At 41.4% G+C, this 1153433-nt stretch overlaps 46 protein-coding genes, 4 long non-coding RNA genes, 1 other non-coding gene and 1 pseudogene across 84 annotated transcripts; 28 read left to right on the plus strand and 24 right to left on the minus strand.

The window, feature by feature from the left end:
- Positions 1-22625: 22625 nt before the first annotated feature.
- LOC146562248 (uncharacterized) lies at positions 22626-25941 on the minus strand (annotated as a pseudogene).
- A 2545-nt stretch (positions 25942-28486) lies between these two features.
- LOC146562249 (uncharacterized) lies at positions 28487-29384 on the plus strand. The gene is made up of 2 exons (XR_014894537.1): positions 28487-28684; positions 28960-29384. It is a non-coding gene; the product is annotated as an uncharacterized LOC146562249 (long non-coding RNA).
- A 6182-nt stretch (positions 29385-35566) lies between these two features.
- LOC146562250 (general transcription factor II-I repeat domain-containing protein 2A-like) lies at positions 35567-36271 on the plus strand. The gene has a single exon (XM_085295234.1). It carries the CDS (start codon positions 35567-35569, stop codon positions 36269-36271), a length of 705 nt encoding a protein of 234 aa, XP_085151360.1.
- Positions 36272-37295: 1024 nt separating this feature from the next.
- Positions 37296-48587, minus strand: npc1l1 (NPC1-like 1). Its single transcript, XM_085293859.1, has 21 exons — positions 48409-48587; positions 46908-47069; positions 45857-46765; positions 45179-45472; positions 44864-45087; positions 44655-44755; positions 44379-44551; positions 43667-43795; positions 42581-42763; positions 42374-42488; positions 41988-42253; positions 41711-41800; positions 41431-41621; positions 39965-40092; positions 39706-39835; positions 39565-39620; positions 39309-39459; positions 38960-39191; positions 38578-38691; positions 38300-38462; positions 37296-38187 (listed from the first exon to the last, which is right to left on the minus strand). Exons 1-21 carry the CDS (start codon positions 48448-48450, stop codon positions 37988-37990), a joined length of 4053 nt encoding a protein of 1350 aa, XP_085149985.1. The 5' UTR covers positions 48451-48587; the 3' UTR covers positions 37296-37987.
- Positions 48588-55793: 7206 nt separating this feature from the next.
- Positions 55794-57658, minus strand: nono (non-POU domain containing, octamer-binding). The gene has a single exon (XM_085293864.1). It carries the CDS (start codon positions 57408-57410, stop codon positions 56082-56084), a length of 1329 nt encoding a protein of 442 aa, XP_085149990.1. The 5' UTR covers positions 57411-57658; the 3' UTR covers positions 55794-56081.
- A 59-nt stretch (positions 57659-57717) lies between these two features.
- pold2 (polymerase (DNA directed), delta 2, regulatory subunit) lies at positions 57718-62321 on the plus strand. Of its 2 annotated transcripts, none has more exons than XM_085293863.1 (11): positions 57718-57914; positions 58110-58337; positions 58436-58557; positions 58644-58767; positions 58851-58965; positions 59046-59244; positions 59375-59455; positions 60792-60949; positions 61266-61393; positions 61482-61583; positions 61728-62321. In XM_085293863.1, exons 2-11 carry the CDS (start codon positions 58112-58114, stop codon positions 61886-61888), a joined length of 1416 nt encoding a protein of 471 aa, XP_085149989.1. In that variant the 5' UTR covers positions 57718-57914; positions 58110-58111; the 3' UTR covers positions 61889-62321. The 2 variants fall into 2 exon arrangements, with proteins under 2 accessions (XP_085149989.1, XP_085149988.1); XM_085293862.1 differs by having other exon boundaries at positions 57721-57914; positions 58105-58337.
- On the minus strand, positions 62111-75306 carry aebp1b (AE binding protein 1b). 2 transcript variants are annotated; one of them, XM_085293861.1, is made up of 23 exons: positions 75069-75306; positions 74487-74926; positions 73466-73639; positions 73324-73380; positions 71550-71942; positions 69711-69776; positions 69166-69225; positions 68770-68853; positions 67679-67750; positions 67475-67584; positions 67033-67172; positions 66865-66949; positions 66634-66778; positions 66466-66554; positions 66104-66227; positions 65670-65866; positions 65363-65539; positions 65037-65200; positions 64363-64898; positions 64128-64267; positions 63331-63430; positions 63077-63243; positions 62111-62984 (listed from the first exon to the last, which is right to left on the minus strand). In XM_085293861.1, the coding sequence occupies exons 2-23, from the start codon at positions 74716-74718 to the stop codon at positions 62607-62609; spliced, it is 3690 nt and encodes a 1229-aa protein (XP_085149987.1). In that variant the 5' UTR covers positions 74719-74926; positions 75069-75306; the 3' UTR covers positions 62111-62606. The 2 variants fall into 2 exon arrangements, with proteins under 2 accessions (XP_085149987.1, XP_085149986.1); XM_085293860.1 differs by having other exon boundaries at positions 74487-75306.
- Positions 75307-78685: 3379 nt separating this feature from the next.
- On the minus strand, positions 78686-88066 carry elmod3 (ELMO/CED-12 domain containing 3). Of its 2 annotated transcripts, none has more exons than XM_085293865.1 (13): positions 87984-88066; positions 86140-86856; positions 85300-85371; positions 85112-85186; positions 84960-85026; positions 84562-84630; positions 84370-84458; positions 84038-84161; positions 83798-83920; positions 83550-83680; positions 83341-83417; positions 83106-83233; positions 78686-82587 (listed from the first exon to the last, which is right to left on the minus strand). In XM_085293865.1, exons 2-13 carry the CDS (start codon positions 86239-86241, stop codon positions 82337-82339), a joined length of 1308 nt encoding a protein of 435 aa, XP_085149991.1. In that variant the 5' UTR covers positions 86242-86856; positions 87984-88066; the 3' UTR covers positions 78686-82336. The 2 variants fall into 2 exon arrangements, with proteins under 2 accessions (XP_085149991.1, XP_085149993.1); XM_085293867.1 differs by lacking the exon at positions 87984-88066 and adding an exon at positions 87738-87977.
- Positions 88067-92390: 4324 nt separating this feature from the next.
- Positions 92391-95139, minus strand: star (steroidogenic acute regulatory protein). Its single transcript, XM_085293868.1, has 7 exons — positions 94972-95139; positions 94709-94816; positions 94456-94583; positions 94192-94350; positions 93877-94061; positions 93674-93767; positions 92391-93570 (listed from the first exon to the last, which is right to left on the minus strand). Exons 1-7 carry the CDS (start codon positions 95033-95035, stop codon positions 93451-93453), a joined length of 858 nt encoding a protein of 285 aa, XP_085149994.1. The 5' UTR covers positions 95036-95139; the 3' UTR covers positions 92391-93450.
- A 9058-nt stretch (positions 95140-104197) lies between these two features.
- On the minus strand, positions 104198-132030 carry grk5l (G protein-coupled receptor kinase 5 like). Its single transcript, XM_085293869.1, has 16 exons — positions 131505-132030; positions 114999-115094; positions 114759-114871; positions 109019-109096; positions 108636-108733; positions 108398-108490; positions 106700-106763; positions 106466-106606; positions 106199-106389; positions 106003-106040; positions 105722-105811; positions 105431-105639; positions 105208-105345; positions 104798-104935; positions 104555-104686; positions 104198-104467 (listed from the first exon to the last, which is right to left on the minus strand). Exons 1-16 carry the CDS (start codon positions 131554-131556, stop codon positions 104384-104386), a joined length of 1755 nt encoding a protein of 584 aa, XP_085149995.1. The 5' UTR covers positions 131557-132030; the 3' UTR covers positions 104198-104383.
- A 1763-nt stretch (positions 132031-133793) lies between these two features.
- Positions 133794-136224, minus strand: lsm1 (LSM1, U6 small nuclear RNA associated). Its single transcript, XM_085293872.1, has 4 exons — positions 136084-136224; positions 135865-135933; positions 135605-135720; positions 133794-134217 (listed from the first exon to the last, which is right to left on the minus strand). The coding sequence occupies exons 1-4, from the start codon at positions 136127-136129 to the stop codon at positions 134047-134049; spliced, it is 402 nt and encodes a 133-aa protein (XP_085149998.1). The 5' UTR covers positions 136130-136224; the 3' UTR covers positions 133794-134046.
- Positions 135715-140474, plus strand: bag4 (BCL2 associated athanogene 4). Of its 2 annotated transcripts, none has more exons than XM_085293871.1 (5): positions 135715-136116; positions 137555-137674; positions 137847-138077; positions 138262-138531; positions 138817-140474. In XM_085293871.1, exons 3-5 carry the CDS (start codon positions 137850-137852, stop codon positions 139270-139272), a joined length of 954 nt encoding a protein of 317 aa, XP_085149997.1. In that variant the 5' UTR covers positions 135715-136116; positions 137555-137674; positions 137847-137849; the 3' UTR covers positions 139273-140474. The 2 variants fall into 2 exon arrangements, with proteins under 2 accessions (XP_085149997.1, XP_085149996.1); XM_085293870.1 differs by lacking the exon at positions 135715-136116 and adding an exon at positions 136274-137044.
- Positions 140475-140852: 378 nt separating this feature from the next.
- Positions 140853-143819, plus strand: LOC146562260 (dual specificity protein phosphatase 26-like). Of its 2 annotated transcripts, XM_085293102.1 has the most exons (4): positions 140853-141075; positions 141173-141359; positions 141858-142069; positions 142160-143819. In XM_085293102.1, exons 2-4 carry the CDS (start codon positions 141181-141183, stop codon positions 142354-142356), a joined length of 588 nt encoding a protein of 195 aa, XP_085149228.1. In that variant the 5' UTR covers positions 140853-141075; positions 141173-141180; the 3' UTR covers positions 142357-143819. The 2 variants fall into 2 exon arrangements, with proteins under 2 accessions (XP_085149228.1, XP_085149226.1); XM_085293100.1 differs by having other exon boundaries at positions 140995-141359.
- Positions 143820-144182: 363 nt separating this feature from the next.
- Positions 144183-147420, plus strand: LOC146562261 (serine protease inhibitor A3K-like). The gene is made up of 6 exons (XM_085293877.1): positions 144183-144271; positions 144717-145332; positions 145444-145511; positions 145608-145801; positions 146999-147146; positions 147226-147420. Exons 2-6 carry the CDS (start codon positions 144723-144725, stop codon positions 147418-147420), a joined length of 1215 nt encoding a protein of 404 aa, XP_085150003.1. The 5' UTR covers positions 144183-144271; positions 144717-144722.
- A 228-nt stretch (positions 147421-147648) lies between these two features.
- On the plus strand, positions 147649-152794 carry carnmt1 (carnosine N-methyltransferase 1). 3 transcript variants are annotated; one of them, XM_085293875.1, is made up of 9 exons: positions 147649-147958; positions 148239-148380; positions 148727-148922; positions 150260-150429; positions 150611-150751; positions 150864-151042; positions 151398-151511; positions 151896-151999; positions 152092-152794. In XM_085293875.1, exons 2-9 carry the CDS (start codon positions 148241-148243, stop codon positions 152287-152289), a joined length of 1242 nt encoding a protein of 413 aa, XP_085150001.1. In that variant the 5' UTR covers positions 147649-147958; positions 148239-148240; the 3' UTR covers positions 152290-152794. The 3 variants fall into 3 exon arrangements, with proteins under 3 accessions (XP_085150001.1, XP_085149999.1, XP_085150002.1); XM_085293873.1 differs by having other exon boundaries at positions 147649-148380; XM_085293876.1 differs by having other exon boundaries at positions 147649-148380; positions 150263-150429.
- Positions 152795-153921: 1127 nt separating this feature from the next.
- On the plus strand, positions 153922-155419 carry LOC146562263 (uncharacterized). The gene is made up of 2 exons (XM_085293103.1): positions 153922-154398; positions 154646-155419. Exons 1-2 carry the CDS (start codon positions 154030-154032, stop codon positions 154805-154807), a joined length of 531 nt encoding a protein of 176 aa, XP_085149229.1. The 5' UTR covers positions 153922-154029; the 3' UTR covers positions 154808-155419.
- A 1696-nt stretch (positions 155420-157115) lies between these two features.
- Positions 157116-178374, plus strand: trpm6 (transient receptor potential cation channel, subfamily M, member 6). Of its 3 annotated transcripts, none has more exons than XM_085293878.1 (40): positions 157116-157219; positions 157985-158064; positions 158255-158293; positions 158918-159107; positions 159413-159626; positions 159884-160008; positions 160140-160311; positions 160407-160581; positions 161920-162043; positions 162125-162197; positions 162336-162436; positions 163071-163205; positions 163851-163904; positions 164214-164348; positions 164468-164593; positions 164742-165010; positions 166004-166232; positions 167416-167568; positions 167669-167824; positions 167951-168079; positions 168180-168431; positions 168558-168732; positions 169596-169710; positions 169789-169985; positions 170086-170218; positions 171409-171847; positions 172158-172815; positions 173122-173213; positions 173384-173486; positions 173733-173779; positions 173897-173961; positions 174058-174083; positions 174200-174250; positions 174393-174458; positions 174566-174864; positions 174987-175069; positions 175146-175351; positions 175447-175498; positions 175617-175729; positions 176409-178374. In XM_085293878.1, the coding sequence occupies exons 1-40, from the start codon at positions 157202-157204 to the stop codon at positions 176501-176503; spliced, it is 5964 nt and encodes a 1987-aa protein (XP_085150004.1). In that variant the 5' UTR covers positions 157116-157201; the 3' UTR covers positions 176504-178374. The 3 variants fall into 3 exon arrangements, with proteins under 3 accessions (XP_085150004.1, XP_085150005.1, XP_085150006.1); XM_085293879.1 differs by having other exon boundaries at positions 175626-175729; XM_085293880.1 differs by having other exon boundaries at positions 167497-167568.
- Positions 166865-166947, plus strand: trnal-cag (transfer RNA leucine (anticodon CAG)). Its single transcript has one exon. It is a non-coding gene; the product is annotated as a tRNA-Leu (tRNA).
- rorb (RAR-related orphan receptor B) lies at positions 176878-199319 on the minus strand. 3 transcript variants are annotated; one of them, XM_085293883.1, is made up of 10 exons: positions 198995-199319; positions 184652-184737; positions 184400-184541; positions 183775-184206; positions 183197-183318; positions 182682-182814; positions 182426-182533; positions 182183-182293; positions 181823-181935; positions 176878-181579 (listed from the first exon to the last, which is right to left on the minus strand). In XM_085293883.1, the coding sequence occupies exons 1-10, from the start codon at positions 198999-199001 to the stop codon at positions 181415-181417; spliced, it is 1419 nt and encodes a 472-aa protein (XP_085150009.1). In that variant the 5' UTR covers positions 199002-199319; the 3' UTR covers positions 176878-181414. The 3 variants fall into 3 exon arrangements, with proteins under 3 accessions (XP_085150009.1, XP_085150008.1, XP_085150007.1); XM_085293882.1 differs by lacking the exon at positions 198995-199319 and adding an exon at positions 185323-185582; XM_085293881.1 differs by lacking the exon at positions 198995-199319 and having other exon boundaries at positions 184652-184774.
- Positions 199320-273722: 74403 nt separating this feature from the next.
- On the minus strand, positions 273723-299284 carry slc33a2 (solute carrier family 33 member 2). 2 transcript variants are annotated; one of them, XM_085293884.1, is made up of 6 exons: positions 299148-299284; positions 297863-298687; positions 288346-288493; positions 282264-282364; positions 279543-279652; positions 273723-275781 (listed from the first exon to the last, which is right to left on the minus strand). In XM_085293884.1, the coding sequence occupies exons 2-6, from the start codon at positions 298560-298562 to the stop codon at positions 275584-275586; spliced, it is 1257 nt and encodes a 418-aa protein (XP_085150010.1). In that variant the 5' UTR covers positions 298563-298687; positions 299148-299284; the 3' UTR covers positions 273723-275583. The 2 variants fall into 2 exon arrangements, with proteins under 2 accessions (XP_085150010.1, XP_085150011.1); XM_085293885.1 differs by having other exon boundaries at positions 299183-299279.
- Positions 299285-300820: 1536 nt separating this feature from the next.
- Positions 300821-305990, minus strand: anxa1a (annexin A1a). The gene is made up of 12 exons (XM_085293886.1): positions 305919-305990; positions 305220-305296; positions 304433-304523; positions 304094-304188; positions 303875-303988; positions 303533-303623; positions 303342-303421; positions 302775-302919; positions 302583-302678; positions 302415-302473; positions 301483-301605; positions 300821-301331 (listed from the first exon to the last, which is right to left on the minus strand). The coding sequence occupies exons 2-12, from the start codon at positions 305277-305279 to the stop codon at positions 301272-301274; spliced, it is 1014 nt and encodes a 337-aa protein (XP_085150012.1). The 5' UTR covers positions 305280-305296; positions 305919-305990; the 3' UTR covers positions 300821-301271.
- A 3340-nt stretch (positions 305991-309330) lies between these two features.
- On the plus strand, positions 309331-326455 carry LOC146562269 (uncharacterized). The gene is made up of 26 exons (XM_085295235.1): positions 309331-309417; positions 309852-309937; positions 313116-313254; positions 313904-314092; positions 314251-314315; positions 317277-317402; positions 317854-317923; positions 319061-319170; positions 319728-319820; positions 319898-320020; positions 320209-320301; positions 320452-320512; positions 320600-320742; positions 320890-321066; positions 321195-321355; positions 322665-322777; positions 322974-323077; positions 323364-323463; positions 323541-323733; positions 324237-324417; positions 324522-324759; positions 325141-325301; positions 325391-325495; positions 325588-325685; positions 325774-325852; positions 325943-326455. Exons 2-26 carry the CDS (start codon positions 309866-309868, stop codon positions 325991-325993), a joined length of 3045 nt encoding a protein of 1014 aa, XP_085151361.1. The 5' UTR covers positions 309331-309417; positions 309852-309865; the 3' UTR covers positions 325994-326455.
- An 844-nt stretch (positions 326456-327299) lies between these two features.
- On the plus strand, positions 327300-332891 carry LOC146562270 (uncharacterized). The gene is made up of 6 exons (XM_085295255.1): positions 327300-327525; positions 331760-331920; positions 332010-332114; positions 332207-332304; positions 332393-332471; positions 332562-332891. Exons 1-6 carry the CDS (start codon positions 327300-327302, stop codon positions 332610-332612), a joined length of 720 nt encoding a protein of 239 aa, XP_085151381.1. The 3' UTR covers positions 332613-332891.
- Positions 332892-333085: 194 nt separating this feature from the next.
- Positions 333086-341768, minus strand: cyp1d1 (cytochrome P450, family 1, subfamily D, polypeptide 1). Of its 3 annotated transcripts, none has more exons than XM_085293890.1 (8): positions 341578-341768; positions 337670-337801; positions 336973-337578; positions 336198-336321; positions 335998-336087; positions 334774-334897; positions 334592-334678; positions 333086-334478 (listed from the first exon to the last, which is right to left on the minus strand). In XM_085293890.1, exons 1-8 carry the CDS (start codon positions 341587-341589, stop codon positions 334196-334198), a joined length of 1458 nt encoding a protein of 485 aa, XP_085150016.1. In that variant the 5' UTR covers positions 341590-341768; the 3' UTR covers positions 333086-334195. The 3 variants fall into 3 exon arrangements, with proteins under 3 accessions (XP_085150016.1, XP_085150015.1, XP_085150014.1); XM_085293889.1 differs by having other exon boundaries at positions 337670-337976; XM_085293888.1 differs by lacking the exon at positions 341578-341768 and having other exon boundaries at positions 337670-338220.
- Positions 341769-349013: 7245 nt separating this feature from the next.
- LOC146562272 (aldehyde dehydrogenase 1A1-like) lies at positions 349014-354807 on the plus strand. 3 transcript variants are annotated; one of them, XM_085293891.1, is made up of 15 exons: positions 349014-349129; positions 349472-349767; positions 350499-350659; positions 350868-350972; positions 351203-351343; positions 351456-351585; positions 351727-351788; positions 352057-352185; positions 352317-352430; positions 352563-352665; positions 353023-353207; positions 353292-353456; positions 353558-353715; positions 353856-353930; positions 354101-354807. In XM_085293891.1, the coding sequence occupies exons 2-15, from the start codon at positions 349707-349709 to the stop codon at positions 354171-354173; spliced, it is 1662 nt and encodes a 553-aa protein (XP_085150017.1). In that variant the 5' UTR covers positions 349014-349129; positions 349472-349706; the 3' UTR covers positions 354174-354807. The 3 variants fall into 3 exon arrangements, with proteins under 3 accessions (XP_085150017.1, XP_085150019.1, XP_085150018.1); XM_085293892.1 differs by having other exon boundaries at positions 349034-349129; positions 349558-349767; XM_085293893.1 differs by lacking the exons at positions 352057-352185; positions 352317-352430.
- A 47-nt stretch (positions 354808-354854) lies between these two features.
- Positions 354855-367611, minus strand: tmc2b (transmembrane channel-like 2b). The gene is made up of 20 exons (XM_085293887.1): positions 367475-367611; positions 367326-367367; positions 366713-367112; positions 365753-365920; positions 363871-363961; positions 363707-363788; positions 363499-363605; positions 363303-363401; positions 361359-361501; positions 361111-361258; positions 360535-360729; positions 360240-360419; positions 359406-359564; positions 358767-358895; positions 358132-358199; positions 357633-357872; positions 357201-357326; positions 355461-355539; positions 355238-355364; positions 354855-355141 (listed from the first exon to the last, which is right to left on the minus strand). Exons 1-20 carry the CDS (start codon positions 367518-367520, stop codon positions 354924-354926), a joined length of 2847 nt encoding a protein of 948 aa, XP_085150013.1. The 5' UTR covers positions 367521-367611; the 3' UTR covers positions 354855-354923.
- Positions 367612-372200: 4589 nt separating this feature from the next.
- On the minus strand, positions 372201-384681 carry tmc1 (transmembrane channel-like 1). The gene is made up of 19 exons (XM_085293104.1): positions 384626-384681; positions 381628-382099; positions 381350-381538; positions 381166-381256; positions 380997-381078; positions 380718-380824; positions 380522-380620; positions 380286-380428; positions 380055-380199; positions 379763-379957; positions 378235-378414; positions 378009-378161; positions 377324-377452; positions 377142-377209; positions 376756-376995; positions 376550-376675; positions 376348-376426; positions 375741-375867; positions 372201-373092 (listed from the first exon to the last, which is right to left on the minus strand). The coding sequence occupies exons 1-19, from the start codon at positions 384660-384662 to the stop codon at positions 372899-372901; spliced, it is 2856 nt and encodes a 951-aa protein (XP_085149230.1). The 5' UTR covers positions 384663-384681; the 3' UTR covers positions 372201-372898.
- A 15469-nt stretch (positions 384682-400150) lies between these two features.
- Positions 400151-407234, plus strand: zfand5a (zinc finger, AN1-type domain 5a). Of its 2 annotated transcripts, none has more exons than XM_085293894.1 (6): positions 400151-400476; positions 403639-403800; positions 404213-404315; positions 404427-404512; positions 405039-405167; positions 405264-407234. In XM_085293894.1, the coding sequence occupies exons 1-6, from the start codon at positions 400446-400448 to the stop codon at positions 405410-405412; spliced, it is 660 nt and encodes a 219-aa protein (XP_085150020.1). In that variant the 5' UTR covers positions 400151-400445; the 3' UTR covers positions 405413-407234. The 2 variants fall into 2 exon arrangements, with proteins under 2 accessions (XP_085150020.1, XP_085150021.1); XM_085293895.1 differs by having other exon boundaries at positions 400151-400398.
- A 5823-nt stretch (positions 407235-413057) lies between these two features.
- Positions 413058-426905, plus strand: snrnp200 (small nuclear ribonucleoprotein 200 (U5)). Its single transcript, XM_085293896.1, has 44 exons — positions 413058-413362; positions 413581-413744; positions 414614-414785; positions 414875-415067; positions 415164-415219; positions 415301-415399; positions 415508-415660; positions 415751-415850; positions 415938-416074; positions 416155-416232; positions 416351-416524; positions 416657-416794; positions 416880-417035; positions 417127-417297; positions 417384-417577; positions 417680-417803; positions 418603-418752; positions 418853-419095; positions 419190-419378; positions 419473-419670; positions 419762-419914; positions 419998-420078; positions 420242-420325; positions 420473-420579; positions 420663-420781; positions 420870-421024; positions 421225-421414; positions 421505-421678; positions 421806-421966; positions 422081-422308; positions 422412-422603; positions 422727-422905; positions 423009-423160; positions 423282-423390; positions 423501-423609; positions 423688-423877; positions 423964-424128; positions 424233-424354; positions 424454-424597; positions 425327-425503; positions 425594-425754; positions 425870-425951; positions 426045-426137; positions 426219-426905. The coding sequence occupies exons 1-44, from the start codon at positions 413318-413320 to the stop codon at positions 426366-426368; spliced, it is 6411 nt and encodes a 2136-aa protein (XP_085150022.1). The 5' UTR covers positions 413058-413317; the 3' UTR covers positions 426369-426905.
- ciao1 (cytosolic iron-sulfur assembly component 1) lies at positions 426890-429622 on the minus strand. Its single transcript, XM_085293899.1, has 7 exons — positions 429201-429622; positions 428944-429092; positions 428740-428851; positions 428563-428651; positions 428266-428467; positions 428111-428177; positions 426890-427335 (listed from the first exon to the last, which is right to left on the minus strand). The coding sequence occupies exons 1-7, from the start codon at positions 429337-429339 to the stop codon at positions 427101-427103; spliced, it is 993 nt and encodes a 330-aa protein (XP_085150025.1). The 5' UTR covers positions 429340-429622; the 3' UTR covers positions 426890-427100.
- A 383-nt stretch (positions 429623-430005) lies between these two features.
- tmem127 (transmembrane protein 127) lies at positions 430006-432678 on the plus strand. The gene is made up of 3 exons (XM_085293900.1): positions 430006-430768; positions 430867-431031; positions 431125-432678. The coding sequence occupies exons 1-3, from the start codon at positions 430531-430533 to the stop codon at positions 431433-431435; spliced, it is 714 nt and encodes a 237-aa protein (XP_085150026.1). The 5' UTR covers positions 430006-430530; the 3' UTR covers positions 431436-432678.
- Positions 432679-433814: 1136 nt separating this feature from the next.
- gatd3l (glutamine amidotransferase class 1 domain containing 3, like) lies at positions 433815-438444 on the plus strand. 2 transcript variants are annotated; one of them, XM_085293898.1, is made up of 7 exons: positions 433816-434042; positions 434125-434177; positions 434262-434375; positions 434466-434597; positions 434727-434819; positions 437935-438125; positions 438209-438444. In XM_085293898.1, exons 1-7 carry the CDS (start codon positions 433926-433928, stop codon positions 438337-438339), a joined length of 831 nt encoding a protein of 276 aa, XP_085150024.1. In that variant the 5' UTR covers positions 433816-433925; the 3' UTR covers positions 438340-438444. The 2 variants fall into 2 exon arrangements, with proteins under 2 accessions (XP_085150023.1, XP_085150024.1); XM_085293897.1 differs by having other exon boundaries at positions 433815-434042; positions 437935-438444.
- A 1854-nt stretch (positions 438445-440298) lies between these two features.
- igsf9b (immunoglobulin superfamily, member 9b) lies at positions 440299-466652 on the minus strand. Of its 4 annotated transcripts, XM_085293902.1 has the most exons (23): positions 466036-466652; positions 460926-460980; positions 460416-460511; positions 457905-458111; positions 451441-451587; positions 450409-450560; positions 450099-450216; positions 449679-449820; positions 449260-449405; positions 449009-449151; positions 448780-448920; positions 448568-448684; positions 448339-448489; positions 448128-448239; positions 447873-448048; positions 447540-447778; positions 447334-447418; positions 447073-447243; positions 446888-446924; positions 443237-446653; positions 442930-443087; positions 441958-442169; positions 440299-441746 (listed from the first exon to the last, which is right to left on the minus strand). In XM_085293902.1, the coding sequence occupies exons 3-22, from the start codon at positions 460474-460476 to the stop codon at positions 441970-441972; spliced, it is 6120 nt and encodes a 2039-aa protein (XP_085150028.1). In that variant the 5' UTR covers positions 460477-460511; positions 460926-460980; positions 466036-466652; the 3' UTR covers positions 440299-441746; positions 441958-441969. The 4 variants fall into 4 exon arrangements, with proteins under 4 accessions (XP_085150028.1, XP_085150027.1, XP_085150029.1 ...); XM_085293901.1 differs by lacking the exon at positions 460926-460980; XM_085293903.1 differs by lacking the exons at positions 448780-448920; positions 460926-460980.
- A 4088-nt stretch (positions 466653-470740) lies between these two features.
- tmem230b (transmembrane protein 230b) lies at positions 470741-473896 on the minus strand. The gene is made up of 3 exons (XM_085293905.1): positions 473574-473896; positions 471507-471629; positions 470741-471409 (listed from the first exon to the last, which is right to left on the minus strand). Exons 1-3 carry the CDS (start codon positions 473667-473669, stop codon positions 471269-471271), a joined length of 360 nt encoding a protein of 119 aa, XP_085150031.1. The 5' UTR covers positions 473670-473896; the 3' UTR covers positions 470741-471268.
- On the plus strand, positions 473753-474832 carry LOC146562282 (uncharacterized). The gene is made up of 3 exons (XR_014894636.1): positions 473753-473874; positions 474514-474602; positions 474716-474832. It is a non-coding gene; the product is annotated as an uncharacterized LOC146562282 (long non-coding RNA).
- Positions 474833-480145: 5313 nt separating this feature from the next.
- adra1aa (adrenoceptor alpha 1Aa) lies at positions 480146-515127 on the plus strand. Of its 3 annotated transcripts, XM_085293910.1 has the most exons (6): positions 480146-480361; positions 488212-489691; positions 499119-501058; positions 501656-504226; positions 504625-504685; positions 512314-515127. In XM_085293910.1, exons 2-3 carry the CDS (start codon positions 488794-488796, stop codon positions 499658-499660), a joined length of 1440 nt encoding a protein of 479 aa, XP_085150036.1. In that variant the 5' UTR covers positions 480146-480361; positions 488212-488793; the 3' UTR covers positions 499661-501058; positions 501656-504226; positions 504625-504685; positions 512314-515127. The 3 variants fall into 3 exon arrangements, with proteins under 3 accessions (XP_085150036.1, XP_085150034.1, XP_085150035.1); XM_085293908.1 differs by having other exon boundaries at positions 499119-504226; XM_085293909.1 differs by lacking the exon at positions 512314-515127 and adding an exon at positions 504778-506097 and having other exon boundaries at positions 499119-504226.
- dpysl2a (dihydropyrimidinase like 2a) lies at positions 506181-516706 on the minus strand. The gene is made up of 14 exons (XM_085293907.1): positions 516365-516706; positions 513840-513928; positions 513568-513752; positions 513232-513396; positions 512877-512938; positions 512664-512744; positions 512514-512582; positions 512302-512422; positions 512051-512207; positions 511649-511790; positions 511351-511521; positions 508480-508659; positions 508207-508393; positions 506181-508123 (listed from the first exon to the last, which is right to left on the minus strand). Exons 1-14 carry the CDS (start codon positions 516404-516406, stop codon positions 508032-508034), a joined length of 1743 nt encoding a protein of 580 aa, XP_085150033.1. The 5' UTR covers positions 516407-516706; the 3' UTR covers positions 506181-508031.
- Positions 516707-517672: 966 nt separating this feature from the next.
- Positions 517673-521905, minus strand: bnip3la (BCL2 interacting protein 3 like a). Its single transcript, XM_085293918.1, has 6 exons — positions 521752-521905; positions 520405-520675; positions 520230-520311; positions 520038-520144; positions 519780-519929; positions 517673-519481 (listed from the first exon to the last, which is right to left on the minus strand). The coding sequence occupies exons 1-6, from the start codon at positions 521801-521803 to the stop codon at positions 519433-519435; spliced, it is 711 nt and encodes a 236-aa protein (XP_085150044.1). The 5' UTR covers positions 521804-521905; the 3' UTR covers positions 517673-519432.
- A 1863-nt stretch (positions 521906-523768) lies between these two features.
- Positions 523769-534388, minus strand: ppp2r2aa (protein phosphatase 2, regulatory subunit B, alpha a). 2 transcript variants are annotated; one of them, XM_085293915.1, is made up of 10 exons: positions 534062-534388; positions 533605-533682; positions 532257-532354; positions 531895-532060; positions 531646-531758; positions 530721-530898; positions 528971-529135; positions 527984-528153; positions 527709-527800; positions 523769-527373 (listed from the first exon to the last, which is right to left on the minus strand). In XM_085293915.1, exons 1-10 carry the CDS (start codon positions 534066-534068, stop codon positions 527094-527096), a joined length of 1347 nt encoding a protein of 448 aa, XP_085150041.1. In that variant the 5' UTR covers positions 534069-534388; the 3' UTR covers positions 523769-527093. The 2 variants fall into 2 exon arrangements, with proteins under 2 accessions (XP_085150041.1, XP_085150040.1); XM_085293914.1 differs by lacking the exon at positions 534062-534388 and having other exon boundaries at positions 533605-533695.
- LOC146562287 (uncharacterized) lies at positions 534061-611750 on the plus strand. Its single transcript, XR_014894637.1, has 3 exons — positions 534061-534206; positions 537795-537989; positions 611398-611750. It is a non-coding gene; the product is annotated as an uncharacterized LOC146562287 (long non-coding RNA).
- On the minus strand, positions 541364-543250 carry LOC146562288 (uncharacterized). Its single transcript, XR_014894538.1, has 2 exons — positions 542902-543250; positions 541364-542236 (listed from the first exon to the last, which is right to left on the minus strand). It is a non-coding gene; the product is annotated as an uncharacterized LOC146562288 (long non-coding RNA).
- On the minus strand, positions 543624-580682 carry vps33a (VPS33A core subunit of CORVET and HOPS complexes). Of its 3 annotated transcripts, XM_085293912.1 has the most exons (15): positions 580494-580682; positions 580204-580291; positions 579436-579504; positions 550645-550710; positions 549342-549469; positions 549038-549224; positions 548826-548942; positions 548542-548716; positions 547958-548151; positions 547538-547664; positions 547319-547386; positions 545902-546039; positions 545650-545787; positions 545390-545558; positions 543624-544699 (listed from the first exon to the last, which is right to left on the minus strand). In XM_085293912.1, exons 5-15 carry the CDS (start codon positions 549449-549451, stop codon positions 544506-544508), a joined length of 1617 nt encoding a protein of 538 aa, XP_085150038.1. In that variant the 5' UTR covers positions 549452-549469; positions 550645-550710; positions 579436-579504; positions 580204-580291; positions 580494-580682; the 3' UTR covers positions 543624-544505. The 3 variants fall into 3 exon arrangements, with proteins under 3 accessions (XP_085150038.1, XP_085150037.1, XP_085150039.1); XM_085293911.1 differs by lacking the exons at positions 579436-579504; positions 580204-580291; positions 580494-580682 and adding an exon at positions 551007-551240; XM_085293913.1 differs by lacking the exons at positions 579436-579504; positions 580204-580291; positions 580494-580682 and adding an exon at positions 550839-550873.
- Positions 581437-582183, minus strand: LOC146562290 (macrophage mannose receptor 1-like). Its single transcript, XM_085293917.1, has one exon. The coding sequence runs from the start codon at positions 582175-582177 to the stop codon at positions 581437-581439; it is 741 nt and encodes a 246-aa protein (XP_085150043.1). The 5' UTR covers positions 582178-582183.
- LOC146562291 (macrophage mannose receptor 1-like) lies at positions 593761-595389 on the minus strand. Its single transcript, XM_085293106.1, has one exon. It carries the CDS (start codon positions 595371-595373, stop codon positions 594633-594635), a length of 741 nt encoding a protein of 246 aa, XP_085149232.1. The 5' UTR covers positions 595374-595389; the 3' UTR covers positions 593761-594632.
- A 2652-nt stretch (positions 611751-614402) lies between the features above and the next one.
- LOC146562292 (rabphilin-3A-like) lies at positions 614403-633221 on the plus strand. Of its 3 annotated transcripts, XM_085293919.1 has the most exons (19): positions 614403-614633; positions 624713-624802; positions 624922-624933; positions 625095-625220; positions 625329-625458; positions 625591-625674; positions 625766-625934; positions 626140-626184; positions 626965-627147; positions 627237-627419; positions 628818-628897; positions 629041-629115; positions 629338-629447; positions 629589-629715; positions 629806-629862; positions 629970-630124; positions 630204-630285; positions 630847-630943; positions 631037-633221. In XM_085293919.1, the coding sequence occupies exons 2-19, from the start codon at positions 624729-624731 to the stop codon at positions 631165-631167; spliced, it is 1920 nt and encodes a 639-aa protein (XP_085150045.1). In that variant the 5' UTR covers positions 614403-614633; positions 624713-624728; the 3' UTR covers positions 631168-633221. The 3 variants fall into 3 exon arrangements, with proteins under 3 accessions (XP_085150045.1, XP_085150047.1, XP_085150046.1); XM_085293921.1 differs by lacking the exon at positions 626140-626184; XM_085293920.1 differs by lacking the exon at positions 624922-624933.
- Positions 633222-633590: 369 nt separating this feature from the next.
- On the plus strand, positions 633591-646842 carry LOC146562293 (uncharacterized). The gene is made up of 7 exons (XM_085293922.1): positions 633591-634206; positions 641393-641525; positions 642164-642298; positions 642659-643614; positions 644226-644355; positions 646195-646314; positions 646467-646842. The coding sequence occupies exons 1-7, from the start codon at positions 633714-633716 to the stop codon at positions 646642-646644; spliced, it is 2145 nt and encodes a 714-aa protein (XP_085150048.1). The 5' UTR covers positions 633591-633713; the 3' UTR covers positions 646645-646842.
- A 1068-nt stretch (positions 646843-647910) lies between these two features.
- On the plus strand, positions 647911-686913 carry hectd4 (HECT domain containing E3 ubiquitin protein ligase 4). 2 transcript variants are annotated; one of them, XM_085293924.1, is made up of 76 exons: positions 647911-648583; positions 651652-652205; positions 654287-654376; positions 654463-654590; positions 655281-655389; positions 656484-656622; positions 656848-657018; positions 657118-657316; positions 657408-657569; positions 657946-658059; positions 658149-658289; positions 658373-658608; positions 658703-658845; positions 658948-659018; positions 659115-659220; positions 659309-659429; positions 659522-659650; positions 660000-660124; positions 660493-660646; positions 660745-660848; positions 660992-661190; positions 661318-661437; positions 661523-661627; positions 661734-661897; positions 662050-662295; positions 662529-662721; positions 663131-663235; positions 663374-663466; positions 663544-663712; positions 664418-664553; positions 664646-664790; positions 664906-665072; positions 665255-665401; positions 665493-665677; positions 665800-665953; positions 666914-667194; positions 667324-667510; positions 667609-667690; positions 667803-668005; positions 668163-668298; positions 668386-668568; positions 668700-668864; positions 668954-669123; positions 669354-669469; positions 669564-669667; positions 669760-669921; positions 670083-670231; positions 670370-670449; positions 670744-670907; positions 671023-671260; positions 671369-671505; positions 671592-671718; positions 672146-672283; positions 672737-672873; positions 672956-673116; positions 673199-673380; positions 673474-673679; positions 673777-673907; positions 674037-674242; positions 674350-674529; positions 674866-676259; positions 676353-676560; positions 676640-676863; positions 677286-677431; positions 677523-677626; positions 678370-678493; positions 679104-679294; positions 679400-679546; positions 679645-679764; positions 681397-681552; positions 682241-682344; positions 682525-682746; positions 682837-683003; positions 683161-683356; positions 684150-684372; positions 684630-686913. In XM_085293924.1, the coding sequence occupies exons 1-76, from the start codon at positions 648437-648439 to the stop codon at positions 684764-684766; spliced, it is 13359 nt and encodes a 4452-aa protein (XP_085150050.1). In that variant the 5' UTR covers positions 647911-648436; the 3' UTR covers positions 684767-686913. The 2 variants fall into 2 exon arrangements, with proteins under 2 accessions (XP_085150050.1, XP_085150051.1); XM_085293925.1 differs by having other exon boundaries at positions 657118-657310.
- A 2207-nt stretch (positions 686914-689120) lies between these two features.
- On the plus strand, positions 689121-691470 carry LOC146562295 (L-serine dehydratase/L-threonine deaminase-like). Its single transcript, XM_085293107.1, has 8 exons — positions 689121-689194; positions 689313-689469; positions 689611-689650; positions 689737-689876; positions 690088-690179; positions 690568-690795; positions 690889-691013; positions 691097-691470. Exons 1-8 carry the CDS (start codon positions 689181-689183, stop codon positions 691288-691290), a joined length of 990 nt encoding a protein of 329 aa, XP_085149233.1. The 5' UTR covers positions 689121-689180; the 3' UTR covers positions 691291-691470.
- A 2331-nt stretch (positions 691471-693801) lies between these two features.
- On the plus strand, positions 693802-890607 carry LOC146562296 (tetratricopeptide repeat protein 28-like). Of its 3 annotated transcripts, XM_085293926.1 has the most exons (25): positions 693802-694117; positions 696623-696919; positions 811108-811255; positions 818947-819219; positions 820967-821097; positions 848967-849474; positions 861334-862130; positions 862270-862814; positions 864073-864596; positions 870104-870213; positions 873314-873443; positions 873576-873794; positions 875431-875590; positions 878760-878900; positions 882200-882344; positions 882500-882679; positions 882800-883344; positions 883610-883857; positions 883968-884092; positions 884181-884412; positions 886199-886275; positions 886990-887013; positions 887737-887866; positions 887964-888071; positions 888252-890607. In XM_085293926.1, exons 1-25 carry the CDS (start codon positions 694088-694090, stop codon positions 889862-889864), a joined length of 7440 nt encoding a protein of 2479 aa, XP_085150052.1. In that variant the 5' UTR covers positions 693802-694087; the 3' UTR covers positions 889865-890607. The 3 variants fall into 3 exon arrangements, with proteins under 3 accessions (XP_085150052.1, XP_085150053.1, XP_085150054.1); XM_085293927.1 differs by lacking the exon at positions 886990-887013; XM_085293928.1 differs by lacking the exons at positions 693802-694117; positions 696623-696919 and adding an exon at positions 750500-751425.
- A 1567-nt stretch (positions 890608-892174) lies between these two features.
- LOC146562297 (phosphatidylinositol transfer protein beta isoform) lies at positions 892175-909815 on the plus strand. Of its 2 annotated transcripts, XM_085293930.1 has the most exons (11): positions 892175-892276; positions 894418-894448; positions 895767-895912; positions 896147-896238; positions 896361-896368; positions 896474-896548; positions 896628-896711; positions 900563-900640; positions 903027-903137; positions 903513-903635; positions 906757-909815. In XM_085293930.1, the coding sequence occupies exons 1-11, from the start codon at positions 892257-892259 to the stop codon at positions 906802-906804; spliced, it is 816 nt and encodes a 271-aa protein (XP_085150056.1). In that variant the 5' UTR covers positions 892175-892256; the 3' UTR covers positions 906805-909815. The 2 variants fall into 2 exon arrangements, with proteins under 2 accessions (XP_085150056.1, XP_085150055.1); XM_085293929.1 differs by lacking the exons at positions 892175-892276; positions 894418-894448; positions 895767-895912; positions 896147-896238; positions 896361-896368 and adding an exon at positions 905357-905399 and having other exon boundaries at positions 896479-896548; positions 905770-909815.
- Positions 909816-914280: 4465 nt separating this feature from the next.
- On the plus strand, positions 914281-930866 carry mn1b (MN1 proto-oncogene, transcriptional regulator b). Of its 2 annotated transcripts, XM_085293932.1 has the most exons (3): positions 914281-915118; positions 915234-918839; positions 929370-930866. In XM_085293932.1, exons 2-3 carry the CDS (start codon positions 915302-915304, stop codon positions 929579-929581), a joined length of 3750 nt encoding a protein of 1249 aa, XP_085150058.1. In that variant the 5' UTR covers positions 914281-915118; positions 915234-915301; the 3' UTR covers positions 929582-930866. The 2 variants fall into 2 exon arrangements, with proteins under 2 accessions (XP_085150058.1, XP_085150057.1); XM_085293931.1 differs by having other exon boundaries at positions 914281-918839.
- Positions 930867-1067405: 136539 nt separating this feature from the next.
- LOC146562299 (uncharacterized) lies at positions 1067406-1071113 on the plus strand. Its single transcript, XM_085293108.1, has 4 exons — positions 1067406-1068043; positions 1068126-1068287; positions 1069788-1069883; positions 1070170-1071113. Exons 1-4 carry the CDS (start codon positions 1067534-1067536, stop codon positions 1070476-1070478), a joined length of 1077 nt encoding a protein of 358 aa, XP_085149234.1. The 5' UTR covers positions 1067406-1067533; the 3' UTR covers positions 1070479-1071113.
- The last annotated feature ends 82320 nt before the right edge of the window (positions 1071114-1153433 follow it).

The following is a 1153433-nucleotide window of genomic DNA, read 5'->3' on the forward strand; positions in this document are numbered from 1 at the left end:
ACCCATTTTTTTCCAATGCCCGAAAAGCTGCGATTTGATTGGCTGTTTCTCCGTTACACCTATACGCGAGGAGAACAACTGAGATAATCCATCCAAAATACGAGGTTAGTCATTCATATACTGCTGCATGGGCTGGGCTGTAGTTACATCCTAAGGTTTTAAAAACTGAGCTTAAATAAATGATTAGCGGTAATAAAAGCCGAGGGAGGTCAACAGGGATCACTGACAGTCAGTGATCCCTGTTGACCTCCCTTTCTTTTGAGATCAAATAGAAGAAAATACATAACATTAAACATGTTAACAACACAAAAGCCATATTAAACGCAGACTACTTTAGACCCGGAAGTAGGATTCGTGGCGTCATCACTGAACAACCGGATATGAATGGAGCTCACCGCAGTGTAATTTACAGTTAATTTATGGTCATTTACTGTCAGGGGTGGAAGTAATGAATTACAAATACTCACGTTACTGTAATTAAGTAGATTTTTTGGGTACTTGTACTTTTATGAGTAATTTTTCAAGTGTGTAATTTTACTCATACTTGAGTACAACTTACACCATGTAATCTACTGAGTACGCCCACAATTTGAATTAATATTCAAACCTTTCGTCTGCATTTTTGCAGCCAATAAAGCCGTGCAATCCCGACCGGCCAATTTAAGACGTAAGCAAAGAATAAACTCTGATGCAGCAGCAGGCACAGGTGTCTGGAGGTGCTACATGGTGGAGTACAAACTACTTTATAGACGGAAGATGTGGAGACAAAGAAGCCAAAATGGAGACAGAGGACAACTGTCAACCATGAAAACGACGTAGAAAAGACGGAGGACGTGTGCCCGTGGCCATACCTGGAGGAATTTTTCATGTGCAGAGGGAGAAAAGGAGACAGCGTCCAGATGCAGTGCAAACTTTGTTTGACCTCTACAGTCATTTCAGCTTACAAGACTTCAGCGTCTAATCTAAAAAAAAAACAACACATTGAGGTAAGAGGTTTTACAACTATACGTGTACAATATTGCCTTCTTATTTTTCATGTGTGTTAAGGTTATTAGTTTGGCTGAGATATTGTCACCGCCATTGGTTAGCCTGATATTAAAATAAGACGGAGCTAGCTAATGTGCGTGTGTGCATGCATAATTGAGCTAAATTCGTAGGAATGTTTTAGCTTATTATTTGGATAACCACCGTCATTACAATAAATTAAATTTGTAGTCATTTAAAACTCACAGGCCTACAATCAGCTGGCCTATATAAAAAAAACAAAAACAAAATTTGAACACAGTGCTGAGCTGCATCTCAAATTAATCTTCCAGCTCTCAGCTGACATGTACCAGAGCCCGCTTGATGGATCAGTTGATCAGGATCATTGGCCTGATATAGGTCTATCATAGTGACGTGGCTCTTAATCAGTAGGGTTATATGTTTCCCAATATGATATATTTTTTTAAAGAACATAATGTGGATTGTTTTTATTTGTTAGCTGTATGGGCAGCATTTTTGTGTATGTGATCCCTTTCCTTAAATTACATTTGCTATATACACATATTTTGCTCTCTTAGTATTTTTAGAACCTGACTAATACTGAAAACTTTAGGGTGATACTGATAAAAAGGACTTAAAAATTTAGATACTGATACATTGGTCGATACTCTTTTTACAGATAGTATACAGATTACAGAACTTGGAATGTATACAGAAATTCATGTTTTTCGCAATGATCATTCAAAATTGGTTTACATTTGTAAATAAATACAGCAATATATCTGCAAGATTTGACCAAATTCACCACTCTTTTATACTATGCTAAACAATCAAAGATTAGCTCATGTCTAGTTGAATGATGTTTTAAAAATGTTTTCCTGTAGTGTTAATCACAGTGATGTTATGAAGTAATGTATGAACCTGACGTATGATAATATTTATCTCTACAGAGGAAACATCCATCGAAGATTGAGCAGTACAATATCACTGTGGCATCAACATCTCGTCAGCGAAAGGCCACAGCCACACCAAACAAGCTCTCAGCAAATACACAAGCCAAGTTACCAGACCTGATGTTGAGAGCTGCAAACAAACATGTTCCACAAGCAACTGTTGACATGCTTGTCATCAATTTCATATGTGAGGGTCTACAGCCATTTGCAGTGGTAGAACAGCCATCTTTCAAAGAATTGGTTACCACATTACAACCTCAAGCCAAAGTCCTCTCCAGACCCACTGTCCGTGCCAGAATCTGTGAAGCTGCTGATCACATGAAGATGACTTTGGTTGCAGCATTGGATAAAGTCAAATTTGTTGCTACCACTACTGATTGTTGGTCAGCTCATCAGAAAAGTTACCTTGGAGTCACATGCCATTGGAGGAAGAGTCCCTGGAAAGAAGATCTGCAGCACCAGCATGCAAAAGATTGAGAGGGTCTCACACATTTGACATGCTTGCTGGTGCGCTTGATGATATCCATTGCCAATACAAGATTAGAGGCAAAGTTGTAAGAACCACAACTGATATGTGGAAGGCCTTGACAAAGTTGGATCCACTGTTTGGGGCACAAAATGATGCAGATGAAGCTGAAGATGAAACAGACCCAGAAACTATTGACCTGACTGACCATATTGACTACCATGAGGCAAGTGCAATTCTTGATGAAGACTCTGGTTTGGAGTATCAACTCCCGTCTCATCAGCGATGTGCATGTCACCTGCTAAACCTTGTGGCAACATCTGATGCTGCCCTAGCAGAGAGCATGAATGAAACCTACGAGAGGCTCTCCCGTGCATGCTTTGCAAAATGCCAGGCCATTTGGAACAAAACTCATTTGGCTAATGAAGTGGTAGAGGACAAGTGTGAACTACAGATCATTCGTCCCAATGCAACACAATGGAATTCAACCTACCTTGCCATTGAAAGGATAATACGCATCATTGATGAGAAGGGGGAAAATGCCATCAGGAGCATTTGTGAGGAGTTCAAGGTGAAAATGTGAGTAAAATTGGACACCTACCAATATGGTTGCAAATCTTGTGAATTTTCCTTAATGGATGGTTAAAAACGTGAGCAGACTCTTAATATTAAATCAGAAGATCCCTGTTATAGTCATGGTGGGTTTTGTTGTTGTGTCTTACAGGTTGAGTCCTGCAGAAGTTGCATTCCTTAGGGAGTACTGTACCACCATGAAGCCACTGGTGAAAGCTTCAAACATTCTTCAGTCTGAGTCCACTTCCTTTATGGGATGGCTCCTGCCAGTAATCCAACAACTACTGTTCAAACTTAGCAGGCTGGAGACATCAAGCAAGACATGCGTGCCACTCATCAGAGTCCTGCAAAATGGCCTTCAAAAGCGTTTTGGAGCGATGATGGAGGATCCAGAGTTGGCTGCAGCTGCAGTCCTCTTACCCAAGTTCAAGACTTCCTGGACTGACAGAGCAGATGTAACAGAGGCTGGTAAGGATTCATGTGATCCCATTTTTGTGTATTTTTACATTTGAACACATGCTTAAGTGAGTATTTCACCTAATACATTGTAAGTTATTGATGGTCTGTCCCGAATACTAAACAATCCTTTTTGAGAATTTGCCGTTTTTAAATTTGTGTTCAGGAATAATCACTGAAATTTAAATAACAAAATTGTGTTATCTACTTGCAATTACAGCCTTGACATACATCAAACAACATCTTGAAACGACAGAGCATGAGAGTGAGGATCAGCAAAGAGAGTCATCTGATGAAGATGAATTCTTCTCCAGACCAATCTCCAGAAGGCTGCAAAGTGCAGTTGAGCTTGATGGTTACCTTGCTTGTGCCACAGACACCATGGAGCTGCTGCACTCCTTCTCAGGTATCAAAAACCTCTCTCTTAAACTGAACACAGCTCTGCCTGCTTCTGCTGCGTGTGAACGACTTTTTAGCTGTGCTGGTCTACTCTTCACAGCCAAACGAAGTCGGATTGCCTCTGTTAATTTAGAAAACCAGCTCTTGCTGAAACTGAACAAAAGGTTCAGAAAGTAAAGTGTGCTTGAATGTCCAGCTTGAATGAAAAAAAAATACACAAAGCTGGAGTTCTTCTGTGTCTTTACGTGGCCAGCTGCCTCTTCTTCTCCCATTCTCTCTCCCTCTCTCTCCTGTTGCTACTTAAATGATGAAACTGATCAATGATCAGCTGATCGCTTTTCTCTCATTTGTTTATCGCGCATTTCGAGCCAGAAAGAGGAAACCAGCGGTGGTCGCTCTAAACAACAGCAGCAGGTTAAAACTTGATCAGCTGCTATTAGAATTTATTTAATATTACTTTCTAGTATCAGCTGATGTTGGCTGGAGCCACAGCTGTAACAGCTGCTGGTCATGATATCGGTTTGGATATATGGTGAGAGGGAAACGTGAAGATGAAACCAGGAGATGTCCTTACTGAATCATCAGAGCTGAACAGGTGATGGAGAAACAGGTTTACCTTTTAGGTGACATGAATAAGTTGAAGGGAAGTTATGAACTGTTTCTGAGAGACAAATAACATCAGGATCCTTTTTTACTGACAGCTGGTAACTGTGCAGGGACGGGTCTAGCAAAGTTTTGCAAGGGGGCAGGTAACCATATACATGCACTGTTTATAAGATTGGGGAAACCTGCAGTCAGCTGAGACTGAAGAAGTCAATTGGATGAGTGACGAAACGTTTTTCCCACAAAACGTAAAGTCCAGATGAACAGAATCAACTTTTGGAGATACTATATAGCTCATGCTAATATCACATCTTCACATTTTTCTTTTTAGAGGTAACAATAACTTTGCATTCTCGCTACTCACCATGCTCTAAAACAGGTATATGTTAGCAATGACATCATTTAACAAATGTTTTTAAAATTCTAGCCGTGCTAATTAGCCTTAGGATTGGTTGAGGTCTGTGCAAGCCTTTGGAACAAAATCAGTCTTTTAAAGCTCACTATTTTCCAGGTGAGCCTATAGCACATTTGTTAAAGTCAGTCCGGATTGTACAGCTTCTAATCAGAAACAATTAAAGTTTGTTTCTTTTTTTCTGCTCATCAATCTTTTTCTGTAAGTAGTTACCGAAATACAGTCAACCTTTCTTCATTTTCCTGTGTGTGTGTGTGTGTGTATGTATGTGTATATATATATATATATATATATATATATATATATATATATATATATATATATATATATATATATATATATATATATATATATATATATATATATATATATATATATATATATATATATATATATATATATATATATACTGGGTCCACCTGAGAGAGACGTTGGCCTTCTGGTTTTCATGTTCCCAGTAGATCTTAAAAACCAACAATCTGCCTCAGTTCCAGTGACGCAGCAAATAATCCCCTAAAAGGTTTGATCTTACTCTTCGATAAAAGGAAAAGAAAAGAAAGAAAGATGTCGTTTCTGTAGCATCAGTTACTTTTGACCAGATAAAATAAATATATATATATAAATATAAATAAATAACAAAAAAAACAAACCACAACGCCCCCCAGTCCCACACAGATCAACACAACCATCAAACATATTAGAGGAATATAACAGTAACAAAAGTAGATTTAAACAGGCAATACCTCTAGACTAGCAAAATAAGAGATAAAGGGTTGCCACTTGTGAAAAAATTTGGCTGTGCAACCTCTCAACGTATATTTAATTTTTTCAAGTTTAAAAAAAAACATGACATCTTCAAGCCACCGGGAAACAGTAGGATACTTAACAGACTTCCAATGCAACAATATTAGACGTCTCGCTAATAGGGATGTGAAGGCTATAATATCCTTTTGTGTGGAATCAAGTGTAAGTGAGCGAACAGGAATCCCAAATACAGCAATCAGAGGACAAGGATGAAGAGTTACCCCAAGAACAGTTGACATAATAGCAAAATACCCTGTCCAGAAACCTTGTAGTTCAGGACACAGAAAAAACATGTGGCTAAGGTACGACCAGTACTTTTAACATTTTATCAATTATTTACCAAATTAAAAAACAACATGTGGTAACTTATTTTTAATTTTGCTGCATACAAGTTGAATGAATGCTTACTGGATCTAGAACACCATTTAGATCATAACAGCTCCTGATCAGGATGAATTTCATTTTCAAATCAAATTTCATGTCGCAGTTTCACACTTTTGTAACATATTATTTCAAAGCTTGCTTATGGGCTTGTTTTGGAGCAGACCAACAGTCAGGCTCGTCTTCACCCTTACTGTCAGACTCTGAATTGATGGTTCTGCTATATCTCACCTGGCTGAGTGGGGACACATGTACTAAACGTTAGAGTTCCCACTGCAGGAGCTTGGGTTTGAGTCTGCCCTCGACCGTTTCCTGTGTGCCATACCGCCTCAGTCTCTCCCCACCTTCCTGCCTCATGTTCTGAAATCTCTTCCTCTCCATCAACTTTGAGTTTCTTTGAGTGGAGCTTCTTTTGCAGCTGTGACAAAATATAGAACGGTTTCTGCAACCAGGGGAGTAAAATGTGCTGCAGTGTGAGGGCGCACAGGTGTAGGTGTGGAATTTTACATATAAATATTATAGTTTACTTCATGCACAAGAAATGTAAACATTTAATCTAACCCACTTTTCATCAACTACATAACCTTTATTGGAGAGTACATTCATAAATTGTGTGTATCACACACACAAACACACATCCACTAAACTCTCTCGTTTTATATCTCTCCCTCTCTCTTGTGAATGATGGAAGTTTGGTGGACTGTGTGGTTTGTCTGGCTGAAAGTTGTGTTTTTTTTTATGTGTGGTGTGTTGTGAGGCTGATTATGAGTTAGTGTAATTGTGTATGGTGTTGTTAGCGTAGTTTATGTGGCGTTAGTGGTTTTTCCTGGATGCAGAGCAGGTCAGTATGCCGTGGACTTTTACACCACCATGTTAGGGATGGAGTAAAGTAATAAAGCTTGAGTGGAGAAGCTGCTGCAGGGGCTTCCTCAGCTGAGCTCTGAGGACAGAGCTGTCCTGGATGCTAACTTTTCTTTGGAGGAGATTAGTGCTGCTGCTGGTCAGCTGGCTCCTGCACAGGGTGGGCTGCCTGCAGACTTCTGTAAAAGACTGTTACTGGCATCGAGCCATCATGTGGGGCTCTCTCTTCTCCCTAAAAAACAGAGATTTGTCTCTGCTTAGAAATGGAGACGTGGCTCTGTTATGCACAGATTACTAACTTCCTTCAAAAGTACTGGCCACCAGGCCGAAACACTTTGTGAAATGAATCGCTCACAGAGATCAGTCGTACTGTGTACCACACAGCTCTAATGTGAACAAGAGTTTTCTCATGAGAGACTTGGTAGTTATTTGTAAATTGTACAGTTTGATGTTGGAATAATTTCTTTAGATTAAGAGAAAGTGTTTGATAGGATTGACAATCTTTTTTGTTTTTCCATTATGAGAAGTTTTGCTTTTTGGAGGTGGATTTTTGTCACTTTTGGGGCTGTTGTATCAGGCGGCTTTCTGTTTTGTGAAAGTGGATGATGGGCTGAGCTGCCCAGTATAAGTTTGGAGAGGATCTAACTGGAATGTCCTGTTTCTGGAATATATATTTATATTGGTATATTTGTTAGAAATTTAATCTTTGTTGAATGTTTTAAGAGATAAATAAGCAAAGTTATCTAGATTTATGTTGCCAGGTTTATGTCGGAGGCCTCTGCTGGTGTTGTCATTGTTTTTCTGTTTTCATTACAGATCAGAGTGATGTGGACTTTCTCAATAGATGTTTAGATTTGTATGAGAACCTTCAGCAAAGGTGAGCTGGTGAAAAAATATGGTGTAACAGGTTTGTTGGTGGTCATATAGAGACTTTTTTTTTTAGGAAAAGAAGAGTCTCGGAGGTTGCCATGGAGTCAGACTGTCTAAACCAAAAATGGATGCTGTACATACACTGATAAATGTCATTTCAGGAGTGGCCAGATTGAAATCCAGAGAAAACTATGCTAGAGGTGAAAGGTCAAACATTGGTCATCATGTTGAGATTTTTTTTAATACCACAGACTGACAAAGAAAACTGAAATTTGTGAATTTTAAAGGTGTGCAAGATGTGCTGTGTTCAGTCGCAGGGCCTTGCCCTTTTATTTCATTTGTCTTTGGTTTCGAGTTTTTATTTGTGCTCTTGTAATTATTTTGTGATAAAACTTTTTCTATTTTGAGATCAAGATTCAAGTGGAAATCTTTGTGTGTCTGTCTCTCCCTTGGTTTCTGTAGAGGTACAGTGTGGGGGCGCCTGGATAAATGTTAAACAGAAGCTAGATGTAGTGTTCCTCCGCTGTCCGTTAAGGATATGAGGAAAAGAAATGGTCAAGAACAAAGTGTATGGTGTATTTATAAAAGAAAATGGCTTTTAAATTGTATACCAAAACGACCACCAGAAAGTCAACTACAACTTGTTACATAATCATCATGATTGTTGTATCAGTTTAACAGTTTATGGGTTGACTTCTTTCGGTTCATTCACTGTTTACATCATGAAGGAAAAAGAAGGCAACAGGCTGAGAAATGAAGCTGTTGTGTGTCTTTGTGGCCACACGGGGGCAGTGCTGCATAAATAGTAGAATCTCTTCCTGGACACTTTTTCTGGACCTCTTTTTAAATGACTAATAAAGACAACAACAACATGAATTACATCAGGATCTGATATGGTTGTCTTTTTTTGTTGAGCTTTATATATTTCAGAATGCCTAGAGTTTGTTTGTTTCCCATGTTTTGTGATACAGAACATCTCCTCTCAGACGGCTGTTGTCTCATAATGGGTCATTACCTGGTCTGATGGGGTGTTTGTTCCATTTATAAATCAAGTGATTGATTTGTGAAATGAGAGATGGCCTCTGACCTGCTGACTGGTGTCTGATCTTCTCTGCTCCCCTCAAATTTGACAACTACTCGGCTAATGTGATGGTGGACAGGAAGTCACTAAACCTGGGACTCTGGAAACACATTTCTAGGGATAAAAAGTTAATGTAGATCGTTTCAGGAGATAAATATTAAATGATCGATTTGGCGATTATACTAATATAGTAAGAAAAGAATGTATGAAGAAAAGATTTTTTTATCTATACACTTAAGCAACGACCAGAGTCTTAGAATTGCGCTTTCACCAGGTTTTACTTGACTGAACAACAGAACTTCTCTGTCTCCTTTATAAGGGGTCACATCCTGAGTTACACAATGAGTCTTTCAAATGTGTGCGATAACCCACTGCATGTGTAGTCGTGCTGAGACCGCGTGGTCTTATTTTTATTACCCCTTGATTCAGCTGTGACCTGCTTATCAAGTCTTTTTACAAGTACATCATAATTATCTGCTCTCATGCAGACATAAGTTGAGCAATGGTTTAACAAACTTTCCCATCAAAAACATGAAGGTTTAGCTTTAAGCTTATTTGTCCAAACAACAAAGGATAAACTGCCAGCACCTGGACTGAAACAGAACATAGTAGTGTTGGATGTAAGTAAAGGAAATACAAGTATAACTGTGACTATGGAACAAATCTCCTTCAATGTTAAACCTTAATGTTAACCTGATTGTGTTTATTAGAAAAATCAGCCATTACAGTGTCTGTGATTGCTTCACATAGTTAGTTAACTCTGGTTGTCTGTGGGTTTGTGTCAAACTTGGAGTGGAAAAAAAGCATAAAAACTGTGGAAGATGCAGACTGTGAAAGTCTAGTTTATTTCATGAATACAATTATTTTTTTACAGTCGCTAGAACAAAGTAGCGTACATTCATGATAAAGTAAATACCACAACACAACATGGACAGTAAGAAGTAAACTGAATTGTCTTAGAACTTATTATATTCTTTAAGCTTAAAAGCAACACCTAGGATTCGACTGTTTGTGTTTTAAACCTTTTATTCAAAACTAGTATGTGTCAACACTTCTTTCTCCCAGCAGCATTATTGAAGTGACACTTTAACGACACTTTACCTGCTGATGCTTCACATCACAATCTTTATGACGAAAAAGCTCAGATGTCTGTGCTGTCGCTTGTTATGAAAATGGACAGAACCTGGGCTCAGGCTTCCTCTTCTTCTTTCCTTCCTCTTTAATAATAACCTATGGTTATCAGTAAAATAGCCATATTTTTAAACAAATGATTGTGATGAAGAGAATTTTTTTTTCTAGTGTGCATGAACTCAAAATCTTTTAAGTTTAAATCTTTTTTGTTTACCAATAACTGGGGAAATCCAAACTTGATGTACCAGGTCAACTCAGCGAGCTCCTGTCTTGACCGCCCCTCTGCGCGCGCACACACACACACACACACACACACACACACACACACACACACACACACACACACACACACACACACAGTATCATCATAAATGCCATGATATCTTTCTTGTTCAAATAGTTTATTCACTTAACAAAGAGGTAGCTTGGAAACTCAGTAAGGAGGAGGAAAAATAGTTTAAGGACATTTTCTCAAATAAAGAGGATTTCATCATCTTTCTGTTCATAATGGGGCGATTGTGGCTCAAGAGTTGGGAGTTCGCCTTGTAACCGGAAGGTTGCCGGTTCGAGCCCCGGCTTGTACGGCCGCGGTCGTTGTGTCCTTGGGCAAGATACTTCCCCCGTTGCCTACTGGTGGCGCCAGTGTCCGGCAGCCTCGCCTCTGTCAGTGCGCCCCAGGGTGGCTGTGGCTACAATGTAGCTTGCCATCACCAGTGTGTGAATGGGTGGATGACTGGTTGTGTAAAGCGCTTTGGGGACCTTAGGGACTAGAAAAGCACTATACAAATACAGGCTAAATAAAAGAAGAGATACATCAGAAACAAATCAGTAGATCCAGAAATTATAGAGTCAAACTCTTTTCAGCTGTAGAGGTACACTTCATGCACTCCTTAGCGTACAGTTCAAATGCCTGTGTTAGGGTGCATTGTTTCAGTTTCATTAAGTCTTCTTGCAGTTACATGATAATTATTATGCTGGAGTGATCAAAGCTCATAAACATCTGAGTTACACAATGAGTCTTTCAAATGTGTGGAATATCCCAGCTGTAACCTTTGCTTTCAATTTGGTTAAATTTGGCATTCAGATCACAGACTAAACAACAAGTACAGTAGGTCTTCCACTCCACAATTAAAAATAGCAACACTCATGCAAGGCTTTATTCTCCATAGAGTCAACATAAAGCAACATTAAATAATGGATCTTTCATCTGAAAAAATTACAGTTTGTATAAATTTACACTGAAGACCAAAATACACACACACATACATAAAACCCATAAATCACTAAAACCTATTAAAACACATGGAAAATTACCTCATTTGTTGTGCTATTCAAATATGTGTATGTGTGTGTATTCAGGCCAAGTCATAAAGAAAGCAATAGAGGTCAATATACTTTATGTTCTACAGTTGCTGCAGATTAATGAATTATAGTGGAAACTTGAAGATCCTAGGTATAGTAGTTTGTGGGAAATAAATACAGTGAAGTGACCATTTAGCTCTTGTGGCATGAAACTGCTTAGTGCATTATTATTTGCTTTTCTACAATATGATATTTGTTTAATAATTGATTGATTTAGTGCATAAAATAGTTGATAAATAAAATGTTAAATATCTAATCTAAGGGAGTGTCTTTGACACATGCTGACTGCATTCTTCTTATAACCAGAACAGGAAGTGAGATCAGAGGAGAACAAGAGTGAGCAGTTTGGTGAAAGGAACAGGAAGGATGAAGAAGAGGTGAATATCCACACAGTTTAAAAGGAGACATCATGGCACAATAAGAGCACAAGCTCTAAGATGAAGACTGGTAATGATTAAAAACTGCACTAAATAGTATCATTCTGTGACTTCACACTTTAGGTAGTGCATAACATGTACCACTTTATATTAATTTTACTATATGTTTAAATAAATAAAAACAAATAACTTTAAAAGGTGCTGTTATTGAGTGAAAATTCAAAAGACTTCATGGCTGGGGAGAAAAAGGGAGAAAGATGGAGGAACACAGCACACATAAGAAGTATGTCTTCATGTCCACACGTAAGAGTGGACATGAAGTCAAAGTCAGGGACATGTCCGATAATAAAGACCTTCCACCTGGCTACATATATGTCACTTCTGCTTTGCCCACATTCATCTATGGTGATCGCTCATAACTAAGCAGGGTGCTATGCTCTTATCAAACGATGATCCGAAACTGCTCTTAAAATAATTATTACAAGAATATATACATATTTTTTTTGTTATTTTTTTAGTTGAATATAAAATGTTTGTGTGTGATTGTCAGTACAAAGAGGAAGCGCGGACAGAGAGACTGGAACTAACAGAGATCAGGTGGATTTTTCACAACATCTACATGCATTAAATGGATGCGTTGTGTGCTTTTCAGTAGCACTCTGCTATTAATGTGAATAATAGCATTTAGCAACATTCACATCACTGTAAACTTGAACAGGATGAATGCCACTATACTGATGTGACAGACTACAAATCTGTTCTCCACTCTCTGAATTGGTGTACACGAGTCTCTGTGCTGAGTCTGCTCAACAAAGTGTTTGGGTTTGCATGAATTCAAAAGCTGTCATTTAAAACCAGCTCTATTACCAGTTTGCTTCTTGTGCAGGTGGAGTCGCAGGGGGATTTTGAACTGTCTGTATTGTATAATGGTACTTTAAATACTTGATGATTTGGTGGACCTGCCTCTATGTGGTTAAGAGACTGAAACAATGCCGTGCAGGTTTCTCCTCTGATCTGCTTTTTCTTAAACTGTTTTTGAAATTTACTGTCAACATGACTGTGCCATTGCATCGGGTTTTAAACTAAAGTGACCACCGTAAAGCTGATGTATTATATTAAAATCTGTTATTCTTAGACACTGCTGTAGGTCATCCAAAAATTACATTTCTTTTGAAGGCAACACTAAAAGCATGACATTAAGACTGAGCTGAGCCCTCCTAAAGGTTTGATGCTGGAGTCGCCCCTGATTGAGTGCTTCTCACACATTTATGATTTTGAACAATTTACAGAAAATAATATCAACAGTAAGTACTTTTAAAGACTTAATATATAATAATAGTTGCTGAATTCATGCAAGTCAAATAATTGATTGATCAACTACAGAAACAAAATTGTACTTCATGCGTTTCATGAGCACAAATCTTCATCTGTAAAATAACAACTAAAGATGTCAGATAATTGTAGTGAAGTCAAATGTACCAATTTCCACTTAGAAGCAGCGGAGAAGAAGCCACAAATGTGATGGAAAGACCGATGCAATGCCTCTATCACCCACTGTCCTTGCCGACCTGCATTGGCTTCCCGTTAAGTATCGCATTCAATTCAAAATCCTGCTGCTCACCTTCCGAATTATTAACGATATAGCTCCAAGCTACCTCATTGAGCTCCTTAGACATACACCCCTACGGTGTAATTTTACATGTAGTTGTTTTTTTTACTGTGTAATAATATTCAGCATTGCTATCAATACATTTTTTCAAAAAATGCTTCTCTGTGCAAAATGGGATTAAAAACATAAACTGTGGGTGTGGCGGAGGTGTGGTCCGGGGCGCGGCTGCAGGGGAGGAGTGGTGCAGTGAGCTCAACGGGGCGATGCTGGTAAGAACAGCTGATGGCGATTTTGGACTGATGGTGGTTTTCCTTTCCTTTATATAGTGAGGTGGAGAGGAGCGGAGGAGAGAGACGCTGGGGAAACCGACCGCTGTCAGACGGTGTTCTGTTGTAATTCAGTGCACACTCTTAATAAATGTGGGATCTGATGACAACGACCTGTGTGTGGGTGTATCTGTGCCTAGCGTGTGTCACAGTGGGATACTGTTATTCCGTGATTTGAACCGGGGGAACAAATCGTGGCAGGATCAGCCTGATATTTTTTGTATCCCACTCTAACTTTACTGTATAAAGAGCTAACGTCTCCAAAATGTCAGGAGTAGTTAGTCATTACAACAAGTGTTTGTGAACTAAAAATCAAGAATGTGGGATACTGTTTGTCCGTGATTTGAACAGCCCAGCGCTGCTCCCGACGAAGGGAAAACCAATTCTGCAGGGGAGACCTACCTCAGTGCTTGTGCAGGTGAAACCAAAGGGCAGATATGCTTCACCATATTTTCTAGTCTTTGGCTTGGAATAAAGTTGGTTTGGAAACCTATTCAGCGATGCTTCATCTCCTGCTTTGCGTTTGTGTAGGCGCCCCGTGCTAGCAGTGTCCAAGCATTTTGTTTTTGTCCCCTTTTCATACCGCCCCCCCTCCCCCCACCCTGCAATGGCTCTGCGCCCCCCCCAGGAGGCGGGCCCCACACTTTGGGAAGCTCTGGCCTAGCCCCATCTTATCTCTCTGAGCTGCTGCAGCCTTATACACCCACCAGCTCTCTCAGGTCAGCTGATCAGCTGCTCCTAAATGCATCTGACTGAGCGTAAACTTAGAGGAGATCGTGCTTTTGCCGTAGCAGCTCCAAAACTGTGGAACGATCTGCCTTTAGAGATAAGACAGGCCCCTTCTCTGCCTGTTTTTAAATCACTCCTGAAAACCCATCTATTCACCCTGGCCTTTCACTCCTTGTGAGATGTTGGTTTTTAGTTTTACTTCAGTTGTTTTAGTTGATTCAATGTTGTTTTAGCTTGTTTTTAAATATAGGGCTGTTTTAATTTTTATGTACTATGTTTTATTTTTTACTGTTTTGTTTTATTCCATTGTTCTTAACTTATTTACTGTACAGCTCAGTTATTCTCCTGACTGAAGTTTGATCTGTTTAAGGCATCCTGCCATGCGATTGCATTTGTCCCTGACCACCAGAAACCCTCATGCTAACTTTTATCGAGTGGAAAAAAGTTAGCATTCATCCTCCAGCTTCACTGTGTTTCTATGCTAACATAGCTGTGTCGCTAGCGATCATGTAGCAATCAATCAATCTTTATTTATAAAGCACTTTTCATACAAAAAAAAAAAAAAGTAGAACAAAGTGCTTTACATGGTTAAAAGCAGCCCACCCCACCCTCCAACTCACTCCCCACACTGTCATTAACATAAACGATGTGAACACACACACACACACACACACACACACACACACACACACACACACACACACACACACACACACACACACACACAAAGAGTAAAATTGGGCTGGGTACGCATGAGCCAAGTGAGGAAACACTATAACAGGGAGCCGTCTGCACCGGGAGCCGGTCACAGACCGTAGCCTCCAGGCTGGGCACACAGCAGGAGGGAGGCAAAGAAGCCCCCCAGCCAGGCTGAGAGGACCCCAGAGCCCCAGCAACCACGGTCGATCACAGCCCCGGTGCAGGGAGCGCCCTCTGAGGAAACACTGGAGATATGACACAATAGGATATATACAGGGTAAAACGATAAAATAAATGAGAACGGGATACAATATAAATAGAGTAACAAGATTAAAAAATAAATCAATAAATATTAGGTAAAGCCTAAATTAATAATAGAATAACAGGATAGAATAAATAAGCATAAAATAAATAAACGTTAAGTAAAAGCTAAATTAAAAAGGTGGGTCTTGAGCCTGTTCTTAAAAACATGTACGTTCTCTGCGGCCCTGAGCTCCTCCAGCAGGCTGTTCCACAGATGAGGACCATACCACTGAAAAGCTGCCTCTCCGTGAGTATGTGTCCTGACTTTAGGGACAATCAGTAGGCCAGTACCAGAGGACCTCAGGGTCCGCGAGGGTTCATACGGTAAAAGCAGATCTGAGAGATAAGAAGGCCCAAGACCATTAAGACATTTAAAAACCAATAAAAGAACTTTAAAATCGATCCTGAAACACACGGGGAGCCAGTGCAGCGATTCTAAAACCGGTGTAATGTGGGCCCGCCCTCTGGTCTTCGTCAGCACACGAGCTGCCGAGTTTTGTAAAAGTTGTAAAGTTGAAATATTCTTTTTAGGAAGACCAGAGAGCAGGGCATTACAGTAATCAATGCGACTGGTAATAAAAGCATGCATCAGCATCTCCGTGTTTGCCCGAGAGAGAATAGGGCGGACTCTGGCTATATTTTTTAGATGATAAAATCCAATTTTGGTTACATATTTAACATGTGGGATAAAACCAAGCTCAGAGTCAAAAATAACACCCAGGTTTTTCCACTTGTAGCGAAGGACATAGTGAAAATGCCTCTAATTTAGACAAGAGTTTCTCTCTCTGAGCCTCAGGACAGATGATTAAAACTTTAGTTTTGTCCTGGTTAAGCTGTAAAAAGTTTTCTGCCATCCAAGATCTTATATCTAAAATACAGTTAAAAAGGGCATCCATTGGTCTGGTGTCATCAGGAGACACGGAGATGTACAGCTGCGTGTCATCAGCGTAACTGTGGAAGTTCACTCCATGCCTCCTGATGACACCGCCGAGAGGGAGCATATACAAATTAAAAAGTACAGGGCCTAGAACCGACCCTTGAGGCACACCACATGTCATTTTATGGATCTTAGAGGAGCATGTATCCATACTCACCATAAAAGATCTGTCAGAGAGATAGGAAGTGAACCAGTTGTGTACAGCACCAGAGAGGCCCACCATGTGTTTTAGTCTGTTTAAAAGAATAGCGTGGTCTACTGTATCAAAGGCTGCACTTAGATCCAGTAGCACCAGGACTGAGAGCTTTTGGGAGTCCCAGTTACATCTAAGATCATTTAAAACCTTTAGGAGAGCCGTCTCTGTGCTGTGGTTCACCCTAAATCCAGACTGGAATATCTCCAGGATCTGTCTATCTTTCAAAAAGTCATTAATCTGAGTAAAAACAAGTTTTTCTAAGATTTTACTTAAAAATGGTAAGTTGGATACAGGTCTGTAGTTATTAAAATCATTACAATCCAAATTGCTCTTCTTCAGAAGGGGCCTCACCACTGCCGTTTTAAAGGCAGCAGGGAAGACACCCAACTGAAGAGAGCAATTCATCATGTATAAAAGCTCAGCTTCAAAAAATCCATAAAGTGTTTTAAAGAGTGAAGAGGGGATTGGATCTAAAAGACATGTGGTGGGTCTCACTGTGGAGAAAACCTTCTGAAGATTCTCAGCATTAACCAGGGCAAAGCTGTCCAGTGTCTCCTCAGGTACAATCGAGCCCTCAGATGTGTTTACAATCATATTAGATAAAATGTCAGATCTGATGGCGCTGACTTTTCCCCTGAAGTGGTCTGCAAACTGCTCACAGAGTGACTCTGTGGGGGTTCTTTGGGAGCTGTTAAAATCAGGGTTAAATAAATGATCACATCATTATATACCAGCTAGTCCAACTTCAGTAACCCTACAAAAGTTACTGCTGTTTAGTGTTCTGTCTTCATTTCCCATATGGAAAAGAAATAGTAAAAACTAAAAGACTTGCATCAGATTTGGCCTACTTTATATAGTGAGTCATATTCGCCCATCCTTTTCTTCTTTAAATGTGAAGTGGTGTTGGAATTTCCAAGTAAGAAATGCATTCCTGCCCTGCTGCAGGCTCTGTTGTGCTGGCTCCGAGTCCATTGTGTAACTGACGGCATCAACATCAACAGTACATTCGAGCTTCTTTGTTGCGGCTCTTCCAACCAGTGGCCGCGGCAGGCTAAACATGAGGACACCAATGACGCGCAACAATTAACGCACAAAACACTTCTGTATCATTTGCTTCTTTATTTTCACATGCAACTGTCCAAACCACAAATCAGCATATGGGATTAACTATCAAACAAACGCACAGACTGCACAAACAAATAACTGCAACTTACGAATAACTGCACTAGCTACTATGTCAAAATTACAAACTGGTCTATGGCATCAATTAGTGCACAAATATACAAACACCATCAAGTTACAGTCCAAATATATCACAATCATTCAAGCTGCTATCAATTGCGATCACGTTGTGTTCAATTTGCATTCATATTGCGATAATATTACGATCATGTTGCGGTATGTTGCAGTCAACAGAAAGTTTTGCCTCGTGCTCACCTTCTGCTCATCACATTAGGTGCTGTGAACAAGTGAGTGCAACCACATTTATCTTATACCACACCCATGAGACACGCCCCACACCCATGCACCAATACAGTGAGTCCATTTAAACCAACCCACTTAGTCAGACGGAAACAACTCATATGGCTCCTACACTCTTATTACGTGTTTTATTTGGGTTTCCGGCAATGCGTTTAATTACCAAAATTAGAGGTGGGATAGCCTAACATATGAAACAGAAAATGACCGCTGTGTAATCCATTTATTTCAGTAACTGTATTCTAATTATCACCTATTTAAACTGTAACTGTGACGAACTGGTTACTCATATTTTGTACTTTACATACCTAACACCTGTACATGTATTACTCCCCAACACTGCACTCAATAATGTTAATGTGGTTGTGTTGAGTAATACTGCGAGTGCTGATGTAAGAGCTTTGAGATGCATTTGTAGATATTATTACGTGTTTTACAGTCTTTATGGTGCTAGCTTAAAGTTACGGTGTAAAGGTTATCTTATATTGTGGTAAAGCGGTTACTATTTAAATGGTGTCTAGACAGAAATATTAACTCCTGTTATGACTAAGTTGCTAAGTTACTAGTTAATGAAGTTACCAGTAACATGGTTAAACGCATTCACAGATTCACAGTAAATATCCCGATTAGCTTCAATGGATCTATAATAAATTTCTGCTAGTTCTAGCGCTTCATTTAAACCGTATGATACTCATACTTACCCAGAGTCAGTGTAAAATAAAATTCTACCTGTGTGAACAAAGTCTGGCTCCTTTAATCCTGCATGACAAACTTCAGGATGCAGGTTTATTGACCCTCTTTCCTGCTGGCACACCTGTGACACCTGAGAGTCAGCTAGAAACTTACAGGAATGTTTACTTCATGCAAAGACTGATAGACTCTGTAATACTGTAAATGATCAGTAACTTAGGTTAATACTAAACATTTGTGCCTCTCTGTCTGTGCTGAACCATTTAGAATCAGGTTTTGAGTCAGGCTGCATTGAGTGTGGGACTTAAAAGCATTAGGCTTGAGGATGGTATGAAAATCTCTACTTACCTTCTACGCTATATTTTTGTTACTGATTTATTAATACATTTTACATTGTTTCTTTTGTTTATCAGTAGAGAGAACACAGATTTCAGAGGCGCAAAGAGAAGCACTGTTGCTTCATACTTAATACTTTAAAGCTGCATTAGGGGAAGACAAGAAGCAGAAGTACTTCCAGGCACAGCCGCAGTGAGGGAGCAGACACCTTACACTGAGTTCAGAGAAGTCAGAATTTCAAGAAGCGTCTGAAACAGCTCAGGTTTGGAAAGAAGCCTTTTATGTTGGGTGTTATAAAAAATATACACATATTTATAAATACATTTTATAATAACAACTATAATATTATTATAAATAGTAGTTATTCTCTTATTATTATAAATAAATATCAAACATTTCAGTTGATTTTCTATCACATATATTGTGTTAGCCCTGTGATAAACTGGCAGCCTGTCCTGCTTTTGCCCTGTGGCAGCTGGGATAGGCTTCAACCTCCCACTGTCACGATCCTGGGTCTTTTGACCCAGCGTTTTAAGTTTTAGTTTATTTTTGATGTTTATGGTTTATTTTTAAGTTCATTAGGTTATCTAAGCTCATTTGTTTATTTAGATTCCCCTTGTGTCTTCTACCCCTGTGTTTTAGTCTCCCTTTGCCCTTTATGTGTTTCATGCTGCGTGTCTTATGTTATCAAGTTTATATTGTCTTGTCTGCGTCTCATGTTTCCTGTTTTATTTTGAAGGTCTGTGTCCTATGTCAGTGTAGTCAGCTTTGCTTCCTTTGTCTCGTTATGTCAGAGTAGTGTCAGCTGTTTCCCCATGTGTTTCCACTTCCCCCTAATCACCCTTGTGTGTATTTATTCTGTGTGTTTCTGTTCATTCTTTGTCAAGTTGTCTGTTGTTCCATGTCTCCAGGAGTTTCCATGTTTATGTTTTTTGCAACGTTCAAGGTTTTGTTCTTTGCCTTTTGTGTTTAGCATTCAGTTTTCCCAGTTTAGTTCTAGTTAGGTTCTTTCTTGTGTGCATCTGCCTTTTGTTTTTGTACTCTTTTATCAGCCACATTAAACGGCTCGCTTTTAACCTGACCATGTTTTACCCAACAGACATTTATTTCAGTGACTCTTTTGAATTTAACGGACTTTGGATTATTTCCTGTGCAGGAGGAGGAGAAGGAGGCTATTCGGTAGTGATGGGCAGATGAAGCTTCATGAAGCACTGAAGCTTTTCATCCAATTGGTTCATCCCAGCGCAAAGCTTCTTGAAGCTTCATTTGCTCTAGTAGGACACCTACTGGACGTAAAAATATTAGTTGGCATGAATTTGAAGAGTGTGGCCTTTTGCACACAGCCTGTAAATGTCAACAACAAAAGGAGTGTGTAAAACATGTATATTGTAGTGATGGCAGTATACTGTGTATATTTATACTGGCAGTATGGAAAATGATCATTTACTGTGAGGTGAGGTGTGGTTGGGGTGTGGACAGTAGTTGTGCTTTTGTAACGTTGAGGTATGGACAGCTACACACTTCTGCCTGTTCACATTCTGTAAAAACTAAATGTTCACTGCTTTTATGACCTTTTTAGTGGGGAGAACATAGCTAGGATTTAATGATTTAACAAATCTTTTGAATCCTTTGTCCTTCACATTGCTAAATGGCTGGGAGTCCTCGATCACCATTCTAACCAGGTCTTCATCTATTTGAGATTGTTCTCCTGAGGAAAGACAATAAAGACAAAGCACAAATATAAATATCACACACATAACTTATAACAGTTGTATAATATTGTTATATCATTTAGCAACATTACTGCATGCTATATTATCATTGCATTTGATGGCTCACCTGGTCTTGCTCCTCAATCGGCGTTCCCCTTATTCTCATGCAAAGCTCTGTAGTGCCTAAGCATGGATGAGGTGTTGTTGTTATATCCCAGCTCCCTGGCACATAGCAAACACTTCACCTTGTACAAAAGTAAAGACAGCTTAACATAAATTGTATTGCACCATCAGTATTATGGAAATACATCTTCTGTAGAAATTTACATACCTTGTTGGGAGGAATAAGATCAAAATGTTCCCACACAGGTGAGGATATCCTCCTCTTCTTAGCTGGCTCCATTCTCTCCTGACTTTCTCTCATAAACCTCCAAACTGTCTCCAAATTCTCACTAACCGCAACTCTCCATCAAACACCCACATTTTTGAATGAAGTCTGAGGGGTTTATATCGCTGTCGTAGCTCGCGGCAAAGTTCGAACCACTTCCTGAACCAGTCACGTGGTACAGCCGGGCAGCGAGGCTTCAGACGTCATCATTTTCAGCTCCTCCCATAAATGAAGCAAGCCTCGATACGCGCATTGCAGAAACGCTCCCTCAATTACTCGACACAAGCTTTGAAGCCTCGATAGAGAACTTCACATCACTACTATTCGGGCTCAGATGACCCGGATAGCCACGGCTAACCCAAGGTTTCTGGATTTTCTTGCCTGATGATTTAAAGAACTTTGTTACTGCCTCAACCTCAGTAGTAATATAAAGGCACTTTTTTAACTAGTTTAGGAGCACTTTTCTTTTGTGCTCTGAAAGACACAGAGGCTAGTAGTTTTTAAAACAGAGTACCACAAACAACATGTATCCTTTTAGAAATAAACTTTTCTTGTGATACTTCTAAAAACCACATATTCTTAACTAGCCACAATAGCACTGTATCGACCCCCCAATGTTCCTTTAATGCAACCTATAATTGTCTAGTACACTCTTAGAAGGGATGTGTTAAAATTGACACATCATGTGTTAAATTTTAACACATGTGCTGCATCAGATTAGGGACAACACATGATGTGTCAGTTTTAACACAATTAATGTGTCTGCTCCTTTAACACATCTTCTGTGTTAAAAAATGTAAACACAAAGATGTGTTATTTTGACACAAAGATGTGTTAAAATGTGTACATTTCAATTTTTTTTTAAAAAAGGAGAAAAAAGATGGGTATATATTATACACTTATTGAATTCCATTTTTTATTTGGCATATTATAAATCATTACAAACTGAATGAACAACAACTGTCAGAATCTTTTCAATTAAAATGTTTTAAATGCAATTTTAGCCAAAGCTATATCACAATTTTTACTTTACAAAATCAAACAAAATTCATATCTGACTAGCTTTCTATCTCTCTAGATCATTAAAATGTCAAAAAAAATTGAAAAAAGGGCAATCATATATATGATTGCCCTTTTTTCAATTTTTCAATTTTTTCAATATATATATATAATGTTCTGATATAATCCAGACAATACATGAATTAAAAATTTTAAAGGTAACAATTGTCATCTTCAACAAATTGTCAACATTTAACAAATGTGCAGTTGCATGCAAACAGAAAAACATACATTTTGGCGAATATAGCATCCAGGTTATACAATTTTGTACCTTGGGTTTAAATACAAAAATCAAAAATTTCAGCCAATCAGTTCATATTGTCTGACCTTTCCACTGCATAGGCATAAAAATGGTCAGTCCTGATAAGCAGTGTATTTGACAAAGATGCCAAATGAGGTTTCTCACCTCTGTGAACAGAGACTCTCTACATTTTGGACAGGTGAACATTTTACTTGCATCCTTTAATCTGTGCAATCAGCTCCAGTACTTTGGTTTTCCTTTGGGTGGACAGCGGCAGGTCATAGACAAACTCAAAGAAGGTGAAGACGGAGCCAAGTGGTGCTGGATAGGACAAGTTACATACCCAGTACAGTTTGAAAAGCTTATCCACAGCACACGTCAGGCCATCATTCAGAGAAATGGTTACTCTGTCATTCTTAGCAACAATGATGTACTGCCTGGTTGCCCTCTTTAGATCACCGATGCATATCAGCTGGGGTTGGTGTGTTGTGGATGATGCTTCAGGATCACTGCAAAGCGATGCAATACTTGTTCCAGGCTTGGAGATGGGGGAAGATAAAGATAGTATTCAGTGAGGTGTAGACAAATGCTTTCCTCAGGTAAATACCGTGAGAACTTTACTGAATACATACCAGTGCAAAAAAGGCTGCAACGACTGGCACCAACTGTTGGGAGTAGGTGTGTTAACACATGGCGGGGGGGTTCTTGTTTCCAGGGCAGCTACTGATTTGAGCTTCGGAATGATACTGGCTTCCCATTTTCGCAAAAAGAGATCCACCTTTCCTCCTGTAAAATTGCCAAACTCCAAGTCCAGCCTACGGAAATAAAAGAAGTGTTTAAGTTTAAAATGAAGCATTAAATACATTAAATCAAAAGTACATTCTGTCCATTTGGTAGCTGTATGGCTAAAATCAAACTTTACAGTATCACATTTCTGTTACCCATTCCACATCAAGCTTACCTACACAGTGAAACAACAATTTACTTGGAGTGGTATTTGAATACAAGTCCATTATTCCTTAATTTTAGCTATGATTTGGGTCCCATCAGACCCTGAGAAAAAATTAGGACTTTTTAGCTGATGTTCAACTTTCTAGCAGACAATTTCTTATGTTGTCTATCTGCGGTTTGTCCTGTAGAGCTTTTTTGTTGAAAATAGTGCTGCTGAAAGCAGAGTTTCATACAGATTTAGGTGATTTTTTGTAGGGTTTTCACTTCCACGAGCAGCACTTTCTGCATTGTCATTTGATGTCCCTACTATTAGATAGTCATTTGGTGGTACGACTAAGATTTTGGACCATGTGAAAAGTGATGCTCATTGTAATCAGTGCGCAGGGAGTAATGATCAAACTCTGAAGTTATAAAACTTTCAAAATATTCACTAGGAGCTCATAAACATACCTCCAAATGTATCCACTCCTGTTATATACTTTGTATGCAAAACACAACTGAGTGGAGAAGGAGTACATAAACCATTACCAGAGAACCAAGCAACTTACCAGACTTGGCATGTCCAAAAACCGTGGGTACTCTCCGAATATTCCAGGCTCTGAGACTGGTGTATGTTTCCTCCATGCCTGACATGATAATTGGAAGGTTCTCAGCTGAGGGCCGCAATAACTTGGGTGACCCACTCATCTGTGCTGCTGGTATTCCCATCCTCTCGCCTGAGCTTCTTGTCTTCACCACAGTCATCTGTCACTTTTCGCTTCTTATAATGTCTCTGCCCCTGGTCGAGATTCCGTCTAAGGTTGCGCAGTTTAGTCTCTAGGAATCCACAATGAGAGACTGGATCATAATAATGCTCCTGAGGAAGAAAGGACAGAGGTATATGGGTAACAGCTGAGCAATTTTAACTGAGAAAAAAAGCTCTAATAAATAATTAGATAAAGGTTAAACGATACACAGTAAGTGGGAACAAGTGCAATTTACAGTATGTAGTGGAATTTACATTATTAAAATGCTAAATTTACTTACAAATCCTTCCCCCTGTCCTGCCACTTAAGGGTGGAAAAGTGGTGAGGATGCTTTTTGCTACAGTTAGCTTCTCTGCACTAAGAGGGTAACTGGAAAACAAAGGTAAACTTTTTTACTTCTGTGCACTTCAACATTTTTAAAGGAAAACATTCATTGCAAAATTTTAACAAAGTACAGTAAAGTGCGATACTTACTAACCACACCTCTCCACCAAATCCCCAATGCAAGTCTTCACAAGGAGCCTCCTCGATGGCACCGACAGGTTTCATACTCCTTAAGAATCTGTGGGGCTTTCCTGAGTGACTTCAGGGGTTGACTTTGTTCTTCTGTGGTAATGGTAGACTGTGTAAAGGCAACACCAGACACTTTACCTCTCTGCAATAATCTTCAAAGTCATGACAGCAAATTTCCACAGAGCATAAAAGCACGAGTTTACTCAAAAAGCTGCAGCAGAAGAAGGCGGTTTCTTAACTACGTGATTATAACGTAATGACTAAAAGAAATTCTGAATAATAAATAAATTGATTTTATCTTCTAGTTGCTACTTGGTGAATAAATCTGATCCTGACTAATAGTGATGTCTGATGTCTGTGGCACTGCTGACAATAAGAATTTTTTTTTTTTACAAATTTCTTTCTCATCTATAAAAGTGGTTACAAGGACTTTGACAGATTCTAAGTTGTCATATGTGTGCTGAAAAAATGAAACACATGGCTAAATAAGTAAGATAATTTGCATGGTCAAGTTGCTGTTGTTTGGTTTTTTAAATAACACTATTACTTCCTCAGAAGTTCTGCATAAAAAAGAAACTATATCAGAGCATGTTTCCAGCAATAAGCCTTAAAAAAGAATGTGCACATACTTTAGTTAATCATACTAGATGCAAAAACTGCTTTAACTGCTTGAAAAAATAATTATCTCTGTCAATATGAGGTATATTTCATGTTAAAGTTACTCAGTCTTTATTCCTATTCTCTGCTAGTAAACGAATGGTCGCGGTGATAACTACATTTGCTATATTCAGAGCTAACGACAATATTGTCATTTTACTCAACACTGCTACGGTTAGGTGCTGACTCTGGCGTTGCTCATAGACAACATAATGCCTGTCGGAGCCGCTAGCCAACTACCACACTGGTTCTAAGAGCAATTTCTGAATACTCTAATACATAAATAAAGTAAATAGATAAATACATGAATAAAGTAATACATAAAAATACTACCAAAACACATTAACTCTAATGGAGTATGGCACGAAATCCAAGAACTAATAATAAAATTAAGAGTAGGATATGTTAGCAAGACTGTTACATTAAGGTTAGCTAGGTATAGTTAAGCAGTAATTAACTTAAACTCTAAACTCCTTTAATTTATATAAATTCACATTCTTCCAGAAACCCGGCATATTTTCAGTACATTAAGATAAACTGGTAAATGATACTTACTGTAAGGTCTGACAACATACTAGGCGACTTAACCTCCATCTTTGTCTCCTTTGTCTCATTGGCGCGAAAGATAGCGCCCCCTTCCCGCCGCCGGTATGTCATGTTGCTGGGCAGAATTTGTTTCAATTTTAAGCATGTGTGTTCTTACTCATTTCATTTTCTACTTTTGCTTCAATTGTATTCACATGTTACGGTCAAAATTAAGCCTGTTCTTTGTGGATACTTATGCTTATAGTATAGCCATGGCCATTAATTGGTATGCCATACATATTGAGAAATAAAAAATTAATCCTCTTTCAGAATTTTAGTACACCTTGGTCCACATTACATTATAAAATGTTTTATGTGTTGAAAGTAATGAGGAAAGGATTAAGGAAAACAAACAATAACTAAACATTTTATTTATTCAGTTAATATAGTTATAATACATTGTTAATCTACAATTTATTTCACTAAACACAGGGCTAGCATCAAATTACTGAGCTGCTAATTTTAGTTCCTGTTGTTAAATTCTGAAAATAACACACAAAATGTGTTAAACTGTGCAACACATCAAGTGTGTTAAGCGTTTTACACATTTTTTCAATGTTTACACATTTTCTTACACATGTTATGTTAAAATTTACACAAAATGTGTTAATAGTGTAACAACACATTTTTTGTGTCATTTTTTAACACATCCTTTCTAAGAGTGTAGCCACACAAACGCACTGCAACAGTAAGACTTGATGAGACAGAGGGGGTTACAGGTAGGGCCCCAACAGTCAGCAAAACAAGTCATAAAACAATAAAAGCTGCATACTTATCAAGAGCATCCCAGCACACACATCCCAACTGTAGTTCCATAGTTTTTCACCTTTTTTCTTTACAAACTGCTCTTTTCATCTCTCCATGTCAGAGGTCAACTGAAACCAAGTCCACCTATATAAAAACACCCCATCAGACACACAGTATTTTCCTCAGCACTTCACAACTTTCGCAAGGTATATCGTTTTAACTTTTTTTTTCGGACCCCGGACACAGCGCTGTGAGGTAGTTAGCACACAATTTGGCCATGTAGAAAGCATCGTTTGTTTGGAACGCGTCATCACTGTTCATACGAGTTTAATTTAATCAAACCTCATTTTAGGATCTACGTGGCTCCTCATCACTCGCCGATTCATCATTTTATTTAAATATCAGAATTTTCAGAATGGTGATCCAAGCGGGACACAGAGGCTGCTAGTTTTAACGCACCAGAATGCCGCAAATATAAATAAAAGCCTGACTATCGAGTGAGCCTAGCCGCAGCGACACCTTTCTTTCAAATGGATGCCTGCTATGGGGCATAGCCTGCAGGTGCGTTGGAGCCGACTTTGCTACCCGCACAGAGCGTTTCGGACAGTCGGGCACTGCTTATGCAATAAAGAAAAACAACAATACAGCATGTTTCTCTGCTCCAAGACATCCGCGGTCCTTTCACACGGTAAGCATGTCTGTTATACCCAGCGCATAAATGTCTGTATGTCAGCGCTGATTAAACCCTGTTTAAAATGTGACACGTTTGTTGTCCAAAAACATTTCCTCTAAATTTGCAAAGTTACTGATTTAAAATCTGCTCTAAGAAATATTTCCTGTGATCTAAAATTTGGCACATTTATATTTGTGTCTGGTAACAACAGCAGCAAATGTGCTGTACAGCTGATTCTTTTGAGGGTGTAGCGCCTTCAAAGGTTGACGTAGGCACCATGTAGAGTTATAAAACGGGGTTTATTCTGGTCTCGGGAGAACTGCTCAAAGAAGAAAACGATTTTTTTTAAAAACATCACATCAAAATGCATTCTTCTACTTTGTGTAAATCAATCACAACGTAATTAATCACAGAAAATAAAACATTTAAAGAACACAAGCAAAGTAAGTTGACCTCCAGGAGGGGCTAAATAGTCCTTTGTGGCCTTACTGTCTTTTTCTAACTTATTTCTTGCACTTATTTAATTTTGAACATTACTTTTTCCATGTGTGGAGCTAACCATGTGTGCTAGCAAAAAAGGGGTTGGGTGGAGACCCAAAAATGCAACCAACTCTACATTCCACTGTTCATCACCAGATGGTGCAAAAGCGCAAGATCCAGACATAAAGCATCAAATCCAAAAGTCCTTTACAGAGGGTTTTTATCATTATTATTATTATTATTTATTATTTAACTAACTTTTTAAATGTTTCACACATTAAACATTAATGCATGAATGGATGTGTATTTTAAAATGAAATACTTACAGAAGACATTGTTAATTATTAACAGCTTAATTATTGTGCTTTGTATATGCTACATGTATATATAGTACATGCAGTATGACAGGAACACAGAGGTTTAGTGCCAGACTTCACATAAAAAGTAGCAACTATGTTAGGATCCATGATTATCATGTGTGGTGTTAGTTTACATTAGTGGCTCCTCTCATGAAGGTGTGTGGATCTCTCACCTCTCTCCAAATTGTGGTTGTGTGTTTGATGCTGAAACAGATGAAGACTGCTGATTGGCTGAAGTAGGGTACAATATATATTTTTGGTTTTTGGTTTGGGCAGTGCTCACCGCTACATTAAATAAACTGCTGCTCGTGTGTGTTTGTAGGTTCTCAGTCATCCAGCTCATGGTTGTCTAAGGAGCCCGGAAACACTTCAGCCACCTGGAAATACCCAGCCTGCAGAGTACATCATATGATTTATTGATTTATTTTGTGTTCATGTCACATGGATGGATGTGAAATTAATTTATGATTGTTTTGTTTTTTGTCTGTTTCTAGAGGAGACGTCGTTCAGGTTGCAGGACTTGGTGGTTATAGAGTAAATGCCACCGGCCACACACGTAAGACCATATTTTGTTTGATTATTTCACAGTTAATGCTAGAATCTGATTTTGGTTTCTGTGACTGTTTTATACTTACATTTATGTTTTTTGTTTAATACTGAATGAAGAACAAGTTTTTTTCTTTTTGTAAATTTTGGAGTAGATATACTGTGCGCCAAGTTCCTTGTTTAAAAATCATTTGGAAACATAACAAAAGATGAAACATCATTCTACTCACAATTTTAGCTTTTGAAAGATTATGAATAACTTTTGTTCTTTTCCTTTTTCTCTAGTCCCTGATGAACCACCTAATCTTCAGTGTGCAGACATGTGTGTTGCTGACTGTGAGCCTACCAGATACTCTCAGTGTACTGCATATGTGCCATATAACAACAGGCTGTGTCTGGAAGAACATCAAGTAGATGCACGTGGGGTTAGTTAACTGCTAATATTACTGTATATCATCTGTGTATGTTTTAGATATTTTGGGGAGCACAAACTACATTTCTCTTCTCTCAGGGTGATTCTGGTGGTGGAGTGATTTACAACATGATTTATGGTGTAATCAGTTCTGGTTTTGAACGTGTCTGTACTGGACCAGCTGTTACTGTGAATGTTTGTTCTGACATGAACTGGATAAATCAGAAAATTGCTCAAAATAATGGAAAATAACTGAATGAAAATAACATCCAGAATAAACAATCATCTCTACATGAAACTTGTGTGCTGTGTGTTGTTTCTACTCTAGAATATCTTCATGTTAACTGCAAATTGTGAACCTTTTTCTTTGGTCTAAAATATTGTGTCAGATTTGCAGCTTGTGTGTGTTTGAATGTGGTGTCAGGTGTGTAGCAGCTCATCCTGTTGTTCAGAAACTCTCAGACTCACACTGTGAAGATGCAGAAAGGCTTTCTGATCAGACATGCCACCAATCAGCTGCAGGGCCTGAACATGATAGACTTCATAAATCTGAGTTGATTGTTGGGGGTGGAAATGTTTACGTGGAGGCTGTTGGCCTCCGTGCACTGAGGGCATTAAAATAAATACAGTAACCATCAAAATAAGTTTTGTTGATAAAATACATTTCTTGAAACCGTCCATTGTTTTGTCCGAACTCTAAAAACTGAATCCAATTTTCAAACTAAAAGCAGTGCTTTCAAAATTTACACTAAAGCAAAAAACCTACAAGAACAAAAAATAAACAAAATAAAATTATAGTACATAGCGACATATGTGTTTTATTTCTCATAACACATCATTTCCATCTTGTCTTCAGTCCTGCATTTTTATACTTCTAAGACCAAAATGAAAACTAAACTCTTCATATTCACAAACACTATTTGTTTCAGGATTTCATCATGATTCATTTTCCATATGAGGCAGTGCTTTCAAATTACTTTTGAAGTAGTACAGAGAAATTACTCTTCTCCTCGTCTTTTAAATTGCATCAATATTTTCCAACTGAGCAGTAAAAGGACACGGAACTCAAACATGAAGCATCAACGTGATGTTTAGATGTCAATTAATATTACAATAAGAGACTAAAGTAACTCGCTTTGAACACTTCAGTTTTCTCTCTTGATGCTGCTGTTTGTTTCCTCCCCCACTTGTATTTTTCTGCACTTCAGTGAATGTGCATAGCGCCCTCTGTTGTATGTTTGGGAGAACTGCACTACATTGTCATCAAACGAAACTGTGCAGAGGTGGAAAATGAGCAAAGGAAGCACATCAACTGAAGAAGCTTCTTGGATCAGAAGTTAAACATCATCCAGAACCTTAAAGAAGTAAAGTCGCTTTCTTTCCAGGCTCCTTAGACAACCATGACCTGGATGACTGAGAACCTACAAACACACGAGCAGCAGTTTATTTAATGTGGACCTGAGCAGTGCCCAAACCAACAACCAAACAATTTTTACTGAACCCTACTTCAGCCAATCAGCAGTCTTTATCTCTTTCAGCATCAAACACAAACCACACCTTGAAGAGAGGTGACAAATCCACAAACACCTTCAAATGTAAACACACATCACACATGATGAACATGGATCCTAACATAGTTGATACTTTTTTTTGTAAAGCCTGATACTAAATGTATGCAGGCCACCTGAACTGCTTTTTCTCGAGTGCCGCCCACTGGGTTGGTCACTAGAACTGTGTGTTGCCATCACTGGAGCTGTGGTTGGTCTTTTAGATTATTTAGACTGGGACTGTTTTTTGTTGATTAGGCGGCATGGTGTCCTGACGGCTGCCTCTGTTGTTTTTTTTCCCAGGAGGAGGAGAGTGGAGCACAGGTGGACAGCAGCCATGGGAGCAGAGAGCACAGAGTTTTGGGTGAAGACATGACACAGGAGTCGAGGGAGCTCAAGGGATTATTGTGTTGTCTTATTTACTCCACTGTAAATAAAGAGCACTGTCCATCGCACGAGTCCTGCTTTTGGGTCCTCCTTCCCCACTTCACAAACACTGAAACTAATTATACAGGTAATAATAAAGGAACCAGAAGTTCACATCTATAGCTTTAAATTTGGATAAATCTGTCAACACAACCATCAATAATAGAATAAAATACAAACAAACACTGAAACTAATGAAAAATTACACATGATATATGAACTGTGGAAACTAACTGAACAATAAAACTCAGAATAAACAAATTCAAACATTATATGAAAGGTATAAACTGATTTGCATCTTATTGATTTGCAGGCTCACTTTGCTCCAGGACTTGACGACTGGCCCAACCCGTACAGTCTTTGGCTCTTAATACTGAATGTTGAAAACTGATACTCATGGACACCTTATTTCAGCCTCTTTACTTTGCATAAGAGACCCAAAGCATTACATTAACATGATGTTGTCTAGTGGACCAGCACGTCCATTACATGTTTTGCCGTTATTGCTGTTTGTTACGAGTTCAAATATTGAGGGTGAGCACAAAACAATAATGGTCCAGAAGAGCTTCGGTCAAACAATGATTTTAATGAACACGCGCGTGGGGAGATGAACACTGCCCACAGACAGCATCGATCTCCGCCCAATGATACACAAGCAGTTGTTTTATACCATCAGGGTTTACGTTTATGACGCCCCCTCATGCGTCAAGCAGATACAATACATGCATAAGTTTCAAAACCACAAATGTTCTGTTGACGACTTTGGACACATTTAAAAGGACATCTTCTCCGTCTCGAGGCCAGGTGCTTCCTATTAATCTTCTAACTCTCGCTTATCTCCTGGAAAAAACTGTCCCTTAGGCAGACACAATTTTGCAGTCACAAGCTTTTGCAAACTATTATTTGAACTCTTACCTAAATATGAGTCTAACTACTGTTTGTGTGTGTGTGTCTCGACCTCCAACGCACTCGGCCTCACCCCGCCCGTTGATGCTTCTAACCTTTTACCAGACAGCTCTCTGTGATAGGTGTAATAATCTTAACTAAGAACATGTGTAATCTATTGAATAAATGCTTTGATGAAATGATAATTAATGTAATGGTAATGATGATGGTTATGAATAGTAGCAGTAAAATATTTCCCTGATCTCCACACTCCCGCTTTTGACCTCTTGACCACAAGAGGTCACCATACGTTGCTTGTGTCACTCCTCGGCCCACTCAGCTGCTTCCATGTCCATTAATGGCATCATGGGCCCGGGTCACCGTTCCCTCTCTAGCCGTCCTCTGGCCCAGGGAATGAGACAACACCCTCTGAGACATTAGACAAAAACAAACACCTTTCCCTACTACGCCTCCCACACTCATCTCCTCAATTGGTCTCTTAATTCTTCAAACTTGGTTCAAGCTATCATGTTTGGGACTCTCTAATCAAAAGCGAGTCTGACTTATGGCCTTGGGTCCCTATTTCGTCTACCTTTAACAACGGTGGGAGTGAAGCTCCCGTGGAATGTGCTCTCTGTCTCCTCTATTATCAGAAAAAGCAAGGTCCTGACTCTCTGAAAACAGTATTTCTTATAACTCAGCAGTATAATGCATCATAAAACAATATCATTCATTCACAATAAATCAGCAGCCTAATGTAATACAAATCAGTTTAACAAATGTAATAGTTATCACCTTCTTCTAATTCAGGAGAATAATGCAAACTAAAACTACATAATAATTTCACAATCATTAATCAGGGGCATAACGTGGCATAAGATAATATAATAATCTCACAGTCCCCCTTTGATCTCTTTTAAAAGAGATCACTTACACCCTAGAATCCAGGTTTGCGAGGTCCATTTCTTCTTCTTAGTCCTGAGGCCCTGTGTCCCCGTTTAACGAGTGGACCATATTGGATGACCTCTGTGTTTGCACAGTTCAGATGCAAGAAAAACTATGATTACAACAACAATAGTAGTTACAGATGACACTCCCATCGCTCTCCAGTTCTCCCACAGCTTTATCTTGGTGCTCCAGTTTCCCCAACCTCATTTTGGTGCCACCTTGTACCTTTCAAACGTACTCAGACTAGAACCTCTGTCCAAGGAGCTTTTAACCTTTACTTTATTGCTGCAGCTATCAGTGTCTTCCAGTCGGGTGATTCTCTGCTCTTCTTTCTTCGACCTCAGGGGTTAGACCACCCTTCAGTCGTTGCACAGATCAGGGGATTATTCTGCCCCGATTTTCAAACAACGATCTGTGTATTCTGGGGTCACAGCCGTGTCCCCCTTTTTACCAAGAGCCTCTCGAACCTCGTTGGTCTGGTGTTCCTGGTTTTTTGCCAACCCCTTCATGGTTATTGCTGTGTTTATGGGATCCATCCTTTTGAGGTGACTAGCTAGAGCCCAAACTGCATGACCCTTGGCCCCAGTTGCTGTCTCGGCAGTCTCCACGCCTATCTCTGCTGCGAAGGATCCTCATATCTCCGTGACCTCGTCTGGTGTCTGTTCCTTTCTCTGTAAGACAGAAAACCAAAACACCTCTCTGCCTAGCCTTAATAATCTAATGTTGTTATTCATTGTTCCTCGAGTGATTCAAAATTGGTTTAGAATATTCAGAATGTTCAGGACTCTCTGGCCCAGGGACTTATTCTAATCATAATCTATGTGTGTGTAAGCGTGTTTGCATTTAGCCCTCTGCACTCAAAGTCAATACCTGCAATATATCAGTCCGGTCCATCACGCCGAACGAAGCTTATGACCTTCTAAAGACTGAGTGCCAACTCATTATGAGCACATTTGCAATGCGTATATGAAAATAAAAATAACCACTTATTTTAGTAAAAGAAATCAAAAACAAATTAACCATTTTTACTTCTAATCTTTGCCACCTTTTTACAAAAATCATGTGTTTCTTTCAGCCTTCCGTCCTACGATTTCCTCTCCAGTGCGATACTCAGCTTCTCATGAACACAGGGATTTTATCCTCTAAACCAGGGGTCACTAACAGGCGGACCGGGGTCCGAGTCCGGACCCAGTCGCCATCCTATATGGACCCGGACCTATAGTTAACAAAATATTAAATTATATTTAATTTTGACGGGGCGATTCAATTTTAAGCGGTAACCTTACATTGTATTAGACCAGGGAACATACTAACCAATTGTGTGCGAGTTACGCCACCCACGTGACACTACTTAGCCAATCACATCTGCGCATTCAAGGCGATCGCAACGCTGAGTGCAGACACAGACAGACAGAGGAAAGACATGGTGAGAGGTGAATGACAAGCGAGACGATTAACGATACAGTGAGACAAGACGTGAGCGGGAGTCACAAGAGGTAAAACAACTATGGCGCTTTCAAAAAAGAGAAAAGTAGACACCGAAAATAGAACTTTCAAGACTGAATGGACTGACGCATATATGTTCATTCTTCCGGCCGCAAGCAGCAAACCAGTGTGTCTCATATGTTCAGAAACCGTGGCACTGATTAAAAGTGGCAATGTCAAACGCCACTATGAGACAAAGCACAAAGCTTTTGAACAATCATACCCACCCAAGTCTGAACTCAGGTCCCAGAAAATTAGCAGTCTCAGAGCCCAATATGATCAGTCCACAAGGATCTTAACCAGTTCTTTCACCGCCCAACAACGTGCTCATGAATGTTCCCTCAGAGTTGCTTGGATTTTAGGTCAACACAAAAAGCCCTTTGCAGATGCAGGTGTTGTCAAAGAGTGCATGAGTGCAATAGCAGAAACATTACTTGAGGGTAAACAAAAAGAAGAGCTTCATGACAAAATAAAGCAAATACCTATGTCAGCATCAACAGCCACAAAGAGAAGTGAATTATTAGCTCAGGATGTGCTATCCCAGCTGGAAGAAGCTATTCATAAGACACCATGTGTAGGCTTGGCTGTAGATGAGTCCACTGATGTGTCTGACAATGCTCAGCTGTTAGTTTATGTAAGGTTCTTCAACAATGATAAGAAAGAGTTCTGTGAAGACCTGCTAGGTGTAACTTCCCTTCACAGCACTACAAGAGGAGAGGATATTTACCTGGCCATTAAGGAAATGTTAACAAAGCGAGGAATAGAGCCAAACCAAGTGGTTTCAATAACCACAGATGGAGCCCCTGCTATGATGGGGAGAGAGAAAGGAGCTGTAGCAAGAATGAAAGAGGACAATCCCGAGCTAATCTCTTATCATTGCATTATTCATCAGTCAGTGTTATGCTCCACCCTGTCAGACGAGTATGCTGAGGTGATGAAAACAATGATGAAAATGATTAATTTTCTCAGGGCATCTTCTTCTTGTCAGCATCGCATGCTCAGGGAATTTCTCAGAGAAGTTGATGCACACGCTGATGATCTTCTGCTTCACAACAATGTGAGATGGCTTAGCAAAGGCAGGGCATTGGAGCGATTTTGGTCCATCAGAAGTGAAGTAGCAGCTTTCTTGGAAGAGCTGGAAAGTCAAAAAGCAACAAACTTTTCTCTCTTTTTAAATGATGGGAAAAACATGGATATTGTGGCCTTTTTGGTTGATATCACTTCACACCTGAATGAACTGAATTTGAAGCTGCAGGGCAAGGACAATTCAATTTGTGAACTGATGACAGCTGTCCGCTGCTTTCAGAGGAAACTTGAAGTGTTCAAAGAAGACCTGCAAGGAGACTATGCACACTTCCCAACAGTGAAGGAACAGGTTCAGGGACAGAGAGATGTGTCCTCTTTTGTTGAATTTGTTGATAAGCTGATTGAAAACTTCAGCAAACGTTTTGATAGCTTCAGCTTTGGACAGCAGCTCACCATGTTCATAAAGAACCCATTTGCCATCACTGATGTCAGAGGGTTCTCAAAGGAAGTCACACAGCACTTCAAGTGGGCAAATGCTGGGCCTCTTCAAATGCAACTAATTGATCTCCAAGCAGATGTGGCCCTGAAAGAGCAGTTTGGAAGAACTGAACCTGCCACTTTCTGGCCCCAATTGGTCTCTGAGACAGCTTTCCCAAATCTGAGGAAAGTAGCCCTGTACATCTTGACCATGTTTGGCTCCACATACAGCTGTGAGGCAGCTTTCTCCACAATGAACATAATAAAAACTAAATATCGTTCCAGGATCACCAATGAGCACCTACACATGTGTATGAGAATGGCCCTGACACCATTCCAGCCCAGATTTAAAATCCTAGTAGAGCGAACTAAAGCTCAGTTCTCTCACTGAACAACAGAAAGTTGGGACGTGGAATATAAGGGGGAAAGAAAGAGAAACTGTAAAATTGTTAAAATGTTTTGATGTTATCTGTTGAAAATGTATTGAGACTGTTTAGTCGAGATGTAAAATGTAAAGAAAAAGGGAAACTTTTTTTTTCTGAAATTAATCACTTTGTTTTAAGATGCACAATTTAGCCATTTTATTTATTTTCTCTAATTCATTTTAAACAGCAGCCCTATTTCTAATGTAGGCCTACTGTGTGTTTCAGTGTTAACAATAAATTTTGTTGAAATGTTTTAACTTGTATTTTCATTGATTTGACAGTCTATTGTTCATACGTTCAGATATAAATTAAAAAAAAAAAAAAAAGGTTGCTTCTCTATCACAATCATAACGTAAGTTAGACATTATGATGTCCCGGACCTCTGCTTGAGAAGATTTTCTCCAACTGGACCTCCTCAAATTTTAGTTTAATACCCCTGATCTATAGGATAAGATGCACTTGTATGACCATTTGTTTTGTTGCGGTAGGATTCCAAAATAACATTTCTTTTCTATAAAGTAATTTAGCTTAAAGCTGCAATGACATATTCCCATTTTAAAAAGAAAATGAACTATTGAAACAAAGGTGCAGGGTTTAAAAATGTAAATCCTTACTATACGTCTTCCTTTTCTGACCTGTTTTTGATCTTAAACTCCTCTTATATATCGTTGTTCTTTCGAATGAAACATCAAATTCATCAAATTTTAGGAAAAATTCATGTCTTATAGCCAACCCCAGCCCTCCAGCTTAATGTCTTCCACTAAGTGCTCATATAAACTACCGCCGATAAATGAGACGTGTGATGTCAAGAACGTGATCAGCAGCAGCACGCCCACCTGCAAAAGTCCTTATTATTTTTTTGGCAGAGTATAAAAAGCCAACATAATATTTTCATGGATAGAATCATTTTTTTCTATCACAGTCAGACTAAGTGCAAGAAAAAACTGAAAGATGTGTATTTTCATTTCATGAAATGACACAAAGTTCAAAGAGTCCTTGATTTATTCTTTTTTTTTTACTATTTGAAAAAAAACAACAACAAGCACACACATTCCTGGACCCAAATTGGCCAAAACTTAAAAAAAAAATCCTAACATGTATTAGAAATGTTTTTAAAGAGACAGCTTTGTGAGTCCTGGAAGTCATACAGTGGCAGCAGCACCAAGATAAAGAAAAGCATTTGTGTATGATGAAATAATATATTAAATACACATCACAACAAAAATACACATTTCTGCGAAACAGTTTCAATTTCTAATCATGGAAAACTATAATGTTTTCAGTGGATTATTCATTCACATAATGAATGTAGTTGATATTTTATCACTGATTGCACATTTCCTGCAATAGCTGTGGAGTGTGTGTTCATTTGAATCAGTCACTTCTACAGTGAAGTGTTGAACAAAAAAATTCAAAATGACTAACTCGTGATTCTTCGTTTAAGCCTCTATCAAATACGCTTCCTATACGTTGATTCAGGAAGCCTGAACCTCATTGCTTTAGTCCATTGTTGCATTGCTTCAAAAATATTGCACACCTGTGTAGGTCCTACCTTCCATTTCGGACAGAGATACACAAGCAGGCTAATAATTTCCACATGGGGCCAAAATGTCATTTTCTGTGTCCATCGTGACTCTGTATGCTACAATAATTTACCTCAAAACTGATTTTGTTTTTTGTGCTCACAACCTGTCAGTTTTCCCCACCGTTTTTGAACCACTTTCATCCACGGTGTTTGAGTACGGGTCCTGTTTTATTTCATTGCCTTCGTAGCTGATGTTATCATAAACTTGTCTCATGTGGCTGTTCGTCTCCGCCTTTTCCCTGTCCTTTTCTTTTTCCTGCTGGAACTGGAGCAGCACCGCTTTATTTACACCGGGACCTGAGAGAAAGGAGCACGACACAATGCAACAGCGAGACACTTAGTCTTCACCTTCAGTTTTAATAGTTTCTCTACTACACATAAAGAACCCAGAGGAAAATGATGTACGTACCGAAATAACTGAGCACCACTGGGAGGAATATAAGTCCGTGAGCCATTCCCAGGAGTGTAATGACGAGGTTCAACCGGAAGAAGAAAATCTGGATGAGCTGCGCTTTGGCAAACGCCAGCACGATGATGCCTGGCAGGTTAGTCATAGCAACACCAGCAAACACCTTGAGGGTGCAAAAAAAGGGAAAATTCATTTGAAAACATGTCTTTATTTTCCTTTTTTTGGTTCAAATTTTTCTTTAATGGGTGATTAACAACATCAGCTCTTGCTTTACTTACTGCGCTGCCCATTTTGGCTGTAGCCTCGATTGCTCTTTCCACACGTGTGGGCTTGGTGCTGAGTGCAAACGATCTCGTCATATGCGACACAAACTCAACAGAGATGCCCACCGCCTGCAGATTGCACAGAAGATGTGAGACTTTCACTAAACCATCAAAAATGAATCTCTGCAAAGCACGGGAAAAATACAAAAGGCTAGCAAATTTAGTAAAAATATCCACACTCAGTTGATTGTATAGGTTGGTCTCCAAAGAAACCCAGTGATGCAGCTAATCAGCACCTGTTATTAGGCAGACTGGTCAACACAATGTCTTTCCATAACTGTGTCCGCACTTGAGAAAATGAGCCTCCTTCAGTCCCAATGATCTGATTTGCTCTTACCGTGACCAGATTGATGAGAGCCACTGCGTTATAGTCGATGCTCCACAGAGTCATGACACCGACTGTATCCACAACGATCATGACAATGGTGAGCAGATTGAGCAGGCCGGAGCGCAGATCCAAGCCGAGCAGCAGACAGCAGACCACGAAGGTCGGCAGCAGACACAAGGAGATGTTGAAGAGTCCCTCATTCACAATAGTCAGGTACTGCTCATAAAATACGTAGGTTATCCTGGAAGGAGGAGAAACATAAAACATTGATCAGAAAATACAAACCGCTTAAAGACGAAAACAACTTTCTGGCAGAGTGGTTGGAGCTGAGTTGCAGGGAAATGGGGAAAGCACATACGTGTAAGGGAACACTTCAAAGTCAGGCGAGGTGCCTGGCACGCGCCTCATGCCTTGGGTGATCTTGTCAGCAAGCTCCCTGGCCATCTTCAGGGCAGCGGTGAACTCCTGGGAGTTGGTTAGAGGTGTGTGGTAAGCCATGAACCGAGAGGCTGGAGAGACAGGGGGGTAAAAAAGGTTTTATTTCCTATTTTTTAAATCTGTTTTTGAATGAATAGAATCACTTCCACTGCTATGCGGTGTTTTTGGGGACCTACCTATTATTTCCCCACTTTCATCTCTTACCACTGCTTTGTCATACGCTCCTAGACCGCTGTTTAAAAAAGACAGTAAGCCATGAGATTTCCGTTTTGATGCTGGGATTTATTAGTGTGTATGCGCGCATTTACAATACAAACCCTTTGGAGCACTGCAGGTCAGGCCTGTTAGTCAGAAAGTCAGGAAGGTAGCGGTTGAATTGTGCCACAGTGGGCCTCACCGTATCATTATCAGGACGTGCCAGACACCTTTTAGCACAGATTAAACCAGCTGTTAAGACAAATAAGAAGAGTAGGGGTTATTGAAGTCATGTCTTTGTTCATGTTTAGACAGTAACATCAAAAACTGCATGCAAGTATGTTTTTTTAATGCTTTTTTCATTTCAGAAATGATTCTCACATTCAATTGCAGGACAGAAATGTCCTACATTGGGACCGTTGGTGTACAGACGACAACATTTGGATTGGGGGTTCAACCAGTCAATGAAATCATCCACCCACGAGTTCGCAGGGATAGCCACATAGGATCTAAAGTTGAGATCATATAAATAATTATTTATTCTCATAATCATCAAATTCAGAAAAAGGTAAGAAACAGCAATACCTTGTTAGTCTGTTGCATTAAAAGTAACATTATCCAGCACTTCCAAGCAATAATTGATCATTTTATTCAAAATTGAAGTTTAAAAAACCACTTCAGTTTGTGTTTTAAGGGGTTCTGTGCTTGAATATTTGGCCATTTTTCTCTGTCTTTCTCTATGCTCAGTATGCTTCAGGAAGCTAACAACCTGTAGCTACTTCAAATGTAATAATATCAGTCTCATACTTAGTAAATTTCAAACCATCTATCTGGATCTGGGATTATGTACTGAATATTTCTAAATAACTACAGCTGTGTTTAAGAAGGCTCAGCAGCACTTTCACTTCCCGAGGTTGCTGAAGAAGTACTGTGTAGATGAGAAACTGCTGGTTTGCCTTCTTTCGCTCACTGAAAGCATGCCAGCGTACTGTGTTACAGCGTGGTCTGCCGGATGCTCTGCAGCAGATAAAAGAAGCTACCCCCAGGGTAATAAAGACAGCATGAAAGCTCACTGGCTCCGCTCTTCCCTCCTTGGAAGAGACTGAAAAAGCAAGATACCTCTCAAATGTCTTAAAAACCCCTAAAAACAGCTGTCACACTGGATACTTGCTATTTGACCTGTTCCCCACTGGTAGACGCTACAGCTCCACCAAAACAGAGGCAAACAGCTCAAGCCCTAACTCAAGCAGGGTTGCTGTAATGCACCATGACACTTTCTATTTAATTCTTTGCTCCTTTTTCATTCATAATCATTCATTGTCTTCTACTGAAAGGCCTGACTTTACTGTGGGAATGACTTTGTTGTTTTATTGTGTGAATGGCTTGTTTTTATGCTTGGGGCACCTGCACAATTAGCATCTCAATTTAACTATTTTATAACACAAAGATTATTAAAGGCGTTCTGATACAAATCTTTCAGTTAAATTTATTGGAGTTCTTAATGATAGATTTATTGTTCCTGTTTTATGAGATGCTGTTTGCCAGCTGATAAGGCTGCTGATAAATACTGGCACTATCACTCAGAGACACCCTTCATCTGCTCTGTGGCAATTATGTTGTTGAGTTTATCATTAACTGATCTGACTGGAAAGTGTGTAACAGGTTGCTACTACGATATCAGCAAGGTCAAGGATATGTTGTGATGTGAAGGACACATGCAGAGTATCAGAACTGTTGCAAGCAACTGGTAGATACAGAGTTTAAGTGAGCAACAATGGTACAGAGTTTGCTTTTAAAGCTTAAAGTTTCCCGTGTTCGGATTATAAACAATAAATCCACTGACTCACCGTTCAGGGTAGTTTGTGGCGTACTGGATCTTCTGAGTCAGCGAGAACTGATCACAACCCACGCTGGAGCAGACTGCATTCATGCCCTCCACAGAGGTGAAGTTGAACCCCTTTTTTGTTACAAAATAAACAGGAACGCCAACTTCAAAGTACTTGTTCAAGTACTGGAAATAGGTCAGCATGTATGAGTCCTGCATCGAAAACAGAAATATCTTTGTGAACAGGTTTAACAGGAAGAAAATAGTGTCATTGCCATTTATACATAATTGTGCTTACTGACCTGAGGCATAGCCAGCTCCTGATCCAAACCCACTTTCACATTCATCATGAGGAATAAGGCTCCACAGAACATAAAGATGAAAACTACTATCTGAGGAGAACATAGAATAGAGTGAATTTATCAAACATCTGTTTAAAAACACACACATCTCAATATGAGTTTGTGTTCATCTCATTAAATTTCATCTCGCAAGATTTAACATCAGTGAGACAGCTGAGGTCAGCGGTTTAGAATAACTGTGGACTGAACATATTTTATGTTGTTGGTGAGGCATTACCACTATGATCCTGGTGTAGCGGTGCAGTAGAACAGGGGCATAGTATTTCTTCATGAATGGCATCAGAAAACCCTTATTTGGCTTTTTTGGACGCTGTTTTGACACTTTAATGCAACAGAGAAGTTCACAGCGGTTGTTGTCTTGGCGCCGGGCATCCAGGGACAACAGCGCAACAAAAGCTGTCATCTGGAGGGCAAAGTCCATGAGCACAGCCAGAGCAGCATATAGAGCAAAGGACTTCACTGCTGGCATAGTGGACAGGGCCCCTGAAACAAACATGGATAGAGGGTAACGCACCAGACAAAACACCAAGTCCAGCTTGGTGTAAAAAAATTTTATTACATTTTTAAAACTAAGGATTCAACTAAGGATATCAGATTATATACCTAGGAAGAAGCAGACAGACTCAGAAAGACTGCACAGGAGCATGCTGGGAGCCACGTTTCCAAGGACACGCCCGATCTGCTCCTCTCGCGTCTCGTGAGGCCTCCGCACATCTCTCTGGAAGACAGGAAGAGTAACTTAATAAAAATTCCACCATGTTAAAAAAATGGCACCATTGTACATTTATGGCACACATAGATATACAATACCTGGTACTCCAGAACAAAGATGAAGATGTTGTCAGCTCCCACGGCGAGCACCAGGAAGGGAACGACCTGAAGGATGACCAGTGAGGAGGGTATGCCAATCCAGGAATAAAAACCCATTGAGGCCAGGACAGAGCAGGCGACCACCAGGATCCCACCCAAACCAACCAGAAACTTAGAGTCCACCTACAGGACAAAGAGATGCAAATGTACAAACGTCTCAGTGAACCCATTGACATTTCTTTATTACGCTGTAGTAAGAACAATAATCCTGACATAGGCATACTGTATCAGCTTCTCCTTATCACGTACAGTAGGTGATATATACCATTCTATCATTTTTTCTCTCTGTACAGAAGCCAGTATAACCCAGGGGCATATTTTATGCTCACATTTTTACAGCAACAACTAAATTCATGTTTTAGCAACTTAAAAAAAAAAAAAAAGCTCAGATCATAACGCTTTCAGCTCTTGGTCAGAGGGTTTAAAAAGCATGTTGTTTCTAGTCAAATATGGCTTTATTTGCCATGTTATCAAGGTTACTGCACACTATTATCTAATCTAGGTCAAATGGACAGCAGCTAACAGTTGCATCCAGCACCACACTTAAATGTTAGCAAAAAATGACATTATTCTGATACCAAATGAATGCACATTAACACTTATGTTAAATCCAAACTTAAGTGTTAAAGTGTAAGCAAACCTAACCCATAAGTGTGTATTCTTATGCTTTGCAGTTACTAGTTAGCATCAACGATGTTACCGAACATTTTTAGCATGCTAATCAGCACGAAACAAAACATACAGCTGAGGCTAACTGGAAAGTAATTTCTTTTGCAGATGCTAGATTTGGAAAAATGAAAATACTGACATAACTGTGCTACACAAAAATGTTTGGGCTCCATCCTGGGCAGACCATGAAGGTAGGTGTTAAGACATTTCACCCAAAACCACACAAGTGAAAAGGCAGAGTGTGGCAGGGTTTATGAACACCCGTTCAAAGACTAATGGCACTAAAGGGATTAACTGCTGATTTGCAAGTTGCAATACCCGGGAATACCTGATGCTACCCATTCTGCGGAGACGTACCAGTAAGCGTTTCCATGAAGAGTGCTCTCCAAGTGCCACAGCGATGTAAACGAAAATTACAGCATAGCTGATCATGAAGATGGGGATATCTTCTGCAGTTGTTCGATTGATCTCGTCCTCCAGAGATCTCTATTAACAGAGCAGAGAAGTGAGTGATTAGATGTGTTAAAGGTCACAGAGAGGCCAACTTAACGTTTCTTAGAAAAACAGCAACAGCAAGTCTTTGTCAGTATGCCTGGTAATTGCTTCATTTTGCTTTCTTGAGCATTTTGATCTTTATTAGATAGGACACGACTGTGAGCAGGCAGGAAACGAGTGCAAAGATGGTGTAATGACACGTACAAAGGTCCCTGGACCACCTCAGACAAGTGACACGCGGCCAAGGCCTTAATGGAGCTTTTCTACTCTGCTTCATCACTCAAAGCATTTTACACCTCATTCACCGAATCACTTTTTTCTAAGTGATTCATTTCTATTTCACATTCACACACATGTGCGATTCTTACTCAGCACAAAGCATTGGGAGGAACTCAGAGTTAATTATCTTGCCCCCAAACACTTTGGCCACAAACCCTCAAACCTGCCAATTCTACTTCTTGAGCCACAGTGACTCACGTAAATCACAGGTAACTGCCCCAAAATCCACACAAATTTCTCATTTGAACTTAAATTTTGTAAATATACGAATAATGCATACTCATAGAGTTTTTACCTCTGCCATGTATGCAAAAGTGAAGCTGTTTTTCCGGTCTTTCTGGTATTCTTGGACAATTTTAAGAAACTCTTTCTCCCATTGCATAGCCACTTTGAATTTAGGGTCACTGCGAGCATAGTTGTTCAGGGAGAAGGTCAGGATGAAGGCCTCAGCACTGCTGAATGCATCATCTGGGAAAAGTCAAGTGTAAATTGTTCAAGTGAGTTAGAAGCGCCTTTTTGTGTGTTGTACAATAATTTCAGGGATAAAACAGTGGTTCTAAAAGTCTCTTACCCTCATATCCTCCCACAGCCAGGAATGGGAAGACTGGAGCTCCATAGTCAGCCATGCAGCTCATACCTAAATCTGTGATGTCTTTGAAGGACAAAGGAGAGCTTGAGGAGAAGTGGAAAAAGGGGGAGAAAGGATGGTTTTATGTGCCGGAAGGTGAAGTTTATAAAAATGAGCGGTGTTGGTTGCAGTTTTTTTTAATGAATGCTTACCCAAGGCAGTAGATGAGGTGGTCTCTCCAGTCCACCTCTTTGGTCACTCCCAGCTCAGTCATGTTCACTTTAGCGTTAATGTGGTCTAGGCTGTTCTGGAAGTACTGTGGCAAGCTGTTGACTGCACAGTCAGTCAAGGAAGGGTTGTTGGGATTTAGCGGCGCAAAGCACACATCCTTCAAACTTGCTGTCCGGTTCAGATCATCTGACCAAAACTGAATATTCTAAAAACAGAATGAGGGGGGTTTCAGTTAGTCAACATGGAATGATGCACCTTTTCAAACACTGTCAGCAGTCAGCTTTGACTTTGAGTACCTGTATTCGTGTCTGGAGTTCCAGCAGCTCAATGATGAGCTCTTTGGACATTATCCCACTAAAGTTTTGCGGTCCAAACAGCAACGAGTCATAAATGTGGCTTTTTCTGCCTGGTGCTGTCAAGATTACTTGATTTGTCCTGTAGAAGGGATCAAAGTACGTGTCGTGGAATTCTTTCTCTTGGCGAGCCCGGCTGTTAGGGGCAGACCAAAGTTCAACTGGATCGGTGGTGAGTTTGATGTCTTTGAGGCCAACAGATAAAACAGCCACGACAATAAGAGACAGGAGGAGGACCTTGAAAAAAGATCAAATATTCTTCAGGCGTGGTGTCTTCGTCTGGCTAACAATATACTTTCTCTTAAATCCACTGTGTAAGGTAAGGTTAACGCAAGAAGTCAGAAATGTGCAAATTCTTTGAAATGGGAACATATCTATACTGAATTAGTAAATAAAATATAGATAATAGGGAATTATTAGTATTCTTTATATTCCAAATGTCACTTTGAACAATAAAAATGTAATCTTCCTCATTTTAGTCCACTCAGAGGATTTGTTGCTATAGCATAACTGGGTTTGGTATGAACAGCATCTTATGATTTGACTTTAATTCTTCCACTAAAGCTAAAAGAAGGCCTAGTGGGTACATACGTCCTACTTTTACTGGATCAAAGTACTTACAGTGAGGGGATAAGAGGCCATGATGGTTCCCCAAATCCGGAACTGTGAGCTCAGGTAAGCCTGAGCAGCCAAGCTGTTTGTCTCAGCACATGTCACCTCTGAGGGATGGATGATCTTCTCAGTCACTTTATCACTGTCCTTGTCTTTGCCTTTACCTCTGTGTATTCCTTTCTTTTTATTTTTTTGAGATGCCACCCACCAGGAGACAGAGAGGTATAGGACAAAGGAAAGTATCAGGAGAATGAGCAAGATGATAGAAATTACAAGGTAACCATTGGTGCCCAGCAGTGTAAAGGGGCCAGCGACCGGTGAAGGAGGTAGCACACTTGGACACGATTCTTGGCAGTCCTGGCAGGAGCAAACGTCCCCTCCTGTAGGTGTGGTCTCATTACACATGAGAGCGACCCCGTTGTAGGGAATCACACCTTCTGGCAACCCTGTGGTGTCTCCTTCTTGTATTATTTTAAAGTCGATGTCCAGAGGAGCCAAACCGTTACTCGAGTCCCCTTGGAAATCGTACCAGCGCTGGGGAGTGCATAGCTTTGACCCATAGCGACCACACATGGTGGCAATGGCATAGCCTCCAATCGTGGCAGGAATCCGGACATTTTTACATGACTGGAAGGAGGTATCAGCAAAAGTCTTGCCGATGAATGCCTGGTAACCCAACACGGCCTCCCTCGTCCTATTCTGCTCAGTGACATTCATCACCCTTGTGACCTTAACTGTTTGGCTCTGGTTAGGACTGCAGGTGTTGATGCAGTGCAGGTGAGCAAAGTTGTAAGCACAGGAAGGGCAGCGGACGAGAACAGCCTTGGACAGGGTCAGGCTCTTTTCCAGTGATCCCAGCTGTTTGATCGTACAACAAGCATATGTGCTGCTCTCTCCCTGGTCAAACATGGGGCACACCTGCAGCAGGAACAAATGTAATTATAAAAGGATTGTAACACGCACTTATTGAGAATAGACAGAAATCTACCTCTGCCACACTTCATTCAAACTTCTTCTCTTACAGCAGTTCACTCCACCAAGAAGAAGGATATACACACACCTGTTTGAGTATCTTGTAGTGGTCTCCAGTGACGAGTTTGGCACGAGTGTAATTCAGACATGGGACGATGGGATCAATGAGGGTGTTATTTAGCAGCGGGTTACGACCACACTCATCATAAAAAACACAATATCCCGGCTCATGCTGGGCCTCTGATAGACTCTGCGTGGACGAGACGAGTTTTCAAGAGTAAGTACAATAAAGGCAGCAACAGCGCTTTTAATGTAGAGTCTGCTTAGAAATCAAAAACTTCTCAGCACAGATGTTCGATTATAAAAATTATTTTCCTACTCACAAACATTACAGTTAACACGAAGCGATAAGCTCAATGATATGTTTTCCAAAAACTTGTATAAGTTTGATAGTGTTTATTATAATGCCTATAACATTTTCTAAGGATAACTCTTAACATCTCACAGCCCTGTCACAATGACTCAAACGCTACACGGTGTCCTGCCAGCTCAGCTTCTTTATTGCCAATTTGCAACAATAAAATGGAGATTGTACTAATAAATTGCACACGTTCAAGGTTAATTATAACCACAAACTACATGCGTGCCTACAATACAAGATAAAAAAATGTAAATACTAAGTACAATAAACTTTTAAAACTAGTGTTTGATTTCTGTTGGAATATAAATTGACTTTTATTTTTTATAGCCAAACACAATGTATTCTTGTAACATGCAATGTGATTAAAGGTGACTGTTGCCAAACCTACGGGGCTTAAAAATGTCATCTCTAATTTTTTACAGTTTAAAGCAAAGGCAAATAAAATGTCATGATATAAATTTAATCACCTTTAACACGAGAATAGAAATTTGGGGGAAAGTCACAAATGTGTGAAGGGCATTACCTTTGAAAGTTTTAAATATAATAGAAATAATAATAATAATAATAATAATAATAATAATAATAATAATAATAATAATAATAAAATGTTATATCATACTTTGCATGAGAGTATGTGAGATAAATATAATTGTGACGACTACATTTGAATGGTCAGTGATGTAAAATGTGTGAAACAGCTTTAAAAAATCACCCATATAGAAAAATATTACATGCACATATTTATGTATGCATTATGTGCATATGTTCAACACAGTTTAAATCTAAAACCACAACAGTGATTTTACCTGAGACGCTGTTTGCACACCTTCTTCTCTAACCTCAACTCTGGACATAAAAATCACTACTTACTTATATTTATTTATTGTATTGCTTTTAATTTGGGTTTCTTATCTGCGAATGTACTATAAAAATACATATTGATTGCTTGTTTAAACAGTTATATTCATTTAGGATTTTAATTAAACGTTAATCTTTCTAGTTTTAAGTGCTGATCACAGATCAAATGATTAATACATTTCAAACCCCCCCCCCCCCCCCCATCATGCTGTTAACTGAAAAAATGTACAGTATTACATCTTCAATATATTATAGAAACCAGTGCACAACTGCAATAAATTCCCCAATAAAAAAAGAAGAAAAAACTTACCACAATATTTATAAAAATGACAAGGGCTGCAAGACGCATCATGATTCCTGAGCACGATTCAACAACAGAAGAGTCAGATTCTTAAATTTCAGTAAAATAGGAGTGTAAGGAGTGTTTCACTGTTGACCTATTAGAAGATGCATTAGGAAAGAAGGTGAGAGGTGATGTGGGTAGTCTCTGTTGTCTGTCTGTCTATCTTACAGTGTTAGGGCTACGTAAGGAGAAACGTGTTCTGGTGTGATGTTGCTGCCGGCCAATCACGGGCGAAAGCTACCAGTTGCTCCGTTTGATAATTAACACAGAAAATAGATTTTGATAGGGTTGCTGGGGTGATTCAGCAGAGCTGGGAGAAACAAAATCCCACCCAGACGTCTAAGCCACACCTAGTTCTTCACTTGTGCTTCATCTTACATTGATACTTGAACTGATACCACCTGGAAATTTGTAGTTTTATTGACGATAGATAAACATTCTGAGTGATTTGAATCGTGTCAATCCCTTTACAGCAAGAAGCATGTGTAGGCTGTTGTTGCTTGTTTTCAGAGCAGTGCATGTAGGAAACATCCAAAGTACAGCACACTACTACTGAACCTTTAGACCATCATCAAAGTGACTATCTGATCTATAGGGTACAGTGAGAGAACAATACCTGTGTTCCTGATATGATATGATGGATCATTTTTCTTTAAATCAAAAAGTCATTTAGTGCTTTGAATGGTCAGTAGGACTAGAAAAAAACTAAATGAATACAAATATATTACTTTCAAGTCCAGTGATGGTCTGTAAGCATGCCAAGCCGACATGATCAACTTTGTAATTAATGCTCTTATCATATGTCAAGGTCACAGCTGAGATAAAGAAGAGATCCGATGGTCCAGATGCTATCGTCTGAGCTTTCAGGGTGAAGGTGCGTGAGCATTTAAATTTGTGATAAACAGACATGGTGCAGAAGATGGGAAGAAATGGCAAAGATATGAGGATGTTTATTGTTCTTTCGTGATAAGTGGCAGCATAACAGAATTTTGTAACTATTCATAAAGTTTAGGATTTATCAGCATCTCTATCTATCTACTTTGCGCCGATTTTCAGAGCGATTGCAGCAGTTCCTGTGCAATTCCAGAGTCATAACGGGAGCAGGTTTCATTCAGCAGAACAAATCTATTTCTGATGCTACACCGTCCAAACGTTTATCACTAAATTATTTTATTCTCATTCTGTTATATCATGTTTTTGTGACGTTGGTAGATGCGGTGCACCCTGGCATTTATTCTTTATGAGCGCTATTTCTTAAAGGACTCTGCCCAACCATAAAATGATTTTGCAAAGATTAGCCAAAAATTAATAAGCCTCTCTGTTCTTAAAAGGAAAAACATCTTCATGGAATAGATTTATATGCTGCTGCAATTTAGACTTTTGTAAGTAATGACAGAGTCTATGTACATGTTTTAAGGTCCTATCACATTTTCTAGAATGTGCAGACCTGCAGAACTTACTGAAAAACTAACTTCAGGTAAACACTGTTCGGACTGGAAATCCACTATCACCGCTTCAATTGGTTCAACTAAACTTGCACATGAGTCGGGCTGGAAACAGCACTTTACTTCATATCATTTATGTTTGGTGCCAATCAAAGTGATTCTGTGGTTTGTTTGTTTTTTCAAATCATTTATATTTTTTATTTTGTTTTTGTGTGTTTATTTAAACCTGTTTCTTTCATTAGCTTGTGTTTTTGCTGTGCATTCCCTTGCTTATATGAGAAACAACTGTGCAGACCTTGAGAAATTGAAAACATTTACTAATTTTGGAAATAAAAATGAAGAACATTTTAAAGTTAAAATTATTAAAATTATTAAATTAAAAATTATGATCAATAAATCAGGATTTGAAAGCAGTTCCTTTGCAGGACTGGTTGTTGTGCATGTTTTTTTTTTTCCTTTTTTTTTTCAATTCGGTTTCGATACTTTTCATGCACGAAAGACATGAACATAAATGTGATGTTGTCAGTAACCTGCATTTAAAACAAAATAAAACACCAGGACACCCGATTGTCGCATAGAAGGTGACAGCAAAGGACCAATAAATTAGTGGGATGACCCCCACTGGTGGGCAATCCAGCCACTGCAGGTGGGGGAAGATAAGCAGGGGAAACTGACGGGACAGGTGTGAACCTTTTTGCTTCATGCTAGAAAAGACTGAGGACTCTCTGCACTAAATCAACATTTCTCTGACAATCCAAAAAAATAACTTATATTAAAGAAAACAGAAGTATAAAATATAAGTACTTCATACATATAGGTATAAGTATCGCATTATATGTTTGCCTTTATGTTGTTGTTTCAAAACAGCAGGAGAAATGTTTCATTTAACTTCTGTTTTTGATAATGTTGTAACTGATCGCATCAAATTGAATTAGGCATTAAAAACTATCTGTCATGTGACCTAATGTGATGCATTTTGATGAGTATGATTTTGTTTAACTTAAGAACACAAAGCACATCTTTCAGTGTGGGACACCAGTATGCAATAAACAGCTGAATCAATTTTATGCATGGGTCTGTTATATATAGTAGATCATTTAAATACTGTAACAGACTCATGTGCAATTATGTAATTATTTCTAATGATGGCAAAATACTAAATGTTACACAACAAACGTACAAATTTCTCTAAAAGGGTTATTGGAAATAAAAAGAATGTACCTACTGAAGTTAACACACTGACAGTAACAGTATATTATATATTATATATATGTTTAAGTTTTTGAAGATTAATAATATTATCACATCGACATGTACTAATTAGCAACAGCACAGACAGTTGTGAGTTTAATAGTCTTAGATTTTTATGGCATAAAAAGAAAAGAGAAAGAGCTGTAGCATTCAGGGTGCAGTCTTCAAATAATGCCTATCTAAACCATTTTAGAAAACAGATTTTGCATCCAGATAGCGTACATTGTCCCCTTTTTATGATGGGCTCCTTATCATTATTTATGGACCTCATGTTAAGCTGAACTGATCTGGGGAGAGCCAATCATCTTGACTTGTTGGACTCAGATAAAGGTGAAAGGTAGTTTCCTTAGAAAACCCTCAGTATCAGATTAAAAAAACAACTGTATTAGCAGATAAATCTGTTTCTACATGAGGGAGATTCAAGTTGTTTAAGTATCTGCAAATAATATCAGTGTTTTTCCCAATAACAGTAGAAATATATATTTATATTAGCTGTATTATTTAAGATGTTATTCAGACACTGATATTTTACATGTAGTTGATTTTTCCTCCAAATTTAGTGGTATTTTTACTTAAACTGTACCTCACCTATACAAATTTTACTTGTATTTTTTTTCTTTATTCCCACAACCGTGCACCAATGCAGTGTGTGCATATATATATATGTATGTATATAGTACTTGTAATTTACGTTTGTTTCATTTTGTTCAACTTTACAGATCTGCTTCACTACTCTCATAACTAAATATTTCTCTTTTTACTCCACAGCTTTACCCGTTCACTTTTCAGCTCATAGCCAATGAAAACCATACATATGCAAATGTTATATTTTCATTTTTCTGGATAAACTGAAAGATTAGATCTTCTATTTTTCCCTGAAATTTCTGAAATTCTTGTTTAGATATCCTCCTGAGGACCGAGGAAAAAAGAATCTTCCCATTGAACTTTCTTTGTGATTTTCTTCCTCGTTGGAGTTGAAAGAGGCCGCCCAAACACATGAATTATCGATGGAAAGCCTGGGATGTCCTCTATTTAGTACATCAGGACTTAGTAGGGTAGTTCAAATAAGTCGAAAGATATAGACCAAAAACAAATGTCCATTACAGAAGACAGAGAATAAATGAATAGGCTGGTTCTCAGGAGGATATTAAAAAATGAAAAGATTCTGGAGTCGCTGAAGGATTGTGTTTCAGTGCCTTTTAAATATATTTGGTAAAATTTATTTGTGTATTTATTTATTTTATTGATTACATAAATGTGTTATATTAATATTACTTTTCTGGGGACCACCAGAGGTCAGTATTCAATATAAAAGGGTTCGTCAAAGTGTTTCTATAAATTATGGTCTACTGTGCTTATTTTGTTCTTTATATCTTTGGAAAAACCTCATGTTACATACATATGAAGTATTAAGATTTGATGCTAGAAGACACATAGTTGTAACACCAACAGACTGTAATGACATCAGGATCATAAGTTTGTGCAAACTAACAAGGAATTTGACTGGGCTTCACTTTGTTATCTTTGTGCAAAAAAAAGAAAAGAAGCGTTTTTTTTTAAATACGCAGTGAAGTGTGATTATATGACCTCAGCTTTTTTAACTCCTGTAGCTGAAGCTACAAAGTGTTGTGGAACTTAAAGCAATTTCACTCCATCAATACAGCCCTTACTGACAAGTCTGATTTTTTCAAACGAAGAAAGTTTACAAGACGGTTGTGAGGCCTGCTATGATGTAAGGTTTGGAGACTGGAGACTTGGCTCTGACAAAAAGATGTGAGGCTGAGCTGTCGAGCTGAGATGGTCACCTATTAAGACTGATGTGGACAAGGTTAGAAATGAATATATCAGAGTGACAGCTCAGGTTCAGCAGTTTGGAGACGACTTTAGAGAGATTGTTTGGACATGCGCAGAGGAGGGATAGTGGATATTTTGGACAAAGGATGTTGAATATGGAGCTGACGTGGAAAAAGAAAGAAGATTACGGAGAAGAGAGAGATGGAGGCAGACAATCCACTGCAGTGACCCTTAAATGAAGCAGCTGGAAGAAGAAGAAGAAAACAGATGAAGAAGTTTCTTTATGAAACAAAATCGCATTTGTTTCCATTTAGACTTAAATAAAAAAAATACATGGCTGCACAAAGAACTTGTTACTTCTGCATGTTTGTATCATCCTGATAATAAGAATGTTTTATTAAGTATGACACAAACCAAATGAAAAATGTGTCAAAATCAGAAACACTTTCTGTTGTATTTTCTAACTGATACTGGCCTGCCCTCCACCCTCCCCATATGAATCAGTACCATTTACAGCTCTGTTCACATGTAGCTTTGCTGTGATTCTTCTCAAAGGGTTGTTGTCCTCTGTGCCGTTTCACACTGCGTGGGCATGAGTGTTTGGACTGTGCTTTATTTGTCATTGAGCAGTCATCAGTCCTCTGCTTTCTTCTCGGCTAGTTCAGTGATTTTATACTGGGGAGCCACTGAAGGGAAGCCGGAGACAACCAGGAAAATGAAAGGGAGAAATTGCTTTTAAAAGGTATTAGTTATTTACAGAAAAAACAAACAGGAGTTTGCTGATTTTTGTGTTTACCTTTTCTTGCTACTGATAGGAGGAGGGGGAAAAAAGCTTGAATCACTGGGCTTGGCAGTGGATGAGTCACAAACAACCTGTGTAGATTACAAAATGGTGAAATCCACATGCAGGGAGTTACTTGTCAATTAATAAAACACTGTGCTCATAGGGAAAGAAGTGTTAATTATTAAGTGTGATAACAGCTCTTTGCCACACATAATGTTTCAAAGCAGATTTTGTTATTTAAAGGAAGAGTGGTGAAACAAAACCTGTCTGCATTTCTGTATGTCAAAATGCTTTTTCACTAATACTGATGTAACAGATGCTCTCTCTATCAGGCACAGTAAAACTACGATGTCAGTAATTAATGTGTAAAGTTAATTTCCACTGAAGCAAATATCATGTCTTCACTAATAGTGCAAAATCAAAACAGCAGTTGCTTCAAGCTGCTTGTATTGTACAGTAAAGATCCTACAATGAAAGAGAGAAACCCCCAACAATCAAACAGCCCCCGATGAGCAAGCACATGGAGACAGAGGGAAGAAAAAACATTTAACAAAAAGAAACCTCCAGAACAACCAGGCTCAGGGAGCGGCAGCCTGCACAAGGGGGTGAGGATACGCCTTCACATTACCTTCACATCTGCGAGGCTAACCTGTGTTAGATGGCGAGTTTGAGAGCAGAGAGACAAAGAGCGCCAGTAGCGTAATCTGCAGGTGGATCATTAGTGCACCAACACTGCGTCGAGGTAACTGTACACTGTATACGGGGATCGGTCTAAATTATATGTATTATAGCGCTGCAAAAATCAGGTCGGGTGAACCTAACTCACACATAACATAATAACATAATCGCTGCGTTTACTTTTGAGATTTATACCACTGAATGTTGTCGCTAAGGTTGTCTCCTAACCAGCTGTCTGATCATGGAAACCAGTTGACTACGTTAGCTGTAGCGGTGATGAAAAGCGCCTGTTATTGAAGCGGAAAACGCCTTTTGGAACTCTTATCTATCTGAAACATGAACATAACATAAACCACTTTTTTACATTTATTATTCCTGTTTTCAGCGAGGAGGCTGTTGTAACTGTAAAGCCTTGAACTGATCAAAAACGCGCTGCACCCACAAGACTAACAGAGGCTAAAAATAGACATCGTATTTCTCCTGTATCAGCTTCTCCTCGCTGGCTCTCTGGTCAATCTAGAGTTGAATTTAAAATGCTTCCCCTCACTAACAAAGTATTAATTATAATCTGGTTCAATCAAATCTGAAATGCGTGCCCATGAGAGGAGCCTGGCAGCGCTGACTCTACCAAGATGAACATCTCTTAGTTGAGCTGCTGTCAGGATGCTTGGGGACCTCCCAGGATGCACTGAACATTTCTTCTCTACTCACCTCCCCCCCCCCCCCTCTCTCACTCTCCAGGTATTTATAGGCTGCTACTACAAGTCTATGACTTCTATCTTCTCTCTCTCTGAAGATTTGTCTCTCTGTGCTCCCCCAACATGCTTCCTCATAGGGGATCATCACCTCATCAGGGTTTTCTCTTATACTGAAGGGTCTTTACCTTGCTATATAAAACGTCTTGAGGCTACTTGATGTGAATTACGGTACCACTATAAACAATTAAAAAACACCAACTGAAATCTGTCAATGACTGTGACATTACCGTTTCCACTATCAGTGGGAAGCCAGATTTGGGTATTCAGCAAAACATGCAAGAAGTTCTCAATATGTGTGAGGCATTTTTTCCCCCTAGTTATCAAAATAAAGCAGAAAAACGACCGTGCAAAAGCCCATGTTTCTCGCTTAATATTTAACTGCAACCTATCAGTAAGACTCAGGTTTATGGAGCTTCAAAGCTGTGATAAGACGTACTTGCTATAAATTGCTGACATTTGCATTTCACTTTTTGGTAATTAATAAATCAGGCACAGATGACCAATAATCAATATTGAGTGCCAGAAATGCCACTCTTTACTTTGTTAGTGACAATACTACTCACACTACTGTGCAGACAAAAGTCACTATTGTGTGCAGTCCTGAGCTTGCTGAGGTGATTCTACTCTGAATAAACCAAAGCCTTTATTTAGGGAATCAGGAATTTATTCCAGAAAAGTTATCATAACCAGGACAAAAGCCCTTTCTACCCCTATGAAAATACATTAATGTGAGAAGTAAAGTAAAACACATGGCTCATTTTGGAGTTTTTACATTTCAGAACTAAAAATAATCAAAAGTACAAATAGGCAGGTACAAAAAAAATGACATGCAGTTTTCCAAGTTCAAAAGTTAACACTAGCCGAACTTAAAAGTACAGTGAGTATGAAAAGGAAGGGGGGGGGGGGGGGGGGGGGAATTAAGCTTGCAATTCAAAATCTGCGTTGTTTATTGGGAGGTCCATAATCTCCAGGGCCGGGGAGGCCTCTGGGGAAGCCACCCTGACCACCTCCAGGCATGCTGTTGTTTCCTGGCCCTGGCAACATTGGTGAATTCTCTGCAGCCAAGCCAGGAGTACCAGCTGGACCAGAGCTGCCCCCCAGAGAGTTTCTGTTCATGGGCATCCCATGACCACCCATATGCATCCTCATGTCTTGCTCCCTGTTCTCAGAGAAGTTGCCCCTGAAGCCCTCCTGCTGCCTCTTCATAATCTCCTCATTGCGCAGCCTCATCTCCTCCTCTCTCCTGCGGCGTTCCTCCTCCTGTCGGAGCTCGGCTTGTTTCCTCTTCTGCACTTCCTGATTGTGGAGCTCCTCCATCCTTCGCAGCTCTTCCTGCCGCCTCAGGAGGTCCTGCCTCATCAGCATCACCTGATGCTCGTGTCTGGCTGCCTCCATCTCAGCCTCCAGCTTCTCCTGCGCCTCTTTCATGTTGCGGTCCACCATCTCATACTGCTGCTTCTCCATCTCCATCAGGGCCTTCCATCGCATGGCATACTCATACTCGAAGGAGCCGGGCTGAGCGAATCGTGGCGGCTGCTCACGCTCTTTGTGATACTGCTGGTTTTTGTTGACCAACTTTTCTGGCAGTCCCTCCTCTTCATCAAACTGTTCCATAGGCTCCACTGTAACAGGCCGGGGGAAAGCTGTCAGAAGATAAGCACCATCAGAGCACTTATCCAAAGCCTTTCTTGCAGCTGGCTTTGAGGTGAACTCCACTATGCCCTTCCCCGTAGGTCTCCCTCGGTCATCCACTATGACCACAGCTCTTTCTATCTGGCCAAAGACTGCGAAGGCCTCCTCCAGGAGCTCGTTGGACGCAAACTCTGGCAGATTCTTCACAGTTAAAGCAGCTCCGTGTGTCGCAAACCTCACCCGTATGGGCCTGCCTCTGAAGGGGGTATCATCTAGCTCGGCTCTGGCAATCTCTGCTATGATTCTCGTTTCGAGCCTAATGAAGCCGAAGCCTCTTTCCTTGTTAATAAATATCTCGCTGGCTTTTCCATACTTGGTGAACAGCTTCTCCAGGTCCTCCTCGGTAACACCCGTTGGTAAATTACCTACAAACAGCCTGCTCCGCTGGGTAAAGGTCTTTTCCCCGGGCTTTCTGAAGCTCTGCAGGTCCAGGGTTAAGGCCTCGTTGGGGTTGGTCTGCTCGTTGGGCTCTGGCTGCTGCCCGTTGCTGTTTGTTCCTTCGCTTTTCAGCTGCTCTCCCGGGCGGTTTGGGCCGCGGTTCTGCTGGGGGCCTCTGTTTCCTTGCATTCTCGCAATGGATTTAAAATCTGAAGTAGCAAATGGCTTGTTAAAAACACAGAAACTCTTTGCAAACGGTAGCGCACAAAGAGCTGTGAAAATGGCGAAGGTACGCGCTACGCTATTGTGACCTCAATTCGTTGCGACATCGGCGACGTAGTTTATGTGCGACGGTACGAGAAAAAACAACAATAAAACAAAAACGATGCAGTTATTTAAAAAAAATATGTAAAATGTAAGTGTATAAAAATAACAAGGCTGCTTAAAATGTGTTGTATATATGTTTTGTTCCTTACTACGGGTGCTTTAGATTTTTGACTTTTTTAAAATGTTTTCTTACTTCTCGCGATAGTTTGCCCTCGTACATAGAGACTGTCACCGGTGAGCGGGTGATTTCGCGGGAATTATTCCTGTTGCTCGCAAGCTACTGAAAATAATCGTCGATATCTGAAAATATCAACACACTTGATCTCAGAGGAGTAGCAACTGAAGTGCAAACGTCTATTTTCTTCGGTAAGGTCGTTATATCTGTCATATTATATTAATTTTCAGGGTATTCTCATGAAAAGTCGGGGTGTTTAGGAAAAACCCAGACAACTTTACTTGCACTTGTAAGCATGTTATTGAGTTGACTGTGCTTTAAATTGATAGCCTTTGAAATCTAAAATAGACCCATTTCTATGTCTCCTGTGCTTTTATTCAGGACAGTCATGTTCTCAGACCTAAGTGTACAGAAGGAGGGCTCCTCTCTGCTCTGCCGTCCTGCCTCGGAGGACCAGGGCCCGGTGTTTGAGAGGACGTCTCTGGCTTATAGTCAGTGCTCTGAACGCTACAGAGTTGGGGAGCGGAGCTTCAGCCGCCAGTATGCTCACATTTACGCAGCACGACTCATGCAGATGAGGCCTCTGCTGTCAGAGAGAGCTCAGCAGAAGTGGGGTAAGCTCAGAGCAATCTTACCTACCTACATCAGGGACACTGAAACATTTGATTTCTATTTCTTAATCTGTTTTTTTTTTCTGTTCTGTATCTGTCAGGATCAGATGTGGTTATCAAGAAGCTGTGTGATCTAGAAACAGCGGAGCAGTGTTGCATTGTAGGGACTCTGTTCAAGCGTATGGACTTGCAGCCATCTATTCTGAAAGAAATCAGTGAGGAGGTTGGAAGTAGTGCTAAATTCACCCCACACATTGAAAGCAGCTACTGAATTGTACTTTAACAACTTTCTTTTTCCTTGCTCTCCAGCACAACCTCCTGCCCCAGCCTCCACGAGCAAAATACATTCATGAATCAGATGAGTTGATTCTGGAGGATGAACTGCAGAGGATTAAACTAGAGGGGAAAATTGACAAAGACAAGTGTGTCACAGGTTGGTAGTTTTTCAGGATGTCAGCATCACATGAGCTGTGGACGTATCAGTCTGATGTAGGTGTTTCTTGTTGTCTTTCTTAGGCAGCGTCATTGCAGTATATGGTGCTGAGAGGAACGATGGGAAGTTCACAGTTGAGGACTTTTGCACAGCGGATCTTCCTTTGCAGAAAGCAAGGCCTGCACTTGACTCTGACAGGTATGAAAACACATCTAATTGGTGTAAATCCCTGCCTGTAGTGATAAACAACATTAATTGCTTTGCCTGCCTTCATACAGGTTTGTGCTCCTGGCATCAGGTCTGGGTCTTGGCAGTACTCATGCTGACAGCATGCTGGGCCTACAGTTGCTTGTCGACATGGTAACTGGTCAGCTCGGTGACCTCGGGGAGCAGAGTGGTGCAGCAACAATTTCCAGGGTTCTGCTGGCGGGAAACCTCCTGAGTCAAAACACTCAAGACAAGGATGCATCAACAAAGGTGGGAAAAATGGTTTGAACCTTGTCATATAGTCACGTTCCTCCCAAGTCACTCATGTGAACTGGTTTACTTAAAACATAAAAATAAATATTTTACCCTTTCTCTGTTTTTTTTTTGTTTTTTTCCCCAGGCCAAGTATCTTACTAAGAAGACTCAAGCTGGCAGTGTGGATGCCATTCGTTTGCTAGATGAGTTGTTGCTTCAGCTGGTGGTAAGTCTGAAGATTTTGACACAGTTTACTTTAATGATAAATGTTTATGTTATGATTCATAACATCCAAGAGAGCCAAGGGAGGACCTGTGATACTGTATGAGAAAGTGTGGAAGGAATGATAGATGGGGATGGGATTAAACCAGGGATTGCCTTTGAGCCCTTAGTTTTTTGCAGTGGTGACAGGCTGACATATGAGTTCGGGCACGAATCGAATCTCCATGGAGTATGATATAGTTAGGCAACACTGCGATCTGTAGTAAGAGTAAGGAGCAGGTGGTGGAGGAGCTGGGGAGGTGGAGGAAAGTCAGTCGAATCGAAACAGAATACATGTGTGTGTGAATGACTGGGAGACGGGTTTGAAGGCGAAGGTGTAAGAAGCAGAGGTAGAGAAGGTGGATGAGTTTAAGTACCTGGGGTCAACCATCCAAAGCAAGGAGTTAGGGCTACATCTAAAGATAATTTGGTAGTCAACTAATCTGCCATTTTTTTTCTTTTAGTCGATTAGTCCATGATTATTTCAATAACTCTTATCTCCGTTTCCTGTGGGCAAACCACCTGTTCTGGGCTCCAGTATCTCATCTGCCCACCAGTGAATATCACCCTGTTATCTCGTCCCACAGCAAATTGGAAGGAAAGCTCCGCTTTGCACAGTCTGCATTTACTTTATTTGTTTTCTGTGAAATTCTTTCACATTTTTTTTTTTAAATCCCCGTTTCCATTTTCTTCTGTCCTGCTTTGCAGTTAGCACTACTTTCTTCTTCTTTAGTATTGAGTTCAGTCTTGGCAGACGAAATAGGGGATACTGCCCCCATGGCCCCCTGTAGTGTATTGCATTTAAAAAAACAGATTTACGTGGTATTAGAATGTGACACGTCGACAATAAAATTACATGTCGCTAAATTTTAATTGTTGACGTCATTGATTATAATAAATCGTGGCAGCCTCACAAAGACTACACAAGAGAGGTGAAGAAGAGCAGGTAGACGAGCTGGACATGCTGTAATATATGATGTATTGTATGGAGAGGGTGGTGCTGACAAAAAGACAGGATGTTGAGCCTGGAGGAGGCAGAGTTGAAGATGCTCAGAGTTTCATGGAGAGTGGGCAGGATGGACAGGACTAGAAATGAATTTATCAGAGTTACAGCTCAGGTTGAGCGGTTTGGACACTAAGTTAGAGAGACAGGCTGAGGTGGTTTGGGCATGTGCAGAAGGGTGATGGTGGATAAACTGGACTGGAGGAAAAGAGGAAAAGCACAGATTATTACCGTCTAAACAACTCTACTGTTTTGTTTTTTTTCTTTTGCTACACATTACTGTCTCCTGCTGATTAAGGCCTCGGTTCCTGTGGATGTAATGCCTGGCCAGTACGACCCCACCAACTACACCCTCCCACAGCAGCCTCTCCACCGATGCATGTTCCCCTTGTCGTCCGTTTACCCCACACTACAGCTGGCATCCAATCCATACCACGCCAGCATAGACGGAGTGAGGTAAGCAGCGTCACACATGTTGTTACAGTGGGCATGAAACACTACAAGTATACAGGCTAATTTACACCATAGAGCCCTGCTCTCAAAAACTAACATGGATATAACTCTGTTTGTGTAGCTGGATTTGAAAAATAAGTGCTTACAGTTTAAATTTTCAACGTGTTTAGCACTATTTCTTAAATCCAACTTCACAGACGCACTTAGCCTATGTCAGTTTTTCAGAGCAGGGCTCCATTTATGCCTCATATCCACTTTAATATTCACTTCTAGGTGCAAATATGTTTAGGTTTACATGTATTTGCTTGTTTCCTTGAAGGTTCCTCGGTACATCAGGGCAGAACGTCTGTGACATTCAGAGGTACAGCAGCAGGGACAGCCACTTGGAAATATTAGAGGAAACGCTTCGACTCCGACATCTGGCCCCGACGGCACCTGACACATTAGGTTAGTTGATACAGAATAACACGCAGATCCTCTGGTAAATCTAAACACACTATTGGTTTATTGACAAGATTTTCTCTGAATTGCTCAGGTTGTTACCCATTTTACCAAAAAGACCCTTTCATCCTGGAAGAGTGTCCCCATGTTTACTTCAGTGGCAATGCCCCTACTTTTGACTCCAAGCTCATCAAAGGTTAGTGCATGCCATTTGCATGTAAACAGAAGAAACTTTGTGGATGTTATCATATGATCTGTTTTAAGCTACAAATGTACTATTCACACAGACTAATGTGTAATAAATAATTAACTGTTGCTGCTCGTATTCTCATCCCGCCAGGTCCGGATGGCCAGGAAGTCCTTTTGGTTACCGTTCCAGAATTCAGCAGCACACAGATGGCGTGCCTCGTCAATTTACGCACTCTTCACTGTGAGCCAATCAGCTTTTCTGCCTTCTCTGCAGATGAAGATGAGGAAAGTGAGATGAACGTAAGCCACTGAGGACACAGCTGATGCTTTTTTTTTTTTTGCTTTTTTTTTTTTTTCCTTTTGGCCAGAGAAGGATCAAATTAACTTCAATCCAAAAAACACAAGCTTTTCAATAAGATACATTTACCTCATGGGTTCCTTTCAGTGTTTCTGTTAAAGTAACATTTGTGTTTTTGTTTTTTTTCATTGAACTGAAAGAAAACCAGCAAATGAAAAAGAAAGGAAGAGACCCTCGTGGTTTAATAAGAAGCCTTTATTTGAAAAATAACTCTTCTAACCCATCTGTGTCTGAGAAAACATGATAAAAACCTCTGTACTCCTTCATCTGTTACCAAGTTCTCCCACATTTACTGAATGTTCACACTAAAAATATTTCTGCCATATGTGAAGATCGTGTAAATAACAGTTTTTTTATGTGCATCCACAATAAACTTCTTTTCACGAAGCATTCGTAGAAGTGATTGAACGAGTCAGAGAATAATGAAGTGTGATCTTTGGGGAAAAAAAATCTAAAATGGTTCCATTTCTGTGAAGAGACCTTATTTCAAATGTTGATTAACAGATGTACTATTTTAATATAGCTGATATTCTGTACATTCCCATTGCTTACGTCGTACAAAGACGAGAGCCCTAATTTGATTCTTCAGCCAGCTCTAAGTACAACACGGCAACGTGAACTACAGTTAAGAGAGGACGGTGGTTTACTTGAAACAAGCCACTTGTGTTTTCTTTAATAGTCACTGATCTTGTAGTCATAGTCCATGATGGAGTCTGTGAAGCCGCCAGGAGTTGAGGACTGTCCCTCTCCCCAGACCCAAGATTCATACCAGGATGTGGTGGCCTCTGTTGTTGTGGGAATTGTGGTTGTGGTTGTTGTAGGGGGTAACGTCGTTCTCATCGACATGGCCTTCATTAACTTCCGCTGGCGAAGACGACGGATGAGAGCGATCTTGCGCTTCCGTCGCTGCTCAGGACTGAGTCGAGAATTTGTGGAAGACCCATTACTGGCACCGATCACACTCCTGTGGCCATTGTTGACTGTGGTGTACTGTACTCTGCTATTGCTGTAGGCAATTCGAATTGGCTTGTTGCCGTGGAGGGCCATAATCTGCAGAGAAATTAAAGAAAAAACAAAGAGGCTTTACTGAATACTGCTAAGATGCACATGCATCGAGGCACTTCAAGTTGGGACAGTCTTACCTGTTTAATGCGGTCCCAGTTGGACTTGGCCAGGTTGAAGCTGCAGGCAGTCGCACCCGACTCATAGCCCACCACACAGAGTTTGGTCAACGAGGAGAAGCCCTCAGCTCGAGCCGTCACGCGGTACTCCCCGGGGTTAAGCAGACGCCAATAATCCCCCGTTGGTGCTACAATGGCAACAGTAGTGTTGAGCACAGTTTGAGCTATGTTATATTTTATTACATCCTGAGTGATGGTGTGAACAGTATACTGACCTGTGGTCACGTCGTGATTTATCCCCTCGATAGATACAGTAGCGTTTGCAATAGGGTTCCCCTGCTGATCTTTCACAATCCCTCTAATGCCGCGATGCACCTGAAGTACACAAATAGTTACATGAGTGAAAGAAGCAAAGTACAAGGTACAGTTGCTGAGTAGTAGTTCTCTTCAACTGCTCAGTAAAATCAGTAGTTTCATTTTTTCATGAGTGGACTTTGGAGTAAAATTGAGCAAAATTATACTTGGATTGATCCAAAAAGCTGTGGTTTAATGATTCAGTTATTCTAAAATGATTCCACTCAAAAATCATCCATTACAAAAGAATCATATTTGATCCTACTCCCATTTTTATGTTGCATTTGGGTCTTTTATATGTATAATATAATAAACTGTTTTGATAAGTGGTATATGAATTTAAACACCTGCGATCAACTATTCAAAGCAACAGACAGTTAACTTATACAGCCAAAGCAAACATTTGCCTCCAAGAGCTCCGCAAACTGTACAACATATGACATCCTCTGTCAGTCGACCCTCAGTGGACAAATCTAAGGATAAAGGGGAGCAACCTCGGGAAAACCAATACAGCGTGGGAAACATCTCGGTTGGACAGAGGAGGAATAACTGCAAAATCACAATGCTGTAAATCACAATTTTAGGTACTTTTATTTATTTTTATTTTTTAGAAATTTTAAAATCCAACATTATATCCAGCAGGATGTTGAATAGTCTTTTCACTACAGACTGAAGCACAGTCAGGACAGGTTACAGTTTGTGTTTGTTTGGGACTAACCTGCTCCATGAAGATGAGCATTGCTTCTCTGTTTTTCTCCCACTCATACGCCAGCTCGCTCTGATGAGGGAACTTATCACAGCCCAGGAAAATGGACAGCTCCAAACAGTTGGTGTGCAGGTAGCTAAAGTCATTCATACCTGCAGGGAAGATCAAGAGCGTGTATTGCAACTACTGTCCACCAGGGTGTGCTATAAACATACGTGGGAATTTAAACGCACTGGTCTCTACTTACTGCCTGTTACTGGCTTCCATTTGGCCCGGTTGACAATTCCAAGACCCCCTCCTGGTGTGTCTCCTTGGCAGGAGCCGTGATGGCTGTGTGTCATGGTCAGGTGTGTGGAGGCATAGGAGATAGCTAGCCACCTGAAGAGGGATTCGTCTGCAGTCACGCGGGGCTCATCTTCAGATTCAGCATAATGGTAGCCTGCACTTCTTCCTCTGTCATCGTCTTCTTCCTCCCTGTGCCCATAACCCTGGTTGTACGCGTGATTGTAGCCATGGTCGTACCCAGGGTCATAGCCATGGTCGTACCCAGGGTCGCGACCATGGTCATAGCCTGTGTCGCGACCATGGTCATAGCCTGTGTCGCGACCATGGTCGTACCCAGGGTCGCGACCATGGTCATAGCCTGTGTCGTGACCATGGTCAAATCCATGGCCCCGCCACTCCTCTTCTGGCTCTGCATACCCTCTGCTTCTCCAGTCTTCCACTGGCTCCTCATGGTAGCCCCTTCCCCACTCAGATACATCAAAACCTTCATCCTCATACCTGCAGACATGATTCTAAATGAATCATTAAGCACTATTTTGGTGGTTCACAGAGGTGAAAAATTAGCATTTGGACAATACGTGTGTACGTAAAGGTACAGAAACAACAACAGAACACAGGTAGGGAAACAAGTCATACTGTCTCTTCTTGCGACTCTGAGGTTTCTGGCTCTCAGCAGGCTTGTTGAGACGTAAGCTGTCATAAGGATAGGCCACAATTCTCTCCCCACCCTGGAAGTTTGCACCCAACACAAATGGATAGCTTTTCATCCAGGAGATTATGGCCCTGGTTTCCACAGCAATCTGGAACAAAAGCAGGAAGATCAGGATCACACAGACAGAGGATCAGAATCTCATGTAACATACTTTTGTTTTTGTTTACCACAACCTGGTTAGTCTCAAAGACTTTATATATCTATATCTATATCTATATCTATATGCGTATTTGTTTGTTTGTTGCTTTACCGAACTATTAGCTTCAAAGTGCTCTGGTATAGGCACATGATGGTTGGGGGTGAGTTTAGGCACCATGCCCTTATCCTCAGCATCCCACAGGATACTATTCAGATCAGGGAAGTTCTGGAAGATGTCAAAGCCCTCATTGGTGAAGTGACCGGTGGTCCAACTGCTCAGCTCTGATCCCTGCAGAGTAGAAATTGGGTAAAAGAGACATACTCATCTAAGTAGCCCACTATGTTTCACAGACATTTCCTCTTTGTTTTAGACAGTATTTAAAACATGTTGTCATTAATTGATTGTTTTTTACACCGACCGCTTCAAAAGCTTCCTCCTGTCCGTCAGGGTTGAGCGAAGGCACCAGGTGGATGCGTATTCCCTCCACCAGGCGCTGGGCTCTGGGGTTTCTGTCTTTATACTCTTTGCACAGGTACTGCATGAGAAGCAGGATCATCTCCCGACCCACTGCCTCATTTCCATGGAGACCTGCCGTGAAGCGGATCTCTGGCTCACCTGTGGGGACAACCGGGGCGAGACTGTAATTGTCTGTCAGCCTTAATCTGCTGGTGTCCGCCTGGTGTTTATTAGGATTTGCAGGATACCACAGTGGTGCCATAAAGACCCAGCGTAATTTCAACGAATCAGCATCCCAGACTGTTTGAAATACTGCACATTACAGCATTTGTGTTGTTATAGCACACATTACAATAAGAACACGGCTATCTGCCCGTTTCCTGCTTGAGATCCCACCTATTTCGTGCTCTGTGGGATTGCCAGAGATTATCATGGCAACAATTTCCCGTCCCTTGGAGCTGCGGCCCAGGCTGTAGATGGTGGTGATGTTAGGGCACTCCTCATTCACTGACTTCATAAGCTGAATAGGTGAGATAAAGACAACAGTAAATATGCAAAGCATTGTATTTGATTACATTACGCACTACAAAGCAGATGGTTAATAATGAATATTATGTTATTGTGGAAATGTCATGTTGGTCTCTGGTGGTTCAAATGAAAAACTGGGACAGAATGAAGCTGCAATTTATATTAGAGCATTTAAAGCGGACCTCCTGGAATTCTATCAGCCAGCAGATAAACTTTGCAGGGAAACTCACATCAACCATCTCCGAGTAGCTGTGGTGTTTGAACTGCAAGTAGTCCACGGGAGTCACCTCATTTTGCTTGTACAGAACATTAACTGGATCTGTTTGGAGAAAAGAGCAGCAAAAATTATTCATTTTCTGTGTTTAAGGTGTGTGTGAGTGTGTGGGCATACGACTCACCAGGCAGGGGGCAGCCTAGGACCTCCAGCCTCATACAAAGAGAGCCGTTCCAGCTCTGTGGGATAATTCGCATGTAGCGGGCCACCACGGGCACCGCAAGCTGGTTCATCACTGGGGTGTCCTTATCATTATTTCCGAAAAACAACTGCACAAGAGAGGACATGTGAATGAGGGTGAGAGGAAGATGAGTATTGGTGCTTGTGGAAGTGGCACAGTTTTAGATGAACTCACCCAGTCGGCGTATCCATCGTGAATGGTGGTCCACTCTCTGCTGTCATTGCTGAAAGCCAGGAAGTAGGACGTCACGTAGTCATTGCTGACAGAAGAAGAGGGCAAATTGTTGGGTGTAGGAATGTCAAATGATGCATATTTATGTCTGCGTGTCTGTTTGTCTCTTACTCATTTAAGGAGTCCCGTCCCTGAGTAATGACTCCGGTGAACTCTGTCGCCCTGCGAGCATCTATCTCAAACCAGTGGATAGCATCCTCTGAATTTGCACACCACGCTCCACCTCTTATGTTTTCCTCATCATCGGAGCCCTGGGAGACACATGCTACTGAATACTCGAACCCTTTTAGTATCTTGAGTGCCAAAGCAACATATCTACTTTTGCATCCATTAACAGAAGAATTTGGATACCCCCACCCGCCCACCCCCCCAAAAAAACACATTGTTGATTTAAATACTGAGGACTTAAAAGAATCCGTCAAGCATGTACCACTAAGGCAGCTCCTGGAAGTGACAGACCCAACAATAACAGTATTTTTCAGTGTTGCTGGCAGCTGGTGGTTATTTCAAGGCCTGCTTGTAGGTGCATGGCCCCGCCCTGATTGTTGTGTACCTGCATGTTTAGGCGCGCCCTCTGAGGTGCAAAGTGATACTGAGACATAGAAGAGGCTGAAAGCTGATCTGGCTCGACCTTGTGAGACTCCATCCCCAGGGGAGGACACTCTGCCAAGCAGAAAGAGAACATTTAAATAATGTGTTAATTACATTCAGCAAAAGCTTACGTATACTCTCCAGATTTGAACAGATGTTGACTTACTCTTTGGCTCTTTGAAGACACGTGGCCTGTTCCTGGCTCTCTCCTCTGCCTCCTTTAGCTTCTGCGCTCTCTCTGTCCGAGGCCAGACAAACAGTCTTAATGCAAAATAAATTGCGCTGTCTTGGCTGAATTTCTTTTTCTTTTACTCTGCCCAGAAATGATGGAGGAACTCAGTATTATTTTACAATTTTTATTTGCCAAAAGTCCTCACGGGGACCTGGAGGGCCAGATTACGGTTAAAAAACAAAGCACACCAGATGTTATGATTTAGCTTCTAGTCCAAGTCTGCTCTGAAACTCATCATCATCATCATCATCCCTCTGACCTGGACTTTTACCATGAAGGAAGATTGCAGAGTCTCTCACCCATTGTCATTATTCATATTCTGACACATACTGGAGCGTGATGCTGGTTACATGGCTGACAGTGAGAATGTAAAACATGTTGTAAGCTCTCTCACCCACAACACACACATGCGCCCATTTACACAGTATCTGTAGATGCATATAGTTGTGTTACGGAAGAATGCAACAACTCTCAGAGACGTCTGCAAAATCATTTCACCTTAGACCTAGTCTGGGTCAAACTGTGCACACAGGAAGAGCCTCATTAACAGCAGTCCTGGTGGTGTTATATATCACTTGCTCTGGGCTTTACCCCTTCAACTTTACGCACGGCAGACACGTGGCACAAAAGAGCTGAAATACTTCTCCCTTTGTTGTCACTCCTCTTCATCCCTCACTTCCAATCCGATGCCGGCACAGCCTTCTTAGCTTATCTCACGCTCTTTGCTTTTGGGCCCAGCCCATATGAGATTTCTGAACTCTTTACAGCCCTAATCTCCGTTTTACTTTGGTGGGGTGAACTTTTGTCCCTGTCATGCAAGTTAAAGTAAGTGCCCGAGACACACACATTTGTATGCATGGAAATCACATCTGCATTCTCTTAGTATGACTAGATATGACTGAGGGGAGACAACATCATTGTTAGTACTTTTCCACTTGGGTTCATGAGGCACTCTCTTTGCTTTGACAGGATTACGCACGGTGGTGCAAATAACAAAAAGAAGAATCCCATGTGGGTCTCCTTACCTCTTTCTTCCCTCTCCCTCTCTTTGGCTGCTCTTTCTCGCTCTTTTTCCATCCACTTTTCATCAGTCTCGTCTTCTTTTCTCTCTGAAAACAACAACAACAACAACAGAAAAGGAAAGAAAATCACTTATAATTTCATAGAAACAACAATGATTACCACAGAGCCATGCACAGTAGCGTACTGTATATGCATGCTTTTTTTTTGTGGTTTTGCAAGTCATTAAGAAATGCAAACAGGTCATCAAGGAACACTTGAAAGCTATTGACCCAACTGTTGTTTATCCCTTTCTTTTGCTGTTTGCTTTATTGGCAGGAAGTTCTCTGTGACTAAACCAATAATAGAAAACATTCGAGTATGGTTGTGATTCACATGTGTGTGAGCGGGCGGCCACATACTCATCCCGTACTCGTCGTAATCATCATACCAGGTCCCCTCATAGGGCGCGGTGGGCTCTTCTGTGTAAAAGAGAACAAACACGAAGTCAGACAATTCGTTCAGCCCCTCGGAGGCGCCGCTACTTTACAGAGTCAAGCTTTATGGGATTACATGCAAAATTTTACAACTTAGCAGTGGCCCGAATTATTCAACCACAAGAGGAGTTTTCTATTTTGATGCTGGTGTGATGCCCGCTGTATAACGTAGCTGTTAAATCTTCAATTCCCCATTTATGAGAAACATAACTTTGCTGGGCTCTGATCACAGGGCTTTTTGTTGCTCTACAAGAAAACTGTGGAAAGTTTTGTTGACTGTGTGGAAGAAATAAACCCACCCACTCCTGTGTGTAAACTAGGGCAGGTCAGCTCATAGATTAGCTCCAGTGTTATTCTCATGTGTTGCATTTCTAATGAAACACAAAGTATGGGCTGGCTATTTCATTTGTATCTTAATGCTTACTAGAGGTTTCACATTAGTTGATTTTGTCATGAGAGTCTGCAGTCACCTGGCAGGATTTCAACCTTAATTTCTGGGCTGACCTCTTTACCATCAGGTGACGGTTGCACCTCATCTGCAGGAAGAAGAATTCAAAAGGTCAAGCTGAGAGGTGATTTAAGTGTAACAGACAGAGAAATGGGGGAATATAAGCAAGAATGCAGAAGGGCCAAGTATGAGTGAATCATTGGAAATGCTGAAGGAGCATAGGTACTGTACAGTAGTGTGGAAACAAAGAGTAATGAGAGCATGCCATTCAAATCCAGATGAGTGTCACAGGTCTGCACGACACACTGTTTCCAGCATGCATTTCATCCCGTGGAAAAAAAGCCCTCTGTTGACTTCAGCTGGAAGAAATAAAGAGCGCTCATAAAAGTTTTCTCCAATATGTCTGAAAATCGGATCCAAAAGATTAGCGGGTATCTGTTATTAAACGTTATTTAATCAGAAGTTTACGCAGTTCCTTCAGCTTAAACAAACCACCGAGTTTACTGAGTGTCCAGCTGATTAATCACTGAACATCCTATTCCTAATCACTTATCCAAATAAGGGTTGGTAAGAGGCAGAAGCCTTTTGTAGTTGACAGAGGACAAAATGCAGGGTACATCCTGGACAGATTGCTGGCCTACTCTCTGTAAATGTCTCCCATAGTGCAGTTCACTCCTTTTTTGTGTCTGTTCTTTGCTTCTTTCCTTCTGTTTCACAAAGAGTAACACTGTCTTAGATCATCTAGTATGTTTCTGAAGAAAAGAAGCACAAGTGACCACTTTCATGGGGAAATTGAAATATTTAATTTTTTAAATCATGAATTTAAAAGCTTCTTGATAATATCATACAACCCAGCACTGTTAAAAAAGACACCTTTGATTCTGTAGCTATTTCTGTACACATGACCTCTCAATTAGCATTAAAAGAATGCACTTTAAACTCTGACAATGATCCTTTTTAACCACTACCAGCAGTTTTTATTTCCACACCGCAAAGCAGTAATGATAAAACAAAGGGGAAATTTTGACCTAATTGAGTTCTTGTTGTTTGACTCCCTCATACTTTTAAAGACATAAACTAAAATTTTACTAACTGCCATTATTTTAAATGTCAAGTTTCACAAGACAGAGAGTAAAGCATTTGTCTCGACTCAAGTTTCCACTGGCAGGGGAGTGCCTAGAGGAAGGATGTGGGGTGGCATCCATCCCCTCTGAAGGTGAGGGTGTTTCCTAATCTTTTAATGCTATTGGAGTACATTACTATTAATGCTACAATACTTAACACCATCAGATGAGAGAATTTACTTTACTATTTCATCGAAGTAAGGTTTTAATTTACTTGTACCTTGGTATTTCTATGTTGTTGTCTACTTCTACTCCATTACATCTTGTATATAAGTGTCACATTTTGTACTCTACACCAGTTATTTTCAAGTTGCAGTTACTTGTTAGTTCGAAGTATCTAAAGCAAGCTTTTTAAAGTACAAGCTGATGATAAAAACCTTTACTATTACTTAAGTGAAGAGTCAGATTGCTTGTAAAAGTATTTTTTGTGCAGCATCAGTTTCTTTAATACCAATTTTCTGCATTTCTGATAAAAAAAAAAATATTTAAGACAATTGTTTTTCCTACGGGGCCCCTGCCTTAATCGTGCCCCACACCTTGGCCTACCCCACTGAAAAATTCCTGTAAACACCCCTGTCAGTTAAGTAAATTCATGATATTTCTCAGAATTGTTTCAGCGCCCCCCCATTTTGCCACATGGATCTAATTATGCTTTCATCATCTTATTCATGTTACATAAACTGCCTCCACACTAAACATCCTCAATCAAAACAAAGACACGAAAGACTTATACGTACATGTGGCATCCCAGTAATCGCTGTCATCTGTTCCAGGCTTTGTATCAGGGGCAGCAGGCGTTGGGTTTACTTCTTGCCAGTAGCTGTCATAGTTATCGGTCACAGAGGTGTAGAGGTCTGTCTCGTCTGGTTTCATGTAATCATCGTAGATGGCAGGCGCTGAAGTGGGCACTTCTTTCTCTGCTGGTTTCCAATAGTCATCGTAGGCATATGTTACAAGAGCAGCTGGGTCTTCCTCATCTGGTTTAAAGTAGTCTTCATAGGCATCTGTTACGGGGGCGTCTGGCTTCCAGTAGTCGTATGGGGGATCTGTGATTGCAGCCTCAGGCTTTGGCCTGGAGGGTGTGGGCTCAGGACCCCAGTAGTCATCTTCTGGGCTCCAGTAATCAGTTTCTGAGAGGGAAACAGACACAAAAGCTGGCTGATGGTGAGCTCACAAGTCTGGACACAAATATTTTTATGGTTCTCTGGTGTTTTATAATGTTCTGATTTTTGAACTGGATCTGAAATTATTTTTCCTCCTTTCCACTACTACTTAGACATATTTCTAGTTTTAAATTTGTATTTGAATAAAAACAACAACAAATCCTCACAAACAAACAAACAAACACTGTAACCCTCGATGGGTAAAAAATCATAAAAGAGCACAACTTTTTTGCCTAATCGGAATAGGTGCTATATTTACATCTAGGTGTGTGTGCCACATTTCAGTCTTCATTTCAGTGTTGTGATTTAGAGATTTAGGTGTGTTATGTGAGGCTAATGTAACACTGAGCTGGTAGCTGGCTCAGAAATGAGGAGGGGGCTACATTTGATCTTTCTAACTCTAAGTTTTGTCATTTTCAGTAGCTTCTGGGTGCAGAAGCTACTAAGCCTAATGTCAAAGGGAGAACAGCTTTCTGTCTTGACCTCTGTAAACACTTTCCTGTTGAGCTCAGTCTTTCGTTTTGGGTCACGCTGGATAAAAATGGTCTGTTTTAAAAATCTTGGTCATTCCGTGTATCAAAATGGAAGATTATCTGCGGTATAAAACTGCCCTCTCATGAGCTCCAGTTTCACCAAGATGGCAGAAACAGCTGAAACACTCATCTCAAGGCCAGACTTCAGAAACCAATGGGTGATGTCACGGTAGATTCCTCCATCTGTCTACAATCTGGTATTGTACAAAATAAGCTAATGTGGAAGTGACTTAAACTCTCTAATATTCAACAGTGTTGGGACAACGAAGTCATGCTGCATAAAACTTTAATGAGATTAATCATCCCTGTCAAGTTTTTCTGTGGTCATTTTATGGCCTCTGACCCTGGTGTTTGAAATCTTCTTCAGTATTGCATGATCATGATTTGAATGGTCAGATTTTATGTGGACAGTGTCCTCAGGTTCTTACATTCATCCCACACTCCTCTGCAGCTCACCATTGTGTTCACATCCAGCCCTCAAAATGCTTGAGGTTACGGCTTTCAAATCTACAAACCAGAGGCAAATCCACTTCTTTTATGCTCCTGGTCCACCCCAAAACAGACTTGAATGACAACAATGGTTGAAGTTTCCATTTATATTGTCATGTTTATATCCCATTTATATTCTTATATTCCCAGCCTTTAAAAAAAATTGTTAAACATGTTTTTCCAAGCCAGTAGTGGGAGGCAATTTAACACACAGAATATTAACATATTAACATTAACACATATTAACAATATAGTTATATGAACTCAAATTTAGTAGTCAACTGAGTCAATATTCTTCAAGCAGCCCCTGCATGTGTGCCACTCACCGGCATCGGGATAGGGGTAATCTGTATATGGTTCGGTGGGTGGCTCCGTTGGGATCGCTGGAAATATAAGATACAAGATTTAACAACAATCAAATCCAAGTGATCAGTGAAGCAGGCTCAAGGCTTAGTATTCTCTTCTCACTTGTTGTGGTCGGGGGCAAAGTTGTGGTTGTTGTTTTCTTGTCCTTCTTCTTTCCCTTCTTGTCGGTTTTTGGCTTTTTGGTGGCTTTGGGGTCTTTTGGCTCTTTGTTCTTCTTCTTGTCCTTCTTTTTCTTCTTGTCTTCATCAGGTGCCCTCCTCACCCGGCCTAAAATATCTGGAAAAAAGGGGAAAAAAAGAAGCGGCAGAGAGAGAGAGAGGTTTTCCAGAGCCCACTCCTCACGGTTCTGTGACAAAATCTTTTGAAATGAAAACATATTCCTCCTTGCATACAGAAGCTAAAGACACAATTAGTTCTTTTATGAGGCTTGGGTCTGAGATTATGCAACTATTTCTTCACTGCATCACATTGCAGTGTTTCCAAGGAAAGTCCAGACTGCCAATTACATTTCAGTGGCTGCTTGAGGTCCATCAGTATTTCCTTTTGACTTTTCCTCAAGTCCTGTGGCACCTTCATGGAAACCATGTTTCTCTCTTTCCATTAGTTGTGCTCTATTAACCACAGTTCAGCTTTAATGATCCAAAATCAGTCCAGATACTCAATAAATGTACCGCTTTCACCTCAGCAGCATAAGCGAGACTCATCAAAGAGCTTATTTAATGGCTCCAAAAACTGGGCTTATTGCTTGAAGTGTGTTAGCGGGACTGTACAGAAGAGTCAGCATTATTCATGCAGGGCTTGAGCAACTGAGGCAGTGGAAAAGGTACGCGTCATAAAAAAATCTGTCTGCAAGATGCTCGACTCAGTGTCTTCTTCTCTTGTCTGGTGTGAGTTAAACCAGCTCATCTGTCCCGCTCCCTTGTGCGGGGAAGCAGGAGTGGACAGACGAGCACATGGACTTTGTCACGCTGTTGGAGCTGTCAGAGACCGAATCGTTGTGTGTTTGTGTCTGCATTTGCTCCATGTCATGCCACAACTCAAGCAGTACCTCAGCAGCTCTGATATCTTGTCGGCATAACACATCTGTGCTTTAGAAGTACAAAATATAATTTCTTCCACTTACCTGCCTGGTTGGCTTCTGCTTCTCTCTTGGTCTTGATGCCACCCTCCTCTGGGAGTAAGTCTGCTACAAGTCCTTGCTCTCTTTCTGGGTCATCCGGCGATTCGTCTCGCAGCTGATCCCCAGCCTGCCGGAGAGAAACTATTCCCCCGGCGCTCTCTCCTCCTCTAGGGATCATCAGCAGGCAGCACAGGGCCAGCAGAGCCGCAGACGCAGTCACAGCCTGGATCTTCATACCTGCTGCTCTTCCAACTCGCACAATCCTTTGGTTTGGAGTTTGTACAACCGCTCAACACTCACTCCAGTTTAATTGCCAGAAGGTTAAATTTCACCCTTAGGCCCCCTTGTGTGCTCTTTCCTTGTGATCCACACTTTTACTCGAGAAGGGAAACCTCTGCAACTCCACACATACCCACACAGCCACAGTGTCAGCCAGCCTCAGACTGCTCTAGACAAGAGATGGAGTGGGAGGGGGGTAGAGATACACAGGGAGGGAAGGGAGGTGGGTTGTAGAGACAGACGGAAAGAAAAGATGCAAAGCAAAGCAGTAATCCAGTCAAATTAATAGACAGGGTTCCTAATTACCCCGAAGCCAGGGTCAGCTGAAAAAACAGCGCAAGGCTAGAGGATCCCCTCCACCTGGCCGACAAGTCAGAACAGGTGCAATGCTCAGACAGGAGTTGGAGGGGGAGGATGAAGGAAGGCAGGTGAGGGCCCCAGACTGCAGGGTTTGCACCTCCTGGAGTTAAACGCCAATTTTTCTTCGTCCTCGGCTCTGGCTGAATTCCTCAGTCACCACAAAGCAGCAGGAGAGGGGAGTGATTCCTAGGACATTGAATTCCACAAGCCGAAGAGGAGGAGGAGGAGAGAATGGGCAAAAGGGGGAGGATTGAGACAAACACAAGCTAATCCTCAGAGTGAGGAATTCCAAAAAAGAAGAAGAGGAGAAAAAAAAAGGGAAACAGGCAGGAGTAAAACATAGATTCTTCTTTGGTACTTAAAAAAAAGGGGATCTCTGCTTTCCATCACTTCAGTGTGGTGCACTGTCGCTCATTCCTCTGAGTGTTACGTATTTTTCTTTCTCCTTTCTGGAGAAAAGGTTGTGTTACACAAAAGGGTGGGGGGTGGGTGGGTGGGGGGGGGGGGGTTGGAGTAATACACACGCTGGGCAAGAGAATTGTCTGAGCAGATGACAGAATTAACATTTGCTGTGTTTTTTTTTAACCATCCCCCATCCTCCTCTTACTCTGTCCACTGTTTGGAGAGCCTGTCAGGGCCTTTAAATTCTGGGTGTGTAGAAAAGGTTGCAGCTAGTCTCAATGAAGAATGACTGATCCATTAATAAGTCTAGGCTAAGAGTTTAGATCATTTCAGTTTCTAGATTTAGAATCCAGATATTAAGCAATGTGGTAAAAAGCATTGTGAAGCCCGCAGAACTCCTATAAACTCTGCTTAGGAGCAGAAAAAGAAGAGATGTCCTCTGAATGGGTTTCAGACTGTGATGAACAAGACAGATACACAGGTACAGACGTCCAAGTGCATGAAAACCTGCTAAAATCATTTAGTTCGTACTGTCTCAGACTCAGAGGACAGTGACGCAGAAAAGGAAAACAGACTGCGTGGGATTTGATTTTAAGAAAACTATGGTGTTGTGCAATCTTATCGATGGGGGATATGACTACTGCTGTGAAGAATGCTGCAGAAATCTCGGACTACAGTAAGGTCAAGCACAGGGCTTCTGAGCTGGAACTAACACAGAGCTGGATAACTTTAGTTATTACTATTGCTGTTATTATTACAGCACAAATGGAATGATTTTATTTGTTGGAAGCTAATATGTTACAACAGTGTAAAGGATGTGAATGATGTTATAGATAATACAACAGTTCTAGCATTTGTTTTTTTTGGCAGCTATAGTTTCTGAAGGAAAGTCAGTGGATGATAACCACAAAGAGAAGATAGGCAACCCTACAAGGCCTTAAATCAACCTGCAAAAGGTGACATGGCCACAGGTAGTACGCACACATTGTTTGATGTCTGCAGTGCAGACAAGAGAAACCAGAGCACAGAGTCGACTGAAAATGGGGCTGACATCAGTGTTGTACGTGTCTGTAATTTCCTATATGTCAGCATTTCAAGCAGAGTGCTGTGCATTATGTTTAATGTGTGTGCACACAGACCTGAACTGAGCATCAGAAACTATTGGGCAGGAAACAATGACATCAGAGAGAGAGAGAGAGAGAGAGAGAGAGAGAGAGAGGAACAGAGTTGGGGGAGGGAAGGCGAGAGTGAAAGTGAGAGAGAAAGACTGTAATCCAGCAGGCTCACTAGGTACAAATGGAAACAGATTCATAAAAGTCAACCCTGCTCTGTTCTCGTCATTCTGACTTGGATGCCAGAGGCCTTGACACACCGGTAGGATGCTGGATATGTGGCTGAGTTCTCTGTTTCACATTATTAATCCTTTAAAGGGTTTCTGAGTGGAATCATGTCAGTTAGGTTGCTCTCAGCTGAAATCACTCCTTCAATAAAACATTGCTAATGTAAGCATGGAAGGGAAAATAGGTTAGGGAAGGGTGATTTTGATTCAGGTCATAAGAAAAGGGGGGAAAAAAGGCTTAGAATTTTTCTTTTCGTCCTGTGTGTGTCTGCTGTGATTCAGCAGATCCACCACATCCCAGTCATCTGGGACTGTGGGACTGGAGCCACAAGTCTGATTAGGCGCAGATGTAGAGCATCCAGTATCAAGATTCCATTGAGGCATCTTTGTTAACTCAGTACAAAAGTCTCTTTCGTTTGATTTACATTTTCAACACACCAGCATGTAAACAAGCCAGTAATTTGCTTATCTTATGAAAGATGAGGGGCCTGCCAATACTGCCGATTCCACCCCACTGAAGCAGCGCTGGGACTTATGAGGCTCACTAAAAACTAAACACTGGAAAGGCAAAATGAATCAAGATCAGGTTTAATTTTAATAGGAGTTCACCGATGTTGTTTTGAAAACTAAAAACACTGACAAGGAATTGGAAAAACAGATCAAACTTCAGCTTATGCAACTGAACAGATTAGTCTTGGCAGACTCGCTCTGTGCGTGAGATTATTTTTGCAGCACCACAATAAATGAAACACCATGTGAGTCATGTAGCTCTATGGCAGCATGTTAAAAGTGTGCACTCTAGTGGCTGAACTGCAGAAAATGTACTGACGCACTGCAGAGTACAGATAAGAACAGAGTTAAAAACCTCTGCAAAAGAGGAAAAAGTTGCAGGAAAAAAAAATAAACACTTCATTAGTTGCTAAAAAATAAATACATTTATTACCTTTTTAATCCATCTGTAAAGTTTCTTTTTAAAAAAAAACACCACATACATAAAATGCTCTATCAGACTTAAATATGGCGACTGTGGAAGTCGTTTGAGTACAGTGAAATCACTGTTTAGTAAATACGAACAGCTGATGGACATGGTCAGCAAAAGAAAACCTGGGTAGACCATGACATTTAAACAATGCTCAGTCGGTAGTAAAAAGCCCAACACGTGGGAAGAAAATATCCCCTACACCCTTACACCTCCACCACCACCAGTACTGTAAATGTTAGATATAAAGCAGGATGGCTCCATGCTTTTTCCAACATGTTATCAGTCTTCTGTTGTCCGCTTTTGGTGAGCCTGTGTAATTTGTAGCTTCAATTTCCTGTTCTTGGTTGACAGAAGCAGCCCCCGGTATGGTCTTCTGCTGATGAAGCCCCTCTGCTTCAATGTGCTGCACATTAAGAGTTGCTCTTCTGCATACTTTGGTTGTATGGAGTGGTTATTTCAGTCACTGTTGCCTTCCTCTCAGCTTGAAACACTCTGGCCATTCTTCTCTAACCTCTAGTATCAACAAAGCATTTTCCCTAAGAACACTGCCACTTACTGGATGTTTTCTCTTGTTCAGACCACTCTCTGTAAACTCCAGATAGTTGTGTTGGGAAAATCCCAGCAGTTTCACAAATATTCAGACCAGCCTGTCTGCCACCAACAAACACACCACACTCAAAGACACTTAAACCAGCTTTCTTCCTCATTCTAATGCTCACTTTGAACTTTAGCAGGTTATCTTTACTGAAAGTTAAGCTTTCCACATACTTGATGGCCACCTTTTTATTTAATTTATAAGATTTAAGAGGAAGTTATGATGACTCAATGATTTCCCAGAGAAACAGTTTTTAAACAGCATTTATTTAGCTTTCTCCATACAATACATTTAATGTACAACAGCACATACTGTATTCTCAAATAACTCTCAGTATAAAATAGGGCTTCTACAATCAAGGTACAGTCATAAAATGCTCTGAGGGACATGACGACAGCAACAGTAAAACACCTTCATATAAAGCGCAGGATATTGAGAGAAGTGATTGTATTTGCCAAGCTGCTGCTGTAGGAAGCAGAACTTCAGACCCCACCTCTCAGAGCATCTGACATCCTGCAAGAACCCGTTTTATGTTTCTCTTGGTTCTGGTTTGTCAACTGAAGCGGCTCCAAATGATGATCAAATCATAAGAACATGATCTATTACTGCTGAAAATACAACTTTTGTTAACATGGGAGGATAAAATCAGGCCTTGTTTGGCTATTATATACACATAGGTGATAATACACCAAAGTCAAAGTGCACTCAGCATTATGACTGATGATCAAGCGTATCTTAACAATCATTTATTGAACTGTTTGTGACTGGAGCTGTAAAAACAGGATTGTTTCTGAGTGTTTCCTGACACAAAACACTGAATTACAGCAAAAGTATACCATACTATCACTGAAGCCACAAGAAAGCGATCTTATTTCAACATTATAAGTAAACATCAGCCAATTATAGAATGTCTTTAAAAGGAATTTTATCTGCAGATGTGCATCGGAGTGCGCGTGGGCCTATATAGCGTCGATAAATGTGTCTTTAAATAGAATACACGTAACACTGACCAGCTTTTGTGTTAGTTTGCTATTACGTAGTGCTTCTGGTGGAGGATATACATTACATATCATATCCAATTAGTATGAGAGAAGGCCTAGATACAAGGAAACGTAAAAATAGAGAGAAAGGAGAGATTTGTCTCAAGTCTTGAGGTAAGCAGTGTGTTTCGATATAATGCCCTACAGACAATCATACAGTTACAATCATTAATTCTCTATATACAAACTTCCTGATTTACATACACTGTACTGCTCCTCAGTTTGTAATTGAATAAAACTAAATATGAGACTATGGTGCAAACTTTTTCAAGCGAGGAGGGGAGTCTGACTTCACAAAGCCCGTTTTCATGATGTGGGTGATAATGAACGTTACAATATGGCTATTGAAGATGGCCTGCTTCCTCTTGCATACGTCACACATACTATCAAATATCTACAACAGTGCAAATTTTCCTGATCGATCAAAACACTTGCAAACAATTGGCAAAACTACATCAGCTCACTTTTGAAGTTGTACGGTGGACGAGAAGAATGCAAGTTGGCGATGGACAATTGTCTGAATAGATGCCGACATCGAAAACTCACATGCCTGTGCATTTAACAGTATATATTAATTAATTTGGCATGTTTTAGGGGTAATATTAACTCTGCGTACTGTGTCACACAAATGAATAAAGTCTACCGTGGCACGATGGCTCGAATGAAAGACAAAAGTAAGAGGACAAACCTGCACTCTGCCCCGCATAGCTCTGCTTGGATGTAGGCACCGGGTTTACTATCACCTTCTTAGAAGACAAGTTTGAGCTCAGAAACATATCGAGCCTAGCCCACATCTCTACAAAACACACGCTGTGCCACCTAAATGTGCATCTACTCGAGGAGGCTTCGCAAAAAAAAGGGAAAAAAAAGAAAGAAATGTATGTGCTATAGTAATAACAGTTTGCGCACTCATTAACACTACAGACTGTAACTGAGACGCGACATCAACAAGCTTTTACGAAGAGGAGGAGGCTATAGGATGCTACAGTACTAGTGCTACCTGAACATGCTACAGATTGAGACTACAAAGATGGAGGACTGATTCACATTAGCACAAAGCAGGAACCAGCTTTGCTGAGGAGCTCTACCCATTTCAGCCCACAGAGCTGCTTGCAACCAGCTGTGCCTGGAACCAACATTTGATTATTTAAAAACGCAAACCAAAGGTTGTGTGTGTCTGTGTGTCGTTTGTTTTAGGAGAAATATTGTCTTCACAAATGTTATGAACCATTTTTAAAATGACAGAAGTACCATCTATGCAGCTTGATGGATCAAGTACTTAGTAAAGCTGGCTTATTGTGTGCAGAGGAAAGCACCCCATCTGTAGTCAGTTCCTGTCATATGAAACACACATAGAAACATACTCACACACATTCGCTTGCACAAGTGCACAAACCCTGAAGTTAGGAACGATTTCTATCATCACACGGCACTAGCGTTTTGATAATCTTAGAGTAAGAGCTGGGATTGCATACTGTAGCATACATCTCCTGGGAGAGGCGCCCTTCATCAATATCAGCTCATTTGTTTTTAACCACACATGCATCCACACACAGACACACACTCATACACACTGGAATAAATTTTCAAACTGGTCAAAAAATAAAAAAAAAATAAAAAAAATTTACAATCGCATGCTTTTTAACGGAATGTAAGAAAGCTCAAACCAGAGCTTCGGCTAAAGCTGGGACCAAGCTGAAGCCAAAGTGTCTCCTTTGCTTTAACCAGGAAAAGCAGCGACTTAAGAATTTTGTTCTGGTGGAATTTCATAGTGTTCAAACCGTTCTCACCATCACCAAGCCATTAGTCTGGTAACAGAATTCTGAAGTGTTTTGACACACAACTGTAACGTTATGATTAAAGGGACAGCTGTCCCTTAATAAAGGACTAATATATAGTTTATCTATATAAATAGATAAACACACACATACACTTTATATGTTTTTATATATTATTTAAAATATATTCCCCCATATTAAGTGGGAGCTCTGGACCTAGTCTATTAGACCTCTGGCAACAGACACCTACTTAAAACTGACTACAACCTCACATTTCGACTGATGTCCAAATGACATATGCCATTCACACCAACAGCAAATGCAAGGTGATCAGACCTTTAAAGTAAGCTGCATTCAAAGCCTACAGTGTAGCTGTGAAACCAGTATCTATTAACATTTTCCATCTTCCTCTTCCCACTCAAACTAATGGAAAACCTGCTATTGTATTCTCTAAAGCAGGGATTCAGACTAGTTCATTTTATCTTGTATTACCATAATTTCAACAGAGCCTTTAACAACATACCAGTCATCGCTGCTCTTCAGTTACATTGCATGTGACGGAGCAGTATTTTGGTGCAAAGAAGAATGCCAAGCCTTTGGGGAAAAAAAAAAAGACACTCTCTGCCATGCTTCTCTATAACATTTAGATAACCTGGATAAGAGATCCTTGGAGCAAAATTGTGTATATTTTGTACTTTTAGACAGGTAGACTTCAACCACAATAATTTGGCAGCTATTGATTTGGCTACAAAATCCACAGAAAAGTGCAAATATTCACTTTATTTTGTTTTTGTGACATCTTGAGTTTCTGACCTCTTTATATCTGTTCTATGCACCCATGCTTAATAAATAAGTTAATAACAAAACTCAAACATAACTCTGAAAGATCCCCTAGCATAATCTGATCAAAGTGCAGCACCCCAGCAACAACGGAAGGAGTGGAAGTGTTTGATAAGGTTCAGATAGCAGGTTCTAGATCATGGTCTTGTGGGGCTCTTCTTCTAGCTCCGAGTAAGCCACTCGCACATAAAGTAATAGATAGACTCACACACACAGAAACACTCGCATAGAGTCTAGCTTAGATCAGTCTGGCCTCTCCCTCCATGTCTGGCGGTAGATCACACACTCCTGTGAAGTGCATCTCCTTTCCCTTGCGTGCCTGTGCAGTGCCAGCTTTGGCCCCTCGCTCCCCCAGGCTGGGAGAAGGCTGTTGAGCCACAGGGTCTGGTGACGTCCCACGGGGGATTCCACCTGCCCGCCTCTCTTTCAGGAAGACCTCTAGCCGGCGCAGCATCTGCTTGGGGTTCTTTTTGGCAAACAGCTCCACCTCTGAAGGTTACGAAATACAGAAAATGTGAGATTTGCGGAGGAATGGTAATATGTGTTTTTTCCAGTGTGGAATTCAATGGATAGACCCCTAACTTAGACTAAAGGAAGACTCTTGACATTTGGGAAATCCCATATTTGCTTAGATGCTGAGTGTTGCTTTCAAACAATGATACCAATCACATATTTGTCTCTAAATATGAAGCCAAAAGCTTGCAGCTTAGGTAAGAGGAAAACTATCAACGGTGTGTGAAACAGTTCACTAACCAATAACCAATTATTGAAAAAGTTCAATAATCTCATCTGTGTTAAGGATATGAAAACAGAAATGTAAAAATCACAGGTTGCCATCTGACAAAAGGCTTTGTAACAGGCTGACCTTGGACCTGTATTTTTTTTATTTTTTTTACTTTGCCCTTTAAAGCAGATTAATTTTCTGAGGTTTCCAGTCTTTGTGCCAATTGGCTTCTGACTGCAGCATCACAAGTAAGAGGTAGCATTAGCGTGATTATAAGCACAACCTTTCAGAACAAAGCCAGAGTCAGCGATGGTCTTCTGCTGGGTCTTCCACAGTTGATAAAGGTGCAGATACGTGGCAACGTAGAATTCGTTCAGCACGCCGACCACTTGCTGACGACGATTACACTCCCTGGTATGAACAAAACACAAAGGACAGAGGGTGTCGTGACACCCATCAAACACACTTCTGAAAATGGGATAATTAAAAAAACAAAACAAAACAAATATGAGTCTCACTTGGACAAGGCCTCCTCTCTTAGTACTTGCAGAGCGATGCGGGTCATGTTGATTGACATCACACTAAATGGAAAGTTCTAAAACAGACAAAAACACAATGAATTATTGTTAAAGCAGTAAGGGACAATCATTAAATCAAATGAACACATTTTCCCACTTTGGCTTGAACAAGCTGCCTTGTGAGAGTAAATTTTACTGCCAGGTAACACCTGTGTCGGGTGTTGTGATAATTTGTAGATGTCTCTAGCCAAGGGTAGAGTCTCTGGGTCCATCACAAAATATAGAGTATGCATCAGTCCCAGGAATCCAGTGCCACGTAGGTCAGTGGCAGGGTCTGTACCTGCAGTAAAGAAAGTAAATAAAGGCAAAGCAGCATGATGTTAGCACAGGAGTGATGTCATATTATTAATTATGAATTGAGAACTACCTTTTTACAACAAAATAGAGAGTGTCTTACCCTGAAAGCCAATGTTTTCCCAGTGTACGCCATACCGTGGACAGTCCAACTTGCTGCCAATCAGCTTCTTATAAATGGTCTGGAGGACACGCATGTGGACCGTTTGGCTGTTGTCAACAGGGCCTGTGTAAAGAAACACACATGTGCAAAAGACCCAATTTTTGTTTTTGGAAACACTTAAGGAGTTTTAACTACTTGTGTGATGTTTAGACCAAACAGACCCTTCTAACACACACTCACACTGTGCAATGGCAAAGACGAGATCTCTCTCCTCCAGGAGCTCCCTGTGAAGTCGCGGAGGTCCAAAGAGGAAGTGTGTGATCGCAGCCAGACCAGTCCTGCGAATGGTTGGCTGGATGTTCTTCTGCAGGTGGACATTGAGGAAAAATTTGAAAAAGTGTACTCATTAAAACAATGTATTTATTTGTTTTCAAATGCATCATCATTCTCATACTTTATATTTTTCTATTTACTACACTTAAGACTAGTGATTTTTATGAATAAGATCTAATTCAGATTTCCTCTGTTTGTCATTCTACTTTCTTTGCAGTTTTGTTTTTAGCATTCCTTACCAGCAAATCCCCAAGGTCTGTGGTCTGAAAGTACTGCAGGGCTTCATTGAAGGGGATAAGTGGGGTTGGGTTAAAGTCCTCAGTGAGAGCTGGGAGATCAATATTACAGTTATATTATTATACCATCAACTAACAGACCAAAAATAAGCAAAGTCATTATCATTCTCCTACAAACGGCAAGATTTATCTGACCTGGCTGGGTGTGCTCTAGAGCCTCCCACTCCTGCCTGGCCTTTTCCAACTCCACATTTTCCTTATCATCTGTAAACAAAACAAAGTTGAAGAAAGAAAACGTGCCAATTCAACAAACAGCTTCATTTGGTTCACAGCTTTAACTTAGCACTCCAACAGGGTGAGCTATTTTGCTATGGTGACGTCCACCCAGTCAATCCCCTGTCATGAATCCTTCTTGTCTAACAGACCTGCACCCTCCAGGGTGCCTCCTGTGCTTCCTAAACCCAGGCAACCATAACTCCTGGGTCAGGTGTTACCTGCAATAATTGCTCTGTATCTAGGACGCACACACACACACACACACACACACACACGAGAAGAGGATGTGAGACAAAAATCAAGGTTGTTCATGTTACCTTCAGGCTTGGGCTGGTCTCCAGCTGCCAGGGTTTGCAGAAGACCATTCTGTTTTAATGCTGAAATCTGGAAAATAAAATATTTGGAGACATTAAATTCAAGGAAGTGGCGTGCTGTTTGAAGTCAGACAGTAACAATAGGCTTTAATTACCGGCAGAGATCTGAGTGGTGCGCTGCCATTGGTGTGGTCTTTGACATTATGACCAATAACCAGTCCATTCATGATCTATAAAGCAAAAAAAAAAAAGAAGACAATATGTAGATTTTTTTAAAAGGACACAACACAAGCAAAATCTAATGAGAATGAATCAATGAGAAGTGATTTTTAAGTGTACTCACAGGCTTATGATTGGAGTGTCCATTGGTTATCTCCTCTAATGGTTTACATTCATGAGACAAACCATTTAGACCCTAACAGCAGAGCAGCAGCAGCACAGAACAGGTGCATCAGAAAAACACAATGTAAAAACAGTGCAGCATTCACCCCCTCCATGACAGAGCAACACATTATTACTGGAGGCCATATGCAATTCCTGAAAACTAATACACATATGATTAAAAAAAAATTTAAACAGTGAAATATTTAGTATAATAGGCCAAATTAAATAACAGGTATCCTTTTGAAAGTGGCCTGCTTGGAAACATGCCACTTTTACTGGGATGCTTCTTGTGTGAGGCACACTTATGCTTAAAAACTATGAAAATAATTTAAGGGTGCACATCCACTGGGGAAAATGGCAATAACCTGACTTATGTTGCACCGAAATTGCAAACACACTTACTGATCCAACTGTTTACAAATGAAACTGTACACAAGGACAGCAAAGAGGCCAGGGAGTTAGAGGTAATGTTTTGGCTAGGAAACCAAGCTGGGGATAAAGGAAATGCGCTGTCAGCTGCCACTGATAACAGAAAGGACCTTGACCTTAGACCTTGGGTTAAACACATAAGACATAAGGACTTAAAGCACATCATGTGACATTAAACAAAAGTGCAGGGCAGGAAGGGAAAAATGATTCCTCTGAGAACAATAAAAATCTCCGTAGCAACAATGGTCAGACGGCAGTACTTCTGTTTTGTTGACCAACACGGCAGGTGCTGCTTTCGGTTTTAATGGTTTTAAGTTCCTGTAAATCTAAACACTGGAATGAGATTAAAACAAAGGTCAAATAAGGTTACCTCAATGCGGGAGGCGACATCAATGTCTTCTTCCATTGCATGTGAGCGCGTTGTCTGCTGAACTTGTTTCTGATCCTGGCCTCTAAAGACTTCTGAAGTCATAAACTGAGATTGGCTGATGAGTTGATGCAAGGGCCACCATGGCTTCAGCTGCACACACTTGTAGCTACTGCAAGTATCTATGCGTTTATCATTTTCCCCTCATATATGTAGACAACACGACATCCACAGTCACCTGGTCGATTTTAGAAAGGTGTCGCCGGCAGGAAAAAAAAGTGTTGTTTGAACATCATATTCACGCAAGAGCAATAGTTGTGTGGTTTTCGATGCCAGTCTAACCACGAGTATGGATGCTGACAGGAATCTACAGATATCAGTCCACGAGAGCTGACTGGAGGAAATGGCTACCCATCAATACACAAGTTGCCTGGAAACCTGCCTCTTTTCTCTCCACCACTGACCAGCCCTGCTCTCTTTAGCCCCTCCAGAGGTGCCCGAAACCTGAATAATGACATTCCTGTTCAGGGCTGGGCTCTCCCTGTCCAAGACACTTCATCACTTTGGCACTTAAGATAAATCCAAAGTATCCCAGGCAGTATTCACAAGCACCGAAGCAGCCCTACGTCTCTGGCCTCACGTGAAATGGCATCGAACATCCGAACTCCAGCTGTGCAACGAGATGTGGGGTCATGAAGAGTTGTTGTATGGCAGGAGACACTGTGTGAAAGGCAGTGGTTTAAAAACGCAAAGTTAATAAATGGCTACACAAAAGTAACAGAAAAACCAACCAACAGGCGACAAAGACACAGAATTATGGGTTCTTCCCAGCACGTTTGGCTCATCATATCAAAAACAATAAAACAAGCAAAGGTTCATCACGTATCCTTTAAGTCACAATACATCACAACACCTGGAACAAAAATAGTTCACTTATGCGTTTACCTGTTAGGATGGGCCAAATTATTTTGCTGTGAAAAAAAAAAATCTAATACCTGAACTGAAGACCCTGTTTCTTCCAATGTTGTCTCTGTGTGGGAGGGTCAGAGTATATTGCGTGGTGTAAAATAAATACCTCCTCCCAAGCACTGGTTTTCATACTTATATCTCAAGAACATTTTCAATGCATGACTTTAACTACTCTTTTCTTTTTTCCTTCTTTCTTTTTGTTTACTTTTTTACAGCGTAATATTGCTACTTTTACTAAAGCAAAAGCTCTGCACACTTTCCCATCCGTTTAAAAAAAAAAAAAAAAAAAAAAAAAAAAAAAAAAATCACAGCAATTTTAAAATAAAAGGATAGCACTACAGAAATCAAACACACAGCCGCGACAAAAAAAAAAACAACAACAAAAAACTAGCGAATAAGTTCAGCTTAGTGAGGTGACAGCTGCCTACAGTAACGCTCCGCCGCTCTGACAGCTACCATTATCTGTAGCAACCGAAAAGCTAGCATTATGTCAGCTAGCAACCCCGCAGGCACAAAGACGCAGCTACAGCTTCACCTCAAACGGAGAATGCCACGGCGCATATACTGCATGCAAGTCCGCCGAAATTTACGGCAAACACCACAACATTTTAATTCGTATATAAAACAATCACCTGCATTTAAGGACTCCAGTCCTAGTTAGGTTTTGACACACGAAAAGCCAGCTGCCAGGCTAACTAACGGGCTAGCAGTAGCTCTGCTGAACTGTAACAGGGATGGAGGGGGGGTCTGTCCCCAAATCCAACAGCAACACGAGAATAAATCTGCTTTTGTCTCCAAGTTCCGGCAAATGCAGCAGAAACATTGCGTCCCGCGGCCTGTCTGAAAATATTACGTGATATGAAGCATTTTAAAAGTACCTCAGTTTATGATTGTTTCTCCCTCCAATCTCAGCTTCCCTTCCCCCTGTTGTGTCGAAAAGTGATTGTCTGCCAGAAAGTGATTGCCGTCCGCGGGAGCGCGCGCAGCTGCTTAAAGCTGCAGCGCCCGGATTACTTGCGTTGCCAGCTACTTCCGTGCAACTGATATAACGTGGGGGAAAAAACCCCAAACACATTTATGCCTTTGTTATTAGGCAAAGGTATGCATTTATGGAGCTTTAACGTTTCTTGTAACCGAATTATGACGCTTATCAGAAGGTTGCTTTCAGTGTGTAGCGCAGTCACGAATGACTACACGCATCACGATGGAATAATTAATGCCTACAGGTTTAGTATGTCTACTCTCGTTGTTCATATTTGTTATAAGACTGTCGAATAGTAGTTAAAACAATAAAGACCTATTGTGCCAGTATCACCATGACTCTTTCTTGTTTGTTCAGAATAACGACTGAGAACATGGCATTTTAGCGCTACCAAAAAGTGATTGTGGCCTATAACTTGTCACTGAAACAATATTTCGGCTTCAAACTTGTTGGATATATTCCAGAAGGGTTACATGTGATATATTATATCCCAAAAACTCTCCAAAAACTGCTGAATAACTTGTACAGGAACAATAAAACTGATAATATGCAATTTCCAACCTGCCAAAAAGTGATTGTGGTCTATAACTTGTCACTGAAACAATATTTCTGCTTCAAACTTGGCGTATGTCATTCAGAAGGCTCATATGTCAAATATTACATCTCAAACAGTCTCTTAGAACTGCTGGATAACCTGTAAAGGAACATTAACATTGATAATATGCCATTTTCAGCCTGCCAAAAAGCGATTGTGGCCTATATTTTGTCACTGAAACAATGTTTCTGCTTCAAACTTGGTGGATGTCATCCAAAAGGGTTATTAATTGAAACGAAAACCAAAAACAAATAACAATTACATCCAAGTAAAGAAGAAACCACCAGTTAAAATAAACTAACAAATAGACCAGAAACAGGGGGTATAGCGGAAGCTCAACACCAGTAAACCATGGAACAACATATATATTAATTCTTTGCATACAGTAACTATGCTAACATGTTAGGAACCACAAAATAATTGAATAATCCTACAAACAAATTGCAATCAAAGCTGAACTCTAATGTTGTGAACAACACAGAAACACACACAGCAACACGAACATAAATTAATGAATTAATAAACAAATAAACAACCAATAAATGTCTCCTATAATATTTATTGGTTGTTTATTTGTTTATTAATTCATTAATTTATGTTCGTGTTGCTGTGTGTGTTTTTGGTTTTCGTTTCAATTAATAAGTGCTGTATTGGAATGACATTTTTATTACCGTTTGTTTTGTCTTTCCTATTACTTGGTATTCCTAATGTGTTTAAGCAGATCTCCTCCCACCTGTTTCCATTTGGCCATTATCCTTTTTTTGTATTATTTTTGAATTACAACATTTTTGAAATTTGACGTTTTATGCACAGGTTGAAAATGACATATTATCGGTATTAATGTTCTTTTAAAAGTTTTTCAGCAGTTCTTGGAGAGTGTTTGGGATATAATATGTCACATGTAACCCTTCTGGATGATATCCAACAATTTTGAAGCAGAAACATTTTTTCAGTGACAAGATATAGGTGGTAATCACTTTTTGGCAGGCTTAAAATGGCATATTATCAATGTTAATGTTCCTTTAAAAGTTATTCAGCATTTCTTAGAGACTGTTTGGGATATGATGTGCCACATATGATCCTTTTGGATGATACCCAACAAGTTTGAAGTAGAAATATTGTTTCAGTGACAAGATATAGGCCACAATCACTTTTTGGCAGGTTGAAAATTGCATATTGTCAGTTTTATTGTTCCTTAATGGTAATTTAGCAGTTCTGAGGGACTGTTTGAGATGTAATATTTGACATATGACCCTTCTGAATGACATCCACCAAGTTTGAAGCAGAAATAGTATTTCAGTGACAAGATATAGTCCACAATCACTTTTTGGCAGCTTGAAAATGGCGTATTAATGGTCCTTTAATAGTTATTCAACAGTCCTTAGAGACTGTTTGAGATATAATGTGTCACATGTAACCCTTTTGGATAACATCCACCAAGTTTGAAGAAGAAATAGTATGTCAGTGACAAGTTATAGTCCACAATCACTTTTTGGCAGGTTGAAAATGACATATTATCGGTATTAATGTTATTTTAAAAGTTTTTCAGCAGTTCTTGGAGAGTGTTTGAGATATAACATGTCACATAGGACCCTTCTGAAAGACATCCACCAAGTTTGAAGCAGAAACATTGTTTCAGTGACAAGTTATAGACCACAATCGCTTTTTGGCAGGTTGGAAATTGCATATTATCAGTTTTATTGTTCCTGTACAAGTTATTCAGCAGTTCTTGGAGAGTTTTTGGGAAATAATATATCACATGTAACCCTTCTGGAATATATCCAACAAGTTTGAAGCCGAAATATTGTTTCAGTGACAAGTTATAGGCCACAATCACTTTTTGGTAGCGCTAAAATGCCATGTTCTCAGTCGTTATTCTGAACAAACAAGAAAGAGTCATGGTGATACTGGCACAATAGGTCTTTATTGTTTTAACTACTATTCGACAGTCTTATAACAAATATGAACAACGAGAGTAGACATACTAAACCTGTAGGCATTAATTATTCCATCGTGATGCGTGTAGTCATTCGTGACTGCGCTACACACTGAAAGCAACCTTCTGATAAGCGTCATAATTCGGTTACAAGAAACGTTAAAGCTCCATAAATGCATACCTTTGCCTAATAACAAAGGCATAAATGTGTTTGGGGTTTTTTCCCCCACGTTATATCAGTTGCACGGAAGTAGCTGGCAACGCAAGTAATCCGGGCGCTGCAGCTTTAAGCAGCTGCGCGCGCTCCCGCGGACGGCAATCACTATCTGGCAGACAATCACTTTTGGGCACAACACCGGTAATTTCGAGTGCATCTTGGGAATTGTGGTTTCCTGTCCGACTCTATCTTCATTACGTCATCGCATTCTCGAGCTCAGGTATACAGGAGCTGTGGGACATCGAGACGCCTTCCGTTACCTTTGATTCTCGCTCCTTTTTCTTGCTCAATATGTAGTAAAAAAATAAAAAATAAAAATCTATTCCGAAAAGAAATAAAAAGGAAAAACGAAAACAGAAATAATAAAATAAGGTTCTGAAAATTCTAATTTACTTTTGACTTGGCACTTTCTCCCTTTCTATAAGATGAAAGAATGCGCCTAAAATTCAGACTTCAATTTAGACCACACGAGGGCACACAGATGGAAATGGGTTTGAAAAAAAAAAATCAAGGCTGTCAGTGCCAAGGAGATATTTTTTTCTTTTTTTAGTCTTCCTGGTTACACAGCTTATCTGCACTGGATAATTTCCTCTTTCCTATCCAAGAATCCAAGAATTTTTTCTTTTTAGTGAAAGACTATCTCTAAATGGCTACAACTCACATTACATCTACTTACCCCCGGAACATTTGGTATGCGGTAAACAAGCTGCACTTGGGGATGCTATGCTTTAAAAATTTAAGTGCATGCAGTTATATGCAACCAAACTGGACCCCCGGATTTCTCAAAAAGCCCTATGGGGGAATTTGAAAATGGCTCCCATTTGACCTCACACTCTAAACTAAGGCTTTAGTGGCATGACATAACCGCATCATCCCGAGTAGTACAGGTTAATATATTTTTTATTAGAAATGGGAAGTCAGACCTATACTCTGCAATTAAACTAATCCAGGTCCCTGCTATCTGCCCTGCCAAGAAAATGAGCAGTTACAAAACATTTTGGATCAACTAAAACTACACAGAATAGGCAAAATGTTACACAACTGGCAGTAATGGAGGAGAGATTTCCTGTTTGGGCTGAAATCCACTGTTACTTGATCTTGGGGAATGTGCTGCTGGCTCGCATAGGACTGCTAGCTGCTGGACTCCTTACATTTCGGAGTGGCCAAACACCTGCTCGTTCTGGCAAACGCTCAGCCTGAAAACTCATCAAGGGATAGGAAGACATTTTTCATGAGCTACATTCATCACGGGTTTAAAAAGAGCCTCTAAATCCATCCATCGCCTCCCCGTCAAAGAGGAATAATTCTTATCATTATTGCTGTGCTATTTAAAAGAGGAGTTTTGGTTTCATGTTGAGCTTGGTGTTTTACTTGTGTGTGTTTTTTCCGTTACTGGGATTTGAATTTCTGTCATTTTTTAAAAATCTCTGTGATCAAATAAAAAAGTCAAGCAAATGGCACTTAAAGTGTTTAATGTTATCTGTTTTTTCCCAACAGGAAAGAGCAGAGAAATCATTCATCAACAGCATAATAAAAAGCACAAAAACACACACCCTAATGATTCTACTGTCATTTATTCAACACCGCTTTATGTTACAATAGCTCATAGCCAAATACATCTGCAAAATATCAATAAATAAAACAATGAAATAACAGTGCAATTTCGCAGAAGAGGTAGGGGCAATAAATGACTGTTTTCTGCCAAAGTGGGATGATGATGATGATGTATGAATATGTCAGAAAGCATACACTGACTTTTGCAGAAGGTCTTACCAGGACGGTGAGTCATTGAGGCCAGTGAAATTGTGACATGATTATTATTTTTCTATTTCCTTTTACAGTTTTAAATTGTTTTAATATTCATTTTTTACATGCTTGCTGATGAGTACCTGAATCAGACTTAAAACATTCTGTTCAAGGGGAAATGACTAAATTGTGTTTTCCCAAAAGAGAATTCCAATCTCTGTGACTTTTCAAATTTAACAGATAAATTCTCCAAGCTTGGCCTGATCAAATTTAGAAAAGAAAACAACAAGGAGTGAACAACACCAGAGCCACAGGTGAAAGGTCCAACCCAGACTCTTAAGATCAGTAATCCACAAACCCAACATTGCAGTTTATAGTGGTGTGGTGCTGGATATACATTTTAAATGGCATTCAGTTTCTCTTCACTTTGCAGTTTAGTGTTCACTTTGTGATCAGAACTCTTAAAGGTGTTATTATGTGCTCTAAAAACCCCACAATTTTATTATATGACTGTCGCCTGCCTTTAATCAGTAGCATTATATTTACAGGGCACTTGTTTGAGACTGAATCTCTCTGAAGGATTTTAGCCTAGTTGTTTTAAAACACCCAAAAAGGGACCTGAGACACTAAAAGCCAAAGGCGATTCCTAACCTGGTTAAAAACAATGAAAGCACACAGTCTGTAAGACTGGTGTTAGAGACAATCATGGCAGATTTTCTATTTTTTAGGGAAAGAAAAACACACATTTACCGACTGCAGCAGTTTAAGCAGATAAATATGAGTTTTGTTTTGGGTTTTTTCTTTTGTAAATGAGCAGAGGCTACTTTTCTGCCACGTCTCTGGTGCCAAAGCTCAATAGACATCCAGTGTCACCAGGTAGGAGACATCTCCACGGAAACATTGTTAGCCATCCTTTTCCTGAGGTGGCTGGCAAAGTCCACCTGCGTCTGAGCGAGCACTTTGTTTATGATTGTCTTTGGGATCCAGCCCTGCCAATGACAGAGACAAAACCAGTGTCAGTTTGAATCAAATGACGCTTTTACACAAATCTAATACCAGTGAAAGGGAAGATGCAAACTTGATCATTCATACCTTTAGATCTATACTTAGTAACCAGGTGAATTTGGTCTTATTTGGGTCTTCAGCGCAGGGCTTCATAACTATGCAGGTTGGCCCGTTTTCCGCTCTGAGAAATGTAATGATTAACAGACAGTGTCACTTTAAAATAATCTGCACGCAAACAGTCTGTGCATCCATAAAGTAATGCCCCGGAGTGATGGCTCCCCATTGCTTACCTGACAACACCCCTCTGCTCAGGCATCTTTGGGTGCTGAGTGGACATTCCTGCCAGGAAGCAGGTGGAGCCTCGCCGCTTGGCACATCGGACACTGACAAAGTCCCTGGGTCCCACCACATTGCCGGGGGTCTCTGCGGATACCTCATGGGTGATCATCGTGTCCTGGCCGATCTTTTGGAGAATCTGGAGAATTCCAAAGTAAAGCATCATTAATTAACATTTCTGGATATATTTGTGTAACATGTTGTAAGTGTACGCTTTTAAAATAACAGAATAAAAGAAGCAATAACCATTAATTTTTCAACTTTCTTACTTTGACTTCTTTCACATTTGGGTTCCACTCCCCCATTTGCTCCATATTTCCAACTAGCTCTTTGTAAAGATCATCAGGATGTTGCTCCAGCATCACTTCTAGCTTGAACACCTTCCCGACATGAGGTAGCACTTTGCTCAGGACCTTGTCTCCATTCGCCTGCAGAAGAGAGGGAATGGGGACGAGAAGTGTTAAAATGTGAAGTTTCATAGCGGAGCTAATACAAAAACACTTGACTTTGATGCCAATAATGTATGCACGCACAGCAACAGTTTCAGTGGTCCAGCCGTCCTGCTCGCTGAGGATTCTGATGGCCTTTTGCAGTGCATCTTCACCTTGTTTCAAATAAGACATCTCCTCCTCATTGTAACCCTCTTCTTTAATCTGAGAACCTTAAAACCAAATTTCAATTATCTGAATTATACCTGTTTATGTCTTATTCTATGATTAAAAAAATCTGATCATGCATGACCTTTTTTTTCGCATTACAGTGACTGAAACAATCACAACAACTCACTGAGAAGAGAGTTTCGACGGTGGACTTGGCTGATCCAGTTACTGGGGCCTGGACCTGCCAGCTTGTACAGCTCATGATGAATGGCTACCATGGCATTCTTCCTCAAACCTGGAAAGCGCAGACAGAAAATACTCCGTCACTGTACCAGAACTTCCAGAAGGATTATCGAACAACATCTGTCTTCATTTTTTCTTTACTTATCAGGCTGGCATGTAGACTGCAACTTGGAATTTGTGGATGAATTTGTGGATTCGTTCACTCACCTGTCATATTCCTCATGTGCCGATAGGAGATGCCAGCACACAGTTTAAAAGTAGCAGGCAGCATTTTCAGTTTCGAAGAGCGATGAGAAAAAACTGTGTGAAGGCAAGAAGATTGCAGAGATTCAAACTCTCTCTGAGCTGTGAATGTTTTAAATGGCCCAGCTCCTGGGTCCATATATATAGGAGCACTGCCCACAAGGCCGCCTTGCTATCACTGTGCAGATAAACACACACACATTTCACTGTACAAATGGCCATGCCACCAAGGTTGCATCGCGCACGCAACAAGAATGCCCCACACTCTCACAAACACTCTGTGGGATTGTGTCCAGCATCCAGGCCTCCTCCTCGCTCACTTAAGCAGACACAGACATTAGTATATCAGTGGGTGACACTGGGAAAAAACAGCCTTTCGTCAGCAATGAAAACACCCAAAAGAGAGGTCAGTGCGAGAGACCCTGAGTGACTCATGCATCCCTTCATGGCCCATTACATGCTAAACACTCTCTGGAATTTGAGGGCAAAAATTTTCCATTCAGTTAGGCTTGTTTCTTCTCCCAGTATGACTGAACCCTGAATGGTACTTGGAAATATAAATGAGTGAAATGATCAGACATTAACTTTAATGTTGTGCTTGGAGACTTTGGGCTCCCTTTAACAAAAACAACAGCAAAATGTGTTTGAAGATGGCTTTAAATGGACAATGTTCGTAAGACATCTGCTGTAAAGGGTTTTGCTCGTGTTTTTAAGTCTCAGAGACCTTAACTGCAAAGGTTTCAGCTATGGATAAATAGGGTGGATTTTCATAAACTATCTCAGTGGCTATTTCTGAGAATTTTTTTAAGGTTTTTAGGATTTATTGTTGTATATTTTTTTCTACAGAAAATGTTTAGACCACATTTAGCTATGTCACCATGTGGGGCAGCATTGTTCCTTATCAGTGAGCAAATAAAAGGAAGATGCACAGGCCACGGCCCTGTGTTTCTTCACACTCTACATTACATATTAAATGATTTCCCTTTGGGAATTTTTATTTACGTTAGGGCAAAAGATAAAAAAAAAAAAAAAAAACTTTTAAGAACAAAAATGGTTGATTTTGCAACAATATGTGTAAAAAGCAAGCATTAAAACCACATCTATGCACTGAGCTGTAGTTATCCAGAGCAAAAAGTAACCCTGAGGTCGAAGGAAGTACGTAACTGTGGGTGATTCTGACAAAAATGCATATTCTGAGTGTTTTGACTGTGAAGAAACAGGGAGAGTGTCAAAATGTTTTGTTTTGTTCAAGTGCAAACTGACAGGAAGTATGAATAACAATTTGCTGCTGAGAACTGAACATCCTTAAACATCTTTTTTACATTTACAGTATTTATCACGGCCGATATTCTGACAACAGCTCATACAAAACAGATGTACAGAAGCGTTCCTTATACTAGGAAAACTGACTTTGTATAACATACTTTAGGATTAAACAATAATAAGAGAGCAATAAAATTTTAATGCAAGCAACCAAACTTCACTATGAATCTTTTGCCGCCTGCCCATTACATCACACTTTTCTTGAAAGTTCTTCCTGAAGGCTTGGTTAATCATCAGATGCTGCACCACCATCTGTGAAAAACATATTTTATCAAACTGCTCACGTGTTTCGTGAACCTTGCTTGCTTCTTCCAAGAAAAACCCTGGCTATCTAACAGAAATATTGCCTCAGTGGGCCCTGCACGTCAAGCATGTGCTCAGAGTCAGGGGAACAGTCAAGTGAGTTGCAGGTCATCTGATTAGTGAACAGGAACGCATGCAGAAAAAACCCCCTAAAAAATCACCACTATCAAATAAATAAATTACCAAAAAAGCCTTAACCTACAACCTTGTGTCCCTCTGGCTTGATGACAGGAATCATCTATCAGTCCATTTGGCCTTCTGCAGGGTGACTTTTTTTTATTTACCATGGGAACACACACTCCTAGTGTCTTAACCATTTCTGGGCCACAGTGGACACAGTGCAGATTCTAGGCTGGTAAAGGTTAAGGGGTCAGACTCTATGTCTTAAAAGAAGGTACATTTCTGTAAGTGAAATGGTAAATGGCCTGTATTTGTATAGCGCTTTACACTACATTCAGTCATTCACACACTGGTGATGGCAAGCTACATTGTAGCCACAGCTGCCCTGGGATGCACTGACAGAGGCGAGGCTGCTGGACACTGGTGCCACCGGGCCCTCTGACCACCACCAGTAGGCAACAGGTGAAGTGTCTTGCCCAAGGACACAACGACCAAGACTGTCTGAGCCAGGGCTCGAACCGGCAACCTTCCGATTACAAGATGAACTGCCAACTGCCACGATCGCCCCAGTGCTCTAGCTTTTGATCCTGGAACAGGGAGTCATTACTAACTGATGAGATGTAATGCAGTTTTAACATTTCGGCTTAATATCCTCAACATTTGTTTGACTTGACACTAGGACAATTTTTTTCTTCCTTTTCTTTAACTTTCATATCATATGGATTGAATACTTCTGCATAAATAAAGGTATATGAGATACATAAAAGGCTATGCGAAAAGATGTTGTGCTCATTACTCAACCTCCAGCATTAAATTTCTGTTCTTGTGAATTCACAATACTGAATAAAATCAGGACCAAAGTGGTGAATAACGTAAATATGTGACATGTACTGGATGTACAGTTATTCCCCTAATAGTCTTGGAAAAAATAAAGTTTTCATAGAACATTGTTTATCATTATTACTTGCTTTTATTTAGTTTAATCTCTTTATGCTATTTTAACTTGAATTTTGTTCTTCAAAAGTGTCGTATAAATAGGGTTGCCAACTCCCTGAAAAATAAATAAGGGACACCTCGTGGCCAGGGCCGGGCAACCCAGTTCACCCTTCCCAGTGTGGTGAATTTTGTAGCTCTTTTTTTTGTGTGTGAAATTATTTTTTAACCATTTGACTTGAATTTGATTTAAGCAGATGCATATTCTTTGTGATATGACCATATGGGAAACAAATGATCATTTAGCCATTTATTTTTAGCTCAAAATGACAACATTAACACAGTAAAACAGGTCTCTTTCTTAAACAGAAGCCTGTCATGCTTAACTTTTGAGAATATAAGTAAATCTTTCTTTAAAAGAACTCTGTCCTGCTTAACTTAAAATAATAGAAACCCACTTGTTTGTAAACCCACTTGTTCCCATGATTACGCATCATAACTCATCATCATTATTAATCTATGTATTACTTTTATGTATTAGTGATCTATTTGTTGTAATCATCTATCCTTGCAGTTGTTTATTACACAAAATAAATTATATTATCACACTTCTGGCCACATAGCGCTGATATTCACTGCACATGCCCATATTAACCTTAACCAGAGGGTTTAAAAAAACAAACCAGTGTTTACATACCATATCTGCTTCTGCCGTGGCCTGGTGGACAAAAAATTGGTTAAGGGTTCCCCGAGCTTTCACGCCCCTCGTGTTCTTCATGTGCCCACCACTAGAAGCATGCCTATGGAAAAAGTGCGCCGGCACACAGTGCAGTGCGCTTTAAATGTGTTATCATGCATTTTCCCAGCCAGGTGTTTTCCTTTTCCCATTCCTCCTTGTACTTTTGCAGCCTTTTTTTTTCTTCCTTTCTCTGAAGGGAACAAACATTGCTGCTCTAATGCTGGGCTTACACTGAGACGATTTTTGAGTCGTGCGACCGATTTGGTGATCGGACCGATTTTGGCCTTCATCGTGCATCGTGTAGTATACGTGGGGTAACGAGAAGCGATTAACACCTCACGACAGAGAGCGACAGATTTTCTGTTATAACCTTCATTTTATGGAGGCACAGTGTGAGCACTCAGGTCGCATCAGAGCATCGGGCGGTATAGTGTGAGACCTAGGGTTGCCAACTCCCTGAAAAATAAATAAGGGACACCTCGTGGCCAGGGCCGGGCGACCCAGTTGTCTTCACCCTTCCCAGTGTGGTGAATTTTCTAGCTCTTTTTTTGTGTGTGAAATTATTTTTTTAACCATTTGACTTGAAGTTGATTTAAGTAGATGCATATTCTATTCTTTGTGATATGAACACATGTGAAACAAATGATCATTTAGCCATTTATTTTTAGCTCAAAATGACAACATTAACACAGTAAAACAGGTCTCTTTCTTAAACAGAAGCCTGTCATGCTTAACTTTTGAGAATATAAGTAAATCTTTCTTTAAAAGCACTCTGTCCTGCTTAACTTAAAATAATAGAAAACAATAGAAAGAAAAATATTCTTGTAACAGTGCACATTTAGTGCATTTAGTACAATTGGCTTCAGTTGAGGTATTATTTCAGCTTTTCTAAAGCTAATCAGCTGCTCCTGTTTGTAAACCCGCTTGTTCCCATGATTACGCATCATAACTCATCATCATTATTCATCTATGTATTACTTTTATGTATTAGTCATCAATTTGTTGTAATCATCTATCCTTGCAGTTGTTTATTACACAAAATAAATTATATTATCACACTTCTGGCCACATAGCGCTGATATTCACTGCACATGCCCATATTAACGTTTTCCAGCCAGGTGTTTTCCTTTTCCCATTCTTCCCTTTCTCTGAGGGGAACAAACATTGCTGCTCTAATGCTGGGCTCACACTGTGCGATTTTTGGCCCATTTTGAGCCGATTTTTGAGTGATCGGACCGATTTTGGCCTTCATCGTGCGTCGTGTAGTATACGTGGGGTAACGAGAAGTGATTAACACCTCACGACCAGCTCCCGATCATCAATCGCTCGTGAGGTTCTCACCACAGCCGCTCACACTGCTCGCGCGCAAACGTTGGTGAAAAAGACGGCGCAGCACGGCTGTGCAGCGTGTGATCTGGACACAAGCGACGGAGGCACAACTTGTAGAACTTTGGAAAGCTCATCCGAGCCTTTTCGATGTGGCATCACAAAATTATCACAACCACAACAACCGTGAAAATAGTTGGATTTACACTGCTGCTCAATCACAGCTGCCTGATCAATGTTTTTCATTAGCAATTTAGCAAAGTTGATGGTAGTGGTGTGTCTGTGTGAGTGAAAGACAGAGAGAGCGAGCGACAGATTTTCTGTTATAACCTTCATGTTATGGAGGCACAGTGTGAGCACTCAGGTCGCATCAGAGCATCGGGCCGTATAGTGTGAGACCTGCATCGTGACCTACCAACTTCCAACCCCTGCGAGTCAATCGTGCAGTTTGAGCAGGAGCTGAATAACGTGACTGAAAAAATCGCACAGTGTCTGCCCAGCTTTAGGTGTACTGTCATCCGAGACTTGCACCGCAGAGTCGGCGTTTGTTCCCCTGTTGGCCATGCTTCTTGTTGTGGTCATCTGTTGTCTTCCGGTATTTTCTCCGCAAGCGACCTTTCCTCGACCAATGAGATGAGCGGTAATCTGAATTGTCATACTCGAATTGTCATAAGTGTGCTGTCAGCTCATTGGTCACAAAGCAGGAGAGGGGCTGGGAATTATGTTTTCAAACAAAGTGTTAATTCCATAAACATTTATAGACTACTTTTGATTCTCACTGTATTACGGGACAAAGTGCGTCCCTTATTAGCTCAACACGGGACGTGTACTTTTGTTTCTAAATACAGGACGATTCCGTTTTTTAAGGGACGGTTGGCAACCCTACTTATAAATAAACCTTACTTACTCAGTGCTTCTATAGGAATTAAGAGGGAAAGTAACAGCCAGGTGCTGCAAATCAATAAACTTGATTAGCTGGGTATCACAAAGTATGTTACAAGGCTACATCTAAGACTCTGCAGTCCTGAGTAAGCATGTTAAAAATGAAGGTTTATTAATAATGGATTGGATTTATATAGCGCTTTTCAAGGCACCCAAAGCGCTTTACAATGCCACTATTCATTCACTCTCACATTCATACACTGGTGGAGGCAAGCTACAGTTGTAGCCACAGCTGCCCTGGGGCAGACTGACAGAAGCGAGGCTGCCATATCGCGCCATCGGCCCCTCTGGCCAAGACCAGTAGGCAAGTAGGGTAAAGTGTCTTGCCCAGGGACACAACGACCAGGACAGAGAGCCCTGGGATCGAACCGGCGACCTTCCGGTTACAGATGCGATTCCCAACCCCCTGAGCCACGGTCGCCTCTATTAGGCTACAGTACAATTAGAGAAAGATTAAACAAGTATGCTTTTGTCTTGTTTTTTCAGAGGGAAGAACACCGTAGTGTGTAGGGACGGCACCTTGCTCAGGGGTACCTCAGGGTAGCCGTTCAGTGGATTCAAACCCGCGACCACTCTACCTACTGAGATCTCAAGAGAGCTGTGCATAAACAGTTGCCTGCAAACCTCAATGAACTGAAGCAATGCTTTAAAGATTGAGCCAAAATGCCTCCACAGTGGAAAATGGAGGCATCCACAAGGAAATGAAGCTATGATAGAGTGATATTAACACAATGTACGCACTTAAAAACACAAACTCTGGCTATGGATGAGGCCTCATAATGGTTTACAAAATATATTTTTTACACATTTTGCCCCTTCATTTTGTACTCACATTTAAACATCTACATGGCCTATGAGAACTTAGTTACTGCACAATGATTCTCTGCATTTATTTGCCTGTAAAATATTACACTATGGGAATGCAATATTGCTGATCATCTGTTTGTAAAGGAAACATTAAAAACAAACCTCAATCAGGGTTGTCAAGCTCATACAGCTGCTTTTATCTTAAGGGGAGCCAGACCATTGAAACTACACGATGAAAGCATAAAATTACAGTCTTTATTATATTTAATATAAACAGTTTTTGTTAATTTACTGTAGACTCACAAATAGTGGAAGAAAAAACAAGAACTTTCCCAGTATTTGATTGTTTACCTGTTAGTTAATTACTGCACTGGGCAGTCTTAATCAATAACGCACTAAAGCTATAAAAGTTAAAAATCTATGCACTACTTTCCAGAAGTGTCCAGTTGACCAGGTTTGGAGTCTTCGCCTGGCTGATTCTGACCCCTGGCCTTATATTTGACACTGGTGCCCTAAATGACAACATTCTTACAGCATAGTAAAGTTGTACGAATGCAGTATATATCACAAAAAGAAAAAGTCTTTGCAACCAGCACAGAGCAGGCAGGGAAATAAATAGACAAACTGTAGAGTACTCAAACTATAATACAGAGTTTATTGGGACTTGAAGGACACAGTGGGTTTGGCTTTCACATGCACTCAGCACTTTGCTGTATATCACATTTAAGAAGGAAAATTCCCTCATTGATTCACTCCTCTCCATCCTTTTGCTCCTCCTTCCCTTCACTTCCAACAAACCATGTGAGTTTGTGTGTATTGGTGTTGACACGTTCCCCCAGCGAAGCAAACAGAGCATGACAGTCAGAGAATAAACAAAGTGCTGATATTTGTGTGGGCATTGTCTGAGAGCTCATGCTAACAAGGAGGCACTTCAGTCTGATTCAGATTTTTTTTTCATATCAAGTACGCAGAGGGAAAAAAAAAGGCTTGTGTGAGATTGGTAAGGACGATTAAAAAGTATTGCATGGACCAGCTTTCACTACCTCAAACAGGGAAAATACTACATTCTTAAATTAACAAGAGCCTGAACTCTTCCTCCCTTTTAACTGGCGGTGCTGCTGCGAGAAGGCCACTTCTATGCGCGGAGATCCTCTGGTGTCTCCCTCTCCTCCTCCTGGCTCTAGCATGACTGAACTGGACTCATTAAGGGAAAAAAAAAATCAAAAGGCAAACCTTTCACATAGCTGTGTGTCCAACTGTAATCGAAGACACAGGGTATCAAGAGGAAGACCCTTTAGATTTGTGAGGCATTTTTGAAGAGCGAGTTGAGGGTAGGTGTAAGAGGGCTAAAACATAACATAACCTGAACAGCAAATGTCTATGCAGCAGTATCTTTTTACATGGACAAACAAAAAGGCATAGGGAGAACAAGAACACTTTAGTTTTGGATGTAGAAAAACAAACGTCATGTGACAATATCACGACAATAATGTGCCTTAATGATCAGAGGTAAAACATTTTCATTTGGTAACAAAACAGCATGACATTATTTGAAATTGTGCAACTTGGTCAGGCTGAGTGCATGTGTTCCTCTCCACTCTGTGGGGACTGTGCAGAAAATCTGAGCAAAACCGAACAAAACAAAAACAACAAAAAGAAAAAAAAAAAGAAAAAGAAAAGAAGTAGAGTTCTGTTTCTGTACAGCATGTTAATTAGTTTGTCAAACTCCACATAATCTCAAATATAAAGTGACACTGTAAACTGAGGGAGGGGGGGACGTCTGCGTGTATATGATGGTAACATCAGTGGAATGAGGTATGCAAAAGCGAAAGGGATACAGCTGTCCATACTTACACTTGTCCATGCAATGAAAACACAACACGAGTCTCACAATTCTGAGGGTGCGCGTCGATCTGATTGTGTATGTACTGTATGCATGTATGTGTGCTTTAAGCGGTATGATATGTCTGCAGGCTCATATTTAGAGAAAGAAAAGTGTCGAAAAGGGATCACGCATTGTGATCCTCCTGTTGTTCCAAACAACGGCTAAAAAAAGCCTAAACAAAAAACCTTCAATAAAACCCCAAAATTCAACAATGACAACAGTATCACAAAACTAAACCGTAATCTTTGGCCTGAGTGTACGGCAAGGCAATGTACATTTATGTGTTGAGGTTGTTGAGGTGATGTGTTCTGAATGTTTAGGAGTGATCTGAGGTATGGCAGGTGAAAAAACATGTTAAAGTTGTGCAGATGGCGACACCTGGGGAGGCGGGGGCGGGTGCTGTCGATAGATGGAGAGATATCGGTACGAGATACAGGCCAGAAAGAAAGTACACGACTGAAAGTGACTGGAAAAAAAGATAATCTTTTCTTCTCTTTTTTGTCTCGAAAAACAAATAAACAAATAAACCAAAAAAAAAAAATAAAATAAAAATTCACCAAGACCCCATCTTCAATTCCCTGTGGTGGTCTTTATTATACAGTGGATCCCCTGAATATTAGCTTGTTTTCTATCCTTTTTTTTTTTGTTTAATTTCATCACTATCAGTGGCTCTGTTCTACAGTCCAACAATCCTGAGGGTAGGTAAGGTTTGTCTAAACATTTCCAAAAGTCTCTGCAACACTGACCATCCTACTTCAAATGCCCAGGACATTAGGGCATGGTCATCCCCCCTCCCCTCCCCATCCCACCCCTCCCTCCCTCCCACCCAATGGACTGGCCATCAAGGCTTTTTAGACCGGCTGTTGCTCAGGCCCCAGCAGTGGACCAGTCAGCAGGAGGGAAGCCCTCGGTAGCTCCTTCCCTTTGCACGGTATATGTGTGTGTGTGTATGTGTTCTGTGTTTGTGTATGTGGGGCGCCCACACAGACACGATGCCACTAGGGGGCAGAGTTGGACATGGAGTCCACAGAGTTTACGCTGGAAGACTGCACACGGCTGTTGGAAATGGACACCTCTGGGTGCTGCGGCAGAAAAAGAGAGATAGATTTGCGTGGGTTAATCGAAATTGGCTTTGCCTGCTTTCCAAATGCGCCTGTCCGTTCACTTACATGCCTCCTGAAGATCCTGTCCAGCAGGCTGCGTCGAGGTGGCTCTGGCGGCTGGTTCCAGTCCAAATCTGGAGATCTCATTCCATGTGGCCCAAACACATTCAAATCTCTGAAACACTCGGTTTCTATCATCTGGATAAGATGAGAATAAGAAGCAGAAAGAGGAAAATGTGTGAGCTTTCCCAGCAAGTTGCGAGAAGCGCACTGAGCGTTTAAAATGCCGTATGACATGAACGCGCTTACCTCATTCTGCCACGGGATGGAAACGCTGCCTGTAGAGAATTTGGAGTAGAAGTCATTGTCTGTTTGGTCCAAATTGACTCCCTTGACTGTGGAGAACTGCTCTATGTCCAAAACATCCTTACAGTACACTGCCCGAGGCTGAGAGAGGGCAATGACCATGAAAAAGATTGGGTTGAAGGGAAAAACAGAAAACAAGTTTATCTTAATAGATAATTTATCATCATGGAATTTTGGTTGCCGTTTCTGATTTTTTATTTTATTTTTTATGCTGGCTATTTTTGAATATTTCCACTGATATAACAAACTTAAAAAAAATGTCCTTACTGACGCAGGGAGTGTCAGTAAGGATACTTGGTTTTAGCAGTGAGTTTGATTTAAACCTCCAGTGCAGAATAATATCAACAACTCACATCAGGCACAAAGGGAGGCTCCACCATTCCAGCCTCCATCCTCTTGAAGTTGATGTTTTTGAAGAACGAGTGGGCCTTGACGCCTGCTGCTCCATCCGCCTTGCACCCCAGCCTCTGCTTAGGGTCTTTGGTGAGCAGCTGGGTGAAGTAGAAGCAGAGATGAATCACTCAATTGTTCATCATTCATCTCTCGCTATACAAACATCTCTCCATCAAGCCTCACCATTCTACAGATGGCCTTGGTGTCCTCTGTAAACTTGTCGTTGTACTCCTCCTCTTCGTCCTGCACCCTCCTCTCCACTTCCTCCCGTTTCACTCGCTCTTTGCGGGCGCGGAAGGGCGATCGCCCGGCGGTCATCTCGTAAATGAGGCAGCCCAGTCCCCACCAATCAGGACTCATGGCGTACTTTTCGTTATTTATCACCTCCGGAGCTGTAGACCCAAGGGAGAAACTTAATGAAACTTGCACATTTTACCCTTCTCCTTTAAAAATGTTGACTACAGTGCTTCTTACCCATGTAGCCTACTGTCCCCACTCTGCCTCTAATGAGTTCTCCATCAGGCACTTTGATAGCCAGCCCCAAGTCAGAAATGCGAATGTGTCCTGCAACACAGAGTGTTAGTGAGGTGAGGTGAGGTAAGGTAGAACTGCTGATGTTATCCACATGTACCTGACAGGATCTTTGTGCACAACTAGCTGGCTGTAATTTATCATAAGATAAATGTGCAATTTAACATGCAAAATGCTGCATCGCAATATTTACGAATAAGAACTGCTGAAACTTCAAGACTCACCGTTGTCATCTAATAGGATATTCTCAGGTTTCAAATCCCTAAAGATGACACAGCATGCAAGTGTGTTAAAGCATAAAGTATCAGTTCACAACACACATTATTAAACAAAATGTTTTAAAAAACATTAACATTCAAAGGCTTTTCTCTTCTGACTGAATTACACCTTAAAATGCATTTAAGACTGTGTGAGATTTACCTGTAGACGATCGATTCCCTGTGCAAATGCTCGAGACCGCAGCAGATTTGAGCAGCGTAAAACTGGACCCTGTCTTTGTCGAAGCCAGGCGTGCCCATGTTGTAGATGTGAAACTTCAGGTCGCCGCCGTTCATGATGGTCAGCACCAGACACAGGGCGTCTTTGGTCTCATACGCGTACGCTAAGCTCACCTGGTTGAGGACAACAGTCATGCAGAAGCCGCAAGGCATCAACGCTGCACTTTATTCCTCTTAATTTTCTACTTACGACAAATCTACTGTTGACTTTCTCTAAAATCTGCTTCTCGTTGAGAGCCATGGACTCTCCTTTCCTCTTCTTTATCCTCTTCTTCTCAAGCTTCTTGCAGGCGTACATCTTCCCCGTTGCTCGAACCTGGCAGGCACATACCTGTGGATTAAAGACACCGTGTTATCTCACATTTCACTGTGAAATGGCAATACTTTTAATGTCAACATCAAAATTTATCTCCGGGTCTCTCACCTCTCCAAATCCCCCCTTTCCCAGCACTCGGTACTGTCTGAACGTGTCCTTAGTGATTGGTTGCCTGGAAAAACACAGGCACAGCAAAACCCATTAACAGATGTTCATAGTATTGATTAAGACAGGCATTATGTGCAGAACTCAATACCATCCTGAGTCTGTTTCCTGTATAGATGATGGAACCTCTTGTACATAATTTCACTTTCCAGACACGGATACAATCAAGGCTGCTCTGAAAGCCTGCTGTTTACTCCCAACTGCTGTTTATTTACATGCTATCTGCATAAAATATTATACTGTTTAGAATGAGGTGTAATTCTATCCAAGTCATTTCTTATCTGGAAAATTTACCTTCTTAACTTTTTAAATTATGGTTGCTGGGGCTGTCATGACATCTGACTTTCATTTCATGATTATCACAGAAAGTTCTAGATACAATATTATTGCAATATCATTGTATTCAATTCATGTCTCATTTTATTCATTGTGAAATGACTTTAAAGAAAAAAAATAACAACCCCAAAACCCAAAAGGTTGGGATTGTGTGCAAAATGTAAATAAAAACAGAATGCCACCACTTGGAATTTGGATAAAGCCATATTTTATTCACAACAGAACACAGAAAACCTATTTGATGGTTAAAATGGAGAAAAAAATGGAGCTCGTTTTCAATTTTACTGCAGCAACACGTCATTTTGCAACTAATTAGGTGATGTGGCAACAGGCCAGTAATATGATTGGGTATAAAAAGAGCATCAGTTTCTCAGTAAGTATATATAGGCAGAGGTTCTTTTTTTTTGACGATGCTGTTCCCTCATCAGACAATATTCCTCTCTAAAAAGTCCAGCAGCTGCTCTCCTCAACTCCTGAACGTTACAGGCTGTTGTTAAAAGAAGAGGGGGTGCTACACAGTGGTGAACACGGCCCTGTGCCAACTACATCAACATCAAAAGGAGCCAATAATTTTTCAGTTACATTCAGTTAGAGTTTTTCATTATTTGATATAATTTCTGTGTTCTATTGTCAATAAATTATGGATGGGATTTGCTAATAATTTAGTTTTATTTAGATTTTACACAGGATCCCAACTTTTTCCGAATGGTTGCTGCAAAAATACAAAGTCCATGAGGGGTGATGACACAGTTATTTCCCAGACTATCAAATGTCCATTACTAACATAATAGTGATATTTCGTTTGCAAATATCACAGTTATAGTCAATACAGACTTTGCATAATGCGGACTTTACTTATGTTGGGTTTTTCCTTATTTACCTGTCGCTGGAGTCTATGTTTGTCTCTTTTTAGGTTGTTTCTTTGACTCACTGAATCTTTACCACAACGTGATCTGGAGAACAGACAGCGGCTAATTTTTGTTTTAAAACTGTCAAACTCCACGCCAAAAATAATCAGACAAAAGAAGCACTGAATGAATGTGAGCTTATTTACCGTTATACACATCAACTTTTATCTCGACTTTAATTTTAACCTTGCTGTATTTATAGGGCAGTGATCTTTACTAGTCATTTTACAAATAAATGATATGTAATCCATATTATCTTGATTACTGATTATTCCCCACATTCACATCCCTGACTACAACTACTAAATTACATTTTATAAATGTCTGCATTCAGAATTTCAATGTGGTTTTTTTTCACAGATAAGAAATGGATATAAGCAAACAAAACCCAGCCAACCTCTCCAGCATCTTCCACTGTAGAAAGCGGTCAAAGTACATGCTGTTCTGGTAGTCTGCAAACGGAGCTCCACTCAGGTAGTCATGGACAGCCCTGGTGCAGCGCAAAAAAAAAAAAAAAAAAAAAAAAAAAATCAGTTACCAAAACGCACGTTGTGGGATGAAAATGCAGAGACAAGGCAGAGACAAATTAGAGAGAGTCCTGCAAACAGGTGCGTGTGAATGAATGAGGAACTCACTTGCGGCAGTTGCTGAAGATCTCCTTACATGGACTCAGCTCGAGGTTCTCTCTGCACTGGTCTGCAAAAACCTCCGCTATGTCTACACGCTGAGGTGACTACATCAACACATGTAAACAGTAGCACACATACAGGAATGCGTCACTCTTTATTACACACACTACAAATTAAAGAGATAACATAAACGCCTGATCTAATTGACGATGAAGTAACAATACATTGACTTTTTAATGCGTACACTTGATTACTAAACCCATGCGGGCATCTTGGCGAACTTTAATTCTGCCGTCTGCTTGTCTGCTTACAAAGTTTTCTTTTGAAGCAAAGTGTGAAAAAAAAGAAGGCTCGAAAATTTTTAAAATGCATCAAATGAGGAAACTTACATTTTCTGATAGAAAGGCCTTGATGATCTGGCACCCTCTGCTTTTTCTTTTTTCATCAGGTGTTACCTCGTAGTCTTCCTAAACAAGAGAACAACTCAGTGTTGTTAACAAAACTCCTGTTATAGATTTGTGTTACATACTTTTATAGATGTGACAAAAGTATTAACGTGCACTTGATCGTCTGCAGTCAAGTAGTTATTTATCAGTGCCAATTTCAAACAAGGCAACTTATGTAATGAATATTTTCTAGACTATAAACAGTGGCATTTACATCACTTGATCAATTATTGGCTAATTTCAAAGTTCAGATGTAAAAGATGATGTTTAGTTTGTTGTGAAATTGTGAAACATTTCTTTAGACTTCTATAGATCTCAAATCTACAACAACAGACAGTATTTAGTAATGCAATGATTTATTGGATGGGGTGTTGTGAAACTGTCTTTCAATCTGACCTTTTATTAATTACTTCACTGACATTTGTAACAGCTTGATTGTTGACTTTCTGTAGCAGCAAACCATGACTACATGTTTTATTAACCACAAAGTCCCAGTGGACTTGGAAGACACCCACTATTCTTTTGCAGTTGTTGAATAACAGAATTTATTGGAATGAAAATAATAACTTCTCCCTTCCAGTCAAGCCAAGTCAAACCGGTTTTTTATCTCAAGCATCCCAAATCCCCAATTTACATCGACGAGATCTATAATCTGCGCAGGAGATTTGTTTAAAACAAGGAAATAAATTTCCCCTCAAACAAGTGCAGGAGGAAATGATGATAATAGAAAAACTAAACACAACTAAAGTGTTTTATAATCGTTCAACCAGAGAAAGTCAGCTGTGATAAATGACATGTTACTAAAATCCTTTTAAATTACACTGACGATGATTTAGAACTCGGACTAGAAGGCATTCAAACTGGATGCATAACTCCAATAGTGGAAAAAAAAAAAAGCCCCCCCAAAAAACCAAATGTCTCTCGAATTTTTCCTGCTTTTTTCCTTTGAAAGACGAAACAGCTGCTGTGCGGTTACAGAAACACACACCTCTCACTCTCTGTATATCTGTGTTTCCCTGTCACTCTCACATAAACATATGCTGCTCTTGGCTCCGTGTTTGCACACATGCAGCTGATGACACTAACAGGTTGGGTTGTTACGCGGCGGACACACTGGACTTCTCGCAGGGGCAGTGACATGAAAAGCTCGCTGACGCATTTGGAAGCCGGCACTTTTAACCTCTCAAAAGCGGGAGGGGGAGGGCAACATGGCATCCATGCGGCATGCTGGCATGGCTGTTTCTATTAGTGGGCTTTTTCCAACATGGCCCTGTGTTGCCTGGCAACCACACAGTAAACACGGTGGGATTCCTTGAGGTCCTGCAGTGTCACAGTGTGTCACACCAGCGTCACCAGCTTTCCACTACAACACACATCAACGTATATATGATATGCACCGCGGAAGCACACATGAGCTCGAAGCTTAAGGAAAAAACTGGCTTTAAAAAACCACAGCATCACAGACACTACAGAATGAAACACGAAGAAGCCAACACTGTACGTAAACATGTAAGATTATGACTAAAAGTCACAGAGAACGAGAGAGAGCGCTGTGACTGCTGCCAAGTGTTGATTAACTGAGGCTTTGTTATCAGAGGTTTCAGAGAAACACACACACAGTAAATGAGCTGTCTGACTCCCACCGCTTGCTGGAGGAGCAGGAAAAGGGGGGAGGGGGGTTCAGCCAAAGGGGAAAGAAGACGCCTCCTTGGCCTTTTGGAAGCAGAGTAGATCCAACACATACAAACACCTTCTCATGATGTAAGAGGAACCATTGGAACCACTTAAGTTGCACACACCGAAAAAACACATGCACAAACACTCCCTCCTCCTTTTGAACCGCTGTGCTCATACTTTCACACGGCTTACACGTTTAAAAAAAACCATACATAAAAGAACAACAATTACTGTAAATTGTAGATTACACTAATTACTGCACACTAGATTACACAATAACACTGTCTAGTAAACCTCATACCAGCAATGGACTGCAATGTTGTTTAATCACTTGTAATACAACCACCTGCCTGGTTGTAAACACCCTCAGACCTGAGTAATTGTCAAATGGGGTTCATAAAGCTGAGTTTGTCACATGGACTGTAGAATTAGCTCCAACACGTGTTTGGCTTGAGTGTAAGTGCTTTCCCCCTACACAGAGTGGGGGTGGCATGGAGGGGGTGATGGTCACTTTTAGGGCTGGGCGGTTAAAAGTGGGCAGAAAAGTGGAGAGACGGGGGTGCGCCGGGACTGGAAGGGGCTGGCGAGGGAAACAATGCGTCCTTTCTGCCCGTCACATGTCCGCTAAGATATTCTGGGCATAGATAGATAAAGACTTAAATGTGTCATGTGGGAGGTATTTTGTCTAGACGTGGACATGGGGTGGTAGGAGGCAAAAAGCTGGATAGATTGGGGATCTGGATGGTTGAATAATCACTACTCCATTTAATTGTGTCCTCTTGCTGTGTGACCCAGCAACACCGGCGTTTTTGCAGCCTGCCCTCTAATCAGAGTGAGTACACTAAAAAAGTTGATGAGTGTGTTTCCAGGACTGCATTTATCCAGCAATAAACACAATTTTTTTTCCTCCAGATACTCGCATCTGAGAACATGCTATCCATTACATAATTGATCACACGCAGGTTACAATAAAAGGGAACTGTACAACTTAACATTTTTAGTCTTTTATTTTAGATGAGCCTTTAATTCCATGCAAAAGAATTAAATAAAGGGTGGCGACCAGAAATAACCATTGATTTTTTGGGCTGAAAGATGAATTCAAAATTATAGGTGATTATTTACTTGTAATGACGATTTGTAAGCACAAATCGTCATTACAAGATGATATAAAGTCGAAGTGCAAACTACTTCTCTCAAAACGTCACCTGTAAAGTAGATGTAATATAATGCCTTTGAAATCCTTTCATGTTTAATAGAGATCTTCTAGGAAGAGAGTGGAATCTGACATTTTCCAGCATTCCTGACCATGTCCGGTGATACACAGCATGTGGACAGGGTTGCAGGCAAATAGTCAGGTACACACTGTTAGCCGCATGTCGTTAGCGTGAAAGCTCCACTTCCTGTGAGCGGTTATAAAGAGTTTGCCAAAGTAAACTGCAGGAGGACCACAACTAAATTCTAACAAACCTAAACAGAAACTTACCCAGCTGAGCTTGGACATTTTAAAGAAGCTAACAAAATAAAAATGGCTATCCAGCAATCCAGAGCTCAAAGCTAGCCACAAGCTAGCAGCCTCAGCATGAGCAAAAGATTAAAGAAGTTACTGGGAAGATTATAGAGACAAGTGAAAAAGGGAAAAAGGTCATTCTCCTGTTATTTGGTGAAGTTAAAAACACACAGAATTATATGAGCAACTGACATTGGTTTTGTTGCACCTGCTTTTGTTTGGTAAGGTAAAATATATCAGGTAAAGGTGGATGTACAATAGGGGTGGGGGGAAAAATCGATACTGTGTAGTATCGTGATATTTTGTTTGCTAATAATGTATCGATACAGGGACAGCAGAAATCGATATTTTGTTACAAAAAAAGTTTTTGTGGACTGGAACATGCTCTGACTTCAGAGCATGTTGATCCTTTTTCTGAGCAAGAATCCTGACACTGTCCAAATGTGTTTAACTTTTTTTTTGGCAGCAATAAACATGACAGTTTACTTATTTTAATTTAAGACAAGTTTTATTTTAATTAAGTTTAAAACTTTTTTATTTAATGTAAAATTATATTTTGTTTTAATTTACTTTCAAATTCTTCAGTTGCTGAAGGGGCTGCATAGTTTTCATAAATTGCATAGTTCAGAATAGCTATAATTGTACCAGATGGTTGCATTCAGTTAAGTTGGACTAGACTGTAATACAAACCGTTCAGTTTGTCAACAATAAAACTGAATGAAATGAGAGAAAGACTGAGTGTGAGACTTTGATATTAGATAAAATGAATATTGATAAGGTTTACCTTTATGTACAGAATCTGAATATCGCAACATTTTTTAAAAAATTGCAATAATATCATATCGTGCGTTAAGTATTGTGATAATATCGTATCGTGGGATGTATGGTGATTCCCACCTCTAATGTACAACATCTGATTTTTGTTTATTTGTACATCTGTCCAGTAGCAGAGCACTTTACTTTCAGTTGTTTCAGTTTAAGATGATGCTGCAGCTTACCGTGGATTGGGTTATATTGTAAAGTTCAATGATTTCTTCACACTTTCTTCACAATATTGCAATCCGTGCATTTGTAGTTTATGTTTCTGAAAACTTTGTTTTACCTTTACCCATGAAAAGGATGTGACTGATTAGTTTGTCAAATCTAAAATGATCTGAAATGCAGAGACACTTTTCTTATTCTACTCTAATATGAGCTTCCACAAGACTGACTTTTAAGGGCCGGAGTGGATTATTCAAATGTAATTTCATGAAATAACGTAGCACACTAACATTTCACATTATGCTGTTTATTCAGTTCTGTGCAAATTCACACTTTTGAAAAGTTTAAAACTTGCTGTTTGAGAATCCCTCTAGTAAGCACTCCACTCCTAGAAAACTCAAACACCAAAATCATTATTAACATCCTCTGTAGGTGTCATGATGCGTGCTTCTGCCTGGGAAAAAAACAACCAAACAAAACTTGGATTTAACTAGGCAAATAAGTAAGAGCCCTCCATTGGACAACTACAGTTGCCAATGTGTTTCAGCTGGCTACAGGCTGTTTAACCCTAACTGCTGTAGTGGGTAGCTTCTCATTCCTTAAACAGCCTTGTTGGAAGACATGGTATTCCATGGTCATGGTAAAGACGTTACACTGTCTCAGAAGGGCTAAATTATTGGTCTGCATCTAGCAAAAAAAACAACTAAAAACTGTAACTATTAAAACTGTTTTAATAAGTTTCATTAAAACTTGGTGAACCATCATCTCATAGAAAGAAATGTGGTCAAAAAAAAAAAAAATCATGACAATTTTGGTGAAATAAAATGACAACAAATCAAAAGCAAAAATCACAGCTATTTCTGACTGTAAAAGTAAAAGTATTTCCACTGAACTAAACAACTGTGTAGCCTAAAGAAAACCACTTATGAGTGAGGCTAAACAGACAGAAAGATCGGAGTAACGGAAAAAGGTCACACGGTCTGATGAATGATTCAATGTGATGGGCAAATCACGATGAGATGAACCCATAATGCCTAGTGCCTACCATACTACCCTGTAGGGAGCAGTGTTATGATCTGGGGAAGCACTGCTGCTACACGAGCAAGGTGCTTGTGGGTTCAAACCTGCCAACTAGCTGGAGCCTTTCTGTGTGGAGTTTATCAGTATTAATGCTTAACATTTTAAAAAAGGGTATAAAAAATATTTCTAGGTGGGATCCTAGTGTTGGAATTCAACTGTATCAATGCAATGACACTGGATGTGTAAGTCAAAGCTTTAAATTGTGTTTCAAAGACACTCTGTGCAGCGGTAAGATGACAAAAACAACAAAAGTACACGTCAGACTAAAATCCTGTTGCGATAAGGTTCAGTTACAATCACTGGTTGAAGGTTGGTGTGATCTGTCACAAGGAGTTGATGGTTGACTTTTCTATTCCTTAGTTTAAAAAAAAAATATGATATTTTTAATGCAAATATAAAAAAGGGGTCGATGTAAGTCGTGTGTGCGTGCATGTTTACCATCGCATCCAGCAGCTGGATGCATCGCTGGAGTTTCGGTCTGGTCTCGCAGAAAAGACGGAAGAGAAGTCGTCCGATAGGCTGTTTCTCACAGATGCTGAAATATTCCCTGTCTGCAAAAGAAAAACAAACAAACAAACAAAAAAAAAACATAAAATGAACACAGACTTTAAATCGCAGCCTTTCCAACAAACAGTCAAACACACTCTCTTTAGATGAAGGAAGTGCACAAACACGTACCGATGCTGTTTCCCAGTTCAGTACACTGGCTTATATGGGGAAAACGAAGGATCTCCTTCCATTTTTTGCTCCTTCCTTTCCTTTTCCCTCCTCCACCTGTGGTGACAGGTAAAACAAGAGGTAAAAATGTTCAACTGAAAGAAATTAATAAAGTTGTCCACATTTATTTTCGTCAGTGAGGAGAAAATGAAGGCCCAATGGCTAAAAGAGAGGGGGGTTGTGTGTGGGCTCTCCCCTGAATGAAATCATAGTCTCAGTGTGTATATATAATTCATAGATTAAGTCTCACTTCCTCCGTAACGCTCTCCTCTCTCCACTGACTTTCTTGCTCACTTTTCATGTGAGTGGCTTCACTGGAAGTGGAACAGTGTGTGTGTGTGTTTAATATGAGTGTGTGTGTTTTTGTGTCCACACAGACAGAAAGCCCATTCTGACTGGCTCAGTTCCCATCAGAACCCAGACTGGATTCCACTGCACTGAATAATCATGCATCAGCCTCCTGCAGCTACGTAACACCATCACGAACAAAAACCACTTAGATCTACATCGCCTACTTAGATTTCTGAAGAAATTTTACTGTGCAGTCATCGACGGAGCTGATTATTTTGCCTCTTAACTTTGACCGCTTTCCCATTATTCATCAAAGCCATGTCTAAATCACCTTTGGCGTTTTCTCACAGTATCCACCAGATGCGATTAAACGCAACTTTTAACCTCGTACTTCTACCACAGCCTGCTTTGCCCTTACACCATGTTCGTCTCAAAGTTATTTTTTTTAATATGTTACGACTGCTCTAATGAAATGACAGGGATTTCCTTTAACCGCTCTGTGCAGTGGAAATTTGCTGCAAGCAGCTCACCCAATGTGAGAGGCATTGAGAGCAATGACAAGCAGACATCTTTAAGTAATAACCCAGGAATGCGAGAGGCCCTACGTCATTGTGGAGGCTCTGAGTGAAAGCTTTTAGCAGTTTTCCCATCAATCCTGCTGCATTACTGTCTCATCCTTTCCTCCTGCTCTGCAGTCTGTTTTGCGTCTCACTGTTGCCTTTGTAATATTATATAATTTACTTGCCAAGAAAATTAAATTGCACTCAACAAGGGGAAGATTAGTCTCAAATTAGCATGTTTTGGTGTGATATTAGACCATAGCTGGGAAACTTTCTTCCCCAGAAAGCCATAAACTGACTAAGATAAAGTAAGCCAACGGTCAAACAAGTGAACCATAGCAGACTTAGTGCTGACTGCTGAATTACGTTACACATGAATGTTGGTATAGACAGAACATGCATACATACATACATCACTGACTAAGGAAATGTTTACTCTATATTTACTATATGTAATATTTAATCTAACAGCAAATACATTATCTTATACATGAATACATTCATTCATGTTTTTGTCACTCTCTCTGCAAGATCATAAAAGTGTGCTACAATGTCTGATACTGAAATATCGTGCACCCGGAATGGATGTTCTGCTCTATATTAGTGCGCAAAAGTCTTAATCCACGCCTCAGTTCTTTTCCATTTTGCTGGGAAAACAGGAAATAGATGCAGTCATCTGCTGAAACATTTGCAAATATATATGGAAACACAGCATATAATTACTGTACCATTCTTCTTTCCCTTAAGATGGATCAACTGAGGGACAACATACATCTCTCGGGTCCTGTATGAGGTCTACTCAAATTTTTCACATGACTTTCAGATACTCTCCACGTAGGCCTGCTACTTTTTCCCCCTCCGCTTGTCTGGTTTCCTCAGGTTTTTAAGGACACTCTGCACAACATGCTGAGATATGAAGTTTTGAGCTCATAGGTTTTTGGGAACCACTTTGTTGGTGGAAAAGTTTATGCCTGTCAGACTGTGTAACCTTTCATAACTTTTAACTATTTTTTGTTGTGAAGCTCTTTGTGACATTTATCTTAAAATGTGCTCTATGAATATTTAAAAAACAAAACAAAAACGTATTTACTTAATTTACTTACTTTTCACATATTGAACTAAAGAAATGGGAACAAATTATATGTTTTTGTGACAGGCTGCTGATAACAAAGAGTCTAAAGACTCAATTCCAGATTTGTTCTTTGCTAAATTGTCTGTTGTGTGTATGGACAACAGGTACAATTTTACAGCATGAATGATTCATAGGTCAGTGTTAAGTGGCTTAAGAAAAATGATCAGGCTCAAAGACTGGACTAAAAATGATTAACAAAGCAGCCTATGTTGAAAGAAACACTTTGAAAGACCTTCAGAAAGCCTGGAGAACTATTGCTTAAGACCAGTTTCCAGTTTTTAAAAAATGACAACAAAATATGAAGAAATGAGGGGTGGCTCAAGACTTTTGCATGGTACGGGTTATTTTGCCCACATAGTACAAAAGCCTCATTTTACACACTTATGCTTATTATTCACTTACCAAGTATGACCCTCGTGTGTCATACTTTCAGGATTACATTGCAACAGCCAGCCATAACCATACATTATACAGGCACAAAGGGATTTAATTAGAGATCATTTCCATCATTACAAGCTGACATAACATTTTTGAACAGATGATTTCACAGCAAAGTATACAAAAGTATTTCAATCCACTTCTTACATATTTGAGTCATAAAAAGTTTTACAGGGTTGTACTGACTCTTATTAGAACTGCAGTATTTTTCTTTTTAGGAGGAGGGGTGTTAAAGATAAGGGACCCTACGTCAGCAAAGCTCACATACGGTATTCAGAATGATACTCGTATCACCAAAGACAAACACGAAGCATGAATGTATTAATAACCCGAATAAAAATATCCCCAAAGACAATCATTAACTTCGAGCACCTGCGCCTCATTAACATTACTGTAGACGAAACTATGCTATAAACAGGCGCACTTCCTTATTTGATCGCTTCTGTAAACAGCTCATATGTAAACTTATGCTCCCCACACAAAAATACAGTGTGTTGCTGTGTGCTCCAGTTTTTGAATCTCCTTTAATGAAAACATGACATCTGCCAAAAAGGCAAAAGAATACAGCGAATGAAGAAGGTCATTCCCCATGGGAGGGACGCCATGCTAAAAATGTATGCACTTGTGCTAGTGTGAGGCATTTGTGGATACAAGCGTCCAGCCAAATGGCATAAATTTCCTGTGAAGGGTCAACGCCATGTCAAATAATTGTACCAAACATGGGTGCTCCACCCAGGCATTCAACTTCTACACAATGCTGAGACAACCACAAATAATGCAGTTCCTTCTTTTTCTTTCTGTGTCCTGTTTTCTTTGCCTCTCATTGCTCTCCAAGCCTATTTATTTTTCATTCTTTCTCCCTCCCCGCCTCCCCCCTTTCCTGCTTTTTGGAACTCCTGGCATCATCTTCTGCTCTTCTGCTGTTTCCCTGTGATCCAGTATCTTTTTCCCTTTTCTTCTGACACACTGCTGAAGATTTCCTGTCATCACCACATCACTGTCACCAAGTTTGCTGCCAGCCAATCACTGACCTCATTTGCTGTTTCAAGTCTATCAACCCCCTTTTGTTTTAGGACTTTTTTTTAAGGACGTCTACAGCTCCTTGGCCATAAAAATAGAACAGTGCTATAGATTAGTGGTTTGCCTCCTTTTTGGGCTTTTCTACGTGTGGTCTCTTGTCACGCTGTTCATGTTATTTTTATAACCCCTCGATTTCTCTCATTCATCACTGCAAATAAAGCTGCTCGAAAGCATATTTATAATTCGTCCCACTGTAACATTCGAGGCCCATGTGGTGCAAAGACCAGAACACAGAGCACACCCAAACACTCCCACAAACATGCAAATACAACGAATCAATTATTCCTCATCTGAATGTAACAACAAATAAAGTTCTGTTTAGCCTTAGTGCCCTTTGGCTTCTTTTGTCTGTTGGCTCAAGAAAGCACAGCCTAACAGAGGTTAAAAAAATTGTCTGACACGTTGCTGTTACACGGCTTTACGAAATGTTCTGGCAGGATTTGAGGAAAGTTTACAACAGTATTAGATATACAAAGATGAAAGCAAGTGCTAACTTTTTGAAATCATGTTTTGAAGAAGAGAAAAACATTCACATGTTTCGTTTTACGTCCAGATTTGTAACTCTAGGTTCCTGTTTAACAAAACTTGGCTCTTAAAAGTATGAATATCCTCGTAAATATCCTCCATAAACCATCTTGTTCACGGCTGTCTGTTTATTTCTTTCGCTATTAAAGAGTTCTCACTCTTATGTGGTCTGTCAGTTACACACGAGCTGAAATATGTGCTGTGGCGTGGATTTGCTGCACACAGGAACTTGTCCGTCTAATTTGTTCCATGTGGGCAGTGTGGTCGCCACCCTTTATTTATGCTCATGTTTAGGAGCTCTGACATCATCAAGGCATGTCAAGTAAAGCAAAAAGAAGGTCAGAGACAAAACGTCAACCGTCTGGCGTAACACCAGGGGGTTACCCGAACCCCAAACATCTGTGTGTGTGTGTGTGTGTGTGTGTGTGCACGCACAATGTCACTACTGTGACCTCTCTCTAGTGTTGTCCTCATGCTCAATTTAATCAACTCGTGGCAATCCTGCAGGCCCCATCCATCCACACCTTCGAAAACAACCCTGCTTAGATTTGAGGTTATACGCACAAAGTGCTGACACTCAAAAGAACCCAAGCCATTAACATCTAGTGCCTGACACACACACACACACGTGCACACACATAATCTCCGAGGTCTCGAACACCTCCACTTACAATCTCACTCCAAACATGAAGCTAGATGTGCTGTGGACAACCAGCTGAAACCACATCCTGACTGTCACACTGTGCATCTGGCATATATGCAATAACATCTGCAACAGAATGTGATGTTAAGAGCACGAGCGTGAGCAGAGCCGAGCGTTCTGAATGTGCTATTTTCTACACCTACACTGTGTAAAAAAGTGTGCAAGATTTGAGTAGGTTTCAGTGACTCTTCACTCTCATCTCCTGGCTGCACTGACCCTCTTTGTTCACAAACAACTCACTATCCCTTTCTGATTATCTAACTCTCGCTTATTCCCACATCACCTCCTTTGTCTGATCTGTTAAATGTCGGCCTCGCGGTTGAGTCATACTGTGGTGGTCAGCGAGTTACAAATACATTGTGGCCGACCAGCACCAGACTATGATGCAAATGCCTTTGTTCCCCTCGGTCCATCCCTCCCGGCACATCCAACCGTTCGGTGATCGGGATTTATTTGCATGAGAGCTCCAGGTAAGGGCCAATGGTCTTGTGCATGCAAAACACAAGTGGTAAACACCCAGCAAGCATATTATTGAAGGAAGACGGGAGCTTTGCATTTGCAAAACATCCTCTTTGTGCTTCTTCGGGCGCTGTAAAGTGATTCGTAGCAATATATGGGTTTGCTTTATCACGGGAAATGTGATTAAATCGTACTAGATATCTATCTGCTGCAAAGACAGAAGAGGAGCAAAGAGAACAAAAAACATACCTTGGCACACTGCTTTTGTGTGAATGTTGCTCCTATATATGCAGTATAAACAGGAATGTAGACGTAAATAAAGGTTTAAGGTACTACACTGCATACCAGTTTATTAAAAATATAAGCATATATGCATGCGCATGCCTATCAGGTCAAGCCAGCAGCACTGAAAGCAAACCAAAACAAGATGTGAAAGACTCATTATTGAAGCTTTAATCCACATATTAAAAGTGTGTGTGTGTGTGTGTGTGTGTATGCCACAGGAAGGCAGGGGAAACACTGCCCAGACCTGAGCAGCAGGGGTGGACTATAGCAGGAAGACGGTCTTTGTTGGTCTGTTCCACCATGATGTCATGTCGGTGCCTCTGTTCTTATTACCATCCTAAATGAGCTCCCGTGTCCACATATATCACAATAATAACAACTGGATGGTCCGCCTGTAACATCTGCTGAAATGCTCGAAGCAAACATTGATGACGTGCACCTTTTTACCTGGCAACACACTCGGCTTCTTTTGGCTGCTGTGAGGGTCACATGTTGAACCGCTTAATGAGGGGTCATAAACTCAAAATCAGTCATAGACAATAAAACAGAGATCTTATCAGCAACAGTATTGGCGTTCTATTCAGCTGTGTCCCAACAACCTAGCGAGCTGTGTGCTGAAAACAACAACCAAATCTAGCTTGACCTAAGGAAGTAGCTGCATTCGACACGCGTTTAAGATTGAGACATAAATTCCAGGTTTAACCTTTTGCCAACAGCTACTTTTGCACAAAGAGTTGAGGGGAAAAAAAACACACACAACACTGCCCATTTCCCCGTCTTTATGTCCTTGTAAACATTACTGCTATTAATAGAGACCAGCCCAAGGGCAGCAGCAATGTGTTAATACAAACTGAGGTGGTCAAACCAGTCCATGACCTCAGAGCTAGGGCGCTGTGGCAGTTGTCACTAGAGAAGCGGCGCCTGTTAAAGTTCATGTGTTCACGAGCAAAACAGCCACGGTGTAGGAAGACACTCAGTGTCAAAACTTGCATGCAAGGACAGAAATCTGACAAGCGCAGCAGAAGGCAGGGTACATATCCTGTCTGGGAACAGTCAGGTGCCACAAGTTTCCTGTTCTATAAATATATAAAGTATGGAATGTGACGGGGGGGAGCACGAAAAAACCCTGAAATTATATAACCCACCGTGCTGTCCGATCAAAGGACCACACACAGCGCAGGGCACGCTGGGTAATACTTGCTGTTTGCTCATCCATAAAGATCCAAGAGGACAGAGCATAGTCCACATGAAGCTAGCCGTAACAGGATGCTCCTGTGCTCTGACGAGGTATTATAGCATCTGTTTACCTCGATAAATGTTTTGGTAGTGTGAACAGTGTCGCGATACAGTCCTACATCTCTACGAGGAATGATTTTTAGTTTATTCAGAGTGAAAATCAGCAGTTAAGTGAGCAAACACTGAGGAAAGTGCTTGAAAGGCACAGAGCCGACTCATCAGTGAGATAGAACTCATGGGGCACCGTGGACTGACATTACTGGGTGGGTGCTTTCTTTCCTTCTGCATGAAACACACAGTCTCTTCATAAAGATATTTGTTCCTTGTCCTGCTCCTGTGATGTCCTGCCACGAAAACATGCCTCGATTGAAAAAAAAAAAAAAGAGTCTTTAAAATCTGCTTTGGCCTTAAATGAGCCAAACTCCTTAATGAACTCTTTCAACCTCATTTATAACTCTCTGGAGCTTTACTCAAGATTTATGTTTTTACAAATATACAAAATAAATTAGCTGATTTTACTCTAATGCACTCTAAAGAATCCCCGTGTCATAGGTTCCTATAAATAACAATATGTTATGTATAAATACAAAGCCACACCTCATTTCTTAATATTTTGCTGCCATGCAGCCAGATTGTTTTGTATTGTTTTTTAAAGTGGTCTTGAGCAATAGTTCTCCAGGCTTTCATTGGACACTGGATGCCTTTTCACTCCAGTCCTTCTACCTGACCATTTTTGTTTGTTTGTTAAGCCACTGACCTATGAATCATTCAAGCATAATAAAGGCAACTAACTCAAGGGACGAACCAGTGTTGTGTCCTTGTGTCCACACATAACAGACAACTTTGCAAAGAACCAGTTTTAAATTGCAGTCACTTTCTTACTAGCAGCCTATACACACATCATTTGCTCCCATGTCTTTAATTTAATCTGGGAAAAATGCCAAAATACTATTTTGACACCAACAAACTGATTCCTAAAAGGCTACTAGTGGGAAACCTGGCATGGTGTGCCGTGTGTCCTTAAAAATTATAAAGAAACTGGACAAGTCAAGAAAGAAGTGTTAGCACAGATCCATCTGCTGTTCAGAGACATTGATCAGTGAGTCTCTGCAGCCATCCGTAAAACACAGTGGAGGCTCTGTCATGGTTTGGAGTTGCATTTGGAGATTTTGTCAAAATTGATTAGATTACGAATGTAGAACAGTACTGTTAGATTTTGATCTATCATGCACTCCCATCTGGAAAGCATCTGATTGGCAACAGCTTCAGCATGTCAATAATTTCAAACATGCTGCCAATGCAGTAAAAACATGGATCAGTCATGATCGGCCTCCACAGAGCCCGGACCTCAACATCCTCACCGACATCCAAAAACATGTTTTAATAAATCCCTGTGCCTTTTTTTCCCCAATTTTGTTTGGATCCGAAGGCTGGATCAGCACTTTTTTACAGTTGTGTATTTCCTCAAACATAAAAGATCCCTCATTTCTTCTTTATGTTTAGTTGTCCTGACATTAAAGGAAATAAACAGCCTCATTTAACATCATGTAGGTTCTGAGTGTATTTGCATTGACGTATACAGTCTGGCATTTAGCTCTTCATCCAGCAGGAGATATCAGAGAGAAAGGTTCAGAAGTTACTGTATAGATTATTGGATTAATGCACATCAAAAATTCATCAGCTGTTCCATTAAAGCAATATGGCAGCAGTGCAGAGCGCAGGAAGCACATGGAGACACGATGAAACAGTACTTAAGTAATCACCTGTGTGTCTGAGAGGCTTCTGACTGCATTCCTGGAGTACTTTAATGACAAGCGCTTAAAATTCACATTTTTTCCTCCATCCACTTTCACTTGGCTTACCGAGTCTACTTTTACTTTAGAAAATCATCTCCTGTATTTCCCAGAATTCCACTCGACAACCCCTGGAGAACAGGCGTGAACTTGTTGCATCCAGCTGAGTTACGTATACTGTATGTGTGGGTAGAGGCAGCAATAACAATAGAGATAGTAGGAGCCAGAGAGCTGAATTTTTTTCTACTCAAGAAAAAATGAGTCACACTCCTACTCAAAACACAGCGAGCCTTGTGGCGTGTTGTCGGTGGAGATATGGGTATCTCTGCTTCGTCTTTGCTTTATAATCTCAGTGCAAAACTGCTGTTAGAGAATGAAGAGCCAATAAAGGAACCCCTATCCTTGAATTTACAAAAAACAAACTTAAACAGCAAAAACGTTCCAATAATATTAATTGAAATGGCGTGAACTGTACATGCAGGGTCATATATAATACCCCAAATGTAAATGAAGACATGCCATGCAAGCAGCTCTGCCAGGCTAACAGCGATCTAACTGTGGGTATGTCTGGGAATTTACAGACAAATGAAAATGAAAAAAAACAAATGAAAAATTCCTCCTTTAAAATACCTAATGTATCATATTTGACACATGAGGTTTTGTGAGTTGTTGTGACTACATCATCAGTGTGATTTTCACCCCTTGGAAAAACCTGGATAAACTGAGCAATGCATTTTAAAGTAATAAATTACAAAATAATTATATTAATATGCTGGATGTAGCAAATATTGTATAAATTAAGACTCATATATTTATTTATTTATTTAGGACAGTGCATGTTAATGAACATAAATGTAAAAAAAAAAATTACATGAATGTAAACATACCAGATTATAGCCAAGGGCTAATTTCCATCTGTTGTCCTTAAGCATAAAAATAGACATAATAATTCATAAAAATTCATCATTCATTCATAATAAAAACGCCATCACCAAACTTACACATACACACCATTCTGTTCCCAAATAAAACATTAAAACTATACAACTTATACATGATCACACACATATGCAAATGGATATTTAATTACTTTTAAAATATTGTCATATGGTTTAGTTAATACTCAATTTAAACAATTGTCTTGTGGTTCAGGCTTTCAAGGGTTCAAATCTGCACACCTGGAGGGCAACAAAAAGTTTTCGAAAGATTTCAAAGAGCTCAAAAAATCACGATTCCCAGCCTGGCACGGCACTAAAGAATAACTAGAGTCAGCAGGCTCCATCTTATGAGGACCGAGAATTTTTTCAAGCTATCTGTAATATACTTTTAACAACATTAGCAGTGATCTCACTTCCAGAAAACACATGATGAGATTCAATGGGATAGTCGGGCATTGCCAGTGTGGTCCCATCCATGTCGTATTCAAATGAATCACCTTTTGTTAATAACACCATAAACAGTCCTGCATGTATACGCAATATATTCTTTTCAGGTCCTCTTTTAAAAAAAAATCTTTTACTTCTTTCCTGTCAGGAGGACCCGATGAGGAAATGAGACGCTGGTTTCCCTCCAATAAGAGTCTCTACTAAATAAAAGCTGACAGTTTTATTCCTCGGTTCCGTCCTTTCAGACAGGTCCTGAGAGAGGAGCACTCCAGGCAAATGTTTTTGTTTATATGAAAACGGGGCAGGAAGTGCGTAACAGAGACTACAGAGTCTGCAATATAGTGCTCATACTCAGATTACCATTAGCTGGCAGGTGCAAACAACAAAGATCAGTGTTGTGCATTTGATAGTGGAGGGTGCAGCTCATTTCACTACATTTTGCAAGTTGTAACGACAGCAGCTGGACTTGCTTAGGTTTGCTGTTCTATGGAACGCTGAAGCACCCGCCCCCGACATCCCTCCAACCTCCTCTCCCACACACACAACCCTCTGTAAATCTCTTGCAAAGACAATAGGCTAACTGTAACTCTCCTAGCAGCAATGACTAATCAGTTCTTATCAGCCAGTAATCTATGTAGAAATAAAATGTCTTCTTAAAAGAACAACTGCAGCAAAAAAACATAAAAAATGTGTAGGGCTGGTTTCAAACGCAATATGCTCCAATCAGAGCTTAGTGCAGGCTGAATCCGGGACTCGGACAAACTTTTGGAGACTTCCAGATATTTAAGACACAGCCATGTTGAGTTAATAATCAAAATAATCAGCGACTGTATATTTAGGGCAATGCAATTTCATACCTGGAATGGTAATTTACACTATATTTTTCTGCTGCTATTATTACTATGCAATATAGTCATTTTTCCTAATATATACAACAGTTTTTTTCTAAAAGCAGTGAATACACACAAATGTCTCTTATATTCTTACGTGTACATATCCTAGATTCCTTTTTTATACCTTTAGATTTATATTGTACAGTCTGACGGTGAGTAAATGCACAGAAATTTCGTTGTGATGTGCACTAAACTGGATGACACTTAAGTGGCTATTCTATTCTTTTCTATTCTATATCTATCTACACACGCTGTAAATGCTTATTTTTGGTTTAGTTAAGACGATTGTTCTAATGTTTCTTTTTGTAGATTCATTGAGTAAATCTAAATAAAAAGAAGCAATTTTTTGGTGTTTGCCTAAAAATGTCACAAAAGATTAAATAATTATGTAAATAGCTGATAATTGTAAATGGTCTGTTGTGGTCCTAAGGACCCCAAAGCGCTTTACACAATCATCCACCCATTCACACACTCACACACTGGTGATGGCAAGCTACAGTGTAGCCACAGCCACCTTGGGGCGCACTGACAGAGGCGAGGCTGCCGGACACTGACCAGTAGGCAGTTATACTGGCAATTATACGGTAAATTCTAGTGTATTCTAGGGTAATTACCACTGATGATCAGTAGGTAAATACAGTAAATGTACAGCTGAAACACTAAGAAAAAAGAAAAGGTATTACTAACTTTAACTATGATGTATTTGTGACTGTGTTTGCTTTGTAATAAGTCATGTATAATTAGGTACTGTGTAAAAAAGGAGGTCCTCTGACAGACGTCCATTCGAATTACAGTTGTAAATATCCAAATTTTGTCCAACCCAAATTTAACTGTGTACTATCTAGGAATGAAAACAGTACATTCCAATGAACTGCTTTTTTGTTATGTTGTTTTTCATGGTTATACTTCCTTACAAAAACGTTTCAAACATTTACATTTTTGACAAGGGACTTTTTTTATACTTAGGTTGAAAAATAACATCAGCACATCTGGTAACACTCTTCAGGAAGTTTTGTGTTACCGGCAGTAGGTCCCCGGGACTGTTTCGCAATCTACTCAGTAAAGCTGTTTTCACACGTGAAATCTAGAAAATTTGAGGTGAATCATGTTTGTCTACTCACTTATGCACAAGCATGATCTATTTTAACCTGCTTATCAAAGTAGGGTCGTGGGAGGGGGCTGGAGCCTATCCCAGCTGACACTGGGCAAGAGGCACAGTACACCACAATCACACACCAGTCCATCACAGGCCTAACACCGACAAACGACAACACACTCTCTCACATCCACACCTGCAGCCAATTGAGAATGGCCTGTTAACCTAACAAGCGTGTCTCTCAACAGCGGGAGGAAGCCAGAGTACCCGGAGAACCCACACAGGCATATGGGAGAACATGTAAACTCCACACGGAAAGCTCCCAGCTGGCTGACAGTTTCAAACCAGAACCTGTCTTGGAGAGAGGTGACATTGCTAACCACTGCACCCCTATGCTGCCCTCAATGGCTGCCCTCTCACTACTATAATAACCTGTTTTAGTTATGCGAGGAAGCCGTCTCAGCAGAATGACAAGCGCTTACTAGCCGTGTTTAATGTGCGTTTGCATATGTACATACACCTCGTTTGGGTAATGTTTCGAAAAGTTACCAGTAACCTGAAACTGTGCAATTGCTTGCACTATTATCATGTTCATAACCTTTGCAATAAAACATGCCATCGCCTATTTAACCACAACAAAGTAACTCAGTAAAAAGATGACAATCTACCTAGTGACTAAGCTGAAACTGGACTGTAAAAGTTTTCCATGGTATTACTTCGCTGTCTTGTCTCAGATGGTGATAGACTGTCCCCTTTTCTATGCAACCAGCATGAACTTGCACCACAGCATGCATGAGATCACACATGAATTTATTGTAAAAGTCAAGTAATGTCGTGGAAAAACTGGGGCTTGTTTTTACTGCAGTTGGGTCGGTAAAGAAATGAGTTTTTCTTCATATTTCAGCTGTAGTTTCTCTGGGTTTACGTAGTAGCTGTTCCTCAGTTATTACCAATGGTAACTTCATAACAATACAAAACATTTACCAGTTCAATTAAGAGGCTACAGAAAGGAGGCTTACTGAGAATTCAGTTCAGTGATGATTAAATAATAAATCCTCGCCTGCTGTATTTCTATCACTTTTAGTCGTCCACAGCACCTCAGCTGCTTTTATTTTTTATATAACGGGAGTTTTACTTATGTAACTACAACATTCAAAAAACGCTGCAGCTCGAATGAGAAAGCCCACAGGCAGCGGAGTGGAATTCTGTCTAGTCGCCCAAACTAAATGCCCGGGCTCTGTTACCACAATTCAAGAAAGGCATCTGGATGCAGCAATGCAGTTTTTCCCCTGCTCTCATTCACTTAAACAACCGATGACGTTCACTCGCCTGGCTTGGAATCTGCGACTGCTGCCAGCAAGAGTTGTGAATGGGGAGGCAGGCAGACAGAGGCTTGTGAACACACACACACACAATAAGCAAAGGGTCTACTGCACCGATGCTGCTCGCGTCACAGTGGCTAAGTTCAGGTTACATTTAAACAAAGGAATTTGCCCCACACCCCTCATCGGCTATCGCACACATAAATCTACAGTATGTTCTGATATTATACCTGCTCGCTCGCTCTGACTGTATGTCAGCTATATGTATAACATTAAAGGCCACAGTGTAACAGATCCCACTGAAACAAAGAGCCCTGTCAGGCCTAAGTGCCTTTGATCTTTTTGATCTGTTGTAAAGCCCCAATTTCCTCAGCTGACAAACTCACACAGACATCACAGCTTTTAAGGCCAGCGCACCAGCGTTTCCCCCTGCTGCTCTGACACAGTAAGCAGTGCTGTCGCTGTCAGATGATACTCAGATGACCATCGAAGTGTTTCATTTCACCGCATACTCATCATCCATAAAGTATCTTCCGCAGAGACCGGAGAGGAGCTCTACAGGAAGATGGAGCTCGGATGGCAGTAGCCCACTCAGTTTGTTATGTAACAATCAATTTGATTAAATAGCTTATGGGCTGCATCAAACTGATAGCGTATTATACCACTGAGCTTTATGTAAGACAGCGGTCACTTAACAAAATGGTCCAATATGGTCAGAGCCCCTCTCTTTAAAAAAAAGAAAAAAAATTCTTCTTGTGGAAATCAAGTTAGGTTTTTTACTGTGATTAAACGGAGCACTCTTTTGATTAGAAATCCTCCATTTCTAAAGTGTTTCCAATCTTCCAGCTAATTACTAATCTCAAAATTATCTCTGAATACTCATAAGCGACGATGAGCTTTCACCAAACTTGGCGGCAAATGCCAGACCAGCACCGTCAGAGCAGCCATCGCTGACACTGAAGAGTCAAAGAGCAACCAGAGGCTGGCACGAGGCCTGTTTTGCCACTCTTGGCCCGGGGATATCAATAGCTTTCTTATTTCTCCTCTTTTCTCCAACTTGCACAGTTTTACTGATCTGGGAGGTGTGAGGATGCTGGCATAAACAAGCCAAAGACTGCAGTGTAAACTGGGCCTTCCTGTTGTCCGTAGCTGGAGAAGTTTAGACAGAGGATGCTTGCCTCTCAGTTCAGGCATGGCTGGAGATATGCTCGCATAAACAAACAGGAAAAAACACTCTTCACTTTGCTCCACTCGCATTCTCTCGGCTGTTGCTAGTGCATGATCTAAAATGAGTCTCTGTGTGTACAGTACAGTGCCTTGCTTAAATGTATGCATGCACAGAAAGCAGCAGCATTAACAGCAGCAGACATGGATGTGCATAGCCTTTGGCACTGCATCACGTAATACAAAACCTCTAATGATTTAGACCATTAGAGGATACAACCAATACTGCAACCTGTGAAATTGTTCAGTGTGTGCACTGCACACTCCAATTCAACTGTTGAATCAGTCCCACACAGCTACATTTATAGAGGCATTGATCAAGCTGCTGAGAAAGTCGTGCTTCAGCTATTAACTCAAAGATCCATCTCATCCAATAATTGTATAAGGCCTTATTCTCTCCTCCACACACACGCGCACACACAGTCAGGGCAGATGCACACCATTGGAGCAGCTGGGACAAGCGAGATCTGTCATGGGTCATTAACTGCTCTTATTAATTCATGAAGCTTGATTCACTCAGCCCAGTCGTGTTCTGCTGCCATAAAACAAACGTCCAGTCCAACCCACGGGCGAAGGCATTCTTCGTGTGGATTTTGACAGCATGTCGCCATCCTGGTTCATTTTATTACTCTATTAGTGCCTATGAAACACTTCCAGCTCTATGTGCAGGAAGCCCATTTATTTTAAAAACGTGCCAACGTTGTAACACGCGTGGAAGGAGCTGCGAGAGAACCAAAGTCTTTTCCTGCGTCATCTTGCAACTCTGCAGAGGCTTTTGCCACATCAAACTATGAGCTTCCCTGCAACCGGACCTGTGTACACTTGCACTTGTACATACACCGAGTCATTTTAAACTGAAGCAAAAGATTTGATGCATTTACAGAAAGACAGAAAACTGTTGCAACCAGTTCCAAAAAACAAAACAAAACAAAAAAGAATAATCATGACAATAAAGTGGGATGAGTGTGAGTGGTGGTTTTTAAACCCTGCTGATTGAAAACAGGTTTGGGATTACTGAGGAGAGTTCAAAGGGCATCCCAAAGGGACCCAGGTACACTCAGGACAAAATGTAATCTGTTTTCATTTTGTTTAAGTTTCTGGACATTACCCAGACTGAATAAGGGAAAAGGATGGCTATTTCTCTCAGGATTTATCTTGCTGTTTAAAGCTGCACAACCAAAACACTCCCTAATTTTGGCTTATGAGGCGAAACCTAATGAATTTTGTTTTGTAACTTCCCACAGGCCCCAAACCTGAAATAAAAGTGCCCACATGATCCCAACGACCAAAACGGTCAATGCATCACACAGTGCGCGGCGTTTACCTCCAGGCCTTCCTCGTGCCCTCAGCGCAACCCTGTCTTCCTCAGAATGAACTATTAATGACACCGTGCGCCTTCATATTTCAGACCGTGCTGTCGGGCTGCAACTGGCCTTTTCAGACATTTGACTCTTTCTACACAGGTAAGCAGAGTCCGTCTCTCCGCAGGGGCCCTTTACACAGATTTCAACACCAGTCACGTCATCGGATCACCTTTCAAATGTCAGACAGCCTAAGCTCATTTTATTCCCCCTCTAGAAAGGAGTTATTCCCCGTGTCAGTGTTTGCTCCAGCATGCATAACGTTGCGAAAGAGCCGCTTTCATATGCACAGACAACGAAAGCGGATGTGGGAGGCAGACCACCCTCCCATCCTCCCTCCCCTGCCGCCCCCGTCCCCCAACATATATATATTTTTATATATATATTTAATGGGGGGGGGGGGGGGGGGGGGGGGGCATACAATCTGTCAAAATGTGCAAGGATTTTGGTTGACTCGAGTCTATCACTGATTACAAGACGAGCAGTTTCGCGGTGTTCCGTTGATGTTGTCTGCACTGTCTGCACAGCACCCCCTCCCGATTTTTTTTCTGTTGCATCTTTAGGATTTACCTGCCGTAATGAGCCACACAGTCTGCAGGCTGCCGTCATCCTTACGATTATTTTTTTTCTGCACAGCTCAAAATATGACAAAAGCAGGCCCGCTTACTATTTGTGTCAACTTACCCTCTCTGGCTTTTAGCAGTACAGTGTTGGCTACTATGTTCTCCAGCTCCATCAAAAAGAAAAAAAAAGAGAAAAAGAAAAAAAATCCTAAACGTAGAGGTTTCTCGGCACACAAACGTCTGCGGCGAATACAGCGTCCTTCAGCTCTGTGCGATGCGTTTCTTTTTCTTCACTCCTGGTGACTATCCAAGTAAAATTCACTCATATCAAAGTCGTAAAGGATAAAACAGGATGTCATAAATTTGCTTGCAGTGTAAGCTGGGCATGGTTCTTGTTGTGGGCTGGAAGTGCGGCGCTGCATTTCTACTCCAATCCCCCCAAAACCATTCCATGCGTAATTTGGGTAGGAAATCTCCCCGACGCATAAAATAATTATTTCTGGAAGATCCGATGTCTGCAAACCGGGTTCTTTCGGCGGCGGATCCTTAACAAGGGTACACTAGGATACCGCCAGCTTTACCTTACAACAGCAGCAGCAGGGGTTGGCTGAGTGCACGAGAGAGGACATCAGCGGGCCCCCTCCTCCCCTGTTGGTACGTAATCAAAATAGGCTGGGCCTCTCAGTTAAGCGGCGTCACACAGTGAGCCTCTACCAGAAGTTAGGCCACGATGTCTGCAAAATAAAAGCACACTACAACTGCCTGGCTCGCTGGAGGAAGCGACACATTTTATAAAATGCTTTTTGTGAATTCTACATTCACATTTTATTTGGTCCCGCACGTTTCACCTCGAGTAGCCATGAATCTCATACCCAAGAGTTTCTACAACTAGTGAGCTTCTTTCCGCCAAAGTGATTCCATTTCTGTCCCAGTAACGCAAGCACAGGTGCTCCGACTGTAGTGGCAGTAAAGATTAAAAGGGTAAGAGGTAAAGTCGCCCTCTGGTGTTCAGTTTTAAACTACATACGAGAACTGGTGTGCATAACGTTATGGATCACTTTCGCGAATCAACAATGCTAAACAAGCATTTCACCTTTGAAAATATATAAATACATAACGACTGAATGCCAGGTGATTGGCCGTTTCGCGAGGAATCCAGTAATTTTGTAAGGTAAGGATTCTCAAAGGATTTATGACAGCAAGGAGCAAATCCACATTTTAGAAGGGCTATCTTTGTAATTAAACTGTAATTCTCTCTAAACATCTCCACAGATGAGCTTCTGGAAAATACACTGCCATTTACTGCTCCAAAATAAACCAAAAAGGCCAATTTTACATCTCAAATTGGCCTTAAAATAATAAAAAATCTGTCAAAGATTTTAAAGCAATGTCCGACAGGACATATTCAGGAAATATTATTCAAACCGTTAACTTATACAGCTCTGTTCATTTCTTACAAATGACTCGCTTCTTCATATTTTAAAAAAGTTGTTTACATCATCATAAGCGCGCTGTTGCTGTATTATTGTGTTTTTACAACTTTATGAGTGTTTGCTGGTGAAATGGAGGCAGGAGTGTATAAAGAAAAAAAAAAAAGATCTAGTGAAGAAATCAGGTCGAGTCAGTCCCAGTGTCCACTGTAGCGTTTGCTTCGAGATTAACGTTACCGACAAACCTTCATGTGGGGTCCTCTGCCCTCCTCCTGAAGACAAGCACTTTACGCTGAAGTTTCACCGGAAACTGCACTTTATATAATAAGACTTGATATGTGGAAACTTTCTTTATGACTTGCAGGCTGTCAGGCTCTGGGTTCATAGTATAAAATAAAACGAAAGGAAGAAAAATACATTAAACTGCCACCGGAAGTGCTTAATCATGTGGCACGAGGATAACTCGTTTAGGAGCGAGTACAATCCCGCGGCTGCCCCGTTTCACAGAAGCCACGATGGATCAGTCAAAACGATTAACAAGCTTATTGACCGCTGAAGGCAGATAGGATCGATTTCTCAGTGTGCGGACGGGCTCTCATTTATATAAACAGGACGTGGGGCAGCCTGATGCACCGATATGCCGCCTGCCTAAGTGCAATTACCACAATGAATTATGGCATTTCCCCACATAACAAATGCACAAGTGCTCGGTTTGATGTCACATTGCAGCGGCTAACGTGATCTGCTTAGTGGTGTCTGTGGCGCCATCATAAAAGAGGGCAGCGGGCCCTGATTGACCCAAAGTGATGAGCTTCACATCCCTTTAATGCATGACACCCCTCCCACCCAAGTAGAGCTTCCATCATGAAAAATTAAACTCTTTAATGGGGCAAAGCACATAGTCTCCCCCCCCTCCCCCCTCTCAATAGCAGTTCCACATTATTTAAACATTCACCACATGATGAAAGAATACAAAGTGCTATTGATTCTTAATTGTCAACATAGTGATTTCAGAGAAAAAAAAAAGTTTTTTCTTGTCTTGACTTGACACCCCCCCCCCCCTTACAAACCTCAAATTAAATTGATACAGTACATCACAGTAGCTGGACTCCATATAATGGTATGTTCTCCCCACTTAAAAACAAAAAGTCAGGCTCCCATGCGCTCTCAGGTTCAACTTCAAACTTGTCAGTTCAATGCCAACTGAGAAAGAGGCCCACGGCAACTAGGCTGCTAGTATTCATCTAGGTTGTCAGCTTTGGGTATGGACAGGCCTCGGTCCTTCAGGACCTGCATTTTGACTTTCTCCGTCTCCTGTTTGGCTTGCTGCTGCAGCCGCTGCTCCTCCAAGATCTCTTCAATGGAGACTTGCTGCAGCACCGTGTCACAGGGCTTATCCATGTCCTGCAAAGACAAGAGACCGTGTCACATCTTGCACAGGCCTGAAACACTCAGATAATACTACTGAACACATTTTAATTGGAATTACTGGGTGTTCTGGAACTTTGAATTGTTACTAATAAAATACCTGATCAAAAATTTGATTATTGACAAACAATCTGATTACACTAATGAAGCAAACAAGTGTCTTTATCAAACACATAATGTAGAAGAATAAAGTGAACCTCTGTGCTAATGACTTCTCCAAAAGCCATTTCCTTTTTCCAGTTAAGGAGGACAGGTTGCACACCTGCCACTTCCTAGAACTAAAGGCATGAAACATCTGCAAATCTTCAAGAAGACTGCATGGTTCATGCCAACCATCAATCACAAACTGCTTTCTGATAATAAGCAGCATGAACAGAAATGCTGTTTATTCATGCTTGACAAACATTTTCTTAAAACTATACATAAATTAATGCGTGCAGAAGATGTCGTATGCTGAGACTATGTGCCTTTTTGTGCGTCAATATCATTTCTGATGTGACACAGGATTTGATGTCAGCTTACGGTCATCGTTTGCCAGATGCAAGCTCACCAAAAGGCACCAAGTAGTTAATCACTGCCGTTCCATTTCCATCAGCATTTCAGAACAGAAATAAATTAACAATCAAATGAACCTAATCATCAGGCAAATGTTACAAAAGGCAGCAACATCTTCTAAAGCACTGAAAAGCAGATCAGAGTACAGGTGCTGTCGAGCCTCTGCTATGACTGAAGCAGTTTTACATCATGACATGCTGTACTGTTACAGCATGATGTGGATCCCTTTAACAGCAGAGTACTGCTGTCAAGCATTAGGTAGGAATAACAGCGCAAGAAGAGTTCATGAATCACTTCTGCTCAGTGTACTGGCCTTGAAGGTCCTGTGTCACAGCAGTGACCCTGTAATGCGTCAACTTGGCTGTTGACGTACATCAGACAAGCATGGTTAAGGAGAGTTGGATGTTAAGGATGCATCAGCAGCTTGCACTGTTGTCTCTTAGGAAGGAGTTTGAGCCCACCAGTCTTTCTGGCATCTGTTTGTACCAGAAAGACTGGTGAGGGTTCTCTGGCTTCCTATCACAGTCCAAAGATAAGCATGTTAGGTTAATCGGTGATTCTAAATTGGCCCACGAATGGCTGCGCGTCTCTCTGTGAGAAAGGCCAGATCTCAATCTGTGTCAACTGGGATAGGCTCTAGCCCGAGGACCCTTAGCCACCATTTATGTCAACCCCTACTCTCACAACTGTATCAATGCAGTGTGTGAAGGACATAAGGAAATGTAAGTAACAATGTCTACTGAGCCTTACTTTGCATCCTTCTGACCATTTCAAAAACCAAAGTGAAAACGAGATTATGTCTACTTACTATCTCTCCAAGCAGCACCACATTTTCTCCTCTCACGATGAATATTCCTCTGGGGATGTCACCAAACTTTTTTCCCACGTGGATGCGCTCAACTGTCTGGTGAAAAACTAAATTGGCTGGAGGACAAAAGAACCGGGGTAAATAAAGAACAGACCCGATCATGGGAATCATAATGACAGATAAACTGAGCCTGCTGTAACCAATGCAGTGACCCGACTCAGAAAAACAATACTAAAGGTGGATATAATTAAGAGTTTTACCAAACTGATCAATGCTTCTCAGGTAACCAATCAATGTTCTTCCATCTCGGAGCAGCACCAGGTGCTTCTCTGTGGGATACAAACAAGAGGAGCACGTTAAATGGCAGTTTAAACTCGCTGCAGATGATCCAGATTGCGTCGGACACGATGCTGCACATCTTGAAACGATTGTTTCTTTTTAAACCAAATCAGCTCCATCAAATCACTCCTCCAACTTACTATCGATGTCGTCAATGAGGCTTGCCGTCCCTGGTACGTAGTTCATCTTGTGCTGCTGCTGCTGCTTCTTCTTATTATTATTATTATTATTTGAGTCTTATATCTGTATATACCGTCAAGCCATTAATGTTTCAATACATGTTTCTCACAAAATTAGCACAGGAAGCGTCTTTATACACGCCAGGGATGAACTTCCTGTAAGCATTTAACCCTTCGTGTGCTGGCGATTCACTACATTTCTAACACGCAGGAACGGCCCTTTAAAAATACATCTTTAAATAAATATAACTTCAGGCATCGGTGGGTTTTGAAGATTAAAATAGCAGTTAATGTTTTTAAAATGTTATTTTTATGACCTTTCCCCCCATTGGCCAATAACGTCTACTGGCGCGCATGCGTCGGCAAAGATCGTATTTACACAATATTGGTCACAGAGCCGGAACAATTCAAAACGCCGTACATTATGTAAATACATGTATATTTTTGTTGAAATACGCCCAGAAAATAGACGTTTAACGTCTTAAAATCATATCATAAATTTATAGCTAGTGTAATGATGGTAGACTCTGGCGTTACTTTCTCCGTCCAAACGTTGGTTGTGCCAGAAAAAATCTGACGGAGTGAGACCTCTGTAGGTTAGGAGCGCCTCGCTATTAAAGGCGCAGCACGGGGGCGCTCACGTCATTCAGTCGTTTCCCGACTTCAACCGAGGGGTCCGCACTTGTATAGGAAAACGACAACATTGCTGCTGGCGTTTCAGACGACCTGACACATCCGATAAGTAACGCGAGGCTCGCTGCAGATTTGTTTCCCCCCCCCCACAATGATAGATGACAGGGCGGCTGCTGGTAAGAGCGCTTAGTCCAAGCATCATCATTATCAAATGCAGTCCAATCTGAAACCCGGCTGGCCCTCGACTTGCAACTCCGGAAATAATCACGGGAACTGGAATAACAGTATGGTAAGTAAGTGGACACAGCTCAGACATATTCTCGTGGTATTCACACTCTTTTAGTGTCTTTAAACCTTAAAGAAAAGCGTGAATTTGTGGCCGAGATCATTTTCAGCCAGCTCGCACAAAGCCCTGTCTATGCTAGCTGCGTGGCTAACTGAGCTAACTAGCATTATGTAATAGTAACGGCTAAGGACAGAGTTCAGCTGTTTTCCGGGACTTTTACGTTAATCTTGACGTGACGCCACTGTTAATAAGACTCCACGTGTTTGAAAGAATGAGTCAGTATTTCGTGTCTTTCTTGTGACATGTTGGGCCCTTTTATTTCCGGTTAGTTTTTCTTAAGGATTTTGCATAACTGGTTCCGCAGGCAGATGAATCAATGTCCCTGTTTGCACAGTTATTGTTTGTCCTGGGATTGGTTGTGACGTTGAAGGCGTAGTTTTAAAGTTTTGTGTCATACCAATGTCTATTTGTAAGTACTCTGGTGCCAACCATGCTTTGTGACTGTATTTGCAGGATGCTCCTCAGTATCCAGGCTACCCTCCACACTACTGGTATCCTCAGTCTCATTCCACAGGGCACTATGCAAATACCTATCCCTCTGGATCAGATGTTCAACCACAGTACAATCCACAGGTATGGCTATACAGATGCAGCATAACCAGTACCTCTAACTCTAAGGTTGGGTTAGTGGATTTATGCTTACATTTTCATATTAACATCTATCTTGTCAAAGTTGTTGTATCTCTGATGGATTTATACTTTTTATTTTAAATAACTAGTTCCCCTTCTTGTGTCTTTCACATAGGTAATGCCTGGTGGTTATCCAAACGGCCATGGAGTCTACAGTCCAGCACAGAGTCAGTATTCAACAAGTGGTTTCCACCCATCCAACCCTTTCTACTGTGCTGACCCTCAAAGACCGGCTCCGGGTTCTTATCCTAACCAAGGCTGCCATGCAGAGCAAAGCAGTGGGTCTTCTGGACAGCCTCATTCTCAACACCAGCATCATCACTACCCTGGGCCACACTGCCAAGGGGTTGGTGCATTTAAGCGCACACAGTTTTCAAATATAACAATAGTTTAAATAAAGTCTTACAAATGAGGTATATTATACACTGTAATTTTATTTTTATTTATTTATTTTTTTAATCTAAAAACAGATTTTTTTAAACGCAAAAGAAACGTTTTCTGAATGTGAGACATTTGTCTTCTGCTCTCAGGGTCCTGGATATCCTCCCGGACCGTACCCTCACTACAATGATAGTGGCCATGCGTTGCCTCCAAATCCCCCATACCCAACTGGCCAGTCACTTCATCCCAGCCAGCAGGCTGACGCATGGGGACACTCTGGTCCATATGTACCCTCACAGCAGCCATGGCCGCCGGGGCAACAGCCTCCACAAAACCATTATGGGAATCCAGTCCGTCCACCACATCCTCCAGCGTGGCCAGGAACTGGAACAGGTGCTCCTCCACCGTACCAGCCCAAGGTAAGCATCTTAAGAGATTTTGTTTTGTTTTTTTGTGAAACACAGATGTGCACACAATGTATTACAACTGTCATGATGAACTGTAAAACTAGAACAGCCATTGCACTTTGTTTTCTGTAATCGCGCATCTATTCTGGGTGGATAGCATCTGTTTTTGGAGGGATTAGATTTTCTAAAAATTAAATACCAAATCTTTGCTAAGGTATATTTATTTGAGTCAGTTTACAGCCTTATATTATCAAACTTTTAAAACACAATATTTTTCAAACTCTTGTGTTACTGTAGGACCAACAGCACCAACGCGCCCCACCGGTGGGACCTAAACCGAAGCCAGCACCATCCCCGAATCCCCCCAGTGGTAATCCTACTGAAATAAGTTCTCCTCCACAAATGTATAAAACTGGGAGAGGTGATCCTAATGCGTCGCAAGCTGAGGCCCCGCCTTCGGTTCCAGCATCAACTCCAAGTCAGGCTGCACCTCAGCCCCTGAGCGATAACCCCAGTCTGGCTAAGGTCCAGCAGGTCATGGCCAGAGTACTGCTGCTTCAGGAAGACGTTGATGAGTTTGTTGGCAAAAAAACAGACAAGAGTTATCGTTGTCTGGAGGAACTGCTTACCAAAGAGCTGCTGGTGCTAGACTCTGTGGAGACTCAGGGACAGGAGAGTGTCCGGCAAGCCCGAAAGGAGGCTGTACAGAGAATCCAGGCCATTCTGGACCAGCTGGAAAAGAAAGCTTTCTGAGCTGGACTTGTTCTGCTTGTGGGTCACTTTGTTTTCATCTTCCTGATCTTCCATAGACATGTTCAGGTTCTTGTCGTCTTTTGCTGACCAGTGTTGTAGGGATTTTTTTTTTTTTTTTCTCTCCCCACCACCATGTTACTATAGAACACCTGTGAAAGGTGGCATGGACCAAAGAAAAAGACACAGCAGTTACTGGCACGTGGACTCAAACTTTAAAGCCTAATAATGCTGGTATAAAAGGTATGGTGGTATTAGACGTGAAAGCTCATGGTTATCTGCGTCAGCCTCAGTGAGTGACTCTATCAGCTGCAAAAGCAGGAGCGAGTCACTGGAAGATGAACTTGTGTAGTGCCACATTGCAGCTCTCTGTTGTCTCTGAGTCAGGACGCAGATTATCATCACGCTGTCCCTCAGGAATGTGGGTCAGTTTCAGTCTGATCCAAAGTGTATCAGCTCTTGCACTTCTTTAGCAGGCTGTCGTTTCATCTCACGGTCCCTTTGCATGATCAGGAAATTGTGCTTTCACCTAATGGAGTAAATGCATTTTGTCCATAGCCACGTACCTCTCCATGCCTCCGCCTCTGTAGGTGCAGTGATTTCTTTTGTCTTTTCTTTTTTTTTTTCTTTTTTTTTTCTCACTCAGTTTAAGCCCTGCATGCACTGTAATGTCAGATAGGCACTTGATACAATCATGATATCTCAGAGCTCAGAACTGGGCCTTGAGTGTAGCAGATTAGTGAAAATCCCCCAGAAGATTGCTGTTCCCAATTATTTCATCTTTTTTTGATGAAGACCTAGAATCAGACCTACATATGAATGCCATGTGTTTCACTTGACTCACTGATAAAGACTTGATTAAGTATGACTGGACAAGCTGTTCCTTTTCTCTATCTTTGAACATTCAAATATATATATATAAAACTGAAATCTCTACTTGAACATTTTCAGTCATGTTTTATGCTGAAGGACAAGGTTGGATTAAATGTTTTTCTTTCTGTCCTTTTGATAATGAGGACAAATCTATGTTTATATCAAACTGATTTTTGTGTGCGCATCACTGTCCATTATCGTGTGTGTATGTTTTGTTTTGTTTTTCCCTCCTCAGACATTCTTGATGTGTTTTAGCAAAAAGTGCCATATTTAAGAGGATGGGTTTTATATAATTAGGAGAAAAAAAATATAAAAATATCACAAGGTTTGCATGGAAAAGAAAATCATTTTCTGTGTGTTTATTTCCCCTTCTGCTCAAATGCAACTCGCTGTGTAGTTTTAGATGTAATGCATGTTTCCAACATAGGATGGGGAATTTTGCCTGATAAACGGTGAAAAGATCACAAGTGAAATGTGGGAGGGGGGGGGCAGAAAAATGATTAAATGTCAGTATATTTTTTAACTCTTGATCAAATTAGTTTTTGCTTTGCCTTTACCGAACACACATATCAGACGGTTTAGGTATCAGTCATACAACATTTCTAAATGTTGTTCTGTTTTAAAAATGAGAAGGCTGCTTATTTTTCTCAAGTAGAAACTGGTGCTTGGAGGTCACACTGCCTTCAGCTGCAGGCCTGCATTGAGCTCTTTAAATAGACAGCTATTTGGACGCAAAAGCATTAATGTCCGCCCATGATGGCTCCAAGTGCAGTCTAATTTAATTCAAGGGTCAAATGGCCTGACAACACACAGGACACCCTCCGGTGTGTGAATCTGAGCCAAACAAGCCTGCTCCACTTGAGTCACTGGTTACAGACGACCAACTGTGGAATAGTCTGTTTGCAGTTTTCTTCATCAGCGAAGCTGTAAAAGGTAGTCTCGGCAAACTCTTCCATAACCTTTTCACCTTTTAAACTTTTTGCCTACCCTTAACAAACCATTACAAAAGATAAAATTGCCATGTCGACAGAAAAAGCAATGTCCTATACATCAAAACTTCCTGTGTGGTGGAATGCAGAGCCGCCTCCGCGGAAATTGGAAATTGACCTGAGTTCACCTGGATTAGCTGTGTTTGAGTTGGAAAAACTCTTGTATACTGGCAAAGCCATAATCAGTCATGCAGATGAAGTGTGGCCTAGGCTGTACATTGGTGACCAGTAAGTAACTCCTCTTTATTTCTTTTGATGAACTCTGACATAATCTAACTGCACCTATTCCTCTAGCGTCAGTATTTACTTATATACAGCAGATTCAAATTGAGATTATGACTCTGAGGAAACTTCCTGACTTCTAAATCTCCAAATGTTTTTCTTGTGTTGAGAGAGTCATCTGATACTTTTAGTAAAAATACTCAAATAAATCAATAAAAGTCCTGGATTCACTCCACATACGTGAAAGAGGAGCTGATCATAAATCTGATTCAAATGCAGAATGAGTAACGTGACACTTGTCCTGCTGCGTTCCACAGTGGGAACTTGCATAAACTACAACAACGCCATGTAAGCGTTTGCACTGATGCCTTGGCATGAAAGCACGTCTCGAATGTTCGAACTCGCATGCTTAAAGTGTTTTTCTAAGGATCAGTTTATCACGATGAAATATTGCATACATGCCGTATAACCTACTGTCTGAATACAGAGTGGTGTGTTTTCCAGACACAGTGCAGAGAACCAGGCTGATTTGTACAAGAATCACATCACTCACATCCTGAACGCAGCTCACAGTAATCGTAAGGGACAACCAGATATCTATGAGGGAATGAAGATCACCTACATGGGCGTAGAGGCTCATGACTCCTGTAACTATGACATGAGTGTCAACTTCCAGGCAGCAGCAGACTTTATCCATAGAGGTCTGAGCAGAGGAGGTAAGAGGAGAAAGTTAAAAATGATATAAATACAGTTCAAAGGCAAATGGATTTGATGTGTGGAATTTAATCTAATATTTCTCTGTGAAGGCAAAGTGCTGGTCCACTGTCATGTAGGAGTGAGCCGCTCTGCCACCCTGGTCCTGGCTTACCTGATGCTGAAGCAGAACCTCACTCTCGTCGAGGCTATTTGTGCTGTGAAAGAGAGCCGTGGTGTGATTCCTAACCGAGGTTTCCTTCGACAGCTCATCAAACTGGACGAGCAGCTCTTTGGCAAACATCGCTGAAACCCGTCTAACAGCATTACTAGTCACCTTTCACGGGTCCAGAAGATTGATCTTTAATGTCAAGATGATGTGTTGCATGAAAGATTTCTTGCGTTTTACTTTGGGGTCTTACAGCATGTGATCCTTTCTTTGGTCTTCATTGTTATGAACGTTAAGATAAAAACATTACATTTGTACATGTTAAATGGACTGATGTTTTACAAGATGTTTAGCAGTCAGCTTAATTTACATAAATATTGTGGAAAAGTTTTGAGCCACCACCGATTTCTTTATATGCCGCTTTCGAGGAACCAAACCTTTTTCGTAATTTTTAAACGTGGTCTTGATCAATAGTTCTGTAGGCTTTCTGAAGCTCTTTCTTTGGACATCGGCCGCTTCTACCTGACCATTTTCAGAGGAATGTGTTGTTGTTGTTTTTTTCTAATGTTGTTAAGCCATTTAACACTGACTCATGGATCACTTCAGTATAAAAAAGGCACCTAACTCAATGAATGGACCAGTGTGAGAACTAAAGGAGAAGTGCCAGGCCAAAAATACAAAAAGCTATCTACAGCAGATGCAGCATCTGAAAGTCATTGTCTGTGGAAAAAGGAACAAATCCTGACCCGATTTATGTTTTGGGCACTTCAGGTGATCCATCTACTATTTGCTGAAGCCTCATCAGAAATGTTCTCATTGGAAGGCTGAGATCTGTTAAGATGCCATTTTTAATTCTTGCCAAATTACTCAAGAGCTGTACTGAATATCAGTGGCAACAAGTCTTATGGAATGAATCCAAACTTGAAATTTTGGGTTCAAATTGTTGCCAGTATGTATGAGGAAGGTCAGGAGAGAGGCACACTAGAGAGCTGAGAAAAACGATGGAGTTGCTGTCATGGTTTGGACATTCATTTAGGACAGTGGTGTTGATGATCTTGTCAAAACCAATGAACACAGAAAAGTGACATCAGATTTTGACCCACTATGTAATATCATCTGGAAAGCATTTGGTTTGTTAATGCTTCATTTTTCAGCATGACAATGATCACAAACACACTTCCGCCACAGTCAGAACTTACCTGGACAGAAAAACACACAATGCAACACTGTCAGTCATGCAGACTCAACGTTATTGAAGCAGTATGGGATCATCTTGACAGAGAACAGAACAAAGAAGGTCTTTCAAGAAGCATGAAGCGCTATTCCTGAAGACTACTTACAGAAAACGCAAGAAAGCAGCCTAAGACAGTTCAGGCTGTGTTGAAGAGTAAAGGTAGTCATACCAAATATTAGCATTCAAGCTTTGTTAAGCTCTGTTTTGCCTTATATAGTGTATTAACATGTATTTTTGCATTTGTTTCAATAACTGTTTTCCCAACAAAATACTAAGAAATAATGGGCACCTCAAGACCTTTGCACAGTAATGTGGCTCCATGGTGGCCAAATATTAAATGTGTTTTTCAGCACTGCACTGAAATTTTAACTCGGCCAATAGCTGTTGCATAAATAAAGAAATTAACTTTTCAAAAGTGTTTTAGTGTTTCATTGCACAACAGAGAAACATTTCTCTCTGACATCAGTGTTGACAGGGTGATATCAAAGTTCAACTGCTATACTGTACAGCACAGCTGGTGATTAGTGATCACCTATGGCATTTTTTGTACCCCTGCGTTAACAAACAATGGCTTTTCTGTGCATTTTGTGTGAACTCAGTTTGATGCCATGATTACAGGGGAGTCATTGCACGGAACAAATGCAGAGGTTGAGCAAGTAAGAGGCTGAGACAAAGAGCAAACAAAGACAAACAAAGCAAACAAAGACAAAGAGCAAACAAAGTCAAAGTTCGGCCTGATCGTCCTCATAAATAGAAGGTCCAGCTGTCCAGCTTCACTCTCTGTGGCTGATAATACATACAGTGAGCTCCAACCAGAAGAAGGTAAGCGATATGTTTTTTTTAATAGCATGTTTAACTGTCCCGCCATCAGATGCACGGTTATCTTTAATATGTAACATCTGTAGACTGTAAGTTGTAACTTTGATTTTAAGCTCTTCTTAATGACGCTGAATATTTGCAGCTATGTATCATGACGTCTATAAACAGATTTAACCAGCCCATACACAAAACAGCCAATTTGGATTTTAATGTACGTAAGTAAATTCTGATAGGCAACATTAGGGATTAAATCTGGCCCCTCTGCTTCAAATGAGTGAGGAGATAAAGAAACACAGAAATTTGTTGGGAATTTAGCAAAAACTGTTGCAGCATAGCGTGTTGGTCAGAAACTCAGTTCACAGTACGAAAGAGCAAAACTGACTGTTTTCAGGAGCAAATATTGCATAACCCACATGAACAAGCAATCGATTGTGAACTTTTGTCTCAGTTGACCATGATGCATGCAGCCTTGGCTATCTGGATCTTATCAGCAGTGTTCTGCATGGGTAGAGGCCATCACCATTTGGGCCATGCCGATCAAGACCAAGAAACTGACAGCAGCCTCTCACAGGTGTCCACAGCAAACAAAGAGTTTGCCTTCCGTCTGTACAGAAAGTTAGCAGCTCATGCCGACTTTCAAGGCAAAAACATCTTCTTCTCACCAGTCAGTATTTCTACTGCCTTGGCTGCCTTGTCCGTAGGAGCTCGGGGGGAGACCCACCAGCAGCTTTTCAGTGGTCTAGGTTTCAACAGTTCCCAGCTCATGCAAGCAGATGTAGATCAGTCCTTCCGTACGCTCCTGCAAAACGCAAAGAGTGGTGACACCAGTGAGGGGACTGCCGTGTTCGTGGACAACCGCTTTAAGCCGCAACCCGAGTTCCTGGAGGTGTTGAAGCAGTCCTATTTTGCCGAAGGGTTTAATGTTGACTTCACCCAAGCCACGGAGAGTGTCAATACCATCAACAATTATGTGGAGACCAAGACCAATGGGAAGATTGACAAGCTGGTTGAGAGCCTGGATGTAAACACAGTCATGTATCTCATCAGCTACATATACTTTAAAGGTAAGAGGTCAACTGAGATGAGATTTGGCTGGTCTCTCTTTTATTCCAAGGTTTAAGTTTGATGTGTCATCTGTAACGTGTGATTTATTTCTGCTTATAACCGCAAAACAGGAAAGTGGGAGACTCCGTTCGATCCTCAGGACACCACAGACGACCATTTCCATGCGGAGAACGTTCAGGTTCAAGCAGCTGATTCAGAACGGAGATTAGTTGGAATAATTATACATCACTGCGCCTAATTCAACCTGTTTTCCAATAAACTGTCACATTTCCAGGTTCCAGTCCAGATGATGAATATGGAAGAGGATGTTGATATTTATGATGACAAGCTCATTAACACAACAGTCCTCCACCTCCCCTTCAACGGCACCCACTCCATGCTGCTGATGTTGCCTGATAATATGGCAACGCTGGAGAACGCCATTAGCCCGGGCCAAGTCAACAAATGGCTGAAATGGAAGAAGCAGAGGTTGGGTAGAATTTCAAATCATGCTTAATTTCTTGGTTTAGACACGTCCATCATATTTACATATACTTAAAATTTTTAAGATTAAACAAAGAAAGCTGGAGTAAAAATGAAATGCAGTTTCTAAATGATGATTTCATTTATGAAGTGGAAAAAACTACCGATTCCCACCCATCCCTATGTGAAAACGTAATTCCCCTCTAAACCTAATAACTGCTTGGGCCACCTTTGGCAGCACAAGGTGCAGTCAGGCGTTTGCAGGGATTCTGGCCCACTCTCAAACACATTGGAGGGTTTTTTTTTTAAAACATGAAATCCTTACTTCAACTTGACCACTCCAAAACCTTTATGTTGTTTTGTTTTTTTGGAGCCAATCAGAGGTGGATTTGAGTTCGTGTGTTTCAGATGATCGTCTGCTGCATAACTCTTCAGGGTGCAAAACATTGTCCCCCAGACTTTTCTGGTAGAGAGCAGAACTCATGGTTCGACCAATTACAGGAAGTCTCCCAGATGCTGAAACAGGAGAGCAGCTTCAGACCATCACACTGCCACCACCATGTTTCATTGTTGCTATGATATTCTTTTCATGGACACGGTCTTAGTTTTACGCCAGACGTAACAGGACTCAAACCTTCCAAAAACTTCAGCTTTGTCATGTCAGTCCACGTACTGAAATACTTGGGGATCATCAAGATTTATTTACTTTTTGGAAAAACTTTGTAACTATTTCCAGACTGATAGGTGTCACTGACTTAGTTTTCCAGCAGTTTCTTTAGATGATGTATTGCTTTTTGAGATCTTTTAGCTTCACTTTGTCAGACTGTTTTTATTTTAGTGATTTCTTGATTCAACAGGTCTGGCAGTAATCGGGCCTGGCTGTGGCTTATGAAATTGTGTTTAATCGTGTGGTTAATCACAGTAAATTCATGTTTTAACAAGGAGGGGCAGTTTATGACACAGGGGCAGGCAGGTTTGGGTAGCTTTTTTTCTGTTAATAAAAGAAATTATCCTTTAATAACTGCATTTTGCATTCACTCAGGTTATCTTTGTTTGATGTTAAAATTTGTTTGATAATCTGAAACAGAAGTGTGACAAACATGCAAAAACTAAGAATTCAAGAAGAGTAAAAATATTTTGTCATACCCTGAATATGCTTGCCGGATGAATATCAATACTATTGATTCCTTTCACAATTTTTAGGAGATACAACATATATGTGCCAAAGTTCTCCATCAAGACTTCCTACAAACTGAACAAAGTGCTGACTGAAATGGGAATGGCAGACATGTTTCGTGATAGTGCAAATCTGACCGGTATTTCAGAGGGGCATAAACTGGCAGTCTCAGAGGTAAGGACAGTGTTATTAAACACACATTTCTCCCTTTTATTCAATCCTCTCACATGTTTCTCACTCCACTGCGCTGTAGGTGGTACACCAAGCCACCCTGGATGTTGATGAGGCTGGAGCCACAGCAGCAGCTGCTACAGGCATCGGTATCATGCTCTTCTCCTACCGGATTGTCCCGGTCTTGAAGTTTAACCGCCCATTTATGGTCATCATCACTGAGCGTAACACAGAAAACATTGTTTTCATGGGAAAGATTATTAACCCAAACATCTGATGGAGGAAATGCTTTGTGTTCTTCCACGGTTGTTGCAGTAAACATAAAATACTCAGAAAAACAAAAACAAAAAACACTCACTTGTCATGTCTCTTCTTTTATGACTGCATGGTTTTAGTATTGTTCTACCTGTTTTTGACAAGTAGAAGATAAAATACAAACAACAGGATTCCCAGCATCAGCTTTTCTCAGGGGTAAACAATAATATAGCATGTTTTCAATCATCTTTATTAATAATGATGCGTTATTGTGTAACATGCATAGATTTTGCACTAACACACTTGGAAACCTCTGGGCCAGGCACATGGAAAACCAAAAAAGGCGTGAGATAAAGATGCATACATCTTAAACTATCAAGTCATGCACTATTGCACTTTATGTCAAAAAAGACTGAAAAGACTAAATAGTCATTTCAATATTTCACATTTAATTTGACTGTGAGTACAAATAGCGTTTATTACATGTTATTACATTAAATACATTTTATTTATTCTCTTGAAAGGTTCATGCCAGCAGGGATTAGGCTCTTACCAACAGAGTAAGTTTTCTGAGTTGAGTTCAGAATGCTTTTACTGAGCTGAGTTGCATTATTGTCTGTATTTATTTTATATTTGTATAATATTGTATTTATTTATTGTATTTATTTAAAATAAATTGTTAATTTATAGATTTTTTTAAAGACAAAGTGTAGTTTAGTCACCTGACGCTACGTGGCAGCACTGCGCATCGTAGAGTCTGCTGCGCTGAAAACCAATCAGAAGAAGAAGAAGTTTGCCTCGCTTTGATTGGATGTGAAGGTTTTTTTTTTTTTTTTCAAGATATGGCTGAAACAACAGGACAAGAAGGAGCTAAAGGTGGACCACATTATATAAAAGAAAGAATAAAATACAGCCCGGAGGAGGAGGCCAGGCTGGAAAGGAAACATTTCTGGAGAATAATTGATGCTTTTAGATATTACAGGTATGAAAAGGTTTTTTGAAATAAAGACAGGCCGCGGGTGTTTTGTGTCAATACATGGCAGTGTTAGCAAATAATAGCATAGAGAAGAACACCAAGTCTAAAGAGAAAAAAAAGGCTTACTGATGTGTTTAAACTGTATTTAAACGTTAAATTGCGACACCTACTTTTGAACCAACTCTGCTCGCTGCATTTGACCTCTTTTGATCAGCCCTTTCTGCCTTTCACACTGCTCACAACACACTTAAATACAGTGAAAGAGAAAAAAAGTGAACCTTGTGCACAGTATGGTTATGGTGATCAGTGTAGCTGGTGAAGCCTGAGTCTCAGCTCTGTGTCTTCCTGCCAGGATCCATGTTCAGGAGCAGGTCAAACGCGCGGAGCGTCAGTTTCAGAGTCTTCCGCAGCACCACCAGAATCTGCTGCCACACGTTTTGTCCAACCTGGCCCGGATCGGCCAGTGTGCGGACCACAACCAGGAGGTGCTGCAGGCCATCGTCCACCACAGCCTCCACATGTTTGAGAACATGGAATACGGAGAGAGGGTATGACTTAAATCTGCTGTATGAACTGTAATCACAGATCCAGAGCTGGCTATTTCTAGTGTTTTGTCTTTTTCCTGTGATTAGTAAGGCAAAAGTGAGGACAACTATGAAAGAGATGAAGAATAGAAAGGCAGTTTGAGCTGGATGACTTACCTTGGGTGGTATAGAGATGTCTGCAGGAGAGGGCAGTGCACTTTTTAACTCAATCTTTTGAGTGAGAGGATGCCTGAGGAATGAAGAAGTCTACTGCTTCTGATTTTCAAGAACAAGCTATGCAGAGCTGTAGCAACTACAGAGAGATAAAGCCGATGAGCCAGGATATTGGAAAGAGTTGTTGAAGCTAGGTGTGAAGAGATGTGATGATCTGTGAGCAGCAGTATGTCTTCATGGTGAGAAAGTGCACTATGGGTACGATGTTTACTTTGAGAGTGATTATGGAGAAGGTCAGAAGGAGTTGCACTGTGTCTTTGTGGATCTGGAGAAAGCATATGATAGGGTGCCAAGATGGGAGCTGTGACGAGTAGCAGACAGGTATATGAGCCTGGTGCAGGACATGTATGAGGACAGCAAGACAGTGGTGAGGTTGAGGTAAGAGTTAATGATGGGTTGGAGTTAGGTGTGCCTTTTCTTGTTTGCAGTGATGATGAATAGATGAGGTCAACCAGAAGTTTCCATGAGTTATGATTTATTGCAGACTTCACTGTGATCTGTAGTGAGAGTAGAGAGCAGGAGGAGGAGGAGAGCCTGGAGAGGTGGAGGTATGCTCTGGAGAAAAGAGGAATGAAAGTCAGTAGAAAAGCAAGGCCAACTACATGTGTGTATGAGAGGGAGTTACCTGGAAAGGTGAATCTGAAAGGAGTGGAGGTAGTGAAGGTGGATGCGTTTAAATACCTGGGGTCAACCATCCAAAGCACTGAAAAGTGCAAAAGATACATGGGGAAGAGAGTGCAGGCGGGGTGGAGTGGGTGGAGATGAGGGTCAGGGGTGATTTGTGAACAGTGTCACCCAGTCCTCACCCAGTGTGGTCTGTAGAACAGCAGCTTGAGTGAAAAGGAAGGCTTACAAGATGGTAGTGAGTCCTGCTGTTATGTATGGTTTGAGCACGGTGGCACTGACAAAAAGACAGGAGGCCAAGCTGGAGATGTTAAGATTTTCATTGAGTGTGACCAGAATGGATAGGATTCATGGATGTAGTGAAGGAGACCATGCAGATGGTTAGTGTGACAGAGGAGGATGCTTGGAAGGGGATGAGATGGAGGCACATGATCTTCTGTAGTGACCCCTAAAGGGAGCAGATGAAAAAAGACTGTGACTTAATGATGTCTCCATTCTTTTAGCAGGAGGATCCAAGGAAGATTCGTCCATCCTCTACATTTGACATGGACAAACTTAAGTCCACCATAAAACAGTTTGTGAGAGACTGGAGTGAGTCAGGCCAGGCTGAGAGGGACTCCTGCTATAAGCCCATCATCCAAGAGATCCAAAGACTTTTCCCAAGTGATCAATAGTAAGGAGCTTACATGGTAAATTGGACACACACATGCATGCCAATAAAGAGAAAGTCAGTGTTGCTGAATATGTGCATTCAGCTTTTTGCATGCTATAGTTTCAACATCTTGGTGTGATTATGTGACTTACACAGTTTTTTTCTATGTGATATGTGCATTTTGTGCATTTTATTATATCAGTGATGTGTCTAAGGTGAGCGTGCTGGTTCCGGGTGCTGGGCTTGGCCGTCTAGCCTGGGAGATAGCTCGGCTGGGTTACATGTGCCAGGGAAACGAATGGAGCTTCTTCATGCTCTTCTCCTCAAACTTTGTTCTCAATAGGTAAAACTTACACAGAAATGCACAGGCTGAACAGACACCTTAACTAATATTTTCTTTTGCGTCTGTAATCGCTACTCTTACTCTCCTTGTCAATCTTCACTGCTCTATTCAGGTGTGAAAAGGTGAATGCTCTGACACTCTACCCCTGGATCCACCAGTTTAGCAACAACAAGCGATCCTCTGACCAAACACGACCAATCAGATTCCCTGATGTCAACCCTCAGAGCTTGTCACTAAATGCAGACTTCTCCATGGTAGCAGGGGACTTTGTGGAGGTCTACAATGAGCCAGGTAAATAAAATGTATCTTTAACCTATGAGATATTTCTAAAAAGGGGACCAAACTTTACTCATGTTGGTCGAAAGTATACATTTTTACATCTACAAAAAGCACAATATAATTGACTCAAACTTTTCAATGTGGATGTACTATAAAATATGCTCACTGGTCACTTCATTAGGTACATTTTGCTTCTGCTGGTTTGGATTCCCTTTGCCTTCATAACTGCTTTAGTTCTTGATGGCACAGATTTAACAAGGTGCTGGAAACGATGAATACATCTCACTCATGTCCACCTTAGTAATATTAGTAATAAAAAAAATGCATAAGTATTAATAAAGATTATTATATTTTGTGTTTCTGGCAGAGTCCTGGGACTGTGTGGCTACCTGCTTCTTCATCGACACGGCTCATAATGTGTTGGAGTATGTGGAAACTATCTGGAAGATTCTTAAGCCTGGTGGAGTGTGGATCAACTTGGGTGAGTGTCCGTATTCAAACTATTAATAACTACTGCAGGTCCTCATTAAGCTAAGCTAGTTATAGTTGCTGCATCTTATCATCCCCCCATTAAGGCCTTATTAGATCTTCTTCACTCACTCTGTAATATCTTTTTATAGGGCTGGATTTTGTTCACATTAGTAATTATTTATGTTGACTTTTTTTTTTGGTTTGTTTAGAAAAAATGAGCCATAATAATAAATAGAGGGGATCTTTATATTTCTTTTTTTTTCTTTTTCAGTTTTAAAACAAAATTGTTTTGATTGAATAGAAAGGAAACACGAGTCTTACTTTCACATGGATGAGATTTTCTCCTCTTAAGTCGGTGAACTTAACAGTGTAAACATTCTTTAATATTTTCAAGGTCCACTGCTGTATCACTTTGAGAACATGGCCAACGAGCTCTCAGTTGAGCTTAGCTACGAAGACATTAGGACAGCGATGGTCAGATTTGGCTTCCACATCGAGGTAACCTGAAGACCTAAATATTACCGCTTCAGCCATACGCTTGTCCGAAACCTTGCTCGAGAAGTAAAATCAAATTAAACTTCCTCCCGCAGGTGGAGAAGGAGTCAATGCAGACCACCTACACAGAGAACGACCGGTCGATGCTGAGATACGTTTACGACTGTGCCTACTTTGTTGTGCGGAAGCCTGCAGAGCTGCAGTACTTTAATGGTCAAAACGAAGACCAGCTACAAAACTCTCCACCGGCTGCTAAGTCGCCACGCCGAGAGGGTCCCGACAGCCCGACGTGACAAGATGTCCATTTGATAAAACCAAGTGAAAGCATAAGAGCACAATCCTTGGCTGAAATATGACAACAAAGGAAAAGGAACATTTTCCTTTTGGCCAGATATATTTTTAAAAATGTCTGCCCGAATCCACAAGACCTTGAAGTGGCTCAAAATGGGGAATGTAATATGAAGTAAGGTGATGTGATATGAAGTAAAGTGATCTGTACCATCTGAACAAAAGTCAAAATACTGGGTCTGAGATGAATCACTTACCATTGGCTGCTACTTTGTGTTTGTGGTTTGTGTGTCAGCTGCTGGCCACGAAGACCATCATTTTGTTTTTAGGCTCCGTGTGTGCATGTGATAGGAGAATGTGATAGAAGAATGTGATGTGAATGCCTGCTTTTCCTTTTTTTTCCTCTTTTATGTGCCAATAACTACATCTAATATTTTTTTTATATTGTTTGTTTTGGACTGTCATCACACTTTGAAATAAAGCCGCACATTTTAAAAATGTGATTCTTCAGTTTTACTTAAACACATTTTCAAATACATTAACACCAACATAACAGAAAAGACGACAACAGGTCGACGATATCTAGAATCTCTATATACAAGTATCATCTTGTGAATGTTGCCAATAAAAACAAAGGTAGTAGAATTTGAAGAATCATTTTTTTTTAATGAAAGTTTGACCTTATTTGAGGTCAAACATAGTTTTAAATAGCTCTATATAGCACTATTATAACCTTCAGATCAATCTATTGACCTTAAAGGAGAGGTCAGAGGTCAAATGTGACATTCTATTTATAATCTTTATAAAGTGTCCCAAAAAGTTGATTCTGTTTATCTCGATGTAGCATTTTCAGTGTGAGAAAGGTTTTTGTTATTAATCCAAGTGACTTCTTTAGTTCAGCTGACTGCAGGTTTCCCCAACCTTTAAACAGTACATCTCTATAATGACTGAAATTAGCACCAATGACTAACAATATGGTGCATGCTTTCTATATGTCGACAACACACATGACACTTGTCATGTAAAAAGCTTTTCTGTCAGTTTTCGACCAATAATACATTGAGCTAACAGGCAAAAAATTAACCAAAAGCAGTTTTAAAAAGGTGAGTTTTGAGTTGTTTTTTTAAAAAACAGCTACTGAGTCCGCAGTTCTTAATGTTTGGGGGAGAGAGTTCCACAGTCTAGGGGCCACAGCTCTATCACCCTTAGTCCTCCTCTTAGTATTTTTTAAAGCAAGTAAGCCCTGATCAGATGACCTCAAAGACCTGCTAGGGACATAGGGCTGTAGCAGATCAGGTAGGCTGGTGCCAGTCCGTGCACAGCTCTGTAGGTCAAGACCAGGATCTTAAAATTGACTCTAAATTTAACAGGAAGCCAGTGTAACTGAAATAACAACGGTGTCACATGTGAGTACTTGGAGGATTTTGTCAAAAGCCTAGCTTTCCTCATCCAGTGTCAGTGCACATATTTTCCTGAACCCTGATGTACACAAACCAATGAGTATCAGGCAGTGTTGTAAATTGCAGGAAGTAGATGAGAGTTAAGTGATTGGAGACTGGGTGCTCTGGGCGGGGCTAGAAAGCAGTGCTCTATTCTGATTGGTTCTTTGCAATAATTCTACTACCGGTGCTCATCATTTCGAGATCGTGCATCACTAAACACGCTCCTGCGCACTTTCGGTGTTATCCAGCAATTACAGGGATTTCAGGTTTTCTGTGCACATCGGTGGCGTACCGGCAGACTGCATGGCAAAGAGGCGCGCCGAGGACACTCTGCTGCACAACTCTCCCTCCAAGAGGTGTTTCCGCTCCCTTTGCGCTGTTGACATACAGGCGGAGAGCATGGCTCCGTCCGGGGGCGTGAGCCCGCCGTCCCTCCTGGCTTTGCTGGGGACCCGCTGCAGAAAGAGGCCGCAATATTTCGATGAAGAAGAGACCGCTTCTTATCGCAAGACTTCACACTACGATGCCAGGAAGCGTGCAGTAAATGTTTCGGCGGTGCAGACGTCTGGAAGTTTCCAAGACCGTCGCAGCTCTTCAGTCACGAGCTCCCAGAAACGACCACGAGAGGGCAGCGAGGAGCCAGATACCGCTGTTCCCAAATCTAATGATAAAGTAAGTTATTGAGAATATAACAGAAGTCGGGGATGTTCACTGCAGTTTTAGCGACCATGCAATACAACTGAATTTGGTGTGATTACAGTGAGTGTCCACTAGATGTCACCATTTACACATTCTAGACTTGTTTTTACTGTACTCTGTATAGACCAGTGAAAAGGGGACTGATTGGTCAGCAGGTAACAAAATGTTGCCACGTTGTTGCGTTTGTACGTTACATTTCTATCTGTCTGTTCCCTTTCAGGCTGATGAGGACGCAAACACTGAAGACTGCACTTACAACTCCTTCCAGTATTGGAGGGTGCCTTTACCTGAGCTTGACCTTTCACTGCTAGAAGATGCAAGCGCCCACTCAAAAACAAAAGACAAGTCAAAAGCATCTTCTTCTGACGCCATGGAGACTTGAAGATGATTGGTAGTACAGCGAGGCCTATTGAAAGCTGCCTCTTCCCGTTTAAAGCATGGGAACATGATGAGGACAATGTGATGTTCTTCAGCAAATAGAGGCATCAAGAACAGGTTACTTGAAATGCATCAAGGTGAGATGCGATAACCGAAACCTGCCAAGGCTGCCCCTGTAGAGCAATACAGGCTTTATTTATTTTATTTTTTCCCCCTTAAGTGGAAAACAGTCTAATGCAAGATTTCACAGACCTAAGTGGAACTTTTTTCAAACCTTTTATAGATCCAGCAGATTTGTGTGACCAGCATTTAGACAGCCTGATAACAGCAGTGACTGATCTCCCATGTTCAATGCTGAGTCCTTACTTTGCAAACCTACAGTTGAGTAGGATTATATAAATATGTGTCTAACTAATTAGAGATCTAATTAAAGATGTATGCTTGGTCTGCAGATAATAGTTGCCTTTCAGAACAAATTTGGTCCAGTTGTGTAGGGTTGCACTTTTTAAATTGTGTGACTGAATTGTTGGTTGTACATTTTGTACACATCTGATTGCCAGTTAGAGCTGGTTGTTACATGCCTTTGTATTCATTGACAATAAAAATATATATTTGTGACTTTTCTTTTAATTGTTTGGTTTTATTTATGGTTTTATCAACGATAATGCTGACCACCCTCTACACCACATACTTGACAGGAAGCGGAGATCCATCTGTAACACATTCATACCACATGTATTCACATTTTATTAGGTCTGAAGTATTGTGGCCAAAATGATAATCATGATTATTTGTCACGATTATTCAAAGAGTGACAAAATTTTTTTTATTGCACTGTAACAAAAAAAAAATAAAAATGCTTTCACATCTGTTAAGGTTTTTGTGTTAACATTCAGCTGATCCTCAGCTCTCTTTGCATACCATTTCTGTTTGGTAAACATCAGTTGTGCAGGGAACAGCTGTGGTTGGCGTATCCAGGCAGGTGGTCAGATGCTGCATTATAAAGCACTTTGGTTTTAAATTTAAAACAGTGGACTGGGCATCGGATAATTGTGCAGCCATAGGCTGATGTATTCACAATTACAAGAACTGAGCTGAAAATCAGCTGCAATGGCTCTGATGCAGTGATGAATCTTCAGTTGACTGCTCCCTCAAGAGGCCACCACAGTGAAACATCTGCTTCTATCTGACCCCATCAAGAGCATCCTCTTCTGTCACACCAACCCTGCACGTGCTCCTTCACTAAGTCCATGGATCTTTTTCATGGTCTTCTTATGTCTTGCTGCTCCTTTTTCTACATCCTTTGTCCAATGGAGTGAAAAATCAAAATTTGAAATTTTCCATAGAAATTGCCATGAGAATGCAAAGAGGAGGGCAGGAGAGAGGTGTAAAACATGACCGAGGCTGTGTCATGTTTTGAGCTGCAGTTTAGCCAATGGTGTTGTGGAGGTTGTCAAAACTAATGCAAGTATGAAAGCACAACAGATTTTGATTCACCACATATCACCATTTGGAAAGCATCTGATTGGCAGTGGGTTTATTCTTGCATGATGATAATCTCAAACACATGTCAGTACGGTATAAATATACCTGAAAAGAAACCCACACTGGAACACTATCTTTCGTGGATTGGCCTCCTTAGACCCCAGACCTCAACAATACTGAAGCAGTGTGGGATCCTGGTGATAGAGAACAGATCAAAAGGCAGAAACACCTAAAGACCAACTTTGAATGTGCTTCAAGAACCCTGAAGAACTCTTTCTGAAGACTACTTGAAGAAATTACAAGAAAGTTTGCCTAAGAGAGTTTGACTTTGTGTGTTTGGACGTTTCAATAAAACTGAACCTGCACCTATTTCTAAATTTCCTAGCTAAATATAAATATTAGAGGGGTAGCTCAAGATTTATCTATCTGACAGACATCTGCCATATATTATTATTGTTATTATTAATATTAATATTATTATTGCAATGGAAAACTTGCTCTTCTGTCCTGCCCAAGTGTACAACCCTGTTTATTTTACTGCCACTGCAGGTGTTTTGAGCCTCACTGCGCTGTGTGAAACTTTGCTTGAGCCAGAGCTGACGACACTTTAGTAAGATTTTTGACTCACCAGTGTCCACTTTCACCAGTCACCACATTCCTTCATGAGAAAGAGGGGGAGAAACCCTTATTGCCTCAACCAATAAGGGTGTCTCCACTCCTTAAGTTTTCACCTCCTTGACAACTTAAGGAGGTGAAAAACTCCTAACCGAGCTGGAGGGAGGAGGCCATGAACTCCCCAAGGCTTCCTGGAAACCTGCCCTTTGGACCAGCGACTGATTAAAGGGCGCTCAGTCCTTGTCGGGAGAGTAATGATGAAGCGGAGTGTCTTTGCTAGCCTCGAACATGTTTATAAATGAAGTTTGCAGTCATGGTAAGATATATGCTAATATTATATATAAATATATATATATATATATACTAAGTAGGTCAGCTTATTTCCAACAAGTGTACTTTTTACGAAATGTGAACTTGAACTCATGAGAAATTTGAGCAATATTTCTCTGTTACCGGTTTGCTAACAGTGATATTAGCAGCGCTTAGCGGTGATTTTAAGTTAGATAAAACGGTTAATAGTAATAAACTTTTAATGAACTAGTGTAGTAACATAACACGGGTGTTCATTGTGCATACAACGTGTTAAACTGTTGGTCCTGCTGCTGCACAATGGGCGGTTTTATTTAGTGCATATAAAACTGTAACAGTTGTAACTGTTTACTTCGCTAACCGTGTAGACTAATCAGAGGAAGAGGATGTATAGGTCTGTGTATGTGCTCATGTTTCCTGAAAGCAGTTCTCTCCCTGCAGTGAGGCCATTGTTAAATATTCCTGGGAAACATGAAGGAAAGATTACTGTGAAGGGGAACGAGGGGCTGAGTGCTGCAGCTCAGGGTTTTGGTGTTTGCATTTCAGCTTTCTGTGATGGGGAGGGATCTACACTTACTACACTGTTTGCTCAGCATGTGATCGACACTAAAATGAGCTTCACTGAGAAGGTCACTGATAAACGCGCTTTTTATTTCAGGACTAATGTGCTTCCACTTCCTAGAATACGAGTCAATAAAGAAGACAATATAGTGCTTAACAGCTCCAGTATCTGTGTGCTGTAAGTAAATATTTTCTGCTTTTCTTTTTTTAGTCCAGAAAGTGTTGGATTGAGGAAACCTTCTTCAGGAGAGAGTGTGTGAAGTTCATCCCTTCCTCTTGGGATCAGCACAGGTAAACTGGGATCTGATTGCACTGATTAGCTTTTATGATTCTGAGAAGAAACACACAGATTGTAGTATAACATTAACAGCAGCTATTTGAAATAACATTTTTCTGAGAGCAGAACTATTTGGCATGTAGCCCTTACTTCCAGGAATAGCAGCCATGTGGATATTTTGATAACGCTTCCTGTCTCTTTCAGATGTATTCCAGTATGCCACGTTTGCCAAAATTTGATAAGGTATCACTGATGAATATTGTGCTGAAGATGCTGTCCTACCAAACTCTTTCTTATTTTCTTACTACATACTTCTGTATTGTTTTCTCCACCCTCATTCTTTCAGCATTTCATCATGTCCTTTTCTGCCTTTTTTCTCCTACATTTGCACTGCACTGTTATGGGGAAATGGCAGGAAATGTGTGATTTTCATGGTCTGTTAAATGATAACAACAGCCAGACATAGAAATGTGTACTCAAGGGCAAAGGGAGGTGGAGAGGAAGTGTGGGATTTAGAAAATAAATGGAAGAATCACTGAAGGCTGGTTTAAAAAGTCCAGGTGGATTTCTTTCATCTTTTAGGGCTTGTCATGCGCCTGCATATTATTATTGCTTATTAACAACCCTGCCTCTATTTTGAGGAGCTAACATGTAGTTAAGTGTCACTGATAATTTTGTTACTGTTTTTTGGGCTCTTCCCTATTATCTAAAAGCAGACTATCAGAAATAGCTACTTAATTTAATTTATTTAAAATCAACAACATTATGCTAAAGTGTTGTAAAAGTATGATTGAAGTTAATCATTCTAAAAAATTACCTTACGATGCTTCTTCCTATGCATCTATGCAATGTCGTTCTATTTGCTAGATGTTGCTGCGGCCACCTGATAGGGGAACACTCTTGGCAAGACTCCCTTCCTCCATTGTCCCTCTGTCCTGGTCCTGGACAGGATGTGGAAGAGGAGTGGTCCATGGAGCGCCACACCAGGGCCAGTCCCACAAATGCCTATGGCACCGTAGACTTTGAAGATACTGCCACACGTGTCTGTCGAGCCAAGGTCTGTGAGTTTACCAGCTCTGTGCGTGTCTCTAGGCCAAAGGAACATTTTTTCAAAAGTAAAATGGTAAATGTACACACGCTCAAGAGACTGCTTCAAATATAGAAGCAAATGCTTGCACTCTGTTAATAAGACCTAGATTTTGATGGTTGCGTAAAGTTTTCTTTGCTATGATGTAAGCAGGCTTGGTCGCGATGCATGAAAGCAGAGATGCTATCTAATGTAGTGACAAAACAATCGGCTCAGCAGCACCTCAGAAAAGTACAAAGAGCTTCTCAGTTGGAAACACTTTCATGTTTTTCCAGTATGTTCGTGTTGCTGTCGACTCCAAGCCAGAAGCATTACTCCAGCTGATGTTGAGGGAATGGCAGATGGAAAGACCCAAGCTACTGCTGAGTGTCCACGGAGGCTCCGAAAATTTTACCTTGCCACCTAAAGTCAACCAGGCCTTTAGCAAAGGGCTGATCACTGCTGCCCTCAGCACAGGGGCATGGATTTTCACCGATGGCATTAATACAGGTAAGTTTTACAATTTTTTGTGGAGTATTATTTTCTGCCTATCTCCAGTTAGTGACTGGCAGCAATCTCATTACTTACATCTGAAAAAAAAACTACGTTGATCTGTGTTCTGTTTCAAGAAGGTTCAGTTTTGGTTAGTTTCTGTTAGGTTTCATTTCTGTATGGCGTGCTGTTGTAAAAGTACCCCTTGGATTTTAGTGCTTTTGTTCTTATTGTGTATTTGCTGTGCATTCAGCTACTATTTGCATGCCCTCCAGGTGTGTCTAAATATGTAGGTGATGCAGTTAAATCCTTTGGAAGCCATGACCTGAGGAAGAGAAACACAGTTGGCATCACACCCTGGGGAGTGATTGACAACAACATGGACCTTATAGGCAGAGATGTCAGTACTGAAACTGTGTTTTTGCACGTTACTTCATTCCTCACCACATTTTTTTGATATATGCAGAGTACCATATCCCACTGCGCTGCTTTTCTTTGTCTTTGACTGACACTGATTCAACATCGCTTCAGGTTTTCAGGCCTTACCAGCCTCTGGGAAACCCTTTGAGCAAGAGAGCCTGTCTCAATGGTTTCCACTCCCACTTCCTGTTGGTGGATGATGGAACGCTGGGCAAGCATGGCTGTCAGCAAGGCCTCAGGAGGAAGCTGGAGAAGCACATACAACTACAGAAGATACATCCCCGTGGGTGTTTTTGCGCAAAAACTAACAAAAGAAACAAAATAGGAAGCACACAGATTTGACTGAAGTCTTAACATCATCTCTTCTCTTTTTTGCAGGACTGAACCAAGGAGTGCCTGTGGTGTGTGTGGTGGTGGAGGGAGGTCCTTCTGTGGTGTCTACAGTGTTGGACTACGTCAGCACTGTGCCCCCTGTGCCAGTGTTTGTGTTTGAGGGATCAGGCAGGGCTGCTGACCTACTCGCCTTCTTACACAAGCAGACTGCTGTTGACAGGTACAGTACGTAGGCTGGTATAGGCCTGTAGTGGATGCATAGCAGGGTCTTTTTGAGCCAGCTGGTTTAATAAGCAAGCATAATTTATACTTACGGCAAAGTGCAAGTTATAACACCTTCTTCATGAGTATTGGGGCATATTTTAAGGTGAAAAAGAGAAAAATGGGCAAAGGGAGAATCTCCCCTTTACCGTTATATCATTAGAGTGAATAACTGTAAACAGATTTAGCACTTTTTTACTCAATTTGAGCACTCCAAAGTACTTTCCTTACAACAAGCCTCATTCACACTCCAGTAGATGGATCGCAGAGTTCAGTATCTTGCTCAAGGATACTTCAGTGTGAAGGGGAGTCAGGGATTGAACCACTGACCTTCCAATTAGCAGATACCTCACACCACTGCCGAGCCGCATATGCCAACTATTTGAAAAGGCAGTTAGACCCCAGCCACATTCTTTGTTTTTTCCTCATCTCAGATGAACCCAAACACACAGTTACTAATATGATCCTGTCCTGCTAACTACATTTGAGTGACGTTTATATTTTAGGAAGGGTTACCCAATAGGTGTATATAAAAACTTGAAGATGATGATGCAATTAATTGATTGTAAAATGAGATAGAAAGTAGAAACTAGACAGCAGTGTCCTCTTAGTGCAAAAAAGCAAAAGGCTGCTCTGGTAAGCCCATAAATTAGTTTGTTAGACTCTTATTTTGACTCATTTAACATTTACCAAAAAGACACAGGATTACGAATATTAAATTGTTTCAAATGTACATTATCCTTCCATACATGTACTTATCCTTTCGCCAATTCAGTCTCATGGGGAGCGGAAGCCTAGCTATCATAGGGCGAGAGGTGGGGTACACCCTGGACAGGTCGCCAGTCTGATGCAGGACTAACATAGAGGAACAGGCAACCATTTGCCCTCATATTCACACCTGTGCGAAATTTAGAATCACCAATTGACACAACTCCACTAATTGCATGTCTTTAGCCTATGGGAGGAAGCCGGAGAACCTGCGCAACCATGGTGAGAACATGACTCCACCTTCTGCGACCTTCTCAGGACCTTCTTGTTGTGAAGCAAAAGCGCTAACATTGTGTTGCCTGGGGGTACACGTTGAACAGCATATTGCAGGCCTAGCACAGAGAGACAGACAACAATTTGCGATCACATTCACACCTACTGCCAATTTAGGTGGATGACCTAACAAGCTTTGGACTGTAGGAGGAAGCCAGAGCACCATGCAGGGAGAACATGCAATTCCACACGGAAAGGGTCGAGCCGGCCCAAATGTACACTGATTGTGTTTTTATGTTTGTTTGTTTGTTTTCAGACCGTTGGAAGCTGACATTAAAGAGAACTTCCTCACCACGATTGGAGATGTGTTTGGAATGGAGAGGACTGAAGCCACTGACCTCTATACTCTCCTGCTGCAGTGTATGGATCATAGACAGTCTGTGAGTAAAGCAGCCTCTGAGGCATGTGTGTGTTGTGACTGAGGACACTGACTACTAAATCAGCGTTTCTTTGAACAACAGATAACCATCTTTGACTCAGAGTCAGATGACCAGATGGCACCAGATGCTGCCATTTTGACCGCTACTCTCAAGGGTACTTGTTTCCTTCTTAATTATCAAACATTTTCTCTCAAGTGACTTTGATTCATTAACGTGGGACTGGAGCGTTTCTCTTAGTAAGTCAGAAAATCTGAGTTATGTTATATGTTTTGTTGCTCTGAATCAAAAACAGGCACAAAGGCCAGTCCATCAGAGCAGCTGAGTATGACTCTGGCGTGGGACAGGGCTGACATTGCACAGAAAGACGTCCTTGTATATGGACAGCATTGGCAGGTGAGAAAGTCAAAAACAAAGGGAGTTGTTAAGAGATATATTCTAAAACACTTCTTCAGCTGAGAATCAGAGAGGAGAAACACACAGTTTTACTTGTTGCTTAGCAAGGGCAGCTCTGAGCTCTCGCACGAGAGTGAGGGCTCAGGGACTCGCAGCTCTGAGACTGCCCTGGTCTTTATTTATACATCAGTGGGTGTTTGTTCCTTACATTGGAATATGGAGGTGTATGTGTGTGTGCGTGTGTGTGTCAGAGTGTGACCCCATAAATGACTTCCCTAAACCTGCTGGTCTGGAAATCCAACAGTTCATCTATATGTAAAAAAGGCACTTAGACTAAAACTGACATAGCTACTTTTATCCTACCGTAAAAAAATAAAAGAAGGTACGACCTTTCCCATGCTCCCAGGATGTGGGTGTGAATGCCAGAGCACTCTGGAATGCACACAAAGCCTTTGCAGACTATTAAGGATCGCACATCCTATCACTACCATATGTAAACTTATATTATTAAAAGATTATACTGACTACTAAGTACAATTTTCTATTGACAGGAGTCATTAATGCAAAACTGTAGTGCAATTGTTTTCCATTAAAGCAAAAAAGGAGATATGTAAATTATTTTTTACTTGTGTAGGTGGGCTCCTTGGAGCAAGCCATGCTGGATGCTCTGGTGATGGACCGTGTCAGTTTTGTCAAAACGCTGATTGATAACGGCATGACTATGAGCCGCTTCCTCACAGTCGATCGCCTTGAAGAGCTCTACAACATGGTTACTATAATATCTTAATATATCTGCTTTAAATATTTAAGACACTTACTTTTTCTTATTTGTTATTCATCATTTTATTAATCAAGGAGAACAGTACAATTAATTCTGTGAAATATATTTTTCAGAAAATAACATTTACTCACTGGAGTACTTTTGATTATCTTGGGGTATTTCCTCTTGCGTTTGGCTTTCACTTTGCTGTGCAAACATACAAAATCCCTTTATGTTTGTTTCTCTTGAATTTCTCTCACAATTCCCAAAGCTGCTTTGATCCAAATCTCAGTCACTGTAAGTGTTTTTGCACCAGGATCTCTTGTGTTTTATGGTCAGTTGCATCCAAAATATTTTCCCAGTAGTTGGTTTAGGATGCTTCTAAAATCACAGAGCTCTTTGCCATACATTCACCCTCAGCTTTCTCTATGTTGTCTTTATATTTGTGTATAAAAGCCTTTTCACTTATTCATAACGCTGGGATAAGTAGTTCCTTAAAGAAACAATTTGATATTTGTGGAGCTGTGATTGCATGTGCATTATGCAGCCGTTAAAAGTAACTAGTAAATTTGGTTTGCTTTGATTTTGCGCTTTGCATTTTCTCTTAACTGTCATTTTCTTTTTTTATATAATTATACAAAATCCTCCCTGCAGGCACAAGGGCCAACAGCCCGCTTCTTGCACCACCTCGTTGAAGATGCAAAACAGGTGAGTTTTGATATTGAGAGTAGCTGTAGGTGCAAATCTAGCTTCCCTTTCCCTCCCGAAAAAAAGCATTGTCAGCATATGTTGCTCCAAGACCTGTTCAGCATTAAAGAGGCCTTTACAGATGTGCAAGTTTCCCATGTGCACTAATGTTCCTCCATAGAATTGCAAATGCCAGCTTTGGAACTGTGCACTGACAGCAACCTGGGTGGTCCCTCACCTTTTCTGTGTTATAAATACACAGAAAAGCAGCCACATTTACATGTGCACAGTATATGTTTATTTATCGTGTTTGTATGTGTTTGTGGGGAGACATCCCTTCCTGCAGGTTATCGTCTTTCGATCATTGACATGGGCTTGGTGATAGAATATCTCATAGGAGGAGCATACCGCAGCACCTACACACGCAAACAATTCAGAGCTGCGTACAGCCGATTGCACGAAAAAGTGAGCAATGATTGTATTCTTTTTCTTTGCCCGCTGCACCCTGATAAAAGCCATTTAAAAATCCTTTGATTTAATGACTTTTACAGTTTTCATACAAATGCCTGTTTTGATGCCTGTAGAATGGTAGACGAGACAGTTCAGCCACCTTTTCTAAACTCAGACATGGACTGATGCCAAGCTCTACAAGGAACAGGAGCCTCCAGGACCTGCATTTCTTTAGGACCGCCCAGCCTTACAAACGCAAGGTTGGTTTAGAGTTATTTTTTTAAGATTTAGATTAACAGTTTCTAATTTTTCTATCTGTTTTATGACAAAAAATCTCACATTCCCATCTATTGTTTTTTCATTTCCTTGTCCCTTATTTTTTTTCATACATCTAACTTTTTCTTCTAGGAGCAAGATGTGTCACCCAGTACCAGTGGGGATGTGTCTAGTCCAGGCCTTGATGATGCTCCACTGCTGGTTCCTTTCAACTTCAACGACTTGTTTGTGTGGGCAGTCCTTCAGCAAAGGCAGCAAATGGCACTGTTCCTGTGGCAACATGGAGAAGAAGCGCTGGCACGTGCAACGGTGGCCTGCAAGCTTTACCGCTCCATGGCCTTTGAAGCACGTCAAAGCAGCCTGGATGATAACATTATAGAACGATTCAAGACGTATTCACTGTGAGTGTCAATTAACTGTATGACTTATTTTAAACAAGCAGTGATCCATTGCTTATTAATAGCAGTGATACACTCTGAAAAAGTGGCACATAATGGAATACCTTTTGAATTCCCATCTAAGCTCTGGTTTTGTCTCTTTTGCTGAAATATGTGATGTCATCGTGTTAAGATTTAAGTAGCTCTCTAAGCCTGTGTTGTGAGTCTAGCAAGGGATTTAAAATGTCTCCAACTTAGTTGAAATAAATCACTCGAGTATAAGACAGTGGCACCAATTTTAAATGAATGCTAATTTATCCAGGACTGACTGCCCAAGCAAATTCAAGGGTATACTGCATGATGCAAAAATAAATCTCCAACAACTCAAAATGTCATCACAGTGACTGCAGGTAACTCTGGTGTCAAAGTGCCTGCGTCTACAGTCGGATAGATTTTGACATATTTGACCTGCATTTAAGGTGCTGTCTAAGAAGAACATTAGGCAGAACTACAGTTTCCCAGTGAACACAGAGACAGAAGCAACATGTTTGACATAATGTGCTCTGGACATACAAATCAAAGATGGAGTTATTTTTAGGAGAAGAATTTCTTGCGGTCTTTGAAGCGTGGTGGAAAGGTTATGCTTTGGGGACTGCCTCGGTCTCACAGCAACTGGGCAGCTTGCAGTCATTGATTCAGCTATGAAGGATATATTAAGGATAAGGTGTGTCTGAAACTTTAGTTTAATTTGAAGCTGACCTTGAATGGAACAGCCTAGGCAATATCCAGACTGGAGTCTCATTGAAATGTTCTTGGAAGATTTGAAATGCAAGAAACCTCTAAACCTTTTATAGCTGTGAAGCACCGTTACCATGCAGTACACTTTTTTTCCCCTCGGGACTTCATGTTACTTTGTATATGTGAAGATATGGGTGCAATTTTTTTTTTTGTTCTTTCATATTTTTATAATTATCACAGAGTTGACATGCACATATCTCTTCTGTCTTTGTGTGTCAGTGAGTTTGGTAAGCTGGCGGTGGATGTGTTAGATTGTGCGTTTCGTCAGAACGAGCAGATGGCCATGAAGCTGTTGACTTATGAGATGGAGGCATGGAGCCACTTCACCTGTCTGCAGATGGCTGTCTCCTCATGTCACAGACCATTCGTCTCACACTCCTGCACCCAGACTCTCCTCACTGATCTCTGGACCGGTCCACTTAACATGAGAAAAAACTCATTCTTGAAGGTAAACCTTGCAGATAAACCAGATAAAATTCATATTTCAGTGTCATTTAATTGCATCACTGCAAAAAGAAAAATAAAGATAGAAGGGTACAGGGTAGGGGTGGGCGATATAGCTTCAAAATTATACAAAAATATTTCAGCAGAATTATAGAAAAAAATAGTGAATATGTCTTATCAGCAATTGCAACTCACAGGATGCAGCATTTTTAGTCCATGAAGGGCATGTTCCATCTTTCTTTTCCTATTACCTGCTATCATTGAAGACTGACTAGCTAATTCAAAGTTTGAATCTCTTGCTACAAGCTGGTAGCAGCAGCAGTATTATAATGTCATAGTGCTGACACAGCATTGTATATCATGACACAGCACAAGTCAAATGTAAGCACAAAACTATTCGAAATTAAGTAGTGCTTATAGCACAACTGCTTAACACTTAAGTTTAACAAAAAAGTAACTTAACCTGTTAACTTGACAGGAGCCTGCACAGTATTGTTGTAAGATTCCACAAAAGCAATTAAATGTGACTGTCTCTGCAAAAGCTTGCCATTATTTCTAATATATTTATTGCAATGTTTCAGTCCTGTTGACCTTCATCAGGTCCCAGATTCTAATTTAGAATCCATTAATCAGGAAGTCAGGATGGCCGAGCGGTCTAAGGCGCTGCGTTCAGGTCGCAGTCTCCCCTGGAGGTGTGGGTTTGAATCCCACTTCTGACATTGTCTGTTTGCATAATTTCCTTAGGGATTGTTAAAGTATTCTGGATTAAACATATTAGCAATAAATGAGGTAGGGTGCTGCAGTTAACTGTTGTCGATTTTGAATTAGCATTTTGTCACATAATGAAGTTCTGTCTGGGATTTGATATCTAGGGTCAAACTTAAAGCCATGTTTTTCCACTCCAAAACCACATCGGTAATTTTCATTCATTGTTACATCTTCCTGTCATGTAGAGTGTAGCTAGGGAGCGCTTCAGCCATTATTTGCTGTTTTCTTTTGGTTCACACATCACCAGCTGCTTTCATCACCCCCATTAAAGCCTGGTTGTGCTAAATGATTGTGTTTTTACCTCAAGTGTTGTTTTATTTTTTTCATATTTTGCAAAGCAGTATGTTTTGTTGGAGGATGTTTAAGTAGTCAGACAAGCTCTCCTTTTTTTTTTTTTTTTTTTTTTTTTTTTTTTTTAGATCATTTTGAGCCTTCTTTTGCCTCCTGCCATCCTACTTCTGGAGTTTAAAAGCAAAGCTGAAATGTGTCACGTACCACAGACACACGAGGCAATGCTGTTTGGACTCGACTCAGTCAAGCCAGCACCAGGCACCAAGGGCTCTGATCACATGGTACAGTAGGAGTGCAGTACTTTCAAATTTCAACTGGCTAATATTTTACAGTATTTCATAGTATTTCACCTCACTTGTATGGTTTACTCTACCCATGCAGGGTAGTCGTGATGCAGAGCAAGGACTCTCTTTCCAAGACAAACGTGTTGGTCCTGTGTCAGAAACCATGTCCTCTATAACTGTGCGCTGTGTTTCCTGGATCACAACACTCTATGATTTCTACACAGCTCCTGTTGTCAAGTTTTGGTTTCACACGGTAGGTTTTTTATGTTAGTTAACACACGATAAAACATTTCTCTTTCTCAAAGTGCATCATGCAAATGATTATTATACATTGTTCTCATCCTTCTGTCTGAATGTCTTTTCTCTGATTCAACTGTAGATGTCCTACTTGGCCTTTCTGATGTTATTCTCCTATGTTGTCCTGGTGAAGATGGAGGATCAACCCAGTGTTCAGGAGTGGCTGGTTATAGCATACATCTTGTCAACTGCAGCAGAGAAAACCAGAGAGGTCAGAGGTTCAGTTCTTAGCAGAATATATTAAAAAGTGTTACAGGAGAATATAAAATCACAAGTCAGTAGTAATGTAAGTTTCTATCTTTTGTAATTAGATATTAATGTCTGAGGCAACAAAACTGAGCCAGAAGCTGAAGATTTGGTTCTCAGAATACTGGAACATATCAGATTTCATCGCCATCCTGCTTTTCGTGGCCGGACTGGCAATGCGTTGGCACTCTGATCCCTACCGGACAGCAGGGCGCCTCACATACTGCCTGGACATAATCTTCTGGTTTATCAGGGTGATGGATCTGCTGGCCGTTAATCAGCATGCTGGCCCTTACCTCACCATGATCACTAAGATGGTGTGTACAGATTGCACAGCACTCACTGGAAACATAAAAAGTTGAGAAGTGTGTGTGTGTGTTATTTATTTATTTATTTATTTATTTATTTATTTTTTAGTAACCTCTCACTCTCTCTGTGCCCAGACCAGAAACATGTTTTACATTGTGGTGATGATGGCAATAGTGCTGCTGACCTACGGAGTATCCAGGAAGGCTGTCCTGTCACCAGACGAGGAGCCATCATGGAGCCTGGCTCGAGACATAGTCTTCCAGCCCTACTGGATGATCTATGGAGAGGTCTATGCATCAGAGATAGACCGTTAGTGGCCCAATAACACTAGATACTTATTAACCAAAGGGTTTTTTTTTAAGCAGTAGAATTTAACCTTTATGATTTTTGCATTGCCCTGAGTTCTTGGAAATACTGACTCGAAGATTGCTGCAAGGCTAATTCGTCACTTATCCTATTCCACTTGAATTAAGGTCATTCAAACAGTCTTACCTCACAAGGTGAGCTTTGCTTGACTCACCTTTGTATTGCAGTGCTTGTTATTGACTGCAGCTGAAAGGAGTTCTTTGTTTCAGAATTTAGACAACTTCACTTATTACAGGGGCTGATTCTTCGTGCATAAAAAAATATGCTGCAAATAACAAAATCACTTAAAATGTAATTGGTATAAATGACTAAGGGAGTTACAGTACATGTAGGTCCTTTTGCTGCTTTTAGTTGAAGGTGTAACTTAGATTGTTCAAAAAATAAAGTTTGGACACTTCCAAAGAGCTATGTCTGTGTCTTCTATAAGAAGAGCAGCAAACAAATCAGTGCAAGGTCTGTCACACTTTACCCTGTAAACAGTGCCAATTCTCTTACTTTAAGATTTTTTTAATGTACTCTGCTCCAGCGTGGATTTAGGCAATCTCGGTTGCTTCTGATGTCTCAGACCAACTGAGTGATGTTAAAATCTGAGCTCTGTGTCGGCTGTACCATATGTTGGAAGACTCTGTGCCCTTTTCTTGTCCCTGTAGAGTTTTATATGAATCTGGTTCTAATTTAGCATTCATGATGCAGAAGGAGATTCATACCAAGTCTCTGACAGTTTTTGTATGATGAATAAGAATAAAAAAACAAACAAAAAACTATTGCACTGTGTGTAAGATCTGCGTATTTTTGTGTGTCAACAGCATGTCAGGAAGATGATTCATGTCCTCCTGCATCCTTTCTTGCACCATTTCTCCAGGCTGTGTATATGTTTGTCCAGTATATCATCATGGTCAACATCCTCATCGCATTTTTCAAGTAAGCATATTGAAAAATCTTAGTTTATAGTAATTGTTTGAGGGGCTACCCTTCAATAAACCAAACTCTTGTTAACAGCAACGTCTACTTTGACATGGCATCAACATCCAACAAGCTGTGGAAGTACAACCGGTACCGCTACATTATGACCTATCAAGTGAGACCGTGGCTGCCACCGCCCCTAAACCTCCTCAGTCACATGGACCTGGGTTTGAGAGCTATTTACAAGAAATTTAGTGGCGACGCTGAGCGGGAAGAGAGAGCCTCTGGACTTAGTAAGTACCACAGCATATTTTCTGGAAAGGAAGAAAATGGTGATAGTTTAGCAGCTATCTCTACACTTGTCACTTCTTCCATCTCACTTGTTTTTACTAGAGCTCTATCTGGGCCACGAGGATCGCAAGAAGCTGCATGAGTTTGAGGAGAGATGTGTGCAGGCCTATTTTCACGAGAAGAGTGAATGCCCGCTCAGCAGTCAAAAGAACAGGATCAAAGTCACAGCTGAGAGGTAGGACTGCAAACAAGGGGCTTCTCATTTCTTTTGTTTTGTTCGATTATTTAAGATGAGCTACCAGCGCTTGTGTGTTTCTGCTGGATCTGTGTCTCGCTCTCCAACCTGCCATATCACTATGGCTGGAAACTTTGTAGCCTTGTAAATTTGTCTTGTTTGGGAGCCATGCACAGGATCATTGCTTTGATGTAGAGTTCCTTTTGTGTCCGATGCAAGAGCCAATAGATTATTTCTTCTATAACACGAACAATCGCTCTGTCTGTCATCACATTGTTAAGTTTAATATTGATAAGTTTGATAAGTATAATAAATAATGAGGTATACATACTGTGCCAAGATGAAAGCAGTTAACTCATGTAACTAGATTTAAATGAAGTATTCGAGGCGCATTAAGATAAAAGATTATTGTTCATTTTCACAATAAAGCCAAACTTTTGAGATTAAACTTATTATTATTTTGAGAATATGTGGAGATTAAAGTCGTCATTTTAAGTCAAACAACTGCGATGGCTGCTGTACCCATTGCAAACATTGCAAATTGCCTTGTGTAGAAGAGTTACTGAAATACCTTGATCAGTTTTCATATCATGTCTTGTGATACAACATAAACCCTCTTTACTGCACAAGGGTGTAACCATTGATTTTCTTGCATCTGTCATTGCCAGCTGTTTCATTTTTGCATAAATTGGGGGTTAAAATCTGGTTTTTCCTTCTGACCAGATGCAGCTTTCTGCGTTAAAACTGCATTTCTGTGCTTATCACCACACCGTGTTTATGTATTTAAAAATAAATAATTTCCTTGTTACTAAAACCAACTCTGAAGTATGATTTCACTAACTCATCTACACAAGACATTATGTAGAGGGTTTAGCAGCCGTAGCAGTTGTTTGACTTGAAACGATAACTTTAATCTCCGTGTTTCAAAGTACTTTTTTAATGTGCCTCCAATGCTCCTTCTTACAAACAAGTAAGTAGGTAGATTCTTAAATGTTTATTTACTTTGTCTCACATACCAGCTTATATATAGCTTGTGCTTGTATTGTGATCCTACTAACACAGGCTTCCTTTGCTTTTTGTGAATTTACAGCTGAACATGTGGCTGTGTTTAGTGTACAAAAAGCATTTAACGTCAGTAAATAAATCGTAAAAACGTCATTCACCATTTTTGCTCATATTTGTTCCATCAGAACAGAAGAGATGTGCATGATGGTGGGGGAGGTTTCAGAGAAGGTCAACTTCATTCAGGATAGCCTGTCAGACTTAGACTCTCAGCTCGGTCATCTCCAGGACCTCTCTGCTCTGGCTGTGGACACCCTCACTCTTCTTTCTGCATCCAACAACCTACATCAGGAGGAGACACGCCTGGCTCAGTGTCGGCTCATTACAGCATCCCAGCACGCCATCCCTCACAGCTGGACCCTTCCACACAGAAGTGGAGCAGACGGTGATGCGGCTAATATACAACGATTGGTGGCCAAGCCGTATAAAAGTACCCCGCCTTCATTGCTAAAGGGCTACACCTTAGCAGGAAATAGACGGGAATCACAGGAGTGCCATGTAGGAGTTAGGGGAAGCAGGGGAGGAAGATATGGACACACAGAAGAACCAGAAGAAAGGGCAAGAGAGGTGCTTACTGTTGTCTTCTAGTAATGTTGTTTCACAAGAAGGAAAGAGAATGCACTACTCCCTCACACTAAATACAATGTTTTGATCCTTAAACGTTTGTCATGTTAGACTCTTTGAAAGGAGAGGTAGTTGTTGCAAACCTGAACATGGCCTTTAGGGGGAGACAAGCTAAAAGAGATCCATAAAGTATCCATAAAGTCCTTATTTTAATGTGATGTAATCTCTTCACAGCTTTATGACATTAAAAGTAAATAACCACTGACTTAAAGAATTTAAAATACTTTGATAATCACTTATTTTTTTCCCATAGGATCATCCATGTGAGAATCAGCAGGGAGCTTCTGACCCAGGGTCTTGTGCGTCCCTCTCCCACTTTAACAGTGGAGGATTTTCTTCGGTCAGAGATCAGACACCCTGTGAGTCCTGTGAACCATCCCAGTGTGGGTCTCCTCTTTCTCCCAGAGGCTTGGAGTCACTCCATTTTAAATTCTGGACTTGTGAGCCATATTTGTTTACCAGTCAGGAAGAAACATCCATGGAAGAGGAGGATGAAGTAGAGGAAGAAGGAGAAGAGAAAGAGGAGGAAAACACACAGGAAGAACCACCTAACATAGACGTGCACCGAGCCTCCAGCAGTGCTTTTCTGTTCGACCCAGAAGACATCTCAGAGGGTTTGACAAATCCTGCCTTTTCTTGTGATGATAGTCAGCCAACTTCTCGGTCCAGAAATTCCAACCAGTGGAGAAAACCCATAAAATCCCCAAGGTGGGCATGTTTGTCGAGGGACCGTCCGTATGGCTACTGCAGATCTTTGTCATCCAGCATGGAGAATATGACTTTCGCTGGAGCACCCCTCAGCCCAACCAGGGGATCCTTTCCTTCTCTCAATGAATCAATGAACAATGAGAGTTTGCTTGGTAGGAGGGGTTTAAAGAACAATACATCACTAAGATGCAGCAGGAGCCAAGGTATGATAACGCATGGGTTTGAAAATCAAGTTAATCTTTGGACGCTGATGGTTTAAAGCAATGAGTTTGCATGAAGAGCTTTGTGATATGTAGCACATGCAAATCTTAACAATTTTGCAAGTCAGAACCAACAATGTCATAAAAGAACTTTAAGGGTCATTCAGGTCATAAGCAGTCATTTTCTCTGTATCTTGCCCCTGATGAAAATGATCAAAAGGAAATTTTGAAAATCTGTGTGTACCTTGTCTATTTTTTTATCATGCATTTACACACAATAACAGATAATGTACGTCTGTGTTTCTGCAGAGTGGTCCAAATCATCTGACTTTACTCAGGTCTTGGACAGCAAAGGCAAAAACAAAAAGACCGTGAAGATACGAGAGAGCAATCTAGATTTGGTAATATGAAAAAAGTTGTGCTCCTCATAGCAGAGGATCAGTCAGGTGCAAAACATGGCACAAAGTCATAAAACTAAATCCCTGCTATCTTTGTGAATGGGTTTTTCATTTTCGTTTGGTGGTTCTTTACAGAGAAGCTTTTTCATCTCTTTATTTGTTTTGGAAAATAGAGAGCCATGCATTCCCAGTTGTCTGATGTCAGCTGGGGAAGGCGCCGGAGGTTGATAGGAGAACCCACAAGTCGGTCGGCTTCAACCAGCCTCAGTCAGCTCAGTAAGACCTGCATTTAGATAGAGTACATGTTGTATTTGTACCCAGAGCTTTCAGAGAGCATCTGCTAGTATGCATCACTCTGCTTCCTCTGTATGTATGTACAGTAGAACGAGAAGAACGACAAGGGTTGTTTTTTCATATTAAAAGAAACAAAGTTTGATATGTGTATGTGCGATGTTTAAATTATCAACCACTTGAAGTTTCTTATGTTTTACTTAAAAACTGTTAATATCAATATTTTTTCAGATTTTGAACAACTGGATTTGCTGCAGAAACAGGTCTTTTCGCATCAGGTAAAGATGTGGTAAAGTGTGGTAACAATATTTTGTAATTTGTGGTAACATTAGCGATAGTAATGCTAAAATAATTAGTGTAAAATATGTCAGTGTTCTTGCTTTGATTACTGGTAGGATGTATGGAGCCCCACGCACTCAGCTTGGAACAGCTGGGCCAGGTCCATGAGTCGCAGGTCTTCGTAAGTCTCCTTTCTTTTTTAGCCTTCCAGATTTACCCTGAATTTATCGAAACTTTTTACTTAAACGTAACAATGTTTTCTTGATGCCTGTTGCAGAATACAGAGTGGCATTTCAGCTGAAGGTATTTCTGGACGTACAGATTGAATACATTTTCTGTAACATGTGGTCATGTAGTGTCTGTTATAGTGAGATGTATTTGTTTTGTTTTTTAATGCCCTGTAATCTTACCTGCTGCAGCCAAGAACTCCTCATTCCAGTCCACTGACAGTTTGTATCCACACTACTCAGGTATTTACACGATCTGCAGAAAATTATCTAAATTAAATAATAGATCCTGAAAGGATCATCTATTGTGCATCTATTGTTTTTGTGATTTCTCGTACATTAGCTCATCTGTAGTTTTGCCTGTATCGTGCCTGTGTGTTAACAGCTGTGGAGAGAAACAATTTGATGAGACTGGCTCAGACCATCCCTTTCACTCCTGTCTCAATCATGGGTAACTTGCTTGTTTGATTTAGGATTTATTTATTTTTTCATTACTGTTGTTTTACCCCCAAAATCCATTTCTGTGCACTTAATCAAGTTTTTGAACATTCTCTGTAGGAGGTGAAGAGGTGAGCGTTTACTCTCTGGAGGAAGTAGCCTCTGATGCTGACCCTGAATCCAGCTCAGTCTCTTCCTGGTCATCACGAGGCCTGTCTGCAATCCTGCAGCCCCTCTTGAGCGAAGAAGGCTCTTTGGATGGGGGCCTCCGGCAGGGCCGCCGGGTTCTCTGTACATGGGCAGAACAGGATGTGCTCAGACCCGGGCTGGTATACGTGGTGAAAGGTTTCAGACCAGAGGTGGTTCGTGTCTGTAAGAAGTACTTCCATGGTAGCACAGCACTGCAGCTTTGTTTAAGGGTAAATCTTTCAAGTAATCAAGGATTCGTCTACATTTGCTGGTTAGCAAATCTTTTACTTTTCACAGTTTTGAATTGAGTTTCAAGTACTTCTAACACTATGATCAATTTTTGTTTGTGAAGGAGATACAGCAGCAGAGAGCGGCCCAGAAGATGATTCAAGTGTTTAACCAAGTCAAACCTGATGATTTGCACCACTCACCAAGGTCACTATTTTATCTTTCCTATGTGTGTGTGTTAGGTGTGTCCGTGCATTTAATAACTGCCCCTTCTATCCACCAGATTTCTTGACGTATCACTGGTCCTCTGGCATTCTAATGGTCAGTGGCTGACGATTGAAAGGAATATGTCTGGTGACTTCATGAAATACAACAACAACACGGGAGAAGAGATCACCCCCTGCTGTTCACTGGAAGAAATGCTTCTAGCCTTTTCCCACTGGACCTACGAGTACTCACGCAGAGAGCTGCTGGTGCTCGACATACAAGGCAGATACTTTTACTTTACTTTGCATGTTTGTAGTTGCACATGTGAGATGTTGAGTCTTTTTTTTTTAAATCTGTTCCCTTATTCCTTTTGACAGGAGTGGGAGAGGAGCTGACTGATCCGACAGTCATTATGGCAGAGGACCAGAGGTGCAGTAACCATTTCTGCTATGCGTATAAGTGATATTTATATTCTCTGATTTTAGAAATTCACATTTTATCCCATATGTACTGATGAAAGTCTGCACTCTGACTGACTCTGTTGCAGTGTTAGCAGGGGTGAGATGCTTTTTGGACCTGATAATCTTGGAGACGCTGGCATCAATGGTTTCCTGCAGAAACACTCTTGCAGCGCCTGGTGCCACAGACTAGGTCTAAAAGGTCAGAAACATACAAAACCTTGTCTACTGTTTTTTTTCTGATCCAGTGTGTGACATGTGGATTAGCATTTCATTGTATGTACCTGTTTTTGCACATGTGTGCATACATGCCTTTGTATGTCACCTCGGTGTCGTCACTCAGGAGGCCAGCTTGGCTCAGAGAGAAATCCCCAGCAACTTCAAATAAAGACGGCACACACGAACAGCCAGCTAATTAAGCTGCGAGTGTTCGTTTATTTCTATAACAACAGTAGTGTTTGAGGCATGAGGGAGGGCCCGTCTTTGTGCTGAGCGGCCTTTGATTATGTATTAATCATGTCTTTGTGCTGGCGATGTGCTGCTGAGACATTAGCTTTGATTAGCTATTAATTAACGTCTCTGGGTAGACATGATACCGGCATCTAGAGGATAACTGCGCGGAAAGAAACTGTGCTCACAAACAAACAAGCCCAGCAAACAAACACGCAAACACTCAGACACAGTTGTTTTGATATTTCAAAGGTACGTTGTGTTTCCTCTTCCTCTTCTTGTGTCCTCTCCAAGATTTCACCAACAAATCAAACCAAATTATTTATGCTGGATGCGTGGATTTCCTCCCAGGCCTGTCAGTATTCTCTTTCTTGTGGTAATGACTGTGTTATTGGAGCGACATGTCGCTAACTGATGTTTCTGTTGTTCAGATTTAAGAAACCATCCGGACAGCTGCGAGAACAGCACTGATGCGGAGCCAACATCGGGGACAGAAGAGCAAGAAGACGATGAAACCAGGAAGTGACCTTTGACTCAGGAAGTAGGGAAAAGAAAGCATGGGAACTTTTATAGGTGTCTTTCGTAAACACAAGTTCTGCCTCTTCACAAAAGATCCTTGATAATACCAAAGATTTTGCACTAAGGATGTTTATAGATTTTCAGGGTTAATGAAGGAAAAGCGGTAATCAGAAAACTTTATATAAAAAGATAAAAATATAACTTGTTATTTAACTGTATGTGATAATTCGTGATAGAAAAAACTGTAAAATAAAATGCAGTTTTTGTACTATTTTTAGTTCAGTATATAACTAATAGCTGTATTTTCTCAGGAGACATTATGGATTAATCTGATATATAATATTATGATTTGTATGTGAGTTAGAAAAATGAAGCAGAATCTCACCCATAAAATTTCTTTTTATTTTTTTTCTTCCCACAACAAAATGTCTACAAAAGCGATAAAATATAGAATTTAACAAAAAAAAATCACTTCAGACCTTCACATTGTATATACATCTCAAAGGAGAACTCACTAAGGCCCCTGCATGGCTCTGAACTTCGACCCAGTCTGATCCATCGTTTATGGGCGTGACTCACTTTATTGCAGATGCATGCTTTTACACACACAGTCACTCTTTCGTTCTCGTCTGAAAATGAAGCGTTGGACAGTAGAGCTCGTGGATTTATGGCAGAGTCAGAGTTCAGAGTCAAGCAGAGTCCTCACCAAATGAAAAAGCATAAAATGTAAAAACGGTTCATCAGCGTAATCACATACAGGTTTTTCCTCAGAGTTCCCCTTTTTTGATTGGTTTCTCAAGTAAACTCACACCGTAAAGCATCTACGCCCCACTCTGCCAATCCTTCCACTCCTCACTAGCTATGGCACTTTGAAAACAAACAAATGTCTCTTTTTTTTTGTATTTTTTCTGTTTTTGTCCTTGTTGTTGTTGTTTTGTTAGTCCTGTGTAAAAGAGGTTCTGTAGCCTAAGTACCTTTTAGGTTTTGGTTACAGATTGCTACATTTTGTTTTATTTGCTCTTGCTGGGATGCAAAGACATTCTAAACAATAAATTAACAAATTTTCAACACTACTCCAATTGCACAAATGTGTAATGCATCAAGAAAGTTTACAAAGCATTGGTAGAGCAGAACGTCATCTCACATCTCGTTTTCTTCCTCACACGCACACATTCACGCGCACACAGCTTTTTCTCAGGAAAGGGAGAAGAAGGTTTGGATTGTGTTCGACTAAGTGTAGGAAACATTTCAAACTCAGCATGTTTTAAAAAATTGTCTGCGCAATTTGTCCGAGTCACGTCGAAGAGCCGACGACTGCTCGTTTGTGCGCTCCGTGATGTCATTCTGTGTTGATGGAGTGGTAAAGGCGCATGATGCGTTCAGCCCCTCACACTGAACAAACTACTCCATAACATTCAGAATCGATTATTCTCCCACAGCAGGTTCAAGGGTTATCCGATTCAGTAAGGCCAGTTCAGAAAGGGCCGTTCAACGCACACATTCAGAGGTTGAGAACAAAAAACTCCCCAAAACATTTCAAATCCAGCAACAAATTAAAATTGGTCACGTATAAATTAGAGCATTTATTTAAAAATCCTTTCAGTATGTGAAAAAATTGCTTTGAACCGACTAAATTGATGTGGAATTTGCCCACAACCCATTCCCCACCCTGCCAAAAAAAACCAAAACAAAAGAAAAAATCCTCTCCCACGAAACCCACATTATCATGAGAAGAGAAAACACAATAAGCCCCAAATGTTTCATTGCTCTGAAACATCATGCAAATAGAACAGAACAACAATAGGCTAATAGTAATAGAAGAATAGTAGTCATAATAAGAACAATAATAATAGTAAATAGTAATAAAATAAAAAATAATCTTACAATGCAAACATGACAGTAGTAAATGCCTCCACTTCTTATTGCTACAGTATCTTACTTACAGTGTTGCGTTGCCACTCGTTCTTGCCGGCACATCCCCACCCCACCTCCCCTTACAGCCCCATCCCAGCCCTCTGATTCACAGTCTAACAAGGGATAATAAAAACGTCACACACAAAAACTTCATAGTCAGAGTTGGAATTCACTGTCCCTGCGGTGTTGTGATGGCGCTTGTGTCACAGCTTACTACTGGACTTCCCTCACTGTCCCAAAAGCAGCAAAAAGAATCAGTAAACATGAGCGTACAGTGGTGAAAAGAGCACACTGATATACAAGTTGTTGTTTTTTTAGTGCTATGTTATTATGATTTTTGCTATATAATCTGGAGTCTAAAGATATTTGGACAGTGAATTCATGCTCTGTACACACACATACACACAGACATACATCTGTCAAAGCCTTGTCTGGGCAGATTTCATTTCTGGCATACACTGGTGGCGTATGCCTTTTTTTTTAATCCTAAAAAGTTATTCTTTTATAATTAATCTTTTTTTTTGTAAATTTGCAAAAATATTAAACCCTCTTAATGCAAAATCTGAAAAAGAGCTGCTCCCTGAGAGATGCTTTGTAGTGCATCAAGCCTTAATGAGCAAGTGATTGTCTTTTAAAGAGTCACTGGCCTATGATCTGTGGTCGGGTCAGGGGTCGGAGGAAAGATGCTGGACTTTTGGGGAACCTTTACATAGATGCAGCGTGGAACAGATCAGTATAAGCTGATTTTCTAACGTTAACATTGGTACTTGCTCCCTCATTGTTGTTCTCCACGTGGGGAAAAAAAAGATGGAAGGATAATAAATGTTAGGCATACCAGCGGGCTTAAGGGGTACATAACTTTGATGGAAAGTCAAAGATTTGGCCGCTGTGCATTTGCAAAAATCAGAAAAGCTTAATGTTTTAAAATTGCCTAAATAACACTAGATCAGAGTCCATTATTCATAGCATTCAAAACTGAGGTAAAAGTGCGATTTTTAGTCGCTAGTCAGTCCAACATGTCTTCAGGTAATGAAAGTATCATCATCATGCGCTAATGTTCTGTCAAGTGTCTCTTTTTTGGGCTCATTTTGAAAGAGAGCTCTTTAGCCGCGCTGCTGAGATTTCACAGCACTTATAACTTTACAGGAGAGATTCACAGAGCATCTTCTAGTTCTAGTGTGTAGAAACCACTGAAACATGTCTACGCAATGAGATTTCAAATTATTCCTTCACCAGAAAAGACCAATTACAACATGCCTGGATAAATACCCAGTGGAGCCAATGTGATTTTTAAAAAGTGGCCAACAAACAACAAAACATAGAAACTAAGACAAAATGTAAGTGCTAAAAATTATGGAATGACTACATAAAAAGCAAAAATTGATTGTCTATCACACTTTCCTTTTTTCAAATTGTTAATGCCATATTGCAGCTTTAAATGGTATTCTATTCTGGACTAATTTATAACTCTAAGTCAATGCTCTCTTTACTGAAAACACTGCAGAGTCTGTGGTGGTGGAATGAGTACCGCCGATGGAAATGACTGTTAGGCATAACCATTAAGTGAAATATAGTGCATTTTAGTTAAAACGGCTACCTTGATCTGAACAACTGAAAGCATGAAGAGGAGGAAAGGAATAAGATCAGAAAGGCAGTGTGAAAATTATTGCTCTTTAGACAAAGGGTCCTACATATTCACAGCCCACAGGGTCTTTGTCACCCATGGACTGTAATGATTGTGCAAATAGTGATTGTAGGGATGAGGCATACAGCACTCATACATGTTTGAGTGACTGGAAATTTGTGAATCCAATTCAGGTTTGTTTCATTTTTCGTTGCCTTTATTTTGGTGGACAGCTATACACGCCTTCACCGTGATTTCTATCCACTTATATCTGCCAGAATTTTACGGACAGGTCCTAATACATGAGAGATAAAGGTCTGGGTGCATGGGGAATTTGGGAAGAGATTTGGGGTTCATTGCAAGGTCCTAGTCTCTGATTAGCTGTGTGTGGCTGATTGTTCGAAAGCAGTCCAGCTTTTATTGGACGTAATTATTGCAGCGAGAAATAAACGATTGATAAGATGGCAAATCTGCCAGATTCTTTTTCTTGCAAAATAGAATATTTCTGTATATATCTCCAGCTTGAAAAGTAGCAGTAGCCATTATTATTTTTTTAAATCCTTCATATGCTCTCTTTACATTACTATAGGTTCAGAAGGATGTAGTACCTTCTTTACATATGAACAAAATCCAGACAAGGCTTCTATATATCAACAAACCCAAATTGAATCCCGGTTTTTAGCCAGTGTTGTTTTACAAGTCTCAACTTTACAAATTCTGTACACAAGAAACTATCAAATAAAATAAAAACACGTAGACACGGTATAGTCAGCCACAGTGGACTGCTGTATATTTAAATTAAGACTAACTTATTTTAACAGAACAAGAAGTAATACTGGAATCCGCTCTCCACTAGAAGAATATCTACAATAGCTTCTCTAAATCCACAGTTCCCTCCCCCATCCAGCTTCACCATCTTCACATGGAAAATAATTCAAATGATTTTTTCAAAGTTAAATCATTTTAACTTACCAATTTCTTTTTCTTTTTTTTTGTTTAAAGATTGACAGCTTAAAATTGTTCCTAGATATTTTAAAGTCTGTACATTACTGGTCAGTCAGTTCAGTTCAGGAGAAAGGTGGAAGCCCCGCTCAGGTTGTGGCCTGGGGCATGTTTCATTTGTATATACATTCTTCAGACTGTATCGGTGAACAGAATGGGATAAGTGCTGGACATTCCTAGTATTGTTGTCGGGAACTCTAAGCTGCTAGCAGATGACTCCTCACCCACCAGCTTGAAATGTGCCTGGGGGGGCTCGGAAATATGTGGTTGCCACGATGATGACGTAGTCGACATAGCTGCTTTCGTCTCGTTGGATGCGGCTGTCTTACTTTCTTGGTCCTCTGCTGGCGTCATTTGTTGCATGTGGACCACAGGCAGTCACTTGGGCATGGCCATGGCAGAGTTTGGGTCTGGGTTGAAGAGTTCTTTGTAGAGTGGAGGAAACAGGACATTGACTGTTTCTGGGTGGAGTTGCTGGAAGGCCTGAAGCTCTTCAGTGTGGAGTGTGCACAGGGCTGACAACGTTGGGATTCGGCTGATCAGCTGCCGGACAAGAGAGAGAGATGATCAAGGATGAGGAAATTTAAGTGCAGATGAGGACAAGGCTATAAGTCAGTCTTTGTTCTGCTACTTCTGTTGTGTTTTTTCCCATTGAATCACCCATCCTTCCTACCAAAGGAGATCCTGTCTTCATGTTTGATTTCCCTTTTGGTCTTAGCCTATAGATTCATGCATTTTAGGCTTCTATGCCGTTCTAAGTTCTCTCACCATAAGTTCCAGCCCTACCTTGGCCAGTGCATCTTCATCCATGTGGTTCTTCTGCATAATGTGCTGCAGAGAAAAGTAGATCTTCTCCTGGAGCTTTTGAACTTTCCGAGGCTCCATCAGCCACGGTCGATCTGAAAGAAGAATAGACTTTTTTAATGCCGACAGAGTTGATTGAAGGGCAAAATGTAAAATTGATACGGCTGTGAGGCCACTGTATAAAATGTTACGTGGTGAGGACTGATTATGCTGCTTGATACAGAATAATGTAAAGAGAGTCACTACCTTATTTTTAAAGTGTTTTTAATTCAAGTCCATGCACATTGCGTCCTGCATTATTATAATATTATAATATATTATTATAAGCAGATTCACACTGACCTGTGGAAATTAGTACAGCTGCTGAGAACAGTGCAATCTCCTCCTCTGTTAGCTGCAGTGAGCACATACTCTTCGCAAAGTCAAACACTGCACTCACTAAGTCATCACAACCTTGGAGGGACGCACAGGGAACGGCAGACAGTAAGAAAAAAAATTAAATTATCTCTCACTTCTTTTTTTAATAATATTTGGCTGTACTCCTCGTTCATACCAAGACAAAATGTTTAGCTAGTAATATCTTACCTAGGGCTTTGAACATCTGCATGCCTCCATACTTCCCTTCAAAGAGTACTGTGTTGTTGAGAGGGTTGAATGCCCTGCACATCCGCACCAAGACTACCTCCAAACAACCTGGAGAGAGAGAGTGATAAATTTGAAGTTGATATACTCACTAAAAGCCAACCAGAGTAAGAAGCCACAGGATATTTACTGTCTGCTGACTGACAGTTTGACCTCTGCTTACATAAAGAGATAGGCCTGAACTGCTCACGTGGCTCACCTGACTTTAGAAGAAGGATCTGGTCATTCTGGCACAGCTCCATAAACCCTGAGATGCGCTTGGCGAACTCCACCACGTACTGGATCGCATGGGTGATCTGGATGGCACACTGCTGCCACAGCACGTCGCGGGGCTAGAACCAAAGACCCAGGTTATGTTTGTGTACTTTTGTACCTAGTTATTTCATGTGAGGAAATAAAATAAACGACATTTTTATTTCTATGACTGACATGCTCTGTGATTTCAAATGTGTTTCATTTCTATTACTAGTAAAAGAAACCCCACTAACTCAGTAAACTGAGTTTGAATGAAAGTTCAAAGCATTACGGCATTTAAAACTATATATGTGTGTGTGTGTGTGTTCTTAATCCTTTTCAGTACTTTAGAAGTAGCTGTTAATTAAATTAATGAAACTAGAAAGGAAAAAAGACCCAAATATAGGGAGAGTATAAGATATAAGGTACTTTGTAATTGTAAATGTCATGTTTCGATGGCGCCATAAAGTCAAACCTCACCTTGCTCTGGTACATCTTGACCTCTTCATAGGAATGTGTCTGCCAGGCTAGCTGCTGCAGCTCATCTGTTGTGTACTGACATGTCTCCAAGTGGGACTTGATGATATTTTGAGCAATACGGTCTGGAAAAGAAGATTATTCATTCATGTCGATTATTCACGTATTCTTTCCCTACACAGTGTTACTATATATATAGCATATAGGAGTATATGGAGTGTGTTAGTTTAGGTACAAGCAGACCTGCACATTAATCTGAAGCATTGTGCACATTGGGTGGCAAGTACTATGGGCAATCTATCGTCCTTTTATATTGCTGTACATTTTCTGCTTGATTTTATATTCTCTAGAATCAGCCTGAAGTGCTTAATCTTAAATAAATCTTAACTTGTGCTAGCAGCCTTAGCTGTGCATACGGTAGTATGACACCTTGTCAGCTGTAAATTTAAGCCTGTCTGATCTCCTGTGTGGCTCTCAGATTAGGACCCTGACTCACGCTGCTGAAAGGACTACTTTGTGAGCAGACATGCAGATTTCCACGTGGCTAAGTCAGGTAGCTTTGAATGATTTTGCTTTCTTACCCAGCTCTCCCATGCTGACATTATTGGGCCCAAGCTGACTCTCCTGGTAGCCTCCATAGCTGAACAGGTTGGGTACTGGCGTCAGGTCGTACACTGGCTCCTGCTTAATGTGCTTCATGCCCGACATGTCCAAACCTGACTGGTCTGGAGACGGCTGGGTGGAATCCATCCCATAGTAACCCCCGGGGACTCCTGCTCCATTACCATGGCCACCTTTGGGTAGCTCAATGACGTGACCATTGGCATAGGTGCCCCCAATTTCATGGTTAAGGGTGGAAAGTCCGTTGGTTAGGCTGGATGAGTAAACGCGTGCCAGAGCTTCTGCTTCGCCTGTCTGCTGTTGCCGCTGCTCCTGCAGCCGTGCCTGGTGCTTCTGCACCTCTGCATACAGACTGTCACGCTGCTTCTTGGACATGCGGCCAAACTTGACCGCTTTATGGGGACAAAAAATAAAATGAAGGATGAAAAGAAATTGCTCCACTAGCTCAGACTGTATCAGATACGATTGCATATGATCCTATTTTTGGCTGTTCTGCACAGAGAGGGTTGCACATGTATTTGTTTGCATATATTTGCCTGCACACTCATGCACCATAGATATAAATATGTATTTCCTGGACCTCACCATCTCTGGACATTCCTAGGGCAAGACATTTCTGCAGGCGGCAGTGTTGGCAACGGTTGCGGTTTGTTCTGTCGATGAGGCAGTTCCTCTGGCGGGGGCAGGAGTAGGAGGCGTTGTTCTGCTGACTACGTCTGAAGAAACCCTGGTTACATGTCAGCAGAGAATACAGGCTTCAGGTACCCGTCAAGCATAGACTATATGATGTTTCTGAGCAAATGAATCAGACTTTGATTCAGCCACATAGAGTCTCACCTTACATCCCTCACATGTAATGACGCCATAGTGGATTCCTGATGATTTGTCTCCGCAGATTTTGCATGGTATAACTTCGATTTGGGCTGTAAGAAAAAAAGCGAGAACAAGAAAGACTTGCATTACTAATCAGATGGATACGGCCTAGTTTGGAGTTTTGTGAACACCTTGTTGAGTCATCTCACAGATGTCAGACCTCGGCTGGTGGTCTAATTTGATGGTAAATGTACATAACCCAGTTGGGTGTACGACCTCATTGAGATAACAGTGTGCCTGCATACTGCATTTGTGTCACGTTAACTTCAAATTCACAAGGGCACAGTGACATTTGGGCAATTATTATGTGCTTCTAGGAGTTTTCTAATGAATGGGACACCAAGGACTGCATACACACGGTTACACGCACAAAGTAACAAGATTGTGCATGTGTATTCTTTGTGTTACGCTTAAAGGACAGACCCCTGCGGGTTAGAAAGGTTGCCCATAATGAGAAAACACCAAAGGGTCACACATACTCTTCAACCTTTATCTTTTCTCTCTTTCAAACACACACTCACACGCATATGCAAACACATTTGGTCCACCAACTCAAATGCTGTTAGTGTTTAGCAGCCCTTAATCTACATGTGCACTAACTGAACTACGTTTTGTTCATTTTAGGTTTTACTCACTGTGTATAGGCAGCTCCATGTACAGTCACAACCAAAGGCACTGAATATAAACAACAAAAACTATTTCAACACACACGAGCACCTGTCATGGGTGCCTTTGAACTTAGCGTCCATACTGTATGGAAAGTGAAAGCTGCAGTTCCTGTTAAGAGATATGACATAGGTGTAGAGGTAGGCAGGTATGCTGCTGAGATGGCACAGTCTCTATAAAGAGATTAGACAGCCTATCTAATCCTAAATTATTTCCCGACGAGCTCCTTCCCCTCCTCTGCTGAGCGCTGGCTTAGCCACAGCTGAAATAGCCATTCACATGTACTCTCCTTGCATACTGTGGGAAATTCTGTACATTTTAGGAATCTCCTGAGAAGTTCAGATATAACGTATGTTCGTGTTTGTAAATTTGATTCCTCTCGTGCGTGCCACCAAACCTTTCGTACAACATCGATGGATGTATGTCTAAAGTATCTGTGTGCACACTGAAGAGCTTACAAGTTTTGGATTTGTGTAGTATTAATTTTGTATTTCATTGATCTTGTGTAGGTGCTTTGGTTTGGCAGAGTTGATTGTGGGTATGTGTGTGTATGTATGTATGTATATATATATATATATATATATATATATATGTATATGTATATGTATATGTATATATATATATATATATATATATATATATATATATATATATATATATATATATATATATATATATATATATATAAAAAACAAACAAACAAAAAAAACACCCCCTGCGGGCGGTTTATCCTTCAAGCTCGGGTCCTCTACCAGAGGCCTGGGAGCTTGAGGGTCCTGCGCAGTATCTTAGCTGTTCCCAGGACTGCGCTCTTCTGGACAGAGATCTCCGATGTTATTCCCGGGATCTGCTGGAGCCACTCGCCTAGTTTGGGAGTCATATATATATATATATATATATATATATATATATATATATATATATATATGCTAAGTGTCTGGCAGAATGAGTTTGCAGTATACATAATTGGATAATCTCTTGTCAGGATCAATGGAAGCAGTTTTCTGTCTAGCAACTGCGCAGGTACAATCACTTCAATGTAATCCCCCTGCCCTTCAGTGTTACTTCTTGTACAGGGCGACCGTGGCTCAGGGGGTTTGATCCCCGGGCTCTCTGTCCTGGTCGTTGTGTCCTTGGGCAAGACACTTTACCCTACCGCCTACTGGTGCTGGATGGTGCAATATGACAGCCTCGCTTCTGTCAGTCTACCCCAGGGCAGTGTGTGACTGAATAGTGGTATTGTAAAGCGCTTTGGGTGCCTTGAAAAGCGCTACATAAATCCAATCCATTATTATTATCTGTTTCAGGAGCACTAAAAAAAAAAGAAGCTTTCAAATGTTTTAAAAATTTCCAGAAAGTGAAACGTTACTCTATGCTTTCTCTCAGTTTTAGGTGTGGAAAGCTTTGGAAAACAGAGCCAGGATTAAACACTGACATCTGCTATAAAAAAAGCAAAAATAACCCAAACATATTTGCATATTCAAAGTAATTTTTTTAACAGGGCATAGGAGTAGATCTACCCAGGTAATTGATTTTTTTCTCTTTAATTAGAATGAAACAGCATCTTTATATATGTATAAATAAATATCTAAATTTATATATTCATTTTTGCCTATCCGCCCCCTGGTGGCCACTGAGAGACATGAAACGTTTTTTACATGCTGCCATGATCCTGGACTATGTACTCTGATTCAAGATGTATTGTTACACATATCTCCATAGTTATAACTGATGATGTAAAAGGGCCTTTAATCCCCTTATCTATCTCTAGTAACTCCTGATCCGTCTCAGGGGACCACCCATGACAGCCCTAGCAACAAAATGACACACTGTTTGAATGTGTGCTTAAGGTATCACAGGTATACTCTGAGTTCTGGTGCAGCCCAAGCTGTGACCCATTTCCACCAATTCTCGGCCAGCTCTCCAAACTGGGTCACAGAAAGGCACTGAACTGGGATGACACACAGACTACATACACAGAGCTGTCAATGAACGCGGCCTGTGCACCCCTATTTTTAGTCTGTAAAACAGGTCAGTTGCACCCAGGACATGGCCGGTATCAACAGACCACATTTTGCGTATAACCAGAAGACAGTACAACAGTGCATCAGCCATGCTTCTAATTATTCTTTGCTCTCGCAATCCTCTTATTCTTTCTGGTTGGCACTGTTAGTCCCATACTTTTAGTCAAACTCTTTGATCAAAATGTTAATCGTGAAGCAAGTTAATCTCCGTGGGTTTAGACAATCTGAATGCGTTCAGCCCACACCTGCTGCTGTCTGATGTGGATATACGGCGTTATTATTTCTGTTGATTTCTCAGAACAAGTGCTTTACATTTTTTCCTCGTCCTCTACACCGATTACATTATATCTTGACTGAATTCCTTTTACCCCATGGGAGATTGTATTTGTCTTTGTATCAAATCATTATGCCCAAAAGAGCATGGGCGTGTGGGCATGTGCATTGTTTCTGTGTGTGTTTCAGGGATGGTTTGAGTGAGCATTTCACTTATAAAAAAAAGACTCAGAAAGATAAAGTATGTGCACATGTCTGTGTGTGTTTGGTAAATTGTGTGTGTGTGTGTGTGTGTGTGTGTGTGTGTGTGTGTGTGTGTGTGTGTGTGTGTGTGTGAGTGTATGTGTGGGTGTATGCATTGTTTACTGTGTCTATGTGTGTGTGTGTGTTGTGCTCATTGCCAATGGGGACTGTCAGGTAGGATATAGGGAGACGGTCATGACAGCATAGCTGTTGCCAGGGTGACCACCCACTCTCTGCACTCGTCTGGCTGTCACCGCGATGATGTGCTAAGCTGTCACAATCTTAAAGGAAATGATGTCATTGGTGTTTGGAGCCAACTCGGTGTATCATCACCGTTCGTCCTGTCGCCCTCCCTAAGCGGAGGTTTTTTGAATTGTTCACTTAAGGACTCCCACTTCCACATCCAGTCAACAATACAGACTATACTGTAGCTGCAGCAGTGGATTATACATGTAGCAGAATTAAAGACGCGTTTATCTGTTGGCTGTTTAGAAAAAGCTGCGTTCTTATTGTTTTCAAAGTTGGAATGTATGATAATACTTCTTGGGCGTTGGATTTCATGATTTTCCATTACAGAAGCAAACTTAAACCTTAAAAGAAGCGGTGGAAATAAATTTCTAAAGATGAAAGCTTAACATGAACAAGTCTATTGCAGTTCTTCCACTAGCCACTCTTAGAGGACCAGCCACTCATTTCTGTTTTTGGAAATTGTTTTGCTCCTAGCCACATGCCTTTCTTGAGGGTGGGTGGGACTTTTTTCCAACCGGAGCTGACCCAGTGAGTGACAAGGTCCTCAGCCAGCCGGAGCACGAGCGTTATCCTGAGGTTATTATGTAAGAACGGGACTGCAGTGCTGGCGATTCCTCAGCTAAGAGGAGGATCAGGCCTGCACAATCTCTTGAGGGAGAAAAAGATGGAGCGAACCAACTAGAGATGAATTTCGCTTAAGAATCTGGGAAGGCAAAGATAGTTGCTGTAATGTGAGTCACGCACGTGTGTGAGTGTGTGTTGCTGAGGGTTGTACTGCACCAGCACGTGTGTTGTGATAATTGATTTTTAATGAAGTGAGGATCTCCTGTGAATTTCCTGGGCTGGCCCTTTCCCTAAATAGAGTCCTAATTATCCATATTGCACTACAGGAAAAAAAAAGCAGCAGCCTTGCACCAATATCTTAGCAATACTTATTTCTAAAGCACATAAGTAGCTCACACACAGGGCTTGCTGAGAGTTAATGCACACGTAGATGCACAGAGAATGAAGCAGCTATCTGAAAGGAGCTTGTTTATATTGACAATGTAACAGCAAAGTGAGGCCACTAGGTGTTGCTAGACAAGTCTGAGTTGCATGTATGTGTGTGCAAGTATGGGTGTGTGTTTCCAAAAGGCCAGAATGGACATGCATGTTTCATTCATTTAGCCTGCAGGATGGGTCTACAAGAGAAATGTATTGAAGCAGCACACAATATCACGCAGTTTACAGCGACACAGTGCACACCAGAGACTGGTGTTCACTTTCCTGCCGTAACTTTTGCCAGTGTAAGCCACTTCAGAAATGCAAACATGACTCCTACTGTAGTCCCAGGGGTTGATTTGTTGGGGATGAATGTGGGTGGTATCTCCACTTCATTAAAAAATATGCATAGCTTCTTCCCAGTTAACGTGATATCTTCTGGGAAAATGAAGGAGATCAGCACTTTACCCCCCACCAACACCCCTCCTTGTTAAATCTGAACAGCTCCGGCGCTGGTCTTAGATGTCTATATACTGTGAATTATGCTATCACTTTTCACCATCCACTCCGCTTCAGTCTGTTTGACTTTTTCATTCGTGTGTTCCTCCTCGCTGTAAGTGGCTGTGTGACTGGGAAATCATTTCAGTTTCTGTATTTCATGATCTATTTCCATCTCTCAGTGAAACTCTGTCTCCCTGTCTCACAGAACTTAGAGGAACAAGCGGAGGTTTTTCTCCTCTCTCTCCTTCTCTGCCAATGATGAAAAACACTGAGGAAACTTTTTGGTGGCGTGATCACTGAGCGGATTAATGCACACAGCTGGGAATAGTTTATAGCAGTGCTTCTTGGGTTATCTCCCCTGTGTTTCCTGTCATGTTTCCACATCATACTGTCCCATTAAAATCAATGAAACACTGCCACGGCATATGGTTTCAAACGGACCTCTGCGCTCGTGTGTGCTGTCACACTTTCCCTCTTTCCTCTTTCCTATATATATGTGTGTGTGTGTGTGTGTATATATATATATATATATATATATATATATATATATATATATATATATATATATATATATATATATATATATATATATATATATGAAGGACTGTTTGACTTTCTGCTCCGTTTTTCAGCCTTCAGTACTTACCACAAATTAATTTTTTAGGAGCCCTGTGGCCCGGCTAGATGCACACATTCCTCCTCAGTCGTCGCTGTCTGTATTGTCTATTCTCTCCTTAATCCTGACCTTCGAAGTTTAACAATGCTTAGTGCTGTTTTCTCTGGCTTCTGTTTGTTTCTTTGGGACAAAACATATTTAAGGTTCAATACCCAGCTGGGTCTGCTTTTTCTATTCATTTTAAAATAATGTTTATATCTTAGGTGAAGTTTCACTGATTTCGAGTCAGCTCTGGTGCTTGTAACACTAATTTAGGAACAACTTGCAAAAATCAGAACTGAAACAATTATCCAGCTTCAGCCTTCTAGATGCAAACTGACCTCAGACCTGGCCTGAAGTAATAAAGATAATGCTGACATGAAACAGCCTCATTAAAATACTGTAAGTTGGCACAGCCGTGCACCGGTCCCTTCTTTTCCACAGTCTGCTGTGCATTGAGTTTTGGTGATAGATATTGTCGCCAAACATGTCTTTGTCCATTTTGTAGTACTTACAGTCATACTGTTGCTGCAAAAGCATACATTAAATACCCCCGCCTCTGCTTTTCCCATTGGTATATCGTCATCAACCCCCTTCCTGATGTAATACATAGACACACGCATAAAAGTGTCAGAAAAAAACAGTGCCGCTCTCGCCCTCCCCCCATGCTATATGTCAGAGGGCATGAGCTTGTCCAGCTTGCCGTGCGGCCCCAAAGCACTCTGGGTAATTGCTCAGATAGCAGGTCTGGGATCAGCTGCAGTTTGCTCATAGAATATTGTGCCGTGGTGTGATTGGACGCTGCGGAGAGGGAACAGAAGGGGGCCACTGGCTGTAATCCAGAGCATCGATTCACATGCACAGGCATGAACACACACACACACACATGCACCCCAACATGCTCCCAGAGACACATTCAGACAGACAGAGACGCACATTGAGACATGCTTGAAAGAACACATTACTGCATACCACTTTCAAAAAAAGCAGACTTTACAGTATGATTTTTATGGTCACACTGCTCCCATCCTAAATCCAATACACGCACAGACATGCACGCACATGCACACACACATAGTCTCCCATCCAGTGCAGCATGTGTCCTCAAATAGATAAGAAGGAGACAGAGGTGTGGGAAAAGAATCCACGGGGTAAACTGAACCCCTCTCATGGTCACTGTACACAGGCGTGCACACTCCAACCACCCGGGTGACCTATGAGGCCCTGATAGCCTCTGACCTTTCCTTAAAGACTCAGAAATCAGAGTGGAAGGAACAAGTCCAAGTGTGAGAGGCCTGCATCTGGTCATTACCATTCTAAAATCAGGCAGTGATAATATATGCATACACACAGGAAAACACAAGCAAAAAGACTCTTTAGAGTTCAGCCTCTCTCTCTTTTTTCCATTTCATCTCGCACCTTTGCCCTCATGCTAGCAGACACCTATGACGCACACTGAGCTGTGAAACACTGAGCAGTGTTCAAGCTTTGTTTGGGTGAAGCGAGTCGGTGCGAGGAAGAATATGTTTGCACAAACACTGACTAAGAAACCATCGCTTTATTCCTGAGATGAGAAAATAACACTATGTTAGCATCGGCCATTCTTGCTTAACCTCACGCTCCTCCTACTATGGTGTTTCTCTTGAGTCTAATTGTAGATGACAGTGTGTGTGTGTGTGTGTGTGTGTGTGTGTGTGTGTGTCTGACTGAGGGGGAAGGGAGAGAAAAGGTGGCTATCACAGTGTAAGAGAGAAATGGAAAGAGAGGGACATCCATGGAGAGATGGGCAGAAATTGCTCTCACTTCTTACATAAGGCAGAGAAAAATTTTCCCGCAGTTTTGTCAGAGTCGCATCCTTTCTAGTGATAATCAGTTGACGAGCAGATAAAATCAGGGAAACGGCAGTGTCAAGATGAGAGAAGCTGAATGGACTTTAAAGCATTGACGAGAAGGGGAGCACTTAATGTGACTAGCTAACAATTAGAGTACGGAGAAGAGGATGGAAAACCCGTCTGTGGGACTGTTTTAAATTCAGTTAACAAGGCTTACTTCTGCATCTGATACACTTGTACAGCTTTAATACAGCTTTAATAACTGCATACACATATTCGTCCTACTGTTGAGTAGGGGTGAACAGAAGCTAACAGCTTTTATTTAAGCATATGCCTTTAATATAAAGTCTCTGCTATTCTAGAAAATATGATTTTTAACTTCATTAAATAATCTGACCCTTAAAAGAAGGGTGTACATGGTAAGACGTTCTTCCACAAGCTAAAATAAAAATACCTGACATTATGTAAAGAGAGACGATGTGATTTAAAACTGTTTAACCATTATCTTATTAATAATAATGATCAAACAAAAAATAAATGCTTTCTTAAAGGACCACTCTGGTTTCTGCTCAACATTTCCCAAAGCATTCAACCAAAATGTCCTTTTTTTCAATTTAAATGTTGCAGTGATACCTCCAGCTATTACTTGCTGCTTTTTTTTTTCTTTCTCTCTTTTTGCATAACACCTTTCAAGACCAGAGAGCCAAAGTGTTGAGTTAGAGATTCTTGCCCTGCTGCTTGTGAGTTCATGAAACCCCTGGTAGTGAAACAGGCTGTCAGCTCGAGTGTGAACACGAGCATATGAACGAGTTCCCTTTGAGTTTACGCGTGTACTAAAAAGGTTTCAATGTACTTGTGTTTCAGTGCTTCTGTTTAAGTGAGTGTGTGAGCATGCACATGTGTGCCTATATGTGTGTGTGTCCTCTCCCAGGGATGGCCGCTAATAGCTCGCCTCGGGCAACAATTTAACTCAGCCTAACAAGGTTCTCCCCAAAGTGGCCCCAGGGGCATCTCTCATAGAGGCAAATTGATCACAAAGACTATCACACAACTCAGCTCGGCTCGACCCAGCCTGCTCTGCTCTTTACCTGCTCTCTTTCTCTCTCTCTCTCTCTCTTTGTCTCTAGCGGGATGATTTAACAGAATGCGTTATGAACATTAAATCTGAGTTAAGTGAGCAAAAGCAGCAACAGCGGCAGCCGTCTTGGTTTCAGAATTGCATTCTCTTTGTGAATGGCAAGATCCCTCACATCAACAGCAAGTGCTGTGGACACACACACACATATGTGAGTACTCTCACGCACAGAGTTTAGAGAAGTATCTCATGACTTGGACACAGTAACTGAGAGATAGAGATAGAGAGAGGGAAGAAAGGCAGACCTAATAAGAGTCCCTTCAATGAGATTACAAGCACTAAAACAGGCTAATCTTTGTCATTAAGAAAAGATGCCGCAGTAGGCTAAGTCATATTATAGGCTTATTGCAGCTTTCTGCAGAGAACACCTTCACAGTATAGGGATATAATGTGCCACTTCCTCTGTCATCTTCACATCTTGTCTATAACTTTGGAGAGCCAGAGTCCACTTTTTGTGCAAAACCTCTTAAAAGTAAGGGCCTTGCAGCACTTCCAAGTAATCAGTGCTGTGCATAATCAAATCATATACGTATATGATTATGCGTAGCGTAGAGGGTAAACTGACACACACCTTTAGTTTATGGACTAATCTGCTTTGAATGTTAGCTGAAGTCTGATAGGTGGTTAGCAAGCGTGGACTTTGGATACCTCTATAACAGGTACTGCATGTTATTCATTGCTTCAGGCAGCTAGAATGTGCAAGTGCTATGAGAACAGGATAGCTTGTATCTGTGTGCATTTGCACCAGTATGCATGCAAGAAAATTTAGTTTTGCACCCTAACTCACCATTTCATACAAGCACACACTAACTTGCTTAGGCAAACGCACACAAACGTCCACACTTGCACTATTATATAACTCTTAAGTCTCTCTCTCTCTCATACTTGCCCTCTTTTTTTCTTATCTCACTCATTCACTTGCTCATAGTCTCCCTTCTCTCATTCTGTTTGTCTCGCCTTTCGTTTTCTGTGTATTCGCCATATAGATTCTTAGCTCGATTCATGGTCTTTAAGCAGATAGAAAAAAGGAAACCTCCTAAAAACGAAATGAACTGACTCATAAAGTGACTAAACTTGAATAAATGACCAAATCTCTACATTGTTCTAGAGTAGCAGAAATCAGAATTTACTGTAAAAGTGTGTGCGCAATGCTCACTGACTTTGGACTATCAGTCGGTGCACTCGATGTCCCTCTCCCCAGAACCTGATTTGTTATGATATGATAATTCTCACTTTTGATGTGAGCATATTTTTCCTCTAAAAGGAACCCCTCCAATGATATCTTTGTCATATTTTACTCGCTTTCTGTGTTTAATAAGCGCAGTCACCCTCTTCCCCCGGTTTTTACTTCAGTGTAAATCAGAGGAAAATGTGAATATTGAATATCATTGTGCGTCCACTGAGACACGCTGCCTTCATGGATGAGTAAAACTGACAAAACAGAAGGAGCTGTCAGAGGACTCTATGACTTCAAGGCAGATTTAGAGTTTAGGAGTGGTTCAGGCAGAAATCCCTCCCGGCTAAGATAAAGTGGAGACACAAACTGAAGCGTGCCGTGTAGCCCACGCTTTGTGTGTGGAAAGATTTAAGAAAGAGGGAGAATTGACTGAGGAGGAAAAACAGTTCGCCTAGGCTCCCCTAGACGGCCGCGGAGGGATAAAACCAACACTGGGTGCATGCTGAGCGCATGCAAAACAAACACAGGCTATGATAGTGGCTCAGTGGGACCGCAGAAGTGCTATCCAGGCAGCACACGCACGCACAAAGCATGGTGGAATGTTTTAAGTAGATGGCTTGAAAAAAAATCTAAAGGTCAGGTAAGACACACTAGGTGAAGAGTAGACGGTGAGTCTTGAATGCAAAATGAGTGTGTAAGTGTGTGTGTCGCAACAACACTCTGGTGCCGGTACCCGTTTCAGTCAGTGGGGCTGTGTTGAGGGATTAACAGTGTGGCCTGCATGAGCTTGGGGTAATCTCTCCTCTCTTCTTACATAACACTAGACCATTACTCAGCACAAACACACAATAAACAACACAATCAACAACACCGAGCTGGACAACAGACCACACATGCAGTGATAACAGTGCAAAGCAAAGATTCACCCAGACCGGGTGCACAAAAAGAGGTTTCATGGCGACAATGGAAAGCAGTGATTTGGTGTAAATTAAGTTTTGGGCTCAGTTTCTAAATCAGTACGAATAATGGCAACTTATATTTTGCATGTTGTTACTCATAGTTGGTACTGAAAGTGAAACACAGGCACAACTCAGCGCCACTGATCTTTAACCTTTACTTTATCCCCCTTAATGGCACATGATACAAATACTGGCAGTTAAATGTAATCACAGTGTAGCTGTGAACATCTGTGTTTATTATTCTGCATCATTTCTATGTATTCACATGAGTCTTCCTGTGTTGTCATCCATGTGCTTGTACATCGGCCTTCTGCTTGTTTGTGCTCAGGAGAAAAACAACAGTAAACACTGAACACAGACAGCCAACAAGCACTAAATGGTGGAGGTGCTTCTTTAATAGTTTCTACTGTTATAAAAAAAAAAAGAAATTATAGGAACAAACATGAAAAAATACAAAAAAAAAGAAAAGAGAGATGTTTAGACTCCAGTGTAAACTAAAGCCATTTCAGTTGTGTGCCACGGATTTATCTAAACAGACAACTTCCATTGTCTTTGACTAAAAATTGATCCCGGGATGCTTTCGAACTGGACAAATCAATTCGCAAACGAGTCTCTAAAGCAAAGCAGGATGGGACTAATTCTATTGGCATGAGGCCGTCATGCGTAGTACTGCAGCTGTTTGTGTCAGTGTGCGTTTTCAGAGCTTTCGGATTTTTAATGTGTGCACATGCTGCCTTTCAAGGTAACATAAATAATGCCAGAAATGGAAATGACCATTAATTCTTGTAGATTTGAGATAAATATTTTTAATGACCCCCCCCCCACTCCCACCCACACATTATTCTGGATCTCCTGCCATTATCTTATTACTTTATTGTGCTCTCATACTCTTCCACTTCCTGTCATCCCATCTTATCCCACAGTGTTAGGAGAATGAGAGATGGTGATTGGCGCATACTGCTAACAGAGGAGAAGTGGCCCTGCGAGCCCCTCCTCCACTGTTGCTCCCTCCATCGCTGAACTTGTGGACCTGCCTGACCCGGGTGCATTTGGAAGCTCTTAGGCTTATAACAGTAATAAAAAGGATACACATCCACGGGATAATGTAGACTGTGGGGATCACTGAGTAACACAGGAAGCTACTCACTTGCAGAATACATGTCAGTTCATGCTTGTGTGATGCTGTGTATGTTTCCAAGCACGCATATGCTAATCTCACAGAAGGGCTCTGATCTCTTATTGATTATGGCATTAATAAATGATTTGGTAGGAGGTTGCTGTTGATTAGCTCAGACATTCTTTAGGTTAAACTAATTTCTGCAAAAAATTACTTTAAAAAATCAAACATTCATTTACAATAACTAAAACGATTCATCCAAATAAATAGGGCATAATTACTTAATTATATTTCATTTATTGTCTTATTATAGAGACGTAAAAACTAAAACTCTGTTGCCACTTAAACACATATATATGGCCACTTGCCACTGTTTCTAATGTCATTTGATGGGTTTTAACGGAACACCTCTTACAGCAGAGCTTCACCACATTGCTGTTGAAAATACAGAGATAATGAGCCTGTTTACAACATCCTACACAGCACTGAGCCAGCTTCGTTTTCAGAGAAGCAGAAAAGGCCTCTTATGATTATATTATATGTTGTTTCTCTGGCTTTTCCAGGCCGGGCGATGGCGTGACATCATCTTCGGTCAGGGCTTCAGGAGCTGTGGCTATTGTTAAATGATAATTACCACGGCTCATGAGGGGCCTCTATTTTTTTAAAACCTTGTGGTTGTGAGCACGTTTCTGTGCAAGGGCAGCCGAGACTCCACACACACAGACGCGCGCACACACAGGTTGGGAGTGGGGGCCGCACGGCCCACACTGATTTAATTCTATCTGACAAAACCCTTTGGGGCGTGCAGAGGGAGAGAGGAAGATGGAGAGCGAGGGAGAAAGAGAGAGATAGACATGGTAAAAAAGGGGTGAGAGAGACGCTTCAGGGGCCTCTTCTGCCAACCATGGCTATTAAGTGAAAGCAGGAGCTTTTGGTATACCCCTCCAAAGCCTCCCATGCACGAGAGTAGTCGCAAGGCCCATTAAAATGTGGATAAAATACAAGGTGTGTGACAGAGGAGTTTGCCATGGGATTGCAGAAAGAGAGTAAGAGGAAAAGATGTTTGGCCTCCTGTTTTTTCTTTTTTTTTCTTGCCTAAGGTTTGATGGCCTGGAGCTGAGGCAGCAGATAGCTTTACATCTTTACATGACATGGACACATGAATAGATTGATGTTTGACCTTTTTTCTCTAAGTAATAACTGCAATAAAATAATCCGATTACAGTGTATTGTTGTTTATCGTCATAACTAATAAGCAGGTTAAAATAACGGTAACGCAAGTTTGCTTAATAATTATTCTGACCGAACATGCATACAGTATATGTATATGATAACAATATTGTTCCGTGTAAAGAAACGTAACGAGTATTTTATTTTTAAGCTAAAAGCTATAAGCTATAATTTGACAAATCACAGGCCGTGGATTTCTGTGACATGCCTTTACTTTGAAGGCGACTTTGTACCCTTGGATCAAAATTTTCCAATAATTTCTCACCTCCAATATAGGAACATTCAGGCATCATAAAGGCCACCTCATAAACGAATTAACTTATTTCTGAGGCCAGTAAGAAGCGGTCCGGCCAGTTAAAACAGATTGGCTTATAAATTAGAGTTCAAATCATCCAGCTGAACGAGTGTTGCAACTTTAGCGCCAGCGGTAATTGCACAACGTCGAGAGTAAATAAAGCGAATTCCAAAACACTAAGCTGATAATAATAAGGTTAAATATTAAAGCCTTCGCGCTGGACTTTTAATGAACTGCAAATAGTCATGAAGGAGAAACGAAAAACGCGCATTTTCTGCTGTTAACGGAATTTAAACGTCGAGCAAAAGGCTAAGGGCAAAATGACCTGTGCGCGAGTGTCCCTGTGTATCACCGTGCGCGAGACAGGTCTTGCTTATTGCGTGCGCGTGAGCGTCCAGAGGACGGCATTGATAATGAATTTCAACATTCTCAGCGCGGCGCAGAGAGTCGGGAAAATGGGTTAGTGGAGCGCTTGAAAGTGCACATCCCTGAAGCATTCAATAAAGTTTACCATCAGAACATAACGGAATAAAGTTTTTTTTCTCCCTTTTTTCTTCTGCACATGGGCTAATCTAATCCGATCTACCACCCTATCCGCAATTTCCGCCGGTGTGGAGTGGAGCTCAAATGATTAAGCTAAATATAATGCGGCACTTTTAATTTCCAATCCCAGACTCCAGTAAAATTTGCAGGAACGCGCGCCTGTTCCACACACACGCTCCTGAGTCAAAACACACACGGAGAGGGATCCAAATAAACTTTACAGACTACTTAAGGTGGCTGACGAGATTGCAGAGAACCCCAAACACACTGCCTTAAGCTTAACATTGAAAAAAAGAGACAAATTCAGATTTTCGCCTAAACCTCCCAGAATAAACTTTCAAAGCTAAATGAGTGATAAAAGCTCGTCGTGCCGCGTGTGACTGTGTGTTAAGTGGGAGAAAGTGCGAGCACAGTGGGATGGTCTTACCTCGCATCGTGTCGGTGTTGCTGGAGCTGGTGCTGAGGCTCGCTTCCCAAAGCAGCAGTCATGAAGAAACAAACACTTAAAATAAAAGAAGGGGCTACGGGTGGTGGTGGTGGTGAAAGATCCTCGGTTAAAAACAACAACGAAAGGAGTGTAGATGATGTGCGTCGACGTCCACTGGCTGCCCTGAGTGGAAGCGTCTCTGCGCTAAAAGCATCCCAGAGCGGGGCGCAGGGAGGCGGGCTGAGGTCGGTTGGTGCGTCGGTCTGTGCGCTCTGGTTGTGTGGCCGCTTTTCTCATGATATCTGCGCTCTCACCTCTATGGGAGGGTTTCACTATTTTCTGGGGGCTGAGGGAGGGAAGAGCGTATAGGAGAGCTTTACCCGGCGGCCCGGATTGGACTGGAGCACTTTCCGCTCCTCCCACTCTCTCCTTCTCAGCCTGCAGCCTGGAACCTGCACACACAAACACGCGCACACACATGCACAGCCCGAACCCACTCTTAGTGCGAGACACAGGCAGTCTCCGCGAAGTTTTTAACCTCACCTTCCAATTACAACAATCTTATACGACTTAGGCACTTTTCATCTATACACATAAACAGTTAGTCTTTGATCTGGTCTCGTATTTATAGAGATCTAACATTCTGCCCAGCAAGAATAGATCCACTGGTGCTGTTTCGTTTTTACTGATTTAATAAAATCCATAGAAACACACACTAACACACTAACACTTTCTCATTATCGGTTGACTAAAGTAATTACAAGTCAAGGCTTTATAATTCTGCAGAATCTTTCATATGGCTGCAGAGTAGATTTCATGAATAAAGGTTACTTTTGGCGTGCAAAGCAAACGTTTAAAAAAACATTAAATTTGGTTTAAAAAAAGAAGTACAATTTGCTACTAAATGAGAGATATGCATTTGCCTGATAATGACAAACAATAAAGAAACACATGATTGCACTTAAGTTTAAACCAAATTCTCAAAAACAAATTCCTTTAAAAATGTTTAAAAGAATTTCTAAATATGAACACACACACACACACACACACACACACACACACACACACACACACACACACACACACACACACACACACACACACACACACTGTCCTTATTGAACTATTGAATGGAAGCTTTTCTTTTTCCTTTTTTTAATTTATTGAATTGTTGAAACTTTAACAGTTTTTGCACATGTGCATGGATCACTGCACCCAGCAGGATACTTTGTCACTTCAACCTCTGCAGATGTTCACACTGAATCATAGTGATTGCACTAAATAACACAGCTGCGATTCTTATATCAGTTATATTGAAGGTAATTATGTTTAAAACGACGATAAAACACTTTGCTTCTCTCCAGGGTACTCATAGAAAGGTGAAAATAGCTTATACAACAAAAGAAGTGCAGCTCAAATCACAGTAGGCATCTCAGGTGTCTCGGGGATGATTTTCAGGGTGGGGTGCTGTCCTTCCTCAGAGAATCACTGAAATGCTGAACTGGACAATGAAAGAGAAGGTCTGTGTTCTGTGACCATCGCTGCACTGTGTGTTGACTAAGCAGGTGTATGCTGCAAGGTATTAAAATGTCCGCGTGTGTGATCAAAATTTCAGCCAGGTGCTCTGAATTTCTAATCATGTTGATAACTGCGTTAACTAATTTTGCAGGATTATTTTTAATATGCAAACTTACAATTTAAGATGTTTTTTTAACCAGCAGGATTTTACTTTGAGGGAAAATTCAAAAGTTCACGACCCAGTCACGACAATCAAAACTTGAGTATCACAATGATGGATTAAATAAATATATCAAGCAGGTGATTGACTGGTTTGTAAAGCCATTGTAGCCAGTGCTTTATACACTTACAAAACACCGGTGTCAGTTGCTTTGTCGTCAGATGGCAAAGCTTTAACACAGTAAAAAGGGTGAAAGAGTGTTAGTAGGACATGAGATAATGCTTCTAAAAACTTGTTATAAAGTCATTTAAGGTAACATATGATCTTTCCTGGTGAATTTCCAACTATGAAGGGATAATTAAGCCATCTGTCTCCTTTTTTATGTTTCAGTGTTTGCCAGCTGATTTACAACCTCAGCACACTCTCAAACTCATAGAGGAAAAACCTGCCCCCCACCCTCCCAAAGCTAATCTTTGACCCTGGACTGACTCATGGTGACCTCTGGTGCTGTGCTTCGTAAAATATTAACAAAATGTGAATAAATGAAATAAAACTTCAAAAAAACCCCCCCAACAACCCAAAACGACAAGATAATAAAGAAGTGAGTGTCTTTCCACTCAATGCTGAAAAGAGCCACCCTTGTCAGTCACAGTTAGCATCACACTCAGTCATAGGCATCTGCCATCAGAGTGGTTTTCTAAAAGGTAACGCTGTTACTGTCAGTGTGTGCAAGATGGAACGGAGGCAGGTGTGTGTGTGTGTGTGAGAGAGAGAGAGGCACTTTCACCCCTGGTCTCTTTTAGCCTCTTTAGCTCTGGCCCTGGGAGAGACACACAGAGAGAGAGAAACTGCCCCAAGCACATCTCCACTGACCTACATTTCATCTGTCGCTTTTTTCCATTCTTCTTTTTTTTCCATCTCTTATTTCTCCCGTACCAACAGCTCCATAATTGTGATGTAATGACCAAAGCAAGCATGATAAAATCGCAGACTGGTCAGGGTGAAACACTCTAGAAGACAAGCAGACAGGAGAACGAGATGAGGGCAAGACGAGATAGAGAAAGATAGACGGGGCGGGGGAGAGGAGGGTTCAAAAAACGATTGAGGGGGGTGGGGTGTGTGTTAAGAATACAATAAAGGTTTCTCCCCATTTTGTCAATGCAATAAAATGTGTCTTTATGTGATCTGTGTGCTGTGTGGACTTGAATCCATCTGAGGGCTGGGGACTCCATTAAGAAGGATTACCCCTCATTGCCAACCATTCACTGTCCTCCCAAAGCCACAGAGATAGCAGAAAAATGACTTTAAACATGAACATAAACTACGTCGTCTGCCGGGCGAGAAATTGTGAACAAGAACATAAAGGTTGCATTTGATTAGATATAATGGCTGCTCTGCCCATATGGTGGTAAAGAGGGAGGAAGGGAGCAGACCGGGCCATGCCTAAGGGCCGTACTTGGAGAAAGAAGCACTCTCCTCTGAGATGGGATCTCGGGTCCTTCTGCCATTTATGTTTCGCTGTCTGGTTCTGTTGGCTGCAAGATCCCGTTGCTACATCTCTGTCTGTCTGTTCACCCATCTATGGTCCTCCTGCCTTGAAGGATGTCAGGTCGAACTGCTTGGTTGATTGATTGTGGATCTGTTTTGAGATGATCGTGTCTGTCATTATCCTTTCATACTTGCACCCAGTTGTTTTTATACTTTTAATGTCTCAGCTTGTCACTGCCATCCTTCTCTGCTAGGATTTGTGGTTTTTAGAGATATATTTCAATAGTTATTAGATGGACTACAATGAAATAACCTCAAAGTAAAGCTGGCATTATGCCTCAATCAGTCGTTACAGCAGAGATACCCTCGAAACAAATAGCACTGCCATCAGCCTCAGCTGTGTTTAGTGCTAATTAGCAAATATTAGCTCTGTAATGCCAAGAGTATCATATTTTATACATTAGTTTAAGAGACATCAGTGTGATTTGTTACCCTAACCCACTTATGTATTTTATTTTGTTTCATATATGCCAATTGATATTTAATTTATTTTTTAAATGTATTTGTCAGAAGGTTCAATTAATACTCCAGTTTAAAAAAATGTGAATTTTATGGCAATTATTTCATGGTTCAGGCTGTTGGTGGGCTAACATGGTAAACTAACACAGAACGTCGCTTAAGTTCAGCCTCACGGAGCCCTTAGCAGCAGATTTCATTCCTGTTTGACTTTTTCAATCTGCATCATTAAAGTAACACGCAAATCCTACTTAAGCTTTTTATACGTCCTTCACAAAATGTCACTAAATGCATCGCAGTGGTTAACCATCATCAGAGGATTTTAACACGCTGCCTCCTGTGCTGAGGTGATGTTGTCGGTGTCTATGCACACGCGCAACGACACCAAAACAGAGCACATCATGTGTGAACAAGACACCGGTGGAGAAATACGAGAGAAAACGACCAGCCAGGAAAGAGCTAGAGGTGATATCCTTCTTTCTGTTAAGGCTGTTCATTCAGTGCTGCCCTTGAATCGACCACTAGGAAGTTAACTTATATATAATTAGATAAGTTTCCTCTTGAAAATAAGAAATTAGGCCACAGGTCTCTGAGGAATCTCCCTCTCAATCTGACGACATGTTCCACACTGCCTCTTATTTTCCCCTGAAACAAGCAGGTGATTTTTTTTCCCCTGTAAAACTATATATGCATGTGCATGTATGAGCATGTGGGTCTGCAGCTTGAGTGAGTGTGCGCAGCTACACTAGCAGTGCGCTCCTAAGTGTCTTGTTTTATTATAACACATCCTTCTCTGCAGGGACTCACACAGATACACACATCTGCACTATGTGATCATAAATGTATACTGTCATGCGAGGCTGTTTTGCTGGTGCAAAATAAAGAGCTTGTTTGTTTTTTTTCCATTAGCCCATGCACGAAATTGTTTCACACATATTTCCTCAGTGTAATGTGACATTGACACATTGACATGTCAAGTGAGAGCTCGGAGAAAAGAGAAGGAAAGCCAAAGAAAAAGGGAGAGATGAGAGATGGAAGAAGAGGACAGAGAGAGAGGGAGAGATTGAAAATACACTTGAGAAATTTGCCGAGAGATACCACAAGTGACATAGGCAATTTCTGTAGAAAAATTACTTCATCATAATTTCAATCCCAAAAAGAATTGAAAGGAAAGCCCTGAAGGAGGAAGGCCAAGTCACCTTGAGAGGCATTAGGGGAAACGCTTACCCACTGCGCACACAGACACACACACTCCTGTGACACACACTCTGGATACGGTACAGTACAATTTTGAGTCTTCATGCAAATCTGAAACTTTACGCTCACATCGTTCTGTAATGAGTTACTCCACTGTTCAGCCCCTTTGCCTGCTTCCCTCTTCTTCTTTTTTTCTCTTTTTTAATACTAGTGTTATATATCTGTGTTAAGTGTTCAGAGCCTGTGGTATATCAGCGTTAAAAATATACAACCTATTAGTCTGGCTGCTACTATTACGAGCATCATCTAATCAAAGCTTTATATAGAGCCAGTGGTTCAGACAAACAGTTTCATGTCTCTACCTCACAGTGCCAATCATCTGATTTTAATTGGATTTCTCTATTATCTGTTTTTTTTTTCCACACAAAGCCATTAAGATATTAAATCTAGTTTTACTTTGAGTCACTCATTTCCCCCTTCTCTCCTCTATCCTTGTTCCTCTTAATATACATATATATTTAAATATATATTTTTTTTCGTTAGGCATATCGAATATGCCTCTGTAGCCCGAGGCTCTCTCTCAAAATAATTTAGTCGTCGTTGATTTCTCTGGGAGAGCTTAATAAATGTTGACGTTGAAATGGGGAGGAAATTGCAAACGGGGACTGTGTGAGGCTTTCATGTTCAAGGCTACTTGATAGTTATGTTGATTTTCTGAAGCAGTATGTAATGATACAAACCAGCCGAGGATACAGAAACAGCTTTCCAAATCAGCCTCTCCGGTTAATATTCACAGATGGTTTGTGAAAGACGGGTCGGCCTAAAGAGGAACACTCCCCGACATTAGTCTTTATTGAAGAGGACCAAGTCAAATGTGCGTGTCAGATTTTAGCGAGCGTGTGCAAATTACCCCTTCCAGAACAATCAAAGATCACGTCGTGTGCTGTTTCATATGTGTGTGTGTGTGTGACGCTGCATTATAATCAGATTTCATACCCTTTCTCCTGACATGTCATGCTTTAGTGAATTTGAAGCTTTTCTTTTTCTACCTTGCTCTCATGAGACATCACTGGATTGATTTACAGTAATCCCACTCATCAAAACAAACAGATGTATCTTTTATAACCACCTCATTTTAAACCTTTCCAACTCCTACTCCTTGACCTCTGAACCCTTTCCTGTCTATAGGTGTCCAATCCATGGGGGGCTCTTCCAGAAGACCAATAACGGAGCCCAGAGGGACGCCATCCAGAGATCCTCTTACTGTCTGTCGCACAGGGGCAGCACTAAGCATAATATAATCTGAAGGGGAGGGGGAATGATTATGTGTGTGTGTGTGTGTATGTGCGCGATGATGTGGTTGGGGTGGGAGTGGGTCTGGCCGGCATGTTTTTAACCCCTCCCTTGCCCACATCCCCATCCCCTCCTGTTAATCTGGAGTCTAGCATGTGGATTAGTGGATACTCTGCAGCACCACTGTTTGACAGAACGCACCGTGTCCCACAGGGTATATACGATTACGTCTTTAAGCAGTTTACATTCACGGCTCTGTGAGAATATTGGAGTTAGCACATTGGCTAATGACATCCTATGCAATCTGAGTGCTGGCACAAGCTTCGGGACTGCGGCCTGATGCGTGTGGACGCATTTTGCCGTGTTGTGTTTCAGTGTGGAAAAACAGAAACCGACAATGTGTCTGAGTAAGATCATGAACGTTCACAACAGTAGTTGTGATTTTCACCCTTTCCCTTTTTTTCCCCCCTAGTAGCAATAAAGGCCAGATAACTCCCTGCCACCACACCCTACCCCCTACCAACATACACGAGTACACACACGCAGCTTCATCATGTTAATACAGTCGTCACCTTTAGCGTTGGGTGGATGATTTGACATCTCTCTTTGTTTGGGCTGAGGTAAAATGAGTCTGTTAGTCTTTTAATCCGCCAGGATTAAGAAACAACAACAATCCCCCATGGAGTGCATCCTGTGTGTGTGCGTTTATGTGTGTGTGACAGGGAGAGTACAGTACAGTGGGCTTCCATGCCTGAATGTTCATCTCTGAATTTTGAATCCTTCATTTAAGATAAAAAAACAAATCATATTTGTAAATATTATTTTAAATGGTTTAATGTAGCGGCACAGTATGGTGATGACGGTGATGATGCTGATGATGAGTAGGAGGAGGAGAAGAATGGATGTTGAGGGAGGGGTAAAGGGTAGAAGAGTGTAGGGATTAGTTGATATTTCCCTGGCATTACGCACGCTTTGGCGAACATCTACTTAAGTCCTGCCTTATGCGCCGCTGTCTGGAACACACACACAAAAAGCCCTCTGTCCCATTCACACACACAAAGACTATTAGTACAGTCCAGCTCATCCTCTCAATGCGCAGAAGAAAAGAGAGAAAAACATGTTAAGTCTTTGTCCTCTTCTGTCTGGGCCTATTCAGTCTCTCATTCTGGGAGGAAGAGTAATGGGAAAAAGAGAAAGAAAAAAATTGGAAGGACATAGATGATGAGTTGTCCATTGAGCTTCATGGTTGAGATGGTAAACACTGAGTTACTTCAGAATGGCTTTACTGAATCTCGATGTGTACATGTGTACTGTAACAAAAGGACGACTGCTGCAGCTCAAATGACAGGATTGTGTATATCAAATCACTGATGCTACTGGAAACTTTGAGAGCTTTAACAATAGAACTGTAAGTCATACATGTACACCGCGCTGCAATTTAATAACACGTTAATTGAGTTTAAGGTGCAATGGCAAATTTTTGAAAAATGTTATTTGGATTCTAAAGACTAGGAGTCATATTGAAGATGGGCTGGGACAATATCCCAGTGCAAGTTTTGTATCTTTTCAGTGCTGATATCATGGTGATGGTTTAATGTGGTTGGTGTCCATCTCTTGGGATTTTTTCAGTGCTCTCTCCTCTGTTTCTTTTGCTTTACATGCTGTACTTAGCCGTCGCTCTCTCTTTGCTTTAGTGGCTGCCACTTCCAATCTCTCCTCTCCTCCTATCTCTTCTCCCTTTTAACTCATTCTGAATTATCCATAGACGCATCGCTCCCTCGCTCTTCCTCTTTCCCCCCTCTCCATCCCCCTTTTTCCTGTCTGCATCTTTGCTTGCTCGCTGTCTCGCGTGCTCCTCATTCCACCCCCCCTCTCTTCTGAATTTGCTCTCTCACTTTATTGCACCCTTTCACTTTCTACATCCTCTCTCCTTGTCTCCCATCATCCCTCTCCCTCTCTCTCTCTACTCCCCTGCACTTCGCCTCTCTCCCTCTCCCTCTCTCTCTCTCTCTCTCTCCCCGTTTCCCTATGTCTCTCACTTTGTGTAACTGTAGGATATAGGTCAGCAGGGCGGCTTGGCTGACTCGTGTCTAGACTCAGCCTCAGTCTTGGGGGCATGCAGTCACACAGCGGAGCACATTGACCAGCATAATCACCGCACCACGCTGGAGCTCCATTGACTGCCTCACTGTGGAATGTGTGTTTCCATATCCGTGGAAAAGCACACGGAAACACAAACGCAGGGAAAAAGCTGAGGGGCAAAGTTCTTACAGAGAAGCTTCGTAGCACGCCGGGCATTACTAAAGACATTAATGCCATCTGTGAAGTAGAAGAAGAAGAAAAAAAGCAGAGTGGTAGAAATGTCATTGTAAATGCCATTAGCTGGGAGTTGATATTTACAACAGGGCAAACATGACCACGGGGCGCTCCTTTAAATTGATCTAAAATTTTCAGCTGTGCATAGATGCAAATGTAGTGCTGATGAAAGAGCATGTTAATGTGGTGTTCTGTGACGTTCTCCTTTGTTGAGTTGGCTTGGTGTTAAATCTCCAAAATAATGAATGGAAATAAAATTGGTTACGGTGTGCGTATGGCTATCTGAGTGTCTATGTGAGAGGAAAACACTGCAACTATGTCGGTGTTAGATTGTTTTAAAAAGCAGAAGGGGGTTGTGGGGGAGGCAGCTGTACAGCAGTGGATGCTGCAGGGTGAAACATGCAGCATCCGGGGAAGGGCATGTGTATTACTCATGTTGTAGGTGAGTAAAGCTGTTTACACAGCCACAGCGTTGGGACCTGCCTCTCTTTTGGGATAAAAAGCGAGCCTTCATAATTTAAACTGTTAAATGTAACAGTGAACGTCTGATTTAAAGGTTACATCTAGAATTAATGGGTAAGGGTTTGGAAAGCAGTAGTTATGCTCGCGCTTAGGAAACGTCTCCGGGGAGTGCATTTAAGTCCGTGTCCTCTGAAGTGGTGGAAACACGACTGCATGTGTGTTTGTTAGGGCAGTGATTCATTAAGCTGAGTCTATGTTCCACCCCTCCTCCTCCTCATCCTGCTCTTCCTCTCGCTCAGTCTGTGGTCCAGATGTGACCCCCCCCCCACCTCCCACCCTTTCTCCCTGGATACCGATTCAGTCCCTCCATCCAGCCCTGCCAGCCCTCTGTTTCCCGATGCCAGACCAATGGGGGCGATGGGTGCAGTGGTGGTACAAGCGACACGACTCCACTGAAACACGTTATCCCTCCTCTTCTCAGTTTTTCTTGTAACTTGTAATTTCTTGCTGATTCTCATAATTTTACTTGTGATTGTTTTTCAGTCTGCTTGGTAACAATCGTGTCCATCCTCTGCCACGCTGAAATATTGATAGATGAATGGGATTAAAGGTGCGTGTGTGGGCTGTGCTTGTGCATTGTCAGCATTCATGAGTGTTTGGAGAAACTTAGAGTGGGAGAAAAAGCAAACCTTCACATGGCTTTTTAGAAGACATCTCCAGTCTGTGAAGTAGCTTCATGTTCACCTTACTCCCAGCCCATAAATAATGTTATGCCTCTTGTCTGCGCTGTCTGCCTCCTTTCGGCTCGACCTCACGAGCGCAGCTTTTTGTTTTCTCTCAATCCTGTTTTTCTTTTGTCTCTCATTTAAAAACTTATTAAGTTGCTCGGCGAGTCAATCACAGCCTCTTTCTCCATAATCCCCCTCCCAGCCCCTGTCTGTCATTCTGTCTTTCTTCCTTTATCTCTCAAGTCTCGTGGGTTAAAAGCACGAAAGAGCTTTCGTTTTTCACTAATGAGAAAACCTGCTGGCAACGTCAACTCTTGCCTAACATGACAAATACTGGGAGACAGACATGTATACAGTTGCACACGCACGCACACAAACACACTAAAAAAGGGTCATGTACGACAAGATGACACACAAATTGGTTTCTTTCATAAGTGTCATCTTGATAATGATTCACTGTATCCGCTAATTACAGGTCTTTATAACATGTAGACATCCTCGCTTCAAGATTCTGACATCATTTAGCTTTGGATTTACACACATTTTGTCACACAATGTAAACACGTGCATGAATGCACACATCTATATGCATGGCTGCTTGTGCATTTGCCATCGACACATGGGCAGATGATATATATATATATATATATATATATATATATATATATATATATATATATATATACAAACTCATAAACTCATAAACATTTTCTCTACACACCTAACACAGATCTCATCCTATCACTCTGCAATGATCTTCCACCACCTCACTGCTAAAAAAATATCAAAAATGAAGGACCGACTGTCCGGCGACTTTGCCTTTTCTCTCGTTCCTCTTTCTCGGAGTCTTTTTCAGTACCTCTTGGTGCCAAAACCAATTTCACCCTCTTTCTGTCTGAGAGGGTCGAGATAGGCTGAAATCAATGGACGTGCGACTGGAAATCTCATTATAGGGCATTATGTGGGAGACATGTTGTTGTGATTACTCTGCAATATTACCTTTGCAGGCACATGTAAGAATAGCGGGCTGAAGGACACCAGGGTTAGATCCTTCTCAGCGCAATGTACTCAATCACTTGCATCGTCTTGATACGAGATCAAACAACTTGACTTTCAGAGTATAATATGGGATGCTTTTTCCCCTCTTTTGGAAACTTGAGTGTTAATGTGTGTGTCTACTACAAGGTTTACCAAAAGGTCACCGATGTCTTCCTGATTCGTTTGTTTTCCTTGCTGAGACCCTCAGCAAGCCTTAAAGCAACGCTACATATTAAACTGAACTTTAGTCATTTCTTGCTTACCTCATGCATTATAGTGATAGACAGTAAGGATCACTACATTTTTATTTACACACACTCAGGAGCAATTAAACTGCTCGGTAACTATTCAATGATAATAATAATGATGCGACATTGTGGAAAATTAATTTATTACATTTTTTTTGCTAAGAGCTGAATAAGAGGATAGATACCATTTATATATTCATGGGGCGATAGTCTGTTAGATTAACTTAACACTGCAAACATGGGGTCTAATGCTCTGCCCAAGGTCATACATTCACGTTATCAGCCAGTGTTGGACCTCAACCTACAAAAACCCACCTGTGTGGTATTACCAGTTGTTTTCTCCAGCACTGTGATCATCTCTAAATAAAAACATGTCAGACTAGCAGACTCGTGTCTAGCTGCGGTATGGTTTATAGGTATGTGCATTTTTATGTACACTGATATAACACTATAGCTCTGCATATCCTCTGCTTCCCCTTCCATTTTTCCATTTCTGTCTTCTCTCTATCGCTGATGTTGCCTGAAGCAATGCTGTCACTTTCCATCATGTTGTGTTCTAGTAGGTAAAAGTGATGCTACATGGGTGTGTTGTGTGTTGCTATGTATGTTTATTTTTTTCCCAGCTGGGCACAATTATATTATTATCATTTTTAATTTGTTGTTTTGAATTCAACACTGCCTCTTATAGTGAAGTGAAAATGAAAGGTGTCCAAGATATGCTGTTTTTTTTTCTTCTTTTAAAGAGATTGAGTTGTCAGCTATAGAAGACAAAGTGATAATACATGATCCGGACTATGTTTTACTTTCTATAAAAGCACATTGATTTCTTCACGCTCAGCCCTCACGAGAAAACAACAGCTGTAGACAATCCATAAAGATTGATTCATGAACGAGCCATAAATCCCAGCTTTCCACCTTTATCATGTAGAAGATAGACTTTTGGTAACTAATAAGAAAGAAAACACCAGTTGTGCTTTGTAGTGAAACAAAATGTCAGCTATTTATTTATGCAGCCAAACTCAATAATAACACATACTGATGCTGTGCGAAACATTATTAAGTACAATTTCAATTCCAGACTACAAAAATACAAGTAGAAGAACATAATCTTAAAGAAGTATGCTGAAGAGGTTAGAACACAAAATCTAGCTATTAACATCATCAACGTTATTCATCTGTAGTAACCTCTGAGATGGTTGGGTACAGTTTTTACTACTGTACATAGTAGTAAAAACTTTAGCCAACATAGAATGCAGTTATTTGTAAATCTTACAAAAACATATTTTAATCACAATAACACATTAAAAAACAGATTAAAAGCTTAAAATGAAACATTTTATTATTTCAGAAAAAAAATGTTTCCTCATTTTGTATATGATGGTAGCAGCATGTCTTAGAAAAGCTGTGATGGGGCAACTAAAGGCTAGAAAAATGAGTGGAACTAAAACAGCTGGAGGAACAACTAAATATAGATTAATTGGCAACTAATCAGTATTATGATTTGGCACAAAAAGAACTGTGTAGAGGCAGGAAAGAATTGGGAGTCTCACAAGTCTGCAAAAATCAGTTTTGGAATAATGTTCCCGCATGTAAAAATATGACTTTGAATATCTCATCATCTATAGTACATATGATAAAACGATTCAGAGAATCAGAAGAGGAAATCTCTGTGTAAGGACAAAAATCAGACATGATTCTATCATGGGAATCACTGCATGGGCTGAAGAATATTTCCAGAAATCACTGTCTGTGAACACAGTTGACTGTAGCATCCACAAATTCAGAAACTTGATCCAGAAACATTGCCATCTCGTCTGAGCCAGAGCTCCTTTATAATATACTGAGACAAACTGGAAAACTTCATGGACATCTCCTCTTCCAGACTGACATCTCATTGTCTGATGAGTCTCGATTTCTGCTGCATTAAGGGTCAAAACTTGAAGTCAACAACATGAAAACATCCATTCTGCCTTGTATCAAAAGTTTAAACTGGTTTCTTGAATGTGACAACGAGTTCAGTGTATTAATATGGTCACCAAACCTGAACCCAATAGAGGACCTTTGGGATGTGGTGGAAAGGGAAAGTCACATCATGGACAAATCTATGTTAAAATCGTGGATTGAAGCTGTTATGTCAATATGGACCAGAATCTCTGAGCAAAATTTCCAGCACTCCAACTCACAAAACTCAAAAAGCTACTAGTAAAACTACATATTATTGGTCAGATAATTGCTGTGGCTAACATCCATCCATCCAGTATGATTTAACAGAGTGTGCAGTAAGGGCCATTTTTCCCAGCCTTTCTGCTCTCTCATTCGGGGTTGTATGAAACATTAAAGCCAAACTCAGACCATCTATATTTTATACAGCATTTTGCAAACAACAGATGAATTAATTATATCGTGAAAGTGGGCATAACCTCTGCATCAGCGTATCACCATGGCCTATTTCTCTGCTTTTCTGAATGGGGAGTGAGGTTGGTGATGGCTGATGTTTGTGGCGGCCAACCACATATGTGAATATGCGAGTGTAGCTGTGTTGTGTACGTACGCGTGTGTCACTTCATCCCAGTCGAGCTGTACGTACGTGTGTGTTCATTTACAGCAGGGTTAGGTGTGCACTCTTGAAGGATTAATGAAAGCTCCGCTGTGCCCCTTCTGTGAAAAACAGCAACACTGATACACTCGCCTGCTCACCATCTCCTCTGTCCCTGACCATTATCACTTCCATAAAGACTTGCTTATATAATATGTCCAACCATTAATGGAAAATAACACTCGGCTCCAACAAAGGACAGAAATGTAATTACTGGTCTGAATAGCAGTGCTGCTCCTTATTCTTACCCAGAGAGAGGGGAAAGAGAGAGACAGACAGAGAGGGACAGAAAAGCAAGGGAAGGCGTGAGAGACCTGACAAGCATTTAGTGAAAGAGAAAATTATGAAGGGACAAGAAGAGTGTGGGTAAAAAGAACAAAGGCGGGAGGAAAGGTTATTGTGGGGAAAGGGCCATTATTAGTTCTTTTGTTGCTCTTCTCTAAATTTCCGTGCCATGTTGATTTGCTGTTGCAGTGTGCCGAGCAGATCTCGCTCTGACTTTTTTGACCTTGATGGCTTCGGGGCAGTAGGCCAATGAGTTGCTTACTGTTCCCCAGCATGAAAGACAAAAAACACATTGTTTGTCAGAGGCTTTGAAAAAGACCAAAAATGATGAATGATTATGTAACCTCTGTCTGGAACCTCCGTGGAACACGTTTGGGCTATAGGTTAAGTTTACAGAAGGGCTGTGCTCATGTTAAACTTATGGTGACAGTTGCCAAAGCCAAATGTTTAATTGGCTGACATAAGTGAAGAAATTTGCTCCGTGAAAAACAATTCAGTGCCTAATGTTTATCCTTTTATATGACTCCCCATATCCTGTCTATGTTGCATAATATTTGACTTGCATAAATGTATTTCTTTGCTCATCATAAAGTTGTGTTCTCGGGTATCCCGCTCGTTCATGTGACGAGAATACTATCAGGTCAAGACATATCAGGTGTCTTTGTCCTTAATCATGACAGAAGCATGAAACATGCCAAAGACTCTTGAGGGTAAAGACAGACAGCGACTACACGTGTGCTCACATTTGTGCCAACAGGCATGTGGCAAAGACAAAAGCCACTGAAACACTCAGTTACATCTCAAAGCAAGATGGACTGACAGCATTTTCAAGATGGACTTTCCTGCAAGAGAGCAGGTGTGTTTTTGTGTGTGTGTGTTCATGTGTTTGCCATAGAAATTTACTTGCTTCTGTGTGTCCTTTTGGTTCCAAGTCTGTCTGCCTGTGTTTATTTTTGGCCATGCATCTGAATACTTATTATGTTGAACAACAGTTTGCATGGCTGCATTATGAATCATCTGTGTGTCACAAATCACCCCCTGAACACAACTAACCTTCATGGTTCAACTTCTGGGTGAGTTCACGTGTTAGTCAGTGCGCAGATGTGGGTTGCCAACTTGTACGGACCCCCCGTGCATGTATTTTTATGCTGGGGGGAGATCTTTCGCAGTGGTCTCTGTATATAGATTTTTGGAGAAAAATTAACTGCTGGTTTGCTCTCTGCTCTGTTTGTATGTTTACAATACTGGGGTGAATTTCTGCATGTAGAGGTGAGATAGATAGATAGATAGATAGATAGATAGATAGATAGATAGATAGATAGATAGATAGATAGATAGATCGATAGTAGGGGTGCAACGATACACAAAATTCACGGTTCGATTCGATACTTTGGTGTTACGGTTCGATATTTTTTCGATACAAAAATATGTTCATGCCTTTTTAATTTGTCATTTATTAAAATTATAAATATATATTTTAATATAATATATTTTAGTACAGTTTTTAAATTTAATGTTGCTAAAACAACAAAATAATAATAATAAAAAAAATCTATCTGATTGAGGAATTACTCATCTTTGGAAAAGAGAGTCTATTACAGAGGAATGGCTCTTTCCAAAATAAAAGCTATACTATACGCTTCTTCTGGGCTATATTCTCAGGAGCATATTAAACATATCAGGTCCCCATAAGGAGAACCATGTGCTATCGGCTGTCTAAATGACTCGGGTAAAGTTTGTAGCATGCGTGCTTGTTGTTTTTGTCTGCTTCCACTTGTCTTTGCACTAGGATGATGTCGGCGTAAATGTGTAGTCATATTTGTTGTGTTCCCACTAGTGCTGTCAGCGTTAATCTCGTTAAAATAACATTAACGCCATAACGCGGCAAATCTCCGTTAACGAGTTACCGCAGATCGTCCCGTGCGTGGGGCTAGACGGTGTCAACATGTTAACAAGCTAACTGCGCTAACACACTAGTTCCCACTAATTGAGCATTGCGTGGCACATCGGACATACTGTTTTACTTTTGTCCATGACGCGCTTACCTTCAGGGTCATACGTCACATGAAAACCAAGATAGTTGCAAACGCCAGATCTGAATGAGGGTGGGGGAGGTTCAATTTCGGGTAGCATTGAGGCAGTTGCCATGTTGCAACGAGCTTAGCTTCTGTCTTGCTAGCTTGCGCTGCGCTCAGTGGATCTGCACTCGACAGTGCAACCTAGGCGGAGTAGTCGAACGCAGATCTGCTGTGCGCTCAACACAGACAGCATCGTCAGAAGAAAAGTTAATAAAATAAATAAATAATTTTGTATTGTTCGATACATATGCGTACCAAACCGAAAGCACTGTATCGAACGGTTCAATATCGATACGAGTATTGTTGCACCCCTAATAGATAGATAGATAGATAGTAGGGCTGCCACGATTAGTCGACTAGTCACGATTACGTCGACTATTAAAATCGTTGACAATGAATTTAATAGTCGACTCGTCGTTTGAAGCTTTGTAAGATCCCAAAAGACGCAGGAATGAGTAGAAGTATTTAAGAGTGTAATAACGGACTGAAACAGAAGATGGCAGCACTGCATGTACAAGGATGCCAGCTGCCGTTAAACCTCGAAGAAGAAGAAGCAGTGTCCCAGAATTCGTAGCGCGGCCCTACTCAGTTGTCAACAATGGCGGCAGCTAGTTAGTTTTTATATTACACATATTATTCTTTCTGGGTCACAAAATAAAGGTTTAACATATTTTCAGGCAAGAATGTAGCTGTGTAAACTTCAAATATCTGCTCAGTTTATCAAGACACCACATATTTTCAAAAGTGCTCCGACGTTTTGCGCTCCGATGTGGGTAACAGACGTCTCACCAACTCGATAGTTAGCCAGGGTTCAAGGCTCACTAGAGCCTGTGAGAACACCGGACTCCCGGCAAATCGTTTTCAAACCCACCGCCGTCTTTTGCTACTCAGGTTAAACATGTAATATAAGTCACTTAGATAACTTAAAAATGTTATTGTTTGGCTTTTTTTTAGTATTTTATTTATTCCTGAGTAAATCGGTTTGGCTGAGATTAAAGTTATAGTTTTTACACAGCTGAATAAATGTCAAGCAGACAACTGATTATCAGAAGTGTGAGATGCGTGAGAATATACTCCGGTGTCCTGTTATAATTTAGATAGCAAGGAACAGACGGCTGAGTTTATTAAAATCCACCGAAACAATCTGCAAATGTCATTAAAATTTAATAAACTATCCTCTTGTCTTTATTTTTAGTTAGCACATACCTTAAACACTTAAAGCTGTAAGCTAATGATAGTTATATAAGAGCAGATGCATGCTGGTGCAATAAGATGTAGGTTTTACATCCAATGGATGCATGATCTGATTAGTCGACTAATTGCAAAAATAATCGGTGACTAGTCGACTATCAAAATAATCGTTTGTGGCAGCCCTAATAGATAGATAGATAGATAGATAGATAGATGAGAAGTAAACAAACAGCACATTATTTTATGTTAGTGTCACTTTTACATTCAATTATGTCAACAAAATATTTTCATTTCTCTCTACAGACCCATTGTCCTCCCATTTCCTCATCACTTACTGGGAAGACGAAATGCTGACGATTAAAAATGTAAGCCTCTTTTCTTGAATAATTTATCAGTGAGTGGCATATGTTAAATATGTGTTGAAAGCATACATTAGATTTGTTTTGTATACAAATCAGCTCCAGGCATGCACCCTTAGGGGGGAGATTGTAGCCTGAGAGATTTGGCATATACTGATGGTTGTATTATTTAGATGTGCATAGATTTCTATTCCTATTCCTGCTGTTGCTTTTGTTAACTGCGTCTGATTATACCACCCATTATTTCAAGTGATGGATGGAAAGGAATTTAATATGCGAGGAGTGAAGCTTATTGAGATGTGCACATGATGGAAAAGATGTTTTTTTTTTTGTCTACACAAACTGCTGGTTTCATATTGTATTACAAAACAAAACAAACAAATAATAAAACAAATATGGTTAGTGCTCTGCCTGCATTCACACTAAGTAGTACATGTTTACAAGTAGTCATGTCTCAGTTAGACTGTATACAGGGTGAGATAAGGCCAGAGGTGATGTGTTGAATGTCAGAGATCATTCAAGCTGAGAGCTGACATACATCATGACTATCATTTACACATCTGCAAAAGGAAAAATCTACTGTTGAAATGTTACATGTTCAAAGAAATGACTCCAAGACAAGTGGCTTAAAAGACTTTTAATAGGTTTAAAACAATACAAACATATACTCATCGCCTGCTTTGTTAGTTACACTGTGTTAGTACACTTGAGAACTTCCTTATAATGCTTAAAGGCACAGATTAAAAAAGGTGCTGAACAAGGTGCTCAGAGTCCATAATGACATGACAGCATCACACAGTCGCTGCAGATTTTTTGGCAGTACATCCATGATGTCTTTCGCTGCAATCCAAAGGTCTTCTATTTTACTGAGCCTGTGTTCATTATAGCCTCAATTTCCTGTTCTTTGCTACAGGAGTGACGCCTGGCATGCGCTTCTGCTGCTGTAGCCCCCTGCCGTGTTTGACATAGCATTCAGAGATGCTCCTCTGCATACCTTTGATATAACAAGTAGTTATGTGACTTAATTTTGTCATCCTATCAGCTTCAACCACCCTTTCTATTCTCCTCTGACTTCTGGCATCAACATGGCATTTTCTCCCAGAGAACTACCGCTAATACGAATTTGTGTCTTTTTCAGACCATCCTTTCTAGAGATGGTTGTGTGAGAAACTCCCAGCAAATCAGCAGTTTCTGAAACACTCAGATCAGCCTGTCCGGCACAAGCAACCATGCCACGTTCAAAGTCACTACAGGGAGTGCAGCATTATTAGGCAAATGAGTATTTTGTCCACATCATCCTCTTCATGCATGTTGTCCTACTCCAAGCTGTATAGGCTCGAAAGCCTACTACCAATTAAGCATATTAGGTGATGTGCATCTCTGTAATGAGAAGGGGTGTGGTCTAATGACATCAACACCCTATATCAGGTGTGCATAATTATTAGGCAACGTCCTTTCCTTTGGCAAAATGGGTCAAAAGAAGAACAATAAAGTGTTTCATTCAAAATAGTCAACAGGGTCGCAAGAAGCGTGTGGAAAAACCAAGGCGCAAAATAACTGCCCATGAACTGAGAAAAGTCAAGCGTGCAGCTGCCAAGATGCCACTTGTCACCAGTTTGACCATATTTCAGACTGATGACTGATGAAATGAGAGTGAGTCTTGATGGGCCAGATGGATTGGCCCGTGGCCGGATTGGTAAAGGGCAGAGAGCTCCAGTCCGACTCAGACGCCAGCAAGGTGGAGGTGGAGTACTGGTTTGGGCTGGTATCATCAAAGATGAGCTTGTGGGGCCTTTTCGGGTTGAGGATGGAGTCAAGGCAAAGCAAGGCAAGGCAAGTTTATTTGTATAGCACAATTCAACAACAAGGTGATTCAAAGTGCTTTACAGAGACATTAGAAACAAAAACAAATAAAAAGCATGATTTAAAATTGATTAAAACAAGCAAACAAACAAACTAACTAATTAACAAACAAACAAACAAACAAAACAGTATATAAAATCAAAACAGATAAAATCAGAACAGTAGATAAAATCAGTAGTTAAATGTAAGTTTTGAAATTTAAGCTTAAAAGTGTGGATTTGGTGCTTTATTCAAATGCAGCTGAGAATAGGTGAGTCTTCAACCTGGATTTAAATAAACTGAGTGTTTCAGCTGATCTGAGGCTTTCTGGGAGTTTGTTCCAGATATAAGGAGCATAAAAGCTGAATGCAGCTTCTCCTCAAGCTCAACTCCCAGTCCTACTGCCAGTTCCTGGAAGACACCTTCTTCAAGCAGTGGTACAGGAAGAAGTCTGCATCCTTCAAGAAAAACATGATTTTCATGCAGGACAATGCTCCATCACACGCATCCAAGTACTCCACAGCGTGGCTGGCAAGAAAGGGTATAAAAGAAGAAAAACTAATGACATGGCCACCTTGTTCACCTGATCTGAACCCCATTGAGAACCTGTGGTCCATCATCAAATGTGAGATTTACAAGGAGGGAAAACAGTACACCTCTCTGAACAGTGTCTGGGAGGCTGTGGTTGCTGCTGCACGCAATGTTGATGGTGAACAGATCAAAACACTGACAGAATCCATGGATGGCAGGCTTTTGAGTGTCCTTGCAAAGAAAGGTGGCTATATTGGTCGCTGATTTGTTTTTGTTTTGTTTTTGAATGTCAGAAATGTATATTTGTGAATGTGGAGATGTTATATTGGTTTCACTGGTAAAAATAAATAATTGAAATGGGTATATATTTGTTTTTTGTTGAGTTGCCTAATAATTATGCACAGTAATAGTCACCTGCACACACAGATATCCCCCTAAAATAGCTAAAAGTAAAAACAAACTAAAAACTACTTCCAAAACCATTCAGCTTTGATATTAATGAGTTTTTTGGGTTCATTGAGAACATGGTTGTTGTTCAATAATAACATTATTCCTCAAAAATACAACTTGCCTAATAATTCTGCACTCCCTGTAGTATCACCGTTCTTCCCCATTCTGATGCTCAGTTTGAACTTTAGCGGGTCATCTTGATCACGTCAACAAGCCTAAATGCACTGAGTTGCTGCTTTGTAATTAGCTGATTGAGTTGTGTTAATGAGCTGATGAATTGGTCTTTGAGTGTACATACATAAGATTCAAAAAGAAAAACCTTTTCACGTTTTTAATGCCAAACGTTGGCCAGAGACACGTAGTGCAATAAGGTATTCAAGACCTGGCTGTTGTCATTACCACATCACAATGAAAAAGTTAATTATTTTGAGTAAAAGTGGAAACAAAGCGAGTCGGAGCGAAAGTGACAGAATTAAGAGTTATGGGGCAGGGAGAGAGAAGAATGAGAGGCAGAGGGTGGTGGGTGGGGGGGCTGAAGCATCTTACGCTAACACAGATCATGATCATCGTGTTGGCAGGATCTAAAAGATTAGACACATCAATAGTTTATGAATCTCCACAGAGTTGTGCTCAATTCCCTCTTCTATAAATTACTAAATAAGGGCATTTACATCACAGCAGCACTGCAAACTTTTTCCTTTTTTCCGCTCTTTCTTTTTATCTTTTTCTAGATGAAACTTGAACACAGTCCATTTGACCCTCATGAACTGAGTAATAAGAGAGACAGAAAGAGGGGGGAAATACTCCAAAAGTTGTTATTACTGCAGTGAATCACAAAAGAGGGATGTAGAGGACAAGAGAGAAAGAATGAAAGGGAAAAAAAGATGCAGTAAAGATGCGAGCACCTAAAAGACTGACATAATTAATAGATGTGGCCCGCCGATACACATGAATTATGCAACTTTTATATTCAAGAAAATTACAAACACAACCCATTGGGAGAGAATGGAGAGGAATCATTATCTGCAGACTTGAACCTTTGTAAAATGCACCAAATTTTTAATTATTAATCCACATAAACAAATAACACATGAATAAAGAACACAATAAAAAGCCACCCAATCCACAGGAGTTGTGCGAACTTTCTCTGTAACTTTCTGCGCGTGTGGAGAAGTAGATAGTGGAAAGAGGAAGCGAAGGGGAGAATTGGGAGGAAGCGAGTAAAATGATGTGATAATGAGAAAATTTAATTGGCCCAAGCGGATTGCTCAGCTTGTTTTGTATCACCTTCAAACCAGTTACTGAGCTACATATTCAAGTTAAGAACTTACAGTGAAAGTACATATCAAGACAGCAGCACATTGGAGATTTTTGAATGTGAACTACAAGAGGAAAAGATGTTCATTTTTACAAAGAAAATGATCAAATTAACACAAATCAAATCACATTCAGGAGGTAAACTGTTGTCCTGCGTCACGTGTTGTTATAGCAAGCAAATAAAAGTGCAGCTGTTACACAGGAGCACACGGACCCAGGCCATGCTACAACTGAAAACAAAAACTGCTCAGAAAAAACACCGAATGTGCTGGTAATTTTCTGCCATTACATGTTTTTTGTTTAAGTGTGTGTTTGTTTTTACAGATGGTAAATGGTAAAATTCTATGTATGATTAAAAAAAACCAATTTAAAAATAATTAAAATTCCTTCATTTTAAAACTGTACATTGTATTTTTGCAGATTTTATTTTCTGTCTGGATGTGTGTCTATTATTATCATTTAAATATAAGATAACAAATTTTAAAGTATTTAATATGCTTCATTTTCCTTTACCAAGATTAACGCTGCAAATCTGTTCAGCTGTAACTAAGTGAATAACCATTAGATACTGTACAGTAGCTGCGCTACACTGTACAATAGCTACTGATACCTACTAATGATTTTGTCATAGGAGCAGTAGCGTGTCTGAAGCTAACTATCACAAGGTTTTAGCTATCTGTCCAATTATCCATTCCCATGTATGCAAAGTGCTGGCCTTAGATAGATAAAAAGGTCACCTACTGAGAAGCCAGCTCCAGCCACATGTGTCGGCATCTAAATGTCACACTAAGCAGAGCCCTTGACTTTAAGCCTTGAAAATGTTTAAATGAATAAGTTGTAAAAATATGCACTCCCTGGAGAATTATTACAGAAGCTCTTTTCTGTACTTGGCTGCAAGGATGCTTATTTCTGCTGGTTTTGGGCATCCAGAGTCTTTCGGCTGACTGACATATTTGGGTGCGACCGTTAAAAGAACTGCAGTTTTTGTCAGTCCAGCAATTTTTTCCAAATACTGATGGATAGACATCAGGTACTTACAGAAGTAGTTGTGGGATCCCATCTGAGACTTACCAGTCCTGGAGAACCTTACTAGAGTGTGGTGTGGCAGCTTTGCCCTTCCTGTCTTTTATTCGCCTCTGGGAACTTTACACTCCTCCCTACCTTGGAAGGAGTACTGGGGGATGGATGTCTCCATCTCTGGGTGCAGAACAGGATAGAAGATGCAGGGTTTTTTTTTCCAAGCCAAACCAGTCAGAAGATTCATTTCATGGATAAACCAGCTGTGAAACTCCTGATAAAGCAAACTGTTTTAAATCACGTCATCATGGATTGTAATTTTAATTCATTCAAGCTGCGTTTTAAGCTCAATTAAAAAGAATTGTCCAGTCCGAAGACCCACGTATAGCATGCTCATGAAAACAGGACAGTGAATATGTCAGACTGGCTTAGGGGTGGTGTGGGTGAAGAGAGGGGAGGACAGGAGGACACCCTACGGAAACCACACAGTGATGCCCTGCAGTTGCTATGACTGGAAATGAGCAAGAAATTCAACACACACACACACACACACACACACACACACACACACACACACACACACACACACACGCAAAGGCCATGGTCACCTTCAACAAAGAGCAGCATACGTTTCACACCAAAAATATCAGTCTGAAATGCTCACACCAGCCGCCAATCAAATGCAGAGCTCTGAAATCTCTGTTTGGTGCCCTCCACCTGCTCACCAGCTACTCTACACAACTTCCACTGTCTCTTTTATTTCATATTTATTCTTATTTGATCAAGCTTGACTACATCCATCTTCATCCAAAAACACTGGTTTCCTGGTGTTATTGGTGAATAACACCATGTGATTGGTCAATAACACCAGGAGAGTGTCCTGTCCTGAGTGTAAACATTTATTCGCAGATAAAGCCAAGCCTGCATGACTGGAGTCTACAGTGAATAAAAATATCTGACATTAGGCACATATTATATGCATTCAAACCATCTCTCGCCATCTAACATGTGCAAAAACCATGATGCATTCGATCCCATTCTGTCCTGTAGAGGATCTTCTTCCATACCTCCTTCTGTTTCTATCCATAAACCATGAAAATGTGTGTTTATTTCTTTCCCCCCCACCAAAAACTGTCCAGGATTCAGTCAGCATGGCAGAGCAGAAGTGGCGTCTCCAGCTTTTTGTCTCTGTGGAGAGCAGGGGTTGTGTGGTTCCTAATTGCTGTGTGCCAAAGAGACCAAAAGAACCAATCAAAAAGGCCAATCTCTAAAGACTAGCCAAAGCTAATTTGTTAGCAACACACCTCCATTTAACTCTTCTTTTTCTTGGTCTCCTGATCCCAGTCTAGGGTTCATTTCTGTGCCACTGTGGTCATGACCTCTTCCTCCCTTTCTCTCTCTTCTTCTGTGGCTTCACTGGGAGTTCATCTTTGATGCCTCTCTGGTCGTGACCTGGCTCTGAATGATACGATGATGAGAGCGGTGACAAGAAGAAAAAAGAAAAGCCCTCTCCCTCTGCTTATAAAATTCTGTGTGTTTCTGTATCTTCAGTCACTATCTCGTCCCTGCACGCTGCGCGCTCCTGTGTGTGTTTCTGCATGTGTGTCTGAGCGTATGTGTGTGTTTGTGTATGTGTGTGTGAGGGACACACCTCAGGGAGCGTGAGAGCGGAGCAGCTGTGGTCAGAAAGAGAACACACACGTTAGCTTTGGGTTTCATCGTTGGCTTGTTCAGCGGGGAATCTGGCAGTCTGCTGAGAAGCTGGGAGTAAATGTGTGTATCGGTGATCACATGTCTTGCGAGGTTGTGTGTCCTGTCCTGTTACACGCCTGCTACCTTTTGCTTTGTCACTATCTGCAAGCTCTCTGTCTCGCTGCTCTTCTCTCTCTGAGGATCTACAACTTCAAAAGGCAGCTTTAAAAAGTGTCTGTTTCACACAGTCAACAAAAGCATTGCTGAGAAAACACACACGCACACACACATGGATGGACGCACAGTTTTTTCTGAGAACACACCTAGCATACTATCTCAGCAGGACTCAAAGGCCCCAGAGAATAAAGAAACAATCACTCTTTTATATTATAGTGATACTGGCATTTACAGCTGCCAAAGCACGACTTCCTTGAGGCAAGGTAAAGGGGAGGAAGTAAAGAAGGAGAGCGTTTTCTTGTGAAAAACTTTATTGTGAGTTGGCGTCTGCGCAGCCAGAAACAGATAAGCCCGTAGGTTTGGCTCAATTGTTCGAGTGAATCCACACGCAAGCTCACAAGCAAGAAGCAGCATGTTTTTCAGGGGGTCTCTTTGATAGCTGCATTAGCTCAAAGTGAGGAAGCCATGCAAATACAGTTGCAGGTCTGAGTGATGCAAGCTCAGAGCAACACTCCAAACTCCTCGTAAGCAGGTCACAGTTACACGCAGACAGCAACTAACAGAGGTGATCTGTGGCATGAAACCTCTGATGATGACAGTATTTACTGGTCCCAAAGTTTATATGTGTAAAGGAGAGGAATGGAGATCTGAGCAAAATTGTTTTGTTTTCTAGCGTAACTCAGGAAATGCTATGCCAGTACACAAAAATACCTGAATATATTTTCATCTAAAACATACAATCTGAATGCTTTACATCAACATAAAAAAATTCAAAACTGCTCACAAAAAAGGCCATTTGTACAAGTTGTGCATACGCTCCTGTAGTTACGTTTTAAAGCTAAACAATGACTATCAGCTGGGTGTGTGTATGCAGAACGTGCAGAACTAAAATCACTGTAACACCACAACCAGTTGGTTCTGATGCCTAAACTTACCAACACAATTGAAAATGAAGGTAAGTGAGACAAGTTAGAAATGATTTAAGATAAATTGGAAATTTGCAAAGTATCCTGTTTTCAGGCAAAATTTTAAAAATGCATGATTTAAAAAGAAAAAAATCAGACGGTCATTTAAGAAAAGACAGTCTGGATGAAAAAAAAATCTCTGCTGCCCATTAAAACAATTTCTTTGTTGCAGTTCATTTAGCTTATCCAAATCTGGTGGCCAGAAATGACACCAACATAAATATTACCAGTTACATTAGTCTAAATATTTATATCTGTCCAAGCGAGGATTTATATCGCATTCGCAGCATTTTTTACAGTGCAGTGAGTACTTGTTGTTCAGACTGCTGTGATCCTGGATGGACGGATGGTCTGGACTGTTTGAGATTTGTGGAAAAATCTTTAAAGCAGCACTAAGTGCTGTTAAACGTCCCTGTCTGTTGTTTAAAAAGGCCCATCTCTACAGGAGTGCAAAAGCATGCATTGCACATCTCACTTCACTTTAATATTTTGAATTCTTAGATAAAAACAGAAAAACAGATACGTGTAGGTGAAGTGAGCCAAAAACCTCTACTCTATTTCAAAAGGAAATGTCTTGCTCACCTCTACCAATTAGATGATGATTTAAGCTAATAGGTAGGGGTGAGCCGTACAAGCTAGGCAACACAAATATATAATTATAGCTAATTATGTATAAATACTCATGCGTTCATGTTGCAGCTCACCCTGTAAATTCAGGGAACAGCTAGAATCTCGTTTAGCTCTGGATAGAAAAACGTGTACCTTCCTCTTGTGCTGAAGAGCAGACTGTGAGGATATGAATAAAGTGAGGCACTGATAAAAACCTGCCTTTAAAGGAGAGCTACAGTATCCAGGAGATTTTATTACCATGGTTTGACATACAGTTACAGTTAGGGACAGAAATTTTGGTGACGCCACAAATTAAAATGAAACAATCAAGTGCAAACTGTCAGCTTTAATTGCTGCTTTAATTTAACTGCAATAGCTGCTGAGCAATTGCATCAATTTTTAAATCCATCCATTTAAAAAATACTGCTGTGTATTCGTTTTGCAAAAAAATGGATGCTTAGTTATTTGACACGAATTTGAGATATGAATATCGGAACAACAACAAAAAAAACCCCTCATCAAAGCACAAAGTAGATAATTGGTACCAGTACTGCTTGTGGTAATAGTGTTTCTTTTAATGCCTGGAATCAGAGAGCTTGATCTGACAGCAATAGAGTAGCCTAATGATCCTTTTAAAGGATGATTTGAAGTTGAATCTATTTTAATCTGTTGTCACCTTGGGAGACTAACGCACTGGTTCTGTGTGAACTAATTGGATTTCCAAATGTATACTGAAAAAAGTTTAATTAGATATTCATCACGTGGGAAACTACAATGCAATCATAAACTTAAGTTTCCTCACTGCAGGTACAATTCCTGTTGCACATTAGTCTCCCTGTCCTGTGCAGAAAATCATTTGTTTCATGTCGCTCCACCTTCTTGTATAGGTCAATAACCTTAGCAGACAACTAAGACTATGACCATGACAATGTTTGGAAACACACTGGATTCATTTTCCATTTTGCTCTGTTCAACTTACCTCACAGTTTGAAAGTGAATACAACCATCACAGAAACGGAGAATCCAGCCTAAGACGTGTTTTACTGCCCATCATTGTCACTTGTTCTCCTCTTTCTAACCCCTGAAGGGAGATCTCCATTGTTTAAGCTCTCAGTAGCAAAAGTGTCCCCATTGAGGTCAGCAGGGGTCAAGACTGACAACACTGACTTTAGCTGCTGGTTGTTTCCCCTTAAGCTCTGTTGAGTTTGGTATAAGCTATATCACTCATAGGGAGAGGCAAAACAGTTCGACCTGTTCTCATTCCCAGGGCATCAAATGCTGTCGTTTTGTAAAAGCCGCTGTCCTTTGGCGTAGGTGCAGTGACGCACCGGGTTTGCGGTAACAGCGAGATGGCTCTCGCTCCTAACTTGTCACTTTGCACTTCAGTTAAACGCACACAGCAAGTATCCTTTTTCAGCTTGCAGGATTAATGCTGAGATGGGGCCGCTTTTATTCACGCTGTACACGGCGTTTTACTAGATTTCTAAAAACGGGGTTCTAGTCTGCCGTGTTTGTCGTTGAATAGTATGGCAATTTTTGCTTACAGAGTTTGTTTTTAACTTTTTTACGTTTTTCATAATTCAATCCAACTTTATGTATTATGTGTTTTATTTAGTTTATATTTTTTGCTATTTTGTGTTATCTATTGTTCTTCACTTATTTACTGTACAACACTTTGGCCCTGTGCTGGCTATTTTAAAGTGCTTTATAAATAAAGTTGGATTGGATTCTAATAAATTCAAAAAGCTGCAGTGCTTTTACTCTCATTTGCTCATTAGCTGGCAACCTTTACTGTCTGGAACAAATGCGCAGTAATGAGGGGAAGACAGAGAGAAGCATCGTCACAGTTTTGCCTGGACTGCATGAAGAGCAGGGAACACAGTGCACTTTTGAATAGCTGTTACACTGAAATTTAAGCCTAGGTAAACACTTTATTGTTGAATACAGTAACTTCAGCTCACTTTATTTCACATCACAGAGGCTGTAGCTTAATTTAGGGTAATATTGTTTGTAGAGCTGGGCGATATGAGATTTTTTCATATCACGATATGTTTTTTTCATTTCAGGCGATAACGATATCTATCACGATATAAGCCAAATAACTATATTTGTAAGATTTAAATGTGCCGTTGCTCACAAGTAAAATGTGAAATAATCAGCAGCTTGTTTTTATTTAAATATTTATTTCCCATAATAAGTTCAACAGGGTAGATGTACTTAAGGAACATGAGACTTTTTCAGATAAATAAAGGCAAATATTGCAAACTACACAAAAGGCAGCCGCTAAAGCGTTTAAGTTTCAAAATAGAACAAACGAAACAGACTAAATTGTCAATTCCACTTAGAAACAAAATATTAATTCTAAAAATAAATCTTAGTTTGTTTTACAGAAGAACAGACAAAACTGACTAACTTTTGTCAATATCAAATAAACTGAGAACTAAAAGGAAATTCTCAATCTCTCCTTGTTGTATAGCTGAGCTTTTCAAACAGTTTTAACAGTTACTTTAGTCTGACAAAAGCCGAATGACGAATTAGCGCTTCCAGTCAGAGACTGAGGCTACGTCCACACGTACACGGGTATTTTTGAAAACGGAGATTTTCCGTTTTCGTTTTAAAAAATAATCCCGTCCACACATAAAGGCAGAAATGAAGGAAAACGCTGCTATGAACATGCCAAAGCAGCAGGTGGCGCTAGATTCCTAACCGTGCAGAAATGTTGGCCAATCAGAAGTCTAGAAGCCTCGGTGGGAAAAAGTAAACAAAGCTGGGGCATAGAAGCAGAACCGAGTCGTATGTGTGGAGGGACAGTAACTGTGTGTATATGTAAGCATTTAAACACTGCAGAGAGTAGAATTAACAGTATTGTAGAAATTCATTTCACCGAAACAATAACGTGGCGCACAGTGTGACGCATGCACCAGTTTATTGTATTTCCAGACTTGCTTTCGGCACAATTTACAGTGCACGCTACTCTATTTTTGTCAGACTTGAAATAGCCGAAATACCTTCACACTACGGAACTTCTATGGCTCTTCCGTTCGACAATCTCTCCGGCGTTGGAACCATTATCTGTTTTCTCTTCGGTCACGCTCGGTTGATTTTTCTAGTCGGCACACTCATTTCCTCCATTACCCGCTGGCTGCTTCCCAAACAAACACACGTGCGGTTTGGCACTTGTGCTGTACACAAGTCACGCGACGTGACGCTGCGGCTGTGATTGGTTCGGCTCTGCGCTACTTAATTTGGATTGGCTGATCTTTTTTTTTTTTTTTTTTTTTTTTAAGAGGACAAGAGCGACGAGGTCTATCGCGATAGCTTAATTTCTCTATCGAGTAAAAGTTATATCGCGATACATATCGTTATCGTTCTATCGCCCAGCTCTAATTGTTTGATATAATATTTATCCTAAATCGCTCACCGGTTACCCACAAGCCCACTTTTACTTTTTCTTTTTTTAAATGAAAGACTCAACTGGTTTAAAAAAAAAAAAATCACTCAAATTTTTGCTTCTTTCGTCAGCTCACCATCATTTAAGGAACTAAACCCCATGATAATTTTATATATGAACACCTGAATTTTGCTTTAGGACAGGCTGAAAAATGTAAACCCATCCTTCAGAGGCACGCTCTTCCTCCAGATCAATTAAAAGAAATGTGCCTGCTCTCTTCAGTGCTTCATAAATAAACAGCACCAAGCTCAATACCACCAGCTTGTTGAGTAATAGTTTGTGTTGCCCTCTCTGGCCTGCAGAATAGCTGTTTAAATGAGATTAGTCTTGACAAGTGAACTTCATCTGGCAATAAAAGCCCCTTTTTATCCGCAAAGCAAACATTAGAGCCGCCCACCGAATGAATACCTAACTCCTGAATTACCATAAGAATAGCTCAGCTGAGTACACTCATAATACTTAAACTAACAGTACAGCACACACACACACTCGTGCGCGCACACACATATGCACCCCGGCCACGCTAATGAGTAGTTTCACTGTTTGAGATCGCTGCCTTGTTAGGGGTGGTGGCCGCAGTAGCAGCGTCGCCGTGACGATGAGCAGGAGGAATGTCGAGAAGCAGACAATATTGTTCTGAAGCGTCCATCCAAAATCCCATCACCCCTTAACCCCCCGAATGTTGTCACTCCCAGTGCAAACTTCTTCCAAGACCTCCTCGGGGATGTCAGGACATCTCTGGCTCCGATTGTTATTTTATCTCCGAGAGCTTTTTTAGTTCTAGACTTAAACTTTCAGCTGCTTCTCATCTGCTCCCAGAGCTACTCTGTAGGATGCTGAACTTCTGGCTCTCTACTGCAGACTCCCCTCTAATATATCCATTCCTGTGAGTCTGGGTCCTTCAGACTCTCTAGACCCATGAGGAGAATCATAAACCATGTAATGCCAGAAACCCCCCCCCCCCCCCCCCCACCACCACCACCCAGCTCTTTGTCTCCCACCATTGCTCCTCATAGTGGTCCCCCCCCACCACCAAACCCAGGGGACCTCAGGCCCAGGCTGACCAGAGCTGGAGAAGGGTGCAGAAAGCAGGCCGTTGGTTCCCAGGACTGCTGCGCACTTGTCATGTAAATGAAGAAGTCACAACCAATTAGAGTAATTGCAGCGCATCGCCCCGTCTTCAGCATGGCTACCGAGCTGAGGAGGGGCATGAGAGGGAAGCAGGGAGGGAGGAAAGGACGGGATATGGAGAAGCGAAATATGGGAATGATGTGGAGGAGAACAGTGAGGAAGAAATGGAGTGAGAGATGACGTGATAAACAGAAACAAGAAGAAAAGCACAAAAACATTAGTTTTATATATGTATGTATATATATATATATATATATATATATATATATACTTATTAAGTACATACTTATTAAGTACAGTACTCTAATATTCTGACAGTAGAGCCATGTAAACCCTGCCCACTACAGCACTATTAATCTTCGCAAGCTGAGTATTCATAAAGACCATCAACTAGATCATTAGCAGTCAGTAGTGTGGTAGACTGACAACACTGGATATTCTTTGCAGGTAATTATATCAATATTTTAATGGTTAAAGAATAATTTCCTAATCATTTTTTACATTTTACTGCTAATATTTCTACTTAGATCTTATAACATTTTACCATAAAAAGTTTTACAATTTTTGTAAAGGAGCAGTCTTTCCTCATATGGCTGCACTTTTTAAAAACCTGTTGTTACATTTAATCACAATTTGTAATGAATTCATAGCTGCTATGCACATAAGAAAAGAAATAATGGGCCAGTAAGGACTGTACATTTCTACACAAGTGCATGCAAGTGTGCGTTGTGTGTGTGTGTGTGTGTGTGTGTGTGGGGAGAAAGGATGAGTGGGTGTATCACAGCAGGTGGTGGGAGCTAATGGAACCCCCTCTGGCCTATCAAGAGTAGGGGGTGATGGTGTGAGGGAAAGTGTGCGTGTGTGTGTTTGTGAGTGATAGAGAAGAATGTGTGTCTGTGCATGTTACAATAATAGTTGTGTATCTTTGCAGCCAGTGCAGCGGCAGAATGAAAAGTCAGGAGGAACTGTTAGTAAGAAACTGATGATTCTAAATCGAAAAGAGAACCAGATTCACGGGTCCACGTATGAAATAAGCTCTGTTTAACCAGCTTCTCACATCATCATCATCATTGCATCATCTTCTTTAGTAGTAAGTGCATGTAACACTTTTCAGTTGCATATTCATATATGAAAGTTATACAAATTAAGGTTCTGGAGTTGAGTTTGGGTTCATGTACCCATATCTAACAAAAGTCTGAATAATGACGTGATATTCTACCCATATATCCATATTGTATTTTTTGAGAATTCAGAGTTTATTAGCTGCACATGGCTCATGTAAATCCTCTGGTCCACTATATCCTAGTGGCAATAGAACAGAGTGGCAGAGCATCCTGTATAGGATTGAGATCTGGTGACGAGGACATTTGAATTACAGTGAACTCATTGAACTCGTTGAAGAAATCATTTTCAGATGATTTGAGCTTTGTGACATGGTGTGTTATCCTGAACAGTTTGACATGAAAGCTGCGGGTCATAAATGAATTCTGAACCTAACGTCTAACAGTCGCAATAGAAATTGAGAGTCACCAGATCTGGCAACGTTTTTTCCAGTTTGAGTTACTGTTGCCGTCCTGTCAGCTCAAAGCAGTTTGGCCATTCTTTTCTGATGTCAGACATGAGCAAAGCGTTTTTACTCAGAGAACTGCCCCTCACTAGATATTTTATGTTTTTTAGACCATTCTCTGACAAACTTTATGGTGTTGTGGGAAAATGACAGTAGTTTAGCAGTTTCTGAAATACTCAGTCCACTCTGTCTGGAAACAACAACCATGACAGCTCAAAGTCATCTGCTCGGTTTGAACTTTAGCCGGTTGTCTTCACTATCAGAAATCTGTTCACTATTTTCATTACAAATTATATCAGTAAGGAAGCTGACTAAATATTCACTGATAATTTATGGCAAAGGGGTGGGATTAAATAAGTGTATACTTCTTCCCACTCCCTTTCAACATGTAAATTAATCAGAATGGTTTTTTGTATGTAATTTGTATAGTATTTTTTTCTCTCTTATTTCTTTTCTAAATGTACTTGTATATTGTTCACATGTTGAAATAAATTACCAATCAGTCAATCAATCAATCAATCAATCACTACGTCTACATGCATAAATGTACTTAGTTGCTGCCATATGATTGGCTGATTAGATATTTGCAATAATGAGCAGGTGAACCGTGTGTGTGTGTTAGAACATCATGTTATAGACAACAATAATTTTATCTTCTGTTAACTATCAAACTGTTAATTGTTCCTTAGTGTGCCTTGTTGTGAGAAAAATTATGGTTGTAGATTTGCAATCATCATTGCCGACAGACAGCACATGCAGGAGTTACATGCATTGCATGTATTTATCCAGAAATATCCATTTGCCCTTTCTGCAGAGCCACACAATTCCCCCCCAAATGGACCACACAACATGCCCAACAAAGAAATAAAAAAGCGTACATGATTATAAATGTACAATTGAGCTTTCACAGGAGGAATCAATGTTATAGGCATTCAAATGAGCATAAAGAGTGAGAGGGGTTTGTTAAAGATAAAAAGGATTTAGGTGGAAAAGAGTTTGAAGAAAATGGATGAAGAGACAGAGGGGAAGGCAATGGACAAAGAGAGGAAGACAGCTTTTAGGCCTGGGGCTTGAGTCTTCACCTCTGTGGTCAGTCAGCATGTAATTTAATGCTTCTTGTCCATCCATCCTTCCATCAGACCTGCCTGTCTGTGGGCTTCAGCGCTCGAGGCAACCTATACAACTTACAAAAACACACCATAGCTATTAAAGTCAGTGAGTAAGTTTGTGTGTGTGTGCCTCTGTGTGTGTGAATAAAGGCCACTTGTAATGTACATTGAGAGCAGAGGTCTAGACAAGGTTGTTAAGAGAACGATGCTTCTAGATCTTTTCCTCCCCCAAATTGCCAATGAGAGCATGCTTCTGTAGTTTAAGACATGCACTTAACGGTGAGTACTTATACATAACACATATAAACAAAGCAGGGAAGCCATACACCAAAAGGTGTAGTCTAAACAAAGAAGTTTTGACCATAAACTTATGAAGATCCTTCATATTTTCTACCTATCTGAAAAAAAAGGAAGCAGTGGTCTATCTATCTATCTATCTATCTATCTATCTATCTATCTATCTATCTATCTATCTATCTATCTATCTATCTATCTATCTATCTATCTATCTATCTATCTATCTATCTATCTATCTATCCATCCATCCATCCATCCATCCATCCATCCATCCATCCATATGCATCCGGTCTAGAAGAGCTCACTTAATGTCTATGAGGAAATCAACTCTACAAAATAAGTCCTTCCACCTAATAAAATGAAAGGGTTTCAGTGCAAGAATGAAAATGTTTTCCTGTATAGAAAATAAAAAAAAATCTTATGAAATAAGATGAAATTTGTGTTTTACTGCAAATTACTCACAGCCACACATGTATTCACATATGCCATATTTGGTGTGTCTCAATCCATTATTTTTTAATGCTGTATGAATATTCCCACACACCACTTCCTAGCCTCGCTTGTGTGTGTGGGTGTGTGTGCATGCGTGCGTGTGTGTGTGTGCCAGAGGCCTCTCCCAAGGATAAGTGAAGATTCAATATGTCTGCCTCCATTTAAGCACTGAAACATTCATGCCAACCAGCACAGACGGAGACACACACACACACACACACACACACACACACACACACACACACACACACACACACACACACACACACACACGTGAGTACTGCAACTCTCACTTTGTGTCTGTATTGTGGTCAGCTTAGGAAACTGCACAAAAGTCCATTGGATTTAAATCGTTTTTTAAGTGTAACTTTTGATAATTGGTCATTGTGCACTTTTGAATTTTGAATTCCTGATGCTGCTCTTCGAACCTTTAAGTTCAACGCATCCAAGCATTTTCTGTTCTACTGCACACTGGCCCAGTAAGCCACAGCAATGACTGGGGTGTATATGTTTCTCTTCTTATGAATTATGAACACAGTTAGCTCTTTTGTTTATGAATTATTACTGATCTGCCTGCCTCCGCAGGATAGTTGCTGGAACAAATGCATTTACGCTGTAACCAATTGCATTATTGCCTTTTTATTTTCATACATATTTGTTGTATCGAGAGCAAGTTGTTTGGGGTCGAGCCCAAAACAAAACAACTCATTTCCGAAACACGCTTTTCATTAGGAGAAAACAAATGTTTATTTTACCAGCATTTTGTGAGGAGTCATGAATAAATATGGTGTTTGTCTCTGAGGTAAATAAAACAACAATGCAGTGGAGAACAGACGAGATGGAGAGGAAACCGAAATGTGCTATGGATCTCTGTGGACTTCTGGTCACAGCCGGAAAACGGAGCGCAGGCGTAAAATTACAGATCTGGTATCTTCTGTGGGAATGATTTTCAATGTTAGAGATTAGATTCACAGCAAACGAGATGGCGACAGTGACTGTTTTATAAATACAGTCTAAAATGAATTAAGAGAGAAAAGCATGATGGGGGGTGACTCCAGACGGGGGGAAAAATTTAAGTAAAAAAAACTAGACAAAAAACAGAGAAGAGTCATGAATATAGAATGTGTGTTCCTTGTGATTTAAATATTCATGACATGACGATTAGTATGTCATAACGGCATTATCAGCTTCAGCAGCCAAAAGACGAGAAAACTCTGGCTTGATTGATCTCATCAGGACATCATCAATAATGGATAACTTCAATCACAGTACGGGGAGCACACACTCGCACACACACGCAGGCATGCGTGAGCACAACCCCAAAATGCACAAACAATTACGACACAATCTGCAATTTAAGCCTGCCGTTTAAATCAGTCTTACTCTCAGTGCAAACACATCATCTCACCATGATTCGGGTTCTTTAGTTGCTAAGTGAGAAAATATTTATTATAACTGATAATTCTTTTTTAAATGTACTAATTGAGCTCTACAGGATGAAATACCCTAAATCTTCGAGCTAGTAGTCAAATAATGCCTGGAGTCTCAAATTAAAAATTGCTTTTTCAAGCGTAAACAAGTAAAGACATCTAAATATAACCAAGAAAAACAAACCCAGATTAAACAACATGATGAAATTTTTAGCTGCCCTTCAGAAAGACGCATGCAGGCATTTTTCAATCTGCCACCCTCATCACCAGGAGGACATAGCTTACTAACAAAAAGCTGCTTTCTGTACTCACTCAGTGATAATTTAGGTTCATACTTTAAGATGTGATAACGTTATTGTTAAACCATGTAGAACAATACATTAAAAAAAATCAATTTGTGTTATATCTTGTGTAATCTCAATAGATATTTGGGATTCAGGTATTGGTTTTAGTTTGATATTGCAAAGAATTTTTTGCTAGCAAGAGTTGGTGCTGCTCCCCCAAAGTGAAGGTGGGACTAGGGTTAGGGTTAGCACAGATGATGACTTAGCCCTTAGAGTGTTAACATGTGTCCACAGAGGAAGCGACTTACTGTGACATGGTAACCAGACAACAAAAAATTACCCTTTTGTCATTTTGAGTGACTTCAGATAAAAAAAAACAAACCCCAGAGGAAACAAAAAGATAGTGGGTCGCAAGCAAAACTTTTCTTGCATTTGAGTTGAGTGATTACCAATTATGAGCTGATAACAGATACTTTTTAGAGAGTAACCTACGTAACCGGAGCCTGGAACCATTAGCCTGTGACCAACTCACAGAACGCGAGATTAATCAAAAAAATGAAGCCAATACTCAAGTGCTTTAAACCCACAATGTTTCTGTAGGCCACAAAATGGCGATAGCTGTGGTTTCAAAGACTTCTATTCCTATCGAAGTCTAAAACAGCTTTTGGTACTGACCTAACAGTGTAAACACTCTCCTAATGCATTCATGGGCTCAGTCCCTTGTTTTGGGTCATGCTAATTAGAAAAATAAGTCTATTCTGTAAATCTTGGTCATACCGTGTGTCAAAAGATTATCTGTGCTAGCAAACAGAACGGTCATTGGCTGACGACTTGTTGGTCTCAAATTGTTAGCCCGTGAGTGCGTTTCACAGTCAGACCTGCATGATTTGTCACATCTGTTTTTTGCAACCAAGATAGGTCATGATAGGTAAATCCATGTTTTATACTGTCTATGGACCAATCGCCAGCTTCAAAACGATGCACAATGAGCAAACTGCTTCCTGAGTGGACGCAGAGTAAGGTACAGAAGGTGCTGTACTCATAGGACTCCAATGTTTTGTTAACCTATCCAGCAACCCCAACATTCACAGTCTGTAAACTGTGTGGGTGGGACCTTCTCACCGCAGACTGTTTATGAACGTAGGTGCCTTTCCTACCCTTCCCCCTTTTTTGCCACATGAACTTCTGCATTTGTTTGAGGAAGGAGGGACTTTCCTTAAATGACGGATTCTGTTGCTGTGAGAACAGAGTCAGTGAATATTCATGTCTTCTATAATGACTTACTTAATTTACTGGCTATACATTTCTTTTACTGTTGAAGTAAGTGGTGACAAAACGTATATCATACTCATTAATCTTGAAAGGAGGAAACTCATGTGGTGAAACATTTGACTGTTTTTTCAAGTTAAGTGTTTATTTATTATTTAAACATGAATTAAGTGAAATAACTGCCATTTACCATTAAAAAATACATTCGATCTAAAAGCGATTTGAGTACAAGTAATAAAAACTATTCGTTTCACGTCAAAAACATTTTTCTTCCAGTAATTAAGATGCCCTTCATGTTGAAAAGTTATAGCGGTCCAACTATCCATCTTAATATTGATGAACAACTGGACTTGAATTGGAATCAAGATGAATGAGAACAGAGCTTCATCATCCAAGTGAAAGCCTGGGTTGTCACAGCAGCACTTGCACGTCATTTTGTCCTTCTGTAACCCTGACAGGTGAACAACTTTGTTGACCTCATTGCAGTCGCGTCTGCCAAGGAGCAGGGTACATTATGTATTGAATAAACAGGCAGTTCTTGAAGCTGATGTGCTGGAGGTAGGAAAAATTACAATGGGTTAGGATCTGAGACATGTTGACGAGGGACAAATTGTGATGACATGATGACTGTGTCAGGCCAGGTCAGGACATCTCCCCTTATGCAGTGATTAGGAAAAGACAACATTTGAAACGACAACAGTGCAAGCGATAAAAGCAGCTTGCACTACTGCACTTTTCTACTGCTGGGAATAACCCAGGGTTCTGGCATTCATGTGGACATTATGTTGTCTCGCACCACTTACTTCAACATAACTGCAGACCAACCACAACTTTTCATGGTGGCTGTGGCCTCATTTGTAAAAAATGCGTGCCATTTAACAAATGTAAAAACTGTGTAACATGATGAGAGTTTAAGGTTTTGACTTGATCTTTGCAATCCCCACTTCTCAATTGACTGAGCATCTATGATCTACTTGAGGATCTACTGCTAATGCCTCAGTGCCTTCAGAGGTTCAGAGCAGCAGTCACGTGAGTAATAAATGACTGAGCTGTTATGGTCATGAAATTACTACTGTAATAACACCAGAGATGTCAGTAATATAAAGAGGATCTAAGAGTTTATCAAACAAATGCTACTGTGGTTTCTCTCCTCTTCCTTCTTGTTAGAAAGCCTTTTTATTTTATTTTATTTCATATGAGACGTGTGGTCTTTTGTGTAAAGTGCTCCGTTTGTGTACAGGGGTGTCCTGGTGTCTAGACAAACCTACATGTAAAGTTCATTCATATGCTCTTATAGTATGTGAACCTCCCTTGCACACTCACTACTCTCCCTCCATCATCATCTCTCTCTGAGCCACAGTAGGTCTTACTGTACTTAGACATCATACAATTTAAATGAGGCTTCCCTTTGAACCACAGTATATTTGTCTGCCTGAAAGTTAAAGTGGATTTACAGTTTTATTTCAACCCGGCATTTTTCCATAAATGCAGCTATTGTGGCTCCAAAGCCCCTTTCAGGCGTGGATGTATTGGTGGCTTAAAGTAATGCCTTTTATCATAGTCACTTTTAAATTAATGTTCCTCTCATTCAGATGCATAGCTGGGTCTAGAAATGTTGAAACCGTGGCAAACCTTTCATAATGTATACCATGGTACTAAAGCTCTGGAATGAACAAAAATATTATATTAGCTACTGATTCTTTTAACACAGTCCCTCACCCTCAGTGCCTTAAACATAATTGGATAAATTAAAAATAAAGTAAATGTGATCCTTAATTAATGTTTAATGCTTGCTCAGAGTTCTTTGTAGTCAATGATGCCTGGAACTCACTGGCATCAAAGATCGCCATCTTTATTTTATGGAAAGGTGATCAGATTGCTTATTCAGACATGAGCCAAAATGCTGATTAATGCAAAGGAGTGCGTGTCTAAAAGGTGATTAAAAGTCATGTTAACTCTATTATTAACTCTGCAAATCTGGGCTACTGTGCAAGATGACCTAATCACCTTCACCATTCATCTGCACAGACTGATTAGTTGTGAGACTGTAGATAACTTTCCATTGAATGTCTTCCTACAGAAAAGGCAGTGCCAGCCTTCAGTAAAATGTTTTGTGTGTTCCAAAAAGTAACAAAAAAATGAATCATTTAATGTAATGGCTTGCTAGACTAGCCATTTAAGGGCTAGCATCAGCTAGTGATGAGAAATCACAAGAACAGCCTGTTACATTTCTGTCTGTGTGTTACTGGTAACTTTTTAATATCTTTTAAATTCTCAATTGTGGGTTTGTCTTTACAAAATTCAACAACATTGTTTGTTCATTTCACCTCTGGATGCAAGTTTTTGTTACATGTTACCTTGTAACAACTTCTTATAGTATTAAGAGGTGAGCATTTGGTCTGGCCACTTTTAGTCTTTTCTGCCAGCATGGCTATGATTTATGAATGAATGTCTCCACCTCCACTGAAAAGGTAGAAGACTTCACACTTCACACCACACCATTACAGACTACAACAGACTTCACTGGTGTTTAGAGCAGCTACCATACTACTGTTTGGCATATCCACCGAGGGAGATGTCTTAAATGACCCTCTGCCGACATTGTTCCTGGTTTACTTTGGATGCACAATGAGCTGTAGCACATTTATTTTCAGACCAGGCTGCTTCAGTTAACAACAGAGCAGACACCACAGGAACACCACAGTTTCCCTAGTTGTGTTGCCTTTCAAAATGGTGCATTTCCCCTTCTGTCTCTGCCTCAGTACTCAAATCTTTTTGCCCATTTGATTTGGCTCCTCTGTGGGTTACACTAATACAGCTGACCATCAAACTGAAATGACCTACTAAAGTCCTTGTAATGCTAGAGAGGGTAATCATGAGCATTGCATCTAGCTACCAAGTTTCCTGAGAACACTTCTGACAGTGTGAACACAGTAAAATTCAGCCTCATGCCCATAAAAAAAGAATAGTCATGTGGGCACAGATGAATGTCACAGTTATCCAGATTTGTGCGACTCCTGATTCCTCTAGATTTTTATGTTTGAGGTCAAAAGTACAAACTCTAAACCAAACATTTAATTCAATTCAATTTAGTCTTAATTGTATAACACCAAATCACAACAGCAGTCACTGCAAGACGCTGCAATAATACAAAGAAACCCCAACTGTCAGACTACCTCCTGTAAGCAAGCACTTGGTGACAGTGGGAAGGAAAATTTCCCTTTGGACAGGAAGAAACCTCCAGCAGAACCAGGCTCTGGGAGGGGCAAGCTCCTGCCCCGATCATGACCTAAGGACTAAATTCAGAGTGGTATAAACACACAGAGAGTGTAAGGACGTGAGAAATATTGTAGAAAAAGCATGTCAGAACTACAATTGTGACAATTGGGTGTGCGACCGTGGCTCAGGGGGTTGGAAAGCGCATCTGTAACCGGAAGGTTGCTGGTTCGATCCCCGGGCTCTCTGTCCTTGTCTTTGTGTCCTTGGGCAAGACATCGCCTACTGGCCGATGGCGCAATATGGCAGCCTCGCTTCTGTCACTCTGCCCCAGGGCAGCTGTGGCTACAACCGTAGCTTGCCTCCACCAGTGTGTGAATGTGAGAGTGAATGAATAGTGGCATTGTAAAGTGCTTTGGGTGCCTTGGAAAGTGCTATATAAATCCAATCCATTATTATTATTATTATTAATTAAAGTAGATTGTAAATATCATGGTCTTATTATCAGAATTTGTAATTCTCTCTTCTCTAACCTTCCCTCCTTCTTCAGTCTGGTTGCTCATTTTAGATGGCGCTGCGTATCTTTAGGGCAGAAGGCAACGCTTTACGACTGTCTAGCCTCACTACAGCTGGGCTCCCAGACCACACACGCTCACCCATGGATGCAAACATGAAGTATATATTTGAAATGAACCTGGAAAAACAGCTCCTTAGCAGCTGTAACCCTGACTCTTCCCCTCTTGCCTGAGCAGTTATTATGCCTGATTTACTCATGTACAGTAAAAACACCTTTTCTGAGAAAAGATTACAAAAGAGTTATTTTCCATCCAAATGGACAATGAAGTGATTTTTTTGTCAGTGTACTTCCACTAAGGAAGTGGTGAAAACTAGCAGTAATTTTGCTCTTCTACACCTCACAATAGGGCAGGTGTCTTGTCTTAGATTACCCCTGTGATTATTGTCAGACCAGCAGCTGCCAAATATTGTGAAAAATTGCTTCCATGCACACAGGCTGGCATTGCTTTTGCATACACCCTTTTTACAGGGACAAAAACGAGGAAAATTACGGTTTTATCGATTCACTTTAATCTCTCTTAGCCAGTGCTGATTTTTGTTTGTGTAAAGGAAAGAGTATCAAACATTTGTTTGTGTTTCCCATCCTTTCTCTTAAAAATGCTTTATATTCAGCTAATTTGTGTCAACAGAGGTCTTCTGTAGAGAATAAAATAGCACCTAGATCTGAAGTTTTTATCAACCTATAAAGGTTTGCTTATTAAACATAGCTGCATACATAGCTATCTATTTGTTGCAGATAAACAGTATTGATTTTATGAAATTGTTTTGTTGATGTAAAGCTAACTTTGCCAAATCAAACATGATTAACTGAGTAGTTGAACAGATATTGCACAAATTGAGATTCGTTGTGCTCTTGCTAGAGACCCCAGCTTAACACTAATAGTGTATATGTCTGTTTAATAGCCACAACAAGGAGAGTTAGCTTCTCTTAGCAATAAAGATCGTAAACAGAAGAAAACACCTACAGTAGCCCGTAATAGCCAGGTAGCTACTTGTGGTAGCAATGCACTGGACTATTTCTTGGCCAGGTGCAGAGACGTTCTGTTTGTCATATTACCGTTCATCCAAATTTTCTGTAAATCAAAATAAAATTCAACATTTTTTGTCCACATGTGATTCTTCACGGACCACATCGCAATATAGGACAGACGGTTGTAAATAGGTTGCACAAGATATTTATTTATGTAAGCATTAGTGTAGCTGATGAACTTTGCACAGCACAGTAGACTGTAACGCACACTCTGAAATCAGATTGTTTAGAGTGGAATTAGTAAGGTGCATTATATTAACCATATGTCTGGGATTATACGAGAGGAGTAAAAACTGTTTGACTGTCAATCCTTAAATTTATACTATGAGTGTTTTCCCACCAACAGTTATTTGATCCAGATCAGTTCATGACTTTTCAATGTTGAAGTCTTGTCTCATTGGTTTGGTTTCCTTTCACACGCAGAAAAATCCAAGCAGAGTAAAATGCATTAGTATAAACCCACATGATAACTTGCACTGTTTATTGGTCAGCTGTGTCTCAGAGAAAGAGGGTATCTAAAAGTGAAAGAGGGCTTTATTGTACCCCAGAATAAGAAAACACACCTGTCTACAGGAGCTGTTTGAGTCAAACTTGTGGAGTAAAACTGGTGGCTGGGTTACACTGAGGTGGATTACACTCCCATGATTCCCATGGACTATGGCGCAGGAAGAAGATCACCCACTTTAGAGGATCTTGGCACTGTTGTTTTGGTTTAAATTTGTCCAAATGAGCGTCACCAGTCTGGTTTCAGAATGAGAATCAGAGAAACTTTATTAATCCCAGAGGGAAATTGAGTTGTCAAAGCAGCATACATACAATAGACAACAAAGCAATCGTAATAAATGAAGTGCAGTAATAGAGATATAAATAGATAAATACAGAGATATAAATACAACCATAAATATAAATATAAAATGACATAAGTATTAATACGAATGTTTCTGGTATATTACAAGTAGGTATTAAACGTGCACAGATGTGCGAGTATTCAATGTGAAGTACAAAAAGTAAGTACAGTACAGTGAGGTATGTTTAGTTCGGTTTGGTATGTGTGGGTCTGATAAAATAAAATGAATATTAACTTAGCAAAAGGTTTTACCCAACACCTTTTTTGACTTTATGTAGGGAAACTGGTGCATATCCACTAACCTCTTTTGTGGCTTTGCCCATCTTAGAAATGCCAATCTTCATCATTTATGGGGCACGGATGGCCCCATTTTCCCTTAGGTTAGAGAAAACTGATTAGGGTGCTCTCACAGCAAATATGATTTGAAGTTTGTGTGCAGCATAAAGTTGAATTGACGCAAATCTGCATTTATGTGGGTTAAAATGTTTCAGTTTTGGTGAAAATTTTGCTTCAGGCTGCATTGCTAAAAAACCCCGTAAGCTGAATTCCCCCATAGACTGTGACAACTGAATTCACGTGAGTAAAGCAAGGTGAAATTTTGCTTCACATTTAGTAATCACGTATTACTTTGTAACCTTTTTGATCTTTGTTGCGGCCCACCAATGTTCTGTCATCAGAAAACATCATGATGCAACTGGAGCTAGATGACTCAGTGCAGCCATACTGAACTATACACTGGGGAAGTGTCAATTTCAGCGGGGTTTGCTGCGATCGAGCTGTATCAGCTCAACAATCAGGTCGAGCAAAAATCAGCGAATAGCATCGTGACATCAGTGTGCGATGGCATACGTAAGTATGCCATCCACCCGCCCAGTTTACACTGTGGTAAACAAGTGATCAAGCGGGACGACATAGCTGCACGTAATGTTTTGCAGGACCAGCTACTCAGAAGTTACGATGAGAGGAGCGAATGCTCTGGGGTGGCGGTCATTTGGGTGGCATAGAGCAGACTTCTCAGGAATCAGAATCATGAGTGTTGATTTAAAGCTTGTGGAATGACAGCTTGGCTCTGTCTGCAAAGACATGACTATTAATGTGCTATTTTGTGAGCAGGCAAATTTAGCTATAGTGGATTCATTTTATCACAGCTTAGAATCAAAAAGCAAATACGCACATTTCCTTAAATGTCAAACAAATTGTGCTGATTTCTGGTTGTGTTGAGGCAGCTCAGTTCATTCCATCGCTCATGTGGGGTGAACTAGGAAAAAAATGTAAGCAATGGGAAAAAAATCCAGTTAGTTAAGTTAAACAAAAATATAAATACTTGATACTTGTTAGATAAATTAATGCCACTGTTAGAAAAGACTAACAGTAGCATTAAAAATGAACTACTTCTGTGTGTGGATATTTGTGCAGGTGTGTGCACAAATGCATCTATGAATCATTCGAACGATTAGAAAATGCAGTTTCCCCACGTTTCCAGTCTACGCCGTTATATGATGTCACACAACAGTTCCCAATGTGACCAGTTCGAGACTCTTCTCCCATCGTAACATTGTCAGTTTTGTATAACAAGGCTGAATGCATCATCGTTTTGTTGTTGTCTCACTAATGTGTACAAGTATAGGTCTGTGTATGTGCACGCATTTTGTTGTGCAGAAGCTACAGTGTTGTTTTTGTGTGTGTTGTCTGCCGTGATCTTGCCTCGCTACACTGACTCAGTTTGTATGTGTGTGTAGGCCAGCAGTCTGTTTGTTGTATTTCCATGTGTCACAGTGAGTCATCAGTGCGCTTGTCATTGCCATAGCGACAATGCGGTGACATATGCCTCCTTGTTCACTCTGTGACTGACAAGACTGTTGCAGTGGTAAAATGCAAAGGATGTTGGGACAAGTCACACCTCTTCCTCTTCCTTCCTCAAGTGACATTCAGTGCGTCACTCATTTTTTCCCCTTACTTGTTCTGTTTATGTACAACAAGCCCCCCCCTGAAAAAAATGCAGCAAAAGAAAACACAGACTTGTTCCTGTGTAATATCCACGATCCTGCTCACTGAAAGAAAATGACCTGAGATGATAAAACAAACAGGAGTTTAAATCAAGTCATTTGATCAGTTTCCATTAGACTGGCTTCCATGTTTCTAATAAAACAGTTGTTTGGGTGTTTTGTGTCTTTACATGCTCACAGGCAGGAGTCTCTGCAGTCGTACTTTTCCCTCATGTTGTCATGTCTGGAAGAAGAGTCGAAACTTTGAACAGCCTCCATACATCTCATCACTTGATTACACACTGATTTTCAAAAAGAAAAAAAAAAGACAAAAAAAAACTCTAGAAAAAAACCCTGCAGATCTATTAAGAAGACAGATCTGAACTCTGGGAAATACAATGACATGCATGTGTGGGGGGTATATCTGAGAAGTGAAGCATAGTGTAAGCATTCAGTTGGCAATTGGCAAACAGAGGGCGCTATTTATGCCAGTTTACCCTGTTTATGCTTGCTGCTTTCTCTGCAAGCCACTTTGAAACCTGCCTTTATCCCAGCTCCTTTTTTCATGCTGTGTCCACCTAATCAGTGTCATGTCTACTGTCACTGATGCCTGCTAGACCTCCCAAGGGTGGTCTAGCTGCTGTTCTCCTTGCCTCAGGCTTTTGATGTATGTGCGTGTTGGGGTGGGGTGGGGTGGGGGGTGCTCTCCACCACCTCAGGCTTTCCACATGTATATGGAAAATATATCTGCAGATGGAATAATTCTACTGGACTGAAGTGGTCCTGATAGAGTAAAAATAACTTTGGACTTTCTGGAACCAAATGTCATCACTTTTAATCATCTTTACTCCTTTCTTGACCTTTGACTACCAAATTCAAATTAATCATCCCTGAGTTCAGATTAATTTGGTGCCACATTTTGTCATATTCCCTCAAGGCATTACTGCGATATCATGTTCAAGAGAATGTGAAGGATGGATGAACAACCAGGAAACATAACGCCTCTAGCACAGCTCTCACTGCCATAAAAATGCTTGTCAGGGTCTAATTTAAGCTCTAGCTCTGTTGCAGATGTAAGCTGTTGAGCTCTTACATCTGATAACATGCCTTCATCAGAATGAGTTGAGGTGGACATGTTTGTGCTTGGTGTTTCTAGCAACTTTTTAGATATGTGTCGAGTCTGTTTGTTCTACCAGTAAAGAAGAATCATTCGCCGGCTGAGTGTGGAAATGAAACTGGAAAAAAGCTGTTGGATTAGTGTGGTGAAGGTTTACTAAAGGTGTCAGGTAGCATGTTAGAGTGAGTTTATTCAGGATTGAACAAAAGGGCACAGATCAGACAGATACATAAATAAAAAGATAGTAACTGTTTCCTTGTCTGTTGTTCTGGGTATGTAGCTCACATACAGGCGTTCTTCAGCTGATAAATTCAGGATATATTGAGAATTGACTTTTGCACAAGATGAAGGATAAGATGAAATTTGAACAAAAACGGGTAAAGTTAAGATCAGCTGGTTCTTGTAGAGCAGGGAGGATAATGGCAGGGGAGAGCTACAACTTTTGAGAAATGTAAGTAAGATGTTACTTTAAACTGAAAATTGCACTCACAGAATCGACTGCTGACACTGACTCTTTCCAAGCAAAGACAGCATGCTAACACAAAGCTGCTGGTGGAAAAACTCCCCAAACCTTTCAAGCTGAGTGTATGCCGACCACAGCCAGCCAGATCCTGATCCTCCACAGGTGACAGACGCAGAATGAGAAGCCATGCTTGTGATGCTGAAGTCTTCATTTCTACCTGTATCTCTTTCTGTGAGCAGAGCTGCAGTAAAGTTCTGTTTGGGCTGGGCTTTAACTGTGCTGTTGGCTTTGAGTTAGTACTTAAAGACTAAACAAAAGAGCTTCTATGTGTCCTCATTAGGATAGGGATTTGTGTTGGTTCGTGGGACTCTAGGCTAAGGTTTCTATTGTTAATTGGTAATTATTTGACAGAGCATGTCAGGCTTTGTTAGAGTAAAGCAATGGAATGAGGAGGAGTATAACGAGTCATCTTCTCAAGGGTGTAAAAAAAGGCCTTTACACACCAGACTCGTAAAATCCGTGCAAATATTTCACCAGTTAAAAATATTTTTCTGACGTTGTTCACACTAACTGTGTAATTCTGTGGAATGAATTTACAGCATTTAGTTTTTCAGACCAAGCTCAATTTTGGGGATTTTTTTTCAACAAACAGATCTGACCAATCAGACTACTTTATTTGACAACAAACAACAACTACAACTTGAAGCTCAAAATGTGCTCGTGCTGAATATAAAATGACACGGAAATAGTAAAATTATACTATTTTACGTCAGATGCACAGCTACAAGCTGCTCCGGGTCATTCGGAAATCTCGGAAATGACTCCTCAGATGTGGTCCAATCGTTGCCAACAAGAGCTCAAACTTCCCCAGTGACATCCTGAAATATGTACCAAAGCAGCCGTGATTCCACTCCTGAATCAAACCATCAAATCCTCCCTGCTGCTGCTGCCTGCTCTAGAGAATTGGATGAACCCAGAATTTCTTCCTTTTCTTGTTTAGAATCAGGACCGACTTCGGTTTTTTAACGGTACATTTTTTAAGGACATTTTCCACAAAAACACAACACGTTTGGTTAATTTATATGTTACATGGATCTGGAAAGTTCTTATTTCATGTCACTTTTTCACAACAAGCCCAATGTGTAATGGCCTTAAGTGAAATAATGCATTACTTTCAAAGAGTAATGACTAATGTGTAATACATTACCTTATGTTTTACTACACTGGTAATGATTTGTCCGTGTAGTAAGTCTGTGAAGACTATTCAGTTTAAATTTTATTCAGTTTTATTTATATAGCACCAGTTCACAGCAACAGTCACCTTTAGGTGAGGCCAAATATATAAACAGAAACAGTCAGATGATGCCATGTTGAGCAAGCTCTTTACAACAGTAGGAAGGAAAAACTCCCTTTTAACAGGAAGAATCTGGCAGAACCAGTTGAGAACGGTTGGGTGAGTGAGAAAAGGACATACGACTCAACTCTGAAACATGTGTTTTTAAACAAGCATACATGGCCTTTCAGAAGGTTTTCTGCACCTTTTTTTTTATCTCATCAAACAAAAAGTATCTTTTTCAGCAAATCCTCAGACTCCTCAGTGATCGTTTATACTGACCCACAGCAACATGGCAAATCTTCACCTGTACCATGTCATTTTATTCAAAATGTGCAAATCAGTGCTTTTCTGTATGACTAATAAAGACATCAGTCATCACAGCATTTATCAGCAAATAGTTTTCACTGAATATTGATAGCATAAAGTGTTTGATCTAACCACCAGTTCATCAACATAAAGCTTTATATTTATACTTTTTATTTATCTGAATGTGTGGTAAAGGAGCCTATCAAAACCTGGCTTATCCAGGTTTATAATACAGCCATATGCTAGGGAATAAAATGAAATAACTAATAAATAAAGGAAATATTCCTCTCTTTTATTCCCTGTGGGTTGGAAGGTATAAAGGGTATCTCACGTATTCATTAGCTGCTATATTCACATGAATACGTGTCGTGGAATGTGTTATCTATAATTTACATTTTCTTTTTATATGCTTGCATGCGAATGTCTTTTGAGAACCACAAATGGGCGCATCCTCATCAACACAAAGTCGTGCATCTGCAGGTTTCTAATGGGAGAACAAGCTGTGTGAAAAGACAAAATGTCACTGGGCGGTCCCCGCTCCCAAACTCCAAACTCAGGGCATACTTAGCATTTAAAGCCAACCGCGTCCTTCTCTCCCACAACACAATGAAAGAGGAGCGCTAACATTTAGTGGGGGGAAGAGAGGGAAAGGATGCACAGACGGGGGTTAGCCAGGCAGGCGGCAGATTCCTCCGGCCCTGTAGTGGAGCCGTGGGGAAGTTTTTAATTCCGCCATCCTTATGGTTCATTTGTCCTCCAGATCCCTTTTGTGAAGTTCGGGCGATGACCACTCATGTGTGCACTGCTGTTGAATTATTAACAAGGGAGATAAGGGAAGAAGAAGATGGGAAGATAGAGAAGAGAGGAGGTGAGATGAAGAGGAAGTGCAGGAGAGGGAGGGAGGCGAGGGGAAGTGAGAGGCACGCTCAGAGTGCTGCGGTGAGGAGGAGAGGTGTGGAGATGTAGCAGGGAGGTGAGATGTGAGGTGAGGAAGACAGGGGTCAGAAAAGTGAAGTGAAAAGAGTGAGGAGAGGTGGGAGAAAGATGGTGGAAGGGTGAGAAGAGGCAGAGGATGAGCGCTGGACAGCAAAAGGGTTTTAGTGCAAACCTTTAAAGCTTCAGCTGTGGTGATCGAATACTAGCACTGCTAATTTAGACTAGATATGAGAAGCAGCTTTAAAATACTTTGACATTGTCTCGCTTTATTATTATATAACAGCGCGACTGAACTGGCTACCACATATTAATGCTTCTGCCTAATATAAAGACAGGTGACAAATTAAAGGAAAAAGGAAATGCACCATATTGTGCCATCATCTATTGTCAGGACAGCTTTGGTGAAGCTTGGCATTGATTCTTTAAGTCTCTGGAGCTGGAGTGATGAACATCAGTCTGCCAAAAGAAATCAACCTAGAGTCTTCAGATTGTCAGATCTCAGTGTAAATGAATACCTGCAGCTATTCATTTACACTGAGATCTGCCTGTGAAGGCTGCAGCATATGATTCACATCATTTTCATACCCATCAAACCATTCAGCCCTAAGGACGGGCGCGTTGACATCCTAGAGGAGACTACTTCCATCAAGATAGAAATGTTTTATCAAAGGATAAAGTGACCCCTTTTTCTTCTGACAAACCCTCTCTGAAGGGTGAAATGCAACACCACAATTACAATTTTTATGTCTTATACACACATTATATGATTACAAAGGAATTATATGGGCCAATATTTAGTAATAGCCAGTGTATTACCAGTGTATTTATATGTAGCTACGATTCCATTATGATATGTTATGCACATTTTATCAACGAATAACTGGGGTTAAAATAAACTGACCTGTTATCAACCCATAAAAATTCAGATTAATGTGGTTTTCAGTCCATTACAAGAAGAAATAATAGCAGTTATACTGTCTTATAAAAGCAGTTTGCCCAAATGATTGATAATACAAAAACGTAATCCACAATCAAAAGAACATGACCTTTGATTTCATCGTTATCTGATGTGATTTCTATTATTTAAAAAACGTAGGTATATTCCTTGGTGTCTATGCTATTCTAGGCTCAATTCTTTATCATTTGTATTATTTATTATTTTTTAAAATATGAATAGATGTGTGTGTGTGTGTGGGTTAGGGAGAGGGGGACAAGGAGAATGGGGAGAGAAGGGAAGAGAGAGAGAGAGAGAGAGAGAGAGAGCGAGAGAGAGAGGAGGAGGAGCAGGAGGAGGAGGGGTACACAGTATTAGACGGTAATTAAATAATCATCTGTGTTGCTCTCGTTTACTCCCTCCCCTCTTCCTCCTCCGCCTTCTCCTGCAGCACTAGCGGCCACAACACCTGTCACAACTCATCACCCTCACACACGCACACACACACACACACACACACACACACACACACACACACACACACACACACACACACACACACAGAAAGAAGAGGCTACAGAATAAATCACATCAAAGGCATAGACGCAGTATGGACACACGCAGAGTCTTATGAAATTTATGCACTCATACATAACATAGACACACTCATACTTGCTTGTGCACACATATATGTTGATAAAACACACAGGAGAGCAGTATGAGAGCACGGTGTCTGAGGTGGGTGTGTTTTAGAAAGCAGGGGCGGTTTTCAAAATATTCTCCACAACTCAGTTGTCTTCTTAGGCCGCCCCTTCATCCTTAGGAGCCACCTTCTCCTTTCTATTCATGCACTGGGTCTTTCTTTCAACGTAAGTTAACTGCTGTCTAGTCTTGGTAAATATGACGGCCTTAAAGTACCAACATCAATTCAAAAAATAAAAATAAAAATAAAAAGTGCACTGATACAAGGCTGATTAAGTGACAGTTAACAAAAATAATTGTTTAATTACAACAATGACCTATAAATTTAAGATTTTTGGTTAGTTTCTAACTGTTATAACTGACAGATATCATAAAGTCCAAACAGGACTAAATATGGCCAGTTTGGTTTTATCTTTACATAAAGCATTTTTTGACTCATCAGACCACTTCCTTACAAATAAGCTATTCATTGAATGTATATAACTCTCACAAGTGACATAAGAAAAGTGGTAACTAGAAATTGTTATGACTGAGTTTTTGAAAAAAAAAATTTCCCTAGTAACTGAATCATATTTTCTTAATTTTATTCAAATCAACATTTTATTCATAAGCTTACAGTAGAGTGCTGGAAAAGGAGGAATATTGGTAGGGATCCCGTCAAACATTCAGAGACGGTTATAATTTAAAATTCACAATGTGTGAACTCACCAGATGCACCTATTTTAACTTTCTGAACAAAAACTGTCAGGATTGAGAAAAACACCCAAACTCACTGAGCAAGTCTCTGGATTTTCATGAGCTTTGTTCTGACACGCACAAAACAATAACGTTACCTTGCAGTTAAGTAACTAATCACTTTCAAATAAAGCATTTTCCATAAATCTTTCTAAAAGTGCAAACATGGAATACGACATGTTTTTGTAACATCCGCCAACAATTCTCCACCCTAATCATACTGACAGTTAAGATTAGGTTATATAGTAACTATGTTTTTCTCTTTAATTAACCCCTACAGAGAATATAAACCATAAGAAACAGCACAAATCACATTTATGCACCCACGTATATGAACTGAGGGATCACCTGTATAACCATACCCACTAAAACAGACACACGGTATCAGCTCACATTCACCAACATATAGTCTCCAGATCAGGCCCAACCTGATGGAGAAGTACATTATGTATAATTACAGTCAGCCATATGGTCATGGGGACTGTTGGGCAGGCCAGCAGGGTTGAGCTCTGAGGAGAAGACACATGCATCCACAACCATGCTGCAGAATACACATTCAGTAGTGTTACTGTGGATTAATTCTCATTCATTGATTCATATTCCTGAGCGCCGCCACAGGGTCTCCCAGTGAAATCCAGTGTACAGGTCAGTATGGCTAGATAATGTGACTTTTGTTAATGAAGATCAGAGATTTGTGCCTCTGTACGGCAGGAAGTAAACAGGATTGTGATTAACATCTGATGGGAATTGCTCATTGATTTTGTCTCCTGTTTTTGTGGCGATTATAATGTTGCTGGAAACGATCAATCCGTCCTGACATAAAGAGTCAGATGAATTTGTGGAGCCAGTGTCCTATATGTAAACCCAAAAAGTGAAATAAAAAGAGTACAGGATTTAAAGGAGATGGATGATTCTTGTTAGTGTGCTGATCATTTACAGACAGGCAATAAACACAAAATAGACAGAAGAGTGGCACTAATGTTATTAGTTCTGCAGATAGCAGTCGTATCACTCTGATGATGGTCCTGGATGAAAAGTCAATAACTCATCAGTGTGATGCCAAAGACCATGAATGTAAGTACAGTTGTTTTTGTTAACATTTCATCAAAAATCAAGGCATATGCAAACACTGTACAGAACATCCAGATTCTATACATTTTGGATTAATGGAAAGTTGGTGTCGATACAAAATTGTATTCTTACATCTATACAAAACACACCAAAGTGCAACTTTTAACTGTTGGTGGCACCTTACAGTTTACATGAACTCATCACTGGCATGGATGTCATCGTACTCTTGAGGCTTTAATGATTTCTTTGAAATATTCTTTTTCAGTGATGATTGAATGATTGTCGACCACAAAGAGTTAAAATTATGAAAAAAAAAGGAAAATTTAAAAAAAAAAAGCTCATTATCCACACAGAGATAAAGTATAAGTATAGGTTTAAATATACACATACACACCAGTTAATATTTAATTAAAATTTCCTTTGGTAGAGTTCATTTCAATTGGTACAGACCCAGTTTTTAAGCACTGTTCGCACATTTTCTATAGGGTTGAGGTCAGGGCCTTCTTAACACCATTCCAGAAGGTTAATGTTAGCATGCTTTATCCAAAACCAGCTTTGATGTGTTTGGGATCATTGTCCTGCTGGAACACCCATCTGTCCAAGTTTAAGTTTGTTTTGAGGTGAAGTTGAAGAATTTGGAGGCAGTCCTCCTTCTTCATTATTCCAGCCACTTTGTGAAACAAGTACAACTGGGAGTAAAATAGTCCCAGAGCATGATGCTACCACCACCATGCTTGACAGTTGGTACAGTTTTCTTAGTTTTGAAATCCTCACCTTTACTCTTCCAAACAAACGGCTTTGTTTTATCTGACAATAAAACTTGTGGACAGCTGCAAATTTCAGTCAAGCTTGAAGGTGTTGATTTTGGAGCAGAGCTTCCATGCTTGCTTGGTACCCTCTCAGTCCATAGCATTGTAAAACTGGCTTCACTGTGGATAATGGTGTTGGTGTTCCAGCAGTGTCCAGTTTGTGGCAGACATGAGCCTTGATGGTTCCTGGGCTGCTACTGAACATCATAACCAATATTCACTCATCTCGGATCTTCTTCCAGTCTTTGGAAATGTGGTGACACATCTGAATAACTTTTACTTACGTACAATTATTTAAGCTCATGGTCCTGGAATCTGCAGTTGTTTAGAAATGGCAGATTAACCTTCTGGAATGGAGTTCCCAAAACTCTGACCTCAACCGAATTGGCATTTTTTGGACTTTGCTGAAAAGCTGGGTCTCTAACAACAAACAATAGTTCAAAGAAATCATGCAGATTCATGCCAACATTAAGTGTATGCAAACCTTTGCCACAATTGTACATAATCACATACTGTCTATACCATGAAAAATATGAGTTTGTGCACACAACCTATTGGTGATTGTAGTATCCAGATATTTCACTGTTGAACAAAGAGATGACAAGGAGAAGCACTGTGTTAGTACACCCAGGAGCTTGTCGAAATTTAATAAGGAAATAACAATAACTTGAAGTTGTTATTTTCTGTATGACTTTATCAGTCTCTCACATCACTGTGAGGGAATTTTGGCTCCAGAGTAACAAAGTTTAAAGTCCAATTACCTGCTTTTATGGATAATTATACTTACTGGTGATCATCAGTTAATTTAGTGCATTTGATTTAGCAGCACCTGGCTGCTACTTACCCTCTGAATTCTGATGGAACAAGTAAAAGAGTACTAAATAGTGACATGTAACATGGGTACCATGTCCTGTGTTGTTATTCTTCCAAGGTTTTATTTACTTACAAGATAGATAGAAGTTTATGAGTAGCAAATAAATGCACACACATTTAATGGCTACGGTATCTACAGATACTGAAAGGGCAGGATGTGATTATTGGAAAGAATGAGTTTTTCCATCTATGTAACATAATGAAAAGGAAATATTCATATTAGGGGAAAACAAACCATTGAAAAGCTGCTCATTAAACCTCATAAATAAATGCAAATCATCTTAATTAGTTCGAGGACCTTGGGTGCTTCTGAGCTTCTTCTGCGCCTCTCTCTTTTCTCTCACTTGTTTTTTTCCCCCTGTTGTTTGTTTTCTTGCCGTTGTTGTTTTTGAAGTCCATTCCCCCCCCTCCGTCTCCTCCTCTTCTCCATCGCTGCCATTCGTCTCCCTCCGTTCTCCTCCCCCTCTGGTTTCATCGCTGTACCGGAGTCTCATGGCTCTTTCATTGATGAGCACCCGACCTGGACTTACCCTCTCTAGATGGCCAATCCATCAGAGGGTGAGAGGGAGGTTTGGACAGAGTAACTGGGTGCGGGTAGGAGATTCAGGATACTGGTGCCACTTTTGGCATCCACTTTTTGGCGCAGATATGCTTGAGCATAAATAAAAATCACTCACAGCTGGCTTTGGGAATGTGATTAAATTCATGGGATGCATCTAAAACTTCTAAAAAAAACATCAGGAGAAAATAATTTCACAGCATTTTTTTTGATATAAAAATCTAAGAAATGTTAGTGATTAATGACGATAAAATGTCCGTTAATCACAGGGAAATGCACAGAAACACTATTGATCTGTCAGTCAAACTATCTATGCCTTTCTACAGGTGTAGCAGTGTAGCAGTGAAGAAAGGGCCGTGGGAATTTGTTTGTCACAATTTCTTACTCTCTCACAAGCTGTTATGAGAGAAAGATGTAGACTGGATGTCCATATTGTCACTTGGTGTACCTGTTATTAGTTCAGGGACTCATAATTGGTCTCTAGTCTGTCTGTGATATCTTTATGGACCTCTAATGGGGTCTTTTGCTTAGATGGGACGATGAGAGGAAGAGATAATTGGTCCTGAGGTGCCTACACAGGCTCATAGGTGCTGCCATGTACAATTCACAAATTACCCAAGAAGCTCACACCTATTCACTTTAACAAGGTGCTGTAAATCATGGTACTGCATACTCATCTGGGAAAACACCGGTCTTAAAAAAATGCAAAATAGAGAGGCTCTGCTGTTTTTATTCATTGTTAAAGGGCAATGTGTTGTGGTAACAAATAATGACGCTATGTGCCGTTTATTTCGTGAGAACTAGAAACAGATTCTAGATTCTATACACCTGCGAATGATCAACAATGTAAGCAGAACACTGGACGTGAAAATAAGCAGTGCCCTGGGAACAACATTCAAAGATTTATACCACATGACTTAAGCCTTCATTGCCAATGCAAAAAGTAAAAATTGGGGCTTTAGCACCCCAATTCAAATATACCTTGAGCATACAATTTGCAATGTGCAAAAGCAAGAGCAGGTCACCATCCATGTCATTGTTTATTTATTTTCTTTGAGTTTTTGGCCAGTCTGTTAGTGCTTCAAACTCCTAAAACAGGTTCTATGGGCAAAAAAGCTGATCTGCAACTGTCTTTTTTTGCTGTCTTTTTAAATCCTTGCAAGTTTTTTAGAAGCCTGTACTTTTTTTCTTCTTCTTACAAGCACTGCACATTACAAAATACTAATGCAAAGTGGCTATTCAGCATAGCCACACTGGCACTTTTTAGTCTTAATGATTCATTTTTGGGTTTAATAACTGGTTAGTGACCAAGACCAGGCGCTTTAACTGTATGCCATATGCTAATCCTAGCTACGCCTTAAGCACAAGCTTGTCTGAACGTCTCAATTTACCATTATATACCAAACACCCTCTATGATTTTGGTGATGCAAAAATCACCATCCAAGCTACCAAACTACTAAACTGCAGTTTCCCTGCAATCCATTCATGTTCTTAAATGGTTATTGACATCGACATGTTTAAAGAAACTAAGAGAATGTGACTGTTTCCGTTTTTTGTTTTCTTTTACTCCCCTCGACTTTAACATGGCGGTTTCAAATCAGCATCTTTTATTAGCCGAAGTTGTTCAATAACCTTAACTATGTTTTTCTAATCCGGAAAATTTTCAGTAGCGTTAAACTTGATTAAACCTTAAAACAGAGTGCTGCAGTGTGTGAGGCGGTCATCAGAAAACAATCCGTTTGGTTATAAACTTGGAAACAGTGAAGTAATAAGTAATAGTAGTAAAAACTGGTAATTGAAAGCATAATTTTTGCTGAATAATTTCAATAATTAAGTCCTTGTTAGCCACGAGGGTTGAAACCACAACAGCAGGAGTTTTGCAGGGATCCCAGCAGCTGGACCGGCAGGCAACACAGAGACGAGTGCTATGGGATCTTTGGAAGTCAATGTATTATGCAACAAAATAGTCGGGTGTGACCCTGGTTTCACTTACCCTGACCTACATACTGTGTACCGACCACTGACACACATCCGCACACTGACGCAAATGAGACCGAACCATGCACCAGAAAGTAGACACAGGTGTTAGAAACACATGCCCCTTGCCACACATAATGGGCTGCAGTCTGTCAACGTTACAGTAAATATGCCATCAGTGATACGGAAGGTAATAGTCTGTAATGACTGATCAAAGCACAGTAGTTCATAATTTCCAATAAGTTTAACTAAATAGTAAATCGATGCTGTTGTTGGTCACGGATCAGCTGCATCAGCTGCATCTTCAAGCAGTTATGATTATTTCAATGTTACAAAACACCCAGCGGAGGTCTAATTAGATTAAATGACCAATAAGTTGCACTTATTAAGCGCGCTCATCAGCCACACTCCTCATAGACAGACCTCTTTCCCTACATTGGCACTGAGTGCTTGTGATTTCTCATGTTGTTATTCCCTCCACGATAAATTATTCAATATTTGTTTGAATAAATGAACATGAAAAATAATCTCCAATGGCTGCAGAAGGCAATAGCTAATTGGAATTAAAGAAAAAAGTTTGAGCCTTCTTTTTTGTTGTTGTTGTGCTTCTTTCTTTTGCACTCTTGCCTTTTATACTTTCTTGCATTGTACCAACGGACTTTTTTCTTCTTTCATGTAAGTTCATTACGTTTAATTTATTAATGTCCAATATTTAATGTGCCAAAAATGTCAGATTCAAACAGACGAAAATGGGGCATTTTCTCCTGGTACGAGGGATGCACAAGCTGTTTGCTGCTTCTTGTTGTGACTCTGGGGGCCGAACGAGGGATGGGAGGGGAAGAAACAGAGAGGGAGAGAGACAGAGGGGAGGGGAAGAGAGCGAGAAAGAGTGAACTCTTCAGTCAGACCTGAAGTTTATCTTTAACCAAGCTTCGAGCTCCCAAACCACAATGCTGCTTGGTGCCAAAAGGCACAACTTTACAGAAACTAACCTCAAAACGGGGCTGGAGTCGTCGGGAGGAAGACAAGTTTACAAAAACAAACAAACAAACCTTGCAACCTTACTGTAACTCTGAAGAAGAGCAACTTTCTATGGATTAAATTTAGTGCAGCTCTGAAGAACAAATCCTTAACTTCCAACTTTTGTACAGCCGTGAAATTTATATTTGATAGATACAGCGATTTCTTATGCAGCTTCAGTGTGAATATGAAATGTTATCTTCTGTGGTAGGAAAGCTTTCAGCACGCACTTACACAAACGCACAGAGCAGCCGTGCATCCATTGATCAGTGGACAGTTTGTCCTTGATGTCTGCCCCACTGTCATTGTGATCAATGTTTTATTGACGAACTGGGGAAGAGTCAGCTGACTGACACACAGACACGCACGCACACACCTGTGATGAAGATGTGTGAGAGCGTGAGTGACGCTGCCGCCTTTTCCGTCATCATTCTAATGACAGGGATGAAGCAGGCAGACAGAAAAACAGACACGCTTTCAGCACATCTGTTTGTTTAATACTTTTATATATTCTTTATCGGGTAATCTTTAAAAATCTTTACAGGGGAAGTCTTTAAAAAACATACTAGATTTTTGTCAGAAAAATGATTTTGCAGCATTAAACCGAAGCATTTTTGGATGATTAATATGCGTGTGTGGTCTTGGAAGACGTGATTGATAATCATTTGTGACTTTTAATGTGGACATTGAACAAACTCCCACGCGTGCGCGCGCACACACACACACACACACACACACAAACGTAGACGCAAATTTAGAGTTGCTATAGCAACAGAAGGCTAGCACACAATGTTCAAGAGACAGTTTCTCGAACCATTTGCCAATTTGGTTAATTATGTCTTTGTGCCCGTGAATAGGCCTTGACTCCCCCCCTCTCTCGCTCTTCCCCACTGCCCCCTGTGCCTGTCCTGGTTCAAGCCTGAGCACAGCCAGCTGACACACACACACACACACACACACACACACACACACACACACCTATTGTTTTTTTTGCGGGCTGGGTCCAGGAAACTGGGAGCAGGCGGATGGAGGTAGGACCACAGAACAGCAGCTCTAATGAGCCACTGGCTGTCAGGAACGGTTAGGCTGCTGCGCAGGGCCAGTGGAGTGGTGAGGCCTCCACACGCATACGCACATACATAAATACAAAAAGCTAGTTGGTCCAGAGACTTCTTTGGTGACTTCTCAGTTTGTTTCCTTTCCTCGTGGTTTTAAAGATTTCCTCAGCTGTGTCACTTTTTGATACATAATAGTGGTGTATCAGTCTTTTCCCTGATATTCTCTTCATCTCGCTTTCATTTACAAAACAAAACCTACAAAAAATACAGATTATCTGCTACTCATGTTACACACAAGCCACACAACCTGCATTGCACATGCAGCTGAAATATTGCAGAGCGTGGATATAATTGATGCAATCAAAGTGTGTGTGCTGTGTGTTTTGAACGTGCATCCTTTAGTTCCAGTCAGTGAACCCTGCTGTCCACTACATATGTTTACTATGTTTCTCTGCCTCTATTATATGAATGTGCACACCGGGTCTCACACAATGACAGCCATCTGTCAATATACACACACACATACACAAACACACGCACTCATGAGTGCACACTCACAAATGCTGTGAGCTCCACCTTGAAACAAGAATAAAAGCTGAACATAAAGTTAGCAGAAAAAAAATCCACAGATTTGTGCTGACAGAGACAAAAGATCTTGCAGCAGAAGCAGCTGAACTTCTCCGTTTGTTTTCACAGTTTCCTCACTGGCAGATGTCACAGGAAAAGTTGATGAGCTTCTCGTCCCAAACGCCTGTCGAGATGAGATAGCCGGGGAACCGGCTGAGGTTAAAGCAATGTGAAACCACACCTGAGTCTTACGGACTCTGCTGTCGATTTCATTCAGTGGCTGCTTCGCATTGTGCTGTGTGAGATTATGCTTTGATTTGGGAGTCTTGACAGTTCAAAAGCTCAGGCAGGAAACAACCGGGGGAGTGATTTCCACAAGTCTTCACAGAAAACACTTCACTGGTGTAACCTCGGCATTGTCCTGTAGTAAGCATGTCTGACTGGAAATAAGTAGACTGTGGAGAATGTTTGCCCACAGCAGGACAGACCGCAGAGGAGACTTGCCCCGCAATGAAATTAAAGTACAGATGTTATCAATTATCAAGAGCCTTGGAGTCATTTACTGCACTGTGTATCCTCATCACCACTTTCTTTTGCTTAATTATGAATCTGTCTAGTCTGCAGTCACTAATTCTGTTAAAGAATTTAACAATATTTTAGGTGTTATAAAGATACTTCAATCACCTCAATTTTGTGAGGGAATACATGGGAAACAGCTGCTTCAGTTTTCCTTGTATGTAACAAGACTCATAGTGTTTTTTAATGCATTTAACTATATTTTAAAGATACACTGCTGTTAAGGGGTTTTTACTCGCTCTTGGCTAGCTACAGTAATTTCTTAGTTGCTACACAGCAGATGTCTGCCTTTAAAGAGAGACAGTCACACAAGTTAACTAGCAAATGATGGTTGTTTTGCATTTATCATGAGAGATTGATCTGGGAGCCCATTACTGATGAGTTAGCCTCTGGGGAAATGTTCAATACTTTGAAGCTTCCAGGGTAGTCAACCACTATCTGGCCAAAAACTTCTTTTTACACACACATATATATATATATATATATATTCTGACGGCCTGATGTGGTCAGCCAAACATTACAAAAATAAATAAAATATGCGAATTGCCTAGATTTCAACACCATTCAATGTCATTTTCAATGTCATTGACATTTTTTGTATATGTCTTGCAGCATCTTCCTCTGTTTCTCTTTTTCTGCCTGTCTGTACTTGTTCCGGTGACATGAGCAACACCATTCGATGATGGACGTGTCAAAATTTTCTCTTTTTTTGCAGCTGAGGAGCCAGTCGGTTATGTAAAAAGATCACCTTTTCCTGGAGATTAAAGCCATCAGTAAATTGTCTCTGAGAAAAACCCCTGTCCACTTCCAAACAGCGCTGACCTTGACCTTTGACCTTTATCATGAATCAAAGCTTTGCTTGGACTTGTTTCACCAGTGATGTGTGTAGGAAGGAGAGTAAGAGCAGGAGCATCAGATGCAACAGTGTCCAGTGACTTAACAGAGATGTGTTTTAATAATAGTAATAATAATAATCATCATCATCATCATCATCATGGGCTGATAATGAGGCTGGCTGATGATGACACCCCAGCGAGATCGAGAAACAGTCTCACATCAGTGTGGCTTTTAAATCCTCTCTGTCACTGGGTTTGATTTGTGAACGTGACACACACATAGACTGACACACTGAATAATGAGGGAGTGGAAGAGGAGAACGAGTGACAGTGGTACAGGATGAGATGGACAAACAGGCAGAGTGAGATGAAGGGATGGATGAGAGAGATGGAGGAAGGTAGTAGTAGAGGAGAGAGCTGTCACTGAGACTCTGTTAATGATGTACAGATGGCCTGTGAGTCTCCACTCCCCACACCAGTAATCTAATGAGGAGACATGGATTACCGTTAACTCAGATTAATTTTTAACATGGTGGAGGAGACGGTGATGACAGCCATGATTATTATCATTACCATAATCATTCCCACTTTGTCTGCTACTGTGTGTATGTGTGTGTGCGTGTGGTTTATTAGATATCCGTGTGTGTGTGTGTGTGTGTGTGTGTGTGTGATCACATGGGTTTGAAAATACTGTACGCAAGCTTGCAAGATTTTTTTTTAAGAACCTTGTTCATTTGCATTGAGTCTAGACATGACATCACGTCATCATCCTTTTGTTTTTCATAAACAATATGTGTTGACCCTCAGTCAGGATGGGGCAACATCTCTAAGACCACCGAAAACACAGCATAAAATAAAAGCCCTTTTGTGTTGGGTTGAGGGAGTTAGGACAGGAAATGGGATTCAGAAAACTGGATTCCCACCTCGCTAAAGAGTTTTAATGTGGAGTTTCATGAAGTTATGAATGCATGGATAATGGGAGAAGAGCGGGGAGGGAGGAAAAACAAAGAAACATTTAATGTGGAGAGAGAAATGCAAAACTAAAAGGAAGGTTTGTCCCTAATGAGGAGACTGAAATAATGCTAAATGTGATTACTGTATCGACACTTTTCAACATGGAGGCTGATTCGTTCATATTGGAGAGGAAAAAGACCGCACGTGGGGTGTTGGGAAAGGATTGCGTGAGTTGCATGAGTTTGTAGGTGAGTGTGTGTTGGGGGCAGAGTCAGACAGTGTCTAATCCTCACAGCCCTTTCGCTTATGACTACGTTAATGCGGATGAGACGAGATAAAACAATCTCAGTTATTGTTACCTTAAACAATGAATTAAACTGTTGTCTGTCGATTCAGTTGGGCTTCAGTCAAACTGAGCATGCTCAGTGAGATTTTTTTTTTTTAGTAAAACAAAACCAAAGCATATTCAGTCTATGGGAATTAAGATTTTATGATTTTATACTGAAGGTACTTATTTACACTGACATGTTTCAAAAGTTAATTAGTAGGTTGTGATTTTAAACAAATCTTTTTTTTTTAGCCTCTGAGTTGATTTTTGATATTAACTATTGCATCATGGCAAAAAACCCAAATACAATGTTCAGAAAAATGTAATTTATTTTTGGTTGGGACGTTTCATGGAGGTCTGTATTTACTGTGACCGCCACACCTTTTATGCCCTCTCATCTCCAGGCATAGGCACTGTATCACTGACACATTTAAGTACTGTTAAACATTGTTAGTGTTACAGAGATGTCACATACACACATCGGCACACACATCAGCGATCATACACTGCATCCCTGCCCGCTGATTTGGGGTCTTTGATGCAGGAATGTGGGCAAAGACACTGGATGGTGAAGCCGAGCTGTCACTTTGCTTGCCTGTCTGCCTTTGCTGAGGTGCCCGTCTGTGTGAGGGGTTTCCCTTAATAAGCAGGTCCCTAAAAGCGCGCCGATTACCCCAATTAAATTGTGTTCCCATCACAATCTCTGCGTTCTGGAACCCAAGAGCCTGTTAGCCTGTCTGAAAGAGTTGACAGTAGAGCAGGCTGACACACCCAGTCGACTATGTGCCACACATACCCGTGTACCCACATTAAACCTCAGCTATATATTCGCTGGCAGAAATCTCTAATAAACTCTTTACTGATATTTGTATTCTTTTTCTACAAAATTAGCAAGTATATGTGTTTCTGTTTTCTTTCTCAATCCCCTCTTCTCCCAAGGTTTTTTCTTTTTATGATTTCTCTCTGTTTTGTTGTTGTTGTATTTTTTTGCTGGGCTGCAAAAAGCCCTGCACAGGACTAATAAGCCACTTTTGGACAAAACAGCAGCTGGTAATGCAATGTCAACTTGTATTTTGTTTTTGTGGTTGTATACAATGACAATTAAGAGTAGCTTATAGTGTTGTAATAATGTGTTTCACCAAGCAGCATAGACTTGCAGTACAAATCTCCAAAGTCCCATTTTTTTTCCCTTCTTTTTGAAGTGGTCCTTTAGCAATAGCAGTAGTGCCACATTATGTAAACAACTCAATCCATAGAAATGTACTACAGGCAACATAATTCCTGTACTGGCCTCACGTGTGTATACAAACAGCCAGAAACAGCAGCTGGCCTCTCAGTTTGACAAGCTTCAGCCTCTGGTAATAGGACAGGGACACGCCCATGAAAATAACAGAAACTGTAGATTCCAGTGGCAAACCTGCTTCTACAGACAACTGGAGCTTTAAGATGGCACTAATTTCAAGGATTTATGCAAACAAGCAAGAAGCTTTATGACAGAACGCTGGCATGTTTTACTCGATGCCTATTTTTTGATCTCACTGGACAAGCACTGCTGCCTTGCTTCCCCTGACAGAACACTACTACTGTTTATGAACAATGGGTCAAGCTTCCAAAAAGCCGTTAGTTTTCTCACTCTGTGACTGCATTAAGCACTTTTCTGATGGAGTTTATATCTCAGCAACTTGTTTCAAGTCTAATAAAATGAAAACTGAATGTATTTTTATAAATTATACTCTCCACTGTAGTCATAAAAAAAGGATAAAGCAGGGTATGCTTGACTGACAAGTGACCCACCAGTGAAGTGCTGTGCTCCTGTTATCAAACCAGAATTTAATTCTTAGCTTGAGGTTTCACAACAGAACTAACCAGAGGATGAAGTCATGGTGGCCACAGTTATCTCTTCCAGTTTCTGTCCACCCTAAAAAGGATTCTGAGTACAGATATCTACGAAGTATGATGATATTCATTTTCTGCAGTCTGTTTTTCACCTATGAAAAACTTGGAGGTTTGGAAGCAGAGTTTTCTTTGGGATAATAATAGCATGGCTATTGACCTTTGCAACTTCAGACACCTATTACATCGTGTCATTATCGCATCTTCTTGCACTCTCTTATTCCTTAGTATTGTCACCTGGCTCGAGTATTATTTCATTAATTCTAGGGAGTTAGACAAATTCTATGCATAATGACAGTAGATAGAATCACATATTAATGCACAATTTTTTTGCAGACTTTCTGGAAACTCAACTGATATTTGCTTTGCTTTTAGTTGGAATCTTCACTGCTGTATCTACGTTACATCACAGACATCAACTGAAATTAGCTCCATGAATCTGCATCACCAAATGTTTGGCATCAGGTAGAAACTCGAAATGAAAATTACAAAGTTTATGTGACACTTTTGTCAGCAAGACTTGCAGGCATTTTGACTGCCTGTCTTACCGTTTGCTTCTCTCCCTCATCTTCTTCACATAAATATATTTTGTTTACTTTCACACTCTCACAGTCGCACACATACATACACGCAGAACAGTGGTGTCATTTCTGAGAGTTGTTGTCTGGCTGTCGCAAACCCAGTGCTGGGCCTGCTGTTTGGGAGAAAAACCTGCATTGGGCAGATCCTATTTAGACAGATTAAAAACCCCATGTCCAGCTGTCTACATCAATCCATGCACTGTCTCTCTGACGGTCCCACCAGATACACCCCTGCTCTGTTGTATACTTGCCCCTGTTTCTCTCTATCCCACATCCATCTTAATTTATCCGCGTGCATTATCTTCTCTGTTGCTCTGTCTCCACTCTTGCTTATTCTCCATATCATCTTTATTTTTGCTGCCGTTTCCCTGCAAGACTATAATTTAGTGCTTGAAGCAAGAAGCTGCTGTCACAGTGGTTCTAGCTGTTGAATTAGATTAAGGGGAGCACAACAAATGCTGGTGGGGATGAGTTGGCTTTTCTCAGCAGCGTGGCACTGTAAGCCCTTTTTCCCTGAAAGACTGCAGAGATGCACAAGTGGTGTGGCTTTCAAGGTACATGGAGATATAGGTGACTAAACTGTTTTTCTTTTGTCTTGCAGATGACACATCGAGACTTACATGAATGATAATACAAGATTAGTTTCTCCATGAAGCAACAGGAAAATGGGATGAACAGGCCTGTGCTGTGTTACTGAAGAGATTTCGATGCAAGAAAATAACATGTACGCAACTAATGGCTTTGCACCAGAATTAAGATGGAAACAGTTTGAGACCCCAGAAGGAAGCATAAATTCAGCTATTTGTTTTTTTTAACACTGTGTGAAAACCTTATTGGATTGGACATGGCGGCTCAGCTGTGAGTGTGTCTGTGTACGTAGTTGTGCACTTGGGTTTTCACATGTGTCTGCTTGTATGGCTCAAAGCACTCAAGCGTGCATGAATGCGTAACTGTACATGTAGTGTGCATTTTGAATATGATTGTTGTGTATGTGAGATTGGGGAAGATTGAGAGCATGGCAGAGAGACATTCATTAGTAGCTCTGACCCAAGGCTGAATCCCTGATGATGCCAGAGAGCCCAGTAATGGTCCTGTACCTCCCCCTCTATCCTTTAGCCTTTATTTTCTTCCTTTTTCTAATCCATGGTTCTCCACCAATCCTTCACTCTATCACTTTATTACATCCAAGTCATGTGCAGGAAATAGCAGATGCTGAAAATTGAAAAAAGATGAAGATGCAGATATTAATGTCTGCAATGAAAAAATGTTAAATGGCCTATCCTAGTTGATTAAAAATAGGCTTGGTGTTCTGTGTTATCCATCCATCCATCCATCCATCCATCCATCCTCCAGCTTGTCTGGGGGAACACACTGGAGAGATTACATCTCTCGCCTGGCCAGGGGATGCTTTGGCGTTCCCCCGGACAAGCTGGAGGAGGTGTTATGGTTAATTGTGCTTAATTAAAACTTACACATATCTGACTCATGCTCTTAATTTGTCTTAATTTGTCAATGCTTCAGATTCTTAGTGGTTATATCATAAAGCAAATAGATAGAAGCATAAAATCCATTAAAAGAAAACAAGAGTTAACTGTATTTTGTGTGTCTGATTTTGCCTTGTTGCTGTTGTTCACACAATAGTGTTAATGTTGTGTCATTGCAGATAACAGGTGGAGGAAAAATAGTCAAGTGCAGCTTGTCCTGCAGTGTAAAAAGTGTAGAGTGACAAATAAAGGCGATGTTGTTGTGGATGAACAGATCAAACACAGGTTGTTCATCAAAAAGACTTGGAATTCTGTCCAATACGAGACCAAAAGGAAATGTGGAATATTATTTTAAGAATGAATGGACATTTTATCCATGCATTGTCTTCCATTTATTCAAAGTGAAGCCACAGTGGCAGCAGGCTAAGCAGGGTGTTCCACATGTCCTTCTTGCTGGTTGCACTTCCAGTTCCTCCAGAGGAGGATCCCATAGCATTCCCAGGCCAGATAAGATATCTCTCTCTCTCCCGTTCTGGGTCTACTGCAGGCTTTCATACCAGTTAGGGGTGCGTGGAAAATCTCCAAAGGGAGGTGCCCAGGAGGCATCTTAACCAGATGCCCTAACCAGCTTCTTTCATCGAGTCACGTTTTCAGGATGGGGACAAAAATTTTCAAATTTTAGCTGCTCGTTAACGTAAATAATCGAATCAGCCAATCGCATAATAATAATAACTTTCATTGTATAGGATTACTCAAAAAACACATGCTCATACATATAGACACATAATCAACCATACAGTCAGACATTCATTACAACATACACGCACACATACAGGCAAATAGTTGCAAACTATAGCCAAAAATAAAGGGCTAAAGCTAACCTGTAAAATAAGTTTTCAGCAGCAATTTAAAACAAATAACAGAATCAGCTGATATAGCTGCATCTAAATGCATTTAGGTGTGTAGACATGACAAAGATCACTTGCTGAATTTCAAACTGAGCCAAATCAGCAAAAAAGGAAGAAAGGTGAGTCAAGTGAATTTGAACATGGCATGGTTATCTCACGTATTCATTAGCTGAGTATTTTGGAAACTGCTGATCTGCTGAGATTTTCCCACACAACCATCTCTAAGGTGAAAATGCCTTGTTGATGTCACTAGTAACTCAAATTCATTACAACCAAGGTATGCAGAAGAGAATCTCTGAACACACAACACGTGAAACCTTGAAGCAGATGTGCTGCGGCAGTAGAAGACCACACCGAGTGACTCTCCTGTCAGTTAAGAATGGGAAACTGAGACTATGATTTTAACAGGCTCACCAAAGCTAGATAATAGAAGCCTGAAAAGTTTTGCCTTCAATTTTGGCTCAGTTCAACTTTACGTTTCCATCAACATAAACCCTTCTTTTAATCATATATTTAAAAAGCACTACTAGTTTGCCTTTCTGCTGAATTTATAACACTATGACATCACAAATAACTGGGCAGTTACAGTGATGCTCCTAAGCCATCACTCACCATGACATTGTAGAGACAACATTTGGATGGATGGACAGACAGACGACCTAGAAAGGCTCCATCATCAGGTCAGGAGTTAGTCTCCATGGGTTGTCCACATGTGAGGGTAGTGAGATGGTGGAGTGTACCAAAGGCGTCAGAAAATAGATGACAGAAAATGAAAGAGAAAAAGTGGGGTGTGTGCACAAGAATGAGGCTTCTCCTGTCCTGGCTCTAATGGTTCAAATGAGGCTGGGGAAGAGGATGCTGTGTATGTGTGTGTGTGTGTGGTGGGAGAGAGAGAGATAGTGAAGACGTGGAAGAGTATAGGATGAAGGGGTCTAGGCAGACCAGAGCTAAGTGACTCAGGCTAGGCACCATATGAGCTGGCAGCTTGTCACATCCCAGCCCGTCACCGAGCGACTGGATAGCAGAGGCTGTTTCGCCACAGAGCAGCTCCAATCACTTCAAACTCTCACACATGTGGTTTAGATTATTTCATTTTTAAATGTTATTTTTTCATTTATTTATTTAATTTCATTAAAAAAGAATCACGGTAAAATCAGAATAGTGTGGAGGAAATGCTACGATCACTGGATTCAACTGAGGAGAAATTATTCTGAGTCTGAGCAAATCTTTCATTTGTTAAACGTCAAAAGCTGCATTGCAGGAAATACAGCTGTGATAAAACACATGCGCATCAAACTTTGAGAAAAAAAGTTCAGATCATTCAGTGAGCTCATGCCTTTTTATACCACCCCTTTGCTGTAACATCAGTTTCCTCTGGTTGGCTGCTGCTCACCTGGCTTCCACAAACAGGACCAGATGCTTAAAACCAAGCAGGCTCCAATGGTAAATTGTCAGCCAAACTTACCAAAAGATATAATTTTTTTTATTCTTGACTGAAAATATAAACTTTTCAAATCCATCAATACATGTTTGAGTGCCAGTCTTATCAGGATCGGGAGAATGGACAGGAGGAACAAGAAGCAGGATGTGTCTGATGTCTCGATGAATACACTACGATCAGTACCTTCTTACCATAGGACATTTAGCCTTTCAGTTACCTGAAGTGTAAGACAGTGTCTCAGTTGGTTTGTATTAATAGGTGTACACGGCTATGGAAACTGTTTTTGCAGTTAATTAGCAACACTGGTCTTCTGTTGGTATGCAAACTATTAACTAGTCTAGCTATGATACTGATAATAACATGCTATGATGCTACTCACAGCTTGCTTTTCTGAACCCTCAAATATTTTTGCTTTTTAATAATGATACCTGTTCTTCTGTTCATTTGAGCTAATGAATAATAATAATCACATTGCAGCATCAACATAGATTTTGACATGCAGCTCTGATCAAGACGATTACATGAAGTTTAAACTTGGAACTAGAAAGAAAGGTGATTTAAGGGACTTTGAATGGGGCATGGTTGTTAGTATCAGACAAGATGCTCTGAGTAAACTGCTGATATACCCATACATCCATGTCTAGGGTTTACAAAGAATCTATGAATAAATGTATATATATATATATATATATATATATATATATATATATATATATATATATATATATATACATATATATATATATATCCTGCCTTCTATCAAGGGTTCAAAGGCCGGTGGTGTAATGGTGTTGGGGATATTTTCTTGGGTTAACCAACCCAACTGAGTATGGGTGCGACAGACTCAAAACCCGATCAGGCTGTACTTCACCTCTCACCCTATGAGTAAGACACACTTGGTGTGTGGCTTGCTAATGTTGTCTGTGAAATTCGGTGTCTTGTGCTTTCAATGCCTGTTTACACTGCCGCCTTCAGCACGCGCTTCATTGTCTCTCATTGGAATATTCATGCCAATTAAAACCCCGCTCCTAAAAATAGACTACTATGATTATGTTGGCAGGGAGCAGAGATCCTGAATGAAAATTAGCTGTGTATTAATAATAAGATGGGAGCACAACATACAGTTTATCCCTACATTAAGTTATTCATTTAGGTTGGGCTTGTTGTTACTGCTCAGACGGCTGCTCAGAAGGTGAACTCGTAGCACTTCAGAAGCAACTAATTGAAAACTCTACTCAGGCTTTCATCAAAATGGAAAATGGCTGTTTCTCAATTAAGTTAAGGGGATTATGTGTGTGTCTATGTGCATGTGCGTGTGTGTTTTGATGAATTGCATTGAATTTCTGTTAATTCCCCCAAAAGAAAATTCTCCAAAACACGATTATGAGAAACCCTGAAATGACAGAATAAGATAGATGGTCATGTGCTGGCTGTGTTTTACAAATTTGGTATGTGTATGAGACAAATTGTTTCAATTTTGAAAACATAAAATAATAGTTTTCAATAGAACTGAAGGAGAATTTCTGAACACAGCAAACTCAAGTTAAAGCAAAAAGGAACCCACAGTAGCACCATCTGAACGAAGATCACTGGATTCCTTTTTACCTAAATTACTAAACTCCCATTGAATATGTCTATGTGCTAAAAAAAAAAAAAAAAACCCTACCAAAATATACAATACCTATTTATTAGACAGAGTAAAGAGTAAAGATGGATCATTTGCCATTTCATAGGAAAAAGTTTTTGTTGAATGTGTGTTTTCGGGTAAGGTGATAAGGTAATATTATGCCAGCATTATCAGACTAATTTGTTGCACATTCTTAGCACTTCAGTCACTGGATATCTCATTTCAGATAATCTCTTTCTGCTCCACTTCTGCTTTTTTTTCCTATTGCCTTTCACCTGGAAGTTTGAACATTAATACTGCAACATATCTAATGTGCTTAAACCTGTAAAACCTATGAGTGTGTTAGGGTTTCTCTTTGAATTGTTGGAACGGCAGTGTTTTAGGCAAACAGAGGACATTGCATACGAGGTTGTTTTTATTATATAGTACTGAAGGTTTATTTTAAGACTACCAGTCTGTCTGGGTTTCTTACAGAAAATTTTATTGTTGTATTGTTTTTGACCAGGGAACAATAAAAATTATTGTGAACTTGTGCAATGAATTTGCAAATTTGCTTTTGAATTGGATGCGTCAAAGATGGGAAACATGGTCTTAGGTCACTAACAGTCAGTTAATGTCTTCAGGGCAGCTTTGGTGCATCAACACAGATTCTGCAATCAGTCTGCTATCAGGCAATTACATGCAATGTGGTCAACTGTCATAAATTGATAAAAATACATTGAAAATCTTTTTCCATCTTCACAGAACCTGACATTAAATAGAAATGACTACTTACATTTAGTCCAGCCAAACCTCACCGATTTAAAACTTTCCTCCCCAAATAATAGTGTAGTTGCTGTAGTTGCCTCCCATAAATTGACCTGTGCAATTGAAACTGTTGGTCTTAGTAACTTTTTGAGATCTGTCGCTGAAATGCAGAAACATTCAAAAATGACATTGAGTGAAATATTTTCATGTCATTTATCTCATAGTCTTTATAATACAACAGTGTTCAGTCTACTTCAAGTCTATACAAAATGAACTGTGGAACAGACTAAGTAAAGATATGAAGCAATGTCCGAGCATGGCGCAGTTTAAAAAGCGGTTTAAGGACATGGTTTTTACAGGGTACAGGGAAGAGGTAGAGATTTGATAGGGTGTTCTTGTCTAATATTTTTTTGTGTGCGGGTGCACGGGTATGTTGGTATGGGTATATATATATTTGTAGATTGTGAATCCTTTGAGGTGTTAATGGGGTTATTGAAAATGTGTATATGTGCGTATGTGTATATACGTATGTATGGATAGATAGAAACATATATGTATATATATATAAAAAAGAATAAAAAAAAAATACACATGACATAATGAAATTGCAAGGAAGTATTTCCGTAGTCTATTGATTACTAGATAGTGGAAAAGGGGTGGGATTAAATAAGCTTATGCTTCTTCCTGCTCCTTTTTGAACATGAAAGTTATTTGGAGTTGTGGTTGCTCGTTTTCCTTTTGTTTTGCTTTGTTTATTTGTCTCTTTTAATTCTATGTTGTTGTACTTTTTCAACATGTTCAAAATAAAGATTCAATCAATCAATCAAACTCTGTGCAATACTGAAGAACTGAAGAAAACTTGAAACCAGCAACAAAGACCATAAACTGGGAAATGTATTGTTGGTGACACAAATCAAGAAGTAGGGTTGCTCTCCTGTATTCCAGTATATGGTCAGACTTCTTACTGATTGTGCATTTACTCCCTTCACATTTAGACACTTCAGACTCTTTTTAATCAGAGTGCAGCATCGAGTCAGTTAAACCTCTGGGATATTGATCTGGCCTGTTAAGTAGCAGAGTAAGCTGTTGATCAGTTTCAGATGATTTGGACATTTTTACCCACTTCACCTATTCTTACTGTTTTTCACTATTTTTGCATTTGGCTAGGGCCAGTGTCACTACTGGTAAAATGAGGCGATACTTGGACCCTACAGGGGTTGCACATGTAGTCCAACTCCTCCAGGATGGGACATCAATACAAATGATTGCCACATTTGCTGTATCTCCCAGCACAGTCTCACAAACATGGAGGACATTCCAGCAGACAGGTAGTTACTCTAGAAGAGCTGGATTTGGCCATCTGCTCCTTTATGCAAGGAGAAACAGCTGCCAGAGCCTGCTAAGCACCTCAGATTGGCAAGAAGGCCCGACATATTTTAGTGGTCCCTGTGCTCGCTGCCTGACAATGTGGAGCCCGACTGGTATTTGCCATAGAATACCACAATTGGCAGGTCCACTACTGGCACCTTATGCATTTAACCGATGTAAGCAAGTCAAACCTAGCGTGTGACAGATGCCAAAGTGTCTGAAGAAGCTGTCGAGAACGTTATGCTGCCTGTATCATTGTTCAGCCCTGGGTGTTGGGTCAGTGAGGATCTGGAGAGGTATGTCCATGGAGGGCCACACAGACCTCTATAGGTTAGGTAACAGCACCATGACTGCCATCAGGTATCAGGATGAAATCCTTGGACCCACTGTCAGACCCTACACTGGTGCAGTGAGCCCTGGGTTCCTCTTGGTGCACAACAATGTATGGCCTCATGTGGCGAGAATACACAGGCAGTTCCTGGGGGATGAAGGATTTGATATCACAGAATGGTCCCCTCGCTCACCTGACCTAAATCCAACAAAACACCTCCGGGACATTATGTTTTGATCCATCCAGTGCCTCCAGGTTGCACATCAGACTGTCCAGGAGTGATGATCTGGTCTGGACCTGAGAGGAGATCACCCAGGACACCATCCGTCGTCTCATTAGGGTCATGCTCAGACTTTGTTAGGCATGCATTCAAGCATGAGGGGGCATACAAACTGAGTATCATTTTGAACTGCTGCATGAAATTTCCCACATAATTTTTCACACTGATTGTTTGGGTTGATAAGTTTAATTTCCATTAGTACAGATATCCATATGATAATATGATATGTTTTTAAAGTGCTCCAACAGGACAGTAACTGGCCTTCGCATCCATAACCATTAGAATAAAAGCTTGCCTATAAATGCTTGGGGACAGAAGGCAAACATAGTATTCTGTAACACATATAATACCTTGAAGACTAATATGCTGGCATTTTGGTTATACCATCAACATTAGATGCATTTTAAATGGTCAGATGGTATTTATTTCCCTAATCTTTCTTTGGTTATTTCAGGTAACAGGAAGTGTCTGAAATCTTTGTGTATCCCATCAAAAAATGTCCTAGAGTGAAGTTAGTCGAGATGGCAGAAGAGGAATACAAAGACTAAAGACAAAGCGGTGGGAAGGAGAGATGAGCTTGGAAGTGAGAGGAGAAGGAGACAGAGAGGGAGAGAGAGGTGTCCGTGACTCTCTTTCTCCAAATAAACAAAAAGTAAACACCGGTGGAGGAAACACTGTGACACTTGATGCTGCTGATCGCTCCTCCACCTGCCCACTCAGGTTTCCCAGAAGACCATTCTGCCAACCGCAGGACAAAAGCAGCACCAAAAGCCAACACCTCTCTCCCCCCGAAGCACTCGGACACAAAAGCGAGGGAGAAAAAAGCGATACAACACCTTTGTTTGCCGATATTAAAACATGTTGCATTCTCTGCCTCCCTCCCTCTCTCCCCAGAGGTAACTCTACCAGGCAGGAGATGTGACTGTCAGCGAACTCTCTCCGTTCTAGGCAGCGCATAAAATCCGCCTTATTATTTCCGTGTTTCCTATTGTCTCGGTGTCATTGTGGCGAGTCTTGTGACACTGTGATTAGCTGATCAGGCTTGGCACAGCGTGAATGGGGCATCTCCTTTTGCTGTGCCTCCTGTGTGATACAGGTATAAAGTTGGTGATGTGACCAGACTTGTGCCCCAACCCAATTGTTAATGAACGAAACACAATCGCAGCTGATAAAAAGCAAAGGGAAAAAAACAAAACAAAACACCCTTACCTTCCCATATAGGGAATGCATCTCTGGTGATAACAGCTCAACAAAATCCACACATGGACTAACACAAAGCACTGCTGATTCAAAGAATAGGTACAGCTCTGTGTGTGCAGCAAATGCCTGATGAATTGAGCCATCTTGTCGTCGAGTTGGCAACAGCTCTTATGCAATTCCCAGGATTTTTATTCCACAAAGTTAGGAGTTAACATGTGTACCAACACGCACATCAAAACCACCAGTCTGTCACTACAATGGGCAACTGTGGCAGGGAGGTCAGCCCTCAGATGCTCACTCTCACCACAGGGAGGTTTGTGGCAATCTGGCAACTGCAGTAGGAGGTCTCACTCTCATCAGCACTGCTGGATCAAGACCACTTCCTTACCTTTCTTTACTCTCATCTGCACAGGCTTTAAAATAGAGCTCACAAATTATTTGCCTGCAGTTGTTTCAAACCTCTTTCTTCATACGAAATCATTTACAGTGATCTCTGAGGAAAAATTAAAGGAAAGAAGGGATTGTTTTATGGAGAGAAGTGCAAACTTTGGAAAGGCTTATGGAGACCTAACTAAACAGATACATATAAGGCTCACTTGAAACTCTCCCCTTTATCCCGCAAGACAACAAAATGCCCAGATAACGACAGTGGGTGAAGAAGTGTAAAGTGGAGGTGTATTCAGGTGCCATGTAAGCTGGTTTAATCCTCCTTCATAGCATTTGTTGTGTCATTAAAGCTGTATGGGGTTGGGGATCATGTGACATGGGGCCTATTGACTTCTGTAGCCCTTAGCTAGGACACAACAGAGAGCCAGTGTGGTTTTCAGGGTTGCCACAAGTCAAAAGTGGATTTTCAAAGGCAGGTGTACCCTCAAAGACCACATAGGACCTTTTTTTTCTAGAATAAAAACGTGATAAAATTCAATAACAGGAAGACAAAAATAGACTCAACGTTTTACTCAGCAGCTTTATTTTTGTGCAAATCTCAGGCAACACAGTAGCTGAGAGACAAGAGATATGCTTTGCTTATACGTACCACAAGTCATCGGACCTGGCTACATGGATAAAAGAGTACAGATGTGCTATGGCATCCCTTTATGTGCCACGTGAGTGAAAGCAGTCTTTTTTTATTTAGATAAACGTGCTGAGGTTACTGCCTTTATTTAAAACCAGTCCATCGTTGTCCAACAATGAATTTTAAGACTTAATTTCTATTATTACATTCAGCTATGTGAAGGATTTAACTTTTATTCTCACCGAGCCTTGTAAGAAAAACATTCTACATTGCTGTTTCATTCGTATATTATAACTGGAGAAAATTATTTTCTATAGGATACAGTACCATAAAGAGTTACAGCATATAGAGCGTGTAATATTGTGCATTTGATATTTTTTTAACATGAAAAAACACAAAAAAAGTACAATGTTGTCAAGAACTGCAGTTTCCCAGTGATGTTGGTCATTCAAGTTTTCTTTAATAACAAGTTCGATTCAAAGGTGAGACGAGATGGCACCATGCAGTGTGTAAGGCTGAGGTTTCCTACAAGAAGCCAAGTGAAGGATGAATGTATTTGGTAACAAAAGAAAAGAAGTATTAAGGAGTATTGTACTCTGCAAAGAAATGAAACAGAATACAGTCAGGTCCAGTCCAGTCGGCTTGTGTTTGGACAGAGACGCCCTTTGTTGTTTGTTTGCAGTTTTACTCTAAAAGTCCACAAATGGATTTTTTTTTTTAACGAAGCAGTACAGATTTGATTTGAATTTAGACTTTCAGCTTTAATTTAACATTTTACCTTACTGTGCTATTCACAGAGCTATTCTACTTTATTTAAGCTATGTTGTGCTTAATGTTTTGGCTGCTGTGACACAGTATTTTCCCAAGTTTTAGGATAAATAAACGATAAAATATTAAGTGTTTGGGTATTACAGCCATGTAACAAACAGTTTATCCACGTTCCTGGGCTACATGAGCTGTATGGTCCTCATTATTTCCCCATAATATACGACCCTGACTGTAAATACTAAATCTGTAACTCTTAATTCTTTTTTTTTTTAATGAGAAAGTCCCAGTAAATATGACTCTACATTGGTTAATTGTTAGATAGCATGTTGTATGTGTTGCCGCTCTACTCAGTCTGGCTACTCTGTATTTGCCTCCTGTGCATCGTACCATACAGCGTTGATACGAGGTAGCAATTTTTTTTTCCATTTACAGCTGTAAACCATACAACCCAGGAGAATGATTAACAAATTTACATACAGTTCATTATGACCGAACAAGCATAACAAAGAAGCAATATTGCTTTTGGCTACAGCTCTTATTGCTGTCTTATGACAATATTAAAATAGCTCAGATGATTTTATAAAAGGCTTTGATTTTTTTTCCCTTTGATTCCAAGTGATTCTTTTAGACTCCAAACTGCCCAACATTATCCACACCTCATCATCCTCCCTTCAGGAAACTCTACACACTAATCCTTACCTACCCAGTATCTGCAAGCCTCGCCGTACTCCAGTATTTTTAAGACTTTATATATGCAAAAATAAAATATCGCAAATCTGCCAGGGACATGATGTGCAATTAAGAAAACACTCAACAAGAAAAAAACTCTGTGACAGAGTACTTAAATAGCATGGCTGATTTTCCATTAAAAATGGCTGAGATAAACTTATTCAAGATCTCGTAAACTGAAATGAGTTTCTGAAGTCATGTGAGTTACATTTAACAGGATTCAAGAGCTTTTTAATGAGTCCAAATACTCAAATTATTTCACCACTGTTTCAGAACCTAAGCCAGGATGTTTCACCCTGATCTCATTTGGGCTGCTGGTGTTCCCTAAGAGCACCGGTGAAGGTAGCTGTCCACACGTGCAGGGCCGTTCCGGCAGAGAGGGTGAGGAAGAAGAGGAAGGCAACTTGGAAACCAAACCAATCCACCAAGCCTCCGGCCAGAGCGCTGAACATCAGCTTCCCCAGCACCTCGAGAGTAGCCAAGAAACTGTAGTGGGTCGCCTACAGGGAGAATTGGCAGCCGAGAGGTAGGATGAGGGGAAAAGAGATTAAAAGGGGAAGGTAAAGTAGAAGGAAGTGAGAGGAGAGAAGGGGAAATGGAGAGTTTGGGAAAGAAAGACACATTGTGAGTAAAAAGAGATAGCAGTATTGGGAGTAGAGTGCAACACAGTTACAAAAAAAAACAACAACAACGTGAGACTTCATCCTATCCACCAGCACAGCTTATCACCTTCTGTCTCTTAGGCATTAACATGGTTAACACAATTAACCACTACAGGGAGAAACAGGGCGAGAGATTTGATCTGAAAACTTCTGGGAAAAACAAACTGCAAAAGAAGAGAAAAATCCAAAATGCTGGAATACTGGAAGAGAAAGCGTGAGATCATGGCCTGAGATGATGGAAAAAGGCCAAGTGAAGCAGGCTATCTGATCTCAGCCTTAGGCTTTCAAGAGCGGAGTGAGAGAGGGAGAACAAGAAGGAAAAAGATTACCTAATCTCCCCAAGCCTCCTCCCTCTGCCCAAGAGCAGCAGGTAGCTCTGACAAACATGGAACTCTAGTGACACCTAGACCATTACCTGAGCACATTAATTAAAATTAAGAAAAGCAGAATTCATTAGAACAAATGCTTCGAGTCCTATAATCAGAATACATTTACAAGAAGCCTGCACTGTTAATTGTGAATTTCCCAACTCTGGGGCTAATAAAGAAATCTTATCTTATCTGACAAAGAAATATTTTATCTACAAATTAGTTTTTGTGTTACAAGAGGAAAAAGATACCACACTTAACTTTATAGGACGTTTTTACAACTTTGTCGGGTTCAGAATTGTGCTTTTGTTTGCACACTGTCAACGAGATAAACAAGGGTAACATTACAATCCCTTAAATGTCCCGTGCTGCAAGAAATACTCGTAAGTGTTTCTTACTAAGTGACTAAGTGTTTCCTGCAAATTATTTGTATTACTGTAGGAACAGAGCCATGACAGTTAGTCCAATAATTTATCAGCAGATTAACCCTTAACTGGGATCACTTTGATTTCTGTTTTTTGTTAAAGCAAAAACATTTAATATTCTCTGCAGTAGGGCTGGGCCATATTATACCGTTCACGGTAATACCGGTATAATGTTAGGCAATGATAGGAAAATGAAATATCGCGACAGAATATGAGTAAAACGCGCATGCGCAGTGCCTTTGTTTTCATACACACATGGCAGATTGTTGAGTGAAACAGATGAACCAGAATTGGTTTGTAAAAATGGTGCAACTTCAGTGATGTGGAACTGGTTTGGTGTTTGTCCGTCAGATACACGACAAAGCACATTTTTTTGCAGAACATGCAAGCGGCCGTCGTTATTGTCGTATATGTCGGACTAAGATGCTCTTAAATCTGGGAGTAATCTGGGTCCTAAACTCCGTATGTTTCAGGTCAAACGAACACTGCAGCATCACTGAGAGTTAAAAACTGTCTAAATTCTTTCATCTTTAATAAAACGATCAGCATTGCTGCTTTACCAGGTGTAACTATGAAGTTTAACTTCCAGGCATCCATGAAAACAAAATTTATTACATTTAATGGAGTTAGAAGTTAGCAGAAGCTAGCGGAAGTTAGCTCGCTAGTTTCGCTAGTTACCTAAGCATGATATTGCACGTTCTGACTGATTTCTGAAAAAATTCAAACGTACAGCTCTGCTATCACTTCCAACATAAATGAAGACAGGAAACTAAACAGCAGTGACGTTTGTAGGGTTACTGAAGTTGGGCTAGCTGGTATATAATGATGTGCTACGTGATCGCTAGCGACACAGCTATGTTAGCATAACATAAACAGTGAAGCTGGAGGACGAACACTAACACTTTTCCACTTATAAAAGTTAACGTGAAGGTTCCTCATAGTTAGAGACAAATGCAATCGCATGGCAGGATGCTGTAAACGGACCAAACTTCAGTCAGGAGAACAACTGAGATAATCCATCCACAATACGAGGTTAGTTATACTGCAACAACATGGGAATAGAGCGGTTGCCAAAGAATTCAACATTAATGAATCAATGGTACAGAAGTGGAGGAAGCAAGAAGAATGAGTTTAATAAAGTTTGATTTATCTGACTGCTTTGTTTCACTTAATGTTCCTTATAATCCCGTGCACCTTATGGTCCGAAAAATGCGTACTGCACACTGCAGTTTAATGTTGCAAAGCACCTCTTTTTAACTTCAGTGGATATTATACATGGTTATGCTCAGGATATGTCAGCCCATTTCTACTGGAAATGCCTTTTGGTTAAACTTTCAGCAAGGAATTTGCATTTGCACTGTTACATTTTTATAAAGCTTTAATGTACATAAAAACCAGCTTCTTGTTTAAGTGAAAATAAATGGAAGGTTGTCTTTTTGCGCTAGTAATGTTGTGGAGTTGTATTTTGTCTCGCATCAATTATATCGTCAGTTATATCGTTATCGCAAATTTTCAAATATATATCGTGATAAATATTTTTGGCCATATCGCCCTACTCTACTCTGCAGTTCACTACCGTCTTTTCTTTTCTTATTTATGACTTTTTTTTTAGATTTTGGAGAATGGACCATGCTCACTAAATCAGCTGAGGGCATTTCTCACTGGAAAAAAACAAAGACTGAAAATCATATCAGAATCTGATGAGTGGTGAGTGGAGTCTGTGGTCTGCAGGCTGAGGTAGAGCGCTCTGAGAGCCTGTGTAACCACAGTTAAGTGAAGTGCCTTTATTCTGAGCAACTTGTTTAACGGATTCGGTTTCTTTCTCCTGGGGATCGTTAACAAGCACTCACAGTATCAGTTTTCTGTTACTGGATAGCACTACCTTCAGTAACGCACACATTTACACACCAAGCGCAGGTGAGCTAATGCTCTCCTCTCATGTATGTACACACAGACCAAAATCCCACACCGACACTACAAAGAAAAACAGCCAGTCTGTGTCATGAGAATCTCTCAGATTAACCTCTGCTCTCCTTGTGAAATGCTGTACTTGTTCTCTCTCCGTTCATTAAGTTAAATTTCATAACTGGATCCTGGTGTCTGTGCTTCAGCTTGTGATTTTTTTCCCCTTCATCTTTCTTTTTCACTTTAGGACTGACAGCAATTTAAATGATAATTTGTCACCTTCAGAGATTGACTGAGTGACGTCTGAATGGCTGTGTGAAAAACGATCACCTCCAGGCAACGCTGGCCCAGATACGACGGGGACAAAAGGAGTTATGTCAAAGAGGAGAAAATGAGCAAGGAGAGGAAAAAATTCAGAGTTGGAAAAGAGAGCGTTTAGAAGACTAGAGAATGACAAAGAGGCAGGCAGTAGGAGGGACAATGTCAGCAAGGGGGCCAGCAATGCAAGGAAACTGGGGCTGCTGAAACTTGACATTTTCCAGGTGGAAACAGCTGATGAAAACTGACAGGTACAGGTGACAAAAGGTATGGCACTTAATGCTGAAAGATTTCCCTCTCCAGCATCACTTTGACAACCAAAGGAAATGAGCTAACATTACATAATTTAACCTAAACAGAGGTGGTTGGGGGGGGGAGGGGGGGGGGGGGGAGAGAAAGACAGAGGGTGAAAACAATGAAAAGACTGTATTGTTGGCTTGTTGAGCCACAGGAGACCTAACAGTAAAGCACAACGCAATAAACATTAAAAAAGATGATGACAACAGAGCAAAACTTGTACATGAAAGCAGCCCTGGGCTAGTTAATGAGCTTGTTGGCGGGAATGGACAGAACTCCTTTTTACCTGAATGCTTTCCTCGGCCCTCTGAGTGCAATGCATCATGGTAGTGAAGGTGAGCGTGGTGATGAGACCACCCAGGAAGTGTTGAACACTCATGCTCAAGACTGCCATACCTGAGAAAGCACACACACGCAAGTAAAATGGATCAAAACCAGCCTTGACGCATCTGAGTCTAACTACAATAAGACAACAGAAAACCCAGCAGTTCCTTTTCTGAAAGCAGGCAGAAAGCTTGCAGCTTTACACGTTGTTTTCTCTGCTACACTACTCACTTTACAATTCTATGTTAAAGTGAAAGCAGAGAGACAAAGCAGCGAGAAACGGTAATCTGCTGAAGTGCAGCTCCCCCCCCTCAGTCCCAGTCCCCAAAACACATGTAGTGTATCCTCTGAGGGGAAGTGGCAGAGCAGTGTTAGTGGGGAAACAGAGGAACCACAGAGCCTATCTGTCTCTGCTCCCACTAACACTGAATTATTCACTCAAGCCGCCAGAGTTTTTGCCGAGCAAGACTCTTCAGTCAGCGACATAAGACTGGTGGAGTCAAAAAGATACACCGACTGATCAGACTGGAAGAACGGGAAGCGGAGGGTTATCATGTAATATTGAAAAATCTGAAACTGAATGTTTTTTTTCTGTTTTGAGGGTTTTTAGTCAAGTTTTCCTGAAATCTTTGTTCTGGGTTTAAAATGGAGGCGGGAGATGCCTCTACTTTGAGTTGGAGAAGCTTGATAGGGTAAGAGACGGGCTCAGGAGGAGATGAATGGTGTGAATGTGAATCCCGACTGGCTGTTCAGCGCAATCAGATGTGTCATTCAGACATTAATAAATGAATAACTGTCTGGAGGGAGACCTCTCCTACAGACGTTCTCCACGTCATGCATTAAGACTGAACGCTTGAACTATAGGCCACTGGTTAACACAAGGTCTAACAGCATTTGAAACTGCCAGTGACATTAGTACCAGGCTTTACATCCAAAGTTTGACCTTTCAAACTTGACCCACTTTTCCTTCTAAGGGTTTTTCACTTGTCATACAGCTGACACAAAAAGTGTTCAAAATCTCAAACATTTTATATTGTAGTCATTCATGATTTCAACAACTCTCTTTTCCCCAATCTTCCTATTTTAGTTGCTCCCATTAAGGGATCCCAATAGGATTGTTCGCCTCCATCTAACCCCTTGCATTCTTTTCCGTCACTCCAACACTCTGCATGTCCTCCTTGACTACATCACGAATCTTCCTCTTTTCTTCCCGCCTGGCAGCTTCATGTTCAGCATCCTTTGTCCAATAATCCCATTATCCCTCCTCTGCACATGCCAAAACCATCTCACCCTTGTCTCTCTGATATCCTCATTTCTAATCTTGTCCATCCTGGTCACTAAGCACCTGGCACCTGTCTTTCTGTCAGGGCCGCCATCTCCAAACTACACATCATAAAAGGACTCACTACCAAGTTGCAAGCCTTTCCTTTCCCTCTTGCTGCCCTCACCTGTCACAAATCACCCCTGACACTTTCCCCCATCCACTCCAACCTGCCTGCACCCTCTTGTTCACCTTTCTTCTGTACCGTCTGTTGCTTTGGAGGGTTGACTTGAGATATTTAAAATCATTATACCTGTCTCTCTCTCTCATTCATACACATGTATTCTGTCTTACTTTTGCTGACTTTCACTTCTGTTCTCTTCAGAGCACACTTCCACCTAACCAGGCTCTCATCCATCAGCTCTCTACTTTCACTACAGAGCACAATGTTATTTGGAGACATCACAGTCTCTCCATAGGCTCCAGCTAACTTCATCTGTTAGCCTGTCCATCACCACTGGAAACAAGAAGGGGTTCAGGGCCCATCCCTGATGTAATCGCACCCCTCACTTCAGACCCACCTGTCACTCCTACCACACACTATACAAATTGCCAGTTTAAAGAAGAAGGTTTTGGAAGCCCTACTTCTAAACGTCTCTTGTTATATATCCGACTGGAGCGATGACGTGTTAGGCCAATGACTACAGGTCAGCTTCAAGTGCACATGGAAATGCATTAAATCTGAATGAATCTACTGAAAGATTTACATCTTATCCTGTCACAACAAATGTCTAATGTAAAACCCTGCTACCGAAGTCTTACTTAACCTCAATATCAAGTTACTTTCCTGTCACTGTCACTATAAACAAACAAAGAAACAAATAAATAAATAAATATCAGCTGCTTAACCACAGAACTAACACTCATTTTACACATATCCAGAACCTAAATGCACTAGCAGAAATACCATAAAACAATAGCATTGCAGTAAACCTGGGGACTATCATTGCTTGTGTCTTGCTGAGCCTGCCATAAGCACTGAACAGCATTATTTTTGCTGACTTCATTCCCTGCTGATAAAACTGTAACTGTGGCCACTGTTAGGCTTTGTAGCTTCACTGTGTTTGGTGTGTGTGTGATATTATTCACTGCCATTCACAATTTTTAAAACAAAGAATATAAAGATTCTAGGTTAATACGGGTCAGTGAGTATTAACACTTGTTTATTTGATTACTGCATATATGCTCATTGACATGATGACCAAACATGTAGCTCTTTGTTTTCATTGCCCGCTTCTGTCATATTTACATCAGAGCACCAAACATAAACCGGACTAAATAATCCAGAATTGTAGCATTTGTTAAAATATTTTGAAATCATTTACTTTGTGACCATTGTCTTATTGTGGGTTTGCTTCTCACCTTTCATGAGCGGTGATGGTTCGAGGACAGTGAGCAGAGAACTCTGGAAGACCATGCTGATTGTTCGCAACACAAACACGCGCCGCATCAGGGCCCCGATGCTGAGGAAAAACCAGCAAACAAGAAGATCATCAAAGAGCTGTTAACTAACTTTTAAGTGTATTGATGAGCAGTGTGATACCTGATGAAAGCCACTCCAAGCTAATATCATTAAATTTAGAGACACTTTGTTTGTTTCTTCGCATTTCACAGACGCACGCGCGCACACAGTTACATACGTGCACGTGCATAAGTAAACAAGTCCCCAGACACTAATTGATTCCCTGTTAGTGCAAGAAAATCATCCCCCTGTGGGTCTGGTTCATGACGTAATCAATAACCTAAGGAGATCCCCAGCATGAGAAAGATAATTAATCACTGTTAACATACATAAAAACACACACACGCACTCACACTGTTGTGTGACATCAGGGATTAACAATGCCAATCACTCAGAGGATACCTGCCACTCAAGGGACTGTGTGTGTTTGTTTATGGGGTTTTTTTGCATGTAATTATTTATGTGTTTTAAAAAAAGGTTGTGAGAAAGAAAGGGACACACAAAACAGGTTATCTGATTTAGTTAGGTAAGAAAATCTGAATTTATCTTTCATATTCAGACAGACTCTTTAAACATGTCTGCCAGTATAAATGTGACCGGAAACGAGGAGAAATAATGGTTCCCAAATAGATCTGTACCAGGGCTGTCGTGATTATATTTTCCAGCGGAGCTATCGACTATATTGATAAGTTATTTGATTACATGATTAATGGATTAAAACCTGTGCGTTTCAAAACATCTCAAAACCTAAAACCCAAGTTGATGCCATAAACTCTTTTAATTTAAATGTATTTTTATTTCTGTTCAAGACCCCCCTCTTTCTTCTTTCACTCTTCCCTGTATCTTTATCTGGCTCTCTCTTCCCCCTGCACCCAGCGTTTCCTTACCTCTCTACTGGAAAACCAATCCTGCATCATTCACATGCTAAAGACATTCTTCTCTCTGTTGCTCCTTTGCCTCCCTTCTCAATGACAGCCTTTCATATCGCGCGCTCTCAAGAGATGCTGAGGGATGTGTGTGTGTGAGAAAAAGAAACCTCCCTGGCTGCCACCTCACACGGGCCAGGCCCAGATAAGAATAACTACGTTCTCAGGTTGCCAGGGGCAGTTGTAAAGGGGGTCACTCACTGACCACTCAGCCGTTTCTGATGGTAGTGAGGATATACCTTCCAACGGAGCTTTTAGAGGAGGAACAACAGCCCAGCCTAACTAACAGCCCTTTCTGTGTGTGCGTATGTGTGTGTACGTGCAGGTGATGAGAAGTAGTAACCAAGTGGAGGAGCTGAGTGTACGTACAATCAGAAACTAGTTTTAACACTGAATCTACTACACATTTGTCATAACAGACCCACAGGCACAAACCACTGCTGTGCAATGATGTGATTTCACTTTTTAATTCTCACAGCTTGTAAAATCAAGTTAAAACTAAGGGGTTATCTTCAGCAGTCACATGAGAAAGCATCATACCAAAAATAAAAGAAAAACAGTTCATACTTGAGAAAAAGAATTCTTGATTCTCACAAAACAGGAGATGATTATACGAAATATTCACTCCACCTGTACAGGAATGGACTGTGAGAATCCAGTAAAAACATCACTTTTGCAGAAGACACACTTTCAAGCCAGAGTGAAGCATGTCAAGGACAACCCGGAAAAAGATTATGCAGACTGGAGGCCATCCTTTGGTCGGATGAGACAAAACTAGAACCACAGTACCTGCAAAGAACCCACACAGGCACAGGGAGAATGTGCAACCCCCACGCTCAAACCCAGAGCTTTACACACAGTTCAAATAAATTACTACTATACATTTCAGGGGAAGACAGTTTGAGACTGGATGAAGCCAGTGATTTATTTCCCAATGTACAGTCTTTGAATTTTATTGTACAATGGTTTTAAACCTAAAACATCACCAAGAATACTTACTAAGTATATTTTGGGTCAGTGCAAAACCTTGCAAAACGAAAAAAAGATTGGTAATGAAATTGATGGCTTGTACAAATTTAAAGGTATAATTTCCAGGCTAAATCTGTCTATCTTGTGCAAAATAACACATTTAGAGAGTATTCTCTGTGTTGTGAGGGTGTGAAGATTTTACCGCCTTTACAAGTTACATAGGTGTGAAATGGAGAGGGAGAGTGAAAGATCAAAAGCCAAAGTATGACAATGACATCTTTTGAAAGCACTTTCCCTAAAAAAAAAAAAAAAAAAGAAATTTTTGCCTTTGGAGGCTTTCTTTGTGTTTGCTAGTGTCACCTGACAAGTGGAGAAAGCCTGGAATCCAAGTGGAAGAAAAAGGACAAACAGACTGACATAAGAGAGAGCACATGGCAACTGATACATGTCAACAAACAGGCAAGCAAACACACTCATACAGCACTGATGCAGATAACAAAACAGGGCAACAGAGACTTTGCTTATCCATTAGCTCGTCATTATACCATGTACATCTAACATATGCTAATTACTTTATGCACATAGGTGCAGAATGTTCTAATCAGCAAAGATGTGAATTAATAGCAAGAATAAGGATTTATATTAAGACTACATCACTGCATGGAGTGGGAACTAACATAATATCCTCTGTCCAGGTATTGTTGTTAGTCACAGTTCCCATCGCATCACAATGGCCATAGGCAGGGCCGTCCTACAAAGTGATTCTATAGGCAGATCGAATAATCTTACATAACTGTGGTCAGGTGCAAATGGCACAATTTTATGTCATCTGTATTTAACATGGAAAATGTTTAAAAATCATATTATTAACACAAAAGATGTTTATTCAAATACACCAGAGTCTATGGAAATTTGTCTTTTTTTATTATTGTAAGATTGACAGGTTTTGTTTTTTTTCCTGAAAAGGTTTTTGGTATAAACAGTAATTAACAAATCTCATAACTTTACGAATCTTTAAAAAGTTTTATAGATTACTTTTTTGGCTCCTCCCTTCAAGAGTCACCAGAGTGGATCATCTTCCTCCATCTCACCTGATCTCACCCCATTCCTAGCATCCTCTTCTGTCACACCAACCCTCCACATGTCCTCCTTCACCACAGCCACAAATCTTCTCTGTGGTCTTCCTCTTTTCCTCCTGCCAGGCAACTTAATCTTATCCAGTATCTGTACTCTATACATGCCTAAACCATCTTGCCCCTTTTTGTCTCCAAACTGCATCTAAGCTGTCCCTCTGATGTACTTGTTTCTAATCCTATCCATTCTGGTCACTCCCGGTGAAAAGCTGAGTATCTTCAACTCTACCACCTTTCTTTTTGTTAGTGTCACCATCTCCAATCCATACATCATAGATGGTCTTGCTAACATCTTGCAAACCTTCACTTGCCACTTTCCTTCTGTCATACATCACCACTAACACTCGTCTCCACCCACCCCACCTTTCCTGCACTCTCTTCTTTACCTCTCTTGTGAACTACTGTCCATTGCTTTGGACGGTTGATTCCAGGTATTCAAACTCCTTTACTACCCTTCTCCATTCCATAAGCATTCTGTCTTGCTTCTGACTTTCATTCTTCTTTTCTCCAGAGCATACTTTTACCTCTGAAGTCTATCTTCCACCTCTTCCCTACTCTAACTACAGATCACCATTACCATCTATAAAGACCATAGCGCACAGTCTTCCTTCCTGACTCCTCTGTTAACCTATTCATCACTATTGGAAACAAGTAAGGGCTAAGAGCAGATCCCTGATGTAATCCCACCCCTGACAATGTTTATTCATCTCAAACTGTTGTAATTTACAATTGAATGTTCTAACAGGTACCTGTCTGTCACCTGTAGCAGAAAGTCTAGCATCTTATACCTGTCTGTAAAGGTGACAATTAAAAAAACTAGGTGGATATTGTGTCAAACTTGAGGGGTCCTTGTGTGTGTGTTTGCATTGTGTCTTTGCACACATCAGTGTTTGTCTGATGGATTTGCTGCTCATGTCCACGCTCCAGAGAGAGGGTTCCCATGCTCTCAAACAAGGCAGTGTTTACTTAAATTACTGCAAACCATATAAAGAGTGATACGAGGCTTAAAACATGAGATAGAGAAGTAAAGGAGACAGTCAGTGCACACAAAATCACAGACGAAAATAATGGTGGGTAAGTAATTTCTTGACAGCCACTCTTCCACTTAGACCCTTTCTGATAAAGCTTCAGTGAACAGTAGGTGAAACAAGTGAAGTGAACTTTTTCACCAGTTTCCTCAAATTTTTAAGGACTCACTACATACACACAAAGCACAATTTTTAAGGCTAATAGCTCTTTGAGAATTGTTTGATATTTCACGTTATGAAACCACTCTGGCCTATGCAACACTGCATACTGTGAAAAGTATTACTACTGTTTATTTCACCATCCTTAGTTAATCAGTGTGTTTACTGGACTATTATTTTGTCTCAGTTTTACTGAAGTAAACACTAAAAAGTAATTAACACTGGAAATACTCAAAGTCATTATAAATTTACAATAAATACTGGAGTATTATAAAAGATTAGCACTATAGGACACTTTACTTTAGTTTCCATATAATGGCCCAGTACTGTACTCTCACAACATGCATAGTGTTCAGAGCACAAGTTAGCGACATGTTGTGCTCAAGTATCTGCACTAAAGAGGTGATTGTTTTGTGTGTGCGTTATGCTTGGACACCAGATGTGAAACCCATCCAACAAGACTAACACCTGGGCTCATCGGATGGTGATCATGAGAACACATGGCTACATCAAAAGGGAATGGGTTCTTCAAAGGGGAATGTTTTGACAAATAGTATGACGTTGAAGTCTGACCTAGCTAAAAGTAATAAACTACAAACGAGAGAGTACCATTTTATTAGAGCTGAATACCTGCTAGAATGGAGGCAGGAGGGGGAGGGCACAGTAGGCCATTCTCTATAAATTAAGACCCCCCCTCCTACCGCCCGGTGTGTCTGTCTTTAATAGGGTTTGATTTTGTTTGTCTACTGTTTGCATCCCCCAGGGCATTTTTGTCTCTTTTTTGTCTGAGCTTTGGGTTTATTGGAACTGCTTTTCAATAAACTCTTTTATGCAATTTAAACTTGAATCTACAGTGGTTTTTGTGTATTTTCTGACTACATTAGTAATAGTTTAAGATTTTTGTTTAGAGAGTAAATCAAATCTTCACCTCCAATTTTTGAAACAACAGAATAGCCTTGTTGGTGCTTATCAAACTATTATCTCTGCAGTTTATTCTTGGATTCAAAGAAAGAAATGGGTAAAAATTATGTGTTTTTGGTACAGCCTGCTTGTAACAAAGTACCTAAAGCTACAATTTAAAATTGGTTCTTTGCTACAGTTGTCTGTTATGTATAGAAAAATTACAGGTTCATCTCTTGAGTAAGGAGTCTTTTTTATGTATGAATGATTCAGGGGACAGTGTTATGTGGCTTAACAAAAAACAACTAAACAAAAATAAGAAACCCCAACAACATACTCTGAAAATGGTCAGGTTCAAGGACGAGACCGAAAATGAATGACAAAGCAGTCAATGTCCCAAGAAACATTTTATAGACCTTCAGAAAACCCAAAGAACTATTGTTCAAGACCACTTTAAAAAGTGCACAGTACTATATAACAGAAATGGATAGACCTATAAGAAAGTGATTTTGCAATGTCTTCTTGGATTGATGGTGATGGACTTTTTTCAGTACTCTTTAGCACTTGATATTAAATAATCGATTAACTGAAGAAACCTACCTGCCAGGTTAGTTCATGATTAAATATCTTAGTTTCAAGCCCAGGTGACTATTACACAGTTTCATGAAGAATGTGGAGTTAGTAACATGCAATTTAAAGTTTTTCACAGGCATTTTACACATTTTTCAAGGGCAAACACCCCCCAAAGACGCCGCTTAAATTGAAGGGTTTTGCAAAGTGAGACCACTTAAAAGAGTCACAAAATATTTCTGCCACAGAAAGGCCATGGTGAAACCAGTGATAAATGATGGTGCTGATGAAGGCTACCTAAACTGAGCGAGCAGCAGGCCTCCCAGGGACGATCCGCAGATGGAGAAACCCATGGCGATGACGCCGTTCCAGAAGCCGAGCTCCCTGGCAGTCATGTGGTGATCCAACAGGAACAGAGGAAACATGGTTACTGCACCCTGCTCACCTGCATACACAGTGATAGTAGACAGAGGTGGACAAGAAGAAGACGTCCAAATGAATGATGAATTAAAATGGGTGAAGGGTCAGGGTGGTGGTTTAGGGGTTGTAGGATACAATGAGTAAAAGACGCATTATCTACCGTATACATCTGACTAAGCATTGCTATTTTCACCAACGGTAAATATAAGAGACACTTTCTGAATACACATGCCTATTCCAATCACAGTCAAATATTATGAGGGTGCTGTATCAAACTGTTTAGCCTGCAACACTGAAAAATAAAACATGGTTTTCCTGGGATGACGACTGCAGAATCAAATGCGGAACATGTGGCGCACCCAGGCCTATTCCTGGAAAGTGTCAATAATAGATGCCTGACAAGAAAAAGAATACCCTCAGTCACTTTATCAAACGGGGCCTAGCACTTTTCCTAAAGCACAAAAAGGAAAACACAACAAAAACACAGAAACTTCCACAGATGAAACAGACCGCACAAAGACCTTTCAGTCAAAATAAAAAGTTTCTGTCAGGCAGTAAGACTTTCTCTGTGTGGTATTGAGTGTGGGGGTAATGTTCTGCTGAACATTACAGTAAAATATTCAGTGGTGCCGACTATACGCCATTATTATATTAATGGAGACTGACTTCAGAAAGACAGTGGGACCAAGGAGCTGTATGAGTGACAGCTTGGCTCCCAGACTGCTGTCAAATACGACACAACACAACCGACGACTCACTCACTCAGTCAGCCAGGAGACAAACAAAAATAGAGAACGAGGGGGGGGGGAAAAGACAGATGAAACAGACTGAAATGAAAAAAATAATAAGAGAAAGCCGAGGAGCTAGGTAGGGAGTGCAGCAGCGGAATTAGAGTGTCACTGCCGAAACAGCGGTGTGACAAGCCTGCGGAAATTCGGGGAAGGAAACGTGGATTCTCCACGTCTCCCTCCTCTGTCACTCATATTTTACTGCTGGAAATTTGCATATGGTTATCAGAGATGGGAATGACCATGTTCGAGCTTGTCCTGAAAGGTCATTTAGTCAGAAAGGATTACTTCTAAAACAAAAGTGTTTGACTGTAAAATATTTGTTGTTTAGTGCTTCAGAAAATATGCGAAACTGACCCAAGAACTGCCACTGCAGCAAATCTAAAAAGGTTTCTTACATCACACAAAGGAGGGAAACCCCATAAAATGTGCAGATTTTAATAGTGGTTGATTTATATTGCTAACTTGAAATGAATAAGTCACATGTACTAACAACACATAAAACCAGAAGTTTAAATTTCACAAAGGATATCCAGAACTTGTGCATAAATAATAATAATAATTAAGGAAAAATAATATTACACTGATGCATCACTAAAAATTAATCAATGTCTCACTATTTCAAAACTATTTTTACAATAAATCTAAAAAAGTTTGACTAATTATAGAATGGATTCAGAACAATTTTGACAATTCTTCAAGGAGCAAATTCAGATTCAGAGCAGAATGTTTTTGGGTTCCCGCCACACAAATGTAAAGACATGATGCTTTCCCTTTTTCTACATCCTGATAAAGTAAATATTTTTGAGTGCTGGTTGTAAAAAACAAAACAAAAAACCCCCCAAACAAACAAAGAAAACCCAAGCCATATTTTACTGCAGTCAAAGCAATTAAACGGTGGCGAAAAGGGAAAATCTGAGTAAATGAGTGGTAACAACGATGCTGCAGACATTAAAATCCTTGAACTTTAATGCACCTCGTGAGGAAAAAAACCAAAACACTGGAGATCATATTAGTTTTGATCATTGGTATCTTATAGAGATTACACTCATGAACAGTGACACAGGAATTTATTGTTTATTACAGTATGGCACATTTTTTTCAGCGGTCAAGTGCAACTTAAACGGTATAGCAGCAAATTTCTACAAAAAACAGTAAAATCCTTTCAGTCCACGCACTCCGTGGGTGATGTCTGTGCATTACTCACATTTTAATCTGTCATCCTCTGTGCTGAACTGTTCTGAGTTGCATCAACTGAGCAATAACCATGTTAGTCATAATAAAGTAAACACTGGCAGCAGCAGTACCCATGATGCCAGAGTTGTTTACCCATGGTTCTGCGCTCCTGTGCCTGTCTGTCTGTTGTTCAGCTCAAAGCTCAGAGCTTTCACAGTCCTGCCTTCAACTAATTATTTCTTTAAAGGGGGGAAGGGGTGGTAACATGCAGGCACGCACACACACACACACACACAAAACAAGGCTGATTATTCCTTTCTATAAATATTCTCAAAGCAACAATTGTCCATTTCAGCAGGGATTTCATTAAACATCCGCTAAGATTAAACAGAGTGGAGGGAAAATCAGAACGAATGGAACAAGACTGAAGGAGAGAGATGGCAAGAGAAGAAGAAAGTGAGGAGGGAGAAATAAAGAAAATGTGAAAAACTAAGAGAAAACAGGAATACAAAAAAAAGAAAAAAAGGACGAAGAAAGAAATAGGTGAAAAGGGCAAATACATAAAATACATAAAATGATATGAGTTAAACATGACTGGAGAGATAGGACAGGGATGGAGACTGCTAGAGACAGAGGAAGAGGAGGAGGGGCAGATGAACAGAGACAATGTTAGGAGGTTAGTGAAGAGGAAACAGAGGAGGAATGGCAGGCTCAAAGAAAAGTGTTTACAGAGAGAGCAGAAAGACAGCATTATTTAACATTAAGAGTGACAGCATGAAGGAAGCTCTGTTTATTCTACTAATTTAAAAAGTGCCCTATAGTAGGGTGGTGCAGATGGACAATGATCTCTGGGATAAGCAACGATCTCTTGACAACCAAGAGAATGTTTTGTTTTCTCATCAAAGCATGAAATTATTACCATCAATATTGCATTCATATGACAGTTTATCATGTCTCCTCAACTTTTTAGCTCTTGGTGTGAGTGGCTGTGAGAGAAAAACTGTAGGTGAAGAGTACAGGACAGACAGATGAGCTACTTTAAACATACATAAAGAAGTTGGAAGAAATCAAAAAGAGCCAGTATTATGACATAATACTGTTTTAGCTGTCCAGCTGATATCTGTCCACTTCTGTTAATTACAGCAGACAACAAAGCTCTCCTGCTGGTATACTTTGTTATTTCTCTTTGTGCTGGAAGTGGGAAATAAGCTCCCCGGTGTCTTTTCCTCTCTTTCATCAGGAGCAGTAACACTGTTGTTTTTTGGGGCACACAGTATGAATCAGGGTGGGTGGCTAGCAAGTGCCAGTGCACAAACGAATAACAAAAATACAAAACCTGGCATTGATCGATGACACTGATGACTCATATCATTCTGATAGATATCAAAACCATTCAGTGAACCCACGTGCCCTATGGATGGAGAACAGATGACAAAAACATGCCATCATAGGATAAAAGTGATCAGATCAAGCAGGACAAGTGGGCCCAAAATATGCATAACAGAGATTTTCTCACTGAACTGGTCAACTTTTCCTTAACTCTTTACCCCCTTAAAAGTCTACTAGGAATAACCTTTGAAGCTCTCTTCTGAACTGAGAGGTTTCTGTCAGATGTCAGGCCTGCTTATAGAAAATGACTGTGTGTCCATGAGAAGTGCATCGGCTAGCCTTGGAAAAACCTGAAAACTATTGGTCATTAAACCACGTATTTATTGAAATATACAGAAATATCTAGAAGCGTCATTAAGGATATAGGGCAGGTCATCAAATGTCAACTTTATGGGGGAAAGAGTTAAGCCTCTCGGTTGTCTGTATAAGCGTGTTTGCAGCAGACGGGGGATAACTGGTTATACGTATAGGGATCACAGACAGATAAGCTTGAGATGAGGGGAAAAGGTCAACGAGGACATTGGGGTGAAATGCTGACATTCATGCTGCACCTTAAACAAAAGAGCTGGCAGAGCAGGTCCAGGAGAGATCACCGAGGACACACAGTCAACATTTAGTGACCCTTTATCACTCCCTGGTGAAAGCAAGGTAAAAGGAGACAGGTTCATACATACTACATGTCTCAGCAAAGCACTACACACACTCTCTCACACACTCACACACACAAACATAGGTATAAACACACACACATACACCTTCAGCTCTTTGGGTTCCCTCAGGACAGAAGAGTAAACAGAACCCTCTCTGAACACAATTACATATAATCCTGTGTATATTAGGCTATTGACACAAACAAGTCCCTGCAGATCGATGCAGATGTTCCCCATGGCCCGTAGGTCTCACGAACACTGAACACTGAACGATACATCATCACTCCAACTCAAACCTGCTACATTACTGGGCTGCTTATGCTTGTCACTTGTGTTTATTTTCTGAGTGCAGTATTACTATGCACATCCTTTCCATCTTAAGGCAGCTGCACAGTTTCCATTTAGGTTTTTAAAGCATTTCAAGCAATCAGGGGAATATCCTCAATAGTTGTCAATTAATAAAGGCAGCTGATGTTGATTTCAGTTCATTAAGGCAAATCAATCATAAATACCTGTGGTTCATGTGGTAAAAAGGAGGATTTATATCTTTAAATGTCTAAAATGATCATGCACCCATGGATAAATGTGTTTATTTCTCTTTCCATTTTGCTCTCCGTTTCTCAGGGCACCATGTGGCGGTTGTTCATTAATTCATCCCCTCCTTCAGCCTCCCTTCCTGCAGGCCTTCCTTTTCCCTCTGGAAAATAACCCCCACTCTCTCTCCAAGTTTTTCTCTAAATCTGCTAGCTAAATCTAATGCAGCAGTGCTGCATTAAATTCTTTCCTTGCAAACCTTATATATTTTTTAAATTGCTGAGGCATTGATGCAACTTTGTGGTTATCCTGGAGGCATTAGTTGATGGTGCCAATGAGCTGTATCACAGTACACTGCTGCAGTTTCTCATATTATGTTTCCTAAATTCATATATCCTCAAAGCCATTTTTTGAGCAGGAAATGCTAAAGTTAAAAGCAGGAACAAAGCTTCACTTCTACTGTTCATCCATCCATCCTTACACCTGAGCTGTTTCCTGGAGAAAGTCACCAGGTTTCACACTTGTCAAGCATACAGGGCCTCTGTTTGACAAGTGGTGGACTGCAAATTGCTGCTCTGATGTATTTATTTAGTATTTAAAAATTCTACTTATTATAAATAAAGGTGGCACAGGCACACTTGTACAGCAAAAAGTGCTTATATGGACACACAATCAGATTTTAACTTCCTCTATATTTATCTATTCATACACACTAAAGCATCTGTATTCCAAGGATAGAAAGCTGACTTTTAGTGTCTTTAACACATTCACATACATATAGTATCTAATAAATCAGTTCGCCTTATACCCACACTGATGTCCAAACACTCTTTTGTTTAGCCACGTGCACTCGTAGTATCGTGACTTAGCTAAATGTGTTTTCCTATGGATCAAATTCCAGCTTATCTGATATTTAATGAACTGATGTAAAGGAACCTCATGGAAGTTTGCTAACAACCAAAGTGACCAAATGCACCATGGGAATATTGGATGACAGCAGGACATCAAAATGTTTGTGTCCAACACTGAGCTTATTTGGAACTCATATCCACCATTGTTTGTCTCTTTTTTTTTTGGCTTTTCCCCCCATTTTCTCCGTCTGCTTCCCTCCCCCTCGCTCCCTCCGTCCATTGCTCTACCCAGACAGTTCTCCCATCATGCCTGTAGCCTCAGATGGCACAGGGGTCACAGTTCATACACAAGGCTGCCAATGATTGGCCACAGTGTTGGACGCAGCACAAACTCAGAGTTCATTAGGGATAGATGAGGGAGAGGGGTGTAAGTTCGTATGTGTGTGTGTGTGTGTGTGTGTGCGTGTGCGTGTGTGCGCGCGCGAGTGTGAGAAGTTGGGGGTTCAGACAGGCAGATTACCGGTCTCACACAAACATACCCACATAGCCCTTGAACAAAAACAATACTGTCTCACATAGGCAATTATGCTGGCACATCTAGGCCTAATCTAAAATATTACACAACCATTTATTTTTTGTAATGCAAAGAAGGGGGATGTTTAAATCAAACCAATATGAAAACCTAACAAGTGAGAAGACTTTAAATGTATATCAAAGGCATTTATTGCTGTTATCATTAGCATCAGCCAATGGCATGCACGTGTGTGTGTGTGTGTGTGTGTGTGTGTGTGTGTGTGTGTGTGTGTGTGTGTGTGTGTGTGTGCATGCTATGTAACGGAGAGAGTGTGGGGTGTGGAGGGGGATGCTCCCGAGACAGATTAGGGGGTCCAGCCAGCCTTCATATTTTGTCTAGTAGTATCGTCTGCTGGGGCTTATCCGATTACTGAGCCACCCTTAACACTCTCCCAAAACAGACAGACACACACACACACACACACACATATATATATGTACACACACACACACACACACACACACACACACACATATATATGTACATGTATACACACACACACATATATGTACATGTATACACACACACACACACACACCTCAAGACTATGAAAATATGAGGAGACAATTATATTCCCACCACCCACGCACAGTGTAAACACACGCACAGAAACACACATCACCAGGATGCGCCATCTTCCATTTCAGGTTCTGAATGCCACAGACACAAAGACACTCTAATCCTTACATAATCCCCTTCTGCTACCAAACACCAAACTCTGGCCACATCAACTCTCTCTCCCCCCATACACACAAGCTCAACTATTTCAAAACTACTTTAATTTTTTTCCCTTTCTTTTCTTTTTCTTTGCTTCTTGTTGGAAGAAACTTGTTCAAATTCAAAACTGTCCATTCAATTAAGAATGCATTTTCATCTCAACTTTGTATGTGTGTCACTGTGACTTTAAAAACAACTGCTTTATCTGTCTAACGTCTCCATTTCCCAATGTGCACGCAGGACATGCCTTGCAAGGATCACTTCTCTAACTTCTTCACTGCGCTTGTGAGTGCAGTACTCACAGAAACACCACCAGAGACATCTAGTGGTGATCTTTGGGCCCTACATCAACACAGCAGCGACTTCAGAAATTCAAACTGGGACGAAAAAGGGCTTGTTTCTAAAAATTCTGCATTTTATTGCCTCTGGAAAGTTAGACTGGACTGAACAGAAAAAAAATAAAAACAAATCAAGTGTTTTTATTTCTAAAATTGGTATTATAATCAAATACAGCTCTATGTTTAATACTTATTTATCCTATACCGGGCCTTGGTACAGCCTCTCAATTCACCAAGCCGGGGTTCAAGGCTCATTAGAGCCGGTGAGAACACCGGACTCCCAGCAAATCGTTTTCAAACCCACTGCTGTCTTTCGCTACTCAGGTTAAACATGTAATATAAGTCACTTAGATAACTAAAAAATGTTACTGTTTGGCTTTTTTTTTAGTATTTTATTTGTTCCTGAGTAAATCGGTTTGGCTGAGAAATAAAGTTATAGTTTTTACACAGCTGAATAAACGTCAAGCAGACAACTGATTATCAGAAGTGTGAGATGCTTGAGAATATACTCCGGTGTCCTGTTATATTTTAGATAGCAAGGAGCAGACGAGACTGAGTTTATTAAACTCCACCGAAACAATCTACAGATTTCATTAAACTTTAATAAACTATCATCTTGTCTTTATTTTTAGTTAGCATGTACCTTAAACACTTCAAGTTGGAAGCCAGGGCTCTAGAGTGCGACCAATTTGGTTGCAAATACGACCAAATTTTTCAGTGGTGCGACTAAAAAAAACCATTTGGTTGCACCTGTGCGACCAACTGTTCGGGTAGCAAAAAAAAATAAAAAAATCTGCAACCTTCCCTGTGGTCAACAACAGACACATATTATGCCCCTATCGTGGACTAAACCAATCAGAGATAGTAAGGGGCGGGACCTCTCTGATTGGCCGTGGTCCAGTTGAAAGTGCAGGTGGGAGTGGGAGGTGAGTAGCTTGAATAAAGCGATATCAATTCATTAAATCCTGAATAGACTTTTAAATATAACTGTGTTTGGCCAGAAATGCCAGATTCTCAGATTAAAGCTCACAAAACCATTTCAACAACAACCAAACAGCAAATGAGAGCAGGTACACGGATTCCACACAAAGACGTAAACACAGAGCGGACCGACTCATCAGAATCAACTTTGTCTTTCTCGGGCAGCCCGTAGACGGACACGCTGATCAATGTCGTCATGAATTTTGCTGTTTTGCTTCCACGACTATTAAAATCACACTCCATGCACAGCTAGCTCTCTCTCTCTCTCTCTCTGTACTTCAAGAACAGTTTCCCGTCTCCAATCTCTGTTTTCTGTATTATTCATTCGCTTATTACCCACCAGTCTACCATTGTTTACAGCGCTGTCGGCTGCTGTCTTTTTCTTTTCTTTTTTTCACTTAAATGACCTCGGACAAGAAAGCCTATTTTTTCTGTTGTTCAATACTGAAGAAATTTAAACTTTATATACAGAACATTGTAGAATATTTTTAAGGTTATCTGCTATAAAAAGCCAGACCAGGAAAATCTCCTTCATGTTTTTCTGTGTTTTATTCTCAGTTACTTTCACACAAAGGCATCTGCTGTGATGTTCACAATTCTGATGAAGTCAGTACTGATAAATGATCAGAATTATAATATTTCTGACTGTCTGGGGCTAAGTTGAATCGAATCGGGACTTTGAAAACCAGAATCGAATGGATTATAGAAATCAGTGATGATACCCAGCCCTAGTGAGCAGCCTAGGCACGACAGAAGTGGATGTAGCTGTAATAGGAAAAGAACTATTGCTAACTTCTCTGTTAAGTTAAGGCCTGATCCTTCTGAAATTCATAGCCAGTGCTCTGACACGGTGTCATCAATCTTTGAATGCTGAAAAAGCACAGTGTATCCAGAAAAACACATTATATTATATAAATTATTATAAAATTTGTGTACGCCTAACTTTAAAAAGTTAGGCGTACCGGTACGCCCATGGCAAAAAGTTAGTCTAGAGCCCTGTAAGCTAATGATATTTATATAAGAGCAGATGCATGCTGGTGCAATAAGCTGTATGTTTTACGTTCAATGGATGCATGATCTGATTTGTCGACTAATTGCAAAAATAATCGGTGACTAGTCGACTATCAAAATAATCGCTTGTGGCAGCCGTACTAGCAAGGCATTCCTAATAAAGTGGCCAGTTAAGTGTATAAGTGAAAATATCAAAAAGGAAAATTCTGCTTTAAAAAGAAAAAAAAAACCATACACTATGAGAGAACAATTAAAAAACAAATCTATAACTACATTGACAATAAATACTGAGCATTATTGCCCTTCTGGAAAATAAGCGAACATTTATCACAACAGATCACTTTACCTAAACTTAAACCAGTGCTTGAATAATAATCAGACTTACCCAATTTGTATGTTAGCACATAGAGAACTGTCCAAGGTGTGCCAGGCACTGCCAGCAGCTTCCTCCACACCCTCCACGGCCGTACAGCATCTGCTCCCTGCCCTCCCTTTTTGCTGCCGTCTGCCTGCTGGCCCCTCACAGTCTCATCATCCAACACAGGGGCCCCCCACACAAACAGGGCTACACCAGCATACACAAATGTCAGCAGCATAAACATCCAGCTCCATCCAGCCACGTCAATCACAGCTAGCAGCCCACCTCCGGCAAACACTGACCCAGCTTTATACCCTACAACTTGTGCTGTGTTCCCAAGGCCCAGCTCCCCACGTCCTTTTAACAACCCCACTGCAGCTCCATCTACAGCAATGTCCTGAACAGAGGCCAAGGTGTTCATTGCCAGCAGGGTTCCAGCTACACCCCAAATATGTGCCTCTGGGGCCAGGGCAGCACTGGAGAGGCATGTTAGAGCAAGGCCAGAGACTGTTCCCACCAGCCAGCGACGCTTAGTACCAACTCGGTCCACCAAAGGCGCCCAGAGGACTTTGAGTACCCAGGGGAAGTAAAGGATCTTGGTAAAACCGATGCGTGTGAGAGAGTGCCCAGCTCCTCGCAGGTATACAGGAAGCAACGATGACTGGAGACCATAGGGAATGCCCTGGACAAAGTACAGCAGGCCCAAGAACACTAGTTTGTCATTCATGATCTATCCCCAAACGTGACCCTGTGGTAGAGCAGACACTGGCTTGGTCCATTGGTCAGGTCATCGTCATTGTTTTGATTAAAGGGGACTCCCTCAAATGGACTGGTTGTTCCAGGTGCGCAGGCCTGAAATAAAAGACAGAGTGTGAAATTAAAGGTTGTTACAGTGAACATCCACAGCTCATACAGGCAGCCTTAAAAGGCTGGGTCTTCACTGCTGCTTTATTGCTTCTCTGCCCAGCTCAGTTACCAGCAACGTTGCCCCAGCTAACGAGAGCCCCCTCAAAGTCAATGACTCGTGCTAATCATGTTCAGTACTGTTGTCATTGCATCTGGTTCATCGTTTACCCTGCATCACAACTCAAACACGACTTTGCATCGTTTACATTTCACTACAGGTGCACAATTTAAGTTTGTTGCCTGGCTACCGTTAGCAAGCTAGCTTGCTCTCAAGCTAAACGTACTCAAGCGATTAGCTTAAAACATATTTCATCAGAGGTCCAGTATTATTTTTGGAATTTTATTTTGACCCGGAAGTAACTAGAAAAATATCAGCGTCTGTTCTAAGCAAAATCTTAAAGCATACTTAAAGGAAAGTTAGTTAGCTCTGTGCCAGCTAACCGGAGAGGGTGCTCCGCTTGTTTTCAGTCGGGATGAGCTTTGAGGTTGCCAGATTCTGGCCAAACAATCCCCCTTTCTGCGATGCTAAACCAAGAATAGTTTCTTCCATCATTTAAACTTGTTTTTTTTTTTTTGACGTGAAATGATATATACCGGCTTTTAACCTCCTAGGACCTGGCGTCCACATATGTGGGTTATTTAGACCAAAATACTCAATTCTGCTCTACAAGGGCCTGATATCCACTTACGAGGACATTATACTGCTACTGTTCTATCAAAATTTTAAACTAATATCCTCATATGTGGCTCTTATTTTTCATAAAAACAAAAATAAGGTAAAAAATAATAATCTGGTAATTCTTTGTTTTTACATTCATCGGGCCCCAATATGCCCAAATATCAAAGAAAAATAAAAAATGCATGCCATGCAAGAGTTCGGGTCTTAGGAGGTAAAATTTTTTTTTTTTTTTTTTTTTTTTTTTTTTTTACAATTACCACGCAAGATATTTTCATTACTACCCATCTAGTAATCACATAACGGCTGAACACGCTTTCTGCATCTGGCTCGGTTTTCAAATCAACACCAGCATTTCTATATAGCACATGATGGGAAAACACGTTATATGGACTTAAGAGACTCATTTAAAATGTATTCATATTGTACTCATACTACCAATGTGTAAATATTTGGCAACATCATATAAAATGTCATGGAAATGTATGTCATGGTAATTTGGGCTTTTAGATGAAACTTTATTAATCCCTTGGCTGGGTTCCTCCGAGAAATTCAGTTTTTTGGTTTTTTGGGGGGGTTTTTTTAGATTAGGTGAAATTTTTAGATTAGATGAAAATTTTAATAATTTCTTTGAACTTTTCTTTTTACAAAGTGGATTTATTGCACAGAATACATATTTAATGACTTAGATCAGAGCATGATGCCACCACCACCATCATGCTCTTAGGTTTGAAATCCTCACATTTACTCCTCCAAACAGATATCTTGTAATTATGGCCTGAAAGCTCATTTCTCATCCAATCATAAAACATCTCCAAAAGACATTTGGCTCGTCCGTGTGGGAAGCTGCAAATTTCATTCGAGGTTGTCAATTCTGGAACAAGGGTTGTTGTTTTGGTGCGCACCCTTGTAGTTCATGGTGATGTAAAACTCACTTCACTTAGGAGTGTGACGCTGGCATTCCAGCAGTTTCCATTTCATGACAAGCTTGACCCTTGGTGGTTCCTAAACATCCTAACCAATTTCCTGTCATCTGTGGGTGACAGTTTGGGTCTTCTTCCAGACCTTGGTAAAGTGTTGATATATTCAAATAACTTGTACTTCTGTATAATTTTCATAACAAATGATAAATTATCAGGGTTTCCCCCCCTTTAGAAATAGCTCTAACAAATCTGGTTTATGCTGGCAAAAGTAAACTACTAGTTGTCAATCACGATCAAGTCAATAGGCCTTGGCTTTGTCCAGTTAAAGACATTGTAGAACCTTCAGCACAACTCCTTCCACCCTGGAAACATAACAATTCAAAGACATTCACACCCATAATGTATGCATGTAAACCTTGACCACTTATTTGTTCTCATGTCTGATATGTGTTGTATGAATTTATAAATAATCAAGACCACTTCAGTAAAAAAAGCTTTTATTTGCAGAACATCAAATCTCCTTCAAGAGCAATGGTAACATTAAGCTATTGGCATGTGGTGATCTGGATACATGAGCTGCACTGTGATCACATCAGCTTCTCTTTGGACTTTAGTTATAGAACCTAGTAAGTGCAAGCAAAGTCTGTCTAGAACATAGATCTTCTGGCATAATGCTATGAGATCTGCGCTGAAATAAAAAAGGATTTCTCAGAAAGGAAACGGCCTATCTGCTCTGCCAACTCCAGGTTAGTATTCGCTCATTGCCAATATCATCTAACTATCATGACGTCTTGCAAAGAAAGACAGTCTTGTCAGGTCTCCACAAGCACAAAAGGCACATTATGTATTTAAGAGATAACAGGCGATTTTCCAAAGTTGTACACTGGCATGGATATTCTGCTGTATGAGCTTTGATCCCAGCGATAGGCTGTTAGTTTTCACCCCCACAGAGAGCGAGCAGAATCTTCTCGTAATCATCTGCGGTGTCATCCTAAATGGGGAAAAATACAAGTTTGTTTTTTTTGTTTTTTTAAATCCATAAATCTTTACATGTTTTCTTTTGACATTTTTGTACCGTCATATGCACAATCCATTCAAAACTGAACATCTGGAATGGGTTTAACTTTTAGATGTTTGCTCACCAGAATGTCCTGGTAGAGTGTTTTGCCATAATTCTTCTTGTAGTCTTCCTTGATCCGCTTCATGTCAATTTCAGAGCGGCTCACCATGATGCGGGTCAAGATAGGCTTGCGGGTACCTTTACCCTGAAGGGCAGAAAAGAGCCAGTCATGAAACATTTATATTATAACATACCATTGATTATATTATATGTGGAAAAGATAACAGAAATATGAGATTAATGGGAATTTTTAAAAGTAAAAGGTTTTAGATTTGACTATTATTTCTATTTAGCGAAGAGCTGTTTTGCTACAGAACTTCAAGAACTGGACAAATTATAGGGGATTTACTCTCTATATCTATGCAACTGACTAAATGAAAGTCAGTTTGTAACTTAAAAACCATCCACCTAGTTATCTTGTTTAGTAAAAACAGATCAAACATGTCAAAAGGAGCTCCAGTGGGCAAAGGAATACCCTTTTTCAGCATTATGATGCTACTATGTTCAGACATTCACCCAGTGATAAATGTATTAAATGCATGAAGACTCCTTTGTCCATGGCTCAAGTTTCTCATGCTGGGACACTTCTCCAGTTCATGGGAGCCTATTTCCGACACTGACTGAGTGGTTTATTATTTATGTGACTTAGCAGATTAGATCATTTATGTGAATTAGCCAAAGTTAGCAAATTCTGATCCAAAGCAGCCCAGCATTGTTCACCAACAGCTTGCCCAAGGACACGTCAATATATAGATGCAGAAACTGGGGACTGAACATCCAACCTACTAAATAGCAGACAACTGGCTCTAAAACCTGAGCCACATTGACAGCCAATCAGTTTTTTCAAATGGCAATTGGCATCATCCAAATTAAGGAGTACTTCTACATTAATCCACTTGTGAATTATTTTCCCTGTAATATTCAGTTGTTCCTGTAGCAGCACATATACTGTACCTTCATGGACAAGTAGAGTTTCTCTGCAAAGAAGGCAGTTCTGCTTCCAGCACACTTCACTGTGAATATATATTTTTTTAAAGTTTTAATCCAGTCCATCCAGAATATACTGATTTAATGCTAAAGTAATAGAGTTTAGAGGTTTCGTAAACAGAGGTTTGACTTTACCAACTGCTGTGAGGCAATTCTCAATATCTCCCTTCAGTTCGAGGTCAAGGGCTTTGGCCACATCCACTTTGCTGTACTTTTTGTACCTATCAAACACTGAAATAGAATACAGATTAGGTGCTATTCCTAAGAAGGAGATGTTAAAGATAAGACTTAAAAAAATATATATACTTAACGGTGCATCAAACAGACCTTGACGGAGATGAATGGCACTCCTGCTGGTTAGGATGTCGATAAAGACAGCGCAGTTCGTGCCCTTCCTGGCCTCTCCTGCCTCATACAGAGCCCTGGCATCACTGTCAACCAGCTGCTCGCAAACTCCTTCAGTCCTGGCAGCCTGCGATATGAAGAAACAGATTGATTGGTGTACTGATGGAATCAAACTAGCTAATTAGCTAATTTAATAAATCATAGATATTTTTAAGAGTTGGAAAGCTGAAAAAGCACAGTAAGCACAAACAATGTTCTATTTAATGCCACTGAATTCACCAAGAAAGCTTCACATTTCTCAAAATTTAATTAAAATGTGGCTTTCAACTTTAAAATGTGAACTGAGTTTGTAAGATATCCAAATGAGAGTACACGTGACTGTATGTGTGCATGTCTAGGGAGTAAGTTTGCTTTTTATAATCAGCTCAGTGTTCCAGCTTCAGTGGGGAGTCTTATGTTGTTTCAGAACTTAGAGCATCCTGGTGCTATGACAGAATAAATGATTTTGAGATCCTGCAACAGATCAGTAAATAAAACACACTCAAGTACCTTGCAGAGTGCAATGAGGGCCGTCCTGAAGTCTCCACTAGTGTCAGACTTGATGTCCTCTTCCAGCTCTTTCTTGTATTCTTGGCAAAGTAATCGCAAAAGTGGAATTAGTTTTCCCACTGACACTTGTGTCGTTGTTCAAATTTTAGCTTCTGGAAACTGAAGATTGTTGCTTGAACTTTGGCACAAACCTTCCTTGTAGACTTTCTTTAGGTCTACGATCTGCCTGTTGGTTCGGGAAGCTAAAATCTCAATCAGAGTGTCCTCGTCTGTTCCCAGACCCTGAGGCAGAGATGCACAGATAGAAGGATTGAGACAAAGTCTCTTAATGCTTCACAAAACCAGTTAAACACCTTTTAGCCACCTCCCTTTAGAAAAACAAAGGATTAATATGTTTAAGTGGGTGGATATCATCATGTGCCAACAATAAGAGATCATGGTGATACCAGAGAAAGCATTTACACAAATGTAGTCAAGTACTCTAATAGCTTTTTCTGTCAATGTGCTCATCTTAGTAATGTGTGTTTGTGTACCTTCATTGCCAGTTTTAGCTGCTGGGCATCATACTGGGCAGGAGTTTTCAACAGAGCCAACACGACTTCCTCCAGATCTCCCTTCAGAGCATTTTTCAGGGCTGTGTCCAGAGGCTATGAGGTATCAACGGATGATTAAATGTATGATCCAGAGGAAGTAATGTTTCCTGTCAGTTTTGGAACTTCTTGCTCCGATCGTGTTTGTCTAATTGTCATTACCTTGCCGTTGGCCTTCTGGTAAGCCTCTTTGATCTGCTGCCTCTGCTCGTTGCTCCTTTTGACCAGAATTTCAATAATGGTGTTCTCATCCACACCTGCACAAGCGAGTAAAACAAGCATTCCTGTCATTCTGCAGCAGTATGACTGTTCAGCATTCATTGTTTGGTGTGTGTGATCCCACAGAGAACAGAATGTAATCACATATGATGGCCAGCAGAGGGTGTTAAGATTCTTGACAAGGAAGACAAGAAAGTCTGTACTTAACACTTAGATACACATTGCAACACCAAAGCATGCTCGCACACGCTCCAAAGCGTCCCTCATGCATTTCAGCTTCACCTTTTGTCTTGATGGCCTTGTCCAAGACTGCTGCATCTCCACTAGGGTTGAAATTGAGCGCTGGCTTCACCGTTCCTTCATTCTTTAAAGCCTGAAACGTGCCAGATTATTGTGTTTGGTAAATACTTGTCTGCAGTTTAGAGGAATGTACAAGGTGGGATACAGGGGTGCATTTTTCAAATGTTTTAACTACAAAAGTGTTGAAACCCAGTGACTGTATCCTTGAAATTAAGGCAGAAAAAAAAGGAGCCCCTACGGTTCCTCCCTTATTATTTCAGATGTCAACACAAAGCTTTTAAAATGTTGGCAGATGCCCTGTTTGGACTGAAGTGAACAATGAAAGAGTCCAAACTGTTATCCTACAACTTGTGCAACTTTTTCTAAACTTACTTTAAGAAATCGGTGAAAGGAGAAGTACCATTTTGTTCTGTTTGCAGAGTTTATAAAGGGAGGAGCTCAAATTCCGGCTTCAGTGACTCATACATTCCCAAAACTCTCTCTGGTTATCATTCTCTGTGCATATAATCTTTACAGTTCAGGCCCCTTTTTACTTTAATGATGTTTCTATAATTAATCTACCACCATTTTTTTTAGTTAATTTCCTTCCTCTCTTCAACATCTAAACTCATTCAATCTTTTTATATCGACACCTCCTACGCAGCGATTTTCTACTCTGCTGTACTGCCAGATCAGTTTTTCCACCCTAGCATACCACAGGAAGAGACGGGGAAAAAAAAAGAAAAACAGGGTGTTTGGCCTTAGCAACTGGAACCACAGTGTTACGTACTGAATCATCGGGCATGCCCAAGTAAACGCTCTGCTCCAAGAAGGCCTGGATGAAAGACATGGTGGGGAGTGGTCTGTCTGTAAGAGAGGAGGAGAAGGAGAAAGTCAGCAGTGTTTGATCCAAATATGAACATTTATCGTAGCATTTAAAGTTTTGTTTCTCCTTGTGAGAAACAGTTGAGCATCTAAAAATAAAGTTTTTTGTAAATGTTGCTCAAAGTAGTGACTCTTTTGGCAATCTTCTAAGTTCTAAAGCATTAAACTAGAAAAAAAAAAAAAAAAAAAAAGGGGTTTCTTTTATCTGCTGTTGGAGAGGTCAAGTGCAAGTCCAGATATCTACTCTGATTTACAATAAGCAGTTTTCTATAATGACAAGCATCTGTAGCAAACACCCTGGCCACACCCACTCTCATCTCTGATACGGACATACATTATAATGTGGGATAGAACATATCTATTTATATCGATTGATTTTATGATAGAATTTGACTTCTCTATGTAGTTGGGACAGCCGAGCACGTCAAGACAAACGTTAACCTCACACTCCCCTCCGCCTCGTAAGTTGCACCAATCAATATACCTTGCTGCAACTTTAGATCTCATCGGGGAGAGGAGACCAAAAGCCATCAAATCTCGCTCCAAACTCAGCTGAGTTCAGAATCTACAACGCCAAAGATTTCCTGGGAGTCAAAAGACTTACCGTGTTGCCTTAAAGAGAAAAAGTTTGTCTCACCGAGTTTCCAGGGGCGTTGTAGTGACAGAAAGCGTGTATTTATACTCTAGCACAAACCACTCCTAGTGACGGGTCCAGCCCACGCCGCCCTCCGCGGCTACCATTGGGCTGAATCTCTGCTGTGTGCCCTCGGCAGCTGCAATCTAAACGCAACATCCGGATTCAGTAGAGAGCTGGCAACAGATCCTCCTGCAGATTTAAAACAGTCCCGTTGCTTACTTGAAAACATCTGCCGATCACGTGCCAGGTATAAAAAATGTTAATAAAAATTGTGATCTCGTGGACATGTAGGACATCTGGGAGTGGTGTGTTCAGGGTTGGGTTGCTGCTTGCGGCACAGGGAGGAGAAGGCTGGGCGGCAGGGGACTCTCTGGCTGGCTGGAGCACCAACCCGCAAAATAAAAAATAGAGCAAATTTCATTCATAATGTTGTAAATCCAAGCCCATTATAATTATAATTTGAATCTCGGGCTGTGCGAAAACCCAGAAATACACCCTAGACCAGCGGTCCCCAACCTTTTTTGACCGGTTTATGGCCGACAATATTTTCATGGACCGGCCTTTAAGGTGTCGCGGATAAATACAACAAAATAAAACTAGTACCGGTACCGAAAAAAAGAAAATTTATTCATAACACACGTGAAAAGACCCAGGAAAACCGAGTAAACGATAAAAACGATAACAAAATAACGCTGAAAACCGATAAAAACCCTGAAAACTATACATTTCACGCCTGAGCCTCAACTCTCGCGGCCCGGTACCAAACGACTCACGGACCGGTACCCTAGACAAAGTGAATCCGTGAACTAAGGTGTAGGTCTGTTAGGTTATGTTGTGGTGATCCTCTGGTTGGGGGATGTTTGTTCATACTGGAGTGCAAAATTAAAACCAATGGGAGATGGACAAGAAAAGGTCAAAGCCATCAGGTGCTCAGTTTAGAAAAAAGAGAAAAGAAGAGGAGGAGAAATGAGCAAAAGATACAGATAAGCAGATGTGTCATTGGATAATGGCAGGTCATGTATCCTGAAACAATCATAATCATAATTCTTTATTAATCCCTAAGGAAATTATGTGGGTTACAGTTGCTCCAAGAAGAAAGTGTAAAAATAGTAACAGTAACAGGCTAAACTCCAAACAATACATTATGTTACAGATTTTACACATTTAAGAAATAGTACCAATATATACAGATCACTCAATTATAAATATCAAGGATTAACAAAGGTGATTATAAATAAATATCAAGAAAATTGACAAGAACATTATAGAGTAGAAAAGAGCGTATGGATAAAGGGTGTAACTATTGCAGTGTTGACATTGTATTAGATGGAGAGGTTGTACAGGGAGATGGCCACGGGCAGGAATGATTTCCTGTGTCATTCAGTGGTGCTTTTTGGTAATCTCAGTCTCTCACTGAACGTGCTCCTGTTAGTAGCCAGCATGGCATGGAGTGGGTGGGAGGTATTATCCAAGATGGTCCTTATCTTGGACAACATCTGCCTCTCAGACACCACCCTAACGGAGTCCAGCTCCATCCCTACAACATTACTGGGCTTGTGGATCAGTTTATTTAGTCTGTTGCCATCTGTGACCCTCAACCTGCTGCCCCAGCATGCAACAGCATAGAGGATAGCACTGACCACAACAGAGATACACCAAGATAACACTAATTAGTAGGGATAGTGAAAACTTCTGTTTACGTTTGTTAGCCACTTGGCTATGATAGTAAACCGCAGACACTGATGTAGCTTACTGAATCTTTTGGACTGTGTTCAGCACAATATTAATTAGTCATTGTCGGGGTGATCGTGGCTCAAGAGTTGGGAGTTCGCCTTGTAATCGGAAGGTTGCCGGTTCGAGCCCCGGCTTGGGCAGTCTCGGTCGTTGTGTCCTTGGGCAAGACACTTCACCCGTTGCCTACTGGTGGTGGTCAGAGGGCCCGGTGGCGCCAGTGTCCGGCAGCCTCGCCTCTGTCAGTGCGCCCCAGGGTGGCTGTGGCTACAATGTAGCTGCCATCACCAGTGTGTGAATGGGTGGATGACTGGATATGTAAAGCGCTTTGGGGTCCTTAGGGACTAGTAAAGCGCTATATAAATACAGGCCATTTACCATTGTCAGTTGTTGATTTGTCCTATTCTCATTGTATGATGAATTATGATGGCTGTTTGTTAAGTGTTTGCATACTATGCATACTCTCTCTCTCTCTTCATATATATGTTTGTGTGTGTGTGTGTGTGTGTGTGTGTGTTTTGCCAAAGGGAGTGTTCGTCCAGGGCGTCAAACATGTTAGGACCTCTACTGGTCTTACTGGTTGGTAGATCAAATATCTGTCTTTGACGTTCCTGCTGTTTTCTCTTGTCTTTGCAACAAGTGACGTTAAACAGTATGACAGCACTACTGTCATGTATTTATGTGGGAGTCCAGCATTACATTGTCTGTATGAATAACCAAGCTAACCAAGACCTCAAAATTTCTCCAAAGTCTAAGCCTTGGAGTGATGTCTGAGGTGTGTTGTGTTGTCATGACAGCAGGGTCAGGTTGTCATACTCCTTGAAGTCTGCATGTCTCAACAGAGTGTTAATGCTGTCAGTGATTACAATATTTTAACCCCGTCAGACTTTGTAATCAGACGGAACAATCGAATTCCCAGAGGCTAGTGGCGACATGCAATAAAACCTCTGTTACATATACGATATGTCCTGATATTTTCCAGTGATGAAAGACTTGTGTGATTAATTGGTTGGAGTTTCCAGACTGGAGAAAAAGGGTGAGTTTGATATCCAGGGTTAGGGTTGCGAATGTGGAGAAATAAAGGGAAACAGCAGGCAAAGCTGCATTTTCATTAAAGTGGTATCACGGGTGGATTTACCTCTAAGGAAGGTGTGTTAAACAGATGCTCAAGCTGTGGGCCAAATGTTCCAAATGAGTTTCTCAGTCTAAGAAAGAAAAAAAAGGAAACTGTAACAGAGACCCTCAGCCAAGGACAAAAGGACAACATTAGCAGCTGCAACTGATATGATTTTATTACAAAATAAATTCTATTAGCAAGAATTTCTGATTTTGTCTTCATTCTCTTCTTATTTTCTGTAGGTGGTGTGTTTTCAGTTTTATTAACTTTATTTGGGAAAGTGTAGGTTTCCAAGGAAAGAAAGAGAAAAAAACAGAGCCCAAGTGAAGAGTGTGTGTGTAACCTATATATGTGTCTGTTAGTATGAGGAAGCATCCAGTTACAATCTCTATCTCACACACGGGAAACCTGAGGACTGTTTATGGCATCTTTTTACCCTCTGGCTGTGCAGAGTTTAAGCTGGTACCCGGTGAAACTCCATCTCTGCAGGTTTAATATTTAAAGACTGTTTAGAGTTTGGTTCCCATAAGAGATCAGGATCATCTCGTTCTCCTGATCAGCACAGCAGCACCCTGGCCTGAATCACATCGAAGGGATCTGAGCTGCTCTGACAACCAGGTAGTTCTGCTTTTTTCTCTCTCTTTTTTACTTTTTTGTATTTAAATATACATTCATTTGCATATTTTTACTGTTTAGTGGATGCTGTTATAGTAAATTTGCACAAGTTTAGTAAAGGAAGCTGAAGATTTGTCCTGATACGGCACAGTGAAATGAGAGAATCTGAAAATAAAAATAGGTCCACAATGAAAGTTTGGGATTTTCAGTTTTTCCTGTTCTGAAGCTTGCAGCTTATAGTAGCTTGGAGTGGCTGACTGAAGGATTACACTCCTTCAGTGAAGCTGCTGAGTGGGCATTTAGACATCTGCACATAGTTTGAGGGCGCGATTGAAAGTTCAAGATATAGATCAAAATATTTGAGGATTTTCAGTCTATAAGTTCATTTTTTTTAGCTTTCAAAATTCAACATGATTTTTCCTTTTTGTGTGTTTCAGACGGGTCCACTCTCATGTGTCAACTTAACAGAGATCAACCTAAAGAATACACTGAAAAAAAGGGATTGTCCATCTCTTGGATTTATGTAAGCATCTTGCGTGTATTTAACACAATTGCCTCATGTTTTAAAGTTAAGTGTAACTATATAGTGTAGAAACTACATGATATGCAGAGAGGGTAGATTAAATTGTTCATATCATGTTCGAGTGAAGTAAGTCAATAATATATCAATGTTTAATCTCGCGACACTGCATGGGATTTCAGTCTCGTGTGCTTTGGATCGTGGTGTGAGGAAGGCATCCATCTCAGTCAAGTTGAGCAGCTGCCTCTACCTTTTTCGGTATACCGAAAAATATAAATTAGGTGGTTGTTAAATTAAAAAAGGCTACCTTGTAATTTGAACACAAAAATGTCATGTTTTGAGCCAACCATCCCTTTAACGTTAACTAGTAATGACTTCATGAACTTCTTCACAAATAAAATTCTTATCATTAGAGAAAATAATGCCAATAATCATCCCACAGATGTAATATCATCTACAGTTACTCTTAGTACCATTGATGTTAAGTTAGACTCTTTTTCTCCAATTGATCTTTCTGAGTTAACTTCAATAATTACTTCCTCCAAACCATCAATGTGTCTTTTAGACCCCATTCCTACAAAACTGCTCAAAGAAGTCCTGCCATTAATTAATTCTTCGACCCTAAATATGATCAACCTATCTCTAATAATCGGCTATGTACCACAGGCCTTCGAGGTGGCTGTAGTTAAACCTTCAAAAAGCCATCTCTAGACCCAGCAGTCTTAGCTAATTATAGGCCAATCTCCAACCTTCCTTTCATATCAAAAATCCTTGAAAGAGTAGTTGTCACACAGCTAACAGATCATCTGCAGAGGAATGGTTTATTTGAAGAGTTTCAGTCAGGTTTCAGAGCTCATCACAGCACAGAAAAAGCTTTAGTGAAGGTTACAAATGATCTTCTTATGGCCTCTGACAGTGGACTCATCTCTGTGCTTGTCCTGCTAGACCTCAGTGCAGCATTCGATACTGTTGACCATAATATCCTATTAGAGCGATTAGAACATGCTGTAGGTATTACAGGTACTGTGCTGCAGTGGTTTGTATCATATCTATCTAATAGACTCCAATTTGTACATGTAAATGGAGAGTCCTCTTCACACACTGAGGTTAATTATGGAGTTCCACAGGGTTCGGTGCTATAATTCTGTTTACATTATACATGCTTCCCCTCGGCAGCATCATTAAAAGACATAGCATAAATTTTCACTGCTATGCAGATGACACGCAGCTCTATCTATCCATGAAGCCAGGTAACACACACCAAGTTGTTAAACTGCAGGAATGTCTTAAAAACATAAAGACCTGGATGGCTGCTAACTTTCTGCTTCTTAATTCAGATAAAACTGAGGTTATTGTACTCGGCCCTAAAAATCTTAGAAATTTTTAGGGCCGAGTGGTATCTATCCAGATTCTTACTCTGGATGGCATTACCTTGGCCTCCAGTAACGCTGTGAGGAACCCTGGAGTCATTTTTGACCAGGATATGTCCTTCAACGCACATATTAGACAATTATGTAAGACTGCTTTCTTCCATTTGCGCAACATCTCTAAAGTTAGAAATATCCTGTCTCAGAGTGACGCTGAAAAACTAGTTCATGCTTTTATTACTTCCAGGCTGGACTACTGTAATTCATTATTATCAGGATGTCCAAAAAACTCACTGAAAAGCCTTCAGCTAATCCAAAATGCTGCAGCAAGAGTCCTGACAGGGACTAGAAAGAGAGAGCATATTTCTCCTGTTTTGGCTTCCCTTCATTGGCTTCCTGTTAAATCCAGAATTGAATTCAAAATCCTGCTTCTCACATACAAGGTCTTAAATCATAGGTGTCAAACTCTGGCCCGCAGGCCAAATTTGGCCCGCAGCCTAATTACATTTGGCCCGCGAAGCCATACCAAATTACTATTAGAGCTGGCCTACTGGTATTATACAGCTAATATATATATATTGTTTAGTATTAAGCTTTGCTTGTTCCATATTCAGTTTTTCAGCAAAATGTGTTTGAGTCCATAAGAAAAGATTCATTCTTATATCTGGAGGAATAAATATATTTCAATAAATATTAACGTTAGCCCGCGACTTTGTTCCAGTTTTGAATTTTGGCCCACTGTGTATTTGAGTTTGACACCCCTGTCTTAAATAATCAGGCCCCATCTTATCTTAATGACCTTGTAGTACCATATCACCCTATTAGAGCACTTCGCTCTCGCTCTGCAGGCCTACTTGTTGTTCCTAGAGTATTTAAAAGTAGAATGGGAGGGAGAGCCTTCAGTTTTCAGGCCCCTCTTCTGTGGAACCAGCCTCCAGTTTGGATTCGGGAGACAGACACTATCTCTACTTTCAAGATTAGACTTAAAACTTTCCTTTTTGCTAAAGCATATAGTTAGGGCTGGACCAGGTGACCCTGAATCCTCCCTTAGTTATGCTGCAATAGACGTAGGTTGCCGGGTTTCCCATGATGCATTGAGTTTTTCCTTTCCAGTCACCTTTCTCACTCACTATGTGTTAATAGACCTCTCTGCATTGAATCATACCTGTTATTAACCTCTGTCTCTCTTCCACAGCATGTCTTTCATCCTGTTTTCCTTCTCTCACCCCAACCGGTCGCAGCAGATGGCCGCCCCTCCCTGAGCCTGGTTCTGCTGGAGGTTTCTTCCTGTTAAAAGGGAGTTTTTCCTTCTCACTGTCGCCAAAGTGTTTGCTCTTAAGAGTGGTTAGTTGCTGGACTCATGAAATTCACAAGATCGCACAAGATTTCAAACTGCAGGAAAATCACTGGAGTCATAAGAGGCAGACAACTACACACACACCACATGTATGCTGTTGCTATTTATTGTGGTGTAACCTGTCAAGGACAAAAACGTACAGAAAATTCTGCATCAAGCCTTGAAATCATAGCTACAACATGTAGTATTTAAGTGACCAAGTAGTATTGGGGTAAAAGTTATTGAATAGTGTTGAAATAAAATGACAAAATTGTGAAGGATTAAAATATTCCAAGAGCTCAACTTACTTCATCTGAACATGTTTCAATTATGCTTTATCAACACAAAATGCACACGTTTATTGAATATGAATACGTTGTGTTGTTTTAACTCAGTTGTTTCTGCCAAAGCAAAACAGTTGTGTGCAACCAATGTCCACTATTGAATGAAGTAAATCCAACATGGCCTTTTTTTTCAGTGTAGCAGTGACCTGCACCACATATTTATATACACAATGTACGTGAACTCTCCCGGAGCTGAGGGTGGATCCTATTCACTGACCTTCCTGGGAAAGAAAGTAGGAAGACATCGATCTGTAGCTCCTGCAGGCAAGCAATGTGAGTTTAAAAACAAAGTCCCATTACTAATGGCTTTTATTTGTATGCATGGTGAAAACAGCATCCTTGGGTTTTTTTTTTGTTGTTGTTGTTGTTGTTGTATCTAATATCACATAAGAATAGAGCTGACAGAGGGTATTGGGGGCAGACAGATGAAGTTGGACATGGGTTAAATATTTCAGCTGCTTGGCTGCCTCCTTTGTAAAGCATTGAAGCAGCCAGTGCATTGAAAAAAACAGAACACATTGTTCCTAAAAGAACCTGGTTGAAAATCTAGATATGAGAACCTGTGGAACCAGATCGAAGCACATGCAAGCACACATACTCACTGACAAGTACACAGACTTACATGGCAGTTGCATTAATAACTGGTAGCCACTACATCTGAATAGAAATCACACCAGGTGTGTTTTTCACAATTATTTTTTATGTGCAATTGAATTCTCATGGGTTTAAAGGTCTTTATATCCCATGAAGATGTTATCAGTACCTTAAAGCTGTGTGTCCTCATGCTGCACCTCCTTTTTTGTTCTTTCACCTTTTCTCTGTCTACAGCCATCAAAAGTCTGGCAGTGGAGGGAAGGATCATACCTCATCTTTTCATTTTACTGTCTGTATTTAAAGTTCATATGTAATATGTTTCTCTCAGTTGCCTGGGAGACGACTTTCAGGTCTGCTTGCCCCGAGGACCGTGTGGTGTCTTCGAGGGTTGCTAAAGTCCCTGTGGCAGCGCAGATGCTGGAAGAGCTACCAGGCAGTGTACCAGAGCTTCAAGATGAAAGGCCATGCCCGATTATTCACAACACACAGCTTGACCAGTATGAGAAAACCACAGCAGGTCAGACCAGCTGACTTTCAGTTTTGCCCTGTTTTCTGCCTTTTACCGCTGGGCTCTTCTATAGCCTGCTTTTAGACTCATTCAACTGGATAACTGTGTTTGTATTCCAGTAACTTCCTCTCCAATTCCTGACATAATTTCTGTTTCTCTGCTGAAAGGTGTTTCTGTGAGGAAAGTTACAACACACCCACATTCCTGTACGAGGAACAAAAGAGGGGAGAGGGTGGGATGGGTTCGGCATGACACGGAGAATGATGAAGCTGTCAAACAGGGCCAACTTGTGGAATATTTTTGATTAGGCTGTGAGTGGCAAAGCTTCGAACTGAGAGAGAAAGTAAGCCAGAACTAAGTTTTTAGTTAACTAGAACATATTAATTGTGTTATAATCTACTTTTTGATTGCAGCCTTCAGAAATGTAAATAGACATTAAACTGAATACCATGAATCACTCAACATAAAAATGTAAGACATGTTTGGAATCTTAGAAATAAAATGGAAATGTTTCCAAGTGATTTATGTGTTTTCTTTTTCCCAAGAGTCCTTCCATGTAAGTGCAATAACATGATCATAAATGCGTTATAAAAAAGAGGCGCCATGAGAGTACAAACCTCAACCAGGTTAGCTCACTCTGAGCAGTATTTACTTGTAGGACAATAGTATTGTATGGGTGGACGCTCCCTTAGAGTAGAGTCACTACTCCTCCACTCGGCTGGCCTGGGAATGCCTTGGTGTTCCCTGGGATAAGCTGGAGGAGGTGGCTGGAGAACAAGAGGCCTTCATTTTTTTTCTATCTAGGCAGCTCATTCTCTTGACAATACATTGTGTAAAGATAGTTAACATGTTGGGCCCAACTTGAAAAAAAGTCAGATGTGAAATGCAAAAGTGAGGTCAGAGGTCAAATGTCACATGATATTTGGATACCAGCTGAAATGTGACAGTAAGAATCCCCATATATCAGTATCATAATCTGAATGCTCCCAATACAAACCGATGCAGTAGAATTTTAAGCATTCAAGAAAAAAATAAAATACATTTTATTGAGGTTTAACCTTATTTGACCTTGAAGAAAAGGCCCAAGGTCCAAAGTAATGTTATATTAAGAATCCCCATATATTATTCCATAAATGCATATACGCTGTCAATGCAAACAATGACAGTAAGAAACATTTTTAAATGCTCTTTATGGCATTACTGTATTATCACTTTGACCTTGAGATCAATGCATTGAGCTTGAACGAGAGGTCAGAGTTCAAATGTGACATAATATTTTAAACCTTTCTATGCTACCTTTTATATATATATGTTGACAGTACATGGGCCAGCACAAGGCCAGTTGCAGACACACTGGTGGTCCTGTGCTGGCCCATGTGTGGATTACCTCTGGCAAACCTGATCTGGGCCACCAAACGGCCGTCATTCTTTGCGGTATGTGGGCCATGTGTAAGTTGTGTGCAGCCACGAGCTGCAAGCCATGTAATAGCAACATGTGCCGGAATATAATAGTGCGAAAGTAACATGATGAAACTCTGTTCAGACAGTGCCTGATGCTTTTATATGCTCCCAGATTACTCAGTGTGTTTTATACAACATGCCACATTTACACACTTTCTCTAAAACGAGTGCTTCCTAACTACATTCATACACATTCACGACATGCAGACTGGAAGAACTAGGGATCGAACCTCTAACCTTCCAATTAGTAGGTGACCTGCTCTACCTCCTGAGCTACAGCCACCTACAGGCAATGACGAGTAAACCGTCACTAGGTTTTGGATAAAGCGTACACTCACAAACCTGTCAAATCTGCATTTGAAACGTTGGCTACCATAGCAGTATAGTATTGCAACATGGCATTTGGGTCTTCTAACTAAAATAGGAAAATAGGAACATAAATAGTGCCATCATTGCCAGACCTGGCCCACTTCTGGTTGACATACACTCTGCCACGACACCGGTCAGTCAGAAGTGCCAGCTTGATGCTGGATCCAGGGAAGACCTGTTTTCTATGAGCCCGGCCACATAAACCAAATCACAATCGAGCCAGATATGGCATGCCATCACATCGACAGTGCCATCTATGGCAGGCCTGGCCCATATCTGGGTGACATATGTCTTATCATGCCAGAAGTCAGCCAGCAGTGCCAGCTTGATACCAGATCTGGGCCAGACCTGCTTGCTATGTGGGTCTACAAGCAAGCTGGGTAAAAAAAAAAAAGTAGACAAGCAAACAATGAAAGTATTTCACAAGCTTCCACCTGTAAAGTATCATTACTATTTAATTCTATATATACATACAATACCAGTCAAAAATCTGGACACACCTTGTCATTGAATGTTTTTCTTTATTTTTTACTACTTTGTAAAGTGTATATACTAACTAACTATAGACGTCAAATATATGAAGCAAGATCTATGAAACTACGTCGGAAAGAAATCTGATTAATAACTCTAAATATTAATCAGATTAATATTTCATATTTGTGAAAGTCACCACTCTTTGCTTTGCTGACAGCTCTGCAAACCCTTGTGAGCTTCATGATGTAGTCACCTGAAATGGTTTTCACTTCACAGGTGTGCCTTGTCAGGGTTCATTTGTGGAATTTCTTGCCCTCTTAATTTCGGCTGGGAGATCAGTTGTGTAGTGCAGAAGTCAGGTTGGTACACACCTGACAGCCCTATTTGACAACTCTTAGAATTCATATAATAACAAGAACCAATCAGCTAAGTATAGAAAAACGACAGTCCATCATTACTTTAAGAACTGAAGGTCGGTCAGTCTGGAAAATTGCTCACGCAAGGACCGCCCCTAAAAAGGAAGACCAAGGGTCACCTCTTCTGCTGAAGATAAATTCATCCGAGTTACCAGTCTCAGAAATTGCAAAACATCTCTACATCAACTGTTCAGACGAGACTGTGTGAATGAGGCCTTTATGGTCAAATAGCTGCTAAGAAACCACTACTAAGGAAAAGTGTCCTGCCATGTCTTTGTGCGAGGCAGAAAAGGTGAATGGACAGTCTCTGGTTCCCACCATGAAGCATGGAGGAGGAGGTGTGATAGTGTGGTGGTGATTTGCTGGTGACACTGTTGGGGATTTATTCAAAATTGAAGGCACACTGAACCAGCATGGCTACCACTGCATCCTGCGGAAGTTTGCATTTAGTTGGATCATCAATTATTTTTCAGCAGGACAAAGACCCCAAACACACCTCCAGGCAGTGTAAGGCCTATTTGACCAAGAAGGAGAGAGATGGAGTGCTGCACCAGATGGCTTGGCCTCCACAGTCCCCTGACCTAAACCCAGTGGAGATGGTTTGGGATGAAATGGACCATAGAGTGAATATAAAACTTAGTTTTGGGTTATTTCACATGCTTTTATTTACTACATATTTCCATATGTGTTCATTCATAGTTTTGTACCTTCAGTGAGAAATGTAACGTAAAGAGTCATGAAAATAAAGTAAAACCATTAAATGAGAAGGTGTATCCAAAGAAAATTGTATATATAAATATATAAATTATATAAATATAATTAGATAGTTGGGTGAAAATTTACAATTTTCTTCACTTAAGCGACTTAAAAAAATAGGGAAACTGTTTATGTTTACACAGGGATTACAAAAAAAGCTTCCAATAGACAATATGTGCTTACAGAACCTGTGCCTTCTGCTTTTTCATATCTATTCAGTTTTGATTGCAACTCTCCAAAAACATGTGTTTAACTGTTCAAGCTGTTGCTCATCCCCAAACTCTTTGGATGAAGAGGTGGGCCGCGTTCAGGCGCTGGATCACTGCCAGCCGAAGGAAACACAATGGACAAGAGGTCAACCAAGGTGCTGTAAAAAAAAAGAAAAGAAAAGTGCACTACCTACAATATCCTACAAAGGATATTGTATGAGAGGAAATGGGGGTTATAGTGTGTGTGTGTGTTTCCCCTGCAGTATGGGTGTTCAGTTTCTGCTTACACAGTAATTGCGTTGAAGTAAAAGTAAAAAATGCAACAATGTAAAACAGTCTGTGACAAATCACGAAAAAATTTAAAAAAAATACGTAAAGTAGCAATAATAAAAGTGCTGGTGAAGGTGACCGTGTTTTATAGTGCACAACATTATTAAATTTCTAAAGCATCAGTGTTAAAGCAGCATCTCACTGTTGCATTTGGATGAGGAGTAGCTAGGTTTTATAAATCCCAAACTAAGGCCAGAAAACCTCAAAAGCTAAATCATATCTGATATGCTGAGACAGGAATAATAATAAAAAAAACAGCTAAGTACAAAAAAACAGAAATACATGCGAAAAATACAAAAAACACTTTCATTTTAAGGAATCAAAGGACAAAATGGTTGGGAACCACAGATTCAGAGCAAAAACATATATGTTAATTTAATAGTACTTTAAATTTGCAATTTAGTTTCTTTCTCTGCTGTGAGACGAGTGTGACAGTGGGTGTGGTGGAGTGTGGAAAAGTTACTTTTTATTATTGTTAGTTTTAATACAGGGAGGAGTATGAATTGTGAATCTTGCGACACACCCCTGCATTCATGTCCTAATTTGATTTGTAATTCATTCTCTAGGCAGACCTTAAATTGGCTATCTATAGAATATACATAAATGGACAAAGAGAGCACAAGTTAACATAGGAATACAAGCAGATTATTCATGGCTGCATTGTTGATCCCTTTTTAGAAACTGTTTCAGTGAAGTTTTATGTGCCACATGCTGATTGCCCAACATGAACTGGCAGACAGGTAGATCAATGCAGTCTATCTAGTTTGTGTGTTTGCTTTTACAAGCTTAGTCATCATTTTAACATGATTTCCAAGTATACATTGAGAACTTTACCTGTGTACAGATTTAAAATCATGCTCCTTGTGCATGGCACTAGAGAGATAGGTTTGCTACTAATTATCACTTTAACTAAGCCCCATTCTCTGTAATAAACAGTCATTTGCAGCGTGCTCTTTCTGCAGGCTCATCAGAATCTCAGCTGCCAGGCAGGAGTGATGCAGATCAAGTTGGGCAGTCACCAGGTGGCAAGATCTACATCCCCTATGAGTCTGCTGAACTCTGCATTGCTCAGGTAAAACAATGAGGATCATCACAGGACAGTCGTGCAGACCAGTGGAGTTTTATTTAAAGTAGAACCAGTTTTACACTAGTGGAGGTATCACGGATTAATGTGTTACAGAGACAGCTCAGGTTGGATGATTCAGGGACAAAGTAAGAAAGGATATAATTAGTTTGTTTGAACTTGCAGATGGAAACAGATGACCTGCTTGGGCAACTCCAAAGTGAAATAGCAAAAAGAAGAAGAAAAACCAAAAATTAACATCCTAATCTCAATCAGCCTGTGATGCATGTTAGCATGGTCAAAAAAGACAAAGTAGCTTATTCTTCTTTCTCAGTGGATGATAAATATTTCTTCAGACCTTTTACTTAGTGCTTTGGCTGGTTGCGGGCATGCAAACACACAATGAAGACACTGTCAGACACTGTTGTTTTGCTCTCATTCACACTCACATGGCTGCCTTGATTGTGCCACTGTTGCCCTCGAAGGCATTTGATCAGGATCATGATACCAGGATGCATTTTTGTGTCTATCTGATATCTGTTAGTGACTGTGCGCTGTAAAAACAGATAGCCAAGGACATGGAAAGCATGAGTAAAAGGCATCTGGAAATGGTCCAGGAGCTGGAAGAGAACTTCCAGATGACAATGCAGGAGAACCAGGTGATGATGTGTGTGAGTGTCTGTGTGAGGGAGTCTACTAAAACAAAACAGTACTGACAACGGTCCTCTCTCATCAGGATTGTACCGTGCAGAAGATCAGATCTCACTATCAGAACAAGTTAAACACTCTGCGAAAAATCCTGGACATCTACCAGGAGAAGGTGGAGAAGAAGAAAGCCAACTGGGAGGCTAAAGTTGAGGTCGCAGTCCTTCTCCTATTTGCCGTACATGAACACCGCTATTGTTTTAATCTTGCTCATTTTACTGCAAATTTGTTGTGGTACATTTCTACTTTTAATTTTCCAGTTCATATTCCTTGTAATCCACATCTGAAATATCGAGTGGCCGGATGCATATTTACATGCATTCGTGTTCCTGTTTCCTGCAGACCCTGAAAGCTCAAAACGAGCTGTTGCTGAAGGAGCAGAGAGCTGAGAGGAAGAGGAGCATGGAAGAGGCCCTGCAGTGGCACAGAGAAAAGGTTGCATAGCAGTCTGGCAGACTTCATGGCCTCTTACATCAATCATTGATCTTCTGAATGAGAGCACACTCTTGTGGCTATATTTGAGAAGAACATTGAGTCTATTTTAACAATATAATCACATAGATTTTCTTCTTTTCTTTCAATTAGAGCAAAATGCTGGAACTGTTCTCCAACAGACTGGATGCCCTGCACAGTCAGCAGGCCTCCAGTGAGTTTATCTGCCATGATGTTAAAGTCTGTGAAACACCAAATGTTTGTGCCTAACAAATTATTCATACCATTTTGCCTTAAGCAGCATTGCAGGAGCTACAGATGGCCCGACAAGAAATAGGAAAAGTCCAAGAAATGTTGGTGGTCTCCACACAGGAGCAGCAGGAAACCACAGGGGAAGGTGAAAACCTGGAGATTGAAGGACTGTCAGCACAGCAACAAACAAGGGTGGGTTTGAATTTGTTGTTGTGACAGCTTGTTTCTCAAATAAAGGATAAAGCATGAAAAGTACAATAAGAAGAAAAGTTTAGAGTGTTGCTTTTTCTGTTTTGTTTTGATTTATGTTTGGTGGACTAACCCACTTTTTTAATGAAGGACTGCAGTGATTCTGATAAACCACTGGAGGGCGCTAAAGCTCGTCTAGAGGAACTAAAGGAGAGCCTGTACCAGAGGGAGAGGGAGATCACCGAACTGCTGGAGGCAGAGAGAAGCCCCATTCCTCCGGTGCCTCAGCCACCCTGCGGCGTTCTGCTTTCCCTCGTCATACACAAGGTGCTGCTCACACATTAGTTAATATTAAACTATGTGGAAAATCAACTGCCAGCAACAAAATCAAAGAAAAATCATCTCTTTTCCTCCCCGATTTATTTAGGCTGTTGCATCAATTTCTCTTTCTTTAGGCTCATGAAATCTGCAGTGCAGTGCCTGAAACCAGAGCCCTGTTAGACCAGATGATTGAGGACAATCGGGTTGCTCTGGCCTCAGCCAGAAACAAACTGGACCGACTCAAGAATGTTCAAGAAGAAAGCAATGACAGAGAGGATGCCACTGACAAAGAGGGGTTAGAAATTGAAAAAAACAAACAAACAAACAAACAAAAAAAAAAGAAAGAAAAGGGAAAAAATGATTTCTTAATGGTTGTAATAACTGCTTAATTTCAAAATATCAGGTTAACCTCCTGACTACCAGGAAAAAAAGTGTTGTCCAATCAATTTTTTTTAAATCCCCCAATGTTTGTAAGGCAATTAGAAGACTGAAATAATTTTTTGGGAAAAAAAAGTTAAAATATTTTTAGATATCACATGTCCACTGCAGAGGACATTGGAAGGCCAAACATGTAAAAATGAACTTTGATGGCAAATATTTGCTCCAACTCTTCACCAAGGAGAAGTTTGAACTCAAGGAACTGTAGTGGTTTCTTCCCCCAAAACTGCAAGTCATTGCTATACTGAAGCCACGAGTTGGTGATTGCCAGATCAAAAAGTAGAGAACTGCACATACTGTCAATTTCTGAGTGCGAGAGACCATCCTGTAGAAACTCAACATTCTGCAACAAGGTCCACGTCACCTATATTGGTAGTATAGCCTACTCAGCAATTGCCAGTGGCCTTGGCACATGGACAAACCTTTTGCTTTTCTTAGACCATCTGGTGCGTCTGTCCTGAGGTTGATTGCCATAGGCAGAGGATGCCATGACAACTGTCTTGTTGTCCAACCACTTAATGACAGCAAGTTCAGGTCTGAGTACCATCCCTGATGCTCCTCCATCTTTCTTCTTCAAGGGCTTATTCCCTATGATCTTCTTCACCAGACAACTCAAGATCTGGGTTTCCCTCATCAAACTGCAATAAATTTCTTTCTGCTTCTAAAAAGGACTCCTTTTCTGGTCATTTAAAAAAACAGAACAAAATGGAGGAAATGACTACAAATGTCCACTACGGAGGCCATTTGTTAAACACTTCAATACTATACTAAAATGAAGTTAGAATTAAGCATACTATGTTTTAATGTGTTATTAAGAGACTTATTTAAAATATGTTAACAACATTTATAGCTAAAAATTGCTCAATAAGAAGTTTTATGCACTTACTTTTCTTCTTCCCATAAAATGTGCTTGCAGCGATGGCCGCCATGTTCCTTAATGAAAAAACTAAAGTTCCCAAAGCTCCACCCCTTCACATTTGGTATCATTGGAAAACCCTAAATGTCCTCTGTAGATACCAAAAGGAGGCAATTCTTTAGTATGCAGTGCATGGGTGATATTCAGGTTTAGAAAGGTGCTCTACAGAGGACAAATTTGCATTGCGGGTAGTCAGGAGGTTTAAGTTAAGTTACACACTTTACTTTAAAGGTTTTCTTATATTTTACAGGTCAGAGAAATACAACTCAAATCTGTCTCTATTGCAAGAAACAGTGAAGGAAATTGAGGTCTGTCAAATCGCTTTAGGCTGCATTAAAAATGGAGAGAGCCCTGTGATGAATGGTAAATACATCTTATATTTCCTGAATATGTTGGCTCCAGCCAGTAATAGTAAATGAATTCATATAGTCACATCACATACATTCTTCACTTCTTTTATATAACAAAAATGTACATCTCATTGTCATAATATATTAGTAACTAGTAGTAAGTAATTAGTCTTTTACATATCACTCTTTTATTTTCCATCTCCACTCAGACTGTGCAGTTTCAGAACTGGAGGATATCCTGGGTCAGGAGGCAAGCCAAACCACGGGTGGAGTTAAGAGTGCCGGTCAGCAGCTTCTATTGCTGCAGGATCAGGTTAGTTTTTTACCACATCAGGTCAGATCTGTCCACCCAAACACTACAGAAACCACAGACAGAGGCATTAATCTGTCCACAGTGAGCTTTTACAGATACATGCTACTCATTAGGTATCACTTATATTATAAATCAACAGTCCAACAGGGTACCAAAGCAGCCCCATTGTTATTCTAAACATTGATTATAGAATATTTTAGCACAAAGTGCTGTAAATACTTGATTTTATGTAAAGCATTCCTCACTATGATAACTCTTCCCTTATCATCATGGTTTTTTTTTCAAGCTGAAGCAAGAAAAAGAAGAGAAAAAGAAAATAATTGAGAACTACACTTCAGAAAGGACCCTGAGGAAAAAATATTACAATATGGTTGAAGATATGAAAGGTATGCATGTGTGTCTGTACTGCATGTAGCGCATTTTAGTTTCGACCTAAACTAAAAAGAAAAACATGTTTCTTCAGGTAAAATTAGAGTGTTTTGTCGGATTCGCCCTGCGAGCCGAGCCGAAGCTGCGCAGGGTGGCGCCATCGTTGTGGAAAAAATAGATGAATACTCTGTCACCGTAGAAACCCCTCGTGGACCAAGGGAGTTTCAGTTTGACAAGGTGTTCAGTGCTGAAGCCTCTCAGGAAGACTTGTTTCATGACACCAGCAGGTGAGGGGCCCGGCCCCGTTTATTCAATGTGACATAACAGACACAGGGAGTCCCAGATTTGTATCATAGCAACCTCTGTGAATCTAAAAAGTAGCTTCTACTATTTTAAGGTACCAGCTCAGGCTAACCAAAGCTACAGTTACCTAACATGTGCTGCATGGAGGCACTCAAGCTTGGGTTAAATTGGGATTTGTGATGAGTGGGAGCTCTTATGCGTTAGACAAAATAAAATTCCTTCATTGCCAGTACACAGACGACAGCTGATGCTGCATTTGCTCATGCTGCTGTGCCACCTCTGTAGACTGTTTCGCTCAGTTTGGGATTCTGCTGCTGTGTAATGTTATGGCTATTTAGTAGCATTGAAAGGGAGCAAATTATGTTCAAAAACAGATTTCAAGAGTTGATGGAAAAGTAGAAACAGTGAGGTAGCTCCTGAGGTAACTTGACATCAAGCCTTCCATATATTTTGATGCTTTCAGCTGAAGAAAATGTTTTTCCCACAGGCTGATCCAGTTAGCTATCGACGGTTACAACGTTTGTGTCTTTGCATATGGCCAGACGGGCTCAGGGAAGACCTTCACTATGGTTGGGGACAAGGAACAGAAGAATCCCGGGATCATCCCGAGAGCTTTCAATGCCATGTTTGATATCATGCGCGAGAACAGCTCTAAATTCAGTTTTAAGGTAGCAGACATTATTTCACCAGCATATAAACAAACCATGTTTGGGAGAGAAAAGATGTTGCTTCCCTTTGTTCCTCTCTTCCTGGTTACTGTGCTTCCTTTTAGGTTTCAGCCTATATGCTGGAGCTCTACAATGACAGGCTGCAGGACCTCTTTGCGAGCCAGGCTGGTGAGGCCCACGTACACACTCAATCCCATGGCCAGGCCAGGCGGGTGGAGATCAAGAGGAACAGAAAGGGAGTTGTGTTCGCCCAAGGAGCAGAGACAAAAGAGGCTTCCAGTGCCCAGGAGCTCTACGCTCTGTTCCAGCAGGCCTGCGCAAACCGACACATCTCTGCCACCAGTGAGCTCTTGATGCCGTGCAAAAGCCTCAAATAGGGTCCTGCTAATTGGTTTGGATTAATCGTGTTAGTTACAGTTATAGCAGTGGGGTGGCATTTAGGTACATCATTACAGATCTGGAAAGCAGCAGAGCAACAATATGCTGATGCTAAACCTTTTATATATATGTATATATATATATATATATATATATATATATATATATATATATATATATATATATAGAGAGAGAGAGAGAGAGAGAGAGAGAGAGAGAGGGAGAGAGAGAGAATCTGAGGACTGATTATTAATCAGCATCTTCTGAAGTCGCACTTCTTAAAATACCAGAAATATATAAAAATCCATCTTTCTTTGTCCTGTTGTATTTTTGTCATTTTTTAAGAGATGAACGTGGAGAGTTCCCGCTCTCATCTTATTGTTGGCATCATGTTGGAGAGCAGGAATCTGACAAATGGGAGTGTAAGCAGTGGGAAGCTGAGCCTTGTAGACCTGGCAGGCAGTGAGCGAGCAGCCAAAACAGGTGCCAAGGACCACCAGCTGAAGGTCTGCTCCTATCTTGTTTCATGGGTCAGTGAGTGGTTGAAAGATTTGTCATGACTTCTTTAAATTCTTCCATGTTCTCCTCTGTGCAGGAGGCAAACTCCATTAACAAGTCTTTGAGTGCACTGGGTGATGTGATCTCAGCTTTATCTGCTGAACTGCCCCATGTGCCATACAGGAATAGCAAGCTAACACAGGTAATAAATTAAAAAGGCAGTATTCTAGTTTTTCAATTCTGAACTCCAACGTAGACAAGCAGTTCAACCAAAATGTGTTTCATCTCTCTCAGGTGATGCAAGACTCTTTGGGTGGAAATGCTAAAACTCTGATGATCGTCAACACCTCTCCTACAGAATACAATCTTGACGAGACGCTCACATCTCTTATGTAACAGAGAGAGAAAAAACAGTGTTTTATTGTATTTTAGCACTAAAAAACTCAACAGAATAACACTTGAACTCTCTGAACTTTGCAGTTATGCAACAAGAGTGAAGGCCATAACCAACAACGCTCAGAGAAATGTGGAAAGCAAAGAGATTGCCCAGCTGAAAGAGGTGCATGCCACTTTCACAGTCAGCTATTCAAATATGTACATTTCTATTTAGAATTAAACCATAAAATAATGTGAATGTATTTTTTTCCAGGTGATCATGAAACTGAGATCTGGGCAGAGCGTGGAAGAGGAAGATGTTTGAACCGTTCTGCGTCGTAATAGTGAATAAAGTTATGAGTAAAGATTGTTAGAGATGTTCACATATTAATTTAGCCATAATTAGTTGGACAGACATCACAGTGCAGTTACTGACAGTTGCTGTGAGGATTGCGTGTGGTTTCTTAATGAATGTATAGAAACGGGCCCCCACAATAAAAGGCTCCATGTGTAAATGAAGATGTGAATAGAAATCAGTAGGTCATTCAGTTTGCACGTGTTTGTGTGTGGCCAGTGAGTTCAGTGGCTGTGAATAGACATGCAATAGCACGCAATGTTACACTGTTGTTGACAAGAGTTATACCGATGAGTTTGTAAAATTAAAGCTTTAGTTCAAAGGTCAGGGGAATTGTAGGAAATGTTAAAATCTGTTAATGTATCAAAGAAAATTTGTCCACTTGTACACAAAAATCTACGGAATATAAAAATACGGCACTGTGACACAGATCTCGTGACGAAAACAATATTTATTATTTAATATGTATCCTTAGTTAATATTTATTATTAAAATAATCTATTAAAAAATTAAAATAGGGTTAAAATGCTTGCATTCTACTTTACTTAATACATTTCCATAGCTTGGTTTTCTGTACTTAACATATCTATCTAGGTAGATAAGATTGTTTTTTTCGTTTTTGTGTTTTGGAGGCACCCTTCTGAGCTAGTACTCAAGGAACTGTAGTGGTTTCTTCCCCCAAAACTGCAAGTCATTGCTATACTGAAGCCACGAGTTGGTGATTGCCAGATCAAAAAGTAGAGAACTGCACATACTGTCAATTTCTGAGTGCGAGAGACCATCCTGTAGAAACTCAACATTCTGCAACAAGGTCCACGTCACCTATATTGGTAGTATAGCCTACTCAGCAATTGCCAGTGGCCTTGGCACATGGACAAACCTTTTGCTTTTCTTAGACCATCTGGTGCGTCTGTCCTGAGGTTGATTGCCATAGGCAGAGGATGCCATGACAACTGTCTTGTTGTCCAACCACTTAATGACAGCAAGTTCAGGTCTGAGTACCATCCCTGATGCTCCTCCATCTTTCTTCTTCAAGGGCTTATTCCCTATGATCTTCTTCACCAGACAACTCAAGATCTGGGTTTCCCTCATCAAACTGCAATAAATTTCTTTCTGCTTCTAAAAAGGACTCCTTTTCTGGTCATTTAGTCAGTTTTAAGGTAGCAGACATTATTTCACCAGCATATAAACAAACCATGTTTGGGAGAGAAAAGATGTTGCTTCCCTTTGTTCCTCTCTTCCTGGTTACTGTGCTTCCTTTTAGGTTTCAGCCTATATGCTGGAGCTCTACAATGACAGGCTGCAGGACCTCTTTGCGAGCCAGGCTGGTGAGGCCCACGTACACACTCAATCCCATGGCCAGGCCAGGCGGGTGGAGATCAAGAGGAACAGAAAGGGAGTTGTGTTCGCCCAAGGAGCAGAGACAAAAGAGGCTTCCAGTGCCCAGGAGCTCTACGCTCTGTTCCAGCAGGCCTGCGCAAACCGACACATCTCTGCCACCAGTGAGCTCTTGATGCCGTGCAAAAGCCTCAAATAGGGTCCTGCTAATTGGTTTGGATTAATCGTGTTAGTTACAGTTATAGCAGTGGGGTGGCATTTAGGTACATCATTACAGATCTGGAAAGCAGCAGAGCAACAATATGCTGATGCTAAACCTTTTATATATACAGTGGGGCAAAAAAGTATTTAGTCAGCCACCGATTGTGCAAGTTCCCCCACCTAAAATGATGACAGAGGTCAGTAATTTGCACCAGAGGTACACTTCAACTGTGAGAGACAGAATGTGAAAAAAAAATCCATGAATCCACATAGTAGGATTTGTAAAGAATTTATTCGTAAATCAGGGTGGAAAATAAGTATTTGGTCAATAACAAAAATACAACTCAATACTTTGTAACATAACCTTTGTTGGCAATAACAGAGGTCAAACGTTTACTATAGGTCTTTACCAGGTTTGCACACACAGTAGCTGGTATTTTGGCCCATTCCTCCATGCAGATCTTCTCGAGAGCAGTGATGTTTTGGGGCTGTCGCCGAGCAACACGGACTTTCAACTCCCGCCACAGATTTTCTATGGGGTTGAGGTCTGGAGACTGGCTAGGCCACTCCAGGACTTTCAAATGCTTCTTACGGAGCCACTCCTTTGTTGCCCGGGCGGTGTGTTTTGGATCATTGTCATGTTGGAAGACCCAGCCTCGTTTCATCTTCAAAGTTCTCACTGATGGAAGGAGGTTTTGGCTCAAAATCTCACGATACATGGCCCCATTCATTCTGTCCTTAACACGGATCAGTCGTCCTGTCCCCTTGGCAGAAAAACAGCCCCATAGCATGATGTTTCCACCCCCATGCTTTACAGTAGGTATGGTGTTCTTGGGATGCAACTCAGTATTCTTCTTCCTCCAAACACGACGAGTTGAGTTTATACCAAAAAGTTCTACTTTGGTTTCATCTGACCACATGACATTCTCCCAATCCTCTGCTGTATCATCCATGTGCTCTCTGGCAAACTTCAGACGGGCCTGGACATGCACTGGCTTCAGCAGCGGAACACGTCTGGCACTGCGGGATTTGATTCCCTGCCGTTGTAGTGTGTTACTGATGGTGACCTTTGTTACTTTGGTCCCAGCTCTCTGCAGGTCATTCACCAGGTCCCCCCGTGTGGTTCTGGGATCTTTGCTCACCGTTCTCATGATCATTTTGACCCCACGGGATGAGATCTTGCGTGGAGCCCCAGATCGAGGGAGATTATCAGTGGTCTTGTATGTCTTCCATTTTCTGATGATTGCTCCCACAGTTGATTTTTTCACACCAAGCTGCTTGCCTATTGTAGATTCACTCTTCCCAGTCTGGTGCAGGTCTACAATACTTTTCCTGGTGTCCTTCGAAAGCTCTTTGGTCTTGGCCATGGCGGAGTTTGGAGTCTGACTGTTTGAGGCTGTGGACAGGTGTCTTTTATACAGATGATGAGTTCAAACAGGTGCCATTCATACAGGTAACGAGTGGGGGACAGAAAAGCTTCTTACAGAAGACGTTACAGGTCTGTGAGAGCCAGAGATTTTCCTTGTTTGAGGTGACCAAATACTTATTTTCCACCCTAATTTACGAATAAATTCTTTACAAATCCTACCATGTGAATTCATGGATTTTTTTTTCACATTCTGTCTCTCACAGTTGAAGTGTACCTCTGGTGCAAATTACTGACCTCTGTCATCATTTTAGGTGGTGGAACTTGCACAATCGGTGGCTGACTAAATACTTTTTTGCCCCACTGTATATATATATATATATATATATATATATATATATATATATATATCACAGTGGCAGATATCCAAGAAAGGGTCTCCAGTATGAAGAGTTGGACAGCACCAGGGCCCGACATGGTTCACGCCTACTGGCTGAAGAAGCTGACTGCACTCCACGAGCGTCTGGCAGCACAAATGAACCAGCTGCTAGTTAACGAGAGACACCCGGAATGGCTAACTGAAGGCCGGACGGTCCTGATCCCCAAGGACCCCAAGAAGGGACCGGTCCCCTCCAACTACCGACCAATAACCTGCCTCAGTACTACATGGAAGCTCCTGTCAGGCATCATATCGGCTAAGATGAACAGGCACATGGGTCAATACATGAGCGGGACACAGAAAGGAATTGGCAAGAATACCAGAGGCGCAAAACACCAGCTACTGGTAGACAGAACAATCAGCCGAGACTGCAAGACCAGACTGACCAACCTGTGCACTGCCTGGATTGATTACAAGAAGGCCTATGACTCAATGCCCCACAGCTGGATACTGGAATGCCTAGAATTGTACAAGATCAATGGGACCCTAAGAGCCTTCATCAGGAACTCAATGGGGATGTGGCGTACAACACTAGAGGCCAACTCCAAGCCCATAGCACAAGTCACCATCAAGTGCGGGATCTACCAAGGAGATGCTCTGTCCCCACTGCTGTTCTGCATAGGCCTGAACCCCCTCAGTGAGATCATTAACAAGACTGGCTACGGATACCGACTACAGAACGGAGCAGTTGTCAGCCACCTCCTGTACATGGATGACATCAAGCTGTATGCCAAGAGTGAACGAGACATCGATTCACTGATCCACACTACCAGGCTATACAGCAATGACATTGGAATGTCGTTCGGACTGGAGAAGTGTAGTCGGATGGTAACAAAGAGAGGGAAGGTAGTCAGAACTGAGGGGATTGAACTACCAGAAGGCAACATTGCAGACATAGAGGACAGTTACAAGTACTTGGGGATCCCACAGGCGAATGGGAACCATGAAGAGGCCGCTAGAAAAGCTGCAACCACCAAGTACCTGCAGAGGGTCAGGCAAGTCCTGAGGAGTCAGCTGAATGGTAAGAACAAGATCCGGGCCATCAACACATACGCCCTGCCCGTGATCAGGTACCCTGCTGGGGTAATAGGCTGGCCAAAGGAGGAGATAGAAGCCACTGACATAAAGACAAGAAAGCTCCTTACCATGCATGGAGGGTTTCACCCCAAATCCAGCACCCTGAGGCTGTACGCTAAGCGGAAGGAAGGGGGCCGGGGACTGGTGAGTGTCAGCACCACAGTCCAGGATGAGACAACGAACATCCAAGAATACATTAGGAAGATGGCCCCAACTGACCGAGTGCTCAGTGAATACCTCAGGCAGCAGAAACCCAAGAAAGAGGAGGGAGACGAGGAACCATCATGGAAGGACAGGCCCCTGCACGGTATGTACCACCGGCAGATAGAGGAGGTGGCTGATATCCAGAAATCCTACCAGTGGCTGGACAAAGCTGGACTGAAAGACAGCACAGAGGCACTAATCATGGCAGCACAAGAACAAGCTCTGAGCACAAGATCCATAGAGGCTGGGGTCTATCACACCAGGCAAGACCCCAGGTGCAGGCTGTGTAAAGATGCCCCAGAGACAATCCAGCACATAACAGCAGGGTGCAAGATGCTAGCAGGCAAGGCATACATGGAACGCCATAACCAAGTGGCCGGCATAGTGTACAGGAACATCTGTGCCGAGTATAACCTGGAAGTCCCGAGGTCAAAATGGGAGATGCCCCCAAGGGTGGTGGAGAATGACCGAGCTAAGATCCTGTGGGACTTCCAGATACAGACGGACAAAATGGTGGTGGCTAACCAACCGGACATAGTGGTGGTAGACAGACAGAAGAAGACGGCCGTAGTGATCGATGTAGCGGTTCCGAATGACAGCAATATCAGGAAGAAGGAACACGAGAAGCTGGAGAAATACCAAGGGCTCAGAGAAGAGCTCGAGAGGATGTGGAGGGTGAAGGTAACGGTGGTCCCCGTGGTAATCGGAGCACTAGGTGCGGTGACTCCCAAGCTAGGCGAGTGGCTCCAGCAGATCCCGGGAATAACATCGGAGATCTCTGTCCAGAAGAGCGCAGTCCTGGGAACAGCTAAGATACTGCGCAGGACCCTCAAGCTCCCAGGCCTCTGGTAGAGGACCCGAGCTTGAAGGATAAACCGCCCGCAGGGGCGCGCTGGGTGTTTTTTTTTTTTTTTATATATATATATATATATATATATATATATATAGAGAGAGAGAGAGAGAGAGAGAGAGAGAGAGAGAGAGAGGGAGAGAGAGAGAATCTGAGGACTGATTATTAATCAGCATCTTCTGAAGTCGCACTTCTTAAAATACCAGAAATATATAAAAATCCATCTTTCTTTGTCCTGTTGTATTTTTGTCATTTTTTAAGAGATGAACGTGGAGAGTTCCCGCTCTCATCTTATTGTTGGCATCATGTTGGAGAGCAGGAATCTGACAAATGGGAGTGTAAGCAGTGGGACGCTGAGCCTTGTAGACCTGGCAGGCAGTGAGCGAGCAGCCAAAACAGGTGCCAAGGACCACCAGCTGAAGGTCTGCTCCTATCTTGTTTCATGGGTCAGTGAGTGGTTGAAAGATTTGTCATGACTTCTTTAAATTCTTCCATGTTCTCCTCTGTGCAGGAGGCAAACTCCATTAACAAGTCTTTGGGTGCACTGGGTGATGTGATCTCAGCTTTATCTGCTGAACTGCCCCATGTGCCATACAGGAATAGCAAGCTAACACAGGTAATAAATTAAAAAGGCAGTATTCTAGTTTTTCAATTCTGAACTCCAACGTAGACAAGCAGTTCAACCAAAATGTGTTTCATCTCTCTCAGGTGATGCAAGACTCTTTGGGTGGAAATGCTAAAACTCTGATGATCGTCAACACCTCTCCTACAGAATACAATCTTGACGAGACGCTCACATCTCTTATGTAACAGAGAGAGAAAAAACAGTGTTTTATTGTATTTTAGCACTAAAAAACTCAACAGAATAACACTTGAACTCTCTGAACTTTGCAGTTATGCAACAAGAGTGAAGGCCATAACCAACAACGCTCAGAGAAATGTGGAAAGCAAAGAGATTGCCCAGCTGAAAGAGGTGCATGCCACTTTCACAGTCAGCTATTCAAATATGTACATTTCTATTTAGAATTAAACCATAAAATAATGTGAATGTATTTTTTTCCAGGTGATCATGAAACTGAGATCTGGGCAGAGCGTGGAAGAGGAAGATGTTTGAACCGTTCTGCGTCGTAATAGTGAATAAAGTTATGAGTAAAGATTGTTAGAGATGTTCACATATTAATTTAGCCATAATTAGTTGGACAGACATCACAGTGCAGTTACTGACAGTTGCTGTGAGGATTGCGTGTGGTTTCTTAATGAATGTATAGAAACGGGCCCCCACAATAAAAGGCTCCATGTGTAAATGAAGATGTGAATAGAAATCAGTAGGTCATTCAGTTTGCACGTGTTTGTGTGTGGCCAGTGAGTTCAGTGGCTGTGAATAGACATGCAATAGCACGCAATGTTACACTGTTGTTGACAAGAGTTATACCGATGAGTTTGTAAAATTAAAGCTTTAGTTCAAAGGTCAGGAGAATTGTAGGAAATGTTAAAATCTGTTAATGTATCAAAGAAAATTTGTCCACTTGTACACAAAAATCTACGGAATATAAAAATACGGCACTGTGACACAGATCTCGTGACGAAAACAATATTTATTATTTAATATGTATCCTTAGTTAATATTTATTATTAAAATAATCTATTAAAAAATTAAAATAGGGTTAAAATGCTTGCATTCTACTTTACTTAATACATTTCCATAGCTTGGTTTTCTGTACTTAACATATCTATCTAGGTAGATAAGATTGTTTTTTTCGTTTTTGTGTTTTGGAGGCACCCTTCTGAGCTAGTCCTCCCCTACTCACTTCAGAGTCAGCCTCACTGCCATCATCATCCATGAGTCACTCAGAACAGTGTGAAGGTACAGACAGAAAGCCAGTAAACATTACCACACAAGCACAGGCACATTATTGTTTTCAGATTGCATGTTTTATACAAAGCCACTGTCTGCAGCTGTTTTATGTGACTCAGTTTTACTCTTTCTATAATTACTATAGAAAGAGGCTAACTGTAGGCTGTATATGCTTTAAAAAAAAAACAATTTCCAACATCAGCTCTACTTTTTCTTTCAAAAATAGTCCAAAAGTTAACATTTTATGCATACATTATAAACAATAACTGCCTTAAACCTAGTGGTATTAGTGCTTTGAGATAATTTGAATATTTGTTAGTATGTTTGTAGTTTATATAGCACACTTTTTTTATGTGATATTATTTTACCTCAACATGACGTATAGAGGTCAGGTATTTACAATAAGAATAAGTTATTCAACTTGTAATATTCAGGTGAAACAGTTCATTAAGAGCTATCAGCTGAAGTCTGTCCTTCATAGTTTCCAAAAGAAGGCACTCATCAAATGTTCACAAACAAAAGTTTAACAACAGCTAAAAGTGTCTATTCTATTTCTATTTACAAAACTATTAATGAAGTCATTGTGGCTTACCCTGCTGCCAGTGACACTCATCCTCATTCCTCCGTTTTAAACTGTGACCAGTCACTTAAGATACTAATGTAGCAGGCAGATGGACTGAATGCTGTAAAATGACCTCATGTTCGCTTTGTGTATATTTATCTTTGTGTCTGTGCTTTGACCACATCTGCCAAACTGAGCACAAAATAGTAATAACTACAATTAATTTCCACTGTGACATTCCAAAACATCCGAAAGATCATCATTTGAGTTTTCAGACGGTCTAAAATCTCTGGGAAATGGTAATCCTATATGGACGTGGTTTCATAGTTAGACCAAAATCAGTGCTGAGATCCAGCTCCTGCCCTGGAACATTTTCAATACGTAGCCCATGAAGAAGCGTGGTAAGAAACACAAACATCTCCAAACGTGCAAATTCATCGCCAAGACAGCGTCTTTTTCCCATGCCGAAGATCTGGACTTTCTCTGTCAGCTCTTTGTTCAGGAGTCCACATGGATTCAAGAAACGCTGTGGACGAAATGTCTCAGGATCGCCCCAAAGATCACTGGGAAAGAATGAACATTTTAACAAATAAACAAAAATGTTAAAAAAAATCCATAGTCTTAAAAGATAAAAAGAACGAGACAAAGTAGATTTTTACTGCTTTCGGCTACTCACGTATCATGGTTGACTTGATATTGATTAATGAAGACGCATGTGTCTTTGGGAATGAAATACCCATTAAATGTGATGTCTCTCGTGGTGCTGGAGAGGAAAAATATAATCAGAGGAAAGTGATAAAAAAAACAATCTACATGCTGAAAAAACAAATTTACTGCTGTCAAAACTTTAGGTCTTACCAGTGTGGTATGGTAAAAGGGACATATGAAGCATGACGAAACACTTCATATATGAAGGCCTCTGTGAAAGGCATCTTGGCTTTGTTGGAAAACCTGGGCAGCTGGAGTTTGCCGATATGCTCATCTTAAAAAAATAATGATAAATAATAAAACATAATCTGTATCTCATCTTTTGGGTCTAAAAAAATGTGACATAAGTTGTGATAAACTTGCAATTTTGTTAATGTTATTTACATTTTTATTTTCATTTTTATTCTTGTATTCTAATAATATGTCTTTTTTTTTTTTTTTTTTAATTTAAACTTAACATAAACTGATTTCCAGGCTGTGGTTTGCTTTCTTTCAGTTTGTAAAAACTTTATGCACATGTGCATCATAAAAAATTACAATTTAAAATATGCTGATCCTTTAGATTACTTTACAAATATTGCTCCACTAATAAGGCTTTCGGTACTGTAAACAACAGAATTAAAGCCTCTTAATTAAATGAAATGTAAGAGATGAAAAAGGGAATAATGTCAGACTATGTCTGTTCACTGCCTTGCGTGTCAGCGCCTTTGTGTCTCCGGGGAACCCTCTAACCCCTCTCCTGTTCTGATTCATCCTGCCTCCTCTTAGTTCTCTCTGTCTCTCTCTCTCTCGCTTCATCTCGCCCTCTGTGAAAATACAACGTGCCTCAGAACAGACAGCACCAGTTCTCTGAGCCCACTTCAAAAAGCGTCAGCAAATTGGACTGATCTTTTGTGAGTTTCTCTGGTCTGATTCTGTCTCTCCAAAAAGCGTGCTCGGTTGGCCGTTGTTCAGTCTTTTTAATAAGGATTCTCCCTGATACTGCAGACATCACAGACGGCTGCATGCTCATGTATGGCCTGTGCATAGCTGCTAATGAGAGGTGCATTTCCACCCGTTTCTTGTAAACTGTGTGAATCCCATTTGTGGTGAATATTTTAATAGATAAGAACTACATTTACTACTGACTTATGCTCATCAGTGATGTGGGACTTAAAACGATTAAGGAGCAACCTCCTATTTTTGGTCTATGAGAAACAGAATGATTATGAGTCCGTCATCAGAGCAGGAACAAGAGAGGACTTTCCTATTTAGCATACCCTGAATTCTCTGTAAGCCGTGTATTTACCAGTTTCTAACAATGGGTGACTTTGGTGAAGAGCCGAGCACACTGTACAGCATATGAGTTTGTTTTATTGGAGCATAAGGCATCACCTATTTCCTGGTTTATTTTATCCTGGATGTCAGGAAACTTGATGAGGTACAACAGGCTCCACTGCAAACCAGCGATGATGGTGTCGAATCCTTTGGAAAACCACAAAAAAGGGGGAAAATTCATTATCACCATTAGGATTTATTACTGGCATAATACAAGCGTAAAAGCATCATAATGTGAAATTTGTAGTTTGCCTAACCTGCTCCAAAGATGTCTATGACAGTGTGAATGATCTGGTCGTTAGAGAGCATCGAAGTATCCTTGCTTTCTTCTCTTTCTTCACAAAGTGCAATTAGAGCATCTGTAATGTCCCGGATACGGTTCTGCGAACACAGATAACTTTACTCCTTCCAACATCAAGCAGCTGTCACTGCTCAAATATAAAGTTATCTACTTTAACTGCCAGCTTGCTTTAAACCTTAAAAGTAATTAGGGAAGGGACAGTAATCAATTGTGGTAAGACGCGTGTCTTCCAGTAGAGTTGCTAATTCCTAATTAGAGTGCGTGCGAACATTTTAGCCATCTCTGCACAAGAACAAAAAAGTTCCATCACATGGAACTTGTTAGTTGTTTTTTTTGGCTACAGTTACGATCATAGCTACCAATGTATGAGTTCAATGTCATATTAAAGAGCCGGGATGCAAATTAGTGGCACAGATCTAAAGAAAACAACACCAATAGACACATTATTTACAACATAAGGCTGTGGCGACATCTATTAAAGGTCACTGTGCAAAAGATCAGTTAAAGTTAAGATAATATAAAAAAAATATAAATAAAATGCAATATTCACAAATCATTAAGAAGCCTAGTTGCTGATTATTATGAAACTGAAGTTTATGTCAGTAAGTCATGTGCAAAAATGAAATAAATAGAACTTAAGCAAACAGTGATTATATGGCATAGATTGTACTGTCATTTTCCCCCATTTAAACTAAATTCTTGCCTACATGTAAGTCTGCATACTTAATTACCTTATCAAAGGTGTCAATGTGTTCCTCAATGTTCCGCTCCATGAATCTGTTCATCCTGCGAACGTACTGGACTATCTTTCTCAGAGATGGACTCGGAAAGTAGCGAAACACAGGGAAAAAATCAGCCAGGTTCCCCGCTGCAAAGAGCTTCAGGACCTCGTTGTTGACATCAACAATAGTGAGAAACTCCTTATCACTGTAGTCATACCGTTTCCCAAAACAAAGCGCACAAATGACATTTGCCACTGAGGTTACCAAGGTCGTTGCTGGGTCTATACCCTCTGTTTCTTCTTTTGCAGCTTTTTCTCGAATCACCTGCACCATCCCTGCAGCCTCTGCACATATGTGCTCCTCTAAGAGGCAGGTGGCACCAAAACCCCTTGGCTCAGCCTGGGAGAAAGACCTGAGGGCATTCTTACACAGCTTCTTATGGAGCAGCCACACAGGTCCGTAGTTCTCATTGAAAGTCATGCTGGTCCCATTGGCTATAGCAGAGAAGATGAAAAGGTTAGGTCGCCCCGCAAAAGCTTCCCCGTGTCGAACCAGAGCCTGCCTGATGGTGTTGTACCCACTCAGAACGACAACAGTCAAAGAGCCAAGGCGGAGCTGGATTCATGACACAAACAAATAAATTAACTCATGCTCACTCTGTTGATCTGAAACTAATAATACAAAAACTATATATAACTATATGTACCTTGAAGATGTCTCCATACTGAAGCCTCAACCCAGTTAGAGAGAGATGAATCTGATCCCCGACCTGGAGCAGATTCCCGACAAGGGGCCACGGTTTGGGGCCAGGAGGTGGGGGATATTTTGTGTGGTCCAGCTGGGAGTCAAGATGGAAGTGGAAGAAGGATCTCTTACTCTTTTGACCCCAGATAACCATCAGGAGGAGGGTTAAAAGACAGAGTGCAACAGTTACACTAGATAGAGAGCCAAAAGAGTTCTCCTTGATTGGCAGAATCCCAAACAGCAGCGGCCTCATGTTGCAAGTAGAAATACTGAGAGATAAGAGAGAGAAAGTTGAAAGTGAAGAAACAAAAAAAACAGATTTATCCTTGAAAGGGAGAAAACAGATCAGATCCTCGTTAAAAGAAAAGAAAATGTGCCTCATACTGTGTCCTGTAAAAACCAAACAAGGAAAGAATATTAAAAAATAAAGAAATGATAAGAACGCCATACAGTAAGATAAACTCACCATACAGGGCCCTCGGAAACTTGGCGGAGAAAAAAATTTCCAACTCAATTTAGACAGCAAAGAGCAGACACCAAAATATTAGGTAGTCAGAGGTTTGAGGTCTGACCCTTGGGAACTTGTGATGAGAGTGGCTTGCATTACGGGATGTCCCATGCAGCAACAGCAGCCAGGCCCCCTGCAGAGGGAGCTGCCGCCCATTCACAAAAGAGAGGCACACATAGTGAGAAACTTGGCTCAGGGTTTTGGATGAGTCCGACTGAGCCAGCCAGAGGACTGCATCAGCCAATTTAACTACAGACTGGAATCTTACACAGCACGGGCTCCTCCTCGCCAGTTCTTACCTTGACTAGCAAAGGTAAATTGTAAATGGTTTTTATATAGCGCATTTCCTACTCCACTGGAGCAACCAAAGCACTTCATACATGGAGACTGTGTGATGCAGTGCAAAGGCTAAAAATGTTTTTCAAACTCATTATGTGGTATCATTACCAGCTTCCTGGCCCTGACCACCAGAGATGTTTTTAAATAAAAACTTAACACTTATACAAACAATGTTAGTTGTTAGTTGGATGATTTGTTTATAATTTAATACTGCACTGCCTCTTCAGCTAAAATCTGACTACTTATGTCTTCACTGTGCATGATTCAGTTCTCTCTTGATGTTTTAGGCTGTAGACTGGAAAATAAACTGCCAGACTGCCCCACTGCCTGTGGACCGATTATCTAGACATAACAGGATTTCATCATCACCAAGGAGCCACCAGGTTGAGGATCACTGCTCTTCAGAACCAGTAGTATCAGAGTGAAATGAAATGTATGGAGTGTATTAGGAAATCCATGTGCAACTGCATGTATTCCAATCCTCTGTCGAAGAAACAAGACGCGGTGTAATGGGTGATTGCCCTGAAAGCAAAGAGATGGATTTCAACCCTGCCAAAAGGATCTGATACCTGACCCACGCCAACAGTTCTTCATTCACTTATAAGTGGAGAAAATGTGAGATTTAGGCTACCCTGCATGTTCCTGTCTGATAGGCAGGAAATGAAGACTGCAACACAGCAGCATTGAGCGAAACGGCTTAACAATGGGAAATGACTGTGTCCCACCCTGCCTGTTTATGTGCTGCCTGGTCAGAACATGCTGGACCACCCCAAAAAAAAAAACTATTTTGAGCTAGGAAAGTATTTAGCAACTCCAAATGGCTTCCAGAAGTCTAGCCCTCCCCACTCACTGCCACACCATCATACAGGCACTTCAGCCTTCAATCCAGTCAGTCCCCATACAGTCCAGTGTAAAAATGTTAACTTTATATCATTAAAAAGCTTGTTTACAGTCTAGTGCAAAAAAATGGTTTGGCCCTCTATGGATAGTTTCCCCCTTCATAATAATTATCCACTGTGTACTCAAGCCATAGTGGATACGCTATGGCTTAACGTTATAGACATAAGTGACAGATTTCCCAACACAGGAAACTGCAGCTAGTCGCTACATGCCAGTCCTAATCTCTGCTAATTTGAATCACTGAAATGGACCACATGTTTGAGCTGCCAGTTTCTTTTCAACGATTTTGATTTAAAGTAGTCCATAGCACACAATAAATACCGGATATGTGGGTCTCTGTATTTATTCAGCCTGCTAAGTTTGCTGATAACACCAATTCCTGGTTAAATTCCCTCTAAATGTTGAGGAAAGCCACTTCAGTGTTCCCTTTATCACTTTCTCTCACATAGGATACACTGGACCATCATTTCTTGTCTCACGATATAAAGAAAAAAAGCAGCCGACCATTAACAAAAACAAATGACGAACACAACTGACGACAAGTGACGTCAGTCATCAGAAACTACTGCTTTTCCATCTTTGCCATAATTTTGTATGTTTTAACCTTTTAAAATGCGTTAAACTAATGGCTGATGCCTAAACACAACACTGCTTTATTCAAATATACTTTTTATGAAGCTGTAAAACAATTTGCAACTTTGGGAAAGCGCCTTAGAAAAGGGTGTTCATATTTAAGTAGATTTCATAATTCAGTTCAAAACAATTTCTTTTTTTTTATATATATATATATTAGGGGTGCAACGATACACAAAATTCACGGTTCGGTTCGGTTCGATACTTTGGTGTCACGGTTCGATATTTTTTCGATACAAAAAAATGTTCATGCATTTTTAATTTGTCATTTATTAAAATTATAAATATATATTTTAACTCAAAAGTACAGTTTTTAAATTTAACCCTCACCCTTGTGCGTGTTTTTTATTTTGACAGCGAATGCGCACCTGCGGACCACTTATGTGCAGCCCTGGTTATTTAGCTCATCATATTGCAGCCACAGAAATTCTTTTGTCCATGAAACCATAAAGCTGCACTTTCTTTTTGCCTTATAGTCTGATTTGTCATAACTTCTCCGTTTTGTGGTAAGCTTTTCTTTGGCTGTCACTTCTTCACCCTGACCTGTCTTATTTGGCTCAGCAGAACTGAAATGCTTTTACACACGGACTCACATAAGCTCAGCGATTCTCTGCGCGATCAACCTCTCACATGTTTAAGCTTGCTGCGGGAGATTTCACTTGTCATGTTTGCATAGTAAGCTAACGATTGATAAGACGATGTCAGAGGAATTGGTGCACAAATTATCATCACTCACAGATCAGTGCTGTCGCTCTCTATACACAGTTCGCACGATTGCAAAGTGAAAGCAAAAAAACAAGCGCAAATTCAAACGCGATTTCAATATGTCACATATTGACAGTGGCTCACCGATGCCAATGACATAATTACCCAGCTACATTTCCGAAAGAATGCAAAAGCATTGACATATATTTTTCCTTCCTACAATAGCCCGACGGGCAGGGAAGAGATAGATTTTGGTAGCCCGACTGAAAAAAATCGCTAGCTCCGGGACGTCGGGCTAGCGATATTGCGAGCCCTGTATCTGATTGAGGAATCACTCATCTTTGGAAAAGAGAGTTTATTACAGAGAAATGGCTCTTTCCAAAATAAAAGCGATACTATCCGCTTCTTCTGGGCTATATTCTCAGCAGCATAAGGAGAATCATGTGCTAACAGCTGTCTAAATGACTCGGCTAAAGTTAGTAGCATGCTTGCTTTTTTTTTTCTGCTTCCACTTGTCTTTGCACTAGGATGATGTCGGCGTAAATGTGCAGTCATATTCGTTGTGTTCCCACTAGTGCTTTCAGGTTAATCTCGTTGAAATGACCTTAACGCCACAACACGGCAAATCTCCGTTAACGAGCTACCGCCGATTGCTCCGTGCATGGGGCTAGACGGCCAACACGTTAACGAGCTAACTGCGCTAACACACTAGTTCACACCAATGTAATTGAGCATTGCATGGCACATCCAACATACTGTTTTACTTTAGTCCATGACTCGCTTACCTTCAGGGTCATACGTCACATGAAAACCAAAATAATTCCAAACGCCAGATCTGAATGAGAGTGGGGGAGGTCCATCTTGCAAGGAGAGCTTAACTTCTGTCTCGCTAGCTTGCCCTGCGCTCTTCCTTCTGACTATGCTGTCTGTGTTGAGCGCTCAGTGGATCTGCGCTCGACAGTGCAGCCTAGGCGGAGTAGTCGAACACAGATTCACTGAGCGCTCAACACAGACAGCATCGTCAGAAGGAAAATTGATAAAATAAATTACAAATTTTGTATTGTTCGATACATATGCGTACCGAACCGAAAGCACTGTATCGAACGGTTCAATATCGATACGAATATCGTTGCACCCCTAATATATATATATAGCACCAAAATCCCAAAATCTCAAAGCAGTTTATTATTTAAAGTTAAAGACCCCACAATAATGGAGAGAAACCCCGAACCTGAACATAGAACAACACAGTGGCAAAGAATCTAAAACAAGCTTCTTCTTTTTTTTTCTTTCTTTTTCTTTTTTTTTAAAATTACTATTGTTTCCATAAGGAATGAGTGACAGCACAGTGGCTATGTCCATGTTTTATATAGAGTCAGTGGAGCCACTAATAATTGCCATCCACTTCTTGAAAGGACAAGAAGCACTGTGTCGGTGAGAGCAGACTGCTGGAGGCCACTGTGGGGATAGTTTAGGCTCTCGTAAATTAAATTAGCTCCTCGTTGAAATTGAGAAACTCAGTGACGAACAGCGACCAACCTCTGCTGGGAGTTATTCATTTATTTATTTACTTATTCCTGAAAATTCACTCAGAAGCCCGGGGCTTGATTATGTGACATCAGTACTTCTATCAAAGCCGGAGCGTCCTGATAGGCTACAGAGTGGACGCCCCTCTCTGGGAGGGGAGCTTTGGAGCACTCGGTGAAGGTGCTTGTTGGTGGTCACAGGGCGGAAAGTACGTACAGGCTACCCTCAAATGTAAGCTTGACTGTGGTGCGCATACGCATATATAGCTAACGACCTTGCGCATCTTTGAGAGCGGTTGCTATTAACCGGTCTGTGCGTTCAGAAGCTGCAAGAGTGTTTGAGCATTTTGAATCTATACGTTCACCTTTCTTTTATATCCTCAGGTCCAAAATTGGACAAGGCCCACCCCTCTCCCCCCTGTACTTCTTGGAAGCAACGGCTGTACCAACCTTTATTTGTCTCCGATGCACGGGCCACCGGGACTGCTCTCGCTCTGCAGTTTATTTACAGTGTTTCCTCAAGCAGCTGCTGCAGATTTACTCAGAGAAGCGTCCCCCTCCTCATCTCTCAGTTTGTACATCCTACTTTCTTTTGCGTTTTAATCCCTCCCACAATAGATACAGGCCGAGGAGCAGACGAAGAGGCTTGCAGTGAAAGGAGTGTGTGTGTGTGTGTGGGGGGGGGGGGGGGGGGGGGGGGCGGTAACAGATATTTTTGCTTAAAGTATAAGAATTATGGTTTGCTATAACCGCCTGCTACTGAATTTGATGACCTCAGATGTCAGATAAATATAACAGTTTGATGAAATACAAAACTGATATGATCAGACAGCTGAACATTGAACACAGCTGAACTAAAATAATCTACAAACATAAAGGATCTTAAGACTTGTTGATCCTGTTAATCTTTTCTGCAAAGTATGCATTACAGCTCCCCTACCTCCACTCTCCCCCTCCACTGTCCTCCAGATACATTTTAGTAACGGACCTGCTGGTGCACTTAGATTGATTTCCAGGTTACAGGCAGGAGGATGGATGGCACAAAATTGTAAAATTACACTAATAAGATGGATAAGCTGCATCACTCATCAGTTATACTCATTTATTTTTCTCTTTCCCTTTCACAAAGGATAGTCCAGTTCTGTTGCTGAAGGAAGTAATAAAGGAGGTGCTGGAGCAGCTTTTTGAGAATTTGAACAGCTGCAGAAGCTTCCAGGTTACTACGCAAAGGTGACTGAACACAAGCAAGAGAGAAGTGAGTCCAAAGTTCTGCTAAAAGGAAATGACCTTGTTTGACCTGGAACCACAACTGATGGGAATGCCCCTTGTCTTTCCTGTTCTCTTTGATTTTATTATATACCATTTCTTGACGCAACACTCCCAGGGATGCGTGTCTCTACCCAAGGTCTCAGATCTGTTTTGAGTTAGGCAAATGCAGGATGCTTTCTTTAATGTATGCAAGTTGCATACATTAAAGAATGTTAATGTTGCATAATGCAACATTAACATTTACCCAGTGACCATGAACCACCTTTGTTTGGGCACTGAAGTGACAAAACCTGAACAGTTGCTGCAGTTACCTAAGAAATATTTAACACACATTCTCTCCAGAGGCCTGGAGGTGAGTGAGCCAACTAGTTTCTCTGACTGAGAGATTGGTTCCTGTCTCACAAGAGAGCAGTGTCATCTCCCTACATCTCCCCAGTGGCAGATGACACTGCCCTCTTGAGGGAAAATAATGTTACTCCAGGCCAACAAAAAGTTTTTTTCAGTGGCAGAAGCAAGCTTCAATAAAACATACAGTGCTGTGCACACCTTGTGCTAGATAAGCTACCATGGATGGCTCCAGAGTCAGTAAATTACTCAAGCCAGACTTTTCAGTGGTGTCAGGTCCAAGTACTATCCACCATCCAGAAAGCTTATAAACTGTAACAAAAAAAACAAAAAAACTCAAAATTTGGGCCTCACAGACAGCATATTCATCACCTACAGTCTTATAACTGACAACAACAGGGTCATATAAGCTAACTTTAAGCTGGTAGACAACAAAGCTAACTAGCAACAGCTCACAAGCCCGACTTAGCTGAGGTGTTCTTGATGAGGGGAAGACCTTAAAACATGGGAGCAGATTGTGAAGGTCATGTGCTGACGTGGACTCACATGTAAGAACGTATTTGCATAGCACATTTTTACACAAAAACTACAGAATTCTTTATAACAAAATACCAGAGAATAGAAATAAAGGTTAACCAAATGCAAGTGTGAAAACATGAGGTTTTAGCTGTTTTATGAAGGCGATCACAGAGTCCACAGATTTCAAGTTCAGTAATTCATTGTTCACTTGCTCTGACAAGCAAACACTGAATTACAATATTTTATACATGATGAAATAAATGCATGAATAACAGTTTCCAGTTCAGAGTGTGACACAATGAGACTTTACTTGGAAATATTTCTTAAGTAACACAAGCAAGCGATTTGACATGAACGTCCAACATGCAAAGGTTATCATGGCCCTGAGTCTGTGGACTCAGTGGTTTTGATTATTATCTTATGTTTCAGGTTAATTCTTGTTAAGATTTTCTTGTTCTTATGGTTTGGTTTCTGTTTTGTATTCTTAGCTCCTCCTGTTCTGTGTCTCTGTGCCTGCCCTGGTCCTACGTCTCTGTGTTCCCTCCCTGTTGCCATGTCCGTGTCATATCACGTGTCATCCCATGTTTCGCACTGTGTGTTATCCTGCATATCATTCTGCGTGACTTTCTGCATTTTCTTCTGCGAGTCATGGTTTCAGGTTTGTTTAGTAAGTTTTTCCCAGTTTAGGTTTATCTTAGTTTCTGTTGTTCCCATGTCCACTCAGTCTGTATTCTCACCATTTTGAAAATAAAGTTCACTCACATCAAAGCCAGTGCCTGGCTTTTGGGTCTCTCGTTCACGATTCCACATGGCTGCCGCTGCAACCGTGACAAAAGTTCCAGAGAGAAGATTTAGCAAATGTGGCACAAGGACCGAGTTTCCATTATCTTAGACTTAAATCTGTCAGGGGACAAATAAGGACTTCTGCTTTTTCTTCATTAAGTCAGAGCACCTACAGTGGGGCAAAAAAGTATTTAGTCAGCCACCGATTGTGCAAGTTCCCCCACTTAAAATGATGACAGAGGTCAGTAATTTGCACCAGAGGTACACTTCAACTGTGAGAGACAGAATGTGAAAAAAAATCCATGAATCCACATGGTAGGATTTGTAAAGAATTTATTCGTAAATTAGGGTGGAAAATAAGTATTTGGTCACCTCAAACATGGAAAATCTCTGGCTCTCACAGACCTGTAACGTCTTCTGTAAGACGCTTTTCTGTCCCCCACTCGTTACCTGTATGAATGGCACCTGTTTGAACTCATCATCTGTATAAAAGACACCTGTCCACAGCCTCAAACAGTCAGACTCCAAACTCCGCCATGGCCAAGACCAAAGAGCTTTCGAAGGACACCAGGAAAAGTATTGTAGACCTGCACCAGACTGGGAAGAGTGAATCTACAATAGGCAAGCAGCTTGGTGTGAAAAAATCAACTGTGGGAGCAATCATCAGAAAATGGAAAACATACAAGACCACTGATAATCTCCCTCGATCTGGGGCTCCACGCAAGATCTCATCCCGTGGGGTCAAAATGATCATGAGAACGGTGAGCAAAGATCCCAGAACCACACGGGGGGACCTGGTGAATGACCTGCAGAGAGCTGGGACCAAAGTAACAAAGGTCACCATCAGTAACACACTACAACGGCAGGGAATCAAATCCCGCAGTGCCAGACGTGTTCCGCTGCTGAAGCCAGTGCATGTCCAGGCCCGTCTGAAGTTTGTCAGAGAGCACATGGATGATACAGCAGAGGATTGGGAGAATGTCATGTGGTCAGATGAAACCAAAGTAGAACTTTTTGGTATAAACTCAGCTCGTCGTGTTTGGAGGAAGAAGAATACTGAGTTGCATCCCAAGAACACCATACCTACTGTGAAGCATGGGGGTGGAAACATCATGCTATGGGGCTGTTTTTCTGCCAAGGGGACAGGACGACTGATCCGTGTTAAGGACAGAATGAATGGGGCCATGTATCGTGAGATTTTGAGCCAAAACCTCCTCCCATCAGTGAGAACTTTGAAGATGAAACGAGGCTGGGTCTTCCAACATGACAATGATCCAAAACACACCGCCCGGGCAACAAAGGAGTGGCTCCGTAAGAAGCATTTGAAAGTCCTGGAGTGGCCTAGCCAGTCTCCAGACCTCAACCCCATAGAAAATCTGTGGCGGGAGTTGAAAGTCCGTGTTGCTCGGCGACAGCCCCAAAACATCACTGCTCTCGAGAAGATCTGCATGGAGGAATGGGCCAAAATACCAGCTACTGTGTGTGCAAACCTGGTAAAGACCTATAGTAAGCGTTTGACCTCTGTTATTGCCAACAAAGGTTATGTTACAAAGTAGCCTATTGAGTTGTATTTGTGTTATTGACCAAATACTTATTTTCCACCCTAATTTACGAATAAATTCTTTACAAATCCTACCATGTGGATTCATGGATTTTTTTTTTTTTCACATTCTGTCTCTCACAGTTGAAGTGTACCTCTGGTGCAAATTACTGACCTCTGTCATCATTTTAAGTGGGGGAACTTGCACAATAATACTAAATACTTTTTTGCCCCACTGTATGTAGGATCTGTAGCTAAGAATTATCTTGGGACTAAAAAGAGATATATAACTGAATGTCATCTGAATGTAGCAGTGATTAAAAAAATGTTCAAAACGTGCTGAAGAGCCATCAGATATAACAGAAAGGGCCCTAAAACAGAACCTTGTGGCACGCCATAGGTAATAGAAATAGAAGAGGACATGTACTTCACTGTGTTTATGTCATCACTGGTCATCTGCATTATTAAAGGAGTGAGAAGTGTCTTCACCTAGGCCATGTGGGGGTTGCAATATCCCATACGACATGTGTTGTTTTTATACACTGACGTGAGCAGTAAAACCTTTGAAGTGCAAATTCCTGAGAATTTTACTGAGAATGAATTATGACACCTTGTGATCTGCCTGTACTGGACCCCTGGTATGAACAATGTAATTTCTGTAATGTGTCACAAGGGAGTGCTCTTCATCTGATTGTCCACTGACATGCATTCCCAAATCATTGCTGCTTACTACATGTAGCTGCATATATTTAGGCTGTGAATTAAATCATTAGTGCTTCATGTTGGGAATATTTACTAATCCTAAGAGAATGACATATTCACCTAATTTCAGAACAATGCAGTAAATTACAAACACAAGTCTTTGCATTCCTCTACCTCTCATTTTTTTCATTTCTACTCCTTTTTCTAATAAATTCGACTAATAAATAGCCCTAACTAATTCCAGTGTCTGCTCACTCACCTTTTCATGGTAAAAATGTAAATGGCCTGCATTTGTATAGCGCTGTACTCAGTCCCTAAGGACCCCAAAGCACTTTACACTACATTCAGTCATTCCCCATTCCCCACACTGGCAATGGCAAGCTACATTGTAGCCACAGGTGCCCTGGGGCTCACTGACAGAGGCAAGGCTGCCAGACACTGGTGCCACCGGGCCCTATGACCACCACCAGTAGGCAAACATGGAGTTAGTATTTTGCCCAAGGATATTTAGCATGCAGCCAGGAGGCAGCCTGGGATCGAACCACCGACCTTCTGATTAGTGGCTGACCTGCTCTGCCACCTGAGCTACAGCCACCCCATGCATGACTGCACTGTCTCCAGTTCTTTCACCATCTCCTACTTTCCATTTTTTATTCCCTTTCTTTTTTCTTGCCCTCTATCAAACTGTCAATTTAGGTCAAGTTCAGCTGTGGGACACACGGGCGTCTGAGGCCGACCGACAGCTCCTTTGACCTGGTGGTCCACATCCTATGTAGACAGAGGCAGTCCAGTTTTGTCCTTAACTCTGGCAGACACACACTGACTCTCTGGATGGTAGAATTTCTATGAAGCAATTGTGCTCCATATGTTCGAACATTAAAACAAGGCCAGAGTTACAGATTTAATACTCCATTCAAAACGTCTGAATGAGTTTGTGTACATGCTCAATGTATAGCTAACCTACGCAGACCCCACCTGACACTAGGATCGAGTATGTGTTGATCAACATTGACTATGTGCTTCCCTAATGAGGAACAAACCCTTTGGAGATAAGTAGACCCAAAGAATCTAGGTTACTTTTTTACAGTGTGCTGTAGTTCCAGTCCAAACTCTTTCATAGAAAAAGGCTTCAAGTCAAGTGTGTGACAAATAAGAGGTGAACGCATTAGTATGGGAGGATGGTTTTCACTATGTTTTCAACACTCCCTAGCTGCAGCTCTACAAATCTTCTCTTTGTTTAATGAGGGTTAAATCAGGTTGTGTTGTCAAAGGGGATAATTCTCAAAAGGATGTGTGTATATCGAGACAGAAAATGGGCACACCAGACAAAATTATGTGATCACATTGTTCCTGGGAGACAGTGAAGCAGCAGGAGGCCCCTTATCAAAGCAAACATCTTCCCAATTATGCTTGTTGACTTGGAGGTGGGTCTAACCAGGCAACTGGGCTGAACTGATTCATAGAAGACAGAAGTAAAAATGATGGCAAATTCAAGATTTTCAAGATTTTCGGGCTTGGTTCTTCCTCTTCAACATCTAAAAAGTTTATTGTATTGTAAAATTATCTTGGTAAATGTTTAGAAGTGTGCTTAACTTAAGGCGATTTTGAAATGGAAGATTTATGCACAGAAAGATTTAACAAAGATTTAACAAGGTAAGATAACATCTAATAATCTTAGCTTAGCAGAAAAATGTAACTCAGGGGTGTTAAAATTATCCACAGAGTCCCTTTATATTACCACCAATCAGTATTCTGATATAGATGGTGCTAATTATTTATTTATTATTTATTGCCAGTGTACTAGAAGCTTTCTGAGTAAAATATTAATAAGCAGTAATAGTAAATCTGCAGGATTCAAATTGTAGTGAAGGAATAAAAATAGTGAAGTAGAAGAATTATTTAAACACTGTCAAGTTGATAAATTCCCGCTGATTGCAAAAATGGCTAATAATTAAAAATGTGTCTAACCATACTGTACTTCCATTGTCACGTCAGATGATTAGTGAGCTTGCCGCCTCCCGGGACACATGAGGTAAACTGGGATTGGGTCCATCTTAATGGTTATTTGCACGTGCAGGCAGACCCTCAAATGACCCAGGAGAAATCCTTCTGTGACAGCGCGCAATCCTGCGCATTTCTGCTTTCTGACGCTGAGAGCTGAAAGTATATAAAGAAGCTCGGAGACTCTCCGGTCAGCTGACACCGAGAGGAAGGAGAGAGCAGCTGCAACATGCCTGTGATCGGAGTGGGAATACACCAGTCGGGGGGAACTGCATCAGCATCACCCACAGGTAGAACAATTTTTTATGTTTACGTAATGTAATTCCACAACCATTTTCTAATGTTTGTTGAAAGACCAGATAAAAGTGCTTTTATAATAATAAAAATAAAAATAATTATTATCATTATTTTTATTATTGTGACAGACATAAATGTTCAAAAGTAATAGGCTTAATTTGCCAGATTTAAAAGTCTGTAAGTGTTGTATTGACACATAGTTATGTATACATAATCTATTGTCTGGCTTCTCTACAAAATTATACAAGTGATATAGTAACATATTCAAACTGTCTTTTATCTGACACAGAAATCCACAATGCCTTAATTAAACTTGTTTCTTCCATATGAGCCCATGCATGATCAGGTTTTTCAGCAATTACAGTGAAATGCACCTCTGCTCATATTTTGCCCTGGCACAGCACTTGATGTTCTCAGATTCTCTCAGTTTAATTAAGGTCTAGTCCATTCTTCTGAGCTAGCAAACCATGTCAGTGCGTGGTCATGACCCTTGACCATCCGGTTTAAAAAAGCTGACAATGCCAATAACTAATTTGGCACAGTTTCTATTTACTCCACTGGGTTGGGATAGCATCGTGTGCACAGGGTTACTATCCTCACTCAGTGACCCAAATGTTAGCTTTCGCAATCACGTGTGTGTGTATGTATCTGTGTATTCACACACCTAATCAGACAAAGAGACTTGAACAACATTGTGTTCCATTTCTGTTTTTTGTTTTTTCAGAAAGAAAAAATTACAGCCTGAGCTCCCAGCCAGCCAATGGTTATGAACATCAGTCTGGAAATGGGTTCAACCACCAGGACCACAATTCCCAGAATGCAGATGGATTGGAGACAAATGCACTGCCCACTCCAATTGCAAACCCCCAAATTGTTTACACTAAGGTAAGCTGCAAGCCAAGAAGCAAAGCATATTTATAAGATGAAATAATTTGAATATAGGAAATATTTACCAGTCCTTTATCAGTTAGGATGCAGTAATTACCTGGAACAGCATTCAGAGATGATACCCCACACTGTGTGCTTATCACTGTAAAGTCAAAGAGTGAGGGGGATATATCACACAATCTTTGTCTCTATCTTTCACCATCAGGTGTTCATCGGTAACGAGTGGCATGAGTCATGCAGTGGCAGAAAGATTCCTGTGTATAATCCCACCACCGAGAAGCTGCTGTGTGAAGTGGAGGAGGCCGACTCAGTGAGTATTTTACACGTCGCTAGTAAGTTAGATGAGCTTTACAAGAAAAACTTTTGAATGTTTATGGAGCATTATTATGACTTACATTGTGAGCACTTTTTTGTACAACGTCTAACGTGTTGTATGCTGTGTAGATTGGGAATCTCCTTAAAGCAAATTTTTCAAGTAAACACATAAACTTGATCTGGCGTGATTGTGGTGGAAACCTCCTTAACTTGTGCTAATAACAGGACGATGTAGACAAGGCAGTGAGGAGTGCCAGAGCTGCTTTCCAGATGGGATCACCGTGGAGATCCATGGATGCCTCAGACCGAGGCCATTTACTTAACAGACTTGCTGACTTGGTGGAGCGAGACCGGCTCTTGCTAGCGGTGAGAAACACACATACACGTACCTGAAGTAAATCATCAGTAAATGTTGCTCCACAAAACATCACGACTGGATTATAATGACGCTGTGTGTGCTTTTTTTCTTGTTTTCCAGACACTAGAAGCTCTAAACTGTGGCAAAGTTTTCCTCGTGGCATATTTTGTAGATCTGATGGCTACAATCAAGACCTTGAGATATTACAGCGGCTGGGCAGACAAGATTCACGGAAAAACCATCCCCGTAGGTGAGTTAAATTCATTTTTTTTTATTTAGATCAGAGGTTACACGTGTTTCCATATTTAAAACCATCAGCACAACAAAAACTGGATGCATTCAGTGCTATAATAAATGAACTGTGTGTGTTTTTTCTTTTTTTGTTTTTTAGATGGAGAATATTTTACCTACACACGGCATGAGCCCATTGGAGTATGTGGTCAGATCATTCCTGTAAGTGAAATAAACACTAAAGGATGGCAAACATTCAACTGTTATGTTACCAAGTTTTTGTGTTTTTTCAGTGTTTACATTCAGCCAGCTGTGAGTAAAGTAATGGTCCTGAATGTGGTGAAAAAAATTTTAACCTGTTTTTTAGCTGAACCTGAGATCATTTGTTGATTGGTTCTGATTGTGTCACATTCATTATCACATAAATCTTTTAAGCCAAAAAGTCTTATGAAGCGAAAACTGAAAATTGAGTTTGCACTTTGGCATTCAGTGGAACTTCCCACTGATGATGTTCGTGTGGAAGATTGCTCCTGCTCTGTGCTGTGGGAACACTGTAGTCATCAAGCCAGCTGAACAGACCCCTTTATCAGCTCTGCATATGGCTGCACTCATCAAAGAGGTAGTTAGATTCAAATTACTAATCACCCACAACAATCTTATGCAATTATATAAGTGCAAAAACTGGCGCAAGTCCATTTCTTACTGAAAGAAGATGACTGAGTGGCTCTCTTTTCAACTCTCTGTGTTCAGGCTGGGTTTCCTCCTGGAGTGGTTAATGTGTTGCCTGGTTATGGTCAGACAGCAGGCTGTGCCATTTCTCACCACATGGATATAGACAAAGTAGCCTTTACCGGATCTACTGCTGTTAGTATAAATCTCAGCACAGTGTGTCTGTGTGAACAGCTTGCTCTCTTCTGGTTTTGTGCATTTCACTCATGTACAAATGAACTCCTTTACTGTAACCATGCGGCTCACATGGTTGTCACTGGTTACCAGGTTGGAAAACTCATCCAGAAGGCTGCAGGTGAAAGCAACCTGAAGAGAGTCACACTGGAACTTGGTGGAAAAAATCCTAATATTGTCTTTGCAGACTGTGACTGTGAGTGGGACCTTTTTTCACTTGATTACGTCACATTTCTCTCTTTAAATGTCATATTCTTTTATACCTTTACCATGTCTAACCATTTCTGAATTGAACAAATAAAGTGCAGCACCATATTAAGTCACACTTGTGGTGTATAAATCTTTCTTTTAGATTTGATATCTTTATATGATATATCTTGTAGTAGTATTATCTTACTGTAGTGGTTTTCCCTAACAAGTGAATGATCCCTCGTTTGAACCTGGGAGTAGAAGAATCCCTTTGGGGTCGTGTCACAAAGGGCATCTGTTGTTAAAAAGAAATCTGCCAACTACCAGCAGTTAAAGGTGGCTTTTCTGTGTATATGTCTTGCAGTAGAGTACGCAGTGGAGCAGGCACACAGTGGTCTGTTCTTCAATCAGGGCCAGTGCTGTCTGGCAGGATCCAGGGTGTTTGTAGAGGAACCAATCTACGAGGAATTTGTCCGCCACAGTGTAGAGAAAGCCAGATCCAAAGTCCTGGGAAACCCACTCTTGCCAGGCGTGGACCAGGGACCACAGGTATACTGTGGCCTGAATACTGTTACACCAACTAACAAGTCAGACAGGTCAGAATAATATGAGCTTTGTTTATTTTTTCCTCAGATCAACCAGAAGCAGTTTAATAAGATAATGGAGCTAATAGAAAGCGGGAAGAGAGAAGGTGCAACTCTGGAGTGCGGTGGCTCTCCAGGGGGTCAGCAGGGACTTTTCATCCAACCCACCGTGTTCTCAAATGTCAGAGACCATATGCGTATCGCTAAAGAAGAGGTACTCACACCCCCAACGGTGGAGCACATATTAAAATACGTAGTCTAATTCTACTGCTCATTTTTTTGCTTTTGTAAGATTTCTCTACCATCCTCTTGCAGATATTTGGCCCGGTGCAGCAGATTATGTGTTTCCGCAGCATAAGTGAAGTCATCGAGAGAGCCAATGCCACACAATACGGGTTGGCAGCAGGAGTCTTCACTAATGACATCAACAAAGCCCTTACAGTCTCCTCTGCTCTGCAAGCCGGCATGGTCTGGTATGGATCACATCCTTTGCACAGAGCATGATAACTGAAGCCTCTCTTAAAGTCCCATTAGACTTTGGAATAGTGCAGCTACTACTATTGTATGCCTGTTTTTAAGGAATAAGGTGAAACTAATGCTGCTTTAATTCTAGGGTGAACTGCTACAATGCCATGAGTATTCAGTGTCCATTTGGTGGCTTCAAGATGTCTGGGAATGGGAGAGAACTGTGAGTGTTGCCATTTTGAAATCTAAGGAAATTAACCTTTACATTTGCTGCATTAATGTCCATCAAACAACTACGTAATCGTTGCTTTGAGACTTTGTAACAATGCACTGCAACTTGACTAGTAAACTCTTTCTCTTTTTAATCAGTAGTGCTTGTTTTTCTTATTTCAGGGGGGAATATGCACTGCAGGAGTACACTGAAATCAAGGCAGTCACAATCAGAATATCACAGAAGAGCTCATGATACTGCCAGTCTACATTTCTCCTGTTTAAACCATCAGCCAGAGTCAGATCATTAGATCATGCTGCACCTGCATGTTTTGTAGCCACTTTGTGAATATTTATTCCATTTTCTGCACAGACTTTCTTTATTTTTGTCATATACCGCCAGGGTTACATGACTTTTATCTATGGTGGTCCTCTAGTGTACAGGTTTGTAAACAGATTGTTCTTTGAAGTTTTGCTTCTCGTGTGTTTGATAGTTTAGTTACACCGTAAATGGCAATTTTTCATAAATAGAACATTTTAATAGATGTCATGCAAAAAATTAGAAAGTCACTTTAAAAACTATGTACAGGGATTTCCACATGAAATCAGTCGTCTGTATAGATAAGCAGTAAACTGTAGACTGATTCCACTGTAGTAAACAGGAAAAAAAGCCGAGTCCTTGATAGAAGTTGCTGAGACATAGAGTTTGTTGACATTTTTGCAGTTGTAATACTACTGACACAGATAACACACCATTTCTGTATCTTTTAACTGAGTCGCTGCAGTAACTACAGACTTTTTCCAGTGTTAGGTATGACTGATGTCTCATCTACCATGTTGAAAATACTAATTGAATGCTTTTCATTCATATAATAAAATTCCAATAAGAAATGATGTTATGAAATTTGTGTTCATTTGCATCATTGCAGTAAACCCCAAATTGATTCCTCCTCCATATGCAGCTGGAGCCATCCTAGCAGATATCTGTAACTGTGAATCATGCTTCTTATGTCCTCGGAGGAGCGCCCCGACCTCTCCCTCTGCCAGGCCCAGGTAGAGGGCCCCTGAGATGTCCAGGAGGCCCTCCCCGTGCCCGAGGAGGATGGGCTACTGGCCCTCTGGGGTTTGTGGCAGCCAGTGACACCTCCTTTTGCAGGTTGACCCCTTTCCCCGCTGATCCTGGCTTCATTTTGGTAGACTTGCTTCCCTTCTCAATTACAATATCTAAAAAGACAGATTGAGAGTTGGAAAACGTGGTCAGGTCAGTGGGGTGTTAATTATCCTACAGTATATGCAGCTGAAGCCTGTATATGAGTGTACCATGAGGCGGCTCTTCCTCAGTGGGAGGCGGTATTAGAGATTTATTTGGCAGAAGGTCCTCCAAGTCTTTCATTACTTGATTAGTGCTGTCCTTGTTGTTCCTGCGGTTCTTCTCCTCGTCTCGGGCCTGAAGTGATGACCAACAAACCCGACAGTCATTTGATTTGAATCTAATCTTGAACTTTTGCTTAAATGTGGGAAATTAAGAGAAATTCATACTGACCATTTTCATCTTCTTTTTAAGGTCCAGGTTTGCCTGTTGGTATCCCTTTGACACTGTGTTAAGGTAGTAGATGGCCAACCTGTTACACAGTATAAGTCTTTTACTGTGCCACTGCAGATGGATTAGATTACAGTCAGGCTTTGCACACAGTGCTAGATCATATTGTTCTGTCATTTTGTTCTGTGTTTATGTACATGCACTGATCATGGAAATTTTAGGCAAATTTATATTTTGTCTGGGTGCCATGACGTGTGTTACTTCGCCTCATCAGTTACAAGTTTAAAAGAACTGTTGTTAAATTCATAAGCTGCACAGGTAGCTTATCTGCTCTTTGTTATCTACCCAAACGTAATGTGATAATGTCAGAGTGGAAACAAAACACTGTTCGCAAACACTGGTTTTCTTGCCAGAAAGCTTAGGGTGAGCAAATAAAATGCCACTACACTGAAAAGCAGGTAATGATTAGCCTCCTGAAACTTAAGCTGCCTGCTTAGATATACCACTCCAGGGCTCAGGCCAGCTACATGCATATGAGAAAGACAGCACAAAAAGTATCCACTGTAGCCACCTGCCACGGGGTAGGCCACAAAAACAAATGGAAGAATGGAAAATTCAAAATACTGAGCCAGGTGTAAAAAGCAAGAAAGCTAGGTTGGGTTTGTCTGCAGGGAAACTTGTTGCTTGTGAGAAGAGATGACAGAGATGTTTGTACGGCAACTACCACAAAAATATTCACAAGCATGCGTTTTCCCCATTAAGAGCCATAACAAGGATAAAGACTAACAAAAAAAATCCACAGGACAGCACACATGTTTTATTTGTGGATTTAAATTTAAATGGAGGATTAAAGCTGGTCCTTTCTTTAGGAGCACCTGTACAGAAACTAGACCTGCCAGCTGACCACAGTAATTAAATTTATTAAGAAAAGAGATTGTTTGTTAACTGTAAAATGTGTTTGCTTACTTGACCACATCTTCACCACAACTATAGATGCCACTGGTACTGCTTTTGTCCTCTTTCCCTGCCCTCATCCCCAGTCGGTTGCAGCAGATGGCCGCCCCTCATTAAGTCTGGTTCTGCCCAAGGTTTCTTCCTGTTATAAGGGAGTTTTTCCTGTCCATTGCCTGTTCATAAGGGGTCATCTGATTGTTGGGATTTTCTCTGTATTATCGTAGGGTTTTTACCTTCCAATATAAAGCACCTTGAGGGGACTCTTGTTGTGATGTGGGGCTAAAGTGAATTCCTCAAAATCAGTGCCACTCAGTTAGGACAATGTGATCCGCCACACCACAAAATCAGGAACAGATGGACACCTTAAAATCTCTCTACTCTCTGAATTCTTCAGATCCTAATCTGGGTGAGTATCTGACAAACACATTCCATAGAGACCAACCAAGACTACCCTCCGATTATCATGGCCCACATTTTCACTGTACTCCTCCAAGAAAGGCTGACTTTTGCTGCCACTGTGTGGTAGTGTCAAAAAAGACAGTGTAAGGGTAACATCACCACATTATCAGTATTCACTAAGATAGAGACAACTGAAATGCACACAATTTGTTTTTCTAAATAAATAATACGATTGTGTAGGCAACCTTAAATATATTAGCAGTGCACAAAAGGTTTCATTTGTTTTCTTACATTTATCATGCACGCTTAAAAACACACAAAATGTAAAAATGTATCTTCATTTAGCAGGTACAGAAGCCATGTTTGACTTATTATTTAAATTATACTTACACCATGAGGAGGACGGCAGGCATGATGAGTCCAGGATTGGTGGCATATGTAAAAATGGTCCCTATGAAAGCTGGTAAATCCTGTGTTATAGTCTCCATAACCACATCGTACATCCTGTCCTGACCACTGGGGGGATATTGTTGCTGTTATCATTATTGTTACTAACCCTTGGATTTAAAAAAACACAAAAACAAAAAAAAACATGTGCATGCAGAAGTATGCTTGAGAAACCTGCCAAGACGCTGCAGATTAAAAAATTTTATTATGTTCATTCTTTAAGTTGACTCTAATAATTATGTTAATGATCATCTAGTGAATCTGAATAAGCTTGTTCATGCAGATTATTAACCGAATAAAAAATGTAAATCTGCAGAAAAAGAAAAAAGATATTTATGCACCACCTTAGATCTCTTATTTTAACCTCATACTGACCTGAATGGACCACAGTCGAAGGACGGGGGCAGGGTCATTATCGTGTAAACGACAGGAAGCAAGCTAAGGAAGAGCACGAGGAGCAGCAGGCCCATGTAGAAGTTGTTGGACCTCGATGCCTTGAAAACTCGCTCGTGAGGAACATTACAGGCCATCACTGCCCAGCACTGGAAGTACATCGACGTCAGGAGACGCAGCACATTCAGACCCACCAGACCTGGAGCGTAAAATGCTCCCATCCTAAGAAAAACAACATATTAAGCAACACTGTTCAAAAAGGAAAAAGATCACGATGCAATTTCAAACTAATCAGCCACTGAATAGTGTAATTAGTGTTATTAGAGATTTTGTGATTGCTGCATTAATGATAGGCGGATCAAAGAAACGTGAGCTGTGTTTCAGCAGAGGGAAGCTTATTAGTGAGCTATTCATCTCATTAGAGAATCTCCAGTGAAGCAGAAAGGAGTCAGAAAATAAAATCATCGATGGAGTAATTCACCATATCATTCCTTGATTGAAGATAAGCCCCAGCACATTCCCACTGATGTCAAACTCTGCATATGATGGCTGGAATAAACACACAAACAACATGATTTGTATGTACTCCTGAATTAATAAACAGCAGGTCAATACACTTTGCATTTGTTGCTCTCTCTCTCTCTTTCACTCTGTAATTAAGTTCTCATTGTAGTGTCCTGTTTCATTCTATGTTCAGGATCACCTGTCTTGCCAGATGTCATTGCAAAGTATCAGGTTGATGTAGATGCATTACGAACTGCGGTGGTAAACCCTTGAATTAAAGCAGAAAGTCTGCACCTCCTCCTCTGTTCATGTGTTCAGTAATACCTGAATGATAATGACATAACCACTACTTAAACTGACACAATCACCTTAAATTCCCATGCAGGACTTGAGACAAGTGGTGCAAGTGCAGACTTAAACGTTTTATTTATTTATTTATTTTAATTGTGTTAACGGCAATTGAGCAACAATCAGTTTTGAGGCCTGCTGAGGCCTGTTCCCTGCAAACATTGCTGATGAGCACGACATTATTTCAGTCAAACAAACTAAGATGGACATATGTTAAGGGCACGGGACACTGTGACCCACTGACACACAATTAGGAGTACTCACGAATCCGGCCTCCAGGTCCCAGCACCAGCAGTAGTTGAGGAAGCGAACAATGATAGCTCGTGCAAAGTCACCGATCAAGATAGTCAAAAAGGTTACCTGCATGTCTGATACGATAAGTTTCACAAATTCCTGCAAGGTAAAAGTAAAGACATAAAGAAAAGAAAGAATTGTGATGTTGTCCCCAAATACTTAAAATCAAATGTTTATTTATTCAAATACTTAATTTTTAAGGGAATATGCTTGGTATGAACTAAATATATACCAATCAAATAAGTTTTGTTTGATCAGAAAATTCACATTTTATAATGTACCTATGTAACAAGATTACATGGAACATTTACATGTAATGAAATTAGTCAGCATCATGGGCAGAACATATGTAGAGTCTATGACCCCTACCAAATTGAAACAATGTTGCACTGATCACTGCACTAGCATAGATAAATAGACCAGTTTGGAGATTTATTTTTTTAACTATGCAGGTTATTAATGAACTTGTGCAACACAAATTGTGACCGGTGATTCTATGAGTAACTGTGATGTGATTATTGTGTTACAGACAATTTAGTGTAATTACAGTAATGCAGTACTTTGTAATGTGTTTCCCTCAGCACTGTTATACATAAAGCTTCTACTAACTATTCCCACTGCAGTCTCCCAACAAGGTCCTCTGACAGCATCTGCAGGATTCACGACCAGTGGAGGCACATCCGTCGTGTTGTAGTAGGAGCTGTAGTTGGCATTGTACTCATGTATAGCCCATTCAGTGGCATTCTTGAGCTCCTGCTCCGTTTCCAGCTGAAAAACATTTAATGCATCAAAGAAAAATTAAGGTGTCAGTGTTCATGTAGCATATTTCATACACACATAAATGTAGTTTCCAGGTTTTAAAAAATAACTGATTATTGGGAATTTGGGAAGGACTGTTTATTTTCTGCTTAAGATGTGAGTTAAAGGTCCGATACCACTGTCGCTTAATTTAGCACAAACACAGGAACAGTAGCCAGGATCTGACTGAGGAAAACAAAACCTGCATAACCGGCTATGAGGTTTAGGGGGCAATATTTCACACACATACACACAAACACACACACTCATTTTCATATCTTAGCAAGGATATCTAATTGACATAATGCTTTCCCTAGCCGCTTACCCTAACCGTCATCATCAATAAATGAATGCCTAACCTTAATCCTCAGCCTAAACCTAACCATGACCTAATTGTAACCCTGACACTAAAACCACATTTCGAGCATCAAAAGTGCCTTCAACGTTGTGGGGACGCACATTTTGTCCCCAAGTGACTGTTGGTCAACACACGTATAGTGGCATGTCAATTTTCTGTCCTCATAAATGTGTCTAAACATGTGTGACAAATATGCAAAAAAACCAAGACTTCTGCAGTGTACATTACTTTTCACATCAGTGTATAAATGCAACTGTAACTAATGCATGAAGGCACATCAGCCATACCTTGTCATTAACTTCATCAAAGAGAGCAAAGAGGAAGGTGTAAAGATTTCCCAGGAAGAGGGCGAAAATTCTCCCCAGCTGCCACTTAAGGGCAATACGGGGATGATAAGCTTCCAACTCTGCAATGGTTTCAAACAGTGGAGGACACACTAGTCCCAATAGAGACATCACAAACTCCACCTGATACAAAAGACAAGAGAGAATGTAAACATTTATTTTTTCAAGCCTCAACTATCCCAACTTTTCATCGCTCCTTGTGTCGGAAAAGAACACCATGTGCTCAGTGTAAACCTGCCTCGTTCTTTTGAAACCACGTGAGAGACGCTGGATCCATCTTAGCAAAATCCTGAGAACGTTTCACCACAAAGTAGATGAGATAACCACTGCCACCGAGACAGCACAGGATCATAATATTTGCCAGAATCCTGAGGAAACGTTGGAGATGGATGTTTTCATCCTTCTGGTTCTCCTTTTCATCTACAATGGACTCCTGCATTACAAATAAAGAAGCACTTAAGATCTCTTTCAGTTTCAAGTTACACAATTTAGCACCTTCACATTTCAGAAGTTTAAATCTCCCTGCAAATGGCGCCAGGACAGTTTTCCCCACTTTCCTTATTAAGTAGATTTTTATGATTAACCATCTTAAATTGGGGCTCAGCATATGAAAATGTTGACGTGGAGTACATTATGCTCGCACCTCTCTCTTCGCTGTAACACTATAGGGGATGGAGAAATCAGTGGCAAATTAACAAGTGGGATGTGTTTGCTGGCAGCAGGAATGACATGCCCAACATGGACCTATTTTATTTACACCACATATGAAAACTTCCTTCTGAAAATCCTCCAACATGCACACACACACGCTAACCTTAAAGCTGGTGGTTATGGAGGCGTACTTATTATCTGCAGTTTCGGGGTTTCCTATGAGGTAGTCCCAGCTGGTGAACATCTTCCAGCTGAAGGTGAACTCTCCTTCATCACCCCCATCTCCTCCCTCATTTGCATTACGAGCCATCCTGAAGAGACAAACAAAAAGAAATGATAAAGAAACCCTAAAAAAAAAAAAAAAAACTTCTACATGATTTTCATCTGAATGCCCGCATATGTCTTGCCTACATTCTAATGACAACCATTAGGCTGTATCCAAATATTCCAACACCAGTGAGCAGGTATGACAGAGGGAGTCTGAACTTCAGCACGCCAATGTTTCGTTCGTTGTTGTAGTAGCCATAAAACAAAATAGAGTACTTGCAGTATCCCTGTTGATGAGAAACAGAAAGGTATAGTCACGCATACATGCAAATACAGTCTGTACTCAAGGTAAGTTTCTCACCACACCAATGTATAAATAACATTAGAAAATATCAAAATGGTGACTGAAACAGCCATGCTATCATCTCTGAGGGTGTAAAGGCTGCTATCTATATTGCTAACATGCGAATGTTCATTCTCTTCTGCTTATCAGGGTCACAGGGGGCTGGAGCCTATCCCAGCTAAAATAGGGCAACAGGCAGGGTACACCCTGAGCAAGCTGCCACCCTGACACAGGGCTAACACAGAGCGACAGACAACCATTCAGACTTACACATTTGGGCAATTAAGAAGCACTAATTAACCCAACCCCACCCAGATGATGTAGTCAAACTCATGACTGTTCTTGCCTTGAGGTATCAGTGCTAAGCACCATTGTCCATCCATCCATCCATCTTCATCCGCTTTATCCGAGGCTGGGTCGCGGGGGCAGCAGCCTAAGCAAAGAGGCCCAGACCTTCCTCTCCCCAGCCACCTCCTCCAGTTTATCCGGGGGAATACCAAGGCGTTCCCAGGCCAGCCAAGAGATATAATCTCTCCAGCGTGTCCTGGGTCTGCCCCGGGGCCTCCTCCCGGTGGGACATGCCTGGAACACCTCACCCAGGAGGCGCCCAGGGGGCATCCTTGTCAGATGCCCGAACCACCTCAGCTGGCTCCTTTCGATGTGGAGCAGCAGCGGCTCTACTCTGAGCCCCTCCCAGATGGCCGAACTTCTTACCCTATCTCTAAGGGAGAGGCCAGCCACCCTTCGGAGGAAGCTAATTTCTGCCGCCTGTATCCGCGATCTCGTTCTTTCGGTCACTACCCACAGCTCGTGGCCATAGGTGAGGGTAGGGACGTAGATTGACCGGTAAATTGAGAGCTTCGCTTTTACACTCAGCTCCCTCTTCACCACGACGGACCGGTGCGGCGTCCGCATTACTGCAGCTGCAGCCCCAATCCGTCTGTCGATCTCCGGCTCCCTTCTCCCATCACTTGCGAACAAGACCCCGAGATACTTGAACTCCTCCACTTGGGGCAGGAACTCATCCCCGACCCGGAGTGGGCACTCCACCCTTTTCCGGCTGAGAACCATGGCCTCAGATTTGGAGGTGCTGATCCTCATAACCACCATTGTGCTGCCATGAAGTTCAAATTGAGTACCAGAATTCAGAAGAAAGTGATTTAAGTGATCCAGGAATTCTTGTTGGTGCCAGCAGGCCGGTCTGAGTAGTTCAGAAACTGCTGATCAACTTGTGCCTTCCTACACAACCATCTCTAGAGTTTATAGAGAATGGTCCAAAAAAGAGAAAATATCCAGTGAGCTGTAATTTTCTGGGATAAAATGCTGTTTCAATGCCAGAGGTCAGAGGAGAATGGCAAGAAGCCTTTAAGCTGATAGAAAGGGAACTAAAACCAAGATATGCAGAAAGCCTCTCTAAACATCTTAAACCTTGAAGCAGGTGAGCTACAACAGCAGGTGATGCTCCCCTCATCTAAGAACAAGAAACTCAGGCTGGCTACTTGAACTTGACACTGAGTTAACTGAACTCTTATGGCATCCACAGTCACCAGATCTTACCAAAACATTATCAAAAGTTAAAAAAAAAACAAAAAACAAAAAACAAGTATTAGAAATTTTTAAAAAAAATGTATTTTTCTTTTCTTTGGTATAAGGGCAAAAACTACTGTTAGCCAGTCTGGGGAAAAAAGAGAGCTCGTGTGTGAGGAAAAAATGAATTAAGGGATGCATGAAGCTAGGATCCTCACACCAAAGTCAAAGAGCACTGAGAAGTCCATGGCTGTGTCCTGTTCAGATCGTGGCACAGTTTTCCGGGGAATGGAGCCATAGGGGAGACCCATGAGAACCTAAATGCAGAGAAGAGGGATGGAGAGATGGATGGAGAGAGCTCAGCATTTGCCACATTAGCTATTGGCTGCTAGCATACATATAGACAAAGCCTACCTCTGGCAGCACCACCAGACCAAACATGAACCCGAACAGGATCAGGTTCAGGCCATACATCCACCTCAGAAAAATGAAGTAAGATGCCACCGATGATCCAAAATGACCTGGGGGGAAGGGGGTGGGGTGAAAATACATAATTGTGAGGACAGCTTATTAGCAAATGTAAGATTATAGCTTAGTGATTATTTGGTTTTGTGGTACCAACTTTCTACTTCCTTTATCTTCCTCTCCCAGGGTATACAAGCTGTTTTGAAGTTCTCAAAGTCCCGATTAAACTTGATAAGTTTCTAGGGGAGAGTGCAGAGAAGCAAACTTAAACAATATTACTCAAATTATAAATCAATGCATTTTGCACAGTGAGGACATTACCTTGGTCATCATGACTTTAAACGCATACAACTTCTTGCCTTTTCCTTTCCCGAGAGCACCTTCGAATTTTTCAACAAACTCCTGGGCCTCCCTGTTTCAGGCAGTACACAAATGTTCAGCAATGAAATACCATCCATGCCCACATCCAACTGAAAATCATGATCTACTCAGTGAATTAATTATTTAGTTAGTGAACAGGATGTACAAACAACAGGTTTGGAATGATTTACTGATTGATGACACGCTGCATATGTTAAGAGCACTGGCAGGAAGACACAGCAAGCAGGAGGTCAGCTCACCACAACAACATGCATTAAACAGTGTCAAGCTCATGAAAAGTTAAGGCAACTCGGCTATCATGTTCCCTTTCCAGAAACTTGCCTACATACATAACAAACATACATACTTACCTCACAAACACACACTGACTTACACAAGCCTTACCCCTGGCTAGGAAGCCAGAACAGTTTGCTGTCTTCTAACATATCTAACAGGCTGAGATACAGCCAGCTTGGCTTGTGCTGAGATTTTATAGGACCCTGTTGTCATGTATACAAATTCCACAAAGGGCAGAATTTCCATACACTGCATCCAGAAAGTGTTCAGACCACTTCACTTGTTTCACATTTTGTCATGTTACAGCCTTGTTCCAAAATGGATTAAGTTCATTTTGTTCTGCATTCAATATGTCCATTGTGATGTTGAGTAAACAAAATTTTCCTCGAAATTCTTGCAAAAATCACATACATGTACTGTAAGTATTCTCACACTTTGCTCAATACTTTAGCAATGATTGTAGCCTCAAGTCTTTATGATTATGATGCTACAAGCTTGAAACACCTATTTCTGGGCAGTTTCTCCCATTCTTCTTTTCAGAACCCTTCCATCAGATTGGATGGAGAGCCCAGCCATATTCAGATGACTGTGCTTCAAGTCTGGGCTCAGAGTTGGCCACTCAAGGACATTCACAGAGCGGTCACAAAGCCACTCTTGTCATCCTGGCTGTGCGTTTAGGGTCGCAGTCTTGCTGGAACATAAACCAGACCAGTCTGAGGTCCATAAAGCATCTAGTTCCTGCTGCTGAAAAACATCGCCACAGCATGATGATGCCACCACCATGCTTCACTGTAGGAATGGTATTGGCCAGGTGATGAGAGGTGTCTGCATGATGATGCAGACATGACGGGCCAACGAGTTGGCATTCAGGTGGCTTCTGTCTGGCCATTCTGCCACATGGGCCTGATTGGTGGTGTGCTGCAGAAATGGATGTCCTTGTGAAAGGTTCTCCTTTCTCCACAGAACAATACTGGAACTCTGTCAAAATGACCATCAGGTTCTCAGTCACCTCCCTGTCTAAGGCCCTTCTACCCGATCACTCAGATTGGCCATGCGGTCAGCTCTAGGAAGAGTCCTGGTGGTCCCAAACTTCTTCCATTTACAGATTATGTTGGAATATTGGAATAAGGCTGTAAAACAATGTGGAACAAGTGAAGTGCTGTGAATACTTTCCAGATGCACTGTAGATGAATAAAAGCCTAGATCTAAACATTTGCATAGGTTGCAGGATTCAAAAGAAGAAACATGCTTTGCCCTGTCTAAAAACACATTTTTTTAAAGTAGTTTTGTCTGTTTGTATAGTTGAGCATTGATGAGTGGAAGTACCAAAGAGGTAAAGTAGCAGTGAGCAAGATTTAATAATAAATGTCCAACTTCACATGGTATTAAAAGAAAATGTGCACCAGCAAAAATGGAGTAATAAGCAATTTTAAAAAGGCACTCAAAATGAACAACATCTTTAATGAACAGAAGTTACGGTTGTAACAAAAATCAGGCCAAAGAAGAGGATTAAGAGTTGGCCACAGTTTTTTGTTTTCATTTTTACTTTAGCAGTACGAGCCTCCTCTTCATCCGCCAAGGTTTGTTCCTTAATGTAGCAATCAGCTTCTTCTTTTCTTCTACTTGTTCTTTCAGGGCAGCGATCTCTCCCTCTGACATCGACTCTTCATCAGACTCGTCTTCAGACTCGTCTTCAGAGGAAGAAGCTGGAGAGCTGCCAAAGGGAAGCAACCGTCACTCGCAATGACTTTGAGAAGGCATAATTCTCACACGATTCATCACCTCAAGAAAAGCTTTCCTGGTGGTTTTAATTAGTAGATTTATATCTAACTGCACACGGTGCAGTGTTCACTTAATAACCCCAGTTCCAAAAAGCTGGGATTCTGTGTAAAATGTAAATAAAAACACAATGCATTGAGTAGCAAATCTCATAAACACATATTTTATTCACAATGGAACAAAGACAACAGATGTGTAAATGTGAAGATGTACCATTTTGAAGCACGTTTTGAATTTGATAACAGCAATCCCGTCCCAGCAATGCGGTCAAATTGATTGGCATTTGATAGTACAGATGGACAATAACCCAAAACATACAGCCGCTGCATTAAAGGCCTGACAGAGCATTTAAAAGGAAATAAAACAGCATCTGGTGATGTCCATGAGCTCAAGACTTCATGCCATCATTGTCAGCAAAAGGTTTTCAACCAAGTATTAGAAATGAACATTTTATTTTCAGTTATTTAATTTGTCCAATTACTTTTGAGCCCCTGAAATGAAGGGATTGTGTTTAAAGAAATTGCTTTAGTCCCTCAAATTTTTATGCAATTTACTTTGGACAACCCACTGAATTAAGGCTGAAAGTCTGCACTTCAACTGCATCTGAGTTGTTTGAATTAAATTTCATAGTGGTAATTTACAGAGCCAAGAAAAAAACTACACCTATATCTGTAAATATTTATGGACGAAACCGTAGGTGAAATACAGCTCTCAGAGAATACTGCACCTGCTCTGCTTTCCATTCTTCTTTTTCTTGTCCTTCTCACTGCCTTTATTTGTCTCGTCTTTGCCTTTAACATTTCCCTTCTTCTCCTTATTCTGATCCTCTTTCTCCTGTTTGGAAGGCGCTCTTCCTCCTTTCTTCCTTTTACCCTGATCTTCTTCGCTCTCCTCATCACGCTCCTCATTTGCAGCTTTCCTCCTGGGAGCTTTGGCTCCTTTCTGTCTCACCCTTCGTTTGTCTTCCTCATCGTCTTGGTCACTGTCTTGGGGCTTGGTCCTCTTCCTTCGTCCCCTTTTCCTCGGTGCCTCATCTTCATCTTCTTCATCATCCTCATCATCACTGACCTGTTTGGTTTTACGCTGTGCTTTGGCTCTTCTGTTTTTGCTTCTCCTTCTGGTCTCATCTAAGACACACACACACACACACATACAAATATATATTATTTTTTTACACAAGGTTTGATATTGAAAATGCAATAACATGTCCCTGAACAAATACAACCATCAACAATAAGAACTGACAAAAAGGGCCGAAAATGCCTTAAAAGCTATAAACATTTTCAAAACGTTTTCTTTAAATTAAACTAAAGACAGAAAAATTGTCCCATATGACTTACCTTCACTCCCACTGTCCAACGTAGCATCCACCTCCATCCCAACTGAACAGATGCATGAATACAACCATTTAGATTCAAATGTTTAAATAAATATAGCAATGAATGAATGAGTCAGTTTTCCCTATAATAGCATTAAAACATCTTCTCACCATCTTCAGCCTGAATTATAGCATCGTTTTTCCTTTTTGGAGGCATCCTTCTGATCTTTTAGTTATTTATATATTCTTTTTGTCCCCTACTCACTTCCGACTCAGTCTCATCTTCATCCATGAGTCACTCAGTTCACTGACACAGTACACTGTGAAGGTACAGAAAGAAAGTCAGTATACATAACCACATAAGCACACACACACGCCCCACACACACACGCACACACACACCTCTGTTTGTGCTGCTCAAAGGCTGGGCTCCATGACAACAGCCAAAGAAACCCAGCCCTTAGATGATAATCAGGAGCCAGAGAGAATCTGAGAGACAATGGACTTGTCTATCAAAATGTTAACTGATATTATACAGGGGAGAGATATAAGAAGATATAAATTTTTGGTGATTTAACACTCAAGTTTATTTGAATTGGATAATGACCAATATCTTGAGTCACTGTCATATACAACATCTAGCAATGCAACAAAACCGTTTTGAAAAGGAAAACTGATGGTCGCCTTCACTTACTTGCCACCCCGTTAGGAGACACCCAAGCAAATGCAGAAATAAAGGTTGGGCCACATTAAAGTTGGATGAAAGCTTAAGTAATCCTGAGTGAAACAAGTCGCTGTATTTAAATACTATACACAACGTCTTCTAGGGTGTAGAACGAGCAAACTAGTGGAGTAAAAATCAGTTATGTTACTTTAAAGGCAAGACACAAGCTGTTGATTCAATAATGGGTCCTGATTTTTAGGTTAAAGTACAGGGTGGACCATTTATATGGATACACCGTAATAAAATGGGAATGGTTGGCGATATTAAAGTCCTGTTTGTAGCACATCAGTATATGTGAGGGGGCAAACTCCTCACGATGGGTGGTGACCATGATGGCCATTTAGAAGTCGGCCATCTTGGATGCAACTTTTGTTTTTTCAATAGGAAGAGGGCCACGTGACACATCAAACTTATTGGTAATGTCACAAGAAAAACAATGGTGTGCTTGGTTTCAATGTAACTTCATTCTTTCATGGGTTATTTACAAGTTTCTGGCCACTTATAAAATGTGTTCAATGTGCTGCCCATTGTGTTGGATTGTCAATGCAACCCTCTTCTCCCACTCTTCACACACTGATAGCAACACCGCAGGAGAAATGCCATCACAGGCATCCAGTATCCGTAGTTTCAGGTGCTGCACATCTCATATATTCACACCATAGACAATTGCCTTCAGATGACCCCAAAGATAAAAGTCTAAGGGGGTCAGATCGGGAGACCTTGGGGGCCATTCAACTGGCCCACGACGACCAATCCACTTTCCAGGAAACTGTTCATCTAGGAATGCTCGGACCTGGCACCCATAATGAGGTGGTGCTGTCACGGTTCTGGGTCAGTATTTTGAGTTTTATTATGTTTGGGTTTTAGTTTGCATCGGGGATTGTTTTCTTGTTCTCTTGTTGTGTTTATGATGATGATTATGATGTTTATTATTAGAGTTCCATGTTTCTGTTTATCTGGGTTTAAGATGCGGGTTTAGTTTCTTATGTCATTTCCTGTCTGTCTCTCGATGTCGAGCCTGCGTGTGATGTTTTATTGTGAAGGTCTGTGTCATATGTGAGTGTGCTCAGTTTACGTTTCCCCTGTCCCGTCAGCTCAGATTCCTCCCAGCTGTGTTGCCCTCCTGTCTCTCATCCCCTGATTACTGGTGTGTGTATTTAAGCCCAGTGTGTTCTTCTGCCTGTTGCCGGTTCGTCTGTGTTCCTCCGTGCCAGTCTGTGTTACTCGGTGTCCTGCTCGTCGTCTGCCTCTCTGCCCTTTGTCGTATGCTCCTAGGTCTGTTATTTTTTAGTTCTCCCAGTTTAGGTGTTTTCAGTTATTTGTTATGCCCCACTGTCTGTTTGCCACTACACCTCTGTTAATAAACTCAACGGCATCTCATCCACTGCATGCATCTTGGGTCCTTCTTCTAACTCCACACGGCTCGCCTCGGCAGCCGTGACAGGTTGCACCATCTTGCTGGAAAAACTCAGGGAACGTGCCAGCTTCAGTGAATAAAGAGGGAAACACATCATCATGTAGCAATTTCAAGTATCCAGTGGCCGTGAGGTTTCCATTGATGAAGAATGGACCCACTATCGTTGTACCCCATATACCACACCAAACCATCACTTCTGTTATTCCAACAGTCTTGGAGGGATCGATCCAATGTGGGTTAGCGAGTGCTACGCTGTGGGCTCTTGCTGAAAGAAGCTAGGACAGCCACTGATGTTTCTTCATTAGTGACAGTTTTCTTGCATCCACATTTTGGCAAATCCAACACTAAACCAGTTTCACGAAACTTAGCAAGAAGTTTGCTAACTGTAGCATGGGAGATGGGTGGTCTCGTAGGGTGTCTTGCATTGAAATCTGCTGCAATGACCCGGTTACTGTATTCACCAGATATCAACACGATTTCGATTCGCTCCTCACGTGTTAACCTCTTTGACATGTCAATGGCTGTGAACAAAGAGAAACTTGTAAATAACTCATGAAAGAATAAAGTTACATTGAAACCAAGCACACCATTGTTTTTCTTGTGATATTACCAATAAGTTTGATGTGTCACATGGTCCTCTTCCTATTGAAAAAACAAAAGTTGCATCCAAAATGGCCGACTTCTAAATGGCCATCATGGTCACCACCCATCGTGAGGAGTTTGCCCCCTCACATATACTAATGTGCCACAAACAGGACTTTAATATCACCAACCATTCACATTTTATTACGGTGTATCCATATAAATGGCCCACCCTGTAGAATAATAAGAGAAGGTGATAGCTGCTGTCATTTCTTCTGTTAAAGTGAAACAAAACTGCAAATAAATTCAGTTTAAATTAACAGGAAGCAGCAATTTTTGATTGGTCAAATTCATTCAGTGTTTTGACAAGTTGTTTGTGATAAAACTGCCTGGAAGAATTCCTTAAACTAACACAGCTGAATGCTGCTAAACATGAGGTTGTCCACTGGACGGACAGACAGATAGAGATAGATAGCCTAGATTTGATACATATGGATAAAACTTAAATCAAGAAATGTTTCACCATTTTGTAAAGGTCTCTGCAAAGCACAATTCTCCACAATTACAGGTATATGTAACCGGGTTCAGGTTCTGCGGCAGCATCTACAAGTAAAGAACTGCCCAAGCTCAAAGTCCAGGCTATCACCCAAAGCAATCATAGAATAGATCATTTAATTAAATGCTCCAAAAGGCACTGATACCAAAAACACAGTCAGCAGGTCCATTTAGTGAAGCTGAAGTGAGCTTCCACTTCCTGTGTAAACATTTCTGTACATATGCTTATTTCTAGTGAAATGCTGCTCATTATCAGGGCCCGACTTTGTTTAAAAGGCTGGTCTCAAGTAGCTCCTTTAAGAAGTGCAGTTTTTGGCACTTGAGCATTGCCTGTGCTTGGTCTCAACAATTTCACATGTTTCTGTGAAGCATGTTGAGTCTTCTGTGAAAACTCAGGCAGGGCTAGAGAGACAACCGTACTGACCTTTGCTCTCAAACCCAAAACTGGACACCCTCCAAGGAATCAAATCAGTGCTTATACTACCACAATGCCTCACTTCTTCCTTCTCTGTTATTAGTGAATAAAAGATGCCCATTGCAATCACCTGACGTTGAGATATCCGGTAATGTGCAACCTGTCATGGCTCAGTTTTCTGCCACATTGAAGAGAGGGACACCAGAAGAGAGGGACACTGGGGGACAGAGCCAAAACACAACTCCAGAAGGAGGGTGAAACAGGGGTCATCAGAGGACTGAAATTACCTGGACAAATAGAGTGTGGGGCAGATTATGACTGAGTCTTGGTGTACAGAGAGGATGCAGATTCTTTATTGCTTATCAAAGTTGCGTCAGCTTTCACTAAATATTGTGATTGACAGCCCCTTGGCTGCCGGTGAAAGAACAAAGCATAGAGACTTACTCAATTCTCAGGATCTCAAATAACTGCAGAATTAATACTTAATGCTTACTCGCCATGAATTGATCATGAGCATCAGTAGAAGTGGATTTGACTGACACTGAAGGTCTGTCGCATTATGCGCTTGCTAGCCTGTTGTCATAAATAATGTAGAAACAACAGTTATTCCTCAGCAGCCACCTGGAAATTGTACAGATCTAAAACTTCATCAAATCAAATCTGCACAAAACTGAGATGAAAGAAGTGTAAATATAGACTGTCATGTTACTAAAGTTCAATTAATGTTAGTTTTGGCTAACGGTGTTACGTCATTGATTTAAATGTCAGGTTGACTGACAGGACTGTTCAGTGTCCAGCAAGTGCAGAGTGCAATTAGCTGTAGGGACACTTGATAAGGCCGCTCATTTATCAGATGATACGAGTCAGATATCTCTGCTACATGATGCGGGTCAAATCTGAATTTTTGGCACAGTTTTGTTCATTTTGCTTTGGCAAAAATTAATAACCTGGCTTCTGATGTGGCACTTAAAACTCATGGATTGTATCATATTTACCACATGTAGATAAAAAATTAGAGTCAAGCTGAGCATCTAGTCCAGCAAGAGGTGAATGATTCATTTAAACCTTGGTAGTTAGGTTAAATGGCCTCCGTGTCTAATGAATTGTTTAATACTTTGGCCCGGTCACAGTTCTAAGAAACTACCAGGCTGGTTACTTTGAAGGCTGAAGAAGTGAAGGAAGACCCCATTATATTTTGGTGTCATAGCACCAGTAAAGGGTTGAGTTTTATTCATATATGTCCAAATGAGGCATTGCTGGATTCCACAGTTCAAGATCATTTCAAAGCAAGACATCTGAAATTGTATTTTTTTTAAAAAGGCTTAAGAGGGTTTTTTTCACAATCTAGTTTTCCCCCACATTCAATATAATCAATCCAGAGGAATACAGTCAAATTTGGCTTAACCTGCAACACAGAAAGTACGGTTTTATCTTGACCGATCAAAAAAAAAAAGCTAGGTTACTGGACTCTGGAGCCATTCTTAGGAAATACAGATATTTATATTCTTAGAAATACAGATGAAATACAGATATTTGCGGTATTTGAAATTTCCAGGCTAAAAACATGGTTCTACACATCATAGAGAAGTGGACTGTTAACCTTGTTGGAAGTCTGCAGATCCAGAGGGTGCTTTTAGTTGGTTAATAGCTTTAAGACAAGGACTACATGAGAACTTTAATGTAAAATTAAAAAGAAAACAAAGCACTGATTTTGTTAACATATATTTAGTAAACAAAGGAGTGACAGTACAGTTCATCTATCTTTTCATCATATACACAGACTGTAAAGGAGAAAAAAAACGTATTCATAAGAAGCGATTAATGTGCACTAACTACTATCAGTCCAGCATGAATTTCTCAGTAAAGTGCTTTATTTTCCCATATTTGTTTTGTGTTGTTGTGTCAGTGTCTCTGCAGGCTCGGCACCCTGTACATCCTGGGCTCAGTTTGCCGAGCAAAACCAGGCAGGTATCCAGAAGGCCCGTGGTTGCCACGGTCGTGGGTCCTTGAGCCTGAGTCTCTGCTGGACGGCATCTGGCTTCCTCTGCCGCCAACAGGAGGAGGGTTCTGACCGCTGACGTGGATATCTGTATCATCTGCAATCAAAATAAGAGGAATCTATGATTTCAGGTGTGGGGACAAAACAATGACACTGCTAACCGCCATCAACACAGAGTATAATCCAGTGGGGAAAATAACATTTGACAGTTCACACTGTAAACCTTTACTGCTAATATTACGAAGACTAATACTGCTTCTGTGTTCCAGATTAATCTCTATTCTTGAAAAAAAAATCTCATTAGCTAATTCAGCAAAAGTTGTCATGCTATGTAAAATCTAAATAAAAACAGACTGCAATGATTTGCAAGCTCACTCAACTTTACAAATCATATTTTATTCACAATAGAAGAAAGAAAATATATCATATGTTTAAACTGAGAAGATGTACAATTTTAAGAAAAATACTGACTTATTTTGAATTTATGATAGGAAAATATCTCAGAAGGTTAACATGCAATAGGTCAGTAACATTGATTGGGTTCTTTCTAAGAGTGTCTTGGAGAGGTAGAGTTTCTCAGAAGCAAAGATAAGCAGAGGCTCATCCATCTGCAAAAAACTTGTGTTTCCAAATTTGTCGCATGAAACTGCAAGCACTTTTCATGTGTATCTTTTACTGTTTAGAAGCAACGTCAACCTCTATTATGTATGCAACAGAAAATAGGATAAATGTAGATATATCTATATGTTATATATACTATATAAATAGAGTTATAGTTTGTATTCACATCTACTGACATTATTTTATCATTATTTTAATATAACACAAGGTTCAGTTAGCTTTGCACAAAAAAATAGAAACCTCCTCCAAAGAGCTGCTTTTCACTTTCTTGGTTTGACTATATTTCAGAGCCAGTACTTTTTTACTTTTACTTGAATAAATTAGTTGAATTAGTACTTCAGTTTTTCTGGAGTATTTTTAACAGTAGTATTTGTACTTCTACTTAAGCACAGAATGTCTGTACTTTTGCCAACACTCCTGAGCACCTACAAATGGACATTAAAGCACATGCAAAGAAGACATGCTGTCTTCTCTGGGTCAACACTCATTCAAAACCAACTGAGCCAAAGTGGAAAACAGCATTATGCTTAGATGAATTGAAATTTCAAACTCTTTTTGGAAAACATGGATGCTATAGCCTCTGCAAAGGCAAGTTTAGACCTTTGAGGGTTCTCCAGCACCCCCAAATTTAGAGCACTGGAAATTCAGAGCACCCCTAAAAGTAACTAAAATAATAATTGTGATGACAGCATATCTTAGTACTCTTCATTCATCCTCATTATCTTCAGATGTTATATTTTCCTAAGTTTTCTATTGACAGAAGTACAGGATAGAATGAAAACAGGTTTAATATCCAGTGTTGTTGATGTCATGATGTTACAGCGCGCTCCTACAGAGGTGTTGATGCTTCAGCAGTGTGGCTTGTCATCAATACACTAAATAAGTCTTAATATTGGTATAAACTGATGTGGATCAGTTTATGTCTTTCATTCACATTTAACTTTTCGGTGACGGCACAAAGACTGAGAGAAGAGGATAGAGAGGGCTGATGACAGCAAAGAGAGAGAGAGAGAGAGCAAAAAGAGGCAGGTCAAAGAGAACATGTGGTCAAATTTATCAAAAATGATAAAGGCGCAACTTCTGTTTTACCCATAGTCAATAATGATAATTTCACAGCTGTGTGTTGTACTGTTGTCCATTGTGGATCCCTTACTTGCTCTTATAATAATTATTATGAGATTATATTTTTGGTATTTTCTAGTTAAGTGTAGAGGGTGGAAAGAGCGAGAGACAAGACAGAGATTCTAAAAAGAGTATATTGGTATGAATGGCAGCATTTTACAGGATTAACTCCACTCTAAACATGGCAGGATGACTCCCACTACATTGATGTGATGGAATACAAATATGTTATCCACTCGTGAAATTGGGGTACATGTTGCTCTGTGCTGAGGTTGCATACAAAGGGAGTATTCATATGAATTCAAAAACTTTAATATAAAACAACTATTACAGTTTGCTTCATGTACAAGTCTATGGAGTGGCAGGGTGATTTTCCAGTGTCTATACTGAATAATGCTACTTTAAGTGCTTGATGATTTGGTGGACTGCCTCTATGTAATTAGAGACTGACATAATGTTGTGCATGTTTTTCATCTTACTTCTTAAACTCCTTTAATAACTGAGCCTTTGCCGCAGGTTTGATCACTTTAAGGCTCCATTTTAAAATGGGTGGATTAGACTGAAATCTCTGATTATTCACTCTGAATTATTCTGAAACACTACAATAGATCATCCAACTAATTGGGTAACTTGGGGTTGAAAAGGTGAAAAGGGTTGTAAACAGCATAAAAGAAGAGGGGACGTGCCCCTGCCCCAAGGTTTTTGAGATGTGTTGCTGTCATCAAATTCAAAATAAGCTGATATTTTTCTCAAATGGTAAAAAGTAAATAAATACATTTTTTTTTAAATCCAGTATTTGATATTAATATAACACTGATGGTGCTGTTAATATTTCTCTTTCATTTTACAGCATCCCAACTTTTACTTTTATGTTTGTTAATTTCACAACAAAGTCAAATTTCCTAAAACAATAAGATGAATCTTGAAGTTGTGAATTATCTTAAATCATCTTAAATCTTCAGGTTTACCTTCTTTATTAATATTTGAAATCAAAAGACTCACCTTCTTGATCCTGTACTGAAGCATTGTTGTTCCTTTGTTGCTCTTGTGCAGTCTTTCTGGCCTCCTCCAAATCCATTTGAGCTTTCAGTGCTGCTCGTTTGTTCTTCCTCTTGTTCTCCTCATTTTGCTTAAAAAAAATCACCAAGAGACAAAAACAAAACAAAAACAAAAGATACCCACACGTGTTATTTTTCAGATCACTCAGAGCAAGCACGTACATTTACCCAGCATCTCTTCTGCAGATTTGTTATTGGTGGAACCTGTAGTGGGTTTTTGGATAGATCTGAACTGTCAGGCTTTGCTGCTCTCTGCTGGAGAGATAACACTAATACAATTGCGTGACAGCAGTCATGCATCACAGTGGCCTCGGGCGGTCTCTTTGTGAACTTCAGTGCTGTTTGAAAGCATACCAACTGCTAAAATTAACTATGAAAACAAACCTAGAGAACATCCAACTTAGATACATGAAATTTCTTGGGATATTTTTTACTCTCAAAACTCGTCACTTGATTCTGAATGCTATTCAGGTGCAATTTCTGGTCAGAGAAACCACAAAACAGCTACAGCAGTACGTGCTACATTAGAGGAAAAGCAAAACTGAAATTACCATTTGTAGCTTTTTCTTCAGCTCCACATTTGCTTCTCTGTAGCTTTTGGATGTAGATTGCAAGTAATAAATGGCCAGTCTGAAAGATAAAATAACACATGATTACCACCAAAGTTCTTACCACTTTAACACTGAAAGAAAATGATGACAGCATTGTGAAATATACTTATTTATGGATTTACATAGTCTGCTGTTAACTCACACCATAAGAAGTATGAAGGGTAGCACCAATCCAGGGTTAGAGGCATAGCTGAAAACTTTGCTAAACCATGGAGGAAAGTCAGACTCCAGAGTCTCGTGGATCACATCAAACATGCGGTTCTTACCACTGTCAAAAAGATGGTAGTGGTTATAAAAACCCAAGTCATTTTTATTTTAAAGCTAGATACCCTGAACTAGTGTCATTACCTGAAAGGTCCACAGTCAAATGAAGGGGGAATGGAGACAATGGTGTAGATGGCAGGCAGTGTGGACAGAAAGAGGATGACCAGCAACATGGCCATGTAGAAGTTGTTGGAACCAGAGGCTTTGAAGACCCTTTCTTGTGGCACATTACAGCACATAACAGCCCAGCACTGCAGGTACATGGAGACATGGAGCCGGATGACGTTTAAGGCAGGCAGACAGGGCGCATAGAAGGAACCCATCCTGAAAGCAAAGATTAGAAAAAGCAGGACAGATGCTGAGCTAGTAAGAGGCTTTTATCAATATGAAAACCATGATGAACCTAGCTGAAAGTAAAACACCATCCTGAAATAAGAATCTTCTGAGTGAAACAATTGCTGCTTTCCTACCATATCATTCCTTGATTGAAGATCAGGCCCAAAACGTTCCCACTGACGTCAAACTCAGAGTAGGATGGCTTTTACAAATGAGAAATTAAAGGCAACTATTACTTTTGCCACACTTTTTTTTTCTCCAAAGAGTGACATTTTTAAATTCGAGTAACAAATAAGTGATAGAAAAGATGACTCACAAAGCCAGCCTCTAGGTCCCAACACCAGCAGTAGTTGAGAAAACGAACAAGAACTGCTCTCAGGAAATCACCAATCAGCAGTGTGATGTAAGTTGTCATTGTGTCAGATATGATCAAGCGAACAAACTCCTACAAATTAAGAAATCATTTAGCATTAATTTCTCATCAACATCAAAATTAACATCATCACCCACTCTGAAAACAACAGTTTTATTTCAACATAAAAGCCCCTGAACATTTGTAATGTTTATCGCTTTTAACAATAAGATCAGAGTATGTTTCCTTAGTTAATGCAACAGAAATCCATTAATACAAAGTTAACTAAAGTACAAACTGCAACTACAATGTTTACTTTGATTTTCAACTAAAGCATTATAATAATGGGGGAAATAATTATTTGAATTTGTAAGTTAGTTCATTTCAGCTCAGAAGTATTAATTTATTTGCATGTCACTGAGTGAAATAATGATTTGACCTCCAAACAAAACATGGCTAAATACTTCATGGCCTCGTCCAGTGGCCCCTCATTGCAGTTAAATTATTTTACCCACTATATTCATGTGATTGTTTCATATTGTCATTAATTTTATCATTTCCTTATTTATTGGTATCCACAGCCTAATGCCATAACAACAATTACATCACTTAGTTACATAATAGTACAGACGCACACATGCACACTGACCTGGCCTACCATTGTCTCCCAGCAAGGCCCTCTGGGCACATCAGCAGGGTGGATTGTGACGGGTGGAGCAGTACTGTTTTCTAAAACGGTGCCATTGTAAAGACTGGCCTCCCACATGGTTATATTAAACTTCACTACCTTTTCCTCTTTCCTCTGAGACAAACACTTTGGATTAATCATCCTATAAAATTACAATCTCATAAATCGATACACAATGACTTCTCACTTTAAGGTTGATCTCATCCATGAGTGCAATAATGAAGGTGTAGAGATTTCCCAAGAAGAGGGCAAAGATGCGACCGAGCTGCCACTGCAGGGCAACCCGCGGGTGGTAGTTCTCCAGGGTGCTGATTACATCAAACAGCATCGGACAGAACATCCCCAGTAATGACATGACCATGTTCACCTGAGAAATACATCAGAAAACTAATGTAATTACTCTGAGGACAACTTGGGAGTGCATGGGTTTTTTATTTAGTGTGTAACTTTGTATAACGCCTTACAAAAATGACATTTGATGCAACTGAATAGCTGGTGGCTGTGATCGCTGTAAATCTGGGCAGAATATTACCATTGACATGAACGGTGTGCACTCCTGTGAAAACTAAGTACATGCCATGATTGCAGAGTTGTAGCTCATAGGCAGGTCTTTAGCTTTCAGACAGATTTTCAGACAGATGTCCTTTGATGAACATTTGACTCTAGAATACTTTAGTATGCATTTATTCAGTTCAATATCTGCAAGGTCCTAGTTCCTGTGGCTGTGAAATAACCCTAAATCATCAGCCCTCCACTACCATGCTTAATAGTTGGTATGAGGCAGTTTTGCTGATATTCTGTGTTTGGTTTTTACTGTGTTTTTCACAAACATGGTGCTAATGGCGAAACATCTCCACTTTGGTCTTGTCAGTTAAGAGGACATTGGTCCAGATGTCTTGTGGTTTTTTCAGGTGAAATTTACAAACGTAAACTGTGTTGCTGTCTTCAACATGGTCTACATAAAGTCTTGTGAAAACTTTATTTTTCACATGACTCAAAATGTCAGTTTAAAATTTCTTCCCCAGTGTAATTCACAGAGCAAACTGAGAATATTTTAACAACTCACCTCAAACAGCTTTATGTAGAACACGTGGTATGTGCTACAGCTAACGAACTTCAACATTTAGATCTGGGTCTAGGTGAGTTTGCTCAGGTATGGAACTTGTTACTTATCTGCTTCATCATCAGCCAATATTTAAGAAACATCTCCAACATCCAGTCAGATTACGCGTTTCTCCTGACTGCTAAGCAGGCTTCTTTATGCTCTCCTGTAAACTTTAAAGTCTAACGCCTTTATTTCGATGCTTTCCAGTGTCCCCCAGTTCCCATAGAGAAGTTCACTTCTCAGATTTACTTACCCGTCACAGTCAAACTGGTCCATTCCTCCAGAAATACTCACAGCACTCTCACCTGCTCTCACCTTGTGTAAAGAATCTTATCTGGACTCACCCACCACACCCCCTCTCCAAATGACCTGATCACTTTCCCAAAATGCTCCTTAGTGACTATGTTAAACTATAAAACTCCTTTCTTTGGGTTTGGATTGCACTTTTTATTGTCACTATTTTGGCCTTGGACAAGAACTGCAGGACAAATTCTAAATATTATTTAATTAAACCTCAGCAAGTTTTGCTTGCAGCCAAAATTATTCATAAACTTCCTTTTGTAAATGTTATTTCTCATTAATTCCCCCTCTCTCTTTCTCTCATGTCTACCTCATTCCTTTCCCACCACGTGTGATTCTCCAGTCCATCTAAGGCAAATTTCTGAGAACGCCGCACTACAAAGTAGATGAGGTATCCACTTCCTGCTAAGCAGCACAAGACCAGGAAGTTGGCCAGCACACGCAAGAATCGAGTCAGATGGATGTTGTCATCCTTGTGGCTCTCTTGCTCCTCTAAGATTGCCTCCTATAGTGGTAGAAGAAGTGGTAGAGTGTAATGTACTGTATGATACTTGGCTTGCATTAATCAGCATACTGGAAAGCAGACAGTGAGCTGCACTAACCTTGAAGCTGGTGGTGATGGAAGCAAACTTATTGTCTGCTGTTTCAGCATTTCCTATCAGGTAGTCCCAGCTGGTGAACATTTTCCAGCTGAAATTGAAGCTGTTATCATCGCCGACCCCTGATTCATTTGCATTACGTGCCATCCTTTAATTTAAAAGTAAGTACATGATTCACTAAAACACTGTGGATAGAATAGATTTGTCTTTTGTATATAGACATAGCAAACATACGTTCTGATGACCACCATGTAGCTATAGGCCACTGTACCGACACCAACCAGGAAGTAAGACAGAGGCATGCGAAACTTGAGCCAGCCCACCGTACGTTGATTGTTGTAGTAGCCATAGAAGAGGACTGAGTACTGTGCGTAACCCTGTGGATACAATACTTTAATTGGGGGTGACTATTTATTACTACATCAGAGGAGAAATTGCCAACAAAGACAAATAAAATAATACCCACTGACCCCAAAGTCCCAAAGAACAGCAAAGTCCATCGCACTGGCCTCCTCAGCTCTGGGGACAGTCTTTCTTGGCATGCTCCCATAAGGTCGCCCCATTAATGCCTGTAAGCAAAATGCACAGAGAAGGATTACATCGTTTTTGGGGGGAAATGCAAAAGACATAATTCAGGTGCGGTGCATGAAAAAAAAGACAGCATACCTCCGGTACCATAACCAGGCCAAAGGTCAGACCAAACAAGATCATATTGATGCCATACATCCACCTCAGAAAGATAAAGTATGAGGCAACTGAGGAGCCAAAATGACCTGCAGAGCAGAGTACAAAATAACATATGAACAAATGAATATGTGCATCTGCTATAAAACCACAATGTAAGCTATCCTGCTTCTCACAGAAAAGATAAGGCCTTGGAAATTAGAAATGATATATGCGACTATTGAGCAGCCCTTTGTATTTAAAAAATAAAAGCACACCTACTTTCAATCTCCTTTATTTTCATCTCCCATGGGATGCATGCAGTTTTGAAGTTTTCAAAGTCCCGTTGGAATTTCATCCATTTCTAATGATATGAATAATTTTTTTAATGAATCATGTATTTGTTTATGTTATTTAATGATTACATAAAGAAGTAAAAGTAAGTCCTCACCTTGGTCATCAGGACTTTGTATGCATAGAGCTTCCTGCCTTTTCCCTTTCCCAAGGCACCTTCATATTTTTCCACAAACTCCTGAGACTCCCTGAAATAAAAAAGCAAATATTAGAGTTCAAAATACTTCTGGTATTTTGAATTACAGCAGAACAAATCAGAATGATTTATCCATATGAAGTACCTTAAAGTGACAAGTTTCTTTTTCATTGGCCAGGGTTTTCCCCTTAGACTTTGGATCAGTTTCTTCCTCTCATCCACTGCCTCCTTCAGCTTCTCCAGCTCCTCTGGAGAGAGACACTCCGGCCTCACCACATCCTTGTCATTGTCCTCTTCTTCATCATCATCCTCTTCGCTTGTCTCTGGCTCTGAACTGAAGCATTAATGTCTTTTAGGGCCCTTTTTTTGTCTAACTGACAGAGTTTTCCATAGATAAGGTGAAATTATAAGATGATACACTACCTTGTTTCAGCCTTCTTGTGCTTTTTTTTTTTTATGTCCCGGGCTTTTTCCTTTACCAGCTGTTTACCTCCATCTTCTTTCTTCTCTCCCTTTTTGGTACTTCCCTGTTTCTTTTTTCCCTTATCAACATTTTCATCAACTTCTCGCACTTCCTCCTTCTCCATTCTGCGTGTTTTTTCATTTCTGATATCCTTTCTTGCTTTTGTTCCCTTGCCACCTGTCAGTTGAGCTTCTTCCTCTTCGTTGTTCTCTCTTCTGCTTGTTTCTTGTTTACTCTTAGCTCTTTTTCGCTTGCTTCTTTCTCTTTTCTCAGATACGGCCTGTAAATCCTCTTCCCCTTCTCCCGCTCTTGTTCCTCCTTTTCTTCTCTCATTTCTCCTCTTCTTTTTCTGCCTGTCACCATCTCTTCTTTTTGTTCTGTGTGTTTTACTCTCATGTTCCTCTTGCAAGGACAAATCTGCATCTTGTTCACCTGCAGTTGACATTTAAACATTACTTTTTGTTAACTTCTTACTATTTATACTCACATAACACTGTCAATCTGTCAGTACTGTTGCTTTCTTTTCACTGCGATGCTCACAGAAAGTTATCTTTTGATACTGTGAAGTTGGCTCGTGCTAAATTAAATAGTTTCCTTTCCTCTCTCATGCTATCACATGTTTTAAGGCATGATAGTACTGTGATGACTGAGGAAAATCAAAAGAACTTCAAATGATTTTCAAAGTGTGTTGGTGGCAACAGTAATGGAGCATCTGTGTGAAGAAACGAAACACGAGCATGGAATTATTTTTCTGCCAAAAGTCAAACATAAATAAAGTCTAATAAAGTTTTTTTGTTTTGTTTTGTTTTTTCTAGTAATTTTGCTTATTTAAAGTATTTTTAATAAACAAGCTGAAGACTAACCTTCATCTGCATAAGTACCTGCAAAATCCAGTCCAGTGTGAACAATGGGAGACAGATATTTTATCAATGAAAATTAATTAAAGAATTGAGTATACCTTGTTTTTTTCATCTTAGCCATAATAACTGCATTTGCCTCATAATCGTTTTATCTTATGCTTCATTTTTAAATTCGATAATCTGTGGTATCATGTCTTTTAAAAATTATGTTCTCACACAAACTAAACTTTGTTTTAATCATCAGGGCAAGTTTGATATGAGCACACTACAAATAGATGAGTGTTCATCACATTGGAACCCATTAAGTCTTTGCAATTTTCATGACCTTGAGGCTCCCCTCTATTTTCTGTTACCAGAGTCCCAGCTTAATACAGTCAGTGGCTACTTCATTAGTTACACTTGTTCAGCTGTCTTTTAAAATCAATATTTAATCAGCAAATCATATGGCACCAACTCAATGCATTTAGACGCATAGACGAGGTCAAGATGACCTGCTGAAGCTTAAACTGAGCATCAGAATGGGGAAGAAAGCTGCTCTAAGTGACTTTGAATGTGTCATCGTCATTGGTGCCAGATGGTCTGAGTGTTTCAGAGATGCTTTAGTGTTTACAGAGAATGGTTTGAAAATGTCCAGTGAGCAGCAGTTCTCAAGGCTTTTTCTCTGGGTGATTTCTGCTGTGATGTTTGGATTGTAGAGTCAAAATTTCTGATTCCAGTAGGATAAGTTTCCATAAAATGTCCATTGAGTATATATGAATTTAAAAATTAAGACTGTAGTTTAGTTGTATGGGAGCATATTTGTAGCAAAGAATGTGCCTTTTAAAGTGATGCCTTTAATTTAAGGGTCCACAGAAAAGACAAACTTAGGTCTTAGACAACTTTTTTAAGTTACTCAGCATGAGTGATGATCATAATTAGATTACTGGAAAGTTTAAGATCTCCTGGTTAAAAACTGACAAATGTGTGTCATTATTGATCATGTTAAGTCCTAATTGATACAGTATAATGATTTTTAAAGTGCAGATTTAGTATAAAGTACATATTGCAAACACAGAAACTACAAAAATAATAAGAAAGGAAAGATTTGCTGAAAGCAAGACATGTAGGCTTCCTGCTATTTCACAGACCAGATGTTGTTTTAAGAGCTTTTTTAGGTTTGCAGCGAGATGAGTAGTATTAATTCTTTCTCTTTCTGAATATTGTATTCCATGATATAAAACATTTTTAACATTATCGTGCTGTGTTTTTCCTGCAACTTTACATTTGTTATTTTTAAGATAAATACATCTGACTTCTCTACAACATAACTAAACCTTTTAGATAACCTCTTTATAAATCCAGCCCTTCTGTTTTTTTTTTTTTTTTCACATCTCCAATACCACAGTGAACCCTTTCACTGGTGGAGCTTAACCTACCTCATTATGCACCTCGAACTATTGTGCACTAAAGGGGGATGAAGAGGAAAACAAAGAGGACCACTGACAGACTGAACAGATATTTATGTAGTCGGCCTTTTGATGTGTGTCCTTAGTGTAACCGGAGTGGCCATCACATGGGTCATTATGGCTGGGTGCAGCAGAAGGGCACAAAAGAGGCAAACAATGGCTTAATGAAGGGAGACGGGATGACTAAGCCCACAAGGATGGGGGAGACAGCCAAGGGCAAGAGGCCAGCTCCCAAATATGCAGCAAAGTGAACAGGAGGCAAGAACTGGGTGATTAAACATCTTTGTGCTGGGCAATAGCTGGCGTTTTAATGATTTTATTAATTAGAGGCAGACATCAAGTAACTGTACTTCATCTTACTGAACATTAACCTCAATAAATTAGGATGTTTTGTCAGAAAAATACACTCAAATCAGTTATCATAGCTACAACTACCACAAAGACCAAAAGCTCTTCCTCTATTTAACTAATGAGTATTTACCAATATCAACATTTTCCCTAATAAACATGTTGATATTTGTGTAGAAATTAGATTTTTTTTCCAGTAAAGGCCTGTAAATCTAATCGACTTGTATCATCCCAGCCACAAAGAATTAATGTGTTGCCGTCATAAAAACTCTGAAGAATATGTAAAAGCATGCTAATGGGCTTACTGTCATTCTCAGAGGTGATCAGACTGTCCCGAGGCATCTTCCTCTCATGGTCCTGGAAGAATTTCTCCACCATCCAGAGGTCATGTAAGCTAGAAAAAGAGTAAAGCTACAGTGTTTCAGTGGTCTTACGCTGGTCTCCCTCCTTTTACATCTTCTGCATCTCAGGTGAGGATGCAACTTATCCAAATGTGTGTGGGGGTGGGGGTGAGTGTTTAGGGCTGGTACATGATGAGTAATTCGCATGAGAAGTTTACTTTTTCCTCGCCACCCACTGACCCGAAACAGGGACATTGATAGCCTGGAAACCCTAGAGCCACACAATTTCACTAGCAATCAATTATTCAAAACAGTTATGACTTTCTTTATGTGGCTGTGTGTGAATGTTTATGAGCGAGTGTGTACTTGTAACTATGCAGGTGGAAAGACCAAAGCAGAGGGGGTTAATTGAGCAGCCAGCCAAAGTGAAGGTCAGTACTGTTTGACATATGGCTTTGTGTAATTTCATTGTGATTGAGTTGCTGGGGTTCAGTGAGAAATGGAAAAGTGACGTTTAAAAAGTTGCATTCACCTTACAATACCTGAAATACCTAAAAATACTACCAATACCAATATCTATCAGTGTCCTGAAAGCATTCAATCCATCCATCCATTTTCTACCACTTACCTGTGTTTATGTCGTGGAGGCAGCTTCAGCAGAGAAGCCCAGACTTGCCTCACCCCAGCCACCTTTTTCACCTCATCTGGGAGGACGATGAGTCATTCTCAAGCCAGCTGAGAGATAAAATTTCTCAAGTGAGTCCGAGGGCTGCCCCAGGACATCTTCCCAGTACGACAAAAAACCTTGCCCAGGAGGTATCCTAGCCAGATGCCTGAACCACCTACTCTCTACTCCAAGTCCCTGTCAGATAACTGAGATCCTAATTCTATCTCTAAAGAAGAACCAAGCCACCTATTGAAGGAAACTAATTTCAACCACTTTTAGCAGCACTTTGAAGTGCATGTCTCTCTTTTCACGCTCCACTCTCCCCTCACTCATGGACAATACCCAGACATACTCAATTGGTGATTTCAATTTCTGTCACTGTAGACTGGATGGGCAAACTTCAAAGCACCTTTAAATATCCTCAAGACGATAAAGACCTGGTCCAGTGTTCCTCATCCAGGGCACAAACCGAATTGCTCCTCCTGAGTCTCCCCTGCAGTACCTTGGGTACCTTGGTATCGACTTCCTTGGAAAAAATGATGAGTGTGAGCCCCCTATATTTGGGGGTCCCACTCTGGTCCCCCAGGGCAACAATCACCCCATTCTCCCAATCCAGAATCACCACCTCAGTTCATCAGGCAATGTTGCAGAGACGTGAGTCTTGTCTTGCAAGTCTTGTTCCTTTGTCTTACTGAATTCCTCATGCACCTGAATTTTCACCCCAGCTACGACTAAAGGTGCACTCCACTGGTGGTGCCAGTACCTGTCAGCTGCCCCTGGGGTTCAATAAGCCCAATAAGCCTGACAGCTCCCTTCACCTCCGATGTCCGCAGTCTGGTTGTGGGATTACCGCCACTACCTAAACCAACTCCAGAGTGGAACAGAATTCAGCCCCTCTACAGGAAACTGGTTCCAGAGCCCAAGCTTTACACTGAGGTGAGGACAGTTATATTTAGCCACTATTTCTCAACCTCATGCACCAGCTCCGGATCCTTGCCCACCCGAGAAGTAAACTGGACCCTTGATTCAAGGAGGGTAAAGGGTTCCGATTTTCTTTATTTACATACCCAGCAGTTCAATGAAACTGTTTTCCCACACACTTTCTTCAACATATATCCCCGTCATTTCTGAATAAATAGTAATATGTGCCACGTAGTATGTGTTTGAAATAAATAAATTTGGATTTAATTGTGTTTTGATGCAAACTGTTGAAGAACATACTGTAAAAGTGGTCTTGTCTGACTCCAGTATGTCTGGTTTTGAGCCTAATTCAGAGCCATTAAGTCTGTTTTGAGTCTGCTCTGTGGCTACACAAAAGTATGAATGTTTTTAAAACTTACATTTGAGCTTAAATATCCTTTTTTTTGTTGGTTGGTTAGTTAGACCTTAGTTTCTTCTTTGGATTTAGAGAGAAGGTGAAAATATTTACATTTTAGAAAGTGGCTCATACACAACAAAACCATGTGATCATTAAATCAGATGTAGAAAGATTTTTTTTTCAGTTAAAGAAATCACATTAATATATAATAACAACAGAATAAATGATGGATATTAGACTCAGACGATTAAAAGAATTGGATGAACTTATAGCTCATAAAAATGTAACTCTTAGATACGGAGAGATGAAATCAAGGTTAAAGAACCTGTAGAGGGTGGTGTTGCTCTACACTGAGTCCAAAGTGGATTCCAAACAACAGGAAGAGACAGGATGACACATCAACCTTCTTAAAGTTATGTTTTATAGTCACGTGACTTGTTTTCTGCATGACTGTCTGTAACCTTGTGCAGGAAAGCCCAGAGTTTCAGAGACATGACACCATGTTTGTGTGCATGTGTACAAGAAAAAAATGGGAAGGGTATCGGCTTTCTAAAGCTAAAGTGAGATGCAGCTATGAGAGTGTCAGTGAAGTGGCAAGATGAGGAAGGTTGACAAGGCTACTAGAGCAGAGAGTGACGTTTTTTTAAAAAAAAAAAAAAAAAAGCAAAATTTGTATTCTGCTGCTTTGTAGCCAGAGGTTTTTGCCACACAAGGCTCCAAACAAATGAACCGACAGTCTAAACCTGTGTTACATGAGACCTCTTGGATGATGTGGCCAAAAGCTTGGCAGCAGAATTTGGACAAAGCATTGCCAAGGCAGAGGACAGGGTATTGCAAATTTGGAGTAAAACTTGTCTAAAACAGGCCTCTATTGTAAATGAGACATTGAGTCTCAATGGAATTGCCTGTATAAGAATAGGTTAAACAATACAATAAAAACAAAGTTATCTCACCTGAGTGTGAATATAGCAATATCCCTTTCCTGGCAATCTTAAAGACATAAAGACCTGGATGGCCGCTAACTTTCTGCTTCTTAATTCAGATAAAACTGAGGTTATTGTACTCGGCCCTGAAAAGCCTAGAAATATGGTATCTAACCAGATTCTTACTCTGGATGGCGTTACCTTGGCCTCCAGTAACACTGTGAGGAACCTTGGAGTCATTTTTGACCAGGACATGTCCTTCAATGCACATATTAAACAAATATGTAAGACTGCGTTCTTCCATTTGTGCAACATCTCTAAAATTAGAAATATCATGTCTCAGAGTGACGCTGAAAAACTAGTTCATGCATTTATTACTTCCAGGCTGGACTAATGTAATTCATTATTATCAGGATGTCCAAAAACTCACTGAAAAGCCTTCAGCTAATCCAAAATGCTGCAGCAAGAGTACTGACAGGGACTAGAAAGAGAGAGCAGATTTCTCCTGTTTTGGCTTCCCTTCATTGGCTTCCTGTTAAATCCAGAATTGAATTCAAAATCCTGCTCCTCACATACAAGGTCTTAAATAATCAGGCCCCATCTTATCTCAATGACCTTGTAGTACCATATCACCCTATTAGAGCACTTCGCTCAGACCTACCATTTATCAGTTCAAACATCCAACGACATGAATGCTTTAAAAGCATCAACATCAGCTCTTCTCTGACAGCATGGTGGGAGTTTCTAAAATTGACGGCGTCTTCATTAATCCCATGCAAACGTACACCTATCTGGAACAACCCTGACATATTACAAAACAATAATATGATAAACTTTTCAGATTGGAGTGGTAAAGGAATCAAATATTTAGAACATATACTAGAAGGAACAGAATTTATTTCATTTGATGGACTAGTTACACAATATGGGATCAACAAGAAAAGATTTTTAGAATATCAACAAATTAAATCCATAGTAAAAAAGAAATTTAAACCGGGTCAAGTTGAACTACAAACACCACCAAGTGTGGTTCAATTTCTTACTCTTAAAACCCCCAAATTACTATCCAAAATATACAGAATGCTTTCTAAAACAGATGAATCAATATCACTTCCTATTGCAAAATGGGAAGCGGATTTATCAGTTAACTTAGACCTAAACTTCTGGTCTCAGATTTGCTTAAAAACCTTTCATCTCATTAGAAATCCCAGTCTTCAATTAATTCAATACAAAATATTACATAGAGTGCACTATACAGGTCATCGGATGTTCAAGATGGGCTTTACGTCTACCAACAACTGCTCACACTGCCAAACCAATTCACCGGACAATTATATCCACGCTCTTTGGTTCTGTCCACCAGTTCAGAAGTTTTGGCGCGAGATATGTGAAGACTTATCGAAGTGTCTGAAATGTAACATTCCAACTTCCCCCTTAGTGTGTTTGTTGGGCAGCTTAGATAATGTCACTTCAGAAAAGAATATCGCCCATATGGTTTTCACTGCCCTATGCATAGCCAAGAAAACAGTCCTCATGAACTGGAAAAATAAAAATAATCTTAATTCTAACCAATATAGAAATTATCTATTAGATTACATTAGTCTTGACACAGCCTCTGCCACCACATCAGATCAATTGCTCTGGGCTCCTTTGATCAGCTCCATCACCTAGTGGGGGTGGGGGGTCATAGTTTGGTCCCGCCTTCACTGTTGTGATTGGTGTGGGGGTAGGGACAGGCTTAGGGCGTCGGGGGGTTCCCCGGAGGCATCTTCCTTGGGGGGCTCAACCCGGGGTAGCGGTCATGTCCGGTTAGGGGCTCTGTTGGCTCTCAGGTGACTGTTTCCTCGCAGCTGCGTGCAGCGGGGCTAGGGGAGGGTCTGTGCTGACGGACGTGGGTTACTGACCTGGTAGCCTGGCTGCCCCTGGGTGGGTCCGGGATGGGCGTGAGGTTCTGGGGGCGCTCCGTCTCTGGGCTGGGACCCGGACCGGGCCTCGGGGGCTTGGGTCCTGGTTGGTGTGTTGCCGGGGTTGTGGGCGGGTGGGTGCATGGGGGCCCAGCCCTGGAGCAGGGTGCCGCCGGTGCATCGGGCCACCTGGGGGGCTCTTCAACTGGTGGGGGAGATTGTCACATCTTGCAGGAGCTTTCCTCTCCTCAGGAGCTCCCTCTGCAGGAGGGGGAGATACAGGAGAGGTGGAGGAAGATCTCAGCCTGGGTGTTTATTGTCTTATGTAGTCTGGAAGATGAGTGGATGGTGGGGTGGGTGCAGTTTTCTCTGTGGTGCGGTTGGGTGGACTGTCCCGGGCTCTGTGGGGCCAGGAGGCGCTGCTGCACTGGGCCCCGGTCTGGATGGGCCTGGGCCCCCTTTCCCTGGCGGGTCGCGGAGTATGGGGGTGCCTACTGGGGTCAGCGGGGGAGCTGGCCCCAGGGAGGGGTCACTTGCCCCTCCCTTCCTTCCCTCCCCATCGCCAGCTGCCTCCCTCTTCCCGCTCCACCACAACCACCCACACATGCAGGACCTTGGAGTAGGGGTATGTCACCAGGGTGCAGAGGAGGCTACCCCCCCCCCCCCCCCCCCCCTGTCCCCTTCTGGCTGCCTCTGCCTCAATTTTATCCCACAACTTAGACATTCACATTACTCACACTCTCATTACACATACATATAGGATCTTGGGGGTGGGCACGATACACGGAATCCAAAGTACCATCAGGGTGTACACCCCACCCCTGGCGTCGTTGCCCACCTCTCAATTTTAAATACACGTAGACATTGAGGGCTAGCAGGAGGGACCATGCGCTTACCTGCTGCTCTCTGGCAGGTAGCTCCATGCCCTCCTGGGTTTTAAATGCACCTTAGAACACACATGCATCAACACTACAATGAGCGGGTGGAGGGAGGTTTGGAGTCTTCTCTCACCCCCATTCTCTGCGACCTGCTGGAGCGGGGGGGCTAGGAGGAGGAGTTGGCCGTCCGACTGCGGTCTGGAGTGTGGGGCCTTCCTGCTGCTGCGGAGTCGGGGCGGTCTGCCTCCCCCCACCGCAGGGAAAAGGGTAACACCACCTGGGTCTGGGTGCAGTTCCCCCCTCCAGGGGCAAGGGTACCTAGACCCGGTTTGTAGAGTACGCTTGGGGAGTGTGATCGTGTGTACAGTGTCTCTTTATGTCTGTCTCCACGTTGGTTGAGTGTGGAGTAAGTGCATATGAGAGCATGAGGGTGGGAATGGATGTTTGTATCTGTGTGTGCCTGTATGTCTATATGTCAGGTTGGGTATCAGACGCCACCTCTCTGGGGACATCTCAGGCCCACCAAGGCTTGGAGGCCTATCTCCCCCTACCACTACCTCCCCTGCCAGTGGCGGACTCCCTCAGACATCGGTGCGTTGGTGGTTCTTTGTGTCCGGGGATGGGCGTCCAGGTACACACCGGCTCACTCCTTGGCGGCCGCTTATCGGGGCCTGGAGCCTGGGGCTCGCTCGGGCCACTTCGGAGGTGGGGTGCCCCCGGCCTCTCGGCCTGGGGCTTGGTCACTCAGGCGCGGCTGGCTGCCGGCGGAGCTCACGGGCGCGTCACTGCAACTCCCCCTGGCTTCTGCTCCGCGGCTGCTGAGTGAGCCCTCATCTGGGACTCTCCTCAGCTCTTTCTGGGACAGTGGCACGGCTGCCCCTCTGTTGGTCTTCCTTGGTCTCTTGTGTTCTGGGGGCCTCTGGATGTCTGGAGTTTTGATCTCCTCCATACCTGCTTCATGCCCTGGAGGACGGGGCTGTGGCCCCCCCACACCCTCTAGCAGATTATTACATGAAGGAACCTTTGAAAAAACAAAAAACAAGCGCGTCCATGCTCACAGGTGTACACACGGGTGATCACACCCACAAACTACACCCTTTTTGGCTCCTACCTCAAAGCACACTGTGTTCTGTTGATCTTATGTGCTGCACAATAATGTTTAATATTTAGTATTCACTGTCATATTCCCATATATCATTGTGATGTTGTTTATTCTATTACTCTTGTTCTCTTCTGCTTGTTTTCTTTTTTCTTTCTCAGCAGGTGATCCAGGTGATTGATATATGCATTTTTTTTTCTCTCTGCCCGTTCTGTTGGTTTTTGTTTTTTGCCCTTCTCCCCCGTCCCTCTTCTCAGCTGTTTCTCTTTCCCTCTTTCTTTCTCCCCTTCTTTCCCCCAGTCAAGTCTGTCCCGTATTCATTAAGTGAAAATAAAATAAACAATAAAAGGTGAATCAAATGGACCATTACGGCAAGGCTGGGATGGTCAATTTGGTAAAGTAAATCCGTTGGGCATCTTTGTTTGCCTTTAGACAATAATTCTGATGGCAAAAGAGCCAAACGGGACAGGCAAAAAAAAAAAAAAAGAGCACTTCGCTCTGCAGGCCTACTTGTTGTTCCTAGAGTATTTAAAAGTAGAATGGGAGGGAGAGCCTTCAGTTTTCAGGCCCCTCTTCTGTGGAACCAGCTTCCAGTTTGGATTCGGGAGACAGACACTATCTCTACTTTTAAGATTAGGCTTAAAACTTTCCTTTTTGCTAAAGCATATAGTTAGGGCTGGACCAGGTGACTGTGAATCCTCCCTTAGTTATGCTGCAATAGACATAGGCTGCCGGGGGATTCCCATGATGCATTGAGTTTTTCCTTTCCAGTCACCTTTCTCACTCACTATGTGTTAATAGACCTCTCTGCATTGAATCATATCTGTTATTAACCTCTGTCTCTCTTCCACAGCATGTCTTTTATCCTGTCTTCCTTCTCTCACCCCAACCGGTCGCAGCAGATGGCCGCCCCTCCCTGAGCCTGGTTCTGCCGGAGGTTTCTTCCTGTTAAAAGGGAGTTTTTCCTTCCCACTGTTGCCAAAGTGCTTGCTCATAGGGGGTCATATGATTGTTGGTTTTTTTTCTCTGTATCTATGAAGCGCCTTGAGGCGACTTATGTTGTGATTTGGCGCTATATAAATAAAATTGAATTGAATTGAATTGAATTGAATTGGCAGAAACATAAGGGAATAAGCAATTCACAAGATTGTTGAACTTCAAAGCCTGGTGTGTTGAGATACCTACATTAAGCAGGATAAGTTTAATGAAAGAAGATAAAGAGATAGTAGTTTACATCACGTTTAAAACAATGTCTTGAAAATTTTTAGGTGTAAGAAAAGTATGTATCATCTTATATAGAGTTAATACAGATCATCAGAGGCGTGTCTGAGGTGTGCAATTAAATATTTTCTGCATAACAAAGGTAGGAGATACCTGTTAAGAATATCTATTTTTTGCACAAAAGGAAGCACAATGCATACAGCCAGAGGCACATGACAGATCACAAGACAGAGATTCAGTTACGAAGGTGTGATACGGTAAGCAAGAAAGTCCTGTCTGACAGATACAAAAGCTGTTCTAGAGATACTTCCCTGCCTGAACCTCACAGCCAACATACAGGTATACATATTAGGTTGTAAGTACTTGGAGAATGGCACAATTTTTGCAATTTTGTAACCACAGTGGATTCAATTTTCAGATATGAGGATTGCTTTTAATACTCGGTCAATGACTGCCTGAAGTCTAGAATCTGCGCACTTCACCAAATATGTTCTGCTAGGTCTTTACTACAGCAACCATCAGTTGCTGCTCGCTTGTGGGTCTCTACCGCCCACCTTTAATTTTTGTCTTCAGTAATTGCAAAGCATGCTCTGTTGGGTTGCAGTCAGGTGACTGTGTTGACCATTGAATAATATCCAATTTCTTTACCTTGAGAAACTCATCAGTTGCTTTTGGAGTTTGCTTTGGCTCATTATTGATTTGCCCAGTGAAGTGTTAGCTAATCAGTTTTTGGAGCATTTAGCTAAATCTGAGCAGAGAGTATAACCCTGTACACTTCAGAATTGTATCTTTCTATTTCTATTAGCAGTCACATAAAAATAGTAAATACCTGAGATCCTGTTCTACTGGCAGCCGCACATACCAATGCTGTAACGCTTCCTAAAACATGTTTGATAATGTGGTTAATCTTTCTTCTGTCCAAAGAAGAACCAGTGCAGCTTCGTTTAGATTTGTTCTGGCAAAGTCTAATCTGGTCTTTCTGTACTTGAATTCAACCATTGGTTTGGACCTTGTTGTAAACCAAATATTCTATAAACTTGTATTTCAATTAATGAAGGTCTCTCTTCATTGTAGACTTTGACAATAATAGTTCAATGAGACTGTCCTCAACTTGTTGGATATTGTAAAGTGGTTTTCTTAAAGAACGAATTTGGCAATCATTCACTTTAGTTGTCTTCCTTTTTCTTCCAGGACTTTTGGTCTAACTGATCTTACTTGTGTCCTAAAATTTTGCTGTATATTCGTTTGGATTACTCAGTCTAAATACAGATTCCATCATTTGCGTCAACATCTCTTTGAGCCTCATATGAGCATTCCAAGAATTGAACTTGCTCCCAAATGCAAGTTCAACACTCACTGGGAATCACTGACTGCAAAGTTTGTTATGGAATAATCAGGGAATAAAGTTACCTTGCTATGAAACTGCTTGTTACTCATTACTTGTAGATTTAAAGCATATTCAAAAGCAACACATTCACATTTATTCCAGTACAAAAATGATTGTGAAACAAAATTTAAACAATTTAAAGGACTCTGAGAGCAGCAGTTGCTACTGAATGCAACCAATAGAGACCAAAATGAAACTTATTAAAAACTTGGAATTTGTAAGACACAAGTGAGCTGATGACCGGTCATTTTCTCTTAGATTTTACTCATCCAGCAAAACTTGAGAAGCTGCTTAAAAGACAATTTTGCCAAATGGCCAAATGCAGTTAAGATTTTGTTAAAAATAAAAGATGAAATGTTTCAGGTCGATGAAAAAGAAAAAAGACTCGGAAAAACAGAAAAACATGCCCACTTTGTTTGGGGGAAAGGTGAAAGCACACTTTTCGTCCTCAGCACTACTGCAAATTCCTCAGACAACCCACGCCTTTCTTGCTATGAGTTGGCATTGTTTACCGCTGCACCACCATGCTTTCTTAGCATGTGGGAGCAACAAGCCTTAACGGTTCAGAAGCCTGTACAAACAAGCCCACCTTTCATCTTTTTTTTTTAGCTTCACACTGTCTAAAATAGAGTATAGATGACATTTAAGAATAAAAAAAATATTGCCTTGATTGGTTGCTGGAAAATATTATATATATAAAAAATATTTGTAAAAGTATACAAAACAAAACCCAAAAGAGGCGTATTTACTGGGAATAATAATAATAATAGAAATTATACAGAAATATACATAAACTCATACATGTCTAAGAGACTGAGCGAGTGAGCATGAAATGATAGGAGCATGTTGAAGTGCATGCAACGCAGAGTTTATCTGTGCATTTCTGTTGCTCTTTAGTTAAACAGCCAATGTAGATATCAGTGTGCAGGCGTTAGACAGTGATTCATCATTTGATAAAAGACTACTGAGACCTGCAAACTGCCTGCATGTACTGTATGAGTCAAATAGCATTTCTGTAACAGAATATGTCTGTAGCCAAGCCCCCTGTCCCCTAATGCAGGCCAGAGAAAAGCAGCATAGACTTAGAGGAAGGATGTCTAGTGAGGGTTACAGGCACTGTACTGTACTATGCCAAAATAAATATGTGGAGTTTTTGTGTTTGTGCGTGTGTGTGTGTGTGTGTGGGGGGGGGGGGGGGGGGGGGGGGTCTACTTTAGAGAAGCATCACCAAAACCAGTTCTTTTCCAGCTGTACTGGGTAATAAACACAAATTCGTAAACACTTTCTGCAGAAAGCCTGCCTGTGTTTCCCTGATAACAACAATCTACCAGTGAACTTTGTATAGCATTTATTTTGCCTGAGTTGCACGACTGTTGACACTAAATGTAAAGCAGCAGGAGGTTTTGGCCCTAAGGGTAAAACTTGGCTGTTTTTGTCAGGGAGAAAGAAGAGAGCTGAGAGGACAGTGCAAGCTAATCCAGGTGTGACTCAGACTATAGACATTTGCCAGGGGGGACTAAAAATGACGTAATCATTGTAAACAGAGACCTGGCATATAAGGATGTCTAAGGCACAATGTTTGATGTGCACTTTCAATAGATTATTTACCCCAAAGACTATCTGGGATGAGTGACTGCACCTGAGCAAAGATTAGACCCATTTATCAATAGTACAGACTGTAGAAAAACAGGCGTCTTTAAGTGTTGCTGTTGGCATTTTGCCAGGATTAATAGCAAGTCTTTACTACTTGCCCATCTAGATGTTTCCCTGTCTTGTGTTTTTTTCCCTCAAGAAATTCCTTCTTCCTGTTTCTGGGTGTTTCTGAGGAGGGGATTTGACTATTTCTCCAACACGGAAATAAATGCTTAAAAAAATACCTTCACACTGCAATATATCAAAAGCAGGCAGAGGGGGAAAGGGGAAAATAAACGGTTTACATGGATGAAGAGAAAGTGAGCTGCTCAAATTTGCACACCATGTTCACGGGCCAGCAACAGATGTGTGTAGGTGTGAGCGAGAGACAAACAGAGAGCATGGTAAGTATGCGTGAGTAAAGCAGCGTCATCGAGCAGGCAAGCAGGCCTTGGCAGACTGTGGGTGTTTTTATGGGTGGGACTTGGCTGCTGCAATTGACAGATTACAGTGGTGGAGGCGTGGCTTGCCCTTGCAGTCAGAGGAGCACGTGGCTAGGCCCGTCTGCACGAGGGAGCAGCAACAAAGACCAGCCAGTCTGGGCCACAGGACATCTGCTGCACACCAACACACACACACGCACACATGCAGGGGTTCACATTTGATCACCACATGCAGACATGTGGTCAGGTCATACATAGAGTGTCTTATATCAGCTGTGAAGGGCAAACCCACACAGAGCCTGTAAATGGAAACTGATTTTTTTTTTAAATGCATATGCATCACCTCTTCATTGGCCTTTTACATGAACCATGTGTGCACAAGTCTATACACACACTCCATATTAATCCAACAATTACCCAGATACCCGTGTACAGTGAGGCCTGTGTGTGAAGAGGAAAGAAGGAGGAGGAGGGACTTTAGATAGAGACTGTGGTGGGAAACTTTTGGGGAACTCCTCCCTGCTCACAAATAACAAGAAGCACATTCACGAGAGGTTCAGGGGAGGTGTGCAGTACCAGAACAAGCAACAGACTCAGTGGTCCTTAATTTGAGCCTGTTGTGCTGCTCATTCTTCCCCTTTAATGGTTTGAGTCTCTTTAATTTTCTGTCTGCCTATCTCTTGGAAGCATTCTCTAATTCCAAAGTGCTTCACTGAATGTTTCCTGAACATTTTCAGCAACAGGAATTTTCAGCAAATCTCTCCCTGATCTCGCACCACATCAGATAGACACAGTCTGTTCATGAAAAATGCTTCTCTTTTTTTTACTGTAGACCACACAAACATCTACACACAAACAGTACCACCCCCTTCTTTATGGGGGCTGCGCATGAAGCCGAGCGTAGACAGAGCAGGGTAGGGAGATCAAGTTTAGAACCGATGGTTTTAGTCAGAGCTTATCAAGCCCCACACACAGCTTATGTAAATGGATAAGCTGCCATCTCCACCACTAGCCCCTTTATCGACAGTGTCTCACCACACCGACGCCAGACACAGGCAAGCTGTGCCTCTGTGTGTGTTTGCACATGCATGTGTGTGTGTGTGTTTGTGTTGGGTCGACCAATATCTGCCTAGTAACTACAGACAGACTGCTCCAGATTCACATAAGTAATCCTCACACCCTTACACAAACACACACACGCACAAGAAAACACACAACAAAAGAAAACAAAAGAAATTGTAGGCATCTGTTGCCACGGCAGCATTGTTACTCAGCCCCTCACGTGTATGACATGTTAATGTATAAAAAAGGGACATACTGCTTCAACAAACAGATACAAAAGCCTAGCTATGACAGCGAGGGGGATGGGTAACGATACTCAACACCTCCCACTCTCTCCTCGGCTGCCCCCTCCTCTCACTGAAAACCGTGAACCTTCACATACTGAACAGATATACGTTTCAACACATGCTCCTTCTCGTCTGCTCCCTGCAGGGCTGTGTATTAACACAACACATGCGCACAAAGACCTCAGTGTAATCCCAGTCTTCCATCCACCCTTCTTCATTCACATATGAAAAGCTTTCGGGCTAATGTCAACAGAGGGATAGTGCTACACGCATGTATGTACACACAGAAGACCATTAGCATGAAACTGCAGCGTGGTGGGTTGCCACAAGCACTGTTTTGAGCCTGTGTTGTAATATGTGAGCTGTGAGTTAAACTGTAACTGGAATCTTTTTACTGAGGTTTGATTAGAGAAGAAAGACCGGGTTATAAAGGCTATATAAAAGAAGTCATGGTCATCAAAGCTTGTCTTTCTGAAAATCTCAAAAGATAATAAAACTGTGATGCCACGTGATATTAACTTGCACAAAAAACACGCTGTTTTATGATAATGTAAGGAGTCTTCCTTAGGGTTTGTTGGCATGCATGCACTATGTTCCTTTAGTTATGTTGCTTATTGGAGATCAGTTGCTTTATTAACTCTCCAAATCACCCAGTCAAACACAAAGCATTTCAGTCGTTTCATGATTTTTACCTTTCTTCTTTTAAAATACTTTACTCTTAAAATATACCATAAAAATAACGAGTAAATATGCAATCAAGTAAACCTGTCCAAATGGACACAGCACAGGAAGCTAATAAAAGACAAGTAGGTCAGACCACAAGCTGTCCTCTGTTCATCTGTGTATGATGAAACCAGTTTTAGCAGCAATGTTTCCGCATGTGTGTGTGTGTGTGTGTGTGTGTGTGTGTGTGTGTGTGTGTGTGTGTGTGTGTGTGTGTGTGTATAAGAAGGAAAGAGAAGGACTTCCCCTTGAAAAAGTCAGCTGAAGATCAGCAGTCACTTTTGCTTTCACTTAGCTACCACCATTTTTCAGTTTCCATATAAAGCTAGTTTGAACCGGATCAAACACACTGAGAAATCTCAGTGATTTCCAGACTTCTGTAAGCTTCTAGATTTCCACGAATCAACACACAGAGAGATGACAACATCCCCCCGCCCCAAACACAAGCTCACACCACCCGACTTCAACACTTTTTTGTTTTTTTCAGCTCTGACCTGTAGTGCCTGGGGATTTGTGTGATGTTATGCTGACAAGGTGGGAGGGGATATGTAGAGACTTGTTAGACCTTAAGGCACAGTACCCTATGTATGTACTTAATTATGTAGTATGACGCATTTGCAAGTGAGTGGAGAGTACAGGTGTATTTTGTATCATAAAAACAAATCCAGTGGATGTAATGCTCTGGTGGCTGTTGATGTAAAAACAATGGGTTAAGTCAATTAAAGCGACCCCTCAAACTTTGTGTCAACTATTTTGTTTCACTATAAACATTTTTTACCACAAGGAAAGACTTTATTTTAGAAATACTGAGGGCCAAAGTGCCTTTGCTGCCAATTTGACATTTGACAAGCCACCAAAAATAATTTATAAGATGTTTTCTACTTTTAGTAAATTAATTTAACTGGAATATTTAACACAGCTACTTTGGTAATATAGCCTTACCCATAATGGCACAATTTGGACTACTACTTGTATTTGTGCAGAATAAGATATTTTGCTGTTCTAAAAGCTCACTTTGAGTAATGTTTTGTGACTAAAATCTCTTTTCAGTTTCTTTTATAAATTCCCAGAAATCCCACTAAGCTCTTTCAGTGGTCACAGTCCAGTAACTAGCGCCAGCCTTTATTATTTCCTCAAGGCATTATTCTAACAGATGTACACCTTTAAAAAAATTCCAATCTTATGGTGCTGCTCACGTGTTTTTCTTGAAAACTTCCCCAACATCAACACAGGTGCTCGGGTGTTTTTCTCTTATACAGCTATCTTTGTGAAGACTAGTTTGACTCGACAAAATAGTTACAATGTCTGAACATTTTTAACTTCATCCACAATTTGTAAGAGCTGTTTGATGTTAGCAGTTTTGATTTGAAATAGGGTTAAAATCAGGGCCTAACGACTGACTGGGCCCTCACTGGGCCTAACAGTATTGATAATGTCAAGGTCACTATTTAGTATCAGTAACTGGGACATTAGCAGTTTGTAGCCAAATGTTGTGAAATGAGTCCGCTTGGCTTGTCTCCTGGAAAACATGTTTACAACCTGTACTTGCTTTGTTCTTCTGACAGAAATAATCATAGGCCATGTGAGTAGCAGGAGGGGCGAGGCTGTCACATTAATAGTGCCATCTCACAGATAAGTGTGTAGAATCTTCTACAAAGAGGCATCACGGATCACGGACCTGCATTCTTCTTGTTTTAATTCACTCATTGTCAGCACCATTATTCATTCATCCTATCATTTCGGTGGATTACTCAATATGGTCGTCCTTGTAGGAGGATGACGAATAGATGTGTAATAACGCAATCACGAAGTGGCGCAAGCGCAGACTGAGTTTCAGCGCCCTCCCTTTCTGGCAGAGCTGTACACAGAGCTCGAGGGCTCCGCGGGTAGCCAATGGGGACACGTTGTTTTACCCGTGACATCACCGCCACTCCTCTGACTAAAGAGGGAAACAAACATCCATACAGAAGGAACGGGAGAGGAAGAGAGAGAGGAAGGAAGGTAGGAGGCCGAGGAAGGGAGACTTAAAACCCCTCTAAACCTGTCTGGCACCGAGGACGACGGCACATAACCGAAGCAAGAAAGAGAAAAGGACCTCACCGGGACCTGAAATCAATCGACATTTTCCAGCTGCCCACACTAACGGCCACTTTTCCCCGTCGTCTCGCGAGAAACTTCATCGATTTTTAGCAGGTGATGATCTTGGATTATTGTTTTTTGGGATTTTTTTCTGAATATGGATGATTTTGGAAGTGAGCTCGGCTTATCGAGGTAATCAGCCAAACGATGGGTGTTTGCAGAGGTGGCGGTCGGTGATGGCGACCTTTAACGGTGGATTGAAAGGTCAGGCGGTGCGTTGCGTGATGGCTGAGTGTGATAAACAAGCTTTTTCCACCCCCCATTTCTTTAGCTTGTTAAAGTTGCCATCACCACCATCTCCTCCTCCTGAGTAGAAATGTCAAAAGCCCTCGAACGTGATTCCGTCTCTTTCAAGGAGGTGAAAATAACAAGGGAGGGAGCGAGCTAGTTGGTTGCTGTGCCTATTTTTCTGTTTGTCCCGAGAGCTGGGGGATGGGGCACCAAAGCCAGCTAATTCCTGTCTAGAAATAGAAAATTCATAAGCTGAATAAGCAAGCAGGGCGAGAGAGTTGCTTTCGAAATTGCTACAGAACATTTTCTTGAATATAAGTTCTCGCACGGCTTCGGCCGATGGAGGAAGTAGTTTCAGCTTTGGCTCAGACGAGCTTTGCTCGATGTGTAGAACTATGTGGCATCACCAAGTCTCTTTCTAAGTGCCTTAGTGTGATTATATAACCGTGGTTGTCCGCATAGCTTCGCTTAAATCACGCAGAACACCGCATTTCAGTACAAATAAAGTGATTAAAGCGAACTACAAAACGATGTCTAAACAGGAAGCAGGGAGATTGCAGACAAAGGAAGAAAGAAGAAACAAAGGGAGCCGATACCTCACTGTCTAGACAGTGGGTTTTCAGAAAACATTAGTGCCGTTATCTTCCCGTAGGCTTCTCGTGGTTTGTTTTCAACACTGTCCATTTTTAAAGAGCAAATTTTACAGCATGTGACAAGCCCAAATGTTTTGTTTTTTTCTTCTCTCCCCTGCCCTTCAGTGTGACTCAGGACTTTTTAAGCCCAGCAGGGCCTGAAATATGAGCTTGGCTTGCGCCTGATAAAGAAGCACAGTTTCCCCCTTTTGTTTGCTGGAGATTATCACACGTACGTTTTTTGTTTCCGCAGTAGTTTTTGTTGTCCGCAGAAATCAAATGGCATGGTTTCTAGTCAGACCAGTTTTCACATTTGGTTATAGTGAAGGGTTTGGATCCTTTGTGAAAGGAAGTTGGGTTTATTGGTCGTGACTGATGATCTGCTCTGTGCTGGAAAGCCCCCGACTTCCTTTTGTTTGGGGTATTTTACAATTTCACATCTGTAGTGTTTCATAGGATTGTCTGGAATAATTCACAAGTGCATGTTTTGTTATAGGTAGGGACTGATTGAGGTGAATGTGTAATGACCCTCAGTATGCTTTATGTATCTCTGGAAGATCCCCCTTTGTTTCGAAAAACATGCAAGTCTTTTGAAGTATTCAGCGTGGCCATGTCTTTTTTTACCTTATCGCTGTGCTTATAAGGTCTTGGTAAATATTAGGTTACCATGCCTGCTGTTTATCAAACACCTGGACCCATTGTTCCTTTGTGTCATAAAGTTAATGTGTTAACTGCTATGGGCCTCTTTTGTAATATGTTTTTGCATCGTCAGATGTGATTTAGTCGCAATTTAAATCAATACCTTTTCTTTTATTGAAGTGTTTCTGCGTAACGTGGAGCTAAAATCGTCCAGTCTACATCTAGTCAACACGATAAACTGATAAGTCAGTCAGCTTTAAAAGGAAATTACTGATGATCCATATAAAGGGGGTTGAAATGAAAAGCATTTTGAGCTACGCATTAGTTACTAGCTTTTAGCTGAGTCCCCCTGTCTGGTATTTTTCAGCAGTCAGCAGTTGGACACGTGACACAAATGAAAGGGAAAAAAAGGTCTTTGTGGGCTTTTCCAAGGAGACCCTTTATTGACATACTGGTGAAAACATCCAGGTGAAGAGAAACGAGGAAGTGGTAGGAAGACAGGTTTGGGTGGGGGTCTGATAGCTAATGGTGCTTGTTATTTAGGACACCTCGGGTGGACTGACAGGACGTTCTAAACCAACTGCCAGAACATTGAGCTCGCCTGCCCTGTTTGTGTCCGTGACCAGAATATAGACGAGCTTCACACCAACGCAAGCAGCTGCTGTGTTGCACCAGAACAGGGCAAAGGTTGTCCACAGAGGAAATATGAGCCCGTTGCTGTGTGTGGATTTTATATTTTATTTTTATTTATTTTCTGTGTGTGGGGGGCGGGGAGAAGAATCATAGGTGATCGGCTGAGTTGTAAAATGGCCCGGACAGGGCTGGCAGGCACAGCTCTTCTTTCCTATCTAATCCAGGCCTTCCATGTGTATCTTTCCTTTCATGTGGCTGTTTTTGATCAATCACCTCAAAGTCACCGTCTCCCATTACACAACTTCCTGCGCTGTTGCACAAAGACGGGTAGCAAACGTCACAGGACTACTTGTTTTGCCAAGTTACGCACATGCACGCTCATTTTCTGGGCGTATGCGTGGTGAGAAATGACTAGGGAGGTTTTGAAATGCCTTGTAAGGCAAGAGCCAAGGGTAGGGAGGGGAACACTTTGTGAAACAGCTGACCTACTTTGTTTATCGCTTATAGCCTTGTGCCATTTAGCAAAAACAGAATCTTATTTAATCTGAAGTGTTTCGTGTGTTCTTTTGCGATCATGATACCGCGAGTGAGTCAGAGCTTTTGTTTTTAATTAGATGGAGGAAGTAAGGGCCTGAATTTGGTATGAGGAAGAAGAACAGCTGACACTAAAGCCTACAAAAAGCAGAGGATGGGGGGGATAATGGGAATACCTCTCAGTTTTTCTCAGAACCACCAAAAGAGCCGGCAGGAGGGAAGAGGTGACACTGCAGTGAACAAAGCTGTAGAACAGAGCACATACGAGCCTTTGCCAAAGGTGTTGAACAGAGAACAGTGAGTGTTGTTTGTTCTGTGGGATTCCTGCGGAGACACATTCATTACTGTATTCAGGCTAAAGGGCAAGTCAAAACAGAAAGCTGAATTTACATAAAATGACAGCCGTGTTATCAGTCAGCTATGTTGATACTGCAACCAGTTTCTCTGGAACCAGACTAACAGGAAGAGCGGTAGGGGTGGAAATGCGTCCAGGAAAACATTTCAGTTCTTTTTTTTTTTTTTTTTTTTTTCTTTCTTCCATGCACGTGTCAGATCGAGGTGTTGGTGTTGCAAACTGCACGTCGGTCTAAGAAGCATTCTCACTCTGTCTCCCTCGTTCTTTCAGCAATGGCTCAAGAGACGAACCAGAGTCCAGTGCCCATGCTTTGTGCCACAGGTTGCGGTTTCTATGGCAACCCAAGAACCAATGGTATGTGCTCCGTATGCTACAAGGAACACCTGACACGGCAGCAGAGCAGCGACCGCATGAGCCCCCTCGGCCCAATGGGTAAGACCGCACACACAAATTTGATTTGTCTTCTCCTTCAGAGTTACTGCAGCTCAGACTGATTACATCAGTTTCTATGTAAACAAATACATGAACTTTAATCAGTATATTTAAAGCTTTTACTCCACTGTGGATAATAACAGACAGGGTCAGGGTGATGGGGTGCTCCTTTAAGCACTTCTGTGATCCAACATTAAAGTTTTTCTTGATGCAAAACACTATCAGTACTTTGAAACAAGGAACAAGGGAGAATATGTCCCAAAAGAGAAGTGACGTTGAATACATTTTTAGATAGGCCTGAAACTGCTGAAAACAGTTTCTATTATTCAGCTCACTTGTTGGCATGCAAACCCACATCACTTGGATTATATTTATTTGGATTTTTAAATTTATTATCATTGTCATCATACAGGCTCAACTGCTAGTCCTACCTCAGAGGCTTCTGCCATCCAGAGACTAGAAGCCAGTCTAGCAAAGGTTGATGCCTCCCCTGCCCCTTCACCAGACATGTCTAGGTCAGTATCCGCTGCCATTAGCTCTCGTGATGTTTGCTGGTTACTTTTCTTGAAATTGAATGAGCAATGTGATGACTGACTCACCTCGCTCCCCGCTGGTTAAACCTGCAGAACCATTCAAGGATCTCTTCCTGTGACTCAGCAAATGACCGAGATGAGCATCTCCAGAGAGGACAAACCTGAACCCCTAGAGCCTGGTAAAAACATGCTTTCATTCCTATTGGTTGCTGGCAACATTGCAGGCATTTTACACATACCTAGTTGACAGCTTAAAAACACACTTCTCGAGGCAAACACTGCTACATAGTTCTTTCTGTAGCCTCAGTTTTATTTTTGATGCTTCGCTGCATACCTTAAGCTCCGCTGTTGGTTTTCACTTACAGCTTCCAAGAAAGAGAGGCTGTCTAAAAATAAACCTGTTTAAAAATACCTCCACTCTCAGGACACTCAGATTTAACGTTGCCTGCCAGAGGCTTGCTCAGAATAGTGTATTCTTTGCTGCCAACAACAAGAGGGGCAATTTAGAGATAAGGAAAATACTAATTACTATTATCTTGGACAACAATGCAACATTTTAGAGGCCACTGGCTTTCATTGTCTTGTAAAAGTATGACAAACAGCCTTGTTTGCTGCTCTGGGAATTAAAGGGATAATGACACATTAAAGGCTTCCGTGACTTATGACTTTTTTTTTTTTTTTCCCTCCCGTTGTCTTTCTGCGTAGTTGTAAGCCAGCCTGCTGCTTCTAGCCCTACTCCTGTAGCCTCTTCTAGCAGTGAAGAAAGTAAGAGTGACACCCCCAAACCTAAGAAGAACAGGTGCTTCATGTGCCGCAAGAGAGTGGGCCTCACAGGTGAGTGAGCAGGTCGCAGTTCAGCATGAATTTCTGTCAGTGCACTTGTGAAACGCTCCCATTCCAGCTTTTAACCCTTGATTTTTGCGCCTCCAGGTTTCGACTGTCGCTGTGGCAACCTGTTCTGCGGCATCCACCGGTACTCTGACAAGCACAACTGTCCCTATGATTACAAGGCCGAGGCTGCCGCCAAGATCCGCAAAGAGAACCCCGTGGTGGTGGCTGACAAGATCCAGAGAATATAATAGATGAGACAGAGCAGCAGTGGCAGCAACAATGAAACACCATTGACAAAAGACTGGAGTATGAGTGCGAACCTTTGAAATGAGCATAAATGAGAATGGAACAGACTTGATTTACAAAATTACAACCTCAAGAAGATCATGGAGAGGAAAAAAAGAAAAACGTAAAAGCTCCTGTCTGAGGAAGATGCATGAATGATCACTTTTCTCCCTCTTTTTTTTTTTTTTTTGATTAACTCATTAGTTTTTATCCTGTTTTCTGTGGTGTGGTTTTTTGTTTTGTTTTTCTCGTTTTTTGCCGCCGTTCAGTCCGACGTTTTGTTTTGTTTTTTCTAAGAATATGTATTGTCTTACTAAGAGCAGACCAGGCTACATGTCCAGGATAAGCTGTGCTCCTCTCACCCATACCAGGCGCCATTATTGTGCCAAACCGTAGACGGCCATTTAACACGCGCCGCCACGTGTCAAGACACTGGCTGGTCTCTCAAAAGCATTCAGACTACACAGAAACAGTCCATACAAGTTGTGTCCCTCAACCTTTGAACTTCTCGCTCTGTGCTCCGTCGGCGCTGGAGTCGGTCAGCGTCTCCTGCCTCGCACGAGGAGGGGGGGATTTGTTGCGATGTCTTTTCCTAGCTTTACCTACCTCACGGCTGCCGCGTTAAGCTACGTTGTCTTCCCTTTTACTTTTTTCGTCAGCTTCGACCCCATCAGAGCAGTTGATCATCGTGACAGTCGGCGTCGGTGAATTCCCCTAACCCCTCCAATCGGCACACCTTGCTTTCACTTTGATGGGTTTTGATTGAGGCTGTTTGGAGGTATCATGCTAGACGGGGACACACAAATTACTCGCTGAAGGAGTTCCACCAACTGTTGCCGGACTGTGTGTGTGTTTGTGTGTATGTGTGTGTGAGCCGACGTGTGGCCTGAGGGGAAGGATGGCACCCTTCCCCCATGGGTCTGGTAGGGTCAATGTAGGCTTCAATATTGTAGGGGCATGAATGAATGGGATAAATGCATGAGTCACTCTTCATCTGTGTTTAGTGTTTCACAAATATCATTCAACTTAGGGTTTCAGATGTTTTATTTGCTGAAAGACAATTATCTGTTATGTTTTATTAGCTTATTTTTCTCTTCCATTGTACTGATGTTAGCACATGTATTCAGTGCATTGATGGAGTTAGGGTATGTGAACCATGATTTCTTTTTTTTAAATGCGCTAACAAAACATTCGTGTGAGCACAGTGTGTGTGTGTGTGTGTGTGTGTGTTGGGCTGTGTGCATGTGTTCTGTCCTCACCTCTTCCTTATCCCTTTTGACTGTAGAGCTACCCAGTTTATCAGCACATGTTTACAGAACTACAGGAGCATGCCAGAGCTAGATTTATGAAAAATAATAGATACCAAGATTAGATGTAACTTCTCATCTGTCTAACAGCTATTGGTCTCTGTGTCTCTGCTATAGAGCACTGTAAGGGGGAAAAAAGGGAGGGGAAAAAAGTGTGCGTGTGTTTTTGTGTGAGTGCACGTGCACATACCTGTGCGACAGTGTGTTTTCATGGCTGCCTGACACATTGAAACCGATGTATGTTTGTGACTTGTTTCTCCCCCGTATGGATGTGTTTTTTGTTTTGTTTTTTCATTTAAAGTTAACTGTATGTATCCGTTTGAGTTTTTCCTTTCTGATTCTTAGTTATATGCAAATTTGTACAAAAAAGAAAAAACAAAACTGTGTTGATATTTATGTATTACATATAATCTTGCTATCCAGCATTACAACAGAATAGTATCATGTAAATAAAACTGTACAGAGAGACATTACAAAAGGCTGAGTGTGTGCTGATTCAGTGTCCCATTTTGCTTATTGTTTTTGGGGGTTTTTTTTTATTGCCGGTTTGATTAAACGTTAAGATAGAAAATGTGGCCAAAACAAGCAGGTTTTGGATGACTGTGCACAGGACAACTTGACTGAACGTGGCTGGATTATTTTCAGTCAGGACAAGACTAGAGTAGGAGCACCATTTCCCCCGTCATTAATTCCTAAACCGGGCTAACCTGACCTCAGGCCGAGGTCTGGGTCACACAGGAAGTATTAATCCCCAGATTGCGGAACACCGTGTAGGTAGGATGCTTATGAGCGTGTTTCAGGGACACTTCTCACACTCCTGTTTGGAGCCCCAGGGCGAAGGCAGTTCGCAGATGGCGTTAACGGGAGCAGCTGCTCAGACAGCTGAGGTGTCCTCATGTGGTGTTGCTGTGACAGAGGACCACAAAGATCACATTGTCTGGACACACAGCTAAAATGCGATGGATTTCCAACCTGAATCTTATGCCAGTGACAAAGCATTATTAATCACTGACCACATCTTCTGAACCCGATATGACAGAAGAGTGAGTACACCATGTAACTGATGCAGTGGAATCACACTACATTGCTAACGGTCTCTTTCCACTATCACACAGACTTAACCTATAATTTGTTTCACTGATGGATGCAGAACCTTATCTGTGTCATCCTCTCCCTATTTGTCTGTCATTGGGTGTGACCGAGGCCTCGGTGGCCTCAGAGACTCCGACTAGTGGAACGTGACAGATGCTGTAGCCAGATGTGCAAAGGCGATGGAAGTTATATGGGGCCACAAACAGGAACATACAGTACTCTCCTCTTTAAAGACAACAATCCAACCTTATAGAGCACTTTAAAAACAACATGGTTGACCAAAGTACTTTCCGGGAAAAAAAACAACAGTGAAACTTAGGTTAAGTTCATCTTATTCCTTTTCTTTTCACACACTTTCTACATTAAATCCTGACTGATTCTTGCAGCTCATAGTTGGGTCAAGATAACCTACATTAAACATGCACTCACTATCCGTTTTACATCCATCCACAGCAAAATGATATACATATATTGGGAACTTAGGAGTTTGAGGGGACTATGATAGAGTTGTCTGACAAGTCAGTGTCCCGGAGAAAGACAACTGCTCTCAGTGCTGCCACCTGGATGTGAGAGCTGTATAAGTGCAACCCACTTACCACACATTTTCAAAGCACTTGTGTATCCAATATGAATCACACAGCATCATTACATCATACCAAAACACATGTTTATGACTAACATGTACATAACAGTTGAATAAATGCCTTTATCGGCAAATGAGTCAAGTGCTTCAGGGAAAAGTAGTGAAATAAGCAAAAAAAAGAGAGAGAGGGAATCTTTTGAAAACCAGCATATCTTTTCATCAAAAACTCAACAGTGTGTTTAAAAAAATTGTATTAGGGCACTAAAAGCTTTACAAATATGTGGCTGTACAGTTAAAATGTATGTATGTCATTTTAGAAGAATATTGGTGGTTGATGGAAAGAAATGTTATGTGGGATGATAACAACCTCAGAGGTACCTGAAAATCCAACCTGGACAGCTCTTCATTAATCATTGTCATACCTACACAGAATTGTAATTTTTTTATATTTTGAAATATTACATTTTGGATGTTGTAGCTCACAGACTGTGGCCCACGCCGCTAATCATAGAGTTCACAGTGCAGCTGTACTTGTAATTATATTGTCCACAATGAGGCTCATCTTTCTCATTTAGCAATTTTAATTTAGATCAAAATGACAGTCAAAGACTAACAGATGAGTTCCTGAAGATCAGTTCTTGTACATGCTTCTTTTTGCACTTCATAAATCTGACGTTTATTTACACCAAGAAAACGTTTTGGATCTTGACCTCACACTGTTGAAGGTGCTGAACAATTACTCTTTAGAGTGGAGTGAACCGAAAGGACATCCACACTTTAACTCCACTCTTTACAGTGGACTCTCCTGTGTGGGGCTCAAAGCTTTATCTTGCATCAGCTCGTCATGCAGCTTAGAAAATAATGTACATGGGGGAAATAATTATTTGATCCTCACTTGAAATTGTAAGTTTGCTCATATGAACAGTCTCTAATTTTTATTGTAGCTCCGTTTTCAATTTTTTTAGATGAGAAGTATAGACACAAATCCCAAATCAAACATGGACTTATCCATTGTGAAATTGTTCACAAACTTGCTCTCTGATGGATGCATAAGGGGCAAGTCAGGGTTCAGTATCTTGCCCAAGGATGCTTTGACATGCAGACTGGAGGAGCCAGGGAATCGATCCTGCAGTTGACCTGCTCTAATTCCTGAACCACAGCCACCCTCACCTGCCCCCTATTTGTGGAGCTACCCGCTAACACACAGGACTAGAGATGTCCCAATCCTGGATCTATAATGTATGTAATCTATAATGTTTAAAGAAACATTTTAGTGAAAGCAAAGACTGATATGAATCACATTTAATAATTTCTTTTTCCCTATTTTGTGCCAGGGATACAAAGAAGTTTTCATTTAATAAAACTGCCTGGTCTATTTAAAAGTCTGTCGGTTCCTTGTCACGCTGTCACTGAACACTTAGCCACTGCCAAACTGATGTGACCAAACAAATAAACATCAGCCAGTGCCACAGGAAAGTGTCTCATCTGCAGATTGGTCTACAGCTAAGTTTGGCTGGTATAGTGATTCCACAGATAACTTTATGCAGAGATTCAGCATGAAAAGGGAGTGCAGAATTATTAGGCAAGTTGTATTTTTGAGGAATAATGTTATTATTGAACAACAACCATGTTCTCAATGAACCCAAAAAACTTAGTAATATCAAAGCTGAATGTTTTTGGAAATAGTTTTTAGTTTTAGCTATTTTAGGGGGATATCTGTGTGTGCAGGTGACTATTACTGTGCATAATTATTAGGCAACTCAACAAAAAACAAATATATACCCATTTCAATTATTTATTTTTACCAGTGAAACCAATATAACATCTCCACATTCACAAATATACATTTCTGACATTCAAAAACAAAACAAAAACAAATCAGCGACCAATATAGCCACCTTTCTTTGCAAGGACACTCAAAAGCCTGCCATCCATGCATTCTGTCAGTGTTTTGATCTGTTCACCATCAACATTGCGTGCAGCAGCAACCACAGCCTCCCAGACACTGTTCAGAGAGGTGTACTGTTTTCCCTCCTTGTAAATCTCACATTTGATGATGGACCACAGGTTCTCAATGGGGTTCAGATCAGGTGAACAAGGTGGCCATGTCATTAGTTTTTCTTCTTTTATACCCTTTCTTGCCAGCCACGCTGTGGAGTACTTGGACGCGTGTGATGGAGCATTGTCCTGCATGAAAATCATGTTTTTCTTGAACGATGCAGACTTCTTCCTGTACCACTGCTTGAAGAAGGTGTCTTCCAGAAACTGGCAGTAGGACTGGGAGTTGAGCTTGACTCCATCCTCAACTCGAAAAGGCCCCACAAGCTCATCTTTGATGATACCAGCCCAAACCAGTACTCCACTTGCTGGCGTCTGAGTCGGACTGGAGCTCTCTGCCCTTTACCAATCCAGCCACGGGCCCATCCATCTGGCCCATCAAGACTCACTCTCATTTCATCAGTCCATAAAACCTTAGAAAAACCAGTCTTGAGATATTTCTTGGCCCAGTCTTGACGTTTCAGCTTGTGTGTCTTGTTCAGTGGTGGTCGTCTTTCAGCCTTTCTTACCTTGGCCATGTCTCTGAGTATTGCACACCTTGTGCTTTTGGGCACTCCAGTGATGTTGCAGCTCTGAAATATGACCAAACTGGTGGCAAGTGGCATCTTGGCAGCTGCACGCTTGACTTTTCTCAGTTCATGGGCAGTTATTTTGCGCCTTGGTTTTTCCACACGCTTCTTGCGACCCTGTTGACTATTTTGAATGAAACGCTTGATTGTTCGATGATCACGCTTCAGAAGCTTTGCAATTTTGAGACTGCTGCATCCCTCTGCAAGACATCTCACTATTTTTGACTTTTCTGAGCCTGTCAAGTCCTTCTTTTGACCCATTTTGCCAAAGGAAAGGACGTTGCCTAATAATTATGCACACCTGATATAGGGTGTTGATGTCATTAGACCACACCCCTTCTCATTACAGAGATGCACATCACCTAATATGCTTAATTGGTAGTAGGCTTTCGAGCCAATACAGCTTGGAGTAAGACAACATGCATGAAGAGGATGATGTGGACAAAATACTCATTTGCCTAATAATTCTGCACTCCCTGTACAGTAGTATGGTATTTATCAATGGGCTATCACATTAAGTAGTACTATACTGTGCAAGTGGTGGTACAGATGTCTACTATGGTAAATCAGTATCTGATACACAATAGCAGTAATAATAATAATAATTACTAGTAGTTTTAGTAGTGATAGTGAGAAGGACATTATTTTAGTAGTATTAACACTACATGACTCTTATGAAATGATTCCAGTTTTACAGGATGTAAGCATGATAGACAATATAATGAAGTTAGCGCAAAAAGTGTGTTTGTCTCTCTGTTGTTAAAATGAGTCTTAGCAATAAGTCTTATATCAATAGAAGGCCTGTTTATTTCTCCTTAAATGGTGTCACATTTGCAAGGAAAATGTATTTGTGGGTTGAGGATCAGAGTTGAGCATGTGGGTTCCACCCATGAAAAACTTGCCAAATCATCTCCGCCAGTGCCAAACAATGTACTCTGTTGTGGGATGGTGTCTCATTCTTCAACCAGCATTTGTTGCAAGTTAGGCATTTGTGGTTGTGTTGGTCATTTTGGCATGAAGAGAGCACCCAAAGCTGATCCCACAAGTGTTCAATGGGGCTGATCTCAGGACTGCAGGCAGGCCATTCCATCCTTTCCACTCCCAAATTCTCGAGGCAATCTCTGATAATGGCAAGGGTTGTCATCTTGGAGTTTGATCCCAGACTGTGGAGATATACTGGTTACGTAATCTCATCTTAATATCTCTATGATGATTGCCTTTATGATGATAGGTCTGTTACGCTATCCTGCAGAAATGAGCATAGCAGTGACTTTAAATCTATGAAGTGGCACTGGCAGAATCTGGACTCATCGCTGAACAGAACATTCCTGCACGTGTCGCTGACATCAGCGCAAACAGGCCTAATGGTGAAGGGCAGTCATGGGATCCTCCCGGCAGCACTATGAGACCAGAGATTGCCTGTCTTCTGATTTTCTGAGTAAAGTGCTGTCGGCCATATTCTCCTGCAAACCATGACGGCAAATCTAAAGAATAGCGCCAACAGTTCCTAAGTGCTACAACAAAATTGTCTTGTGCCGTCGTCTTCTTCAGATGCCCACTTCTTTGCCTGTTTCTGACATCCTCCATTATATGGAACTTGGCCTTCAATTTGGAGATGGTACAAGAACTCACTCCAGATAATGCTACAACTAGGACACCAGCTTAAAGTTGCCCTATGGCACAGGCCCTATCCAGATCAGTCAAATGTGCCATGCTTGGAGCAGACACCAACTGAAACTGACTGCTGTAACAGGGTCCATGCTCACAGGTGGTGCTAATCAGCGTCTGACTGTCAACACCTGATTCTGGGGTACCAGATGCTAAAGCTAAAAAAGCTAAAGAAAGAAAGAAAGAAAGAAAGAAAGAAAAAAGCTGTTAGCAGAGGAGATTTGGCAAGTTTACATAAGTTTATATACCTATGAATACACCAAACAATAGGACATCGAAACGAAATAAACTTAGCCTGCAGGGGGCGCTGCTCCTTTGCCTCGCTGATCCTGCGCTGACCTTTGACAGCGGAAGAGGAAGAGCGCGGCTTGTTGTGCGCTCGTGTTAGCGGTGCTATTGTAACGTATGGGAAACGCATTTTGTTGTATGAAACTCGGACTTTTCAAAAACTGGCTAATGCTACAAGTTTAATCAGTGCACTCATGTTCACAGCGTCTCTTTAAGCAGGCAGAGTGAGGTCGACTCTGTGGATAATAACAGTCAGTTAGCCGTTTCACAAAGTGCGCTAAAACCTGAGGGAAAACCAGCACCATGGCGGATGTTACTGCTCGAAGCTTGCAGTACGAGTACAAAGCGGTGAGTGTATTTAGAGTGAGACAAAAAAATAAAAACAAAATCAGAGGCAGCGGTCGATATTCTGTAAAGTTATCAGGAAAGGTGTTTGGATTGTACTGTTTTTAATTGATATTTCTCCTTGTTTAGCTAGCCGTAGTGCTAACTAGCACTTACTTTAGCCTGTTGCAGCGCAGACTGATGTGTCTCATAATCACACTGTTTTTATGCCGAACTCTTAGAACTCTAACTTGGTGCTTCAAGCCGATCGCTCTCTGATCGACCGCACCCGGAGAGATGAGCCCACCGGTGAGGTGCTGTCCTTGGTCGGGAAGCTGGAGGGGACCAAGATGGGTGACAAGGCCCAGAGGACCAAACCTCAGAGGCTGGAGGAGAGACGAGAAAAGTCAGTGCATACAGCTACATATATTGTTCATGTGAAGTTAAAGCAATACATAATTTATATACACTACCGGCCACTTTGAAGTTCCTTTTCCCATTGTCATTAATGCAAATGTGCAATAGCTAATTACATGCCAGCATTTAAGCAATAAGGCATAGTCAACCTGCATATCAGAATGAAGAAGAAAGGTGGGGTGACTTTGAACATGTCTGAGTATGCAGAAAAGCATCTCTGAATGCACAACATATATGGATGGTATTATTTGGGATAAACAACATGAAAGCAAGACTGCTGATGGTCTAATAGTGTAGGGAATCTTTTTGTTTAAGTATCCCATTATAATTGCAGTGTACCTTAATCTGACAGCTGTTTATAGCAGGATAACGCACTATGTCACAAAGCTCAAATAGTCTTAAACTGGTTTCTTAAACATGTCAGTCCAATAGAGCACCTCTGGGATGTGGAGGAACAGGAGATTTGCATTATGGATGATGTATAGTTGTCCAATCTGCAGCTACTGTGCGATGCTGTCATGTCAGTGTGGCCCCAACTCTCTGAGAAATATTGGCTTTAACTTGTTGAATCTATAGTTTGAAGGCAAAACTGGTTGATTTAAAACAAAACAAAACAATCCGGTATTAAAAATCACTTCATTAGTTCCACGTGACAACTTAAGCATGGGGAAGAATAGCTGTCAAGTTTGATGTGTCTTCAAGGCCATTCTCAAGAAAAAAGAGAAAAAGTGAACATATGTGACATGCCTTGGAAGATGTTTGCCACTCAAATGGCCAAACATGGCTCTGCTGTTAACATATGATCTTTTTTTTTTTTTTTGTTAATCTTTTTTTTAAATTATTATTATTTTTATTCAGGAGAAGAAAAAGAGATGAAGACAGACACGACATTAACAAAATGAAGGGCTTTACCCTTCTATCTGAAGGCATTGATGAGATGGTGGGCATTGTGTACAAACCAAAAACCAAAGAGACCAGAGAAACATATGAAGTGTTACTGAGCTTCATCCATGCTGCTTTGGGAGATCAGGTCAGCGAACGCCACAACTGCTTTCTTGAAATATTCTGTTTCTGTTACATCTTGCGTGTTTTACTCACTATCTCATTACATTTTTACAGCCGCGTGATATTCTCTGTGGAGCAGCTGATGAAGTTCTGGCTGTGCTCAAGAATGACAAAATGAGGGACAAAGAGAGGCGACGGGAAGTAGAGCAGCTTCTCGGACCTGCTGATGACACGCGCTACCACGTCTTAGTCAATCTGGGCAAAAAGATCACAGACTACGGGGGGGACAAAGACTTGCAGAATATGGGTAAGCACGTTCAAAGTAACTGTGAAATGAAAACTGTACAAGATCCATCAGTTTTCCCTAAAAATATTCATTATGTGCGGTATTTTCTATCCACAGATGACAACATTGACGAGACATATGGTGTCAATGTTCAGTTTGAATCTGATGAGGAGGTGAGGCTTGCGGCTCTTAAGATTTACAGCTGAGCACATTGATGAGTTTGTGTCACTGACTTTTCCTGTCTTAACATACAGGAAGTTGATGAAGACCAGTATGGCGAGGTACGAGATGAACACTCAGATGAAGACAGTGAAGGAGTGGAGGCAGCTGTGGATTCCACTCTCTCAGCTAATGTAAGTTTCCATTAATGGCATTACTGTATTAAGCCCATGTTTGTATTTAGTCTTTGTGAGATATTGCAACTATGCTGCACAGTAACTAATAAATTACCTTTCACTTAGCTCGGTGGTGCGGGTGACGTGATGACAGTGAAGAAGAAAGATTTACATCCTCGAGACATCGACGCCTTTTGGCTCCAGCGTCAGCTCAGCCGGTTCTACGATGACGCCATTGTCTCACAAAAAAAGGCAGATGAGGTCTTAGAAATCCTCAAGGTAGGTTTGTGACGTTCCCTGTGCTTTTGTTTGTTTAGAGCAGGTAAGTTTGTATTTGTCAACATCATTCTTTCGTCTCTTATTTTACAGACCGCCAGTGACGACAGAGAATGTGAAAACCAGCTGGTGTTGCTGCTCGGCTTCAACACCTTTGATTTCATTAAAATCCTGCGTCAGCATCGTCGCATGAGTAAGTCTGCTTTGTTGAGTGAAACTGTTACAGAGCTAATGTCTTTGAAAATGTACTGATTTCTTTCTCTTCCCCCTTGACACACAGTCCAGTACTGTACCATGCTGGCAAGTGCTCAGAGTGAGGCAGAAAAGGAGCGCATCATAGGAAAGATGGAGTCTGATCAGGAGCTATCAAAGATTCTCTACCAGCTGCAAGAGACGGAGAAGGAGGATATTATTCGAGTAAGGAGGCTTGATTGTGAGATTATGTGAACTCTTTGTGAGTCTCAGTTTGTCACATTATTTATTTTTGTGTCCTTTAGGAAGAGCGGTCTCGCAGAGAGAGAGTGAGGAAGTCCCGTGTTGATGACTTGGAAGCAATGGACATAGACCATGGAGAGGTATATAACACTTTCAGTATATTAAGTACAAATCATCCTGTCAGGAACATTACTTGTTGTCAGTTTTCTTTTAGACATTTCTAAACGGCATAGGAAAATTGTCCTTTCTGTCCTACAGTCAGTGGCCCCTCGACAGCTGCTAGACCTTGACGACCTGACTTTCAGTCAGGGGAGCCATTTCATGGCCAACAAGCGTTGCCAGCTGCCAGATGGCTCTTTTCGTAAACAGCGCAAGGGCTATGAAGAAGTCCACGTACCTGCCCTCAAACCTAAACCCTTTGCTGAAGATGAGGTTTGTCAGTTATGTTTCTTCATGGGAGCATTTTAATTGTCCAACTGAGCAGCAGCTGAGGAAAAATAATAGTAATAAGTAGCATATAACTGTGTTAGGATCCTACAGTCAGCACTGTTTTTGTGTCATCAGGTACTTGTTCCCATTGAGAAGTTGCCCAAGTATGCCCAGGCTGGATTTGAAGGCTTTAAAACCCTGAATCGCATTCAGAGCAAGCTGTTCAAGACCACCATGGAGACAGATGAGAACCTGCTAGTCTGTGCTCCAACGGTGAGCACGCTTTGTTAAAGCCAAAAGTGTGTCAGTACTTTGCCCCAGCTGGATTTTGTCTAATGAGTTTGTGTTGTGCACACAGGGAGCCGGTAAGACCAATGTCGCCCTGATGGCAATGCTGAGAGAAATTGGAAAGCACATCAACATTGATGGAACAATTAATGTGGACGACTTCAAAATCATCTACATAGCCCCCATGCGCTCTCTAGTACAGGAGATGGTGGGAAGTTTTAGTAAGGTGAGCCTTGTCTGTCCTGCGCGGCTTTCTTTGCATACTTGACCATCATCAGGGAGCACAAACCTGAAAACCTTTTCCATCCTTTTCCCAGCGTTTGGCAAGTTATGGCATCATAGTGTCCGAGCTGACGGGAGACCACCAGCTCTGTAAAGAGGAGATTAATGCCACTCAGATCATTGTCTGCACTCCAGAGAAATGGGACATCATCACTCGTAAAGGTGGTGAACGTACCTACACCCAGCTAGTGCGCCTCATTATCATAGTAAGTGAACAGTTTTGTCACTAAAAAGAGCAAATGTGCTAGTTGACTTGACTTTTAATGATGAACAATTTAATGTGGGTGTTCAGGATGAAATCCATCTGCTGCACGATGACCGTGGACCTGTGCTGGAATCTTTGGTGGCGAGGACCATCCGCAACGTGGAGCTGACCCAGGAGGATGTGCGTCTGCTGGGCCTCAGCGCCACACTGCCAAACTATGAAGACGTGGCTACCTGCCTGCGTGTCGATCCTGCCAAAGGGCTCTTCTACTTTGACAACAGGTGTGGTGCTTAAGCAAAAAAAAAGTTTTTATGATGATTTCTATGAACAGCTGTTTGTTTTCTCTTCCTTATTGCTTATTACTGTACCGCTTTTCTCTATAGTTTCCGTCCCGTGCCCCTGGAGCAGACTTATGTTGGTATCACCGAGAAGAAGGCCATCAAGCGTTTCCAGATCATGAATGAGATTGTCTATGAAAAGATAATGGAGCATGCTGGAAAGAACCAAGTGAGTCCTGTTTGACTTGTTCTTCCAAAGTGATATAATTCGGTGACCTGAATTAGCCAAGCGTCATCTCAGATGTGTCTGCTAAAATATGTTTTACTGCCAACTGAGCTTTGTAAATGCTACTGACCTCATTTTAATTAGACACCTCTTTATTTTTTTCCTATTCATTTATTTATTTTTGCTGGATAAGCACAAACTTAGATTTTTGAAACCGGGGACTCCTAACACTGTCTTCTCAGTCACAGTCTGCACTTCGCCTCTATCGTATAAACCTCTTCTGCAAGAAAACCACAACTCCTGTTTTTGTTTTTTATCATTTTTGCCCTCCAGTGAAAAACAAGACATTTGACATTGTGCTGCTTTCATTGTTGTTACTATGTGGCTTATGTTATAAATTGATCCCACACTCATGTTTCCATATCCATGCATTTTACATCTGCCCTAAAAAGCGACAGTTCACTCACTGTTAAGTGATCAGTATATCAAGATAAAGGAAAGAGGTGAAGCCCAACAAAATATCAAGAGGAAGTAGATTTCCATAGATAAACCTGCAGGTTACTACTCTCTGTAACTCTCCTCTCTGGCTCCCAGAGGTGGAGGGTCGAGGTCCCTCTAAACCCGGGCCTCCTTTCAGCCCTGTGTCCACACAGACCTTTCCAGTGTGTAGGTGCTCTTGTGTGTTTACACACAGGGAACTCACAGGTTTTGAATGCAACTTCTTACTTCAGTGTTGTTTCTCTAAAAAATCTACAGCACTGCGTTACCAAATCTGAAAGCCTTACTTTTTTCCTCCCATCAGGTTCTAGTGTTTGTCCATTCCAGGAAGGAGACAGGGAAAACTGCCAGGGCCATAAGGGACATGTGCCTGGAGAAGGACACTCTGGGTCTTTTCCTCCGAGAGGGTTCTGCATCTACTGAAGTGTTGAGAACTGAGGCGGAGCAGTGCAAGGTGAGCAAATGTCATTAACTGGAAACGTTTTTTTAAAACTCTTGTGTGGTAAATGCTTTTAATACCAGAACTGAGTGCTAAATTTAACCTTCTTATGCAGAACCTAGAGCTGAAGGATTTGCTCCCATACGGCTTTGCAATCCACCACGCTGGTATGACCAGAGTCGACCGTACGCTGGTGGAGGATTTGTTTGCCGATCGACATATCCAGGTTCTGGTGTCTACAGCTACTTTGGCTTGGGGTGTCAATCTGCCTGCACATACTGTCATCATCAAAGGGACCCAAGTGTACAGCCCAGAGAAAGGCAGATGGACTGAACTGGGTGCCCTGGACATTTTACAGGTCAGCCCATCCTTTCTTGTTATCAAACATAGTAACGGCTGCTTTAGTTTGCAGCTTCACTAACTCTATTTATCGAAAATGTGTTTGATTCCAGATGCTTGGTCGAGCTGGCCGTCCTCAGTATGACACCAAAGGAGAGGGAATCCTGATCACGTCTCACGGAGAGCTGCAGTATTATCTGTCCCTGCTGAACCAGCAGCTGCCCATTGAGAGTCAGATGGTGGGCAAACTGGCTGACATGCTCAATGCAGAGATAGTACTGGGAAATGTGCAGAATGTAAAGGTGAGTGTCCTGAAATGTACATGTAGCTATTTAAGACAGAAGGATCTAATTTTCCTCATTGCTTTAAGTTTCAATTTCTCAAATTTGTTATTAGGATGCTGTGAACTGGCTTGGCTACACGTATCTCTATGTGCGCATGCTTCGCAACCCCACCCTGTATGGTGTTTCTCACGACGACCGGAGTACAGACCCCCTGCTGGAGAGGCGCAGGATGGACTTGGTGCACACAGCAGCCAACATCCTGGACAAGAACAGTCTCATCAAATATGACAAGAGGACCGGCAGCTTCCAGGTATGCACATCTCAGCTGAGTGTTGGTCGTTTTATTCTTGGTTGTAGATATACTGATTAGAAGCTTCACTTTTTTGTCTCTTCACCCAAAGGTTACAGACCTGGGCCGCATTGCCAGTCACTTCTACATCACCCACGACTCAATCCAAACCTACAACCAGCTGCTGAAACCGACGCTCAGCGAGATCGAACTCTTCCGAGTGTTCTCACTGTCCTCAGAGTTCAGGAACATCACAGTGAGAGAGGTATGCTGACCCCCCACACAGCAACGATGGTTTAAATATTAGATCTAAAATGAAGAAAAGCAACATACAGCTTTATCTTGTAGGAAGAAAAACTGGAGCTTCAAAAGTTACTGGAAAGAGTTCCTATCCCTGTGAAGGAAAGCATTGAGGAGCCCAGTGCGAAGGTAAAGACAACCAGTGATGGTGTTTATGAAACGCAAAATATGATCTGCTTGGTTTCCAGAAAATGCACACTGTGCTTTTATAAAGAGAAACATTACTTAACATTTGGAGTGGTTTGCAAATTGCAGTAAATAATATTTCGTGTGCTTTGTGTTCTCATTTCAGATCAACGTGCTGCTCCAGGCATACATCTCTCAGCTGAAGCTCGAAGGCTTTGCTCTCATGGCTGATATGGTGTATGTAACACAGGTACAGAAACGGCGTACTTCCGTTATTGATTTACTTTTCCATGTTTCCCTATATGCTTATTTAAATTTTTTATTTCATTTTAGCTTGAAGGAAAAGTCCCAGGCTTGATATAATTCATAGAAATTTCCTTGTATATTCTTCCTGCAGAGTGCTGGGCGATTGATGCGGGCCATATTTGAGATTGTGCTAAGCAGAGGCTGGGCTCAGCTCACAGACAAGACCTTGAATCTCTGCAAGATGATCGATAAGAGAATGTAAGCTCTTTCTTCACTCCTAGATTAACACTGCCTTTGCTTGGTCAAAGCTACAGGCATCTGATACTCTGTCCTCTGTGCAGGTGGCAGTCCATGTCTCCTCTGCGTCAGTTCAAGAAGCTGCCAGAGGAAGTGATCAAGAAGATTGAGAAGAAAAACTTCCCATTTGAGCGACTCTACGACCTGAACCACAACGAGATTGGTGAGTTTCCTTCCTCTGTGTTACGGTTTCTGAATTTTTTCCTCAGCCTGGAGAGTAATTAAAAACCTCCTGGATGTTTGGTTTCTAGGTGAACTGATCCGAATGCCAAAGATGGGGAAGACTATTCACAAATATGTCCACCAGTTCCCCAAGCTGGACTTGGCCGTTCATGTGCAGCCCATCACTCGCTCCACACTCAAAGTGGAGCTTACAGTCACACCCGACTTCCAGTGGGATGACAAGGTCAGGACTTAGATCTATAATGGGATGCTAATCAGACAGTTTTTCCAATACTGTTGTACTCCGGGGGGGGGGGCAAAATCAGGGTATTGGTCCCAGTATGTTGACTGCACCCTTAATCCCTGAAAAAAATGATCAGCCCAGAGAACACACTGAACTCTCTTTTTTCTATACTCCTGACTTACTTTCGTTTTCCTGTTTAGATTCACGGGTCGTCTGAGGCTTTCTGGATCCTTGTTGAGGACGTGGACAGTGAGGTCATCCTCCACCATGAGTATTTCCTCCTCAAAGCCAAGTACGCCCAGGACGAGCATCTTGTGACTTTCTTTGTCCCGGTGTTCGAGCCTCTTCCACCGCAGTACTTCATCCGTGTGGTCTCAGACCGCTGGCTGTGTAAGTGCTTTGATTAAAAAGTGTCATAGCTTCACATCACAATCATGTCAGCATTTTAATTCATGTTTGTTTCTTTTGTTTTTCCCCAAGCCTGCGAGACTCAACTCCCAGTATCTTTCCGTCACCTTATCCTACCAGAGAAGTACCCCCCACCCACTGAGCTGCTGGACCTGCAGCCTCTTCCTGTCACTGCCCTCAGGAACTCTGCCTTTGAGGCGCTCTACCAGAACAAGTTCCCCTTCTTCAACCCCATTCAGACACAAGGTAGAGACTACATGCTGTTCTCCTTAATCCAATTTCATCGTCATTTAAAAGTTGCTTCCCCGTTAGGAACAGTGGTCTGTTTTCACAAAATTTTCTTCACTCATTTTTTTTACTTTTACTCCCGCAGTCTTCAATGCTGTGTACAACAGTGATGATAACGTGTTTGTGGGAGCTCCCACCGGCAGTGGAAAGACCATCTGTGCAGAGTTTGCCATTCTGAGAATGCTGCTGCACAATGCAGAAGGTCGCTGTGTCTACATCACCCCAATGGAAGCACTGGCTGAACAGGTCTGAATTAAATTAGATTTTGGAGCGCACCTATGAAAACTGGCAAACTGTTTTTCTTCCAGCTTGATTCTGTTAGATCTAAAACTGACATGAGTGTGGTTATCCTTGTCTCAGGTGTTTATTGACTGGCACCAGAAGTTCCAGGACATCCTGGACAAGAAAGTTGTGTTGCTGACAGGAGAGACTAGTACTGATCTGAAGCTCCTGGGAAAAGGTGACATTATTATCAGTACCCCTGATAAATGGGACATCCTGTCTCGTCGTTGGAAGCAGAGGAAGAACGTCCAGAACGTCAGCCTTTTCATTGTGGATGAGACGCACCTTATCGGAGGCGAAAATGGAGTAAGAACAGAATACGACTTGCTGCTGTGTGTGTGTGTGTGTGTGTGTGTGTGTGTGTGTGTTGTGTTGTGTTGTGTTAATGGATTTTGTTTCTTGTCATCAGCCTGTGTTGGAGGTCATCTGCTCCAGGATGAGATACATCTCTTCCCAGATTGAGCGTCCCATCCGTATCGTGGCCCTCAGCTCATCTTTGTCCAACGCCAAAGATGTGGCCCACTGGCTGGGCTGCAGCACCACAGCCACATTCAACTTCCATCCCAATGTCAGACCCGTGCCTCTGGAGCTGCACATCCAGGTCTGTAAACAGCATGTTAGTCAACAAAAAGAGAAATGTATTTCTTAAATTGATCAGTGCTCACAGCCAAGAAAGTACCTGTCAGGTTTCTGATTGGCTGTCAATCTTTTACTGTTTTTCTAGGGTTTCAATGTGAGTCATACTCAGACTCGCCTGCTGTCCATGGCGAAGCCGGTCTATCACGCCATCATGAAGCACTCTCCCTCGAAGCCAGCCGTGGTTTTCGTCCCATCCCGCAGGCAGACTCGCCTCACAGCGATTGACATTCTCACTTTCTGTGCTGCTGATGTGGTTCCTCAGAGGTCAGTCAGCACGTCGAGATTTTCACCTTAGACAAATTCATGGAAATGATGCCAGCATCACATCTTCACACTGTGGTCAAAGAGTAAATGTCTGTCTCTGCAGGTTCCTGCATTGTGCTGAGAAAGACCTGGCTCCATTCCTGGAGAAAATAAATGATTCTACTCTGAAAGAGACTCTGGCCAACGGCGTGGGATACTTGCACGAGGGCCTCTCTGCAACTGAACGCAGAATAGTGGAGCAGCTCTTCAACTCAGGTATGACTCACTTCTGCTGCACTTTGTGCTGGACAGGTAGGTGGTTTTTAGAAAAGGGGAAAAAACAAAATTGAGACTAATTTTTTATTCATTTTTTCCTTCTCTTCTTCTGCTTTGACAGGTGCTGTTCAGGTCGTCGTGTCCTCTCGTTCACTGTGCTGGGGCATCAACATCTCAGCACACCTTGTCATCGTCATGGACACCCAGTACTACAATGGCAAAATTCACGCGTAAGGCATCTTCTGTTTATACTGGCTTTTTTTTTGTTATATGAAACATATTTAATGAAGGTTAGTATGTACTCTGCTGGTGATATTGACTTTTTGCTTTCTTCTATCAGATATGTGGATTATCCCATATATGATGTCCTCCAGATGGTGGGCAAGGCAAACAGGCCAATGCTGGATGATGAGGGGCGCTGTGTAATCATGTGTCAAGGCTCTAAGAAGGTAGACAGACCTCAGTCACTTCTGGCTTTGAAACAATGACTGTACAACAGAACAAACCACTTTGTTTTTTCTTGATAGGATTTCTTCAAGAAGTTCCTGTACGAGCCGCTGCCGGTGGAGTCTCACTTGGATCATTGTCTCCACGACCATTTCAATGCTGAGATCGTCACCAAGACAATAGAGAACAAGCAGGATGCTGTCGACTACCTGACATGGACATTCCTTTACCGCCGTATGACCCAGAACCCCAACTACTACAACCTGCAAGGTGAGTCCCGTCCTTCAAAGGGAATAACCGACTTATACTTCGGATGTTGGGACCATGTTGAGCTGTGGCTTCTGTCCTCCTGACAGGCATGTCACATCGCCACCTGTCTGACCACCTGTCTGAGCTGGTGGAGAACACATTACACGACCTGGAGCAGTCCAAGTGCATCAGCATCGAGGATGAGCTGGATGTAGCACCACTCAATTTGGGCATGATTGCTGCCTACTATTACATCAACTACACCACCATCGGTTTGTGCTTGCACTTCCTGGATTTTTTGTATTTGTGTCATCATTCCTTCACGTATGTGTTCAACTCAAGCCTAACTGTGGTGCTTTGCTCTTGTGTCGTACAGAGCTCTTCAGCATGTCACTGAACGCCAAGACAAAGATCCGCGGCTTAATTGAGATCATCTCCAATGCTGCCGAGTATAAGAACATTCCCATCAGACACCACGAGGATGCACTTCTCCGACAGGTAAAGAAAGTGACGAGACTCAAAGAGAGCAGCATTAACACATCTGCAAAAAGACACCAAGATGAAATAACACACTTTTATGTGCTCTTTGCATTTCAGCTTGCACAGAAAGTGCCCCACAAGCTGAACAACCCGAAGTTCAATGACCCCCACGTGAAGACTAACCTGCTGCTGCAAGCCCATCTCTCCAGGATGCAGCTGAGCGCTGAGCTCCAGTCAGACACCGAGGAGATCCTCAGCAAGGTCCAGTTTTTTCTCTGTAAAGCCTAACAGTTATGTTTCTGGATTTTTATCCATCTATATGTTTTTGAACAAGCTATTACTTGCACAAAAAGCACACATATAAACAAAATGTGTCTTAAAAAGAATGAACAAAATCGCCAGACCAGTTACACACATCCAAAAAGACAACAAACAAACAAGGAAATGAGCAAGCTTCCATATTTGATACATAGGAAAGAAATTGCTGCCAGGTTTCAAAAAACAGTTAGGCTGATGTTTTAGTAAAACAGTTGTAAAACATACATGATGTCCTAAATCCACTGTACATGTGATGGAGGTGAGGAGTCCTCTTACTGTAGGATGAGCCTTCTTATCACATGAACAAAAGACGGCTTGTACCCTGTTCAGATTCACATTTCAAGGGCTTACACCAAAACATTGCTGTAATAGATTTTAGAAAGCATTTAAAAATTAGACAGGTAAATTTGTTAATTTTGGATTTGACTGAAATATATGACAAAGGCCCAAAAAGACTTTAGAATGATCCCATAGGGAGTGGGTTAGATCATGAGATCACTGTAAATCAGTGATTCCCAAAGTGAGTGCCGTGAGTGAAATTCAGTTTTAATTCATTTCAATTTTACTTACATAAACGCCAAATCACAACAGCAGTCGCCTCAAGATGCTTTATATTGGAAGGTATATTTGTACACTTAAAGAATATGTGTGTGTGTGTTGTCTTTTTTGTAGGCTGTCCGACTGATTCAGGCGTGCGTTGATGTGCTGTCCAGCAACGGTTGGCTGAGTCCTGCACTGGCTGCTATGGAGCTGGCTCAGATGGTCACTCAGGCCATGTGGTCCAAGGACTCGTACCTCAAACAGCTGCCATTCTTCACCTCTGAGCACATCAAGCGCTGCACAGAAAAGGTAAAATGATCCTAGGAAAGTCTGACTCTCACTTTAGTGTAGATGAATCTCATGCTGATTGAACGTGCTTCCGTTTCCTTTGCTCATAAGGGAGTGGAGAGCATCTTTGACATAATGGAAATGGAGGATGAAGACAGAAGCGCGTTGCTGCAGCTCTCGGATGCCCAGATGGCCGACGTGGCTCGCTTCTGTAACCGCTACCCCAACATCGAGCTGTCGTACGAAGTGGCAGAGAAGGACAGTGTCAAGAGGTACGTGTACAGTCTGGCAGCAGCACTTTTCGCTGCGTTTCCTGGAAATGAAAAATTACATTACAAAATTGCACAGATGGGTGGGAAATTGATCTCTTTCCATATTTATTCACAGTGGCAGTCCAGTTCTGGTTCAGGTTCAGCTGGAGAGAGAGGAGGAGGTAACGGGTCCAGTCATTGCACCGCTCTTTCCCCAGGTTAGTACTTTTCAAACATCTTCATGACGTATATATTTCTTTAATTTTCACCTTAATGACCAACTCTTGTGGAAATACTTGTCATTGTTATAGAAACGTGAGGAGGGCTGGTGGGTGGTGATCGGAGACCCCAAGTCTAACAGCCTGATCTCTATCAAGAGGCTGACTCTTCAGCAGAAAGCAAAGGTCAGTGAGTCATCTTGTAATAGCCAGAAATTATGTTTTAACCACCAGAGGCCTCACTTAGTTTATGTCCCTCCACCGCAGGTCAAGCTGGACTTTGTTGCCCCAGCGATGGGCATCCACAACTACACCTTGTACTTCATGAGTGACGCATATATGGGCTGTGACCAGGAGTACAAGTTCAGCATAGATGTAAAGGAGGCTGACAGTGATGGAGACAGCGACTCGGACTAATCAGAGACTTGATTATTTTCTTCAGCGGTTCTCTGATAGATTGGGATCAGTAGTTTTCTTTTTTTGCTGTAGATATCCAACCTGATTGACATTTCTTTACTTTGACTCTGCCATTACCATCTCTGCTCTTGTGAAAATAATGTTTGTTTTCAGTTGCTTCTTAGTTAAGTCCTCTAAATGATGCCAGTCCAAGAATATAGTGTACAGGATCTGTTTGTCCACATGTAGTACAGATACATGGCTACCCAAGCCCCAGTCTGTTTTCAGTATAAGAAGTTTAACACTTTGTACTTTTGTGTCAGTTTTGGGATCTGACAAAAATGTAATTGGCCATTGTGGATTAAAGAAACACATAAATCCTGGGGATGGTGCATCCTTAAACCAGGTAGGGTGTTTAAAAACAACTGTCTGGTTATATTTTGGATTGAAATCATTTTATTATGAAATTTAATCCTTGGACTGGTTGAAGTGTTTTACTATGATGTGCTGTCTGAAATGCTTTTGCAATAAAAAGGAGAGGAAACATTTTTCACTTTATTTTATAGTTAAACATGTTATTTCTATTAATTCTCAGTGGCGCTGCTACTCAAAGCACATGAAGCAGTATTCTCAGCATGGACACAGATGAGCGCTGATGTCAAGCAGAATCCTGATGAGCTATAAAATAATGATCTGTGGTGAATGCCGCAGAAAGTTCCCAATTTAACACACAACTATGCACTCCAGGGATGTTCATTCCTCTTCTTGGAACTTCCAAATGGCGATTTCTCCGTTATCGCTGCACGAAGCCAGGAATCCCGCCTCCTTTGGGTTCCAGGACACACAGTTAACATCTTGGTTGTGAGCTCTGGCCACCTGAGCAGCCAGTGAGAATACCGGCTCCTCGGGATTGGCCGTCTCATCCTCCTTGAAAACTCGCACTGCGTCATCACCAGAGGCAGTTGCTAAAGCGCCAGTCAGCCGACACCTGCAGAAAGATTTGGGTTCACTGTGACGTCTAACAATGACAAATGCACATGGAGACCACATCTTTGGGATTTCTGGTGATCAATTAACCTCCACTTTATGTTTGCGCATAATTTCTGGACACAGAGCAACATATATTCCTCAAATGTAACCATACTGCATTGTTATGGAGAAATTACAAGTTGTGGAACAATTACCCCGTTGCTATTGCAAGTTGATCTTAAATGTGACGACCAGACTAAAGGTCAGTAAATTCAAGAACACATTCAGCTGAATTCTGTTTTCTTACACCCACCAATTCAAGTGCATAATCCTAACTACAGTTTTTGCCTCAAAAACTGCCATTAATCTGTAGCTACTGTACACAGATAGCAAAAGTTGGATCCATCCAAGTCTTTTTCTTATCTGGGTATGCTGCTGATTGTCAGGTGAGATGTGTGCTAATTTTTGTCTTATTGCACCCATCTGCTGGTAGCCCGCGTTTGTGAAAGGTTATAAAACATGTATGATCCTTTATATCTTTAGTCTGAAGGTGAAAACACAAATTGCCTCCACACCACATGAATGCCCCGTCCTTTAGCATACTATACATCTAGTTGAGAAGTTTATGAGAATGCATCAATTCGTTGGAAGATGTAATTACACACTAATAAATGTATATTTATCAGCACAATGGGGATTTTTTTTTCCATTAAATGACTTCAAACAATGACTGATTGCACCTTTAATGATTGACTGAAGCATTCCTACAAGAGTCTATTACAAATTTGTCTTACCAGGAGACATCATACACCGCTCGTCCATGGTACCCAGACAGAGTGCAAACACACTTCCACGACAAATCTTAAACAGGAGACCAGAAAAAACATACACATTACTGTCGATATTTTTATTACCACATTGATTTATGATAAAACTAATGCTGACTCACCCTGTCCACTTTCAGCTGGATACTCTCTCCAGATCTTCACAGTGCGGTCATCGCTGCACGAAGCCAGCCTCTGACCATCTGCATCAAAACACAAACTCCACACTGTGGACGTGTGTCCCTGTAAGGTGGCCCGGCACTCCCAGTCATCATCCTCTTCTTTGTAAAGGCAAATGTTGTTGTCATAGCTGGCTGAGGCCAGGAGCTGTACAATCACACGGTGAGTGCAGGGTCACGTGGTGTTACAACAGGAGATGGAAAAAAAAAACATTCATGTGGACAGATCCGAATGAGACCTACCTCCTGGGTCGGGTGCCAGACAACGTGCTTGACATCTTGCGTGTGAGAGTTCACAACTGTAACACATTCATACTCGTCTTCTTCATCCACTGCAGAGCAGGAAGAGACATGGTCAAGTTTAGAAACAGGCAATGGTGCAGATCAGTATGTGCAATTTAGGCGCTCTTTAACACAAACCTTCCCAAACCCAGACGCTCTTGTCTCGGCTACATGTGGCTAGAAGATTCCCTGAAGGGGCCCACGCCACGCACTTGACCTCGTTTTCGTGTCCTTCCAGCACAGTCAAACTCTAGGAGACAAAGCGTGGGTAACAATCTGCAGAGATGCAGCATTTCTAAGGCATGCCATTTAACACACTGAACAGGAGACCTGTCATCTGACCTCAAAGTCATCGTTCTTCTTTTTCCAGATGCAAGTGGTAGCATCAAAGCTGGCAGAGGCCAGATAATTCCCACATGGAGACCAAGCCACTTTCCTCACAGTGCGCTGGTGTCCATCCTGCAACACGTTCTTACATATCCAGGAGTCACCTGAAAAATGAGAGCCAGGTAGAGGGGTGAAGGATGTCAACTACTGTACTATAATGCTTATGCGACTGAGGCTGGGGGTGTCTGTGGTTCAGTTCACGGAGAGCTCACCTTCTTTCCCCCATATCCGGATGGTCTTGTCGCCCCCACATGAGGCCAGAAGCGTCCCGTTGGGGCTCCAGCTGACGAACCAGCAGCGGGAGTCCGGGTGTGCGCTCAACCTCTGAACCAGGGACAGAGCCTCCTTCATGGTCGAATTGGGGAAATACTTCCGAGTCGTTGTCACTGACACTTAGCCGAGAAACGAGACAGGAAATGGCCCGAAACACCAAAAGCAGACAGAGAGCAGCAGCAGCACTACGTAAACCCTAAACCACAGTCAACACCCAGGGCACGGATACAAAGAATTGCCGTATCTGCGCTAAACACAGCCTGTAACTAGCACCAAACAACAAAGTGCATAAGTTCACAACATCAGCGGTGACCAAAATGCCGCCATCTTTGCTTATATAGTCCCCGCGCTGCATTGTGGGTTGCAGTTTCGTGGTCTTTTTTTTTTTTTTTTTTTTTTTTACCGTCGGCAAATTTCACGTAAAAAACAATTACGTGAAATTTACGGTGCTTTATTTTATGTTGTATTTTATTGTATGTATTCTATTGATCTGAGGTTTTATCTTGTTTGTTCTTACCTAGCTTGCAAAGCACTTTGGTCAGACTTGTTTCTTTTAATTGTGCTATACATTTTTTGTCATCTCTTTTTATGATTTCCTATGAACTATTCACGCGAGCACGTTTATTTTGTTAATGTACAATGAGTGAGTTTAATAAAATAAAGACGAGAATTTTGTTATTGTATGATGACTTTCACTCCCATAGAAGGAGTCGCCAGTAGGTGGGAGTACTGACTTTCACAGCTATCGAGACCGCGAAGAAGAAGAATGGTATGAACAAGGAAGTCAAGTGTTTTCGAGGAAGCCAGCGGACGTTTCCTTTTGTTTTGTCTTTGTTTTTTGTGTACCAAATCGATCGTTAATTTATTAGTGTTGTTAGCTATATTACTTTATAGACGTATGACTGTCGTGTCGGTCGCTGTTAAAGTTATTTTTTGTAACAAAGAAAAACTTGACGAAATTTTACGTTTACGAGAAGTTAGCTTTTCAGGCTAACAACAGAGCTAGCAGGCCTGAACGCCATCTGTCCATTGTGTTGCCGTCAGTCAGACACCTGCACTGCTTTTGATTAAACAGCTAGTTTTATGGTCTATTTTAATTTGGAAACTGAGTGAACAAAGGAGCCGAGCCGCTGTCATCAGTCCAGAATTAGCTTTACCGGTTGTCGGTTTTGTGGCTTACTTGCTCGTTACTAGCGCAGTGCTGTCAGGTACACTGACAATAAAGGGAAAGCAACACTATACAATAGAGGACGAGGAAATCGGATTAGGATGTATGCCCCGCCGGGTTCTACTGTCCCTGGAGGCCGAAGGAGGAGAGGGGGCACCTCGTTGCCCAAGCAGCCGGAGCGGAGCCTTGTGTCGGCTCTTCCCGGAGCTCTGTCCATTACAGCGCTTTGTACAGCTCTGGCTGAGCCGGCTTGGCTCCGCGTCCACGGAGGAACCTGTCCGAGACAAGAGCTGGGGGTGTCAGATGTCCTGGGATACATCGACCCCAAGCTTCTGGATGGTGAGGCCCACACACAAGCTCCGTTAAAAACCCACAGTAGCAATTAATCCCAGAGCTCACGTGTAATGTTCTGTGATGTGGCCGTCTGTTCCCATCAGATTACTGCGTGAACCCGCAGACCATCTTGCTGCTGAGAGTAATCGCTGGCTTTTGTTTCCTGGGAATCCTCTGCAGTCTGACTGCTTTTCTCTTGGATGTGTTTGGTCCCAAGCACCCTGCCCTGAAAATAACCCGCAGATATGCTTTTGCACATATTCTCACAGGTAATAATCTTTTTTCCCCTCATGCTGTCTAGAAAAAGACAGACAATGTGTAAATTCAATGGTTTGTAACCGTTTCTTTCTGTCTCCCACCAGTGCTGCAGTGTGCCACAGTCATAGGTTTTTGCTACTGGGCCTCAGAGCTGATCTTGTCCCTACAGCAGCAGCACAAAAAGTACCACGGCTCTCTCATATACGTCACTTTTGCTATCAGCTTCTACCTGGTGGCGGGCGCGGGCGGAGCATCCATCCTCGCCACAGCTGCAAATCTCCTTCGTCACTACCCCACTGAGGAGGAAGAGCAGGCTTTAGAGCTGCTCTCGGAGATGGAGGACAGCAGTGAAACATTTCCTGCCGATTATGACATTGCCAATCAATTTCAACCGCCACCCGCATACACACCCTAATGCCACCAGACTCGCCTTGCTAACACCTTTCTCTCTCAGCACAGCTACTTAGCTTGATGGGCAAAGCCCCGCTCTTTATCAAATGGATATCTTTGCAAAAATACTGAGTGAACACAGCGTGTCAGTGCGCAGGTTCCTTGAATGACGGTGCTTGGGTGCATGAAAGCTTTCTTTAGTGGTGACAGAAATGTAGAAGCTAATTCTTACTTTCACCACTGGAGTTGTTGGTGAATTGCATGTAAATGGCTTTTAGGGATTTGGTTCTTACATGTAAAGAAAACTAAACTTGCTGGAAGTGCTCAACACGGCTCATGACAATTAATTGATGGAACAACCAGAGCTGGATTGTTTTTGTAGGATTTAGTTGAATGAGCGCTGTCGGCAGTTGTTTTGCTTTTGACCGGATGTGAGTGGAGCTTTGTTTGCGTTATGGTTTTAGTTTGACGTGCTTGCCATTTGTGTGAATTTCATTTTACCGACACCTTACAGATGCAGAAATACACTGACGAGATTCTTTGAACATCTTTATTTTATATAAGATATCAAATTGGACCTCATTTATTGTCTGTGCTGTCTTTTTGTAGTTTTTGCTTTGTTCTTCTTTTCACTAGTTAAGTCTTCGTTGTTCCCTTCTGTACTTGACATAAGAAAACTGTCAGAAATTGTGAGCCAGGTCTTTGGTGTTTTAAAACGAATCAGTGTGTGTGTGTGTGTGTGTGTGTGTGTGTGTGTGTGTGTGTGTGTGTCTTCGCGCCGCGTGTAAGAGAGAGTGAGTGAGTGTGTGTGGCAATTGAGAGAAAGTGAGAAACATGTTTGTATTATTTCACAGTAAGGGTGACATTTAGTTTAAAAAACACCTCACAGCATCAGAAGTTGTTCATTATATTTCTTGTGTTTGCTTTTGAAGAAAAAAAAAAAATTATTTGCACTTTGTGATTCCCACATGTGACCGTTTCAGTATGCATTTCCAGTGCATGAGTTCATTTGTGTGAAGACTTTAAACTTTGAGTCACAATCTCAACAAGAACATCTCCCACAGACAGAGGCTTGGACTTGTGACTGATGTTGTGATTCTTGTTGGTTGTGTATTGTTCTGTTGATTCCATAATTTTCTGCATTTGTCCCTCAAACTGTCACTATAACCCCCCTCCCTTCCTCAATTTGTAAATAATGATCATTTATACATTTAAAAAAGAAGTGATCATAATAAAGGAAACCTCATACTTTTGCCTCTCGCTCGTCATCTGTGAATTAACATTGTTTTAATGGGATTTCAGCAAATGCAGTCTGAAGGATCTGCATTGATCTAACAGTGTTGTGACTTTAACGTTCACGTCTGCCTGGGGTATTTCTGGTCTCGTAGTCTAGAGACTGTAGACACAACATGGCATTAAAGAGAGTAAGAGTCTTAAGGTCTAATGGACTTTAGAGGGCGTATGGTACGCCTTTTACTGTGAAGAGTTCAGAAGTATGAAGCAGTTTAAAAGCTTGATCCATCCGTTTTCTTAACCACTTATCCATTTGAGGGTCGCAGTGAGACTGGAGCCTAGCAGAGAGAGGCAGGGTACGTCTAAGACGTGTCGCAAGTCTGTTGTAGGGCTAACACAAAAAGACAGAAAGCCAATCACATTCACACAAATGAGTGATTCTGAATCACCATTCACCCTACCAAGAACAGAGAAACCCCATAGAAAAGCCCAATCCGACCGGGGGACTTGAACCCAGGATCTTTTTGCTGCAAAAAGAAAAAAAGTCTTACTGGCAAAGACTGCAAGGCTTTTCCTGGATGCACAATGTGATCAATAAACAGTCTTTAAATAATGAGCTAGTGTAGAATAACGTATGTCATGAGGTTAAATTACAGACTGTCAAGTTCTGCCACACTTCATAAATCAGATTACCTTAGATTACTTTGAACTAGCTAAACGCAAAAGATTTAAACAATCCCTGTAATTGAATTGGGACAAAGGAGTAACTATAGAAAGCAGGAAAAAAGGGCTCACTCAGGCATCACTTCGATTGTTGCCTTATATAAAAGACACTGTGACTGTTCTGCCAAAGTATATGTTAGCTACTCTAACATTTTTAGCGTCTGTTCTGCAAGTTCGCTCGTCTGCATCTGTCACCAAGAGTTAAACTATTAAAAGGTCAAGATACCGTTTGGGTTGAAGCACTACATGTTTACATTGCTCTTCAAAGCTGAAGTGTCACTCTGTGGCCAAATGACTTAATCAGATAAATAAACAAGGTATTAATAGGAAAGAGTGTTCATGAGGAGGAGAGTAAGTCAGTCAAGGCGAACAAGAGACGACTCTTCTCAGAAGACAGAGCTTACGTGGCAACGTCACTTAGCCCCACTCTACAGGTATATATACGGACAACCTCGTTGACATCAACACCACGACCATTAAAAGTCTCTACGTGGCTCGGTGGTAAAACTGTGAAGTCTTTTTTATTTTTCTTCTACAACAGTGAGATTGAAGCTAAATCATGCTGGCAACCAGGGCTTTGCTGTCAAAACAAACGCTGGCTGTTCTTTCTCGCCAGCCTGCCTGCTTTGTGCACCAGGGTGACTACGGCAACTGGGGAAATACTAACGTTGCAGTGGTAAGTGATGCAGATCAGTCTGGGAGAAAGGAGCAGATCCAGTGTGGGTGTAGTTGTGATTTGGTGAGTCCATGTGTTTCAGGTTTTCTCAGGATGTGGATGGTGGGACGGTACTGATGTCCATGAAGGGGTTTAGTGAGTATCACTCCTGCTGAGGTCAGGAAATGCACATGACTGAATTAACACAGGCAGATGGTAATGCACCCCTCTCGTCTTCAGCACCATGTACCACCTGAGCCGTAACGGCGCCCGCTTCCAGATGTTTGCTCCAAATCAACAGCAGATGCACGTGATTGACCACATGAGAAAGCAACCTGCCTCTGGAGAGAACCGGTGGGCCTCGAAGATGGGCGCAGTGGGCGTTTTGACTTTGTCTATGGTTACGTGGGTGCACTTTGTGATGAATTCTGTCCATCCCCGCAGGAACATGATGATGGAGGCAGCCCGCTTCAGTCACGGACAGGGAATGACACAAATGCAGGACCTGTCCAAGCTGGACGTCAACAGCTTCGATGCCGTCATCTTTCCAGGAGGCCATGGAATCATCAAGAATCTGTGAGGAGTGCTGACATGTGAAGAAATCACTCTGAGACCGGCTGCTGTAAAACAGAGTTAGGATTAGATACAACACAAGTTTGTGTTACATTAAAAATGAACCACTAATTATTAGTTTTTACTCTTCAGATCATCTTTTATGAAGGACGGCAAAGACTGCAAGCTGCACGGCGACGTGGAAAGGGTGCTTAAGGATTTCCATCGTTCACGCAAGCCTATCGGGTGCGTATGATCCGAGCAATATTCACTACTGCAGTACTGATGGAGAATTTGATAAATCACGAGGCCACTTTAAAGACCGCCAGTGAGTTCTGGCACGCTTTAAATCAGATTATGTTAGATTACTTTAAACTATTTAAAGATTTAAACAATCCCCGTAATGGAATTGGGACAATGGAGAGGCTGTAAAAAGGAAAACAGTCAGGCAGTGAATGCTGAGCTGCTGACTGAGAGACTTCATATTTATAGTGTGATTCTGTTAGTAGTTACTAATATGATGTTATTAGGTAAAAATGATCACATCGCATCCTTAAAATTTGTTAGTCATTTCATTTCCTGCGAGTAAAGATTTGCACATGGAAATCTGACTTCTACTGTGGAACAGTGAAACTACTGAGAATAGTCAGTGTGTTAAAATAACAAACCCAGTCGAGAAGAAAAGCTGCATATAATTAAATAAGTGATTGAGAAGATTTACAAATCGTGTGCTAAAAGTTTCCTTATTGGCTCTCACTGATCAGAGCAGACAGCAGGACAAGCAGAGTCCTAAGCTGACATCGAGGAACACGAGGGCAGGCAGACCACACAAATCCTACAGTTCAAAGCAGACAGGACAGTCTTGGTACTGACACTCCGGTGTTGTTCAAAAATAGTTTGTTTGTTTTTTTTAAAAAAGGAAAAAGAAAGAAAAAAAAATCAGGATCACAATAATCTATGAAAATCTCCAGGTTCATGTAACCCCTCTTACTTTAGTGCTTTTTTTCACTTAATCCAATGCTAATTTTTTAAATTAGCATTGGATTAACTTCATCCTGATCCGGATTCAAACTGTATGAGACGACCAAATCCCGATTGCGCCTGTTCTAAATGGGACTACATACATTATGACAGTGCAGGGTGCTGGCTGTGGCTTCTGGGTATTCTGAACCCACGTTTTAAATCATAAGATCATAATGAGCCTCATTTATGGAGAGAACAGATTTTTAAAGCTGGCTTTCCTACATGAATGTGTACTTACACTTTTTTTGACTGCAGCACCTCAGATGATTGTGTCATTGCAGGCAGTCCTGATGTATGACAGGGCTGATTTTCTGGTTAGAGAAACCTTTTTTCCCACTTTACTGCAGTAAAACGTCTATACATAGCCTAATGTTTACCTCATCTACATGATCTCTCCAACTGTTGGTTTATTTGATCAATTTTAAACTTTTATTACATTTTCTTCACAAAATCCCCCTAAATTCACTCTTCTGTTGGGATTAGGATAATCCAGTTTTTTTTTTTTCTTTTTTGGATCAGTAACCCAATCGCACTAAAAAGTTTTGAACGAGGCTAGATTACGTAATGTAATCTGATTACAGAATGCCTTTTTGTCTTTTGAAAACATCCGTTCAGACTGCTTCTGACCGGTTTGGCCTTGGTGACTGCGTTGGCACAAGGGCACTGATGAGGTGATGAGCAGTGGCTGCGCAGACAGGGAACAGGGTGCAGAAGGCCTGGTCAAAGGTCAAAGGAGATGCGGGATTACAGGAATTAAAGAGTGGAGTTGGAGGCTGAGTAGGGTTAAAAAGTGCTCTTGACCGCAACCCAAAGAGGACTAATCCTTTCCTACTGCCATTAATGCGTACAGAGGAGTCGGAGCCATTACAGATTATTTAAAGACTAAAACAGCCATCATTTGTAGCCATTCTACCATCAAGAGCAAAGGCCTTCAAATGTTTTGCAAGCTGTGTAATTTGGGAGTGAGTATCACTGTCAAAGTGATGACATGTTTCTATTGCAGACGGGAGCCCTGCTGCCTCCATATAACACCCCCTCCATTGTTCTGTTTTGTCAGAGCTGTAATTGAGTCTTTAAATCTGAAAACGATCTGCCAACAAAACAAGCAAACCTATATTTAGAATCACGCCACCTTTCTTAAACCGAGAATTTAGTGCCTGGGGGGCATAATGAGTACTCTGCAATGCGCATCTCCATCCATGGCACAAACCCTCCAGCTGCAGCTTCATGCAGAAAAAAAAAAACCTTAGCTTTTCAGTGCCACGATGTCTGACAGGCAGATCAAAAGGTGCAAAGAGGGGCGAGGAAATGTTCAATGTCTGTGAAGACTGCGGCTCACAGGCAGCACTCTTAAAACTCAAATACCTGCGCAGTGCATTAGAAACTGCTCTCATTTCTCCTGAGAAATAACTGAACAGTGCTTCATGCATGTCTGTATTTAGCTTTGTTAACAGTATTTAAAAATGTGGGTAGGATAGAGAATGACGTATCCTGTCTGTTAGAGGTGGGTGGATCAATCGAAGTATCGATAGTATTGATACCAATGCTGGTATTGGAATCAGATTGAGTCTGGTAATAGGAACGATACTTTATTTCTGCCCTCTAAGTTTAGTATGTAGCCCAATGAATTGGATTGATGCATTATTAATGAAAACATATATTAAATTAAAGAAAGGTTTATAAAAAATCTACACAAAATAAAAAACTTTTGGTTGTCATGGTTATTTTATTTATAGCCTTTAGCACATTTAAACAACTGAAGCTGATCCGAAGACAGGCACATTTACATCCCAGCTCTGAAACAAACCCAGTTTCAAAATACATGAGTTTTTTTGTCTTGACTAATAATTGTAGAAAGTAAAAATGACTGTGACTGTGTTTAGAATTTGCAAACTGATGATGTTTTATCTCATAAATCATGACACACTGCTCTCCCAAACATAAGCTGTCTTTATAAGTTCTCAGTATCAGTACTGCTGTCTGCAATGCTGGCCTTGTATTTTCCTGGCATCGGATGGATGTCAACATTTGTAGTATCACAAGGTACAGCTGCCTGTCATCGATTAAGAGTATGGGTATAAATTGCAGATTAAGTGATGGCAAACGTCCACTGAGCTTCTATTCCCTTTTTCCAAATTAAAACTTTGTTTTTGGGGGGATTTAATTTGCTGTTAAATGATCATATTAATCCTAATCTAGCCACCAGTTTTGTGGTGTCACACCAAATCAGTGCTGCTCTGGGAGAGACTTTCTTTTCTCAGGACTCAGTCCCACCTGTCTGGCTTACACCGGTAAGTCTCCGACCTCAGACAACTGTCCTCTCCTGCTCCTGTTTCAGACTCGCCAGCATGGCTCCTGTGCTGGCCTGCCGTGTGCTGCCGAGCATTGAGGTAACCATGGGTTACGAGCGAGACGACAACACCCGCTGGGGAAACTGGCCAAACACAAACATGGTGCAGGCTGTGAAGGGCATGGGTGCTCGCCACAACGTCCGTGAGCCATATATATCCTTTCCAAGGTTTCTGTTCAGTATTAATATCAGTGAAAAATATTCTCTTTGTCATTATCCTGAAATAACCTCTGATTTGACCTTAACCCTTTCCTTTACGAAGCCTATGTGGATGAGAAGAACAAAGTGGTTAGCACTCCATCCTTCATGTGGGAGACTGATTATCACTATCACTATATATTTGATGGTATTGGAAATATGGTCAAGCATGTCATGCGCATGTCAACCAAGTGAGGTGACATCTGGAGAAGAAATAGTGCTACTGCAAAATATACACCTGTGTACTGTGATGAATTCTTACCTGAAACAATAAAAAAAATAGTTTAGTAAAACAGCAAATGCTGTGTGTTGTGTAATCTTGTTTGGTCAATATGAGAGCTAAGGATGGGGTTAAAGACAGCGACTGAGAAATCCACTGCGCTTCCTCAAAATAACAAGTCAGAGTTTTAATAGCAAGTGTCCTCTTTTGGTACATTTGTGCTCTTAACTGCTGATTTGGGAGCATGAGAAAGCACCATCACAGCTACTTCCACCAACTTAACAGATAAACATCACATGGAGAAAATATTTAATGGTTTTAATCCCAAAAAGTGTAGACAAAGTCTAATATTGCACAAATACCCCGACATTTTAAGTCCTTAAATCAAACTGTGATTCAGCTTTCTGCAGAACACTGCCTGCACTCACAATAGTTAGTCATGTAAAGAAAAGTAATCTTGGGAAAAACTGGGAACAAAGGTAAGTGGCAGTTAGTGTCTGTCAATCAAAGCACTTAGTTAACTGATCAGCAAGTGTGAGCTTCTCTGTAAATGCAGACATTTTGTCAGTTTGCTGGTTTGGAGTATTCGGGTGTGTGTTAAAATAATCCCACAGTGTTCCCAGGAGTGACATCCCAGCAAATTCACCCCAAGGTCAGACCACGCAATGCTGAGAAAAACTGGGAAAAACCCAACAGCTACATCAGACTCTAGAGACCTCAGTTAGCTGATCTTAGTCAGTCGTTAATGTTAAAGCTTATAACAGTATAATTAGAAAAAAACTGAACAAGTAGTGGAGATGCCTGGCCATGTTTGTTAAAGAAAAAAACAGACATCAGCACAAACACCTCACACCGTCTGTCAGGCACGGTGGGGAAGCGATAATGATTTGGCCACAGGACCTGGGCACTTTCTGTAAGACCTCCACAAAGTCATGCAGAAAACAATTACTTCATGCCATTGCTGCTTAAGATGGTTCTGCAAGCTGCAAGTAAGTAGAATCTAACAGAGCCTCTGAAATACTTTTAATATGAAAGATAAAGCTGACTTGACTTTGTGTCATTTTGAAAGCAATGGCAGCCTCATACCTACAGGTTTGCTATAAACAAGCTTTGGTAACACTTTATAACATGGCCCATGACTAAAGGTGTAATTCCTCCGCATTTAAACAGAATATGAATTTATTTTACTTGTGTACTTATTTTACTAGTGTACTTATAATATAGATGAGGAAATATAGTTTTTCTGCAAAATTGCCAAAAACTTGTACACAGTACTTAAAATGACTTACAATACAACTTGTGCCTCTTTTCCTGTCAAATATCCAAAATTTTAGATACACCTTTTAGATCACTTGTGCACTATTTAAATTCACTTACAATATAATCATTTTCTCTTTGCTGAAGGTGTTTTCCGTTATTGTAGTCTGTTTTTTACAACAACTTCCTGCTGATCTACAACTCTGCACATATTCAAAAACAGACTCCAAACCTTTTTATTAACCCGGGTTTACACTGAATAGGTCCTGTTGATTTGTTTTGTTTTTGCTGTTTTCACTGTCTTTAAGGCATTGTAAACCTACACAGGGTTTTAATACTGTTGTCTTATTAAGCACATTGATTTTACACATGTAATGTGCTATATCAATAAAATTGTTATTGCTATATAAATCTAAAATCTACTTAGATTATAATTATTTCTAATTTTTCTGTAAAAAAAAAAAAGAACTCGTAGTGTACCTACCTTCAACTACTTGTAGATAAATATAATTACATAATAATAATAATAAAGAAATTCAATTTAATTACAGGGGAATTAGACTCTTTAGAAGCCTTATTTTAGAGGGTTACCCAAGCTTTAATGAGAGGGACTATTGTGTTAACAGTGATAGGTGTTAAGTGTTTAGAAAAGAAAATCAGTCAACACTCTTTCAGTCTGATGCATTCTGAATAAAACAATTTATTCATTACAAACATATAAAAATGACAAAAAACAGCCAGGTGGTAAGATATAAAAATTTCCAGTTTATACAGAGCTTCCAAAGCCATCGTCAGAAATGCATTTTCATCTGGGTTAGGAAAGTAAATATAGTACAAATCCCAAACTATAGCTACAAAGATATTCTTTAGATCTCTGTTTGTCAGGTGATGTACAAAAGCGTCTTCTGTTCGGTAAAAAAAAAAACCCAAAACAAACAAAAAAACGGGCACAAAATTCATAACAGACTTCAAATACAGAATCAGAAGTCGATGAAATATTCACAGTGCTGCCTTCACATCGAGGATGTGAATTGTAAACATCGTTGCATATCGTAAGTCGCTTCAATAAATATACACAAATACTCATTGTGTGAGGAGAAGGTGTTCGATCAGTGTGAATCCTCCGGTTTTTGTTTGAATACATCCCGCCACTCGAAACCTCTCCACTGTCATTCAGGGTGATGTGAATAAAATAAGGCAAAAATAAATTTCCCTGTGTATCTTATCAAGTCTTACAGTATCTGTTATTCATAAATCGCAGAGGTAAAGTCTGACTGACTCAGGTGGAGTAAAGAAGCGTTTTTCTTTGAAGAGGACTGTACACAATACAACATTCAATCATTCACAATAAACTATATATAAACATTTATACATTTTTAACAAATACAGGGGCAAGATTTTAGGTGAACTGATTAATAAGAGCTCAATGGGAGGATGTTACTGGGACAGATAATATGTGGGACACATAATTTTAGGCAACCAAAGGGCGAGTCATAGCAGGAAGTGAGCAAATTCTTGTAAAGGATCAGTAACACAAATTGCAGGAAGCCTTAGCATTATTTAAACTGCAAGTACTATTATTATTGTTTAAGTACTTAGTCTCATTAAGTGGGAGTGGGAAGAAACTGTTTTTAGTGCTGTTTGATTGGTATCACAGGCGACATTAGAGACACAGACACTGCTCAAACTTCCCCCTTTTTTTTTTTTTTACTAAAGGAGCGTCTTAAACAGTCCAAATACGTAGCAGGCTGTTGCTTTTATAAAGCAGGTCTTTCTGAGCTGTGGACTGTAAAAAAAATTTTAAGCCTCCCTAAACTTTTCATTCCTTTGGGCCTGATTGTCAAGATTACAAAATAAAACCTCAAACACAGCTGCACGCACTTTGTAAGAAAAATAAATAATTCCTTTTCAGCTTCATTATGCAAAGCACAATGGAACAACAAGACAAGAAAAAGAATACGCAATCCAAAAACAACCGAAGAGTTGCTGTCTTACATTTGATGAGCAATGTCCATTTTAAAAGAGGATTCACATAACAAAGCTCCAGTGAGGTGTGACTGTGTGGTGACCACAGCGCTGTCGTTAATTCATTAAAACTGCTATTTGATATCTCCCTTAGAGGTACCTGTGAAAGACAAAAACACAGGAGTTTAGCATTACACGAACCTTGAAGGGCCAGGTTAAAGGAATTTAAATATAATCAGAACGTTTTAATCAAGCACAACTTCACTGCACATCAATGATATGAAAGCAGGCAAGAAGATGGTGCAAGCAAGGCGACCAGTGAGAGGTGGAGAAAGGAGGAAGAAGGCGAGAGGGCAGGCAGAATAACGGACCGAGTTAAGCTGCTAGAGCAGTGCTGAGCTGGAGTCAGAGTCTGAATCGTGGCCAGGGGTGACGCAGGGCTCACGGGAACAGATGGATTCCTGAGCACGCCTGTACTCTTCGTACTCCAGGCGGAGAGCGTTGAAACGTGCTTCACTTAGAGAGCGGCTGAACTGGCATCGAGGTGGATTGAAAACTGGCGGGCTGACTGAGGGAGACGGGCCTGGGGGGGTGGGTGAGGTGAGGCACAGGAAATGCATGGATGGGCATGTCATGGGACAAGCTCACAATAATCACAGCACGAGGGCACAGGATGAACACATGCAGCCATCACTGTAAGGCAGGATTCACATGGATATGCTGCTTCAGTGCTTGATGGTGGTTGTTTCCCAGCTGGCTCTTATAAACTTTGTTCTATTCACTTTTATTTAGATAGTGCCAATTCACAACAATAATCGCCTTAAGACGTTTTATATTGTAAGATAAAAACACTATAATAATAGAGAGAAACCCCAAAAATCTCATGACCCCTGTGAAAAACTACTTGGTGACAGTGGGAAAGAAAAACTCCCTTTTAACAGGAAGAAACCTCCACCTGGCTGAGTCATCTGCCACAAGTGGTTGCAGGTGAGGTTAATTATTCAATACAATGATGGACTTCTTCTTTTTGTTGACGATGAACTGCACAAACGGGCACATCGCTCTCTCAGGATATTTTCCTAACACGATTTCTGGAAAATCGGAATAAATGTGATGTGACGCCTGCACTGGCATTTCAAAAGCAAAGCAATGGATCCATAATTAGTTTGGCAACATGTGATGTCACCAGATTTAATGTAACTAGCAAATTAGTCGGGGTAATATCAAAGTGCATGAAAAGTGAGAGCACCGAAGCATGAAACACATCCGTGTGAATCCTGCCTAAGCATTTCACTCATAAGGAAACATGCAACATAAAGAAGAAAAGTAACAGAAATAGTCACCTTTGAACCGCTGATCCTGGAGGCCACCGGCTTGATCCCGACTGCCTCTCTGTAAACCTGTTTGTGACTGATCAAACTTTGTGGCCTCCAGGACCTCAGAGTCCACACAGGCATCAGCAGAGTCCCACTCATAACTCTCATCTACTGATGTGTTCCTTCTAGACACACAAAACAAGGTGGTAAGAATAAAAGCAATTACCAACAAGTAAAATGACAATATTAATGTTATTTTGGCAACAGAAAGAAGTCCTTCAGCCGTGAGGACGCTCCAGTTTGTTTTGCTTTTTCAGCTGTGACGGTGTTTCACCTTTTCGCTCTCCTCTCAGGCAAATCCATGTCAGCTCTGTGACGCTCATTTTCCTCTGTGGTTTCTGGGGAGCTGAGCAGCGTGGGAGTGATGGACAGGGACTGCCGGAAGAGTCCAGCACTCCCTCTACCACTGCTCTGACTGGCATAACTGGCCCTGCCCCCCTCCCTGATTTCTCTGCCTTCCCGGATCTCGGTCTCCCCTCCCCTCCCCATCATCCTGTCAGGATGCCTGTAGATCTCTCCCTCTCGTGGTGGGAAAGGGGCGTAGTAAGGTGAGGGCCAGCTAATGCCCCTGGGCAGGTAGGACCTCGGAGGACCTCTCCTTGAGTCCATGGGTTTCAGGCCATCCCCTCTGGATCCTGCCCAGTGCTGGTGCTGGTAGTGGGGGATGGGGATAGAGGAGGGCATGGGGACATATTTATGTTGGACAGACCTCAGAGCTTCAGGATAAGTGGGGGACCATCTGGAGGATTCTGGGAAAACGGTAGCTTGCCGTCGTGGATCGGAGGGTTCCATCAGTGGGGAGACTGAGGTTTGTCTGGGTAGATACGCAGCAGGCGTGAGGTAGGAAGGACTAGCTAAAGATCTTTGTGCGTGATGAGGCCTCTCTAAGCTGCCCATGCTGGGGCGCCTGAACGGGACATACTCCCTCCAGGAGGGGCCTGGCCTGGGGAGGGAAGGCGGTGTGCGACCCAAACTATAGGACTTCACCCTGACGTCTGGGTTTGGGAATTCATCCCAGTAGCATCTCTCAGAAATATAAGTCCTTGGGCTCTCAAAGTGCTCCCACCTCTGTGGGCCCAGGCTGATAGATTTCTTTAGAAAAGGACGAGGCTGTCCCATACCTGAAAGAGTCCTGCAGGGACCTATGCTTAAGGATTTCTTTAGAAATGGCACAGGGGCTTGATTTATACGCGATACAATGTTATTAGTCCTGCTGCCCTGAGAAGCTTGTCTTTGGGATTGCTCTGATAAAGACTCACTACTGTCTACAAAACTCTGCGAGTGTTTTGACACTATATCCGCCATGCCTTTAGCTGCACTGTACAAGGTGTGAGCTGACCTGGACCCAAGTCTGGATTCGGGCCTGTATGTGCTCTTATTTCCAACATGAATCTTTGTTTTCTCATCATAGAGCTGCTTGCTAGTTTTTTCTGGGCCGGGTGAGAATGGTTTTGGGTCATCAGGAAATCTTACTCTAGCTTCCCCATGGCGGGAACGTCCATAATCTTGTTTTTTACTAGTGTCAAAGCTGGCCTCAGCAGCGCCTGCAGAATGAGTTTGTTTAAAGCAAACCGCTTCTTGGTTTGAGCCAGTTTCACGGTTTTCCTGAACATGAACCTCCCAGTTTTTAGGAACTACATCAGGTTTAGCCACCACTGATTTTTCTGGCTTTAGTTCTGAGTTTTCCCCTTTGCTGTCTGTGACTTCTTCCACAGGCTCATCCACACTCATTTCAATAAAACCAGGAAGGCTCAGATACTCGAGAATTGCACTTGTCTGGAGTGGGGACATTTTGGGAGATTGAGCTGTGGGCTTGGCCTTGAAGGAGTCTGACATTCTGGGGACAGAAAATTGAGACTGGTCGCTCTCGGCTTCTTCCACGAGAGTTAAGGATGATATGGGGCTAGGGCTGTCAGAGAAAAGGCATCTGTCGCTCCTCCGGGAGCGTGCTCGGATTCCTTCTTTCTCTAAGTCAGAGTAAAATCCTGGACTTCGTCGGTCATCCTGGACTGGAGTCTCTCTCCCTTTAGCCTTTGGCCCCACTTTGTGATGCTCATAAGGCAAAGTAGAGTAACTGGAGGTACTGGGATCCCTTGTGGATGTGTAGTCTGTGTCTGCAGGTCTCTCAGGCTGATTACAAGGTGAAGAAGCTGAACTTTCAGGCCTCTCACTCATTAATGAAGGACTTTTGGCAGCTGTCTCCCAGAGATGAGTGCCTCCATAAGCATACGAATGCCTTGACCTCCGTCCTGCAATATCTTCATGCTGTGTCTTTTCCATTATGTCCTGCTCATTGATGGACTTCATGTATATATCAGGATTTCCCTGAGGACTCAGTGACCGCGCTCGATCTGGTTCGTCGACACACATAGAAGGGGGTTCACTGGTAACATCAGGGGAGATTGTGGGGAGAGAGGTGTTCTGGGTGACCGGAGACCGTGATGAATCAACAGCAAGCGAGTCCTCGGTGGTTTCTCTACAGAGGCGAGGACGCCGTGGCCTGGGCGATGCGGTCTCCTGAGGAGTCTGTACAGGAATAAGGCTGGTCACAGATGTTACAGGGCTAATGTCCCACTGAATGCGAGACATGGGGAGCCGGTCCATGGGACTGCTTGTGTTGCCAAAGTAGCACGCTCTCCTATAGTCAGACACGCGACTTGTTTGACCCAAAGGCCTATGTTTCTGTCTGATACTAACATCTTGTGGTTTCCATACAGGTTCTTCTTCTGACTCAGGCTCATCCCTCTGAGGACTTTCTGTTTTATTAGTCTGATGTTCATCTCTCCCACGATTTCGACTTCTTTGCTCAGCTGTATAGCTCTTTAGCTCTCTCTCCATTTCTTCCCTCTCTTTTGCCAGCTGGACACACTTGTTAATGTTATCCCTCTCCAGCTCACTGTCAAGTTGTGAGACTAAGGTGCTGTTATTAGTCAACTGACTCTCCATAGGCTCATAGCTTGAAGGCTGCGGCCTGTCTGTGTCTCTATCCAGAAGCTTTGTCCTCCTTCCAAAGGAGGGCAGCAGGTCTTCTGTGTGTCCTGTCATGCGATACCTCCTCAGAGGATCACTGGATTTCTTCTCACTGTTGTCTGAATAAAAGCTGGCTCTTTCTAAAAGGGCCTCTGAGCTTTGCTCGTCATCAGAATAAAAGCAGCCATGACGGGAGAAGTTTCTGGCCATGGCCCGTACTCTTCCAGGGGAGGAAGGAGGCCTGCTCAGCTCCGGGACATCCACCGTGAGAGGAGAATCCTTCCTCTCATCTTTCTCTGAGCTTAAAATGTTCGACTTTGCAGAGTCCCTAAAGGATGTCCTGCTGCTTCCTGAGCCACTTGCCCCACCAGCTCCACCATTACTTTGTAGGACAGTCTTCTTTAAATGTTTTCTATTCGAGGGACTAGAACCCTCTGGCAGTGGCTGGACAATGAAGCGTCCATCCGGACCTCTGGAAATGGACTCCAGAGCACTTGGTGAGGGCGCCTGAGACCCCAGGTGACTCTCAAAGAGTGTGTAATGAGGTGGTGGAGAAGAATTGGACAAGAGTTGCTTCCGTTGGTCGTGGTATTCGCCGTGACTTCCCCTGTCAAACGAGGATCGATCGGACTGTGAGCAGGACGAGTTGGGAAAGAAAGGAAGTGGTGGACACAGCTTCAGCTTCAGGACACTGTCTGGACTGCGAGGGGGTGAGCGAACTCTGAGAAAGTCAGACAGGAAATAAATTGCTGTTAAAGTTGATTAAAGCTGAAGATTGTGCTCAGCTTCTTCCGTGGTAACAGAGAATAAAAATAGCTGCCTTTACCGTTTTATCACATGCACATAATAATCATATATCAATTAGAAAATAAGCTTTACAACAGCACCATAAATAAATATTACTGCATGTGGTCTATTTCAAATACAATATAAATAGGGGGATTCCTACACTTACTCTTGAGATGTGCTCTTCTGAAGTGCAGATGGCAGATCTGCCAAAATGTAAGGAAAGGAAAAAATATCAGACACCAGCACGGATGAAACTCTCAAATCTTATAATTAACTTAAACTTGGGAAAAGTATACGTGCTCAAACTTTCAAATTTAAAACTTGTGTTTGTATGATTAAATCACACTTTACCTTGTCTTCTCTTCCTGCGCCGGCGCTGTCTCCTCTGACTCATGTAGCATGCTGTCACCAAAGACAGAACGATGGCCACAAACAGGAAGCACACTCCAGCTAACACACCAGCCAACAGCGGCTCAGGGATAACCTCCAAGAGACTTGGGCGCAGGGGGTAAACCTCCATCCCTGTAATCAGACCAGTCAGAGGCCACTAATTCCAGCAGTTATCAACTTGAGGGGTGTAATGCTTTTAGTAATTTGTACAAAGCCACATACCGATGGTGGATACATTGACAGACTCGCTGGGCTCACTGAGCACTTTATTGCAGCGAGACATAAGCCTCAGATCATAATTCGAGTCCTGAGAGACGGATCAGGATTTTTATTATAGACATAAACTAGCACTCATTTAAAGAGTGGCTTTTCATAAAAAATCAGTATAACTTTAATTTCATATAAAACAATTAAGTATAAGAACTTACCCTCAGCAGTCCCTGAACAAGCAGGTCACTCTGATTGGCGCTGATGTTGCTGGTGAGGATGACCCACTGCCCCTGATCCCTGCGGGCCTGCAGTACATAACCTGTCAGTGGAGAAAATGGAGCTTCGGGAGGAAACCATCGCAGCAGAACGCCTTGCTCGGTCCGGTTGGCTGACAGGAATATGGGAGGATCCAGAATTGGGAGAGTGGTGACAGCTGTAGGAGCTTCTGTTGGCACAGCTGGTAAGAAAGCAAAGTATTAATACTTATAAATACTCGTAGTAAAAAGTGTAAGAGGTAATCAAACCCAAAGCATAAGTTCAGTTGTACAAACCTTGAGTTCGCACAGTTATAATTTCGCTGAAAGGTCCAGAGCCGAGCTTATTCTGAGGTAGGACGCTGAACTGATAGCCAGTGGCGGCAAGTAGCCCAGTCACCAGCAGGTAGTTTTTAGATGTTGGCACTGGCAAAGACGCCCATTCATGTTTCCCCCTGGATGCCTGCTTGACCCTGGAAGAAAAACAAAACAGTCAAAAAAAAAAATGGATCTAACTATTGTGTGATATTTTATGTATTTTATGTCACTGACCAGACAGTGAATTTCTGGGTGAATCCACCATCAAAGCCTGGCACCCAGGACACGTTTGCCTGGTTCACCTCTGTGGTGACAAACACTGAGGACACAGCGTGAGGGCTGGTGCCTGAGGAGGAGAACGTCACTTTGAACTGCTGGCAGTACACTTGAATTCAGTGAATGCAGGAGTCACATATTTATTGCAGAGATGCGGTTGATCACTCACCCAGCACCATGACCACTGTGCCTGCACTGACAGTGGCTACACGATTAGTGGCCAGGCACTCCCAACCCCCGTGGTGATCTTTACTAACTGGCTGCAGCAGGAGGGAGCCGTTAGCCAACACAGTGTATGGGGAGCGAGGCGTAGGGCCAATCTGTGAGGGAGGACACAGATTAGTTAAAATAAGGAATTAATACGTACGCGTTGCTGCATCCGTGAGAATTTCCCGTACCTTGCTCCATGTCACGTTTGGAGCAGGGTCTCCACTGGCTTCACAGGGGATGATCAACTCCCGGCCCACCTCCTGGAAATACTCAGGTCGAGGAGGCACGCGGAACGATGGTGGGTCCTGGAGGACGGAAAGAGCCTTTTTACTTTTGCCCGTTAATTAGTGTGCATCATCTTCCTGATACTAAAGACTTGAGTTGAGAACAACAGCCTTACCTTTAAGATGACACGGGTGGGTTCAGACTGCCCCATGGTGCCATAGCTGTTATAAGGCGTACAGGTGTACATACCCACAGCATTGTCATTGGCTGTCGCTATAAATACTGAGCCCTCTGAGTTCACCATCCAACCTGGGTACTGGATAGGTACAAAGATTGATTCCAAACTCCCTTTGGTGAAAATCTCTACTCAGTGAAACATTTCAATTTCATGGCGCATGACTTACATTATCAGGATTTAAAACGTTCCCGTCTTTGGTCCAGTTGACGTACAGCACAGGGGGATCGGCTTGGACAGGACAGACAATGACCCCCTCCATGCCTACGGGCAAATATGTTTCCCGCAGCATTCGGCCTACACGCGCAGGATCTAAAATGACAGAAGAAAAATCACTCACAAAAAATTACTACAGTGCTCATTTCACAGGGAACGCTGGTAAGTGCAACCACAAAAATGCCAGCAGGATAAGAGACTAACGTTTAACTTTCAGATGGGCAGAGGCTGAGGGTGGGCTCAGTATCCCATTTGTTGGGATACAGGTGTAGTTTCCAGCATCTTCCGGGATGAGATTAGGGATAAGAAGTGTTCCATCCACCAAAACCTTCACTCGAGACTTAAGTGATCTGAAACCAAAAAGATAAACATTTGAAGAGGCGTTCAAAATAACTGACACAAAAACACTTTGCTGAAGCAACTAAAATATTATTAATTTTAAAAGGTTCTGCATTGAGACCCATCCATCCGTTTTCTTCTGCTTAACCAATTTAGGGTCACAGGGGGATGGCGCCTATCCAGCTGCCATAGGGCGAGAGGCGGGGAACACCGTAGACAGGTCGCCAATCTGTCCGAGGGCTGTTTTAAAAATATTAATGGATATTTTGAAATGATGGACTCACTCAATATGGTAAACATTCTGTCCTTGCTTCAACCATTCATATGTCAGGTTTGATGGGTAGGCATCAGCCTGACACTGCAGAACTGCATCCTGGGACATGTTGAGAGTGGTGTCCTCTGGGGAAATGAGGATGATTGGAGGGCCTGTACAAAGCACAAGACAGACGAGAATGACCAGAATTAATGGACAACTGATGATGGCGGGAGAACTTTTTTTTTTAATTGTTAAATTGCTGCAATGCAAGGAAAAGACTGTAGGTGGCACTATACACTATTATATTTATCCATGGTTTAAGCAGCATGTTTAAGTGTTGTAAAAAAATATACATTGACAATTTCACTAAACATGATTTGTGCTGTTGCTTATCGTGAGGTAGGCAGAGATTACACCTGTCTACAATGACTTATAGTTAAACACTGACCTTTGACCTGCAGCTGCGTGTAGTGGGTGAGGTTCCCCTCTGAGTTGGACACGTGACATTTATAAACTCCAGAAATATTTCGTGTGACAGAGGCCAAAGACAAGCTACCATTGAGCACCTGAAAAGAGGCCAAGGTAAAGACGATCAAAGACAAAGATGGAACGGGAGAGGAAGACTATGAGGCAGAGATGAAGAGAACAACAAAGCAGGTTGCTTCAAAGAAAAATCAAAGCCGCAACTCCTGCAGAAAATGCTAATTATTAAGTATTTAATTAGAATACTGAAAATGCCATCTGTTAATCCCCCTCACTTTTATTTTCTCATGTTTCTCAATTAGGCTCTCGTCTTTATGCCAGACGACAGTTGGTCGAGGGTTGCCATGGGCTCCACAGCTGAGAGTCAGCGAGTCACCGAGCAGAACCTCCACAAAAGTTGGCGGTGTCTTAATAAACACGGGTGGAGCTGAAACAAAGACAGATCAAATAGACCACTTATTTTCATCCACATACTCATAAAGGACACATAAAGGAACTTTAAAATGGAGAACTACTCCAACAGCTAATCCAAAGGAACAGATATGATTTGCTGTGGTTTAGAAGTACCACCTGTGGCTCCTCTAAAACTACATTAGAACTCAGTGGTAAGTCATTTCAGGCTCTGACAAGTGTGTGGAGACAGGCATGGATATGAAGTGGCGACAAGGAGAGATTTTCATAAGTTACTGTGAATATATTTAGCTAGACACGTTGTAATTGTAGCACAATAACTAGTAAGCGCCCAACTGGCAGACAGAGGCACATATGTCTACACAACACTGCCATGCTGAAAAATATATGCAATCTCTGCATTAAAAATATCATCACTGTCAGTGTCTAATACTCTAAACAGATTCCAATTTATGCACAATGCAACACTGTTGTGTTCCAAAAATAAGCCTTGACGTCGATCCTGATGTAGGCTTACAATCATATCTAATACTCACCTCACACTTTCATTTTAACTTCTAAGTGTTCCACAACATAACCAGTGCAGGTGAGAGAGCCGGAGATGTACGTGGGTTAAAAGCTTTTTGCATGTAAAACACAAACCAAGGATACAGTGCCATTCTAAAAGCCAGCCTTACTGCACAGCAGGCTAGGCACAGACAGACATGATGTGATTACTGGGTGCAAGGTACGTCACTTAGAACCTCTTCATACACTGGAATAACACTATTCAGCTTGCCAGGGCCTTCAGAGTCCAAGCCAGGCCCCATGCTGTAGCTGTTCTAAATAAGGACAGTGCCAGTGATGAGCAACGAAAGGAGCAGCTCTCGAGTCCCCAAAACCCTGCGGTGCTGCACCTGTGATGGAGAGGAAGGTCCATGTGCCATTTCGAAAGTCGTCGGTTTTGCTCTCCAGGAGCAGGATGCGGCATTCGAACCAGCCTTCGTCCTCCAGGGTCAGCCGTTCTATCAGCAGAGAGGCGCCCCGGGTCAGAGACACACGGCCTGTGAGAGGAGGGGTGAGGGGGACAGAGAAAGAGTCAGCACATACACGCAAGCAGACAGGCAGAGTCAGCATATGCAGGAAAGGGCTTATCATGCTCAGGACCCAGTGTCACAATGGGCACGATCAAAGTCACAGACACACCCACGAACAGTGCGAAGAGCAACTGTAGCTCGAATGTTTGCAGCGAGTAACAAAACCAATAATTAAGAAAATTTGCAGCTCAAGTGATGAGAAGTCAGTGGCCCTGAGACAGAGTTGAAAGACACTAATCACTACAGTGATGATTATAACGATGTGCAAGATGACAGATTTTGTCCTGTCATTTAGGGTTTGGTTGGTGAAGTGGAGAGCTAAGATGAGTATGCCAGGAATACTTGAATGCAGTTTAAGCTTAAAGGAGAAACCCACCGCAGTGTGTGATAAAAATAAGCCGTTTTTTGTTAGGCGGGGGCAATGGACAGTAGTAAACAATGTAAGGGCCTGGCAGATGCACGCTCTGAACTCGTGTGTGAACGCCATTAAAAGGCAGATGGATCCACGCACAAGCACGCACACACATTTTCCTGTCACACACAGCCCCTGCTCTGCTCCCTCTCCTCTTCTCTGTACTTCTTACAACTCCTTGTCAGGCTTTGAAACTTGATCTGCTGGTTGCCTGGTGACTGCAGCCTGGTTTCAGGGTACACCCCCTCCTTTTATTCAGTCTCTCAATGAACTCTTTTCTTGCCCTTCAATCACAGAGTTTTAAAAGACAGGAGGATGCGTGCAGGAAGGAAACACACACGTTGCTCATACCAGGCCCTGCCAAAGCAGTTTGAAAGTAAACAGTGACCCATCAGTGTCCAGCGTCCTGTAATTCTTGCTTGCTCCTAACACGTTGCTTAGATAAAGTGTCATAATCAATCATCTCTGCAAAGTAATAATAGTAAAGCATTGCAAAAAAAAAAGAAAAGTAGCAGCCAGCATAGATATCATCTTCTCCAGCTCAACAGGACAGAATCGTTGAATGCCCTGCAACCCTGAAGCAACAATATCGCAAGAAATACAATATCGTCACTATTCACACCAGCTCTCTCCAGACAGCAGCGTCTGGAGAGAGCCTGGCAGCTATGAAAGTCATTTAACTCTGTATATGGCCTAAAGACTGGGTGAAACACACACTGAGAGTAAAGACAGGCAACAATGGCTAACAATTAACCCTGCATTCCTGACTGGGGCAGTTGCTGTGCTAAATAGCTAGGTTTAATGATTGACTGACCTCCCGGAAGACAGGCAAGTGTTACTTAGATGCTCCATAAAATGAATACCTCTGATTTCAGCTCAGCATCTTTCAAACAACTGGGCAGGGCTAGATGATAACAGCTACAGGATAACTTTGGGTATTTTTTCTCCTATCCTGATCCTTAGGATCCTCTCCCGAGCTTCTTGTTTCCTTTTCCACTTTTTCTAATTAGACCTGCAATTAATCAGCAACTGCAGGACAAGAGAAGGCGCAGCATCATCCTCTTTTTGACTTCCACCTTATGGGATACTTAAAAAAATCCATCTGATTTGGTGCTATAACGTGTCCGTCTGCCCCGGGCACTGATCTTGCAGAAACACGTGGGTGTGTACACATGTTGATTTTCAAAATCTGAGTGCCCTGCCCCCTGAGTCTACACAGGGAAATTTGGGTTTCACTGCTGAACACTTAACCCTTTCCCGTAGCCTCCCTCTTATCCGTCACCACAAAGACATGGAAGCCCCCCCCCCCCCCCCCCATTCTCTCAGGTTACCATAGAGACTAGACCAAGAAAAGCACGGGCTGTAGGTTTAGATTTGAATTCAGTTGCTGCAGAAACACGCCACGGCCAAACACGGGTCGATCATGCGAGCGGAGGGAGGGGGGATTGTACTGTCACAGATTTGAGAAATTACAATTGGAAGGGGGCGGGGGATCTTGTGTCACATCCAAGAGCAGAAGGAAGAGTGAGAGAAATGAATGAGAAGCACAAAAAGAGGCCGAGCACACACGGAGGCTGCGTGACAAATGTTGCTTTATTTAAATATGAATGTTGCATCTTCGGACGTGAACTGAAATCTCAGATGGCACTCGGCAGGTGCTCTACCCTAAGGATGTTCACTGAAAGGCTGATTTTCTCTCTCAGACACAATGCACATATTCTGCAACAGCTGAATACAAAACCTGGGAAAATTATAAACCACACCAGTGAAAAACACTTCCTGTTATTAAATCCAGAGGAACTGAGCAAGAGGTTACAGAGAGGTTAGTCGAATTTGGTTCATCAATAATCCACAGGCAACCAATGAGAGGTTGACCTTCCTGACCTCTGTGCTCCAACAGACGCCATTCATCACTCTCCCTGGTCCTACATCAGCGCAATGTCCGCGAGTCCTCGAGAGACAAACATGATTAGGCTCTATGGCACTCAGGGAGAGGATTGCTGAAACCATAACTGCTCCTCCATCTCATCTCAACCCTCCTCCTCCTCTTCCTCTTCCTCCTCACTGTTTTTGCTCCAGCAGCAATTGCATGACAGCTACAGTCTATCTTAAAATGAGCACTTGTTTCCAACAGGTTGAGCTGCTCTGCAGTGCAGCCAATGGGAAGAAAATGGAAACGCTAATCCAGCAGCGCTGTTTGAAGCTCCGAAACGCACCCTGCTCATATTAGCCTGTCAGGTTCTCGCCTAGTGGGTGGCAGGTTAGGCGCAACTGTTCTTTTATAGCCATGCCACTGGCCGGTAGCTGGCTTCACCTCACTGATCTGATCTCCTGTTTAGATTAATGCATCTTTTTCTGCAAGTGAAACCTCTGCAGTGCAACACATCATATTTCACACTTACATTTATGATGCACAGCACTTTCTTTGCCTATTGTTGTGACTACCGTAGCCTCGGCACAAGGTTTTAATTGTTCCGGCAGAATGAACCAACATGTGATTTTTAGCCTTTTGAGTTCCCACTGGAAGTTACTGACAAAGTAATGCATGGAGTACTGTGAATTTTATGCCAGACAATAGCGAGTGAGGAAGAAAGATTATTCTGTTTGGAGAAGCACCAGCGCTGCTTTTCTTTGTCTACTCGTATGTGCATAAGAGAGCCGGGCAGAAGTGCATTGTGGGACGTGTTTTGATTTGAATACAATCATAAGTCTGAGACCGACCCCCTGCCTCTGACAGCTCACCCCTCCCGTTCCCCCAAATTTCTCTCTTCAATCCTCCTGTCCCCCTAATCAGTTAAACCCTCTTATGAATAGCTCTTTGTCGTGAGATAGATTACAGTTAACTCTGTCCCTCTTGTTCTGCCCAACTCTGGCCGAGCGAGCACACACGGCTCACGTGCTGAATTTCACTACAATGGGAACTCAACTTATCACAGGCATTAGCTCTTACACATGATCGCAAAGAAAAAGTATTAGTTTTAATATTAAAATCTCTGAAATTAAAATCCGTAGGTCGGTGCTGTGAGATGTATTTGGGCTGTTTTCCAGTGCAGAAGTTGATCTTGAGCTGTTTTCGGTTCAGGAAGAGATAACGCTGATGTTAATAATTGCCAGTTGTTAAATTTTAAAGTTGTTCAGTTAGACATGCCATAATTTGTGAATATCAAACTTGTTGTAGGCAAAGTTGCAGGTAGAAAACCAGATTTTGCTGAAGTTTTTCCTTATAGTGAGCATTGGTTACTTGAGCTATTCCCCTACAAGTCTTTATGGAAGCTGTTTGAAGCCCTTGGACTGTATCTCACAGATTTAATATGTGCCTAGCTGCCTAACCTAAGGTATGAGGTAACAGGGCCTCTGTGGTGGCCTGCTGCTCTAAGCTCGTGAACATGAAATCCCCAAGTTGCAGCTATGTATTCTTCTTCTATTGTGCCATTGTTTGCTGTTCATCACGCTGGTCTAGTTATAGCAGAAAAACTGGTTGAAGATCATGGAGCCCTCAGTTTCACATTTCAGTGATCTATTTTCTGCTTTTGGAGTTCTCAAACAGAGCGTTGTTTGCTAAAGCTCAGTGAGTTAATATGAAATTCCATATAAGTTTATCAGGGGAAAGACTGTCTGTACATACTCGGGTATAAAAACTTGTCTCGTGTGTGTGTGTGACAAATGCAGGCTTTAACTTCTCCACTGTTCGAGGTCACACTGAGAGTGTGATGGAGGCCTGCTGAGATCTCGGGGTTTGCCTATTATCCTTCTAACCTCAGGTCAGAGTCCCCCCCCACGCTCACAATCGCCACTCATTTACTTCAGCACACAGGACGTATTTGATCTAGACTTGCAACGGTAAACCATCCTGACACCGCAAGACTCCAACATATTGTCTCAACAAATATAACAGCAGCGTGTCAGTCAGAGTTTATTTGGCTGTTTGCTCTTTGTTCTGAGCTGACTAATGTTCAGATCTCCATGGCATGCTGTGTGTGAAACAGAGAGGCAGAGGAGTGAGCGGCACGAACTGGATATTCTCTCGAGAGGACACGAGAGATGGTCTCTGAGACCTGGACAGGCTGGTGTCTAGTTGGGACACTCCTCAAATGCAGAGTGCAATCTTAGAGACACCTGATATCATTATCAAAAAGATGGTGGTTTAATGAGATGAAAAAGGAAATGGAGATACAACTTGCCCAGATTAAAATTGTTAATAGCCTCAGTGAGCTTGACACAAAGCAGCAGACAAAGGGCAGACAGCCCATTGGTAGTGCTTTTTCTTCACTAAATACTTATTTAGTATTACAAATTCAAGTCTGATACCTTACTTAGCTCTAATGGAAGTGGCCATTATGCTGCAAATACTGAACAACAATGTAATTCTTTCCCCATAATTCATTATCTTGATCTCTTAACCGTTTCTTGATCTTAAGCCTTAAAATTAAATCATCCTCATTCTCCTGTTCCTGTCCTCAAACAAGCCAAGACAAAGACCAGGAAATGGTGGCCGACTTCACCGTCTTGTGGTTAAAGCTGAAATCCCACAACATTTTTAATTTGAGAGTAGAATACATTAGACCCACAACACTGACACGCTTCACATGCTGCCATCTGCCTTCAGTGGGAGGGGAGGTATGAGGATCTAATGCAGACTGGGGAAAAGCCCGCACCAGACAAGTACACGCAACGGGTGAATTTGCCAGAAACACGGAGACACCCCCTAAACATTCTTGAACTCTGAGCTACGTCTCTGCTGCATTCTTTACTTCATTATGGCTGCATTAGGCTGCTCCTAAACAATAATATGGTTAACGGCCTACAAGACCGCTAAACATATTTAGTCCAATTGCATGTTTTGGGGGTTGGGGGGTGGGAGCATGATTTGTGCTTCGACCGCTGTAAATGTTCAGTGGGGTTCTAGAGTCGTCCAAAGCTGAAAACATGTTTCTAAATCAGCAGCTTGATTCTCTGAGCACCTCCTGTATGTCCTCACATAACAAATCCAGCGAGGTTCTCTGTACATTTCTGTGACCTAGTTGGGACTGCATGGGATTTGGGGTGTCCTACTAGTCCTGTTGGCTTTGGCAAAGCAATGGGAGGTTGTGATACCCCTTTTTTGTCTTTTGTCCCCTGGTAGACAATGACAGGATTATAGGGCTCCAGCAAGAAAACTCCCATTATTCCGATTGCTTCATCCATCCTCCTTCCAGCACAACAATCTCCCCTTACTGGGTCACCTCTCAGCATACTAATAAAACACTGTCATCAGACCACCAAGCCCCCACCTACACTCCTAATCCCCTTGTGAGCAGCGTTACTGGTACCCCCCTTGTTATTGCTCAGCTGCCCCACCCCCCCACCCTTTACTGCCTCCACTAAAACACATCCATTCTCATCCTTCCCCTTTCCTCTGCAGTATAACTGCACTCTGGAAACACACAGACTGAACACCAGCTGTAATTACAGGGACCGTGCTCTGGACGGATTATCTTTTTAGGGTATTGTTTGATCCAAACTTCCCCTCCCCAGTAGTTCAAAAATACCACTGTAACCTCCTTATGTCTATCTTTGCCCACACAAGACAAATGAGCTAAGGAAGTTTTACCCCCTCCCCTCACAAAAAAAGTCTTCTGAAACACGACCTGAGCAATCTGTCCGCTGATCAGAGACTTTTACGTTGTTGGCTTTTTCTCTATTTCCTACTTGCTTTTAAAGCTCACTTATGGGAGTGGAACCACAAAAAGCAGGCGAAGAAAGATTTACACGACGTGAGGTCTTCAAGGGAATCTACCTCTACTTCAGGGGGTTGCGCTGTCAACCAAGTAATAAGTCTTTCATCAGTTTCCTGAAAGGAGTGCATGACTGAGCAGATCCGAATAAAGCTTACCCTTGTAGTTGGGATGAACACGAGGAGCATACACTCCAAATTTGATGAGGACAGGAACGCTGTAACCAAGGCGCACCCACTCCACCACATGTAGTGGAAAGAGGCTTGGGGTGGTGGCTTCACTGGATGTAGGAGCGAGGCTACAGCTTAACTCTGCGGAGCTCCCCTCTCGGGCACGAACCAACGATGCTGCACCTTGAGACACACCTGTAAAGACAACAGCATATCAGCGGGATAAAGCACTCGTTTCCCTGCAGACATTTTCTGACAGTGCAAAGTCCATAAAACAGCGCACATCTGAGTAAACACATAAATCATGCAGCTCAAGGCCTGTTGAAGTGAGTAATGGCTACCAAAGTAGCTAAATTAACATTCCTTGAAATCTTCTGGTCATTGGTTTCTGTGAAAATTGTTTGCTATGATAAGAAGTTGAGGGGAACTTGAGGGACGAGAAGACAAGAGCTTGTGACCACACAGGCAGCGAGAGGCCCTGACAGAGAAAACCTGGTGGAAAGAGTCATAACAGTGTCATGAATGCTCTTCTGAAGTGGACATTGCATATGACTTTCCCAGACTGTTAAAAGCCGGGCCATCTGAGGGCATGTAAAACATCCATGTGCCATTTGGTGACAAGATCGTATTGCTGCAAAGCCTGCAAACACAAAGCAATCCCATTAGTGACACCTGGAGCAGTCTCTCCTGTCTCTATCCCATCTCCCTTTGCTGCCATGTGCTCATGTGGGTGTGTGAGCGACTGGGTGCCAGTGTTTGCGCTGCTACTCATCTGGCCTGGTGATTACTTTAATCTCAGAGGGTGGGGGTTGGTGGCGATACTCTGATGCAGGGCAGCAGGACGCTCTGTGGCCGCTCCAGTCGACCTCCCACTACCCCCTGGGGTCCACACATGGTCTATGGGCCAGCACAATCAATCCCACCACCATCACTCCCCCTTGCAAACACAAGCACGCACACACAGAAGCGTGCTGAGGGTTGGGGGGTAGCATAAATCCAGGATTGATCTAAATCCACACCCAGAGATATTATTTAAGTTGGATTTTGTCCCCATCCTCTCTCGTCCACTCATGTCTGAGCTGTAACCCCTCCTCTTCACTCTCTCTAGCACAAGGGAATTGGATCAGTGCCATAGTCATCATGGTGTCATTCAAACTGCGTGCAGAAACAAAACATTAGCATATGCCAGCTGCTTTGCAAAGCATCCAAGCTTTGTTAGTGCAGGTAAAAGATTTGGCAACAACTTTGGTGAAAATATGTAAACAAACTGCAAAATGGAGCAAAACAACTGGTTGGCTTAATCCCCTTTCAGACAAGCACTCCTTTCCATTAATCTGCTGGCATATGAATGTATCAGCTTTATGTTTGAGTGTGCACCCTGGTCGCTTCCCATATAAGCCACAGCAGCAATCTCACAAGATCAGACTGAGTAACATTTAAGTATCACTTTCAGCATCAAGATTATGCCTTTGCATATCGCTTCTGTCCATTACTCAGCTCGCAAAAAAAGTGTTTGGTAAATGGTCTACACTTCAATAAATACATTCAATAAATACATACAAGCTCTCTCTCTGAGCCTGAGAGCAAAGGGCAGTGATAGCTACTACTTGCTGTAGTATTGTGAACCACACACAGACATGCACTCCTCTTACTACAAGACAAAAGTGTGGCAACACTTCACTTCAGTACCTCGTGTTCAACAAGCCCTGTACGTGCACATGCCAAGACTCAATCCATCAGTGTTGTGGGTGGGTCTGAATGAAGAAGTTAACATAAAGTGGCCTATTTTTTAACAAAGGAGGCAGTATTGACTGAAAATGTATTATCAAACTAAGCTTCACATTAGCAAATGTTAGGAAAAGTTACATTTGTTCCAAGACAGGACACAACTGTCCAAAGCAATGTGCAGCATATGCATATTTAAACATCTTATGATCACCTCTCCAATCTCATTTTCTCTGACAACCAGCTGTTATTTCCATTGCCCTGCCACAGAGTAAATATTCAAACATTTTACCACTTTCAACAAATTAAAATTGAAGCTGAAATTTAAAGTTGAAGGTAAAAGTGTTATTAAGAGTGTCGTGAAAGAGATTTCAGTCGCTAAAGATTGGCGATAAGGAGCAAAACGGTGAAGCACGATGAAGAAGCGTGATCCAATAAAGAAGACTGTTATCACTGTTAATCTGTACAGTAATACTACATAAGCCCTATGTGGACATGTTAAATAATGTTTCAATGTCATTGTTGCATAATCGGGCCTCATATTTTGGAATCAGTTTTATCACGTTAGCAGAAAAAAGATCTACAATTGTTTGCTTTTCCTGTGTGTGTGCTGAAAAATTCCTCAATTCATGACACGACAGTTCAGGTGTATTGGGGGGTTATTCTAAGAAATCCAAAGGCAAAAAATCTCTGAAAGCTCAACAAGGAGAAATAAAATACACAAATGCACTGTTAATATATGCAATGGCTCAGTATTTGCATTGGCATACTTACTTAGCAGACAAATGGCTACAGCAGTGGTGACAGCCTGAAGCCACTGTCTCTCCAGTCCCATGGCCGTCCGTCACACTCCTTCACACATCTCCCAACCTGAAAAGGAAGACCACACATACCGATTACTCCTCATCAGAATACTGCTGTACTGTTCACAGATCCCCCCGCTGCACAAGTACATCCCTCACATCCCCCCTCAGATAAATGTAATCCCCCCACCCCTCGAGTTAACATCAACTCATTAGCCAACAACTGCACTGCATTCCAGATGCTTCTTGGTTTATAAATAACCATATTCTTTCAAAACACATCGTCCTGGGGAAAATTGTACGTGTGCGCTGTGGTTGGATTAAGGTAAATAAGCTACTTCAACAAGTGCTACAAATAGACAGGGCAATTGCTTGGAGTCTGAATCTTGTAGATGTTTTATTGCACAGGCCAAAGTGTGTGTATGTGTGTGTTTATGTGTGGCCACAGAGAAGGACTTTACAAGACTCTAGGTGTACGTACAGATTAACCTGGTCCTTGTGGTTGGTCCAGCTCATCCAGAAGGTCTCGTCAAATGCTAAATAGGCCAACAGCAATTGACAGGTTAGACGAGCAATATTGAAAGGTGCACCGCCCAGCTCCAGATGTTATATTGTTAACACTGTTTCATTTTCACAAGCCTCACAGACCGGACTTTTTCACGACTTGCCGACCTCCTTCCCAGTGAACAAAGAGAACAGCTGGAGCGAACCACAAGGCCCTCTACTTCAAATTGGATTGCAGGCACAAGTTTAAGTTGCTGACCTTCAAACATAACGGAAGCCTTCGCACACTTCCCTTAAGTCATTCAGTACTCCTAATACCAGCTTATTACTTTAAGTTCATTTAGGTAATATAAGGCGGAGAGTATTTTTAGAAAGCAGCGAGGTGTTGGATATTGGCCGCTGCTACAACCAGAGATTCACTGCAGAAACACAGGGCGTCTGACTCATTTGACTGAGACCTTTAGTCTCTTGGCGGCACATGAGCAAACAAACAGCCCAGAATAGAACAGCACAAAGATGCTTTTATCTCCTCGCACTTGACCAACACCAACAACGTTTCTGCTGAGCCGGGGGAGAGATGCGGTAGTAGTAATAACTTTTATGCTGCACCTTTCTAAAGCAAACAGAGAGGCAAGAATGTGGTTGCACAAGCAAAGAAGAGGAGGGTGGTCAGGGGCAAGTCTGGGAAATAGTCATTAGTTTTTGGATGACAAAATAATTTCAGTGCACTAAAAATAAGGGCGGATTACTCTGACTGTGGGAATAATGCTGGTCAGTAGGGGTGACGGATAAACAGCACTCTTACAATGGATTAAAGAAATAAAGACACTGATTTTGTTCTTTTTGTGTCACTTCTGACAGCCAACAAATGTGGGAAGTGTTTGTGCACCACTCGACTGTCTTATCTACCAGCTCCACAGTTACTTTGACAAAATAAAAAACTAATAAATACGTCCTAACTTGCATGTGCTCCTAGACCGGGATATAGGACTTTCATGTGGAAACAACCACATACAGGGGAAGCCTGTGGGGCAGATGGGTGGGGGCTTTGTCTGCAGGTGCAGGAGGACACCAGATTATTTCCTCAGGCAGTGGAGCAGAGGAAGGCCATTTAATTGGCATGTGAACAGAGAGGGCTTCAAAGGGAGCCCAGATGTTAAAATGAGTACACTTAAACTGAAACAAGCCACTAAACATTTAACCACAGGAACTTTTTCTATTTATCTCATTGGACTAAGCCAATTACTACCTTTAAGCAACCATGATTCACGTATATAACTAACGTGTGAAGAAAACAGCTCCTGTTCTACAGTAAAAGCACAGACATTAGTATACTTGCATGTAAAACGTCTTACACGCTAACTCATCATGAGAGTAGTGACCTCTCGGGGGATGAAAAGCCAGCTTGACTAAAGAAAAATACAACCTTTGTGTGTTTAGAAAAAGAAAACAGAGAAGACAAAACAAGAATAAAAATAAAAAAACCAAGCTTCAGCATAAGACTGTCGGCTCTGTAACGTGTATGCGTGTATGCTGGATTTCACTGACACAGATTGCTTTGGATCTAGTCATGACTTAGCCTTCTGGACAGGCCATTTGTAACACCTAGTCTAATCCCGCCCTGCTGCTTTGAGTGTTAATAGTGTAATTGAATTAGAGATCAAATTCGTGAGGCAAATCAAGGACAGTCTGTCATCCAGCTGTTCAGTGATCAATCACTGGTAAGCCAAGTCACACAAGTCTGCCGTCTGGGATTCTATAATTTCTTCTGGTGGAGAAAAAGTAGGCGCGTGATGCTTTGACAAACCCGGGTAACCTGGGGTTTATTTAAGGGGTTTTGCTCAAGGTCTTTCTGATCTCCACTAACTTTCAAAATTTTGCAAAACCTGTAGTAACAACTACAGCGCCGGTACTTGACTCAAAAAGTAAAATCAAAGACCCTCACACCCTCCAAATTCATATTTAATAATATAAGAAGCATTAAAAGGGTGCCATTTCTCACGGATGAACGAACATGTCTGAAATCTGACATGACATCAACAGTAAATGCAAGCTGATGTCAACCTGTCAACTGTAACAGCTGGTGGGCGTGAGCTCTTCCAATGGCTGTCATCTGTGTCACACTATTATGTTATTCAGACATGAGCTGAATAATGCACAAAAAGAAAGGTGCACTTTTAAACACGCAGGAGTAACCATGAGTAATGAAGTGATCTTTTCAGCTGTCTTTTTTCGGCCTATAAATGACGAGTAAATTATCATATTCTCTGATGTTTTCTGTGACGCTCGTGTTAAAACTTGTCACAAAAAGTGAACTCCTGACCTAATGGGTGTGAGAGCGTTATCCACCGGTACCTAAGCAGATCCATCAGTGATGCCAGTGACAGATACAGGCCTGATAAGCAGCAGCATTACTCTCTTAGTAATCCTTGTTAATCCTGACAGGTCGTGGCATCAGCACAAACCAGCCTGTAGCAGGAACTACAAGTGTTGCTCAAGTAGAAACTTTAACAGGTACGCACAAGACTCTGATACAGATGTAAAAATAACACGCAGCCATCCAGAACAAAGATGTGAATCATCATTAACGCAGGAATGGGTTTGAAAAATCAGTAATCCAAAGCAGACTGGTTGGACAAGCACGCACGGCGTAGCGATCGATTCATGGATTTTGTCCCTGGCACTGTAACCAAGCTCAGAAATGGTATTGACATTAACTTTAACTAAAGGAAATGAGCTTAGCACACATTGGGCACGAGAGTAGAGTCCTGTGCTCTCGGGGAAAGCCTAGTTTATATGGATTAACATAGTAATCGTTAGTAACCTAACACCTAGCACAACAACACTGATAACTGAACCAGGGTTTTTCCTGCACAGGGAGCTTTTTGTTGTTTTTATCCACAAGTTTTATCCAAATCCAAAGGAAACCCCCACTCCCAACACTGTAATATTTTTTTTCACTACTTTGTTTAAATAAGGGTTTCCTTTGCTAAACAGGACATCTGTGTTTATCAAACGCTGGAAAATACCAAGAAAATTCTTAGATTTCTGTCAAATAAGGTAACACAAGCTCGTTCGTGCTTACATGCTTACTCTTCTCCCAAAGGTCCGTTCCGAGCCAGGAAAAACTTTGCTTGCCGTGGTTGAACGTTTTCAGTCGCACATCAAAACAGTATTACCTTTACTCTGCACTTTTTCAGCAGCCAAATACTGCTGCAGATTACTGCTTCATGCATGAGTGGTTTAATTTCATGTTTTGTTTTATCCTAGGATAATACTCACTCAGACATCCCAGGGGAACGGTAAGTGCTGAGTAAAGCAAGGCATCTAACATCACTCTTGTAAGTCTCCCTGCCCCCCAACAAACTTTCAGGACCAGGTCAGTCCCATAAAGTTTCTTTCAAAACAAGACAGTGAAAGAAACCAATGGTCTAAAAGCAAAGGTCACAAACTCTGGGGTCCAGCCATGAAGCACACGCCTAACTTGGAGATCAATGAGACTCAAAGGACGTCCACAGAACTGGCCTTTTTCAGTATGTTAATGGCATGCTGCTCATTTCTCTGCTTAGAGGAAAAGCTGTCAAAATTGAGATCTATTACATGCAACAGCATCCAAATATGAAACACTGCAAAGCTTGAAATAGTTTATTAGACCCTCTCTTTAATCTTTATGCTTTACTACATGTACTTTCCTGTATATCCCTCAGTACTGTCACAGGCTTAAATTCACCATGGAGGAGCAGACGCTCCATCTTACACACAATAACAGAATCATTTTCAGTAACCACTTTCGACTCATGAATAATTTGCTCCTCGGTGCAATCAATTTCCTGCAGCCTGACAATCTGCCTACAGGGGACAGTTTGCCACATAGTGTTTTGAACAATGCAATATTCCAGTAAAATGTCAAGGCTTGCTGAATTATGGGGGGATATCCGTGTGTAAAATGACACCCGGGCTGGGATCTGACACACACAGACTTTGTTAAGCTGAGACTGCTGAACATAGACTTTAAGGATTCTAGCAGTAAAATGCAAAACTGCTTTTAGTGCTCCCTCAGTGTAAATAATGCAAAAGCAATTTAAAAACAAAACAAAAAAAACCTCGCTGTTGCAAACACTAGTGCATGTGAAAATAGCAGAGTAGTGTAGAGTAGTGTGCTTTTTGGGGGGAAATAGCACATATATTTCTTTCCAATTTGAAAGCAAGCATAATCTTTAAAGTGATTTTCTAACAGAGGGGACTACAAGGCATCAGTAGTGATCTGTACCGCTATGCACCTCCCTTTTTACCAATCAGCAAGCACAACAAAAACAAAGGAAGGGAAACAACAAAGCACACACTGTATATTATGTATAAAGCACAGGGCTGCTGCACTCTTTAGCACAAAACAACGAGGTTCTTTAGACAGAACTACTAGGTTCTGTCCCATAACATGCATCACCCTGATAAACTAGTCCAAAAATAAAACGGCAAACACCAAGCCATAAGCCACTGTACTGCTGCACCCTACAGTAAATTTTGATGCACAGCCCTTTATGTCAACACCCATCTTGCTATATGAAACAAAACAGGTACACCTTTTGTTTGACTCAGAAGAGCCGATGCCACCTAAGACGAGGGGGCCTAAATAAAGAACAAACCAAAAAAACGTATTTTGACTGGAACAGTGCTGATTTAAGGGTCATTACAACGTGTGAAACCTATTCATAATGCTTTAACATGAAGGAAACACTCATTCGGGGATTACAAGTGCTGCATGTGCTACCCAAAACATAAACAAATCCTGCACAAAGATGACTCTGTGCACAGTGTTATCGCAAAAGTATTTTTTAACTGGAAACTAGGCATTAACCATGGCAAAATTACTAGTTTAAAATTTTTTACAATAATCATAACAAAAGGAACCAAATGGAGTACTTTAAACACCAACCAAAAGGCTCCTGTTATATGGCCTTAAGACGACAGAAATCTCACAGATATTCTTATTCAAGCTGTGCTGATTTAGTACAAAGAAACTTCTACAGGATGTTTGGTGTTGACTAGCCTGCGGAGGATGTTTTAGCTCTGCCCGCCCAGCTCCTTACCTTTGCTTGAGGCACTTTTCACTTGAAGCAGAAAGTGCAGTGTTTCAGTCCATTGATGCTCTTCTTTTAGACTCCTACTACAGACCCAGTTTATCCGTCTATTCCTTTCTCTTCAGAGAGATCAAACACCACAAACGCACACACACATACACGACTTAAAAGAAAAATAAGAAGGTGCTGGGAGAAGAAGGCAGGTGGTCACATTTTTTTTCCCTCTTTCAGTCCGAGCGTGGATCAAAAGAAAGTCTTGTTATTCCTCGACATCCATGGTGCTCAGACTTTCTAAAAAAAACTCTTCGCAGCTTCAATAAAATCCATTAACCCATGCCACCCTCATGACTCCGACATCAGTCCATTTAAAGTCCATTTAAACACTCCAAGCACTGGCTTTCTTTTTCTTTTTAAATGTGCGCAATCTTCTCAGTCCAAACTCCCTCAAAGTGCCTTTAATCGTGCGGGAGAGTTTATAACAGAGTTCAGAAAGAAGTTGAAAGGCTCTCGGTCGATTTGGAGCACATTGATCCTCAAACAGGTGCAAGATCCATCAGAAAGAGAGCATACTACACGTTTAGTTTGAGCCCTGCTGTTGATACTCTCCCCGCGGTGGCCCTCCTCCCGTTATTATCGTTCCCTCCTCCTCCCACCACAGCGACGTTTGAACGGCTGTCAACTCACACAGAGCACAACGATGAAGCTTCCTGGTAGAACTTTCAAATTAAATCTTTTACGTTTTAATTTTTTTTTTAATTGATAACGAAAAAAAACAATCAGAACAGGAATTTAAAGATAAAAGATGTCAACTTGCTAATGTCACTGTGTAAATGCCAAAATGCTTAAGTCCATTGAGTTTCTTTCTTTTCAGCATCCAAGCACTACTGTGCATGTGTTTCCCTGTCACACTCAGCGTCTGTAAAACAGTATTTTATACTGTTTATGTTTACACTTATAACAAATCTAGCATTTAACAAGCCAGCTCAATGAATGCGTGAAAAACATTGAACATGATTCATAAGGTATTAGCAGTTTTGACCTACTATTCACAGCTACAATCAATTACAAATCTATAAATAACAACAACAACAATAATGCCAGCACTAAACAGTTCCTACAAAGGCATACCGGATCAAGTAATAATAGAAGTGTTTAACTCCAGTTTAGGAGGCTATCGCTTAACGTATCTTTAATTTTGAAGGTGAAATAATACACTTCCGTCACTTTACTGCCTGTGTCTGTGTTAGTTTATGAAATTGGTCCTTTAGCGCCCCAGACAAAAGCGCCTTTCCGTGGGAAAAACGGGTGATGGTCTTAACAAAAGGCAAACGCAAACCTTAAAGACACATTTTAGTCGGCTGTTAAATCACTTAACATTAAAAAAACATGCTGCGAGGAAGTAGCTCCAACTATCTGCAAAACTAACCTAAACGGACATGTTTGTAACAATATTCACCATTTCATGTTCGGGATTAGCTGTGATTTCTTTATAATACAAGCACACTAACCTAACCTTTTTAGTAAGATCACCTAAAATTTATCAGTGTTACACATAATTTATAGCCATCTTATAATAGCTTGTTACAAGCCTGCTGACTTTTTTTTTTTTTTACCAGAAAGAAATTTCTTAACAGTGGGATTTAAAAAAAAAGCTGCAATCGTTTGATAATCTGAATGCCAGTAAAAACTATGTTTTAGAAATCGATAAACATACATTTCTTTTTTAAAAATGCTAATTTAACCTCCAATAAAGAACACGAATTAGCTTTCCGCTAAACGTCATAGTAGCAAGAACCAGTTATTATTTTCACCATAAATCTCACATTAATTTTCCTAAAAGGCAACACACTAAAAAAAACCCTCAAAACTACAGTGTGTAAAATAAAATAAAAGGTGTATTAGCAGGGAACAAGATCTGTATCTACAGTTAAACCAACTTAGCATTAGCTAAACAGTTTGCTGCGCTTTAGTCCGGCTAATGAACCACAAAGTCATTTAGTGTTCTTAAAACTATTTATTTTGATTTTTCTTGCTAAAAGAAAAGGCTAAAACGTTTCTATTTAAGTATGAGACGACTGTTACTTCTTTTACGTTTCGAGTGAAGGCTTTGAGTAAGTTTCCTGCCAAATTATCTTACCTCAAAAACGCTTCCTGTGATCCTGCCTCCTAAAATGAGCCGAATACTCAAACCTGCTGTGTGACTGACAGTGACTGCAGCTGGTTAAAGATTATTGGGTATGCTTTATATTACTTTTTAAAATAGCCAATCCAGTGCCAGATCACGTGGTGTCACCGGATGGCTGTATTAACCGTCTAAGGTTTATGATTGTGTCCAAATATAGAATCTACTGCATGTACGTTCATGTATTATATATGTATAGTTTATAGTATAGTATTTAGTGTGTCCTTGGTTAATAGTAATGCTACAGTGGATCAGTTTGGTCAGACGGACGAGCTTATCTAATTTACCAAAATCACTTCTGTACTGTTCCTGGGTTCATCCACTCACCAGTCACTTTATTAGGCACACCATTTTAGTACCATTGTCTGCCAAAATATGATTGCAGGAATTTAAACTGCTAAAAATGACTTGTTGGATTATAATCGTTATATGTCATTTTTATGAATGAAAAACTCTGATTGTCATTAATATTATTTTTTATAAGACATCAGACTAAAAGGAGAGAAGAAATTGCAATAAATGATGCCAGAAGGCAGAGATGTAAAGCAGAAAAAAAAAGCAAAAGATGCCTGCAAAACAGGTCATTTCCTTATTTTATATAAAACCCCTTCATAAATTCTGTTCACTACATTTTTAAATAATATAAGTAAACGTTTTAGACATTAAAAAACACATAGGAACATTGGAAATCGCTTTTGGCTACTTTCAGTACTGTCTTAATTCTTGAAGGAATAGATTCAACATTCAAAACGGTTCCTCAGAGATTTTGGTCCACATTAACATGATAACGTCACACAATTCCTGCAGACGACTGCACTCATGATGCGAAAGTCCTGTTCTACCATATCCCAAAGGAGCCCTAATGGATTGAGAACTGCTGACTGTGGAGGTCATTTGTGTACAATGAACTCATTGTCATGTCCAAGAAACCAGTTTGGGATGATCTGAGCTTTATGACGTGGTACGTTATTCTGCTGCAAGCAGCCATCAGACAATACACTGCGCTCAAAAAGGGATAGACATGATCAGCAGCAATACTAAGTTAGGCTGTGGCATTTAAATAATGCTGAGTTTGTACTAAGGGCCCCAAAGTGTGCCAGGAATTGTAGCCCAGCTTCCTGTTCTACCCTGACAGGAGTGACTCCTGTTGTGGTCTTTTCTACAGCCCAATTGCTTCTAGGTTCACTGTGTAAAGTATTCAGATGTGCTCTTCTGTATCACATGCTTGTAAAGAGCAGTTGATTGAGCTAGTGTCTGGCCATTCATCTCTGCCTCCTGGCATCAACAAGGGATTTTCACACAGAGAACTGCTGCTCACTAAATAATTGATCTTTTTATGATTATCCTCTATAAACCTTAGAGATGGCTGTGTGGGAAAATTCCTAGCCGATCAGCAGCTTCTGAAATACTCAGACAAGGCTGTCTGGCATTAACAACCATGTTAAACTTAAAGTCACTGAAATCACCTTTCAGTAATAAAGGTTAATGCCAGGTCCTTGTTTTTGGGTGATGCAACAGTGGATCAGCTGGGCCAGACAGTACACCTGACCCAGTTAAACACTTGTGTAATGATTCTGAGTAAAAATCAACAAGCCAATATAGTTGAGAAAACTTAGCTTTTTATTACTATTTTGCAGTGATGTTGCTTTGACAAGACTCAAGAGTAACACGGACTCATCTGTCCATATAAACAGTTAAAATTACTGAATATCCCTGCAATATTACTGTACACTTACTTTGTGTCTGTTATTATGTGTCTGCTCAACAACTCTATTGTCTCGTAACGCTCAACTTATGATATCACCATACTAGGTTTGACGGGTTTCATGTAAAAGCAGTAATTTTAAAAGACTCACCTCAGAGAGCATAAAAAACAATATGATAGAAAGCATTGAGAGTATAAAAAATGTTTGTTTCCGGGACAAACACAGTAAATCTCAGTCCTCTGTAAGACGTTTTGTGTGCGAATGCCTCCTGGAACCACAGGAAGCACTTAAAAAACAAAGAATCTGAGCTGATTTAAAGTGCATAATCTGATCTAAGGCCCGGCAGTTTGTGATCAGTGTACAGTTGGGTGGGCTCATTCGATAGCAAGGAAAGAGAAACAACGAGAACACAAGCAGCTACCCTCGAATTATCCCTTTGGCAAACAGCGGGTTACTAGGCTTCTGAAAGGATTATATAGACGTCCAACCTTTACTAGCAATGTGTTTTACATATGACATTATCTGGGGGGAGGGGGGGGGGGGGGGGGGGGGAGGAATCGAGGTGGCAGTCTTGGCTTTCACCAGCACACTTTCAAATTATGCTGAGAGTGATGAGTTGATGGCGCAGATTAGAGGGGCAAATGTCAGCAGAATGTCAGGCCTTAATTGCTTGTGTACTGTTTGACAGTGTTTACTCTCACAGGCCAGGTGCACCATATGGAGATCGAAGGATTGGAATTAATCACACAAAATCCTCGGGGAAAGAACAACTCAGAGCAGTGAGGAAGCATTAACTAGGGCGAGGCAATCTTCACTACACGGGATGTGAAGACACAACGCTAGCCTTTTATTAAATATCATTATTATGCCACAGAGGTGATATTGTGTATATAATAGGTATACCAGGTATTTGTTATGTTGGTTGCAGCTACTTTAGTTTTAAATTATTTATTCTCTCTGCCACTGAACTGATGGATCTACCTAAAGAATACACAAAATAAAAACTGGTTGTAGTGAAGCAGTTAAAAGACTCACTATATGTGGCCACATTGGTTGTACTACATAAGGTAAAATATTCTATAAACAAACTGAAATGGTTTTATATAAATCAAAAGAAATAATACAAATCTTTTTTATTCATTTATCAAGCTATAAAACAAATACAAAGATTAAAAAAAAACAGTTGCTATTAGCAACCTGGCATTAAGAACCTAGGTAGAAAAATCTATAGGAACAATATTGTAATTTAAAAACAATTATGAAAAACAAAAAAAGGGATCTCATTTTCTTTAAATATATCACGACCTTAAATTCACTACATGTAAGCACAGCAGGACTGGGGCTTTAGCAATTGTCAGTCATCAAAGTCTGGGATGTCATCATAAGAGTACCCCGGGTAGCCCTTTGATGCATAGTAAGCTATCCGTAGGTGGTAAAATCCAGGCAGGAAGACAAGGATCCCGATGATGAGGACAGGCACGGTCCGGTCTGTGTGCTAAAAGAAAGAAAACATTTATTCTCTTAACATGATGACATTGTATGGCCAGTAAAAGGATGTAACAAGAAAAAGTGTGACCTAGAAAATTACTTACAGTGACGCCAAAGTAGCCAGCCAAGAGAAGAGCACCGATGATGATCAACAGCGAGCCGATTAGGAAAAGGATCGTGGCTAGTGCGATGGCTTTATATGGGACCTTGGGTGGGCTCTTCTTGAACTGTAGAGGGGAAATATTTCATTTCAAAAACATTTCTGTGAAACACAAGGTTTCTTGGAAGTGTCCGTTTTTCCTCTTCTGTGTCAAAATCATCAGACTAGAGAGATGTTTTCCATCGAATCAGCTTTAAATAAATTGCCCTATTCTCATAAAAACATGGATGTATAGTACTGTGCAAACATCTCAAGCTAACCCTAATTTTTCTTTTAGTATTTTGCTAGGAAAATGGCAAATAGGTGCAGCAATTTATTGACAGATTCAAAAACACATGGAAATACAGTATATCCCACACTGCTTCAATAATGTTTATTTTCCTTCTCTGAGGAGGCCAATCCATGACTGACAGTGTTCTATTGTGTGTGTTTTTATCCAGGTATGCTTTGACTGCACTGGCAGTGTGTTTGGGATCTCTGCCCGACTGAAAAATGAAGCTGTTGCCAACGATTTCCAGAAGGTAGGGCTGTACCATATCGTGTTGTCTGCAATAATACGTCTATAATTTTTTACATGATATAAAAATGTCAAAAATGCAATATCACTAGTGTAGCAAAAGCATGCATTTACATTACAGTAAATGTTCTTGCAATATTGTGCTGGTAATTTTGAAGCTGTCACCTACCCCTACTAGAGGGCATCGCACGGTGGATCAAAATCTGATCATACTTTTCTGTGTTCATGATTTAATTGTGACAAGATTCCAAACACCATTGGCTGAAATGCAGGCCCTAAAAAACTATTTAGTGTCTGTCAAACTGTGTTATCTTTGGCATTTTCACAGATCCAACTAAAGACACATAAAGTTAGGTGCTTTTTGTGACAGCCTGCTCATAACAAAGTACCCAAATACAAGATTTAAAATATGCTAAGTTGCCTGTTATGTGTAGACACAACACTGAGTTAGGTGCCATTTTTAATGCTTCCTTTATTCACAGCTGAAAGTAGCTGAAAAAACAAAAAGACATTTCTCACAAAATGTTCCGGTACAAGGACTGGACCTTAAATGAGTAAAAACGCAGCCAGTTTCCAAAGAATGGTTTTGAAAGACCTTCAGAAAGCCTGGAGAACTACTGTTTGATTCAACTCAACTTTCTGAGAGTGAAATTCTTATAGTGTCAAATTAAAGCAACAGACGCTTCAAGGGGCTTTATATTTTAAGGTAAAGACCCTAGAATAATACAGAGAATACCCCAACAATTAAACGACCCCCTATGAGCAAGCACTTGGCAAAAATGGGAAGGAAAATCTCCCTATTAACAGGAAGAAACGTTGAAAGAATCAGGGTCAGGGAGGGGTAGCCATCTCCTATGACTGGTTGGGATTGAGGGGAGGAAGCCAGGACAAAAGATACAATAAACTGTGGAAGAGATCCGGACATTAATAATAATTCACGATTGAATAGAGTGGTGTACTAAACACATACTGAGTGAAAAGAGGGGGTCGTAACACAGGTGAGAGAACAAGAAATACTTCCAAACTGGGAGCTTGTTCCATAGAAGAGGGGCCTGAAACTGCAAGGCTCTGCCTCCCATTCTACTTTTAAACAGCAAAAGCAAATAAGCCAGCAGTCTTTTTGTTTCAGTCTATGTATTGCTTAGGACCACTTAAAAAATGCCAAGTCTGACTCCTTCAAAGTAGGGTGGCTCAAGACATTTGCACAGTCCTTTAAAAGTGTTGGTTATGCAGTACTTCTTGTGAACATTCACCAAACTTTGATGAGAACATCAAGAGGTTATAAGAATTAATATCACAGGACCCCCCCCCCCCCCAACAACCCCAATGACGTCAACAGGGCTACCTTAGCTCGGAAATGACAGCGGCCATCTATTGCTGCAGTACCCCTTTATATTCATACTGTAGTGGTCGAAACCAGTGCACCAACTTTAGTCTATTATCTAAAAATAAAAGCAATGGTAACGTATCCTAGCGTTACACCTTCTGTTTTACCTGTAAATCAATGTAGCCGTCGTCGTCAGTGGCTAACCTGGAATACCTAACTTTGCTGTTAGGGATCCCGTTGGACACAACATTACGAGCGGGCATCTTCTTCAGCGGTTTGCTTTCAGATGAAGCAGAAAAGCAGAAAAGGCCCAACTACTCGACAGGCATCACTCTTAAACCGCAACTGCCAAAATAAAACAATACCGCACTTGGCTTATTCTAGGGCCGCTCCGACGACGTTTTATAAAGAGTTTACAGCGTAGAAGCCTCTGTTTGGGAATATGGTGTTGGACCTTCCGTGTTTTCAGTACGTATACACTCTGCGCCTGCGCAATCTGAAGCGTCATTATTAACTTCCAGAAACTTCGATTTAACGCGTAATTTTAACTTAAACGTTGCATGTGCTGTGCGAGATGAAAAAATAACGTTAAGCTAAATCACAAAAAAGAAAAGTTTTCAGATGTGCTTTAGCGCAATTAACTGTTTTACAATAAAAAGGAAGATTTGCACCACGCCATGTCTGCCACCAGAGGGCGCTGTTGAGTCTTATTAAAATGACCGGGTCACTGCGAGTCACAGACATGACCTTGCGGTGTCGAGATTCATCTCTTTGTGCGGATGTTCATTTCCTGGGATGTTCTGTTCTGTCTTTGTAATCACACTGTGCTTATAGAGGATAACGTTTCTGGCGAGACTGCAGATTTTGATACCATTTCACGTAACAGAAGAAGCTAAGACTAACCCACTCCCTCTGAAGGCCGTTTTAATCACTGAAATACAATCTCCTGTATTTATTTTCATAAATGTACATTAAAACAGGAAATAAATTGACAGTTACATGATGTCTAAAAACAATTAACCAGATCAACAGCTTCTCTTCAAAAAGGACACATTAACGAGTCTCTTAATCCTGAAGTGATAATTGGCACATTTTTGTCTGCTTCAGATGTGGATGAACTCCAGGTGTTTGTATACAAAGTCACCTCTGCCAGTTTATTGCCACCTCCCTGGTTACGCACATCAATAATCCAGTCTGTGAGTGACTGACCATGTAATAAGCAAAAACCCTCAATCCATCTGAAATGACTAATTAAAGCTTCTGTGGTTGTGTACTGTATTTTTATTTTAATTTGTGTTTTTCATACTAGCTCCTTGTATGAGACGGAAGTGCCATGCAGATTTAGGCGGAACTGAGATGCTACCTGACTCATCGGAGGTCTTGCTAGAGTCATGGGCTCTACAGTCAGTTATTAAATGTCTGCAGGATGACAAATAAATAAATAAATAAAGCTCTTTTATCATGAGCAGTAAATCAAATGCATATTCTTATCGCTCGCAGCATCAGTAATACTCTTTAAAGTAAGCCTACACTTTGGCAGAGGATGAGTTTCTGGTGATCATTAGTATGCTGAGTGACCTTGACTGTCTCATCGTTAAGGCCATAATGTTGATCTCTGGGGGTGATTGAAGCCCTAAAATCATTTGGATTTTTTCCTTTTCTTTCCATTGCACACAACACAAATTCTTCTACATCACAGAGCACAGTGCGTTCTCTTGTCTTAAGTTTGTCATTGATATTTACAGATTTCTCAGAGTTTCAGCGAGAAATGATCTTTTCAAATCCACCCCGCCTGCATTTCATCTTCGTTTTAGTGGGATTTAGCAAAATGTATTCTGTCCTCTGGAAACCACTTTAAAATTGCATTACTATTCCAAATTGCAGTGGGCGAATGCAGAGTCATATAAGCGGCCTTCGGAAATAACAGATTGTGCAGACGTTCTTTACTATACCTGTTACTGAGGGCAAACTTTGCCCTTTGCTTTATCACTCATTCCAGTTTCCTAACTCATACCTCACTGGGCTCTGTGATTGCATGTTGACTCTGCTCATCAGCTGACGCCACGGCTGCGTCACTGGATTGTCTTCCTTTGTGTGCCAAATAACGCCGCTCTTATCTGTTCGGTCTCCTTATTTGGAGGTTCAATAGCTACAATCAAGGTCACTGCACAAGCCGCTTAGCCTCCCCCTCAGTGTGAATTTAGAAACACGGCATTCAATTTATCTGCTCTGCAGCCTTGAGACAATCTACAAGACCAGATAAATCTGCAGTTATTTTACATTCATAAATTCAAAATAAATGGGCTCCAAATGGTACCACTGATGGAATAATCTATCTGTAAGTAACTCTGCTGCCCCTAACATTTGTGTTCAGACATTACTTCATCTATTGTCTTTTTTTTCATCCCATGGGGGTTTAGAATTTCAATAGGATCTTCTTGTAAACTATTGGTGGCTGTGGCTACAATGTAGCTTGCCATCACCAGTGTGTGAATGTGTGCGTGAATGGGTGGATGACTGGATATGTAAAGCGCTTTGGGGTCCTTAGGGACTAGTAAAGCGTGTCTAATGACACGTGGAGTTGTAATTAATTAATCAGATGACTGGGTAAGCTGTCACCAGTCAAAGACGGGAAGAGAGTGCGTTGTCATGTTAGATAATCCCTGCCACTACACCATGATGCCTGCACAGAAGCACATCAGAACAGCTGAGCACACTGAGCCCCCAAGGTGTGTGTGTGTGTGTGTGTGTGTGTGTGTGTGTGTGTGTGTGTGTGTGTGTGTGTGTGTGTGTGTGAAGACGGCCACAGCCAACTCTCTTATAACCCCCCGAGTACGACTCTGAACAGTATAAGAGAACAGCATTTAGGCCATAATTAGAGTCCTGTTCATAGTGGAGTTCTGTCTGCTGAGATAATTAGGTCTGTCTTCATTACAGCAATTGCAGATAGAACCACGAATGGAGCCCAATAAAAGCCTCGACCATTATACCACTTGAGCATCATGCAATCTGCCTGTGGCTTTGCCTTATTACTTTTAAACCCACCGGGTTTCAGAAATGATCAAATGCGCCATGTAGGTGGTGCACAGGTGCTGCTGAGCAACAAGCTTTTCAAAATTTAAAATAAGTTCTGCGACATGTAATATACTTTCCATGTTTTTGATCTGTGGGTTTGTTCTTTTGTGTGAGAGTGAGAGTGAGAGTGAGTGTGTGTGTGTGTGTGCGTGTGTGTGTGTGTGTGCCTGCTCAAATATTGGATGAAAAGAAATATGTATCACATTAAAGTACGGCTAAAGGATGATACTGTCTGGGCCGTTTTTGGTCCAGGCTGAAATATTTGAGCAAATAGGAGCTGGATTACCATAGAAACATTCATTGCCCCCCACCCCCACCCCCATCTCTTTAATCCAGCTGTTTTTGCCCTGATTCTCCTTTTTTCCCTCCACCAGGTTGCAGTTTTCACTTATCTGGAGGAATCTCTCGAGAAGAGGAACGCCTCTTGTGAGCCCTTGACTTTTCCTTCAGTGCCACCACGACGTTACTGAAAAGCCATAAACTGTACAAACTTTAGTAACTCCTGAACTTTTTAAGAGTTTGCCCAATGATGTGGTTAACTTCTAAGACCTGTCACAACAACAAAGCAAGTCATGAAGGTGGTGACTATGTTAAATATTGAACTTAACATTGCAGTGCCTATAGCGGCTTGCTTCTGCTAGACAGCTTCAGCATTTCAATCAAAGTATAGTGAACAGCAGGCATGGCTTTAAACCTGTCTTTTTTTAATGCTCCTTGTGTGGATTGAGTAAAAGCCTTCTTTAAACAGACACCCCGAAGTCATTTAAAATTCCTGCAGCCACACTTCATCGTCCTAATTAGAATAACACTAAAAAATCACTTTTTAATTACTTTCTTTTGTGCGTCACCGAGGAAAGATACTGCCTTATTCTGACGGCTGTGAATGCATTACTGTATCGGTTTCATGGAACTGATTGGGCACAATTAAATACAAAAGGATCTGTCAGCTTTGAGTGAATCACAGAATTGTCACTTGGCGCTGAACACTAGGAGCTCATGTAAAATTTATGCCAAGCGGTAATGAAGTGATGGATGCTTCCTTGCTCACATCATCGCAGGTGCTGTATGTCACACAGGATGGTTGCAGGAGGACGCAGTGATGACTCTTGTATTTCTGACCACAGCCACTGATGGGTTTTTTTCCTCCTTTTTTGCTCTTCAATCTGCATTTCAGGTGTGAGCCTGAGGTTAGTTGTGTGCGTGGGAGGACAGCAGACTACTGCAGCACACTTGGTATAAGGAGCTTCATCAGCCTGATGACAGAATCTATCACCTTTATTTCACATTGCCATCTCCCCTTTTTCCCCCCTTCAGCTTATAACAAAAAAAAGAACAGTTGCCTCGAGAACATGACACACGACACGCAAAGTAGCGGCTTCGATCTTCAAATTTGCCTGCTTTGCATGCCAAGCATTTCACATTAGTCACAGAGTAATGTCAGCAGTGTGCATTTAACAGCTTCGATGATTGAAATCCTGGAGCTGGTTTTGTCAAAGTCATAAGCACAGGAGAGAAAATCTCTTGATATGCAATTAAGGCGAATGTCACTGTAAATGCCAACATTAGTATGAATGCTAGAGTCAGGTTTCTTGCCTCCATGACAGGAAATGTGTCTTCCAGTGCAGAGATATTGATTTCAGTTTCTTTCAAACTCAGCAGCCCACCTCACTGCATGGGCGGCACAGACAGGTAATTACTTTTCCAGCAGATAGCACGATAGGGCCTAACAGGATGCAAATACACACACCTTTCGCTGATTTGAATGCACTCTTGGGGAGTTCAGAGGTCTGGTTGCGATTTTTGCTTTTGGCAAGATGAAGTAGACGTGCTCGCCGGATATACCGGCAGGTAAAAAAAAAAAGGAAAAAGAAAAGATGAGGCATTGTGAGCTGAAAGTCTCATCATTGATTGAACACACAAGCTGACTTTAACTGACCAAATGTTTACTTCGGCTTAAAATCTCTCACTTAAAACAGGCAGCAGCCTCGGGTAAAGCCTTCATATCTGAAACCAGTTTGAAAAACAACAAATACTCCAACTGGCTAAACCTGGATTTGTCCACAGTGGGAAGAAAAGAATCAATCCCCCACCCCAACAAAAAAATCAATGTACCGTGTTTATCCATGTGTAGCTAAATGTGTGTATGTGTGTGCTTGTTTCTGTCTCATCTCTTCCTCATAGCTTAATTGAAAAAAGGGAAAAATGCACAGCCACTGAATAATCACAATCCCTGCTGAAATGGCAATGCTTTATAAATTACAATCATCTGTCGCTGCTCAGACATTAACAAATGAGTATCGACTGAGTGTGCAACAGATGGACCGAGGGTCTTATAGACTATACTGTATGCCGCAAATGTCAGCTATAGGTGCGTTTGTTGCTCATCACGCTTTCATAATGCAGTGTGTTGTGTTTAAACGCGCAGGAGGATTAGTCCTGTTAGTGGTAATGGTGTTAATATTTGAAGCCACAGCTTGGAGCAATTACAGTCTAATTATTTTTTAGGGGGTATCCGTAAAATTAGTGTGTAGTTAATGAGCAGCAAAGAAGAAGAAAAAAGAAAGCTGGAGCAGGGTGGGTAATAGCAGATATTTAGAAATAACTCACAGTGTAAATAAAGTACTTACTTAGTAACTACAGGCTACTGTGTTATTGCTGCAGATGTACTGTTACTGGATGTTAGGGTGTGATTCCTGCACCAAAGTTTTTAAATATAGAAGGCAGCTGCTTTCATTTTGCTGATGGGGAACAAAGTGTTATCAGGCAAAGCCCGTGAATAATTGTGTACCTTGTTTACCACCCATAAAATGTAATTTATATTTTAAATCATGCTCTGCAAGAGACTGGTGACCTGTCCAGGGTGTACCCTTGTGCCCTATAATAGCCCGAGGTTCCCCGCAACCCTAAACTGGATAAGCAGAAGCGAATGTATGGATGGATGGAGTCATAAGAGAATGTATGTTTGGTTATATCAAATTACAAATAAATATAAAAGGAAGTTGGACTTAAAAAGAGAGTGTCATTCCAGATGTGATAATAACAAATGTGAGTTTAAGAAGAACCTTTTTACAAGTGTGTTTAAAATGTGTGTAAAAAAAACTCATTTATGATGGTGCAAGTCTTGGAGATGTGGAGATGTGTAAAAGAAGACGCCTTTTCATTAAGAACACAACTGTTTCTGGTCAGAAACATGAACATGTGTATTTTAGGCTATAGAGTTATTTCTTGGCTGTAATCAAAAGTGTTACACAGATTTTTAAATAAAACTAGACATCACCTTTACTTTTATCTCTGGGATCAAAAACACTTTAAACATCTGCAACACACGAACATTCCTTCACTGGGGGGGGGGAGTAAAAGTTTGGTACGGACTCCTGAAGACTGAAAGTACACTTACATAACCTTACAAAAATAGTAAATAGTAAAAGTCTTTGAGCATTTCCACACACACTGTATTCTCGTACAGTTTAACAGCTGGAAAGGTGGGTGACACCGGTTAATGAAAGATTTCTGAATGACACAGACCGGTTGTGATGACGCACAAAGAGTGATGCTGAGCCATAGTGAGGTGATGTGAGGATGGATGGCTGGGTGGTGGTAAGGAGGGGGTGGGGCTGGGAGAGTTGGGTTGAGGGGGGGGTAGATACGGGCGACAGTGGTTTCGAAAAGAAAGCAGTGAGAGATTTGGTTGGCTACTCGTCATCATCTGAAGAGACTTGGAGCACCTGAAGCTTCGGGTGTCTGCTCCGGCAGATATGAGGGCTCTCCACGGCGAGCGCACTTGGCTCTCCCTTCGCCGCCTCCTAGCGCGTCTCGGCAATCACTGCCGTGCCCAAATGTGGCTCTGTCCAAGCATCGGGATGTGAAAAATCAAAGTTGGGTGAGTCCCAGAACAATTCATTTGAAGTATTTAACAGAAGCATTTTTGAATTGATAGTTTATTTTATTGATAAAAAACTATTTTTTCTTAATTGAATTTGCTGAAAGCGCTGATGCATAAGTGTGCATAAGTAGCCAAATAGCGTTGATTTATTCTTTGTGTTTAATGGGGCTAAATGTCTGGAGCAAACTGGTGAAGTGGTTAAAATACACATGATTTAAGACAACTGTATCCCTCCGAACAGCCATAAGGCACGATCGCGCTGTTATGCTTGATTTATGTAATGCTGTTTTTTGTTGTTTTTACACCCTCCCGTTTTTTAAAACCTCAAATCTGAAGGAAAACTGCGAACAGATCATTTGAATATGAAGAACTGTTTTAAATGTAGCTATAAGGTTTCGGAAGAAAAAGCCAGCCAGCTCCCATGCGTCTCAGGCATGTCTCTGTCAGTTTACTGAGGTGGATGTGACTTTATGTCAGGTGTAGTCCTGCACAGTGGCCTCATCTTATAGAGCTGGGAATTACTCCGCACACCGGTGAAGAGGTTGAGATTGCATCTGAGTCACAATCGCTGTTTACTCCTGGCCAATTAAAGTAACAGCAGACACAGAGAAGCCAGGGTTGCTCAAGCTTTCCTCAACAATATTGCGGATACCTCAGAAGCAGCTGCACATCAGCCATTGTTCTATGGACGCCAAGAAGACAAAGCCTATATTTGGAGCCTATTCTGCAGAGGAGAAAGATGCTTGTATCAGGAGGGACCTTCTGAAAAAGGCAGCTAACAAAATGTAACCGAGCAAGACAGGTAACTTCCAGCTACTTCAGTATGGAGCTGCACACTGTTTTCAGCCACCCTGCAGCATATGTCCTCTTTCACTTTGCAACTCCCTCCGTACAGAGGCATTATAATGAATATTAAACCAATCAGTGCTGGAAGAAAACCTCTCTGCTGGGTCTACAGAGCCAAACGAAATCCCATGGCGTAGTGAAATCAACAGGTCTTTTTAACAGAATCTAGAAGTAAGCATGTCACTTTTAATTTATCTTAGAAGGAGTTTTAATCATGAGTTTAAGTCTTGTGGTTGTAATGTACGAGCCGGGTGGATTAATCAAATTAGGTTTGTTAGGGAGTTTGGCAATCCTTTCCATGCAATTTGGTCAGCTGTCAAGAAAAAGGTTTTTCTTCTCGTTGGAACAGATTTTCTTTGATATAAATGCACAGTGATTGGTAGCCTCTAAATCCTTAATGTGAGACACACTGAGCAGATACCGATACATCTGTTTTATTTATATAGTATAGAGTAAGCATTTGGCGACTGTGGGAAGGAAAAACTACCTTCTGACAGAAAGAAACTTCCAGCAGAACCAGGCGCAGGGAGGGGCAACTATCTGCCACGATCAGTTGGCGGTGAGAGGAGTGAGATAGGACAAAAGACACACTCTATAAGACAGGCAGCGATTAATGATAATGAATTAACTAAATGCAGAGAAGTGTTAAAAAACACACTGTCCCCTGAATCCAAACTGGGAGCTGGTTCCACAGAAGAGGGGTCTGAAGGCTCTGCCTCCCATTCTTTATTTAAATACTCAAGGAACAACAACTCTGAGAGCAAAGTGATCTATTGAGGTTATATGGTACTTTAAGTTCTTTTAAATGGTTCTGATTATTCAAGACTTTGTGTGTGAGGCAGAGAATTTAGAATTTGATACTGGATTAAACTGGGAGTCAATGTTGAGAACATAAACGGATAGAAGGAGCAGATCCTGACAGAGTGGATATATATAGCTGAAGGTGTGACACAGTAAATCATTCAACTTGTTCTCTCAATTGTAACACAGCATATTTATAATAAGGTGACAGTATTAATGCAGCGGTTAATATTTTAAGCCGAGGTAACTTAATCTTTTCTACAGTGCGAAATGATGATGGTGTAATGAACTCCCGCATCTCTCCTATGAATACACATGTAGGCCTTTTATTCATAATTACTGTATTAGCATTATTTCCCACATGGGAGGGAGAAGCTCTCAGGTGCTGCCGCATGACGCTGTAATGGCGTACTGCATCATGCCAGCATCAGAGCTCAGCTGAGATATAAAACTTTAAGACAAACATAATAAACATTTGAACATGCAGTGTGGATCAGTTGGTTGTGGGGCCCAGAGGACAAGGCCAGCCACTGACTGACTGTTCGCATTGTTTTGAAACCTGTGGGGCACAGATAGATAGATAGATAGATAGATAGATAGATAGATAGATAGATAGATAGATAGATAGATAGATAGATAGAGACAATGTCAGTGGAAAAGAGGACAACTCAGATGAACTTTTAATTTGGTTTGAAATAAAGCAGCTTAACAAAATCCAAAATTCGTCAACATGGCCACTCTACTTTTACTAGTCTTATCTAATCTACATTTATATAATCTGCACTGACGAGATTAATTTCACATCTGTCAAAGTGGAGGAGTTCATGCGGCACTAAGACATTGTTTAAAAGTCAGAAGACATTCAAACATTCCAAATTAAGTTGTGCACGCATCAATCAGGCCCTCGTACCTCCATGCACGTTGGGCATGCTGTAGTGGAGTCATTGAACTTTATTGTCTCATGTGGCTGGCTTCCTTTATTCCAGCAGTGTCAAACATAAGGCTCGGGGGTCAGAATCGGCCCAGCAAAGACTCCTATCTCAGTCTCTGGATGGCCCAGATTCAAGTAGGGCATACATTTTTGGACTTAACTGTATTTTTACCACTATAAGTTTTACCACTTTTCCTGCTGATAAAGACATAGTCCATACCCATTCATACTATACCAAAGTAGTTGAGTAATAAATAAACAATTTGACAATAAATTCAAAATATCCAACTTCCTGTTGGGTTTAGGGAATGGATTGTAAAAGTTTTCATCCACATGTATCATATCCACATGGATTCTATACATTCGGATGAAACTTAAAGCAAAATATTCTTCACCACTATAAGCTGTGTTCAGGACCAGTGGCAGTAGTACAGCATTGTGTAGTCCTGACCTGAAGCCTTAGGTTTAGCTTTATATCCACTGCTATCAAATGACTATATGTAGATAAGAGGTCCAGGTGCTAAGTTATTAGCAAAATGTTTCCACAGATTATTTGTGCATGAGACAGATAGAGATACCAGATCACAAAATATTTTTAGTTTGAACTGGGAACTTACAACCAGCTCTGTATCTATTTTTTACTCTGTTCTCAGACATAAAATTTGATTTAAGGTTGCATCATTACATCAGTGACGTCACTGATGTAATGAGGCAACGTCTGGAATTCTAGCTATTTCCCAACAATAATGTATTTAATCTGAAACCAAACCAGAAAACAATGCCAGAGATGCATGAAAGTGTATTTCTGTCAATTTAGCTCAAATTAAAGCAGGTCAAAATGTGCACATCTCTCTTTGCACGAACCAACAGTAGTCCCCCATAATGCTCTGGAGAAATTTTCCCTGATATTGGTTTTCCGTCACTTCTATATCTCAGTGAAATCTTTCCCCATACTTCTCACTGACATTGTGCAGGTTTGGTGGGAAAACAGTGGACATGAGAATGTAAAAAGTGCATCTTCAGTGATATTCTAGCACTCAGGAGCTGATATGCTTTCAGCATGTTTCCACAACCTCAGCATAATTCTCTGCTCCGTGATTTCCAAGAAATTTCTTGATAACCCGTACCAGTGATTCCCATTTTGCTGATTGAGCTGGCTTCAGTTTCCTTTTGCACTCATCGTCAAGCATCAGTTCACGGACTTCAGGACAAAAACACCTTCCTTAATTTAGATTTTCCTTTTCTTGAGATCCAAATTAGGTCTTAAATCCTGAAACGCTTCAGATTTCTGTTCGGTCATCCTAGTTGTAAAATACTTGGAACATCATAACTAAGACAAATAAATAAATAAACACATCTGCGAGACAAAAACAGTTTCAGATTTGGAGTCAGGAAGTAAAACTGGTTCAAAATGCTTACTGATCAGTGTGTCTGTGTGAAGATTTCTCTAAAAAGGCTTATTTCTACTAAAAAGCTGCTCATTTTTACATGCAAGTCTATAGGAACTGAGTTTTCTCAGGGAGTTAGCTTCAAGTGGACACATCAGGAAGTGTATTTTTTGGCACTTCAGTGTTGCCTTCATCTTCAGCCCAGGATGTTGCTGCTTGGTCTCAACTACTGCAGGATCAGAAACAACAGAGACTGTGGTCTAACAGTGAAGAAAAGGCCTCCTTGACTGAGAAACGCCCAGACTGTGTTCAGCAGAGACTGCTTCCCCAGTTCTGATGCATATGTTTTACAATATTCACAAGTTTTTTGAGAACTACCCCCCTTAAAAATGAGATGAATTTGAAACAAAGAGAAGAAAAAGAAGATGAATGATCTATCAAGATTCAAGTGGGCTTTCGCACTGCAGTGCTAAAGCCCACAAATCCTAATTAATCCAGTGCATCAAAGTCAGAGGGAGCAGTTTAAATTTGAACTGTGTGAGGATAAATTCCAAATAACAATCCGTGTAAATTTAACTTTGCAACTAAATTCCTCTTTTTTCTTATCTTATACAAACACATTGCCACAATGGGGGGGAAAAGAGATTGTAATTACCTTTCCTGACCAAAAATATGCAGAAGCCAAAAAATGGCTCTTCTGGGAATTACTTTGTTTAAGCCGTTATCTCAAGATTATGAATTATTTATATAAACTTGCTCTCTTCTGATAACAGATTGCTTCTTTTATGCTCTCAATATATATCATACAAACCTGACTTTGTTTTCTCAATCACAAAGTAACTTGGCAGCCTTGGAGATGACCGATCCCCTCATCTGATTACTGAGGAGGAAGTGTGCTCAACTGTGGAGTTATAGATGGTCTAGTCTTCTCCTTAAATAAGGACCCATTTGAACGTTATTTGAATCTACTGCCATGTTAGACGCTGATTGAAGTACAGTGTGATGTGTTTTTAATAGTGTTGATCCACCATGTTGAGGAGATATTAGCTTCAGGAGAGTTAACTTTGTTTTTTCTTCATAGCCTTAAACAATTTATAAACCACTTTGCTTAGCTTTATTTATCATCCTGTGAATAAGAATAATAACGACTGACCAAAGCATCTAAAAATAGCCGCCGCGTGGAGAGCGGCGAGGAGAAAGAAGCCGTTCATTTCAGTAATAAGTTTACTTTATTGCTGATAAAGAGAGAGGGGGAGCGTTTACCAATCTACCTTCCTGTGTGAAATTAAGTGCGCCTTGGCTTTCCTGAGTGTTACGGTTCAATTTATTTTCTGCTTTACAAAGGTGGGAAGGGAAGCCAAGCTCGACAAGAATAGAACCTACGCTGGTGTCGTTATTAAAGTTAGTGATGAATCACCCTCATGCATGAATCACGCATTAGGAATATACTAATTTTATGCATGACGGGTGATTATGAAATGAAAAAGAAATAGAAATGCATAGGGAAAATAGCATATTGTCAATATTTTTGGGACCTCGGCTTCCCTCATAAATTTTGAAAAGCTTTTTTTTTTCTTTTCGGGGGTCTCCCCTGCCCTACTAACATTCCCCCTAGCTCCCCTGTAGTTTGACCGGGCTGGAACTGCACTTCTAATCCCCGATAAATGACAAGAAAACAAGCTTTTGTTTTTGTGTGATTTCTAAAGAAAATGAACTTCCTATCATGACAAAACAAGCACTGTTTTATCTCAGAATAATGGGATATGTCATGCCCTTATCGCGAGATAAAATCACCAAAAATAACTGCAAATGTTATGAGCTCCCATAAAGCAGAGGGGTCGATTCGGGAAATTGTGCTTCATTTTGTTAAATACATCTGTTATATTTTTCTTGCATGTGGAGCTAGTGCTAACAGACAATGCTCAACATTTAGGATGTTTGAGTCTGAAACTCCATGTTTGTTTGATATGATATTTACCAGGTGTGGTAAAAGGTGCTTGTATAAATGGGTGAATTAGGCATGTTATGTAAAGCTCTTTTGAGTGCTCAGCTATAGTAGAAAAGTGCTATATAAGATTATATGATGAAGCTGTGCTGGACTGATAACTTCCTGGTAGGCAGATTTATTTTTCTTGGGACTCTGCCATGTTATGACAGTGGTATCAATATTTTGATCCAGCTTGGCATATTTTCCCAAGATGTCAAACTAATGTGTTCTTTACAAACATAAGGAGCACAGACTGTGACAACCCTTAACAAATGGTGGAGCTGTAATAACGTGGGTTGTTTTGACCTGTGTCTGTATAAAGGTCGTGGTATGATATTGATTTAAAGGAGGGATCAAGAGCAAAGTCAAGCATACCCTGATGTATTATAGGTCACTTGAAGAACATATAATACACACCGAGCCTTCTGATTGCTGCATTGTTGAAACTTCAGCTATTGTGGTTTTGGCTCACTGTGTATTGTAATGATGAAGTGGTATTCCACATACTGTGAAAAAGAAAGTTTTCACAGGTATCTGTGCAGTCCTGTGAAAAACTAAGTACACCCTTACTGCTTCTATCCTAATTGTGAGGGTAAGTAGCATCTTGGTTATGGTAATCAATGCACTACATCAGGGGTGTCCAATTCCAGGCCTTACGGGCTGGTGTCCTGCAGGTTTTAGATGTGTCCTTGATCCAACACAGCTGATTTAAATGGCTAAATTACCTCTTCAACATGTCTTGAAGGGTGACATCTAAAATATGCAGGACACTGGCCCTTGAGGCCTGGAATTGGACACCCCTGCACTACATGATCAGGAAGCACGAGAAACTCTATAAAAGTAAATATTTTTGGCAGTTTCCTGGCCAAGAGCAGTCAGGTGTGTACTAACAAAATGCCACAATCCTCTCGGAACATCCAAGAAAAATTCTCCACAAGTTCTCAGATGATCAGATGCTTGGAGAAATTGAAAAACAAAAAACAAAAACAAGAGCTACAACTCAGCCTTTACAGGCCCTAAGTTAGCATGTTCAACACTTAAGTTCATGACAGTACAATTAGACAAAGAATGAACAAGAATGGCTTGTTGTGAAGTGTTACCAGGAGAAAATAGCTCAGGTTTGCAAAGTAGCATATGAACAAACCACTTGAACAATGTGCTTTGGATAGAAGAGACCAAAGTGCAGCTGCTTGGCCAGAATCCACAGGACCACATTTGATGAAAACCAAACACAGCTTATCAACACCTCATAGAACTGTCAGCACGGTGTGGAGGGCTGATGATTGGGGCTTGTTCTGCAGACACAGGACTTAGGCACCTTGTAATCATTGAGCAATGAACACTACTGTATGCAAAAGTATTTTAGAGTCAAATGTGTGACCCAAACAGCACAATGGTGGCAAAAGCTGTTGCAATAATTCAGTCAAAGTCCAGACTCCTCCAATCTGGTGCTGTGGGGGAACCTTAAAGAGAGCTGTCTGCACACATAAATGAATGCACGCAAACAGAGTGGGCCAAAGGTCTTTGATAAAAATGTGAGAAACGGATGAAGTTGAACAGAAAAAAACTTTATTCTAGTTACTGCTGCTAAAAGCAGCTCCACAAGCTAATGAATGGGGTGTTTTTCACCAGCCTGTATAGTCCTGTGAAAAGTTTTCACAGAACTGTTAGTTTCTCAGTTTGTTAGCCTCACTTTGGGTTGATCCCATTATCAAGACGAGACAGTGGTGACATTGATTTGACAACAGCTGTGGCTCAGACATTGTCTCCCGCCCACCTTCTTGATAGAGCTGAGCAGCGGTATACAAAAAAAACAATGAGCTGAACAAGGATGAATGCTTTCATGTTTCACTGTATGTGACGGACGTGTCTTCTTCTGTTTCTCTTTTCAAAGGCGCTGGACGTTACTGAAGCTGAAGCTGCGTTCAACACACAAGCCTGGATGTTGATTTCTCACCTGCTGCTCCCAGGAAAACTGGTTTCAACAGACTTTAATTTTCAGTCCAAACAGTGATTTTTTTCATGTATTTTTTTGGTTCAGAGAACATTCAAAGACTTCCTAAATCGCTCACCTCCAATCTGTCTCTTGTATTTGTAATGCATTTTTAACAGTGGTTTGTACCAGCTGCATAAAAACAGTCAGTTTTAACATCATTAACATTTTCAAGATGGATTACTCGATTTTAGCTCAGTAGTTTTCGTTTGCATATATTATATTTCTCTTTCAGTGGTTCTGCATGCAACTTGTCCTTTTATTTTCCTTGATGCATTGCCAACGTAATGGCTCATTTGCTCGAGGCATCATCATTCAAATTATGTTTTGACAAGACAGACTTAATGTGATCATTACTCTAATGGCTTTTATGAGAATGGCCTGATGTCTACTCTCTCTAGTAGTGAACTTAAATAGGTGTGCGCTTCAGTCTACCACTTCTGCACAGGCCAGTTGTTGAGTACCAGCATTGTACTGGAACTAATGATTCCTGTGCTGGACAATATGACCCCAGCTCCCCTGACACAGAACTGTTCCAACTGCAGCCACGTTTTAGTCCCAGAGCTCAATGTGGTCAAGGCTGTGGTTTTGGGTCTGGTGCTTGGTCTCTTCATTGGGTTTGGAGTCGTGGGAAACATTCTGGTGATCCTCTCGGTGGTTTGCCATCGAAACTTGCGGACAGTCACGCATTATTTCATAGTTAATCTGGCAGTGGCAGATTTGCTGCTGAGCTCCACCGTACTGCCGTTCTCTGCCATTTTGGAAATCCTGGATCGATGGGTATTTGGACGGGTTTTTTGTAATGTTTGGGCAGCTGTGGATGTGCTCTGCTGCACGGCTTCTATCATGAGCCTCTGTGTAATATCTGTGGACCGCTACATTGGAGTAAGCTACCCCCTGCGTTACCCATCAATCGTTACAAAACGCAGGGCTTTCTTGGCACTGATGCTGCTCTGGGTGCTGTCTGTCATCATATCTATTGGACCTTTGTTTGGCTGGAAAGAGGCGCCGCCCGAGGACGAGTCCATTTGTAAGATCACAGAGGAGCCGGGCTACGCGATCTTCTCTGCAGTGGGCTCCTTCTACCTTCCTCTGACCATCATACTGGTAATGTACTGTCGGGTCTATGTGGTAGCTCACAGAGAGAGCCAGGGCCTGAAAGAGGGCCACAAGACAGAGAAGTCCGATTCAGAGCAGGTGATTCTCAGGATACACCGAGGCAATGCAACTGTCTCAGATGACGAGGCCCTTCGCAATCGCACACATTTTGCTCTGAAGCTGCTGAAATTCTCTCGTGAGAAGAAGGCTGCCAAGACCTTGGGCATTGTGGTTGGCTGCTTCGTGTTGTGCTGGCTCCCCTTCTTCCTGGTGCTACCCATTGGTGAGTATTATCATGTTCATCTTGCATGTAATTCCTAATGTCAAGAGCCAGATTTCTCAGGGCAAATCAAATTTTAACCAGAGCAGAAAATATATTACTTACAAGACTGAAAGGGAATACCTCAACAGTTTGGAAAGGAAGGTTACTTTACTTCAGTGCAATTTTATTTTATTTATATAGCACCAAATCACAATGACAGTCACCTCAAGGCACTTTATAGAACAAGGTAATGACCCTACAGTAGTACAGAAAAAACCCCAACAATCAGACAATTCCTATGAGCAAGCACTTTGGCGACAGTGGGAAGGAAAAACTAGCAAAACCAGGCTCAGGGAGGGACAACTACTGCTGCAAATGGTTGGGGGGAGATGGGAGGAAGGCCAGGCAAAAGACACACTTTGGAAGAGAGACAGAGATAATTAATAACTAATGATTAAATGCAGAGTGCTATATAAGCACACAGGTATTGCAAAGAAGAGAGTGAAGAAGAAACACTCAGCAGCAGCTGAGGTCTATTGCAGCGTAACTAAGGTCAGGGTTCAGGGTCACCTGATCCAGCTCTATCAAAAAGGAAAGTTTTAAGTCTAATGCTAAAAGTAGAGAGGGTGTCTGTCTCAATCCAAACTGGGAGCTGGTTTCACAGAAGAGAGGCGTAAAAGCTGAAGGCGCTGCCTACCGTTCTACTTTTAAATACTCTAGGACAACAAGTAAGCCCGCAGTCAGAGAGTGAAGAGCTCCATTGGGGTGATACGGCACTATGAGGTCTTTAAGATAAGATGGGGCCTGATTATTAAAAAACCTTGTATGTGAGGAGAAGGATTGATTCTGGATTTAACAGGAAGCCAGGGGGGAAAAGCCAGTTAGGGAAAAATGTGCTCTCACTTTCTAGTCCCTGTCAGTTCTCTCTCTGCAGCATTTTGGATCAAATGAAGTCTTTTCAAGGAGTGAAATTTGAATCCTGACACCACTCGGGGGCAAATATGAATGAATAATATAGACAGACTGAAAAAAGTGGACAGCTAGCCAAGCGCTCTTCCAAGCTTATGAACTGACTCTTTAAACATTTTTGTTTAATGGATTTGAGAACCCGGGTGTAAAAATGGGAAATTACGGTTTCATTGGATCTGGTGTTGTCACCTGCCTTAACTCCTGCCTCTGGTTTCCCATTGAATGGACAAATACTCTCATTTCATCTAACTCTCAGTATCAATGGGGGAAAAAAAGCATATTTCTTAGAAATGTCACTGGAGCACAGACAGTCAATGATACCCTCTGCAACCATTTAATCAATAACGTTTCACAAATTAAAAATAGGTCCATATATGTGATTACCTACTCCTATGCATGAGTCAGACCACTTTCAGGAAGCAATTCAACATCTGAATTTATTCCCATTACATACTCATTGATCAATTTATTCTACGGTCATGTTTTTAAGTACTGGCTAATTTCATAGTTAGATGATGTTAAGTGAATGCCTCCTTTGTGGGATGACATTGAGGTTACTCGCATTCAGACGAGCTTGTGGCCTCTGGAGCGCTGTAGTAAATGCTTTCGACTCGGCCAGGTAGTCGTTCTATAAATAGGCTCTATAAATCTTTCAGATCACTGTCATCCTCCACTGCTCCCCGTCTGTAAACAAAAGGACTAAAATTGAGACCAAGATATATTTCAAACCAGACCCTTGAATGGCATGTCGAGCCATTTTTCTCCCTCGTGTTTGTGACTCCCTTCATCATGGGGGCAGATCTTTAGTGACAGATAAAGCCTTTCGGACTGAGGCCAGACTTCATATGATGGTCTTTAAGTCTTCAAGTGCGCCGGGTTCAATGAAGATGAGCTCAAAGGGAAATAATCAAACGACTTGTAGACCTGTGCGCTGCAAGTGCTGTTGTCAATCATGCAAAAAGGAAATCTGAACCAAGTAGATATGAGATACGGCAAAATCCTAACAAATCCTGCAGGGTTTGTATTTATTCCATGCTCTCATGCTTGTAAATATAGCTGCCACCATTTGGCTGAGTAGCTCCTGACTGGGAAATGAGGCAAAGCCTTGGCTCACGAATGCTCCCTTACTAATACTGGCGTCACAGTGCATACCGCTGCCACATAAGTCTGTGGACAATGATAGATTCAGCAATGAATCACAAAGCACTGGTGTAGTTCTGATGTGTACAGCTGGATAAGTCTTGATTGCATCATTTCGATTATGGAGTAGATATTATTTAAATTAATATCCATAATAACTGTGGGCTGAGAGGCAAGACTGAGATAGTCTGGACATGTGCAGAGGAGTGATAGTGGATACACCGGATAAAGAATGTTGAGGATGGAGCTGACAGGCAGGAGGAAAAGAGGAAGACCAAAGAGAAGATGTGAAGTGAAGCCAGGCATGCAGAGGGTCAGTGTGACAGAAGAGGATGCTAGGGTTAGGGGGAAGTGGAAGCAGATCCAATGTAATAATTACAAGACTTTAATTATGGAAGTAATTTAAATGGGTGTTAAAAGGCTCTGTATCTATCTGTGGATTGTCCTTGATATGTACCGAGTCCTTCTTTGGAACTACAACACGTGCAAAGCATCAATCAGTTTATTTTCTTTACCATTTAGCCAGTTCAGGGTCAGGTGGTGGGGGCTAGAGCCAATCTCAGCTGACAATGGATGAGAGGCAGAGGACACGCTAAACAGGTACCCAGTCCATCATGGGGATAACACAGAGAGACAGACAATCACTCACTCACTACCACACCCAAGGCCAATTTGGCATCAACAGTTAAGCTAACAACAATCTCTTTGGAAGGAAACAGGTGGCTGAGAGGCGACAGTGTCACCGTAGCGTGAAGCATGCCCTCGCTGACATAAAGAACAGCTTCACAGGGTGTCCTCGTGTTATCGTGATATGTTAAGAAACTGAAGATGAACTGAAATGTTTCCTGTCTCCAGCCCCAGCCAGGAGTCTTTATTCTTAAAAACCTCTGACTCAGAGTGTCAGTGGGTGTCGAGTGTCTTTTTAAACTAGAGATGATGAACCTTTTTTTCCCCCCTAAGAGTTATTTTTGGATGTATTGAGAAGAAAGACAGGAACTTTGGGAGAAAGAGCAGGGAATTACACACAGCCCTGTAGACACATTTTTAAATGAACAATGGGTCAAATATCTATGTGTTAGGTGGTTCTTATTTTATTCATCTATCACACATACACTGATGGTTGCACTGGAGGCTATTTGGGGTTCGGTAACTTCCCCCGGGGACACTTCAGCATGCAGCCTGGAGGAGCTGCTGATTAAATTTTCCGGTTAGTAGACAACCCATTCATGTTCTATACTTAACTTAAATCAGAAAAAGACTTCAGTGGACTGAAGTCTGATAAAAGTGAAAGAATGATAAAAATGAGGCTTTAGGAAAAACATGCATCCTGCAGTTTGAAGTTAAAATATTTCCCTAATTAAAATATTTTGATTATATTCTACATGTTCCATTTGATTGCAGTGAAATAAACACACCTATTAATCCAGCCAAAATATTCTCAGCTTAATTAACTTAGTGTTGGGTCTTTATTTTTTTATTATTTTAGTTATAAAAAGAGAAGTTTATTGTTGGGGCTCTTTTACTTTGGACAAGCACATGTAATTTAACTTTAAATTCTCAAATTAAAAACTGAAAAAAAATGTTAGTTGAATACAGTCATCATTCATTACTCTCATCTTAAATGAAACATGTACAAAAAACATCAGCCAAACAGCCTGAAATTAACTTTCCCTTTTTAGCAGATTAAAGCAGATAAGCAGATTATGACCACCAGCGCGATAGTTAATAACCCAGCTACCAACTTGTGGTGTCGCAGATTTGCTTTTCTAACATGAAGGTAAATAAAACAGAAGCTGCACAATTTAACTGTGACAGAGCAAGGATAGTATTTTAGCAAATGTCTGTAATTTACTGCAAATATGGAACTTTTACCAACACGCCCACTCTGAACACTAAAATATTACTGAAGCATATGGACAAAAGTACTGGCCCACCTACACATTACACCTACAGGAGCTGCTCGACCATGGAAGACCATGCCACAACGCTCACGGCGCACAGTTTTTATGCTAATGTTGATGCCAGAGGAGGTTTGGAGCTCTGCAGTCATGAAGTCAGAAGAGCGTCAGATACTTTTACGCACTTGGTGACCCCGCTACGTAACTTCACGTGGTCTGCCACTTCGTGACCGAGTTGCTGTGCCTCCTAAATGTTTCCACTTTGCACAAAATCACATGAAAGTGGCTGTGATATATCTAGGATGAAAGAAATTTCACAGACTGACTCGTTACAATACTACCATCTGTTACAGCACCATGCTCTTTAAAACATTAATTCTTTCAGTAGTTTTACAGGTAGACTGCATGGATAAATCTGTGGCAACAGGACTGAAAACACATGAATTCAAAGTTTAAGAGCTATGGCCTTTTTGTCCATACATCATACTCAAATATGTACTCAAATTTAAAATGGAGATGATGTAATCTGCAAAATAGCCAACACATTGTTCACAAAGTCACAGAATGTTAAAAGTCTACTCTTAGTGTGCACACAGTACATTTAAAACACAGGAGTTGTGGCAACACAAGCACAACCTTTCCCTACAGCCTGCTCAGCTCCAGCATGTATCACGGATGGTTAAGTTAAGGTGGTCTGAACTGGACTTCTAGGGAGAGATGGAAAAAAATAACATTTGCACAGGAACCAGTCCAGAGTTACAAATGGAGATGACCCTGCAGGGGAGATGTCATGGAGCTTTTTAATCACACGTGAAGTGGTTTTGGCTGTAATGTGATTGGCTGCGGGGTACGAGCTAAAAGAGTGAGAGTAAGGTAACGGCTGCAGGGGACAAAGAAATCTTCAAACCTGTGTGAGAGAAGCTGTTTATGAATTTAGCCTCTGCAGACAATTAACAGCAGGAAGGGGTACAGACTTATCAAGGTTGCTTAATAGGCAGCGTTAGGTGATTGGGTATGCAGAGCCCATCTGGCTTGCTAGCCTAGCCCGCTAGGAGAACTAAGACATGCTTGCCAGGAGCAACACACTCAGCAACCAGACAGCAACGAGGAAAATGCCTGAAATTTCTTGTGAGACCGAAGCCAGTCACCTGCCTACACTTCACCCAACCTTGCTAGAGGCCTAGTGTCAGAACTCTGTGCTCAGTTTGGTTTGCTTCAAGTTAAACTCAAACCTTAAAAACCTCACTGCTGAGAAAACAACATAAATAAAAGGGAAAAGCAAACGAAAAATAGCTAGCACAAAGACTGATAGAAAATCTGTTTAATTATATACCATGGCAATCCATTCATATTTCATTTAAAGGTCATCTGCAGCATTCATTTATTTTTTTTCCAGTTTTTCAAGTTAAGGGCACACAGAGTGCTACATAATATTAATAATAAAAAGAATATAAAACTGAAATACTATACAAGTAAATATAACCATTGTAGTGAATACAATAATTCCAAAAATGATACTAAAACTGAAGATGATAAGAAAATGAATGAAAAGGATTTAAATAAAACTATAATATCTCAGACTGGTACTTGACCAAGTGACCAAGCAATCAAGCCTTACTACCTTTAAATGAATTTTACTAAACAATTTTCTAGCATATTTTAAGACTGAAAGCATTCCATAATATAGACTCACTGGCCACTTTCTTCAGTACACCTTGCTAGCATTGCCTTGGTCCCCTTTTTTCTTTACAACTGCTTTAATTCTTCATTGCAAAGATTCAACGAGGTGCTGGAGATGAGATGTGAATCTCCTGTTTGGCCACATCCCAGAGGTGCTCTATTGGATTGAGATCTTATGACTGTGGAGCCCATTAGAGTCCAGTGAACTCATTGTCATGTTCAAGAAACCAGTTTGAGATGATGTGCGCTTTGTGACATGGTGCGTTATCCTGCTGGAAGTAGTCACCAGAACATTGGCACACTATGGTCATAAAGGGATGATGTCCATCCCTATATGACCACATTACTCAGTCAGTGACAATACTCAGATATGCAGTGGTGTTTAAACGATGCTCATTTGGTAATAAGGGGCCCCAATATCCCCTACATCATTACACCACCAGCAGAAACAGCCTGAAACGTTGATACATGAAAGCACTGATCAGTGCTTTCATGTTGTTCATGTCAAAATCTAACCCTACTGTCTGATTGTTACAGCACAGGATTCTTCTTGTCTTCTCTATTTTCCCTTTTTCAGAGAAAATCTGAAAAAGTCAACTTCAGCCTGTCATCTCGACCATGCATATATATCTAAATTCATTGTGTTGCTGCCATGTGATTGGTTGACTTTTTTTTTTTTTTTGCATTAACAAGCAGTTGAACAGGTGTATCTAATGAAGTGGCCACGAGTGTATGGAAGTAATAGTCTTAATACAGATAGTACTGTCAAAATGAGCAACAAATAGACAACCTTTGTTTCCTTATTGCAGCTGAAGGCAACATAGCACGAATAAGAGTTATACAGGCACTGATTATATTTAAATTGAGCTTAAATATGATTAAAATCAGTTTGAAAAACAGGAAACAAATGGGTTAAACAAAATAACAATAAACATAATACATAAGCACCTAAATTAGATTAAAAATTTGGAAATGTTACAGTTTCAGAGATTTATGGAAGATTTTATTTTTATTTTTTTGGCCCTTGATGTAAATATATGGGGACATTTGCTTATTTTCTTTCCAATGATGGCAGCTTCCATGCTGGTCCCGTCTTCTCTATAGTTCTTGATATACTTTAATGCAGTCTTAAAACTCTTTGAGAAATTAAGAACAACAAAAACACGACATCTAGAGCTCTGAACACACAGCGTGCTGTATATCCACATTCAGGGAGCGCTGATCATGTGATCATATTCATCACTCTTACATATGTCGCACTGTTCAGATTAAAAGTGTCAGTGGATGCAGACGCTAAACCGGATTAATATCACATCCCATGCAAGCAGCTGGCTGGAAATTTTCAATCTGAATGAATTCAATCAGCAGAAAAACAAAAAACAAAAATGTGTGCATTCAGCAGCAGACACCGCTGCATCATTGAGTGCGTCAACACATTCACCCAACAGTTGCACTCCTCTTCTATTTTTATTCCAACAATGAATCTATCAAGGGGTACGGGCAATAATAGAATTGGGGGGTTTTGGCACAGCTGGGGATAAAATGCATTAGCTGCATAGCCAGGCACAAAATAATTTGCTCTCCAACTCTCTCCGCCTCTTCTTTCTATCCATCTCTATATCACAATCACATTTTTTTTTCTCCCGAGGCTTAACCCTCTCAGGAGCTTGGCCAATAAAACATTTCACAAGGCAGCTTCTCTCCTGCCTCTGAAAATAGATGGCAGATAGACAGATATAGTGCAGCCACACAAGAAGTCAGCCGTTTCATTATTTTAATGTTTCACTGCCAGCCACTGAATACAATGAGGACTAGGCCTGCATGTAATGCGTCCATTAAGCCATTACCTTTGCCACTTCATTAAAGATCCCACTCACATTCCCCGCTCGCTCTAATCAAAAGCAGCACAGTATCCGGGATCAATTTTAATAAAATCCTTAACCTTGGCGGCAAAGAGGAAGCTTCTATCAAGTGGAACTTGGATAAAACAATTAGAAATAAAGTGTGACACGTAGACGGGTGAAGTGGTGTGATTTCCAACAGCTTGGGATCATGTGTTCTTTTTTTTTTCCATATATTTTTATTGAAATTTTTTATAGTACAATACAAACAAATGTTGAACAACCTCACATTCACACATCCATCCATACATCAGACCTGCCTACATCACATTCAAATGTAGAAATGAGCATAGTTCTCACAGTAATACAAAAATACAATGGGTTAGGATAGACAAGATTTTCCCTTCCTTCCCTTCTTCTTTTCCTTCTTTTTCATAAATGTCCTTCACCTCCACTCCCTAAAATTTCCATACATGGCTTCCACATATTCACAAAGTCCCATTGTTTGCCCTTGGCAATATATGTCAGTCTTTCCAGGCCTAGAGAAACTGCAATTTCCTTCTTCCAGAGTCCCATGGAGGGAGCATCCATACTCCTCCAACATAGCGCAATGGCTCTTCTGGCTTGAAGTAGTCCATAGTCCAGTAATTTAGTTTTTTTCCCCGATTGCTTAAATTCCCTTGGATATATTCCAAGTAGACAGAGTTTTCCTTTTAAAGGGATTTTTACCTTAAACACTTCGGACAGATATTTGATAACATCTTTCCAAAAGTCCTGGATTTTAGGACACTCCCATAGACAATGAAGAAGAGTTCCTTTTTCAACTAAACATTTAGTACAGATGGCCGGAATATCATTGGACATATGATGAAGCTTGACAGGTGTTATATAGGTTCTCATGAGCCATTTATATTGCAGTAGTTTAAAGCGTGTGTTTATTGTTTGTTTTTGTGCTTTTAAGCAAGCCTGGTTCCAGTCATTTTCATCTATGTCCTCTTGGATCTCCCTTCTCCAAGCATCCAGTTTATCTGCTGCTGAGTCTTTGGAGGAAAGCATCAGTAAATTATAATATATAGAGAGAAAACCTTTCCCTTTTGTATTCTTAATGCATACCTCCTCTATTTTTGTCAGTGGTGGAAGTTCAGCAATCCTTTGCAGTTTTGATGACAAATAGTTTTTCAATTGTAAATATTTAAAAAAGTGCTTTGGGGGTATTAAATATTTTTTACACAACTGATCAAATGTGAGCAGCATGCCATCTGCATATAGGTCTTTAATTTTTTTTAATGCCTTTATTTTTCCATATTTTAAATCCTCCATCACTTTTACCAGGCGTGAACTTTTCATTTCCCCAAATAGGGGTAAATTGCGAAAGCGATGGAGGATCGCCCACATATTTATGAGCTGCATGCCAAATTATAATTGTATTTTTCAAGAAAGGGTTCCTTGTATTTTTTTTTTATGTCTTAGTGTCTGAAGAATATAGAGAAGTGTGTAAGGGAAGATCTGGAACAGATTTTTGCTCAGGGATCATGTGTTCTTTAAAAAAAAACACAAATAGAGCACAGCATGTAATTGGAGCTCTGAAAACTGGCTCAAATTTGGTTTAGCCACAGTAACAGCACAGCTCGAGGCAGCGTTGGTCAGTTAACCACTTCAATCCAGACTGAAGCAGCTCAATAACTACTGGATGAACTGTTATGAATTGCATATCCGGAGGATGAGCGCTAGTGATTTGTCCCGAGAAAGGTGACTAGTAAAATGTCTTGAATGGCAGATTCTGTTTAGGTGTGCGAAACAAACATTGTGCGACAGAATGCTCCCACAGATTTATATACCTGAGGGCCACATCATCCCCGAGAGCTCCCAGTCATCTCTATCTTTTATTATGTCTCTGATGTGTGTCTGATGTCCCTGCAGGTTCAATCTTCCCTGCATACAGACCTTCAGACACCGTCTTCAAGATCACCTTCTGGCTCGGTTACTTCAACAGCTGCATCAACCCCATCATCTACCCATGCTCCAACCAGGAGTTTAAAAAAGCTTTCCAGAGTTTACTTGGAGTTCACTGTTTGAGGACGACTCCCAGACCACACCACCATCATCAGAGTCAGATGCAGGGTCACGGCCAGCCCCTCACCCTGGGCCTCGACAGCAGGGGGCCTCCTTCTCGGCTCAGCCCCTCCTCCTCCATGGCCCTCTCGAGAACTCCTTCCTCCAGGGACAGCCGGGAATGGAAGGTCTTTTCCGGAGCCCCCGCGGGCGATTCTGGACCAGCTGAAACGAGCAGAGCGAAAGTGGCCAAACTCTGCAATAAAAGCTTACATCGGACCTGCTGCTGCATCCTCAGGGCCAGGACTCCCACGCGGGAGTCCGGCTGTGCCCACCCCACCTCCACCAGAAACCTTCCCACCATTAAAATCCATCAGCTGTCCCTATCGGAAAAAGGAGAGCCAGTATAGCCACTGTATCGCTTCATCCATTTGTTATGAGTAGCCTTTCAAGGTCGCACATGAGAATAAATGCCCTTTTCCTCCGTTAACATCACAATGGAATGAGCTGGTGGTGAAATAATGGCTGCTTTTACATTTCAATTTCAAATTTCATCTCAGCTTTGAAAGCTTTCTGTGATTTTTTTTTAATCTTGATGTTATCACAAGAAAGCAGATTTTTAGCTTTGCACTGCAAGATACAGCTAATAAGGGAAACGATCAAATCTGGGAAGTGCTCGTATGAAGAAAAACCAAAAAGAGCAAAAGATTTTCTATATGTTTACACATTTTATATTCAAGAAAAGCAGTTGAAATGTCTAAAGCTGTGACGAGGGGGGCTCTTATATATTGCATGAGTTCGACAATAATTTCTGAAATGCTGATCAGTGGTGCTCCTGTTGTCTCCAGATTTTGCTTCCTGCTCCTGTGGTGAAATTGTTGCTTGTGTACTGCTCTGTACACAGTGGAAACCGAGAGACCTCACATACTTCTGTGTCACATACAATAAATTTGTAAGACATACTCCTAGCAAGGGATTCATGAGGACATTTTTGGACCTTTGTGTTATTTATTCTCTTTGTTTTCTTTTTCTTTTTAAAATGTTCTTTTTTCTGTCAAACTGGGTTTTATTTGCCTAATATATAGCCCCTCAGCATTTCTAGTTCATCTATTCACATTCCCACAATTACATGTACCTCTGAGCTGTGCCAGATGGATGTCTTAATATACTTGAGTGGAATTTTAACTGACCTTGTGGTTGCTGGCCTCAATCCTGACCGACTCCAAGCCTCTTAGAAAAATTTACCAGATTTAGCGATGTCATGATAAGTCACACACAGTCTCAGGCTTTCTTCTCTCAGTCTCTACTCTTTGTGTTTCTGTCCTTTTTTTTGGTTTTTGTTGGGGGTTTTTTTAGCCACATTTCACACAGAAAGAAGATCTTTGCTTTGGCCTTCGTCAGGTCTTCGGTGTGCGCTGTCTAGTGTACTTCTTCTTATGTGAGTGTTCAGTGGGAGTTCCAGACTGCAAAGTGTCTTTGTTTACGCAGAGGCATCAAAGGGCAAAGGACAACCTCTGCCAGCGCTATCGATTTGTTTTCTCCTGCTGCTCACTCTGTAGCACCATGGTGTACTCTCTTTGTGGGTGCGAGGAGGAAGAGATGCGCTCGGCATCTTTAAGCCAGTCTTCCTCTCTGTACGCTGGAGTTCAATCGTAAAAGGGGAGTCGACAGCTTTCAACCCCAGGGGAGTGCAGCCGGAGTGCTCATCTGTGTCCGAGCTGTTATTGACTGTGAACCTGTAAATCACACGTCCCTGCGCAGATGCCATTAGGAGTAGAGCTGCCAGCTCCAGCAATAACGTACAGATGGTACAGACGACCTAATTCACATCTCCCTCTGTTATCTCTCCATAGAGCCCTGGGATTATAAAGAAAAATCTCAACCAGCAAAATACCTGTGTGCAGCGCTTTATAAAGTTATACCATCTTCCAAATGCAATAGCTGCAATGAATACTATAATTAGAACTTAGGGGTTGTGGGAGTCAGACGCAGAGTGGAGCAGATCAAGAGCGATTCTCCTCTGTTTCACCAGAAACACCCACTGTTTTTATCCAGCAGCCTAACACCGTGTATTTAGGGTTAAATTCCAGGGTATGCCATCTTCGCTATTCTTTATTGTGCGTTTGCTCTGATAAACTGAAAAAAAGTGCAGACAATCACTACAATCACTGAACCTGAAGAGGGAATAAATGTAAGGCTTACTGCCTTCACTTACTTGTGGATGATGTTGTGGTCATGACAAATCAATTCTGGGAGGGATTGTGGTCTTATAATAGCACTGTCTGTTTCACTGGATTGACAGCAAAGCAAGTGCTGCTGATGACTCATGGTTGCACTTCCCCAAGAGGGTTTAGCTTTGTAAACTCCCTGATGTGTTTTTTTCTTCTTCTTTTTCCTTTCTAAAGCTTTCATCAGTGGGTGAAGATGTTGACATAAAAGGATTCCCCTCTCCGGTTTAATCAGTGCGCTCATCATGCGCACTGATTTGACAGTTGTCCATATATTGGACAACTGTCAAACAGCCAGGGGCTTCACTCTACATAATCACAGAAGTTTTTAACTGATGTGAGCATTCAGTGTGACGGAGATGTCATGTTCGGTTCATTTTTGCTGGAAGCATCCCTGTGGGAAGAAGCGACTGAGGAGCTGGAACATAAAAGGAGAGTGAGAACCACAACCCTGTGGCTCCACCTAGTGTCTCACTGCCTCTCTGCATGCACGTCCACATAGATCCTTTTGCAAAGGATTGTTACAGAGTTGCACATCCTTAAAAAAGTCCCCGGAAACGATGGTACAATATATAAAAGCACTAGTCCCAGTGAATCAATTACAGTTAATTTATTTCAGGATATTTTAATCAGGAGATTTACTTAAGTAAAAGTATACAAGATAAAAACAAGCTGAAGGAAAAACCATTTTTAATTATAATAGAGTGAGAAATATTCACGTTAATTACAAATCATTGTTATTAATATTAATTAATTATCTAGAAAATTTCACCCCTGTTATTAAAGAGCCCTCAAAGTCACATTCTAATAATATTCATATGAACAGAAGATGGATAGTGTTTATTTTCACACCAAATGTAAGGCAGGTTTGCCAACTCTCTCCGTGTCACAATCTTTTGTCTTCTTACACTGCTGAAATAAATCTCACACTGAGTTAAATAAATAAATAAATAAAAATAATATTAATAAATGATTAAAGCCAGTCCATAATGAATTAATGTTTGGGTCAAAAGGCATATTTTAGTCTTAGCATCAGACACAATAGACACCAGATAATAAAAAAAAACTCAACTAAACTAAAAAATTATTTTTAATTAAATGTAATTAATTAAATTAAAGACGCCTGATTTGCCAGTGCTGGCACAGCCCTGCCTGCGAAAGGCTGTTTAATGAGACTCACCAGTGACTGTAGCCTAATCCTAGTTTGACAAAATGTTACCCTGAGGTGTTTTTGTTGCATCCAGCTGTTTGACTTTATTAGAAGTCTTTATTAACACTCACACAGTTGGGACCCCTGCTGTTCGTCTGCAAAGGAAGGCAGTTGCAGCCATCTTTGCATGTGAAATACTCAATCGATTATTCCCCACACAACGAAATAGCGTCAGTCAGAACCCAGCGGTGACTCATAATCTAATTTCCTGCAGCAGAGACAGGTGAACCGTTGCACGCACTGTTTTTTGGCCTCAGCTTGAGTGCTAAGTCTAATCAGAGTTTATTATTTAATCAGTTTTTCTGTCAAATTGCAAAGCAACTATTTGTTTGCAACAGTGCAAATGTTTTCCCATAACTATAGTGTGCTCTATAATCATTAGTATTTAAATTAAATGGTCTTTACTAGGCTTAAGGAAAATATAATATTATATAATTTGTATAATATATACAAATATGTAAGACAATGAAAACAATGAAAATACATTTTGTTATAATACAGGCTGCTGTAGTTGGATGAATTATAACACATGTACAGAATTCTTAGTGTAGCAAGTCATTAATTAACAATTTCAAGATCAACACAGGATACTTGAGGCATGGATAAACTGTTGGGGTGTTTAGTATTATTGTGGTGGGTGGATTGGATTCCACAGAGCTGTAGTAACTACAGAGGGATAAAGCTGATGAGCCGTACTGTGGAGATATGGGAAAAATGTGACAATTAGCGAGCAGCAGCATGGCTTCACGCTGAGAAAGAGCACTACAGAAGATTTGTGACAGAAGGATAGCAGAAAGAGTGAAAGGAAAGGTTTACAAGATGGTAGTGATGTATGGATTGGAGATGGTAACACTGACAAAAAGACATGAGGCAAAGTCAGAGCAACCAGGATGGTCGAGATTAGACAGAATATCTCAGAGGGACAACTCAGGTTGAGAAGTCTGGACATGCAGAGAGGCCGAATAGCATTGGACAAATGGGGGATGACATCATTTTTTATGATGTCATCACCCAGGGAAAATGGGTAAGTGACGCAATGTTTTCATTACATCTTAAATAATAATAAGCGATGTGAAATTCCCTTTACTGGGACAGTGAAGGGAATTTTTGTCGTGTGGTTTCTAGTTCATGGAACTGTTGGATTTTCCTGAACGCCATTTTCCTCTCATCTGAGGGGAATCCACACTTGACCCTGTGTGGATTAGAGAAAATCCAACTTGCACACCCAGTTCTTGTTTTAAACTAATTTCCCCTGGAAAAAGAACTGTTGAAAGAAATTATTAAAAGCTCCAAATTGCCACGACATTCATGCTCAACACGAGTGTATGTAAACTGCTGCTTGGGATTACTTTGGACCAAAGAAGATGAAATAACTTCATTTATTTTCAATAATATTTTATAGATGAGGTGACATAATGTGTTTCTCTTCGCCTTGTCAGAGTCCTTCCAAGTGGTGGTGAGAGGAAGTGGATTCCTTCACGCCCGAAATGTTGACAAAGTGCTGTGCAGCTTTCGAATCAACGACACCCTAACTAAGAGTAAGTGAAGCATTGCTTATCAGGGTGTTACCCCTTATTCACTGCATGAGCTATTTTATTACCATATAACATCATATCTGATTATGCTGTTAAACTATGACAAAGACGGCTGGAAAACACAGATGAGTGTGTGAGACGTTGTGAAATTCACCTAAATTACACCGGCCTGATTTTCCCAAAAGATAAACACTACTTGAGCCACACCGCTGGAGTCCTCGGTGATCAAACGAGCAGCCAGGTTTTATTTATGCTTTTTTTTTAAACACATGGTGTAATTTTATAGTCGGGAAAAAACATAAAAATTAAAACAGGAGATTAAGTTACTGTGAAACCTGAAAGTCTGTTTGCGATGAAGCGTAAATGCTGACAGAAAACCTCTTTTTTGTTTTCTTTTGAAGGCTTTGGGAGTTTGAATTAAAAGACTTTGAAGGAGACGACGCCAAACCTCTTCTGAAACTGGTAAGTCTAGAACACTCACAAGTAATTTGGAGATTTCTTTTTTTACATAACCTCTGAACAAAACTGCACTGTAAATGTGTTTTCTGTTTCAGGTATGGGCAGTGAACAATATTAATAAAATAAGGGACATAGCCCGGATGCTCCTTAAATTTCCAGAGGCTATACCTCCTTAATTTCAGTGGGTCACATCTGACATACAATTAACAGTCCAGCTACAGTCTTGAAATATTTCTGTGGTGCTTTAAATATGTTTAAAAGATATTTAAATAGCCTTATTCTACAGAACACTTAAACTCCTCAGCATGATGAACGATTCCATTTAAATTCTTAAAGACAAGAACCAGGAAGTTCTACTTAACAACATTGCAAACTTTGCACCAGTGCTGCTCAAGACGATTGCTGGTGTAGCAAATAATCACGTATCCAATATCTTTAAGCCCCCTTCAAGTCTTCCAATGTTTGATGTTCTTCCAAATGAAGAACCTCCTTCAGACAGTCCTTCAACGCCCGATGTTCCACCAGTTGATAAACTTCCCTCTGAAAATGTGCCAGTGTTGAATGTTCTTCCCAGTGAGGAACTCCTTTCTGAAAGTTTGCCAGTGCCTAATGTTCCCTGTGAGGAACTTTCTGCTGAAACTGCATCCATGTCTGAGACAGCTGAGACAGAGGAGTCTGAAGACCTTAAAATCAAACAGAAGACAAAAAAAGGCTTCTTCCAAAAATTAAAAATTCTGTGCAGTTGCTGTGTCAGACCGAAAGAAACTGACTGACAGAGAAACTGAAATCAAATTAAAAAATATAATTAATTAAAAATAATATTTTTTGCACAAGTCTCCATCTATGATTAAAGATGATTTTCTTTCAGATGTTTATAAGAGTCTCTTACGGTTCTCTAAATACCTTCACAAGTGTTGTTAACATAACATACTGATGTTAATATTTATAATAGAATTTCAACTTAACTCTTAACATGTCAACAACAGTAAGTGAAACTGGTAAATAACACTAGAGAATGCATTTCCTGTAGAAAATGCAGTGTAAATGCTAATAGCTGAATGGTTTGAGCTGAATTTTTATAATTGCTGAATCTTTGGAAAACAATGTTTAATGATGTGAAATACACCGAGTCATTCACCTGACAGCCAAAGTGCAGAACTGAAATTCACACAGAAGAACAAACTAGCTGAACATGTTGAAAATGTACATAAGAAAAACTGTCTAATGACAGAAGAAAATTAACCCCATTCTAGAAAACATCTGAATGAATATTGAAAGCTCATATTCTTTAAATCACTGGGAGAGTGGAATTAAATGTCTGAACTCAAGAATCTCAAATAATTCTTGGATAATTATCCAAGACTGTAACTATGATCAAAACACTTTTTGAACCATGAGGGTCCCAAGGACTTGGTCTACACAACAGTGTGTTTTGTATTTTCCTGGTGTCAAAAGATCTTTTATTTATTAGAAAAAAGAAAGAAGTCAGTACCACAGGTTTTATTTTTATTATTTTAATCCACTGAAGTCAACACAACCAAATGCTGACAGGATCGATGATTTCCTCCCAAACTCTGGTATCCTACAAAACATACATGAGCAGTAGTATCACACTAGGTGGAGAAGGGCAAACAACAGTGCTCAACATTACAACCCAATGACCATTATCAAGAAAGTTTCCCAAATGTAAATCACTTCACATTATAGCTTGGCATACAAAACCTACACTTTGACAAGGCAATGAGGAGGGGGGAAAAATCCAGTGTTTACAGTATGGCTGCACAACGCTGTGTGACCGATACGGTTACTAGCTTGAGTGAATCTGGTGTTGACAACGTCAGGCAGATAGATAGAGAGGAAGGAAAACGATATACCCGGTAATTCATTCACAACACTAACACCGAGAACAGTGGACACATCATCAGCACACTGTGTGGGGGGTTTCATGTACATACAGAAGCATTTCTTTTTTTCATCAGGTCTCAAAAAACAACTCATCGTTTCACATCTTTAAAGAGCCTTCATAGATACAGTGTGCTATCAATATCTTTACAGAACAGGCAGGCAAGTATTTCAACACATATCCTAAAACATACAGACAAATCTGTTACAAATAAAAAGTTGCAAGCTCACATACAGTTTCAACCATTTGGATTGTTACAGGTGCAAAACGTGTTCTGTTAAAACTGGGTAACTGGTGACTCGACTCCGGCTGCTGTTATTACAAAGCTTACACGACTGCTGTGACATCATCTGCACATATACAGCAATGGTCATATATATTTTTATATATATATTTATAGCACCAGGTGCAGAGAGGTTGTGGGCAAACCTTCCAATCGAGCTTCTTCGACTGACTATATCCTTAACCACATCCAGTGTTGCTATTATTGGAAGCTTTTTGCCCAGACAACCTATCAACCAACATGAGGGGAAAAAACGCGAGGAAGAAATGAGGGAAGAGTGTGTTTCTCAGGCAGAACACTAGCAATTTCTCCCCCGGGGTGAAGCTAAATGAGTGGTTTAACCCTAAAAATACCCTTTTCTTTTCCTTTCAGTGCAGTCAGCGTTTTCCAAAATGACTTAAAAATGTTAAAACATAAAACATCAAAAAGACAATATTTAAAAAAAAAAATGGAAACAGAGTGCAACTATATCACTAAAGGAAGACATAGGTGAATTGCTCAGCTCAATACATGGCTTAAACTTAAAACCAAGCATAAATTCAAATACTGCAGACTTGAGGTGTTATTGAAAAACAATATTCTACTATCTAATTTCTCATTTCTGAACAAACAGTCTCATAACAGTAGAAACAGCATTGTTAACGGTGGCAACAGAGGCTCTGCTTTCAGCTAAAGATGGCTGATGTCTGAGAACCACCAAAACATTCTAATACGTGGAAAACGAACAGCGCAAGAAGAACAACCGCCAAAGGTTCCTGTTGCTAAAATATTCCTTGGGGTGACTTTTGGGTCAGCTTATTGAGCCAAGAGGGCAAATAAACAATCACATGCAGCTGAAAATATACAAAAAAATGTAAACAAATTAATTTCATCAATAATCAAACTGGCCGTGAAAACAGCATTAAAAAAAGAGCTGCTTCAATTCACTTGATCCTTCCTCGGTATTTAACTATCTCGAGACGGTGAAGCGAAATGGAATAGTGCTTTCTTTTTTCTTTGCATGAGGTGACGTGGTGGTATGTGTGAATATTAATAAATGGTGTGGGCTGCATAGGGGAGCCGGAGGTGATCAGCAAAGGGACGTGATGTGACATTTGTAAGAGCAGCCTCTGGTCCCGTGTGGCCCTGCGACCCCCCTCCCTGGCTATGTGGAGAAAAAGTGCTTAGCCGAGGCTGGTGATGTTAGCTTTTCCACCGGGAGGAGCCACGATGCGTTGAGTGGTGCGACGAGGAACGTTGTCATCAATTTGGGCGCCTAAAAATATTTTCGAATAAAATATTAGACAATCTAAATGGCCAGCTGTGAAAAAAGGCAAACTGGCAGGTGTTCTGACTCACCAGACAGACTGAAGCCAGACTGGTGAAGGTTGCGCACAGGCTGGTGAGTAAACTGCTGTTGTTGCTGCTGCTGCTTGGCAGGGGAAGTCTTCACCGAGGAAACTGTGGACATCACCTTGGGAGTCACAGTCACCTCACAAACTGGCCCGTCGTACAGACCCCTCGGGACTCCTCGCAGCTCTGTGAGCTAAACATAATAACACGGTCATTCGTATTATAAGAATGAGGTCTCCGCAGCTGTGGCTGCTCCTTAGATACACGCACAGGACTCACCCTGCTGCGAGCTTTTATCCTCTTGTAAACGTGGTCCGGGAAGGGTTTACGGCCGATGTAGCGCCCACAGCCCTCCGTGGTGTGAAGGCTGCCCTCCTCCAACACAATCTTGCCCTGGCTGATCACCACCAGAGGACCTCCACGCACTTCTGTCCCCTCGAAGATGTTGTACTCCACAGCCTGGAACACGAAGAAGTTTTATGGTTTTACAAGATTAGCAGAAATCTCTTAAAAGTCCTAAATAAATATCTGAGGTACAGAAGCAAAAGTAAATTTCCCTGATATCTTATATTGCATCATATCGATTTTTTTTTTTTTTGCCTGCTTTAATCCTTTCCCTCAAAAAGGCGACCATTTGACGACCTCCTCTGTACCTTAATGATGAGTTAGAATAGAATAGAATAGAATAGAATTCAACTTTATTGTCATTGCACATGCACAGGTACAGGGCAACGAAATGCAGTTTGCATCCATCCAGAAGTGCTTAGTGATATTACAATATATATTAGCAATAATATAGATATGTAAGTATATTACAGAAATGGGTCTATTATGTTATAATACAGAATATGAAATAAATAACTTTACAGGAATCTGAGATATACAGCTATACAGAAATGGGAACTATGCAAGTTGTAAACAGTTGTAGGGTTAAAAATTATCGTATGTACAGAATGATTGTTTACACAGGGCTATACAGTAGTGCAGTTAAGGTAAGTGAGGGTGTGGATAATTTCTACAGAGGCTATATAAAGTGCTAGTGGTTGTGAGTGGTGGTTCACTCCATGTTATTATTGTGTGTTTGAGGGTACAGTTGTCCATTGTGTGTGTGTGTGTATGTTCAGTCCATGAGTTAACGTGGGTCAGATGTCAGGAGGCAGAGTTCAGGAGTCTGACAGCTGTGGGGAAGAAGCTGTTCCGGTACCTGGTGGTCTTAGTCCGGAGGCTCCTGTAGCGCCTCCCAGAGGGCAGGAGGGTGAAGAGTCCATGTGATGGGTGACTGGGGTCTCTGATGATTTTCCCAGCCCTTTTCAGACACCGCTTCCTGTAGATGTCTTTTATGGCAGGAAGTGGTGCTCCGGCGATGCGCTGGGCAGTTTTCACGACCCTCTGCAACGCCTTCCGGTCCGAGGCAGAGCAGTTCCCGTACCAGACTGTTATACAGTTGGTCAGGATGCTCTCGATGGTGCAACGATAGAAGTTCACCAGGATGTCTGAGGACAGGTGGTTCTTCCTCAGAGTCCTCAAGAAGAAGAGGCGCTGGTGAGCCTTCTTGACCAGCTTGGAGCAGTTGGTCGTCCAGGTGAGATCCTCGGAGATGTGGACTCCCAGGAACTTGAAGCTGCTCACACGCTCCACAGCCGTCCCCTTAATGTGGATGGGTGGATGTGGGTCAGCATTCCTCCTGTAGTCCACGATGAGCTCCTTGGTCTTCTCGGTGTTAAGCAGCAGGTTGTTTCTGTCGCACCACTCAGCCAGACGATCCACCTACTCCCTGTAGGCGGCCTCATCGTTGTCACTGATGAGGCCAATCACCGTGGTGTCATCTGCAAACTTAATGATGGTGTTGGAACCATCAGCAGGTCTGCAGTCGTGGGTGAAGAGGGAGTAGAGGAAAGGGCTCATCACACAGCCTTGTGGTACACCGGTGTTCATTGTGATGGTAGATGAGCAGTGGTTATCCAGCCGGACATGTTGGGGGCGGTTGGTCAGGAAGTCCAGTAACCATTTGCAGATGAGGGAACTGATACCCAGGTCTGTCAGTTTCCTGATGAGTTGTGAGGGGTGGATTGTATTGAATGCTGAACTGAAGTCTATAAACAGCATTCTGGCGTAGGTGTTGTTGTTGTCCAGGTGTGAGAGGACAGAGTGCAGTGCGATGGAGACTGCATCCTCTGTGCTCCTGTTCTGGCGGTATGCGAATTGGTGGGGGTCCAGGGTGGGGGGGAGACAGGATTTGAAGTGTGCTAGGACCAGCTGCTCTAAGCACTTAGTGATGATGGGGGTGAGTGCTACTGGGCGGTAGTCATTGAGGCAAGATGGGTTGGAGTTTTTGGGTATCGGGACGATGGAGGTGGATTTGAAGCAGGCCGGTACCACAGCGTGGGCCAAGGACAGGTTGAATATGTCTGTCAGCACTCCTGCAAGCTCCTCAGAACACGCTCTGAGAACACGCCCGGGGATGCCATCGGGACCTGCAGCCTTGTGGACATTGATCCTGCTCAGCACCGCTCCTACATCGGTGGGGGAGAGAGTCAGAGGTTGGTGGTCTGGCGTCACGTCTGCTTTGGTTGTGGTTGTGGGGTTCCCTCGCTCAAAACGAGCATAAAAGTTGTTGAGCTCGTTGAGGAAGGAGACATCAGAGGATGCGGGGGAGGGTTTGGTGGTCCTGTAGTCTGTAATGGTCTGGAGTCCTTGCCACAGTTTTAGTATATATCAATAAAAATGTGGTTTCCGGGTTTTTCCAAGAGTTACTTCTGATGTACACCCAGTCTATAAGCACAACTGAAATATGACAGAAACCCCTCAGCTGAGAGCTTTAAGTCAAGTTGGCTTCAAGGGGTAAACAGTTAACAAGATGCCATTTAGTATAGTGAACAGTGCAACAAGTCATTTTTTAAATTTAAAATTTGCATAATAAAACAGAGGATATATTTGAAGCTTATTTTTCACTCAGATTCCTTGTTATTCTCTATCTTTTGTCACTCCTGCCTGTTAATACCATATTAGTACCTCACTTGCTAACACAGACCAGGCTCAGCATGCAAAGAGCATTTGAGCTTAAGAATTAGGTCACATTATGTATAAGACACACAAATGACTAAATATATTGGGAATCAAGAGTCGTAACAAGCTATGTAAATATCTGACCAGGTTGTGGCTCTTAGCTGAGATGATCTTAGTGACGTCTGGGTCCCACAACACAAGGTCGGCATCGGACCCCACGGCGATGCGGCCTTTGCGGGGGTACAGGTTGAAGATCTTGGCCGCGTTAGTGCTGGTCACTGCCACAAACTGGTTTTCATCCATCTTTCCGGTCACCTTTAGTGACACGACAACAGATCGCTTAATTTCAGTGAGTGTAAACATGCGGCGAGGTTTGCCGGGGATTTTGCTTTATGTTCCAAATTTTCTGGAATGCGTGAAAAGTGGGTCACATTAAGCTCACCACACATTTGTCCCAGATTAGGGACATCCTCTCCTCGGTGCCGTTGGTTCCCTCTGGGATGAGGGAGAAGTTATCTTTGCCTACCGCACGCTGAGAAGTTTGGAAAGTACAGTGAGCACTTCCGGTCACCTGCAAGTCCCCGCTACATAAGAAACAAAGCGAGATATCCTTCATGTGTGTGATGTGTAATGTGCCATTTTAGATTAATTCATCCGAAAATGTTTGAAATGTAACATTTTTATTAAGGCTGCTCATGGAAATGTTATGATTATCTGCTGTCATCAGGTGTTCGATAATAAATGTGATTACAGATACAGCTGAAAATTCAAATGCAGCACACAGCTGTAACATCTGTCAAATCACTGCGTTACAGCTGTTTATGTCCTAGCTTAAAGCACCTACCATGACAGCAGGGAGTTGAGGTAGTCGGGGGTGGTTGGATCAGGACTAAGTGGTGGAGAAGTGACAAAGGCTGCTGCCTTGGCCCAGTTCTTACTCCAGTAATGAGTACCATCTGTGCCCAAGCTAGCAGAGATGGGCTCTCCGTAAACCACAGCACCTGCAGGAGCAGACAGGATGATGTCAACGCTACGTGTCAGGAATACAAGCAGAGTAAAAAAAGAGAAAGTATTTTTATAAGTTTCTCTTCTTACCCCTTTTTCTAGCCAGAGCAATGACATCAGCAGCACTCTTGCTCATCACCTTGGTGATGTAGAGGGGACAGTTGGTCTGATTGGCGATGGTGACAGCACGATTGACCGCCTCGGCCTCTACCTGCGGATAATGAGGTGAGACACAGGTGATTCTTCTGTTCCACACTATATCCAGGCTGTCGCTTGTCACTCTTAGACATCATCAGTCTTACCTCCTCGGGGCGGCTGAGCACGTGACCTTCAGGTCCTGTGATCCCCAGCTCTAGAATACGTCTCTGCTCCTAAAACATCCACAAAAACATTATTATCAAATACTGAAGTATCTGGTTTGACATCACTGACTTTATAAGGGGCTACGTTACCTCTGCAATGATGTCTCCATTCTCAGCATGAACCTGGGCGATGGCTCCGAGATCTCTGATGACACTGAACACCTCGTAGATCTACAAGAACATGGAGAAAAGTGGTCGAGCTCATTGGGGGGGTGGGGGTCATTTATACCAAAGACATCTAAAAGCCTACAAAACATGTGCTGTGACAGACGACTCAGCAGAGATCCCAGCAGCCAAGCATACCTGAGAGTCAGAAAGTTGGAAAACATCCTTATAAGCCAAATAGACCAGGAAAGAGTTGACACCTGAAGGAAGAAAACTTATGAGAGAAAACAGCCAAAAGGTGGAATAAAGAGAGCAAAAGAGGGAAAAACCCAAAGCGAAGGGAGGAAGTAAAAAAACCAAAAGGATAAAAAAAAAATTGCACAGCAAAAATTTTAGGTTATTGCAGGTTGATTTTCTTTCCTACGCAGTCAGAGAACCACTTTTTACAACAGGGAAATGGCAACATTTCACCACCCCAGTAAAAAGTCAGATAAGTCTAAGATTTTGAGCCGTACGTGGGAGACATGAGCTGAGTACAACTCCGACTACATACCATGGTCCTTCACTAAAGTCTCCATCTCTTCCTGGTTGCCTTTGTTCCACTCTGTGATGTCCACATGCAGAGAATAGTCACAGCAAGACTTGCTGTCAGCCCACTCTCTCCACTGTGTGAAGGCAGCAACCAGGCTGACGCCAGGCTCCGGCACCACATGGTCAACTATAGAATACAAACAAGCAGGTCTGATTTCATGTGCACAAGCAAACTGTTAAATTAAATCATACGCTTGATGGCATTCACATCTGCAATGTCATAATCCCCAAAACAACATCGCTGTATGTGTAAACTGGCTGAAAATACACGAGCAAGTCTGTCTGATGTGTCACATACTGATCATGGTTGTCCCCCCAGCCAGGGCCGCCCTGGTACCCTGGTAGAAATCATCCGCAGCCACCATGCCTCGGTCAGGCATCTGGAATCGGGTGTGCACGTCAATACCCCCGGGCATCACCATTCTTCCATGAGCCTCAATGATTTTAACTCCACCAGGAACAATAAGGTTGTCTCCAATTTGCCTCAATGAGACAAACAAAAAGAAAAAAATCAGGCATAAAGAAGTGAATGAAGTTACAAAAAGCAAAAGCAGAAAAAGAAGGACTTACTTGATGACTCCATCTTCCATGTAGATATCAGCCAAAAACGACTGATCATCGTTCACTATCTTCGCCCCTTTGATCAGAAGGCGGTCACTCTGAAAGGATGAGACAGCATTTTCTCAGCATTAGCTAAACCAAGCAATAAATATTTTATTTTAACTTCCAGCAGCCAGCAGTTTGATCCATGACTCAACAGAAAATCTTTTACCCACAAACACAGTTTTAGAAAAGAAGAGTGACCGAAGCTAAAGCTGTGAATATTTCCCAGATTGCTCAAAGTCTCATGCAAAGCATGGCTTGATCCATACCAATCCTCAACCTGTCTACATGATGACTAGGATTAATTTAGTAGACTTATTCATGCATAACAGACACATCATTTGAAGAGAGGGAAAGATTCTTAGCGCAGGCTCTTGAGTGACACAATTACCTCCACCTGAATGAGATGAAAGGAAAGCATAACAGGCTGGCCTACTTCTCCTAAAGGCTTTCTGGGGTCTCCGAAGATATAAAAAAACGTTTTGCAGCAAAACTCACAGCAGGAAACACTCAGTGTGTCCAGCTTTACAGACTGCAGGAAGCATTAAGTGTACAGGGCATGGCTGACATGATCTCACAAACCACTGCGCTGACATAAGTGGGTCATTTAACCTGTGTCCTTTCTGTGCCCGAGTGGTCAGCAGCTAGTGTACTGAGCTTGCGGTATACACATACAATATCAAATGTAGTCCTCAACTTCCAAAATGAATGTGCCAACATCTAAATCATATATCAGATGCTGATCATTACCATAAACTCCAAAATAAGAAAAAGCAACATCTTCATCTTTTATGCATCAATTATCAGACAATTACCACACAAATATATTGGGTAGCCAGAATCGAAACTATCGGAAATATTAGCTATTTGCTGATCCATCGTTTCAGCATTTAGAATCACGGATATGTTAAAGTTAAAAAGCAAAGAGAAGATGAAAGAAACACCCTTCAATTATTTGTTTGCATAGTTTGTCCAACAGATGGCGCTAAGGAACTTCCCTCCTGGCAACGCATCCTTAAAATGCACAAAAAGGGTACTCTGTTTCACCTTGGTGTGTCTGAAAGGAAAACTATATCAGAGGATATACCATAACTTTAAGTCATTGTTTTAAATAAAAAGCATTTGTTTGACCCTAATCTTAGTTTTGTGTTTTGTTTTTTAATTAAAGACAAAAGCCGTTGGCATGTCTCTTTTAATATTACTGTGTAATAACCATGAATCAACTATTAACAGACAAATTCTGGATATTGATGGATATGACACAGTTAGAGATTACAAAGAAAAATTAAAAAAGACCTATACAAGAGCCAAACTCTATAAAAGAACACACAGCCTCAATCAAAATCAAGCTGTGCGACAAACAACTGCACCTCAATATGGTGCTAGCAGAGGTTAAGTTGCTGTGAAACTCTTAAGGCACATTCTTCAAAGGACTGCTATTATTCCTACTTTAGTGTGCTTTGAACAAATTCAGCTAGTGCTTTTCAGACTAACCTTGGCATTTTGTTTAAAGCTTTGCAGAGTGAAACTATCTAGTTCATTCACTCCAGACTAATAGGTGGTGTTGTACTGAGTGTGAAAGCCTGGGAAAGGCTGGCTGTAGAGTTGCTGCTGTCTGCATGGCGTGTCTGGGATGTCAGACTCGTGTGTTTATGACCCTGGATCGACCTGCGAAGGACCTGACAACCATCTGTATGAAACACAGCCAGTACATAAAAGATTTTGATGTGATTAAGTGATCAAACATAAAGCTGCTGAGTCTATATGCTGCAGAATCAGCCCTCTTGCTGCATGATGAAAGCATAGGGTTTGGATGGGAGCTGTGCAATGACCTACTTTGCGAGTGAGGTTTTACTTCTTTTAACTATCACAGCAAGCCTGCTGCATTCCCCCTAATGATTATGTGTGTTCTGGGTGAAGAGCTGCACCATAAATCAAAGCAAAATTAATGTATATTAGCAAATCAGGATCTGTAGCAATATTTGACTGAATATGAATCAGGATTTTTTTTAATCCATAAACAAGAAAGAAAGACAACAAAAAAACACATAGTCCACTGAAGAGGGCAGGCATGGTGGATGCTGGAGGATAGAAGGTGGAAGATGAAAAACGACACAGTGAGGGAATCTGTGTCTAAACCTGTTAACTACACCCTTCAGGCTGAGGATGCTCTGAGAGAATAAGGGCTAATAATGGCAGCTAAATGACCTGATCTGAGTATTCATTACAGAGAAAAAATTGTAAGACCCAGATTTCAAATGAGGAATTGTTAAAAGGCTTGCACACTAGCTGGTTACCATCCCAGGCTGTCGGTATGTGGAGCTGGGCTGCTGCTGCTGCTGCTGTTGACAGCGTCAGTGTAAATGGATGGATAAGCGCTGGCTAGCTTTTGGTCTAAACTGTGAAGCTCACCGTACCCTTTATACACCCTTTATACACCCTTTATACACCTCCACTGCAGGACAGATATGATAAAATAAAACAAAACTCACTGTAATTCGTGGGATGTTCTTCTTTCCTTGGTACCCCGACATTTTGAAGCTCTCTCCGACACGGGTGCCCCCTGCCTCTTGGCTAACGCTAGCTAGCGAGACTGGAAAACCTCAGCTACCAATGAAAGGATGAATGGATGCTCCGCTTGTTGGCCAGTCGACGCCCTGAGAGAACAATGCCTCTGTCTGAAAATGTCTCTATATATGAAGTCAAGTTCGCAGCGTGCGGCCTAAAAACAGCAGCCTAAAACGACAAGTTGTACCTCTGTCTCGCACTCGTAGACCTTGATTCACTCCTATAACGGGTCCCTGAAACCCAGACGAGCTCGAAGGAGAGGAGGGCCACAATGAGGAACGGCGCATGCGCACTGCCCCGCCCTGCTCTGCTTTAGCTCCATGTTTCTGTCCTGATGTGATACATGCAGTTTGGAGGCGAAATATGTTTTGCACAACCTGTTAGATCAGACGGACACGTCAGGGGATAAAAGGAGTACTTTAACAAAAAGATTAATCTCCTGATCTAGAAGTTGAACAGTTTATACAACTGCTCATATGAAAGGCTACTCTTCTCACAACAGCATTTTGGCACTGGATTTACAGTTTGTGACATACCATGCATTGATTGTTGTATGGATAAACTTTTGATAACTATAACCAGTAGAGCTACAGTGGGGGAAATAATTATTTGATCCCTTGCTATGTTTGTAAGTTTGTTTACTTGCAACAAATATGAAGAGTATCTCATTTTTATGTCCCCCTCCTTATGTCCCATGGCTCATGTACAGACTCGTCTGAAGTTCTCCAGTTTGTCAGCGAAAATTTGGGAGAAAGCGCTGTGGTCAGATGAAACCAAAATTCAGCATTTTGGCATGGTTGAGGAAGCAGAGTATGACCCAATGAACACCAACCCCACAGTCAAGTACAGGGGTGGGAACATTATGGTTTGGGGCTGTGTTTCTGCTGACAGTACAGGATTACTTTATCTCATTGAAGGGCCACTGGGGCCATGTACCATACCGTCTTGGACGACTACCTTGTTCCTTCCATTTCTATGTAAGTGAGCAAACTTACAAATTCAGGAAGGATTAAAATAATTATCATCTTTACAGTAAATCTACAGACCTTATACTGTATGACATCTTCCAAACTATCTGACAGTGTGTTTCTTCACCGCTGTTATTAACAGTGCACTAAAGAGTAGAAATGCTAATAAAAAGCACAACTATAACCCTATCTTTTATAAAAATTAAAACGTCCACATTCATGAAGATCATCTGAAACCTCTTTAAATGAACTACTAACAACAAATGAGGAAGCAACAGACATTTTATTTTGGATTCACACACATTCACTTTCATCCTTATTACGCTGAGTGCTTTGTTTAATGGTGATGAAATGTAAATGACTTCCAAAGACAGCAGCTGCATTTGTTTCAGCCTCTGTATTCAGTACAAAGTCCATTCAAGTTTTAACACACTGCTCACTATTCAGCTGTGCAGAAAGCCCATTATGATGATATGTGCCTTTTATACTTGAAAAATGAATTCAATTCTATGGATCTCTATTTACTTCCTTTGTATTTTTTTTTCACATCAGCCACTGTATACAGTACAAACTTTATATTCCAAAAATTCCAAGTATTGCACACTTATCAACTGTACATAAATCTGTTTTCACATGCACAGTTTAGGAATTAGTACGAGTGCTTCCAAACCAACACAGCCAACAGCCAATACTGTAAGTTATAGCCAATTTTTCCATATTGTTATGGTCTGATCCATTTACAGACACTGACAGAATAATCCAGTCAGCATATCAGCATCAATATACAGAAATGCATGCATTTTCTCCAGAAAATAATTTCTTTAAAAGGTACACAGACACTGTACGCTAGATGAAATTACTGTACAGTGAAATCCAGATTAAAATCTGATAACACTTTTAAACGAGAACCCCTAGAAACCCCTTCTTCCTCCTCCGTGGCGATCCTTTCTGCCACTGAAGCTTCAATTAAACGACAGCAAAAACACATTACTTACACTGCCACGATGCATGAGATATAATACGCATTAGTATCACTGTATAAACAGATTATACAATGTCGGAAAGTATCTATTACAAGGGGCAGATCACAGCTTAAATTAATTTTTCACATCTACATCTTTAAATACCTAAACATATAAGAAAATGTAAAAAAAAAAAAAAAAAGTCTCAAGATAAATCACCGATGTGCAGTGGTGAAGCATACAAATTTGGCACTTTGCCACTGATGCTATATTATGTGTTAAAGAAGAAGATATGTAGGCAACAAAACAAATAAAAATAGCATATGGCCTGGTATACTGCGTTCCAGCCTTTAGGTTGCCACTATTATAGCATATTCCAACTATTTCTGTAAAATTCTGGAGCTACATACAAGATAAATGTTTACGCTTTCCAACCTTCAGAACAAAAAAGCTTTTAAACCCTCTGTGGTCAAAAAGATATAACTTCTATTATTAAAAATGTGTGGAATTTAAAAACTGATCCCACAGTGCAGTACCCCGTCCCCCTACTACAACCACGCTTTCACTGCACCTCTAATGTTAAGCTCAATAAGTTAAGGCGATTCAAGTCCCTTTTGTTCCCAGAGCCGATTAATTAGTTTCTTGCAGATATTAATTACGAAGGCAACAGAGGACAGACGCAGTCCAATTTCTTGTAACTTAACAACAAGGCAAGTAAAGAAACTAAAACCCTGAAGCAACTTCATCTGAAATCCTCTTGTCTCGTATTTTTTAGTCGAACAGACGACGAATACTTTTCAGGTGGAACAGACTTTGTTACCTACTGCATATATGCAAATTTGTGACAACTGTGTGTACAGTGTTGTCCTCGGTCAAAATCTGATGGAGCGCAACCACGGTTACATCATGTGTACGACTACATCTACGATGCAATATAATTTTTAATGGTGATCGGAAGGGAAGTGCGGGTGTACAACAGATGCAGAGAGAGAGCTTGACCACACGAGGATGGCTGAGTGACTTGGAGAAGGGAGAACATCTAGGCACTGCTTCATTTTCTACTCAGTAGGAGCTGGTGGCGGCTGTTGCAATTCTCTTCCCAATGTACACTCTGGGAAAGAGGAAAAAGGAAAAAAAAGGAACAAAACTGAGTCAGTTTGGAAAAAAGGAAAAGAACAATAATATTTTGCAACAGTACTAGATAAATGATGATGCTCATTTATAACAAGTGATAGATTAAAATTAAGGTATACACTTTATAAACATAACATGGAAGCTGTCTCTTTGAACGGCTATAACTTCTAGATATGATTGTTGCAGACAAACATATAATTAGGGCAACTTGAGAAAACTCCAGCTGGTGTAACAAAAAGCTCAGCAATGGTAGAGATGCGTGACTTTTGACTTACCCAAGCCCAAGAGCCAGGATGTGTGAGATGAGTAAGGAAGGGATAAAGACTTTGAGAAACTCGGCAGAGAAGATGCCGCCTTTCTTCATGACTCCACTCTTTCTCATACTTAGAGAAACGGAACGTCGGGGGTGCCTAAAGTGGAACTCTCTGATAGGAAAAATTAAATGACAGGTTATTAAAAAAAAGAAAAGAAGAAAAACACAGCTAAAGACAGTCTCCTGACATATCAGTAAGTAGCTCTGAAAGCCTGGTTACTTTGGTGGAATGTTTTCAGGTCTGCTCGACCAGTCAGCAACCCAGTCTACTTCTTTGTTCATCAAAATGTCTTCCTCTCTGTCCTTCTCTGCACAATCTTCCTCTGACTGCAAATATAAAAGATGAAGCGATTAGATCAATGAAAAAGACTTTAAAGGGTCTTAAACTTTAGAGCTGAATACATAGCTTTACCTGACTACCTCTTGGGCTGGACATTTCCACATCAAATGTAATCTGACCCTCATCCTGCTCTGGACTTGGTGGCCTGTGAGGGCTTAATCAACATGTTTGGAGTAAGAAAAAAAACTTCTCAATAACAAACACACATATAAGGCCTTGAAGACCAAAAAATGACTTTTCTTCCTACCTATCGCAGGAGGAGTTACTTGGGCTGGATTCGTGTTGTGCATCCAGGAGGATCTTTTCCATGTCCCCGTTGTGGATAGAGGAGGACGATGGCACATGCTCTAGTCCTCCAATTAGGGTCTCATCACTTTCAGGCACCACTTCCAAGGTCTGCAGAGTTTGACTCATACCAGTATTTGCGTTTATTTGGTCTGCAGCAGGTGGTGTTAGCAGGTTGGTCTGCCTCCCCTGGGCCCCTGTATTCCCATTTAGCTCCAGCTCCACCCAGGACCCTTTGTAAAATAAAGATCAAGAGGACACAAGGAAGGTAAGCTTGCTGTGATAAGGCACAAACCTCGCAGCTGATTACACAGCACATAGAGACACACCCTCAAATGGAAACAGCTGACCTACATTTTCTGCACCGCTGATTCTGCGAATTCAAATGAACCGCCTGTGCACCGCATCCATGATGGCACGCATTTCTTTGTACCACTGCCCCATAAACAGCCTGCACTCTTTTTTTTAATCAGCAGACGGAAGGGTGTTGCGTAATCTCTCGGAGCCTGCGGGTTTGTGTGAGCGCACAACGTGACAGCGTGAGACGCCCTTTCCCGAAAACAAAGCATGGTGTATTTGTTTGGTTCGCGGATGGACATAAAAATAATAGATTGCACATTTACAGAAGCATTTGCCATCAGTGTTGCTCCCATGCGAGGTCTTGCATAACTACAGAGCGCACGGTGAGACAGTTTGCCCAGACATGTCGCTGTTCCAGCTGTGGTGCTGCCACGCATGACGAAGAACATCCCGAGAGCTAATGTGATGGCGCTTTAGCCGCTTGAAGTGCGAGCACACCTTAAGTGTTGTTTTAAATGTTTTTAGCTGTTTGCCTGCATGCAGTTGGGTAAAAATTGCGACCACTGCCTTCGGTTAGATTTGATGTATAATCAAAAGTGCAAAGGGCTTTTGAGTAAAGAAGTAGCTTGCCCACACAAAAATATACGGCCCATTATAGGAAAATAATAATTTAACAAAAAGGAAGTCACAAAAATCCCCCAAAATATTCAGTGTTTTGCCTCAAAGTTGTTTTCGTTGCTATTGAAGCCCACCTAGCTTCAATCTTTGTACATGATTGGCCAGTAACGCGTCCATCAAAGCTTTTCTAAGACGCTATTGGCTCATTTGAGGTGACGTCAAACAACATACCCCCGCCCCTCCCAGTCGACGAGGAAATTCCACCCTCGATATAACTTTTACAATAAAACCTTCGCAGTAGCGGTATTTTTCACACACACAAGCGTCCATTACGAACATGTAAAGTAACGACTACGACGTGGAGCCGGGAAAACCCGAGGACGGTACGTACCCTGAAGCCCGGGCTCTTCGTTATTGTTTTGTTGAGCCGTCGCGGTGGACATGTTGACTATCCTGTTTTAGCATTCAACATGACACGCAGACAAACTTCCAAGTGCGCAGGCGCTAGATCTGTCCAGAGTCCAAACAGACAACAAAGGCTGGCTCTAGATCAGAGATGGCGTTTTACTTTTTCCCCCACCTTTTGGTTACGTTATTTAAAAGCTGATTTGAATAATGTACACAATTGCAAGATTTAAGAAAATAGAGATGTTTCTTTTTTCCTTTTTTGGGCGTGAGGGAAAGTAAAAAAATATTTCTACTAAAATGAAGTCCCACTGTATACACAGAAATCAGTTCTCTGATAGCATCCGGTGTATTTATAACCGATGTAAAATCATAAAGCACTGTGTTGGTTTTTGGGGTGTTTTTTCGTTTTTGTTTTGTTTTGTTCTGTGTTGGCCACTTGAGTCATTAGAAGGTTTGAGATGAGACTAACAACATTGATAAGGCTGGTCCTGTCGCCTCCAATTACAGGGTGGCATGGAAATAGCAATTTCTTTACACATATGCACATATGGCATATGCGGGTTTGGGTGCCTCTATAATATGTACAAAATATCGTTAAAATACATCAAATCCAGTAATTAAAGTCTCTAACTTTCTTATTGGTCAAATAATTAAACATTTCAGTTACATTTTATGCACTGTGTGGCATATATGACAAATAAGCATGTAGCCCAATAAATATAAAATCCAGAAAGCTACACAACATGAATTTGAAATACAAGTCTAACTTAAGATTCACTCTTTTCATTAGAAATAATAACATTTTACATGACTAAATTTACACAAAATGTCAGAAATCTGCACTGTCTGTTCCTACTGAAAACAAGAAACAAAGCTATTGATGCTATTACATGTTTTGATGTAATATTATGCAGTATATTTAGGTTTAGAATTTATATTCAAGGTTAAATGCGGCTAGGCTTAAAGTCTTAATGCTAGCTTATTTTAATAAACATCACTGCCATATGCAAAATTAGGGTGGCAGTAGGGGTGGCAAGAGTTTATTTTAGGGTGGCACATGCCACCACAGTAGATCTGCCCCTGACCACTGGTAAACCTTCAAATAACTGCTGGGTTACATGTCTGGAATATTAACGTGGGCAGAAAATAGGTCTGGTATTAATTAGAAAGGGATGAATCTATAGGACACATTGAGGATTGGGATTGGCGTGTTTTTATATACTTTTCAAACATAAGGCCCGGTAAAGACTAATTCGCCCGCTGGGCGGCCTTGGAACAAGGAGAACAAATATAAACTGTATTCACATTTAAGTTTTACAGCTTTTTCTATTTGTAAAGACCCATGGCCATTCATAACACACAAAGGTAATTACTAATATAGATGTTTGGGTTTGTTTTTTAAAAAAAATGCATTTTCAGTCCTTTTTCTTTGGTTTATAATTACGGGACAGTAATTCTATTATATACTACCTTGCAGAAAAAGTGGGATGTGCTGAAATTACCTGCCTTTTTCTTATATTAAGATATTTGGGGGATTAAATGTGTAGCTAGAGTTCTTTGAAACTTCCCTTTGTGTCAGTGTAAAGTGGAGTATACGTTGCCCATGATGTAAAAGGAGTTTGACATCGCTGAGGTAGAGAAAGCAGTTTCATGCTGTTTTCATTAAACTTCACACCAATAGAGAAAATAATATATAATACAATAGCAACTCATCAGAGGTGTGTAATCCTTAGATCAGGTATGCAGACATTCATCTCACATCTTTCCAATTGAAAAATGTTTTTTGAAGTAACAGCTTTGTTCTTAAAAGCTTTTTAAAAAAATTATTATTAAAAAGATAATTTATTTAAAATAAGAGGAAAGGTGTAGTCTTTTTTAAGACAACATGCAAAGCTTAGTTTAGCATTTAAAAGCCTTACAGAATCCTGAAATGCCCTCAGTGTCTAATCCAAAATAAAAAAAAAAACGACAACAAAAAACAACAGTCATTACATTCAGAATTCAGGTTGAAAATTCTTTATTATTTTTCATCTAAATTGTACTTTATTCCATGTGACAAGGACATAGCTGTACACTGAACCCTTTGTAGCCCCCCCACCCCATAGATCACCAAACTCTTACAATCTTTATTCAAGAGGCCATTTTAAAGAAACAGAACATACAAATTAATGAAATTCACAAAGGTAAAAGTGCAATTTGTTTTAACTCCTGTAATATATCAGACATGTATAATACACTGCTGCAACTGAGAAAACCTTACAACTCCAGACAACAAGTAGGGAAGGTTTGGTTTCCCAGGGTGTTGTTCAAAAGCCATTACATATGTTTGATTTTATTTTTTAAAAAAAGAAAAAGTTATGAGCTACCTTTAAATAAGGCAGTTTTTGTCTTGAGTCCTGAAAAGCTGCTTTCTTGAAGGTACGTTTTGATCAAGAGCAGCGGTAAATTCCCCTGAGCAGTCACCTGTCTGGCACATCATAAATTTCAAGAAACATGACTTGATTATCTCATTTATTCTTAATGCTCTAAGAAAGGCAATAGGGTTCCTTTGAATATCATCATGATTTAAACCACAGTTATGAAAAATAGCTACTGTAATTATGTGTTAATTTATGGGATCCTTGACTTGGGAATGGGCACATTATGAAGGTTTATTCAAGTGACTGGAGCTGTATGACACAAATGACCCTCACACAGTGTGAGGGGAAAAAGAAAGATTAGTGAAATACCTCAGCACTAGTAGACATTACCCAGAGCCCTGAGTGACACACACACACACACACACACACACACACACACACACACACACACACACACACACACACACACACAAAACAGTAGTTTAACACCACCGTATGGACATGGGTGGTTATTTTGTTGTCATTCTAGCGATTGGATATCCGTTCTCTAAAATAAAAGTAACACACGAACTGAAACAAATACCATCCAGTGGACCAAGACGCTTCATTCCCTGATTTAATGGCTTAAATCATGAAGCGGACAAATTGTGCTATAATCAAGTTGTTTGCACATCAACAGATTAAATCTTCTTCCTGATATGACATTTGACTTTCAATAGAAGAAAAACAACAGGACAAACAACTTAGTGACAGCTCAGCTTTCATTAGGTTTCCCAGTGCAGCTAATATTAACAACACTTACACCTGATGTCTCATTAACTACCCTGCCATATAACAATCATCGGCAAACTGAGTGCTTCACAATTTCTCCTTGATAAATAAACAAGCCTGTATAGCAAAGCGACACATGCTTCACAGGAGAGAGGAGACATTTTCATAAATCTAAATCAGTAAATTTAGAGAAGTTGACTAAACAGTTTTAAGCAATAAACATTGATTAAAATGCCTTTCAAATAGAGACCCAGAAGGGCCTATTCTTTCACAGCCAAATAAAATAAAATAAATCAAAAACTATGGCACGTAAGTGGAATATTAAGATCCAAATTATTTTAGAAACCAACTCTGAGGCATCCAAATAAGCTCTACATGCACAGTGTGCCCCCCCAAAAAAGTTAGAATTATAATGCTTACAACTTCAAAAGATACTGAGACCTGAAAAAGCTTCTTTAAGTTTTCAAACTTCCAGGATGAGAAAAAATGTCCCCAAGTCGTATGTCAAAAAACAAAACAAAAACAAAAAAACAGCTACCCAACTGTCAAGGAACCTTCCATCTACAATCAGTCTGAGACAGACAGCTAAAGAAACTACAGTGATCAGACTGTAATCCTATTGCCTTAATTTATACAAAAATAAATCAACTATAGTGATTAATCTATTTTTAAACAGGTACAGTACAAAATGTCATTATATTAAAAAAAAAAGTGTACAAACAGAAAGTAGATACAGAGGGTAAAGCCATGGGTCAACCTGCAAACAAAATAGCGGGAGAGCTGGCAGCAGAACTTAGTTTTGTTGCCACAGGCCACATAATGCCATTATACACACACCCTTCCTAGTGTGAGTGTGTGTGTGTGTGTGTGTGTGTGTGTGTGTGTGTGTGTGTTACAGTTATATATGTCCTTTTGTCCTGAGCTATTGTTTGCAAGGGTGACGAGGTCAGACAAGGGGGCTTACTCTCTGCAAAACGGCTTCAATTGAGTGTAGCTTCAGAGTGAGTATAGGACTGGTTACTTTGGCATAATTAGCCATAATAAAACCACAATACCTGAAAAATGTGTGTGTGCATTTTGCACGACTGCGCCAGCATTTCTAAAGCCGTGGGCTATTAACTGGAATTATATTTTTTATTACTATAAACCATTGTCCACATCAATACAACATGAAAGTCAGCTTGTTGTTTAGAGAGTGGCTCGAGATTGGAACAGGATATATATTCAGGTTTCAGTGCAGCTTGAAAAACCAGGTTCTTTGTTATTTCTTGTACTTGAAAAAAAAAAAAAAAAAAAAAGAGACAGAATTTAGTCTCCATTGTTAAATGGTAAATGTTACAGTATGAAAACAGTTTTCCTGATTTAATCAACAGCAACAAGTTCACTATAAAGGTATAAATGAAGCAGACTTTGTTAATATTAATGACTGTAAACTAGTGGCTGTCTTAAAAGGTCAAAATCTGATCCAATATTAAATCTTGCACACTGTGGACAGATGTTTGCAGTAATGCAGGCTGTACGCTATAATCATAGAACCATAAAAAAAGGTTAAAACACTAAACGAGTCCTTTAACTGCATAATCATACTGTATATTGGCAAGAAAGTGGTGAGTGAACTTGGCAAATGGACAAATACTGTGAAAATATGGAGTGTCGACAGTTTGCATTACCAGTGTTTCAGGCCAGTGGTGACTGAATGATATGAGAGCAACAGAAAACTAATGAGACACAATAGCTACAATAATCTAATAACTAGTGGCTATGAGACACAAATGAACCATGGCACAAAAGAAGAATCAAACAAACTAACCAAACATGTGTATGAACAGATTTCCCTTTGGTTTGGGATGTAGTGGAGTTGCAATTTGTAGCTTGATGACTGGAGTGCTCCAACCAGAGAAAACCCATGACACTAAATCCCACTGTATGACTCAGATCTTAAAAAACCAAACAAAAAGAACCAAACAAAAAAACCCCTACATGTTCATATTTGCAATACAAATAGAAAATGGGCTTGTGATGGCCTACTTGGGTGTACTGTGTTCATGCCACTGTTGACATAGCAGTTCTTGGCATATGCCAAGGGCAGCTCATCAAGAGGGATTTAGCCAAAAACAGACAGCTATTGTTCATATTTGTATATCAGAGCAGCGGCGCTCAAGCAGAAACTGGGACCTCAGTGCTTCAACAAATGCTAGTTCAGCTTGTCCTGGAATATGTACAGATTGTTGGTTGTGGCCACAGCAATGATGTTGTCCAGAGGATGCCAGGCAGTGTGGAGGATCTTCTTGTTAAAGTCCAGACTGTCTACACTGATCTCATCCTTTTTGCGCTTCCCACCTGTGCTTACTTTGCGAGGTTTCAAGACCGATCGCGGCTTGCTGTTTTCCCGCGACGCCTCTAGGGTCATGTCCTGCTGGTATCCTCGATCAAACATCCTGAAGAAGTTGTTGTAGGAACCCGTCATCACAACACTGTAGGTAAACAAGGTGTGAGTCAGCGAGTAGCCTTAACGTTACTGGCAAACACAATCCTTTTCAAGTATGGACATTAAATCCTGTCGTCTGTCATGAGCCAATTATACCACTTCACCACCCACCCAAACCAAATTATGAGCCACATTATGGTCTGCACCGAGCAGATAACTGCAGTAAGTGATAAGGCCTGTGTTTCTGGGTTCAGTGACGTCAGAAAAGGAGTATTCCCTAACGCTCTGCGTGCGTCATGCACGCATGTATTTTGTTTGTCCAGGACAGCTGCAGAAAAAAAAAAAAAAAAAAAAAAAGGAAGCCACGGAATGAGTGCTTACCTGTCGTTCCCATTCCAACAGCATTCAAACTTATCGAAGATGCAATCATTCTCATAGAGTGAACACAACTTGCTCCTGAGATATTCATGCACCTATTTAAAGAAAGCAATGAGGAAATATACAGAGTTTCCATCAACAACTGTGCAAAAGCAAAAACAACATTTACACTTTAATCACGTGGATGGACGGAACCTGCTAGAATCAATCTAGCCTTACAGGAAGAAAAGTAATACAGAACCTGGAACAGTATTTTTGTGTTGGCATAATTTACAGACCTGATATGTCTCTACTGGTCGCGACTCCATATTGAGATCCCAAATTTTGACAGACAGGTAGTCCCGGGTCATCATGTAGCGTCCACTATGGCTGAACTTTACATCAGAGATGGATGAGATGATTTCAGAAAAGAAGGAACGATTGTTTGGATCTTCAGGCTCTTCAAACACTTAAAAAATGAAGAACAAACACATGCATTTCAGCGTCAATGACTGGAAGAACAACAATAATTTTTACAGTGGTCGAGTTGTTTTAAAGTAAGCCCTGAAACTTGCTTTACATAACAACAACTTTGTAAAAGATACTGAATTTCAAATCTGGTTATATAAACACAGAAATAAAGCATAAAAGTAACAAAGCCTTTCCGCTTATCTTTTGATATGCGTTATGAATAAGGGTCACCATTCTGACTGTTCTGAACAATTTGGCTTAGCAGGTACCAATTTATACGTACGTGCGCTATGTTTTCTATGCTGTGAGCAGGAAGCAGAGTGTGTAAATCTTCTTTTATAGCCTCATGCACTAAGACCCACATGGCCTGGATACTTCATAATGTGGTAGATGGGAAACTAAGTAGGATCTTCTAAGGATCTTCTATTTCTTAGGTGAATTTGTGAATTTTATGTTACCATGTGAATTGTATAGAATTGGAGAAGCAATTTGTTGTTCAATTTCTTTTTTGTTATAAAATCAAAGAAAATATTTTCAGAAAACAACATGTAAGACGTCAGCTTTGTTTCATTTTAAGAAAAGGCTCTCACGACAGTGCAACTTTTCATTTGTCAAGTCTTCTTCTCAACAAACCGTCAGCTTTGTTCAAGCACACTGCACTAGTCCAGTCAGCCACCGTCCATAGCAAGAGTAACTTTATAACTGCAGCTGATTAATCGAGTGTTACACTGATAGGCTCAATAAGAGCCTCCCATCAATCTTTGAGGAGACACACAGTCAAAGAGCTACAGAAACACAAAAAGAGACCGCCTTACGTTTGGCGTGGCTGTCGCATAGCGCTGCTGCCCTCATGTCACACAGGCGGATCGTGCCCTTGCTGCTGCTGTAGACAAAAGTGTTGCATTGGTTGGGATGGAACTCGGCCGCTGTGATCACCTCTGTTAAATCCTCCATATTGGCCGGCTTAATGTCAACAATATCTGAAGAGGTGAGGTTAAGGTAAAAACAAACAAACAAACCCAAAAACCCCAACAAGCAAATAAAAAAACCTGAACAGACATTTCAGCAACTTAAAAATCTTTCAGAAATAAAATTAATTGGTAGTAGTATTATTATTATTCACAGAGTCATGTTCTCAGTTTGAAGAACCCATCTAAGCAGGCTTTACTGCTTGCAGGTAAACAGTCTGTGCGCAGAGGAAAATAAAAACTGCTATTGCCACTATGAGACACTGAAATCACAGATCATCAAATTCACTATGATTTTTATTTTTTTATTTTTTTTAAAACAGTGACTGGCACATGGAAAAGGTTTTGCCACAGATATCTGCTCACTAGCACAAAAGTGCCCCAAATCATGTAGATGTTATTCACTTGTGAATACTTTCCATTTCATGCTCATGTGTTTTCAACTTTTAACAGCTACATTAATCTTACAAATGACCTCTGACCTCATGAGCCAACAGTGATAAAACCATTTAACATAATTTAGTTTGCATTAATTCTTTCTCCGGTTCAAGTGTTTTACATCAGTTGACGCAATCCTTAATAAAAGGCAGGGGTTGCACTGCATCAATCTTCCAGCATGAAGAGAAGATATGAGCGGCCCAAACGAGCAACTAATCTCAATTCAAGAAAAACATGATTCCACTTTGTATCTAACTCTGGTTCGTCTTTGTTTATACAGCCTTCATCAGCGGTCCCCAACCCCCGGGCCGGTACGTGAGTCGTTTGGTACCGGGCCACGAGAGTAGAGGCTCAGGTGTAAAATGTATGGTTTTCAGGGTTTTTATCAGTTTTCAGCATTATTTTGTTATCGTTTTTATCGTTAACTTGGTTTTCCTGGGTCTTTTCACATGTGTTATGAATAAATCTTTTTTTCGGTACCGGTACTACTTTTATTTTGTTGTATTTATCCGCGACACCTTAAAGGCCGGTCCGTGAAAATATTGTCAGGCATAAACCGGTCCGTGGCGCAAAAAAGGTTGGGGACCGCTGTCCTACATAGAACAACGCAGTAAGAACTCATGGGGTGAAATTATTAACATAGGATGTAGGAGGTGATTTTTTAGACCATGTTAGAGGCACCCAGTTAAACATCCCACGCTTTGGGGACATCTGGTGGTAGTATAAATAATGACACTGTGCTACAGATTAAATAGACACCAGTGAATATCATTTTTTGCTCTTGTCCAGTCTGCCTGTAAACACAGTATGTACATTTTTAAATATCAGGCAAAGAATTGTTTATATGCCCTATAAAAATACATGAATCATGTTTTATTTGTTGCTAAGTAAGACATAGTCTTTGTCTAATTTGACTGACACGGGGTGAGCAGGTGAACAGGATTAATAAATCAGGCATCTCTTCAAACAAAGGCTTAAAACTAACCACAACATATCATTCATTATTTCACATACCATTCACATACATTTTTTTTTAAGTTCTCTCCCTGGCTTACGCTCCTTTGAAAAATGATAAAACTGGGAATAAATAAGACAAAACACTGACAAAATAATTTTATATTATTGCAGTACTTTATGGAATTAAAGAATGAAAGGATACTAAAGCTGCGATCAGTGATCTCCAGATGCCAGAGGTTAACGCGCAGGTCATCAGCAGACAAGTAGGTCTCACAATCGCTGTTGACTGAGATGGAGTTGATGTGGTATGTGTGCGCGTTGGCGAACACTCGTCTAGGACTGGCTTCCACCATCAAGTCCATGGGCCTGAATACTGGTACCTGAAAACAAAAGTGGGGCTGTTTTTATATTTCTTTAATGGGAGATGCAGTAGATTTTATGACCTCTGTTTTACCTCTAATATATCCACACAGGCATGTTACAAAACAAATTTCACACTAGAAAAAGAAAAAAGAAAAAAAAAAAACATTAAAAAGTGTCCAAATTATTTTTCTTACCCTGGTAAAGAGGCACAAAGATGTAGGTGAAAATGTACATAGATTTTCCCATTTTTAAGATGGGGACAGTTACCTGCTCTTTAAACAAACAAATAAAAGGCCTTGCCTCAGTATAAAGGCAAACCTGTTGAACTGAGTCTATATTTGGAAACCATTCAGTAAGGACAAGGAGAAAAAAAAAAGGGGGGGGGGGGGGGGGGTGTCTGTGAAAATTAAAGGTGAATAAAGCAGACATTACATCAACTGCAGCACTGCAGTAATTGCAGGAACAGATTGGTAATTTTATTAGTTCCATCTGTTTACTTGCTCATAAGATAAGTCAACGTCTCAATCAAAATAGAACGGACAGTTTTGTAATGAGTGGAAGGAAACACGGAAAAGAAATGATTAACATTTATTCCAATTAATTCAGATGTAAATTACTAACCAGACTCAACATATTTAATTTGTTGTTAATTTTCTTGATCTACTTATTATAAATGAATGGAAAGTAAGCAAAGGATCTCAGTTTTGGCTAACAATGTAACAAAAAGAAAAGATCTGGGCTGTAATAAAGCCAGTTATACACACCCGTAGTGTAGTGACAGTGTTGGGATCTCTGTATTGCCCATCTTCTTCCTTCAAATTGTAGCCCTCTGGTCTTTTGTCACGCTCACTAATTTTCCACAGCTTTATGGTTTTGTCTAACAATGAGAAAGAGCAAAGATCATGAGAGTCATTGAGTTATATTTACTCCCATATAAGGCAGTAGATGGCGTAACAAAAGTTCACATTTACTACAGCAAAAGAATTTACTCAAAAAGAAAGTAATTTACAAACCATTTGTTGACAAAAGAAAATGTGCTGCATTCTTCTGAGGCAACCATCGAATCTTGTTGATCTTCTCCTCAATCTCAAGACTTTTCAGGTAGTCAAACTCAGGCTCGTGGCTCTGGAAGGTGCTGTAAACATTGTACTCTCCTCGGCACTGAAGCTTATTCTTACTCTAAATACAAAACAGATCAAACAAAAGTTCAAGTGTTATGAAACCAAGATTCAATGTCTCGGGTCAAGATCACTAGAAACATTGTACCTGTACGCCTTTGTGTTATATAAACTGAGTTTGATGACCTACCTGCTTTGGAGTATTATGAATCAAATGTTAAAAATAATTACTGTTCCTATGTGTCACTAAAACATACCTCTTGCTCCTGCTGAAAGATGACAACACGACCCCCCTTGTCCCCAGTTGCAAGTAGCTCTCCAGATTGGTTAAATTCAACAGTGGATATGATATCGGCTGTCAATAATAAAAATTGCAAAAATGAGACTAGCGTCAAATATAAATAACCACACATTTTCTGCCAGAGTTTCTGATGAACGCTATTGTCAATCTGAGACAGGTTTACTGCAATAACACTGAGTGTTTTACGAGGCTTTTGCTGTCTAAACGATTCATTGCCTTTCAATGGGAAGTGATTTACAAAATGCCTCAGCAGCCCACCTGTGAGGGGTGAAAATCATGTCAACCATGGTGAAAACACAACACAGCAATGACGCACACATATTTATACACACACACTCAACAATCTTAGGACACAAAGGAAAAAAGAACAGAAAAAAAGTTTCCATCTTCAGCTATTTAGCACTTTTCAAAGAGAACCATTCTCACAAAGTCCTACAATACAACAATCAATCCCCGCTTACACACTGGCACTATTCTGAGTTAGTGCAGTCGTTAACATCGACAGTGTGCGCCTGATACGACCCGACTCCATGCAACCCCATAAAACAATAGCAGACAGACTGAAGGCGAATCCTTTTTTACAGGAAACTAATAAAAACGTTACTGGAGTGTTGTGTTTTGAGCCCATGTACTCCTATGTATTGACACAAGGAGAGGCTCTCATTTATACATGTTCCCAGACAAAGCTTACTGTAAACAAATGTGTAGCCCTTAATGCATAAATACGGCCACCATGTACTGTAAACACACTTTTGGTGCTTTGAGTTTTCCTTTAGTTTGGAAATAATTAGCTGGTAAAGGTTTTCTTTTAACTTGGCCACTCAAACAGCTCTGTAATTAGTCAAACCTAAGTGCTACTTCTTTAACAAATATGAAACACCTATTAAAGATTCTTCTCTGGCAGAGGTAAAATCTTTTTCAATTCTAACATGCAGTTCTCTCCCAATTATGTAAACATTGTGTAATGCCCCACTAATACCCAGGGTGAACTGAGAAAATAGTGAATGCTGACATTTTGCAGCAATTATGCCAAAAATAGAAGATTGTTGTCAGTCTGTGAGAAACCAAATGGACTACAATACCACACCACTGATCCCTTATACCCATTATTACTGTAAAAAAAAAAAAAAAAAAAGAAGAAAAAAAAAAGAAGAAGGCATTACTTTTCATTGCATATTTAGAAATACCACAAATATAAAGTGTGGCAGCAGCGCTTTGAAGCAAAGCCTAAAACAAGCGTGCACAGGATGGTGATCCTGGCAGCTCAGGCTAGCAAGTGTTCAGTGACTATCACATGGACTTACCTTCAGCGACGTCGTCATCTATTGCTCCTTTGACTTGGGAGAAGCACCACTGCACATCATTGCTCCCACCACCGGGCCCTGCACACAACATGACCCCAAGATTGGACACACCACCATTAAAGAGAGACAACTTTACACGCGTTAGCCTGCAGCTAACTTAGCTAAAAACATCAATATGACAACGAGGCCTTAAGGAAATTCACAGTAACTGCGTTGCAACTGCTGCTATAAACTCATAGGCACAGATAACTACTTGACGTGTGTTTGTGGAGAATCTCGCTCACTTTAACACTAACACTGACTTACACTGGCATCTTTGAATTACCCTAGCTCGCTAGCTAGCTTGCGCTGGTTAAACATGACATTACAGAGAAACAGATCATCGTTGTCAAACAGGTCAGCACCTGTTAATTAATAACCCCAGGCACTGTGGTAGTCTTTTCCCCTGTGGCTTTACCTGCCATGGTGAGCGACTCGGAGAGGGGTATCTAAGCGGGCTCGGGCCCTGGACTGGAACAGTGCTGACCCGGGTCGGCTGGGAGGTTCTAGCGAGGAGCAGTGCAGGAATGAAGCCGGGAGTGCTGTTTGGTACTCTGAAGAACGTAAGCAAAAGTCTTCGGCCCTGCTATACAGCACGGAACTGTTTTCCACAAAGTAATTAATAATGCCCACTATTGGCTTGTAGACTTTGCACTCTACTTTGAGAGTTCCCTCGCCTCTGCCTCCTTACAGCACTTTCAAAATGGCGAAACGCGGGCGGCGTTCAGCAGTCACCAGAGAGCGGCGAGAGGGTGCGCCGCGAAATTTTAAACCTACCCCTCAGCGACGTTGGTCATCTTCCTATCTGCGGAGACCGCGAGGTCACTTGATTTACTGCGCTTTAAATTCATAAAAAGGGTAATAACCAGGTTTTTAAAATATAAAACCAAGTATAACTATTAGACCCCGCCCATGTGCATTGTTTCAGTGAGAAAAATCGAACTAACCTCGTTCGCATGCTGAATTTAGAAAGTGGAGTCCGAAAGCTCCAAGTTTCAAACAGAAATTCAGATTTCTTAATAAATTTTAGAGGGTTTTTTTTAATTTGTTTTAACGTCTACAAAAGTTATTCCACATTGGGTGCATTTTATGAGTTACTATCTTGTTTACTGCCTATTAAATGTAGTCATTGCATGATGACCCACTGATTCCACTGAGTTAAACTACAACTGAATGGGAAATAAACTGAGTAATAATTGCAATAGATGCATCTGACAGACATTTGTTCAGCAGGATGTCTCTGACAGTTCAGAACCTTATTCGTCAATGTAAGCGTAACTGGAAAAAACGTTTCTTCCAAGTAAAATTAATCACATCTACTAGGGCCCTGTGAGAAAGTTAGTTTTACAATTATTGTCAAAGGAAAAGCTCAGGTGTATGATGTTATCAATGCCTCCCTTCGTTTCCTGGTACTTTAAGGCACATGAACAGTTGAGAGTGTTTATACCAGAAAAAAAGTGATTTGTCATATCCAGAAAAACAAAGTTAAAAAAGATTTTCATTAACAATGACTCAGCTCTATCAACTGGCTATGCAATGAAGGTGATTCAGCGTGTTTACTGCAATGACTTTTATTCAAACCAGTTCACCCAGATGGAAGGCAGCCATCTAAATTACCAGTTACACCTGTGCTCTTTTCTGTGTGTGTGTATGACATATCGAAGAATACTTCCTAAAAAGAGGCCTGCTGCAACTTGTATGATATTCTCTCAACACTCTTTTGAATGTATATAGATCTAAGGCAAAGATTTAGGTCATAGCTTATGGTCGAAATCACAAACCTTAAGCCACAGTGACACCTTAGTACATTTGAGTAATCCAAAAGGAATAAATGCAGTAAGAACACATGCCCACTCAGTGTCAAAGATTGTCTGATACTGTTGTACCAAAGTATCATTCTTCAGTCTTACTGATATCTAAAGTGTCACAGATATAGTGCATGATGCATATGAATATAAATGTTTTTCAGATTTCCCGGTCACATTTGTTAAATCTGTGTCATATCTGGTAAATATCTATTAAATGAAATCAAATAAAACCAAACTACCAATCACACAAATGCTACTGAATGCTAACATGCTTGTTAGCTCTCTCCCTTTTGTCAGAATTTTCATGTTCAAACAACACAGGAGCTGACACTGCAGCAAAGCACATCAAAGAAGCCAGTGTGAAATTTTTTATGTATACACTGCCTGTAATAAGGCATACTGATTTATACTTCCCCAGCAACCATGTTAGGGACTTATTTCCTCAGTTAAAAAGCAGTCAGATGAATGTCCAACCAAACCAACTGTCAATCAACCACCCGGACAAACAGAGAAGAATCTCCACTCAACAGTCAGTGAGCCAAAGCAAACTTTTTAAATATATAACCATCTCTATCCAAAATGCATCAAATGTACAAAACAAGCATAGAAGAATTCAGATCATTTTCTTGGATTTCAACATTCGCGCTGAGCTGTTCAGTTTCAATTTGCAGTTTAGGAAGTGTGCAGATTAAAGAGACTCTTCTCTTTATAAGTATTTTTCTATTATATTATCAAATAAATATATCTGTTAGACTCTGACTTCCTATTCAGTGTTATTGTCATTCTCACACTCACACAAACCACTTGCTTCCTCTCTACTAATAAGATGATGTAAGTATGATAAAGAAAATAACCTTAAAGAAATGGGGAGGGGGAATTTGTGGTCAGAAAGGCGGGGAAAGTACATTTTTAGTAACATAAGATGGGATGGAAAAAAAATCAAGAATCACCAGAGCCCCACAGATAGGCAAGACAGGCTAACAAAAGCAAACTAACTGCAGGTTAATAATTTAGACTTAAAGATCTTAAAGAAGCGACTAAAACCAACATGATGACATCACTGCTACTACTCATCTTCTCAATGATGACAGGTAATAAGACTATGACCAACTCCTAATTGATATTATTCACTAATCATTATACTGTAATTAATGTTGAATATGATTAAAATAGGTATTGCACTATGTATTTTGCTTCTTTCTTCTTAAAATTGTACCTCTGCCACATCTTTGCTGTTACTGAATTCTCCCAGATTTTAAAAGCCAAGAGCCATTTTCACTCTTCTAATGTTGAATGTTACTACAATGTTACCCATGACTTTTCTTTCTTTTTTAAGAACATTACATTATGACAGATGATCATGATTATTCACATTACTTTAAAGTTTCACTAATGTGTTTATGGTAGAATTAAATCAAATGCCATGTCATATTTTCCACCATGACATCAGTGACCATGAAACGGGTCTAAAAAGTGACACAGGGATTAATAATGTCATTTAGAAGAGATAAGGACTGACAGCGTATAAGACCTAAGCTATATGGATAAAAAAAAAAAGCCACCCTCACATTACACCCACAGGAGCTGCTCGGCTATGGAAACCCATGCCACGAAGCTCCCAGTGCACAGTTTTTGTGCAGATGTTAATGCCAGAAGATGTCTGGAAGTCCTCACTTATTGAGTTAGTACAGTGTTGGAAACTTTCATTGACGTAGCGACGTAGTGACTCTGCTTCAAAATTTATGAGCAATCATACCATTTACAGTTGTTGTGAATATCTAAGAAGGAAAAAGTTTCATTAACTATGAAATTTCATAAACTTACAGTAGCATCCTATTACAGTGCCTCGTTTGAATTCAGTGACACATTCTTTTACAAACCTTTGTAGTCTGCATGCCTACATGCTTGATTTTGCGCAACTACAACAGTGGGACTTCCTTCTGACCGTATGCACGTATAACATGACTAAACCAATCCATGCAAAAACAAACAAAACAAAAACCTTAGAAATCTGGAAACATGCAAATGCTTTTTCACATGTACTGCATATTTTGTTAGCAACTGTGAAAAACAACTATAATAATGATAATAATTAATTGTAACATTATGTATTGAAGCAGAAGTTCGCTTTTGCAGTAGTGACACTTTGAATCATAACAAAAATACTAACTGGTCACAGCATCAAACCTATATAGTAAAAATAAAAACAGCAATGTTTTACAGCATGCTCTGCTAATAAAGTATCTGAAGGCTGTTGGATGAAGAACTGTGCTCCCAATTGATCGATTAATTTGCTTATTTGTTTTGTTAAATGACCTACATAATTTGAATTTTTGTCTTCAGGTTGTGAGATGATGTCAGATGGAAAGAACTGCACAGGAGGTTGGGTTGACATCCCCTTCAACAATACTGAAACAAAGGGAAACTGTCAAATGACTTATGGAAATCATACAAACTACATTCTCACAGTGATCACCAGGAAACCTATGAAGGAGAACAAAAACATAACGGAAAACCATTGTGATGAACTGAAACTTGGTAAGACATGTTTTTTGTTTGTTTTTTAATTTCTGAATTCATTTTGGTTTCATTTTGTTAGTTTTTGTTCTGACTTTTTGTGGCTTCAATCACGGTAAAAAAAAAAAAGAAAGAAAAGAAGTTATATTCAGTATTTTCTATGCAGCATGGTGGTGCTGTGGTTAGCACTGTTACCCTAACGCAAAGGGGTCTTGGGTTTAAATCAGCAGCTGGGGGCTTGGATTCTCACCAAATAATCCAGCTTCCTCCCACTTGTCCCAAAGACATGCGTGTTAGGTTAACTGCCAATTTGTGAATGGTTGTCTGCCTCTCTGTGTTATCAGTGTGACGGCCTGACAGCTTGTCCACGGTGTACCACACCTCTGACAGCTGGGATGGGCTCCAGCCCGCCCATGACCTTGAATTAGCTAAGCTGTCCAGAAAATGGATAGATGACTTGGTAGATATTGTTTATGATCAGTCAGTAGAGTCATAAAGTTTGGTTCCAATTTTGCACGTTATTTACTCTTATAGGCAGTTTTCCCTTTTAAGACTTTTAATAATCACAAAATGTTACTAATTTTACTAATTACAAATGTATTTTTTATTTAAGATGCAATTTTAAAAGAAAAATTTTATGCAGTAATGATACACATACACACTCTACTGTAAAAAATTACAGTTTGATTTTGTTTCATCTGTATATTTATTCGCAGTGAAATCAGACTGCATAAAACCATTTAATCAAACATTCACATTATGTGAATGTGAATATAAACAATAGATTACAATCTAATTTCAATGTTGGCATCAACAATGAAATTAATTTCATTGTTGATGCCAACATTGATGCCAACATGCGTTTGCAAATAACAAAAAAGAAGTTGCAAGTTGCACTTAGTCAAAATTAGTGCTATCCATCAGTTATCAGACAAACTATTTGTTTCCAGAATGAAAAACAGACCGAGACCTGAAAGGATCAGAACTGGTTAATACGGAGGAGTTGAAGTCCATTTAGAGGATCAAATAGCTGGTCATTGAGGTCGCTCTTGAAATTAGTTTGAAATTCATCTGAAACTTCATTGTTTTGTTGTGTTGTTATTTTTGTATGATTTGAACCTGTTAACTCATAATTGTACTGCAACTGTTTGAGATTTGTGTTTGTGCGCTGGCTTATTTTTAAATTTTTACAATCTCTGCTACCATTTTGGCCTCATAACTCTTGAAAGCGATTTTCAATCTCCCTGAGCTTTTAGCTTGATGAATAAAAAAATAAACATACTGCATGACATAAACCATACAGAGGGGTTGTGATTGTGAGGCCTTCTACAGACACACTGCTGCTGGTTTGATATGAGAAAGAAAGTCACTTCTGGCATGAGAATTCCAGAATAATCCTATTCTTACACCAACACAAGATTTTGCATATTCTAAATTATTAAAACTCAGCTAAACAGGTAAAACAATATAAGGTCATAATATTCTTGGGGTTATTTTTTAGCTTCTTTATAGCTTTGCAAAATCTTATAAGCAGTTTATATGCGTGTAAAAATAGCTAAAAGCACACATTAGCTAACATAAATCAAGTAGGATGTCTAACAGCGTCTAAGAAAAGAAACATTAAAAACACTTCTTGATGTTGAGGCCCAACAGAGGGTCATCTTAGGCCCAATGGGCTATCAGAGTTGCAATACACTGGTGGAAACCATGCTCTGTTCAAATATGAATGCTAAGCAGCATTTTTTTTTAAGAAAATAAAATGTTTAATAGAATTACCAATTTCTATTGTAAATGGACAAGCATTTAGCTCTGTGATTACAGTCAACTGAAGCCGTTAACTTCAAACATCAATTCCCAGTCAGCAAAGCCTTTTGCAATGTGCACATAGAGAGGAGATAGAAATTACTGTCAAACATAAAGGTTTGCACCATGATAAATAATGTTTGGTGTTCTTCTGCACATTCTCAGGTCAGATGTTACACACAGATTTCAGGTTCATATGGTGGAATAGTTTGTAAAAATGTGGCTCTCCTCTGGATCAAACCTTCACACCACCTGTCTCAGTCCTCAGGACCTTCAAGCAGACGAGTTCACCTTTATAGAAAACCATACTGATTCTTCTTTAACCCCGTCTTACTTATTTTGAATGCCACACTGTTTTCAAAGGGAAACACCTGTGAAAACTGCATTCACACTGTTTTACTTTTGTTAATGTTGCCTTGCAACTTTCAGTCACAAAACTCATAATGCGCCTCTTGGTTAAAACGTGACAGCAGCTTTTTGTTGCTAACAGTTTTACGTCACTGCAGACTATTACTAAATAGCTGACTTCACCTCTGTTGGCACCACTGTCACACTTCCATGTCTTTCTGGGACATTTAACCCTTGTATGGTGTTCGGGTCTGTGAGACCCGTGTTCAGTTTTTTTCAAAAGAAAAATTAAACAATTAATTATTTTTTCACGTGTAAATGTGTTGTGTCTTTCCACTCACTCCACTTGATTATAACTGATTTATTTATAACATTTTATATAAAAGAAAAACGAGAAGCACATTAATTCATAAATGTGATCTAACAAAGGTAAAGGGAAAAAATTAACCATGTTTGCTGTTCATATGTCTTGTAATTGGGATGAAGTAAACATCTGTTGAGTAATTTAACATAAAATTGTTTGATAGTGTTAATTTGGAAAGCCAAAACTCTAGCGGGTCCACCAGACCCATGAACACTGGCTGAGTAACAAAAATACGAACACCACACAAGGGTTAAAACGACTCTCACGGTTATTTGTAAAATTGATGAAAATGTGAGATTATAGTTTTAAATAACTATAAAACGATCGCTCTGCTGTGGCTCTGCTTCCGACGTTGTGCCAAATAGTTATTTTTCTATGTGTGTTTTTATATGTACCCTAATATTTTTGGTTATAATATAAATGGGCTGTAGTCAACAGAATTTATGAAGGGGAAATGATGTGTTTTGCAAGTTTATCACTCTGGCTTATTGTTTCTGCTCTGTGTTCTACATTATAACTAATCCAGTCCGTTCTGGCTTCTTCAAGTATCTTTATGGAACTGTGATGTTATATTTACGGTATTACAAATTTTACTCCCCTATTAGCCAGATCTTTCTTTAAAAAGATTTTTTTAATATCAGTGAGACTTCTCACCTGCTGTAAATAAATAATATGTAAAAGTCCCTTTCGCCAAAAACTGACCACAGCTTCTATATTGTGACAGGAATATCCTTTCTGCTTCAGAATGACTCTGTATCACTCATGAGAGATATATTTGAGATACTTTTTGACAGATTATTGGCCAACAAATCATCTACAACAGCTTTAATACTGGAAAACCACCAGCAGGGCTACTGCTCTGTCCTTACCTGTCTATCTCTGAGACTTAAACCATTTCTGATTATATTGTGTTTTGGTGGTGAATACAGTCTTGCCAACCAAATTTGGTCTTCATCAAATTACCACAAATTTATTGTCATATAAACCTTGAGGCTTTAATCCCTTTCGGAGCAGTTACTTGCTGTGTCTGCCTACTGGTTCAGCTTTCTTAGACATATGAAAACCCATCAGAGGGGAAAGCTTTGCTTCCCTTCACTCAGTAGATATTAGCACTGGAACACAAAAATCAATACACATGAACATTATCAATACCGATGATAAGTAGTATTTACATAAACATTTTTACAATACATAAAATAGTTCAGTGTATACTACACCACCATACAAACATGGTTTATAGCTTCTCTGTGCTCATTTGTAACACGTACATTATTAATATACATTTAAAAACAAACACACTGGATTCCAACAGCGTTAAAATAAGTTTCACCGACGGGTTTCTCTAAACACTTTGTTTTGTTCACTGAGAAATGTCGTGTCAAGAAGCCACAAGCTCCACTATGTGAATCACATAAGAAAACATGATAAATCCAGCTCTTATTATCGTTTTATGGAAACTTCATAGGCCGCAAATCCCAAGGTCTGCCTGATAAACACCACTAATAAGTCCAAGATCTGGCTTATTCTCCAACAGGTGTTTTCACTTTATTTTCCTATCATAAAATAAGTGGTCCACCTGGCAAGGAGCAAAGCGCCAAACAGCACAGTGTAACTGAAGAGAACAAATTTGAGGATTTCCTTGAATGTCCGGAGGAAGCGGATAAACAAGGGGTCCACATCCTGGGGCTCCTGCTGTGTCATTTGCCTCCGACCAAGCTGGGTTAGGTGTCCCATGTTTTGGCCTCGCCCCATTCTTCAAACAAACACATTTGTTAGATTTCAGTACAAAAGAAAAGAATTAGAATCAAGACAGGTGGCTGAAAGTTCATTAAACATATATGTACTGCAAGCAACACCGGCAGTATGAATGATTTAAATTTAACGTATGGAAATTTAGACAAAAACACCAGGATGCATCTTCATATTAACTTGTATTATAAGCACAAAGTTATTTATTCCTGGCAATGTAAAAGCCGAGGAAAGACTGGCGTTAATAATTTATCCCCCAAGTTGCACAAATGGGTTCAGTATCGATCTGCTTTGTTTGCGTACAGTTGCAAATAATATACTGAACATCATTCGCCTTTACTGCTTTTGGATATGAAAACAAGAACAATTCCTGCATGGTGAATCTGTTTTTTAAGGTCATTTTTTTCCACACTATTAAACAACAGCCACACCCATACAAGAACCGCGTTAGTCACAATAAATTTTGCTTATAAAAATGTATACTTTTATTATGTCTCCTCGTTAAAATAAAGAAAGTTGAGTGTCTGTTATCTTCTTAAAATTTTTATCTTGCTATCAAAAACAGACAAACTGCGCATAAAGTGACAAATGTAAACATGCATGAATGCCAGATAAGTCCACATGAGGTAAAGGCATAATTTCTTTTTTTATAAAAAAGGAAACACTTACACCTTTGTGTTGATGGAGCAGGACAGGAGCTGATCAGAAGGGCTCCTGTGCTTCTAGCCCTGAAGTCCAAGTTGATGTGTGCCGTCTTGAGCGTTTCAAGCCCTTGTGGGAGAGGAGGAGCCAAAAGGAAAAACTGATCACAAGGATCTGAATCCCCTGGGATTTATTTAATGGCAATAAAAGTGTTGTTGCACCTGCTCCTCAAGGAAACAGCAGGCCAAAATTTACAGATTTAAGTATTCTCTGAATAATTTACCAAAGTAGTTTCCAAGACTTTTACACAAGCAGCATGAAGGAAAAACTACAAAGATTAGCCAAACAGAGGTCACCAAAATATCTGAGTGCTGTCAGCAGGTCTCCCTGTATATATAGCGTCAGGCACGGAGAAGGTATTGACTGATACAGAGATCAAACACCCTCCTGCCGCAGAGTTATCCTCTACCGGAACATGGAGCAAATGGCCTCCTAATTCAATCAGTGTCCTGTGCTGTCAAATCATGGGCTGCCGTGGGCTGAGCTCTCCAGACAGCACAGGGCCATTATCGGATGATCAGGAGGCCTGTTACTGCGCTAATTGCTCCTTCAGAGAACTGGAGCACTGCTGAGGAATACACTCTCATCCCTGCTTTTCATTCGCTTGCAATCAGCTTTCCTTACCAAAAAATTGCCCAATTTACAATAATCAAAATGGCGTATCACATGACCAAGTAATGTGACACTAATTATAGTTTAAGACTTTATTTAGTCATTTTTAATCCAAGCAAAGGAAAACAAACAAAAGACAACTACAAAAGCTTTCAAAAATGCAAATCAAATGCATCATTACTCTTCTATGGCATCACAAATATGTTTTAATTCTATATACAGTATATATACAGTAGCAGAAAAGCAATAGCTGCAATGACAGAAACACAACCAAAGGACAAAGTTCATTAGACATCAATAAACCTTTAAATTGCACGATACGGGTGCAACTCAAAGGGAGGACAGTAAAGATTATGGAATGTATATAAAAGACAGATGTAGCCTCCGGCTGCCCTAAACCTGCTTTTTCTCTAATGTCCAGCAGGGGGAAGAGTCCTCTGCAAAAAAATTAAATAAAATAAAAATCACCAGATTGTCTCCATTGCTTGTTCAGCCTTTTTTTTTTCTTTTAGAAAAGAAAAAATGTGTAATTTTGTAAATTCTAATTAAACTCTTGATTAGGGCAAAACAGATGATAAAGCAAGCTATGCTTCAGAGCTACGTTTTGCTGTACTATGAGCATTTCTCAGTCAGACCAACCCACGGTAAACACATCAAGAAAAGAAAACGGCCGACACAAACATCCGACTTTGCAAACAGGACTTTGCAAAACAAAGGGTGGCATCACTCAGGCGATTAGAAAGTGGAAATGCCTAAGGCTGCAGTGCCATAGTAGGTAACAGTTACTTTGACATAAAGATATTTTCACAGGGCAACTTTGAAAGAGCCGGTCTCTCTTTAAACCGGAAGAGACATCAATGAAACACCTGCAGGACAGTGATGTGGACATAAAAAAAACAGTAGCTGAGCTTTTCTGGTAGATGGGCTTTTTGATGTGGCCAGGTGTACGTGCAGGTGACTCATTGTGTTGGGGATTCAGGGCGGTCCATGAGGGATTTGATCCAAGTTGTGCCATTTATGAGTTTTGTGGTGGCTATAACATACTCCATCCCGCTGTCTTCCACTTGAGAGAGGAAACGGAGAGCAGCTATTTCTGCATACGTCACACCACCGAGGAAGAACACCAGCGTTGTCCGATTCTCTCCCTGCTGGCCTGTTGGACATTGAGAGGAGATGTAAGTCACTAAAATGCAACATAAAAACTAAATATATTAACAATAGCAAAGGATATTTTATTGTTTTTCCTTAATTCCACTCTGACCTGGTAAATCCTTTAAATACTACCAAATATAAATGTTAATAAAACACAGCTCAATGTAAAGCAAATAGCAATCCACCCTCTGTTAAAGCACAATTTTTAAAAAAAATGTGAAAACCCTTATTTAGCCATACACTCCCCCCAGATTAGAGTCCTCTATTATCACCTTTAAAAACTAATGCAAGGCAGGCATGTAGCAACAAGTCAACTGTCTAATGCCCAAACACAGTTCTAATTAGCACATTTCAAACAGAGTGTATAATTAAATTCATTATTCACATCAGTGCAACACCTACTACTGCCAAAATGAAAAGATGGAGGAAAACAAAAGGAAAACACTGGCTGTCACTCACAAATCAAGCACAGAGTGGTTTTTCAGCCTTTCTATCAAGAAAGGCACACAAAAAAACGACAAGCTAACAGTGGCTATGTGGCACCATTGGCTACATGCCATAAATCTGCCGCTATTCAGCATCTGACATAAACAAATCCTGTGTCTTATCTACACAGAGCAGGAGGGCGGCTGTTTTTGTTCTGTTGTGAGCAGCAGGGCAAAGAGCAGTCCTAGCTTCTCTTAGTCCTTACGTTTCTTATGGAGCCCAGAGGGAAGCTGTTGTCTCTCCTCAAAGTGTGGGCCGGGAAGCATTTTCAGCACCTCTTCGATGCTGCGCCACCCAGGCCGTGCCAAGATCTGAGTCAGTCGGATGCTAAGAGGAGAATAGCCACTGTACACATATGAGATGTCGTTGGGATTCTGAAAGAACAGAAAAACTCACAAACGTCAGCCCTTGCTTTTTCATGAGTTTAATCCATTAACTGCTTTCCTTTTTTTGTATATTGAGTACCTGCTCATTGGCGTCCTCCATCCACAGTTTAAGAGTTTTTCTAATAGTGGGGTAGTTATTCCGTGAGCCTGTCTGTGGCTTTAAAAGACCAGCCTTCTCTAGGTTGTTCAGCGTGAGTATGTGTTCATAACCATAGGTCTTCACACAGGGGGAGGAAAAAAGTTCAAAACCATCCAGTTTTAATTATGACACAGCAAATAATCATTTTTTGATTCAGCCAAGGGTGCAGAGAAAGCTTCTTTATGTCTTTACCTGGAGAATCTCCCTCTTGTAGTAGTCCATCACCTTGTGTTTGAGGCCATTGTTGCAGACTGACTGCATACACACCAGACGCAGGATCTTGATCAGGGGATCCTTCTGGGCAATGCAGTCTTCTATATACGTGTTCACCTGCATAGTCACATAATTTTAGGGTGTTTAGTGAACTTTTACTAAAAATCCTGTGAAACAGCACCTATAAAAACACACCTTGCAACTACTGGATTGGACTCCCTTTTGCCTACAGAACTGCCTTAATTCTTCATGGTATAGATTCAACAAGGTGCTGGAAACCCTGTTGGATCTATACCATGAAGAAACATTCCTCAAAGATTTTAGTTTGTATTTAAATGAAAGCATCACAAACTTGCTGCAGATTTGCTGGGTGTACATCAAGGATGCAAATAGGGTTGTGTAGGGAAACTCCCAGGAGATCAGCAGTTGTGAAATTCTCATACCAGCTCATCTGGCATCAACAACCATGTCATGTTCAAAGCCACTTACATCACCTTTCCTCCCATTCAGATGCTCAGTTTGTTTAGTATCTAAGGCTACGTTCACACTGCAGGTCTTAATGCTCAATTCCAATTTTTTGATCAAATCCAATTTTTTTTGTCTGCTTGTTCACACTACAAATAAAATGTGACAGCAAACGCTCTCTAGTGTGAACCCTCAAAGCGGCCCGCATCTGCAAAAGAAGACGTCACACACAACGCGCTCTGTTTAGACCCAGAGCAAACAGTATTGTTTGACTGATGGCCCTTAATATAAAGACTTGTTTTGGACTTTACCTCTCCCGATTTTTGCTTTAAGTTATTTTGTTATTTACATAATAATGTAAATAACCTAATAATTATCCTTATTGCTGTTTTAGAGAGAAGCGGTGCTTTAAAGGATAGTTGCAGATTTCTGTCAGAATCTGCAGATTATACAGTACAAATAACATGTTCACATTTCTCCAACGTTGTCTTCCCAGCAATTTCACTAACATCTACATGTGATGGCCAGGAGGCGTTCGCGATGTCTTCTCCGGAGCTGATAATTGGCATCTGTCTTGTGTCAGTGACGTAAAAGACGGATTAAATGCGACCTGACCGTTCAAACAGCAGTCACTTTCTAAAACATCAGATATCTATCGGATTCAGTACCACATACGAAAGTGACCCAGATCAGATTTGAAAATATCAGATTTGTGCTGTTCACACTGTCATGCCATGATCAGATATGGGTCGCATAGGGTCAAAAAAATTGGATTTGATGCGCTTTCGCCTGCAGTGTGAACGTAGCCTAAATACATGGAGCTGCAGGCCGTGTGAGAATGGTTGAACAGGTTTATCTAATATATACGTGTTTTTGATAACGTGTAACAACTTATCTTAGGGAGGAAAATAGGTAACTAGATGAAAAATACCTTGTCTGTGTCAACACCAGTCATAAATTCCTGCTCCACTGTTAGATTATCAAAGAAGGCCTCGGATGCTGAAACATGAGATGATATATGATTTACTACATAGTAATGGATATTGATGGAAATAGTTGTCTTTAAAGACTTTAAAGCCAAAAACTGAGCGAGATGTATGCTAAAAAACATAATGTGATTTGATGGGAAAGCATTGGATTATATACGCACTTGTGATGTCTTTGATCAGCTCGGCAATAGAAGTGTGGTTAGCCAGTGAGCTTCGGGCTGCCTGCATGTGAGGCAGCTGGGAGACAAACTGCTTAATTTCTCCCACCGTTTTGGCATTATGGCGCTCCTGAGAGACAAGAAGAGATGAAACAAGCATGATGCAGCATCCAAATAATCTTTAACCACTATCACACAAAACACCTCAGTAATAAAATTCAAGGCTTTGACATGCTACAGTTATAATGCACTGGACCATAGCACTCCTTTACTTGTTGTTTGGCCTAGCAAGAATATCTGAAACTGATCTCATGTTGCTCCCCGAAAGTACCCGGATTGGAATGAAGGAAATTTCACACTATGATCACCACATGTAAGCAAAGAAGGAAAAAAAAGCAAAAATGTATCCAAAACAAGGCTAACCTCAAAGGCGGCAGATATTATTTTAGCTTTTTTGCTTAGTGCTGCTCCAACAGCATTGAAATTTTTGTCCCGGATTTCCGCATACAGCTCCTCTGCTGAGTTGAGCTGTAACTTCTTGGGCTCGGTCGGCAAATCTTTACTCCCTTCACCTTGCTTCTTCTGTGCAAACTTCTCAGGAGGCAGCTTGACATAACCTGGAGTGAAAGCATAGAATTTAAAAAAAAAAAAAATACTAAAAATAAAATAATCCCTGAAAAACTTATGGCTCAGGATAGTAACACTACTTGCATGAAAAGCTACCACACAGAAATGTCTGCAGGCAAGCATCCAAACAAGGATCACTAGACTGCAGACATCATCAAACTGCTGGAGAAACTAACCTCCACCTCAACACTACAATATGTCAAATATTGGAGAAAAAAAGAAGATTAATTTTAATGTTCAAGCGTAATCCTGCTTTGCTTTTTGATTAAAAATAAAGTTGCAAAAGAAACAGCGGGATATGCAGATGTCAGATACAATAAATATTACTGAGGCTCAACATGCAAACATAAGAATAAGAACTCTAATTGATTTATTCATACCATTACTGATTCCGTAAATCTCGTCAATGAGACCCTCATAGGTGAGCTGTGTGGCCAGAGGGGTGAGCAGGTCAACGTTACGATCAAGGAGAAGAAGGGTATCGAACACGGGCAGAATCTGATTCTGACTGCCAGCAAACTCCCTCTTCATCCTCAACATCATGTTGGCAACGAGCTGATAACAAGCAGAGCATTTGTTTATCAGAAAACTGTATTCACCTCGCTGCTGCAGAGCCTCTGCTTTCATATAAAACAGAAATTATTGCAGGTTACACCATGCTCACCCGTGCACATTCTCCTTTCCCATATATCTGTGGAATGGTGCCATACAGAGCCTGCAAGGTCATGAGGCCTTTGGCTGTGTGGTACAGACTTGTTTGGTCATTTTCCAGGTAGCACTCCTGAGTGAGACAAAGGGGAGTAATTTATGTGTATATGAGAGATTCCACCAAAGCAAGTATATGATATATATTTGTACTCTGCAACCTGAACACACCCTGAAAGCACTTTCATACTCCATGGACAGCAGGTCCCCATCGTAGGGAATCAGGTCCAGGATATACTCATCGATGTTGATGAAAGAGGCCAGCACGCCCTGCTCCTTCAGCCGCTGTTCGCACAGCATGCTCCGCCGAGGCACGAACAAAATATGAAAGTCTCGGGATGAATGGTGTCTATCCTCACTAAAGAGTAGCACAATTCATGTTGCAAAGTGTGGATAGCTATGCAAAGTGAGAGAAAGGACAAGAAAACAAAACCTTGTCTTTATCGCAGATTGAAGTTGAGACACATACACTCACCTAGTTATATTGTCTGCAATGATGTCCATAAGTTCCAGTCTGGGCCGGACAAAAAAGATGATATTTTTGACATCAGCAGGGGGAAGCCTCCCATTCTTGAGGGTGAACATCTTTTCCACTTCATGTTCCTGAACACACCATAATAAACGACAAGTTAAAACAACACCCTCAGCAACATTAGACACATGACATTAGTGTTAAAAGAAACTAGATAATAAGACGTGGGCCTTGTCTGTTGTCTGAGTTAATTTAGACATAAATTGTGCAAACACTTCCAAAAAATAATGTGCAAATAAATACAGAATTCCAAGATTTGAAAATCCCATGAACACATATTTCTTTTACACTAAAAAAAATAACAGAAAACATAAAAGATTTAAAATAAGAAAATGGACCAAGAAAAATATTTGATTATTTTTAATTTGGCGACACCAGTACATCTCAAAAAAGGGCATGGGTATCTTTACCACAAACTGAGGAGACTAGCGGCTGGACTTTTAGGAGAGGAACACTGTACCTTTCTTGTCTGATATACAATTCTAGCTGCTCTACAGTTTCGAGTCTAATTTGTTGTATTTTTGATTTCACGATGTGCCAAATGCTTTCAGCTGGTGAAAAGTCTAGAATGTAGGCAGGATAGTTCAGTAGACTCTTCAACTATGAATGCATGCTGTTGTAATAGATGCTTAATGCGGTTTAGCAGTCTTTTGCTGAAATGTGCAAAAAGACTGCTGTCCTATCCAGTCTGGATAGGAGCATATGTCAAACCTGTTTTCAGCATTGCTAGATATGTAGACTACCAATTCCACAGGCATGAATGCAGCTCCATCAAAGGTGCAGGTTTTTGAACTCAGTGCTGATAATAAGTCAGATGCTGCCTTTCCTGTTTAGTCCTGAGGACACAACATCCACGTTTTGCAAAAATAATTTAAAGTCTTAATTCATCTGACCACAGAATAGTTTTCCACTTTGCATTTTACATTAGCAGACAGTAGCATTTCTGGATCACGTTCAACTATGGCTGATATGTACAAATCATGTTACTGACCTGTTACCAAATGTTCCTCAAGCTATTTCATTTTAGTACCAATTACTTTTCCAGACTGTTCTTCGTGTACCAACGTTTTCAGTTGTCTTGTTGCCATCACATTCAAAAGGGCCTAATATTTTTTCATTAAACAATATAAAGCTCTGACGTTTTCTATTTATATATTGGTTTAGGAGATTTGCAAATCATTGCATTCCCACAAAGCACAGCTTCTTAACATTTTTAGAAATGGGTTTGTAAACAGAAAGCACTTACCTTCAACAGAGAGTACTGAGCTATTAGTCCAAACGGTCCCGTCAGATATTCGTCCCAAACAATGGCCTAAAGTAAGAGAGTAAGAACAAACAAAGCTTTGAATCGTGAGTAAGCAGAACTGAAGATGTTCTGTCAGGCGATACTTGCTAACTTTTACTTAGCTATTAGCTCGAATATTTTATAATACGACGCACCTATACAGATATATGTCTGCGTTATCTGTACTGTTTTACACATTCAAAATAAAACTATGACTATAATGTTAACTGACAGTCTCATGGTAACGCTGAGGCTCAGAGACCACATTGAGTACCACTACCAGTGTTTGGACCACATTTCACAGGCGTATGCGGGTTTGTCACCTTGCTTCCTGCGCATTTGTCCAAAAACTCTCGAAGCTCTTTTCGTGCTGCTTCTCTCAATATGTTTAAATTCACTCTACCGTACGACAAGTGAGCAGCCATTTTTTCCTTACTAGCAGCACAACAAATCAGGTGACTTCTGCGGAGTCGCATCATGTGACCAAAGAAAGTCAAGCTAGTTCATGCCAGTGATTGTAGAAAACACCACAATTGTACCAAACACTTCCACTTCACTAATGCACCGACAAATCCAGGTCGACACTATCTGTTTGCAGTCTACGGTAATAATAAATAAAAGTTAAATGCAAAACCTAAAATAGCATAACGTGCAATACGGGTTTCACGCATGCGTAGATGTTGCTCAGTATGAAAAACAGCTTAAAAACTCATGTCTCATACCGAGTCTCAGCGTCGTTTAAATTATACTTATTAAGCGCAGACATCCACAGAATAACATCGGAAACGTTTTCTATGGGCTCAAAATGTGGTCATAAATATTTTGTACTTGTAAATCGGTTTTGTACTTGTAAAAAAGATTTGTATGTGTAAAAAAAATTTGTGCATGCGCAAAAAAGATTTGTATGTGTAAAAAAGATTTGTGCGTGCGTAAAAAAGATTTGTATGTGTAAAAAAGATTTGTGCGTGCGTAAAAAAGATTTGTATGTGTAAAAAAGATTTGTGCGTGCGTAAAAAAGATTTGTATGTGTAAAAAAGATTTGTGCGTGTGTAAAAAAGATTTGAGTGTGGACTTAGCCCAAAAAACCCCTGCAAGTTACAAATACGAATTTTGACCCTATTTTTCTTCCTTTAAACTGATTGGTCAATGTCATGTCAATCACAAATTAAACAATCCAATCAGAGAACAGATGGGTTTGGCTGTCGGAGGGGCACTTTTTTGAACTGCAGGTCCTTGAAGGGTAATCTCTATCCGGTTGTTCAGTGATGACGCGACGAATCCTACTTCCGGGTCTAAAGTAGTCTGCGTTTAATATGGCTTTTGTGTTGTTAACATGTTTAATGTTATGTATTTTCTTCTATTTGATCTCAAAAAGCTCCTAAAACAGTCAGTGATCCAGGTTGACCTCCCTCGGCTTTTATTACCGCTAATCATTTATTTAAGCTCAGTTTTTAAAACCTTAGGATGTAACTACAGCCCAGCCCATGCAGCAGTATATGAATGACTAACCTCGTATTGTGGATGGATTATCTCAGTTGTTCTCCTGGCTGAAGTTTGGTCCTTTTACAGCATCCTGCCATGCGATTACATTTGTTTCTGACCACTGAGAACACTCACGTTAACTTTTATCGAGTGGAAAAAAAGTTAGCTTGTTTATATTATGCTAACATAGCTGTGTCGCTAGCGGTCACGTAGCACATCATTATATACCAGCTAGCCCAACTTCAGTAACCCTACAAACGTCACTGCTGTTTAGTTTTCTGTCTTCATTTATGCTGGAAGTGATAACAGAGCTGTACGTTTGAATTTGTTTCCAAAACCCCGCAGTCAGGACATGCTATATTGTATTTAGATAGAAGCTAGCGAGCTAACTCCCTGCTAACTTCTAACTCCGTTAAATGTCATAAATTCCGTTTTCATGGATGCCTGGATGTTAAACTCAATTGTTACACCTGGTAGAGCAGAACGCTGATCATTTTATTAAAGATGAAAGACTTTAGACAGTTTTTCAACTCTCAGTAATGCCACAGTGATCGTTTGATATATGGAGCTGGAGCGGAGTTTAGACCCAGACACGGCTAGTGACGTCAGACTGAACAACCGGATAGGGCTTTGGAGTTGACGTCACGCCGCAATGCATTGTGGGAGCGCAGCGCCATTTTCGGGGTCTACGAATCAAAACAAACACACTGTGTTGGAACGACGACTACAAGAAAGATGCTTAAAAGCAGCTCAAAAGAGAATGAACTGTATAGAGACCGATTGCGTAAAGAGGCGAAGCAGCGGTACTTGCAGAAAATAGCGTGCATTGGAAATGTGGACCCGTATGACATATGGCCGTGGAGTAGAAACCCCGAACACCTAGCGCTATTGACGTAGCCTGACATATTTTCGTACCTTGTCTGTGGAGTCAGCGCCGTACAAGTCGTCATTCAAACAAAGGTAAGTCAGCTCGAGTACAGCGAGTGAAATGCGTTTGATTTCCCTCCAAACATTCAGATTAGTGCAGCATAAATTCATTCATGAGGGGAAATTACAGTGAGAACATGTGGAGGCTGTTAGGTGGATAACATAGTGAGTTCAGTGCATTGATGTGACATTGTCCTGAAGGATTTAGTTATTCTTTATGGTTAAAGAAATTGCACTAATTTATTCATATTTATTATAAATAATCCTAATTACACATCTTGCTTCCATGTTTGTATCCTGTGTCACTAAAAATACATTTTATTTTAGTTTTATACATTGATTAATGACCTGCAGAATATCCTTATCATATTAAGTGATTCATAATTGTCACTTTATGCTTTCTCCATCTCTAAAGTGATGACATCCTTGCATTACATACTTTAGGTTCATTTTCTGCAGGCAGGTTTCTGAAAGAGAACAGGCAGATTTACACTATAACATGCAGCGTTCTATAGATGGACACATAAAGAAATGAAAAATGACATGTATGTGCTAACTTTCTAAACACTTTGTTACATTTATGATAAAGTAGATTAAACACATTTACGTCGGCCTTGGCTCATAGTTCTTGTCTTTAAATGAACTTTGTGTGTGTTTCAGGTCCTGCACTCTCAAAGACTGAATGAACCAGCATTGCAGCCATGGGTCACTGTGAGCATCACAGGGAAGGTTGAAGCCGCCCACTGCACCTGTATGGCCGGAGTCGCAGAGACCTGCAGCCATGTCGCTGCTCTTCTGTTTAATGTAGAAGCAGCAGTGTTGATCTGTGGCACAAGGACTGTTACAGATGAACCTGCATACTGGGTTTTGCTGGGTAATGTGACCAAGATACAGCCAGAGGTTGGCCACTTCTCCTCTTCAGCTGCCTAAAAAAAGGCTCTTGATCAAAACATAAACAGACCATCTGTAGTGACAGGTAAAAGGAGCCGTCCTCAAAAAAGAAAACTCCCACCTGCTACTGTGGAGGAGTTGTCACTGCTATAATGCCATAATGTTTTATCTAGGGGTCTAGATTTATGCCTGAAGTGCACTGCCGTGTAAATAATTTGCATTTACTGAATATGTACTGACTGAGTCACACTGTTCAAATGTTGAATAAAGAAACAAACTAATTTTTGCCTCTTTTTTTATTTTTATTAAAACCACTTTATAGAACATCACATCAGTAACAGTGTAAAATCCATGTCATTTATAGTTTACAAATGACAAAATGTTTACACAAAACCATGAGTGTTTACATGATATCACCCACTACTAACATTACTTTATTTACTGTATCTTTTGAAAAAATAACAGCACAAGACTTAAGAACATTTATCAGAAGCAGGTTTCATTCTTCCCTGGTTTTATTATCACACTGTTCACCAAACGCAGCAAACCTTCACCATCTTATCCAGGAGGGTCAACTCTTCACCCTCACATGGAAGAAGTAATCTGATTGGCATGGTGATGTTTGAAGCAGGTCCCTTGTGTAGCGCTGGGACCCAGTCATGATATTTCATCCATTTCATCGGCTGGTTTGCTGCAATAATGCCAAATAATTAGCAACTCTATAAATAGAAGGTAGTTCTGCAAAATCACTCAGTAGGATGTTTGTTCTAATTTGCTATGACCTCAGAGTGCATTGAAAATGAAACTAATAGGCTATAAAGAGTGATATGAACATATTTAGAACTTACCGGAATGAAAATGTCTGGAGCACCAACAGATATTTGGAGATGGAAGAGAGCTGCACGTCAGCTCGTCTCACAGCTGCTATCCAGGCTAGACGCCTTCGTTTGGTAACATCGATACACGAGCTGCCTCATGTTGCTTCCAGGTTGGGAAAGAATGAAAAGATAAACCCTTTTCAAGCTTATTCTCTTGCCGGTGTTGTGCAATCGAACATTGCAGCCGACCACACAGCAAATACGAACCATGGCTGTTGTGTGTGCCTTCGCTCCCTTTTCACTTGCGCTAGACCCCCAAAATGGCGGATTGGGCCAAAATCCTTTCCACGCCCACCCCCGTGACATCACGCTCCAAAGCCCTATATAAATATCCGATAGCAGTTAGGTCCCCTTACTTTCAGCAGCTGTTGAAAGGATAAAGTTGTGGTATGTCAGTGGTTAGAAATACCATTATTACTTTAGGATTAGTTTAACACAACGTCAGGGCTGACCCAGGACCATTGCTGTGAGTCACAGCGCGCAGCATAAAAGTCCCTTCACATCGGATGCAGGATGTGCTGCTAATGCTAATTGCTAACTAAAAGCAAAGGATCCAGAATTTGTTGCTGGCTGCTGAGCTCTGTGGGTTTTTGCAGCAGCTCTACCTGTACTAGATGCACCTGCTCCTTGTTGTTTTTATCGCTGACTTTATGTGAACTACAAGAGTTTCTGTTTTTTTTGCTAGTTCTTCAAATGTTCAATAAAAACATGTATGCTAATTCATAACGAAGAAAGCTTTGTAATGAAGACTGTCATTTCCAAAACACTGCCCCCCCCCTGCCTCCGCAGCACTGTTGAAAAGGCTGCGGAAGTCCCTGTATTAAACACGTAGTCCTGTGACACAAAAATCACCAAACTCGGACGACCACAGACTGTTTTCCTTCGTGGTGATGAAGGAAAACGCTGGGTTGGCATGTAAAAGGGCATTTATTCCCTTCAAAGACCTGCAGTTCAAAAAAAGCGCCCCTCCGACAGCCAAACCCATCTGTTCTCTGATTGGATTGTTACATTTGTGATTGACGACATTCACCAATCAGATGAAAGGAAGAAAAATGGGGTCAAAATTCGTAGTTGTAACTTGCAGGGTTTTTTTGGCTAAGTCCACACACAAATCTTTTTTACGCACACACAAATCTTTTTTACGCACACACAAATCTTTTTTACAAGTACAAAACCGATTTACAAGTACAAAATATTTATGACCGCATTTTGAGCCCATAGTTTTCCGTTCAAGTATGCTTTTTAATACGATGAAGGAAGCGCAGAGAAGGTACTATTTTAGTCCTCCTGTACTCTTTTTGCGAGTAGGTGTGACAACCAATGACAGTTTTCTACTGTCATTGGCAATAACACGTACTTTTATTTTTGGGGGGAGGAGGGGGTGACAGAGATTGAAACTTTACTGATAAATTCTCCAAGTAAAAAAATACCATCCATCCATCCATTCGCTTCCGCTTATCCTTTTCAGGGTCGCGGGGGGCGCTGGAGCCTATCCCAGCTGTCATAGGGCGAGAGGCAGGGTACACCCTGGAAAAAAATACCAGCGTCCACAAATGTCACCTTTTTTTTTTAAATATTAAACTTTATTAAGAAACAGTATACAGAACATGTATACAATTAGTACAAAATTAACATATGCCAGGGGGTGTGATACAAAGAATAACAAACATTCAAATAATTTGTAATTACTACAAATAGTAATAGTTTTCATAGCCTTTTTGTTAATGAATCGATTTTACGTTATCCAAGCCAGAATCGATTTTAATCGATAAATCGATTATAAAAACCCACCCCTAGTGAAGATGTTTTGTGCTGGAAATTCCACAGTCGACTAAATCTCACAAACTCACCGGACGTATACTGTGGTCCATTTTCTGAAACAATAATGTCCGAGATGCCCTGTCTGGCAAGGTGAGCCTTTAACTTTCTAATCACTGTGGTGGACTTAGTGTCCGGGAGATAGTCAATTTCCCCAGAAGTTTGAATAGTAGTCCACTGTGATAAGGTAGTCCTTGTTGTGGAATATAAACAGGTCTGTGCCCACCTTAGCCCATGGTCTAGTTGGGATCTCATGTGGGACCAAAGTCTCTTTCTGCTGTCTGTAGTCAACTGACCTGCAGATGTCACACTTAGTCACATAAGTCTTAATTTGTTCGTTCATGTCTGGCCAATACACACACTCTCTGGCTCTCTTTAGACAACCTTCTACGCCTAGGTGTGTCGAGTGTAGTCTACCTATGATCTCCTATCTCTTGGTATTCAGGACAACAACACGCCTCTAAGCACAAGTCCATCCTGACTACTTAGTTCATCCTGGAATGAGAAGTATGGTTTGATGTCACTGTCAATGTCTCTTTTGTCAGTCGGCCAACCTCTGTGCATTGTATCAATGAGGATCCTTAGTGCTTTGCCCTCTTGTATAGCAGTCCTTATCCTGTTTAGTATGTCAGGTGAGATGGGTGCATGAGTGACCATGTTAATTAATGCTCTCTATTTCCTCCTCTATGGAGCCCTGCGGTGAGCACTCTGGAAGATATACCGTACTCAACGTGTCTGCTAATAACATGTCTTTCCCTGGCACATACACCACATCTAAGTCGTATTTCTGAATGTGCATAAGCATCCTTTGCAACCGTTTGGGTGCACTCAACAACGGTTTTCTTACAATGGTCTCTAAGGGTTTGTGATCATTCTATACTACCACTTTACGACCATATGTGTACTGATGAAACTTCTCCATACTGAAAACTACAGCCAAAAGCTCTTTTTCGATCTGGGCATAACCTTGCTCTGTACGTGTAAGTGCTCTAGTCGCAAAAGCCACAGGCTTATCCTTTTTCATGAGCGCTGCACCTAACCCTTTGTCAGAAGCGTCACATTGTACTGTCAGCTCTTCCTCTGGGCAGTAATACTTCAGGACTGGAGCCTGTGCTATAGTCTGTTTCAGTCTCTGGAATGCGTCCTCATGTCGAGTCGTCCATTTCCACTCACTGTCTTTGTGTGTCAGTTGTCTCAGTATGTCACAGTGGTCGGACAGATGTGGACAAAACCTGCTAAGTAGTTCACTATACCTAACAGTCTCTGTACTGCCTTCACGTAGGTCTGGGCATTTACTCTATAGCCCTAACCTTCTCTGGGTCTATTTTCAGACCATTGCGTGTCAGCTATTGCCCAATGTACATAGTCTAGTGATGGTAAATTCGATTCTTTTTACTAAATCGAGTTTCAACGAGTCACTCACCAAAGTGAATCGAGTTTTTTGAGTCATTTGAGTCACTGAGTCAGTTGACCAGAGAGTGCAAAAAATGTACATTTTCACTCAAACTTAATTTGTTTCTCTTTTCATGTAAATCCTACTGCTAAGATGAGTGATTGAAAAAGAAAATCAACTATTTTTATAGAGCAAAGAAGAGCAAAAAAAAAAAAGATTTCTAAAGGGAACATCTATTTTATTTATTTTTTATTTTATTTTATTAGTATTTTCCTCAAATGTGTCAAATATATGGCTGTATCCCAATTCAGGGTCTGCAGCCTTAAAGGCCGCATTTTAAGGCCGATTACGTCACAGCAACGCGACAAAGGCTGCTCGAAATGCGGCCCTCAAATGCGTCCTTCATTTCCTTGAATTTTAAGGATGTGGCAGTGTAGAATTCATGGCCCAACATATCCCAGACTTCATAGCGCGGCGGTGGGTGTGGATAATTTTGCAGAAAAAAACGGTGGAAGCGGAGCGGCCGAAGAGTAAACTTTTAAAAGTAAGTATGAATATTATGTAACTTACTTATGTGCAAATGTTTAATAATGAAGAACATTAAAATATTACTGTTGGCCACATGTCGGCAAAGTTATGTAACATTAGCGATGTTTGTACTTTCAGCGTTAACTTGGTTTTAAAGCCTTTACTTTAAAATATACCCTGTTCAATATTTGACCTTAATCTTACAGAGAATGTGATGATTTTATGGACAATTAAAGTCAGTCATATATCCACAAACAGAACAAGCTGAAAGTCAGTGATGCCGCTCGGCTTGCAGTCCTGAATATCACGGCACAAGCAGGATTCACTGCACTGTTAATGTTAGCTATGTTATATTGCTGCCTCTGTTCCGTGGTGTCGAGCCAAACGGACTTTAACGTGTGTTTGAACGACCTGATGGTGTGACAGGTTGAAGGACTACTGCATATAAAACTGTTCAATTAATACTAATTCATATCAGTTGATATAAGGACGAAAATAATGTAAATATGGTAAGAAAATGGTTAAGAGTTTATTATTTTTCATATTATATTAATGGCTTTCATGTTACTTAAGAGAACTACAATCTATACATCAGTGATCGGCTAGTAAGCCTTTTCTGGGATCGATTAGTAGTGTCTCTATTCTCCACTAGGGGGCTTTCACATGTTCTCCTCACTGCAATAAACTACTGCATGAGAGACGCAAGTCATAATCACTCTCGTGATTCTTTCCCCCCTGTTTTCAGGTAAAAGTGTTTAAAAGTTGATATATCTCCAATGTGTACACTGTTAAGATATTTAAGAGGTAATCCTTCATTGTGTTGTAAGCGTTAGAAGCATTATATTACAGTTTTGTGCACATATACATGGCGGTTTTGAGCCTCAGTTTTGTACTGTGTAATGGCCATTAAGATAACTGCAGGAGCTAAAAACGCCGCAATTGTCAGCCATTTTGTCAGGAAACCTGCTCAAGTATATGTATAGTAAGGACTTTAGTATTTCGGTTTATTATTTAGTGTTTTTCTTCCACCATGTGACATTTAGCAGTACAGAATGTGAAACGTTTCTGCTCATTTTCACTGCAATAAACTACTGCATGAGAGACGCAAGTCATAATCACTCTCGTGATTCTTTTCCCCCTGTTTTCAGGGGTGTAACAATGGTTCACTCGTTAAACTGAAAGAAAGATGCTGTAATCACAGGAGTCGCACATGTGTCCACTGTACCATCTGGGAACTCTTCTTGTTTAGCACTCGTAATAACACAAACACTAAATCCTCGTTCTGAGACTGTCACCTGTCTGTCTGTCCTGCACTCTCTCTGTTTTTCTTTCTCTCTGATTGTGGAATAAAAGTATGAACATGTATTCATAAGTTACACTTGTGTTTGAATCCTTATCACACATTTGATTTCCATGTGTGACAACTGCTAACCAGATTCTTACTCTGGATGGCACTACCTTGGCCTCCACTGGGAGGAACCTTGGAGTCCATTTTTGAACATTTTTGTCTCAGAGTGATGCTGAAAAACTAGTTCATGCATTTATTACTTGGGCTACTTGGACTACTGTAATTCATTATTATCAGGATGTCCTAAAAACTCCCTGAAAAGCCTTCAGCTAATCCAAAATGCTGCAGCAAGAGTACTGACAGGGACTAGAAAGAGAGAGCATATTTCTCCTGTTTTGGCTTCCCTTCATTGGCTTCCTGTTAAATCCAGAATTGAATTCAAAATCCTGCTCCTCACATACAAGGTCTTAAATAATCAGGCCCCATCTTATCTTAATGACCTTGTAGTATATCACCCCATTAGAGCACTTCGCTCTCGCTCTGCAGGCCTACTTGTTGTTCCTAGAGTATTTAAAAGTAGAATTGGAGGGAGAGCCTTCAGTTTTCAGGCCCCTCTTCTGTGGAACCAGCTTCCAGTTTGGATTCGGGAGACAGACACTATCTCTACTTTCAAGATTAGGCTTAAAACATGGTGCTCCCTGCAGTACTCCAGAGCTTCCTCCCAAGTCTTTTCCTGCTTCACCACTGCTGGACTGTAGCAGAAGAAGGTTATTTTATATAATAGGCTTGCATCATACCACTTGCTTTCCCACATACAGCCATAGTCTTCACGACCCAGAAGATAGTCATCAGGCTGACCTGGTTCCCACAAATACCAGGTTGGTGCTCCACCTCCTGACCACAGCCATTCTTTTCGGTTTGAGGAATTTCTTACCAGTCCTATCCAGATAAAGTCATTGACATTGCTGGAGAGCTGCTGAAGTTTGTCATTATCCTTCTCATTACTGACAGGGGCCAGGTCTGTGTAGTGCTGCCGACAGTAAGTCTGAGCTTTAAGCCAATTCATTTTGTCATTAACGTGAATGTACTTTGTAAAAGTTCCAAACAATCCCATCAGGAATAGGATGCAGGTGAAGATCTGATCCATTGTTGAATTTCTCTAAAGGGTTCAGCAGAGAAATGAGGATCCAAAGAGGTTTTGTAAGATATTTGCTGGAGATGTGAGCTTTGCATGTCAAAGCATATTTACATGTCAGGGCGGCCCTTTTATCCATGCTGTAGTACAACACAAGTTGAATGAAACAGTCACTTCAGATGTGGAGGTTGAAAATTTGTGATTATTGATCATCTGAATTTCATTGAGCAAAAAATTTGAAAGAACCTGAATAAAAGTATAAAATTAATCTGTTTCATCAACTGACTCAATAGGAATGTATCTTTTATTTTAACCTTCAGCTACACACACACATGTCACAAGGAGGACATATTGGTAATATAGCTGTTTTAGGTTTTTTTTCAGTTTACCCAAAGTTAACAATACTTGGAAACCATTCATATGCTTAAAGAAATCCAAGGTTAATAGGAGAAGCTAGACAAACATCTTTTTTGCATAAGACAAACTGACGTGTTGTTGGTTCCCATTACACAAACAAATCACAGTTTTCGGGAACAAGGCAAAGTATTTTTCCATATTGTCATGTCAACCTTCTGGGAAACAAATGAACAGGTCAAGAGAATAAATTAAAAGAGGACTGAAAATGGTCCTTATATTTTTTGAGAGGGATTTAATTAGTTGGGTTTTTCTTGTATTTTCCTATTTTTCTCCTTTCTCTATTCTTTCTTGTATTCTGCATATTTCAGATCTGCCTTTCTATACATAATATAAATAACCCACAGCAGACCCCATGACAACTTCATGCTTTTCAGCATTTTTCAACAGTATTATTTCATCCTGGTGGGGATCCAAACAGTTTGGAAAATATATGCTGGAGATGTGAGTTTTACCTTTCGGCTGGCCTGGGAACGCCTTGGTATTCCCCCGGATAAGCTGGAGGAGGTGGCTGGGGAGAGGGAGGTCTGGGCCTCTTTGCTTAGGCTGCTGCCCCCGCGACCCGGCCCCGGACAAAGCGGATGAAGATGGATGGATGGATGGATCATTATATAGTAGTGGGCGACTGATATAGCTTTACAGCCAACCCGTTCTCACTCCCAAAGCGTAACATTTTACGCTAGGTGACAAATCGTCACCATATTACGTTTTCGGCTACCCACCACGTTCCTAAATGACGACCTCGGAAAAAAGAGGAAATATGAGAACCGTCTGGACTGAATCTACACATGTTCGCTCTTTTTCTTCAAATCGCTTAGAAACACGCTATTTAACATCATTAAAGTCCTGGTTAAAGCCAGGAATAAGGTTATGGTCAGGGCTAGGGATAAGGTTAGGTTTAGGACTGGAATACAGGGCTGGAACGTCTATTACCGCCGGAGCGTCATTGCACTGGATTCCAGCCATAACCCGCCGCGTACCATAAGAACACCGAAGGTCTCCTTTCGCGTTCCTCAGGAACGCCGCGGGACGTGACAAAACGTCGACATGTTACGCCTCGGGAGTGAAAACGCTCTGTTACAGCCGGGCCACAACTGCTTCTCTGGGCTACCTTTACAGAAGTGATGCTGCTTTGCCTTTTTATGTTCTTTGTGCTTTGTCTTTTTTTTTTTGCCAACTATCTTCTTTTGTTTAGGTTTTCTTCTGCCCATTTCAGTAACTGGCAGGGAATTAATTAGCTTGAGTCACTTTTTGTCTTATGCACAACTAACTTGTTTGAATGTTTGATCTTTGCACATTCCTCTGGCTTTTTTAGGTTTAGGTTTTTAGATTAGCGTTTAAGCGCTGGGAAGTTATCTGCTCAGAAGAGAAAATGTAATTTGTTTTGTGTTTGTACATTTGGTTTCTCAACGTTTTATTTGTAAATTCTCATTTTTTGTGTTACACCACTTTTAGGAGGCCATTTTTCTAGCTGCAGATAACCAGTGTTTTTCTGCAGTAGTGCTAACCACAGAGGGTGTGTATTTGATTTTTGTTTTGGATACATTAATAATTCGTTTTCTTTTACTCGGAAGCTGAAGAGCTAAAGTGGAGGTGACTGGGCGTTGTCCAGTTTCCCTTATGTGAGGAGAAAACTCTTAGGAGGCAAGAAACACAGACTCAAAGATTTTACATGTACATGGGCGATGCCCCGACACGATCCGATCTGCACCAACGTGTGCACTATGTGTGTGTCACAGAGGAATCACTCTAGTTTATACTCGAACAACAATAGGCGTGGCATGTATAGAATTCAATAACAACTCCTTAAAAGGAAAAACCGTTAGCTTATCTGTTGAAACAGGAGGTAGCTGTTTAGCTGTCACAGCACTTATTTTCTGCACACAATGTCTCACTTCCCTTTCCTGCAGTTGTACAACTCATAAGCTCTTCTTCCTTTAAATGAAGCTACAAATAAACATAACACAAAACTCAAAATCTCCCAACACCTTACAATTGTAAAAGGTTTTAAGCTCCCACTTGCCACACCAGCATTCTAGTGTGTGTGTGTATGACATCATTGCTTCCTCACTCTTTTCCACATTTTCCCCTTCGTGTTGCCACATATTCATGATATATTTATTAACCGTACATACTAACATTCAGAAGGTGAAAGCTTACATATTAAACCTTTTGAGTTTAAAGTAACTGCTGTTAGGCAGCTAAAAGTGTTTAGGTGTGTTGAAGAAAAACCCTATGCCAAGTTAATAACTTTGACTCACAATAACTGTATTTTATCAAACAAATGAGGCTCACAGGGTGCTAAATTTGGCAGTTTTCTTTCAGAAGTCCCAGACTTCAAGATGGCGCCGAGTATGGCAGCCTCGTCGCGAGCTCCCCCATGCAACAGCTTTTTTCTGTGTTTAATTTTACTTTTCCTTCATTTTTTCGCGAGTAGCACATGTCTCCTTGTGTACGACCGACAAACCTTACTGGACATAAAAGACGGTCTTTCTTATAACTTTCCGGAGTTCAAGTTTTGCAACACGGACGCTCCGTTTGCAGACCCCCATTCATCTCACCTGAGACGCCTTTGTTCTCTGGCCCTGGAGGCCGCAAACGCCGACGCAGAGGGAGAAGATCTGGCGTTCTGGTTCGACTGAGACGGCGCACTAACAGACCACCGTTACCCAGTTTATTACTGGCTAATGTGCAGTCTCTGGAGAACAAGCTGTGCGAGCTTCGGGCACGGATCTCATTCCAGCGAGAGATGCGGGACTGCTGCGTGATCTGCCTCACAGAAACCTGGCTATCGGACAAGGTACCGGACTCCGCAATACAACTACCGGGGTTCTCCGTGCATCGCGCGGACAGGTCACAGGATCTTACTGGGAAAAGCAGAGGCGGTGGTGTATGTTTCATGATCAACAACAGCTGGTGTGATTATGCGAACGTGCACCCGGTCAAATCCTTCTGCGCACCGGACCTGGAGTACCTGATGATTAAGTGCCGGCCATTCTGGCTACCGAGGGAATTTACAGCAGTGATTATTACGGCTGTTTACATTCCCCCACAAGCCGACACTGACGAATCACTCAGGGAACTGTACAGCGCGATTAGCAGTGAGGAAACCGCACACTTTTATCACGACAGGGGACTTTAATAAGGGAAACCTGAAGAAAGTCTCACCAAAACTCCACCAACACATCCATTTCAACACTCGTGGAGACCGGCTACTTGACCACTGCTACACCTCTTTCCGGGATGCGTACAAAGCCCTCCCCCGCGCCCCATTCGGCCAATCAGATCACCGCTCCATCCTGCTCCTGCCCGCCTACGGGCAGAAGCTGAAACAGGAAGCTCCAACTCGGAGGGCGGTGCACCGTTGGACCGACCAATCGGAGTCTGTGCTGCGGGACTGTTTTGATCACGCGGACTGGGAAATGTTTCACGTGGCTGCTAGGGACATTGACGAGTACACAGACTCAGTCTGCGGATTTATCAGGAAATGCGTGGAAGATGTCGTCCCATCCAGAACAGTTAAATCCTTCCCAAATCAAAAACCCTGGATTAACGGAGATGTTCGCGCGGCACTGGTGGCACGGAGCACCGCCTTTGCTTCCGCGAACACATCGGACAACAAACACGCACATTACCAACTCCGGAAGACGATCAAAGCAGCCAAACGTGAGTACAGGGACAGGGTGGAGCAACAGTTTGACAACCCTCGGAGTATGTGGCAGGGACTAAACACGATCACAGACTTTAGAGGGAAAACCAGCACACCGCAGACCACGGCCTCTCTGTGTGAGGATCTAAACGTATTCTACGCTAGATTTGACACAGCGAACACCATGAGACCGGACAGTGTGCGCACCGCGGATGACGTCAGTGCGCACACTGTGTCTGAGGAGGATGTGCGGAAGTGCTTCAGGAAGGTGAACGCGCGCAAAGCTGCGCGGATCAGCTGGCTGGAGTGTTCACACACATCTTCAACCTTTCCCTCTCTCTGTCTGTAGTCCCAGCCTGCTTCAAAATGGCCACCATCGTCCCTGTACCCAAATCCTCCACCATCTCTTCACTGAACGACTGGCGACCTGTAGCCCTGACCCCCATCGTAAGCAAATGCTTCGAGAAGCTGGTCAGGGACTTCATCTGCTCTGCACTACCCGACTCACTGGACCTTCTACAGTTCGCATACCGCCACAACAGGTCCACTGATGATGCCATAGCCCTGACACTACATACTGCCCTGTCACACCTGGAGAAGAGAGACACGTATGTGAGAATGCTGTTTGTAGATTACAGCTCAGCATTCAATACCATCGTTCCCTCGAAGCTGGACAGGAAATTGCAGGATCTAGGACTGAGCAGCTCCCTCAAAGCTGGATCCTTAGCTTCCTGTCTGACAGACGCCAAGTGGTCAGACTGGGCAGCATCACCTCATCCCCCATCACACTGAACACTGGTGCTCCACGGGGGTGTGTACTGAGCCCTCTCCTGTATTCACTCTACACCTACGACTGCACGGCCACTAACAACTCCAACATCATTGTGAAGTTTGCGGACAACACTATAGTGGTGGGTCTTATCACCAATGGTGATGAGACGGCCTACAAGGAGGAGGTCAGCGCCCTGACCCACTGGTGTCAAGACAACCATCTCACCCTCAACGTCGCAAAGACAAAGGAGTTGATAGTGGACTTCCGGAGGTGCAGAGAAGTACACACCCCCATCACCATCAACGGCGCTGCTGTGGAGAGAGTGAGCAGCTTCCGGTTCCTTGGTGTACATCTGGCTGAGGATCTTACGTGGTCAGTACACATAAACAAAACAGTGAAGAAGGCGCAGCAGCGCCTCTTCTTTCTCAGGAGACAGAAAAGATTTGGCATGAACCCCCGCATCCTCAGGACCTTCTATCACTGTGCCATTGAGAGCATCCTCACTGGATGCATCACCACCTGGTATGGCAACAGCACCGCCTACAACTGCAAAGCTCTCCAGCGAGTAGTGCGGTGCTCTGAATGGATAATTGGAGGTGAGCTTCCCTCCCTCCAAGACATCTACAGGAAGCGGTGCCTGAGGAAAGCGGGGAGGATCATCAAGGACTCCAGTCACCCCAGCCATAAACTGTTCAGACTACTTCCCTCAGGAAGGAGGTTCTGCAGCATCCGGTCCCGTACCAGCAGACTGAGAGACAGCTTTTTCCATCAGGCCATCAGACTGCTGAACACGTCATAGACACCTCACCTTCACTACTGGAACTTCAACATTATGCACTCCATACTGTACAGTAATGCCACTGTTTTGCACATGTCTCAACTCTGTATATTTTTTATAGATTTTATTTATTGTTTACTCTATTTAATTTGTAAAATATGTGTACACACACACACACACGTAGAAAATATTTAGTATACACATCCAGAAATGCATATACTATTATATATTGTACATATATTTATTAGTTTCAGATGTAGCCATTCTTGTATTTTGCTCGTTTGTGTTATTGTATTTTGCACAACTCTGTTGCATGTGAAGCTCGGACACAAGAATTTCACTCACATGTACTGTACCAATGTACCTGCACATGTGATGTGACAATAAAAGTGATTTGATTTGATTTGATTTGATTTTGATTTGACTTAGAAACACTTTGAACCCATTGTAGCATTCCAGCCGGACTTTATTCAGACGGTGCACTCAATGATCATTATCATATTTCTCCAGCTTCTCGTGTTCCTTCTTCCTGATATTGCTGTCATTCGGAACCGCTACATCGATCACTACAGCCGTCTTCTTCTGTTTGTCTACCACCACTATGTCCGGTTGGTTAGCCACCACCATTTTGTCCGTCTGTATCTGGAAGTCCCACAGGATCTTAGCTCGGTCATTCTCCACCACCCTTGGGGGCATCTCCCATTTTGACCTCGGGACTTCCAGGTTATACTCGGCACAGATGTTCCTGTACACTATGCCGGCCACTTGGTTATGGCGTTCCATGTATGCCTTGCCTGCTAGCATCTTGCACCCTGCTGTTATGTGCTGGATTGTCTCTGGGGCATCTTTACACAGCCTGCACCTGGGGTCTTGCCTGGTGTGATAGACCCCAGCCTCTATGGATCTTGTGCTCAGAGCTTGTTCTTGTGCTGCCATGATTAGTGCCTCTGTGCTGTCTTTCAGTCCAGCTTTGTCCAGCCACTGGTAGGATTTCTGGATATCAGCCACCTCCTCTATCTGCCGGTGGTACATACCGTGCAGGGGCCTGTCCTTCCATGATGGTTCCTCGTCTCCCTCCTCTTTCTTGGGTTTCTGCTGCCTGAGGTATTCACTGAGCACTCGGTCAGTTGGGGCCATCTTCCCAATGTATTCTTGGATGTTCGTTGTCTCATCCTGGACTGTGGTGCTGACACTCACCAGTCCCCGGCCCCCTTCCTTCCGCTTAGCGTACAGCCTCAGGGTGCTGGACTTGGGGTGAAACCCTCCATGCATGGTAAGGAGCTTTCTTGTCTTTATGTCAGTGGCTTCTATCTCCTCCTTTGGCCAGCCTATTACCCCAGCAGGGTACCTGATCACGGGTAGGGCGTACGTGTTGATGGCCCAGATCTTGTTCTTACCATTCAGCTGACTCCTCAGGACTTGCCTGACCCTCTGCAGGTACTTGGTGGTTGCAGCTTTTCTAGCGGCCTCTTCATGGTTCCCATTCGCCTGCGGGATCCCCAGGTACTTGTAACTGTCCTCTATGTCTGCAATGTTGCCTTCTGGTAGTTCAATCCCCTCAGTTCTGACTACCTTCCCTCTCTTTGTTACCATCCGACTACACTTCTCCAGTCCGAACGACATTCCAATGTCATTGCTGTATAGCCTGGTAGTGTGGATCAGTGAATCGATGTCTCGTTCACTCTTGGCATACAGCTTGATGTCATCCATGTACAGGAGGTGGCTGACAACTGCTCCGTTCCGTAGTCGGTATCCGTAGCCAGTCTTGTTAATGATCTCACTGAGGGGGTTCAGGCCTATGCAGAACAGCAGTGGGGACAGAGCATCTCCTTGGTAGATCCCGCACTTGATGGTGACTTGTGCTATGGGCTTGGAGTTGGCCTCTAGTGTTGTACGCCACATCCCCATTGAGTTCCTGATGAAGGCTCTTAGGGTCCCATTGATCTTGTACAATTCTAGGCATTCCAGTATCCAGCTGTGGGGCACTGAGTCATAGGCCTTCTTGTAATCAATCCAGGCAGTGCACAGGTTGGTCAGTCTGGTCTTGCAGTCTCGGCTGACTGTTCTGTCTACCAGTAGCTGGTGTTTTGCGCCTCTGGTATTCTTGCCAATTCCTTTCTGTGTCCCGCTCATGTATTGACCCATGTGCCTGTTCATCTTAGCCGATATGATGCCTGACAGGAGCTTCCATGTAGTACTGAGGCAGGTTATTGGTCGGTAGTTGGAGGGGACCGGTCCCTTCTTGGGGTCCTTGGGGATCAGGACCGTCCGACCTTCGGTTAGCCATTCCGGGTGTCTCTCGTTAACTAGCAGCTGGTTCATTTGTGCTGCCAGACGCTCGTGGAGTGCAGTCAGCTTCTTCAGCCAGTAGGTGTGAACCATGTCGGGCCCTGGTGCTGTCCAACTCTTCATACTGGAGACCCTTTCTTGGATATCTGCCACTGTGATGGTTACTGGACCCTGTTCAGGGAGGTCGCTGTGGTCTGCCCTTAGATCCTCTAGCCACTGAGCATTGCCGTTATGGGTTGCATCCTTCTCCCATATGCTCTTCCAGTATTGCTCCGTCTCCAGCCTTGGTGGTGCTGTTCTCTTATTGTTCCCTTGCCACTGAGAGTACACCTTTGCTGGTTCTGTGGAGAACAGCTGGTTTATTCTCCTGCCTTCTCTCTCTCTGGTGTACCTCCTCAAGCGGCTGGCCAAGGCTGTGAGTCTTTGCTTGGCAGTTTCCAAGGCCTCAGGTATGGACAGCTTGCTGTATTTCTTAGGCACCTTATTTGTCTTACCTTTCTGCAACTCCGTTAGTTGGCTAACCTCCCTCCGTGCTACTTTGATCTTGCCCTCTAGCCTCCTTCTCCATGGAGGGTACTGCCCCTTGTCGCTGTTCAACTTGTAGCCAAGCATCTCACTGATCACTGCTGCCGTATTGTAGATCAGCTTGTTAGTGTCGGTGATCGTGGTTGTAGGTATTGCCCGTAGTGCTGCATTAACATCATCTAGCAGACCTTCTGAGGGTACTTCACGTAATCTTGGTAACCGGCTACGGGGGATCCAGGTTTCAAGCTTGGCCATGATCCTATTTTTCAGGTCAGTTCCTCTCACACTCAACAATCCTTCTCCTATCGCACCTTCTCCTATCGCATATATATATATATATATATATATATATATATATATATATATATATATATAAAAACACCCAGCACGCCCCTGCGGGCGGTTTATCCTTCAAGCTCGGGTCCTCTACCAGAGGCCTGGGAGCTTGAGGGTCCTGCGCAGTATCTTAGCTGTTCCCAGGACTGCGCAGGACCCTATATATATATATATATATATATATATATATATATATGTAGTATATACATTGGGTGAATGTGCAGTAGTAGCAGCAAGCAGGTGAATTCTGTACATTAATATGAATAGACATCTAATCTACAAAGTGTCATGGGTACACATAAAGGGATCAAATATATAGTCTCACTCACTTAAAACTTTTAATAAGTGGTACACCTTGGTGCTCTTTCTCCTTTAAGTGTGTGGTTACCGCACTTTACATTTCAGAGGCAGGATCCTCTTGGTCCCCTCCCTCCGGCCTGGCACATATGATAATCAACAGTAATGTTTAGAAACTGGCTGGTTCAGCCACCCACTACTACATGAAGTACCAGTGTTTCCTTTTTCTTTTCGTTTTTTTTTTTTTTTTTTTCAACAATACATTATTTTTACATTCTTTTTTAGGACAACTTGGTCCACACAGTTTGTCTTCATCATACATCTACATTTGGGTCCTCATCACTCCACAACTCAGCTGTTCAATAAAGAAATTATGAATTACATCAATCTACCTTTATAAACATAAATGAACTAGATTATTTCGATTTCGATTGTTATTTATTTTAATTAAGATAAAAAAAATTAGTCTTTATCGGTCAGTGAGGTAACATTGAAGTGTCAGCTGCAATTACCCAACATCACTTGGACTATATAAACACATGCAAGAGATCAGTTAGCATATATTCATGCCAGAGGATGAGCCACAGGGAGGCACAAGTTAGTCTTTAGTCTGTAACTGCCCTGCAACTGTTTTTCCGGTAGAAGCACATCCAACAAATGCCTGCGGCTACACAAGAGCTCGGTTACATAACAGAAAGTTCCTTGTTTCATTAACCTTCCTGGCTTTTTAGCTAACGTAAGCTAAAGTGGCAGTGTCTGTTTTTGTTTTTGACGCTGTCGCCGGTACGAGATTCCGGAATGGCACCACTTACCTCAACATCCAGCTGTGAAAGCTGCATCAACCTGAGCCAAAAAGTGATCGAGCTGGAACAAAGGATATCCACGCTATACCAAATCCAGGGGGCTGAATGCGAACTTGACACGATCCTCCTTGGCAAAGCTCAAACCACCGCTACTAGCGCTGAGCTAGCCGACACAGTGCACCATCCAGCTGCTGTGTCCCAAGATCCCGCCAACAGTCAACACAGGCTCTCAACTAGCGTCGCTGGTGCTTTTGCCAAGGACGAGAACTCCTGGTTTCAGCTAGGGGCCAGACCCAAGGCTCTGGTCAGCTCCACTCCACTCCAACCAGCGCCATGGACCATGGTTGAGACGCGTGGTGGCTGCAGAGGGGGCAGGAGGATCCGTCTCTCGCACCCTTACCCCTCCGGCGCGGTAGTATTGGAGAATAAATTCAATGTCCTGGATCCTGTGGACTTTCCTCCTCTGACCGCTAGCCCTCGCCATCCCGCTGTGTCGCTGAGGTCTGCGCCATCTCCACCACTACGCCCCCGGAGCCGCGGCGGGCAACCCGACGCTGTGGTGCAAACCCACCGCGGAGAGCTGTGCTTTACCCCGGCTCCTCGGAGAAGAGGACCCACGGCGCGGCTACCTGGGAGTCACTCACGCAGTCCGGCTGGCGCATCTCCATCTGAACACCCCCGGTGTCGCGGCGCGGGCGTCTCAGATGGCCAACAGCCCTCGGTGGCACCTCCTCTCTCCACGCTGGTCCTCGGGGATTCCATCGTCAGGAACGTGCGGATGAGGGGGGCGCTCACGCTGTCGTTCCCGGGAGCCACTGTTGTTGACATAGTGGACAGAATTCCCAACATTCTGGCTTCCCACCCACAGGTTAACCGGCTCATCATCCACATCGGCACCAATGACATCCCCAAACAGCAATCTGAGCTGCTGAAGTTGGACTTCCTCGAACTCTTCAGCCTCCTTGGTCAGTTGCAGGTGAGTGCTTTTATCTCTGGGCCCACCCCCACCTGTGGCAGAGGGATAGGCCGTTTCAGCCGGCTGCTCAGCCTTAACACCTGGCTTTCCTCTGCCTGTATCTCCCACGGCGTGGGTTTTATTAACAACTTTGATGCCTTCTGGGAGAGGAGGCATCTTTTGGGGGCAGACGGGCTCCACCTCAACGCCTGGGGACGCCGTTTGCTGTCCGCCAATTTGGCATTTGGCGTGCAGCACTCCCGCACATCGCCACTGTCTGCCACTGACTGATGTTCCCCTGGTCCCAGCTCCTATATTTGTTCCACTTTTAACAGTAATACACAAAACTCTGGACTAGGACCTTTCTCTCCCACAGTCAACACAATACCCGTCATAATCACAAACAGAGAGCAACAGAATTATCATAAATCCAGTAACTCCAAAAACATTAATAACCTCCGGCCTCTTCAAAAATATCAACATCCATTCAACTCTATTGTCAATAATCCACCAGTCTCAATCAGTATGGCACTTTTAAATGTACGCTCTCTGTCGAACAAGTCTTTTATTATTAATGATTTAATTTTAGATAATAAACTTGACTGTTTATTTTTAACTGAAACATGGCTGGGTTCGGATGCACCAGTTGTTCTCACTGAGGCCTCCCCACCAAATTTTAATTTCTCTTTTTCTATTAGAAGTGGTAAGAGAGGTGGTGGGACTGCATCTTTAGCCAACAACACACTCACCACCAAACAAATTTTATTTGATCATTTTACCACTTTTGAATTCCATGCTATTGTTTTCAGCAGCCCTCCAGTTTTATCTGTCACAATTTATAGACCACCTAAAGACAGCGCTGCTTTTATCAAGGAATTCTCAGAATTTTTAACAAACATACACTCAAAATATAACATGATCATTTTAACCGGTGATTTTAACCTGCACATAGATAATCCTTCTGACCCTGCAACAAAAGAATTCTTAAACATTCTTCACTGTTTGGATTTTATCCAGCACGTCACGCAGCCGACTCACAACAGAGGACACACTCTGGACCTGGTCATCACCCATGGGCTGTCCACCAGCGTGTCCTCTGTTGTTGACTTGGCTGTCTCTGACCACTACTGTGTGTTTTTTAACATCACCGGTTTTATTCAGCGGAAGACCTCAGTGCGAACTGTGAGGAGGCGCTATCTAACCTCTGAAGTGGCTGCAAATTTCACCAGGGTTTTAGTCAAATGCCCCCCTGTGATTTTACCTGCACCCTGCGATTTGATTTTTAGTTATTTTAACAGCAAACTGAAGAAAAGCCTTGACTCCGTTGCTCCACTCACCACCAAAAAGATTAACGTAAAACATGCATCACCCTGGAGAAACGAAGAAGTCAAAAAACTCAAAAGAAATTGCAGGGCAGCAGAAAGGAGATGGAGGAAAAATAAAAATAATATCAACCATCAAATATTTTCCGAGCAACTTAAAATGTACAATAATACATTAAGGAAGTCAAGAAATTCATACTTCGCCAAAATAATCAGTAATAACAAAAATATGGTAAATGGCCTGTATTTGTATAGCGCTTTTCTAGTCCCTAAGGACCCCAAAGCGCTTTACACAACCTGTCATCCACCCATTCACACACTGGTGATGGCAAGCTACAATGTAGCCACAGCCACCCTGGGGCGCACTGACAGAGGCGAGGCTGCCGGACACTGGCGCCACCGGGCCCTCTGACCACCACCAGTAGGCAACGGGTGAAGTGTCTTGCCCAAGGACACAACGACCAAGACTGTCCAAGCCGGGGCTCGAACCGGCAACCTTCCGATTACAAGGCGAACTCCCAACTCTTGAGCCACGATCGCCCGCTCAAAAATAATCCCAAGGTCCTCTTTTCCACCATAGATCATTTATTTAACCCTGATTTTAAAAGCTCCAAAAGAACCCCCACAGACTCACTCTGTGAGCAGTTTGCAGACCACTTCAGGGGAAAGATCAGCGCCATCAGATCTGATATTTTATCTAATCGCGATATGATTGTAAACACATCTGAGGGCTCGATTGTACCTGAGGAGACACTGGACAGCTTTGCCCTGGTTAATGCTGAGAATCTTCAGAAGGTTTTCTCCACAGTGAGACCCACCACATGTCTTTTAGATCCAATCCCCTCTTCACTCTTTAAAACACTTTATGGATTTTTTGAGGCTGAGCTTTTATACATGATGAATTGCTCTCTTCAGTTGGGTGTCTTCCCTGCTGCCTTTAAAACGGCGGTGGTGAGGCCCCTTCTGAAGAAGAGCAATTTGGATTGTAATGATTTTAATAACTACAGACCTGTATCCAACTTACCATTTTTAAGTAAAGTCTTAGAAAAACTTGTTTTTACTCAGATTACTGATTTTCTCAATGATAGACAGATCCTGGAGATATTCCAGTCTGGATTTAGGGTGAACCACAGCACAGAGACGGCTCTCCTAAAGGTTTTAAATGATCTTAGATGTAACTGGGACGCCCAAAAGCTCTCAGTCCTGGTGCTACTGGATCTAAGCGCAGCCTTTGATACAGTAGACCACGCTATTCTTTTAAACAGACTAAAACACATGGTGGGCCTCTCTGGTGCTGTACACAACTGGTTCACTTCCTATCTCTCTGACAGATCTTTTATGGTGAGTATGGATACATGCTCCTCTAAGATCCATAAAATGACATGTGGTGTACCTCAAGGGTCGGTTCTAGGCCCTGTACTTTTTAATTTGTATACGTTGCCTCTCGGCGGTGTCATCAGGAGGCATGGAGTGAACTTCCACAGTTACGCTGATGACACGCAGCTGTACATCTCCGTGTCTCCTGATGACACCAGACCAATGGATGCCCTTTTTAACTGTATCTTAGATATACGATCTTGGATGGCAGAAAACTTTTTACAGCTTAACCAGGACAAGACTGAAGTTTTAATTGTCGGTCCTGAGGCTCAGAGAGAGAAACTCTTGTCTAAATTAGAGGCATTTTCACTATGTCCTTCGCTACAAGTGAAAAACCTGGGTGTTATTTTTGACTCTGAGCTTGGTTTTATCCCACATGTTAAACATGTAACCAAAATTGGATTTTATCATCTAAAAAATATAGCCAGAGTCCGCCCTATTCTCTCTCGGGCCAACACGGAGATGCTGATGCATGCTTTTATTACCAGTCGCATTGATTACTGTAATGCCCTGCTCTCTGGTCTTCCTAAGAAGAATATTTCAACTTTACAACTCTTGCAAAACTCGGCAGCTCGTGTGCTGACGAAGACCAGAGGGCGGGCCCACATTACACCGGTTTTAGAATCGCTGCACTGGCTCCCCGTGTGTTTCAGGATCGATTTTAAAGTTCTTTTATTGGTTTTTAAATGTCTTAATGGTCTTGGGCCTTCTTATGTCTCAGATCTGCTTTTACCATACGAACCCTCGCGGACCCTGAGGTCCTCTGGTACTGGCCTTTTGATTGTCCCTAAAGTCAGGACACATACTCACGGAGAGGCAGCTTTTCAGTGGTATGGTCCTCGTCTGTGGAACAGCCTGCCGGAGGAGCTCAGGGCCGCAGAGAACGTACATGTTTTTAAGAACAGGCTCAAGACCCACCTTTTTAATTTAGCTTTTACTTAGCGTTTATTTATTTTTTATGCTTATTTATTCTATCCTGTTATTCTATTATTAATTTAGGATTTACCTAATATTTTTTGATTTTATTCTTATTCATTTTTTAATCTTCTTACTCTATTTATATTTATATTTATATTGTATCCTGTTCTTATTTATTTTATCATTTTACCCTGTATATATCGTATTGCGTCATATCTCCAGTGTTTCCTCGGAGGGCGCTCTCTGCACCGGGGCTGTTATTGACCGTGGCTGCTGGGTCTCTGGGGTCCTCTCAGCCTGGTTGGGGGGCTCCTTGGCCTCCCTCCTGCTGTGTGCCCAGCCCGGAGGCTGCGGTCTGTGACCGGCTCCCGGTGCAGACGGCTCTCTGTTATAATGTTTCCTCACTTGGCTCATGCGAGCCCAGCCCAATTTTTACTCTTTAAGTGTGCGCGTGTGTGTATGTGTGTGTGGATGGGGGTGGGGGGATATATGTGTATTGAGAGTGTGGGGAGTGAGTTGGAGGGTGGGGTGGGCTGCTTTTAACTATGTAAAGCACTTTGTGCTACATTTTTTCTGTATGAAAAGTGCTTTATAAATAAAGATTGATTGATTGATTGAACATGCACCAGCAGCTTATGTAAACAATATATTCTAATGTGTTTTTTAGTAGAGCAGTAATGAACTGTTGTCAGATTTTTTTTATTTGAGAAAAAAAAATACCACAGTTTTACACTAGTGGTGTGCGACACTGCAGATATTGGTATCGATCCAATACCAGGTAAATATAAGGCCAGTATTGCCAATACCAATACATATGCTGATACTTAAAATCTATAAAGGCAGCTTATGTAGGGGAGAGCAGTGTATCATGATTTAGAACATGAGGCATCGTAACTTTGCAAATTCTGAACACATTTCAATAACCATGAAATCACTGTGATTCTACAATAATGAGCCAATTCAATAAAAACACCTTTTTTTCTCCTTTTTAGCTTTTTCTGCCTTTTGAAACTAAGGGTTTTTGTTTTTTGAAAACCTGAACTGTAAATGTGCCGTCTCTAAAGCACAACTTACAGTGGGGCAAAAAAGTATTTAGTCAGCCACCGATTGTGCAAGTTCCCCCACTTAAAATGATGACAGAGGTCAGTAATTTGCACCAGAGGTACACTTCAAATGTGAGAGACAGAATGTGAAAAAAAAATCCATGAATTCACATGGTAGGATTTGTAAAGAATTTATTCGTAAATTAGGGTGGAAAATAAGTATTTGGTCACCTCAAACAAGGAAAATCTCTGGCTCTCACAGACCTGTAACGTCTTCTGTAAGAAGCTTTTCTGTCCCCCACTCGTTACCTGTATGAATGGCACCTGTTTGAACTCATCATCTGTATAAAAGACACCTGTCCACAGCCTCAAACAGTCAGACTCCAAACTCCGCCATGGCCAAGACCAAAGAGCTTTCGAAGGACACCAGGAAAAGTATTGTAGACCTGCACCAGACTGGGAAGAGTGAATCTACAATAGGCAAGCAGCTTGGTGTGAAAAAATCAACTGTGGGAGCAATCATCAGAAAATGGAAGACATACAAGACCACTGATAATCTCCCTCGATCTGGGGCTCCACGCAAGATCTCATCCCGTGGGGTCAAAATGATCATGAGAACGGTGAGCAAAGATCCCAGAACCACACGGGGGGACCTGGTGAATGACCTGCAGAGAGCTGGGACCAAAGTAACAAAGGTCACCATCAGTAACACACTACAACGGCAGGGAATCAAATCCCGCAGTGCCAGACGTGTTCCGCTGCTGAAGCCAGTGCATGTCCAGGCCCGTCTGAAGTTTGCCAGAGAGCACATGGATGATACAGCAGAGGATTGGGAGAATGTCATGTGGTCAGATGAAACCAAAGTAGAACTTTTTGGTATAAACTCAACTCGTCGTGTTTGGAGGAAGAAGAATACTGAGTTGCATCCCAAGAACACCATACCTACTGTGAAGCATGGGGGTGGAAACATCATGCTATGGGGCTGTTTTTCTGCCAAGGGGACAGGACGACTGATCCGTGTTAAGGACAGAATGAATGGGGCCATGTATCGTGAGATTTTGAGCCAAAACCTCCTTCCATCAGTGAGAACTTTGAAGATGAAACGAGGCTGGGTCTTCCAACATGACAATGATCCAAAACACACCGCCCGGGCAACAAAGGAGTGGCTCCGTAAGAAGCATTTGAAAGTCCTGGAGTGGCCTAGCCAGTCTCCAGACCTCAACCCCATAGAAAATCTGTGGCGGGAGTTGAAAGTCCGTGTTGCTCGGCGACAGCCCCAAAACATCACTGCTCTCGAGAAGATCTGCATGGAGGAATGGGCCAAAATACCAGCTACTGTGTGTGCAAACCTGGTAAAGACCTATAGTAAACGTTTGACCTCTGTTATTGCCAACAAAGGTTATGTTACAAAGTATTGAGTTGTATTTTTGTTATTGACCAAATACTTATTTTCCACCCTGATTTACGAATAAATTCTTTACAAATCCTACCATGTGGATTCATGGATTTTTTTTTTCACATTCTGTCTCTCACAGTTGAAGTGTACCTCTGGTGCAAATTACTGACCTCTGTCATCATTTTAGGTGGGGAACTTGCACAATCGGTGGCTGACTAAATACTTTTTTGCCCCACTGTATGTTGTTTAAATGTGCTGTTGGTTACAAATAAAACAAACCTGACAAATTCAGACGTTTTTTATAGTGCATAGTTGATGTATAATTTTTTTCATTTCACAAAAACAAAGTTATGATACAATTCAGTGTGAAAAGAGTCTCAAAATGTGATCTGTGAATATCAGGCGATTTATGCATTTAATGGCTTTTAAGTGAGTGAAAAGATTGTGAACAGTATCTTTAGAGATTTATCCAGACAGGAAAGCATAGCTAAAATGATTTGATTTATGAACTTGTGTATAGAACTGTGATTATTGAGTCAGATTTTTATATACAAATTTCTAAATAGTTTTGCTTCTGTTCAGATTGCCTGTATTTGTGTATGGATTGGAGCATGCATTTGTTACTAAATTTGCAAATTTATTAGTTAGTTTAGTTTACACTTATCGATCACATCATATGTGCTTTTAAACCTTTCAGAATAATTCCATTCCATCACAGTGGGGCATTCTCAAAATGTAACACGAGACTGCTTGTGTTGGGTCTGTCTAGCACAGGCCCACCGCTGGAACGAGACAATTTAAAAACACAGCAAAAGCATTGAACACCAAGTAGGCAAAGTTCTTCGTGTTACTCATGCATGAGGGAGACCTGCCTGGAGCCAAGTGTCGTTCCACCCAGAGGCGGAGCCAGACATTTGAAACACCCGGGGCTTAACCCAAAAGGATAGTATGCATGTGGGATTTTTTTTTCCCTGGGGGGGGGGGGGGGGGGGGGGGGGGGGGGGGTTAGAAATGACTGAAAGATTAATTGGCTCTGTTTTGAGTTTTGTTCAAAAAAGAATGACTTCATATAGGGAAAAATATATATCACATGTGCAGAACACCTTAAACTAGTTTTTTAATTAAGCAGCAAGGCAGAACAAAATCAGGGCTGTATCAAGACACGAGGACTAAACCCCAATTCAACCAGACCAAGAACTGATCCAGAATTAAAACAGGACTACAACAGTTCAAAATCAGGACTACTTGGGACTTAACCAAGACAGAACCAGAATCAGAACTAGATGATAGTAGCACTAAAAATCATCATAGACCTGCACTACATTTATTTTTTAATTTTACCAAAGTACAATATTTAGATTGAGAAAGGTTTATATAATTATTTAGCCTTGTTGTGCAAACAAGCCTGCATAACTTAATAAATATAGAATTTGAAAAATAACAAACCTAAAAAGAAACACTAGGTATGAGATACATGAGGACCTATGATACGGTGATACTTTTGGTAAACAACCATTTGACTAACATGTGTGTCTCACCTGCTCTTGTTCATCTCTGTTCTGTCCTCATTCTCCATCTCCCTCTCTGTTCCTCTCTCCCTCTTTGTGCTGACAATCATCAAATATACAGATATTTACAAACTCTTCAGATAAAAACACAAACACTTTTTAATTGTAACATCAAATCAGACTAAATGTTTATTTTTTTAGATTGATAAATATAAAAAACATATTTGTTAACTTTAAGAGTAAAGAGAGAAATCGTCTGTATTTCTTAATTGCAAATGGCACCAAATTGTATTCAAAATTGAGCCACACTTATGGAGCTCCACAGTTCTTTTCCTGGTGTTTTGGTTGACATCTCTTGATGTTCCCATGTCACAGAAACAGGCTCTGTGTTTTGCCTTATATGCATCTACAGGTGTGCCACCAGTTTACTCACATGGACTCTACTAACCTATCAGAAGCTTCTTCAGCTCAGAATGGAATCGTCTGGAGTTTTCTTATTAATTAACAATAAACTTAGTGTACATGTACTCCTAAATTTGATGAAAGTGATAAAAAACAGAAAGCTCTGTCTCTCTTTATTGTGACATTTAACTAATTCAAAAGATATTTCAATATTTATCTAAAACAAAAGTTTACTCTAAATTGATGTTGTGCAGTAAAAATGTTTTATGTTTTCTCCCTAAAGTGTAAATATCTGGTTACAAATGTGAATATCCTGCTGTGTACTGAAATTCCTCTTGTTTTGCATACAAATATACTGAACAACATACAAAGCATAATATATAAAATAACATTTACCTGAGTTTTTTCTTTGAAAGAGCCCTCTAATGTCCATTCTTATATTTCAGTACATAACTGAAACCGATTTAGTCGGGGAGGGTAAGAACTGAAAATATGAAATAAACACACGTAAGCTAAGAATCTCTAAAAAAAAATAGCATTTGTTCGGCTTTTCATTTCGCCATTTGTTGATTCACTTGAAGAGCAAGTAACGTAATATTGGTCAAGTGATCAGTTTGATATCAATCTTTCGTGATGCACCGTCATATTTACATTATTTGTACGGTACGAATGATTTGCTTTGGTACCTGGTCAAACTTAAGCTCTCCTTAGTATGGCTGGCTCCGTCTCTCCAACAGCGCACTGACGGGCAGCAGCTGCCCCGCCCCCTCGCTCAGTCGCTTAGTGCCTGAGCTTGGATCATACCAATATCAGGGGGGGATTCACGCACAGTCGTAAATTCCCACAGTGTGCACTATGTGCTTCGAATATTGTGTGTACTTTTTGTTTTATACAGTTGTCAGCCAGGCATCTAACTATGAAAAAATTGCACTCCAAAATACCCCGGGCTTCTGACAAAACAACCCGGGCTTAAGCCCAGTAAGCCACCCCCACGCTCCGCCCCTGGTTCCACCACTTGACCTCCGTCAGACTCTCAGCCAGGTTCCCCATAGCACCTTTTATTGTGGTTACATGAATATGCATAGGTTCATTCAAAAGGCACTTAGCCTAACAGATATAGCCACGTTTATCCTACCATAAAACAATAAGACAAGGTACGACTTCTTCCCATGCTCCCAGGATGTAGGTGTGCACACAAAGTTTGCAGACTATTAAGGATCAAACCTCTACCAATCTAAGACTAATTATAAAACTCTAAGCATATATAAGTAGATATTTCTAAGCATAAATGACAATCAACAATACAAAACCTAACAGCTTGTCTATTATGAGTGTTTTTCTTTGTGTGCAAGAAAAGCTATAAAAGCTAGAATGATGAACAGGATCTGGAGATTATTTTCAGTAACTTTTCTTATTTTTAAAACTTTTTACTCACTGAAACAAGAAATGAAGAAACACAATGTTTGTTAAATAATTGAAAGCTGACTTTGCCATTCCCACAAGATAGAAATGAAAGAAATACACATGAAGAAGATGTAGGTGACAAATAACACAATTGTTTTGATTCAAAACTTTATCAATCACAGAAATGTATGATTAATGCAAATGAATTTTGCACAGTAAATAGGCTCAGTAGCAAATAAAATGTAGTCTCTCCTCACAGTCATGAGCGTCCCAAACAGCCTTGTTCCCTCCTGTCACCTGTAAGGCTCCACACTTTATCTTGGCATGTGGACATGATGGTTTTCCTTCTTCACCCCAGGCCTCATAATCCATCTCCTGCCCATCCACCCACAGCCAGTCCCCAGCCAGAAAGCGCAATCCAGTCCAGATGTGATCAGTGGTGTTATGTTTGCTCAACTCTTTCTGGATCAGCAGCATCTCAGTCTCAGACGCCACACTGGCCAGGTCATCATGGTGCTCCCTGCAGTACTCCAGAGCTTCCTCCCAAGTCTTTTTCTCCTTCACCACAATGGCACCGTAACAGAAGAAGGTTTTTCGATGCTGTAGATTTTCATCATTCCACATTTTATTCCACACACAGCCACCATCTTCATTCCCGTTAAAGTCATTAGGTTCACCTGGTTTCCAGAAACACGTGGATGCCACTCCACCTCCTGACCACAGCCATTGCATTCTGTTTGAGCTATTTCTCACGAGTCCTATCCAGATAAATTCATTGACATTGCTGGAGCGCTGCTGAAGTTTGTTGGCATCCTTGTCGTTACTGACAGGGGCCAGGTCTGTGTAGTGCTGCCGACAGTAAGTCTGAGCTTTAAGCCAATTCATTTTGTCATTAACGTGAATGTACTTTGTAAAAGTTCCAAACAATCCCATCAGGAATAGGATGCAGGTGAAGATCTGATCCATTGTTGAATTTCTCTAAAGGGTTCAGCAGAGAAATGAGGATCCAAAGAGGTTTTGTAAGATATTTGCTGGAGATGTGAGCTTTGCATGTCAAAGCATATTTACATGTCAGGGCGGCCCTTTTATCCATGCTGTAGTACAACACAAGTTGAATGAAACAGTCACTTCAGATGTGGAGGTTGAAAATTTGTGATTATTGATCATCTGAATTTCATTGAGCAAAAAATTTGAAAGAACCTGAATAAAAGTATAAAATTAATCTGTTTCATCAACTGACTCAATAGGAATGTATCTTTTATTTTAACCTTCAGCTACACACACACATGTCACAAGGAGGACATATTGGTAATATAGCTGTTTTAGGTTTTTTTTCAGTTTACCCAAAGTTAACAATACTTGGAAACCATTCATATGCTTAAAGAAATCCAAGGTTAATAGGAGAAGCTAGACAAACATCTTTTTTGCATAAGACAAACTGACGTGTTGTTGGTTCCCATTACACAAACAAATCACAGTTTTCGGGAACAAGGCAAAGTATTTTTCCATATTGTCATGTCAACCTTCTGGGAAACAAATGAACAGGTCAAGAGAATAAATCAAAAGAGGACTGAAAATGGTCCTTATATTTTTTGAGAGGGATTTAATTAGTTGGGTTTTTCTTGTATTTTCCTATTTTTCTCCTTTCTCTATTCTTTCTTGTATTCTGCATATTTCAGATCTGCCTTTCTATACATAATATAAATAACCCACAGCAGACCCCATGACAACTTCAAGCTTTTCAGCATTTTTCAACAGTATTATTTCATCCTGAGGCTACGTCCACAGGTACTTTTGAAAGCGCAGACTTTTCAATGCGTTTGGGCCTTTCGTCCACACATTTTTGATCACTCAAATCTTTTGAATTGAATGTCCACCCCTGCTAGGGTGGATATTTTGTTTCGAAGACTCAGTTTTTGCGCTTACGTGTGGACGAGGAAAACAGAGATTTAGTCACGAACGTGAAAGGTGTGCGTCGTTTTTGATGTCACACTGCGCCACAATATTGTTCACAAGAAATTTCTCCAAAAAAACAAAAAACAAACTGTTGCTGTTAATCTTACTATCTGCAGTTTTTACACGCTTACATATACAGTCAGTATCAGTTGCTGTTTACACTCTGGCTGCAGCTTTGCAGCTCACAGCCACACGTACCAACAACAGCAATAACCAGGATTCAGTGCAGACTTGTTATGCCGGCGAGGCGTGATTGCAGGGCCCTATTTCAGGAAGCCGGTTTAGAAAACTCAGAGTGAAAAACGATACTCAGGGTTGAGTAACCCCGAACTGTCCAACTCGGAATATTCGGTTTCAGAAAGGCTGATAACAATTAATTCAGTCAACGCGGAGTTGCTTTAACCCCAAGTTAAGCGCGCGCACGAGGATACATAAAGCCCTGATTAGTAAAGCACAGATTAAGCGAGTCACCATGGAGACGGAGGGAAAGAAGGCGCGGTCAATGTATTTTACAGCGCTTGAGGCCGAAATTCTGATGGCAGCATATGCCGATAACATCCAAATTCCGCGGAAAAAAAGTAACGCAGCCTCAGCTGCAAAAGAAAGGGAGCATGCATGGCAAAACATAGCCGACAGAGTCAATGCGTGAGTGTTAATTTAAACATTGATCTAGGGATTTCCACCCATTTAACACGTTATTTTATTATATTTTATTTTATTTTTTATTTTATACATTTTATTTCGTGATGTGATGTGAGCGCAGGTGCAACCCAACAGGCCCCAAACGTTCCTGGCAGCAAGTAAAAATGAAATATAAAAATATAGTCCAAACAGGTAAGGTGTAATTGTATTATGAGCCATAGTGCTTGGTCTGTTTGTCCTATGTAAATCAATTGCAGTTAGAGGCTACATTAATTTCCCCTCTGTAAGCACTTATTGAAATTATCTGAGCACATTACAAGTACATATTTGCTTACTCTGTATGCTCAAATGTGACCCGTTATAGCCAACAGAAAAAAAAAGCGGAGGCCCGAAAAACAGGTGGGGGTCCTCCACCACCACCACTCACAGAGGCTGAGCAGTTGGCTTCCACATTTGTGATAATGTTGGCAGCATCACATATGATCTTCACAGTGCAGAGAACACAAATTAGCATCCATTACTATAATGAAATAATTTGTTAGTTTGAAATGCTACAGGGAACTATGTACCTGTACATTAATGCTGTGGAAAGACTTCCTGTTCACATAGTCTCCTTCATTTACTGAAGGAGCAATGATTGGAATGTGAGTGCCATCTATACAGCCAATCACGCCTGGGAACCGTGGGAATAAATGTAAAATTTAAGTAGTAGTTCAAATATCACCACATCATGGATTAAGTTTCGTTCATCCTGATACCTGCAATTTTGTGGAATCCCTCTTTGATAAATCTTGTGGGTCTATGACCGGGGAACACCAGAAACGAGTACACGAGACGTTTCAGTGCAACTGTAACATTCCTGACTGCCCGACAGACGGTAGCCTTGGAAACGTGCTCAGCGTCACCAATATTATACAGAAAGCTCCCGTTTGCAAAAAACCGAAGTGCAATACAAATAATATGTACAGAACTGAGAGGATGTCCGCGATGTGTCACATGAGCAATATTAGGCCTGAGGATGTTATTCAAATAAATTATAGATTGTGCTGAAAAACGGTAACATTCACACAGAAAATCATCAGGAAATGATAAAATGTCCGAACGCGCTCTAATCACTCTCTCCCGGCGGAGAGCTCTGCGGAGAATTTGGGCTTCAACATCTACTGGCTCTTCAAGGAAGGGGCACGCCATGTCTGACACTTCCTACAGTCAGGTTTCCGGAGAAAGTCAGGGTTAGTTGAAGTAAACCTGCTAGGGGGCAGGTTAGCTTCACGGAGTGTGTCGGCATAGTAACTCACTCAGAATGAATCTAAACTCGCTTTGTGAAACCAAAAACCCAGAGTTTTCGTTAACTCAGGGTATACTTACTCAGAGTTTGCACTAAACCGGCTTCCTGAAATAGGGCCCAGGTGCATCCATCTCCCATGCCACGGCATCGTAGACCACGCCCCACCATAATATAACTTTTTTTCATTCTTGCATGGCTTGTGGTGTCACTGCTGTGTAGTTTTTTTCTATGGACCATATTTTAGAAATGATTGTCAAAAAAAATATTCTCTGTTTGTATCCCCCAGCTCGCTTTTCATTCAGTTACTTCCCAAGACGCATCCTCCAACTTTTGTAAGTCAAAGTGATCAGATTTTATTATGTCATGATATATCATATCATGCACATTTGTAAACCTTCTGAGACTAACCCCCCTCCTAAAGCTTCTTCAATATGTGCGCCTTCACTCTGATGGATTAAGCTCAATATCGTGTGAAATGTTTTTTACTCAGTGGCGATTTACTTGAGTTCAGTTCAGTTTTATTTATACAGCGCCAAGTCACAACAATAGTTGTCTCAAGTTGGTTTACAGTGCAAAATAAAGACTCTAACAATCAGAGGACACTTAGCGACAGTAGGGAGGAAAAACTCTCTTTTAACAGGGCTGTTACATTAATGAATATACTCAGGGGATAAACCACTGTGAAAAATACAAACTTAACTGTGCAATATTCTTTAACTATGCAATGTTTCCAAGGACTATTTCACTGTGCGACAACCACATTTTTCACTGTTCACGCTTACATACAGCCTTGTGTATATACTACAGGTGGGCCATGTATATGGATACACTGTAATAACATGGGAATGGTTTGTGATATTAAAGTCCTGTTTGTGGCACATTAGTTTATGTGAGGGGGCAAACTCCTCAAGATGGGTGGTGACCATGGTGGCCAATTAGAAGTCGGCCATCTTGGATACAACTTTTGTTTTTTCAATAGAGATTGACAGACCACGTGACTTTCGCGCATTGCATTGTGGGTACATGTGGCAACAACATCAAGACACTGCATCAAACACTAGCATTTCCAGCACCGGTAATCATTAATTCTGCGGTTTTAATCCCTACTTTCATTTTATTTGCCCCAAAAACAGTTATGTACAAAACAACGGAGAACACGGCAGGTCCGTACAAAGACAGACTTGACGAAAAGGAAAAAAAAAAAAAAGTACGAGGAAAAAAATCAAAGGAGTGAAAGGGTCAGACCCATACGAGCATACAGAGTGGAGTAAGGACGATAGCGTGCTGCCCAACTTTCATCACGCACATATTTATTATTATATGATCCTGAGTGAAGTGTGAGTCCCTACACTCACAAAATGTTTAATAACTTCAGATCCCTGCAACAAGCCCAGGTCCAGTTTACTTGATTTGGACTATTCCATTTCACCGCTGTTGTTACATTTTTTTCCTTCATCTCCTGTACAGGCCAACGCAATCTATTTGTTGTTTCAGGTTGTAGTATTACACAACATTTTCAGATCTAATAGAAAAAAAGAGTGTTTTGTAATTAATTCAATGTTTCTGTATTTATAAATGGCATTATGTGAATGTGTGTGAATGTGTGTGTGAATGGGTGGATGACTGGATATGTAAAGTGCTTTGGGGTCCTTAGGGACTAGTAAAGCGCTATATAAATACAGGCCATTTACCATTTTTACCATTATTGTTTCACTCTATTATAGAATCTTACAAGAAAGAGGCAAAATTGTATTCCATCATGCTTTGTTAGCAGCTTTGGTGAAAAACAAATCAACAATGAAAAAAAAAAACATATTCAAAAACAGTTATTCATCACTTGTTTCAATACAACACTTGGGAACATAGATGCGTGACTTTTCGCTTTTCGTGGCTGTTTTGATATCGCTCTCTCTCTCTTAACCAATCGCTGTGGTAGCAGCTTTAAACTTGGTATGACCCAGGTTGATAGAGGGCGCCCAGTCTGGATCGCATTCCAGCATTTTGTAGGCTGGTTTTTCTATAAAACACATCAAAAAATTGGCAAACATTAGCCCGCAAAGCCACAGTGAACAAAGCAGCATAGCGCGACGAATTCAATTCAAATCAATATAAGACTTATTTGTAACCTACATCAGCAATTATGTTACGATAAATTACGTAATAACTACAACAGAAAACTTACCTTTGTGGAAATGTTTGGAGCAGACTAACATGTGAGCAGTGTTGGGGAGTAACGGAATACATGTACCGCCGTTACGTATTTAAAATACAAAATATGAGTAACTGTATTCCGTTACAGTTACCGTTTAAAAAGGTGGTATTCAGAATACAGTTACTTTGTTGAAATAAATGGATTACACTGCGGTACTTTCCTGTTTCATTTCGTCGCGGGTCAGGACTGTTTGGGTTTTGTTTGACAGCTGTTGTTCCAGGCGGCAGCGTTACGGTTGCCATGGTTACAGGGCGACGCTCTCTCTCTCTCTGCGACTGTGTGTTTCCTGGGTGAGAGAGCGCCTTTTCGTTGTTGTGCTAAGCTAACAGGCAGAATGCTACAAGCATAGCTCTAAAGAATGTAGCATCATGGGCAGTGTAGTCCGTGTTGCAGGGAGAATGGACTGCCATACACGTTATGGGTCTGTGAGCGCGAGGAGGGAGAAAAAGGGGAGTGGAAAGGTACGAGTTGTCATCAAGGAAAAACGGGAGCTGGAAGCATGTAAATATAATAATAACCACTTCAGCCAAGAAGAGTGCCTGACGAGCCCAGTTGTAAGTAAGCTATTAAGACTCGACTGTACACCGTGTTCGTGTTTTCCTCCGAAAACAATAAGTTCCGTTGGAGCAGCCTTTCAACGCCTCTCTCTGTCTCTCGCAAGAAAAGTTGACCCACACAACAAAGTAAAGCTATTTTTCGGCCACGAGCCGACAGAGACCCCGCCGTATTAGTCAGAGGTCCCTTTACTACAGTTCGGAGTCGCGGACCTTCAGTAATAGTAATAAATCACACAGCAATAGTACATTCACGTTGTTGTAAAAAGCATGATAATATATTAAGTAATCCAAAGTATTCAGAATACGTTACTGTCATTGAGTAACGTAACGGAATACGTTACAGAATACATTTTGGGGCATGTATTCTGTATTCTGTAATGGAATACATTTTAAAAGTAACCTTCCCAACACTGCATGTGAGCTGGAGTGTTCTGAAACGTTATATTTGGTCTTCGAATTGCTGCAATCCAGGCCATCCGTCGGTTCTTTGTTACTTCAGAAACGTGGCTTAAACAATTTCTCTTCCATGACGTAATCCGATAACAACTGATCTCTTTACCCGTCTGCTTCCCGTGGCTGTCATGCGACCAGCTATTGCAGTTAATAATACAACAGCTTCTTGCAATTTTTTGTGTTTCTTTTTATTGCTGTGTGACTGTTTTCATGTGAAAGCCTGCAGTGCTCTAGTACCGCTTGCCACCCATTCCCAGAATCCTTTGCGGTTATGCCCCTGAATGACGTCACATTTTCAATCTCTATAGGAAGAGGGCCATGTGACACGTCAAACTTATTGGTAATGTCACAAGAAAAACAATGGTGTGCTTGCTTTCAACATAACTTTATTCTTTCATGAGTTATTTACAAGTTTCTCTTTGTTCACAGCCATTGGCATGTCGAAGAGGTTAACACGTGAGGAGCGGATCGAAGAGGTTAACACGTGAGGAGCGGATCGAAATCGTGTTGATATCTGGTGAATGCAGTAACCGGGTCATTGCAGCAGATTTCAATGCAAGACACCCTACGAGATAGGGCAGGGTATTGTCACTGATTTCTAGAATCGATTCGATTCCAATTCACAAGGTTCTGAATCGATTCGATCCACGATTGGATTGGATTGGATTCAATTTAATTCGATTTGAATCTGGGAAATTTTGCCTCCGACAGTCAGAAATATTAAAATTCAGATCAGTAAATTTACATCTTTTTGTATCTATAAAAAGGAAGCTGAACCTCGCAAGACTTTATCAAAGGTGTAAGCGTCACACCAGATGCCTTTGTGTCAAAGTAGCTGAAGATAAAACACAGAAAAACATGAAGGTGATTTTCCTTTTATTAGAGACACGGCTAAGCGTTTTGCATAATTTTTAAAAATGTTAAATTTGTTCAGTAGCGTATTGAATGGCAGAAATTAGGTTTTCTTTTCAGAAGTAAAAGGAAAAAAAACAGCGGCCGACAGCGCTGTAAACAACAGTAGACTTGTGCGTAATTGTGATGTGCGGATCGATCCTGAAATATCGATTCCTCCAATACCAATCATTTATGTTCTAGAATCGATTCTCACATTAAAATATCGATATTTTAGTACTTTAGAGCAAATTTGTAGTTTGTAGTGGGTGGCTGTAGCTCAGGTGGTAGAGCAGGTCATCTACTGATCGGAAGGTTGGTGGTTCGATTCCCGGCTTCCCCTAGTCTGCATGCCAAATATCCTTGGGCAAGATACTAACCGGAAATTGCTCTCCGATGCATTCATCGGAGTATGAATGTGTGTGAATGTCAGTTGTGCTTGGGTGAATGCACAAGTTGTGTAAAGCGCTTTGAGTGCTCAGAAGAGTGGAAAAGCGCTATATAAGAACTAGTCCATTTACCATTTTATCATTAACAGGAACACAGTGGAAAGAAAGTATAACATATTGTAATGACCTGGCTGGGGTTGTTAGCCAGATGCATTCTGGGTATTGTGTTGTCTGTGTTTTCTATCGTTCTGCTAGTTCCTATGTGTTTGATTCGCGTGTCAGCCAACCATGCCAATTCAACCCACTCCACAGAACACACATCAACTTCACTGTGGCTTACATTAACATAACACTGACACAACATGCGAATCAAACACATAGGAACTAGCAGAACGATAGAAAACACAGACAACACAATACCCAGAATGCATCTGGCTAACAACCCCAGCCAGGTCATTACAATATATATTCGGATTGTCTACATTCAAAGGAACTACTTCCTCTTCCGTCTTTCATAGTCATGTGCGAAATATGTGCCTTGGCGTGCGCACTCACAACAATGGCTGAGCATAATTGTGTGAACGTATTTTATCTCCACAAAAAGCTGAGACGTGGTTTGCGATACATGTGGCAAAGAAGTGCTCCAAGAGTGAGGTGTTGTGGGCATACTAGGGAGACATTCAAAAGGGCTGTTGGGGGTGGGGTGGGGGGGGGGGGGGGGGGGGATACATTTTACAGGGTTTATTTATCGGATAAAATAGGTTAAATGTCCCCGTTATTATTGGCCGGCCCGGAAACAGCGGGGGTGTCCAAATTCAGAGGCTGCTTCCACCTGAGGACCCGGAAAGCCGGGTAGTACGTCACGAGCTCCCTCAGTGGAGTGAAACTCTGCCGTCGGCTCCTTGCTATCTAAAATATAACCGGGCGCTGGCGTAAACTCTTCTGTTTAATCTTTTTCTGTTTGACGTTTATTCAGCTGTGTGAAAACCCTCCCGAGGGATTAATACAGTTAAATTGAATTTAATCTAATCTAATAACTTTAATCTCAGCCAAACCGATTTACTCACGGACAAATAAAACACTGAAAAAGCCAAACAATAACATTTTTAAGTTATCAAAGTGACTTATATATCATGTTTAACCCGAGTGGTGAAAGACCGCGGGGGTTTGAAAACGATGTGTCGGTCGGCTCAGATATTTGAAGTTTACACAGCTACATTCTCACCTGAAAATATGTTAAAAAAAATTTTGCGACCCAGAAAGAGAAATAAGAGTAATATTAAAACTAAGTCGCTGCCGCCATTGTTGGAAACTGGAATTGGCTGGGCCGCGCTATGAATTCTGCGATATGGTTTTTTAATTTTGTTGTCCGGGTGGAAAATCTGGAAAAATTCGGGAGAATGGTGGCTCCGGGAGATTTTCGGGAGGGGCACTGAAATTCGGGATTCTCCCAGAAAAATCAGCAGGGTTGGCATGTATGGTTGTGGCAACATCACTAACCTTGTCAAACACCTCAGAGTAAATCATATCACAGAATATGAGGCGCGTATGTTGAGATGAACTGAAGAGGAGGAGAGGGAGAGGTGCTGCTAGGGCGAGACAGACGTTTCTCATGGAGTCCTTTAGTGCTGCAGGCAGGCAAGGTGTTCAAATAGACTTCAGGTTTTTTATTTCTATATGATGAACTCTGCATTATTAAGTGATAAGAACAAGTAATCTGATGTCCTGTAATCATTATGACGCTATAATTTGAGATACAATAAATAAAATACGTTTTTGTACAAAGTATCATATTGGATCAGTATCGTCGATGCCACCCTGAATATTACTTGGTATCGGATCGGAAAGGAAATCAGTGGTACATCACTTGTGCGTAACAAGCAAGCGAATAATGCAGAAAACAGATTTTTAGACGGGAAACTGTTCTTGAAGTACACTGAGAAAGAGAGAGTGAGCTGTGCATGAAGTGTGATTTTATTGTGGTGGAAGCAAAACAGCAAAAGTCAGAGGGAATTCATGACGATGTTTACGTGAAGCATAGTTTGGATCTTTCAGCCCCGACCGTGTCCGTGCTTTTGGGTGAGATAGGCGACATCTCACTGATTCTGATCCGCGGGTCCATGCTGTGTGTTTACTCCTTTGAGCAGAATCCGTGTACCTGCTCTCATTTACTGTTTTAGCTGTTTGGTCGTTGTCAAAATTTTCTGAGGTTTCACCTGAGATTCTGGTTTTTAAGGCAAAACAAATTTATATTAAAAAATCGATTCAGGATTTTAATGAATCAATATCACGTTATCCAAGCCAGAATCGATTGTAATCGATAAATCGATTATCAAAACCCACCCCTACTACAAGACCACCCATCTCCCATGCTACAGTCAGCAAACTGCTTGCTAAGTTTCGTGAAACTGGTTCAGTGTTGGATTTGCCAAAATGTGGACGCAATAAAACTGTTACTAATGAAGAAACATCAGTGGCTGTCCTAGCTTCATTCAGCAAGAGCCCACAGCGTAGCACTCGCCGCATGTCACTGGAGAGTGGCATTAGTCGAACATCCCTTCGGCAGATATTAGCTACTCACAAATGGCACCCTTACAAACTCCAACTACTGTAGCATCTTTTAAAGGCATTAGAAAGCTGCTGATATTCTACCTAATCTTGTGATCATTGCACTAGCCGTAGCTCAGCCGCAACAAGAAGTGGTCATTCCTATATTCAAAGATCACCTCTTCCGAAAGAAGCGAAACCTACTAACAAGGTTATTCACATGGTGTGGAACAACTGAAGATGATGGAGACCAACTACCAGATACTAAAAATATTTCCAAAACACTTTTACAAGAGTTTGAGCTAATATATTTCAAATACTGGGGGAAAAAAATTACCATCTGCTGTTAGTGGCAATTATTTTGAGGCTGATGAAAAGGAGTGTGCGAGCACTTATTCATGCTGTGCTCTCACATGCTGCAGAAAAGTCCCACTACAAACCACCTGTTCCACACCACAACTTACTCTTTGACAACATGTTGTCTGACGTCAGGATCAAAGACCTGCATATAGATGAAAAATAAATTAAATAGGATTGATGAGGCCATTTACCAAGAGCTCCATAGCAAAACATTTTGTAAATAAAAACATTTACTAATGTTACTGAATGACCGGGACCCAGTACCGGGAAACAGATCCATATAATTAAAAGCACTTGATCGAGTCTATGCAGAATCCAGCCCTGAGTGCGGCTGAAAAGGTTAAAAAAACAGGTCTTCTGTGGAAATCTGTATCGAGAACTTGGTGAAGCATGTCATTCAAAATGCTGACTCGTCCTGCTCTTCTGAAAAAGCCGATGCCATCTGGCCTAGAATTAAAAAAATTCAAATCCCTGCTGAAAATGGTAAATTCTCACTAATATGGTGTACAAGTCTCTCATTGAGAAATGGAAAGACCCAGATGTCATACTGACATTAGACCACAGATACGTTTAATAGCTCATTATTAAGGTCTTCAAAGAGTATGCCATCACTATATTGGAAAGTCAAACTTTCATCAGAAGCTTCTTTTCCTCTGTGGGTCAAGCTTAGGGGTCACACACAGACAAAACAAATGAATCCATCAGGATTGCCTGTAAATATTTATTTCAAATTATTTGGACCATGTAAGTGTATTAGTTGACATCAAAGTGAGCCTTTAAATTGCCTAACAACAAACAATTCAAACAAGGCAATTTATTTCACATCCAGTGAATCATTTTAAAAACCCCAAGACCGGTTTGAGGCAGATGGCCACCCCTCACTGAGCCTGGTTCTGCCAGAGGTTTCTCTCTCACTCATTCACACACCGGTCATGGCAAGCTACATTGTAGCCACAGCTGCCCGGGGCTCACTGACAGAGGCGTGGCTGCTGGACACTGGCCATGTTCACCCCGATAATAAGAAAAGTCTACAGCTTGTTGAATATTTTATTTATTTTTGTGTAAACATCAAATGTATGTCATGTCTATCATATCTATCAGTCACACAGATGGATAGATCACAGGGGGCTGTGGGTGATGAATTAATTATAAACATTTTTGCTTCTCTATTGAGGCATGCAAATAATCAACTGTAAATGAGTTTATAAATATATTAGACAAAAATACTCTTACACAGTAAATGTGTTTGGGACATCTTTAAACAGGTATTCTGTATTTAAACATTTACATATATCATATATTGATCAATGGTCATGACAATTTGCATTTTAATGACAAGGAAACTGACCTCACAGCCCATTTTTCTTCAGTGGTGTTAGTTCCAGTCATTATGCAAACCCGCTGTTTATAGAGTTGAGGAAACCTTTTCTGTCACTTGGATGAGTGACGAAACGTTTCTCCCACTGAAAACGCTACGTCCAGATGAACAGAATCAACTTTTCGGGATTAGTAAGAAAAAGTAAATCAATTTAGTAATTACAACCAGGTGACTTTTGTAATCTAAGATATTTGTTGCTTAAAGATTGGAGATTGGAATGTTGCTGGAAATGTTATTAATAATATGTAGCTGTGTAAGTTACATTAAGTATAGCAGAGATGAATTTGATATTAAGCTGATGATGCTTAGATTCATTGACTGAATTCCACCTCCATACTATCTAGTAAAAAGACAGCATAAAGAGTGTACTGTCAGTGTAGAGGATGGAACAGGACAACTCATGAAACATCTGCTTACATTTTGTTACCTTCAGTTGTGTAACTCCACAAACAGCAGTAAACCTCGGAGCAGCAGCAGCCAAGATCAGGTGATCAAAAATAAATCAATCAATCAATCAAATCAATTGAAATTGTGACACTAAACTGATTTTGGATTTTGGAAAAGAAATGATGAAACAGTATTTATAATATGATGGAAAGGTGACTTTGTCATGCTCACACGATCGAAATGAAACTAGATTAGACATCAAGAGGGAAAATACAATTAAATAAAATATATAAAACACAGATTTGTGCTAACCGTAGGTAAATAAAGGCTAATTCAAATGAAGTTGGCAAAGTAAACTACTTTAGTAGCAAACAAAATGTAGTCTGTCCTCACAGTCACGAGCCTTCCAAGCACCCTTATTGGCTCCTGTCACCTGTAGGGCTCCACACTTCATATTGGGTTGTGGACACATTGGTTTTCCCCCTTGACCCCAGGCCTCGTAGTCCATCTCCTGCCCATCCACCCAGAGCCAGTCCCCAGGCAGGAAACGCAAGCCAATCCAGACGATTTCAGTGGTGTTAAGTGTGTTCAGCTCTTTCTGGATCAGCAGCTTCTCGGTCTCAGATGCCACACTGGCCAGGTCCTTGTAGCGCTCTCTGCAGTACTCCAAGGCTTCCTCCCAAGTCTTTTCCTCCATCACCACTTCTGCACTGTAGCAGAAGAAGGTTGTTTGATACAATAGGGTTGCATCGTACCACTTGCTTTCCTGCATACAGCCACGATCTTCATTACCCTGACAGTTGTCAGGTTGATTTTCCGCCCAGAAATTCCTGGACACCACTTCACCTCCTGACCATCTCCAGTTCTCATTACCTGGCAAATTTCTCACCAGTCCTATCCAGATATGGTGAGTGACATTTCTGGAGAGCTGCTTTAGTTTGTTGACATCCTTCTCAGTACTTACAGGGGCCAGGTCTGTGTAGTTCTGCCGACAGTAACTCTGAGCTTCAAGCCAATCCATTTTCTGGTCAACATAAATGTACTTGGTAAGCGTTCCAGACAAATTCAGCAAGAGCAGGATGAAGGTGAAGAGTTTATCCATTGTTGTCGTCTTTAGAAGAATCTTTCATAGCAATGAGGAGCCCAAGACGTTTGTAAGATATATGCTGGAGATGTGAGCATGTCATAAAGTATTTGCATAACAGGACATCCCTTTTATTCTAAGAACCTATTTGCTTTCAGCAGTAGGGACACAGACTTCTGACTTATACTTGTTCAAGCAGCTCATGTATTTATTAGTCATTGTAAAATGAAACTGGACTAAGGTGGATTTTTAAAGTACAAAACAATTTAAATGAAACTTTCATCTCATAAATTAAATTAAAGTTTTTGAATCTGGTTAAATCTTTTATTTTAACTTCAACTAATTAAACTACTTCTAGAGGTACACATATTTTCTCCTCCCATTTACGTATAATTATCTCAAAAGTGTACAAAGTTGTAAATATAAAACATTCATAATAGCGTGAAAGTTCTACTTACTTTACTACTACATATTATAGCATCTTGTCAAATCCATGAAAGTGAAAGCTTGTTTAAACATAAGCAATTTAATTCGAGTTCAAATTAGTTACTGTGATGAACAGCTTTTCCCATCAAAGACTCGGTGCTGTTTCCTGCAGTATATTGCAAGTAAACCGGACAAGTTTGGGATCAAGTTTTGGGTGGCTTGCGACCTAAAATCCAAGTACATTTGCAATGTCTTCCCATATCTTGGCAAGGACCCCAGTCGTCCCACTGGGGAGAGACTTTCTGAAAATGTAGTAATGAGGCTGATGGAACCATTCCTAGACAAGGGCAGAAATGTTACCACGGACAATTTTTTCACATCGCTTTCACTTGCGCAAAAACTTCTTGGACGGAAAACCACCATCCTCGGCACAGTCAACAAGATTCGCAGGGAAATTCCTCAATCCACTAGACAGACAGATCGCAATGAATTCACCACTCAGGTATGTTGCAGGTCTTTTGTGGTTCTATGTTTATGTGTTTCATTGTGTGTAAAAGGGCTATGAAAATAACAATTTATCTTATTTCTTAGGTGTTTTCAACCTCTGCTGCCACGCTGACGGCGTATGCGGCCAAACGGAAGAAGACAGTCTATATTCTTAGCAGCATGCACAGCGTGGTTCAGACTGATAACACCACCAAAAGAAAGCCAAACACTGTCACCCTTTACAACAAAACAAAGTGTGGCGTGGATGTGATGGACCAGATGGTTCGGGAGTACACTGTCCGCAAAGGAACACGGCGCTGGCCAGTCGCCGTGTTTTATAACATGATTGACATGGCAGCACTGAATGCACATGTGCTGTATCAAGCATGCACCGGGACGAAGGAAAGACGGGTGGACTTCCTGGTGGCGCTTGCAACAGAGTTGGCTCACTCTCATGTAGCTGCGAAGAAGGCAAGAAAAGATCAGTTGCTTCGGGCAGAACCCTCCACACCGAGCCCTGGAAAAAGGGCCACGTGTCAGGTCAAACACAGATGCAAAAAAAATCAGGCCACTGTGCGATGTGTTCACTGCTACAGGTACACATGTGGTAAATGCAGACGACAGATACCGTGGCAGTGCCAGGATTGTGAGTGATTGCTGACAATGTTGAATTATTTGTAAATATGTGTACAAATGGTTGGTTTTTTGTACTGTTTTTATCAATAAATGTCAGCAACAAAGGACATACACCCATGTGTGTTGATTTCTCCCCAAGATGGCAAACTGAAACACTCCAAGTTGGTGACTTTTGGAGATTTATTTCCCTGGATGATTGAGAATGCATCAAGATGAAACACAAAAGGAAGTTCACAGCTTTTAGCAGCTCCCCCACCCCCTCAATCACTCACCCCCACTCCCCTCCCTCCAGAATTCCTAGGTAACGACCTAATATACATATGAATGACTCCAGCATTTGACTGACTGCTCTCCGGCTTTTAAAGGTAGAAACGCAAAATGATGACTCCGCGGGGGTCTAAGGTAGAAAACCAAAATGACTGCTCTCCGGGGGTCTAAGTGTTAAGTGATCCACTAATCAATTTTATGTAACATAAAACATCATTATAGTAATGTTTAAAATTAGGTTTTTCATTACTGTATTTGCATTTGTGAAAATAAAATTTAGCTAAGATAACTAACAAGTTTATTATAAAGTAAACATCTTCTTTTTTTTTTGCCTTCGAAAGAAACAAAATACAACATTTTCCCATTTCACAGTAAAGTCTTTATATAGATGTCCAGCAATGAATCTACTGAAGTCTTTCCAAAATGTTCTAGCATATGAACAGATCCAGAAGAGGTGTTGCACAGTCTCAGGATGGCTTCCACAAAATCCACAGTTCACATTTATGTCCCTTTTGAACTTTGTCATGTAATGATTAGCAGGATACAATTTATGCAGTATTTTAAATGAAACTTCCTTCACTTTATTCGTTACCAGATACTTGTTAGGAATTGTCCATACTCTTTTCCAGTTAATGTCACTGACAAAGAAATTCCAATAAGAGACCACATGTGGGATACCACAAATGTCACATGACAACCTTTAGGGCATTAGAGTTGACGTCACGCCGCAATGCATTATGGGAGAGCAGCACCATTTTAGCAGGCCATGAATCACAACAAACACACTGTGTTGGAAGGAAGATTGCTACAAATCATACATATATATATATATATATATATATATATATATATATATATAAAAACACCCAATACATGAGCGGGACACAGAAAGGAATTGGCAAGAATACCAGAGGCGCAAAACACCAGCTACTGGTAGACAGAACAATCAGCCGAGACTGCAAGACCAGACTGACAAACCTGTGCAATGCCTGGATTGATTACAAGAAGGCCTATGACTCAATGCCCCACAGCTGGATACTGGAATGCCTAGAATTGTACAAGATCAATGGGACCCTAAGAGCCTTCATCAGGAACTCAATGGGGATGTGGCGTACAACACTAGAGGCCAACTCCAAGCCCATAGCACAAGTCACCATCAAGTGCGGGATCTACCAAGGAGATGCTCTGTCCCCACTGCTGTTCTGCATAGGCCTGAACCCCCTCAGTGAGATCATTAACAAGACTGGCTACGGATACCGACTATGGAACGGAGCAGTTGTCAGCCACCTCCTGTACATGGATGACATCAAGCTGTATGCCAAGAGTGAACGAGACATCGATTCACTGATCCACACTACCAGGCTATACAGCAATGACATTGGAATGTCGTTCGGACTGGAGAAGTGTAGTCGGATGGTATCAAAGAGAGGGAAGGTAGTCAGAACTGAGGGGATTGAACTACCAGAAGGCAACATTGCAGACATAGAGGACAGTTACAAGTACCTGGGGATCCCGCAGGCAAATGGGAACCATGAAGAGGCCGCTAGAAAGGCTGCAACCACCAAGTACCTGCAGAGGGTCAGGCAAGTCCTGAGGAGTCAGCTGAATGGTAAGAACAAGATCCGGGCCATCAACACGTACGCCCTGCCCGTGATCAGGTACCCTGCTGGGGTAATAGGCTGGCCAAAGGAGGAGATAGAAGCCACTGACATAAAGACAAGAAAGCTCCTTACCATGCATGGAGGGTTTCACCCCAAGTCCAGCACCCTGAGGCTGTACGCTAAGCGGAAGGAAGGGGGCCGGGGACTGGTGAGTGTCAGCACCACAGTCCAGGATGAGACAAGGTACATCCAAGAATACATTGGGAAGATGGCCCCAACTGACCGAGTGCTCAGTGAATACCTCAGGCAGCAGAAACCCAAGAAAGAGGAGGGAGACGAGGAACCATCATGGAAGGACAGGCCCCTGCACGGTATGTACCACCGGCAGATAGAGGAGGTGGCTGATATCCAGAAATCCTACCAGTGGCTGGACAAAGCTGGACTGAAAGACAGCACAGAGGCACTAATCATGGCAGCACAAGAACAAGCTCTGAGTACAAGATCCATAGAGGCTGGGGTCTATCACACCAGGCAAGACCCCAGGTGCAGGCTGTGTAAAGATGCCCCAGAGACAATCCAGCACATAACAGCAGGGTGCAAGATGCTAGCAGGCAAGGCATACATGGAACGCCATAACCAAGTGGCCGGCATAGTGTACAGGAACATCTGTGCCGAGTATAACCTGGAAGTCCCGAGGTCAAAATGGGAGATGCCCCCAAGGGTGGTGGAGAATGACCGAGCTAAGATCCTGTGGGACTTCCAGATACAGACGGACAAAATGGTGGTGGCTAACCAACCGGACATAGTGGTGGTAGACAAACAGAAGAAGACGGCCGTAGTGATCGATGTAGCGGTTCCGAATGACAGCAATATCAGGAAGAAGGAACACGAGAAGCTGGAGAAATACCAAGGGCTCAGAGAAGAGCTCGAGAGGATGTGGAGGGTGAAGGTAACGGTGGTCCCCGTGGTAATCGGAGCACTAGGTGCGGTGACTCCCAAGCTAGGCGAGTGGCTCCAGCAGATCCCGGGAATAACATCGGAGATCTCTGTCCAGAAGAGCGCAGTCCTGGGAACAGCTAAGATACTGCGCAGGACCCTCAAGCTCCCAGGCCTCTGGTAGAGGACCCGAGCTTGAAGGATAAACCGCCCGCAGGGGCGTGCTGGGTGTTTTTTATATATATATACACATATATATATATATATATATATACACATATATATATATATATATATATACACACATATATATACATATATATATATATATATATATATATATATATATATATATATATATATATATATATTGTGGCGAGCTCAGACAAGGAGGAGACGGAGGTATCGTTTGGTCTTGCTTCCCGTGAGCTAGCCAGGGAGCACAGCCGTTTATTGACATCTGCAGAAGAACACTGCCGCTAGCTAACTGCTCAGCGCGGCAACAGCACAGCAACAACAACAACAACACACAGGGCGCCCTCTGACCCCGGAAGGACACACTGTCGCAGTGAGAGGGCGTCACCCGTCACTATAGCAACATAAACAAAACATAACTGTACAAACAGAACCCCAAACAGCCCTGACCCGCTACATAGCCCCCACCTAAGGGGTCAGTCGTCCCCGACGACCCCATTACCCCACACAAAGTCCTGCAAATGTCCAGGTGCCTTCTGTTGGCGCACCGGCCGGTCACGACCGGCGGGGGAAAAGTCACTCGGGTCAGAACATGGGGTGCCACCACCATCCCCTGCCCCGGCGTCTGCCGGAGCGAGCGATCGGTATGGTGAGAGCCTGTCCCGGTGCAACACCACCATGTGCCCGCTCCTCCTGTCGCAGGCAGTAGCGGCACTCAACGACTACGCAGGGCCGTCTGGAGAGGGCATCAGCATTGCCATGCTGTCGACCTGCCCGATGCTGGATCTCGAAGTCATAGGACTCCAGCCAGCGGGCCACCTGCCCTTCTGGGTGTTTGAAGTTCAGGAGCCAAGTCAGAGATGCATGGTCAGTGCGCAGGAGGAACCGGCAGCCGTGCAGATATGGTTGGAAGTGCCGCACCGCTAGCACTACGGCCAGCAGCTCCCGCCGCGTCACGCAGTAGTTCCCCTCGGCTCGCCCCAAGGCACGACTGAAGTACGCCACCACCCGTTCTCCAGCCTCGTCCTGCTGGGAAAGGACCGCCCTGACTCCTACATTGCTAGCATCAGTGTCTACAATGAAAGGTTGCCGGGCATCGGGGTAGGCCAGGACTGGGGCTCTGGTGAGGGCCTCCTTCAGCTGTGCAAAAGCAGCAGCACAGGCCTCCCCCCAGCCAAACAGCTGTCCCTTGTCAGTCAGGCGGTGGAGGGGGCTGGCCATCGTCACGAACCCCTTGATGAACCAACGGTAGTAGGAAGCTAGGCCCAGGAAGCTCCGCAGTTCTTGGACGTTCGAGGGAGTCGGCCAGTCCCGGACCGCAGCCACTTTTGCGGGGTCAGTGGCGACACCTCGAGCGCTGATCACATGGCCCAAGAACGTGGTCTCTCTCGCCAACAGCCGGCATTTTGCGGGGTTGAGCCGCAGCCCAGCTCGTCGGATGGCACTCAAGACCTCGCTCAGATGAGACAGTGCACTGTCGAAGTCGCCACCGTGCACCAACAGGTCATCCAGGTACACAACGCAGCGGCTACGAGGGATATCCACGAGCACCCTCTCCATCAGCCTCTCAAACATCGCTGGTGCATTGCAGAGCCCAAATGGCATGACCCTGAACTGCCACAGCCCCTGTCCAATGGTGAATGCAGTCTTAGGTCTTGCGTCAGGGGCTAGCTCCACCTGCCAGTAACCGCTGCGTAGGTCGAGGGAGCTGAACCAACTAGAGCCGGTAACGTAATCTAGGGCGTCGTCGATCTGCGGCAGCGGGTACGAGTCCTTCTTGGTGACTGCATTGAGACGGCGAAAGTCCACGCAGAACCTCGGGCTGCCATCCTTCTTCCCCACCAGAACCACGGGTGCCGCCCATGGGCTATTGGACGGCTCGATCACCCCAGCCGCAGCCATCTCACGGATCTTCTCTTCCGCTACCTGCCGTTTTGAGAGGGGCAGCCGGTGTGGGCGCAGACGGATGGGCTGAGCAGAGCCGGTGTCGATGGTGTGCTGGACCAGACTCGTCTGCCTACAGGGAGTGCAGAATTATTAGGCAAATGAGTATTTTGTCCATATCATCCTCTTCATGCATGTTGTCTTACTCCAAGCTGTATAGGCTGGAAAGCCTACTACCAATTAAGCATATTAGGTGATGTGCATCTCTGTAATGAGAAGGGGTGTGGTCTAATGACATCAACACCCTATATCAGGTGTGTATAATTATTAGGCAACGTCCTTTCCTTTGGCAAAATGGGTCAAAAGAAGGACTTGACAGGCTCAGAAAAGTCAGAAATAGTGCGATATCGTGCAGAGGGATGCAGCAGTCTCAAAATTGCAAAGCTTCTGAAGCGTGATCATCGAACAATCAAGCGTTTCATTCAAAATAGTCAACAGGGTCGCAAGAAGCGTGTGGAAAAACCAAGGAGCAAAATAACTGCCCATGAACTGAGAAAAGTAAAGCGTGCAGCTGCCAAGATGCCACTTGCCACCAGTTTGGCTATATTTCAGAGCTGCAACATCACTGGAGTGCCCAAAAGCACAAGGTGTGCAATACTCAGAGACATGGCCAAGGTAAGAAAGGCTGAAAGACGACCACCACTGAACAAGACACACAAGCTGAAACGTCAAGACTGGGCAAAGAAATATCTCAAGACTAATTTTTCTAAGGTTTTATGGACTGATGAGTGTGAGTCTTGATGGGCCAGATGGATGGGCCCGTGGCTGGATTGGTAAAGGGCAGAGAGCTCCAGTCCGACTCAGCAAGGTGGAGGTGGAGTACTGGTTTTGGGCTGGTATCATCTTAGATGAGCTTGTGGGGCCTTTTCGGGTTGAGGATGGAGTCAAGCTCAACTCCCAGTCCTACTGCCAGTTTCTGGAAGACACCTTCTTCAAGCAGTGGTACAGGAAGAAGTCTGCATCCTTTAAGAAAAACATGATTTTCATGCAGGACAATGCTCCATCACACGCGTCCAAGTACTCCACAGCGTGGCTAGCAAGAAAGGGTATAAAAGAAGAAAAACTAATGACATGGCCACCTTGTTCAGCGGATCTGAACCCCATTGAGAACCTGTGGTCCATCATCAAATGTGAGATTTACAAGGAGGGAAAACAGTACACCTCTCTGAACAGTGTCTGGGAGGCTGTGGTTGCTGCTGCACGCAATGTTGATGGTGAACAGATCAAAACACTGACAGAATCCATGGATGGCAGGCTTTTGAGTGTCCTTGCAAAGAAAGGTGGCTATATTGGTCGCTGATTTGTTTTTGTTTTGTTTTTGAATGTCAGAAATGTATATTTGTGAATGTGGAGATGTTATATTGGTTTCACTGGTAAAAATAAATAATTGAAATGGGTATATATTTGTTTTTTGTTAAGTTGCCTAATAATTATGCACAGTAATAGTCACCTGCACACACAGATATCCCCCTAAAATAGCTAAAACTAAAAACAAACTAAAAACTACTTCCAAAACCATTCAGCTTTGATATTACTGAGTTTTTTGGGTTCACTGAGAACATGGTTGTTGTTCAATAATAACATTATTCCTCAAAAATAGAACTTGCCTAATAATTCTGCACTCCCTGTACAGTCTTTGTCACTGGCGGCAAAGATGTCCACATTCTCGTGCAGGTAATATATATATATATATATATATATATATATATATATATATATATATATATATATATATACATATATTAGGGGTGCAACGATACACAAAATTCACGGTTCGGTTCGGTTCGATACTTTGGTGTCACGGTTCGATATTTTTTCGATACAAAAAAAATGTTCATGCCTTTTTAATTTGTCATTTATTAAAATTATAAATATATATTTTAACTCAAAAGTACAGTTTTTAAATTTAATGTTGCTGAAACAAAAGTAATTAAAAAAATTAATATATCTCAGGGCTCTCAAAATTTCAAAATCCCTGGTAGCCCTTCGGGCAGGGACTCTTCAGTTTTTGGTAGCCCAAAATAAATGTAAGTAGCCCGAATAAAAAAGAGAGCAATTTTTTGATTGATGTTTTGTTTCCTTTACAATATTATACTTTAATGTATAATATTGTAAAGGAAACAAAACATTAATCAAAGAATTGTTGAAAAACAAATTACAACATTGTATAAAAATTACAATCATCAACTCAAATACTTGGTTCTAATTGAACAGAAATTTCTATGAACTTGTAAGAACTGTGTAGGACATGGAATCAGTCTGTGTCAGATCCTGAATTTGAAATTTCCGCTGAAGTCACGGGTAAGAAACAAGTGGAACCAAGATCTAGGCCATTTGCTTTTTGAAGTTTGCAAAGACTGCTAAATTTTGCCAGTGGTAGTTCACTCTTTGCAACATAGTACGCTGTTATAAACAGATTTTTCAGGTTTATTTTTAGTATGTTATTTGCAATTGGTGTTTGTTCCAGGAAAGATATTGCAGAGTGAGCAATAATGCATTTCTTGCATTTCTCATGGCTTCTAATGGGGGCCTTTCTTAAAATGACTGGTCCCAGTAACAAAGGCGCTTGTCGACTCAGAAATCGAGAGAAAACCAACAACACACCCGGCAGAACATTATGTTATTTACACGGGTGCACATAAGTGGTCCGCAGGTGCGCATTCGCTGTCAAAATAAAAGACGCGCACCAGATAAGAAGTTGCAACGCGCGTTTGCGTCCATATAAAAAGCACTGTTTTTGTCCGCTAGAGTGGGATTTTCACGGCACATTCTGCACCACATCTCTGTGCGTTCATCATTTGTTTGAAGCCAGCTCACCTCCTGCAACCACTTTTCCGAGAATACGCGCTTCTTTTGTGGTTCGGACTCCTTCTGACATTTCTTTGGAGGTGGAGGAACACCAAAGTAATTGCTTAAAGGAGCTTCTTCGACATCTTTAAGAGTTTTAAACAAATGTCTGTCCTCCTCCAGAAAATCTTATGTATGCAAACACGCGTTGCAACTTCATATCTTGTGCGCGTTTTTGGGGGTTTTTTTGACAGCGAATGCGCACCTGCAGACCACTTATGTGCAGCCCCAGTTATATAGCTCGTCATATTGCAGCCACAGAAATTCTTTTGTCCATGAAACCATAAAGCTGCACTTTCTTTTTGCCTTATAGTCTGATTTGTCATAACTTTTCCGTTTTGTGGTAAGCTTTTCTTTGGCTGTCACTTCTTCACCCTGACTTGTCTTATTTGGCTCAGCAGAACTAAAATATATATCCTGCTGCTTTTACACACACACACACATAACGGTCAGCGATTCTCTGCGCGATCAACCTCTCATATGTTTAAGCTTGCTGCGGGAGATTTCACTTGTCATGTTTGCATAGTAAGCTAACGATTGATAAGACGATGTCAGAGGAATTGGTGCGCAAATTATCATCACTCACCAATCAGTGCTGTCGCTCTCTATACACAGTTCGCGCGATTGCAAAGTGAAAGCAAAAAACAAGCGCAAATTCAAATGCGATTTCAATATGTCACATATTGACAGTGGCTCACCGATGCCAATGACATAATTACCCAGCTACATTTCTGAAAGAATGCAAAAGCATTGACATATATTTTTCCTTCCTACAATAGCCCGACGGGCAGGGCAGAGATAGATTTTGGTAGCCCGACTGGAAAAATCGCTAGCCCCGGGACATCGGGCTAGCGATTTTGCAAGCCCTGTATCTGATTGAGGAATCACTCATCTTTGGAAAAGAGAGTTTATTACAGAGAAATGTCTCTTTCCAAAATAAAAGCTATACTATACGCTTCTTCTGGGCTATATTCTCAGCAGCATATTGTAGCGGGTCAGGGCTGTTCGGGGTTCTGTTTGTACAGTTATGTTTTGTTTATGTTGCCATATACATGACATAAGTTGGGATTTCTGACCAGAGAAAGGGAAACGGGTAGTTTAAGTACATATGAAAATAATGAAAATGTCTCAGTTGTGTTTCTATAGGGGCGAAACAGATCTGGATCAATTTTCCACGTGCAGCGGTCGGAAGAAACCTGTAGGTTAACTTGACTGGACATGCCAAGGCAAGTTTCTGGTTGAATTGTTCACAGCGCCATGTCTCCATAAACCTGACAAGTGGGCCCTAACTTCTGGCTGAGGAGCAGGAATAAGGTGGGAACTTAAAATTTGGGTTAGCAAATTTGGGAAAGAGAACTGACGGCTTAAGTGGAGAATTGTGCAGGAGTCTGACACACTGCAAAAGCAACATATGCAAGTTCACATACACAAACAGAAAATGCATTAACCTTATGAAGACAAGACAAGCTCATGGAGATTAATGCATAGATACAGATTAAACCTGGCTAAGAACACAAACATATGCAATGAAGAACAGCTTGCTATTTTGTATGAATGATACAATGGTGTGAATGTTTAATAAAATATATTTGAGTTTGTAATTGAGGAATAGAAGAAGCCATATGACTGAGGAAGTGACTTTCAGACGAGGAAGCATGGCAGACAAGAGAAGTATAGATTTGGGTAGGAAATAGTTTATAGTTTAGTGATTATACGTTGTCGTAAGGGGGTTTTATGCTGAATTTAAGTATGTTAAAGGGGGTGATTTTTGTTTGCAAATTGTGTGGTTTTAATGAGACTTTTGGTGTATTGAGGAGGTGAAATTATGTGGTGGCAAGACTTGTGTGTTTAAGGTTGTTGTGGTGATGGGTTGATTCTGTCAGTTAGGTTGTTGTTGTTATTTTTGTTTTTAATAGAGGGAGTTTTAGGAAACATGGACATGTCTGGGAGGGGCCCATTATTTTGTAACAGTGCACTTAAAGAAAACCTGTCAGGTGATTTTGTTTTGTTTTTATGAGCTAACAATCAGCTCTATTTTTTCATTTCTGTTTTAAGCAGGCCTGCAACAGTGAATAACGGCGCTGAAAATTATCGGGAAGAGCAAATATAAGGCGGGCTTTCCAGATTACAATTGGCTGAGGAGAGCTACCTGTGGGGACTGATCAAGGTCGTAAGTCCCTGTAAAAGGATTTTATGCGAGTCAATCCAGTCCAAAAGCATAAAGAAATATTTTCCTATGGAAAATAAAAAATGACTGAGCTCATTTTGCTGAGGGTGGAGAATCTGATCGTGCGGGAAGCTCCACTATCAGCAAATACATGGTGTGACTGCATGTGAGTGAATGTGTGACTGAATGTGAGGATGAATTAATGTGGACAAACAATTTGTTTTTACCAGAGGAAATTTCTGTTTTGTTTTGTTGACTGGGGTTAGATTATGGGATTATAGTATATTGTTGGGAGAATGCCAAATGCTAAAGGGGAAATATTTTTTGATGTAACTCAGTTATCATTAATTGAAGAAACACATGACCGATAACTGTTCTGTTTTAAGTTTATTTTTATGACATAGATTGGATCATGAGTGGGGAAAACTGAGCATTTTTAAGTTTTGTATAGTATCTTGACACATGAAATGTATCAAGATAAAGGGGGGTTTAGGGTTTAATAATTTAATTGTTTAATAATTTAGGATCATTTCAGGACCTTTTGGGTTTTTGATCATTTGGATATGGTAAAACTGAATCCTGTTTAGAAGATACAATGCCGGTTTTTCAAAGCTGTGAATGAGTCTTAGAGGGAAAATTAGTGAGGGTTGAAGGAGTAGAACAGCTTTGATTTCTTTTTGATTTCTAGAAGTAGTGGTTATAATGTAGGCTTACACATACAGATATTACATAGGAGGTATTTTTAGGATAAAGGGGAGAGCTTATAAATAGAAATGATTTTTATACATATTGCATTTTTTGATATGAGTTATTGAAGTTATTGAAGGATTGCACGCTTACAGACACAGAGTTAAGAAACACACATGACAGTATTGATTCCAGGCAAAAGGCCCTAAATTCATTTAGCTTTTTGACTGAACTTAAAGAAGGACTAAAGAGTAAGGAAAGCATATATTTTGGTTAAGTCTGATAAATTAGAATTAGAAGGTATTGTTACATTAAAGGGAGCAAATGAAATAAAAAGCCTATACCAAAAACGGGTTATAACATCGGAAATGTGAGGTTTTAAAATGAAGTTAGTGTTAACACATAGGAGTTGTTTCAAGGCAGCATTTAGCTATGATAAAATGTATATAGGAGTAATTGCTTATATGCTTAAACTTAATTGATTAAAGTGGTTGTTTTCTTTTGGATCTTTTAGAGTAGAGGAACTTGCAGCAGCGACAATTTGTGCACAGGATGTTGATGATCAGATAAGGGAAAATAGAGCGAGCAACTGGACGTGAAAGCAGGGCTTAAAGAGTTTTAAAGTGATGAGGAACGTTGAAGAATATACATAAATACAAGTCAATAAGTTAAGAGCATAATTAGGATCATGCTTTTGATTAAAGAGTCCCAAAAAGGATAAGTTAGGGAGATGCAAGAAAAGGTGTTTTGTTTCCTTTGCAGAAGATCTCAGCGACCACAGGAGGGGCGAGGATCCTGGAGATCTCGAGGCCTGCTAAACCACCAGAGAGGGTCTGAGCGAGGACACAATGTATTGCGACCTCTGGTGTTCCAGAGGTCGAGAGAGGGAGTGTGGAGCAGGGAAATTATTTTACTGCTATTGTTAAATAATTGTCATCATTACCATTGCATTAATAATATAATCTGGAGTTTATATTGCATTCAGGGGTTAAACAGTGTCTCTTTCAGAAAGACTGAGTTGCAGGCTGACAGGAAGTTGTATGCAGAAGTGAAAGCAGGAAGTTATTTTGAGCAGCAGGCTAAGACGAGGCTTTAACAATGTAACAGATAGCTTTAAGAAGGCTTTAAGGTTTTATGCACACAGGTATTAAATTAACTTTGTATTCCAGGTGCAGTTATAACTATTTTATACATATTGCATATCTGTGCTTATTTGAGTTGATGTTCAGGTTCTTTAAAGGTCTTAAGCTTCATCTAGTGAGAGTGTCTAGATGATCCATGCTGAGGGAAAACTAGAACATAGAAGGAATTGCAATACATGCTTACAAAACACTTATATATCAGATCATTTTATATTAAGGTTTTAGTAGAGGTTCTTGGTTAAAACATTTATTTAGTAGAAGACATACACATAGTCTCAGTGAGCTTCTGGTCTGGTAAAAGGTCAGAAGTGCAACAGGTGAATTGAGAAAGAGCATTTGAGGACGAGACACAGACAGTAGGTGAAGAGGTGACACAAAGAGCATGTGAGGTCGTGACACACACACATAGAGTTAAATTTATTTAGAGGAGAGATTACTCATGTCTGGTTGTAACTGCAAAAGTGTCTCAGTAAAAGAGGAACCGTTCCTTGTTGTCTCGGCAAGAAAGAGGAACAAGACAAGAACTGAAAGGTAGACAGGAAGGGCTAGCCATGAAAATAGAAGATGATCTTCTGGGTTAAAAGTCTGATCTATGTATAAAATGTATCTGTGACGCATGAAGGGGCGTCAGTAAATCAAACCCTGATGCTATAAAATATCTGTTCATGCTTTGATTAAGTCGAGGACTACTGGCTGTCTGCGTACAGAGTGTCTTCCCACACGTGTGTTCATTAAAATCATTGTTTGACCAAAGACCTTCTGGACCATGGGTGGTGTGTACTCTCCCTCCTCAATTTTGAATCTTAACACATAATTACCCAGCTACATTTCCGAAAGAATGCAAAAGCATTGACATATATTTTTCCTTCCTACAATAGCCCGACGGGCAGGGCAGAGATAGATTTTGGTAGCCCGACTGGAAAAATCGCTAGCCCCGGGACATCGGGCTAGCGATTTTGCAAGCCCTGTATCTGATTGAGGAATCACTCATCTTTGGAAAAGAGAGTTTATTACAGAGAAATGTCTCTTTCCAAAATAAAAGCTATACTATACGCTTCTTCTGGGCTATATTCTCAGCAGCATATTGTAGCGGGTCAGGGCTGTTCGGGGTTCTGTTTGTACAGTTATGTTTTGTTTATGTTGCCATAGTGACGGGTGACGCCCTCTCGCTGCGACAGTGTGTTCTTCTGGGGTCAGAGGGCGCCTTGTGTGTTGTTGTTGTTGTTGTTGCTGTGCGGTTGCCGCGCTGAGCAGTTAGCTAGCGGCAGTGTTCTTCTGCAGATGTCAATAAACGGCTGTGCTCCCTGGCTAGCTCACGGGAAGCAAGACCAAACGACACCTCCGTCTCCTCGTTGTCTGAGCTCGCCACATTGGTGTCAGAAGTGGGATGATGGTGGCACCCCATGTTCTGACCCGAGTGACTTTTCCCCCGCCGGTCGTGACCAGCCGGTGCGCCAAAAGAAGGCACCTGGACATTTGCAGGACTTTGTGTGGGGCAATGGGGTCGTCGAGGACGACTGACCCCTTAGGTGGGGGCTGTGTAGCGGGTCAGGGCTGTTCGGGGTTCTGTTTGTACAGTTATGTTTTGTTTATGTTGCCATAGTAACGGGTGACGCCTTCTCGCTGCGACGGTGTGTCCTTCCGGGGTCAGAGGGCGCCCTGTGTGTTGTTGTTGCTGTGCGGTTGCTGCGCTGAGCAGTTAGCTAGCGGCAGTGTTCTTCTGCAGATGTCAATAAACGGCTGTGCTCCCTGGCTAGCTCACGGGAAGCAAGACCAAACGATACCTCCGTCTCCTCCTTGTCTGAGCTCGCCACAATATTAAACATATCAGGTCCCCATAAGGAGAATCATGTGCTAACGGCTGTCTAAATGACTCGGGTAAAGTTTGTAGCATGCATGCTTGTTGTTTTTTGTGCTTCCACTTGTCTTTGCACTAGGATGATGTCGGCGTAAATGTGCAGTCATATTGGTTGTGTTCCCACTAGTGCTGTCAGCGTTAATCTCGTTGAAATGACGTTAACGCCACAACACGGCAAATCTCCGTTAACGAGCTACCCCTGCGTGGGGCTAGACGGCCAACACGTTAACGAGCTAACTGTGCTAACACACTAGTTCCCACCCATGTAATTGAGCATTGCATGGCACATCCAACATACTGTTTTACTTTAGTCCATGACGCGCTTACCTTCAGGGTCATACCTCACATGAAAACCAAAATAATTCCAAACGCCAGATCTGAATGAGGGTGGGGGAGGTTCAATTTGCCATGTTGCAAGGAGAGCTTAACTTCTGTCTCGCTAGCTTGCCCTGCGCTCTTCCTTCTGACAATGCTGTCTGTGTTGAATGCTCAGTGGATCTGCGCTCGACAGTGCAGCCTAGGCGGAGTAGTCGAACGCAGATTCACTGAGCGCTCAACACAGACAGCATCGTCAGAAGGAAAGTTGATAAAATAAATTACAAATTTTGTATTGTTCATACATATGCGTACCGAACCGAAAGCACTGTATCGAACGGTTCAATATCGATACGAGTATCGTTGCACCCCTAATATGTATATGTATATATATATATATATATATATATATATATATATATATATATATATATATATATATATATAGATGTGTGTGTGTGTGTGTGTGTGTGTGTGTATATGTATAAACTTTGTATTTCAGTTTGTGATGATTGTGTTCTCTTTGTGATTACAGGAGCTGTCCTCACATACCCAGGATCTGAAGCAGACAGATCATCCAACATCTTCACATGTTAACTGCAAAATTAACTGATGAAAACAGTACAAAGGTTAAAGTACCACATGTGCTGTCAGTGAAAGCTGCAGCTCTTTTATTGATAAATTTAAAGACAAAAAGTCAAAAGGATTAATCACCCCTATAACTGTGTCACTATATATCAGCATTAACAGGACCTCAGTTTGGTGTTTCAGAGAGCTGCTCATCTCAGACCTGCACATCTTCCGTTTTAAACACTCGATGTACTCAGCTGCATGATGAGCACATTTGATTTTCTCTGACACAATTAAATAAAACCTGATGAAGGTCAAAGGTCGTCACTTGTGATCAAACTTGTGATCTGGAATTTTTCACAGTTTTTTGAAGATAGTGTGTTATTTACTATAAAGTAATTCAGAGTTATTCATACCATAGTAACCAGAGAGGATCATATATTTTTAAATATATAACTTTCTACAGGACTGAATATAATATCTTTATGTAAAAGTCCGGAGCCTCTGGGGAGTAACTGAGTATTTATAACATTACACAAACCAAAGGTCTCCATCACAGTGTTCATGAAATGCTGGGTGTATCCATGTCCTGGGGCAGGCCTACGGAGGAGTGCTGAAGATTTCCCTGTGAGTGAGCTGCTTGTGAAGATCATGAGTCCTGCTTGATCAATGCGATGAGCGTCAGTCTTCCTGGTGTTTCTCAAATGAAGCCTCTCTCAGAACTTCTGGCACAGGACAGCTGTGATGAAAGAAAGGGAAGAAGTTCCTCCAAACCTCTGGACCCCAGAAACCCAGCTTAGTCCTCATGGTCTCCCTCACTAGTTTCTCCCCAGGGTGAATGTAGCTGTTGATATAATATGGACTCTCTGTAAATCGCCTGTATTTGTATAGCGCTTTACTAGTCCCTAAAGACCCCAAAACACTTTACACAACGAGTCATCCACCCATTCACACACTGGTGATGGCAAGCTACATTGTAGCCACAGCCACCCTGGGGCGCACTGACAAAGGCGAGGCTGCCGGACACTAGCGCCACCGGGCCCTCTGACCACCACCAGTAGGCAATGGGTGAAGGGTTTTGCCCAAGGACACAACGACCGAGACTGTCCAAGCTGGGGCTCCTCTCTGTCCAAAATGTGAACATTGGCATCCTCGAAAGAGTGTCCTCCAAGCGCATGGCACAACATAGAAGAGCCACCTCCACAGGACAAGACTCAGCAGTCCATCTGCATCTTAAGGATAAAGGACACTCTTTCGAGGATGCCAATGTTCACATTTTGGACAGAGAGGACAGATGGTTTGAAAGAGGAGTGAAAGAAGCCATCTATGTCCACTGTGAGCGACCTTCTTTGAACAGAGGCGGTGGTTTACGACACCAACTCTCTGCCATCTATAATCCAGTTTTGAGATCCCTTCCCAGACGCCTTAACGCCCACTCACATCCTGGGCCATCTGATCTCAGGAATTCGCATGATAAGGTGGGGCCAGGTTTCACAATGAACTCACCCGAAACTCTGGCTGATTGGGACCCACACCCAGTTTCACACCTTGGCTCAGGCGATTAGAGGATCATCAGGGGATCCTTTTGTCCCTCTGTGGGGGGAAACTCCCACTAGGTTTATATCTGGGACTCTCCACCATTTGACCTTAGAACTGAAGAAGCTTCTCGGATGAGAGGTGAAACGTCTTCAAGTAACTTAAAGAAGTCCAGACGCTTTTCTTTGCAAGCTCCTTTGACTACGATGACCTGGATGACTGAGAACCTTCACAGACAAAGGACAGCATTACATTTTTAATATTAACAGTAACTCTGGGCCTCTGTGGAGTATATAGCTGATCTTATCGCTTTCTAAAAATGGATAACAAAACGTAAGGAGTGCTGAATCCTTCAATAATACAGAGTATTAGAGTATGCTAGCGGCTAATCTAGCAAACGAATTAACAACAGAGTGATTTTAGATGTTGTAGAACTATAAGATGTTAAGCTGTGTGTCTTTTTCATAACAGTGACATGGTTGTATTTACCTTAATCGAACGAGTAGTCAGTCGCGGTAAACCCATCAGCAAATAAACTGGAGCAGACGGGCTACGTAAAAAGTGTAGGGGGGCGTGGTTGAGGTCAGGTCCAGCGGGTGTGTGGGCGGGAGCGTGACACAGTCGCTCCACCTCAAGTCACTACTGCGCAGACTCTGGCTCCAAAAATGCAAGATGGCAGCCTCCATATGCGGGGTATTTTGGCTTCATTTTTGCACAATGGGAGGAGGCGCTGTCGCGTCGTCCATGTTTTCTACAGTCATACACTCTACACTGTAACAACCATAAAGTGCAGGCCATAACCACTGTGCCAACGGTTATTTATGACCGTGACGATTGTTGATTTCATTCACGTTACAAATAACTTATTAGAATAATTTAAAAAAAAAGAATCATTTTAGATTAATTCAAAACCTTCAACTAAAGAAATGCATTCATCCTTTTCCTCGCGCAATTATTTTTCGATCCATTAGATGGCGCAGTATCTTCACAGTAGGATTCAATCGCCGGCAAACTCCGGTAATTGAGTCACTGATGTTGGAACTTTACTGTTTTTTTTCTTGAAAATTACATAGTTAAAACTATCTTTTAAAAAGGAGAAAAAGAAGAAGATGCGTCAGGGGAAATAAAAGTTTCTGCTAATTTTATCTTACAGAAAACAAAGGTTCTTGTAGGCACATACATATGAAGAATAAAAACAAACCCCATGGTTGTTTAATATAATTTTTAAAAAGTGACTCAAATAAAAAACGGCTTAAAAAAACAACCTTTAAAGCTATAATCCACGTTTACGCGCCATAAAGACAGACTGCTGGATGACGAGACAAATTTAGACAATGTGTTATGGAGACAATTGGATCAGGTGATGACTGCCTACTTGAGCATCAGTGTTATCACTTCACATCCAGGGGTTTCCTGCCCAGGGTACCAAGGGCTTTCCATCCTCCGCACAGGATATAAGACCAGTTCCCACGCACTGGGGTGATCCACTGTGCATTTCAGCAACAGATTACTCTTCCAGGCAAAATAAATAAATAAAACCACAGGCTTTTGTGACGAGCACCATGCGCAATGACTAACTCCGTGGTCGGATCCGAGCGCTGCACAGAAATTTAGTCCGCATCATTCCCTGACAGCTCCCTGAGAGAGGCAGGGCTGGATTCACAGGTAGGCTGTGCGATCTCCTTCGAAGGATTTTCAAACATTACATCCTCACCCGAAACATTTCTGTGAGATTATTGCGTTTGGACAGCCCATTGTAATTTCTCTTTAGCCTGTGCAAGTTGAATGGATGCAGCATTTCATTCAGAAGACACGGGGAATAGAAATCGCTTACTAGGGAGCTCGTTTTATTGCCTGTTTTTATTAATTTGCTGGAACACATATCATGGGTTTTTATTAGCCTGTTATTTACTGAGTCGTTTGAATGAAGGGGAGGATTGTGAGGGAGTGTGCAGTGCACTCAGTATGCGTGCTGATAATTAACCTATAGCTTTCAATTATAACAATGAACATTTCAGTGAATCCTTTGTGTTTTGGGGGGTACATCATTCTGAAGACGTGATCCTGCTGCAGAATTTTATTTATTTATTTTATTTTATTTTTTGCTGTCATTCATGCAGAGCTGGTGTTGCACTGATTTACTACTACCTACTTTGGTGTTATGATTATGGACTAAGTTTATTCATGAATGGCTACACTCTAGGTGTACCTCAGTAGGTTCAGCCCCCCATCTCCCTTTATAAAAAAGATTTAATAAAACAAGACTAGAGCCCGGCTCCTCCTGCAAATGAAGTGCTTTGTTGTTGTAGATCTGATGTAAGAAAACAGACCTGGTAAGTCATGTGGGAGACTGTGTGGTTGCAGTCCCTGGGCGTTGCTGCAGGGTTTTTTAGGAGCGCACGCTGGAGGCTTGCAGACTATAGAGGAAAAACATCAAGCTGATCACTGATGTGGGGAGGGCTGCTTCTCAACTCCAGCTGTGACACAGAGCAGGTGAATCAGTTGACTACTTATTGTGATGTTATCTTTTACTGCACCCTAGGGCTCTTATTATTATTAAACCTGGAATGTCCAAGCAGTGTGTGTGTGTGTGTGTGTGTGTGTGTGTGTGTGTGTGCGTGTGTGTGTGTGTGCGCGCGCGCGCGCTGTAATGGGTTGGACTAGTTCATTCTTATTCTGACATTAATATGGAAAGAGGACAGAGAAAGGAAGCTGGGCTCTGCCTTCCAGTTCCACCATCTCCCAACTCCTCCTACAGACCTGAAAGCATGTGGATTAAATGGGGGAAGGGAGAAAAGACTGAATGAATGGTCTGAGCGATATCTGCAGTTGCATCCTTGCACATAAGCAGCCCCAGTAGTGATTGAACGACACCTTCATCCTGATGTCCCCTGTCTTTGTATTTTTCTCCCTGCCTGCTAGCCTATTGTTGTTTTCGAAAGAAGGAATGAAATTAAGAAAAGATATAGGAGGAGATCAGTTGTTTTCACATCTGGTCACATAAAACAAGAGTAAAAGAGCAAGAATGATGGGTATTTATAGAAAAGGTGGGGGGAGGGGGGGTGAAAGATGGAGGAATGAAGTGCTTTGCATGCTGCATGCATTATTTAACACACAAGCATACAAGGCAGCCATACCCTTCTTCTTTAACCACGTTACTTTACAACATTTGTAACAATGACCTGGTCTGCATGGGTCTGAAAATTTAGCGCACACACACACACACACACACACACACACACACACACACACACACACACACACACACGCGCGCGCGCACACACACACACACAGACACACACACACACACACACACACACATGGAGTTTAATCACTCTCATTCTCATCTTCTGATCTTGCTGTTACCATGGCCACAGTTGGTAAAGGTGCATGACTCCATGTTTTTCTGTGCTCGTCACCATCTATGCATGCAGCTTCGGGCCTAAATCACACAGTTTTTACTGTAAATCTACGCAGATTTTGTGTTCTGTGTTTAAATTCTGTTAGAGGAGATTTTATTCTGCCATTTGTGTCCAAGCTCCAGAGGGGAGTGGCTTCATCTTCTTATTCTCATCAGCGGTGGATAAGCATTGATTCACTTACTTATCCAAATGTGGTGATTCGAGCTGCCTAAATGGTGTGGCATATTGGAGAAAGCAGAAGTAATGAATGTGGCCTTTTAACAAAGTTCCCCCAGCAGAGTGAGGAGTTAAACATCCAAAATAGAATTAACACTAGTTTATCTCGAAAACCCCTTTTCCACCTTTCCACTACCCTTTCCAATCCCTGACCCTTATTTTACACTCATTCTAATCAGCGCTTTACATATGTTGCAGCTGCAATGATGGTCTTCAGAGTAACGCCTACAGGAAGCCTCCCGACAGAGGTTTTTCTCTCAAAAGTTGCAAAGAAGCTTGCTGTTAGTGTTGCAGCTTCCAGGCCAGAACAGTTTGCCAACACAGATTTGTTAAAAACACCCAGGGGCATTGTACCTGCTAGTTTGCTAGTGGGACAAGAGGGAGAGTCAGATATCCCACAGCTGAACCACATCTTCACAGGGGAGAGAGTAACGGCAGTAAGACTAAGAGAGACCTGACGTGTTTTCTTTCATCTTATGAACCATGTAGTTTTGTCTCATAAGACTACAAACAGACATTTAATACCCCTATCTGTTACCTCTGACATAAGATTTGAAGAAACCGAGGGAACGTAATCAGCCGGTGCATCAGCAGCCAGTCCCACCTCTTGCTTCTGGGGCATACAAGGATGAATCACCATCAGCCAAGCAAATCTGAAACTCACTGCAGGCTCTTGCTAGAGTGCCGGTAATCGAGTGTTCCCTCGTCCTGTAGCTGTTGACTGACTTAGCTTTAAAAGGAGGCTCGGATAAAAGCATTCTCTGCTATATTAGGAGACTTGTGATGTAACAGAGTTGGTGATAACTGTGATATTTAAAATATGAAATATTTAAAGAATATTAATAATGCACACAAAAAAATAGTGCAGCACCAGTAACTATCACGTTGACACTTAAGCATAGTGGGTGGCAGTATTGCACTTTAACTGATGGCAGATGTTATGCCATGTGGAGTTTTGTTGTTGATTAAGCAACTGTTCTTTTTCTCTGTTTTTTTATGGTTAAGGTTTCAGACTTTCTCTTCAGCTCCCTTTGAGTCTAAAAGTTGAATCTGAATTATATGTAAATCAATATGCTGGTCAGATGGCGTTTTCAGCTAAATCTGAGGATTGCTAGGATCTGTTGGATGTCGACTGCAAATTCAGCCTTGTTGTGATTTCTGAATAAAAGAAAAAAAAATCTGCACCAGCCAGATTTAGGTTGACTGGATGGAGCCAACAATTATAGCAGGGTATCAGCATGATAGCTTGTTTGGTCACTGGATGGTTTTTCCTGTTTGTTCTCCAACGATGCGGGACCTGGATCCATGCCTGCCGAGAGGATGTAGTTGTGTGTATTTAAAATGGTACAACGCTCTCACATTTGAGAGGTGAAGAGTCCTCGCAGATGGTTCTGCAGATGGTCCCTGTCAGCGCCATTGTCTGAGTGAAAGCATGGATAATTTGTCAATGCGACAGACCTAAAAGACTAACATCCACACTGTTGCCCTAAACAGAGTTTCTCAATCTGTTCCACCCGATGTGATCTGTTCCTCCCCAAATCCTTGTTTGATAGTGGTCAGAGCATAAAGCGTACACTAATGCCTTAAGGAGAGGGTTTACACAGAGTGAATGGCAACGAGGGTGGGAGCTGTAAATAATTAAGAAATGCTGAGTGATGTGTTCCTCTTGCAGCAGAACATTTCACGGTGCAGTGCTTTATAGTGTTGCCCAGGTCCAACTTTCAGTGTGTTGCTATGCTGCCGTCTCACAGTCCTCTATGGAGGATGGATGGAGTTTTGTCATGCTACTGGGAGTGGGTGGCTACCTTTTGGTGGCTCCTACCCTCTCCCCACTCACTCTGAGACATTGTGAGAATTTGACATCAAGATCTGTTAAGCTACTTAGTTTATAAATCCAAATGATCATAAATTAAATTCTGCGATTTAGATTTAATTTATTTAAATTTGGCGTCGCTGTTTATTTAATGTCAAGTCATGATATGTTTCCTTTGATAAAATCTGAGAAATCAGATGTTTTAATTGCGTTAAGAACTGCCAAATATACATTACAGATGAATGGGATGCTTGCTTTGAAGTAAAAGAGTATACACTTACACAATATAATCATGCAATACCGTGCAATCAAAATAATGTGTCAGCTTTGCAATCCATTGAACAGATGTTGGGAAATTTCCCGTGATAAGTCAGCTCCTTAAACTGCAGATAAAAATGAGTTGGTTATCAAATTACTGGACTCATCCTGTTGAAATCAGGAGCTTTTGTTTATCCCCACACATTTAATAGTTGTTGAGAACAAATATGGGCTAAAGTGGTTATCCTGTCTTCCAAACTACAACATGCAGAGATGTGATTTTATGATGCGAATGACTGGAGCACATTTGACTCTTCCTTTTTACTTTGTGGTTGCAAGCGTTCCTGTTTCAGTTTTTTTTTCTTTTTTTACTGCTAAAGGTGGCAAGTCAATTACCATTCATGACCCTTACTGCACAGTGTACTCCAATCTTGTGTTTATAGCCTAATCAAAAATATAACACAGAACATTTTACAGCCTATAAAAAAAGACCTTCAGTTTCTACCTCACACGTCACCGCTGACTGCGAAGGAGCAGCTGGTTGTACTTTTCTGATCACATGTAGCTTACAAGTGAGTCAAAATGCTGTTGAGTAGTTCGTGTTTTGAAGAGAACTTGAGTGGTCTATAGACAGCTCACATATAGGCTTGTTTTTACAGACCATCCATCATTTTCCAAAAGTAGATCGTTTTCAACATTAAATTGTTTTCTCCATCATTCTAATCTCGTACTCAAATTCATCGAGTAGTGGTTAATTCTCAGGATGTGATAGTAGTTCATCCATATGCCGGCAATGCTGCTCGCTTGCGCCTTCCGTCTGCCCAGAATGTTTTACTTTGCTGTATTTAATTAGCATTTGGCAAAAAAGTCAGTGTGTGAGGAAGTGAATTAAAAAAGAAGGCATGATGTTCCAGATCACCACAGGACTTGAGCTAAAACTTTAGGCCAACCAAGACCTGTTTGTGTTCTCTTTCATAATACATAACACAATCTGACTTACTGCCAGACCAGATGGTAGAGGAGGAAAAATCAGGATGAAGTAAAATATGTTTCGTCACTTCTTAAACCCTCCTTTAAGTCCTTCTTTTTTCTTTATGATTTTATCATAAAACTTGAAAGTGATTTGTTGTATTTTGCATTGCACCATGTTTTTTAGCGATGACGTTGCCGTTCACCTTTCACAATAATCTTTGTTTCTTTGTTTGATGGTTTTGCGTGTTGAGTATGTTAGATTGTTAATAGAACCTCCATTATGCATTCAAAAGTTTTTGAACACATGAAATATAAATCAAAGGGAAACCAATTGTGTAAATCTGCATTGATCTCTGATTCTCATTAACCCATTTTACAAATATCCTTTGTGGAGGATGGCGAGGGAATTGTTGCCCTGGAATTCAAGTGTAGTACCTTGTAGTGTTTCAGTGTCATTATATTTAATACATTTATAAGTAGGACATGTAGCGGGGTGTCAGGCGATTGATAAAGCCCTTGGTTACGCTGCAGACAGTTGTCCTCTATCAAATTCGGAATAAGATAATACGTTTAGCATTTGGCAGTAATTTTGATTATTTAGTTTGTCTGCTTCATCAAAATAGATTTGCGAACCGTTCATGTTTCTTTCATAAATAATGATCAATGCCAATTTAAAAATTGCAGTATTGTTAGAGCACAAAGTGCTTGTATATTATTTGAGTAAATCCTTGCTTTTGTTTGCAGATTTCAGTACAGGAGGTAGCTTCGCTCTATCCTTACATCCCACTTACAGTGGCCCATGGTGAATCATTCCAAAGAAGCCCCACTGACTTGTTGTCACTGCCTGCTTTCCTCAGCTCTCCCTTCCGCAAGTACTGAAAACTCAAGACATTACTGTAAAAAGGTGCTTTTTCCCAGTCTGTTGGTTTTCCAGTCATATATTCTGCAGTAATGAGTCATACTCCTACTATTGAAAGATATACAACAACATTAATCTGTGAAAGTGCCTGACTGGACTCGAAATGGGTTACTCTTGCTGATGATTTTCTTGAACTGAAGAATGGATAGCTGTGTTTGCTAAAAGCTGATGCAAAACATCCAGGCTGTGCTCAGGGAGTTGTGTGTACGTAGACCCCTGAAGATGCACAGATGCAGATTTGTATTGACTAGTCTCTCAGGCCCTGAGGAGGAGACACAGGTTTCTAAATCGGTCCTCTCCACCCCCATATGAAATTCTCTCTATAGAGAGATCCCGCTGCATCCATGACTTATGGTGATCAGTCTTGAGTCGATGCTCTCCCTCTGGTCTTTCCTGCTGTCATCTCACACATGATCTGTTACTAGCTACTCCTGGCGGTATGGTGTGGCCATTTGCACAGTTCCCATTGTAAAGGTTTCATAACATTTTTGCAGAAGAATAAACAACAAATTAATAAATAACAGAGAATATGTACTTCTCCTCAGAGAGGAATCCACCACCTGACTGAGTCATTTTTACCAGTTAAGCTGAGAAGTATAGAGGATGGAGTCTGAGGGTTAAAATTATGTCAGAAACAAGGCCCAGTATGACATTTTGGGCAAGACAGTTCATTATAATTGGTCTTGGATACAATTTTCAAAGTTACAGTACATTTAAAACCTTTTGAGAGAATTTAAACTACAACCAATGAAACCAGCACTACTTTCCAAAAGCTAAAGCATAACATCCTATAGTGACAGCTCTTTATGTGTATGTGATCCTTCAGACTATCTCCTGAATATTAATTGGTTTGTCACTTCAGCAAAGAACCCACTACTGTGATGCATTAATATCTATCCCAAGCAGGGAGCTCGGGCTAGTCTGAGTCAGTCGTTACCTTGCCCAAGTCTTAACGTAGCCTCCCATCTGTCTCTCTCCATCCACCTCTGCAGGACAATAATGTTCGACAAAAGTGCCGTAATTTATTTTGGCAAGTGAAGGAGGGCCGCACTTCAGAGTGTCAGTGCATAAAATACACGGTGTGGTCAGAGTTATGTCTGATCTGTCAGTCTGCTGCTGAAAAAGTGGAAAAAGACCAGGCTCCCTGAGGACTGTGCTGCTAGTGTTGGCTAGATGCAGGCGCTGCATCAGAAGGAAAAGCCCACACCCAGAGTGCCTATTGATAGCACAGCGAATTTCTTGAATCCTGCAGGCAGACGTACAACAGATTAGACCTCAAAAGGTATGGAGCCCGACGTTACGGAGTATAATATGAGCAGCTGAATGAGTGGTGCACCCCTCCCTTTTGCTACTGCTTTTACTCTCTCCAAGTTTCTACAATGCTGGATTTTCCTGCTTTGAAATGCTGAAGACAAGTACCACAGTGACTTCTCACTTTTCCTTTTTTGTCATTAACATTGTGCATTTTTGGCTAAATCCCGCCCCCAACATATTAAACCTCATAATCCAAAGAGCGGCAATGATGCATAAAGTATAGATAAAAACAGAATGCAACAATTTACAAATCATTTAATAGGCTTTATTTAAGTTTTTATACTTAAAAGACAACATACCAAAGCTTCAAAGTGACAAAAATGATGATTTTTGTAATAATATATGGACATTTTGATTTTGATATACCAGCAAAACACTGCAAAAAAAGAGAGGCAACATCAACACTGTTTTGCATCACCTCATGCTTTAAAACACTCAACAACTTGGGAACCATGATGAATGATCGTTGTAATTTTAAGAGCAGAGTACTTTTCAGGTCTTCCCTGATATAGATCTTAGGTGCTTGAAAGTTTTACATCTCATAAAGCACCAACTGTTTTCAATGGGCAGGACTGCAGGCAGGCCAGTGTAGCACTTACACTCTTATTAAGATGACATGTTGTTAGAAAGCATGCACACTTTGGTTTGGTATTCTTTTGCTTAAATGAGCAAGCTTTTCTCTGACTACTCCCAGATGGGCTAATTACCCATGCTGTGCCCACCGATTCGCCCCTTTCCCATCACAGATGTAGCCCCTACAAATGGTCTCCACATCTTTCATTCTGAAACATTTGACCTGCTCGCTCTTTCTTAAACAATAATGCTTCTTATTTTACCTAATTAGTTGCCAGATTTCCACCAGGTGGTTTTATGTTATACACCACCTCAGTTTTGAAAAATTAAATGAAAATGTATTTAAATAGCCCAAAAGCTTCAAGGCTTTACATTGTAAAGACAAAACCCTAAAATAATACAGGCAAAAAACCCTCAATAATCAAACGACTCCCTATGAGCAAAACGAAAAACGTCCTTTTACCGGAAGAAACCTCTGGCAGAACCAGGCTCAGAAATGGGTAGCCATCTGCTTGACCAGTTGGGGGTGAAGCAAGACAAGACAAAAGACACACAGTGGAAGAGAGCAGATCACCATAACAATTCCTGGTATCTAAAGCACAAGAAAGGTTCTTAGTTTGTCTGGTTGCTTCAGTTTCGAACCTGCCAGTCTTCTCTGAATGCAGGTACTTTCCTTCATGACATACACTGTGGATCCAATTGCTCCATGTACTGTCTGGCAGAGGATTGATACAACCCTCTGTCAGTCGCAGGAGTGCCTACAGACACACACACACATACACACACACTCAGAAAGCAGTCTTACTCGTAGGCAATTGCCTCAGTGAATTCTGTCGACGGTGTCGTATTATCTTTACCATGTCAGTCTGAGATTAAATTACATTGCTAGTGTATCATATGGATGGATGAACCACTCACTCTTTCTCACTGTCATTATTAGTACTCACTCTGTTCTCTGTCTATTTTTTTTGTTTTGTTTTGTTATGGGGTTTATTTTGCATCATGTACTGCAGTGACCGCAAAAGCTGACATTTACTTTAAATACTCTGATGACACAGCCATCCTTAGCATCCTCCTCGGCAACAGTGACTCTCTCCTTGTCTGTAAACAGTCCAGTTCAGATTCTTCATGGAGCGTCAATAAGTTCCAAGTGAAGTCTTATAAATAGTCTTATAAACATTAGTCTCCCCTGCCCCCATAGCACCCACCTCCATACCCAGCTTCACCAACATCCCTGGGGCCAAACGAGTTGATAACTTGATGGCATTTAAAAAAAAAGGCGTTAACACACTATGACCAATCAGAAATGCTGTAAAAAGACTCTTAGTCATAGCTGTGGTGTCATTGCATAATTGAGCGACTCCTGCTGCACGTAACCATCTGTTTCTTTGATTTGTGCAGATTCACAAACGGGAAGCGATTCTTATGGCTTCACTAACAGCTGCTCAAATAACTGACCTTGCCACCCCCAATTTGCACAACTTTATCTCCACAGGCCTGACAGTGAAGGCGCATCTAAATTCAAACAAACTAGACCACTCACTTCACTTCATATTGCATCATTTCACTCTGCACCATCATGAACAAGAAGGCTCGTTTTGTCATGAGCGTCGTTCCCATTGTTGTATGCCCAGTAAGCGTCTCTCCCCCTACAGGAAACGCTTATGTCGCTGTAGCTCTGTCGTGTATTTTACAGATCAGTTTGTGGTGTTTCTGAAATGTTTTCTTGCATCCATTCACTGCTTGAATATTTTCCTGGAACTATATATTGAAACAGGCTTGGCAAGAGGACACGATACTGATTAGGCGGTAAATCTGGCAATGCAAGCCTCTTTGAAAGTTGGTGTATTTCTCATGCTTATGCAAATTCATTGGAAGCAAAGTGGATGAAGAAGCTAAAAGTTACTTTTCTGGTAATGATATTTGATTTTTGTAGATTCTACTTTTTTTTTTGGCTTCTGATGGACATTTTAATTAACCCTGCGCTGTGACATTAAAAGGAAGTGTAGCTGGTGACTTTTCAATTTGATGTTGGCTCTGTCCTGGCTCACACATTTGTAGGAAATGACTTTTTTGATGAGAGAGCAATCCGGTGGCAATTAAGTTGGTGCTGCATAAGCACGAGATAAGGGTGCAGGAAAGGTAAAAGTGTGGCTCTGAGATATAGCTAGAGAGTTTTTATGACATCAGTTAAAGCTTGTTTGACTACCTCATGCTGAATTTATCCATGCCTTCTGTCTCTCTGTCTATCCCACAGACTGCAACAGAGCAGCATGACAGACACAGTGATGAGCAGCAGCTCAGATCGCTGGGTGTCCAATGACAGGCAGAGGAACATGCACGCTAGGTAAGCCTGATGCTCAGAACAATTTTTCTTCTAGTAAACCTTTCATATGGCCACATCAACACCTAACTGTGCCTTCCTCTTTTCACCTGCATCTGTCTGATATGTGATTTGTGACATAGTGATAAAGAACAGTAAGTAGATAAACTCCTATCTTATTGCATTAGGCAGCAATGTGCTGATGCAGTAAATGCATGCTCATTCATTCATTGCTCAATGCCTGCATGTAAATGTGTGATTGGTATAGTTAAATCATATAGTGCACCTTCAACTGCAGAGTATGCTTGGCTTACAGGGGCAACTGGACCATGCAGCCAGGCCCCGGTCCCGGTCCAGACCTCACCGATGAAGAGAAGGAGATTATAAACAGCGTGATCGCCCGTGCTGAGAAAATGGAGGCCATGGAGCAGGAGAGAATTGGGTAAGACCTGCAGTAGTTTCTCTTCTGAGACTGATTGCACACATATATTTTGACTTGGTATAATAATTGTTGACATTTTAAGTGAGATTTCACTCTGTGCTGCTGCAGGCGTTTGATAAACCGCCTGGACGACATGAAAAAGACTGTGTGTGGGGATGGAGTGTCCCGCTGTTTGCTGTGTGGAGAGCAGCTGGGCTCACCTGGGGTCAGCTCAGTGGTGTGCGAGGACTGCAAAAAGGTTGGTAATAAGTCAGCTCTTCTGCTACGATTCAGGCTAAAGGTTAAGAAAATCCAATAGGTCAGCCGTATATTTGTAATAACATTGCAAATGGCAAGCAGCTGGTAATCTTTATTCTAATCTGTTGTGTAGAACATGTGTACCAAGTGTGGCACACAGTGTGGCAGTCGGCCACGCGCTGTGTGGCTGTGCAAGATCTGCAGAGAGCAGCGAGAGGTGAGCGCTTTAAAACGAGAGATAAAATTACAATTAAAACAATAATCCATTGAAAAAGACGATAAAACATATGCTTTTCCTCTTTTCTCAGGTGTGGAAGAGATCTGGTGCCTGGTTTTTCAAAGGTTTCCCGAAGCATTTCCTGCCATCACCGATGCCATTATCTAAAGCAAAAGAGACAGGTGCCCAGGAGGCAGCAGAGCCCCAGAGGCCAAAAGCCTCTGGGCCGAGGGAGACAGTAACCCAACAACAAGCACCAGGTAGACACAGCTAGCTTCAACTTTAATCTATCTATCTATCTATCTATCTATCTATCTATCTATCTATCTATCTATCTATCTATCTATCTATCTATCTATCTATCTATCTATCTATCTATCTATCTATCTATCTATCTATCTATCTATCTATCTATCTATCTATCTATCTATCTACCTATAACAGTTGGTCTATGTTATGTCTTAGGTCAGAATCAAAATGAGGCTCTTGCCTCTGAACAACAGGTTTCAGGCAAGTTCAATATCTATAACCCTTTTAAGATAGATCTGCTATATGAATGCGCTTTCCTCTTGCTTCCTGGCATCTGACAGTGTTCTGTTAAGTATTCTGTTTTTATGATGTGCTAGTGGTTCATTTCCTCCCCTTCGTCACCACCCTGGCTATTTTATGGTGGCCAGGTGTGAAGCTACCAAAGCAGGCTAACTAGCTTCCGCTCAGAAAGTGAAAAGTTGCACTTTTTGGAAAATTAATATTTCTAATTTTCAGTGTGACTTTTTCAAACACCACCTCTTCAGTCTCTTCAGATCAGCCTTTCTGATAATGCAGTCCCACCTCTCATTGCTCTTTTCCCTGCCATCAAACCTTTTATCTCCTACCCAAATTTGGCTGTGCCGCCCACTGTCACAGAGGAGGGGGGCATGAAGAGCTCAATTAAACTGTCGGAAGTCCCATGCTGTGGCGTGGAATGAGCCTCCAGGTGGTGCTGGCATGATGGGTCGCACAGCATCATTTCACACTTTCAGCGTGATTACCTGTGCAGTGTGAGTTCCCCGTACAAGAGAAGCAGTCTGCATAGCTGCTGCATGTATGGTTGCTGGCTGCCACAGCTTGTTGTAGCGTATGTAGGTCAATGCCTGTGCTACAAAAAAGCTACAACATCAAAAGTATCTGGAGAGACCGCGGAGTATTACAGAATCCACTGCAGTAGCAGCCTGAAGTGGTCTTATTATGCACTTTTCCCCTATGCGCAGTACGCAAGTTCTGAATAATGTGATTCATGCTTATTTTTAGGGCCCGAGCCACAGGGCCGTCCTGGTTACCCACCTGTGGCGCCTAAACCAGTTATGCGCATGGCCTCAGGCGGGGCTGGCCCAGAAGAGGCCGGGCAGGGCAGCCCAGTGGTGATGAAGAAGATGGTGCCTGTCCAGAGCACCAGACCACAGCCTTGTGCATCCACCAACGTGACGCAGCAGGGTGAGAAACAGCTCTTTGTGTTTAGAGAGAGAGAGAAATCCTCAGTTGTGTAATTTCTTGCTGTCTGAGACAACTGAATGTGGTTGTAGGTTCAATGGTCGGAGATGGAGGTGCTTACTCTTCTGGTGCAGTTCCTCCAGAGCAGAGAGCGCCTCCTGCAGTGAGAGAGGACAGGAGGCAGCCGACTGCCTACGGTGCCCCTCCTGCCCGACAGCAACCTCCCCCAGCTGACGAGGAGGAGGAAGTCAATGACTATGACTCGGATGAAGCCAGTGAGTACACCATCTGCTCACCCTTCTCATGGAGTGACATGACTGATGTGTATTGTTTTAAATTCCCTTTCTGTACAGTTTGATTTCTCTCCACTGATTTCAAGAAAATAACAAAAGATAAGGGTTTGGTTTTGGGGTTTTCTTTAAATCAGGAAGAACTTATTTCTGTAAGGCGTACAGTATTGGGGGTTGATTCCCTTAATTTGGCAAAATCTGTTTCCCTCGGGCATACTGAATCACATCTTTGGCTTCATTTCTGCAATTTAGTTCGCTCCTACTAAAATAATTCATGTGCACTTCATTTAATAAATTGCCCAGTAGTCCAAGCAAACGGTAAATATCATTCTGGCAGTGCCTGTCGAGCTGAGTTAAAAATGACAAATAAACACCGTATGTGACCAGAATATAAAAAAATCGTTATCAGAGGAAGTAAAGCAGAGAAACATGTAGAGCTACATAAGTAGCGATGCATCTAGTCACTGTTTTCATGTATCCCATTTTAATGATGGGGATGATAACCCGCCAGTCATGATTTTGGCCTCCGGCGTCAAACAGCCCTCATTCTGTCTCAGGGGAATTGGGTTTTAATTTATTTTATTGAGGTCCAGGACAATTAAGCTGTGCAAAAAAAAATTTAAGATACAGGAGGCGGAACATGTTATAGATCCCTTGTGTGGGATTTAGTCCCCAGTGTAAGCAGGGAACATGTCAGAAATAGCAGTGATTTTATGTGTCTGTTCTCTATGGGGATGTGATGTAGCCCAGTTGGATACGACTTCTTTACTTAACAAGTAACAGCAATTTCGGCATATCTTAACTTAATATCTGCATGTTTTGATTTTTAGTGATTTGTTACCAGTATAAATAATATGCATATTTAATCTTTTAATAAATTATAATCCAGTAGTGCTTATTTTCATCTATAAAAGTGATACGATCATATAGGAATATTGACCTTGGTCCAGACTAAAATACCATACTAGCACCATTTAAGGACTGAAAATTACATCCAGACATTCATATGCTTTTGCTTATGCTTGGCAATAAAACTCATGTAAAGAAAGTCTGAGTGGGCAGCATGCTGGTCTTTATTTTTTCCCTCCCTTATCCTTTGAGACTTGATTTCTTTTATATTATATTTCCCTGTTTTTAATAAGATTGTCCTGCTGTTTACATAAGGTAAATAGAAGCCTGAGAATGTTTCATGATGAAGGTCAAGTCCTTTTGTCCATCCCTTCAGTCCATTCTGGGCTGGTTTCCAATTCTCATTTTAATTTACAAGATGAGCGTTGTTTAATTACAAGACAATCTTTCTATATTTACACTCTTAATTGTTCAAGAGCAGACTTGCTGTCTCCCTGTACCTTCGTGTAATGATTGGTCCGGGATCTCTTTCAGCCACTCTGGGCTCTCTAGAGTTCAGTCTTCACTATGAACAGGAAAGCAACAGCCTCCACTGTACCATCCTCAAAGCAAAGGTACCACTATTCAGCTCATTCTCCCACACAAAGAGGCAATTTCAATCAAGTGGGTCATGTTAAAAAGGCCCTGAATGGCACTATAGCTTAATTGCTGTCTGTCGTTTGTGATGTGGTGAACACCCTGCCCTGTTTCTCCTCAGGGACTGAAACCCATGGACTCAAATGGACTGGCAGATCCTTATGTCAAGCTTCATCTGCTGCCAGGGGCTAGTAAGGTAAAATGCGTACTTTCCTACATTAAACTTTCACTTATTTTAAAAGATCTCCTGCTATGCAATAAAGGAAGGATGGCAATTTCAGGCCGTTTGATTTGATGAGAAACCTTTCTCCTAGCTCAAGCCTGACATCTTGTGGTTTAGTCTTACAAGTATGACTTGGAGGTTTAACTGTATCTAGAAAATTATATTTCCTTTCCTGATCCACCTTGAATCCAACAGTCGAACAAGCTGCGCACAAAGACACTGAGAAACACCCGCAACCCTGTGTGGAATGAGGCGCTCACCTACCATGGCCTGACAGATGAGGACATGCAGCGTAAGACCCTCAGGTGAACACTAAACTTCAGACTGTTTCACTTAAAGCTTTACTTTGCATCAACAGCCATGTGGTCACATGTCAAACTGAATCTGTCCTTGCATTTAAAGACATACCGGTCTGTATAATTAAGAGTTACTTAAAATTTTCTCAGGGTCTCTGTCTGTGACGAAGACAAGTTTGGGCATAATGAGTTTATCGGGGAAACCCGAGTGGCACTGAAGAAACTGAAGATGAATCAGAAGAAAAACTTCAACGTGTGTCTAGAGAGAGTTGTGCCTGTGAGTGAAACTCACACATAGTCAAAGAGGCCTTTGTTCCATTTGTCACAGACTCTTTTTGACCTGCTCTAATCTCGCTCCCCCTCGCAGACAAAGAAAACCGCAACAGCCGGCACAGCCAGAGGGATCGCTCTCTACGAGGATGAGGCAATGCTATTTCCACACATGTCTAAACATGATGGATTCCCCCACAAGTTTATGCAAATTTTTATCATGAATCCTACTGAACTATTTACCTCCTCTCTCTGTCATAGCCGGGGAAAGACGGCACAGAGGTAGAAGAGCGTGGTCGGATTCTGATATCCCTGATGTACAGCACCCAGCAGAACCGCCTCATTATAGGCGTTGTGCGCTGCGTCCATCTGGCGGCCATGGATGCGAATGGTTACTCGGACCCATATGTCAAAATGTAGGTAGAGCAAACAATAAGTACACTTCACTGCTAATGCATGCCGTTAGATTCAATTTTGCACATGTGCAATTTACAGATGTCTGAAGCCTGACATGGGGAAGAAGGGAAAGTGCAAAACACAAATCAAGAAGAGGACTCTGAACCCAGAGTTTAACGAGGTTTGTAAGAGAGCTCAAAGGGAAACTCTGCAGTTAATATAAATGAGCTCCTCCACAAGTTACCAACACATTACTGTGGTCTTACTCTGAGCAACCATAGACTGTATATAAAAGATTGATGTAGACACTATGACTTCACTCGTTGGTTTGTGAAGTCGGATAGAACTAAATCCAGGTTTGTTTCTGAGCATCACATGCTACCAGGCATACATCTGGCTCAGAAACCAAGGACAATGCTCATTTGAACTATAGCAACATGTCAATCTCAAAGTTACTACGTCCTCCATCATATCCTGCTTTATGCCTCATTTAATCATTGTACTCTAATTACGATCATAATTTACCTGAGGTTGGTAATAGGTACAAAGTAGGGTCATTTTCTCAGCTTTTCTTCTTTTTACACCACCTTCTAACTGTGGAAAGCCTGCTGGCCATTAGAAAGACTCCAGGCTCAAAGCTCTTTTGCACTGGCAAACCTGGAGGCTACATCCATCTTTTATATCAGGTCTATCAGAAATGAAAAAGGCTAAAGGCTGTCTCATTGTCCCTATCAAACTTCAGGAATTCAGTTTCGACATCAAACACAGTGAACTGGCCAAGAAGACGCTAGATATATCAGTGTGGGATTACGATATTGGGAAGTCCAATGACTACATAGGTAAACATTTGATCTGTTTTGATGCAATAAACGTGATATTCTCACAGGTTCTCCACCTGCCTTTCACACCTCCTCCCACTTCTCTTCTCACAGGTGGATGTCAGTTGGGTATCACTGCCAAGGGAGAGAGGCTGAAGCACTGGTATGAGTGTTTGAAGAACAAAGACAAGAAGATTGAGCGCTGGCACACCTTGTTAAATGAGAATCACGTTGCTAGTGATTAACCACTTGCCCCATCGCACCATACAGCATGTGCTCATACTATCCTTCCTAGCTGGCTTGCATTTATCTCCTGATCAACTTTTTTTTAACCATGTTCTTGTTTATTACTTAATCTTCTGTATTCACTGCTCCCGTTTGCCCTCTTCCCCGAGTTAGTATACTGTTCTGTCCCGTTTCCTTATAAACGATTCCTCTGCCTACACTGATACTTAATCTGCCTCTGGTACAAATCATGGCGCAAATGAATTAGAAATTTTTGTTAATGTAGCTGAGACATCTATCAGCAAGGCCATCACGCCTGTCAGCGATGTTACACGTTGTGCCGAACTTGACACGTTCTTCGCAAAGGAAAATGATGTTTGACTTGCACAGAACAAGAAAAGCAATATGCTACGGCATCTGTCACAACCTTTGCTCAAGCTTAAAAAAAGGCTCGACGGAGCTCACGCTTAAAATTTATTAGACTGTAAAGGTATTATCTTTGTTTTCTCACGTGATGACATCACGCTATAGTGTAACACTTGACCTGTATAAGCATGTCACGCCACACACAACACTACATGCAGCTGCACCTTCAGATACTTCAACTTTCTCAGCATATTGTATATTACCATGAAGAAATGTTTACATAATGATACATTGCTCAGGTTAGTATAGACATCTGATTACAACAGATGATTCATAAGTCAGTGGACCATGAGCTAGATCAATCTTCAATCAGTTGCTGTTAATTTGTGATTTAAAATTAGAGCACTTAGTTTAAACCAGGAGGTTTTTTTCTGTATGGTAATTTAAACTGTGAACTCTGAGTTTGTGGAAAGTATTAACTATGTGTTTAGAGAAACTGAAAAATGAACCGTGATGTTTACTTTCCAGTTGATTTCTTTGTCGCGGTGAGAACTGGCAGGAAACAAACAAACAAACAAAAAGAACTTCATCCTGCTACCTCTACTCCTCTGAAGCTAGCGGTTCACCCTGACACCTCAGAGGTTTTCTACTGCAGTGTTTACATGGAATGCACAGAGTCAGGTTTCTTACAGCTTTCCCTAACAAATTTGGCTGCTCCGCTTAACAAGCAGAGAAGGCTGGACAGGTTATGTCATTAGTATGTGCAGCTTTACCTGCATGCACTGTGCTTGTGACTCTTGTGTGCCTGGGGCAGTCATGGCCCGCTTTTACCCCGATGTACCCTTTGCACAAAACAGCCTCCCCCACCCTCCTCGGTCTGCCACACCCCAATCATTCAAGGCTTTAGTGTGCGTTTGTTCAATGATTACAAAAAACCAAGGAAAACACACCTTACAAAGTGGATCGACCTCAATTTATACAGCTGTCTGCAAGTTATTCCAATGTCATAACAAAGACGAAAACAAAAAGATTCTATGCATGAAATGTCTTGTTGTTCAAGATACAGATACATATATATATGTACTTTGTAAGAAATCAATGCTATTGTAATTCCATCAATGTTTACACTTCTCCCCCACAACATTCCTGTTAATACTTTATATACAACAGGGCATATTCTGCATGACTATAACGACTATGGTGTAATCTGAATAAACTGGTTTGTTAGCATCCACAGGATAGACTAATAATCAGCTGAGCACACCATAATATGACCATGTCCAACTCTATCGGTAGCAGACTATGACATTAATCTTATACTTTGAACGAGAGGTCCTGTACATAAAATCTTTCCAGCGTCTTGTTTTCTCTGTAAAACCACTCTGCCCCCTCGTGGCAGTTATTCAGACGCCCTCCAGTCCCGCATTTGTGCTATTTCAGCCACAGTGATCGTCAAATGATGATCGGCATTTTGCTGTTTCAAAAAGCAAAACGAGCAGAAAACAAAAGCAGGCTTTCTCCTGAGCTACACCCACACCTGTCTTCTTCTTGTTTCAGCCAGTTCAGTGGAATGTTTCTTCTTTAATCTCTGTATTTGTACATAGATAGTGCATGCAACGGAAAGATGTATGTTTGCAAATAACTTTGCATGTAAAGATTTTGCAGAGAGTTTACACAGATCAATAAAGTCTAAGGAAAAAAACAACAAGCTTCTTGATGTGGAAAAGCCTTTCTGATATTAGGAGGAAAGATGCTCTCATCATATGGTGGTAATAAATGGAACAAACATGAAATTTGAAAGGATAAAAACTGAGGTGGACGATTGGACAGTTTATAACCACTTCAACTGTGCTTTATTGATGGAAAAGTATTGTTGGTTTTTCACGTCTAGTTTTATTTAACTATGATAAACTTGCTTCTAAGCGCTTTCTCTTTGAAGGGATCATTTTACCAACGTGTCCTCATCTGGTCTTCACTAGGATAGGTGTACAAGTACACACCCTCAAACGCAAGCACGAAATTGAGTATCAAGTTTCTCAGCATCGGAGGGGCATTATAAAGACCCTATGAACTTCAACCTTACTTCTCGAATGTTTCTTCAGGGACAGATGCCTTTAAGCTGACTGGACTACAAATACACTGTCATCATTTTTAACTTCAGTATCTTAAACCGGACCGACTATAGACCCAATACTTTGAGATGAAAAGCAGATGTGTACTTCAGTTTTTTTACTTCTTATCAGCAATCATTTTATCAAAAGCACAAGATATGGTCGGACCGGGTCTCTACTGTTTTACATCGATTCGTGGTAACGTACAGACGCGTATTTCCTTTCTGCACGAAGACACAGTCGGCGTGCGCTCCTTGTACCTCACCATCTGGTCCCAAGATATGAGACTGGTAACATGCACAGTAAACCTCAGTCCACAGATGACAGAAAGATATCACAGTCTCTGCAAGACAAGCAACACACGTGGTCAAGAGGTAAGCTATGGGTTTAATATCAGCAGCATATTATTGGCGCTGCAGAAAGCCGACTGCGCTCACCTCGAAGCTTCCAGTGCGTCACAGCTCACCATACGCACAAGAACAGATGAGACAGAGAGAAAAGCTCGGAGAAAACGCGCCTGGATCTTCCCAGGCACGTTGTGGTGCGGCAGTGGAAGTACGGCGGACGGATATGAAGAATTAGGTGAGACTGCTGAATTCTGGTTTTCTGACTTTGTGATTAAAACATATTTGGCCTGTTTGAGGTTTTCGAGGACTTTGGCGATAAGAGGAGACAAGTGAGTTGTAGTTCCCTGGTGTTTGTAATCTCCAGCAGTGCTTACAGAAAGCCTCGTGAAAGAAGATTTAAAATCCAAACCTCTCAAGCTGCTTGTCGCTAAAATCACCTCAATTAAAAGAACTAATATCCCTGTCATTTTCTAGACATACCAAAAAGTGTTCTCACTGATAGCAATAAGGATTTAAATTGAAATGAGAATAAAATGAAACTCACTTCGGCTTATATTACTGACCACTATGTCCCAATTAAAGCTACTTCTGGCTTCTCCCTTATTCAAAAGGGGAAACCTATTTCTTTTGCAGAACACAATACAGTCCAAAAATGCTTGTAGTAATTCAGAAATAATGCCATTTCCTAGTTTGTCCAGCAGGGCAGCTCCACTGTGCTGGACCCTGGCAACTTTTAGCTAGGCTGAGATCATTACAGTTTTTCTCAGTTGCTTTGGTGCATTTCTCACAACAGAATTGATCTCTGCACCACTACTAAGGCTCTTCTCAAAACAATTAGTGCAAACCGCAAAACATGGTGGATAACTTGCAAAAGTGAGTCACTTCATCAAAAAGAAAAGTCAGTTGTTCAAAAGCAAGTCAGTAGCTCAAAATAAGTAGTCAATGCTTCAAAAGCAAGTCCCTTAATCAAAACAGATAATATATTCATCAAAAGCAAGTACTTATATCAAAGTGTCAGGGCTGTCACAATTACAAGTCATTACACCAGCACCTTTGGTCACAAAATCAAATGGTTTGAACATGTTCTCATTGTGACGGATTTCTTTGTAGGTGCTTCCCAATGACATGTCAAGTCTGGACAGCATGCATGGCATGTTGAAAACCATAAATTGTAAAGGAAAATTACAGTTTTTCTCAGTCGCTTTGGTGCGTTCCTCAGAACACCATTAACATTTGCACAGCAGTTAGTGCATTTCCCAAAACAATTAGTGCAAACTGCAAAACCTAGTGGATAGCCTGCAAAAGCACGTCACATGCACAGAATTGATTATCCATACCTCAAAAGCAAGTATCCATGTCAATGAAACTGTCAGTGCCATCAAAATGAAAAGTCTTGACACCATCTTTATGAACAAGATAGTCAAATGGCATTGTCATGTTTCCACTATGACAGTTTATAATTTCAGTGTTTCCCATTGCAAAAACAATTGGTGACATCTGAAAATGCTGACGACAGCACTATGGCCTACCTGTACAGCCATCTGAAATGTGCAGTAAAGTCACTGTAGATGTTATGGGAGTCTTGGGAGTAACTGAGACACTGAATACGTACGTTTCACATTTCCATTGTGTAGAAGTGTTTGTAATTACTTTTACAGCTTAACCAGGACAAGACTGAAGTTTTAATTGTCGGTCCTGAGGCTCAGAGAGAGAAACTCTTGTCTAAATTAGAGGCATTTTCACTATGTCCTTCGCTACAAGTGAAAAACCTGGGTGTTATTTTTGACTCTGAGCTTGGTTTTATCCCACATGTTAAATATGTAACCAAAATTGGATTTTATCATCTAAAAAATATAGCCAGAGTCCGCCCTATTCTCTCTCGGGCCAACACGGAGATGCTGATGCATGCTTTTATTACCAGTCGCATTGATTACTGTAATGCCCTGCTCTCTGGTCTTCCTAAGAAGAATATTTCAACTTTACAACTCTTGCAAAACTCGGCAGCTCGTGTGCTGACGAAGACCAGAGGGCGGGCCCACATTACACCGGTTTTAGAATCGCTGCACTGGCTCCCCGTGTGTTTCAGGATCGATTTTAAAGTTCTTTTATTGGTTTTTAAATGTCTTAATGGTCTTGGGCCTTCTTATCTCTCAGATCTGCTTTTACCATATGAACCCTCGCGGACCCTGAGGTCCTCTGGTACTGGCCTTTTGATTGTCCCTAAAGTCAGGACACATACTCACGGAGAGGCAGCTTTTCAGTGGTATGGTCCTCGTCTGTGGAACAGCCTGCCGGAGGAGCTCAGGGCCGCAGAGAACGTACATGTTTTTAAGAACAGGCTCAAGACCCACCTTTTTAATTTAGCTTTTACTTAGCGTTTATTTATTTTATGCTTATTTATTCTATCCTGTTATTCTATTATTAATTTAGGATTTACCTAATATTTTTTGATTTTATTCTTATTCATTTTTTAATCTTCTTACTCTATTTATATTTATATTTATATTGTATCCTGTTCTTATTTATTTTATCATTTTACCCTGTATATATCGTATTGCGTCATATCGCCAGTGTTTCCTCGGAGGGCGCTCTCTGCACCGGGGCTGTTATTGACCGTGGCTGCTGGGTCTCTGGGGTCCTCTCAGCCTGGTTGGGGGGCTCCTTGGCCTCCCTCCTGCTGTGTGCCCAGCCCGGAGGCTGCGGTCTGTGACCGGCTCCCGGTGCAGACCGCTCTCTGTTATAATGTTTCCTCACTTGGCTCATGCGAGCCCAGCCCAATTTTTACTCTTTAAGTGTGCGCGTGTGTGTATGGGTGGGGGTGGGGGGATATATGTGTATTGAGAGTGTGGGGAGTGAGTTGGAGGGTGGGGTGGGCTGCTTTTAACTATGTAAAGCACTTTGTGCTACATTTTTTCTGTATGAAAAGTGCTTTATAAATAAAGATTGATTGATTGATTGATTGATTACAGTTTTTTACAGATGCTAGGACACATTTCTCAATACTTAGGTCACTTTTGCAAAACTCCTCACACAGTGAGCACAACAGAAGTCTATGTGGGCCAAACTGAGGATCAGTTATCATTGTTTTGGCACAAAATGCATTCAATGACTACATCTCTCAAATTTCATGAATTATTTTCTCACTCAGACACAACAACTGCCAAAAATCTTTGTACGTACAGGACATTTTGCATATACTTACATACTGTTTTCAAAACTGTTAAACTTATGGCCAAAACAATAACACAATGCAAAACTTAAAAAGACAGCAAAATTCAACAGCAATATTTTATTGAAACATATTTTAAATCTAAAAATGCAGTTTAACCAGCCACAGCTTATTCTCATTGTAGATGAACATCTACACAGGTGTTACTCCTTCAATTTTTCAACTCCTTCAATTCTGGCATGCCAGAAGATTCTTTCCTAGGTGTATTGCCCTAGATGGCATAAGATGTGATGTGGATGAGAACCTGTGGCCAAATGGAGAAGACCGAGTAGAATAGCATTACTATTGTATGTGTATCAGTGGATGGTGTGTATACAAATTCTTGTATTTTGGGATTACTTAGTGCAAAAAAATAAAAATACATAAACAAATATTAACGAATTCTGCATGATGTCTGATTCATTCCAGTAACATATATTGAAATTCTAAACAGAGATGTGTCCTTGTTTTACACAAGAAAACACTGTGTCATGCTATATGTTGTTAGTGTTTTTTAGGTCATTGTTTTGTGGGTGACAAAGTGTGTTTGTTGGCTGTCAACCTTTGCTAGTGTTCTGGAAGAATGAGTTTATTTGAGACCTGAATAAAGTGTTTTGGTAGTTGTAGTGCATTTTGAATGTGAAATGAACTGCTTTGCCAAGCTGAAGGTCAGTTAGGAGAATTGTGTGAAGAGTTTTGCAAAAGTGACCTAAGTATTGTAAAATGTGTCCTAGCGGCTGTAAAAAACTGTAATCCTACAGAATTGTGCAAAAGAAAAATATGCTACAGTCACTTGTTCACTGTAGAATACATGTAAACATAAAATCACCCATTTGGTAGAGTTGTGCACTAATGTGAACAATAAACAGCACATGTAACAGTACAGTAAATCATTCTGGCACATCCAGACGTTCCTGTCTGTCTGGCCACATATTTTCATCTACATCACAACAGATGTTATCCCTCGCAATGCAGCGAGGAAAGTATCTCCTAGAGTGGCGAATCCATCCTCTGCAGGACCCTGCTGTGATGTCGTCACATGCTGCATCCATGGCTGCTAGCAGGGCCATTTGCTCATGTGGATGCCGGTCATAAACTTTCCACCTCCAGGCAGAGAAAAACTCCTCAATTGGATTAAGGAATGGGGAATATGGAGGGAGATATTCAACCAGAATTCTGTCATGTGCTGCAAACCACTCTCTGACCTGATGGGAGTGGTGAAAACGGACATTATCCCAGACAACAACATACTTGCTGAGTTGGCCTCCACCTCTCTCATTCTCAGGGACTAGGTCCCTGTAAAGAGTGTCTAAAAATGTCAGGAGATGTTGGGTATTGTATGGACCAAGAAGGGGGATATGGGTGAGGACGCCGTTGTCTGAGATGGCTGCACACATGGTAATATTCCCTCCGCGCTGACCAGGGACTTCAGTGGTTGCCCTCTGTCCAATGCGATTCCTTCCACGCCTTCTGCCTTTGGCCAGATTGAAACCTGCCTCATCAACATATATGAATGTGTGCAGTGTTTCCCTGGCTTCCAGCTCCAGTACACGCTTTAGAGAGAGACAGAAATGCAATGTCACAATATGCCTGTGTACAGTAACAAACAGTATGCATGCATTTGGTAAAACACATTGTAGAGTATGTGCTGTGGAATTGCAAGTGTACTGCATGAAACTACGAAGTACTGTAAAACAGTTTGCAGTGCAGAACATAGAAGACCAGCTTTACCTGCACATACTGGTGACGGATCTCCTTCACCCTGTCACTGTTTCGTTCAAATGGCACTTTATACAATTGCTTCATGTGGATTTCATTTTTCTTGAGTACTCTGTCAATTGTTGAAATTGAAACAGATTCAATATTGCCAAATACCGTGTAATTCTCTATGACAGCGCTTTGTATTTCTCTCAGCTTTATTGCATTGTTTGCAATGACCATTGCACAAATGGCTTCTTCTTGCTGTGGGGTAAAAAGGGGCCCTCTTCCGCCTCCGCGAGGTTGTCTTACAATCCTATGTGGTGCAGAGTGAACTTTTTGTGAAATTGCAAATACAGTACAGTAACATGTGATGTGTCTGAGATGGCACAGTACAGTACAGTGTATTACTGTTTGCATACCTGCATACCTAAACTTTCACACGCCTCCTCATGAGTGACAGCTGTAATTCACCTGAGATCAGTTGTTCAATTTCGGAGACATTTCCAGGAAAAATGATACAGAAAGGTATAGGATTTGCTTGACAGATGGCCAATATTTGGCATGTGATAACTAGTTCAACAATTTTGTGTGTGATGACTCAAGCAATGGATGTATGACTATTAGTTTTATTGGGAACGACTATTCAGCATCCATAGGTATGATTACTTTTGACTGACATGACATAAGCAAATGGAAATGTCAGAAAGCAGCAGGGAAATGTATGGAAGCAACTGATTCATGTCCAAAATCATTTGCAGTTTGTTCAGAGGGAGGAGAAATTGCTACTATGATGTGCACAAATGACTGAGTGTTGTGGAGGTTGAACTAATAGTTATGAGAATTTCAATTCTGATCTGAGAAACGCACCAAATCGACTGAGAAAAACTGTAAGCGCAAACATGCTTACAGTAATTGTTACAGGACTATTATTCAAAACTCCTTTCTTTACAGCATTACTGTATTGTACCACAGCACACTATGCCACACCTGGGCCAAGTCTGCGCTTCAGTTACAGTACGTATATATGTAAAGATCTATAAGGTCATGTCCTAATGCAAGTCTCCTGTATGACTATGAAAGTGCAGAGCAAATTAGTTTGTGCTGAATAACTACATTACAGTATGCTCACCTGTTTTCCCAACAAAATGTCTGAATAATAGAACTTACAGTAGTTCTCCCAACATTTGGCTGCACCCTTCGACCAGCCTCGGCCATTGTGAGGCCATGGTTTATCACATGATCCACAAGTGTTGCCCTGATTTCGTCAGGAACGTGTCTATGTGGTTGGCCTCTTCTTACCCGGTTTTGTCCTCCACTGAGCCTCACCCCGCTTCCGCAAGGCTGACGTTCCATGTTCTGCAGTTTTGTAGCTTCAGTATGCACCTCATGCCAATCCTGTCTGTTGGTTTACATTATATATATATACTTGTAGAGTAGGGGATACTGTAACGCGATTCACCTGTGACTGGGTAGAAGAGGCTTTTCATTGGTTGCAAGTAAGAGTAACACACACCAATTTTCATTAGTGTGAGATAAGGTTCACCTGAGAAAAGTAATTTATGGAGATTTTCATGGAAACTCCTTAAAAATAGGGTTTTCAAAATGGGTGTACAAATTGTTTGACAAGATGTTCAACAATTTTGAGTGCACTGACACAAGCAATGAAATGAAGACTATTAGTTGTAAGGACAATGACTATTCAGCCGGTACAAGTATAAATAATTGTGACATTCATGATAAAAGCAAGGAGATAGTGATGAATAGCAAGTCAAAAGTGACCATTCTTTAGATATTTGTACTTACTCAACTGCTTCATGTCCAAAGGCATTTGCCTTTGGACGAAATGAGCATGAAACCGCCACAAGGTTGTGCCAAAACGACTACATGTTGTGGAGGTTGAACTAACTATTGTGCAAAGTTTAATTCTGTTGTGAGAAATGCACCAAAGCAACTGAGAAAAACTGTAAACTGAGATGGTATAGGACAGAACAAAATAGACATTATTTTTATCAAACACTCTTATCAGCACGTATGCAGGTATGACTCCCACATAGGAGTACATCAGATGGCCTCATAGTCGATAACCTTTGCTATGTAAACCTATACTGAGTCAAATCTCAGGCCAGATTGTGCCCTTTGTTTATCATGTTTATCACCCTTAGATGCCAATATAAGAATAATGGATTTCTTTTTGTTTTTTAACTATAAAATGTGATATAGCTGTTTTACCCTCTCCCCAAAATAATCACTCATATACTTAGATTCCAAATATCTAATTAAGAGGTGCTTGATATTTTTATATGATAGTCACATCAAAAAGATGTGGCTCAGGGTTTTGTTTTGTTTTTAATTTAATTGAAAATCTTGTGACCCATACATTTTTAATTTTCAAATAACTGCCTTTGAAGTCTGCAGCTTTTTCTTTCAAATCAGGTATGTGATCTTTTGCTTGAAAAAAAGCTTTGCTTCCAAGCAAAGTGCCCTTTGATGTGTGATTAAATCCTGCACACAGGGATGTTTGAGGGTACAGACAGATGCTGCCGTGAGCACGACCACTGCCTGCAGATCATCCCGGCCTTTACGGTGAATTATGGAGTGTTCAACCGCAACCTCTTCACCGTCTCACACTGTGAGTGTGACCAAAGGTGAGCGTCAGAACACACCCACCGGGCATCTTTAACACAGAGGCAGGATTCCAAGTATTCATCGCCTCAAGGGAAACTCCTGCAACCACTAATTCACTTTCCACCCCCTGACATCTCCACATACTGCCCTGGCTGGCATGGAAAGTCAGGTAAAGGCAGATTTGCTCAAAGGCTGAATTTATCAGTATTAATGCCTTCTTAAACTTCCGACTAATAAACTCGGAGGAAAGTTCCTATCGTGTCATGTTGGCAGGGTGCCAGTAAACGCAAACCGATTTAAGTAGACGAGCCCGGGGCCATGTGACATAACTGTTTATAAAGGGGTAATAAATGCATCACTGCGCTCACCCCTCCAGATAAACTGATTTCAAGAGTGAACACGCTGCTCTGCAGTATTTGGAGGGCATTCCATTCCTTATACATATTATGTATGTGCTGTGATTTTATTTTGTAAAATCATCCAGTCTTGACAAGTCTGTGTGTACTTTTTGGTGTTCATCCCAAAGAAGCACACGGATGTGGTTATAAAATGTTTGGGAATAGTCAAACATGACGAAACACTTGCCATTCGTGTGTTTATTGACTGGACTGCTTTTTGAACTTTGACTCACCTCGTTCTTTTTTCTGCCTCTAACTAGGTTTCGACAGTGCCTTCTGGACGTGAATGATAGCTTTTCTAATATGGTAGGCTACAGCTTCTTCAACATCCTCCGGATTCCCTGCTTTGAGCTCAAGCAGCAGAGGCGGTGCACTGAGATGTACTGGTGGGGGATGTAAGAGAGGCACAGACACTGTTGCTTGATACTTTGACTGCATATTATTAGACACAACAGTTGCTCAGTACCATAGAAAAGGGGTTGTTCTGTGAACAGTGTTGGTATGGTTGCTTTGGAAGCCTGAGTGGCAGATGCACTTCTGCAGCTTGTATTAACATGCCTTAAACTCTGCCAGTAGGTCTTTAATTTCCACTGTGTCACTATCGTTATCTTCCTCAAAAGCTAGGATCTATTTAAGTAAAGTAAGAAAATAAGAAATGATAAGAAATGTGCTGAGCAGAATGTTTTTTTAACGTTTTGAAAATGGTTCTCCTTTACGTTCTTTTGTTGTAACAAGTCTTTGTACTCTCTCTATAGGTGCAAAGTAGCCAAAGAAGCTCCATATGCTGTCTTCAAAAGCCCCCTCCCCTACAACACCTCTGATGCTGAGCAAAAATATGCGGACACTGACACCAACAAGTTACCAAGTAACAAGGAGCAGCATGTAACTCAAAGCCCCCCTCGCAGAAAGTCATCTAAAACTCAGCATCAGTGTAGATTCAGAGACCCACCCAGTGGAGACACTTTCCACCGCAGACGGACAAAAGCAAGAGGATGCAGAAGACGCCATAAACCTCATGGAGCAGCACCTTCACAGTTGCCTCCAACATCAAAGGCACACGCCACTGCTTCGTCAGTGGAAACAGGTCTTTTAAAGATTTCTAAAAGTAGCTTACAGAGTAAAGAAAGCGAGAAAAGCCAGCATATCAAAGTGGGCCTGTCAGATTACTCCACACTGAGACGCCGAGATTCACCACAGCTCAGCTCAAATTCTGATCTGCAGAGTTCATCTACAGCACCATCACCTTTAACACAGATGCCAGAACTTCAGCCGCACCAAACAACAGCCGCAGTGACCAAAACCAACAAAAGTCACAAGGACGTTATCAAGAGAAACGGCTGCTGTGGACACAGGAAGCGTGTGAGGGGTGATGCTTTTCAGTCAGGCTGTGAAAGCTGTTTGGAACGAGAAACAAAATCTCATATGAAAACGACTACGGACAGATTACCAATCAAAGTGACTACACTGGGTGTTGAAAAGACAACAAATACACTCACATCAAACACTTTGATAACGGCTACTTTTGCAACACCCATTGCAGCAAAACTAAAAACAGCAGCCCCGCTTAATAAGGATGATGAGCCACAAAAGCAGGTGCACTCCTATCTGCTAATGAATAACTCAAACCAGGGGCTCACAGGTAGCACCACAGCCCAAAGCACCCATACAGAAAGAAGCCTTAAACAAAGTAAAATGTTGCATAAGATAACAGGTGAGTGCGTACAGCTGCTGACAGGGCTATAGCTGCAAGTTAAGCCATTGATTTTCCTCTTTCTTTAATTTTGAGCATCTGAAATGCAATTTAATATTTTAGTTGCTTTTAAAATTAGTCATTTTTCACTTTGGTTGGAAACATTCATGTTCTTCTGGATCAATCCAAATTATTATATTTAATTTTAATTGTAATATTAATGGGATTGAGTTATTAATTACAAAATATACTCAAGAGGGGAGGTTAGAAAGTATGCAAGGTAGTGAGTTGAATGACTGTCAAGGCTATTTTTATTTGTTAGTATATCAGTTAGTTTTCCACATGAGCAGTTTGATTGTAGCTCAACAGAGAAATGTATGTGTTTAAAGAAGAAGTTCAGGATATTATTCTATTAATAATTACCAGGCTGCTCAGCTGTGTTATTAGCTGTCGTTACCGATGGGACAGAATGCTAATCATCATTGTTGCTGACTACAAATTACAAATGCCAAAAAAAGAGGGCTAATCTTTACTAGAAAATAGCAGCATCAGTAACCAGCAAATATACCCAGTTCTGTAAAGAAATCTGAGTACACTCATAAATATATATGCACATATTTTTGCTCCTGTAGATAGCCAGCTCCTGTGTGAAAGCCTCAAACATCTGGACTACTGTAAATTCAAAATCCCTCCTTTGAAAAAAAGATATGGCCTCCAGAACATGGAGTCGAAGACCGCCTATCACTGTGACTGCACCAGCCGGTAACAATTTTATTTATATGACATAAGTGTTGCATTATGTTTTGCATGTTCTATGTTCACATAATTGTATGTTATACACCTATGCAGCATTCAGGCGTATTCAGGCGGCCTATTTTACAAAGGAAGTTAGCTGCCCCGATCAAAGACTGGACAATGTGTTTTTTAATAAAGGTTTATTAATGATTAAATAATAATAATTATAAATCTGATTTCTACTGGGCCGAAGGTCATTTTACACACAGAAGTTAAAAACCAGGACGTAGGTGAGGAGCAGTATTTCTTCTGCAAGCTGTAGGACTTGACTGGGAGCCAGTGGAGGCACATGAGGGTGGGGGTGATGTGGGAGTTCTGAACATGGCTCAAATAGGCAGACGAGCTAGGACAGCATTTCAGTGGTCCAGGCGGGAGCAGGAGGTGATAAAGGCATGAAATGTAAGGAGGTACTGAGTTTAACCAAATTGCCCCTTAATAAGATTGCCCCCTGTTCTGCTGCTGTTTATGGCTGTAGAACAGATAAATAATCATGAAAAAAATTTACGATGTCAACACATTAAAAAGTAATCCTAGCTTCACAGCTTGGGAATTACTTCATTCACGATTGTTTTATTTAATACACCAGTAATCTTATCCCTGGAATTAGCGTTATGACACCGTCAAATGAGGTTAAGGAAATACGAGCCTTACACAGCTGTGAATTAATTCAACCGAAATCACCCCGATAATCTAATGACTGTAGCAGCGGTATCATTAAAGACCAGTGGAACTATAATATTGGTTAAAATAGGAAACCATCCAAAATAAGTACTGCGTTGCTGTTGCAATACTGGAAATAGCTGTGACTCTGTCTCCATCAGAGTCCACATTTTCTGTGATGGCAGGAGGGACGGCACACTGTAAGATGCATATTTTCCAATACCAAGTATTTGTTTATTTATAAACTAAAAGATTATGGTTTAACTTCAGTTGCAGGCAAGATTCCCTTTGGGTTTACACCAGAAAGGGAATCCTACCCAATGTGGGTGACATGTGGAAAGGGAGCAGCCAAAAAATACTTACCGTGGAAGAGTCTTGAGCCACCACTTATTTCTTTTTGTTTTGTGCCAAGGAATCAAACTTTAATTTTTTTTAAATGGTCTTGAAGAATACTTTTGAGCAGGTGTTGTGACTACATATAACAGAACACTTAGAAAGAATCAATTTTAAGTGGTATCTTTAGACCACTTGTGAGTAACATTTTTCCCATTTCTATTAATGAAAATCTTCAAAGATAACCCAGTTTAGCAGGACTAAAAAAAGCATTTTCGCACCAACAAGATGATTACCAAAGCACTTTTCGCCAAATCTCAACATATTTCCACATGGAGGTTAATTCATGAAATCACAAACACCAAAATGTATGGACAGAATTTGATCCGCCATGCAGTACCCTCTGATTGGTAATGGTTTCATTTGTCATCATGACGATAATCCCAAACACATTGCCAATACAATAAAAGCATGCCTGGATCGAGGTATGTCATTTCTTGTTAGAATAAGGCACAGTGTGCATACATTCATGGTTTTAATATGATATTTGATATGTTTATATTGGATTATGGACTTTGCTGCCTACTACATGGTAGGAATACAGTATTTTTCTTCATAACTATTTATAAAAATGTAATGTTTTTTTTTTAAACCTATATCTCTGAGATCACACGTGGAGAGATATAAATGATATTATTCCCTTTCTGAAATTTTTCTTGCTCTACTGTATGTCTAACTGGTTTCCTACAAGTGATCTTATTGCCTTACATACAAGAATTAACTTGTCACTTGTCCTTTTTGTCAATTTTACAGCTTGGCTGTTCAGATTGAAAGCCTCAAGCGACCAAGCATTCTGCATTCTCTCATGCTGCATTTCGTCTCTCAGCATTGCTTTACACTGCCAAACGAGGAAAAATGCCACGGCAAAAAAAGGTTTTAAGCTCCAATATGCTCATTCGCATTAATCTCTAACACTTTTCGGTTAAAGCAGTACCAGCCCCTTGTCTAATATGTTCACTCAGTTTGCCTGTAACAGATTACTGTGCTGAGTTCTCTTGCTGATATTTTTATGTCTTTTTCCCTAGCTGTTCTAGAGGCTTCACTAAAGCCTCTGACCTACATCAAGTGCTTAAGAAGATAGAGGAAAAAGACTCTGCTGGGGTGCGAATTTCAGGCACTGACAGAAAAAGAGGGATTCCTGTTCGCCTTTATAAGCGATGCCTGAGGCTAGAAAGCAGAGCTGATATTATGACTGTAGAATAAGCTGCTATGTGCAGTAACAATAAATGTTATAAGCTTTAGATTTCACGCAGGCTTTGCTCTTTCTCCCTGATGGTGGAAAATTGCAGCATTTTAAGAAGTAAGGCCCTCGACTAGCAAAGTATGGTCTTATAAATGTAATTACATTCTTATAAATGTAAGTTAGCGTTTGCATGTGGACTTGCAAATGATTGGATTGTGGAATGAAAACATAATTAAATCATTTTATTGTTTCTGTTTGATTTTGAATTGATTTTAAATTCACTCTGTCATCTGCACTGTATATTGTATGACTCAGTGAGGGAAAAAACTAGAATAAAGAGATAAAGATTAAAGCTACAAACCCACCAAATCATGGAAAAGCATTGAGTCAGTAAAGGAAGAATTCAACATTTTAATTATTGTCATGTCTACATTAAAACTTCACAACTTCCTTAGAAAGAACAACAGCTGATTTGCCTTCCCGCATGCAGCAGCTGTAAATCAAAAAATTTAAGTGCTTGAATATTCAGCCACTGGCTCTTTCTTTAGAGGAATAAAAGTCAGTAGAAGCAAGACAGAATGCATGTCTATGAATGAGATGGAGTCAGGTATAACAGTGAAGCTACGAGGAGCCAGTGAAGGTGGACAAGTTTAAATACCTAGGGTCAAGAAGAGAGTGGAGCTGGTTCAGGCTGGTTCAGGGGTGGTTTGTGACAGAAGGATAGCAGCAAGAGTAAAGGGGAAGGTTTACAAGATGGCAGTGAGACCTGCTATGAGGTATGGTTTGGAAACAGTGGCACTGACAAAAAGAAAGAAGGCTGAGCTGAAATGTTAAGACTGTCTTAGAGGGACAGCTTAGATTGGGAGGTCTGGAGACAAAGAGGCAAATCTGACATGGTTTGGACATGTGTAGAGGAGGGCTAGCAGCTATACTGGACAAAATTTGTTGTCTCCAGCCAGGCAGGAGGAAAACAGGAAGACCACAGAGAAAGTTCATGGATGTAGTGAAAGAGCACATTCAAAAGGTTGTTGTGACAGAGGAGGATGTTAGGGTTAGGGTGTGATAGAGGCAGATGGCACTAATAATAATAATAATAATAATAATAATAATAATAATAATAATAATAATAATACATTGATTTTTTTTAAAGATCTTTAAATTAAATAATAAATGTGCCTTTGTCATTTCACAGCTGTGATAAGATGTGGTTTTAGATACCAAAATAAATGACTTTAGACAGCTTTTATTTTAGCACGCGGTGCATTCTGGGAGCGGTTAGTTGGCCTTGGAAACATGGCGTCGCACTGACAGCTTGGTGACTCTCATTATCTTCTCCAGGCACTGACAGATACCGGGCCATTAGTAGAGCTGCTTGCAGTCGGGTTGTAGCCGTGAAATGAGAGTACTACAGGTTCACTTTGCGTCTTGAAAAGACTGTCGTTTAGACGGTGCGACGCAATAACGGATTTAGCACGGCTGTCACGCCCACTCTGCTCGGTAACGCTATAACGATACCGTACGGTAAGTTAGCTCCGCTTCAGCTAACTGAGCCAGACAGCTAGCAGCCGCTGTTAGCATGACCAGAGCACCCATGTAATGTAAAGAACACCTGCCACTACAACTCGCCCGCTGACTGGCACTCGTCAAGTTAGCTTGTCTCCCTTGTCAAACACTACCATTAGATAAGACCTCGGCGCTGACGGCCGTTATGTTATTGTGAGTCGCTATCAGGCTAGCTAGGGCGTTTCTGTCATTCTGTCACTGAATTTTTAATGTTCGACCCCTTTGGCTACGCTGTCGGAGGGGAGAGCGATGGGCTCCGGGGCTGTGGATTCGTCCCAGTGGCTTTCGGTGAAGGAGGAGACCATTTTTCTCCACGACGGTCTCATTCGGGTCACAGATCTGGCCGAACTGCCCAGTGAAATTGGAGTATCGGAGCAGGGGGACACCGAACAAGAGGTGGGTAAAAGCCATCGCTCTTTTTTCCAGCTCAGTTTCTCTCTCACACACACACATGCAAACAAACATAAAGAGCTGTATACAGGAACATTTGTGTATATATGAGATCAGTGTGTCTTTTTGTTTATTTAATGTAAGAATTAGTTTTGACTGTCACCTGAAACACACCCTCCGTAATAACGGTAGTGCAGACGTTTGCAAGTTTCCTGTCCTGCTAAATTTACCATCAAGGTAACCGAGAGCCGTGTCAACTCAATTCCTGCCCCTTCCTTCAAAATATAACCTATTACAAACATGGTAAATTTCATTTCTAAAATCTCTAATGTTACGTAGTGTCTTTCTTCTAGTATATTAATGTGGAAGTCATATTGATTTGGTACTTAATATTGTACTCAGTGTTGAGCTAATATGTCAATTAGAGGTGTACTTCAGGTATCAAGCTACACAGCTCCTACTTTTTTTCACTTAAACACATGCATGTATGCCTTTATTTTTCCTGACTAGATCTTGGCTTATTTAGTGCATAGTAAACAGATTTAGTCTTTGTAAAGGTGACATAGCTGCTCTTTCCTTGAGAAGTGTTTTTATGGTCATTGTCAAACGCAGGGGAAAAACAGTTCTCATCTCTCCTGCTCTGAATCTTGTTCTCGAAGCACAAAACAAGCTATGTTTTGCAGACTCTATTGTTTACCAAATGTTTAAGCTTTTAAAACGACTTTTATTTTGAAAGTCTCATCCCATAACCGGAAGAATCAATGTTGTTAGATGACCAGAAACTTTACAGTGATTCTGATGGAAACAACCGAGCTAACACCGCATATTTACATACTCGATATTTCCCTACTGTGCCTTGTTTTGAATCTAGCAGGATCCACCAGACCGTGGAGAATATTTGCGGCAGTCTTCATGTCACATGTTCATGAGCTGGGGTCTAATTTGTGCTCGGAGTTGCTTGTTGATGAGTAGTAGACTAACAGACAGTGATGGTTACTGGCTTTAAACAAGCAAACTTCATGATAAAGTGGGAATAGTTATGAATTGTGTGCTGAACTTAACCTTTACAAGAGTTCATACTTGCATTTCAAGGCTTTCACTTACAGATGCTTTAAAGCATATTTCTGTGTTACACCTTAATGCAGCTGTTTTTCTTAGCTTTATAGTGTACATATTTATTATTGCAATCTGCACTATTCTTACAAAATATCAGTTTTACATCTATCTATCTATCTATCTATCTATCTATCTATCTATCTATCTATCTATCTATCTATCTATCTATCTATCTATCTATAACATTTTAATTAAAATGTATGTTTCCAAATTCCTTGCTTAGATCTTTTGGATCTGAAAAAAAAGATCAATAAACTGAATATTTGTTTATATGATGTTATCTTTACTCTTGTACTAATAGCCACAAAACAGGTTTGTTTTTGTGAATGTTTAATTACAGTCACAATGGGCTAGGCTTATATGAAGAAAGGCCACCAAATCAAACTCATGAATCTGTACATGCAGCTTTTATGTTTTCTGTTAGTTCAAACTATGTCCCAAATAGCTGCATTACCAGTTTATCCTTGATCACCTGGTTTTGGGGTAGGCCTTGGTAGGCACCAAAACTTTTCAAATACAGAATAGTCTCTGCATAGTGGAAGAAGCAGTTTATTAGCACAATTCCACACACCATGTTCTTAACACTAGAGGTGCCTGTGTTAGAAACACAACATTTCCAGAGCCTTTCTTTACTACTGAGTTCTCAGGATTCCAGTTTGGAAAATGTTTGTAAGAGTAGAATGCTTAAACTGAGGACTCGGTAAAGCTTCAAAGCAAAACTTTACTTTACTGTAAAATAACCATTCATAATGACCTACAGCAGGGTTTCTTATGATGGACATTTTATGGTAATAAATTCTTCAACTTCCATATTAATTATGAATTAGCACTGATACTGAAAAAAAGAGTATGGTTACATAATGTATAGCGTGATTCATCCTTAACATAAAATGCTAAAACGTGTGTTTTATCAAGCAAAGCCAAAATAGATGAGCTATGTGTAGTAATGCGAACTTTGTATTTATAGTGGGTAGTCCCACTAAATGGTACTAAAACATAAAATAAGAAGACATTCTTGCGTCACTGTTAGGCTCTCAGTTTGTTTGTTTATTTATTCTTGGTAACATTCAGATCCTCCACATTTAAGGCATGTGTCCAGTTTTAAGACTGGCTCGGTCATTCAGTGCCGTTATCGTAGGTGTTGTGATGCTGACTATTTTTATCCGCTTGCAGCAGTTTTTGCAGAGCAAGGTGAAGGCCCAGCATCCAGCTATGGGGTGTTACTGTAACATAAGCAGCGTTTCTGAAATTGAATCAATACAAATTGTGCCTGCTAAATGCTATAATGGATTTTTTTTTTCTAGTCCATGATTCATGTGTAATCAATATCTGAAATGCTGCCTAAGTGCACATGAGGCACATTGTTTCACTTGTGATAGGATATGTGCTTTGCTATCTCTGACCATTACTGCGTAGTCCAAAGACTTGGAAAAACAAGAGCTCCTTCTGTGGAAATGATTCGTAGCTAACTAGGGAAATGCTTTATGACCAGATCTTCATAAACCAAATGTATTTCATAAGTCATGTATATACCCCACTTTTGAATGGCGGCGTTTTACATAAGAACAAGATTTTTCGTATTGTTTTTTTTTAAAATTGCCAAATTGAAAAAGATTTTAACATCTTGCTGTTTTTGCAAATAATTCTTAGTTTTTCGCCAGTAAAATTTGGATGTCACTTGTGTGTAACACAGCTGTGTTATTTAAATTTACGTCAGTAAGAATAAAATTCCTCACTGCTCTCCTCTTTTCTTCCATAGTGTCTTTTCTGTATTCTGATTAAAAGTTTCTGCTGATAAGGAAGATTTCATTTGTTTGTAGCCAGCATTGCCAGGAAACAAAAGACTGTCTCCCATCTCTAAATAATACACTGTTTATTGTTTTCTAAAATGGTCAAGAAAAAAGTGAACAGTTTAATACCTGATTTTTTTCCTCTCTCCCACTACCTTTGCCCTATAGATTCTAACATTTGAGACCAAGAATCCGGTAGAGCTTGCCGAGCGTCTGCGTGCTGTCTGTGGGAATCAGAGCAATGCATATGCCCGTCTGCTGGAGTATCGTCTCAATGCCCTGCGTGGCCTGTGGGGGGCGCAGCGGCAGCTGGCCCTGGAGGAGCAGCAGGAGCGAGAAGGGACTGGAGGGGCTGATGAGGAGACCTTGGCCTTGCTCAAAAGACAAGGTCTGCTCCAGCAACCCGAGCAGGCGCCCTTCACTTCCCGTGTCGGCCTGTTGCTGGTCTTTCCCCTTTTACAGTCCCAAACTCGCAGTGACCCAGCACTCTGCGGTGTCACAGCAGAGGTACTGCTAGCTTGCCTCCGGGACTGCCAGCCGCTGAGCCTTAGCAAAGAGCCCGCTGACTGCCTCAATGGCCTGGAGGGACTGCTATGCTCCTGGCTAGAAGATGGTGCCCAGGAGTCAGGCCCAGTGCATGGACACACTCAGCCGCAGATCCTACAAACGCACAGACAGAGGGAAAACGCTGCTGCTGCACTCGTGGCACTTGCCTGTGCCAGGTGAGACCATCCGTTCCTCCTTGCTGTTCTACCTGCATCCTTCTTAGGATCATTCTGTTTTTGTCTTGTCTTGTCATTTACCATTTGTCTTGTAGACAGTGTGCTGTACTAATGGTATTCACTGAATGATTACATACAAGATCTCATTGAAGTGCAAAACCTGTGAAAATAAGCTATCAAGAAAAAACAATACTCTTCTTAAGTGGCAATTTTTGTTATCAGGCAATAACATTAAATTATTAACTTTTTTTCTTAAGAACCACACAACGCACTGTGGTAATCTTGCTTTGATATTTGTAATGTAAGATAAAGAAGTAGTTGAGATTTTGGTATGATTTTAAGCTTATGGATATGAACAGACTTTTTGGCTCCATGAACTTGTAGTCAGAACTACACTCTGTTGAAGTAAGATAGTAGTGCTGTTGGAAAACAATACTTCTTTTTTTCTTCTTAGTTTCAGTCATTGTTATTAACTTCATTAGGCAGCACAGGGGGGCCTTGTGTGTAGGAGATAATTCGTGGCAGCTGCTTTCTAAATACTGATGTTTGGATTAGATGAGGGCTCTGCCTGAGAATAGCATGCAGAAAGCAGGACAGGGCGATTGACTTTAAATTTACCAGGTTTTTACCTGCACTATTTTCACATATGTCCACATCGGTTTCAGTAAACTTCACACAGAGTTTGTACAAGGGAGATAAAATGTAAAAGACATTTAAATGGATAGTTCTACATGTACTCACATCAGGTATTGTCTAGAAACATTCAGGAAAACAGCTTTAATGAAGCTGTTTTGCTCTTCATTGTGCCTTGTTCATTCTCTAGAACTCTTCGAAAATATATCAAGACTTTACCTTGTTTGGTGTTTTGATTGGATAGTGGGGAGCTCTGTCTTACATTCTGGTTCATAATCTCCCACAGGTGTTCATTTGATTTGAGATCTGGTGAAACTTCTGACTCATATAAGTTACATACTTTCATTCAGTGTTCCTTTGTACCCTATTGATGTGGAGGCATTGTTATCCTAGAAAAGACTGCTCACCTCAACACACATAAACACAGAAATATTATATTATAGGCTAAATGTGATAACTCAGAGCACCTTTATTATGATTTAAAGTGACCTTTTCCTTTCAGGGGACAGGTGGACCCAAACAATGCTTGTAAATTGCGCCGTTACCCTTACCCTTTCAACTTGTCAGACATATTCATGTATTCTTGCGTGCAAAGAACAGAAGCAAGCACACAAAAATATATCTGAAGAAGCTAATCTTTAATCTGGTTTGTTTGTTTTTTAGTTTTTCTGCACAGATGAGCAGAATATCCTTGTTTGTTTAGTTTTTGTATTTGTGCCTGAGCTCAAGCTTCTGTTGGTGACAGCTGATCTTGACTTGTCAAAACCAGAACTCTCCACTCTTTGTTCACCTTCTGTTGAGGCAGAGAGCTCTTTGTTGTGGGGGAACTATCTAGCCCTGATGCTTTTTCACCCAGCAGTGGAAGCTAATTAAAGGGCTATCAGCTTTAACCACCCTCTCTCCCCCCCTCCACCTCATCTGGAGTTGGTTAGTAAATTCTCTGTATAGGAGGGCTATGTAAGCAAATGGACTGCACAGGATGTTGATATCAGCTGTTTAGATGTTTACATAGTATGGCATTGCGGGGTTCACTTTCATGAGGCTTGCATTGATGGTGTCTCTCGGTCTTAGTTGTTGATTTTAATACTCCCAGTAGCACTATTAAATGTTATTATAAACATACGAGTGATAATTTCATAGCTTAACCCTTTCTCTGGTACAAGCATTGGGTTTTAGTTGATTTCGTAGACTGTTTTTAGAATTAAAATACACACACCTGAACGTGGTCCATAAGTTAATTAATTCTTGACTGAGTAAAATCTGTAAAAGTTAAGAAGATTGCTCAATGTGGCATAATCTCTTTTAAATTTTTTAAATTTACATCAGATCCTGCCCATAATTCATGCCAAGTTATTATTCCTCTTGCGGCTCCAGGAAAGATTAACAATGAGTTTTCACTTGTGTTTCACGTTGAGCTCTCTTGAATAATCTGCCAAACTCATTTCTAGGGGATCCCTGAAGACCTTCATCCACACAGTTCACCTGCTGCAGAAACAAACTGATCTGGGCCACCTCCCTGTGTCAGACGTACTGTACAGGTGAGGGAAACTGTTTTGATTTAACTGAAAGACAATGCCTAATAACTTCCCCAACATGTAACTACATTATATTTCTCCTGTTCAAGACTTTTGCTCCTGGAAGGAGGCCCGGGGTCTCCATCCTGCCTCTTGGGGGGAAAACACTGTGTTTCCTGGGGTTTTGAGGACATGCTGCCCACACCAGATAATTCTGCTGGAGGAGCAGAGAGTAAAGGTAGAAAACAATTTCAGAAAAAGTTTTTGTGATACTTAAAATGAAAAGATATAAATAATATGCAGCCATGGTTGAAAGTTTTTAGTTCTCTGGAATGTAAGTTGTGGAAAAGATGCTCCTTGTCTCACTTGCCATCATAATACTTCCTTCCTGTTTTATTTATTCACTGAACTTGTTTGAAATGCATCTTAAATCCAAGCAATTATCAAGGGTGGAAAGACCATTGTTCCTCTTTGGGTTTCATTCGATGTCACATATAGAGAAAACATTTTGTCTTGAGTTGAAACTAAAGATCTTAAGTGGATAAAAGAGAGGAAGTGGAGTGATGTCTCTCTGTCTCACAGATGACTATCTGACGTGTGATGGAAGCTGAACAGGGCATACTGTACATCTATTTTTATTGAGCCATAAAGTAAATCTGAGCATTTATTTTTCAAGCTAAATGGATCTGTTCATTTTAAGTCTTTTTTTTTTATTTATTTTTTTTATCAGATCTCTGAAGACATCACTATTTCTGAATTTGCAAAAGTCTGCAAAACAAAGACTTGGTCCACTTTTTTTGCATCCTAATTCTCTTGCCTGGTTTTGTCCACTCTTTTGTTGATCCCTGCCCCTACAGGTTATTCAGCTGTCTTTGATGTTTCTTTCATTTACCTCCTACTGAATTCCATTGGTGCCTGTGTTTTGCAGATACTGACCTGGGACGCTGTCTAGCCACAGATGGGCTATATCTATATACCACTAACTCCTCTGGGAGAGGACTCAGCAAGCTTGGCTCTGGTTTACATGGGACATTGAGGTAATGTGACACTACCTCTAGCCTCCATTCCTCTCTCTTCAGCATTCAGAGAACAGAGGGAAGAAAGAATGAAGCAAAAAAAAAAATCACAAAAAATACTTGTGCACTGAAAGGGATTATTTCCTAGACATTTAAAAAACATTTCCTATTGTATATAGTTATATTCTCTCATGTTACTGATTTATTTGGTTTATTTAATTTAATGATATTGTAACGAATTGCATACTTTGCTGAAAACTAGATCCTCAAATAATGTTTTTTAGAGCTGATTGAGCCCAGAATTTGTCCAGAGACATTATGAGGGTATACATGCATTATTGGTCAGCCAGCTTCTCAAGGGCAAAGCACACTGTGACCTTACAAAACAGATATTTGGATTTCAACTGCAACGTAAATGGTTGTAATTCTAGCTATTGTTTGCAAAGCAGCTTGTATGAAAGAAGTAGCACGCATCAGGCCAGGGTATTGCTAACTGCATGCTTTAAGTATCTTTGGGGGTTTTTGTTATTTGTTTTTGGGGGGTTTTTTAATCGGTCTCAGAAATATTACCTTAAAAAGCTAAAATTCCCATTTGAGAATTTGATTTAAATTAGAGTTAAAGACAGATGCTTTGAGTGCCGCCTTGCAAAAAGAGACAGAGTTGCAGTAAGCTGCTTGTGTCCTGATGGGAATTTGTACTGACGCTGATTAACCCATGCTGCTCGTCTCACATTTTCTCTTCTTACTGTGGCTATTCACAGCAACACTCAGTATGACAAGTAGCTTCCCAACAGTTAGACAATATGCTGTCAATAACTTGTCAAAGTCTACTCTCATTAAGGTCAACAAAGCAAAGTGACTGCATTAAAAAGAAGGAAGGCACACTGTCAGTTTTTATACGATCAACACATACCGTACATTTCTGGATTCTTATTGATTGTAAGGTTTGATTTAATTTGTGGTAGCTACAGGATTTGACCAAAAACTCACAGTTGAGTGACAAATTAAACAATAAACCAACAAAATGTTTTAGTGAGCTGCCTGAGCATCTTTAGTATGACTTGGAATAAACTCCAAATGCAGACCAAAGGAATCAGTGCTATGTGTTTGTATAGGGGATTTGTGTATTGTCGAAATGAAGAGTTGGAGCCCGGCTGGGTGGTGTTCAGCAGCGGCCGCCTCCTCCACCGTCCCTCATCCTTTGATGCCAAGCCACATCAGCTGTGCCAGGTCATTGATCCATTCACCCTCCAGGTACTGTCTACTTTCATTACTCTATTTTAAGATGTATGTGGACTTATTCTGTAAATTCTGTAGATGGGATGTATAATCTCAACAGATCATGAAGTTCTTAGTGGGAGAATGTTTTTCTTTATTCATCGCAGGTACAAAGGACACAGAGGGGTACTGTTTAATTTGGTATCTCAAAATTCAAGTATAACTAATACCTAAGGCTAATTTTCACTCTTTTCTCTTCAGGTGTGCCAGATTGTGCCCATGCCAGCCCATCACTTCCCCGTGGGCAGCAGCATGACCACACTGCACCTCTGCTCAGACGGAACCTATCTGTACTGGGTGTGGTCCCCAGCCAGCCTCAATGAGAAAACACAGAAAGGCCACTCTGTCTTCATGGATGTCTTTCACTTGTCGGTGAGTATCTCGTGCCCTGCAATATAGTCTCAGCAGTATTTATTTTGTCTGTGTCTTCATTAAATCTTTGATGTCTTCTCTCTCCTATACATGGTGCAGACACAGACAGGGTTGTGTGTTGCAGACATCTTGCAGGAGAGGGTTATCCTTACTCGCAAAGAAGGCGAGTCCTCCAAGTGCTTGAATGAACTTCTCTTAAGTCGAATGTCACGCTTCCGGGCCTCCCATTCTGCCACATTGGCTGCTCTCACAGGCTCTGCAATCACCAACACTGTCAAAGAGGAGCAGTCTGGTAATGGTAGAGAAACTATAAATATCCAAAGTTCATACATGCTGTGATTCATTTGGATGATGTGGTTTTTAAAATATTTTGTTGAATCCTTTTGTAGCGGTCAATACTAGCTGTGGACTCCCTCTAAAGACTCTGAGAAGGACCCCGATGTATGTTTGTGGCACCTATCTGGTAATGCTGGTTTCACCTCCTGGTGTATCTGGGAGCTCTGCCACACGCTCCTTGTTTGGAGGTACCAGCAGCCTCTCCTCACTTAAAAGTAAGCGCATGCAAACACATGCACAGGCTCACTGCTAAATCCTGATTATGTTGAGTTTTTTGTCACTTGTTTTTTGGTTACTTTTTATTTATTTTATTTTTAATTTTAGAAAGTCTGACACTAAGCTTACTAGCTGCCTGTAGATATTCTGTATAAATCTGATTAAATCTGATGTTCCAAATAAGTATTAAGCATCATTTATGACAGTGGCTAATTGCTGGTGAATACACAGCATTTAAAATAGTAACATCTTGATGGGTTAATGAGTTAATGTTAATGGTTAATGAGAATTTTGGGAATGCCCCACCCCCCACTGCTTTGTATCATAATTTAAGTCATGAGTTTATTAACTATTGCTCTTATGTTTTTCGTTCAGTTTTGGCCTCCAGTCTGGTCTTTAACCTGGCTGATGGTCAGTTCAGCAGTCGCGCAGACCTCATTGATGCTCCTGGCAGTTCTTTAGGCAGGGGAGCCCAGGTGGCAGGGCTGGGTGAGCTGAAAACTTGTCACATTTTACTTCTACTTACGTGCGGCAAATAGTCACGCACTGCATAACTTTTACTTCTGCATTCTTTGAAGGAGCGTGTTATGATGCACTGAACAACTTGATCTGGACCTGCTCCAGTGATTACATAGATCAGTGGTGCAACCCCGGGAACCAAGCCTTTCATCATGTGTGCCATAGACTCGGTGTCAGCCACGTCATCAAAGAACCCAAAGGTAGGTGATGTAAACAACAAGTGGCTTGTTTTATAAGATTAAATCATAAAAGTGACAGATCTGCATAATTTGTCCTTTAACAGAGGAGACTGTGGCCACTGGCGAGGTGATCAACCAGCTGCTTCATCATGTAGGTGCTATGTGTATCCACCAGCTCAACTTGCTGGCAGCCAGCAGCAACAGTTTGCCCTTGGGGGCCTTACTGGGAAAACAACACCCCATTGAGGCCCGTCACTTCAGCAGCATCTGTGACATTATGGAAAAGGCCATGGTCAATGGTGACACCTGCATCATCCACTGTATCTTAGTTGTGTTTCAGGTGATTTTTGGGTGCAGCTGAATTTTGCCAAAAAAACCTTTAGCATTTTCTGTGTGATTCTAACGTTGTTGTGTATATTTTCTACCATTTACAGGTAGTGTTTAGGTTTTTCAATCCTCAGTCAGAGCAGAATAGGGAGAGTGTGCGCCGTGCAGGACTCCTACTGTGGCAGCTGCTCATGGCTCCAGTGGACCAGATAGGAGCAGAAATTCAGAGAGAAGTCTGCTTGGCTATTAGGTAAGTTACAATTACTCAAAGACAGAAGTAATGGTTGGATTTGTGATCATGATTTCATTTTAATGAACCTTTTTTTTTTTTTTTACTACCTCTTCTCTGTAGCTCAGGCCTCAATATTTTGTATCAGGGGGAGGCTGAACTCAACAAACTACTGAAACTGGTTCTAACCGAAGGTGATTGGCAGCTCAGGCTTTAATTTAAGTGACACCTCCTGTATTTTATTCTCATTATTTCTCACATGGTGTATGTTTTTTACCTTTAATATTCAGGTGAAAGAAACCGTGGATTGTCTCAACTTCGGGATGTCATCCTTACAAATTTGGCAGAACAGTTGCAGAAGAATAGATTTGGAAGTGAAGAGGATGACCACTACAGGCAAGTGGCAGCCTTGTGGCAACAATACTATCTTTTCTCTTTAGATCTGTGTTTGTTTAAAGTTGTGGAAATCTGTCTTCTTTTACAGATTGAATGATGAGCTGCTGCATTGTATCCTCAAGACTGTAGTCCGAGAATCCTGCCTCCTCATCACCAAATGTCAGACTGTCGCCCGAGATGACTTCCAGAAACTGCTCTCCACTGTGCCAGTATGAATATCAATTCAGCAGCACTTAAATGCTATCAATCCAGACTGGAAGATTGCATTCATACAATTTAAGATGGTTTCCCTTCTCTCTAGGTGGTCTCACCTAGTCTGCGCTACCTCATGGCTGTTCAGAACCACCTCCTCAGTAATACCATTCTTATCCGTCCGGATGATAGTGATGACAGTGACAATTCCCTACAAGGGGAAACAATGAAGGTACAGGTAAACATCCCCTTTAAATACCCCTACCTTTTTGAAAGTGGAGTCTGTGTGTGTGTCAATGAGAGACCAACACACCAAATGAAGCAATGGCTTTTGAAGTTCTTTAAGGGTAATGCTGAAGAGTTTGTGCGCAGTGCAGTTTTTTGTGATGTCATTTATTATTTGTTGAAAAACGGTGTGTTCATACTCAAGGTTACTGATGACAGCAATGAAACAGAACAATCTAGAGTTTGTTTTTAATCTGTTGGCATGGAGTATGTATTAATAGTTACATATTGAGTGAATGTAATTACTGAAAATCTTGGAAGCAGTGTTACGTAAGTGTGGGCCTACTCTGTGTCATCCTCAGGAGCTGCAAAGCAGCATCCTGTCCTTAGCAACCAAAATCCTGGTGGGATGTGATGAAGTATTGGAAACCCTACAGCAGGTCACCACTGCTCTGATTAACAGCGACATAGCTGACAGAGAAACCAGGTGAACTTTTAAATACGTTTGCTTGATTCCTTTAAAATCTTTTTACCACTTATGTTGGAACATTGCACAAAGACATTTGAAGCCAGTTTGTATCACTGTAAGACCAGAATGTACCTGTCAGAAATTAAACTAGACATGAAATTCGCTTTGTTGGGTCTTGTGTACTATATCACCATGAAAGAAGATTTAACTGAACCTGATTAATGCTGATCTTGTTAAAACAAAATGGAACAGTGAGGGAGGTGGTATTTATTAAAGCAGGTTCTTAGAATCACTGTGCCAGACTTTCCTCTTCTCATCTTGTTTTTTTTTTTCTGCTAACAGCAAAACTAAAATTTTCACTTGTTTTTTATCTTCATTTTGTTAAGGTTGAAAGGCTTGGAACAGATTACCAAGGCCACTATGCTTGGGCACCTGCTGCCGGTGTTGCTCACCTCTCTGATGCACCCAAACCTGCAAACCCTCACCCTCGCTGATGCCCTCATGCCTCAGTTGGTGCAGTTGGTGCTCTATACCAGCCAGGTCAGTTTTGTCAGTCAAGGAGGAGATGGTTCTTGTATATTTCCTTGAGTAGAAAAAGCAGCTGTTATTAAGTTGCTTTTTTCCACTCTGTTTTTCAGACTGCCTTGTTACTAAAGACTCAGTCTCCGCTTTTTACTGAAGAGTCTCTGCCTGCTGGTGGCTCTCTGGGCCAGGGAGCAAAGACATGCACTGCTGATGACAAGTGAGTTTTCTAGATTTCACCATAAGAATTAAGCCAGGGAGTGTTATTCTGCATAATAAATATTTTGAAGAGGTGATTTTCTTCATGGCACCGGCTGTGTCTTAAGCTCAATTTTTAAAATGACTAACTTATTTGTATCATAGAATTCTTGATGAACGTGAAGAGCCTGGCTTCCTGACAGGACTGAAGATCCCTGCTCCATGGGCTGCTGGGAAAACAGTAGAGACTGTGCATCCTGTAAGGGACAATTACAAATTCAAGGAGACCGTACACATCCCAGGAGCCCGGTGCCTGTACCTTCGCTTTGATTCTCGCTGCTCATCACAGTATGATTATGACAAGGTAATGACTCTTCCTGTGTACGAGCTGGAGACACAATCATACTTCACCTTTAGACATCTTTTTGTTCAGTTTCTGAAGAATGGTATTGTGGATTTTTTTTAAACAAATACATTCTCTATTATTATAGTTGGTTATCTATGCCGGTCCCAACACCAATAGTCGTAAAGTAGCAGAGTATGGAGGAAACACTCTGGGTTATGGCAGTCGCAGTGTCCTGGGAACAGGATGGCCCAAAGACCTTGTGAAGGTAATAAAAGCAAGTATGAATTATTCATTGATAGATGTTCATAGATAGTTTGAAGAGCTACATTTTGCTCTGTGTTCTGCTTTAGGTTGAAGGAGACACAGTGACATTTTCTTTTGAGATGAGAAGTGGACGTGAACATAATACCCCTGATAAAGCCATGTGGGGGTTCTCCTGCACTGTCAGAGCTCAGGTAACAATTCAAATGTCGTCAACATCTCTCTCTATATAATTTATTTATTTATTTTTACTTTTTGAAGTAGTCTGAAGATCCTGTATATCTTTTTTTGTTTTTACAGGAGTCATCAGAAGATGTCTCTGGAGGTCTCCCCTTTCTGGCAGACCTTGCGCTGGGGCTGTCAGTGCTGGCCTGCTCAATGCTCCGCATTCTGTATAATGGGCCAGAGGTGACAAAAGAGGAGGAGGCCTGCCATGATTTGCTCTGCTCAAAGCTGCTGCAAAGGTAACGGAGCTAAAATAAAATGTGTCCCATTAATAGTAACTAAATGTGATGTCCTACATGTAAGGATTACTACATATTCTTCTTCGGTATCTAGTTGAGTCACAGCTGAGCTGCTAGCAGCCTAAAATGAGTAAAAAGAAATTTCCCTCTAGGTGTCAGTGGCAGGTGGAAGCAAATGGTGCCATCTCTCCAGCCCTCACGCCCAGTCCTTCACCTCTGCCACTCACTATTGAGGAGGATCGGGAGTTCACTTACCCAGCTGACGTGCTCATCCCACCTCCAGGCCTTATGCCAGGGACCTACTTTGACTTGCCCCGAATTCGCCTTCCTCCGGGCATCATGTCTAGGCTTCGAGAAGTGTCCGGAAGGGCTCGACCACAATTCCGCCCAAGCATAAAGTAAGAAATTAATTCTTTCAGTCTTGACAGAGTATGGCATCTATATACTGTACATGGATTTGTCACTCTCCCTAAATGGTTGAGACAAACACCCCACTAATTTAGGGCTTCTGGTTTTTATATATTCTGAAGGAAAGTCAAGAGTCACAACAGAGTTGATATTAATATCAAGGTTTTTGTTCATGTTAATTCACTTCACAATAATTTTTAGCTTGTTCTTTGTTTTTTGTAAGGGAGGTGATAAGACCAGATGTTATGGAAGAGGTAATAGTATCTTGCGTGATCAAACATTTGAGCCTGGTGGATGCGCTTCAGTCACTCGTCAACTACCAATACCGCGAGGATCACACAGAGGAATATGACCTGCTCTGTAAGATCATGGCTGAGACCTTTAAGAAGATTAATGCTATGGAGCGGCAGCTGCAGGTAAGTTTATGCTGACCATCAAGGTTTTTTGAAAACAGTATTTTATCGATTAATTATGCTTGCAACAAGTGAAAGATATTGTTGTATTTTCAGTTTTTGTTCATGCTATTAAATAAGAGGTTAAGATTAGAATTCTTTATTTGAGCAGTTTAATTTATTGGGTTAATTTATTAAGCCAATTTTCCTCGGGATGAATAAAGTATTATCAATCAGTCAATCAATCAATCAATCAATCAATTGTTTAAGTTCAAATAAAGTTAATGTTAAAGAGTACCTACAAAAAAGAAATAAGAATATCTAATCTTTCTAAAAAGAAAGAGTACCTATAAATAAATAAACAGACAGACCTTAAGACAAAAAAGAGTGGAAGACTAATACTGTGTCTAATCATTTCCTGTGTTGCTTTCAGAGTGTAGCAGAATTGGAACAGAAATGGCAGAATGAGGTAGAGGAGGCCCAACAAGGAAAACTGGAGAACAACACGCCATTTTTTCACGACTACCACTTCTTTGAGGTAGACTGCCACAGATACACTAATTTCTGTAATCAACCAATGATAAGATCTCAGTTATTTAAGTCTGTTCTTTTTGTGTCTTTTTGGTTTTATGTCTCTCGTTTTTTTTCTTTTTTTTCTTTTTTTTAACATCACCAGAACAAAATGAAGGAATTGGAATTACTCTGCTCACTGAAGGAGGTCCCACTTGATTTTAGTGATTTGGAAAATGTTGTCCTTGCTTTGAGGCAAGTATTAATTATGTAGCTCATTTACACTTTTACAGGTCAGTTCGTTTTCTAACAGTATTTATTTGCAATAACAGGGAGAAGTTCTTTCAGGAGGTGAACAGTAAACACATCAGAAGTAGCAGCCCTCTTGCTAAAACTAAAACTCTGGTGAAAAGTCTAATGAACCGCACTGAGCTACTGCTCCATGTCACCATCGCTCCACATTGCAGAAGTCTAACCAGCACACCTGCTGGCACACCAGGCCCAGGTAAATGCGTATCTGTTTGTCTGCCATCTTTTGTTACAGGTGTTGTTTCCAAGTGATGCTTTGCTGGTTAGCAGGACTGAAATTAAAGATTTCTTTCTTTGAACTCGTGGTTTTCAAATTTTTGTTGTGCCCAAGGCACATCAACGAGAGTATAACTTTTGATTATACTGTCAGACAAAGACACGTTCAGGCTATTTGAGTCAAGCATCTTATCAGATTTTATTTTTTTTTTGCATGAGTGTTGACTGCACTAGCATATGCCTTACATGTATTACCTTTTCAAAGCTTTTCATACAATCTAACCAACTGTCTTGCTGCCGCTGGTTCATACCCAGTGTGTGATGGCTTTTTATTATCCTTTGAAAACAAGTACATTCAAAGTACTGCACCTGAAATTTAATAAGTCACCCAGAAGTGTTTGTGAAGTATAATGCAGTAATAACATATGGTTATGCAACTCACTGGCCACTATTTGGAAACCACGGCTTTAAATAGATGTTTTAGACCTGTGATTAAAATCATCTACGCTCCTGAAATATTAAGATTTAAGCATATGGCTACTGTTATGTAACTCAGACTTGGGATGTTTCTCCATTGGAGAAAAAAAAAGCAAAGTTTTTATAGGTATCTGTGTTTCTGTGTAATTAGATGTCAGTAACTGTTAAAGTTTGATTTTCACCCAGTTCTTCTTCTGTTTTTTCTCAGCCTCTCAGTCTGTGTCTGATGCCAAGACGGTGATCCCCATGGTGAAGCAGCCAGTCTTCTTGCGTAGCATGTCTGCACCTTCTGACTTGGAGATGATTGCTAACCAAGACTTGGAGTTTACACATGCGCCACAAAGGTATTCTTCTGTCTGTATTAGATAAAAGGAATGCAAGTAACTTATAGGAATAAAGAGTGTTTGACTGTATTTGCAAACCTTTTTATCTTCAGAAGGCGACACCACCCTACTAGTCATCGCAGCAGCTCATTTACCCTGCTGCAGTCTTTGGCCATAGAGGACAGCCGAGACAAGCCAACATACAGTGTGCTGCTGGGACAACTCTTTGCCTTTATTGGAACTACACCTGATCAGGCTGTAGGTTTTTCACTCTTGCCAGTGCTTTAAATTTATTGTTTGGCATAGATGCATTCAAATAAATGGATGGAATTCTGATTTGCATTAAGGTAATTTGTAGCTCTTTTGTCTGTAGGTCTCAAGCAGTAGTTTCCTGTCTGCTGCGCAGACACGTTGGCGGCGAGGCAGCACACGAAAGCAGGCGCTTGTTCATATGAGGGAGTTGCTCACTGCTGCTGTTAGAGTTGGTGGAGTCACCCACCTAGTAGGACCTGTCACTATGGTACTGCAAGGTGGACCAAGGTAAGACTAGAGGAGGAACAGCAAATGTAAATTTGAGTGTACTCTGATTATGCACACTGATGAAATATAAGAATATATATATTCTTGTAGTTATGATTTTGAGCTGTCAGGTTAAACTATAAACAAACATTTGGAATTGTGTTGTTTTTTTTTAACTTTTTGTTTGTGTGCCATCTGTGCAGGATTGAGGAGCTGACCTGTGGGGGAATGGTAGAGCAGGTGCAGGAGGCCTTTGGGGAGACCATGACGTCTGTAGTGTCACTATGTGCACGCTACCCAATTGCTTGTGCCAACAGTATTGGCTTACTTTGCACAATCCCTTACACCAGGCAAGCAAACCTATTTTAACTTATCTCGTTTAATATTCCTGCAACCAAGGCCTTGATTGCTTACCCTAATTTTTTACTTGTGTTATCATAGGAGTGAGGAGCAGTGCCTCGTTCGCAGTGGGCTGGTTCAGCTTATGGATAGCCTGTGCAGCTTAAGTGGGCAGAGGGAATGCAGTTCAAATGAAAAGCAGACCAAAAAACAGAAGGTGGCCACCATGGCTTGGGCAGCCTTTCAGGTGCTGGCCAACCGATGTATTGAGTGGGAGAAGGTGGAAGGTATGAAAAGTTTGTAGATACTTTGATCAAATTCCTAAAAGGCTTTTTTTTTCATGCTGTAAGATGAAATATTATGATTATTGTGATGATGGATTAACAGTCTTTGCTTTTACTCTTCAAAGGTGGATCTACAGATGCAGTTCATTCAGGTCTGGCAAGACAGGTATCCAGCCTGCTGACCAATCACCTGGCAAGAGCCACAGAATGCTGTGGGAATCAGGCAGCCGGCAATGATGCGTTACAGGATGTGCTCAGTCTGCTCAATGATCTTTCCAGGTAAAGTTTATCTCATGTAATTTTTCTGTGTGTTTTGGGTGTTCATGGTAGCACTGTCATAATGTAGTAGCTAAAAGAAATGATGAGAAACCATGATGTGTAGAAACACTGAAAAACTTAAGTTTATTTATCTTAGCTTTTGGTGGATCAAGATTTTTAGCATGGACATCTGCTGAATCATGGTGATTATAACTGGGATATAAAATGAGATAAAGACTGTAATAAATCTAATAAAATCTAATAAAATTCATAATATATATTGAGGATATTAAAATGTAATTTATTTTTTCTTAGGGACAAAAGCAAAGTGAATAAATATTACTGATATACACAGAACTCTAAATATCACATTGCTATATTAGGGCACCAATCTGCAGTGACTTATTAAGCCAGCTGCAATACCAGACACACCTGGGACTCGAAGCCAATGATTGAGTAGTGCACTCTAATGGAACAGCTAGCGGTAACTCATGGTGCAGAGAGAAGCTGAGAAGCCACAGAAAGAGTTAATAACAAATCAGCAACTATACCAAGAATTAAGTCCTCAACAGTCAGCCTCCCTGCAGTTCTTGCAGTTCTACAGCATACTGTAATAACAGCCAAACAAGAGCATGTGAGAGACAGAGAGAAAAAAAACTCCAGTTCACTTTGTGGTTTTGTTTATCGAAGTGAGTCTCCAAGTGTGTGAGAGAAGTAGCTACAACAGTAGAAAAATGAATGCTGGTAATAATGGTCACCTTACCTTAGATGATCTGAGGCTGAAATGTAGTAGTTACTGAAAGAGAGGAGAGGCATAAAAAACTGGTATTGAGACTGACTCTATAGCTATATTGGCCTTGGATTGTGCGCCATGTATTATCATGTTTTTGTTTTTCTAACACTTTTTTTTGGTTATTAATTATCACCTGTTTTTGTATATCGCAACACCGACAATTCATACAGTGTATGTTTATGTTTTAGGAGCCACATAGGGAAAGCCATCCTGAGCCAGCCAGCTTGTGTCTCCAAGCTCTTGTCTCTTCTGCTCGACCAGAGGCCCTCACCAAAGCTAGTACTTATCATCCTGCAGCTGTGTCGTGCTGCCCTGCCGCTCATGAGTGTGGAGGACTGCGGTAATGTGGCTCTGCCCTCGTGGAGCTACTCCATTAACACGCTAGATGCTGAGCAACAAGATGCCAATGATCCAGCCTCGCGCATTGCTGCCTTGCTGCTAGCCAAGCTGGCAGACTATGTAGTACCAGGTTTGTCTCTCTTACCTAGAACCTCTAAATGCTGTCCACCATCTGAATAAAGGCAAAAATGGTAAAGCAACTATACTGGATGGTTATAAAATTGTCTTCTCCTTCTTATTCCTATATTCTATTTGCCAGGCTGTCAGACTCTTCTCTCACCCAGCTCCTCTGAGCCAGACACAAGTCTCTCTCGTGCCAGTTCCAAAGGAGCTCTCAAGTCTGATGATGTTGGGGAGGAGGGAGAGGCAGTTGATGGCAAGCTTTCGATTTTTATCCACAAGAGAGAGGACCAGTCATCTCATGAGGTTTTACAACCACTCCTTAGGTATGATTTCACCTCATATCTTTGTTTTGGGTTTACATTTGCAAGCTTACTCTGGGTGTTTCTGACTTTACTGTTTCTCCACTCTTTCCAAAATGTAGCAGCTCTGAGGGGCGTCCCTTTCGACTGGGCACTGGAGCAAACATGGAAAAAGTTGTAAAGATGGACAGAGACATGACAAAGGTAACTTAAAAATAACTAAACCAGAACCATAAAGTGCCTGTTTTTTTGTTTTTTTTGTTTTGTTTTTTGTAACTGCCATCTTTATCTCTGTCCTATTTTAAATGTTATTTAGAGTGGATGCTGTGAGGTGATTACAGAAGAAGCATCTGCTGCCCTGAGGAAAGCCAACAAGTGGGCCCAGTCTGGTCTGATAGTGAGCGTTGGTCCACCTGTGGAGACTTTAGCCCAAGAGACTGCTGGGGGCATTACTGCTGGCGACAAGAAGAAAACTGCTCAGACTGCTGTTTGCAGAGACAGGAATGCCGAGTTGGCCAGGTGCTGTTTCTGTGATTTAGACATTTTATACAAAATGAATCATTTAATATTTGCAGTCATATTTGCAAGTGGATACTGCCAGGTTGTAGGTGTATGTTGCAGATACATATTCTGATCTTTGGTTGTAACATTTCTTCTTAAAATCTGCCTTAATTAGGTCAGACCCGGTACGCCCATTTATCAGTGGCCATGTTGCCAACAGCATGGCTGCAGAGGTCATAGCCCTGCTTCATAGTCTGCTCACTGCTCCTGAGTCCAACACTGCTCAGATCTGGACAAGCACTGCTGAGAAAGTAAAGCATTATCCTGTTTCTTACCTCCATATCAATGATTATACTTGATATTGTTTGCTGATAGTGTTTCTCATGGCTGTTTTGCAGGTTCTCTCCCGGGCGCTAATGTTTATCCCTCAGCTGGGCAAGTATGCTGAGAGTATTCTGGAGAACGGCAGCAGCAGTGGCAGAAAACTGGCTAAACTGCAGGCCATTGGCAGACAGGCTGTTGCTGCACTCTGTGCTCTTGGAGGCTTTAAAGAAACTATCAAGATTGGTTCTGAGGTTCAGGTTAGTTCATATATCAAAGATACCACACATTATTATTGCATATATTTATCAAGATGGTGTGATCCAATCCATTGAAACCACTGAAAAAATGAACTACTGTCATTTTTTATCGTGCTTCCTTTGCTCTGCAGGTGGTAGGTAAAGGAGTGCTGGGGAGTGTGGGTATAGTTATGTCTATAAATGAGCAGGAGGGCATCGCTACTGTGAAGTTTCCGTCTTGCGAGTATAGGAAAGCTTGCAAAGCTTCAGATATCCTGACAGTACCAATATCACGCCTCTGCACTCCCAGATCTGAGGTAAGAATTCCAACAATAGGTTATGTACAGTTCTTATTATAGGCCAAAAGTGGCAATCTGATTGTCACTTTTGGCTCTCCCCACAACAGGCTCTTCCTCTCTATAAGCTATCAATCACAGAGAAGGTGGTACAAGCTGTGCAGTCTATGCTTCTGCCACAGGAGGGCAGTCTCTCTATTCACACTTCTTTACCAGCTACCGGAGATGGCTCCAGCCCGGTAATGGCTGCAGTGCGCTTGCTGGCTGAAATCAGAACTAGGTGAGTAAATAGTAATGCAGGTAACCTTGTGCATTTTGTCTGATTGGTCAGGTCTGTGTCAAAATATCTTGGGGTTTGAATTTGGAATCAACTTTTGAACTTTTTAGTCTGAGTCTCATACTTGCATTATAAGGGGAAACTATCTTATATTTAAAATGTAAACCCCTTCAGACTGGAGCATCATTATGTGATATGATGTGATGTTGTTGTTTTTGTTTGTTTTTTGTCAGGGCGTGTCTGGTGATGGCCCAACTTCTAGAGGACAGCTCCTTCTGTGAAGAGTTCATTCAGCAGTGTCCGGCTGCTGTTGAGGTTCTCAACCTGGTTGCCCAGGAGTGCAGCCCTGGTGAGCATATACAGATATGTCATCAGCTGGTACTTCTCAGCACCATACCAGTTTAGCAACTGTGTGTCTGACACATTTCTGTCATCTTGTGCAGGAGAGCGCCTTGGCATGGTTGAAGCTCAATGTGAGAGAGTAAGAATGCTGTATCGGGACTGTGCTCGTCCACCACCTCCACCACTGCAGACGGACAGACGTCAGGTAGGGGCTCCTAAATACATAGACAAATAAATACATAGAGGTTATTTTGGGCTCCTTCTGTCTTTTCACCTTTGATCTGCTTGTCTTAACAGCCAAAGGAGATTACTTGGTGTCCATCCAGAGTTTTCCCTCCAGTCCGTGCCTGCATGTTTTCATCCCGTCTGACCTCTGTCACCTTCTTGGCTGATCCAAGTGCTGGAGGAGGGCTTCCCAGAGGCACTTTCATCTACGCAACCTCTCCCGTACCAGTTCAGGTGGGCACATCAGAGGAATCCACTCCTGCAGTATTTTAGTTTGTTTGAACAAATATCAACGATTAGTATGAAATATAATTATTCACTTATAATTTATTTATTTATAATTATTTACTTGGAGCCTGTCCATAGTTTAAACTTTTCTATCTTTGTCCTTGCAGGCACCATCGTTTTACTGGGAGATAGAAATTGTCTCCTATGGAGACTCAGAGGAGGACAGTGGGCCAATTGTGTCTTTTGGTTTTGCACCTGAAGCAGAGAAAAGGGATGGAGCATGGACCAACCCTGTTGGCACATGTTTGTTCCATAAGTATGTAGCTATTAAAGCGAAGATACTCCCTTTGGATTTCCTCTGCTCTGTTTCTCTTACTTGATTGCTGACTGCTTTACTCTTTTTTTTGTCATGCTGTCTCTGTGTGCTTGTCTCCTCTCTGTCTGTGTGTGTCAGTAATGGTAGGGCAGTGCATTATAATGGCTCCAGTCTGCTGCAATGGAAGAGTGTCAGGCTGGATGTGGCTCTACTTCCTGGTGAGACAGTAGCCAAAATATCTTTCTTTCCATATTCAATCGATCATTTCTTTTGTTTGATTTACACAGCTTGGAAATCCATACGGCAGTCTGTTATGGATTTGAAATAAACGTTTTACATGCAATGTTGCTTACCAGGCTGCTCTTTCAAAAAGCTGATTGAAAAGCATATCTTGCTTTCTTAACTTAATCTAACTTGAGCTGTTTCCTATGTTAGCATGTTTTAAAATGTGTCATGACCTGTTCACATCAAGCCATTACTGAGATGTGGATGTTCCATCTGCATGAACACAGGTGATGTAGCTGGAATTGGATGGGAGCGTTCTGAGGGCACTCCACCTCCACCTGGTCAGGCCCCTAAAGGCAGGGTGTATTTTACCTATTGTGGTCAGCGGCTTAGTCCCATTCTTGACGATGTAGCTGGTGGAATGTGGCCCCTGGTACACATTCAAAAGAAGGTGGGTTTCTGCTAAAAAGGGCTCATTTATATTTGAACTGCTCTAGGAAAATGTACTGGATTATTTATATGCATGTATATATTTATATATTGACTTTCTCTATATTCCTTTGCAGAACTCAAAGATACGTGCCAACTTTGGAAGCCGGCCTTTTGCATTTGCTGAAGGCCAAGCACACAGAAATGCTGCTGACTTGTGTGTAGACCTTGCAGAAGAAATCAGTGCAAATTTTGAAGCACTGCCCTTTGCTATGGCCTCAGACAGCGATAATGATGCAGGCGCTAGTGTTACTTCGGACTCTGGTTCTCATGGACCCCCTTGTCGGATTGCAGCTGTTGCAGTTGCTCAGCAGCGTATGTCTCTTGTCATCTCGCATTCCTTTTCAATAATTTTTTTTCTTCCTTGTCGATTTGTATTTTTGCCTCATAGCCTAGTAACCTTTGAATATTTGGCTTTTGCAGAGTACAACAGTGACCAGTCCTGCCTTTATAAGGTGGAGCTGAGCTATGAGAATCTGGTCACCTCTGGACCCGACCCACATCCTCCCCCTATTGCTGATGATGAGAGTGATGATGAGGATGATGATGATGTTCCAAGAGTAAGAAAAGTCTGCAATGCTCAAAATTGTGTTGGAAAAAGTTTTAAGCTTAAGTATTTCATGACTGAATTTTGATTTGACTTCAGGAGGACCACTATGCCCTTCTGGTGAAGGCATGGGAGACAAAAGTGTTCCCCACAATTCGTAGACGGTTCCGTAACGAGGCTGAGAGGAAATCGGGCCTGGACCAAATCAAAGGAGCTCTGCAGCTGGGTAAATAACTTATATTACAACATGGCCAAAAAAATCTTGCGTGCCACTGCAGCTTTCCATGACAATAAACACTTAACCTGTGCTGCTTTAACTTTATGACCCTTAAGATGTTTTTGAAAACTAAATGGAGCGTTAATTGCGTCTAAAAGTCAAAATAATGTCATAATAGGAAGAACGTTTTGTACATGTTTATTTAACCGCCTTAAGGTTTATTGCTGATAATTTAGGTTCACTCATAGACCAAGGAATTAAGTATCAAATCAAATCAGACCTCAGTTTTAATACTACATGCTTTAATGTGCTTCATGATTTGATGATGGGATTCTTGTCATCAACCCTCATTAAATAGATGTCTGAAGTTATAAAATTAATCACTTACCAGACTGTCTACCTGTACGTAGAGCTGAGACGCTGTTTCTGGTTTCAGGTATGGTTGACATTGCGAGGCAGACAGTGGAATTTCTGTATGAAGAGAATGGTGGCATTCCTCGAGATCTCTACCTCCCAACTATTGAGGATATCAAGGATGAGGCCAACAAGTTCACTATCGACAAAGTCCGCAAAGGTATGAAAGGAAATAACATTATTTCATGAAGCACACAAAACAAAGTCTTTAGACATCTGTACTAATATTGCACATAGTTACTTTTCACTTGCTGCCACTAGGCTTGAATGACCTTATTGTAATTTCCAGTGGGGAAAAAAAATCAAATGTATATACAGTGGTCCCTCGTTTATCACAGGAGTTGCGTTCTAAAAATAACCCGTGATAGGTGAAGTCTGCAAAGTACCCAGGAGACACGGCATGAGATTGATTGACAGTGGTCTACAGCCAATCAGGACACAAACACAATGTGCTGTTAAAAAAAACAAACAAAAAAACCATGCAAAATTGCACAAAAAAAATCCACAAAACAGCGAGGCCAGGAAAGGTGAACTGCATTATAGTGAGGGACCACTGTAATATGATGTGATGTCATTTAAATGATCCTCGTGGTGATGTACTGTTTCAACACAGGCTTGACTGTGGTCATCCGATGTCCTGACAGCAACAATACCAACAGCACAACAGGGGGAACAGCACTGCCGAAATTTGCCATCAGGGGCATGTTAAAAACTTTTGGTTTGCATGGTGTTGTGCTGGATGTGGACTCTGTAAGTATACTCATTTACCATTATAAGCGTTTTCTATCTTAACAACAAAGATGCTGATGAACAAACTGTTTGCTTTGTTAAGGTGAATGAACTGGTACAGGTGGAGACATACCTGCGTAGTGAGGGTGTGCTTGTCAGGTACTGGTATCCAATTGAAATGCTGGAACGCCCACCTGCTGGATCTCGCCGTACTGCAGCTAATGGCTTGGTCTCATTAGACAGTAGCAACATTCAGATTCACAGGTAACATGTGAATCCAATGAGGATAAATATGAGACGTCTACATGCTGCACAGAATCATTCATGCAGCTCTGCTTTATTTTAGGGAACTTCTTCGCTGTGAGAGTGCACTGGCCAGATTATACTGTCGCATGGCCTTGCTCAACATCTTTGCCCCCAAGAATCCGCACACCTTCACTCGTCTCTTCCACATACCTGCTATCCGTGACATCACCTTGGAACACTTGCAGCTTCTATCTAACCAGCTGCTGGCTCCACCCCTCCCTGGTGAGTGTGGCTATACGATATTATAATGAAACACCTTAATACCATGTGCATATTCTATTAGTGGTAAATGTGACAATTTTTTTCTTCCTGCAGATGGCACGATCAGTTCAAGTTCTGTTCTGCTGGCTCAGTCAGTATTGCACAACCTTGAGGGCCAAAGTTGCTCCCCCACAGACCTGTTTTACCAGGGCAACGCTCAGCCAATCCGGGAGTGGTTGACAGTGGCCATCACCCGTGCCTTGCATCAAGGAGAAGAAAGCTTACTTGAGCTTACAAAGCAGATATGCTGCTTTCTACAGGTATGTTCTGCCAATCTGTTATTAATTTAATACATGTATCTCAGGGTGCATGTTTACAAGCTGTTACAACTCTTACAATTGGGGTGATTCTTGACAGAATGCACCAGAGCAGTTTACATCTGAGGAGTTCCCAGTGTCAGAATCCAAAGTAAGCATGGATGTCAGCTTTCCAGGAGCTGCATTTGTGATCGTGTCCTGCAAAGAAAGCCAGCTAGGCTGTCGTAAAGAGTGAGTTATAGTGGTTTATTAAATAACAGCTTTAATAAAATAAATAAATAAAAAACATAGGAGAGAAAACTTAAAAACAAAATCAAATTGATAGCAAAAATGACATCTTAATCTTTTCTACTCCATTAGCTCAAGTCTGTACAAGGCCCCTTGGGCTCGAGTCATGGTGTATGGCCTGGGTCACAAGGTGCGGAGAAATGGCCAGCTGAATCTGATGGAGGCTGTGTGTTATCCTCTGGATGCTTCACCTACCAACACAGGCCTTATTCCCCCACCTACCACCAATCAATATCCTTCTGTTATGATCCCTACTGATAAAGTGCACATCAAGCTTGGTTAGTATCTAATTCCAAAGGGAATTTATATACGCTGCTTTAGCTGTTTTGTGAATAAACTCTGTACCCATTAAATGTAATGAAGTATCCCTTTGTCTTAATTGTAGGGGTGTCCCCCCCTCCTGGTGCTGTGCTGGTGTTGCACTCCTTGCCACTGGAGTTTCCATTAGCCATGGCATTTGCTGAACAGCTGCTAACATGGAAGCTGGGAGAGAGCAGTGAACGATCAGAGGATGAGCTGGACACAGTTCCCTCATCTGTGCTGCTACAAGTGGTAGAACTACTTGGTAGGAGGAATATCCATTGTGACACCATTTAATGTGCATGTTGTATTTCATTGCCATATTTCTGTATCCCTGTCATATAGCAGTTGTAGTATTACATTAAACACACAAATGTAGATTTCACCCATTAAATCCTAAATTGTGAGATTTCAAAAAAAGATTTCAAAATCCTAAATTGTGATATTTAGTTTTAAATTTTTATTATTCATTTTAATGTCCTTTTAGTTAGAAGTAACAACTCAAAGCTTACGAACCTAAGCTATAAGTCACGAGACATTTAGGTGCATAAAGATTTCCCAAGATCCCAATTTTGATTATTTTCTTGGTCGTTGTTCTTAGGTGGTTTGGTTTGGACAACTGATCTGGCTCCCTCCATCAAAGAACTCATCTTTCACTTGTTAGCGGAACTTTTGCGGAAGATCCACCAATTGGAGCAGCGCAAGAGCCCTACTGGTCTATCAAGTTCAATTGCTCTTTTGCTTAACCCCTGCCTCGCAGTGCTCATGGCCCTGCAGACAGAACTCCGAAAGCTCTATGACCGGGAAACTCAGGGATGGACTGCTGGAGGGGCTGGAGCAGGGGGGTCCTCATCCGGAGGCATTGCATTGGCCCTGGGTGCGGAGCAGAGTCGATTCTCCACATACTTTCATGCCCTGATGGAAGTGTGTCTGGCTGTTGCAGAGGTGACACTTCCTCTCAATGTTGGCGGCTCTTCAGTGGGAGCGCTGTCCTCCACCAGTGCCCCTAACCTTAGTGATTCTTCTTCATCCTCATCATCATCCCCAGGCCAGACACCGCAGAGCCCCAGTTTGCTATCAAAGCGTAAGAAGGTGAAGATGAAGCGTGAGAGAGCAGCAGCTGCAGTGGCAGCAGTGTCTGGTAAACGGGGAAGTGGAGGTGCAAGGCTGTCAGAGAGTGACAGTGCCCTGCTGAACATGGCAGGTAGTAAACCTGAGGACATGCTGTGGTTCCACCGCTGCCTTACTCTGCTGATGATCTTACGACACCTTGCCAACAAGGACCCACAGGGCTTAAGCGTAACCAGCGATGCAGTAACGGACGCCTGCCAGGCTCTGGTTGGACCCACTGCTCACAGTCGCCTGCTGGTGCTCTCAGGTATTCCCACGCACCTGGAGGAGGCTGTTGTCCGTAATGCTATCCGAAGGGCTTGCAACGCACATGGGGGGCTCTTTAAAGATGAAGTCTTCATTCCTCTCCAGGAGGAGGACCCCAAGAAAAAACCTGGGACTGGTGTTGCAAGCCTTCAGGATGGTAAAGTGTGTCCTGAACCTGAGCGCCCCTTTGCAAACAACGGAGGTCCCGAGAGTCCCGACAGCTCCAGTAGTGTAACTCCAGCTATGAGTGTGAGTGCTTCAGCTTCTACCAGCCAGACCTCTATCTGCAGCTCCTCTCAGGGGGTCTCCCGCACTGCCAGTGAACTTTCCGTCGATCAGGAGCTTTTAGCTGTCCCACCTCTCACTCCTGCGGCTGCAGCTTCTGCCATTACATACCCCCAGCAGGGACTCCAAGAGTCACAGACAGTTTCTAGTCAGGAGAGTCTAGATACCTCCCTGTGTAGCACAGGGAGTCTTGGGAGTCTCGGCAGCTTAGGGGAACCTGTCGACAGTGCAGAAACGCCATCCGCGTCAGATGGGGGCTCTATGCACACAGTCACCTCATTAGAGAGCAATGCAGTCATGGCCAGACCCATCAAGGGTTACGCTGTCATTGAGGTGAGCTGATTCAAATCGTTATTATTCCATCTGATTGATTTTGTGCTTAAGATGTTGAAAATGTAAGGAAAATTTCTCTTTTGGTGACTATAGGTGCGTTCTCGAGCTAAAGTGGAAAAAATTCGTGCCAGTCTTTTCAACAGCAGTGACCTGATTGGCTTGTCCAGCCTGGAAGGTGAAGAAGAACTAATGGAGCTGACCAATGAGGAGATCCTCACGGCTTCCAGTGTTAACCAAAGCCTGTTTGACACACAGGGAAGCTCTGCCCTTGAAGACTACTTCTTGGAGAAAACAATCAAAGGTTGTCACTTAACTACAATCACATATTTGCTGCTTTTAGTTTTCTTACTTTGTCTAAATTAAAATTCTTCTGTTTGAAGGTGACAAGCTTGTACCTGGAGCCCGAGATGTCCTCACAGATATTTTTAAGAGCTGTGTCCACTCGGAGCAGATGCTCAGCCTCACGCCAGCCAAGCCCGTTAAAGTGTCTGACATTTACCTCAGCAAGGAGCAGATCAACTCTCAGACACCAGGCAACCTACTGCATACTTTCTTCACCAATGTTCGACCTCCCAAGAAAGTACTTGAGGACCAACTTACTCAGGTATTAAACAAGTGCTCAACAGTAAACTTGTGAATTCTTTGATATAGTTAAATCAAAAATTTGTTAGTCAAATGGCTGGCTCGGTTTTAGTTTGGACTGTCACCTCACAGAGAGAAGGCCCTGAGTTTGAATTAAATCAGGACCTTTTCTGTGTGGAGTTTGTATGTTCTCCCCGTGTCAGCGTGGTTCTCTTCAGGTTCTCTGATTCCTCCCACAGTTCAAAGACATTGAATTAGTGGGGCCAGGTTAAATGCCCCTAACCTGAATTCGAAAAATTGAAGAAAATGGATAGATGGATTACTATAATTCAAAAAAAAAAAAAATAATAATTTAACTGTAATTTAATTTAATTGACCTTTTTGTTTTAAAACAACTTTTCAACTTTTGTACACAACAACTTACAAAATGTTTTATTTTTTTAGATTCTAAGAAAGTATGGCACTCCTAAGCCAAATAAGAACAAGTACAGCAAGGCAGGAAAAGAGCAGCATCAAGGCAAGGTAGTAAGCACCAAGAGGCCCATCACCAAACCTCCCACTAAGGAAAAGTCTGTGCTTAACAGTGTCAGGTACGTCACTCACTTTTTGAACGGTAACTACATGTATAGAGGCATAAACACACTGCCATGATAACTGAATTAAAATGTGCTCATCTCTCAGAACCGCACTGAGTGAGAAGAAAACAGTGCTAAAGCCGAAATCTCCTGAGAAATCCAGACCTGAAGAAAAAGATGTGGAAAAATCTCCTGCGAAGAAAACCGAAGGTTTGTAATAAACACTCCCACTTTGACTCCACACATCTATGAATTTTTAGCTAACACAAAGATTTGCAAAGGATTAAAACAACCTTTGAATTAACTACCTAACTACCACAGAACTAAATGTGTGGTGAAGAAATATTCACATTCCTAAGCTGTGAACTTATCCAGGCTTATCCATGAGTTTCAAATGTTCCTTCGCAAGTAAAAGTGAAATAAAAACAAAGGACACGAAAAAGTGAAAACATTTGTGCTGTGTCATGAGATAAATTTTAGGGAACCTGATGGAAATTGAACATCAAAATGATAGCAGTTTCATTTCTGCTTTTTTTTTTTTTTCCATAGTTGCGTCATTTCATGAGGGCACCCAAAACCAGACACGAGACACTTTGTCATATGTCAAAATCATTAAAAGCAATGTTTTGCGCGGGTGTTTTGTTTTGTTAGTATCTTAATAAACCTTTTCATTAAGTTTCATCTGAAAACTAATTAACAGCTGAAACTGTAGAGAAGAAAAAGTATAATATTTGTATCTGAATTGTAGGAAAGTAGGATGAAGCAGCACAACATTGAAATTAATGTAAGTAGGTTACCAGAGAATTTAAGACATCCACACAATTGCATTTAAAGGCACTTTTGTCTGTTGACACACCGCCAGTCCATTATCATAAAAGTGAGAATTTTCCATATCAGTAGCTGATCCATGTATTTGTAAATGAAATGTAACCTGCTGTGAATGGTTTCTTTAGTCCCAGAGGAGAAGTACTTGACACTAGAAGGCTTCCATAAATTTGCTGTTGACCGAGCCAAGCAGGACATCCGCAGTGTCTGGAGGGCAATTTTGGCTTGTGGTTATGATCTTCACTTTGAGAGGTGAGATTTGAACAGCCTTGTTTGAAAACACACACACACACACACACACACACACACACACACACACACACACACTTAACATGTTGTCAGTTTTCTTTTGTTTTAAGTAATTCTGCCCTAATTAGAAGTTTTTAACCTTTATAAAAACAATAATAAATGCATATATTATGTCTTATTACTAACTGCAAAGATGATGATATATGTAGAATTTCTAGTGGGGGAAAAAAGCTTCATAAGCCTTATTTTGGGGCAAAGTCCCATTTTTATCAGAGTCGACTGATTCTACGGATGTAGTAAACATTTTGGTGATTATTTAAACTGAAGGTTTTTTGGTTGTTTTGTTTTTTTCTTTCTATCAAAAATAACTGCCCACAGATATTTCTATATGGCTGCTGAGTTTCTGCTTGCCTTTAAGAAGGCGAGTGTGTGAGTTGTTTCATGTCTTTTTTTTTTTTTCCCCCCCTGGTTTGGCAGTTGATTGGCTCTTAGGGATCAGTTTGTATTAAGGATTCTTTGAGTGTCTTGTCTCTATCTGATAATGTTTCTGCTCTTTAATGTTTTTAATGAGCTTAGAGCTCTTTATTTAAGAACTCCCGTGCTCCTCTGCCAGGTGCACCTGTATAGACACTCGCCATGCACAGAAGGCTTGTAGAAAGTGGAGCTTAGAAATGGATGTGGCATTGGTACAGTACATCAACAGACTGTGCCGTCACCTGGCTATCACACCATCCCGGTTGCACCCCCATGAAGTCTACCTGGACCCCAGTGATGCTGCTGATCCTCGTGTGGCCTGCTTGCTCAGTATGTAAACTGCCAGCACTTTTGGAGTTTCACTGAAAAGTTTGAAACCTCGGGGGGGTTTTGTCAGCTATACATAACTTTTTGTATAAATGTCAATGTTTTCAGATGTGCCTGTGGAGAGTTTACGCCTACGCTTTGCTTTGCTGCAATCGCTCAACAACAGCCTGGAGAGTTTCTTCCTGCCGTTGGTGGAACTGAGACAAACACATACGTATCAAAACAGCATTGCAGCTCTGTTGAGTGAGGCCAAAGGTGAGCGGGATCTGAGCACACATCTCGCGTTGTAGTTTGTGTAACCTATCTGGAAAGCTTGCTTTGTTGAAATGACTCACCGCTTGTTCTATTTGCAGGCCTAATCTTTTATGACACTAAGGTCACTGTGATGAACAGAGTACTGAATGCCACAGTGCAGCGGACAGCTGACCATGCCGCTCCAGAGATTACACTGGACCCTCTAGAGATTGTGGGAGGTGGGTATTCCTTTCACTGGTTCACGTTTTTTAGTTTTTCAAAGTTCTATATCACTTAATGGAGCATTAGGGCCACATTAAGAAAAAATTATTATTGATGGTTTTGAGAAAAAAATATAGAAATGTGGAGATTAAAATATTTTCAAGGCAAATTGCCACAGCTGCTATATCCTCCATATAATGGCTTGTGTAGCTAAGTTAGTGACATTATATTTCAAAATCGGTTTTAGTTACAAGAAAACGATTTCTCTTTTAGCACATAAACAGAGTGTGGTAATAAGGATCTTGAAACGATGGTGCAGAAAGCAACATCTGGTCAGAAGGAAAAAAACCCACAAACTTTGAAGAGCGTGTATATTGTATCACAAGATACAGTCCCACTGCGCAAGTGACATCGGACTGTTGTCTTTTATATGTCATATGTTTATATGTTTGATCCACTGAAGGGGTTGTTTTGTAACGCCAGGCAATGTTGTTTTTGTTTTTTCAACGTCTACTGAACGTCTAAAATGTGGTTGTTGAAGACATCTTCGACTCATTTTAGACTGTTTTTAGGCTGCTTCTATGGGCTCTATAGTCCCATGTTTCCAGATGGTGGAGGGCATGTTTTCTGTACAGAAACAGTTATGTGTGAAGGAATACAGAGCGATTAGTGGACATCTTCAGATGGCGTGGGCTCCTGAGCTAAAACAAAAGTGAGCAGCTGCACGGTGGATTTGGAGCAGAAATGTCCCGAGCTTCTCACAGACAGTTTGCAAAATGTGCGAATAAACAAATACTGTTGAGCAGAGTAGTCCAGTTTATACACAATTGCATAAACTTCTCATACTTTCTGTTGCAACTTCTTGTCTTGCTACTGAATACAAACACACTCACTTCCTCTTACAAACCTCTTCACAAATAAAACGGGATTACTTGTAAATATGGAGCATATATAAAGAAAATGCTCTTTTAAACTTTTTAAATACAATTGTGCTCTTTTTAAAAGGAATTTCAAAAGTTTTCAAAAATACTTTAACCATAATTATTTTGCATTTTAACATTAAAAAAAATACCAACATGTACTGAATAAATCAATAGAATAACACATAAGTAATGAGGGATGTTTTTAAATAATCTTTATTTAAACATATTGTTTATGTTGATAACAATAATGTTTATATTTGTAATTAAAAATACTACATTTCTTAATCATGTAAATTTCCGGCACCTGTCACAGATGTCCACGTGACGCCCAAAGTAATTATCCTGTCCAAAGTTCATATATTGAGCATTATATTAACCTCCAAGGTGGGTCATGGTTTGGCGTCCAAATTGTGGACCTTGTTTGGACGTCGTATAGATGTCGATTGCTTGCAAAAACAACAGACCCAATATAGACATGGTCTGAGCATCTATCTAACATCCAATGTTTAGTGGGATGTAGCAGCTAATCAATTTGTTTCAGTAACTCATCTACACAAAGCATCTTGCAGAGGCTGCATCAGTTTGTAATCTGCACATTTTGGGGTTTTTTTTTCTCAAAATGATCAATAATTATTTTTTTTTCTTAATGTGGCCCTAATACTCTTCATACTTTCAAGGTATCTTGTCAAACGTGCTTTTTTTTCTGATTGGGTGCGTCTGCCTCAGGTGAGATCAGGTCATCAGAGAACACGTACTTCTGCCAGGCAGCACGCCAGCTGTCGTGTGTGCCGTCATCCCAGCTTTGTGTGAAACTCGCCAGTGGAGGAGACCCAACCTACGCCTTTAACATCCGCTTCACTGGAGAGGAAGTTCATGGCACGAGTAAGAATTTCTCCCTCACAATACTTCTGTACTGCCTTTGATTCTTGCGCTTGAGATTTATTTTAATTCATAAACTTCCAAATAACTGGTACAACTAACTAACCAGTATTAAAAGCAAAATACAAAATCAATGGCAAAATATATGAACTTTTAATCGGTTGAGAATCTAAGCACTGGATATACTTAGATTTATTCTGCTCTGCTCATTTTGTTTTTCTGTAATACAGGAAGAAGTAAAGAGACTAACATCATGTAAATGTGGCATTTGCAGTTACTTAATTACACTGTCAGGCCATAAAATAAATTGACCACTTTCAAGACATTACAGGCCAATGTAGGTTTTCTGTTTCGTTTTGATAGAAGTTTCCATGTTTCACTATATTTCACAATATTTTTTGTTATAAAAAAAATAATACCGGAACCTAAAAAAAGGAAGGACATTTCTACCAAAATAAAACAACAAAACTGGCTTTAAGAAGGGGTAAATAAGCACCATGTGTAAAAGGAGTTCTCATACTGCAATAGTTAATCACATAAGCAGAAGCCTGCAGCACAGATTCCGGGTCTATTTGTATTGAACTAAAATTCTTTCAAAGTTTGTTTGTATGTGCACTTTGAATCAATGTACAGCCCTGTGAATAGTATTTGCCCCCTTCCTGTTCTAACTGGCTGTGATCAATGTGTGCAGGTGGCTCTTTTAGACACTTCCTGTGGCAGGTGTGTAAGGAGTTGCAGAGTTCTGCACTTTCCCTGCTGCTCCCCTGTCCCAGTGCTGCAGCCAATCGTAATAAGGTAATATTTATTTTCTATTACCTACCATGTTTTCTGCTTTTTTTGTCTTTTTTGCTCTATTTGTTTTCATTCATATCCGACTGTGTGCTAGATACTAACTGAAATGTGTTTTATCACACATGATGCAAACTGCTGTGTTAGGAGTAATATAATTCGTATCTGTATTTGTGCTGTTCTCAGGGGAAATATATCCTCACTCCATGCCCTATCAGCTATGCAGAGGAACAGTTGCTGCACTTTTTTGGCCAACTACTAGGCATAGCCATACGTGCAGATGTGCCACTTCCTTTGGACTTACTGGGCTCATTTTGGAAGGGCCTAGTTGGTGAGCCTCTCGACTCAGAGCAGGACCTGCAAGAAGCTGATGTGCTTACCTACAACTATGTCAAGAAATTTGAAAATGTAAGTGTATATTAGTGTTTGTAGCACCTTTAGATGCTACCAACATGACTCTAGTGACCTCAAATTTACCTTTTCCCTCCTATGCTGAAGGTGACTGACGAGACAGAGCTAGAGGCCCTGTGTGCTGAAATTTCCTCCCAGCACCACTCAGGAGAAAGCCCAGACTCCCCCAGCCGTCCCTGCTGCACCTTTACCTATGTCACTATGACTGGTGAAGAAGTGGAGCTTTGTCAGGGAGGGCGGAGCCTCATTGTCAGGTACAAATCATCCCACTGATCGCATTTTTGTTGTTGTTCCCGTTCCCGTTTGCAGTTATCTTAATTCGGCGTAAGTTGTCTTTATAGCCAAATGCCACAGAACATTAGGGTGTGATTTCATTCTGGATATCCTGTGTACTTGTATCTGTCTGCAAAGCTGGCAGAACAAGGATGTGTATGCACGGGCGGTGCGGAGCCTTCGTCTGAGGGAGCTGCAGAATGTGGAGTGCATGACAGCGGTGCGTGCAGGGCTCGGATCCATCATTCCCCTGCAGCTGCTTACCATGCTCAGCCCTATAGAGATTGAGCTGCGCACCTGCGGCCTGCCTTACATCAACTTGGAGTTCCTGAAGGTAAAGCAGTGTTAATTTTGTTGACCAATAATTGTCATCATAGTTCACGTCAACGTTTTTTTTTCTTGTCTGACACCCAAAGAAGATGATAACTAAAATAAAATGTACTGACATTTTCTTAACAAATGAAAGCAAGATGAGAAAATTCTGGAGAAATAAGATCCAATCAGAACTAAAAAAGTTGTGTATAAAGGCGGGCCAGTTTGGAAGTGATCCAGTCAGAAGTAATCTAGTTGTGAGGTAAGGTTAGAGGTGCACATTTGATCTGCTGCCTTGAAGAAAGCAGGAGAGTTCGGCTCCTTGTTTCTCATAAAAATGTGAAACAAGGAGCAAAATGTCAACACTTGGAAGACAGGGAGGAGTAGACGCATGGACACATTTGGCACACATGAAACTACGCCGTAAACTGTGTGAGCAACTCTAGCTGGTAAATACACTTTATATTTTAGTCAAATAAATCAACCTCAAATTTAGTCTACAAGAACCTTTTGATACATAGTCAACTAAAATGAGAAGAATTTAGATGCCTAAATTATTAAAACATTAAAACATGCCTAAAACTAAATCAAAGCTTGCTATTAAAATTAACACTGAGGTGAAACATATATTTGTGTGAAAGTGATATGTCTGTGTCACTTGTCATTAAAGTTTCTTTGTCGGGCTAGGCAGTTTATTTATTTATTTTATTCTGCTATTGATTCATGCTAAATATATGAAATACAGAGAGATTTCACTCACCTCGTGTTGTCACGGGTTAGTATTTAATTTCAGCATGTGCTCGGTTCCCTCGTAGGCTCATACAATGTATCAGGTGGGCCTGATGGAGACTGACCAGCACATCGAGTTCTTCTGGACCGCCCTGGAGATGTTCACTCAGGAGGAGCTCTGCAAGTTCATCAAGTTTGCATGCAATCAGGAGCGCATCCCATTCACGTGCCCCTGCAAGGATGGGGGGCCTGACACCGCTCATGTTCCCCCATACCCCATGAAGATCGCCCCTCCTGATGGGGCAGCAGGTAAGATCTGAGGGTTAAGCAAGGCCCCGAATCATCTCAGCTTCTCTTGCAAACTTGAGCAAACTCTAAAATGTTAAATTACAGACACACATTCAAAATCTCAGGCTTGCTGTCATTTACTGTACACCTGCATAGCTGGCAGCTTATTATAGCACCTGCTACGTAGCACGTCATTGGGCTTCTGGTTCATTAACAACTAGCAAACATGCATAACTGGGAGAGAAGTGCTGGGTTATGAACTCCTGTTTCTCCTTTAGGTCAGCCAGACTCTCGCTACATCCGGGTGGAGACCTGTATGTTCATGGTGAAACTGCCCCAGTATACTTCTTTGGACGTGATGCTGGAGAAACTGCGCTACGCCATCCACTACCGCGAGGACCCACTCAGCGGCTGAGAAGACTTGACAACCGAATATTCCCCCCCATGTGCCCCAAACCTCGCCCTCACCCGTGACCCCTTTTCTCCCTTCATCCCCAAGTTCCTGGACTTTCCTCTGAGACAGACCTTATGCTCTGCTGCATTGACAAGTCACAAAGTTAATTTTATTACATTTTCAGTGGCAATGCTTTGTTTATCCCTGCTTTATATTGCAGTTTACACAAATTGTACGTTTCATTATTTTGATTTGTTTTGCTTTTTTTTTTCTTCTTGTTATTGTATTTTATTTTATTTATTTATTTTTTTTCAAGGGAATTCAGGGAAGATATTCTGAATTGGCACTGACACGGAGTTTGAGGACGACGCTGAAGTGAACCAACTGTGAGACTTTTTGTTCACCTTTTCCTCCCCTTTCCTTTAACAGAAGGATTAACAAGGTTCAGTCAAATTCTGTGAATTTAGCAGCGTTACGGGCTAACTTTGAGATCAGCACTTTGAATTTAATTGAATTCACGATTGCTTAACATTTTAGCACTGTAATCTCGGTCTGACTCGCTGGATTTGGCATTGCCATTATGGCACAAAACAAACATTTACTCTCCTAACGCTTAACCTAGCTGCCTCCCTCTGCCACCCCTCTGTGGGGGTGATGTTCAGAAACATGCCTTTGCTGTAGGAGCCTCTCTCAAGAGGGTAATGCTGTGTGTGAAAATCAGATGATGATCATGGCTTTTGAGTTTAAGGTACAATGACTCTCCCCCCCCAAAAAAAGAAAAGAAATTTGTATTGCTGTCTAGTCTTGGAACCTGTCAAGTATAAGCAGGCAGAAGGTGTGAACAAGTGCTGTACAGGATATTATGTAGTTTACTGCCTGTTTTAAATAAAAATGAACTCCTAATGGACAAACTAACTTATGCCTATATAAACTGATTACATTTTATCCAAGTCTCTGAAGGGAGGGTATTTAAGTCATGTAAAAAGTCATATTAATCTATTAGTTTATAAATAGATAGATACTTTTATTTTATTTTTTCTGTTTTGTTTTTTTGTTTTTTTTTTTAATACCTTAGTAGCTGTGGCAGAACGAGGGGTCAGGTAGATTGGACGATGGTAATCGAAGCCTGCTCTGTTTTTTTTGTTTTTTTTTTATAAAGTTGCATTACAAATTGTGAAACCTATGTTGCATTGTGAAAGCAGGAAGGGAACCCATGAGCTGCTGCTCTTCCACATTGTTTGTGTAATAACTTCTACTGAATGTGAATGTCCTTGTTTCCTATTCCCAATATACGTGATCTTCACACGTACACCGAGGAAGGGGCAGCGGGTTAAATTGAGTTCTGCCTTTTCATAGTTTTCTTTAATGAGAAATGAACAGCATTCTGCTTTTTTCTTTTCTTTTTCTTTTGGTCAAATTACCCATAACCAAATGTTTAGCTGTGTTTAAAAAACAATAAAATAAAATAAATAAATAGGATGGGAAAAAAAATGTAAATAGACTAAAGTTATGTTTGGCAATTTTTATTAATTGCTAATTCACTTCACCTTATAACTTTTGGTTTTCGGTTTGCACTACTCTTCCAAGAAAAGATTCTAAAATGAGCAAACTAGCTGATGTCTGTTGGATATCCAGTTTGTTGTGTTGTTATTTTTTATGAATTTTTTGGAAATACCAATAATATTATTATCACCTTTGTCTTGTACTCAGATGGATTCAATTTCTTCTACTCATGGTGAAACATGTTTTTCTTGTGTGAGTAAAATCGCCATTTTACTTGGATAGTACTGAAAAACACAGCGAAAATTGCTATTTGACTAATTGGGTTGTTGATTGCTTGCAAATTTTTTGGTTTTTGGTTCAGTTCCTTTTGAAGGGTGATACACCGCTGCTAACAGGGACGCTCTCTCTTCTACTACTCCTTCTTGGGAGGGGTAGGAAAGGTTATAAAACGGACATATCCATACAAGGAGGTGTTACGATAAAATGTGTGCTGTACATTTACTTGATATTTATTACAATTATTTATGGTTGCATTAACTTAACTTTTACTGTCTTACCTCTGCACATCGGAAGCTTAACATATCTAAAAATGGATTATACAGATGTAAAGAATCAGATGGCATTTGAGATTTGTGTCACAATAAAGAAATGTCTTCATGTACAAATACTCTTTGTTGTTGTGTTTTTGTTTTGTTTTGTTTTTTTGCTCTTGATCTAATTATCATTTTAACTAATTGGTCTTTAAGTTATTGGTCACAGGAACCCTCACATTTTCATACTTGACCAGCCAGTGCTGGTGATGTGACTTGGTGAATGTGACTGTTACCAGTCTCTTTTGACAATTAGTTCTCATCATGACGTCATGGTTTGTCTATTTTAAAACATGCTTTGTATGTTTTACTGGCAGTTAAGTAACTACCAGTAAAACAGTAAAACTGACTCAATAGTTGGATTCTGTTTCATTGTGTGTTCTAGTCAAAGAAAACTGTCTTGAGCAATGTGTGTAATTGAGGAAGAGACCAAAAGACTTTGTGTGCTGTCAGTGCTTACTGAGCTTTTATACTGCTTTGCTGAAATTTCTAGGTCAAATTTAAGACATACAGTTAGGTCTATATATATTTGAACACTGACACATGTTTATTTTTATTTTTTTACTTGTTTACTTATGTTTACTGAAACATATTCCAGTAATAGTTATATAATGGACATGGACATAATGTGTAAATGTAAACTTTAAGCTGTCATTTAAGAGTATTTACAGTAAAACTGGATAAAGGGTTTAGGAGTTTTAGCTCCTTAACATGTGCCACCCTTTTTAAAGGGGACCAGAAGTAACTGGACAATCGACTAAAAGGCTCTTTATTGGACAGGTGTGGGCAATCCCTTTATCATGTTGTTATCAGTTAAGCAGATCAAAGGCCTGGAGTTGATTTGAAGTGTGGTGCTTGTATTTGGAAGATTTTGCTGTGAATGGACAACATGCGGTCAAAGGGGCTCTCTGATACCACCAGGAACTCAATTATTACTCACTTAAGGAGACCAGAGTGTAAATGCGGTGTAATGGAAACATAATAAGTAGCTAAACTCCAAATTAACTTAGCTTAAATGCTGTTTTTGAAATATTATACCAAAGCAATTTACAAACCAAATATAATACATATATAATATGCACTGTATACACGTGCAGTAGCATGGTGTGCACACTGCACTCCATGCCCAGATATCCCAAGTTATTAGCTTAAACCTTAAAATGCTATTTTATGCCGAACTGTGTTGTCTTTGGCATTTTTCTTACAAATGGGGAAAATCAGCTGCTAGTAACAAAGTGCCTAACCATACAATTCAAAATAGTTTTTTTGCTAAGCTGTCTGTTATGTAAACACACAACACTGGTTAGGTGCTTGAATGATTTGTAGGTGAGTGTTAAGTTGCTTAACTAGAAAAATTTGCATTTCCTGCGAAAATGCTGTGTGGATGCCTTAACGCTGAAGATTTCTGCTGAAAAAAGCTGAAAAAGTTTAAAAAAAAAAAAAAAAAACCCATGAGCAGGATTCGAACCTGGCCCTTTGGGTCTCAAGGCAGCTACTCATCTCACTGAGCCAAACTCCTGCTCACGATGAAAAGGTGGAGAGACTGACAATTACTAATAATAATGGATTGGATTTATATAGCGCTTTTCAAGGCACCCAAAGCGCTTTACAATGCCACTATTCATTCACACACTGGTGGAGGCAAGCTACGGTTGTTTTTTCTGAAAACAGCTGAGATTTGTGCTAATAAGAGGTGAAAAGACGGGTGTCTAATGATTAGGAAACTGTTTCAATGGAACGATGGCTGTCAAGAAAAATGGGTGATGATGACTGTGTTTTGTAACCATGTCTTCAGACAGTTTTTTGGAAATTCAGTTGTGACACAATGACTCACACTCAGTGCCTGCCTTTGTTTGTTGGTGATTGGGGATGCCAGCACTGTGTCCAACTCCTTTAGATGGGAGAGAGAAAGTAAATCCATCATGGGTAGATTCAAATAAAACAAGAACAAGATGAAACTAGGCATCTAATAACGGGGAACTGTTTTTAATAACATCTACTTTGTGGACATTTATTTTTTAAATATTCTTTCCCAACTGTATCAGTACTAAGCAGGAGGTTGTGTTTTTTCTATGATTTGGTTCTCAGATTGTTATAATAATTACATAATAATAAGCACATTTCACAAAAATTGTGCTTGCAATCAGAAAGTCATTCACTTTTGGGTTGTCTCATCCTCATCATGACTGGGAGGAGTCTGGTCTGAATGAGCAATGCTGATTGGTTGAGAAATGGGTTTGGTTTGTCAAGTCCACAGACAAGTGCTACATAAATTTGACAAATTTTAGTGATAAAGAGACACAAGAATAAGGATCCACAGGATCTGTAATATTCAGGGAAACATGTCTACAACTAGGTGAGCTGAAACCTGTGTTCTTCTCGTATAAATGACCTCATTGTGAATTGATATTTTGTAATTTTTTTAGGTTGATGTTTTAAATTTTTGATCTTTTTGCTTGCCCTTTGGTCCAAAGTGAAATGAAGACCCAGCAGGATCTTCACGTGGCCACTCCAGTGAGGGAGAGCCTTGCCCTGACCAAACTGGCCGGGACCTCTATTTACCTCAAGCTGGATTCGTCGCAACCGACAGGATCCTTCAAGATCAGGGGCCTCGGTCACCTGTGCAAAACAGTGAGTAATTCCTATCTGGCAATGATTTGATTTCCCCTGCATTTGAAAGAGGATCTTGTTGGGAGTGAAAGGAACCGGCAAGGGTCAGTTTACTGGCTCATGAATTCTGTGTTGACATGTTTGTTATGGGTTTCCTTGTAGCTGGCAGAGCGAGGATATGAGCGATTTGTCTGCTGTTCAGGTGAGAATACAACAGTCTCTACTTTACCATATTGATGCATTCAGTGTGTCTAATTTAATTGTTTGTTTGTTTGTTTGTTTCAATAGGAGGAAATGCCGGCATGGCAGCAGCTTATTCTGCCCGCAAGCTCGGGGTTCCTGCAACTATCATTGTCCCAAACGTCACACCGAACATAACAGTGGAGAAAATGAGGGATGAGGGAGCCACTGTGATCATTCATGGCAAGGTTAGTTAAATGTTCCTCAGTCACTTTTTTACTTTTTCCCAGAACAAATGAATGTACGAGGGTGGTAGATTCTGAATGAATATGCTTCATTTTATTAACCCACAGGTTACATTTAGAATACAAGATGACTATTAAATGGTTTTCATTGATTGAAGGGAACTGGGGGGGGGGAGAGATATACCAGATCATTTGTATGTTTTCTTTTCCACAGAATGTAGATGAAGGCATTGCATACGGACAGGAGCTTGTGGCAAACAACGCTGGCTGGATATACATCCCTCCCTTTGATGATCCCCTCATCTGGTAAGATGGCTTCAGTTGGCATCCTCGGAGCTGTGACTGTGTTTACATTAGCCTTCTGTTACTGTGACACCTGTCTTATCATGCATGAACAGAGCAGTTGCAAGGAGTAAATGAGATGATGTGGCAAGATGTATGTTATCACAGCTATTCTGGGGGAGGTTGTCAGATAACTAATTTGTTTGAGATGTCACATTCAAAGTGTTAAGCTTAACCATAAATTATTGAAATTATGGGTTACTTGGTATATTATTGGCATTTGATAATCATATGCCACAACCAAGCTTTATAAACCAGGCTGCACCATGCAGAGATTTCCTATATTGCTGTGCATTAAAGCAAAATCAGTGCTGAGTTTCTAGAAACTGACAGCTTGCGTTTGTGTACAAAGGGAAGGCCACACATCTCTGGTGAAGGAGCTGGAGCACGACCTGAAGGAGAAGCCAGGAGCGATAGTGCTGTCAGTGGGAGGCGGGGGCCTGCTGAATGGGGTGGTGGAGGGACTGCGTCGCGCCAACTGGGCTGACGTCCCTGTTGTAGCCATGGAAACTATGGGTGCACATAGCCTCCATGCAGCCATGGAGGCTGGAGAGCATGTGACTTTACCTGCGATTACAAGGTACTGCTGATTAGCTAATTAACTAAAAAAAATAAGGGTGTCAACAAATGTTTGGACTGGTGGTGAACAGCGGCCTTGTATTATACTCTACAGTGTTGCAACCACACTGGGCGTGGCAAAGGTCTCAGCGCAGACAATGAAACTGTCACAAGAACACCCGATTCTGTCAGAAGTAGTCACAGACCAGGAGGCTGTGAAAGCTGTTGAACGCTTTGTGGGTGAGTACAACCTGAAGAGACAAACAACAGATTTGAAATGACCGATCTGATCACAGATCTCTCCTGATATTCTGCCTCTGCAGATGATGAGAAGATCCTGGTGGAGCCTGCCTGTGGTGCTGCTCTGGCAGCGGTGTACAGTGGCATTATCAAAAGGCTGAGGGATGAGCGCAAGCTGCCGCAGCACCTGGGCCCTGTGATCATTGTGGTGTGTGGCGGCAACAACATCAGCTTGGAGCAACTGAACAAGTTGAAAAAGCAGCTTGGCATTATTTAACTTCACCCTGAGTTTTCCTGACCTTTCTTCCTTTTCCCCACCTGCTCACAAACCCTAAACCCTATTTTACTCTCTGTAATATAATATAAGTACTTGTATGTAGCACTTAATAAAGATGGGATATGTTTATTAATTGTGTTTCTGTTTATAAGGTCTGTCTGAAAAACAATAATTTAACCCACATTTAAGCTGCATTTGATTTGTATTTAGTATGTTTTGTTTGTAGGGCCGTTACATATGGTATATATGTGGTGTATACTGACTGTATGTTAGGCACCAACATGAAAATTTAGTAAAGATGCACAAAACTCCATTTGACGTAAAACAGTTCACTCAGTGTGTAACTGTTCACCATAAAATATGTGAAAAAAACCCCCCAGGTCTAATTATTTATTAGTTATTGGCCTTAAAAATAACCAAATTTCAGACTATTCTTTATTTTAAACTATAGTTCTGTTCTTTGTCTTAAAACTAACAAGTTCTTCAATTTACCGTATTGGCCAAAAGTCTTGAGCCACCTTTGATTTCTTTGTATTTTACTTGCAAAAAGCCACTGTATTTATTTATTTATTTATTGTAATTTAAAAAACTGTCTTGAGCAATAGCTCTCGAGAGTTAATCAACAGTTTGATTGGCATAAAATATATATTTTCTTGCACCAACAAGCTGATTCCCAAAGAGCTATTAGCCCAAAATCTGGAACATCACAGCATGGTGTGCAGCATTTCCTTAAAAATTTTAAGCAAGCTGAACAAGTAGAGGATTAAAAAAGAAGAACTGGGCTGAAAATCAGTGTCAACAGGTCTTGTCATTCATATGTAGGGGATAGTTTGAGGCTAAATTTCAGCCAGTGATGTTTGGGATTTTTGTTGAAACTGATGGAATTATGAACACAGAAAAGTACATTCAGAATTTGATCAAACATGTAATACCATCTGAAAAGGATTTTGAATGACAGTGGCTTCATTTTTCAACATGACTGATGCCAAACACACTGCCAGTGTAGTAAAAACAGCATGAAGAACTATTTTAGATTACTCAAGCTTGTCTAAGAGAGTTATGTTAGAGAATAAATGTGGGCATACCAAATATTGATTACCAAGTGCGCTACAATTGTAAAAAGTCTCTTTATACCTTATATACTGCATCTCCATGTCTTTTTTTCAATGTTTCAATAAATCGCTCCATTTATTTCCTATTTTCTTAGCAAACGATAAAGAAATGGGTAGCTCAACACTTTTTCACCTTACTGCAACTTTTAATTTATACTCAAAACTGAGCAAGATTCAAACTCCAAGCTTTTAAGAAATCAAGAATGCAAAAATGTTTAGTTAGGACAACACAGCAATGGTAGTTTTTACAACAGCTAACACGAATATTTCTTTTTGAGTGAAAAGGATTAAAAACTTTTTAAAGGCCTAAAGCTTCTCTGTGAAGGATTGTTACACCATCTGTTGGTGAGGAATTGCACATAATGAATTAATTACTTAAAAGTCCTATTTTAGTTTCAGTCTTTATGAGAATATATCTAAGCCACAGATCTGATTGGAAAAAAAAGAATCTAAAAAGTAGCCTTCGTGATGCGATTGTTAAGTTAATTTGCTCATGTGAAGAGTGCAACGTCAAAGCTTTATATTTATTTCCTCATAGTCCACACTAATAAGTGAAAATTTACCCATATGTTCATATAATAATTTCAAGCCCTAGATTTAAAAATGTAACATAATATCTCAATGCTACACTGCACTGATACTAAAACAAGTATTAGAAAAATGTGTTACAACTTCATCTGCAAGGCTTTTGGATTCATGCATCCAATAAACAAAAATCGATATTTGATGATTGCAAACAAAAACTGTGTGAACTTCATCATCAACGCCATCTCTGGAAAACAGGGAATAATATTGTTACACAGGTAAACCCAGCTTCGCCACCTGATTGTGTCTGACCTGATATAGGGGTGTTGCTTTTAAAATGACTAGCTACAGCTGTATTATTGAGTGTTAAGAAACATTTTTATTTGTGGTTATAGTTTATTGAGTTGTGACTGAGTGGGTTCAGATACAGGGTTATAGGGGTTAACCTAGGTAGGCCTCGCATGCAGTAATGGTTATATTTTTGTTGGCTTTTTAATGGGATATCTGATCAGCGCCTCACTGTCTATTATTACATTATTTACATGTCAGCATAACCTCAACAGTCAAATGGCAAATAAACAGTTCAAACCGATTTCCCAATCCACGTGGCCCTACACGGAAGTCCCAACAATATGACCTGAAGGGAGTGCCTCTGGTGACTGCACAAGGTGAATGCATATTTACCCTCCCCGGTCTACAGCAGAACTTTACCGGCCTCACCAAAAAAAAAAAAAAAAAAAAAAAAAAAAAACCCGACACATTTGATTTTAGTTCTACTATGTAAATGCCCCCCTAAAAATGTCCCAAGTAACACATTATTATCTGGATTTTTCTTCCCCCGTCTCCTGCAGATCTCCCTGCCTCTCTGTGCGCAGCAGCGCTCAGAAAATCCGCTATGGCAACAGGGGGAAAAAAGACAAGAAAAAAAAAAGAAAAAAGGAAAAGATTTGACAACATGGCGCACTTTCCTTGAGAAAAAAAGTTTCTCCTGAACAGCCACACAGCTCCGTTTTTCAGCCTTTCCTCGCACTTTGTCAACTCTTTCGCTGCAACGTGGACTTTTTTGGCGACGCTTGGAAGAGTTCTCGTTGCGTAAACAGTCACAAAGTCAACAAAGAGTGTGATGGGATGAGAGCGATAACCCGTCGCAGGCAAACGGGATGGAGAAGCAAGCGACTCTGAAAGAAAAGGTAAATTATATGTATTAAAAAAAAACCTAAAACGACTCTTTCGTAGGTTGTCATGCCAGCTGTCATTTTCCAACTTGTTGGTATTTTATTGCCCCCGGATTACTTTTTTACTCCGCGTCCTGGACAGGAAATACCAAATGACCATTCTGTGAAAACCTCGTAAAAGACCTCTATCGATTTTCCAGTCATGCATACAGCACTGTTCTGCACACTGGATGTGTGGGCTGTCCCAGTGCACATAATAACCAGCGTAAATCTGATTTGAATATCGCTCGATTCCAACATTAACTTGGAGCATATTTATTTAGTTTTTGCACGAACAGAAGACTTTACAGTGGCAGAGAGTTTCTGTGTATTAACGAGAGCAAATCCACACAGTTCCTCCAGGAGAACTGTGACCATCCTGCAGTCTGGACTACATTACAGTAGGAGAGATAAGTTGCTTTCCCTATCTCTGTCTCCTTATGATTACGTTGTTAGGGTGTCCTCTGTATTGATGTAGGCTTTCATTATCTCTCACTCTCCACCCTTCCTGCCCAGTGCTGCCCACATGCAGTGGGCAGCCCCCCCTCTGTATGTTGTAGCAGATTAGACAGCAGAGAGCGGACTTTTCTGTCAAAACCTGCATTCTCTTGGGCCTTGGAAGCACTAATCCATAATAGATGCCTCTCCTGCCTCTCCTTTGGGAGCAAACCTTTGAATGTCAGGCTTGGCGATAGTGTTGGTTGTGTTGCAGATGTCACAAACTCAGCCTGTTTGTGTGTTTCTGAAAGGTGAGCTATGGTTTATATGTATTTATATACACACACACAAAAAGAAAGACAAAGAAGAAGAAAAAATCTTTAAAAACCTCCAGAGGTTTACCGTACACGGATTTATCAAACCTCAGGTGCTGAATTTGCTCTTAGAGGTGCAATAGAAAAACGAGATGCCCCCCCCCCACACACACACATATAAAACCATGATCTTTTCTCTGTTGTCATGTGATACAAAAGGTTATTTAACGGTTGTCATAGAAGCACTCTTTTTTTTCTGCTGCTTCTACTCCCTGGGCCTCTGGAAGTAATTACCAAGCCAGCCCTATCCCAGAATTCAGTCCGAGGAGGTGTGGTGAGAAAGAGGTATAATGGTAGCAAGCCCAAAAGCCAGGCAGCCCGAGATGAATTTCATGATTCAGTAATACTCAGCCAGCCGTCCCTGTTAAACGGACACGACGCTCTCCTACTTACTGTAATCAATCAGATGCTTACCGGTTTGTTGCAGTTAGTAAGATCTGAGTCAGTACAGTTGGTCTTCCTGCTGTTTTAGTGCAAGAGTGGAAAATAAAGAGGGACAGGGAGAAAGCCTTGCACTAACACATATATTATATTTGCTGTGGTAGGAAATTTTGCAGTGCAGTGAAGACGTCTTTATTAGGCTGAACGTCACAGTGATGTTGTTCTTTAAACCGCTATGTGTAACGCTGTAATAAAAAAGTGTGAAAGAAGAACAGCTGTGGACTCTGGGAAGTTGAAGATAAAAGGTTACTTGGTAATGAGCGACATCATGACAAACTGTGCTTTCATTTAAAGTTAACACATGTGCAGAAATAATTAAAGTTTGCAGCTAAAGACAGAAAATGTTGTCTGCAATGGTTTTGCACAGCTCTGATTGTTTTATACAACCTTTATTTAAACTGTAAAAACAACAGATGCCTTATAAAGTGTTTTACTTTGGCCCTCATGCTGTGTCAACTTTTGACTTGAGTCATATTGCAGCAACACATCTGCAAGAGTTGAAGCTGCACTATTTACATACTACCAGGATCACAACCTCGCAACACATGACACAGCAGGAAGAATCACAGACAGCAGTTTCTCCAGAGGCCATATCGCTAAGCTAGCATGCACAAAAATGAGGCTCCGAGCCTCACTTGCAATTCAGCTGGCAGTAATGTTCTAAATTGCACCCGTGTCCTGATGTGACACGTCAAAATATCTGCCGTGAAAAGGGCTTATTGAGCTCAAATACCACAGCACATGCATTTTATTTTGGCACACAGGAGTTTGGCATAGACTCTGGGTCATGCACTCTTTCAAAAACACCCTGCTTCATATTCATTTCATTCATTAACGGTCCCTTGTGCTTCAGGTGCATGTTCTCAGTGCTGCAGTGGTAGCAGTGGGCAGCAGACATTTTTGGCATGTTGCAGAAGCAAAAGCACAGGTGTAATTGATCACAATAAAAATGACTGTGTTCCATTTAAATGAGCCACTTCCAAGGTCCTTTTAGTGTGCGTGTTGGCTCACTGTCGTGGCCTTGCAGGACACTTAATGGAACTGAGCCATCATTAATGAAATTTGCTTCACTTGTGTTTTTCCGACTATGACAGCTTAAAATATCGGCCTTGGAAAAACACTCACCGAGGTCTCTGCTTAATGGAATTCCTCTTGGTTAAGTGTTGTGGGTTTTTTTTTCAGTCAGACTGATCAAAGCTCTCCGGCTGCTCCCTGTCCTTTTCTCCAGTTTTCAATCTTCGGTTCTCGGACAGCGGGCAGACCTATCCGGTGCGTTGGAGACGACGGGGCCAGGTACGGTCTGAGCAAAGCTGAGTTCATGGAGAAAGTGCAGCAGAGCAATGAGGCGTGTCAGCGAGGTGACTTTCAGGCAGCCGTTCATTTGTACAGTGATGCACTGCAGGTCGACTCACAGAACTGCATCCTGTACAGTAACCGTTCAGCGGCTTTTCTCAAATTGGGCCAACACCAAGCAGCTCTGGAAGATGCTGAGAAAGCTTGTGAGCTTAATCCCAAGTGGCCAAAGGTAAGTGCACCTCAACAGCCTAAAAAGCTGTGGATTCTCAGAACGAGGGGCTTTTTAAATTTTATTTATTGCAAAATAAAACAACATAAGAAGTGAACTAAACAACTGTTCACGCTACATCTCCCATTTTATGTTTTTTAATAGAAATCATTGACTAGCGCACAAATAGAGTGTCATCGCCACGAATGTCAAAGGTTAAATCTAAACTGGGTTATCTAAGCGGCACAGATTGAAATGTGTCACGTGCCAAATGTGCTTCTTAAAAAACATCTTTTTATAAAAACTGCTGGCAGCAGAGGCAGCTTTTTCAGCGCAGCTGGTAATGAAGTAGCCACATAGTTATATTTTCATTGCATTGCTGTCTTTGCTCACATAAATGAGATCATTTATCTTTAGTTTAAAGTGTATCAAATCCCCATCACGTTTCCACTCCTTCAGTTTCAACCTTGTGGCTTCTGATCAATACAAACTTTTCTGGGGTCTTGTCTTTGATCTTGTCCAAGCCACGTGGACTAACCTGCGATAGATTTCACATTACTCAGCCACAGAGATCACTAGCAGACCAATTCCTCTCAGTGATAGAAATGCATCGATTTCGTGATTTAGCACGCAGAGATACTTTTGTCTCTCCAGCGAGAGATTGATGATAATGTGGTAGAGTGGTATTGATGATAATTTGTCGCTACCAATGATGCATCAGCGGCCACCTCTTCTTTGATCTGAGGTTGTGCGTCTTCGTTTGCTCAGGTAGGTTTCCTCCTCTGTGAAAGTGTGTCATTGCAGTGAGAGCTGACACTGTCACTTCTTATTATGTCGGTAACGTGTGCGTCCTGTCCCATTGTCTGTGGACTTTGAGTACAGCCTTAAACACACCTATTGTTTACTGTAGCTTTTTATACTTCTGTTGTTGTGATCGTGTGCTCCGGCTAGTCCGATATATTTCACTTGATATTATAAATTTCTGTAACAGTAGTCTTGACTTTATGGTGTCACTTTTCTCTCTTGCATCTCGTACAGTGGGAGAAATTTCACAGAACCTCTGAGGCCTTTGAGACCAAACTATAATTGAAAATCACTGCCAAAATCGTTCGCCTCCTTTTTACACGCTATCCAAGTACAATGAACTCTTTGTGGTCTGACTTGGGGGATGGTTCGCTTAATCTGTGTAGCTCTGCTCAGCCTGGATTTACTGCCATTTGACAGTTTTCACTCTCGTGCCCGGGCTTTTGTTCATCGTGATGTTGATGTATAATTTGACCCCTGTGTCTTAGTTTGCAACAGGAAACAAAGGGATTTATGTCAATGTATTAAAAATTACACAATATTGCTTTGCAGAAATTAAATCTCTCGACTCACCACTAGGGGGCAGTCTCGTCAAACCGGAATAGATTTTCAAGGGGTTTTTTTTATGTGCAGAACAAAACAGCAGCCACTTTAATTTCCTTGATGCTTTTTTTCTGTCCTCTGAATTAGTGTGTTTAATAAAAGATTAAGGTAGAGCATTTGTGAAAGCAAACTTTCCTGCATGAAAAATGTATAGGTTGATGTTTTGATACATTAAAAAAGAATTTAGCCTCTTTTACTCACGTTTTTTTAATCCACTCTGCTGATTATGAATGAATAGTTGTACAAATTACAACTCATGATTCAAAGAAAAGATTCGTAATATCTGCCTTGACACTCATGGTGTTGGCCTCTGGGAAAGAAGGGCTTGGTGGAGTGCAGTCTATCTGCTGTGGCTCGATGTTTGATGAAAGAACAGGGATTAAATCACAGGAGTGTGCTGGCATTCAGATCCTGTGTGAGTACATAATATCATCAATCATACCTCCCTATGACTGCACTTCTGCACTGGCCCATCAAACGGTGACAGGCGTGGTTTTGCTGCCCCGAGCCCCGCGCTGCAGCCCACCCTCCTGAAGCCCACAGCCAGCCTGTGAAGGAGCTCCCTGTCTAATCTGTCAGCTTTCCTTGCTGTAACTGCCAGAAAACACATTCTGAAAGAAGAAAGAAAATGTGGGGTTTAATGGCCCAAGACAGCTTTAGGCCCTTTGTACCTCTCCCTCTTACTGAATATAAAAAGCTTAAATGAGAACAAAATAGGGTGCCATTTCGTAGACACGGGGCTCACGCGTTGTGTCTGCGCACATTTTTAATCTGCAGCCAGTGATGGAGGGAAACTGCGGCGTACAATGGCGTGTCTTTTGCTGTGCATTATTGATATGGAAGAACAAAGGGAATGATAGTCTTGCAAACTTTTTGATCGACACGCCGAGTGTGTGGCATCACCGTAAGATGGCAAACCTTTCGGCATCTGCTCGCAGTGAGCGTTTTGTGATCCTTTTCTGCGCCTCAAGTGTCTTTTCGCGACTGAGAGGACAATGCTCTTTTCTAGATGGAAATCCGTTGCTGCTCTTCTCCTCCATCTGCTCTCCCCCTCTCAGCACTGCTGTTCCAGTGACATGTTAAACAAACAGGCCTTTCTGTCATCACTCCTATTCTCCTACTTGAGCGCTGACAGGAGAGTTCCTGGGGACCCAGAAGACAACTGGCACCGCAGTATCAGGGGAAACATCTCTATCATTTGCATATCTTCTGATTACAGGTTATGATGGCACTTGTCATGGGTATTCCGTCTCTTCAAATCTTTATTGCCAAAGTTGCAGATTACACCCACTCATAATGGTGGTGAAAAACCATCAAGCCTCATTTTTCACACAAGGCTGCCACACTTCTTCTTTTTTTTTTTTTTTAAACACATTTATTTCAATCCATTTTTCTTCTTCAGCAGCTTAAAATGTCCATTTATGTCCCAATAGAGAGGCCTTGGGTTTAACTGAGACAATGAGTGTTTGCAATGGAAAAGGTCATGGTGTGTGGAGTGCTGAAAGGGGACTTTAATTACAGCAGCACCATATCCAGTAAATGCGTAAGGAGTGGATGCTGACACCCTGATGGAGCATAAAGCTTCTGTTTCCTGCGGCGTTGGGTGATGACACGGGAGTTTGCTGTCACAGGAAGAAAGGCATTGTGTGTGTGTGCGTATGATTTGAAGACCTCATCTTTTGCCACTCTCAGCGGTGCTCTACTTTTCATGTGGATGAAAACCACTGGGGTGTAATGCTTCCCTGTTGGTATGACTGTCCGTTAAAGCAGCTCTCATCTAATCTCGGTGTGTGTACAGAATAAAGAAACTAGCTTTTGATATCACGGGGAGAGTTGTCACAGCTCTCGTGCTTTTCTTTGTGCTTTCATTCACACCACCTGTAATGTGGATTTAATTGCATCTTGGTTACTGGTTCTGTTATTTTCATGCTGATTAATGGACTAAAGCTTCTGTAAGCTGGCAAAAGTCTTTTGAAATAATGTGTGAGTCTATGTTTGAAGAGCAGAGAAGGTTTTTGTCATAGTGCAGGAAGATTACAATATGGTATGCGTGGATTCATTAAAGAAACTCAGTTTGTCTACATTTGAATGCCGTTCTGCTCAGTAGCCTTTTTGGGGTCTCACTGGCTGGATGACTCAATCAGTCAGTTTGCGTGTTATCCACACTGAATTATGTCAACAAGGAGTTTTTGGATGGCCTTCTGGTTTCAGTGGAAATGACTGGTTTGTCAGCACTATCATAATGTTGGTGATTGTGGCTTTGAGTGACATTTCTCTGCTGTCGAATGGCTCTGCATGAGATTTGGCACTGCCCTCTGTAGGATGGAATATAATATTTTCGGTGACTTTTTCCTTAGCTGTAAATACTTATTTGGTTAAAGCATTTAGGTTCATGGATACATGCCTTAAAAAAAGTTAATGATACACCATCAGCTCAGGATCAGTTGCCGATTTATTGGCCAGGCATCGGAACCCGCCTTGTTTTGACTGATAAGATGAGATTCGCTGATGCCAGTGGCCGGTGTTTATCTGTTGTGCCACATCAATTTTGGACTTGTTAAATGTTCAAAGACTGTGTGAAGAAGAGCTGAAAGTCATTAAAGCTGTTCAATTATTTTCTATGATGGAGCTTCTCTGGTACAAACAGGGAAATAAACAACAAGAACATCATAAACAAAACTGGCATCTTTGGCTGCGTGTATCTGTATGGATTCTTAGTTATTAAAACATGGACAAACAAGCATGGAAATGCAGTATATAAGAGAAAAACAGACTTGGTGCAATTATAAAGACCTTGAAAATCTGTATTTGCTATGACCACCTTTATTCTTCAACACAGCCTGAAGTCTCTTAGGCAAACTTTTGTGTTATTTGTCTTGTAGTCATCTCCAGGCTTCTTGAAGGACACTGAATGTAAGTTTTGGGCTCTTTGAGAACCATCTTGGTGCAAAATAGTATTTATTCCTGTCAAACTGTGTTATCTTTGGCTTTTTTCAAAGATTCAACAAATAAAAATATGAACAAACGATGTTTTTTTGCAACATGCTGCTAGTAACAAAATGCCCAAAGATTCAAATTAAAATTGATCCTTTGCTAAGTTGCTGTTGTTGTTGTTGTTATGTGTAAACACAACACTTTTCACCCCCTGAGTTAGATGCATTTTTAATGCTTAAATGATTCATAAACAACGACAAAAACATGCCTCTGATAAGGGTCGGCTACAGGGACTGAACCGAAAATGAGTCAATATGTAAAGAAGCCAACGTCCCGAGAAAAGATGAAAGATCTTTAGAAAGCCCGAAGAATAAAATCATAGAAAAGTCGGGCTCCTTGGAATCAAAATATAAAGAAATGAGGGTTCACTCAAGACCTTTGATCAATACTTTAAAATATCAAAAACCTAAAAATGCAATTAGGATATGCCGTTATTTTAAGATAATTAATATAAGTGTATTGCACAGGTGAGTTTGCTCATATACTGTACTGGATCACCCCACAAACTGCCTGCAAAATGTAAGTAGAAGAATGAAATGTAAAAATAAATGCTAAATTCTGATCTTCACTCGGATGCCACGCTTTGTGTGAATTAATATTAATAATATCCTTTGATGCATATTTATGGTTAGCGTGAGCTGGTTTGATTTGAAGAAACAGAGGACATCAACCTGCATACCTTCCCAAAGTTATGAATAAATAATTATACGATATGAATGCCTCTAGTTAGTCCTGAGAATACCAGTAGACAGCAGAGACTCATTATACTGTGCACCATGTTGTCAGATTATTGAGTTATAGAGAAACATGGGGCAGATGATCTCATCTAAAGCAGCATATCTGTTAGAAGATCCCGCTGCAGTGACGAGGCACACTTCATGATTGTAACTGTTTGATTTAATTAGTGCGAATTTTCAGAGGTTGCAGAAAGAGCTCCGACATTTATAATTGAATACGGGGTAAGAATGAAGGAGGAATTTCATATCTACTGAAAAGTCAGGAAAAATGTCCAAAAATGTTAGAAAAAGTTCGAATGAGCGTGTTAGAGGTTTTATGACTTCATGCCACTGTTGTGTTGTTTTTTTTTTTTTGTTTTTGTTTTTGGAATAGGCGTTGGTAATCTTCAATTGTATCACAGTATGCGCAATTTCCCCGCTGCCTCTCATCATCAGGAGGTGCAATCAGGTTACAAAAAAGGGAAAAAGAGAAATCTTCCAGCCAGCTTCCTCTCTCCCACTCTTATTTTCCACTTACCATGGAGAGAGTAGCGCTATGAACCACTAATAAGAGGGTTCCGTTTCGCTTCTACCCAGCCGAGGGTTGACCTAATGAACAAATCAAATGAATGGCATATAATTATAGGCCAGGGAGGCCGGGACGGACAGAGGGTTGGCGCTAGTGGGCACAAACCTGAAATTATTTGTCTGGAAAATCTGTGAAATAAGCGGGAGCAGTTAAATTCTGACTTTTTCCTTTAGAAGGCCGCTGCGGCTAAGCAGTACAGCACATATGCACCGTGATGGAGGGAAAGTGACCACACACACAAACACACACACACATGTCGGCTGTTTTAATTTCAGCAGCACGTCCTTGGCAGCTGTGTCATTCTTTACGCAGATGAGCTGGAACTTGTACTTACTTACGCGACTGTGTTGCTCCCTCTTACGTGGTATCCACAACACTGTTGCTTCATTGCTACTCATTTTACAAAAAGATGCTTCTTTCTCAAGTCAGCCCATCTTCTTTCCCATGAGCTACTATTTAGTAAGTATGCAACAAAATTTGCTTGAGCTATGACATTGTTATGAATCTGATGGATGCTACTTGCATCCCAAATCTCATTCTCCTCTTTCAGGCTGACAACTCGCTCAAAATTGAACGCATAAACATCGAGCACATCCTGTTAGAACCAGCTCACATCCTCCGTCTGCAGCTTTGTCACGACACGTAAATTAGATCTGTAATATGAGTGATAGAAGATATATCCAGGCTTGCTCATATGCTTATTTGATAGTTGATGTTCTGTTTAGCAGCTTTTTCCTCCCCCCCCCCCCCCCCCCCCTTTTTTTTTTTTAATTTACAGTTTGTCAGAGTCTTTCCAAATCCTGCTTAGCTGGGTTGCCGTGATGGTGGCCAAGTGGTTTTCCTCTCTGCCACCCAGGCTCCACACCAAATTGTAGTGTTTAGTAAAATTTAATCTGCTTTAAAGAAACACCAGCTGTTTAAAAAAAAAAAAGGAGGAAATTTAGCATATCTCGTGTGTGTTCTTTATACTAACCACAGGATCTGTACACTATATATCATTATCGCTGGAACTTGCAAAGTTCACAAAGGCAGGCTTTTAGTTTTCAGTGGAGCTTTTCAGGGTGATGTAATTTAGTTTGATATGTGGGTGATGATGACCTCCCTCTCACCCCACAGCTGCCTGTCTCCACACTGTCCAGGGGGCAGAGATGAGTCAGAGCTGGGAGCTGATTTCACTCTGATGATAATCTGCCGGGCCCTATCGACACACCATCAGCACCTACTAACTGCTTTACAGAAATGTCATTTTCACAAATTTCGAGTGTACTCTCTGTGGGTTTTATTCTTTTGGATTTGCTCAGAGCTTTTAATTCAACTCAGTTTTATTTATATAACAGAAATTCACAACAATAGTTGCCTCAGTATGGTTTATATTGTAAAGTAAAGACCCTACAATGTCAGGAAAAACACCCCAATAAATGCATGACCTCCTTTTTCATTTTCAGCATCACTCTGAGACAGGATGTTCCTAATTTTAGAGCTATTGGGTAAATGAATGAAAGGAGTCCTACATATCATGTGCATGCTGAAGGACATATCCTAATCAAGAATGAGTCAAAGATTCCTCACAGTTTTACTGGAGACCTAGGTAGTGCCATTTAAATACATTTCTAGGACTGTAACCTCAGTTTTGACTGGATTTAGAGGTAAATTATAGGTAATCCAGGTCTTTACAACACATGCCTGCAGTTTTAATTAACTCATCTTGCTTAATAAATAAATAAAGCTGGGTGTCATCTGCATAGTAATGGAAATGTATGCAGTGTTTTCTAATAATAATTCCTAAGGGAAGCTTGTATAATGTATAATGTATAATGTCCCAGCACAGAACCCTGTGGAACGCCATAACTAACTTTAGTGTGTGAAGAAGACTCCCCATTTACATGAACAATATGAACAACAGCATCCTCTAACCTCTGTAATAAAATACTGCGGTCGACAGTATTTAATGCTGCACTGAGGTCTAGCAACACAAGAAGAAGGATGAGTCCACCGTTTGAGGCCTTAAGCAGATCATTTGTAACCTTTCCTTACACTGTTTTTGTACTGCGATGAGCTCTGAAATCTTCAAATAAACGATGCCTCCTCAGATGATCAGTTAGCTGCTTTACTGCTACTCTTTCAAGAATTCTTGAGATAAAAGGAAGGTTAGAAATTATTCAATGATTAGTTAATACAGCTGGATCAAGTAAGACCGTTTAAAGTAATGGTTTAATTCCAGCCACCTTTGATACACAGCTTTATACAGGACTTCATTTTTATAGAGTAATGAACATTTTTTCCAGGCCAAAGGAAGCTCTTCTAAATGAGTGCAATGCCATTTCCTCTTCAGCCTACGTGTTATCTTCTTTAAGATGCTCATTTATACTATTGAGTCAAGCACGGCTGATTTGTCTTGTTTCTTTAGAAGGCCACAGAGTCGTACGCAGTGAGGATGTAACACTATGAAGAAAATAATCGACCTCTGTGGGAGTAGAATTCATGTAGCTGGTCTTCTCTTTGCTGGCCACAGTGTGTGTTTTAGTTTAACAAAAATCTTTCTTTGTCGTTAACCATTTTGCAGATAAGCTATTTGAAAATTAAAAGCAGCGGTTTCTTTGTCCCAAAGGAAATACAGCATGTCAGCCTAGGTAAGCTCCTCAAATAAGAAACTTTCAATCATGTTAAAGATTTTCTGCGCCCTCAGAATGCTTTTTCACCTCCGAATGCACAAATTGATTACCAGCTTAATAGCTTTTCGCCTGCTATTACATGGGAAGAAATGTCAAAAGAGCCAGAGAAAACCAGCTCGTTGCCATGCTCGTGGCATACCAGTCTGCACCTGATAGTGGATCAGCTTTACAACACTGAGGAAATGAGAAAAACAATTGCACCCTGCTCCTGGCGCACAACCCCTAGGGTTGCACGGATGCTCTTTTTTTTTCTCGCAGGGATTCGTCTCATAAGCAGCTGCATATTGTAGTACGCTGGCCCCTCCTACTTGGAAGCTAAGCAAGGCTCAGGCCTCAAGACCTGGATGTCTCCAGAATTAGCTCAGCCTGTCTCTGCTGCAGGGAGGAAGCGCTCCCATTGGGGAAATGGGGTAGAGCAGAGAGCAACCTGCAAGCAGCCCATTACACCGCATAAGCATGGCAAGATGAATAGCAGAGCTGAGAGGCTTCCTGGTCCTCTTGCCTTCACTTCTGAACTTTAGGTGACTGAAACACTCGTTTTTTTTCTCTTGTGTCAGATCCAGCAGAAAAAAGAAGAAAAAAACCGTCTTTCTGCTCATGCATAACATCACTAAAGCATTGTGTTATAGTACACTGCCTGGGTTTGGGTTGTACTTACATCCTAGTGGAAACTAATCCTCGTCTAGCCTGCGGTCTGTTTCATGGAGCACCTTTTCGTGATGTAACGTCCTTCCATGAGTCATACGCCCTGTTTCCTCCCAGTGAAATAAATGGGCAGGGATAAAGGTGCAACTAATGTTGTTCTCAGGTGGCAGACTGGCCTTTTTGGAAAGACGTACTGCAGTGGTGTGAGAAAGTCAGCACCAAAATAGTGCTTACATGAAAGTAATGAATCATGTGTACATTTAGGTGTGTGTCAGACTTGTCCTGAAAGACTTCTCTGTTCAGTTTATTGCAGAAACTTTGCCATTATCCAGTTAGCTTGCTGTTTCTTATTCTAATAAGAAACGGAACACTTTAGGAACACTTTAATGTAATATAATGTTTCTTTTTTTATATACCTGTAATTACAAAAACCATAGGGAATTGCATTATTGTTTACACTTGCTGAAATAAGGCACCCAAATGCATTCTGAATATTATTTGAGAAATGCTCCACTCAAATTGTATCTCCCACTCACCCCTGCGGGCTTAAAAGATGTCTGTAAATAGTTCCCAGTTTTCTCACTGATGGATAACAGCGACTGGCGAACAGCAGCCGGGGAGGCGATGCTTTTACGAGATGAGCGTCTCTCCTCGGCGTTTCTATCGGTCACAACTGCAAAAGGCATCTTTATATTAAGTGGGAGAGTTAAAAATAAAAAAAGGCATCCCTCCTCGTTATTGCAAATAGGAACAGGCAGCATTACTCTGCACAATACAGCGCTGTAAAATGCCAGCTAATACAAAAGCAATATGTCTCTTCACATCTGTCACCGTTTCATTAAGAAGCAATCACTTAATGTATCGCTAAAAAACAAAGTCCTATTTGTTTGCATTGCTCATCTGGAACTGCGACATGAAATCTAATCAGCCTTCAGTTTAAGTATGACCTAATGTTGCCCATTAAGAGTTGCGTGGTCACAATTTTTCTGCAATTACTGACTTAACTGGCATGTTGTTTATGATTAATGACAGATAATTTCTAATAAACAATGAAAGTTTGGAACAAAGAGTTCAGCAGGCACAAGATTATGTTAACCTGCTTCCGCGGTGATCGCAGATTTTGCCACGAGACGGTAGGCGCGACTGTTTAATATTCAAATCCAGCCCAATGAAAGATGAAGCTTCTTTTTCTGTCCAAATATCTTGGCGTGTAATGGCCTTCAGCCTAATTCGTTCATCTAAAGTGCTCCTTCTAGATCTCAGGGCTTGCTTTTAGGCAGCTAAATTACTCATTTGTGCCAGGTTATTGCAATTAGCCGTTTGAGTGTGTGCACTGTTGTGTCTTATCTAGATACCCTCTAATTCATTCTACTCATAATGAGTTTGACAGGGAAACAACAACAGCAGCGGCGAAAAAATGGAAACGTCTGGGGAGAAGTATTAGCTAAAAAGAGGAAACATGGAGTGCAGTTGGTGTATTTCTGTGTACAAATCTGACAAGTGACTCCTGTGTAAAAGCCATAATTTTAGTATTCAACCAGAGGCTTTGTTTAAAGAAAAAGGCACACGTGTTGCTGTTTCGCTGTCTGGAAAAATATCAGTCTTTGTTCAGAAGTGAAACGTCTTTGGCGCTGATGCTGATGCTGCACTGTTTTTCTTTCAATCTGACGGCATCTGCTTGTGCCGACTTCATATCCTAGTGTAATCTTACCAGGTCAGACCTATAACATTTCCGTAGTATTTTCAAAATGGCACAAGTCAGCCATCACATTAATGGATAAGCATGCTTAAAAATGGGCTGCGCATGTCTCGTCTGCAGCTTGAGTTGGTCAGCCTGCTGTACTTTAACGCGTATTGTTCTGGTTAATGAATGGTAATAAAAAGTGTTTCCAACTCATTTTTTAGTGTTTGTCTGAGGTCTCTGACGAATCTCACAGACGTCTCAAAGCTGTTCCTTTTATCAGTCATATGTTCGAGTTTTTTCTGTATACAAGACAAAATGTTAATGTGATATTTTAAAAACAATGCTGATCTTTGATCTCAGAAGGGACAAGAGACACAGTACGGGAGTCTTTAAGGGAATTGTTGTTTATTCTTCCCTCATTAGCTTGTTTACAGGTTTTTCCAGAACCTTTTCCTCTTAGTTTAAGGTGCGTTATATCTGCAGGATAACACATGCATTAACACATGCCACTTTGATAAATGATCCCTGACATGGCGACAGCATTGATCGGGATCTAAGAGCAGACAATACTGTGTTATTCACTTCAGACCGGGGAGCTGTCATACACACTCACAGCTTATAATGTCCCATGTTTCAAGGATGTCACACACTGTGGGGGATAAACTTGTAGCAGTCATGGCTTTTCTCTCTTCTCTAATCATGGAGGTTGATATCCGAGCATTGTGGTGGTTGGATCGCCAACATTTCACCTGAGTGTACTTTAGACCACTCATACTGTATATGAACCAGTGACAATTCTAGAAGAGTGAAGGGCATGGATGGAGATATTTGATCCTGTGGAATGACCAAACACCTGATGTTTCTAAGTCCGCACTGAATCCTGTCTGCAGCTTACAGCATCCACTGAATACCAACAGTGCGATGCATTGTGTACTTGGTTGCAATAACCCAACCTGATGTTATGATTCTGACAATACTTGCTGCCAGAACCACATGATGTCTGCTGCATTCATCTGCCACGAGTCTTTTTCCCACAAAGAAAATGTTTTGCAGGGTCTCATATTCTGCTCTTTTCATTGTACATCTTTGAGATTGCTGCTTTCAGCAGAGCACCAAGCTCTACAATCTTTGCAGTCCTCAAACCCTGCCCTCCTCAGATCCACAATCATGCCTTTTGCATAGTCTGTAAGATCATGTTTGAAGCCCTTTTTTGTTAACCCATTCAAATGCAAAAACAAGCGCTGAATTGGAGTTGCTGTTGTATGCACCTGTTTACGTAGTGATACATATGCAAATGGGAAGTACCACTTACGCTGCAGAAACAAGCTTTTGTTGATCATTTGAGCGTAGAGATATGTATTTGCATGAAACAAAGTCTGTCACAGAGGCAACGCAAAAGGAATGAGACTTGTCTAGATTAGACAATACACACACAGTGAGTTAGAGTTGATTTGTTAATTAATGTATCAGTTAACTGCAAGTCAAAATTTATTTCTGGTTTGTTTATTTATCGATCTGTTTATCAGTCAGTCATGTTACAACACTTCTCTTGTTGCAGGAACTGAAATAAATGATGGCTTTGCCATTTTCTGCTAGTTAAACAAGCAAGTTCAACAAATCCAGATGCTAGCTTTGGAGAACATTTGTTTTATGTGTAGCCGGCATCAAGAAAGATGCAGAAACAGCTAAAGCAAGCTCTCATTTGAGCTTTTTATTGGAGTTTATTGGATGGTTAGACTACTGAGTCACAACACTTCCTTAACCATAATGAATGCATCCAAGCCTCATCACTAATGACTGGTTAGTCGCCATGCGCAACCAAATATAGACTTCTGTCAGCCATTTCATTTTGTCTGGTTGGCTCTGTTGGCAGTTTTTTTTCTTTGTTTCAAAAAAATCCTCTGCCTCAGATGTTGGTGTGTTAAGTAAAATGCTAAAAGGCAACCCTTAATGGCAAAATCCATATTCCCATTAAACAGGAGGGCAGCTCTGAAGCATTCTCCTGCTCATCCTGGCCATTCCCTGGGTGTTCAGATAGGGGGGAAAAAAATGGCTCTGTTAGAGGTAAATAAAGAGCCGGTTATGATTAACACTGAAAATTACCTTGTAAAAATAAGGTAAGTATGAGTTCACATAAAGATATTTGTATATCACTTTATATGATGGTATTTAAAGCTAGATGAATCATTTGTATCCATTCATTTATCCAGCTGTTCATTTTCTTAACCATTTAGTTTAAACTCACTTTTTGGAGTTAAAAAGTTGCACCTGCGTGTGTGCAAAGACATAATAACAGATTGTGTTAAAGCTTCTCCTGTCAAACTCATCACACAGAAAGCTTATGTTATGAATGTAATGAAAGGTTAAGCATCACTACCAAGGGAGTACCACTGAATTACCTGCATTCATCTAGCAGCTATTATGCTACCCCCGCTGGGAACCGTTGGAGCAGGTGGTGATTCAGCAACAAACAATAGATTGTCAGTCAGTAAATGTGATGTTAAACTGATGTTACTGTACTTAAAAAACATGTAGTTTCAAAGAAACCATTTTCCAAAGAAAAGCGGAGGACGATCATGTCCACCCAAAGCAGCAGCGCATCATTCATGTGACCCTCCACCCTAAATTTAATCAAAATTGCACCCAGTCTTTCCCAAACTTTATTATTATGATTATTATTATTGGTTTATTGAGGCTGTAAGCATGTGAGTACTTCAGTCCTGTGCCATCCTCTCCAAAACTCCTATTATTCGCAAGTTTACTGTCTTACATGAAAGACTGCAGGAAAGAATGTGTCAGGTTAACCTTGGAGAATTGCTACCATGATAATTCTGGTCTGCACAGCTCCAGCATGTCTGTTTATTATTGATTAATGCTACCTAATTAGCGCTTGGCACCTAGCTATGTTGGTTAAATGATGTAAGTTTGTGAAAGCCAATCTGAAAGCTGTAAAAACAATATTATTAAAGAAACATGATTCGCTTGTTCGAGACTTTGTAGCTGCAAAGACCTCCGCACAGATATAATTAGAGCGGTACATTTCTCTGTAGTTACTTAAATGGTATGATCAATCAGATGCTTTGAACGCTGGCTGTTGGTGTCCTCCAGTTAATGAAGCTCACTGGAAATAGGTGCAGCCAATGAGGTCTTTGCAACATAGTGTTTTCTCCATTTTACGCCAGACGAGGGGCCAATCAGTCACTTTAATTGTGACGCGTTTTTAGTTCTCTTCTGTCCTCCATTCGTCTTTTGACCAAAATAGCTTTGCGAATGTGAAAACAGGAATTTTACATGTGACTGTTTCGTCAGCTTTTGCATTTTTCTGCCACGCAGCAACGTCACCGCTCTCATTGTGCTAAACATTGTGAACTTCTCTTTGATAAAATACAGTGCGGAGGCTGTTGAATCAGCCATGAAATTCTCTCTTCTGGTGTGTGTGTGTGTGTGTGTGTGTGTGTGTGTGTGTGTGTGTGTGTGTGTGTGTGTGTGAAGCGACCCATTGGAAATGAGGTCAGAACCTTCAGAGTGCACACGGTCCTTGGGAAACTCGTGTCTAACAATGAGCTGAAAACAGGAAACTGATGGGGAAGTTTGTCAACAAAGCTCGGAAATGACCTCTTTTCTCTGTGTCATGGTCGCATTTGTAGCTGCAAAAGTCAAAACACTCAGAGGAAGTTTTTACTTTTTACTCGATAACGTGGAGAAATGTAAACACAGAATATAATGCTTCAAGTACCAGAATTTAACATCACACGAGAGACCAAGAAGAGAGCGTTACAGCGCTCACATCTGTTAGTCGTGTCTGCCAGCGGTGATGCATGAGCCATTATGAAGACTCATAATAAGCAACGCTTATGTTCAGTGAGCGCACCACAATGTAAATGTACTATATTTATGCCATGTTATCGTGGCCTGTGCCCAGCCTTTCCAGAATTTGCTTACAGATACACATGCACATAATTAAATATACATGTAAAGACGATAAGGATATTTCTAATTACTTCCACAGTTTTCATTCATCATAAATAGAATAAATTACTCATTTAGACTCGGCATCGGGATGTTTTATTTATGATGCAGTCTCCTTTCGATTTCATCTGCGTGCTTCGTGTAATTGCATATTTGCACCACCACGGCTCGCTTTCCCCGAGCAACACTTATAGCACAGCACATCCATTCAGTGCCACGTGGGATTTCACTATTTCAAAGTCTGTCATTAAACACTATTACACCATTTGGGTTTGTTTGTGGAAACATTTCATTTTTAATTTCAGGCAAACTGGGTCAACAAATGGTTGGGATGTGTTCATTTATCATGCCTTCATAACTTGGTGTCTTATTTTTTTCAAAGACTCCGTTAGCTAACGTCACAGCAGTCATCTAATGTCTCTGGAGTCCACACCTGATGTTTAGTGGATTACAGGTTACATGGTTAACATTAGTTACATTAGTTTAAATTGGGTTACCTGCATTAATATAGGAAGTATACGAGTGTGTTCACTTCATATCTGTCTATCCAGCTAGCTGTTTATACACACAGTTACTCACTATGCAGTTAGTAGTCACCACTAACATCAGAGTGATATTCATTTCACATAGCTGAGCAACATCAGCATCAGGAGATTTCCAACAGCGACATAAGCAGCACTCCTAGTTCGTGGAGGGCTAAATGCATTTAAACCCACAGGGCTTCTACATCATTCAGTGTTAAACAGTGCTTTTGTTTTCATTTTTTTGACATGGCTTTTGTGGAAATTGCTCATTCCAAAGAAGGAAAAACCATCAATTAACAAATCCTAGTTCTGGAAAGTATTAATCTACAGTAATGTCCAAAAGTCCTAAGCCACCCCTCATTCTTTTACATTTTGCTTGGAAAATGGGCAATAGGAGGATAATTTGCATAATTCTAACATGCTTAAAAGTCAATATTTGTTATGACCACTTTTATTCTTCAGCACAGCTCGAACTCTTTCAGTAAAGAGTCATAATTTTAAGTAATCTTCAGAAGTAGTTTCCCAGGTTTCTTGAAGGACATTCAAAACTTCTTCTTTAGATGGTGGTTGTTTTTGCCTGCAGCTCTGGGGAAGCCAATCCATGAATCGTAATGTTTTATTGTGAGTTTTTCTACCCAGCTATGATTTAGTACATTAGCAGTGTGTTTGGGAAGACAGTCATACTGAAACATGGAGGTGCTTTCCAGGTGATAATGCATAGTGGATCAAAATCTGACTGTACTTTTCTGCGTTCATAATTATATCAATTTTTGACAAGATCTTTAATGCATGCAGTGAAATGCAGTCCCAAACCATGACAGAGCCTCCATAGTGATGTACAGATGGCTGCAGACACTCACTGTTGTACCCCTCTCCTCTGTACACATTCAGATACTGTTAATCAGCTGTACATCTTTTTTGTTTTTTTAGCCTACTGCCACTTTCTAATTTCCAGTTTCCTCAATTTTTTTAAGGACACAGTGCACACGTGCTGAGATAAGAAAAGGTTTTGGGTAATAGCTTTTAGGGAATCCTCTCGTTGGTGCCAAAATGCTATATTATGCCTGTCAAACTGTGCTATCTTTGGCTTTTTTCAAACATTCAACTATAAAAATGGGAACCAATCTGTGTTTTGTAGCTTACTAATAGTAAAAAGCAGAAGCAAAATACAAAGAAATGAAGGGTGACTGAGGACCTTTTCGCAGTACTATAAATTATTCTCAGATACAACCCAAATATAAATGATATTGGCAATCCCCAAATTAATCAAGTCACGTACATTGCTCCTTGTCTTAGAGATGTCGACGTGTGCAATTACCGAGCCTGTGTTCAGGAGTGCAAAATGTGCAAAATGCTATTATTTAAAAAAGCTCCTGTCATAAAGTCAGACATGCATAGTTTAGGAACTGTTTGATGGTTTGATCAGTTTGCCATACCTCAGTGTCCATCCTTTTCTTCATGATGAGGTCAAATTACTCTGTATTAATGTGCCTGCACTTCCCTTTGAGTATTTTCTGTCTTTGTTTTTTATCGTCTGTGTTGCAGAGTAGTTTTATGACTAATCTGTCTGAGACTGCTTTCATCAAAGCCTCCTTTATCCTTCTTGCCAGTCCCAATTTATTTCTTATTATTTCATGTACTTTTACGTGTGACATCCCAATTTCCACCTTTTCCTCAGGGACACCATCAATAATCACATTACTCCTCTGAGATTGATTTTTCAAATAGTCCCCCTTTTCCTCTATCCTTTAAAGTGTCTCAACCGATTTTGCCATTTTCCTACAAGTGGTTTCGCATTTATTTATTTTTATTCTTACAAGACACTTTGTCCCAACTTTCCAATTTTTCATGAGAAACTATACTGGTCTAGAGTTCCTGTTTCTCTTTAAGTGCATTTTCCACTCTACATGCACTCTTTGAGCTATTTCCAACATAATATTTGCTGCCTTTCTTTGCTGATCAAGCTGCACTCTGTAAAAATCCTTTTCATCAGTTGAAAAGCAGAAATTGTTGCTGGCTGTTCCTCTGAATATTTCTGTACTAGGTAGCATGTCGTTATTGAAACACTAAATAACAAGCCTGAAACTAGAAACCGTGAAGCATATGCTGCTATATTACAACAATGGTGGTGTTTAAGTGTAAGAAAATATATTTTATGAATTAGGTCCATAATTTGTTGCCTCTGTACACCACCATGGAAAGTCAATATGCAATTGGAGTGCAAAAAATGTATTAACCGTTTAAGAATTATAGCCAGTTTTATAGTACGTTTAACAAATGGCATATAAAGTATATTCAAAGTGCTCAATTTGTATTTTAAAGCGTTTTACTGTAATTTGAAATATGAGGTCCAAACAGATGTCAGTGCATCTTAACTGTTACTTCAGAAAAACAACATCATAGGTAAAGAGGAAGGTGAGTCATTATCAGGGTATACAGTACAATCAAGAGATGCCTTCATGAATGGAAACACAGAGGGTTTACAACAAGGTACGAACCACCGCTTACACTTGAGACATGGAAGGCCAGATTAGTCTTCTTCAGAACAGATTGAGCTTCAGCTAATCTGCTCAGATTCAGCCCAAAGCTGTAAAACAGATCAGCCAAAGAATACTGCAGAAAAGTAACTCAAGGGTTTCTCAAGGCAGTGAAATAAGATGTTCTTCAAAAGTCAGTCAGTTGCTATTAAACCAATAGAGCATACTTTTTAGATATTAAATAGAAAACTGAATACAGAAGCACCCACACAAGCAGTAACTGAAGGCAGCTGCAGTAAAGGACCAATCAGAGCTTTTCAACTGAGGGAACAGTGTCATGGTCCTGGGCCAGGTTGGCCCAGCATTCTTAGTATTCGTGTGTTTTGTATTTTGTTCTTTATTTATGCCTTGGTTCCTCGGTTGTTCTGTTAAGATGTTCCTTATTTGATTACCCCTGTGTGCCCCTCTGTGTATCTGTGAGCCCTCCTTTCCCCTCGTGTTTTATTCCATGTTTTCCCCAGCCCGTTGTCTGTGCTCTCTCTCCTCCTGTCTGTACTTCCTGTTTTACTTTGACAGTCTGTCGTCAGTATGCGTCATGTTGTGTTCACTCCTGCCCTGTCTCGTTATGATCATCCATGTCAGCTGTGTTCCCCGTGTGCTCCCACTTTCCTCGTTAACCTTCTGTGTATTTATGTCTGCGTCTCCCTCAGCTCTGTGTCGCGTTCTCCCTCATGACTATGTGCCCCTCCGTGTGTTTCCTCATGAGTCAGTGCCTTTACAACTTCCCAGTGTAGTTTCATGTTAATTTGTATCGCCTTTGTTTTCCGTCAGCAATAAAGCTGTATTTTGAGTTGAGTCCTGTTTCCCGTGAGTTTGGTCCGATTCCTGCCTGCACACAGCCTAAACATGACAAACACAGCATGCGGTGATGTCAGTGGGTTCTGGGCTAAAGGCACTTATTGATCCCAAAGGATTTTCATTCAAGTATTAAAACCAGTCCTTATATTTAAAATGATGTTAGTCTGTTCAGTTTATTTCAAGTCTTTAAAAAATTGGGTACTGTGTATAAAAATGTCCATATGTTTGTTAAACTTCTTGAGTTAAAGCTAACCCTGTATGTACACCATGTCCTCTTATGCATTTTCAGTGTAGCTTCTTTTTTTCTACATTAAACTGTGTGTGTGTGTGTGTGTGTGTGTGTGTGTGTGTGTGTGTGTGTGCTGTGTGCGCGCGCTGTGGGCTGTCAGGGTAGTGGAAAATAAAGTAATTCTTCCGTGAGTCCTTGGCTCTGTTGATTTTAAAGCAAAGCATAATTAAAAACAATATGTACAGTATGTGATGGTGCTGCGTTTCAGGGGAATTAAATTCTCTTTTGCCTGACATGTTTAATTAATAAATAGGCACGTTTCGCTAATTAAAGGCTGATGGCTTTGCAGAGGTCAACACAACCCTGACAGCTGGACTCTACAAGTCATAAACGTAGGGAACTACTGTTCACTGGATATTATGGATTTATATATTCCAAAATATTTATCCTTGGGATTTTTATAACACTATGATTTTGATTGAATTATGTCTTATAATGGTTGGACTCATAGAGTATTAATATGTATCAAAAAAGGTTTTGCCTATGTGCCCTCCATCCTGTAGACAAGACAGAGCATTTCAAGGCTTAAACACTTACACACACACACACAATAATTCCCTAGAGGTCATGTTGAGAGTGTGTCCCCTTTCATTTGACTGCCATTCACTCCACAAAGAACTCTGACAGGAAGTGTTAATGTACTGGGAGAATTCCCTGGGCTTCCTACAACTGTGAACGTCTACATTACAAGAACGACCGTATTCTGGATTTGAAACATTGAATCTGTTTGGATGTTTCTCCATCTCAGGATTCTGTGGAGTTTTTTTGGCATATTTAACCAACAGTATTTTCAGGGCTGCTTGTCAGGATAGAGCATTGTGAATGTCTTTGTGATAGTTTGATAGAAAATTGATGCTGTAATTGCATTTTAGTGCTTTGCTGCAGCTAAAGATGCCCAGTTTGCTGCCAATTCTTTCAGTAACAGGGATAAAGGCTGCCGTTGCATTCCTCTCATTCCAATCATTGTTTATCTACTCCCTTGATGAATTGTAACTCATCGTTTGATTGCTCTGCCGTTTCTCATCTTTATCTCTTCTGCTCGGTTATGGTCAATACCCTGGACCATTTGGTGCCATTTCACAGAGATGGTTCCAGCATGACAGGCGAAATGTAATCTGTGTGTGTGTGTGTGTGTGTGTGTGTGTGTGTGTGTGTGTGTGTGTGTGTGTGTACGAATGCTGAGCAGACATGGCAGTAACAAACTGAGTTTCAAGTTCAATCCAATAAATTTTTTATTTGTTTTGTGGTGGTGGAAGAAGGGTGGGGGATGGACGGAGAATTCGATTCAACTTTTATTTTTATAATCACAATAGTCATTTAAAGGCACTTTATATTGAAAGGTAAAGACCCTATAACAAAGACAAACCTAACAATCCCCTAGGAGCAGCCATCTGGCAACTGCGGTGAGAAAAATCTCCTTTTTTAAAAGGAAGATACCTCAGGCAAGGTGACTATCTGCAGAGACCAGTTGGGGAGGTGAGGAAACCTTGTTAATTTCTGTTAACAAACGCGGTGAACATGACAAACATTATAAACTTTTTTGAGCACATTTCATTGCTAGTGTTGTAGCTCAAAGCATCGCTGAGTATAAGTGTATGCTTAGTTTAGCCTCACAGATTCTTGAAGGGCATCCGCATAGGAAGTGAATATCAGCAATCGAGCGACAGGAGACCATGAAATGACCATGAAATCAGTGATTTGTAGCGATGACAAGCACAATAACTGTTATTGACATGAATGGGAATTGTTCCGAGTTTAACTTTTCTCAACTTTGAGGTGAGCTCTGAGGATGCTGCTGCTCAACTGTCACTTTATGGGGGTGGAAAACACATTAGAGGGGTTTTCTATGCAATCACAGCATGGAACATTCACTAGCAACAAGCCACCAGCTACAAAGTGATGGGTGACGACCGCATTGGTTCATACGTGGACGGACTTTACACTTGTATTCTGTGTCGTATATTTCAAAGCCTCATCAAAGCAACACCTTTATGTGACATGGGCATTTTAGATATTTGAGATCTGCTCATCCTTTTTTAATATTTATGTCACTGTGATGTTACTGCTTTGGGCCAAATTTCTGACTAAGTCACAAATTGTATTTGTGATGTTCTTTAGAGCAATGTGGGAAATGTCAAAAAACCCAAAAAAGCATAAGACAAAAACACATTTAAAATGTTGAAATGAGCCCTGATTAAATAATCACCACCTGTCAATGTGTGATCCTCAATATTTGGGACTGGTTCTGGTTGAGGGGATAATGTAATCAACTTAATGCTGCATTATGAAGCACTGGCTTAATGTCGGCTGGTTAGACATGAGCTTGCAGAAAGTCAGCGGGTCACACAATATTAAAACCCTGCAAAGGTAGCCTCGGATTTCTCATTCAGATGCTGCAGTCCTTCAACTGCACCGACTGTGGGCCTCTGTGTCAACAGAACGGTGCCCCAACTGGCTTAAAGCTGCTCTCAAACAATTTGTTTGTGCTATGTTTTCACTGTGAGATCTTCAGATCTGTTACCGGTTGTGGTTATTTCTGCCAAAGAAGATCAGTTTATTTGATCTTGCTCTACTAGCAGCTCTCCTGCCAGGTGTCATATTTACATAGTAGAACACATGCACAGTTAAAAACACAGTGTGAAAAACACTGCAAGTGTGTGTGTTTGACATGGACACTGAAATGAAATCAAGTGAATGAAGACAAAAGTTGGAGAAGTGATTATTAGAACATTTTTCCAATTATCACAGTATCTAGGGGCATTTTGGAATTTCATGGGGTTATTTGGGTGTCTTTGCACCTCTTAATTTCTATAATTTCTCTTTCTTATCATAGGTTGCAAGACTAGAAACAAACAAACAAAAAACTGTATTTGATATTTCCTGTATTTGGGGAATTTACGACCCAGTATAGTTAGACCTTCTGTAGTTACTGGCTGGCTAATAGCACCTTGATGGGGCTATGATATGGCAAAAAGTGTCTAATACAGCTGTCTCGACCTCTGCTCTGATTCTTCCACAGGAAGAAGGAAAGGTGGGTTTCATTGTCTTATATAAGGTAGGCTTTATTGGATGTGACAGACTAATAACGAGTCTCACTTTGGAGTTAAGGTGAAGGGTCAAGGCTGGTGATAAAGGCGTAGATGAGGAGGGATGTAATTTTTTTTGTGTGTCCGTATGTGTGAAAGGGTGGATGTGTGCCTTTTAGAACCAGGCTTAGAGTCCAGAAATCCTCAAGGGACTAAGGTGAGAACTGGACTGGGATTACAGCGTCTCAACGCTGTGTTGCTGTCACTCACAGAGAAACATCGCCCCACATCCCGTGTTGCAGGAGATTGAGAAGGATTGGATGTGACACGTACAGGTGGGACAGGGTGATGGTACACATTTTTTCAGACGACACATTATTACAAAGATGGAACTAACCATCAAAGTTTAAATATAGAGATATCACTCTTCCACGACACCGCTGAAATGTGAGCCAAATTAGACCGTTCCTTGTTCTGGTTTATGCACACATAATATCCACTATATCACATTTAGAGGGAGCGTGGCAGCACAGAAAACAATATTTTAAGAGAAATCGAGTTTACTAGACATCTTGTTTAAGTGTGTGCAGTATTTGCTGACTTCCAAATTGCAGGCTGGCATGACACCCCTGTAGAGTTGTGCTTGTTTTACGACTGACTTTTGTATTAATGTTTACTCTTTGCCTATGCAGTGTGCACCTGAGATTTGTTTATGGCAGGATAACAAGCTGTCATCGTGCTCACAGTAAACCCGTTCAGTCTCGGGGCATTCGAAAGTATTCTGGGGAACAGCTGGAGGTGCAGATGACCACTGAGGTAATTTCCCCCATAACAAATAAACAGGTAAATGAATCTTGGTGCTGCCATAATTCGCAGTAAACCACATTTTCTTTGGGCTTTTATGAACCTTGTGAGTCTGTTTGCATATTTAACTATATGGAGCTGGGGTGCATAAGGCCTATTAGAGTCACGGTGATGTTACTCACATTTTTAATGACAGAGATTGCACAACTCAGTCCTTAGTGGGAACAGTGATACATGTTCCATGTCTGATCCCCGCGGTGTGGGCGCTGTTGTTGGTTTGGGGGGGCTACAGGCATAGAGGGGTCTCACTAATTAGGACCTCTGTGGCATTTTCATTCTGGCATATCCCTCGGTGGCCTTTTTATTTATTTTTAAAGAAGGCCTTCTTTTTAAAAATTGCAATGCATTATTCACAACACAGGTGTCAGCCTGACCCTTGGTGACATCAGCTCACAAAGATGCAAGCTCCATCGCAAAACCAACCAGCACCCAGTCATGGCAGTGAAGCGGCATGTAATGAAAGATGACCGTGCAAACAGATGCTTGGGGATCATAAGCTTTCTCATATTTTTGGCTGTTGTTTGAACCTCATTTCTATCCTGTCTGGATTAAACTATTTTCTGTTTATTCAAGTGAGAGTGCATTCTAGTACATAATTAAACATATTTATCTGTTAAAGCACTTTAATCAGTAGATCTGGCAGGAGATCTAGAGGCAGAAGTAGGACAAGGACATGGCTGATCACTCAGTTTTCACTGTGGCAGCAGCCTTTTTAGAAGACACCCGCTGAGAGGTGTGGTCATCACTGCCGCAGCTGGACGCTCACTTACCTTTTCTTTTTTTTTTACACTGTAGAAATGACTAACAGAATTTAAAAAATACCATAGTTGTGGCTCTTTTAACTTTGCATCATTTTTCAATGCTTTTTCACATGTTTAGTCTCCAACACCTCCTGTTCTCATTATTTAACCAGTGAGTCACTTCAGTCAGAGCTCTCACAGGGAATGCTTTTCCCACTGAATAGCTCTCTGTATTTGTCTTATTTCTTCTTATTAAGGTTGTCATGTCAGGTGCAGAACCACTATGTCTGGACTATTATGAGGCTCTAATTTTCCCTAAATAGTCATTGGGTTTTTTTGAGCACTTGTTTGGGGCGGGGGTTGAGACAAGGGCACGATCATCAATGTTTCATGATCTAATCATACTTCCTGCCTGTGTGCCTATAAGAGGATATCGGTTATGTTTGTGCTCTTGCTCACATTTGTGTAATTCTGCGTGAGAAGGTGAGACCGGAGAAGTCAGAGATAAATCGAAGTGTTTGCACAATTTAAGATCTTGATTGTTTATCATATATTTCAGAGGGATAAAGTCACCTCCCTCTGCCCCGAGTGACACCGACTCAGTGAGCTATCCATCACCTGGGTGTCGCGCGCTGGTCAATGGGGGTCGCTTTCAAGCAGTTACCTGTTAACTCAGCTAATGGAGGTCTGTATTTGCATAAGCCCGAAGTGAGTAAAGAGGGGGCTGGAGCTTGATAGCATACAAGCTGGGCGGAGCCTCTCTCATTGTACAAATGAGACCATTCATCACTGCTTTGTTTGCCTGTATGCACCTTCTCATGAACAATTAATGTGCTGCAGACATTTTAGCGCCTTTCTGCTCTTCCTTTATCTTACCTTCCGCCTCTCTTTGTCTCACTTTTGGGGACTGTCACTGCGGCGCTAAGCCCTCCCGCTGTAGCTATGAGCCATTTATTAATTTTGGCTCCCCCAGCTGAGGCTGGTATTGTGTTTCCTTGACAGCCGAGGGGTTTGCGCACATAAAGCCTTTACATTTGTTCTTTTTTCTTACCTGTTTTAATGATAAGTAGCTTCTGTGCCTTGCCTGTGATGTGCTCTAGGCGTTTCCCCATACTTCAGAAAACATAGCATGCCGTGTTTTGCTGCAGAGATTCAAGCACAGGATTAAATTTTGTGCTCTGCTGAGCAAGGTTTTTCATGAAGGTAATTTTCATCTGAGATTTTACCAACTTTGCCGTTTCTCCCCCTCCTTTTTTTTTAAAAAAGTGTAGTCTTGTGTTACTTAATTTGGTGCATTTTTTTTATATTTAGGATCAATATATTATTTACCTAAGTAATTTACACTAAGTGCTTGGTTGCCTGTGAGGCTATACAGGAAGAAGACAATCTGGGAATAGATGTCAATACATCCCAGACAAGACATGTCAGCATAAATCAGCCGATACTTAACCATTAATGAAACACATCCACTTTAAACCTTTTTTTTGTTTAGGCAGACTACTTAATCTTGCGTACTGGTTTTCACACTGGAGACCTATTTGTCTCCACTTGTTTAAATATTAAAGCACAGACATGAGTTATTTCTGTGCTCGTGCTGGCTATCTTTTGTTTGCTGGCCTCGGCTAACAATGTCATAAAAAGAGACGTATGAATAATAAATTAAACCAGCTATAGATAGGGATTTTGGTTTGGACTCTTTGTTACTCACTGACATGATTTACATACATCGTGTAGCCTGACTCTTGGTCGTATTTCAGTAACACTGGAAATCAGATTAAGCTGTTTGCACAGGCTTTTGATACCTATCATTGAGGGTTTGAGATGGCTTGAGTAGACCACAGAATAGGATATTGCTGAGTTGCTAAAACGAGAGCAAGTCAGACATTTTAGTAAGAGCCCTCAAATCAAGAGCTGTCTGACTTTTTACACGTCTCGCTCTCTCCTTATGAATAACGTACATTTACCGCCTGCATTATAAGTGGCCTGAGCCGAGATAGATATTACATTGCCAATCAGCACAATAGATAGATTAAGCCTAGGCCTGTTGTGTATTTATAACAGGGACCAGACAAAAACACAAGCGGGAAATGCCTCACAAAATAAACATATTCCTAACACTGATATGCGTTATGTGCATTGATTAGCCCCAAGCTAGGCTATGAGTAGGATATACAGTCTATCGCCTCTCAGTGTTGAGTGATCCTTTTTTTAACGTGAAAGATCAGACCTGTATTATGTTGAGTGATGTGGTGGGATTAGTGGATCTGTCAGTAATCCACAGTAAAACTGCTGGAGTTAAATACAGACACTAAACTCCAGTGGATAGATTTCCGGCCTGCAGTGGTGTCCAGTAATATCTCTTTTTAACTAACTGAAGAAATGCGAACATTTGTTGAATACTTGGCATAAATCACACAGGTTATATCAGAATCAGAATCAGAATCAGAATACCTTATTGATCCCTGGGGGAAATTATTTTTTGTTACAGTGCTCCATTTTAAACCAACATTAAGACAAGACAGACAATACGCTAACTAAGAATAGTACAATATATACATATATATACATACATACATACATAAGTCACTTATAAATAAATATTTGGAAAAGAAACATGTGTAGTTGTAGCAGCAAACAGTGTGTTAAGTGGATGCGTTGTACAGGGAGATGGCCACAGGCAGGAATGATTTCCTGTGTCGTTCAGTGGTGCTTTTCGGTAATCTCAGTCTCTCACTGAACGAGCTCCTGTGACTGACCAACATGTCATGGAGTGGGTGGGAGGTGTTATCCAACATTGTCTTTATCTTGGACAGCATCCGCCTCTCCGACACCACCTTGAGGGAGTCCAGCTCCATCCCCACAACATTGCTGGCCTTACGGATCAGTTTATTAAGTCTGTTGGCATCTGCGACCCTCAGCCTGCTCCCCCAGCATGCAACAGCATAGAGGATCGCACTGGCCACAACAGACTCATAGAAAATCCTCAGCATTTTCTGGCAGATGTTGAAGGACCTCAGTCGCCTCAAAAAATAGAGACGACTCTGGCCCTTCCTGTAAAGTGCTGTGGTGTTTTTAGCCCAGTCCAGTTTATTGTCAATGTGTACTCCAAGGTATTTATAGTCCTCCACAATGTCAACACTGACCCCCTGGATTGAAACAGGGGTCAAGTGTTTCCTGGTCTTCCTGAAGTCCACGATCAGTTCCTTGGTCTTTGCCACGTTGAGCTGCAGATGATTCTGCTCACACCACGTGACAAAGGAGTCGACCACAGCCCGGTACTCTGTCTCATCATCCCTGCTGATGCATATTATATTATATTGTAGATTTTCCACACAATGCAGCCGATACGGCTTCTTTCTGCTCAAGGTGGCAGCCCCCCCACCTCCACAACCTCTCTGAGGCTTGCGAGTGATAAAACATGCATTCAGAGACCTTGGGAATTCACACACATCTGTGCCTTTTCTTTGCACACACTGTTAAACACGGTGTATGCAGATAGAGATCTCGGTGTGAGACATTTACAAACAACTGGCACTCCGAGCTGGAGCTCTGTTTGAATTTCAACACAAGGAGCATTACCGCATTAAGCTCTATTAATGTCAGGGTGCCAATTTCTGCCAGATGTGCTCAAATACCAGGACAGATATTGAGAAATTCATTCATTTGTTGGTGTTTCTCCCAGTCATGATAGAAACCTGTATGTTGCTTTAGATATTGCAGTGAGGATAGTAATAAAGATGGATTAAGAATCATAGAGTTGTTGAAAGAAAGCAATTGATTTAAATGTCAGGGTGCATCTCACCCCTCCCCCTGTCTCGCTTTATTGGATATTGTCACTGGAATTGTGTGCAGTGAGTGCTCCTGGGAGACTCAGTCAAGCTCGGAGATCCTTGCAGAGGGCTGGCGTGGAAGGGACTTGGGAGGGGAGGAAGGGAGGCATGGTGCTAACATCAATAATTCACTATCGTATTGCTAGTGAAACAGGATGTGAAGGTATATGGGAGTCAAGACCAATGCGAATAACATCTCTGCAAGCACCGTGCAAATGAACCAAATCGAAGACCCGCCATTTATTTTCATAGCATTTCACAGCGGTATAAATGTATTGAGCTCATAAAAAACCTCAATGATTGCATTGATTTCAAAGGAGCTGTTTTTTTTTTTTCTTCTTCAGCTTGTGTCCCACAAGCAGAGAGTTTAATTTACTGGTGTAGAGGCTTCTGGTTTTTATAAACCTTGTAGCTGAGAGACGACGAGAAAGGTACAGGGAGCCCGAAAGAGCACAGGGCTATTTCCCAGGCCTGCTTATTAAATTTCCAATCATGGCCTGTGGTGCAATGGCATTACCACCATAAAACACCTCTTTGCTATGTAGCCGTCTGGGCAGAAATTGCTATTGCTGTGTGGAAACTTGAGCGTTTCCTTAACATTGATTTCTGTCGAGATGAGAGGGAGGGAAATAGAGTTTAGACTATCATTAAAACAGAAACACGGAGGAATTCCTGTGAACTGCACACATTAGCTCTAGCTTTTTGTAGCCCCTACCACAGGTGCTGAGTGGGCTTTATGAAGCGTTCCCTCTTGTTTCTTTTTGGCTGCTCCTTCTGGCTGCTAGGAGCCGGTCCCTGTTATTGATATGCAGTTGGCCTAATCCATTACTGTGCTGATTGCCAGTGTGATTTCTGTGACACCCTTTCCCAGGCTTGGGTCAATTACAAAACAGGCAGTAAATGTATCAGCTACAGAGCAATAAGTCAACTGATTATCTTTCTGATAAACTGTAAATCTGCTTATGATTTAGGATCCATGTTGATGACGATGAAAGCGAGATTGAGCTCTTATTTCATAGTCTAACATTAGACTACCTTTATCGTGCGCCCAGCGCTAGTGTCTTGCTGCTTTTTCATCTTATCCCCACTCCCCAGTGATGCTCTCCCTCCCTCTTGCCCCTCCACAATTTTCTCATTAGTGATTAGAGCAGAGTTTCCATTTCCAGGCTATTGACTGTGCCGTTGGAAGCTGAGAGCCCATTACATACGTTGCTCCCACTAATTGTTTCCAGTCATAATGAAGTTCCTCACAGTGGAGGAATGGTAGTTAAGGAGCATTAGGTCATAGACACGGACTGCGCAGAACTTTTAATGCAACATACCTGCTGTTTGGTCACAGCCATTCACCTTCTAATCGTGTATTAATTTACTCAGCATGCTTTCGCTTAGAAAGCCCAGAGCCGATTCGTTTTGCTCTTCACTTACGTATTTATTTGGAGGGCGGACAGAAATCAGTCTACGGCCAGCAGTGAGGTATGTAGTGTCAGTGCAGGTTATCTGTGGAGCACAGGTCCTCGCCGTCGAGGATTAGATCACAGCAGCTCGGCGTGACAGAAGTCCCTTTCTCTTCATTCTTGTTCTCTTAAAGTCAGTCCTGGCTGTTTGTTGCTCTGGGTGGCTCTCCTCTGTCTACAAACAGTACACATTTCATGAATGGCACAACATCCATCCATTCATTTTCACATCACTTATCCTGGATTTGGTTCACATGGATCAGCGGGAGCATAAGAGCAACCAGATATTCTTTTCTGCCATCACCGCCCTCCAGTTCCTCTTGGCGTTCACCCAGTGTACCCTCAGATCTAAGCTGGTGTTTCTTCCCAGTAAATTAAGCTGGGCACATCTTCAAGAAAAGGAGGCCAAGAGGTGGTATTTCTTGGTCCCTGCATGTGATGGATATTGATAAGATTTTTTTTATATGAGTGCCATTATTGATTCTGCTTATAGATCTTCTTCTTTATTGATTCCGGATCAAGAAGGAGGAAAAACGTAGGCCCTCCAGAGATTGTTAGGATCTGCTCAGCTGTTTCATTTTCTTTTTTGGTGTAATTGTTTTGCAATGTGGAACTGTCAGAAAAACAATGCCAGCATTGATGAAAGGAATTAATAAGCCTGGAGGCGTTTACCTCCACTGAAATGGACAGTTTGGTTCCAAATGGAGCTGGTTTGTGATTCCAGTTTCACGTGCCTGCATTTCCTCAACTGACTTATCTCATTGAAAAGGGTTCTTCCAAATCATTGCGCCTTAATGTGAATTGGTAAAGAGACTGGCACTTTCATAGCTTACACACACACACACGCGCGCACGCTTTATTCTATGCCTTTAAAGGCTTTTCTATCATGGATGCACTCACCCTTTGATGGATGCCTTGGGGGAAATTCAGGATGCTACGCGGACTGGAGGAGCTGGGGATTGAGCCACTGGCCTTCTGGTAGGTGGACAACCCACTCTATCTCCTGAACCACAGTCATGAGATAATTCTGTTATCAAATGTTCAACTAACACCCATCTAAAATTTTATGTAGCTTTTCATTACAGTCTGCTTTTTTTCAGTGCTGATGCTAAAATGCACCAGTGAGTGTTTGAGCATGAAGTTGGTAAATTAAGAGCTTTACTGCCACAGAGGTGATTCCAGTTCCAGCCTGCGTCATGGTCCACTTACCCTGTGAATTGTGAGCACAACGGGCTCTGAGTTTGCTTCACCTTTTGCCATTGAATTCTAGATCTGAAAACTTTCGTGTGACAGATAACATGCTATTGGCTCAAAAATAGACAGAACTGTGTGGCCACTAGTAAGAAGAGCACAAATGCTGCATTGGGAGTAGTTTTGGTCTGGGAAAGAAACTGCAACACTTCTCCACATGTGTGCTGTCTTTGATATGGAATGAAAAATACAGCGAACTGCAGAACCTGAAAGCTTTTCTCTGATTTCCAACTTGTTTGAGTCCCAATTAAGAACTGAGTCTTCTTCCAAATGCATTCATCACATAAAAGTAACATCAGCTTGGTCCATTTTCTGCTGATCCACTTGAAGAGAAATGAGCTGGGTTTAAAAAAAAAAAAAGACTAGAAAACTCTCTAAATTTGAATAAAATGATAGTGACATTGCCCTTTTTAAAATTTCTGTTCACATAAAGTAGGCATATATGATCCACGTTAGCCTAAATGCCATGGATTCAGCAGTCTTGGCCTTTTGCTTTGTCTTTCATTAACATAGAAAGTCCTTCTGAATAGATGCTCTGTCCCATGACTTGATGAGATGTGGTCTTTGTTATTGAAAGCATAGGTAAAATCCGATGCTGTATTCGGAGCCAAAATGACACAGAATAAATACTTCCCAAGCTGTGTCACTTTATCCAGAGTGCAGGCCAAGAAGAAAATTGCTTTGTTCCTGACACTACTGGCGTGAATCATCTTGCCTTATGCCAGCACTGAAAGGGAGCCCAGTGACTACTCATACATTTAATTCTCTGACTTTCTGTATATTCGGCCATGCACGAGAACATCACGCTCAGCCGCTCGGATCACGGGGCCGCACGTTGTTCAAACACAGAGTCACAGCATGCCAAGGGATGACAGGCTGTGTGAAATGGAGAGTGATGACACCAGTACAAAACAGGGGTCTGGTTGAGATGACCCTTAAACATGGCAGAATACTCTCGGCTCCAGTCAAGTGTTTAAAAAAGCTTTTTCTCCTCGATCTCAGGCTGCTGGCTCACCTACACGCTGCTCACTCTCTTACCCACCTCATAAATATACCGTCGATGCTTCTCTCCGTGTCACATCTTTCTCTCGCCCCAAAAGACACGTAATGTGACTTCTGGGCAGTAACATCACTCATCGTATTATGATGTAAGGACCTCATAATTTTATGGTACATACATCAGAAAATAGCGTGTTATTGTAAAGCCTTGCTTGGATCCAGGGTAGGAGCACATACACAGCTGGAGTCTGCTTAGCAGAATCGGTGCTTCACTGAACCCCCCGAATGATAAAATGCAGTATTTTGTCTTAGAAATGGTCAGTATCTTATTCTTATTCCCCTTGCACTTTCCCCTACGCTTTTACCTCCTTTTCCCGCCTCTTACGCACAGCCTAATACATTTCTGTAGGAAAAATGAACTGGAGCTTGCAACCCGGCTAAAGTAAATAACCGAGCGCATGAATTATTGATGAAGTGCGGGACCTTTTTTTTCCTGGAAGCCCATCTTGAAGTTTTTAACTTAAAGCTCTCAGTTGCAGGATTCCTATCTGCATGCATATAAACCTGCACGTGTGCATGGTTTTTACTATTCAAAATGATGCAGATTTCTGGGATTTGGCTCCGTCTAATTCGAATCTGCTCTTGAGTTTAGGTCACACGGGCCAGTTTCACACACTTCGACTTAAACTCTGCTGTGTTTTTGCCCACTGGTAGCACAATGGGCGGCGTTTTCTGTGAGAGCCCACACGGTGTTTGCTCTAATATGTGCATGTACACAAACACAGTGGAATAGCTTCCTGATAGTCATTTGACATTTTCCCATTGATCTACAGGTGGTGACCATTCAGCAGTGAGCTAGTGAAGACCGCTTACAAGTAAACATGTGGGTTTCAAAGAAATTGTCTGTGTAAATGATTCATTGTAAGCGGAAGAACGCAAATTCAGGGTCTCGAGGATATACAAAAAGCATTTTGGTGAGTAACTCTGAATGTAAACAGGCACTTTGTTTATTTACAACAAACTCTAAAGCGCACCTGACCTGAGAACTAAAATGAGGACCTGATGATCTGACTTCCCTTTAAGCAACAACATTCACACAGTTTTTTAGAGAATAAATCTTGTAGCACAATATATTTCATTAAGGTTCTTTTAAAGGGCATTAGCATTAAAATATTTTAAAGTAAAGTGCTCAGATGCCGTAGTGATGCGCTGCAGCTGGAAGCTGGAAAGCAGCACAGTAAAATTCATTTGCACGCTCTTATAAATCATGTTTGAAGTTTTCTGTTACTGTGATTGCTTCTTTTGTGTTATGCCATAGTGAATGCGTCTATGACAGAGGACTGTGTACTTTGACACAGTATTATGTCTGTGAAGGTTCTCAGTCATCCAGGTCATCGTAGTCCCCCCGCTGAGGGACAAAGGGGGTCAGGGGGTCCTTTTGTCCCTCTGCGGGGGGATACTCCCACTAGGTTTAAATCTGGGACTCCCCACCATTTGACCTTAGAACTGAAGAAGCTTCTCGGATGAGAGGTGAAACATCTTCAAGCAACTTAAAGAAGTCCAGACGCTTTTCTTTGCTTTCACACAGTATATATACTGTATGGAAGTCATACTGAGACCACATCATTTTGTGTGATTTGTTTGGCTGTTTTAGAAGGTTGCAAATGTTTAAAAACTGATTTTTTGAATGGCTGGCAATTTTCAATTCAATTTAATTTATATAGTGACAAATCACAACAACAGTCACCTCAGGGCGCTTTATATTGTAAGGAAAAGTCCCTACAATAATACAGAGAAAACCCCAACACTCAGGTGACCCCCTACAAGCAAGCACTTAGCGATAGTGGGAAGGAAAAACTCCTTTTAACTGGAAGAAACCACCGGCAGAACCAAGCTTAGGGAGGGGCAGCCCTGTGCTGTGAGCAGGAATAACGGGACGGACAAAAAATATGATGTGGACGAGAGGCAGTGATAATAACTCCTGATTGGTGTTTAAACACATGGGGAGCTGAAAGAGGTGAGCAGTGCTAATTTTGACAGCAAATTTAGATTCAGTTTTAGTCACAATTTAAGCATCTAAATTCTTTTAGATTTTGTGTAGTGTCAGCTTATTAAATATCAAAAGATAATTGTAGACTAAATCTAAAGTTGATTGAGTTGACTAAAAGATAAAGTGTAAACGTTTGTCATGCTTTTACCGGTAAAGAGTTTCTCCACGCTGTTAACAAAACATCTTATTTCCTTGACATCAAATGCGAGATGTCTCCATATGTCTCGTCTTCTCTTGGAGCATGGAAGCCAGTTGTACTGTTTCCCAAATAAAAGCTGTGCTGTGCAGATCGAATGTGTAAACTTACTGTAAAAGGAAACTACTTCTTACTGGCTCATCACTTGGTCCCACCTTTCCAAACCACCTAATTAACTCTGATTGGGTTTCATTTCCTCAGACTATTCTCATCTTGTTTTTATTAATTGACAAAAGTATCATTACATTTTGTCAGAGTTATTTTTTCCTTGTGCGTTAGTTTTTATGTAGTTATCATCTTGTTTTTGTTGTTGTCAAAATGGTGATAAAAATTGAAATTGAAATTAATACTGGAGGTGAGTGAAGGAGAAACAAGTGCATCGTGGGAAGGGAAAGCTTTAAGTCTATTCTTAAAAGTAGTTGTCATCCTCCCAAACCCAAGCTTCTCCCCAAGAAGAGGCAGCTTTCCTGTAAGTTGAGGATTTGCTGTGAAGATATTTATCCTAAAGTAACACGAGGGAAAACTGGTTGGAGACTGTGGCACAACCAAAATTACTGCAATCATATGTAGTGAGCTCGAAGTGGTTGCCTCAAAGACGGAGACCAAGTCTGCGACCACTCGCAATCAGCTGCCAAGTAACAGCGATAATATGGCAAAAAGATGGAGTCTGTCTACTATCACTTTATAATTGAAGGAGGTCAAGTTTTCAATTACACACAATCTTTTCATGATAATATATGAATAACTGTGATAAATGTGCAATCAAAAAATCTGTTGTTGTCTGCATGCACAAATAAATTCACATTAATGACTTACAGTCAGCATCCCACCCATTCAGAAATTCCTCAACGGTGAATAATGTAACTACAAAATGCCGTAGTTCCCCACCGTTCATTCAGGAATATAAGCAGAATCCAACCAGTTGGTAAACAGTTGAGTTGAGTCCCCTATTGCAAGTAAACCCGGTGCAGTCACTGACACAAAGTCAGAGGGATAGCAACGTGTTGGCAATCGGTCTGGGTTTCTAAATTACTTTTGGAGAAAAAATAAATAAATCACAAAGCAACCACTAGTTTTTCCCTCGTTGCAAGGAGGTTTTTCTCTCTAATGTGACTGTACAATAATAGCTGATATCTTGTAGCAGAATGCTCCTAAAGATTTCTTCCATGGTATCTTGTATTGTATCCTAAACCTATGTCTTGTTTTCCTGGAAGCACATGCACGCAGGAGTAGATGGCAACATGCTGAGCAGGATGATCAAAAAGCTGATGCAAACAAGGAATTTAATTTAGAGCCACTGAGAGAAGTGTACAGTACAGCTATTCTCTGCGGCTCATATCAGCATGGGCAATTTTGCTCACTTGATGATGCAATGTGAAAATCGTTTCAGCAATAGCTTTACACTCCAGCGTATGTGGCGAGAAGATCACGAGGACCTTTTTCTTACAGTTACACGCCACTTGGTGCTTGGATTAACCTCTTTCCTTAAGTTGTGACCGTACAACGATACAGGAATATTATTATTTTTAAGTAATCCTGCAAACATTTATACATTTATTATTCTTTAAAATTCCTTTTGTGCAGCTTGAACTTTTAGAAATTCAGACTTTGTGTTCAGTCATATGGAATCTCCGAGGAAACGTCCCAGTTATTACAGGCGAATTAATCAAGCATTATCTGCAGAATAAAACTAATGACTGAACATTCACGCTGATGTTTGTCACAATACAGAATGACATTTCTCTGCATTGGTGCCATTCATATTCTTAATTGAATTTCATTACTCTGCCAATAAAGCACTTCACACTAACACAATCTGACCTCATCTGAAATTCATTATCTGCACCGTAAACATTTTTAGTTATTTATTTATTTTTGCATATATATTACACTCCTTTGCATCAAACGGTGCGCTGCCTATCTCAAGTCCTTTTAGCATTTTTCTTCATTTGCATCTGCCTCATATTTGTTTTAGCCTGAGAGACTGTTGACGTGGGGTAATGCAGCGCACGGAGACAGACGTCTCGCACGCCTGCCGGCCCCTCCGTATCCATCCGTCTGTCATGTTAACGACTTTAAATGCCGGCGCTTTGCATCTCTCTCACAGAGGGTAAAGTGTCATGCGGTGCCCCTGTGGTGCTGCCGCCCTAGAGCGATGTGGCACCAGAAAGTCTGCTTAATTATTTATGATATCAGTGAATTAAATAATAACTGTGCTTTGGATTTTCTTTTCTTTTTTTTTTACTATCCAACGCTGTGATTTTGAGTGGTCAGTGATGTAATATATCAGCCTCTTTGCCCCTGAGTCTTTTGCTACAGCAATTTGATAAGTCATTAAACTGTATTACGCTGATGAATTATTCACATTTCCCTTTTACTCTTTCAGTTTCACTGTGCTGTACTCTGCATCCGCTCTGTGCACCTCATCTGTGGCTTTCTTTTATTTCCTCCTCTATCTCAAAGTCTCCCAATTGTTTTTGGCTTCCTGGAACTGGATGCAAGGATGTTGGGGTGTTTGCAGCCAGCCTCACCCTCAGCCTTTTTTCCCCCACCCTCTTTCACTTGTTCATTTCACACTGATTCTCACCTTCCTCCCCTTTTCCACTTATTGTTAAGCCGGTGAATGACTTGGCTACCTTATCCACCCCCCTGTTCCTTTACCAGCTGGTTTAAAAATAAACATGGTGGCGGTTTGGCAGTGGCGCTCTGTTCTAGTGTGTTGTAGGTAGCGTTGCACTGCCTGCTGCTCCAGATGCTCAAAATTACGCAGTCCACACTGCAGCCCCTTCGCTCGCTCAGGCTGCTTGCAGCTGCCACTGAAAGGCTGGGATTTCACAGACGCTCAGTCGGCGTTTCTTCACGGGCACCATGCACAAAATTACGCTACATTACTGCAGTTTCAGCACCCCAGAATCTTGCTCAGCGCGCTCTTTAAAAGACTATTCTTGACACATTTGAATAAGATAATGAATGAAGCAAATGTTGGAACACAGATGGGGTTTTTTAATGTGTCATCGGCTCATGAACGCGGTCCAATTACTAAAAAGATGAGATGTAAAGGATGTGTCGCTTTTCTCCCTCACTGTGACATTTGCTCGCACATGTAGTCCTTGCTTCTGGTCCAGTGAGAGCTTCACTGAGGGAGTCATATGAGCCCAGCACAACAATTAATCCTGCCACTCATCAGGAAGTTGCTTGAAAATAGCAGTGGTTTATAGTGGAATTATGCTCTGCACTAATTAGAGGGTTAGCACTGACAGCGTCAAGGAGAAATGGTGAACTGGAGCAATATCATATGACAGAGTCTGCTAATGCCGTCTTTTAAACACTGAGGAGAAGCAGACTCTGTCAATATTCCTCTGCCTCATTCATACTTTTTTTTTATTTTTAACAAATCTCTTTTCCCCCCCCGTTTGCCTTGCTCCATCCTTTTCTCCTCCACCCTTTCTTTTCTTGTCACCCAGCCAGCCCTCTGGCTGTGCGCGCCTCACAGTTGCCATGGTAATGATATAGTTTCTCATCTCTGTAATGTGATGTCTTATTAGCTTTCATTGGGGCGTGTGTCACTATTTTATTTCACGCGCCATTTGGTGAGCTTCGGTCTCCTGTTTGGAGAAAAAACCTCGTGGCTCAGAGGTGAGCAGTGAGCGTACTGACAGCACGGCGTGAACGTGGCAGTGTACACGTGTCGGGGGTCCCGACGTTGAGGAAGGGGACAAGATTGAGTGATGCACAGCAAAGGAGATATATAGGGTAACGCCTGCAGTAGCTGCACTACATTTTCTCCTCTGCATTAACCTGCAGAAAAGATGCAAACGTGAATAGTGATATCAATTACACAGCGAAAGGCATGTTTGTCCCAGGGTAGCTCAGCCTCTCTCTCTCTGTGCTCTGTGAGGCTGGTACATCAGGGAGGGGGTTTCAGCTGCTACCCAGCAGGAGGCACTGTGTGTGTGTGCTTTCCACCATCCGCTGAAAAAGCACTTTATTTGTACTACAGTGCCTACTACACAGTATCTCCATCTGTCTTGCAAGGGTTTTGTTGCTGGGTTAGCTGACGGGCAGCACTGATCGCGGTGATCTTGTGTTAAAACCACCACGGCTGTAGCTGCACTACATTCATTTGCACAGTATGCCTCCTTGATAATCAATTCCTCTATTTGCATTGTGTTGGCTTTGGAGACTGTGTCCTTTTGAGGTGCAATTACACCTTATGTTTTTCCTCCTTTGTGTGCGTTTTGAAGCAATGCTTTGAATGTCTGTGGGAAAGGGGCTTCGATCAATAATCAGTCAATATCAGCCCAGATGCTACTGTCAAACACATCGATAAGGTTTCTCCAGTGGTGGTTTTCATCTCTCAGTATGTATTAACTGCCTGATGTTAGCCCGCAGGGCTTTTAAAAAATGACCCTCCTGCTTCATCTGCCCTGTCTTTGCAGATGTCCGTACACGGCTTCTGTTGAGAAGTGACAGCCAGGGCTGTGCGACTGTGACTATTGAACTGGCTATTGGGGTAGTAATTGCACATTGGCTCTCTTAATTTGCACAGGATTGCTGCAGCTGAATGAAGATGTTCAGTTCCTCACTATTTCCAATTTGAGAGTACTCTATATTTCAGTGGGTGGGGGGGTGTTAAATGATTTTCGGCAGCCAGGATGACGTCTGTGTTTTGTACTCGAAATCTGCCTATTTTGTGGTGGAGGTGCTAGAGCTGGCATACCATCATGATTGTTTTTGTTGCAAGACAGAACATTTTGGATGGACAATGAGAGCATCATAAAGAGCCATTTAATTTGGTGTGCAACATAACAATCGAGAGATTTCTTTAAGTTCTCGCGCATTCTCTGATTGACCGTTTGCCTCTTCAGTTTGTCAAACATTAGACCAAACTCACAAAGTCACAGGAGCATGCACAAGTATGTTTTTACCTTTTGAACTTTGTGGGGCAGCCTAACAACCACGCCATGAGGTTTAATTTACACAGTCTCCACCCACCAAACTGTGCTGAAATACTCCTTTGAAGTTGCCTTGTAGTAGCTCCTAATAATGCTCTTAGAAACCTTCTTTTGGCTCTGATGATGAGGAGGAGGTAGGTGACAAAAAAATACTAAATCACATCTTCTGATATTGGTGAAAAGATCCTAAACATTCGTTGTGTAAATTAAGTGTATGTAGAGCTAGGACTAAGCCAAAACTTGGGAAGTCATGTTTGGGTGTCTCCTCTTAGGGTGCATTTTCTTTAAAAATGTATCCTCGATAGGCTCGTAGAGGAGGGATGGTGTGCTTTGGATGGCATCTGTTGTCTTTCCTTCTCCTCTGGGCGCCATGCCAGGCATGCGTTTGTCAGATGGCAGTGCTGGTAAGATGGAGGCTTCTAATATATCTTGACAGGTTCGCGCTGCACTCTCCTTGACTGGGCCATTTGTAGTATTTTCAGACCTTGGCACATTATAATTTGTATCTACATTTGTCAAATCAACATGCTGTTCATTTATTAGTCTTACAGAAGGAAGCAAGTCTGTTTAAAAACTGAATTAACGTCCTACACATAATGGACCTGAAGTTTATGGCTGATTTAGGTTTAGCCAGCAAATCAATCTAAGAAATCTTAATTTACCTTGCAGAAAATAGACAGTGATGGCTTTATTGGCTGACTTTGAGACACTCTTTCCAGGACAAAGAAATGTTAAGTCTTTGTTATAAAGTAGCAACTTGACATCATCTTTTGCATTTTCTAGTTTTGTTACAGCACAGTCGGTCAACTGTTGGCAGGGTCCTGCTTTACATAAAATCCAAAGTCTGCATGGGATAAAAAACTTCTGACAAAGTAATTTGTGCGCAAAAATGCTTTTCGTTTATTCCATTTCACCTCTAGGGTTTTGCACATACTTTAACTTATTTATGTTAGTTTCACTGATTCCAGGACTCAGTATGTGCCAATAAAACATTAAAAGGCAGCCTCTTTTAATATTTTGCATGCACGTTGCTCCTCTCACACAGCATGGAGAAGGGTGATGATGTAAGGAATGAATGTGCTGCGGGAAATAGTTTGAAACTCAACATCCTAAAAAATATTAAAGATAAATATTTGCCTGTGTCTTTGAGGAATCAGTTAAAAATACTACCAATGCAATAACACTAGTCATGAAATGGTATTGTTCACGCAATATCTGGATCTGTCTGTCTGCCTGTCTGTGTTTTCATGCAGACTCGTTTCAGGCTGCAAGAGTTAATTATACGTTGTTTAAAAATGTGAAATTTGGAGGTGTCCACTCTTCAGCTCACTTCTCTGCTTGAGACAAGCAGATTTAGGTCAGTGAGATTTGGGGTTGGCAGAGCGACTGGAGAGCTTGTTCTGGACTGTCAGAGCTGCCCTGTATACCATCTGGATGGCTTGATAGTGCTGCAAAGCCAGTGATCCTCTTTTGAGGAGGATCTGCATAAAAAGATGCCTCCAGTGCAACTCTACCTCTGGTGTATCCAAACCAAACTTCACACATAATGGTACATACAGTGTATCCACCTTTGCGCGGGAGTATAACCTGGCATAACGGCTCCCAGGTGTCCAACAGTCACGACTCTGTGAATGTGTTAATCATCCGCTCTGAGCACCAGAAAGTATTTTTTTTCTCCTTTAAACAGCTCTGAACATTCTTACTGCCTTCAGCCCCCTGTGTCAGTGCTGTCATGTCCGGGATGTCAAGACGATTTCCACAAAGTCGTTCAGGCAGTCACAACTTTCATGCTCAGAAGCAGCCCTTTATGCCTCAGTAGCAGCTAATCGCTACAGCGAGATGAAGACCGAACACTTAACACTGAAAGCTTTTACAGCCAGGATTCACTTGTCAGATTTGAGAGGTGTAAGGTGCGAGTTTGCATTCTCAGATATCAGTGTGTGCGCGCGTGTGACAGACAGCTTGAATGTCGGTGTGAAAGCATCGGCTTCCCCACCTTTCTGCCTCTATTCAGCTCGCATTTCTCTCCGGTTCAGAGGGTTTCTGATAGAGCCAACTTAACAGAAATGCCTGAATGGCGAATGCGGCTGATGAGAAAATCCCCTTTTCTTTATTCCTAAATCCACTTCTTGTGGAGCGCCGTTTACTGTAGTAATCGTGCCTCAAGCACCACTTCTTCACAGCCTGTTGTGGAGCACTCTTCCTAAGTGGGAGGTGAAAATGAACATTTCTGTAGCACCAGTTATCATACCTTTGATTTTTATCCCTGAGTGTTAATAAATTTCGTGTCAACTTTAATGAGCACATAATCCACTGATAATACAGACTAATTTAGTGTGTATTTTGAGTGTGTAATGAAGCCCAGACAGAGATTTATACACTGTTGTGCAGTTGGTAGCTTTATCAAGGCAGTGTGGTTGATAATACTTAAATCGATTAGTAGATCTAAGTGGTGTCCAGAAAGGTCCTAAAACCTTTTTACAACTTGAAAAATCTTAGTTGTTTTATAATTGTGCCTGTTATTGTGCAATTGTTCTTACTATATTTGGCACACATGTAATTTACAAAGTATGAGATTGTACTTGTTTGCTCTGTTGCGTGATGTCATTTTGCTTATCTCCACATGGACCACACACCATGTGGAGTGAGTGTGATGAAAGACAATGGGTGATTGATGCACACAGAGCATCCACACATCTGTTGTGCTCTTCGGGGGGAGTTTTGAGGGATGCCCAGCCCATTTGAGAGGTGCTGGAGTGTGGGAAGATGCAGTTGGGACTCTCAAAACACAGCTTTTCCCAACATTACATCATCTCCTGGTCTTTTTCTTCAACCACATCCAACGGTTCTCATGCTAGGCCTACTTAGCTGGGAAGGGCAGAAGTCTACTGGGCTTTTGGCAGGACTGAAACACGGTCTTCTAGTATTCATGTTTTCTGGCACCTGTAAACCCTAAGACTGACCCAAAATGGAAGTCGTTGTTATATTTCAAACACTGCAGTTATTTAAAGCTGTTTGCTGGACAGAAGTGCTGCTCCAGATGTTTAAACAGGAATATACAGGCATAAAGGCCTTTTGATTTCAATTTAAAAAATTGTACAGAAACAATGCTATTACTTCACAGCATGGATGTTAGAATTAAACATTGTGGCTGTAAAAAGGGATCACAAAATTCTTCTCAATTCACTTTTATTTATATAGCACCAAATCACAACAACAGTTGCCTCAAGGGTCTTTGTATTATAAGGTAATTGTGGTAAACCACAACAATCAAACGACAGTGGGAAGGAAAAACTCCCTCTTAACAGGAAAAACCCTCTGGTAGAACCAAACTCAGGGAGGGGCAGCCATCTGGCACGACTGGTTGGTGGTGAGGGGGACAGGACAAAGCAGCAGGTCTTCACTGTGTTTGAACCACTCTGTTGGATGGTTTAACAGGATCCAAAATCTGAGCCCCTTTAAAGCCCCTGTGCTTTAAAGAAGAGGCTTATATTGTTTGGTTTGAAGGAATCCAGAAGCCACATTTCTTAAAGATCAGTTCAGGCTGCCACAGGTACAGTGATATTGTGTCTTTGGGGCCAATGCATCTGTGATTTAGTGAATAATAGTGTGATTATTGATTCTATACATACATATCTGTATGTATATATGCAAAAACATACTGTACAGTGTGTTAGATACGTTGAAAAGAAAAGTTTTAGCATCTGACTCTAAAGACTCTACTTGACTCTACAAAACCGTGGCCAGCTGTTTTAAATAGTCTGCTTGATAGAAACAGTGGAGTGAAATCCGCTCTGCTGGACGCACAATGTAGTGACATCGTTTCTAAATTATGCTCTATAAGAAAAAAATTTGGTATCAGTGCACATCGGCTAACACGCACAGCCCTGTGAAATAACTTCTCACAGGGCTTTACCATGTAGTTTGTAGCACCAGCTATAGCTTCAATAACTTCACATTTGACTTTATCAGTGTCTCACGTCATTGTTGAGGAATTTTGGCGCACTCTTTGCAACATTGCTTCGGTTTTGCAAGCATTTGTTTATCCACAGCTCTCTTAAGGTCTCAACACAGCATTTCAATCAGGTTGAGATCTGAACTTTAACTGGGCTTTTGTGTTTTAGTCTGTTGTCGATTTGCTCCTGTGTTTGGGATCTGAAAGGTTGACCTGCGCAGACTCCTTGCAATCAAAAGCTAAAACACACTCAAGCTCTGAGTCACCTTTTTTTTTTTTTTTTTTTGTGTAGATGCAAAGAGGTCGTTGCCCTGTTTGTATTTGTGTGACTGAGCAATTAGCTTCCTCTGAATTAAGAGATAGTTTTGACAAGCTAAGTGTGTTGGCTCAGCTAGAGGGGCCCTCTTGTTTACAGTATTTCCAGAGTATTTTTATTTCTTTAATAAATTATTTAGTGTCTCTGTATCGATACAATATTGCCTCCCAAAATATCACTGTGTTCTTTTTGGAGAGAAAAGGTTTTCTCCTTCCAAACAACTTATGCTTGTTTCTAATCGTACTGTTGTGAAATTCAACATTTAACATGCTAAAATGCTCCAGAAAACATCAAAACTTCTGCTTTTATAGAGGTGATCACACTCACTGACGATCAGTTAATAAAATGCATGTGACTAGCAGCACCTGGCAGCTACTTATCCTGTTAATCAGTATGAAAACAGTAATTGTGTGCTTAGTTTTTGCAGCACTGCACAGAGTCCTGATAAAACTCCTTTTTCACAAGACTTACATGCTGATATTGATATATCTGTACAGGTCAGTACTGATCCATTATATCTGTTTCCTGGTCAGAGATTGTGGCTCTAGTGTTACGACTGGGCAACACAGCTTACACACTAGCTTGTTCCAAGCACACTGAACCAATGGTTTACCTCTCTTGTGTCCATTCATCCTCCCATTTTCCATCAAGTTTATCCCAGAGTGTGAAGTACTACTGTTCTGTCAGCACTGCTGCCATCTCCAAATTCTGTACAAGGTGTCCTTTGGCAGCTGGGCCTTGACACATTGTTATATGCCAAGAGATAACTAGCCACCATCAGGCGGGCGGAGAGGAGGTGGTGGAGTGAGTCAGGAGAGTGTCAGCCAGGGAACTGTGGTTTGGAAACTGTTCAAAACATTCTGAACTTTGTTTTGCTGTGTTTACATTTGCTGATTTGTGTATTTTTCTCTCATACCCCTCTTTTGTTTTACTTTCATGGTTAGGTTCAGTGGGTGTGGTAAAGTCGCCTTTTAGATAATTTTGTGTTTCAGTTTTGGTCACTAAAGACTATTTGCTTACAGTTAGGATTGACTGTGGTTTGAAATAGAACATTGAACCTGAAAATGATGTTTACTTAGAGTTGTGTAAATGTCATGCATCACTCCTTTGCAATCATCCATAAGTGCAAATTTTGAAATATTATTTAAATTTGCGTTTGCTTAGGATTAGACTTAGCGTTGAAAAGGTAAACCTCTTAATAACGTTTTGCCTTTTACAATCCGGTGAGTTAAACATGATCTAAGTGTGATGTAAGGGGTTCTTTACAAACATCCATTAGCAACAAGCTGGAAATGACAGGCCAAAGGTCACCTTGTGTTTAATTTGGAGACGCCAGCAGCTTTGATAAAATGGTTGATGCACTGAGAGTGACAAAGGGCTGGTTTATAACCACCATTTAACTCTACCACTCTGAGTAGCTCTTTATCATGAGTCATGTCCAGGCTCATGAAATGATTGAATTCAACTAAGAATAAATCCAGAAAATGAGCCTTTTTCACTAGAAGCATCATCATAACAGCATCGTAATATTGGATTATTACAACACAGATTTTGATCTGGCAAAAACAGGCCTCTGTTTTTCCAGTGCGTTTCAGCCGGTAGCTGGACGGTGATAGAGATGTTGTGATGTGATGAATGCTAAATCGAGTCAGATGAAGTGATGAGTCACAGAGGAGTGTGTCAGCGCTGAGGCTAACTGAAGGCTGCATCTGTATCTGGCCAAGCTGTGTACTGAAAGGGTGGGGGTGGGGAGGTAGTGCGAAGTGCAGGGTGCGAGTGGTGATGGATGAGGACTGAGCAAGGGAAGGACGAGGCATGAAATAGAATGAGGATGAAGGACAGAGAAGTCCTGGCCGGGCCACGGAGGGGGAAGAAGAGTGCGAGACAGAGATGGAGAGACTGAGAGTCAAGAAAGAATGAGGGTCAGAGAAAGAGAGTAACCTACTCTCAAAACTGCTGATGTTTGCACTGCTTGCTCTCTGCTGCACGGTGGATTCTCACTTAAATTTGCATTCACTTACACTGTATCAGGTGAGTGTATCAGCGGTGTGTTCTTTGCAAAGGCAAAGCCTTTACCTTTAAAACTTTTAACTTTTTAAAATCTGCCCAATTAGATTAGCGAGAGTATTAAAGCAGATGGCACTTTTATGCATTCAGATACAGATTTGTTTGCATTGTTGAACCTCCAGTGGATTTAAAACCATTCTTTTTTTTTAAAGCCTGTTATTTGTTGCACAGATTACACCAGAGGACATCCTGCACATCAAGCCTATTTATTTACATCACCGTCATCAGGCTAAGAAACATGTTTAACTTATCAACCTGCCCCAAATTGAAATATTTTTGTCTGCCTAAGGCTTTCCGACACTAAGCAGGTGAACTGCAGAGCTGGGATTCAAAATAAAGAGTCTGATATCGTGCTGGGATGGAAAAGCTCAGCGGGGCGTGTGATTCACCATTTTTTCCCCCGCATCTTACATCAAGAAATAAAGTGCAATCATATTCTTTACAGCGTCACGGTAATATGAATGTAAATATTTCACAGGTTTCATACTTGAGTGGAAACCTTTCTTCTGTGCGTTATCAACCGCAGTTCTAATGACCTTCCAAATAACCATCTATCCCGGACGTCCCGCTGTGGATCTACGAATCACTGCTGAATTGTGGGTGAAATGTAGCTTTCCTTCCGGCTGTGAGCTGTCATGATCTGTTTGAGAAACGCGAGATTGTATTCATGCGTGCACGCATGCTTACATGCTGTACTCTCTCTCCTACACACACGCGCGCCCACACACACACACACACACATACAGTGTGGAAACACAGACAGGCGGATTCATCAGTCACTGAGCCTCACAGAGGGTGGTCGCTTAAAGGAAGGAGTGTCCTCTCTGTCTTACGGTTCCTCTCTTACTTTAGCTCTCAACAATTAGTTTATCTGTCACATCCCGTCCCTCCTCAGTTTTAATCCACTGCTCTCGCTCTTCTGGGCTACTTTAGCGCGTCCTGACCTTATTTAAGGTTGTGTTTGTTTCTTCGGCTGACCAGTCGGGGAGAGGGATCGGATGTTAGCAGGCTAGCCAGATGGCTGGGACTGGAGCAGACCCACTGGCCAAACTGGTAGCTGTGGTAGCAGACAGCAGCTCTGTGGGGAGCAGTTTCAGCACCACTGCTACTCCTGGCCCAAAAATGCTAATTAGCCATCTTTTGACAGGTGTATGGACAGTCCTGGGTTTTGTGTTACAGCCTTAGAGTTGACTTAGAGTCATTTTGTCCCAGGTGTATTTTTCCCGGGACTCTTTTCTTGCAGACTCTTAGCTGACAGGAGCTTGAGCTGGAGTGGGATGAAGATGATTGGAGTAGAAAAGTCAAACAGAAGACAAGGAGGATTGACAGCAGGGGAGGAAGCTGATGGGGGTGAGAGGCAGCATGTGTGAAGAGTCTGATAGGAATGGACTGGAGCATTTCTGTCCTTGGAGTGGAGTCAAACCCCCCCTGCGACTTCCCTATTCCGCTAGATCAGTTACCAAGCCGCTACATGATGCGTATCAATAGCACCAGGTTGCCGTACTTCTCTCAAAGCGTTTGCCGTACCTTGCCCGAGGATATCCTGTTAGCCACCTGTTAATAAAGGATGTCGAATCATAAAAGTGCGCTTTACATAACCCTCGTCTCAAAGGAAGCAGAGAGCACAGCTGTTTGACTCAGCCACACTCGAAAAACATCGCCTGCATGCAAATGAAGTCATCTTGCTGATGCATTAGAGCACTGCCTGCTATCTGAGTGGTCAGGGTGAAGGAAGACAACTAATCAGGGCAACAACAGCGCTACTTTCCTGTATCTGAGCTCTCTATATTTCAACCCGTAAGTCAGGTGTTGAGATGAAAAAGAGGCCCGCCTGTGCTACATGGCTAATTTAAAGGATTATCACCTGTTCTACCAAGACACATTAATCCTAATCCGACTTTAACCCCTTTCATCTCAAGTCAGAGTGATTAAGGAGTAGACTGGCCTAATCTCTTCACAGCAGTGATCACGAGCTACGTGCGCTCGATGGGACAGGAAGCGTCACGCTAAAGCATCTACTGTACTCAACACCCCAACTGTGTTTCTACCGATTGCCACTCTGCATACGTAAGGACTTTTTACTGAGTCCACTGTATTATTTTTAAATCTCCTCGCTTCAAAAGAGTTCATTCTCAACTGATGTGCTCTCGCAGGATTAGATTAGTGAGGGCAGGAAGAGCTGTCATTGGCATAATAGGCCTTAAGTATGAAGGTATTATGGTATAATTATTGAGGGAAAAATACTTTGTTAAAGCAAATCACAGTCTCTTGTCTGGCTTTCATGAATTTGCCTTTAACAACTTTGAGTAACCAAACCCAGGATTTTATAAGTAGTCAAATATTTGCACAGTTAGTTTCAATTAATTGTAGTCTGCTCAAGAGATCATCAGTCATAAATTGTAGCTTTAATGCTTTAATGTGCATGGTATGATTACCAGACTGTGGTATGACTTTGTGTGTGTGTGCATGTGTAGGAGTGTGACGGTAACACATGGATACATTCGATATGAGAGAGAAAGGAAAAAGAGACTGGGAAATTTTAGATGGATTTGGTGTGGTAGTGATGGTGGGAAGAAAGGTAATTGAAAAAGAGAGGCATACTTTTGGTTTTGGGGCTTTTCTAAATGAGGGAGTAGAGATGGGTGGGTCCGGCCACAGCATGGTTTCGTGTGTTTTTATGTGTGTGTATATCTGTATTCGTGGAAGCAGATAGACACAAACACATTCGAATGCATTGTCCTGTTCCATCTCTAAGTTTAGTGTATAGACTGAGGGGGACCACACAGGATCTCGGTCTCATGCGTTGGAGTGTGTGGCAACACTGTTATTATTGATCCCGCCACAGACGTCAAACCCCAGTGCTTATTTAACTGCCGGTCTGATTGAAACAATATGCTGGAGCCCGTTTCATCCGTGTCCAAGACCACTGAATTATTAAACACATCTCCAAAGCAAAGGTCTCTCTCTTTGCATAAAGTCGGAACAGAAATGCACTGCCGAGGGACTTCGGGGGATAAACAAGCCCTTCTTCATTAGTGTGATTGGAAGACGGAAAAGGAAGATGAGAAAATTAGTAGATGGGACTTAAGGAGAATAAAAAGATTATAATTGTGTGTCTTTATCACACATTAAGACTGTGAGGAATCGCTGATTAAACTCTAGAATGTTTCAAAAAGAAAAAGAGCTTTTAATTGTATAATCACATGCTGTGTAGACTACAGATAAGAGTGTTTATGTTTCCTTTGTGGAAATAACATGGGCTTTTGGGTACATCAGGACATGGTTAAAACACCCCAGAGGCCTCTGTTAAATTATTTATGAATAGATGCATGGATGTTCTACGTTGGAGAGATGTTTTATGGCTTCAACTCACAAGTTGCAAATTAACTGCAATACGCACACTGGCTGACACATTTGACTCGTGATTATAACTCAAACCACAGATTTCTTTCTCTTTTTCTTTCACCGTTTTATTGTTTAGCACTGATACTCGTTTTTACTTCTTACTCATTGGCAGGTTTATCAAGACATGTCACAGTTTCAAGCACATGAGCCAAAAATGGAATGAGATTTGTGGACCTGAACTTTCAAAAAAATGCAAAGTGTTGCTAAGCTTATGGTAGAAGAAATGGGTTTTGCCATCATGTTAGCGGTAAAACCTAAATTACATTGGTAGCTGATGTCTCGATGCACGCTCAATCATCCAGGTAAGTAAATCCCAAAAGGTTGATTCTGTTCATCTGGACGTAGAGATTTCAGTAGGAGAAACATTTCGTCATTCACCCAAAGTGACTTCTTCAGTCTCAGCTGATTGCAGGTTTCCCCAACCTCACAGCCCATTTTTCATTCAGTGGTATAACTTCAGTTATTGTGCAAATGTACTGTTTATAGGGCTGGGGAAACCTGCAATCAGCTGAGACTGAAGAAGTCACTTTGGGTGAATGATGAAATGTTTCTCCCACTGAAATCTCTACGTCCAGATGAACAGAATCAACCTTTTGGGATTATTGGCTGATATTAGCTATAGCGGGTAAAATAAGTACTGAACATCTAACCAATTTCTAAATATATTTCTAAAGGTGCTATTGACATGAAATTCTCACCAGATGTCGATAACATCCCATCCAATTCAAACATGCAAAGAAATCAAACTGTAGAAACACAACAATCAGGTGATTGGAGCACAGTGTGAACAAGTAATCTAATGTCAATTAACACATCTTCTCTTTATGTTTTATGTGCAGCTTGTGTATCAGAATATCGGATTTTTGCATCACCAATCATTGGTATCTGTATCAGTGTTACAAATAATGTATCAGTTAGACAAAAAACATGTTGTTTGATAAATGGGATCATAATCTGAACATATAACCTGCTTGGTTAGCACACATAATGATAAAAACTGTAGTGTTAATGTGCCGGGGTTAGTTAAATAAAGATAACAGTGTCTCTTTGTTGTGTTTTATTTTGCTCTGTGTCTTTGTCACTGAACTGGAACAAGTGATGTTCTTATATGTTTTTGTAGGAAGACAGTTATATGTGTCTCTGTGATACATATATGCTCTCTTCTTATACTGGAAAATATCTTTAAGTCTAAGAAGGTGAAGCACGTTCCCACTCAGACAAACTGGTAATTGCATTTGCTATAATGATGCAGCTGCCAACACAAGGATTCAGCCTAGTTTTCTCGCACTGGTGAGCAAATATTTTCCCTGTTCCTCACTGTTGTCTGACTTCATGTAAATTGGTTCTTCTACAAAGACTCAGTGGTGTTGGTCGGGATGTGACACGAAGACCCAGCAAACAAATAAGATTTGGGATGGTTTTCAGGGTCTGTGACATCAGCCTTAGCTTGGGGGCACATTGGGTGGTCAATGCATGTGACCTTCTCATAGCGGGGGCTCCATAACCCCCATCCATCCCTATTAGAGGACACTTATCAGGGACAGCAGCCAGAGTGACACACTCCCAGCTGGGCTTCCCTGGAGAAAATACTGTGAAGCGCAGGGATAAATCCCCACAGTGCACTGAGGTGTGTTTCTGTGTATGCGTGCATGTATATATCTATACGTGTGTGTGTGTGTGTGTGTGTGTGTGTGTGTGTGGTTGTGTGTATGAGTTGCTCTCTGCAGATAGGACCCTGTGACTCTGAGATATGCACAGGCTCATTAATTAGAAGCTCTCATTATCCCCCCTCAGGCTCCAGACACTTAATCAACACCAAGCTCAAACTAAGACACATGCATGCACGCACTCTCACACACACACATGAACAGCCATCTCACAGAGTCCACAGCAGGCTCCATTCTGACACAACATCATCTAAGAATACAGCTGTGTAAAAGAGGTGAATGAGTAAATGCTGATGAGGGTTATTTGTTTTCAGTGATGTATGGCACAGCAGAGTGGTGGGTGTCATTGCTGTTTAACACTTTTATTGTTCTAATGTTGTTAAGCATTTCAAAACAGATTCATCCGTCTGCCATGTCGCGCAGTGGAAGCAATCCGTCAAATAGCGTAAATTATATTCTTATGTTTTAAATTTCGATGCTGGAACAAATGAGCTTTCAAGACTTTTTGCTTTATGAATCTCGAATGCCTGCGAGGTTTACCAAATGTCTGTTCTGCCGTTTTCCAACATGAAGCGTTGACACTTTATAGCTACCGAACAGTGCGGTGACTGCCATGTTTGTACTGTTACGTTAACCTGTAAATATAATCTGTACAGGGGATGTTAGACATTACACATCCTTGTGTTTGTGTGTGTGTTAGTGTGTGTACTTTACTGGTTTAAAACCTCAGCCCCTAAAATTAAAAGGATGCTGTTTTTTCAGAGAGGGGACGGACGGTGCTCAGCGACACTCTGATGTTGGGACTTCAGAGTGAGTGCTGGGATAAATTACACTCAGACATTTGGAAGAGCTTTTGGATGACTATTCTTCAGTCGTGTGTTAAATACCTTTTCAGTTCTCCTTCTATTCAGTCGCAAAGTGCGACAGACAGGTTGCCAGCTCTAATAATACTTTTGGGTGGAGCCTCAGAGAGTGTGTTTAAGCAGTTCAGATTTATGATGGGATGATTCTTCCTCCACCCAGTTATGAAGTTGCGGAAGAGCGTTCTTCCAGCTATGAAGTATAAGGCATCTAGCAAATAAGACGGGGAATGCTGTGAGCTCAGCTCAGTAGAATGACTTACATGTACAGTTAATAGTCACATTTCACTTTTAAGAAATAGTTTTAAATGCACCTGTGCAAGCTGAGGTCAGTTTGGGACATAAAGCGTCTGAACAAGGCTGCCTGGGTGTTGATTGCACCCGATCGGGCTATGTCAGATCTGAACCAAGAGTTTGACCAAATAAAATGTGTGGCTTGTGGAAAGGTTTAGCAGCTATGAGGCATTTTACTAGAAACATTTTATGATTAAGTGATGCAATGACATCCCTGAAGTGGCGCCTCTCTAAACATTTTGCCTTCGCAATCCTCAGTGACGACATTGGCCCACAGCGTTGTATCACAGCAGTGCAAACGTCTGTAGTAGTAGAGCCAACCCTCTGAACAAAACATACAGCGGAGACATTTTTGAGGGCGTTATTGGCAAGAACAAGAAAAGGAAGCGCAAACTTTTAAACAGCTCCAAGTTGTGGAAAATGAAAGAGGGGGGAGAGTTGGGTGGCGGGGGTTGGTTGTTTCCCTCTGAAGGCTGGAGTCTGATTTCCTGTGCGGCTGTGATTGGGAAAGCAGAGGCACGCACAGGGAGCCTGCTTCTGTATGGAGATGCCAGATGACAGGCTGTTGCTGAACAGCGCGCTGAGCTGGCCTTTGATTGGTCATCAAAAACGCCTTTTATGAAACAATCTCCTGTGTAAACCTGCTTTAGAAAGTGGGGCTTTAATGTGTGAGCGTGCGTGTGTGGATGAAAGAGAGCACAAGTGTAAATAGTATTTTATTCGTGTGGTGTGCTGCACAGACCCAACAGGAGTCATTTGTGGCCATGGGAATACAAGCTAGGGAAAAATATAGACGCTGTATAATACAGGCACACATAACTCCCACCTGTCTTGACTACAAATCTGTGCTTTGATCACAGTGCCAGCTGCGGATGCGGATGCAGTGACAGTGTTTATGTTCATCCGAGTGTTTCACGGACTCATTTTGCGCAGCAGGAGTTTGTCCATCGGGCCATATGTCAGCTTCGCCCCTCCTCCTGCTGCCTTTTGTTATCTTGGTGACCCCTAGGTGCACTGCGGACCCAGCTGACCCTGAAGACACACTAGTTTATTGACAAACTCACAGCTCCATAGAGTCAATTACCTAAACCAATTTAAATCACAAGCCTACTGGTTAAACTGGTTTCACCTGCACTTCAATATTGACCATTTCTTTAATCCAGCTTCCCCCTTATTTGAGCTCATTTCTGAAAATAGAGAGAGGGGCTTTTATTGTTACTCACTTAGTGCTCAATCATGTATCTGGTGATGAGTAGTCTATGTTTTTGCTGCAGGAGCTGGGTTCAGCATCATTAGTTATGTTTTTCTGATGACAGCGGTGGTGCACTGATTGAAAAATTCTGGGTATTTCTGATGTTTATTTTTAAGGTTTTTTTGTTGTTCCTCTTTTATTATCAGGCAACAAAAGCAATATTCATTATAAATGAATACCGGAACTGTTGTAAAGGTTTTGAGCCCCTCATGACACTATTGTTGAAAGAGCACTTTTAATCATAGAATTTTATAAAACTGAATCACAGATTAGAAGATTAGAAACGGGTAAAAGGCCAGTGGCAGAACGAGACACTGATAATTCAACTCATCGCCTGCTGATAGTCATTCTTCTTCAGTGTGTCTCTGACGGTGATTCCAGTGTGTTGTTTGTTATCATTTCCTCTGTTCTTAATTTAAAAGAAGCAGGTATTTTTAAACCATGCTCACCAATAATATTTTGCAATGTCAGATCCCTGATGTGCAGTAACATATTGCACAGTTTATTGCATGTGACAGTTCCTCTCAGCAGGAAGAAACACGTAAAGTGTATAGAAACAGGGCTCTAGCTGTCTCCAGTGTCCAAGGCTCTCTGTCCTTTGTAAACTGTACCCTTTATGTGTGAATTCAGTCTCTTCTTGCCATGAAAATATTCAAAATAATCAAGGACAGTAGCTTCTATTGAGAATGATCAAGGTAGCAAGCTCATGCAGCAGCACTGTGCAGTGTTATTTGAATTTTTTGAGCTTATTCACACCCGTTTATACTGTGATGACCTGCTAACAGATTCACTTCTTTGTGTGAGGTTGGACACTTAAATTTTTTAGCGGCCTAAGGTCAACAGCCATCCCTCTTTATGTGGGGGTGCACAGCATTACCAGTCCAATTATCCCACATATTTAAACACTATCCAACATTTTGAATGTCTGTTGTTTACAAAAGTGAACGCAGCGTCACAGAAAATGTGAGAGAGAAAGCGATGGATGCATCGCTGCTGCGAGCAAAGATGATTACCAGACAGATGAGCAGCTGAAAAAAACGGTCCACAGTAAAGGGAATACACCAATGTGCAAAGGCTATCGCAAAAGACTACAAAACAAACTTTAGCTTCTATTTATGTATCTAAGAATTTGTAAAATTGGATTCATATAAAAAGTAGTGGCTGATGCCAAACATTTAAGTTTGTTTTTGATGTCAGATACACCCACCTCTTGGCTTTGGTAAAGTATCCCAGATTCATTTATTTTGTAGGGACGTGGTCACGCTATAGGAGATTTTCGGAGAAAAATAATCACATATTCTTTAGATTCATACTGAACTGAACAGCTTTAATCATCTTCTCTGTGACTATTGTTTGTTGGAGTGTGAGGTCTATACCAACAACTTAAACGGACACAAGGACATTTCCTGAAAATCACAAAACCCTGTCTTGTTGGGCTGCCACAGCAATTGGCACGTGGTTAGAGAGACTGCTCGAGGATTTAGGATCTAGGGATGTGTCCTTGAGCGACGCACCAATCCACAGCCCGCCTCCTGTCTGGGTGGCAGCACCATCTAAGTGCGTAAATGTAAAGCGTACTTTTTGGCAAGTCTTTGAACGGCGGCGCTATGACCCTGCTACCTTACGACCGCTCAGCTCCACTGCTACAAGTCTCTAAACTGTGAGGCTGGAGGAGCGCAGGGAAGGAAGTCATCAGAAAGCTGTAGTCCAGTTTTTCTTTTCTTTTTTTCTTTTTTTGCTCTTGCGTGAACCAGGATATCCTTCCAGCTGCAGAAATTCCAGGGATTTTTTTTGGTGCTTGAACCCCCCTTCTCATAAAAGTAATCCTTGCCTGTCGCGCCGTCTCCACCGACCTCTGTGTGACTATTTCTCTACGAATACTTCCAAAAAGTGTGTTTCGGCCGCTGGAAAATGGGATTTGACCACTTGTGATGAGTGTTTCTGCATTTTGGTAGTCATTTCGCTTCCCTGTGGTCTGCTCCGCATCGACTAGGACAGATTGGACACAGTTTATTCGCACCGCGCTGGACTAAAATTTGTAACCTAATTATAGGGAAGACTTCTCCTTCTTCTTCTTCTTTTAAAGAAAAAACTTTAAGAATAAATCTTCCTGAAACAAGATCCCGATTGGTCCCGGTGGCGCTGATCTTGCGTGCCGAGTGAAGAGGGACCGGGTTCATTACGGACTCCTACTTTGGATTTACGCACAGGAACCTTTCACGCAAACAGTGTCAGTTGACACAATGTGTCTCTGATTTATCCTCCGAGCTTCAGTTGTGGATTTAACCGTTGTGTGATTTCTGTTGACTGTGCTGTCTACCCCGAAATTGCCGCAAAGCTGAGACTCGCACACCATCATGCATAGCTCCTTGGAGAAAATCTGCTGCAAAATCGAGGGAAGTCGAGAGGCAGCATGACTTGCGCTCTGGATTTCTTTGAATCTACATTCCTTTCTCATATAATATCTTAATGCTGTTCCATTTTGATTTACAAATATGATGAAATGGCAGCCCCGGAAGAAGGTGAGTGTTTCTGAGATATTTTGATGATAACGTTTCTCTAGTAGATCACAAGTTGGGCAGAGGGGCTCGGCCACAGACTGCCGCTCTGCCTGTTCGCTTACTACAAATGATCGGCTACACCTATAGTAGTAATCACATTAACGTTGTGCACTAAACTATATTAAACTGTAGCCAAAGCAGAGTTTATAAGGACGAGCAAGTTTCTGTTCCGTTACACTTCGATCTTTATGGATATTTTCTGCCACAGAAAATCCGTTTTAATGATTCCGAGTACAGTAATCACATGTTAATTATAACATGTAATTTAATTTCACATTACTAGTGCACATGCCAGGGAATAAAATGTGGTATGCACTGACGAAGAACATGTTAACCCACATACTGCTGTCGTGTATGCCCCGTACCTCTTTACAACATCCGACAGCCCTGCGTTCCTGATCTGGACTAATCAAGACATCAGTGATTAATGCGTTGGGCAGTGAACCTCGGGAGTTGTGGGAATATAAATCGCCCAATCAAGTGTCAAAATGAAAAATAATCTCGTCAGGTTTAAAAGTGGGTGGAAAAAGAGAGGAAACGTTCTGCTAAAAGTTTCAGAATAAACCAGCACCACTTCTTTAATGCCTCTTTTAGCATTTTATTTTCTCTTTAGGATTACTAAAACATGTGTCCAGGTTTCTTGTTTCCATGATCAGATATACATTTACTCTCAAGGTTGTATTGTTATTGCTTTCTATCACTGCTCAGTTTTCATAGCCGTGGGGTATTACAGCATGGAAAATATCTGAAAATCATCTGGGGTCTGTAAAGAAAAAAAGGGAGAAAAAAAGGAAAAAAAAATAGTAGCACAAAAATGCCTAAGATTAGGATTTTTACCAGCAGGGGGCACTTGTCTGACAAGAAACAGTTTTTCCCTTTACAGAAGCAGCTTTACTCTGGTCTGGATTCAAAGGAGAGAGAAAAAATGAAAGGATGAGTAAGTCCTTTCCTTCATTTGTCAGCTGTTTTGGATCATTCAGAAGACTTTGTTCGGCAGCAGCATAAACACTTGCAGGATTTTTCCTCCTGGCCCAGATCTTTTTTCCCCTGCTCAGCTGCAACTTGATGATGATCTGTCTTTGTGGCTATTCGGGGCACTGGTAAATTAACAGTGTAACCACTACCACTAGCACTGGTTGTAGGTCTTCAGTGCTGTTTCCTAAATTAGATCTCTGTGTTGTTTGTTCTCCATCAAGTGTCATTAATGTGGCTAATCTCTTCCTGAAAGATGAGATGAAAGCAAATTATAAAACCCAAGCTCCTTAATGTTGAATTATCAACACAGAAAATAAATTGCGAGCAGGTCCTAATGATTTCTACAGCTGTGCAGTGTGTCTGCCAGAATCATCCGTTAGGTTCCCCCCCTTTGAGGACTAAAAGCCTTTCCACGCTGCAGGAACTGATTCCTACCCCCAGCCCTTCAGTCATGTGTACTCAACTTGAAAACACCATAAAGATACACTCTCTGTCATATGTAGATTATTTTTCGTGGATTTCAGTGAGGTGAGTTGCACCAGAGCGCTCATTTTGGGGATTCATTTCAAAGAGCAAAATGGTTACTCGGTTTCGCCTGATGTTGATTAATTAACCTGTTGGTTGTATAGGATGCAAGATGCATATGGATGAGCACAAAGCACTTAGAGCAGAAAACGCAGACCCAAAGAGCAGTGTTCAATATTTTGAATTGCCATGCAAATAGCGTGTGTGTTTTTGTGTGTCTGACATTGTCTGTTCACCCTGAACTCTGGTAGGCTGCCAAAGATGTCCTCCAACCTAGGTAGTGCAAAAAAAAAAAAATGCAGTTTACTGGAATAGAAAGCAGCCATTGTGCTCCATATTGTGGAGAAAGCAATTTCTTTTGAATCCAATGCTCACTTGAGAAAGTGCACACAAACTAATTTCACAAACAGTCCTTGAGGTCCCCTCCTCTTGTGTTTATCAGCTTCTCTTTCTGTCTCTTTGCTACACTTGTAGAGCGTGAGCAATCAATGTAAGTGTGGGAGAGTCATATTGATTCAGGTTGAGAGTCCCATCCACCTCCTCCTAATAGTAATGAGTCAAAATTCTTAATCTGGAATGTTGAGCAGAGAGAGGAAATGTTGCCGTCAGAGCGGGTTGTCTGTTGTGGAAAGAAAGGAGCGTGAAAATGCTTTCATTCAGGGGGATTGTGAGATTAACTTTTGATTTGACAGACTTGGTTTGAACAACTGAGTTGATTAAGAAAGTCCATGTTATACAAGCTTAAAACGTGGATGGGAAGGCATATGACTAAAGGCTGCTTTAGACTTTTATTTCCAAGACTGGTTCAGTAAAGGTGTATGTAGTGATAATCATTATTTTCCACAGAGATGGCTTATTTTTTGTTGGTCTTTGAAGAACTACTTGTGTTTTGTGTTTGCAAGTGTAAAAAATGCTGTGTGGATTTTTGTGGCTTTACAGCAGTAGCTGTACAGGGTGGGTTTCATACAGGGAAGTAAGCATTAAGGAATGTCGTCTGTGCCTGTCCTGTAGGGAAAGGTAACTCAGGAAGTCAGCTAAGAGATGGCAATGTGCCTGCACTGGCACTTTTAAGGCACCAAGTCACACCCAGACAATGAAGAGCCTGTGGGAGTGTTGCTTTTAAGACAGTGGATATCAAAAAAAGCTGTTTTTCGGTGTCTCCATATGTTTGTGCGCACAACTCCAAAGAGCTTTGGACATTAATTATGGACTTGGCAGGAAAACTAAGTTCTTTTCCTTACCCATGATTTTCTTTTGCTGAAAAACACTGCACTCTCCTTTCTTTGCTGCCAAATGTGTTTTCAAGTCACGGTCACTCCGTGTTTTCTTGGGCAGAATGGCTCACAACCTGTTGGTGGTCTTAAAAAGCCAGCCCCTGCATTTAAAGTTCACATAATATCTTGTGGCAGTGTGACCAAGTCCAAAGGAAGTTACTGGTTGTTTTTGTGGAGGTGCCAGATGTTTCTGTGGGTTCTACACAGTTGACATAAGGCCTTCTCACCTGAGATGGACAGGATGCTCATATTTCTGTGGCAAGACTCACTTCAAATCTGACTTTTACCATCAGCAGGCATGCTCGTACATCTCTGGCCATGTTCATTGACTTTTTACCTCCAGGATTTTCTCATGCTGCTTTTCCTCTTTGATTTGGTATTATTTATGAGCTCACTGGTGGAGGGGAAAGGGCTATCTCCTCCTCCCAGTTCTCCATCAGTCCATGTGACGTCTCATGGCTGGCAGCAGCACAGCAGTTTTGGAATACATTAAAAGCAGGAAACACCCATGAAAATGTGAAAACACCGTTGGAAGACAGATATCTGATGAGCGAAGAAAGCCAGCGTAGCTGTCACTGGAGGGAGGACTCACTTGGGAGGACGCGGGATTGCTGGACAAAGATTGAAATACATCAGGGAACAAATGAATGGGGGTCTAGATTGTAGGCTCTGTAGGAAATAAGCAGAGCGCTGGGTGGATATTGCAGAGAAGAAATGGGATTGCTGTAGCGCTTGATGGCATTTTTAGGTGGTTTGGATTTGAAGGAGAGAAAATGGGGACAGGCTAAGAATAAGAGGGTGTAAGAGATGGTGATTTGGAGATGTGGAGTTGAGGAGTGAGAGGCCCTAGAGTGATGCAGCAGGTATAATTAATGATAGGGAGTGATAGCACCTGCTGTTCCTGATGTTGCGCTGTATTTAAGGCCCAGCTCACCAAGCGGAACTGGATGTGGCTACGTGGCCAGCCTGCTGCCCCGTCCCCCCCTGGGGAGCGGAAAGATAGGATGGGGTCGGGGTATTGGGTCAAGTTAGGAGGGCTGCAGCGTGGGGAACAACGACTCAGCAATGCCGGTGACATTTATGTGCCGCACTTGCTCCGTTAATCCCATTCCTCTGCCTCCCGCTGGGAGGGCTGGACAGAGATGGAGGACAGAAAGAAAAGCTTCCTGGAATGCTAGGCATCCTCTTTCTCGTACTGTGACGCAGTGGTCTGCAGGCATTTGCTGGTAAGGCACTCCTGGGAGTGTGCTGTCAAAATACAGCAGGAGAGACAATGGTGACTGGGCCATCCTGCTCTCATTAATCCTCATTCCTGGGACCTGCACATTCCACTGTGAGTGTTGAGATGGATTTTTGGATAGCAAGTGGTAAATACAAGAATTGATTTATGTGTAGAACAGTCCATTTGTAATGTTTTCCTCTGAGCCTCAGAGCACTCATTTCTGATTTGCTACACCATTCCTTCTCCCTCCAGTGATTGTGTTTGAGCAAATGGACCCATGTTTGAGTTTATTGAGGTCATTGTTCCAGAGGTGTGGTCAGCTGCTCTTGGGGCTCAGAAGGTGCCTGTCTCTGGGTGCCTCCGCGGGGAATAAGGCGGCCCTAACTTGATGGAACACATTTTCTTTTTCTGTGAGGTGGAACAGTCATGTGTAGGACTTAAGCTCTTTTCTTTTCAGTCTTTTCATCAGTTAAGCTTCTGTATTATGTGCTCAGTCGTGCATGTTGATGAGAGCCAGCACTTTAGACATAATCTGGGTGAAACATGTTTTGAATAAGGGCTGTCAATGGCACTGGAGCCACATCGCTTCAGCATATGGCCTTAAAACATGAATACTTTTCTCTGTTTCACAACATTTATCAGAGCGCAGCTGCCAAAACCACAGTCTCTACATTCCTTTATAACTCCACACTGGACGCTTTCCAGTGGGTCCTGTCTCCAGGCCCTGCAGCTGTCTCCAACCAATGCAGTCTGTGTGTTGTGACACACAATCGCATCTAGTGTGTTCCAAAGGGGGCCTGTGATCCAGCCTGCATGGAGACGTGTGAAGAGCACCACTAATACCACCCTGTCTCATACTGATGCCCCTAACTCTCGCTAATTCCATCTCTTCTATTGTCAGAGATGGAATTCATAAGCCCTTCTTTGAAGGCTCAATTTTCCAGGAGTGTGTCCGTGGCTTAGCTGTTGCCCTTAAGCCTGGACTTGCCGTTCCATTCCATGGATTGACAGCCTCCTGAGTGGTCAGCGTCTTGTCCTTGTGGAGATTATTGATGATTATTGAGTGTGAAAAAAAGAGCATAACTTAATTAACCCCCGCATCTTCATGATCACTGCCCACTTGGACAGATGGCACATAGTGTAAGAGAGAAGCAAACGAGATTAGCCTGAGCCCCTCTCGCCTCTAAAGTCAGAAAGAAATAGGTGCTGTGCACTGTTTTTGTAGTCAGACTGTGTAGCAGACACACACACCAACAGCCTCAGCAGAGTGTTTCTCCAGGGGTCACAGAAACAACCAAACCCAGAGCAGATTGTTTTAGTTCCCCTCACCATCAATCTGGTCTAGCTGGCCCTGCCTCTCCTTGCTTTTCTTGCCACATAGGATATGGCGAGGGTAGCAAAGAAAGGCTTTTATTGCTGGCTGTAAAATCCCACAGAAAGGAACGAGAAATGGCACCGAGCACGACCCATTGAGCCTTTTCTGTCTCCGCTTCCCAAGGCTCGCTTTAGTTGCTACTCCCTCTTGTAAGTTTGGATATATTTATATGAGGCTTATACTGGGATATTTATGTCAGCCATATGTTTGGAGCTGCTAAGATATGTGGGCCAAGAGCACTGCCATATCCTCAGCGGGCTTGTCTCCTAAGGGAGATTCATGATTCCAGTTTCTTTAACAAGGCAGACAGACAGGTGGTGACTGACAGGCCCGATGAGATGAAGTCAGTAATGAGGACTACAGAACAAACCCCGATGCTTCTTCTTCTCAAATGATCTCATACCTCATAGATTTTATATATTTAAGTTGGGTTTCTGTTGCAGTCTAATAGAGATGCAGCCGCTTACAGCACAAGGCAGCGTTCGCATGTCCCATCGTCTCACCTTGGCCTCTCTCTGTCCACACCTGTGATCCAGAAACAAAAAAAGTGTATGATACTTTTTTCTGCGTAATAAAAAAATGTAGCTTACATTTCAGTGACCTTAGCACTTCCAGCTGTAATATATCACCGCTTAAAAATGATACATCTGTAAATGAATATGTGCGTGTCAACTCGTGAATCCCGATGCGTTTGCGACTCCTTTTTTTTTGGTATTTGTCTTGATGTCTCTTGGAAAAATGTCGTCTTGACAAGTGAGCGATATCCTCGTGTCAGATAGGACATGATTGATGCAAACCATGCGATATTATAATCCATCAGATAGCGAATCGTTTTGCCTTCGCCGTTTCCTCCTGCACCCTGTTATTCCCCTCCTCCACTTCTCTCCGCTGATCTATATTCCTGCGGCTGAGGTCAGAGGCCACAATAGAGCGGCATTGTTCAGCAGTCTGGAGAGTGCTCCAGTTACCGCTGTGAAATCTCAAGCATCAGCAGCTTCTTAGCTGTTTAAATATATTGTACAAGGCTGAGCACTGCTACAGGGGCTGACTAGACACAATGTCTGCAGTGTGACGTTACATTATTTTAAGCAGTGTTTTAATTTATAGCTGAGTGAAGTGTGTTTTCTGCCTTTTCATGCCACCTGTTTGGGTGTCCTCCATGATGAAATGATGCAGAACGGGAACACGTATAGTAGCGCTGCTCTGTGTTCTGCAATAAAAAATACCAAAAATGGTATGCACACTCATTCCAGCTGCTTCACTGAGTGCTTCAGAAAACATACATGATCAGTCACCGGAACAAAAGAATGTAACTTGGCACACAACAGTTGGTGTAATGGTTCATGTGTGAAATTACCCTCCCAATTTACATATCGGGAGAGACCCTCCCTCCCACTCACTCTGTGTCTTCCTATGAAAAATCGTCAGTTACACAAAGTAGACGGCAGTCCTCTTCAGGAATGAGGCTAAAATACTGTCTTTAGCAGCACAGAAAAGTTCAGCTGTATGGAGCTCAGCTTGTAAGTTGCTGAGTCAAAATGTTGAGCGGTGTAATGAATGTGCGTGCTGTTTTCGATTTTACAGACGCTGAATACTTCTCGTTTGTTGCCGCTGGGCTGTGCACGTTTTACAACCGTGTGAGCCCTGGGGACATCATTGTAACATAGCTATGCTGGCTGGCATTTGGACATGTGAAATTATCCATGCCTGAGTCTTGTCAGTGAATATGACTGCATGTGTCCATCAGGCTCTGACCAGCAGCAGCAGCAGGCCTCAACAGGCTGCCTGCTCTAAGCAGATCTGTGGAAGGATACAGCAGAACCTGCACACAAACTTCCTACCGTGAAGTGTTTTCTTCCACATAACTAAGACATTGTATTATTTATAGCACCGCAGCTAGTTCAACAGCTCCAAACTCATAATAATTCATATTAGGTTCTCAACTGCAATACAGCTTAACTATACTTGGTTTGAGCTGAGCTGTTGACATTTACACCGACAGATCTATTTCCCCAAGCTTTCTGCCACTCCATCCTCTCCTTCCTCCATATCTGCATCGTGCTGCTACTCCTATAGCTAACAGAGTCGGGCCTCAGGCAGAGCAGGTGCAGGCTGCTGTGATGGTGGCTCTTCTGATGCACACACACACACACACATTCATGGCACACTCGGGGGAGATTGGTTGGCTGTGTACCACTCTCAGCGAAATGGCAGAGCATGGTTGTTTGTTGGAGTAGAGAAAATGCTCTGTGCTGGATTTATTTTGCAGTCTAAGTAGAGAGTGAGCAGGTGTTTAGAAATTAAAGCAGCCCTCCATGTGTCAACGCGGTCTCGGTCCCAGAGGAACAATTTAGATTTGGTCAAATCCTGTTCGCTGCAAATCTGTTGACAGTGTCGAGTGTTTTTCAGCCAGTTGGTGTTGCGAAGCGCGCCTTTTAGCACTGTGGTAAAAATCTAATTTAATAAGTTGGATTGTCCCTGTTGCTGATTAAATTACAGCTTTCACGGCCTTAATCAGCACAGAAGGACCGAATCTCATGGTGTGTAGATGTCTTTGGGCAAAACATGGCCCAGTTAATAAAGAAAGCACATTTTCGAAAACAGTAAATATGGATTTATAGCTGTTTTCTGAAGAATGCGCTGGATATCTCGGTATTGAAGCGCGACATCTCTAATTTCCTACTCGTCTTGTTTCAGTGGTGTTCTCTCTGTTTTTTTGTTTTTTGTTGTTCATGCTGTGCTTTGTTCTGGAAGAAAAACTGACTTGACATTTAAAATGTATTTCTAATCAAAGTGAGAGACAAATGTAATGGCTGCGTGAATGAGCTGTCAGTCTGCCGACTCTCTACGTGACAGCTTTGATAAAATACTTCAGTTCTTTATTTCTAGCACACAAGTCATAATTGGAAAGTTAAACAATAGTAAAACTGCAAGACTTCTGTGCGGCATTTAAGGTGTCGCTTTTCCTCACCTCGCATCGCACCCGACACGTGTTTTCGCGTGAATGGAGTTTGTCAGTCCTCGGAGCACTGTGTGGCAAACCGACAGATGGACTGGCAGGTTGACAGATAATGGAGATGTGAATGTGGCGGGCAACACTCCTTCTGAGGCACCTCTTTGACTGTTATCACAGCCACTTGTCCTCGTTCCCATAAAGAGAGGCTCATTTAATTTTCCGCCCTCGTTTCCTGCAATGACAGAAACTGTCGCCCCGGCGCAGGAAACGCTCACGTCGGAAAACTTGCACACAACAACACGAGGCAGAGAGATCTCTTTATACTTTTTATAGGACTGTGCACATTCTGTAACTACTTCTTTTTTTTTTTTTTTCCTCATTAGCTCTTGATGCACATGCTTAGTTATCACAATCAGGCTGCATCTTTAAGTGCTTTCCTGTTTGGGAAATTAGTGTCAAATGATGATCTTGTTTGAGTGCCTCTCTCTTCTTGGCATGTGTGATGGTGAGTCCCCGGGGGATTTGTGAAAAGATTCAGATTGGAGGGTTGTTGGGGGTGGGGTATAAAACCTGATTAGAATATGGTTTGAGTTAATTAACCAAGGATTTTTATTCCTGATTCCGTCTATCTATGTGTAATCTAATTACAGATGGTGGTTTTCCAGTTTCTATCAAATGAAAATGTAACTGGTCCCAAAGGGAGGGTGTGTGTTGTGTGTGTGTGTGTGGGGGGGGCTCCTCCCATTCATCTAGCCACACACCCACCCATCTCATCCTGGGCTCATCGTCTCAAAGCGGTATTTGAGGAGTTAACAGATGTGATGTCACAGCAATCAGAAAGCTTTGTTTGTGGATTGTGCTCTGCTTAGCTCTGCCCCCAAACTGCCATCACGTCTGTCAAACGTGCTGTGGGTGTGTCGGCACTCGGTGAATTCGAAATGAAGTTTGTACTACATAGCTTCTACATGTGGCTTCAGACAACTAACACTTGTGTGCGTTGTCCTGTTGTCTGTAAGCAACAACACATGTGACCAGCTCAACACGGATGGCGTCACGCTCTTTGTTTTTAAAGGAGAAGCATCGTGATTAGGCGCTGTTGCGTTGCTCTATAGGAAAATGTTGGACTTTAAAAGCGTTTCGGCTGCAGCGTGGACTTCAAACGTAATTACGAACAGATGGTGGAGGACCTCGTCCCTCTTTCCGCTGCCTTTGTTCTGCCGACTCCTCTCCAGCTTCTTTGCATCTTACTGTCAAACTTTTTGAGCATAGCGAACTTCTCCGTGCTGACGTGCTCTTTTGTTTCTGCTTGTTGAATATCTGAGCAGCTCTTCTCGTGGTAGCTGATTGGAAAGATCAAGAGCCGCTCCTCAGCTCCAGTCTCTTTTTGTATAAGAGAAGTTAAAGGCCAAAAATGCAATTCAAGCACTTCTGTCTTCCCTCAGAGATGACACTCATATTAGCGCCAACATCTTGCTTTCCTGTCTCGCAACTTCTTCTTTTTTCCCTGCCTTTTCTCTCTCTGTCTAAATCCAAACCCCCTCATCTACCTCTGCATATCCTCTGTACTCTATCTTTATGTCTCTGTCTCTTAGGAAGAAACAGCCCTCAGCTGTAAATTGGCCCATTTCTCACATTTCATTACTGAAAGTTGAGGCAGGTAGAAGAAAGTGAAGGGGGGTGGGTTTGGGAGAACCTGCTAGCCCAGCACATTGATAAAAGTGTGAATTCATTAGTCTCCCCGGGTTCTGGAAACAAGAGAATCTGAGATTTTCTCCAATCAGCCAGAAATTTGGCTCTTACTGTGTTTCGTTTCATTGTAGAGTCATCAGCTTTTGTACACAAGCATCTTATACACTGGCTGCAGTATAAACCAGAAGCAGGCACTTTAATGCCAAACTTTTTCCCCCCTTTCCTCAGTGGACTGGGCTCACTGGCTCCCTAAGTGAAGAAAAATATCAGGACATTTCCATTATTCTGCAAATGTATAAGTCCGTAAGAGCATAAAATTAGATATCTGTGGAGCATAAAATTAATTCTGGGACCTCTACAAAAGGTCAAAGGATATTTTCAAACTAAACCCACGATTAGCTCCTTGTTTGACATACAGCGTTAATGCTTGGTAAGAAGTTAGCCAGTGTGGAATTGCTATGTCCAGTCACACATTAATCCAGCTTTGAAGTCTTTTAAGTCTTTTGTGACCTACTAAGGCTCGCAAATGAATTTCTCATATTGTTCTGATGCACGTTTCAATAATGCATTTGAAACGTTATTGAAATGATTGGTTTGGAGGGTTTTTTTGGATGTCGGCTCTCCAGTCCACCTACTTTCCATGGCGGTAGATTAGGGGAAGGAGAGCGTAGCAGCCAATTACAGTTATATCTTTGTCCTGCCCCGCTGTCTGTCTGCAGCCCTCTCCTCAGTCAAAAGAGCACCCTCTTTTACTCAAGCAGCCCAATTTGTCAAGATCACTCATTCAGATTGGTGTCATTCTGTGTGTGTGTGTGTGTCTGTGTATGTGTGTGTGGGGCTAGGGTGGGGTGGGGGCTGGTGCCTGCCTTTTAGAGAGGGATGATTACGGCAAAAGCAGATGAAAGGACAAAATGCAGATGATCCTTAATCTCCTTTAGAGGAGTCGTACCTCCTCTAGCTTTTCTTCACCCCTTTATCTCGTGATTCTATTTCCCTTTCTTTCAAGGTCTTCCTCATGTCCCATTTTTTTCCCTCTTGATTCCTTTCTTTCTTGATCTCCTCTCTTCACTTCATTATCTCCTCTTTTTCCGAGTCTGTTTCCCAGTGTACAGTTCTCATCTTTTTCTTTCTCTCCTCTTGGCATCGCACTCCTTTAATGTGTGGACGTCGTAGCTCCCGACCCCATGTAAATATGTAGGCTAATCTGGGCTTTCATTAGTTTGTGTACATGAATATTGCATGAATGGTTCTCCTGTGCTAGCCCAGATTAGTACTCAGTCTTTTCCCTTGGTTAATTGAAAACCATTATAGCAGGCTACAGTCAGGAGTCGCGCTCCGAAAAAGCTCCTTTCTCAGGCTGTGCTGAGGCTGCTCTGATCTCGCCCCCTCCCCTACCACCACCACCACCACCACCCTCCGCACCGCAGCCGTCAAACCCAAAGCCCGCTTTTCAAATGGACACCAATCAAAAAAGCTCTTCTGGGAGAGGCAGAGCAGAGTGGTGGGGAAATGAGGTTAAGTGTGCGAACTGACCGACCTTCAATATTGCAACGCCCTCCATATCAGAATCTGACAGCCCGTGAGGCTGTGGAAAGAAAGGGCTTGGTGGGACGAGTGTAATTGGACTGGGATACCAGAAAGTAGATGAAGCATTTAAGGCTCGGACCTGTCTATTTTTCAGTGCATGAAGCGTGTGAGATGACAGATTCACCTCTTTGGTTTTTTGACAAGAGCTTCTGCTTCCTTTTGGCAAAAACAAACAATATACATCCATAATATACACTCTCAGTGCTTTGTTAGGTTTTGGTGTAGAAAATTTAAGCTTGTGATTTTATGCCCTATATATTTTCTTTTCTTTTTTCACTGCTGTTCAAAAATGTAGAAGAGTGTCTGTGGGGTGCTATTTTAAACAGGCTTCTCCCTTTTCTATCTGATCTCGAGTTGTTACTCGGGGATATGGGGGGTTGAGCCGAGTGTGTCGAGACTCTTTGGAAACAAGGTCCTCCACGTTGCCCCTGGTCACGGTCTCCCTATCGAGTAGCTAATTTTATGCAACCCTCATCATCCCTTTGAAACTGAAAAGAGACACAGAGAGATATTATCTTCGGGATGGTGCCAAAATAAGAGGAGGAAATTGAGTGGAAACTTTTGCTATGCATAAAAGAAAATCAGTATATCATCACATGAGCATGTTTTCCTGCCCCCATCCTCTCCCCTCATTTTTTTACTTTTCTAAACGAGACTGTCTCGCTGTTGTCGGTTTTCCTCTCTATCGTTCACTTTTTATTGTTTTATGGTGGTTAGGAATTTTGAGCGTGTGTGTGTGTGTGTGTGTGTGTGTAAGGCAAATATATATTAACCTAGATGGATCCATAGTATATGTGTGCATTCCTTGTAGAGCATCCTTAGAATACCAGCACCTATGAGTAGTATTAACCCCAAACTTTAAGACACTCCCTGCAGTTTCATGCAGTTTCCTCAAATATGTGTGCTTTTTGTGTTAGTATCAGAATTCTGTTTTCTTCCTTAACCTTGATGATATTCCGCTAGACACATTTACGTGTGCCGTTCCCATTATTTTTCTAGCTGAATGCCGAAGAGTTGTTGTCTACATAAATAAAAACATGTCATCCCCTTTTCCCCATCCCTCAGTTTCCCCTCCCTCCCGCTCCGTTTCCACCACATGACTCTGCAGCGCTGGCAGGTTGGTGGTAAGGCTTCAGGAATGGAAATGAGATGCGTGGTGGCACTGTGTCAAAGAGCAGCAGATTGAACATTAGCCTGAATCGTCCAGCAAATGTTTGCAGATTTTTTTTATTCAAATTAGCCCCAGAATATTGGCTCGGGAGCCAAGGATGCGGAGAGCGCTCTGCAGTGGACACCTGCTCTATTAACCCCGCATGATGTGTTTGGGTGTGATTGCATGAATTAACACAAGTAGGCGTTGGAGAATTTGGTGTGCGAGCTATTTATGTTTTCCTCAGCCTGTGTGCATGTGACTCGGGAGAGCTGAAAGTTGGATTTAGCCACCTTTAAGCGACTTGTTAGTTGTTATGAGGGGGGGTTACGTCCACTTGGTGTTTGTTCTCCCTAAAGAAAACTTTTTCTTTCTGTCTCAGGTTTAGTCAAACAATGACTCTGAACCTGAGGAGAGGGAGGGCCACTCCAAGCTGACTTCAGACAGGGTTATTTATGTTGTGTGTGCCTGTTGTTGGTGTTTGACTTATTGCAGGGTCACAGGATGTGGGTGGATTTAGGTGCTACTTTATCACTCTTACCTCCCCATTCTTAATCAAGTCACGTCCCACCCTGTCACTGCGCTGGGTCACCTCCAGTATCTGCATCTGTATCCTGTGTGTGTGTTTGTCTGAATGCATGGTGTACACTGTATGCTCTCCACTTGATACTATTGGCTTGGACCACACACGTCACCTTTCTCCAGACACTGAAGACTCTATATTCGTTTATAGAATTAGGGACCTAATAATTCAGTCACTTGGTTATATATACAGGACAACTTTGCATTCACTGCAAAGATTCAGGGTCTCTGCTCATCTCAGTCTAAGTGTCTGATGTATTTTGTCTTATGCAGACAGTTGTGTACAGAAGGTCAGATGTGTGGACACGTTTGACCTTCTGGAGCTCCAAATGCCAGAATGAAAAAAGGATTTAAGAAATGAAAGCGGCAGTAAGAGACATACATATATTTTTTCTTTTTCTTTGAAAAAACAAAAAGCGTACACCTTGACTGCCATCCATTAGATTTGCGTTTCCGATATGTTATGCCAGCAATTTCAATTTCAGTTTTCTTTCTTTAAGCAGGCGCGCGCCGCCTTTAGATTCCAAATCTAATTTTAAGGAGTCTTTGGCGAAACAAGCATCAGCAACAATGTGAAGCCCGAGAAAATTCACAGAGGATGTTGAGTCAGATTTTGCGCCTCTCTCTCCAGAGCCACAAAAGTGTTACACATACAGCTTTGTTCACGTACGCAGCAGCATAAAAAGGAAGACCAGAAAACGGATGTGTAATATCCCACAGGATGTTGTTTACTTGGAAGGATGGGCTGCGCGTCGTATCAACAAATCAAGACAAATCAAGCCCAGTGCAGATTTGTGATGTCATATATTGCTGTGCTCCGTGTATTGCCCTCAGACTTCCCCCTTCCCGCTGTCCTTGGTTGGTTTGTGTGTGCTGGCAGTAGCTGGCCGCCTCTGCTTTTAACCTCAGTCTAAAGCCATGACTGATGGGATTCGCGAGCCTCCTCCCTGCTTCACCTCTCACGCATGATATATGTTTGTGCAGAAATTCAACTTCACAGGTTTGTGTGTGGTTTATTACGCCTCTCCGTGGGTGTGTCTGTTCCTTAACTTTGACCAGTGTTTGGCACAGTGTCATTTTCTCTCTCTCTCTCTTTTTTCTTCTTTTTTTCTTTGTGTATTTTAACTAGGAAGGAATAAGTGCCTGCAGCTCTCCGTTGCTCGCTTCTCTTGTCTAGTCTCGGCTGACTAGATATCATGTCAGCCGGGTATTAAATGTTTAATGCTTGTGGATGTAGAATATTGCCTTCTACTTGTCCTGATTAAATATTTAGGGGTGTCTGAATGGTGCCTTTGACATTGCTAGGTGGTAAGGGACCTTGTTCACAGTGTGAAGTGTGGGAACATAACTGAGTGCCAGTTTTCTATTTGGTTGTGGAAACGGTGCAGCTGGGACCTCAACTGTGGTGCCAGTAGTGATGTGTCGGTCGCGAACGAAACGGCTCTTAGAGCTGGATCCATGGTTTTTTTTTTCTTTCTCTCACCCTCTCTCTCGCACTTTTTTTCCGCTTCACTCCGCATGCGAGCCTTGTGCTTTACACTGGGATGAGGGGGGAGGGAGTAGTTACACTCAGTAGCACAGGAACAGAGCGGGAGGGAGAGACAGAGAAAGAGCCAGGGACAACAACGTCACATTAGAAAGGTATAGTAGTCATCCACAACTATTTTCAGTTGCGGATGATAAAGGATTCAGAAAGTTTATTCATGCAGGCCCATATGACAGAGAATGTGCATCTTCTTTTTGTTTTCATATTTTAGTTTATATTTAATTGTGTTGTGGTTTGCAGTGTTTTGTGTTGTTTCACTTTAAATTTGTAAAAGGAAAAAGCTGAAAATTTAAATCGTTAAAAGTTGAACTGTGATTTTTTTTTTTTTATTACATTTTATGTGGAGTGAATAAATAAATGTCTATTTATGGTGCCCCTACAGACAAAGCACATACAAACTTCAAATCACGTACGAACTCCGAAGCATGTACAAACTCCAAAACACGTAAAAACTCCAAAACACGTAAAAACTCCAAAACACGTACAAAAGACAACAGAAGTGCTCCAGGATGCTGGGCGCAGTGTTGAGCTTTTGTTACCTAGTGGCTACACAAGCCAGCAAGTACCAACGACCAGATTTGGTGTGTGGTAGTAACAGGTAAATGAACTTTTTTTAAAAATTATTTGAATATATATGAGTGCTTGTGTATAAATATACAAACAATACACATATGCTTTCAATTGTGTAATTTAAGTGATCTAGGTAGCTCTGCTTTAGAAGTTCAGTTAACGCTAGAAATGTGTTTTGGAGTTTGCATGTGCTTTGTCTCAAGGGGCCACCGCATATATTTATATATAAACATATATAAATAAAACCACTTTTTTTACATTAGTAATTCCTTTTGTGCATAATTTTATATTATTGTTAATAATAAATTAATTCAAGCAACAAAACAACCTGAAGAGCCGGTTCGGAGCCGAAAGAGCCGGCTCTCTAAAAAGAGCCGGAAATCCCATCACTAGGTGGTAGACACAGAATGGGCAGTGAGAGGTGAGGTTATATTTATCCATGACCTTCCTCTCATATAGAGAAGCTTTTCCTTTCAATAGCACAACCCTGCTTCTTTTTGAAAAGCCTGCTTTGTCCTTTTGAATACGGGACACCTGACAAGGTTAAAACCTGGATGGCATACAAACCTTATTTGGATGTATCCATGTAAGTGTGAGCCATGATTTTCTTTTCAGTTTAACTTGATGGATCACAGAAAATGTGATTTTAAAACACTGAAACAGAGCACACGTTAACAAAAAACAAAAGTGTTTCTGACTGCAGTAAGTCTTCCAAAGGATAGAAATTAAGGTTTCAGTTTCCAACTGGAAAACCCAGCAGGGTACAAGTACAAAGACAAACTTGGATGAATATCTTAAAAGCAGCCGCTCACACACAAAATGGCTCGATCCATTTATCTGACGTCTTTGTCCACAGTTAAAGCGGAAAAGATTGGCAAAGCAGCCTTATTTTTTTTCCCAGTAGCTGACGGAAACGGATCAGTCTATGAACAAATCAATTCTGAATTTATTAAAATCCATTTATAGTTTTATGGCTTTCCTTGGTTTATCAAGTGCCTTTATGCTTTTTCGGTGAAGATAACAGTAGTCTTACACTATCTTGCTATATAGCAATACACAGATTAGCTTTTATTGTGACTTGTAAAGTGACAGTTATTAGTTTGGTTTACAATCTCAGCGCAATTAAGGAGTAAAAATTACTGCTACGTGTAATGAATAGATTTTAAGTAGCAAATGTAACCAAATGAAGAGATGTCCCAATATCTGTCTATGAACTACGCTGTGCAAACCTACCCTCCATCACCCCACAGCATCTGGAAAACCAGATCGCTTACTGTGTTTAAAACGTGATCTTTAGAGCCCTTTCAGTTTGTCCAGCTTGGCTTCTGCTCACCACATCCTCAAAGCAGTAAGATGTGCTAGGGTATCAGAAGAGTATCTCGACAAGGGACCCCTGGGATCAAGTCAGGAGACACCTGCTCGCACCACAGACCACTTTACACTGCTGGCTCACACTGGCTGCATTGTTCTGAGATGCTCACAATAGAGAAATGAACACAGAGATGTATTCTGTGGAGAGGAGATGATGCATTCTTCAGAGGTTACAGTGTACCGAGCACCCTGGCGTTCTCCCCAGCATACACATCCATATTCACAAGGCAAGGACAATCCAGTAATGTGTCACCCAAAAACAACTGCAGTCTGCAACTAGGGAGATAAAGAGCAGAGAGGCAAACTTAGTCCAGCTGGAGAGCATTCCCTCTGGTCAACAGAAAAAAACAAAAGTAAGCTAAAAGCAGGTCTGACTGAGCCTGTCTGCTTGGCTGGTGTGTTGGATGAGCCACAAAGGGACACAGGGGATTGATCAGAGGAGGAGAGGACCTCCACAGGAACAGCCCGGAGGCAGGAGAAACCTTCTGCTTTACAGTCAGATCTCTTCAGAAGGGACAAATGCTCAGAGGATAAAAGGAAACTGTACTGATGTGATTGCTGCCTGAGCTCAGCAATGCCACATGATGAACGTAGATGCTTGGATCACAGTTTAGCATGTGCTCTTGCAGTCTCTTCTTCAGCGGTGGTGGCCTGGCTTTGGAGAGACTCAATGCAGCATAATACCAGTCAAACTGGGCTTGCAATGTAACAGCAGATGTGACTTAAATACGCAGAGTTAAAAGGGAACTCTAACCTAATAATTTACAGTGAGACTTGTTGTGGTCGTGCTCAGAGTAAGCAAAATTTCATGACTGTCTTTGCACGCTGTCTATTCTTTACAATATTCCAGGGGTTTGCGGTCGAACTGTAATGCTGTTTTCATTGTGTGGCTCTTGTGTTTGTGTTGGTATCTGTTTATTGTACCCATCATCTGAGGAATGTTGTTGTGTCTCTGCTTTTCATTAGCTGGAGGAGGCCTGGAGGGTAAAATCACAGGCTATTGTAGTGCTGTTGTGCATTTCTAATAACACTGCCCCAAATCACAGTTCATTAGTGATTCTGTGATCCTGAGGCTTCGGCTCCAGCGTTTACACTGTGCCTGCAGGTCTGTTTGGTTTACACTCTGGATGATCATCATTTAATTTCTCTATTTATTAGTCACCACTAAGTTGGCTTTATTTTCTTAGAATTTCCCCTCAAGACAAGCAGTGATGCTCTGCTTAGTCTTTAGGAAACCTTGTTGGGTGAATCAAGGTAGGATAAGTGGTTAAGGTATCAAGGAAGGTCTTAAAGGCCCTGTTATGGCTGAATGGTTTAGTCCTAATCCAATTTAGCAGGTTGGGGGGACTTGATTGGGCGGCATCAGGTCCTCACCGCAGGACAACCAGTGTGCTCACACCTGCCACTCCATGCCGTCTAAATGTTGTAGCTGATTACTGACAGTAATTAAAATTTCTAATTATATCTGATTCACTATCCCACAGGATTTGTAGAATTTCAGATTATTAGCTGGTTTTGTTTTGGCTCAATTACCCACTTGTGTCTCATAAGAGCTGTAGCTCGAAAGCTAGAAATGAGCCATGCGAGCTCGGTGCCTCTCGCGAATCTGTGCCTTAGCACCTGCAGATGTTTACGACAGGTCTGCCTTTTGGTCAGTGTTATTGTGTAATGTTGAAGGGTTAGAACAAGGCGCCTTCCTGTGATGACAGGGCCACACATTGGTGGTTCTTGTTCGAGATAACTGATGAGTATTCAGAGGAATATGTAAACAGATGAGCAGGGTATGAGTAGCGTGCCATTGGGGCTATTGAAGTTTAACCAATCAAACCCATGGAAAACACAATCAGGAATCCCAGATGGTGAAAGAGGGGGAAAAACTTCTTGAGATTAAAAGCAAGAAAACCAGTGGTGGAAAACATGAGTGGCAGAAGCAATCCTCTAAAGCAATCTATAGCAGCTCGTCCAACCTTGAAGGAACGTACAATAGCCCGAGCCGTTTCCTCGGCATTAGCAGTCTTGTGTGGGATGCTGTATAATCTACCTGCCAGATTAAGATGACATGGTCATTGTCTAGAAGAGAGAATTGAATTATGGTGTGTGAAGGGGGTTTAAATGAGATTATGCAGAAAGAACTCATCCGGCATGCGTGAGATGTGCAAAGTCAGGGGCTCGGCACACTGACTACTCTCTGCCGCTCACGCTCACACTTGCTGCACTTGTGCTCATGCAGGGTGTGCTGCTTTGCATATACCTAAGCACCAACACAGAAAGATGCAAATAACAACGCTTAGACATGCAAATGCTCGTCCACACATACACACTTGGCCTACATTCATATGCCAGGCTGCAGTGGGACTCATTCCCTCCTGCTTTTCTGCATTCTTATTTGCAGAGACGGTGATTTTATTCTTATTTTGGTGACACTGCTTCTCCTGTCTGTGACTCTGTAATTTGCTCACTAATGTGTTTACAGTGCTGGCTTGCTTAGGGTTCCCCTAACATAAGTATACGGGCTAATCCCTTGGATGAGTGCGATTAGCCTAACAACTCTGCAGCATATTTAGTACATGTATCTGTTCTGTTTAACAGCAGCTAATCTCCTTGCACCCCCAAACCACTGAGTTCTAGTGATCCTCCCCCCCATGTTTACATTTAAACTCAGTCTCTTTTCATGTTTTACCTCGGGCTCTGTGTGCGTGCATGTGTGGATGCTTTTCTTTTTCACATTCATTACAGCGGTGGCTGATACGTGCGTGGTTGTCTATCTACCTGTACATGTGCGCTTGGTTCCTCATCCATGATGCAGTTTAAATTCTGTGGATGCTGTTCTCTCAGAGGATATTGCAGTGCGTGTACCTACCCTGGGGGGGCGGGGGGGGGGGGGGGGGGGGGGGAAGCAAGAATATGTTTAGAGATTCTGCTAGAGCAACCGGCAATTTATCTTCATTGATCATCAGGTGATAGGGTGCACAAAGGCTTTATAACAATGATGATGGTATCAATTAATCACATTTACGGTATAGTGCTCCGTCAGATAGGATGTGATCCCATCCTTCGGGACTAACACATATGCCCACGTATATGTGTGTCTGTGCCTGTGCATCGGTTGAGTTTGGATGGATTAGAATTACCAGATGGACTTGTATTTGCATTAGCCACCAGGGTGCTAGCACAGACGGAGTCAATCTGTTATTCAGGGCTGAGACCAGGTTGTTGCCCACTAGGGTAGAGCCAGGCCAGGACACCCTGTCTGGGACTCTGCATTAGCAGCAGGGAGTTGGGGAGGGAGCAGTCTATATGAGGTTAAGGAGATATAAAGCAAAGGTGGAAATTTAGAAACTGTTATTCAGTTGCTCACTGATACTAGGATACTGTGAAAGGCAGCGGAAAAAAAACTTTGGACATAGATTTGTGCCGCACTGCTAGAGTGATGAAAGGGATATGACTTGAACATAAAAGGAAAGGAAAAGCAGGAGATTATAAGTTGAGGAAGGCAAGTACAGTGAGAGGAGGAGCGGGGATATGAGGGGAGCTCAGGAATCTAAAACCTATTGCAAGTGTTTTGGGGTCAATTAGCATTCTTCCTGATATATTCATGCTTTTTGTTTCCCCTTTCTTCTCTGGCCTCTTGTGGTTTTTCATAGTCCTAAGCTCTCTGCAAGGGGCTGGTTACAGTGTTTTGCTAGGCACTGCTTGTGTTTGTGTCAGCCAGTCATCACATTCCCTGCAGAAATGGCCCAATCCTTCTTTTTCTCTCTTCATTGTTTCTCGTATATCTATTCCTCTCAACATTCTTCCTTTGAAAATTGATACAGCGTGCATTTAAGGCAACATTCTGAACCAGAAGAATGCACAACTCATCCAAAAGTTATGACAACATTTTTTCCCTTTCATTTTTTTCCCATTAAATAGTAAATGGTCTGCACTTTAATAGCACTTTGTAACCTTGGTGGTTTTATATAACAGACTAATGGCAGCCATGCTGCTATGCAAGGCACTGAACTGACTTGTGAACTAACTGTGAACGCCTTGCCCAATGGCACTTCTGCATGCAGAGGGTCTGGGGATTGAGTTATGACCCTCTGCAGTTATTGTATACCCGAGCTTCAGCTGCCTCGTTAAAAAGCCCATTAAGCAAATACAGTATGCAATCCCTTTTCCCGGTGAAGGCAGTATATGTATGCAAGAACTAACGTCTGTCCTTTACAGTAACAAGCTCCATTGTTATTGTGTACAATGCTAACAAATGAGTCTTCGAGAGGTTAAAAGCCAGAAAGGCGTGATTATTGCTCTTCGAGGTCCATACAAATCAATTTCAGCTAACAAATAGGATGCTTGAGAAGCTGAATGCCTGTGTGGGCTCCATATAAGCAGATGGTTGGCACTTTTTTAAGACCAGCTTTTAAGTTAATAATTAGGAAGTTAGAACAACTTTGCTATGACTCCAAGATGTGCTTTGCAGTACAAGATGCTGTCAGATGCTTAGTGGGTTGTTTTTGTAGCAGTTTTAGAGCATGACAGTTGTGGAACAAAAGAAGACTGAAAACTATTTGTCTCCAGAGCTTTTAAGTATCAGAGCAACCTTCTGTACCAGGCAAATGCTTCTTTGGGAGAAAAAGAGATTGGACAGTAAAGGAAGCAGAGCTTTTTTTTTTTTTTTTTTTTTTTTTGCACTCCACCCATTACGTGTCATCATTCCAAACTAATCATGTCCTGGAAATTGAGCCCGAGGAAGACTGCTGAGCTTGGATTTCACTCTGCTTTCCATCCCCTCCCCTTTTTCTTCAGCCATTCTTTCAATTTCTCCCCCCGTCTTTCTCCCACCCTCACATCGTTTTGCCTCTTTATCTCAGTCCGATCTTTAATTCACTCTTACACCATCCATATCTGTGCCTTCCTTTAATACTCTCCTTCTCTTTGCTTTCTCTTTATTCCTCCCGCTCCATTTCTCTTTTCTCCAGTCTCTTAGCCTTTCAGTTTCTTGTCTCAGTTTTTCACTGCTAACTACTGAGCCAGGGAATAGTGCATCGGCTTCTCTGCACTGGATTGTTTACTGTCAGACAAAGAAGTGGATTTTCAATTAAACTGGCTGTCATTAGAAAGACGACGACACACTCCTGCCTCTCCTGAGCCATCTGCAACATGGGCAGACTTCATGCTTTGATGATTTTCCTCAGTGTTGTTCCCCTATTCTCCCTTATCCTGTCTAAAACACTCAAGCTACATGGCTGCGTTTGCATTTCTCTGACGCACAGCTCTTATACCATTGGTTAGGACTCCAACAGACCTCCTTATAATATCAACCTCCACAGTTATCACATGGTGAAGGTCTGCTGTCTGTTAAGATGCTGACTGAACTGGAGACCACCTGGCTGGTAATTGCACTGGCTTAATAGTACCAAGAATGCTATCTCGTCCTCACAGGTGGTCACAAGATGTGGTGGGATAAATCACTGCATAAATTACCAACCGCAGTCGAACTGCAGATTTTGTTAAAACTGGAAAGTGTAGGTGTTTCAAGGGGAGAAGTGATAAGCCACAGGATTGGGAAATGTGATGGGAAGAGGCGGAGAGGACTTACCTACGATGCACACGGTGCGGGGGAGCAGGGCGGCGTGCGGTTGAACCCTGAACGCATTGTGTGCAAGTGTTATCTTTCAGTGCAAGTAATTCAGATCTCGGTGAATGAGTTTGAAGAGCGGAAACACAGAGGCCCCGAGACAGGCAGCATCCAGATGACATGCATGGTCTATCCTCTGGAGGGGAAGAATGCGCTTCTTCCTTTGACGTGGTATTTTCATACATATTTCATTTTCTCTTGGCTGTGATTACCACCATCTCTCCCTACTTCCAGTCTGCCCTCCTGTTTGTGTGTGTCGGTGTGTGTGTGTGTGTGTGTGTGTGTGTGTGTGTGTGTGTGTGTGTGTGCGCGCGTATGCACGCATTGTAGGGAGAAGGGGGAGTTATATTAGATTTGGCAGAGGCAGCAAAATTTGCCTGACATGTTGAGGGAGAAGATTAGAGGGAGAAACACAAAATGTATTCAGTATTACATTCTCATCTCACAGCTTTAGCAATTGATTTTTTTTTTTAAGCACACATCGGAGCGCCTGGACTGCCGATAGCTGAGAAGGAGGTGTGGAGAACTGCCATTATCAAGCCGACGACGCCGATGCACACATGTAAAAATTGCGAATGAAAAGAGGATAAACAGCAATAATCTGTTTCTGCGGATAGAAGCGTGTCTAAAGTCATTTGGGGGCAGCCGCTGTGTATGAGTTTCTCGACTGCTCTGGCTCATTGTCCTTTACTTCATTGCTTGGCCTAAGCCTGCCCTTTGGGTCAGATTACTCACAAAATGCCTCGTAGCCTTCCCAGGATTCCCCCAGTCTGAGCTTATCGTTCTTACACACACACACATTCAGCAACTCTACTGGAAAGCCAGCGTGCTGTCTTAGTGTTAGAGGGTGCACATTATGGCTGCCAGTTTTGACCAAGCGCGGAATAGTGCGAGCAACAAAACAAAGTGGAAAAAATACATTCATCAGCAGTGGACGGCTCATATGGATCTACCTCCTTCACAGCAGCACAACAGCAACTGTAGCTGACAGAAAGTTCCTAAATTAAATAGATTGAGATATTTCTGTATGCCTCTGCTAAATGAGCAGACTTCAAGTCAATACTCTTATTGCGTTGGCCATTGACGAGGCTGAACTTTAAATGTAAGCACCAGTCAATGTTAGGCAGTTAATGTCGTCCTTTGGCAATAAATGGTTTCTTAATGGTTAGTCAATTTTCCCACTTTTGCGTGTAGTCTCATATGAAATGATTAGTGACGCATGGCTGTGTTGGGAGAGGGAGCATCAATCAAGCCAGAGAGAAAGAATGATTAATGACACGTGTCTGAGAGGGAGGCCCAAAGGGGTGGTAGGTGGCGATGGTGATGGTGGGTAAACAGCCTTTCACGCTCAAAGATGTGTTTTTGTTTTCTTTGTTCTCTCTTCTCATCTCACAACTTGTAATTATTAGTTGTTCACGCAGACCCCCTGTTTTTCTTTTCGTTTTCTTCTTTGTTTTTGAAACAATCGAATTCCAAGAGTCCTGAAAATTAAAAGTTGACGGGAACACCTTTGAGTCCATCCCAGTGCCTCACTTGCAATGCAACAGAATCCCCTGGTTTTGCAGGTAAATATGCGAGGGTTTTATAGGGTGTGCTTCTGCTCTGTAGCCGTTGACGTAATGCCTGTGTTGTTTTTACAAGTCCCCTGCTCCATGTGTTGATCTTCTCTGACGTCAGCATGTGGGGCGCTGTGAACCATGAAGCCCTACAAATCAAGTGTGTGTTGGAGCAGATGAGACTCCACTCTCAACTCTCTTTGATCAGTGCGGAAAACTCGAACCAGCTCCTGTCATGCTGCGCCAGTGTGTGGGAACATTTTCACACAGCATTTACCTTGATGGCGAATTGAAGCTGACTTGGTAGAGGAACGTGACCCTGTTGGAGTTTAGAACAAAGTACTTGTGTTAGTAAACAGATGCATAAGTTGCATTCTTATGAGCTGTCAGTAACAACTTGCAGGCTTTCGGAGCTCGTAGGGGGGGTGTATAATTTCACTATCCCTCGAGCTTTCCAAAGCTTTGGTTAGACATTCCAGAAATTCCATCGTGACGATCTGTCCATGGCCGCAAAGCTAAAGCGTGGATTCCTGTACCATCTCCACTCAAGGTCTAATGGTGTCCATATACTTCTGTATGGAGCTCTCAGATCAGCCAGCACATACTGCTCCATCTATCTGCTCACACTTTTTCTTCTTTCTTCTCAGTTATATCCGTCACTCCCGCCCGGTTCCAGACCTTTGAATCTGTCCACTTCCCCAAGTTGACTGATTTGTTTTGTATCGAGATATGAAAGACCAGTTTTTCAGATTCATGAAAAAAAAAGGTTGTCGAATGGTCGCTGCTTGAAGACTAACGATTAACCAATCGCTTGCATTGGTGAGACTAACGGGGTTGTCAAGCTGTGTGCTGTTGCTTGAGGAAGAGGGAATCCGTGTGGAGGTAATACCAGACGAAAGATGGGAAAGAAACGGAATAAATAGACAGTTCTGTCTGACATCAGGCACGCTGTCACGTAGTATATCCAGTCGTTGCTTCTTTTTCCATGGGAGTACCTGTAATGTGCTAGCAGCTTTGTATTAGATTTTATACTTAATTTTCTTAATAGCTGTTTTTAGTTCACTGTATTCAGTGACTCAAATATAAAATCCAGAAATGTGTGCCTTTTTAAATAAGTCTAACACCAAAAGAAAGATGTACTGTCTTCTAGAAGTTACGTTGCAACAAAGATTAAGAGATTTAAGCCCCAATCACACAGGCTTGGAGACCAGTGAGTCACTGCCTGCCAACCAGGAAGCCACCTAAGGAAAAGTATTGCATGTCCTACTGATTTCAATTAATCCTGGCTGTCCCAGTCCAAGTCAAGCAGTCCTTGCTACAGTTGCCTGCAATCACTCATCTGATACTCACTAAGCAGTACTGAAAGTGTGGAAAGTGTGATGCAAACCAGAAATGTTTGCCTTCAAAGCGAATTTTGTGCCTTCTGCTGTGTGTTGTTTCAGTGGCAAAACACAACTTTGACTCCAAAGGTGATCAGTCTCTACTCTTCTTCAGTTTGGTGTCTTCCATTTGTTCTATAAGCAGGCCTGATATGAGAGAAACCAAGACAAGAGCTTCAAAGGTTACTCCTAGTAGGCTTTCAAGGAGGTCTGTCTTGTTTCAGAGAGAGAATGAATGAAGGCCTGCACCAAAGCCCAGTACAAGACACATAATGATTGGAAGCAAGAATGAAAAATCCACTTAAATTGGAAATTTTAGAAGAGCACGAGACACAGTCATGATTTTGTTCAGTCAGTGGAAAATGGACTTCTAACTTGTTAAAGGAAATCAGGCCATTAGCTAGCTGTCCAGTGCCAGGTGTCCTCAAACTACATGTCACACTTTGTATAGGCTACCTTGGTAGAAATCATAGCATGGTATTACCTTAATGCTAAATCAATTACGGGCTTTCCCTCCTCTGAGCCCCAAGCTTAACCTTATCTTAGATGGCCATGAACCATAACTGATATAATCATAGAAGTCCCCGTGTGGATGTGTTACCAGCACATTATCAGACGTAGTAAATCAGTTTATGGATTAATCAAGTTTAGCCCCCACGTTTTTAAATAGGAGCTCCCCGCTCCCTCCCCTTGCTCCTCCACAGCTGAGCACTCTGCCCATTTCCAGTGCACTCAGGTGTGGCTCCACCTCCGCACGCTGTTAATAGGACATAATGGCTCCGTATCTGCTCGCAGACCAAATGAATTGAATCAGTTCCACTTTGTGATTAAAAATCTGGAACTTGTGACCTGGGTGTTGTACGTAAGGCTGCACCCGAGCTCTAGGTAGGGCTGCTCAATTAATCGAATTTTAATCACGATTACGATCTGGGCTTTCAACGATCATTAAAAATGACTGAGCCGATTATTAGCCCCTCCCTCATTTATCCGCGACACCTTAAAGGCCGGTCCGTGAAAATATTGTCGGGCATAAACCGGTCCGTGGCGCAAAAAAGGTTGGAGACCGCTGATTAAGAGGACCCGAGGGAAGCTCGGAAAGCTAAGCAGAAGTTATTTGGAGAGTGACTGCCGTTGGTTGAAAAGAGAGTTAAAAAAAAAAACTTCAGTGGTGTTGCACACTATTTTATATTATTTTTTAAAGTCATTGTTAACCCTTTAAAGCCGGTCAGAGCAGCATGCTCCGTTTTGCGTAACTATTTTTAAATCCCTGTAGAACCTGAACCGTGTAAGCTAGCGCAATAATTTGTTTTGCATATGAAACCGGAGGAGTTGTACTTACATCTGATGCCATCAGCTTGTCCTCGGTCACGGTTTCGTTCCACATATAGCTTTGCAAAAATTGCATAAAAAGCGCTTGCAGGAACAAAAACATAATATTCCAGAAACACGCTTTGCCGTTCCTATCATCTGTTCGTAACACTTCCCACAGTAAAATGATGCACATGCTGTTTTCTTTGCAAATTTGCATCATAGGATTGTTTTTTGTTTTTCCTGCAGTATATAAAAATTGCTGTATCTCCAAAATAAAACTATGAAGACACTCAAAATAAATTTCCTGTGGTGGGAAACTATTTTTTGCAACTTTATTGTATTTAAAGTTTTGAGGGATAAGCCTCTTAAATTTCTCCAAGTAGAAATATATGTAAACAAAACAAAAGCGATTTTCAATTTTTTTTGTAGTTTATTGCACTTTTTTGCAATTTATGTAATTACTATGGACTTAATGCATACATATTATTAAAATATGGGCTATAACAGTTGTATTGATGTATAGCAACTTGAAATGCTCCCACAAATGGCACTACAGCATGTAAAAAAAATAATATAAGCTCTGGTGGACTTGGTTCTATAGTAGGTCTTAAAGGGTTAAATAAATATCGTCAAATAATCGTGATCTCAATTTCAGTGAAAATAATCGTGATTATCATTTTTGCCATAATCGAGCAGCCCTAGCTCTAGGTTTGGCTGAGCTCTGTGTTTAGTTGAGTCCAGGGGAGAGGTCTTAGCTCACGTACACCGGATGCCCGAAGCACCTGCCTGCACTCAAACAGACATGATCAAAGGTTCTCAGCAGGAGACTCTCACTGTGGCAGGTTTAGTGGAATTTTAGGGGGAAAACCTTTTCTAAATTCTTTTTTTTATATATGTATGGGAAGCATTTTTGAACACGGGATTCCACCTCTCAAACTACAATGTATTTACACCCATATTCATGCTTTGTAACAGGATTGAAATCATTTACTTGGGATGTATGTTTTTCCACATAGATGTAAGCAGAAGTCAGAAATGTCTTTAGCACAAAAGCAACCATGACCTCTTATCTTTTTTGCGTTTCAGTGATAGCATAAATAAAGAATAATAGATGCTGACAGAGCAATAGCACACAACCTACCGCCTAATTAAGTGTCTCTGTAGCTAACAGCCATAGATAATGAAAGCAGCTGCAGTTGGTGGGAATAGGTTTGACAGCCTTTTTCTTTCTGCTTCTCCCTCAAGCAGCCTCCCTCCTTTCAGTCCTCTCTAAATACCGTTGAGATAAATTAGCCTCACTGATAAAAACCTTAATTATCTTTCTCAGATTACATTTCCTAACCTTTGCACCTCTTTCCCACCGACTCTTAGCAAGCCTCAGATCTCTTACTACGCTGGACTGAGCTGACAAGTTGTTGTGCACATTTACTTTGTGGCCCTTAATAAGCTCTTTTATTCCCTCTTTATCTTCCACTGGTTGTCATACAATCAAATTGCGCTGATGGAACGAGTCGTCACTTCGCTGCCAGAGAACCCCACGCAAAGTGAACAAATGTGATGAACACCCTCAGCGCTTTGATCCTATTTAAATTGCGCATTTATGTCACTCACTCTGCTCCTAACAGTAAAGCCTCGTCTGCCGTGCGTGCAGCCAGAATGTGGTGTAATAATGCACAGTATGTGCATCATTCACAATAAGTTATCTGCAATATTGTGTTCTTTTTGAGGAAAACAAAGCCATAAGAATGCTCATAAAGTCCAAGCAAAGTGATGGATACAGTAAGGCAGAGAGATGTAGGGGTGGGTGAAAAGATAAGCAAGTGTGAGGGAGGGAGGGACCGAGAGAGAGGAGAAAGGCAGAGATGAATAACTGTTTGACAGGTGGAATGAAAAAGCCGCAGAGGGTGTTTGAAACAGTGTGTTAGGAGTGTGTGCGGTGTGGTGTGGCGCAGCGCAGCGTTTGGGTCATACATCACCGTAATACAGCAGGAGGACATAGCCTAGCACAGCGCTATGCAGAGCAGGGGAGAATAATGTGCTGCACTTGCACCCGCTCAATCTGATTGAAACACACAGCAGAGCGGGCTACATTTACTCACCCCCCACATTCACACTTTATAAATCTGCTCTTAGCCTGTTCATATTCTCTAAGACACCCCCCCCCCCCCTCCCAAAAAGAAAAACAGGAACAAAAAAGAGACACAAGTTCTCCATCATGCTGAGGCGAGGGTCTACTGTGATGTGTGCCAGCTGGTTTCGTGTTGCTGTAAAGCTGCTGTAACATGGTTAGTAAATTGCAGTGCGTGCACTTAAAAAAGCATTAGGTTGTCATTAAAAACGGCTTTGGCTTTGTACGAGACGTCTGTTGATATAGAAATTGATTGTTTCATTTACAAAGCTGGAGAAAAGGGGGAATATTAACAAGACAAACATAGATTGTGCTGATATTACGTGACATGCCTATTCACATTATCTCTATGTCATTATTTTGTTTGTTTTTTTCATTTAATATTTGCAGCTTGACACGTGACTATAAGGGCGCCATATTAGCAGCAGGGTGTCTTCAAAGCTAAACTGAAACTAATTAAGGTAGATGATGCTTTCCAGTTGCCTCGGGAGTCAGATGTCAGAGCTGGGAGTGATGTCACTCTCGAGGTGAGCAAGTTACAGTAGTAAAGTCGGAAAAAGCAAGGAAAATTAGGTATTGTTTTGCCTGGTTTTGCTCCTTAGCAATGCGCATCCACTAGCAGTTCTGTGCAATGCAGGACTTTTTTTGCACTTAAAAACACTGCAGCACGTTCATGGATAGAGCCTGGTGAGGGCTCCGTGTGTGGCTCATTTAGCGTGTCATAGATGCAGAGCAGTGTCTGTACAGATTACACGTTTTAACGTTTTACTACTGTTTACGTGCACTTTGCCATTGTTAAGTCTGGGTTGGTGGGGCTTCTCTGACATTCCCAGCTCAGAGTCTGACTTGAGGGGGCGTTCCCGTTGAAAATTCCGACTTCAAATGGAAAGTATCATGAAGATCAGTGTCTTGTTTTTTGGTTGTTTTTTTTTAGCTTTCACATATCATGAAATAGTTGCAAATTATTTAGATTGTTATAACTGGCCATGGCTCTCTGCTCCTTTCTCTGCATGCCTTTGATCAGTGAAGCAAGATTCAAAGCAGAGCTCCTAGCCTCTCCCTCATGCTACTGACATTTACATTATCCACCCTGGTCTATCTTCAGCCCTGATAATTAGCTCCATCACAACAGCGCTGCAAAAAAAAGTAGTGTGATAGACTCTGGAAGGATGGTGGGAAAAGCTGTGTGTTATCACGCAGGCTGTCACACAAACTCCTGAACTGCGCAGGCGAAGGCCCACACGCCAATCTCGCCTAACGACATGCAGCAGACAGGTAAGGCTGATGCGATATTCATGCAACCAGTTAGAAATTGCGGTCCCATCTGTGGGTGTACCTAATTGGCCAAGGGTTCAGGTCTCAGAGGCTGCCACCTGCTTACACTGTCATTAGCATGGAGGCTGTGTTGCTTTACATTTGTCATCTCTCACCTCCTTCAGGAAGCTGTGGTGTTAGAAAGGCTCAGTATGGACCCTTTTGCTGTTGTGCCAACTTGACCTCTGGAGGTGATTAATTAATATCAAACTACAAAAAAAGAGTCGATGATGAGGAGCACTTGGATTGTCGTCTACCACCCCGCTGTGCTGCTTCACCCCCTGGCCAAGAAGTTGAATTAATAGAGTCATCATTGATGGCTAACATCTTCTCAGATGTGGATGGCCTACTGGGGACCTGAAGGTCTGCCTTGAAAAGAGAATTGGATTCCCTCCATTAATAAGGATTTTATCACCAGGGAGTATAAAAAAAACGATGGAGCTTGTCTTGGAAAGATGTGCCTGAAGGGATATTGAGGGGTTTGGGGTTGTGCTAGGAGTTGATAGTTTGATGTATAGAGGTGGATCTCACCGTCGACTAGGATGCTATTTTCATTATTGTCCTGGTCTTGTCTTGGACTGTGTTCATTAGAGTTCAAGGGTTGGTGTGTACCAACTTTCACAGGGGTTGAAATTGGAGTTTTCAAAGGGTATGAAAAGGGCCCTCAAGCGATGAACTGGTCCTTTGGAGCGGTGTAGTGTTTGACAGGGCAGCTGTAATTGCTCCCCAGAGACCAGGAAGAGTCAGCATCATCAAAATGGGCACTTCTTAAAGGGATTCACTGCAATCCAGAATGAAATACATGAGAGGAGGGAGCGCCTAAGAGAGCGAGACAGGAAAAGACATTTATTCATTTTGTGTTAATAACTTGTATATTTGTGGAGAAATTACCTCAGATGTCTTTCTTGGGTCCTCTGGGACATTGAAATCTTTTACCCTTTTACTGTCTTGGCCTTTTCTTTTCAGCAATTTTTTTTTCTTTCCAGAAATGCAATCTATTTTCATTTGTGTCAGCGGTTGTGTATTGAAAAACATGAGAGCGAGGCCAAGCCTCTGGGCCCCCTAGGGCCAGCACAGAGGCTCTCTTTCAGCATGCAGTATGATGTTCAAAAGCTCCTTCAGTTTTCAGCCCAGTTGAAAGCCGGGTGTTTAGGGTGATTCACAGTAATGGCTGCGGTCATGAGAGCGGTGTTGGGTCATGGGCATATGAAGGATTTTGGACCATGAGGCTAAATAGCCTGCAATAGCTATTTTCACATCTGCTGCTAGGAGATAATAGACATGGTGTAGCACTTGGATTGAGTCTTTATGTGTGAGGTTTGTCTGGAGGCTGTGATAAATATACCTCTGTAATTGACCAGGGTGTCAGAAACTACTCACTCTTCAGTGTCTGCAGTCCGCAAATGCTTTTTTATGACTGACAGGCAGACACAGCTGCAGAAGCTGTGGCAACACCTGCTGTTGTATAACTACGCCTGTATGTGTGGTGGTTGAGGAGGTGTATTATCTAGGTCAAATGGGTCACCACTAGAGTGATGGGTGTGTTCTTCATGGGTGACCTAACCTTCTCACCCTTTACCTCTTTCCTCCACCCTTCACTCTTATGCACTAGAGAGCATGATATACTGCAATATACCCACTACTGTTGCCTTTGACCAATGATTTTTCTATAGACGAGGACAAAATGATTTGTCCCCGATTTCAAGCCAAAATTTTCTGTGCTTTCTTAGTGGAGTAAAGGATTTTCAGCATAACATTTCTAAACATCCATCCATCCATTCGCTTCCGCTTATCCTTTTCAGGGTCGCGGGGGGCGCTGGAGCCTATCCCAGCTGTCATAGGGCGAGAGGCGGGGTACACCCTGGACAGGTTGCCAGTCTGTCGCAGGGCCAACACACAGGGACAGACAACCATTCACACTCACATTCATTCGCACATTCACACCTAGTGACAATTTGGATTATCCAATTAACCTATCCCCACAAGCTGCATGTCTTTGGACGGTGGGAGGAAGCCGGAGTACCCGGAGGGAACCCACGCAAACACGGGGAGAACATGCAAACTCCACACAGAAAGACCCCAGCCTGATGGTGGAATTGAACTCAGGACCTTCTTGCTGTGCGGCAACAGTGCGAACCACCGTGCCACCGTGCTGCCCATTTCTAAACACAAAACATAAATTATTTCTATTTACATACAAGAGCAGAATTTTCTATGTTATTAGTCCCTTGAAAAACTGACCTTTTATTAAGCTATAGCTCACAGCCTGTAAAATCAATTTAAAACTCAGGGTTATCTTCCAATTTACACACAGTACTAAAACTTCAGCAAAGGTGTTGTGCATTCATGTAAGAAATGCACGCTCACAAAGCAGGAGATGGTTGTACACAGTTATCACAGGGTTTCAAAGAATCAAGAGCTGGATTGAGAAGTATCATTAAGAAATTCAAAGAGAGCCCCACAATACAGAATATGCCTAGCAGTGGTAGGAAGCAAAAGATTTCAAAGACTCTGGAAATAGGTGGACTTCCGGTGGCTCGTAGCACCGCATGGCCGCATAGAGAGTGACCTCCGGCACCAACCGTGTGTTTCCCCGGACTCGAGAGCTGTATTAGGGCTACATTGCCATTTTTCGACTCAAGAATGAGTGGGGATAAATCTAAAAAGGGAGGATACGGGCTACGAAACATTCTTGACTGTGAAATGGAGAAGGACGCCGCGGCTAGTGAGGCAAGCCTCGCATCGGGACAAGATGGCGACCGAGGTGAAGGTCTGGGTTGGCTTCGGGATGCTGTGAGTAGCGTACTGGTGGCCGAAATGGCTACATTGCGTACCGAATTGAAGAGTGACTTCAAAGCATTTGGTACGGAATTTCGGGAGGATGTAAAGAAGCAAATGGCCGAACTCTCTAAGGAATTGAATCAAAGATTACACGAGATGGCGGATCAGGTGGAGGAGATGACTGGTCGGCTAAAGCACGTCGAGGACAACATGGCTGACTCGGAACGCTGGGACATTGGTGTTAGGGATACACTTGTGCAGCTGTTGGAAAATCAACGGGCGCTTCAGGAAATGGTGTCCGATATGGAGGGCCGCGCTAGACGCAAGAACATCCGGATCTACGGCGTACCGGAAAACTCGGAGGGCTCGTCGGTGACTACCTTTGTTGAAAATCTGATCAAAGAACACCTAGGCGAAGATTTCGGCCCGGACCGTGCTCTCAGCATTGAGCGCGCACACCGCGCGTTGGGACCGAAACCACCCCCGAACGCCCCACCACGCTCAATAATAGTGCGCTTCCTCCGGTTCTCTGTTAAAGAAGAGATTCTCCGCACGGCGTGGAACAAAGGGGTACATATCCAAAACAAACGGGTGTATTTCGATCATGACTACTCTCTGGAAGTGCAGAAAAGGAGACGGGAATATATCCCAGTTAAGAAGGCTTTGAAGGACAACGGGATCCGTTTCCAGACACCACTAAGTAAGATGCGAGTGTTTTATGCGTCAGGCAATGTCCTATATAATACCGCGAGCCAAGCTGCCGAGGATTTAAGAAAGCGGGGAATAGCCGTGGGTAAGATCACCTTGGGGAACCAAACCAACAGGATGACAGAGGACACGATAAAGCAGCTACTTTCTTGGGAAACGCAGACAGCACACTGCGGGGGCGGCTTCCAGCAGCACGTGCGGGAAAAACTCCAAGCATTCCGGAGGGAGCAAGAAAAAGTGTCAGCAGACGAGTGAACAGCTGATGGCGGGACAACGGTGAGATAGCTGGCGGTAGAGTTTTGATAATCTAACCGCAGGAACACTGACTTTCGTATCCTTCAGAATTCATATTTCTTTAGGTTGGTGCCTACGGACATGGTTAGAGAACCACCACGTTATGTCTAGTAGCGATAAGAGACTGTTTCGTTTATTTTTTGCCCTTTTTTGGCTTTTTTGTCGGTCACTCCCCTCTTGTCGGATGAGGGGCCCCACCCTGTGGCCAGTCCCCTCAATGTCAAAGGATACTGTTATATCCTTTGTATTGGAAGCTCCTGTTAATGTTTTGTGTGTTTGCTGTTCAGTGAGTTCTGGTTGTGATGTTCTGAGGTCTGGGTTGATTATGTTGTATTCCACATATCCACTTGATGGCTTATAATTTCTATAAAATGCTGTCACTAAATGTAAATGGCCTGAATAGCCCTATTAAAAGAAGCAAATTAATTGCCAAATTGAAAAAGGAGACAGTAGACTTGGCATATTGGCAAGAAACTCATCTAGATAATGCAGAACATGAGAAATTAAAAAAGATGGGTTTCAGACATACATTTTATTCATCGTATAGGGCCGGGAAAAAACGAGGAGTAGCTATCCTTATCTCAAATAAAATAAAATTTGAACATATATCTACTATAAGTGATAAGGAAGGTCGGTTTGTTTTAGTAAAAGGTAGAATAGAGAATAAGACGGTCACACTATTAAATGTCTATGCACCCCCAGGAAGCAACGCAAGCTTCTTTAAGAAGATATTTGATTTGATCTCTAAGGAAACGGTGGGAACTCTTATTTGTGCAGGAGATTTTAATTTACTGTTAAATCCCAGATTAGACTCAAATAATAGGGACAGGAAAAGCACGTCTGGAGGGAAACGGGTTAAAGGAATGTTAACGGAATTAGGGCTTATTGACGTGTGGCGATCTATCCATGGGTCAGCGTCAGGATTCACTTTTTACTCTGCTCGACACTCAGTGTATTCGAGGATAGATTACTGTTTTATGTTTAATAGGGATTTACACAGGATAAAAGATTGCAGAATAGGTCCAAGAGATGTCTCTGACCACAGTGGACTTTATATAACGTTACATTTGGACGGGACACGGAAGACAACTTTGTGGAGACTAAATACCGGTATGTTAAATGACCCCGCTTTTGTGAAACAAATGACAGCCGATCTTAACTTGTACCTGCAGGACAATGATAATGGAGAGACAAATCACAGTATTGTATGGGATGCAGCCAAAGCTGTCCTCAGAGGTAAAATAATTGCGTGGTCGACCATGATTAAAAAGAAAAAGTCACAAGAATTGTTACAACTGCAGAATAGATTAATGGCCTTGGAACAGTCAGGTCTAAAGGATAAAAATACTACAGTAACCCACCAGATCAGACAGATTAAGCAGGAGATAGATAAGATATTGAGCGAAGAAGTAGAGAAAAACATAAGGTTCATGAAACAGAGGTATTATGAGGCGGGGCCTAAGGCGGCGAAGCAGTTGGCGTGGCGGATTAGAAAACAGCAAGCTGAAAATAATATTTATAAGATTAGAGACCCGGTTGGTAACAATGTTGTAACTGACCTGGATAAAATTCAAAAAGCGTTTGAAAAGTATTACAAATCCTTATATAGTCAATCTACTCAGGGTGATGTAAATAAGATGACTGACTTTTTGAATTCCTTAGACCTGCCTACGATTGGTCGAGAAGCAAATAGTAAGTTAACGTCCTTAATATCTCGGGAAGAAATAATTAAAGCTATCTCCAGCCTTAAATCCAATAAATCACCAGGTACCGACGGGCTCCCTGCCGAATGGTACAAAACCATGAGGGAAAGCCTTCTTCCCCTGTTGGAAACTAGTTTTAACTACATTTTGAAAGGAGGTCTGGTACCTCCCTCTTGGAAGGAGGCCTTCATATCGGTTTTGCCAAAGGGGGGACAGGATAGACTAAACTGCAAATCTTATAGGCCTATAAGTGTCCTGAACTCAGACTATAAACTATACACAACTATTTTGGTGCGAAGAATGGATGCTGTAATGCCTTCTTTGATTGATGAAGACCAAACGGGTTTCTTGAAAAATAGACAAACCCACGATAATATTAGACGAGCTTTACACATCATCGAACACATTAATAATAAGAAAAAAAGCTCAATTATTCTTAGCTTAGATGCTGAAAAAGCATATGATTCAGTGAATTGGGACTTCCTCTTCCTAGTGATGAAAAGATTTGGTTTCTGTAGCGAGTTTATAAGATGTTTCCAAGCTCTTTATTCTCTCCCTACTGCCAGAATAAAAATTAACGGTAGCCTCTCCGATACTATTTTTTTAGAACGAGGATGTAGACAGGGGTGTCCAGCAAGCCCCTACCTCTTCAACTTGTTTATCGAACCTCTAGCCCAGGCTATACGTCAGGAAACATCGTTGAAAGGGATTGTAATAGGAGGGGACGAGTACAAGGTGTGTTTATATGCAGATGATGTCTTGGTGACAATCATGGATCCCAGCTCAGGTATACCAGTATTAATGGGGATGTTGGAAACATATGGCCTGTATTCAGGGTATGTCCTTAATGTCAAAAAAACTCAAGTTCTGTCATTTAATTTTTCTCCGGACCAGACACTACTGGCAAAATTCAAGTTTAATTGGGAGGCAACTGCTATCAAATATTTGGGAGTGTTTCTGCCTAGAGATCTGACACAACTGTACGATATTAATTACAGTCGTATTAATAGAGAAATATATAGCGATCTCAACATTTGGGCCTTGCTCCCTCTCGACCTTGGCAACAGGATACAGATAATTAAAATGAATATTCTCCCCAAACTACTCTATCTTTTTCTTGCTTTACCTATTCAAATTCCAGAGAAGCAATTCAGGGAATGGAATAAGCAGATTTCGAGATTCATTTGGCTTAACAAAAGACCACGGGTGAAGTTCTCTACTTTGCAGTTGCCGAAAGACAAAGGGGGCTTGGCTCTACCTTCATTAAGGAATTACTACTTATCTGCTCAGCTGAGGTCCTTGGTGTGTTGGTGTAATCCATCTTTTTGTGCGAGGTGGAAGACTATTGAGATGTCTCTCTCAGACACGCCAATCCAGTCTAGACTTGGTCACGCGGCTTCTGATTTGGACGATACCTTGACGCCCAGCCACTGGGTCACTTTTACATTAAAAATATGGAGGGGAGTGGTCAAGCAGGCGCAACTCCAGGAAGAGATAAAACTTCTGAGGTGGCCAGCGTATGACCCTGATTTTCTACCTGCTTCCCACGATAGTAGATTTAAACAATGGGTGTGGCATGGAATCACTGCTGGGTGTTTGGTTATTGTAAAATCTAAAATTATGGCTTTTGATACCCTATGCAAGACTTACGATCTCGGGAAACAAGACTTTTTTCGATACTTGCAACTCCGTGACTATATTGGCAAAAGACTGAAGAGCTGTGTCCGTGGAGACTTCTCGATTGTTAATATTTTCATTGATGCTTATGACTCTGGGAGTAACAGAGCCTTGATAAGTAAACTGTATAAATGTCTGACTAAGCTCAAAGGGCACTCAACGATTTACATAAAGCAGAAATGGGAAAAAGAAATGGACATTGTGATTACAGAAGATGGGTGGGCACGGATCTGGGAGACACAGTTTACCACGACTAACTCCAACATGTGGCGGGACTTCTGCTGGAAGAACATTATACGCTATTTCATAACGCCTAAACAGAAGTCTAAATTCAGTGCTACACCTGCGTTTTGCTGGAGGAATTGTGGGGAAGTCATGGCTGATTACGGTCATATATTCTGGTCCTGCCCACTCATACGACCCTTCTGGACGGAAGTTATAAAGATAATTACAGAGGTGTTGGGATTCCACGTGTCTTGTACATTTACCTCATTGTATCTGGGGTATTTTACAGACGATTTAGTTGCAGATGATGTTTACCTTCTGAAAGTTCTCTTGGCTTCTGCGAAGAAGGCCATAACAAAACGCTGGCTCTGTAGAGATCCTCCCACTGTAACACTTTTTACCTCTATAGTGGAAGACGTCAAATTGATGGAATGTATGACTTTCACTCTGCGACTGCAGGGAGATTTGGGAAGGAGACGGTGGAGAAAATGGCTGGACTTTACAGCTTGTGGCAGCACCCTTTGATGCATAGAATTAGCAATGCAGACTTGTTGACGTATGTATGTGTGGATGTGCAGATGTATGTACAGGTGTATGTTATCTTCCCATGACCTCATACTGTTTCTGTTTTTTCTTTTTTCTTTTATCTTGTTGCATAAAAATGTTCCTAAACAAATAAAAAGTGTCAAAAAAAAAAAAAGACTCTGGAAATAAAACTAGCGATAGACGTGTCCAAAGACTTCAGAACAACTGCCAAGACTCCAGTGAATGAATTAGCAAAGTTGGGAATTGTAGTCTCAAAGAAGACAATCATGAAAAACCTGCAGAGGAACGGACTGCGAGGATGCAGACCAGGAAACACTCCACTTCTGCAGAAAAGATGCCAGGTATGCTAAGGACAACCTAGGGAAAGATTTGTGAGACTGAAAGTGCATCGTTTGATCAGATGAGCCAAAACTAGATCTCTTTGGCTATGTAGACACTGCTTATGTTTATGTATGAATCTCTTCAAGGTTATAGGAATCATTACATTTTTTTGTTTGTTTGAAAGAACAGTCAAAAGTAAAACTAGGTCCTGATCATTGCTTTGCCTTCTAACATGACATTTCCACTTCCTCTGGAGTTTTTTTTTCCTACAGTCAAATGACCAATCAAATCTTTGCTGACTAAGACTCAATGAAACATTAGGTTTGGCAAACATTGAAAACATTTGATGGTTTAATTACATCAACTGGCAGTTGGTCTGCAGCCTCCTCATGGTGCACATGAATTTGCACTTTCAAAGAGCAAACCCTGGTGACTGACTGTTGACAAAAAAAGATCCCTCTCTGTAAACATTCCTGGTGTCCCTTGGGTTGGCCCCAATTGGTGACCCATGATGAACTCCTGACCAGAGCTGCCATGTCCTCCTGACTTGGTTCAGTGACACTCTGGATTGGGACAGACAGACAGCAGCAGACAAACTGACACGCTGACCCAGACACACTGGAATGCAAAGAGGGGGATCTATAGAGATTATACTGCCCGCTTTTTCAAAATAGACTCTGCCTTTGAATGTCTGAATCCCTCTCTTCCACAAAGGCCCGGTCCCTGTTTTTTCCTTTTCATTCCGCAAGCTTTGCTTTCACTTAATCTAATTTGTCATCGCAGGCAAACAATTTTTCTTTATTTTGTGTGATTGTTCTGAGTGCTACTTTTTGTATGGCTTAAACTGGCTGCACTGGCAGTTAGAAAGATAAACTGTTGGCCTTAATCTCCCAAACCAGCTACCTCTTAACTACATTTGTCCATTATCCTTTCATTCTCACTCCTGACCTCTCCCCTCATCCCCTTGCCACATTGAGATGGCTTATGGAAATTATCTAAAAATGGAAAGAAATGGAAAGTCCAGGGTTCTGCGGCTTCAACTCAGCACATATTGGTTTCACTCACGGTGGGTACGGCAGAAGTACTTTTTTGCTTTTTTGGGTCATTCCTTTCCTCTGCAAATAAACAGTTTAACCTTATTTACCAGCAATAGATCAAAATGTCTTAGGGCGCTACAACATCATGTTAGAAAGTGCTTATATGATTAAACGCTGAGCTATTTGATGTTTAAGTGGCTTAAAGTCTTTGTGTATTTTATATTTTATAGACTCATGGTAAAGTCAGTGTAAGAATTTATGATTTTGGTACTTTATAGAAGCATTTACAGGTGGTTACTCAGTTTAATTACTAAATTGTTTTCATACTTGGAGAAAGTTGGGCATCCCTCTGTGAAACCCTTGGTGCAATTATATGTATATTAGAGATGTTCTGGTGTGTTTGCTTTGCATATTCTCAGTGGTTCAGGACATTAAAATACCCTCCTAAAAATCCCTCCCTTCTGTTCCACGTTGTCCCTGTTCAATCACAGGTAGCTGAGCTGTGTGGGGCTTCTCCGTAAGCCCAATGTCACTCTGCCAGAACCCCAAGACAGCAAAGACAGGAGGGGAATTTGTCTTCCTTTCCCCTTCACTTATCTCTTTTGTTTGTCCTGGTTTCCATAGATGAGCAGCAGCCCTCCGTTCTCTTCTCAAGCGAAACTAAGTGCTGCCGCTACTCTCGACCTGCCAGCTCCAAATTGGCAGCCTGACCTTCTTTTTCTTCCTCGGGGCGTCTGCACAAAGCCATACCTCTACCGTGGGGAAAAATGCAATTAAGAGGTGACATAAACACTGAGCACCCGTTGTAGCCGTGCCCAGAAAGAAGGAGGGGGTAAGGCAGCTGCCATTGTGACACGCTTGCATAGACACTGGTCTATTAATTGGAGTTGCACGTTGCCGAGTGACACTGGGGTGAAGAGTCTTGATAGAGAAAGTGGATGTGGCTCGGTGTTACTGAATGAGCCTTGACAGGAATGTGGTGTCAAACTTTGCTCTGTCTGGTGTTTGCATTAAGTGCAGCTGCTCTCTGACCTTGTGTTTTCATTCGTTGTAGGCAATTATCACCTAATGTTTCTGTACTGGTGACAGATATGCAGAGCAGGGGTGTGAATTTTAAGCAGTGCCTTAACTAGTATAAACGCCATTTATAAGCATACAAGCTGCGAAACATCTTCAATTGAAGACATGGGATTAAGGCTTTATAAGACCTGTGAAATACTAACAATCTAAATTAAAAGCCTGATTTAAATCCAAATTAAACCTAATATTTTTTGGCAAATTGCAGGCTATGTTGCAGGAAATGATTTGGATGAAATGTAGGACACCAATTAAAAGCGAATTTGTTGCTCTAGAAAGCAGAAAACACAAACTGAAAAACGCAAATGGTGGCCTGCATCTCCTACTAAATGTTTTCATTATCACCATTTCCAAGCTCAATATGACCTGTTAACTCACCTGCAAATTATATAGAAAATACATGTTATGGATCATCACAACCCTCCTTTTCTTGTAATGTGATATGAGTATATCTCACAGCTTTTATTTTTAGTGGAAGAAGCCCATTAAAACTGCCACTGTGGGAGAGAGCTGCTTAATTGCCAACTAAGGTGTGTGACATTTGGAGCAGCACATTGAATCTGGCCCAAAGTCCAAAAGGTGTTGTGAAGGACTGAGTAATTACTCTGGTCTCTCCAGGCAACGGGTTTAATAAGATGACTCAGTCATGGAAGGGTATTGCAGACATGCACACTAACACACTCACGCACACACACAAAGACTTTTTATATCTTAGTGTCTTTTCAGCAGCTGTATAGTTTAAACTTTTATACCATTCCTACATTTTTTCTTTATACTTTCTGTTTAACAGATGTAAAACATTTAAATCATTTTAGAGATGCATCAGTTGCAATTTTCTTAAAATATTCTCATGTCTGATTTGTTATTATTCTTTTTTTTTTTTAGTTTGTCTTATTTGATTTCAGCCGGTCTTCATTTTCTTTTTCTACGAACAGTAATTTCTTTCATAAAAATGCCAGATGTGTTCATTCTTTTTACCTTTCTTCCCCAAATCTGCACCCAATTAGTGGACCTTTTCATTACTCTCACTCAAACAAACCTCAAAATCGTACCACAGGTTAGTGTGAAGCTTTTTTGTGCAAATAAAATCCAACTGAAATTAATTGCTGTATAACCCATTTTATCCAACTTGTCTGGGATTGCTGCAGCATCTTTTTTTTTTCTTTGAAACAATGCCAGCTGAGCTGTTGTCAGAGTTGGAGCTAATGAATGTGCAACGAATGTTTCAGTTTATCTGACATTACTGCATCCAAAAAAAGAGCAAAGACTTCAGAACTGATTGAGTTACACACAGATTGGTAGAGCAAAAGGAAATAACAGATGCTACACTGGCAGATAACTGGCACTATCTAGCTATACGGAGCAGTGATATGAGTTAGCCCACTCACAATTATGGCCCTTCATGTTTGTTTCACAGGAGACATTTCTTGCACAAGTCAATATGTTGTGTTTCTGTTGATTACCCAGCATATTGCTACCAGGCATGTTGATAAGAATCACAGTTATTGTGGTCTATATCAGGGAGATCTTTAGAAAGGTGTGCATCAAGCTTCTGCACAGCACGCTACATTTTAGCCATGATTGGTGAATGGCTGCAGTTTTTCCCACAGATTTAGGCTCTTTTAGTGGCCTTATGGGTCAGTGCATATGTTTTCAAAACATTGCATGCATATAAGCTTATTTAAATTAGTTAGCTAATACTGTTCATAAGGTTCTCCAGTGCGCAAATGTTATTGCAGGTGTGTCACATGTTGAAGCACTGCAACTCCACCGTCTTTGACTGTGGCTTGTAGTCCTTGTTCTGCTCTGCAGCCTCGATGAGCTGGATGTAGCAGCAGAACCAGCTCTGCACTTGCTGTAGGCTCTGATTAAGACTGGCCCTCGAGCAGATTTCCAGAGCAGAATGAGGGGTGTTGTTGCCAGCCCTTCCAGTTGTGGAGTTGGAGTTGGTCTAAAGTAAATGAGGTCAAGAAAACTGCTTTAATAGTGACCGAGCTAATAGTGACGTAGGTTGGAAAAAACAGGTGAAGGGCTAGACTTGTCTGGTTAGCAGCCTCAAGAGTCCAGCAATAAAACCATTAGAAGTAGTGTTCCTTTCAAACAGATAACAAAAATAAAAGCTTTACCAACTATATTTGGGTGTTAATATTTCTTGCAAAGTAAAGTAAAGGTCTGCCAAATGAATGTTTTTGTGGGAAACACTGGGCTGACCAGTGAAAAAGCAGCAGCTTCTAATCACTGTCAGGATCAGTGCAATCCTACATTTGCTGTCCCTTCCAAAGAACTTGTGTTTTAATTGTCATTTGTTTGTCCATCAGCAGGACCGAATGAAATTTTTGTACAGAGCACTATAAAGTATTAGATCCAGGAAATTATTCTTTTCCCTCAGCAGCTACTGCAAAAGAATGCAGACTAACTAATAAGGACCTTGGGCCTTTGAAAAGCCTCACGATGGTCGATTTCCAGTGACATAGCAGGAAAATATTATTAACAGGGCCTTTTGCAAAACTCCGAATTCTCTAATAAGATCTTTAATAAACATTTTTCTGTGTTTGATGTACTTTCAAATACTGAAGCATGTCGGCACGCATGCAGCGGTTATGATTTTGATCAGAGAATTGGCCCTGACGGTGATCTAGTTTTTTAAAATTGTTTTTCATACACTTGAACTTTTTGTTTTCTTCATTCTTGAGTAAAAGTAATATAAAACCTAAAAGTAATGTTCCACTAATCATCTGTGTGTCACAGTTTTAACCTGGTGTCGTGCGCTATTTATCTTAGAGAATCTCTCACAGTGATCACGGGTTATTTATCTGCTTGGTTAGTCTTGTAAACAGCCTTCTGCTCCACCATGTCTGTGCTTCCCATGTTTGTACAGTAGATGAGTGGCTCCCTGGACCTCTCCTCGGGGTTGTTTAGCTTCAGACCCCTCATAGAGAAAAGGGAACTCCCTTAAGGGAACGTGAAGCACTACAGGTTGAATGAAATTCTCTCTGAACACTCCAAAGCTCTCTTCATCTCTGCTGGCTCTGGGGAAAAAAGCGGCAGAAAAATGTTTAAAACAGGATGCTTAATCCAGCAGCACCAAAAAAAAAGCACACTAGCACACTTTTTTTTCTAACCCAAGAGAGAAAACACTTTAAAAGAGGCCCAACATGATAAGCCAGCATAATGAGCCATCGCTGACTGATATTAGGAAGTTTATTCATAGAATAGCACTAGAAGATGAGTTAGTGCAGGATGTTATCTTAATGCCACAACATGATAAATGATTCAGGGAGGATAGTGTTAGAAAACTGCAGTAGTTACATTTTCCCAGCACGTAGAGCAGGAGCATAGTTTACAGAAAAGAGGATACATACAGCACATGAAACTGTGTGTTTGGGTGGTGTGCTGGTGTATGAAGACCAGTATAGGTTTCAAAAGTGCTGTCTGACCTGATAGCTTGGAAGCTATCTGTTGCAATAGCTAGTGTTGCACTTGATACTGACACTAATAGCTGGATCCGGTATCTCTCCGCAATGATGCCTTTATTATGTCTTGTGATATAAATACAGGCCGTCTTTCCTTTACAAAATGTATCTTTGAATTTCTCATTTCAGTTTTATTATATTTAGAGTTCAAGGAAATCCCCAGTTAAAAAGATGATGTTTCTGAAGTCAGTGAGTAATTGTATAAAATAGCTGCGATTTCAGTGTCGAGATAAAAGATATGAGGGGGAAAGGAAGCTTCATGGTGCACTGCCTTTTAGCTTGTGTGTCTCTCTCTTTCCTCCTCTTTCTTTTTTCACCCCATTTGGTTTTAAGTTGAACAGTCGTCGGGTGAATTTGAACAAAATCACAGTGACTTCACCTTCCCATCTCCTCTGCTCCTCTCTATGTGGGTGGGGAAGAGCGCACACGGTGAAACAGAGAGCAAATGAGAGGAGCCCAATTAGAGCGAGTGTAAATAAATGACAGCAAAACAGAGCAGAAATTCAAAAAGCAGTTTATAAACGAGGTAAGTAATATGATATAAATCATTATATCATTTTGTGTATGTGTGCAAGGGGCTACTATTGTCGCCTTACACATAAAATAATGACTTTCAGTCCGCACAGTACTCGCTATCGGCTGTTACCCAAAGCCAAATTATCTGTAACAATACTGGGACTGAAAAATTCACGTTGGTGCATCTCTTGTAATTACCTCAGTAAGCATGATATAATAGGCTCCAATGTTAGTATTGTCATTAAGTAATAGAGCACTACTCTCACATTGTGCCATCTAATAATAAGTTATGAGAGTAGAGGTCCATTTAAGGAGGAGGTCCAGAGGGTGTGTAGGTGTTTGTGTGTGCGTGTGTGTGTGTGTGTGAGTTATAGCAAGGTCTCGAGCAGGGACTAGTGGCTTAGTAATTTATGGTGGCAGGGTTGGCTACGTCCACTGGGGTCATCGCTCCCTGGCCAGCCTGATAGGTAATTCATACACCCCTACTATATGGGAGGGGATTCGGCTTCTTTTTGCCATTTATCACGCTGCATCTATTTCTTAAGACCCCCAACCCGACCCCATGGGCTGCTGATGAGGCAAACTGTTGCATTAATACAGTGAGGCTAGAAGTGCAATGTGGGGAAACCACAAAACCAGAGGATGATTGCCCTTGTTGGTCAAACTGTGTCCTCTAGGTGTTACACAACAGAGCTGCTGGTACAGACCATTTGCTAATTTGAATTTACAGGTTTCCTGATGTTCATTTGCAAACGGCTGCTTCAGACCTGCTTCTTGCTTGGGGTGATCATTACCACAAGAGGAGGATTTAGTATTCAGCTCAGCCGAGGCGCTGACATGGAAGGGTCTCTGGCTTCTGTTTCTATTAGAGTCCAGGCCCGCGGCTGCACAGCCAACACTTCGGTGAGCCCTTTCTTAACACATGGCCATTTCCCTGCTGCTGCTGCAGCTGCTGCTCCTTCTAACTCTCTAGGATAGAGATATGACACTGGAGAGCACCCATGGCATTCTTGTGCCCTACCCATCTGTCTTTTTTCTTCCCAGCTCCACTCACGATTTCACATCCAATTTTCCCATTGCCCAGTGACGCCCATTCCCCTAAGACCCCCAGCTACTATGAGATCACTGGACTCCTCTGTGAGTGTGTGTATGTGCTCTGTTATTGATCAGGGTTGTGTCTTTGTGGCTCTGGGCTCCTGCTGCTGTTATCACTGCAGAGTGGAGGGTGGGCAGGAGTGAGTGTGGTTCACAGCACTGAGAGCTTGAGGGCAGCGTGTGTTATCTAATGGGATTTACAGTATGCCCGGCATGTGTTCAGTTTTAGCTTTTTTCCCCCTCTCTCTCTCTTTGCTTTTGTGTTTGCGACGAGCTCAAAAATGCGCGCAATTGAACTAATTATAATTATGGTGTATTTGGACTGACAGTAGTCCAGCAGGAGAAAGGTAACAGGAAATTACATGAGGCAATAAGAGCGTCTGCAGTGATTCATCTCTAGGATCACTGTAATCACAAAGTAGGAGGAGGGTGTCTAATGCGATAAAAACAAGACCGCTGCTGGATTTGTCTTTCAATTAAAAACTGTGAGCATAAGCAATAAAAAACAAAATTACGGATGCTAAAGTGGTTCTAAAGACGTGGATCAAATGTTGTTTTCTTTTCGAGGGAGAAACCCAGCAAATGATGTTTATTTCATGTCAACTTACCTGCGGCAGAAGATGAGCATTCATTTCACTTACAGTGAATTGAAGGTGAAAGGATTATCTGTATTTTTCCAGATATAACCTGTTTATCCCGCAGCTCCCTGTTACTGTAGGTTTTTGGGGGGTTTTCTCAGTGGGTGTGGATAAGACTTTTATGATGGATTGCACTATAGGTCCCCTCGAGTGCATGCATGTGAATAAATGGGTGCAGCGTGCGCATGTTTCTTCTTTCCCAGCCTCGTTCCTCCATCGGTCTGTTTTTTTCCCTTCTTTCTCTTGAAAGTTCTCCTTAAAACCCTTCCCTGTCCTTTTTCACTCACTTTCGGACATGTGTGCAGAATGTGTAGTTAAATTCACATATGGCTGCGCAGTCAGACACGCTGAGCAGAACTGTGCAGCACTCAAGGCACCTAACCCTCCTCTGTGGCCGCAGTGATTAATTACTTTTAACAAAGCAAACTAAGTCTTGCTTGTCTGGATCAATTTTTTTCCCCATCTTGGTGCGAACTGCTGTCACCAGTAATTGCCAAACTCCGTGTAGTATGAAAAGAGGTCCACTTTTCAACTCTCGCTGGTCCTAAGCTAACCATAGCCTCAATTTTCCACACTCGTGGGCCTACTCTCCTAGCTCCCATGGTGCTAACGATCCTCTCCCCCCGTGTTTCTTTTCCTTCTTTTAAATTTTCCTTTGTTTCTGAACTGTTTTCCCTTGTAACACCTTCTTGGGAGCTATAATGCTTTTGTATAAAGCTGTGACATTTGTTTAAGTCATATTTTTAGTAGCTACCCTGCTTTTAGGTCAGCACTTATAATAATAATGATAAAGTAATAATAAAGCACAGTGCTTCTTTCCATCTATGCATGCTAATTGGCATTGCTCCGCCAAGCTGATCAAACACCATTAATCTATTTGTAGTATATATTTGTTTCTAAATGAGAAAATTAATACATTCCCTTGCTGCAGCCAGCTGTGTGCGGTGAGCCATGTTGATTGTTGGCACCCACAGTATGACTCAGAGTTCTGAGCAAGTGTTTTTATTTGGCCTTCTTTGCAGGGGTGTGTTTGCGTGAGCATGCATGCGTGTTTTCTTGTTTCTGGAAGCGGATTAATTTGATGTTCAGAGGAGCTGCCAAAGGACTTCCAGTGAACATATACACTGTCTGTTTTTTTTTTTAGCATATACACAGTCAACAGGTTGTAATGCAACCTGTTCACTTCATCTTTGTTTTGCCGGACAGGCCGCAGAGTGTCACAGCACGCATAGCGAAAGCTATCAAAGTGAGGGAAACGCAGCAAACGTTATTAGCAGGCGGGCACAATTAATGATGCATGGTGATGGCCAAAGAACGCTGAGGGAACCTGTTTAATGAGCTAACACAAAGATTGCGCAGATGTGCTACAGGACTACTCAGCGTTATCAGAGGCTGATACCTCCTTTCAGTAGGAGTCTGCCAATTAGCCCTCTATTGGGAGTCGACTGTCAGGATTTCAGAGTAAAATTGGAAGCACTTGCTGCTATAATGTGCATTAGCTGCGATGTGCGGCTCTCTGCATCTTTTGGACTTTTTTGCTTCTCTTAGTGTGACAAATATCCTGTGAAAATTATGCTACTGTGGAGCTCAGCTACATTTAGGAGTGACAAATATCTCGTCACAAAAAAGCCGCCCTGAAACCTACTTCATTGTCTCCTCATTAATAATGAAAAAGTCCACACTGGTCCACTCATAATCCTGATTTTTTTTCTCTCTCCAGCTTTTCATATTTTCTCTGGCCCAGCAATGTGCCGGAGCATGTCATATATATGATAAGTAGAGGACCTTGTCCGCGTGGGACTCATCACACACTTAAATTGGCGCTCCGTGGAGTTCATATTGCAGTGTGGCCGAGGGGGAATTAGCCCGTCTATATATAAACCTCTGCATGTGTTGTGAATTAAAGTGCATTTATCTGATAATCGCTGGGGACTTCCCTTTGTGCATGGGTATGGTGAAGCAGTGGCGCTGTATCCACAATACCCCAGTATAGTGATGCTGCTGCTGCACTGGGAGATGGGAAGGAGAAATAGGTCATTCACAATAAACAGCTCTGATAGCCTGGATGGCAGCAGTCATGTACAGTAGACGAGGGAAGAATAACAAGGGGGCATCAGTGTGTCTCCTTGATGTGCAGACCTTTACCTCCTTTTCGAGCCCTCGTCCACTGTCGTGTATATAAAACTGTTTTGTGCTCCATTCTCATTGTCTTTTCAAACGCTTCCCTCTTCTTTGTCCAGTCTTATCAACCCCTCAGTGATTTATCTGTGATTCAGCTTGCCTTTACTCAATCATGTATGACTTCTCACTAGCAGAATCAAAAGCAGTGGGGCTCATGCCATGCTTTTCATTAGAGCTCTCCATAAAGGCTGACTGTGAGTCTTTTGAAGTATTGTAGGGCAGCTCTGGAGAAGCACACTGTCAGATGGCAGCCTGGGCTGCTGACTCTTGTTTGATGAAGCAACTTCCCACTAAGGCCAGAGCAACTTAATGAACCCAACCCAAGTGCCGACACTGGCAAGGAGCTGTGCCTAGTGTGTGACAGTGTAAGAGGGTAATGACTTGGTGGACTCTTCCTCTCTCTGGGATCTTCAGCGATAACCAAGAAAAAAAAGCACCTTGGGCTCCAAAAAACTATTTTGACTTGGCAGCTTATTTTTCGCACTCTGCAAATGCCACTTTCAAGTTTTCATTTCGCACAGACTAAATATTTTCCGAATAGTTTTTTTCCCTTCATTTTTGCCACAGTACATCTCGAGTCCTGCTATAAATTCAATAAATCGGGGGAGATGGAAGCAACATGTGAGATATTAAAACAGCTTATACTGTCATGCTTTAGAGAGTTCTCGCAAGAGGCTCAGTTGGGCGCAGCTTCCAGCGAGTAATGAAGACGCTTGATTTCTCATGTTGGGAACACTTGTCCCTTCTTTTGTGTTTACTTAGAAGAGGGTATTTTTCAGCCATGCTTGAGGTTAGTGTCAGAGCCAATTAAAGGAGTACAAATTAAGATGGAGGACACGGTGCCTCAGGCCAGAAGAGCACAGAGCCGGGGCCAAGTAGCCTCTTCTATTATGACTGTGGGGTAAAGCACATCAGGGGCACAGGCGATTAGGACTCTTATTAAATTTGCATTGTAAAGAAATTATCAAACACACAAATTTGTATTGAATAATTGGGATGATCTGTTACACTTTAAAAAAAGACTGAAAAAGACTTGATAATGGCGGTAAACACTTAAAATGTCCAGTGGAGATTGCCGCTCGTTGCTCGATGGACTGTTTCACTTGAAAAATGTGAGGTCTATAAAAAGCAGGCCTTTCTAATATAGTCTTTTATGACCACCTTTAGCCTAGTCGGCACAGAGGGCACTTATGCAGCCTTGAGTTTGCTCTCTTTTTTTCAGGTTCACCATCTGGCCTTGATTGATTAAAGCTCCTTTAAGTAATTAATGCCCACTTTAATTGCTAGTCAGCCCCTGTGGCTGTTGGGATCGTGTGCAGTGCTCAGGCAGAGCCGAGCCAAGGATCTAGTTGAGAGGGGCACGGAAATCTGTTTAACACCCTGACCCTTGCAGCCTTACATCTAAACACTCTTAAGATGCTAATAGGAATGCAACTATGCTAGCTGCATCCATGTGACAAACCGGGCTATAAATCACGGCGGCAGAGTGTGACGTGGCTTTTCTAACATTGGAATTAACATGCTTGGAATGAGCTACGGGGAGAGAGTGATTTTTTATATTTTTATCTGATGTTTTAACACTTTCCATCGGTTTGTTTCCTCTGTGAGGCCGTCAGTTATGGTGGACGTGCACGTAGCAGAGAGAAAATTGAATTTCCTCTGCCAAACAGTGCATTGTGACAGCGTGTCACTGCCCGACCCCACAGCTTGCCACTATTGTGCTGTTTCATCTGTTTGTGATAAATGAGCAATATCAGTCTTTCCCTTCTGTTTCACTCCGACTGTCACAATAGATGTACGCCATATGACACTCCACCGGTTACAAGGCCTGACCTTTTTTATTGAAGGTTCTCTTTGTCTTTTGATAATTGTTTTTAGAAAGCGTTAAACCATCCCCCTAACCAGATAATGCAAGACTCAGTGAATACAGAATACTCAGCATTGATTCCGCATACCTGACTATGACCTTTTCCAATCTGGAGTCCTACGCTGCCTGCCAGTTTGATGTGAGCCGGCTAATCGATTCCTTGCAGCCATGAGAAACTCCTACATTGTCTCTCACACTGAAATCCCTGCCAGGCAACCTGGAGTATACCTGAGTTTCATTGTCGCCACTCACTGAATAATGAAACATTTACCCTTTAATTGCCAGCTCTACATAGAATGATCTGTTTAATTTGCTCTCATTAAAGCCATCTAATCTAATGGGCTAATTAGGGGCTTTGGATAGTACAGCAATCACCAGAGTGTACAACGCCTTTAGGGAGGAATGCATCAATGGATCATAAATATTTTACTGTGTCTACCTACATGCAGATTGCGAGGTGTCTCAATTTGACTTGCATAGGTGCTTAACATGCACCTTTGATGTGGCTTAGCTTGTTAACAAAAATGTCACTGTACAGTTAACCGGGAGTATTCTACAAAAGCCCTCAAAGTCAGCACGTAAGGCAAAACAAAATCCTGTAAAAGCAACATTTTTTCATTGATTGGCTGGATTATTGAAGACATCTTTCATCCAGTGTGAGGGGAAAAATGAGTCTGTCACTGCTTTTTTTTTCTCCTCGCAAACAGAACGCAAACGGACAGATAAACACAGATCGATCGATGCAGGTCAGGGATGTTTTGCCGTTTTAGAGTTTGGCTTTATTAGATTGGGGAGACAGTAATAGACAGGCAGCTGCGTCATGATTCCATCCCTGTGACCCCGGGGCCAAAGGTTTATGTTTGACCCAGGGCAATGGGTGTAACGCCCCCACTGGTCCTCCTGGGGATCATCGGACCTCTTCAACCATGGGGGACTGGGGGGTGTCTACCTGCGAGGAGTCACGGCAGATGGATAGAAGCTCGCAGTTTTGGCTTCAGAAATAGATTTAATTAAGCAGAGGCTCCATTGTGCTTCTTCTGTGGCTTTCAGCTTGTCAGCTTGAAGGGCAGTGGGCCCAAAGCTGCAATCATTCCATTTCACTTTTTCAACTGTTCTCCCAGCTAATTTGTCATAGCCGACAGTTATCCCTGGATATTAAATTAAGCAGCTGACATTTTGTGTACCCGCCGAGTCGACTGTGTCACCTTGAAAGCGTAGTGGCGGAGATGTGCAAGGGATGGCGCAGGCACATGTCTTAAACCCTGGTCGACACATGACATTTCTGGGCCACACTGGCAACCAGGCAACAACACCTATAGTTAAAGAGCAAAGACAGAGAGGAAAGAAAAGCAGCAATGCCTTTGTTCCTGTCACGCTATTAGTGTTAATCTAATCCCAGCGTCCTGGCCGGTGTGGAAAGCTGATTTCAAGTAATACACGTTTATTGGAGACAGATGGGCGATTTTCTTCTCGAGATATTGATGTATTTTTTCTCAGTTTGTGTTTGTGTATATGCGTGTGTGCCTGCAGTGTGTTTGCAGCCTGCTGTCCCTTTTTGATGGACTGATTTGGGTTCCATTATGTCACCAGCGGGGGTTCAGTTCAGAGTCGTAGCTTCGGCACCACTCGCCCTGTGGGTGATCAGAATCCATCTGCAGCAGGCGTATCCCAAACACAGTACAGCACTGAAGGGTGTGGCACGATCTAAACGGAGCTTATGCGGCTTCTATTGATTTCCACATTTGAGTGCATCTCTATTATTGCTGATCACCGATCAGGACAGCAAGCTACACAAGGCCTTGGGCTACCGGAGCACAGCTGTAGCCATCTGTTCGGTGACAGGCCGTCTGCATTGTGTGTGAGGAGCTAGGCTACTTGTTTAGAGAGACATCAGTGTGCGTGAGATTTTACGCCTCTGAATGTGAGGGAGAGAACTGCTTCAGCTGTTAGTTAAAAAAAACCTGAACACATGGGCGTGTTTCCAGCTCCAGTGCCCTTGGTGCAAATTACCTATGCTATTTGATTCCATTCTGAAAATGACAGATTTGGGATCAGGCCTGTTGTCTGGGTGCATTTTGTCTTAGAACTACTACATGCATCTCACACTGCAATTTGAGAAAAGAAACTGTACGTGGACACACGTGCAGATACACAAATACTGAAAAATGGTTACAGCTTTATATTTAATGAAATTATAAGACAAAAACAGAGTTTGTGCAATTCTAATTAGCTTGGAAGTCAGCATTTCTTGTGGCCACCTTTATTCTTCAACACAGATTTCTTGTCATTTCTTGAAGTAGTCTTCAGGAATAGTTCTCCGGGCTTCTTGAAGGACATTCACAAGCACTTTGATGTTTGCTGCCTTTTGTTCTGTTCTCTGTCAGGATGATCCCACACTGCTTTAATAATGTTGAGGTCCGAGTGCTACAGACTGGTTTTCTATCCAGGTATGCTTTTACAACATCATCAGTGTGTTTGGGATCGCTGTCATGCTGAAAAATGAAACGGTTGCCAGTCACACACTTTGCTTAAGTGCCAAATGCATCTCTCAGGTCCTTTGTGAGGTTTTTGCTGAATTTTTCCCCCTATTTCTTAAGGACACGACTTTCAGATGCTATTCATCTGCTGTGGATTGTTTTTTGGACTACCACTTTCTCTTTTGTCCTTCACTTCACGTCCAGTTTTCTCAATTTTTTAAGGACATACAGCACAGCATCCAAAGATGTGCAAGGTTTTCAGCCAATAACTCTTTGGGAATCACCTTGTTGGTGCAAAAACACTATTTTATGCCTGCCAAATTGTATTATCTGTCATTTTTCATAGATTCGACTAAAAAAATGGGAATAAATTGTGTCTTTTGACTAGCTGCTAGTAAAAAATGTCTGTTGGTGTGCACACAACAGTGGTTCCTCCTTTGAGTTAGGTGCTTTTTTTAAAACTTGAATGATTCATAGGTCAGTGTTGAGTGGCTTAAGAAACAAACAAAACAAAAAAAACATTCCTCCAAAAATGGTCAGGTACAAAGTCTGGACTGAAAATAAGCGAAAAAGCAGCCAAATGTCCAAAACTTTGAAAGACCTTCAAAAATCTTGGAGAACTATTACTCAAGAGCTCTTCAGAAAATTATACAAAGTCTGGTTATTTGGTTTTCAAACGGCGCTATAAGAAATTCTGTACAAGTGCTTATATCAGGAACAGCGCTGACTGCGTACACACACAGTGAAACTTCGTTTACCAAATCATATTACTGTTGTAACTGTAGGTTACAAATGATCTTCTTATGGCTTCTTATGGCCTCTGACAGTGGACTCATCTCTGTGCTTGTCCTGCTAGACCTCAGTGCAGCATTCGATACTGTTGACCATAATATCCTATTAGAGCGATTAGAACATGCTGTAGGTATTACAGGTACTGTGCTGCAGTGGTTTGAATCATATCTATCTAATAGACTCCAATTTGTACATGTAAATGGAGAGTCCTCTTCACACACTGAGGTTAATTATGGAGTTCCACAGGGTTCAGTGCTAGGACCAATTCTGTTTACATTATACATGCTTCCCCTCGGCAGCATCATTAAAAGACATAGCATAAATTTTCACTGCTATGCAGATGACACGCAGCTCTATCTATCCATGAAGCCAGGTAACACACACCAAGTTGTTAAACTGCAGGAATGTCTTGAAGACATAAAGACCTGGATGGCTGCTAACTTTCTGCTTCTTAATTCAGATAAAACTGAGGTTATTGTACTCGGCCCTGAAAATCTTAGAAATATGGTATCTAACCAGATTCTTACTCTGGATGGCATTACCTTGGCCTCCAGTAACGCTGTGAGGAACCTTGGAGTCATTTTTGACCAGGATATGTCCTTCAACGCACATATTAGACAATTATGTAAGAATGCTTTCTTCCATTTGTGCAACATCTCTAAAATTAGAAATATCCTGTCTCAGAGTGACGCTGAAAAACTAGTTCATGCATTTATTACTTCCAGGCTGGACTACTGTAATTCATTATTATCAGGATGTCCAAAAAACTCACTGAAAAGCCTTCAGCTAATCCAAAATGCTGCAGCAAGAGTCCTGACAGGGACTAGAAAGAGAGAGCATATTTCTCCTGTTTTGGCTTCCCTTCATTGGCTTCCTGTTAAATCCAGAATTGAATTCAAAATCCTGCTCCTCACATACAAGGTCTTAAATAATCAGGCCCCATCTTATCTTAATGACCTTGTAGTACCATATCACCCTATTAGAGCACTTCGCTCTCGCTCTGCAGGCCTACTTCATTGGCAGTGAGGCGGTGGAGAGGGTGAGCAGTTTTAAATTCTTGGGGGTAACTGTGACCGAGGACCTGTCCTGGGGCAACCATATCACCTTAGTTGTACGGAAGGCCCAACAGCGCCTCTACTACCTGAGGAGACTGCGGAGCGCACACATTCCCAGATCTCTGATGTTGAACTTCTACAACTGTGCCATCAGCAGCGTTCTGACGTATGGATTTCTAGTGTGGTTCCCCAGCTGCACCAAGGCCGATCAGCAAGCACTCCAGCGGGTGGTGAAAGAAGCTGGCAGAATTATTGGAACAAGTCTGCCAGAGATCAGTAATATCTTCCCCACTCGCTGTCTGAGGAGGGTGCACAGTATCCTGCGGGACCAACATCACCCTGCGTGCCACCTTTTCCATCTGCTGCCCTCAGGGAGAAGGTACAGGTCTATACAGGCCAGAACATCCAGACTGGCCAACAGCCTGTATCCACAGGCTGTGAGGCTCCTGAACTCTCTGCCCCCCTCTCACGGACAATAACCATATCCAACTTCTTAATAGCAATGAACTGGTCTGCATTGGTGCATCATATCTTTATTCTCTTCCCCCTCCTGCCCCCCCCCCCCCTCTTTCTTAAATAGATAACTATCATATCTGATATCATATCTCACAGTACAATAATATTGAATGGGTTGCATTGTTGTATTTTGTCATGTTTCTCAGGTCTTTGTCTGAATTTCTACGAACATTATTGCTAAGGATTGTCTTATTGCATTGGAGTCACACTGGGTTAAATATGTACACTTGGGTTTTAAGGGGTATTTATTATTTTCTTCTTTTTTTTTGGGGTTGTATGGAAGCCCCAAACGCAATTTCATTGTTCTTGACAATGACAATAAATAAATAAATAAATAAAATAAATAAATAAATAAATAAATACTTGTTGTTCCTAGAGTATTTAAAAGTAGAATGGGAGGCAGAGCCTTCAGTTTTCAGGCCCCTCTTCTGTGGGACCAGCTTCCAGTTTGGATTCAGGAGACAGACACTATCTCTACTTTTAAGATTAGGCTTAAAACTTTCCTTTTTGCTAAAGCATATAGTTAGGGCTGGACCAGGTGACCCTGAATCCTCCCTTAGTTATGCTGCAATAGACGTAGGCTGCCCTACGTCTAGCCTACGTCTCCCATGATGCATTGAGTTTTTCCTTTCCAGTCACCTATGTGTTAATAGACCTCTCTGCATTGAATCATATCTGTTATTAATCTCTGTCTCTCTTCCACAACATGTCTTTTATCTTGTCTTCCTTCTCTCACCCCAACCGGTCGCAGCAGATGGCCGCCCCTCCCTGAGCCTGGTTCTGCTGGAGGTTTCTTCCTGTTAAAAGGGAGTTTTTCCTTCCCACTGTCGCCAAAGTGCTTGCTCATAGGGGGTCATATGATTGTTGTTGTTTTTTTCTCTGTATCCATGAAGCGCCTTGAGGCAACTTTTGTTGTGATTTGGCGCTATATAAATATAATTGAATTGAATTGAATTGAATTGTTGCTCGGTGTTCTGATCCATTTGGTAGTCGTATATATGTTTTCACTAGATTTTTTTCTTTAACCCCGAGATCTTGAGGAAAGCTCGACAAGTGGAAACACAGACATGTTCCCAGGGACTGAGGACACCTCTGGGGTTAGAGTGTACAGCCTAAGAAGGGGGCAAGGACATATGCTGAGACATTAATCTCCTAATAGAAAAAGAGCCTCCAACAGCTGGTGTTGCGCCGAATTCACAGTCTTAATCTTGTCAACTTTCTGTTCACTTGCTCTGACTGTGAGCCTTATTGTGAACAACAGAGCTGTCACTTGAAGAATATTGTCCATGTTTCATTGTAAGTGGCTTGTTAGAGCGAAAGAGCGTATTCAGCGGTGTGCGTGAGCTTATTTGTGTATATGCACAGGGAATGTTGGTTCCCCACAGTGTCTAGCACAGTGTATTGCGGTGATTTTTTGCATCATTTCCCTCTTCCTCCTAAGCATAAAAGCATGAATATTTAAAACTACATCAAACAAGGATTCATGAAATATTAAAATATTCGAGAAAGAAGAAAATCTTTTACCCTGTCTCTTATTCATATGTGTTTTGTAGGCTCTCTCTTTTGCTCTCACACACACACTCACACGTAATCACGCATTTGCACACATGCACATAAGCCCTCTCAGAATTCACCCACGGGTACGAACGACAAACCTTCCCCTCTCTATCCACTCTTCTGTGGTATCAGCACATTGCTGCATTAAGTACAAGACCCGAACATGCAAGAAGGTTCAATAATTCACCCCGGATTGAATTTCTGGCAAAACACATTATTCGAAGTCTTGGTTTGTCGATGTCATGTTGTAAAAAGATGCCAAACAGATGTGTCACGTTTCAGGAAGGCATGTGCTGCATGGGAACTTGGCAGGAGTGACTCTCTTTCTTTCCTGTTTAGGGAGCTGTTTGTTGGCTGAAAGATGAGACGCTGACACTCAGTTGTGCATACAATGTTGTACATTGACAGGTCACAGCAAATCTGCGATGCTGCCTCCTTCTTTGTAATGCTCCCTGTACCGTACCTCTGTTTATTTCTCTTGTCTGGCTAAGAGCTACAGAGGCTGTGCTAATCACTGTAGCAACAGCTCTGAGCAGATGCTGCTGTGTTTTTAGAAAAGATCCTTTTAAGCGTGGATTCAAATAAAAATGTGTAGGGGTAAACATCTTGTTTTTACTTCACCCAAAATGCTTCAATCCGTGCTAACAGCATCGCTAACCTGACGACATTATCTCTGCAGCACTATTTGATTTTGCTGCGTGCTATTCAGTCTTTTACTTGTACGTCAGTTTCGGTTTATCTTGAGCTCTCATCAGTATCACGATCACCATTGTCCCTAATTAGTATTCAGCCACTGCAATGTAAATTCAGTGGAGCCCTCTGTTTTAACAGCGGTACTTGGTTGAATTGACTTGTTGGATTATGCCGAGGCTGAGGTTATGTGACATTTATGTCTTTGTGCAGCCATATGGTGTATTTTGAAGCCCATGGGAGACTAATGGAAGAAGAAATCTTATAAGGCTGTATGGCACATCGATTCTGTCACTTTTGCAGTGATGCATTCAGTGTTGTGCTTCTGTTTTCCAGTATTTCAATGTATTTTCTAGCCGGTCTAGTCTTTCAACCTTATGTAGGACGAGAGAAGCTACAATGAAGTGATTAAAGAAGAGGACGTTTTTTTTTTTGGTTTGACTCAAACCTTCCTTTTAAATACATCTTTTTCCCTTCATCTTCTTTCCCCGGTCGTCTCGGTCAGGGTACGGCGCTTAAGAGAATGAAAGGGAGAGCAGTCATATTGTAGGCTAAATCTAATCAAAGGGAGAAGTGCTTTTAAATGTCTTTTGTTCCCTTGGGCAAAACGTTTGTGGGGTCTCTCAATTCTAGCCAGTGCATCCTGCCCAAACTCCACTGCTGCTAGATGCAATTAATATTGAGCGGATTCCCTGAACCGTGCTCCACTCATATAATAACAGTGTTAGAACAAAGGTTAATGCTTTGAATTTAATCTCTGTCGTCGTCATTTTCATTGGAGATGTGATGCAAGTGAGGGGCGGCGGAAATGTTGAAGTGGGGGGCAGCAGGTCTGGAGAGAGATTGGTAGTCAGCGGGGGGTCTCGGACGGAAGCGAAATTAATTACTGGTCTCTGTAAATTCGATGTCATGTCTCATTTTCCCTAATCCTCTCTGCTTTTCTCACTTGCTAGTCGTGCTAACAGAGAAGCTTGGGAAGGCTAATGAAAAGGCCTCTTAGATGCTAATGGCAAATTAGCCCTTGTGTCACTTTTGGAAGCTATGAGTGGAGTTGCTGCCTACCGCGCGAGAAGTTAGCCAGATGGTAGCCTGGACCGCTGCTGCTACCCCTCACACACGAGCCAGCGCACAAAAAACACACCAGCGTAAGGGAGACTTTGGGACTCTTATCTCTTATTGCTTTGTAGCTGTAAATGTGCGACACGAGCCCATATATGACTATTCTGGGAGACACTTTGCTTTCTCCTGAAGGGGATTTATCGGTTTGGATTGTGAATAATGAGCGCAACGTAGTTTCATCTCTCTTTGCTGGTGTTGTAAGACTGGACCAGAGTCAGGTTTAACAACTCAGTAGGATTTCTGTCTGATCGGGCCTTAGACACAAACATACTGAGTTACTTGCCTGGATGAAAGATCTCTCTGCAGCTAGTGATTCCAAACAGACATGCGGGGGGGGGGAAAGCACACTTATTGTTGGGGCTTTGGATCGCAGAGACAGCGTCTGTTTTAGGTTTCAGTGTGCACAATGTTCCAAAAAAAAAAAAAAGAATTAGTCTCTAACAGAAAGATACAATATGTTACAAGTTGCATGCAGTATCTGCCTCATGGTACTGATTTATTATGCTTCCAACAATGTGACTTTCCCAGCTCTGTGAATAAATGACTGGATGACAAATCTGTTTGAGTTCTGTCTCTCTGAAGGCTCTTCCATGTGTCCAAAACATTACGCAAATACATATCTGAAGTTTAAAAAAAAAAAAGTATAGCAAAAACAGACTGGGCAGTTGGGTTACTCTTTTACAAGTGTGTACTGTCAAAGAGAATAAGTAATCTGAAGTATTTATGGGTGTTATTTTCTAAACTACAGGCAGACTTGAGTAAGTAGTTCTGTCTCATTCCCCTCTCTCTTTCCCATCACTTTTTTTTTCTAACAGCCAGAGAAATCCCAGCGCTCGACTTGTGCAGTTTACTCCCACAGCAAGGAGACAGAGAGCAAAAAAAAAAATTGAATAGAAAAACAATCGTTGCTCCTGAGAAGGCAGCCAGCCAGAGTGTAACATGTGCATTTATGTAAAACTTATAATCCAATTAACAAGTACAAAAAAAGCCAGTGATCACTCTATTATGGGAATACAAAGGAGAGAGGTGCCATGTTCAGAAAACTGCTCATGTGGAAAAAATGCTAATGGCGTGAAATGAGTGTGTCTGGTAATGTGTTTGAATAAAGCCCCATGCTGTGGCAGAAGACTTGAGCACTGATAGCTCTTTTACCTCCTTCTCTCTGCAGGCATACTTCCGACAGGGTGTTGCCCTTCAGTACCTTGGACGCCATGCCGACGCGCTGGCCGCCTTCGCCTCGGGGCTGGCCCAAGACCCCAAGAGCCTACAGCTACTGGTGGGCATGGTAGAAGCCGCCATGAAGTCGCCCTTACGAGGTGAGAAATGTGGCAGGTGAACACGTGCACTCTGTGCGCGCGTGTCAGCAGGTCTTCGTGTGTGTGTGTCACTCTTTTTCTGCTTCACCTTATTCACGTTTCTGTCCTACAGCAGCCTAAAAGCCTGTCTCGGAGATAATCCTCGCTCAGTCAATAAATGCGTTGAGGTGACTTTACCTGTCAGTTTTGTACCTGTTTTGTGGGCAGGCCATCTCTCTATCTGCCCATCTTCCTGTCTTTGTGAGCGACTGGTGGTGTCAAGCACTTACCTTCGGATTCTAAGGAATGACGCCTGCAGCTTCAGCATATCTTACTGTCAGTCAGGCTGACACACATTGATAGCCTGTTATCTTAATGAGCATCCAGCACTAATGCCATTGTCTGTGTCTGCCCCTGTGTAAGCCTTTTTCTTCTTAAAGCTGAGTGGATTTATAAGTAGCGTATTCAGGCCAAGATTGTCACTAAAATGTGGTCTTTTTTTGTTGCGCACTGTTATCTGTTGTATCAAACAACTGCAGCGACCTGATTGTCCATGAGTAATCCGTATGGGCCAGCCTAATGAGCCTCAAACAAACCTGGCACCAGTTTTACTTTAGATGACCACTGCGGAGAATTTAATATGCTTCAGATCTAGATGGCACAGATTGCCAGCGTAGACTGTGAGTCATCCTGCAGTCTCGCTTTGTCATCACCTCCTTGCCAAACTCCTCTGATGCCGTGCCTCTGAATAAATGTGGCCTTGTTTTTATAATCCAAAAATTACTGCACTGTGCAGTGGATCAGTAGCTCAGAAGGCCTTTGTTCAGTGAGGAATCAGCATTTCCGTGATTGAATACCGTGCTCCTCTGAATATTCTTGTGCAAATGCGACAAAAAATATTGCAAAGAGAGAAAAGAATGGAAAGCCCATCTTAACGACAGTGAGCATATAAGCCTGCCATTGGAACCAAAACAAAAAAAGGCTTTGGGTGTGAGCCCAGACCTCAGCATTATGGACCAGAATGGGTCCTCTTAGTAGGGGTAGACCAACATTTAGCCCAAGCCACTTAATCTCTTAATTGTTTACCCTATTTCCCAGAGTGCCAGGCAACCACCAGAGGACCTAATCCAAGGTGTGTTGAGGAGAGGTAGTTAGGTCAAAGGATTAAGAGCAATGATCCTCTCAGAGGGACTCCTGGCACAAGGGGACGATAATCAATGTTACGCCAGCAAACAGGGAGGATAATCAGTGTTACTCAGCCAAAGTCCCCTGATAAGTGAAAGAAAGGTAGGCGAGCATTGCTTTCTCTCCTTCAAGCAGAAAGTGCCATGTTTCTGTCTGCCACGTTTAATAGCCGTGCAGTAATTCAGGATCCAGAGTTCGTTACCTCTGCTGCCATTTTAATTGGAACTAATTAACGCCAAATTATATTTATCAAAACCACTTTAAACACTTTAAAGAAGCATTTATCAAAGTACTTATCAAAATATTGCTTGTTAGTTGTGTAAAAGCCTAATTATATAATCATTGTAATAGGTTTCTTGCTGGCTTGCCTTTGGTGGTAACAACGTTGTTATAACTATGAAAAGTCTTTAGGTTGGCTCAAATTTATCGTATCAAAATTTCAAAATCCCTGGTAGCCCTTCGGGCAGGCACTCTTCAGTTTTTGGTAGCCCAAAATAAATTTAAGTAGCCCGAATAAAAAAAGAGGACAATTTTATACATTTAAGTATAATATTGTAAAGGAAACAAAACATCAATCTAAAAATATTTAAAACACAAATTACAACAACAAATTACAATCATCAACTCAAATATTTGGTTCTAATTGAACAGAAATTTCTATGAACTTGCAAGAACTGTGTAGAACATGAATCAGTGTTCAGTAAGAAGCAAGTGGAACCAAGATCTAGTACATTTGCTTTTTGAAGTTTGCAAAGACTGCTAAATCTTGCCAATGGTAGTTCACTCTTTGCAACATAGTACGCTGTTCTAAACAGCTTTTTCAGGACTTCTTGTTATGCTTGGTCTGTTTTTAGTATGTTTTTTGCAATTGGTGTTTGTTCTGGGAAAGATACTGCAGACTGAGCAATGATGCATTTCTTACATTTCTCATGGGTTCTGATGGGGTCTTTCTTAAAATGACTGGTCCCAGTAACAAAGGCGCTTGTCGACTCAGAAATCAAGGGAAACTCACAACACACCCGGCAGAACATTATGTTATTTAGCTCATCATATTCCAGCCACATAAATTCTTTTGTCCATGAAACCAAAAAAGCTGCGCTTTCCTTTTGCCTCATAGTCTGATTTGTCATAACTTCTCCGATTTGTGGTAGGCTTTTCTTTGGCTGCCCCTTCTTCACCCTGACCTGTCTTGTTTGGCTCTGCAGAACTAAAATACCTGCGTAACTCCATCTGCTTTTACACATACTTACATAACGATCAGCAATTCTCTGCGCAATCAACATCTATCACATGTTTAAGCTTGCTGCAGGAGATTTCACTTGTCATGTTTGATAGTAAGCTAACGATTGATAAGACGATGCCAGAGGAATTGGTGCGCAATTAATCTGTGACTCACCAATCAGTGCTGCCGCTCTCTACACACAGTTCGCGCGATCGCAAAGTGAAAGTGAAAGCAAAAAACAAGCGCAAACTCAAACGCGATTTCAATGTGTCACATATTGACAGTGGCTCATCGATGACATAATTACTCAGCTACATTTGCGAAAGAATGCAAAAGCATTGACATATCTTTCCTTCCTATGATAGCCCGACGGGCAGAGCTGAGATGGATTTTGGTAGCCCGACTGGAAAAATCGCTAGCCCCGGGACGTCGGGCTAGCAATTTTGCGAGCCCTGCACTGAGTGGCATGAGCAGTGACAACGCAGCCTCTTATGTTTTCGCTAATGTCATCAGAATCAGAATACTTTATTAAACTGAGGGGAAATAGTGTGTTATTATTGTGTTTCGGTCCCGTGGAGAATATTCCTGCTGTTCTTCCTGTTCTCATTCTGTGTCTTGTTTGTTTTCTTCGAGGGCCAGAGAGAATCTTAAGGATCCATTAGTTCTTAATTGTTAATCATTGGGTTATTTTACACACATGCTAACTAAAAAAGGTTTTTCACTTGAAGCTCAGTCCAGTTGAACCATGAAGGACATGGTGTGGCAGCTATTGACCCAGGCTGCTATTAAAAGATTTTCATTTAACTAGAGTTTCTGGGCACTGTGTGTCTTAAGGCAACTAAGCAGAATACCTGCTAATGCAAAGTACACTTGATTTTATACCATGGGCATCATCTTAAAAATAATAATAGATAGAAAAAGTTGTAAATATTTTTGGTTCAAGTACAGCTAGCAGTTTAAGTATTAGTTAAATGAATGACCTAACCATTGAATGAGGAAGATAAAAGCATGTTAAGACAGCTGTCGTTTGACTGAGGTGTCAGACAGTAATGCTATCTTTTTCTCATGAAAGTTTCCAAAACAACTTTTTAAAAATTCATTTAAACCAAAAAATCGCTCAGAGCCACATTTAATTATGAAGCAGTCCCAAAGAGCCAGCAGCAAAATAAAAGGGACTGATTGGAGTGAAATCTCCACAGATGAAGACACAGATAGTGAATGTGATATATGAACGCTTAAAAAAATAATGTGATTGCATCGTTCAGTAGTGCGAGGACTCAAAAGGAAAGTGAATACCCTGCTCTGGCTGCATAGTTAATATGGGAAACTAATGAAAAATACGGACAGGCTGCTTAGAAAATCACTGAAATTTGGTCTTACAGAGTGACCAAAAATAGTCTTTATAATGAACAAAGTAATACGGACCATACAAAAGGCTAGAGCAAATTTGCTTAGATAACTTAAGGTTGTTTGAGAAATGGAAGTTAAAAGAAATCTGACAAAATGAACAGAATAAATTGCAAATTTGTACCTAAAAACTAATATTTTTTAATATTTTCTGGAAAAAAACAACCTTCATAAGTACAAAAATCACATTGTTTGACACGACTAACATTACTAAAGTATTAACAGAAGAAGACCACAACATGAAGTGGGCAGTATGATTAATTCAGTATCATTAATTCCAAGAAGCATCTTTAATTCTTATATAGGCACTGACGCGTGGTCATGTGGTGCATTTTAACGTCTTCCTACAAGGGGAGGAGCTTAACATTATAAAGTAGTTTGAATATCTTGGTCTTACTTTGGTCTCTAATCTTTAAAAGTCGCCCTTTTTTATGTATACATTTCTTATATTTTTTATAATGACATTCCTCTTAAAGAAACAGGAAATAAGTGAAAGGTATGTGGGTGAAATTGATCTCGGAGCATAAAGAAATGAAGAGATGTTAAACAAAATAGTATCCAAAAGTAGTGACTTATGGGTAAAGTAGTGTGCCAGTAGTGATGGTCTGTTGAAAAAAAACTATGAAGCAATAAATTAGAAATGGTAAGCTGAAAGCTGTCCAAATACAGTTTTGAAATTACTCTTCTGAACATGAAAGGTATTAAAAGGGAATGCTATTCTTTCAGTTTATCTGACAAGGCTGTGTGGGTACTAAGAGGGAAAAGGTTGGAAACCACTGCAGCCTAGCAAGCTGACCTCCCTGGAGAGAGCAAGGAAGGAGGATTTTTATGTATTTATAATAATTTTTTTTGTTGCTGAGAGGATTAGTTAGTTTTATTCTGCATTTTTCTTTTTCTCAACAGATTCAGTGAATGATCAAGTCAGACAAGGAACTGTTCCTACCAGAAGTTGTTAATATAGTTTATTTTTTAGGGGTAAAAACTGCATTGTTGACCGATAAACCACAGCGAGTTAACACATTGCTGTGTTAATTTCAAAGAAAGTAAAGCAGCCAAAATATTTGATTCCAAACCGAATACACTGCTGGAAAAAAAGAAACACAACTCTTCACAGGGGGCGTTTTTGCCTAACGAACAAAGCGCTGGGTGGCATTGACAGTGCAGGTAAAATATTTTACTTTTAGTCTTTTAATGAGATTTCTTCCACGACTTGTATTTAACTCGTCATAATCACAAATGAAATCCAGCTGGCAGCAAACATTTACATTAATTTCAAAGGGAGAGGATGGTAAAGATAATCTTATCGAGTGATATTGTATCGCAGAGGCAATTTCCATGAAATCGAGGGATTAAAAATTAAAAAGAGTATTTTATAGCTTCACCAGTCCCGCTGATGACACGTGTGCCTAATGCAGGAGGGAGAGTGCATGCCTTATATCTTTATTCACATGAAATGGAAGGCAGACTATGGTGCATTAGTGATACTGTATGCAGTCATGCTCTGCACATATCCAGTCACTAAAGGAACGTATGGCTCTGGCTGCAAAAGCAATATAAAAAGGCAAAAGGCGAGAAAGAGGTACAACGTTATGATGTTCTGTTAGATGTTTTCTGCGACACGAGGGCTGTTATTCTTGCTTCATATACAGTATTGTGGAAAAAATATTCACCCTCTTCCTGACTTCTTATTTTATTGCATATGCATATGTCACATGTACATGTTTCAGATCATCAAACAAATTTTAATATCGGGTAAAGATCACCTGGGTAAATAAAAAATACAGTTCTTAAATTATGGTTTCATTCTTTTCATTTTTTGGAAAGCTGAGTTTAATTCGACTTGTCACACCAGACCTGCCAGACCTGTTCGATTAAGAAATCTGTTTAATAGAATCTGTCTGACAAAGTGAAGTAGACTAAATGATCTCAAAATGACACACATCATGCCCAGATCTAAAGAAACAGTCTGGATAAGGTTACACAAGCTATTTCTAAGGCTTTGAGACAGTGAGACGAGGAGCAGCGGTGAACCTTCTCGTGAGTGGCGAGCCCACTAAAATAGCATTTCATAAAAAGAGCATCACACCAACAAACATGGTGGTGGTAGTGTGATGGTCTGGGGCTGCTTTGCTGCTTCAGGACCTGGACGACTTGCTCTAACAGTGAATTCTGCTCTCTCCCAGAAAATCCTGAAGGAAAATGTCATCGATTTGTGCCCTGAAACTCCAGCAGACCTTGGTTCTGTGACAGGACAATGATCCAAAACACACCAGCAAGTCCACCTCTGAATGGCTCAAAATGAACAAAATGCAGGTTTTGGAGTGGTCTATTCAAAATCCACACTTAAAGAATCACCAGTTATTGCAAACACTTGACCTCCGTTCTTGCTGCCAGGGGTGGCACAACCCGTTATTAGATAGGCGTTTTACCTAACCAATGAAATAATCATCTAAAAACTGCATTTTTAAAAAAAAATTACAATTGCTAAAACTAATGTCATCATCTGAAACAATTACTTGTGACAAATATGCAAAAAAATCAGAAATCAGAACGGGGTCTTTCTCAGCCCTTTTTTCACAGCACTCTATTGGCCCACGACTCTATTCTCTTAAGCGTTTGTTTGTAAGCCCGTGTATGTGTGTGAAACAATCCAGTCAGATGTTGTCATAACTACCTGTTTAACGAATGAATGCAGCAACCATGACACCTTTTTAAAAAAGCATTCACTCAGTGTTTGATTTATGAGTCAGCTCTTGATGTCACTCCGACAGCAATTACAAGCTATGAATGGATATTATATGCACGCACTGTCTCCATAAGCACGACACTCTGCCAAGTCCTGGAACAGAAGCGACGCTCTTGAAAGAGCATCATCAGTTATGCTTTTGAGTGCTTGTGTGAGGATGCATCTCATATTGTGCGTGTGTGTGTGTCTAGGTGAATTAGCATCTGTGGATGTTTCTCAGACGGAGTTACGACGAATTGTAGACTACACATCTGGTCACGCGTACCCGTTTGTACAGGCACGGACTTCTGTGAAGCGCTTTGCCCTGATTAGTAGCAATTCTCCTCGGGACATTTGCAAATACAGGGCCATGTGAATTTACTCTGATGAATTCAAATGCGTACTTAACAGAAGAACGCTAATGCATCAGTAGACGGCAGAAAAAATAGATAACTGGGTAAGCCTCCCTTACTCACCCTTCATGTGGTTTGATGCTCATATCTGCCGGAGGACTTGGCAAGTCTGGAGGGGCCTTTGAATCCCGAATCCCACGTGGCCCACCATTGATTTATGTCATTGTGTGTATTTTCAGCCTCTTCGGAGGTCACCTTTCTGCATCTCCTTTGCTCTGCATTTCTCCACCGATGCTGTTGCTGTGCTTCAGCTGCAGTCGTTTCCCCATCACTTTTAAAACTGTCTCAAAACCTACTCATCGTGCGCCATTCCCTTAAATTCCCTCAAATATCCGTACTAGCTGAAGGAAAAGGCACAAATTTGGTTTTGCTCTGTGGTTTGTAAAGACAGTTGCCCCCAGTGGTCTAAACTGTTGCTATTTCTACACAGAACTGTTGGAAATTGCCTCTGATCACTCCAGTCAGAGTGGAAGAACAGAAAAATGGCTCGTATATTGAGTTATTGTTAAATTGTCAGTGAAAGCAGTCAGTCAGGCTGCAGGCTATGCTTACTGAGGCAGACAAAACACAACTGTTACTGGAGGAAAAGTAGAATCTAAATTCAGACAACAGTCACCTTTGTCGGAGACGTTAAACACGTAACAGTTATTGCAGTCAGTGTCAGATATCGGTGCCCATCAGAGTGTCAGAACAAGTTTCTCCATTGGAATAATCTGTAGTCTGTTTCTAATCTTGGCTTGCTTGTGTCTCTCCTGCACAGAGTCTCTCGAGCCCACCTATCAGCAGCTGCAAAAGATGAAGCTGGACAAAAGTCCATTTGTGGTGGTTTCTGTGATCGGCCAGGAGCTGCTGACAGCATGCCACCACACGGCCTCTGTTGTGGTGCTAGAAGCCGCACTGAAGATCGGCACATGCAGCCTCAAGCTACGCGGCTCCGTCTTCTCTGCCCTCAGCAGCGCTCACTGGTCCCTGGGCAACACAGAGAAGAGCACGAGCTACATGCAGCAGGACTTGGAAGTGGCCAAAACCTTAGGTAAGACCCCTGACTCGGGGTGACTGGATGCAGATAATATAGGTTAATATAGATTGCTTAGACACAAAAGTTCCCAGAGTGTGGCATTTCATTATTGTGCCCTATTGTTTAAAATGAAACAATCTTGAACTATAAATAATAGAGAGAAAATGCTCAGATCCTCATAAGCCCTTTGTCATTTTTTCTTGTTAAATTATGTAAACAGCTAATAAATGAGTGAAATCTTTGTGATCAGTCATCATACAGTATTTTGGACTGGTGATGACAGTGTCTGTCAATCAGTCAGCAGCTGTTGGGTGGTTATTAATGAGAATGAACACTGTGGTTTTATGTAATCTTCTAACTTTGTTATTTGTGCCATTGTGAAATTACGAAAGATTTGATCTAATTTGTTTGTTTCTTTAGTTTGTGACCAAATAAAATGATCCCATTAGCCGCAGTATATTTTGTGCTTAAAGTAGATGTAAGCACGAGGACAGTCTGAACAGTGTTTGAGCATTAAGCTTTGGCTGTTAGCGATCACCTTGTCAGTATGTTTAGCCACATAGATTATCACTGTAAGCATTACAGCATGCTAATGCTAGCCCTAATCAAAACGCATTCTTGTCCTCAACTCCAGCCTTACATAACTCATGTACTGCGTCTCTGCTTACTTTCATACCTGAGTTGCTCTTGATGCATCCATCGGAGCGTGTGTGCGCGTGTGTGCGCGTGTGTGCGAATGTTAGAAAGTGCTCAGGCAAAGATAAAAGCGTCGTATGAATGTGTGTGTGATTGGGTGAATAAGACTTGCAGTAGAAAGCACTTTAAGTACTCAGCTGAGAAGGAAGGCGCTGTATAAGTACCAGTCCATTTAACTTACCCATGTCACACAAACACAGTTCAAAAATTCGAGGTTCAGAACAAAACAAAAAACTGAAGAGCTTGTTTTGCCCGGTAACGCATAACAGGCACGTGCACTCTACAAAGTAGTCTGTACATGTTCAATGTAGCAAATATTTTAGACTAATTCTTGTGTATCGTGATGAGTTCTAGTATAAAAGTTGTTAGTGTGACCTTCCAGTGAAGTTTATTTCTTTTTTGTCTCTTTTGTGTATCTTTCCATCTGAATATATTCCACTAAAATGGTCAAATTCCAGTCGCTGCTGGGAATTTTCTATTTTGTTTGCTCAAAAATAAATAATGCCTGCAGTAAGTATGGATTTGCCCGTTTGGGATTAACATATGAAAAGGTGAGAAAGACAGGAAAGGAAAGGGAAAAAACTTCTGAAGGGAAGATAGAAAAAATGAAAACAGGGAGTAGCACAGACTGGCTCCACTCTTTTTACCCCCACACAGTTTGACACATGACTGGGCAGCACAGCTGCAGATAAGGAGCTGTGGTTCTCAGGTAGAGCACAGAGACTTGTGCTTTACTTTGGCCCTGTCTGTGGGGCCTCTCTGTCAGGAAGAAATAATAAGGCTTTCCCCTTTCACCCTCTGGAGCATTGAGATCAACACTACCAGCTGTCAGAAAAGGCACTCTACTGTGGAGAACTTATAACGGGTTATAACGGCACTTTCCCTTTTAAGGGTGTAATGGCATGTCAGTGGCATAGATGTGGTTCATCACGTCCCTGTTTGACAGTGACAGTGGAATGATGTGAAATAATCACCGACTGGTTTGCAATCCTCTGAGCTATACTGTAAATTTTATTTGTTAACTCTTGAAATTTCATTCTCATCCCTTGTGGTTTTCCCTCTTCAGGTGACCAAACAGGGGAATGCCGTGCTCACGGGAATCTGGGCTCGGCATTCTTCTCCAAGGGGAACTACCGTGAAGCGCTGACCAACCATCGCAACCAGCTGGTTCTGGCCATGAAGTTAAAGGACAGAGAGGTAAGAAACGCACATATTGCAGCAGTCTTGAAACGGATAGAGCGGAATAGCTGTCATCTCAGAGGGCGATAAATTGATGTTACTACCATTCTTTCCCTTTTTCTCTCTCCCTGAGTCTCTTATCATGTTGTAGTTGTGAAATTGTGCTGTGCCTAGCATTCTTCAGCTCTGTCTTTTAGAGGGTACTTGAAGGTGGAGGCTGAAGGTCACAGAGATGCTGCTCCGCTTTGTCTATTTAAAAAAAAGAAAAAACTGGCGTCAAGTTAATGTAGAGAACAAGTGAAGGTGATGGCGGAGGACGAAGAATGAGGAAGTTGTAATAAAGGGCAGTAGGATAGCCTTGGCAGCTGTTTCTCCTTATTATCAATGCAAAGTATTTATGCAGATATTATGTAGATGTGTATCTGGTTTGTGAAGCAGTAAGTCTGGGACTTTGGAGCATATGCCTGCTTTGGAATGTAATTTAGAGAGATTAAGTTGTTTGAGGCAGCGAGAGAAAGGAGGAGTTGGAAGGAGAGAAGAACATGAAGGAGAGGGAGGAAAAAAGTTGGACAGACTGATCCACTTTTCTTTCAATTGGTGCCCTCTTTCTCTCCTTGCTCTGTCATCTGCTTCTCTCTCCCTCTCTCTGCGGTCATTGGTGGGGGTTGACAGGTGCTTGTTCCAACACAATTCCTGTCGCACATGCAGAAGAATGGCCTCTGTTTCCCCTTCATTCCTTATCCTTCCCAACAGGCAGGCCTGCTTGTTTATGCTGCCTGATATCGGGAGACATTTAAACGGTCCAGCCAGACGTGGCACAATGCGCCAGGATGAAACTAACTGTTGAAAATGAGGCCAGAGGTGCCCTTGACATCTTTCACTCTCACATTCTGAGGACATGTGCAGAGCACAAGTCAGATTATAAGCCTACAGACGCCAGAGTGAAACCTCTCTGTTATTTGATGTTAGTGAGGGATACAGGCAACACATGTAAGGCGTTGACTGCTCTCAGCTATTTGACTGTTCTGCTAAAAAGAAATGTTTTGATTATATGAGATATAGACATGAGATAGTTCTTCTGGCCAGAGTTTGTAGTGACATCTAAAGACTGCAGAGAAGTATATCAGACTATCTGCCACTAAGGCCTGTGCTGTCACTTCACTGTCGCTTCTTAAAAGAAAACAGTGCAGAAACAGTGCTTCTATATGTGAAACACAAGTGGGAAACTGACCACTCATGTCTGCAGGAACATCTTTGGGTCTATTGGAGGTCATTGAACAGCATTAATCGTTGCCTCATATGCGCAAGGTCTCGATTGCCCCCTGCACAGCCAGCCCTACTTGCCCCCCTTGTCCTCTTGTTCATCTAAAGGCCCCTTAATCAGAGTCATATGTGTGTCACACCACCTGGTCTCCCTCAGAACACACTGGAGCCGAGTGGAGAGCTCATTACAGTCAGCCTGGTGTTTTTGTTCCTGATGTGGATTTTTTTATCTGGCCTTTCTGAAGCTGAGGTCACTTCCTAGAGGCCCGAGGAAGGATGTTGTTGCTGCCTGGATTTCCAGTGTCTGGCCTGCAGTCTAAGGGTGTTATGAAGGCCCTCAAGCAGGAGATGATGCATAGATTCTCAGGGAACATTGGGAATTTGTGCCATTGGTGACTTGTAACAACTTGAATTGTTTAGTAAATTTCCTGGAGACAATAATGAAATCATCTGGTGAAATGGTTCATTTAGGAAAAAAAATGTTGCGGACAATGGAACTGAGTTAATGTTGGATGTGGGTTTTGATTGCGTTAAGCCTAAGGTTTTAATCATGAAGCTAAAATGCTTGGATCTAATATGGACATGCATGTGTTTATATCCTCTTTTTCCTACGTTTGATAGCACTCTTATATTCAAAATCAAATTCAGGTCATTGCAGCTCCTGGAGGTTTTTCTTTTCCATAGTATTTGTTTTCTGTCTCACCATGGGAACTGGTCCTGGGTGACATCAGAAGCCCAAATCCGATTATACCGGCCCTGATTAGTTGGCATTAGTGATAGCTATGTCAGGAATGACTCCTCCTATATATTAGACTAACACAACTCTACTCAGAAACCTCTTCTTCTTCATCACGGAAACCTATCAGCATCTGTGCTAAAGGTATTAGGGAAGCCTTTCAGCAGGTATCAGTGCTGCTGGTCTGGGAAAATAGTGACTTTCACAAGCTGCATAAGCTTTCTAGCAAGGCCTGATAGTGTCCATAAGCCATTAGTTAGTTATGACTAAATCATGAGTTTAGTGTATAAACTCTCATACGATGTGAAAATGTGTGATTTTTAGGACACTCAGACCTGATGTTAGCTGGTATGCTGTTTGCTTATAACCAGTTATTGTTGTTGTTTAGCCAGCGAGTTGTCAGCTGTTTGGAGATGGGAGGGTCACTGGTCTAGTCTGCTGACAATAAGTAATTGCGGCAATATTGGAAATAAATAAACTTCAATTCAGGAGATGAGGCTGAGGTGAAGATGAGGAAGATGAGGTGGTAATTAGGGATGAGAGAGAGCAGTGGTGGAGGAGGCAGATGAAGAAGTGCAAGAGAACGACATCATGAGAAACGATCATGAAAATATACAAGTACAAATGTCTGACAGTGCTTTTTGTGATTTTTAAATTCAAAGTAACTCATAAGGTGTTCTCTCTGTATGGCTGGTCTATAGCTACATACATAAAACCCGATTAGGTAAAACAGCAATTTCCATCTCAGTCCACGAATACAAGTTTGCTGGGCAACACTGCGGTTCCACCACTGCTATGTATTTTTAATGTATTAGTTCTAAATTTTTGAGAAAGCATCAATTTGTTGGCAGATATAATTACACACTTTTCAATGCTTATTTATGAATAGAATATTATTTTTTCCTGTTAAATACCCTGTAACAACTACTTACTCTACCTCTAAGTATCAATAACAGAGCGTCATTAACTAGGATGCTTTATAAAAGTAATTGGTATGTGTTTTTGGGCTGGTGCTAAGAATCAAAACCTGTCCTTTTCAGTGCTCTGTGGGACGTTTGCTGTCATTTTTGCAGGACCTTTTTTGAGAAGGCTAAGGCAACAGCTCAGCACATAGCGGAGATTCATGTACTTTCTGTGTATCAAACATACACGCAGTTACCCTCAGGAAAATCAAGGTCAGCATGCAGCCTAATCCTGCATTTTTCACAGAAAGCATAAGCTTGTGTTTACACATGCAGCTCGCTGCCCTTTCCTCTTTCTCACTGTTGTTCACATAGTCGTCAGTGTCCAGTCTGTGCACTGTGGATTTTGTTTTGTTTCTTTTGTCAAAACCACACATGGGATAACTTGTGTCTATACAGAATTATTTCTACTAAATAAAAAATAGTGTATTGTAGAGGAAGTCTTTAGTGTCCTGATGGCCTGTGTGAACATTCCACCAGGGACCTGACAACCTTGTCCACACACTTAAAGGGAGTTTCTCTCAAACAACATGCATAGCTGCATGCTGGGCCTGTCCTCTAGTGTTTTTAAGTAAGATGTCCACTTAAGGATTGGGTCACTGACCCCAGTGCACCCAAGCCTTAATGCAGGCTCTTTTTAGGATGAGGACCCTCCTCTATCAAGTGTAACTGGAGATAATCCAGGAATCAGTATTTTCCCCGTAGAAAGATTTCAAATGAATGCTATATAAATAAAACTTATGGATAGTTAGGTAGTGAAAATCTAATAGCCAGTGTCTTTGCTATAGAAACAAGGAACTGACTGTTAGTCAGCTTAATATATAGTAGGGGAATCCCAACTTTTCCTGCATTGGTGTCACAAGTGCCAGTCAGTCATGGCTGGTGTATTTGAGCTGCTAATTAGGGCTCACAGAAAGGTTCCCATAGTGGGATGCTCGCCCAAGCTAATCAGAGTACAAGGGTTATATCCAAAACATTGCATTCTTAAGTCGTTATGGATACAGATTATAGTAAGATTGCACTCATTAAGTTAATTACTGACATCTGAGCATGTGGTGATATCATTAGGAGAAGTCAAACAACTCAAAAAATCAAATGTAGCCAGATATGGTACAGGGGGGGAGCTAAAAGTGGACTTTAATGGTTACTATTCTTAGCCTTATTGGTTCTTTGTACAATGAGGAATTAATAACTCATCATTTTCATTACAGTTATACTTGTTCACTTTTATTTTTGCCTTGAAATAAAATATCTTTTTTGGAGAATGCTGCAGTAGCATTGTTACCATGGTTCTATAACTCTGATGAGTAGTCTAACAAACAGAAGTTATAGCTACTGCATGCAAAAATTCAATAAGTTGTTATGAACATGGGTAAACTCGTAATCACGTAAAGAGGTTATATGGCTTAACGTTTGTGACAAGGTAACATATACCTCATCGCGTATGTGTGCTAATAGTGGTACTAATAACTAGGGATGGGTATCGAAAACCGGTTCTTGTTGAGAACCGGTTCCCACTGTTTCAATTCCTTGGAATCGTTTGCCACTTTTAAAAACGATTCCCTTATCGATTCCAGTCGCCCCGAATGACGTCATCACGTTGAGTAGCGTCTTTTACCCAGTAGGAAACACGGCGCCTGAGCGGCACAAACGCTCAAAAGTTTGGTTACACTCAGAGGTGGGACCAAGTCATTGTTTTGCAAGTCTCAAGTAAGTCTCAAGTCTTTATCCTCAAGTCTCAAGTCAAGTCTCAAGTAATGTCAGGCAAGTCAGAGTCGAGTCTCAAGTCACTGGTGTAAAAGTCCGAGTCAAGTCACAAGTCTGAAACTTTGAATTTCAAGTCCTTTCGAGTCTTTAAAAAAAAAAACAACGAAAAAATAATGTTGCAGTTATATGCTAAATGTAAATATTAGACCGTGTAATTTTAAAATCTGTGTTTTTCTCAACACATGACAAAATAGTGAACTTAGAAAATATACACAAATTGTGAAATTGCACCTCTTTAAAATGCAGCTCAATTAAACCTAGCTCCAAGAATAATTTTCACCGACAGTTCTGAGATAAGCTGCATGTTATTCTTGGATGCGGTTGTAGGACCAGCTTTAAAATCGCATGACAAAAATATCATACACATTAAAAAAAACTGTATCACCAACGTAGCCTGGACAACATTTGCTAGTTAGATGAAGTCAGCTATCTCATCTTGGCATATTTATATGCATATTTATAATTATACGCTTCTTGGAGTGAGTGCATACACTCATGAAGTTTAGTAACTTCAGGTCACTGCAACAAGCCCAGGTACAGTTTACCGACGGATGGGTACAGGACCTTGAAATGCACCGTGTAGAACGTAAAGACCATCGTACGTATCATAAGTTTACCAGTCTCACAAATTGTCTTCATAAATACACATTCGTTAACCGTTTATTAATAGGACCTTTGAGCTCAACGGTAGTTAATTAGTAGTGGAAATAATTTCTGGTACCCATCACAGAAATGTAGCAGTGACAATAATATTGTATGCTGTAATCGTACTGGGCAATTAGTGATACAAAAAACCTGTTTTATCCTGTGAATAAAAGCATATGTTTTTGTCAATGTACCATAATAACAGAAGCGAAACGCAATATTGTGTCAGGACAATTCACTATTTATGCACAATAAACAAAGGAGCATAGCGCGACAATTTCTGTTCAGCGCCAGACTTGCTTGTAACCTATATCACCAATTATGTTATGAAAATGACGTATTAACTACTAAAAAACACTGACCTTCGTGTAAATGCTTGGAGCAGACTAACCTGTGAGCTGGAGTGTTCTGGGATGTTATATTTGATCTTTGAATGGCTGCAATCCAGACCATCCGTCGCGTCTTTGTTACTTCGGAAACATGGCTCGAACAATTTCTCTTCAACGACGTAATCCGATAACAACCGATCTCTTTACCCGTCGGCTTCCCGTGGCTGTCATGCGACCGGCTATTGCAGTTAATAATACAACAGCTTCTTGACATTTTTGTGTTTCTTTTTATCGCTGTGTGACTGATTTCAATTGAAAGCCTGCGTGCGCTAGTACCGCTTGCCACGAGTTCCCAGAATCCTTTGCGGTTCTACCCGTGAATGACGTCACATTTTCAATCTCTATATAATATGCATGTTAAATTTTATATTTGGGGTAAAATATCAAGTCTTTTCAAGTAAACCGGTTCAAGTCCAATTCAAGTCCCAAGTCATTGGTGTAAAAGTCCAAGTCAAGTCACAAGTCTTACAACATTTTTTCAAGTCAAGTCTAAAGTCATAAAATTAATGACTCGAGTCTGACTCGAGTCCAAGTCATGTGACTCGAGTCCACACCTCTGGTTACACTTTATGAGAAAGGATGACAACAGGGCAACGTGCAATACTTGCAAAGTAGAGATTTCATCAAAGGGAGGAAACACTACGAATATGCAAAAGCATTTGCTCAAAAAACACGCGATTGCTTTCAACGAATGTCGTGTTTTTGATCCGCTCCGGACTAGCGAAGCTCAACCCAGCAGCAGCGGTAGCGTTTCCACGTCCTCTCCCGTTAATACTGCAGGTAACTAATCAATTAGCATTGCATATTATGTTAGCGCGATTTACCTTATTACAAAACCTGCTATTACTGTGCGTTGCATTTAGATAACCATGATGAGAGAAACAGAGTCTGGCTGGCTCAGATGCTGCCAGTTGTTGCTGCAGTCTACCGGTAGCGTCTCCTTTCAGGCCAGGATAGACGAATGTCACCCAGCAGTGTCTAAGTTTGTGGTCAAAGGCTTGCACCCATTTGCCACAGCAGATGCCCCCGATTTCACTTTGGTAAGTGAATGTGTTTAATTGTAGGCAGGGACATTACTGGATATTCTTGTGTAATTGCTACAGAATAATTTATGTTAAACTTTGTTATTGCTACAGGAGAATATTTATTTTATTATTTTACATATACGTTTTTTTTCCTGGGGACCCTGTGACACCCCATTGAAGAGCCGTAGGCTGTGGATCTCTTAAGATCCCACTGTTGGGTTTGTAAGGCCATGTTACTCCTAAATTTCTATCTTGTTCAAAGAGAAGATATAAAACAAAGTTCTAAGCTAATCGACCTTAGTGTTCTCCTTTTTTAAAAATAAGAATCGATAAGAGAATCGATAAGGAATCGAATCGTTAAACAGAATCGAAAATGGAATCGGAATCGTTAAAATCTTATCAATACCCATCCCTACTAATAACACAACTGACAGTAGTAGACATAAATCAAAGCTGTGCCACAGTAGCTACTGTTCTCTGCAACATGGTGCACAGTTTCCTGTCTGTGATGAAGGAGCAGCGACAGACAGAAAACAGGGATCCCATATGAGGCTTGTCTATAACTCAAGAGGCAGTACAGTACCTGGATTCTGTAATGTCAGTAAAGACGCCAGGCCTAGGGTGTCTTTTCATCTTCTAATAACAGTGGAAAATCTCTGTTGTGGCTCTTTATGGCACAGTTCAGCAGAAAAGTCAGGCATCCTGTTAGATCCCTGCTTTCGGCTGACCAGTGTGGCAATAATAGCTCATCGTTATGAATCTGAAATGATGAAGAACTGGAAAAGAGCAAACAAAACAGAAAAGACAGCAGAGGCGGGGTAAAGGCTCAAAGAATAAATGCTCTGTCATCCACGAATGGGAACAGGAGCTGCAGTCCAAACCAGTGAGGTCATTGGCTAGCGTGAAGTTAGTGTTTTTCTTTAGCTCACTGCTTTTTGGAAATAACCTTAAGCAGAATTTAAGCTGTCAGATATATGCAGAACAGATAAAACATAAGCTAACTTGCTAGTCTTTGTAGCTGTGTCTGTGTCGTTTCCAACTTTTGTTTTGTCCCAGTTTCCACACCTGGCTTTTTCCAAGGCCTGCCAGTAACCATATTTAACAAAGGCTCTCTCTGTCATTGTGAAACAAAGCTGTTAAACTAGGTCTTTCCTCTCAATACTCCTGTTTGCCGCCTCTTCTGTTTGTCTGTGACGTTTTCATCTTAAATAGTAGGTTTAACTAGAAGGAGGTAACCCCTAATTTGGGCTGTGAGTATTTAGGAGAAACTGAGGCGGGCTGGCAGTGGTGCACTCGATAATTATGTTTTGTGTGATGTTAAAAAGAGTCTCCACTGCTGACTCCCCCAACCCCAAACTGAAATGGAAATCACAATCAGAGAAGGATACAAACAATGGTTTTTTTTGTCCTTTTTTTCCATAGGCCCCCACACTACTACTTCATCTTCCACCACCATTCTCCTTTTAATTCTGGCTTTGTTCATCTAAGCTCTCCTTCCCTTTCACGCCATCTGCTGCAAGGAATTTGCCCCTCACGCTGAAAGTGACACGGACTGTTTCGTCATGGGTGTTTATCTTGCTGCTTGTTTGGGGCTGTATGGATCCTGCTGGACCCTAGCTGGTATAATGAGGCTGAGGGCTGAGAGATGAGCCTCTAAATAAGGGGTGAGGCAGAGGACTAAGTGTGGGTGTTCCTCTTGTCAGGGTCTGGGTTTGTCAGTGTTTGTCAGCACTCCAGCAGAGGAGGGGATCATTAAGGAGTCATTAGTGTATGGACGTGTGCCTCCACCACTCGTCTTGGGGCCCACGCTAATAGAGGATGGAAGGGGAGGGGGGCAGCTTGGCACCCTTGTCTTTTTTCTGTAACCTTCACTGCTTTGTTGATTAAAAAGGATTTGGGGATGATTAGAGGGGTTAATTTAGCAGAAATGCTGGGTGGGGGCAGGAAGAGATTGCTGTCTAACTAAATAAAAGACAACACACCTGTTTCTTACAGTGCACGCTTCACAGGGAAAGGTGGCTTTGTGAGGGCACTCAACTGTTGATATTAAAACCACTATGAGCAATACTACCTTGCACAGAAGTATTTGCTTCCTCACCTCCTGCTGTGCTGTGCTGAGGCACAGAGCTGGCTGTAGTGCAGCATGTCCAGCTCGCTTTGCCTTAATGACACACAGGCTCTCCTCGGCCCACTGGTTTAGAACTGCTCTGCAGCCGCTCGCTTAGCCATGAATCATGAGAGATGGACGGCAGGCATCAGCCAATGGGCCGTGACCAGAGCCGAGGTACAAGGATTGCGTGTGTGTGTGCTTTATTTTCAGCACACATCTGTGCTCCCATATTCTAGTGTGATGTAAGTGTGTCATGTCCTGTTCATGTGCATGTTAGTCTTGGAGCTTTTCAGTGTGCAAACAAACATGAAGCACAATATAAGATTGGGGGGGGGGAATGATGGTTTCCACCTTTATACTGTTCCAGTATTATGGTGTGTGTACTGATTTGTCCCCTAACACACTACTGACCCAGAACATGGACTTTCATGCACACCAGAGTCCAGGCATCATCACCATGTGTATGTATGCACACGTATGCAGGCGTGTGTATTTGTACTGTGCATTTGCTGCATTCGAGGTGACGCAGTGTTGTGTCTCCCCCAGTGGAGCATTTGGAAGGCTGTCAGAGAGATGAATGACTGCCGTTATATCGACTAGTGCTCCCTGCCGCCTCCTCCCTCTTTCCTTCCTCAGTGCCCCGTGCTCCATTTCTCCTTTCCTCTACCCTTCCACATCACCTCCACTTCTTTTCGTTTCTTCTCTTCCATTTCCCCCCATCTTCGTGTAATTTTCTTTCCTTCTCTATGTCTGCTTTTATAGAATCACACACCATATCGCTATATTCTCTGTGAGCATTGCCTTCAGAAAGAGCAGAGACAGTGCAGTGTTGCAGGATTATTTGCTATCATGGGCTTGGCTTTTTTAAATTGACAGCAAATCTGGATGTTGCATGGTCTCTTTGATTTACTGGTTAAAGAATCAATGCAGAAGCATCACAATCCCTGTCTCTAATGCTACTCTAACAAGACTTAAACTCTATAGTTCCTTGTGTGGATTGAACTTCGCAGAATTGGGAAGTTGAGCAATTTGTCTTAAACAACAAACCTTGTCTATCTTTTCATCCCTTGCTGCTCCAATCAGTGGCGAGTGATTAAATAACAAATAAGCAGTGTTTCCTGACATGCTGTTGTGATGCACTTTATGATCATCACTGACATACGCAGATAGCGATCGTCAGACACTCCGGAGACAATCCATCGTGCTCCTTGCAGTTTCCGCTGCGCCTCAGGACACTGAGTACGCCGTAGAAATTTTAATCATTGGGAAAATCAAATGTCCGCTCATTAATCTGTGCAGAGAGATTGATGTCGCACGGCAAGAGGGATGAAGATGGAAGGTGCCAACTCATCTTCCCTTAGAAAATGTGTAACAATAAGGGATGAAGCCTGATTAAAGGTGCCAGCCAGTGCACCATTAATCTACATGGCTTTGATTGAAATAAATTGGATGCTGGAGTACCCAACAGAAAAACTCCTAGCTCTCCTTACCAATATTTTGAATACTCCCACTGTAGTGCTTGCTTTCTGGGGAGATTTCAAGTGGTCCAGGCAGCCTGGATAATGTGTTGTCTTTTAGTCAGGGATTAATTCATTATCTCGTCACATCGGTGTAATCCTTATTACACATTCGGTGAGTCATTCTCATGTAAATTCGGATAAATGCCATCGGGTCAATCTTAGTGTTCTTCACCGGTGACCAGAAATGTGTCACGCTCTAGATTCTGGACAGACCTCCCACTTAAACCTGGCCCTAGTCCAGCCCAGCCCTCATCCAGGCTGGCCAGAGAGCCATTTAAAGCTCTGGAACTGCATCCCTTTCTCCGGCCCAATCGATAGTGGAGCTGTCAGCAAGACGAATGGAGGCTTTAGGAAGTCCATTTTAATGAAGGAGAAGGAGCAAAGGAAAGAGAGGTACTTGGAAAAGGGTGGGGGCAAAAGGACAGGTGGAGGTCCACTGAAAGTAGCTATGAAAGGAATAAAGAAACACAGAGAGTGAGGAAAGGGGGAAAAGGAGAGAAGCAGAGCAGGAATATGTGTGTGTGTGTGTGTGTGTGTGTCTTTATTGAACGTGTGTGTAAAATTATGTGTGCGCTGTGTAATACCGTCTGCATTGAAGGTTGGTGATGGGTGGGCTGGGTTGATTTAGCTACAGTAAGACCTATTTCTAGCTCAGCAGTGTGAAATGGCTGCTTAGCTACAGTAACTTGTAAAGCACACTCCAGCACAGAAACCTATATTAGTTTTATCTGGCCTGCACACCAACACCACATCAAGTCTGGCTCATGAATCATGTCAGCAGCCCTGGGGTAAAAAGACATTGTTGTGACAAGGGAGAGCTACAAATCCAAGGAAACTCCCTCCACAGCCACCCTCTACCTACACACTGGCAGATCAACAGATCTGTGCACGTTTGCATTTAGAAGATGTCCTCTGGAGCGGACATTTGATGCATACGATTCTGTTGGCGGTGCTTGTTTTCAGCCCCTTTAACAGGCATTCTGAGCTGATACCATTTGCCTTGCGTCAATATGCAGAAAAGGATACATGCTAATTGGTCATTAGCGGTAGAGGCTCGAGGTTAGGCACAGTCAGTGGTGTAGACCAACAATCTCTTCTGGGCAGTGGCCCAGCTAAACCCACTGGAGCGATTACTAGCCCTTGATTAGTCAGTGCGACTGTGAAAATGATTGGCCATTTATAAATATAACCAAGTGCCTGCTGTCATCAGCCAAAAAGTTGACAGAACCCTCATGGCATGAAATAAATACACGAGTTTCTATATTTCATTTTACTGTTATAAATCTCTAATAATCTATAAGGCCACTGACAAGTAAGTTGAACAGGGGATTTTGTTAAAAGGCAATATTCTGCTTGGAAACTCATCCGAACAATACTTTGACATGTATCAATCACCTAAACACTCTACAACCCCCCCCCCCCCCCCCCCCCCCCACCACCACCACCACCACCACCACCACCACCACTCCTCTATGGCAGTTCCTGAAGGCAGTGGCCTCTCCCAGTGAGACTATGATGCTCAAGCTGCTCTGGAATGGTTTGATGAACAACACAAAGACCCTGACACACTGACCCAGCCTCCAAACTGCCAAGACAACAATGTGAATGAGCATCATCCTCTGGCTGTGCTGAAACACACCAGAACCTCTGAAGCCCCACCCCACAACTCAAAGGATCCACTGGTGACACTATAGGATACAGCAAGAGGTCCTGTGTCAGCACCGTTATGGGTCAGACCTGTTTTGGTAGCACAAGGAGGAACTTTACAATATTATCCATGTTTTAATCCTGTGGCTGTAAAAAGTTTCCCTTTCTTCTTTCACTGAAACAGGTTGCGTTGGAAAGAAATGCTCCCTCCCCTCTGTGTTTTCCTTTTCTCCTGTATTTAAAGAGTAAAGCCAAAAATAGGACGTCGCTATTCAGCCATCTGTAAAAAGGATGAGTTTGTCCTTAGAGATAAGGTGAAATTCAGAGTTTTGGACAAGTCCATGTGTGTTTTCCAAATGGTTTCTGTGCTACACGTGAACAAGAGGTCTCCCGTGGGAGTCAGAGAGGTCAGTGCAGCTACAAGCATTTGATGTTTACATTATATATAGCTGCTGCACACACAGGGATGTAGGAGGCGGCATATTTGCACAGTGAGGAAATGGTCTTTTTGCATGACTCCCTGACATCACGCCAAAGATGGGGGATTATAGCTCCTCAGTTTGGTTTGGCGCAAGCTTCCGCACAACTCCTATACGCTGAGATTTGTTCTCTTTGTCGCTTTGTCTCTCACCACTCTTATCTTTAGCTTTTGTCCCGACTTACAGCAGTGTCAGCGTTCTTGTCCTTGTGGCACGGTATCCAGAACTTCCAGAGGCTTTCTTGGACGGGAGCCCCGGTTACTGTATGAGGAGGTGGATTGTGTCTTTGTGGAAAGCCATCAGAGAGAGCAATAAAATGGAGAGAAAATACGATGCCCCAAGTGCGTGAAATGAAAGTACTCCATCTTAGGAGGGGATGAAGCCCTCTGGGTTCTGCTTATACTTGACCTTGCAGCACACGTGGTTTGGTCTCTAAATAACAGTCAAGTCAGGAATTAGCTGGCTACACATCAGTTTTGGAAAAATCTCTTGAATGTGCAGCCTTAAGTGTAGCATATTCAGTAGAAGTCTCAGAGGTAAACAGTCATCTGGTTCATTTTATTGCTTCCTTACTCAGAACTAAGTTGCTATTGCTGGTGCTGTCGGTAGAGTTAGTTGGCGTTTGCTTCTGACCAGGTGTGTCCATCTCAGGTTGGATTGGCTCTCATCAGACATGCAGACGCACACAAGTACACTGATGGACCATTTATCCTGAGATTTAATTACGGTGGACAGAGCAGTAAGTTTTGATTTCATAGTAAATAAAGTACTGTTTAACCGTCCTGCATTATTAATGAGCTAACACAACTTAAAGTAGTAGTAATTTACCTATTTAATTAAATGCAAAATGTAAAAACTGAGTAACAAAAACAGGCCGTTGAACAGTGAGGTGCACATATTGTTCCCATACTCGGAGGAAATTACATCCTTGACTGGAAAAGGGAATTTTAGTTTTTGATATTTCTCCTGCAAATTGGCCATAATTGGTTCATATTGTTTTTGATACCAGACTTGCTTTTACAGACTGCACACAGCTGTTTGTGTGCGCTCTGTTTTGTGATTGCGGTGAAAGCATTTGCCCGCATGCATATGTGTGAGCTGGGTGTTTGTGAATATGTGCACGGGCACGTTTTTGACTTCATCGCCATTCGGAGAGGCTTAGCGTGATTAGAGTTGCGTGATCCTCTGAAGAGTTAATGATGAGAGAAGCAGTAGCTCCGCGGAGGCCAATCACACACTAGCCTCTGACAGCACACGGAGGCTTATCTTGCTCTATGCAGTGTGTGTTTCTCTGACTGCGTGTTTGTGTGTGTGTTTGTGTGTGTGCACCACATGGGCTCTAATGCGTGGGAACATGTATTTGATGGGGTTTAGCTATCATTTCTCATGATAGTGTGTATTATCATTTACCATGAACACCATTAAAAATATGCATGATTTCTTTGTCTGGGTGTTTGGCATTTGGGGGTTTATGGACATACAATGAAGAATCCATAATCATATAGCTTCATTATGCCAGTGCCAGACATAGATCCAGCACAGGAGGGGCTCTTGGTACCTCCGGGTCTCGTTCGGGGCTACACACCACACTGAAGAAGGCCGTTGGCTGTTTTCCCCACCCTCCCTTCACTCTGCGGGACTGACTGACAGGCTTAATGACGCTGTCGGGGTTACAGCATGTCTCCAACTCATTTTCGAATGTGATTGAAGTTCGCAGTGGGTAGCTTTTCATCAGTGTTGAGCAGACAAAAGGGACCTTTTTCAGTGTTGTCTTTGTATGTGTGTGCAGTTTGTGTGTTTGCACATGTATGCCTGGAGCTCAGATGAGATGCACAAGAGAAATCACTTTATGGTTGTAACCCGGACTGTGCAGGAATCCCATGTTCCCAGAGATGATAAGCTTTCTATGGGCTTGTCTCTAGTGTGTACTTCACTTGTTTATTGGATGCCATATACTGTATATAGACTGTGTGTGCTGATGTAGTGTCAGAACTGTGGACACTGCACAAAAAAAATGTATGTGCCGGCTGGTGTGTCATTATGCCAAGATCTTATACAGTAAGAAAATTCAAAGGTTACACAGCAATACAACACACAGGAAGTGTTACTTAAAGAATCTAGTCTTATTTATTCTCCTGTGTGTCTATTGGATATATTGCTCAGTAGGCTGGTGTAAGACTGAGTACAGTCCACCTTCATTTGGCCATTTGTTGTTGCAGATGTGAGATGAGTCATGTAATAGTTGTTGGTGTTGGCTCAGCTGTAGCTCTAACTCCTTCCTCCTTTCCACGCCTCCTTTTTCATTTCCGTCCCCTTGTGGCTCTCTTCTTCTCGTCTTCTAAAGCAGGGAACTTGCCTTTATTAAGCAGCAGTAAGGCATATGTTATGGCTGTGAAGCCTCCATCCTGTTGCTAAATGGCAGTGCAGAAGTGGCCTGTGATTGCTCCGTCACTCCAGTGTGAAGTGGGCAATCGAACGTGGACAAAAATCCACTTTGTTTCAAGCCACACTGGCGTGTGCCCCCCCCCCCCAATCATTCCTGCCCATGACTGATGGAAGTAGAAATCGACTCGTGCTTAGGGAGTTTAGTGGAGTCTTCCTCCTACGTTGGCGAATCCCCCTTCTTACATTGCGTGACCTGAACACAAGAGGCATTCCAGAAAAAAATCAGGCCTTCAAATTCCAACCCAGTCCCTGCAGAGTGTTTGGTAAACATATTCGCCTCTCTGCTCTCTCTCTTTCTAGCTCTGCCTCCTTATTCCCCGAGCACCCGCTTTTCCCTTAAATTCCTTCAGTGTGTTTTTCACCAAAATGTGATGTGATTTCTTTTATTTTTCTAGGAACGCCTGTGCTAAAGAAGAAGAAATAGATGTGCTTTTTTCTATTATTTTGTTTATTTATTTACAAGAAGGGGGGGGGGGGGTTACTTGTGTGTGTGTGTGCGATGCTTGGCTGAGATGCCAGCCTAATTCGTGGCTGAAGGGCTGTAACAAAAGCCAATCACCCTTCTACTCTGGCTCCTGTTCTGCCACAGGCGAAAGATACAATCAGGGCCCCTGCTAGCAACTATTTACCCTCTCTGTCAATCAGAGTCCCATGGCACATGCTCACAGCTGAAGGCACCACTGGCAGGTAGCCCAGCGTCACCAACAAAACATGCCTTTAAAAGCGGCGATTATTTCTGGAATGTCCCTTCCTGTGTCCTCTGCACCACATCCCAGTGCTAAACCTGGAATGCCGCTGATCTCTCATCTGCCATTGTGTTTTTTTTTGTTTTTTTGTAGTCAGCCTTGTTCTTAGTTGTCCGCATTACCTGCAAATGAATGCCGTCAGTAATGCTCATCTTGGGGAATTTTCCAACTCAAGAAAACTAATTAGGCAATTTGGTTTTGATTGTTCTGCCTTCACTCGCGGAGTCGCACACATTTAAAACAGGAACAGCATCACCCCAGGAGGTGCACACATCTCAAATGGGACGGAGAATGGAATGTTTCTGGGATTTGGTTTCCATCATGTTGAACTAAGGGAGCTTACCATCCTCATTGTCTTAAATCTCTGTCACAGTGGGAGGTAGTGTGCACATGCGTGGTTTTGAGTCTACGTGTATTTGTGTGCATATGTGGGTAATGTTTTTTATGAATGTGTAATACAGCCCAGTGCTGAAATCCTCCTTTTAGTCTTTATCAGGAAGACCAGTTCTGTCCACCTGCGGCTGAAGCAAAGCACCCAGTGGTGCTGAAAGCATGGGGTTAGTCTGGTGTCGCTCGGAGGAGCCACTTTCTATGGAGCAGTGAGGTGCGAAAGTGCTTTGGAGGGATAGCCCCGTCTTTTGATCCCGCAAAGTGCTGGTGTTGATGCCGTGTTCTGCAGACTGCCTAGGCCACAGTAGCCACCACCACCAGGCTTGTAATTACATTTGGGGAATAAAAGCACAGAGGGAGGAAGAGATTTAAATGGTTTGTGTGCCTGGCTGGAGGTAGAACAAGGCCTTTTCACTCACTCAGCTGCATGTCTTTGCTGATTTATTTTCCTAATACTGCAAAGCATGATGACAAGAGTCAGCATTAAGCACGATTTAGCTAGCAATTTAACTTGCACACGAGAGGTGAGAGATTTTCTTGATGGGAGCATTTGATTTTATTATTATGTGGCATTCCTTGTTTGTACAGAGGACTGAAACTGCATGTTTAGCTGCTTTTGGAGAGGAGCAGCTGGCATCATGTACCACTGCACATTGTTCCCCAAGACGGACTCCAATGTTCATTAGTGATGCATTAGTGATGTAATCTAATCAGCTTAAAATTTACATTTGAGTTCACCTTCTCCAGGGCATAACAAGCAAGAAAACAAAAGTCAGATCTTTTTTTTTTTCATGAAAATAATACGTCCAATACCTAAAAAAATACCCAGAAATACCCCAAATGTTTATATAGTTATGTGAAAAACATAACAAGACTCTCTACAGTCCTGTGAAAGTACACCACATGATTTAATAGCTTCTCGAACCACCTTTAGCAGCAAAAAGTTGAAGTGATCCTTTTCTGTATGACCTTATCAGCCTCTCACATCATTGTGGAGGAATTTTGGCTCACACTTCTTTACAGTGTTGCTTCAGCTCATTGAGTTTTGTGGCCATTCATTTATGTACAGCTCTCTTACAGTCCAACTGCAGCATTTCTGCCAGTTTGAGGTCTGGACTTTGCCTGGGCCATTGCAAAACCTTGATTCTTTTCTTTTTCAGCCATTTTTCAGATTTATATTTTCAGATTTATATTTTGGTATACAGAGTTCATATTTGACTCAGTGACTACCAGGTCCTGTGGCTGCAAAGAAATGTCAAATGAGCACCCCTCCACCACCATGCTCGACAGTTGGTATGAGGTGTTTGTGCTAATGCGCTGTGTGTGGTTTTCATTTGTCATTATATTGTCTTGTCTGTTATTTAACAGGACGACTGAGGCCTGTAGAGTCTGAGATGTAGCTCTTGGGTTTTTTGCAGTTTCTTTGAACATTGTTTGTGGAACTTTGGGGGAATTTGATGGGACATCCACTCCTGGGAAGATTGTGGGATTATTTTAACACACACCTGAATGCTCCAATTAGCAACCTTTCAGAACCTCTGCTTTTATAGAGTTGCTTACACTTGCAGATGATCATGTAATCACTTGCAGCACCTAACTGTTCCTTACCCCCGTTCCTTTTAATTGCTATGGAAGTAGTAAAGCTGTACTGTTTTTTTCACAGGACTGCATAGAGTATTTATAGGACCAGCGGACACAGACCAACGTTGGCATTTATGGCTACCTGAAAAATCATTATTCATTCTCTCTTTCATGGTCACCACCAGTTCCTTAAAAATATGTGGCTCATTAGCTGCTAGATTTTCACCAGCAGGTATTTCATCAGCTCATGCCAATTTTACTCTTCCTGCTGTGAAGATATTGTGCGGTGGGTTTATCAGAGCTTTTTTTGTTGACAGCAGTATTTTGTTGTTTCTTGTGGAAACAGGGTTGATGACAGTATGATTAGTGAGATAAAAGAGGCCAAAAAGCAATGTTTTGTTTGGTCTTTCAAACATTCATTTGCCCCACTGTTAATGAAAAAAGACTTATTTGTGTAGATTTAAATATTTTAATAGAAATTTGATATTGTGTTCTGTCTGTCAAGTGTACCTCTAAGCAGTCATTTAACTAGTCCGCTCATAATACGATTAGTAAGTAAGTAAGTAAGTAAGTAAAATTTTATTTATATAGCACATTTCTAGATAGAGATCACAAAGTGCTTTACAAGATATAACAGATTAAAAAGACAAAATACAAACAAAGTTAGCAAAAGGCAGTTTTAAAAAGATGTGTTTTTAGCTGTTTTTTAAAAGTAATCAATGAATCAGCGGATCGTAAGTCCTGAGGAAGGGAATTCCACAGTCTGGCGGCCACAGTAGCAAAAGCTCTATCACCCCTAGTTTTCAGTCTCGTATACTGAATGACAAGTAGGCCCTGACTACTCGACCTCAGAGACCTACTAGGGGCATAGGGCTGTAAAAGTTCAATAATATATGGTGGTGCTTGTTGTTGAAGAGCCTTAAAAGTTAAAACCAAAATCTTAAACTGGACTCTAAATTCAACAGGAAGCCAATGTAACTGCATAAGCAACGGTGTTATATGTGAAAATTTTGAAGCTTTCGTCAAAAGTCTTGCTGCAGCATTCTGAACGATCTGCAGACGCTCCAAAGAACCTTTATTTAAACAAGTAAACAGGGAATTGCAATAGTCCAGTCGTGAAGAGATAAAAGCATGAATAACAATCTCCAGTTCGGTATAGGATATAATAGAGCTCAATTTAGAAATATTTCTTAAATGATAAAAGCAAGACCGAACAAGAGATTTAACATGACTATCTAACGTAAGAGCAGGATCAAGGATAATCCCTAAGTTCCTGACAGATGGTTTTACAAACGTTGAAAGAGGACCAAGAGCATTTATTATACTGGGTATATGTCTATCTGAGGCACATAAGAGGACTTCGGTTTTACTTTCATTTAGTTGGAGGAAGTTTTCAGCCATCCAGCCTTTAATGGTTTCCAAGCACACATTTAAAAGCCGCAGCTTAGAAGCCTCTTCCGGTTTAAAAGATATATAGAGTTGGATATCGTCTGCATAACAATGGTAACAAATATCCTCAAAAGGGCTCAAAATGTGCTGAAGAGGGAGTAAATAAACTAAAAACAGTAATGGCCCTAGCACAGAGCCTTGTGGCACACCAAAAGACAGGGACGCAGAAGATGATCTATACTTAGAAACTGCCACAGAAGAATATCGTTCAGAGAGATACGAGGAGAACCATTTCAATGCAGTCCCAGAGACACCGACCCAGTGTTTCAGCCTGTTAAGTAAAATATAGTGGTCAACAGTATCAAAGGCCGACGTAAGATCCAACATTAAGAGAACAGAACATTTACCTGCATCGCTTTGTAACAAAATGTCATTAGAAACTCTAAGAAGGGCTGTTTCAGTGGAATGAACTTTACGAAAGCCAGATTGAAATTTGTCGAAAATACTATATTTATCTAAAACTGCTGTAAGCTGCTTAGCCACGATCTTCTCTAGAATCTTAGCAATTAACGGAATTTTTGAGATCGGTCTATAATTGCTAGTGAGAGATGGGTCCAGCATAGGCTTTTTTAACAAGGGATGTATAACAGCAGTTTTAAAATAGGCAGGGACTATGCCCGAGGCCAAGGAGGTATTAATTATAGTAAGAATACAGGGACCAGTAGAGTAAAAGACATTTTTAAATAATGATGCAGGTAAAAAATCAAGAGAGCAAGAGGATAATTTTGTTGCACTAACTATTTTTCCCAGCTCTGGTAGTGAAACAGGTGAAAAACCTTCTAAAACAACAGGCCGAGCTGGCGTGGGAACAGACAGCGCAGACACTGAAAAAGACAGGTTTTTCCTTATGTTGCTAATTTTTTCTAAAAAGAAAGCAAGAAAAGTTTCACAATCTTCAACAGAAGAAATAATAGCAGCAGGTGGAGCAGGAGTAATAATATATAATATTAGTAATAGTATCAAATAAAACTTTAGGATTACCTCTGCTCCTTGCAACCAACTGAGAAAAGTAAGCAGCCCTCGCAACTCTAATAGCATTGTTAAATGAGGCTAAAAGATCCTTTAAATAAAGGAGATGAACATTTAAGTGTGTTTTCCTCCATAACCGCTCAGTTTTACGACAATTACGTTTTAGAAGACGAATGTTGTCATTTAACCAGGGTACAGACTTGGAAACAGGCACAGGTCTCATTTTAATCGGACAGATTTCATCTAAGATCGAAAGACAATGATAATTGAATAGATCTATAGAAAAATCAACATCGTTTTGTGGGGATAATGTTAAATTAAAAACATCAGAGAACTTCTGTGCTGTGGAGGAGTCTAAAGTGCGGGAAATAACTGTCCGATGAACAGGAGACATAGGCTCATAAAAAGACATATTAAAAAAGACACAATAATGGTCAGAAATAAAAATGTCCTTAGAACAGATATAATCAATATTACTACTAATAATAATAATCATAACAAAAATAATAACCCAGGAAATGTGATCCTTCTGATCTGGGATCACTTTCTGTTAAGCAGAAAGCAGCAAACTCTGTTTCATTGCTGCTGATTTACTGAGAAGACAGAGGAAGGAAACTTAAAGATGTGCACTGCCTGTCATGACTAATTAAGCCAGTGCATCTTTACTTTTTAATACCCCTTTCTTCTCTTTACTATTTTCAGCATTGATCTAGATTGTGAGAATGCTACTTTAAAAACAAAAAAAAACTTGATAGAAGTCAAGTTCTGTTTCACAGAAATCCGATGTGGTCTAAACCCATTAGGTGTTAGTGTTAGTGGATTAGAGGAGAGCAGTGCAGGAGCGCCTATCTCCCCTCTAAAAGAGAACTGTGAGGTGGTGATAGTCTGGACGTTTGGTTGTCACTCTTCATTTCATTCTTTGTGTCAGGGTGCTCCAAGCACCAACTCTGGCCAGCTCATATTGATCCGGGTCCTTCTCTCCTCTCCTCACAAGCACACCAAATTTTCTTGTGCACCATTAAAAACATTGAGCTGCGTAGTTCGAAATGCCAGGCCTGACTTGTCCAGCTGTGCAGACTAACAGAGACACACCACTTCCCATCTTTAGGCTTCTGAAATGCCCTTGAATAACCCATGACTTGTGCGTCCTTGGATTGACTGCCTGGTATCCTGCTGAATGCTAACAGATGCGAAGTGGAGGCCTACAAGCTACGCTATATTTGGCACCATGTCCTCAGCCGCAGCAGGAAACCGTAACGGCAGCTAATTAGCTTTTAATGGATAGACTTTGAAACCAGTGTTATATGATGACATGGCACACCCCTTTTAATCTAACTTTAGACTGTTGTGTTGCTTTTGCAGTTTCTTTTATCAGTGTTTGAATGACATGAAACTCAGGGCACTGGAGGTTTTGCACACATGCAAGCCTTTTTTGACATTGTTTTCACCTTCCGGAGATAATAAAGACAAGTTGCCGTGATGCTGAAAACTATTGTGGGTCTGTCTTTTTCTTGCGCATAAAATTGATCAGGAATCAATCGATAGCAAACGGATAAAGAGAGGGACCTATAAACAGAATTGATAATGACACGTGGATCGATAAAATCATGTCAGCAGCCACCCCAGTAGCTTATCCCACCTGCAGTACCTTTGGATTAACTTAGAGTAGTCATTTTCAATTACCTTCAGTATTATTAGAGTTTAAAGAAGGTGTTTTCCACTCTTCAAAGCACCGTGCATTTCTCTGTTCTGTGTCCTTTTGCTTGAGGCTTTGCAAACCTTGATGTTTACCTCAAGCCCCCCCTGCTCTCAGATGACTTTGAAACACCACTGTGATTTCCCCTTCTGTCACCACAAGGTCTCTCAAGAATTGATTCCCTACAGCAGCAGGCATCACACACAGCTATGCCTGTGGAGATTTGACTTTAGCACAGAAATAAACAGCAGTGTCGTGCAACCCTTCAAGGCTTTGCTCTGATTTAGAGTACATTAAGATTCATTCACAGTGCCCCACTTCCCCTGTGTGCCACCTCTTCAATTTCCTCCTCAACCAGACTTTAGATTCATGTGTTTATATCAGCAGGCAGGAGGGCTGTTTTTGCATTTGAACAATGCTGACATCCTGTCACAGGGGACGGGCACTCTGAGGTAGGGGACTGCTGAGGGTGGGGGGCTGGGAAGCTCACTTACCGTGCTGCCCTCTCTTTCTTTTCCTCACTTAACATTTGGCCATTTCTGTAAGCCTTGTTTTGTCTAGCATATTGTCAGAGAGAGGGAGCTTGAAATATCAAACCCCCACACCACTTAAAGGGAACAGTCAAATTTTCCACCAACACCAATGGAGACTGTCAGGTTCAATTTTACTCTGTGCCTCTAGTGTTCCTCCCTCTCAGCTGCCTGTTTGCCACCAACTCACAGGCTATAGCCTCAAACAAACGAGTGGATATGAGTAGAAGCATGTTCCAGAACACCGTTGCAAAAATGTGGCTAAGCACAGAAGTACACACACACACACACGCACAGATGCGCAAACATGACAGAAGACACAGAGCTCAGGGATACATGCGGAATATTTGTGCGTTAGGTTGTGAGATAGTGAGATAGTAAAAATGTGGCTTGCCATGTCGTTATCGTTAGCTAATGATACACGTTATTTTGTGTCTATATGTTTGCAGTGAGTGTGCAGCTCTGTGTGACTGCAGTAGTCAGTCTGACAGGCAGCACAGTAGCTGTAATGAGTGCCCACTGCTTGACCTTTAGTGACAATCAATCCTTTGTGCACATGTCCATTGAAGGCTAAAGGAATTATTAACCTTCCTACCTCTGGCGTCATTCATCTGCACGCTGGAGGTTACACAGGTCAGAGAAAAACAAGTGGCTCCGCTGGTATCTCTTCAGTCTGAATAGATCAAATCAGCTCTGGTGATTGATTAACGTAATTGGCAGCCACCAAAATTATATCTGTATTTCTTTTCTTCTCAGACAAAAACAAATAACATTCCCACAAAGGCGCAGTTGATGATACGGCCCGTCTTTCATTGATTTGCAATTCTGGAAGCAACAGAGTTATGACTTTTATGAATGTTATTTTCAAAGTTGGAAAGGAAAATAGAAACGGGGCTGAAATTTGGCTCCGAAGATGCAACGTTGAATTGAGCTTGGAATGCAGCGAGTTTATCAGCCACCGTGGACTTGTGTGCGTTCGATATGTGTGTGTGTGTCTGTTTGTGTAAGCTCACAAATGCGTGTGTGAAAGCGAGCAATCAGGCACAGCTGTACCTGCCCTCGCTTGGCAAAGCAGAGCATTTGCCTGCTTAAAAAAACAGAAGGTTCTGCTATGGCAGAGAGGCAGTCATTTGGCTGATCTAATGGTGGCTCCCATAGGATCCATATCTGTGTGCAAACACCGAGCGAGGAAAGAGAATGGAATATACACCCATAAAACCAGATGAATATTTTATCATACAAATCCCCACCCCCAGTCCTCCAGAGTGACGTCGCCAGCGTGCCTCCTTTATGTTCCCCCCTTTTTCTCTCTTGTTTTTTCATACATGCATATATGTGTTTTTGTTTTTCGTTGTTGTTTTGTTTCGTTTATTTTTTTGCATGCATAGACAAGAACGCTCACCTTTAAAAAGCCTCGTTCAAGTTCCTTTGAGAGCATCTGTGACTGGTCTGTTCCGTTTATTACTGTTGAGATGTTTTCTTTTTTGTCAAAATGCATCTCTGCAGGTGAATTCAGATCTAAAGACATCCTCGCCCTGGGGACGTCTCCAGCATTCTCTTCTCTCATCCTTCAAACACAATCTCTTCCATAGCCTTTTATCAGGCCCCATTCCTCCTCCTCCTCCTCCCACTCTGCTCTTCCCTGCACCCCCCCGCTCCCTCCAGTGTGTGGTTCTGTTCCCTGCCAGCCAGGCTCCTGTTGCTGCCTGAGCCCAGCTCGTTAAGGGAAACACTGGTGCATGGTCCTCCTCACCTTCCCTCTGCACTGCCTTTTAATTAGACAGCTGTTCCTGTGTGCATGCGTTTTGCAGGAGGATACATTGAGGTGCGAGCGTGTGGTGTTGCAAATGTTCTCAGTCACACTAGTCACCTTTTTGAAGCGACTGGTATCACTTCAGATGCTTGTTTCATGCCTGGGTTAACCCAGGAAGTTAATGATGGCGTATACTCGATACATGGTAGCTTTTATCAAACACAGCTGACACAGATTTTTGCTGGTTTGAGCTTCTTTAAAATGAATATTTGTTTATTTAGCTTGTGTATCTCTTGTTCTGTCTCCCTTCCCTCACACCCAACCGGTCACTGCAGATGGCTGGACATTCTTTCCTGTTAAAAGGGAGTTTTTCCTTCCTGCTGTCGCTGCCGTTGTCTGATTGTTGGGGTTCCCTCTCTAACAAGTCGTTGTTTGGTGCTATATAAATAAAGTTGACTTGTGTTTTACACATATAATGAATGGCAAGCACTCAAATGTGTCATTTAAATACGTAACATTGGGCTTTTTAAATGGGCATATTGGACTACTTTTCTTCTTCTGATTACTCCTCGCCTCTTCCGTATAATACCATTAATAAGACTTTACTAAAATAGGAGCTACTCTGCCCTGCTGCAGCACATGCCTTTTGGACAGAGGGTAAACTTTAACATCTTACACCTTACTGACCTCTAATTCTATCACTTTTATGCTATGTGCACTTATGTTTAAGCCAATATAGCAAGTTTAGCCTTCAGACCTTTGTGATTTCTTCTTTAGCTCAAACCTGTGAAGAAGCGTGTCTCTGACCAGACACAGATACAGCCACCAGGTTCAGCTGAAGAAGCAAAGGGCAGAGCAGTGGATGCTTGTTTGTACACTCGCCCTTGTATTTGTTTGCCTATTTTTGTTCGCACAGAAGGAGGTCCCACACCTATGTTTATACGAATAGTAGTGGGAGTCTCTCTACAAGGCCAGCCATAATCCAACTATTTAGATCTCCATGGCAACCAGGCTTGTCCTATAAGCTCTGCCAGTGTGTGATGATAGCCTTGGTTGTTTAAAGTATATCAGACCTCATAGGTCCAAAGTGAAAAAAAGGAGGATGTTCAAAGAGCCATAGTCCCACAGCTGCAAGGCGAGGCATAACCACACAGCTCAGTGCTGCAGTGAAGTGGTGGGCAGCACTCGTCTGTTCCAGTGTAAGAAATAAAACACACACCAGGGGCTCAGAGTCACACAACGTGCATACCACCAAGGCCAGTGATCAAAAGCAGCCTCGCTGCATGACTTAAGGGGCTAATTATGTAAAGTATAATGCATTACTTCTAGCATGTTCTATGAAAGCAGCCATTTCTCTTATGTGCTACAAAATATAAACATACTTAGTTGTGGAGTCAAAGAGAGAAAAACCAGCAAGAAATCCTAAACTACTGTCCCTGTCAGGGGAAAAAACGGAGCCAAGCATTTCTGATTAACATGTCATCTCAGCCCGTCCTCTATATCCCTCTCGTTCCCTCCTCTCTCCCCGGCAGAACTAGTTTACCTTTCATTAGCAGACCTTTGGTGCAAAATGTGTTTGCTGATAAGAGCCAGTGGTTTATCAACAGTTTATAATGGACGGCGTTGGGATTAATCAAATCAGCACACATCCGGAGAAGGGCTGGACTCTGTAAACACAATCAGATCTGACTCTCCAGACGAATTGAGCGGAGCGGGGGAGACGAGCGTAAGAATGTGGAGGGAGGAAAGATAAGTGCAGAAAAGAAATGGACTCAAATTAGAATGAAGTCAATTTGGCAGAAATTACGCAGCATTATTCCTCTTCCCCGACTGAGTGTTATTTTTTGTAACTAGCGGGGAGTCAGAATGAGCAGTGTTGGGGAGGACTGCAGTCAGAAGTGAGAAAGATTCATATGGTCCCAAGCACTGTCCAAAAACACCGAGCCAAACGCTGTGTATCCTCTGTAACTGGTAAGGCTGGCTCCTCATTATCTGCCTATCTTGGCTTCCATCTGAGGAGAAAATGCAGCGTTGCAGTCTCACTTTAGAGGGACACTGATCACAAGAGCAACTCATCTCAACTGGAGAATGATTGTGCCCCCCTCCCACTCCCCGTTTTCTCTCCCCCGTCTCCCACTGCGCCCGGTTGAAGACAGACAGAAATGAGGAATCCTCTCTGTTTTTCTGCTCAGAAGAGTTGAAGTTTGAATCGGAGAGATGGAGGGAAGCTTCAAAAGGCACATGTAATTGAGCAGCTCTAGATAGGCTATCTGGGAACATGAAACAGCAACAGTTGTGACGGAGGGATAATTGCCTCCCTGGGCTTGTATAATGCCTTGTCGAGTCTTTAAACTTGAGCAAACTGCTGGAAGTCCTTATGTCAGCAGGTAATTGATTCCAGGCATCAGCAGCTATGTGAAATGACGGAACAATAGCGCTGGATTGGTGCATTAAAAAAAGAATGTGTGAAAGATTCAGAGAAAAATGTTTGTCTTTATAAGCATTTTCAAGAGTGTCCGATTGTATTGATTTTTTTTTCTCAGCAATCTTCTTCGCTTTTATATTTATTCAGAGCGCTCAATATTTTCATTAAGTGGTGCTGGAACGATGCAAAAAAAAGAAAACAAAAAACCCCATCTCCTGCTCTCCAGTTCTTTAAATCGCATCCGTATTTGTATTTGTTAAGCAATATGGAAATGGTTAAAGCGAATTGAATTCACGGAGGTCCCTTGCCTTTTCTCACGACTACATTGGGTAGTTCAGCCTTTGCTATAACTGTAACTTTTAATTTTCCAGTTTTGACTTTCTGGGTATGTTATGATCCAGGTCATTTCTGTTGCTGAGGCTGCACGCAGGCCAGGATGGGCTCTAATGTGGCCTTAACTGTCAGGATGTCTGTCCTTTCCTCTGGCCTCCCTCCAACCCTCTTCCTGGCTGGTGGATGCAGAGTGGGACCTCAGGAAGGAGATGCTTTATTAGATGCCCCTGCATGAGTAATTGAACATCTGTTCACACAAAGACAACTGACCCTAATTCCCAGCTGTTTATCCTCCATATAAACAGCTAATAAGCTTGCAGTGAATGTGCCATATAGGGGGTCAAAAATCTACTTTTAGAAATCTCTATATTTATATACTGAAATGCCTCCTATTTTGCAGGTATAACCAGTGTTTTCTGTAATTTCATTTTCACAGATGGACGTTGGTTATAAAAATGGAAAGACTGACTAAATGGCAACGCCTGGAGTCTATTTCTGTTCTCCGTGTTTTTAGCGCGTGAGAGCTTGAAAGCAGTCAGTCAGTTGGCCGCCCGCAGCTCTGGTGTGAAGCTAAAACACCCATTCTCTCCCTCCTGATTAGCAGTGTCTTTGTTCCGTTGGTGGTGGCGCGCCACGAAGCGTGATTGCAGTGGGCAAACTGGCGGCTTTAAAACAAGCCTGCTGCTGCGCTGATCTGCATCACACTTTACCCCCCTCCTCGCTCAGCCAAAGACAAAATCAAATCAGGTTTTGTTTGTTGTTCAGTCTCTGAGCACTAAGCCTCCTATGAGATTTGGGGAGTTTAGATTTTCCTTCTTTCCTTTCTTTTTCTCATTTGATCTACAGTACATCTGGGTAAAGGGACATATTGGTGTGGGTGGGGAATGTCTGAAGTAGAAGCAAAAAACAAAAACTCACTGTTGCTCAAATGTGGGTGTAATTAATTGTTTTTGTGTTTTCTTTACATTTGCATAGATTTTAGTATCTTGCTGTTTATTTCAGTATCTGCCTTTCTCTTTTTCTCTAGGCGGCCTCAATGGCACTGAGCAGCTTGGGCCATGTATATACAGCCATAGGGGACTACCCGAATGCCCTAGCCAGCCACAAGCAGTGTGTCCTTCTGGCCAAGCAGTCCAAAGATCAACTGTCTGAGGCTCGCGAGCTGGGAAACATGGGAGCCGTCTACATTGCCATGGGAGACTTTGATAATGCTGTCCAGTGTCACGAGCAGCACCTGAGCATCGCCAAGGCCCTGGAAAATAAACGTGAGGAGGCCCGGGCCTATAGTAACCTGGGCAGTGCTTACCACTATCACCGCAACTTTGACAAGGCCATGTCCTACCATACTCACGTTCTGGAGCTCGCGCAAGAGCTGGAGGAGAAGTCCATCGAGATGAGAGCCTACGCAGGACTGGGTCATGCTGCCCGCTGTATGCAGGATCTGGAGAGGGCCAAGCAGTACCACGAGCAGCAGCTGGCTATAGCCGAGGGCTTGAAGGACAGGGCTGCAGAAGGAAGGGCCTCTTCCAATTTAGGTATGTAAGTTTAGGTTGGATGTTGTGTAATGTACACTGTGGTCTTCAATACTGTTAGGCAATTTCTCACAATTGTAACACACAGAATGATGAACAAATACATATTCCTATATCTATACATTTATCTCTAATTAATCTAAATCTGAATCCATAGTAGAGTCTAACAAGAAGAAAGAAAGATAATACTGTAACTATAAGAGGTGACGTCTTATGCTTGGAGACCAAAAGCTGTGTTGCATTCACAATCAGGAGGCTGCGTTTGAACTGATGTACTGGGTCAGCTGGTTGTTAACTGATCGCACTGTTTAAGCAGTTCATCCATAAGACATACAGACAGCCCTCGGTGGTTTATGTGTTTTTATGCTCTTACAGCAGCAGCAATCATGTTATCCTCTGTGTTGACAACCACGAGGTAAACTGTATAATCATGCTGCTCCTTTAGAGCTCTAAGGATTAGTTAATAAATTGATTAGTTAATCAACAGGAGATAAACAAGCTTTTCTTTGTCTGATTATAGATTGTGTCTTGTTGTGTTTTGGAGAATAAAAAACAAAAAATCGGATTAATTTATGTTCGACTTTGAGCAATTACAGTTGACAGCTTCCAATATTTACTGACATTTTGCAGACAAACCATTTAATCCATTAAACCCTTAATACTCACTTGCTCGGTGGAAGTTTGATCAACAAAATAACTTACATCTGTAAGTTTCTCTGTTCTTATAAAACCCTTTCCCTTCAGGAAAATGCACCTTATTTAAGGATGAATTCTCTTGTCTGAGTGGAAGTTGTGATCACGTGTCAAAATGGTCACTGCTAACACGACAGTTTGCGATGCCCAGTGTTTTCACGCATTTGTCACTTAACACAACTATTTCACACACATCCTCCATCAAGTCACCTCCTGTAAGACTTTTTGAGACTTCAGTTACATGCATCTGTTCTATGTGTTGTCACACACTTGAAAGTAGTTAGTGGCAAAAACAATCACTTTTACATGGATAATTGCCATGTGGAATGGCATTGCAGCTCTTTTGCAGTTGCTGGTTAGTGTTCTTGTTCAGCACTAGAACTATTCCACATACGTGTTTGTCCCTACAATTAATTTCAATCTAGAAAGATGTAAAACTGGGGCTCAGGTTCAAAAATAGATCAAATTTTCAAATTTGATTTCAAATTTTCTACCAAGACTTCGAATACTTGCACTTTATTGGACATATTGCTTTGCATTGTCAGAAGTTGAGGTAAACTTTTATGTTGTTGTTGGTTTTTGTTTGAATGTTTTTACTTCTTCTCTAAAAACCGTCAGTCACCATATGGTGCGATCCCTCACTTCAAATGCCATCCTGTTCAGGAGCTCAATGACAGATCTATTTCAAAGCACATCCTCCAAAATGAGGAAGCATCTGGTAGTTTGATAGCAAGAAATCTTGTGGACTGGAAGTAGATAACATTTCAGTTACTCTATATTTACACGTAGCTGCTGTAAACCAAGCTTTCTTGGTTTAAGGCGTTTTTTGAATTAATACAGAACAATGGAGGAGACTAAAGAGATGGAATATGAGTGTTTAATGACTGCTCTTTGCATTGTTTTAGGCTGATTATGAGTTTGAGAGCCTCGTCTTAGGCTTTTGGCTATGTTGCAGGCTGCATTCCTTTGTCTTCTTTAAATGCGCTGCTTATTTATTATTGTTTTACTGAATATTTACGACTCATAAAGCCAAGCAGTATATTATACACTGAAAATATGCTGTGGTGTTACTTTATCATTACTATTTTGTGGAACGTTGCTTGCAGAAATATATATTTAATTCATAAATGAATGTCTCAAGTGGACAGTGCACAGCAGATAATGTGATATAAGGCAAGTGAAGTGCAAGGAGTCTACACTGAGAGCAAGGAGGATGGTGCATGTTAAAATCAGCTGTCATTTCTACTTGGAGACTGTCAGAAAGTAAATAGACCCCCATGCAAGTATGTAATTCTTAATGGGAAATTCCCTGACATAAATTTGCTCTGCTCTCACCTTCAGAATGGTTCAGACTTAATCACATCTTCCATTGAAATGTGAATGTGAGATAGATATAGAAGTTAGGTGGGAGAAAATGTAATATTTGATTGAGCCGGATCTTAAAAATGTAATTACAATCCAGTGTTTCACATTTAAATCCTGCTAAAATTATTAGAAAGTAACCTTGCGGAGTGTGCTGATATAATGATGAAGGGAAGCTTGGGGATAAAGGTGCCCTTTTGGATTTTCAACACCCGATGAGCAGTCTATGATAGGGGCAATTCTTCTGTATTTAGTCCAGCAATTACAACCTGTGCCGGATGACTTATGATAGCCATCAAGACCGTAGTAAACCCGACTCTAATGGACAACTAAGAGGCATAATAGTTCCTTCCAGATAAATTATTCCTGAACCTAATGCGCAAAATTGTGCAAGCAGAGTGCAGGGTTAATCAGCCAAACATAAATTGAAGCTGTCCTTTGACCAGCCTAATGGCTGCACGTTCTGTCTTGCTCTTAGCTCCAACACACACCTGACTTAAAAAAAAAAAAAAAAAAGCAAGCTGGTAACCGGTTCCCATAAATTAGGGGTGCCTGTGAGGACGTTTTATGATGCTACATGTGAGCTTTATTACGAGTGGGCACTGTATGTTAGGCAGCAGATTTATTCCTGTCTGTAGTGTGATTGCTGTTATGATGGCAAGAGCAGTTTTATTCATTATTAACATTACAGTTCTTCCAGTCCATGACAGAGTAATGATAGTGTAGCTGATGTGGTATCAAAGACCGCCAGCTGGTGACGGAGCAAAAGCTAAGTGAGTGCGTGGTAACTATGAAGCCTGTTGCTTTGTGGACAGGTGCCTGGACATGCCTGGACCGGCATGTGGATACATTAGCACTCGACACCCAGGAGAGCTTGTTGCCCATCTCCGTGGTGCCTGATCGGTTAGCACTTGTTGTCTGTTTTCTCTCTCTCTCTTCACTTTTTGATGCCTCCCTCTCTCGGTCTCCCCATCTCTCCGCTCACCCCTACTGATTGTAATCTGCAGCTGTCAAGCTCCCAGTAATTGAAACTGACTTGATGAATCGCTTAATTACCTTTAATAGCTGATTCAAGAGGAGCTGAATAATGAAGATAACAGAGAATGAAGTGGAGGTTGTGAAGCATCAGTCCGTAATTGCCCCATTGTTGTTGTTTTTGTTTGCGCCACTGCGCCGTGCATTGTTTTTCCCCGTCATCGGTGCCCGCGAGCCTGCTTATGTAGCACAAGAAGATATGGACTAAAACTAGGGTTGCCAACTCCCTGAAAAATAAATAAGGGACACCTCGTGGCCAGGGCCGGGCGACCCAGTTGTCTTCACCCTTCCCAGTGTGGTGAATTTTCTAGCTCTTTTTTTGTGTGTGAAATTATTTTTTTAACCATTTGACTTGAAGTTGATTTAAGTAGATGCATATTCTATTCTTTGTGATATGAACACATGTGAAACAAATGATCATTTAGCCATTTATTTTTAGCTCAAAATGACAACATTAACACAGTAAAACAGGTCTCTTTCTTAAACAGAAGCCTGTCATGCTTAACTTTTGAGAATATAAGTAAATCTTTCTTTAAAAGAACTCTGTCCTGCTTAACTTAAAATAATAGAAAACAATAGAAAGAAAAATATTCTTGTAACAGTGCACATTTAGTGCATTTAGTACAATTGGCTTCAGTTGAGGTATTATTTCAGCTTTTCTAATGCTAATCAGCTGCTCCTGTTTGTAAACCCACTTGTTCCCATGATTACGCATCATAACTCATCATCATTATTCATCTATGTATTACTTTTATGTATTAGTCATCTATTTGTTGTAATCATCTATCCTTGCAGTCGTTTATTACACAAAATAAATTATATTATCACACTTCTGGCCACATAGCGCTGATATTCACTGCACATGCCCATATTAACGTTTTCCAGCCAGGTGTTTTCCTTTTCCCATTCTTCCCTTTCTCTGAGGGGAACAAACATTGCTGCTCTAATGCTGGGCTCACACTGTGCGGTTTTAGGCCCATTTTGAGCCGATTTTTGAGTGATCGGACCGATTTTGGCCTTCATCGTGCGTCGTGTAGTATACGTGGGGTAAAGAGAAGTGATTAACACCTCACGACCAGCTCCCGATCATCAATCGCTCGTGAGGTTCTCACCACAGCCGCTCACACTGCTCGCGCGCAAACGTAAACGTTGGTGAAAAAGACGGCGCAGCACGGCTGTGCAGCGTGTGATCTGGACACAAGCGATGGAGGCACAACTTGTAGAACTTTGGAAAGCTCATCCGAGCCTTTTCGATGTGGCATCACAAAATTAACACGACCACAACAACCGTGAAAATAGTTGGATTTACACTGCTGCTCAATCACAGCTGCCTGATCAATGTTTTTCATTAGCAATTTAGCAAAGTTGATGGTAGTGGTGTGTCTGTGTGAGTGAAAGACAGAGAGAGCGAGCGACAGATTTTCTGTTATAACCTTCATGTTATGGAGGCACAGTGTGAGCACTCAGGTCCCATCAGAGCATCGGGCGGTATAGTGTGAGAGTACATCGTGACATACGAACTTCTAACCCCTGCGAGTCAATCGTGCAGTTTGAGCAGGAGCTGAATAACGTGACTGAAAAAATCGCACAGTGTCTGCCCAGCTTTAGGTGTACTGTCGTCCGAGACTTGCACCGCAGAGTCGGCGTTTGTTCCCCTGTTGGCCATGCTTCTTGTTGTGGTCATCTGTTGTCTTCCGGTATTTTCTCCGCAAGCGACCTTTCCTCGACCAATGAGATGAGCGGTAATCTGAATTGTCATACTCGAATTGTCATAAGTGTGCTGTCAGCTCATTGGTCACAAAGCAGGAGAGGGGCTGGGAATTATGTTTTCAAACAACGCGTTAATTCCATTAACATTTATAGACTACTTTTGATTCTCACTGTATTACGGGACAAAGTGCGTCCCTTATTAGCTCAACACGGGACGTGTACTTTTGTTTCTAAATACGGGACGATTCCGTATTTTAAGGGACGGTTGGCAACCCTAACTAAAACTAACAGGATGCTGTCTCAGACTTCAAAATAAAAAAAGAAAAAAGAAATACTGCCTTTACGCTGTGCACAAAGAGGGAGTGGATGATCGAGTGAAGATTAACGAGCAGTGATAAAAGCGGAAAAAAACATCGTGAGAGGGATGGGCAGAAGTTGCAGAAAGAGGAACGCGCAAACTTTTATTATGCCCTCTCAGCTCGTCGTTAATGTTGCGTGTAGTGTGGGTGGAGCGGCAGCAGTTGACATGGCTCTGAGGTACAGTTGTATAGAGATTGCTGTGCTTTAATATCTAACCGCGATGCCCGGCGGTACCAGCAGCCCTGGCTCAGCACACTCTGACCTATAAAGGATATGAAAATGTTGCATTCCTGCCCCATTTATTATTCATTAATTGGCCAACTTACCCCCTAGTCAGCAATATTTAATATCTCAGAGAGGAATGAGGCGGAGGGGGACCCCATGTACTTCACATTTGTGGTATTCATGAAACAGAATGTAAATTGTATTATTCCCCCTGCCCACCCACCCACTCCTGTGCATTTCACTTCAAAGAGACTTCAAATAAGTTTGTTTGGAAGTGTTTGTGCTTTCTTAGCTCGGCCTTTTGCTGCTTGCTTTTCTTTAGTCACCCTGCTCCTTTGACCATTATGACGCAAAGGAGTCACTGGAAACGTTGGCTCCTTCAAGCTGGAAAGGCTGGACGTGAAACTCCTAATTAAGCATTTTTTTCCCCCTTCTTTCCTTTTATTGTGCATCCTCAGGGAGAGCTTTCTGCTGATGTTCGCAAAAACAGAAAGAGGAAAACAACAGAGAGAGGAGTTCGCAAAACAACACGGAATCAGACAGTGTGTACTGCTGTGCTCTGTATTTAGATCTTGTCACTTGCTTCAGAAAAACAAAACATAACTTGTATAACGAAAGAGTTTCTGAAGTTGCTGTAATAAAGACTGTCTGCACTTTTAGTGCTTTTTAGCTTTTTCCCTTTTGCAAGTCATTTGAGAATGGATTGCATGTGTCAGTAGCACCGGCAGCGGACTTGGTATTTTAAGCGCTCGTAGTTGTTGGTTGAAATAAATTGATGCTGACCCTGAGATTAGGAGCTCATTGGCACCCAATTATGGAAGGAGTTAAATTGATGTAACCTTTTGAGTAAGTGCCATAAACAGGAAGAATAAACAACTAATTAGCAGATTTTATTTAAAAAGAGAAGAGAAAAAGATGTTGCTCGTTGTGAAATGATTTTACCGAATGCTCTCTCATCTTCCTCGTCAGCATCATAATATTGTGGTTGTGTGGACATGAATCCAGTACTTTTCGAGTGCTGCCCATAACTGGAGCAAAGCACAGACAGGGACCAGACTTGCCTGGAGCACCGATACATGCGGATTATTCACTTTTGTACCTAAGCCTTTGGAAAAAGTGGTAACTGTGGATATATTAGAAGTCTGACCAGGAAGCGGCGGGAGCAAGAGAGGACTGAATTTACAGAGGAATTTAGTGGGCCTAATTGGCCAAACAGGATGAATGAATGCACATTGCAAGAATAGGGCTGTGAAGGAGCCAAGCAAATGTTTAAAAGTGAATTTATCTAAGTCCTGTGACACTTTTAAACTCTCCACTAATGGCCAGGTAAATGCCTTAAGTAAATGTTAGCAGGCCTGCAAGTAAGTGAGGAGAAAAAGGAGTAAAAGGAACAGTGGTTGGAGAAGAGGTCAAGTGGTGATGGGCCTATTATGATGTCAGGCTTACGTTACTCTCTTGGAGAGGTTTTTGAAAGAGAGTGTCTTTCTAGCCTGGCCCCACTTTTCTGTTTTGTTCCAAAAAGCAGCAGATGCTCTCTGTCTCCCCTTAGCATGGCCCCATTAATCTCATGACCAAATACCGAGCCAGAAACCGGACGAAAGGCCTCGTGAAACACTTTCATGATCCTTGTTCTTACACTGAAGTATAGCTCACCATGCAGAATTAGTACTTGACTCACCGTGGAGCCAATAAATGAAACAAAAGAGCTGTAGCATTGCTCTGCCTCGAACGACTGTGCCCTTTTTTGCAGCACATGTGCAAATTCAGCATGAAATGTGACCTATTCCTAAACAGACGGGAGATTTTGCAGTGCAACCGAAAAAGATCAGATGATTGAGACTGAACATTGTTGGTTAAGAGGCAGGATGAGTCAGGTGTCAGTCGTGTATAGTACAGAGAGTACAGAGTACTTGGTTTAGTGAGCTGAAATAGGGGTTGGGGTCAATTGGAGCACAAAGGAGCGCAGCTCAGCCACAGGCAAGTGGCTGAGCTGCGCAGCACAGCACAGCGCTCTGTCTGCATGTTGTTGTTGGCAGGCCACCCGCCCTCTAAGCACGCAGCCATCTATCCACATCGTGTCCTTCCTGGGCCTCTGTCAGTCAGACTGTAGGAGATGTCTGTGTCTGCGGGTGAGGATTAAATACCTTAAGTCCAACCCCCCCCAAGCTCCACCCCTTCCTGCAGATCCCAGGAGGATCTGATGTCTGCTTCAGCTCACTGCTTCCCCCAACAGATCATTACAATGCTATTGTGTATTGTGAAACTCTTTTAAAATGCTTCATATAATGTAGCATTTCATCCTTCATCCACCCTTTAATTTCCATACACTTGATATGTGGGCTGCCTGCACCGTTGCTATTATCATACAGTCATCTGTATCATCTTTGGAAGTTTCACATCCTCTGTATGAGTGTTATACTCAGACGGCGGCTAGAAATAATGCTGTTTCAGTGCAATATTTCTTTTAACTTCATAAGAGATCCCTAAAGTTGAAAAATGTGTTAGCAGAGAGACTCTCATTAGCCATCTATAATTACACTGTATCCTGTGTGGGGAAGAACTGACTTATCATTTAAAGAATGGCTTAAAATATGAATGAAATTAGAACTAGGGCCTCTTTAAGAAAAGAATGATTACTGATGTTTTATCCTCTTTTGCCTTCTTAAATGGCTGGTTGTTTTTGGAAATTCTATACTAACAGCATCAAGTAGTTTAAAATAGTAGTGCATCTTTTATTTGCTTGTTTTTTTATACTGCATTTACAGTATGCACAAGGCTCTGTGCTGTGCTAATTTCCCACAAAACAATGCAGTAGTAATACAGATACCAAGCAGGCAGCCAGATGGCAATCAAGGCTGCTCAGCTTAGAAACTAAAGTCAATAACTCTTGAGTACATGAGTGCAGATAAAGTTAAAGACGTAGCACACATCCAGCTGACAAGGACGGCTGTCAGAAAGTAGCAGTGTTGTGCACTTAGCACGTCCAAAAGTATATTGGCCTTGTTGACTGTGGTGCCACATCAGTGCTAAAGAATACTGTGATGAAGAGCAAGAAGAAAGTAAAGTTGAATTTGTTTAATTATTATTGTTATTCTTATTTAAATGATTAATTAATTCATGGTATTGAATAGGTATCTGTATTGGTCCATAGGATAGTGGTTAACACATTCACCTAATATGCAAAAGATCCCCGATTCAAGACTGGGGTGAGATGCAAATCCCAGGAGTTGCGGGTCAGGAAGGGTATCTGGTTGAAAAATATGCACCTCTGTCTGCTATGGTGACCCCTGGTGAATAAGGGAACAGCCAAACTAAGCTTTTATTGGTCCAGAATTTCACAATTGGTTCCCTAGAAACTAAAATATATTCAGCTTTTTATTCAGCTATTTATGGCAGCTGTGGTACTGTAGAATGTGTTGTAAATACTGTCCAAACTCATTATCGTATCTCTCAAATAGTTCTTGGTTGAAGCGGAAACCAAAGACCGAAATATTAAAGAGAGACACTATTCTACGATTGTGTCCTGGTTTTCTCCATCATGTAACCTAAAATATTGACCTCATTCTGAAATAAAAATATAGAACCCCAGTTATTTCTGATTTTTGGACACAGACTGGTCACCTCTTTTCCTGGTATCAGCCCAGTGGCAGCAGCAGCATTGTTTGTAAAATCCTCTTAGCTGACTGCAGGCAGCAGCGCTCCGGACCTTCCTAGCTCCTCGAAGAATGACACAGTGACTTACTCAGAACATGACACCATCCCTCAAAGTCATCACTGCAGCATATCCCTCTATGTACAGCCAGCTGTGTAATGAAAAGTGACAACACATTGTCATGCTTTTAATGTCTTTGGTCATGGGGGGATGGATAGGGCTCTGTATAAAAGTATTTGGATTGCATAGTGTCTGCTTTATCCTGGGTTTTTTTCCACTGTATTTTTTTTCTAAAGCTGTGTAAAAGAACAATAATTGAACCATATTTTTAATACATTTTACTAAAGTGCATTTAGTGTGCTTCACAGACTTGCAGTAAAATCAGACGTTAAATTGAGGGGTAAGAATGATGTTTTGATTTGGACAGTATGCAACGATGGCCTCATCCGCTAAACCTCGTTGTACTAAGTCCCAAATTTTGTGTTGCAGCAGTATTTACCATCATATCTGGTATGGTTTTATTTACTGCTATGCTGGATACTATTCCCAGAGGGCCTCATAATCCTCTTACCATATGGGGGGGCACAGAATATATTTTCTTGCTTCAAGTGTGGTTCCAGGCATAGCCTGAGGCTTATGGCAATTTTGGCTGCATCTTCCAAGTCCAGCCATAAACCTAGCCATACTCCCCCAGCCTCTGTCCAGTCTCCTGCCTCCTTTACCCCTGCATCCGTCAGCGAGCCCTGGATCCATTTTTAGCCTGCAGCATGGAACATGTTTGCTGGTAATACATCAGTAGGCATTATAAGATCAGCCTCCACTGGGGAAAGCATAACCTTGGGAGTGACTTTGTGGTTACAACTATCCGTACTCTTCCAACTAGCCTGCTGTGAATCTTAACATGCTTTCACTCTGAGAAAAGACTCTAAGGAATGGGAGCACTTGGAAGTTTGTCAAACTTAAAAGCCCCATATTTATTCTTATTCGCGCAGTATATACAGCAACATGCATTTGACTCATTATGAAAGTCATCATTTGGATTCTGAATCCTTCCTTTCCCATTTGGCAGCGCTGTTTCTGTTTGGGTTCTGCTGTGTGGCATGCCTAGCATACCAATTCCTCAGGGCCGTGACCTGATGATTAGAAGGTCAGTTCAGGTTGTATCACTTACACCCGAGAACACAAGCAGGCAAAGAACGACATATCAGGTTTGATTTGTCGCTGGGTGTGTGCCACATGCTGAATCACGGTCTGAATTAAGCAGGCAGGGGATCTTTAATTATGTTTTCCCCAAATAAATCTAAATTATTTGCAGGAAAGGCTGGTGGATTTATTTTCTGTCTAATTTTAAAACATCCAATTCAGGCAGGTTTAGTATTTTAATTTGTCTCCTATTTTACACTTAATTGAGACTGAAATATTGGTGTGTATTGGACCATGTAAATGTCTTGCAACATTTTCTGAAGTATGCATGCACTGTGGGTATGCGTATGTATACATAGACAAAACTTGCGATGTGTCAAACCGGTGTGCAGTCCAATGACTCACACTGCAACGACACCAAAGCTTTTTTCCATTGGCATCAGCCAGATGTGCTGCTTTTTGACTCAGCCAGCATCAGAATGCGTTTCCACATCTACTGTGTAACTTCTGCAGTCGTTTGAGCCTTCTGTTTAGTTTCAATCCCACTGTTTACGTAGCCTATGTTCGGGCTCATAATGTGGCAGGTTTCGGATGAAATGAATGGGAAAACACACATGGTGGTAACTAATCCCAGCGGCACCATCACACACTCACCACAAGCCACAGAGCCCCTCTCCATCCCCAGTTCCCACCCACTCTGGCTCCAGAACTGTTTCCATCCCTTGTGTCCCATCAGCGGCTGAACCCCCTTCCTACTGGCCCATTAGTCTCTGTGCTGATGCAGCAGAGCCGTGATGGTCAGGCGGTATGGTAGATGAAAGACTGAATTATTTGCCTTGCAGCTGTTTTCTTCGTCTCCATCCGCTAGCCCGCCTGTCTACAATTTCAGTTTACTTTAATTCTATCATTGCCATTATTATCATTGAAGGCTAGGTGACAAAGCAAACGAGGAACCATACAGATTAGCAGTGAGTCTTAAAAGCTCAAAGGAAAGGAGGAGAAGAATGGTCGATTTGCCACTACGGCTCTTTACTCTCTGCTGTGTATTTGTCATTTTGTATGAGTACAAAGGTGTGGGTGTGCATTTGTTTGGATGTGTGTGTGCCTGTGTCTGTGTGTGTGCGTGTGTGTGTCTGTGTGCCAGATAGCTGCCTGGCTGTGGGGTAAAGCTATTATTTTTCAGAGGATGGTATTTTATCTGTGATAATATGCTCAATAGATTGGGTTCTCCATTATTTATTGTTTCTCCACACTTATCAAATTTTTTTTCTAAAGTTGTTTGCTGAGCTTTCCATCTGCTATTCACACTCCCCCGCACTTTTACTTCCCCTGTCTTTCTTTCTCGTTCACTCGTAGCTATTTTCAACCCTGTGGAAAAGTTGTTGATTTTGGTAAAATCCCTGTAAGACACGATCATCAAAGACAGCTTAAACATTCAAAAGATTCTATTTTAGTGTTATAATAACTCTTATTTGATTGCACTACATTTTAATGACCATAATTCTGTGGGAGAGTGTGTTGTGTAAGCAGAGAACAGATGGCTCGGAGAGCCTATTTTAACAACCAAATGACTTGTTTTGTACACGAAGAGCTGACGAGGCACTCGAATTTTACTCAATTACAATTTTCCCCTAAATGGGTCTTTAACTTCATCCTTTTGCTTTCTCCCCCTCTCTCCACAGGCATCATCCACCAGATGAAGGGAGACTATGAGACCGCACTGAAACTCCACAAAACACACCTGGCCATTGCTCAGGAGCTAAATGACTATGCTGCTCAGGGCCGGGCTTATGGCAACATGGGTAATGCCTACAACGCCCTGGGAGCCTTTGACCAGGCTGTTCGCTACCACCGTCAGGAGCTGCAGATCTCCATGGAGGTCAACGACCGAGCCTCGCAGGCCTCCACCCATGGCAACCTGGCTGTGGCTTACCAAGCTCTGGGTGCTCACGACCGTGCTCTGCAGCATTATCAGAACCATCTCAACATAGCTCGTGAGCTCAGAGATGTCCAGAGTGAGGCGCGGGCTCTGGGAAACCTCGGCAACTTCCATTGCTCTCGAGGAGAGTTTCCTCAGGCTGTACCATACTATGAGCAGTACCTCCGGTTGTCTCCTGACCTCCAAGATATGGAGAGCGAAGGGAAAGTTTGTCACAATCTGGGTTATGCCCACTACTGCTTGGGCAACTACCAGGATGCTGTCAAATACTATGAGCAGGACCTAGCTCTGGCCAAGGATCTACATGACAAACTGAGCCAGGCCAAGGCATACTGTAACCTTGGTTTGGCTTTCAAGGCTCTAGGAGACTTCACTAAGGCAGAGGAGTGTCAGAAGTACCTGCTGTCTCTGGCCCAGTCCCTGAACAATGCACAGGCTCGCTTCAGAGCTCTGGGGAACCTGGGGGACATATTTGTTTGTAAAAAGGATGTGGCCGGGGCCATTCAGTTTTATGAGCAGCAACTGGCATTAGCTCACCAGGTGTGGCCCCACATAACACATATTGTTCTAGAACAATTCTTCTTATTAAAATGAAAATGTTTATTTTGTTTATTTATTCATTTATAATTATTCTGTTATGTCCTTTATGCCAATATAGTGAAATTCTTTCTTGTTTCAGGTTAAGGAGCGTAGGATGGAGGCCTGTGCGTATGCTGCCCTCGGGGCCACCTATAGACTTGTACAGAAATATGACAAAGCCTTGGGCTACCATACCCAGGAGCTGGAAGTGTACCAAGAGCTCGGTGATGTGTCAGGAGAGTGCAAAGCCCATGGTCATCTGGCTGCTGTCTACATGGCCCTCGGGAAGTACGCGATGGCTTTCAAGAGCTACGAAGAGCAGTTAGAACTCGGTCGGAGGCTGAAGGATCCTGTTGTGGAGGCTCAGGTGTATGGAAACATGGGCATCACGAAAATGAATGTAGGGGTGATGGAGGAGGCTATTGGCTACCTTGAACAACAGCTGGCCACTTTACAGCAGCTGAGTGGAAACGAAGCAGTAATGGACCGGGGCAGGGCCTATGGTAATCTGGGAGACTGTTACGAGGCTCTTGGAGACTTCGAGGAAGCCATCAAATACTATGACCAGTATCTGTCAGTGGCTCAGAGCCTCAACCGCATGCAGGACCAGGAGAAAGCCTATAGAGGCTTAGGCAATGGACACAGGTGAATCTAGGAATTTGTTTCAAATGTACTTTTTTGATATTATCAGAAACACTGTTTTTCAGCATTAATATCCTCTTGCTGTTACGGCAACAGATACTTGTATCGGCTCAGTTTTAAGTACTAATGACAGTACTTTGCATATAATTTGTCTCCTTGCTCTCACAATTATGGACCACCATAGTTTAGAGACGCCTCGCTGTAGTGAACAGCACTTGGATGTGGCGCTAGCCGTCTCAGTAGCAGCAGCCTAGCGGCCCTGGCCTTATCTGTATGCAAAGTGGCTTTGGCACACAGATGTCTGAAACGGAGGGATGCACAGTTATTTCAAGACAACCTCTTACATCTTGTGTCTCTTCGCCGTTCTATTTCTCCTCATGCCTCAAAGAGCTGATAGCAACCTGGGAGACTACACTGCAAAATAAAACACGAGAAGGCACGCCGAAATCCTCATTTCAGAGATGATTTTCTTCTTATTGTGCGTCATCAGCATGGCACGGCAGCAATCACACACAGCAGTATTAGCCATGCATGAGTTCAGAAGGGAATAATAGACATCACACATAAACCCTTCTCATCTTCCAGCGGCTCTTAGTCAGGCAAATACATTATCACACAAGATTAATTAAGCCAAAGGCTTTTATTCTTATAATGCACCATTTGAACCAGCAGCCAGCAATTGTTGCTGTTCCTGAGAATGTGATAAAAGTCTGTTTGAAGGCTGCGAAGGCGAATAAAATGTTCACATGGGATGATTTCCACTCTGTCAATACGTACTCAAGAGGATGGGAGCAGGTGGCCTATCTTACACGGTTAACCGTGTTCTACTGCAAAATAGTCTGCACTTGAAATATCATATCATGCCTCAAATATTCCTCATATAGGAATACTTTCACACGCTCTTTAGTCTGTCGACATCAGCAGCTTTCAGCACTGAAATGAAAGGCAAAAATCTATATTTCATTGACTCCAATACTGAAATTATCTGGCACTTTGCAAATGAAAGTCTTCCTGCAATGTGTGCTGCACGATGCGTTCTAATAGTTCTCTGGTAAGAGAATGATATGAGATAAAACAAAGTGCTATAAATAGATTTTTGATTTTGAGTGTTGTGAACTTGAAAGGCATTTTGGGATTGTTTCAGCTTTAACTGAATCTGTCAGTGACATATTCTTCCAAATTTTCTTGCTAGGTTACATCACGTATCTCACTTCTAATCTGCTTCACACTAACAATCGCTGTTTTTTGTCTTGATCTGCAGGGCTATGGGAAATTTACAACAGGCACTTGTGTGTTTTGAGAAACGGCTAGTGGTGGCTCATGAGTTGGGCGAGTGTGGAGGCAAGGCTCAGGCCTACGGTGAACTGGGCGCGCTCCACAGCCAGCTGGGCAATTACGAGCAGGCCATCTCCTGTCTGGAGCGTCAGCTGGCCATCGCCCGTGACACCCAGGACAGACTACTGGAGGGTGACGCCAGTTGTGGTTTGGGGACTGTATATCAAGCCATGGGAGAGTACGAAACGGCCCTGCGGTGCCACCAAAGTGACCTGGAGATCGCAGAGGAAGCGGGCAGCACCACACGCCAGGCCCGCGCCTATGGCAACCTGGGCCTTACCTATGAGTCGCTAGGAAACTACGAGCGGGCGGTCGTGTTCCAAGAACAGCACCTAAGTGTGGCTGCTCAGACTAATGACTTGGCTGCCAAGACACTGGCCTATGGCAGCTTGGGGAGAACACACCACGCACTGCAAAACTACTCACAAGCTGTCATGTACCTGCAGGAAGGTGAGTGAGTCAGGGGGGAACAGGAGAGAGGATTGCCTTTGTTGTCTGAGCTGATAGGCTTAGAGTTTGTGAATTCATGAATAGGAAATGCAGAGCCTATTTGTTGCTAAGCCTTTTTATTTTTATTAGGCTGTGTGCATGTATATGTGTGTGAGTGTGTGTGTGTGCTTGTGTGTTATAAGTGCACTAGGGAATTTTGTGTGTGTATTATGCGTCTGTGTTGTCTTCTGAGCTGTATATGTATACCAGCATTTGTGTGTATGTCTATGCAAACCTATCAGAATGCATGCCAAGGCATTTTTCCCGTGCACCCCTAGCTGTTTTTCACACCTCTGTATCTACCTTCTCAGAGGGTTCTTTGCAACAAGCTGCAAAAGAATCTTTTCACACCGTAGCTGTCATACTCCTGCCTCTTAACGCTTCATTGTGCCCCGCAGATTATGGCGAAATAAAAAACTGCAGCTTGGCCTCTCAGAAATTCATTATGTCAGTGGCACCGCTCAAAGTGTTCGCTCCTGAGGATGTGATAAGTTGCATCTTTCATGGATGGGAAAGCGCCAGACTTGCCCGTGCCCACTGACAGGCACCACCCACCGTGTCACAACCCAGACCCTGTTTGAATCAATGAAGCTGGAGTTTGTGTAAGAGGACATTTGTATATTCTGCTCTGGAGTGAGCGGAATGCAGGGGAGCAAGAATAAATCTCCTCTATCTCTCCTTTGCCGGCTGTATTCGAGTTCACTTTTCCTGCGGTGACCCATACACCCTCTGCAGGCCTGCTCGTTGAGCTTTAATGGAAACAAAGGCGACAGGCCATTCTGTCTCCACACCGTCCTCTTACTGTCCCGCGCACTGTCCTTGTATTGCTCCTTGGTCTGGCTGTGAAAAAGAACAGTGCTGCCTTGACAGCCAATTATTTCTGGCCAACCTGCCCAGACCAAAAAGTTGGCATGGTTTTTTTTCCCCATTTAGTTTTTCTGTTTTTTCTGCTTCCACTTCTAGTTTTTTTTATCTTCATGCTGCACTGCTTATGTTTTGTTTCTGTTTCCAAAAAAGATTAATTAGTAAGAGGGAAAAGGAAAAGCAGCTCCAAACTAGCAGATATCATCGACAGCATGTGACCTCCAAACCACTGCTCGTGTATCTGTATGTGTCTGCGTGTCAGATGATTATACTTTGTTGTGCAGTACATTATGCAAAGATAAGGCTGCCCGATAACAAGCTTTGGGTTTTTTTTTCTTCGTCTTGCACTGTAATAATACAGAGCATTGTGCAGGACTTTCTAAATGTTAAACAAAGAATCATTACACACCGAGATGCACTTTCCAACGATTGATGCAATCAATAGTGTCATTAAATCAATGCAGTCATTGTAGCGACTAATGGAGATATTCCATGCCTGACTTATAGAATCGCTTATTAAGCAAACTAAAGGGATAACAATATTAACCTTCAAGGGCAGTTATTTGTTGGAAATGTACTGGAAGCCTCTTGTGTTTACATCATTTAATTTGCAAGTGTATTTATATGTATTCTGCACAAAACATTTCATAAGCTACACTCTAATTAATAATATTTGTGGCGAATGTTGGACGCAAAACATTTATAGGAAGACAAAATCATATGAAAAACTCATCTTTGATCAAGATGGGGTCTTGATCATAGGTCAGATACACAACTAAACATCAGATAAGCATTTTCGTTTCGGCCTTCACCGTGGAAAACGAGTTTTGTGACACGTGAATTTTTTCTAGGACAGGACCAACTTAGAAATTCCCTTAAAGCGTGTTCATGCTGTTAGGCTGTTGAGGGCTTGTCAAGAAGCATTTAAAACTAAATAGAGCTGGATGATATGGATCTCTGCACAACTCTCGACCAGTTATCATCATGTGTCTCATATTTTTGGTGCTAATATTTTATGCCATTAATATTAAATGTTGGTTGCAGTTAGTTGTGCTGAGTGCTGAGCTGGTGGCTTAAGGAGCTACAGATATTCTTTATTTTAGTTTTAATCTCCATATTATTCTACTTTGTCTTAAAATCTTTGACATTAACTACAAATGTCTGTGTAAACGTCACAATAAAGCCCAGCTTTGTTTTCTATAAATCATAAATTATGATAAATTACACAAAGACTCTTTTCATCATTAGCATTTCTTATGCATCTTTGTTACACGTTATATGAGAAAATGTTGGTTGTTTATAAACACCTAACTACAGAATAATATATAAATGTAAAAATCTAATATATAATTACTGGTTTTCTTTGCAAGCTACATAGAAACCTGTTCAGTTTTAAAGACAAAGAAAACCTAACCTGTTAACCTTGGGTTTGATGTTTATATAAAACACTTTCATTTTGTTATGGCAGGTGATATTCACCAAAACATGTGCACTGTTATATTTATATTTTGATGAGCAGAGTACATGTACTGATTTCTTTTGGTCAGTAATTTAAGATCCCATTTGTAATACACTTTGTGTCTTGGCTGTTGATCTAAATTTCCTCGTAGTCTTATTATTTAATCTCAAACTGGTATCTTCATAGTAATTGCTTTATATTTTTTATATATAAATGCCTATATATTTACACCGATCAGGCGTAACATTATAAGCACCTGCCTAATATTGTGTTGGCCCCCCTTTTGCTGCCCAGACAGCCCTGACCTATCAAGGCATTGACTCCTGTAGACCGCTATGCCTCAGATGTAACAAACTACGATGTTCTGTGTATTCTGACACCTTTCTATCAGAACCAGCATTAAATTTTTTAGCATTTGAACTACAATATCTCATCTGTTGGATCCCATCACACGGGGCAGCATTGGGTCCTGATTTTCATAACTGAGCCTTGGTCGCCGTGACCCCGTCGCTGGTTCACTGCTGTTCCTTCCTTTGCCCAGTTTTGATAGATGCTGACCAATGCATGCTGGGAACACCCCATAAGAGCTGCAGTTTTGGAGATGTTGTGATCCTTACTTAATTCTTACTTGCTTCCTTAAATATCCCACCCACTAACAGGCGATGATCGCTGCATGTGGGATGATGTTGGTGCAACATTTCACTCAGATTGGCCCACCCCTTAATGAGGAGATATGGTGCAAACAGACATATATAGCAATAGTCTGATTAATTATTTATTTCTACGGAATACATACAGAGTATATGTGCTGTCAGTATTGTAACTATTGTCTTTCTTCTCCCCAAAATGTGCTTGTGTGATTTATGCCCCGTCCTAGCAGCATATCGGTGCGTTGGATATAACTTCAGCGATCCCTCCCTGCTAATCTTTGCAGCATCTCTTTGGCGATTTCTGTTCCTGATATTCACAAATAACTCCATGGCACTGGCCAGCTGCGCTGAGATGAGAGAGAAGTGAGGCTCTGGACCCTCTCTTTCTACTTCTCCTTTTTCATCCAGTACTAAACTACTCTTTGCAGTTTTTATTTGTACAATATAGTGCAACACTATCAGAGCAGTGTCCCTGGGGGAGATTGCCTGAAAAAGTGTGCTTAATCTCAAATTTTTTAATAATATCAAACATACTGTCCACCGTTCCACATGCGGCCATGATCAAAGGGCCTTTTTTTGTGTGTGTGTGTCACATGCATGCGTGTCGGGATGTTTATTTGCAGCACAGTGCACTTGCGGCTATGCAGTGCGTGAGATGTGAATGTGGAGTCTGCATGTAAAGCTTGTTTGAAGGCAGAGGTGCGTGGGCCTCAGGGGCTGCAGAGGATCTCTCACCCAGCTGTCAAGCAGCCTTTAAAGTGTTCTCTAGTTGCTCTTCAGGGTGCAGCCAGCCACGGCCACATCCTCATGTCAGCCGCTGCTACGTGCCTGTGCCTTCGGGGTGCACCAAAGGCACGCACGGTGACAGTGACAGACACTGAATGATACAGAGCGGGAGAACAGAGGGAATGAGAGAGTTAGGGAGGGAAGGAGGAGCAGAGAGGAAGAAAGAGGATGGCAGCGGAGTGGAGGGAAAAGACAGAGATCGGCATGAGTCATAATTCACATGTATTATTTCACTGTCAGCTAGAGAATAAAGAAAACATAGGTTGGTTGACATTCAGGTTTGATCATAAAAAAAAACTATCACAGAGCAGCTCAGAGAAAGAAAGGTATGTGTGTGCGTGCACATTTGTGCGTGTTTGAGTGGGGGGGACATGAAAGACTCAGAGCTGGAGTTGAGATGAGTGAGGGGTGAGGCTGTCAGAGAATGAAAAGGATAATTTAGATCTGTTTCCTCTCTCTTACTTCAGCGCCTAATGAGCCCTAAGCAGTGCAGAGTCCCTGCAAGCACTGCCACCACAGTGAAGATGAAACAGGTAGAGAGTTTGGAGGGGGGGCGCTCCGAGACAGAGGCACAGAGATGAGAAAATGAATAGGAGGTAGAGGGAGAGAGTAGCACAGCAGATGCATTGGGGGGAGAGGGCAGGCAGTCAGACAGAGGGAGGGTGTGTAGAAAGATAAGGATACAGAGAGAGAGGGGAGACTGTTGCAGGCTTCAAAGGCTGCCGGCTAGCGTGGCCATGGAGGAGCCATGAAGTCTATGGTTCTGTGGTGTGCTGGTCTTGCGGAATAGGCTGGCTTTTTCAGGTCACGCTCTCTGTTCTTGGCTTATCTGGTTCAGCCACAGACCGTTTTCCAGGAATGAAGAAAAAAAGCAGACAAGGGTGGCTTGGCCCATTTTCTCCTCCCCCCTGACCAAAAGCACGTCTAGACCCCTGTATCACACGAGCGGGGTGGAGAGAGTAGACTTGCAAATACGGAGCTCGTGTAAAGTGAGACTGTGCATGTGCGGTGGCCTGTTGCAAACAGCAGAATGCTTGCTGTGTATTTTGTACCTTGTGGATGATGTGTGACCCAGCGACTGTGTGTGTGGTTTTTTTTTTCATTATTGTCCTCTGAGGAGTGGCATTTTCATCTCAGTAATTGGGCTGAACCAAGTGCTCGGCAGGCAGGCTGAGGACACATGCTAAGATGTGACGAGTGCCTGAGAAATTGGAAGTGAAAAACAAACCAGATGATCTGACACGGGCACATTTAGCGAACGAGCACACGTGCACGTGCACATTCATACCTCTGCTGGCTCCCGAACAACTCTGAAGGTCTCTCAAACAAATATCACAAAGTAAACTCTGTGTGTTTGCACGTTGTCTGTTATTAGCTCATCAGTGTGTTTGCAAATATTTGGAGATGTCCTAGTGATGCGGCGTGTTTGTGTTTGCTCAGCCAGTCAATCCTGAGCATTGATTACTATGCAGACCCATTAGTGCTCTAAGAATCTCCCGCTATGGCCAAAACATGTGTGTGTTTTAGCCCCAGTGCAAGCAGCATCTTACAACTGAGGCCAAATATCCAAACCTGTTCGCTGTCAGAACATCAGTACCACGCTATGCTTACATCTGTTCCTCTGAAAGATACCTAAGAGTCTGTCTGCTCTGAATAATTTTTACCCTCCTCTCCCTCTCATCTGCTCCCTTCTCCTTGCCTTCTGACAGGCCTGCGGCTTGCGGAGCAGCTTGCTCGACGTGAGGACGAGGCGAAGATCCGCCATCGTCTTGGGCTTTCTCTGTGGGCCAGTGGGAATCTGGAGGAGGCCCAACATCAGGTAAAGCATCTCCTGCTCGCTCCTCTTCTGGTTATGGATCACCTTGACTCAGACCTCTCATTTCCTTCTCTCCTCACCTCACCTCCTCTCTCCTCTCCCTTCCATCTGGGCTCCTTCGACCTCTGGTAGTTAAGGCTGACCGCCAGTAAGCCCACATCTGTCGGCTTTGAGGTTGGCAAGGATTAGAAATGAGAGGTGGAAGTACTTGTCTTAAACACATGGGGAAATATACGTTTTCAGCAATGCCTTCGAGGTAAAAAAAAAAAAAAAAAAGAGCCATGAGGAGAGAGAGAACAACAGGAGGAAAGAAAAGAAGGCGAGGTGGCTGTAGAGTTAGAGCATTGGTGCTGGCAGTATGCTATGGAGTCTGTTGAGCTGGTAAATGCTGTCATCTCAGCAGACAGGCGACAGATGAGTGAATATTTTTTTGTATCTGCGTGCATGGTCTCAGGATCCCCCAAGCCTCTGCATCACACACACATTCACTCCTCTTCAGCCCACTGCCCACCTAGCAAGCATGGAATATCCCCTTAACATCTCTCTTTGCAGTCTGTCCACACACCACAGCTCACTAGTTGATATATACATATATAAAAAAGTATATATATACATATATATATACTTTTCTTCCCCCTTTCTTTGGCTTGTGTATCCACATGCAAGTTTGTGAACAGTCAGTCAGCAGCGGTGGCTGTCACGTGCGTCTGTGGGGATGTTTTTTAGCTGCTTTCATTTTTAAAATCTAGTCCAAGACTCTTTTTTTTTCTTTCCCTTTTTTTTTTTTTTTTGTTATGACACACGCGCACAACTTGCATTTATTCGACCCAGATAGCTTTTGTTTTTCCGTCGGCCCTGCATCATACTTTTTCAAAAAAGTATTTTTGTCTGTTTGCAATTATCTGTAACAAGAGCTGAGAATGAAAGACTGAACCAAGGTGATGGCTAGAGCAGGGGCTGAGTGCTTGTGACTCATATTGAGGAATTTGTGTTCAATTAAAGCAAAATATTATTCTAACAAGCCAATGCAACATATTTTCCACTGCATGTTTGCTTTCCAGCTTAATGCTTCACCTTCAAGACCCTAATAGTCCATGCTAACATTGTGTTGTCCTTGTTGCAATTAACTGCAATCCAGTCGTTTGCATACATACAGTACACCACAGCTATGTTGAATGTTTTTCTGCCTGTCAGCTTGTAGCTCCTGCAGTGACTTGGTGGTTGGAAAGGACGCTGTTGTCCTCAGAGTATAGATGAAATGATTATTCATGAGCTGGCCTGTCGCTACAGCTGACCTTGGTAAACACTCTGACCCACTTTATACTGCTATTTTAAAGGCTTGTATTTAAATTTATAAAGCGTTCATAGGTGTAGATTAAGAGTACTTGACCTCATGTTCCTCATTTCTCTCTATCTGCGCACCGAATTGTATTTTAGCACCCTAGCTGTGATCCCGGTGCTCGTACTGGCACACAGATTGACGTGTCCTGATTCTAATCAGGTATTTGAACAGTGCTTGCTCTCGCTAAGAAGCATTCATATCTCGGCAAACGTGAATCGATACATTTGTGCCTGCTTAAAAAAAATAATAAAAAAATCAGCGGTCTACAGTCGATTAAGCCTTTACCTCTGATATCATCTTCCGCAGGGGGATGAGAGCTCCCCGGGGATTTTATTTTAGAAAAATCATTCGAGGTATGTGTGCATTCAAGTCTGCTCACGTTTACTGATACAGTGTGACACTGACATTCACTTAACATGTCAGATAAAAGCCATGTTAGTGTGTCAGTAAAACAAGTGAGCGCTATCTGAATAGGTAGCGGCCTGAGAATGCCGCAGATTTTACTGCACCTGTGTCGCGGCAAAAAAGACACTATAGATGCAGTGCCCCCCCCCCTTCATCTGTGCCAGTAGGGGTGAAGACAGAGGAAAGGCGCTGTGAGAAATTAGTTACACTCTTAAAGGGATATCTGCAGGCCTAACAGATGAAACTAGCACTGCAGCAATCAGCCCACAGCCCTATCAGCAAAATCAGCCTGAGACTAGCAGCTCCTTCTACTAGGACTAATGCAGCAGAACTCACAGATTCTCTACTCTCCCCCCTACACTCCCTCTGACACACTTTCCTCTTTGACCTTGGGATATGCCTGACGAGCTAGATTCTATGCCTATGTACTCACCAGGAATCCACACACACTTTCTCCCTTTCCTTCCTCTTGTCAAAGCCACAGGGTTGATAAAATCCATTTAATCCATACCAACAACCCTTTTTCCACTGCAGAGCTCTTTGTCTTGCGTGTACTATGGTCGAGCAGCAAGAGTGTTTTACCCTCTCTGCTGGCCCCAGACTCCTGGAGAGTCACTCTATAGCAGTCCCAGTTATTCTACAGGGCTGCTATATAGGTGCAGAAATAGGAAATCAATAAAAGGCTCCCATGAATCAGCACTCTTGGCCGGTTCTGCTTGGCCAGTGTGCAACAGTCCTTGCCGCCCCACCTTTTCATTGTCTCGCCTTCTTCTTTCAATCCGGTGTCTGGCCCTGAATTGAAAGATCCAACAACACAGACGGGCCTATTGAATTCACAAAGCATTTATTTTCCTGAACCGTGTTTGTCTAAGATGCTCAGGGTAATGGTTTAGCTGCTCGCAGCCCTTTCTGGGCAAATGAGAGCTGAGGAGAGGTTTACCTGTGTTTAATGGTTATTCATCAAGCTACATTACAGTACTTTATTCTGCTGTGAGAGAGAAAAGAAGAAAGGAGGCTGATCAGTGATAACCTGTGAGGTGGAATGCTACCATCTAGTGGCCATGTTCATTTTCTATCCTCTAAGGCCTAATCATGCCCAATTTAGTAAGATGCAGACATATTTAACCAACTTGTCTTTCTCATAGAATCCCAACTGCCTTCCTTTTTTTTAAACACAGTTTATTCATTTTAACTTATTTTCCAGAAAAGGTATTTTGATGCAACGCCTTGCTGTTTCGGGGTCATCGTTGACGGTGCCGATGACTATTTCTTGTTATGTTTTTGTACACTATTCTTGTCTGGTAAATGAGCAATCCAGGAATGTCTGAACGCATTGCTGCCGTTATTTATCCTTAGCTTTACCGAGCATCAGCGCTGTTTGAGACCATCCGCCACGAAGCCCAACACAGCACAGATTACAAGCTTTCTCTGTTTGACCTGCAAACCTCCTGCTACCAGGCTCTCCAAAGGGTCCTTGTCAGCCTCGGTACGTCAACACACTTTACTCACACTCTCAGTACTGCACGCTGTTATGACTTGTTTTTGCTTTTGCCTCTGTGTGCACCTGAATGATTTTAGACTTCATCCGCTAATCAAAGCTGACCTCTGAACTCCGCAGGGCACCACGACGAGGCCCTGGCAGTGGCAGAGAGGGGTCGTACAAGAGCCTTTGCTGATCTCTTGGTGGAGAGGCAGACGGGCCAGCAGGAGTCGGATCCATACACGCCGGTAACAGTGGAGCACATCTTGGATACCGTGAACAGCCAGAGGGCTTTGGTGCTTTATTTTTCTATGGCTGCTGGTTACCTGTACAGCTGGCTGCTGGCTCCAGGAGCAGGTAGGTTTGGACTCTAGCTGAAAACTTTTTAATGAGTTGCTGAAATCTCATCATGTCTGTCTGACTACTGCTCTCCTGAATCTCTTTGTTTTACTTTGTTCTTTTATTCAAAACATTTAAGTGTGTGTACTTCCAATGCAACATTTTGGGTTTTTTTTACTTTAATAACCTGAAATGTGGCAAAAGCACAGAAAATGACTATTAAAAAATGGCTTAGAAATGTTGAAGTGGCACGATTTGTGCAAAGGCGATCAATAATATGAAATTATTCTGTCTGTACAGAAGCTACTTGGTTTAAAGCAAAAGCAGCCCCATGCTCACGCTTGCTTGTTCAAATTAAAGCACATAAAAAGCCCAGAGGCTAGAGGCTTGTTTTGCACTGCAGGGGTAGGAAGGCCAGCTTTAACACTGAGCGACAGTGCCACCTGCCACTCCACTGCTAGGATTTGCCCCCCTGCCTCGCTTTTCACCCCCAGAAGGCATCTGCCTGTGAACTATGCTAATTGATTGTGTCACCGATAACGACACAGCCAAAACACCAGTGGCGTCATCTTCACACGTGTCAACAGCAAAAGTCTTCCCTGCTTTTATGTTTCATGTTTGCTTTTGTTTTCATCCGTTTTCTTGATATTGCTTTGTCCTGGCACTTCTTTATACACTCCTAAATCTTTCTCTCTTTTGTTTACACTCTGAGTAGCGCTGATGCTAGCGCAGCCCCTTTTGTTTGCCTTGTAAAATTCCAGTTGTACAAAGAATAAGCTACGGTGCATGTCGCCCGACTGCTGTGGCTGCCCTACTGCTGGCTTTGCTTTGACTCTCGTGTGAAGAAAGGAAATGAGAGCCGTGACCCATGTTCCAAGGCACAAGAGCCTGAACATTTGATCAAATCCAGCTCCCAGGCAACCAGATGAACTTGACCTCCAAGCACTAGTCATAAGGAGGGGAGGAACACTACAGGGGCCGGAGTACATCTTCAAAGCATCGAATATTGCCCCAGGCTAAGAGGGAGCCACTTGCTCACTAATCGCCTGTCTGTCACTTCCTGGCATTCCCTGGCATCCAGCTGGTACACAAACATGTCCAGCTCTAAAGAGTCTGCAGTCAATGAATGGGGCTCCTAATGTCATGCTGTAATTACTCCACTAGTGTACATTCTGGCCTGAATTAGCATGCACGTGCATATTCACCGGAATCACTTTACCCGTCTATTTAAACACATTTAATACGAAATGGTGAAACACACTGACACACCCACAAACCAGACACACACAAACAGCCGTATTCGCCCGATGTGCTCTTCCCCACCTGCTTGAAACTTAGCCGAGCTCTCGCGGCAGGCACCAGATGGCACGGGCAGCCTACTCTTATCTTTTATTGAACAATATTTGTTTTATTCATTTTGCTCCGCAGATGCACTGCTGCACGTGCCCTCACCCACAGCTCTCAGTTGAAATAATCCAATATTGCCACCGTCGAGAGCGAGTAATAGGAACATATTAAAAAAAAAAAAAAAAAGGAAAGAGAGAGGGTGGAAAATAGCCACTTTCATTTGTTTTGTCATTACACTTCATAACCACCTGAAAGCAGCCAGTCATATTTACACTCCCCTCCTTTCTCTCTCTCACTCTCTCCACAGGCATCCTGAAGTTTCATGAGGTGTACCTGGGCGAGGGCGTAGCCGAAGGGGGGTCGGAATTCCAAGAGGGAGGTGTCGGCGGAGTGGTCAGTGGCTCCTCGTTGGAGCAGCACATCGCCAGTGCCCGTGAGGCTCTGGGGGTAGAGTCTTATTATAGCAGGTGAGGTGTAACAATGAAATGAAAACTCTATTTAGTTAGCTCATAATCTGTGTCACTTCCTTTTCCCTCTTTAATAACTCACTTTGTTGATTATGGCTTAGCGTACACTCGTCGCACATGTATTTGTTTTAGTTTCCCTTAAACAGAGCCACATTTTAGGTAGATCAAGTAAATGAATTGCACAAAGCTGATTTACCAAGTCGACATACTGCAAATTGTGCAAATTGTGTTGCATGTCATGCTGGAAAAAAAAGCATGTCTTATTTTGCACCCGATGTTGTTGAGATAGTTGCCGCTAGCAGTCTTCATTTATTTGTAATGAGAGGGGGAGAAGTTATCAGAACAAGTGCATAATTGGCACGGGTGGATGGCTCAAAGCTGTGAGTCCAGTGCCAAAACTTTGGCTCTGTCCCGTAGCTCTACATTCAGTCCTCGTCCTGCATGTTGTCCTCAATAATACTGGTATTAAACTAAACTGAGCTTAATGTAGAGTGTTAGATGGAGAAGGAGAATTCAGGTACTAGATTCATGCAAGGGTGTGTCTTCTTTTATGAACAGCCACGGTAATTTCTGCACTGAGCTGATGGGGTTTGCAGTGTTTCAGGCTTTTAATCGCTGTGTGCTTTCACAGCTTTTACATGCCTTATTGAAATGTCTGTGAAAACAAAGCTATTTACGGAACTGTGTTGACATATTAGATTAATGTATGAATGTTACTATATCTAATAATGACTTTATTAAATACCTAAAGCCTGACAGCCTGCAGAAAAAAAGTCAAGAGCAATGTGTGCATTTACGCACACGGCGCAGTATTATTAACGTTATTAACACACAGACGGCTCGGGAACTGGTGCTAAATAATTTCTTCTGCTCTTTTACGCGTGGGACAGGTGAGTTGTTAAACACATATTTCAGATTTATACGGTGGATGAGTTTGTAATAAATCCTCCACTTCAGTCCTCAGGACCACACGCAGCCGCCAGCAATGTCTGTCACAAGAGTTCAGCCTTATATCAAAACATTTTCATTCTTCTTCCGCCTCTCAGTTATCTGAATTGCCACGCTGTTTTCAGAGAGAAACACGCATAAAACCTGCTTTTTATGTTATTATTGTTAGTTTTTGTTAGTACGTTACTTGCGTCTTCACCCACCCTCAGCTGGTGTGTTCGTTTTTTTAAGCTTGGTCGTTACTGAAATGAACTGGTGCGATCTTTGTTTTTAAATCAGCACACTGTTAGAAGATCACCTGCAAATCTCTCTCCGCAGCTCTTGTGAGGCCTGTTCAACACCATCAATTCATCCTGTGCATTTCTGGCTACTTTTAGTTTTTTAATCTATCAGTAACAGAGTACCAGTCATCACCTCAGTTATAAGGAATAATACTCACAGGCTCAATATAAGCAATCTCAAATGTCAGCAAATTCCTAGAGGGACGTGACGGGAATGTGCAAAGAAGCTTCCCTCTAGTTTTCCATCAAGTCAGTTATGATAGTTTCAGCAAACTCCCTCCAGGAATTTGCTGACATTTGTGACTCCTTATATTGATGCTATTAATATAATTTTCTACACTAAAGCGATAAAGTAAGATTGTTGAAACGATTGTAATTGATCTCAGGGAATGTTCCAAAAAGTGGTAAAACTACAGGGACAAACATCTTTGCACCCAAAAAATACTCTCCACAACAAAGTGCAGGGATACACAAGGTAAAAAAAAAAAAAAATCCCAGCATTTTACCACATATAAAACACTGGGTCATGACCACATGGCAATTAACATGTAATGCACCAGAACAAGCATAAGTAGGTTATAAAGATTCCCCTCAGCAGTCTAAATCAGGCCTTAGCAGAAGAAGGGTTGTTTTATTGTGAGTGTGTGTGTAAAAGAGTGTGATGCTTCCTGTGATGACAGACATCCACTACCTCCTTAAAGGGCTTTGCTCTCCCCCCCAGTGGGAATAAATGAGATGGAATAATGGCTCTTGATATAGCTCGAGGTGTTGAATCCACCTAACACACAGCCAGTCTGACAACCCAAGGAAAAGAGAAGGCGGTTACTGTAACCTTAAGGAAGAATGGGGAGGAAGGTTCAGAGGAGACGCTAAAATCAGTGAGCCAAAAGTCAAAGAAGAGGCTGGTAGTGAATAGAGATCTAACACACAACAGGGGATGTAGTCATATGTGTAGGGCATGTAAAGTGTTCTGAGATGTATCAAAAGTTCAAATCACCCATTGACATCCTTGGAGCTACACTGCACTTGACGTGTGCCATGTTTCTCTAGTTGGAGTTTGATCCATAGTGACCAGCTGCTCCACCCAGTGCCAGTCTCTTCCACCCCTAGCAGTCTGGCCCTCCTGCCCCATTACCAGCTCATTTACTTCTCCAATGGGAAGTTGCATACACACCACTGCGCCTGGATGGGCACCATATGGCCCCACTTACCAGCCCATTCAGTCTCCAGAGTGCAGAGAAAGGGAGGCAGCACTCTGAAATGAGTGTCTACAGAATGAATGGGATGGAGAAAAATGGAGAGGAGCATATGTGTGTGAAAGACAGGATAATAAAGAGAGCGGAAGACACGGCTTTTGTGATAGTCGAAATCTGCGTATTAACATGTGGAATCTCTCCATCTTTTTGAAAATCCAGTCTGAATAGGTCTGTTACCATGTACATTCCCGGAGAGCGAATCTCAGTGTGAGCCACGTACTGTGGCTTTAAGAATTGCAGTGGTAGGTGCGCAAGGCAATCAGAGATCCCATGGTGGTTCCAAGAAGTTCATACAGCTGCTGTGAGATACTCTAAGAGTTGCATGATATCAAAGGAGAGGTTCACGCATGAAGGGCGAGATGAGAGAGTGGTTGCGAGCTAGTGATTGGGGGGGGATGACACCCCCGCGACTGGATCAGCATTACTGGCATTATATTGAAAGGATTACAATCAGGCTGTTGGATCCAGGCTGAAAAAAAGAGGCCAAGTGTGTGAGGGTTGAACGGTGTGTGTTTTTTGGCAGGTCAGAAGTGTCTGTGTGTGTGTGTTTCTGTGAGTACTTGATTTATCCGCAGCGAAACAATATAAGAGTGTATTGTCTGCTGTGCTCACATGCTTTTTTTTCTCTTGGCAACATTTCTGTGGCCTTGGATGCCTCTCACTCCATCTCTTTCTCTCTTTCAGAGGGTGCTCGAGCAGTGAGACTGAGAGTGAGGCGGGAGATTTGTTGGATCAACAATTTGAGGAGCTCAACAACAAGCTTAACTCCGTCACTGATCCAACGGGCTTCCTGCGCATGGTGTCCAGAAACAACCTGTTCAACAGGTAGAGGGGTTTTGATGCACATCACCTCAGTGTTCCTTGGCTGTTAATGAGTGGCAGTGTTAATCACCAAATGCTACTTAGACCCACTTTTGCACAAAGAAGACGATTAAAAGTCTCTGCTCGAGTAAGGAGATTCGTGGGTATTGTGGCTCATCTGTGAAAGGACTCTTTTCTCCATTGTTTAGCCAGCGCAGAGGCAGCATGTGAATCCTCCTTATTAAATAGACTGAGTAAAGCCAAAGCTGCTAAAGCCCTTATCAACTGTCTACTCTGATGGAAGCCCTGTGTGTGCGTGAATGTGGTCACATGTGCGTGTGACTGTTTGCCAGGCGCAGACATGGAGATGAATGTGGTTTTAAAATGTTTGCCATGTCTGTGTTTGTTATGCAGATTTATGAGATTTTAGTGAGAGCGCCACTGGCTTGTTCACAGCGTTATTTATTGACACTATGCAGAGTATTCATTTACATTGGGCTGATTGGTAAGGTATACCGACAATGTGCGTGCATGTGTGTGCATACTTGTGTGTCTGGGTCATATTTCCCTGTCCTCGTCCACAGTTGAGCTGTTCTTTGATGAGAGGGTAATTCCAGCTTTAATTGAGTCTTGGTGCTCATTAAGCCCCTTTAATGGGCTGCCGGTAATAATCCCCTCATTCTTTTGGGCCTTTAAAAAAAAAATCTGAATTATAAAGCTCATCATGCTTAGGAGCCTGTCGTCTGTCACAATACCAAAAGCAAGAGAAAATTGAGAAAACCTCTTTGTCCTCCATACATCTTGAGGTTTGGTGTCAGATAATCTGTGTGTTATTCAAGAGCTCTTTTTGAATTCACTTTCTCCTGCTATTTTTCCTTACATGTTTAGGCTATTACCATTTAATGGAATGAATTTATATGAATACTTCAGGATTTTGATATTTATGTATTACAAAGAGAAAGGATACGTTTATTTCAAAAAGAAACCTTAATTGAATAACATTTAAATTCAAATAGGTACAGGGCACTGAGATCTCGTCTTCAGTACGGAGCTTGGAAGGATTACTGTGGGAAAGTGATAATGAAAGTCTCTTTGTGTCTTCGTTGTGTAACTTGATGAGATTGTTTAATGATCTTGCAGTTCTCTGTAAAATTCTGCCAAAAGGATGATGCAAGGTTTATTTTATCAGCAGTACAAAGACAGCCAATATAATAAGCTTAGAGGTACAGTAGTTATTTTTTAGGTTATTAAATAGAAAAAAAGAATATTGTATTCATAGTTATACATGAATTCGTGTGTAATTACATGCTCTAACAAAATCATGCGTTCTCGTAAACTTCGAATTAATTGTTACAGATACACAAACTGGAGCGAGTGCCAGTTTGTTGAAGCCGCCGTGTTGCCCTGTCACGTTGTCATGCCATGGCCATTTCACCAGCCTCATACGCAGCACACCTTATACGTAACTTTGAATTTAAAGATCACCAATAGCTCTTTCCAACTATATTCGACCATTTAACATTTGTACATGTATATTTTCATCATCTCTTTCTCATAGTGTCTTTCTCCTCCTCCTTTTCATCTCATCCTCTTCCTCCTTATCTCAAGCTTCATCTCCTGAACAGCAGCTAGGACTGTAACACACAAAAATTTGAATAAACGTGTGTATTTATTCATGCAGTTAAACATTGTCACCGGGTAATTAGATGCCAATGTTAGGCTTGAATGTCCTAAAAATAAACCTTTAAAAATATCGTCTCACACATTTCCTGAGTTCATTTGCAAGGCGTCCGAGCCCAGCAGTGTTGGATCCGCTTCAAATGAAGTTCCCCTAACGCTGGCTAGCAGCAGCTAACTGTGGCAAAAGATCAGCTCTTAAGTTCAGGATATCATCAACAATTCGTCTCAGTATCACTGACATGAGACAGGAGTGAGACCCAGCCTTCATTCACAAAGTCTGACAGCCTCTTCCAGAATACATAGACATGCATATTGATAGCTGAGGTAAACAGCAGATTGACAGCCTACACTCACAGATGAACGACATCCAGAGTTCTTTATCCTACATTAGCCACCGTAGCCAGGGTTACACACCTGAATTTGGATGGATAACAAAACAGAGCAAGCTGCAATCCACTGACATCTAGTGGTAAGATTTCACACACTGCACCTTTAAATGTATACTAGAGGATGATTTATTTATCTCTGATTACCACGCAGATGACACTTAAAGACCCGTTTTTCACTTACAACCACTGAATGCAATCTTCACGTTCAGCCTCTCTACAGCTCCCAGTCTTTTCTTTTCATTGTCTCCCTTTACACTTGACACTCACCTTCTTTTGGCTTATCCCTTGTCTCCTCACTCATTCTTCTTGTCAGGCTAACAAATGATTGTTTTGCTTTCCCATGGAGCCTTATGCCAAGGCCTGGGAGAGAGACAGAGAGTCGGGAGGCTGGAGGAAAGCCAGTGGCCTGGGGCTACCAGAAGGGCAGGATAGATGTCTGTTGGCTGGGTCCGGAAGAAATTCTGGCTGGTGGAACAGATGGAGGAGTAGTGACAAGTGTGACTATAAAGCTTGGCCCTGCTAGGAAAAAGGAAAAGGCTTCTAGCCCCTCAGCCACCATTAGCACAGTTCTCAGTATGCTGACTTTCTCTATGTGAGCTGAGGGCTGTCATTCCCTTCACACAGCAGACAGGCATCCAAAACGCATTGTGCTGTTATCTTGAGTTGGTTTGTTGATAAAGATTGAAGACAACAAAACTAACAGATGATGGGATGTTCTGAATTTAAAATGTTGAAGAAAATGCATGAATGGTGCTCTCCTTCTGTGGTGATTCTGCCAGTCTGACCCCTATTTAGGCCAATAAGTGCTGGATAAGCAGTGCAATACTGCCATCTAGTGAAGGTGTACATATTGACATGGTAAACTGAGTGAATTGAAACAGCCTTTGTATTATACTTGCCTTCCCAAGGGGTAACAACAAATTAATATATCCTACCCTCATCTACCTCCTCTTGGATTAAATTTGTTCTACGTTTGAGCAGATATATGAATGTGATGATCCTCTGCGACACATTATCTATTAAATTAAAAATGGACTTTGTCATCCACTTTCTCAACACACAGGCAAAACTGCGTTTTGGAATTAACAAGAAGGCCAGAAAGGCCCAAAGAAATATTTGAACAGTTTAAAGTTGGTTTAGTCTCAGCAAAGACTCCTAACTCAAAAATCATGAAGAATCTTAAGTGTCTGAAACTTTCTTGAGGTTTTCAGGATTAAAATGAAAACTACAGTACTTTGTTTTGTGTCTCTGCAGGAGTTGCCAGAGTATGACAAGCCTGTTCAGCAACACAATGTCTCCTGCCAAAGATGGCAACTCTTCCCTGCCCCGTCGCTCCAGCAACCTTGGAAAACCTCCACTGCGGGCACTTTATGATTTACTCATCGCACCTATGGAGGGGGTAAGTACTACTTCGGCGGGGTATTGCCTGTCTGTTGAGGCAGTTGTGTGACAGAGAGAAGAAAACACAATAGGGTGCTTTCGAGAGGAACAGAAAAGCAGAAAAAAATGAATTTCCTTTATATGATTAAGTGTTTTCATATCCTTGCCTCACAGGGCTTGATGCACTCCAGTGGGCCTGTTGGCAGACACAGGCAACTAGTGATGGTGCTTGAGGGAGAACTGTACCTCATCCCGTTTGCTCTGCTAAAAGGAAGCTCTTCTAATGAATACTTATATGAGCGTTTCAGCCTCATTGCTGTGCCCTCCATTCATGGCCTTGGAACCAGTGCAAAGGTACAGCTTCTTATTTAAACTTTGTCACGTTTTTACAATCTGTAATGCTATAACAAACTATTCACCATCCGTCCTAAGCTTTGCTGTGCTACAAGGTAAAATTTGTTGATGTCCTCTAAGGCTCATTCTCGGCGTCCTGGACCAGCCCCTTGCGGCGGCGTCTCAATGGCAGCAGTGGTGGGTAACCCGAGACTTCCCTCACCTGTGATGGATCGCTGGCTGTGGGGACCTATGCCGTCTGCAGAGGAGGAAGCACTAATGGTGGCTGAGCTGTTGGGATGCCAACCCCTTGCTGGCTCTTCTGCCACAAAGGAGAGGGTCATGAGTGCTCTAACACAGGCTGAATGCGCCCACTTCGCCACCCACATTTCTTGGAAATTAGCTGCTCTGGTGCTCACCCCAAACCCTGAAGCTGTGCCTGGGGGAGCAAGCGCCAATGTGGGAGTGGGAACAGTGGGAAGAGGTGCAGGGGGGAGAGCAGGCAGCAGTGGCCGAGGCAGAAAGGGCTCCACTGGAAGTGGCTACACCATCCCAGAGTCTCTCCACATGCAGGATGACAGCAGTGATGTGGAGAGCATCTGTGACAGCCCGCCCCTTCAGGAGTTCCTGCTTACAGCTGCAGATATTTTGGATCTGAGGTTGCCCGTCAAGCTGGTTGTGCTGGGGTAGGTAGACTGGCAAAGCGATACAACTAAATAGTGATTTTTTTTTAATGTAGATTTAAAGTCATTAAAAAAACCATGAGATTAACCATATTGAAGATCTGAATTCAAAATTGATTGACTGACATGAAATTCATTAAACACACAAATGTACTTAAAATGTACATCATGATTTATTTGATAAGCACAGGGTAGAATACCAAATTTCAAGCTTGACATTTTAGTTTTACAGTTTTCACATTTGAGCCTTGTCTTTTCGTGGCTGCAGGTCATACCAAGAGTCCAGCAGCAAGGTCACAGCAGATGGTGTTGTGGGACTGACTAGAGCTTTCCTGGCTGCTGGGGCTCAGTGTGTACTTGTGTCCTTGTGGCCTGTCCCAGTTGCTGCCTCCAAGGTTTTTGTCCATGCCTTCTATTCCGCCCTTCTCAACGGGACCAAAGCTAGTGCGGCACTGGCAGATGCCATGAAGACTGTCCAGAGCAGCAAGCAGTACTCACACCCTTCCAACTGGGCAGGTCAGGGATGAAATTCCTTTATGCATTATTTCAACATTAGTAATAAACAAAGTAGTTAAAAGAAGATCGCTGTGAAACTGAGCTCTTCTTACTTTATTTCTTTTTTTCAGGATACATGCTGATTGGCAATGATGTGAAGCTTAACAGCCCATCTTCCCTAATTGGCCAAGCTTTAGCTGAGATTCTACAGTATCCAGATCGGGCTCGCGATGCTCTGAGGGTTTTACTTCACTTGGTGAGACACACACCGTTACTTATTTTACAAGATGTCACAGTCAGCACTGCTCAAAGACACTGATGGTGCATTGCTGTGCTCACTGCAGGTGGAAAAGTCTCTTCAGAGGATACAGAATGGCCAGCGTAATTCCATGTATACATCCCAGCAGAGTGTGGAGAACAAAGTAGGGGGTGTCCCTGGTTGGCAGGCTCTGCTGACAGCTGTGGGCTTCCGTCTTGACTCTGCAGGCACCGGTATCCCCGCTGCTGTCTTCTTTCCCACTGCTGACCCAGGAGACAGGCTTCAGCAGTGCAGCACCACCTTACAGTCACTGCTGGGTATGTAGACAATGTAGCTATTTAAAACAAACCAAGTTGTTTACAATGTGCCCAAGGTTATGGATTTATAAATACTAGCAAATCCCTGTGCTACGACAACTTATCTGGCTTATAATGTTGGGAAATTGAACATTTCTCATTGAATAAAGTTAAAGGTTTAAATACTGTTTGTATTTGATATTGTTTGTCTTTGCTATAATGCTGCCATCATTATGATGCTAAGCTTCTGTTACACAGCAGCACTGATTCCTACCTGATTCAACATTTTGTTTTTTAAATGACAACAACAACCAAAACATTGCCATAACATTTTGATGTCAAATAATCCAATTAAATGAGAAAACACAATTTATTTACTAAAAAATGCACATGAAGATTACTCTAAATCCTGGGAGCATTTAGTGTTATGCTTGTCACTAAACATAGCTTATTATAGCCCCAACAGGAGTTGCAAGGTCGTTGTCGTGCTGCAGGATGAGTTTGAGACCAGGGCCCGTATCCCTAAAGATTCTGAGAATCCTCTCAGAGAGCTCCTAACTTAACCTAAAAATTCCTTGCCAGGAGTTTTAGCTTAGAAGTGATTCCAGAACATTTTCAGTGAACTCTGAGCAAGGAATGGATGGAAAATCCTATCTTAGTGAGGAGGTGTGGTTGACCCCGTTGCTAGGTATGAGTCATCATTTCAAAAGCCGTGATTGGTTGATCCTACAAGTTTGATGGAAATGAGCTTTTGGTGATAATGAGCAAAGGATGTACCCTCAAATCAATAAACATATTATATACTCTAATCTTATGCTGACTGTAATTGTAAATAATATTTCACATTCAAGAAAATATCTGGAAAATGAATAGTAAGCTGTAGGGGTTATAGCCTAACATTAGAATCTAAAATATGTGAAAACTTAAACTCATTACACCCTGTTCAAATAATGATTCGTGTCTTATTTGCTCATATTAATATCCTAGCTGGCATATTTTGTACTTTCACTCCCATATGGACCCCGTTGAAAACAAGATGGCCTATCTCAAGAGGCTGTCCTTAATGAAGTAGAAATCACAACGTTACAAGTCCAGTGTGGTCTTAACGAGGGTAACACGGCTCAGCTTTTAGCAGTGTCTGTGATTGAAGACCCAAGTCATCACTGCTGCATTGTTGCATTTTCACGGTTGCCAAATACCTCGGGGTTGTGATTACTTTCGTCTCCGGTGTAATAGCGTTGTGGCGTCGAGTTGGTGAAGTAATTGCATCTCTAAGGAGATCCACCACAAACATGATTCCTGCACGATCCAATCTGTAGCATCTCAATAATTCCCTGTCATCCAGTGTTTGCAGGACATCTCTCCTGCCTCTTCTGTTGGCCATTTTGTGCAGCTGCTTAGGGGAACTCCTAAGCCACTAAAAGTCCTCTTCCCTGCTCTTAGCAGATCTCGCCTTAGGAGCCCTTTTAAGCGCTAGGAATCTTGAGGAATAGCTTTTATATTAACTGGGATTGTCGTGTCACTTTTAGGGGAAATTCTAAGAAAACGTCATGACTCTGAGAATTTTCTTAGAATTTGGCCGCTAGGAGCCACTTTTTGCACAAAGATTCTTTAGGGATATGGGCCCAGGACACCTTCCTGGCATCACTCTGATAGAATCTCAGAACATTTTAACACAATTTATGTTTGCGCCATTTCATTGATCTATGTATCGCCCCATGTTTAGCACTTTTTTTTACCACTACCATTTAAACCAGTGTGCCTTGTTAATGAATGATGAAGAACTTCCTTTGATCCAATCCCTTAGGTCTGCCACCGCCAGCTCTGCAAGCTTTGTGCAAACTCATTACAGCTTCAGAGGCAGGAGAGCAGCTCATCAACCGGGTAGGTCCCTGCAGCTCTGAACAAATGCTGTTGAGTTTTGCACCCAGTACCCACTGGTCTTTGGTTCAAATGACAAATACCATTCCTGTTACTTAGAGTTAAAAAGCATTGTAGCAGTCCCCTTTCACTTTCTTTGAAACTTTGCCACACCTTTGTATTATAAGTGCGTTGCTAGAAGAAGCATATCAGTGATTTTATCACTGTGTAATTTGGTAATGTCAGGACTGGATACGCTCTAATGAACTGGCAACTCAAGCTGGAGCTTAATCTGCATTGAAATGCAGCACTGAATTCTAACTAGTTGCCCAAAGTCTTAACTACAGTCTGAGTTCTGTTCTCTTCCTCCCCAAGCTTATGACACCTGAGAATTAATCTGGGACTGACGTAGTTTATCCCTGTTTACGTGTAACATGTGGCTGTCACATGCTTAAAGTCATCAAGTTAGTTTGTGATTGGCAATTTTCATAGCCTCAAAATGTAAGTGTGTGTGTGTCAGTGGAAACACTTGATCTAATCTATATATGCTGCAAGCAATAAACTTTAATCTGTTAAACCACTAATGTTACTTGTTGCTGTACCCTCTTGTTGCCATAAATCCTTGTACTTTACTCTTTTTCTTTTTCTTCCTTTTCTTTTTTTTTTTTTGCGAATGGCCTGTGTGCATGCCATTAAACACCTGTTTTCTCTCCCCTGCTCCTAACGTGTGGTCTGAAGGCTGTTAAAAATATGGTGGCGATGGTAAGTGTGCATTCACTACCAGCACTCCATCCCATAGCTATCTTGTTAAATCACTCTTTACTGTCTGTTCTGCTAAACTCTCTTTGTATTGGCGAAAATGCATGTTGTTTTTCCTCTCCACATGCAAAGTTTACTGTCTTGTGTTGTTCATAGTTTTTCCTTTGCTAGTTTTCAGTCAAATCTAAGGGATTTGGGGGTATATAAGATTTAGAACTTGGGTTTGGTTCAGGTCAAAGGAATGTTTCAGAGTGGAAGCAGGGGTAAATCTGTGATGTAAAAAACCCTTTCTCAATCGTGTCGGGTGAAACGAGAAGAAGGGGTTTCTGCACAGTTGCGTCAAGTTGACAAAGATGTCTCTGTTCAAAGCAAAGTAATCCCCAAACAAAACACGTAAGTGTGCTCTCGGGCCGCGTGTTAAACCCTACAAAGCCCAAACCCTTCCAGCTCAGCTTACCTACAGTTATTTTATTGCCAAGATTGCTCGTGCACTGGGCTCAGACATATTTTTTTAGGACACAGGCTTATACAAGATACATGAATATGTTTTAATTGGACGACTTAAAGAGAAGAAAATGAAATCATTATTAAAAGGAAGAAGCTGTATAATTTTTTCACTTGGGTTATTTAAGTTACTGATGCAACGCTTTGATCACCCAGTTCACTTTTAAGCCGTTAATTACATCTCCACTACTTTATTGTAATGTTGTCCCCTGTCTCTTTCAGCTCCACCAGGTGCTAGTCCAACTACAGACAGGAGAGAAAGAACAGGATTTCTCCCTGCTGCCCATTCAGGTGTCCATTAGTGTGCAGCTATGGAGACTCCCAGGATGCCATGAATTTCTGGCTGCTCTTGGTTAGTCATCTATTATGTAAAAAAAAAAAAGTCCCTATCCTATTGTCTACCATATGTCTATTTAAGTTACAGCTGTTGTCCTGTTTTGCATGTGCAGGGTTTGACTTATGTGAGGTAGGCCAAGAAGAAGTAGTACTGAAGACAGGCAAGCTAGCCAACCGCCGCACCTTGCACTTTGCTCTCCAGTCTCTGCTGGCACTCTTTGGTAAGTAAATGTATTTTTTTGCTTATGCACTTTCATTCTTTGCTGATTGTTGTTGAGCTCCTAACTTGATTCCCTGTACACTGGAATCTGAACTGTGCATTGGCACTTTTTAACAGCCCGTTTTTATCCTGTGTTTATCTCATGTCACATTTTTCATCATCTCTTTTCTTTTATGTTCAGACTCCACAGAACTGCCCAAACGCTTGAGCCTGGACAGCTCATCCTCCCTTGAGTCCCTAGCTTCAGCCCAGTCTGTGTCAAACCCCCTGCCCATGGGATACTCAAGCCTTCCCTTCTCTCCTCCTTGCCTGGACAATCAAGTATCTGATGCCATTTCTGTTTATAGCCTTAGCTCTGTAGCCTCCTCTATGAGCTTTGCTTCCAAGTCAGACTGTGATTTCCTTGCTCATCGGCAGCGCGGTGGGGTCACAGCACACTACTCGGTCCACAAACACCCTCATGTTCCTCGCAGCCGCTCGTCTCCCCATGGAGCAGCTGCTGCAGTGGCGGGAGCCCGCGGAGATGAGGAGGAATATGAGGGCTTTTCCATTATCAGCAGTGAGCCCCTGGGAAGTCATTGTGACTCTCTGCCTTTGCCACCAGGCCACAGCCAGCGCCACCACCGGGGAGGCAGGGGTGTCGTCGGTGGCTCCAGCACAGGAACGGGGAGAGGGTACACTGTTTCTGTATCATCGAGGGGCAGTGTCAGCACCCCAACATCTCCCGTCAAAACAAACCTGGTGCCCAGCCCAAACTCACCGTTTCAGAAAGTCGGTAAGGTGAGCAGCTCAGATACAGGAGAATCTGACCAGTCCAGTACTGAGACGGACAGCACTGTCAAGTCTCAGGAAGAAAAAACTGTCCCTCTAGATCCTCAGGAACTGGCCCAGAAGATTCTGGAAGAGACTCACAGCCATTTGCGTGCTGTGGGTAGTCTTCAGAGGGCTGGTGCAGAGGCCGGGACAGCTGGAGGAACCTCAGCACGGAGTAGCGCATTCCGCTCTTCTGAAACTAGTGCGTTCAGCCGTCCTAACAGCGGCGCTAGTGGTCGAGCTCAGTCTTCCCCAAGACCCAAACCTCCCTCCCGATCTTCTTCACTGCAGAAGATAAGCTCTGGCTACAATAGCCCTGCGGTCTCTGAGTCTTCCCAAAAGGAGGGCAGCCATCCTTCACCCACTTCAGACACTCACGCACAGTTCAAATTAAAGTACCCGAGCTCCCCGTACAGTGGCCACATCTCTCGTTCCCCGAGCAACGTGTCTCCCAGTTCTGGTCACCAGTCCCCTGCTGGTAGTGCTCCATCTCCTGCTCTTTCCTACTCCTCTACAGGCTCTGCCTGCTCTACATCAGCTGACACGGCGGATTTGGATCGACTAAGAAGAGGGGTCATTGATGAAAAAGTACAAGCTATCCACAATCTGAAGACCTTTTGGGCTAATGCTGCGGCCCAACAACAGCAACATCTAGGTCCTGTCAAAGCTGTCCACAGCACACCCGGTCCTCTCGCCTCTGCCAGCAGAGATGTACTAAGTCTTCTGAACCTCTCCCCGCGCCACTGCTCCCCTAACGACACCCAAGACAGCCTGGAGCTGCGGGAGCTGGGGCTGCAGTCACTGGATAGGGTTAGCAAGAACTCTTCCAATGGACATCACTGTTCCAACCCCAGAAAAGTGGCCCCATCACCTACTATTTCCACTAGCAGTAGCCCTGGTGCTCGTTCTATCCGACTACCTGCTGGCAATGGATACAAGTTCCTGTCACCTGGAAGATTTTTCCCTTCCTCTAAATGCTGAGACATTTAAAACGGTCCAATACTTTTATCTATCATTTACTATCCTGGGTGCTGGAGGGGTAGGGCACTTTTTGGGGACCGCCATTGGTCCATCAAGGTTGACTGACAGCGAGAAGGATTTCTTTGGTTGTGAGTTTGATTCTGCAGAGGCACATGAGTGCTTTAGAGAGCGTCTAGTCTTTGTGCCCATAACACTGTAAATGGCAATGAAAAAAACTCAACGACCTGATACTGTGTTTGTGTGTAACTGTGTGTCAGGTAGATGTAAATGCCATTTGGTATTTTTTCCCCCAAAAAACGTTGCTGTTCGTGTGGGCCAAGATGCAACAGCTATGACTGATTTCTTCCTTTTTTTTTTTTTTTTTTTAAATTTAATGGTTATTGTTATTGTTTGTTATTGTTATTAATATAATAATTATTATTATGTTTTGTAAATTAATTCCAGTGTTTCACAATCAGTATTAAGCGTTTTTATATGATTAAAAAGTGAACAAACCTGTACCATGTAAAGATGGATAGAGTGGAGAAAAAGATTTAATATTTTTTATTGAAATCAAAAGGGCATTTTGCCTGATTTCTTTGTGAATTGAGTGTCTGCTCTGAAGCATGGATTCTCTTGCTATTCAGTGTTAAGTACCATGTATGACTTTTTAGCCCATGATTTTTTTAGATTAAACATGAAAGTTTCATGACAACCATCTGTCATTTATCAGTAAACTGTTTCAATAAAGCATCATGTTTGCTTTCTTGTATTCTTGACATTATTCTTTTGTGTGGCTTCATACATCTATAGAGACCTTATTCCAGTTCAAGTTGGGACGGCTGTCGCAAAAAGAGAAATGATTAGCATATCATTTAAATCTTATATTTACTTGAATATAGTACAAATATAACATGGCTAAAGCTGAAAGTAATATGAACAATATAATGAGAAAAATATTTGCCCTCTTTTTGTCACGTCAGATCCTCTGGAGTAGAGAGAGCAGACGCAAATACAGACTAAGGAGACGGAACTGGACTTAACGAAAAGCAAACAGTTTATTTTTGGCTGTACAAAAAAATTAAAAAGAAAGATGGACGGGGACTAAGCTTAAACTAACAATGCTAAACTGGAGGAAGGTATATACTAAACACTAGATACCTGGAATGTGAAAACCTGAAACATGGAAACCGAGATCAGAAACATGAGCTTAGATGAACAGATGATATAACGAGGGACAAAAGGAAACTCACACAATAAATACACAAAAGGATGATCAGGGAAGTAGAGGCAGCTGGACAACACAGGAGGAACAAATCAGATTGAACAAAGTGAACACATTGGATACAGGACAGGAGACTATCAAAATAGGACAGGAAACAACAGACGCAAGCTTGACACAGTGACTGGGGAGACACGAGTAAACACGGCGACAAAGACTGACTAAACACAGAAGAAGATTAGACACTGAGAGAGAACTAAGATTGCTAAGAACTGAAGGCTAACAGAAACAAACTTAAAACATGATGAAAGAATAACCATGAACCTAAGAATCGCAATGAATATTCAAAAGCAAATAGCATGATGTCCAGAACTAGAAAACACTGGGTCACAGACAGTGCCCTGACACTTTTTGCCCTTTACGGGGGTTTCTTTTTGTATGTTTGTCAAACTTCTATGGGGTTTTTTTTGGGGGGTTGTGTTTATGTTTTTGGAAAGCTAGTCCAGTTAAACTAGTCACACCCAGGTCTGGTTATTAACAGGGCCTGATAGGTATAGTAGCTTTTAAATGAAATTATCATTTAAATACTGCAGTTTATATTTACTTCTCTGTTAAATATTACAATTTGTTTGATGACCTGAAACAAATATGGTGCAACAAATATGGAAAAATATGGACTGATGCACAAGACATGGGTAACTTGCACACCTAATCCTACACAGTATATATAGGTTTTGGGATAACATAAGCTACTATCCAGTCATCTTTTTCAGGGAATACCTTGCTTATTTCAGTAACAACAAAAGAAAATTACATTTCGGTTTCAGTGTTTGTGTCTTTGTACCGTCTTTAATTAAATATGGAGTAATTATTATTTACAGATTTATAGATTAATGGAACCACATGCTCAACTTTTTTAATTATTAATATATTATATATTTAGTATATTTAGTATATTTATATATTTTTTACGCGTTCAAGTGTGGAATAACGGATTCTAAGTAATCCTCAAATACAGTGGGTGGGTTTAAAGTCACCAAAGAGAGATTTCATTGGATGATGCCAATCGTTAGGCCCACCTCTCCGTCATTCCGCAAATCACCGCTGCAGAAGGAGGGACCTGCCGCCTCACTTAGTAGCCCATGACGTCAGTTAGTGGTAGCTGGGCACTACTGAGAGGAAGAAGTTAAGATGGTTCTCATCAAGGAGTAGTAAGTGCGGGGTTTCTGTTTAAACTGTACTTTTCTTATTATTTCTGAAAGCACTCTATAGGTTAGTATAGATCCGTGCACTCACGGCAGTTTTTTTTCAGTCCCTGTGCGCTGATGCAAACTTTTCATCTTGTCTCGGGGTCAGCGTCAGGCACACGAGGGGAGGATGGGATTGGCCAAGAGCGTCTCTGGCCTACCGGCTTTGACAGCAGATTGTCATTCTCTGACAGCTGCTGGTTTCCTGTAGTTTCTCATATGTTATCGCCAAGCTGATGGCTTCTAAACGCTTCAATCTGCGGTTTTTGTTATGTGGTTTTAAAGCGCAGACATTTTCTTTTTCAAAGCCTCGAATTGGCACCCGAGTTGCTAACGCTAATTTAGCTAACTGCCTAACCTGAGGGGAAGTTAACTGGAAGCTGTAAGTTCTCGCTGTCTTTGCAGTATTGACTCAGAAACTGTCGGCGCCAGCTAATCACCCCAGCATAACACATTTTGATTACTTAACGAATTGGTAGTTTGTTCACTCCTGTCTGTTTCAAGCATCAATCATTTTGCATGTAGTAAAGACGAAGCTAGCAGCTGTTAGCCTTAGCCTTTTGGGTTTTGAAATTGCATAAAAGATTTCAGTTTCCATTTGTAAAACCGCTATCCTTGGGTTAGGCTGAATATGTAAGCAGGCTTCTTACTTCACATCTTACCAAATGAATTGGGTTCAAGGCAGGAAGACTGAACACTTAAACGTTTTTAGAGATAAAGAAAGTGAATATAAATGGGTAGATGGAGGATGTGAATGGGTCATGTTTTGCATCGCACGGGAATTCTGAAAATAAGGATTGACTTAGATTTGACTTGTGTAAAAACCTTGTTACAACATTGTCTTATTCCTTAAATATAACACAGTATTGCTGCCAGCATGCACCTCAGCACTGTGGCGCCCTAATTCCATGAAAGTCCCTGTGTGGTAAGCAAAAAGAAGCACTGGAAGTCTGAATTGGCACTACCTGCACTATTGCATGTGGCCACTTACTGGCCTACAGGAGTGAAGGAAGACTGTTCCCGCATCCCTAACACCCCACAATCACTCACTGCACTCAGGCTCACATGGTTTGATAAATTTGACATCTTCTGATGTTGCCTGCACATTTTGTTTGCTTCAAACTTAAACGTCACTAATTACAAGTCCTAGCAGCATTGAAACAAAACATCTGATGGTGGATGACATTTAGTTCAGCCTTGTTTGACCAGGGATGGTCTTTAATGGTTAGAAATCTTGAATAATAGATTCAGATCTGTTTTGTCTTCTTAATTAAACTGCTTCGGCTAAGCTCACTGTATTTCTGGCCCCACCTAACTCACATTATTAAAAAACAAACAAACAACAACAACAAAATAAACTTTCTGTAGTCCCATAAAGTTTTGTCTTAATTCAGCTCTAACTTTTTCAACCAGGTCTAGTAATAGGTTCCTCTCATCTTGCTGATGTCAGCAGTATGTCACTATGGGTGGTTCTAGAAGTATTTTTCCCTCAGGAAGAGTAACTTTGAGTGTCTTCCTGTTCCTGGCAGTGAGCAGGTCTCTGTGTGTCATCGTGGTTCTTCTGGTTTTGTAATCTGGAGTCCCTGTAGTTATGTTCTCATTGCTTCTTCTGGACTTTTCTGCATACTGTGTGACCTGACAGGCAATTGTCATGTTGCATTCATTGTGAATACAGACAATAATATAAGGCGTGAGTAAATGTGCATGCTGATTTGGCATGGTAATGAGTAATATTTAGAGACTGAACCTTTTTATAAATAATCTCAATAACAAAGGCTATACAGGCTTTACTGCCAAGATGTAGAGACATTTCAGGCTCCAGAGTCAGTTTTATTGTTTTAGGATGTATTATTACTGTATTATTTATGCCACATGCATCTGCAGTGTTTTCTTTTTTTTGTCCTATTAGTATGTGCTCTAACTCACTCTTAAAAATACAAATGTCGGCATACGTCTAGAAGAATACTCCTTCTCATATATGGGTCGCTGCTTTAGATTGATGTGGAATGATAGTTTATCTCATGAAATTGTCTAATATGAAACAGCGGATTTGAGAAATGCGTGCTTCATGAAAGTTACTCATCATATGTTTCTCTCTTTTGCAGCCGTGTGGTTTTACCCTGTAGTGTCGAAGAGGTGAGTAAGTGGCTTAATAGCTTGTTATGCTATTAAGATGTTGTAAATGATTAACTTTTTGTCAAGTCTGCTTATATTTTCTTTGTTGATGCCGTTGACACATAATCATGTTGACAATAACAAAATAATGACATTAACAGCCATAAAAAGTTACAATAAATTAATAATAACTAAATAAGGAAAAAGTCATAATAATGTTAAAGGATATGAAATGCACTTCTTCATACTTACAAATATGTAGTTTCTTTTCTATAGTGCCTGTACTGTTTGTGTGGTTGTAAACGAGCCCATATTGATGCTTGAAAAAAAAGTCCATCCTCAGTTAGTCTGACTGTTTAAACTGAGTCAACCCTCAGTTCCTTTTTTGGGCTTTAATGTGTCACTGTGGCGTGGCCAAAAGGAAATGTTGCAAGTCTCTGACATGTGCCTTTTGTTTAAGACAGTTCTTTTCCACTCGCTGATAATAAAGACATGGCAGTGTTGTATCATTTCTGTTGTCTTGGCTGCTGGCTGCTAAAACCAAGAAAAAGCTTAATTTTGCAGATGTTGTTTGTTTGAGCCAGCAATTGTTCTCTGTGTTTAGAGACATTTCTGTAATAAATCCCAGACTTTCAGCCAGCTGCTGGGATACAATCTCTTGGCAATTAGTGCTGCATATCCAAATTCAAAATATTTGAAAAGTAATTCTTGTCTTTGTGGAAGAAATGTTAACAAGACTTATGGTAGCTGATTATTAGTCATTCTCTTCTTCTGCTGTTTGATGTTCAAACATCATAAGTAAGTTAATTTAGCTTTAAGATGGTGGAATTGGGGAACACAGCAGCAGAACTGAAAAAGCTGGCTTAAACATTTAGCTCTTCAGCAAGTTTTCTCTGCACGTTATAGAAATCTAACCTACACTAGAGTGGCAGCAGGACAATAATAGAGCTTAAGAATTTTATGGTTACTTTTTTTTGCACAGTTTTACAAAACAGGTCATGGGTTGGGTTCTGTTCCTACAATTTCACTGTATGGGAAAGACAGAGAGAAATGAATGAATTAAAAAAAAATGTCATCCATATAAAATATTTGATTTACTTTTCTGACAGTTTTAGATTTCCTGTGTTGCCCTTGAGCTCTCAGGAGTAATGTACATTGATTACTGTTTGGTTAAAAAGCGTTGCTGTGTTCACAATAAGCCTATATCATTTTATTAGATGGAAACTTTCAAAATGTTAGGAAGAGAAAGAATTGGTTTATGATTTAGATGTATGTCACAGTAAAAAGTACTTAAATCTACTGTCTAGCATCATGTTTTTATATTATGTTTGTCTTGCAGTATCAAGTGGGGCAGCTGTTTTCTGTGGCTGAAGCGAGTAAAAATGAGACGGGTGGTGGTGAGGGCATTGAGGTACTCAAGAATGAGCCATATGAAAAAGATGGAGAAAAAGGACAGTACACACACAAAATTTACCACCTAAAGAGGTATGTGCTTTCCTTTGTATTTCTTGTTTTTTAGAACTCCACTATTGGCTTCATTGATTCTTTCTTATAGTGTAATAGTGCAGTGCTACCAGGCAGTGTCAGTGTTGTCTTATCTGTGAAGCATTTTCAGTTCAGTTGCTAACTGTGCAATCTTTGCTATAGAAAAAATAGGTGATAAGTCTTCCTCCTTCCTTTCTCTTACCTGTACCTCCTACCCTCCACCACACCCTACAGTAAAGTCCCAGGATTTGTGAGACTCCTAGCTCCTGAAGGTGCCCTGATTTTCCATGAAAAGGCTTGGAATGCCTACCCCTACTGCAGAACCAGTGAGTCCCCTTCCCAGCACCACTTAGTTTAGGTTTGCCTTGAAACTCTTCTTCTCACTTTTAAATTAACATGTCTTGTCTTTCTTCCCCCCCTTTTTTCCTTCATGCTTAACCTGGAACAGTTGTGACGGTATGTAACCCTAAATGGGTTTTATTAGCTAAGATTAAAGTTAATAAGAAAAGAATTACATAATTTTTTTTTCTTCATTATGTTTCTTCTTTCTCTTTATTCTAGAATGAATATATGAAAGATAATTTCTTCATTAAAATTGAGACATGGCACAAACCAGACCTTGGAACGCAAGAAAATGTGAGGACATCAAAGCAAACGGATGTCTAGTATGAATCATGAGTTTTATTTTCTAACATATCTTTTTGTATTTGCTCAGGTGCACAAACTAGACAGTTCCACGTGGAAGAATGTAACGGTGGTGCCCATTGACATTGCAGACAGAAGTCAAGTGGCCCATGCTGTAAGTAGCTTCATACACAGTATGGCGCCTTCATGTGGACAACTTTGATTATTACAGTTCTTTGTCATGAGAATGTTTCGTAAGCAGGTGTTTTATGGCTCTGTTTATGATTTAATTTGAATATATATGCGTTTTCCAGGGAGAGAGAAAAACGACATCTAGCCTTTCCTATGTAATAGGGATGCAGATGAATAACACTGATGAAATGAAACAGCACTTTCTTTCTATTCTCGTCTAACCAATTTATTGAATTGCATACATATCTGAAAGTAGCTGAAAGAGCATTTTGTTACTACTGAGCAGTCTGTGTGACTTATGACTTACTGCATGTTTCTCTGGTGTGATATTACTGCAGTCCAATTTAAAATCCAGAATAAACGGTGTTTGTGCGATCCTTTCTCTTGCCTATATAGCACTCTCAAACTGTTAGAGTCAGAGTTTAATTCATGAAAACAATACAGACGAGCTAACTGACACATGGTCGTTTCATCTGTGGAGTTTCAGGGAACAATCATTTGGCTAAATCGGTTTAGTTTATGTAGTAAAGATTTGCTCTTGGTTTGGTCAGAAATCACGCCGTCCATATAAATCACATGTTGTCACAGCATGTGGTTTCTCTGCTCAACTTTGTCTTGCTCTTAAGCATTGATTATTCTCAGCTACGGACACAGACAGCCAAAGTCCTGACAGCCAAGTAGTCATTCTTTGAAGTCCGCCACTTGGGGTGTACTTGTAGTTGGTGCATTGTAGTGTAAATCCACAGCGGACAGGAAAAACTGGCAGATATGCAGACACTGTGCTCTGTCTCATAAACAACTGATCACTAGGACCTGAGTGGAACCTATTGGACTCACAAGATGTGATCAAGGCTTCAACACAAGCAGAGCTGTGTGCATCTGTTTTTCTGTTTTGTTTTGTTTTTTTCAGTTAATATAAACTGGTAATCAACCGGATGTCCTAGTTAAAGAAGAAGTAGCACTTAATGTGTCTGTGCATATTCACTGACTATTACTACAGTTTCAGGGAGGCTAATAAAATATTTTGAAAATTATAATGACTGTTAGACAGATTAGAATTCAGTATCTTCTAGCTCCTGCTAAGCTGTTTATTCACAATGATTTTTTTTTTTCTTCTACTTTTTTGCTGGGCTTTAGCTTTAGTTTCCAAAGTGTGTTTCTCGTTTCAATTTTGTTTTTATTGTTTGAAAATGTGTGTAGTTTATATTAATTTCACTTTTAGTTTTAGGGTTTTTTAAAATTATTATTGTTTGGCAGGCATATGTCAGGAATAGGTTTGGCAAAATCATTACAGATTTTACAGTTAAAAAAACCCCCAAAAAAACAAAAAACTTGTTGAAAGTACTTGACTTAGTCTTGTAGACATCCAGAATCACAATAAACGCGTCTATCAAAGCCTATTGTAGTCATACAATATCCTCAGTTTTAGATAATAAAAATAAGGATATTGTGTCTATATATTTTTTAGTTTTCCAGGTTCACAAACAGTGCTTATCCATCCTTTTTTTTCCCTTCTTCTTCCCTCCTAAAAATTGCTTCAGGGCCATGGTGCTAACACAGAGCCACAGACAATCATTTACATTTAGACCTACGACTAGTTTAGAGTCACTTTACTTAATGTGTATGTTGATGTTTTGTGTGTCTGTGAGGAAAAAACTATTCGCAGATATCTCAGATTTGTAACTCACCAAGTCATATGTCAGCCAGGCACCACTTTAAAAAGCACGAGAGAGACTGGAGCACATTTTTTAGTACTTAACTCAACATTTGGATTTTATTTACAGGCTGTCATGAGCTTCAAAACAGTTGTGTATGTTGTTCTTACAGCAACATACTTGATTTTTCAGGTATGATTATGCATTCATGGAGCTGAAAAAGCTGCCTGTGCTCGTGGCATCGACGATAAGTAGAGCATTGCAAGTGAAGAGAATCTTTGGCAATCTTCATAAACCTTTAGTCAATCCTGACCCATTTTATAAATATTTTACTGAAGTTGGCATCAGGTCCAGCCCATCTCCTTGGTATTTTTTTATTTTGGTTTGGTTTGTCTGTGAGTTTTTCCCCAGTCTCTCTTTGTATTTCTTTATAAAGACACAGAACATTAATTGCTCTCTGGGCTGTCGTGTACTTGGCTGACTGTTCTGCTTTATTGGGCTATGTTACTTCTTAGTTTTGTTTTGTTTACTTGTGTTTTTTGTGGTCTGTTTCTTTGCACCGTTTGAAAATGTGTTTGCTGTGCTGTAATAACACAGTGCATTAAAAATAGTTGATTTCAGGAGTGTGTCCCAATACAGCCAGCTGACTGGAGAGATCTTTGTATTTAAAAACGTACACATACCAGTTGAGGATAAATTAAAGATTTGAATACTGCTTGGAATCTCTGAAATCATATTTGAAGATGTTGCAGGTTATTGCTCTTATTTGACATCACATTGCCTCATTTCAATGTGACTGCCGGTATGCGTGCAAGCATACATGTGGCTATTTGGCCGAGAAGCCCTAGTTTCTGTGTGTGTACATGTTTGTTTGCGGTGGGTAGTTAACGAGGCGGACGTGTTTGCCTTGCTGGAGGAGTGTGTTGTGTCTGAGGGCCCTATCAGCCCTCAGCCTCGGGCATGACTGCAGGCTCTGGGGCGTACCGCCAGCACAGATGAGTTTGTTAGTGTAATTAAGGTTCACAGTGCTGCGTGTGCCGGAACTAGACAAACACACACTCGACGTAAACACACTTGCAGTCTAATACACACTCTTTTAGAAATGGCTTCTTTTCGCGTACCACGGCACATCGATTCACAGACCTCATTAGTGCAGCACAGTGTATTGTTATAGTGATGGAGCTCTCAGCATTAAAACACCCAAATTAGAGAGAGTGTGTGTGTGTGTGTGTGTGTGTGTGTTTGTGTGTGTGTTTTTTAGTGGTGCGTTTTTATTTCTTTCCACACGTTTGGCACCCTCCTGTTGGATAGTAGCCCTGAAAAAGTAGCTTTTAGCTTCAGGCGCATCATGATTTATTTAAAATTGCTGGGCCCTTGAGCTGTTGATAATTTTAAAGCCATTTCATTTATTTTTATTACTATTTCTCTTGTCTTTTTTTTTATTTTTATTTTTATTTTTTTATGAGAAAGTCAGGTCTGTTAAATTTTTCGTGCTCGTCACGTGTGCTCAGTATCCCTCTACATTTTACTATACCCTTTAATACAAAAAGATCTTGGTGCATTGGGGGAAAAAATTAAAGGGCAAAAGTGCTTAGTTCACCAGAATATGTTGGCAGGACATGACCTTTTGAATTGGATACTGTATATGGGGTAAAAGGTTATTTTGCAGTTGGAGCTGCAGACATACAAACTTAAATAAGCAGCACAAATCCTCATCAGCACACATCAGGTAGATGCAAGTACATTCACTTATGTTAACTGGCATCCTCACCCTAATTAAACAAGTGTCAGAGCCCCCATACACAGATCGGTCTTATCTTCAAGCCACTTGTGAGCACAGCTGTGTTCTAGTCCTGCTTTGTGACATTATCTGCAGAGATGGAAGGATTTGTGAAAAGGGAGAAGCCCTCTTCTGACTTTTCTTGTAGCTAAGCTGTTTCTGCTCTTTGTTCCCTTACTCTCGTCGTTGAATAGTTGTCCCACATTTCCATCTTTTCATTTAAAAACGGTGTCTATGTTTTTGTTTTTTTTTTAAATTGGGGTAAAATCCTGCTGATTTCTTGGCTCTTGTTGCAAGATGAAACAAATACCAGTATTCATAAATAAGCTTGCCTCAGCTTTGTTAAATATTCTGTGCTATATATTCTACTAATGAAAGTAACTGAAAGTTTCATTGTAGGACTACAAGGAAGATGAGGATCCTGCCATTTTCAAGTCTGTCAAGACTGGGAGAGGACCTCTTGGTCCCAACTGGAAGGTAATGCTGTTGTAAACTACATATATTTTTAACTGATACTGTGATACTGTCAAAGGAGGTAACACCTCAAATCCGATGAAACAGCTGGCGACGCATAGCGTTTTTTTAAAAAGCCCAGAAATGCGCCGTATGATAGCTTGCTGCGAGACCTCACACCGAGCGCATCTACTGTGCGTGGGTTGCCTGTTATCTGACCCGGAGTTAGCAATATCCCCCAAAAAACCCGAAGAGGAGAGTCCTGGCCCCTAGCCCTGCCAGTGTAGCAGAAATGATGACGGATGATGATGCAGCAGCAGCCGTTCTTCTCTGCGTGAGTAGCTTAATGTTGTTAGTGTGTAATTTACGTTGAGTAGGCTAACCACGTTATTACATTAATGCATGTAAAGTGAACTAGCAAACCTCATCATAGCTACATGCGGCTGTCCTCTTGTTTGATGGCAGATACTCCCTTCACCCTGGCCAAAAAGGCTAAAATGACCAAAGAAAAAGTGGAAAACAGTTAAACATGAGAGGTTTTGGACAAAGTTTGTGTTTTTTCCATTGATTAAGCACTGCTTCCAGCCAAGAGTGATACCATATATGCCCCATAGCTGCAGAAAAGGCACACATTGTTATCTTTTTACAAAAAACCAGCTGAACATGAGAGGTTTTTGGACCAATTTTGTGTTCTCCATTCTTTAAGCACCGGTTTGAGCACCGGCACCGTTTCAAAGGTACCGATTTGGCACCGGTATCGGATAAAACCTAAACGATACCCATCCCTAATCAAGACCTGGATTAGTAGTCTTGCTCTCATGGATTTTGCTTCTATATTTCATGACTTTGTACAGTCATGTGCATTGTATGTAGTTGCTGCAATGTTTTGATCTCCAAAGTCTAAGTGCAGCTTGGACATATTGGGTCAGCCAAAGATTGTGTTTTGTGTGGATGTGCCTGCAGCAGGTTTATATAGCAGGTTTATGTGATGAGATCTAGGCATTAAAAGTCTTTTACAGGTAACTTACAGAGCTGCAAGAACACTCAGGCTTCGTCCACAGCTGGAAGTAAAGTGTCCGTTTGTGGACTCAGAGTCTAAATTGGCAAACAGCAGTTCTGTATAAAGAGGGACATATTTTGATAAGGGGTAAAAAGTCAAAAAGTAGCTCATCCACAGAGAAACTTTGTCAGTAGTTATGTTGCTTTCGCCTGTAAACCCCGCCGTACCCCGGAGCCACACGACCGGGTCCTGTTCGCTGTTGGAGCACAGAGGATTTCTATTCTGCAGTGGAGCCCTCAAAGTTCACCATGGGAAACTTTCCTCTGCTTCAAGAATTTTTGCAGAACAAAGGCAGCCAAACAGCTTTAAAAAGTATGAATAAAGAAGCACAACTTTTATTTTGTGTTTTTAATTAGATCACTTTCCCGTCCGCTGTGGACATGGAAAAAGACTGTTTTTGAAAAGGTGGGGGGAGAAAGTAGTTATGTGACAACAGAGGCACAATTTCTGCCAGCTTCTCAGAGCAATAAAACTCTTGTCTATCTCTGCATGCACACATGCTTGCATATCGGTACCCTTTGTATTTCTGAAAACTTCTGCTCCTTTGAGTGGGGCACAGAGAGGGAGAGAAGAAATGTCACCGTAAGTGTTTTGATGTAGAATCCGTTTCATGTGAAGTTCTCCTTTAGCGATGACAACTTTTCTAAACCCACTGCAAATTTAGAAATGTTTCTCATTTCCCTTCTCTCACGCTTCTCCATGATCGTAGCATCAAACGGCAGTGGGATGAGGGCGATTGAGGCGGGTCTGTGGCATTTTCTTTTTGGAATGCCGAGCCAGAATGAAGTGATTAATTAAACAGGTGTTCTCAGAGGGAGAGTGTGTGTGTTCTGGGGGCGAGCAGGTCCTAGGTGTTAATAATGTAACCGGCTTTGCACTGCGGCGCCCTTATCGCTTCGTGAGCACCGTTTTATCTGCCTTCTGTGGCCACAAAGACATGCCTGTCGGGAACGGTGTCGCTGTCAGGGTGGAGGCAGAGAAATGGTCCCTTCATCTGGAGTTTATCCACTTTGCTGTGGTCCCCCCTCCCAACACCCAGCCTCTTTTCTTCTTCTCTTCTTCAGAGCGCGCGGCAGAGTGCAAGCAGCGGATAGATTTAGAAAGTGTGCTGTAGATTAGGGCACTTTTATCTGTGCACAGCACATCTTCATGTTGATAATTATTTCAGCAACCTTCATGCCCAAAGCATTATGCATTAATGAACGAATCTTAGATTTGTCAAAAATAATGCCTTCTGCTGCTTTTACAACTGTTCTCTCATTGGAAAGTTTCTGTCAAGTTTTTGCAGCGCGTTATTCTGATATAGTGACGGGTTGTAAGTCGGATTCTTTTCCCTGTTCCTCTCAACAGAAAGAGCTGAATAGTAATCCTGAATACCCAAGGATGTGTGCCTACAAATTAGTCACAGTCAAGTTCAAGTGGTGGGGCCTGCAGACCAAAGTGGAGAACTTCATCCACGAGGTTAGTGACATATTTGGGATTAGGATTCAACTTTATTGGCATTACACATGTATAAATACAGGATAACGAAATATAGTAGAAGACGTTATGAGTTATATTTAGATTGAGAGTATTGCAAGTTTGCGCATGCAATACTGTGCCTCTTCTGTCTGGGTGGGCAGTGCTTAATTAGTGCTTAATTATTATAAGCAAGCTGTAACTGCAAACATGATGAGGTAATGTTTGGGGGCTCTATAGTCAAATGGAACTTAAGCCAGTAGGATACAGTAGAGTAATTTGTATTTAGAGTTTCTCAAGTTTCAAATGTACTTATAAACACTTGACTGATGCTAAACATCACCCAGTCCTAACCAAGACTGCTGCTATCTACCACAGCAAGAGAAGAGGATCTTCACAAACTTCCATCGCCAGCTCTTCTGTTGGATTGATAAGTGGGTGGAGCTAAATATGGATGATATACGGCGTATGGAGGCAGAAACGCAGAGAGAACTGGATGAGGTGAGTGTATAAGTAGAAAATCACAGTTAAAATTTAACTTTAAGTCTGGTAAGTGATGGATTTGGTGCAAGAGAAAATAAAACTTTCCCAACCCTAAGCACTTTCTTTGGTTAAATTTCTCTTATTCGCTGTGCAAAATCCGTGTAACACCAATTTTAGTTATCCAGCTGTTGTCTTCCATTCACTAGAAGTAGAGTGTGCTAATGTGATAAAGCCGGAGGACTGCTGGAGTAAATGTAGTGGCTTAAGGGCTCCCTGTGGAGTCTTTGACCCCTAGTGGTGCGATCTAGCTGACTTTCTTTGAGTGGATCCTGGTGTTATTTACCGAGTGCACAAGTAAAAGGCCCTTTATTAATATATGTGAATTCAAAACCTCATAGTTTTTAGTGTTTTGTTTTTTTAAAATCAATATTTTCAATATCAATAATATTACATTTAAGATCAATCGTCATATTTTTTCCTTTTCATGTATGCATTTTGTTTGTTACTAAACTTCCTTAAACTGTTTGGTAATCAGCACAAAACGGATGACTGTGAGAACAGTGTTTGTTCTTCCTCATAATCCCATTTCTATGATTGCCTTTATTGTATTTTTATCCAGAGGCGTAAGAATGGTTCTGTACAAAGGCTACAGAGGAGTAGCAAGGCCAAGTGTAGGTCTTTGTACTGCTGTTTGTTGTTACTGGTAGGGCAGCATCTTAATGGGGTTTCTGTTAGCCTGGCAAGGCTGTGCCGCATCGTGCCATATAGCTAATTATGATTCGAAACATTTCCACCGTCATCTGTAGGCCGCCTGTGTTCCAGTGTATCCCATGGCTAGTGCATGATGGTCTCGCCTCAGCTTGTGATGTGTAACAATGTCTGCCAAGTGCAGGGTATTTTTATCCCCCAACCGTAACTCTGCATGAGTCTCTATAGTTGGGGGATTAGTTTACATTCTGTGTCCATGTTTGCACACTTCAGCATCATTTTCTTTATTTTTCTAACAACCAATCACTAAGTTGGAGTAGTTTATATAACCTAACCATTCGTATTATTATTCCATCCGTCTGTCCATTTTAATGGCTCATCCAGTTCAGGGTTGACCTTCACAGTAAACAGTGTCTGCTTGCAGGAACCTTTTATGTGTGAAAAGTCTTAATATATTGTCTCATGTTTTAAGTTGACAGAGCTTCGTTAGATGCTCACTTTAGACGACTTTAGTTTTTCTGTGCGGTGCAGTGGAGCGAGCCAGCACGGCTTGGCTGATTGCAGCTGTTCATGGCATGGTGCGACTTCACTCTGCGCTCTTCGGTGTTGAGAAAGGGCTTTACTCCACTGTGCTTGTGCTTGTGTGTGCACATGCCATTTCACATTCGAGGTCCAAAAGCAGTCATCTAAGAGGAAACACTGGTGAAAAGCATCCATTTCTTCACCACAAAAACATCTTCGGTTGCATTTTTGTAATGTTTCTCTTTGTGCGATTTGAACACAGGATAACAGTGTTTGACTGAATCTCAGCAGTACAGATGTGTTTTTCAAGTGTTCATCCTGCTACTTCTGTCAGTAATCACATCATCAGTAAATACCCAGTGACCCAGTTCTGCTGGCAACCACAGAAGCCCATGCCATAACATTGCCTCCACCATGTCTGACAAATGATTTGCTAATCTTAGTCTTATTCCTTCTTTGTACTACATACTGTCTATATTCATGTTAATAAAGGCATTTTTTGATTATAGGCTTCGACAGTGGTGTGCCAACCTCCTCAAGAGTGCTCCTCAGGTAGCTAGATGTTGTGAACAGGCTTTTTCTTTAAAAATTCCTCCATTCTTAGTTGTCTTCTGTGGTATTCCAGGCCGTTTAGGGTTACTGAGCTGCCACTGCTTTTGTTCGTTTTAAGAAGGAGCTATAATGTTCGATTTGATAGCTCATGTGCAATAAAACCTACTTTTATTGCAAATTGAGAGCTCCTATGAAAGGCTAGCATACAAGTTTAACACAAGTAGTTATATATGTACACAGAAGTTCCTGCAGTCCAGTTAATCCCCATAGAAAAATAGTCTACTTCTAAATCACAGGCTTCAGTTTCTGCATCTTGCATTCACTCTAAACCTCTCCACTGCCTTGCTCTTGAAACTTCTCCAAATATCAGTCTGGGAGCTTTTGGCCGTACAAGGAGAACAAGGGAGGAATCTGGGCTGGACCGGCCAAAGTGGGCCAGTCTCAAACATTCCTGGCTCGCTACCAGCATGCAGAATTTTTGCGATTTGCCTTCGCACATCTCGCCCAGCTGAGCATGTGTTTCCAGTTTTCCCTCGGAGTAAGTAAACAGGTTGGTACAATCAAAGACGGCTGCGGCAAGCAGGGCAACAAGCCTGAACCTCAAAGCTCAAGGGTTACCAGGGTCACATTTGGGTGGTGGTGAGAACAGCCTACACACAAGTCACTGCCCTTCACGTTCTAGACAAAGACAGCACTGGGTGAATGGAAAAACCCAGCATTAAGGAAGCTGTATACTAATAGTCATATCTGAACTCTTTAAGTATAGTGGTTGGGTGCTGATGGTGTGGAAGGAGGAGGTATGCGAGGACGGGGTGTGTACGAGGGGGTTTCAAGATGGCTCCTTTTTCCTCATTAACATACAAATGGAATTCTGCAGTTGAGAAGGAGTCTGTGCTGTGATTGAGGAGAAAGGGAGGGAGGATTGGGGGGTGAAAAGATGGAGAAGTGGGAGGGTGAATCCTCGTGCCATTTCATCAGATCTGTCTATTCCTCTGTTTAGAGCCAGTGTTGGTTTGAACTGTTCCATTAAGGTGTTCGGCTATCAGATTCTAACACTAATTGACTTTCCAAAGCCATCAGCCTCAGGGTGGGAGAATTTGAAAGTGATGCTTTTATCTACCTAGAAGACAAACAGGAGGCTTGATAAGGACTTTTGGAGCTGCCCTTTTTCCAGTTTACAAAAAGAAATGTAATGTATTTTTACTGGTTTGCAAAGCCAAAAGTAAGATTTAATGAATAGAAAGAAGTCCGACCCCTCCCAGTAACCAGCGACTCCTGAAGCCGTCATCTGAACTCTCCCTTACGTGTTTAGCTTGCATAAATCTAACGCGTGTTATTTCTCTCCCTTTCCCCACAGCTTCGCAAAAAGGGTGATGTGCGAGGAACCAGCGCTGCGGATGAATGAAAAGGATTTTAAACACCACACCCACAATGACAGCAGTTGTGAAGACTGCTAAGCGGGCTCCTTTGGTGCCACTTTTTTACCCTAACTGAATCACGCTGTGGAGGAGGGAGCGCTGCTACCTGCAATCAATAGAGCAGATCCCCGGCTTTAACCCAATCATAGTCATTCTATCCAGTGAGGAATTGATTTATAGCCACCGATACGATGCTGGCTGATGAGACTCAGGTTAATTTTGATCTTGGACAGAGAAAGGCCGGCTATGGCCATCAGGATATTGAGACCTAGTCTTCTGCAGAGATGCAAAGAAAAGCTATTTACTTTTTAAAGAAAAAAACAAAAGCAAATTCATCAGCTTGATTCCACAGTGGCAGGTGTTGGACCAAATATTTCCAGCTCCCCCAACCTCCTGTTTTTTCCCTACCAAAAAACCCCCCATTCCTCACAGAATGATGCCCTCTGTGACCTCTCTTTGTCTCTTCCCCAGTCTTCACTGTACACACTGTGGCTCAGTGTGTGGTTTGCATTCCCTGGCAGGAGACTGTTTGTCATGCTCTTGTTCCTTCCTGCCATAACCTCCATTAAGTGATTACTAACAGCCTTGGCGTCTTGGCCCGTTGTAATCCTTCTTCCATCACCCCCCTCACCTTATCGAAGCACTGCATCTTATTAACACTGACAATCATGTCTGTACAGGTATTCACTCTCACTCCCACATGCAAAGGTAACAGGAAGCCCACACACGCACTCAGTCATATGACACATGCAGTGTGCAGAGAGCATAAACATGTGAATTCATTCTTACCCATACACACTCACACACACACACTCACTCACAGGTGTGGATACCTTTGTGCTGACTGATCTTTGAGAAACTCAAGCAGGGGCAGATCCTCGCGAGCTCTTTTAGCTAAAGGATGTTACTTTGAATATGTTTACAACTCTCTCCCCCACCCTATACTGAAAACAGTCGCACATAACATACATTGCAGCATTCACCTCTCTAAAAGATGTCCCTAGAGGAAAACAAACTGCACTGAAAAACAGCCACAGATGGTGCTACACCCCTCCAGCCTCTGTCACAAGCCAAACTGTGCTGCACTCACCCAACCCACCACCAGAGGCCTTTCTCGCTCCTCCGGCTCTCTGAGGTAGACAGTTTCCAGAAGGCCTCCCCTCCTCTGCATCATTCTAGCTGTGTTTACAGATTTGCAATTGCCTTATCAGTGCCTAGTGGATACCAGTACCATGTAGAGTTGCTTATGTGTCCAGGCCTTTACACCTATCAGAGCTACTACACTTAATGAACCTCTGCTGCCAGCCATTGTTTTAGCTACCTCTCTCATTTCTGACTGGCCATTTTTCCTGATGCCCTAAAGTGTGTCCACCAAATGTTTTGGAAAATGTCAGGCACCCAGTTGAACCCTTAAGAGGCACATAGGTTTGGGTTCTTTTTTGTTTTGTTCTGTTTTTCCCATGTGAGAGGATCTATTAGTATGCCACACAATATTTTATGTCAAAGCGGTTCAAATACACGACTGTGCCTGGTAGCCGGTTTACAAATAAAATGTTCCTCCAAGCACTGTTTTTATATCAATACTGTGGTTGTCTGGTTGTCATCTGTAGATATGCTCTTACAGCTCTAAACAACTTATATAAAGTTGAGCACAGAAAAGAAGCTCAGTGCCACTTCAAGCTGCTGTCGTTTTATTTTTTGCGTAGCGTAAATACACGACACACTCGTGCTCAGGAAAAACACTTTGGTGGACACACACCTCGTAAGGGTTAGCATTAGCTGTTAGCTGGTACTTCTTAGGATTCTTGATTCTAGTCTTGACAAAAGAGCTTTATCAGGGCGCAGACTTGTATGTTATTCTTTTGTTTCCTGATATGTGGAAGTGCAATTCCTTTCCATTCCCGCAAGCAGAACTTTGTTACTATAACAGCCAGCGTGCACCGTTTGTCATGTAAATCTTTACCTCAGACCAGCCATTGGAAAGAGCTGCCATATTAATGTTTTCTGGCTTTTCAGCTCTGCATCCAGCTCTCTCTCTCTTTTCTTTTTTCTTCAGGCTTCAGAATTGTGTCACATCAGCCTTGAATATTAATTATGCTTGTGTTACATGTATACAGTATGTGTGGTTTGCTCATGTGTTCCCTTGTAATGTTCTTGAATATTTGTTTGTTTTGGTTGCGTGTCACTGTTTTAAATTGCCCAACATAAATTTGGGATTTGTGTTTAGTAATCGGTTTCCCGTTATTTCTCAAGGCAGATTATATGATTAAATACTTTCAGGAAAGTATTCTAGTGTGTTTGGTTAATGACAATCCTGTGAGGGCAAATCTGACCATGTCCACGGTAATTGGCTTTTCCAAAGAGAATAAATGGTGTTTATGTGTTCAGCAAATATTGATTTAATATAGGAAAATTTGGAAAACTGTTGTCAGAAGCATCGGTTTTCAATAACAGAATCTTCTCAGGCTAACAATAAGACAAAGATTTGAGGCTGCAAAGATAATGTAGCTTGTTCGCTTTTATCGTCTTTATGTGTTAGAGCCACCTTTGTCTTTGTTACGGTCATGAATGCATAGGTCTCTGAGCAAACAGTGTAATTAGTGTTTCAAAGTTCATTTGAATGATTCCTCATGTGTGTATGAATTTAAAAAAACAAAAAACAAGAACCCAGTGGAGAGAGGGGAAAGGAAAAATCTTAAATCAGTCGTTTGCTATTCTTCAAAACAATGATGTTAACAAAAGTGTTTAAAGGTTCTGATCAGCTTTTAAAAATCAGGGGTTGTGGTAACGAATGTATGATGTATTGTGCCTTTTTCTTTTTGCACATCTTTTTTGTGCTACTAAGTCTATATATTGTATCTAAATATAAATACATTTCCTTTTTTTTCTTCTTTTTTTGACAAAGTTTCTTGCAGTTCAGTTTGTGCTGTTTTTGTCTGATTCCTAGAAAATAAAGGTTTTGCCTGAGGGGGATTTGATCAGTCCTCAGGGCAAAGGAGAGAGCTGTCATTTATTTGTAAAGCTTTAAATGGTCACAATCTTTGCTAAAATACTATAAAAGATTTATTATTTATTTATTTATTTGTGCTATATGTTACTCTTTCTTTCATTTTGGCTCTTTGAATGACAGTTCTGTACTGTAGATTACCGATAAGACAAAAATTTCCTACAGATTTTGGTGACTCCAGCGTGGACCGCGCTCTCTACGACCTGCAGGTCAGGAGAGTCGCACAATAAACAGCGGAATCTGTGCTAAAGAGCAGGAAAAGCCACCAGTCTGCTGCCTGAGATAGCTGCCCTTTTTTTTTTCTTTTTTTTTTTTATTGTTTGTGGAGGAATAGTCACATGTGCCTGCTGCAAGGAAACCAGCTATATCTGCTACAGAACAAGCAAATAATGCTGTTTCTAAAAGGGGAGATGGGCAGACTCGCCCACACACCTCCTGTTAAGTGGCAGCTCACAGTAGTCTACTGTAGGCATGCATCCATCCGTCCATGTGTCTCCCTCCCAAGGAAGATGAAGGGACATGTCATGAGTGAGCCCCTGTCATTTAAATAGATACTGCAACAGATGAAGGAAAGGAATGGATCTCGAAGAGAGGCTCGAGACTTGACACAGCAGGACATCCAGGCGCGTTACCAAAGAAAGCCTCGGTGTTTACAGCTCCAAACACTTTGTTATAGCGGCTTGTCGCTTGATTGCATAAGCACACAGTATCCTGAAATCTGTCAAAATGAGTCGTGTAGGCCTGCGACACCTAGGAAAAAAAAGTTGCTCTAGTGTTTGTGCACCACATGGCTGCGTTTCCTGCCGCAAGACAACACACTCTGGTAGAACTTCTGTTTTTATAGGAAGTGGCACAAGTGAAGATTTAAACTCAGTTTGGTCCACGCCTACTGTGTTTGTGTATGTGGCCCTCCCCAGGGGGGGCCCACATTTGCTCAGTGGCTGCAGGTTTTCTTGGAGAGGAAAGTTATTTCTGGTCTACACGGGTTAGCAGTGATGTCACGAGCGCTTCCTCATCCTCCGGGCTCGGGTCAAGTTTAGCCCCAGAGATTCTCCTGAGTCTTTCCTGTTGTTCTGAGAGAGGTGCGGAGTCGAGCGATGCGTGTGGGGTGGGATGGGGAGAGGAGGAGGCTGTTGCCACCCTCCCCTTAATACAATGGTGGTTCTTTTGGATGACAGATGCTGCTTAACCCATCCTGACCCAGGGAGCTGCGATGCCTCATCTGAATGACAGGCCCACAGAGGACATACTGATGCTCTGCTGCTCACTGCCTGAGCTGCACAGGACACTGTACCCCCAATAAGGGAAGTAACTGTCTCTTTGGGCAACCCCCCACATATGTCTAGCTGAGGAAAGCTTAACACTCTGAATTAAGGGTAGAAAAGGGCACCCACTTCTGCTATCTTGTCCTATTGAGTAAAATATTGAGACAAATTGAGTACTAAATCACTGTAGAAAAGAGTGGTATTGTGACAGTGCTTGAAAGCCTGTAGACTCTCCATTGTCATGAAGTCGCCTCAGCAGCAGCAGCAGTAGCTCTGGGCTGCATTTATCATCACTGGGGACTCAGGAGGAAAGAGACCGTGCCATCAGTTTGTCATACTTAACTTGTCTGTCTCCATTTGAGAAGACAGTGTAGACAGAACTAGCAGGCTCTGTATCACAGAGTTATTAGTATTACTGTCAGACAGAACAATATCTTGATGTTGTTGCTGTTGAGCTGCAGAATATTTGCTTCTAATGCTCTTAATTGGGTTTTGGGATACAGTCTAGTCTTTACACATTTAAAAAACAAACAAACCCATGAATCCTAATGTCTAAAGCACAGGGTGATGCTCACACTTTCAGGTTCCATGACTAAAATTCTTGTCATGATAGCTCCAGATGGCTTTTGGAATACGGAGGCAGCCGATTAACACGAGCATGAATTAGCAGCAATAACACAACAGCATTCAGCACATCTGAACAACTTAGCATCCCTCCCCGTCCCCCTCTCACTCCAAGCCTCCCTCAGAACACAGCCACTACCCATCACTGCCTCTGCAACACGAGCTTCCGTTCTCCCAGCTTCAAGAAGTGCATTTGCACACGTATATTTGAGTGCCTTGTTCTGACCTGCTTCCAGGTTCAGCCTTTTTTTTTCTCTAGGTGCAAAGCTGAGCACTCTGTCTGCTTCTGTTAAATCAAAGTTTGTGCCATACAGAGCTGGTTATTTCTTTTCAGAACACAGAGCTTGTCCTCTTCATGATCCACAACACTGAGGAGAAATGTAGCATGTGCATTATTGTAATAGGCTTGAACATTATATACATCCCATCATGTATTTGTTGTGTGTTGTGGTTGTTGAAGAGAGGCAACACACTGACCTCGCTGAACAAAGAATTAAAAATATCACTTTTTTTTTTAAAACAGCACTTTCCACTGAATGACCATGTGACATTACAGTAGCTGCACATTTTCTTTCCATCTTCCCAGTTAAAGTATACCTCTGAGTATTGAAATAATTCATTTGAAAATACTATATTTGCTGTTGACAAATAAATTAGTGCATAAATCTACGTCGGTATAGCAGTTTAGAGCATTACACACTCAAGTTTGTAAAAACTAATATCTAAAAGCTTCACTCTGACCAAGTCTTCTCCTCCGTCTTTGACACCATCCGCTAGGTGGCACTGTGTCTGTTTGGTAAAAGTTCTCATGGATACCCCAAAGGTATAGAGCTGTATTAACACCAAATTCTCCCACTTCCCACAGTGTCGAGAAAAGATGATATGGTTTTCTCCTCTGACCAAAAAAACTCTCCACATTTGGTGAATTAAAAGTGCGTTTTGTTACCAGCACGCTCCCTTTGTTCTAAATACCCGCTTGCCTTTGTTATAGTAACCTCACTGTGGGTTACTTAAGAATCTACAGACAAGAAAAACTTCCTTGTCTATTCACACCGGGATTAAATGCAGGAGGAAGGTCGTGTGGAATATATATATGTGTGTGCTTTTTTAAACATTTATTGTTCTTTTTGTAAGTTGGTAAGAAAAGACAAATGCACTGGATAAATAAAATCCACGAGAAGTACCGTGTCCAAGAGGTGTAAAATATCCCGAACCAAATACATTTATAAGCAAATATGTGAGCTGCACGCGTGAACACACATTCAGAATTACATAACACATAACACGAAATAAATTTGAGAAAAGCCTCAAAAACACTGTGTGAAATATACTCAGATATGCTCTACTTCTTACAAATGTATTATTCGGACATTAGATGAGGGTGATAACCGCTCATACTCTGTTTGTTATGCTGTGACTTTTGTCTCAAAACACGAGTATGGGCTGTTCTGGCAGTTTTATGTCTTTTCTTTGGATATGGCGCTACTTAACCTTACACAGATAGCCTAGGCTGTTGCAGGCCTCTAATTAACCTTTAAAAACAAATCAGGCTTATCTGTTCTTACAAAAATGTTGCCTTTTAAAGACTATAATACTAAGAGAACAGTATTGATTATCGGAACCGCGGCCCAATACCGTCCATATAATTTAGTTCAGATAGTCTTTTAAGGGGGATTTTTTTTAACATGTGGAATGAGGACAGTGTGATTGGCCGTCGAGGTGTGGATCGACACTTTATAATATTAGTCTGACTGACTTTTTATCCTTGCATCGAATTTCTGTCTGTATTTCCGACTAGGCGTCATAAATCAATCTACGGAGCTCAATACTGGGAAGTTTCATCATCCCTGATAGATTTCAGATTGAGATTTTGAATGTTTACGCAGTTGATTACACGTGAGAGCAAATCCAACCTTCGGATTATTAGCTCCGCACTAAGGATGCATACCAGTTCTTCTCAAATCATCGTCGTCATTACTATTATTTTAATGTAGGGCTAGAAAATCTGTGAACTCCTGCTTACTCGTCTAACCCCTTAGTTGGTGTAACTAGATCCTTTTACAGTCAGGCTTTCTGTCATTGCACTCTAGCGTAAACTGTTAAAAGCACACTGGATACTGCGTGGATCACTCTGTTTAATTCATAAAAAAATGTATTTGACCGTGAGTGGAGAGGTCTAAAGGAGCAAAGAGAACAGCATTGGGTAGAATTTAACTTCACGCAGTCTCATTCAGTTCATTTTCCCATTCCTTATCAGAATATAATTTTATGGTATACGCCAGTGTGGCAGAAAGTCTCTGTTATTTTTTATTAATGTTGTGTTTTCAGCCGCAATATCCCATCTAGTGCAAATCCCCACTTGTGCTTTCTTTTGGGGCAAAACATTACTTTTAAAGTCGAAATTACGCACACGCACGAGTTTACAATCGCTTTTACTCTGCGGACCACCTTAACAGCGTTTGTCCCGCCCTCAAGCTTTCCGTGTTCTCTGTGATTGGCTGAAATCTCGTGGATGGCAGTGGCTGTAGAAATGCAAAACTTGTTGCTGGTTCCTCTGGACTCGTTGATCTCACACAGCGCCAAGCGGTAGAGCGGACAGCGAGTGTATCTGTGAATCGCTCCCAAGTGCACTCAGACCACACCAGACAAAACTCGGTAAACGGAGGGGACGCACGCATCAGGATCGAGACGCACGGAAAGGACTTTGGGACCTGCGCCTCGCTGCAAAGCGCATGACCGACAGTGGGTGAAGGATGCTGTCAAGCCACTCCGTAGTTGTGGAGTGCGGGTAGCGCGCGCCGTGCTGCTCCTCCGGCTTTAGGTCGCATAAACAGACGCCCCGGTTCACCCGCGGCTGGGCTGGAGAGTCGTGTTTGTGGACTGTCCATCACACTGGACTTTTGGCTACATGCCTGCTTGGTCGTTTTTGATGTTTTGAAGGACGTCGGTGGGCAGTATTTATTTAAAGAAAGATTTTCTTCACTCAAAGCCTGGACTTTTTTCTCTCCCCCACCTTTATTTCCAGCATGGGACCTTATTCAGAAAGTCATTCTGGGACATTTGACATCAGATTGGAATAATGAATTAGCTGAGAGAAGCAGTTATTGCCCGTTTGATTGCTTCGAGTCCTCTGCGCTCACCCTTTAGTTTGTAAGCGAGCTGTATTTGTGCCATGTTCGCCCCGAAGAAATGCGCGCAGAAAACTTCGGAATGTCATAGGTCGCTCGTGTAGCAAGTTTACTAGACGGATTTTCTATTCGTTTGTTTAATCAAAAAGACTAGTGTGCTGCACGCATTCACACGGGAACAGGGACACAGTTTACGTGCGTATTTGGACACAGTCTGTCCCTTCTCTGCGTCCTTGGAGAAGTTGGATAAATATTCACAGCAATGAGAACCTATTTGGTGAGTTTTGACATTTAAATGAGATAAATTGTCATAATCAGTAGATTCAAAAAATATCTGAATAGTTCTTCTGTATCTTTTTTTCTTTTACTTTTTTTTTTCCTTTTGGGGACAGACGGAAAAATAGACAGTGTGCCGATGTCTGGCAAACTGGCCGTCATGTGGGATTGATTGCAGGGGAGTATGTTTGGGCTGGAGCAGTTTGGTTCTCAAATTAATAGCAGAAACCCTGGCCAGTCAGAGAGAAACATAAACCAACAGAGACTGAACATGGGCTCCCATTATAAAGGCCCCGGTTTTCATGCTGGAGGCCCGCCGGGAGCCGTGGAACCCGGCATGGGCCCTCTGAGCGAGCCGCAAATGCTCGGGCTCAATATGAACATGAATGGTGAGCAGTACGGTAGCTTTCACCCGCGGGGACACTCAGACATGCATGCAGGCAGTGGACTTCAGCAGCAGCAGGGGCAAGGACCAATGCATGGATTTTTTAACAACCAGCAACCTCATCAAGGACATCCTCACGGCCATCAACCCCACCCCCACCAACATCACCCCCATTTCGGTGGGAATTTTGGAGGGCCAGAGCCAGGGTCATCATGCCTGCATGGCGGCAGGCTGATGGGCTACAACAACAATAACGGCATGGGACCACAGCAGGGCTTTGGAGAAGGATTTGATCCTCTTGCTGAGGGACAGACGGGTGATGGCTTTCCCCAGCAGCAGCAACAGCAACCGCAGCAGCGGCCTGGTAACATGCCTGACTTTCAGCATCATGGCCCTCCAAGTGGGAACCACGCTGTCCCTGCTCCCTGTCTCCCCCTGGACCAGTCACCTAATAGAGCAGCATCCTTTCATGGTCTTCCTTCTTCCTCATCCTCTTCATCTGAGTCTCATGGTTTGGAACCTCGGCGGCTGCCAAACCAAGGAGCCGTAGAGGGATTAGAATATAACTTTCCAAGTGAACCTCCATCTGGACATTTTGATGTACCTGTATTCTCTCCTTCAGAATCAGAATCTCAGTTACCACATTTTGGGCCAGGAAGACCAGTTCCCGGTGGGAATTTCCCAGGGAACGCTGGCATGCCACGGACACCAGGTATGCCGGGCATCTCTAAGGGACACCAGCCACCACCCCAGCCCCAGCAGCCTCAGCACGGAGTGTTTTTTGAACGTTTTGGAAATGGCCGGAAAGTGCCCGTGGGAATGGAGCCTGGGGTCAATCCAAGACATCCTCTCATCCAGCAACAACAACAGGCTGGCTTGATAGCCAGACAGAACTCATGCCCCCCTGGCCTCCCTCGACCCCCTCAGGCTGAGCCCGGCACTACTAACCCTAACATTCTGGATGGAGGGGTCATGATGCCTGGCCAACACAACCAGTTTGAATATCCCATTCACAGACTGGAAAACAGGGGCCTGCACCCCTATGGGGACCCCATGTTTAATATGCAACAGCCAGCTCCTCCTCCCTCCCAACAGCCTGCAAATCAGAGGCTCCAACACTTTGACTCTCCTTATATGAACATGGCGAAAAGGCCTAGATTTGACTTTCCTAATGCACATGGCGGCGAGGGCTGGTGTGGCGGTATGGACAACCACCTCTCTCCATCTGCCTACCCTGGCCTTCCTGGAGAGTTCACCCCACCCGTGAATGAAGGTTTTGGACCAGGTCCGCTGCAGCATCCAGGGCCCGAGCAGCAGTCTCTGCAGCAGCGCCAGAATGCAGCTATGATGATAAAGCAGATGGCCTCTCGCAACCAACAGCAAAGAATGAGGCAGCCGAGTCTACAGCAGTTGGGTCACCATGGCGATGTACCTCCAGGCCCAATGGTTCACGGAGGCCCAGTCGGGAGCATGCCTCATCCTGGCTTTGACAGGGAGAATAGTGGCAGGATGCCCAACATTGATGGGCAAAATCCTCATGTAACTCAGGAGAACTCCTGGTTTCAGGGGTCCCACCCACCAGGAGAAATGATGTCACGGCGTATGGGTGGAGCGGGTAATGAGTCAGGGCCTCATGACATGGGGCTCCAACAGAACGGCGCTGGGATAATGTTTAGGCCAGGCATCGGCATGCAGGAGCCCATGAGAATACCAGGAGATGGACATGTGCAGAACCTTCATTCCCCAGGCATGCACTCACAGTTCAGTGGCAACATGGGCAACCTCACACAAATGCAGTCTCCGGGAGCAGGAGCAGGACATCCAAATGCACCAGCAGAGAGACGGCCAGCTGACTTCCCTGCACCTTCAATGGGTGCACAGCCAGCTTTTCCCTATGGGGGGGCTAACCGTCAGGGGCCGGCTCACAGTGCTCCCCAGGGGGTGAGCACCTCACCTGGCAACTACCCTCCTCAGTCTGAGTTCCCCTCGGGCCAGCGGTCGTCTGTTAGTAAGCTTGGAAATCTGTCCCTCGGGAACTTCAGCAAAACCAGCTCTAAAGACAGTGTTTTCGGCCAGAGCTGCCTAGCGGCCCTTTCCACAGCCTGCCAGAACATGATCGCTAGCCTAGGGGCCCCCAATCTTAACGTAACATTCAACAAGAAGAACCAAAACGAGGGCAAGCGAAAACTGAGTCAGACTGAGCAGGACATTAATAGCAGCACATCTAATGGGACTGGCAGTGCTGGTCCTGAATATTTTCAGAGCAGCACTTCCCAGAACAGCCAGATGCCTGGCACTGGGAATAGCAACTCTAAGCCTGCAAGTCAAAGCCAGACGGTGCAGGGGGAAGCCAGTGCCCTCTCCCCAAATTACAACATGGACGCTACCCCGTGCAGTGAGGGGAAGGCAACAACAGGGAGTGGGAGAGGGAGAGGGAGGAGAAAAAGAGACAGTGGACATGTGAGCCCTGGAATTTTTTTTTCCTCTGATAATAGTAACCCTGTTGTAAGTCCAGGCCAGCAGACCCCCTCGGCTGGCGTTGGGGAGAGGGGTGGGGGCACGCCCCATGAGAAACAACTCCAATCGCCCTCTTGGGGGAAAGGAGGTGACCTAATGTTGGGGGACCAGGCTGACCTTATGTCTTCTTTAGACAGTGGCATTCAAAGTGTTGCCAAGTCTGACAGCAGCTCACCAAGAGTGGACTTTTCTGAAGATGTCAGCACCCACTATGGCAATGAGGATGAGGTGTCCTCCAGCTCAGATGCAGGAGGGGCCTCAGCCAGCAAACCTAATCGCAGCCCTATAATCAACGGCTCACCCAAAATGCAGAGGAGTGACCACGGGTTGATAAATGGACAAAAGCCCCTTGGCATGGGCATTAACAATCATACTACCTCGACGCCAGACACCTATGGACTGAATGCTGGTGTGGGCACAGGGGCCAGTGGGGTCAGCCACCCGGGCACTCCTGGGGTGGAACAGGTACGCACCCCATCCAGCACCTCTGGCCAGGAAGAAATCCATCCTCTGGAGATTCTGCAGGCCCAAATCCAGCTACAGCGGCAGCAATTCAGTATCTCTGAAGACCAGCCCTTGGCCATGAAGACAGGCAAAAAGAATGGCGACTGTCCCTCACAGAACGGAGACAATGAGCTGGCGAGCTGCAGCCCGGATGCTGGGAAGGGCTCAATGGGCACTATTGACCTTGACACCCTCATGGCAGAGCAGCACGCCACCTGGTACGTGCCCAGTGACAAGGTTATGATGGACGGGTCAGAGGATGACAAGGCCACGGGACCCTGGGAAAAAAATAAGAGCCAGAACAGCAGTAAAGAAGGTAAATGAAACAGTCTCTTTCTTTAAGTTTTAATTAATCTCTCTCACCCTCGTCACAGTCTCTCTCATACGCCACTCACATTACATCAGCAGCTCATGCTCATGCAAATGAACAGATTTTCTTTCTTAAATGTCATTTATTTATTTTCAAAATCTGAAATGCAGTGATAACAGCACCAGTATAAATATGTAAAATAATCAGGTGACACTTACAAGAGAAAACATTTTGTCCACATTGCGCAGGCAGAAAGCAGCGTCTCCGTTTACTGGGGCCTTTGGGTTTTAGAGGTCTAACGTTTATAGGAGGATACTACATTTAATAGTAGAGCCATTCATAGTCTTGAAAAGAGAGAAAGACAAAGAAAAAATATTTTCTTTTTTGAATTGGGTCTGTAGTACGAAATGTAAAAAACAAAAACAACACACACACACACACACACACACACACACACACGCGAGTATATATCTATATATAAACCGAAATAACAATAAGCAAAATAAACTTGCATTCATGCAAAGTATTTTATAGGGTTCTTCAGTCCAGAGGCACTTCAAAAGAACAGCTCAAGAAAAGTAAACATTTCCTGTGGCTCTTTATCTCGGTTTTCAGGGTGAACAACTACATTGTAAGATTAATAGCTTTCTGAGGATATGCGTTTTCGCAGCGGGGTTTCCCCCTCGCCTTGTTACGTGTTTGTTTTTGTTATTACCATGAGATAATACTGAGCTGCTGAAAGAGGATTTTTTTTAAACATTTGTTGGACATGAGATTAGACAGCATGGTGATATTAATGCCATTCATTTTCAGTTTTGTTTTACGTGGGAAATGGAAATGGCGAAAAAGATGAAAGAGTTAAATGCTTTTTTTAATTGTTAAATGTTTGTTTCGTCTTGCTCCCTGTCCCTTTTGAATAATGTAAAATAATTGTCTCACACAGTCAAAGTATAAATATTTTTACTATTTACAGCACATTATTTTGGTTGTTTTGTTTTTGAATGAAATTGGAAAAAGAAACTGACTCTAAGGCACAGAATTAGTTTTTTAAACTGCAGTCTGCAGACGTGGTTTATGGATACAATGCGATTTATCTTCTTTATTATTATTATTATTATTATTATTATTATTATTATTAATATTTTATTATTATTATTTTTTTGTATTTTTAGTGGCTCTAAATAAATAAAATGCAGACAAACCAATATACTATTTAGCTGTTAGAGCCATGATAATGATAATAATAATAATGAAATTAATAATATTAATAAATTACATTTATTTTAAAAACCTAAATTTATGATGCTTCAATATGATTTGTCATTACGTGCTTTGGTCATAATGACATCGTTTTTGGAGCGTAACTGCATCATTAAGACAAGCTTTGTGTATTATAATATGCTACTTTAATTATTGGTGTTATATTTATTGCTTCTTTTTACTTGTCTCTTCATTCTCATTTTATTTCCCTTTTCCTTTTCGCGTGGGTTCTTTAGTCGCTCATTTCAAACCACAGCGTTGTACGGAGGCGTCTGTCGGTGTTAGCAGACGGACAAGCTTTTAAATGGTTGAACAGTGGTGGGTTTGCGCTGAAAGGCCCCTGCGTCTTTTGATATATAATAATAATATGGATAGGTTATATAATTGCGCGAGTGGCTTCGCGCGTCTCGAACGCCTCTTTGTTCTGATCGGCGCGAGCGCAGAGAGAGGGGCGGGGACGCGCATCGCGCGGACTCTGGAGTCCAGGCACACTTGTTTATGAGACTGAGCACAGGACGTCTCGCTGTAGCAGTGGTGGCATTACATCTAAAAAGCACTCTGACTCACCATTTAGGTTTTTTTGTGTTCACCCGGTCATAAAGTAACTGTAACAAGCGGTGTGCTGCATATTAATGTGATCCACAATCAGCCAAACTGGTGCATTTCTGCTCACCTATCCCTGTGCTTCCTCATAATTAAAGAGGCTTCTGTTGTCAGAGATGTATAAATGGTAACTCATTTTGATTATAATTACTGAGCAAATCTAACAATGATGAGCAGTCAGCCACACTCATCCTGCTGCATTTACTATTTTAATTCCTCTGGGGCTGATGGCACATTTAAAAAAAATTTCAATAGGCAAAAATCAGTAATTTAAGGCAGAATAGTCCTCCTCTCCTCTCCTCCCTCTCCTCCTCTTCTCTCCTTTCCTCTTTCAGCCCTCCCTGCATGGACACAAGGCATGCAGCTCTGGAGCGATCGATAGCTAGTTAGCACAAATCACGGCTCCTGACAGTTTCTCATTTGAGTGCTTCAGACAGCAAAGATGAAAAAAGGGTGGAGGTGTATTTGAGAGGGGGGAGGGGGATTTTAAGATTGAATCTGATGCTTAGGCTACACAGAAGGGAGCAAAATAACATAATAATTTAAGATAAATCATAGCCCACAGTGTAGTTCCATAACATCCCACAGGCTTTTCACACTGCAAAAAATATCCATCTCCACCACTGAGTCGAGTTATAAGTCCTCAGCCTTGTAAACAAAAATCTGCCACTGGCAAGATAATGCCAGTGACACTAATGTAAAATAAATCAAGGCGATTCTTTAGTCCATTAGGCTTAACGAAATTTAACTGGGTCATAGAAAAATGACCATTTTAATTACAAAGAACTTAATTTGTGTAATTCCAGTAAAAATGATTCTTCCTCACGTATCTGGACATTTTAACGAATGTTCAAAGATGACATGACTTGTTAAGATATTTCTATGCTGTGGAACTATAACTGTCATGTGAGTCGTACATGCTGGCTAAAAAGAAGTGCAGCCATGTTACATTTTTTTTCCTTGCAGGTCAAATAGTTCTCTGACCCCTTCCAAAAAACCACACTTCTTTCCTCACCACAGCATGTACACACAGCACATGTCTTAGTATTTGTTTAGAATTATGCATAGATTCTTTTTATTCTTGTGTCAGATCAATAACTTCAGTAATGATGAACAGTAATAGATAAAAGCCTTGTTTTAAAGGTGAAAAAAATGCTTTGAAATTTAGTTCAGTTGTCTGGCGCTCATCTTTTCAGAGAATGTATCTCTATATGAAAAATGGCTTATTTCTAGAGAAACTTGAGGCTTTGTGCTCAAAGTGTTTTTACTCAGTTGTGTCAAGAAATTTACCTTGAGAAGTGGACCAGGGCAATCAGCAGGCTGTGTGTACTTTGGATATCTGTATCTGATGAGGTGAGAATGACCAGCGTTGGGGGTCAAGGATCACTTTAGTTCCTTTGAAGTTGAAGCTTTTCAATCTTGATCACCATTTCACTCAAATGTAAAGTAGGGAAGTGTAGAATAATTGCTGTTGTCGTGTGTATTTGTCTTTCAGGAGGATTTCAGGAGCTATATATCTTGCTATGCTTTAAATAAGCCCCAGTGCTGATATTTACAAGCAGTGTGTAACTTACTGGATGCTTGAGTATGCAGATAAAAGCTAAACTGTGCTTATAGGAACTTTATTCTGAGTGCTGATATCTGTGCATCCCGGCTCGCATCTCTGTGGTCTCTTTGTGCCTGTTAAAGTGATGCGTGTGGCAGTAATGTCCCCCACTGGACCCCATACTTGGCCTCCTATCTAAGTGACGTTGTGCAGCGCAAGTCTTTCGCCCAGGCACAGCAATACCAGTTGCAGAGTCTGGTGTGCTGCTCGGCTTACCCGAACTCTCAAGGAGGTTTAGCAAGGAGGAAGAAGTTTTTAGGTGTACACGATCAACTTTCCTATGTCAGTTAATGTTATTTCTCCTTTTTCTAAAAGCATTTTTTTTACGCTCTTCCTCTTCCCTTCTCTTCTGTATATCTTTGCCAGAAGCTGACCGCTCATTTGGAAAGTCGTGCATAGTCAAGATAACAGGCGAGCAGCAGGCGTAGGAAGTGATTCAGTTATTTTTATTTTTACTTTTCACTGTTTTTTTTTTGTTTTTTTTTGCCCCGTACACAGTTTTTTTTTTCACACTTCACAGTTGACCTCCTAGAATAGTTTTCACTCTTCACGCTCAGTAATCAGTCCTTAAACAGCTTTAATAATGATCAAATCTGTCACTCTGACTTTGACAGCTTTGAAAAGAAGAAGCTTTCGTCTTTATCACACCTACGAGAAAGTACTTAAAGCACAAAAAAGGAGGCTGTATTGATAGCATGGAGAACAATCCTGCGAGACTACCTGGCTTTGACATTTCGGTACGACAACAGCTCCTCAAATCACGCCAGTAATTTGTGCTTCCTTTTTCTAAAATAGAAGAAAGTGATTGGCACGTGCTTGAAATGTGGAGGGGGGAGGGGAAAAAACAGCTTGGGGCAGTCTGTGTTCTTTACCTGTCATTACAAGGTGTTTTATATCGACTTTTTTTTTTCTCCCAACAACACACATCCACCGCACACTTCTGCACTTCATCATTATGATAATCATAGCAATTAGCATTGTTAATATTGTTTTCCGAAAGTCATAATTCATCTTCCAGTGACTACTTCAAGCTGACTTGGTTATTGACAGGTTCATCCAAGCTGCAAAGGACGGTTAGTTTTTAGCAGCACAGATGTATTAATGCAAGAAAAGGGCAACACTTGAAAAAGTGTCTGTAGTGTGGACATAAAAAAACAAACAAACAATATGCATTAAAATATTTTAATGTCAAATTTTCTTTTACTCCTTTAGCGTGTGTGTGTGTGTGTGTGTGCACTGGCACTGCAACTTGCATATGCATTTGCCTGCTGTGGACATAAAGTTTGATTTATTTCGACTCAGTGTCATGCCCACGGCTTCAGCCTCAGATCTCAGGTGTCTCTCCCGTTGGAGCGCGTGCACAGTGATTCCTAACAAAACATTTAAGAGTATTTACTCTGAGTGTAAAGTATACAGTATCGAAATGCATCCGTCTTTATATTTAAAGCATCTAGATTTAAGACAGTTTCTGTTTGCGTGTGACATGTTCCTTGGGATCTTTGCAAGACAGTCAAAGGAAGCCTATTAAAGACACGTGCTGGTGACTGATGATGAGAGAGTGAGAGAAAAAGACGAACCAAAGTGTCAAGACTTTTTTTTTGCGTTGCTGGAGTTTCAACTCTTCAAAATAGAACCTGCATCCGGTGTTTTGTTTTCCCTGGGGAAAGGTGTTAGAATAAAATGAAACTTGTCTCAGCATGTGGTAAATATTCTCCTTGGAAGCAGCAAGGAATGGAAAGCTGATTATACCTAGGCGATGCACAGAGGGAGGAGTTCCAAGCATTTGAATGTGGGTGCAAGTGGCAAGCCTCCAAAAATGTCCACGTGTCTTGTTTAGCGACACAGGGGTCCAAAGAAGACAGACGCATTTCAAAAAAACCAAACCCCAAAAATCAGTTTGATACAAAGGTCCCGAAAGATGTCCTGGGTTCATGTATTCACTGTTAGTCAAGTGCAGCTTTTTAAAAAGTGTGTGTGTGTGTTTTTACTTTCTTTTTTCCAGAGGTGTAGATGTTGTCATGCTGCCAGGAGCGGTTATGTTATGTGCCATACAGGTAGTCGTCAGGCAGTGTTTAATTTGTATTGTGGAACTGACAAATGAGTTATGACACTGGAGCTGTTTCTCTTGGGAGACAGAAGTAGAAACCGATGGCGGGCAAGAGAAACTAAGAGAGATAGAGAGAAGTTTTGTGTGTGTGTGTGTGTGTTTTATTTTTTTCCCCTTAAAAGAACATCTGTGGTTTCGCTCACGAGGTGAGTGAGGAGGTAATAGCTACCATTTGCATTTATGGAAGAGAAAATAATTCAATTTTTCCATCACTTTCATGCACCACAACCATTGTTCATTCTAGTCTGTGTGTAGGAGTTTTTTTTTTTTTTTTTCCCCCAGTGTAGCTGTGTATCTATAGCTCTTCAAATATGTCTGTCCATAAAACTGTCCCTACTTAACACCAATTAGAAAAATACTAAATAAACAGTATAATATTCTATATTTTACTCCTTACACTGTACATGTTGATTTGGGTTTTCTTTGTTTTGTTTTTGTGTGTGTGGCAGGTTGTGGTGAAAAATGAAATTAGGCACATTATTGTTTTAGCTCGAAACAAAAACCAAAGGCATGAGAAACATCTTCGAGTAGCCTTTGTTTTCATGTGTGCGCGAACCCTTCCGAAAAGACCGAAGCACGCAGTACTGTGCTGTGAAACAAAATAGAGACAGTGAAGTAGATCAATATGTCACTGACTTGGATGACATGTTGGACAGGTCCCGGACATGGTTGTGAGTTATGAAAGAGGCATTAAATCACTTCCCGTGTTCTGATTTGTGTCTGGTTTACTAAGCGCTTCTTGTGGCCAGAGGCAGAGGTGTGCGTGTGTGCGTGCGTGCGTTTGTGTGGGTATGAGTTTGAGGAGATGGCAATGGGTGTGTTGTTGGTGAGAAGGTAACAAATGCTGGGGGCAGAGCCTGCCTGGGCAAGTTTTTCTCTCTCTCCTTTTTTCCCCCCCACTTTATGTTTCAGGCCAGAGAACAGAGAGGAAATTCAAACCAAAATAACCTCTGTGCCCTTGCCTGAGAAATGTGCCCCTGCTCCCCGCAGATATCCTCTCTGCTCTGAGGGAAAGGTCACACTTCGGCAGTTGGGTGGAGATGAGGGGGAGTTTGCAGGCGCCCCCCCCCCCGGTGCATGGATACCTGGGACAGTACCTTTGTTAGCCCCACTGATCTTTATTAAGGCTTGACTCAACATATTTCTTTGTTTTTAGGGATATTATTTGGCTTAGCCGCTTCAGATCATTTTTGGCATGTTCTGAGGTTTCACTGAAACCATATAATGAAGATTGCAAAGTGTTCTGCTCATCTTTGGTTATGTCTGACTCCTGAAGAGATGCAAAACTTTTACTCTTGCACGTCTTTTCCTGTGGCTTTTTCTCTGTGGATTGTAACGGGTGTTTTGTGCTGACAAAGACAGACTCCTCACACAACACCATAGTGTTAGTTGTTATGCTAAAGGAATCTGACCTGATGTCAAACACTGTCATAGGAGCGGAGGCCTTTGGGTGTTTTTTTTTTTTTTTTTTTTTTTTTTTTCTTCTTTTCGCAGTGAGTGGAGCATTCTGATTGGTCTGGTTTGTGTTCAGAGAGGATGGGGTCACGGCCTCAGGAGCGTGAGGTTAAAGGTGAAGTGTCGTCATGGAAGTCTAGAGCTCGGGATTTAAAAAAACAAAACAAAAAAGGGGGGGGGAGGGGGTTGCACATGCGTGTGCCGCATGAGATCCCGAGTCCTGGGAAATGTGTGTGATGGAGGCTTTTTGTAGATTCAAATATGTGGCATGCATTGATTTTTATTTATTTTTCTTTCCTTCTATCAGTTAATTTAAAAAAAACATGCAATACGTGCGTCAGTCGTCATTATTTTTAAGAGTAAGTGAAAAAAATGAATTGCCGCTGTAATACTTATTATTTAATGGGTGGAGGATACAGACTCGGAGCAGCCATTGTTTATCTTCCTGCGTTGCTTCGGGTGTGTTGAGTGTGTGCGGCATGACATGTAAACCCGTGTCAGGCCGTCAGCTCCCAGACACATTGGTGTCATCCAGACAACCAGAGCTGTGCGCTGTGCTCCCTGCCTTCATGGCATTCGAGCTCTACTCATCTCTGTAAATTGTTTCTGGCTGTGTCTGTGAGACAGCTCCACAACCCTGCTGCTGCTGTGCCTGCATGTCTGTGTGTGTGTGTGTGTGTGTGGGAGCATCATCACCAGGTACCAAATAAAAATGTACTGCACTTGGGGTAAGAGATATGGTGATATAAGAGCATCACGTTAAATTCAGTGCCTACTTAACACATCACTTTGGTAATCTTTTGTGGCTGTAATGTGGTTAAGGATATTTAGGTGTATTTGTGGCTCGGCGCAGCTGCTTGTGCCGTTTCCGTTTTATTAGGTATTTTCCCCGCGTGCTTGTTGAAGCTAAGCACTTGTTCTCTTCAGATGAATTGGCTATTATTGAGATATTACCGTGGATATGAATTCTACCTTCGTCAGTGAACAACCCTAACAAGATAGATCTTATTGAGGGGGGGGGGGGTAGAAGAAAAAAAAAGATTCTCCTGCTTGTAAAATGTCATGGTGATTTGGGATTTGGTCTGGTGTGATTTAGAATTTCACACCGTCGTTTCCACCTTTTGAACAAATCCGTCGGCATGGATAATGCTTGCGATTTAAATGTAGTGTCAGGATTTTTTTTTTTACCCCCCTCAACCCATAAAATCACAGTCTCTCTCATAATACTCATACTGACTAATATATTTGATCATGTGGTGGTCAAGTGTTTGTGTGTTGGATTTTGCATATGTTTTTAATGCTAAATGGCAATCACCCCATTTTTTTCCTCCTGTGTTTAGTAGTATTTTTAAAGCATTTCTTATGCTTGTATATGTGTAAAATAAACTGTGAGAATATGGAAAGGATGCATTTATGTTTGTGGGAAATATTCATTTTGTTGTATTAGACTATGCATACATTTTTTTGTTAGTGTATTTTCCACCTTTTTCCTTGTGTCGAAGCTGAGTAATATGTGTAGCCGGGTTCGTGTGTGTGTCTTTCTGCGTGCACGTCCGTATGTAGTCAGGCGTATGTGTGTGCACGTGGAGCAGCAGCTGAGGGCTTGTGTGAGTATGGCAGTGGCAGCAGCGGTTGGTGTGTGTGTGTGTGGTTTTTTTTTTTTTTTGGGTGCGTGTGTTGTCAGTTTGCTGTGTGTCAGCAGTGAGCCACGGGAACGCTTGGCTGCCTATTCAGGCCGGTGCGGACCCTGCTGTGCCCAGCTAGCATGAGCTGCTGGCGGGTGCTGGAGGGCACAGTGCTGGGAAGAGGGAGTGTGAGTGGTTACGGTGGAGAGGGGGGGGGGCGATACTGGCAGGGGGTTGGGGATCAGCCGTGCTGAGGTGTATGACTGGACCCTCTGGCAAATGTGAGATCTTGTCACAACCGCCACCAACACCGCTCTAAATCCTCATTTCTCCCTTACCCCCTGCACCCTCAGCCTCCACTTACACCACGTCTGTAGTCCTTGGGAGGGAGATGGAGACAGAGAGACAGAGAGAAGAGCTCACAGAGACCGGCAGTCAGAGATGCAGATGAAATGGAGAACAACGGGGAGGCTTGGCTGCCTGACCTTTCACCAAATCCCCCCACTTTTCCATTCCAGTGGTCGCAGCCCAGACGGTCTGGGGGGCAAGCCCGCCTGAGCGCCTGCATGTCTTCCTGCCTTTCTTGGTTGTCCTAGCTGCATGGTCTTATCTAGTCTAGCTCGGCCTTCTCTCTGCCTGCATAAAATCGCTGCTGCCTAAGCCTTTTATGAGGGCAGAGAGGAAGGGAGATGGAAATGGTAAGCAAAGCGAAAATAAAACATGGTTAAGAAGCAAAGGAGGATGAGCAAAAAGAGAACACAGGGTAAGGGATGAGAAAGGGGCTGGCGCGATGCTTCTCTTTTCTCCTAGGTGAGCGCTAGCCTGACTGGTGCGTTGTGATCTGAAGCCTCTGTGCCCAGACTGTCGTCTATCACAGCCTCTCCTTTCTCTGACGCATGTAACTCAGCTTGTCAGCGCTGTTTTCCACCTGTCTCTACACTCAGACATCTAGTTGTCCCTGCACCTCAAAGGTCTTCGTCTTCGTGCAGCACACCGATCCGTTTCAACCATCCGCACAGAGTATGTTTTGTGTGGGGAGGAGATGGGAGATTAATCGGACTGATTTAAGTGAAGGATCCTTAACATCTTTATACGCATTTTCTCTTTGCTCTGGGCTCGCTTGGAGGCAGAGCCCAAAACACAGGATGCAACACTTGTGTCATAACACCTAGCCCTAGCACTAACTCTTTGCTAGTGTTTCTCTTATTTTAGTTTTTTATGTGCCTGCTTCCCAACTTTTCCTTATTTCTGGCCTCTTTTCTCTCTGATTGCTACAGTCTGCATCTTGGCAGATATGTTTGATGAATTGTGATGTGCCACATTTAAAAAAATAAATAAAAAAATCTTCTCCTGGCTAATTTTTCCACTGAACAGAACACAAGGCTTTTTGCAACCATTTATTATGACGCTTCACACATTGGTGACACAGGGTCGATGCTGGGGCATGATCATTATACCAGTAAATTGGGTCAAGCGGGGCTAAAGGACAGGTGTCTCGGTACTCTCTGGCCCACTGACCAGAGGTCATTAGGAGGGTTCCACATTTGCATGCCTGGTCGCAGCCAAAATATATGCGCTTACATTTAACGTACGCCCGTGTTTTCACGTGTTTATATCAGGCGACAGGAGGCGGATGCGAGGAGAGGGGAGCTTTTGCTTGTATCCTCCTATTCGGGTCTTATTGATGGGTGGTGGAATAATGTTGAATTAATTTCACAGTGCAGATTTAGAGTGGGATGTGAAGATGACACTTGTTTAATTAAAAGTGTGTACTTTAAATGGTTCGTCTGAATCAGAGAATGCCAACTGCTTGAAGTTGTTTTTTCCATTTTTCTGCTGTCTTAATTAACCGCTTCCTCTCTGTTGTTGTCTGTCTGCAGAATCTGAGCTCACCCAGAGTAAGCCTGGAGCTGGAGCCCCTGGGGCTGTAGGAGGTGGGAGCAGTGGAGGAACCCACCTGCAGTGCCTGTCTGTCCACTGCACAGACGAGCTCGGGGACAGTAAAGGCCGAGGGGGGCCCGTCTCGTCGTGGCGCTCTCTCCACTCTGATATCTCAAACCGATTTGGGACGTTTGTGGCGGCACTAACTTGAGGGGGGGAAAAGAAGAGAAGAAGACGATGACCCAGCAGGACGAATTAAAGAAGATCAGAAAATATCAAGAAAGAGAGATTCAGAGACATTTAACCACGATAAGGATGCGACTATGTTAATTTGTGGATGGAACGACTGTGTGCCGCTCTTGCCTGTTCAGGGAGAGAAAGACATTTACACTCACAAATGGAACACAAATACAGCTACACACACGCACACGTGCACGCACACAAACACACGCACACACACGCACACACACATGCTCACAGACACTCGAACACCATGTTTTGTTTTCTGATACATGCAGTCACACTTAAGAAAACTGCTGGACAATAACAGCACGGGGCTCTACTCGACGATGCCCACATCTGGAAAACCTCAAATCATTTATTTTTCTTTTCTTTTCTCGGTTGAAGAAAAATAAGAAATGTTAAAGGAGGAGAACGCAAAAACGAGAAGCATAAGGAGAGAGGTGAAGTTGTCATTGGCTTTGATTGTATACCAGTGTTTAGTCTTATGACTTATATTACTACCTGTTCTTAAACTTAGCTAAGATTGCCTTTGTAATGTGTATGGCAACTTCGGCATATGTCAGTCAAAACTCCCCCCCCCCCCCAAATAATAAAATAAAATCCTGGCCTTTCACTCCTGTATTACAATTAAATATGGCCCAGTGGTTCAGAAACACCCCAAATACTAAAAAGGAGAACGAGAGGAAGGCGGGATTACGCTTGAATGTAACTCAGCAATTTTCCTTGTGAACACAAAGTTGTTCCTCTTTGTCAACGCGAAATTTAACCTTTATCGTTTGCTGCTCTAAATCATAAGGTTTGTTGTAGCTCTCTATTATTTGCATTTCTGAGAATGTCTTTCCCTCATTCTATTCTATTCTATACTTTTTTCTGCTTTTCTCTTCTGTAGATCTTGTGAGCTCAACCACTTGTATACAACTCAGCCAATGAAAACTAAAAAAAGGGGAAAAAAATGGAGGTCAAGGGATTGATAAATAAGGGAATTGAAAAAAAGATTATTGGTATTGCACATGTATAATAAGAGAAAATTTGCTGTGTGTTAGGCAATCTTGTAATCTTTAAATAAAGCTTCTGTTGAATTTGAATTTCTCAAACAATAGATGGAGGACTGTGACGGCAATTTAAAAACTGATTTTTTTGTTTCCTTTTTTTAATAATATGTAAAGTGCAGTCGTCTGTTTTCCTGCATATTGTATATATCTGTATATGTTTTATTGAGTAACTGAATAACAATAAATATGACGTTAAAGGTGGCCTTGGTGTTTTCATTTTGTTTGTTTTTTCTAAGAGTAACCCCCCCCCCCCCCCCCCCCCACACACACACACACACTAAATACAAGAACAAGCTAAACACAGATTGTCTATTTAATGAATAATAAATACTGTGAAATACCGTGTGCGTATTCTGAAGATCAGGGAAATCTAGAGTATATTCCAAGCGACAGATGTGACAGGAAAGTTGTGGACTGATACATAACACCTGACAAGCGTGCTGGAACCGGTGTCATATTAAAGCCTGAAGCAGGCGCATGAGAAATGCTGGAAAATGTGGCTTCCTGGTGGATTTAGAAGCCGAGACAATTCATTTCATGTATACTTGCTTACGACATGTGTTGCATTTTATTCCCTCAACTTCCCTGACATCTTTGCTCCCATCCTCTAATACATCTCTAATAAATCAGCAGTGATGACAATAAAAAAAAAAGAAAAACAATAAAATTAGTTCTTGATACAAATAATGTTAAAAGGCATATAACTGAAACAGAAATGTAAATTAATAAATCAGTTATTCTCCAATTTTCTGTCTCACTACTTCCAGCAGCCTCAGCATGCGCGCGCGCGCACGCACGCACGCACACACACCCTTTTCCACTCCCCAGACCCTCTTTGGCTCACCTACTCTTTATTGGCCATCTGCATGGATGCTTAATGCTAATCAATAACTCCCCTGTGTGCCAGCTCTGAGGTGGAGACGTCAATGCTACCTAACAGGACCAGCGATCAACCTTCATCACTGCGGTCTAGGATACGCACACACACAAAGTGGAGCTCCCTCCAGGACCCTGTCTGTGTCATTCAGGTGTGTTTGTGCTTGCTGCTGTACTTGGCGCCTGCTGTGTAGGATTGCACAGCCTGTTGTGAGCGTGAAGCACAGAGAGCTGCAGCGTTAGCAAACAGCAGAGACTGGTTATGTGAGGGACTGTCATATAAGTCGGGAGTGCCTGTTTAGGGCGGGAGAATAACTGTGAGTGTGAGATAGATGGGGAATAAATGCTGATCGTTCTGTTCACTATAAAACTTAAGGTGGAGATTGTCTGGTTTTAATACTCCAACACGTTTATTTGCCTTAGCGCGACGCGGAGTGCGCATTGTAAGCATTTAATCTCTCCAAGCATGCAGTGCATTTGTTCATAATAAGGCAGTTTTGTGTGTCACGTGTCTATTCTCACAGAACATTTTGTACAAAAGGACAACAGGTTCAAAGTCGTGGATGACACTGGTTAGACTAGTAAAATGCAATAGAGCTGACAGGAGTGAGTCACTTAAATCAAAAGGCATGTCTTTTTTTAGGGATAGACTGGGTGTCTGCTTACTGATCAAAACAGGTTCAAGTGCTTTTTATTGTCTGCTAAATCTAGGCTATGCTTAGGCATTGTGTTTGCTCATACCAAGGTGCTAAATTTCCTAGAGAGTCACTGCAGTCTGTGCATGCCAGGAGACTCCTGTGGTGACACGCTACCTGCCTACCTGTCTGGTTTGGCTGACCTCTTAAATAGCAGGACAAGGGCTTGTGCTCACAGGTTTTTCTGAGCTCACAGTTTGTGAATAACAAACAACTGGTATCTACCTGAAACTCTATTTTTGCCATCCCAAAGAGAAAACTGTATCACAGTCTGACATGCAGTCTCACGATCTTCCTCTGTGTCAATTTGTTGTTGTAATAGACCTAAATCCAGCAGTTATTGCAGCTCTAAACAGGTTAATTGGGTTTTGTGTGTCATAGAAGCATAGAAATGCAGCTCGCTTGCTCTGTTTTCTCAAACATACCATAGCTGCCCAGCCACATGCCATGTGTGACACAGCGACAAAGAAGCCTTGGGATATTGGCTCCAGTCAAGATCTTTGATACTGGGCATTTTCCATCAATGGGCGCCTCTGCATGGCAGCCATGTTGGGAGGGAGAATACTGTGTGGTCGCCTGAGAACTTGTGTGTTTCCCAGCCAACGTGCATCTAAAGAATAACAATTTCACTAGCCATGAAGACCATCCATGGAGCCGTGGGGTCCGTGGCCAGAAAGCTCGGCCAAACACTCCACACTCACGCAGCTTTCTATGTACTCCTATAAATACATCTCCTATTTGTATAGAGGCGATATGCATCTTTGGGAAAATACCACAATGTTGACATAAGAGCACCCTCTACACTCTCACCTCCCCCTCCCATCTCTCTCTAAACTCCTACCCCTTGCTGAACCTTTCACTGGTTGGGAGAGAGAGAGTCAGAAAGACGGAGAGAGTGAGGGAGAGAAGGAAAGAGAAATGGAGGGAGACTGAGAGTAAAAGAAGTGTCTCTTAGAGGCCTCCACGGTCTTTAAACCACTATGGTATCCACCAGAGCCCTCACATACACTTAGGCTCTAAAGGGCTTTTGTCCTGTAAAGAGGGGGTTTGGCTAAATTGGGGGTGCTTGTGCATTGGCGGGTGGGATTGGGCTGGATGTAGTATATTTGGCTCCCACGTCTCCATCACTGGAATGGTGAACTTTTTTTTTTTTTTTTTTAAAGCTAAGGAGTTGGAAGGTGGGGTGTGGGGTGGTCGTTTTTTTTTTTTGTTTTTTTTTTTTGGGAGGGGAGAGAAGTTTGGAAATCTTCCAAACAGTGCCTTTTTGCTTTCAAAAAAACCCCTCTACTTGTGTAAATGTGCTCTTTGTCCCTTGGCCTATTGTTTGAATAGCATTGTGGACTTTTTGTGGGAAGCTCACAGGGGCCTGGGGGCCTAGGGGGCCAAGGAGGGACCAAGGGGGGCGCTGCCTGAATGACTTAGACCCAGGACATGGAGCTGTGGAGGCACCAAGGTACAATTAAGAAATGTTAATGCATGCATACACACACATGGAAATACAACTCCCCACACATGCTTGGAAAAAAATAACCCAATGCACTCAAAACTCTATTAACATTCAAAAAAAATGTTAACAGTATGAGTCTTTCTGAGAACTGTCCCATTGTAGTAACTTCTTTGCTGATAGAAACAATATGAAAACCGCCCGGCTCCCTCCCCCTATTAAGGGATTTCTTAATAGAGCTGAATGTCTGGAGTCCCTCGCTTCAGCCAATTCATGACATCCATCTGTCCTCGCTCTCAAAAGATGCCGGCAGGTGGAAGAAAAGCACAGAGCATTTGCATTTTGGGGCCCATTTATTCTTCATTTATTCTTCAGAGTCCATGGGTCAGTCCAGTAAAAAGCTTGCCTGTATTGTAAAATTATGGAGTTGAAGTATGTTTAAAAACACTAACTCCTGGGAAATGCAAGGACTTTGGACCTGCGTATGGTGCAGCCGAGAGAAGCAAAGAGAAGTAGCACACTTTATATTGTGATGAAGTCCTTGCAGAACCGAATGCAGTTAAGCAATAAAGTTGTTGTGATGCCATATTGCAACAGGTGCATTTAGTTACACAGACCTCATGCAGATTTATTTCAGATCCAATCAGGATAATGTAATGCGGATGAAGTAAGACCTAATGAGTAATCACTTGCATGTAAGGACAGATTACTAGTACTTGAAGTTTCTGCGACTCTGTAAATCCCTATCCTGGCTGTACACAGACCCTTGACTATACTTCCAATTACTATACTTCCTATAGTTGGTTAGATACCAAAGGCTCTTCTGAACTCTCCTTCACTGTCATCACTAGATATCCTGTGACCTTCCTAGCACTGATTCCCCCCCCTCATCAGAGCAGCACACGAGCTTTCCACTGGAAGGTGATTGAGCATGGCACCCTGCTCTACCCTGTCCTGCTTTGTCTGGGGACGTGTGCCTGTGTCAGGATCCACAATTAGTGGGGCGCGTCCCCTACCATTAATCACAGAGCAGTCCTGGATCTCAGTACCCTACAGCCACACTTACTGACAACTTACTCAGCATCAGCAGCCTTATGCTAGCATCCTCAAACGCAGCGAGGCTATGTGAAACCAAACATATTCTGTTTTTTTTCCCCTTCTCCCATAGAGTCTAACATTGCATTTCAGTATAAGAACTCACTGAACTGATGCTATATCTTGTATTTTATTCAGCATTGTCACCACACGAGATCTTCTCAGCATGTAAAATATGCACGGATGTAAAACTGAAATCCCACAGACGACTTTGCAGTGTCACATGAACTTTGCAGCCCGTGCGATGTACACCAGTGAAGTCATGAAAAACAATACGTGCTTTTGGCGGAACGAACTGCAGACAGACAGCAAACACAAACCTGACCTCTTGAGGGGAAAGTATATCCCCAATTCCCATTTCACTCAGAGTATTCAGATCAATACTGTGGCAGGATGTTAAATATTTGTCATCAGACGATCACACATTGATGAAACAAATCAATGGGTGATAGGAGGCAATGAGACAGAGCTGTGTGCTTGCTTACCTAGCTCCTAAGAGACGGGGAGGGAAAAGAATGGGAACGATGGAGGGAGACAAAGATTTGTGGCTCTCGGGGGCTGAGATTTTTCTCTTGGGTACTATTTGTTTGTCTTTTTCTTTTTGTCAATAAGGGACAACCATGAGGAAAAGGATAAAGGAACTTATGGGTGGGGGTGTGAAGAGTTTCCCCTGAGAAAACTCAGAAAATTCCATGCAGTTCATTTAGTAAGCTTTGCATTCTTTACCCACATGCTTGTATATAAGACATCACACACATAATTCTCTGACATAAACTGATATGTTGAAGCACAGACACACTTTGTCCCGCACTTACACACAAAAACTGTTCTGCATGCTCTGACTGTCTTTATTTAACGCATAATGAATTTTTTGCCGGCTTTCTTTCGATCACTCTCTCTCTCTGTCTTTCTCTGTGCTCTCTGTGCTTTGTAAAAACAGAGGAATGAAAAGCAGCCAGATGGTAGCTCAGGCCTAATATAAAATCAATACACTGCCTCCAAGAGAACTGAAGGGGGAGAAAAGAAGAAGAAGAGTTAGTGGGGAAAAAAAAGAACATTTAAACACCAAATTTGCCAAAATAGAGTTCTTTGGTCTCTCCTTTTCTCTCTGCTCTCTCTTTCTTCTCCTCTTTTTCTCTCTCATTCTGTTTTTTTCCCCTCTCTGACACAAATATGTGAGCCGAGACATGCACGCACAAATTGAGTCAGTGTGCTTCAACCACTCTCTCCAGCTTTGAGTACACCCGTGCTGCCGAACTTCCCCACCTACTGTCTCGCTACGCACCTCTGGGGCACGCAACAGGGCTTGCTCGTGTGCGCGAGTGTGTGTTTGTGTGCGTGCCAATGATAGCACACAAGGATGTCAGGACATCTCATTGGGCCCTAAATTGAGAGGGAGGAGGGCAAGGTAGAGATAGCCTTTGAAGAGGGAGAGGACTGAGGGCCATTGAGAAATCATTAGGGTAATGATAATTGGTGCAGTGAATAAGCAAAGAGACAAGAAGAGGAGGACAATATATATGCATTTGAGTGTGTGTGTGTGGTGGGGGGGGTTAACAGATGCGGTGTTGCAAGAAACTGTGATTGACAGCTGCGTGCTAGATGGCGATATGGGTGCACAACTTTTTTTAAAATGTGTTTGTGAAAAACAGGAAGATTGTGTGTTTTTAAAATAGAGAACGACAGATGTGTGTGTGTGTGTGTGTGTGTCAGCTCCACTCTGTGTGTAAGGAGCAGTAAAGCCTGTCCCCCAGTGACTGGGCCTGCTTGCTGGGTGACAGATAGCCCAGGGAGAGAGGGGACACCAGGCTGTTTAGCTGATAATTAAGGAGGTTTTATCTTAATTTGAGCTGTTACTCTCTATCCTCTCTTGTGATTTATGAGTCACTGGCCAGCCCTGCTTCCCTGCTCTGCCCCTTAGCTTTGGGAACAAGACAAAGGAACCTCTTCCCTTTCTACAAACACATTCATAAATTCCACATGTACATTATCACCAGTGCAAACTCTGTAGCACTGACACACACAAACTGATAATTACACAGATCCTAAGGAATACATTTGCACACGAGATCTCAGAGGAGCCCATGGGCTCAAAGCCCACAGTATCAGCACGCTGGCTGATTGATATCTGCATGCTGCGGTGCAACAGGTCTCTTCCACCGCCTTTATTCTCCTCAGTGAGGCTCTGGTGGTAATGAATCATATGTGGAAAAAGGGGCTGAAAGTTTAACCTCTCACAAGCTGGCCTGCGAGAGAAATGGAGAACGGCACAGTATTCAGTTTCTGCAAGGTGGAGTGACCGCAGGCAAGAGTTAACTCGATCTTCAGCTGGGTGGGGTATGAGGTGAAGAGAAGGCAGGGTGGAGGAGTTGGGGTGGGGTAGAACAGGCAAACAATGCAAGCCACTGTTCTCAACCTATCACCCCCTGGGGTCACAGAGGAGAAGACATGCTAGTGCAACCTCATCTCCTCCAGTCGCCTTTCACATAAAGGCCGGGGATTTCTCCTGCGCCCCGGCTTGGATGTTGTTTTTACCAAGATAGTGGGTAGGTCTTTTGGCCGAGCGTGTTTCAGGCTGTGCTGTAATAATCCCACAGGTATTTGGCCTCAGGGAGGGACCTTCACACCTCCACAAAAAAAAAAAAAGGAAAGAAAAAAATAATGTTGGGCAAAAAGAGTGTTGGCAGGTGTGTAAACTCCGACGTCATTCTCTGCGTCTTTCTTTTTGAGCTGCATTTGTCCAAACTTTTCCAGTTAGTCTACATTCAGGAGATTTTTCTGTCGTGTAGTACAACCGTTCAAACCGGTCACAGTTTTTCTAGCGCTATGACCTTTAACTTGTTATCTCTGCTGTTTCCATAACAAGTTCGTAATTGTTTTGACCGGAAAAAAAACAAAGACAAGTAAAAAGAAATCCAGCGGGAGGAATTCCCATGTGAAGGAATTTTAAAGATGTTTTCTTCTGCGTGGATCAAAACTTAAAAAAAGCCGAAGGCGCGCTTAGTCAGAGAGCATGTGTGTGCTTGTGGATGAGGCGTGCAACAGGGCTAGCTGTCCAACAGTGGGAGTCAGAAACATGTTTGTGTTTCTAAACGGGGCCTCCCTGTTTGCTCTTATCTCTTTTCTGGTGGGACAAGTGAAGAGGTTAAAAAGGAAGTTAGTGGTTTCAGCCAAAGGCACAGAGTCGTCTCGGGGCACGAAACCTCATCTGTCCCCATCCTCTAGCCATATAGGCTCTTAACTTTCACCCCTGACCCTGTCACACCCTCCTCTGTGCTCCAGCAACAACAAAAGCAGGAGATTAGGGAAATCAACAGGCTAGAGGGGATTACTGTAGCCCTTTTCATCTCGGCCTGTGCTCACAGTTGACACAATCTATTAGCAGTACTTCAACTTAATCTGAGTGCAGTTTACTTTTTAGTTTGTGTATTTATGTTAGAAATGGTTTGTACATAGACTTGTAGAAGAAGTCCACAGAAAAAACTGGCCGTGTGTGCTTTTCATTTACAAAACTTAGATTAATAAACACACACACAGACACATGCAGCACACATATAATTAAGCGGCTTAGCTGCCGGAAACACTAACATGTGTTTGTTGCTTTGTGTTAATTTTAGAGGGTGTCTCTGAAGACAGACACTGGAGAGTCCAGCAGGAAGTCACCGGAGTTTTACCCCTCTGAGCTAGAGAGGTGCAAAAGTTCAGCAGAATGTGCAAGTGGGAGTAAATAACGGATAACTGTTTAGCCGTCTTTATTGTGTTTTGTTGCTGCAGTGGCCTATGATTAATAAAAAATCTTGTGTTGCTACACAAAGTTGGCTGCAAGATACAGAATGGCTAAGTAAGCTTTAAAACAAAATGCAGAAAGTTGCTCTTGCAAAAGCACAGGATTCAGTTTCTGCACACTCACATCTCTTAATTACAGTTAAGTTCTTCTTCTTTCTCCAGAAAACCCTGCATATCCTTTTCTTTACTTTTTTTTTGTTTGTGAACCATGCCTGAATCGCAGGGTCTGGCAGCAAGTCAAAACTGTGTGCTCGACCCTCTGGAAGCACGTCTGCTAACCGTTAAGCCGTTTAGCTCCTAATACCAACAACAAACACTCTTTCTGTGTTGGCCCTGGGCATAGAGCACAGAGCTGCCTGTGAGGGAGGTCAGACAACTCTATAATCGGACTCTACCCATCTGCCCTCTCCTCTTCCACACTGAGCGGCAGGTTGGGCTCCTCGGCAGGGGACTAAGTGGGACATGGGGACACAGATGCCCACTGACACTGGACCACTCGGGGAGCTTAAGCCTCAGTGTAGCCACAGCCCGATCTCACAATGAGCAACTCCTTTAATGATGATGCGTGTGTGTGTGTGTGTGTGTGTGTGTGTGTGTGTGTGTGTGTGTGTGTGTGTGTGTGTGTGTGTGTGTGTGTGTGTGTGTGGATATTGTATGTGTTTAGCACCTGTGAGCAGGAATGTGTGGATGTGTGAGAGCTGGTTTTATGAGCATGCATAATTGTGTGTGGAGAGGTGTGTGTGTGTGCCTTTATATTTATGAAGTGCTAGATCAGACATTTAATTTGCCACAGCCTAGTGAATGTGCAGAGAGGCGTCTCAGTAGATGTGTGCTGTCACCACCCTCTCTGCCATGTCTCTGCATCGTACTCCTTTTCCTCCCACCCTCATTCTCTCTCCTCTTCTTCCGCACTCCCTTCCTCGACCCTCTCGCCTGTTCCTGCACCCCATGCTGGGGCTAATTTTAGAGTTTCTTCCCTGAATCCCAGAGTGCAGGTGGTTGTCTCTCCACCCCTGCCTAGCTGAGAAGCTTTGCTCATGGATGTGCTCCACAGAGTGCTTCAGTGCTCCTTTGGGGCATGTAGAAGGTGTGCTGGAGGGGAGGGGAGATTGAGCACTGGGGAAAGTGGGGGTGGAGGCAGGTAAGCTACAGCTCCATGCTCTTTAACCATGCCAAGATGCCATGGTAACAGCAATCTACCTCGTTAATGGGTTATTTTTCTCATTCTTTTCTTTTGTTTTGTTCCCCCCTCTCTGCTGTTCACCCTATTCACTGGAAGAGTGCCGTTCTCCACTCAGGAGTGCAAGCTCACAGGTGATTGGCTAAGCAGAATCCCTGGTGACGTATTAGCAGCCAGACAGTACACATACTGTTCTGAACACACTAACAGGCACCTTTCTGTCAGACAAACTCAAATAAGACACATGTAACTGAACGTGCACACCCCAGAAGTGCAGTTTAGATTCATGCGTGGAGTGTCTGCCTTTAATGTTCTAAATGAAATCAGTTTTTCCACAGATCATGAGTAAAATTGGCTTGCAGCACCATGTGCAATGCGATTTTGAACACTCTGTGTACAGTCCTGAATTTACTGTGAATTCAGGAGTGTATAAAAAAAAAAAAATCAAGAAGTGCAGCTGTCGATAAATAAAATTCCCCTTTCAAAATGAATGATAGCTCTACTGTAGAGCTGTAAATCAATCACTTTACATAAAACACATTTTTTTAAAAAAAATAAATTTTGAATTTACTTTGGAATTTATTTAAAATTGCAGATGGGAAAAATAAGGCTTCACAGAAAATGTGAAAATTGTATTTTTTTATTTTTTTGCAACAGTGACTTTTTTTTGTTTCTCTTTAAATTTAGCTAACACAGAAAGGCCATGTGCCCCAAAGCACAGTGGAAGAGTGAATACTTTGCTTAAATTGAATTGTTTCTTTCATATTTCTCTCTCCCCCCCCCCTCCCCCTTTGTGTCACTGACTGACTGTAATTGAAATCGGAACTGTTTCACCAGCAGACAACTATGATCTCAATGACCGCTAAGCTGCCTAAAAAAAATAAATCCTGCACCAGAAAGTTACAAAACAAACTGGGCAATGTCTCACTTTGTCGTCTGTCCACCTAGATTTGCTCTCTTGTTGTTGTTTTTGTCCTAGCTTTTGGGCCCAATCATTACATGTAGGCATTCATTCAACTGCTTTAACAAGCCTACTGGGGCATGAGCTGAGCTATCTGTGGGACATGAATCGGACCTGGCCAAGGGCACAAATCACAGAGAGGGAAGAAGAGAGACCCTGACAGCAGAGGGCTGTGGCTCAGCTTTCTCCCTCCTCCCCCCTTTGCTCCTTGGTGGATTTTGATTTTTTTTTCTTTCTTCTCTCTGTAGCCTGCTGCTGTTGAGAGCTCTGACTTGGCTTGTTAAAATTAATCTCCATGCAGAAAGCGGGTAGAGGACAGTTGTTTTTCCCGCCTTGCACTGCTACGAGCTGTGTTGGTGAGGGAACCGGTGTATCGGCCTCTGTGTGCCGTTTTGGATGGAGCTGGGATGTGATTCATCATGTGGCGGTCAGGCGAACTCAACAGGCATAACCACAGCCAGCCACACCAAGCCATCTGAGACCATGCAGGGCTGTTTGGTTGGCTGCTCTCTACACACAGCATCACTCTAAACACCCAAGGGAGGCAACAGAAGTGGCGTGTGAAACGTACACATGGGGGGAAAGGCTGGAGGGTGCATGAGCTCATGCTTGTTGATGTGTGCGTGTGCACAAACTGTATACATGCGGATATGTTTGTGTGTGGGGTGCATGTGTTTGATTTAAAAAAAAAAAAAAAAAAAAAGAGCCTGCTGAAATCAGCGGTTTTGGAGGGTTAGAACACAATGTGAAAAGATTCTGAGAAAAAGTGGGGAAAATCATGTTGCTGTGCCTTTTTTTGTAAGTCTTTCTTTCCATAGCTTGTCTGCGGAGTAAGTTTCCAGCCATGACTGAGGCCTCAGGTTCCCGGGATGGAGTGGGGATGATGGTGGAGGGGGTGGCTGTATTTCTGTCTTCGCTTCCTCCATATTCCCTGTCTTCCTCCTTCTTTCTAGTTCTCCCTATGGATTGAGCTGAAGGACATGTCACTACAACAGTGCGCTGGATGAGACAAGCCCACATCTCTCCCTCACTCCTTCCTCCCCTCTCAGCCTTCCAAATTCCCTCCCTTGCCTCCTCCCTCCATGGACTTTTTCTTTTAACTCTTTTTTTTTTTTTTTTGTGTTTGGCTTTTTCTTCTGTCCCCACAAACACAAACACATAAACAAACTCAATTAGCTAATGACACTGGCCCGGCCATTGGGTGGTCCTAATTAACGTTTACTGGCTGCCTGATGTCAGCTCTCAAGCAGTGATTAATAACTAGCCCCCTACCAGCACAGGCACACACATACACACATAGAGGCCGTAAACACAGAGGTGAGGGGTGCTTTTTTTTTTTTTTTTTTTCATTTTTCATATTATGATATTACCATGCAACTGTCTAAGGCTCTGACAACTCAACATGCAACATGTGCCAGTTGGCCGCAAACCAGAGCTGTTTTTTGGTTTGTTTGTTTTTTAATGGTGGACATGCACTCTGGAGTGGTAGAAGCTGTAATATGATCATGTAAATCCGCTGTGCTGTTAAACAGATTAGAGCCTTAGGGTAGTACAGTGGAGTAGTAAGAGGCTCCGTCCAAACATACCGGACCCAGCAGACAGTGTGTGAACTGGCCCCGAGGAGCGCTCTTCAGGAAAGACTGCTGTTTAGCTTGCAAAGGGTTAACATCTGCTGGGCTTGCAGACTCCCTGCGTGTGACGCACTGTCTCGATGAGGGAAAGTCTAACAGGAAAGGCAGTCTAAAAAAGGTCCCTGTGCAGCGAGGGCCCAAGGTACATTTTCTTTGGCCCTCTTCTCACATTTTTTTGCACTTGTTTTTCCAATTTGCTTAACTACAGTTCAATGGTTTGTGGATTTCCAGATTGCTGTACGGGTTCCCCATTGATTTTGATGGTGGAAAGGTGGAAGAGTCATCTCTTATAGCTATTGTGAGGCTAATTTGACATTTTTTGTTTTTTAGCTATGTTTTTAGTGTGAGGCCCGCTTGCCTGCCACAGGTCTTGCTAACTATCTGCTGCTCCTGTTGCCCATAAGTTTACTGTCCTGTTGATGCACAATCCCTCTAAACTGCTCAGAGATTTCTGGTGATAAAACAGCATCCACCTGACCCAAAAGATCTACGTGTTTGTGTGTGCATGCATATGTGTGTGTTTGTGTGCGCCCGAATACGAATCGGGTCAGTTGGGAGGTGGACACAGCAGTGACAGGGCTTCATATGCTAATATGCTGCACATGTGGCTCTGGTATTGGAGGGCTGGGGTGGTCAGAATGACCCCCTACCCATTTCCACCCCATCCCATTCATCCCCACTGAATGTGGCTCTCCATTCATGCTGCTTTCACAGAGGAGGGAGGGAAGGAGGGAGGAGGAGAAGGAGGGACCGTGGTCACAGAGGGAAAGAGGTGGTCTTTCTCCTTTCCCTGGCTCAGAGAGAAGGAAAAACAATTGGTGTGCAAATGGATTCCTCTCCTTATTCCTGGATGATTCCCCTCCCTTCTTCTCCTCCTCCTTCTCTCTATCCCTCGTTTCTGTGGTCCCGGGAGGTTTAGAAAGGGAAGAACAGTAGAGAGGACAGCTATTGGCTGATCATCTGTGTTGAATCAAAATAAATAAAATGGGATAGTGTGCATCTTGTGGGCGTGTATTTAAACTGTGTCTTTATGTGTTTATATATGTGTGTGTGTGTGTGTGTGTGTGTTCACGCTTGTCTGTGTGCTAGCTAGCCTGTCAAAGGAGAAAGGCCCCCAGTGTCCTCTGTAATTTTCATAGGTCAAAACTGACAATGGCCACTTTGATAGAGAAGCTGTGGAGATGTAAATCAGCCAATGGAGGAAGACAAAACAACTGTCCTCCCATTGGCCCCCCACACCCGACCGAAAAAAGAGGAATTTAGATTTAAAAGAGTGAAGGAGCAAGCAACACAAGAGAGAGAAAGAGCAAGAAAGACATCCCTTCTGCTTCTGTTGGGATGATAGTCTTCTTTTCAGATTCTCAGTGAGTTAGTGTTAGAAGTGAAGGCGTTTGTGTTTGGGGGGAGGCGGGGGTTAGCAAAGGTTGCTAAAGGTGCTAAATGAACTATTTTAGTCAGTAGGCCTCATTCCTGGGAAAGTTTGGAGCATCTTCTCTATTGCCTGGCACCTGGAGTGGGTCGCTGGGAAGCAGAACAATAACGCTGAGGTTGGTGGGTCGTCGGAGCATGGTCCGGCTCAGCTCCAGACATGGACACGCTCCAGGTCTCCCTTAATCCCATCACTACAGCAGCCCTGTGGCTGAAAAGACCCTCTGGAGAGGGTGGGAAAGCCTCCAGAAGCAGCAGTCACATTTAAAATATGCTTCTGTAGTTAATGTAAATAAGCTTGTATGTGAAGATCTATAAAAAGAGTGGAAAAACTGAATAAGCGTGTGAGACAGAGACAGACCACGAGCTCGAGCTTCCTACTAGTTGCATTCAACATATTTTTACAAATATGTAAAAATTGTGTATGTTTCTGTTCTGTGTCTTGTTTACTGTTTGTTTGTATATGTGCCTTTCTTGCTGCTGTTACACCCAAATTGCCCCCTGTGGGACAATTAAAGGATTATTCTATTCTATTCTAACAGGTAAAGCTGAAAACGGCAACAAATTAGCCCAAAAAACCCCAAACCAAAAACATATAACTTGAAAAGTATTTGTTAAACACAGATTAAAATCACAGGAATGCCACAAATAATGATTTGAAGTTTAGCTTAAGTTCTGTTGGATTCCCAGATGGAGGGTGACTGATGCAATAACAAGAAGAAAAACCCTAGTGTTTATGTTCATCTCATACATTACCTCTTCTGCTGCTATTCCAGGATATTTTTCTCAGCGCATTTTGGTTAGGGATCTGTGATGACATCATAGCAATGACCAGTATTTTCACAACTGCAACTTGGGAAGCATGGTGTCTATATGCTTTTACACATGTGATTAATGGGCTTGAAGGAGGCCCAACAATAGCGACTGCTAAGTCACCAAGGCATGATTCATACGCAGTATTTAACACAGACGTACATTTTTAGAATAAAGTGGTTAAAGATGAGAAGTGAGAGATGTTTCCCTTTAAAACCCACTTCCATTAATGGTTGAGATCACTGACTATGTTATGTATAGAGGTTTTTTTTCCCCCCTCGATTTTGGGGGTACGGAGTGAGAGCTGCAGGGCTGTATGGAAGCCTCCGAGTGTGAATGAGCAGCGAGGCGGTCAGGCAGACAGACAGTGGTCAGAGATAAGCAGATGAAAGCCCTGGGGATGGCTGGTGGGAGAGAGATTGATCCATCAAAGTCTACAGACAGCCTATGTGACATTTGATGCCTACCTCACAAAAAGGAGATGCAAAGAAAGATGGTAAATAAATCTTAGCAGTCATTTTGTCACAGTGTTGTTTTTTTTCCACAGAGAGAGAAGTATTTCTCTTGTTTAATTTGACAAAGGTTTTAAACTTTAATGGGTAAATGCAAAGGTAAAGAAATTTGAGAATGACGAGGAGAACTTTTGACTTCTGACGAGCTTTAGGGATTAAACCTACTCTGGATTTTTACATGGTAAGTATAGCTGATGACTCTGGGGATCATAAAATCTACTAAAACTGAGATATACAAACATGCAAAACTTGACATATAGGGATCTAGTACTAACAGGAGTAGTAGTGGCGGTTGAAAATACAGATGTAATTGGTCTTTTTTTCCCCTTTTTTGTGTTTATTTGAAGCTGCTGTTTAATGTTTGCATGCAGGAATACAGATTGAAAAGCACCAGTGGAAATTGTTATTAGATAATGACCTCAGTTCTCCTCCAGTAGGTGCCAAACAGCCTGAGGGTTCAGAGTAGTCAAGTAACAACAACTCCTGGGTATACAGTGCAACTGACAACATGTACAGATCATCCTGGAAAAGGGCAACACACTTCGTTAAGATGTACATCATGATTATACGGAGTGATGATTCAGTCGTGGAACCATTCTATAAACGGTACAAATTCATATTAGGCTGTCATAGGGAGATCATTTTGTACTATTGATTCTATTTTTCATGAGCAAAAACTTTATGGGCTGCTGTAAAATGTTGATTTCAGCAATTGGATATTATGACTGACCATTTTGGTCATTTAATGGCTCACATATTCAATCTATGGGACGCTGTGAGGGCGCCTGTGGTTACTCACTCCTGGCTTGTGTCTGTGTGCGCAGTGCAGTTTTCACGAAGGATGTGAGCCTGGCAGTGGGGAGCAGTGTGTGTGAGAGTTTGCTCAGAGCTCCTGTGCTGTGGGAGCTACACATCAAGACACAGAGAGCGCTCTGTTCCAGATATCTGAAGAAGAAGAGCAGGAAAACGATGGCACTGAGGAGTCATGAAAAAGTGTCTTTGTGTCAGAGGGTTGAAAAACAGCCCATTTAGAGTGGTCTGCCTATTAGCTGAACAAAGACAAGGGTCTGTCTCTGAAATCTGCTGCAAAGACTATTTAGTGTGTATACTGTATCAAGGGACAGCAAACAGGATCTTCTTTTTTTTGCGCCCCGGCTCTGGCTGTCCCCCATCTTCTCAGAAAGGACTCATCCTTTCTGTGTATTCCTCCTCTGGGCCCACAATCCTCTCCGGCCCCTTTCTCTCCTCCCCATTCATCTTCTCATCTAAGCTTCTGTGAAAACATCAGTTTTCTTCAAGTAAAAACTGCAGGATTGTTGTAAGCTGCACAAGCAGCGAACTAAACACATCTAGCACAAATGCAGCGTGTGATCTTGGTTGTGTGGCTAAAATCTTGTGACAGGGCCAGTGGTATTTATGTCCCCTGCTGACCTCCTCTCTCCTTTTTGTTCTCTATCTTGCTTTTCTTCGCTTTAACGCCACTCGCGATTCTCATATCTCCCTATTCCGGTTTGCGGCCACATATGACACTACTTTGTCATTTTTTTGACACAGACATGTTGTCTTTGAGGCCTCTGGTCGATGTGATCGCGTGGGACACAGCTGTGGCTCCATGCCTGCTTTTTTTTTTTTTTTTTTTTTTTTTGTTAAGCCGGGGGGCAGTTTTATTTTGCTGCACGTTGTTTATTTGTGCCCATGTGCTAGGCAGAGCAACATAACAATTCTATTAGGTATGATAGTTATTTTGTAGGCATGTTGGGTGTGTCAAAACTCATTTAATCACACGTTCTTCTATGTGGGGGTGTAAAAATGGATCACTCACACTTTTGAGGTGGTAACAAGTATTTAACAAGGTTGGAAGACATCCAGAGGCATTTTAGCTATAATCGTGTAACTCGTGGGAGTGACTTTCATTTAATCGTTTACTGGGTTGAAGTTAAACCCCTTGTTTCAACGTGGAGCATAGTAAAGTGCCGTTGATGTACTGCAGACACAAGAGGCAATAAATACTGAACCATTTGAATTCGCATCCTCACATTTATGCCGACAAAATATATACATTTGATTCTGAAAACGGGCGCTTACATGGGTTTTTTTGAGTTTCAGTTTTGTTGAGTTGAGTTGAGTCACCAGGGTGAAGACGCAGGAAGCCGTGTGGTGGTAAAGGGGAATGTGGCCTCACCTGTAACACTGCTTCCAGCTCCAGTGACTCATGTTGCTGACGGACTATGAACTCTGAACATTAACTGAACTGTTGATTCCTGTTCTCACCCTGTTCATCAAGTGATGAACAGGGTGGTCTATGGGTATTTGAAAAAAACCTTTTGTGTGAAAAGTTCTTCTGTGTAAAGTCCAAATGGTGTTAGGTTATAGTTAGCAAGTACAGGTATATAACACATAGAATATTAAAAGACAGCTACAACATTTTCTGTATTTCCATTTACTTCGATTAAACATAAACATGGCGCCCTAATTTGAAGCGACACAACCCTCAAACTACAGTAAACCCTTCATGTTTCTCTCACGCTGCAATCTGCTGTGAGAGACAGAAAGGATCTTAAAGGGTTAATTTACATAAATCACACACACACAGACACACATGTTTCCGTGACTTCACAGAACATTAGACTGAGTTGGATTATTTCCTGGAGATTTACTCTGACATTAACCACAACTGCGACTTTGTAAACCTGAACTCCATCCTAAAATTAGCTTCTTAAAAACGTGCCTTCACCTTAAAACGGAATGATTGATGGGACTTGTGGGTTTTTTTTTGTCCCTGGTAAGAAGATGAGTCCCATTCATCTGTGTAAACAGACTGGTCCTCACAATATTTTGATTTTTAACAAAGCAGATGCTTATTTTAAGTATGAAGCCAGAAACCACTGCTGAGTAGAGGCATTGTAGCTGTTGTTGTGAAATGTTTTCCTGTTCTTTATTAGATTAGGATAGTAACTAAACAGCTCACACCGTCGTTCATTGTATTTTTCATTTCATAATGTACCAAACGTTTTAAAGTGTGGCAGTTGTAACCTACCAGGAGCCAGCTCTTGCAGAATGCAGAGCCATACTGTTCCAGTACATGCAGAATATAGAATGGATTTGTTTGTCTTCCTGGAATGTGAAGAATGAAATGAGCATCCTTGAGAAAGACAGCTTCTGGATGATGGTGTGTGTAAGCTACGCATTTCATGTGCATTACTGCAATCCCATACCACCATGGATGCCTTCTATCTTCAGTGATGAGTCAAGAGAAGAAGTTAGCATTTGTGGATGTTGGTTAGACCTGTTTCTTTTTTTTTTTTTTCATGGTAGAAAAAAATCACTTATATATACTTGTGAGTCTTTTCCTTAATCTTATAATACGTTATATACCATAGATGCAGAAATTTACAGACAGTGGGCAAATTTACACTGAGACACTTAGACACACACTATTCTTAAATACAATTTAAAATGCTGCTCAAAAAAAAATTAAAGGAACTCTGAAAACACATCAGTTCTCATGCTGGGTATCTATGCACTGGGTCATGTGTTAGGAGTTAAAGGATGCCACATCATTTGATGGAAATTATCAACACACAAAGGGCTGAATTCAAAGACCCCATGAAAATCAAAGTGAATGTTATCAATTCCTTGATCCTCAGGAACTGCTTGCATACACTCACTTCATGAGGCCAGAGAAACCCATGAAACCACTGCAGCAGCATGGGGTCTAACAGAGGGTCCAAGGATTTCATCTCGATTCCTACCGGCAGTCAAGGAGCCGTTACCTGTAGAGGCGAGATAACGGTAACTTACCCACTACTAAACCGATCGTGCTGAACAATGTTAGAGGCAGTCTGTCACATGCTCAGGGTTAAACTAGTCACATCTGTGAATATGAGCTGCCAATTCTGGGACTCCGTGGTAAACTCCGATCGGGCCCCATGTTGCTGAACAGTGAGCAAAGGGCCCAGTAGAGGATGCCGGCCCTCAGGTAACCCTCATGAAATCTGTTTCTGGTTGTTTTGTTAGAGACATTCACACCAATGGCCTGTTGGGGGTGATTTTGTAGCTCTGTAGTGTTCAACCTTATCTTACTTGCACAAAGGAGTAGATATCAATCCTGCTGATGGGTTACAGACCTTACAGCCCTGTAGAAGGCCCTCCTGGAGTAACTGCCTCTCTCCTGGAATCTCCTCCATGCGCTTGAGATGTGCTGGGAGACACAGAAAATCTTCTTCAATAACATGTATTGATGTGCCATGCATTAGGAGTTGGACTACCTAACCTCTGTAGGGTCCAGGTATCGCCTCATGCTACCAGTAGTGACACTGATCCTCCCCAAATGCAAAACTAGTGAAAACAACTGTCAGAAAATATGAGAAGGGAAAAAATTGTCAGTGACTCCCACCTGTAAAACAAATCCTGTTTTGGGGATTGTCTCATTGTTGCCCCTCTAGTGCACCTCTTCTTAATTTCATTAACACCAAAGCAGGTGAACCTGACTAGCAACCCCCTCTGCTACTTGACTTGATGCTGTACTCCGATTAAAAAAGTGATCCTTTAAGTTTTTTGAACAGTGTATTTCTGGGAGTGAGATCTCTTTTAGTGTGACTAAAAGGGTAAAACAAGTCAGTGGTTCCCCCCCAAGCAGTAAAAAAGAAATTCTAAATATGTTAATTCCATGTTAAGTGCCAATCTTAGACAATACACTGGCAGACTTGAAGGAAAATTTTAAGCAAATATTAGATACACAAACATTTTAGCAGACCCTTTATTACAATAGTAGCAGATGAGATGGAAACTGCTGTGTCGACCAGCTAACCAAAGCTAAGGTATTCAACTGCTACCAGCTTAACTCATAAATATTATATAAGTCTTTATATTTTTTCCTATAATGCCTTAGAGTGAGCCTGCAGTCAGGAAATAATCATCATTAGGCAGCACGGGTAATCAATAGCTGTACATCTGACTGACATGCTAATGTTTTTAAAGTCCCTCGAAACTCTTTCTGGCAGCTGAGTTTTCCAGAATTCCGATTGCACCCTCTTCTCTTGCCCTCCTCCTAACTTAATATTGAATTTATATCAAGACCGTGTTAGCAAAAGGTTGTGTTATGCTCAGCCGTAGCTCTAAACCATACAGTACAGTGTGTATCTCTCCACAGTCTAATTTTAAATCCTTGGCAAGTGTTTGGAGTAGGAGGAACTGGGTTGTCTACTCCCAGTCTAAGCACTGAGCTGTTTGGCACAGCCTCCATCTGCTTGAATCTGTGTAGGACAGCATGGATCAGTCCAAGGAAGGCTGTACTGATGCCGTGATCACATTCTAAGGGCTTAGGTCTATTTAAAAAAAGGAAAAAACAGAAGCACTCATACACTTTATCTGCTGTAAGAGAAACAATTAGTGTCATTTGTCAGGAAATGTTTGGACATAAATAGACACAATAAAATACAATAGAACACTTAAAAAAAAAAAACAGAAGAATCAGCAAATCTCAGCCAATAATCTTTTTTTAAGCCCCCTGCTAGGTTTCCAGGAGTGAGTTATCCCACAGAAACAGGATGTGAACATGCATTGCTTAGCTCCTTGTTGTATAATGCACTATCAGGAGATGTCACAACCTGTGCAGAATAATCCATATGCCCCCCCCCCCCCCGCCCCCCGCCCCCCGCCCCCCGCCACCTCTCTCCTCAGCTTCACTCTGTTTTTCAGCTACTTTCCTTCTTCTCCTCCTCCTCCTCTGTCTGAATCTATCCTTTCTCACACACAGAGTAAGGGAACAGCGAGAGCGGTGCAACAGAATAAGAGAAGATGAAAGTGAGTTTCCCTCCACTGTGACCCTATAGGACATGACGTGACACGTATGTGCTTTGTACTTTGCAGGGCTGCCCTTTATGCTCATAGATTTTCAGATGATGTTGGTAAGGAATCAATGGGACAACAGCCAGTACCAGGAATGCGAGTCCTTTGGAGGAAAACGGCAGTTAGATAGTATTGGGAAATAGATTTTCCTTAACCCCCCCGCCCCTCAAACAACAATGGCTTCCACAAGCTTTCTTTTCAATACTAAATTTACTTGGCACTCACCAGAGAGCGATGGAGCCTTGCAAAACTAAATTGTCTGTTTGTGTGTACAATTAGAGTGACCATGGAAGACGGGTGATGTAATTCAGGTATTGTTGTCATCTCATTTAACATTTACATGCATGACAACATGACAGATTTCCTAGACCCTCTGTTGTCACATTCCACACTTGTGCAGGCATATGGAAATGGACACACACATCCACACACTTTTCTTGTGTTTTATCCCCTTAGGAATCTGGAGGAAGGTGTCAGGTCCATCTCTGCTCTACACACAAGCTTCCCTCCATCTCTCCACTCTTTTTCCATCTCAAGTTTTTATGTTATCTCTCTGCTTCCTCGTCTCCCTTGTGCCCTCCCTTCTTTTTTCTTCCACTCTTTTTGACCTCCTCTCCCCCCCTACTCATTTCTCTCTCCCTTTCACTCCATGCCTCTCTCTCCTCCTCCCCCAGACTGCTCTATCTTCCCTTTCCTCCCCCTTCTTTCGGTGTCTGCCTTTCTCCTTCCACTCCCCCCCTCCCCTCCTCTTTCCTCCTGTCCTCCTCCGTGTCTCTCTGTCTTACCCGTTTGCCTCTAATTCTCCCAGCCTCTCTTGCTCTCTGCTCGCCTCACTCTGCAACAATAAATTACGCACAAACTCAATGTACATCTCTTTGTTCTACCCCGCCAGATAATTCATTTTAGCCGGGCTCTGCATTCTGAATGATGAATGCATTGACTATGCAATTAAACAGGGCTATGCATTAGCGCACTCTCAGTAAGCTCCGACACATGCATCGCACATATACTCTCTTGGACCAGTGTTTAAATGCTGTAATGCAACCATACTTTGCAGTGAAACACATGCAGAAGAAAGCGAACAACCCCTTTTGTTTTCACCTATTTTCACCATTCACTGAAATTATCAGCGTCAACGCCGTTTCAGAGACAGAGGCAGTGTTTCTCATCCAGATGCCTCAAAGGACAAGGATGCTGCACAACATGACAATGTTGCGGCGTCCTACCTACAGTGAGGCAGATGAAGAGCTGTCTGCATACCATTTGGGTTTACGGCGCTGTGCAGAGAAGTGTTTTAACAAAGGTGACCCTGCAGTCCTTGAAGCCATTGGTGGGTGGTTTCCCCTCTGTCCATCTTCCTTTCTCACCATGGCTTCCTGTGGTGTGATTAATGTTTGCTCAACAACATCCAGTCTGCATACATTCACATTTCCCTGTCAAGACACGAGGGCAGCGTCAGTCAGCTGGTGGGACCGGATCAAGTAGTGTAGGGTGGCACTAATAGACTGGTGCCCAGCTGGGTAGAGCTTGAATGTCTTGACAATTGGGACTCTCCTGCACCAGCTGAGAGCGAGATGTCGAGATAGTTATCAAGGCCAAGGGCAGAGTTAAGCGAAGAAAATGGCAAAACCGGGGAGGAGAAGGTGACCAGTTCTGGGGAACTTCATTCCCTTCCTTAAGAGAAGGAAGAATATTTACACTGGCACCTGTGCTGCACATTGTCCCCATGACGAGCACCCACTTTAAATGCTGTGGGATTGTGGGAAGGCAGAAGGTGATTAATGGGGCGTGTGTAAACAAAGCCCTTGAAACAAAAGCGAGAGTGTAAAGAATAGAGATAAGGCCCGACTCCACTCAAGTTTGGCATCATCCCTCTTCCACTAACGACCTCTACTGTCGCCCAGTGATGGCGGGGGCAGTGAGGATGTGGGGACTTTAGAATAGAAAGAAAGGGAGTAAAAGAAGCCTTGACATGCACATTCATTCTTTAAATGAAAAGAGATAATTGTGAGAGGAACCGACCTGTCTTCATTCTTTGAATAAATAAAAACGCATGACCTGCCTGAAATATGGACAATGCCATTACTGATTTAATTTGAATAGACCACTTGTTTTTGTGCCTTGCTGTGGCTTGCCATGAATGCTAAAGTGGTCGACGTGACTAAGAAACGGTGAAGGGGAAGATAAACCGAGCCTGCTTTGATGGAAAAAAAAAAAATCATATGCAAAATGGGCCAGGTATATGTGTCAAACACAGGTGATAGTCTTCCTCGGCATTATCAAATGGCTCCCCCCTCCCCCCCCCCCCCCCAATCATTTTATATGCGCTTCAGCTAGTGTTGCCAAACTCGAGTCAATTCATTATTAATATCATTGTGACTGCAATCATAAAATGAGCCACTTTAAAGATGAGTTGCACTGGTCCTACATCTCTTTGGCCTTATCTTTTCTTCTTTCATCAGCCCCCAGTGTGGTCAAGTGAGGAAAAACATGTTTAGTAAGCACATTAAATCATAACAACAAGCCCTGACTCCTAACAGCTGAAAGCTTATTCATTTACACTCTTCAATATGATGGTCTCGCGCAGGTCTTAATCTAATATATTTGACAAAAGCTGACCAATTAAACAGATTGATTTCTCACAATGATGTAAGCAAGCTATAATCAACGTGGACTTGTTCTCTGCTGATTTATGAAATACTGTCTGTCAACCTGTGGAAAAGTCCTGTGTTTACATAATGATATAATGGGAGAGAGGGCGCCTGTGTCCTCCCCTTCAAATACTTTAGATAAGGCGAGTTAGGAGGTTTTGGACGGAGCAGTGGGGAGGCTATCTGTGGGCAGCCTGGCTCATTCCATAGAGCATCTCTCACCGCGTAGTGAGAAACCTAAATCACTGGAAACACATTCATGGCATACATGATGCCCTGGATGTTCTCCTCGTAGGAATGTATGCGTGATGGGGAGGAAAATCTGGTGAAGGGAAGAGACTGAAATTAAGAGGTTGGATGAGCCGGGAGTGAAGCTTTTCTTGTTGACTGAACACAGTAAGGTGTAGCTGCTTGGTTCTCGTCATCTCCCGTCTCTTCTGTTGTGGTGGTGTCAACTATGGCAGGTTCAGCAATGGGTCAAGGAGAGACAAAGGCAGCCATCTTATTACCCACAACCATAAAACACCTTAGTATATGAAAGACAACTGTATGTGTGCATCCATGCAGCTCTGGGGACAGTGCTGATCAACGCTTTGTGCTCAACTTCAAGAGGTTTGGGATAATATGGGCAACCAGGTTGCACCGGTGCCACTGAATTAAATGCAACACTGTTTTTATTTTGTGCAAACTGTGGATTGTGAAATTCTGGTTGTTTCCTGACATATCGTAATTATGCGCAGTAATCATGGCTTGTTTTATATTTGAAGCTTCAATTTATTTATGCTTAGCGGTATGCTGTCAGTACGTCTGTATGTGTCAGTGAGCTCCATCTGAGCGAATACACCAGCCATTCACTCAACCCATCGACCATACAGTGCTTCCCTGTCTCCTAGCAACTCACCGAGTGCCTGCGGCTGGCTGTTACCTTTCCGTCAGGACCCGTGATTTTACCCGGTTGGAGTGAGGTGACTTTCATGTGTGATGTGCGTTTGAGAGCCCTCCTCCTCTTCTTTTGCAGCTCCCCCTGCCAGCCTCCTCCGCTGGTGCTACTGGGGTGTAACATACAGCAGCAGCCCCGCTGTCAAAACGCATTGGGTTCAGATTCCTGTTTGCTGTACCCCCAGTGGAAACTGCTTTTTGAAAAAGGGGAAGACTTGAAAGAGAGGAATCACAGAGACTGATCAGTGAATGTGATATAACAAGAGAAAATTCTGAAGTGCTCGTTGGAGGAGGGGAAAAAAAAAGAAAAAGTTGCAAGAGGAGTGACAGTTAGAGGTGAAATTTTTTGCGAAGAGCAGGATGTTCAGATTCATGAAACAAGAAAACGATATCTGCCCATTTTCCGCTGTTTTCTCAATGTTTCCCTAGAAATAGGCGTGGAACAGTAGCCATCTGAACCAACACGTGCATTTTAACAAGTGCAACTGAAAGGCTTGTGCAGGAACGTCGGAGTGGTCCGTGGCAATGGACATTTTCAACACTTCATTCACACTAAAGAGCCACTTCAATAATTCATCACTCATTCTCTGCACAGTGCCTCTCTGCAGCGGGCTAATAGTTTTCAACACCCTTTAAACTCTACTTTCTCTCTCTCACACACACACACACACACACACACACACACACACACACACACACACACACACACACACACACACACACTGAGAGCTCGCAGAATTACTTCGCTTGGGCTAAAATACCAACAAAAATCATAGAGCGCGAGGTAAGTTTATTTAATAAAGGGAAACTATTTTTATACTTTCCACACAACAATAAACACGTCAAAACTAATTTGATGAAATAGTATTCCTGCAAATGTGATGCTCATTTTACATGCTTGAAATGCAGGGATTGCTGGAGTCTAATAGCGGCCTGTGATGACCCCATTTTGACCCATGATATGGCTACTCAGCAGCACAGTGCTTAGAGTCTGAAAGGGAGGCCTTAGAGGGATTTCTGGCCTGGCAGTGTTCAGCATAGTTTGGGAGAGTGAGGTCACCGGTGTGTGTGTGTGTGTGTGTGTGTGTGTGTGTGTGTGTTTTTTTTTTTTTAAATAAATGTGTGAGTGTGCATGTATGAGTGTGGTTTTGTATTTGCGAGTGTGTGTGCTCATACGTGTGTGTGTGTGTGTGTGTGTGTGATTTTTCATTGTGCCAGGGGGATATGGGTTTGGAAAGGCTAATTTGCGTTTAAGGGCACTGGGCCCTTGCCAGGCACACCAACCAATCTCATATGCCATTTATTATATGATGGCCACAGCCTACATGCACACATGCACAAGCATGCAACCAGCCTTCAACCCTGCCCCCACCCAAGGACCATTCCCTGAGAACATCAGTTCGTTCAGCAGTGAAATACACTGCACTGAAATCATTCTTAGCTTGTGAGTCTCCTGTCACCCTCAATGCTGCTTATTTACTTAAATCTCTCACTCATTCAGCCCATGATTGCCTATTACTCTGTAAATTTTCTTTCCATGTTAATCAAATCCTCAAGTTTTTCCCAGATTTAAATACTAAATCATGGATAAAAAACTTGTTAACAGTATAAACTCAAACTGCTCTCTTTTGGGAGTCACAGGGGGATGTGCTTTGTTTTCTCTGTTTTTACTAAAAGGGAGGGCATTTTTAAGTCTCACCGCCCCTCCATCTTTGGTGTTGAAACAGTTGCTCCTGATTATGGTTGAGTCATAAGACTTGAAAAAAGTGTGGAGGGGCTACAGAGGCATCAATGACACAAATAGCTTTTCACTCTTCTTCCTCCCCCTTTTTTCTCTTTCTTTCCCTCTTACTTAGGCCCTGCAGTTTCCACCCCTCTCCATCTGCAGTCTGACCTCTGCTATTCTTCACTATGATTCCTGTGTGTTCAAAAGCGGCAGGATGTCAGTAATTGGAAGGGATGTGATGGAGCGGGGGGCCGCTCCTTGGGGCTGGAAGACCCCCAGCGCTAGAGAGGTCAGATAGAGCCTGTCTCACACTGACATGTAGGCTTGGACGGCAGCATCCAGCTACAACAGGCCTGAGGCAGCACGATCAGCAGCAGCGGCTCTGTCAGGGGAGAAGCAGGAGAGCAGGGGAAGGAGCTGCTGTTTCTCCTCTCTACAGTCCAAAACCCAAGCTCTATGTGTGGCTCAGGTTTCCACTTAAAGGTATCTTTTAAGATACTTTGCTGCTTCTGAGCTAACAACAAAATCTCTGTTCCTATATACGGTACTTTTCAGTGCTAATCTCCCGTCTACCCGTTCGCCTTGTGGGCAGTGGGCGCGTTCTCTAATCAGCTGTGATCAAATTGCTGGGCTACAGGGAACATTCCTGCTCACCTCGCACACAGAAATGGCAGAGCGATTAGCACACCTCTTCACACTAGCTTAGACCACAGAAGCCCCGGAAAGGGCGGCTTAACGGGCTACTTTAACCACATCAGCTTTAAATAAAGATGTCTGGACCCACCACAAGTCTGAATCCACGCTGTACGCACAGGTTATACATATGCACTGTATACACTACGATGTATTCTGACAGAAAAGCAGTCAGATGCTTATTCACACACACACCCATTTGAATACATGTCGATGTTTATGAGAAAAAGATTGTGCGCGTGTGAAGTGACATAAATTACACAAGCACACATAGTCAGTCTCTGCCTTCAGCATATGTCATCTTCAGTAGTCCATATCGTTTGAGGGCTGTCCTGGTGGAGTACGAGGCTGATTTGGGGAAACACCCAGCTGACACATTAGCCCGGGCTTTTCATAGCACAGAGTCGCCACTGCTCTTCTATGACACTACCTGGGGCTTTTCATGTGCCATTTGGGATTACCACTCGACCACGTTAGTGCCATACTGCCCACCCACTGCCTCCCAAAAAACAATCCCACCCCACCCAAGCGTCTGGCATTTCTGCAAGGATATGGCGATGAGAGAAGGCAAGGCTGATGCCGACCAACGTTACTGTCACGTTAACCCTATGGGGCTCCGTCTGCTTGTCTTGCCCTGGGGTGTGCCATGCTTGGAAACCTTTCCCAAGGGTGGACTTGGTCTCACAGCTCAGCCCCCACCCAGTATGCTAACCCCTCCCAGTTTCTTCTTATGCCACCAAAATTCACCCAAATCTGAGCGTCTCCTCCTCTCTGTCTGTCTCCTCAAATCTTTCGTGGTCGAGGTCATGAATAATGTCAATTTCATGGTCACAAAGAAAATGCTTGCGTATTTTACAGTGTGTGTACTTTATTTCCTCAACATAATTTTCTTTGGATGCCATGTTTTAAACGTATTATTGTCTACCTCTCATCACGAGTTTCTAATATGCAAAGAAAATGATCACGTCATCCGTTGTTTTTTTTTGTTTTTGTTTTTTTTTGCATAATCTCTAAAAAAAATAATGGTACTCTAAAATGACATTGAAATAGTGTTTTTAATAGTATTAAAGAGAAGAAGTCTGCATTGACTTCTCTGGCAGGTCATTTCAAGAACAAAGAGGCTCAGTCTTCTCAGGTTTTAAGTCTTGGAATTACCGATCACCTTTACCTGAGGATATTAGGCCGCATTTAGTGTCGCATGACGTCAGCATAGACTGCTTTCACACATAAACTTCGGACCATTTCTTGAGAATCAAGGCCAAAGTTCACACGTGAAGTTCCTCTGTTTTTATTCATGTATTATGGGGCTACAGCATTCAGAAGGCATAATCGAAACATCATGAGCAGTTCCAAACTTGCTTGCTATGAATGCTCTGGACAGTTGCCTGCTGTATTCACACATGGGTTCACTCGGACATAACACAGACTTTGTGTTCAAGATAGGAACAGCAAAGTCAGTTTGATGTCTGGCCCGACTGTTTCAGACTTTTGCATTATAAAATAAAGTTTCTCTGGGTAATGTCCTTAAAAAAGGACAGGGCAACAGTGCAATGTAAATCTAGCTTATAAGATGTAATGCAATTTAAATGCATCAAAAGAAGACAGCAAAAATGTAAAATCTGTTTTGAAACACACAGTTAAGAATCAAGACCTAAAATTATATTAACTATACCCTATGGGGAAAGAGCACTAAATGGATGAGATATGTATTCTTGTTAGCCTTATCGTGGGATTCTTAACATGTAAACATTTGGGTAGGCTGGTTGACTCGGGTAGGAATGGAGGCTGTTACACTATTATCAATAGTTCCTAACAGGACGTTTTTAACCTAAAAAAATTCTCGGAATTAACTTTCCCACTTAGGTTGGTAATGAGAAATCTGGTGATTAATTTATAACCATTTTGCACATAATCCATGATTAAGCTAGTGTATTCAACTGCAAAATAAATAAAAATGTCGTAAATATTCTAATCATTGAATCCTTTATTAACTTTGTTTCTTATTCACTGGTTCACACGTGTGTAAAACGTTACAGATATTTAGGGGTGAAAAAGCTGCATGCACAGCCATGTAGCATATTACAGGCACTGCATATCCTGTTGGTTGGTTGTTCTTACCTTCTCAAGAGTGTTTCCGCTTCCACAAATCTAGCATTAGTAGGATGGTCATGTCTGACATTTGACAGAAAACTGTAGTTTGCGTCTCATTTGTGTCCATTTGCAGATTTCGTTTTCACCGAAGTTGCTTTTTTGGACTAGTTTATGGGCACCAAAACTACTTGGAGGTCTCTAAGAGGACAGTAGCAGTCAGACGCCTTTATAGTAAAAGGCTGTTTAACTTTTGTTTTCCATTATTGCATTCACTGAAGCCAAAGTGCGCAGATGTGGGACTGTTTCTTTTTCCATGGCTCGTCTTTATTTATTTATTTTTATTTATTTTATTTTATTTAGAAAGAGGGCCAATACATATTAATGAACATTTTAACAAATGTAAATATGCCAGATTATAGCCTTGGACTAATTTCCATCTGCAGACCCTCTGGCAGGTTTGTGTTAAACACAAGTTAGTAAAAACACACAGAGACACTATTTACAGGTCATGTGACAAGGACAAAAACAGTGATCACATTATACTAGAAGAAACAATGACAAGAAGAGTGGACAACAGAGGACAATATAGATAACAATAACGGAAACACATCAATTATATTGCACAAACCCCAGTATTGCACATGCCCTGACTGTCCTGATATTGCACTGACCCATTACACTAATAGTTGTTTCCCTTTTTGTAATACACTAACTCTTTTTCACGTCCAATATAAAGCATGATTATTAAACATGATCACATGTTTGTGTTTGTTATCTGCACCTTGACTGGCTCTTCTTCTCCAGCACTGGACTGGCTTCTGCTGATGTCGCTGTCCCTCCTAGTGAAGTCTTTTAAAGCTGTCAGATGCTACATTTATATGTGATTGAGGAAGCATAAACATAGGTCCTGCGAACTGGCAGTGATTGACTGTTTGTTAGAAAGGTTAGCTTTGAGTCAATTGTTGAAATTATAGGTATAGATATAGATTACAGCCTTGGGGATGTATGGCGAGTTGTCTGCTGAAAGAAGGGTTTTTCTGATCATTTTAAAAGTGTATTCATAAACTGTTAGCGATATGGGTATTTTCGATTGTATATTTGTGGGTTTTTTAATGTCATAGTAGCTTAGATTCTCCATACAGGGACATATATGAAATTGTTTTTCTGATGGTAGAAAACAATATTTTGATTTCTAATAACCTTATAAACTTAAATTTGGTCTTATACTAACATAAACTGGATAATAGCAACACCTTTTGGCAGTTTATTATCACTAGTGTACGGCTAGGCAGCTGTCATGGAGTGGTAGAGTGTGAAGAGAGAGAGAGAAAGTTTCAGCTTGGAAGTGATGGTTGAATCACATTATACTTCCACCTGCCACTCTAGTAGGGAAGCATGCTATTTTCTGGCCAACATACAGCTGAAGGTTTGAGAGACATCAGCTGGAACATCACCTGACTGTGAAGCTCTACTCTTACACTGTAATGAACCGGCCCTGGAAACCTATCTTCTGTCTCTTGTTCAAGCAATATCATCTCGTTGATCTTGATTGTGCATCAGTGGACCAAAACATTCAAGTCAATGAGTAGCAGTGCATCTGTTAGCCATCTCTTTTTGTCATTCCGATGAACACTCATGGGGTGAATAGTATAGATGACCTGAGCATGGCAAAAGGAAAGGAGGCTTGTTACAGGAGGTGAAACAAGAAGCGAGAGACCCAGGGAATTTAGGATACCTGAGCTGGCAACTTGAGCCCAAGAGAAAGAGAAAACCGCATCCCAGGGGAGAGTGGTAGGGCTGGAGTCGGCCAGGGTATGAGACACGGCCCAGGTACAAGGACGAGCCAGCACGCTGCTGAGACAGTAGGATGAGGTTTCACTTCAGTGGGATTAACAGGTGAGCCAAGCGGGTTGCTTATTTAGATGAACAGAGCACCCCATCTCATTAGCAGAACAGTCAGACCTCTCTTTATGGGATAGGCAAGATAAAGTTTGGTGTCCATGAATTTCAGCAAGGAAAAAAAAGTGCTTTCTAAATCCACACACTGCAGGCTAGTATTCAATGCCTGCCCATTCCTTTGTTATCTCTGCTTGGCTGTAAAGCAGTCAGAGAAGTGGAAGGAATGTGAGATATTTTCCTGTGTGTGTGTGTGTGTGTGTGTGTGTGTGTGTGTGTGTGTGTGTGTGTGTGTGTGTGTGTGTGGTGAACGGTTCAGGAGGGTGGTCAGTCAGTGCCCAGTCAAAGCACTGCAGCAGCATGATGCCTCCCAACACACATAAAGAAAGCCTTGTCTAACACTCTAACTTCATTCTTTTTCCTCTTACATACATACATTTGCTTTCCACATCCTTTTCTCCATTTTCTTCTTTTTTTTTGCTTGACAGACAGACACACACACACACACACACACACACACACACACACACACACACACACACACACACACAGGCACAAAAATCCAGGCGAACACAAAGTGACTTAACTAAACTGGCGAAAATGATAATTATATAAATCTTAATTAGTTTCCAGGGATTAAAAGTGTGCAGATTTGGTAAGTGAAGAAAACGCGAACAGCTTGAAACCATGATTATCTCACTGCGTAGTATAAAATTGGGGTTAATATACCTGAGATGAAACAAACAGCTTAAAAGTCCCAAACCTCCCTGTGTCTGGCAGGGGATTCTGGCAGCATCACAATGACAGGGATTGAAATACAGTTCTATCATAGACAGAAAACACAGAATATTCGCAATTTATTCAAGAGATATAATTCATCTGGCTTTATGGGCCTCCGTACATTCTCTAAATAACAGATGATGAATCACATGTGCAGCTGTGTCTCATACAACAGGAAAAAAACATCTCGGCATTCAGTGGTAGATAAGGCTTTCTTATTTTCTTTCATCCTCAGTTTGCTGCTTCTCTCCCGTTTCCCCCCTGCTGCCCTTACTCCTCCTCTCTGTGTTAATGCTATTAATCCACACAGCCTTATTGAGAGTGTCTGTGCTTGGAGCAGGATTCAGATATTGGGTAGCTCATTTGGTAAACTCATTGACTGCTATCAGATTTCAGGTCAATGACCTAAATGACCAGACAGCAGCAGAAAGCAGGTACGGAAAGTGGAGAAATGAACACCAGTGTCGTTGGTATGCTGGTTGGCTAAATAGATGCCTGGTATTGGGGATCGGGGGGAACTATCTGGTAGATAATTGGTGGGTTTTACCGCTATTGCAAAAACCATTTAACAAAAAAATGTATGCAGGATTGTTAAAAGAGCATCAGTTAGATTACTGGATTAACAATATGAGTAATTTGTAGACATAATCTTATGTTCCTCTTGCTATTGTAATATTGTTGAATAATAAGGGAGCACAACTTCAATCCATAAAAGTACGATCAGAATATGTCTTGATGTATCTGATATCCCTGTGTCAGTGTCGTTCCTACATCATCATAATAATGTTTGCCCAGGATCAACATCCTGATTGACTAGTCACATTCTTGTGATGTCATAGCTTTGCAATATAGGGGGAAAATGCCTTGGTTTGTATAAAACATACTTCTGAAATAAATAATAAGCATTTTAAGTGTTTTCTTTTTTAATTTGTACATTATAATAATGATATTAAGGGACAAGGGTTGACATCCTCTTATTTGATTATAAACAGACTGGAAAATGATGTTACTGATATGTTTTGTCCTATAAATCGGTTGCACCTGCTTTTGTTGGAAAAGGTCAAATACAGGTAAAAGTGGGTGTACAGCAACTCATTTGTTTAAATTTGTACCTCTTTCCTGTTCCTGTACATGCTCTCTTCCACAGCATGTCATGTCCTCCTCGTCTCACCCCAACCAGTCGTGGCAGATGGCTGCCCTTCCCTGAGCCTGGTTTTGCTGGAGGTTTCTTCCTATTAAAGGGAGTTTTTCCTTCCCACTGTCACCAAAGTCCTTGGTCATAGGGATCACATGATTGTTGGGGTCTTCTTGGTTGTATTATTGTAGGGTCTGCCTTACAATATAAAGACGACTGTTGTAATTTGGTGCTGTATAAATAAAATTGAAGTTAATTGAAGTGAATCTGTCAGTTCTTAAAGTGAAACACGATCCTGTAACTTATTACAGTTTGGGGGAAATTGTAAATAAAAAATAATATTTTGCATTGAAGAAAAGTTGTTTTTTCTTTATATATGCTCTCTATATGTTTAGGTATTACTCTGTTAGTCAAATTAGAATTGGCAAAAATAGGTATTGTCAGGTCATCCTGGGTGAAAAAACATTGGAAACAATTGAAATTTGTCATTAAATACTTTTATAAATATATTACATTATGTATTGTATTATAGCATAGATAAGGGACTATAATAATACATAATACATACTATATCTCGTCTTATGTCTTTGGCGGTTTGTTAACTCTCTGACGTCTAAGACATCATCAGTAATGAGACTAACCTTACGCCATCAGAATGTGGAAACGTCATGACAATTATGGGCACATAGAAATGAATCTCTGTAACTGACACATGCAAACAAACTATTTACAGTTTTTCACAAAAAAGTACTTTTTGCTTGTATGCAAATCATTCGGTCTGAACCAAAACAAAAAGCCAGTAAAAGCAAAAGTAAATGAAGAGTGAAAGCAAAACAGAGAGTGACACTAAAGAGTGTCTTTTACACTGTAATTCACACCACAGTCACGCCACCACACCCCTTCTGTCAACTTGTGTATCAGTGTGTTGTGTGTTTAAAAACACATTACTATTATTCTGACAAAAACAAACAAACCCCAAAACAATAAACATCAGTTACAATTTCAGAAAGGACATCCAGTCAGTGTTTCTGGAGGCTGAAAAACAGTATTTATTAACTATTTACGAAGTTTTACAATTTTTGGTGCAAAACCAATAATTAAAAGTTAATTGACTTTCAATGTGCTTTTATTAATAATAGTTATCCATCCATTTGCTTAACTGCTTATCAAGTTAAGGGTTGGAGCTGTCGAAGGTTCAGAGGTAGCGTATATCAGGACACTATTCATCGTGTTATTATGTCGGTAGTCTCAATAAAAGCAAGTAAAATACTTGTTTTAAAAAAAATAAGCAACAAAAAAGCTAAAATGGAAAAGATAACAGTTAAATCTTTATGCGCAATAATTCTGTTTATATTAATAACATTAAGGAAGGACTTTTTTCTCACAGAGTGCAGTAAATATTGTGGCATTGCATTTTAAACAACAGAGTTTTGTGTTAGATTAAAACTTGCTGAGAACAAATCAGTCTGAGAGATGCTGCACTCTACATATCGTGACATTCAGTTAATTGTTTCAGAACAAATTCAAATATACAAAGCAAAGAGAGCTTTTAAGGCGGCCGTGCATCGAGGGCAAATATAACATGTTTGAAAAGTATGAGCTGTGGTTACATTATGGTGAAGACCTTGATGTTCATGCATAATGTCAGTGAGTACTTTGGGCTTTGCTATAATTACATTTACAGCTGGAGTGCAACAAGGTTCATCTACGTGATGTATTTTCTCTTTGCTATGTGCTGATCACAATGATTAAAGATGCTTTTCTAAATTTGCTCCCTATTTTGATCCTAATAGGTGATACGGTCATTCAGGCAGCTTTGAGAAAGACATTAATTAAAATATATAAAACTCCTTAAACATATACAGCATTGACTATGGCTGTAAATGACAGCACAGCTACATCAATGTAATTGCAGGCCTTAATGAAGATTCTGTAACCTTGGTTCTTTCTCAGTAAGATGTTGTGATAGGAACACAGACCTTCTTTTTTATTCAATCCTAACTGTTCTGAAATTACATGTGAAACAAAACCTGAAACTCATTCTCATTTTGGGCATGATTAGAATGGAAGAAGTATTTATTGCATGTCTTCTGGGCAACATATTGTAAATGTGAGGCTCACACAACTTAGAAGAAATGAAGTTTTGCTTGCAGAACGAACACCACCATTAAACTTGTCTGGGCTATAGTCGACTGAAAAAGGTCGATCATGCAAGCTTTTAAGTGGGCTATAAGATACAGTGACATCATTAACTCTGTAAACCTCGGCACCTTCATAACATGGCTTTCTAACATGCATTTAATAATGTAAAATTATTATTATTTTTTTGCTAAAAACATAATCTTTTCCTGACGCTTACCAAGGTGCTTGGATGCCTAAACCTAATGTGAAGGTACGTGAAAGCTCACAATGGTCCAAGAAGACAGCTGAACTGCTGCACGTGTCCTTTAAAGAGAAAATGCTGTTTTTGTTCAGGTTCTTGTGATGAGCCGTTTAATAAAATGGATGAGCCCCTTACTTTGCCATTCATATTGTTAGCCTTTGTAAGATTGAAAAAAAGAATGCTATCAAAGATGTAAATCACAACACTGCCATCTTGTAGTTCAGAAGGCTGTGCTGCATTATGATTTTACTGTTTTGCATCCCTCAGGGAGCTTGATACTGATACTGGTTTCAAACAATACAACAAAAAAAAGATCTTTATTGTAACGTAACATTCCTGGGTTGCTAAAACCCAAGTTACACATGTAATGGTTCATAAGTGAAGTTCTCCTTATCACATATATTATATAGGTCATGTAGACATTGCCTTTGTGACCTCCAGCTGTGTCTCAATTGTTTATAAACGAGGAAAACATCTGTTCTGTTAGTGGCCCCATCCTTTAATTATCTTTCTGTTTATCTTTGTTTCTCTACCTCTATGCCTCCTTTTGCTCTCTTTCCTCCATCGTTGCCGCCTCCTTTCTGCCTCTTCTTGGGTCATTAGCATGTTGCTGATGGGGGCCGGTCATCCATTGAGCGGTGTGGGGAGGTTTTGGCCGGGGCTGCAGCAGGCCTGTCAGGGCTGGTCATTAAGAAAACGACGGGTCGTGGAATACACAGACAAGGTTGATTGGTTTCCTGCAGCCGTCAGCAGAGCCCTGCAGCATCTCCTGACCCTGTGGGCCCCATCTAACCTGCGTGCACACACAAGCACCTGCACGAGGAAACACACAAAAGACATACTTTTGCATACACATGAACTCTCAGAACCTGTGCAGCCATACAACACAGTAATGTATCATATGTATTCACACCTCTGTCCAAAGGCTAAAGACTGGGAATGGATCATGGGGAGCCGCATTCAGGTGATTAACTTGATCCCGATCTGAAAACCCAGCTTGTTGCCAGTTTTTAGATCCCCTAGTAATAGTGTTCAGCTTGGCATTAATCCAGACAGCATGCCTACTGCTCCTACTGTCAAGACCAGCGTATCCAGGGTAGAGCCAAAGGAGCACAGTGATAAAATAAAATAAAATAAAACGCCTGAAGTTGACCCCAGTTTTCTTGAAAGGTCATGTGTGGGATTGAATGTGGCTGTGTTCAGGGAGTGGCTCTGTCATGCATGCATAGATGGAATACTACCCAGCATCCATCTCTGCTGTCTGTTGTGCTGTGAATGTCAAAACCCAGAGGCTCTAACACCCTACCTGACCCCCCCCCCCCAGTTTCCAGCTGCCCTTGCCTACCTGATGAACAGAGCCTCATGCCTGGGGCTTCTGTGCTCCAAATGAGCCCTATAATAATGTTACTTCAAATGTCAAAGGCAGGGCTATTATCGCGGTGCGTGTTTCGGGTATGTTGCATGTTGTTGGGAGGATACATCATGTTTTGTAGCTGCCATAGCAGTCTCTGCATCTCTCAGTGTAATCAAATGCATTAATGTGTAAAAATGCCATTTAGCACAGCGACTCTGACTGCAGGCTGGTTAGTAGACAGTGATAGACTGATTGGGTTTGACTGACAGTTCCTGGCTGTGGCCTGTCTGTGGGTGTTAACGACACACAAGCCTGTCTTCATGCTGCAGGGACCGATATGATTGTGCGCTGGTCCTACTCAGAACTTTGCACCCCATATGTAGATCAGGGATGCCAAACTCATTTTACATGGTGAGCCCACTTAAGTGGCCCGGACCAGTGAAAGTCCCCTTTCTGTCAGTGTAAAGAAGTTTATTACACATTTAAACCCTGATATATTTTAATATAAGAATAAGAAGTGCAATTTCAAAAATTCATCCCAGTTGTTCTGCATGATAAAGAAATGCTGCTGCAGAAAATAGAAGAAATCTGCCAGCATGACGCTTTGGGCATAAATTACAAGAAATAAATCTCAAATTACAGAAATAGTTCTGTTATCATAATGCGCATTTTGTCTTTTTTTGTTTAATAGAAATGTCTATTGTAGATAGTGGAAAAACAGGATCTTCTCTTCTGTTCATCTGTTCCTCATTTACTATGGTGTAGAATGAATGACATGGGGGGAGGTCTTTATCTGTGGGAAAAACCATAAAAACATAAGTTCAGATTTATGCCTTACTTCATATTTTCCAAAGTCATCCAGTGAACTAGAGTGAAGTCTTTGCCGGGCTGATTCTGTTCCCCGGGCCTTATGGTTCATATCCCTGGTCTAGATGATGCAGATTTGTGCTGTCACCAAGAGCGGTGTGCAGTATTGAGTGTAACACACTGCAAAATAACTTGTTACTCATTACTGTATTAAATCTAGTAATCACATTAAATTTGCAGTTATGACATTACTTGCGTTACAAATGTACTTCAGTTTCTCCATGATGGGCAGATGGAAAGGGAAAAAAAATGTCAAACGTGGATTTTTCCACCTGCAGTCAGCTGATTGCAGTTCATTTACAAGGATGATGAAAATGTGGCGTGGTCTATAGCTTTTGAGGAGTGGGGATATGGGCTTTAAAAACAAAACAAACCGCCAATGGTGGTGTGAAGTGTAAACTTCGTTTAAGACAGAAACAATTGGATTACACCGCTAACACGGCATTGGCTCTTTGCATGCAACTGCAGAGATGGCATGCTAACACAAAGCTAGCGAAGAGGCCAGATTGAGTATATGCAGACTTAAGCCCAGCAGCTAGACCCTGATCTTTAACAGGTAACAAAGGCAGTGATGGGGAGTCAGGCTTGGAGCACTGCAGCCGTCATTTATACCTGTACAGGTTGCTACAGTAGAATTGCTGTGGGGATTGCTTCAAAGCGTTTTTGGGTTGGTTTTCAGCTTCATCGCAGTTGCTACAGTTTGCACTGGTTCACCAAAATTGAACTACAGAAGATTGGAAAAATGTCCTGACTGTTTTATCTGTATTGCTGTTGATCATGTTCATCACTTTCTGACCACAGTGTACTCATCTTCTGATGGCTGCTTGCAGAAGGATACCACACACTCACTGTATTAAAATGGTCTCCACCAGATTTCAATCTAAGAACACCATTGTGATGTGGTCATATGGGAGATTTGAATCATGAATGGGCAGCCAACAAATGTGCAGCAGCTGTGTCATGCTATCATGTTAGTGTGGACCAAAACCTCAGAAAAATGTTTCTAGCACCTTGTTTATTGTGTACAAGTAAGATAGCTCTGAAGACAATCCGGTCGTTAAGTCTGACGTCACTAGCCGTGTTTGGGCCTAAACTCCGCTGCAGGTCCATATATCAAACGATCACTATGGCATTACTGAGAGTTGAAAAACTGTCTAAAGTCTTTCATCTTTAATAAAATGATCAGCGTTCTGCTCTACCAGGTGTAACAATTGAGTTTAACATCCAGGCATCCATGAAAACGGAATTTATGACATTTAACGAAGTTAGAAGTTAGCAGGAAGTTAGCTCACTAGCTTCTATCTAAATACAATATAGCATGTCCTGACTGCGGGGTTTTGGAAACAAATTCAAACGTACAGCTCTGTTATCACTTACAACATAAATGAAGACAGAAAACTAAACAGCAGTGACGTTTGTAGGCTTACTGAAGTTTGGCTAGCTGGTATATAAGGATGTGCTACGTGACCGCTAGCGACACAGCTATGTTAGCATAATATAAACAAGCTAACTTTTTTTCCACTCGATAAAAGTTAACATGAGTGTTCTCGGTGGTCAGGAACAAATGTAATCGCATGGCGGGATGCTGTAAAAGGACCAAACTTCAGGAGAACAACTGAGATAATCCATCCACAATACGAGGTTAGTCATTCATATACTGCTGCATGGGCTGGGCTGTAGTTACATCCTAAGGTTTTAAAAACTGAGCTTAAATAAATGATTAGCGGTAATAAAAGCCGAGGGAGGTCAACAGTGATCACTGACTGTTTTAGGAGCTTTTTGAGATTAAATAGAAGAAAATATATAACTTTAAACATGTTAACAACACAAAAGCCATATTAAACGCAGACTACTTTAGGCCCGGAAGTAGGATTCGTCACGTCATAGCTTAACGACCAGATAGAGGTTGCAACGTAGTACTAGCAAGGTATACCTAATAAAGTGGCCAGTTAATGTTTGTTCTTGACCATAAGAGTTGCATACAATAGTTACTGTAGCTAACATTTGCAGTGATTACCACCATTACATTGATGTCATCAACAATCAACTGTAACTAGTTTATTCAGCTCTTCTCCTCTTATTTTAAACGAGTAAACACATGATTTTTATTAAAATATTCTTTATAACGATTGTGTTTTCATGTAGCAGAAGATTAAATTTGTTCTTTTAGCTTTAATAAATAAATGTGTAATCTTTTTAAGCAATATCAATTTCAAACTATGGTGTGATCACAACAATCACTTAATATTGTATGGTAAAGATCCTGCAGTAATTATAAAATGCATTGACAGTCACTTTTTTGTCTAAATTGTCCTCTAAAGCTGCAAGGACACAGAAAGCAATTTAACACGCCTGCCAGAGACCACAGAATATTGATGAAATTTAGCGACTTCAACTGATTTTCTGGTTAAAAAGCACACTGTCTAGGCCCCGAGATAAACTTTTCTCAACTTCAATGCGAACGACTGAAGCAACTACCAGTGAGAGTGCCTTATACCGGTAATTGACACATGACAGGGTAGTGAATACATTAGAGGGTTACCTAGGCAACCGGAGCCTGTGATGTCTGCTAGTGACCAACCTTCACTTTCAAAGTGATGCACAGTGAGCACATCGCTCCCTGTGTGGACGCAGCTTCATTTTGGCGTGCTCCACACACCAACACACACATTTGTAAGGCAATGTACACACTCTGGCATTAGCCCAATATAACTGCTAATGGGACCTGTCTTAGAGGTGAAGCGTTGTTAACCTTTGATCAACCCTAGGCTCAACCACTTATAGGCTAGATAGAATTCATCACATTTCTGACTGACCAATTTCACACCCGTGACAATGACGAACACGCGAAGAGAGAGATGACCAAGAAACGTTTTAGCGCTCCCTTTTTTTTTTCAGCTAATAGATAGCCTTTTACTGTTTCTTAAATTCATTTCAGTAAGTGATGGTCATTACACAAACAAGCCTGCTGACTGGATAATGTGTTGTTTGCATTAATGAATTAGTTAAAAACATTCCATGAACCAGCTAGTCAGCCAGAAGCTGGATGTCAGGGCGGGTGTGTTTAACTCACTGTAACTGCCAGTTAACCAGGCTGCAATTAAGATGTTAGCTTCATAAGGATGACAAAGTGGGGGTGAGGGGTGGGGGGCGCCCAAGCCAAAATAGATTTCCATGACATCTTTTTAATAGCAATAGCAATTAACCCAAACTATGTCCTGTGTATTTCATGTACCAAAAGCACAGGAGAGTTATGACACATTGTTCTTTAAATGTTACATTTTTTCATTTATCGTGTTTTTGGCAGTTTTGATAAAACACCCATGTCAAACAAGAAGGCAAATAGCTAAACTACAGAGTCATCACCTCAGGGCTAATCCTTTGCTTAAGATATTGTAATATAGTACTTTTTTTTGTTGCTATTTTGCATTTATTCATCAGGTGAATAATTTGTGTGTGTGTGTGTGTGTGTGTGTGTGTGAGAGAGAGATACAGTACGGCCAAGCAGCAAGACAAGGGCAGGTGAATGATTGCAAGTCTAATTAACAGGGTGGTGGCTCCTGCGCTGAGCTGCTTCGAGAGACGAGTCGTCAGAGACTCAGAGGTGCCGGGCTCAGTGGGGAGGACTCAGAAAAACAGCTTTAATTGGTGGGAGTTATTTATAGACAAAGCACCTCTTCCAGGGTTAGTGGGTTAAGTCTGTTCAGTCCTCTGTGGGGACAACTATGTTTGATGGGAACAAACAGACCATTACCAAAAAACCTGCATCACCTCCCCATCTCTTTATATGCACATCCCAAATCCAGTGCACACACACACACAAATGCAGATATAGCTATAGCTATATACTGCTGAACTGTTGCACCTTTCCCACGCACTTAGACATGCTGTTGACATCCTGGGTCTTGTGCAGAGCAAAAGAAAGTGAGAGACAGCAGGAGAATAACTGAGAGAATGAGCAAGAAAGTGAGAGAAGGGGTAGAGAGATGTGGATGAAAAAGACAAGGTGGGGAGGTTGCTCCTGGGTTGAATCCCTCATTGGAAGCGTCTTCATCTGCCGGCCAATCCTCCTGGGGGCCTCTACCTCTCCATTTCATTAGTTTGTCAGCCTGCACGAAGGATTGTGCATTAGGCCTTTAATTTAGTGGATAGCCAGAGGCTGGCTACCTGGTGCAACTCTCAGCTCCAACAGGCTGGAATTTAACTAGGATCAACTTAGCTCAACTCAATACACACACACGCGCACACACACGCACAAGCACACATTTTTCACTCACTCAGTGGGAGATACAGAGAGGGTTGGAGGTCAATTTATGTACTGTCTGTGTATCTGTCTACTTGTCTGTCATAGTGGCTAAGATGAGAAACAAAAAATGCCAAGTGCAAAAGACAATGCAGTGTGCAAGACAGCAACTCATCCTTCTTATAGCCCAACTCAAAACATTCCATCTGATCACCTTGTTTTCTTTTCAATGTACAGCTCCTTGTTCTCCGAGGCCCATCACCCCCGCTAATTTTCAACCATCTCTCCAAGCATATCTCTCTCTCTCTCTCACCTTCTCTTGCAAACTCCTCAGTTTCCCCTACATTGCCGGGGTGGGTGAGGTGGCTAAGTGGGGTGCAGGGCCTATTGGCGTAGACAGGGGCCCTTCTTTTGTTTCCTGTTACAACATGCATTTCACGTGGAGCCCTAGTTTCTGACCCTGCTGAGGCTGGAAGCTCCAAGGGAAGGGCCCATCTGCAGCATCCATCAGGGCCACTCTCTCCCACTGAGGTACTGTCAGAAGCTGGGGTGGGGGAGGCGGGTTGTGGGATGATAGAGCGGGGGTAGGGATGTTCAGGGTGAGGGGTTGTTCAATTGTATGGTTGGGGTTGAGGGGAATTAAAACAGACTTGAGGGAGTCAGAGTCTACCTAAATTTGAGGTGAAGTTGAGGGGAAGAGGGAAAGGAAAAAAATGCTTTTTTCCACACGTGTGTGTGTGTCTGTGTAAGAGTAATTAGAGCAAAGAGCTTTGAAATACAAAAACATGTGAATAAACAGGAGCAAACAGTGAAACATGCGGAACTCATGAATCTCAGTGGAAGTGGGAGTGTGGTGAAGAATTCCAACAATTTGCAGCTGACAACAAAACAGGATTAATTAAAATGCCATTGTTTATCCTATATATACATATTATATATATTAGTGAATCTTCATGTGTGCACGAGACACGGTACTGATACAGATACCAGTGGATGCAGGTGAAACAATTGCTTTAATTTCTGCGCTCATACCACTGACAGAGGTTTACTGATACCAGGGGTTCAGGTAAAAGCTGCTGAGGGTGGAACTGAAAGACACCAGATGTTGCTCTCTGCCATTCTTTTTTCTCTGAAGACTCTCGTGTGTTGTTGCACATACCTGAGGCGTTACAGAGGAAGAAAAGTGGACTGGTTTGAAGGTCAGTTTAAATAAAAATACTTCAGCAAGTATGACAGGCAGGGTGCGCTCTGTATAAATGCAGTGCTCTCATGCCAGCACGCTGGAACTGATTGATTGACTTGTAAGATGCCATGGACAGGCTGGGGAGGCAGGGAGGGCGAGAGAAGCGGAGAGATGGCGAGAAAGATATGGCTACTGTTTGGTGGAAGATGAGACATATACACATGTGTGTTTGTGCGTTGGTGTGTTGCACTGTTGAAATGCACATGCGCTTTCACGCACACGCGGTCGTATGCACACAAACAGCTGGCCAGCTCTAGCTTGGTTCTGGTCAGTTGCCCTTGGCCATGGCGAGCACAGGAGTCAGCTGTCAGCTTTTGACGGATTGATACAGGCACCCCTCACCCCTCTGCCTCCACCCCAACACTCCCAAACATCTACCTCCATCCCTCAGTCCTTCCAGCCCTTTATTGCTCTCCTCCTCCTCTTCCTCTTCAGCAGCCAGCCCATGCCTGGTGGGCATGTTTGAGAAGAGACGTATTGAAGAGTGGGGACAAGGCTACATATTGACCCTGGCTGTACTGGAACATGCCCAATTGTCACTCTGAGTCAGCCTCCCGTTTGGCATCATATTTTAGCCGTGTTAGCCACTAACCTGTGGTCCCGTTATCTCATCATCTGGCTCTCTGAAAGCAGCCTGCTGAAGATCACTCTGTGTTTTTTGTCCTGCTCAATGCTGTCTCTTTTACTTATCATAAAGATTTTATTATATATAGAAGATGTTTTCTTCAGTGTGTGTGTATGTATGTATGTATGTATATATATACATACATATATATATTTATAGCCTCTACTGTAGTGATTTTGATTATTCCTCATACTTGATGGAAGTACAATAAAAAACTCACTGGTGGATTTTTCTTGTATAAATCTTCTGTTTTTCCTTGCTTTGCTGATGGTAACCAGCAAAGAAGGCACAGCATTAACTCTTTGGACCCATTAAAACTTAGTGCATGATACTTTCTCGCCTTTTTGTGACGTCTCTCTAACACGGCGTCCGTATTTACACCGAGATTGCCATGCCTCTATTTGTCTCAGTCTCCGCCTTCATCTCAGTTCTGTTTGTCCGTCTCTCCCTGTCTCTTTCTCCCTGACCAGTGTGAAGTGTAATTGAAGGAGCAGTCTTCACATGGCCCACAGGCATGGAGGGGACATTGTGTGCGCTGTGGCGGCAAATTGCTCTCCGTGCTCCTTCAAGCCTGCACCTCACTTTCACTCCTCCTCCTCTCTTCATACTCTGCTCATCTTCTCACTACTTTATTAGTTAGCCCTCTCTATCACCAGTCCCCCCCCCCCCCCCCCCCCCGCCCTCCCCATTAACTCTCTTGCCCAAGTATTCCATTTTCTTCTGCAGTCCCGCATCTGGTTCATAATATTTACGTTCATATGAATTTAAAATATTTGAATGCATTTGTGCTTTAGTAGTGTGAAGGTCTGGCTCAAAGATGGTGCTGACTGAGTAAAACAGTCAAAGTGCAAGCTGCAGCTGAGCAGAAGTTGTGTGCGCATTAAGCAAGAGAGAGGGTAGATGGGTGGAATAAATACACACCCACTTGAGTTAGTGGAAGTGACAGAGCACCTATGATATGGGATGTGAGAAGTCTCCAATATAAAAAGTGATTTGAGCAGCCTACCTGGAGAGAGGCGCAGGGAAGAGGAAGCGCTACGGAGAATGAGCGAGGGAGAGAGATAGAGGAGAAAACCTGAGGGAAGGAAAATAGGGAGAGGGGAGAGTGGTATTCGGGCCGAGACGAAGAAGCGCATGCTTCATTAAGTGAGGAAGTAATCCTGGTTAATTAAGGCTCTCCATGACAGCACTGTCAAGGATGACTGATCCTTCATATGGCACCTCCCTCTCCTGACTGACAGCCAGTCTGCTCTCACTGCTTTGAAGGTGAGAACTTCCTTACTTATTCCCACAGCTTTTTTTCTCTCCCTCCGTCGCCTCTTATCCCCAATTCAAAGTGTTTTTCTTTGTTTTTGTATCTCATTATCATTTTGTAGTCAAGTGTGTGATGGATTGTATGTGTATTGGTGGGTTTGTACGAATGTTATCTTCCGTGCAGCATTTGTGTGTATCTGCCTGCGGGTGCATGTGTGAATGTTTGTACATTTGTAGTAATTGCTGCAGTACCTGGGCAAAATACGGGAGAAAATCAGTGGATAGAAGGCACAGCTCATTGATTGCTTGACTAATTAATCAGCTGCATTGGCTCCACGTGGATCTAGGCTTATTGAGTGGAGGCTTGGCTCGGGCCCTTTATGAGCCCATAATGATTCCTTGGCCCATGGGGGTCAAAGCCTCATCTGGCCTTTTGCACAGCTGTGGTAATACTACACAATACAGAAGCTTAGAGAGTGCACACACCTTGACCAAAAGTTCATCCTTTCTTGAAGTCTAAACCTTGACTCAATTGTAACATCAATGCACTGACCCAAGCAACATCACTGTGTTTGAGTGGGATCACATTTTTGTGGAGCAGCATGTTTAACTCTTATTTATAGGGTTCATTTTCACAGTGGGGTGCTTTCTCCACATGATCCATTGTATGCACCAACTAGACACCCTACAACCACATATGTGCACTGACCTATGCCATTCTCAGAGGAGCTATGTTGACAGTTAGTGTCCCCCTGTAGGAGAGCCCACATGAAACAGCAACCTGAGCTGAAACCAGAGAGAGCAGAGGCCATGGTATATGACCCAGACGCCCAGACAGGGCTGTGCTGTCCCGCCTGCCATCAATCCTTGCCTTCCGCCCCGGCCCAGCTCGAGACAGACTAGCTCAGCCCAGCCTGTCCTAAAACGGGGGACTACGACAACCTGCTCGTAAACATGCCTATAAAAGTCCTGTTTGTATTGCACCAGAAGGCGGCTCTGTCTCAGCCCCCAGGAGCTCACGTGAATGAGCACCCAGGATGACCAACTATCTTGGGGCTATGGCAATGTGATCGTCACAACAGGTGTCTGTAAGGCTATGTGTTGTGCAACTCCTGTGGATATGTACTTTATCATTGTAATGCTCCTGCATCTACGAATGACTAATATTTAGTTAATTAATTGACTAATAACCATGTTGTGGAAATGTTGTTTGAAGTGTAATTCAGGATGCAAGGATATGTGTAATGTCACATGTTTATAATGCACACAAACACCTACGTACAAATCTGTGCCCTTAATAGCATGTTTTTGTGTGTCAGTGAATATTTATCTGTCAGTGTTTTGTGTTCAAAAGTGCAGGGTGCACGAGTCCACTTTCTTTCTCAGTTTGATAGGGAGTTTTAATGGGTGACTACATTAATGCAGGCAGCCTCTAATAGCCTCCTTAACTTTTTTTCCCCCCCTCACGGTGACAGCGACTCATGAAATAGATGATTTAACAGCAAGAAGCCTCTACAATCACACGCAGTCGTGGAGATAAATGCCAACTGGAGCAGAAGAGGGAGGAGGCTGTCCTTTTAAAGGAATGGACATTAGTTTTTTGCATACGTTTTATACACAAACAATGCCAACTGAACTGAATTAAAAAATTGTGTGCGTGTATAACATGCATTTGATATGAATCGGGTGGCATCGTCAGGACTGTATTTATAGTAATAAGTAATTATTCCTATCGTATTGTTCTGGATGCCATTAAAATCACTGTACCCTAATGTCTACAGGGCAGTTTAAGGACAGCAGGCATTGTGCTGTCATGGTGTTACTACTCCAGCTCAAATGGACAATAGTGGCTTTCTCCTATTCTGTCCCATAAGCTCTCTGGCTCCCTTGGGTGGCTGGATTGGAGTTAAAGCACTAAGACCTACGCAGTTAAAGTTTACAGTGTCGTAAAGAGGACTCACGCATGCCAAGTCTCTAAAGATAAAGCTAAATACACTGTGATTACAGCACATGGTCCGTGGGCAGGAACTTGGAGCTCTAGATGGACACAAAGATGTTTTGCACATTGGAACAGCACTACATGTGTGAACACTATTTTTCTTTTTAAAGTCTGTTACAACATGTTTGTGTGCTTGCCTTTGTGGTGTGGGCGTGTAATGTGAAACTATCTTGTCATCACTTACGCACCACAGATGCTGACTGAGCTCGATTACTAGAACACCTTATAATCACATTATTCATTTTCCAAATGACCATTCTTCTTTTGTGGTTTCATATCGACTATTTTCCACTATGTCTGTGAGTGTGTGTGTATACGTGAGAGGGAGAGAGAGAGTGATTGTGTTTTCGAATCAGTGAGCGCATAGGGCCATTTATAACCACAGTCACAAGACGCCAGTATAGGGTTAGAACAGAGATGAGCTCCTGCTCTCAGAATAGTCCCTTGGAGGCTGTGAGGCCTCAGCCACTGACCCTGGTCCACATTCCATATGGCAGACACACAGTTGTTGGGTCAGACATGGTTCCTGTGCTGGCAAGGGACAAGCTGAGTAGGGGGGTGAGGGGCTGTTTTACCATTGACAACTGCTCTCTACTCGACACAGCCCTATTAGTGGAAAGCAGATAAGTTGTTTTGTAGTTTGTAATTATACCTCCTTACTCTTTCTTATTTTTTTTTCTAGTCTAATCTTTGTTTCTTACAGTCCTGGAGTGAAAACTTCATTCCACTCCTGCAACATTACAGGTCCCTAAATCATACATCCCTGCCCTTTTCAGTGTCACAAGCCCCTACCTCCTTATGCGCCGCCCCCAACAGCCTTACCATAAAAATATCCCTCTATTGCTTGAATGATGCATACTTGGGATAGCTTCCACTGGGGAAAAAGAAAAGACTTAAATACAGCAGGACAAACTTCGAGTGTAGGACATAGGGGTACAGTGACAGTAAAGAGAGACTGTTTTCACTAACCTTACCACAGTTAATTGTGTTGTGCTATACCAGGGAATAGGCCCAAAGAGTACATAGTGATCCAGTATGCTCCACTGAGCCCTTTACACTAAATGCTCTTAAACAATCAACTAAGAAAGAGCCACAAAGGGAGAGAGAAAAACATCAGAAGCTCAGAAAGATTAAGTGAGCTTGGGTCAAAGTTTACTGACACATTAAATTTGGCCAGTGCTTGTCCACAACCAATAATGAGTAAAAATCAAGTATTATGTTAAATTAATTCATTGGCACTGCTTTCACACTGTAAATTAGTGCACAGATAAACAGGCAGACCTGCAAGCATCAACATGCAACCAAGGTACATTTCTATATACCAGATGGAAGTTGGAGACTTTCTCAGCAGGTCTGGCTGCAGCTTTCTCCACCTACGTTTTTCTAGTCCGTCTGGCAATTTCACCCATGGACATTCTCAAACCAGCTTCTCTGACCTCTGGGCTGCTGCTGCCCCCAAGCACAAGTATTACAGACAGTCATTTTGTAGACTGTGTATATGGAGATTGAGCACTGATCTGTGTCTTCCCAGTGGGAATGGCTATATGGAGTGGTATGGAAGTGTTGTATGGACTCCGTCTTTTATTTTCAACACCCTACTCCCAGGTGGTGACAGCCCAGTGCTAAGTGCAGTAATAGCCAATTGATTTTGCTCTCTTTTTTTGTTGGTGGCTAGACATAAATCAAAGCGTCTGTCAGGGCCTCGATGTAGTTTGGAGCGTTGTGTGTGAGTGTGTATTTGTGTGTGTGTGTGTGTGTGTGTGTGTGTGTGTGTGTGTGCGTGTGCGTGTGTGTAATGGGGGTAGTGAAGGTTCTGTTTGGACTAGGAGAGTGTCAACAATTAATCCAGCCTCTGATCTGTAGGCCACTGCTCTTATGACCCTCAGTCACAACCCAATTGGGATAGCAACTACACAAGTGGGTTAAAATCTACACAGAGAATCTCAGCACTTCGGTCCACTAGATTTTTACAGTGTCTTCCATCTATTTATAAAGCATGATTTTTTTTTTTCAAATTTTAATATGAAGATTTTAGATTAGTACAATCCATAAATAGCTATCTGACACATTGTAAAGTGGGCTTTAATGATCTAAAGGCTTGCATTTATTTCATGGGAAACCTTTTTCTAAGCATTTGCAAATCCCCAGTCCCCTTGAATTCTGTCAAGAATTCTGTCAAGAATTCAAGACAGAAGCAAAGAGGTGGAATCATAGAGAACACAGATGTGAGCAACATTGAAACCATGTTAATCCTTTTAATTCAATTATGGTAAATAGGGACAGAGCTTCCTTCTAAACAAAACACAGTATGCAGGAGTTCAGCAGGCAGTGGCGGGGGGGTGGCTCTGATGTAGGCAGGCTACCCAGTGGGAGGCCTGGTGGTCTCCTGGGATACCTCTCTGCTCTCAAGCACCCTACTGGGATGCTCCCCCAAAGGCTTTTCCTGGCCTAGCCTGTGGAATAGCATGGCAAGGTTGGACAATATACCTGGAACAATGGGATTTGCACCACACAGACACACACACACACACACACACGATGTGACTATGTGGCCAGCTGTAGTCATTCCTATAGAGACTTAGTGGGGAGTTGGAGGGAGAGGATGGGTTGGATGGCATGTAATGTGTCAGGATTGAGTATTAAATGGGGATCTGTCAAAGTGCTTTGGGGCCTGGCTAGCTTCTTTGCTCCTGAAATGGTTGTGCAGAGCAGCAACCTGCTAACCTAGGCCAGACTGACACCAGCACCTCCTCCACTATGAAAGAGAGTGTCTGTTCCCCAGGATGAACACAGGACAGAGAGGGGGCAAAGAGGGGGCTGAGAAAGGGAGTATGTTTTTAAAACAGTTAGACAATCTGTTTGGATTAGGCCCACTGCCGAAGAGACATGGAAATGATGGGCAGCCGGGACGATAGGAGGAGAGGAAGAGGTGGGGGAGAAGTGAGGAGGAGGGAGACAGATGGAAAGGAAAGGTGGTGGTGGAGGGGATGAGAAGAGGCATGAGGGGGGTGAGAAGAGGAGAGGGGTCAGAGACTGGAATCTCAGGATCTAAGGCTCTTTTGGCTTGATAGTTCCCAGATGTTGTCGGCCCCCTTCACCCCTCCTTCCCTTCACTATTTCACTGCTGTGGTGAATACACAGGAGCCCAGTTAGCCATGCGGGACAGATGGGTCAGTGACTGTGTTGAGATGGGCCTCCTGTGGACCAAAGGAAATGGGAGGTGAGAGGCATTCTCCTCTCCAATGGCCACAGGCCAGAGGGGGCAGCCCTGGCTATAATTTTTTATTGTCTCTCCACCCTTGGCAATCTAAGACAGTGAGGTGTGTGTGTGTGTATGAGAGAGTGTGTGTGTGTGTTGCATGCATACACTTACCTGTATGCATTGACAGGCAGGTTTTTATGTAATGACCAGAAATTGCAGAAACAACTTGGAGTGAAAGGAGAAGTGGGGGTGGTAATATTGCTGGTAATATTACAACACAATATTATCTGTATATATCTGTATGTAGTTTGTAGTATATATTTCAACAGAGTACTGCTCTGCAGTCATAGACTGCAGAGTATGTGCAGGTGCATGGTGACACTGTAGCCTGTGCTGAAATTCTGGCGCTGCTTGATTTACAGCGTCTGGCTGCAGCCAGCCATGTTTCAGGATGACAGCGTATTCTTGTCCACCTATCTGCAAAAACGCTTACACTCCATAGCACTGCACCACACTGCCTCTACCGCCTCAATCATCCTCAGCAGCAGAAAGTGTAGTGGTCGTATATTAGCAAGTTGTTGACTGGCCACTAAAGCGCACATTTGTCAACATATTAGAAGGTGTCAACACTTGAACAACACACCATTAAGCCCACCCAACCTATTTCAGTGCCAGGTGCATAGTTCCACCTTTATTAACCCAAAAGTTCTAGGAAGGGGGAACACGTTTAAATAAGAGGGAACAGAGTAATGAGGTTACTTTTTGCTGTTTTGTGTTAACTTGGAAAAGATGAATTGTCAATTTGCCAAAAGTAATTAGGTGTTTCGAAACTTGAATATGGTGCAGCGAAAGTTATGAGCCACATAACTGGATTCATCCCAATGCTCCTATTGCAGCCTTGTGAGTAAAAGCTGGGTAGCTCAGAGACAATAAACCCTGTAGTTACCAAAGGTTTAAGAAGGGTTCTTTTTCTATTTTACTTAATTATGATTTGAAAATAGTTCAGTGTGCTTGTTTCAAGTCTCAGAAGTTTCTGTATCCCTCTGGGTGCTTTTAAACCCAGAGCCACACGAAGGGAATATTTCACAGAAGCCCTGGCTTAAAATGTGGTCATGGTTGCCAGATATGGAGAGAGACATTCTATCTCTCCAGAGAAGGGCGGATATCCTCCTCTGGATATGGTGGGGGAGGGTATTTATGGAGCATCTCATGGATATTACAGGGAAATTGGGGATGGGAGTACGGTTGTATGTGTGTGAAGTAAAGGAGGGAAAGAATCGGGGAGCCGCTGTGATCAGGATTCCACAGCTGGCTCATGTCACTCTTTGACCCTTTCCCCCACATATTCCCCACAAAATAAAAGTCTAGACTGTACTTTTCACCTCACCACTTCACAGGGATGGCCAAAAAGGCATATGTTGGGTTGGACAAGACGAACGAAGTCATAACTTTCTCTTTCCCTGAAGGACTCAGTTCAAAAGACTCTCTATAGGCTTTTTAGACTTTACACTTCATGGCAAGACATGGTGTCTATTAAGCCCATTAATAAATAAAGCAAGGCAATAGCGCCACCAAAGAAATAGATATCACACTATTACTTATTTAACCACATTGATGAATTATTTATTGTTTATTCCAAATGATCTTTTTTTTCTTTTTTTTTTTTTTTTGGAGTGTACACTTTCAGCTTGGGTATCCCATGTGAACGCTTGCGGCACCAGATGATTTGGATAGCTAAGTTCATCTTGGATGAGTTTGTGAAGGGGTATGTGCCTTTGCTGGTGCAAAAGTACTGCAGGGGGTTGGGGAAATGATTCTTGATGATCGTGTTACTGACATCAAAGAATAAGTACACCAAAGTCAACAGCCAAACAGTATTAAACACTCACTGAAAGACATATACTCTCTGTCTTCCTCTCTTTCACACTCATTTACTTTCTATGTCTTTGCCACTCTGCTCCTGAAACACTGTGGGTCCGCAGAGAGAGATAAATTATGGGCTGAGTGGCTTTTTGAAGTCTGCTCGGCATCAACACCAATAAACGCCAAGCACGGCCCGCCTCCCTGCTCCTAAATTAAGTAATTATTACTACTGGTGTGACTTGGCCATGTGGACCACCTTGCGCCTGGTTAGGGCTGAAGTCTTTGGGTAGGCAGTAAAGACAGACACGGGGAATGAGCAAAGCATATGTCTTCTAAATATAAACCAAATGCTAAAAATGACGGGACTCTGTGTAAAATGCACATAAAAACAGACTGCTATGATAAACAAATATCATACATCCCTATTTTATTCACAACAGAACACAGAAAACACATCAGATGCTTAAGACGTTTGAGACATTTTACAATTTAATGGAAAATATTAGTTTATTTTGAATTTGATGGCACAACAGATCTCAAAAAAAGTAGAGAACGGGCAACAAAGGGCTGGAAAAGTAAATGGTACTAAAAAGAAACATGTGTAGGATCATTTTGCAACTAATTAGGTTAAGTGGGACTAACATAATTTGGTACAAAAAAATATGGGCAGAAATTCACCAATCTTAAAAAAAAGAAAAAAAACCCATCCACTAAGGCTCTGTCATGCAAAGACTTTGTGAACATGATCCAGAAACACCGCTGTCTTTTCTGGGCCAAAGCTCTTTTAGAATGAACTGAAGCAATGTGGAAAATTGTTCTGTGGTCAGATTAATTAAAATTTTTTTGAAGTTTTTGGAAAACATGGACACCGTATCCTCTGGACTAAAGAGGAGATTTTTCAAGGAAGTGTATATTTTAGCAAGACAATGCTAAACCACATGCTACATCTATTACAGCAGCATGACTTCATAGTAGAACAGTCTGGGTGCTGAAGTGTCCTGCATGCAGTTCAGACCTTTCACCAGCTAAAAACAGTTGGCACATCATGAAACCAAAAATAGGACAAAGATGGCCCGGGACTGCCGAGTATCCTATATGAGACAAGAACGGGACGACATTCCTCTCGCAAAAGTCCAGCAACTGGTCTCCTCAGTTCCCTGATGTTTACAGGCTGCTGTTAAAAGAAGAGGGTAAACTACACAAAACAAAATTAGGGTTAATATTTTTCATAAAATTGTTCTTTTTCTCAGTTTAAACAACGTCTCTGGAGCTGGTCTTATATTAATCTCTTTCTTTCACGTATTGTTGCTTAAGCGCTTTCTATACCATTTACCTAAACTGCACACTTATGTTAAACAAATTTAATGCCACTGTACCAAATAGAAAAAAAAATCTAGTAGCTTAAGACAAAAGAATGGAGGAGGTCCAAAACAGAAAGAGAAGAAAGAAGTTAATGGAGAGCAGGCAGCTCATTCTCCTGGAGCGTCCTTTAAAGTAGTGCCAATGCCCATTCTGGTGCCATTGCACTGCATTTGCTTCTAGGGAAAGAGGACGTGCAGAACCCTCTCCTCTCATCTCTCCTCTCCACCTGACACACGCCTGTCTGGCTCCTGCAGCAGGGAGACTGTATAACCCAAGTGTGTAAAACAGTCTTTTACAGCATTGTAAAGATTTACTATTGGAGTAAATAACGGTGGGTGAACAGGGCTTTTAAATGGAACCCAATCAATATGTCAGTGGAGGCTGCAGCAGAGGACAGGGCTGTGTCTGATGTCACATACAGGTAGACGGAGCAGGGCAGTGAGAAGTAGACCGAGGAATACCAGGAAGAGCTCTGCATAATAGCACTAAAAAAACAAAAAAGAAAAAGCTCCCCAATCTTTAGTGACTCCTTATATTGGATGTTAAATTGCTACCTAGTCTGCAACCAAGAATATTCCAGAGTTAAGCAGAACACCATGGGTCAACAAAGTTTACATGAAAGACAAGATTTATTATTGCAAAGATTTATTAAAATAAGAAAACACCTCTTAGCATAATGTGTACGACCGTCAAACATGAAAAATATCAATACATACATGTACACACACTGAGACACAGTATAAATTCAACACTTTGCTCCCTCACATGGACACGTCCATGCACCCCTGTGCAGAGAAATGCAGACATGCAATAAATTCCAACTCCTGTGAAAGCAGTGTTGGTTCACACACACACGCACACACACACACTGACATTCAGCCCCTATAGACTCTCACGCACGCACACAGAGACACCCCAGCCTCATGAGCAATAAATCGCACAGCCCATCTAACAAGTTCATTTCCGGAGGCCAGAGAGGATGGGTCCTCTGACTTTGGAGTCAGCAGCCTTGTGAGGATCAATGGCAAGAGACGGAGAGCGAGGGGCAAGGAATTGAGCTGAGATACAAAAATCAATCAGCAATTTAATCGCTTTGGGAGGGGAAGACAGAAAAAAAAGAGCGGACAGGAGAGAATTCCACAGCTTTTTTTACTTAAGAAAGCAGTGCTTTGATTTAACCCTTTGACATATATTATACATCTCCCAGTTTTATTGATGCTTTTCTCTATGACAAGAGAGGCTCTAGAGGGAGCAGATCTATTTTGAGACATCAGATCAGACAACCACTGTTTCTATCTGCAGTCTCACACAAGACTTGGTTAATGTTTCAGAAATAGAGTATGCCATATATGAGAAATTCCACTGTAGATCTTTAGCTTCTATGCTCATGCATTTGTCAAAACCTGCACGCAGATATATGCGTAATATACAAGTTTCTTCAACTTCAGTATAATATGCACCTAAACATATGCCATATTCCTTATGCTGGAACTGTGAGGTTGGAGGTTGATCGTTTGGGACAAGTTTTAAGGGATTTTTAGGCTGCTGAAGGTAAAATGAGGATTTTATTGAAGATGATGATGGAAGCATTTCTGTGGAAGGAGTGGTGGTTACGGGGCTGGGTGTTGAGGAGGAACTCTTTTAGGTCAATGGCTCAGGCTCGGAATTGACACTATTGAACTAGCAACCCTTACGCTAATAAAATGAGTGACAGCCTCTGGGTGCAGAATCGAAGATATGGATCTTCTGAGCAAAAAAAAAAGGCAGCTGGAAGAGGGAAGAACAGAGACACATTCCTTAAATCAGTTTGACCAGTGAAAGAGACTTAATGGAAAGAGACTGAGCTCATCAAAAACGTTGCCATCTTTTCTGAGCATGACTTTGTATGAGATTAGTGTATATTTTTGCAAGCTCGTTTGTGTGTACATAGAGCACACGTTAAATTCTACTGCACAGGATATACATAGTTTTATTAAAATTGCTAATTTAAGTTCTGTGTATGTAATGTTAAAGGCTATTGTGTATTTGTACAAGCCAGCGATTGTGTGTCCAAATGACTCTTGGCATTATGTACTTGAGAGAAACTCTGTGCACTAATGTGTACTCACTTGGCCTTATGTGAGTGAGTGTGTTAGTGTATATATGTGTGAGCTAGATTGGTGGGGCGTAACAGGCTGATTCCTGCAGAACTTAGGCATTGCTGAAACTTAGCAACAGGAGCCAGGGGCCTCCCTCCCCAGAGAGGCTGGCTGCCGAGACACATTCATTACCAGTCCAGAATCTTGGGCTGGATTAAAAATTCATGCTGTTTACAACAACAAAAGGCCCCCCGTTAAAGAATATGAGCCCTTCTGAACAATGGCTCCAACAAACCGTGAGCAGATCGCTGACATCTCAAAGGAGACCGGCGGTTGTGTATGAGTGTGTATTTGAGTTTTTGTGCCGCTAACAGCTAGTATTGTGCTTTCTCAGTGCACACAACCTCATGGGCAATGGTGATATAAATAATGATACTGTTTACTGCAGCAGGGAGTGAAAACAGCCTAAGGGCACTTGAATAAGGACATGATTCCCTCAAAGTCTTGTGCCTTGTCATGCTGTTTACACCCATAATAAAGGAGTATGTATTTTCAGCGTGGCACACATGTGTATGTAGGTGCTAGTATGCTTTCTTTGGCGTGAACTGAATTTTGGGTAGAGTGTGTGACCCTGTCCCTGTTCGGCTCATTGACAATCGCCTGTGTTCTGTGCTGTCGGCTGATTTGTTGGCAAAGGGACTGTGCTTATGAGCTCTATTCAGTGTTAATTAGCACACTCCACAGCGATCATTATATCAGGTTCCTGTGGTGACGTTTGATTGCATTGTCCCTGTGGGGGGGAGGCGGTGGGGGGGGGGGGGGGGGGGGAGGTTGTGGTGTTGGTGGTGGTGGGGTGAAGCTTTACCGATGGGGGAGCACCACACACATACATCGCATGCACAAATTTCACTCACAAGACCACACACGCAAGTGCCAATGATGGGAGACACATAAATCCTGCACATGTATAACAAAAATCTGTAAGAGTGCACTCAAAAATACAGTTTTGGGATACAATTACATAAAATATTCCCCCCAAAAATATATATAAAGGAGAAAAACACAGGGGTGGAAAACCAGGCGCCCACAGCAGCAGCTGCCCCTTCATTCCGTTAATGCCACAATGAACAGGTGCAAGGTCATACCACTATGCCAATAACAGGTGCTTTGTCTTTGAACCCCTAAATGTTACAGAAATGTTCTGTGCTGTTTGTATTGCTGTGATGTGGATTGGGAGAGAGCAGTCATGTGTGCACAGGTCAGGCAGATTCTGACCACAGTTGCCCTTTCTTCTCCATCAGAGACCAAACAACAGCCAAGGGGCTGACAGCACGTTGCTGAGCGATACTTTGACCTGTTGTACTACTGTTTTCTGTGATTTCAGCTGGAATGTGAGTAGTTAAAATAGATCGATCAGTAGCAGCACATCATTTTTCTGAAAGTGCATAAAAATCATGTCTTTCAAATACTTTAAAAAATCAAAAGGTGGGTCACTATGACTCTCTTTTTACTGGAGTACATATAATTGATAAGACTGTGCTATTTCATTGCAACATTGTGTCCTAACAGCTCAAGGCTATTCCTCAGTGGACACTTGCTCATGAGCCCAGGGACAGTGCATAATGAGGGTTGACAGTCACCCCCCCAAACCACCATCAGTAGCGCCTCATGCTGGACACCTGTTTTTTTTTTTCTCTCTCTCTCGTGGGCCTGGTTTAAGTTTCAGTTTTCTAGAGTTCGCCAACTGTCATTTCCCAGCCACGGCATCCCACAGCAACACCTATTGACTGACAGGATGCTACCATTGACTACCTTGTGCTCTACAACACTGAGCCTCTCACATCATGGGGCTGTCATCTCAGTAGCATATCTACTGCAGTACTGGTCTCCTTGGTATGAGTGCTGTTAGATGTAAGCGATATGTTAACATTACCAAATTATTGTAAATACTTTGCTTATATAATTTTGATGTTGGAGAAAATTCAGTCTTGTGTCAATTCAATTCAATTCAGCTTTATTTATATAGCACCAATGAACAGCAATCATCTCAAAGTACTTTATATTGTAAGGTATGGATCCTACAATATATAGAGAAAACCCACCAATCCTGTGATTCCATTATAAGAAAGCTCTTGGTGAAGGTGGGAAGGAAAAACTCCTTTTTAACAGCCATCTGCTGCAACCAGGTGGTGGGTGAGGGGAAAGAGAAAGAAAAGAGAAAAAAGCCAAACAAGGACAAAAAAACAAACTCTGGAAGAGTGAAGACAAAAGTTAATGGTATGCAGAAGTGGCATGTAAAACATCAGGAGTGAAAAGAGGGCAGGAGAATAACTCAGTGCATCAATGGAAAGACCCCCAACAGCCTGAGCAAACAGCAGCATGACTAAAGGATGGTTCATGGTTTTAAGCCTAATTTAAGATTTTTTGTTCACATAAAAATAGTGTACAAATACAGTAAAAACGTAACAATTTCACAAATGTGAATTGTATATTTAAAACTGTTAAGTTCAAGTTTAATACTGTAAATATATATCTAAAATCTGACACAATGAGAATGAAAAGAGCTGTAGTTTCTGTTAACATATACCTGTTTGTTTTCACTACAAACATGTTAGCAGGTTCTTTTTCCTCTACAACTGTAATACTTCTATGAGCAGTATTGAACTGTCAAAATAAAAATGTAACAGTTAAAACAATTATAATGACTGTAATTATAGTTACAATGATTATTGTAATCATTAAAAAAATGTGTAACACCAAATCACAACAGCAGCCGCTTCAAGGCGCTTTATACAGTCAGGTAAAGACCTCACAATAGCACAATAGATGTGTCTTTGAATTTAGGTAGAGTTATCCATTCAGTGGATTGTCTCCTGGTACCTCTATCATAAGACTGTGCTGTGAAATCAGTGAGCAGTGAGCTATACATGGCTAAAGTCTTAAATTCTCTTGTCATGTTCAGTGTGATTCTAAGTTACTTTGATTTATTTGCTAGATTTAATTGCTAAAAATGCATAAAGAGCCCTTTTGGGGACTTGATTGGTGACTTGTCCAGGGTGTACCCGTGTATTTGTATTGCCTTTTTGTATTTCTGTAATGAAGCTAATATTTTAATAAGTGCAAATGCCTCAAGGTTGATATCCATTAAATACACATGACTTAATCTGAAATCATATTTGCAAGATTTGGACTTTTTCAAAGGTGTTTGCTCACTTGTTTGATGAACAGTTATTTACAGGTATGCATTGAGAAAAAAACAGAGACCCTCAACATAAACGATCTGCAAAAATACACAAAAGAGCTAAAAAACTGTATTTCAATCATGGAAGACCTTTGTAATTTTATGTGATGGTAAACTTCTGTTATTTTACAGTATTTTTTCTGGCAAAGAAGTTTGCCATACTGACACTTCACAATGTCACTGGAAATATTTTGTGGGTTGATGTCAAAAGAACATACAGTAGGATAAAAACATGATCTCAGAAATAAAGTGCAGTGACGAGAGCATCATGATTTAGGGCTGCTTTGCCGGCTCTACATCTGGACGGCTCACTATCACTGAGCTCACCATTTCATTGATTTAAAATAAGCAAATGAAGCTATCTTGTGTGATACATCTGTAGGGGCTAGAAACATGAATCCACATTTTAGCAGTAAAAAATTATGATACAAACAATTATAATTAAGCCATGTCTTAAACCTTTCCAGTGTACCAAACACGTTGCCATACTGTAAATGTTTAAGATTTAATTGAAAAGCAAAAAAAGAAAAGAAAAAAGTATCATATTACAAAGTCGAATGACGATAAAATCTTACCTGAACAATCAGAAAAAAGATTGCTCTATAAAACATGAGTAATATAAAAAAGTGTCTCTGTTATTTTTTATGCTACTGCACATGCAATGACGAATAGATTAAAAAACAACAACAAAAAACTATTTCTGTGATCAATAATTTGGCTTACCTTGGAACACAGTTCCTCCTGTTAGCGTACTGCCACTGTGAAAAGACCATTGTTTTAAATTACCTCATCTGAACAAGTGAATTCATGTTGCTTACAAGGAATCTTTGTTAGACATGGGCCTCAGGCAGAAAGCAAAGAACTCATTTAAGTCCTCGAAAATCACGACATTTGGTAAGACTTAATTCAAACTCTGTGTGTGTTACAGTTAATGAGAGAAAATAGTGTAATGTAGGATAAATTTATGTGTGCAATAAGTGTTCATACTAATCCAATTTATGGTTGAAGAGAGCTTGATAGAAAGTCCTTAGTTAAGCTTGCCAGTTGTCTCTCTTGGCCACATCTAGTGTTTGGGGTTGGAACCTGTGAAGTGGATAAGGTTCTCATCTCACCAGACACAAAACTGAAGGATCCCCTGGCATCAGTTATTGCACCCTGACTGCTCATCCTCATTCAAAGCGTCAGTCTTGAAGTGACACAGGAGAAGGCACTTGATAGTGCTGACTGAATAAAACCAAAGCAATATGATCCTGATGCTAAGCAGGTAAATGGAAAAGAATGAGTTGGCCTCTTTGTCACCCTGGAACGAGCAAACGGCTTTTGTATTTGTGAATGAAGCCAAGCTGAATCTATGAATACCCTACTCACTTGCCTCAGTGTGGGATTGAAATGCCAACTATATTTTCATTCCTCCCCTTTCAGTCTTTCGCTTTCACTCCCTAAATGCAAAACTCTAACTTACACAACTTGAAGTCGAGATAGAGAGAGACAACACACAATTTTACACTTCTGTGCACACAAACAAATGAGACGATATTGATTGGAGGCACAACTGCATTCACACTGATGCTCCTCTCAGTCAGTCATGCTTTTGCCCTTTGCCCTGCTGCAGCCCTGCAGTTTAACACTGTGAGCCTGCTCTAAAGGACGCACTCAATTCACCTGACATCTAAATACTACTACAAAGCACATGCACATTGCACTCCGTTGAGCATGAATAGGCTCGTGTAATCTAAATGTGACTGTTTACATAAACCCTAGTTCTAATATTACAATAAGAACGGCTTATTGATGTCTGCACAGGGGCATTGCTTCTTCACGTGCTGGGTAAAGCGTGAGTTAGGTTACAGTACAGAAATTCTCAATACTGCTATACCTTGGACATTTTTGAGAACTTCTGAAAATGTAAATAAAAAGAGAACTTACAGAAGGAAAAAGTCTCAGACACTATTAAAAATATTCATTCTTTCAGTCTGCATTAATGAAAATATAATCTTGAGCACTGTTTTGAAAGTAGAATATTATTCTCTTCTTTCTAAGTTGCGCTTGTATTTTGATGTTAGAAGAAACGTGAAATAAACTTCAGAGCTCAAGCCTTGATAATTACACATACCTGACATCCAAAAGACACATTTTAAGTCTCAAAGTGTGGGAGTCAGTTGGGGGGGGGGTGCAACAGTCCTGATTCACAGTGCTACCAACCCACAGATTGGCTGGCACCTCTGAGGAAGTGAAAGCTGAGTCATAATGTGACTCTTTCTGCTATAAAGAGGAGCATCCTTCTTCTCCCTGTCTTCAGGGTGGAGTTAGTTGATTTGGAGAATGTCAACCCGAAATTTTTCAGGCATGTTCTGTTTGTTTAATGCTTTTGCAAATTTGCAGAGAAGCTTGTTTGCTTCTGAGAAAGACAGATGCACACATGTAAACAAGAAAGAAAAAAGTTTAAAAAATTGACATGCAATTTCTGTTTGACCTTTCGCAAATGCTATTGTCTGTCCATCTTGTATGTTTATCCTTTTTTCCCACTAGAAACCAACAGGATAAATCTTGAATGTAATATTTCTTTCATTTGTTCTTACATTTCAAAATGTCTCTGATCCAGTCTCCCCCTCCCATCTGTGCAGTTCTCAGAGTTAAGTTGCCTGCAGCTGCATCTGTTGCCTGCGTGGCTGGTCTGCGGATTAATGACCTCATTAAGTGGGCTTGCACCTCTTATTGTGTTATGCATGCAGACACACGCAGTTAGAATTTTTTTTTTTAAAGTCACGTGAAGTAGTCAAGTGAAAATATTTGCATATATGTATATATTGCAGATGCGTATGCTTAGTGTTTTGATAAGAGCATGTATGTAATTGTCTAGTGTGAGAACATAAACATGATTAAGCACTCCATACTTATGTGGTAGATTTAATGACTGCATTTTTACACATTAAAGGTGTCTTGGTTTTGGAAGGTGTCTTTATTATAGGGTTAAAGAAATGGTGTTGTGTTTGTTTCTGCTTGACTCACAGGTGTTGCATCTCTAACGGATTTGGCTGTGGTCTCTGCAGTTTGTTTGGATTTTGTGGTTCCTGTGTGGCTCCAGAAAAATGATGGTGGTGGTGGTGGGGACATTATACCCAAACCCAGGCTTGAAAATATCAGATCATAAACCTATGAGTGATAGCACAGATGATACATGCATGTTTTTTCCCCTCCAGTCTATAATTTGTACCCACAGTTATGCCAAAGCACCCACCAGTTATTGCGTAAGACAGTAGTGCTGCTATCTAGTGTACATAATTTAGATTCCTGTACAGCAGGAAATGAGCTTAATGATTTCATATTCTGAGGTTGTGTAAATCACATCAGTCATCACTTGGGTCTTTGATTTTCATCAAATGACAAACTGATGTAGGGTGGAGAAAAATGATGAGATTGGTTGACCACAAACTAAGACCGGGGGAAAAGACCAGACAAACCCTAAAGCATGGTAGAGCCAAGAAAACAGCTGATTAAGAGAAAACTTTTCTACTTAAGCCATATTTTAAAAACTATTTAGACAATTTTTTAAAGGTTTTTTTCCTTCCCTGAAAACAAGCCAGTGCTATCTCTCTGAGCTAAAAAATAATAATGCATTCACTATCCTATGACTGACCAGCACCTGCACACAGTCACAATCCTCCTGAATGACACCTGCAATGTAACACTAAGGTGTTTACAGGAAACACCGTCCCACCATCCTTGTTGCTCTTGTGTTTGCCTGTACTGGCCCTGAGGGGATAGAGGCCACCTAACAATTGACTCAGCCCTGTATGTGTCTGCTCTTGTAGGACATGCCCCATACATGAATGCACAGCCAGCATCTCACGCTTGACTGAGTCTGCTTACTGGGAGTGTTCATGAAAGAGTTAAAGTGGCACATTCCTGAGTTTAGTGGCTGTAGCTAATATTGGAGTTTACTGATGGAGGAATTGGAGGCTGATGGCAGCATAGGTGCTCTGGTGTCTTAATTTTTCTTAAAAAAAAAAAAAGCGTACATAAATAACCATATAGCATTTTTACACAGGCATACATATGCAAACATGCCTATGCATGCTTACGAAATGCATGCAACAGAATGTACTATAATGTTAATGCTCACTTGTTTTTTGCAGCATACTTTTCACTCCATTCTCATCAGTCAGCTTAGCTACAACAGATATTTTAAGACATTTCTTAATGCTAAAAACAAAGGAAAAAAACGTTTAAACGGCTCAACACCTGAATTGCTTCGCTGTGCAGAAAAGCAAACAAACAAAGCTGTGATCAGACAAAAACATAAAAATAAAATCTGTACAGATAGGAGCAAAGTGAGAGGGAGCACTAAAAATAATGTACTAAGTATAACTAAGTATATGTTCTTGTGACATTCTCTATCGCTTACATTCTGTGTCTTAAAGGCAAATCACATCTCAGAGGTGAATGCAATGTGCTATTGATCTATTTAACAAGCTGAAGATAAGATAGCAAAAATAAAAGCCTGTTTTCATTTGCTGGAATATTCCTTTAATATCCTAGTATATAACTAGGCTTCTGTGTTGTCACAATAGGCCTGTAACACAACACATCAACACTTGTTCTGCCTATTCGGATTAGTTTCATGCTGTCCGCAAGTTAACTGCACATGTTTTTCTGCACGACTCTGAAGCTTCTCCATAAATATCCTGCTCTTGCTTGTGGTGTCTGAAATTGCTATTTGCATGACTCTTAACATAGTATTGGTGTAGTGTGAGCCATGCCATGAATGGCAGAAGGGAAGAGGAGCAGGGTTAACAAGTGCATGGCAACAGCCCACAGTGCAAAGCTTGTCACTCACAAAAAGGGAACTCTAGATTGTTCAGTAGCCTATGAAGTGTCAAGACAATGTGGAATGTGACTTTCAGGTTTAAAAAAAAAAAAAAAGCATTCTCTACTGTTCTGCTGCTATGCTGATGTTTTTTTTATGCGATGTAATCTGTCTCCGCAGTGGACTGTAGTGTTCTAAAAAGTACAATAAAATATTAATCATATAAAAAAATAAAAAAAAAAAGCTCTGAAGGACACAGGTCTTTCCGTCTTTCCTCCCTTTATGCTGCCTGGTACATTCCTCTCTAGTGTGGTATAAGTAAGGAGTTGTTGCACATACTCACTGGGATGTATCTGGATTTCATCATCACCGAGCAATCCTGCTCCCAATTAACTCCCATAGAGAGGTAGTGAGGCAAGAACTCGTTAAACTGAGAGTTAATCGAGTTTAAATACTGGTCTTTAAAGGGCTCGCATTATCCTCATTTAAAGGCTCACAATTTTACTTGGCACATTACTTTTCTCATACTTTAAAATGCAGATGCCCCGATTTTTACCTCATGTCTTGAGGCCCAGTCTGCCCCGATTGGTCAGTTAGCACCACCAAAGCAAGGCAATGTTGTTTGCCTATAACTACAGTAGCCCTTTAGGAGCTTGTGATTGTTATTAAATAACTCCTAGCTTTAGCCAGTGACATAGCTGATCTTGTTAGTGACATTGATAAGTGTCTTTACGCTGTCTTCCTCCCCTCATCTTAACCAGTCATGGCAGATGGCTGCCCCTCCCTGAGCCTGGTTCTGACAGAGCTTTCTTCCTGTTAAAAGGAAGTTTTTCCTTCCCACTGTTGCCTTCCTCACAGGGGGTTGTCTTATTATTGTGGTTTTCCCTCTATTATTGTAGCATCTTTACCTTACAGTCTAAAGCGCTTTGAGGCAACTGATGTTGTGATTTGGGCACTATATAAATAAAACTGTATTTTATTCAAGTATTTGATAGAAATACGTAGGAGGAGTTTGTGGAATTTCAGTAGTAATTTAGTAGTATATTTGGAACATGTTTTTTGTAGTTTTACCAGCTTTTTGGATGCAAAAGCTAGATAACAGACTCCAGGACAGGGAAAAGCCCCAAAAAGTATAAATGGAGACTTCTGAAGGTGTGATAAGCGTTCGGAAAGATTTAAACCACCAAACGATGTGTTCACAGTAAAACAGTGAACATGTATTTTCTCACACATAAACTGGAATTTAAAAAGCAAGAATGTGTAGTGAGAATAGGCAGACTTGACACATACTTCGAACCAGTCATGCCCACATACACGCATTTTATGTGCACAGAGGGAGACTGAATCATGTGGAATTAACTGCTTAGCATGTCTCGACCAGGTGTTTGCGCAAAGCCAAGCTTTTAAACCTAACCTCATACTGTATTTACCTTTCCCCTCTTCTAGCATTTGGCAATTAAATATGCATACAATAAATGCTAATTGGAATAAGAAAACACTGCCAAAAGCTATTGTTTCAGTCCAGCAGTGCGGCAGCCAGATTTGAAGTGACTACAATTTGCACAAAACAAACAGGTTTTCCACTGCATGATTCTTGGGTTATTTTAACAGAAAACAATGATATAATAAATGAAAGACAAAAAAAATAATGACAAATATCCCCTGCTATGTATGATTGTGGACTTCCATTCATTTATTGCCTCCGACCCCCTCCCCTCACTGCCACCTCAGCCCCCCACACACACATTACAGCCATTTAACTAATTGGATAAAACGACTCCTGGATGTATGCCAAAGGGGTTTTATAGTCCATGTTTGTGATTCAGATGTTTGATTATAAGCTCTCTTTGATAATTACTCCCAGTTTGCTACCAGCCAGTCGGGCCCACTCTCTTTATCGCTTCCTCGCCGTGCTGTGAGCAGCAGTTGTGTGTGCCCAAAATCAACCACCGGGCTGTAAAAGGTACCACAGCATGCCTTCTGGGCCCAACATCATAGGCGTGTTTCGTGCCCAGTTTACCGAGGCTAATTATCCCTAATTCGAGGTAATGGCGTGATCAAGTGTGTGCTATTATCACAGATCCCCACTCACCCGCCTCTTTCAAACTGCTAGTCCTTTTAAAGGTTAGCATTCCCTTGCTTTGTTGTGCTTCTGCTGATTGGTCTCCTGTTTCTACTTCCTCCACACTAACACATGCCATCCTTTATTCCCATCTGTTCCTTTTAGCTCGGACCCCTCTGTGTACACATGCATCTGAAACACAGTTAATGCATCAAGGATTCATGATTGTAAGTGAGAGCGCTAGCCAGCCTCACCTGCACTGGCCCTGAGGGGTCCTTGAAGCTGATGTGGTTATCAGTTTGCTGAGAGGGAAGGAGACATAATCCATTCTGTGGCTCATGGGGGTCTTTCATCGACCTTCCCTTTTTTGAAAGTCTTTCCTGCTGGTCTTACCCTGGGCTGCAATATGGCCATTCCTTGCGATACCTCCAGCTCTGCTGATATGGCCCAGCTCTATTAGGTCTTGTCTGCATGTGTGAACTCGTGTCATTTATGGAATACCCAGAAGGCGTTGCAACTCAGGCAGGTATAGACCCAAAGGACATACTGAAAAGTTAAAAATTACTGTAAGTTATTACACTTTCTTTCTTAGTATAGTGCTGGGAAGCTTGGATGCAGTTCTTCACTAATTATACTTGGTACAAACTGTAAACCTTATTTTTGTTCTTTACCTAATCCATGGATTGAAAGGTTGCATCTTAGTCACTTGCACAACATATGGTCTCATTTTCTTTTAATTTTCAGACCAAAACTATGAAACTAATGAAATAATTTGCTCATCTTTTTGGAGTTAGATAAATTAATACATTACTTTGCCACAAAAAGGCTCCCAGGTGTTCTTTAAAACGCAGTGCGTGATGTATTCATACTGGGTGCTTTTTCTGTACTTTCTGTCACACTTGCATTAATACTGGCATATAGACACACTTAAACACACACATAGCACCAGTGATTACCATTGTTCTAATCCTTCTATTTTATTTCCCTCCCAATAGTTGCCTGCTCTTTGGCAGCCTGCATGCAAATGTGGTGGGTAATGAGCAGAAAAAGGCACTGAGAGGAGGGGGGATAGAAGAAAGGGAGCGGGAGAGACGAAGAGAGAGAGAAAATGTCTATGCTTCTGAACAATCAAAAGAGCAGCACACCCCCATTCTTTGTACTTCTCTTTGGCTTGTGTGTGTGTGTGTGTGCATTTGTGTGTGTTAGTGGGTGGTAATGGGGGTGGGGGGGTGGGGGGGTGGGGGTTGCTGTCATGTGTCTGACAGATATTGAAGATAATTGTCCGCTTTCTTCGTCTTGCCTGTGTAATTCCAATGCTGCTGCAGCTTGAACAACACTCACCTGGGCAGCAGAGGAGGGTAAGGCGGACATGAGAGGGAGTTGCAGAGAGGGTGGGGGTTGGTATGTTTGGTAAAAGGAAGAGGAGTATACTTCAATTACTTCTGTTAGTGAAATCTATTTTGTAGTCAGAGTGGATCCATTTGTTTCTTTTTCTTTTCTTTTCTTTTTTTGTCTTGTTGTACCAAATGGCGATTTCTTCCCGAATGTGGAAAAGCAGTCACTCTAGTAGTAACATATCATCCCGTTCGCCTTCCTTGGAAAGTTTGTCTACTGTAAGGAGCAAAAAGAGTCCCCACAGCGCTGCAGGCTGGAAGGTACATGGCGAAGTCATGGAGACCCAAGATGCAGAACAGGTGTCTCATTGGGTGGAATATATTTGAATGATAAAAACCCAGGAGGGGATTATTCAAGCATGTTCAATCCTGGATGGAGGGCATCTACTATTAATGAGATGGAGGGATTCAGATATCCAGATCAGCTCCTACCTACACATGGGAGCTGTGCACTGCTAAAATGTTGACTCTGAGGGACAAAAGGATCCGGGTAGATTCATGTCCTGTAAGTTCCTCAGTGTTAGTTACAATGAACCAGGTAATGAAACATTTTAAATCTGTGCCTCTGTCTTTCAAAAAGTGACAAATAACAAATTGTCTTGTCTTTTGTTTTTATAATCACTAGAAATACCGATAATAGGATGAAATGCAAATGTCAAGTCCCCCAAAAATTATTACTGGTGATTTCATTTGCTTTATTAACAGAAGTTTAATCCTGTTCACACGGTTGATTTATGCCCTCATTGCCAGAAAGACAGTTCCCTCATACAAGCTAAAGTCAAGCACATGGAAACTTAAAAGAAATAGGACGGTCCAAAGATTGCCTGCATCACGGGAATGCAGTTTTCCTTGATTAAAGATACATATCAACATCCTAGTCCTCGTGATGAAGTAAGCCTATCTGATTCAACAGTGGATTGAAACAAGCTGAGAATTTCTGTTGGTACTAAATGGAGAGGAAAAAAATGAACAAAACAGAACTCGCACTCAGATTCCGAATCTGCTGTTTTTTCCTAAGTTCTAGGAAAGCTGGGGGAATGGAAGGGAAGGCCGACTGCAGCCTTGCGTCTTCTCCTCCTCCTCCTTCCAGCTTAGACTTCTTCACCGCTTCCATTGACCCCTCCTCTTTTAGGCAACATTGAAAACACTGGAATATGCAGCCAAATCAAACAATTGTGGGTCCCATTGCTAAGCAGTGTCTAGAAAGACTGGGCGGGTCTCCAAGCCTGCGGTCACTGGAAACACTGGTGAATGCTGGGATAATACTAGGCTTTAACAGAAGCACCACTCTCACCCCCTCCACCCATATGTACGCACTATGAGCACATGCGCCCACGCAAGCACACACGCAAATGCACACACGGATGCTATGACATGGGCCTGGCTGCTCATCATTGCTTCCCATATTGCTGAGCTCTGATGCAACACCAGCTGTAGAGGCTCATTTGTTGACCGAGTCCAACACTTCAACACAGAGTGCTTAGATATGATGAGTCACATCTTTAGGCAATTTTCTTAGCACCAGAGGTGAGGTCACCTGCCCAAAGCGAGGTCAGACCGTGACTGTAGAACTGTATGAACTGAGTCCGTTCCTGTCCAGGACTCTGTTCAATCAATGGGCTGCAAGTTCATCCTCTAATTACTGCAGTGAGCGCCCCTCACCTTCTCTCAGCAACTTATCAATAACACACTTCCACTTCTTCCCCAGGAGCCATAAATCTTTGGTACCGAGCCTCCTTCATTCTTCAAGTAAACGGCCTAAAGGAAGCCTGGACACATGTGTTAACAATCGCTGACAGGTCTGCAACCCCCCCAAACACACAACCTCCTAGCAAAGGCTATTGGAGAAGGGAAGGTGTTTACATTTTCTTGTTGCTCCACTTAACAGAATTGATGTGTGTCTCCATACCTCTTGTTTCACTCTGAATGTTAGCCCTTCTCCAATGTGTTTCTTGCCTGTGTCTCCATGTCTGTTTCTTTCCCTCTTTCTTTCTTTCTCTCTCTTCCTGCCGGGGGCCAGGATTACATCTAGAGTGGCGGAAATAACTTGTAGGCTGAGGATGAAGGTATATGCGAGATGGATGTATTTTTTTACATTTTTTTAGGTGGTAGAGAGAGCAGAACGGTGCTGCATGCAATATAGGTCTGTTGAACTTATTACAGAATAGAAGGTAGAGTATCAGCAAGAAAATGATGCATGACTGAAGAGCTGAAAACCCACCCAGAGCACATGTTCATCATTCAAATAGGGTCCTATTTGGCTCAGCTTAGCAGTAAGAGCCAAAAGTCAAACGACTCTCCATAATTAAGGCAAATTTAGCATTGTTTTGACCCGTGATTGGTTAAGTGCAGCAGTTGCAGTCAAGAATCAAACCATGGAGTCATGCTATTTCATACTTGCTGAAGACTTGTTTCTGCGTTCTCCACACTCAGCAAAAATTAAGGAGTAACACCAAATACCTTATAAATGATCACAGCAGACTCTAGATGTGAATGAACTTTATGCGCAATGCATTATGTGCCACCAGGAGCCCGTAAACCCACCGATGAATGGCGTACCATCTGCTACTTATAGTGGGCGTTTTACACCTCAACCTCTGATTCTGAAAGGAAAATAAAGCCATGGAAGTTAATGAAAAGTAAAATTGAATATGTGTTATGAGTTCTTCTCCCTGTGGCAGGGTTCCACTCATTTCAAATGTTGGGCGATTATCTTCAGCGGCTGTGTGAACCGCTCTTGCAGCCAGTCACCCAACGGAAAGAGACATAAAGACTAGCTGTCTTCTTTGGATCTTGTAAGACCAGAATAAGTCCAGTCAGCACAAATATCAGCTCAAATCAAAACATCCTGGAAGGCTATGCAGCTATCCACGGCGAGTGGAGTGCAGCAGCACATTGGATCACCGTACGCGCTCAGACTCAAGTCTACACCAGCAGAGCAGAGAAAGCAAGTTTAACTCTATTGTTCTTAACTTAAAAGTACTTCAGGGCTGCATGAAAAGAGGAGGAAAATGTTGAAAAAGGCCTAGATGAAATTTATTTCTAGTTATTTGATAAAAAGTTTAAGTAATAATTTCTCTTCTAACATTATGCTCAATCTCTGCTTCCTAGTATCATCACACTCAGAGGTACAGAAGTGAAGATGAAATTTGGAAACTATCATTGATGCAATTTGATGTCAATATTATATTCTTGTTGTTAACTGTTGAGAGAGAAGGTCCTCCTAATTACACTAATTACCTCTCCAAATGCCATTATTTTACATTATGCCTCTCATAACAACCTCAAATACTATTAGGCATGTGTCCTGAATGTTGAATTTATAGAGATCATTGTAAATTCATATTTTTCTTCAAGCACTAAACCTGGTGCATCTGGTGCTTGTCTAAGTTTTGCTGGTACTGCAATGGCTGTGTGAAATACTGAACACATTAAATAAATAATCAACCCCCTACCTCAATATCCTCTCTCGATGTTTATTATAGACGTAACAAAATAAATTAGAGGCTCATTATTTTACAGCACAGGCAGTCTTTAATGGTCGAACTGAAAATGTAAGAGACAGAGGAGACTAAAGAGAGAAGGGGCACTATGTGTGTGAAGGATTAGAGAACAGGCAGAAAAACGCTTCCTCTCCTTTATTTTATCTCAAAGATTCAGGTTCAGAGAGCTGACACGGGTAAAAAAAACCACCGCTACATACTGCAGGCACACAGACTCGCTGTTGTTCGGGGGTTTCCTTTTTTCTTTTATCCTTTCTTTTCTCTCAACACAGTTTTCTCTTCACTTTCCTACATAGATTAAGACAGTGCTGAACAATGAGCTTGTGCAGGTTGAACAATTCCAACACGCAGGTGATGATCTCCAGACACATCCCGGCTCGCTGTCCTACAGCTGAGAGCTCCTGAGGCTTTGAACCCAAACAGGGTGTGGCAATCCCATTACCTGCTTGTCTCCTCACTGTAACACGGTGGAAGAGCAGCACTTTAAACGGATGGGTGGTGCTGTTGGCAAGGTGACATCCAGAGGCATAATATACATTGTGGTGAATCCACTTACCATCGGAATTACAGCAGTTTGTTTCACAGTTCAGGTACGGGGTTTAGATTATAGAGGTCATACGGTACATGCAGCATGGTGCATCAGTACTTTGTACTTCTAGTACAAAGTACTGATGCACTTTGTCCTAGAAGTATTTTGACCGATTCACAGGTTTTTGCAGAGCACCAGAATGCATTCTCACTGCTTATTGCGCATGAGAAAATCAAAATGACTGAAAATGCCTTTAATAATAACAAGCTTTTTTTTCAGTATATAAAAAACATATGCTTGTAACTTGATGCCTACAGTAGGACAAATGCTCTTGGAACTAACAATATGGTTTACAAGAGGATTGTTTCAGACAATATAATATAATAGAAATATAATTCCTTTGTTTGTTTTTTTATTTTATTTTTTTTTTTTTTACAGTTATTGACAACAATAAAGTCTTCTCTTTCAATTTAGAAAGAACCTGATGTCCACAAAGTACTCTCTAATATTTTCCAGTTTCCTACCCAAGAAAAATATCGATTTTTTTCTACTGTGTAAGTTGATACTCTTGTACTGAACTTGTTGAAGTTGTTTTGTAGAATTTTTTCCTACCGTTGTAGCAACCCTGGTGTGTCTATTTTGGAGAAAAGGAAGAAAAATGCTTAAACAAACATGGATAGCTGTTTGTATGAGTGTGCGCAGCATGCCTAGGATATGTGTGTGTGTGTGTGTGTGTATGTGTGAGTGTGTGTGCTGGGATACAGTGCATATGCGATTGCATGCTACAGAAATGTGCTACATATTAAGTCCTGGCAGTCTTTCCACATGCATAAGTTTGATTCATATGTACAGTATTGCTCCAAAAGACTGGTTTTGTTCTGGAAGTTGCTGAAGATGACTCACTTTTGCACTCAGGACACTCTGCTGCTGAAAGCTTGAATGTGCTTTTCAGACTATGAGGACAAACAGGAGAGTCAGTGGACACTGACAGTAGATGCATCTTTGACAGTAAGCTTCAGCCGTGCTTCAAATTGGGTTTCCTGCCTCTTTTTTTTTTTTTTGCAGTATAACTAAACAGTGTGTTGAGGATTTGCCCAGAATTTGCTTTCATTCTCTCTCTCTCTCTCGTGTTTTTTGCATCATGTTGTTGTAGCTGATGGCAGTGCCTGGATGTGTGTGGGAGGGAGGAGGTGAGTACAGACCTGGCACGTGGCCTGACTCCCCACCGTTCAAAAAGTATCATGCCAAGGTTCTTTTTAATTAGGCCGATCAAGTGTTTTGTGGGAACCGGACCCACGCTCCATGCCACTAACACATCCTTAAGCATTACTCCTACTCCCTCTGCGTATGCCTTTATCCTTCACACATTCCCACTTGGGGTCTTTAACTACTTCTTCCATCACATGGGACACTTGTTACACTTACCCTCATATTTTGCCAAACGATGGCGTTAAAGTCATGAGTTTTTGTCTGCATCGGAGAATCAAAAGACTAAGTTTGCTTATTTTTACAGGAAATCTTGAATTACGACAAGAAAATTTTTCAGCTTTGAAATAATTTGTAAATATGCACAGGGGGTAACATGCTTCACATATCAACATTAGAGAATTCTGAACACCATAAATGGTGTTCAGAATTCTCTAATGTTGATATGTGAAGAGAAATGGCGATTTCTTTTCTTTTTACTGATCAAGCACAAATGATGTGCTGTGCTCTAAAACCCTAAAAAAAGAGATTACTGGCAAGATGATTTCATATTTCATACATATATGCTTTCCCTTTTAATTTTGTTTTGCTTTGTTTATGTTTTGAAAGAAAATAGCACCTGTGCACTGGCCTCCTGGAGTGTGCTGTCCATCAGCGAGATGTTGTGTGCCGCTGTTGTTTAAGGTTGCCACGGTAACAGTCATCGTTTTTTTTCTTAGGGGGCCCAGAGGCTGTTAGGTTGCATATTTCACGTGTGGAATGTAACTCCCAGAAAACGGTTAGTGGGTGGCTGAGGTGGTGGTGGGGGTTATGATGTTAGAGTTTACGTGTGTAAACCCACGCCTCTCCATGCTCTTTCCTTGCTTGCATTGTTGCCTTTGTGCATATTTACTTCGCGGCATACAAAGACTTCTGACCAGCACTTGAGCTCTGGGCAGTAACAGATGAGCATTGCAAGAAGAGTACAGTGTAGCGTAATGCTATTGCAGCAGCACCGTTGTTCAACTGCAGATGATGCATTTTCCTGCTCTCTACTGACTCCTACAGCGTATGAGATTAGATCCCGAGTTGCAACATCCTTCTTCCACCAGCACTTGAGTCCTGCCATGAAATACAAGCCTAAAGAGGTCACTGTGATTGACCTCTGTTTACAGTGTCAAGAGTGATACATGCTGAGATGCTGAGTATTTACAGACAGGTACATGGTATGAACTGTTTAACTATTCGCAACATTGTACATTATGTTTGTGATTAATTTCATATTCTTTGTTCATTGGATTGATCCAAATAACAACATTTTCTCTCCACATATTTAGTTACTTTAGATTATTTACATGTGTTATTAAGTAGTGATGTCACTTAGGGTACCTGAAAGCAAATTCTTTTTTTTAAGAATCATAGGTACCATAGGCAATATGTGTACTGGGTAGGACGTCAAAAACAAAAGAAGATACAATTGATACTAAATATTACAATCAGATTACACACCCATTTGCAACATTATTGATACCAACAACAAGGTTTTTCTGGCTGACACAAAATTTCACACAGCACCAGCCAGGTACACAGCCCGTCCCCTCACTGACAATTAAATGCATGAACAGCAACACACCGCAGTCTGTGATCCTGCAAATATTAGTAATGATCTGATACTAAATACAGGACAAATTTTGCACACATTCTAATGACCACTAAATAACTGTGATTTTAATTTTCCACAGCAATTAGCTAACACATCATGTATTTAAGAACTGAGGTTTTTTTGAACACGTGAAATGTAAATGTGACTGTCTCTAAAGCACTCTGGGTCAGCTTCTGTTGTTTAAATTTCCTATGTGCTATAAATAAAATGGACATGACAGTCAACAAAAGAAGCTTCAGACACTGTGTGTTTGAGGTATATTTTTTTATTTCCAAAAACAAAAACAAGCAAAAAAGTAATATACAATTCAGTGGGCAACATTCTGATCTCAGAAGAGAGAAACAAAATATTAATCCTATTGACTATCATTGCTCTTGATACTGTCGATATCTGGATTGATCCGCCAACCTCTAGCACAACAAATTTGGCAAAGCATCATCAATGTTACCCTCAGTGTTACACGTGTTAACATCAGCTGTTTAACTACCATCACACACAGTAGCCACCTTATCATTTTGCTGTTATTAAGGTAGTGGCTAATATTAAATATGAAAACATTATGTAGCATTAATAGACAGTGTTACTGTGACAAGTTAACACAATTATTTATGTCTGAAAAGAGATATGTTTCTCTTGAAGTCCTGATTGGAGCTGAAGAAAGTCTACCAGCAACTACACAGAAACTCTGGCAGCCTGCCTTAACAACTCTAATTGACCAGCAACAAAAATATGGTGCCAAGTTACCAAAAACACAGAAAATAAACAGGGTGGATATGTGCAATCTAGAATTGTTCTAATTTCTTGTAGCAAAAATAATTCAATTCAATTCAATTCAATTTTATTTATATAGCGCCAAATCACAACAAAAGTCGCCTCAAGGCGCTTCATAGATACAGAGAAAAACCCAACAATCATATGACCCCCTATGAGCAAGCACTTTGGCGACAGTGGGAAGGAAAAACTCCCTTTTAACAGGAAGAAACCTCCGGCAGAACCAGGCTCAGGGAGGGGCGGCCATCTGCTGCGACCGGTTGGGGTGAGAGAAGGAAGACAGGATAAAGACATGCTGTGGAAGAGAGACAGAGGTTAATAACAGATATGATTCAATGCAGAGAGGTCTATTAATACATAGTGAGTGAGAAAGGTGACTGGAAAGGAAAAACTCAATGCATCATGGGAATCCCCCGGCAGCCTACATCTATTGCAGCATAACAAAGGGAGGATTCAGGGTCACCTGGTCCAGCCCTAACTATATGCTTTAGAAAAAAGGAAAGTTTTAAGCCTAATCTTAAAAGTAGAGATAGTGTCTGTCTCCCGAATCCAAACTGGAAGCTGGTTCCACAGAAGAGGGGCCTGAAAACTGAAGGCTCTCCCTCCCATTCTACTTTTAAATACTCTAGGAACAACAAGTAGGCCTGCAGAGCGAGAGCGGAGCGCTCTAATAGGGTGATATGGTACTACAAGGTCATTAAGATAAGATGGGGCCTGATTATTTAAGACCTTGTATGTGAGGAGCAGGATTTTGAATTCAATTCTGGATTTAACAGGAAGCCAATGAAGGGAAGCCAAAACAGGAGAAATATGCTCTCTCTTTCTAGTCCCTGTCAGGACTCTTGCTGCAGCATTTTGGATTAGCTGAAGGCTTTTCAGTGAGTTTTTTGGACATCCTGATAATAATGAATTACAGTAGTCCAGCCTGGAAGTAATAAATGCATGAACTAGTTTTTCAGCGTCACTCTGAGACAGGATATTTCTAATTTTAGAGATGTTGCGCAAATGGAAGAAAGCAGTCTTACATATTTGTTTAATATGTGCGTTGAAGGACATGTCCTGGTCAAAAATGACTCCAAGGTTCCTCACCGCGTTACTGGAGGCCAAGGTAATGCCATCCAGAGTAAGAATCTGATTAGATACCATATTTCTAAGATTTTCAGGGCCGAGTACAATAACCTCAGTTTTATCTGAATTAAGAAGCAGAAAGTTAGCGGCCATCCAGGTCTTTATGTCTTTAAGACATTCCTGCAGTTTAACTAATTGGTGTGTGTTATCTGGCTTCATGGACAGATAGAGCTGGGTGTCATCTGCATAGCAGTGAAAATGTATGCTATGTCTTCTAATGATACTGCCTAAGGGAAGCATGTATAATGTAAACAGAATTGGTCCTAGCACTGAACCCTGTGGAACTCCATAATTAACCTCAGTGTGTGAAGAGGACTCTCCATTTACATGCACGAATTGGAGTCTATTAGATAGATATGATACAAACCACTGCAGCGCAGTACTTGTAATACCTACAGCATGCTCTAATCGCTCTAATAGGATATTATGATCAACAGTATCGAACGCTGCACTGAGGTCTAGCAGGACAAGCACAGAGATGAGTCCACTGTCAGAGGCCATAAGAAGATCATTTGTAACCTTCACTAAAGCTGTTTCTGTGCTGTGCTGAGCTCTGAAACCTGACTGAAACTCTTCAAATAAACCATTCCTCTGCAGATGATCTGTTAGCTGTTTGACAACTACTCTTTCAAGGATTTTTGATATGAAAGGAAGGTTGGAGATTGGCCTATAATTAGCTAAGACTGCTGGGTCTAGAGATGGCTTTTTGAGTAAAGGTTTAACTACAGCCAGCTTGAAGGCCTGTGGTACATAGCCGATTATTAGAGATAGGTTGATCATATTTAAGATCGAAGAATTAATTAATGGCAGGACTTCTTTGAGCAGTTTTGTAGGAATGGGGTCTAAAAGATGGTCTAAAAATATGCTCCTTAATTTTGTCAGTTTCTCTCCACAGTATTGAAAATGTTATCAAGCTTTTTCCTGGGAATCTGTATTGAGTTTGAAATTCTAGTACACTGACAACTCTGTTTTAAGTATACTAAACCTGTTTCTTTATAATGTCTTCTCAGACCTATTTGCACAGGATTAGTATTACCAGGGGTATTCTTGTGATTTAGAATGATCCCTTTATGTCTGTGTTTCGTACGACTCATTTGCACAGGATAAGCAAAGTCAGTGTTTCGCTGGAATTTATTGGCTCTGTGGTCTTCAGCTACAGGCGTAATAACTCTTAAATGTTCTTTACTGAATGCTGCCATGCATGTTTTCCGTGTCATCATCCTTCTAGATTTTGCTGTTCTGATGGATTTGAACCGGCTCTTTCTATGAATGGATCTGAGCCCTCTTGAATTTGGGACAAAAATGCTCTCCAAACTACTTCTTTTTTTTTTTTTTTTTTGGCAATTTATGATTTAGAGGATTTAGAGGAAAGGCAGAAGAAAGTTGAAAAGAATAGAAGATGTTCAAAACGGGAAACATAAAGTCCAAAATCAAAGGCATGCCAATTTCCACAGGCCTTATATTCTCTCAGGGCCTCATTTGGAGAATGCGGAGGGTAATTTGCTTTGGAATTTTCACTTCAGTTTACAAATTACAGACGTGGCTGATCTGCATGGGTTTAAGACCAAAGACGCCTTTATTACAAATTCATTTTTTTTATTAGATGCCCCTAGGTAATAATAGTCCTGTGCGAATAGGGCTCTTGTGTGAGAGAGATATTACATTCACCTTTTGCATTACTGCAAAATGTGGTTTTGAGCTGCTTCTGTGGTTTGTCTTCATCAGCCTAAAACTAACTCTGTCCTTTATTCTGCTACCTCATGTGATTAAGAGAAATTAATTTGTTAGCCACAACAAAGTTTCGTGGTGCCAGCATGTATTTTGAGCACATTACTTACTACAACTACATAAAGTGGTTTTAAGTGACTGTGTCTCATATTTCAATGAAACCAGATTGTGCTGAGCTCATGCATCTGAAATGAATATCCATGTGTTCATCCCATGTTTCATGGAAATGCTGTGTTGGGATATGATGTCCAAATGCAGTTTCTTTATAAAGTGTTTAAGTGGGACCAAGATTAGGTTGTTTCACTAACTCATCTACACAAGACATTGTGTAGAGGTTATAGCAGTCATCGCAGTTGTTTTACTTGAAATGACAACCTTAATCAACACAATTCAACTTTAAAACTCAACACAGTAATTTGAGTTTAGTCTCAAAATTTCTGCTTAATTGTCGAAATGAGCAATATCATTTTTTTTCTTTATGTGGCCCTAATACTGAGACGTAGCCTCAGTCTTCCTTTGTCCTTAAAAAAAAAAAAGATTAGTCACAAAAAGTGAGCAGGGCCAATCCATAAAATTAGGGATTCCCGATTAGGAGCGAGTAAAGATGAAGTGAAGAAATACATTTTGTTATGATGCCTGGCTCTCAGCAGAGCTTCAGGAAAAATGCGAATACCCACGTGTCTGGTAAGACACTTTACAAATAATATGAAGCAAATCATTCGGTTATAATTGAAGTCATCAACAAATGGTGTAGCTTACAAATGACAGCCAATATGTCTCGAACTCACAAACCTGGCAAATACAACCCAAAACCTGAATGTTTGATATAAAGAGTTTAAAAGAATATTTCATTCAGCAAGCTGCAGGTAACTATCGGTGCCAAAGTGCATAAATGTACAAACAGTATGAGATTGCAACGAATATGCTAAACAATATGGGCAAAGACCAGTGCTTTTGGAATAATGTGCAAATAAATCCAAAGGTTGAATTGTTTGCCGAGGGTAACAGTTGACATGCTTGGCACAGACAAAAAACAGCTTTTCAGAAGAAGAAACTCATACAAACTGTGAAGCTGGCTTGTGAAAATGTTCCGGTTTGGGAGTCACTTTGCTGCGTCAGGGAGTGGGCAGCTTGCAGTCACTGATTCTGCAAGAAGTTCTACATCATATGGAAGGGTTGGAGATAGCGTGAGACCATCTGTCCAGTAGTTGAAGTTAAGGCCGAACTGGGCTACACACACACACACACACACACACACACACACACACACACACACACACACACACACACACACACACACACACACACACACAAAAGATAACACCAAGGAAAGCCTTAAATGAAATAAAATTAATTCAAATATAATTATAAGAGACCTGAACTCATCTAAAGCTCAGATTTAATTCAAATTTAAAGGTTATGTGGAGAATTACACATTGGAACTTTTTGCAACTGAAGGCGTTTTGCATAGAAAAGTGGTCAAAAATGTCATAAAGCCAAAACCTGAGGACCAGTGGACAGGTACACAAAATCCTTTCATGATGTCATTTCTGTTTAACAGAAGCAATACTGGCTCGTAAACCCAAGGCCATATTTGCATTTTCCAAAGAAGACGTTTTTGCTTTTAGCTGTTGCCGGTCTTCAAATAGCATCACATATTTGCCTGTACAGACATTACAAAAATATAGTCAGTTTCCATGGGATATACTCACTTTTTTCAAAACTGTATGTCCGCCCTCTCTTTTCACTTTGCTTATCAAGGTGCACGATGGACACTAAGATGGATGTTGGATATGAATGCAGTAACAGCATAGTCATCACACCGGGCATACAAGAGTAGGAGGAAGGACAATAGAGGTGAGCTATACTCGTGGGGATTCTCAAAGAGGTAAATGAAGAAGAGCTGTGTTACTTTGGTTGAGAGGTCAGTGTTTAGCATGCAAGTGAACACTTTGTGGTAGGACATGGAAAGCCTAACCATATCAGTGCAACTAATGCAAGTCAGCATAAGACAGGGCACCTTGTTACGAGGCGCTGATATAAGATGATAACAGGCACATACTCAGCTTTATGTTCATCAGTGGAAATACAGTGGAAGGTTTGCAACGGTGGAAACCCTGCAATGCCCTCAGTAAGAGTGGTGTGTGTGTGTGTGTGTGTGTGTAATCACACGAGTTGTGTCCTAATGAAATTCAGTATCGATCTCAGCAAAATAGACTTTATACATCATTCATGCTCTCTATCAATCACACCCTTCTAAGTTTTCCAAAGCTGTTTGTTTTAGAAGAGTAGAAAGGGGAAAAAAAACAAGCTGAGCAATAATTACTTTGAATAGATTGTTTTAAAGTCTTTCCTTTAGCCTTTTTCTCAAGGTGTAACAAGCTTATCTGTCAAAGACAATGTCCATTGAATGAACTGCTTCATTTGAAATTGATTGAGGTTCTTTTTGGTTTAGCTGTTTTCTGCTAACTTGAGAAGGAAAACTATGCAAAGATCCAAGTCTAATCAAAGCAAATCAAAATTCTTCACAGAGGGAGAGTATATATCTCTAAAGAGATAAGACGCGAAAAAGAAGTTGTCAGTGAGGAACACCTCTTTCCAACTGTTGAGATAGTGGATATTAGAAAAATCCTATAGGGTGGATACAGACAAAAAGCAAAGAAAATAAACACAGGATGTGGTAACCTGACACAGGAAACCCAGTGAATGCTGGGAGTGAGCAGTGAGCTGTGCTTCCTGTAGGACAGCACAATGGTAAGTGGTGGCCCCAGATTCCTAAAAGAGGTTGTAGTTGCGGGGACAAGGAAGGGCAGCCTGTGTCCTCTGGTCTAGTGCTGATAAGGACATAGATAGAAATGGCATTTATGTCTGTCTTACTGTTTTGGGAAAGCAAAACATCCTGATGTTGCCATGGTTACTGTTTCATTTAATATTAAGAAGCAAATGTGAAACATTCATCTTAAAGTTACGACTCCCATCCGAGGAGTTGAAATACCGTTTCGCACCTTTGTTTTTGACAGATTAAAGACTAACACTTTCACCAGGATAGAAAAGTAATATAGGTTACATTAAAGGATTTGCAGACTTGGTCTTCTTCTGACAAAGGTTTAATGTTTGCAGCTTATGAATGCGATCCTTCCCTTGTTGCACCACCTGCCCTTTGAGCAGTAAGGCCAATTCTATTCTTTTAGTTGATGATGTATTTACAGCACTTAGGTATGCATTTAAATGTTGATGCTGTTTTCCCATGATCTTTTGAAATCAATACAATAAAGAGTGAGAAGAAATAAATCCAACATGATGGCTGTCATACTTTTGCAACTGCAGTGTTAGAGGTAAGCATCACCAGCTGAGGACTACTAATCAACACAGGTTAAAAAAGAACTTACACATACACTTATTATATATTTCCAAATGCCAACTAAGGTTGATATGATTTGGAAATAAAAAGATATGGAATTACATTTTGCCCCAATAGTTTTAGAGGCCATTGTGGGGCATTGAATTGTTATGTAAGTTGGCTTCTAGTATAAAAAAGTAGCACAATGAGGTCAGCATGTCTAGCTGTAAATCTGACAGAGTATCAGTGACGGGTCCACCCTTCCTCCTCCTCCCCTGATCCTTGCCCATCGAGCTCTTTCAGTAAAATATTCTCATTCTGTGTCAATGTTGTGTTAATGTTAATAAATGTCTTCATTGGTTCAAAAAAAAGGGGAAAATGTCTGTCTAAATGTTAGAAATACAAGTTTGCAAAAAGAACAAACAAACCCAGACATTTGATCTAATCTTGACAAACCATAATATTAGCTAGCCTGTTAACAGCAATGTTCAACATAAAGGGTCATCTTTGGTCCTTTTCCCTAATTCACAAACAGACACATGTTGGTGTGTATAGCATCCCTGTGTACCTTTTTCATTATAACTCACAAACCAATGGAAAAAAAAAAATGGAGGTGGGATGTCTAGGCTTCTTATCTGCCTGTTTTGTTGTTGGCCCCATAGCGTGAGTGTGTATTCATGGCCAGTTCCTGCAGGCCCTGCCTGTCAAACCAGGCATGCGTGCATGTTAGCTCGCCCAAACCTATCTACGGCATTGTCCATTCAGTATGATTATCATGAACCCACACTGCCTCCTGTCTCCGGGGCTCACATGAACCAGTACTTCCTCCAAGGAAGGAAATGTTCGTTACCCATGGGCCAGTGTCACACGATTACGCTGTACAGACCCAAAAGGCAAGTTTGACTGAAAAAAATGTGCATGTAAACTGATCTTTTCTGCTCTCTCCCTAGATAACGTTGTGTTCCCGCCAAGGAACTGAAATTATTCCAAGTTAAATCACATAATGACTCATGAGCGCAATCCACTTCAGAAACATATTTTAATCAAAAAAACAAAACGACTTCTCTCTTGATCGCCCCAGCCCATGCATCCCACTCAACCACCAACCCTACATTTTTCTTGAACGCGCACATATTCACTCGTACGTGCACAAACAGTTGGGCAGTGGGACTGCGAGAGAGAGGGAGATCATTTGTCTCAATCTGCACTGATGATAGTTTATCAGAGGCTGGAGGAATGGAGTGGGAGCAGGTGGTGGAAGCAGGCTTTGTGAAGAGACCACAGTAATCAGATCTGCAGCTCAACTCAACAGAGCTGGGGGAGTCCAGCCCAGACCCACCAACCAACCTAACAATTGCAAAGGGTTAACTTCCCCCCACCTGGATCCCTGGCTATCCAATTAGACATTACAAACACTGGGCTAAAAAGCAAGACCCACAGTCACTGTCTTGGACCTTTCAGGAGGTGGAGCTTTCAGCAATCAGCCTCCCTAAATGTAACTGACCAATTAAAAAAGAAATTATGGCACATTATAGTTGTCTATGCTTGTTAAAAAGTTACTTTATGTATCTGTCATTATGCATCCCTACATTTCCCTATTCCTGTTTGCCCTTTAAACTATATGACATTTAATGTATCACCCATTTAACACTGAGTTGGTTCCCTTGCTTCATACTCCCATTGTCTTTCTTTTTCTCTCTGACCCATCCACTTGTGGCCACAATGGATGGTCTTTCTCTCATTCATAGAGTGTAGTGTATAGTAATACTGTGGTGGTTGCTATAGCAACCCGCTAGTCAGACGATCTCATTACTGGCCCTTAGACATTTCTTTCTCGCTCCCTCTCTAAGGAATTACCACTTTTCATTATGATTTCCCTCCCCTCTCTCCCAGCTACCCCTCCTTCTTTATCTCTGTCTCCCCCTGTCTCTCTTATTCTCCCCCTCCCTCAAAGGTCAGATGTCCTCCATGGTGGGGAGAGAGGAAATCTGTAAAAGAGTTGAGGTCTATTCAGTAACCCCCGTCTCCCTCCGATCGCAGCCCACAATCATTCTGTTCCTTTCTATAGCTGCAAAGAAAGCAGCCAGAAAAGAAGGGAGGGAAGAGAGGAGCCTTGAGTCTGCTGGTCTGCTGTTCTTTAGAGCACATTTTAAAATCTGTTTCTTTTTTCTGCCCTTCTCTTTTCTCTCCTCAAAGCTTTCTTTTGTGTGGAAAATAGCTCCTTGAACTGATGGTGGAGTAGTGGTGTGTGTTGACATTTTTTAAAATGCTCCTGCCCACAATCAATAGCCGCTAAAGTCACACATACACTCTGTGCGCACGCACGCACGCTCGGCGCACGCGTATGCTCACGTGCACGTACAGCTGTGCATGCATACTTAAACTGGCTCACACATGCGACATGCGTTCGTTTATGGGAACACGCAGAAACAGTTTGTGTAGGGTTAGTTTCCCGTTTTAGGTGTTGCCCAAGAGCGGGGTCGGGCCATACATCATATTATTGGACATGATTTAAAATGCCTCACTTTTAAACATCAATTATTGGAAAGAATGAGGGTAAGCAAACGATGACGTAAAAGTCTGTAATTCAAACATGCACGTTGTATACTCTGTATAAAAACAGTGAGCAAGGAAGCCAGCTCCCAGTGGAATCTTTTCTCACATTCTCACTGATGAAAGTCTGTTTTTGTTGCAACAAAAATGTCTGTCTTAACCCAGCTTTGATCTTCACTGTATTTCAGGTCTTTCATTCTTCATCTGCTACAAAGGGACAGTGAACAGTGGGCAGATCCATACGCCCTATTGCTCCATCACAGATTGATCCAAATGGAGCTCTATTCAACTGCACTGGCCGCACAATTGATCCCGGCCTCTCTGCTGCGGTAAACATTTTACTCGGCTTGCCTCCATCCTGATCAATAGCCTTCTTTTAATAATGTATCTCATTGATCAGTTTGGTCCCTGAGTAAATTGATCAATTATTTTAATCTTTTTTTCCCCCCTTTTTTTTGCTATGCGGTGTCAAATGAGGGGCAGACAGCTCTGGGTGGTGCTAGTAGTCGCTGGTAGAGTCTATTTAATCAACCTATTCCACATCGGATATAACTCCTAAACGTTCTGTTATTTATGCAGACAGGAAGCATTGTTTAAACGTCTGCTGAATGCTCTCTAAAACACTGTGGTATTTGTGCTTTCTCTGTTACTGCCTCGTCCCTCTGATAGACTTCAAGGGCACTGGTCATCAGCACTGGTAAAGTGAATGCATTCCACCCACAACATCTCATTACTAGTCCTAATTATCCTGACAAGTCACCACCAGCTTGTATGTGTGTGTCTCTGTGTGTGTGCTTGATTTTGCAGACACAAACAAAGCTGTGCGAGCACCAACACATTTATTCCTGGCACAGACACAAACATACATTGAATGCACAGACATTAAACGGTGAAGCAGTGGATCAATAGCCAGCTTGTGTCCCTGACTTCATGGAAGGCAGCAGAAAAGGTATTTGAAATCCAAAGAGTTATCTGAGGCAAGAAAAAACAGGGAGGAGGTAAAGTCTTTGTTAGTATGACCTTGCTGAGATTTATCTTCTGCCGAGATATTTTAAGATTGGCCAGGATAAAACCAAGCATGTAAAAGGACCCCCCCCCAGCTCCTCCAATACAAGAAAGCGACATGTACCTATCTTTTATGCTAACATAAACATATAAATTCCTGACAGATTTTCTTTCATCTGCCCATACTTCCATCAAGATTTGCTGTCTCTGCTTTCCCTCCCACAGGACCTTTGAGTGGACGATTACTGTGCCAATCAGGAGCTGAGCAGGTGTACATGTCGCCATGTTGCCTGCTACCTCATTAAAGTCTCATCTTCATAGCCTTTCACTACCGCCCATCTGAAATGTCACGACATAATCCACAAGACTTTAGACACCCACTACACACCCCTCCCCACAACACGCTAGCCGCACCAAAATGCTCCAATCATCTGTCACAGGTGTACGACGCGCCGCGCTGCTTGCTCGCTCTTCCAGAACACAGGTGTGAATATAAGCAGAGCAGAGCTGAAGCTTTCCTGTGATACGGCTTTTCACGCTATTGTCATGCATCATCCCAGTGGATGCACTCCACTTCTCCAACCATGCTAAATGTTTGACAGCTAATACAAACTAACTAAGATATGTAGCCAAAGTGAGGATTAAAAAAGATGGTTTCAAATGGTTTGCTATGTTTATGCATAAGTACATTGTTTTTGTATTTAAATGCAGACAGGCTAAATTTAAAGCAACATATAATTAATAGAAGGTAGCAGTTTGCAGAGCATGCATGTGGCCAGTTTAAGATTTGTGCGTGCAAACACAAGAGCATCTATGTGCGTGTGTGTTTGTGTGAGTGTTTGTGAGTGTCTTTAGAGAGAGCGCTAATTGTAAAGGATGTGGCAGGTTAAGATAAGGTTATCTTGACGCTGTGAAACGTCTGAGAGAGAAGGCCAAAGCTTGCAGACGGAATTAGATTGATTAGAAGAGCCATATTTGGGCTATTTCCAGATAGCCCTTGGTGAGCCTCATCCCTTTTGCCAGGCATGGCTCTGCTTTCGTCCTCACCCTCACCCCCTACTCTCTTTCCCTGACACTCCTGCTGTGCAGCAGGACAGTTGATAGCGCCACAGGCTGTCAATCAGACGCTAACTGACTGGCCACTGCAGAACTGAGATAGTCCCTTAGACTCCCTCCTTTGACATCCACAGTGAGGGGGGAGGGAAAAAAGCAACAATGTATGCACCACTGCAGGAGAGATGCTTTCTGGGTGAAAAACTGTGTGTCTCTTGATGAGAGTTTAAGGGCTCTCAGCCCTCAGTTCAGGTTAGTAGAGTGTAACTGTGCTACACTGACTTCCATTTTGCCGTCTTTTTCTATTCTCAAGAGCTTGAGGTAAACTGACTCTCTGCGGTTTAAATGGGGAAAAAATTTTCATCTTATAGACTTAATTTAAGATGAGTGTGTGGCAAGGAAGTCAATCCTTCCACCCCCTCCCCCCCCAAAAATAGCACTCAATTCCTGCCATCAGAATCCTCCATTAGCCAAGCATTAGAAACAAATTAACTCTTCTCAGTTGAATGGCTTGTCAGAGGAAGTGTGGGAAAATCCTCTATTAGGCAGGAGTTAAGTGCCTATTGGAAAGCTGGAGACGGAATCCTGCCTAATAAAGGAATAGTCAACCATTGGAACACCGGCTGAATGGAAAAAAGAAGTGCTAATTAAGAGAACAAAGTGTTGTCTTACAGGCTCCCTCCATTAATGTGACTTTTAGGGCTCATCTCATTGGCATCGCTTGATTCCTAAATATGACCAGTTGTGTGCGATTGCACGTGTGTACTCTGTGTAACAAATGGGGGAAAAAAATGTTTATTTCGGGTAGTGGTGACAGTCTGTAAACAGATAAATAATGAATTTTTCACTGCTCCCAGAGGCCACGCTTTTTTAGACTAGTCTCATTTCTGGATTTGACATGTCGTAAGCCATGCAGTGAACACGCTGCTCAGAAACTATTTGGGGCGTTATGTCTCAGATGAGCCGAGCCAACTTAAACCACAGCTCCAGTCTCCTCTGCCTGACAAATGCTGAGCGTTTTCCAATTTTCAAGCTGTGAAAAGTGAGAGGGATGGCGAAACAGCGTCATGGACCGAACCGGGCGGAGACTCAAAATAAACTCAAGTAGGCTTGGCTGAGTATGGGCTCCATCTCTGTTTATCTTAGTGAGAGTGAGCATGGGAGCCCAATGATGAAATCAAAAAAGGGAGGAAAAAATTAAACAGAGTTGAACAGGCCAGTGTATTTGGTTGGGGTTGCCATGGTGACAGAGTGCATGGATGCAGATAAACAGCACGTTGAGTACTCAGGGAGGAATGCAGCCCTTCTGCCTGCGGTTTGGAGTGGAGGTTAACACTTCTCTTTCTCAACAGCTTCACCACTCAACAACATATGGGGCTGAGGGGGGAGCATGAGAGGAGATTACACTTTAATTGCACACATACTTGGATAAAAGCGAATGTGTAGGAATATTTGGAAAAATGCTGAGAAAAAAAAGGGAGCGATGCATAATGGTTGATTGCATATTATGGCACAGGGTGTTTCAGTGTTTTCACTTAAAAATTGGAGTCAGTGCTAAAATTTGGAGTGGAAAACTACAGAATAGAGGTTTCCCGCTTTTCTGCAGTTGTCACACAGAAGTCTTCTTCATGGCCTTCTCCAGAAGAGCAGATTGCCTTTTTTGAACAACCTGTGAAGTAAGCAAAGTAACTAATCATCACTCCTTAAGGGGAAAGAAGGCTACCTCTCAGTTCTTCGTTTAGATTAAAAGTTATGGATGTTGGGAAGGAACTACAAGAATGAGGGGAATGGTGGCAAGTACTCTTAAGGGAATGGGAGAAAGAGGGAGGTGCTAAAGAGAAGCCAATTTGATGAAAAATTGGTGGCTGTGGCCTGCTGATAAGAGGCCCTCCTTCTCAGAGCCTTGTCTGTCGCCCCATTAGCAGCCATCCCTACAAGGCCCTGCCTTTTCTACATGGCCAGCCTTCAATAGGGGGCAGAAATGGAAAATGGCTCCTTAACCAATGATTACCAGACTGAAAGGTACCTGTCATTCGAGTGAAGCGGCCGGAAGAATAGAAGGGACGTGTGGGAGGATAGGAGTGAGCGATTTCGCTCCTGTCTCTGCAGTGCGACAAACGTGTTATTGTGAGATTAAACCCGGGGTTTGTGTTTAATAAAGCCATGCAGAGGGGGAGGTAACGGGTGGAATTTGAGAGAAAGCTGGACCGGGGTTAGGCGGTGGAAGAACTTAAAGCTCTGAACAGAGTAAAGAATGAGAGGAAACTCAGCTGCTCGACTTTTTGAACTTTGTCGTCTTTTCCAGTAGTTAGATTGAGTTTGTATCATTTTATCCAGAGGTAGCTGAGAAGTCCACAAATCATCCCAGAGAATAGAAACACCTTGCTCACCTGCTTTCCCTCCCAATCAGAAGAACATTTTCCTGTTATTACAATTAATCAGGGCCCTGCTTGATCACTGCAGCGCTTCCACCGCTAGTTTCTTTTCCAGCATTATGGCAGCTTTTATTCTCCTCTGTAATTGCTTGTCCCTCTGGCTCTTTGTTTCCACGAGTCGCTCTTATCACCTCACTATGCTGCCTATTCACCACTGTCACACAAACCATAACACTTCTGCCCAGATCTTTCAAGGGGTGCCTTGAGCCACTGCATTTTAATGTTCCCCATAGGCCAGGCCCACAGTGCCATATGAGTGGTTTTATGGAAGCTATTATTAGTGTTTACTCACTGGCACTTACAGGGTCAACAAGCATCCTGTGTCTCTCCCTGTGCAGTGAGGCAACCCTGACTTCTTGTTTTAATGTTATGGGTAACGTTATGACTCTGTCTCTTTGCTCAATCGTTAACTCTGTGACCACTTTATGAGGTATTAATTGAGTAGTAATTTTGACTCAATGAAACCATGTAAGAGTTTAATGCTGTTTTAACTCTTAATCTAATTGAAAACAGGCACTAAGGGCTCATGCTTACTGCCCAATATGATGTGGATAGGTTTTTTGTAAAAGGTTTGAGCTCTTACTTATGTTTCACACACTGTATTTCACATGCAAAACAATACAATCGAATAAAGGCTTTATAAGCAAATGCATATGCCTGCATACACTGGAAACATACTGCTGCTTGACTTTAACATAAAACATACATACAAATATTTAAGACACAGGTGCACACATGCATGCACGCACACAAGGGAGAGACAAGTTTAGATGGGGCTCTGGACTGATCCTATTACCTCATCTCACATTTATTTCAGAGGCCTGAAACCTGATATGCACGCAATTGTTATTTTAAATCATCGTCTGGGAAAGCTGGACCAAAGGTCTAAAGAGTCACAGAGACAAGGAGAGTTTAAACGAGGGCGGACCAGAGATGGAATAGGCCACAGAGCCACGAGGTGCGTCACAACCTGACAAGATTAGGAGTGCAGTTTTATTTAATCAAATAAAAATGTCTTAAATACAAAAACACTAAACAAAACAAAGGGGTAAGTTTAAATTCTTTTAAACTGCTTTCACACGTGCACTACAACCCTACCTTTTCTCAACACTGCCCAGCTGAGCTATGTGTGAGAAAGCAAATCTCCAAGAATGAGAGCAGGTAATTGTCCACTGAATCCACCGCTTATTTCCCGTTCTCTGCACACTCTACCCAAACAGCACCCTCATTCAAAACAAAAATGAGCATTTCCTGTCTCAAGAATACATCTGAAGTGGACTATTTCCTGTTGCGTGCCGCATTTGAGAAAGGGCAGCGTCGGACAATGTCCTAAATTGATTCTCCCCACATTGTCTGGAGCAGATGTATGAAAATTCACTGTATGTTTCCTGCACTATCGATTGGATTGTTGACTGTGAAGCGGGCGGAAAATTTCTCTCCTCTCCATCTCACTCCTGCTCCCTCATCGGCCACTGTAATCCTTGCATGCCTTCTGTCTACGTTCGCTCCCAATTTTTGCCCGTGTTCACACCTGCAAGGTTAATGTGTGTTCGTGGTGGTGGTTTAAGATCCATATGAATATATTTCACCTTTCAGCACTGGACAGGCGCTATGCCAAAGGCCACAGGATAACTGCTCTTTCCCTCCTATCTGCAACACAGGTTAATTAAAGTTCCTCATCTCCCCTCAAAGTATGCTTTTAAACAGAGTGCTATGTGTCATTGGATTGTATTTCAGTCCATTTAATGAAGGACTTATCGTGCATGTGCGCATGGGTGTGACTGAATGGGCATGCTATGCTTTTAATTTTGTCATCTGGTTGCACATGTGAGGCGGGAATATCTGTTTGGATACTGAAAATATCTTCCAAATTCAGATCACCTTATGGAATCTGTGCTTGAAGTATTTTCCTTGTCTGCATGGGAGTTAGTAAAAATTTCACCCACGCAGTGACAATGATGCTACATCACCTGTATAATGCGTCAAATGGGAATTAGTGGAAAAGAAGAGACTGAGAGTAAATACGGAAGCTCAGTCTGTGGATATGTCTCTTAAACAAGCCAACAAACCACAGGCTCTCACATTCCTCTGTTATGATGTGAACTACTTTGTATCTACAAGTTTAAGTATGAGAGAAATAGGCTGCTTCTTGTCTGACTCATAATGCTCAGTTAGGGTCCTAGTTATGTAAATTTTGTCACAACCAGGGGTGCACCAGGCTCTGTGTGGACTTTTGGTTTACCTTTTGGTGCACGGGCTACAAAGGGAACAACTTTCCATGTGCTCATGTGTTGATAAAAGGTCACAGACATTTATACAATTTGACTTTAAAAGAATTTAAGGATAATCAAAGGTACGATAATTTGCAGAGGAAACTAGCCAGACCTTTAAAAGAGAAGAACACATCTGAGTGCAGATGCTGATTCGCTGTGCTTGTGTGAAACTCATCCTCTAGTGTACTCCAGAAGGACTAGAAAGCAGTTTAATAAAAACAGGTTCTCACAGGTTGTGTGTCTACAGTAACTATCCACACTCACATCTGCAAGGTACTATAATCCTGGCTTGCAATAAGAGTATGACTCACACCATAGAAACTTTAGCTTACAATTATCAGAAATGAAGTCTGGAGACACATGTGCAAGGATTAACATGCACACACTCAATTTCCAGTACGCACACACAGACACACACGCACATACAATAACAGAGAAACGCACGCATGCACATCTAAACCCAGTTGTCAGTTTGTCACCCACATTTACTTACACTTATAGGCGGAACCTCGTCAGACACTTGAAAACAAACATGGACACACAACATGGGTTATCCTTGTGCCAACAACTAGCGCACTGCTAATTGTTAATAACAGTGAAGATATTGTGCACAAAAACAAACAAACAAACAAAAGACATGCTTTGTTGATCATTTCATCAGGACATTTTCAGTGCAGTTTCTCCAGACTGCCCCTGACCTTTCTCATCTTGAACCTCATAATTGACATATAATAATAGTCTTCAATTTTACTTCATATTCTCCTTCTTCCATCCCATTGACTTTTCCAGATCGCTGAACTGTGGAACATAGGAGGACTGTACTTAGCATTGAATATGTATATATATGAAATCCATAAGCGTTAAAATTAATTTCTTTATTTACTTTATAGGAATCGGTGAAATGGGCTTTGTGTAACCTGCTGTAGGGCAAATATGCTCTATGAGAATACTGAGTGCTTATCCCTCCATTGCTTTTTCAAGTTTCAGTCACTTTTATCCTATATTTTCTTCCCCTTCTTTCCCATCCTTTGGTGATTTATCGGATGATGATCCCCTCTTTTCCTCTCAGGGTGAGTGTGTGCTATGGGCTTCCAGCCAACCGGACCTGCTTTAATTGATGTCAGTAATCTGGTCACCTTGAGAGATAGTTAAAAGGGCAAATCTCTATTAGCTTTAGTTTATGGGGGGCAAATTAAAACATACACACATACAGACATGCATGCACGCATTTTCCGAAGACAGCGAGTAAAAAGCTGACACAGAGGATGTATGTGAATGTAATAAGAAGTGCAGATTTTTGAGACAATTCCCTGAGTGCTAATCTTGTCCACTGCTGTTAGCGGTGAGTAAACATGAAGGTGTAGTCTCTCTGCCGAATCCCCTGTTCCATTTCCTTAAACGCTGTAAGAAATACATTAAGACTAGTGCAGAGCTAAGATAAGTTATTTCTGGTTGGATAAGCGCAAGGGGTGTATCTGAGGGAGCCAAAAGAATCTACATTAAGGAGAGATATCTGTTAATTAAATCTGTCCCAGCCTGATCTCTATCTGTAACACGTAACTTACACTGCCTCCGCTGCTGCTGCCGCCGCCGCTGCTGCTGTGGGATGAACACATAGACACACACAGCCTCATGCACATATACATAAAACTTAGAATTAGACTTTCACTTCCCATCATCCATAAATACAGCATCTTTACTTATGCATTGCAGTAGGTTTTTCTTTAGGATATTCTCCGTATTTATTTTTTTCTTTGGGCTTTGTTTTTTTTTTTCTTTTTCTTCTATGTTCTTGTTCTAAAAACACTCAAATGTCTTGGGAGTCTGTCTGGTTGCTCCTGAGAAGGACAGGGGCTCAGAGGTGACTGGGGGATGAAGACTTGGGGTGTATGCGGACCAGATGTCTGGGTTTTCATGAGCGTGGGGAGGGGCACTGGGAGTGGACGACAGAGAAGTTGGGTGACATGGCTGTTCTCAATTACCTTGATCAGTGGAAAAAGGGGAATGGTGCGTGTGTGCATGTTTGTGTGTTTCAGGGGGCAGGACTGCACAGCAAGGCAGACTTAAAATATTCGGCCAAAGAGCTTAAACTAAACTATCAGCTCAAATAGGAAAGGGTTTCTTTTATCGTTTTTTGACCATACATGTGAAAGTTTTTTGGTTGCAAAATAGATTAAAAATACAGAACTGCATTTAGCAGAAATAAATCAGACAATTTCTGTCTTTTTCACATTAAATGCTATAAGGACCATCAGCTTACACATGGCACATATAGACCTTTGCATAACGTGAAGGTATTCATTAGAGCAAATGTGATCGCTTGATTTGCTTCTTTAGACTGCAACCATTATTTCATTAGTGTGGCTTCCAAAGCAATAAAAGATCCTGAACTAGAAGATGGTTGTATGCTCCCTTTAGATCAAGTGGTACCTCTGTTCTGTGTTTTAATTAGGATTATATGTCCTCTTTAAAGGATCCTTTCTCCGGAGCCCGTCACATTTAGAGCCCTATAGGGTTACACAAGATTAAAAGCACTTTTCCATCTTTTCCCTCTGATATATCTTTGAAATTGTGCTTGCTTCTCTGTCTCTGGAACACTTTATCTCCCCCTAAGAAGGATTGGGGGATAAGAGGAGGGGTAGGGCAAGGTTTGGGTGGTATGCAAGCATTTATCCTTGTCTTTTTTTCCCCCTTCTTCTTCTTTTTTCCCTCATTTGTTTTGTATTTGCTTATACATTTGTTGATTAAAAGGGAGATGTTTAGCTATGGCATTTTTTCATTCATGATACTACTTTGATCAGACACACGGGAGTGTCACGTTACACACAGCAGCTTTAATATGTCTTCCACTTTTGATACAGCAGGCCTGTGTCCAATCACAGAGATCTTCTCCTGCGACCCTTGACCTTTACTCCTGTGAGTAGAGAAAGAGAAAGGCATTGGTTTCAGCAGAGGGAGGGATGCAGGCGGGTTGTCTCTAACTGCAGACTGCTCAGCACCCCCTATCCCATTTTGGAAACCAACTTCATTCTAAACACTTGAAAATCCTCCATCTGCAAGCAATTAGGTTTCACTACTTGCTCTGGATGAGAAATACACACATACATTCACAAGCTCAAAGCACAAACACAAACACGGCTAAGCTAATAATATTCAGGATCATACACTGAAAAATACACTTCAGAAATGGAGGTATAAACATACATATATTGTTTGAGCACACGTGTAAGCCAGTTGGACACAGATCTATCTACCTGGCTTCCATGCAGGCCAGTTAATGTGTTGCCACAGTAAATGTCCCTACTAGGGCTGCACGATATTGGCTGAAATGATTGTCATGATTATTTTGCTGAGTAACGAGTAGAAGTGGAAGAAAAGTAAAATAAATAAGTAAATAAAATAAATAAAAAGTCTGAGCTAAATAACGTGTAGCTAAGGCATTAGCCACTGTGAGCCCCCCCCGCCCCTCCCTCCGCGACCTTTTCCATGCAGCACAGGTTATTTTCCCTGAAGCCTTCATGACTCATTATGTCTTTGGTCAAATTACGTTGTGTGATTCCGTTGGCGATTTCAGTGCGTCTTTGTGAGCTGGGTGGATACACTGACGCACTGAACATTCTCACTTTTGCGGAGAGCTGGGTTGATGTTGGATAATTCACATTAGCAGCCATTGCACTGCTTTTCTTGGCCTAAACTTGTAGTATGTTTTCAGGTGGTTGACGAAGTTGAGTTGTGCTGTTTCACGGTGCAGACACAACAAAGTTGGTTAGTGTCACTTATGGTGATTCCGAAATATTTCAAAGCAGCGGATGAAGATCCTGTTCGAGGGACAAGGTCTTCAGATTCATCTGTCCAAGACATTTGATTTTTATTGTTTATCTGTCTTTTAATATATTATTACCAGTCCAGCAAACTTAAAGCTTTGCGGGGCAGGGAACAGCTGTGATTGTTGTGTGCAGGCACGTGGTCAAGTGCTGATTCAAGGAGTGCTTCATTTGCCTTTGGCTGTGAATTTTAAAAGGTGGGGCATACATTTTAAATATTGTTTTTTCATAATCATTTCACTTTGGAAGTGCCTCAAATGATGTAGTGGGTAACACATTTAGCAAACAAAAGGTTGGTCAGCTTACAAATCCCCCTTGGGACTGCGTCAGGAAGGGAATCCAGTATAAAACTTCAAGCAAACATGTGGAGCTACCTGCTGTGGTGACCACACCACACAGTTTTGCTTCTTCTTCTGAATGTTCCACATTTTTCATTTATCAGTCTACCTATGAATTCTCTTATGCTTATCAGGGTTGTGGGGTGGTTGGAGCCTATGAGACGAGGTAACACCCCCGTACAGGTCGCTAATCTGATGCAGAGCTAACACAGAGAGACAGACAACCATTCAGTTTAGAATCACCAATCAACCTAATGCCATTAACTGCAGGTCTTTAGAGTGTGGGAGGAAGCAGAAAGGAAGAAAGCAATAATATCTAAAAAACAAACTAGACAGCATACCATCTAGAGGCCTAGAGACCAGTTGGCAACCCTTGGGAACCTTACTAGGGAAAAATATGCATTCCCCAACCAATTGCCAAGTGGTTGCAAGAGGATGCTGGCTGTTGTTTAAAAAAAAATCATTAAATGCTGCACTGAAAACCTCTTTAGTAGCGGTTTGGTCACTAATACATTACCACAGCTGCCTATTGTCTGTAATGAAGTTGTTGGAGTGTAATCCAAAACCCGAAACAGAGGATGTTTGTATCTTAAACATTTTCCTCTAGTGATCGATGTTTGACATGGGGTGTAACGTGTTAAATTTTGTGTTTGCACCTGAAACCATCCACTTTAATAAAGCAACAACGCAAAGAAAAACAGGCATTGCAGAGGACATAGAGTAAACAGTGCAATTCTCTGTTAGATTCAGTGGAAAAGTCACCAATGAGAAAATCTTTGCAGTGTTCTGTAATCAGTGAGAAAGAAAGGGGTTATAGCACTATATAAATCCAATCCATTATTATCATTATTATTATTATTATTATTATTATTATTGCTGTTTTGGTCTTTTGACCCTTATGATTATATAAAGAAAACTGCATCATAGTTTTAGAAATACAGAGTGAGCCTGTTCTTTGTGACACTTCATTACTGAATCATTCCTCAGACTGTCCTCAGTTAAGATGTCCTTTCTGATTTGAACCAGTTACCTTTTAATAGAGTAGAATGCCTTCTACTCTGCTACCTGTCAGAGTCCTGGGGTTTTTGTCCATAACTGAGCCAAAAACCTACTCTCCTGACATCTTTATAGCAGTAGCATGATCACAAAGCACTTCTTCTTCCTTGAACTTATCAGATGAACAAAACACAAATTTGTGGAAAATATTCTACTGCAGTGGAAAAGGCTGCAAAATGTTTTTTCTACAAGTTGCCAGCAGAATAGCTCATATCAATTGTATTTCTATATTTCCTGCTTGTTTTCTGAGAGTTCATAAACTGTTACTGTTGTTTACAAAATAATATTACATTCACATAAGGATGGAAATGTGTTCTCAATTTGTTTCTGCCAAAGCCACAGATCTGCAACTAATGAGCGAGAGATGAGGGAAAAAAACAGCAAAACGTGCAATGGGAAATACACTGCATTTGAAAAGTAGTGCAACTGTGAAAAGGACTCTGGAGGAGAAAAGTCTTTTAGGCACAAAGCAGTGAAAGGGAAAATAAGCATCTGCAAATGTTTTAAAATAGATTCAGAAAATATCACTTTTTTCATGCCTCTTATTAACAATAAACATTGTAATGAGCTGTAAAGGAATACACGCCCTTCTCTTCTTACTAATCCAACTTTTGTTTCACTAAACAGGCTTAGTTATGACTGCTTTGTAGCGGGCAAAACAGCAACATTTCTAGCAGGTTGGCCATTAGGGAGTGGTGGCCTTTGTACATGCCCCACATTAAAAACAATTTAGTTAATTAGCTAACAGCGATCTGTATTCCAAGGGCTAATTCCGTAAGTGCCTGTCAGCTTGATGGTGGCTTTGGCCAAATTGATTACACGGTTTGCACTTTTACCTCACTGTTGCAGAAGTTAGTGGCTTTAGTGCTGCACCAAAATGTCCAGCGAATGACCAGCAGGTGGGAGAAATGGCACTTTTTGTCCCTCTGGATGCCTCTGGATCTCTTTTTTGCAGTAGTTTGGTTTCTCTGAAATTCCAAATCCTTTTTTCCCTTTTGAAGATTAGGTGTGTGTTTGATGATGAGTGTGACATGTCACCTTATCAAGATTAAATGGTTAAAGATTCACTGGGATAAGATTGGTGCGATGTGGATAATCATTACATTAATGACGCGCGCTCGCATGGAGTGTAATTTAAAAGCAATTATGAGATCGTAACCTTTTTAATCCAATCATCAGCTACAGTCTGTGCTAGGTGTCATGCTGTATCACCTGAACCTGTGGCAAAAAAGGAAACATGAATAAATTGTTAATCAATCACAGAGAAGGGGTCTACTCTGACAGGTAAGTCAGGCAGAGTTAACATATTGATATGGGCAGCGACTTTACCGGGCAGAGCAGGGGGTATGGACCTGATTCTGTAGAAATAATACATTACACACATCTACCCACATTTTCCTGCTAGTTAAATTCATCATAGCTCGCACCATATTTTCCAAAAAGAATTCCATGCGCCATACATAAATAGTAACACAGATGCACACGCAGGCATGCACACTCAAACACAGGCCTGCAGTTTTGCCACAGGATGCTGTTTTCCAGCTGTTTAAACCACAGCTCAAATTAGCTGCTCAGCCATTGGAAGGAAAGGCAGGCAGGATACCAGTAATTACTGTCTGATTGGTAGAGTGGCTGCAATTAGCAAGTTTAAGTCTTGAAGATTTGCATACATATAAAAAAGCCCAGGGAAGCAAGGTGCAGTTGCAGGAAATATTCTTATATTACAGCGATACATCGCAGGAGGTAAAAAAAGGACTTACGTATGTATGAAAATTCTCAAAAAGTTTCTCACCGAAAATACTCTGTTTACACCACAATTCATCACAGTCAAAATAGTGCTAGGCATGAAATGCACATCATTCACTGAAAAGGGTGTGATGGAATCTGTTCGCTCCCTATACAGTATCTGCATGTTTCCACCCCAGCAGCAACCGAGGAGCGTCTCAGCAGTGGTCCACCCTTATCACAGCACATTTAACAGGGGGCTAATCCAATCAGGTGGGATAACAGGGTTGCTCTCTGTGAGTGGAGGAGGATCAGGCGACTGCTCCTCTGCTTCCCATTAGTGTGTGTCTCTCCAGCCGGGCCTATCCTAATCCCATTTCCCCATCTAAAGCCTTAACCCAAACAAGCACACAGGACAATAATCTCCAGTCACACTTCTGTCTGCCGCCCCGGGCCTTCTGATGCTGCTAATGGAAGGCTAGCAGGAGAGATGCCAAGAGACCGCTGGGATGACTAGATGTGGTTTGTTGTTAGCCAAAGAACAACAACATCCACAGTATTTTCTTTACCTCTCCTCTATAATTTTTCCCTTTTTTTTAGTAGGATTGTGTATCTGTTGCTGGTTTGTGTTTCCTTTTTACACCCAAACAAATTTAGCCACAGAGATCTGGACTAAGCAGAGATCGTTTTTCACTGCGAGCGTGTCAACAGCATTGTTTCATAAACACATTTGATTGTAAGTAATCTTATTGTCCTCACCATATTCATTGCTTTGAGAGCTGTTTAAAAAGATACGTTCTGAAGTTAGAAAGGAATAAGTGCAGATTTGTGGCATGGTCAGGAAAGTCATAAGATTCCTTTTCTGAATTCATTCAAATAAAAAACTAGACATGGGGAAAGAGAGGTTTTGGCTTTGTATCCCCATCTCTCTGTCCCCGTTGAAAGCACATGTGCCCCAGATGCAGGGTCCTGATCCAAACCCAAGCTCATCCAGACGCCACCCCGAGTGTCTCAGATCACTTACACACTCTCCAAGGACCTTGGAAAAAACAACCTCATCCACATTTCTCATTTCTCTTTGTTTCCATAAGAAATATGTAACCCCAACTTCCTAATGAATTCCGACTGAAATATGGTTGGTGTAACAGTATGTACCTCAAACAAGGCTTTTCAGCTTAGTATTTTCATGCTTCATATGGAACATATTATGCCATTGAACAAATTAGATCATTGGATTTTCATCATCTTCATTCTTACCCTTTTCTATGCTAACCCCCATTCAAACTTTATAGTCTTGAATGGCAGTAAAGGTGCACTCTTGTAGTGCTTTATGTCTACAAACTATGTGAAGTTATATATGCACAGCTGGCAGCAGAGTTAAATCTCAGTCATCAGCTTGATTTGTTTTCTCTTCTTACTGACAAAGTCCAGTCTGATTTCTTTTCCAAATATCTTTCTGAAGCCAGAACCGTGTTAGAAGGTTTATATATTGAGACGGTTTAGATTTGTCAGCAATAAACAGCCTAATATGATTTATATTAGTGCCAAGGAAGCAGAAAACTAGAGGGAGTTCTTTCGCCTCACCTTCGCCAAGTGCTGTGTCATAGAGAATCGCTGGATTCTCTGTCATCAGGATTCTGTATTTATTAGTGTAATGCTAATACTGTTTACCTTACAATATAAATCATCTCGATATGACTCTGAAAGCTATATAAATAAAACTGAGATGAATTTAAGTAAATGCTGCACTTCAAGAAGTTCATCAGTGTTTCTGGTGAGTTCAAAGGCTGAGCAGAACAACCATATTTGGGCAATTTAACAGGGAAGTTACGGTTCACATGAGCAGCCTGTAGGCAGCTTTGGATTGCCCGTCTACTTGCAGAAAGTGTCTGTTGTCAAATGTGCCCATTATCACAAATATGTGCTCCAACCTGTGCTGTTTCTGGTCTATTTACCTGCCATGCAAAAGAACCAAGTTATAACATACAAAGAGCTGAACTGAAACCAAGTGACAAAACATTCTTAACACAATGAAAACTGTTCACTGCAGCAACTGTGCGTACTTTTCACAATTGTATTTTTTTTCTTTTTTTAAAAATCTTTCTGTGCTCCACTGTCACGTCCTTCCCTGTTCGACCAAAGGAAGGGAGCCTCGTCAAGCAGGGGAACTGAATGAGAGCATATTTGTGACGGTTGAAAACCCTTCTATATAGGCAAATACCTCCAGAAATGGACCCAACCACAGTAGCAAAAAGTAAGAGTAATGTATTAAATGGTTTAAAGACATCAAAATCAACTAAATAAAGGCTGAACGATTTCTACCTGATGGTAGAAGGTGCATGTTAATAGGATGTTGCAGTTGCACATAATATCTGGCGATCTTTATGTTTTACCCTCACCACAGAGTGTGAGAAGCTTGAAAGCTAGTAAACAGACATGACTATCCAAATTATTGCTTCCTAGTTGAAGAATCAATTCAATAAAGAATTTAAGTATTACATAAACTTTCTATGTAACTCAAATAGAAAGTCCAGCTAAGTCCAAGGATTTGAGTTTGTCTTTCTCATCTTGATATTTGTTTGCTTGAGGCCTCTTGTCGTGGTGCATTTTTTTTGAACTGTAAAATATGAACTCGTGTAGTGTATACTAAGTTGCTCTAGTTGCATTTATTCAACAATAAGCATGTCGGTGAGTTTTCTTTGTGTTTTTGGTAATTACCATTATCACCAGGCTTATGGTTCTAGTTATACCACATCTCTCTGAATTGTTTATCAGCTCTCCAGGGGAACTTGCTGTTGTCTGTTGCTGTTAATCTACTGAGCATCAGCCATTGACTGCATGGTAACCTTACTTTGTTACTGGCATGCTAACTAGCTCAAGCCTACTCTAGGGGGGGAAAAAATCACAATTATTCTGAACTCTTCTAAAATTGTTGACAGATGTGGAATGTGGCAGTAGCAGAAAAAGTTCAGCCCTCTAAATGATCAGTGGGGATCATTCTTAGTCAGTCACTTTATAGAGCATCGCCTTCTTTAACTAATCGCTCTCATTTCAGTGTTTCAGGAAAATGTAAGAATACCTCATAGGTATCGTTTAATTTACCAGCTACTGAGTGAATCTCTGTATGGCGTTTGTATAAGGGATAGCTCACTCTGTTTTTGCAGTGTTTTCATCCACTTGTAAACCAGTTTAAAGGCAGATGGATTTGAGCCTTAGAGTCTGCCAGGAGGATTTGTACAAAGCTTTTAAGTAATGCTGTCTTAGAGCCTGAAGTTGGGGCAATGAAAACCCCTGGACCTGTGTCTTTAAACATGTTTGGTGAAGAACATGCCGTGGTTTTTTAGGTCAGAGGTGTTCATATTTTTTGTATTGTGGTATATTGTCTCTTTAAAAAAACAAAACAAACATAAGTTGCGTTTCTTTTATTTCTAAAAGGAAGAAAATGGTTAAAGGTATTTATGTCTGCATGTTTGGCAGGTAAACAATTTCATGTAAATTGTCCTGTTTACTTTTAAAAAAAGTTTAGGAATATTAGTGACACTTGCTAACAACCCTAAAACAACATGTGCTGCCAAGGCTGACGGAGCAGATAATTAAGCAAATTGAAATTTTCTTTTTCAATTAATCATAATCCAACCAGTACTTGTCATAACAGTTTACACGATCAGTCTCAATGTGGAGAAGTCGGAGAGTTGCCAAAGTCAATGTCATCCTCTGTGTGGTTGTTGAGTCAGGGCCAAAGTGGGAGACCAAGTAACAGCCTGGCAGGGAGGGGGAAAGAAGTTAACATAATGGCTTTTGTCAAAGATTGAATCTAACTCACAATTTCCTGGATTTTTCAGTAACATACATGAAAAAGTGAGTACAGGTTTCATCTTGGAGATAACTGCATTCATGTTTTTTGGAGTTTGACTCCTTGCGTGACTGTCCCACAGCTACTTTGTTGTAAGGACTCCATGGTGTATATTTGTGGTTATACTTAGTTTGGTTTCACACCATTAAGTTAGAAAACGATGTTTTGACTCTACATCTATATAAAGTAAAGAAATCTACTCTAATACCACAAAAAGAAAGGGTCATTTTTTTCTTAAACTTGAGAGTTGTATTTGCAATAGACACAGTAATTAGATTAGTTGTTGAGAACATTACGAGCACTAATCAGTTTCTGGCCTAAAAAGCTGTTTCTGACGGTCTAAGTAAATAGCCTACGGTAAGGATCTTTATTATCCAGTTAGCTTGGCACATCTAGAAGTTTGACTTGGCTTGTGACATCAGGGAAAACATCAGTCATAGCTGTGGGTGTGTTATCACTGACTTTCAAATTACACAGATACAAATGTTGTATCCAACTATTTTGAGGTCAGCAACAGTGAAACATCTATTCTTATACTGACGATCTGCCTTGGCTGAACATCAGATAGAGAGGCAGCCGTTTGATTGTTGTCAAATTTCACTCCAATAGCAATGCCCAGCAACTAAAGTGTCACTACTGTGGTATTAATATCTCTGTTGTGCACATGTGCTAAAACACATATTGCGCTAATGACCAATTGTTTTGCTCTCTAATTTTCATTTAACATTTTTTCCTCCCACACTGTTACTTGATGACCTCCTTAAATATGCAAAAAATGATTTAATTTCCTGTTACAGGAAACCTTTTTACTTAAAAAGGTTTAAAAAAAAGTCACAAAAAAGAAACAAGTCAAGATGTCAGAGTTTCAGCATATTTCTGTGTACTAAAAATGCACAATAATACTATGATGTCATGCTACCGCACTCTCCCAAAGGTATTGTGAAATGTACTTGTAATAATTCTGTTTTAGTGCATCTACTTCCTGACACTAGTTATCCTTGATCCACTGTTTTCTCCTCTGAATCTCCAGGCTATTAGTTTTCCATCTATTAAACTATTATTCCAGATACTGTGTATGTGAAACGCCGTTTGGCATTTTGTGGTTTGGGAGTCTCATCATCTCCAACTGTTAAGGAATTGCTTTTGCCCACAGACCTGTGTGGGGCCTGTGCATCAATTTCCTGATGCTCCCCTTTCAAAATATACACAGCGGTCTCAGCGGAGGTGACATGGTACACATGAGGGCAGAGCGAGAAAGCGATGGCGGGAGGGAAGGTTAGAGGGGGGGAGAATATGGCCCTGGACGTCTCCACCTGGTGGGATGGTTGAGGGCCAGCAAGGAGCTCCCGCAGTACACAAAGCTCGCCTTGTGTAAGATAAGTGGCGGGCACCAGGAAGGCCTTACGGCACTATTTTCACAATCAGAGTCAGTTTGTTTTCTTTAGGCCTCTGAGCTCAAGCCTGTCAGGAGAGCAGCATGCTGCCAGTGCTGGAGATTGTGTTTGGTAGCAGGATTCAGGGAGAAAAAGGGCTCTCTTACAGCGTAGGTTAGGAGTTTCAGGGGTTCTGCACAATTCGCCTCTTAGTTGATATGTTTTTTTTTTTTAATTTCCCTAATCAATCCCTCATTCTTTCTTGGACAGATTTCCAGTTTAGGTTAAGCACATGTGCGAAGCTTTGATGTAAAACAAAATCCTGATTGCATAGCTAAGCAAAACTGCTGGTGATTATTTGTGTGCATGTTAGTTTATTTTAAGGACAAGAAATCTATATGGTGTTACAGGCAATACTCTCGTTAGCGTGCCTCCACAAACATTACAGTATTCAAAGAGGCTTGTGTTATTGTTTCGTTGCTGCACAAACAGCTCACGTGCATTGATATTTTTTTTATTGATATTTGTTTTTGCTTATATCAAAGTGGATTTTAAAGCTTGTTGATTAATGCTCTAATGGATGCTGTACATATATTCATATTACCACCATGCAAACTGTACTACTAATGCGCTACTTTTTTGTAATTTGGCAGTAGAGCAGCGTGTAATGTTATGAGTGTTTATAGTGAAAAACAACGGTGCGAAAAAAACCTCAAGTTATAAGAATGTTTTCTCGGTAAAGACTATTCGAAACTGGTACTAAAATTTAATTTGAAACAGTTGTGTTTCTGTTGTGAAGATGAGATGCCTAGAGCAAGAAGAAAATGTAGCGAGGTTCTGTTCAAGGAAAAGAGATTTTTCATAGAAAATGTGGCTTCAGTCTAGAAAACTTCATTGCAAAGCCATTCCTGTGATTGTTTTGAGTGCTTATCTGATTTTAAGTTAATTTCTCATTAGGCTCTTGTAGGTTATATCGAGTGCTTCAAGGCTTATATTAAGATTATTTAAAAGTGGTTTCTTTGTAGGCAGGTTCCTTGATTTTTCTCCCCTTTCCACAGTATGTCTTGGCTCATCAGAGGCGGCTGGCCGCCAGGACTCCTCTCAGCTCACTCCCCGAAGACCCCTGGCTCCACAGAAACAGGAAATTTTAATAGTATTGCACTGCTTTTCCTCCCCTATCTGTATCCCAGTTCCTCTCTCTCTGTCGCTCGGTAAACAAAAAAGGAGAAAGCACAAATGTTTAACACCGTATATGTGTGGAAAATGGACCAGCAATAGAGCATAATATAAAATCAAGCCACACATATTGAGCTTTTCCACTTTCAGAATATTTGTATAGAAAAATCTGTTCAGTAAGCTGTACGATGAAACACAATAATCAGAATCAGAATCAGAATACTTTATTGATCCCTGGGGGAAATTATTTAATAACATTATAGATATAAATTCCAAATGTACACAGTGAGCCTAATGAACTGCATTCCCACCCAGCAGTCTCAATCATGATCAAACTCATTCACATTTTATTGTTGTTTGCTATCAAACAGTGCATTTGTTTGCAACTTTGTTAAGAGTGTTTCAAAGATTTTTGTTTTTGTTTTTGTTCTAATAAACTTGACCTATTTTTTCTCAGACTGTAATAGCACTTGTCACGTCAATAAATGAGAAGGGTCGGCTGTATCGGTCTGCACTGCAGCCATGCAGTCTCTCCACAGGTGGATGAACACCTCCCACCGTCCTACCACTACACTCCCAAGTGTTTATGAGTCACTTCACCCCTGGTCAAGCGTGTGGTGAAGCCACCCAACTCTCGTCATATAGGTGGGATCTGCTAACTAGCCCCCGTGGACACTGCCAGGTTTTCATAGTAAATTGTGCAGCAAAACCACAACTGACTAAAAAGAGATAGGCTTGCTCTGACTTCATAGCATTTTGCGGTCTACATTTCCCTTTGAGTTCTCTCTCTTTTTTCTTTAGGGCTCTTTCCCTTCTCTTTTTTCCTTTCATCTTAATTCAAAATGCAGCTGGATCCACCATTCCTCCTCATAATTTTCTTTGTTTTAGCCCTTTACAACAGTGTTTTGTCTTTACAGATTTCCATAGGAAGATTTATTTTCGTGAAGGCCTTAATGGGTTCAAGAAGTCCCAAAGTTTGCTGCAGTAATGGTGCAGCCACATTTTTTATTTCTTTTTGCAAAGACATTTTGTCCTATTGCACAGTTCTGTAGGCTGTAGACTAAGGCCACACCTCAGAGTATCCTGCTAAATGTGAACGCCATTGCTCCTTATTTATTTATTTACAGCAAGGTTTCAGTGAAGGAGTGGGGGGGAAACTCACTGTGGAGCACAGATGTGGACATCTCAAGCCAAAAGCACCAGTTCTCTTTGCCAAAATGCAACCATAAAAATCTGCCGGCAATAAGCAGCCATGAAAATAAAATGTATCTTTTTCTAAAGCAGAACTGTGGATTCTGCTCTGTCAGCCATGCATTTTGAGTTGCACAGAGGAACTTGAGGGAAGTTCTGAAACCTGACTGGGTGGGGAAAAAAAAATCACATCTGGAAGGCTGCGTTTATACTGGACAAAGAAATCCACACACAGAAGTCATAAAATACATTGTTTAAGTTGCATATAATCTATCTTCAGTTTTACATACATTACTCTGTCTGTAAATTTAGATATACTGTATAACATTACTCTGATATTAATTTTATTGGGCTTTTCAAACATACATGAAGTACAGAAACCTGATGTTGCTGTCAGTAGTTTCTAGTCCATACACTGAGAAGACAAAAGCCCACATACTGGACTAGATTCACTCTTTTCTACTGTACAGTAGGTGCTTTGTTGGCTTTTTGAGGATTTTCAAACATTGGCACATCTTCAGTGAGAAAACTGGAAATGGAAGATTTTTTATTTATGTAACAACAAACAAATTCTCTCTGTGTGTGGAGGTTGGAATAGTGATGTCTACATTAAGTTTACTGCTATAGCTGGTTATATACTGGTTTCTATGTAGATATGTACCAGCTTCCCTGTCATCACTTATGAGGACCATGAGGACCTTGTGAGAAGTACAAGGGATGCTAACGTGTATGTAAGTTACAAATTGCAGACACTTGCAGGTTTAAAGGTGAAAGGATTTCTCTACTGAGGCGACTTTTGGTCCCTATGCCACAAGAGGTCCCCATGACGTGTATATGATTTTTTTTTTGTTGTCCCCACACTGTGATGATTACCAGGACACACACACTTTTTTCTGTGTGCACTTTACTCATGTAATGTGACCTGGAAGGATGCCAGTGAGCCCATGGAAGGTCCATGGCCTGAGGCCTGCCGACACCTCTCCCCAACCCTGTTGAAATGTTTATTTATAACTCTCTTCCAGCTTCACCTCCCTCTGTTGTCTGCCAGCCACCATGCCAATCCAAACACGCTAGGCCTCTCCAGACTGATCCAGAGCATGATTTCAGAAAGAAGAGAAGCCTTTCCCCATTTCTCCCCCCCTTTTCATGCCCAAACTCCCACCCTTTCCTCTCCCCCTGTACTTCTGTCTCACTGTCTTCCAAAGAGTAATGCTTTGGGAGAGAACTGAGTAGCCACAGGAGGGGAGGAAAGGAAAAGAGAGAGGAATGGATGGATAGACGAAAAGAAGGGTAGGGGCAGAGGTTTGCTCCATCCAGCATGGGCTGCTAAATTAGTTTCAGAGCAGCAGTTGGACTCCAGGGATGCTCAGCACACACTGCCGACTAGCTGTGTTTGCTTTTGTGGGGTGTAGGAAATTTGATCTCCATCCATGTAGCCAAACCACATCCCACATCCCACCCATCACTACCTCCAAGAATGAAGGGGCTGTGAGGACAGTCGCCACTAAAACAGGTATCACTGATACTTAAGTAGTAAGAATAACAAACATTAAATGTGAGTATGGAAAAAGTGTATATTTCACTAAAATGCTGAACGATTACATCATACCACATGAGGCGTCTTTCTTACAGACAGGAAGTCACATGTCTCTGGAAGGCAGGCTAACATGTTGAGTCCCTGGTGAGCCCAAGGCTGAAGGCTCTCTAAATAGGTTTAATTGGGCCAGGCCTAACACTGCAATGCAGACACCGCTAGACAGAAACTGGGCTACGGGGTAAAGTAGAGCACCCAAGAGACCTCAGGCACTGTGTCCCTGTATCTTGATGCTGCTGTGTGGCTCATTTGGTATACTCACGGTTTAAGGACACACTGCTTACACATTCCTGTGTCCAAGGGAGCTGTGCCAAATTACCAATACCAGTTGTTTCTCCAAAAAAAAAAAAAAAAACATGCTCGTACAGCAGAGCTATGATTGGTTTGTTGCCCAAGGCAGAACTCTTGCTCTCAATAGTGGGAATTGTTTACCTCCTAGTGTCTGTGTGTGTTTGTGTGCTTGTTTATGAATAAGCGCATTTGTCTGCATGCCTTAGTGTAGGCATCTTTGTAAAAGAATTCTCCAACTCAGCCACAAAAAGGTCTGTGACATCCCCTGCAGCAAATGCTAAAATGTAGATCAGCTGTAACAAAAGCGAAACGTACACCATATTATTTCCACTAAATCAATTAAGCTAGTGTCCTATAAATATGTTATAATCCATCAGATATTTATTCAAACAGCAGAGATGGTATGTGGTAGTAGATGCCAGTGAAATTAATGAAGCAATCTTCAGTACAGTTAGAGAACTTGGTGGTGTTAAGGCCACAATTGCTTTGATGCACAAGCTACTTCGGCTGTAATTTCTTTCTGTGTGCATGAGTGTGTGTGGTTATTTTTGTCTTCCTCTTTCATATATATTGTGCAGACAAACATACCCGCACATGCAAAAATACACTGAAGCAGATCCTCATTTCTCTCTCAGACAATTTGCTTGCCTTGCATCTGAATGGACTTGCCTTACATTGCATGTATATATGATGACAAATCTCATACTTAATTTGCTCTGCCTTTTTTGCAGCATGCACTGGCTTCTGTTATTTAATAAATGATTGTGCTTTAAAAGCTACCGAGTGTTACAAGAAGCGGTACACTCACTAAAACACCTTCCGTCACAGCAAATGGTTGTCCTTGTGCGTTTGCAAGAATCCGAGTGTGAGTGTGGATGCATTCAGACTGGAGTTTATTGCATCTTAGGTTGTAGGTTCCCATGTGCGCGTGTGCGTGTTTATATTCCTGTTTGTGTGCTTGTCATGAGTAAGTCCTCAGGGAATGCGGTCTCCACAGTAACCATCTCTCTTGGTGGTCTGTCATTAATAGTCTGTCTAGCGTTGATGATTTAGATCCGTAAAAAATAACAGAGTTCTAGTCAGATATATCATGTGAAATCCCATAAAATCATTTAACAACCTGGGATAATAAACACCTCAACAAGTAAATAAATAATCAGTAAATCAAGAGGTCAGTTTAAGCAACCTTTTTTTTTTTTCAAGCTGCCTTCTGTGTGTGTGTGTGTGTGTGTGTGTGTGTGTGTGTGTGTGTGCGTGTGTGTGTGTGTGTGTGTATCTGTTCAAGCATTGGTGTTTGTTTTTCCTCTTTGTCTCATTTCTCCCCCCACCTCTCCCGAGTGAAGAGAAATTGAGAAACCAATCTAAAATCCATCAGGACTTCCCTGCCCACAAGCCCCTCTCCCCCTAACCTCACTCTACCGCCATGCCTACCCAGCACCCAACACACCCAGCCACCCCCCGCTCCTGTTTTTTGTGTTGCAGGCGTCTGGAAATTGGATGAGATGTTCGTTTAGCGGGCAGCTGGTCTGGGGCCGATATGAATTGCGTTTCCCCACGCCAGGAAAGGTCAAGCCCCCTCGCCTTGACGGAGTGCATCAGCCTATTGAGTGGCGCTTTAGTCCATTTACCAACAGCCAATGGTGAGGCGGCAGACAGCAGAGAGGGAAGCACAGAACTCTGTGTAGGAGAGAGAAAAGAATGACAGCACGTCGGATATAAATTCATTGTTTCTCATCACCCAGCTGGGGCAGGAATGGCTGGGAGTGATTGCTGGGATGGGGGAAGTGAGGTAGGAATATTACCATGTGAGTAGTGAGAGAAGGGATGAGCGCCCATTTTTTGGGGCCACATTTAGCCTTGGTGGCCGGATTATGAAAAACAACTTATAGAAATAGAAACTTTTTAAAAGGTCCAAATGATGACAATCAGATCATGTCGTTCACTGGATTTTTCTTAATATCTCTAAACAAAATAAGTCCTGCTGGGGTCTTGCATGTCATACCTCTAGAAAGCTGTTTTGTTTTTTTGTTTTTAAAGGAAAACACCACCACAGTTGATTGTGAAAAGACATATTTTCCAATTAACTTTGGAAATATTCCAAAAAGCTAAAAATAGGAACTATTAATAATTTGGTTATGTGCTGATAACAGGCATCTCAGCAGCGCACATACAACGTTGCCCCGGGGCTCCTATCTCCACACATCGCACCCGCTCTGATTCTCTTGGATGCATGCAGAAAAATGGTTGCTGTCCCTTTAATTTTCATCCCTGCGTATCTGGAGGAGTTAAGGCAAAGCAATTAAAACAAAGGCATATTTAACATGGGGTTAATGATTGGCTGACCCTGCAGTCAGCACAGTGACAATATCTTAATTATTGAGAAACCTAAAGTCATTACGCCTACGAATGGCCTGAGGAGCATCTCTATTGATTGGGATCCAGTCCCATTACAGGCTCACCCTGGACCAATGAAGCCCCTATTATAGACAGCCTCTCTCTCTCTCTCTCTCTCTCTCCTGGTTATGGTCTATGTCTTTCTTTCTCTCTCCCTCACTATCCTCTCCATTATATCACAGTGCAAGCTATTCGATGTGTTGAATGGTGAGACAAGAGCCAGGCGAAGCTTGCGGATTTTTATTGCTTTCTAAAAAATTCATAACCAAGCCTGACATTTTTGCTGAGGAATGATTATTTTTGTCCCTCCCTCAATCCACTTTCCCTCGTGGCTCTTTCCCACTTTTTGGTTAAACTGGCAAAAGTGTTTAAGTGCTAACAGAATTGATCAATTCTGTTGTTACCCCCCCCAAACACACACACACACCTCAGACAGACACCTGATTTTAAATTCCTGTGTTTTGTTGCTGTGGACAGGAATACCAGTGTTTCCTTAGCTGGCAGAAACAAAGCACATTGAAAGGTTTGATAATACATATTAATTGTGAAGTGCTGAAACAACACAAAGCATTTCATTTCTGCAACATGCACCTTTTCACACTTGTGATTTTTTTTTTTTGGGGTATTTATGGAAACTCAACTAGATGCATCACATTTGCAATATTGCTACCTATGTAATCAAGCAACTGCTAATTTGCTCACTATTCTTAAGAGCAGAATACTGCACAATGTGGATACACAGTAATCTGCATATTAAATATGAGATTATAAAACAGTGCAAGGGTGTAGCTAAGCAAAGAAAATGACATGCAATTATTATATCACCAAATTAAAGCTTATATTAGACTTTTTCTCTCAACAGACAGTAAAAAAGCTTTTAACATGGTAATTTGCTACAGTAGGTGTTTCATTTAACACCACCTGTAGCGAATTACAGTACTGCATGGATGATTGTAGAACTGTATGTGCACCAGATGCCTAATAGATCTCACACTGAAATGCATTGGAGTGTATTACTATTCTTATTATATTTTCTTGAACAGGAAACAAAGACATTTCAAGTTTATTTGACTGGACTTGAAGACGGTCAAAGCACAGATTGAGCATCTTTACTGTATGCCTTTGTTTTGTAGCCAGAAAAACCACATAAAGACCTGTCACTCATTTTAAAGCTTCATATTAAAACTGTATTGGTGTTATTACGTCATTGTGGCTGTAATGCCATTATTATTTTAGAGTTACAATGAAACTACATATCTTTCATTAAAGGCAAGTTGTTTTGGCTCATATTTTGGCTTTAAACTATATGTATATATTTTTTCTTTTAAAGGGCTCTAGGTGTATTTGTCGCTTTAAAATGTAAAATAACTTTTATAGCTTTTTGTAATTATGTAAATAGACAAAAAGTTTCACCCTACTTTGACACTGTTAACCACAAAAACTTCATAGATCAAATACAGGTAAGTGCATATAGTGTACACATGCATGTAGGTTTGTGTTCACAAACATTTGCTCGTTGATTGATTGTGCACTGCACTCCCATTTATCCAATAACCAATAACTGCTGTGAGGCACAACCCAATTCAATCTCTAATGGGAGGCCAGCGAGTAGGACTCCATGTCGTGATGTGTGTTTTATGATAAATATAGAAGCCAGACAACTTCTCCACTTTCACACTCCTTCCTCCTCTTGTGGGAGTGAAGCTGCATGGGGAGAGCTGAGATGTAATTACCCAATCAGTGTGTGCCATCCTTATTAAAACACTACTAACAGTGCTCCGTTATTGAAATACCCCCCACCGGACTCTTCTTAATTCATTAAATAAATTAGCACCAGCACCTTTAATAATTCATAGAATGATGTCTCTGGGTTTTTTTCTTTTTCACAGAGGGTAACTGTGACAAAAAAAAACCATGGAAATGAAGGCAAGACCTGCAAGGTAATACTTAACTGAGAGCAGGCGATCAGAGTGAGAGACTTTCATGAACTCGGAAAACTAAAATCAGAGCTCTTGGGAGAGCCGGAAACCATCTTTCCTCTGCAGATTATGACTCTGACTGCATTTTAAACTTTTATATTATTTTAGATTTCGTTATTTTTATTACGCCTGCAGTTTGGCGCTTATTATCACTACCGCATTAGCCACACAAAGTTAGCATAGCGCTACTGTGCTAGCCATATGAAGTGATGCATGTTATCAAACAGCACATCTTCATTTTTTCCCACTTGGCTTTCTGGCTGTCTCTTGTGTCCCTCTCATTTGTGTTGCATTAATGTGCTAATGAGAATATCCTTGAGCAAGGCAGAGAAGCTAAAAGACAAATAAAGCGAGGAGTCAGACGAGAGATCTTGCTGTGTCTCTACATATATTTAATTGACACATCTGCATCCCTGATGAAATATTTACCGCCTCTGATGATGGTTTGGCGACGCGTGGCGATCGGCGCTGTGCCGCCGATGGTGACGTCGAGGAGCCATTGTGTTATTAATGCTATTAGCTTAGGTTCGCTCCAAGTGAAGACTTGAACCACCAGTGTTTTTGCATCAGTGTTGTCCGGGATGATTTAATTTTCTTCTTTTTCATTTTTCTTCTACTTCGCTGACAGTGGATTTGGGGCTCTTTGATTCTTAGGGCTGCACTTATACCGATGGCTTCACAGTTATGCAGAATGCACATTACACCACAGTGCCACAGCTCTGTTACCAGACTGATGAAAGATGTTGTTGTTGTTGTTTTGTTGGGGTTTTTTTTTGCTATGTACACATTTTGTTTCCAAATTCTGTCATTTTCCCCCTTCTGAAACCTGGAAAAATAACTCACTGTTGTAACTTTGTTCTCTGTGGTATAACTCTTGCCTGTCAAAGGCTGTGGAGGATGAATGTAAACGTATACAGCGTATAAGGCCCACTTTGCATTTAGGACCGAAATCCACAGATTTCCGCATGTGTATTTCCACCCACGCATCCTACACCAGTGACTGATACAAAGAGAAGGATTCATATCGATGTAAGTTCAGATTTTTGTCTTGTCTACTTAGGTTTGCATCAGAGGAATATCTGTATGTTTATGCATATGCCTGCATGGGAGTTTTTCACTGAACAGTTGTATACATAAATGTTTGCTTCATATTTGTGTGCTCAATGTGATCTTTGTGTGTGCATGTGTGTGTGTGTGTGTGCGCACACTAGGCCTGTCGGGATGTGGCGGCCCTCTCAGCCATGTCAGGGACAGCTTCGTTGAGGGTGGCAGCCGGGGAAAATGATGATGATGAAATTAAAATTCTGCGCCTGGCAGAAGGGGCTGCTGCGATTTCACTGGCGGCTGTGCGCATCGATCTGTTCCAGCATTTGACTTTCAACCATGACAAAACTGTGGGCAAATTAATTGTTCTCCAGGATATTAGGCATCAGAGTCCATTAATCCTCTCTGGAGCGCCACGCCGCATGAATACTAATCGTCTTTCCAGGCAGCCGTCTCATCCCTTGGTCCCTTCTCTCTTTCTCCTTTCTTTTTTTTCTTCTTCTTTCTTATCCCCCTGCTTTTGCTCTTTACAAATACTCTCTGCTCTGTTGTTTCTTTACTTTTTCGGTCTCAAATGTTTTTTTTCCCCCTCTCAGTCTGTGTAGGTTTTATCCTCCAGTCTCTGCCAACTAAAAACTGACTCTTTTATTTTTTTATCTGGGAGCCTTTTCACAGATAAATAAAGGGGGGGGGGGGACGGGATGGATAAAATGCATTTTCCAAAAACAATCAAGTGATCTGCTGCTGGAACACTCTGTTGATTAAAATTCTGTCCTGACAATGGGAAATAAAAAGGCACCTGGAAAAAAGGTGATGATTGGGAAACATGCGTAAAATAATCTGTCGAGGCACTGGAATTATTTTTGAATTATACTGTACGCTTCTATATATTTCATCTATATTACTTTGCCCCGATAAGACTGTGCTAATGGTGTGATATTAGTCTCTATAAGAATCAGCTTGGCATTTGAGGGAGGGAGGAAAAAATAGCCCCCAACACCAATTATGTAAGATATTAACACATTAGTCGGCGCAAGATCTAATTGGATGGCAGCCCTGTGCACCATGACAACAATCACCTAGACCCTGTTTATCTCGTAATTGATAGTCTGGAGCTTAAGCAGCAGAGGCATCAGAAATTCATACAGCCCAGTGAAGACTGGCCCTTCCTTTCATACCACACATTGATTAGTTTTTATTTTCCTCCCTCTAACCAGGGTAATTTTTTGAGTTTTGGGACGAGCTTCTGATATTGACTTTTTGCCGTGTTTTGATAGATGGCCACTGGGCTGTGGCAGTAATACTGTAAGTTATCTGTCGTTCAGGCAGACGGGGTCACGGGTCCAGACACAATATATTCACAGCCCCTCGCTTATTGACAAACCATCGCAGGTATCGGCCATGTCCATAATAAATATGTATGTTGCAGATTGGTACTTTTTAGAGACAAATAATTGGTTTATATCGTACCACTAAGCTGCCTGCCCAAAAATAAAGGTCTGGTCTGTGAACTAATGTGAAAAGCATTATAATGACAAATCTGCAGCCTGGTTTGGTGAAAACTACATTAACTCTGGCATCATGGACACGAATGACTATAGAAAAAAGATTAATTGTGTTTTGCTGGTATAGTGTATATGCAGTGACGCCACGGAAAGAGCTATTACTGTTATTAATGGAAGCATTATGAACTCTGAATTAAATGTAGAGAAGGAATATAAGGTTTTCCTTGTACAGGTGTACAGGTAGATTCCAAGAGCTTGCATATTCGTCTCCTACTCTGAACAGTAAAAAGATGAAACTCAGTGATTTCCTCATCACTGCAGTAAACAACGTTTTACAGTACTGGGTGCACGAATGTGGTTGTAAGCTTTTTATGACTGATATTTAACTGAGCACAACTGAACACTAAATGGTGAAAATTATGGATTTATCAAACTGAGGTTGCAAAGAATGGAAAAGTTAACACCTATTCTGACTGCAGAGGCTCTCGAGCGGTCCCTCTCTTACTATAAACAACTTTTTTTTACAACTATATCAAAGTTTGAACTCTTCATCAGGTCACATCATACGTGGAGTGCTCAGAGGATTTACTCAGTATTATTTTCATTTCCAGTACATGCCTTATCTCCTGGAGATTTGGCAGCACGTCTTGTTTGTTTGGTATACAGTACATATGTATTTTGACCTGTGGGGCTGCCTGGGAATCACCCTCTTATTCACTTATCAGTGTACAAATTGCATTAACATCAGTGCTATGCATTAATACCATCACCCCTACATCTTGTGCATCATTATATTAATATACTCACCTCCACGTTTCATCAGAGTTCAGTCACTGTGGTTGTCCTGTAGATATACAGATATAGAATATACGGCATCACTTTATACATGTTATGAAATGTATAAAGGAACATGTGAAATTAAATTTCGCTATATGATGTCAGGAACCTGTGTTTGCACTGATGTACCCACTTAGCAGTAAGTGGCATGAAAGACTTCGATTGTGGATTCAGCAAAACAGTCCGCACCGTAATTCTTAGAACTGTACTGAGAAAATGTTAAACTGAATTTGTAATACCACAAATTAGACAATGTGTGCAACGGTTTTGTATCAAAGGCAGACTATTATACCGGGATTTTAGACCTAGCAATGGAGCACGTAAGGTGAACTAGGGGTCAAAGAAGCCAAACATAAGAATAAAAGAATGAGCAGGAGAAGGAAGGAAATAGAGCATAGAATAGAGTGAGGGCGAGAAGGTAGGAGCAGGAGAGCAAGTCCCTGGTGGGCACTTCCTGGCTAAATCTCTGTTCTGCTCTCTGCCTGTCTCTCCTCTCTCCTAGTGCTAATTAATTGGACTGGGGAATCAACGCTCTCATCTTAAATCTGCTCCTTAATTGAGCAGTCCTTTCTAGCAGCATCAGACAGCTCAGCATGCATCTTCTGCATGATTTGGAGCTAAACACACTGTCACTTTTTTACCCACCGCACAACTCGTAAAGCACGATCAAGCCAATCAGATAGAAGCTACAGTTAGCATGTTGCCATTTTCAAATTCCTTAATTTTGCCCTAACGTACCTTTACTAAAGGTAAAAATGAAGTGATGTACTGGGAGTAATTCTCTCAGACTCATTAAAATAGTGAAAATGTTTTAAATTTTGGGTAATAAGCTTATTTGCTTTCTTGTCACAAGTTACACAGGAAGACAGCGTTTTCAGTGTAGTGAAATTATAGCCAGCAGACAGTTGGCTTATCTTAATGTGATTACTGCAAACAAAAGGAAACAGCTACACTGACTCTGTGTGGAACAAACAAAGTCGGCCAACCAGCCCCTCTGAAGCTCACTAATTAGCACGTTATCTTTCATGTATTTAATGCGTACATTAACCAAATGTAAAAATGGCAACTTATGTATGTGTGCGTGCGCCTTTTCTTTTCTTTATTCATTTATTTTTTTTGTACCATTCATTTTTTTCTGCTCAAGAAATAAATGGAAAATTTAACAATTTTAACTTTGATATTTTTTATATGTGTATGTGATTTTGAATCCGAAGGGTTGATGATTCTGGTTCTCACTAGCAATTCTTGTACATTTTTGCGCGTCTGAAAGGATTTTCAAGCTGAATAATTCATTCATCAAAATCCCCACACTGTGACTTCAGTGTTTTTTTTCAGCAGTGTATCATATCATGGACAGATGAAATGACTTTATGGAATCAGTCACTTTTTAGAAGCTAAAAACTAGTCAAGTACATCACCTGGACAATTGCACATCTCTAACTATTTCTCTACAAATGAGGATAGGGTCTTTACCTTACAATATAAAAGCACCTTGGGGCAACTGTTGTAGTCATTTGGCGCTAAATAAATAAAATTGAATTGACCTAAACTGAACTGAATGGAATCAAGCAAGAGACTGTATTGTTTACATGTGAGCTTTCAAGTTGCTGGTAGGCATATTTTACTTTCAAGCTGCACCATGCTGATTGTTTCCAGTCTATGTGTAAGCTCATGCTGGCTGGCTGTCTTTACTGCAAAGTATCAATCCTTTTGCAAGAGAGTGAGTAGGAGCCTTATACTGTGTGCTCTGAACTTACTTACATACAGTACATGCGGTAAGTCATCTGGTAGAGATGAACATTATGAAACTGATATAATATATCAATTTAATTGTATTTATATCATGCTAAATCAGAACAACAGTCGTCTCAAGGCGCTTCATATTGTTAAGTAAAGACCCTCCAATAATACAGAGAAAACCCCAACAAGCACTGGGTGACACTGGGAAGGACAAACTCCCTTTTAACAGGAAGAAACCTCAAGCAGAACTGGGAGGGGCGGCCATCTGCTGCGACTGGTTGAATATGAGGGGAGGAAGACGGGACAAAAAACATATATGTGGAAAAGAGCCAGAGATTAATAATAGCTAATGATGAAATGCAGAGTGGTGTGTAAGCACATCACTGATTTAAAAAATATATAGTATGGAACTCCAAAGTAAAGCAATATATGATGTGTCTGCCACTCATTCTGCCACTGTGTAATGTTAATGGGACAAATAACTTTTCATTGCATCTTAATAATGTCATGTTGTGGTTACAAATTGAGGTTGTTTTATGATGACATTACCAGTGTTACCTTACGCTGCTGTTTGCATGGAGGGTCTACCTATAAGAACATGAAGTAATCTGTACAACATCAACCACTCTATTGTCACTCAGTACGCCAACAAAACTTATTTTATTGCTGGTGGTCTGTGGTCTTGAGATACTTTCTGCCACCATAAATCATGACAGACAGTATGCCTGTTTTTATAGGATTAACTGTTGAAACATTTTTGGGAAAAAATGTATATAAGGTGTTTGAAGTGATATGTCATGGCCACGCCAGTTCACGCGTCTACCTTTCACTGAGAAATGCTTTTTACGTGAGTAGCTTTCAGGAGTAGAAGAACCATAAAAGAAAATGTGAACATTTATGCCTGAAAATCAAATCTGGTTCTACTTATGAGAAGTTCCCGCCCATTTCTACTCTTGTTTCCAGAGTGGTGAATGGTCGCACGCGCATACACACACACACACACACACACATTAGAAACAAGGTCTAATAGTTTGGTGTGCACACATGCAGAGTGCTTGTCCAGCACTGTAGTGCTTTGATTCTCTGTCTTGGAATGAGGTGGTGATGTCATTGTTCCTCTGGGGTTTCTGGGATGAGGTCACTCAGGGGCAACACAACCTTGGAGTCATCTGTCTTTTTTGCCCTCCTGCCCTCCCCTCCTCGTCACACCCAAGGAGGAGACAGGAGGAGGAGTCTTAAATGCTACCTTTCTTCTCCGTGCATTTTTTTTCTATACAGAGGTCTACCCTCTCTCATCTCACTCTCACCTGGATTGGATTGAAAAGTTGTAGTGTCTCAAGCTTGACTTTAACCTGATCCCCTCATATTTTTTTTGTACTGAGAAGTAAAAGATGGGCTGCTTCAGGCAGAATCAAGGTCTGGTTTTGTTGATGTGAACTATCAGAATGCACCATATGCTAAACCGATCACATTTAATATGTTACATAAAATAAAACTAGAGGTGGGGAAGAAGCTGTTTTGCAGGTACTTTTCTCTTTAAAAGTGATCATAACAGGTGTTTGTCAGTCCACCTCATGCTTTGAACTGTTGACCAGGGAAAAAAGCCTGAGTAAAGCAATATCACAATTTTTGATGGTTTCCTCAGTATGCAGAAAAAAGCACATAATTAATGCAAACATCTGGTAGAGTTCTGTGTGTATGCATCAAAGTGGAGCTCATCTGGTATTTTCATTTAGTTTATGGGTAAAGTATGGTGCAGACTTTAACTATGACTTTAGCCCTTAATCCAGTGGATGAATCTACTCTAATCCCAGCATAAACACACAAACACATCTTATCAAACAGAAACAATCGTCATTATAGACACAAGCCTGCATAGTCAAATACACATTGTTATGCTGAAATAAAATAGTGCAGACCCATCAAAACCCATTTTCCAAGTGGCTCATGCAAACATGTGTATGAATATGAGTGTCAGTGTCCCATACATGGATGCTGGCCTACATAAATGTCTGTCCATTTGTTGTGTTCACGGTCATGTGCGTAATTTGTCCTGTTAATCAGAATGGGGCAGAGGTAAACACGACTTTTGGGACAAGGAGAACAGCGAGTGAATTGCAGTGAGCTCACACCGGTCATTATCCTTTTGCTCCATCCGTGGAACTCCTGTGTTCCCTCGAAGCACCTGGTCCTGCCTCCACCCTTACCCTCTCTCTTACTGCCCCAGCACAGGTCGATGCAGTAAGGCAGTGCAGCCCGAGGGTTCAAGGGTCCCAGCTGTGTAAATGTTTTCAGTTGCTGTGTGACTGGAGCTGGGTCCTTCTTTTTGATCACACGCCAAGACAAGCCCAGCCTTGGTTGTTCTTGGCAGCTGCTGGGGACGAAAGAATGTCAGCATGACTTTAAAAATATGACGGTTTGTAATTTGGACCACAGACTGAAAACTGAGCCGCTGGTACGGTTTGTGATCGTCTAATTATGCCACCCCCTCCCTCCCCTTCTTTGATTCCCTCCCTTCACAAAATCCTAACCCCCCCCATCTCCTTTTATTCTTATCCAGGAATGAAGCCGTAAAGCTGCTTTGTCCCCTGTGAATTATTTTCGGGGTAGGCGTAATGGCTTTGTGCCCTGCTGCATTACTTCTCCGATGTTTCTTCTCATCCCTCCTTCATGGTTGTGTAGTTCTGTGCTTAGTTCAAATGCTAACCTGAGGTACAAGCAACTGATGAGTTTCAAGGGGCTCAGTAACTGCAACATTTGGAAGGGAGAAGGGAGAAGAGGGGGGGGGGGGGGGCTGGGTGGATAATGTAGGTGTACTAGTACTGTAGGTGGGCATCCTTCTGGCTGAGCGTATGGGGCCAGCCCAGCTTGAAAATTCAGCAATTGGACAGCGGTTTGATCATGCATTTTTGCACGATGCCAATCAAAACCTACAATAAAAAGCACCTATAGTAAACAAAGAGTTGTCACCACAGAGACAGCTCAGAGCACATTATAGGGGAATCTGTGCTCATATGCACATGGATGCATTTATCTGTCCTTCTGTAAATGTGCCAAGTTGTCTGTGCCAGCATCAGAGGGGGGCATTTCTCCCACACAAGTTGATATGAAGTACTCTGCAAATCCCTAAGCTCAAAGCTCAAGCATAGATGTGTCAAATATTTAACAAATGAATGAGTTTTTAATCTGGGGCTCAGGGGAATGGAGCGTCATGATAAGGTTCTTTTTTTGTTTTCCCGTCATTAGCATAATTTCTCTGGAGTACATGTGCAGATTTCGTCGGCTTTGTTTGGGATCCCCACTGAGATCTGAAATGGAAGCACAGAATCATAAGAAAAAACCTCTGAGATGTTACAGAACCGCCAGTGCAACAGTAAAGGCAAGCGTTGCCAGCAACACAGCTCCTATTGTGTCTCTGACTGTTCATCCATTTGCCCCTAATTGGGTTAATTGAAAACTTAAATGCAAGATTTGTTTTTTTTCCCCCCTCCGTTCCCTAATTAAACCGTTGTTTTGCCCCTTATCCAATAACACTGTGCATGGACACGGTGCCAATCAGCTAAGAAGTGCAACTTAAGCCATTAAGGGCTGGATGGAGGATTACAAATGTTGGACCACCTCTAATCGGAGTGCTATTGAAAATCCACCTAAGCAGGGAAAGAAATGATTCATTAGCCTTCCACACACACCTACACACTTACTGACGACTTTTATGATTATTTCCCCTCTAAAGAAAAAAATGAGGATAATTGCTGATAGCCTTGAAGATTAAATATATGGAACACATGAAAAATGTTTTATTGCTACAATGCAAGATAAAGTTCTGCCTGCTAAAATGCTGAAATGTTTACTTGTTCTATTTCTAAAAAGCCAAAAGCAAAGCTATTCTTGACAGAGAATAAAGAGGAGAAGCAAGATCTGGTTGAACCACTGCACTGGACCTGCAGGGCCAAGATGACTTATAGTGTCCACGATGTCTCGAGATGACCTCTTTTCCTTTTTTTCATCACAAGTTCCAACAACAAGCATTACAACTCCAGTCCACGATGCAGACTTTGTCTCAAAACAATTCTATTTAAAAACTCTCGTGTCAAACGCTTCTAATATTTCTGAGGTTAAAAGAAGAAAGGCAGTGGGAGAGTGGGTGGAAGAGCGGTGAGAGAGGCTAAGAGGGTGGCAGAGTGAGTGCCCACAGATACAGTAAACAAATTAAGTCAGACTTTATTTTGAGGGCCCGGGTGCACTGAGCATGACCTGGCGTCTGGTCTCGGTGTCAGCTAGAGGACCTTTATGCGAGTACGCAGTCCATCTCGCGCCTTAATGAGGCAATGGAAACACATCCAGGCCAGCACATCAACAGAGAGAAAAAAACACACACAAAAAACAGCACCCAGAAAATACCAAGTTAATAAGGCAATACAAGCAAATGAATGATTTTTTAGAATCATGTTTAAAACAAGTAGTCCTCCCTGAGCATGCAGAGAGGGAAGGGGTGAGAAAAGATCTGCATGTGTAAGTGTGTAAGCGTGGGTGTGTGTGTGTGCATGTGTGTGTGTGTGTGTGTAAATGAATTCTTCTATAAACCTGGCAGAGCGGAGGCTGCCACAGACATCAGCTCTGCATTTGCATATTCATGGCTCAATTTGCACTTTGGCTATGCAAATGTATGCAAACATCGTTTCAGAACATTTCAAAAATAGAAACCAGCATTCCAAACGACGTTGCTCCTCTTAATATGCAGCCACACACACACACACACACACACACACACACACACACACACACACACACACACACACACAAATTAGTAGGGAAAATCAAACAGGCCAAGTAATGGTTGACTATCTGATTTAAAACCAAGAGCAGCCTTCACCAAGCTGGTTAAAGGGGGATAAGGACTGTGTTAATTTTAGTGCAGTGTAGTGTAGATGTGTAATAATTGTATGTTATTTTCATATTTCAAATATACTCTCCTTGCTATTTCTGTGTGTTGCTGTTAAGAAGCTCTTTTGGTCCGGTCTATGTTTCCCCTTAGGCTTATTTTGTGTGGTAATTAGAACAGGGTGGGTTTTTCAACAGATGATGGTAAAAGGATCATTTCCAAACTCCACCACTGAGACCACATTACATCAAAGTACATCAAAATAATAATACTAATAATAATAAGTATAATTTGACTCAAATTATTCCGGATCAAATGAACACTGAACCGTCTTTCCGTTATGTGTTTCCAAATCTTGGCAGCCAGGTCAGTTGAACTCTTCCAAAACTCAACTGGCCCCCGTCTTCCTATCTGAAACACGGCATTGTGTTCACCGTGGCTCGCCTTCAGAATGAGGAAAGTTTTTCTAGTCTGAAGATGAATGAGAGGGGAAGAGTTCAGCGAAATCTACTTTTGGTTAAATCCTATTCATCTGCTGGGCACAAGGCAGGGTAAGCTGTTCCCCTGGCACGGGGTCTGTCTGAGGGGACGTGTGGACCCCTCCAGAGCTTTATCTCTCCTCCCTGTACTCCTCGGGATAAACGGCTCCACATGGAGTCCTAATCCTCTTTTCCTTTCCTTTCCTTTCCTTTCCTTTCCTTTCCTTTCCTTTCCTTTCCTTTCCTTTCCTTTCCCTCTTCTGTTCTTTCCCCAACTATTCCCTCCTTTCCTTTTCTCCCTGGCACACAAATGGCAGTTAGTGGCCTGTAGGGACTGTCCTCTCTCTCCTCTGCGTGAGACAAACAGTTCACCCAGGAGAGGCTTGTTAAACCCTCAGCACAGTTTGAGCCTGTTTCTGCTGTTTTGCAAAATGTGTTAATTTTATGACACTAAAGCCAGCAGTAAAAGCAAAACCTCAGCTAATTAGCCAGCGGTGTGAGGTGAGTGGCAAAGAGTGGGCATGCCACCGCTTGAGGTGCCTTAATCATTGTTTACGAGTGAGCTCAGCAGGGTTTTGGCTCTTGCTTTCTTCTCTTCATCTTTTTTTTTGGTTTGTTTTTTTGTTTTGTGCTCCTAAATTAGCCCTGCTACATACCTGCAATTCCCACTTAGCAGTATGATGTTCTTCCCATAGAATAACACAGTATTTAGACACAGTCCTGCGAGCAGAGATTCATTTTCATGAGAAATGTGGAGATTTGCGTTTAAAAAAACAACAACATTTCTTTTGTTTGTATTTCACTACAGGGGCATCAAATGCAGCAGAAAATAGCCTTTAACTAACCAATGCAATATCACAAAGCTCTGTGTTTTTTTTCTCTATGACGTTTATTTAAAGAGTGCCCCTCAATGGTGCTGCTTCTCATAAGTGGCTACAAGCCTCATTTGGCTTTGTTAGGCTGGTACAATGAGGGAGTGGGGGGTTACTATTGAGAAGTAAGTGCATTACCATTCATGGAGAAAGAGAAACGGAGGTTGTGGAGCAGAAAGTGGCTGCTGCCTCTTTAAGATGGGTTTAAGTGATCAAAATTTCATGCAAGGCTGCAATTGGTGGTATAATGTTGCTCTTTAAGAGGGTTGCCTAATGATTGCCATGTGTGGACAGTGGGTTTTGGAAGGGGATTTTGTGGAGGCAGGGGCTGGGGGCCTGAGACTAGGCCAGACTGTGAAGTAGACTGGTGAAGTCTGGGGGGCTGGGGAGCTTGGAAAGCTGAGTGGAGAGGAGCGAGAAGTCTCACAGAGGGGCTCAGAAAAGGCCAGCCATATGAGATTACAGCATACCTAAGAAATGTGCTCGTCGGGAAAGTTTGTGTATTTTGGGAAGTTCTCCAAATTTTCCATAGACAGCTTTTTTATTTTTTGGGTTATCTCACTCTCCCTCCGCTCCTTCCCTTCGTAGTTTGGACTAATTGCGCAGTGTAGTGCCCGCTGAGTCAATATGAGAAACTGCTCCCTGTCCTTTTTTTTTCTTCCTTCCTTCACCTCTCTTTCAAAACGATATGTGTATTTTTGAATGCAATGGATAACATGTCTGTATATTTTTCAAACCTATGAGTTCAGGGTTGTTTTGTAGGTTTAATTTAAAAAGGATGATATTTTGCAGCCTAGAGGACCCAATGTTTCCAGTTTGTGGCTGAAAGGGGAAACAGAAATAACAAGCCTGGGGACCCACTCCACTGGTGTCTAGAGGAAATAAATAAAGGACATTAAGATGTTGGATTAACCTCAAAGAATGGTTCTTCTAATATTACAGAGCCATTGATGCTCGTGCTCATTGTTTTGGTGATCCTGCTGCACACACACACCTCAATCAGTTTAAAACTAAAATATATAAAAATCTTATAAAACTTTTTTTTTATTCACAAGCCAGCTTGATAAATGCACTTTTCCTTTTCACAGTCTTTTTTAAAAACACCTGATCTTACATATCTGGTTTCAGCAGTTTAGACAGCAGCTCAGCTGAATACAGGCCATGCCTCCACCTGCTGTTGAGCTCCCGCTCGATGCAGTCACAGATCAGCAGCCACTGTGGCTGTTGTGTTAAAGTCCAAAGGCCTGCCAACGCTGACCTGCTTCTACAGAGGTGGTCAGAGGGCTTACTGCACCTCTTTGACTCTTGTGCTAACCGCTCAGCTCGACAGAAGCTCAACACCCTCTCTTCCAGGATATACAGTTACACTCGTGCAGTCAGAGTAGGCATAATAAAATCTTTAATGGGCGGAGGTGCTGCCACATGAGAAGAAATCAGACATTCGCACAATCAGAACACAACATAAACTGGCGGTGCTTATTGCACCAAAGCAGGTGAGTGAATTCTGTTATTGTGACATATTTTGCTGTTAATACAACATGTCTTATTAGTCTGTTCTTATAGGAAATAGCGTTTTACATTTTTTTAAAAACACAAATAGCACCTCTTCTCTTATTATAACCTATAAAAATGTACATATGTTCTTCAAAAATGACAAAAAAGAGCTCCGTCAGTGCTTGAAGATGGAGTGTAACCTTTGATGAGAATATTACACTCCTGCTCTACTGAGACGCGCGACTGCTATCTGTGAAAGACTCTAGATTTAACAAAAAGTTACCTGTGCAAAAAAAAAAGAATAATTTTGTATGGTGCAGCAACATGAAAAACATCTTGTTTTTGCTCATAAGAAGGGAGTTTTGTTATGGTGGCAGCAGCGTTCTGTCTTAGTGGATGTAAAGAATATTAACAGGATTTACATTTAATGTGCAGCATCGAGTTAGTGCGTGAGGGTTCACAGATACACAGCAGAATTTCCCAGTAGAAAGATATTTAATATAACGGAATTGAATTGTTGATGGGAGACAAAATCCTAATGCATGGATAACGAGTGATATAGACACACCGCACGCTGGGTGGAGGGGAAAGGTATTTATCTGGTTCTGTTGCCGGCTGCCCTGCTCTCTGTCCCCTCTCTCACATAGATACTTATCAGCTTTAAAAGGCGGCGATTCACCCTTATCACCCATCAACAGCACCTTGCGACACACGCTGCCTCACCACTACAAATCCCATTACTTTTATCCTTAGCTAATGCTGGGGTGCTGTTGCCTCCTGTCAGGGCCCACGGCACAAACAATTTGCTTTCTTCCTCCTTCCATTTCACAGACCTGCTCACAGTCAGAGCGATGGGGTAAGGCTGGTTAGGGAGAGCTGCAGGCCCTGCAAGAATTGTCACACAAACTTTGAAATGGCTGCTAGAGTCAAAGTAGCTCGGGGGCCAAGAGTTTTATTTCAGAGACGGTGCTAGTGTTATATGACTCGCCTGTTAAGAGTCTTACCAAAGCAAATGGGAAACTGATAGTCTACTGATTATTCGCTGGGAGATATTTTCCTTGTAAATCCAGCAATGCATTAAGTGGGTATAGAGAGCTATTATTTGCTCTGCATTTTGATCGTACTATCTGAAGCTGTAGTAGATGCACAGACACTCACACACACACTCACACACACACACTCTACCACATCATCCCTGATGCGTCAGGTCTTGTTGTGTTCCCTCTCGGCTCGGCTCCGCCTGCCTGACCCTTCTGACCCGAGTGCATTCCTTTCTGAGGTGATTGGCAGCCCATGCAAATACTACACAACCATGACTGGCAGTGAGAGCCACTCTGTGCCCTTCCCACAATGCCCCTGGCCCCTCCCCGTCAATAGACGCTGAGCTGGCGTCATTGTCCCGATACAGTGACCTTTTACCTCGCCAAAGTTAGCGCTTCCTGGGAACCACCCCAGAACTTTTCTCCGATCCGTATTGGAATGTTTGACACGTAGACATGATCTCTATGTTTACCTCCCTCTCTCCTCGCTATCACTGCGTTTTTCTTCTTCACTATCTCTGTGTGTATCCTTCTCCCCCCTGGCAGTCCCAGCTGTGAACACAACATAGCGGGGGAATGTTTTTTTAAGCCCACTAAAAAATATTCTATTAGCATAAATTTGGTTCTGTTTCGCTGCCTTTCTGCAGTGTCACAGTCAGATCTCTTTGCTTTAAGGATTGAAAGGTAAACAGCTTTAGGTGTTGTTTGTGGGTTAGCTTTCCTTCTTGGCATGACAAGGCCTTAGGGCACCAAACGCATTACAGCTCTAACTGTGTCAAATCTCAGAGGGCTAGGAGGACCCCAGCCAACCTGTGTTCTCTAATGTCACACACCAGCAGTAAGCCAAGCCAATAAAATGAACACCCAGTGATCAAAGAGGTGACAAGGATGCTCGTGACAGTGGGATGAAATTCTAAGTTTCCTATGACACAACACAACACAGGGATGCAAAGCCTTTGCATACATATTTCCCCCTGCAGCAGTCTATGTGAGTGGTAGTAGAAGGGCTTGGAGGTATTTGGATCATTAATAGATCCCACTACTGAGCTGTTGTGCAGTACTTTACGCTGCCTGGGAATATTCCCTAATGATTTTCACGGACCTAAGCCCACTTCTTCTCTCCTCCCAGCCTAATCTGTTATTCCTTTTGTTCATTTGCCTTTTGTTCTTTTCTCTTTATACTTTTTGCTTCTATCTCTTCTCTATTCTTTAATTACTGTTCCCACCCAGTGAGAGCCATGTCTCTGTGGCCCTCCATGTCCCAGGAGAAGTAGGGAGACGCAACCATGTGGCTTTACTGACAATGACATGAATGGCCACGGTGGCAGGGCCACCTCTCTGAGGACTTGGACACGGAGGAAAGGAGGGGGCGGGGAAGGTGTAAGAGGAGGAGAAAAGATGGCGACAATGAAAAAGGGGTGGGAAAGATGAGCGCAGGGAGCCCTGGTTCAACCTCCATTTCTCTTTCTCTATTCTCTGTGGTTTGGAAGGATTTCTCAGTTCCCTGGGTGGTTTTACACAGAGAGATTGAATAAGGAGTGGGGAGGGGTGGTGGTCTAAATCATAGAGGACAAGAGGCAAACAAGCAGGAGAACTTCAACAGATCCTGAATCTTTATTTGCACTTTTTGCACCGGTGATGTAATTGCTGTGCCCAGGAGGCCAATAAAACTTAATGGCAGGGAATTGTTTAGCCACCAGCTAAACTGCACTGGAGATCTTGAACCAGAAGCTTGGTGGTGAAGAATTTCTTTCTTGAAAAACCTCCTAATTTATTAATAGCACCCACTAACTGGTATTTAAGACAAAGATGACGTTAATGACACTAGATTATGGAGAGGTTAATGACGTGGATAATGTGTACTTCAGTTATTTCAACCTGTTCCCCTCAAAATCATGCAGAACATCCTAAAAATGTGCATCCTACTGTGAGCTACCACAACACATACAGTATAATACTAAACACAGACGCGCACTCACGCGCGAGTCTATATTTCCACCAAGCTGACAACTTAATGCTACTTCAGCCAAGGCAACAAGATGGAATCCGATTGGCAGGATATCATAAAAATCCAGACTGAAAGTGTGCTCCCGAAAATCTGTAGAACAGCATAATTCACATCTAAGCTCGAGAAGGAGACACTGTCGTCAGCCCCCCCAAACCCATCATCATCATCCTACCCCCACTCAGCAACCTACTAATGCTATTTACTGCCAGCTAGTCCGTGCTCATTCCACACACCTCCACCAGATAATTTTTGTTTTAATAAAATCGCTTAAACAATTAATTACAGTCGCCTTCCCCCCCTCCGTACACCTCTCCTTTGGCCCCCTCCCTCGCAGCCGCTCCATCTCTAACTCATTCCCCTGTGTCGTAGGAGATACAGGCTGTAATAAAAAGACGTTTATTGGACGATTTTCTGGGGGCCCGTTGGTTATTAACATGTAAATTAAATCATCACAGCTGTTCCATTTTCAATCAGATGGAGTTTGAGGGAGGCGGGGCGCAGATGAGGACCCCGTTGCACTGATTTTATTACACACACCTTCATTAGGAGCCCTGCAGCCGCGATCACCACCACCACAACAATCAACCTCCTGACACACACACACACACACACACACACACACACACACACACACACACACACACACACACACACACACACACAAACAAGCAGCGAGGCAGGCGCTCACACACGTACTGCACGCAACGATGATGCCAAATGTTCCCACTAGCATAGAAGCTACTCCCACGTAGATGCTGATTTACAATATTATAATGGTGGCAATACTCTAACCCAAGTTTTTGACTGCAATATAAGGAAAATATAAAGTTGGAGATGTGAAAATAATTAAAACGAGAACAATTTTAAGGGCAATTTTCAAGATTTTCATGTGTAATATTTTTGCCCTATGTCATGTGCAACCAGTGGAAATGATTGATTAATGGCAGCAAAATCCTCATAGATCAATAGCCTACTTTTTGTTCCCTGATTGGTTCACTTGGTGGCTATTTCGCCCTCAGAGCTCTTGACCCAAACATGAAAAGCGACACACTCTTAAAGACAATGATGCCTCTCTGATGGCTGTGGAAAAAGAAGCCTTGTGTCTTTGACTAGAAAGTTCCCAGACTCCAACGGGCCCCCAGAGAGGAGCAGACAAATGCTGTAACTCAAAGGAATTGTCAGAAAATGTAGCAGATGATGGACTTTTCCAATGATCATTTTTCTAATGCATATATATGTTTTAAAGGCCACTGAGACGGGCCAATCTGTTAAACGAGCAGTATTTAAAAGCGCGGGGCAGCAAGGCTCAGGGCCGTGATGAGATATTGGTAAGCCCATGTAGAAAGGTTAATGTTACCCACAGAACGTGCTAATGGTTGTGGTTTGACAATGGCCTGTGGGGAATGTGGCAAAAACCTCGCAGAAGCTAACTCATTGACACATAAATTCTCTGTTTTCAACAATTTCATTATCATCTACACCATTTTACTGTGACATATATCAATGGGAATGAAGTAGATGGTCTTATTTTTCTTGCTTCCCCTCCTTAACTCACGGGCCTGAGAAGATATTGATCTTTCATCTTTTCAGAGGAAGAATCACGTTATTGCCAATGAAGAATAAAGTGCAGAAACCACATAAAAATTAAAGGACGCGGCATGCAGCTTTAAAGCGAAACATGCCAAAATATCAACGGCATTTATCTTCGTAAAATAAAATACAATATGTATAAATAAGTAAGCTTGTTTGAAACATTATAGCACGTATATAGTTTAAGGATAGGCATAAAACTAAGTGAACAGAAAAGAAGCAACTGCTTTGCAACTGAACTGAATGTTGACTACTTAAAACCTTCCTTAACTAAGTATTACATCTTGTGCTCTCTGTCACTTGTATAGGTAGTGGTGAGATAATGGATTGACCTCTAGTCTGCCCGCGCAGAGTGGCTGCATTATAGCAAAGCCAGTGTGAATAAAAGAAAAGATGGTTATTTTTAGCGCTCGATTGAAATTCTGAAGAAATCTGCCACTGGGCTCAGAGTGCAGAGTTGTGAGGGAGATAAGATCAGAGTGAAAGAAAGAAAACGAAAAGAGGAAGGTAAAGGAAGTATTAGAGGAGCTGAAGGAGAAAAGAAAACGTGAAGTAAGAGAACTTGTGGATTGGAAATGTTACCATTTTCGATGCAGTCGGTGGTGCTGCTGTCTATATCCACTAAGAGCAATAATGCAAAGCTGGGAGAGGATGCGTAATTTGCATAAATTATGTATTAATCCAGATTAATTAGCATATATATTTGAATTAGGATTTGAAGGCTTTAAGGCCTATTTTGATTATTCCACTATGATTTCAGCCTCTGATCACCCTGAAAAGAGGATGTAAGTTTGTGCATTCAGCATTAATACATTATGCTAATGGTGGCTAATACTGATATGCAGATTTACTTAATTACTAAATGGATTTTACCCTGCTTTGCCATGCTTTACCACAGAGTCAAGTATGTTTGTTTTAGTTTATGTTAAAAGAGGCTTACAGGAACTCACATCCTCCAATTAATGGAGGATAAACTTTGCAGAATTCTGGCCAGTTTCCCATTTCTTTGAAACAGTAAAACCTCATCCTACACTTCCTCTTCATCTTTATGATTATTGCCGTCCCGAGAATCATCTACATCATCGCTCTAATTTGCCTCATTAGTTACAGTAGTTAGGGTAACGATGATCCTCCTTTAATATGTCAACGGCCTTTATGTGTAATCCAGAGGAACTATACATGTCTATGTCAAGGCCTATTAGAAACAGACAAATAATATCTGTATCTGTTAAATAGATCAGCCCAGTAAACAGTGCAGTTTATCAGCATTGGTGGCTGCCTTTATGACTTAATCTCACGTGGCCGGGCAACTCTGCCACAGGTCATATTGGTTTATTGTTGTGGCACAATCTAATCAATGGCATCGATGCTGAAAAGCTAATTGCAGGTCTTTGTATATTGATCTTTGGATGTTATTCAGAAATTTCCCCAGCAATCAGTTTTTTAGTGTTTCAACATGTTTTAGCCACATGGAATAAAAAAAAGGAAAGGAGAACATTTTAGTTTAGTAATATTTTCTATTTGATATTATTTTGTTATTTACTTTCATTTAGTCTATAGCATTTATGCAAATGGCTTTTAGCCATTTTATGGTGTCCTGCACTCATGCATGACATGACACACAGGGATGATGTTGAGTGGCTCTTAAGCAGAAATTCAGGAAAGGTTATTTATCGCAGAGGTGCTGGTATATCTCCAGACCCACCAACTAATGCCTCCCTTAACTTGACAATCAAAGTAGAGAACTCGCCACCACCCTCCTTCCCACCCCACGAAAGGCCCACGCTTCTTGTGTCACATGCAACATTGCTTGTCTGTTACATTACATTGATCAAGGGGTGATAACTTGTAATAATTGGATGTTAAATTAAAGAGCTCTCTCCTAGTTCTTGCCATCTCAATTTTAATTGTCATTGGGTGGCAGTTATGATGATGTATGAGGGATTGTGTTTTGCGCAGTGGAGCATGACCCTGATGAGTAATGCTCCTTTTGGCTGCTTGGCATCCCTCCACTTGTGGGCCTTAGCTTTTTGCTGGTTGTAATATTAGGAAGACTTAGGCAAAGAAGAAAGAAGCAAAGAGAGTTAAGTATGGCTTTGGGGTCTTGAGGGAGAGGATTAAGGAAAGCAACTTGCAAAATATATGTTTTGCTCTCTCCTTCGCTGTGGATGTTTGTGTGCAGTGCAGGATACTGCATGTCTTACTACCCTTGTGGTTTTGTGTCTGCCTCCAAATAGCTGTTTAGAGCCAACGCAGTCTACTTTTTCCTGTGCTGAGACAGCTGTGCTATCACCTGCCCTAGGAGTGACAAAGCAGAGTCCTTACCCCTTATTATGAGAACATGAGGTCAAAGGCACAGTCGCATATGACAGACACCTCTTCACTTACTGACCTCTGTCACTTCTCATCCATATAAACCACCACCATTGGCTCCTTGTTTCAGACAAGGACACTATGCTACTCAACTATATCATCCGCAGAATTCATCCTCCAGGGTGACAGCCTCTACACAAGGTCCTTTGCAAAGAAAAAGCTGTTTAGTAACAGAGGCTAAAAAACTGTTGAATTAATATGCAATGGAGAGTTAACAATTCCCGTAACAGCTAATGCATCCTTTTAAACAGCTCGCCAGCCTTTAACCTGTAATCCTTAGATGATGATTAAAAAAAATATTCTAGCACTGCTATAACTGACAACAGAGAGTTACAATTCATAAAACTGTCACATACTCCAACACAAGCTCAGTAAAATCTTATAGAAAGGAAATGGCTGACACTAGACCAAGAAAAAAAAATATTTTTTTTAAAGAAACTTGTTGGAGCAGGGCCATACTCTCACATTAAAACATGCAGGCATAGCTGGAACCAAAATAAACCAGTTAAAAACTACACAAACAGTCTACAAGACAAATCTAGCGCACACATAGATAAATATACTGTGCTGCAGACATGCAAACATGGCAATGTTAACATCTTGGGACATCCTTGGACACATTCACAAGCACTGCTTCTCATCCCAAATAAGCAAACACAGGCAGAGGTAGATAGCAGATAGTCATGTCGACAGCTCCTGTACCAGAGAAAGACGAGCAGTGCAGCCCAAGCAGCGAGACCCAAAGAGCAACAAGGCCCAGAGTAAATAAATACGCACACGCTCACACTTTCTAAGCTATCCTCCGAAGGCTAATGCAGCAGCAAATTACCATATTCAACAGGCTCATCTCCCTCTGTTCATTAGCAGATAAATGATATGCCTATATTTAAAGAACTATCACACATTAGTGTCATCATGAAATGTGAGTGCATACCACGCACACACATCCGCACCCTCGCAAGATTTTGTGAGTGAGCGTATGTTTCTTAACTCCAGAAGATCATCCTCCATCACGCCTCTTTTTGTGTCCCTGTGCTATGCTTGCTGTCGGGGAGTTTGGCAGCATGTGTGTCTGCGTATGGAGCTCCCTGGTGATGCGGAGCCAGCTCAGTGAGCTGTCAGTGGGGGGGGAGGACAGAGCTAGCGATTAGCATGAGTTTCCATGGGGTGCCGCAATGGCTGCTGGGAGATTCCATCGTCGATGCGGACCTGTCTCTTCATCAGAAAATGACAACCCCCTATGGCATGATGCACTTAGTCGATTCTAAGAACCAGCTGCATCCAAATCTCCAGGGTACATATGCTCTTTCTTACCTTCATCGCCATCATCAACATAATCACAATGTTCCTTATATCTTCTTCTTTATCCTTATTATTGATTGGCACATTTTTGGTTTGCCTCACATTGTCATTTTTAGTGTTTTGTTGACAGTGTTGACAGTGCTGCACAGGATAGCTTCACCATGAGCTTACACTAAGACAATGCTCATTTTTATTAGTACTCGGATTCTAGAAGTTAGCTGCTATAGCTGCTGCATGCTTCTAAACCATGCTTCCTATGGACTTCAACTGCACATTCATTGATCTGCAGATTCACTGTTCAGTGGTAAAACTTGACGACATACGTGTCTGAATGCACTGATTGACAGGTGCAGCTTAATATAAAGCTTGTTCAGATCTGACTGTATGTTTTCAGGTTGGTTGATATGGAGAAATTTACATTTAAATGTTCTGACTACACTCTGTCGGTCTCCAATGCTTCAAATCTTCTCCTCGCTCTCCCTCTTTTCTCTTCCAGTCTGTCAAAGCAACAGGGTGGTCTGACATAAGCCAGATCATTGGGATATTTCTATTTAAACCACAGGTGGCTATTAGCTGTAAAGTGAGTGTGTTGCAGTCTCAAGTTATTTCACCAAATATGGAACGATCACACTTTCTAAACAATCCTATTCATGTGTAATAGTGCTGTCGACATACATAATCATCTCATTGTTCTTTAGTGACAAACAACAACTGACTTCTACTATAAATTAACACTTTTTTTTTCAGATCATTTTTATTTTAAAATACAGGAAAATCATCTTTTAAAATAAATTTGCATTAAATGACTTATCTTTTCATCAATATAAAGCTACTGTGATTTATGTTGAGGTTAGAATGTAAAGCTGTTTAAAGAGTTATTCAATTATTACTGTAAAACAGGCTTCAGTAGAGGTTTTCCCTTTGTGTTTCATTTTTAAAAAGACTACTGGAATAAGTTTGATGAAAGTGTCGTATAAAATTACTTCCTCTACAATTACAATTCAGCAAAATTCATTATGATAGATAGATAGATAGATAGATAGATAGATAGATAGATAGATAGATAGATAGATAGATAGATAGATAGATAGATAGATAGATAGATAGATAGATAGACTGTAAAACCCAACAGTGCATCTTACTAAAAGAAGTAAGTTGTTCTTACTCAGTTCTGAAAAATAGTTAAAGTAACTTTCATGAAGTGTGTTAGGTAGACCCAAAAGTATACATATGTTATAATAACTTTATTGTAATAAGTACACATGATGTTTTTGTAATGTTTTAAGTACTGTTGCTTTAAACTGTTTAAGTAGTGTTAATTCATTTGTATTAGTCATCATCCACGGCCCCGCCCCCAGCGTTTGCCTGGACTTGTCGGCCATGAGACACAAGTCTCGTCAAGAGAAATTTTGCAAGAGTGGAAAGTACAAGATAAAGTTATTTTTATGTTTTTTTGTTAATGCTTACTTCTAGCATACAAAACGTACATTTATCAGACTGCTTTGTTTTAGTTGTACTTTGTTGTAATTTATCAGACTACTTTGTTGTAGTAGCTCGTAACTTAGCTTGCCAGCACACAATTCCCGCCTAGCGCTGTATGGAGTCTGCCTTCACAATTTAAAAAATTAACGGTTGGTGGCTTGTTTCAATCAAATAGTTGGTAAGTAGTCTAATTTTTGCAAACTGCATGCCACAAAACCTTTGGTAAAATCAGTGTTTAGGCTTTTCTGACTCTGAACTTTATCAAGTTCAAATGTAGCCTACTTTTGACACAGTGAAAATGGTAGAAGATTTATTTAGTGTTCATTTTAAGAGTTTACTGGACAAGTTCACCTTCACAAATTTAAAATATGATGCTTAGTGGCATTTTAGTCGTGAAATAATTTACCTTTTCAAAGCTGCACTGCACCAAACCTAAACGTTTCTGACTCTGTACTTTCCAAGGGTTAGCCTATTGTGTACTTCACTTATGTAAAATTGCTTTATTATTTCATAACATTTAGAGTAGTTGACCAACCTGAATTGAAAATGAACTGTAGTTACTGTTTTCAAAGCTTGTGTTATCCAGGTTGACTGTTTTTAAGTGAAGTAAAAGTCTAAAAGTAAAAACTGTTCTGCTAGCTTTCTGTCCTCATGGCTTTGTGTTATTACAGTCTGACGATTGAAGGAGCAGTAGCATGCCGAGAGATCATCCAGCACTGCACTAAAGACAGCCAGTAAAGGTGATTTTAAAACGATTTGGCATCAAAATGTGGAATTGCAAGTTGTGTAGTTTTTCTACTGCCATAAAAGTCATGTTGTTGAAGCATTATCGGCTCAACCATGGTCAGTACTCCACAATTTCACCCTTACCCTGTCTCTACAACACATGCATGTGTACATTTAGTACATTTAATTCATTAAAGATACACATGTCAAGAATGCACACTCCCACACAAAGAAAAGACGGTTCTTATCTAGATTTGAATAAATATGGATTTTGTTGCCCTGTGTGTAATTTTAAGCAGCCATTTATTGAAAGCCAAATGTTTATCCATCTGAGGGGGCATTTAAAACGAAAAGAAACTGTTCCATGTCCTTTCAAGAACTGCAATTTTAAAACCAATGTATACTCAACCTTCAATGCCCACAAATGCAGAGACCACCAAAATTCAACAAGTTACAATGAAGGCATTGTGCAAAGTGTTATAAATGTAGAACAAAAGGATGACATGCAGCTTGATTCAATAGAGTCATCAGATGACAATCAAGTGGCATCCACCAGTGAAATCAGTGGAATTGAGGGTTTAGAAGAGCAGTTGCAATACAATCTGGCTGGATTTTTCTTGAAAATGCAGACCATTCTCCATGTGTCTCAGAGAGCAACACAGGAGATTATTGAGCATATTGATCAGTTGTTTTTGTTATCAGTACCTCTGGTTAGAAAATCAGTTGTAGATATACTGAAAAAGCACAACTGTACATATACGGACAAACTGGTGGATGAGATTTGTCAGGCAGTTTCTGATAGTAATGTTTTACATAAATGTGTCACATCTGAAGGACCACTATCTACAGCAAAGAGGAGGAAATCATATTACGAAGCAAATTTTCCATATGTCAAACCTGTGGAGTATTTAATTGAATCGTCAAAGCACACTTATATGTATGTGCCTATTCTCACATCTTTGCAATTGTTGTTGAAAAAAAATGATGTGCTTGAAGAAATTAAACAAGCACCCACACAGATTCCTGGACATTTCATGTCATTTTGTGATGGATCCTACTACCAGGAAAATGTTCTACTGTCACAAGAGAGACAGAAATTGTCAATAATACTTTACGTGGATGATTTTGAAATCGCAAACCCACTTGGTACCTCAAAGAAAATACATAAAGTTTTTGCAGTTTATTGGACACTGGCAAACTTTCCAGTTAAATCTCGTTCTGATCTACACTGCACTCAGCTTGCTCTGCTGTGCAATTCCAATGATGTACGCCAGTTTGAGTATAAGGAAATGTTGTCACCACTCTTAAATGATCTGAAAACTCTTGAAGAAGTAGGTGTCTACATTGAGACTCTTGGTGAATGTCTTAAAGGCACTGTCTACTCTGTTGTGGCAGACAACCTTGCTGCCCATGGACTTGCTGGTTTCAATGAGTTTCAGGTCTACATATTTCTGTAGGTTTTGTCATGCCACCCAAACAGAAATGCAAACTGAAAATGCTGTTACAGGGAATTATGTAATGAGAACAAAAGATGCTCATGATAATCTTGTGCAAGAGCTTCAGAATGATGACATTGAGGAAAACTATGGTGTTAAAAACCCCTGTGTTCTTTCTGACCATCTCTCTTTCTTCCATCCTGTCACAGGCTTCCCACCTGACCTCCTACACGACCTGTTTGAAGGTGTCGTTCCAGTGGAGTTGGCACATTGTTTAAAAGGTTTGATTTCTAAGAGATATTTTACCTTAGAAGACTTAAACAGAGCAATTCTGCGCTTTCCCTACCAACATTCTGACAAAGTTGATCGCCCTCATCCAATACCCTCAAATTTTGCCAGGCGAGGGACCATTGGTGGGAACGGGCATGAAAATCATGCCCTTCTTAGACTGTTGCCTCTTCTCATTGGCTCCAAAGTTCCAGAAAGAGACACTTTTTGGGAAGTGCTAATGGATTTAAAGGACGTAGTTCAGCTTGCCATGTCTCATACTTTTAGTGACGAGACCATTCAGTACATGGCCTGTAAAATATTAGATCACAGACAACTCTTTCAGGAAGTGTTTCCTAATGTTCGATTCAGGCCAAAGCATCATTACATCGAGCATTACCCACACTTAATAAAGTGCTTTGGTCCCTTAGTTCATCTTTGGACAATGAGATTTGAGGGAAAGCATAAGGTTTTCAAAAAAATAGTTCATGACACTCACAACTACAAAAATGTACTAAAAACTTTGGCAGAGAGACATCAAAGCATGATGGCATTTTATTTGTCCTCATCAACGTTTTTCAAACCACCTGTGCAAACATCCAAAATGGAGTCTTTGTACATTTCATCATTACCTGCAGATACACAATTATTTATTTCAGGTATTGCTGACAGTGACACAATATATGCAACAAAAAAGGTTACAATTAATGGCACAAACTTTGCAATTGGCATGTTTGTATGCACAGGTGCTTATGCTGCATTGCCAGAGTTCAAAGAGATTCTTAATGTACTGCTCATCAGAAACAACATTTATTTTCTCTTGAAAGACTATGACACTTATTACGTTGAGCACTTGCGTTCATATGAAGTAGCAGAGAATCAACAGAGGGGTCTCCGTCACAGTGTAAAATCTCTGTGCCAACTGTCTGACCACATGCCGCATGTTGCTTACAAGATAGCAAATGAACTCATTCTAACAACAAACCATTTCATTCCAGTGTCTGACTAAAGAAACAGAACTGAGACATCAGCTGATTCCACCAATTTCTGAACCAATGCAAAGGTAATTCATCTATTCAGTTTTTTTGTATTCACATAAATGTTTTTATATTTTTGCACAATTAATATTTTGCAAATAACTGTAAACACAAACATGTATTAAAATGCCACTATAATATGTGAAACCTGTCTGTTACAGAAATAACAAATTCAGATGGAGGCAACAGGAATATTGAAGCTAAGGGTCATCCTTGATAAGGATAACGCTGAAAAACTTATTTTGCCATCTCGTCCAAACAGTGTGCAAGCCCTCATAGATGCGATCAAATCTAGGCTAAATTTTACTTTTGACTTTCGGCTTCAGTTTCATGACCCAGATTTTGATAATGCCTTGTGTAATTTGGTTAAAATAGAAGACCTGCCAGCTATAGCATCTGTTAAAGTTGTCAGGTTAGTTGAGCTTGACCGGATTTCAACGAGCACTGATGACACAACCCTTCAGACTGATACCATAGATTCACCAGAGCGTATTAGTAGATGGCCAGAAGTTTTTATTGTTCCGCCATTTTCTTATGAAGTGGAACATGTATTAAGAGAGGGTAATGCAGCATTTGATAAAAATGGGAAAGTAATTACGCTGACACGAGATCAAAAACACAACATACTTGAGACAATGGGGGAAGAAATCTACAAACTAAAAGCATACCCTAGTACAACACAAATTGGCAAGGCTGCAGAAGCTTTAGTTAGAAAACATCCCTGTCTGAAAGAGAGGAATTCTGACACTGGGTGGGAAGGGTGGAAGAATAGCCTGAGATATAAAATGGGAAACCAAAGAAAGAAGTTGGCTAAAGCTGGCATCATGGATGTTGCTGTGAATGCTGGAAAGCGCAGCAGAACAAACCCAGATGGAGCTTCACCAAGGGCCAATATTAAAAGACCTAGGAGAGGTGAGGTCAACTTCCTTCCTTCTTATCCTTCTGGAGAAACAAGGGAGTCTCTGGAAACCAGAAGACTTGAGATGGTAGAGGAGTTCAAGAAGACCTCAGCAGAAAGAGACATCCCTCTCATTCATCAGCATATGATGCCCACTTTTGCCCTCCGGCATGAAGAGATTGTCACCACTTCTCCTCCTGTATCAGAGCTCAAGGACAGATGGCCAGCACTCTTTCATGAGACACAGGTAAGTACAACTACATATATAACATTTGCTGTTCATATAGTATGCTGTGTTTTGCTTATAATATTTTTGGAATTCTCCTCAGCTCTACTTTGAATTTCATCGGATCACCAATCAGAATCTGCCACATGTGTTTTATGCTGCACTGGATGATTATGCTCCTCAGCTGATTGGACTTTACAAAAAGAGGAAAACTGGACGGGTCGGTGAAAGGATGGAGCAGCTTTTGTTGGCATATGGAAAACAGGTATTTAAAAATACTAATTATTATTCTGCTTGCTTGGCAGTTGCCATTGCTATGTTTATATATATATGTATATATATATATATATATATATATATATATATATTAGAGATGGCACGATACCACTTTTTTATGTCCGATACCGATACCGATATCATAAATTTGGATATCTGCCGATACCGATATGAATCCGATATAGTGTTTTTTAATCAACAAAACTGTTTTTTAAAATATCTTGCTGCATTTTGCAAGTCTGCAAGTTCATACTCAAGTTTAAAACAACAACTACACTAAAGCTATTCTGTTATACCTGTATACAAAAAAAAATATTTCATAGTTCAGCAATACTGATCAATCTAATAAACTTAGACCTACACCATCCTCCCTATTCTGGTATTTTAAAGAGTACTTAGCGTAAATATTAAGCAACCTAACTAATAGGGTTCCAACTCCCAGCAACAACAAACATAAATAAATAAAAAATAGGGAACCACCCCTCACGCGCCACCTCATGATGCTTAATCGACGTAATCAACCTTAATTTGATGCAGTGTGAAAAAAATGCACAGAAATCAATTATTTTTCAAGAAATATTAAATAGATTCAACATCTTTCTTCAACAAAATTGCAGACTGCACAGATGGTACCTTCCCAAAGTAAAAAGTACTATAGCTTACTAGGGTATATATATATTAGACTTAATAGTCACTATGTACAGTAATTGACTTCTATTCATTTTACATCAAATTAAAACTTTGGGTGTCAGATAATTATTTATTAAAAGCTAGACATTTTAAATGAGAATAAGAAAGAAAAGTATGTCTTTGTGCCCCCTTTTCCCAGTTAATGCCCTATCGGCCCCCCTGGCTAAACTTTGCTAGATCCGCCCCTGCACAGTTACCAGCCGTCAGCTACGTAGAAAAAGATCCTGGTGTAGAAATTAATATTAAATAAATTCTAACAACAGCTTATCAAGCTTAAACGTGCTGCTGTTGTTCAGCCGCTGGTTTGCTCTTTCTGGCGCAAAGTGGACCAAAAACAAACCAGAGACAGACTCGCGACAGAAAAGCCGATCAGCTGATTTAAGCAGTTTCACGATTGAAGTAGCAGCCGGAGAGCGAGAGGCAGTCACTTGTTAAGCTTAACGTGGGAATGCTTTACAAACATTCAGAGATGGACTTACACACTTGCTTTACTTCTCTCGGGGATAACTTTGTCGGAGATGAAATGCCAGGTTGCTAGCGAAGCTCCACATGCTATCCAGACCACTGACAGGTCCTGCATGCCACAGCCGCTCTATCACGTGATGCATACGTTCTGAGGTGAGTTACGGCGTGTTGCAAGTTTTGTGAGGTGCTTTCGTGATATTTAATGGATCGGATTACATTTTTTATTTTTCTCCGATATCCGATCCAGTAATTTAGGTCAGTATCGGACCGATACCGATACGTAATATCGGATCGGTCCATCTCTAATATATATATATATATTTTTTTTTTTTAGGACAAAAACAACATCTATGCAACTAGAACAGCAGCTCTGGCCGGCCTACCAATGTACCTCAAGGAGGATTCTTCAGAGATTTTCAAAACATGCAAGGTACTTGGGTATTACAATAATTTGCACATTTGAATTTAAAAAAGGTTGAAAGGAGTTTATAAGTCATCTGGACTTGGGTTGAAAGTTGAAGACGTGAAGTTGAATGACTTATAAACTTCTTTCATCCTTGATTTGACTGGATGAATGAAAAATGAACCTTCACTGTCAATCTAAAACATGTTATGATATATAGAATTTGAAAAACTGAAGAAAGGTGCCTGACCATTTGTATTTATACTTTTAACAGAGGTATTACAGATGAATAATTGTGCACTGTGTATTATAGGAGGAAATTGAGTTCTATGAAGCCACAATTGCTCTGGTTGCTGATGTCGATGAAGAGGAGGTGCCTGGAGGAGTTCCTTTCTCACCACGCCAAGTGTTCATAGTACTTGAAGATCAGGTTGTTATGACTCATCACTCATGGACTGATGCCCTGGTGTGTTTGTTTGGGCTAATCTATGCTCTGCATCTGAGCTATCCTGAGAAGTGTACTGGCTTTTTTGAGTTCATTCAAGTAGTGTTGCTGAAGCTAGACGATGAGAGAAAGCAACTAAAACCAAAATTGCAGACACTAAAAAATGAGCTTGTGTAGATGATGTTTGTTTTTCACTGTCAGTATAGTCGTGCTTTTTCAGTTATCTGTGAATGGCTTCAATAGTTTTATTTGTTCAGGGTAATTAGCTTTCTAAAAAGCAATGTGGAGAAAGCTAAGAATAAGGAGACAATCCATATTTGACGTTTTGTTTGTGATTGAAAAAAATCTTTACATAGTGTGTAATCTTAAGCTTATTTCTAAAAACACCTTTTAGTTACATGGAAATCTTTTGGAAGATAACTGATAATTAGTCAATATGTACAGTATACTTTCAAGCTTTATTTTTTAATTGTGTGATGAGTGCCAGTTCACTTGACTCGAGGTCTGGGCAAAACTGTTGAGAAGGCACAAATACCTTTGAGAATATTTTTTGTTAGTTCAGCTGTTTTCTATAGTTGCATTGCTGTAGTGCATCTGATTTCATTATTATACTAAATGTTACTTAAAATTGTGATTGTTATGGCTCTAATTGCCTCTAGACTATTGTTTTTTATATGATGTACACCTAAATGTGTGTTTTGTATATTTAATTGATTTTCAAAATGCTACAAAAAACATTCAAAATTCCCTAAAAGCGCAAGTTTTAAAATGCCTAATTATTTGTTTGTTTGATAATGGCTTTAGCAGTCATAGGTTATGACTCAAAGTATGGTTGTATTCATTCTGTATTTTCTCTGCAGTTAAAGTTAATAAAAACTGAATGGAAAGAACAATAGCTTGGTTTTGTGTTAATAGTACTTGAACCATTTGGTGCAATCGGTTTCCCCAAATGGATTAAGTTGTTTACATACAACTATTTAAGTTAATTTAACTTAATTTGAATATGAGCATGTAACACTTTAAATAAGTTTGAATAAATACAGCATCTTAGTACAACAAATTTAATGGTTTAAGTTAAAACATACTAAAAACAATGAGTAAATAAACATAATGCATTTGAGTTACATTATCATATTTGCTTTGGGTTCTTGGGACTCTAATAAAGTACTTAAATAATCCAAAACTGTTTAAGTTATAAAACTTGAATCAATTGGTGCAATCGGTTTCCCCAAATCATTTGAGTTAACTTAACTGGTCAGGTTTTACAGTGTAGATAGATAGATAGATAGATAGATAGATAGATAGATAGATAGATAGATAGATAGATAGATAGATAGATAGATAGATAGATAGATAGATAGATAGATAGATAGATAGATAAAAGGTCAGGGTAAGTCTTCTCTGTTGCGTTTTTCCTTGTTTTCTGAAATTGTGTTACATCTTTAACACACTGTATGTGATATTATTCTATACAAACGAACTTAACTTGACTTGGTTTGTTGCGTAGATTATCTGGCTGAGATATTACAATGGAAATCAGAGTCCGCTACAATTGATTCTGTATTATACATTCAGTATAGACGTACATATATATACAAGAATAGTGCAGGTGACATAATCATGTTAAACCCTGTTTTTTTTTTATCTGTTGTGAGATTTTCTTGCTCATTTCCATGGCCTCGTGTGGGTTTCTAGGCTTTGATTATTGCATTGTTTTTCATTACACCATTTCTCACCCTCTTTTTGTTTCTCTAGGTACGCTAGTTTACTGCGATCATGTGTGGAACCAGCAGCATGCGCAAATCAGCTTCAGATGCCTGGAAGAATATCCTGCAAGTTCTCTTTACAAGAAGAAACACAAGAAAGCCTGCGCTCTTTGGCTGATTTACTAGTTTGCTGCGGTCTTTGTGTTTCATACTTTGTACAGCTGGCCAGCCTTTCCTCGCGCAGACTGAAGTGGTGAGACCTCCCACAGTGCTTTGATAATCATTGGCATTATTAACTAATGTCGATACTGTTTTGCCCCACGCTATGAAGGCAGATAAAAAACATCACCAAAGTTCTCACTATTCAATATGTGAATATCTCCAAAAACACAATTTATAGCAATTTTTTATGGCCCGCTGCAGTTGGTCTGCCACATTAAGATAAGTATATTCCATTGTGAAATGGCTATTATTAATTTATTCAATTTAATTGTACATGACACATTTAAGAGTACATTTTAATTAAATAATTGTGCAATTAATATTGCATTGGTTTGCAAATGGCCCCATTGCACTCGGTGACAAGAGCGTTCTGCCTCTAGGGACAATTATTTTAATACAGTTAAATGCAAAGTAAATTATCGCCATTTCACTTATTTGTGAACTAAAATCCGCCTCCTATAAACTTGTCGTGTTTGACTGAAGGGTTGCTTCATGCTACGTGTCTGTCTCATTGATACTGATTCCCACTGGGAGAGATGTGTGTTTCTGAGTCTGTAGAGCGAGCACTTCATACTCTGAACCTCTCTCCACCCACTCACACACACACATGCAGCATTTTGACAGGCCCTCATTTTTTTTTTCACATCATGAGTAAAAATTTGGGTGTTTAAAACATTTATGACTCATTAGCAGAGAACTTATCCCTTTTAAAGCCTTTCATGTATAAATCATGTGTATTTTGATTTGAAGGGGCCGCTTCTGTGTTATTGATGAGGCGCTCGACTCTAATCAATTAGTAATTGGAGCACAGCTTTTAAATAATGCATATATTAGGCCTTGTGATGTGTTTAATGGCAGCCCCTTGCAGTGCAAATACGTCTGAAGTGCCCTAATGAGTCTTTTATGGGCCAGCCCAGGGAAAATGGCACATCTCACTCTGTGACATTACTGCACATTCGGTCTTGTTTACACTGAACTGGCAAGTCAGAAAAACAATGCACAGAAGTTCTTACAAATCGTTATTGTGGTTATTATGCTCATCTCCTCGTGCCCAGTGGAAAGAGCTGGTATTCGTGTTTTTGCCTTGTCTCATCAACTTGTTTTCCCTGTGCTGACGGGCTTTAACTGATAACTTCTGTACTCCTCGTACTTGCCAGTAAGTTACCAAGTGCAGTAATCAGTATTATTTATCAGTGTAAAGACAAGCAGCGCAAAAACCAACCGTTTTGCAGTAAATTTGACAGTTTAATAGTGATACAGCATATTATTGTTGTGCGTTCCAAGTCTTTAAAAATTCCTAATGCTGTGGAAAATTTTCCCTGCAAAATAAATACCCTCCACATCACTGGTAAACCACCTGTGGGGAAGTGCACCACCTGCCTGAGGACAAAACCCTGGTGAAGGCCTTAGCTGTTTAGCCAAAGTCTATATCACCAGCCAGGTTATGCTTGTCATCCATCATTGTCAGCCTGACTGTGTTTGTGGTCTGTCAGCGAAGTGTGTATGTGTGCACATGCATGGTGCACACGCATATGGGAAATCGGAGTATTGTTGGAGAGCTGTTGCTCTCCTGGCAGGGTGGGTTTTAATTGGAACACCCAGTGAGTGGTATGAGTGCTGGTGTCACACTGAAAACTCCACAGACAGACCCACACTGGTTCACTCATATGGTGAGCTACTGTGTCCTATGGGGCTGCAGATTATAAAGGCATTCACAATTTTAAATACCCGTGGATCACATCCCCTGACTGAGACTGTAAGCGTATTTGTCTGCGCACGCGTGTGTGTGTCACGTATGTCAGTATTTAGGTACCTACGTCTAAATGTCTGTTTTTCTCCCTTAAGTATCTGTCAAATGTATTTTCATAGCCTTTCTGAGATGACAAGCATCCTGTTTAAACAGTGGTGCATTGTTATTTTGACTTGAGATTACAATCAGCATGCAGAGGGGTGACACTGGATGCTACGTGTGAGTCTTGTGTCAATAATGCATGCATACAAATATGTTTACCACAAAAAATGACTTGACTGTTGCGCCAGGTTTGTCTTGCGTGTGTGTGTGTGTCTGTGCGTGTGTGTGTCCACAGTGTGTGTTTGAGTACTATAAGAGTCCCTAGTGGCTATAAATGTAATTGATCTAATGTAATTCATCCTTATCTTTTTCAATCCCTTTCCCTGTCCAAATTCTTTGAGTGATAGTTTTCTTCTTTCCATCTCTTCTCTTCTAATACTTTGAGCTGTGTACTTCTGAGTCATATTTATCCACCATTATTACAATTCCCTTGCAGTGAGTCTCTTACTTTATTCTGTTTTTCGCCTGGTTTTTCTGTCTCATTTGAATTCAACTCGCACCGCACCCTCCCAACTCGCTTCCACACAATTTATATACACATGCAGCCCTGCATGCATTCGCAAACATACATGTGCACGCACACAGTTATACACAAGCTCAGCCCTCCCCCACACGAACAAGCTAACACACACACACACACTCTCGATGTTTCAGCGGGAGTGGTGCCTGACAGGAACAAGTGACAGCTCCCTAATTACCTCCTCACTGTAGACGCTGACGCTGCCTGAGACGCACTGCTCATTTTCCTCTTTCTCCTTCCTCCATCTTTCCTTCCCTCCCTCCGCTCTATCTCACCCACCCTCCTATTCCCTTTCTTCCTACCCACCTCCTGTGGTGAATTATGCATGTCCAGGATCTCCCAGTCTGCATTCACACCAGCCCTGCAGAGACCAACCACCTATATGTTCCCTTCGCCTGTCCTTCTCTTTCCTCTTCCTACACATTTCCACTCATTTATCTCCAGTGTTAGAGAGTGGAAGTGGAATATTAACACAAAACCCCCCCTTAATCGATAAATACTTTTCAGCAATGCAACTGGCTACTGTATGATGAAGGGGAAAGGCTAAGGGGACACTCTGCTCAGAATTGGCCCCCCTCTTTGCAGCCCACTGGGACAAGTTTTCCCTGAGGTGTCTAAGGGAGGAAGAAGAGGGCCTGTGGAGGCAGGCTGGGATCTCCAGAGAATGATAACATTCACACTGGAGTCCCACCACCACCACACACCCTGGGTGTCAACTCAAAGGCCCAGATTGCATTTCCAGTTGACGCCTGCTGGCCCCACAGGCATGTTTTGTTCTAATAGAAAATGGAACCTTAACCCCCCCCCCCCCCCCACCCACACACACACACACACCCTCCACCCTGGCAGTGTGATTGTCCAGTGGGAGCCAGTCCACAAACACCAATGCTATCTAATCATAAGACAGGGAATAGGAAGGAAAAGCTAGGATAAGGAGTAAGGTGGGGAGAAGAGGATATGGTAGGAGGAAGAGAAGATTTTTTAAAGAGAACCAGTTGGAATAGATGGGTGGGGGGGTGCAGTGGAGGTGGGGGTAAGAGGGTTGACATAGAAAGAAAAAGAGAAGGGGCCAGGAGAGTCAGCGAGGGAGAGAGAGAGCAGAAAAGGACAGAAACAATCCTAAGAGAGAAGAGGCAGCAAGATAGCACATAGGAGTAAGAATAGAGAGAAAGCATACAAAGAGTGGGGAAGCAAAGGGGCTGTTGGTGGCATGTAGGCAGCTGATAGTGTGTCACTGACAGGCATCACTCAGGGGAGAGAGTCGCCAGAGTGCTGGTTAGATGAGCCACTGCAAACAATGCAGCACTTTGCAGTGCTGTACAAAACAAGCCTCAGCCACCATATTGTTTTAAAACAATGATGAACCGAATGTACCAACTCTGTAACCCCGACTGGATGACGTAAAACATCAAAGCCTTTTTTTCCTTATTTGGCTTTACTCATATCATGGTTTCGCTTTGTAAGAAAAAAAGTCTTCAGAAGAAGAAGAATATAGTGACGTGTCCAAGTCAAAGATGATATTACCAGAATGTTCAGCTCTTAGAAAGCAGGTGTAGCGCTTCTGCCCCAGGATTTTATGTGGATGAACTGGATGTGCAGCCTGTTTCCTCTAAAATCAGCAGCATCCTTCAGCTTTTCTCATCACTGTGGGCTTAATATTTACATAAATGCATCAATTACTTCATACTAACACAAAAGGTTTTTAAGGTTTTTGAGATGCTGCACATGCAGCCAATAAATATTCGTTAGACTTTGGCCATTTAAAAAAAAGAAGAAGAAGAAAAATAAGTGTCACACCTGATTTACTGGTGAAGGGAAGTTTGAGAGCAATTTAGTAGTTCTGAACAACTTTTGTCGTGATCAAGAGGGATGACTGTTTTTCCTCTTTAAAAGAGTAGTTATTAACTCTGCCAAGTAGCACAACAGCACACTTAGTCCAACACCAGTGTTTGTGCTGGCTCCGATAAATGCTGTGACTCATAAATGGTGCTTTATAATTCCTACACTTGCCAGTGGAGCCTCACTTTAACCTGTTTTAGTCATAGTCGAACTAATGATTTAACAGCAAGAAGTCTGCTCCAAAAATGAAGCGCAGGGCATTTTCAAAAGCATCACAAGCTGTCCTTACAAAACGGCGCTGCTATAGAAATAAGGGAATAGATTTTTTTTTCTTTTCTTTGCTCTACTGCCCTTTAAAGCAAGATGCTGATTTTTAGATTTTTTTTTTTCCCGTCTTCAGAACAGATAATCAAAAAGTTTACTGTCACAAAGACCAAATGTATCTGTTTGTGGAATATAATTAATATGAACTGTGTGGATCTGGGGAGGTGGAACAGAAACAAAATCTGCTGCAGACGAACCAAGATCATTTTTTATTGAGTCATATGTCCTAATACGGCCTTCAGTAGCTTGGGTGGACAAGCATATGAAAGTAAGAAGAAATATTTTAGTTTATATGTAGAATTTTTTTTAATTATTCTAACAATCAACCAGTGGAAGAAAGTATTTCCTATTCTTTAAAACACCAAAGTGCAAACGACCTGCACTGAATACTATGAATCAAACAAATTACCTTTCTCTTTTAAATAAGTAATTAACTATCTCCAGTATTGTGAGCACCCATAATGCTGAAAATTAAGAATTCCACATTGTGACCACTGTTTTAAATATATAAATTTGCCAGTTATGTACTCTTGGATATGATCTACAATCGTGCATCCCATTTTAAAAGCTCATATAAAAATCTTATGTTACAAATTAACTGTTAATCTGTTAGATCATTTCAGTGGACTAAAGATGTGGTTATCTAATTATATTTGACTTCAGTATGGACTTGAATAGAATAGAGACGTATCAGGTGGCATGAGACAGATCTATGTTTCCCCTGAGAGATATTAAGACGCTGGAAACACTTTTTATCTGGCAACAGCAGTGCCAACAGAACAAAAAAATAAATACAATACTGTCATTTTAGAAAACACAATCAAATACTAAAGTGATTCAGTGTTAACGGCAGGTGGAAAAAATTAATTCACGCAATCAGAATATTTAAACGAACAAGCAAATTTTGAGCTTATTTAAGTTTCAGTAATCTGAGCATCAGCATCACTGTAATTACTCAATTAAGGTAAATTACAAGTATTTAAAATTTGCATCATGTTAAACAGATGTACTTAGTTACTTTCCTCTTTTTAAAAATGCATACAAAAAAAATATTGCATTTTATTTTTGGCAACTGTCGAAATAATTCAAATTTTTGCTATTTAACATTTGAGTTAAACAAATGAAAAAAGAAAAATCAACTTCTTTTCTGGCACTGTGAATTATTCCAGAGGTACCTGAGTGACCAGCAGAGGGTCCACCACTCCTCGTTCTGCACAACGCCTGCTCCCAGATAGGAGAGCTCATTTCAGAGTGTGTTCTTAAGGGCCATCAAGGTCTTGGAGAAAGACTGCGCCGCTGCAAACGAGGGGAGAAGGACAGAGGAGAAGAAGAGGAGGGGTCAGGAAGAAGCACACCGAGTGGCTGTAATGGCTTTTCAGTGTAAATTAAGAAGCCGGGAGCTGTTTGGGTCTGCCTCTTTGGAGTGGTGACCCTTATTCACACAGGTCGTCAATGCCTCCGCACCATCGTACGCTCGTCACAATAGTTTCTCCTCCCAATCAGCTTCGCGGCACCATTTATCTGACTGCCACTGCCCATGATTTATTGCCCCAGTCCCTGCCACTGGGGTTGAGTGTCATCGGGCCACTGCCATCCTGCAAAGTCACTACAAAGCCCTTGTTTCTCACCTAGACCCGTTGTTGGGCTCCAGCTGTCTGCAGCAGGGTTACCTGATACAACAAGGTAATTCTGGTCAGACAGAAACATAATGACTTGTCAGGATCCTTCATTGTTTCTTTTTTTTCCCCCCAGCTATAACAGACTTATACAGTAAGAGTCTCTGAACACAAATACAACACAACCAGGCCCTAATCTGTCCACTCAGACAAGGTTATGTTTGGTCTTTTTGTACCAAAGCGCCTCACACTCCTTTCCTCCTTGTGCTTTTTTTAGTCTCTTATGGTAGGTCACAGCCTTCTTTGCTCTTTTTTTTCACTCAATGCTATTTAATTTTGCGTGTTATATATAACAAATACAAACTTTTGTTTCATTTCAAGTGACGTGTAGTGAGAACTAATCATAATGTGAAATGTAGACATGTACTCTCAAGTGGATCATCTACGCTGCTTTTCTCTGATTTTAAACGAGGTTAGCTTTGGGCCGTAAATTTCTAATCGCTTACACGCCGCCCTGTTCATTTTTGCAGTTCAAACTTTTATTGTGCTCGAACAAATTCTGCTGCGTTGCCTAAAATTGCAGCATGAGAAAATTACAGAGCAGGGGGGGGAAATGAGCGAGGACTTAAGCACGGGTGAAGAAGCATTACACTGTTGCTAATTACTGCCTCATTAGCAACAGTGCTTAGCCATGTGGACAATAGCAGCAGAACAGCTGATAAAAACACATGCAGAGGCTACAGTTGAAAGAACAGTGCTCTGTTTTATGTCTTTATTGGCTCACTATACATTTTAGCACGGGGACGTGCAAAGCACTGGGGATGAAGCTGGTAATTAAAGCGGTAACTATGGTGCGATGACGGATAGTCAGGCTTTCGGTGCACTAGATTCTGCAATAGTTGCGGTGGCGACTATGTTTGCGCAAATACCACGACTGAGCAGCAGCCCTATCACACACTTTTCATCCCCACACCTACACCTTATGCCTCTACCCTTTCCTCCCTCCCAACCCCGAGGCCTCCAGATGTTGCTGTCACCCCTGTTCTGCGGAGGCGCTGCAGTGTGGAACTGCCTGAAGTGATGACAATAAACACCTCCGCCATAACCTGGGCCTCCGCATTTGCATATTTGCCTGGTTTAATTTGAGGGGGAAGTATGCAAATATATGCAAAATGAAATCCATCTCCTAATGACATGAGACGATTAAACAATTTTTATGCTTAAATATTCTGTTTAATGAAATCAAACGGGCCCACGCTCCGCGACAAATTTGCCTAGGCATGGGCAAAATTAGAGGATATCACAAAAAAGGAGAACTGGGAAGAAGTGAGTGGAGGGAGGGGAGTGAGGGGGGAAAGGAAATGCCTGGTTGGTGTGCATGACAGCTTTTTAAGTGTCCCTCACATTGAAAACAAAAAAAAAACAGTAAGCTCCTGAATTCAAATAAGATTTCTATAACAATTATAAAATCTGTCAGTTCCGCCTTTTCATACACCCACTTCCTCAGTTGAAAGAACAGTGGGTGATGAAGGGCAAAATGTACTTCTAAAACATTCTAAAATACTATCTATATCTGAAATGATGTATTTTTTCAACTCTCTCCAAAAAGCTGCACAGTGTTCCAGCAGATATAATGTCGAACTTGGAAGGAGCACACTCTTTACAACGCTCATTCTCATATTTAAGCCTGTTCAGTCCTTAGTTCAGGAAAAGCACTACCTCCGTTAGTCTGCAGTTTAACAAATAGGAAAATAAAATGATTTCCTTGTCCAAGTCAGGGCCTAAAGACACGATCACCCAGGAACAGAATACATAACGAAGGAGACAGCGCTGTGATTAAAGTTGGAAACACAGGGAGCGCAAGAGAGAGTAATATGTGACTGCTTAATTGTGGCTTTGCAGGGAGCTGGTGACTAATGGCCTTTCCGCAGAGCTGTTCAAGCCATGAGCTGCGCATTAATATAAAGGGGGTTATTATTATGTTTTAGCTTCAGACCTGATTAATCACATGGATTTACTTCCAGCTCAACACTTTATACAGAGAGCCATGCTGCTGTTAGGCAGCCATCAAGCTCATGATGTAGGTGCTTACGCCTTCTTTGAAATGCAAATGCTGGACAAGATACACAGTACGTGGTTAAAGCAGGTTAGACTGTCAGATAGAAGCGATTCTCGCAGGTAGCAAACCCAAAGCTATAATCATGACTGTCAAACAGATGATAAAGCTGGCTATAGAGGGTTTGACCTCTTAGCTGTATGTACAGTATTCAGCAATCATTATTAAAGAGGCAGGGGTTGAAAATGAATATTGATGGCGATAGCCATGCGCACAATTGCCAGACTAGCTGACAACGCAGCATGAATGTGGTGTTGGTTGGCTCTTCTAGCTTCCATGCCGCCTAAGAGTAGTGAAGGCCTCAGTTGGACCCCAAGGCTGGGAGGGATTTATTCAGCCTGATGCTTTGTTGCCCCCTAATCCTTTTGGCTTATATATTATCCCTGCCTTCCCTCCGACAGCAGGCTAATAGAGGAAAGGAGCTGGAGCACTCCTCGTAGCACACTCCTCTCTCCAAATAGATAGAAGAGTTAAACTCTTGATTACTACGAGTACAGATGTTAAAGGAGACACAAACTGAGACTCAGAAACACACATACGCCCGTACACACAGTTAACTGAAGTGGTGGTTGTGGGGTGGATCGGGCGGAGAAAAGCTCAACTTGTTGTATCACACTGATCGATTTCAGGCTACTCCAACAAGATCCTCTGCGCTTATAACTCACAGTTCCAGATGATGCACTGCTGGAAGTGGGACAAGGGTTGGGTTAGGGTGGTTAGCAGCTCCTCTGGTTGCACGGTGCCCTGCCAACAGTTATGACAATCCCATGATGTCAGACGTAGAGGGAGATGGCAGGCTTGAGAACAGAGTCTGTCTCTGTGTGGGTTCATGTGTGCATAATCCCGTGCATGTGTGCCAGGTGCGCAGTCAAGAGTAGGGAAACCGGTATAGACCTCACACATGCAACGTAAAGTATTACAGGCGGGGTGGAAGGGGAAGCGAGAATAGGTGGGGAATCGGATTATTAACCCTTAACACGGAGCTTGATGTGGTTTCCTAAAATTATGGCACGGGGGGATTTATGTGATCCCCATAATCCTGTAGGCCTTGATGCTCAAATCCATTGTCATGCTTCACTTTTTATAAGGGGAAATTTCCATGACTTCAGCTCCCCACTTAGATTGCACTGCACATAACCACAATCACACACACACACACGTACACATAGCCGCTGCCCATTCAGCATTGCTGCCTCAATACCCTTAGCGTCGCATTTCACAGGACATGTCTTTGATGATACACTCCTCCTTTTATTCATCGTTTACATCCTTATATGACTGGGCTGATTACGTGTAATTCCTAGTTCACTAAATAGTAGCGAGTCAATGAAAAGAAACATGAAACCCCGGGTAATGAGGCTTTTGTTCCTTTGCATTAGAAACAAGTAAGCAGAGAGATAATTGTGACGTCTGGGTCCGTAAATCGTGCCCATTTTAATCAGCTGACATCAGAGAAGTTGACTTTAAAGCAACCTCGAGGAGCAGCAGGTGACTTGTTTGTGTAAAAACTGAAGCAAATGAATAAAATGAATTAAATAAAAAGTGAACTCGAAACCGAAAGTGACAAAAGGGTGAGCGAGTGAGGAATATTTCCCCACTTGCTTCAGATATTTCAGCACTTAACGGTTTCTCATCACATTTGCATGAACATATGCGTTCTGTCTTTGAAATGAATTTCTGCAAATGTGTCAGGAAGTTAATTAGCTCTGTGTTTTTGCATGCCGTTGAGTGTGCACGTGCATTTGTAATTGCATGTGTATGTGCGTCAGAGTCTTTCCTTTTCTTTTTTTTTTTTTGCATGTTTCACCCCCCACCAGTGAGAGACGACAAAGTCACAATCATATTTGTCACAGCTGGTGGTAAATGTGTCTTGCTAAGTCATTCTTATTGTTTTCGTTTCTTCTAGATGAAGACTTAAAGCATCATTCCGCTCCTCGCCCTCTGCTCTCCTTTTCCCTTTAGCGCATTTAAGCAACAAAACTTTCTCAATCCCCTTTTAAACCTCTTTCTTTCAAACCCTCTTTCCCCTCCACGTTCTCTCTCCCTCCTTTTGCGCTATGGTCATTTAATCCATCTAACCAGCTGGAAAGATAAATATTCCTTAGTGGAGTGTGAGGCCCCTGCCTCTCCACTCACGCAGACCGGAGATGAGGAGAAATTCTGCCTCTCTGCCGAGCTCAGATGCCGTAATAAAGTCTTCCACTCAACCAGACGCTGACATGAAGATGACTGCAAAGATCCTAACACTTCATATGGGCTTTCTCCTCTTATTCTAAAAGAGTTCAATCTTTTCGTTCACTTGACTCAATTTATGCAATAGCTATCACGCGTGAAGTCACATAAGGCATTTTTTTAAGAATAAAAGCAAAGTTGGCTTAGATTTTTTTTTCTTTTTAAAAAAAAAAAAGGTTATTGCCTCCTGTGATGAAATCGGGTCTAAAATCACCTCACTATCCTACATTTCTTCATAATCTTCTGTGAAAAGCCTGTAGGGATAAGACTTGTATATTTTCTTACATTATATGCTATTATATAGTCTAGCACTACCATCATGCCTATAGCATGTACATTTTCCAGGCTGCGTTTGGCTGATTATCCCTGAAGGAGGAATGTGGATGGGTTCCTGAGGCTGACTCATGGTTTCTGTTTGGAGAGGTCCAATTCAGTGCCGGCTGGCCCGACTGGAACCTCTGTTTACACAGCCTCTCGGGCCAGACTGGGAGGCCCTATTTTCACACCCAGGTGCTTTCCAAAGAAAACCTCCTGCAGAGGCCCCTTGTCTAAGGTACAGCACACTGAGAACCATACATACTGCCTTGAGTTCCTGCTGTCGTGCTGCACGCTTCAGCTGCACGCTTATTATAATAATACAGAATGTCACATAAGACATAATGGAAAAAGCACTGCATGGTATTTGTACTCAGCCTAAAAGTAATATTTTTACCCCTCACATGGATAGCGAGGATATAATAGCAAATACATATTCTCTGCATCTTATCTTGGCATTACTCACTGCGGGGGAATTTGGTTGCTCTGTGTGTGTTATTTGGTTGAGGGAGTTTGAAAAATTGGTATTCTAAAGGCTGATAACTCTTCAGACTGCTCCACTGCTGGAATGAGTCGGCATGGCCCTCTTTGTCTGTTTAGGAGTGTTAGACCTTAGCCTTCGGATATTCAGAGAGATGTTCTGCACTGGGTTTACCTGGGGAGTGAGGCCACGGATATGCAGAGGCAAAAAGCTTGCACCAAGTGGTCACAGAAATGATGGGACGGGAAAGCACTATGTCACATTTTACGCAACAACAGCAGCATCAAAAAACAACAAAATAAAACCGTTTTAAATCATTTATGCTTAAAAGAAAATCCGTTCGCTCGGATAAAGGCAGGTGCACACTTAGAGTTCCACACATATGAGGCAGTTGTGGCTGAAAATGCCACACCAAAGCTTCTTTTCAGAGTAAAAAAGGCCATGCATATATGTATATCATAATTACATTCCATATATCTTCCAAAATCCCATTTTCATCAGCGGTAATTCTGCTGCACAGGAGTAATGGATATATTATGCAGTTATGACAGGCCTAGCTCCCTCCCTATCCCCTCCCCATCAACAAGAATACCCCCCCTACCCCTTTACCCTTCACTCAGACTGCTGAACAATCAAAGCAAACAGCAAAAACATGCAAAATGAGGGATTTTCACTTTGAGTCTGTGAAACGACTGGGACAAAGACGTGATGGGAGGCGGGTAAAAGAAGCAGCCACCTCTCTAAGAAGAGACAGTCGAACTCAGCGTGGAGTTCTCAGACTGAGAAGAAAGAACGAGCATTGTTCTTCTATTCTTTTATTTTTATTTTTTAGTTGTTTTTTTCCACCAAAAAAATAACACAGAGTGTCTGACTGTGAGGTTACATGACCTGTTATGAGACACTGATCATATTCCTATAAACCTTGATTTAAGGAACGATGGCCCTTGGTGAGTGCACAGGGAGGAATGAATAAATGTGCACGTAAATGACTAGGCCAGTGATTGAGTGAAGAAATTATTGAGCTGGTAAATGAACAAATGTTTGAGTGAGTGAGCGAGCGAGTGAATGGCTGGGACATTGAGTATGTGTCTGACTGAGTAACCGAACTGGTCTGAAAGCCACACACACTAGAGGCAATCCAAACAAACAGCTCTAAGTGCTGCAGTGTTCGCTGAGGGACCTGGGAAAAGCCCCATCAGCCCAGTGAATGAGAGCATTCTGCCCCCTTGCAGCCTGTTATTAAAATCAATTAATGACGGGGAGGGAGGCCCCTGTAAAAGCTGACTTGTTGGGCTCTAGGGGTCTTTTGTGACACGTTGCCTTTCTGGATCACTTGTGCCATATGGAACCTCCCCTCTTGTGGCACATAACTCACTTTTATGAGAGCCTCATTGGCTAATGATGGAATAGTGCATGAACACTGAGCATAGGGAGTGTTCCTGTACCCATAACTGTCACTCCCTCTGCTGCCGTTGTCTTTGTCACTCTGATCTTTGCTGAGACGCTGCCCAGAGATTTTTTCTTGCTCACAGTGGGCCTTTAGGATGACTATGCATGAGTATAATTAGTCCACGCTCAGTAAAGGTAATTAGTGGATTCACTTATTTGACGGAAATCTATTGTTCTGTTATTTCTTCACATTAGTATATGGATTGTAGTATTTGGCTTGTGGTCCATAAGTGTCTGTAATAATGAGAAAAATCTAACTTTTAAAAAGATAGAATACTAGATCTTCAGGGCTGGAATGTCCCAAATTATAACATTAGACAGCAGTCACATTAGACACAGTCATTATTCCACACGAGTCACGTGTCTAATGTCATATGACTTAAATGAAGATTTGAGATGGTTATCATCTTCTGTTGGTTAAAAAAAATGCTCATGTGGTTGGTCAAATATCATTTAAACAATTAGATGTTTTGGCCTGCCTATGAAGGCTGCCAATGTTACACCAGAAGACGCCCTGGATAGGAAGAAGTGGAGGAAGGCATGCAAAATAGCGGACCCTGCATCGCGGGATATAAACTGCTAGGAAGAAGAAGAGATGTTTTGGCCTCACAGAGAATCATAATAATGATGGTTTTAAAGTATGAACTATTAGCTTTTTAAGTTCAACATCTCAGGAGCAAAGAGCTCACATCCTCGGTAAACTGGGGCAATGCTTTGTCTCAGGCTATACTCTGACATTTCAGCACATACAGTAACTTAAAAAATAATGCACTCCATTTATTTTCATAAACTTAAAAGTAATCAATGTAAAATACAAAAGAGAAGCACTGGTTTGAGGAAGCTGCCATGCTGCCCCCCCCCCCCCCCATCTTGAATACAGTCACGGCACAAAGTGGACATCACCTTTTCACCTAATTGTGTTTTTGTAGAAACCAGCTACATACGTAGTATTCCTTCTCCTCCCTCATTTCCACCTCATCCACTTTGCCTTATGTGAAGCTGAAATCAGGACTCTAAAACATGAAACCATGCATAAACATGTTTATTCTATTTCATTTTTTATTATTACTATTTCTCATTCCCGATACTGTAGTAATACTTGTTGTCAGCAGATTAGACCTGCTACCCTTGCGTCTTAGGAGAGCAGACTGAGTGTCACTTAAGCAACAAAAACAGCTGGCTAACATCAAGCTAACATTATGGCAGCTAATGTTAGGCTCAAGTGTCCTAAAAATCACATGTTCCCTCTGGTAAACAGTTTGATTATAATCTCACATCAAATGACAGTTTAGTTGCCATGTCCACTTCAAAGATGTTTCACTAATGCCGATTAATAGCAGCTAACACAACCAAAACAGCAGCTCTTCACAACAGAAAAGTTCAGAATATCCTCAACAATTCATCTCACAATTACTGTGAGCAGAAGTGACACATCTGACACATCAACTCGTATCATACTTCTATCCAGAGTAAATACACGTGGACACAGCACAGTAACAGCCTACTTATGATTTGTCCTACAGTGGCCACCATAACTTGATATGGGAGGGGTCAGAAAACAAAATGTAGTTGTGGACTGAGGCACTGTGATTAAATACTACACCTGAAACCTCAGGAAGAGTCCAGCCCTATTCTGGATGTGCAAATGGCAGTACTCGTAAAAGGAGCCTTTAGGTTCAGTAAACAAATATATTTAGCTAGCTTACCTGGTGCTAGCCTAGGTTGACGGCTGAAGTCAAAGATGTTGGATTTAAGTTCATACTCCGCTTTTCCACTCTAATTTGATGAATTTCTCATACACACATTTGGAGAGAATTACATTTTTTTCTCAGTTCTTATAATTTTTCATTTGGCTTAAACCTCCCTGGAGGGGTGCCAAAAATTCCTCCGTGCAAGAAAACCTTGACTACTTGCTGACTTCAAAGACGACGTCACTAGCTGGAGAAAAGTGGTTGTTTTACAGCGTTTTTACAGTTTGTTTTGACTGACAGACTGAAAGACAATATTGTGACTTAGTATGACAACACATCTCATACCTGCCTGTCTTTACCGTTTTCTACACATACCAAATGTATTGGCACTGAAGTGTGCTATAGAAACACACTGATACATGCAAACTAACTCAGAGATAAATAGTTTCTGAATCTTGGTCCAGCTTCGGGGAAGACAGGCCCAATTGAAGAGGAGATTGACCGTTATAGTGAGGCATGGTGGCTCTGCTGGGGGATGGAGGCGGTCCATTTACCAGCACTGAAAGAGCTCTGCGCTCATTTTTAGCAGTGTCCCACAGGGTGAAGGAAAGGAAGACAGACTCGGCTGGATCTCTTTTTGCCTGTCTGAGGGAAATTGTTTTGCTGTCTTGTTTGAAGCGCTGAGTGTGTTTTGCAGTTTTACTCTGCAATCAAAGGTGCCCCCCACCTACCACCACCAACACCACCACCTGGTGGTCTCAGCATAGCGCTCAGCTTACTGTTGACAGCCTCACCTTGGTCACACGCGAGCCTCAAACATGCGCACTCGGCAATTTCACAGAGATCACTAACAAGGGGATGCCTTCTCCTTAGACATGAATTTAGCTGACCCATCAATTACATTCCCCCTGGAAGAACATAACATGATGATAATTATGATAATGACATGACATTGTGATAATGACATGATAAGGAAGTGTAAGATGAATCTGCCCACTGTGCAGTAAGCGCTTATCATCTTCGCAGAGGAGGAACGAGACCTGACAAGAGCTGCTTTTAGAGTGTGTGTGTGTGTGTGTGTGTGTGTGTGTGTGTGTGTGTGTGTGTGTGTGTAAAGAAGGGCTTCGGTATGCGTCAGGTGTATGCAGTGCTCATGAAGAGTCACGTTTGCTTCTTTTATGTAAGTCAGTCAGTTTCAGTTTATGTATTTTTATGACCAAATGGTTTGTCTGCCTTTTTCTTCTTTTGGCTCCTCCTTTTAGGGGTCGCCATAGCTGACCACTTGGGTCCATCTCCCCCAATGCTTTGCATCCTCCTGTCACACCAACCCTTTGCATGTCTGTCCTTCATGAATCTTGTGATTTTCCCCTTTTCCACCTGCCTGGCAGCTCCATTTTCAGCATCTATCCCTCCTCTGCACATGTCCAAACTATCTCAACCTTGTAATCTTTGTCTGTGAGGTACTCGATCCAAGCTGTCCCTGCAAAGCTATTTTCGGCTGCTCCCTTGTCACAGTGGGTAGCTGTTCAACTTTTCACCATAAAGTTTAGGGTTCAATTTACAATTCTGTTGGTCGCTTTCAGTGCTGTTCATGGTCAGACCATGCTTGCTTGCTTACAGTATATTAGTGAACTACTTCAACTGTATGTCTAACAGTCTCTGAGGTCAGCTGATCAGTGCTTGCTAGCTTCACCTAGGTCGCCATTAAAGGTCTGATGTTGTGGCTCAAATTTGCTTCCGCTGGATTTAAGATCTATGGATACTGTCGATACTTTAAGAGGAAGCTTAAGACCTACCACCATCTCCAAATCGTACACCTTTACTAACATTTCACTCTCGGTTCTGTCCATCTGTCAAAAACCACCCCTGACCCTCATTTCCACCCTCTCCACCCTGCCTGCGCTCTCTTCTTCACCTCTCTTGTCTCTTCTCTGTTGCTTTGGACGGTTGACCCCAGGTATTTAAACTCATCTATCTTCACTATCTCTACTCCTTGCAGATCCCTGTTACACATATCTCTCTCTCTCTCTCTCTCTCTCATTCACACACGTTTTCTATCTTGCTTCTACTGACTTTCATTCCTATTTTCTCCGATACATACCTCCACCTCTCCTGGCTCCCCCCCCCCCCCCCCCCCCCCACCTGCTCTCTCAACTCTACACAGATCACAATGCCGTCTGCAAAAATCAGAGTCCACGAAGACTCCTGCCAGACCTCATTAGTCAACCTCTCCATCACCGCTGCAAACAAGAAGGGGCTCAGAGCCGATCCTTCATGTCATCCTCACCTCCAAACCATCAGTCCTACGGCACGCTTCACCACAGTCTTGCTGTCTTCATACATGTCCTGCACCAGCCTCACACATTTCTCCGCCACTCCTGACAGTGCCACACTTTTGCCTTTCTTTAGATTTGTTTAATCTATAGGTGAGTTTGTTTGTTTTTTATGTTCAGCGACTTTTTGTCCTCTTCCACTCGTATCCTACATGCAACATCTTTTTACTTTACTGCAGCTATAATTTATCAGGGATGGTTGAATGCTGTTATTATTATCTGTAAAAGCCCGGCTAGAATTTGGAATTTCTACACTTTTGTCCATTGTTTACATATTACCTCCGCCTCTATGTGAGTCTCAACCAGTGTTTGGAGGTCCGAGTGTGTAAGGTCGGTTTATAAACTGATAGTCATGTATCCAAGCTGTAACAGCAGCCAACAGCTCTATCCTTCTTCTCTAATCATGCCAAGATGATCAATATGAGCACAACTTGAAGATTAAGTCTGGGTTTGATCATCCTTTTGGTGAACCTTTTTGCCACTCTTGTAATGTTTGTGTCTGTCTCTTGGGATTTAGTGTATAAGGTAAAGAGAACTAAGTGCTTATTCTGCTCCACAAGTTTGGAAGTAAGGGATTGCTGAGTGTGCTGCACGTCCTTGTCTCAAGAGCGATATGCACAGCCCGCTCATATTGATGGATGTTGTCCAAATGTAAAGAGAACAGGAATCATTCTGCAGGGAGTGCAGGGAGCCTGAAAAGAATCTGAAAACCTTTTAGTGGAACAAATGAACTTGAAAAGTGCAGTGGATTTAGAGCAACCCAGCGGTTTTGTACTGTATATATCGGATTTTTTCTTTGTGTGTTCCTATGCGTGTGTGTTGGGGGGGGGGGGGGGGGTGTTCAGACTTATTATAGTAAGAAAAAAGTAAATATTTGGCACCAGGAATTCCTGAAAGAGCTAAACATTAATTTAAAGACTCTGATCAAAGACGGGCATTTTGTCTTCCTCCCTTTGAGTCATAGTCGATGTCGCTCGAAAATGCTGCCGAATACTTCATCATCCATATGCTAAATACACCATTTTTCATTTCTTGTTAATTCCCTTTCCAATACCTCCCTCTATTCCCTCCACCACTCCTAATCTGGCTATAAAGGTCAGTTTAGCATAATGACATCACAGAAACGAGCATGGGCAAACCCAGATTACTAAATCTGAGTCTAATGTGGCTTTTCAGATGAAACAGCATTAAATGACATTAACGCCACTGCATTCACTGGCAGCTTTAATGGAGATTGCTCAGGACTGGCCCTTCTTTACCCTCTTTGTATTTTTAATGAGGTGACAGAGAGAGGAAAGATTGGAATAGGATGGTCTTACAACATGCTGAGCTGGGATCAGATACAGTCCATCTATTTGTGTAATATTCCATCAGCTCTCTTACAGGGCCAGGGTTAACCTCTTCAGCGTGACTGACATTTTTGGAGCACAGGCAGCACCACTGGCAGAACTCAAAGGGACTTTTAGAAAAATATTACAGCCATCATTGCCGCGATGAGATCACTTTTTTAAAGCGAGTTCAGGCACAGATTAGCATTTACTGTAGGCTTTGGAGATGAACAAACTGCTATGTGATTATCACTGTGGTTTTGTAAGTCTGTGAATTAGCAGGCCATTTGCTCAAAATCTTTACTAATTCAACATCTGTCTGGGTATTTATACCCCGAAGCACATGTTGCCGCTTGTACCTCGAAGACAAAGTGGAAAACAAGTAGAATTCTAAGAACATATTTATTATTCTCCCGCTGCTGCAATTTTCAGTAAAAAAAAAAAAAAAATTTAAAAAAAATGTGTGGAATAACAAAAAAGATGAAGAGCCTTAAACACGAGAAGACGACTGGCTCTGGCGAACGGTCTTTAACATTCATCTGTTTCTCTGCTGCTTCCAAAGAAAGATGTTTTTCTGCTTCATCTCTGCGGCAACAGCAACTTTCCCGGCACAGAAAAAAAACCAAAAAAAAAAAAAACACTGGAGGGAATGTTCCCTGGAAAAGAAGAAGAATGGTGACACAGGGGTCATGAATTATACAAAGGTTGTTAGAGGCTTTGCTACACTTAACATCATTAAGAACTGTATTAATTATATCTGTAGCCCTTTCTCCATTATGGTGCAAAGCAACCCTTTCACGACTGATTCATGGCATGCTGGTTAGGAAAAATACATCAATCTACATCATCTAGAGCAGCATGAACATGGGACACACACACACCCACAAGCACCCTCAAACACATTACTGGCAAAAGTGCAATCCAAACTCATAACGAACTACTTCCACAAATAAACACCTAATATTCAACAGTCTCAAATTATAGTGACTCTTGTGGAATTTATCAATAAATCATAGACTGTGTCTATCCTGGCCTCCCATGAATGCAACTTGTATGGTAAACAAACATATTTGCCAATACAGTATCATATACACTCACTGGCCAATGCTCAGTTTGTACTAAGAGGACCAAAGTGTGCCAAGACAATATGTTCCATACCATGTCACACCAGCCTGAGCTGTTGATACAATCCAGGATGGATCCATGTTTTCATGTTATTTACACCTAATTCTGATCCTGACTGTTGCAGCAGAAACCGAGACTCATCAGCTCAGGCAGTGTTTTCTTAATCTTCTGTTGTTCAACTCTGGGTGAAATAGTTAGTTTCCTATTCTTAGTTGAACACAGTGGGAACCAGTGTTGTCTTCTTTTGCTGTGGTCCATCTGCTTCAGAAACGCTCATGTGCATACTGTCGTTGTAATGAGTGGTTATCTGAGTTACTGTTGTGTTCCTATCAGCTCGAAGAAGTCTGCCCATTTGTCTCTCAGCTTTGACATCAACAAGGTATTTTTACTCAGACAATTGCAGCTCACTGGATACTTTCTCTCTGTTTTTTGGACCATTCCCTGTAAACCCTAAAGATGGTTGTGCTGGAAAATCCCAGGAGATCAGCAGTTTCTGAAATACTCAGACCAGCCCATCTGGCACTAACAACCATGCCACGTTCAAAGTCGGTTAAATCACCTTTATTCCCAATTCCAATGTTCAATTTGAACTTCAGTAAGTAGTCTTGACCATTTCTACTTGCCTAAATGCCTGTGACCGGCTGATTAGATATAATTAGGTGTGCCTAACAAAACGGCTGTTGACTGTAAATGAGTTGCAGACAGACAAAACTTGACTGTCATGTATACTATAGGTGAACGTTGCATTTGTTTTACAACTGTTCGCAAACTGTTCGTGAAAACGAGTGATTACTAAAGCATGAGTTCAAAAGAGACACATGCACTCGAGTATTTCATTTCAGAACGATTACAAAGTTTGCTTAAGTTTGGATGTTCTTCATGGAAGCAACAAAGCTTCTCTATTTTGGAGATAAACAGCATTCCTGAAAACACATGGAGCTGATCAGGGATACAACCAGATAATTGTAATATCAGCACATGGTGAGAGCACACGCCATATCAACACAACGTTACAACCCTGGCTTTTTCTATCTTTATTAGATGTCAGTTAGCCATCAAATAAAAAACAGGTTTATGTTTAAAATTAGGAATAAAAGATTCATCCTTCCACAACTATAGCTGAGGTTGAGGCCCTTTTAAAAATTCAGCTATTTAAATGGAAAAAAAGCAGCATAAACAACCAAAAGCACTTATAATAAACTATTATACTACACAAGCGTCTTCTATTATTTTCATAATCTAAACAGTCAAACCTCTTTTGATGCACAGTGAATTGGAAAAAGAGAGAACATTTTGACCACTGGGAATTTTCTGTGACCATAGCTCTTAGGGACCTGACCAGCAGTGGTCAATGTGGTCTTTAATTGTGGTGGACAAAGGATGCAGTCATGAACAGTGTGTGCCCAGTCTTTATTTAGTCCCAGAGACAAGCATTAGCAAGAAAGCCTTCAGCTGAAATGGTCCATTTATGTAAATGAGTCATACGATACGTGCAAAGAGGTGCAAGACTGCAATGTTAGGAAGAACACTTCAGTGAAGAACTTCCAGTTCTTCTTTTTTTGTAAATCCTCCTCTTTTTTTTAAACCAAAGCTCAGTCACACAACCTGCCAGGGAGGGCCAGATATCATCAACAACAACAACAAAAAAACATTTACTTAAGGGAAACAAGCTGTCATGTGGGTGGTACTGACTTATTTAAAGTGATAAATTAGGTCCATAATTTTTCATAATTAATGCTTTTCTGGTTTTGTCAACAGCTTTAGTGGCAAACGCTCACTGCTTTGGTTTTTGACTCTGAAACCATGCTGCAATGCTTTGATGAGATTGTTGTGTCTATCGATCTATTTTGTATATATCTATCTATTTATCTATCTTTCTGTCTATAGCATAAACTTACATTTGTATGAAATCTGATAAACAGCAATGCTTCAAGTTCAATAAATGCCACAATGGAAATGTCCACAGGACATGGTTGCCATAGTGACTTTTCAAAAAGCCGAGAATCCATCAGAGGAGTTACTAAACATGCAAATCACATGATTCTGATATTATTATATCTGCTGCAGGATGATTTAATTGTGTTTCACCAGTTTTGTAAATTCGTGTTTAAAAAAGGCGTATTTCTTGTCTGCTTGTATTGTATCTAATTTTTTTTGATTGCTTGGGGTTTTTTGTAGGTGGTTGAGGTCTCAGGGCATCTTATACAGCTTATACAGCTTTCACATTTTATCTTTCAGAGTCATCTTTAAATTTATGTAATAATTGTTTTCCTGACCCCATAATATCTCACTTACATTAGCATTCATATCCTTTGTTTTTTTGCCCTTACTGCTATGCCCTGGTGTAGTTTTATCAGTAGCACTGGAGATGCTTTTTGTGGAAACCAGGGACTGAGCATCACCACAATAATATCACCTTTACATTCAAACACAGTAGCATCATTCCCAGCATAGGGATTCTATTCCTGTGACAGGGACTACCAAAAAATATAGAGGGGGGCTTCAGTGAAAACCTTTTCAAACATGCCCCAGGTGTCAGGCTGTGGCAAAGGTTTCTGTTTCAATGTGCTGCCAAGAAAACACAGGAGTGGCTTCAGGAAAGCTCTGTGAAGGTCCTGGAGTGGCCCAGCAAGAATGTGGATCCTACTCAATAGAAGCATCTCCGTGGAGACCTACAATAAAAATTGCTGTGCACTGACACTCCCAGTTCAGCTCGGGTGAGTTCGAAGATTCAACTGATGGTATCACAGAAGGTTTTTTCTTTTTTTTTGGAAGACTTGAGGCTGGCATTTCTGTCTAAGGTGCTTCAACCATGTACAAAGTGAAGAATACCAACTTTGAAATAGGGTCACTCAGTCTTTTATTTTTAATAAATTTACAATACTTTTGTTAAGTCACTGTGTGCAGAGCGATGAACAGAAACAAAAAGGTTTGTTGAAAGCGTCTGACGAATTTGCGAATGCGCTGTTTGCATTATGCAAATACCTGCAAGTCACTCTGCAGGCAGTATAATCTAAATGAAAGAGAATAAGGCTCGGTCAAATTGATACGGAACAAAGCTGGCATTGATATGAAATATTTGTTTTGTACATGTTTACAAGTTTAAATCCTGCTTAAAGTTACCCTCTTTAAATATTTATCAGTCAAATCTTAGTTCACAATTACGGCAAAATGAGCAAAATGAAATCACAGTTAAAGCCCAGGATAAAGAAGATTTACTCAGGTAATTTAGGGACTTAGATTAAGATAGGACTGAATCAGATGTTTATTTCCAGATCCTCAAGAGTAAATTAATCTAAACGTGTGCCTAAATTATCAACCCAAAGCACTAATTGGTCTTTGTTGTTCAATCTTGATTTGCTGTTTGTATTTACACTATAGCATAAGGATTTCTTATCTTGCTGAAGCCACTGAGGCATCAACAGGACCGCACTACAGCTGTAAAGCTAATTAATGTGATTTATGCTTGTTTGGTTGCTTGCTAGCTTGCACATTTTTGAGGGGAGCAACATCATCTGCAAGTCATTGTCTTTGGTAAATAAGAAAAAATTGGCTTTTCAGTAAGTCTAACACTGGGTTACTCCTTTGCCTGGTGGTCTGGAAGCACGCAAAGCTTCTTTTTTTTTTTTACGCAGCCTCACACACATGTTGCTGAGTGACTCTTTAAACGAATGATGATTCAAATATGTCAGGGATTCTCAGGTATTTATTGCCTCACAGGGCCCACAAATTTCTTGCTGCACCCCTGGTTATTTATGCTAGCAAGCAGGAGAAACCACGAAAATCAGGGAAATGCTTAACACCAAGTCTTTCATTCAGTTTGCACTTCAGCTCTCTTTCGCTGTCTCCCTCTGGACCAGACTGTGCTGTGGCTGAGGCAGGACTATTTAAGGCTATGGCACTGCCATTTGGCTTGGGGGTCCACATGTGCACTGGAGGTCCTCATTTTGATTCTAAATGGCCTTGACACCAAAACAAACAAACTCTCCTCAGCGCACCAAGCAGGCCTGAAAAATTATGGGAACGGGGAGGGATATGCAATTATAGCAGCTAATTTGCGGTCACAAAACTAGCCCCATTTGCGGTGCCCCCAGCCACCCCTTTATTTCGAATATCGGGGAGCACGGGATGTATGTGTGTACGTTTGGATGGTGTCAGAAAAGGGCTTTGGGAAAAATTCCCCATTACAGCTGAAGGAGGGTCATGCAGCACCAGGGCGATGTGCATTGCTCATCACGTACGATTAGGGTTAGCGCTCTGCAAGGAGGCATCTGTTGCTAATTGAAGCAGAATAGATATCAAGGAGGTCCAAGCAGAAAAAAACATGCTCATCTGGAAGTAAATAGATTTTGGCTTGTGTGAAATTAGAACTGTGAACCACCTGCATATTGTACAGACTGATCCTCTCAATCCAAGGCTTTGTGTGTAACTGTTTGGAATTAGTTGGGTATTACATTGGCAATAATTGGTTAGGTAATTTTAAAATGAGTGATGAATTAGTTCCAAAGTGTTGCCACTACAGAAATCCACATCTAGGCATAGTGAAGCAGACAAAGAGGCTGGATTTATTATGGAAAAAAGGGGGATGGAGGGAGACAGTAGACTGAGCGTGAGCACATCAGTGTAGAGCCAAAACTGTCCAGTGATGGCAATCTGATGCGACTGAACCATGTGCCCACTGGCCAGCTGACATCAGCTAGCGCCTCACTGACCAAACCTCCCGGCCCCTTCATGCCAAGGCCAGATGCAAACAAAGAAAAACCAAGGCATGCACACACCAACACACATCCAAATAGATTTTATGTCCATGCCCATCATCCACCCCTTTCTAAAAAAAATAAATAAATAAACAAAATAAACAAAAATCAAAGAACACCGAAACTTCACACAGATTGTACTACAGAGAACAATATCACATAAACTTCTGACATAGTTAAGTGACTTCATATCTATTTAGCCACCATGCTAGCAAACGTCAAGTGCTGTATCAGCAGCTGTGGTTATATAAATCAGGCAATGTGGTTCATTCACAGCATCGATGTTGATTACTCCATCCAGTTTATTCCCTTAGAGAGTCGATGTAAATGTACAGACTAAAGCAGTGATTTATACATTTTAAAAGAAATCTTAATTTTGGCTTTGCAGCTCCATCTGAGTTCATAGCTGATAACAGAAAAAAAGGCAGAAAGGTGGCATTTAGCTCAACTAAATGGTGCTGAAGACCTTTGACAGGGGCATTATTTTTCAAGGCAATCAGCTTGTGAGCACTGGAGGCAGTGACAGTGGAAACTGTGAGCAAGAGCAGCTCAATATTATGTCTGTGTGTTGAGCTATGTGACAATTTTATGTGCCCCTTTTCATGCCCGACACATAAGCACACACATGCTGAGACATCCCGATGGAGCGACAGACCATAGCTGGGTTTATCCTCTTTGACCTTCACTGTTTGAGTCCAATGTAGGGCTCGGCTGGTTGAAGTGGTCTCAGTGTTGCGAGGGGCAGCCAAAAGCCCTACTTATCAGTGTTGTGGCTCAGTGGCTCCTTTTCTGAGTGTAATAAGTGCAGCGCACCACTGCTTCCCAATGCAGACTTTTAGCCTACGCACCCTGTCATGTCAGTCATAAACCCAGAAAATTCACTGATCATGTATGAACTGAAATCACAGAATATCAACACTTATATCGGGTCAAATGGATACATTTCACAATTTTAAGCACATTAACCCATTATGTAGATGAAAAATAACATTATGGTATTAGTAGAAAGCACAGTATTTCTTAGACTGTCTTGCCAATTATCTTGCGGGCACTTTCTCTTTATTTAAAAGTATGTCAAGGGCTCTGAATACTGGGGAATTTTTTGCCTACATGAGTAAGGCCTCAGAGTTACAGGCCTAGAGGCCAGTTGGCAGCCTCTGGTCACTAGGGAAAAATCTGAATTCTTCAACTGGTTGGCAAGCAGTTGCTTGTATTTGCTAGGTGAAATCTGTCACACAGAGGGTGCTGCAGGAGTAGTGACAAGTGGCTTCCAGATAGACTGGTCTGTAGATCTGCGGGACTGAAGTTAACTTAAATATACTTAAATGCACTTAAATGAAGTTTATTGATCATGACGAGTAACTGTTAAAACAAAGATATGTGGTTTTTCTGATGGGGACACTACGAAGGTAGATTATGTCATTAGGGTTTGGACGCATCACCAATACTACAGCATGGTGATGCGTCCTGCTTCATTTTGGTCTAGAATTCTGCTATACCCTTTTCCAACTAATACGGTACACTCTAATATGAACAATTTCTGAGTTATTAGCATAAAAAGTGACTGGTGCTGTTCTAGATGTCCTTTCTTGTTACTACTTTTCTCCTAGACCAAACAATCTATGATGACTATTTCTTTACATTGTTAAAATTGTTGAAAGTTGAATAAGACATTTAATTTAATGTATTTCACACAGAACTTTTGGGCTGCAAAATAATTCCCCATAATAGCTGTGATCTCTATGGCAGAAACTAATTTTTATTTAGAAGGCGTTAATCAGTCAGGTCCATCTAAGTCTGCCTGATCTACCTACAGTAACTCTTAAATCCAGCCTTGTAATAACCCTCTGTAATTAGGACGGAGACACACTAACAAGGGAGACAACCATCATCATCACTCAGCTACCTCATCATCATCACCATTCTCATTATCAAGCTGAAGATCAAATTCCAGCCTGGCTCCGGGATAGTGGGACTTCAGTTCACCTGATGTATTGTGCATCATTAGATTGTTGTTATTACTGTGCCATGGGGAGTCAAACAGGATGGAGATTCAGTCTTGTAATATTCTATACAGCCTAGTAGGGAGGACCCACTTGACATTCTCCACCTAATGGCAACAATATATTGAGGCAAAGAGCTGAGACACTAATTTGTTTACTTCCATCTTTCCTCTTTCGGTTTCTTTTCTATTTATTTCACACATATATATACAAAGCAAACTATGCTGCTACAAAAACTTGATCAACAAAAGTTGATCAATGAAATATAAATGCTAAATAGCTCTTATCATTGATGTCTAATAGATTGAATGAACATGCCTCTATTCACCATATTGTTAGCATGCATCTATTTGAAGCACAAAGGAAATGGAAAACATACCAATGGATAGCAACCAGGCTTGTCCATGGAGCCTGTCCACCACCATGCTCCAACAGCGCTGCGAGGCACCCAGTGCTTAAAAGGCAGCTGCCTGATGATCGATGACTTCATCTAGTCTGCCTGATTCCTCCACTTGTGCTGAGTGAACACTTAATGTAACAGGCCCACAGAGAAATGCCTTGATTAGGTTGTGAGAGCAAAGAGCCACAGGGAGCCACTTAAAGGGAGAAGCTTTCCGTACAGCAGTCTTTACCAGACCATACATACACTTAGTGACGTATGTGATGCCACTAACACACAACATCATTCTCACTTCATTGTGCAGCTCAGTAAGCATGCACACACACCACTCAACTCTGTTGCCAGCAGGACCAGACCATCCAGCACAGCTGGTGTATCCCAATGTTGACTCTTCAGTTGGGGAGGACTACTGCAGGGATTTACCATATCACTGTAGGCAGTGCAGAGATTGTTTCGGTATGAGTCCATCAAGCTTTATCTCTCCCCAAGGTACCCACGCAAATCTCTCCTATAAATAACCTGTTCTTAATTCTGATTTCTTAATGTAACTCCCGCAGAGAAGACTAATCAGTTTTATTGAAGCTGCCAGATAACTTGTTCACACATAGTTTGCTCAAAGTATAACTGCTTTAAAGGACTGATTACATTATTTTTTTCCTTTTCAGTGAACTACTCAACACCTTCCAGCTCTGGTATGTACATACGCTCACATATTCACACAGACAATAACACACACACATGCGCGCACACAAGATCATGCAGCAAGACTCATGGCACTTCTTTCCAAGCCCTCCCAACATCTGCTTGTTCTTCCTCTGATTAAAAAAATCCTCTGCGTTTCATTATCACTGATTTGCATAGTAATAGCGTGCATATTAAGCAGCTACTTCAGAGGGTGGGCGGTCTAATGAATGCCGCAGTCTCCTCTGTTTTAACTCAATTTTTCCTCATCCATATTCAGTCGTGTGCCCCCTCCTAGCTCCCTCACGACCCCCCTGCCCTCGGGGACGGCAATTCTGTTTCCACTGAAATGCTTCCTCCAGCCTCTCCCCAAATCCCAGAACCCTCTCCATTAATCCAATTAATTAGAGCCATTGATATGCAGCCCGCTTCGACCAAGCAGCTGTTTGCCTGCCAATTGCCTCGCTATGAGGAAACGGGTGGGGGGTGGCGGGGGTCAGGTTATAGGGTGTCCCATCACCCATTGCACATACAGCAACTCTTAACACTTGGCAACAAGAAAGTCACCACCCACAACGATCTCAGTGGCAGCCTTAAACCCGTGGATAAGCATCTCATGGTTGAACTACCTGCTGATAAGTGAAAATCATAAAGCTTGCTCTATCATATCTCTAAAGGGTAAAGACCAAGTAACCTTTTCACTTTCACACAGCCATTAGGCCATGTAAATATTTGGCAGTTTGCCACTGTTTTGACTTTCTAAGTCTGGATGGAAAACTGGCCGGTATAACCTTACATAAGAAAAGATACAAATTGTGCTGTTTTATGGACTCTGGGCTAGGACAGCAGTAACTAACATTGAAATCCATTTAGTTTAGTTCACAGTTATATTGCTTTATTACCCCTGAGTATAAGTTCCTTCCTGGGGAAACAAAAATGAAGGCAAAATATATGAGTAACAGAAACGTATGCCCTTTTATTCAATCAGTCACTGCAAATTCCTCCGAGGTTCGACAAAGGGCAGCTAAATATACATCAATGGATGATAATTCTCCCAATAAAGTATCCAAAATCGAAAAACTGGAGAGTGATGTCCCTCAGTGCCTATAGTAAGAGGTGTGCCTCAGAATTACCATAAAGAAATGAATAGCAGCGATAGTGTCTAATGTTTTGTGACACAGCACGAATGTGCACTCCCCAGCCCAATCCGGGGCTGAAGCTGCTCATCGGATATATTAGATTAAGAAGTGCTGGAGTAGAAGGGTAATTCACTTTTCTGCTTCGCTGCCAAGCAAAAGAACGCTGGTGGTAAACTGTCCCTTTTGTCACCTTCGGCCTCGCTCTTTCTTTCTCCTTCCCATTTTTGTCATTTTCTGCTCATTCCTTACTGTAACCCTGCTGCCCCGTTGTGATTATATACATTTTTAGTATGTAATCCTATTATTTACTGAACCATTTCACGAAATTTATATCCTCTAGGGAATCACATCTATATAGACACAATGTTGGATATTATAAACATGCTGTGGGTTCTTGGACAAATTTTGTGATTAAGAACTAGTTATGTTACAACTTTAGCTGTGTAGAAATCCTAAATATAAAAATAAAAAATACCATCTAGGTCAAGAGATTCATCTCATGAGTCAATTTTTTTGGACTCTGCTATTTTTTATGTACCGGGTTCAGACTGACTTATGTCAGCAATGCATATAATTAATTTGTTTATGTATCAATAAATTTATTTTATATTTATCATTATTCATCCTTTACTTTCTTTGGGCACAGCTTTCTAGATATAGGATGTAGGAACAAATGACTTTCTAAACTCCAAACACAGACATGTATAAGCTTGTCTAAATAAATTTATTGACATTGTGATGACCTACAGATTTGACACATACAGGTTGCAGACAGGCAAAATGTGGAAGACAGACAGGGAAGTTTACAGAAGAGGATTTACTTACTTTACAGGATTTAATGAGAGGAAGCAAGTTGGCCTCTAAGAGCCTGTCATTTCAGAAAACTTCAGGAATGATGAAGTGGTTTCCCTGCTCACTTAGCAAATCCCATTTTTAGTTCTTTTCAGTTTGTAGTTGTAGTTTTTGATTGTCTCCTAATGTTGTGGGAAAAATAATGAGATCACTGGTTGCCAACCCTTAGATGCCAAAAACTATGAACTATTTTTTCTTCATTCGCTGGCTCGGTTCAGAAAAAGATTTCAATTTGGATTGTAAAACACACTCCTTCACCACATTAACATTTGCACATTGAAAAATTATGCTTACCAAATGAATGCAGTGCCAGGGGATTCTTTACAAGTACCCATGTGTGAAAAGAATGGATTGAATCCCCACACATTGCCATAAACCCAGTTGTGACAAAACAGCAGCATCTGACACCCTGGGAATGAGGCTGCTCGACGGCATGTCCTTGACAAAATTGCACGCATTGCCGAGCAGACAGCATCTTGGCCCACCTGGAGCCCAAGATGTGTTGGGATAAACTTGTGCAAAGAGGGCCAGGGCTGCTGCCACTGACCATGGGAGGGCAAAGGGGTCTCTGTCAAAATAAACAAATTGCCCTGTTGTGCATAAATTTACATCAGGGTGAAAACCCGTTTGATCATTTTCAGGAAGGAAATTACTAATCAAACAACCCCCTATGAGCAATCACGCGGCAACAGTAGGAAGGAAAAACTCCCTTTTAACAGGAAGACACCTCCAACACAACCAGGTTTAGGGAGAGGCAGCTTTCTGCTGCTTGGGTTGGAGGTGAGCGGAGGAAGCCAGGACAAAAGACACAAAGAGAATATAAAATAAGGACTCACAAAAACCCAGACACATGACGTCATTCTTGCCCTGCTTGCTCTCTCATTCTGTTTTTGAAGACAAAATCACAATATTATATGATACTGTATGCAACAATAGCTGAAATATCCATCCATCCATTTTCTCTGACTTTTCCAATTCAAGGTCATCTATCTCAGCTGTCACTGAGGCAGGATGCGCCCTGGACAAGTCGCCAATCTATTGCAGACAGCTGAAATATTTGTTTAATTAATGCAGGCGTAGGGTTAGTGACACAAAAGATTGTCATATTCATGAACAGTCTCAAAGCTTTTTAATAAGCCGCAAACTGTTATATTCAAAATGAATGAAACACAAAAACGCTGCCCAGACAGTTCTGATCTGTATCAAAACTGTGGCTCCACACCTGAAATGGTTCCAGAATACGCTGACAGCGTGGCAGAGCTGTGAATGAACCGAGGTCCAATCTGCAAAGTAACACAGCCTGACCCAGCTGAGAGATCGTTCGCTAATTAATGTTGATTTTTCAGAGCGAAGACAGCTTTCCTGTTTTGTGGAACTAGCCTGGAAATGCACAGGATGGCATGTTTCCATCTTTGTCCGACAGCAGAACTGCTAACTTTCTAAATCTGTAAAACTGAGATGATTTTGACATTTCATAAGAAAGGAGGCCCTTTTAGCAAATTAGATAGTGTCACGGTAATTCGTAAAAAGGTCAGGAAAGATGTTAAAAAAGAAATACAACTAAAAGTATTATTACAGCAACTGCTTTCCCTTTGTCTGAACACTCACTGCATAGTACTGTGTGCACAGCTCCACCCATATGCACGCTGGGTTGTATAGCAATCAGCCAGATGTGTGATCAGCCTGTTCTGCCGCAAGATTTTAACTTTTCCTTTTGAGTTCATGTATCGCCCTGTTATTGCGGTCGTGAGGCAGAAGTGAAACCAAATACAAATCAAGACCAGCTTTGAAACAGGACGCACGAGGCAGCGGAGGTGAAATCAGAAGAGAGAAAGGGTGATTTGTTTACCCTTGATGAAGTGTTGATGTTGGAGGTCTTTGTTTCAGGAATATACAAATCAGTCTGTTTAAGAATCTTTGGTACCTCACTTTAGGGACTGAGAAGAAAACGCTGGCTTGAACAAGAACATGTCTGGGAATGTGCTTTGTTTCAGTCGCGCATTTGGGCTCTTATATTTTCCACCCTTTCAGCTGATTTTTCTCAGTGTGCGAACAGGCACAAAGAGAATGTCAGTTTAAGCATTGATTACAGTACAATTAAGGTAATGGTGATACTGAATAATATGATTTGTGATGAATATTCATGGAGGGGAAAAAATGGTGATTAGCATACCCTCAATTTATCGGTATAATGGTATGACCTCCAGCAGGATGGAGACATTTTCTGAAAAGTAAATAATGAACGTGGAACCAGAGGGAACTGGTAGTTTATTCTTCAGCCCTTCGCTTTTGTGGTTCGATATCGTCTTGCTGCTAAAGCTGCAGAAAAAGCCGATCTGACCCAGCCAGTTTAGACTGAGTCGGGTCTACGAAAATTCAGAACCTTTCAAGATTCACTACAAAAAACTGAGAAAGTGAAAGAAAGAGAGAGAGCTGGGAGGTGTCTATTTATCTAGATGAGGAAGTGCTTCTCTGCTGCCCCCCCACACTCCCCCCATGTCTTCTGAGGCAGAGAGCTGTGACTGAAACACATCGTTGCACCTCACTCGGGATGAGCTCCAAATAAATGGGGGGGGGGGCACAGAGGGAGCGTTGGAAAGAGAGGCAAAGAGGAGGCTGAAGAGGAGCGCTCCTTAAAAAGGGGTTGTCAAAATAATGAAAACAAATGGCGACGGAGTCTCCTGAGATGGAGAGGAGAACTTCATTTGTGAAGCGCCTTCGCGGGGATTCTGCCGCGCCGCAGCGAGTCCTCGGTTTAGAGACCGAGGGGAGCCTTCCGCTAGGCACGGCCGCGGGAAGCTGAGGAGAAGAAAAATGAGAGCACTCAGAGTAATAATTGTTCAGGGTCAATTATTCCCACGTTGGAGCAAATCAAGCTGATATGTGTTAGCACATGGCTGGGAAGAGAGCTGCTGAATGTAGCATTGCCATGGATATGGTCCCCTGCGATGCCTGAGCAAGAAAGCAACAGTGCGAATTGATTTCATTCAGACAGGCTAATTATGAACAGGGGATTCAAATACTACACTTTATCAAAAAATAAATAGAATGCTGTAACGTAATACTTCAAGATTTGTGTTCCCAGGTCTTTATGTGTTCCAGGTTTCTGTCCACTTCGACTGCTGCAGATACAGGTTTTGGGCAACCAAACTGAACATTGCTCTTGTCTCATTACTATAACTGTAGGTTTCAGAAAGTGTGCAGCAACAAGTGAGTCAGCAGAGGAGGGTGACAAAGTTGACATACTCTTTTTGTTTTTTGTAATATTGCTTTCTTTTTCTACTGCTTTTTGATTATGCTTAGGAAATGTAATGATTTTGATCATAACACTATCCACATGTTAAAGCCCAACATCTCTCACTTGTGTCAAACCTCTGGCAAAAAGTCTCACCTCCTGCTTGGTGACTACTCAGGTGACTGCAATTATGACATTTTAACCCCCTTCAGAAACCGACCAGGTGAGATTTTGGTTTTGGGAATAAAGTCAATAAAGTTTATTTAGCTTTTCAGTGAGATATGACACGCAGCGCTTCCTCTTCGTCCCCTCTATTCTTCTCTTCATTCACTTTTCCTCTCTTTCATCCTCCTTGTCTCTCTGGCAGCTAACATCTTCTTTTGCTTATCACGGCCATTCCTCTTCATCCTCCCCCCCTTCCTCTTCCCCTTCCCGACTTTGACTTCATCTTTCAAGAGCGAGAGCCGCAGAAGCAGCATCTTTCCTCCACATCCCCATCCTCTTCCCAACGCTGTCCGCCATCTGCATTCCTGTCACGTGCCCAGCAAAGGTTATATGGCCCACTTTCTTATCAGCTGCATTGTGGGATATCTCGGCTCTCAGGCCTGTCTTCTGGAGAGCTATCTGTACCCCCTCCTCTCTCTGTTGACTGCTGGGAGGACAACCTTTGTCGACCTTGTTTTTTTTTTTTTTTTGGCCTTTTTTTTTTTTGCCTTAACAGAATAAAAATGAAAGAGAGAATGAATGCAATGCAGAGAGTGAAAGGAAAAGAAAACGGGGAGAAGGTTAAAAAAAATTGTCCCCTGAGAGAACGTGTGATGAGATTGGTCCAGAGTTAGCCTTGTAAGAAAAGCGCCGTTGGCCCCCTCTCTGTTCTCTCTGCAAGTACAGTAGACACTGAATCAATATCGCCCACCCACCCCCTCCAGAACCATGCTGCCCCCGCGCGTGCCGTCCACCTGTCTGCCTGTCTGAGAGGTTTGGGTTAGCTGCTGGGTGTGGTAGCGGGAGGTGTATGGATGTCTGACAGAGCCATCATGTACAAATTCATTTTAGACCAAGCCAGACTTTTGCTCTAACAAGCACACACGCACACTCAAGGTCTTTACGGTCATGCTGAAACAGAGGAGCAGAAAGATGCCTTGGTGCAATACTGAAAAGCTTCCAAATGTGAGAAATGTGTGCAAACATTCATACTGTTAAGACAAATTTGTAGTAATTTTGTTGCCCGTGGTAACAATGTGATATCATCATCATTTTTGTGAGAATACAAAAGACGCTTTTCCTTCTTTTTGTCTACGTCAGTTCATATCTTCAGTGACATCAAATGAGATCGGACAGGTAAAAACAACATCACATGCTATAAAACAGGCAGCCGCAGACCACTGTGGTTAAACATTAGGATGAAACATAGGAGGTAAGTACATGGATGAGCTAGGAGTCTGTGGTTAACATGTCTGTAAGACCAGAAAAAGATGGATGACAGCCGTTTTTAGAAAGCAGAAGTTACAGCCAAGAAATGCGTGCATGTGTTTGTGTGTGCGTGCTGGGGGGAGCTTAGAAAAGTAGCACTGGTAAATTTCACGGATACAGATAAAACCAAGTTATGAACTTTGCTTACACATTTTTTTAATGTTTCTTCATGTTTTCAGTAGTCTTCTAGGACAGTGTGCAAAATTAACCACAGTGACATTTACTAACCAATGACTGATGGGAAAAAATGCCGAATGCGTGAGTGCGGTGAGTCACAGAAGGTAGTTGAATACTTGAACTTCAATTCAGTGGACAATTTCAAAAAGAAAGGTTTCAGAAAAAAGCAGCAATTTTCTACAGATTTGCCACTTTGTGAAAAAAATATATATGTAAAAAAATTAAATAAAATGGAAGAACATGTTTTTGAGCCTGAGTCCAGACAAGTTTGATCTTTGGGGTAAATCTATTTGAGTCCTGCTATGAAGTCAATGTCCTGGAAATGTCCTGAGTTTCTAAAAATTCCACAGTTGTGGCGATAAGACCTACAACACCTCTGGAATTACAGCTTTCACATTTTAAGTTTAGAAAACAGTTGAGTTACTGAATTTTTTCTTCAATCCTAACTCCAGTTTAGTAATGACAATACTTCAGGTACATAGAGTCCTCTTAATCCTTTTCAAGCATCTTTATTTATTTGGCAGGACTTACAAATTTTGATTTCCAAACTTCAGAAAGCAGAGGGGCAAGTGAGGCAAAGTAGATTTTATTCAAACTGTGGAAGGGCGTTCAAAGCTGTCAGGTGATCAGGTCAGTGGCTGGATTTTGAAGTTTCAGAGGGGCAGACCAGCAGCTGAATCACCGTGAATCCACACTCGGGATGGCGTGGTCTCTTCCGAGGAACACACCTGTGCTTTGACAGGTATTTCACTCCTGTCAAAGCACAGGATATGTTGAAAGCAAATGGTCACCAGGGAACGGGGATCATTATGAAAAATAGAATCCCTGTGCCGTGCAAGTCAAAGATGTCAGATAACACCAAGCTACAAAAAAAGGGGAGAGGTACATCCAAAATGTCTGTCATAAAGCCATCAAAGGTTGGAGCGATGAAGTGTAAGGACAATAAGGCAGCTGTGATGGCCCTCAGTGTCCATGAAAACAGAGGCCCGGGGCATCCACATGAAGTGCCTTGACTCACTGTTGTGACTTTCGGCTGACTACAGAATAAACAGCTGAGTGAGATACAGGTCAGACCACTAAGAGAACAGAGAAAGTGAGCACAGTATTTTGAATTCAAGCTGCTGCCGGTTGAAGAGGTGATCACTCAGACACAGGGTCGCTGAGGTCACAGAGCTGAATAGTAGCCAGTGATGATGACGATGATGTGATGAGCAATAATGTTAAGTATTTTCAAGAAGAACAGGAGGCCTGTTGAAACATGGTGCATTGACAATGTCAGAAAAGCGGTGCTCCATTTGCCAGAGATGGAGGAGGCAATGTATCACAGGAGGGAGAGCAGAGAAGACGGCAAAGACAAAACATTTTTCAAGCATATTGATTGAAATTCGATAAGGAGAGTTCATTTGGAGGGGAAGAGTATATATACTGCAAAAAAGAATGGATTAAAAATGTGTAAAATTTCAGTGTTTTGGAGGGATAGATTTCGAGATGAAGATCATGACTGAAACCTCTAGGGTCGAGATGCAAGTGGTGGTGAAACAGAACGAGCAGATGGCTGGTGGTGACTTCGGGACACCCGAGGTGGTGAGGAGGAGGAGAAATGAGGGATAGAGAGGCTTGAAGCCTGAGTAAGAGATTACAGTAAATATAAAGAAAGAGCACTGGGGGAGACTGGTTTGGAGAACGAGAGCAAATAGATTAGTGGACAGGAGAAGTGATTTTGAATGAGGTCATTTCTAGTAAAAAAAATAAGCAAAGTGATGTTTATAGAAGAAAAGAGAGCCAAGAGGAAAGAAGACCAGATCTTCTTTAGTGATCTGTATGTATGTGAATATTTTTAGGCAACAAAAAATGTTCTTCTTGATGTTGTGTCGTCTGTAGTACTGTGTGTGACAGACGTAACAATCTAGCTTGAGGTAAAGCAGAATGATCATGCTCTCCTTCCCACCTCAACTTACATTAGTACACCATGACGTCTTTTAACATGAAGCATCAACATTGTGAATGGGGCTCTTTAATCCTAACGATTATCTTTTAGTGAAATGAAAACAAAGTTTGGGTCATAAACTCTGGCCTTCTGTATGAACACCAGCTGTTTTTTAAAGGAGAAGCCTCCTTTTTAGCACCCTGTAATGGCCTGTGCACTGATACCTTGATGCACACACAGTGCGTATCTCAAAAGTGTTTGAAGCTTGGGGATTGGTTAGCATAATTAGGCTAAATCAAAAAGCTCCACATTGAGATGATGTTTCTTAAAAATTTTTAGTGCTCACATTTTTTTCCTATCCTATTTTAATCTCTCACAGAACAGATTTTTAACGAGAAAGTCACACAAAAATGAATATTGTGGAATCACTTCATCACTTCATTACATAATCTAAAGAGACCCGATGTCCACAGCGTTAAAATGTTTTAATATTAGAATACATAGAAACACAAGGAAACACCAGCAAACAGAAAAATGCTGCAAAATCACACCGAACACAACAGATTCATTGCTGTTGTGAGGGAGAGAAAAAAGATGCAGGTAATGTGTTTTTTAATCACAATTCATAAGCTACTGTTAGCTTGTCTGTTCTGCAGCTGTTCCACGTAATTGTCTCCCAAAAACACTTCTGTTGTATTTTGTAAGTTTCTTTTCTTTCTGTGCTGTGTTTTGTGCACTTTTTCAGCATTTTTCTGTTTCCTGGTGTTTTCTTAAGTTGCAGTGTTAATTATATTAGAATTATATTGTATTATATTAGAATTTATAGTCAGATGATGTAGGTATGTAGGCATAACTGTTTAACAGCAACGGCCACAAAAATGTCCAAGTAGGAGGTTAATAAAAAAGCCTAATCTGAACAGTCTATTTGTTGTGAGTTTCTTATTGCCAAGCTCTTACAGAGATAACATACTATTTTCACCTACTCTATCATCTGTTTCCAGTGCTGAACAGTGTTTCACACAGTGACCTGAATAATCTCTTACTTTACTGCCATACAATATTACCTGGGGCTTTGATACAGTGATCACATCGCCACATATTGTGTAACTGAGGCATAATGACAGCTTAGGTATGAGAAACAGAGGCAGGTAACAAACAGAATTACCTCACCACAGTAGGCCTGCATGCACATAGAACCAACGTGCTGCCTGCAGCCGTAGAGGTGAAGCGATGCATATTAAATCCCTGCAACATGCCACTCTTGTGCATCTGGTTGCCTGCAAATCTGAGCGTGCACTATATTGAAATGAAGGACCAGTTAAGAAAAAACAATGTATTTTATAATTATTAATGACCAAAACAAACACATGTGCATACAACACACATTAATATGATAATTAATTCCATTGTTTTTCAGCTCTCAAAACTAAGGAGCAGTTACTGAGATAGCTCATTAAATGCAAATGGGTAAACATTGTTATATAAACTTTATGAAACAAATCGTGATGAATGGTTCTCTGCAGCGGTCTCACCATAAGAGCTGCATTAGAAGTTTGAAGGGAACAATCTTATCCCCAATCACCTTGGTGCTGGTCAGAGCGCTGTTTGTTTGTTTTTTTCACATAAGTTAATTGCGACTTCAGCAGCTTTGTAAATAAAACATGAGGGTGCTTTCGCATGCTGCCTAGAATCAACAAACATCTGCTGAAGTAAAAAAAAAAAGCCACTGCAAATAATTATGTGATGTCTCAACTTATTTCTCTGTTACCCTACAGACTGTTCACCATAATCTGTTAAACCACACGTGCAACATGATTGTCCATTCTGACAGACACACGTGGGACTAACTACTGTGCAAGTGCAACTTCAATCTCTGGATTAGATCTGCCCTTCTCGCTGTTTTTTCTTTTTTTTCTTCCTTTACCTACATGGTTATCCATTCAGCTCCACGCAGGAGGCGAGCAGAGTTGTGATGGGCGAGCACTTAGCAAGTGAAGGCCATAGTGGCAGTGCTGGAGTGTTATTTAATGAAGTAGAGGATCCGGATGCACAACCCTAAACACATGGGTTAGTGTAGGTGGTGCTACAGGAGTTAAGAGTGTGTGTGCGTGTGTGTTTGTGGGTGGTGGTGTTGGCGGCTGAGATGACAGCAGGTTGTTGTATGTTCCACAGAGGCACAGGATGAAGGAGGGAGGGGGGTGAGGTTGATGGTGCAGTGAGCCAGGGGGGGCTAATAAGATCTCTTTTTATTGGCCCACAACCCCAGAGGAGTGTTTGTTTGTCTGCATGCATGATGGAGGGGATAAAAAGTTAGTAATGCATAGGCACTGCTGAGCAGGAGCCTGGGCTGGTCACTGCTGCCCCCTGCAGGGCATGCCCAATCTCTGTGTGTCTGTGTGTGTGCGCGCGCGTCTGTGTGTGGGTGTGTATGTGTTTCCTGACAGACAAATTTCACAGCATAAACTGAGGACATCTTTATGCTGACTGAGTGCTGCTACTTTATGATTTGCTAACTTGAAACACACACAGACAATAGGAGGCAGTTTGACCATATTGCACACTGCGTATTTCATTTAGCACTGCTTTCCACTATTGTGTCTTTGAATGAGAATTTCCACAAGCTTTCATGCTTTCATGTCCCCAACTCAGACTGTTGGTTAATTTTATTACAGTTGTATTTACTTTAATGATCACCGGTAGCTATTTTTTAAAAATTGTTCGGACTGTGCCTACCAATGGCACTTGTTTGTGGTGGAGTTTGCTGGTGTGAGTGACAGAGAAGCAGAGAACACTTGAAAGAGATTTTTCATTTTTTGAGAAAGCTCCATGTCATCTCAAAGTTCTTCCTCTGTGTGCAGGAAGAGATGGAGCGAGGTATAAAGGTTGGGTAGTGAAAAAAAAAAAGGGAGTGGATTGGGGACGAGGTGGGGGTGGTGTAAATTCAACATGGGGGGAGCTGGATGAGGAGAATATCAATCGGGCATGCGGCGTAGAGGCAGCCTGCCACAGTCTGCTTCAGGAGAAAGATTAGAGAAGGGATCAGTGTCATCAGCAGCAGGAGAGTAATGGTGCGGGCCAGGTTCAAGGCTGGAGCCAAGAACATATCGGCGTAGCAGCCATCCCCTTCCCATCACCCACTCCCACCCCCCAACCACCACCCGCGCCTCCCCTCACCCCCTCGCCAACACCCCCCTACGTGAAATAGAGGTTAACCGCCAATCCAGACTTTTTCCCGTCTTTTACTGAGGGTGAAAACTACCGCTGGGAGTCTCAGGACAATTTTTATATAGGATTAGAAAACAAAAATCAATATTTAATTATCTTTGAGCTTTTTGTGTCACTGCATCTTTAGGTCAGTAAGTTTTCAGGAGCGAGGGTCGCCCAGGCACTGTAAGTGAAGGAGTCGTTAAAGAACGAGTATCTTTTTTCTTTTTTTTTACCCCACCTTGCATGTGGCTAAAGTTACATGAAAGTGCAGTGGTCTATCAGCATGATTTGAGTGTGATAAACTTTCCCAGAGTAAAAAGATCTTTAAATGATGTGATTATTATTTGTTAAATTGGTTGTTTTTAATTTGATCTCAGATCTGGCACTGCCACCTGATTATGCACCTGCATGCCGTGACAAAGCCATTAAACTTACAGGTTAGTTCAATCATACATTTTAACCTCAATGCAGAGAGACGGTTCGAAGGCAAACTATCATCTCTGGTCCTTCACACCTGTGTGCTGCACCTTGCATCCACCCCAGTACATAAAGCACTGGCTGTTTATGTGGCTCTCGGGCGTTTTAGATTAAGGTGGCTCTTTAGCGTTTTTTTTCCCTGTGGCAGTGGCCGATGAGACTGTGGAGTGGATGTGACGGCCGCTTAAGCGGTGACAAGCAGAAGGTCAGTGTCGTTGATGAAGGAGCGAGGCCAACTGGCCCTCTGATGTAGCCATCCTTTAAAGCACAGAGAGAATCTATCCTATTTAAGGCAGACACCCAGACAGACATGGCCACAGAAGATGGTAAAGGAGAGAGAGAGCGTGAGAGAGGGAGAGCAGGGAGATGGCGACACAAAAGGAAGTAGGCAAGGTAAAAAGGAATGGCAGAGACAGAGAGCTTTAAAGTCCCCATTCTGATCAGTACCTCTGTAGCAGGCAAAAATGTTCCCCAGTGCCCTGGGCCATTTATTAAAGTGATGAAGAGCAGAGTGGCCCACTATGAATCAGACTCCCCTGTCTGCTGTGCTGCATCGGGATACTCATGGCCAGATACTGTCTTCACTTGATTGCGGTGATGCTTTTGTATCTTGCCAGAGCAGCCAAGGTTGCCGGGGGAGAGTCCGCGAGTGCCAGGTGAAAGGAAAGGAGGGAGGAAAGGGGAGCCTTTCTCTGTTAATACGTATAAGTCTATTTATGCATAATTAATTCAGTTAGATTGAATCAGATCAGATGGAACTTGAATAATCCCGGTGGGTAAACTGACCTGTTACAGTGGTGGAGTATAGAAATGCTGAAACAGCTAATCAGTTCTGTCAATTCAGATAGATGAGCAAATATTCATTAGCAGCTATTCACCTGCTAGTGCGACTAAGTGCTGAATAGTTTTTATGCTAGTTACAGCCCTACCGTATTGCTACATACTTGTCTCTTCATCCAAAAAATGCTTTATTCCTGCCCACTTTTCACCCACATCTGCACTCTTTATCCCGTCTTTGTGTGCGTGCACGCGAGGCTGCGTTACACCATGCTGAGCCAAGCTACGCTGCACCACTCGTATGCCTCATTTCCCTTTATGAGAATGAGGGAAGTCCCATACGCTGATTATCCTATATATAGCCTGTTGTAATCATAGACCAGTGGAAAGTAGACAGGCAGTGTGGGGATAGAGCCTGACATCGCATCACTGAATTATAAATGGGAAACTCGTCTCTGTGTTTGGACCTCAGAGAAGGACAGAGAGAGCGGAGAACGGGAGGAATTCCGAATGTGAACCTTGCTCACGGCTGTGTAGTTTACCAAGTGACAGATTTATAGCGCTAATTATGAGGTTTCTCCTTTAATGAAGTATTAACCGCAGTGAAAGGTGAAGACGCAGGTGCAGGTAGATTGTAACACCCAGCACTGATAAGCTCTGTTCCAAAGCATTTCCAGAGAAGTTCTGAAGGTGTTATTGTCGTACATATGAGTGAGCTGTCAGGATATTTCCTCCACCTAACCCCCTCTCTGTCTTTTACCTCTCCCCCTCTCCCTCTCCCTGACACCTTCCCTCAGCGTAATACACACCAGCAAGCAATCGATACGTACTCAGCCGAGAGCCAGGAGGAATTGTGGCAGTGTAGGCACCACACATTACAGGGTGGCCAAGGCCAATAAGCTGTGGAAGGGAGAAGGAGAAGGACAAAATTGGAGCTAAATAACAGCTTCTACACACAGACTTCTCCTGACGCCTGGAATGTCTTTTTTTTCTTACCACGCATTAGGTCTTTATACCTCGCTGTCAGTGGCATTTATTCAAATCTGGATGCAGCGCGCTGTCATTCTGAACGAAGTGACTTTAATTTCGGGGTGAAGTGTTCCTTTAAAAATACTCTCTCGCCACCCACCTTATTATGCTTATTATTGTAATGAATGTGATGAAATGCACAGAGAGCCATAGCAAGAGATATGCTACTATGTTTCCATAGCAACATACAGTATCACACCGCCACCAGTGCATTAAACACGTAAATGACAGACACAACCTATTAAGCCTGCTGAGATATATGAACACTGTCTGCGTGCGTGTGACTGTGAGTCTCCGTTCGTCAGCGTGCACCCCCATCATTATGCACACGCTTTAACTTCCCATTTTCATGCCAGAGTAACAAAACCTCAGCTGGAATATAACAAGAGAATGCCACTCGAGTCTGCAGAAGATGTAATTAATTTTAGTGGAATTTACTGTGAAAATGCAGATCACAGAAAAATCTGGCATATTTCATGAGTAGATTTTTTTTTGTGCGTCTTCACTTCAATACAAACATCTTATCACTAAAAAGGGGGCATATTGGTCAGAAAGGAACTAACATAAAGTCCCAGATGTGTAGCGTCAACTGCTCCTGGAGGCTCGGAAGTCCTGATACGTTTGTACATCTGGTGTAGAGTCAAACACAACACATTCAGTGTGCGATTATGCTATAGAGCACTTATCGTGAAGCAAGTCTAAACCATCCAGACTCTGTCTAATTGATTTCGAGACTGATGTTTGCTCTCTCAGAGTTGTTATGCTAAGGGAAAAATAACCAGATATGTTTTTGTCACAGGCCCGTCGCCTGAGTTCCAAACAAATATTATCTGTATCAAACTGGGTGAGCAAACATGATGCAACAGAAATAGAGAAGTTGCATTTTTATAGCATTGGGTAAACATAATAAATTTGAGGCTCGTGCAACAATCCGTTCTTTAATGCCAATCTATCTGGTCGAGCATTAGCTAAGACAGCACAGATTCGAAGCTGTCACTACCACCCGTAACTCCATTTTTGCAAAACTCCATTTTTTCTTTCTTTTTTCTTTTTTGCTTCCAGCAAATACACATTTGTATCTCAAAAATAAGAACCAGACACATTTGTAAGATGTTACTAAGTTACAAGTAAGCAGAAAAGCACAAAATGGTTTGCAATATGTGCCATCGCATGCTTGTAAAATCCTTGAATGCTTAAGTTTTCATCTCTCCTACGGGATGCACACAGTCTCACCTGTTAACACGCATGATTCCTATCTAACTAACTTCTGGCTTATTGTTTACTGCAATTAGTTTTTCTTAAATGGGTATTCTGTAGTTCATCGAAAAGAATAAAATATTATAGAATAAAAAATATTTCTCCCGGTGATTCAAATTAATGTTTATTGTGAAATAAACATGTTTTTGTTTACTGTGAGAAAGCGTGATGCTGCTTCATACTGACTATTCAACAGCTGTTTTTTGATCATAAATTTCAAATGAACCGTGTCAGTTTGTGTATGTCTGGCGTCTGATTGTTGGTTAAAGCACTTCACAATTTAAGCTTCCTGCTGGTTGAAAGACCCCCGAAGTTACTGAAAGGAAAAGGCCTCCAGCATCGTCAGTCCTTCTGATTACAATCAGTGGCATCCAGACAACAGCATTTGGAAAGAATTAGATGCAAAACACCTGTCATTTTACCTCGGGAATTCAGCAAAACAACAAAAGTGAGACTTTGGAAGAGCTGGAGTCGGTCATAGAAATCATTTTAATTTCCCACATCTTAACTTTCCAACTGCAGTTCAACTCTGAGTTTCTGTAGTTTGTAATTTTGTAGTAGCAACAGTTTGTGTGACGTGAACCTCTATATATTTCATGTTGGTCCAATCACCACTGCACCTGGCCCAGAGACCTGGATGCTTAGTAAAAGGTTGAAATTGATTCACCAGGGTCACTTGTCCATGGTGACATGAGCTTTCATGTAATTGTGGCAAGCCTGGGAAACTGTTAGCCATCAGACTCTTGTGAGTGGCCACATCCATGCAGCCCACGTTCCTCTGTGGAGCACCGGCATGCACTTTCACACATATCTAATGTAATGTATCAAAAAGGGAGCAAGTCTCCCTCGGATGCTCTCTGCAGTTACAAATTAAAATGAGTTACTGTTTATCCATGCTCTGCTTTTATTCACTTTCACTTTGTCTAATGCATTTCTATTTATCTCTTCTCCCTCTTTCGCCCTTCCTCTTATATCTCAGTCTGCTGCTGCTGCTGCTGCTGCTTCTGCTGCTGCTGTTTAGTCTCTGTCTGGGCTAAACATGCTCTTTGCCTCCAATTTATCTGTCCCACCTTCTCCCCCCTCTCCACCCAACCCTTCCACCTTCATCCCTCTCTCTCTCTCTGTCTCTCTCTTCCCTCATCTGTCCTCGCCCCTTCTTCACTCGTAGATTGACTCTTTCCAATTACATGAGCCGTTTCTTCAATCACACTGTAACAAATTACCTGACAAATTAAAAAAACACCAGTGATATTTCTGGGCTTTAGCATGGGCCATTCTTACACTTAATGAAATTTGCTAAGCCATATATCAGCAGTCTGTTGTCAGCCACGCATAGCTCTTCAGATCTTCCTGTTTCCCCCCACTGTTTTAATATGCTTTATACTGATAATTATTTCCACACGAAATACACATCTCAGTAGTCTGCGCTCTTGCGGGTTTCTGTATTTTTTATGTTACCCCTTAAATTGGCTTAACTTTCTTTTAAAATTTATGGATTAAAGGAAAGTATTTGATAGATTTTTTGGACAGTCTGTAGATTTCACCACTAGCCTGTGAGATCAGCCATTGCACTGATTAATACTAATATATTCAGAGGTAGATACAGTGTTTGTTAATGTTAGTCTACATGAATATTCTTCAGTACTGCTACCAAGCACATCTGAGGTTTCTTCTTCTTGCGCCGAATTGAAAGTGCAGAACATCTGAAAAAAATATCATGAATAATATTTTTCCTACAGTTCCAGGATTAATCACAGAATAAATTTACTTGTGAAAGGATTTTCTAGTCTCTGAGAGGTGAGATAAAATGATTCAGGGTGCAGACAAATATATGTACCTGTGAACATCCATATTTCAGCTGCGTAACTGCATTCTCATTTTTCACATTGTGTATTCACTTTAACATTCCACTCTAAATTGAGCTATAGATATGTTTCCCTTTGCGCTCAGTGTGTGTGGGTATGTGCACGGATGCATGCGCTGTAGGTAGGTGTATACACTTGTGCTTTCCTGCAAATGCTAATTTGAGTTTACCTCTGCTTGACATTCAAAGGCTCTTTGCGAGAAGTAGAATGACAGCCAGCCAAATGACATACTGTAACCACATATGCAGTATCAATACTCAGCATGACAATGTAAATGAATATTGAGTGTACTTAATGTGGGACATGACATGTTGTACAGTAATCTAGAGCAGGAAGCACAGTCTATAAGAGCACCGACTGAAGGTATCAACTGCTTGTACTGTATCATGATAACAGGGAGTATTATTGAATTGTTATGACTTTTTATGTCATGTTTTGTGCTATTGTTTTGAAGTACTGCACTAATGGCTTATTGAACCTGCCAATTCACATTCAGCTGAGTGTGCGAAAGCCCTCTTTGTTGTGAAAGGTCTTATTGTCATGAACAGCTCACAGCCGCTAAGGTGGTAAACCGGCTGAATACCGTTTCAGTAGTTTGCAAGGATCTATTTTCCCATCAACACAAGCATTCCATCCAGAGGAGGGATTCCTGGTACTGGATGGAGCTTCGGACACAGAAAGCAGATGCTAGTGTTGGACTTCTGCCAACATGTGCAGGAGACCAAGGACCCGGATTGTGCACATGAACAAAGAGAGAGAAATGTTTACTTTTTAGATGTGAATTTCAAATGGGGGGAAAACTATAAAAAGCATATATCCAGAACTCAAAGTCAAGGCCAAAGGCCTGTCAGACAGGCACATTTGCAGCGCTGCTCACTGGAGACATTGTATCTGTACACCTCCTCCTCTTTCTGCAACTATTGCACAGAGCGTGTTAGTTCACAGTGTGTAACATGTTTCTCAAACAACTATCTTGCACAGCATTTTAACATAATACGTTGAAATTACATGACAGCGGGATGGAAGCATTGTCACTGAAAAGTCAGTTACTGAACTTCGTCATGCTGGTCACACAAATACCGTCATTCACTTGAGGTAGCGTTGGTTATGTTTTGTCACCAACACTCCCTGGTCCTTCTGTAAAAGATCCCATTCCAGGAAAGAGACCACCTTTTATGATCATGTAAAAAGTGCACATAAAATTTTAACATTTTCAGCCTGTAATGTTAATGGTTTCCAGTGTTTTAACATAATGCATGATGGGGAGGTGGTTAGCACTGGTCCACCCTCTGGCTGGACTAGCCTTTCTGTAAGTTTGCATGTTCTGCCCATGGCTGTGTGGGTGCTCTCCGGGTGCTTCCACTCCAAAGATATGCAGGAAGTAGGGTTAGGTTAACTGGTGAGTCTAAATTGCCCATAGGTGTGAATGTGAAGGTGAATGGTTGTATGTCTCTCTGTTAGCCCTGCATGAGGCTGGCAACCTGTCTGGCATGTACCCCGCCTCAGCCCCCCTGTAGCCACCCTGTAACCCTGAATTAGATAAGCGTAAGAGAAAGGATGTATGACTGTTTTGACATATCAAATGTCATCACCAGGTAAAGCGATGTTAAAATGCGATTCTCTTTTCCCTTACTTTTCTAAAACTGTAACTGTTCTAAAACCTAAAACCCTTTTTTAAACTTCTCATTGAAAAGAGACTCTGGAGAAATGTGTCCAAACCTAAAGCTGTGCACCGTTTACCCAAACCAAATCAGGAGAAAAACACAAAACCAACAAGAATAGTTTTAAGCTGGTTATCTCTGGACAGAGCCTGGTTAGTGTATTCTTTTTCAGCCTTTGCGCTAAAGTTAGCTAACTGCCTCCCGGCTTTAGCTTCATACTGATAACACAAGAAAACAGAGGAGTACATTTTCCAAATTCTAAATATCAGCCACGTGTAATGACACTACAATGGCCTTGTCTTTTACGTCATGTGTTTCATGTACAAAACACGACTGAACTCAAACCTGAAATGATAAAAACTCCAAACTTTCTACTCTTATTTCTTTTGTAGAATTTGATTGGATCCAGCTGGAAAAAATTAACACAGAACTTGAAATTGAATCAGCTCCCTGACCTCTGTAAGCTTTTAATGACCTCCTCCCAGTAGGGTTTTCAGGGACATAAATCTCTGGGAAATATTTGTCCTCCGCAGCACCTGCTAGATGGCCAGACAGCTCACCGCAACAAGAACGCTTTAACGACAGCTGAGACGACTTTTCAAGGCAGGACTTTCCTTCCAGGTCAAACTAAAACACACTTATAGCTCTCCCAGCACTGGATGTGTTACACATACATTCAAGGCTTCAGCCATGTTGCTGTTATGGTGAGCACTAATACCAAATACTGTAAATATATGCAATTTAGATATTAATGTTGGTCCTATTTGGTGTCTTTCCCTTCTATCCAGTCCTAGCTCTCAGGAGTTGTTTGGAAAGCTTCAAGGCCTCTTTCTTGTATTGACTTAACCTTTAATTAGCCAGGATGCACAGCTAGTTTAATGATGCTGTGCCTCAGGTCATGGCCAATGTAGAAAACACCACAGCCTTTAACTCTTGTGGTATCCCTCTACTGATAATAAAGATGACATTTCAGGCAAGGATATTGGAAACAGTCTATATATTCCTTTACTACCATGAATATCAGCATCTGTGTGTGTGTGTGTGTGTGTGTGTGCATGTGTGTCCACCTGCATATGTGTTTACAGCAGGCAGTGAGTGAGTTCGCTTGAGTGTTCAGTAAGATGCTATAAAAGTCAAAAACCAAATCAGACCCACAGGAGTATTTTTACCAAAAAATTCCCAGCCAGGAGAAAGCAGTAAAATGTTATGTGCTCTGTGGGAGCACTTTGAACGGAAGAACCTTAACATGACATGATGCCTGAGCTCCACTCTGGCCGTCAACACGTGACGTGCCCACGGGGGAAGCAACAGCTTGTGACATTTGCCACTTCCTGTCATCTGACATCAAAACTAAGGCTGACTAAGGAATTGGCCCGATTTTACATGTTGAATTGGGTTAATTGTGTTTTATTTGACTGTGTGCGTCTGTGTGTGGCTTAAAACGTACTCAGAACACGTGACGTGGTTTTCCTAGGCGGCTCTGCTCGTTCACGCCCTGGTGTCATTTCTTCTGAGCTGAAATTACATTTTTCAGATAAACCAAACTGACTGTGGAAACCTTACTGATCCATTTAAAGGAAATGTTTGTCAAACCAGAGGATATTATAGTAATTATGCACCCTTGCAGGCATACACCCATGCAGGAGAAGAGAAAACAAAGAGGAACAAATGAAAGAAAACACAAAACAATTAAAATGCTAATTGTTTTGTGTGCTACCAACATGTGGAGAGGGGAGTCTGGAGGCCTTCCTTGAGAGCCTCCTCCAACGAGCACTCCTATTGCATCTGCTGTGTGACAGCTAGAGGAATGCTGTAGTGCAGCTCACTGAAAGGAAGCGAAAAAAGCCAGGGATTTGGGGCCTTTTTAAAGGATTTATTTTGTAGCGTGCGTCACAGCATGCTGTAAAGCTTGGAACTTAATGCGAACTGCCCCTTTAAGGGCGGATGTGCAGAACACTACATGGAAATTTGATTGACAGCTCATCAGAACAACAGGCTCTGATATGAGGGAAGCTTAAATTCCTGTGCCGCAACATTACAAACGCACAGACCCCCGCTAGTGCTGAGTAAACAGAAAATGCAAAGGCGAGCCCCGGCCTCTCCATCGTCACACCCCCCCCCCCCCCCCCCCTCTCATCTCCTCCCCACCTCCTGCCCTCATCTTGCACCCCTGCCCCAGCGTCCCCGCCTCTATACACATTAAGTATGCATTGATTCAGCCTTCCCGTGTGTTATAAATACAGCATCGATCCACCCGGCGATCAATAGACTCATTCACATGCATAGAGCCACTTTGATAACTCTCCTTCCCCCGAACCGCTCGCAGTAACATCCTTCTCCCTCTCTCGTTCTCTCTCCATCTCAATAGTTTCACATGTTGTTCCTCATAATTCATTATTCTTCCTTTTAGAAAAATATGAACGTGAACATACAACAAGATCCAGACACTGCTTAATAGGCAGGCAGTATATCCCAATCCATAATCGAACTAAATCACTGTAATCACGGATGACCTGCAGCTTCCACTCTTGGTGTTAATACTCAGTCTAGATCTGCTTACTTTGAGTGAGATACGAGGTGGCCCGCTTTAGCATTCATTCTCACGCACAGCCAACAAATGATGTGCATGCTATCAAAGGCACAGACGCTCCTAATGGAAAAAAACCCCACCAAATGTTTATTAGGTGGCTGGTGGGTTAAAGCAGAACTGATCTTCCATTTCCACAGCACCAGATCTATGATTATTTGGTTTCTCTTAAGGCATCTGGATTGAGACGTCATTTTTTTGAGGACGAAAGAAAAGCAACTTAAACGACTGTCCGGCAATAAAGAGAATAAATTCAAAAGTTACAACTGTGTTTGTAATCAGGAAAGATGGAAGCAAACTCCGGCTTTAATCAGGCTCCATGTGTTCTCCTTTAGATTACATCCAGGTGGTTTATTGCTTCTGTTTGTGGTTAAACACACATGTAAAGTCTCCCTATCATTCCTGCTGCTTAACATGCCTCTAAAAAAACAGGTTTAAGAAAACGGCTTTTCACAATTACTTTCAGTTTTATTTACTAGCATTCTTTGGAACTCCTATATCTTCCCTCCCACACTCTCTCCTCTAAAGGAACTGAAGGCTGAGAAAGGTGGTTGATGATCTTTACAGGGGCCTGTCCCTGTTGTGCACTTAAGTAGCTCCTCATTGCTTTTATGGCGACTCACTAAAACCTGTCTTGTAAAAAGCAGTCCAAGGAAGGTAAAAAAAAAAAAAAGGGGGGGGGGGGGGGGGGGGAGGTGGAACACATTTATAAAAGACATAGAAAGAGTAGGGGAAAAAATCAATGCCCATTTCTTCAGCACCTATGAATTTTATTGAAGCTGGCCCTGATGTTATTCGGTCACAAATTTTGCCCGTTTTGGACTGAAGTTACCGTGTGCACTTTGTCTAGTGAACCGCAAAAAAATCACAAAATGATGTGTTATATTTCAATATATCTGGCGATGCTTTCGAGGATGGATCGTCACAATATAATGAACCACGCTTCGATGCTTTTTTTTTCCAACAAAATCCTCTTGTTCGCACTTCATCTTTTGGGTCAATCCCCGAATATTTTTCAAACTCTCTTCAAAACGAGCAAATTGCTGTAAGTACTCTATGTTCCCTTTTCATTCCAATTGGTTCGTGTCTTTCTGAATGTTGAAAAAAAAAAACATTTATCATATCCAATTTGTATACTTGTAGTTCTTTTGCCCTATCTGTGCTAACATTTAGCATGACTGGATTTAGTCAATATGAAAGGGCCTCTCTGTAACATTTAGCACCACATTCAAAATGACTCCTCTTAATGTCAGAACCTCACTTTACATTAGCTGAGGTGTAGAACAAGCACCCAGATAATGTCATTTTGCCACTGTGCTTTGCAGTCACTCCATTTTGACTGGGGGGAGAGATTTGGCCAGCGATGCCTCTCATCTTAAAGATCAGCCTTAATTGTGCCAGTGTGCAGGAAGACCCTGTCATCCTCAGCAAGGCTCTAATTGGCTTGAATTTAACCTTTCTGCAGTTTATTGTGCAAACGCCAGTGAAAGGACATTATAAATGTACCTTTTGTAGAGCAACATGGTATTAGAAATTGCTGCCAAGTCCTGTCAATTACTGCAACAGAGTGGAAAGACAGAAGCATGCAAATGTAATATGCATCTGTGTCACAAACTTTGCGCTGCTCAGAAAGGCATCCAAATAACATTTAACCACATGTGTCAAAACACAAAAGCAGGAGAATCTACTTCAACCCATGCCCAGACTTCACTCTGTGTGTCTTACATTCATTCCCACAAACAAGGGTTATTAAACAGTTAAGGATGACCAAAGTTAAGGTGCACTTTGAGTGCGCTCAAACAGGGTGGTGATAGAAGGCAGAAAATGGGAACCTCTCTTAGTGTCCCCGCGTCCATTACTGTATACTTCATTTAGCGCCAATTAGATTTTCATTTCCCTTTCTGCTGCTAATGCCCAGACTCGCAGGGACCATGCTAAATTAAACACTAGATCTTCATTGCGGGCTGCAAACCAATTGATTTCGCCCCTTAATCAATTTATTTCATTAGTTATACATTCCTCTTTTCCCTCTCGCCTCCTTCTCCGCTGTCTTGTCTCAGAGCCGGCATGAGGAGAGTGACCTATCCCAGAGTGTGACACAGAGGAGAGTGATTTGAATGATAACCAAATAGCTAGCGCGGTCTCACTGGTGTTTAAAGATCATATGTAAATCAAATGTCGGGGTGGGGGTGGGGGGTAGAAATTGCTTGGTGGGGTTCTGTCAGAAAACAATTTAGTGATCGTTAAAAGGGATGCCTCGCCGTCGTGCAAACCTCTGCAAATTAAATCAATGCAGCCACTGGTCTCTGCCCCCTTTCACTTCCATCACCCCCCCCTTCTCCTTCTCTCTCACTCTCATTTTTCTTCTCGTGCGTGGACACAAAAAAAAGATGGGTGCGCGCACACACACAAAAAGATACCTACAGAAGAAGAGAGACTGGGAGCTTGAACCTTAAAGATTTTCTGGATAAGGTAGATAAGGACATTTTTATTACTCTGCTACTACACACTTTGGGGATTATAGCGGAGGGAAAAAATAGAAGTGCTAAGGACACAGCACAGCACATGAACGTTGACAGGCGTCATAATGCAACATGAGATGTAAAGAGACTGAAACAAACCCCACCCAGGATGATCTCACCATTTCTCCTAATGAGATGAGTTACTGTAGGTGTTCTGAAGAGAGTATCACTACAGCAGCAGTTATGGGAAAAATACTCTAAATGCTAACACCCCACCACCACCGCCACCACCACCCCAGGAGAGCCAGTCATGCTTGACTCCTATCCCCAAAGCCTGTGTGTGTCAATCAATGTCCCTGGGGAGAAGCTGCATGTTTCAGAAGACTAAGGAAATAAAAACATGTTGTGGAAAATCTACATTTGTTAGATGGAGGCGACATCACTCACTGCAACATGTTTGCAGAGTTGTGTGCTTGTGCAGGCTACAGATGTGGTTTGCAGTTGAAAAGCAGGATGTGTTTTCCTTTTCTCAGCCTTCTCCAGCAGGGATGTGCAGGCAGAGATGTGGGTGGGCTGGCATGTACGCATGCCCACATGTACATTTTACTGTGTTGTCTGCAGGGTGTGCCGTCATACACAATGTCACTGTGAACACATACTGTGAAAAAGAAAAAGAACTACCCCGTGTGTTGTTTTAGAGACTTGTAGCAGGCACTTTTCTTGAGGATAACACGCTGGTGCTTATACACACACACGCGCGCACGCACTCGTACACCATGGCCATGTAGAGATTTTGCAGTACACACTCATTGTGTCTGCTTGTCAATTGGCACCTGATATCCACCAGTGTCTGGGAATCAAATTAAGTGAGCGACTGCTGAAAAGGCCTCCTCCTCTTTTTTTCTCATCCACCATCCCTGGGCATAATTAATTTTATCATCAGCGTCATTATTATTGTTAAATTGTTTTTCATATTTCTTCTTTTTTTTTTTCTCCCACCTCACGCCCCTCCTTCCTTGACTGCCTGGAATGCCAAGTGTATGCTAATGTGTTTTGGAGATTGCCAGCGCACACAGAGACGGAGAGAGGTAGAGAGGAATGAGAATGAGAGAGGGTCTGAGATGAGGAGAGGGTGGGAGATGGAGGTGAGACAGAGAGAAGGGGGTGGGGTGGGGGGTGGAAAGAGTAAAAGGAGAGCAATGAGGTTGGGAAGCAGGTGTGGGTGGGGGGGGGGGTGTCGATGGTGAAGGAAGACGGGCGGGAGAGGTGGTGGGGTGGGGGGCGGGGGGGTTTGAAGGTGTGGGGGGCACATTATGTATTCCACGGGCGTATTTGGAACCCAATTAATCAAGCAGAGGAGAGGAGAGATGCAGAAAGGATGAGATCGCCCTTCACGTTGATGAGGCCTGGCCGGGGCAAACGCTCAACCACCTGAGCTCCTAACAGCCATGCCGGCGCACAGGAATTATAGCAATACCTTCACTCTTTTCTCCGGCTCTCAAACGCACACGCTCTTTCTCTGTTTCTCTTCTCGTCTCTTTTCCCTCATCCCTCGCTTTGTCCTAGTGTAACACAAAGTCTCACCTTCTCTTCTTCATCTTTTTCTTTTAATTTGGGCATTTTTACCCCCTGAAGTCCAAGTCTGAGAGTTATTTTCCTTCTTTTTTTTCACTCTGTGAAATGCAATGTTAAATGTGAAGTTGTGAAAATATAATACATTGATAAATGTAAGCAAAGTAAGTAGAGAAACTAATATAATGGAGGTTTAAAGGGTGTTTTTTTGATTATGACCATCCCCATTAACACCATCCAAAGGTTATTCTGAGTGCCACCTTCACTGGCTTCTGCATTACTCCAACCTCGCCTCTTCTTCATCTTTTTCTTCACACGTTTGGGGTCAAGCTTGTGGCAACCGGCCACCAGCAGCGATCATTGGGAAATTGACAGTCTCATAGAAGAGGAGCGGCTGAGAGTAAAACTCCAGTCCCTGGTTGACTTAATTTGATTCCCCTCCCTAGAATGCAGGCCAATAGATCCCGTATCTACATAGTGCTCTGAGCAGGGTCTATAAATATTGACCCTCCATTTCCTGTGTTTGGCGTTAATGAAGCATTTAGTATACCCACAGCATTATGGAGGACCTATGTAAAGCCACCTCTCCCTTTGTCAATGCCAGTCCCTCCTACACACAAAGACACACACACGCAATAGGTGCCAGGAGCTTTCCCAAAGGTGGGGAAAGGTCACTTTAAATTGCTATTTTAGCAGTAGTACAAAAAATAAATAAGAATCTTTTTCTTCTAAACGAACTATAAGAGTGAACTGTGAAAACTATTTCCCAGAGCAAAGCAGAATGTGAACACATCTACTTACAGCTGACTTAACGGCTGTTTTTTGTTTTGTTCTGGGGGGGGGGGGGGTTGTCCCCCTGAACAGCTGCCTTTTCTTGCTAACTTAAAATACTATTTTTCCCACTCTTTATATTCTATCTTTGGTTTATTTCTAGAGCTTTCAAAATGCAGCAGAAGTAAATGCATAAAGTAAATCATAAGAAAATTCTCTGTTTATTTGTTATGTAGGTACTGTAAACATCACGTCTCTGCTCAAACTGGATTACATTGTTTGTCAAAGCAGGTCTTAAGCAAGGATTTAAAAGTAGCCCACTAGTAGCCCTAGTGTCAGACCAGATTTGAAGAAGCAGTCTGTTCCAAGGCTTAGAGAAACATAAGAAACCTGTGCTGAGATAATTTATGTGGTATGGTCAGAATATGGAGTGCAAAAGTTTGGGGAGATGAAGCTTGCCCATTAAAACTACTTATATACAAATAGTATGCAATTGTGTGCTGCAGCATTTGCAAACAAGAAATGGCTGACAAACTAAGACCTAACTAAAGATGGCTGCTGTAGTACAGTCTAGTACTAGATAGGGATGGGTATTGATAAGATTTTCACGATTCCGATTCCATTTTCGATTCTGTTTAACGATTCGATTCTTTATCGATTCTTTTTAAAAAGGAGAACACACAGGTCGATTAGCTTAGAACTTTGTTTTATATCTTCTCTTTGAACAAGATAGAAATTTAGGAGTAACATGGCCTTACAAACCTAACAGTGAGATCTTAAGAGATCCACAGCCTACGGCTCTTCAATGGGGTGTCACAGGGTCCCCAGGAAAAAAACAATTGTAAATGTAAAATAATAAAATAAATATTCTTCAAGGTTCAAGGTTCAAGGTTCTTTATTTGTCACATGCATAGTTATACAAGTATAACACACAGTGAAATGTAGCCTGACACGCTCTTCGACATGTGCAAAAAAATTGGGGGGGGGGTGGAGCAGAGTGGTCAGGAAGGCGTCTGGACGTGGAAGTTTTCCAATCGTTTGCAAAAATGGCAAACAATTCCAAGGAATTGAAACAGTGGGATCCGCTTCTCAACAAGAACCGGTTTTCGATACCCATCCCTAGTACTAGAAATCATTGTTTTAGACCCAAAACCTTGCCTTAGGCTACGTTCACACTGCAGGCGAAAGCGCATCAAATCCAACTTTTTTGACCCTATGCGACCCATATCCGATCATGCTATGACAGTGTGAACGGCACAAATCCGATATTTTCAAATCCGATCTGGGTCACTTTCGTATGTGGTACTGAATCCGATAGATATCTGATGTTTTAGAAAGCGACTGCTGTTTGAACGGTCATGTCACATTAAGTCCATCTTTTACATCACTGACACAAGACAGACGCCAATTATCAGCGCCCGTGAAGACACCGTGAACGCTTCCTGACCATCCCATGTAGATCCCAAGTCTTTATATTAACGGCCATCATTCAAACAATACTGTTTGCTCTGGGTCTAAACAGAGCACGTTGTGAGTGACGTCTTCTTTTGCAGATGCGGGCCGCTTTGAGGGTTCACACTAGAGAGCGTTTGCTGTCACATTTTATTTGTAGTGTGAACAAGCAGACAAAAAAATCAGATTTGATCAAAAAATCGGAATTGAGCATTAAGACCTGCAGTGTGAACGTAGCCTTAGTTTTTGTGCACAGTCCAACCGTTCAGCCAGAGTATTTCCTCATGACTTGTAGCAGGCTGTTAAAGAACCAAGATGCAGGTGAGGAGTTCTGACTGTGACTTGATGACCACATAAATATTGAGCGTTAAAAGCTGACGTACAATAAAGGTGAAGAGCCGACAAGTGACCCTCTACAGAAGTTTGTTTTGACCAAAGGTGGCGGCGTCATCACCACCAAGCCTGAGCTATGCCTTTATTTTGTCACGCACAGAGTATGAAGGACAGTTTCCCCAACACGTCCTCGTGGAGTTTCTCTCTCTCTCTCCATCACATCACTTCCCACATCTCTCTGCTGCACCCCTTGTCTATCACCTCCACTTCTCACCTGTCACCCCCTCACCTCCCAACCAAATACCCTCCATCCTTTTTTTGGGAGGGGGAAAAATGAAATTATTTTGTTGTGGGGTCCCCGGGCGGTTTTGTAATTTCATGCCTGTGTATGATAATTTTATGCTGTCCTGCGTCGCGTAACTCAGGGCTGCCAAATGCTGACAGGTGATAAATACGATCTTTTCCGCCCCGTGTGCAACAGACCTGAAAAAAAAAAGAAAGATAGACAGAGGGGAGGGCGGCTGGGGTTTGGGAGCTGAAGGTTTGGGGGCGGTAGGGGGGGACCAATTGCAGGAGACTGGCTTAGGCCTTGGTGGGAACAGTGTACACAACAGTGTCGCCACTGTTGGAGCAATTTCACGGCTTGCCCACCCCACCTTCCTTCACCAAGACACTTTTATTCACTTCCTGAGATCACCTGCTTCCCCACATCTGCCTTATCTCCCTTTCCCCTCTCTCTTTATCGCACATCATTTTTGTTCTCTCTTTCTCTCACTCTCTCTTCTATATCTCCCCTCCCCACATCCTCCCCCACCCAGGAGAGACAGAGAACCTTCAGGTAGCCTTGAACAGCAGGTATAGTGATCAGTGCATTCTTTGCTTCTCAGAGGAATAACGGGAAATAAATAAGAGGACAGTCTGTGGACGGGGCAGTTTTCCACCCTGTCAAGGAAACATTCACTGTATGTGGCAAAGGGGCAGAAGAACAGGACACGGGGGGGGGGGGGGGGGGGGGGGGGAGAAGAGGGAGGACAAGTAAGTGACCCAAGCGTGGAGAACTGATGGCTTTCTGAGTGACGTAATTATTCGCCTCCTTGCATTGAGCAGTTAGAATGATGATATCCTGAGAGAAAAAAAGAAAAAAAGCCTGGCATGTGCACACATGCAGACAGAGCACACAGTGACCTTCACATTATACTACACGCGTGTCATGTGCATTATAGTTTATAGGTTATGGCAAACACATCATGAGGATAGTTATTTCATGTACAATATGATGGGCTTCTATGCACAAAAATACTTATATGGAAAGTCACATTTTGACATTAACAGTTTAATTCTCTCTATCTATTTTTTAGAGGCTGGTATAGGAGCCTGCTGGCATTTAAACATGGAAGTAATATGAAAATTGAATATGATCGTTCTTCACAGCGTATCTGTGGATTCTGCACCATGTCCAAGAAATCCACTCAATCAATCTAGAGATGTGGGAGAGGGGAGGGGTGTCGGCATCACCACAGTTCCAAGTCATTAAGCAGCTAGAAATTAATTGACTTCACGGTGCTTATATGGCTGAGCGTGGAGTTAACCCTGGCATGGCAGCCTCTATTACTATTGTACTGCATGTTCCTAGAGCTGCGAAATTGGTGGGACACAGCAGCGGTAAAGTCAGCAAAAAACGAGTCCCGGTGTCCCATATAGTATGATTAATAAGGTGATCACATGGTGATAAAGCCCCTCAATGATACATTGTAAACGAAAGGTTAATAATGTACACGGCACCGCTTATTATTTGAGCCCATTATGGTGCAGCTAACTATATGTCAATAAATTCCAGCATAAACTGCAATCAGTGGGCTTTCTAGTTCATAAGACGCTCACTCGCAAGATGGCAATCTCTGTTACCATACGGAACCGTGTGTTTTTATAACTACCAGAGCGCACATGAATCGACCAGAGGCTCACGGCAGCACACCCACACACACATGTACACATGCACACGCACACAGGACCTCCTGAAGGCTTTCTTTGACCTCTATGTTCGATTTCTCTTTTAGAATTGAAGTCTCCAGAGGGAAAACAGAATAGAGAAAGAGAAGGAAGGAAGTTAAGAGCACAACACAGAACAACAGGAACTATCTGTGTATGCTATGCTATATTCTGCCCATGCATGCCATTAGAGGTGCGTTCAGGAGCAGGGGGTGTCAAGTACGGCATACTTGATGTTCCTGCGCACTGCCAGAATCGAGGCAGTTAATGTGAAAAGGATGTGAAGTTTTCTCTCTCTGTGTGTGTATGTGTGGAGGGTTGTGTTTAGACCTGATCTGATTTGTTTTCTTTATGCTACTTTGTGCATGAGAAGAAAGACTCTGGCTAAAGTCTACAATTTATGAATGAAGATGAAAGGGTGGGTGGATGGATTGCAAGAAGTAAACAGAGAAGTTGTTAATTTTCCCAGCCTTTCAATTTTCTGTTGAGATCAGTCCGAGACTTCTTCTGTTACTACAGGCCTTGATCAACCAGGGCTCCCAAAGTCACAATGGATATTTAGTCTAATCTGCATCCACTGCTCTTCGTCTAAATGCACCTTAGCATTAAAAGCTCTTTTCCAACTTCAGCAACATAAATAAATTAAAATCATATCAAAGGGTAAAGTAATACGTAGCTTTCAGTACTTTACACTCCACTAATACACACACATTATAGAAAATCACTTTTATAGTCAGATATCAGAACAATGTCTCGTGTACAATGTGTCTTTACGTTTCCCTCTTATCTCACAGTGCTGTCCATGTAACACACCGTCTCAACAAAATGCTGATCTTTTTACAAGAAATCATCCAAGAGGACATCTTATCGTTTTAGTGCGACAGGGGAGGGGTGGCCCATCTTTTTTTCAGTGAAACTTGGACAAAGTGTTGTGCTGTTGGGCACACAGGCTTGTTCAGTGAGTCCAGTGAGCACCTACTCCCGCATGGGACAGAGTGCCACCTATTGGTGCCCAGTTGGCTACAAGATATACATAGAGTATATACTCTGCTGTGTATGAAGCCAAAGGTTATAATTCAGTGTGAAAAAAACCAATATACCAATGTAAATACATTTACTGTGATTGTATGAAGCCTAATACACTTACAGTAGGTGAAGGTTGATTCGACGACCCAGACATTACTGTATATTGTCAGGTTAATTAGCTCTTCAGATATAAACATCTACATAAGTAGGATCAAATATTAATAAAAAGTGGAGGGTTTAATGTTAACTCTTACATAAAAATCTATGCTATATGCAGTGAAGGCCAAACATGTCAATAAAAGGATAAATCAAATGTATTTTGTATGAGAAATGTATTTCTTTATGCTGCGACTTTGACCCACTCGGAATGTGGATACAACAGACCGGGCATGGTGGGCAAATCATTAGAACTATGTCGAGGAAAAATCCCAGCGAGCTTAATAAAACAGTATGATTAAAATTCAAGCAAGGATGGTAGTTATTCCACACACAATGGCTGTCTGCTTAATATACAGCAGTATGCAGGCCCCAGGTCTCTTTGTCCCAGGCCTCAGTGCTTGTAAAGAGCAAGGTCTTTTTACATTTTCAACAGTTGTGAGAAAACAAGCTGCTCACACATTCATGCTCCACCGCGGAGAAGACTTTTGGATGAAGGGTTGCCTTAGCTCTAGCACAAAATCTGAATCATCAGAAGCTTCTCCTTCTCTCCCTCTTTCTTTCTTTCTTTCTTTCTTTCTTGCACTTGGTCCCTTGTTATGTTTCTTTTCAATATAAGGAGCAATAGCTGCTAGAAACATTCTAACTCTTTGCTTGGCTATCGGTTTCATAAAGTGTAGACAGTCTGAAGGGCACTGAATTGGGAGATATCTCTTCAGCAAGTTGTTGGAGAATTGTGATAGGTGTGTGTGTGTGTGTACAGTACACTTGCCGACTGACTGTGTGTGTGTGTGTGTGTGTGTGTGTGTGTGTGTGTGTGTGTGTGTGTGTGTGTGTGTGTGTGCGCGCGCACTCTGTCAGTTCCAGCACAAGGGAACTCCTAAACGGATCGGGTCACTCCTGATCACATGGCAGAGATAATGGTCCAAACAACCTTGACGAGAGTGGAAGAGGTCTATCTATTTAATTAGAAACTTTAATATTTCATTCTCTGCTATGGCTCATTAAAGCCCTTCCATCATACCCTCCCAGGCCCATGAGCACTAGCACACAGTCTTTCTGTCTCAGAGGATTCTCATTTGCCAGGTTTTCTGTTTCAGCACTGAAATAAAGCTAAAAAGAAAAAGGGGGGAGAAAAAAAACTTTATGCTTCACACTTTGTCAGTCACTAAACGCTTTTGTATTATACCAAACTGATTTTCACAAGTGCTGAATGGGTTACATCAGCATGTGCACTCATTAGAAATATAAAAGGGTAAAAAGAAAAGTATGCGATCACGCTCGTGCCATTTTGCAAAATTCTTTTTCCTTTAGATGAAAGTGGAGACGGTAAGATGAGAGAATTTAGACGAGCTATTACAATGCAATGGTCATAATGAGACAGATAAATAGAGCAAGATGTGTTAGTAGGCTACTTTTCACCTACCCACTTAGGTTCTTTCATTATGTTAAAGTAAGTAAATCTTTAAATCTTATTTAAAGAAGCTTTTAATAAACATTCAGTATTTTACACCCTTTTAAACAGGGTGTTCTGAGTTCAGTCAGACACTGAGCTGAACACTAACACAAACTTTCGCTACCATACTCACCAGCCAACACATTGTTGGTACATTCAGTGTTTGAGGTAAACAAACGGTCCCCTGCTCAAATTTGTGCAAAGGATGCAAGTGATTGTTTGCTTCACTTTCTTTGTGTACGTCTTTACAGTTGTATTATCACAAAATTTCCAGAGTTTTTCTCTAAGAAAGTCCAAGAAAGGAGAAAAAGAAGATCTCAGTGTAAAAGTGTTGAATTCTCATTTGTTCTTACTATATGCTCATAGTAAGAGTTACTATCCAACCAATAGTCAAAGTATATAGGATAATATTACATGGTCTCAAAATATGTGTTTAAGACAACCAATAAGGACTTGATTGCACCCTAACTGTTTGCAGTTTAATATTTTTTTTCCCCAAATGGAGACAAAAGGATCCCACCTGTTACCTCCCCTTTCTTTAATCCCTCTCCTGACTTCAGGGAGCGGGCTGTTCAAGCCTGGTTAGGAAAGGGAAGGCTTTGCCCGATCACGCAGTGTAGTCCCAAAGGTGCTCCGGTCCTAGGGAGGCAGGAATGTGATGACAGTACACTTTAGAGGTGATTCTGTTCAAGGGCGTGTCACTCTGTCACTGACAATATTTTAATACTGATCGAGGTGTCTCTGTGGCCGCTACTTTCTCTCTGCCCTGTCACTGTAGTGTGTGCTGTATATACAAACACACAAAGGCACAAGAAGCACCTTGTCGAAATGAGTGAGAAATTTCAAGAATTTTTTTTTTTGTTAGAATAAACTGGAAAAATTCTGACATTAAAATGCATCAGTCTTACAAAACAATCACAATAGAAAGATTCATGCAAACCAGTATTTAAACTGTGCTTGTATGTTTTCACTCAGTTTCTGTATATGTGTACGTGAAGTCATTCGTGACTCTGGCAAAGTGTGTGTGTGTGTGTGTGAGTGTGTGTGTTTATGTGTGGTAAGTTATAAGTTTGTGTGTAAGCAGGCATAGAGGGGGGCATAAAATATGCAGGATAATTACCAGGAAGAGGTTGGGACGCAGATGAAAAGCCTCGTATTGATTCTTGAAAGGACCTGACAGCTCGCCTGAATGTTTTATTTCCTCCGCATTGTTTGTTTTGCATATAAAGGATTCCATTTTCTTGTGAATTTTGATTGCAGTAAAAGCGGCAGACCCTCTGCTTGCTGTGGGGAGGACAAGAGCCGTGTTAACTGTTTAGAGACAGAAAATGGATGTGGGATGCAAGTGACCTCAAAGACGCCTGTTTCCCTGTCAAGCTGCCAAACGACCAGACTGCCGTGTCACACGTATGATGTATGAAAATGACCCCAGACAAAGAAAAAAACTGTTGTAAAGACATGCCAACAGGAGAACCTGATTTTCACATATTAACTGCAAAGAATCAATTTTCTGCTTTTTTACATATTACGATGTAGACGCGGGCACACTTTTATGCACATGTTTAGTCAATGAAAAGTCAAGCATGAAAACGAGGATCCGGATCTGGTGAGCCCACCGTGAGTGCTGGAATGCATCAGCGTGTAGCGTCCCGTCCCAATGTAAACAGCCAGCGCACGTGTGTGCATGCCTCCCTCCACTAAAGCTGCTTTCCATTTCCCTCTGGTGCCCATTTCTCCTCATTCAGACCTTTGTTCCACCAGCTACCACAGATGAAATCCCACCGCAGGATTTCATACACAAACACAGCATCCGGATCGCCGCCCGCCTTCAACCCGCCCCTCTCACAGTCCAGCTGTCCTGACCATTACGCTGTAAAGAATGCCGCCGTGGCTTTAGGCAGATTTTACACTCATACAAGAAAGTGCATCAGATTCATGCTGTATGCTGTCACGCTTCAGGATCTCATTTTCAAATTTTCCAAACAACAAAAGTCTTCATAATCCACAGACTTCTTTTTTTTTTTTGCAAGCATTCTTTTGTTTTAATCTCACAGTTTCAGAATCCAGTTGTTTAATGTTGCTTGCTTACAAGAGCTGCTAGGCTGGCTAGAAACTAAAAGGATAAAAGTAGCTGTTGCCGGCTCTGTTGTCAGCCAGTTGGACATTATTTGATTAGAGTAAATCACATAAGAGCTCAGGCATAACAAAAAGGCAATAAAATCGGTTTTATTCATATCTGTAATCTAATAATTTCCAGATTGAATTTAAAGGCCTTTGTACAAGAATAAATATGCAATACGGTATTGATCTCTGAAGGAAATTCTCCTTTTGCTGGTGCACTAGGGGCAAAGGTCAGGGTCAGTCACAACACTTTGGCTCTGGAGTCTACGGGGATTGAACAGCATTTTCAGGGGTTCAGATGCTCAGTGCTTTTGTGCGCTTTTTCTTCATTAAGTAAGTGTCTTCATAGACACAATTCCATGCTGCTGCCCCATCATCTATCATCTATCAGTGATTGTATATGCAATACTTGTTCTTCTCACAGGGATAGATGTCGAGCCCACACTGGAGCTTTTACAAAACAAAACTTGTGCTGGTTGCTATGCAGCACAAGAAAAATGAAGGGATTTCACATCAACTTCTCGTGCACAGTTAAAAAAAACATATTCTAAAGAAAGTACAGCACAGAGGATACGCCAGCCAGACATCTGCTGTCAAAAACTGAGCATCATAAGGAGTCAAACATCCTAAAATTGTGCATTTTGTTCCGAGCGTTCAGCTCTATGTTCAATGGGGAAAATGTGAATTTTATATTAATATTATTATTTTTTTCACCAAATATGTTTAAAAAAAGTAATAAATTAAGGAAGATTTGTTACACTTTCAACTCCTCAAAGAACAAAATACAGCTAAAAGTGAGCTGAGGGCCAACACAGTACCTCCCTTCAAAATGCACAGATTTATTTCAGATTAATGAAACACAAGAACAAACTGTATGACACATCCTGACGTAGCCTGATCCCTGCCTGAAGGATACATGTATTATGTTGATACTCATTTTTGCCTGGGCTTTTTTCTTTTTTCCTTTTTCTGTTTCTACTTCACACCTCCTGATTTGGCTCCAACCCCTCATACAGTTAAATTCCTAACACACGCTCAACCAACAATTCCACCATCTAAAATGTCAGTCCTCATCCCACTGTCACCCCCATTTCAAACCATCACCCCCATCAATGCCATTTTGCTCCTGGGCTGAAAAGCAATTGAAACAATTTTCTTGCAGAAAATTATTGTCCTTAATTGCAATGAAGGGCACGTCTTCCCGTCATTCCTTGGGAGTGTTTTTCTCTCTCTGGGTGGAAATGTAGGCATTGCCACTGAGCGTGGGCTCTCTGAAAGAGGTCATAATTACATCCTTCAGTATGCTCGCCGTTGGCAAGGATTTTACGCTTCATAATTATTAAATGGCAGATTCACTCTGCGCGCGTGTGTGTGTGTGTCAGAGAGAGAGACAGAGAGTGTGTGAGTCTACTCCTGCAAACGTGTGCATGTGTTAAAATTCAGGGTGAAAAGACTTTGAATTCTCTCTCCAATGAAAGATTGAGGAGAGACTATTTGTGTATTCCGTGCACACACTTGCCAAAAGTTCTCCCTGATTAGTTGTTTCTATCTCACTAATGTTTTGCCAATCACACTCAGCACTATTGGCTGTCACCGAAGTAAACAATGCATGAATAGCATCAAACTCATTTATCTGTTTCAAGAAGCACAGCAAATTGATTTCAAGTAGGCTATATAACATATTACCAAAGAACAGAATAGAATCCCACATATATAAATTATTTTGTAATTGTTATTGAGACATTAGTAATTGATATTGGAGATGGTAGGCAAAGTGCCATCCTAACAAGATAAGCTCCAGTCTGCCCAACTTTCCTCTTTCAGCATCATTTCCATATCATAATTATACTGTCTCATTCACAGCTGAGATAACATCCCACACTCTGCAATCCTAATCTCCCTCCCATCTCTCACTTTTCTTTCTTTTGGCTCCCTTGCTGTCTTGTCGCTATCACAAACTTTACACCAGACACTAAGAAAAAAAATATCACAAAAAGGCAGATTTGCATGTTCTTTTTTTCACCAAAAGAAAAGCTAGCAAAGGCCAAAAATAGGTAAGTCTTTAATTTCCGCCATAGAAATAAAAATAGTGCCAAACATCTTTTTCAACAAATAAAGTGTTGGGGAAAAAAGATAGCTGGAGTCTCAGTTTGATGCTTTATTTTATCAAATATTTTTACAAATTTGCAGTCTTTCTGTAAAAAAGACAAAAAAATCAGATCACGGATCGCATCAACACAAGTTGCTCGGATGGATATTTTTCTTACCACAGATGAGTAATTTAGACTTCTATAACGCGTCAGATTCAATCTCTGTGCCCCCCCACCCCCCTTGCCTGCACCTCTCCTTTGATGAAGTGATGCTGGGGATGATTGGCCCCTCATCACAGATCAAGCCCAGGTCCCCTCCTCACTTCTATTCTCCAGGAATTCATTATGCAAAGAGAGCAGTGGTGAGCGATGGAATATTTTACTTTATTATAACCAACAGGAGAGTAAACAATTAGACTGCACCATTTATACTCCCACTCCTCATAATTGTTTTATTTCGCATGCACAGTACGCACTCAACATAAACACATATGCATGAAGACAATTTGGATACACGCGACTAATTACCATCTAGTTACTGTATAGTGTCCACTGACGGTGCTTGCATGTTCCCCAGTGAGAGATATTAGAAGTAATTAGAGGGAAACGCTATGCCGTTGCTGGGAATGGGTTTATAAAACGACATTTGCAACCAAAAGTCTGCAAGTTTATTGGGGGATTTAGCATTATTACTGAAATTAGTGCAACATAGTAGTTGTTCAACATATTACCGTACACAGAAGCATTGAAAATTACAGTTCTGGTTGTTGTGTTCTTACATGGTTATGCATCGTATACAGTGAGATGTCCACTCTTAACTACTCAGAAGATAACTTTCTGAGACTTCCATCCCAGTTTTCAGAAATTAGTAGTAAAGTAACATTTACTTGAGGTTATTTGTGTTCTTTGTGACATCATGCTTTTTAAAAGATACGTTGAATTTTCACTCGGTCCTTTACTCACAAACAGTCTGAGCTTGTACGTGTCTGTACACTTGTACTGCTGATTCATTACTAGTTAATTAATTGTTCATATGAACGTAAAAAGTATCTTTAAAAAAGGGAAAAAGTATCTCAAAGGTCTGTATATGAGTGAAAAATAAGCAGCACACAAGCAAAATTCTAAGTGTTTATTATTAAACTGATCATCTTATTCTCTTTCGTTTTGGCTTAATTGCTTTTTTTTATATACATTTTGCTAATTATATTGAGCTTACCTGGAATATATTTGTTTGTCAAATAAAATGAATTTTAAAAAAAGTCTTTCGTGCATCAATGATGCCACATTTTGTACATGTCAAATATAGTACAAGACAAATGGGACAATTATTTTAGGTGCAAACTGTTAACAGTCTAGTAAATTGCATCCTATGCATGTTGAACTTCTGAAGGTTGCATTGTGTGTTGCCTGCTTGATAAAAATGGCAGCAGTATAAAGTCCTTGAGAAGCACTTACCTACTTGCAGAAAGGGAGCTGTTTTAATGTGGGAGAGTCAATTGAAAATAATAAAAAAAAGGGTGACTCATATGTCTCTGGGGAAAACCAAACATCTCCTGCAACAAATCAAAACTTTTCCCTCTCTACTGCGGTGAGCGTGCCGAAAACGCCCTGTTTAGTCTTGTTCTATTTCTTCACAAACACACATTTTTAGGTGAAAAGGAGAAATCAAGAGTTTTCAGTTGTCTCGCTGGAAACAGACACCCGAGTTGGAAAGTGGGAGAGAAGTTGAGCTGTTAGATCTCAGTGGCATACGTTCCCCTGGGGAAAGCCACAGCTCAGGGTATACATCCTGTGCTGCTGTGGAGCTCGCTCAAAATACTGTTGTCACATAGCGATCACAGGCATCCGCTGATGGTACACAAATAGTCCTCTTACGACGCTCTTAAAAGCCCATTAGACATCACCACGCGCCGTGCCGAAGACGCCAGTCTTAACTGCTCCTGATGCCAAAGGAAAGGCATGAAGACAGACCTGATGCAGAACAATTCCATCTGAATGTGTTTGTTGACTTTTCAGCTCATTTTATGCGGTAAACATCTAAGAGAGTTGCAGCAAACCTCAGATCAGGATGTGACATTTTTCCATATTCATCTTGTGACACAGATATTTAGCTTGTGACAGCTGACTTCTCAAGAGCGTTTTACTTTTGGCTTCCTATTACCATTTCAGAGTGTAACACTGCAGGACCGAGTATTATCCCGTAATTGTAGAGGTCACGCATGACCACTAACTTAACGAGGAAGCTGGTTCTGCATCAGAGGAAAGAGGCATTAACACGTACTTGTTGAGCTCTTTTTACAGTGTGTGAAAGCTAAATAGTGCCATCTGGTGACTTTAAGGAATGTGATGACAAACTATAAAAAAAATTAATTTATGTGATCATTTAAGGTAATGATGAAAACATTTCTGAGAGACTCCGTAACGTGTTTTTGGACAAATCTAACATTTCAGCTCAAATCAGTGCTGTCTATAATTAAAAAGCACTTCAAATAGTTTTACTCCCAAAAACAGTTTATTAAAAAGTTAACTTGAAGGAGAAAAAAATAGCAAATAATAAGCGGAGGTGAAAATGTGAAAAGAGCGAAGCAAAAGCGATCGAGGTGTGGAAGTCTGGGTGGAGAGGGCACGAAAGGCATGCGTGTGTGCCGTGCTCGGAGAGCGGTAGGTGAGGATAAATGGAGAGCAGAGCTCCCGTTTGAGTGTCAGAATGCGTCGGCAGCCTCGGGAGCTCAGCGATCACTCCTCCAAACGGTTGCTGTGGGGATTGTGGCTCCTGGAAGTGGAAAAACTAACAGGTTCTAAAGAGGTGTGAGCCCAGAGGGAGGGGAAGCAGTGCTTACAGCAATGGATCTGCTCAGCCAGTGCCTCTAATTGCACTTCATTATCTCATATTGATTTAATTAGCAGCTGCATTGCCTTCTGTGCACAGGGTTATGGTATGCCTTCAAACAAAAGGGGGCCAAAAGATGCATGTACTCTGCTGTATGGGAGCCTCCTCAATAAAGCCCGTCATATGACAATACTTAGCTGAGTCACCATAATTACCCTCGTGCGATCCCGCTCGTACCGACACGGATAAATATGTGTTTCGACCACAGGCCACAGAGCCGGTCTTGAAGAACAGCAGGTCACAGAGTTGAAACGCACGCTGGGCAAACCTGGACTCAAGCTTCCTGTTTGCTCTTTCTTTAGAACTGCTCTGACGTACGCGATATTTAAATAGGAAATATGTGAAAGGACGCTTTCTGTTTTTCATGCAGTAGCAGCAGGATCAACGTCATAAAGCCTTTAAATATGTAATTATGTGGTATGTGCTAATACACGCTAAGTGCAGAGCTGTCAAACGAAGCTGCCCGGGCACAAATATACATCAACTAAAATACTCTCTAACGTCAGAAGGTAAATATATTACAATAATGGGCGCTATAGTGACTTCAGTGTTTAGTCCACAGTTTAAAAACAGAGACACAAAGAGCGCTATTAAGGCAGCCAATCGGCTACACAGCATGCTAAAAGGATGACCCTCGAGTTGAGTTTTGCAGGTGGAACAGTTTTACTATTGATCAATATAGAAAGACAAGAGTTCTGCATAAGTGAAGGGAAAGAAACGTGGAGGGCAGCTAAGCAGGCGCTGCTGAAGAAACAGATAATTCTTTTTGAGTTGAGCACTTCTAATAGTGGAAGAGGAAGTTCACAGTGAATAGGGACAAAAAGCCTACAGAGACAGTTAGGATGTTTGTCTTTAACGATCCAAGGTGGCTCTGGATACAATCATCCTTGTAATAAAATTTACTATATTCTTTCCCAGCCCACTCCCTCCCATTACGACAATCTGTACCGTATGACGGGCAACAACTGCAGAGAGCTATTTTAATCAAAAGAAGATGTCCTAGAGGAGAAGTTAAAATATGTTTTATATATCTAAAACTTGGAAGACTCTGTTATTAATTTTTATACCTGTTAAATATCTTAAAGATGTATTTGACTTATCAAACAGAGCAGCCAACAGAGGCCAGATCTTACAAAGGAACCCAAATTTATTTCATATCCACAGACTTCCCTGATTGTCACAGCCTTTTTGAACACCCTCCTCCCTGCCTCTTTGACACCGACCCTTTGAAGACTGGAATACGCTGGCAGAATGAATGAAAAGTTCAAATCAGTCATAGGGTTTAAAAGGGGTTAGCTTGACTTCACCTCATTGCTTTTCATCCAACTGATATGCAGTCTTTTGACAGCTCTGTCCTCTATTGGCTCACACACACACACACAAAAAAGAAAATGCTGTGGTACCTCCTGTATGCTTCGCCCCTCTAACCTCTCTAACTTGCCCCATTGTTGGATGCTTCACAAAGAACCTGTAGTATCCTCACACGGTTCCTTTCTTATTCCCATCTACCTGATTCACCTAATTTCAAAAATCGTGCGGCGTGAATCACCACATGCAAGAGGAAAGTGGAGTGCACATTAAAGTAAACACAAAGAGTCTGCGGTTCTCAGAGAGAGGAGGAAAGTGAGGGAATGGAGACAGCAAATAAAAAACAGCACTGGTTAGTGGAGAGCGCAGTATGGAATGGAAAGCCCCAGCAGCAATCTGCTAGCACTTAGAGCGAAAGCAGCCTGGGGTCAATATCTAAAGCCAAAGACTTGGACGCACAGACAATTTCAGCCACTTGAAATTGTAAAACAAATAACAGATTGGCGAAGGTATAATTCCCTCCTTTTCTTTGCATTCCTTCTCTCTGATTCTATACATTTTCTCCACTTTTCTCCACTTGGCATAACTTCTCCTGGAGTATGTTCCTGTCTTCTTTCTCTCTCTTCTGTCTTGGCACACCGAGGCAGCGATAGATGGATGGACTTGGCAGGCGCGCATAGCCAGCCTGGTGATGCGAGAAAATCTTTTGCCAATACAGAGATGGTACAGATGGACGTGACATGTTGCTGTTTTCTGTTTTTGTTTAATATTTCTATATTCTTTCCACGTCTGTCTTCTCACATGTGTTTAAACCCGTACTCGGATGGTTCTCACAGGGGTCTTTGCTCATAGGCTTAAAATTGGCCATTAGTGTATATGTTCAAAGGGACAAATCATCAGCGGCTAATTAACCATTATTAACTGTTCTGCTGTGAAAGAAGACAAATTATCATAAATTACAGCCTAATTAAAATGTGATTGCTGGCTCAATAGTTATAAATCATTAATTTTTAACACCCTTATCACATGCGGACGGACCAATTCAACAAAAGGTCTATTAGACAAAAATGAATTCACTGGTTTCTTTCAACACGCACACCCCACTTTCTACTCCTCTCTCCCACTGCAGTCATTAGCCATAATTACTCTATGTACCGCACTGGCTCTATCCATAGATATTAAAGAACAATTAAACCACAGCCTAATTGCATTAAATGGAGTCTTGTGTAGAGGCTGCCCAATCTTAAATTCTATGCAATTAGTGCGCAAGAGATGTAAGAGTATACTGAACTAACCAACTAGGCAGGTACGTAAAGAAAGAAGGAAAATGCGTGGTGGAAGGAAACTTCATTACCAGTGAATGATAAGTTCATTTTTAAAGACTTCCATATTAAAAAATACTTCAGCAGATGTACAAAGGACTCAGCAGAAAAATGAATGACGTTAACGATGAGATTTTGAAAAAAGGCAAATAAATTAAAACCTCAATTTCCCATACTATTTTATTTTTTTAGGTTTCCGTTTTTTTGTATCGCTGTATTTAAAACCAATGATTTCACCATCTCATCATTATATTTTTACAGTGCTGCACTCACATTTACTGCAGGAAATGATGCAGTCCTGCACAGTTTCCAATGTTTCCAATGTTTACCGTTCACTCTCCTGCCACATCACTTACTGCTAACACAAAAAGAGCATTTCCTACGGCTATGGAGTCGCACTACAAGCATTCAACTGGTGGCGTTTTCTTTTTTTTTTTTTTTTGGATTGAGAAGCTGCTCCAGGAAAAACAGTATCAACATAGTTAACGCTAAATTATGCAAGTTTAGGTGTACTTTAAGCAAACAGGTCAGCTTCTCTTCAGCTAGATAGTGCATTAAAAGTAAATGCACTAGTAGAAAATGCAATTTCCAATTATTTAATTGTCTGTTTTTTGCAAGGATTCAAACTGCAAAAGATTGGGATACGTGTTTTGTGTGAATTCAGCTCTACAGCAATAAGAAAAACTGTAGTAAGGGGAGTAAAACGTGAAATCAAATTCAGTTGAAGTATAAAGTTTTACAAAAGAAAACACTGTCAAATAAACTGCAAGACTTACTCATGTAAATATACTTTCAACCCTATCCACCATTGCTAATTACCCACCACATATTTGTCTTTCCTTCAAGTTAAAAGTATTAGATAGTATGTCCATATTGCCAGTCACCTTTAGGTGCAAAAACAATGTTCCTCCTGTTCAGTTCAACATCTTCTCCACATAAGTGTTGTGTATTTGCCATCCCAGGGCTCCTGTTTGTAGTTCTTCCCCCCATTTTCCTTTGCCTTCGATCTCTCCTTCTCTCTCTAACAAGCTAGCTCTGGACCCAGTGAGGTGAGCAGAGGTGAAGTTATGGGTGCGGGGTAGGTTGTGCGTGTGTATGGGGGGAGGTATTGTTTAGAGTCGCTTCCCACTGACATCCAGGTAAATGGGTAAATGTGTACTCTCATCCATATTCCAGTAACCCAGGCAGAGGCATTTGGCCAGAGCATGGCTGGGGCCAGGACATGAAATATTAAAAGGATAAAGTGAAAGGTGGAGTACCCAGAGGGCCTTTGGACAGTTAAACAGCTCTTTGTGTGGAGGTGTCTTCACTGCCTGTATCCCCACCTGGCATCCACCTCTGTGAGAGGCTGGGATTTCAGCATTGTGTACTTCAGCCAAGGTCAGCGCACAGTACACCAAGTTAGTATCAAACTGTGCTCTGTGATCAGCTCTTACCATCCTAGAGCAGTGTCAATGATGGACCATGTTTACAGCTCACAAACAAATCAATAACTCTGTGGATTGCATGACTGGACCTGGGAAAGATGTGGAGAAAAAAATGAAAGATGGTGCTCTTTCCATTTTTTTTAGCCTCACTTGGCAGGATGAAGCTCAGCCTGCTGTTTGACTGGTAGTGTGCCAAGTAGGGACTCAGATATATCAGATTTCAATTAACCACAGTTCATGAGGGCCGTCCACAGAGGTGACATGGTCCTCACACTCTCCATCCCCTGCTTAGTTGCAGCCCCAGGGAGTAGGTAATGAGATGGCTCTCTATCTGGCTCTCCATCTCCTCTCTCTTTCAGGAGGAAGCCTGGCACTCAGGGCCAAGGAGGCCTGTTGACACCTAGGGCAGGTGCTTGGCCCATTTGGCTGTGGCCTGCAGCCTCCAAGCACGTTTGGCTTGCAGTGGCCACACAGTTTGCCCCTCTGGACTGCTCTAGGCGCCTAGATAATGAATAGTCTGAATGCAGGTGTGTCCAGGTGCAAGCGTGTGTGAAATTGTGTGTGTGTGCAAGTGCACGCGTGAGTGTGCGTGAACACAGACAGATAATGCATGTAGAAATATTAATATTTTATGTAGAGGCAAAACTACTTTCACATGCTTTCTTTAACTATGATGGTTATGATTCATTTGTTTAACTCTCATAACAGAATTTCACGTGGACTGTTTGACAATAATAAAATATTCCTGCGGTCACATCTGTCACCGGGAAAGACAAGAGGCCTCCAAACCCGTAGTTCACTGCTCAATCACTTGAGCTTAATTTGTATGCTGATTCAATCACAGAAAAGGAAAACAAAGCAAGGTGCGGGAAAAAATGACAGCCAATCGATCAGAAAGCAAAGGAAGGAAGGACTGGCAATTCTTCAAGCACACCCCAGCAAATTCACACAGTTACTCAGTGTTACCTGCTGCTGCTGGTGAAATTATGGTAGATGGTGGTCGTGATGAGACGCCCAGCGTGTTGTGAGGGAAAACCAATCTGGGAATTTCCAAGCTGAGACTTCTGCGATAACGATGCCTAGGTAAATGATACAGAAGCTTCTAAAGGTGCTGTTTTTGCATATGTTTGGATTATTAAGATATTTAATGATCAAAGCATTGACGCCTTTGATTATTTTACTCTATTTGTTGTGGATTTCGGCTTTCAAAAGAAGGAGAAAAAGACTTGCCCCAGTGTGTCTATGCTATGCCAGCAACATTCATAAACAGAGCAGGGCAGAGAGTTGGGAGGATGCAACAGTGCATCCGTCACCAAGAGGAATGGTCGTGTCATCACCAACTGTGGTGTGGAATCACACGCAGTCGCTCTAAGATACACTTCTTTATGGAGGCACTTTTTACATTCTGCTGAGTAGCCCTGGAAAAATAAAAGCTAAATCTTAGCTGTCACCATCACGCTCTGCTGCACTATAACACTGTCCGGCGTCTGGGCACTCCGCATGAGGCAAACAGAAACACAGAAATTCCACATATTCGCTGATAACAGCATGCATCATGAAAAAACATGGGAAGGCTGTTTGTGCCTTTAAAGGTCTGTGCTTTTGCATGCGTGCGTGCGTGTGTGCGTGTGTGTGTGTGTGTGTGTGTGTGTGTGTGTGCGTGCGTGCGTGCGTGCGTGCGTGCGTGTGATTGTATGTCTGGTGGAGAATAATAGGGATGAGAAGGTCTCGGCGTGGCTGCACAACAGCCGTTTCAGAGAATCAAATGGCTGAGCAGTCAGTAATGAGGCAGACAACAGAGACTCAGCCAGACCCAAAAGATTTGAAGGGCAGACGGGCAGGAGGTGCGGTGGATCTGTGTGTGTGTGTGTGTGTGTGTGTGTGTGTGTGTGTGTGTGTGTAAAGGGGGGAAGAAAAATATAAAATTGTGCAAAACAAAAGGAGAACTAAGAGCAAATAGAAATGATGGTGATAATTGAATTGGTAGGTTGATTTGCATTAGCATCGGGAGAGGAGAGGAGAGAGGAGGATTTGTGAGTCATTAACATGCTGTTGATCCTCAAAGTGCCACAACTCGCCCACCATCTTTCCACCTTCATACACACACTGTCACACTTGCAAAGCCACCGAAGTTTTCACTGACTAAATAATGTTTAATATAGTCTGCAGCGTTGTTGTTTTTTTAATTAGTCAGTAATGAAATTGTTGCTACTTGGTTGATCCTGCTGCTACTAGACAAAAAAGCACAGCCCTTTTAATGAAAAAATACCAATTAAATGTATGAAAATAATGAAATTATATTATATCAATTATATATAAAGCAGTGAGAATAACAACTATACATTGGTACATGTATTGCATTATTATACAAATTTTAATGCCAAAGGTCTGTGCTGGCTAACAACTAGCCATGAACTGGACGCAAACTCCATCTTCTGAATTAGTCCAGAACACAGGACTATGTGTTGGCCAGTAGGGGTGGGTTTTTATAATCGATTCATCGATTAAAATCGATTCTGGCTTGGATAACGTAAAATCGATTCATTAAAATCCTGAATCGATTTTTTAATATAAATTTATTTTGTCCGAAATGCCAGAATCTCTGGTGACATCTCACAAAATTTCAAGAACCACCAAACAGTAAATGAGAGCAGGTACAGGGATTCTGCACATAGACTTAAACACACAGCGCAACCCGCGGATCAGAATCAGTTAGATGTCGCCTTTCTCACAGTCGGGGCTGAAAGCCGACAGCTCGCTGATCCGGGTCCGCGCTTTGTGTTCACGCCCTTTATGCGCTGATTCTAAAGCTGTTAGTTTGATCTCTCTCCAAACAATATTGACCGAACCAGCAGCAAAAGAAGATCCAAACGCTTCACATAAACATCGTCATGAATTCACTCTTTTACTGTTTTGCTTCCATTGCGATGCGCAGCTCTCTCTCTCTCTCTCTCCCTCCCTCCCCCCCCCCTCTCTCTCTCTCTCTCTCGAACAGTTTCGCTTTCTTCATTATTCGCTTGCTTGTTACGCACAAGTCTACTGTTGTTTACAGCGCTGTCGGCCGCTGTTTTTTTCCCTTTTACATTCTTCCGAAAAGAAAACCTCATTTCTGCTGTTCAATACTGAACAAATTTAAACTTTTTAATATTATTCAAAATGCAAAATGCTTAGCCGTGTGTCTAATAAAACCGCTGTAACGTCAGAGGTAATGTTCATTAATTAATGGTTTTCTTTCGTTTTTGATGTACTGCAGAATATTTTTATAAAATCCCAGGCCAGGAAAATCACCTTCATGTTTTTCTGTGTTTTATCTTCAGCTACTTTGACACAAAGGCATCTGCTGTGATGCTCACACCTTGGATAAAGTCTTGCGAGTGTCAGCTTCCTTTTTATAGATACAAAAATATGTAAATGTTCTGATCTGAATTATACTTCTGACTGTCAAAATTTCCCAGATTTAAATCGAATCGAATCGAATTAAATCGAATCGTGGATCGAATCGATTTGGGACCTTGTGAATCGGAATTGAATCGATTCTAGAAATCAGTGACGATACCCAGCCCTATTGGCCAGATGTGTTATTGTCCAAGACACATCTGGCCAATAAGCGGACTGAATATTTTCATTTTGTTTGTATTTTGTAGCGATTACTTTTTTCAAGTAACGAGTAAAGTAAGGGATTACTATTGCAAAAATGGTAATTAGATTACCGTTACTTACCCGTAGGAACGCTGCGTTACTGCGTTACTAAAACCGTGATTTTTTTGCGAGAATGTCTCATGACAGTGACGTAAGCGAGTGCGACGTTCGTGACAACAGCTGTGTGCAGATCAACAATGGATAATATATCGAGCGGGGAGAGAGAATGACCGTGCAGCGTTTAAAGCGTGGAAGTACTGACCGTGCTTTGAGTTTGATTCCATAAAAAGTGACAAAAACATTAGTGTCCGTTGTGCGTGGGAAGAAAACGTCTTTTTACAGCGAAAAAGAAGAAAACCCTAAACTTCCAAGCAAGCACCGAGTGCGCTACGACGTAATGGGAAACCCACAGAGAAACTCGCGGATTCTTCAACTGACCGCTGCGGCACACCTGCACCAGGGTAAACCTCCGCCTACCCTACTCCTGCTTTACAGGTGAAAATAGAGCAAAAGGACCGCTAGTCTTTGACCTTATTTATTTTCTGCTGTGTTTCACTTGCATCTATTTGAAAGACTGAGTGTAAACACAAAAAATATTTTATGTTATGTGCTGGAATGTGCAGAAAATAGGTTTAAATGTTAAACAAATTTCTTCCAGTCAGAGAATGTTGCATATAATTAAATTCTTTGCTTCATGCATAAAGTTAAAAGATTAAAACTAATAAAACAAGTTTTAAAAAGAGACTTTTCGATTTTGTATGATGGATTATGCAGAAAAAGTAGAATTAGGCTGAAAGATCTATCGCTTTGTTACCTATTCAGGTTGTAAATCATGTTTTTAAAAAGTAACTAAGTAACTAAGTAATTAATTACTTTTGAAAATAAGTAAACAGTAAAGTAATGGGATTACTTTTTGGGGTAAGTAATCAGTAATTAGTTACTGGTTACTTTTTTCAAGTAACTTGACCAACACTGCAGCAGAATATTGTCCTCTGTCAGTGTGCCTTCTTCCCATTGTTGCATTCTGCTGCCAGCTGTTCCCCAGGTAAGCACACACCTGCCTACCCAGACGAAGTTAAAAAAAAAATGTGATTCTTCAGACAAGGACACTTACATTGCTTCATGGTCCAGTTCTGATACTCATTTGTTGAGACTTTCAGCAGTGGACAAGGGTCAGCATGGGCACCCTGACTGGTCTGTGGCTATGCAGCCCCATACGCAACAAACTGCAACGCATTGTATCCTGACACCTTTCTATCAGAACCAGCATTAACTTTCTCAGCAATATGAACAGAAAGTCTTCTCTGGTGGCTGTCCTGTGTGGTATAACAGCCTTGCATCACCGAGCCCTGGCTGTCCAGGACCCTGTCACTGGTTCACCACTGTTCCTTCCCTGGACCACTTTTGATAGATATTGACCAGTGCAGACCGGGAACACCTCACAAGATCTGGAGATTTGGAGATGCTGTGGCCCAGTCATCTAACATCATGAAACTCACTCAAATCCTTGCCCATTTTTCCTGCTTCTAACACATCAACTTTGCGGACAAAATATAGCTTCCTAATATAGCCACCCACTGACAGGTGCCATGATGAAGAGATAATTAGTGTTATTTACTTCACCTGTCAGTGGTCATAATGTTCTGTCTGATGGGTGTACAGTGCCAATTCACAACAACAGCCACCTCAAGGTGCTTTGTATTATATGTTAAAGACCTTACAGCAGGGGTGCTCAATACGTCGATCGCGATCGACCAGTCGATCGCAAAGGTAGTATTGGTAGATCGCATGGCATTAAAAAAATAGATGCCAGCCTATCATCCATCCCGTCACTTGATTGATACAGGGAAGCCAGTCAGATGACATCAGATTTTTTCTGACGCTTAGGTCGCTGTGCATGCGCAAACAGCGGCGCGAAGTGTAGTAAAACTGACAAGCTAGTCAGCGAGTTAACTCCAATTTTTAGCTCTCGGTTTTTTCTCTTAAACCTGGCCGTCAGCAGCTACTGTCCGGACTATGCATCCCTGGCTGATTCAATTCAGTGCAAGTCATCAGAGTAAACTCAGGTAATGACAAAAAATTTACATAGTTAATTGTGTTGTGAAATATTGGATATTGCGGTTATGCATGTATACATTGTAGATATAAAGAATCCTCAATATATTTATAAATAAGTATATGTTTTGGATTTTTGTAGTGGGTAGATCATTTTGACTTGGTCATTTTATAAGTAGCTCACATGCGGAAAAAGTGTGAGCACCCCTGCCTTACAGTATTAGAAATAACAATCACATGACCCCCTATGAACAAGCACTTGGTGACACTGGAAAAACATGAAGAAACTTCATGCAACTGGTTGGGGTTTTCACAGTGAGCTAATGGAAAATAAAATATCTAGTATCTCTAGTCATTCCACATAGTGTCCAGTGTCCAAGCCACAGATGTGCACATTAGGTTGATTGGTTATTTTAAAGTTCCCATGGACACGAATAAAGTGAATAAAGTGCTGCATCAAGGTATGAGTGAAATTTGTCTCTATGCTTCTGCATTTTAAGTGGTCAGTAAGACTAGAAAACCGTTGTATGCATTAAGTATTTGGACAATAGCAGATATTTTGTAGTTTTGCCTCTGTACTCCATACAGTGGCTTTTAAGAATAAAGATGTAATTGAAGTGCAGTATTTCAGCTTTAAGGGGTTTTACAAAATATTTCAATTAACTTTTCAGGAGTTACAGACATTTTTCTACATAGTACTCCTCGTTCAGAGGCCCCAAATTAATTGGACAAACTAACATTTTTAAATACACGAACGGTTTTTAATATTTGAAAGAAATTCCAAAATGAAAGTGTAGAGTTTAGCCCTGTACACTTCAAAATTTATCTTACTACTTCATAAACACAAGTTACATTGTCCACTGGCAGCCATATATGCTCGTGACATAACACTGTCTCCACCATGTTTGACAGACAACATCATATGATTCTGAATCATGAATTGTTTCTCTTCCCTCTAGTTTTTCTTCCCATCATTCTGGTCCAAGTTAATTTTGGTTTCATCTACCTAAAGATTTTTATCAGCACTATGTAAGCTCTTTCAGGTGTTTTCTAGCACTGTCTAGCCTGACCCTTTTGTTTAAGTGTAATAAGTGCACTTTCTTGTAAAGCCTCTGCATTTCTATTTCCATGAAGGCGTTTCTTAACTGTAGACCTTGAAAGGGATACACCGTAATCATCAAGAGGGTTATTGTCTTGGTTAGATGTTTTGAAGTTGTTTTTAGTTTTGAAGTTGTTTTTAGTATATTAGTTGTGTGGTCTTTGGGCTCTTTGGTATTGCTAAAACCATTATTTTTAAGCTTGTACTAGATGATTTGAACACTGGTTTTTGGTTTTCGCTCTCACACTATTTCGATTTTTTTAGCCTAATGAGGCCCTCCTTAACTTGCACTGAAATCTCTTTGAATCTCATATTTAAAATTACCATGAGAACCTATAAAATACAAATTCAACACTTTGATTCAACTTTAGATATTATGTCTGCTTCTTTTGTAGTGAAATAACTAGGGAACAGGTCTCACCTGGCCCTGAAACTGCTTGTCAGTCAATTGTCCAATTAAGTTTGAACCTCTGAAAACAAGGGACTGTGTATAAAATGGCTGTAATTCCTTAATAGTTAATGTCAATGTTTTGTAAAAACTCCTTGAATTGAAGCTAAGTCTGTCATGTATTGATTGTTTAAAATACACTGTAGTACTATATAGCTTTCAACATAATATATTGCACAACTGTCCAAATACTTATGGGCTGGAGTCCATTTGATTCCCAACCTTGAACTTGAGTAGTAATACTCCAAAATGCTTACTTACCCTTAGAGAGTTTAACATAGAAATTGCTTGACTACACTGTAATATTTAAATACTTTGTAGTTAAGATAAAGTTCTTAGTTGCAGTCTGATACAAAAAAGTTTGCATGTTGTTAGTGGACAAATCCCTCCAAACCACGAAAAATGTGTGCGAGCAGACGATGGAAGTACTGTGATATTTCCTGTCTTCCATCTCCCCGAGAGCCCGGCTCTCTGGTACTCCTGGAAGGTGGTGATGCAGTGTCGGATTGTCGCTTCCTCTGATCTGCAGTCACACAGCGGATTCCCAGGGAGCGTGTCACCGAGGGCGGGTGGGAGACGGGGCTCAAATGCTCTGTTCGTTACTCTAAACGCTGCCTAATTAATAATGTATCAGAGAGGACGCGCTGAGACACAGCAGGGCTCCTCGGCTTGTCATAAGCACTGCCGCATGCACGCACACACATACGCGTTCGAGAAGAGACTGATCAACCCCCCGCCCTCCTTCTACAGAAGCCTCCACCCAAATCTCTCCTCAGACACAGAAGCAGCAGGAGGAAATAGACACCAGCCTCTGAATACACGTGTCAGTCCATTGTTGATGAATCCCTCATCCTGCTGAAGCCCTGTACGTACATGCATGTACATACTTACTGCAAAAACTCGCAGAGACAACAGGAAAGGAGGAACTTTATTCTTTAGGGCTTTGTTTCTGACGTATGAATTTACATAAGTGAAATTTTATAGTAAAAAGAGCTGTTGTTGGGAGGAGTGGGAGCGGCGATGAGGTTAGGTTCTCATGACCTCTATGAGACTAGTTTAAACACACAAATAATAACAAGTAATGGCCTCTCTTGTCCAGTTGAGTCTCTTAGTGGTAGGCCTTAAAATCAACCACATGTCTATTTGTGCTTCGATTTTTAACATGTTATCATCCATAAGCCTCTAAGCAACAAGGATGAGAGGACTCACGCCTGTTTGTGCCATAATGGTTCTATACTTGCACTAAAACAAAGCAAAATATTGGTTGATACAGAGGCTTCAATTTCAATCATCACGAAATCAAGCAGCGTTGCACAACTATAATCTATTCATAGATTATCAACAATGTGATGGTTATTTATATATATGTTCTGAGACTGACATCCAAAGCTTCTCTTTGCCCTTTTTTCTTTCTCTCTTTTCCTCGCTCTTGATTTATTTTGCTTCTTTGTTTGTGTTTGTCATATGGAGAGATGTAAATTTAGCCACCCCAAGGGAGAGCATCCTCACTAGTGGCATGAAAAAAAAAAAGACGACTGGAAGAAAAAAAAATCAGAATAACATAAACCACAAAAAAGTGAGGGGTGGAAGGATAAAGTAAAGGAGGGATTGTGGTTTGAGCAAGATGGGGGGGAGTTAAGAAGAGAGGGAGGTTTGAGATGCACAGGACTCTGTAAACAGTCGACGCGGGGGCTGGAAAATTAACGCTGCATAAATTGTGCAAAATATGTCCTATTTTCCTTTCCCTTTTTTCCTCTGCACCCTCTTTTAAAAGGGTTCAGGATGCAGGGCTGTCAGATGAACGCCAGACAGGCATTTTCCGACTTCGTTTGATCCCAGCTCCTTCTTTTAAAAACACTTCCCAATGACAGAGGGGAGGCAGAAAGCAGGTCGCAGTTGTATGTGTGTGTGTGAGGTGCTGGTGGTGAGCTGGAGGAACAGGAGAGACGAGCCGACAGGAGACACATGTAGACAGACTCTCACAGTTATCACACCCTCAATGACACTGCCTTTATAGTCCCTGCAACCAGCGCTTCTCACTGGGAGAGCGGCAGGGATTTTGTGTCTGATAACTGTGTCAGCACCTCAGCACAGCAGATCAGCACCTACTGATGCAGTGGGTGTTAGGACAGGGACTAATAGGACTCTTAAGGGCCAGTATAGGTGGACCAAAGCAGAAGAAATATATCAAGGAAGAAAAAAAAGACACTCCTGCTTAATTGGCTTGTTTCTGTTTTATATATAAGTCCAGGTGTGTAGATTTAATTTGCTCAAAAGAGGTGTTAAAGGTGTAATAATCAACATGACAATAACAAATGAGAAGCAGAGATTTTATTTTACGTCTATCAAATCACTGCAACGTTCAGCTTTCCTCTTGGTTGGAATACAGTAGCCGTATTTATATACAGCCATTCTGTCCAAAACAATAATGCTAACTTCTCTCCTCCTGCTTCTGCTATTGACTTCACCCTTTGTGTCAAACTACATCTGCCTGTGCTTGCTTCACCAGCTAATGAATTCCAAACAGAGTGAAGAAAAGAGAGGGGGGGGGGAGAGAAAAAGCAGGGCATCTCTCAATGGTCTCTCCCTTTCTCTCTCGATCACAACAACACCATTTCCATTTATAATTTCGATTGTTAATTTGCATGAGAAAAATTAGTTGGGTGACATGCGTGATGTTTCCCCCCCCCCCTTCCCCCCCTTTTTTTCTTTCTTTTCTGCTTAATTTTCCCACTAATTATAAGCAGCAATGGCACATTATTTACATAAATAATTGTTGTTCCTTCTGTTCACTCATATTTTCCTCCTTTCTTTCTTTGTCAGAGTTGTTTTGGCATTTGTCGTCCGCGGGGGCATTTCTCCT

The sequence above is a fragment of the Mchenga conophoros genome, linkage group LG12 (assembly GCF_057382185.1).
Source record: "Mchenga conophoros isolate Kocher_MC1m ecotype Shallow Benthic linkage group LG12, M_conophoros_male_GT1.1, whole genome shotgun sequence".
Classification (NCBI taxonomy): Eukaryota; Metazoa; Chordata; class Actinopteri; order Cichliformes; family Cichlidae; genus Mchenga; species Mchenga conophoros.

Bases quoted from the DNA above. Each gene is read 5' to 3' on its own strand.
- LOC146562250 (XM_085295234.1), top strand. From the start codon at position 35,567: ATGGATATTGTGGCCTTTTTGGTTGATATCACTTCACACCTGAATGAA.
- npc1l1 (XM_085293859.1), bottom strand. From the start codon at position 48,450: ATGATGCGTCTTGCAGCCCTTGTCATTTTTATAAATATTGTG. The intron at 46,766-46,907 runs GTGTGTGTATAT...TTCCTGCTGCAG, and splicing joins ACTACAAGATACTCAAACAG to GTGTGCCCCATGTTTGACCA. The intron at 45,088-45,178 runs GTACTCAAAGTC...TTCTGTTTTTAG, and splicing joins AACTCCAGACACGAATACAG to AATATTCAGTTTTGGTCAGA.
- nono (XM_085293864.1), bottom strand. From the start codon at position 57,410: ATGCAAGGAAACAGAGGCCCCCAGCAGAACCGCGGCCCAAACCGCCCG.
- pold2 (XM_085293863.1), top strand. From the start codon at position 58,112: ATGTTCTCAGACCTAAGTGTACAGAAGGAGGGCTCCTCTCTGCTCTGC. The intron at 58,558-58,643 runs GTTGGAAGTAGT...CTTGCTCTCCAG, and splicing joins TGAAAGAAATCAGTGAGGAG to CACAACCTCCTGCCCCAGCC. The intron at 58,966-59,045 runs GTATGAAAACAC...GCCTTCATACAG, and splicing joins CCTGCACTTGACTCTGACAG to GTTTGTGCTCCTGGCATCAG.
- aebp1b (XM_085293861.1), bottom strand. From the start codon at position 74,718: ATGAAGATCCAGGCTGTGACTGCGTCTGCGGCTCTGCTGGCCCTGTGC. The intron at 67,173-67,474 runs GTACACAACAAT...TGTGTCTCCCAG, and splicing joins GGGCGCGCCTAAACATGCAG to GGCTCCGATGATGAGGAAAA. The intron at 64,899-65,036 runs GTATGACTTGTT...TCATGTCTGCAG, and splicing joins CAGAGTCGCAAGAAGAGACA to GTATGAGGATGAAGGTTTTG.
- elmod3 (XM_085293865.1), bottom strand. From the start codon at position 86,241: ATGACTTCAGAAGTCTTTAGAGGCCAGGATCAGAAACAAGTTCAGCAG. The intron at 83,921-84,037 runs GTGAGTGTGTGT...TTCTTTACACAG, and splicing joins CGTCTTTGCCATTGCACAGT to GCCCTGTTGACAACAGCCAA. The intron at 83,418-83,549 runs GTGTTACCTGGC...TGTCTGTTTTAG, and splicing joins TATCACAACACCCGACACAG to AACTTTCCATTTAGTGTGAT.
- star (XM_085293868.1), bottom strand. From the start codon at position 95,035: ATGCTGCCTGCTACTTTTAAACTGTGTGCTGGCATCTCCTATCGGCAC. The intron at 93,768-93,876 runs GTAAGCAATGGG...TACATTTCTCAG, and splicing joins GAGCAGAGGGGTGTTGTCAG to AGCGGAAAACGGGCCAACCT. The intron at 93,571-93,673 runs GTATGAATGATC...TGTCATTGGCAG, and splicing joins TACTAAGTATAGATCTAAAG to GGCTGGATCCCAAAGACAAT.
- grk5l (XM_085293869.1), bottom strand. From the start codon at position 131,556: ATGGAGCTGGAGAACATAGTAGCCAACACTGTACTGCTAAAAGCCAGA. The intron at 105,346-105,430 runs GTGAGGCTTGAT...TACTTCACCCAG, and splicing joins CCAAGGCCATCTGTAGAATG to CTGCTCACCAAAGACCCTAA. The intron at 104,687-104,797 runs GTAAGCGCGTTC...CATCTTATCCAG, and splicing joins CCATCCCGTGGCAGAATGAG to ATGATAGAAACCGAGTGTTT.
- lsm1 (XM_085293872.1), bottom strand. From the start codon at position 136,129: ATGAACTACGTACCAGGGACGGCAAGCCTCATTGACGACATCGATA. The intron at 135,934-136,083 runs GTAAGTTGGAGG...TGTATCCCACAG, and splicing joins CCTCATTGACGACATCGATA to AGAAGCACCTGGTGCTGCTC. The intron at 134,218-135,604 runs GTAAGTAGACAT...TTGTCTTTGCAG, and splicing joins TGGTGCTGCTTGGAGAGATA to GACATGGATAAGCCCTGTGA.
- bag4 (XM_085293870.1), top strand. From the start codon at position 136,967: ATGCAGTCCAATCTGAAACCCGGCTGGCCCTCGACTTGCAACTCCGGA. The intron at 138,078-138,261 runs GTTGGTGCATTT...TTCTGCTCTCAG, and splicing joins CTGGGCCACACTGCCAAGGG to GGTCCTGGATATCCTCCCGG. The intron at 138,532-138,816 runs GTAAGCATCTTA...GTGTTACTGTAG, and splicing joins CTCCACCGTACCAGCCCAAG to GACCAACAGCACCAACGCGC.
- LOC146562260 (XM_085293100.1), top strand. From the start codon at position 141,163: ATGTCGACAGAAAAAGCAATGTCCTATACATCAAAACTTCCTGTGTGG. The intron at 141,360-141,857 runs GTAAGTAACTCC...TGTGTTTTCCAG, and splicing joins AGGCTGTACATTGGTGACCA to ACACAGTGCAGAGAACCAGG. The intron at 142,070-142,159 runs GTAAGAGGAGAA...TTCTCTGTGAAG, and splicing joins TAGAGGTCTGAGCAGAGGAG to GCAAAGTGCTGGTCCACTGT.
- LOC146562261 (XM_085293877.1), top strand. From the start codon at position 144,723: ATGATGCATGCAGCCTTGGCTATCTGGATCTTATCAGCAGTGTTCTGC. The intron at 145,802-146,998 runs GTTGGGTAGAAT...CACAATTTTTAG, and splicing joins CTGAAATGGAAGAAGCAGAG to GAGATACAACATATATGTGC. The intron at 147,147-147,225 runs GTAAGGACAGTG...ACTGCGCTGTAG, and splicing joins ATAAACTGGCAGTCTCAGAG to GTGGTACACCAAGCCACCCT.
- carnmt1 (XM_085293873.1), top strand. From the start codon at position 148,241: ATGGCTGAAACAACAGGACAAGAAGGAGCTAAAGGTGGACCACATTAT. The intron at 148,923-150,259 runs GTATGACTTAAA...CCATTCTTTTAG, and splicing joins ACATGGAATACGGAGAGAGG to CAGGAGGATCCAAGGAAGAT. The intron at 150,752-150,863 runs GTAAAACTTACA...TGCTCTATTCAG, and splicing joins TCAAACTTTGTTCTCAATAG to GTGTGAAAAGGTGAATGCTC.
- LOC146562263 (XM_085293103.1), top strand. From the start codon at position 154,030: ATGGCAAAGAGGCGCGCCGAGGACACTCTGCTGCACAACTCTCCCTCC. The intron at 154,399-154,645 runs GTAAGTTATTGA...GTTCCCTTTCAG, and splicing joins TTCCCAAATCTAATGATAAA to GCTGATGAGGACGCAAACAC.
- trpm6 (XM_085293878.1), top strand. The intron at 169,986-170,085 runs GTAAGTACCACA...TGTTTTTACTAG, and splicing joins AGAGAGAGCCTCTGGACTTA to AGCTCTATCTGGGCCACGAG. The intron at 174,459-174,565 runs GTAACTTGCTTG...CATTCTCTGTAG, and splicing joins CACTCCTGTCTCAATCATGG to GAGGTGAAGAGGTGAGCGTT.
- rorb (XM_085293881.1), bottom strand. From the start codon at position 184,774: ATGCAAGTCTTTCTTGTTCTCGCTTTTTTTCTTACAGCCCAAATCGAA. The intron at 182,815-183,196 runs GTGAGGTTTGAC...CTTTGGTTCTAG, and splicing joins TCAAGATGTACCAGAGCAAG to CCCCGCGACGTGCTGTGGCA. The intron at 182,294-182,425 runs GTAAGATATTAC...CGTCCCTCCAAG, and splicing joins GCAGATGTTCAAAGCCCTAG to GTTGTGATGACTTAGTGAGT.
- slc33a2 (XM_085293884.1), bottom strand. From the start codon at position 298,562: ATGAATGACAAACTAGTGTTCTTGGGCCTGCTGTACTTTGTCCAGGGC. The intron at 282,365-288,345 runs GTAGCCTTCATC...GTTTTTCCTCAG, and splicing joins CTGCTGCTCGCTCAGTTTAG to CATCGGGGCCCTGATGCGGC. The intron at 279,653-282,263 runs GTGAGAAGCAAA...GTGCTTTCTCAG, and splicing joins ACCATCACCGCTCATGAAAG to GTATGGCAGTCTTGAGCATG.
- anxa1a (XM_085293886.1), bottom strand. From the start codon at position 305,279: ATGTCTTTCATCCAGGCCTTCTTGGAGCAGAGCGTTTACTTGGGCATG. The intron at 302,920-303,341 runs GTACTTGAGTGT...TTCATATCGCAG, and splicing joins CCCTCATTGCACTCTGCAAG to GCTGCCAGGACTGAAGGAGT. The intron at 301,332-301,482 runs GTGAGCAAACAT...TTCCCCATTTAG, and splicing joins CACTCTACCAGGACATTCTG to GATGACACCGCAGATGATTA.
- LOC146562269 (XM_085295235.1), top strand. From the start codon at position 309,866: ATGTGTCAACTTAACAGAGATCAACCTAAAGAATACACTGAAAAAAAG. The intron at 323,734-324,236 runs GTGAGGGGCCCG...TTTTTCCCACAG, and splicing joins TTGTTTCATGACACCAGCAG to GCTGATCCAGTTAGCTATCG. The intron at 324,760-325,140 runs GTGAGCTCTTGA...TCATTTTTTAAG, and splicing joins CCGACACATCTCTGCCACCA to AGATGAACGTGGAGAGTTCC.
- LOC146562270 (XM_085295255.1), top strand. From the start codon at position 327,300: ATGCTGGAGCTCTACAATGACAGGCTGCAGGACCTCTTTGCGAGCCAG. The intron at 327,526-331,759 runs GTGAGCTCTTGA...TCATTTTTTAAG, and splicing joins CCGACACATCTCTGCCACCA to AGATGAACGTGGAGAGTTCC. The intron at 332,115-332,206 runs GTAATAAATTAA...CATCTCTCTCAG, and splicing joins GGAATAGCAAGCTAACACAG to GTGATGCAAGACTCTTTGGG.
- cyp1d1 (XM_085293888.1), bottom strand. From the start codon at position 338,176: ATGGTGAGTTTATCTTACTGTATGGCGTTCTTATCATTTCTTTATTTT. The intron at 336,322-336,972 runs GTAATTAAGTAT...CTGTGTTCGCAG, and splicing joins ACATTGACACCTTTGATAAG to AACCGTATCCGGGACATTAC. The intron at 334,898-335,997 runs GTGATGCCTTAT...TATTTTTTTAAG, and splicing joins TAAAATAAACCAGGAAATAG to ATGAGCATATCGGCAAACTC.
- LOC146562272 (XM_085293891.1), top strand. From the start codon at position 349,707: ATGCCTGTGATCGGAGTGGGAATACACCAGTCGGGGGGAACTGCATCA. The intron at 351,789-352,056 runs GTAAGTGAAATA...TTTGGCATTCAG, and splicing joins TATGTGGTCAGATCATTCCT to TGGAACTTCCCACTGATGAT. The intron at 352,431-352,562 runs GTTAGTATAAAT...ACTGGTTACCAG, and splicing joins CCTTTACCGGATCTACTGCT to GTTGGAAAACTCATCCAGAA.
- tmc2b (XM_085293887.1), bottom strand. From the start codon at position 367,520: ATGCCTCCAAAAAGGAAAAACGATGCTATAATTCAGGCTGAAGATG. The intron at 363,402-363,498 runs GTAGGCTTTGTC...CTCTGCATTTAG, and splicing joins GTCTGGTGGTGCTGCCAGAG to GTTCTCATGGGTCTCCCCTA. The intron at 361,259-361,358 runs GTAGGCAAGACA...TTGTCTCTTCAG, and splicing joins CTAATGGTTGTCATTAGAAT to GATGGCTCGTAATGCAAATG.
- tmc1 (XM_085293104.1), bottom strand. From the start codon at position 384,662: ATGCCTCGGGACAGTCTGATCACCTCTGAGAATGACA. The intron at 378,162-378,234 runs GTGAGAAGTCAT...TGTTTGTCTCAG, and splicing joins TGGATGAGATCAACCTTAAA to AGGAAAGAGGAAAAGGTAGT. The intron at 376,676-376,755 runs GTAATGACACTA...TCTTTTTGACAG, and splicing joins TTTGACTGTGGACCTTTCAG to TGGTAAGAACCGCATGTTTG.
- zfand5a (XM_085293894.1), top strand. From the start codon at position 400,446: ATGATTTTGGAAGTGAGCTCGGCTTATCGAG. The intron at 403,801-404,212 runs GTAAGACCGCAC...GTCATCATACAG, and splicing joins GAGCCCCCTCGGCCCAATGG to GCTCAACTGCTAGTCCTACC. The intron at 404,316-404,426 runs GTCAGTATCCGC...TTAAACCTGCAG, and splicing joins CCTTCACCAGACATGTCTAG to AACCATTCAAGGATCTCTTC.
- snrnp200 (XM_085293896.1), top strand. From the start codon at position 413,318: ATGGCGGATGTTACTGCTCGAAGCTTGCAGTACGAGTACAAAGCG. The intron at 422,604-422,726 runs GTCTGTAAACAG...CTGTTTTTCTAG, and splicing joins CTCTGGAGCTGCACATCCAG to GGTTTCAATGTGAGTCATAC. The intron at 422,906-423,008 runs GTCAGTCAGCAC...CTGTCTCTGCAG, and splicing joins GCTGATGTGGTTCCTCAGAG to GTTCCTGCATTGTGCTGAGA.
- ciao1 (XM_085293899.1), bottom strand. From the start codon at position 429,339: ATGAAGGAGGCTCTGTCCCTGGTTCAGAGGTTGAGCGCACACCCGGAC. The intron at 428,178-428,265 runs GTGAGTCAGCAT...CTCCTGTTTAAG, and splicing joins TCCAGCTGAAAGTGGACAGG to ATTTGTCGTGGAAGTGTGTT. The intron at 427,336-428,110 runs GTAAGACAAATT...ATCTTTCTGCAG, and splicing joins GCGGTGTATGATGTCTCCTG to GTGTCGGCTGACTGGCGCTT.
- tmem127 (XM_085293900.1), top strand. From the start codon at position 430,531: ATGTATGCCCCGCCGGGTTCTACTGTCCCTGGAGGCCGAAGGAGGAGA. The intron at 430,769-430,866 runs GTGAGGCCCACA...TGTTCCCATCAG, and splicing joins CGACCCCAAGCTTCTGGATG to ATTACTGCGTGAACCCGCAG. The intron at 431,032-431,124 runs GTAATAATCTTT...GTCTCCCACCAG, and splicing joins TTTTGCACATATTCTCACAG to TGCTGCAGTGTGCCACAGTC.
- gatd3l (XM_085293897.1), top strand. From the start codon at position 433,926: ATGCTGGCAACCAGGGCTTTGCTGTCAAAACAAACGCTGGCTGTTCTT. The intron at 434,178-434,261 runs GTGAGTATCACT...TCTCGTCTTCAG, and splicing joins GATGTCCATGAAGGGGTTTA to CACCATGTACCACCTGAGCC. The intron at 434,820-437,934 runs GTGCGTATGATC...CTCCTGTTTCAG, and splicing joins CGTTCACGCAAGCCTATCGG to ACTCGCCAGCATGGCTCCTG.
- igsf9b (XM_085293901.1), bottom strand. From the start codon at position 460,476: ATGGGACTGGAGAGACAGTGGCTTCAGGCTGTCACCACTGCTGTAGCC. The intron at 448,921-449,008 runs GTAAGTCATGCG...GTACCTATCCAG, and splicing joins ACGTTTTAAATCCTGATAAT to TACCCAGGTTGGATGGTGAA. The intron at 446,925-447,072 runs GTAAAGTGTGAT...ACATTTTGGCAG, and splicing joins GCGCAGGAAGAGAAGACAAG to ATCTGCCATCTGCACTTCAG.
- tmem230b (XM_085293905.1), bottom strand. From the start codon at position 473,669: ATGCCCGCTCGTAATGTTGTGTCCAACGGGATCCCTAACAGCAAAGTT. The intron at 471,630-473,573 runs GTAAAACAGAAG...TCCCCTCTACAG, and splicing joins ACGGCTACATTGATTTACAG to TTCAAGAAGAGCCCACCCAA. The intron at 471,410-471,506 runs GTAAGTAATTTT...TCTTTCTTTTAG, and splicing joins CTGGCTACTTTGGCGTCACT to CACACAGACCGGACCGTGCC.
- adra1aa (XM_085293908.1), top strand. From the start codon at position 488,794: ATGATTCCTGTGCTGGACAATATGACCCCAGCTCCCCTGACACAGAAC. The intron at 489,692-499,118 runs GTGAGTATTATC...ATGTCCCTGCAG, and splicing joins CTTCCTGGTGCTACCCATTG to GTTCAATCTTCCCTGCATAC.
- dpysl2a (XM_085293907.1), bottom strand. From the start codon at position 516,406: ATGTCGGGGTACCAAGGAAAGAAGAACATCCCACGAATTACA. The intron at 511,522-511,648 runs GTGAGCTTAATG...GTGTCACTAAAG, and splicing joins TAATCTGGGACAAATGTGTG to GTGACCGGAAAGATGGATGA. The intron at 508,660-511,350 runs GTCAGATATTTA...TTCGTGTTCCAG, and splicing joins CAGCTAAGAGCCACAACCTG to GCTGTGGAGTACAACATCTT.
- bnip3la (XM_085293918.1), bottom strand. From the start codon at position 521,803: ATGTCCACCGCGACGGCTCAACAAAACAATAACGAAGAGCCCGGGCTT. The intron at 520,676-521,751 runs GTACGTACCGTC...TATTTTACAAAG, and splicing joins CGAAGAGCCCGGGCTTCAGG to GGTCCTGGGTGGAGCTGGAG. The intron at 520,145-520,229 runs GTAAAGCTATGT...TTATATTTGCAG, and splicing joins CCAGCCCAAGAGGTAGTCAG to TCAGAGGAAGATTGTGCAGA.
- ppp2r2aa (XM_085293914.1), bottom strand. From the start codon at position 533,695: ATGTTGTGTGCAGGGCCCGGTGGTGGGAGCAATGATGTGCAGTGGTGC. The intron at 532,061-532,256 runs GTATGTTTTAGT...TTTTGTATTTAG, and splicing joins TCTTTCAGCAGGAGCAAGAG to AGTAAGAATAAGCTTCAGTG. The intron at 527,801-527,983 runs GTCTGTAAATTA...TTCTTTAAATAG, and splicing joins GACCAGTAGAGACATATCAG to GTGCATGAATATCTCAGGAG.
- vps33a (XM_085293911.1), bottom strand. From the start codon at position 551,162: ATGATGCGACTCCGCAGAAGTCACCTGATTTGTTGTGCTGCTAGTAAG. The intron at 550,711-551,006 runs GTGACAAACCCG...CTCTTACTTTAG, and splicing joins ACAAATGCGCAGGAAGCAAG to GCCATTGTTTGGGACGAATA. The intron at 546,040-547,318 runs GTATTTTTCATC...GTGACTATGCAG, and splicing joins CTGGTGTTGACACAGACAAG to GTGAACACGTATATAGAAGA.
- LOC146562290 (XM_085293917.1), bottom strand. From the start codon at position 582,177: ATGGATCAGATCTTCACCTGCATCCTATTCCTGATGGGATTGTTTGGA.
- LOC146562291 (XM_085293106.1), bottom strand. From the start codon at position 595,373: ATGGATAAACTCTTCACCTTCATCCTGCTCTTGCTGAATTTGTCTGGA.
- LOC146562292 (XM_085293919.1), top strand. From the start codon at position 624,729: ATGACAGACACAGTGATGAGCAGCAGCTCAGATCGCTGGGTGTCCAAT. The intron at 625,459-625,590 runs GTTGGTAATAAG...TCTGTTGTGTAG, and splicing joins TGTGCGAGGACTGCAAAAAG to AACATGTGTACCAAGTGTGG. The intron at 629,863-629,969 runs GCAATGCTATTT...TCTCTGTCATAG, and splicing joins TCGCTCTCTACGAGGATGAG to CCGGGGAAAGACGGCACAGA.
- LOC146562293 (XM_085293922.1), top strand. From the start codon at position 633,714: ATGAAAAGCAGATGTGTACTTCAGTTTTTTTACTTCTTATCAGCAATC. The intron at 634,207-641,392 runs GTGAGACTGCTG...TCCTGCACACAG, and splicing joins GGACGGATATGAAGAATTAG to GGATGTTTGAGGGTACAGAC. The intron at 644,356-646,194 runs GTAACAATTTTA...TCAATTTTACAG, and splicing joins CACTGTGACTGCACCAGCCG to CTTGGCTGTTCAGATTGAAA.
- hectd4 (XM_085293924.1), top strand. From the start codon at position 648,437: ATGGGCTCCGGGGCTGTGGATTCGTCCCAGTGGCTTTCGGTGAAGGAG. The intron at 662,722-663,130 runs GTAAGTTTATGC...TGTTGCTTTCAG, and splicing joins CTATGGAGCGGCAGCTGCAG to AGTGTAGCAGAATTGGAACA. The intron at 682,747-682,836 runs GTAAGTGTATAT...CCTATGCTGAAG, and splicing joins ATGTCAAGAAATTTGAAAAT to GTGACTGACGAGACAGAGCT.
- LOC146562295 (XM_085293107.1), top strand. The intron at 690,180-690,567 runs GTAAGATGGCTT...TTGTGTACAAAG, and splicing joins TTTGATGATCCCCTCATCTG to GGAAGGCCACACATCTCTGG. The intron at 691,014-691,096 runs GTGAGTACAACC...CTGCCTCTGCAG, and splicing joins AGCTGTTGAACGCTTTGTGG to ATGATGAGAAGATCCTGGTG.
- LOC146562296 (XM_085293926.1), top strand. From the start codon at position 694,088: ATGGAGAAGCAAGCGACTCTGAAAGAAAAG. The intron at 694,118-696,622 runs GTAAATTATATG...CCTTTTCTCCAG, and splicing joins AAGCGACTCTGAAAGAAAAG to TTTTCAATCTTCGGTTCTCG. The intron at 819,220-820,966 runs GTAAGACCCCTG...TTCCCTCTTCAG, and splicing joins GGAAGTGGCCAAAACCTTAG to GTGACCAAACAGGGGAATGC.
- LOC146562297 (XM_085293930.1), top strand. From the start codon at position 892,257: ATGGTTCTCATCAAGGAGTA. The intron at 894,449-895,766 runs GTGAGTAAGTGG...TTTGTCTTGCAG, and splicing joins TACCCTGTAGTGTCGAAGAG to TATCAAGTGGGGCAGCTGTT. The intron at 896,549-896,627 runs GTGAGGACATCA...GTATTTGCTCAG, and splicing joins ACCTTGGAACGCAAGAAAAT to GTGCACAAACTAGACAGTTC.
- mn1b (XM_085293931.1), top strand. From the start codon at position 915,302: ATGTTTGGGCTGGAGCAGTTTGGTTCTCAAATTAATAGCAGAAACCCT. The intron at 918,840-929,369 runs GTAAATGAAACA...GTCTGTCTGCAG, and splicing joins CCAGAACAGCAGTAAAGAAG to AATCTGAGCTCACCCAGAGT.
- LOC146562299 (XM_085293108.1), top strand. From the start codon at position 1,067,534: ATGGGGGAAGAAATCTACAAACTAAAAGCATACCCTAGTACAACACAA. The intron at 1,068,044-1,068,125 runs GTAAGTACAACT...AATTCTCCTCAG, and splicing joins CACTCTTTCATGAGACACAG to CTCTACTTTGAATTTCATCG. The intron at 1,068,288-1,069,787 runs GTATTTAAAAAT...TTTTTTTTTTAG, and splicing joins TGTTGGCATATGGAAAACAG to GACAAAAACAACATCTATGC.